This window comes from Pinus tabuliformis, chromosome X (genome assembly GCF_031772625.1).
Source record: "Pinus tabuliformis cultivar Carrire ecotype Pingquan chromosome X, CPIR1, whole genome shotgun sequence".
Classification (NCBI taxonomy): domain Eukaryota; kingdom Viridiplantae; phylum Streptophyta; class Pinopsida; order Pinales; family Pinaceae; genus Pinus; species Pinus tabuliformis.
This window is the reverse complement of record NC_142308.1, coordinates 540,214,914-541,368,346: the sequence shown is the minus strand read 5'-3', so window position 1 is coordinate 541,368,346 and position 1,153,433 is coordinate 540,214,914. Positions and strand designations below refer to the sequence as shown.

General features: G+C 39.8%; 3 protein-coding genes across 10 annotated transcripts; 1 reads left to right on the top strand and 2 right to left on the bottom strand.

Annotated features, from left to right (window-relative positions):
- Positions 1–13,633: 13,633 nt before the first annotated feature.
- EMB2369 (tRNA synthetase class I (I, L, M and V) family protein) lies at positions 13,634–293,006 on the bottom strand. Of its 3 annotated transcripts, none has more exons than XM_089446857.1 (20): positions 292,461–293,006; positions 248,467–248,611; positions 248,235–248,291; positions 208,527–208,646; positions 208,227–208,331; positions 207,073–207,281; positions 206,870–206,936; positions 206,629–206,783; positions 205,932–206,196; positions 205,634–205,840; positions 152,698–152,777; positions 112,749–112,811; positions 112,475–112,556; positions 87,644–87,721; positions 87,461–87,562; positions 87,136–87,308; positions 86,319–86,496; positions 33,299–33,376; positions 32,969–33,100; positions 13,634–14,072 (listed from the first exon to the last, which is right to left on the bottom strand). In XM_089446857.1, exons 1-20 carry the CDS (start codon positions 292,976–292,978, stop codon positions 13,848–13,850), a joined length of 3,039 nt encoding a protein of 1,012 aa, XP_089302983.1. In that variant the 5' UTR covers positions 292,979–293,006; the 3' UTR covers positions 13,634–13,847. The 3 variants fall into 3 exon arrangements, 2 of the variants coding, with proteins under 2 accessions (XP_089302983.1, XP_089302984.1); XM_089446858.1 differs by having other exon boundaries at positions 205,634–205,828; XR_016264120.1 differs by lacking the exons at positions 13,634–14,072; positions 32,969–33,100 and having other exon boundaries at positions 86,319–86,510.
- Positions 293,007–416,878: 123,872 nt separating this feature from the next.
- Positions 416,879–493,257, bottom strand: LOC149141122 (succinate dehydrogenase [ubiquinone] flavoprotein subunit, mitochondrial). Its single transcript, XM_089446297.1, has 16 exons — positions 492,957–493,257; positions 492,698–492,865; positions 471,470–471,557; positions 471,072–471,218; positions 470,777–470,917; positions 470,119–470,204; positions 469,909–470,001; positions 469,745–469,808; positions 455,959–456,102; positions 455,583–455,770; positions 455,194–455,368; positions 454,624–454,794; positions 446,989–447,058; positions 446,680–446,800; positions 446,539–446,576; positions 416,879–417,333 (listed from the first exon to the last, which is right to left on the bottom strand). Exons 1-16 carry the CDS (start codon positions 493,065–493,067, stop codon positions 417,231–417,233), a joined length of 1,908 nt encoding a protein of 635 aa, XP_089302423.1. The 5' UTR covers positions 493,068–493,257; the 3' UTR covers positions 416,879–417,230.
- A 74,829-nt stretch (positions 493,258–568,086) lies between these two features.
- On the top strand, positions 568,087–1,080,643 carry LOC149141121 (DHBP synthase RibB-like alpha/beta domain-containing protein). 6 transcript variants are annotated; one of them, XR_016264455.1, is made up of 11 exons: positions 568,087–568,536; positions 637,467–637,624; positions 773,768–773,821; positions 774,022–774,046; positions 774,183–774,305; positions 774,413–774,579; positions 774,743–774,821; positions 775,538–775,636; positions 948,724–948,779; positions 1,080,097–1,080,159; positions 1,080,466–1,080,643. XR_016264455.1 is itself a non-coding variant. In XM_089448208.1 (10 exons), exons 1-9 carry the CDS (start codon positions 568,273–568,275, stop codon positions 948,775–948,777), a joined length of 1,023 nt encoding a protein of 340 aa, XP_089304334.1. In that variant the 5' UTR covers positions 568,087–568,272; the 3' UTR covers positions 948,778–948,779; positions 1,080,466–1,080,643. The 6 variants fall into 6 exon arrangements, 5 of the variants coding, with proteins under 5 accessions (XP_089304334.1, XP_089304333.1, XP_089304332.1 ...); XM_089448208.1 differs by lacking the exon at positions 1,080,097–1,080,159; XM_089448207.1 differs by lacking the exons at positions 1,080,097–1,080,159; positions 1,080,466–1,080,643 and adding an exon at positions 1,040,466–1,040,484.
- Positions 1,080,644–1,153,433: the final 72,790 nt, after the last annotated feature.

The following is a 1,153,433-nucleotide window of genomic DNA, read 5'->3' as shown; positions in this document are numbered from 1 at the left end:
AGTTGTCCTTTCAACCCAATCTTCTGAAGGTCCTGTTGCTCTTTATTGTAGTTCTGGACCTCGTCTTCAAAACAATATCTTCTATCAACTATGCATGAGCATCTAGTGCCAAATCCTCCACAATAGGGACTTGTTCCTCTTCCTGAAATAACATGGAAGGCTCATAGAGTTTCAGATTCTCTACATTCAAAATTGAGTAAATGCTAATATATGGTGGTAAACTAAGTCGATAGGCATTATCACCCGCATTTTCTAGTATCTCGAAGGGACCATACTGTAGAGCCTTGATTTTCTTACCAGACCCTTGTAGCCTTTCCTTGTTCAACTATAGCCATACTTTGTCTCCCACCTTAAATGTTTTCTCTATTATATGCAGATCATGCCTGGCCTTATATTTCTCCTTTGACTTCTACAATGTCTCTTGTACCTGTATATGGATCTACCTAATATTCTCTATAATTTTTTTAGCCCTCAAGGTGTCTCCTATAAGATATTCCCTCGCTCCTCCTTGTTGCACATATGCAATGTCCAAAGGTGAAGGCAAAAAATATCCAAAAAAAGTTTCAAATGAGGACTTTCTAGTAGAAGTGTGAACTGCTCTATTGTAAAAATGTTCTATATATAACATACTTTTATCCTAGGTATTCAGATGCTTCTGGTTGTATTCCCTCAGAAGTTGCACCAAATTCCTATTAACTAATGCATGCCCATTTGTATGTGGATGGAATGCTATAAATCTCTTCAACTTTGTGTCCATCTTCCACCACAATATAGTCCAAAATGCATTGATAAATCTTATGTCCATGTCTAAAACGATGCTCTTGGTATCACAAAGTGCACCCAGGCTAAATGGTTTCTTCTTCCCCACTAATGGTCATTTTAAAAGGAATCAAAACACACATCTTGTTGAACCTGTAAACTACCACGAACAAGAGGTCATGTTCTTCCTCATTGTTAGTAAACCTCTCACAAAGTCCATGGATATGGTCTCCCAATGACGAGTTGGTACATTTAAGGGATCATATAGACCCTGTTTCCTATTGCTAGGCTTGATGGTACAAAAAAGCATGCATCTTCTTATAAACCTAGCTACATGTTCTTGCATCTTGGGCCAATACACATACCTCTACAAGTTGGCCACGGTCTTCCTCACACCAAAGTGCCCTACAACCTTAGAGGTGTGAGCCGCTCTAATCAAGTGCAATCGTTCACCTATAGGAAAACATAGCTTATACATCTTGTAAAGTAACCCATCCTAGAGATGATAGTCAACGGTGTTGTCGCCACCGTGCACATGACTCTGACTCTGCAATTGCTAAAACACCTCCTTGAATTCCTCATCCTCTGAATATGCATATCTATATGCATCATGGGTGAATGGATCCATGCGCATAAGAGTCCCCAAAGTTGTTATCTTTGATGTGGGTGGTCTTGAGAGCATGTCGAACAACTTATTTGTGATGCCCAACCCCATCCACTTGTAATGCTTGGTCTGTTGTAGCTTACTTTGAACATGCAGGTACTATAGTGGTTGGTGATCTGTGTGGATTACTGTCTCCTTTCCAATCTGATAGTTCTTCCATTTCTTCACAACTTGTAATAGGGTATCGAGCTCCTTGTTGTATGTAGGGTAGTGAAAAACTTCCCCATGAAATGCTTCAAAATGGTAGGATATACCCCTTCCTCCTTGCATCAAGACCACTCCCATAACATACCCACTCGCATCTATCTCCACTCCAAATGGTTTCTGCAAGTTTGATAATGCCAGAACTAGTGCTTGTGATCCAGATTTAAACAGGAACGCAACAAAACATAGAGATAACCATATACACAAAGATGCAGCGGAAATAATACTTCATTTCATTAATGTAAAATACTGAAATATGCTTACAAATAGAAATGGAAATGAACCAGCTAGGGCGATGGTAGCTTATCTCTCAGAAGAGATGTGGCGGCTACATTCCTCTGAACTGTGTTACAATGAGGCTCGAAAGCCTATTTATTGTTGAGAAACAATGGAAAACCATAAACATCCAAAAACCTAACCCTATAAGATGAAATGCCAAAATATGGGCCTCGTTTGGGTAAATTGGTATATCAACTTCCCGGGGTCGTAACTTTGGCATACAATCTCCGTTTGATGCGCACAGTACCTCGTTAGACAAATCTATACGAGAACTACAACTTTGGGAAGAGCAACATCGGTCCATGAACCCATGTTGCTCCCAGTTTTCCCAAAAAACATCGTTTAGGGCCTCAAAACGGCTCCGGAAGTTCAGGACCCGAAAAACTGCTAAAAATAGTAAACTGTGCTACAATTAAGGAAACTGAAAAGTTGAAGGAAACAATTGTGGGGGTCCAAGTGGACTTGGAAGGTGGCCACCAATATCCACCTGGATCATTCCTCCCCCCTTAGGAAGCATGGTCCCCATTGCATTGAGTTCCTCCATGAGATGAGGAAACCTCTATTGAACTTGGTCCCTAGCGAGCCACTTGCCCTGGTGAAGGAGTTGGCATGCTTTGACAACTCGATAAAATTGGATATTCTATTGGCAAGTGTGCTTGATCTGTGTGTCCATGATCCGATCAGTTGCAGCTTGTTCCATGCAATCTAGATTTAACTCTGTGGGTGTGAGCTGTTCTACAATATTGGATGTGTCTAGTAATGGTGGAAAGTATGGCTGAAGGCGATCCACATTGAACACTGGGTGCAAGCCAAGGAATGGGGGAATGCTGAGCTCAAATGCATTGTCTCCCACAACCTTGGTAATGGTGTAAGGACCATATCGGAGTGGTCTGATTTCCGATAGGCTCCGGTAAGGCGTTCATTTTGCAAATGCAACCAGACTTTATCGCCCACCTGAAACTTGTGTGGCACCCAATGTTGATCATGTCGCTGCTTGTACTTGGCATTTGATTTCTCCATAATGTCATGGACCTACTGGCGAATATGTTGGATGCGCTCAATGAAGTTGTTTGCCTTATCTGTTTCGGACTAAACATGAGCCGAATCTGCGTGAGTAGATGCAACTGGCATGGCCACATCAATGGGACATAGTGGCTGGAATCCCAAGCCCACCTTAAAAGGGCTATGGCCAGCCAAGCTGTGGAGAGCCCGGTTGTAGCTGTGTTGAACATAGGGGAGGCTCTCGTCCCATGTGCGTGGATGCTTTGAGTTGTACATGCGCAGAATGTGTACGATCATCCTGTTGACAACCTCTGTATAGCCATCCGTTTGAGGATGGAAGGTTGTCGACTTAGTGAGTTTGGTGTCAAGCATCGACCAGACACTGGACCAAAATGTACTGAGGAACCTGCTGTCCCGATCTGAGATGATAGATTGTGGGATCCCAAAGTGTACCCACACTCGTTCAAAGAAGAGTTTAGCAGTGGCTTCTGTTGTGATATTCTTCTTGCAGGTGACCATAATGGCCATCTTCGAGAACCTGTTGATGACCACAAAAACACAGTCATTTCCATGCTTAGTGGAAGGAAGACCTGACATGTAATCCATGGAGATGGATTCCCAAGGTCGACTAGGGGTAGGCAGCAGGGTATAGAGGCCTTGCTTCTTGATGGTCGGTTTGAAAATGGCGCAGGCAGTGCATGATCTAATGTACTTCCCGACATCATGTCAAAGATTCGGCCAATAGAAATAATTTTGCAGTACTGCCATCGTTTTCTCGACCTCGAAATGTCCAGCAGCTCGATTATAGTGTACTTCCCAAATCATCTTGGCATGCTCGCTTGAAGGAACACAAAGGTGACCCACGTGGCATAACAGGGCATCCTGGAGGTGAAAATCTCGAACATGCTAACCCTCCAAGAGTGTCTGGTATGTGTGGCCGAATTCTAGGTCGCTTTTGTAGAGAAGTGGCCAATCAAAAGTCTCGTGCCCACAAGAGTTGAGCACAGTGGTTAACGCCATGATCGGTGGTCGACTGAGGCAATCTGCAACATTATTGGTGCTACCCTTCTTATACTTGATATTCAAATGGAATTGTTGCAGGTATGTGGACCACTTCTGATGGCGATCATTTTGCAATTTCCCTTAGGTCTGTATGAACTGCAGGGGTCGGTGGTTTGTGTGGATGACTGTTTCCTTCCCCAAAATGTAATGCTTCCATTGTCGGTAGGCCTGCACAATGGAATACATATCTTTGTCATAAGTGGGATACTTTCGGACTGTGTCTGAAAGTGTCTCACTGTGATATGCCACTGGATGCCCGTGTTGAGTAAGGACTGCCCCAATAGCATAGTTAGAGGCATCTGTCTCGACCTCAAATGGTTGTTGCAAGTTTGGTAATGCGAACACGGGTGCTGTGCAGAGACGATCTTTCAAATTTGTGAATGCCTTTTGTTGAGATTCAAACCAAAAGAATTTTGCTTTCACTCCTCCCTTGGTGACTTGACTCAAGGGCCAAGTGATATGAGAAAATCCCAACACGAACCTGTGGTAGAAGTTGGCAAGACCTAGAAAGCTGCAGAGCTTTGTTAGAGCAGTTGGAGATGGCCAATATCAAATGACTTGGATCTTGGATGGATCCACATGCACCCCCTGTTCATCAATAATGTATCACAGATACTGAACCTGGGTCATGCCAAAAGTGCATTTCTCCAAATTGGCACATAACTTGTGTTGCCGCAGTGTTTGGAGAACTTTTCGGATGTGGTGGAGGTGCTCTTCCCAACTCTGGCTGAAGATCAGGATGTCATCCAAGTATACCACTAAAAATGAGTTGGTGAATGGCCGCAAGATGTCATCCATTAGCCTCATGAAGGTTGCAAGAGAATTCGTCAATTCGAAGGGCATCACCAACCATTCGAAAAAGCCCTCCTTGGCTTTGAAGGCAGTCTTCCACACATCGGAGGGTTCAATTGGTACCTGGTGATATCCTGACTTCAAATTGATCTTGTTGAAATATTTTCCCCCCTTCAGTTGGTCCAAGAGGTCATCAATTCGTGGGATCAGGTACCTATTACGGATAGTGATCTTGTTCAACGCCTGATAGTCAATACAGAGTCTCCAAGTCCCATCCTTCTTCTGTACCAACACGATCGAGCTCCCACAGGGCGATGAACTTGGATGGATGTGACCTTTCTGCAATAGCTCCTGAATTTGTCTCTTGATTTCATCATTCTCCGGAATGGAGTGCCGATAGGTTGGTCCATTGGACAGCGACGCACCTGGGGTTAGATCGATGGAGTGCTTGACCTGACAGTGCAAAGGAACCCCTGCGGGGGAGGTGAAGATGTCCTCGTACTCCTCCACGACCTTGTCCATCTGTAGTTGTCGTGTGGAGGGGCCCTGTCTGGAGGTCGTGGCCACCGTCTTCTTCTTTCCTTGAGGGGGTATCATCAGGAAAACAAATTTCCAGTTTTGGAAACGAGCTTACTGCATTGATTTGCAATAATCAAAGAGATGGCGGTAGGCGGTGCTACCTCCGGTATCATGTACAACTTAGTTCCCAAAGTAACAATAACAGCACGGGGCCTTGACTCATACACATCATGTCGCTTCCACAAGTATGGTTGTCCTAGTAATACATCACAAACTTCAAGGGGAGCAATGTCACACAATACCTCATCCGTGAAGGGCTTGATGTTGTATGGAAGGCGACACTGTTGGCTCATGCAAAGATCCCGTCCTTGGTGAAGCCACCCAATGGTGTATGGTTGTGGATGTGCTGTGGTTGGTAAGCCCAACCGCTTCACGACCTCTGCCGAAATGAGGTTCTTTTGGCTCTCACTATCAACAATGAACTGTAGTGGGGAGCCCTTTACCCACATCTAGGAGTGGAAGAGACACTCCTCCTCCTCTGGATCTTCAGGTTCCTCCTTCTGGATATTCGTGGTGGCAACGGTGGTGTTGGGCTCCGCATTGATAATCTGCTTCCCTTTGTCATTCCCCTTGTCGGGTTCTGACTCAGAGTTGAAACATGCATCCAATTTTGAAACCTTTAGCTCAACCACCAGTGACTACTTGGCCCGACACTCACTTGTGTTGTGAGTGGAGCTCTTATGGAACTCACACCACTTTCCCATGTCCTTTTTTGGCTTCGCGGCGCTGTTCTTTTCTTGCAGCTTTGGCAGGTTGTCTTGGGTTGCCCTGCCTTGGCTTTGTCCTTTGTTCTACGGTTTGGGGGCACCTTTCCCTTGCTTCAGATTTGCAGATCCAAAGTCTCGCTTCTTCTGTTTAAACTTTTGCTCGACCCTGACGGCATATCGGTATGCAGTGCCGAGCAAGGAGATGTTCAGGAATTCTATTTCTTCTTGGATGTACTTGTGCAGGCAGCCGCAGTATTTGAGTACCAAATGCTGCTCCGAATCCTTGATACTCAACTTTGTGCGAAGGGTATGGAAAATATTGGTGAACTCTGACACATCTTGGTCCCTTCCCTGTTGCAGCATGGTCCACTTTATGTATTGATCCTCCTAGCTTCTGACAGGGTAGCACTTCTCCTTGATGGCATCCCGGAATGAATTCCAAGTGGGTGCGGTCGAAAATAGTGAGCCTGTACTTTCATCCTTATGCTCGCAGTAGGTTTCCTAATAGTCCTTGACGTGGGGGGCTGCTTTGAGAAGAGCGAAAATAATCTTTTCCCGACTAGAAAAATCATGAACAGAAAAATAACCCTCTAGCAGATTTAACCATTTATCGACGACATCTGCATCTATTTGACCCTCGAATATGGGGATTTCAAAATTAACTTATACCTTAAATGGTGTGGCGATTCCAGAGTAGCTGTTGGAAGTCGATGCGTCGCCCCTGGGTAGCCGCTGAAGGATCTGGGAAAAGTTGTCCATCATTGCGTTCCTTTGTCGCTCAAGGGCTTCTTTGAGTAAGATTTTGATAGGATCTCGTCTTTCTTTTCATTCACCATGGGAGGCCGTCGGGATTTGCGAGGCTGGTCTTGCAAAGGTTTGACCAATTCAAGCCCTAACTCCTTATATCTAGACCTCGTTGGGGACATGCAAAGAAAAATAGAGAAAAAATCAAACCGCCCTGATACCACTGACCCGGATTTAAACAGGAACACAAAAAAATACAGAGATAACCATATACACAAAGATGCAGTGGAAATAATACTTCATTTCATTAATGTAAAATACTGAAATATGCTTACAAACAGAAATGAAAATAAACCAGCTAGGGCAATGGTAGCTTATCTCTGAGAAGAGATGTGGCGGCTACATGCCTCTGAACTGTGTTACAATAAGGCTCGAAGGCCTATTTATTGTTGAGAAATAATGGAAAACCCTAAACATCTAAAAACCTAACCCTAGAAGATGAAACGGTAAATTGTGGGCCCCGTTTGGGTAAATTGGTACATCAACTTCCCGGGGTCGTAACTTTGGCATACAATCTCCGTTTGACGTGCACAGTACCTCGTTAGAAAGATTTATCCGAGAACTACAATTTTCGAAAGAGAACCCATGTTGCTCCCAGTTTTCCCAAAAAATGTCGTTTAGGGCATCAAAACGGCTCCGGAAGTTCAGGACCTGAAAACTACTAAAAGTAGTAAACTGTGCTACAATTAAGGAAACTGAAAAGCTGAAAGAAACAATGGTGGGGGTCTCCATTTCATGATGGCCTCCATCTTGGCAGGATTTATCTTCAGCTCTCCTCCATGTATCACATACCCCAGATGCACCAAAGATTGCTATGCAAACTAAAACTTCTTGAGATTTGATAGTAGGTGGTGTTTCTTTAATGTCTCCAACACTTGCATCAAATGTGAGGTTTACTCCTCCTAGGTAGCACTGCATACCAGAGTATCATCCAAATAGACAATAACAAATGAATCTATAAAAGGGCGCATTACATCATTCATTAATACCATAAGCATAGTTGGTGCATTACATAGGCCAAATGGCATGAATAACCACTCATACAAACCTTGCCTGGTTATGAAGGAGGTCTTTTATGTATCTTCTTCTTTGACTCGAACCTGGTGATATCCAGAATTTGAGGCTATCTTGGTGAAGTATTTCGACTACTGCAACTGATCGTATAGATCATCTATCCTGGGTAGGGGGTACCTGCTCTTGAGCTTGATTTTTTTCAACACCCTGTAATTAATACACATCTTCCAAGTGCCATCCTTCTTTGGTAAAATGGAGATGGGTGACCCACATAGTGATGTACTCAGTCAAAAGACAACCTATTCCAGTAGTTGTTGCAACTATTTCTTCACCTCACTTGCTTCTATAATAGACTGCTTGTACAACCCAATGTTTGCCAATGTGGAGTCTGGAAATAGATTGAGCTTGTGCTCCACTTCCCTCTTAGGTGGTAACCCTTCAAGCTCCTGGAACACATCCTTGTATGTCTGTAGCAACTCTTCCAATTGTTTATGTTTCTTAGTACACCCCTCTAGGGGTGCCTTGCCTCTCACTAACTCTTCTACAAAATGATTTTCTCTTAAAAACAATAAAACTTACTTGTTGGAATTGATCAAATTCTTTGCTTGGTTGACACTTACCAGCAAAATTTTTGACTTTCCTTTGTGCACATTGATAACAAATGATTTTCCATCCTTGACACGTCTATATTAGTTGACTCTCCACATTAATATTGCATCTCACATGTACATGTGGGGACTCCCAAACATGACTCCACATACATCAATGGGAACCACATCTAGTTCTACTTCATCAATAAAATCAACCACAATAACAAATTTAATTTTTCACTGTTTTATTGCCTTCAACAACTTCGTATTCTTAATTACCCATCCCAATGGATATGGGCTTGGATGATCACGAACTTCCAACCCCAACTTCTTGACCAGCTTTGCCACAATGATATTCACCTGCGATCCCGAGTCAAACAATGCATCAATCTTTGTCTTCTTGACTTGTATTTGGTATGGAAGAGATGGGTCATTTCTTTCTCTTCTTGTTGCTGAAGGCTATTCAGATTCACCTCCTTTTGCATTGATGTATAGACAATCTTCTCATCCACATCCAAGTTTCTTTCAACATGGTTGCTTGAATCAATGGCCATGAGTTTCTTCTTTTTATTGTTTCTTTGTGTTCTTCGATTTAAGCTATGGATGCAACTTCAAACATTTCTCCTTTGTATGGTCATCAATGTTGCAATGGTTGATGGGATCTTTACACTAGTGTGTTGTGGTTGTCGTCTTTGTAACTTTTCCCCCCTTTTGCTTCTTCTTCCCCTCCTTAGAAGTGTCATGTAGCTCCTTCTGCTTCGATCCACTTGATTGTCCTTTCTTCAGGCCCATGTTCTCCACGTACGATGCCTATACACAAGCGTCATCCACTGAAATGAGCTTGATCATCACTTGCTTCTGCAGGCGCAATTACTCAATTCTGAATGTAGAGAATTTGAAACTCTATGAGGCTTCCATGCTAGATCAGGAAGAGGAACAAATCCTACCTTTTGCGGAGGATTTGGCACTAGATGCTAAAAAAGAGTTGACAAAAGATACAGTGTTGCAGAAAAGGTTCTAAACTACAAGAAAGGGGAATACTGACCTTTGGAAAATTAGGTTGAAAGGGCAACTTCTAGGCAAACCTAAATGGTATACCAGAGAGAAGGTGGAGGAAAAATTTCCTCACCTCATTCAATAGAAGCTTTTGGGGACCAAAAGCCTCCCAAAATGGGGATGTGCGATCCAAATTGGATCATTAGATTGTTTTTCATCCATCTTGATGCTTTTAGAGTGGAAAAAGTGGAGGAATCAAATCTTAGGACCATTTTAACTTGTGTGACCCAATTTGGCAAATTGAAGTCTAAAACCTTCCAAGAGCATTTTGAAGCATCAAACGACATTTTCTTGCGGTGGGGGGGAAGGGGGGTGGGGGAGGGGCTTTTCCACTTTAGTGCCACACCATCTTTTCATATTCCACACAAAGACCTTTCCAACAGTGCAAGAATCACGTCAATCAAAGTCCGTATGTGAAAGTTATGCCACTCAGAAGTTGACCTTCCTATTTTCACCACTATGATTCGAGAGGCCACATTAGCCCCCATTATTAATGAAAAAGAGGTTAACCACATGATTATGATGTAGAAGACTCTAGAAAAGTCTATATTGTAACTCTGGTTAATAGTTGAGGTAATTAAGTTTAACCATTAGTAGGCTATCGGGTTGTGTTATAACCCGACCACTAGGAGGGAAAGGGGTTCCTTTATTTCGAGTACATTTGTTCCAACGCTGAGCCAAAATTGCTGAGAGGGACATGAGATAGAGCACACATAGAGAATTTGTGCACTATAGTATTCCACAAGCTGCAAGCCATATTTCTTTGTAGTCACAAACATTTTCTATTCAAAGAAAGAGAGTAGAGAGACCTCACCTTCAAGCTGGGTTTTTCTCCCGAAAAGGTTTTCCAAGTCATATATTGTATCAAACGTGTGTGAATTTTTTATTTCATTGTTCTCTATTTTCTACATATTTTTAACTCACGTGCATACACTATTAACAATAAATCTACAAATCCAAAAATCTAATAAAATTGTAATAATATAGAATTTCATATTTTAAATATAATTTTATCAGACATGTTGTGACGAATTGTCTAGTAGAATATCCACAAAAATTTACAAATCAATAAAAACTTAGGATATGGTTGAACAATGAATATGCACACTATTTTGTCAACAAAAAATCAATGAGAAAAAGGAGACACCATCAATAGAGTGATTGATGTGTATGCCTTTAATTTTAAAATATACAACATCAATAGAGTAATTGATGTGTATGCTTTTAATTTTAAAATATATAACTAGAAGACACTGATAATAAAATTCAAAGAAATTATTATCTATTCTTGAATAATGGATACAACAAAAACCTAGGATTGTGTTAACAATGAATATACACAATATTTGTAAACAAAAAACCAATGGAAATAAAGAGATACCATCAATAGAGTGATTGACATGCATACTTTTAATTTTAAAATAGATAACTAGAAGAAGTCATTTTAGCATTCAAAAATATCAGTGGTCTGGCAAATAAGTTGTTTTAGTTTTCATGATTGAATGCCCTACTAAAAATATCTAATGGTAATGGTGTGTTCACAATGAATCGCACTCCCAATTTTGTCAGAATTTTTCTTTTGTGGGTAATGAGTGGAAAATGACCTCTATTTTTATCATAAATCTAGTGATTCACTGGAAATGTGCACATTGTTATAAAGAAAGTTTGTTTTTTTGTTTTTTTTTTTTTTTTTTGAACTTTTTATCTGAATGTTTTGTTTTGTTATTCACATTCACTTTTCCAGCATTGGTTGGAACAAAATAATGCCAATATTGGATAAAAATTGGACTTAAATTCTCTAACACTTACCAAAATGTTTTTACATCTACTATCATATTGAAAACAATGTTTTTCCAAACCTTATGGAAGCACCATGAGTCTATTAATTTTGTGTCTAATTTGGAAGGAAATAAAACGCTTTTTAATAATGCTACTTAGATTTGGTCAAATATCAAGAATGTTATAAACACATAAATGCTAGTTGTATTAGAAACCTTAGATGATCATCCATGCAAGCCTTTGTGGCCATGACTTTTGCAAGCATTCACACTATTCCACCTTCTACTATACCAATTATTAAATTTGATGCATCTCAATAGAATCTGTAAATCAATTAGTTTGGTTCAAATAATATATTCTTTGTGAACTCAATATGACAATAACTGATTGAGGTTCGAAGAAAGAACATCACTAGATATGGAAGCCAAGATTTCAACTCTGTAATATCACATGTTCTACAAATAAGTCTATTTTGATAACCATGGAAAAATCAAATTGAAAATTATCAGTATTCCAATGACTAAAAAAATGATTCTAATTTCCTTATTATTTATACATAACTCCTACTTTCCCTTCTTTTACATCTATTGCCCAAAATAAAAGACTCTATGAGGAAAACATAACATAATATTTGCACATCAATATGGAATCATTGATATTCCATTCTAGCATACTTATATAGATCAACATCCATTTAATGAAAAGTGGCACTCCACTAGCATTTTAAAATCAAGTCATTTTCAAATATTTTCACTCAAAAGTGGTATTATGGCTCCATTTTAATTCAATTAATTCAGGAGCACATTCTTCAATGTCTCATGATTTCTAGGTTGAGAGATATTAAAAGTTTCCAAGTGAACCGGTGCAAACTTACAATCACTTCTAATAGATTTCTTGGTTTCCTTGGCAACCCATATATATCCATTTACCTATCTCCTAGAGATCTATGTTTTCTGGTTTAAAAGCACATAAAAAGGTTCAAATACGAATTTGATTTAATAATAATAATAATAAATAGTTAAAATACACAATGAAAATCTATGTTTTCTTGTTTAAAGCACATAACAAGGTTCAAATATAAATACAAATACGAATTTGATTTAATAATAATAATAATAAATAATTAAAATACACAATGAGAATATCTAGCAAAATACAGAAATAGATATGTCGTAAAGTTTCAAATTAAAAAAATATATATATATACCTGAGCCCATTCAAAAATTTTAATTGACATATTTTTTTCATTATAAACCTGAAACATATCGCAGATTTAAAGCATAATATATGATATAACAACTTCATATGTGTATATAATATACATGATGTAATTCCATTGATAGTCCCATGAAAATTACCAGTGAAAATAGAGTTCAACATGTTAGTGTTTAACACAACAGTACAAATGAACAAGTAAGTTTCAAATCATAAGTTGAAGGTCCAGTCCATTACCTCCATTTATGTATTTTTTAAAGGTTTATTAAGTAATGTGACATCCAGTGCTCATTCAAAAATATTGCATGAAACAATAGTTACAACTTTGTTTGCAGTGATTCCTGTGTTTCTGTCTATTCTTTACATTTTATTTTCTACAGAATCATTCTCTCTTATGCCATGTCAGTTTATGTATCTAAAAATTCATATACGTTGAATATGTACGAATGCGATCATTGTTTTGTTTTGTGATGGTAAAATTAAAATATAATGAATTATCATGGACTATGTTGCTATTTTAATTCTATTCCTATATTAAGAATTAATGAATAGTTGAATATTAAAATTTAAACTATAACATGAGAATACTAAGCATATTAAATTGTTGAACTTACATTCATATCTTAACAATTTAATTTTTATGAACATTGTTGAATTGGGTTCAACTCCAGCATGAAATCTAAATATATTTCAACATCTATAGTAACATTTAGTCTTAGTATCTCTTTAAAATTTTTATATAGTAACATATTTAAGCATTTAATTAACTTACCATATCTGTACTGTATCGAGTATTTACTGAATTTTCAATTCTATGTGAATTTTCATACCAAGGACAATACAAGTGAAGCTTGCTACTATGGATTAGAGGACTGTAACTGGAATGAAGTTGGAATTATTTTCGTTGCTACAGTGATGTGTTAAATATGTCAAACATTTCATAAGAGCTGAGATAATAAGGATATGCGATATTGTTTTCAATGTAGAAGGCGACAATATACATGCTATTAAATCTTCATGGAATATTGACAAAAGATTAAGATGTTGGCCTCATATTCTGGTTGGATGAAGCGGGAATAAGCAGACAGATAAAAACATTCCATTCATGTAAGGATAGCGAAATGGGAGAGAAGCATAAAAATTACGACATTAAAATTACATGTGACATTATTTATTTATACAATAGAATTGATCCAATTACCGAACCATGCCTCTATGGTTTGCTTGCTCGTTGCATGGTCTGGTTGGTGTACCATGGCCACATCAAAGAACATCAATATTGACCATCATCTTTATTCAAAGAATGATTTTCAAGGACAAAAATGTGCTAATTTCAAACAGTTATTTATTTTGCTGAACAATGATGTTCAAAATTCTCCCTGGCACATAAATCCTTTTCCTTACTGTGTGGCCACTCAAGTACTTTTCAAAATGTTTGTCTTGAACCACAGCCGCAAAAGCTTCATCCTCCCCAGATCCTTCTCGTAGTTGTAGTTTTCCTCGGGTTTTCCCGTTTATTTGAATAGGAAGCACAATCATATCATCCTTCAGGTACTGCTCTTCGGCCTGAAACTCAAGTTACACATGAAGTATCAGGTTATAGGCACCGCAGTTTGATGATTGAAATATGTACAGAATCTACAGATAACAACTCTTCGGAACTATTTCTCAGCCAGCTTCAGCCAGCTTCACTCTGCAAACGATCTGTATAGTTGTATAGTGAAATGAAGCAGTTTTAAATATTTAATTGTATTCCCTAAACCCATTACAAAACATTTTCAACAGATTCCTCACTCTGCAAACGATCTGTATGGTTGTATAGTGAAATGAAGCAGTTTTAAATATTTAATTGTATTCCCTAAACCCATTACAAAACATTTTCAACAGATTCCTCATACCAGAATACATTTTAACCACTGGGAAATTCAAATTGCCAGCATGTTTTGCCAAACATAGAAACGCTGCAAAACCAAAATTCAGTAATCCATCTGCAAGGGATAGACTAAAGCTGGTCTCAGTAGACGGTAATTATCATCAAAAGCTTTTAAGTGGGTCAAAACATTTCCTATCTTGGCATGAACCAATCACGTAATGCCTAAAGCTGGTCTCAGGAAACGGTAATTATCATCAAAAGCTTTTAAGTGGGTCAAAATATTTCCTATCTTGGCATGAACCAGTCATGTAATGCCTAAAGCTGGTCTCAGTAGACGGTAATTATCATCAAAAGCTTTTAAGTGGGTTAAAACATTTACTATCTTGGCATGAACCAGTCACGTAATTCCTGTAACACAGCAATCAATATATATAAATATATCTCAAAGGAAAACTTCATAATGCTAACCCCTCTTCCCAGAATATCCGGACGGAGGATGGTGTCAATGGCCAACCAGACCAGAGGGACTCAACAGGTTATGGAGGATGGTTTCAATGGACAACCAGACCAGAGGGACTCAACAGGTTATGGAGGATGGTGTCAATGGACAACCAAACCAGAGGGACTCAACAGAATTGGAACCTGTGACCTCCCTAATGGCAACATGCCTATGGTTTGTGTTAAAATTGGCAATTAAGGCCAACTTCCACCTTAGGGCAGCTCATATGATAGAGATTATTGCATTGGATTCCTCTTTCAGAGAGGTACAATTTTGATATAAAGATCATCTCCTTCTGACAAGCAGAAATGAAATTATGAATTTATCTCTTATGGACAAATTGTCAAGGTCAGCCACAGTGAAATGTAGGCTCATGAAGCCCAATAGATGTGTCTCTTCACCCTCAACGAAGTGTATAAATAGAGGAGACATTTTCCTCATTTGGACATCACTCATCACATCATCTTCTCTCTCTTATTTGGTTCGAACAGCTTGGAGGTCTTTCTCTTTTCTTTGCACATGTGGCAGGCAACTCTCTCTCTCTTCTTCGCACGTGGCAGGAGGCCGAGTTTTTCTGGGTAAAACAGGTCGAAGTTTTCAGGGCATTGACCAGTGTTGACTTAGGGTGATTTGACCAATGTTGACCTCGGTTTTTGGGCCAAAAGTTTGATTTTTCTAGGCCACATTTATTGGCATGAAAATCGAGAAGTTTGGGACAGGTTGACCAATGTTGACTTCAGATTTGACTGCTGAAAATTACAGCAGTGTTTCTCTCTCCTTTGACTGGGTTTGACCAATTTGTTTTGGGCTGATTTTGACTCTCCTGGAAGGCCGAATTGGACTGCTGTTGACCGAGTTGATTGGAGGACATTTTGGGCAGCTTTGACCACCATTGACTTTCTGGTTAGGGCTGCATTTTTTGTTGATTTGGCAGATCTGTTTTGGGCTCACATTTATGATATTTTTACTCTCTCTGCTGAACTATTGAAGAATATAAGAAGATTTGATCAAAAGATTTCCCCACATTGGGGTTTGTCCCTGGTATCTGCCACATTTTGTGTCCTCTTGCCTTGGCTTGTTCTCTGCATATGATTTTATGTTCTATTTACATTCACTTTCAATGTTTATAAGTTAATGTGATTGCCACTGGATATAATTGGAATTTGTCATTGTTTTGCTAAAGGAACATTGATGTAAATTGCAGTGTGGAAAAAATCGGCAAAAAGTCGGGATTAAATCCCAAAACCCAATTTTTTCAGCAAAACGATTAAATTGGCTGACTTTTTGCAGACTTTTTCACTGCCGAAAAAATTGTGATTTAATTGAATTAATCCCGATTTTATCGAGTCGACCGAAAAAGTCGGCCATCTTGAGAGTTGAGACTCAGAGAAGACTCAAGATTCAGGAGTTGATTCACTATTTTGATATGTGATGTAGCACTAGACTTCATATGCATATTATATATTAGCTTTCTTTACATGTTTATGTGGAATTTTGGAAATGCATTTATTTGATGTTGTGGATACTCTAGATGCTAAAAAAATAAAAAATAAATGAACATTTTTGTGTTTTTTTTATTTTGCAGACTTTTTCAAAAAACTCCCGAGTTTAACGAGTTTTTCAACTTTTGGACCCTTGCCGATTTAATCCCAACTTCGACTTTTTTCACATTGGTAAATTGTCTTAGGCATAGAACATACCATTGCTATCTAAAATTAACATCATATCAAAGTTGAGGTGAAGACAAAGCCCAAGCAAGAGTGAAGCAAAGCAATCACTAAGGGAAGTTGTTAAACAAGAAGTTGGAACTAGTACCAATGACGACTACATCTTTCTTCAAATCCGAGGACAAGCTTAAAGACAAATCTGACTATCATGCATGGAAGATGACTTTGGATTTGACTTTGGAAGAAAACGATGCCATGGACTATGTCAAGGGAAGAATAGCAAAGCCTACTTCAAATGCATTTGTTGTTGCTCAAACAAAGTACAAGAAAGGTGAAGTAAAAGCTAAGAAGATTATTGTTGATTCTATTCATAAGACTTTGGTTGCATATATTTCTGATTTGGAAATATCTAAAGAGGTGTATGAAACGCTGGTTGGGATGTTCAAAGTGAACAATGCAAATCAAATTCTCTATCTCAAGAACAAGCTGAAGGATATCAAGATGGATAGAGGAGAATCCATCCAATCCTACTTCATCAGGATCACCGAGATCAAGAATGATCTCTTATCTATTGGAGAAATCATTGGTGACCGAGAGCTCACTCTTATTGCACTTTGAAGCCTTATAAGAGATTGGGTTGTGTTCGACACTACCATTCTCAACAATGACAGGATTTCGAGATTTGAGGAACTATTGGCTAGATGCACTCAAGAAGAAATAAGGATGATGGAAAGAGACAAGCCTTCAAATGGAAACAATCATATTGCCTTCTTCGCTCATTCTAGAAGGAACAATACTGGTCCAAGGAATCAAGGAAGGACGAAAAGGTAGGTGCTTCAATCGTAACAAGTTTGGCCACTTCGCTAGAGAGTACCTTCACAAGAAGGACACTCTAAAAGATGATGACAACAATAATAACAACTTCAAGGGCAATGGAAATCGAAGGAACAACAGGTTCAATAACAAAGGAAAGAGGCATGCTCCTACTGCTCGAAATGGAGGTGGTAGTCCTCCCAAGAAGTTGAGAAACTCCAGGTGTGATGAAGCTAATGTTGTAAAGAAAAATGAATTTTATATTATTTCTGCCCTCTCCACCGCCTCTCCTCCAGATACATTGGACCATTGGTTAACTGATAGTGGTGTGATAGTGGTGCCTCAAGGCACTTCACTGGGAACAAAGAAGCTCTCTCAAACTTGGTTGAAAAAGAGACAAATATGGAGATTATACATGGGGATAACGCTACTGATCCTGTGAAAGGAATTGGAATCGTTACTCTTCACTTAAATCAAGGTCAAACACTTCACCTACAAGAAGTGTTATATGTACCTGATTTGAAAAGGAACTTGGTTTCTATTTCTGTAATGGAAGACAAAGGTTTTAAGGTGTCATTCATTGATGCAAAGGTTCGTCTTTGGCAAAGGAATCCAAGAGATGCATTCATTCTAGGATTCAGGGTTGAAGGTCTCTATCAGGTTGGAGGAAGTACGTTGGGAGCAATGATTTGTGACACCTCTCTTCAATCCAAATTATGGCACCGAAGATTTGCTCACCTTCATTTCAAAGCTTTACCCGATGTAAAAGAGATGGTCACAGGGATGCTCAAATTCAACTTAAATCATGAAGGTGTTTGTTAGGGATGTGAAACTAGAAAACATACAAGGGGACCATTCCCCTCAAGTGAAACTCAAACCACCGATATTTTTCAATTGGTCCATTCTGATCTATCAGGGATGTTGACTGTGACATCTTTGGGTGGATATATGTACTATGCTATTTTTGTGGATGACTTCTCTCGCAAGACATGGATCTATTTCTTAAAGAAGAACAAAGTATTCAAATGGTTCCTCTCCTTCAAAGCCTTGGTCGAGAATCAAGTAGAGAAGAAGATCAAAATATTGAGGACCGATAATGGGACCGAATATGAGTCTAATGAATTCAAAGACTATTGTAGAGAAGCTGGCATTAAGAGGGAGACTACCATCGCATATACTCCTGAACAAATGGTATTGTTTAAAGGAAGAATCATACTATCATAGAAGCCACCCAGGCCATGCTTCATGATCAAGGTCTTCCAAAGTTCTTATGGGGAGAAGCTGCCAACACCGCTGTGTATGTCCAAAACCAATGCCCACATCAATCTTTGGACTTCAAGACACCCAAATAAGTATTCACCGATAAGAAACCTGATGTTTCTCATTTTAGAATTTTTGGTTGTCCCATATATTTTCATGTGCCGAAAGAGAAAAGAAACAAACTAGATGCATCTGGGAAGAAAGGAACATTCGTGGGCTACAGTGAAACTTCGAAGGCATATAGAATCTATGTGCTTGGTCAAAGGGAAGTGGAATTAAGTCATGATGTCACTTTCAATGAAGATTCTGCACTTAGAAAGATTCAAGATCTTCCTATTCCTAGGAAGGCCAATGATGATGTTGATGCAAAAAAGCAGGATGAATCTCCGTCCGATGAACTGATGCCCGATGTTGAAGTTCCAATGGATCCCATTGATCCACCTCCTAGTGAGCCCTCTACTATAAGAAAGAGGCCTTTGTGGCTTAAAGATACTCTTGAATATGCCGAGAAACACATTGCACCAAGGGGGACATTTCATGAAAGCAAGAAGCTGAATAGGTACCAAGGGTACTTAGCTGCCATGAGTACCATTGGACAATCTGAGCCTTGTACATTTGAAGAAGTCGTGAAGAAACAAGTTTGGAAGGATGCAATGAAAAAATAATATGAATCGATCATGAAGAATGATGTCTAGGATGTGGTTCCTAGACCCAAGGATAAGTCTGTGGTCACTTCAAAATGGCTCTACAAGATCAAACAAGGAGCTGATGGGAGTGTTGATAAATTCAGGGCTAGATTTGTAGCTCAAGGCTTCTCTCGAAAGGAAGGAGTAGATTATGATGAGGTATTTACATCAGTTGCTCGATATACCAGCATCCGTTAGATCATAGTGTTGAAGAAAAGTGTAACTAGGTTGGGTATTTGTCAATGTAATTTTGATCTTTGTACTTGTCAAGAAAAAGAAATATTATTTTTATATAATTATATGAATGAGTTTCTTGCTCATTCCATAGGTCTAGGAAAGTCAAAGAGTCAAGATTATGTTAAAGAGCTCTTTATGAGCATTTATGTAATGTACATGGGTCAACCTAGTGTCAAGAAGCCCTCCAAGACAAGCACCATTCTTCAACAAAGAAGACTACAAGAAAAACGATGAAGAGAACATCATGTCGGCCTGCAAAAATGAATTAAACAACTAAAAGATGACATGTTGGCTCATATAAATGACACAACAGTTCACTTGGTCATGTCGGCTCAAATACAGGGTCAAACCACTATAAATAGGCGTGTAAAGTTCATAATTACAGTTAAATAATTTTGGATATCTTTGCAACTTCGGAGGTGCATGAACTCGCATTTTTATGAGATGATTCGAGGAAGAACAAGGACTGTAATCTGCATTACAGGAGAACAGTATCTCAAACCTCTGAAATCTCGGACAAGGTACAGGGGAGCAGACATCTTGGATAAAGTGCAATGGGACAGTATTTCAGATAAATGAAGTGGCTCAAAATCTCAGATGAGGACAACAGTCCTATGTTTCTCGGATGGACATCATGATCTCTATCTCGGCATACCTAACACAGTCATGTGTGATGTGGAGTATCCATGTGATCTCATAGTTACATAGTTACAGTCTCATGAGGAGGATCTCGATGTGGCATATATCCTAAACATAGTCATGACCTTGGCATAGTTGAAATCATGATGAAAAACTCAGTTCAGCTATCATATATATACCTCAGAATGGAGATCTCATTGTTATAACAAAGACCTCGGTGAAGATGTAGCATTGGTGCAGCAGTGATGAAGATCTCAATGAAGGTGCAACAGTGATGAAGATCTTTGTGGTGCAGTAGTGATGGCCTCAATGGTGGAGCAATGATGATGATCTCAGTAGTGACAAAGAAGAGGATTGGTGTCTTGGTCTTGGAGTGGCATAATAGGTCAAGGGTCAAGGTCTTGGTGTTCGTCAATTAGAATCTCTATAAGAAGAATTTTTTGCAGGTTTCCCTCTCCAAGAGGGAGAGGTTTTGGCCCTGGCAGAAAGCCAAACATATTGTGTTCTTGTCTCTTTGTTTTGGTAGCAGATTGATGAAGCAAACACACACACTAATAATAAGAAGAAGATCAAAGCTAAGATAAATTGTAAAAGCACTTCACAAATTGTTATCAATTCTAGAAGAATCACATTAATCCCACTTGCCCTAGATTCTTCAACATGGTATCAGAGCTAAGGTGTAGAAGTCAAAGGAAAGGCAGCAAAAGAGACATACAAGGCTCAGTCCTCAAGAAAGGCATCAAAGTAAGGTTAAGGGTTTTGTCAAGAATAAAGGATCAAGTCTACAACAAGTAGTCTACATCAACAAAGAACTTTTTCTCCACAGTCATCATCAAAAAGGTCACCAAGAACCTTATCAATATGACTACAAAGCAACTCAAAGTCAAAGATTATCATCTTGGAGAAGGTCGAAAATCCGAGAGGCACTCCTAATCTACACTACAACAAAAGGAAAACACAGTACCTTTCACAGTCTTGATGCTAGCCTCAAAATTTGGGTGTCATTACAACCCATGTCATACAACAACAATCTTAATGACTTAAACAGTTTTAATGATTGGTATTGAACAATGCTCGAAGGCCACAAAGATCTTTGCTCATGCTAGTCAACTCAAGCAAGGTTCTACTCTAGCAAGGAGCATTGCAACAAGGTTACAAAGATATACAATCACAACATACATTACAGCAATATCACTTCAGAAGGAGAACACAATGCCACATCTCGGGTGGACATCATGACAATGCTCTCAAAATTCTTGATTTCGATTCCATACCCTCACAGTCAAGGAATCAAATAATCTCAACATATCATAAAAGGCAGTAGTGCTTGGTGCTGAACAATGCAAGGAAGTCTCAAGAAAGGTTCTGGAACTCTAGTGTACCAGGTAGCTCAAGCAAGAATCTCATTGAAGGAGATCATTCAAGAAAGCATCAAGGTGAAGATTTCATCTTCACATGACAAGTAAGTATCTTTTCATTCTATATTCAAGTTTGGTTAAATGACTTCATGATTGCAAGGACATCTATGAATTGGATGGGTTATCAAGATTCCTTGCATGAAGAAGGAGAATAGACATAGTCCTCTAAGTAGCCGAAGTCATCAAAAGTCTCCTCTAAATTAATGAAAAGGGATATTTATTAAAGATTCCCTCACATAGAAAAATTGGAGACATCAAAGTGATGTAGCTGATAAACTCATTCTCTTAAGGTGCAATAAAGAAGGTCAAATGAAATTTGATCTACATGAAAGTAAAAAGTGTTAAAATTGGCAACTAGGGCCAAACTTCATGTGGGTCATCTTATTCATGGCTGATAATACGTTCATTAGACTCCTATCGTCGAGAGGTGTAGGATTGATCTAAATATCATTCGATTCCGATAAGTATTCATGAAGATATGAATTTATTTTGATTATGGAATTATTATCAAGCTAACCTACAACTCATGTAGGCTCAGAAGCCCAACAGTCGCATTTATTCAAACACCAACGTTGTGTATAAATACAGGAGGACTTTTCCTCATTTGCACTCACTCATCTCATCACATCTCTCTCTCTCTACTTCATAGAAAAGAGTCTCTTCTCTACTGCGCAAAAAAGGGTCTCTTCCTCACACATGTGAAGCCGGAAGCTGCCGAAACTGACGCTGTAATTGCAAAAGTAAAGCTTGACCTGCGTGGACTAGAAAATCTCCTCATCTAAACTGTGTTGTAGGTTCATCTGAACCTCCTTTGAAAGCCGCAAATTTTGGTGGTGGAATCAAGTCAATCCGACGGACGGTTTGCAAGATATCGATTGCCCTAGTTGAAGGAAGCTGCTGAAACTGAAGCTGCAACTGTAGAAGTGAAGTTTGACCTACGTGGACCAGAAGATCTCCTCATCTAACCTGTGTTACAGGTTCATCTGAACCTCCTCTGGAAGCCACAACTTTTGGTGGTGGAATCAAGCCAATCCGACGATCAGTTTGTGAGATATCGTCTGTCTTAGTTTGATGATGAAGCCGCTAACGCTGATGTTGTTGATCTAGGGTTTGCTACTGTTGATATAAATCAGATTTATTGTACTATTTCTCTCTGTTGAATTATTGACGATAAAAGAAGACTTGATCAAATGGTTTCCCCACACATTGTGGGGTTTGCCCTTGGCTAGCCACCACATCTTGTGTCTCTTGTCTTGGCTTGTTTTCTGTCGATCGTTTAATGTTCTATCTGCGCTTTACTTTATGTACATGTGATTGCTAATCTATGGAATATAATAAGAAAAAGAAGTAAACTGTTATAAGCATAGAATATACCATAACTCAACATGGTATCGGAGCTGAGGTGAAGACAAAGCCCGAGCAAGAGCAAGAGCAATCACTGAAGAGAAGATTGGCAAGGCTATCCTAAAAGAACTATGGGGTCCTCAACACTCTTTCCTGCTGAAGACAAGATCTGTGAGAAAGTTGACTATCACCGATGGAAGATGTCTATCGATCTAACCCTAGAAGATCAAGGAGTGCTGGACCATGTAAGAGGCAATATTGTTGAGCCTCCATCAAATACATCCGCTGCTGCTTGGAACAAATGGAAAAACGGAGAAGTCAAAACAAAGAAGATCATCCGGGACTCTATCGACAAGCACTTGGTGGCCTACATCTCTGAATTGGACACCTCCAAAGAAATCTATGATAAACGGTGAGTTTATTTAAAGTTAATGATGCAAATCAAGTTTTGTTTCTTAGAAATAAGTTGAGGGAAATCAAGAAGGGTAAAGATGAGAGCATGCAAGCATACTTCTTAAGGAGTCACGGTAAGTGGTATCTCACATATTTTTATTGGAAACCGGTGCAGCAGATAAGGGTTTTATTATTTATGTTCATCAGCAAATCTGAGTAAAATAATTTAGATGCCCAGCTAGCAATCTAATCCGAACAAAACATTGGAAAAATAGTGAGAATTTCTCTCACCCCACAGCTATTTTCTACCTTCGAAATAGCTTCCCCAACCTCTACGTGAGATGCACGCATCAGCCTCTACGCAGTCCCTACGCTGGCCCTCTGAAGATTTTGGTCTTCCTTCCTTCGACTCTTCCAAGAACTGAAAACTTTCTCCCGGAATGTTGTTGCTCTCCTGCTACTCACCCTCTAGCTCTATCTTCTTTGTTGAGTTGTTGCTATAGAGAAAATCGAACTGTCTGGGCAACTGAATATCTACATTGGATGATCTCCATCACCGCATCGACTTTCTTTTATAATCCACTGTTGGAGCACCAACGACCAAGATTAAAACTTAATCAATGGCTAGGATCATTTCTGGGTCGATCCATGTGAGTTTCTAGATGATTCACACCTTATCTCAATTAATACTAATTAATTAACCATATTCCCTAAGTTTAGACTTGGGGAATATTTAAAAATTGGTTAATAATCTAATTGAGACACTTATAGGCGGAATTTTCAGAAACGATTTCTAGGTTTTGGAGATCTTATGTATTCAAGCATCTCCACAAAATTTCATGGCTAGAACACATTCAATGCTATAAAAACTAACACTCCCTCTTACTGAGGAATGTGTTCTAGCGTTGCTGGCCCCTGTAGCAACACTCTGCCTCTGCATCATCTCCTATGACGTTGTTGATGTCTTGTTATTGCCCACCAACCACTGTGCAACCCTGATATACGTTGCATCTATGCTGCTGCTAACTGTGCAAAATTGTTGCCAACACTGCAACTCCCTCTTCATTTATTGCTGCTACAACTGCAACATACAAAATAGCCTGTCCCTCCTACTGAAACGGGTTCTCCACCATAACCATCTATTCTCTGAAATAGACAAACTTAGCTCTCCCTAGAGCTTTTGTGAGTATATATGCAACCTGCTCTTTTGTGGGAACATATTGTAGTTGGACTGCTCCTCGCTGTACACAATCTATGATGAAGTGACACTGAATATGGATGTGCTTCGACCTGTCATGAAACACTGGATTCTCAGAGAATTTTATGCAACTATGATTATCACAATAGACCCTAGTTACCTCCATCCTCTGATTAAATAAGCTTACTAGTAGCTTTCGAAGCCATATAGTTTCGCACATAGTTGTGCTAGCTACCATATACTCTACTTCCACAGAGCTCAATGCTACTAACTTTTTCTTCCTGCTACACCAAGAAACCATCCCTAATCCAACACTGAAGTAGTACCCAGAGGCACTTTCCCTGTCCACTCAATTGCTTGCCCAATCTACATCTATGTACCCACAAAGTCTGACGTCATCCTCTCGAGTATATTTCAACCCATACTCGACTATGCCTCAAATGTATCTCAGAATATGCCTCGTTGCTGCCCAATGTACCCTTTTCGGTTTCACCATGAACTAACTAAGGGTATTGACTGTGAAGCAAATGTCTAGCCTAGTGTTGACCAGATACATGAGAGACCCAATGAGCTGTCTATACAAGGTGGGGTCGACATCCTTGTCATCTGATGCATCTATCTTCTTCCAGTTGGTAATCATGGGTGTAGACATGGGTCTGCAATCCTGCATTCTGAACCTCTTCAGAATATCTATAGCGTATCTTCCTTGCCCAAGGAAGATCTCCCCATCCTTCTGCCACACCTCCAATCCTAGGAAATAGTGCATCAACCCCAAATCCTTCATGTCAAATTCTGCTGCCAGGTTCCTCTTGCAATCCTCTATGAGCCCTGATGATCCTATCAAGAATAGATCATCCACATACAAAACTAGAATGAGGGGCTCATCCTCTACCATCAAATAGTAAAGGTTGGGATCTACGTCACTCTTGACGAACCCCATCTGCTGCAAGTAGGTGTCAATTCTACCATACCATGCCCTGGGAACTGGCTTGAGCATGTATAGAGCCTTCTTCAATTTGCACACACGCATGTGCCTCACTTGAGTCTCAAAGCCCTCTGGTTGTTCTATGTACACTTCCTCCTCTATCACTTTGTTCAAGAAGGTTGTCTTGACGTCCATTTGGTGAATCTTCCATCCCATCTGAGCTGCTAGAGATATAACTGATCGGATGGAAGTGTATCTGGCAACTGGGGCGAAGGTTTCCTCATAATCTATCCCTTCCTTTTGTACATACCCCTTTGCCATGAACCTAGCCTTGTACTTTTCCACATTGTCATCTACCGCATATTTGATCTTGTAGATCCATCTCGAACCTACAACTAATTTGTCTTCTGGCCTGGGCACTACCTCCCAAACATCATTCGTCATGATAAAGCTATACTCTTCTACCATGGCATCTATCCACATCTGATGTTTTGCGGCCTCCTGAAAGTTGGAAGGTTTTGTAACCTAAGCTACCAATGCTTGGTACCTTTCAGGCCGTCTGTGTTGTCTCTTGCTCGTCTTAGGAGTCCCAATAAACTCCTATGCATCCCTTAATGTCTGACAAACCTCTTTGTTGGCTCAACCACTAGTCGTGGGAGGTTCTGCCAGCTCCTCCTCATCCTGTCTCTGCTGCTCCATCTGATGAGAACTCCCCAGATATCCTACCCTTGAGGAAATACTAGTACTAGTCACTTTATTTGACCCTTGTAACTGTCCTCCTACTTGTTCCACTGCCTACTCCTATGGTTTCCCCTGCTACTGGGCTAAAGGAGCTTCTGCTAACTAATTTTGATCACTAGCAGGCATCTCTTGAGACCTCCTGAAAGCTTGGTCCTCCATGAACTTCACGTCTCGTCTTACTACTATCTTCCTACTGCTAGGAATGTAGATTTAGAATGCCTTTGAGGTTTTGTTATACCCAACAAAAAACCCCTTCTCTGCAGTCTGATCTAGTTTGGTCCTTTTATCTGACACATGACAATAAGTAATGCTACGAAAAATTCTGAGGTGGTTAACTTCAGGCTTCTTCCCCGTGAAGACTCCTTCTGACGTTTTTTCCCCAATGCTCTATGAGGAATCCTGTTTTTAATATACATTGTCGTGTTACATGCTTCTGCCCACAGAAATCTGGGTCGATCCTAGTCATATAACATAGCCTTTGCAGCGCCAACAATGGTTATGTTTTTCTACTCCGCTACACCATTCCGTTGTGAATTATATGGAGTTGTCCATTCTCTCTTGATGCCTTCCTTCGCACAGAAATCTATGAAGTCTTTATCAATTTACTCTCCACCATTATCTAAGCGAAGTACCTTGATCTTCTTCTCTATCGCATTCTCTACGAGAGATTTAAACCCTCTGAAATGGTCAAAGACCTCATCCTTGGTCTTCAAGAAATAGATCTAGGTTTTCCTGGAATGATCATCAATAAAGGTGACGAAATACTCGGCACCGTTGAGAGCTCTAGTGAACATCGGGCCACAAATATCTGAGTGTATAAGTCATAACATGCCATCAGATTTGTTGTCACTCCTTGGAAATGTCGCCTTAGCATACTTTCCAAGTACGCACCCTCTGCATACATAATTGTGTTCAGTCCCTAGTTCAGGAATCCCTGTTACGGTTTCCTTGAACATCTTGAGTGCAACATGGTGTAGATGTCCCATTCTTTTGTGCCATAATTCATTTAGCTCCTTCCCACTGCTACTGTTGTTTCCTATCAATGCCATTGGAGAATCGATTTGTAATCAGTACAACCTGTTACTTCGAACTCCAATCTATCTTACTTTCTTCTAGCTTGTGTGCTTGACATACACTTTCCTCCCTACGAAGTGAACATCGTACCCTTTATCCTGTAACTGGGATAATGAAATTAAGTTCATACCCAATCCTGACACATGCAATACATCTGAAGCACTGGTGCTTGCTCCTGAATCCCCCTAAAATCTATGGTACCTCTCCCTGCTGGAGTACATTTCGTTTTGTTTCCCATAGTAATTGAGAAATCCATTTGCTCCTCTTTGTAGATATAGAAATATTCTCTAACCCCTGTCATGTGAGCGAAAGCTCCATTGTCTATGTACCAGACTCCCTGTGAAGTTGATCCTGCTAAGCAAGCAAATTCGTCTTCCAATTTGGAAGAAAAAACTAAAGTCTCTTGAATGTTACTTATGTCCATGGCTAAAGTGGAACAAATTCAGTGTACTATTTCTTGTTTTCTCCCGACGCGAATTCTTCAGCTTATAGCAAAACTTTTCTGCGTCCAACCAGTATTCTGCTCCACAAAAAAAAAAACTAAGCTGCAACCACTCCCTCTGACTGTTGGAATCAATGTTGCACGAAGCGGGAGCGAAGCGGAAGCGCGGAGCGCGGAAGCGTCATTTTCCAAAAATCTAGGAAGCGAAGCGTCCGCGGAAGCGTCTGCTATATATATATATTTTTTTATATTTTTTTGCATTTATACTCAAACCAAACATCCCAAATACCAAATTAATTGTAGAAGACATGAAAACATGCATATTTTTTGCATAAATCAAGATAGATATGGCATCCATGATTCCATTGTAGTTACTAGTATGTACAACAATCATCTATATTCTAGCTATTACAAACATACATCAAATTTTTAAGCATATTATAAAACATAAAACATTTAAGCATATTATAAAACATAAAACATAGAGCATATTATGATTTATCTAGCAAGTGAGCAACTGTCAACATTTGTCATGTCCAAAATTCAAATAATAATGTTTACAAAATATGTCACTTGGTCACCGCTAAGCCAAAAAGGTTCAAAATTCAAATTCACAAGTCTACAAGTCTAATGAGTAATCTATGACAAAAAGAAGTAGATTGTGAATATATCTACTAATCTCTCCTCCTTCCACCACGAATAGAACGTGATGGCGGGCCTCCACGTGGTGGCAATGAAGAAGATGGTCCCTGTGTAAGTCGTGGCACTGGAACTGATGAAGAAGAACCCCCTGCCGTTGGTGTTGAACCATGGAACCTAGAAACCAAGGGACCAGATGGGGGTGGGGGTGGTGGCATATCAACACCCGTGTCATCATCCTAGAATCGCTCAAAAAATTCATGCAAAAAAAAAACACTAGTTAACAAAAAAATTGAAAACATGAATTAGAGAAATGCTTTATAAGGGAAAATTGGAAAATTCATACCACAATGGACATACCTGGATAAGAGAATCCTCTAATTGCTCTAGTCGCAACACTCCATCCTCCAAATTGGGCTCCTCTGGATTCTTGTCCCAAGTCAACAAGTCTTTATTAGACTTTGCATCTTCACAGTAATGGGACAACAATCGCAAGTTGTAATGAACATAAACCAAGCTCTCTGCCCGGTCTAAATTCAACCTGTTCCTTTTAACACTGTGGATGAAAGAATAAGAGCTCCAACACCTCTCTGCAGAAGAAGTGTTTACCACCTGTGATAGCACCCGCAATGCCAAACTCTGTAGAAGTGGAGTAGGCCCTCCATGCATGTTCCACCACTCAAGAGCAGAAAAATGCTCTCAATCTTGAATTGCATGCATGCTCCCAAATGGACCAGTGTTGCTCGTATAGTTTCTCACCTGTCTCCGTACCAATGCAGCCTCCTCATTATCAGGGATTAATCTACTCAATGCAGCCATATATTTTTCGTGAACCTCTTTATCTTGGTGTGGTTTTTTCCTGACTCCCCCCCCAGGTGCTGGTTTTGAAAGCCATGATGGATGATAGTATTTAGGTGTCAAAACATATGCTAATGCATGCAATGGAACATTTAGCATATCCCATCGTTTTTCCACCTCTTCACGAATATAATTGTACAAGGTGGTATCTCTAGGCTCAACAATGTCTTTAATCTGCCCCAACATGCTATCCATTTGCTCATACACCTCCCCAATTACTGGTCGATCTGAATCTGCAAACTTGATCATGTAATAAATTGGTTTGGTGAATTGCAAAACATATTTAACCTGTGACCAAAAGTAACTGTCAAGAACAGTGTCCTTGACTTCATTAGCACCATCTGTGTCAGTGTTAATTTCATCCCATGTTTCAGCACACACCAGATTAGTTAAAGCTTGTCTCACCCTCACTAGCCGCCTAAAGGTGAGGTAATAACTAGCAAATCTTGTCTTTGCAATTTTAAGCAATTGCAACTTGGAGTAAGTGCCATAGAAGTAGTTTACCCTTGTATGCCCTGTGATGAATTTAATGAGCTGCTTCCCTTTCCTGTAAACCTCAGCAATCCACCCACAATCTTTGTGTTTCACAATATCATGCATCAAAAGGTTCAATGTGTGAACCAGGCACCCAGACCAAAAGATGTGTGGATGAGTACGCTCAATAATTTTTCCTGCTAACTTACAATTTGCTGCATTATCTGTGATCACTTGAACCACATTATTCGGACCAACATCTTTGATTGATTTCAATAGGAGATCTGCAATGTTTGGTGCAGTTGCACTGATGGAGGAGGAGTCATGAGATGCAATAAATACTGCACCACTAGAAGAAACACCAAGAACATTTATCAAATGTTGGTTTCTAATATTTGTCCACCCATCTGATACAATGGATACCCAGAATCCACCCACTCATGTGTAAAACGTGTCAAAGCTCTTTGAACCTTAGCTTTTTCTCTTTCTAATAACACTGTTCTAGCTTTCTCATAGTTGGGGGCCTTGTATCCTTTTGGGGCTTCATTGATGGCCTTTACCATTTCATGCCAATAGGGAGAGCGAAGCACATTGAATGGTACACCGCAAGCACAAAGAAAACGGACTATCTTTCCATCCACATCATCCCTCCCAGCAACATTAAGGAAATCCCCTATTGTTTTTCTACCTCCAGAGGTTGCAAAAGTACCATGAGGAGATGGGCAACTACCAAATTTAGAGGTTGCACTTGATTCAGAATGAGTTTTTTGTTTCTTGTTTTTTCGTTGTGCAGCCATCTCTATTTTGATGTATTTTTGTCTTTGTTCACTTGAAATGTTTGGGCAAATGGTTACCCCCCAGAACCCTTTTTTTCATCACTGTCTAGCACCCCACAAAGATGCCTCCTCAGACGGGTATATGAACCCGTATATGGTTTTCCTCCATGACAACCATGAGGGCACATCCATTTGTAAGATCCACCACCCTTTCCCCCTTCAAGTTTGGTCACATAGTTCCACAGGGATTTGATGTACCTTTCCCATCTTGTGCTTCAGTGTCCTCTTCAAGTTCATCCCCTTCCTCTTCAAACCCTTCCTCCTCATCATACATTGGGTCACTACTATTAGAACCAAGTTCATCCCCTTCCTCTTCCCCTCTATTCCTCACCCTTGCCATCATTAAAACCAAGAGTGGAATGATACATAGAAGCCAAAAGAACACCATCTTGGAATATGGATATAGGTGGTGGACAACCTGTAAATAAAGGAGCAAGTAGAAACAATGGGAAAGAGTAGGAGAGGGAGGAGAAAAAATACAATTTTTTTTTCAAAAAAACAAGGGAGTTTGGGGTTTGAACTTACCTCTTTAGCTCTTGTAGATGAAGTCCTCCAAGCTCTTGCTCCAAGCTCCTCCTCCTTCTCCTAGCTCCTCCTTCTTCACTCCTCCAAGCTCTCCTCTCTTCTCCTCTCCTTTCCTCTCTTCTCTTCTCCTCTCCTCTCTTCTCTTCTCCAACTCTCATAAACTCAAAGTGAGAAAATGAGAAGAGAATGGGGGCTTTATTCTTTTCTAAAGTCACCCTAAACTCACCCTAACCCACCCCCTCATGCTAGTTAAGTTAAATTTTAAAAGAAATTAAAAAAAAAATACATTTAATTCGCTGCCTCCGCGGGTTGCGTGCGGGTTGCGCCTGGGTGGCGTGCGGGTGGCGTGCGCTTCCGGGCAGGTTGCGTGGCGCCACCCCTTGCCCGAATCGCCTCCCGAACCGCGATTCCGGGGGGGCGCAACCTCAAATGGCAGGAATCGTTTTTTTAACCCGGAATCGCGCTTCCTGTGGGGATTCCGGATCGATTCCGTACGATTCGCGATTCTGCCTTTGGATCCGGGGGGGGGGGGGGGCGATTCCTGCAACACTGGTTGGAATCACTAACTTGGCAATTCAAATTTCTCTGCCTCCTCTCAACTGATAAAATCGAACTGCTGCCCTAGCAACTCGAACTGCCTGATCTGGGCTCTACACAGTCTCTTTGGGAATTTCGATCTACTACTCCCTCTAAACAGCAAAATTCCTTTTTCTGCTTCTGAGCTTCCTGGCTAATCAATTAAGCTCCAATACCATGTGAAAATTCTTTCTATTGCAGCTACTAGAGATTATTCTTTTAACTCATAAATTAATTTTGCAGTTTATTTACTACGGCAAATAATGAATAAAATCACAGCTACAATTTTCACTATACAAATTCTGCGGAAATAAAATGTTGGAAACTGAGAAATTCTAGCACACATACAATAAAATTGACAGTTATTTTTGGACAATTGTCCCTGGCAAAACCAACTTGGGAAAACCAGTGCAGCAAATGAGGGTTTTATTATTTATGTTCAGCAACAAATCTAACTACAATGATTTAGATGCCCATCTGGGAATCTAATCTGAAGAAAACACTGGCAAAAATATTGTGACAATTTTCTCTCACCCCACAGCGATTTTTTGCCTCCAAAATAGCTTCCCCAACCTTTGTGCAGTCCCTCCACTGGCGCTTTGAAGATTTCAGTCTTCCTTCCTTCGACTCTTCCAGGAACTGAAAACTTTCTCCCAGAATGTTGTTGCTTTCCTGCTACTCACCCTCTGGCTCTATCTTCCCTTTTGAGTTGCTGCTACTGAGAAAATTGAATTGCCTGGGTAACAGAGTATCTACACTAGATGATCTCCATCACCACATCGACTTTCTTTTATAATCCACAGTTGGAAGACCAACGGCCAAGGTTAAAACTTAATCAATGGCTATGATCATTTCTGGATCAATCCGTGAGAGTTTCTAGATGATTCACACCTTATCTCAATTAATACTGATTAATTAACCATATTCCCTAAGTTTAGACTTAGAAAATATTTAAAAATTGGTTAATAATCTAATTGAGACACTTTTAGGTGGAATTTCCAGAAACAGTTTCTAGGTTTTGGAGATCTCATATATTCTAGCCTCTCCACAAAATTTCGTGGCTAGAACACATCCGATGCTAGAAAAACTAACATGCAAGACTGCCTAAAAAGAATGATAAGCTGTGTATTGGCATCCAGCGCAAATTACTCAGACCAAAGAGTGTCCCATAGCACTCTAATTGCACATATATAAGGAAACATTTTGAAAAATGCTGAACTGCAAAGTACTTTTAATATAGTTGTTGAAAGTTAACATGTTTTGCTATTTTGAGCTAGACTAAAAGGATGAAAGAACACAAAAAAGCTGGAACCTAACCAGTTTTGTTCCAGGAATGGATACACACCTCTGGCCATGGCTCATATGCAAGTGAATCAGCATGTCCCAGACGTTGCCATAACTCTTCAGCTATATGTGGTGCAAAGGGAGAAAGAAGTAGAACAAATTTTTCTAGGATTGATCTTGGATGAGTTTCCCACTGCACATAGCAAGATAAAGCATATATTGATGACTTATCCACTGCAGATAGCAAGATAAAACATATATTGACATCAATACATAAAAATTGATTAGCTTATTTTCATAGTTCATGACCCTCTGGAATCTGAGGTTACATATTATTGTGATTTACAATTTCAATACTATCCACAAAAACTCTAAAGCTTATTGCAGAAACCTTATAAGCTGCATTTACGAACTCCATCATTGCTGAGATTGCAGTGTTGTAACGTGTCCCTTCTATCTCCTCGGTCACCTAAAAAATAACATAAATTATTTAGGAAAAGACAAGTCAAGAAGCAGAATTCCGAATATTCCAAATATCACCAGAAAATGCATTATGCAAAGGAAAATAAACGTAACTACATTTTTATGCAATATCATTGCAAAATTAGTAATCACATTAAGAATCCTAAGTAATAAATCAGCTAAGTGCCAAGAAATATTTTGGCGCAGGGGAAAGGGACAGGGTGGCGGAATACCTCAGAATCTGTTAGACTAATTTATCTTTTTCAAAACATTGGTCTAAACTATCCATAGAAAAATTCAACCCACTCCTTAAAATGGATGATTACAAAAACTAATTCTCACCGATATCAAATCTGATGGGAAACTTAATTGTAGGATAAACACAAATACCAAAAAGCCTTTTTGTGCAATAAAAATAAAGCTACTGGTGTCTGGAAATGTTTCGAAGTTATTCTAAAAGATTTATTGGTTTTGCATAATAAAATGGCCACGGAGAGGTGCTTGTATAATGAGAAAACAGGAAAATAGATGACGCAGCTGTATTAACAATACTTCAGCAGATGGTTCAACACGTTGACAAGTTATAAAAGAAAGGGGGCATTAAACGCTCTATGCCACAGGATATATATGAATTTATTGTTATCGAAAGATAAAATTTGAGATGAAGGGATCATCAGTGACATAATAAATATGAGACAATTGCTTTATATGCGCAAATGAAAAAATTGTATTACTTGTCTTTACAAAATAAGACAGCGGGACTCAATAGACTCCGGATCTACCAAGCGCTGAGAGGGATCAAATCTCTTGATATGCAAACATTTTTTAGAGCGAAAAGATATTTGATCCCTCTCAGTGCTTGGTAGATCCGGAGTCGAGACGGATCTAAACTAATTTAATTTCCCCCTTTAAATACGCTATATTCCACATGAATACCATTGGTCAATACCATGAGTTCTCAATACCATGTGTCATTTTTATTTTTATAGGGTTATTTTTATTTACATTACATACATTAATGCTTTTATTTAATTTTATTTTTATTTTTATGTAATTTTATTTAGTCAAAATGTTAAACATTACATTACAACATCTCTACCATACTAGGCTGGAGAGCACCTCTCGGCGCAATAATTTCAATATTAGTTATAATTATGATCTAAGGTTGTGCCTTTTTTTGTTTTCTGACAGTATACACGAGTCTTTTTAAAACTTTTCAATCATTATTGTACCATTCATTCTTATAAAATATTTTTTATCTGTGTCCTATAGATATTATATTCATGGACTTCTGTGATTCATTTTTAGTGTTGTTTGATTAGTTACAGTGGTATCAGAATGGAGTGGGCCAAACTTTTGTCGGGAGAGAATGAAATGTCAAGCCTAGAGATCATCCAATTTCATTCCACTCATCCTGCACCCCACACAATCCACCGCACCTTCATTCCATTGCATCTGTAAAAATTTGCTGCCATAATTATAAGAACTTAAAATGCTATTATTACAAGTCCGATGTTTCATTGCCCATAAAATTGCTTTGAATTTTTTTAAAAGCTTTCCAAACATCAAAGAATGTGATGATTCTTTTTTTTTGAACTTCCCAACATCTAAGGATATGATGAAATTTTTTGAAAGTAATTTTTTAAGAGTTCAATTTGCAAAATGAAAACCAAACAAGTTCTTTGTTCATGACACTGATTATTTTAAATGTGAATTAGCAAAATATCAACAAAACAGTCATGATCATAACATAAAACTTCAGAATTTCAAAAAGAAAAAATTGACAGAAAAAAATCAAGAAATTTCTTGTTTAAGTATTCAAAAAATGTTGGAAATTTAGTAGACATGGTCGGCATTTTCGTCAAGAAAGGAAAAGAAAAATTTAATTTGAATTAGTGGCCCCTCAAGTGTCAATCCGGCTCCCCTCCTTGATCAAGTCGGCGAGGCCCCTTGGAGGCACCCATTCGACCTCCTTTTGAAGACTATCTATAGGAGACAATTTCTACTCATTTGCACTTCGCATTACCTCTCGTTCATCTCTGTTCCAGCGAAGAAGGAGGAGGAGAAGGCCGAAAATCAGAAGAAGAGATGGCTTGATGGCTTGGCACTTAAAGGAGGTCTTGTACTAGTTAGCTGTTATCTTGATATTTTATTTATGGATGAATTGATGAACATTGACTCTCTCTCATAAGGAAAGAATTCTGGGTTTTCCCCTTGTGGGTTTTTCCCTGTCATTGAACTAAATTTTTGTGTCTCGTCTCTTTTTCTCATTGTGATTTCTCCTGCTCTTTCATGTTTAATGGTTGAAATTTTCTTATGTATAACTGCTTGATGATAGTGAATGCTATATGTAATTAATACTAATGAATCATTTGAAGTAGTTATCTTGCAACAAAATTGTTCTGTTGGAATTTCTAAGTTTAACCTGTTAGAAATTCTTCTTGTACTATCTGATTTATTTCTTCCTAGTTGTTCAATTACTTAACAAGTTATTTACCATGTAAATACTGAAAATAAATGCAAGTACAGTATCAACACATATAAATCATCAACTGAAAGTAAACAAGCACACAAGTGACACTGTTGTTTTTGGAGTAATGTCCCTGAAAAAACCCAATGTGGGAAAACCAGTGCAGCTATTCAGAGGGTTTTATTATTATGCAGTTTCAGAATACAACATGGGTGCCAGAAATGGCTCACCCAATAGAGAATGCCCTTGGCAGTAGTACCTCTCAGTCGAAGACAGATATTCCGGCTAAATCACCAGATCAACCATCCCATAGCAATAATGCAGCTTCTGCTGCTCAACATCACTCTGATAGGGACTGCCTCACCCTATCTGGCTCTCCAGCTCCCAGGGAGTCCCACAAAATTCTCCCAATGCTTCCTCTCTGGCCCTGCATCAGCCTCTCTGGCCCTGCGTCATCCTCTCTAGGCTCTGCGTCAGCTTCTGGAGCCTTGCATCGGCTTTTGGAGCCTCTGCGTCAGCCCCTAGAGCCTTTGTGTCTCACACACTGGCCCTCTCTGGCTCTGCGCAGCTCCTGGCTGCCTCTACATGGCCACTAGCTGCCTTTGCGTAACCTCTAGCTGGTTCTACGTCAACCTCTCTCGGCTCTGCGTTGATCCTCATGGTACTAACTCTGCCTCTCTACTATGTATTCACTGCCCCTGAGCTGCAACTCAAATCAGTCACTCGATTTCCTCAACGAACCCTGCCCCAGAAAATCGAATTCTTGATCTCTCTTGGTGTGTTCTGCAACTGACCCCCAAGCCTCCTCTTATACTTTTCTCGTTGGTCCATCAACAGTTGAGATTAAATCCCTAATCAACGACTATGATTAGATTTTGCTTGATCCATGACTTTGGGACCATTCTAACCCAGTTTTATATTAATACTCATTAATATTTTATTTTTCCTAGGTTTAGACTTAGGAACTCCATTAAAAATAATAATTATTTTAATATCTCCCAAACCGGTTAGAATCTACCCAAACCATTTATGGGTCTTAGAGATCTCATGTGCTTTAGCCTCTCCACCAATTTTCATGGCTAGAGCACATCCGATGCTACCCCAAATCAACACTCCCTCTTAGTGAGGCCTGTGCTCTAGTAATACTCCTCACTGAGTATCACCCTGATCATCCAGTATCGATCCCTGTGCTGATGCTAGGCCTCCTTGCCCAACATCCTTTGCACTATTGCATCTTGTACTACTGCCCATGGCCGTGCCACTGCCGCTATTGCATCTATACGGTAGCTCCCTCTACATCCATGCTGCTGCCCATGGCTCTACCACTGCCACTGCTGCATCTACACTGCATCCCCTTCTACTCACGTTGCCTCGTGTTGCCCATAGCACTGCCACTACTAACTGTTGCACTGCAACCCAGTTACTAAGAAGGAAGTAACTGATCCACCCAACTCTGACATCCCTGTCAGGCTAGAGACTCTCCCGATGTTGAAGCTCCCTCTGCTGCTAACAAGTGCTCCCTCTACTAACCTCTGTGTTGTTGCAACAACTCCATGCATCTCGCACCATTTCACACCTCTTCGTGCCATCCTGCACTGGTGCAATACTCCCGTGCTTCTCGCACTGTTGCATCCTGCTAGCCTCTGCGTTGTCCTGAGACTCCTTCACTGTAGCACTCTCTGTCACTTCAACCGCATCCGTCTCTACCGACATCTACCAGTCCTCTGCTACTCCTCTTTAGGGCTCCTGTAGCAAGGTATAATCCAAAAGGTTGGGTACCTCGCGGATCCTACCCCTCATTGTCTGTAGTCCATCTGACTACAGCTCCATGTCTCCCCACTTCCTCTCAAGTGGCACATGAGCACTCATGGCACAGTCGTCATCTGTCTCAACTTCTTTCTCTGCCCTCGTTGGCGTTGCCTTGGTCTCAGAAGCCTCTCCCTTGCTCTTCTTTCTAGGACACTGGTTCGCAAAATGACTTAGTTCCCCACAATGGAAGCACTTGACCTTGGAGAGGCCCTTCTCCTTTCTCTTCTCCTACTTTCCGGCGGATGCGAGAGCCACATCTTCTTCTTCCTCCTTCTTGATTCTGACCCCTTTTCCGCTACTCCCCGCCTTGGTCACCCATATGATCTCTTCTTGACGAAGAGTCGCCCACAATTCCTGTCAATATGGAAGGCTCGACTTTCTCAGTATGCTCTGGACAAATACCTCCCAATCCTCTGAGACTACGTTCAATGTGGTCCTCACCATCAAATCCTGATCTGGCGTGGCCCCTATGGAAGTAAGCTGATTACGGATCTCCTTCCGAGGAAGACATCTAACCCTTCTGCATCTGATATGACCGTAACTGATTTTCAAGTAACATCTTCCTCTGCATGAAAGTGTGCTGGTACAATTTCTTCAGGGCCTTCCACATCTCATTTGTCGTGTCCTTCTCGGCAATATGCAGCACCACATGATCCTTGACCCCATCAAGGATGATGCACTTTTCCCTGGCCATTGCCTCCTCGTACTTCTCATTTTTAGCTGGGTCAACTAGGATCGTTATCGTTTTCAAGGCGAAGTGCTTGATGCGATACCTGTCTAGAATGGACAAGGTCCTGGCCTTTTAGACTACGAAGTTGGAAGCTTCTTCCAATCTATCTTGATCTCTCAGCCCATTCACTACCATCTTGCTGCTCTCCTTTCAACTCTTCCAAGTGTTTCTACTTCCCTCCTGGAAGTCCTCTGTTCGACTCTTGTCGAGTCTCTCAACTTCCCGTCTGGAAGTTCTCGATTCGACTCCCTCCGAGTCTCGATTTCCCTTCTACAAATCCCTCTGCCAATGTCGAGTTGCCCTAGTCCAGTCATTTGTGCAACTACACCACTGATCCTGATTCCTTGGCTAGAAATTCGCCTCAGCAGCAACTCCCTCCTCCTTGGTCTTGCCCTGTTAGGTATTGTTCTGACCACAATACCCCACCAGCTTCACTCTGCAAATTACCCACAGCCTCCTATGTCCTAGAAACTGAAGGACTCAGCCTCTAAGCTCTGCGCAATCCCAGCATCATCAAAATTTGCACCTCCTGACCACAACATCGATCCTTCCTGACTGAGAAAGATGACCGGGCACTGCGTAGGTCAGATCTACTCCTCTCTGCCTCTGCGCTGATCCTCCTCCTGGCTCGAGCTGATGACACAGGCCCTCTGCGTCACCTCTTCCTTGCTGAACAACTTTTGTCACTCGGGACAGTTGTTTCTGCTACTACTGCTTTGCTAGCTCATGCCTTCAGTTATCTTGTGATCTGCAACCTTCCTCTGATACCATGTTGGAATTTCTAAGTTTAACCTATTAGAAATTCTTCCTGTACTATCTGATTTATTTCTTCCTACTTGTTCAATTACTTAACAAGTTATTTACCATGTAAATACTAAAAATAAATACAAGTATAATATCAACACATACAGATCATCAACTGAAAGTAAACAAGCACACAAGTGACACCATTGTTTTTGGACTAACGTCCCCAGAAAAACTCAATGCGGGAAAACCGGTGCAGCTATTCAGAGGGTTCTATTATTATGCAGTTTCAAGTATACAACCTGGGTGCCAGAAATGGCTCACCCAACAGAGAATGCCCTCAGCAGTAGTACCTCTCAATCAGAGACAGATATTCTGGCTAAATCACCGAATGAACGATCCCATAGCAACAATGCAGCTTCTATTGCTCTGCATCACTCTGATAGGGACTGCGTCACCTTATTCGGTTCTCCAGCTCGCAGTCTGTTCCACAAAATTCTCCCAGCACTGCCTCTAGGCCCTGCGTTAGCCTCTCTGGGCTCTACGTCAGCTTCTGGAGCCTCTTCGTCAACTTCTGGAGCCTCTACGTCAGCTTCTGGAGCCTCTGAGTCAACCCCTAGACCCTCTGCGTCTCACACGTTGGCCCTCTCTGGCTCTGCGGAGCTCCTGGCTGCCTCTGTGTTGCCACTGGCTGCCTTCGCGTAGCCTCTAGTTAGCTCTGCATCAACCTCTCTCAGCTCTGCGTTGATCCTCCTGGTACTAACTCTGCCTCTCTGCTATGTATTCATTGCCCCTCAGCTGCAACTCAGATCACTCACTCGATTTCCTCAGCAAACCCTGCCCCAGAAAATCGAATTCTTGAACTCTATTGGTGTGTTCTCCAACTGACCCTCAAGCCTCCTCTTATACTTTTCCCATTGGTCCATCAACAGTCGAGATTAAATCTCTAATCAACGGCTAAGATTAGATTCGGCTTGATCCATGACTTTTGGACCATTCTAACCCAGTTTTATATTAATACTTATTAATATTTTATTTTTCCTATGTTTAGACTTATGAACTCCATTAAAAATACTAATTATTATAATATCTCCCAAACCGGTTAGAATCTACCCAAACCATTTTTGGGTCTTGGAGATCTCATGTGCTTTAGCCTCTCCACCAATTTTCATGGCTAGAGCACATCCAATGCTACCCCAAATCAACATGTTCTAGTCTGTTATACTAGAAAATCAACATGGTATCAGAGCGAGATTGAAGAGCAATTTGCAATAGGATCATTGGACACACATCACACTCTCATAACTTTGATCAGCCCTCGATCAAGAAATCTTGGAAGACCGAGTAGAAGACGAAGGCACTTATTCTCTGTGGAAACTTACGGACCTGAGGCACGTATTCTCTATGGAAACAATGTAGACCCGAGGAACTTTATCTTTGTGGAAGGAGTGTGAAGTCGGAGGCACATTACACTGTCGAATGACACGAAGTATGAGGCCATATATAACTATGGAGCTATGCAAATTAATTTTGTGATTGAAGCCAAGTTTGTGTTGAATACAAGTTGGGAGGCATCCGAGTCTCCTCTATGGTAATATTCATCCGAACTCTCTGAGGTAAGTGTTGTGATCTGAACTCTATGGTAGTATCGTTATGAAAACATGAGATGATCATCCGAGCCTGGATATGATAATAAGAATCCCTTTCTTTCTTTTTTCCTCTAAAAAGTGTATGAGCCTCCTCCCTATGGACATCTCAGATATCTGAAAATCTCAGAATCTAGAGGCCAAAATACCTCAGGTTGACCCCTTGATGGAATAAATTGAGACACCTCAGGTCGAGTGACTTAACTAGTGTAATTTGTTGAAATTTGAAGGCAAAGGTTATTGTTCTAAGCATAAAATGAGTTTTGTCATCTGATCTTCTTGTGAGAAGGTAAAAGCTCGAATCACTTAAGTTGAGACCTCAAAGCGTATTTTTAGAGAATTCCAAAACCTCGAGAGCCTCAGTAGGTTGAAAAATGTCTCAAACTTAGATCACCTCTATGTTAACATTTAACAAGGTGAACTTGAAGTCCAAAGTTTGATAAGGTTCTAGAATTCTGAAGGATCATGTGTTTCCCTCTGAAATGCTATAAAGGAGTCAAGGAAGGGCATTGGAATGCTCTAAGCCCACAAATCTTATTGTTGATGAAGTCTACTGAATCTGAAGAAGGTTGCTCGAAGAATATCTATAAGTCAATCTGATGTGTATTTTCTTTATATATAAAAGAAGAACAAAATACACTGGAAAGAAGACAACCTTATTGATCTATAATATATTATTTTTGTCATTGTAAAAAGAACAGAAGTTGTATTAGAACAAAGTTTGTGACAAAGGTCTGAAGCCTTAAATCCGGAATATGTTGAAATGTTTATTATGGAAGGCACATACATGTACCTTATGTCTAATCTCCCTTTGAGTTTTGTCCTAACCTTTGGAGAAATCAACATTGATGGATGGTAAGTTGCAAGTCTGCAAATGAAAGGAATAGTGTCAAAACATGGCTTTGGAATCTCAAGTATTGAACAAGGCCTGGAAGCTTCCTTAAAAAGGTCTGCTAAATTTGAAGATAAAATCCTAAATGACAAAGAGATTGCATGCATATTTGAGTATAAGCCTTAGACCTCAATGATGGAATTTATTGCAAGAACAGATGTTTTTGTTATAAGGACATTGTCATAGAAGAGTTTCTTGAACTAAATATCATTGCAAGCATGTAGCTTTGGACATTGGAAATAAATGCAAGGATGTCAGGGTTACACCATTTGCTAAGCAAGGAAGATATAATAAGAGGTTGAAGCTCCTCTTCAAAACCTGAAGTTTGATCAGATTATTATTGAGGAATTGAGACTTGTTGAGATTGCAAGATCTAGTGTTTGGAATGTGATAATTTCTTAATCGAACAAGTCAAAAATCCTACTGCAGTAAACTGATTTGCATTACCTACTTGTGTTCATTTAGCAAGTTATTTTCAGAAAATATTAAATAAAAATACACTGCAGCGTACACCAATATACAAATCAAGTACTGAAAAAATAAATGAGACAATTGTTGAAGTTTCTAAGTTTACTTAGTTTAGAAACCCTTCATGCACATTTTCTGATTTGTTCCTACCTACTTGTTATTTTTCTTTAACAAGCTATTTAAAAAGTAAATATTGAAAATGAACACCAGTGCATGCTCAACATATTACAGATCAGCAACTAAAAGAAACAAGAACAAACACACCACATGAAACCATTATTTTTGGACCAGTGTCCCCGGAAAAACCCAATGTGGGAAAACCAGTGCAGTTATCTGAGGGTTTTCTAATTAAGCAATATCAGAGTATAATCTGGGTGTCGAAACTGGCCTACCCAACAGAGAATTTCCTTAGCAGCTATACCTCACAGTTTGAGAGAAATCTCCTGGCTGAAACCCCAAAAAATCCTTCCGGCAGCTACTCAACACAAAACTGCTCTGCAACCCCAGCGTCTGCCCAAACTGGACTGCGTCTCTGTCTCACACTAGCCCTACATCAGCCTTTCTTGGCCTGCATTAGCCCCAGGAGGCCCTGCATCAACCTTTCTTGACTTGCGTCAACCCTAGGAGGCCCTGCGTCAGCTCTGGGAGCCTCTGCGTCAGTTGTGTTGGCCCCTCTGGTGCTCTGCGCAGCAGTTGGCTGCCTCTGCGTGGCCCTGGGTGAGCCCTTCTTGGCTCTGTGTAACCCTCCTTGGCTGTTGTGCTGCTCTCCGAACACAATCTCTGCCTTCTCTGTTTCTCTATACTCAATGCCCCTTAGTTTCTCTCCCGATCACTGATTCTATCTCTCTTAGCAAACCCCACTCTAGAGAATAGAATGACTGATCATCTGGTGTATTCTCTAGGTGACCCTCAAGCCTCCTCTTATACTTTTCCTGTTGACATCTCAACGGCCGAGATTAAGTCCCCAATCAACAGATAAGATTAGATCTGGCTTGATCCATGTCTTTTGGACCACTCTAACACAGATTCATACTAATACACATTAATATTTTATTTTCCCTAAGTTTAGACTTAGGGACTCCACTAGAAATATTAATTATTTTAATATCTCCTAATCTATTTGGAATCTACCCAAACCCTTTCTGAGTATTGGAGATCTCATGTGCCCCAGCCTCTCCACCAAATTTTGTGGCTAGAGCACATCCGATGCTACCCCAAATCAACACTCCTTCTTAGCGAAGACTGTGCTCCAGCAATACTCCTCACTGAGTATTACTCTGATCATCCAGAATCGGTACTTGTGCTGATGCTAGGCCTTCTTGCCAAACATCCTCTGCACTGTCGTATCCTATACTGCTACCCATGGTTCTACCACTGCCATTGCTGCATCTGTACAACAGCTCCCTCTGCATCCGTGCTACTGCTGGTCCTTCCTCCCAGCACTGCATCCGCACTGCACCTCCTCTCATCATGTTGCATCGTGCTACCCACTGTTGCACTGCAACTCAGTCACTGAGAAGTAAGTAACTGATCTCCCAACTAACCTCCCTGTTGGGCTAGAAACATCCTCTGATGCTAAAGCTCCCTCTCTGACCTCTGCTCTGCTACAACAACTCTCCTGCATCTCGCACCATTGCACACCTCTCTGTGTCATCCTGCACTGGTGCAACACTCCTGTGCCTCTCGCACTGCTGCAGCCTGCTAGCCTCGCGCTATCTCGGGACTCGTGCACTGGAGCTCTCTTTGTCGCTCCATTCGCATCTGTCTCTACCCACTCAGCCAGTCATGCCACTCCTCGTCGGGGCTCCCGTAGCAAGGTCTAATCCAAGAGGCAGGATACCTCAAGGATCTTGCCCCTCATCGCCTGTAGCCCGCCTGACTACAGCTCGATGTCTCCCCACTTCCGCTCAAGTGGTGCGTGAGCACTCACGGCACACAAATCAAAAAGGATCCTGGCCTTCCAGATGACAAAGTTGGATGCCTCATCCAACCTGTTCTGATCCCTCAACCCATTCATGGCCATCTCTTTGCTCTTCTTGCTGACTCCTCCGAGTCTCTCTACAAACCGCCTAGAAGTTCTCTGTTCGACTCCTGCTAAGTCTACTTCCCGTCTGGAAGTTCTCTGTTCAACTCCTGCTGAGTCTACTCCCCGTTTGGAAGTTCTCTATTCGACTCCTGCTGAGTCTCTCTACTTCCTGCCTAGAAGTTCTCTGTTCGACTCCTGCTGAGTCTACTTCCCATCTGGAAGTTCTCTGTTCGACTCCTACTGAGTCTACTTCCCGTCTGGAAGTTCTCTGTTCAACTCCTGCTGAGTCTACTTCTTGTCTAGAAGTTCTCTGTTTGACTCCTACTGAGTCTCTCTACTTCTTGCCTGGAATTTCTATGTTCGACTCCTACTGAGTCTACTTCCGTCTGGAAGTTCTCTGTTCGACTCCTGCTAAGTCTACTTCCCGTCTGGAAGTTCTCTGTTCGACTCCTCTAAGTCTCTACTTCTCGTTTGGAAGTTCTCTTCTAGACTCCCTCTGAGTCCTGATTTCCCTCCTGGAAATCCTTCTGCTACTTGTCGAGATGTCCCCTACTCTAATCGACTTGTGCAGTTGCACTGTTGATCCGGGTTCCCTGGCTAGAAACCCTGGGTAACAACTCCTCTGGCCCTGCTCTGTCAGGTATTGTTCTGACTACAGTACCTCGCCAGCTCCACACTGCAATATTCCTGCAGCCTTCTAGACCCCAGCAACTACCTCTCTGTGAACTATGTTAGCCCCTCTCTGCCTTAGGTTGGCCCTACATCACCCTAGATGGGTCTGCGTCAGCTCTCTAACCCTCTGCGTCAACAACACTAGCCTCTCTGAGGCTCTATGCAGCTCCCGACTTCCTTTGCGTGGTCGAGGCTGGCTCTACATCACACTCCTTGGCTTCTATGTTGCTAGAAACAACTTCTGTTACCTCAGGACAGTTGTTTTCTGCTACTATTGCTCCGCTCGTCTAATGTCTTTTAGTCCTCCTGTGATCTGCAATCACACTTTGATACCATGTTCAAGTTTCTAAGTTTACTTAGTTTAGAAACCATTCATGCACTTTTTCTGATTTATTCCTACATACTTGTTATTTTTCTTTAACAAATTATTTACAAAGTAAATACTGAAAGTAAACACCAGTGCATGCTCAACATATTACAGATCAACAACTAAAAGAAACAAGAACAAACACACCACATGACACCATTATTTTTGGATCAATGTCCCCAGAAAAACCCAATGGGGAAAAATGGTGCAGCTATCTGAGGGTTTTCTTATTAAGCAATATCATAGTACAATCTGGGTGTCGAAACTGGCCTACCCAACAAAGAATTTCCTTAGCAGCTATACCTCACAGTTTGAGAGAAATCTCTTGGCTGAAACCCCGAAAATCCATCTGGCAGCTCCTCAGCACAAAACTGCTCTGCAACCCCAACGTCTGCCCAAACTGGACTGCGTCAACCCCTCTCTGTCTCACACTGACCCTGTGTCAACCCCAGCAGGCCCCACGTCAGCTCTGAGAACCTCTGCGTCAGCTGCGCTGGCCCCTTTGGTGCTCTGCGCAGCACTTGGCTACCTCTGCGTGAGCCCTTCTTGGCTCTGCGTCACTCTCCTTGGTTGTTGCGCTGCTCTTCCGAAACAATCTCTGCATTCTCTGTTTCTCTGTACTCAATGCCCCTCAGCTGCTCTCCCGATCATTGATTCTATCTCTCTTAGCAAACCCCACTCTAGAGAATGGAATGACAGATCATCTAATGTATTCTCCAAGTGAACCTCAAGCCTCCTCTTATACTTTTCCTGTTGACATCTCAACGGCCAAGATTAAGTCCCTAATCAATGGCTGAGATTAGATCTGACTTGATCCATGTCTTTTGGACCACTCTAACACAGATTCATATTAATACACATTAATATTTTATTTTCCCTAAGTTTAGACTTAAGCACTCCATTAAAAATATTAATTATTTTAATATCTCCTGATCTGTTTAGAATCTGCCCAAACCCTTTCTGGGTATTGGAGATCTCATGTGCCTCAACCTCTCCACCAAATTTCATGGCTAAAGCACATCCGATGCTACCCCAACAACAATCATGCAAAGGACACTTATTTTTGGACTAAATGTCCCTGGAAAAACGAAATGAGGGAAAACCGGTGCAGCAACTCTGAGGGTTTTCTATTATTAAGCAGAAGTTTTGAATACAAATGTTGGTTGCCCTCATGGCAAACTAGTGACAGAGAAATAAAATGGCGGAAAACCTGAGTGAGTTTTACCTCACTTCACCAAGTAGATTCCAGCTAATCTGGCAGCAAATCTGGCTGGCCCCGGCTACAACTGCGTTGCCCCTTCGCAGTAACTGTGTGGGCATGCGTGGAGCTCTCTAAGGCTCTGCGTCATCTTTGCATCATCTCTTCTGCCCACTGCATCAGCTTTTCCACTTGTTCCAGTAGTTTCAGCTCTCTGCGTGGAAGGGAGCTTTCTCCCTCTGTGCTGGCCCTTATAGCTCTGCGTCAAGGCTATGTGGGCCCAGACTGGCCCAGCGTCATCTCTCCTGGCTACTGCGCTGCCTCCACAAGCTTCTCTCCGCCTCTCTATCAGTATTCCCAAACTATCATTGCCCCTCAGCTGCAAGATCTCCCCAATCGATTCTCCTCCTGAGAACTTCTCAACTCAGAAAATTGGTTTCCTCAATCTCTCTATGTGTCTTTTCCAACTGACCCAAAGCCTCCATTTATACTTTTCCTATGAGAAATCAACAGCCAAGATTAATTCTCTAATCAAGGGATAAGATTAAATTAGACTTGATCCTCGTGTCTTAGAAGCTTCTCACCCATATTTTCATTAATACCCATTAATATTTTAATCTTCCTAAGTTTAGACTTAGGAACCCCATTAAAAATATTAATTATTTTAATAAAATACAATCCAGGTGGAATTTCACCAAACGATTTCTGGGTCTTGGAGATCTCATGTGTTCTAGACCCTCCACAAAATTTCGGAGCTAGAGCACATTCGATGCTACCCAAAAATCAACATGGAAGACTGAATGTCTTGGCCAGATTCTAGGGATGCTTTTGGGTTTGTAAACCCTAGCAAGGGTTTGAACACGAAATCCCTAAGGGAGATTGATGTTGAGCTCTCTTCCTTGAGTCATTGTGCTTGACTGAGAGACCAAGTGGACTTGGTCGGGAAAATTGATTTTGAGTACTCCCTTGGGTCATTGCTCTTCACTGAGAAACCATTGCTTATGGTTGGAGAGTTTGGCCTTATGAACAATATTGATTGATCCCACGTTCAGTTGGGCTCTGACCTTGATGCCATTGTGTTTGGCTTGTTGGATGAATTTTGATGCTATCAACTTTCCTTATGATGAGATTGATCTCTCTCTTAGGTCATTACCAAGAGACCAATGGATTGGTCAAGTTGATTGATCTTGAGAGAGAATGAAAAGTATCTCCCTAGCTAAGAGGGAGTGTTGGAAACTTAGTAGCCAACGTCGGTATTTTCATTAAGAAAGGAAAAGAAAAATTAAATTTGAATTAATGACCCCTCAAGTGTCGAGTCGGCTCCCCTCCTTGATCAAATCAGGCAGGCCCCTTGGAGGCACCCATTCAACCTCCTTTTGAAGACTATTTATAGGAGACCACTTCCCCTCATTTGCGCATCGCATGATGTCTTGTTCATCTTTGTTACAACAAAGATAGAAGAAGGAGGAGAAGGCCAAAAATCAAAAGAAGAGATGGCTTGATGGCTTGGCACTTGAGGGAGGTCTTGTATTGGTTAGTTGTTATCTTGATGTTTTATTTCTAGATGAATTGATGAACATTGACTCTCTCTCATAAGTAAAGATTTATGGGTTTTCCCCTTGTGGGTTTTGCCTTGGTCATTGACCTAAATTTTTGTCTCTTGTCTCTTTGTCTCATTGTGATTTCTAATGCTCTTTCATGTTTAATGGTTGAAATTTTTTATGTACAATTGCTTGATGATATTGAATGTTATATGGAATTAATACTAATGAATCATTTGAAGTAGTTATCTTGCAAGAAAATTGTTCTAGTCTCTTATACTAGAAAATCAACAAAAGAGACCTTCTTGGGAAAAGTTGAGAAAATAAAGCTACCAAAAATAATAATAATAATAAATAATGGAAGAGTTGTTGATAAAGAGATATCAATTGACCCAATTGACTCGGGTATTTTAAGAAGTTGGATCACAAACTACGGATACAGAAACTCCAGCAGATCCAAGTATCCCTACTAAGCAGTTATCAACAACCAACATAATGACACAAGTATATATGACAAAGACAATATCTAAAGTAAATCAGGGGAATACTAAGGCCAAGATAAAAGGCTCCATGTCACAGGATCGAATCCCTAAGCCTAATTTTTGGTTTAATATATATATTCACATAGATATATTTATATTTATGTAGACATTTGATCAAAAGCATAATCATAGGAGTTGTCACAATAACCAAAGAGAATATTTTGCATACATTCCAATCAATATCAATTACTATACAACTTGGTTTCAAAATTGAAGTCATCCTTGGAATCCCAATGCAAGAAGTTTCATTCAAGAACCCTATCAACAAATAGTGCCAAAAAAGAAGAACAACCTAGCATGCATTGATCTGTCTCTATGTGACAACACTGTTCAAAACATGGAAGGTCTTTTCAATAAATTCCTTCATATATTTCAAGGATAAAGCATTTCAAGGAGAGGATGTTCTTTTGAAGAAAGGAAATTATGCTCCAAGAAGATAGAATAAAACAAGGAACTTATGCTCCAAGAAGATAGAATAAAACTCTTTCCAAAAGCTATGTAATGCCAGAGGTTTTATCCATTGCACATTTGTGCTTGCTTTTAGTGTGGCCACCAATCATGGCTCAAAGAAAAAAGCTTTTTTTGTTGCTCTATTTGGTATTATTTTGGATTTGCACTTTATTTCTTTTCAATCCACTTATATCTCCTATGTCTTCTTATTTCTCTAACATCTTCCATTACTGATCAAACTAACAAGGTTGCCAAGGTCCTTGCAACCTGCTAAGATTGGCACACAAAGGACAGGAGCCCATTGTCACCTTGGCCCAAGTCCCCACTCTTTAAGTACAACTTTCTCTTAAAAAGATATGAGAGTCTTCCCTTAGGATGACTTCATCCAACCAAAGGATGATCAATGCCTTAATCAAGTCTTGGGTGAAGAGATAAGATAATTGTTTGCTGTTATACTCATCTAAAACTGTAAAATATGCAAAAATAAATGTTTAATCCTATGTTGCAGGAAACGTGGGGGGGGGGGCCTGTTTCCGGCTGGAAACCAGTACGAAACGCGGAAACGCGTTTGGTATGGCCAGGAAACGCGTTTCCGGCTGTACTGCCACGTTTCCCAAAACGGAAACGTGGCAGTACGGCCGGAAATGCGTTTCCCAGCCATACAAGCCACGTTTCCCAGTTGTAATGTGTTTTTTTTAATTTGTTTTTCTGGGGTGAAAAAAGCCCTTATGAGAATGTTTCCTTCTCATCTACATAGGGAGGTAAAGGAGGAATTTGCCAGTTTTGCTACAGGAATAGATGATTATGCAGATATATCAGCTTTGGAGGAGAGAAGCACCATGAATCCAGTTAGGTGGTGGATTTGTCATGGAGCAAATGGTGTACATTTGCGAAACCTTGCCATTCGTATTCTTTCACAAGTGGCAAGCTCTTCATCAACAGAAAGGAATTGGAGCACTTATGGTTTTATTCATTCTGTGAAGCGCAATAGGTTGGGCTCACAGAAAGCACAGAAAGCAGAGGATCTTGTTTATGTGCACTCCAACCTTCGCCTTGCATCTCGTAGGGGTCCAGAATATAACAGTGGTCCTTCTAAAGAATGGGATGTGGATGCAGAAAACCCTGATTTGGATCTCTCTCTTGCTGCCCTGAATATTGAGGCCGAATCTGGAAGTGGAATTGGTGCATCATCCTCTTCAGCACTACCATCCACTGTTGAGCATTGTGCTGCTTCTATTTTTGATGAGGATTAGTCTTTTGTGACTTGTCTCTATAGTTCTTGCAGTCTTATAGTCTTTATTGTACTTGCAGCCTCATATACTAATATAAATAAAGGCTGATTTTGAGATTTTGCCCTTGGATATATAATAAAGGTTGCTTTTGGATTTTCCTATATTTGTATTTTCATTATGTGATCATTCATGACTCATGAGTAAATGTGATGTAAATTTAATCTTAATGTTTAAATGTAATAAATTATAATGTATCATTAATGCTTTATGATTGCACATATATATAATAATAATTTTTAAATATTTTATATCTATATATATATATATATATATATTCGTGTTTCCCCGTTTCCAAAATTTGGGGAGATTGTAAAATTTTCTGTTTCCCACCCCGGTTTTCAATTTCACCTTATTTCTCCCATATAGTTAAATGCCCATTCCCATAGCCATACATTTAACAGACTGAAAAAATAAATATTGCTGAAAACACAAATTCTGGAAATTTTTCAGAGTGCTGGAAATTGCAGAAATAAAAAATCAGCAATTAAAACAGCCATAAAAACACATTTAAACTCAGTGATTTTTGGTCAACTTGACCCTGGAAAAACCCCCTACAACTCTTGAGGAAAACCAGTTTGAGAGCTCTTCTTTATTTCTGGAAAATGCCTTTTACAGAGAAAATATTTTCAGCAAAAAATCAGCAAAACAGAAATTTTTCCAGCAAGCAAAACTTATCTGTTTTCAGCCCAAACGACAATCTGAAAACTGCTGGAAGAGCTGTACGGACCGTACGGATGTACGGACTGTATGGACGTACGGATGTACGGACCGTACGGACTGTACGGACGGCCATATGGACTTGTACGGACAGCCCTCGGGAAAAGTGCAGAAAATCGCCTCCTCGATATTCGTGCTGAAAAATAATTTTTTCACTGTTTTGCTCACTAAATCTGCCTTTTTCTGCTTGTTCTTTATGCTGTTCAGATTTGCTGAAATGCTGCCTTGGTGTGTGTGCCAAACTGCTGCCTCTTTCTCCTCCTTGTCCAGAAATCTCCCTTGCTCTCTTGCTCTCCTTCTCCCAATCTGCTCATGAAAGAATGAATGATCTCTTTCTCCTTTTCCTCCCTTAACCCAACCCTAAATGACTTTTGGGTGATCCCTAAATCCAATGGCTGAAATAGATTTAGATCAATGGCTGAGATTAAATGCTCATTTAAATCTCACTTTCTATTTTTTAATTCACCCCACTTTAATAAAGACCCACTTAGTCATTTATTTCCAAAGTCACTTTTCCTTTCTAATTTTTCATTGACTTTATAAAGTCACTTTAAAATTAGACTTAGTAACTTTATCACTTAAAGTCACTTTCAAATTAGATTTAACTTTATAAAAATTATAAAGTTACTTTAGGAGAAAAATTAAATTCTTTTGGACACTTTTCCCTAGGCCAAAGATCAAAGCCTTAGGGAACCACCTGTCCTCCGGTACCAAATTTCAACACTCCCTCTTACCGAGGAAGGTGTTCCTCACCACACCCATCTTGTCTCTGAAGTAGACATGCTTGCTCCGTGGTAAGGCTTTGGTAAGAATATCTGCAACCTGCTCATCAGTGGAAATATACTCAAGCTTTACAGCTCCCTTCTGAACATGGTCTCTGATGAAATGATATCTGATCCCGATATGCTTTGACCTATCATGAAATACTGGATTCTCCGTGAGTTTAATGCAACTCTGATTATCACAGTAAATCACTGAAGGTCTCAACGGCTGACCAAATAAGCCAAACAACATCTTGCGAAGCCAGATGGCCTCACAACTAGCTAGACTGGCTGCCATATACTCTGCTTCCGCTGAACTCAGTGCTACTGACTGCTGCTTCCGGCTGAACCATGACACTACTGCTGAACCCAACCCAAAACAACACCCTGAAGTGCTCTTCCTATCAGAAGCACAACCTGCCCAATCAGAATCAGTGTATCCTGCCAATCTCACTCCATCTCCCTGCCTGTAGTCCAGACCATAATCCACTGTCCCCTGCAAGTACCGCAAAATGTGTTTTGCAGCCACCCAGTGAACCTTCCTAGGCTCACACATAAACTGACTCATCGTGTTGACTGCAAAACAGATATCTGGTCTGGTGTTGACCAAATACATCAAGGAACCAATCAGCTGCCTGTACAATGTGGGATCCACCAACTCGGAATCCGAAGCATGAAGCTTCTTCCAGTTGGTGATCATCGGTGTCGACATGGGTCTACAATCCTCCATGTGGAATCTGCTAAGGATGTCCACAATATACTTCCCCTGCCCCAGGAAGAAATGCCCCTCCTCCTGCCACACCTCCAAACCCAAAAAGTAATGCATCAAGCCGATGTCCTTCATCTCAAACTCCGCCGCAAGATCTCTCTTGCAGTGCTCTATGAGTCTCTCTGGACCTGTAATGATCAAGTCATCCACATACAGCACCAGAATGAGGGGCTCCTCACCAATCACAATAAAGTAAAGGTTCGGATCTGCCTCACTCTTTGTGAAACCCATCCCCTGCAAGTATGCATCTATCCTGGAGTACCAAGCTCTGGGAGCTTGCTTCAGGCCATAAAGGGCCTTCTTCAATCTGCACACATGGGACTCCTTCCCATGCACCTCAAAGCCCTGTGGCTGCTCAATGTACACCTCCTCCTGTATGAAGCCATTGAGAAATGCGGTCTTCACATCCATCTGGTGGATCTTCCAACCCATCTCTGCTGCTATCGATATAATGGAGCGGATCGAAGTATATCGAGCCACGGGAGCGAAGGTCTCCTCATAATCAACTCCCTCTACCTGGGAGAACCCTCTAGCCACAAACCTTGCTTTGAATTTCTCAATGCTGCCATCTGCAGCATGCTTTACCTTGTAAAGCCATCTGGAAGTAACCACGGATTTGCCCTCAGGCCTCGGCACCACCTCCCAAACATCATTCTTCATGATAGAAGAATACTCCTCCTGCATGGCCTCTCTCCAGACCTGCTGGCTAGCTGCCTCCTCATAGCTAGAAGGCTCAGAGTCAAGGATGCTGGTAACCATCGCCATATAGCTACAAAATCTCTCAGGTGGTCTACTCTCTCTGACCGGCCTCTTCGGCTCAGCAACAGATGTGGCATCTCTCAAGGTGTCCTGAAGCCACTTGGGCTTCCTCTTCCCTGAGCATGCTTCTCCCATAGGAGAATGAAACTCCTCCTCCTCATCCCCATCAGTAGCCTGAACTCCTGACTGTCTGTCTGCTGTCCTCCTGCCTGCACCTGAACCTGTAGAAGCTGAGGTACCGTGTGAACTGTCCATCAGTGGACTCCCTAGTGAACTGCTCTGTGAACTGCTCTGTATGCTGCCCGGAGCACCACCCCTCTGGCTCGGCGAGCCACTGCTCACTGATGGACCTGACATCCTCATAGATGTACCTGCGGATCCTCCTGATCCCTGCCCACTGGATCCCTGCGACTGACTCAACTGCTGCTGAGGGTCTGGCTGATCCAGATACTCTAACTCCCGTGACCTCCTAAAGGCCCTGTCCTCCTCGAACTTCACATCCCGTCTGACAACAACTTTCCTCTGTGCAGGAATGTAAATCCGAAAGGCCTTTGAGGTCTCACTGTAGCCCACAAAGATACCCTTCTCTGCGGTGGGCTCTAGTTTGGTCCTCTCCTCCTTGGGTATATAGGAGTATGTAATGCATCCAAGGATATGAAGATGACCAAGATCAGGCTTCTTCCCAAAGAAAGCCTCCTCCGGAGTCATGTGCCCCAAGGCACGATGCGGACTCCTGTTCTGCAAGTAAACAGCTGTGTTGCAGGCCTCTGCCCACAAGAACAATGGCAACCCCTGATCATATAACATGGCTTTGGCAGCCCCTATGATGGATCTGTTCTTCCTCTCCGCAACCCCGTTCTGCTGGGGGTTGTAAGGAACAGTGAACTCCCTCCTAATGCCTGCCTCTGCACAATAGTCAACAAACTCTCCAAGGGTGTACTCTCCTCCATTGTCCGACCTCAGGGACTTGATCTTTCGACCTGTCTGAGTCTCCACAAGAGCTCTGAACTCCTGAAACCGCTTGAAGACCTCACTCTTGGTCTTCAAGAAATAAATCCAGGTCCTCCTGGAGTGATCATCAATGAATAAGACATAGTACTCATATCCACTCAAGGAAACATGAGACATCCGACCGCTCACATCGGAATGAATCAAATCAAGTATCCCCGTCGCTCTGCTGTCACTGCTGGGAAAAGGGGATTTGGCAAACTTGCCCATCGCACAACCTCTGCAAGTATCATGGTGATCAGTACTGAAATCTGGCACACCTGTAGTGATCTCCCGCAATGTCCTCAAGGCTCCATGAGACATGTGCCCCATCCTGCGGTGCCAAATCTCACATAGCTCAGAACTGCTAGCTCTGCTGTCGGTACTACAGCTCAATGCCAAAGGGGGCTGGAATGCAAACTTGTACACCTTTGCATGGCGTACACCTATCACTCTAGCTGAATCAGCTGGAGAGCCCCTGGGATACATCAACACCTGTCCTTCCCTGAACAGTACCTCATATCCTCTGTCCTCCAACGCTGAGACTGATATGAGGTTCTTCCTCATCCCTGGCACATAAAGAACCTCTGACACCTTCAAGGGAGGTTTGGACTCCCTCTGAAATGTCACTGTCCCCACCCCGACTGCTCTAACAACTCTGTCATCACCGAGTACTACCTCAATATCAGTGCCACTCTCTGAAAGCTCTGAGAAGTACTCCCGGACTCCTGTCATGTGACGTGAAGCCCCACTGTCCACATACCAGATACCTGTAGATGCTCCGCTAATCGAGGGAAAAGCATGCTCCCTCTGAACCTGTGTGGCAGGTGATCCTGCACTAGAGGACTCACATGTAGTGAACGCAAACTCCCGGTCAAAACGACCTGCAAAGTCCTCAATCTCAGCTGACGCTGCCACATCCTGGGTCTTCCCCTTCTTCTTCTTCTTCTCCGGACACACAACTGCATAGTGTCCCATCTTCTGACAATTCCAACACTTCACTTTGGAATAGTCCTTTTGTGAGTTACCCTGTTTACCTTTACCTTTGCCTTTGCCTCCACCACCGCTTGTGGAAGCCTGCTTCTTCCCTTTGCCTTTCTTGCCTCCTGCCATCAGTGCTACGTCCTCATCCTGCTCAACTGGCTTGGCTGCCCCAAGCTGTCCTTTCCTGATCTCTGTCTGTATACAATCATCCCAAAACCTCTCCCATGTGGGAAGGGTCTCACGTGCACAAACCCCATCAGCAAAGTTCAACCATGAACGGGGGAGGCCATTCACTGCAATACGCACCAACTCAGTGGATGGAATGGCCTCTCCAATCGCTGCCAACTCATCTCTCACATTGGTAATCTTTGTGAGATATCCAGCTGCACTATCATTCCCCATCTTAATGTTCTTCAGCTTCTCCTTCAGGACCATCTTCCGGTTCTCATTGGTACTCTGGTAGAGATTGGACAATGCTATCCACATCTCATGGGCATTGCTCTTTCCTCTCACATGAGGAATGCAATGGTCTTTGATTCCGTCTAGAATCAGCCTCTTACCCTTGTTGTTCTTTCTATTATAAGCTGCCAACTGAGTAGCATCAGTAGGCACAACAACAGGGTGCTGTGCTGTATGCACCATGATATCCCAGACTTCTGCCTCCTCAAAGATACTCTGCATTCTCTCCTTCCAAACGCTGTAATTTGTATGCCCATCCAACCTATCCTCCACCCTCAATCCCAATGACATCTTGCTGTCCTAAAACTGAAAAATAGCACTGCTGTGGTAAAGATAAAACTGCTGTTTATGAAAAATCAGCTTGCTGGAATTTTCTGAGTGAAAAAATCAGCAGCTGTATTTTTTTCCTTTTGCTGTCCCAAACTGCCCTTCAGCACTCAAGCTCTGATACCATGTAAAATTTTCTGTTTCCCACCCCGGTTTTCAGTTTCACCTTATTTCTCCCATATAGTTAAATGCCCATTCCCATAGCCATACATTTAACAGACTGAAAAAATAAATATTGCTGAAAACACAAATTCTGGAAATTTTTCAGAGTGCTGGAAATTGCAGAAATAAAAAATCAGCAATTAAAACAGCCATAAAAACACATTTAAACTCAGTGATTTTTGGTCAACTTGACCCTGGAAAAACCCCCTACAACTCTTGAGGAAAACCAGTTTGAGAGCTCTTCTTTATTTCTGGAAAATGCCTTTTACAGAGAAAATATTTTCAGCAAAAAATCAGCAAAACAGAAATTTTTCCAGCAAGCAAAACTTATCTGTTTTCAGCCCAAACGACAATCTGAAAACTGCTGGAAGAGCTGTACGGACCGTACGGATGTACGGACTGTACGGACGTACGGATGTACGGACTGTACGGACTGTACGGACGGCCGTACGGACTTGTACGGACAGCCCTCGGGAAAAGTGCAGAAAATCGCCTCCTCGATATTCGTGCTGAAAAATAATTTTTTTTCACTGTTTTGCTCACTAAATCTGCCTTTTTCTGCTTGTTCTTTATGCTGTTCAGATTTGCTGAAATGCTGCCTTGGTGTGTGTGCCAAACTGCTGCCTCTTTCTCCTCCTTGTCCAGAAATCTCCCTTGCTCTCTTGCTCTCCTTCTCCCAATCTGCTCATGAAAGAATGAATGATCTCTTTCTCCTTTTCCTCCCTTAACCCAACCCTAAATGACTTTTGGGTGATCCCTAAATCCAATGGCTGAAATAGATTTAGATCAATGGCTGAGATTAAATGCTCATTTAAATCTCACTTTCTATTTTTTAATTCACCCCACTTTAATAAAGACCCACTTAGTCATTTATTTCCAAAGTCACTTTTCCTTTCTAATTTTTCATTGACTTTATAAAGTCACTTTAAAATTAGACTTAGTAACTTTATCACTTAAAGTCACTTTCAAATTAGATTTAACTTTATAAAAATTATAAAGTTACTTTAGGAGAAAAATTAAATTCTTTTGGACACTTTTCCCTAGGCCAAAGATCAAAGCCTTAGGGAACCACCTGTCCTCCGGTACCAAATTTCAACAGAGATCGCGTTTCGTATCGCTTCCCGTTTCGGAAACTCGTTTCCGTTTCCCCGTTTCGTGCAACGTAGGTTTAATCACTCAAAAATGGAGATAAATAGCATGTCAATAGTTGAAGTGAGTGTAAATTTAATATACTAACCAATTCTATAAGTTATTCTTAATTTAGACCTTTGGTTAGAGGGGTTATTGTGTAAATTAACTTCTTGTCCTACGACTACAAATTGAAAATATGCAGAAAACAGCAGTAATAACCTCTTAATAATGCCACCCAAAGGTGCCTAAGCACTCTATATTGAAGCTCTAGCAGTGGGGAAGCTAAGAGATTGAAACTTGATGATTTTAAATCACTCATAAGCCTCAAACCTGCAACATAAATGAATTTGCAACCATTTGCAAATTTAGTTGCAAAGGTCTTGGGACTAAACCCATTGGGTGAAAAATTAGAAATAATTTATAACAATGAAAATAGAGTTTTAATGGTTTGGCGCCAATCGAGTTTATCTCGGATGGTTGGGAGGAATGATTGTTATTCTCTCTACCTAGTTTCAATTCCCGCAAGTGACATGATGAGCTTTGTTGTAATGGCTTCGAGCCTTGTTGTTGAGTATGAGTAGACCCTCGAGAACCTGTTGACCACACTTTGTCAACAGTCCAAGGAAGAAAAGTACAAAGATGTGAAGAAAAAATTTCAAAGATCAAAGTTTCAGCCAGCACTATTGTATCATTGTAAACCCAATCTCTGCAAGTTGTATTGTAAATGATGCTAGTATGACCATTTAATTATGTAACAACACCTAGGTAAACCTTTGATTTTGGCAAAGGATTTCATCCTAGGAAGCTTTTTAATCTCACCGAATTATGTGTGTTTCTAAACACAGATAATTGAAAGAGTTTTTCTTCTAACTTAAACCCCAAAGCTAGGGTGGAGTTAGTTGACAAGGTCTTAGGTGAGTCCTAGTGTTATATCGAGTCATTTTTGAAAGTGTGTTTGGCAATAATTTTAGCACATTTGGCTAAATTATTTTATTACAAGCACACTTGGTTTCATACTAAATCATATTGTGTCGCAGAATAGGGTAAATTATTGATGGTCATAGTTAGACACCATAGCTAGAATATTTGAAGGTGGAAAAGTCATTAAATCCCCTCTAGTGTCAATTAATTAATTTTTCTAGCGAAATTAAATAAAAATCATAAGCCAGAAAATTAATTAATTTTGAGTCAAAAAATAATTATAGAGAAATTAATTTCTCTCCAAGTGGAAAATAATCAAAAATTCATGGGTCAAAGAGAAGTTAATTTTTGGAGGTCCCCGACCATGGGAAAAATTGATATTTTAAGAAAATTTGAGCCCTTGGACCTTGGTGGTTAAGTCAAAGTCAATTTTTTGCAATGTTCCACCAAGGTTCCGAGACGAGGGGGCGAGGGAGCGAGGATAAGCGGGAGCAGCCTCTGCAGAAGCTCCCCACCAATTTTTAGGAAATGCGGGGGGACGTCAGGGTCTTAAAAACTTATAAATATAAAATATAATTTATAAATTGAGTCAACTATGACAATTGGGTTTGAATTGAAAAGCTGCAAAGCATGATCATTGATATGAATATCATTATCTAATATCATATAATAATAAATTTAAAATTTTAATTAATAATCATACATCATAGTACATACATTATGATTAAAGTTTAAACCATATTGATGTTCCACTTCCTACTATGAACATTGAATACTGAATAGTGAATAGTGAATATTGACATAAAATTATAAAAGTCAAGTCTGATACATCATACATCAAGAGTCAAAATTTTATAGAATTATAAAAGACTAAAGTCAAGTCTAATACATCAAGAGTCAAAATTTTATAGAGTCAGAATAACATAAGAACATCAACATATCAAAAGATAAACGAACATAATTTTGCTCAAACCTCAAGGTAATGCCCCGCTAGTCTCTGCATCCAGTTCCTGCATGAATAAATCAGGATCAACCATATGGTCCATATCACCATCTGAATCTGAATCACTAGCATTCTCAAACATGTTAAGTGGCACACCAACCAACCCCATCTGTCTCTCATCAAGTCTCTCCTCCATATCTACCTATGCATCATCCTCTGGATCAACATCCCATCGTGTTATTGGTCCCTTCAAATACTCAGGTGTCTTCCTATGCTCAAGATGTAGGGCACTGTGCACAACAACTAACTTCCCCACTCTTTTAGAGGTAAGCTTGTTCCTCTTGATAGAGTGGATGAAGCTATATGTGGACCAATTCCTCTCTGCTTCAGAGGAACTAGTAATCTGAAACAACAAAGGCATAGCTAGATCTTTGAGCTCTGGAGCACCATCCCCATGCATCCTCCACCAACCAATCGAGTCATCTTGGGCTAGATCTCTGCGATTTGCTCGAGCACCACGTGTGTTGAAGGGGCCACTAAGAGATGCAAACTGAACAAATTTTCTTCGAAATCTTGACCCCTCCTCCTCACTATAGATCTTTGCAATTGCATCTAGGAAGCCATTCTTTACCTATGGATCATCAAAAGGAGGCACCCTCCCAGGTCTCTCAACATACCATTTTGGGTTTAATGCATATGCTGCCATGTGCAAAGGTTTGTTCATGCAATCCCACCTACGCTGAATGATGGGTCGAATCTAGGAAGTATAAAACTCTAATGAGGGCTCCTTCTGATGAATGGATACCTTCACACGACCCAACATTCTATCAAAAGTCTCATAGATTTCTTTAAGACTAGGAGCATCTGAATCAGTGTAACGAATGACCTCCACAATAGGGCCCAAGAATGACATCAAATAAGAACAATCTTCCCACCAATCATTGTCCAACACCTGAAGCCTGACCTTCTTCCCCATGTCTGTGTTTGATTCTGACCACCTTCCCCACTCTGAACTCACAACCAAGGATTGTAGAGGTGCTTGTACCTCTATCATCCTTTCTAATAAGAGAAAATAGCTAGCTTATCTAGTATCAGTGGACTTGAGGAATTCCTTCCTCGTGTGAGCCTTGTACATAGCTAAGGAGGTGTGGTGGTTGCAAATAAACATCTGCACATCTCTTGCCGCTATCACCAAGTCTGATATCCACTGAATCTTGCCAATGTCCTTCAGTGCATTATTGAGTGCATGCACACAACAAGGAGTCCAAAAAATATGTTGATACCTGTTTTGAATCAATAACCCAGTTGATCTACAAACTGTTGCTGCATCTGTCACAACCTGCACCACACTATCAGGCCCAACATCGTCTATAGCTTCTCGAAAAAAGCTCAAATTGGAAAGATGCATCCATGCGCTTTTCAGAACAGTTAGCAGCTTCAAGAAAGAATGGACCTTCTGAAGATGTCACTATGTTGTTGATTAGTGGGTGTTTTCGAATGTCAGTCCATCCATCCATAACAATAGAGCAACCAAACCTCCACCATGTTTGTCTCATTCTCTCTTTCTGCACATTAATTTTGGACACTTATCTATCTAAAATTGTTGTTAGTAGTTTATGGTCTCCGGGTGGTACATATGAAGGCCCTATTTTTGCAATTGCTTGGATCATTTCCTTGTAATAAGGAGAATGAACAACATGGAAGGGAATTCCATTGGCAAAAAGAAATTTGCCAATTGCATCATCTATGTCATCTCGATCTAGAATGTTGTACATCCCAGACATTGTACCACCCATTGCACAAGAACGAGATGCACCAGTAGAAACCTTTGTCTTTTTTGATGAAGCACTGGATGGAGGAATATTTGTGGATGGATCAACATGTCTGCTAGAAAACAATCCTTTTCCAGTGGCTGCCCTTTCTAGCCTCCAAAGTTGCTCTCTTTGAGCTGAATTCAGGTTCTTTGAGGGACACATATTGACTCCTTTATCTGTAATAGCCAAAATGTGTTGCTTCACCCTGGTATAGCTGCCAACAAAGTGATGCCCACAAATATTGGAGACCCAATCACATGAGCCACCACCAACTTTTGGATTCTTTTTCGGCAGTCTTGTTGCATAGATTAGAAGTGGTTTTAGAGGATTAAATGTCCCCTTTGCAAATTTTTCCAGCTCTCTTGGTGGGCCTCTAGAATCTACACCATGCCTATTTTGGTATCTTGCCCCCTTATGACTGCTTTCAACTTCTTCTTGTGCATCTTGTGGCTCACTACCACTGTAACTTTGTCACTGTCCTCATTGTTCCCAAAAGAAGTCTGACTCTGACTCATAGTTGTAAGTTGTAAGTTGTAACTTTGTAAGTTGAATGACAAATCAAAATGTAGGTTGCAGCCTGGAATGAAAATAAAAAAAATTTAAAACATTACACAAGTTGACTAATACACAGACTAGTAGCTATAGCACACGCATTGAACACTGAAAAAATAAAAAATAAAATTACAAAAAAAAATTAAAATTAATACATAGTCAAAAGTTCTAAAAAACTTGAAAAATGAAAAAAACAGTCAAGTTTCATTTTTTTTTTGAACACAATCAAAACTGAAAATTAAAAATTACTAAAAAATTAAAAAAAAATAAAATTAAAAAATAATTGAAAAAAAAATTTAAAAACACAGCCTAAAAAATTAAAACACAGTCAAGACTTCTTACATGGGTCTAAAAAATTACAAAAAAAATGAAAAAAACAGTCAAGTTTCTAATTTTTTTTAGAAACACAGTCAAGTTTTAAAAAAAAAACGCAGCTACAGGACTAAGAATTACAAAAAAAATGGAAAAATTTTACAAACAGCAGCGTGGGTACTTACTGGAGAGGCAGCAATCAGCGTTCAGGCAAGTTCAAGCAGGTGACAGCGTTCAGGCAGGTGACACTGGACAGCGTTCAGGTGTTTGAATCCTTGCTTCTGCAACTGCAGCAATGGTGGCTTGCCTTGCTTGTGTTCTAAGCTCCAAGCTCCAACGGAATGGCGACCAACTGGCAGCAACTTGCAAGTGGTCCACAGACCTGAATGGCGACGGACGGTGGACCGCTGCTCGACGGGGAGGAGTGTTGCTCAATGGGAGGAGTGAAAGTGTTGCTCGACGAAGGAGTGAGGAGAAAATGGTGTGAGGGTGACAGCATAAGTAAGTTATATTAAAACCCTATGTAATAGTATAGCTGCCAAATCAAAATGTTAATTAAATTTTAGTTACATTAAAACTTAGTTATATTAGAATTTAACTTAAATTTTAGTTATAAACCAAAGTTTTTTAAAAAAATCGTGCCCCTCATCCCCCCTCAACCTCCCTCGTCCCCCCACAACCCCCTTCGTCCCCCTTTTTGGAAACGACTCCTCGGGATAGGGTAACGACCCCCTGGCACATCCCCCTGTGAACCCTGATTTTTGAGAGCCTGGGGAAACGACCCCTTCTGGTCCCCAAGTCCCCAGAGCGTGGGAGAGCTAGGAAACTAGAAACTTTGGGGTGGTTCGGAGGGAGGAGGGCTGAGTCCCTGTGGAACACTGATTTTTTGAATAAATTAATCCAAAGTATTAATTTTTAGACCAATTAAAAGTAGGTTTTGAAAACAAAATCGGTGGTTAAGTCAAAGTCAAATTTTTGAGGAAATCAATCCAAAACATTAATTTTGGATTAATTAAAAGTGGGTTTTGAAAAAAACAAATTTTTTTCAAAACCCACTTTTAATTAATCCAAAAATTAATGTTTTGGATTGATTTCCTCAAAAATTGGACTTTGACTTAACCACCGATTTTGTTTTCAAAACCTACTTTTAATTGGTCTAAAAATTAATATTTTGGATTAATTTCCTCAAAAATTCAGTGTTCCATGGGGACTCCCGCCCCCCTGCCTAAGGGTCTAGTTTCCTAGCTGCCCCATGCTCCAAGGACTTAGGGACGAGAAGGGGTCGTTTCCCCATGCTCCCAAAAATCAAGGTACATAGGGGGACATGCTAGGGGGTCGTTTTCTTGTCCTGAGGAGTCGTTTCCGAAAAGGGGGACGAGGGGGGTCGTGGGGGGAAACCCACTTTTAATTAATCCAAAAATTAATATTTTGGATTAATTTCCTCAAAAATTTGACTTTTACTTAACCACCAAAGTCCAAGGGCTCAAATTTTCTTAAAGTATCAATTTTTCCCTTGTGGGGGGACCTCTAAAAATTGACTTCTCTTTGACTCACGAAATTTTTATTATTTTCCATTTGGAGAGAAATTAATTTCTCTATAATTATTTTTTGACTCAAAATTAATTAATTTCTTGGCTTAATATTTTTATTTAATTTAGCCAAAAAAATTAATCAATTGACACTAGAGGGGATTTAATGATTTTTCCACCCTCAAATATTTTAGCTTTGGTGTCTAACTATGAGTAACCATACACTAAAATATTTTTTTACATCAAATTATTACAATATCAACTCTTGAAAGGGGAAATACACATTCAGACTTAGACCTTCAATAATTTACCCAAGATTCTAATGAAAGGACAAAGAGTTTCATCTTAACATCTTCGTAATTCTAGGCAGCTGCGTGAACATGTCTTAGCAGGAAGGATGTGAACTTCTTGATATGAGCATCAGTAGTGATTGCATTGTTCCCTTGAAACACAGGAATCTTATCTAAACCAGCATCTGGAAGAGCATGAGGATATCCCTGGATATTGGCAAAGTTCCAAGGCATGTAAAATTCCATGATGTCCTAACTTACAAAATCAGGGAAAAGCAAGTGGATATCAAGGACAGCTTACTGTCCAAGAAATATCAAATGCTTACGAGAATGTAATTTGTTTAACCGAGCTCTTAGAGCCTTTTCAGGATCGGGAATGGGGTTAACCAAGCTATCAGGATTTCTTGTAGCATAAGCTCTTGTGATGGATGAATAAGTAGAGTCTCCACCCAAACAGTAAACTAACCCAAATGTCCAGGTACTAAAGGTGCAAATAGAAAATGTGAACAAGGTGATGAGAAGATTAGTGAGAGAATGAAACGATGAAGAGATGGAGAGAATGTTGTGACAACCAGGGATAGGAAATCTCTATCCTCGGCAACGGCGCCAGAAAATGTTGTTTCCCAAATAGGAAACTAACCCAAACATCCAGATATTTTAAATAGAAAACTAACATGACACATGTATCCAACCTTTAAGCTTCAGAACTCATTCCCTATCAACATATGCATTTAGCCTTTAAGCCCCAAACTTATCCAACAATGGATGTGTAGCAATATACTACCAAAAGAGAAATTTGACCCCTCACTTCAGCAGTAGTTAACTCATCCTTGGGCTAGGAAATCATGCCCTCTAAATGCCACAAGCTTGACTCTTTTCAATGAAGGAAACTCTTCCTCTTCGTCACAATGGAACTCAGCCCCTACCTGAGCAAGACAAATTCTAGAAAATTCTTGGCACTGGAAAATAGCTTCAAATTTGGGATTAAATGTGGAGATATGAGTCCTCAAACAAAGGAATTTTAGCCCACCGATTAGGATGAATTCGGCCTCATGTTTAGCCCAAATACTGAAGGTAATTTTTGACAAAAATCTCTAGAAATGTATCTAATTAATCAGTCTCCTCTTCTCTGGTAAAAACCCTATTACAATGATGAATAATTGCTAGGGTTCAATCTGCCCTTTTTGTACCAATAATATGAAGCAAATCTTGGTTGAGCGAGAGGTATTGTGGCCTCTGTATTTTTTGAGTAAATTCGGCCCTCTTGAGAATGATAGGAATTTCTCCTCCTGCAAAAAACCAAAGTGCAAAAAAATGTCTAACAACAAATTCAATTAGATCTTCAAAATAAGCTCCTGAAAATAATCCAACTAGGGTAGCAAAAGAGCATCCACCGAAATTGGAGAACTAGCTAGGGTGGCAAAGAGATCCACCGAAGCTAGGGTGAGGATTTCACTTGAAACCCTCGTTCTGAAAATCGCTTGAGTTTCTGTTCAATAACAATGAGAAATGATCAGGTAGAATAGAATGATTAGCAGATGAGTCCACCATCCTTTTATAACATTTCATTGAATTGTGTCCAAGCTTCTAGATTCCCTTTTCAATATTATTTTATAGGTGAGGGCCACTTTCCACTAAGTGATTTTTGCCACCTTTTCTAATAAAATAATATTTCTTGCTCTTTTCTAATAAAATAATATTTGCCCATTTTTATTAATTAACCTTTTATATAATATTATCAAAATTGGGCAAACCCCTTAGTAATTTCCATGCTTACAAAATCAAGCACATTACACCTTATGATTTGGAAACAAGTTATCATGCTTAGGTATATGAGGGTTATCATAAGTCCCTATTAGATGCTTCCAACCCTAAGCAAAGGAATAGTCCTAGGCCAACCCATCAATTAGTAAGTGCAAGCAGCCAATGACTTGGTAGGGTTTACTCCATGGAGGATGGCACAATCTTTACCAGTTATGAAATTCCAACATCCTAGAGCATTATGATGTGAATAAGGAGCAATTATGGGACAAGAGTTATGCATTTCCTCAATCTATTTTTACGAGCACTCTTGTGTGCTTTTTTCTTCATTGATTTTCTTTTTCTTTTGCAAATATAACTTGGTTTACAAGATTTCATTGATTCAACATTGGCCGCTTAAAGATGAAGTGTTTCATTGTCCATCAGGATTGGGATATGCAAAATTTCCTCTCATTTAGATAGCTCATGCATTACCCAAGAACTAGGTGAGGACTAATGAGGGGGCTAGAGATCAGGATAGGCTTTCGTCCACACACTTTCATTTATCTCTACCAATCTTTTGCATTTTAACACTATGGCTTGTGCTCTTTCTATTCTTTACATTGCATCAACCTGTTAGGGCAAATTTTTTGAGCCATTGCTCAAGGATGAGGAAAACAGGGAACCAATATTGATGACAGATAACAATCAACCCAAAGATGAGATGTGGACACAAGGGAGAGATGGAAAGTCTTAAATCAACTGAGGCCTTTTAAAGTTTTATTTGTGTCACTCCTAGATAGTGAAAGAAAGGCCTCCAGGAAAGATTGTAATGTACTACGGGCAAGAGATAACCATCAAGGTGAAGCATGGGAATAAAAGTAGAACCAAACGTAGTCTATCATCCAATTCAACCTGTGATCCATACTAGAATAACCTTAAACATTAAACGAAATCACTTGAATTAAAAAATGGCTAATGTATCTTACAATAGATGACCCACCTTCATTGGATGAGCAAGTTAGATAAAGCACTGACCGGAGCATGGAAGCGAGGCATATGAGGCTAACTATCTATGGATCATCATAGGGATGTCGGCTAGTCAGCTAAAACAATAGGAAAAATAATTCTCCTATGCATTAGCCACATGGGTGGTTAATATTACCTACGAGCTTTGTATTTCGGGATGGATGTGACTTGTGCAGATTTCTATCTTTGCAACTTTGATAAATCTAATCCACTTGTCTTGGTCTTGAATGGAGATGCCATTATCTTTGTAGGACGTCCTAAACAATTCATGATGTGGTGTCTAAAGATCTTGACCATGACAATGACTTGAGGGTTCGTAGGTTGTTTATGATCTAGAGTTAAATTCCTTCAAATTCATAAGTGGTCAGCATTATTTGGAGGTTTAAGATGTTGTAATGGAATCTTTTGTTGATGAATACAATGATACTTCTACCTCTTATAGGATCTACATTCTTATGCAACAAAAAACAAAAGTAAACAAAGGTGTGAAGTTCAATGAGCAAGTCAGATCTTTTGGATCATTGGATTCTCTTTTGGTGATTGAGGAGAGTAAGGAGGTTGTTGATCAAAAGGTTGATTGAACTACCCATGATGAGTTTGATTTCAAGGTTGAGGAGGTGAAACACGGTTGGACATTCCCTCACCTTCTACTCGAACAAGCAAAAAGCTAAGCTAAGATGGCTCACCCAAACATTACAAATGGCGTAGGAGTAGGTAGGAGAAAACACATCTTTAGTGAGTATATCTCCAAGGATATATTCTAGCCACATTGCATTGGTTTCCTCCATCAATGAGCCTTCCAATTGTCCTAAGGAGAGGTGTGGTAACTTGATGTAGGATTATATTTGGATTGATTTCAAGATTGCGGCAAGTACATATTTGTTGATGGAAGGATTGGTGCAATTGCAAAAGGAATTGATTGGTATTGGTGACAGCGCTTTCCTCATAAAAAGCAACCATTAGCTTTCATGATTACTTCAAAATTGTTTACACCATATTTGGGGGTGCTTCATTAGATTAAGTGTATATGATGTATGATTAGCCCTCCGATGGTATGTGATGGAGTCGCTGTGAAAATTCCTAAACCGGAATCCCTACTGCAGCAACTGATGATATTTCTCCTATTTGATAAATTCCTTTAAACAAATTACTTGCAGTTTCCTACGGCAAATATCGAAATACATACACTGCAACCTTCACTTAATTAAATTATATGCGGAAACAAGGAACTAAGCAAGAAAGAAAATACAACATAATAACATCGTTATTTTTGGACAAATGTCCCCAGAAAAACCCAATGCGGGAAAACCGATGCAGCAGATTTGAGGGTTTTTATTATTAAGCAAAAGTTATTTATGAATACAACGTCTGGATGCCTTGTTGGCAATCCAGTATAAAAAATATCACTCGGCAGAAGAAATTAGTGAGATTACCTCACTCTACACTGCAAGTCCCAGCTGATCCGGTAGCTAAACCAACGAGTCCTCGACTACCTTTGCGCTAACCCTACACAGTCACTGCATGGGCCTGCGTTGTTGAAGAATCTAGGGCAATTAGCATTATTAAGATTCTTCTAGACTTTATAACAATTTGTGAAGTGCTTTTACAATTTATCTTAGCTTGATCTTCTTCTTGTTATTAGTGTGTGTGTTTACTTCATCAAATTGCTACCACAAATAAAGAGACAAGACCTCTCCCTCTTGGAAAGGAAAACCCACACGAAATTCTTCTTATGGAGATTCAATTGACGAACACCAAGACCATAACCCTTGACCTACTAGGCCATTCGAAGACCAAGTCACCAATCCTCTTCTTGCTATTGAGATCATCATCAACACTGCTACTTCACTGAATTCATCATTCATGCACCTTCACTGAGTTCATCACAATAATGAGACCATAACTACTACACCATATCTCCATCTTATTTTAGATTATTACTGCACTTTTCTCTGAGATCATCATTGTGTAGATGAGGCTTCCATACTGAGACATCTATGTGAATGCTTCACCGAGGTATTCATTATTATCCTCCATACTTGTTTGAGATTCTGATGTGTCCGAGATGGCATAGTGAGATCATAATTATGTTGAAACTCGTCCGAGTTGTTGATTTGGGGTAGCATCGGATGTGCTCTAGCCATGAAAATTAGTGGAGAGGCTAAAGCACATGAGATCTCCAAGACCCGGAAATGGTTTGGGCAGATTCTACTCGGTTAAGGAGATATTAAAATAATTAATATTTTTAATGGGTTCCTAAGTCTAAAGTTAGGAAAATAAAAATATTAATGGGTATTAATATAAAACTGGCTTAGAAGGTTCTAAATGACATGGATCAAGCCAAATCTAATCTTAGCAGTTGATTAGAGATGTAATATCGGTCATTGAAGGACCAACAAGAAAAGTATAAGAGGCTTGAGGGTCAGCTAAAGAACACACAAGAGTAATCAGTCATTTGATTTTCTAGAGCGGGGTTTGCTAAGAGAAACCAAATCAGTGATCAGTTTGCAGTGAGGGGCGGTGAGTATGAGGCATAGAGGCAGAGATAGTGCCGGAAGTCCAGCACAGAGGCAGAGAGGCAGACACTAAGCTAGAGGGAGCCACGCAGAGGCAGAAGACACTGCACATAGGCCAGAAGGGCCTGCGCCATCCACGTAGAGGTTGCAGGAGTGATGCAGAGGGCCATAGAGGTTGCGCAGTGCCTCAGAGGGCTAACACAGAGGATTTCGGGTTGACGCAGAGGCCAGGAGGGCTGACACTAAGCTTCAGATTGTGCTAGAGAGGGTTTCGTGGGGCAGACTTTCCGAATATCTGCTTCCGAGTAGAGATGTATTACTGCCGAATTATTCTCTGTTGGGTGAGCCAGTTTGGCGCCCAGTTGTACTCAGAAAGAGTGCATAATAATATAACCCTCAGAATTGCTAGACCGGTTTTCCAAGTTGGGTTTTTCCGAGGACGATTGTCCAAAAATAACAATGTCACTTGTGTGTTTGTCTATTTCTTTCAGTTGTTGATCTGTAGATGGTTGAGATTGTATTGTGTTTATTTTAGTGTTTATATGAGTAAATAACTTGTTAGTAATTAAACAAGTAGGAGAAATAAACCAGAGAATACAGATAAAATTTCTAACAAGTAATACTTAGAAATTTCAACATGGTATCAGAGCATTGCAGATCACAGGAGAGTTGAAGGAACCAGCTAAATCAGAGCATTTGCAGCAGAAGCAGTTGTCCGGAGTGACAGAAGTTGTTCCTAGCATAAAGCAGCAGAGAAGGGATGACGCAGAGGGACTGCACCATCAGTTTGGGCCAGAGAGAGGCCAGTGCAGACACTGAGGAGGGTAGAAGGGGCTCATGAAAAGCCATGCAGAGATCAGGAGGGTTGACGCAGTTGGCTAGTGGAGAAATGCAACCAGTGTCGGGATCTCACAGAGCCTAGAAGCTCAGTCCTTTAGTTGTTGGGGCACAGGAAACTGTGGGCAGATTATGGGAAGTGAAGTTGGTGGGGTGTTGTTGCTGCCGACACAGAACAGTACCTAACAGGGCAAAACCAAGGTAGAGGGAGTCACTACCTAGGCAAATTTCTAGCCAAGAAATCCAAATCAGTGTTGCAGGTGCATAGGAGATCGGAGAAGTGCAACTCGACGGTTGGCAAGCGTGTTTCGAGGAGGGAAATCGAGACTTAGAAAGAGTCTAGCAAAGAACTTCCACGAGGGAAGTAGCGACTTAGAGGGAGTCGAAGAGAGAACTTCCAGGAGGGAAGTAGAGACTCAGAGGAGTCGAAAGGAAGGGCAAAGAGATGGCCATGAATGGACTGAGGGATTAGGACAGGCTGAACGAAGCGTCCAACTTTGTCGTCTGGAAGGCCAGGATCCTTGTCCATTCTAGATAGACATCGCATCAAGGCCTTCGCCTTGAGAACAGTGGCTATCCCAGTTGACCAGCTGGCAATGAAAAGTATGAGGAAGCAATCGCCAAGCCGAAATGCATAATCCTTGATGGGGTCAAGGATCATGTGGTCCAGCATATTGTCGAGAAGAAGACGACAAAGGAAATGTGGGACACCTTGAAGACATTGTATCAGCACACTTCCGTGCAGAGGAAGATGTTACTAGAGAATCAGCTGTAGTCATACCAGATGCAGAAGGGGGAGTCGATAGATCACTTCCTCGACAAGTTGAAGGAGATACGGGACCAACTGACTTCCATAGGGGCCACGTTGGATCAGGAGTTGATGGTGAGGACCACCCTAAACGCAATCTCCAAGGAGTAGGAGACATTCGTCCAGAGCATTCTGGGCAGATTGAATCTTCCAGATTGGGAAGAATTGTGGGCAGCTCTTCGCCAAGAAGAGATCAGACGGCTGACCAAGACAGGAAATAGCAGCAAAGGAGTCCGGGTCAAGAAGGAAGAGGAAGAGGATGCAGCTCTGGCATCTGCGGGGAAGCAAGAGAAGAGGAAGAAAAAGGTCCTCTCAGGGGTTAAGTGATTCAATTATGGGGAACTGGGGCATTATGTGAACCAGTGTCCGAGGAAGAAGAATAATGGATAGGCGTCTGACTCCAAGGTAGTGCCAGCGAAGGCGGAAGAGGAGGTAGAGGAGGATGACGATTGTGCCATCAGTGCTCATGTACCTCTAGAGAAGAGGTGGGGAGGTATCGAGCTGTAGTCAGGAAGACTACAGACCATGAGGGGCAGGATCCTTGAGGTACCCAAACTCTTGGATTATACCTGGCTACGGGAGCCCCGAAGTGAGAGTGGCAGGATGGCCGATGTTGGTAGAAGCGGATGCGGATGAAGCAGCAAAGAGTGCTAGAGTGCAGTAGTCCCTGGAAACGCAGAGAGGTTACAACAGTGTGAGAGGCACAGAGGAGGTTGCAGCAGTGCAGGTTGGCACAGAGAGATTTGTAGTGGTGTGAGAGGTATAGAGTTGTTGCAGCAGTGCAGATGCAGTAGAGGGAGCGAAGTATAGCAGCAGAGAGAGCTTCGGCATTGGGAGTGTTTCTAGCCTGACAGGGATGTCAATAGTTGGGTGGATCAGTTACTTACTTCTAAATAGTTGAGTTGCAATGCAGTAGAAGTTAGCAATAGAACGATGTCGCATGATGAGAGGGGGTTGCAGTGCAGATGCAGTGTTGGGAGAAAGGACCAGCAGCAGCATGGATGCAGAGGGAGTTGTTGTACGGCTGCAGCAGTGGCAGTGGCAGAACCATGGGCAGCAGTACAGGATGCAGCAGTGCAGAGGATGTTGGGTGGGGAGGCCTAGAATTAGCACAGGTACCGGTGTCGTATAATCAAAGTGATGCTTAGTGTGGAGTATTACTAGAGTACAGTCCTCACTAAGAGGGATTGTTGGTTTGGGGTAGCATCAGATGTTCTCTAGCGATCAAAATTGGTGGAGGCGAAAGCACATGAGATCTCCAAGACCCAGAAATGGTTTGGGCAGATTCTAGCCGGTTAAGGAGATATTAAAATAATTAATATTTTTAGTGGCTTCCTAAGTCTAAACATAGGAAAATAAAAATATTAATGGGTATTAATATAAAACTGGGTTAGAAGGTTCTAAATGACATGGATCAAGCGAAATCTAATCTTAGCCATTGATTAGAGATGTAATCTCCACCATTGAAGACCCAACAGGAAAAGTATAAGAGGAGGCTTGAGGGTCAGCTGGAGAACACACCAGAGTGATCAGTCATTCGATTTTCTAGAGCGGGGTTTGCTAAGAGAAATCGAATCAATGATCAGTTTGCAGCGAGGGGCAGTGAATATGAGGCATAGAGGCAGAGATAGTGTCGGAAGTCCAACACTGAGGCAGAGAGGCAAACACTGAGCCAGAGGGAGCCACGCAGAGTCAGAAGAGACTACACAGAGGCCAGAAGGGTCTACGTCATCTACGCAGAGGTTGCAGGAGTGACACAGAGGGCCATAGAGGTTGCGTAGTGCCTCAGAGGGCTAACGCAGAGGGTTTCGGGTTGACGCAAAGGCTAGGAGGGCTGACACTAAGCTTCAAAATGTGCTGGAGAGGGTTTCGTGGGGCAGACTTTTCGAAAAGAGAGGTATTACTGTCGGATTATTTTCTCTGTCAGGTGAGCTAGTTTGGCACCCAGTTGTACTCAAAAAAACTTCATAATAATATAACCCTCAGAATTGTTGCATCGGTTTTCCCAAGTTGGGTTTTTCTGGGGACGATTGTCCAAAAATAACGGTGTCACTTGTGTGTTTGTCTATTTCTTTCAGCTGTTGATCTGTAGATGGTTGAGACTGTATTGTGTTTATTTCAGTGTTTATATGAGTAAATAACTTGTTAGTAATTAAACAAGTAGGAGAAATAAACCAGAGAATACAGATAAAATTTCTAATGGGTAATACTTAGAAATTTCAACACGAGTATACCAAGACTATGAGCATGATGACCCTCAGAGAAGATAGTAATATTGTGCCTACGAGCTTAACCAAAATACAGTCATCATGTACCTTGTCCAAGATACTGTCTTCACTGGACTATCCGATATTTCCTGCCCTACTGTGCTATCCGAAGTCCTATACCATACCTCTAAAAACTTCAAAGATGTTCGAGATTTTGTCTTACTGTGTTATCTGAAGTCTTGTACCATACCTCTGAAAACTTCAAAGATGTCTGAGATTTTCTGTGTCTTTTGCGGATACCCCAGCTGGGTATATATAGTGGTTATGTCTCCAATTTGAGCCGACTTATCCAGGTGAACCGACATGTCATCCTTTAGTTATTTAATATATTTTTGCAGGCTGACATGATGTCTTTTCATCGCTTTGTTTGCAGGCTTCTTCTTTGAAGGGTGTCGCTTGTCTTGGAGGGTTGCTTGACACTAGGTTAACACATGTTCATTACATAAATGCTCAAGAAGAGCTCTTCAATATAATTTTGACTCTTCCACTTTCCTAGACCTATAGAACGAGCAAGAAACTCATTGATATAATTTATGAAAATATTAATTCTTCATCTTTCACTTTCATCAGTCTTTATATCTTTCTGGGAGATTTCCTAGTCAAATCTTTTTGGTCTTTTGGATGTTGATTGCCTTCATCATGGTTGCATATCTCATGATCTCTTCCTTCCTCACACATTCCATTTCTCGGAGCTTTTAATCAGAGTTTCTTAGTCAACTACCTCATACTTCATATGAGGACATATTATGTTGATTTCATCTAGTGTGACTTATGCCTTCCTGCATTCTTTCAGAGGAGAAGATCCTTTTTCTCTTGATCATGCTTCTCAAGATAGAAGTAATGATCCATTGTTACTTGTGACCATATGACATGACATTATAATATTAAATACAAGCATACATACCTCATTTTACCTTTAGGTCATCTAGGCTTCTTCCAGCAGCTTCCTTGATTGAAGAGATCTTCAATCCCTTGATCTGCTTCATGTCATCACACCATTATCCCATGAATTCCATAAGTTGGAGTTCCTGATGAAACACTTGCTTCCTCTCTAGATTAGTGAACCCTCTGATGAGGATTCCATCAGAGAACCTTGAGGATCTTGCATATCCCCATCTGGCAGATGTTTCTTGATGTATGATGAGCCTTGTCCTAGATGACATCTTTCTTTCCTTTAATGTTCAATGAGATTCCCAAGAGTTATATCCTTCATGTTTGACTGCCATGGATTTTATCCTTTTTGTGTTGAAGTTTCTAAGTTTACTTAGTTTAGAAACCCTTCATGCACTTTTTCTGATTTATTCCTACCTACTTGTTATTTTTCTTTAACAAGTTATTTACAAAGTAAATACTGAAAATAAACACCAGTGCATGCTCAACATATTACAAATCAGCAACTAAAAGAAACAAGAACAAACACACCACATGACACCATTATTTTTGGACCAATGTCCCCGGAAAAACCCAATGTGGGAAAACCAGTGTAGCTATCTGAGGGTTTTCTTATTAAGCAATATTAGAGTACAATCTGGATGCCGAAACTGACCTACCCAACAGCGAATTTCCTTAGCAGCTATCCCTCACAGTTTGAGAGAAATCTCCTGGCTGAAACCTCGGAAAACCCTTCTGGCAGCTCCTCAACACAAAACTGCTCTGCAACCCCAGCGTCTGCCCAAACTGGACTGCGTCATCCCCTCTCTGTCTCACGCTGGCCCTGCGTTAGCCTTTCTAGCCCTGCATCAGCCCCAAGAGGCCCTGTGTCAACTCTGGGAGCCTCTGCGTTAGCTGCGCTGGCCCCTCTGGTGCTCTGCGCAACAATTTCCTGCCTCTGCGTGGCCCTGCGTGAGCCCTTGCTGGTTCTACGTCACCCTCCTTGGCTGCTACTCTGCTCTCCTAGCACAATCTCTGCCTTCTCTGTTTCTTTGTACTCAATGCCCCTCGGCTGCTCACCCGATCACTGATTCTATCTCTCTTAGCAAACCTCGCTCTAGAGAATAGAATGACTGGGTATCTGGTGTCCTCTCCAAGTGAACCTCAAGCCTCCTCTTATACTTTTCCTGTTGACATCTCAACGGCGGAGATTAAGTCCCTAATCAACGACTAAGATTAGATCTGGCTTGATCCATGTCTTTTGGACCATTCTAACACAGATTCATATTAATACACATTAATATTTTATTTTCCCTAAGTTTAGACTTAGGGACTCCATTAAAAATATTAATTATTTTAATATCTCCTGATTTGTTTAGAATCTACCCCAAACCCTTTCTGGGTATTGGAGATCTCATGTGCCCCAACCTCTCCACCAAATTTTGTGGCTACAACACATCCAATGCTACCCCAAATCAACATTTTGTCTTTCATGATTCCCATGGTGATGTCACAAGCTCTTGCTTCTAATGCTTTCATGATGCCATGATGCATCTTATTATCATTGTCATATCTTATAACACAAGATATAGGAGCTTATGATAGGATCGTTTTATGAGGGATACTATCTTACTCATAGGAGAGATTTGATACTCCCTCTTTCCTTGGCCCTTTTCTTTAGATTCCTCCATCTTTCAATGATATGAGCTTCCAAAATCTTTCTATACCATTGAATCTTAACTATACTTATTCTTTTCTTTGCTTGAGGACCAACCTTACCATTCCTCTCTGCACATGGTTGAATTCGTTTATACTTTAATACTATAGACTGCAACTTGTCTTTCTCTATCTAGCATAGAGACCACAAATTGCCGAGTGAGGTAACCTTCTTTGTTCATTGATATTTGTTACCTTGCTCATCAATGATGACTACCTTCTTATCATCTTTCCTAGATCTTCATGAAGTTATTCCTTCATTCTTTGATACCTTTACTATTGTGTAGGTCTAAGTGACCTTCTTTACTTTAATTTTCGAGAGTATATCTAGCATTTCATATATCTCTCTTTATGTCTCCTCTTCTGCTATTTAGGTATGAGAGGACTTTTGAGTGATATCATATGAATCCTATGAATCTCTTGATGGATTCAAACAATGCTTGACCTTCATAGACCTTTTCATAGATATCAATGATTTCTCTTTTCTATGAGGATTATGACAATCCTCCTTATTTTATGCAAGGACTTTCAATTATCTAACCGATTTACAAATCCCCTTGCAATCATTTAACCAAATCTCATTATAAAATTGAAAGATACTTACTGGGTGTGTGAAGAGGAGACCTTCACCTTGATGCTTCTTTTGCTTGATCTGCCCATCATTAGTATCCTTTCATCACGACTTCTTTGGAGACCTTCTAGCACCATCACATTAGTGGTCTTGACATCACCGAAACTGCTTCATGACCTTCCCAATTCATCTTTAAGGTATTTTTTACTTCAATATATTGCTGACATGCTAGTGATACTATGTTCTGATCCAAGCATCACGTTATTGAGATCATATTCATAGACAGAATTTGAGACTCTAACAAGTATACTGATATGGTACTGCACTGAGACAGTGATGTCTATGTGCATAGAGTTGTGTAGAGATGCAATGTATAGAGAGCCCAAACTTGTCACTAAATAACATAACTAAACGGTGGCTGGCACTGTATAGAGAGACTCTCTCATCACCGAAACTACCTTGATGTAAAACTATATTGAGACAGTGATGTAACATGGATTGTGAGAGGTATTCCTTGGATTACTTCTACAATATATTACTTACGCTTTGATGTCCTTGAAGACAAATCCTTGTATGTCTCTTTTGTTGCTCTTCCTTTGACTTCAGCACCTTGGCTCTGATACCATGTTGAAGAAACTAGGGCAATTAGCATTAGGAAGATTCTTCTAGACTTGATAACAATTTGTTAAGTGCTTTTACAATTTATCTTAGCTTGATCTTCTTCTTATTATTAGTGTGTGTTTACTTCATCAAATTGCTACCAAAAATAAAGAGACAAGAACACAAGATGTTGGCATTCTACCAAGGCCAAAACCTCTCCCTCTTAGAGAGGAAAACCCGCACGAAATTCTTCTTATGGACATTCAATAGACGAACACCAAGACCATAACCCTTAACCCACTCCAAGACCAAGTCACCAATCATCTTCTTGTTGTTGAGATCATCATCAACATTGTTGCTTCACTGAATTCATCATTCATGCAGCTTCACTGAGATATTCATCACAATAATGAGACCATAACTGTTGCACCATATCTCCATCTTCTTTTAGATTATTACTGCACTTTTCTCTGAGATCATCATTATGTAGATGAGGCTTCCATACTGAGACATCTATGTGAATGCTTCACCGAGGTATTCATTATTATCCTCCATACTTGTCCGAGATTCTGATGTGTCCGAGATGGCATAGTGAGATCATAATTATGTTGAGACTTGTCCGAGTATACCAAGATTGTGAGCATGATGACCCTCAGAGAAGATAGTAATATTGTGCCTACGAGCTTAACCAAAATACAGTCATCATGTACCTTGTCCGAGATACTGTCTTCACTGGGCTATCCGAGATTTTGTCTTACTGTGCTATCCGAAGTCATGTACCATACTTCCGAAAACTTTAGAGATGTATGAGATTTTCTATCTTACAGTGCTATCCAAAGTCATGTACCATACCTCCAAAAACTTCAGAGATGTCCGAGATTTTCTGTGTCTTTTGCAGATACCCCAGCTAGGTATATATAGTGGTTATGTCTCCAATTTCAGCCGACTTATCCAGGTGAATCGACACGTCATCCTTCAGTTATTTAATATATTTTTGCAGGCCGACATGATGTCTTTTCATCGCTTTCTTTGCAGGCTTCTTCTTTGAAGGATTGTGCTTGTCTTGGAGGGTTGCTTGACACTAGGTTGACTCATGTTCATTACATAAATGCTCAAGAAGAGCTCTTCAATATAATTTTGACTCTTTGACTTTCCTAGACCTATAGAATGAGCAAGAAACTCATTCATATAATTTATTAAAATAATAATTTTTTTTTGACAAGTACAAAGATCAAAATTACATTGACAAATACCGAACCTAGTTACCATTTTCTTCAACATGCGTCACCTCTTTGCTGAATAGATTTGCTCTCAGGAGCTGACTCCAGCCCTCCCGGCTCAAAACGTCAAACATCTAGCAAATTTCGGACCTCTGCATGGAAGGCTCTGCGCTGCTTTGCGTGAGCCCTTCCTAGCTCTATGTCACCCTCTCTAGGCACTACATTGCCTCCCCTGTGTGTCTCTCTGCCTCTCTGCTGAGTATTCTTGGCTCCGGAGAAAATACTCCAGCCAAAACTCTCTCTGCCCCTCTTTGAAAAAGCTCACTTTGAATTTCTCTCTGGCGGCTGCTCTGCTTCAGAAGTTTGATCTTTTGAACTCTCTCGATGTGTTTTCCAAATGACCCTCAAGCCTCTTTAAATAATCTTCTCGTTGACATTCAACGGCCCACATTAGAAGCTAATCAATGGCTAAGATCATTTTTGCAACTCTACTTGATCATTGTCTTCTTCTAGAAGTTACACCCACAGTTAGATTAATACTTGTTGATGTGCGGTAGCATCAAATGTGCTACAGCCACGAAAATTGGTGGAAAGGCTAAGGCACAAGAGATCTCCAATACCTAAAAAGGGTTTGGGCAGATTCTAAACAGTTTGGGTGATATTAAAATAATTAATATTTTTAATGGAGCCCCTAAGTCTAAACTTTGGAAAAATAAAATATTAATGCGTATTAATATAAAACTATGTTAAAATGGTCCAAAACTCATGGATCAAGCCAGATCTAATCTTAGTCGTTGATAAGGGACTTAATCTCGGTCGTTGATTTGTCAACAAGAAAAGTATAAGAGGAGGCTTGAGGGTCACTTAGAGAACACACTGAAGGAGACCAGTCAGTTCAATTTCTGGAGCGGGGTTAGTTGAGAAATTGAAACAGTGGTCTGGTGAGCAGTCAGGAGGCAGCAAGTACGGAGCAGAGAGGTGGGATCAGCCACTGGAGATCAGTGCTGAGGCTAGAAAGGCAAATGCAGGGCTTTTCAAGCAGACGCAAAGGCAACAGAACACTGCACAGTCACTTGTTGGGCCTGCGTGAGTGATGTAGAGAGGCGCAGGGTTGACGCAATCAAGCAAGGGCTGACACAGAGGGTTTAGGAGCCACACAGAGGTCAGTCGGGATGACATTGGGATTGGGAGAAGTGCTGGAGAATTATTTCTCTCTGTGGGTAAGCCAATTTGGCACCTTATTGTACAGAAGAATTGCTGAATAATAAAATCCTCCCTCGCTGTACCAGTTTTCCCACATTGGGTTTTTTTTGGGGACTGTTGTCCAAAATATCTGTGCCAATGTGTTAATGCTTGTGCATATGTTTGTTTCTATATTACATTGTGATATCTGCAGCAGTATTTATTTTAATGTTTGTTAAAGTAATTTCATATATAACTTATTGTGGAATAAGTAGGAAAAATAAATCAGTTGTTGCAATGATAGAATTTTCACATGGTATCAGAGGAAGTAATCAGAGATAAAAAGGGAAAATCAATTATGGGTCGAGACCACGATGCAGAGGCATCCACGTCAGGGGACTCACACAGACTTTCAAAGATTGCACAAGAGAAAGAGATTTTGATTTCTCAATGTTGGCTTCCAGGCTGGAAGAAGAAGTGGAGTGTATGACTAGTGTTACATCATCAGAGGTATGGTATATAGACAATGGAGCTTCGTGGCATATGACGGGAATCAAAGAGTGTTTCTTAGAATATCGAGAAGAGGAGATGAACTTTCAGATCACCATGGGGAACAAGGCAAAGTGTACTACAGTAGGGAAGGGTACCATAGTTTTTCAAATAGAATCAGGAGAACGGTTTCATGCTACAAATGTACTGCATGTACCAGGATTGGGGATGAACTTACTTTCCGTGTCGAAACTACAAGGCAAGGGCTATGACGTCTACTTCATCAAGGAGAAGGTATGTGTCAAACACCCGAGCTGGAAAAAGAAAGTGTAGATCGAGATCAAAAGTAATCGGTTGTATAGATTGCAACTAGAATCACCAATGGCACTAATAGGCAGTCATGGAGACAAGGACTTGAACAAACTATGGCACAGAAGAATGGGTCACTTGCACCATGGAGCTCTGGGAATGCTCAAGAGCACTGTAACAGGAATTCCGGACCTGAGTACGGAACGAGGTGATGTATGCAGGGGATGTGTTCTAGGAAAGTATGCCAAGGCAGCATTTCCTAGGACCACGAGTGTACTAGGCTTGATGCACTCTGATATCTGCGGACCTATGTCCGTCAAAACTCTCAGTGGTGTCGAATATTTCATTACCTTCATTGATGATCACTCAAGGAAAACTTGGATTTATTTTCTGAAAACCAAGGATGAGGTGTTTTGTCGATTCAAGGAGTTCAAGGCTCTAGTGGAGAATCTGACTGGGAAGAAAATAAAAGTTTTGGACTCAAATAATGGTGGAGAATATGTCAATAAGGACTTCACCGATTTTTGCGCTAAGGAGGGCATCAGAAGAGAGTGGACAGCTCCATAAAATCCGGAGCAGAATGGGGTAGCAGAAAGAAAGAACAGGACCATTGTAGAAGCAGCTAGGGCCATGATGTATGATCAGGATATGCCAAAATTCTTGTGGGCAGAAGCATGCAACACAGTGGTCTATGTTCAGAACAGGACACCTCGTCGGGCAGTGAGCAAGATTACTCCAGAGAAAGTCTTCACAAGGAAGACACCTGAAGTTAGTCATTTCAGGATATTTGGGAGTCTAGCATATTGCCGCATACCCAAATTAAAGAGGAAGAAGCTAGATCAGACTGCAGAAAAGGGATCTCTGGTAGGATATAGCAAGAACGCTAAGGAATACAGAATCTATCTTCCAGGGAGCAGGAAGGTAGTAGTACGACAAGATGTAAAGTTCATGGAGGACAGGGCTTTCAAAAGATATCGCGAGATGCCTTCCGAGGAGCAGTCGAAAGAGAAGCCGTTGGTTAAGCCTCTTCAACCAACAGAAGTAAAGAATTCTTCCTCAGGACAGGAAGATTCTTAGGATGAGGAGGAGGAGCAAACAGAAGCACATGCTAGTAGAGGAAGAACTAGCAGGGAACTTCAACAGATTCTGCGAGATGCAAAGGACTTTATTGGTGCGCCAAGAAACAATAAGAGGGAGCAAAAACAGCCAGATAGATATTAGGTATTAGTAGCTCATGATGGAGAGCCTGCTAGTTTCAAGGAGGCAGCTCAACATCAGGTTTGGTTAGGTGCGATGGTAGAGGAATACAACTCCATAATGGCAAATGATGTCTGGAGGTGGTGCCAAGGCCTCAGGACAGATCAGTGGTAGGTTCAAGATGGATCTACAAAATCAAATACACTGCAGACGGCAGTGTTGAGAAATACAAGGCCAGGTTTGTGGCTAAGGGGTATGCTCAAAAGGAAGGGATTGACTATGAGGAGACCTTCACCCCGGTAGCCAGGTATACATCTATTAGGACCGTGATATCTCTTGCAGCCCAAATGGGATGGGAGATCCATCAGATGGATGTCAAAACGGCATTTCTGAATGGGGTAATAGAAGAGGAGGTATACATTGAACAACCAGAGGGCTTTGAAACTCATGAGAAGAAGTCTCATGTATGCAGATTGAAGAAAGCCTTGTATGGGCTGAAATAGGCACCAAGAGCATGGTATGGTCGAATGGATGGCTACTTGCAGAAAATGGGGTTTTTCAAGAGTGACGCGGATCTGAATCTCTACTATCTAGTTGTAGAGAACGAGCCACTAATCTTAGTATTGTATGTGGGTGATCTCTTTCTGACAAGATCATCCAGACTCATTGGGGACTGCAAGAAGAATCTAGCCATAAAATTCAATATGAAGGATTTCGGACGAATGCACTACTTCCTAGGGTTGGAATTTTGGTAGCAGAAGGGATAAATCTTCCTTGGGCAAGGGAGGTATGCTACAAAAATCCTGGAAAGATTCGGGATGGAGGACTGTAGACCTATGGCTACGCTAATGATCACCAACTGGAAGAAGACTGATGCATCAAAAGGGAAGGATGTCGATCCCACCCTATACAGGCAACTCATAAAGTCCCTGATATATTTGGTCAATACCAAGCCAGACATTTTCTACTCTGTCAACACCCTCAGTCAGTTCATGGTGGAACCGAAGAGGGCGCACTGAGCAGCAACCAAACATGTTCTCAAGTATTTACAGGGAACAGTGGATTATGGACTCTTGTACACCAGGAGTAAGGATATCAAATTGAGTGGATTTAATGATGCAGATTGGGCAGGAAGTTCAGTGGATCAGAAAAGTACCTCTGGGTACTATTTCAACATTGGATCAGGAATGACCTCCTGGTGCAGTAGGAAACAAAAGTTCGTGGCTCTGAGCTCATCTAAGGCAGAATATATGGCAACAAGCACAACTTCGTGTGAGTCCATATGGCTTAGAAAATTGCTTATGAACCTATTCAGAAGGAATATGGACGCGAACAGGATCATGTGTGATAATCAGAGTTGCATCAAGCTCTCTGAGAATCCAGTGTTTCATGATAGATCAAAGCATATTGATATCCAGTGTCACTTTGTCAGGGATTGTGTCCAATGAGGAGTTGTACAATTGAGCTACACTCCTACAGGAGAACAGGTGGCGGACATCCTCACCAAGGCCCTTGGAAGGACAAAATTTGACTACTTCAGGGAAAAGATGGGGATGGTAAAGAACCCGTTTCAGTAGCAGAAATGGGAGTGATAACTGCAAGGATGCAGAGGGAGTTGCAGTGCGGATGCAGTGTTGGAAGAAAGGACCAACAGCAGCGTGGATGCAGATGGAGTTGTTGCACAGATGTAGCAATGGCAGTAGCAAAGCCATAGGTAGCAATACATGATGCAGCAGTGCAGAGGATGTTGGGCAGGGAGGCTTAGCATCAGCACAGGGACTGATGCCAAATGATCAAGGTGATACTCAGTGAGGAGTATTACTAGAGCATAGCCCTTGCTAAGAGGAAGTGTTGATTTTGGGTAGCATTGGATGTGCTCTAGCCACGAAAATTGGTGGAGAGGCTAAGGCACATGAGGTCTCCAATACCCAGAAAGGGTTTGGGCAGATTCTAAACAGTTTGGGAGATATTAAAATAATTAATATTTTTAATGGAGTCCCTAAGTCTAAACTTAGGAAAAATAAAATATTAATGTGTATTAATATAAAACTATGTTAGAATCGTCCAAAAGTCATGGATCAAGCCAGATCTAATCTTAGCCATTGATAAGGGACTTAATCTCGGTCGTTGATTTGTCAACGAGAAAAGTATAAGAGGAATCTTAAGGGTCACTTGGAGAACACACTGAGGGAGACCAATCAGTTCAATTTCTGAAGAGGGGTTAGCTGAGAAGTTGAATAGTGGTCTAGTGAGGAGTCAGGATGCAGCAAGTACAGAGCAAAGAGGCGGGATCAGCCACTAGAGATCAGTGCTGAGGCAGGAGAGGCAGGCGTAGAGGTAGCAGAAGACTATGCAGTCACTTGCTGGGCTTGCGTGAGTGACGCAGAGAGGCCCAGGGCTAACGCAGAGGATTTGAGAGCCACGCAGAGGTCAGCCGGGTTGACGCTGGGATTGGGAGAAGTGCTGGAGAATTATTTCTCTCTGTGGGTAAGCCAGTTTGGCACCCTGTTGTACAGAAGAATTGTTGAATAATAAAATCCTCCCTTGCTGCACTGGTTTTCCCACATTGGGTTTTTTCCGAGGACTGTTGTCCAAAATATCTGTGTTAATGTGTTAATGCTTGTGCATATGTTTGTTTATGTATTACGGTTTGATATCTGCAACAGTATTTATTTTAATGTTTATTAAAGTAATTTCATAAATAACTTATTGTGGAATAAGTAGGAAAAATAAATCAATCGATGCATTGATAGAATTTTCACAATACCCATTAATTATTTTAATTTCCCAGGTTTAGACTTAGGGACCCATTAAAAATAATTAATTATTTTAATAAAACTGTCTCTGGGTGGAATTTCCCAAAACACTTTCTAGGTTCTTTGGAATACATGTGCCCAAGCCTCCCTGCAAAATTTGAGACTTAGAGCACATTTGATGCTACCAGAAATCAACAGTAGCACAATGGAGGTGGCTTAGCCAATGGTGGCTTGACCTCAACTAGATGCATGCATGGCATGCTTCCTTCAAGCATTGGAGATATTTAGATAGCTTGGGACATTCATTACATTGCTCATATGTAGAGAGGTTACTTTCTTAAAAGGATGCCCTACACTGAATGAGGAGAGTTTGGCATCCAAAAGATATCATTAAGTGCTAGATAGCATTGGGTGGCTTGGATTCTTGTTGTAGTCTTGAGGTTGATGCTTGGATGCAATAATCTACATGCAAATGTACTACACCAAATGGAACACATAGTTTAGGAGGAATGTTGCAATCCTTGGAGGCTTGTAGGAGGAGTGTTGCAATCCTTGGAGGCTTATAGGAGTGTCACAATCCTTGGAGGCTTATAAGAGAATTACAATCCTTAGAAGGATTATAGGAGTGTTGAACACATCTTATGGAGCACCCTTGCACTAGAGCTTTGCTTGTGTATGGCATCACCTTAAAGCTTAACATTTGTTTCTTTGGAGTGTAGTGCTTAACATGTGTGAGCCTACTTGTGTTTGTAGTAGATTGCTTGTAATATGTATTGTTGGTCTCTGTTACCTCTCATATATATAGAGAGGAGAGAGTCCTTTCATTATCATCATTGTACTATTTTCTTTGTACTTGTCTTCTTGGAGTAAGGCACTAGGGTTCATGGAAAAACCATAGGAAAAGTAATAAAGTCTAGAAAGGACATCTTTGTTGGAGCTTTCTCTTGTGAGATGCTTGGGTTTGTTCTTGCAAGCTAGACATTGGAGATGATGATCTCATTACCACCTTATTATCACTTCATCATCTTGTCATAGAGATGTGAAAAGAAGAATTGCACTTCTCTCTCTCTCTCTCTTTGTTCTTCCTTTTTGTACTTTCTCTCTCTCATGTCTTGGAGGTACTAGGGTTTCTTGCACCCTGTGAGCATCTTGAACACTTGGCTAGGGTTTTATCCCTTGGAAACACTAGAGTTGTGGTTTTGTGATTAAACCATAGTGTACTTGTTGAGGAGTGGAGAGAGAAGACATCTTGCCTACGAGGACTTGCTTGTGTGTTTCTTACTTGTTGGAGCTCTTGATAGTGTGATTCTTAAGTGTTGGAGCTCCTTGGTGTTTGTTAGATTTTTCTTGGTTTTCCCTACCAATGGTTTTGGAGAGCTAGAAGATTGCATGGTCCTTTGGATGAGGTTCCAGTGTGTACATGAACTCTCTCTCTCTCTCTCTCTCTCTCTCTCTATCTATATATATATATATATATGAAGTTGTCCTCTCTTTTAAATTGTCTTATTGCATATTTGATTTTCAGCTATCCTTATCTTCATGTTTTGGTCATTTCTAGCACTAGTATGTCTTGCTGATTTGACATAAGTTAAGAGTAAATTCTTAAATGATAACAGCACTCTTGAAGAAGATAGAGCAGCTTTACTGCTGTAATTCATATTCTTAGAAATAAATATTTTATGGATGATAAGATTGCCCTAAAGAGCTTAAGCTTGTTGACATACATTTGGTATCATTTCCCTTGAATTGCCTTGTTGCTTGGGGTAGCTAAAAGGCAAAATATTGTCCTTGCTGTTGTTTTATCATAATTCACGATAACCCTAAGGCTGAACATTCATAGGGTTAAGATCCAATAAACTTCTAGGAAAGAGGGAAATTTTTGAAGTTGCATTAAAGCTCAAGTCTAGGAGACAACACCTTTTAATTTTGTGAAAAGGGAGATGTTACCCTTTTCTGTTAAATTAATTGCTAAAATGAGCATTAGAGAATTTTTGAGGTCTAAAATGTGCCACTAAGAAAATTAATAAAATTAGAGATGAATTTTCAAACGGAAAGAAAAAATTACCTTTTTTAATTGTATTTTTGACATATTTCCTTCTGACTTTTCTCAAATTTCAAGTGTAGACATTCATTTTGTATGGAATCAAATTCTACTTCCAATGATTACTCACACTACATACTTTTCATACACCACAGTGAGATAAAACTGGAAATACCAAAAAAAACACCCCCAAAACTATTTATCTTTATGGTTAGAATCATCATCTTAAATCCTATTGGTTCTTTTAAAATTGATGTTGATAGCAAATTGTTTTGTTTTGAGGCCCATCTTTTACCGCAGAATCTATAATGACTGACCATCACTTCCAAACAATTAGTTACAATAGGTCTAGAAAAATCATCGTCTTTATAAAGGCCAAAGTTATGGATTTTTCACTTCTATAACTAAAGAAATCATACCACAAATAAATATATGAAAAATGTAGCTATATTAAAGGCAATTAGTATAGTCACCATGGAATCAATATAAAATTCGAAATGTCTGGAATGTCTCGAATAACTAATCAAGGAGACTAACCTTTCGGATACATTGGTGGAGATTCCGCAGTTGCTCATGGCTTGGTTCAACATCTGTTGTAATTGTGGTTTCTCTATAAGACCCATTTGATAAGGGATAACCAACTATCAATCTCCAAGTCCTGCCTAAGAAGCGATGCACTCCTTCAACACCATTAGTACTCCATACTTTTGTGTCCCTGGAAATTTGAAACTAAGCAAATGAACAATCTTTTAATGTTTTACTAGAATGCCATTTCTAGCCTCTACATGAGGTTCCAAGAGATGAAAACACCATATAATCATTTGTAGAATAGATGAAAATAAGATAAGATCATTTTATTTATGTCCATAACTGACCACAGAATATGTCAATGGGGCAAGAGAGAACAATCAGTGGCCACAGGCCTGTGAGAGTGTCTAGAATGGGAAAATTTTAAGGATGGAAATTTATATTAAAGATTAGAAACCTTGGCAAACCTTATTAATCCATAATATGCGAAATATAAAATTCTTGGTGATATTTTAGTAAAAATATTCAAACTTCTAATGATTTTATAGTCTCTATAAAATTTTGGCGATTTTTAAGGTAAAATATTTTTTTCTTATAAAATTTGGCCGAATCATTTTTAGGAAAAAATGGGAATTGGCAAATCTTTTTTGGAAAAAGGATGGAAAATTAGCCCATCTGCAAATATTAGCCCCTAAAATTTTCCCTGACTCTAGAACATACCTAGAAGCTAAAATGTTATCCAAGCAAAAGAGATACCAATGATACTAAAAGAAGGAAGGGAGTCAAAGAGCATGAGCTACGCAAAGCAAACAAAACCTCAAATTACCTTAGCGGTCCCATAAACATTTCATATAATCGAAGGGAATCAGCTCCATAATCATTGACAATATCATCCGGATTTATCACATTTCCTCGACTCTTGCTCATTTTGTGTGCTCTTGCATTGATACGTATACTTGGGTCATTTTTCAACACATACGCTTCCCCAGATTTCAAGACCTGAGAACAATTAAAAAGGAAAACCATGAAATATAACAACACGATCTCCAAATGTCCTTCTAGATCACATTTAGAACTGAAAGTAGTTGGTAGAAAAAAACATAAATTAGAAAAGTCATTTTCCACTAGATAAAATCATTAATGACACTTACATTACTCGCTGGTACTTTCTCTTGTCGGTACTCATCTACATAGTCAACCAAGTCAGCAGATACCAAATCGCCTTTCTTGTTTGTAAATGCTGTGTATTCAACCTGCCACTTGTAATCATTAAAATTATACTTTTATAGTAAATTAATGTCAAAATACGTGATTCAAGATGTTTCAGCACATACCTCTCCAAGAATCATCCCTTGATTAATGAGACATTTAAATGGCTCTCTAGTAGAAACTATACCTATGTCATAGAGAACCTGAAAAGGGGACATGAAGGAAGATCAATATGGAATGCATCAATACGAAATTTAATATCATAGATTTGTAAGGCATCGAAGACATCAGATAAATGGTATCTCAGTCATAATCATTAATCTAGAGACTGTAAACTTCACAACAGTGAATCAAGTTAAATATCCTCTCCCTCTCTCTATGTATATATGTATTATATATACTATATAGAGACACAGAGAGATAGAGAGAGGGGCTGTGAAGGCTTTGCAGCCATTTATAGTGAACTGCTTTGTTGAAAAAATTTAAAGTGTAGTTTGACAAGCTAATGAAAACAATAAAAAGAAAAGCAAATCAATCACAGTGCAAAATTTCTGATATCCTTTTAGAGAATATGAAACGCTCACAAGTATAGCAAGGAAATCCATTAGAATATGACTAGTCTTGTGTTTAGAGCAACAAGACCATGGCACTAGGGAAACTTTTGCATATGGGTGATATTGAGAGATGATCAGACAGGAGGAATAGCTAACCAAATACTTTATGCAAATATTATTTTCTCTGCCTACGACAATGTTATTGAAGAATCTACTATTTAGTATTATTTGTGTCCCCAATTAATTCATTGGGCATCAACCTCAAGCCAATGAAGGAAATTGGATAAAATAGAAATGTGGACAAGCAGGCCTAGTCATTAGTTTTGGCTCATCAATTGATTATATTCCGTTGCTCAAGTGCTAACATGTCTTGAAATGTTCTACTCACAATTTTTAGAGCCATGAGACTAAAATTTCTATCTCGGGAATAATCATAGTACAAAGAAAAGCTTCCACTACAAAAGCTTTATGGAAACTCTTGGGAACCTCTACAAAAAAAAAATTATGTTCACGTAAATAGATATTCACATAAATATATTTACATCATCAGAGTGGAAAACAAAGGCAGAAGAGCATATACCATGGCTCTTATGTGCTGCTCCTCCACAGTGCTAAAGCAGAAATAAAGTACAAATATGCATCAAAACCTAACAACTTGGCATATTTAATAAATAAAAAACCTTAAGCGAATGGTAGCATGTGTGCCTCATCCCTCCACATATGAAAAAAAGTTAACAGAGAACAGACCTCATTTTAAAAAACAGGCTTACAATGAATTTTCTGAAGAACAAACAAAGCAAAGATCCTCATACAATGCAAAATGCAACTTAAAGAAGGGTGAACTAAAGACCTAGAGTCAACCAATGAAACTGCAAGCAAATGCAGCTAAGTCACATGACACAAGGACATGGGGCATGGAAGACACAAGAATATGAGTATTTGACACTAAGTTGCATGAAACGGGGAAACGGGTACGAGTTTCCGAAACGGGCATGGGTATGAAACGTGACCCCCCAAATTTTGGAAATGGGGAAACGCAATATATATATATATATATATATATATATTAGGACATTTAAGAAATGTGTGCAATCATAAAGCATACATGATACATTCTAATTTATTACATTATGATTAAATTGTCAATTGTCAATGCATAAACTATAAGTCTCTAAATTTAAATCACATTTACTCATGAATGATCACATAATGAAAATAGTAACATCCAAAACCAACGACCAGAAATTTCTAATTTCTTGTCTCGTGCTTTATTGGGAGTCTCCTCCTACATAGTCAAATGACCTTAGTGCTCTTGATTAATTACAAGTTCCATACCCTAGTACCCTATGTGCTCTTGATTATTGGGAATCTCCCTTGCATAGAGGGCTTGGTTCTCTTGATTAAATACAAATTCCATACCCTAGTACATGACAAAATCCAATGGCAACATTGCAATCCCCCCAATCCTGAAATCCTGAAAAACAAATAAGTCTGCTGGATTTTGAGTGAGATCTAAAATTCTACTTTCTCTATATGAAATCCAATGAGGGAGAAACCACTCTCAAATATCCTGAGTCATTTCATGGTAATGTTAAAAATTTAAGTAAAAGGATGAAAATGAAAGATAAAGGACAATGACACTAGGGCCATAGGCCTAAACATTAGGCTGCCCCACTCAAAAAAATCCTCTTTTTTATAACTTGAGAGGCATTTACAAGCATCCAGAAGATATTTTAGTCGCCCAATAAAAAATTAGAAGCGAAAAAATTAAAATAAAATAAAATAAAACGTCAAGTGTTAATTGGAAACTTCGTTGTACGGCCTAGAAACTCATTTCCGGCCATACTGGCCATGTTTCCCTAGCGTGACACGGGCCAGTTCAGCCAGAAACAAGTTTCCAAGCCGTACGGTACGAGTTTTCGTTTCATTTCCGGCCGGAAACGGACCCCTAGGCAACGTTTCTTGCAACTTAGATTTGACATAGGATGCTCATGTCATAAAATAGAAGTTTAGAACATAGAAGTTGGAAGCATAAAATACAATTTTTTTATTAAGCCATTTGATGTCATCAAAATCAACATGTATCACAAAGATAATGAGCCACTAATGCTATAGGTGGGAATGCCAATGGAAAATACATAAGTGTAAATATTAGAATTGTAGATGGAAGAATCTCATAACTCATCACTATCAATAGTCCTTTTCTACGTCAGAATCATCAAAATCACCACCATTACCGTTGTTCTCTTCTCCATCCTCCTCCTCTATATACAATCAAACATCTATATCTATTGGTGTGGGAGATGACCCTGTTAAATATTGTAGCTCAAGGAGGTCTTCTAGCCTTGAGAGGTGTCATTGAGGCTAGGAACACAGAGCAATTAATTATCTCCAAGCCCATGTAATTTTTCCTAAATTTCACCTAGGGAAAATGTCTTAATTATGTCAATAATTAATTGATATTAGTTGACATAAGATCGATTTACCTATAGAAGCTTGTATAAAGTTTCTAAGTTAATCTTAGTCATCGATTTAATCAAGTTAACTTCTAATTGTGGCCATTCATTTGTGAATGAGAGATTATAAAGGGAGATCGATGGGCAGCGTTGGAGACAGATTAGATCACAGAGATCATTCGAGTTGGATGAGTTTTCAGTAAGACACCAGCAAGGCTTCAGCAACAGTGGTTGGGAAGACATTTTCCGGAGTTATTCTTCATCTGAAAGACTTCCAACTCCTAATATTGAGATGGAGGTTTTGCTATCAGTTTATTTTCTGCAAAGAGGGTCGAGTTAATTTTTTGGAGCAAGTGTGAGTTTTCCAGAGGAGTGCGAGTTCTCCAAGAGGTAGTGCAAATTTGCCAAAAGACAGACCGAGTTTCCAAAAAGGCAGATCGAGCTCCAGAAGGCCGCATGTGTAAGCAATGCGAGTTTGCCAGAGGACCAGTGTGAATTGCTAGAGTGCCAATGTGAGTTGTTGGAGGTAGTGCGCATTGCGGGAAAGGGGTCGAAGGGTTATTTCCCTAGTCGATTTGATTAGCAGAGGTGGAGATCAATTATTTTATTGGAGCTTTTCTAGTGAGAGGCAAGTAACTGTTATATTTTCTCAATAGCAATTTTTGTTGAAGATAAAAATAAAACCCTCAGACTGAAAATTGGTTTTCCCCACATTCGGGTTTTTCCAGGGACATTTGTCCAAAGATGTGTTGTTTGTGTCAATGACTTCCCATGTATTCCACTGCAAATTTTAATTTGGTGAATGATGTTGTTCATGTTTTTATTTATTACTTTCAGCTAAAGATTGAAATGTGTTGTGTATAAGTAATAGAAATAATAAACTGGGTTAATACAACCTTATGGGTAGCCATAAATTTCACATGGTATCAGAGCAACTACAGTGCTAGGGTTTTATTTGATCTAAGTGTGAGGGTTTCAAAGGAGAAATAAAAGATTTTCACAAAGATCATTTCTCTTCAAATTTATTGGTGTGTATTGTTCGAGGATTTCAGAAATGGCTTCAGTTGGTTTGAGAGATCAAGATAGACTTGGTACATCAAACTTTGGTATCTGGAAATCCAAAATATCATTATTGTTGGAGCAGCATGGACTAAAGGAATTGTTGATTTTCTAGGGAAAAACTAGAAATTATTTTCTTCAATAGATAACTACTCCAATGATTAGTTAGCATTAATTACATATACATTAACCATTATCATTAAGCAGTTATACAAAAGAAAATTCAACCATTAAGACATCTTCTTCATAAGATCTAGACTTTTTTCAAGAGGATCAAAACATTTTGCCTTGGGATCAGCACTTTGCAATTTGAGATGGATCTATCAATGGGATCTACTCCCATTTTTTCTATAAAAATAGCCTTGAGCTCCTCATTTGTATTCAATTCTAAATCAAGCTATTTGTGCTAGCAAAGCTCTGCAGAAATTTTGTACTGGAATGTTGTTTATCTAATAAAGCAAGACTTTAGGGGCATATTCTTTGTGGCTTTATTCATCTTCTTTTATGGTATTATCGTTCAAGTTTAATTGTGCTTAATGTTCTACATATCTCTAATATGTTAGCTTCATATGCCTTTTATGGATTAATCTATGCAATTTATCTTGTATTAATTTCTAGATTGGAGGACGACTCTAGATCTAGGAGCACTAATAGGCTTTTGGTTGAACCTCTAGCCTCCTTCATTGTGTAATCCAATCCCTTGTGGATCTAACAATAACTTTTGAAGTGTGTAGAAAATCTTTCTTTTGTTGAAGCAGATCTTGAGTGTGCGGTAAGTTTTTGGTTAAACGAAACCACTCTCAAGAGCATAAAGGTGGAAGAACCCATATCGAATCTCCTCAAGGGCTTATCAAAATATTTTGAAGAGGGAATTTCCATGCCATAGCTCGCAAATATTATCAATAAATTCTATTTTCTTTATGTATGTGCTTTTATTGATTCGATCTGGCTATTTAGAGCTTATTTCAAAGGGTTAATCCCTTATAGCTTGCACAAGAGCGGAGGTGTCCTCATACTCTTGTTGTTTGCACTTGTATTTTTAAGTGTACATTCTCATTTATTTTTTGATTTATTTTCTCTTGCATCAGATCTAATTGTCCTCTTGATGCTTACAGTTTTTCATGGAAGCTTCAGGATTAGGGTTTTCTCTGAAGACGTTTTCTAGGGATCCATAGGTGGAGGCTTGAAAATCAAGAGATCTACATATTTGAGACCTCTCCTACCCGGATATGTGTATAAAACCCTCTATTTCTTTATCTTGTGCGCAGATATTCCTCCTAAATACTTTGAAATTAAGTCATCCAAGTTAGATCTATTGGAGGAAAAGCGAAGTTCCCTCACTGAAGAACTCCTTCATTGTAATAATAAGGATTGTAATTTTTCTCATTTGCATCTTGTATTTTGAGGAGTATTTGCTCCTTGATCCCTTTATTATAAACCCTCCTCAAGATCTAAGTCCCTCACTTCTCTATAAGAGGGCATTTCTAATAATAATAAAAGATTTTGTTTCGCTTGAGGGAGCTTGGGGATTTCCCCTTGGCATCCCGATCTCCTCATTTGGAAGGAGGATCTTTAGGTGATTGGTGACTAACTTGTTTCATTTGTTTTGCTAGTTTAGTTGCTCATTTCATCATCTAATTGCTCATTTACATGCTAGATCTAATCTCTAATTTGCATTTTTCATTGGGTTATTTAGCACATTGAAGTCACTCATTTCCATAGTTGATTTACTAGCTTAGATCTGATTTATTCACTACTGATATAACTCATCTTATTGCTGGTATATCACTTATTTCATTGTTCATTTCATAATCTAACTTGTTTTCATTCCACATCTTACAATTTTATGCAAGTGTGACATTTTATTGAGCTATAATTGGCAATATTAATTCATAAAGAATCTTGTCACTAAGCACTTGTTTTAACTTCACATCTAACTTGCATTTGCAATTTTGTTTCTCTAAAATTCACCTCCAAGCATGACCTTGTTTGATATACTTTTGAGAAATGTTACTCAACTTTCATTCAATTTCCCAAGATTTGAGTTTGGAAGAAAGGTAAAACACATGACCTTGCAGTTCTCTTGCATGTCAAAGTCCCTTGTAGGAACGAAAGCATGCGGGTTGTCTTGAAGAACTAAGTGGGTATTGTTAATGAAGCCCTAGCTTCCTCACTTAGCCTTCTTGCAACTACCTCGAGTCCTTACCAAGTTGAAGAAATTGAAAGGAGGCAACACCTTAGAATAGGCATTAATAAAATTAACCAAGACCACTTTATTTCACACACTCACCTACAACTTTGGTTCACTTGCATGTAATTGGTTATCATTTAAGCTCTTTCTCAAATACATACAAGTTGGATTGTGAGCATCTACATTTACTTGCAAGAATTTCACTTTATATTCTTGTACTTGTCCATTTCATTTACATGCTCATATTAAGTTTCCTTTGATGTCATTGAATCATATTTGAGAAATTTCACTTCCAAGTACAAGTTTGTATTCACTTGCAAGCTCTATTTCCATTCAATTGCTCATCTTTCAAAGTTGTATATAATTTTTTGCTATTGTGGTTTTGTCTTGATTTACTAACATTTTTTTTTGCAGCTTTCCCCTCCTTGCAACTTGTTGTAACTTGAAAGTTATTTTTTACTACAAGTATTATGATTACAATTTGAGCATATATTTCTTGCAAGTTTATTATTGGCACGGGTCTATCTAAAATTTCCCTTGCAGGATATCTTGTTAAAACAATTGGATCTATTTACATTATTGATGTTTATATGCTCATAGTTATTTGACTTGCTGATCAATTTCATTTCAAGTTATATTACAATTAACTTGAGTGGTGAATGCTTAATTGTTTTAACTAACATCATAAATCTCCTAGAACGTGTTATCTTTAGCAAGGTTTTCCTTTTAGAATCTTCTTTATGGTCTACCCCCCTTGGATTAATTGGAGATGTTGAAGAATCAAGGGCAATAGTGTATATTAGGATTCTTCTAGACTTGATAACAATTTTGTGAAGTACTTTTACAATTTATCTTAGCTTGATCTTCTTCTTATTATTAGTGTGTTTATTTACTTCATCAAATTGCTACCAAAACATAAGAAACAAGAACATAAAATGTTGGCTCTCTACCAGGGCCAAAACCTCTCTCTCTTAGAGAAGAAAACCCTTTGGTAAGTTTCTCTTATTGAAGCTTCTTATTGATCAATGCCAAACTCTAGACCCTTGACTAGAATGTCCTCCAAGCACAAGTCAAGTCCTTCCTCCTTCCTACACTTTGTTCCCCGACACTTAGTCTTCCTTCTTCCTACACTTTGCTCCCCGGCACTTCGTCCTCCTTCATTATTCTTTGACTGGAGATATACCTTGCTTATGTGAGCTCTAGATGAGATGTTTCTCTTCTATACTTCGTGATGTCCTTTACTTATGGAGACACCTTTCTCTTGATCAAACAAGATTATTCTTGAGATGTATAGGTAGACTGATGTGATTGTACAACAGCACTAGATTCTCACACATGTTGAAATTTGGTACCGGAGGACAGGTGGTTCCCTTAGGCTTTGATCTTTGGCCTAGGGAAAAGTGTCCAAAAGAATTTAATTTTTCTCCTAAAGTGACTTTATAATTTTATAAAGTTAAATCTAATTTAAAAGTGACTTTAAGTGATAAAGTTACTAAGTCTAATTTTAAAGTGACTTTTATAAAGTCAATGAAAAATTAGAAAGTAAAAGTGACTTTGGAAATAAATGACTAAGTGGGTCTTTATTAAAGTGGGGTGAATTAAAAAAATAGAAAGTGAGATTTAAATGAGCATTTAATCTTAGCCATTGTTCTAAATCTATTTCAGCCATTGGATTTAGAGATCACCCAAAAGTCACTTGGATCACCCAAAAGTCACTTGAAGTTATATTAAAGGAGGAAAAGATCATTCATTCTTTCATGAGCAGATTGGGAGAAGGAGAGCAAGAGAGCAAGAGAGATTTCTGAGCAGGGAGAAGAAGGAGACAGCAGCTTGGCACACATTCCAAGGCAGCAGTTGAGCAGATTTGTACAGCTGATTCAGCACATAGTGAAAGGCAGATTTTTGCACAAAAATCGAGGAGCAGTTTGCTGATTTTTCTGCACACAAAACGGAGGTCGTACAGCATTTATTGTTGTCCTGTTTGCTGTAATTTCCAGATTGCTGTGAAGCACGGGAAAGGAGATAAGTTGTAAATTTGCTTGCTGATTTTTTGCTGAATAATTCTCACTGTAAAAAGGCAATTTTCAGAAATAAAGAAGAGCTCTCAAACTGGTTTTCCCCAAGAGTTGTAGGCGGTTTTTCCAGGGTCAAGTTGACCAAAAATATCAGTGTTTTAATGTGTTTTAATGGCTGTTTTTGATTGCTGATTTTTAATTCTGCAATTTCCAGCATTCTGAAAAATTTCCAGAATTTGTGTTTTCAGCAATATTTATTTTTTTCAGTCTATTAAATGTATGGTTATGGGAATGGGCATTTAACTACATGGGAGAAATAAGGAGAAACTGAAAACCGGGGTGGGAAAACAGAAATTTCTACATGGTATCAGAGCTTGAGTGCTGAAGGGCAGTTTGGGACAGCAAAAGGAAAAATTACAGTTGCTGAATTTTCACTCAGAAAATTCCAGGAAGCTGATTTTTTCATAAACAGCAGTTTTATCTTTACTACAGCAGTGCTATTTTTCAGTTTTAGGACAGCAGGATGTCATTGGGATTGAGGGTGGAGGATAGGCTGGATGGGCATATAAATTACAGTGTTTGGAAGGAGAGAATGCAGAGTATCTTTGAGGAGGCAGAAGTCTGGGATATCATGGTGCATACCGCACAGAACCCTGTTGTTGTGCCCACTGATGTTACTCAGTTGGCTGAGTATAAAAAGAAGAACAATAAGGGTAAGAGGTTGATTCTAGACGGAATCAAAGACCATTGCATTCCTCATGTGAGAGGAAAGAGCAATGCCCATGAGATGTGGACAGCATTGTCCAATCTCTACCAGAGTACCAATGAGAACCGGAAGATGGTCCTGAAGGAGAAGCTGAAGAACATTAAGATGGGGAATGATAGTGCAGCTGGATATCTCACAAAGATTATCAATGTGAGAGATGAGTTGGCAGCGATTGGGGAGGCCATTCCATCCACTGAGTTGGTGCGTATTGCAGTGAATGGCCTCTCCCATTCATGGTTGAACTTTGCTGATGGGGTTTGTGCACGTGAGACCCTTCCCACATGGGAGAGGTTTTGGGATGATTGCATTCAGACAGAGATCAGGAAAGGACAGCTTGGGGCAGCCAAGCCAGTTGAGCAGGATGAGGACGTAGCACTGGTGGCAGGAGGCAAGAAAGGCAAAGGGAAGAAGCATGCTTCCACAAGCGGTGGTGGGGGCAAAGGCAAAGGTAAAGGTAAACAGGGTAACACACAAAAGGACTATTCCAAGGTGAAGTGTTGGAATTGTCAGAAGATGGGACACTATGCAGTTGTGTGTCCGGAGAAGAAGAAGAAGAAGGGGAAGAACCAGGACGTGGCAGCTTCAGCAGAGATTGAAAACTTTGCTGGTCGTTTTGACCGAGAGTTTGCGTTCACTACGTGTGAGTCCTCTAGTGCAGGATCACCTGCCACATAGGTTCAGAGGGAGCATGCTTTTCCCTCGATTAGCGGAGCATCTTCAGGTATCTAGTATGTGGACAGTGGGGCTTCACGTCATAGTACTCGGTGATGACAGAGTTGTTAGAGCAGTCGGGGTGGGGACAGTGACATTTCAGAGGGAGTCCAAACCTCCCTTGAAGGTGTCAGAGGTTCTTTATGTGCCAGGGATGAGGAAGAACCTCATATCTGTCTCAGCTTTGGAGGACAGAGGATATGAGGTACTGTTCAGGGGAGGACAGGTGTTGATGTATCCCAGGGGTACTCCAGCTGATTCAGCTAGAGTGATAGGTGTACGCCATGCAAAGGTGTACAAGTTTGCATTTCAGCCCCTTTTGGCATTGAGCAGTAGTACCGACAGCAAAGCTAGTAGTTCTGAGCAGTGTTTTTAAAACCGGAACCGGTGACCGGACCGGTCCACCTAATGAACTGGTTTACCGACTGGAACCGGTCTAACCGGGACTGGTTTGGTCTAAACGAACCGGTTTTTAAAAAATACATTAAATAATTAATTTTTAATGAAACAAAACTATTTTTAAGATGTAAAACCATGATTCCAAGCCAATAGAGACAAAATATGCAAAGTTTGCTCATTTATATACCATGCAAAGGTGAATATATCAAAATGGCACCGAGTGCAATACATATCATCGACAAAATAGCAAAATACATTCTTTCCCCTACAGTTCCTTGAGACAAGCTTATATTTGTACCAAATTTGTGCAGTTGTATATCTGACTAATGAAAGCAGGTTATTTTAATCTATGAACTTGTCTTTGTTTTATGATTCAGTTTTAGGGATTTTAGTTACCAAGAGTTATTCTATTATCACCTTGCTGATTTACATTTTTCAGACATTCTCCATCACCTATTCAATTTGGCACTTGTACAAAAATTATAAATATCCCATCATTTCATTTCTAATAACTTTTTGTTAATTGGTTGCAATTATATTTGGGCAAAACAGGGCACAGCCCTGGGAAGTTATGACAGGACTGTTTATGAAGATATCCAGCAGAGGAGGATGCCGCAGCCTGCCATGCATGCTTTGAACCATATTTGACCAGCATGGAGTGTGCACCAGTTTAGAAATATTTTGGAGGTTATCATGTGGAGGCACCCAACATGCTGAAACCCTTAGTGTTATCTTGGGAAAAAAGAAGTTGGAGAAACAAAAAGCCTAATTTAGCATACCAAATTAACCCTGAGCAGTGCACATTAGAAACAGCATTAAGCATAAATTCATGACCAAGTTATCAGTGCCATCCTTATTCCTCTACACCATCTAAGTCTCCTTGTCATTTTATTATCTAGTCTTAGTGTCTGAGTACAAAAGCCACTCTAGGCTATCTTTGTAAATCAACAAGATCTTGACCAGTGACTATTGTTCCATGTCCCCTATGGTTCCTTTGGACAAACTTATATTTATACCAAATTGTGAATTTCTGTCTCAGATTAATGAAAGCAGCTTTGTTTGATCTATGAAGTTGTATTTTGCTTTATGATCTCAGATTTAGGGATTTTAGGTAGAAAGATTTAATCTAGTATTACCTTGCAAATTTATATTTTCCAGACTCTCTCCATCACCCATTGAATTTGTCCCCTAGCACTCTTAAAACAAATCAGAATATAGAATTTCCTTTTTAAGGCTTGCAACCTTGGAGCTAGCATGCACTAGTTCCAAAGAGATATGGATTGTGCCAGTGACGGGCACCTTCTCTACATGTTCAATCGACCCCCTTGGGACTGATTTCCCAAAGGAACCATTTCAAGTGATTGAAAGTCGGATCCATTAACTTGCAACAACTATTCTGGACAGACAGAACTTTCAAACAATTCCCTTGCTTGGCAACTTATAAATAGTACTATATAATGCCACACACCAAGGAGACATGCAACAATCCTTCCATTTTTATCTTGCTATATTGAGAAAATGATCAGCAAAACATAGAGACTCTTCAAACATGAAATCCAAACTTACATTTCCAGAGCACAGTTTTGCCAAGATACAACCGAGGGACCAGATGTCAATTTTTTGATCATATGGCAGGCCCAAAATGACTTCTGGTGCACGATAAGAGCGTGACTGTACATACGAACATAAGTGATCTGTTTGAAAGCAACTGCTCCCAAGATCTATAACTTTTATTTCACACCGACTGTAACTTTTTACAAGAATGTTTTCAGGCTTCAGATCACAGTGGTCGCTCTGTCCATAAACCGGCCGGTTTAGGGCCAGATTTTGGACACAGGAGGGAGCTGACCGGGTTTATTAGGCCGGTTCGGACCGGCCAGCTATCTAACCGGCCGGTTTGACCGGTAACCGGTTTTTGTGGCCGGTTTTTAAAACTATGGTTCTGAGCTGTGTTAGATTTGGCACCGCAGGATGGGACATATGTATCATGGAGCCTTGAGGACATTGCGGGAGATCACTACAGGTGTGCCAGATTTCAGTACTGATCACTTTGATACTTGCAGAGGTTGTGTGATGGGCAAGTTTGCCAAATCCCCTTTTCCCAGCAGTGACAGCAGAGCGACGGGGATACTTGATTTGATTCATTCCGATGTGAGCGGTCGGATGTCTCATGTTTCCTTGAGTGGATATGAGTACTATGTTTTATTCATTGATGATCACTCCAGGAGGACCTGGATTTATTTTTTGAAGACCAAGAGTGAGGTCTTCAAGCGGTTTCAGGAGTTCAGAGCTCTTGTGGAGACTCAGACAGGTCGAAAGATCAAGTCCTTGAGGTCGGACAATGGAGGAGAGTACACCCTTGGAGAATTTGTTGACTATTATGCGAAGGCAGGCATTAGGAGGGAGTTTATTGTTCCTTACAACCCCCAGTAGAACGGGGTTGCAGAGAGGAAGAACAGATCCATCATAGGGGCTGCCAAAGCCATGTTACATGATCAGGGGTTGCCATTGTTCTTGTGGGTAGAGGCCTGCAACACAGCTGTTTACTTGCAGAACAGGAGTCCGCATCGTGCCTTGGGGCACATGACTCCGGAGGAGGCTTTCTCTGGGAAGAAGCCTGATCTTGGTCATCTTCATATCTTTGGATGCATTACATACTCCTATATACCCAAGGAGAAGAGGACCAAACTAGAGCCCACCGCAGAGAAGGGTATCTTTGTGGGCTACAGTGAGACCTCAAAGGCCTTTCGGATTTACATCCCTGCACAGAGGAGAGTTGTTGTCAGACGGGATGTGAAGTTCGAGGAGGACAGGGCCTTTAGGAGGTCACGGGAGTTAGAGTATCTGGATCAACCAGACCCTCAGCAGCAGTTGAGTCAGTCGCAGGGATCCAGTGGGCAGGGATCAGGAGGTACATCTATGAGGATGTCAGGTCCGTCAGTGAGCAGTGGCTCATCGAGCCAGAGGGGTGGTGCTCCGGGCAGCATGCAGAGCAGTTCACGGAGCAGTTCACTAGGGAGTCCACTGATGGACAGTTCACACGGTACCTTAGCTTCTACAGGTTCAGGTGCAGGCACGAGGACAGCAGACAGACAGTCAAGAGTTCAGGCTACTGATGATGATGAGGAGGAGGAGTTTCATTCTCCGGTGGGAGAAGTGCGCTCAGGGAAGAGGAAGCCCAAGTGGCTTCAGGACACCTTGAGAGATGCCACATCTGTTGCTGAGCCGAAGAGGCCGGTCAGAGAGAGTAGACCACCTGAGAGGTTTTGTAGCTATATGGCGATGGTTACCAGCATCCTTGACTCTGAGCCTTCTAGCTATGAGGAGGCAGCTAGCCAGCAGGTCTGGAGAGAGGCCATGCAGGAGGAGTATTCTTCTATCATGAAGAATGATGTTTGGGAGGTGGTGCCGAGGCCTGAGGGCAAATCCGTGGTTACTTCCAGATGGCTTTACAAGTTAAAGCATGCTACAGATGGCAGCATTGAGAAATTCAAAGCGAGGTTTGTGGCTAGAGGGTTTTCCCAGGTAGAGGGAGTTGATTATGAGGAGACCTTTGCTCCCGTGGCTCGATATACTTCGATCCGCTCCATTATATCGATAGCAGCAGAGATGGGTTGGAAGATCCACCAGATGGATGTGAAGACCGCATTTCTCAATGGCTTCATACAAGAGGAGGTGTACATTGAGCAGCCACAGGGCTTTGAGGTGCATGGGAAGGAGTCCCATGTGTGCAGATTGAAGAAGGCCCTTTATGGCCTGAAGCAAGCTCCCAGAGCTTGGTACTCCAAGATAGATGCATACTTGCAGGGGATGGGTTTCACAAAGAGTGAGGCAGATCCGAACCTTTACTTTATTGTGATTGGTGAGGAGCCTCTCATTCTGGTGTTGTATGTGGATGACTTGATCATTACAGGTGCAGAGAGACTCATAGAGCACTGCAAGAGAGATCTTGCGGCGGAGTTTGAGATGAAGGACATCGGCTTGATGCATTACTTTTTGGGTTTGGAGGTGTGGCAGGAGGAGGGGCATTTCTTCCTGGGGCAGGGGAAGTATATTGTGGACATCCTTAGTAGATTCCACATGGAGGATTGTAGACCCATGTCGACACCGATGATCACCAACTGGAAGAAGCTTCATGCTTCAGATTCCGAGTTGGTGGATCCCACATTGTACAGGCAGCTGATTGGTTCCTTGATGTATTTGGTCAACACTAGACCAGATATCTGTTTTGCAGTCAACACGATGAGTCAGTTTATGTGTGAGCCTAGGAAGGTTCACTGGGTGGCTGCAAAACACATTTTGCGGTACTTGCAGGGGACAGTGGATTATGGTCTGGACTACAGGCAGGGAGATGGAGTGAGATTGGCAGGATACACTAATTCTGATTGGGCAGGTTGTGCTTCTGATAGGAAGAGCACTTCAAGGTGTTGTTTTGGGTTGGGTTCAGCAGTAGTGTCATGGTTCAGCCGGAAGCAGCAGTCAGTAGCACTGAGTTCAGCGGAAGCAGAGTATATGGCAGCCAGTCTAGCTAATTGTGAGGCTATCTGGCTTCGCAAGATGTTGTTTGGCTTATTTGGTCAGCCGTTGAGACCTTCAGTGATTTACTGTGATAATCAGAGTTGCATTAAACTCACGGAGAATCCAGTATTTCATGACAGGTCAAAGCATATCGGGATCAGATATCATTTCATCAGAGACTATGTTCAAAAGGGAGCTGTGAAGCTTGAGTATATTTCCACTGATGAGCAGGTTGCAGATATCCTTACCAAAGCCTTACCACGGGGCAAGCATGTCTACCTCAGAGACAGGATGGGTGTGGTGAGGAACACCTTCCTCGGTAAGAGGGAGTGTTGAAATTTGGTACCGGAGGACAGGTGGTTCCCTTAGGCTTTGATCTTTGGCCTAGGGAAAAGTGTCCAAAAGAATTTAATTTTTCTCCTAAAGTGACTTTATAATTTTATAAAGTTAAATCTAATTTAAAAGTGACTTTAAGTGATAAAGTTACTAGGTCTAATTTTAAAATGACTTTTATAAAGTCAATGAAAAATTAGAAAGGAAAAGTGACTTTGGAAATAAATGACTAAGTGGGTCTTTATTAAAGTGGGGTGAATTAAAAAATAGAAAGTGAGATTTAAATGAGCATTTAATCTCAGCCATTGATCTAAATCTATTTCAGCCATTGGATTTAGAGATCACCCAAAAGTCACTTGAATCACCCAAAAGTCACTTGGAGTTATATTAAAGGAGGAAAGGGAGGAAAAGGTCATTCATTCTTTCATGAGCAGATTGGGAGAAGGAGAGCAAGAGACCAAGAGAGATTTCTGAGCAGGGAGGAGAAGGAGACAGCAGCTTGGCACACATTCCAAGGCAGCAGTTGAGCAGATTTGTACAGCTGATTCAGCACATAGTGAAAGGCAGATTTTTGCACAAAAATCGAGGAGCAGTTTGCTGATTTTTCTGCACACAAAACGGAGGCCGTACAGCATTTATTGCTGTCCTGTTTGCTATAATTTCCAGATTGCTGTGAGGCACGGGAAAGGAGATAAGTTGTAAATTTGCTTGCTGATTTTTTGCTGAATAATTCTCACTGTAAAAAGGCAATTTTCAGAAATAAAGAAGAGCTCTCAAACTGGTTTTCCCCAAGAGTTGTAGGGGGTTTTTCCAGGGTCAAGTTGACCAAAAATATCAGTGTTTTAATGGTTGTTTTTTATTGCTGATTTTTAATTCTGCAATTTCCAGCATTCTGAAAAATTTCCAAAATTTGTGTTTTCAGCAATATTTATTTTTTTCAGTCTGTTAAATGTATGGTTATGGGAATGGGCATTTAACTACATGGGAGAAATAAGGAGAAACTGAAAACCGGGGTGGGAAAACAGAAATTTCTACAACACATGTGGTAGGTATCCTTGTGAATTAGGGTCCTTTCACCTTTGCTTGAGAGAGAGTCTTCTTTGCTTGAGTACGAGGAATTGTAGGCCTAAGTTTCTAGCCCAAAAAAAGATGAATGTGTGATTGTGATCTTGTTGCTGATATACTCACAGACTACCCTCCTTTTCTTCACATGTGTGACTGTACTTTTCCCTAGAAACAGTCCCAAAAATTCGCTTTTCTTCCTTCTTTCCTCGCTGCACTTGGAGACCCCTTAAACTTTGTCCTTCTTCGCTTTTCCTTGACTTCTCTTGCCCATTGATTCAAAAGTGAGTGATGATTGTTACGAGGGAGTGGACAAACTCTATATATAGAGGATTGTCCCTCCTTTAGGCTGAATTGAGGCTGACTTGTTGACTGTAGGCTGACTTGGTGTTTCTTCATCATTTTTGCTACTAGGAGGCTGTCATTGCATGGAGAGGACTTGACTTTGCTTGGAGATATTTCCTTTGACTCTTATACAAATGTATACATAGTGTAACATGCCCTTAAGGGTCTTCAATAAATACATTGAATCTTTGACTTCCTAGAAGCACTTAAATATGTGCTTGACCTAATTCAATGAGCAAGAAACTCATTGATAAATAGAACAAAATAATATTTCTTTTCTTGAATAAATACAAATATCAAAAGTACATTTATGAAGACCTAACCTAGTTGCACTTTCTTCAACACTCCCTCTTAACTAGGGAGGTATTCATAAATCACTACAAGGTGTTTGGCTATTTTTCAATCTTGAAGAATTCACATAAGAGAAACCGGGTTGGCAATCCATCTATTATAGCATCATAGTAACCAACATTGTCCATAGCAAGGCCTTGACTAACAGGTCTATCTCTCATTAGATCAAAGCACAATGTTGGCGAGACCAATCACCTATAGACACTTTAGTCATTGTCTCTCAAGGTACATGCCCACTCGGGTGTTCCCTGAGTATGACCTTCTAGGACTATTCTTGTCTTGGGTTCCCAACCCTCAAAGAATATTGATCCTCTTGCCTACTCTTGTCTTGGATGCCCTACACATCCTCAAAGAGTATCAGATGCCAAATGATTACCCAATCCTCCCATTCTTTCTTCTCGAGTGAAGACAAGAATGTTGTGTCTATCTCTTCCTCTCAATTAAGGAAGATAAGCCCAAGTATCCTCTAACAAGGTACTTGTCCAAGTTCCTTTGTAATTGGGAACTTGTTATAACTCCTTCCTCGCTAGGGACTTGTCCATTCATCAACAACTTCTTCTTGGTGGGTCCTTCAACTACTTGATCTCCTTCTTTGATGTCATGAAGTCTTTTTTTTTCGGACTTCTTGGTAGGGCACTGACCATCGATCACTTTCTTTCCTGGCTTGTCATGTCATTGCTCCTCCGTGGAAAGTGTTCTTATTGATGTATGTCAAGTTCTTTTGTTATTTGGCTACTCCTTTGTCATATGTCTATGCTTTAGAATACTATCACATAGATGCTTTGTTGTACTTGCTTGTTTCCATGCTTTGATTTGGTAGCTCTTCATGACTTCATCCTGACATTGCTTCAACATTAGATAGTGCTTTTGTTGGATGGTCTCTTCATCATGACATCTTTGTAGAGTTGAATCAGCTATCTACACCTTAATATCTCCAAGGCCTTCATAGGTGTCAAGGGTCCTTTGATCTTTTTCTTCCTTTGTCAAAGTTGGCATGCCTTCTTTCGGAAGATGTCTTTAATGGATCTTGTCAGATAGTGATTCCTTATGACCATGGTGTTCTTCACATGCTTGATCTCTTTCTTTATTTGCTTCTTCTTGAGTTGTTTAGATAACAACCTTATACTTCCCCATGAGAGCACTTTCTTCTTTTCCTTCTTACTTGAACTAGTCAGCATTTCTTCTTCACATGTCTTTTAGTTAGCAATCTTGTACTCCTTAGGAGAGTATTTTCTTCTTCACTTGCTTCATGGAGTAGTCAACAACGTTATGCTCCTTATGTGAGCACTTCTCTTGTTTACTTGTAAAATGTACATGTTCTTGAGTATGTCTTCGGTGAAAGAGATCTTTTTGTACTTGATCATGTCTTAGATCTATTCCCATGACTTTAATAATATATAAGATGACATGACTTTACCTTTTATTGCATACATACCTCACCTTGATTCTGCTTTGATCATCTCGGCTTCATTTGATGGTCTTTCTTGATTGATGTAGCCCTTCTTTGCTTCATCCATTCTTGCCTACACATCATTCTTCCTTGTATTCCATGAATGGTATTCTTGTTGACACATCTACTCTTATCTATGAACCTTCTTTTGAAGATTTTTGTCATAGGATGCAAATCTCTCTTTCTTTTGATGATGGTGGCCTTCTAGGATTTATAATCATGATCACTTATTCTTTTATCATGGATGAGGCTTTATAACAGGTATGCTCCTTCTATATGAATATCTTGAGCTATATGTACACTATGCTCCTATATTCTAGAAGATATTTCTAACCATGCATTTTGTTCTATTTCTAAATGCTCCTTCTACATGAGTATTTTGAACTCTATGTACATCATGCTTCTAGATTCTAGAAGATGTTTCTAGCCATGCATTTTTATTCTATTCCTACATGCTCCTATACTACTCAAAACTTTGAAAGAAGACTTTAAGTAAAGAAGTAGACTTAGTCATAGTAGAGATCTGAAGGATCTTCCTTCTTTTGCTTCTTGTCTTCTTCTTTCACCTCTTGAGTCATGTGAGCTTCTTCCCTTTTTCTTTTGTTGTTGTTGTCCTTCTTAAGTTTTGGACAATTCCTTTTGTAGTGTCCATATTCTTGGCATCCAAAGCATTGGATTTTGGACATATCTCTATTGTTTGTTCTTCGTGGACCAAATTTGCCAAATTTTCCCTTTTTCTTGGCCATGGTTGCAAATGCTTGCTCCTTTGATCCCACATCCTCTTTTGCTTTGAGTCTAGTTTCCTCTATCTTGCATAGAGACCATAATTCACTTAGTGGGGTAGCTTCCTTCTTGGCATATATGCTTGATGTGAAGTTGCCCCAATCCTCAGGTAGAGCATTGAATACTATGGTTGTCATTTCTTTGTCAGACATGATTTCTCCCAGTTCTTGAAGTTGATCCCTCTTCTCAGAGATCTTCATGAAATATGGATCTATTCCTTCCTTTGATATCTTCATCTTATACAAATCATTTTGAAGAGATATCACTTCTCTAGCTATGCTTACCGAGAATAGCTCTATTAGCTTGTCATAGATTTCTTTTGATGTTTCAAGTTTGGAGACATAAGGAATGAGAGAGTCTTTGATGGATTCTATTAGAATCATTTGAGCTCGTCTCATCCTTATTGTACTTGGCTAAGGCTTGAGTTTGTTCCTTAGCACGGATAGTGATATTCCCTTTGATGTTTTCTAGAAGTTCATTCTCCTTGAGAAGTAAATCAGTCCTCTTCTTCCATGCAAGGAAGTTAGTGGTCGCAACCAATTTATCGTTTTCCTTGCAAAAATACACTGACGTATAATCAGAAGGGGACATATACTTACTTGATAGAGTTTGAGATGTAGTGGACTTGCTTTCTTCTTGAAGACTTGATGGCTTGCCTTCCTTGGATCTTGATGTTCTTCAAGTTGCTTTCTTCAAATGGACTTGATTGATTGCTTGATGACTTGGCTTGTAGTGCTTTTCCTTTTGAAGATGGTGTGGCTTGATGTAGGTCCCTCCTTGATTTGCTCTTCTTGTAGGTGCCTTTATACAAAAGGCTTCTCCTTTTGCTTTGTAGTCTTCTTGTAGTCCTTTCTTGTCCTTGATGAGATTGAGACTTCTTGGCTTGATGCTTCAACTTTTGTAGATGTCCTTCCTTGATGAGTGTTCTTGAGATGCCCTTTCCTTGATGTGTCACCTAAGCTCTGATACCATGTTGAAGAATCAAGGGCAATAGTGTATATTAGGATTCTTCTAGACTTGATAACAATTTGTGAAGTACTTTTACAATTTATCTTAGCTTGATCTTCTTCTTATTATTAGTGTGTTTATTTACTTCATCAAACTGCTACCAAAACATAAGAAACAAGAACACAAAATGTTGCCTCTCTTTCAGGGCCAAAACCTCTCTCTCTTAGAGAGGAAAACACTTTGGTAAGTTTCTCTTATTGAAGCTTCTTATTGATTAATGCAAAACTCTAGACCCTTGACTAGAATGTCCTCCAAGCACAAGTCAACTCCTTCCTCCTTTCTGCACTTTGTTCCCCGACACTTAGTCTTCCTTCTTCCTGCACTTTGCTCTCCGACACTTCGTCCTCCTTTTTCGTTCTTTGACTAGAGATGGACCTTGCTTATGTAAGCTCTAGATGAGATGCTTCTCTTCTATACTTCATGATGTCCTTTACTTATGGAGACACCTTTCTCTTCATCAAACGAGATTCTTCTTGAGATGTATATGTAGACTGATGTGATTGTACAGCAGCCCTAGATTCTTGCACGTGTGGTAGGTATCCTTGTGAATTAGGGTCCTTTCACCTTCGCTTGAGAGAGAGTCTTCTTCGCTTGAGTAGGAGGCCTTGTAGGCCTAAGTTTCTAGCCCAAACAAAGATGAATGTGTGAGATCTTGCTGCTGATATACCCGCAGACTGCCCTCTTTTTCTTCACACATGCGACTATACTTTACCCTAGAAATAGTCCCAAAACTTCGCTTTTCTTCCTTCTTTCTTCGCTGCACTTGGAGACCCCTTAAACTTCGTCCTTCTTTGCTTTTCCTTGAATTCTCTTGCTCGCTGATTTCAGAGGTGAGTGATGGTCGTTATGAGGGAGTGGACAACCTCTATATATATAGGATTGTCCCTCCTTTAGGCCGACTTGGTGTTTATTCATCATTTTTGCTGCTAGGAGGATGTCGTTGCATGGAGAGGACTTGACTTTGCTTGGAGATATTTCCTTTGACTCTTATACAAGTTTATACATAGTGTAACATGCCCTTAAGGGCCTTCAATAAATACATTGACTCTTTCACTTCCTAGAAGCACTTAAATATGTGCTTGACCTACTTCAATGAGAAAGAAACTCATTGATAAATATAACAAAAATAATATTTCTTTTCTTGAATAAATACAAATATCAAAAGTTCATTTATGAAGACCTAACCTAGTTACACTTTCTTCAATAGGAGAGAGCCTAGACAAAGAGAGTTGGGAATACGTGACAGCCCCTTCTTTGAGTGTTGCCACAAAGAACGAACCTTGTGGGGTTGAGGATTTTTCCCACCAGTTTTGGGTGTGCAAATCTGTGGACAACAGTGCCCATATTCATGACATCCATAGCAATGGATTTTGGACATGTCTTTATTTCCTTGAGATTTGTTACCGGTATTTTTGTTTTGAAATCTAACTATCTTCTTTCCAAATTTCTTCTTTGATCTAGTTGCAAAAGCTTGAGAGTCTTCATTGAGAGGTTGAGTATTGCTTTTAGCCTTTACTCTTGATTCCTCTAAAGTGCAAGATGCCCATAACTCTTCAAAAGTAGGAGTTTCCTTTCTAGCATAAATGCCTCCAGCAAAACCATCCCATTCTACAGGTAAAGCATTGATTACAACGGTAATCATTTCTGAATCAGATATATTAAATATTTTCACTAACACCTTGAAATTGGTCTCTAATCTTTGATATCTTCATAAAATATGAAGCTACATGTTGATTTGGGGTAGCATCGGATGTGCTCTAGCCATGAAATTTGGTGGAAAGGTTGCGGCACATGAGATCTCCAATACCCAGAAAGGGTTTGGGCAGATTCTAAACAGTTCAGGAGATATTAAAATAATTAATATTTTTAATGGAGTCCCTAGGTCTAAACTTGGGAAATTAAAATATTAATGTGGATTAATATGAAACTATGTTAGAATGGTCCAAAAGACAAGGATCAAGCCAGATCTAATCTTAGCCTTTGAGTAGGGACTTAATCTCGATCGTTGATATGTCAACGAGAAAAGTATAAGAGGAGGCTTGAGGATCACTTGGAGAGTACACCAGAGTGATCAGTCATTCTATTCTCTAGAGCGGGATTTGCTAAGAGAGATAGAATCAGTGATCAGAGTTGCAGGTGAGGGGCATTAAGTACAAAGAGACAGAGAGGCAGAGATAGTGCCAGGAGAACAGCGCAGTAGCCAGGAGAGTGACACAGTAGCAGCCAGAGCTCACGCAAGGCCACGCAGAGGCAGCCGAGAGCTGCGCAGAGCTTCAGAGAGGCCAGTTTTGCTGACGCAGAGGGCCAGAAAGCTGACGCAGGGCCTCTTAAGGCTGACGACGGACGCAGACCCATTTAGGGTGACGCAGGGCCGGCGCTGGGCAGAGAGGGGCTGACGCAGTCTAGAAAGGCAAACGTTGGGGTTTCTGGGGCAGACTGGAGTTGAGGAGCTGCCGAAAGGTGTTTCCGAGGTTTCAGCCAAGACAATTGTCTCAAACTGAGAGGTATTACTGCCAAGGAATTCTCTGTTGGGTAGGCCGGATTTGGCACCTAGATTGTACTCTGATATTGCTTAATAAGAAAACCCTCAGATAGTTGCAACGTTTTCCCACATTGGGTTTTCCGGGGACATTGGTCTAAAAATAACAGTGTCATTTGGTGTGATTGTTTCTGTTTCCTTCAGTTGTTGATCTGTAATATGTTGAGCATGCACTAGTGATTATTTTCAATATTTACATTGTAAATAACTTGTTAAGTAACAGAACAAGTAGGTAGGAATAAATCAGATAAAGTGCATGGAGGGTTTCTAACTGGTAGACATAGAAACTTCAACACTACATTGTCTTCCTTCATCATACTTCTTCGATAAAGTTGATTTCGTAAGGATACTTTGTGACTTCTTGTGTTGATACTAGATAGAGTACAAGTTCACCAAAGTATCATAAACTTCTTTGGATGTAGATAATTTTGAAACAAAGGTGATGAGATGATCTTTGATGGATTCAAAGAGAATCCTTTGAGCTCTGACTTCTCCCTTATTATACTTGGCCACTTCTTGAGCATTGTTTTTATCTGGTGCTGGAATTTTTCCTTCAACAAATTGCATGACTTCATTTTCGATAAGAACTAGATCAATCCTCTTCTTCCAAGCCTTAAAATTGGATGCACCTTCAAGCTTGTTTCCCTCCTTGCAGAAAGATGCCATTTGATCAGAAGAGTTAGACATAAAGAGTACTTACTTGAAAGTGAGAGAGAGAGAGTTGCTACAAGAGTATCTTCAATGATTTCTTCAAGAGAGAGACCTGCCACTACTACAATGGTGTCTTCAAGAGTGTTATCATCAAGCTTTTTCTTCACCTTACCTCTAATACTATGTTGGAAAAATCAAATGCAATCTAGTTTAACACTTAATTCCTCTTCTTCTTGATAATTGCTTGTGAATATTAGATGTCTTATCATTATTTCTTATGTCTTCTTCATCAAGCAATTATACAATTCTTCAAAATAGAGATCACAAAAAGACATCAGAAATTAGGCTGGTTGCCAAGGCAAAACCCAACAATCATTTCCTTATAGAATCAGATCAAAATGAGAGATATCCAAACCAAGAACAAGACCAAACTGCCACCACGATACCAAGTCACCTCCGAAGTCAAAGTCAACGCTGGTCAAACTTCTTCAAATCTGATCAAACTTATGAAAAAATCAGTCTTGCAACCAGGACCGAATTTCGGCCTACACCCACCTCAGAAAATATTGATTCTTTACCACAGAAATCAGACCTTTCACACATGCGATCTGCAGAAGTCAATGTTCGGTCAACGAGAGAATATTCTTTCTAATTTTGACTTGTCTTCTCTGCCCTTTAACTACTTGGCTTCTTTTACTCCTTCAAATGCTTCAGATGTACTTATTGTTTTTTTTAATGAATGAGCTCCAAGTAGGTCGAACTTGTCCCTTATATATAGCTGTCCAAGAAGGTCGAATTGATGCCACTTGGAGGGATAGGCCAACTTGTCCAAGGACTTGGTCATCTTGTGCGCTTATGACTCAAAATAAGATTTGAATTCTTTTTCTTATAAATGTCCAAATGGGACATGACTCAAATAAATTTTCTTTTGACTCAAAATTCTTTTTGACTCTTTTTGACTCTAAGCATGAAGAACATGCTTTGACAAAAATATAATATATATAGTTACATCACTAATAAATTTATATTATGAAGACCAAACCTAGTTACAAATCCAACAGGGTGCTTGGCTAATAAATCTAGGCCAAGAAGTAGCACCACAAAAGGAGCGTGGATGGCCATGTGCCTTCGTGGATTTGAGTTATAACTAACTAGCAAGAGGATGTACCTTCTCTCACACATCTAACATCATCTGTGAGCCTGGCTATTGAGTTTGTACCACATTTTGTGCCCTTAATCATTGAAATTGTTTGGAAAATGGAGGCGATGAGCCTAGTGGTGCAAGAACTAGAAAGGTTAAAGGGAAATAGTCTGAAGACCAAGAGTATAAGAGAGGTAGATCCAAGTAAGCTAAAAGTATTCTCCATAAATGGCATCCTTGACAGCCTATTGATCTCCTTTACTCATAGGAGGAGGAAGCTTGGGGCATCTAAAGAGTACATGAAGGGAAGGAAGTGCTCAATGTAAATGTAAATGGACTGAAGGAGCAACTCAACATTTTACTCTTTGATTACAACAATTTAATGGGATGTCCTAGATATTTTAGGATTTTCATGATCCATGATTCACATTTAACGTGTGCACCCACAAACCATTTTTATAAGAAAAGTAAGTCTTATCATGTAAACGAGGCAAAATAAATGATGTTTGCATTCTTAAGTCCGTTATCTATCCATCTTGCATCAACGTAATTGAAAATAAAAAACCTCCATCCATTGCCATTTTCCCCAAGTCCTATATGAGATTTTAAGGTATTCAACCATACCTTGTGCCAAAACCTTGAATATAACAGATGTAATACAGAATGTTCTGCCCCTCCTACATAAACATCAACAGGACTCCAGTACCTTCGAAATTGGAAAAAGTACCATTCCAAAGTGAGTAAATAAAAAGTCATGCATGCATCAAAATCATAGAAGAATGATCAACTAGGTCTATCCTTATTAGGAAAAGTATCGCCTTTACAGTTGCACACAGTAGTTGAAAACCTGGAGGCTCCAAAGGATCAGCTCTGAATTTAGGACACAGGACACTCTTACCTCTCCTTTGATTCATCAACCAAAGCTTGAGAATTTTTTGGGTCCATAAATCTCAAGTAGTACCTGTGAGCCAAGAAAAAATGGACATGTCTATAGTGAAAAAGAAGAAAAATTCCATCACAACACCACAAAGACAACATACATATATAAATTTTAGAACAATACAAAATCTAAACCCAAAACATTGTTTACTCCTATGTCGAATAGCAAACATGATAGTCTTTTCAACAAGTGGATTTTGGAAAAAATTATTGACTCATACATAAAAATTACTATGAAGAAAATCATGCACAAGAAAATTATCATGCAGAAAAATACATGTGATATAACCACATGGTCTTTCCCTATAGTCCACATAATGTAACTACCCAACTCAATCAATCATTCACCATTTTCTAGTAGACAATGTCATAACTTTGCTGTCAAAAGCACTAGAGGCCTATATATTAACCCTATAACCTATGAGTTAACTAGACATGCATCCACTAGCCTATGGTTGAATGGTAAAGAAGGGGCCCTTACTATGAGGAGACCATGGTTCGAGTCTTGTAGACAAATTCGCTGCCATTCTCTCATGTGGTACTACTACTAACAAATAAAAAAATATCAAATTTGCACCGTTCACATGTGAAGATATACCCTAATATGCACTACTAAAGAGTTCAAGGGAAAGAATCATAATACATTGTAATTGCCTACAAAAGTTAAACTAAAAGTGCACTCGCGCATTTCTTGAAATTCTCAAATTTTAATCATCATGATATCCCATGTGATGTATGAGGAAACTCCAAGGTGGGGTTTATAATATCTATGTGTCAAAGGATACTGGCTCTAAACTGCTGTAGCAGCCATGTATCACTGGAAAACACAGATTTCTAATAAATCTGCCCAAAAACAGCCCAATAAACCACAGATCTACTCTCTAACAACTGAAAAACATAAAGATTTGACAAATTTGCTCTCAAGCAGCTCTAAAACAATCACATCTGCTATCATCCAGCACAAAAACAGCTAATTTCTACTTGGATCTTTTGGAAAACAATAATTCAGATACCAATTCTTCCAGATCTGCAAAAATAGCCAAGAACAGACATGTCTGCACCAAAATCTTCTGAATTGACAAAAAATTTAAAAAATTTCACTGGAGAACAATTAAATATGGCCATACAGGTCCAAATTTATGCTGAGGACCTTCCTGGCAACATTCGAACAGTGTTGGTGTCTGCAATCTTTATGCTCTACAGTACCAGGGATGCTACGTAGCTGAATTCACCATTCATACGATTCAATTTGGCTATATGACAGCTTAGTGCAGCTCTTGTATGACAGTTGTGCAGCTCACATGTAGCTGTTGTACAGTTGTGCAGCTAAGTCTGTACACTTGAACCTGGCTCTAAACCAGAAGTTTTTAAAACCTGGCTTTTAAAATCAAAATTCAGTCGATCCTGCCATTGAATGACCCAAAACCCTTTTATCTCTTTGACATGTCATGCAAGCAATCCCTCAATTTGTCTTTGTCAACAATAGTCCCTAGTGTTGAATGGTGTTTTCATTGATGCCAACATCAAGTTTTGAACACTCTTAATATTCGTCTATGGATTGCATTGATTGGAAGCTCCAATGGTCAAGAATCCCTAGAAGGATGAGAAGCTCCTGTGGTGTAGTCATGATGCCCCGCTATGATGAAGAATTTGGATATGAATATCAGTGATTTTGCAAGTGAGACCATCATCAGTTGATTGTCCTTATTGTGCCAATTCCAACAATAGGTGGAACACCTCATAACTCCTCAAGGATGAGGAGATATTGTTAAGTTATGGTATGTTCTATGCTTATAACAGTTTACTTCTTTTTCTTATTATATTCCACCAATTAGCAATCAAATGTACATAAAGTAAAGTGCAGATAGAACATTAAACGATCGACAGAAAACAAGCCAAGACAAGAGACACAAGATGTGGCGGCTAGCCAGGGACAAACCCCACAATGTGTGGGGAAACCCTTTGATCAAATCTTCTTTTATCTTCAATAATTCAGCAAAGAGAAATAGTACAATAAATCTGATTCATATCAGCAGTAGCAAACCCTAGATCAGCAGCATCAGCATTAGCGGCTTCATTATCAAACTAGGGCAGACGATATCTCACAAACCGACCGTCGGATTGACTTCATTCCACCACCAAAAGTTTCAGCTTCCAGAGGAGGTTCAGATGAACCTATAGCGCAGTTCAGATGAGGAGATCTTCTAGGCCACGCAAGTCAATCTTTACTTCTGCAGTTGCAGCTTCAGTTTCAGCAGTTTCCGACTTCAAACTAGGGCAGTCGATATCTTGCAAACCGTTCGTCGGATTGACTTCATTCCACCACCAAAAGTTGCGGCTTTCAAAGGAGATTCATATGAACCTACAGCGCAGTTCCAAAGAGGAGATCTTCTAGGCCACGCAAGTCAATCTTTACTTCTGCAGTTGCAGCTTCAAATTGAAGAGCTTCCGGCTTCACATGTGTGAGAGAGAGAGACTCATTTCAGAGCAGTAGAGAAGAGACTCATATCTGCGCAGTAGAGAGAAAGAGATGTGATGAGATGAGTGAGTATAAATGAGGAAAAGTCCTCTTATATTTATACACAACGTTGGTGGGTGAATAGATGCGACTGTTGGGCTTCTGAGCCTACATGAGTTGTAGGTCGGCTTGATAATAATTCCATAATCAAAATAAATTCATATCTCCATGAATATTTATCGGAATTGGATGATATTTATATCAATCCTACACCTCTCGACGAGAGGAATCTAATAAAAATATTATCAGCCATGAATAAGATGACCCACATGAAGTTTTGCCCTGGTTGCCAATTTTAACAGATATGGCTGATCTAAGTTAATGCCCCGAAAGTGTGGTCATGATGCCCAAATAAAATGAAAAGGTAGCCTCATTATTGGTCAAAGGTTCAGAATATTGGATTAATTATGTGGATCTTGGTTGTTATGGATTGCTGTCCAAGTCAGCCCTGTATAAGGAGTAAAATAAATATTAAATTTAATAATGGTCAAGTCGCTTGTTGATAGTACGGTTTTAAAGCCATTTTAAAAAAAGAGAGAATTTTATAATATCTTGTGTAAAGTAGACCCAGCCCTAGCTCTAGCCTTGGGCTATAAATAGAAGGCATGTTAGCTCAATTGGGTCATCAATTCAGTTATCAAATAAATTGCTCATATATGGTGATCAATGGTCTAGTCTGGTGAATGGGCACATAGTGAAGTTTCATTTATTTCTTTTGTTCACGGACAAGGCACAATAAGTAGACTGGACGAGCACCCGTGTGACCGAACACTTGAAAACAATGAAGAATATCTCTAATCTTTGTGGTTGATATAATTTGTTCTAGTTCAAAATATCTCGTAGCAATCAACCCTATGCCATGGATTGTATACGGTTACACACATACCGTGTGTTCAGAGGCTAAAGAATTTATCTATTCAATGAAACATTGAGGAACAGTTTGGATCAATGATCTATAGTTTTATGATTGAATCTTAAGTTCAGATTGTTTGTTTTCTTGGCTTGTAACAGAAAAGCAATCAAGTACACAAAGCGGCAGTTCAATAATTGCATCTTCTTCTGCCATATCGCATGGTGCAATGACCAGATCAACGTGACAATGCAGGTGTTTCTGAGTAATTTGAGAACGTGTAATTCGTGTTATAAGGACGCAGCTAAGTTGATCTTTGTTTTGGCAATTAAGAAATATTCACGCCATTGTTACCAAGCTCTGTCTTTGGCCACAAAATTTCAATGATGCATGACATCCCTTATTTCTCCATGAACTAGTAGCAAGTATTGTTGTGAAGGGCCAATCATTCTTGTGGAAGGAACTAGTAAAAATATCCTTAAGCGAACATAGGTTGTATGGTTATGATCCAGTGTGTATCTGAGATGTTGTGCATTTAAGAGTAATTACTAGTGTTGATAAACGTGTAAGTCAAAGCAGTTGTTGGAATCAGTGATCCCTACCTATCTCAGTGCTTCAAGCTGCTCATTGGGGTATATGTCTTTACCTATGTTGTAGCTGTTTGGGATTTCGCATATTTGATTTTTTCAAGCATATAAAGAAGTAAAGGGATGGAAGTATCTTTAGTTAGGAACATCTTTCTTCCGGCAAAATAAAACAATAGTGTTGATGAACCTGGCAATGATACACAGGGTGATTTAGCATTGGCTAAAATTTCTGGAGCACGGCCATCGTGGTTGATTATATTTACGTCACATGACATTAAACACCACTGGTCTCTGCAATCTGAAATTATATATATACAACATATCAAATGAGTAACTCCTGAATTTTTTCTTTTGGCTTACTAACAGCAGGTTCAAAGCGCATACTCAGGTTTCAAATCCTGACAAGAAGGTCATGGTGAAAATCCTATTCAAAACTAGGCTTGGAGGAGTGATTTGCAGGGGTCGGAGGAGATTTTTCCAGTAATTGATTGGCCTTCTACAGTATAATTCTTTCTACGGGGCATTTTTCCAGCTAGTTAGAACTTAGAACCATACACATTTCTTGGGGTCACCGAAGCACGTTGGATTCAACCCAAACCCTTTCTAGGTTTCTGCGGGTTTATTGAGAGGAATCTCCGGCTAATTTTATAGAATTTTTCAGGCAATATTCGGGCCTGAAATCCTCATTCTTATAGCAGGGCGAATTGTTAGTTAACTGGGAAATATGCATCACTTGATGGGCTCAGTTTTGGCATGGAGTTGGGCCAAACCCTTTCTGGGTATTTCTGTGGTTTTGGAGGGGAGTCCATGGCTGCAATTTCAGGGTAATCCGAGCATTATTCAGGTCAGAATCTTCAGTCCCATTCCAGCAGTAGTAACAGTAATTTTCTAAGTAGTGCACAGTACCAGTTTGGGCCAGTGTTTCCTACAAATCATAGTTGTACTACACGGGGTTGGCATAGCTTGAATAGAAAGCCAAGGTCCCAAAACTTCAACTCATTTTATGTACTCTTTTATCATAAAATTAATAAAATGGCTCAGATTGTGTTGTTGGAAATTTTGGTGTTTTAATTATTGTGTATGAGTTCTAGTTTATTTATTGTTCTTGGCCCATTTCAATTGCTTGAGCCACCTAGCCAAGACAATCATGTTGTTCAGCACAACGAATTTCTGAGCGGGAATTCCACCTCTACCTTCGGTGATCTTCGGCTGTCACCCAAGGGGAGTAAGGAGTCCATCTCAAGGCTTCTCTAGGAGCTACATTGCAGACCATTTCCAGTTGGAGCATGCTTCTCTTAGGGTGTAGAAGGAAATTCAAAGGGGCTGAGAGAAGCTAGCAAATAGTGGAGTTTTGGCCAGAGAATTTGCAAAGATTTATCCATAGAGAGGGCGAGTTTTTCCTTGGTGATTTGCAGGGCTGAGAATGTTTCATTTTGGAGGGCTGAATTTATCTATTTCAGGGGATTCTAGACAGCTACTACACAAACATTTTGACAGGGATATTTGGGCAGTTGTGGCGCTTTGTCCTTGTCTTCTTTGACGACATACTCATTTATAGCCGAACTTGGGAGGAGCACCTTCAGCACATGGAGGTAGTACTTCACATACTAGAGGAGCAATAGTTGTATGCGAAGATGTCCAAATGTGAGTTTGGATTAACAAAGATGTTGTACCTTGGGCATGTGATTGGGGAGGATGGAGTGAAGGTACACCAAGAGAAGATTAGGGCCATTCTAGATTTGCCAACACCCAGGAATGTGACCGAGCTAAGGGGATTCGTGGGCATTTGCACATACTATAGGATTCTCACAGTTGGCAGCACCCCTCACGGATTTGACAAAGGTGGCATAGGAGGCCTTTGAATGCCTCAATAGGGTCATGAGCGGTTGCCATGTTTTGGCTCTGCCGGATTTCACACCACTGTTTGCGTTGGAGTATGATGCTTCTAGTGAGATAGTTGGGGCCGTGTTGACACAGGGAGGCTATCCTATTGCATTTGAGAGCAGAAAACGGCTACCCTGCGAGTGGTTGTACTCTGTCTATGGCAAAGAGATGTTGGTCGTGATGCATACACTATCCAAGTTTAGGCAGTATTTGGTGGGCAACCAGTTCAAGTTGATGACTAACCACAACAGTCTATGATTTTTCTTAGAGCAGTAGTCATTGCACGAGAAGCAACAGAAGTGGGTGAGAAAAATCCAAGCCTGTGTCTTTGAGATTGAGTATGTCACCAGCAAGCAAAACGTAGTGGCAGATGCACTCTCTCGGAAGCCCGCGACATTATCTTTGACGGATGTCACTCATGATTGGAAGGATCAACTTTTGGTTGAGTATTCCAAGGATAGACAAGCTTGACTGGATGTCACACATGGGGACGACAAATTCAGGGTGATGGATGATGTGATATATTAGAAGGACCAAATATACTTGGTACCTAGATCCCAGCTCAAGGAGAAGACTATGCAGGCAGCTCATGATTCCCCTCTAGCAGGACAACCCAAGTCCCTCAAGACATATCATGCCATCAGGGAGAGGTTCTCATGGCGGGGACTCAAAGGTGAAGTACTAAGGCACATACAGGAGTGTGTGGTCTGTCAGAAGAATAAGGTGGAGTTATCACATCCCGCAAGATTACTTCAATTGCTCCCCATTCTGGAGAGGAAGTAGGAGAGAATGTCCATGGACTTCCTCACAGGGCTCCCGACTGTGCAGCGGCAAGATTGTATCTACGATGTGGTCGACCAATTTACTAAGTTCACTCATTTCTCTGCCATCCCATCGAGACCTTTAGCTTCTCAGGTGGCCGAGTTGTTCTTTAGAGAGGTATTCTGGCTACATGGTCTTGTGAAAATTCGGAAAACCCTGAATCCTACTGCAGCAACTAATTAAATAACTTGAACAATTTATTTACTGCCTTCTACAGTAAATATCCAAACTAATACACTGCAGTCTGCAACCCTCACAAATACAATATTGTGGAAGAAATAAAAATACTAGAAGAATAGATGCACAGGCACAATAATACAACGTTATTTTTGGACCAATGTCCCCTGAAAAACTCAACTTGGTAAAATCGGTGTAGCAGCTGAGGGTTTTATTATTATACAGTAGTAAATCTGAGTACAAATCTACGGAAGCTCAAATCTAGCTTTCCATACAGAGAAAATGACTGACATAGAAAAATCTCACTTCCACCGGTGATCCAACACTAACCTTGGCTCAAGATGAGCTGCTTCTTGCAGCCTTCGTGCTGCCTCTACGACACCCTACGCAGATCTACGACACCCAGCTCGGACCAGCGTCTCTCTTCCTAACTTATTAGCTACTACTCTAGAAACTTGAACTTCTTGGCCTTCGAGCTCTCACTCTGGCTTCTGGCACTGAATTTCGACTTCTCCTCAGCCAAATACGAATCTCCCTTTGAATCTCTGCACTGTCTCTCTGCATTGCGTCAGCCTCTCTGTGGAATTTTCTCTCTCTACTATACACTCACAGGACTAGAAAAACTTCCTTCCGGCGTTACTATCCCTGCCCCTCTCTTACTGCTTCGACTTCACTGAATCACCTTCGGCAACTCACAGTTGCTACTCTGGAAATCAATTTCCCAGCAAAATTGAATTTCTAGTGGCTCCAAGTGTGTTCTCCAACCCCCATCGAATTTCTTCTTATAATCTTTTGTTGAGGATTCAACGACCAAGATTAAAACATAATCGATGGCTATGATTATCTAGAAATCGATCCATGTCTTCTTCTAGAAGATTCTCACCATGACTTAATTAATACCCTTTAATTAATCAATTTTCCTAAGTTTAGACTTAGGTACCATTAAAAAAGATTAATTATTTTAATTAATTCATCTCGAGGTGGAATTTCCATAAACGATTTCTGAGTTTCGGAGAATACACGTATTCTAGCCTCTCCACCAAATTTTGTGGCAACACATCCGATGCTACTCCCTCTTAGCGAGGAATGTGTTCTAGCACTGCAACCCACTGAAGCAACACCCTGTCTTTGTACCACCTCCGATCACGCTGTTGATGTCCATCAGCTGCTGCTCACCAACTACTGCGCAAATCTGATAAGCGTTGCATCTATGTTGTTGTTGGCCCTACTGAATTGTTGCCAACACTACATCTGCACTACAACTCCCTCTCCATCTGTTGATGCTACAACTGCAATGGAAAGCATCCAAAATACTGAACCAACTGTGGTTAGTATGATGCATCTGCCACCTAAGTCCTGACTGCTGCTAGACTCAGTGTTATCACTGAAGCCTCTACGTTGTTGTTGACTCTGCTCTGTGCCAACAGCACTACTGCCAACTCTGCACTGCGCTGCCCAACATCTGACCTGCTACTAGCTACTGCATTTGTCACTCTAGCACCTGACTGCACCAACTGCCACTGATCCATCCTGCTACTGTACGTTTTGGGCTCCTGTAGCAAGGTATTGATTCATGAGGTGGATCTCCCCAAGAATCCTAGCCATCCTGTAGCTCTCTAGGGCTACAAAACCAAATCACCCCACCTAACTCCTGAAGGTCTCTCGGTGATCATGGCAAACTTTTCCTCCAATCTGGAGAATAGCTTGTCAATCTCTATGGATGCAACCTGTTGATCCTACTTCTCCTCCTTGTCCTTCTTCTTGAGAGAACATTGAGTGTTGTAGTGGCCAAGCTCACCACATTTGAAGCATTTCACTTTGGAAATGCCCTTCTTCCTCTTGTGCTGCTATTGTTGCCCCTTTGATGCAAGGGCCACATCTTCCTCTTCCTTTACTTGCTTCGTCCCACTGCTGTTGTTGTTGCCAGTGTTGGTGGTCTTCATCAAATCTCACCTCATCTCATCTTGCTGTAGATCAACCCACATACGATCCCAGTCTTGCAACTTTTCTTTGCCTAGAATACTCTAGATGAAGACTTGCCACTCTTCGGAAATGTTGTTTAGAGCAAACCGCAGCAACCTAGTAGGCTGAGGCGCTAACCCTATTGCAAACAGTTGATCTCGAATATCCTAAAGCCTAGTAAGAAATGGGTCTATGCGCTCCCCTTTCTGCATCCTCGTGCATCTCAACTTCTCCTCAAGATACATCTTTCGCTGCTCGAAAGATCCCTCGCATAGCGTAGCAAGTGCTTCCCACATCTGTCGGGCAGTGTCTTTGCCAGCTATGTGAGACACCATGTAATCTCGAACTCCATCGAAAATCAACTTCTTTACCTTCGTTGTCTCCTTCTTGTAGGCCTTAAGCGAATCTACATCTGCAGATACAGCTACCACACCATTGATATAAGCTTTGAGATCGTACTCATCTAGAAGATAGTAAATTATTTCCTTCCAGATCACGTAGTTGGAGGCTCTGTCCAACCGATCTGGATCTCTCAGCCCTGTTGATGCCATCTCTACAAAAATGTTGAATTCCTCCTCTTCTCCTCTACGCAGCTACTGACTAGATTTTCGCACTTCTTGCTGGAGTGGGAAAATCTGCTCACAAGTATTGCTACTCTGCTAGGAAAATTCAAACTTTTGGGCTAGAAGTCTCGTGAGAAAAAAATTCCCTCAGTGTGTGCTCTTCCTTCCTCCTGATGTTATTTTGCACTAACAAACTGCTACAAAATAATTGCATCCCAGCTGAAGATCTGCTCTGCAAGGAAAAATATTTTGTCTCCCTTTGCCTCTAGTAACCTTTGATCTAGAAAATCTATTCTCTGTCAACACTCTCAGATAAATAAATCTTCCTCCGAAACTGACCCTCCTGGCCCAAGGACTATGTTGCCTCTTAAGGGTTTCGAATTGTTGCCTATGTAGAAATTCGAACCTCCTTCTCCTCTTTTGCTCTAAGCTCTTCAACTTTTGTCTGTGCTCTAATACCATGTGAAAATTTGGAGAAACCCAAATCCTACTGCAGCAACTGATTAAGTTTCTTCTATTTGTTAAATAACTTGAACAAACTATTTATTGCCTTCTACGGTAAATATTGAAACTAATACACTACAGCCTTCACAATTACAATATTGCGGAAGAAATGAAAACACAGGGAGAATAGATGCACACACACAATAATACACCATTATTTTTGGACCAATGCCCCTGGAAAAACCCAACTTGGGAAAACCGGTGCAGCAACTAAGGGTTTTATTATTATGCAGTAGTAAATCTGAGTACAAATCTATGGAAGCTCAAATATAGCTTTCCATACAAAGAAAATGACTGACAGAAGTCTAGTGAGAAAAATCTCACTTCCACCGGTGATCTGACACTGACCTTAGCTCAAGATGAGTTGCTCCTTGTTGCCTCTGCGTCACCCTACGCAGATCTGCGTCACCCAGCTCGGACCAGCGTCTCTCTTGCTGACTGATCAGCTACTACTCTGGAAACTCAATATTCCTGGCCTTTGAGCTACCACTCCGGCTTTTGGCACTGAATTTTGACTTCTCCTCAGCAAAATACGAATCTCCATCTAAAGCTCTGTGTTGCCTCTCTACAATGCGTCAGCCTCTCTGCTATACACTCACTGGACTGGAAAAGCTTCCTTCTGGCCTTACTATCCCTGCCCCTCTCTTACTACTTCGACTTTACTGAATCAACTCCGGCAACTCATAGTCGCTACTTTGGAAATCGATTTCCCAACAAAATCGAATTTCTAGTGGTTCCAAGTGTGTTCTCCAACCCCCATCGAATTTCTTCTTATAATCTCTCGTTGAGGCTTCAACGACCAAGATTAAAACATAATCGATGGCTATGATTATCTAGAAATCGATCCATGTCTTCTTCTAGAAGATTCTCACCATCACTTAATTAATACCCTTTAATTAATCAATTTTCCTAAGTTTAGACTTAGGTACCAATAAAAAAGATTAATTATTTTAATTAAGTCGTCTCTAGGTGGAATTTCCAGAAACGAAGTTTGGGTTTTCGAGAATACAAGTATTCTAGCCTCTCCACCAAATTTCGTGGCTAAAACACATCTGATGCTACAAAAATCAACAGGTCTCCCCAAGACCATCGTTAGTGACAGGGACAACCGATTCATGGGGCCTTTCTAGCAGAAGTTGTTCAGGCTGGTGGGGACCGAGCTTACACCCAGCACCAACTATCACCCACAGACTGATGGGCAGACCGAGATTGTGAACAAGTGGCTCGAAGTGTACCTACGCAACTATGTGATAGGGCATATGAGAGTGTGGGTGAGGTGGCTTCATCTAGGAGAGTTCTGCTACAACACCACTTATCACATGTCAATTGGTATGTCCCCTTTTTTAGCACTCTATGGATATGATGCACTTTCTTTTTCTGACATGATATTTGGAGATAGCAGGGCCCCAGGGGCAAAGGATTGGGTTCAAGAGAGCCAGGAGATTCTCCGAGCTCTCAAGAACAACTTGCAGGTAGCCCAAAATCAACAAAAGATGTACGCTGATAGGCACAGGGTGGAGAGATAGTTTGAGGTGGGGGACATGGTCTACCTACGCTTGCAGCCTTACCGGCAGTCTTCACTCAAGCAGAAAGGGGTAGAGAAGCTCAAGCCACGCTTTTATGGACCGTATAGGGTGGCCAAGAGAGTCGGGGAGGTAGCTTACGAGTTGGAGCTACCCACGGAGAGTCAAATTCACAACGTATTTCATGTCTCATGCCTAAAAAAGGCATTGGGGCAGCAGGTTACAGCAATCACTGAGTTGCCTCCGCTGGATGATGAGGGGCACTTAGTATTGACACCAGAGACCATATTGGAGACACGGGAGAGGAGGTTGAGGAACCGGGTCATCAGGGAGCACTTAGTCAAGTGGAAGGATTTGCTAGATGAGGATGCCACTTGGGAGAGTGAGCAGATTTTGCAGCATCCAGCTTTGCAGTTGCTTGGGGACAAGCAACATTTGGGAGGGGAGGACTGTAATGTCCCTTCCTAAATATTTTGCTAAGGAAAATCACAATTTTGCCAATTTTGTCATTTTTGGGGCCTAAAGTAAATTTTGGGAAAATACTTAGGAAAAGGGGGTCGAAATCCTTTCCTTAGTGGAATGTGGGGGCCACTTTCCCACAAAATATGCACCCCTTGATGGAGGAATTCGAATAGCTAAGGAGGGAGCTCGAATTGTTGATGGAGGGGCCCACATGAGGAAAGGGATCAACAAGTATAAATAAGAGGAAGGCAACATCATTTGGGGCTTTTTGTTCATTTAACTTCTAAGTGTTGCTCTCGCTATTTAGCTGAGTTACATAGTGTTGTTGAGCACAAGAGTTTCCCAAGGAGGAAGCTCAACCTTTCTTCAGTGGACTTCGAGTGCCACCCTAGGGAGGCAATTTCACTCATCTTTGGAGGCTGGGAGGATACCACGCAGTTAGCACGAATTTCTGGCATCAATGGGACGCAGAAAAAGGAACCACGCAGTGCTTGGTGAGGTGTGGTGTCAGAGGAAAGAGCTATATTGTTGTTGGCCTATTTTCTCATACAAATTCTTGGTGGAAGGAGGGAATTTCCAAGAGCAAAAGGTGCAGAAGGTGCCTTTTTCAACAGAACATACTTGTGTGGTTGGGCCTGCATCATTTTGCCCCAGGACTACGCAAGTGGTGGTGGAGCTAATTGTGGGGAGGATTGGTGAGTAGGATTGAGGAGCTTGAGTGGTTTTGGATTTGCTTGGAGAGGATTTGAGGAGAGTTCCTAGCCTTTTGAGGAGCAAAAAATGCTCCATTTGTCACAGGTGACATTTTCCAGCAATGAAAGAGGGCCAAGCATTTTGGGGTCAAAAATTGGAGCGTCAAAAGTAGGGCAAACGCTTTCTGGGTTTTTTTGGGTATGGGGCAAGGATCTTAGAAATAATTTGGGAGAATTTTATGGGCAGATTTGATGGCTCAAACAAGTGTTCCAAGTCAGCCAACAGTGCACTTCTTCAAGGGTCAGCACAGATATTTGTTGGGGAGTTTTCTGTATCGTTTGGGCAACTGAGATTCATCCACCTGGGGCTTGTAGCTTGCTCTAAGCAAGCCTAGGTGCACTCATTCAAATCCATATTGTACTCCCCCAATTATATAATTAAATTGGCCCATTTTAGCATATTTTTGGCCCATTTCTGGTTATCTAATTTGTGCAATTTTTTATTGTGTTGAATGTGTTGCATATGCTTGATTATCACTGTTATTTTTCCATTAGGAATATTACATCCTCCCAAGTAGTTACGTACAACAGTGTTTTCTCCTCAGCAGAGCGACCTAGTTATGAAAATAGTTTTGGACAGCAGCTTCAAAGTAGTATTTGCAAGGAGTGACGCATCAATACGCAGCTCCTGTAAACTTGATTTTTACCAATCAAGCTCACTTTCACACCCGAGCTTGAGTTGGTTCAATGCATAGTCCTACAGCTCCAACATTGGTCATGCACAGCAGGGAAAACATGAGGAATCGTGCCAGCTTTGTTAAGGAAATTCAGACTAGAATTCGTCTATATCTCATCCAGCTTCAAGAAGGAAGTGACCATGGATTTGGTGTGGCAAAGATGCCTATCTCATGCCTAGAATGTTGTTATCACCAATTCCAGTGGCCCAATGGCATTCTCTGAGTCTGTTGGTGGTGAAACCATATCAAGAAATGGCACATGGTCTGCCTTTTGAAATGCAATCCACGCCAAAAACAAACAGCTACACGGCTTCTTTGAGAATGAAACTATAAGCTACATCCAAACACGGTTTGTCTTTTGAAAATACAATCCATGCCCAAAACAAACAGCTACACAGCTTCTCTAAGAATTAGATTGTAAGCTACAACCAAACAAGACATTCATCCTCTAGCTACATTCATAACCATGTAACCCTCCTCTGCATTGTTTGGCAAAGCGCCTCCCTATGGTGTCTCAAGCTTCTGGCCTCATCAATATAAATTTGACCCTGATTTGGCAGTAAGGGGCTCGATTCCCGGTTCTTGTAATACAATATTTGTTCTTCAGTGGAGATACCTTCAGTTCGACTTGTCGTGGAGAGGTAATACGACCCAGAACTCGACCCTTCATATTTTCGGCCTTCTAATTTCAACAATCCACTTGGCTAAATAGATGTCGCTTCCAATACTTAATCTTTGGCCCAAAATATTTTTCACAACCCCTTTAATAACTTGTCCAAACAATAATATGAATTTGACTCCCTATATAATTTGGCCAAAATGAACCTTTGGTTGACTCACACCCACGATTTGGCTCATGTAAATTTCAAAGAAGTTAGCCAAAGAATTTGGCCATGTTAATGAAATTAATTTGGCCACCTTCAACTTCGGAAAAACATTCACATCTCTTCCATATATGCTCACGGGTTATTGATGCTTCAATATCAATTGGCCAAATAATTCAACAATTTGAAATAGAAATTGTTGATTTCACACTGCCTACAAGAAAATATCTTCAATAATTCAATCACGATCTTTCCTCGAAATTGATCTACGATAAACCCTCAGGCTGGCAGGGACACCAGCTCTTACACCGCTATAATGTCCCAAACTGAAAAATTTGGCAATGTTTTCAGAATTTAACTCAACAAAATGCTACATATAAAATTCCATTCATTTAACATAAGATTGCCATGTAAAACATAACAAAACAAGAACTGCAATCCAGTAACACAATGAACAGAAAAAAAATTATCAACTTTATTATATTAAATAAATTGGGGTTTACATGCTGATACAACCCATATAGTTGAGATGAAAAAGTTGGCCTCAGGAATCAGCTCCAATGTTGCCCTGGCCCTCCAAAACTAAACTTAGATGCAACTACTAAACTCTCCTGTGAATTCTGGATGAATTCACCAAGGGGAGAGATGGCTACTCACCCACTCTCACTGAATCACCCGAGGGTTTCCATCTTGGGGCTTCTACTAATGCTAGGAACTCCTGATTCTCCAAACCTCTCTACAAGAAAAATACTCAATTCAAAGATGTCTTCAAATGGTTTCCTCATCCTCTTTTATAGATCTCCATAGATAGATCCCCAAGCCTGTAAAGGCATCTCATTTTATTATTTTATTATTATTTTAGAAGCTCCTCCATTGACTTTATCTTAAGTGACCTTTTAATTTTATCTTATTTTACTTAAGTCACTTTTGACCTTTTTCCCCCAATTAATCATTTTTCCTTAATTAAATTACTAATTAAAGTCATTTTTAATCAAGGAAAATGGTGAATCTCCCACCATACTCTCTTCGGCCACTAGAAGTCACTTCTCAGCTTCCCATCTTGTAGACATTCTCATTCTAGTTCCAACGAGCTATTACACTGAGGCGTTCCATCAAGTGATCCTCCTGGAATACCACCCCCAACGTAATTAATTAAGTCAGGCCTAGTACTAAGGTTGTTTTTCGAAAGTTGAAGGAATGGAATGGACCGAAAGCCAAGTTGTACGAATGATGAAATATGCCAAGCGAACGCCATCGGATCCCATAAAAACTCCTCAAAACTCCTCTAGAACCCCTAATGATGCAATCCTACTCCTGGTTATACTATAGAGGAAAATAAAAATGGGGACATGACATTTGGGTCTTGGAAGTCTCCTTCTAAGCCGATTCAATATAAGAAGAGAAGCATTTTACTGGGTTTTCCCCTTGGAGGGGTTTTTCCCTAGCTTAGAGCTTATATCTTGTGTACTTTGTCTTGTTGTGACTTTCATTGTTTTGGTAATTGCTTGATGAACAAGATCTAATAAAGTAATAAAAGGCCAACACAAATCACAAGTAATTATCAAGTTAAGGAAAATCATCTATAACACATAAGTCTCCTGATTTTCCAACATTTAGGAGCATGTGCACTGGAAGTAGCGTATTGCCCATGTTTTATATGAAATGTATAAATCCATACATAAAGTAAATTCTAATCTAAATGCATTATAATCTACATGAAACATGATATGAATGATATTAGTGATGCTCACACAATATGCATTAGTGATGCTCACACAATATGCAATGCACCTACACTACCATGCATTACTAGTATGTGATACATTACTTATTGTTGTCATATAACCAATGAAACCAACATATTATTAGATCAACAAAACACTTCTTGTTTATATGAATCATATACCGAATCATTATCAAAGTGATGGCTAATACCCCACTTCCTCTCTTCTGTATGGAGGAACTCACTAATGCCAACCTCATGCAGATCGCAAGGAGTCATTTCCTCAAGTTTTGCATAGCAATTAAATGAGGAGTCATCAGAAATTATTTATCTTGTCATTAGGGATGAAGCTAAATCTTCAAATTTGCAACGAGGAAAACTCACTTCTTCTCTAGCATCGGCACCAAAAATGTTGCCACAAAATCTAGCAAGCCTTGAAAGGTACACCCTACAAGGCTAACACTGGAACAAGTGACAACAATGGGGTGATGGCCCACTGTCACCATAACAAAAACCCCTTTCTCTTTACAGATTTTCACTAATGGGAGGAGTCACGGTATTTGAGAAGGTCAGCTAATGGGTATTCTAAGGTTAGGGAACAAGCTGACACAGTAAGGCCATCTACAAGAAATCACAAATTAGGCTCAAGGCTCTAATAGGAGGCAATTCGCTTTCTTGATAAAGGCTTACAAAATGAGGCACAAGACCTAGGGCTTGATTAGTAGGTTGAGTGTTGGGATGGCCAAAGGTCAAGGTGAATAGAAAGGATTTCCAACAATATATCAGCAAGATCAAGGCACGTGATACCCTCAAATAAGCCTCCAAGTTGAAGTTAAATCCAAACTAGGGTTATCTTAAGGCTAGTAACTAGGGAAAAGAAATTTATGGATGAAACTGAAGTGAACTCTTATCAAAAGAAGGGATTTTGTGGCAACCACTCTCCTCTGGGCATTCAGACTCACCAACTCTAGAAATTTCTTCTCCCTAGGAATTCGCACCAAGCCCTAGATTGGTCGCTTGGCTTTAGAGGGGGTGAATTAGGGAAAAGAGAAGAAAGAGAAAATTTTATGGATTAAAGTTAAAGTGATCATCAACAAAGGAGGGTCAGTGCGGTATCTTTGGGTGGATGGAGTCTACAAGAACTCTTGAATGTACAATCTAAGTCTCATAAGATAGATCCCTCGGCTTGGCGAGCCAATCACGACCACCTCCTATCGGTCATATAACCACCTAAGTGAAGTGTTATCCCATCTCAATTGGTCCCTAGGAAGTGAAGTGCCTGCTGTCGAACAAAGTCCCAATGGTAGATCTAGGTGACCTCCCAAGGTCAAGATGAAAAGATAAGGTTTCCAATAATATATCAGCAAGATCAAGGCACATGAAACCCTCAAATAAGCCCCCAAGTTGAAGTTAAATCCAAAGTAGGGTTAGCTTAGGGCTAATGACTAGGGAAAAAAATTGTTGACGAAATTGAAGTGAATGTATACCAAAAGAAGGGATTTTCTGGCAACCACTCTCCTCTTGACCTTTAGACTCTCCAACTCTAGAAATTTCTCATCGCTAGGAATTCACACCGAGCCCTAGCTTGGCCACTTGGCCTTAGAGGGGGTCAAATTAGGGCAATGAGAAGAAAGTGAAAATTTAATGGTTTAAAGTTAAAGTGATCATCAACAATGGAGGGCCAATGCCTTATCCTTGGGTGGATGGAGTCTATGAGTTGACTAAATGACCAAATAGTTGTTGAGGAAGGATAAATGATGCCCTAGCATCAAAAACCCTAGCAATTACCTATGCAATGGATCAAGAAATTTCATGGAAGAGCTAATCAAAGTCGACCACTAGGATTATCACACATGTTATTTATTGTGTAACGCATGCAATAATGATATCTAGATTCTACCAAATAGATTTTCAACAAGTTAGGGCATAATAAAAAACCCTAGATTCAATATATTCCATACATTAGACATAAAGAAAATAATTATTCAATAATAGGCTCACTTACAAGATAATATGCATGAGTCCATTCATTGATCCAAGACAATAGCTCCAAAAACAAACAATTTTCTCCAAATATCAAACTACATTCATAGGTCACATCTCTACCACAAGAAAAGAGGGTCGAAATTCTCTAAAGAGAGGCTGAAATCTCCAAGTTATGATCATGATTTGCAACAAATGATCTCTCCTCCACTTATATGAGGAGTCACAAAGTTGATTTATCCTAATGCCCCCTAAAACAATAAAATAATGATGCAACAACAAGTTAGGTCACAAGCTGACCTAATAGCCAATGACAAAACACAAATGATTGCCCACACGTGTGATCCATAGAGAAGAATGCGCTAATGTCATCCATGCATAGGCCCTTAAGGGCATGAGTTGGGGGCTAAGGGTGCCAAGTGAAGTGTAGAAGCCCTCTAAAATCTGGATATGAAGGTTCGCCTTCACATTTCTGTCAATCTCTCTCTATGGGCCCCCAAATTGCATCTTGGGGTCAAAATGTGGTCTCATGGGTCTCTCGATGGCCAAAATGTTTGTCTCTACTCCAACATTGAGGGCTTTCTAGGTGATGCTAGCCCTCCCATGTCTCAAAGTGTGAGACCATCCTCCCTTGTGTTGAAGAATGTAACTAGTGTCGGTCTTCATTATTGTATTTGAGTCATGATATAATTTATTTGTCAAAAGAAAGAAAAAGGATTTTTATTATTAAAGAAATTGACTTATTAAAGCATGGGTTTCATGCTTGGGTCAATTGTTTATAGTTCAAAGCCTCCATTGTAGGCTTTTAGGGTTTATGTCAAGTGTCCTTTTCCATGTCATAATGTAAAATACCCTTCTTAGGCTTCATCTGTCAAGAAAGGAATTTATTTTTAGGTAAATTAGATCTTCTAGACCTCCTCCACCAAGTCGGCCTCAAACTAGACAAGTCGGCCTAATTGAAGGGTAGAAACTCCTATATAAAGGCAGCAACTCAAGCTCATTTGGAGCACTTACTCATCAAGTTCGATCTGCAATTTTTGGGACAAGAAAAAGTGTGAAATTCAAGGGACAAGGAGGAAAGGGCTAGCAAAGGAGAAGGAGGTCTTCATCAAGAACAAGAAGTCAAAATTCCCTCTCTCTCTCATGTGTGAAGCTGTTGAGCTGTTGGAAGGGCCGAAACTTCAGTCTTGAAGCTAGGTCGAAATTCTGAAGCTGGGGGCCGAAATTTTGAAGCTAGGGGTTGAAGTTTTGAAGCTGGGGGTAGAAATTCTTGGTTGAAGTTGCATGTGAAAAGTTGACACTTGTGACTTTGGGAGAGATCATCTATTGGAAGGAAGGGCTGACTTGGTGGAAGAAAGGTCTTTTGGTCTAGGATCTTGGTCTATCTCAACTTGAATTTGCTAGTGGAAGACTTTGACTGGGTTTTCCGCTATAGAGGGGTTTTAGCCCTAGATGAGTGCCTACATCTAGTGCCATTGATGTTCGTGTTTTGTTTTGATGATTGCATGATGAAACAAAGATAAAAGAAGAACATAAGAAAGTTAATAAGAACATAAAGATATCACAAGTAATTATCAACATAAGAAAATCTTTTTGCCTTTCCGATTTTCTAACATGGTATCAGAGCTAAGGTGAAGAAGGAAGAAAAAGGAAACTTGAAGATCTATTGAAGAAAAGGGGATCAAAGAAAGGTCATTAAGGAAAAAGATTATGAAAGGAAAGAAGCCTAGTATCTATAGGAACTATGTTAACTTCAATGAAGGGAGAAAACGAGCTAGAAGGAGCCTCCAACTACAAGGCATGGGAAAATAGGATAGATCTCATCCTAGCTAAGCACAAAGTTTTAGATCTTGTTCAAGGAAAAGTCAAGAAGCCTACAAATGAAGCAGAGAAGGAGAAGTTCAAAGAAATCAAAATCTTGGCCAAGAATCTAATGGTAGATGGAGTAAAGGGCAACCTAATTCCATACATATCCAACATAGACTCCGCTCAAGAAATGTATGAGGCTCTTTCCACATTATTCACCATCAATAACATTGGTCAAATAACAAGCCTTAAGAATGAACTAAGGACAATAAGGATGACAAGAGACAATATTGTATCATCATACTTTGTAAGGATATCTAGAATAAGAGATGAACTCCAACCACTAGATGAGGTTGTACAAGAAAAAGAACTCATAATTGCTCCTCTTCTAAGTCTACCAAAATTTTGGAGTGCTTTTGCATCAGGAATCAGCAGTTGGAAGGATACTCCAACCTTCGAACAAATGTGGAATGGTTGCAATCAAGAAGAAGCTCGGATATCATTAGTCAACAACAAGGAGGATGAAGAAGACAACACCTGTAATGCCTATTAAGCTCATCACAAGAAGGGAACATTCAAAAAGTTCAAGGGATCAAGAAAGAAAGTTGACCTATCCAAGGTTGAATGCTACAATTGTCATAGAATAGGTCATTACAAAAACCAATGTCTTGAGAATCCAAGGAATAAGAAGAGAGATAGGGAACAAGCAAATATTACCGATGAAGCTCCACCTAAGAAGAACAAGGCTGAAGAATCGGAAGTCAAAGACTTATACTACTAATTCCTCTCTTACATGTCCTTCTTAGTCTTGTATTGTTTTCACTTATGTTTTGATTTCTAGAGTTTGTAGGTTTAACATGTCATGTTAGAACAATTTTGAATTATTTTGATAAAGTTGTAGGTATCCCTCAGAAAGATTGGATTAAGTCCGCCTTCACCATTTTACCAAAAGATAAGTATCTTGTTCCTTGTTTCCTCTTTTATGTTTGGTTTCCCTCTCATATCAAGATTTGTTTGTATTATATGCTAATAACCTTTTATATTTTTTCTTTGGTTAGGAAAGCTTGCAAAATATACAAAGGTTATGTAGGAGACTTCAAAGGAAGACTTGAATCAAGAAGGAAGTTTTGTTGCAAAGGAAGCCCATCAATAACAAGGTTTGTTAAAGAACAACTCAAGGTATGTCTTAAACTACAAGGTTCTCTTCATAGAAAAAGGTATGTTCATTCTCTTTTGAAATTTGCTTTACATTACTCACATCATTATGACTAGGGTTTTGAACGTTAAAGATTCTTGTTAGGGTGATTAATCATGACATTGAATCTACCCTCGTTATACTATCATTTTGATCATTCTTGTGAAACCCTAACCTGTAGGATTCACTATAAAACCCTAGCCTCTTAATGCTAAGGGTATGTCAATATTAATAATGAAACCCTAGTCTTCTTAGGGTTTGTCTAGAACATATGATAAAATCCTATTATTTTGAAATTTAGGGTTTTGGTAATGTTATGGTAAAACCCTAGACCTTTAGGGTTTACAGTTAATGTCTAGGTTATATAATGTAACTCAAAATTTTTAGGGTTTGGTAATTTAGGGTTCATGAACAAAACCTTTATAGTTAGATCTTAGGAATGAAACCCTAGTTGTATATTCGTCTTTATGATCAAAACCCTAGCCTGCTCAAAATTGTTGTATATCTAACTTTGATGTATTAATGTTTGTGTCTTGGGTTTATCTAGTAGATATTGATGTGAAATGCATCCTAGATATGTATATGCGAGTATGCTAACTTAATTGTTGATGCTCATGTTTTAGTTTGTGAAATCTAGGGTTTGTAACAAAACCCTAGTAGAGATTGATATTCTAGGATATGATGATATTGTTTTCGATATGATTTAGTTTTGATGATAAAATCTAGGATCTGCAACAAACCCTAGTAGAGTCTAACATGTAATTCTAAAATTATATTGTTGAAACCTTAGATGTATAGAAGATTTGTTACTTGATTGAATTTTTGATATCTAAGGCTTTGCGTCTCGAAGATGGAGTCTAGGGTTTATGACAAAATCCTAGCAAGAAATTGAAGTTTAGAATATAAAAGTTGTGACCCTTGTTGATTATGAACCTAACTAGGTTTAGGTATTTGATGCCTAAAGCATGAATGATTTCATGCTTCCATTTTGATATAGTTAACTTCATGCTTCGATTTGTATTTGGTTGTACTTGTTATTAAGGTTTTGCAAGTACATTATCCTCAATTAAAGATTTTCATAATTGAAGATGAGAATGATGAGAATGATGAAGGAAGCTATTAGAATGATGATGATCAAGATGACCTTGATGCCATAAGAAGGAAATGAAGTCTGGAAAGAACGAAGTTTCTCCAATGTTATTATTCTCCCCGAGTTGAGAGGGAGCCTAGATAGAAGAAAAGGTATATCTCCCCAATTGAGACGGAGGGCATATTTTGACAGTCATAATGAATAACTTGAAGTAAGAATGAAACCGAGGAATGAAAGTACTACAGATGAATTTTCGTGATGCATGAAGTTATAAACAAAAGACTTAAGAAGTACTAAGGTTGTATTTGGTGTTGTTGAAGAAATGAAAAAGGAAAACTTCTAATAAGATGTATTTGGGTAACTTAATGTTGATGTGAACATGTGAAAATTCCTCAAACCAGAATCCCTACTGCAGCAACTAATGATATTTCTCCTACTTGTCAAATTTACATGAAGAAGTTATTTTTAGTTTCCTACCGCAAACATTGAAATACATACACTACACCCTACACCATTTAAATAATATGTTGAAACAAGAAACTGAACAATAGAAAAAGATACAACACAAATGACACAGTTGTTTTTGGACAAACGTCCCCAGAAAAACCTAATGTGGGAAAATTGGTGCAGCAGATCTGGGGGTTTTTTATTATTAAGCAGAAGTTATTTCTGAATACAATCTCTAGATGCATTGCTAGAAATCTAGTACAAAGAATATCACTCGGCAGAAGGCATTAGTGAGATTTCCTCACTCTACACTGCAAGTCCTGGCTGATCCGGCAGCTAAACCAACGAGTCCCCGGCTACTTCATCCCTGCCCCTGCGTGGGCTTGCGTCAGCCTCTAAGGCACTATCTCACCTCTATTATGAATCAATTAGCTCTCTGGAGTTGATTCCAACCCTCCTGACTCAAAACATCAGCCTCCTAGCAAATCTCGGACTTCTCCGTGAAGGCTCTGCGTGGGCCCTCCGTGAGCCCTTCCTGGCTCTACGCCACCCTCTCTAGCCTCTGCGTTGCCTCCTCTATGTATCTCTCTGTGTCTCTGCTGAGTATTCTTGGCTCCGGAGAAGATCCTCCAACCAAAACTCTCTCTGCCCCTCTCTGTGTGATCACTACAAATCACTGCGATGCCTCTAGCTTCAACAATTTGATCTAAATGATCAACTCTCTGTGTGTTTTCCAAATGACCCTCAAGCCTCCTTAAATATTCTTCTCGTTGACATTCAGCGGCCCAAATTAAAAGCTAATCAATGGCTAAAATCATTTCTGCTTGATACTCATCTTCTTCTAGAAGTTACACCCACAATTAGATTAATACCTATTAATTATTTTAATTTCCTAAGTTTAGACTTAGGGACCCATTAAAATAATTAATTAATTTAATAAAACTATCTCCTGGTGGAATTTCCCAAAACGCTTTATGGGTTCTTTGCCAATACATGTGCCCAAGCCTCCCTGCAAAATTTGAGACTTAGAGCATATACGAATCAACACTCCCTCTTAGCGAGGAATGTGCTCTAGCAATGCCTCCCACTGAAGCATGACCTTGACTTCATCACATCGTCCTCTACATTGCTGATGTCTGACATGTTTTCCACCAACTACTGCATTGTTGCTGCAACTGTACTGTCGCTGACACTGCCACTATCAACACTGCATCCATACTACAACTCCCTTTGAATTTTTGCATCCGTGTTACTATTGGAACTACCACTGCCAACTTCCCCTGCATTGCAAATTGTTGCTGCTACTACATCAACAACGGAAAAACATGCCAAATAACTGAACAAGTGTTCAGCATAGATGCATCTCAATGTTGAAGATCTGACTGCTGCTAGTCCCGCGCTATCCCTCTAAAGCCATTGCATTGTTGTTGCTACTGCATTGTGCCTCCCTTCATTGCTGCAACTCTGCACTACGCTACTCAAACTTGGCGTTCTAGCCGCTGCATCTATCGCTCCAACACTCCTCTGCACCCTGACACTTAGTCCATCCTACTACTACTGATCTAGGCTCCCATAGCAAGGTATTGATCTGAGAGGTGGACTCCTCAAGGATCCTACCCATCTGTAGCTCCTTCGAACAACAACTTCAAATCATCCCACCTCCCTCCTGGAGGTATCTCAGCTGTCATGGCGAACTCCTCCTCGATATTCACGGGTGCAGCGTTTGGATCGTGCTTCTCATCTTTGTCCTTATTTTTGAGACGACACTGTGTTGTGTAGTGACAAATTTCACCACACCTGAAGCATTTGATCTTCGAGACATCCTTCTTCTGCCTTTGTTGCTCCTGTTGCCCCCTGGATACAAGCGTTGCATTCTCTTCCTCCTCCTTGGGCTTCGACCCATTGTTGTTGCTTCCGTCAAGCTTACACTTGACTAGATCTCTCCTCAGCTCTTCTTGCTTAAGAGTTGCCCACATCTCATCCCAATTTGGCAAAGTCGCCCTGCCTAGGATACTCTGGACAAAGACTTGCCACTCATCTAAGACTGAATTGAGGGCCATTCTAACGAACTCAGACCCTTGAGGTGTAGACCCCACGGCTGCTAACTCGTCCTGGGTCTCCTGAAGCTTCATGAGGAACGGATCTATGCATTCCCCCTTCTGCATCTATGCAAATCTCAGTTTTTTCTCTAAGTACATCTTCCGCTACTCGGAAGATCATTGATATAGCGTTGCCAAGGCATCCCACATCTCTTTAGCAGTCCCTCTACTAGCGATGTGACAAACCACGTGTTCCTTTACTCCATCCAGGATCATCCTCTTAGCTTTCGACATTTATGCTATATACTTCTTCAGTGGATCTGGATCTACCTGCACAGCGACCACGCTGTCGACATAGGTCTTGAGAGAATGTTCATCTAGAAGGAATGACATCCTTGCCTTCTAGATGGCATAGTTGGATGCCCCATCCAACCTGTCTTGATCTATCAGCCCACTGGTTGCCATCTCTGCCATGAAATGTCAACTACTCTTTGTTCTTATTGTTGTTGCTCAGCCAATAAGAAAACGGACTTCTTGGAGGGAAGTCTACTGAGGAAAAATTCCCTCACTGTACTTCTCCTCTCCCTTTTGACGTCTTTCAATCCAGCACTCTGCTTGCCGAAAAACTACGTCCCTCCAGCTCTTCCTCACGCTGAGGCTCAGCACTGCTCCCTCTACCATGGCAAGATTTCGATCTAGAAGCCCTTCCTCTCTATTGACTCACTCAAAGAGAGACTTCCTCGAAAATTTAGCCCTCCTATCTTGGACAATGCAATCCCTCTGGGGATTCGAACTATTACCTCCTGCAGCTATTCGACCTCCTCTACTCAGCTTTGGGTTCTCTGGCATTGTCCTTCTTGCTTCACCTACACTGCTCAGATACCATGTGAAAATTCCTCAAACCAGAATCCCTACTACAGCAACTGATGATATTTCTCCTACTTGTTAGATTTGCATGAACAAGTTATTTGCAGTTTCCTATCGCAAACATCGAAATACATACATTGCAGCCTACACCATTTAAATAATATTCCGAAACAAGAAACTGAACAATAGAGAAAGATACAACACAAATGACAGTTGTTTTTGGACAAACGTCCCCGGGAAAACCCAATGTGGGAAAACCAGTACAGCAGATCTGAGGGTTTTTTATTATTAAGCAGAAGTTATTTCTGAATACGATCTTTGGATGCCTTGCTGGCAATCCAGTACAAAGAATATCACTCGGCAGAAGAAATTAGTGAGATTACCTCACTCTACACTGCAAGTCCCTACTAATACAGCAACTAAACCAACATGTCCTTGGCTACTTCTACGTTGCCCATGCGTGGCCCTGTGTCAGCCTCTAAGGCACTGCGTCACTTCTGTTGTGAATCGATTTGCTCTCAGCAACTGATTCCAGCCCACCCAGCTCAGAACATCAGTGTCCCAGCAAATCTCGGACTTCTGTGTGAAGGCTTTGCGCTGCCCTGCGTGAGTCCTTCCTGGCTCCGCGTCATCCTCTCTGGCCTTTGCACTACCTCCTCAGTGTATCTCTCTGCCTCTATGCTAGGTATTCTTGGCTCCGAAGAAAATCCTCCAGCCAAAACTCTCTCTACCCCTCTCTTTGTGATCACTACAAATCACTGTGTTGCCTCTAGCTTCAGCAATTTGATCTGACTGATCAACTCTTTGTGTGTTTTCCAAATGACCCTCAAGCCTCCTTAAAAAATCTTCTTGTTGACATTCAACAACCCAGATTAGAAGCTAATCAATGGCTAAGATCATTTATGTTTGATCATCGTCTTCTTCTAGATGTTACACCCACAGTTAGATTAATACCCATTAATTATTTTAATTTCCTATGTTTAGACTTAGGGACCCATTAAAAATAATTAATTATTTTAATAAAACTGTCTCTGGGTGGAATTTCACAAAATGCTTTTTGGGTTCTTTGGAATACATGTGCCCAAGCCTCCCTACAAAATTTGGGACTTAGAGCACATCCAATGCTACTAGAAATCAACAGAATAGCATCAAGATGATTAAGGACCCTGAAGGTTTGTATTTACTTATATATGTATTTGAAAGTTTATTACTGATTGGGGTTGTGATTGTGCAGGATCTCTCCATAAAAGATTGAACATTTGAAACATGCTTGGATTGGTGGATATATCTGATTTCGTTGATTAGGAGAGATGAAACATCTTACGACAAGATGCTTGGGAGGACATTTGGTCGACCTATGTGTTGATGTCTAGATCCCGAAGTAGGGAGGATGGCTTTGGTCTTGGAGCTTCGACCTTGGATACACACCTAGATCCCTGGGTTGGTGACAGAGCTTAAAAGCCTGGTGGTACTTAGAGTGGCTAAAGCTTGAGTTCACCTTCGTCCCACCCAATTAGAGTACCTTGGTCAAGTATCTAATCAGTAGCACTGCGTGTACTGTGACTCTTCATAAAGCATATCATTTTTGGGATCTTCCATGTACCTTTATATATATGTAATTATGAATACCTCCCTAGTTAAGAGGGAGTGTTGAAGAATGTAACTAATGTTGGTCTTCATAATTGTATTTGAATCATGATGTAATGTATTTGTCTAAACAAAGATAAAGGAATTTTATTATTAAAGCATGGGTTTCATGCTTGGGTCAATTGTTTATAGATCAAAGCCTCCATTGTAGGCTTCTAGGGTTTATGTCAAGTGTCCTTGTCCATATCATAATGTAAAAGACCCTTCTTGGGCTTCATCTATCAAGAGAGAAATTTATTTTTATGTAAATTAGGTCTTCTAGGCCTCCACCAAATCGGCCTCAAACTGGACAAGTCGACCTAATTTGTTGAAATTTCTAAGTCTAACACATCAGAAATTCGTCCTGCATTATCTCGTTTATTTCACCTACTTGTTTATTCTTTAACAAGTTATTTAACCATATAAATACTGAAAATAAACACAAATGTAGTCTCAACTCATCTACAGATCATCAACTGAAAATAACAGACAAACATACAAGAGACACAGTTATTTTTGGACAATCGTCCCCGGAAAAACCCAACTTGGGAAAACCAGTGCAATAGTTCTGAGGGTTTTATTATTAAGCAGCTTTCTTGAGTACAACTAGGGTGCAAAACTGGCTCACCCTACAGAGAAATCTATCTACCAGTAATACCTCTCTTTGGAAGTAGATATTCAGCAAGTCTGCTCCACGAAAATCTCCCCAACGCTTCTCTGAGGCTCTGCATCAGCCCTCCTGGCCTCTGCGTCACTCTGAAACCCCCTGCATCAGCCTTTCGCTGCTCTGCATTTGCTCTCTGGCCTTCTGTGTCACCCACGCAGGCCTTGCTAGCCTCTGCGCAGTCACTCTAGCCCTCTGCATGGCTCCTGTTGACTCTGCGTAGCCTCCTCAATCTCTGCGCTAGTTCTTAGGCACTATCTCTGCCTCTCTGCTATGCACTCACTGCCCCTCACTGCAACTCAAATCACTTTTTCGAACTTTCTCAGCAACCCCGCTCCAGAAAATCAAACTGACTGATCAATCTTGGTGTATCTCCAACTAACCCTCAAGCCTCCTCTCATACTTTTTCTATTGAGTCTTCAACAGCCGAGATTAAATCTCTAATCAACGACTAAGAATAGATTTGGCTTAATCCATGTCATTTAGAACATTCTCACCCAGTTTTATATTAATACTCATTAATATTTTAATTTTCCTAAGTTTAGACTTAGGAACTCCATTAAAAATATTATTTATTTTAATATCTCTCTAACCGGGTGGAATTTCCCCAAACCATTTCTAGGTCTTGGAGATCTCATGTGCTTTAGCCTCTACACCAATTTTCATGGCTAGAGCACATTCGATGCTACCCCAAATCAACACTCCCTCTTAGCGAGGAATGTGCTCTAGTAATGCTCCACGTCTGAACATCACCCTGATCATCCAGCACCGGTACCTGTGTTGATGCTTAGTGCCCAACATCCTCTGCAATGTTGCCTCCTATACTGATGCCCATGATTCTGCCACTGCCACTACCACATCTATAATGCAAATCCCTCTGCATCCATGTTGTTGTTGGTCCTTCCTCCCAACACTACATCTGCACTGCAGCTCTCTCTCATCACGCTGCATCATGCTACCCATAGCACTACCACTGCTACTGTCGCACTGCAACTTTGTTACCGAGAAGTAAGTAACTGATCTACCCAACTATTGCCATCCTTGTCAGGTTGGAAGCCCTCTGATGTTGAAGCTACCTCTGCTGCTATCCTGTGCTCCCTATGCTGCCTCTACATTGCTGCAACACATTTGCGCCTCTCGCACTGCTGCAACCACCTTTGTGCATTTCTACATTGCTGCAACCTTCTATGTGCCTCTTGCACTGCTGCAACCACCATTGCACTACCACAGACCACTACACTCTAGCACTGCCTTGTCGCTCCATCCGCATCTTGCTTCTACAAACATCCATCATCCTACTACTGTCTCTCGAGGCTCCCCTAGCCGGATATGATCCAAGAGTTTGGGTACCTCAAAGATCTTGTCCCTACATCTTCTATAGTCCTCCTGACTGCAGCTCGATGTCACCCCACCTCTTCTCTAGAGTTGTATGAGCACTCATGGCATAGTCGTCATCTGTCTCGACTTCTTTCTCTGCTTTAGCCGAAACTGCCTTGGAGTCAGAAGCCTCTCCCTTATTCTTCTTCCTGGGACACTGGGTTGCATAATGGCCCAGCTCCCCACAATGGAAGCACTTTACCTTGGAGATGTCCTTCTTCCTCTTCCCCTGTTGTCCCACAGATGCCAGAGCCGCATCCTCCTCCTCTTTCTTGATTCGACTTCCTTTGCTGCTACTTCCCACCTTGGTCAGCCGTCAGATCTCTTCTTGGCGAAGAGCTGCCCACATCTATTCCCGTCCTGGAAGAGTAGCTCTGCCCAAAATGCTTTGGACAAATGTCTCCCAATCCTCGGAGACTGCATTCAGGGTGGTCCTCACCATGAACTCTTGATCTGGCATGGCCCCTATGGAAGTAAGTTGGTCCCGAATCTCTTGCAACCTGTTGAGGTATAAATCTATCTGCTACCCCTTCTGCATCTGATTCGACTACAGTTGATTCTCCAGTAGCATCTTCCTCTGCACATAAGTACCTTGATACAATGTCGTCAAGGTATCCCACATCTCCTTAGCAGTGTTCTTATTGGCAATGTGTTGTACTACATGATCCTTGACCCCGTCAAGGATTATGCACTTTGCCTTGGCCATTGCATCCTCATACCTTTCATTATCAGGTGGGTCGACTAGGATAGCCACGGTTCTCAAGGCGAAGCCCTTGATGTGATGTATATCCAAAACAAACAGGATCTTGGCCTTCCAGATGACAAACTTGGAGGCTCCATCCAACCTACCCTGATCCCTCAGTCCGTTCATTGCCATCTCTACTCTTCTCCTGTACTCCTTCTGAGTCTCAACTTCCTTCCTGGAAGTTTTCTCCTAGACTCCCTTTGAGTCTAATTTCCCTCCTAGAAATCCTCTCCTAGACTCCCTCTGAGTCTTGATTTCCCTCCTTGAAATCCTCCTGCCAACGATCGAATTGCTTCTCTCGAATCCTCTTTGCACCTGCAGCACAGATTTTGATTCCTTGACTAGAAATCCCTCAAGGCAGTGGCTCCCTCAACCTTGGTTCTGTCCTGTTAAGTATTGTTCTGCTTTGACAGCAACAGCACCCCACTAGCTTCCCAATCCACAATCTGCCCTCAATTCCCTAGGCCCCAGCAGCTGAAGAAAATGAGCCTCTTAGCTCTACGCAATTCCGACAAGGTTGAATCGCTCCTCTGGCCAACTGTGTCACTCCTACCTGGGTAAGTACGACGACATGGTTCTTCGTGAGCCTCTTCTGCCTCTCACTGCCTCTATGCTGACCCTCTCTCTGGCTCGAAATGATGACACAGGCCCTCTGTGTCACTCCTCTATTGCCTTCTGCTTAGGAACATCTCTGCCTCTCGAGACAGTGATTTATGCTGCAAATTTTCTAATTTCAATTGGTGCCCTTCAGTTCTCCTATGATCTGCAATGCTCTGATACCATGTTGAAATTTCTAAGTCTAACATGTCAGAAATTATTCCTGCATTATCTGGTTTATTTCACCCACTTGTTTATTTCTTATTTAACCATATAAACACTGAAAATAACACAAATGCAGTCTCAACTCATCTACAGATCATCAACTGAAAAAAAACATACAAACACACAAGGGACACCGTTATTTTTGGACAATTGTCCTCGGAAAAACCCAACTTGGGAAAACTAGTGCAACAGTTCTAAGGGTTTTATTATTAAGCAGCTTTCTTGAGTACAACTAGGGTGCCAAACTGGCTCACCCTACAGAGAAATCTATCTGGCAGTAATACCTCCCTTCGGAAGCAGATATTCAGCAAGTCTGCTCCACGAAAATCTCCCCAATGCTTCTTTGAGGCTTTGCGTCAGCCCTCCTGGCCTCTGCGTCACTCTGAAACCCCTGCTTCAGCCTTTTGCTGCTCTGTGCTGTCTCTCTGGCCTTCTGTGTCACCCACACAGGCCCTGCTAGCCTCTACGCAGTCACTCTGGCCCTCTTCGTGGCTCCTGCTGACTCTGAGTAGCCTCCTCAATCCCTACGCTGGTTCTTAGGCACTACCTCTGCCTCTCTGCTATGCACTCACTGCCCCTCACTACAACTCATATCACTTGTTTGAAATTTCTCAGCAACCCCGCTCTTGAAAATCGAACTGACTGATCAAACTTGGTGTATCTCCAACTGACCCTCAAGCCTCCCCTTATACTTTTTCTGTTGAGTCTTCAACGGCCGAGATTAAATCTCTAATCAACGGCTAAGACTAGATTTGCCTTGATCCATGTCATTCAAAACATTCTCACCCAATTTTATATTAATACCCATTAATATTTTAATTTTCCTAAGTTTAGACTTAGGAACTCCATTAAAAATATTAATTATTTTAATATCTCTCTCATCGAGTGGAATTTCCCCAAACCATTTCTGGGTCTTGGAGATCTCATGTGCTTTAGCCTCTCCACCAATTTTCATGGCTAGAGCACTGTTATGAAACCAGCTCACAAAAAGATAGAAAAGATAGATCAACACCTTACAATTCAGTCTCTTCGAGGGGCCAGCCTCCTTTACATTACACAATTGAACAATTCTTGAATCATACAAATGACAAGACCTCCTTTCTATATATAGGTGTCTAAGGGGTCATAATATAATCAAAGCCGACATAACAATAATAATGTAAGGGCACAATAATAACAATAGTGGGCTTCTATGGGGCACAATAATAACAATATGGGGACTACATGTGTACAACGATATAATAAGGGGGTTGTACTAATAACAATAAGGGGTTACACTAGTAGTATAGGGACCTAACATGCCCCTCTCCTTCGAAAAGTGTTGTCCTCAACGCTTGAGTAGTTCTTGATGCTTCTGTATAAAATTCTTGTCCTCCCATGTGGAATCTTCAACGGGTAAGTTCTTCCACTTTATGAGATACTCTGAAATTGATCGATTTCGTAGCAAAAGAGTTATAGCAAAAATCCCACGATGACCTTTTTTAGTTGAAATTTTAGAGCTTGCAAAAACCCTAACTTCCTTAGATCATATCTCCGAAAATATAGCGAGACAAGCTCTGAAATTCGGACCTGAGGTTCAGAACGGTTTCATCTCAAATAGGTTTTTTTTCACTTCTAAAACGTCGCAGAAAAAAAAGTTATAGCGAAAATTCCACGATGACCTGTTTGGAGCAGCGAAACCCTAGAATCCAAAGCTCTGATATTAAATGTTATGAAACCAACCCACAAAAAGATAGAAAAGATAGATCAATGCCTTAGAATTCAGCCTCTTCGAGGGGGCAACCTCCTTTACATTACACAAATGAACAATTCTTGGATGATACAAATGACAAGACCTCCTTTCTATATATAGGAGTCTAAGGGGTCATAATATAATCAAAGCCAACATAACAATAATAATGTAAGGGCACAATAATAACAATAGTGGGCTTCTATGGGGCACAATAATAACAATATGGGGACCGCATGGGTACAACGATATAATAAGGGGGTTGTACTAATAACAATAAGGGGTTACACTAGTAGTATAGAGGCCTCACAAGCACATTCGATGCTACCCCAGATCAACATAATTGAGGGGTAGAATCTCATATATAAAGGCAGCAACTCGACCTCATTTGGAGCACTTAGTCATCAAGTTCGATCTGCAATTTTTCGGACAAAAAAAAGTATGAAATTCAAGGGACAAGGAGGAAAGGGCCAATGAAGGAGAAGGAGGTCTTCATCAAGCACAAGAAGTTGAAATTCTCTATCACACACGTGTGAAGCTACTGAGTTGTTGGAAGGGTCAAAACTACAGTCCTGAAGCTGGGCCGAAATTTTGAAGTTGGGGGTCGAAATTCTTGGTTGAAGTTACATGTGAGAAGCTGACATTCCGTGATTTTGGGAGAGATCATCTATTGGAAGGAAGAGCTGACTTGGTGGTGGAGGAAAGTCTTTTGGTCTAGGGTCTTGGTCTATCTCAACTTGAATTTGCTAGTGGAAAAGTTTGACAAGGTTTTCCCCTAAAGAGGGGTTTTAGCACTGGTTGAGTGCCTACATCTGGTGTCAATGATCTTCATGTTTTGTTTTGATAATTGCTTGATGAAACAAAGATAAAAGAAGAACATAAGAAAGTTAATAAAAACACAAAGATATCACAAGTAATTATGAACATAAGAAAATATTTCTGCCTTTCCAATTTTCTAACACCTTGGGCCCTGGATCAATTGTTATCCCTGTAATAGTGCTAAACCAACTGGGGCCACGTTGGGTCCAGGTGCATCATCCCATAAAAGTCATCAATGTAGGGCAAAGTGTTGGAACGTTGTGGGTGTTGTAGGTGCATCTATGATGCTCTCTAGTCACTTGGAGTCCCATGGCTCTCAATACCTCACCTATGGGTGTCAATATGCTCCACTGGAAGACATGGGCCCCAGTTAAGTTGCCCAAGCCATGGTTGTGAAACCACCTGACTATTACACACAATATCCAGTGCTAGCAACTACAACATTAGGTACATTTAATCATTTTTGCATTTAAGTGGACCAAGTTTGAAAGTAATGGGCAATTTGACATTTCAAATAAGACTTCCCTTCCACAATTAAGGTTTTGAACTCGTAATGGTGTTACCTCCATAGGTAGGATTGGTTAATAGACCACCCTATTGGGTGTTTCCAACCCCTAAGGGGAAGTGGCATGTCCTAGGTCCACCCTTCAATTGATAGGTGTCATGTGAAAAATGATGGAACCGAGGGGAGAAGACTCCAACGCCAAGTGCCATGGTCGAAGGGACCAGGATGGTGGGGGATCCTCATCCAATGTGTATAGATGTGAGGAGGGAGAAATCGTGCATGCATAAGTTACCGACTAGGCCTTTGTTTTTCCACCCTTCTTGTGTGCCTTTTACTTTTTCTTGATTTTTCTTTGTATTATTTCTTGTAGCTCAAAGGGTTAGAGCTTGCTTTGTATGGTGTATAGCAGTTATTACACCCTTAATGATGAGGCAGCTCATTTCCCATCAAGGGTTGGGACATGCAAGGGTTCCTTCATGATGCAAAGGAGCAACTTGTGCTTAGGAACCGGGTGATGGCCGTAATGAGTGAGGTAGATCTCATGTTGGGATTTTGCCCACGAGCTAATGTGTATGTCTTTCCCATCATATGTTTTTTCTTGTTCTTTTAGCTACATCAACCTCCCAAAGCTATGTTTCAGGCCCTACCTATTGATTTGGGGTAGCATCGGATGTGCTCTAGCCACGAAATTTGGTGGAGAGGTTGGGGCACATGAGATCTCCAATACCCAGAAAGGGTTTGGGCAGATTCTAAACAGTTTAAGAGATATTAAAATAATTAATATTTTTAATGGAGTCCCTAAGTCTAAACTTAGGGAAATTAAAATATTAATGTGGATTAATATAAAACTATGTTAGAATGGTTCAAAAGACATGGATCAAGACAGATCTAATCTTAGACATTGATTAGGGACTTCATCTCAGTCGTTGATATGTCAACGAGAAAAGTATAAGAGGAGGCTTGAGTGTCACTTGGAGAACACACCAAATGATCAGTCATTCTATTCTCTAGAGCGGGGTTTGCTAAGAGAGATAGAATCAGTGATTGGAGTTGCAACTGAGGGGCATTGAGTACAGAGAGACAGAGAGGCAAAGATAGTGTCGGGAGATCAGCGCAGGAGCCAGAAAGAGTGACGCAATAGTAGCCAGGGCTCACGCAGAGGCATCCAGGAGAGAGGCCAGCGTTGCTGACGTAGAGGGCCAGAAAGTTGACGTAGGGCCTCCTGAGGTTGACACAGACCCATTCAGGGTGACGCAGGGCCAGCGCTAGGTAGAGAGAGGCCGACACAATCTAGAAAGGCTAACGCTGAGGTTTCTGAGGCAAATTGGCACTGAGTAGCTGCCAGAAGGTTTATCTGGAGTTTCAGCCGGGACATTTGTCTCAGACTGAGAGGTACTACTGCCAAGGAAATTCTCTATTGGGTAAGCCAGATTTGGCACCCAAATTGTACTCTGAAATTGCTTAATAAGAAAACCCTCAAATAGTTGCACTGGATTTCCCGCATTGGGCTTTTCCGACAATATTGGTCCAAAAATAACGGTGTCATTGTGTGTGCTTGTTTCTATTTCCTTCAGTTGATGATTTGTAATATGTTGAGCATGCACTAGTGTTTATTTTCAGTATTTACATTGTAAATAACTTGTTAAGTAACGGAACAAGTAGGCAGGAATAAATCAGTAAAGTGCATGGAGGGTTTCTAACTAGTAGACATAGAAACTTCAACATGGTATCAGAGGGTGGTTACGGATCACAAGAGAACCGAGGACATCAGTCGAGTGGAGCAATAGCAGCAGAAAACAGTTGTCCTGAGTGACAGAAGTTGTTTCTAGCAGAGCAGCAACAAGGGAAGGGTGATGCAATGCCTGTGTCATCAAGGGTTATCCAGGAAGAGGCAGCACAGAGGCTAAGGGAGGCAAAGGGAGACTCATGCAGAGCCATGTAGAAGCTAGGAGGGTTGACGAAGTTGGTTGAGAAGGCCGAGTTGCTGGTGTCAGGATTGCGCGGAGCCTAGGAGCTCTCACCTTCAGTTTGTTGGGGTTTAGAAGGTTGTGGGAACATTGTAGAGTGGAGTTGGTGAGGTACTGTAGTCAGAACAGTACCTGACAGGGCAAGGCCAAGAGGAGGGAGTTGCTACCGAGGGTTTCTAGCCAAGAAATCCGGATCAATGGTGCGGTTGCACAGACGATCAGAGTAGGGGGCATCTTGACATTGGTAGAAGGATTTCCAGGAGGGAAATCAAGACTCAGAGGGAGTCACATCGAGAACTTCCAGGAGGGAAGTAGAAGAGCATCATGGCACTACACGGAGTAAGAGACCAGGACAGGCTGAATGGAGCGTCAAACTTCGCAGTCTAGAAGGCCAAAATCTTATCCATACTTAACAGAAATCGTGTCAAGCACTTCGCCTTGAAGACGATAACTATCCCAGTCAACCCAGCTGAGAACGACAAGTACGAGAAGACAATGGCAAGGGCCAAGAGCATCATCCTTGACGGGGTCAAGGACCATGTAGTACCACACATTGCCGAGAAGGAAACGGCAAATGAGATGTGGGAGGCCCTAAGGAAATTGTACCAGCATACTTCTATGCAGAAAAGAATGTTACTAGAAAATTAGTTGAGGTCATATCAGATGAAGAAGGGAGACCCGATTTACACCTTCCTCAGAGGACTGAATGAGATCCGAGATTAGCTGACTGCTATAGAAGCCACACCGGATCAGGAATTGATGGTGAGGACAACCCTGAATGTTGTCTTAGAAGACTGGGAGGTATTTGTCCAGAGTATACTGGGCAGAGGGACACTTCCACCTTGGGATGAGATGTGGGCGACTCTTCGCCAAGAAGAGATCAAAAGGCACTCAAAGGTGGGAAGCAACGGCAAGGGGATCAGTGTCAAGCAGGAGGAGGATGTTACCCTAGCATCTGAAGGAAAGCAAGAAAAGCGGAAGAATAAGGATCTCTCCAAGATCAAGTGCTTCCACTGTGGGGAGATGGGTCATTATGCGACCTTGTGTCCAAGGAAGAAGAGTAAGGGAGAGTCTTATGAGACTAAGGCAGCGCCAGCAAGGGCAGAGAAGGAAGTGGATACAGATGATAATTGTGCCATGAGTGCACACACACCACTTGAGCGGAAGGGGGAGACATTGAGTTGTAATCAGGCGAACTACAGGCGATGAGGGGCAAGATCCTCGAGGTACCCAGCCTCTTGGACTAAACCTTGCTACGGGAGCCCCAAAGAGGAGTAGCAGGATTGGTTGATGTGGGTAGAGACGAATGCAGATGAAGCGACATAGAGAGCTACAATGCAGGAGTCCCGAGACAGCGCGAGGCTAGCAGGCTGTTGCAGTGCGAGAGGCACGAGAGTGTTGCACCAGTACCGGATGGCACAGAGAGGTGTGCAACAGTGTGAGATGTAGGGAGTTGTTGCAGCAACGCAGAGGTCAAAGAGGGAGCACTTGTGAGTGGCAGAGGGAGCTTCAGCATCAGGAGGGTCTCTAGCCCAACAGAGAGGTCAGAGTTAGGAGATCAATTACTTCTCAGTAACTGAGTTGCAGTGCAGCAGTGGGCAGCATGATGCAACATGATGAGAGGAGTTGCAGTGTGGATGCAGTGTTGGGAGAAAGGACCAGCAACAGTAAGGATGCAGAGGGAGTTGCCATACGGATGCAGTAGTGGCAGTGGCAGGGCCATGGGTAGCAGTACAGGATGCAGCAGTGCAGAGGATGTTGGGCAGCAAGCCTAGCATCAACACAGGGACTAATGTTGGATGATCAGGGTGATACTCAGTGAGGAGTATTGCTAGAGCACAGTCCTCGCTAAAAGGGAGTGTTGATTTGGGGTAGCATCGGATGTGCTCTAGCCACGAAATTTGGTGGAGAGGTTGGGGCACATGAGATCTCCAATACCCAGAAAGGGTTTGGGCAAATTCTAAACAGTTGAGGAGATATTAAAATAATTAATATTTTTAATGGAGTCCCTAAGTCTAAACTTAGGGAAATTAAAATATTAACATGGATTAATATAAAACTATGTTAGAATGGTCCAAAAGACATGGATCACGTCAGACCTAATCTTAGCCGTTGATTAGGGACTTAATCTCGGCCGTTGATATGTCAACGAAAAAAGTATAAGAGGAGGCTTGACTGTCATTGAACACACCAGATGATCAGTCATTCTATTCTCTAGAGTGGGGTTTGCTAAGAGAGATAGAATAAGTGATTGGAGTTGCAGCTGAGGGGCATTGAGTACAGAGAGACAGAGAGGCAGAGATAGTGTCGAGAGATCAGCGCAAGAGCTAAAGAGAGTGACGCAATAGTAGCCAGGGTTCACGCAGGGCCACGCAGAGGCATCCAGGAGCTACGCAGTGCTTCAGAGAGGCCAACGTTGTTGACGCAGAGGGCCAGAAGGCTAACGCAGACCCATTCAGGGTGACGCAGGGCCAGTGTTGGGTAGAGAGAGGCTGACGCAATCCAGAAAGGCTAACGCTGGGGTTTCTAGGGCAGATTGGAGCTGAGGAGCTACCGAAAGGTTTATCCGGGGTTTCAGCTGAGACATTTGTCTCACACTGAGAGGTACTAGTGCCAAGGAAATTCTCTGTTGGGTAAGCCAAATTTGACACCCAGATTGTACACTAAAATTGCTTAATAAGAAAACCCTCAGATAGTTGCACTGATTTTCCTGCATTGGGTTTTTCCGGGGATATTGGTCCAAAAATAATGGTGTCATTGTGTGTGCTTGTTTCTGTTTCCTTTAGTTGATGATCTGTAATATGTTGAGCATGCACTAGTGTTTATTTTCAGTATTTACATTGTAAATAACATGTTAAGTAACGGAACAAGTAGGTAGGAATAAATCAGTAAAGTGCACGGAGGGTTTCTAACTGGTAGACTTAGAAACTTCAACACTGCCCGGGTATGAGGATGTATGGGTGCCAAATCCCAGAGAACCAATGGTCAGTTGAACCCGAAGAAGGGAGGTGGAATAGGGGCTTGTAATGTAAGATGGAAAGTGGTAAGTACAAGGTAGATATAGGTGGGACTACACTATCTCAATCAACGCTTCCCAAGTAGCACCCCTCCTATACCCATTGGGCCATTAGGGAAGGTCCCATTGGACTAAGATCAAAGATTAACCCCCCCATTTAAGGTGAGGGAACAAGACCACAGTCAAAACCCCTCTTTCTTCCAAGTTACCCCATAATCCATGTCAAATTCCCAAATGCAAATAAGCATAAACACCCGAATGCAAAATGAATAAAGTACTTTTTTTATCGGAAGTCCACCTTCCAACATGGACTCTTGCCAGATGAGCAAGGAACATATGACTGATGCAGGTGGCAGAGATATGAATGGCACATCATCATCAGCTAGTAGTGGCTGTCAGGGGCTGCTGGCTAGCCTACTGGAAGAGATGATGGGAGAAATTTTCTCCTATAAGATTACCCATTTTTGGTGAGTAACACAGGCATTATCTTGCTATTTTTTCTGTTATTTATTGCAGATTTACAGGTTAGAAGTAGAACAACAGGTACAAACATTAGGGACACCCTCCTGAGGTTGAAGAGCACCAGTCCAACCAGAAAGGGAGATTTGCTAGTGACACTTGTGAAAGATTTTCCTATATGTTTGCTGACTTCTACTGCTGATTTTTAAAAATTATATTAATTTCCAAGGTGTAGAAATTACGGCTAACAGATAGTTATGAATTTTCATGGTTTTCTACTCAGCTATGTATTAATTTCCAATGTTTTCTATTTGTAATATTTTTTTCTTTCTTAAAAATGCATATATTTCCAATTTTAATACCTTGTATTTCCACATTTCCTGCAATATTGAAGTGCTATCATTGCTGAACACTGTAACACACTTGGAAACTTCCGTCTTAACAAAGCTTCATGCAGCATATCTTAAAAGTAATCAATTGTCTGGTGAAGACCAATAAATAAATAGGACACCAGAAACTGATAAAGCTTGAAAGACACCCAAATATGTCAAGTTGTCACTATGTTATTGCCAGCATTCAAGGAAACAGTATGATTGCCAACTTCTGAACATTAGATAATCAAAATGAATACAAACAAAAGACTAAATATGCAAAATATAACCAAAAAAAAAATACTACGAACATGCGTTAGATTGCAGAAGACCAAAATTTTATTTCCAGGCGAGATTTAGTATTTCGTGAGAAAATGGCCTACATTACTGAAAAACTATCAAAGAAAGTATTGATGTCATGGTCGTATCTTCCACATTGATAACAGAAAGGGAAAACGAAAACATTATAACTTACTAGTTATTATAGAAAGCAAACTGACAAAGACAAAAAGTCAAAATATTAAACGAGAAAGATGTCAAGGCAAATACTTACCAGCATGAACCAGCCCATTGTGGCATTGTGTTTGTTTCTCGTTTTGCTGGTTTTCCAGAAATGAGGTCAGTTGTATTTACCTGCAATTAATGCAAACAGATGTTTAAAGTTATAGCACATTCCATGTAACTAATCTGCAGGCCAAAAAAATATCTCTATACAAGGTGTTTATCACTCTTAAAAGTGTTATGATGCATATCAAGTGTTTGCCACAATATTAGCAATAATAGAGAATCCCTTCATTTCATTTGAAGAACTAGGAGATTTATTACTGCAAGAAAAGCAGGGAAAAAAAATTATGCACACAAAGGTTTTGAGAAAATTATGGCCAAAATAAAGAACTATTTTAACAAAATAACCATAGAGAGATTTCTGATTACTGTGGTCTGAGAAAGAAAGTGAGAAGAAAGGTACATTTTAGAGAATGATGGGTAAATGTAATTACCATGGAAAGTTTGTTCATTTTGAAAATTTGCAGAGTAAATACTCTCAACAAAATCAAAAACATCAGGCAAGCCATTGCTTTTACTGTTGCTATAATGTTGCTTTTTTCATTATCAGGGAGATATTCAGACAAAGAAGCACCTCAATTTTAGGTGCCCCCATACTACGAGATTAGAGGATGCTACCACTGCCTCTATAGAAGTTCAGGAGGATCCCTCTCTACCTTCTTTCGGTATCCTGACAAGAGATGCCCAGCCCGCTTCCTCAAAGAGATATTCAGGAACAGATCTCAGATCCTACATACCCTGCCTCACTCGGGGATGACTCAAATGATCACATCATACTTCCAAGTTGATCTGACTGATTGAAGCAACAGGAGACAAGCTGAGTTCCAGAGTATTTCAGATAGTAGAACAGTGAGACCTCGGGTCTCCCCTCAGCCCCACCTTTTGGGAGGCCAACCAGTATCCTTGAGATCGTTGCAGAGGTGTTGAGCAGCACAGCGTTTCACTCACACCCAAAGCGTCAGAGGGATTAGTTCCAGACAGTTCCCGAGCAGGGCACCCTCCCCTCCCTGACAGATTCCTCCCCACGCTAGCGGAACAGCCAAAGACTTTTCTAGAGCTTCTTTCCTTTGGCCTCGGATGTTAGGAGTATCCCTCATTTGTACATCCCCCCCAAGATCATGCAGATAGACACCTTGCTGGATCCAGAGGACTCTGATAGCGAGCCAGCACCACTATCGCTCCCATCATCACCGACTATCAAACTCAGGCATTCTTGACATCATCAACCTCCAACCCTAGTCATATTCACTTAGTCTTCTACGTCATCGGGGGCATTTGATTTGGTTATATACATGTTCTTCAAGATGTCTTATTGTTCTATCTTTCTTTACTTCATTTCATCCTAGTTTTAGCTTTCGCATTTTCTAGGAGTTTTGTTGCACTCCCACATTGCACTTGTACTGGATGCATCTCTCAGTCCCATTGACCTACTTTTGTGTTCATCCATTGGACATTAATAAAATTATCTTATCTTATTACTCTTTCAAAGTTTCAGCTTTTAGGTTCTAAGTCACTTTTGCACTTCCACTTCTTATCACTACTGATGTACTTTTTGAGTCCCACAAACCAACTTTTTTGGTCATTTGTCGACATTAACAATATTATCTTATCTTACTATCTGTCACTCTCATGTTGCATGTGACACATTATTAGATGCTTGCTATAAATATTCAAGTGCCTCAAAACACAATTTCCAAAAGACAGCGATTCACTAAAATTCAAAGGCTTGGAAGAAGACCACTACATGGCACTCAGAAAAACAAATGGATTCATGAAGAAAATGGGAAAAAAATAATTCCCACAAATATGCCAGATGGTAAGGTAAACACTATACACAATGCTTTATATATTTGTTGTCTTATGATCAATTTGCACTATGTGAGTATTGTTACCACTCAAACCAGCAGGGGACCTAAAAGGGGTTCCCAAGAGGGCAACTGCTAGGTTAAGGGAAACGGTAGAGGCTTAGCCCATTGTAATTTGTCACCACAGTTAAGTCTCCCTACTCTTTACAGACTTTCACCAATGGGAGGAGTCCCTATAGTGTAGGAATCACTTGTAAAGTATATGTCAATGGATAGGTGGAAAGTGACCTTGGAAACCTTTTCCCAGGGATGGAGTGAAGAATGGAACTTACTTGCTCTTTAAGCAAGGGACTTGATCCTCTAGGGGTAAGGGGTGAGAATTGGAGGGTTGAGGGAGAAGGAATAGGCTTATAGACAAGGTTCGCAATCCCTATAATCCTTGGGAAACTTGGATTCTCAAATGGTCCTTGACAAATAATCTTTATTGAGAAGTGGGACCACACAAGGCCAAGTGGACCCCACCTAGGCTTGGGGGTGGAATGCAGCAACCAATGATGTTTCTATCCTGGACAAGGTGAAGGGAAGGGACCAAACAAGAATATTTACTTCAAAAAGTTGAATTGATCCTATTGAGGTCTAGCCTTGGGGATGCTTAGGCAAAATTCGATCCTAGAGCTAGGGCTTGGGATTCCACCGTTACAATTGCCCCAAATTTGGAGGAAAGGGAGGGGACCCACTAGCGCAGTAGCTTGTAGGAGATCGAAGCTTTTCCTTGGGTCAATTCCCAAGAAATTGATGCCCTAGGTGACCTTTGAGGGCTAGACCTGGGAAACATTGGTAAAAGGTGAGAAGGTGAAGGAGATGACCACCCTTTTTAGGGATCAGTTCCTAATTCACTTGGGGATATGGAGTCAAGGATGATGATGAGTAAGAACTTGGTTTCTTGATCAAGGAGACCCGGAAAGTCAGCTTCATCCAATGTTGAGAGAAAAGAAAAGTGACCTTCAAGCATTTATACTTCAAAGCAAATGATGCAATCTTATCGAGACAAATAATCTTGAGGAAATTTCATTCATATAACATTGGCCCATACATTAAATTAGCTAAAACATGCTTAATTCCACATTTCAATTATGCAGCAACTAGCCCTAATTTTAGCAGTATGCAGCAACAAGAATAACAATGTTAAAATTTACTTACAACATTATAGAGTATATCCAACCAACATTTCGTTTGCAAAACAAAGCTCCAAGACAAGAAAAATAGCCCAAATCCATACATCAAAATTCATCCATCTCCAAAAATATCCCCCAAGGAAAAATGTGAAATTCTTTATGATTAGAGAGATCCCTAGTCAAGTGATGATGGTCCAAATGAATGTATCTAACATCAATATATAGCCTACTAAGGAGTCTAAATTATCCTATGGGCCTACATTAGCCCTTAATGATAAAATAATGTGCAAATAAAACCCTTATTTGTGACAAACCATCACAAGTGGAAAAATAAGCCTCACAAGGGACCAAATAATAATATGTACATGTCGTGGCGCCCTCCAAAGCAGGGTTGTAGGGGAGCACCCTCCCTCACGCTCCCGCTCCCAATTCGCGCTCTGGGCGGGACTGACTCGGTAGCGAGTCAGAAGCGCGCTCCCGAAATGGCTCCCAAAGAGGAAGTGATTTCGGGAGTGCGCTCCCGGTGAAAAAAATGCTCCCTGTTTTTCGCGAGCGTTTAGTCATTTTGCAATTATTTTTATAGTAGTATTCCAAATGCACTGTTTTTTTCAAATAAACAAATAAGTTTTGAGTGGGGCAGCCTAATGATCAATCCTATGGCCCTAGTATTTAACATTGCCATGAAATGACTCAGGATGTTTGAGAGTGGTTCCGACCTCATTGGATTTCATATGGACAAAGTAGAATTTTAGATTTCATTCAAAATCCAACGACTTATCAGTTTTTCAGGATTTCAGGAATGGGGGGATTGCAATTTTTCCATTGGATTTTGTCATCTATTAGGTTATGGAACTTGTATTTAATCAAGAGCACCAATCCCCGGATGCGGGTGCCACCTCGCATAGCCAGGAAGGGCCACTTGCCACGGCCGATAGGACACGCGACGGACGGAGTTCTTTAAGGCTCCTCGCCGCCACCTCCCTTCGCCAAGCAATGCAGCACACCAGCCTTTATGAAGGCGCAGGGACCATAGCTGAGGTTGATGGCCGCATTCAATGCGGGAGAACTTCGAAGGAATGAAGGGGACGATAAGAAATGCGATTTGGGGGCAGTTGATACCCAAAGCTATGGTGTTCATGCTCAGCATTCTGAGAATTCCGGGGTTATTGTGGAATTGGGGGAGGCTGGCCGACTGCTGGTCCTCCCTGGTTCATGCCTGCATTCATTTGTTTGCTACCCTGAGCCGAATTGGAAGGGAACTCTGTCTGAGGAAGAGGTTACTGGAAGAATGGTGCGGGAGAGAATGCCATGTCGTAGAGGCAGAGGCTCAGGGCGAGCCAGATCCTCTCGCGGGCCTGCAGCTGACTCACATCACCACTGCTGCTGCTGTTACTGCCATCGACGTGTGGGAGCTCCTCATGTGCAGGCTAGCCAATTTGTGGAAGCTGGAGGGTCCAACAATGGCGAGCCAAGGCTACCTGCGTTTGGCTCTGTCATCTTCACACTGGGCAATTCCAGAGAAAATTTGGGTATCAATGCCCACATATCTGTGTTATTCACCAGGATCCCGGAGGAGAATGAGGATGGCTTGCCTCGGCCACCTGCAATGGAAAATCCCTTGGACAACGAAGGGGGAATTCCCCTGGAGCAAGAAGGAAGATTGCCTCAGGCTCTGGCGGAAGATTGTCGGGTTGTTGACAAAGGTAAGAGGCCAATGGGTGAGGCTTCAAGCTCAAGGGGCACTGCACCGCGGGAGCACGACCACCCATCCAGCCATTTGCGCGAACCTGAATTGCCAGCCTTCATGGACGGCTTACCAGAAGGACATGGTTGGGCTTGGATTCGTGAGGCTGAGCCAGAGGACGAGCCGGAGGAAGACGCGACCGAGGATTAGGCCCAAGTGGCTCTCCCGCATTCTGCCTGGACGCGTGTGGGATCGTGGTCGGTTCTGTTATCTCTCCTGTTGTCTTGTGTCTTTCTAGTGTTTTCTGTTCAATGATGTTTCTGGGTCTTATGTGTCTACCGCTGTCACTTGTTTTCTCTTCCGTTACGGATAGTAGCTTTTTTGTTTTGGGCCATAACCACATGCCCTGTATCCAATTGGCAAACTCTGCCCCTGCGTGGGTTTCACAGAGATGTTTAGGGACTTTTTGTTGGTGGTTTTTACAGAGATGTTTAGGCACCTTTTGTTGGTGGGTTTTACAGAGATGTAATGGTTTTTGGGACTATGTCACAGCTGCCCATGGAGCCACTCACGGACATGGGCAGCAAGAAATCTCGAATGTAAAGTTTCAGCTGTAAATATTAATACAAAAGTAGGTAGTGTTGCTTAGAAAAAAAAAATCAAGAGCACCAATCCCTCTATGCACCTTGATGTAAGTGACATTGGTTGTCGAACACCTCTATCATAACCCTCCTAAAAATGTACAGATCACTCAAACAAAATATTGACTTGACATGCTATGTTTTTTCTATCTTATGTTAATGCTTAGAGGGTGATATTAGTGACAAAGATCCCTATACAGATCCAGAGCTAATGACAAAGATACCTTTGGATATTAATGCTTAGAGGGTGATATTAATGACAAAGATCTTGATTTTCCAACAAGAATAAAACATTAGACATTTCTCGTGGCGGAAAGAGGCCTAAGTATTAACAATAGATAATAGATTTACTTGTCTTTTCTAGTTTCTAGTAGTTTTTATAACTATTGACTCTTTCATATTTATTATGATATTTTTTGTAAACAATATATGACAATTTAAGTTTGAAGTTTGAAGTTGGCAATTTTAACTAATTAGTAATCAATTATGAATATGACGCTTCATGAAAGTTGAAAGTTGTTTCATTTCATTTCATTTTATAACATTTCATTTCATTTTATATATTATTTGTTGTAATGGTTACACTTAGCTTACAAGTACAACTTTGGTGATCAATGATGATAAATGTTATATATTGAATTTTGAAAGCTTGAAACTTTAAGATTGATGAATCATGAGACTCAATATGTTGTATGTTACTAACTTGTGGGCATGGTTGAAGAAGATTATAAGTTCTAGATGATTGTTGTTATATGGTTCAATCTATGTTTTTTATGTTTTTTATATCTAATTCATCATTCTACATGCTTTTGTTGACATATATGCATCAAAAAAAAAATATATATATATATATATATATATATATATATTATATAAAAAACACTCCTGAAATCGCTCCCAAACCGGGAGCTTCTGAAAATGTCGCTCCCACTCCCGCTCCCAAGTAACCTTGCTCCAAAGGCCTAATAATGTCCTGAAGTGCCATACTAAGGAATAAATTTCTTGGAATATGATGGACAAGGGGGTGGCCCCTTGTTCTCTAATTAGTAGACCTGTGGTGCTCCTAGTGGGTCTGAGGGCACATAAATGACCCCATGGATCTCCATATGATTCAGAGATGCATGTACATCCTCTACAAGGGTCCGAGTGGTAGAATGAATGTGGCCATGACGTCGTACAAGTCCTAGGACACCTACCAAGAGTGTGGGGCTCCTGCGGGAGCCTACTGGGCATAATGTATCAAGCATATCACCATCATCCCAAAAGTGGATCGCTAGTAGTCTCTTAACATTGATGAAGATCCGCAGAGTGTTGTCTGCTGTTGTGGAGGCCAATGGCTCTCAATGCACACCCTACATGTGCCAATGTAGACCTCTGGGGGTTAGGATCTCGTATAGGGAGACCAAACCCAAATGGAAACCATCTGTAATCCTGCATAAGATCCAATCTGTCCCCTAGGCTTCCAATACAACAAGTCACTAAAATAATCGTGTAAAAGAGTTTACAAACCATGGATAACAAACTAGGCACTTCATAATGGCATGCCTTCCGTAGTGGGCTTTGGCCTGTGCTAGTGTCTCCAAGCTTCAAAGGGGGTTAACCAAGTACCTTATTAAGTGGTTTCAGCCCTTAAAGGGGATAGTATGTCCAAGGTACATCCCTCTAAAGGGGGTGGCAACTAATAAATAAGTGGAATGGAGTCGGGAATGAGAGGGGCAATCCTGGGCCACATATTGGGGTATAGGTGTAGCTAGATAAGGGGAAGCCCACACCTAGGTGTGTAATGTGTAGAAGGGAGAAATCGTGGTACATGAGGTGCCTCGGCCTTGATTTTTCCACCCTTCTTTATATGCATTTTGCCTTCTATGAAGTTTCATTAATTAACTGCTCGAGGCTCAAAGGACAAGAGCATGATGTGTAAGACATAGCAGTGATTACTCCCTTTTAAGTAAGGCGATTCATTGCCCTCCAAGGGTTAGTGCAATTATGGGTTCCTGAATGACAAAGGAGGCTCATCTAAGGCCTATGGAACTAGAGTGATGACCATGGATTTGGGTAGAGCTCATGTATTGGCTTTTGCCCACGTGCTAATTATTTTGTCTCGGCAATATTTTGCATTTTGTGGTACAATTTTCTATTAAATGTGGCCAATTGCTTTTTTTCTTTTTCTTTTAACTGCTTCAACCTCTGGGGCATCATTCCAGGCCTGACCCAAGGTGGGGGCAAGGGGATGGGGGGTTGGCCATATGTGGATCCAGAATGCAAATGTGGACCCAGATGGGAGAAATGATGAATGGGGTATAGTGAGTGGAAAGGGAGTAATATATGCGGACAAAGGAGTGGGACCAAGCACCCAAAGTCGGGGTTTCCCAAGTAGTACCACCCTAGAACCAAATGGTCAATAAAGGAGATCCCACGGGACTAAGATCCAAGGGAAACATCCAAAAGAGATCAAGGGGACAAGAGCACAAACTAAGCCCACCCTTTTCGCCAAATCCCACCATCATCCATACCCAGAAGTATCCATGATAAGTAAGCCCAATACTCAATTACAAAATGACAAGACATACATTTAGATTCAGGAGACCCACCTTCAAACATACAATCAATACAGGTGGGTGAGGGACCACATCGCTGGTTCAGGTGGCAAAGAAATGGCAAAACAAGCTAGTAGAAGGTTGCAAGGGGCTGCTGGCTGGGGTTCATCATGGAGAAAAAATTGTCCTAGGGATATCACCCACAAAGTGGTGGGTAACATCTGGCTCCTGCTAGGACGTGACCTCTCGAAGACGTGGACGAGGCTGCTTGAACAAGAGGTTGCAGAAACTCCAGCAGTCTCTTGGTCACCGTAGACCTGTTACCTACACATGTCAAAGATCAAAACCACGAGGCAGCATGTTTTTCACGATGTCTTATGATCACCCATGCTTAATGTCAACCCATAAACCAACAAGAAATAAAATATGCAAATATGCATCTATCTACCATGAGAAAAATCAGATGATGTTATTTCTAATGAAAAAATCAGCATGCGATGCATCCTACTCTACCATGCATATAATGTCAAATGCTAGGTAAGATCATAGACCCAATGCAAGCAACGTGTCAATTGATCAATACAAGAATGCATGCTTCCATGATTATTTTTGCAATGGACTCGACAATATAAATGGAAATAATGATGCGAGGAGTTATGGGGGTGGGAGGTAGGAAAACAGGAGAACCATATTACAGAGAAAGGAACCTTGTAAGAAGGGAAAGACATCAACCGAGAAGATTGACTTTTGTCTTCTAACCAGGAGATAGAAATGAATCTTTGATGAAGAGTTGTCTCAAGCCTATCACCCTTTAGGTACGATAGATTGGATGTCTCGAATGTATTGAGGATGATATTATTTTGGTCATTAGGAAAACAAGAAATGGACTCATCATTGTATTTGGGGAAAAACCATGGTTCTTGATTCTTCATAGGAGAAAGCGGCTCTTCATCAAGACTAAGAGAATGAAAATCATCACAAACCTCTATTTCCAAGGTAGGGGAGGAAGGCTCAGACATGAAGAAAAAACCTTTATCGGGGACATGGCTTAAGGGAGCATCTTCCTCAATTTTTTCTATATTAGAGTCATCAAAATTTCCCACAATCTTGGAAGGCTCTCCTTTCATTAAATCATCTTGGAACATAAAGAAGATACCTTTCCAATCACTAGGAAGGAATTCATAAGGACCAACATTGTTATTCAGAAGGGGCAGAGCATTTTCTTCTTCCCTGAGCTCATTCCTATGGACTTGAGAAACCATGGGGTCTTCATTTCTATAATCATACCCAATTCTCCAATCAACAACCCAAAATTCACTCGCAAATTCTTCGATTATTTGATTGTCATGACTTTCCTCAGATTCCTCCAATTCTTCACTATATATTTGGTGTTGGTTAGGATTCCATTCATTCTCTTCTTTGGATAATTTACTGTATGATTTTGATAAAACTTCTCAAGAAGAAGGTCATTAGTAGGACTTTCTTTATATTCACTCTTCGTGTTACAAAGCCTTTCCGATTGCTCACAATAGTGGGGGAAAATATCTTGGGAGTTATATGTGGCCATTAGTTTCCTACAAGACTTTTCATATTCCATCATCCATTCTTGCAATGTTTGAGGGCTCTCAGGGTTGAGATTTTCCTCATTGTCCTTATAGGATATGCTTTCCAATTCATGAGTCTCTCCCTTGGCATTATTATTAAAGTACGCATCAATAAGAGGCACTTCTTCAAACATAAAACCATATTCAATGACTTCCTATTCTCGAAGGGCCAAATCTAACATTTGGGATATGTCTTCATGAGATTGGAAACTCGGCCCTTCATGCAACAAGAACTGCGCAGTGGACATTGGAAGAGAAGGAAAGCTTTTAGGTTTACATGATTCAAGCCAATCAATACTTGGGGCAATGGATAGGACAAACAATTCCATTTGGTCACAAGGTTGAGTTAAATTTTGCTTTGAACGGTACCTTAAGAACCTTACCACGTGCTTGCCTGTGGAATGTGGATCCCCATCGAACATTGACATATTCTTCATGGGTTTCGATGAAGGGTATCTTGGGGTCCCTGTCATATCTATGGCGGGAAAATATGTGGTCAACATGTTGTTGGGTCCTTAATGACATGGGAGTCACCAGGGTGAATGAAATTGCCTTAACAAATGCTTGCTTCACCCTACAAGCATTGACTCTTAAGTTCAATGAAGAACTAGGGCTTCGTTTTTCCAATGGAGTCGCTAATATTGATATGTTAATATGTCGTATGGGGAACAAAAGACATGTTTCGTGTCCCTGGCAACCGCACCAGAAATGTTACCACTCAAACCAGCAAGGGACCTAAAAAGGGTTCCCAAGAGGGCAACTGCTAGGTTAAGGGCAACAGTGGAGGCTTAGTCCACAGTCACCACAGCTAAGTCTCACAGCTCTTTACGAACTTTCACCGATGGGAGGAGTCCCGATAGTGTAGGAATCACTTGTAAAGTATATGTCAATGGATAGGTGCAAAGTGACCCTGGAAACCCTTTCCCAAGCACGGAGTGAAGAATGAAACTTACTTGCTCTTTAAGCAAGGGACTTGGTCCTCCAGGGGTAAGGGGTGAGGATTAGAGGGTTGAGGGAGAAGGAATAGGCTTATAGAAAAGGTTCTCAACCCCTATAATCCTTGGGAAACTTGGATACCCAAATGGCCATTAACAAATAATCTTTATTGAGAAGTGGGACCACACGGGGCCAAGCGGACCCAACCCAGGCTCAAGGATGGAATGCAGCAACCAATGATGTTCCTATTCTGGAAAAGGTGAAGGGTAAGGACCAAACAAGAATATTTACTCCAAAAGGTTGAATTGATCCTGTTAGCCTTGAGGATACCTAGGCAAAATTCGATCCTAGAGCTAGAGCTTGGGATTCATGGAGATTCCACCGTTAGAATTGCCTCAAATTTGGAAGAAAGGTAGGGGACCCACCTGCGTAGTACCCTGTAGGAGATCGAAGTTTTTCCTTGGGTCAAATCCCAAGAAATTGATGCCCTAGGTGACCTTTGACAGCAAGACCTAGGAATAAGTGGTAAAAGGTGAAAAGATGAAGGAGATGACCACCCTTTTTAGGGATCAGTGCCTAGTTCACTTGGGAATATGGAGTCAAGGATGATGATGAGTAAGAACTGGGTTTCTTGATCAAGGAGGCCCAAAAATTTAGCTTCATCCAATGTTGAGAGAAAGAAAAGAAAAGTGACCTTCAAGCATTTATACTTCAAAGCAAATGATGCAATCTTATCGAGACAAATAATCTCTAAGAATTTCATTCATATAACATTGGCCCATACATTAAATTAGCTAAAACATGCTTAATTCCACATTTCAATTATGTAGCAACTAGCCCTAATTTTAGTAGTATGCAGCAACAAGAATAACAACATCAAAATTTACTTACAACGTTATAGAGTATATCCAAGAAGCATTTTGTTTGCAATAAAAAGCTCCAAGACAAGAAAAATAGCCCAAATCCATACATCAAAATTCACCCATCTCCAAAAATATCCTCCAAGGAAAAATGTGAAATTCTCTATGATTAGAGAGAACCCCAGTCAAGTGATGATGATCCAAATGAATGAATCTAACATCAATATATAGCCTCCTAAGGAGTTTAAATCAGCCTATGGGCCTACATTAGCCCCTAATGATAAAATAATGTGCAAATAAAACCCCTATTGGTGACAAACCCACCAAACTAGCTCACAAGTGGGAAAATAAGCCTCACAAGGGGCCAAATAATAATATGTACATGTCGTGGGGCTCCCCAAAGGCCTAATAATGTCCTAAAGTGCCATACTGAAGAATAAATTCCTTGAAATATGATGGACAAGGGGGTGGCCCCTTTTTCTCCAAGTAGTAGACCTGTGGTGCTCCTAGTGGGTCGGAGGACACATAAATGACCCCATGGGTCTCCATATGAATGGGAGATGCTATGGATCCTCTGCAAGGGTCCGAGTGGTCGAATGAATGTTGCCATGACATCGTACAAGTCCTAGGACACCTGCCAAGAGTATGGGACTCCTGTGGGGGCCTGTTGGGCATAATGTACTCAGCATATCACCATCATCCCAAAAGTGGATCGCTAGAAGTCTCTGAGCATTGATGAAGATACGAGGAGTGTTTTCTGCTGCCGTGGAGGCCAATGGCTCTCTATGCACACCATAAATGTGCCAATGTAGACCTCTGGGGTTAGGATCACGTATAGGGAGACCAAACCCAAATGGAAACCACCTGTAATCCTGCATAAGATCCAATCTGTCCCCTAGGCTTCTAGTACAACCAGTCATTAAAATAATCGTGTAAAAGAGTTTACAAACCATGGATAACAAAGTGGGCACTTCATAATGGCATGCCCTTCCATAGTGGGGGTGGCAAGTGATAAATAAGAGGAATGGAGTAAGGAATGAGAGGGTCAATCCTGGGCCACATGTTGGGGCATAGGTGTAGCTAGACGAAGGGAAGCCCACACATGGGTGTGTAATGTGTAGGAGGGAGCAATTGTGGTACATGAGGTGCCATGGCCTTGATTTTTCCACCATTCTTTATATGCCTTTTTCCTTTTATGAATTTTCTTTAATTAACTGCTCGGGGTTCAAAGGACAAGAGGATGATGTGTAAGATATAGCAGTGATTACCCCCTTTTAGGTAAGGCGGTTCATTGCCCTCTGGGGGTTGGGACAATCATGGGTTCTTAAATGATAAAGGAGGCTCATCTAGGGCCTATGGAACCAGGGTGATCACCATGGATTGGGGTAGAGCTCATGTATTGGATTTTGCCTACGTGCTAATTATTTTGTCCCGACCATCTTTTGCATTTTGTGGTACAATTTCCTATTAAATGTGGCCAATTATGCTTTTTTTTCTTTTTCTTTTAACTGCTTCAACCTTTGGGGCATCATTCTAGGCTTAACCCAAGGTGGGGGCAAGGGGATAGGGAGGCTGGCCCTATGTGGAACCAGAATGGAAATGTGGACCTAGGTGGGAGAAATGATGAACAATGTATAGTGAGTGGAAAGGGAGTAATATATGTAGATAAAGGAGTGGGACCACACAACCAAAGTCAGGGTTTCCCAAGTAGTACCACCCTAAAACCAAATGGGCAATAAAGGAGATCCCACGGGACTAAGATCCAAGGGCAACATCCAAAAGAGATCAAGGGGACAAGAGCACAAACTAAGCCCACCCTTTTCGCCAAATCCCCCCATCAATCCATACCCAAAAGTATCCATGATAAGTAAACCCAATACTCAATTACCAAATGAAACGACAGACCTTTAGATTCGGGAGGCCTACCTTCAAACATACGATTAATACAGGTGGGTGAAGGACCACATGGCTCGCTCAGGTGGCAAAGAAATGGCACAATGACTAGTAGACAGCTGCAAGGGGCTGTTAGCTGCCAGCTCAGGTTCATCATGGAGATAAATTTCACCTGGGGATATCACCCACGAAGTGGTGGGTAACAAGTACCATTACAAAGCAAAATTTAAAAATTGAATTTGATGAAAGTTAGTACCTTATGGAACACAAATTAGCATAAAATGGTGGTTGAAAGTGTGAGAAAATAGGATTATATAGATTTTATATTTCAATAGGACCCAACAATCCCTTGCAGTGGAGAACCAAGACAATGAGTTATGGCGCCAGAGCTACAATCATCTAAATTATTGAAATTTGAACCTAATGAAAAGACTTTATATGGTAGTTAGTTTACCTTCTATACAATATATTGTTGAAGAATTTAGGGCAATACATGGCTTAGTGATTCTTCACAGACTTATTGATAACAGTTTGTGTCGTCTTCTTCAAATTCACTTTGTTATGTTAGCGTGTTCTTCAATTATCAAACAGTTATCAAAATAGAAGATCAACAATAGTACAAGTACCAATGTTTTAAAACTCTGACTCGGCTGAGGGTCGAATTTGACTCGGTATCGACTCGGTTAGCTCGATTTCAATGACTCGATCATTGTAAAAATACATTAAATATTTATTTTTTTATAAAAAAACATAATTTTAAAGATTTTCATTCATGTTTCCAAACACACAGCATTAGAATATAGATAGAAGACAACATATGATCAAAGTTGGCTCATGTATATATCCATTATATCAAAATGGCACCCAATGCACTATCCAATACATACATGATGTTGATATAGAGATCAAAACAAAAACACATAACCAAGAAGGCTAGAAATGGCCTCTACAACAAAAGTAAACTCTGACCAATACTATTGGCTACTGCTAGAGGAGCCAAGATCATCTGGATCAACCACTGGATCAAAGTCAGAAAGGGGGCCCCATGGCTCCTCCTCATCATCATCTCCAACTGCATTTGTAGAAGTGGTAGCACTAGCAGCTGAGATAGACGAGATATGCGTTTCTGTCGTGGCTGAGCAAAGAAAGTGCCTGCAACTGGAGGACTTGTTGGCTCTGAGGCTGAGGCTAGTACAAGTGGATCAGGATCTACATTCAACTGAACATAATGTTCGAGTGATGCTATCGTCTGTAATTCATAATCAATATCCTCATCAGAAGCAAACTCTGCTGGATGACTCTCCCCTACCCAATCTGATGTTGGATCAATGTCTTCCAACAAAATGGGATCTAAATCAGGTCTTTTGTTCAACAATTGGTTGTGTCTGAGCCGGGGATTGTATTGGACATAGACTAGATCATTTAACTGTTTTTTATCCAAACGGTTTCTCTTCTTTGTGTGAATCCTCTCAAAGACGGACCAATTGCGCTCACACCCAGTAGCATTGCAAGTTTGACTCAAAATACGAATTGCAAACTTCTGCAATTCAGGACAATGGCTACCAAAAGCCTCCCACCATTGCGTTGCAAAAAACATAGGAGTGTAATGAGTTAGCTCAACAAAATTACAAATTATATCCAACTTTCAAATTATAAATGATTTAAAAAAATAAGTGTTAAGAATTTGACAATTGAAATTTTTGTTTACCTAGCTCATCTGCTTCCCTTGCAATCTTTGCTAGGTTCTTCCCAAAGGTACCTGAGGCATTGCTAAAGGTTGTGACCTGTCGGTGTATCTCCAGCTGATCACACTCCAATGGGATCATGCGATCAATGTAGTCAATCAATCCATCTCTAACCTCCCCCTTCAAAGCTCCTATCTCCTTAGCTTTATAATGATACCGTGGGTTCAAAAAATACCCAGCTACATGTATAGGGTGATGGAGTTGATTGTTCCATTTTTCATCAATGATTGCCCAAATGGGCCCATACTTAGCCACTTTTCCTTGTATGCCCTCTTTATTTGCTCCTTTGCTTGATCCATAGCCTCATAAATGAAGCCCATAGCCAATCCTTCCCCATCCACCAACCGCAACACCTTAACCAGTGGCTCAACAAGCTTCACAATCTCTGCTGCCTTTCTCCAAAATATTTCTTCATTAACTTTCCTTTTCAATTCTTTGCTTTCCTGTTTGTGAGACCACTGGCTTTGATTCCATTCTTCACTGGAAAAAATCTTTTGCAAGTTTCTATGTTGTGAAAGCATAGATTGCAATGTCAAAAAATGAGTAGCAAATCTAATAATGGCAAGCCTAATAATATCCCTACCCCTTGTGTGTTTCCTCATCAAGCTCAAAATCCATGAATGATTGTAGATAAATATTGTTATGCTTTTGGCATGATATACAGTGTTTTTGACCCAATCTAATTTGACAATATCCACAAGCATGAGGTCTATGCAATGTGCAGCACATGGGGTCCAAAAGATGGTTCTTTGTTTTTCCTCTAACAGATTACCAGCAAGAACATAGTTAGAGGCAATATCTGTGATGACTTGAACAACATTAGCCACCCCCACCTCCTCAACAACCTCATCCAATAGCTGAAACAACAATTGTCCATCTTTTACCTTATCAGATGCATCAAGTGATTTTAGAAACATGGTTCCCTGTGGGCAGAAAATAAGAAAGTTTATGATGGTATGGTTTCTTTGATCAGTCCATCCACCTGACATGATGGTACATCCTGTTCTTGCCCGTGAGTTTTTGAAATTTTTCAAATACTCATTAATGGAGGCAATTTCCTTTCGCAAACGATACCCCCTTATCTCATGCATAGTAGGGCCTTTGAAGCCTTTTCTAGGAGCATGTATGGCATCAAACATAGGTTCATAATATGGTGAACGGGAAGCATTGAAGGGAATATCAGCATCATACCACCATCTACATATGTAATCACAAGCAGTCTCCCTTAATTCTTTCTTCCAATGGTCATCTAAAGTGGGCTGCAAAGTTCTACTAGCTTGAGGACCACTTGCATCTGATGGAGAGGAGGGTGTGACAATGAAATAACTTTTGATATTCATATCACCATTCTTTTTCATTTTACCCTTACCCTTTTCTTGAATAGACTCCAAAGAGGGAGGAACATATCGGAAGGGATTGGATGCATTAGTACAAGGGATAGAGGAAGGACCCTGAAACTCAAAATGGGGGTTGGTAGCTAGCATTTTTTGTATATTCATCTTCCTCCCAATTTCAGCCTCTAACTCTTTTTGCCTAGCCTTTTCTTCTTTAAACTTCTCAAAGTTGGCTAACAATTCCTTCCTAATCTCCCCAATTTCATCTGATTCACATGGAGTAATTTGGCCTCTAATCCCTGCCAAGTGTTGTTTCAACCTATTAATGCCCCCAGGACCTTCCTTAATTTTTCTATGGCAAAATTTGCAAGGCATTTGACTATCAACCATTTCAACATATGCCCAAGCAGCATCTCTCACTCTAGGTGCCATTTCTTGACTTGGAAATGAAAGAAAAAAATTGCTTCAATGTTCATTTTTTTCACAAAAAACACTTTTTCAATTTCCAAATTTGCACATAAAAAATAATAAGCAAAAATAGGTTTTTACAAGTGAAAAAAAATACCTCCAGGCACAAACTGCCTCCTCAAGATTACTCCAAGAAACCAACTCCTCAATGCTGCTCCAAATGGCTGCCCAAAAAGCTCCTCACTCCTGCTACAATGCTTGCCCAAGACTCCTCACTGCTACTTCAAAAACAAACTCCACAACTCCTCACAAACTCTCACTCAAATGCATGAGATGGTTGTATGGAAATGAGAGGGGTTGGGTGGGTTTTATAGGGTTTAGGAGAGGGGAATGGACCCCAAATACACTATAGGAAAATTATAAACCTGTTTGGAGTCCCCTAAAAGCAAAAAATTAAAAAACAAAAATGTTGTTTTTTGGTTCATGGGCCACTGTCATCCAACCCGGCCGAGTAGGCTCAGACTCGGCCGAGCCGGTCGGGTTATTACCAAGCCGCTGAGTTGTTAGACAACTTGGCCGGCTTGGTAATAACTCGGTCGGGCGAACTGGTTCACAGGCCGAGTCGACCAGGTGAGGCCTTGACTCGGACCAACTCAACCGAGTCGGTTCCAAGCCGGCCGAATCTTAAAACACTGACAAGTACACAAGATGTTGGCTCCAAGCCAAGGCAAACCTCTCCTCTTGAGAGTAAACCCTTGAATCTCTTTTTATATATGTTTAGATGAAGAATACCAAGACCCTTGACAAAATAGACACTAGGTTACCTCCAAGACATTTGTCACTATCCTCTGCTCTGTTTAGTCCACAATTCCCTGTACTCCTTCTCCTTATGTCCTTGTTGTCCAGTCACTGTCTTCGATTCCTCCTTTTCTTGGCTGCCACAGTCCTTCGTTTATGTTGATGTCTTGAGACAGACTTGCATACCCTTCGTTGGTCATGATATTGATTAGATGTGCCACCACCGAGAGCTATAGTCACCACCGAGAGTTGTAGTCACAGTACAGGCCACCACCGAGAGCTATAGTCACCACCGAGAGTTGTAGTCACAGTACAGGCCACCACCGAGAGCAGTCACTGTATATATATATATATATATATATATATATACAGTCCTTTGATACCTTCCGAGAGTTGTCACAGCGTATAGATTTCAGAGAGACCTCTGAGATATATCACAGACTTCCGAGATATTACTCTGCTCATTGTGTATGTGTTCCTTTTCTTCATTGACTGTGATCTGAACTAATTCAAAGACTTCACTTGTTTGACTCCATGTTACTCCTTATATATATATATGAGTCAACGATGGATCTTTGAGCCGACATGAGTGCCTTGTATCTAGGCCGACATATCATCAAGGAGATTACTTCATTTTCGTAGAGCGGATTTGCATGAGGATAGTGACACTTGTCTTGGAGTGTTAGCCTTTGACCTTATGACTTTCATAATACTTATGATGTAACATAAAATCCTAAAGACATCAAGAAGAAGTCTTTGACCTATGGTAAACACATCTTGCTCATGAAACCCATGATGCAAGGAATAACAATTTTTCTTCATAATATTATAATTACAAGTCATAATGAAAACCGAACCTAGTTACATTTCCTTCAACACTCCCTCTTAACTAGGGAGGTATTCATTAAATGGTACAAGGCTATTCAACACTAAAGAGATCTCATAAAAAGAGTCAGACTAGTAATCCATCTTTATAGCATCATTATAACCAACATTGTCACATAGCAAGGCCTTGACTAACAACTCTATCTCTCAATAGATCAGAGCACAATGTTGGCGAGACCAATGATGATAGACACCTACATCATTGTCTCTCAAGGTACATACCCACCCAGGTGTTCACTGAGTACGACCTTCTAGGACTATCCTTATCTTGGGTCCCCATCCCTCAAAGAATATCGGTCCTCTTGCCTACTCTTATCTTGGATGCCCTACACATCCTCAAAGAGTATCGAATGCCAAATGATTACTCAATCCTCCATCCTTTCTTCAAAATGAAGACAAGGATAATGTGTCTATCTCTTCCTCTTAATTGAGGAAGATATGCCCAAGTTTCCTCTGACCAGAAACTTGACCAAGCTCCTTTGTAATTAGGAACTTGTTAGAACTCCCTCTTAGCTAGGGACTTGTCCATTCATCAGCAACTTCTTCTTCATGGGTCCTTCAGCTGCTTGATCAACTTCTTTCCTTGATGTCATGAAATTCAGTTGAGCTTCTTCCTTGTAGGGCAACGGCCATCGATCACTTTCCTTCTTATTTCGTCATGTCATTCCTTTCTTCATGGAAAGTGGCCTTCCTGGTATATATCTGGAACCTTCTTTATATGGCTACTTCTTTCTCTTCATGCTTCTTTTAGGAGTTTCCATCCATCACATGAATGTTGGATGTACTTGTACTTACAAATCTTGTTCTAGTAGCCCTGTATGAACTTCATCCAGATATTATTCAAGAAATCAAAACATAGCATTAAATCAAATCGTACCTTTCGAGATGGCTCTTTATCATGACATCTTTTCAGTAGGTATCAACATCCTGCATACTTGTTGACACATTTCCCAAAGATATACATTGTCAAGGGTCTCCATCTTTTTCAGACTTTCATCAGAATCTTCATATCTTTCCGGGAGATTTCCTAGTCAACTCTTCTTGGTCTTTTGGATGTTGATTGCCTTCATCATGGTTGCATAGCTCACGATCTCTTCCTTCCTCACTCATTCCATTCTCAGGGGTTTCTAATCAGAGTTCTTGTAATCATAGTCAACCACCTCATACTTTATATGAGAACATATTATGTTGATTTCATCTAGTGTGACTTATGATTTTCTGCATCTTTTCAGAGGAGGAGATCCTTTTTCTCTTGATCATGCTTCTTAAGATAGAAGTAGTGATCCATGTTACCTGCAACCATACGACATGACATTATAAAATTAAATACAAGCATACATACCTCATTTTACCTTTAGGTCATATAGGCTTCTTCCAACAGCTTCCTTGATCTCATGTTGATCATGTCAACTTCTTTTACTAGCTTCTTTACCAATATGATGTACCTGCACCACTTAGATAGCAAGTACAAACCAATTCTGTAGAAGCACGAATTGGTCATAACAAAAACTTTATAGTAGCGGAAGCATTTATAATTTTCATAATCAGCAAGAGATTACACTCTTAATTACTTCAATCATCTAGACCAGGTTTGATACAAACCCTAAGTCATATCAACAATTCAATCATGATTAGATAACTTGAGAAACCATATGATAGACTATCTACTAGAGTTTTCGGTAAACCCTAGATTTTATCAATATGAATTGCTTCTACTAGGGTTTGATGTAAACCCTAGATTTTCAATCAACATATATAAAGAGTTTCTTACTAGGGTTTGAGGTAAACCCTAGATTTTCCATCTATAAATTCTCAACACACAATTTATAGATTCAGATGAATACACATACTAGAGAATTTAATCATTACTAGGATTTAGTTGCAAACCCTAGATTTCAATCATCATCCTAGAACTTTCAAACTTTGACTAGGGCTTAACTATCAAACCCTAGATCCCATAATCTTTAGAAAATTTGATCAGCACATATTTCTAGGAGATAACCATCATGTATAGACACATTATATAGTTAGACAATACATTGACCAAGACTAAGCTAGGAAAAGAAACATGTACCTAGGGTTTCATTCCTAGGACTTTTCATGGCACGGATCTTGCTTGTAGACCTAACCAAAACTTAGGGTTTTGATTCATTGTCAAAGAAAATCCTTATTCTATCAAAACTTCAAGGGTTCAAGATTTCAACCTTAATAGGTTAGAGCTTCATAATCATATCAAAAATTCAAATATGACATTACCAATAAATCAATCAGTACATGATTTTCTTCAATGATAGCCCTAATTAGGTTTAGGGTTTCACACATCATCAATTTATGTCAATCAATGTAGCAATTTTTATCATTAATATCCTTAAGAAGGTTTAGGGATTGACATCCTATCAATATGCCCTTAGGTTAGGGTTTCCAAAGAACCTTTCAAGGTTCTTTTCATTCAAACAATTTAGAGATGAATAGGGTGGTAGATTCATCGGATGATGAATTACCTCAAACAAGAATCTTTTACGATTCAAGAGAGCTAAACAAGATGAGCGTTAGTAGTGTAGATAGGATTTGACAAAGAGAATAACAAAACTTTATAATAGAGACATACCTGTGACTTTTGACAAACCTTTGTGATGCCTTCCTTCATACTCCTTGATCTTTTAGCAAGTCCTTCCTTAGAATAGTTAATAGTGGCTATGGTAGCTCCAGGTTAGGCAGAGACTGTAGCATCACCATAGGTTGAGACTGAAGTATTATCAAAACTGTGGTATATTAGAGAAGGAGAGTTCTAAGATTGTTGTCGTGTTATGACTTAAGTCAAGGTGATGTCTTTGAAGTGGCATCTTTCTCATTTCTGAATTTGCAATGGCATTCTTTTTATTGACACCACATCCTCATGACCTCCTTGAGACTGGACTAGCATTGTGTTTTCATCATACCCGGGATTGTGACATACTGTGATTCTTCCAAGACTGTGATATGCCCGAGACCGAGGTTGTGATATAGACATCTCTATATTGTAGATATTTCCTCTATGACTGTGATATAGACACTTCTTCTGAGACAGTGTTGACTGTGATAGCACTGAGACCCTTCTAACTGAGACTGTGATATATAGGCATCATGACCCTTCACTGGGATGAACACTTCTTCACAAGCTTTTCCATGACATAGTTGATCTCCTTCATGCCCTTCATGAACCATAGCTCTGAAACCATGTTGAAGAATCTAGGGCAATACATGGCTTAGTGATTCTTCATAGACTTATTGATAACAGTTTGTGTAGTCTTCTTCAAATTCACTTTGTTATGTTAGTGTGTTCTTCAATTATCAAACAGTTATCAAAATAGAAGATCAACAATAGTACAAGTACACAAGATGTTGGCTCCAAGCCAGGGAAAACCTCTCCTCTTGAGAGTAAACCCTTGAATCTCTTCTTATAGATGTTTAGATGAAGAATACCAAGACCCTTGACAAAATAGACACCAGGTTACCTCCAAGACATTTGTCACTATCCTCTACTCTGTTTAATCCACAATTCCCTGTACTCCTCTTTATGTCCTTGTTGTCCAATCACTGTCTTCGATTCCTCCTTTTCTCGGCTGCCACAGTCCTTCGTTTATGTTGATGTCTTGAGACATACTTGCATACGCTTCATCGGTCATGACACTGATTGGATGTGCCACCACCGAGAGTTGTTGTTATACATATATACACAGGCCACCACCGAGAGCAGTCACTGTATATATATATATATATATATATATAGGTAGATACAGTCCTTTGATACCTTCCAAGAGTTGTGAAAGCGTATAGATTTCAGAGAGACCTTCAATATATATCACAGACTTCGGAGATATTACTCCGCTCACTGTGTATGTGTTCCTTTTCTTTATTGACTGTGATCTGAACTAATCTGAAGACTTCACTTGTTTAACTCCACATTACTCCTTGTATATATATATATATATGATTCAACGATGGAGCTTTGAGCTGACAGGAGTGCCTTGTATCTAGGCCGACATATCATCAAGGAGATTACTTCATTTTCGTAGAGCAGATTTGCATGAGAAATAGTGACACTTGTCTTGGAGCGTTTGCCTTTGACGTTATGACTTTCATAATACTTATGATGTAACATAAAATCCTAAAGACATCAAGAAGAAGTCTTTGACCTATGGTAAACACATCTTGCTCATGAAACCCATGATGCAAGGAATAACAATTTTTCTTCATAATATTATAATTACAAGTCATAATGAAAACTAAACCTAGTTACATTTCCTTCAACATATATTACCGTTTTAGAGGCATGGATATTGAACCAAGAACAATGACAATAATTTTCATAGAATGGAGAAATTAGAGCTAGAACATATTTAAAGCCAATGCATGCTTGGTCCCTGTTACATATTTTTGCCCTGGCATTCTATTTTGTATACTGGTTGAGTTTGATTCGTAGGAAGAGAGATTTCCCTTACAAGTAACTGTGGTTATATTTTTGGCCTATTTGCCATATGGTCTTCATATTTATTTATCAGCAAAGTATTTGATGAAATGTCTTCTCACAAAATGTTTGACAAAACGTCTAAATGGTAAGAAAATCAAAATTACAAGCTTTTTCAATAGGGAACATTACATCTGGAAATGCTACCTATGGCATGTTTGACATCGTGTTGTCCCTTCTGCACCTCCTAGAGCCCACACATGTGTCTTGACCTTCCTGGAAATGCCCTAGGAATTTGCTACTGCAAATCTCCTGCTATTGCCTACTAGGAATGATCTCTTGCTATAGAAAAATCTCTTGTTGTTTTCTTTGGCACTCAAATGAAAGTCCTTCATCACCCAACCATTAAGATACCCTTCTCTCACCAATGTGTCTTCTCTTCTAGTCTAGCATTCCAAAGAACCCAGAAACCGTTTTGGGAAATTCCACCCAAAGACTATTATATTAAAATAATTAATATTTTTAATGGAGTTCCTAAGTCTAAACTTAGAAAAAATAAAATATTAATGGGTATTAATCTAATTGTGGGTGAACCTTCTAGATAAAGACGGAGATCAAGTCAAAATGATCTGAGCCTTTGATTAGAAGTTAATCTCGGTCGTTGGTCGTCCAACGGGAAGGATATAAGAAAGGGCTTGAGGGTCATTTGGAAAATACACCGAGAGATCAAGAGATCAAATTTCTGAAGTGAGAAGTTCTCAGGAGGAAATTCTTATCAAAGAGATCTTTTGCAGTAGAGGGGTAGGAACAGTAATCTGGAGGAAGATTTCGAGATCCAGAGAGGCAGTAGCACGGGGCTGAGTTATTCCCAGTGCGGGAACGCTCGAGTGCAAGAACGCGCGAGTGCAGGAACACGTGAATGCAGGAATGCACAAGTGCAAGAACGTGAGTGCGGGCAGCCTGAGCGCAGGAAGCGCGAGTGTCGAGTAGCTTAGGGAATATCTCTGCCAGACTTTCTTCCTGTTTGGATTTCCAGTTGGGCATCCATAAATGTAATCAGATTTCACTACTGCATAATAAAATAAAACCCTCACTACCACATCGGTCTTCCCAAGTTGGGTTTTTCCGTGGAAATTTGTCCAAAAATAACAGTGTCCTATGTGTTTGTATTTCCTTGATCAGTTTCTATGTTTCAAAATCATATTTAATTTGGTGTAGGTTGCTTCAGTGATTTACTTCAATGTTTCAAGAAGAAATCTGAAATAAGTTTGTAATGTAATTTAAGATCTAGGTGAAGTAGATTCAATTGGTTGCAGTAGGATTCCTGAGACTGTTAGATCTAGGAATTTTCACATGGTATCAGAGTTCTTGATGTGAAACCAAAAGAGCAGATCTAGCACTGAAGCAAGGGCCAACTTGCTGCAGCGAGCAGCAATTTGAATCCCCGAGGGATTGCGCAGTTCTAGCCAGGAGGGCTATATTTTCGTGGTCTCTATCTGAGTGAGATGACAGAGAGGTAAGACTACTAGATCAAGAATTTGCCAAGGCAGAGGAAACCACGTGGAGCATCAGCATAGAGCTAGAGGGACACAGTTTTTTGCAAGATGAGTGCTCCGCAGTAAAGCCGTCGAAAGAAGGAAGCAGATTGCATAGTGAGGGAATACATCCTCAGTGATTGCTTTCCAAGGAAATCAGTGTTTCTCATTTGCTAAGCAGCAAAGGAGCAGCAGACTTACCAGCTCCATCAGGGTGTGTAAGCCAACCTAGAAGCTACGCAGTAAGGAAAAAGAGGGAGTTTGTTTTCAGAGGATATGGAAACCAGTGGCTTGACGGATCAGGACAAGTTGGATGGAGCTTCCAACTAAGTCATCTAGAAGGCTAGAATGTCCTTCCTTCTAGATGAGCATGCCCTCAAAACGTATGTTGATATTGTGGTAGTTGCCCCTACAGATGCAGATCCACTGAAGAATTACAAAGCTGAAATGGCAAAGGCCAAGAGGATGATCCTGGATGGAGTTAAGGATCACGTGGTGTGCCACGTTGCTAGCAGAGCAACTGCTAAGGAGATTGGGATGCTTTGGCCACATTGTATCAGGGATCTTCTGAGCAGCAGAAGATGTACTTGGAACAGAAGTTGAGATTTGCGCAAATGCAAAAGGGAGAACGTGTGGATCCATTCCTCACGAAGCTGAAGGAGACCCATAATGAGTTGTCAACTGCAATGCATACACCTCAGGATTCAGAGTTAGTGAGACGGGCCAAAAATTCTGTCTCGGATGAGTGGCAAGTCTTTGTCCAGAGTATCCTGAGCAGAGCGACATTGCCTAATTGTGATGAGATGTGGGCAACTCTAAAACAAGAAGAGTTGAGGAGAGACTATGAAACTTCCTACACTGGAATCCTTACTGCAGCAAACTGATATTACTTCTCCTACTTGATTAAATCATACAAGTTATTCACTGTCTTCTACGGTAAATTTCGAAGTAAATACATCTGCAGCCTTCACTTAATTAATATATTTGCAAAAACAAAATATTGAGCAAGAAAGAACAATGCAACACATACGGCACAGTTATTTTTGGACAAATAGTTCCCGGAAAAACCCAATGTGGGATAACCGGTGCAATAACTCTAAGGGTTTATTATTATGCAGGAGAAAATTCTAAGTACAAATCTAGGATGCTCAACTAGCAATCCTTTACAGAGAAAATACTGGACAAAAGACTGGTGAAATGATCTCACCTTGTCACTGGAGAATTAGTGACTGATCCTTCAGCTCTGGAGGCTCTGCGTCACCCTCTACATGGCCTCTGCGCAGAACTGCATCACCCTGGGCAACTTCTACATCACCCCTCCTGGGTATTACGCTGCCTCTCTGCTTTGGATCCTCTGCTGACTGCGAAATCGACTTTCCTGCCTCCCAGACCCACACCCTAGCTTCCAACAACTGAACTTCGAATTCCCTCAGCAAAAACTCAACTTGCCATCACTGACTACGATGCCTCTGCATCAGCATTGTGTAGGCCAGTGTCAGCCTTTCTCTGGACGTCTTTCTTTCCTCTCTCTGCCTTGTACTCTCCAGAAATTCCTTCTCCCAAATTCTCACTGCCCCTCTACTGCAAGATCTCCTCCATCGATTCCGCCTAAGAAATTCTCACTTCAGCAAATCGATCTTCTCAATCTCTCTGTGTTTTCCAAATGACCCTCAAGCCCCTTCTTATATTTTCATGTTGGACAACCAACGCCCTAGATTAACTCCTAATCAAAGGCTCAAATCGTTTTGCCTTGATCCATGGCTTTTTCTAGAAGTTTCACCCCTGATTAAATTAATATCCATTAATATTTTAATTTTCCTAAGTTTAGACCTAGGAACCCCATTAAAAATATTAATTATTTTAATAAAATCACTTCTAGTTCTAGGTGGAATTTCCTAAAATGCTTTTTGGGTTCTTTGGAATACCTGTGCCCAAGCCTCCCTGCAAAATTTGAGGCTTACAGCACATTTGATTGTACCCCAAATCAGCACTCCCTCTTAGCGAGGAATGTTCTCTAGCAATACATGGCCTCTCTACATACTGCTCTAACTCTGAAGCATCGTCTTTGCACTGCTAATGTCTGACGTACTATCCACCAACCATTGCCTTGTTGCTGCCATTGTACTATTGCCTTTCACACTGCCACTGCCAATGCTACATATGTACTACATCTCTCTCTCAAACACTGCATCTACTAAGTTGTTAGCACTACCACTGATAACACTGCATCCGTAATGGAGAAGAAACTGAAAACACCCAAAACTGGACAAGTATCCAGTGGCTACTCGTTGGTGTTGACATCCTAACTATTGCTAGTCCCATTCTGCCTTAGAAGCCACTGGGTTGTTGAAGCTCTACATTGTGCCTCCTTGCACTGTTGCCTCTCTGCTCTACGTTGCTCAGTCTTTGGCTCTCCTAGCCATTGCATCTGTCGAATCAACACTCCATGGCACCAACTGAAACTCCATCATCCCGCTAATCCTGATCACAGGCTCCCGTAGCAAGGTGATGATCCATGAGGTGGGCTCCTCAAGGATCTTACCCATCTGCAACCCTCCCAACTACAGTTCTATATTAGCCCAGCTCCCTCCTGGAGGTATCTCTGTTGTCATGGCGAACTCCTCCTCGTCAATCTTCGCGGCTACAACCTTGGGATCGTGCTTTTCATCCCTCATATTTTTTCTTCAAAGCACACTGGGATGCATCGTGGCTCATCTCGCCACATCTGAAGCACTTCACCTTGCAGACGTCCTTCATTTGTCTTTGTTGCCCCTGATGTCCCTTCGATGCAAGGGCTACGTTATCCTCTTCCTCCACTTTAGGCTTCGACCCACTGCAGTTGCTGCTCCCGTCAAGTTTTTCCTTGAGTAGGTCTCTCCTCAGCTCTTCTTATTTCAGCGCTGCTGGGCTCAATTTGGCAATGTTGCTTTGCACAAGATACTCTGGACAAAGATTTGCCACTCATTCGAGACGGAAATTAGAGCCAATCTCACTAACTCTAAATCCTAAGGTGTATGTCCCGCAATTGACAGCTCATCACGGGTCTTCTTCAGTTTTGTGAGAAACGGATCCACATGTTCTCCCTTCTGCATCTGAGCAGATCTCAGCTTCTCCTCTAAGTACATCTTTGCTGCTCGAAAGATTCTTGATACAATATGGCCAAGGCATGCCACATCTCCTTAGCAGTCCCTTTGATAGCAACGTGGCATACCATGTGATCCTTGACTCCATCTGGGATCAACCTCTTCACCTTAGCCATCTCAGCCATGTACTTTTTCAGCGGATCTGCATCCGCAGGTTCAGCCACCACATTGTCAACGTACATCTTGAGGGCATGCTCATCAAGCAAGAAGGTCATCCTAGCCTTCCAGATAGCATAGTTGGAAGCCCCATCCAACCTGTTCTGATGCCTCAAGCCACTGGTTGCCATATCCTCCGAAAAATGTTGAATTGCTCCCTCTTTCTCCCTACTACGTAACTCTTGGGTTGACTTACGCACTCCCTGATGGAATTGGTAAGTTCTTGCTGCTCTGCTACCCAACAATTGAGAAATGTTGATTTCCTCGGCAAGAAATCACTAAGGAAGTATTCCCTCACTGTGATCCACAACTTCTTTCTTCTAACGTCTTTTCAACCCGGCTAAGCTACCTACTGCTCCTCACGCTGAGGCTCAGCGTTGCTCCCTCTGCCACTGCAAAAATTCAAACTCGAAGCTCTTTTTTCTCCGTCAACTCACTCGAAGAGACACTCCTTTGAATTTTCGACCCTCTGGTAGGAACTACACAAACCCTTTGGGGTTTCGACTTGCTGCCTCTTGCAGCTTTTCAATTTCCCCTTCTGCTCAGCGTTAGGGTTTCTGGTTCCGCTCCTCTTGTTTCTCCTGCACTAGCTCTGATAGCATGTGAAAATTCCTACACTAGAATCCTTACTGCAGCAAACTAATGTTACTTCTCCTACTTGACTAAATCATACAAGTTATTTATTGTCTTCTACAGTAAATTTCTAAGTAAATACATTTGCAGCCTTCCCTTAATATATTTGCAGGAACAAAATACTGAGCAAGAAAGAACAATGCAATACATAGGACACAGTTATTTTTGGACAAATAGTCCCCGGAAAAACCCAATGTGGGAAAACCGGCGCAGCAACTCTGAGGGTTTATTATTATGTAGGAGAAAATTCTGAGTACAAATCTAGGATGCTCAACTAGTAATCCTTTACAGAGAAAATGTTGGACAAAAGATTGGTGAAATGATCTCACCCTGTCACTAAAGAATCAGTGACTGATCCTTCAGCTCCAGAGGCTCTGCGTCACCCTTTGTGTGGCCTCTACACAGAACTGCATGACCCTGAGCAGCGTCTGCATCGCCCCTCCTGGGTATTATGTTGCCTCTCTGCTTTGGATCCTTTGTTGGTTGAGAAATCGACTTTCCTGCCTCCCAGACTCACACCCTGGCTTCCGGCAACTGAACTTCGGATTCCCTCGACAAAAACTTGACTTCCCCTCACTAATTGCGATGCCTCTACACCAGCACTGCGTAAGCCAGCATCAGCCTTTCTCTGGACATCTTTATGTCCTCTCTCTGCCTTGTACTCTCCAGAAATTCCTTCTCCTGGATTCTCACTGCCCCTCTGCTGCAAGATCTCCTCAATCGACTTTCCTCCTGAGAACTTCTCACTTCAGAAAATTAATTTTCTCAATCTCTCTCTCTGTTTTCCAAATGACCCTCAAGTCCCTTCTAATATCTTCTTGTTGGACAACCAACGACCAAGATTAACTCCTAATCAAAGGCTCAAATCGTTTTGGCTTGATCCATGGCTTTTTCTAGAAGTTTCACCCCTAATTAGATTAATACCCGTTAATATTTTAATTTTCCTAAGTTTAGACTTAGGAATCCATTAAACATATTAATATTTTAATAAAATCACTTTTGGGTGGAATTTCCCAAAACGCTTGCTGGGTTCTTTGGAATAGCTGTGCCCAAGCCTCCCTACAAAATTTGAGGCTTAGAGCACATTCAATGCTACCCCCAATCAACAGAGACCTTGTCAAGGTCAACCTTGACGGAAGCAACAGCAATAGTGGGTCGAAGCCCAAAGTAGAGGAGGAGGATAATGCAGCCCTTGCATCGAAGGGGCAGCAGGGGCAACAAAGACGAAAGGACATTTCGAAAGTGAAGTGTTTCAGATGTGGCGAGATGGGCCACTATGCATCCCAGTGTCCCTTGAAGAAAAAGGACAAGGATGAGAAGCATGATCCTAAGGTTGCAGCCGCAAAGATCGAACACGACGAGGAGTTCGCCATGACAACCAAGGTACCTCCAGGAGGGAGGTGGGTTGATATAGAACTGTAGTTCGACAAAGGTATAGATGGGCGGGATCCTTGAGGAGCCCACCTCTTGGATCATCACCTTGCTACGGGAGCCCATGATTAGTAGTAGCGAGATGGAGTAGTTTTCAGTTGGTGCCTTGGAGTGTTGGAGTGACAAACGCAGTAGTTAGCAGCGCCAAAACTTGAGCAGCACAGAGCAGAGAGGCAGTAGTGCATTGAGGCACAGTGCAGAGCTTCAGCAGCGCAGTGGCTTCAGAAGACAACGTGGGACTAGCAGCAGTCAAGCTTTCAGCACCGAGGTTTATCCACAGGATACTTATCCAATTTTGGGTGTTTTCAGTTGCTTCTCTCAGCCACTGAGTTGCAATACAGATGCAGTGTTAGCAGTGGCAGGCTAGCAACATAGCAGATGCAGCGTCTGAGAGGGATTTGTAGTACAGATGTAGCATTAGCAATGGTAGTGTCAAAGGCAACAGTATAGTAGCAGCAGCAACGCAATAGCTGGTGGACAACATGTCAGACATCAGCAGCGTAGAGGACGATGCTTCAGAGTCAGAGTTGTATGCAGTAGTAGTATATTGCTAGAGCACATACCTCGCTAAGAGGGAGTGTTGATTTGGGGTAGCATCAGATGTGCTCTAAGTCTCAAATTTTGCAGGGAGGCTTAGGCACATGCATTCCAAAGAACGCAGAAACTGTTTTGGGAAATTCCACCCATAAGCAATTATATTAAAATAATTAATATTTTTAATGGAGTTCGTAAGTCTAAACTTAGGAAAATTAAAATATTAATGGGTATTAATCTAATTGTGGGTGAATCTTCTAGATAAAGATGGAGATCAAGTCAAAATGATCTAAGCCTTTGATTAGGAGTGAACTTAGGTCGTTGGTTGTCCAACAGGAAGATATAAGGAGGGGCTTGAGGGTCATTTAGAAAATAAACTGAGAGATCAAGAGATCAAATTTCTGAAGTGAGAAGTTCGCAAGAAGAAATTTTGATTGAAGAGATCTTTTGCAGTAGAGGGGCAGGGACAGTGATCCAGAGGAAGGTTTCTAGATCCAGAGAGGCAGTAGCAAGAGGCTGAGTTATCCCCAGTGCAGGAACGCTCGAGTGGAGGAACGCGCGAGTGGAGGAATGCACAAGTGCAGGAACGTGAGTGCAGGAACGCGCGAGTGCAGGAACATGCAAGTGCTTGAACACACGAGTGCAGGAAGCGCGAGTGTCGAGGTTGCTTAGGGAATATCTCTGCCAGATTTTCTTGCTATTTGGATTGCTAGTTGGGCATCTGTAGATGTACTCATATTTCACTGTTGCATAATAAAATAAAACCCTCATTGTTGCACCGATTTTCCCAAGTTGGGTTTTTCCGAGAACATTTGTCCAAAAATAACGGTGTCCTATGTGTTTGTATTTCCTTGCTCAGTTTCTATGTTTCAGAATCATATTTAATTTGGTTTATGTTGCTTCAATAATTTACTTCAATGTTTCAAGAAGAAATTTGAAATAAGTTTGTAATGTAATTTATGATCTAGGTGAAGTAGATTTAGTTGGTTGCAGTAGGATTCCTGAGATTGTTAGATCTAGGAATTTTCACAAGGAGAACCAGAAGGTAGTTCTAATTCAATCCTTGTTGTATCACTTGTAGAACTTGATCCTTTTTGTGCCTCTCTTGAACTATCAAATTTTGTTTCTTCTCCTACAATCAGATTAGTATATGGGGGAATTGTATCCAAATTGCCCAGAATTCTATATCTTCCAATTCCAGGTGCTCTAACAAATCTTCCTCTACTATCTCTTAATCTATACATACAGTGAAGAAATTTCAACCCCCAGTCCGGTTATCAGTTTTCCTTATCACTCCATGCATTTAGTTTTAAATCCAAACATGATAAAAATTCTAAAATCTGGAAATGATAATATTTTTTTGAAAACACAAATTTAGAGATTTTACAACTGCTGAAATTGCAGAAATAAAACACAACAATATTATGACAGCCACACACAGAAAATAACACAGTGATTTTTGGTCAATGTGACCCTAGAAAAACCCCCTACAACTCTTGGGGAAAACCAGTTTAAGAGCTCTTCTTTATTTCTGAAAATGCTTTTACAGAGAAACTGAAATACAAAGTAAAAATTCCAGCAACCACAAATTACAACTTATCTCGATTTCCGTGCTTGACCTCCGCCTCGAAAATCGTGCCAATCAACAAACAGCCAAAATAGAAATTTTTACAGCAATAAAACAGCATTAAATGTTGTACAACCAGCCTTGAAAAATGTGCCCAAAACTTGTTGTCTCTCTTCCTCGATTTATGTGCCTTTCTCCTACTGTACAATTTTTCCTTGGGATGCGTGCCAATAAATGTTGCTGCATAGATTCACTGAAATGTCTTCTTGCTGCTTTCCTTCACTTCCTCACTGCTCAGAAATTTTCTCCTTGCTCTCTCTTCTCTTTCTCTCAAATGCTCATGAAGGAATGAATGATCTTTTCCTCTTCTCTTCTCCTTTTATTCTCTAAATGACCTTTTGGGTTACCCTAAGATCTAATCGCTGAGATTCATTTAGATCTAGAGATGAGAATAAACGTGCATTTAATTCTCAATTTCTATTTTTTAACTCACCCACTTAAATAAAGACCCACTTAGCCTTTTATTTCCATAGTCACTTTTTCACTTTCTAATTCTTCATTCACTTTAATAAAGTCACCTTTAAATTAGAATGTAACTTTACCACTTATAAAGTCACTTTTAAATTAGAATGTAACTTTACCACTTATAAAGTCACTTTTAAATTAAATTGACTTTACCACTTATAAAGTCACTTTAGGAGAAAAGTAAAAAATAAATTTGGACACTTTTCCCTAGGCCAAAGATCAAAGCCTTAGGGAACCACTTGTCCTCTGGTACCCAAATTTTAACACTCCCTCTTACCGAGGAAAGTGTTCCTCACCACTCCCATCTTGTCTCTGAAGTATACATGCTTGCCGCGTGGTAAGGCTTTGGTGAAAATGTCCGCTACCTGCTCATTTGTGGAAATGTACTCAAGCTTGACAGCTCCCTTTTGGACATAGTCTCTAATGAAGTGATACTTGATCTCAATATGCTTTGACCTGTCATGAAAAACTGGATTCTCCGTGAGTTTTATGCAACTCTAATTATCACAGTAAATTACTGAAGGTCTCAATGCCTGACCAAATAGACCAAACAACATCTTGCGAAGCCATATGGCCTCACAACTAGCCAAACTAGCAGCCATATACTCTGCCTCAGCTGAACTCAATGCAACTCACTGTTGTTTCCGGCTGATCCACAACACAACTGTCGAACCCAACCCAAAACAACACCCGGAAGTACTCTTCCTATCTGAAGCACAACCTGCCCAATCTAAATCCGTGTACCCTGCCAGTCTCACTCCATCACCCTGTCTATAATCCAGACCAAAATCCACTGTCCCCTGCAAGTAACAAAGAGTGTGTTTTGCAGCTACCCAGTGCACTCTCTTAGGCTCACAGATGAACTGATTCATAGTGTTAACTGCAAAACATATATCTGGTCGAGTGTTGACCAAATACATCAAACAACCAATCAACTGTCTGTATAGAGTAGGATCCACCAACTCGAAATCAGAAGCATGAAGCTTCTTCCAGTTAGTGATCATAGGTGTAGACATGGGTTTGCAGTCCTCCATGTGAAATCTACTAAGAATATCCACAATGTACTTCCCTTGTCCCAGGAAGAAATGCCCCTCCTCCTGCCACACCTTCAATCCCAGAAAATAATGCATCAAGCCAATATCCTTCATCTCAAACTTTGAAGCAAGATCTCTCTTGCAGCCCTCAATGAGTCTCTCTGCACCAGTGATGATCAAGTCATCAACATACAACACCAGAATGAGAGGCTCCTCACCCACCAGAATGAAGTATAGGTTCGGATCAGCCTCACTCTTTGTGAAACCCAACTGCTGCAAGTATGTATCAATCCTCGAGTACCAAGCTCTAGAAGCTTGCTTCAGGCCATATAGTGCCTGTTTCAATCTGCGTACATGGGACTCCTTCCCATGCACCTCAAAGCCCTGCGGCTGCTCAATATAAACCTCCTCTTGAATGAAGCCATTGAGAAATGCAATGTTCACATCCATCTGGTGGATCTTCCAACCCATCTCTGCTGCAATCGATATAATGGAGCGAGTAGATGTATACCGAGCTACGGGAGTGAAGGTCTCCTCATAGTCAACTCCCTCTACTTGTGAGAACCCTCTCGCCACAAATCGAGCCTTGAACTTCTAGATGTTGCCATCTGCAGCATGCTCTATCTTGTAGAGCCATCTGGAAATAACAACTAATTTACCTTCAGGCCTCGGCACTACCTTCCAAACATCGTTCTTCATAATAGAAGAATACCCCTCCATCATGGCCTCTCTCTAGACCTGCTGGTTGGCTGCCTCCTCATAACTAGAAGGCTCGGAGTCAACAATGTTTGTTACCAATGCCATGTAACTACAGAACCGCTTAGGTGGTTTACTCTCTCTAACCTGTCTCTTTGGCCCAGCAACTGATGTGGCCTCGCGCAAGGTATCTTGAAGCCACTTGGGCTTCCTCTTCCTTGAGCATACTTCTCCCACCGGAGTGAAAGAATCCTCATCATCATCAGAAGCTTGAACTCCTGAAGGCCTGTCAACTAACCTCATGCTTGAACCTATGCCTGTAGATGCTGAAGTACCGTGCGAACTATCCATTAGTCGACTACCCTGTGAACTGCTCTACGAACTACACTGCACGCTGCCCGAAGAACCACCCACCTGACTCTGAGAGCCACTGCTCACTGATGGCCCTGACACTATAATCGACGTACCTCCTTATCCCTGACCAATGGATCCCTGTGACTGACTCAACTGCTCCTGAGGGTCTGGTGACTCTGGATACTCTAACTCCCGTGACCTCCTGAAAGCTCTCTCCTCCTCAAACTTCACATCCCGCCTGACAACCACTTTCCTCTGTGCAAGAATATAAATCCGATAAGCTTTTGAGGTCTCGCTATAACCCACAAAGATGCCCTTGTCTGCAGTGGGCTCTAGCTTGGTCTTGTTCTCCTTGGGGACATAGGAATATGTAAGGACCCAAAGATAAGAAAGTGCCCAACATCAGGCTTCTTCCCAGAAAAAGCCTCCTTCGAAGTCACATTCCCCAAGGCACGATGTGGACTCCTTTTCTGCAAGTACACAGCAGTGTTGCAGGCCTCTGCCCACAAAAATAAAGGTAACTCCTGATCATGAAGCATGGCTTTGGCAGCCCATAAAATGGATCTTTTCTTCCTCTCTGCAACCCCATTCTACTGGGGGTAGTAAGGCACTGTGAACTCCCTCCTAATGCCTGCCTCAGTACAAAAATCAACAAACTCACCAAGGGTATACTCCCCTCCATTGTCCGACCTAAGGACCTTGATCTTCCCACCTGTCTGGGTCTCCACAAGAGCTTTGAACTCTTGAAACCGCTTGAAGACCTCACTCTTGGTCTTCAAGAAATAAATCCTGTCTTCCTGGAATGGTCATCAATGAATAAAACATAGTACTCATAGCCACTCAAGGATACATGAGACATCCGACCACTCACATCAGTATGAATCAAGTCAAGGATCCCGGTCGCTCTGTTGTCACTGCTGGGTAGAGGGGATCTAGCAAACTTCCCCATAGCACATCCTCTGCATACATCAAGGTGATCAGAACTGAAATCTGCCACACCAGTGGTGATCTCCCGCAATGTACTCAATGCCCCATGATACATGTGCCCCATCCTGCGGTGCCAAATCTCACACAACTCTGAACTACTAGATCTGCTATCAGTCCTGTCCCGGGTGCTACTACTCAATGCCATCAGGGGTTGGAATGAGAACTTGTACACCTTGGCATGGCGCACACCAATCTCTCTAGCTGAAGAAGCTGGAGTTCCCCTAGGATATATAAGCACCTGCCCTCTCCTGAACAACACATCATACCCTCTATCCTCAAGTGCTGAGACAAATATCAGGTTCTTCTTCATTCCAAGCACATATAGAACATCTGAAACTTTCAAGGGAGGTTTGGATCCCCTATCAAATTTCAATGTCCCCACACCGATTGCTCTAACAATGCTATCATCACCAAGTACTACCTCCATATCAGTATCACCCTCTGAAAGCTCTAAGAAGTACTCTCTGACTCCTATCATGTGGCAGGAAGCGCCACTGTCAACATAACAAATGTTAGAAGATGCTCTGCTAGTAGCGGGGAAGGCACACTCCCTCTGAACTTGTATGGTAGGTGATCCTGCACTAGTGGCCTCACAAGCTATGAACCCAAACTCCTGATCAAATCTCTCTAAGAAGCTCTCTATCTCTGCAGAAGCTGCCATGGGTCTGTCTTTCCTTTTCTTGTTCTTCTTCTCTGGACACACAACAGCATAGTGTCCCAACTTTTGATAATTCCAACATTTGACTTTGGAATAGTCCTTCTCCTTGTTCTGTTGCTTGCCTTTACCTTTGCTTTTGCTTCCACTGTTGGAAGCTTGCTTCTTTGCTCTGCCCTTCTTGCCTCTTGCTAACAATGCCACATTGTCATCCTCCTCCACTTGTTTGGTTGCCCCAAGATGGTTCTTTCTTATCTCACTTTGAATGCAATCATCCCACAACCTCTCCCAGTCGGGAAGGTTTTCCCGTGCAACAATGCCATCCACAAAATTCTCCCAAGTCTTGGGAAGACCATTCAAAGCAATTCTCACCAACTAAGTGGGTGCAATGCTCTCACCTACGGCTGCCAACTCATCTCTCACTGAAGTGATCTTTGTGAGATATGTTGTAGCACTGTCAGTGTTAGCCATTTTAATGGCCTTCAGTTTCTCCTTTAGGACCATTTTCCTGTTTTCATTTGAGCTATGGTAAAGACTGGTCAAGGCTGTCCACATCTCATGTGCATAAATCTTTCCTCTCACATGAGGAATGACATGGTCTTTGATTCTTTCCAAAATCAATCTTTTTGCCTTAGCATTCTTTTTGTTAAACTCTGCCAACTGTACAGGGTCAGCAGGTACTGCTACTGGGTTCTATGTGGTATTTACCATAATGCCCCAAACTTCTGCTTCTTCAAAAATGCTCTGGATTCTCTCCTTCCATGCACTGTATTTGTTCTGCCCATGCAACCTATCTTCAACTCTCAAACCCAAAGACATGTTTCACTGTCCTATCAAACTAAAATTTTCAAATCTGTAGTAAAGGTTTCTATTTTCTATGTAAAAATCAGCTTGCCGTAATTTTCACTTTGTTGTCCCAAACTGCACTTTTTAGCCAACCAAGCTCTGATACCATGAAGAAATTTCAACCCCCACTCCGGTTATCAGTTTTTCTTATCACTCCATGCATTTAGTTTTAAATCCAAGCATGATAAAAATTCTAAAATCTGGAAATGATAATATTTTTCTGAAAACACAAATTTAGAGATTTTACAACTACTAAAATTGCATAAATAAAACACAACAAAATTATGACAGCCACACACAAAAAATAACACAGTGATTTTCGGTCAATGTGACCATGGAAAAACCACCTACAACTCTTGGGGAAAACCAGTTTGAGAACTCTTCTTTATTTCTGAAAATGCTTTTACAGAGAATCTGAAATACACAGTAAAAATTCCAGCAACCACAAATTACGACTTATCTCGATTTCTGTGCCTGAACTCCACCTCGAAAATCATGCCAATCAACAAACAGCCAAAATAGAAATTTTTATAGCAATAAAACAACATTAAATGCTGTACGGCCAGCCTCGAAAAATGTGTCCAAAACTTGTTGTCCCTCTTTCTCAATTTCTGTGCCTTTCTTCTGCTGTACGATTTTTCCTTGGGATGCATGCTAATAAATGTTGCTGCTCAGATTCGCTGAAATGTCTTCTTGCTTCTCTCCTTCACTTCCTCACTGCTCAGAAATTTTCTCTTTGCTCTCTCTTCTCTTTCTCTCAAATGCTCATGAAAAAATGAATTATCTTTTCCTCTTCTCTTCTCCTTTTATTTTCTAAATAACCTTTTGGGTTGCCCTAAGATCTCATGGCTGAGATTCATTTAGATCTAGGGACGAGAATAAATGTGCATTTAATTCTCACTTTCTATTTTTTAACTCACCCACTTAAATAAATGCCCACTTAGCCTTTTATTTCCATAGTCTATTTTTCACTTTCTAATTCTTCATTCACTTTAATAAAGTCACCTTTAAATTAGAATGTAACTTTACCACTTATAAAGTCACTTTTAAATTAGAATGTAACTTTACCACTTATAAAGTCACTTCTAAATTAAATTGACTTTACCACTTATAAAGTCACTTTAGGAGAAAAGTAAAAAATAAATTTAAACACTTTTCCCTAGGCCAAAGATCAAAGCTTTAGGGAACCACTTGCCCTCTGGTACCCAAATTTTAACATACAGTACTTAGCTCAATTGCCTTTGCATGACACATTATGGTGGTGGTGCAGGTTCTTACCTCCCGTCTTATATTCCTACTACCCCATATTAAAAAATTTCATACTGTAAGATTCAGTAAAGAGAATTTTCTAAATATTTTTGTGTGTTTTTTAACAGAACAAATTAAACTCCTAAGCACCAGTTCGTTTACACCTCCGGGGCAACGGCGCCAAAATCTCAAGTCATAAAGTGGGATAAATGATTTAAGATTTATTTTATCAATCCATGTAGGTAAACTACGAGATGAAACACAATATGTGTAAAGTTTAAACTGGTTTTTAACTACTATCCAATAAAAAATCAAGCATAATGCAAGTACAGGTGAATCCCAAAGTTGATTTCAACTTACAATGATTTTCAAACCCCTAAATTCAATTCTGACTTGTTGACACAGGATTGCAGAGTCAGAAAGATATATCACACTCATGTTGATTTCAACTTACAATGATTTTCAGAGTCCTAAATTCAATTCTGACTTATTGACATAGAGTTGCAGAGTCAAAAAGATATATCACACTCTCTCACCAGATACTTTGTTTGAATTAATTGTTGGCCAAAACCAATTAACACTGTGATGAAAAATAATCTAAATGAAATCAGTGGTCTGAGTTTTACAAACAAATTCAGTGAAATACAGTAACGATCATTTTATTCTAAAATGAAAACTAATTCAATTTCCTAACTGTTGTTTTAGGCATAATACATCTGATTATTCTAGTGATTTAAAATCAAAAACACAATGGATGCAAACTAAAGAAGTTAATCTAACAAAATTCCATTCAATAATTATGATCTACTATTGAACTAAATTGCTACAAGAAAATAGAGTATATGCTACAGAAATTCAGTGGAGTCCTATGTAATTACAAGAACACTACAAGAAATTCAGTAATTATTACAGGAATTCCTGTGTGATTACAGAATCACTACAAGAAACTATAGCAAACGATTATAGGAAATTATGAATGGTTACAGGAAAAACAGGGTATTTACAGTTTTCAAATGTATAACAAAGTTAATGCACAAAAACCAAACAAAACTTAATAAAATGCATAACAAAGAATATGCAACACATACCAGGGGGGCTCTTGGTGTATGTTGCTAATGATACATTCAGAAGCTACAAGAACTCATTCACCATATCATAAAAGTACTCTTTATATTAATGAAAACCATAAGTTTGATACACAGGCATTACTTGCTCATAAAACAATATCTGCAACATATATGTTTCTATCTTGCCTTACTGCTCTAACTTGTATCTTCCTTTTACATCCACTTTTATACAAAAATACAAATGTTTAACTAAGTTGCCCAAAAACAGGGTCAATTCAGCGTTTCATACCAAAAATAAAGCGATATACAAGAAAGATAACAATCCCTGCATAATATCCTCAATTCTCCATGATTCGTATACTGTCTTCAGGGTTCAGTTGACCGATCTCTAGCTGTTAGAGAAGATTGAGGTAGTTTCCCAAAACTACCTACAAGATTTTCCTTGCTATCCATCCTTTGACTTTTGCTTGTGAGCAATTATGAAGAGGTTGAACAAACAATTTTCCATTAGCTGACCATGTGGATAAATTTCCAAGTGTTAAGATCATCTTTCTTGATGTGGTCCTCCTCAAATTTCAAACAAATTACAAGAATTTTGCTGGTTAAATTCATATGATTACAGGAATGTTTCTAATTAACTATTTGAACCATTAGTAAATAAAGTAAATGCACATTATTCATATTTGTAACTTAAAAGGAAAAGATAATTCCACAAATGATTTTACCTTTAATTATATCCTTTTTACACCATTTCTTCAACAACATTGGTAAAAAGATATTGAATGAAAGTTCAAAATGGAGGATGACAAGGTAAAAATGAGGTGACCACAGATATCAAAAATCAGACTCAACATGACTCTCTAGGCCTCTTCGCATTCATGATGTTAGCCTTGCGTGGGCTTAAGAGAGATAAATTAAATTTTAAAAGCTATTATGGTTGGCTTGTAACCATGGGTGGGTTACTTAGCATATTAGACATGTAGAGGGGTCTTTTCATTTCTAATTCAACCTCATAGATCTTGTATATATAAGGGAGACCTCATTTGAGATCTCACCATCACTTGGGATTTTCGCATACCTCATTAGAGAATTTGGACCTGCAGTTTGAGGAGACTTTTCGATGTTTTTGGGATGCACTTGGACATTTGGATCTTTATTACTATCGTTTTAGAGCTTCTAATGTATTGTTGATGGATAGATATACTCTACATTGTCTTGTAAGTGTTTCTTTATGTTGAAATTATCTTGCAAATAATGTCTAATGCATGGAATTTGTTCCCATGATAGAAATTCGCACTTTGTTTTATTGAACAACTTTCAAAATTATAATCTTGGAAGTTTTGCATGTGTTACTCATTGATGATGTGGAAAGAATGTTCCTAGTGGATAATGATTGCATTTAATCGATGAAACTCCATTAACTAATGCTAAAGAAGGTAATTGTTGAAAGAGGTAACAAGGGCTTCCTCTTTTAGCCTCCTCGAAGGTCAATGTAGCCAATTATAAGCACCCATGACTCCATAGACCAAATGGTGTATGCACTAATCAAGTCCCTTGATGGTCTCACATAAATTTAAACCATAAATTTTCTTTCTTTCCTCCTCTAAAAATTCATCCCTTTAAGGAAAAGGAGGTCATCTAGGGCTTGGTGTGAAATCTCTTGGAGGAGGAATTTTTAAATTTTGTTTGGATAGAAGTCTTTCTTTATGTCTCCTCTAAAGGACCTCAAATTTTGGTGGAATTCTCATGTTGGATTCTCCATAAATTTTGATGCCCTAGTTGTCGCATTAAGAGGGAACCCTAGAAGCTAATCCTTCAACTTAGGGATTCTTTGAATGTAAATTCTTTAGTACTTGGTGAAGTAAATCATACATTTCCTTTTCTCTTACCTACCTTGACCCTGGATGCGCATATATCTCGTGTCAAGTCTCAACCGTAGGTCTTGTGAAGTCATTTCAAAAGGGGTTTTTCGTGGGAAGTCTTATTAGCCTCTCCCAAGGCTTGCACCTTTGTTGAATCTTTCCATTGAACGAGTTACCTATCCTCACTTCTAACCTATCAAGAAGATAATATCACATGTGAGCATTACTAGGGCTCCTCCTGCCAGTTAAAATCTGAGAAGAGCAGGGAACTTAGGCTATGGTGAACCGTGACAGTGGGCCTCTGTCCCAAGTGTTGTTGTGCCCTCTAGCGTTTGCCTCTTCACAAGGCTTGCTAGTTTGTGCAGCAACAGGCCCGATGCAGTGTTGTTGCAGATCACTTGGGAGGCCATCACCTCAGCCATTTCCAGTTATTTCTATTAGCATGTAATATCTAATTTCATATTAATAAAATAAGGTTGAGATTCACTGCATTTATGTCTTTTCTATTTTGAGTTGCAGTTTATGTTTCTTGGTTTAGCCGTTAATTTCATGGTATAATTTGTGAAATTTGATTGTCAAACTGAAGGCATAATTTTCTAAAGTGAAATCCCGGGAAATGTGTTAAAATTAATAAATGAGATATTACAATTTAGCATTAGTGCAACAACAAAGTCCAAAGGAAAATATTTCTCAACTTCGATCTATGTTAGGAGTCCAAGAAGTTGTCATTAAGGATGGATAGGTTCTAATGCCTCCCTCCTTTTCCTATTATGTCACCTTTGTAAATCCTTCAATTCTATCCCAAGTTGTTCTTAAGAAGGGATATTAAGATATTTAGACACTCTATGTCACAGGGTTCGCCGAATTTGAACCTTGAGGTTCGAAAAGGTTCGAAATTCGGCAAACCCAAAAAAAAATCAAATTCGTTCAAGTTCGGTGAACCTAATAGTCAAACCTCAAATTCGGATCTCAACAAATTTAAACCTGAAGGTGATCCTAAAGACGAACCTGAAGCCGAATTTTATAATTTTTTAAAAAAAATTTGGGGTTCGAGGTTAGAGTTCGGGCGCTTTTTGTCAGTTGTTTTAAGGTTGATGAGAAAATCCATGGTCAACACACAGTTTTCTCTTGTTTCGCTTCCTGCTAGTTAGTTTCCCGCGGTGGCCACTGGTTTGGCTTATTTACCATGGTTGTCAGTAGATTTTCACAAGCCAACTTTAGTCTGAGTGTACTCACTCTAGTGTGCTCAGTGATGTCGCTACGTGTTGTATTCTCTACAATTTCCAGAATTCAATTTCTAGATGTTGCTTGTCCCTTCCACCTAGAGCATGAAGTGAATAGTGGTCGTGATTTGTGGCTAGTGGTTGCTCATTGCTACTCATATAGCTTTATTGATTGATTTTTATTTTTTATTATTTTTGTCACACACACACACACACACATATATATATATATTGAAAAATATGTATATTCGAACTTAATGCCAAACCTCATATGAACCTCATCGGAAAATTCGAATTCGAATCGAACTTAATTGTTGCCGAACTCAAATTCGTACCCGAGTCGTGTGACATAGTCGGCGAGAATATGAGTTGTTGGATCACTCTATGTGTAGAAGATATTGTGACAATTGGATTACAATGCACATAATGCATACTAAATAAGCACATTTTTACCTAATAGACACATTAGACCAGGTTGAACTTAATTAACTCCTAAGTGTCTACTATGTCACACGGTTCGGGTTCAAATTTGAGTTCAGCAACAATTAAGTTTGATTCGAATTCGAATCTTCCGATGAGGTTCGTATGAGGCTCGGCATTAAGTTCGAATATACATATTTTTAAACATATATATATGACAAAATAATAAAAAATAAAAATCAACCAATAAAGTTATATGAGTAACAATAAGCAACCACGAGCCACTAATCACGACCACTTTTCAATTCATGCTCTGGGCGGCAGGGACAAGCAACATCTAGAAATTGAATTATGGAAATTGCAGAGAATACAACACACAGCGACAGCATTAAGCACACTAGAGTGAGTACACTCAGACTAAAGTTGGCTTGTGAAAATCTATCGACAACCATGGTAAATAAAGCCAAACCAATGGCCACTGAATGAAACTAACTAGCGAGAAGCGAAACAAGAGAAAACCATGTGTTTCCCATGGATTTTCTCATCAACCTTAAAACAATTGACAAAAAGCGCCCAAACTCTAACCTCGAACCCCAAAAAAATTTAAAAAAAATTAAAAAATTTGGCTTCATGTTCGTCTTTAGGTTCGCCTTCAGGTTTGAATTCGTTGAGGTTCGACTATCAAGTTTGTTGAACCTAAACAAATTTGAAATTTGTTTTTGGGTTTGCTGAATTTCGAACCTCAAGGTTCAAATTCGGCGAACCCTGTGACATAGCTCCCTAATACTAATAGCTATTGATCCATGGTATAACACCCTATTGGTCCATGATCTCTATTTAAAGAGCATGTAGGGTCATCGTTGATGATCAATTGTGAAAACTCTGTTATGTAAAAAATTATCTTTGTATTGATAAAATTGTGTAATATTTCTAATTAGCCATGGCTAATTGGAATATTCGATTTTGCTCAGTTTTGCCTTCTATAGCTAGTTATAAATAAAAAGGTGAGGAGAAGGGGACATACTCACTTCATGAATAAAGACGCTCCCTAGTAGCACAACGTTGTAACTTAAAAGGTGAGCCAAGGGGGGCCAAAGAACCACGTAGAGGAGGGGCCCACGAAGACACTTGGAGTGACTGCACAGATGGTGAGAAACACGCGGCAAGAGGGAAGCTACATTGGAGGAGGTGAGCCTTGGGATTGAGAGAGGCCAACGCTATAAAGGGGAGAGAAGCCTCCTCATTTTGGCATTCGATTATGTGCATTTGAGCTAGTCACTTTGACTTAGAGCACACTAGTTGTTTAGCTAGTCTGCAGCATTGTTTAGTGCATTGAGTGTCTCCGTTCGGAGATCTCACCCTTAGCCCTGGGGGACTTCGAGTGCCTGCTCGGGCAAGGTATTTCCATCGGTATTTTGCAGTAGTTTCATTAGCATTTTAGCAGGAAGATTGAGCATCGTAGATGACAACGCAGTCTTGAGAGGGATGACGCAGTTCTTTCTGGCAAGAGTTCAGGATTGAGGTTTTGTAGGGGGATTTGTGTTGGGAGGTTGAGCAAGGGATCAGCGCTTGCATATTGGAGGATTTTGGATGAGTTTCAGACAGAGTTGTGGTGGGTTTATTTCAGTAGCAGCGCATAGCCTTGAGGGATTGCGTGGGTCCTCAAGGGGGCTATTTTCGGGGGTCGGCCATTTCAGAAAAGCTTTCTGGGTTTTTCTGGGTTTTGTGAGTAGAATCTGATTCCAGAGTTCCAACATTTTCTGAGGAGGGGAACAGCCCCAAATGCTCATTTGATTTCCAGTAGCAACAATAGCACGGCAGTTTTCCAGCAGTTTGGATGCAGTTCAGAGAGAGGCCATTCCTTTGCTATTTTGAGTGTATTTCTTCACTTGCCTTGTGCAAGTCGAGGTGCCATCTTTCTGATCACCTCCTGTACTCATTCTATTACTCAGAATAATAAAATGGCTTAGTATTTCTCTCTGCATTTCTTGAGTATCTACTTATATCTCATGGTTATATTGTTCTATGTTGCACCATTGTTATTTTTATCATTTTGAGCTTCCTGGTTATTATATCATTTATATGTATTTGGTTGGAGTTTACTGGAGTTTGGGAAATATCTCAGAAACTGGATATTACAGTGGTATTAGAGCATAGATCTAGCTCAGCCTATGGAGCTAGCAATCTATGACACTAGGGGAAAATCCCTACATCTGTTATAGAGGTAGGAGATACAGAGACGCTAAGCATAGGTTCGAGAACACCTACGGAGAGGGAGACTATGTTCCGGTGGTGGATGCAGAACAGGAGCCTGTGCTGGACGCAGGACAGGAGGAGCCTATGGTGGACGCAGAGCAGGAGAATCAGATGGCAGATGATGACGAGAAGAGAATTGCGGACATGCTCCTCAATTCAGTACAGGATCTGTCGAGGCAGATTGAGGTGATGGGGCAGAGATTCACGGCAGTAGAGGCTAGACAACGTAAGAGCCCACAGGTTTTCCAGGTTGGTGAGAGATCGGGTGCATCCCACCATTTGCCAGAGCGACACTGGGGCCGAAGCCCAGCAGGAGGCAGAGCCTGGTCATATGGGCGATTATTTTGCAGAATACCAAGCCTATGGGCAAGAGTTCAGGGAGGCTCTCTCATTCAAAGACTTTGTTCAACTCCAGCGGGATAGTAGACCCTGCGACCATCACAGAGGGTACTGGCATTATCATGATGGTGACACCCACCGTGCAGCTAGTAGATTCCACTTGCCTACGTTTGATGGTTCATCAAACAATTCAGCAAAGTCTTGGGTGGAGAAGCTAGACATTTACTTCCAGCTTAACCAGATGTCGGAGACAGAGGCCATCAAGGTGGCGACATTACATTTGGATAGTGAGACCCAGGATTGGTGGTTCCATGGGATGGTTACACTCGAGCATTCCACAGTGACGACGTATGCCAAGTTCACCAGGAGGTTGATGGAGAGGTTTGACCGGAGGAATCCGGAACAGCACTTTGTTGAGTTGACGAGGCTCAAAAAGACAGGGAGCCCAGAGACTACATTGTAAACTTTTTGAGGGTTTCAGTGATGGTGCCAGATCTATCCACGGCACGGAGGATCTACATGTATGTTGAGGGGTTAGCAGAGCCACTTCGGGGTCTAGTCAGATCCGCTAGACCAACCACCCTTCAGGATGCTATTAGCAGGACCCGGGACTTACAGGATGTCTTGCCCAGGACCCGGACACCTTACCCCTAACGACAAGCTTTTCAGCCTAAAGGGAAGGATGTGAGGATTCCACCTCCGAAGGGGAATCCAAGACGAGTATAGATTGATGATGATGCCAAGAGGGAGTTGAAGAAGAAGCGATTGTGCTTCACCTGTCAGAAGTCGTGGGCACCGAGGCATAGATGTGCTACTAGCAAAGCACATTTTATTGAGGTCTTCTCCGAAAGCAGCGGGGAAGAGGATGAAGAGGATGATGTGGAGGCAGAAGGTAGTCATGTCGCGCAGGATCGTTTGCCACCTCCACACCAGCAGCGGGTGGTGTAGCTTTTGCACCTACCGGAGGAGCCCTTGCAACATTGCGAGGAGTTCCCAAGTATTTGACACTGCGCATATGGGGGACAGTACGTGGCCAGTGGGTATCAGTTTTGGTTGACAATGGGGCAACCCACAACTTCATCGATGCACAGATGGCTGAGCGAAGAGGCATACAGATAGAGAGTCGATGGGTTTTCAGTTTTGGTCCCAGGAGATCAGACCATGGTGTGTGCACGTTATGCACCAAAGTTATCCGTGATGATGGGCACTTACACATTGACTGACCACTTTTTCGTGGTCGATATTCCGAACACCAACATGATACTGGGTGTTCAGTGGCTCATCACTCTAGGGAAGGTCATGACAAATGGGAAGACCCTAGAGATGGAGTGGGATGATGAGAAGAAAGGGAGGCATGAGAAGATACGAGGACAGCATACATATCCGCCTCAGAGTGTTTCGGCTCATCGGATGGAGGCAGTCTTCCAGAAGGGAGACATAGAGTGGGCAATACAGCTACGTGCATCAGAGACCGGGACTACAGGGCAGACAGTGCACCCGAGATACAATCCATCCTTGACCGGTATGCCATAATATTTGGGGAGATTCCACCGGGACAGCCACCAGACCGGGGGTTTGAGCACACCATTGAGCTTGAGCAGGGCATACAAGCAGTGATTACTACCCCCTATAGGCATCCCAAGGCCTATCGGGATGAGATTGAGCGGGCCATTCAGGAGTTGCTTCTCCCGTGGTGTTGGTGAAGAAGAAGGACGGCACATTAAGGATGTGCATTGACTACAGGGCCCTGAACAAGAAGACCCTGAAGAACAAATACCCCATACCCAGGATCGATGAGTTGATGGACGAGTTGAGAGGAGCATGGTTCTTCTCAAAGATTGATTTGAGATCTGGGTACCATCAGATTCGCATGAGGGAGCAGGACATTCCCAAGACCGCCTTCAGGTGTCACTATGGGCAATTTGAGTTTTTGGTGATGCCCTTCGGGCTAACCAACGCCCCAGCTACATTCTAGTCTTGCATGACTCACATCTTCCGCAGTCACTTGAGGAAGTTTGTGTTGGTATTCTTTGATGATATACTCATCTACAGCAGAACTTGGGAGGAGCATCTCCAGCACATTGAGACAGTATTGTGCATCTTGGAGGAGCAGCAGTTCTATGCCAAGCTTTCCAAATGTGAGTTCGGGTTGACGGAGATGTTATACTTGGGACACATCATAGGAGTGGATGGAGTGAGGGTCCACGAGGAGAAGATCAGGGCCATCAGAGATTGGCCGGAGCCAAGAAACGTGACAGAACTTCGAGGATTCATTGGCATTTGTACTTACTACCGGAAGTTTGTCAAGGGTTTCTCACAGCTTGCTGCACCCCTGACAAATTTGACAAGGAAGGGGGCATTCAGTTGGTCAGATACAGTGCAGCGAACCTTTGATAGGCTCAAGGAGGTTATGAGCAACTGTCGAGTGCTTGTGTTGCCAGATTTTACGCAGCCATTTGTTTTGGAGTGTGATGCGTCGGGAGAGGGGATCGGCGCAGTGTTGATGTAGGGAGGTCACCCTATAGCCTTTGAGAGCTGGAAGCTCCTTCTGCACGAGAGGTTGTATTCTATATACGACAAGGAGATGCTGGCCATCATGCATGAATTGGCTAAGTACCGGCAGTATTTGGTGGGTAACAGGTTCAGGGTGAGGACTGATCACAACAACCTCAAGTTCTTTTTGAAGCAGAAGCAGCTATAGTAGAGGCAGCAAAAGTGGATCAGCAAGATCCAAGCATATGACTTTGACATTGAATATGTCAAGGGTAAGAACAACGTAGTAGCAGATGCCCTTTCACGTAGGCCAGCCACGTTGTCTCTTATGAGCTTGGACGCAAACTGGAGGGCTCGACTCTTAGTAGAGTACTCTAAGGACAGATTTGCATGTGAGGTTCTGGATGCGCAGGTGGCAGATGACAGGTATAGGGTGGTCGATGAGATCATCTACTACAGGGACCGGATCTTCTTGATTGAAGGGTCTCAGCTCAAGAAGAAGATACTTCAGGCGTCACATGATTCACCATTGGCAGGTCATCAGGGTTTACCAAAACCTACAGGGCCATTAGAGAGAGGTTCTCATGGAAGGGCCTCAAGGAGGACGTACTCCAGCATGTCGGGAGTGCGAAGTTTGCCAGAGGAACAAGGGGGAGATGAACCATCCAGCAGGACTATTGCAGCCTCTTCCCATCCCGGAGGGGAAATGGTAGTGTATTTCGATGGACTTCATCACAGGGTTGCCCATGGTACAGGGCAAGGACTACATCTTTGTCGTCGTTGATTGGCTGACAAAGTACTCACACTTTTTCGCCATAGAGATAGTTAACAAGTGGTTGGAGGGCTACTTGCGTAACTATGTCAGTGGGCAGCAGCGAGCATGGCTGAAGTGGCTGCATCTGGGGGAGTACTGCTACAACACTACTCATGACATCCATCGGTATGTCACCATTTTATGTTTTGTATGGGTATCATCCTTTATCTTTTACTGACGTGATGTTTAGTGCTAGCAAGGCTCCAAGAGCCAAGATTTGGAACCAAGAGAGTCAGGATATTCTCCGAGCTCTCAAGGATAATATGGCTACAGCACAGAACCAGCAAAAGTTGTATGCTGACAGGGGTCGGGTGGAGAGACAGTCTGAGGTAGGGGACCTGGTCTACCTACGATTACAGCGATACCAACAGTCGTCACTGAAGCAGAAGGGGGTTGAGAAGCTCAAGCCCCGCTTTTATGGGCCATACAGGGTGATACGCAGGATTGGACAGGTTGCATATGAGTTGGAGTTGCCCCAAGGCAACAAGATACATAACATTTTTCATGTACCATGCCTGAAGAAGGCATTAGGACAGCATGTGACAGTGACAGATGAGCTACCTCCCACAGATGATGAGGGGCATTTGGTGTTGCAGCCAGAGGCTATTATTGATACCAGGGAGAGGCGGCTGCGGAGCAGGACAGTCCGGGAATTCTTGGTGAAGTGGAAGAATTTACCGAATGAGGATGCCACTTGGGAGAGTGAGAAGATCTTGCAGCATCCATCATTTCAGTTGCTTGAGGACAAGCAACATTTTGCCGAGGGAGACTGTAATATTCCTAATTAGCCATGGCTAATTGGAATATTCGATTTTGCTCAGTTTTGCCTTCTATAGCTAGTTATAAATAAAAAGGTGAGGAGAGGGGGACAAACTCACTTCATGAATAAAGACACTCCCTAGTAGCACAACGTTGTAACTTAAAAGGTGAGCTAAGGGGGGCCAAAGAGCCACATAGAGGAGGGGCCCACGAAGACACTTGGAGTGACTGCGCAGATGGTGAGAAACACGTGGCAAGAGGGAAGCTACGTTGGAAGTGGTGAGCCTTGGGATTGAGAGAGGCCAACGCTATAATGGAGAGTCGAGCCTCCTCATTTTGGCATTCGACTATGTGCATTTGAGCTAGTCACTTCGACTTAGAGCACGCTGGCTATTTAACTAGTCTGCAGCACTGTTTAGTGCATTGAGTGTCTCCGTTCGAAGATCTCACCCTTAGCCCCGAGGGACTTCGAGTGCCTGCACAGGCAAGGTATTTCCATCAGTATTTTGCAGTAGTTTCATCAGCATTTTGGCAGGAGGATTGAGCATCGTAGATGACTGTGCAGTCTTGAGAGGGATGACACAGTTCTTTCTGGCAGGAGTTTAGGATTGAGGTTTTGCAGGGGGATTTGTGCTAGGAGGTTGAGCAGGGGATCAGCCCTTGCATATTGGAGGATTTTGGCTGAGTTTCGGGCAGAGTTGTGGTGGGTTTATTTCAGTAGCGGCACAAAGCCTTGAGGGATTGCGTGGGTCCTCAAGGGGGCGATTTTCGAGGGTCGGCCATTTCAGAAAAGCTTTCTGGGTTTTTATGGGTTTTCTGAGTAGAATCCGATTCCAAAGTTTCAACACTTTCTGAGGAGGGGAACAGCCCCAAATCCTCATTTGATTTCTAGCAACACGATAGTTTGGATGCAGTTCGGAGAGAGGCCATTCTTTTGCTATTCTGAGTGTATTTCTTCACTTGCCTTCAGCAAGTCGAGGTGCCATATTTCTGATCACCTCCTATACTCATTCTATTACTCAGTATAATAAAATGGCTTAGTATTTCTCTCTGCATTTCTTGAGTATCTGCTTATATCTCATGGTTATATTGTTATATGTTGCACCATTGTTATTTTTATCATTTTGAGCTTCTTGGTTATTATATCATTTATATGTATTTGGTTGGAGTTTACTGGGGTTTGGGAAATATCTCGGAAACGGGATATTACAAATTGCTTCAAGTGGCCACGTTGGCTAGGTCCATGCATTGTTTCCCTCTTAGAGGAGTTTAATCACATAAATATATTGGTTTCATGATCTTTGATCTAGCTGTATGAGTAGTTACTAAAGGTGTTCATCCTATACAGAATACCTTGTTGTCTCAAACAATGTTGGAAAACCAAGGAATTGCAGAACTGAAGAACAATGAATTTCAAGAAGAGGCGGTATTAATAGACACCATTATAGCATTGAAGCACAAGAAAACATAACTCAAGATATGGAAAAGAATAATCAACACATCAAATCTTAATGATGATGACAGACCGATCCACAGAATAATTCATATCTGTATATATATCCCAAAGCACAACTAATTCACATAAAATAAGGAAGACAGTCATCTTTTATCACCATAGGCATCCTTAGATCTCCAAATTTTCTGCCTCGACCTATGCACCAATTGCGTTGGTCAAGACCAATGTTGCTTTGCCCAACCAATTGACCTTCAACTATCTATAGAATTACACGCACTGTTCCCATGGGATCATAAGAGTGGATGAAAGTGTCATTCTAACAATTATTGGTTACACGATTGTCTAGCCTAATGTGGGAACTAACTTTTCCTTGGAATCAGAGGATTTTGCAAATAAGCATGCCTGCACTAATAAAAGAAGGATTATAAAAAAATTAGAAAAAGACCACCTAAGAGTAACATTTTTGAGTCTTGGCACACTACACATTTCAAATAAAAACTTAAAATCATCTGGAAGCACTAATGTTGCTAAATTAATTTAGCATTTCAACAAAAGGTGCAAAATGTAGAAAAAATTAAGGTAAACCTCTAAAACAATACAGATATCTTTGCTAAATGATGAGGATTGAACTAATTATAGGTATTTCATTTGGATGAGACGAATGCAAATGATAAGAATTGAAACTTATTGGGTTGATAATTATGCTTTATTCCAAAGTAAATATCAGAAATTCCGTTACTTTCACATTATGTTTAATTTAATAGAATCATGTTGTATCCTTAAAATTGTGACAAATACGTACTGCTGAGCTTTTTAAAGTTTAGTAAACTTCTTTCAGACTCTCTCAGCATGGTATGCTGACTGCTAAAAGTTCACAACTCGTGATATATAGTATTGTAAAAATTAACTTGATTATTCTGCCCCTAAGTCACAGGACACGCCCCTCAAGGTCTCATGTCCCGTATTTCACATGTCAGACAAGAAACGTACCCTAAAATGTGTCGAAAACGTTTTTCTTCATGTCCTCCAATCGAGACACGTGTTTTGGACATGGCAAAAACATGCCCTAACGTTTCTGGCTCTTAGGACACATGTCCCATGAAAAGTGACATTTAAAACCTACAACATGGTTTATTTTTGGGTTTTTTTGTCATTGTTCGCCGCCGAAGTCGAGTTTGCTTGTTGCCGAAATCAAATTTGTTGTGCAGTGTGAGGAATTCCATCAAATTCGAACGCAATGCTCACAACGACACATTGAGAGCACCGTTCACAACTTCACATTGACCTAGACCTGGAGACGCAAGAAACGAGAGTTTGCGTGCTTTGATGAGAGTTTGGAGCACTTAAATTTCCTGTAAGTTGTGTTATAGCCTATGGAACTTAACTTTATTATACACTAGTGACCACATTTTATGACCAGTGACCACGTATAGATCGTGTGTTGAAATAAAAAGCCCAACTCCCTGTCATGTGCTCACTCCTCATAACACCTTCGAGGTCTAAAGGGAGGGAAAGCTCGATTAATGCTCCAGTCAATAGTGAAGTTTGAATAAATATAAATTTATAAACTACCATATGTGAAGTTTGAACATGATCGAAACTGTTTGAAGTTATTAACAGAAGTTATAACATGAACAATGAACATCATTACTGTAGTAAATTAATAAACTAACTAGTAAATTACTAAATAGTAAATAGTGTATACTAAATAGATATCATTGTAATTCATATCTATATGGATCACGCACTATCTTTTAGTATTTTTCTAATATATATATATATATATATATAATGTGTCATGTTTCCAGGGTCGCTGTGTCTCGTGTCGAATACTCGTATTTACATGTCCTTCATGTCGAAGACTCGTATTTACGTGTCCTCGTGTCTCTCGTGCCATGTGACTTAGTTCTGCCCATATATCTATCTGCGATGTGCATAGCCTTGATTCTGAGGATAAGGAAGCAAAATAAGTTTCAATCTGCATAAATTTTCCACTTCATAGCCTCTTTATGTTTTCATATTCGCAATTACAATCTCATGACACCGTGTCTATAAATTGTTCTTCTCTGATAACAAAGTACCATTCAAAATGACAACAAAATTTGATCAAGGCAGAAAAGTTATTGACTCTGATACTCACCCAAGAAATAGATTTGGCAAGTGGAGGTTCTCCCGTGCCCGTTGGAGTAAAATCATCCATTTCAGGGAGAGTGACTGGCAAATAACTTTCAGGAACAGGAACAGCTTCACCTGTGTCCTCTAGAAAAATCACTGGGAAAGGCTCACCCCAGTAACGTTGTCGAGCAAACAACCAATCTCGAAGCTTATAGTTTACCTGCACTAAAGTCTAATATAAATTACCAGCTAGAAGTTACATTGTATTCATGTGGCCTCTGACATGTAAAGCAAACAATATATTTTTCAAGACAGTAGCACACCTTCTTTTTTCCATGTCTAGTTCTTTCAACCCACTCTATGACCTTGGCAGCTGCCTCAGCAGTTGATAAGCCATTAATATCAAACTGAGACCTATCACTGGATGAATTTATCATAATGCCTTCACCTGCATATGCTTTGTCTGTAGAATATCCACTGTCATCTTTAGGAATCACAACTTGTCGAATTGGAAGATTATATTTTGTGGCAAATTCATAGTCTCGAGAATCGTGTGCAGGAACTGCCATAATTGCTCCTGTGCCATAGCTGCCAAAAAGTATATCAGATATTCACGATAACTTTAGTAAGTTTCCTATTGAGACTCGCACCAAATGGTTACCCATTCTTGTAATTGGTAGATTAAGTAAATTAATATAGTAATAAAGCCGTTTTCCAAAGATTTAAAAAATATATACATGGTACATATGAAAAGAAAAACTTGATCATTTCATTGCCAGTGGCCATAACGTCTGCATATCCTCTGCTGCTCAGACTACTTAAATCAGTATTTGGAAATGACAATGTAATGAATTTAATCAAGCACATATTTTCACCATCAATAACTTATTCAATTTGAGACACATGCATATTTTCCATTTTATTTAAAGAGAGTGACCATTTCAAATGTATTCACTGTGAACTGATAATGAACTCACACATAACCCAGTCAAAACAGGAAAGGAAACTCTTCAGGCACACCTGCCAAGGACATAATCTGCCACCCAGATAGGAATAGCCTCACCAGTTGCAGCATTCCATGCACAAGAACCAGTAAAGACTCCAGATTTATCCTTCTGAAGATCAGTCCTCTCTAATTCACTTTTTCTGGATGCTTTCTCAAAATAATCCTCTACCTGAGTGATAACTCCAAAAATGTTGTTGGGCCATATGTGATTAAAGGACATTAAAAGAACAACTAAGAAAGTCAAGGACTGCTTACAAAGATCTTCTGAGAATCAGATGTTATCGATGCCAAGAACGGATGTTCAGGTGCAATAACTAAATACCTGCATGAAGAAAACACGAATTAAATGTCAAGCTATACTGCTTACCAAGAACTTAGAAGGCAGCATCCCTTGTCTATTCCTCACTTTTAATGATTGAAAGTTTAAAAATTTTGGCACATTGAGTATGACAGTTTACGTTGCCCCAAAAATAGTGTCTGGTCTTGTTGTAAAAACAGTCAGCTTCAATTCCCTCTCTTGTACATAAAAGTCCAATTCAGCACCTTTTGACCGTCCAATCCAATTACGCTGCATTTCCTTGATGCTTTCAGGCCAATCTAGTTCATCCAAATCTTCAAGAAGGCGGTCAGCATACTCAGTAATTTTAAGCATCCATTGGCGCATTGGCTGTTCATATTATACACAATGACTTGTTAGCTTAAACTTGTACGAAAATATATGAAAGGATTTCTTTGTAAATTGGCTTGAAAATATTTATTTATTTTTTGGATCTTGATTTTCATTAAAAAAAAAAATTACATCATACAACTACAACATCAGATCGAGACTCGAGTATGTACATTTGTTCCTCCCTACATAGGTCAGGAGAACCAACATAGCCGCTTTGGCTAGAATGTCAAAGGAGTCAATATCTCTCTGAAAATTCCTATCCTGGCTGAAATCTAATTTGCTGGATCTCATTGAATTTCGATGTGCAGGGTCCTATTTGGAAAGACTGGAAATCGCGATGTGGGACTATTTCCTTCATTGTAGAACAAAAGAACTCTATGCGAAGACCCAGCCAGACTTTTCTTTTGCAGATTGACTCAACAGAAGATGGGCTGTTCAGGATAATGAGGTTAGATGGCTTGATAGGTTTCAGCTTTCGGAAAATTTGGAAAATCCATTCATCTTTTAAATCTAGAGTGCTAGGGTGACTAGTTCTCAAAAACAGCCTAGCAATTAAAGATAGGCAGCACCACACAAGGCTTACAGATGGCCATCATATGATTTGTCAAGCAGAAACAGTTAAAACATTATGTGTGAATGCAAAATACCCAGAACCTTTGGGTGTGGTAGCTGAAAAATCCATTCTCTCTGCTCTCCCCTACATTACAAAGAAGTGAATATTGGAGACAGATAACTGGTCAGGCAGGCACATCGCAGCATATGGAACACCATAAGAATGATTGGCATTTCCTATTTGTGGAAGAGGCAATGTAGAGAAACATTTAATGGCTTCAAAATAGTTAAAAATTAAAACCAGAAATATACACATATCATCATTTCTGAGCAATTGCAGAAATTCTGATTCCTAAATATCACAGAGATATGAAACAGAAAGCTGCCTGCCTTGCGGATAACAGGATGTCCACCTCGTTCACTAACACCATCAATGACCTCCTCATTTGCCAAAACAGTGCCAAGGACAGGGCACCAATTAACCGGAACTTCTGCCTGACAAGTCAACACTCATCAAAATATATAATAAAAACATAATAAGAAAATAAATTGGAAGGACTTCATAACTGAATTTAGATTCAAATTTTTTCATTATTAGAATCAAAGCACTAAAATTAGAAGAACCAATAAGCTGAAACAGTAAATGAAAAGACATAAGATCTCATGAGATTGGACGTCAGAATGTGGCACCTGATATGCAAGTCCCCTCTTCAGTAACTGAAGAAAGATCCACTGCGTCCACTTATAATACTCAGGGTCAGTTGTTGAAATTTCACGTTGCCAATCATATGAGAACCCCAAGGATTTTAGCTGCAGAAGAAATCCATCAAAAAATTTCTTATAAAAGAACTCAATTTAACTGGTGAGAAATAGACAAACAATTTGCTATCAAAAGGAATTTAGCCAAGCCTTCCAACACCCACACAGTCGAGCAATGCCAGCGTTTAAGTTTGACACACCTTTTTGACAATGGCATTGACAGGAAACAATCTAGCCTATAAATATTTAGACAAAACATTCAAAGTATAAACACATTGTTTTTTACCATGCAGTTTTGTTGAATTTTTTCATTTTGCTATAAGGTACTTCAGCAGGTTTGTGTTATCTCTGCCTTTTGTTATAAGTCAATTTCAATCACTACAATTTGTTATCATGAATGCAGACATTTGTACTCAAGCATGACAATGAAATTAATTTCACTATATCCCACAATTTTGTTACCCCTGAAATAAGTACACCTGCCAAGCAGTTTCAAACTTTCATGTAAATAAATGATGTGCGTGTGCACATGAGCTTCAGAATAATAACTAATATTTGTGTTATAAAGAAGCTACAATTGGTATGTTCATGATTATACTTGCAAGTGATCAGAGGTGTAGTCCTTTTGTTCTACAGTTGTATCAAAGCAGGAAGAATCTCATCACATCCTTCTTTCACCATGTAGGAGATTCTAATCAAAAGCAATCCCAGGACCACACATTCTACTAGTCTGTCACAGGACTACACAAAATAAACACAAAAAAAGCCAGGACAACTCTCCTTACCAGCTTTGTCTCAGCCATGGATGTTAGGAGTGGATGATGATAGTCTGACCCATTGGTTCCCTTTTGGTACCTTCATGTTGTTGAGACATCATGTATTCTGCATATTAGGGTAGATTTCTCTTTCATGATAATTATTTGCGAGTGTGTTGGATTATTATTATTGTGTTCTGTTCTTCATCAAACAATTACCAAAATGTACATGAAGATCAAAAAGAAACAAAAGAACACAAGAATTTAGGCTCTCCAAGCCAGGGCCAAAAGCCCACAAGGGGGAAAACCCAAAACAATTCTCTTCTTATAGAATCAGATCAAAGTGAGATATGCAAGAACAATGACCATGACAAAAACTCCAACCCTCAAGATGCCAAGTCAAGCCCTCCTTCCACATAGCAACAAATTTGTCAACAACAACAAGATCATCAACATGTACAGCAGCAGAACTATCATATGTCCGATCTCAAGAATAACTTTCCTTTACACTTTCAAATTTCAGACTTCCACCACCCTTGACTCCGCTCTTCTTCAATTTATTTCAGAACAGATCATGCGAATTGCTTGTCTCCAAATGAGCTCAATTCATCCTCTATTTATAGTGTCCGAAGGGGTTCGAATAGGTGTTTCTTCTTGGGCAGGGCCGACTTGACAGGCAGGGCTTACTTGACATCTTAAGGTGACTTTGACTCAAATTACAACTTTGAAAAAAAAATTATAGGCTATAAATAAGCCTTTGGCTTTGACTAATACAAATAATAATGAGTATGAAGAACATGCTTGAATAAAATAATAAATTGACTTGAGCATGAAACCCATGCTTGAAAAATAAGAATTTATTTTTCTTCTTTTTTGTTTTCACATGAAATATACAAGTACAATGATAATTATGAAGACCAAACCTAGTTACATTTTCCAACACTCCCTCTTAACTAGGGAGGTATTCATAATTACACACCAGGATACAAGGATACTCTCAAATTGAAATATTCTCATAAGAAGAGTTTGGATTGATAAGCCATCATCAAGCATCAACATTATAACCAGCATTGTCAATTTGCAAAATAGCAAGGCCTTGACTAACAAGCTCTAACTCTCCACTAGATTAGAGCACAATGTTGGGAGGCATACATTTGGACACCACCACCACCGCCTCTCAAGGCACATACCCCATCTGGATGTTCACTAGGTATGTCCTTACAGGACTATTCTTATCTTGGATTCCCAATCCTCAAAGAATATCGGTCCTCTTCGACTACTCTTATCTTGGATACCTTGTCCTATCCTCAAAGAGTATCGGTCCACAGGACTACTTCCTATCTTGGATTCCAAATCCTCAAGGAGTATCGGTCCCAGATGCTTATTCAATCCTCCATTCTCTACCAGTGCCTTCACTAGACTTACAGTTGTTAGTCTTAGCCTAGTGCATGATGCATGGAGCATATGGTGTCCATTGCCACTCCTCCTTACTCCCTCTCAACTAGGGAGACACAACGACAAGCCTTAGCTTGTCTAAATTATTAGCTACTTGTTCTTCTGTGGAGATCTAGTTGTAGCTGCAAGGCTCCTATCTCGCATAATATCATACCTAAGCTTAGACCTTACTGGATGTCAAACATTTATGGAGCCAAACTCTTTTACAATATATCTTCGTGACAGGGTTTTTGCCGTCATCCTTCATGAAATTGTATAACTTTCCACTAGCCAACAGTAGTATCTTTGTCACCAATAGTATCTGTCAAATCAATCAATGTAGAATCAAACTTCCTCACAGCTGTTGGCACATGCTTTCTTTCTTTCACAACAAAGTTATGCTCTCATGCTTTTCCAAGCCATCATAAGTGATGGTCACACAATTCATGTGTTCCTAAATCAAATCAAACCAAATAACTGTAGGTACGTAAATATCATCCAACACATTATCTCAACTGCTATCTTTCCATCCTCTATACATATTTCTGCAATATGTCCTTCCAGGGAGCCAAAACATATCCAAGTAAAACATTATTGGAGTTGTCAAATCAATGTCAAGTTTTGTTGCTTGCTCCCTCTGAGGTCAATATTCTTTTAAGAGTTCTGCTTCATGCTCTACAGCTTCCAATTATCAGTAATATCTCTATCAGCATTAGTATTGTCAATTAATATTTTTTTTGGGTCACACCAATCAGATTCCAGTACAATTTATGCCATTGACTCCCTCTGAAATCGGTGTTACTTCCTTCTTGGTAGCTGAGGTAGATGAATTTTTCACCTTTTGTTGATCAAGCTCAGATAGATCATTGTCACATATTAAGATTTCAGTCATATACATCACTGTCATATATATATATATATATATATATATATATATATCACTGCCATAATGTCTATTGTCCGTTATTGTCCAATAGCAGATCATCCATTTATTTCAGTCATAAAAAAATTCTGCCTTATCTGAGATTATTGTTATATCTCCAAATCATTGTTATGTAACAAGGTTACTGTCATAGTCTCCAAGTCTCTGTCACATAGATTACAGTCATGCCTCTGTCATATGGATCATAGTCTCACTTTCATCATGGTCACTGTCTTATTGTCATATGTGGACCATTGTTTTACAGTCAATCAAGGTCACTGATATGTCAAGGTTACATCCATATAAGGTCACTGTAAAACTGTCACAGGGCACTGTCATTATAATTTTCAATTGTCATATATCCTTAGGTCACTATCATAGACCAAGGTCACTGTTATGCAGATCATAGTCATGCCTCACTGTTGTATAGATCATTGTCATGTTTCCAAGTCAATCATAGAGATCAAGTCACTAAAATGTGCCTCCAAGTCATTGTCATATAGACAAATGTTCATACCTCAAGTTGCAAGCCACAGAGTTATAAATGTGAATCATAGAGACAATGCGAACTTGAGCCATATAAAAGATAATTGCGAACCACTGAAATATGTACGAGCCTTAGAGATTGTTATGAATAAAAAAATTCATAAAAAAATAATAACTAAATAAAAATAATATATATAAATAATAATATTAATTAATTAATTAATTCAATTATTTATTTATTTATTTATTTAATCAGTAATTATTAATTATTTGTGAAGGGTCAATAGTGGTGTCCATTCACCTTTGTGGCCAGTCAATGCCTATATATATAGGCACACCGCCGCAAAGGATTGTAACCATCTTCAAGTATTCAATTCATTAATAAATATTTAATACACATATTGGTGTCTACAATCAATTTTTGCAATCAAAGTTTAATCGCTACAGTGGTATCAGAGCCACGTGTTCTGGCCCAATTCTGCTGCACATACTCCTCATTGTATCCTACCACTGCGTTCATCATCCACGCCCTGTTCGTCACCTGTACTCCTCTCCACAAACCTCTTCATGTCGTCATTGACAATCACACTGTCTCACCCTCCGCAGGTCCTGTTGTGCCATACTCCCCCGATTCCTTATCCACTTGCTCGTGCTCTTTCTGCCATCCGCAGACTCAATATGCTTACGAAAAGAGCTAACCAGCCATATATTGGGTATTTAATGCCCTCAGAGCAGCACGCGACTTAATGCGATAACACGGGAGCGGGCAAATTCGGCATTAAATAATATTTGCCCGCTCCCGTGTTATCGGGCTAAGTGGCGTGCTGCTCTAAAGGCATTAAATACCCAATATATGGCTGGTTAGCTCCAGCCATATGCTTACATTGTTTCTTCTGCTCGTTCCCAGCGATTGCATCCACCGTCAAACAACCTTGGTCAACGCCTCGTCCATAACAATTGTCCACCTCAACCATCGGTTGTCCATCGTCGATTATCCACAGTATCAACCATCACATCGGTCCTCTATTGTTCCCCTGTCATTCCGACCACCTCTGATCCTTGTCGCCTATCCTTCCCAACCAAACCCTCGTGTCTTGAGCCAGTCAAGCGTTGTTTCTTTCCGTTATATGCCTTCCATATGTAAGATTGTTATATATTAAGTTATATAACAATGATATATTAAGTTATATAATAATTCATTATTATATAATTTATATAATAATTTGTATATTTTTAATAATTATAATTATGTTATAAAGTTATAATTATTTAATTTTTTTTTAAATATGGTTCTGCAAAGAAAAAAGGGAAAATGGTCAATAATGGAGAACTACAAGATGACATTAGTCATTGCAGAGACGACATCAATGGCGTGCGGTATCACCTTGGCAATTTAGAAAAAGCACAAATAGAATTTAATAAGGACAAAAAAGACTTAATAGTGATAATGGAAATGATACTACAAAGAGAAGACAATTTTGCAGAAACCACCGAAAGACTTGATGACCATAACAAATGACTTAATCAATTAATGGAGAAGGTAGACATGCTAACAATCCAGACTATTCCAGAACCCAACCCACAAGGTGGGTTATGCATGAACCCGTTAATTCACCCGAGATATGCTTTTCAGGTAGCCAGTATTACACTAAATTTCCAAAAAGAGACTATCAACGGATTAAAAAGGAGTTAGCCAAATATGATGGTAAAGACCATCGAGATGTTATTGTGTGGGTTAATAAAATGGAAGCTTTTTTTGAATCGAACCCGCCAATAGATGTACGAGAGAAAATCATGACCGCATCCAACGATTTGAAAGTTGAGGCATATGATTGGTTCCTATGGTGGTCCGGCAAATGTGAAGCTTGTTCTTTTCTCTGGAAGAACTTTGTGGATACCTTGCTAAAAATGTTTTATGACGAAGAAGAAGATGATGTCTACGATAATTTTGTTCATCTCAAGCAAAAAGGGTCTGTAAGTGAATACACACACGAATGGGAAATACTGGCTACGAGGCAACGAGGATTTACTGATGAACAACTACTTAAAATGTATAAATGTGGCCTTAAAGATTATATTCTTGCCGAATTGAAATTGTATAAGCCCAAAACTACTGAAGAAGCCAAACATGCAACAAAGATTATTGAACAAAAGCATAAATTCAATAAGTCATATACCATTTCTGAAAAATCAAGCAATTACTCAAAGGGAAAATCAAGCAAGAATTCTCTGGACAAGCCTAACAAGTATATTCCACCTCAATTACGAGAAGAAAGGAACCAATATTCAAGCACTGAAAAGAAAAAGAATGGTAAATGTTGGAAGTGTGGGGACAAATATTCACAAGGTCACAAATGCAACACGCAAAAGCTCTACAATTGTGAAGTACAACAACAAGAAGACGCCTCGAATAGTGACTCAGACGAAGATACTAATGAAGAAAATGGCACTCCAAACATAGAGCCAGAAGAAGAAGTTATGCCAAGAATTTCCCTAGCCACAATCACAGGAAGAGCACAACCACAAACCCTAAAGCTAAAAGGACATATTAAGAAAGAAAATATCATTGTACTAATAGACACATGTAGCACCCACAATTTCACAAATGTTAAAGTAGCAAAGAGATTAAATCTATTTGTATTCCCTGCAATAGATATAAAACGTTATGGTGGCAGATGGTAAAAAGATAGATGGAGTGGGGAAATGTCACAAGGCCAACTTGCAATTAAGTGATTACAAAATGGAATCCAACTTCTACGTAGTACCCTTGGGAGGTGTAGATGTTGTTTTGGGAATACAATGGTTACAAACGTTAGCAACATAGTCCACAAATCACTAGAAGTACTTTATAAAGTCTAAATGGGCTAGAAGGAAATGTAACTTGTTTGGTTTCCAAGCTCCTCCTACTCAAATCATATTTGTGCAGCAAATGGAAAAGCTTATTCGAAAGGGAGCACCTATATTCATCGCACAATGTTAACAGTTAGAATTGTTATCTACAGAAGGAATTCAGCAACAACTTGAGGTTACAACCTTGATCCAGAAATATAACAAGGTATTTCAAGAGTTGCCTATGAAATTACCACCACAAAGGAAGATAGAACATATCATTGAAGGCAAACCAGATGCAGCGCCCATGAATGTCAAACCGTATCGCTATCATCGTCATCACAAAATAGAGATAGAAAGGTTAATCCAAGATCTGCTAAGGTGTGGAATCATTACAAAACACAGAAGTCCCTATGCAGCCCCAGTAGTATTAGTACAGAAGAAGGACAGATCCTTCAGATTGTGTATAGATTATCGAGGATTAAACAAGATAACTATCAAAAACAAGTTCCCCATTCTGTTTATAGATGAATTGCTAGACGAACTTTGTGGCGTAGAATACTACTCAAAGTTAGATTTGAGATCAGGTTATTATCAAATACGAGTAAGGTTAGAGGATATTGAGAAGACTGCATTTAGAACTCATGAAGGGCATTATGAGTTTAAGGTGATGCCATTCGGATTAACAAATGCACCAGCCACATTAAAAGCAACCATGAACGAACTCTTGCGATCACAATTGAGGAAATTTGTATTCGTCTTCTTTGACGATATCCTCATCTATAGCAAGATCTGGAAGGAGCATCTCAAGCACTTAGAAGAAGTACTATCCGTAATAGAGAAGAATCAATTCTATGCAAAATTTCAAAGTGCACCTTTGACAAAAAAGAAGTCAAATACCTCGGGCACATCATATCCAAGGAAGGAATCAGTGCAGACCCCAACAAGATTAAGGCGATCAAAGAATGGCCAAAGCCAAAGAACATATCCAAACTCAGAGGATTCCTTGGAATGACCGGATATTACAGAAGGTTCATAAAAAATTACGCACATGTGACTGCTCCTCTAACTAATCTATTAAGAAAATTTTCTTTCAGTGGGACAACAAGGTAGACGAATACTTTAAATCCTTAAAAGAGATAATGTCATCTACCCTGGTGCTAACGACCCCAGATTTCTCCAAACCCTCTGTGGTAGAATGTGACACTTCAGGATTTGGAATTGGAGCAATGTTAATACAAGACAGTCGCCCCATAGCTTACCACAAAGAGATCTTGGTTATTATACATGCGTTAAACAAGTGGTGCCAATACCTGTTAGGAAACAAGTTCTCAATCCGCACAGATCACTCAGTCTTCAATTCTTGTTACAACAAAATACCTTATTAACAGAGAAACAAAAGTGGATAGAAAAACTCGCCGCATTTGAAATGGAAATCTTACACAAAAAAAGGAAAAGATAATGTAGTCGTCGATGCTCTCTCACGAAAAGATGAAGACACCACGACGTGCTCTGCATTGGTAGTAGTTCCTGATTGGTTAGATGAGATTCAGGCCGAATATGTCGAGGATCCAGAATCTTGTTCAATAATCGAAAACATCAATCAACATCCCAACATTGAATGGAAAAAAGACATACTATGGTATAAAGGTAGAATTTATCTAAGTCAGTCATCCAAATTTAAAATAAAGGCTCTAAAAGAATCACACAATTCCCCTGCAGTTGGGCATGTTGAGTTCGACAAAACATACTACAACACACGTCAATCGTTCTATTGGAAGAGAATGAGTAAGGAAATTCAGAAATACGTCGTCGAATAAGACATTTGTCAAAGAAATAAAATCAAAAACGTCTCAACTTCTGGGTTGCTACACCCCTTACATATCCCAAATCATAAATGGGAGGAAATCTCAATGGACTTCATCGATGGTTTACCTATGTCTGATAGTAAGGACAAGATATTTGTTGTAGTAGATAGACTCACTAAATATGCACATTTCATGGCAGTCAAGAAAATAGACTCAACCAAGCAAATTGCAGAAGTCTTTTGTAAAAACATCTACAAGCTACATGGTCTACCAAAAGTCATTGTTAGTGATAGAGACGTAAGATTTAAGGGAAATTTTTGGAAAGATTTTTGCACTCAGGCTGGAATCACACTTAACATGAGTTCATCCTATCATCCGCAAACAGATGGTCAAACAGAAATAGTAAATAAGTGTTTAGAAACATATCTTCAATGCTTCATATCTTATAAGCAAAGCAAATGGTCTCAATGGTTGCATCTAGCAAAATGGTGGTACAATACCACATATCATACCTCGGCTAAAATGACTCCATTCCAAGCCCTATATGGTTATGAAACCCCGAAATGAAAGGATTTCGCATTAAATGACTCCAAGGTTTAAACAATGAAGAACCATTTGGAAGAAAGTCAAAAGATTATCCATATATTAAAAGAAAACTTAGCAATCGAATGAAACAATGCACTGACCAACACCGTTCAGAAAGAGAATTCGAAGAAGGAGACTAGGTTTTCATAAGACTACAACCCTACAAGCAATTATCCTTGAAACAACAAGGGAAGAACAAATTGGCTCCGAAATTCTATGGGCCTTTCCAAATAATCAGGAAGATCAATGACGTTGCTTATGGATTGAAACTACCAAATAATTGTCAAATCCACAACGTATTCCATGTTTCATGTCTCAAAAAAATACTAGGTCAAAACCAATCAGCTCAAACCGAGATTCCTGAAGTCGATGAAGAACGAAGGATTGTCCTAGAACCCGAAGCTATCTTCTCAACCCGAGAGAAGGTATACATTCCAAAACTATTAGAGAATACCTGATCAAGTGGAAAAAACTCCCAGAAGAAGATTCCTCATGGGAAACAAAGAAGTTCCAACAACAATACCCCTTGTTACCTCTTCTTTGAGGACAAAGCAATTTTTAAGGGTGGGGCAATGTTATGAATAAAAAATTCATAAAAAATAATAACTAAATAGAAATAATATATATAAATAATACTAAATCATTAATTATCGCACAACCTTTGGAGTGGCTCGTGTTTATGGAACCTTGGTGCCGAGTTGGGAGCATCTTCGACGATGGGGGAAGAAGAATGGAAAGATACAGGCGTTGGGGATGAAAAACTTGTTTCCCTCACTTCCTGGCAGGCCCCTTCATAGGTAACTCTCAGTACGTTTGTACCTGGTCAAGCGTTTCCTTCGTTTGCATTTTGGTCAAGAATTCGACACTAGGCGAGGTGTTCCATAGCATCATGCATTAAGGGACTAGTAGTAGCTTCCTCCAACACTTTTGGTGGCAGAGCAACACGAATTCACGGGACCTCTGATAGGAAGTTAAAGGCAACGGGAGTGAGCCTCTATTTGTTTCCACAGTGGTAAGTAAGTTTGTTTGTTGCAGTTGGGCTTCAGTTATTCCCATCACGGTAGACGACACGACAACCAATCCTAGATACCTCTTGCCCTGTGACAGTCAGGTAGGAAGGCCGGGGTGTGTCAAGTAATTTGTAGAACGAAGATTGGGAATTAAAGAGCGGCAAATCAAGTTAGAGAAGATTCAAGGTGTCTACCAACCTCTCTCGGTGTGTCAAGCAATTTGTAGAACAAAGATTGAGAATTAAAGAGCGGCAAACCAAGTTAGAGAATATTCAAGGTGTCTACTAACCTCTCCCCATGCAGAGGCAAAGAGGTCGTCCGCGGCAGGGAGGAGGTAACTAGGATAAAGCAGATCAGGAAGGAGACAGTGAGTTGGTGCCTCCTGCGCGGAATTCACCTGGCAAAGCGGACTTACCAACTCCTTTCGACTCCCTTGAGGCTCCAATCCGATTATTGTAGCGCACAGTAGAACAATTAACTCAAGCTCAAAATGAGAACAATGTCGAGTTGGTTGGTATCTTGGTTGCATAGGAATCAATGTCGCATCATGGACAGACAAGCCATGCTGAGGAGGAATCAGAGGTGTCTCCAAGATTGCATGGACAGCTTTGAGACCCGTATGGCTCACGTGCAATCTCACATCCACGAGGCCTTCCACATCCTGAAAATGTTGGTCAAGTTGTTGAGTTCCAACCCGCCCCTCCACCATAAATGATTGAATGATTTCCAGCTATATGTACCTCTTGGGTAAATTTTGCACATGGCAGGCTATATATGTGAAAAAGCCTTGTTTTGTCAAGTTTTTGTCCTTTTAGTTATGTTTGTACCTGAAAGCCAACAAATTGTTGATTTATGGTAGCATCAGATGTGCTCTAAGCCTCAAAATTTGCAAGGAGGCTAGGACACATGTATTCCAAAATACCCAGAAATCGTTTTGGGAAATCCCACCAAAAGGCAGTTTTATTAAAATAATTAATTATTTTTAGTGGATGCCTATGCCCAAACTTAGGAAATTAAAATAATTAAAAGGTATTAATTAAACTGGGGGTGAAACTTCTAAAAGAAGAAGAGGATCAAGTCAAAATGATCTAGGCCATTGATTAGAATCTGATCTGGGTCGTTGATTACTAAACGAGAAGATTATAAGGACTTTGATGGGCATTTGGAAAACACACCGAGTGAGAGATCAAAGATCGATTTTCTCAAGAGAGCAGTGCAGCAGTTGCCGAAGAAGGTGATCAAGGAGATTTCTTGTAGTGAGGGGCAAGGATAATTTTCCGGAGGAAGTTTTCCTGATCTGAAGAGTGCAAGGCAGAGAGGGCAAAGAATAGTCCGGAGAGGCAACGCTGGGCCACGCAGAGGCAGCGTAGAGCTACATTGTGGCAGTGTAGAGCTTCAGAGGGAGTCTGTATTTCTGCTGGGGAACAGTCAAGATTTAGAGTTAGAGTCTAGGTGTGAGACCGAGAGGCCAGAGGTCCAAAGTTTCCAGCGAGCAGAGGATCGAGAGGAGGTGCAGCGCAGTCCCAGCAGCAGTGACGCAGTAACGGCATGGGTGTGACGTAGTACTGCGCAGAGGCTACGTAGACACAGCGCAGAGGCACATCTCCAGCGCAGATCAATGTCAGATTCCCCAGCGATAGGGTGAGATCATCTCACTATCTTTTTGTCCAGTCAGCTCTCTGTATAGGATTGCCAATTTGGGCATCCGAAGAATTGTACTCAAAAATTACTGCATAATAATACAAACACTCGGCTATTGCACCGGTTTTCCCACATTGGGTTTTTCCGAGGATATTTGTTCAAAAACAACGGTGTCACTTGTGTGTGCTATTTCTTTCTTTCTCAGTTCTTGTTTCCGCATATTATTTAAGTTGTGAAGGTTGTAGATGTATTTATTTTGATGTTTACTGTATAATATTGTAAATAACTTGATTCAGTAGGAGAAATATAATCAGTTCTTGCAATAGTGATTCGGGGATTCCGAATTTTCACATGGTATCAGAGCGCAAGTGAAGAAAGAGAAGAGACTAGAAGAGCCCAGCATTGAAGAGGAGGGAGATCGAAGTGCTACGTAGGCAGCAAATCGAATCCCCAGAGGGATTGCATAGTCCAGGCCAAGAGGGCAAGATTCTCAAGGAAGATCTCTCTTTGAGTGAGTTGACAGAGAGGTAAGATTTCCAAATCGAGATTTGTCAGCGGCAGAGGGAGCAACGCCGCAAAAGCTTCAGCGCATAGCAGTCTTCAGGTGAGACGTGGTTTTTTGTAGCAGTTGTTGGGGCAGAAAAAAAACAGAAGAAGAAAGGAGACACTTTTTGAGGGAATTTCTTCCTCAGAGAATTCCTAGCCAGGGAATTTGATTTCTCAATTGTTGAGCAGCAGTAGAGAGGAGCAGATCTACTAACTCCAGCAGGGAGTGTGTAGGCCAGCCTAGCAGCAATGCAGAGGAGAGAGGAAGCAGTTCGACTTTTTGTTGGCAGAGATGACAGCTAATGGGCTGAGAGATCAAGATCGATTGGACGGAGCATCCAACTATGTGATCTGGAAGGCTAGGATCTCCTGCCTTTTGGATGAGCATAATCTCAAAGCCTATGTCGATAGTGTGGTAGTTGAACCTGCAGATGCGGATCCACTCAAGAAGTACAAGGCTAAAATGGCGAAGGCCAAGCGGTTGATCCTCAATGGAGTGAGGGATCATGTTATATGTCACATTGTTGGCAAAGGGACTACCAAGGAGATGTGGGATGCCTTGGCTACGTTGTATCAGGGATCTTCTGAGCAGCGGAAGATGTACTTGGAGGAGAAAATGAGAGCAACAAGGATGCAGAATGGGGAACGCATTGATCTGTTTCTATCGAAGCTTCAGGAGGTCTGATGCTCGTTTGCAGTTGTAGGATCAGCGCCTCAGCCCACCAAGATGGTGAGGTTGGCCTTGAATTCAATCTCATAAGAATGGCAAGTGTTTGTCCAAAGTATCTTAGGTAGAGAGAGATTGTCGGATAGGGAAGTGATGTGGGGCGCTCTTCAACAGGAAGAGATGAGGCGAGACTTAGTCAAGTACAAACTTGATAGCAACAGCAGTAGTGGGGCGAAGCCCAAGGAGGAGGAAGAGAACGCAGCCCTTGCATCAAAGAGGCAGCAGGAGCAGCGGAGGCAGAAGAAGGATGTCTCAAAGATCAAATGTTTCCGGGTTGGTGAATTTAGTCACTATGCTACACAGTGTCCTCTCAAGAAGAAGGACAAGGACGAGAAACATGATCCACAAGTTGCAACCGCAAAGATCGAGGAGGAGGAGTTTGCCATGATTGCCTAGATACCTCCAGGGGAGAGGTGGGGTGATCTAGTATTGCAGTTCGAAAGAACTACAGATGGGCAAGAACCTTAAGGAGTCCACCTCTTGGATCAAGACCTTGCTACGAGAGCCCATAGTCAGACTAGTAGGATGGACAAGTGTTAGTTGGTGTAGAGGAATGTCGGAGTGACAGTTGCGTGCCTAGGAGCGCCAGAGACTGAGCAGCGCAAAGTAGAGTTGGCAGCAATGCAGTTGACACAGTCCAGAGTCAGCAGTAACGCAGAGGCTTGAAAGGGTTAGCGCAAAAACTAGTAACAGTCAGAACTCCAGCAACAGATGCATCATGTTGAACACAATTGGTCCAGTATTTTGGATGTTTTTCCATTGTAGTTGTTGCAGAAGGCAACAGCAGCAATTGGAGCAGAGTTGCAGTACAGATGCAGTTGGCAGCGACATGCAGAGTCAACAACAACACGGATGCAACATTTGGGCAGTAGTTGGTGGGCAGTGATATCAGACATCAGTGACGCAAAGGGAGATGTTACAGTGTCAGGGTGATGCTTCAGCAGGTTGCATTACTAGAGCACATTCCTCGCTAAGAGGGAGTGTTGATTTCTGGTAGAATCAGATGTGCTCTAAGCCTCAAAATTTACAGGGAGGCTAGGACACATGTATTCCAAAATACCCAGAAATCATTTTGGGAAATTCCTCCTGGAGACAGTTTTATTAAAATAATTAATTATTTTTAATGGATGCCTAAGTCTAAACTTAGGAAATTAAAATAATTAAAGGGTATTAATTAAACTGGGGGTGAAACCTCTAGAAGAAGACAAGGATAAAGTCAAAATGATCTGAGCCATTGATTAGAATCTAATCTTGTTCGTTGATTACTCAACGAGAAGATTATAAGGACTTCGATGGGCATTTGGAAAACACATATAGCGAGAGATCAGAGATTGATTTTCTCAAGAGAGTAGCGCAGTGATTGCTGGGGAAGGTGATCGAGGAGATTTCTTGCAGCGATGGGCAGGGATCATTTTCTGGAGGAAGTTCTCCTGATCCGGAGAGTACAAGGCAGAGAGGGCAGAGAGTGGTCCGGAGAGGCAGCACTAGGCCACACAGAGGCAACGTAGAGCTACGTTGTGGTAGCACAAAGCTTCAGAAGGACTCTGTATTTTCCGCTGGGGTACAGTCAGGATCTAGTGTCGGAGCCGGGGAGTGAGACCAGGAGGCCAGAAGGCCGAAGTTTCCAGCGAGCAAAGAATCGAGAGGGGGTGCATCGCAATTCTAGCAATAGCGACACAGTAACTATGTGGGTGTGACGCAGTACTATGCAGAGACAACGCAGAGGCTCATCTCCAGCGAAGAACGGTGCCGGATTTCCCAATGGCAAGATGAGATCATCTCACTATCTTTTTGTCCAGTTATATCTCTATATAGGATTCCAGTTTGGGCATCCGAAGAATTGTACTCATAAATTACTGCATAATAATACAAACCCTCAGTTGTTGCACCAGTTTTCCCACATTGGGTTTTTTCGGGGACATTTGTCCAAAAACAACGATGCCACTTGTGTGTGCTATTTGTTTCTTGCTCAATTCTTGTTTCCGCATATTATTTAAGTTGTGAAGGTTGTAGTTGTATTTATTTTGATGTTTACCATATAATACTATAAATAACTTGATTCAATAGGAGAAATATAATTAGTCGTTGCAGTAGTGATTCGGGGATTCCGAACTTTCACACAAATCTGGTCGGATTGAAGCTAATTTTGCATTTTCTCAAAGCCCAAAACGATGTAATTTCTTCATAATATAATAGAAAAAAAATTGACTTACCAAAAAAAAAAAAAATTAATTAATTAGTAATTGTTAATTAATTATGAAGGGTTATGATCAAAAGTGGTGTCCATTCACCTTCATGGCTAGTCAATGCCTATATAGGCACACCGCCTCGAAGGATTGTAAACATCTACAAGTATTCAATTCATTAATAAATATTTATTACACATATTGGTGTCTACAACCAATTTCTGTGATCAAGTTTAATCGCTACACTGGTATCAGAGCCACGTGTTTAACACCTCGTCCATACCGATTGTCCACTTCAACCGTTGGTTGTCCATCGTCGATTATCGACAGTATCGACCGTCACGTCGAGCCTTTGTTGTTCCCCTGTCATTCCTACCACCTCTGATCCTTGCCGCCTATCCTTCCCGACCAAACTCTCGTGTCTTGAGCCGGTCAAGCGTTGTTTCTTTCAGTCATATCCCTTCCATACGTAAGATTGTTATATATTAAGTTATATAATAATTCATTATTATATAATTCATATAATAAGTTATATAATAAGTTATATAATAATTGCTATATAATTATATTATAAAGTTATAATTATTTAATTTTAAAAAATGGTTCCACAAAGAAAAAAGGCAAAATGGTGAATAATGAAGAACTACAAGCCGACATTAGTCGTTGCAAAGACGACATCAATGGTGTGTGGTATCGCCTTGGCAATTTAAAAAAAATGCAAACAGAATTTAATAAGGGCCAATAAAAGTTAACAGTGATGATGGAAAGGATACTACAAAGAGATGATAATTTTGCAGAAACCACCAAAAGACTTGACGACCATAATGAATGACTTAATCAATTAATGGAGAAGATGGACATGCTAACAATCCAGACTATTCAAGGACCAAAACCCAACCCACAAGGTGGGGTTATGCATGAACCCGTTAATTCGCAATATATATGCTTTTTAGGTAGCCAGTATTACATTAAATTTCCAGAAAGAGACTATCAACGGATTAAAAAAAGGAGTTACCCAAATATGATGGTAAAGACCATCAGGGTGCTATTATGTGGGTTAATAAAATGGAAGTCATTTTTGAATCCAACCCGCCAATAGGTGAACGAGAGAAAATCATAACCGCATCCAACAATTTGGAAGTTGAGGCATATGATTGGTTCCTATGGTGGTCCAGCAAATGTGAAGCTTGTTCTCTTCTCTAGAAGAACTTTATGGATGCCTTGCTAAAAAGGTTTTATGATGAAGAATAAGATAACGTCTACGATAAATTTGTTCATCTCAAGCAAAAAGGGTCTGTAAGAAAATACACACACGAATGGGAAGTATTGGCTACAAGTCAACGAGGATTTACTGATGAACATGTTGATTTTGGGTAGCATCGGATGTGCTCTAGCCATGAAGTTTGGTGTAGAGGCTAAAGCACATGAGATCTCCAAGACCCAGAAATCGTTTGGAGAAATTCCACCTGGATGAAGAGATATTAAAATAATTAATATTTTGAATGTGTCCCCAAGTCTAAACTTAGGAAAATAAAAAATATTAATGTGTATTAATAAAAAATGGGTGAGAAAGTTCTAAGTGACGAGGATCAACCCATTTCTAATCTTAGCCGTTTATTAGGGATTTAATCTCGGCCGTTGAATCGTCAACAAGAAAAGTATAAGAGGAATTCGATTTTCTGGGGCAGGGTTCACTAAGATATCGAGTTAGTGATATGTTCCATCGAGGGGAAGTTCGGCAGAAGGCCAAGAATACATAGCAGAGAGGCGGAGAGAGTGTCGGAGAAACAGCGCAGAGCCTTGGAAGGCTGATGCAGAGGCTGAGGAGGCCAGCGCAGGTTACGCAGAGGGCCAAGCAGCTGGTGTAGAGGCAACAGAGGCTGACGTAGGCAGCACAAAGGGCTGCAGAGATGACGTTGGGCTGAAGAGGCAGTGCCGAGAAATTTTCATGGCGCAGACTGAGAGCTGCTTCGCTGACGCAGAGCCATAGAGGGTGACGCAGTTCCTGAGGGTAGCTTGGAGCAACTTTCGCTGTCCAGCTAAGGGAGCAGTCGAAGTCACTGTGAGGCTATTCATCCGATTATTGATTAGCCAGAATATCTGTCTCAGAAGAAAGGTACTTCTGCCAAGGAAATCTCTGAATGGTGAACCATTTTTGTCACCCTAGTTGTATTCAGAGATCTATATAATAATAAAACCCTCATATCTGCTGCACCGGTTTTCCCGCATTGGGTTTTTTCCGAGGACGATTGTCCAAAAATAACGGTGTCCCTTGTGTTGTCTCAGTTTATTTCAGTTGTTGATCTGTATATGTGTGAAGGTTTCATTTGTGTTTATTTCGGTATTTATATTAATAAATAACTTGTTAATTGAAAGAACAAGTAGGAGATAATAAACTAGATAATGCATTAGGGATTTCTGATGTGTCAGACTTAGAAATTTCCACATGGTATCAGAGGATTGCAAATTACAGGAGAACTAAAGACACCAGCAAAAGTCTGAAATTTGCAACAGAAGCAGTTGTCCCGAGAAACAACATTGTTCCTGAGCAGAACCAGCAAGAGAAGAAGTGACACAGAGCCTGCGTCATCATTTCGAGCCAAGGAAAGGGCCAGCGCAGAGGCAGAGAGAGGCAGAAGAGGCTCACGAAGAGCCATGTCATCCTACTCAGCCAGGTAGGATTGACGCAGTTGGCCGAAGGGGCAAATTCAGCCTTTGTCGGGCTTGCGCAGACACTGAAGGCTCAGTTTCTTCAGTTATCGGGGCTTGAAGAGCTATGGGAAGATTGTGATTTGAGGATCTAGTGGGACGATGTCTCTGTCAATACAGAACAGTGTCTAAGGAGACCGAACCAAGGTAAAGGGAATCACTACCTCGATGGATTTCTAGCCAAGGAATCCAGATCCGAGTTGCAGTTGCAAGGAGGATTGTAGAGGAGCGGTTCGACAGCTGGCCAGAGGATTTCCAGGAGGGAACTTAGGGCTTAGAGGGAGATTTCCAGGAGGGTAATCGAGACTCGGAGGGAGTCCAGAAGAAGAGCTGAAATGGCAGTGAATGGACTGAAGGCTCAAGATAAGTTGGACGGGGCCTCCAATTTTGTCATCTAGAAAGCCAAGATCCTAGCAGTCCTAGATCGACATTGCATCAAGGACTTTGCCTTGAAAGTAGTGGCTATCCTAGTTGACCCAGCTGAGAATGAGAAGTATGAGGAGGCGATGGCGAGGGCGAAGTGCATGATCCTAGACAGGGTCAAAGATCATGTCATACCACATATTGCTGAGAAGAACACAGCAAAGGAGATGTGGGACACCCTAACCACCTTATACCAGGGCTCTTCCGTGTAGCGGAAGATGCTATTGGAGAATCAGCTGAGGTCATATCAGATGCATAAGGGAGAGCAAATAGATCCATTCCTTCTCAAGTTGCAGGAGATTCGCGACCAACTTACTTTTGTGGGGTCTACATCGGATCCAGAGTTTATGGTCGGATCCAGAGTTTATGGTCAGGACTACCCTGAATGTAGTCTCTGAGGTGTGGGAGACATTTGTCCAAAGTATTTTGGGCAGAGCTACTCTTCCCAGTTGGGAAGAAATGTGGGCAGGTCTTCACCAGGAAGAGATCAAGAGGATGACCAAGGCAGGGAGTAGTGGTAAGGGAGCTCAAGTCAAGAAAGAGGAGGAGGACAATGCTGCTCTAGCATTTGTGGGACATCAACTGAAGAGGAAGAAAAAGGACATCTCCAAGGTTAAGTACTTCCATTGCGGAGAGCTGAGACATTATGCATCCCAGTGTCTTAGGAAGAAAAACAAGGGAGGCTTCCGATTCAAAGTCAGCTCTAGCTAAGCCGGAGAAATAGATTGAGACTGATGATGATTGTGTCATGAGTGCTCATGCGCCTCTAGAGAAGAGGTGGGGAGACATCGAGTTGTAGTCAGGAGGACTACATACTTGGGCAAGATCCTTGAGTTGCCCAAACTCTTGGATCACATCCGGCTACGAGAGCCCTTAATCACAGTAGCATGATGACAGGTGCCGGGTGGAGCAGCGAGGTAGTGCTTGAGTGCAGAATCGGAGGCAGCACAATGGAGGTTGCAACAGTGCGAGAGGCACATAGGTGTATGCAGTAGTGCAGTGGCAGCAGAGGGAACACAGGATAGCAACAGAGGCAGCTTCAGCATCACGAGGCTTCCAGACTGACCGGGATGTCAGTATTTGGGAGAAGGCAGTTACTTACTTCTCAGTAACTGCGTTGCAGTGCAGCAGTTAGCAGTGGCAGTGTTATGGGTAGCATGAGGCAGCATTTTGAGAGGGAGTTACAGTACAGATGTAGAAGTGGCAGTGGGATTGTCATGGGCAGCAGTACAAGAAGCAATAGGGCAGCAGGCCAAGCATCAGCGCAGAGGAACGATGCGGAGGACATGTGATGCTTCTATGGTGAGGTATTAATAGAGCACATTCCTCGTTAAGAGGGAGTGTTGATTTTGGGTGGCATCGGAAGTGCTCTAGCCATGAAATTTGGTGGAGAAGCTAAAGCACATGAGATCTCCATGACGCAAAAATCGTTTGGAGAAATTCCACCCAGATGAAGAGATATTAAAATAATTAATATTTTTAATGTGTCCCTAAGTCTAAACTTGGGAAAATAAAAATATTAATGTGTATTAATATAAAATGGGTGAGAAATTTCTAAATGAAGAGGATCAAGCCAGTTCTAATCTTAGCTGTTGATTAGGGACTTAATCTCGATAGTTGAATAATCAACAGGAAGAGTATAAGAGGAGGCTTGAGGGTCAGTTGGAGACACACCAAAGTTGATCAAGAATTCGATTTTCTGGGGCAGGGTTCGCTGAGAAATCGAGTTAGTGATCTGCTCCAGCGAGGAGCAGTTCGGCAGAAGGCCGAGAATACATAGCAGAGAGGCAGAGAGAGTGTCGGAGAGACATCGCAGAGCCTTGGAAGGCTAATGCAGAGGCAGCCAAGAATGACGCAAAGGTTGAGGAGGCCAGCGCAGGTGACGCAGAGGTCCAAGAGGTTAATGCAGAGGCAGCAGAGGCTGACGCAGGTAGCGCAGAGGGCTGCAGAGCTGACGCTGGGTTGAAGAGGCAGTGCCGAGGAATTTTCATGGGGCGGACTGAGAGCTAGTTAGCTAATGCAAAGCCATAGAGGGTGAAACAGTCTCTGGAGGGTGACACGGTTCCTGAGGGTAGCTTGGAGCAGCTTTCGCTGTCCAGCTAAGGGAGCAGTCGAAGTCACTGTGAGGCTATTCATCCAGTTGCTGATTAGCCGAAATATCTATCTCCGAAGAAAGGTACTTCTGCCAAGGAAAATCTTTGAAGGGTGAGCCATTTTTGGCACCCTAGTTGTATTCAAAAATCTGCATAATAATAAAACCTTCATATCTGTTGCACCAGCTTTCCCGCATTGGATTTTTTCCGGGGACGATTGTCCAAAAATAATAGTGTCCCTTGTGTTGTCTCAGTTTATTTTAGTTGTTGATCTGTATATGTGTGAACGTTGCATTTGTGTTTATTTCGGTATTTATATTGATAAATAAATTGTTAATTGAAAGAACAAATAGGAGATAATAAACTAGATAATACAGTAGGGATTTCTGATGTGTCAGACTTAGAAATTTCCATAGAACAACTACTTAAAATGTATAAATGTAGTCTTAAAGATTATATTCCTGCACAATTGAAATTGTACAAGCCCAAAACTATTGAAGAATATAAACATGCAGCAAATATTATTGAACAAAAGCATAAATTCAATAAGTCATATACCATTTCCGAAAGATCAAGCAATTACTCAAAGGGAAAATCAAGCAAGAATTCCCTAGACAAGCCTAAAAGGGTATATTCCACCTCAATTACGAGAAGAAAGGAACCAATATTCAAGCACTGAAAAGAAAAAGGATGGTAAACATTGGAAGTGTGGGGACAAATATTCACCAGGTCACAAATACAGCACGCAACAGCTCTACAATTGTGAAGCGGAACAAGAAGAAGACGCCTCGAGTAGTAACTCAAATGAAGATAGTAAAGAAGAAAATGACACTCCAAACATAGAGCCAGAAGAAGAAGTTATGCCAAGAATTTCCCTAGCCGCAATCACGGGAATAGCGGAACCACAAACCCTAAAGTTGAAAGCAGTGTTGTTAAAATCGCGATAAAATCGCGATTTTATCGGAAAAGCGCGATTTTTTCATTTGCCCGATCAAATCGCGATTTTTATCCGTAAAAATCGCCACTTTTTTTTTATACCGATTTTTATCGAAAAAATCGCAATTTTTTGAAAACATCGCGATTTTTTCGAAAAAATCGGCAGAGGTGCGGGCAGCGGGCTTTTATATGGCAAATTCGATTTTTTTTTAATTCATTGTGTTGTCGCCGCGCGGAGGAGGAGGAGAAGAGGTGAGGGAGAGGAGCTGAAGGGTTTCCGTCGGATTTGGGAGCGAATCCAAGCGTTTTTAGGAGGAATCCAAGCCAAGATCACCAATTTGTCCATAAAAGAGGTATGTAGATTAATTTTTTTTGGTTTTGTTTCTATAAAAACTTTGGTTTTCATTGTTTTTAAAGAATTTTTTGAAATTTTTCATTGATTTGGGATGGGTAATTTGTTATGACTATGAGAACCAATTTTTTATTTTTATTTTCTCATTTTCTTTAAACATTGTTTATTTTTTTTTAATTTTCATTGTTTTTTGGCATTTGCCATTGGCATTTGGTTGGGTAACTTGGGTTTAGAAATTGGGATTTTGGAAATAATTAACTCGTAATTTTGCAAATGCTAAATTGTAATTTGTATTATGTAATCCTAAATTCCTATTTCCTAATCCTTATTTTTAATTTTTTCCATAGGTTTGCAAATTCAAAATTCAAAAACAAACATGCCAAGGAAATTGGATCCTTTCTGGGAATATGGTGACCCTAAAACTCCGAATGATAGACAAAACTTGTATTGCAAGTTGTGTGGAAAGGAAATATTCGGGGGGGTGTACAGGTTGAAGTTCCACCTTGCACAAATCCCTGGACATGATGTGGGGCCCTGTCTAAATACAAATGCTGAAATTATCCAAAAAGCCATGAGAGCATTGGGAGAATTAGAGCACACTAGAGAGGCCAAAGAAGAACTCAAAAGGCAACTAAAAAGGTCAGCTGAAGGAAGTGGGCCAAGTGGCACTGGTTCCACTGCAGCGTCAGTCAATCCGGTAGCTGCATCATCATATTTTGTTCCTCGAACCACACCTGGTTCACAACCAACTATTGGTTCAATGCTAAAAAGAACTGAAAAAGAACAAGCTGACAAGTTGATGACAAAATTTCTCCTCTGGAGTGATATTCCTTTCAGCATTATAAGGAATAATCCATTTTTCCAACCTACTGTTGATGCTATTGCCAGTGTTGGCCCGGGGTACAAAATCCCTTCTCTTCATGATTTCAGAGGCCGGCTTCTTCAAGATGAAAAGCGTGACTGCACCCAAAGATTGGAGGATTTTAGGGCATCATGGGCACAAACAGGATGCACTGTTATGTCAGATGGTTGGACTGACCAAAAGGGGAGAACCCTTATAAACTTCTTGGTTAGTTGTCCCAAGGGGACTATGTTTATCAAATCTGTTGATGCAACTCATCAAATCAAAGATGCAAAAACTTTATGTGATTTGCTGGATGTGTTTATTTTGGAGGTGGGTGCAGAAAATGTTGTCCAAGTCATAACGGACAATGCTGCAAATTATGTTGCTGCTGGTAGAATGCTTATGGACAGGCATCCTGCTTTATTTTGGACACCTTGTGCTGCCCATTGTATTGATTTGATGTTAGAGGACATAGGGAAAATTCCCTTTGTCAAAGAGGTTGTTGACTCATCAAAAAGCATCACAAAATTTATTTACAATCACACATCTGTGCTTAGCTTGATGAGAAAATGCACCAACAACAAAGAGTTGGTGCGCCCCGCCATTACACGGTTTGCGACGAGTTTCATATCTCTTCAATCCCTCTTGAATTCTATGTGGGATTTGAAGAGAATGTTTCTTTCAGAGGAGTGGCGTGCTTCGTCAATGAGCCGCAAACCAGAAGGAGAGGCCGTCTGCAGACTAGTTTCATACCAGGAAGACTTCTGGGCGGGAGTGCAGGAGGTGTGCGCTGTTACAGAACCTTTGGTAAAGGTTCTTCGGTTGGTTGATGGTGAGAAGCCCGCAATGGGCTATTTGTATGAAGCCATGGACAGGGCCAAAGAAGCCATTCGATCCTACTATGATGACAAGGGAGATGATGGGTTCCAGAGACAACTCCTTCTATGGAACGTCATTGATGAGCGATGGAACAACACACTCCATCGTCCCATTCATGCTGCTGGGCTTTTCCTGAACCCTGCATTTTCTTATGCATGTGGGTTTAATTTTGATGTTGAGGTCGTGAAAGGATTATTAACCTGTGTCCAGAAGATGGTGAGATCTCCAGAAGAACGTATGGAGATCTCTAGACAAATTGAGCAATATAAGTTGTCAGGTGGCACATTTGGCTTTGAGATGGCTGTCATTGATATGACGGTTAAAATGCCAGGTATTTTTTAGTTTGTAGTATGTACTTTGTAACTTTGTTTCAAATTTCATTGTTTCTTCAAATTCCATTTTTTTCTTATGTTTATTTAAAATTTTATTTGTAATTTTGTTGTAGACGCATGGTGGAAGATGTATGGTGGCAGAGTACCCCTTTTGCAAAATCTTGCCGTACGCATCCTCAGCCAAACATGCAGCTCCTCGAGATGTGAGCGCAATTGGAGTGTATTTGAAAAAATACACAACAAGAAGCGCAATAGGTTAACACTTAAACATTTAAAATATTGCAAATTTCCAAATAAATTTTTGAATTCATTAAAGTTTTAAACAATATTTTTTTTATAATATTAATTATTAATTATTAATTTATTATTTCATGAACTTTGTACAGGTTGGAGTCCCATAGACTTAATGACATGGTCTATGTCTACTACAATCTTCGATTGTGGGTGAAACAACTAGAGAAGACACCTGATACGGAAGCCATCTCATTGGATGGGATTGACACCACTGCTGAATGGAGAGTTGAGACCGAGAGGCCTCTCATGGATCCCACTGAGGATTGGTTAGTGCAGGATGAGGGGGAGGAGGAGGGGGAGCAGGAGCAGGAGCAGGAGCAGGAGGAGGAGGAGTTGGAGGAGCAGGAGGAGGAGGTGACACCGTCTACCCGGGCTACCACTACCACCAGTAGAGGACGTGGTCTCCGTCCACCTCAGCCTCCTGTAGCTGCTACTACTAGTTCTTCAGCTTCTAGAGCACGTCAGACTCCACTGCCATTTCCACCAGCACAGGCACCAGCTTCTACATCTAGAGGGAAAGAGAAAGTTGTGCCATATTCTCGCAAGAGGGGCAGAGGAAATCAATAGGATTAGACTTTCATTTTATTGTATATGACATTATGACATGATGAGATACATTATCATATTTTTTGTTGATATTTTGAGGCTGAGTTGGACTTGGGACTCAGGACTTACTATTCAGGACATGATTCAATGTTATGTGTGATTTTAGCGCTAGAAATGATATTAAACATCTTATATATTAGTTTTTTTATCATATTTATGTGTCAATGTATTTATTTTATGTTGTAGATGGTTTAGATATTAAAAAAATTGAAAAAAAATGAAAAAAAATGAATATTTTTGTGCCAAACGCTTTTTTCCCGCTTTTTTCCGCTTTTTTCCCGCTTTTGTCGATTTTTTCCGCTTTTTTCCCGGCGCCGATTAAATCCCGATCGCGCTTTGTGCAACATTGGTTGAAAGGGCATATTAAGAAAGAAAATGTCGTTGTACTAATAGACACAAGTAGCACCCACAATTTCATAGATGTTAAAGTAGCAAAGTGATTAAATCTATTTGTATTCCTTGCAATAGATATAAAAGTTATGATGGCAGATGGTAAAAAGATGTAGTATCCCTTACTAGAGATATCCCTCAAATACAAGCAAACTCCAACCAGAGAAATAACAATAGTGCAACATGCAATAATGTATACATAGAAAATAAGCAGATACTCGAGAAATGCAAAGAGAAATGCTAAGCCATTTTATTATACTAAGTAATCGAAAGAGTACAAGAGGTGATCAGAAGGATAGCACCTCGACTTGCACAAGGCAAGTGAAGAAATACACTCAGAATGGGAAGGAAATGGCCTCTCTCTGAACTGCGTCCAAACTGTTGTGCTGCTGCTACTGCTGGAATCAAATGAGGATTTGGGGCTGTTCCCCTCCTCAGAAAATGTTGAAACTCTGGAATCAGCCTTTGTTCAATAAACCCAGAAAAGCCCAAAAAGCTTTTCTAAAATTGTTGACCCCTGAAAATCACCCTCTTGGGGATCTACGCAATCCCTCAAGGCTCTGCACTGCTCCTGGAGAGAAACCTCCAAAACTCTACCTGAAATTCTGCCAAGATCCTCCAATATTCAAGGGTTGATTCCTTGCTCAATCTCCCAGCTCAAATCCTCCACAAAACCCAATCCGGAGCTCCTACCCAAAAGAACTACGTCCTCCCCTCCCAAGACTGCGCAGTCATCAAAATACTCAGCTCCTCCTCTACTCCAGAAATCGCTCCACCTGCAAAATACTAATGGAACTACCTTGCCCGAGCAGGCACTCGAAGTCCCCCGGGGCTAAGGGTGAGATCTTCGAACGGAGACACTCGATGCACTAAACAGTGCTGCAGACAGGCTAAACAACCAACGTGCTCTAAGTCGAAGTAACTAGCTCAAATGCAACATAATCGAATGATCAAAATGAGAAGGCTCCTCTCTACTTTATAGCGTTGGCCTCTCTCAAAACCCTAAGGCCCACCTCCTCCAACGTAGCCTCTCTCTTGCCACGTGTTCCTTCTCCATCTACGCAGTCCCTCCAAGTGTCTGTGTGGGCCCCTTCTCTACGTGGTCCTTGGGCCCCATTGGCTCCCCTTTTAAGTTACAACGTTGTGCTACTAGGGAGTGACTTTAGTCATAAAGTGAGTTATGTCCCCCTTCCTCACTTTTTATTTATAAATAACTATAGAAGGCAAAATTGAGCAAAATCGAATATTCTAATTAGCGGAATATTACAGTCTCCCCCGGCAAAATGTTGCTTGTCCTCAAGCAATTGAAGTGATGGATGCTGCAAAATTTTCTCACTCACCCAAGTGGCATCCTCATCCAGTAAATTCTTCCACCTCACCAAGAATTCCCGGACTGTCCTGCTTCATAGCTGCCTCTCCCTGGTATCAATAATAGCCTCTGGCTGCAACACCAAATGACCCTCATCATCCGTGGGTGGTAGCTCATCTGTCATTGTCACCTGCTACCCCAATGCCTTCTTCAAGCATGATACATGAAAAACATTATGAATCTTGTTGCCTTGGGGCAGCTCCAATTCATTCGCAACCTGTCCAATCCTGCGTATCACCCTGTATGGCCCATAAAACCGAGGCTTGAGCTTATCAGCTCCCTTCTACTTCACTGACGACTGTCGGTGTTAGCGCTTGAAATTTCACCTCAGGCTGAGAAAGGCAAACTCCAAGGCAACATCAAACCACTTAGCCTCGTAGCTAGCCCTACGGGGCAGGAGAGGGCTCTCTCCGGTATATCTCGGCAAAGATCTTCAAAGGGCGGAGATAACCAATAAAGAACATTGGTTTTAGGCTAGTAAACTGATAAAAGGTTTGATTTGAGATTTTTAGGATTTTGGTGGAAAATCGGGGAAAGGCAATTTTGGGTGCGGGGATTGGACACAGTTTTCGCAGGGGGTTCTTTGGGGCAAGGTAGGAGACTGTATTGATGCCTTTGAAAGAGTCAGATGGGCAAGAATGACTGGTGAGCAGCTAAGGAGACCAAGTAAACACCTTGAGTTCTCCTTAAACAGATGAAAACATTGATATTAAGCAAACTTAAAAGCAGAGCATGGCAATCATGAATTCTACTTTAACACTTCATTTGCCTAATTTGCAGAAGGAAAAGTAAGAAGATGATTCACATAACAAACTTACAAGTACAAAGAAAAACACACCATCAATACATGTAACCACAGGAATCCCAAAAAGGACTGCAAAACCCTGGTCTTTCTTCCTTTGCCAAAATTGCAGAGATACAATGAGTGATACAATAGAAGCTTTCTCCCTCAAGAGTCCAACCATGAAAATGACCAAGAAAGTACATAATATAGGAAATCTAACATCTTTCCTTGCCTCTAGGGGTCGAGCTCACTATTCTAGGAGCTGTTTCAACCAATTCTAAACTGAGCACTGAAAACTAGGCAGTCAAAACAACTTGCCTCTATAAGCTAGGAAACCAATTCATTCATTAAATTTTTGACTATTTCATGAATGAATCTTCTAGAAGAGATAAATGAGTGTCAAAATATCATAAAATTACATCATTTACAACAAGGAGGATCAAAATCCACTCCAAAAAGTCAAATCCAGTCAAAACTGCGTTTTGCTGAGCTGTAGGTGCATTTCTGTGAAAATTGCCCAACGCGTAGCGCCCTGATTCTGAACGCGTAGCGCGCCTTTGGAGCAACTTTTGAGGCACTTCCAGGTGTCCAAATGAGGCAAAAGTGGGCTTGTTGGAAAGGTCTGGATGTCTACTTTCCAGCCCAAGTGGAATTTCTAAATTTGGTGTCCACTTGCCCCTCCAAAATTGCAATCTCCCAAAACTGCTTCCTGTGTGTCAAAAAAGTGGCAGAAAGTCATTTTTTGCTTGTTTTTTGACCTTCTGGAGGCTCAAAACTTGATGAAATCTCTTGGTAATCGCTGAGCAAGTGTATTTTTTCATGACAAATCCAAAAATGCTGAGTTTTCCTGAAATGGAGTTGCTCATCTTAAGGGTCGCGCGCGGCGCGCTACGCGTTGACGGCAAAAACCTGTGTGGGGCACAAAAAATTCACAATTGACAAAATTTTCTCCAAATTTCTTGAAATTTGGGCTGGGAGTCCCCAATCAAGTACCATGCTCAGTCAAAGAGGCTTTGGCCAAAATTTGGAGTGGATCGGGCCTTTTTCTCCGTTTTGGTGCTTTGCTCAACCTCCTTGGATCTGGCGATTGTATTTTTGACATTTCTCTAAATCCATGACACCTGTGTAAAAAGTGAAGGAGGTTTTTCTTCTTTGGCATGTTGTGGACAAAAACCTCTCTCAGTTTTCCAAAATTCATCTTTGATTGCTCTGAAACATCTTTTGAGTGAAACTTATCCCGATGAGTGAAACAAGGAATTTTGTCGAAATGAAGCGAATGAATGGGATAAGAGGCTTCTAAATTCTTGGGGAAATTTTTGGAAGTAGGGAGGGATGTTAGGAAGCAGGGGAAAGTGGAATCGCGGAGATCGAGTGAGGGGAAGGGGTCCAAAAGGGCAAAACACAGGCCCAACCTAGAAAATTGCCAGGTTGTAGCAAGAAACTAGGGTTTGTGCGAAAATGAGGAATTTGGCGGATCTAAGGGATGGGAAGCATTTGATAAGGTACTTTAAGGATAGGGGAAGGTGTATGAACATCAGGATAGAAGTTTTGCCGATGATTTGACCGTCCAAGAGAAATTGGCTTCAAAACCCTAGGAGAGGAAAATGACCTTACCTAGGCGCAACTGAAGCATGGACAAGGTGTAAAAAGACTCATTAGACACTGAGATGATAATGACAACCCTATGAATGATGATAGACTCAGCTGAATAGTGACATAGATTGGCATTTGGGCAACTTTGAAAAGAGTGAGAGCAAACCCTAGACCTAATGCCTAGTGACAAAATTTTGCTTGAAGACTCACTGAAATGACAAAATTTGACCTTGACACTTCAAAATCACTTTGTAAGAGCACGTTTGATCACTGGAGGAAGGCTGGAAAGACTGACACTAACATTGGCTCCAATGGGGATGGTAGCTCCTTAGAGGTGCCAAGAACGACAGATCTCTGGAAGAGTTAGACAGTGCCTTCATCCATTGGGCAATGGAGTCAAAAAACTCAAGCTGAAATGCATGACTGAAAACTGATGACTTTACAACACAAATTGACTCTCACTCAACTAAAAACTGACTCAATACTTAAACACAACTGACAAACTAGAAATGATGCTCAAAGGGGAGCTTATTCATCAAAACCTACTCTAACAGTTTCATTCATCACTTGATCAAGTGAAATGGAACAACCAATGCAACGAAGTAAGTATCTCGTCTGCTATTTGAATTCTCCGCAAATGCTCGCTTATGAACAACAAGAGAGAACTACTGAAAGGCAACTCCGATGGCAACTTGGGAACAGATCCATTGAATGATATGAATTCTCTACCTGCCTCCAAAAACACTGCATAAAGATCTTGAAGTTCATGCACACTGGAACTTAGCTCATCCAATGGATTACTTCTCTTCTCCTCATACCATGAATGCACACCTTGATCCGAGCCTTGTGACGAGACCTCTGCTGAAAATGAGAAAGAAACCGACTGCCGAATCAAATTCATATCAGCACATGTTTCAAGCTCACATGTAGTCAATGGAGAAAGACTTTGACTGCAAACCTCATCCAAAACATCAGCTATTGGATCATGAAAAACTTGAAAAGACTGTTGTAATGTATCCATTGAAAATGTATGACATCCTTCTAGCTGTTCATCTTTTTCTTGAGAGATTTTACGAAGATTCTTCCTTATAAACTGAAATGCTTCGAAACAAAAGGTTATAGAATCTTCCTGCATCATCAAATCATGTATTTCATCTTCCAAAGCTTCATCTGTAATCTGCCCTTCAATTTCATTTGGTGGCTGCAAATCTGATGCTACAAGCTGCTCAAGAATTTTGTTATATGTCTCATCCTCAACATTAACACTGAGAGATTGCTGATTTATTATAGGCTGTTCATTTAAAGATTTACTATGCAATCTACCCTTCAAAAACTGAAATGATTCAAAACATAACGGTACAGAGTCACCTTGAATCATTAAATCATGTGTGTCCACTTCCAAGTCTTCAGCTGCAACTTGACAATCAATGGCTTTCGGGGGTTGCAAATCTGAATATGAGAAGTCTTGAACAAAATTTTCTTTGCTCTCAAGATGCTTCAAATCAAGACTTGTTGACATTTGATTTCTGATTGCATGGTAGTTATCTCTGATGAACTGAAACGAATCAAATCAAATCACTTACTTCAAATTTTGCTGCACTTTCCTCATCAATGTCATAGCTGATATGTGATGGCTGAATATTGTATTCAAGTTGCTGAAAATGAACTTCTTCCTCCCACAAACTAGCTGCTTGTTTGATTGCAAGATTAGCTTCTGTTTGGAGAACATAATCATCATCATACTGATCAAACCGAGGCAAATCATCGGTATAAAACATATCATCAAGCATGCAGGTCATATCAATAGTTCTTTCTTCGCCAAGGTGATCTACAAGACAATCATTACCAGATCTATGACAACTAGGATAAGAAACAAAATGTTTTGGATCAGCAACTTGTTCTTCTTCAATCAGCGAGCCATGAACTTGAGCATCATAAGCATTTCTTGCGGTGACCTTGTCCATCATCTTTTCCACTGCACTTACCAAAATGTCAAGCTTTACCTCTAGAGATGTTGATTTTTCCGGATCTATGTTTTTCATCTCTTCTTCCTTCAACCTTGCCCTTCGGATCAGCAAATGCGCCTCTACATTTACTGCACTGTTTTGCATCTCGTGAAGTGTTGCAATATCCCTTTCTCTCAGCTGAAACTCCATCTCCGGATCAAAGGCACCCGGATAGTGCAAGAGAGCCGATCTAGGAGTAGGCCTTATATCAACTGGCATCGAATAATAAACTTGGTTAAATCTGGCTGAAAACTGTTGTACTGTCTCCCCTGGCAATCTTTTCAGCTGGTTATACTATTCTACAATCAAGAAAAAGTTCTGCCCAATCATCCACCTATCGAGAAAAACTTTGACGAACTGCTGGAAATCTGAGATGCTCGCATCAGGCAGGGCTTTGAACCAACTCTTGACTTTGGCTTGCAAAGAAAGAGCAAAAAGCCTTATACTAACATCTTCACTATCAACTTCAAAAAGGTCTACAAAAGACTCAAAATTCTGCACATGTTGCTCAGCGTTGACAATCTTACATTCACCATCAAACCTCGGCAAGTATAGATCATAGTTTTTGGGGAAAGCATGAAGAACAGAAGGTAAAACAAGAGGTTTATACCGATCTGGAATTTTACAAGGTGTAGGGGTATGTACAGCAGGTATAGAATCAGTCTTGGTCTTTTGAGGTTCATCAATCTGAAGATGGTCATCACAAAATTCGGAAAAATGATCTTGATCAAGCTCAAAGGTATACAAATCTTTGGTATTCACGATCTTCAAAGGGAAAGAATCAACTGCAGGCCGAGGCTCTCTTCTCAAATACAATATACTTTGCAAAGCCCTCTTGACATTCTTGGGAAAAGAGAAGAAATAATTTATGACAAAGAACAAAATGTCTTGGATGAAATTCCAACTTGAATACCTGATATGTCCATATTGTCCTTTCATGTTTTTGTTGGCTGGGATCATCCTCCAATGGAGTCTTTGGATCTGATCTCGAAAATGATTTAGAGTCGCCGGGTGAATGATTTCAGCCTTTCAAGTGTCTGATCGTTGTCCACCATCAACAATCGGATCTGAACTTGATACATGTACTGGGGCAATTAACAAGTTAGATGTCACGATTACAAGCTAGACCGGAGATTGACTGAAGCAGCGTTTATCTACTTTCGCTAATGCAAAGCAAAAGCATTTCGAAGACTACCTGGCATAACTTCAGGCTCCGTCTGTAGCTTATAAAACAAATGACATCAACAAGCAAACCATTTGTTCTTCCCCAGTATGGTCGCCACTATGTTAGCGCTTGAAATTTCACCTCAGGCTGAGAAAGGCAACATCAAACCACTTAGCCTCGTAGCTAGCCCTACAGGGCAGGAGAGGGCTCTCTCCGGTATATCTCGGCAAAGATCTTCAAAGGGCGGAGATAACCAATAAAGAACATTGATTTTAGGCTAGTAAACTGATAAAAGGTTTGATTTGAGAATTTTAGGATTTTGGTGGAAAATCGGGGAAAGGCAATTTTGGGTGCGGGGATTGGACACAGTTTTCGCAGGGGGTTCTTTGGGGCAAGGTAGGAGACTGTATTGATGCCTTTGAAAGAGTCAGATGGGCAAGAATGACTGGTGAGCAGCTAAGGAGACCAAGTAAACACCTTGAGTTCTCCTTAAACAGATGAAAACATTGATATTAAGCAAACTTAAAAGCAGAGCATGGCAATCATGAATTCTACTTTAACACTTCATTTGCCTAATTTGCAGAAGGAAAAGTAAGAAGATGATTCACATAACAAACTTACAAGTACAAAGAGAAACACACCATCAATACATGTAACCACAGGAATCCCAAAAAGGACTGCAAAACCCTGGTCTTTCTTCCTTTGCCAAAATTGCAGAGATACAATGAGTGATACAATAGAAGCTTTCTCCCTCAAGAGTCCAACCATGAAAATGACCAAGAAAGTACATAATATAGGCAATCTAACATCTTTCCTTGCCTCTAGGGGTCGAGCTCACTATCCTAGGAGCTGTTTCAACCAATTCTAAATTGAGCACTGAAAACTAGGCAGTCAAAACAACTTGCCTCTATAAGCTAGGAAACCAATTCATTCATTAAATTTTTGACTATTTCATGAATGAATCTTCTAGAAGAGATAAATGAGTGTCAAACTATCATAAAATTACATCATTTACAACAAGGAGGATCAAAATCCACTCCAAAAAGTCAAATCCAGTCAAAACTGCGTTTTGCTGAGCTGTAGGTGCATTTCTGTGAAAATTACCCAACGCGTAGCGCCCTGATTCTGAACGCGTAGCGCGCCTTTGGAGCAACTTTTGAGGCACTTCCAGGTGTCCAAATGAGGCAAAAGTGGGCTTGTTGGAAAGGTCTGGATGTCTACTTTCCAGCCCAAGTGGAATTTCTGAATTTGTGTCCACTTGCCCCTCCAAAATTGTGATCTCCCAAAACTGCTTCCTGTGTGTCAAAAAAGTGGCAGAAAGTCATTTTTTGCTTGTTTTTTGACCTTCTGGAGGCTCAAAACTTGATGAAATCTCTTGGTAATCGCTGAGCAAGTGTATTTTTGCATGACAAATCCAAAAATGTTGAGTTTTCCTGAAATGGAGTTGCCCATCTTAAGGGTCGCGCGCGGCGCGCTACGCGTTGAGGGCAAAAACCTGTGTGGCACAAAAAATTCACAATTGACAAAATTTTCTCCAAATTTCTTGAAATTTGGGCTGGGAGTCCCTAATCAAGTACCATGCTCAGTCAAAGAGGCTTTGGCCAAAATTTGGAGTGGATCGGGCCTTTTTCTCCGTTTTAGTGCTTTGCTCAACCTCCTTGGATCTGGCGATTATATTTTTGACATTTCTCTAAAACCATGACACATGTGTAAAAAGTGAAAGAGGTATTTCTTCTTTGGCATGTTGTGGACAAAAACCTCTCTCAGTTTTCCAAAATTCATCTTTGATTGCTCTGAAACATCTTTTGAGTGAAACTTATCCCGATGAGTGAAACAAGGAATTTTGTTGAAATGAAGCGAATGAAGGGGATAAGAGGCTTCTAAATTCTTGGGGAAATTTTTGGAAGTAGGGAGGGATGTTAGGAAGCAGGGGAAAGTGGAATCGCGGAGATCGAGTGAGGGGAAGGGGTCCAAAATGGCAAAACACAGGCCCAACCTAGAAAATTGCCAGGTTGTAGCAAGAAATTAGGGTTTGTGCGAAAATGAGGAATTTGGCGGATCTAAGGGATGGGAAGCATTTGATAAGGTACTTTAAGGATAGGGGAAGGTGTATGAACATCAGGATAGAAGTTTTGCCGATGATTTGATCGTCCAAGAGAAATTGGCTTCAAAACCCTAGGAGAGGAAAATGACCTTACCTAAGCGCAACTGAAGCATGGACAAGGTGTAAAAAGACTCATTAGACACTGAGATGATAATGACAACCCTATGAATGATGATAGACTCAGCTGAATAGTGACATAGATTGGCATTTGGGCAACCTTGAAAAGAGTGAGAGCAAACCCTAGACCTAATGCCTAGTGACCAAATTTTGCTTGAAGACTCACTGAAATGACAAAATTTGACCTTGACACTTCAAAATCACTTTGTAAGAGCACGTTTGATCACTGGAGGAAGGCTGGAAAGACTGACACTAACAGTCGGTATGGCTATAATCATAGGTAGACCAAGTCCCCTACCTCAGGCTGTCTCTCCACCCAACCTCTGTCAGCATACAGCTTCCGTTGGTTCTGCGTTGTAGCCATATTATCCTTGAGAGCTTGGAGCATATCCTGACTCTCTTGGATCCAAATCTTGGCTCTCGGAGCCTTGCTAGCACCAAACATCACGTCAGCAAAAGATAAAGGATGATATCCATGCAAAGCATAGAATGGTGACATACCAATGGACATGTGATGTGTAGTGTTGTAGCAGTACTCCATCAGATGCAGCCACTTTAGCCATGCTCGTTGCTGCCCACTGACATAGTTACACAAGTAGCCCTCCAGCCACTTGTTAACTATCTCCGTCTGCCCGTCCATCTGTGGGTGACAACTCGTACTCGGTGTCAACTCCGTCCCCACCAACCGGAAAAGCTCCTGCCAAAACCCGCCCATGAAGCGGTTGTCCCTATCACTGATGATGGTCTTAGGAAGACCATGTAGCCTGAAGACCTCTCTAAAGAACATCTCGGCCACCTGCGCTGCTGTGTAGTGTGCGGATACGGCGAAAAAATGTGTGTACTTTGTCAGCCGATCAACGACGACAAAGATACAATCCTTGTAGAGCTCATGTAATGGCTTTTGCCCACGTGCTAATTATTTTTGTCTTGGCCATCTTTTGTATTATGTGGTACAATTTCATGTTAAATGTGGCCATCTATTCTTTTCACTTTTTTTTTAATTACTTCAACCTTCGGGGCATCATTCTAGCCCTGACCCAAGGTGGGGGCAAGGGGATAGGGAAGGTAGCCCTATGTGGACCCAGGTGGAAGAAAAGATGAATGGGGGTATAGTGAGTGGAAAGGGAGTAATATGTGCGGATAAAGGAGCGGGACCCCGCACCCAAAGTCGAGGTTTCCCAAGTAGTACCACCCTAGAACGAAATGGTCAATAAAGGAGATCCCACAGTACTAAGATCCAAGGGTAACAACTAAAACATATCAAGGGGACAAGAGCACAAACTAAGCCCACACTTTCCGCCAAATCCCCCCATCAATCCATACCCAAAAGTATCCATGATAAGTAAACCCAATACTCAATTACCAAATGAAAAGACATACCTTTAGGTTCGGGAGGCCCACCTTCAACATACGATCAATACATGTGGGTGAGGGACCACATAGTTGGCTCAAGCGGCAGAGAAATGGCACAAGGAGCTAGCAAGAGGCATCAAGGGGCTGCTGGCTGCCGGCTGAGGCTCATCATGTAGAAAAAGATTCTCCTAGGGATATCACCCACAAAATGGTGGGTGACAGTCCCCATTGAGGACTTCTAGGATTTATACTAAGTCATTAGAGCGATTGTCCATTTAAAGAGACCCTTATTGGGTTTTTGAATCATGTAAAAAGACTTATTATTGAGGCAAATAAGTCATTTGTCACCTCCACACCAAGTCGTCCTCAAGGAGATCATGTCGGCCTCAAACAGGGTAATTCGTGTTGAAGAATCTAAGGCAGATAGCAGTAGATAGATTCTTCTATACTTGATAACAATTTGTGAAATGCTTTTACCATTTATCTTACCTTGATCTTTTTCTTATTATGAGTGTGTGTGTTTACTTCATCAAACTGCTACCAAAACAAAGAGACAAGAACACAAGGAGTTGGCATTCTTCCAGGGCCAAAACCTCTCCCTCTTGGAGAGGAAAACCCGCACGTAATTCTTCTTATAGAGATTCCAATTGACGAACATCAAGACCATGACCCTTGACCTACTAGGCCACTCCAAGACCAAGTCAACAATCCTATCTTACTGTTGAGATCATCATGAAAATTGCTACTTCACCAAGGTCATCATCCATGCATCTTCACTAATATATTCATAATGAGAACATAACTGCTGAACCATGTCTCCATCTTCTCTTTAATCATCACTGCAATTCTCACTGAGATCATTATCATATTGATTAGGCTTCCATACTGAGATATATATGTGAACACTTCACTGAGGTCTTCCTTATGATCTTTCATCATAGTTGTCAATGTGCCAAGATTGTGACTGTTTTTTGGCATACCGAGAGTGTATAACAGTGAGATCATAATCATGTTGAGACTGTGACTATCTTGGAGAATGACGTCTAGTGTGTATAGCTGAGAGTTTCTTACACCAGGATCATTATCATGATAGATATGCTAAGACTATCCTAGTATACCAAGATTGTGATCATGATGAACATCCAAAACCACAGAGATATTGAACCCAGCGAAATACTTGAATTTATGTGCTCAACCGAAAACTGTAATCCTGTACCTTGTCCAAGATAATGTGCCTTGTTAAAGTGATCCAAGTTCCTTCACGGAATCATCTCAGAAAAATGCGAGTTATGTACTTTCCTGCACCTCCGAAGTTTCAGAGGATTCCAAAATTCTTCTGTGTCTTTTGCGGATACCCCAGCTAGGTATATATAGTGGTTTGCCCCTGCATTTGAGCCAACATGTCCACTGAAAAGATGTGACTCCATATGTGAGCCGACTTGATGTTAATATTCATTTTGAGGCCGACTTAACAGTTCTCTTCACCGTTTAGCAGGCAGACTTCTTGATGCTTGACTTGGAGGATTGTGCTTAGTCTTGGAGGGCTAATCTAGTCACTAGGTAGACCCATATAAATTACATATATGCTCAAGAAGAGCTCTTCAACATTATTTTGACTCCTTGACTTTCCTAGACCTATGGAATGAGCAAGAAACTCATTCATATTATTTATAAAAATAATAATTCTTTTTCTTGACAAGTACAAAGATCAAAATTACATTGACAAATACCGAACCTAGTTACACTTTCTTTCAACAATTCGACGTCACCAGAAGCCTATATATACAAGCAGTTCGAATTCATTTGGAGCACTCACACTCACAAGTTCGATATCTAAGAGAATAAGAGCAGAAAAAGTGTGAAGTTGCTGGAAGAAGGAAGATCGAAGTTTGTGCGTTTATCTCTCTCACTCGTGTGGATTTACTAGGATATTTGCTGGAAGGGCGAAGATATTGTTGGGTAGAAGTTGTTAATGGGCTAACCACTGGGTCGAAGTTGTTGCTAGGCTAATTGTTGGGTCGAAGCTATTGTCGGGCTAATTGCTGGGTCGAAGTTGTTGTTGGATCGAAGCTCTATTGCTACTACAAGTTTTGTTGCTAGGTCAAAGTTATTGTTGAAAGGGTTATCATCTACAGAAGGAAGAAAAGTTTGACTTGGTGTGGAGGAAATTTGTGTCTAGTTCAAGAGTCTTGGATCATCTCGTGAAATTATTAAGGAAGTGTTGTTGACTGAGTTTTCCCCTATATGGGGGTTTTTCCCTGGATGTCCGCATATATCTGGTGTCTGTGATCTCTGTGTCATTGTTTTGGTAATTGCTTGATGAACTAAAAGATAAAAGAGGAACATAAGAATATCACAAGTAATTATCTATATAAAGAAAATATTTTTGCCTTTCTAATTTTCTAACAAATAGAAGCCTCATTAATAAAAAATCTTCCGAGGATCAGTTCATACTTTTTTCAATTCAATTTTGGAGCTCTCTCTCTATTCTCTATCTCTCATACTCTTGGACACTTAAGAGTTTTCTTGGAGCACTCTTGGAGGAGTGTGGCATACTTGGAGTTTTGGAGCAAGAAGGCAAAGGAAGAGCAGGAAAATGTAAGAGGACATCGAGATCAGCACCTACAGAGGGTTTTGCTTGCATGTACCGAGTTGCATGTATGATTTCCTTGCTAGTTTTTCCATGCATGGCATATGCATGTGGTTCATTGGTTATGATCTATCATTAGCATGTTGGATTGCCTGGATTGACAGTGATTTTGCTTAAGCCTTGCCATTTCCTGGATAGCTATGGTGTTGTGGGTTTTACTTTTGTTTCCTTGTTGGTTCTCATATTCCTTTGGTTGTGGGTTGAGTTATTAGCTCCTCTTTATAGCAACTTCGACCTATCCTGCAACTGCACCTTCGAGTTGCCCAGAATTTGCAACTTCGACTTGCCCAGGAACTGCAACTTCGACTTGCCCAGAAACAGCTACTTCAACTGCAATCAGAAACTACAACTGCAACTTCCAATTTGCCTAGAAGCTGCAACTTTTCTTCTTCGCTTAGGTAGATTCTCTCTCCTCTTCTTGGTGACCTAACTTCACTGTTGCAACTTGGCTTCACTACAACAATATGTGCCCTAATTTCTTCGCACGTATGGAGAGAAGTAGCCCAAAACAAAACCCAAAACTTTGACTTCTTCTCCTTCCTTCGTCTCCTCTTGTTCGCACTTCTTTTCGTTTCTTTTATCGAACTTATGTGAGTGAGAGGGTGTTCTCCAAATGAGGCCGAGTGCCCTATATATAGGCTTCCTTGAGCCTCCTATTAGGCCGACTTGACATGTCCTTAGGCCGACATGTTGCTCCATTATGCCGATTTGATGCTTGCATGATTGACTTGGTCTTGGAGGGTCTTTTGACTCTAATTTGACTCAAATAATTTTCTTGAAATATGTAACATGCCCAAATGGGTCATTCATACATGACAATGACTCAATGACTTTATAACAAACCTAGAAGCACTCAATGGGTGCTTTGACCTATAAAAATAATTTCCCTTGAGCATGGAACCCATGCCTCAAGACTCAAAATAATAAATTTATTTTTCTCTTTTCATTAAATACATAAATTCATGATTACAATTAACTCCTAGGCATTTCTCGTTTAATTTAGCTTAATCAAGCCTTAGTTTTTTTTTTCTCATAGGGACTACCCCCCTTGGCTTCGCTAGGAGTTAGCCTGGACAGAGGGGTTAAGATTTGAGTGACAACTGTTCAACTCAAGACTTGCCCCCAAGGCCATACCAAGTAGATTAAAGGTTCTCCACATTAGCCCAGGTGTGGATTAGGCAGCAACAAACCATAACACTGAAAGTTTACAGGAATTATATCTGGGAAGCCTAAAGTTTTGAGGTGAAATTTGTCACTTTGTCATAAGCACAGATTTCATGAAATTTCCACAAACCCGAGCTCAATTCCATAGGAAAGGACGGGGTGCAAATTGATTAAGAAAGTGAAAGAGATCATGTGAACTGGCTCAAACCATTGCAAAGCTCTCCCATTCCATTAACTCTCAATGAATGAAACATTCAGATTGATTATGTTTGTAATATTATCATTGTTTTGCTAAGTGTCACTAAAATATTAATAAATTCTCAGATGTATGCTATATAGAAAGACTACACACCAACTTTATTGACTTTATTTGTGCTTGACGATGAGTCAAGATCACTAGTAAAACATAAACAATTATATATTTTCTAAATTTGCACAAAAGAACATACAGATAGCTCAATCTAAAATTATATACCAACCATAATGAAATGGATAGAACCATAAAAAAAGACATTATTAGACTAAAAACTGCGATGCTTGCCCTCACCTGAGTCCTAAATCGATTTATATTTCGCATTGTTGTAATTTTAGGGTGAGTTCCAGTCTGTGAACAATGCATAAAAAATAATTGCATCAAGAAACTAAAAACACATATCTAATATCAATAAAAGTTTGTCCAACAATGCTAACAATGTATAAAGAAAAATGGAAAGGTTGTAGCAAGGAACATCTAATTCTCATGTCAGACAAGCATTTAGCAAACAAGCTAATCACATTACCTCAATAGCATATTGCTCAGCAGGTAACCCAAAAGCATCCCAACCCATTGGATGTAGAACATTAAAGCCTTGCATGCGCTTATATCTAGCAAGAATATCTGTAGCCGTGTAGCCTTCTGGGTGACCAACATGCAATCCTGCTCCGCTGTTACATTTAGACAATAACTTTGCTGTGTTGTTAGCTATAAATATGAGTTGATAAACCGACACTTTTATATGAAGATTGACCTTGACCAAAATCAAATCTTTAAATCTGCTCCTCCTCTATCCAAAAAGAAGAAAGTAACCACCAACATTCACAAATACAAGTACAATGGACAAGTAAAAACCATCATGTGGTTGCCGTCATGCACTTATATGAAGCACCTAAAGATTCTCTACTCCAATCTATTTAGCTAGAAGTGAAACTGAGTTACGGGTCAAGAATAATACAGATGGTGCTCACTGATCTAAGGGTAAATAGTTTCATTAGCCATAAATACAGACGTGGAATTCAATTAAACTGGTATTAATTTCCAAAGGTGAGTGAAGGTCAATGGGATTATAAAAGTTCGCAAAAGAAGACAAGGGAGCAGCTAAAGCAACTCCAAGACAAATAGATATAAGTTATTGAAAACTAAAAGTGCAAATACAAAAGGACAGCAAACTTAGGTTGAGTATCTAACAACAAGAGAGGGAATTCGGAAGATAGGGATAAGGTTACACTGCATGCTCACTTGGAAGGTCCTTGGAATTCAAAGCCACACAGTCACACTCTTGATTTTTAAGAAAAGATATGCACAAAAACAAGAGAAACATAGAGAGATGCCGGTAAATAATAACTGTATTACACTTGAGTCAACTCTACCATGCCTTAGTAAACCTTCATTCGTGTACTTGGTAGTAAAGACTCTGCCATAGTCATCAACTAATCAAAAACTTCACTAGCAAAAACATTACATGTTTACTACATATAAACCTGTAAAATCTATTTGAGTGTTGTATTACTCTAACACCACACATCAACACAAAAAGCAAATTTCCAATTGCCTCCCCGCCCAACCCCAACTCACAAAAACTCAACCTTTTACAAAGAATGACAACTAGTCAAAACAGCACCCAAAATAGAACTACAGCCTTTTATCACAAACGATATGAAGACCATGTATGGTAAAACAAACTCAATGGTCATTGGCTCTTTAGGAAAGCCACATACATAAACATCATATTTTTAGTTGTGCAAAGGACAAGACTATTTGAAGCTTCTCTCCTCCTACAGAATCAGAAACCTGTGATTGGTGGTCCCACCATGGCCAACACTCCATCTAAACAGAGAATAGGATTATATTGAATTCCCCTAGACAATTATTCATCATTGAGCAACCCCTCTACTATTCCCCATGACAGGGAACTTGCTTAAGAGGCTACAATCTAAGCAAACGACCAAACCAAGTAGTCATCACCTTTGTCATTAATGGTATTTACCGCTCAAACTAGCAGGGGTCCTAAAAGGGGATCCTTGAAGGGCTACTACTAGGCTAAGGGCAACAATGGAGTGATAGCCCACTATCACCTCGACTAAGGCTCCCTACTCTTTACGGACTTTCACCGATGGGAGGAGACCCGTTATGATAAGGATCACGAAATGGATGGACCAATGATAGGGCGAGGGGTGATCCTGGAAGCCTATTCACAAGAGAGGCTCAAATATGTGGCTTGCTTGTCTTGGAAGACAAGATGGAAGGCTCTCAAGGAAGGGCTTGGGGAGAGTTTCAAGGGTTAGGTTTTGAGTATGTATTACAAAGGAGATCCCTAAGCCCTAAAATTCTTGTGGAAACTTAGGTTCCAGGTGATCTTTGAAGAATTGGACTTGATAGTGCATGCGACCACACGGGACCAAGTGGACCCAAGGTTAGGTCAAGGGGGCAGGATTTAGCAACCAATGATATGCTTGACCTAATTAGGGAGAGGGAAAGGATCAAGGAATGAATTTTCAATGAAAGCAAATGCAAGGATCCCAGTGAAGTTTCCAGCCTAAGGGAAACCAAGGGCAAGAATTAGTCTTCAAGCTAGGGCTTGCAATATCTCAAGATCCCACAGTTGGAATCTCATGAAATTTGGAGGGCTATTTGAGGACACACCAACACAGTTGTGGACCAAAAATCGAAGTATTTGGATGGCCAGATCGTGAGATAATTGATGCCCTAAGTGACCTAGAGGACTAGACCTAAAGAAGAGGAGAGGGGAGAAGGAGAATATGTTTAAGGTGATCATCTTATGGTGGACCAATGCCAAATCCTTTAGGGAGATTCGGAGTCAAGAGTAATTATTGTTGATTTCGGGTAGCATCAGATGTGCTCTAGCCATGAAAATTGGTGGAGAGGCTAAAGCACATGAGATCTCCAAGACCCAAAAATGGTTTTGGCAGATTCTAACCGATTTGGGAGATATTAAAATAATTAATATTTTTAATGGAGTTCCTAAGTCTAAACTTAAGAAAAATAAAATATTAATGGTATTAATATAAAACTGGGTTAGAAGGTTCCAAAAGTCATGGATCAAGCCAAATCTAATCTTAGTCGTTGATTAGAGATTTAATTTCGGTCGTTGAAGGACCAACGAGAAAAGTATAAGAGGAGGCTTGAGGGTCAGTTGGAGAACACACCAGAACGATCAGTCATTCATTTTGCTAGAGCGGGGCTGCTAAGCAAAAGTGAATCAGTGATCAGCAACGAGGGGCAATGAGTACGAGGCAGAGAGGCAGGGACAATACTGGGAGACCAACACAGAAGCAGAGAGAGCCAAAGCAGCAGTCAGTCCAGACCACACAGAGCCCAGCAGAGATAGCGCAGATCCTAGAGAGACTGCGACATCCACGCAGAGGGCAGAGGGAGTGATGCAGAGGCTCCCAGAGGAGGCACAGTGCCTCAGAGGGCTAATGCAGAGAGTCCTGGGCTAATGCAAGTCAGCAAGAGGCTGACGCAGAGGCCAGAAGGGCCAGCGTTGAGCTTCAATTGTGCTGGAGAGGGTTTCTGTGGGACAGGTTTTCTAAATACCTGTTTCCGGACATAGAGGTATTGTTGCCGTATATTTTTCTCTGTCAAGTGAGCCGGTTTAGGCACCTAATTGTACTCTGATAAACTGCATAATAATGTAACCCTCTGAATAGTTGCACTGGCTTTCCCGCATTGGGTTCTTCCAGGGACATTGGTCCAAAAATAACGGTGTCACTTGTGTGCTTGTTTTCTTTCAGTTGATGATCTGTAGATGTTGATACTATACTTGTGTTTATTTTCAGTATTTACATGGTAAATAACTTGTTAAGTAATTAAACAAGTAGGAAGAAATAAACCAAATAGTACAGAAAGAATTTCTAATGGGTTAAACTTAGAAATTTCAACATGGTATCAGAGCGTGGTTGCAAATCACGGGAAAACTGAAGGCATCAGTCGAGCAGCGCATTTGTAGTAGATTTAGTTGTCCCGAGTGACAGAGTTGATCCTTGCAGAAGGCGACAGAGGGAGGAGTGATGTAGAGGGACTGTGTCATCATTCTGGGCCAGAGAAAGGCAGTGCAGACGCTAAGTGAGGCAAAATCAGGCTCACGCAGAGCCATGCATAGGACAGGAGGACTGACGCAGTTGGCTGGGGGAGCTAATTTGCTGGTGTCGTGATTGCACAGAACCAAGTAGCTCAATCCTTCAGTTATTGAGGTATAGGAGGCTATGGGTAATTTGCGGAGCGAAGCTGGTGGGGCACTACAATCAGAACAGTACCTAATAGGGCAAGAACAAGGGGGAGTTGCTGCCGAGGAGGATTTCTAGCCAAGGAATCTGGATCAGTGGTGCAGTTGCACAGACGATAGGAGTGGGGCAACTTGACGTTGGCAAAGGGATTTCCAGAAGGGAAATCAAGACTCAAAGGGAGTCGAACTGAGAACTTCCAGACAGGAAGTTGAGAGACTCAGCAGGAGTCGAACAGAGGACTTCCAGGAGGAAAGTAGAGAGACTCGGAGGAGTCAAAAGAAGAGAAGTGATATGGTCGAGAATGGGCTGAGAGATCGAGATAGGTTGGATGGAGCGTCCAACTTTGTGGTCTGGAAGGTCAGGATCTTGTCCATTCTAGACAAAGGAGGCAATGGCTAAGGCTAAGTGCATCATCCTTGATGGGGTCAAGGATCATGTGGTACCACATATTGCCAAGAAGGAAACGACAAAGGAGATGTGGGATGCCTTGAAGACATTGTACCAGCATACTTCCGTGCAGAGGAATATGCTCCTGGAGAATCAGCTAAGGGCATACTAGATGCAAAAGGGAGAGCAGATAGATGTCTTCCTCGGCCAATTGAAGGAGATCGGCCAGTTGAAGGAGATCCGTGACCAGCTAACTTCCATAGGGGCCACGCTAGATGAGGAATTGATGGTGAGGACCACACTGAATGCAGTTTTCGAGGATTGGGGGGTATTTGTCCAGAGCATACTGGGTAGGACGAGTCTTCCAGAGTGGGAAGAATTGTGGGCGGCTCTTAGACAAGAAGAGATCAGACGGCTTACCAAGGTGGAGATTAGCAGAAAAGGGGTCAACATCAAGAATGAGGAAGAAGAGGATGTGGATCTAGCATCTGCGGGAAAGCAGGAGAAGAGGAAGAAGAAGGACGTCTCCAAGGTCACGTGCTTCCATTGGGGGGAACTGGGTCATTTTGCGAACAAATGTCCTACGAAGAAAAGCAAGGGAGAGGCTTCGAACTCAAAGGCAGCACCTACAAAGGCGGGAAAAAAAGTCGAGGAGGAGGACGATTGTGCCATGAGTGCTCATGTGCCACTTGAGAAGTGGGGAGACATCGAGCTGTAGTCAGGAGGACTACAGGATATAAGGGGTAGGATCCTTGAGGTACCCAACCTCTTGGATTATACCTTGCTACGGGAGCCCCGAAGAGTAGTAGCAGGACTAGCGGACGCAGGTAGAAATGAATGCGGATGAAGCGGCAGAGAGTGCTATAGTGCAGGAGTCTCCGGACAACGCGAGGCTAGCAGGCTGCAACAGTGCGAGAAGCACGGGAGTGTTGCACTAGTGCAAGATGGCACAGAGAGGTGAGCAACGGTGCGAGATGCAAGGAGTTGTTGTAGCAGCACATAGGTCAGTAGAGGATGTGTAGAGGATTTGAACACATCTAAGGACATAAAGAAGGGAAGAGGTGAAGATATTCAATCCTACTTCATGAGGATTACTGAGATCAAAAATGATCTTCTTTTGATTGGAGAAGCTATTGCTGATGGGGAACTCACTCTCATTGCCCTTGTAGGACTTCCTTGTGAATGGCATGTGTTCAACACTACTATTCTCAACAATTACAAGATTCCAGGTTTTGAAGAATTGCTAACTAGATGTTCTCAAGAAGAGACAAGAATGATGGAAATGAATATGCCTTCAAATAGGAACGACCCTACTGCATTCTCCGCTCATGCTAAAAAGAAGAACAATGCAGGTCAAAGAAACAATGTCAAGGAAGGTCGGGATTCAAAAATGGAAGAAAGGAAAGATGCTTCATTTGTAACAAGTTTGGCCACTATGCTAGGGAGTGTCCTAATAGAAGAGATACACCTCATGATGATGACAACCACAACAACAACAATTTTAGAGGCAACAACAATCAAAAGAATGGCAGGTTCATCAACAAAGGAAAAAGGAATGCTCCCGCTACTCAACATGGAAATGTTCGCCCTCCCAAAATATCAAGAAACTCTAGGTATGATGAATCTAATGTTGTTGATAACACGTAAAAAGAATTGTATCTTATATATGCCCTCTCTATTGCCTCTCCTCTGGATACTTTGGGAAATTGGTTGATTGATAATGGTACCTCAGGCACTAGGTATAAGGAAGCTCTTTCAAATCTAATTGAAAAGGATACAAATTTGGAAATTATCCTTGGAAACAATGCCACCTATCCTGTGAAGGGAGTTGGGAATGTTACTATTCAATTGAATCAAGGTAACACCATTCATCTACAAGAAGTACTATATGTACCCGATCTAAAGAAGAACTCGGTATCTATCTCAGTGATGGAGGACAAAGGATTTAACGTGGCATTCATTGATGGAAATGTACGTGTTTGGAAAAGAAATTTCAAAGAATCATTTACTCTTGGATTCAGGGTTGACAGCCTATATCAAGTTGGAGGAAGTCCACTAGGAGCCATGTCTTGCGATACATCTCTTTAATCTGAATTATGGCACTGAAGGTTTGCTCATCTTCATTATAAAGCCCTACCCGATGCGAGGAAGATGGTAACAGGTATGCCCAAATTTAAAGTAGAACATGAAGGTGTTTGTCAGGGATGTGCCAAAGGAAAACATACAAGGGGACCATTCCCCTAAAGTGATAGCAAGACTACCAACATATTGCAATCGGTTCATTCTGATCTATCTGGTATGATGCCCGTAAACTCTTTGGGAGGATATTTATATTATGTTATCTTTGTGGATGATTTCTCTCGCAAAACTTGGATATATTTCTTGAAGAAGAAGGACGAAGTATTCTCATGGTTCTGTTCTTTCAAAGCCTTGGTCGAAAATCAAACCGGGAAGAAGATCAAAATATTGAGGACCGATAATGGAACCAAATATGAATCAAATGAGTTCAATGACTATTGTAGAGAAGTTGGCATTAAGAGGGAGACTACTATCGCATATACTCCTGAGCAAAATGGTGTTGCTGAAAGGAAGAATCGTTCTATTATAGAAGCCACTCGTGCCATGCTTCATGATCAAAGCCTTCCGAAGTTCTTATGGGCGGAAGTTGCCAACACTGTCGTGTACGTTCAAAATAGATGCCCTCATCAAGCATTGGACTCCACAACTCCCGAAGAAGTTTTCACCGTTAAGAAACCTGATGTTTTATCACTTTAGAATTTTTGGTAGTCTCGTATAGTTTCATGTGCCAAAAGAAAAGAGAAGCAAATTGGATGCATCTTGGAAGAAAGGAACATTTGTGGGCTACAATGAAACTTCTAAGGCATATAGAATCTATGTGCCTGGTCAAAGAGAAGTGGAGATAAGTCATGATGTCGCCTTCGATGAAGATGTTGCCCTTGGGAAAATTAGTAACCTTCCTATTCTAAGGAAGGACAAAGAAGCAGATTCAAGAAAGCAGGGAGAATCGTACGATGATCCGATGCTCGATGTTGAAGGACCAATGGATCCCATTGATCAACCTCCTCGTGAGTCCTCCTCCTCGAAAAGGAGACCCTCATGGCTTAGGGAAACTCTCGAAGATGTCGAGAGACATGTTGCACCATGGGGGACATTTTGTGAAAGTAAGAAGCCGAATAGGAATCAAAGGTACTTAACTGCCATGAGCACCATTGTTCAATCTAAACCTTGCACATTCGAAGAAGCTATGAAGCACCAAGTTTGGAAGGATGCTATGAACGAAGAGTATGAGTCGATTATGAAGAATGATGTCTGGGATGTGGTCCCTAGACCCAAGGACAAATCCGTTGTCACCTCGAAATGGCTCTACAAGATCAAGCATGGAGCTGATGGAAGTGCTAAAAAGTTCAAGACCAGATTTGTTGCTCGAGACTTCTCTCAAAAGGAAGGTGTGGACTACGATGAGATATTTGCACCTGTTGCCAGATATACCACCATCTGTTTGATTATAGCCCTTGTTGCCTCGCAAGGATGGAATCTACACCAAATGGAAGTCAAGACCGACTTCTTACATGGTCCAATTAAGGAGGAAGTCTATGTAGAACAACCTGAGGGGTTCGAAGTTCAAGATCGTCAAACACATGTATGCAGGTTGAAGAAAGCCCTCTATGGGTTGAAGCAAGCTCCCCGAGCTTGCTATGAGGGGATCGACAGCTATATGATGAAGCTAGGATTTACAAGAAGTGAAGTTAATTTGAACCTTTACTTTAAGGTTAAGAATGATAGACCTATCATCTTGGTACTTTATGTGGACGACCTCTTTTTGACAGGTGCAAACCCTCTTATTCATCAATGTCAAAGGGAGTTGGATTCCGAATTCGAGATGAAGGACCTAGGACTGATGCATTATTTCCTAGGGTTGGAGGTCTAGCAAAAGCAAGGTGAGATTTTCCTTTCTCAAGGAAAATACATTGTGAAGCTACTTGAAAGATTTGGGATGGTGGACTGCAAGTCTGTGACTACTCCGATGGAACTTAACTTCAAGAAGTTATGCAAAAGTGTTTTTGGGCCCAATTTGGAAAATCCTTATGAGTATCGTCAACTTGTGGGGGCCCTGATGCTCTTGGTGAACTCTTGTCCGGACATACGTTTTGCAGTGAATACATTGAGTCAGTTTATGGTCGAGCCTCATCACATACACTAGATTGCTACCAAGAATCTCGAGATATCTTCGGGGCACAATCACCTGTGGACTGAGATACACTACCGAGAATGTGAGGCTCCATGGTTATTCTGATGTTGACTGGGCTGGCAATGTTGTGGATCGTAAGAGCACATCTAGATGTTGCTTCTCTCTAGGTTCTGCTTCGATATCCTGGATGAACAAGAAGCAGAAGTCAGTTGCTTTGAGCACCGCTGAGGCTGAATGCATTGCTGCTAGTATGGCCTCCTGTAAAGTTGTTTGGTTGAGGAAGCTCTTTAGTGAGTTGTTTGGACATGTGCTGGATACTATGGTGATTTATTGCGACAAGCAATGTGGGATTTATCTTTCTGAGAATCTTGTGTTTCATGACCGCTCCAAGCATATTGATATCAGGTATCACTTTATCCGGGATATGGTACAACGGGGAGCAATAAGGCTCTGTCATATTAGGATTGATGATCAAGTCGTAGATATTCTTACGAAGCCCCTAGGGAAGGTCAAATTCTTAACCTTCCGTAAACAACTTGGAGTCGTGGAGAGACCCTCTCATGAGGGTCCCATTTGATTTGGATATTGAGCTCTAGGAGCTCCAGGGGGTTTGGGGTACTTCTTGGAGTGATGAGCAACCATAGGGTGAGTGGTTCACCTTCCCCTAGTGGTGCGTTGTGTACAGGGTGAGTGGTTCACCTTTCCCTGTGATACGCCATGTTGATATATACATAGGATGAGTGGTTCACCTCCTCCTATGGCATATGAGCAGGATGAGTGCTTCACCTTCTCCTGTCGGCACATCCTACCCATGCAGTCCGGGACTCATGGGAAGTACCTATCATCTTGCGAATGAGTAGGGAAATGAGGATAGGGACCATAGTACTACTAATGGACGCAACGTGTACTACTGTACTCCCTATGCTAGGATGTTTGATATTGATCTAGGATCAATGGAGACTGACTTCGAGTCAGTGGAGAGTAGTATGATACACTCTCGGTTATTGGAGATGGACTTCAGGTCAATGGAGAATGGTATGATACATTCTCGATCATTTCTTCTTCATTATTTCTTCATAGTTCAGCAGAGCAGAGCAGGGATGACAGGGATGGTACAGATTGTCAAATGGTTTGGCAGGTGGAGTTTGGCCCTAGTTGCCAAATTTAACACTCCCTCTCAACTAGGAATTATGATTTATTTGGTTTATGGACACATTGTCAAGGTCGGCCAACAATCTAATGTAGGCTCAAAAGCCCAAAAGACACATCTATTCATCGAAATCCTCAATGTTGCATATAAATAGAAGGTGCATCTACCTCATTTGGACATCATTCATTCTCACACATATCTCTCTCTCCTCATCTTATTGGGTCGTACAACTTCAGGGCAGCCTTCTCTCTCTCCACACATGCAAAGGACATACTGCGTTTTATGTTTTGGGTGTTGACCGAATTGCAGGAAGAGTTTGACCAACGTTGACCGAGTTTGACTACGTTTTTCTTGGGGAATTTTCTGTTTGGGCATGCCGCATTTCTAGGCATAGAAATCGAGGCAAATGGGGTTGTTTGACCAGCGTTGACCGTAGGGAATTGACTGCAGACTTGACCTCTATGTTGACCAAGTTTCACTGTCATTTTCTGGATAGTTTTGGGATGATTCGGATGATTGTTGGAGGCCAAGTTGACTGGGTTTGACTGAGCTGATTTAAAGGAGAAATTCTACCCCGATGACCAGCGTTGACTTTCTGGTTAAGGCTTCCTGTGGCTGTTGTTTGACTGGACATATTTGACTCTGATTAGACAAGTGAATTTTGCATATTGTACTCTCTCTTTGTGCTGAACTTTTGAAGAATAATAAGAAAATTGAAGTAAATTTCTCTTAAGCATAGAACATACCATTATTATCTAAAATTAACACGGATGCAGGCTTAGGGACGGCTTGGTTTATTGTAGAGGTGGCATAGGTTCCACTCCTGGGCTCACACAGGGGAAGTTGATTGCAAGGGAACTGCATGATGCACTTCGGGCAAGACAGTCTAAGGTGTCACATGAGCCTGAGGGACGGTGGATGGTAGACTTCGTCTATAGGAGGGCACCCATACTCCGAACAGTATCCAGATGTATCGTCGGGAGTTGGGATAGTGGACTTCACTGCGTGGTTTGGTAGGAGTAGGGCACGTTGGCTTGCACGAAACAGACTCCTGATACTTGGGGTCCACCCATGGGATATATACGGGGATCATAGATGAGGGTCAGATGGGTTCTAGCAGGTAGCAACGCTACACAATGACATTTCGCGAGTAGGAGTTATGAGATCCCAATATGGTTGGGGAATCCAGGGATCCGGTTGGCGGGTGGATCACTCCCATTGGTGATGAATAGGGTCATGTCAAAGGGTGATCCAGTTCATCTTGAGCTTGACATCATGGAGGTGCTTGGTTCAGATGCGTTGGGACTCCATAGATGTTTTGCCATCAGGTCCCAAGAGAGGTGGACACAACTTGGGCATGAGGGGCAGACTATCGTGATTAGAGTTGCGCGGCGACAGCATAGTAGCACCATTTTTATACTAACATGGGATCCGGCCATCATAGGACTTGGCAATACAGCTACCCTTGGGCATGAGTTGATTTCTACAGGGAAAGATCATTCAAGTCTTCCATTGGGATTTGATGACTCGCTGATGGCATGGGGGACTTCATTAGCATGGCAAGTTGGCCAGCAGGAGGATATCAAGGGAAGCCCATGCAGGAGAGACTTCATCCCCACAAGGATTGGATTGTATCTTTAAGAGTTTACTCATGGAGTGCAGGGGGTGGAATACCCAGCAAGACAATTTCATAAGGAATCAGACAAAGTCATACATTATCATGATGTCTTACTTATTTATAGTATGCAGAGGGATTTTGGTACCTATACCTTGTTGGACAGTGAGCGGAGTAAGGGGTGCTCCACAGTGATCAAGTTGGCTTGGGATCCAGGTATCGAGGGATTCCTTCATGTCCAGACAGTGCAAAGACTGGGGATGACTTAGTGGCACGTTTGGGACTCCGATATTACTGATGGTGATAGGGGTGATCAGCAGACAGAGGAGGCGCTTGTTCAAGCATTGCTTGAGGACAAGCAATTTTTGGCGGGGAGGACTGTAATATCTGAAATTTTGATTTTCCGCATTAGAGATGAGTTTGGGGAGAGAACACAATTCCAGCACCATGACTTAGGAGGAAAAGGGAATATTGCGGTTCTAGTGGGAAGTGGGGACCACGAGAAAGAGAAATTCGACCCAAGGAAGGGAACTCGCACTCTTAAAGGAGAGAGGAAAGAGAAGGGAATGTGAATTAGGAGAGAGAGAGTGTGTACCATAAAAAGAGAAGGGGAAACAAATTATAAATAGAGCAAGAGGCACTCATTTTGGTCATTCATTCATCTATTTAGAAACTTGTCTTTCACATAGCATGCTTGAGCAGAAGCCAAGTCTACAAGTGTTGTTTAGCACACGAGTGTCTCCGAGTGGAGATCTCAACCCTTGCTTCGGTGGACTTCGAGTGCCATCCCAAGGAGGGAGTTCCATCCTTTTCTGATTGTTCTAACAATGGGAGTGTGAGTTTGTGTGAAGGAGACACTAGCAGCAGCGCAGGGGCTGCGCAATGCTTGGAGGATACATACTTGGGAGTTGAGGAGTGAAGGGAGTTTGGGCCTAAAACTTGAAGTGGAGTTCGGGGAAGTGTTGTGGGGGTTTTTCCAGCATTTCGGCGGAGCAGCAAACGCAGCATCTGCTACAGGATACATCTTTTGCTTGTGGAGGAGGGCCAAGCATTTGGGTTCAATTTTGGAGTGTCAAAACTAAGACAAACCCTTTCTGGGTTTTTGAAAAGGACCTCAGAAATAATTTGGCAGAATTTTCTAGACAAGTTTGAGAGGTAAAACCTATGTTGCCAGGAAACGTGGGTGCGGGGACGGGGACGGGGACGGCATTTTTGGAAACAGGGTGCGTGGGTTCGTCAGGTAATATAATAATATTAAATTTTAATAATTATATTTTATAAATTATAAATTTATAATTAATAATATATATGAATTTGTATATTTTTTCAACTTTAAACAAGAAAACTTTGAGAATGCTGTGAGAAATTGGCAGATTTTGATACTTAATTTAGCCATTGTCCAAAATAGCCCTTCGCCATTTAACAGCATCAGCTGATTACAGCTTATGGCTGGTCTCAATCCTACTTTCTATTTGACTGAAAATGTCTGAACCTGTATGTGTGCATTTACAGTTTATAATTTGATGGTTATTTGGCTCGAGAATGAATGTTTCATTCCAAATTGATTTACAAGAATCTGCAGGCTCAAATTACAGAGTAAGAGGTCTCTTTTCCAGTTCTGGTTTCAATGCCATATATTCTATGTTCTCGACATAAGTGACATATTTAGCTTTTAAATTGAGTTGTTACAATTGAATGTCCATCTGTATAGAGAAGGGAATTATTTATTATATGTTTTGCCAGCTCAATGTTACGTGTCGATGGAAAACATTGCAATTAAACTTGCTAATATGCTCCAAGGAGCCTTACAAATTAGATGGTGGCTACGTTCCGTTCCACAAAGCTCATCGTTGGAACAGAGAACACGGGTCTACAGGCCTGGACTTTTGGTTTTAAGTAATCACGAACAGCTATGGCATTAGGGATATTGCAGTAGTGACTGCTAGTGGGCAATTGCGATCCACTTACAATGAAAGTGTAATGCAGCTTAATGTAGTTGAGCCCCTATGGATGTTCACTGTTCAAATGTGTAATATAAATTATAATGCACCTATATTTTTCACACGCGGGTCTTGTGAAACTTTTTCATGGAATAATAAAATTGAAAACAAAAACTTGTAAATACCACTGCCGTTGAAGCTGCTCTGTCCACTGCTGCTGAAGCTGCCCACTGCCCACTGCTGCTAAAGCTGCCCACTGCCGCCGGAAATCGTAAACGGGGACGGCTCAAGCCTCAACCAAATGGAAAAAACTTAAAAGTTAAATGAAATCAGTAATCAGTGATCACGGTGTTTGTTCTTCTGGTATGTCGCGGTGCTCTGCCGCCAAGAATAATCACGTATCACGGTATCAGTCTATCAGATATTTGCTTGTGTAAAGAGTTAAAGTCTTAAAGATTTAGGGTTTTTTAAGTTTTTTACCTTTGTTATAAGTTATTTTTTAAATTTCAATAATAAAAAAATTATTTGAAAATTAAATTTTTAATATAGTTTTTTTTATGAAGAACCCAAAGAACCCAACCCGAAGAACTCGAAGAACCCAAAGAACCCAACCCGAAGAACCCGAAGCACCCAAGAACCCAAGCACCTGAAGAACCCAAGAACCCGTTGAAGGAAAAGAACCCAAATTTTTTTTTGAAGAACCCGGTTCTTCTGGGTTCGTCTGGGAAGAACCCGTACCCGAATCCAGTACTTGGGTGCGGGAACCCGGGACGGGTTCGAGAACCCCACCCCCGGGTGCGGGTACCCGTACAAAGGGTAAAACAGGGGTCCCAATCCAGGTAGCAGCTAGAGGAGCTAGGGGAAATTTGGGCCAAAATTTCGAGGTCAACATTTGGCCAATTCCTTCATGGGTTTTTGTCGATTATTGGTGGAGAGGTCGAGGTTCATTTACCGGAATTTTCTGAGTACTGGAGGAAGCCCTAGCAGCAGATCTTCACACCCAGCAACGTATTTCTAGGCAATTCAGCGCAAAGCCAGGAGATAGAGCAGCAGCATATTTGAGGGGGACTTCTTATTATTCATTTGGGCTTAGCTAGCTTGCCTTGAGCAAGCCCAGGTGCACTCTTTCCAGCACCTCATTGTACCCTCTTCATATTATAATAAAATGGCTCAGCAATGCAGTTTTTGGCTTTAAAATGGTGTTCTGATGCTTGAGTATTTTTCTGTGTGTTTTTGGTTATGTTTGCTTTGTTTATCATTGTATATTTCCATTAGGAATATTACATCTTGTAAAAGTGATCATAAGGAGTTGACTCCTTCTTCCTCATACCAAATCACATCCCCACTATGCAAGTGTGGATTCATGGTACTGCAAGCCTTGTCTACGTACTCCTGAAGACGGTTGTTATGCGCTCAATAGTAGACTTCTTTTGCTGCCTCATTAGAAACTCTAACTGTTTCCCAACATGTGTAAGATTGGCAGCTGACCTAGCACGCCTAACTCCAAGGGACTTAAGCTCATTGCCCTGTTGATGATGCCCTTGAACATCTTGGTTCTCTACTTCATTTCTAGAAGGATTTCTTTGAGATTTGTCATCTCTTCTTGAGTATCTTCCTGGTGACTGTCATTGGAAAGTCTTGTAGAAGAGATTGGTGAAGTGATACAATTGTCCTCCTCATGGGTTGTGGCTACCATATATGATTGAATTTACATGCAAGGCTTATCTGTCACCTTTGGGTTGAACCCTACCAACTCCTCATCAGGCAAGTGAGGGTTTAGCTTCCCTACATGTTGTTTGACAACATCTTGTACCAAGTTATAAGCAGTTGTAGAAGTGACCTGCTTTTGTTTCCATCCAGCCAATAATAAAAATATGATGGGTTCGAAAATAACCTCACTTTTGTCACACTCGTCAATAATTGTACCAATGATGGTTCTCATGTGGACATGAATGGATTTGCCATGGTCTTTACTGATAGCATCGAAGAAATAATGAAATAGTTGTAAAACAAGATCATGGTAACTATAGTCAAGCATAATACCACATGAGCTTACCTTTGCCATTAATTTTAGAATCTTGGCCTTCTCGCCAAAAGATGGATTGTCCATTTGATCTAGCCCCTAGAAGCTTCCCACAACCAGCGAAATTATTTCCCGCATTATATTCCGCTTATAAGGGATTTTAGGAGTTGTAACCCTTATAACTTCACTCAGACAATGTGCAATAGCAACCTTACCTCTCCATCTTTATGCCTCAATAGCCTGTACTCATCCAAGTTAGTCATTGCTGGAATCATAGCTACTAGAGTCAATTGAGAAGGTGGTTGTCCCACCCTTTGTAATTGTTAATCTAGGTTGTCATTGATGTCAATATGGTAGTGTTTGTGATGGCAAATTCTTTGATACATGAATACCCATTGATCATAATCCTCATAGTGATGAAAGTTTGATATATGATGATATGATGGGATGGAGGAGCTGAGTGAATTGAATATATATATATATATATATATATATATATGCAATAGACCCAAGAAGGAAAGCCAGTCAAAGAAGAGCTATCGGAAGAATTCTTCGGAAGAGTTATCGGAGGTCACAGGAAGATAAGCCAAAGGAGGAAAGCTATCGGAAGCCGAGGAAAGCCAAAGAGTAAGAGGAAGAAGTCATTGAAAGCAAGCAAGAGAAGAGAAGCAGTTTATCGGAAGCATTTTATAGGGAGTTAAGATATCAGCACTTTATCAGAGAAATTATATCGGCGATTCTATTATATTAAGTTATGTAAACATTGCTCAAATGCCCAATTGTGATATGAGTTACAGACCTAATGGTCCCATTACAACAAGCCCTAAAGAAATATCGCATCTGCCATATCGCTAGCCTTAAAGCCTTGTCACATACAAATCCGCCAATTGCGATATAATATGCGGACCCTCTGGACCATTATATTACACCTTAATGGAATATCGCATCTACATTGGAAGTTATGTATCACAAAGGAATACCACTTAAATCCTCTAATTGCAATAATATTGCGGACCCGCGAGACCATTACAATTCACCTTAATGAAATATCTTGCCTGCCTATCGGAACGTTCATATCACAAATCATAAGGGATGTATATCCAAATCCTCCAATTGTGATAACATTGCAGACCCACTGCACCATTATAGCATGACTTAATGAAATATCGCATCCGCAGTAATGGCAAGTTTCAAAGGGATGTCAAAATGCCGATTGCGATATAATACATGGACCGGATAGCTCCATTAAAACATACCTTTATGTAGTATCGCGTCCAGATATCGAGGAAGTTACGCAAATCATAAGAGTTGTCACCGTCGAACTGCCAATTGCAATAAGACTTGTGAACCCGACTGTAGATTGCAATATTACTGTGGACCCAACGGACCGCTGATTGCGATGGAGCTGTGGACCCAACGGATCTATTGACGATGGTTTAATATTATATCGCGTCTACTTCATCGGCAGTATGAATATCGGCCATGTTACATCGATGATGTTAAGAGTTGCGATTGCAGGACCTCCAAAAGTTGCAATTGCGATTGAGGTAGTGACGTGGCATGTGGGACCTCCCTGTGGGTATAGCCTCTCTTATATGGTTTCCGTGAATAATCAAGTCTATGGATGAAAGACTCTTCAATATGTTTTAATATACAAGTCGGCCTCCTTCCAATAAACGTGTCTTTCCGGTCATTGGTGAAACCCATATAAATATAAGTTAAGACGTATCATTTCTAACCATCGATTGTGTGCATCGATCATAGAACAAAACGACAGTTCACAACTCGTGAACATGAAGGAATAGTAGAAAGAAAGTCGAAGGTCGAGTGAGCGCAGAGGAAGTCGAAGTTCCAGCGGAAGACGAAGGTAAAAGCATTTTGTTGACTGGGTTAATCATTGAAAGTTCAGACTTATAATGAATCTGTAGAAGCACAGCCCACGATCTGTTAAAGAGACTGCATAAGACATGGTTGTTTTATAATTGTACGCACAACCTGAAGCCGCGACAATCACTCTTCTGAAGCAATTACTCCTAAAGCAGTTATCGCAATAGTTAGAACAGAGGGTTGAAACAGAGAGTTGTGTGTGTGCAAATCATTGAAGATACATTGACAATTGTGTAAAGACTATTGAAGACCATGGTGTGTTAGTCATCATGATGTGACTTAGAGATTCTGTTTGGGCAATATGAAGAGTCATGAAGACTCCTTCATATGAAGATAGATTGTCATTGATGTAGCAATGAAGCTTTAGATTGACAGAATTCAGTGAAGAAGATTTTGGGAGCAAACAATTACTATCAAACATATCTAGACAAAATATAGTAGTGAGTTGGAGCCCAGAGGGTTGGTGCCCTGAAGGTTGAACCTCGAACAAACAAAGTCGGTGCCTTGATAAGATAGGGTCGGAGCCCTTGGGGTTGGTGCCTCAGAATTGGAAGGATTGGTGTCCTTGGAGTTGGTGCTCCTAAATCCAAGGTTGGTGCCCTAGAAGTTGGAGCCTCACAAAAGACCAAGTTGGTGCTTGGCAACGGGTTGGAGCCCTATATATATTGTACCTGATTTATTGTAAAGATTATATTAATAAAAGCATTTATTCCTATTGTTCATTTTGTATTCTAAATATAATTGATTTAACTGGTAAAAATAACAATTGAAAAGAAATATTGATTCACCCCCCCCTCAGTGTTTCCAACAATTAGTTTCAGAGCCAGTACCTTCACACAAAGCCTAACAGCGTGAAGGTTGATCAATTAGAACACAAATGGTAAAGCCAGGGAAGAAAGTCTCCAATCCTCCTAAATATGTGTCTCCCTCAACCATCAAAGTTGAAATCAATCAATTTGTAAAGGCTCCATGGTCCTATGGAAACTTTGATATATGGGAAGCAAGAATGAGGAATTTCTTAAAGACTCAAGGCATTGAAATATGGAAATCAGTGATTGTTGATAGCGTGATGGATGGAGAATCCAATGAGTGCAATGCAAAAGCAATGAAGGCAATCTTGAATGGGCTACCAGATTCTATAAAGAACAATTTAGGAAAATGTTCGTCAACAAAGGGTATATGGGACAAACTTCATGACCTTAGCTCAAAAGGAGCATTGACCATGACCACTAGTCAAGAAGATGATGGAAACCAAGAAGGAAATCCAAAACCCATCATAGAAGATGAAAATGAGAATGATGACATCAAGGCTAAAGAAGACCTAGAAGATGAAGAGAATGAAAAAGATTTTGAAGAAGATCTCCTCACTAAACTTATGGCTGCCATGGAAGAAATTATCAGTTTGAAAAAGGAAAACGAAGAACTTAAGAAGAAAGCACTAGCTGGTGACCAAGACCAAACAAGGAAGGAAGTTGACCTTGTCAAGCTTCAAGTGCAAGAAAGAGATAAAGAGCTTGCCAAGCTTAAGGAGGAATTTCATCAAAACAAAAGAAAGCATCATGAAGAAGTCATATCCATGACAAATCAATTGGATAAGGCAAAGAAATAGGAAGATACATTGTCAAGCCATCTTGAACAAAGGCATAAAATCTTGAACAAACTTGAAGTAGAGATTGATCAATACAAGGAAGAGGTCTCTTCTCTTAAATCTCAACTAGAAAAGCAAGAAAGCTAGCACAAGGAGCTGAGAAGAAAATGGAAGCCTTGGTAAAAATAGAAGGACAGGTTGATGAAACAAAAAAAGAGAAAAACACCATTGTTGGAATTTCTAAGTCTGACATGTTGGAAACCCTTCATGCACTTCACTAATTTATTCCTACCTACTTGTTCTGTTAATTAACAAGTTATTTACCATGTAAATACTGGAAATAAATACAAGTACATGCTCAACACATTACAAATCATCAACTGAAGGAAATAGAAACAAGCACACAAGTGACACCGTTGTTTTTGGACAATGTCCCCGAAGAAACCCAATGCGGGAAAACCAGTGCAGCTATCTGAGGTTTTGATTTATTAAGCAGTTTCAGAATACAATCTGGGTGCCAAATCCGACTCACCCAACAGAGAAAAATCTTAGCAATAGTACCTCTCTACTTAGAAGCAGATATTCCAGCTAAAACCCCAGATAAACACTCTCGTAGCTCCACAGCTCCAATCTACCCCATGAAACCCCAACGTCAGCCTCTAGGGACTGCGTCGGCCTCTCTCTAGCCCAGCGTTAGCCCAGCATCACTCTGGCTTGGATTGCGTCAGCCTGTGGAGGCACTACATTAGTCCTCTGGCCCTCTGCGTCACCCACGCTAGCCCTCTGAGGCACTGCGCAGCTCCTGGCTACCTCTGCATGAGCCCTAGATGGCTCTGCGTGAACCCTTGGCTGCTTCTGCGTCCCTCTCTTCGGCTACTACGCTGATCCTCCCGGTGCTATCTTTGCCTCTCTACTTCTGTATTCACTGCCCCTCAGCTGCAACTCTGATCACTCTCCACCAACTTTCTTAGCAAACCCAGCCCCAGAAAGTCGAAATCTTTATCTCTTGGTGTGTTCTCCAAGTGGCCCTCAAGCCTCCTCTTATACTTTTCTTGTTGAAAAATCAATGGCCGAGATAAAGTCTGTAATCAATGGCTAAGATTAGATCTAGCTTGATCCATGACTTTTGGACCATTCTAACACAATTTTATATTAATTCACATTAATATTTTATTTTCCTTAAGTTTAGACTTAGAGACTCCATTAAAAATAATAATTATTTTAATATCTCCCAAACTGTTTAAAATCTACCCAAACCCTTTCTGGTTATTGGAGATCTCGTGTGCCTTAGCCTATCCACCAATTTTCGTGGCTAGAGCACATCCGATGCTACCCCAAATCAACAACCATGATATGCCAACTAAAAGCAAAGGATGAAGAGATATTCAAACTAAAATCTGACCTCACCTTCTCAAGGCCAAAACATGTAAATCTACAAGGATCATGGAAGAAATGGAGAGCAGTCTAGCTAAGGAAAATGAAGAAATCTTCATAATGAAATCAAATATCATCTCTCTTAAAATAGAAGCAAATAAAGCAACTTGTATCAAGGAAGAGATTGAGAAACAACTTTGTTATGGAACCAGCTCAAGAAAAGATAGATCAACGCCTTAGAATTCAGCCTCTTCGAGGGGGCAACCTCCTTTACATTACATAAATGAACAATTCTTGGATGATACAAATGACAAAACCTCCTTTCTATATATAGGAGTCTAAGGAGTCACAATATAATCCAGCCGACCTAACATTGAACAATAATAATATAAAGCCACAAAAATAACAATAGAATGATTCTATGGGGCACAGAAATAACAACAAGGGGGTAATAGGGGCACAACAATATAAATAAGGGGTATAACTACAATAGTAATGGGGTAATCACTAGTATTATAGGGACCCAACATGCCCCTCTCCTTCAAAAAAGTGTTGTCCTCAACGCTTGAGTAGTTATGGATACTTCTGCATAAAATTCTCATCCTCCCATGTGGAATCTTCAGCGGATAAGTTCTTCCACTTTATAAGATACTCTGAAATTGATCGATTTCATAGCTGTCGAGTTCTTGTTTCTGTGACTGCTTCCGGTTCCAATATAATTTTTCCTTCCTCGTCAAGTTCTGGCAGTATTGTTTGAACTGGGAGCTTGTCGCCTATAACTTTCTTTAAACATGAAACATGGAAAACTGGGTGCAATCGAGAAGCTGCAGGAAGCTCCAATTTGTATGCCATAGTACCAATCTTTTGCAACACCTTCTACGGACCATAATACTTTGGTGATAATTTATTATCCTTCTTAGCTTGCTTTAGGGACATTTGCTTATATGGTTGTAACCGTAGGAATACCCAATCACCTACATCAAAACTTTTTTCACTGCGATGTTGATCTGTCTGTTGTTTCATTCTATTTTGTGCCAACACGAGGTTATCCTTTAAGAGTTGGAGGACTTGTTGTTGATGTTCGATGTGATGTTCCACTGCCTGAACCTTAGAATTTTCTCTTAAATATGATGTGATGGATGGTGGTTGATACCCATAAAGTGCCATAAATGGGGTCATTTTTGTTGCTGTATGGAAGGAAGTGTTATACCACCATTCAGCCAGAGGCAACCATTTGACCCATTGTGTTTGTTTATCAGATACAAAACAACGAAGATATCCTTCCAAACATTTGTTTACTATCTCAGTTTGCCCATCAGATTGAGGAAGATAAGATGAGCTATGAGCTAACTGAGTACCAAGACAAGAAAATAATTCTGTCCAAAAATTTCCAATGAAAATGGGATCTCTGTCACTTACAATAATCTTTGGGTTTCCATGTAGCTTTTGAATTGTTTCCATCAATGCAGTAGAAACTGTACTGGCTTTAAATGGATGTGATAATGCACAAAAGTGTGGATACTTGGTAAGTCTGTCAACTACCACCATGATGACACTCTTTCCCTCAGACTTGCGTAAACCCGTGATAAAATCCATTGAAACCTCCTCCCAACGTTGGCTTGGAATGGATAAAGGTTGTAATAGACCCGGTGTCTTAATTGTTTCAACTTTATTTTGTTGGCAAACCAAACATTCTGCCACAAACTTTTGAATATCTGATTTAAGGCCATCCCAAAAAAATTCCTTCTTAACCCTGTGGTAAGTTTTTAAAAATCCTGAGTGCCCTCCTAAGGGAGAAGTGTGCAATTCCATAAGAATCTTTTGTTTTAGCTAGGAATTCTTACAGAGGTATAAGCGATCTTTGTACCATAATGAATCATTTTGCCAGCTAAATGTATCAGACGCACTGTTGATAATATCGGCGATATATCGACGATATTCGAAAATATCGCGATATTTTCGGCAAAACGATATATCGCCGAGAAAATATCGCGATATTTTCTGTTTTGATAATATCGCGATATTTTCAAAATATCGGCAAATATCGGAAAATATCGGCAAAATATCGCGATATTTTGAAAATATCGGCAAAATATCGGCTATATTTAAAAATTTGGAAAAAATATTTTTTATGCTTGCCGATATTTGCCGATATTTTGCCGATATTTTCGCCGATATTGCCGATAAGATATTTTCTGGACCCTCGCCGATATTTTCCCGATACCGATATTATCAACACTGATCAGACGTACTGGAATCTTGTTGTAGCTTTCGAATAAGTGCCCACACTTCTTCATCATTCTTCCATTCCTCCCTTGCTTCGTTTATCCAATCTGGTTGGATAATAGAAATGGCGCACAACAATGCTTCCACATCCTCATCCTTTCTTGAGAGTGCATCAGGGCTTTGTGGCTCTTATCTTTAATAGTGAGCTTGTTGAGCTCCCTATAATCCGAACACATGCGCCATGATCCATCCTTCTTGTGCACCAATACTACTGGAGCAGAGAAAGAACTTTGACTTGGTTGAATTATACCAGCCTCTAGCATTTCTGCAACCATATGTTCAATTTCACTTTTTTGGACATAGGGATATCTGTATGGCCTGATGTTTTGAGGAACACTTCCTGGAATCAGATGAATAGCATGATCATGATCACGCATAGGTGGGAAACCTTTGGGAGTCTCAAATACCTTGGAATGATTGTCCAGGATTTTTTGGAGATCTGGAGAAATAGATGATTCCGATGTGGAAACATCTAGCGAACATAATTGTGCAATTACACCTCTTTGCTCCTTTTTTAGAAGCTTTGTCATACCATTAGCGCTGATTATTTTTCCTGGTTTCCCTGCAATACCCCTTAATTCAACTTCCTTTCCTTCCGTATAAACTTTGATGAAAAGTTCTTGAAAATTAAAAGCTATTGCACCCAAGGATTGTAGCCATTGGACTCCTAGTACAACATCAGCACCTCCCATTGGAATGGAAAGCATTGGGCTAGTCAATACATATTCTCCCATGGATAGCTTGATATTATGGCACCTTCCAGAGCAATTTATTGTTCCTCCATTTGCAATCATCACTTGACACTCTGGTGCTGGATATAGGAAGCAATTCAATTCTTTTGCAACCCTACAATGAATAAAATTGTGGGTGCTTCCTGAAGCAATCAACATTATTACCTTTTTCTTCTTGATTTGTCCTTCTATCTTGATGATTTGAGGAGTGGTAATTCCTGCCAATGCATTACAAGATATGGTCGGATTTATTTGTTCTTCATCTAGGCTTTGTTCCTAGAGTATATCTTCTTCTTTTGACCTTTCTTGCTCCTTTTCTTCTTCCTCTTGACAATCTATGTAAAATAATTTCTTCTCGGCACACTTATGACCTTTAGTGTAATTGTTATCACAACTATAACAAAGCCCTTTTGCTCTTTTTTCTTCCAATTGTTGTGGTGTCAACCTTATAGGTTGTGGAAGACTAGGAGCAACAACACTTCCGTCTTTATAGTTGTGAGTGGTATGCTTCCTGGTTGCCATAATTTTGCTTTCAATTTTTCTTGCTAACCTGAATGCCTTCTCTAATGAATCAGGTTCCCAAAGGCGAACATCATGTTGGATATTATCCTTTAAACTTTAAAGACCCTATGAACACATCAATCCTATGCTCCTCTGGAATATCTTTTACCCTTATGTTCAATTTTTGGAACTCCTCAATGTGCTCCATTACTGAACCCTTTTGTTTGAGACTTATCAATTGGCTAAAAAAAGTGTTGCTTTTTGTATCTTCATAATGTGCTATCAATTCTTCCATAAAAATTGACCAAGTGATAATTTTTTTACGAGAACAAAGCCATTGATACCATACAAACTGATTTGGTTCCAAATATACAGTTGCCATACGTACCTTTTGTGTGTTTTGCACATTATTGAGATCGAAGAACTGCTCCATATGTAATATCCATGTGGCGGGATCCTTGCCATCAAACTTCCTCATATCGATTTTTGGAATATGGTGGGTCTTCGATCCAACATTAGAATCTATGGAATCATGATTAACATTACTTTTGTTCACATCATGAGTTTCCTTTACAACCTTTTCACCATTAGTAAGTATCTCTTGTAGAAAATTTGTCAAATCTGTCTTCAAATCCGCCATGTCTGTCTTCAAATCTGTCTTCAAATTTGCCATGTCTTTCTTCAAATCTGTCTTCAAATCTATCTTCAAATCATCCATCTTAGCTTCCACGCCATTTATATTAGATTCCACGCCATTTATCTTAGATTCCACGCCACTTATCTTAGCTTCTGTTAGCTTTTGTGAGCGTGACATTTGTTGCACTTGTTCTTGTAATTTTGATATATCATGTAGCATTTCTTCATCTTCTTCATGAGTCATGCTAGAGCTTTCAGGTTCCTTACTAGGTGTTTGCATTTTCTTTCCTCGGGGCATCAGTTACCGATAATAATGCTTTACTATGCCCTTTGAATTCCGTTAAACCAAGCTTACACAAAAATTTAAAAAAAAAATTACACACCTTTTTTTCACTTTATAGAAGCCTGATATTGAATCTGATGTATCTCTATAATTTCGAATCATCCAGTTCTGAAATTGCGACCTGTAGTAGCCTTCTGTGTTCTCTTTCCAATGCCACAAGTCTGACCCAAATTGGATTCTCCAAGGAAGAGTTATGTAAAATCTCCCATAGTGACATGCTTTTAGACTAGTTCAGTATAGTGAACTTGTACGACATGACACGAGTCACTGTTTCAACCTTTGAATCTGAAACACACATACAAGAAACTACAGTCCTTCCTCTTTTTGTACCTTCTTACGAAATTTCAATCCGATACGCAGAGAGAAAGTTATGACGATTTTCCCCAGGTCACCTATTTTGAATGTAATTCAGGACTCTGCAAAAAGACCAACTTCCTCAGATCATATCTCCGCAAATATCGCACAAAAAGCTCTGAAATTCGGGCCCAAGGTTTAGCGCGATTTCTTCTCAAATGGGTTTTTTTTGCAACTTTTGAAACGTCACAGAAAAAAGTTATAGCGAAAATGCCACGATGACCTGTTTGGAGCAGCGAAACCCTAGAATCCAAAGCTCTGATACCAAATGCTATGAAACCAGCTCAAGAAAAGATAGAAAAGATAGATCAACGCCTTAGAATTCAGCCTCTTCGAGCGGGCAACCTCTTTTACATTACATAAATGAACAATTCTTGGATGATACAAATGACAAAACCTCCTTTCTATATATAGGAGTCTAAGGAGTCACAATATAATCCAGCCGACCTAACAATAATAATATAAAGCCACAAAAATAACAATAGAAGGATTCTATGGGGCACAGAAATAACAACAAGGGGGTAATAGGGGCACAACAATATAAATAAGGGGTATAACTACAATAATAATGGGGTAATCACTAGTATTATAGGGACCCAACAAACTTGCTAACAAGAACAATGATTGCGAAATATTGGAAGAAGAGATTGTCTCCCTCAGAAGAGAAAAAAAAAAAAAAAAAAAGTTGAAGGGATGGACAAATTTTTGAAGAGCTCCCAAGCCTTGGATGACATGCTCAGCGATCAAAGATCCCCATTTGATAAATCAGGTCTTGGCTCTGAAGGAGAAATCCTCAAGCAAGAATGATAATGCTTCAAACAAAAGGGATGTGAGGAAGCTAGAAAGAAATATTAATGCTCCCAATTCCAGCAAAGGCAAGGATAAGAGTCAAGGCAACAATGAAGGAAGTCCCATTCTAAGAAGAAATGTAGATGATGTCAAGGATGCAAGAAGCAATGGTTATAATCAAAGGATCTCAAGGCAGAAAGACTTCAGAAGTACATCAAGGAAACCTTCTTCTCCCAGGTACCAAAGTATATTTCTTGGTTATTGTTATTCTTGTACAAACTTTGGACACATGGCAAAAGATTGTAGGGCTTATCACAAAGATAGACATTATGGTTCCCGACAATCTCCGAGAAGCAATTCTGCAGAAATAAATCATGAATTCTTATTCATGAACAACATAGAATGCTTCAAGTGTCATAACATTGGTCATATGGCACGTGATTGTAACTTAACTTAGGTTCCTACACAAGCTAAAACCATGCCAAAAAAGAAAGTTACACAAGTATGGAGAAGAAAGCAAATACAATCTGAAAATCTCCTGAACTCTCCAGCCAACAACACATGTTGTTGACTTGATGAAGATATCCTTGATATTTTGAGTGTTTGATGATGGGATATTACTGTGGACCCGACGGGCCGCCCATTGCGATGGCGTTGTGGACCCAACGAATCTATTGACGATGGTTTAATATTATATCACGTCTGCTTCATCAGCAGTATGAATATCAGCCATGTTAGATCGGTGATGTTAAGAGTTGTGATTGCGGGACCTCCAAAAGTTGCAATTGCGATTGAGGTAGTGACGTGGCATGTGGGACCTCCCTGTGGGTATAGCCTCTCTTATATGGTTTCCGTGAATAATCAAATCTATGGATAAAAGACTCTTCGATATGTTTTAATATACAAGTCGGCCTCCTTCCAATAAACGTGTCTTTCTGGTCATTGGTGAAACCCATAAATATAAGTTAAGATGTATCATTTCTAACCATCGATTGTGTGCATCAATCATAGAACAGAACAACAATTCACAACTCATGAACATGAAGGAACAGTAGAAAAAAAGTCAAAGGTTGAGTGAGCGCAGAGGAAGCCAAAGGTCCAGCGGAAGACTAAGGTAAAAGCATTCTGTTGACTGGGCTAATCATTTAAAGTTCGGACTTATAATGAATCCGTAGAAACACAGCCCGCGATCTGTTAAAGAGACTGCATAAGACAGGGTTGTTTTATAATTGTACGCACAACCTAAAGCCGCGACAATCACTCTTCTGAAGCAATTACTCCTGAAGCAGTTATCGCAACAGTTAGAACAGAGGATTGAAATAGAGAGTTGTGGGTGTGCAGATCATTGAAGATACATTGACGATTGTGTAAAGACTATTGAAGACCATGGTGTGTTAGTCATCATGATGTGACTTGGAGATTCTGTTTGGGCAATACAAAGAGTTGTGAAGACTCCTTCATATGAAGACAGGTTGTCATTGATGTAGCAGTGAAGTTGTAGATTGACAGAATTCAGTGAAGAAGACTTTGGGAGCAGAGAATTACTATCAAACATATCTAGACAAAATATAGCAGTGGGTTGGAGCCCTGAAGGTTGAACCTCAAACAAACAACGTCGGTGCCCTGATAAGATAGGGTCGGAGCCCTTGGGGTTCGTGCCTCAGAATTGGAAGGATTGGTGTCCTTGGAGTTGGTGCTACTATATACAAGGTTGGTGCCTTGACAAGACAGGGCTGGTTCCCTGGAAGTTGGAGCCTCACAAAAGACCGTTGGTGCTTGGCAATGGGTTGTATAGCCCTATATATATTGTACCTGATTTATTGTAAAGATTATTTTAATAAAAGTATTTATTCCTATTGTTCATTTTGTGTTCTAAATATAATTGATTTAACTGGTAAAAGTAACAATTGAAAATAAATACTGATTCACCCCCTTCTCAGTATTTCCAACAATAATTGCCTTGTCACCTCCTCCAACAAGCTAAGAAGGATATCTTTGGATGGAGACAACTGTCCAAGTTGATCTCCTGCTCTAAAAATTGCAGCAAAAACTTCATCTTCCCTAGAACTAGCCAACAATCCATTAAGATGATATCCTTTACTACTACACCAACAATTCTTCTAAATGCATATCCACTAACACTTAGTTCATGAGTATTTCGTCAAATATGTTGAACGTAAAAATGAGGTTCCTGGCATAATAAACCTTGTTTACATCAATGGAAAAGACGCACTCCTCTTTCATGTTGATTTTTAATGTACCTTGGACAAGTGGTTTCCCATGGGTTAGTCTCTACCTAGGGAAAAGTGTCCAAAATAATTATTTTCCTAAGTGTGACTTTATAAAGTGAAAGTGACTTTATAAGTGGTAAAGTCAATGTTAAATTATAAAGTGAAAAATGACTTTAGATATAAAGTACAATGTGGGCACTTTATCTAATGAGTGAGTTAAAAAATAGAAAGTGAGAATTAAATGCACATTTATTCTCATCCCTTGATCTAAATGAATCTGAGCCATTAGATCTTAGGGTTGCCCAAAAGTCATTTAGGGAAACAAAAGGGGGAAAAGAAAAGAGAGACTGCATTCATTCTTCATGAGCAGATTGGAGAAAGGAGGCTAAGAGCTGGAGAAAAGTTCTGAAAGAGAAATTTGTTGCAGCAAGCTGAAGGAGTGATTTCTGGGCAAAGCTGGGCATGGAAATCAAGGCATAGAAGACAGCAGAAGGTACAGTACGAACAGCATTGAATGTTGTGAGTTGCATGTCGTTCGAGATAAGTTTTTGAAAAAAAAAATCTATACAGCGGTACAGAAATCCATACAGTCATATACGTATAGTACATATTTTCAGCTTCAAGTGGGCACGAAAATCGAGGCCAAGTGGGCACAATTTTCAAGGAGCTTTGGGCTGAAGAGATAAGTTGTATTTTGTTGTTTTATTTCGTCTGCAAATGTATTTTTCCAGAACTTGAAAGATAAATAAATTTGAAGAGCTCTCTAACAGGTTTTCCCTGGAGAAGATTGAAGGAGTTTTGCCTAGGTCTAAGTTGACAAAAAATCTGTGTGTATCTTTATGTGTGTTGCTGGTCTAGTTATGTCCATATTTATTTTCAGCATGTGTTGACAGTCCCATGTGTTTTAATCTGAAAAATTTCATTTCCAAAATTCTATATGTTGAATTTATGTTTATGGGAAAGGGTATTTAATTGAATGGGAGTGATAAGGTGAAATTAAAATCGGGTTGGAATTGCAGGAAAAAAAATTAGTTGTCAAATTTCAACATTTCAAAGATATTGCCATCTCGAGTCTTTTTTGCAGTCTAGGTTCGAATCACAATAGTGGCTCTCCGGTTCGAATCACAATAGTGCCATCTATGGCCCCGAAGGCAGAGAAGAGGCATGTGGATGGGAAAAAGCTTGTGGCAGAAAAATCCCCTTCAACAGAAAAGAAGCCTTTGAAAAGTGAGAAGTCAGATATTAATAAAATTCTAAGACAGCACCTGGTGGTTAAATCCTCAAATTGTTGGACCTTGAGTTGCCTTCATTGGGTAGATTAAGCAAGTCATTCGCCTTACTACATGAATTCAATCCAACTTGACTTCACCACACAGGCGTGTAAGATGGACTCAACGATGACCCTTAAAGGACACATCAATAGCATAATTACGTATAAGAAAGAAAAGAAGACTTGCAGCCAAGTGAAGGCGTCTCCAATTGAAAAAAAAAAAAAAAAACTAAGTCAAAAACCCTTGCCAGCGAAAATGAATTGAAATGAATGTCACATTAACAATCAATTATGGTCAAACCCGTCAATATTTGTTCGTGCTAGGAAAGAAAATATGTCACTTCAAAGCAAGGAGATGTCCCCTATTTAAACCCCATTAAACTGTATAACGATTGGAACTTAAATGCTTTTAGAAAGGTTAGATACAATGGGATTTTACATGCAGTGTTCTTACACAGATAACTTATGAACGTTGCATGGCATGTTTCATAAGGTGTTTCTCAAATTATTTGGCATTTCCAGATACCCATTTGTGATGCTAATTTCCCAGTTCCCACATAGCTAGTCAATACACCAACGTCTAGCTAGGTATGGTATGAGGATATACTTATAGAGATCCGTAGTGGTATAATTCACGGTGGCATATGTTTACAAGAACTTTTCAGTCCCACTAACTGAGCCAATCGAACCCTTAGCAATTTGACACGACACTGCAAACTAGATCATGGACAGGGAGGATTCAGTCCTCTGCTAATGACGGTATAACCACCAGATCAACTTCTTCACAATTTGCTGCATAACACACTCCACAACTCGGCAACATACATCAGTGACATGGACTCGTCCTTATGTTGGGCAACAATTTTATATATCTAGCCCCCTTCCACAGCTATAAATCTTAGCCTAATGTGGCTCGGCACACTATTTGGCCCGCAGCAATAATTCTCAGCCACCACTATCAGTTTGTTACATTAATAGGCCCGCAGGGTTGGCTCCCTTACAAACAAATCGTTCCGCAACTATAATTCTCAGTCGCGAATATATAGTCTCAAAATAATTATGGTTCAACCCCTTGATAATAACGTGGCCTTGACAGACAATTTGCAACAGCAATATGAGAGATGTCCCACTCCTCCAAGTTGTGGATTTATTCACAACATCTGGGCACTAGTATAATTTGCCCCAATAACCTTTTGCTAACTCGGCATAGAGACGATTTCTGCTACTAGATTGATAGTCTAAGCCTCCTAGATTCTTCTGATAAATTGCACTGGTGTAACCCTCGACCTCAGCTGCACACTTGCTTTCACATCCCCAGATAATTCACATGGGCTCTTCACATATACTCGGCCTTTGGAAATATCGGCCCCCACACTGTATTGATTCAACCTCCAACACAGTCCCTTAAATGCACATGATCTTGGCCTCTCCCTTAGAATTATTTGGTCCTCTCATCTGGCAATATTTGGAGCCCTAACTAGGGTTTCTTCTCCCATGAAATAAAAATTGGCCCTCACAATAGATATTTGGTTGCCACGAACACTTAAAATCCCAGCACTAATGAAATTGTTGGATACTGGATAAACCAACGCTCCCCGTGTGTTTCGTGACATGGACTAATCGCCTCTCATAGATCCTTATCTTTGGCGATCCGATCGTTGACTAACACCTACAGGTTTTGATCTAATGGCAATCGTGATTCCCAACAAATGGTATCAGAGCGTAGGTCACAAGTTCGATACACACCCGGCTCGCGTTGGGAGGAGATTGTTGGACATTGGATAAACCAACGCTTCCCGTGTGTTTTGTGACATGGACTAACCGACTCTTGTAGATACTTATCTTTGGCGATGCAATCGTTGACTAACACCTACGACTTTTGGTCTAACGGCAATCGTGATTCCCAACAGAAATTACCCTTTAAACCCTCAAGCTGGCAAGAAAAGTAGTTATGATACCACTATAATGTCCCAAACCAGATTTTGCGATAATCTTCACAATCACCATCGAGACATTTTTAACTAGCACTTACAAAAAAAATGGCATTGCCAATTGTTGAGAAGTGTAGCTTGGGAGGTACTCCCACAACCCTTGGGGAACTAGGTTGTGAGGAGTTGACCCACGAAAATGTGGTTTTGTGGGCAATGTCCCGAAGTGGTGGGCTTTGGGCACAATATGGTGGTCTAAAGACCCAAAAGAAATTATAGTTTATTCTAATTGTTGTGTGAGGGCATCTTTGAAGGATCAAAGGGGCACAGGATCAAAGGGGCACCTAAAGGCAACAATAGAAAGTATAAATATAGGAGACCAAGTGAGGTCTCAACACATCCATTGTGATTCATCTTACGATCATTATTAGCCCAAGAAGGAAGACGAATTGCCTCAACATGAGCCGCAATTAGAAAAGAGCAAGGTTAATGGTTGTCTTCTGTCTGAAAGAAGCCGAGTTTGTTAAGGAGACCAGGCTGAGTTCCTTGTGGTCATTTTGTGCCCTAGTTAGGGCTCTATCCAGGCATCTGCAAGCTATAAAATTTGTCTTATCTATCAGTTATGTTCTGCGTTTAGGGAAGAAGGCTGAGCCACTGAAAGAGGTCTAACGTGCCTCTGTCTTGTCTATTGTGTAGGGCTGCAAGGCCTCAGGAGGTGCAATGGTTTTCTGTGGTAAGTTTGCCCTAAGAGAGGTCGAATAAGCCTCAGATTGTGAACAGGGACAACGAATGAGTTAGGGCAGAGGAGAAGAACCTGTGACAGTGTGAAAGGGTTGATTTGATGAAATAGATGGTTGCAGAGATGATGTAACAAAGTCTATCCTTGAATGTTGGATAGGGCAGTAGTGTTACAAGGTTGTTTATACAGTGATTTCAGGGTCAAATCACTGTGAGTTGCTGAGTTGTATAAAGGTTGGTTGTAGAGGACCTTAAGGAGCTTTAAGGGACTGTGAGAGAGCTAATATTTGAGCTAATTATACAGTGCATTTGAAAAGGCAAATCATTGTGAGAAAGTTGATTGGTTGGAGCTGATATATGCTTGTAATTGGAGGAGTAATAACATAGCAAGCAGTTGGAGTGCAGAAGCTTTGGAGTTGTCTGCGAGATAGGTGGCAAAGGACCTGCCAGGTGTTCAGTGACTAAAGAGTGTTGAAAGGGTGGTTGTATAAATTGTATCTTCAGCAAGTAAGTTTGTCATTTTTGTCATTGTTCTTGGGTAGATTGACAGTCAAACGTTGATGACTTCAAGCCCTAGTTTTCCTTGTATCAGGGATTTGCAAAGGCCATGATCACTGGTACGGGAGCCCTATGTTTGTTTTATTAAAGTTGTAATATAAAAAACTTTTAGGTTTGCAAATTCTTGTATACTTTGTTGATTCACTGTTGTTACATTTCCATTGTGCAAAGTGCTGGAAGTTGTGAGTATTTCAGTGTGTTTATGATCGTGATTAGACATAGACTTGATTCTGAAGTACTAGGAAAAATCAACACCAATGAATTCTGATAACTATTAATGTAAGGACATTTCATCAAACATGTTGCATATAATTTAACATGAAACCCTTGTTTAACAGTAAGCACAAGCAACAAACTCAGCCTTATTATATTAAATATGGATCTAAATATACATGAGAACCTGTTAAAACACCAGCAAGATGGCACAAATGGCTAAAGATATAAATCACTGACAATGGCCTCTCCAATGAAGCTGTCGATGCCCAAAGAGAAACCTGGATGGCTCCTCCTTCAAGACTAGCTAGGGTGGAGTCTTTCACCATCGAAGACTAGTTTATTTTAATCAACTAGGACGGGTAATTGCTCCACCGAAGAAGATCATGCTCGCGGTTATAAAACCTCAAGCAAGCTCCAAGAGCCAAAGTAAACAATCCATCAAATATCCAGACATGTCTAAAGAATGATCTTGAGCTCCTTTTTATAATCTTTGGCCACCCCAATACCATGGGTAAGTTTTTCGTGGATACCAATACTGTTAAAATTGGCAACTAGGGCTAAACTCCATGTGAGTCACCTTATTTATGGCAGCTGATATTTTTCTTGGATTCCTCTCTATGAGAGGTGTAGGATTGATCTAAAAATCATTGGATTCCGACATGTATTAATGGAGATATGAATTTATTTGTATTATTGACAATTTGTCAAGGTCAGCCAGCAACCAAATTACCCCCAGCTCAACCTCAACATTGCATTTAAATAGAGGAGACCTCAAGTCATTTGAGGAGCACATCACTCATGATCTCTCTCTCCACTCGTTTGGGTTTGTCCTCTCACAAGGAGGACGTGGTGGAAAGAAAGGTCACAAAGGTGCCCTAGCCGCAGTCAAAGGGAGAGCCCTAGCCGCAGTCATGAAGGAGATCTGGCCGCAGATCTAAGAAGCCCTAATATGCAGTTAGAGGAGGAGCCCTAGCCTCAGTCAACAGGAGCTCTAATACGCAGCAAGAGGAGGCCCTTATCCGCAACGAGGGAGGCCCTAAGCTGCAGCAAGAGGAGCCTTATCTGCAGCAAAAGATGAGCCCTAGCCACAGCAAGATGAACCCTAGCTGCAGTCAAGAGGGAGCCTTAACATAAGCGTGAAGAAGCCTAGATGGACAGCATGAAAATCTGTGTGTGTTGTAGGTGACAGCGTGGCAAATGAGGTTGTCCCTAGGCATGCCTTAAGGACTGTTAGCAAGGTTCTGAATCCGCAGTCATAAGGAGAAGTTGTACATTGAAGAAGTCTGCCCTCAAGACTTAGATCAGATCAACGTAGGGCTAGTTACATATGCGGATTGGGTGCTAACATTAAGCTGAGTTCTTGTAGTCTAATACTGCTGCATTGATGATGTTTGTATAACTGTTTTGAGGACATTTGCTACAAGAGTTTCTATGTGCTAGGCCGCAGGCCATAGCACCATAGCAAGGGCTGCATAGGGCAGTCTAGAATGTGCCACAGTTTCACAGCAAAGGGAGGACTTACTCAAGCATATGCCACAGCTCTCTTAGGACTGTTTTGGGATCAGCAAATCAACACTGTCAAGGGAGTTTAGGGCTGTTGCAAGTGCCCTAACCAGAACAGCAATCTACTACAAATGAAATCAGAATTATGAGCAGTGTTTGGGCTGATTGTGTTTACAGTTGAAGGTCGAAGTTCACTGGACTTGTCCAAGCCACTTAGAGAAAGATTTCCATCCAGTTTGACCAGCATTGACTTCTCTGGTCAAGGCTTTACTACTGCTGTCATAAAACACCAGATTTGTATATTTGTACTATCCCTATGTCTCTGCTGAACTATTGAAGAATATAAGAAGAATTGATCAAGGGTTTCCCCACATTGGGGTTTGTCCCTGGCTGGGGCCACATCTTGTGTCCAGTCTTGGCTTGTCTTCTACTATTTATGTTTATGTTCTATCTGCATTTTACTATCATGCTTATGTGATTGCTAAACTGGACATTGAAATTGGGCTAACAAGAAAATTGAAGTAAATTGCTCTTAAGCATAGAACATTCCAAAAATTAACAAATACCATGGGCAAGTAGTCTGTGGGTGCCAATACCATGGGCAAGTAATCCATGGACACCAATAACATGGGCAAGTAAATACATAATAATGTGACTTCATAAAGTTTCCCTTTGTTCTCCTGACCACATTTTAATCTAATTAAATCGATTGTTTCCCCTACAATGATTACTCAGAAAAGGGACATGACAGGGAAAGTGATAAGTATGGCATAGAGGAAGATGAACACACTATCTCAATCATGGTCTTCCAAGTAGTGCCCCCTCCTATAACCATATGGTCCTTAAAGGAGGTCCCACTAGACTAGGGCTAAATACTAACCCCTTGATAATGTGAGAAAACAAAATTACAATCAAGATCGGTCAATCTTCCAAATCACTCCTTTATCCATACTAAATGCCTAAAACAAACAAGTATAAGCACCTGATTGCAAAATGATCGAAGTACCTTTTGAATAGCAGCCCACCTTCATCCCAAGTGTCCAAGTCGGATGGTAAGAGGCACATGGCTAATGCAAATGTCGAAGGCACATGGCATATAATTGTTAATGGTGGCTGGCAGGCGCTGTTGGTTGTCTGGCTAACTGGCTGGCTATCAAATGTAGGAGAAAAAAATTCTCCTATGGGGTTACCCATTTTGCTGGGTACCAAACCCCATTTCAGAAATGTCATAGCCATTATGCATCCAATGGTATTGATCTAGCAAATTTTGCGCACCCTGTCAAGGGGTAATTGCCCCTTAAGCTGACCACCCTCAAATTATGTGCTAAAATCACCTCTAACCATCCACACGTGTGAAAATATTCTTCCAAGAGGCTCATGCATGCTCCATATGCTGACAAGTGTATATTGTGCTAATGTGCACACCTTTGTAGTGATGTAGCATGCTCGTCATTATCCACTGTGTTATCTTGGATTCAAATGCAATGACATGGATCCCAATAAAAATGGCACAGAGCTCGAGGTTATGCTATGAATCTTGAGATAGTGCATGGATCCCTATGTGGGGCACCCACCTACAACGATGAGTCGAGCTTAAAAACAAGTCATTAGGCAAAAAACATTAGATAATCCCTTCTAACAACCTCATGGCATAATTTAATCTATACATTTGCCTAAGTTCACCATGGCAAGACACTTTCATCCTTATTACATGTGTCAATTCCTAGGACACGAAGTATTTCGTTAAAGATAGGTAAAAGTGATGAATATATTGTGGAAGGGGAATCGAACATTTATATATTAACCCTCAAAGTCATATAAATGATGTCTAAGGTCTATAAACTAGTCCAACTAGCTTTTAAAATCTAGGAATCTTCAATTTGTACATGAAAACCTTTGAAATGGAGCTTTTGATTAGAGTTATCACTTCAGCACCTTATTTATTACCCATTTTGTATTTTTTTCTTTGATTTTTTCAAGTCGATTTTTTTAGATATGCATTTTTAGCATAGGAGTTTAGGGGGTGGATCTTTTTCAACAAAATGACATAACTCTAGCTTCATTATTTTTTCACTTTTTGCTTTTACACTCTTTAAGTCTAGCCTTTTTTACTTCAATTAACTTAGGCTTGCTTTCATTTTTCTTTAGTTTCTTCATTAGACCTTGCTAGCTGACATTTGAAAAGTCAAACATAAGTGGGGATAGTATTTTTTCTATGAATGGCATGTTAGTGAAAGGGAAATGATGGAGAGTGATAGGCATGGTTAAGATATGGAGTAAGTTACTCAACTAGATCACCGGTAGTACAATTTGGCTTAAGTCAAGACAACATTTATCCAAGGACAATTATGTCCCCCCATGGTACATGAGACAAAATAATAAAATCTTTATTGTTAAGAAGTGTTATTAGTTCAAAGTTCAAACCCAATTTTTATTACTTTCATCATGACAAGGTTAGAAACCATCGCACCACATCTAAGCAAGGAACCCACACATGAAAGCATATCAACTGCAAAAAAGATCGCCATGGAATACCATCAGCAAGCGCACATATAATCTGAGGTAGAATGCATAAGAGCTGATATACCACTGTAGAGTTGTCTAAAAGAGCTCATGTATGTATTTGATGGAAAGAAGTGGAAGAGCAGGTCTAAATTTAAGAAGATGAGCAAAAGAGTTCATCCAAGCAGCATCATCACATCAAACTGAATGTGTCTCTAAAGGTAGTTTCCCTGAAGGTGTAACAATGTGAGTAGACTACATATAAAGAGGCATCCACATAAGATACCAGCTCTCTACCAATGCCACCATGGTCATTGGCTAGAATTTAGAACAATATTGTAGTTTGTAACTATCTTTCTTTTGCATTTATGCAATCCAATGGATAAAAATGGTGAATCACTCTATTCTTGTCCTTTTTTCTGTCAAAATATTAACAACATGAATGGGAAAAAGAGAACATAAATTAGTCAAAGCTACAAAACCCTGCCATTAATAAAATTGTGGACAGAACTGTCAGGCCAGGAGTAACTCCAGACTTGGCAGAAAAACTGATTCATTTATTTCATTAGGTAGCTATTGTTATATACATGAATGTGACTGATCAGTTCATCTTCTTGATGACTGTTCACATTCCAAATTCACCCAATCGCAGAGGATTAGGTGTCAACATTCCCCCCCTTAATCTGAAGGGATGTTGGTGAGTCCAAGCATCGTTCTGAATCTTTCAAGCTTTTCTCTTCCAAGCGCTTTGGTGAAGATGTCTGTAATTTTCTCATTTGTGGAACAATGACGAAGATGGATTGTTTTAGCCTCAACATGATGTCGGATCAGATGATATTTAGTATTGATGTGCTTTGTACGATCATGGAACTTTGGGTTCTTGGCCAACTTTATTGCAGAGGTGTTGTCAATCATGAGTGGAGTTGATTGTACTTGTTTTACCTGCAAATCTTCAAGAATTTTCCTGAGCCACACAATTTCTTTCGTTGCTTCAGCTGCTGCCATGTATTCTGCTTCTGTTGTGGAATTTGCTAGAACTGATTGTTTGTGTGATCTCCAAGAGATAGCTCCTGATCCAAGACTCATAGCATATCCTGAAGTAGATACTCCAGTTTCTTTGTCTCCATCGAAGTCTGAATCAGAGTATCCAATCAAGCTGAAGTCGTCCACCTGTGTATACTTGATTCCAAGGTCTTGAGTTCCCTTCAAGTACCTTAGAACTCTTTTTGCAGGAGACCAATGTCCCTCACAAGGCTTTTGCATGAACCTGGAGAGGATTCCAACAGTAAATGAAATGTCTGGTCTGGTAGTAGTGAGGTAGATGAGACTTCCTACAAGCTGTCTATACTTTGTTGCATCCTCAAATTCCTTTCCTTCAATAGATGTGAGCTTTAAGTTTTGTTCCATTGGAGTAGAAAGAGGATTGCACTCTGTCATGCCAAATCTGTTTAACAAATCTCCAATGTATTTCTTTTGAGAAAGAAATATGGATTTTGAATGTTGGGTTACTTCAATGCCAAGATAGTAATGAACATAGCCCAAATCAGTCATTTCAAAACTTTTTCCTAATTCTTTCTTTATGGATGCAATATAGCTTTCATTGTTCCCTGTCATTAAAAGATCATCTACATATACCACAAGATATACAACTGTTTTGCCAACTTTCTTGACAAATAAAGTTGCATCATCAAGATCAAAATGATTGAAGTTGAGTTTCAGAAGATGCTCAGTTAGTTTTTCATACCAGGCTCGTGGTGCTTGTTTGAGGCCATACAAGGACTTCACAAGTTTGCATACTTTATGTTCATGTCCTTTCACAGCAAATCCTTCAAGCTGGGACATAAAAACATTCTCTTTTAGATCTCCATTCAAGAATGCAGTTTTTACATCCATTTGATGGACTTTCCAACCGTTCTGAGCAGCTAGTGCAAAGAGTGTCCGAATGGTGGCCCATTTTGCTGTGGGGCAAAAGTTTCCTCATAATCGACCCCTTCCTTCTGTGCAAAGCCTTTTGCCACAAGCCTAGCTTTGTGCTTGTCAAGTGAGCCATCAGCTTTGTATTTGTTCTTGTAGACCCACTTGCAGCCAATTGGTTTGGTTCCAAATGGAGGATCAACCAGCTTCCAAGTGCCATTCTTTATGAGGGCATCATACTCCTTTTTCATCGCTTCTTTCCATTCATCATGAGAAGCAGCTTCTTTGAAGGAAGTTGGTTCAAAATCTGTAGACAAGTTCAATTCACAATCATAAGTAACATCCATATCAACAGGTGAATTAGAGTCATCTACATCACCTCCATTTTGTCGGTTTGAATTTCTGGTTCCTGTTTTTCCAATTTCATCAGGATGAACACTTTCAAGTGTCTTTGTCAGCCACTTTGGGGGACCTTTCTGAGATGGTCCAGGCTGCTCTGTTGATTGAGTTGGGACTGAATCAAGATTGAGTCTCCCAATTCTATCAATTACATCACTTAAAGTATCATCCGTTGTTGGAGTTTCATGCAGGGGAGATTGTTCTTCAGAAGAAGATTCCACATGTTGATCTAGTATAGGAATCCCCCCTTCAAGATGTGGAATCTGATTATCAAATTCTTGAAATGATTTTGTTTTTGCGAATCTATCCAAGCGATCAAGTTGCCGCTCAACAACATTGTCAGATTTGGATGATTCCAGAAAAATGACATCTCTAGATACAACAAACTTTTTATTTACTTCATCATAGAGGCGGTATGCTTTAGACGTGTTTGAATACCCCAGGAAGATACACTTACGACTTCTAGCACCAAGTTTGTTTCTATGTACCTTTGGTATCAAAGCATAACAGGTGGAACCAAAGATCCTGAGATGTTTTACCGAAGGAACATGTCCATACCACAATTCATAAGGAGTCTTGTTTCTTATAGCATTAGATGGACATCTATTCTTTATATATGCAGCACATAGAACAGCATCAGCCCAAAACATTATCTTTACATTTTTGAAAAAGAGCATGGATCGTACCATATTCAAGATTGTTCTATTCATTCTTTGAGCTACACCATTCTGTTGGGGATTATAAGGCACAGTTGTTTGATGTTTAATCCCATGTTGGCGAAGATAGTGTTCAAATTCATTTGATGTATATTCTTTTCCATTATCAGTGCGAATAGACCCAATATGAGATTGTGCATCATTTTCAATCCATTTATGAAAATTCTTGAATGTTTGAAAAGCATCAGATTTGTTCTTCAATAAATAAACCCAACACATTCTGGTGTAATCATCAATAAATGTCATGATATATTTATTTCCATTTGCAGAAGAAACAGGCATTGGACCACATAAATCTGAATGAATAAGTTCAAGCTTCCTATGTGCTCTTGAATGTGAGTCATGAAAAGACTGTTTGCTATGCTTTCCTAGAATGCAAGCATCACATTGTTTATGTTTCCTAGGAATTGTAGGCAAACCAGCAACACCATTTTTCTTCAATAAGTGGAGACTGTCATAGTTTAAATGTCCAAATCTAGCATGCCATAATAAACTTGATGGAAGTGTACATTCTTCATGATGAGAAATGTTGTGCATGAGCAGAGGTTCCTTGCAGTTTGAGAAGCCTTTCTTCTTCTATTCCCCTCATGACAAGTGAGTGGTCAGATGCTTTTCTTACCTCAAGCTTGCCATCAAACATATGAATGGAGTGACCTTGCTGGCGGATGTGGACCAAGGACAGCAAGTTTCTCTTGAGCTGTGGGAGATATAGAACATGATCCAGAAGAAAGTCTGGAAGACCAGGCAGTTTAAGCCTGATTGTGCCAAGCCCTGATGGCTTGATTTTTGACTGATCTGCAAAGTATACTGCTCCATCAACATTGTCAGTAAAATCTTCAAAAAAATCTTTCCTATGAGTCATATGACAGGTTGCTCCTGAATCAAGCAACCAATCATTTTTCGAAGAAGCAAGTGAAGCATTAAACAAATCTTCATTTACTCCAATGTTACATTGTGCCTCAATATAGTGAGCGAATTCAGGTGCTTTACCTTTGTCTGTATCATCAGTTTTACCTTTCTGCTGGTTCCTTTTCTGCTCAATTTTGTCCCATGGTAGCTTGCATGTAGAAGCATCATGTGATCCATTTCGTTTGCAGCGAATGCAATGCAGATCTGTTTTTTCTGCTTGAGAATGTCTGCCCTGCCTCTGAAGTATCTTCCTCTTCCTCTTCGTCCACCTCTTCCTCTTGTAGAATCTTGAGTAGGATGCTTTTCTTTATGAGCAAGGCAAACAGTCTCTTCAGAAGATTCAGGGACTGTCTTCTTTCCAAAGGCTTTCTCTCTTTCAGCAAACTTTTTCACAAGAGAGTCAAAGGTTATATCTTTAAGATTTCTATTTGCTTGTAAAGACTCAAGATAATTGGAGTAGGTAGGATAGAGTGCCTTGAGAAAAGCAATAAGAGGGATATCCAGCTCAACCTTAGTGGATTTAATATCATGCATTATAGACTTTACTTCAGATGCAAGAGCAAGAGGATCATTATTTTTCAGTTCAAGAGTGAAGAGTTTAATCATGAGCTGAACAACTTCAAGTGCAGAATGTGAGTCATAGAGTTCTTTCAGCTTTTGTAAAGCTTCAAAGGCAGTTGAATATGATGAAATATGGCAACTTACTTCTTCATTTACAGATGTTGCGATTAATGCATAGGCTTTGTTGTTCTTGTTTTCCCAAATGACGAGCTCTTTGTCTGATGTAGGCTGCACTGGGTCATTTTCTCCTTTTCCGACGGAGACTCCTTTCCACAACTCATTGAAGATGAGGGTGTGTTTTATCATCCGGGACCATTCAGGATAGTTCTCCTTGCCAGTGAGAACTATTCCTACCATAGAGATGATTGAATGCATTCTGTGAAAAAAAATAACTTTTGCTGATAGAATAATACTTCTAATGGCAAAAAGAATGTGCTTTTGTGGAGAAAAAAAGACTTTTGCTGCTAAAAGAATGATTCTGATTCTGCTACGCCATTTATATATTATTGACTATTGAAACGAATGCTGATAACATGCTACCACTGTAACATATATCACCACATATATATCACCGCATAAACAATTTGAGCGCTTGTGTTAAACGCTGCCACTGTAAAATATGAGCACTGTGTTGAACGCTATCACCGTACCATATATCACAGTATATATATATCACATAAAAATTGAGCGCTTGTGTTAAACGCTACTACTGTAACATATATCACCGCATATACATAAACAATTTGAGCGCTTTGTGTTACTACTGTAATATATATCACATCATATACATAAACAATTGAGCACTTTGTGTTAAATGCTGCCCAATTCAGATGAAGTTGCAAAAATGGCAATGGATAAGGGCACTCTACAACATGTGAAAATCGTTCACAGAGGCGGCATTAATCTGCAGGGAGTTCTTCACATGTACTCCGGCAATGGCGATGCATGTTACGCCGAAAACCCCGACAGACAGAGGAATGTCTTCCACGTATTGCAGCCTGTCTTTGAAGCAGCCCTTTAGAAGCTTGCATTTCCCAAGGAGGGTCCTCTCAGAATTGCAGATCTTGGGTGTGCGACCGGCATAAACACGATTTCAGACGTTGATTTTGTTGTCAAAACACTCACAAATCTCTGTGGGAATGGCCATGGCGGGGCCTTAATGCCAGAGTTGCAGGTTTATTTTTCTGATTTGCCATGCAATGACTTTAATGAGTTCTTCGATCTGCTAGACTGGCGTGACCATGTCAGTCCATTGCTGGGCGGTCTCGGAAGAATATAGCATCCAGTAAGGATGGCGGGTAATACACCGGCCTAGCTCATGGGTCTGCCCAAACGTCCGCGGAACGGAATCACCTAAACTTAATGATGGCAAGCAATTTTGAGAGGTGGACAGTATGCCGCGGTTCGAAGAACTAGAAAAATGCTTGATTCAAACAATGCAGGGGTTAGCAGATAGCAAATCAAATATCAACTTCCAACGTTTACTGTTCCCCCACTGCGCCGGAAGTATTTTTCAACAGCAATTTTTAAATCTTTGGAGCGATTCTTTACACTACAGTATGCCGCACTCACTGTCAATACAGGCAATACAGTGATAACAATGGCTTCCAGGTTACAATGGCTCTATCACGGTACCATCTTTTCGAGTCCCCTCAAACAGCAGTCGCTTTCCCTTCAACCGCCACAACAGATCTTTGGCATCGAAAGCTCAGTGGACAGATGCGTTAATGGACAGAGCCCAGAGGCGCTGGAACAGTTTTGGATTCTGAGTGAATTCAGGGCAGCGCAGGTGTGGCAGAATGACAGAGGCATTTGAGGACAGAGCTCAGGTCAGAACGACAGAGGACAACAACAGAAATGAAGGGAGTTACAACTATTTTAAGAACTGGCTCTGATACCATGTCAGGCCAGGAATAACTCCAGACTTGGCAGAAAAACTGATTCATTTATTTCATTAGGTAGCTATTGTTATATACATGAATATGATTGATCAGTTCATCTTCTTGATGACTGTTCACATTCCAAATTCACCCAATCGCAGAGGATTAGGTGTCAACAAGAACGTTATGCAGAGCAGTGATGTATCCAAAGGCTGCTAGTATGTTTGGCCAATAAGAAATAATCCTTTGTTATAATGGTACACGCCTCATGATTTCGCTGACTTTGAGTCTGTGTAAACATTTCAGTAAGATTTGAGATTAAATATTGACACAAGGAAATGAGGACATTTCCAAGTAGGGAAAGATTTGTTAACTTTTTATAGTCAAATGTACAGATACTATTTTTTTTTCATGAAAAATATAGTCAAGGGGGTTCCGGAAGTGGGGTGTTTCATACTTCACACCAAGAGATGTTAGGGACATCCAGGTTCAAATCCCCAGAAAGACGTTTTGCCTCTTGTGGGCCATCTCATCAGTGCAAGTGGGTAGTGTCAAACAATCGGGACCAGGTGCCAAGTCCTGGGAGTCTTTGGCAGAATAGATAACCCCACCCCCACCAGTGGCTTCTTGGCCAAAGGGATCTTTCCAGAAAGCTGTAAGCCATTCCGTGATTAAGAAAAGGGCAGAGTTAGCACACACTGATAACGGAAAGCATCTTATCAGAAGAAGTAGAAAAAGAAAGAAGAATTCTTCAACACCCAGACTGTTTCATAATAATTTCCAGCTCTAGTCACTGGCTACGTATTGTTCAAAACTTGTGTCAAGTAATGGTGAATAATTATCCTACATTTTTATAATGCTTAGATATTGAATTCCTCAACTTGAGGAGATTCGACAACTGCAGTAGCCTAAAATTCTTTAACTCTTGACGTTTTCCTTGATTGCAACACTTTGTAATAAACAATTTCTTGTGTTTTCTCCCATTGAAAGCCACAAAAAGACGCTTCGCTTTTGTTAAAATTGTCATATAACGCATGACTCATTTGCGAATGAGATGGTCAGCACTTCAACTCCCATGAAGGAATTTCATTAAATAAGTAGTCGAAGGAAAGAGAAAATCCAGTACTCGACCTGGGGTAAGGGAACATTTCCAAGACGTAGAACTTGGGCTTGGTGGTGTCAACTTCATCAGGGGTGTGGAAAGTCTGGTTCTGTTCCCAGTACTGCTGCCAATGAGGTTCTATCTCATTGAAGGGATAGCTCCTCGGCCGCTTCTTCACACTCCTCTCCTCAACCTCCTCTCCCTTTTCAGGTGACCGCACCTCGTTGGAATGTAAACCCGTGGCGGATGTGGCAATCAACTGTTTAGGTGCCTTGTGAGAACAATTGAAAATGAAGCCATTTCTGGTCAGAAATTTTGTGCGTCGTCTGGTGTGAAATTTCCCGCTCTGGAATGATCTGAAGAGGAGGCATTTGGGTGGAATTTGGGGGAAGGAAACTTTGTAGATAGTAATGTGGTAAGGCATTTGTACATGTTTGGTTGAGAAGTCATAGGAAGCTAAGCATGAAGCTCCATCTCTCTGCGATGCTTGCAGAGCCTGAGCCATTGCTGTTGCTATTCCCACGCCACTCGTCCAATTTCTTGTCATCCAAACTCAACTTCAATTCAATAAATTTTGATTATAATTAAATATATAGGAGGGGCGCGAGACACACGCAAACATGTAACCACTCCGGTTGGAATATATTCTAAACCTATTTTCACAAATATAAATATTGATATATCTCCAACTTATTTTTACAAATATAACATAGCCGCATAGATAGTGTTGTGACTTAGTTGTGAGTTAGTTTAATTATTGAATTTTGAAATGTATGAATTTAATATTGTATATGAACAAGAGTTATTTTGTATATATTTTTGCTTATTTTAAGTACCTATGTCTACACCAAATTATTAGCAAGAATTATAGACTTCAGAGATCTTTGTGTATATGTATAATGTAAGTAGGATAAAAGAAGTTCAATAATCTTGATAAGCATAATTTCGAGATGTATGTAGCGACTGCCACAATGCTCTTCCTATCATGGATGACGGAGACCCTGAAAATCAATTGGAAGTTGTTGAATATGTCGAAGCCCAACTCCTAGTCCATTATCACTAGAAGAAGAAGTAAAGGAAACACTGAACAGTCATTAAATTGACTTATGCTTGGCCGATTCCAACCCAATCCGAGTCAAAACCATAGAATTTGGCATAGAAAAAACCTTGAAGATTAATTCATCTCTTTCTACTTTAGAAGAGGAACAACTATGTAACTTGTTGAAAGAGAACCTAGAAGCCTTTGCTTGGAACTATAAGGAAATGAAGGGAGTACACCCCTCAATGTGTACTCACCACATATACATCAAGGAAGGTTGAAAGCCAGTCAGGCAACCACAAAGGAGAATGAATCCAGCCCTCAAAGACATAGTCAAGGAAGAACTGCAGAAACTGCTAGATGCAGGGTTCATTTACCCTATCTCTAATAGTAAGTGGGTCTATCCTTTAGTGCTAGTTCCCAAGAAATATGGGAAATGGAGTATTTGTGTCGATTATAGGGAGCTGAACAAAGCCACCAAGAAGGATCATTTCCCCTTACCCTTCATTGACCAAGTGTTAGATGGCCTGACAGGGAATAAATTCTTTTCTTTCCTAGATGGATTCAGTGGGTACAACCACATCCAAATTTGCCTAGAAGACCAGGATAAGACCACTTTCACCTTTCCTTGGGGTACTTTTGCCTATAGGATCCTTCCTCTTGGCTTGTGTAATGCTCTTGCCACTTTCTAGAGAGAAGTCCTAAGTATTTTTACTGAATTAGTTCATGACGCTGTGGAGATTACATGGATGATTTTACACCTTATGGCTATGATTTCCAAGAGGCCCTGACTAACTTGGCCAAAGTATTACGCAAATGCATTGAGATGAACCTGTCCCTCAGTCCAGAAAAATGTGAATTCCTAATGATTGAAGTGACTGTGCTAGGTCACTCAATATCGCAGCAAGGACTGCAAGTGGACCCAAACAAAGTAGCAATCATTAAAAGGGTCCCTCCTCCACAAAAGCAGAGAGATGTTAGGAGTTTCTTAGGTCTAGCTAAATATTACAAAATGTTCATAAAATACTTCAGCAAGCTAGCCTCTCATTTGTTTGGATTATTGGCCAAAGATTCTGAATTTATATGGTCAAAGAAATGTCAAGAGGCCCTAGACATTCTAAAGGATAAGGTAACCACTGCACCAATCCTTAGAGGCCCAAACTGGGCCCTCCATTTTCACATTCATGGTGATGCCTCACATAAAGCCATAGGAGCAACCTTAGGACAAGTATAAGAGAAATTGCCTTATGCCATCTACTTTACCAGTAGAAACCTATCAAAGGCTTAACTAAACTATACTGTGACAGAAAAAGAACTCCTGGTTGTTGTGCATTTATTGAACAAGTTTAGGCATTACATTACAGGCTATCAGACATTTGTGCATACTGATCATGCTGCAGTTAAATATTTAATGAACAAACCAGATGTAAATGCTGGAATCATAAGGTGGTTACTTTTATTGCAGCAATTTGATTGAACTATTGTTGATAAGCATGGTAAAGAAAATGTTGTTGTTGACTTTCTGTCTAGAATAAATCTGCCTGCATGTGAAGAAGGAATGGTGGATGATTAGTTACCAGATGAGAATTTGTTTGCTATTTCGGTGCTCTCCCCATGGTTTGCTGATATAGCAAACTATCTGGTGTCAGCACAGTTCCCACCAAACCTTTCCTCCAAAGAAAAAAGCAAGATAATCAAGAAAAGTGCCCCCTTCACTTGGATTGGGGGCAATCTGTTCAAACTTGGCCCAGATCAAATGTTGAGAAGATGTGTAATGGAAGAGGAGGTCTTTGACATCCTTCTGACTTGTCATGATGGGCCTTGTGGAGGTCACTTTGTAGCAAAAAGGACAACATTCAAGGTGTTGCAAGTAGGCTATTATTGGCCTACTCTTCATCAGGATGTGAAGAAATATGTTAGTCAGTGTGATTGGTGCCAGAGGATGGGAAAGCCGACTCCAAGGGATGAAATGCCCCTACAGCCTCAAGTGACTTTCGAGCCATTTGAAAAGTGGGGCATTGACTTCATTGGGCCTATCAACCCTCCTTCAAAGAAAAAACAACACATCATTATGTGCACTGATTATTTGACTAAGTGGGCAGAAACCAAAGAAATCAAGGCAACAACAGAAGAAAAGGTAGTTGAGTTCCTAAGGAAGAACATATTCTACAAATTTTGGTACCCTAGAGAACTAGTCACAGACCAAGGCAGCCAATTCACCTCCAGCATGATCGAAGAACTGCTCAAGCATCACAAGATCAAACATAGGACCTCCACTCCTTATCATCCACAAGCTAATGGGCAAGTGGAGGTGACCAACAGAGCACTAGAGAACATCCTGACCAAGGTAGTGAACAGTAGCAGAAGAGACTGGGCTAAGAGACTAGTTGAGGCCACCTGGGCCTATAATACAACATGGAAGACCACCACTGGGTTTACACCCTATGAGCTGGTCTATGGGAAAAAGGCATTACTATCCATTGAATTAGAATATAAAACATTGAGGATGGCAGGCCAACTAGATCTAGATCTCAGTCATGCACAAAAAGAAAGGTTGTTCCATTTGAATGGCCTAGATGAATTCAGAATGTAGGCCCTCCTTCATACAGAGATAGTTTAGCTTTAGAGGAAGATCTGGCATGACAAGCACATTAAGGAGAATTTGTTTCAAGAAGGAGATTGGGCCTTATTATATGATTCAAGGTACAAAGTCTTCAAGGGAAAGCTAAGAACAAGATGGCTCAAACCATACGTGGTGGAAAGATGCCATGACAATGGTTTAGTGTGAATCGGGACTATAGATGAAGAAGCCATTCCATTGCTAATGGACATAGATTGAAATTATACAAGAGGCCTTCATCTAAACAAGAGTTCAATGATAGCATCAATAAGACAGTGGTGATGGTGGAGCAAGTTTCAGCTCCTCCTGCATCAGGGCACTGAAAAAGAAAGAAAAAACATAATAAGGATTTAGGGGAAAACCTCCATGAGGCACCTGAGTCCCATATTTGGATTGAAAACCTCCGTGAGGTGGCCCAAGGACGAGAAAAAAAGGAAAGAAAAAGAAGATCCCTAGGTGAAAACCTTCCTTGAGGCCCCCAGGGTAGATACCTAGGGTGAAAACCTCTCTGAGGCAGCCTAGGTGTTTTTCAAAAAAAAATATAATAATAAAAGAAGAAAAAACATAATTTTTGTTTGCAAGAGGATGAGAAAGATCCAAAGGGGGCCCTGCCTCACATATGTTCATCTCCCCCACTCCTTACCATGCATCCCTCCATAAATTCGATTATTTTTTCACTTCACTACTTCAATGCAGGAGAAGATTATGTTTTCCAGAGCATCACCTCATCCATTACCATCATCCCTGCCTTCACACACACTCCTACTCCCTCTGTATAACAAACAGTAGAAGAGGTGAAAAGAAAACCATACAGCATCAGAAGTAGCATCTGATTTGCAGTCATAGACACCATCAACAGACAGCAGAGGAGGAAGAAAGAGCTACACAACAGCAACAACATCTGATCTGCAGTCAAGAAACCATCAACAAACAACAGAGGGGGAAGAAGAATGGCCATCAGCAACACCTCTGATCTTTGACACTTGCAGCGTGGCATTAATGCCATAGGTAAGTATCCTATTCACTCACTCACCTGCATCATTTGATCAAAAGTTGTAAAGGTTAAGGGGTAGTTGGTTTGTGAGTAAAAAGGTGGCCAACTACCTCTAAAAAGGATATGCCCTCCAAAACCTCAGGATCCCTATAATATGGACAGTCTTCAATGACTTACCAGCAGAGGATGACATAAAAACCTTCATCTATGATGTTAGTCCTTCTATTAGTAAGGAGGAGACAAAACAAGAAAAAGCAGATACAGAGCTAGATGGGGAGGAGATGGATACAAAAGAAACTAATACAGAGGGACATGATGAAGGAGAACACAAAGAAACATGATGCTGAAACAGAAGAGAAAGAAGGAATTAAAAAAAAAAAGCAGCAAGAAACAAAAGAGCTAAGTGGCCTCAAGGACAAAGAAGTAGCTGAACAATCAAACCCCATGGCCCTAATCAGCATCTAATTGCAAGTAATCCTCAACTAACACTTAGATATCTTGTTGTCCAAGGGCAAGCAAGTACACATTATGAGGATATGTTTAGGCTGCTAAAGAAATGATAATATACATGCCTGCTAAAACAGATAACACACTGCCACATAGCTTGAAGATCAAAGAATATTAGTGGGGAGAAGGAGAAAGGAAAGCAGACTGCTATAAACAAGAAGAAAAGACCACAACAAAAGCATGAGATGTTAGAGAGGCTACCAGAGCCACTAAGTTGCTCAGAGGATGAGCAACACTTTCAATAGGGGGGTGATGATGAGTCTCATCATTGAGTAATTATATGGGCTTTAATTGGCCTTAATTCACCTCCTAGCTTAGTCAAACCAACTATTCTCACAACTTATTGCATACTTTTGATTGTATTTTGCTTATGAGTTGAGTTAGAGTTGGATATTTTTCTTTGTGGTCTAATGTGCATTTAATGCACGGATAAAAGGTAAAAGCAAGGAACTATGGTAAAAGACCTTGGTAAAAACTCAAATGGGACAAGGGAGAGGAATCACAGGAGGTAAGTCCTCCTCATTTACTACCCCTCCATTCGAATATCCCTCCATCAGCTAAAAGTACACACAACCAAATCTGGAGTACTAGAAGATAGCCAAGCAAGTGGAAGTACAAGCAGCCTCCCTACTAGAAGGCAGCCGAGCTAGTGAAAGTGAAAGGACAAGTTACCATTAAGTTGGGAGTTGTACCTCCCTAATTTTGAGGGAAGTCATTGAGACTTCAGATGTATAAATAGAGAGGCTTAGGACCTCAGTTTTTTTAGGCAGTTAACTAATAGTCAGTCAGTCAGTTAGCAAGTATTCAGACCTTTTGACTTATAATAGTTTGATGTAATACAATGTTCTTTGATAATGAAGATGAGTTTAAATTTGAGCCAGCACTGAGTTAACTCTGAGGGTTGAAGCTCTTGGGTTAGGTCCCAACCCTAGTAGCCAAAGCTCCTCTTTCATGTATTGTATTCTAGCATAGATTCCTTCTTTCTGTTCATTTACTTAGCAGTTCATTTCCATTATAGCAGTAGCATAGATGCATGGTTTGATTGTTCATCTGGTTAAATAGGTGCATTTTCATTACAATGGTTCAACATAGATTCATGGCTTTCCTGCTCATTGATTTAAGTAGTTTCATGTTTTCTGTTCATTTGCTTGAATAGTTATAGTTTCATACAGTAGTGCATAGCAAATTAGTTGTGTTCCAGTTTATTTCATTTATGCTTTCAATTAACCTGGTAGCAAAGAAAAGACCCACAAGGTTGCTCACAGGTGTCTTGACCTCACTTCCTCCCTCTGGAACCATGATGTGAGGAAGAAACCCTGCAGAAACACCAAAAACACAAGGTTTTAGTTTTCACAAAGGGTTTGTTGTTGAATGCAGTCACTGAGTTCATGTCATATTGCTCTATTCCTTCAATGGGCATCTGCTCCTTCACTCTCTCACCCTATCCTCAGACCTCACTCCCATTCCCATTTCATTCGTCTTCGGCATGAAAGTTCAGCGGACACTGTCAATCCACGTTCAAACCATTTTTACCTTTGATGGGGCTTCAGAGGATTTTATCTTTGAGGGGACTCTCTCTCTCTCTCTCTCTCTCTTATATATATATATATATATATATATTTATTTTTTTATTTATTTTTTTTGGTATGTGAGAATCCCATCATCTGAATCTTATGTTGCAAGAGTTTGGGTGGAGGATTGGCCATTTCTACATGTTGATTTTGGTTAGTAATGGTTTCCTTTATGGATGCTTGTCATCAGTGGTTAATACCTTCCTGGTTCAAGGAATGATGTATAGCATATGGGAATGGCTAGGTGAATCTTGTAATGGTTGTTATCTCAACATGAGATATGACATCCATGCTCAATACTTGATTATGTTAGACCATGGAGATAAAGGACTTATGACTCTATTTGAGAGTGATGGGTTTTTATGATTTCTTATTTATGCAAGTGGGTGTTGGTTGTAGCACTGTAGATGTTGGTTATATATTTATGACTTGCTTGTGCAAGTGGGTGCTAGTTGTATGACTATGGTTGATAACTATGAGTTGAGTATGTCATGGTGTTGATCACTTGAAATGTCAGCATCAACATTGAGGGAAACCACCCGGTCGGGACCTTAGAGCAGATATTTTCTGTTTGGAATGATGGCTCTGACTGGAACTATGGGACCAATTTCCCTTTATATGAAATTATAAGAAAAATATTGAATACAAATATAAAGCTATGATATAACTAACACTGAAAATAAAGATTAATAAACATAATATCTATACCAAGAATGTTGTTTATATAGATTTCATTATTAACATGACAATGTAGATTATCGTGTAACTATGAAGTTAAAACAAAGAAAAAGATAACTAATTTCATTAAATACTTAATTAAATTAGCTTATAAATTCGTCACATATATGAGATCTCACTGTTCATACGTATAATTTATGATTCCAATCGCACATATCAATAATGATAATGCACAATTGCTACAACACATATATAATGAACAAAATTAATTTTCCATTCAACTCTAAAGAATAACACAAGGATAATAGTACTCGATATATCACTGCTCTGCTCATGAGAAAAATGGTGATGGTTCAACTATATATTAATAGAGACTTGAGTTACAATAGTGAAAACTTAAGCCTTCTTTCAGAAATTAAGAACCCATTCTTATGAAGAATGGAGGGGATTATAACTTCATGATAAAATAAAAATATAGAAAATACAGTAACAACTTTAGGCGGTTTCAACAAACGTAGCCAAAATAAACAAGAAGGGACAACTTTAGAATCCACTGCAACAAATTTTCTAAGCCTGGGAGGAAAATTGTCCCCCGATTCGTTGTTACATCTCCTAGATAACTACCATGTTCTTTAACTCAAGTGGATACCTTGGTTGTATTCTCATTTGGCTGATGAAGATTGCCTCCCTCAATGTTGCTAGCGTTTGTGTGGTGGTATTGGATAAACATCGGAGCATCAACCACTAACTGTGTGGTTTGACCAAAAGTCACCAATGACTCTCCAAGTTGATCCTGGTTAGCTGATCGATAACTTCAGCTTGCTTTTTGGAGGTTTCTTGCCACATTTTAGTAAGTGGTTTTATATCTGCCAATGCTCCTTTAGGGCAACTTGATATGAGATTTGCTTGATATAAGTTATCGCTAACTGCTTCAATGAGATTATTTGAAATATGCCTTGCGTGAAATATTGTTGCTTCCATTTGCTTGAGATGAATTTCCCATTCTCTAAAAACAATTCCTTTGTGTGATTCTTCAATTCTAGGAAGATTGGCCAATCTTCCATCTGTGTTGTCTTGCCGTGTCAGAAAATCAACAATTTTCTCTTCTACGTCCTCAAATCAAGTCTTGACATATGATAACTGGTCTACTAGGGCATTACTTGTGTTGCATAGATCATGAATAGTTGCCAACTTATGGCAAAATACAATCTGTTGTTGAGAAATAAGAGTGTTTAACTCTTTTGCCTCCTTAAACTTAGTTAATTCAGGATTAACACTCGATTGTTCAATCATGTTCTATAGATCTTGGATTTGAGAGTCTCGGGCCTGTAAATAAATATCATATTAAATTTTGAGGGAGTTAAAACTGTTCCGGAGTTCTGTGACCTGTCCTTGCCATTGTTCAATGATATTTTGTTTCTCAACTTTAATACTTTGTTCCAAATGCACAATTCTTTCTTCTTTCTCCTTTAACAACTGTTGCACTTCTGTAGCTTTGTCTATTGTTTCTGAAGCATAGGATCTTCTGAATTGGGTAAGCCTTTCCAACTCCTTTGTAGGAGTGGCCAAAGAGCCTTTCCATAATACCTTGAAAGATGCATTTCTAGGTACCAAATCCTGGGATTGATCAATTTTCCTTTTCTTCCTCTCCCTTTTGACCACAGGCTTGTGCTAAGGGCTGTAAAAGATGTCAAGCAGCGGATTTTTTTCCACTACTAACGCAACCTCAGATCTTTGGAAAGTCGGTATAATTTCAATATCTTCTTCCTCCAAAGGCTTCTCAAAGGCCTTTGTTGTTATCGGAGTCTGTTCAATGCTTTTGGAGGTGTCTTGGACCTTCTCTTGTGGAGGAGTTTTGAGAAATTGAGGTTCATCGGCTTTAAAATTTAATGCCTGATTATATTGTTCCCATATTTCTTCTAGCATAGCATTAGGCATAAGACCCTCTGCTTGGGAAGAAGAGGAGGTGACTATTTCTCTTGACTGAGAAACATCAGCAGATTGTGTAGAACCAACAACTATTACATCACCAAGGAATGTCTTCTCTTGAGGAATCCTTTATCAATCCATAGACAGATTTTCAAGCCTTGAGGCCCTGAACCGAATCATTTTTTGTGGAGTTAACTATTACTCTGCCTGTTTTACAACCATTGAATAAATAGAAGCAGTCTCAAACAAATCATCAAACTTATCTGGCTCATGGGAAATTTTTCTGATGCTCGATGCTGCTGTAATCTTTTTGACAATTTGATGAGGTTCATATTGTTTGTTAGGAATAGTTGGGAAACCGAGCTCTTTAATAGCATTAATTTCAATGACTGCATGCTTGACGTTATCCAAGGTATATATATCACACTTGATAGGAAAAACATGCCACACCTTTCTATTCGATTCCTTTAAAACTTTTGAAATATTGTTTCCTATGGTCTGATAGGCTATCTATCGAGCAAGAAGCTTTTCAGGAATGAATAGAGGTAATACATGAGGGTGAGATAGACTCCCAAAGACTCGAACATAAGTAAATAACTCTTCGTCGAACCAATTTCCTACCCGGAGCAATTCGGTTTTGGCTTCTGGAGATACCCTTGGTGTCTTTTTATAAAAAATAATTTGGTAGATAGTTAGCATGACCCCATGACAAATTTTGTAGAAATGAGGTAGATATTTTGAATCCAAAAGAATATCGTGTTAGATGTGAATAGGGGTTGGGTCTTCTAAAGTCCACTTCCAATCCATAGAGGAAAATTCCTTGGTGAAACACAAGGTGTCCAATATACAAGCACTCATGTAAAAGGGAGGAATTACATTCTCAGAGACTTTGGGATTGCTTCTAAAAGAAAACATGTGGGTGGCTAGATTATCTAGAGTATATTAATCCAATCAAAGATAAAATCCTCTGAAGCCCCATCAATAAGTGGTGTCCATTGATCAATAAACTTCTGTGTATTAGGATAGGAAAAAAGTATACACATCATAGCAGCTACTTGACAATAGGGACTAGCAAGGGATTCAACAACGTACTTACTCGTATCCTCCCGCTTGTGCTTGTTTGGATCCCTCGTTCATCCTTTAATTGGCTCTGATGCATGGTCGTGTTCTTTCATGAATGCTTCCACAAATTTCTTGTCATATTTACACTGTGGCTCGGGTAGATGGTACATCCTGCTCAAATATTTGTTGGTAAAGGATCTGATGACCATATGCTTAATTGTCATAATATTCCTGTTAGCGATGCTTAAATTGTATACAACCCACCGAACCATGTCTGTATAAGGAAGAATTTTAGGTCGGGCCGCAATCCTGTGCAAGAATGAATTAACCACATCACTGTATGTAGTGTTTGAGACCGGGTTAAAATCGTCAGTAGTCATTGTTCTTTGTGTGACCCTAGGTCCTTCATATTCAAAGAGTTTATACATGGATTCCCGAGAAGACTGTCTGGAGTCTTTAGTGCAAATTGTGTTAAAAAATAAACCTGGCGTAACATTTTTGTCTTCGACTCTTTTGATTGGAGTAGTGGCAAATTGTTGCTGCGCAATGATTTTCTTCTTTCCTTTCCTTGCTTTAGACATTTCTTCACTGTTACGGTGGTTGGGACTAGCATGTAGCAAAAAACATAGGGATGAGTGATAAACTTTTACTCATAGAGGACTTAGCGCAAATAATGAGTCTTTAGAACAACAATCTTATTCTTTAAAGCAAATATTGATAGAATTGAACTAAAATGAACGAAAGAGTTTATGATTTCAATAACAATAACTTCACCACTCTTCAACAGTAAGTGCAGAAACATGAATTCACATGTGTTTTCCAAATCATCATATCAGAGGTAAAACATCAAAGAAATGAATTCACATGTGTTTTCCAAATCACCATATCAGAGGTAAAACAACAGAGAAATGAATAAGAGGGATGTGTTTAAAAGTTACAATAATGGGAACTTCCGATGAATGAAGATTCCGATGAAGTAACGACTATGGAAAAGAGGCGGGAAGTGATATCGGGAGATTCATATTGGAGGTAGGATATAAGAGGAACCATATCATGGATTTAAGGAACAAGCTTTCGATGTAAAAGTTCTAATAGAGAGGTTTAATAGGAATATTGGAAGTATCGACAAAGGGAGATATGGGAAGTAAAGGACATTAGAGGTGTGAGGCATCAGAAGTGTGAAATATTAGGAGTGTCACATTACAAAAGTTACGATATTCGAGGTGTCTATATAACAAATGGCAACTATGGGGTCGACGACGATTATAATATTCATTTTATAGAGGTGCACATGACTTATGATAAACCTTTAATAAAAGCCCTTTAATAAATAAAGTAATCATTGGGGAAGCTATATTAGAGAGAGACTTTATCGTAACTTTCACAAAAGGAAAGTTACGATATAATGAGGATCCAATGGAAGTCTTCCGCTAATTCTTTGACTTTTATGAGAGAGGGCTTATCATGGTTCATGATTATCATAAAATTTTAAGGGTTGAGCTCCGATATATGGGTTTCGATATGGGAAACTTTCAAGCCTAACGACTTTATAACAAATTCAAAAAATGTCCTAATTTTATCGAAATTTAAAGAATATTAGAATCAAAGAAGGTTCCCCATTATTTATTAATAACTAAATAAAAATAAATGGGGGGTTGTTGAATACTACAACACACCGTTGCTAGTCTTGTTAAAAAGAATGATTTTTAATTTGATGATGCTAGTGTTGGTAAAAGGATGATTTCAAAAACTTATAGACATGCTCACTTGTTTCTCTTGATTCTTGGAACATTTGTTTGACATGAATTTGAGATGTGTGAATAGAGTGCTAGCTAGGTCTGAGAAACCACATGAAATAGGATGCTTGCTGAAAGAGGGTTGATAAACAACCCAAGGTGCTTGTTGTGGGATAATAAACCACTCATAGATTGCTTGACACAACTAACAACCCACCCATTACTATGAAATTTTGCTTTCCTTGACTAGCTGATAAACCACTCTTAGAGTGCTTGCTGCAGTTGATAAACCACCTGTATTAAAAATATTGTGTGGAGTTTCCACAAGGTTCTTTTCGAAGAGGCTGATAAACCACCCAAGGTGCTTGCTATTGGGATGATAAATCACTCTTATAGTGCTTTTCGTAGTTAAGAAACCACCTGTAATAAAAATATTGTGTGGAGTTTCCATGAGGTTCTTGTTGTGTTGGTTGATAAACCACATAAAGTGCTTATTTTTGGGATGATAAACCACTCTTAGAGTGCTTGTCACAACTGATATACCACTTATAATAAAAATATTGTGTGGAGTTTCCATCGGGTGAATTCTGAGGAGGTTGATAAACCATCCAAGGTGCTTGTTGTCAAGCTGATAAACCACTTTTATAGTGCTTGCCACAACTAATAAACCACATGTAATGAAATCATTGCATGGAGTTACCACGGGGTGTTTTCCAAGTAGATTGATAAGCCACTCGAGTGTTTGCTTTCAGGCTGATAAACCACTCTTAGAGTGCTTGCCACAACTGATAAACCACATATAATAAAAATATTGTGTGGATGGTATAATAACATTGTATTTGCCATAATTGAGTAATCCAAGAAAGTTATTAAATGGGTTCCAAGTCACGTAGAAAATTTTTGGGCAAGAGGGGATGAATGACCTATTGCTAATATTTATGCTATATTTATGCTCCTGATAATGGTGGTGAGCGTGAGTGAAAAATGGCAAGGGTTGAAACTTGATAACATGTGAACAACATGAATGAAAACATGTCGAATTGAATGAACTACTGAACATTACAACAAAAAATATCAATTGATAGCATTGATAATGACAACAAGGTGAAAAGGTAAAAGAAAGGAATTGGGTGAGAATTCCTTTAGATGAGTTTTGATTTATTTTTTATTTTTATTTATTTTTTCAAATTATTGCATGCTCTGCATGAATACTAGAAGGTTTTCTAAAATTTAAACATTGTTTGACACGTGAATGTGCTATATTTTTTGAATATGTGAATATATGAATGACATGTTTGGAATAACATGGCGTGGTTATCCAATGAGATCCCCTATCATGCAAGGGATCCATTGAGCAAGTGTGAAGTCTTGTTGTTACTTAATATTATGATCATTTACATGCCATGTTTGTATTATGTATGTGACAAGGAAATGTTGATTGTAGTATCAAATAATACACTAATAAATAAATGGATTACTTGGTCAATTAATGAGGAACATACACTACTGCATATCTACTTGGGTCTGATAAACTACTCAATAAGAGAGATATGAAGACAAAGCTAGTTGGATACTGTGCGGAGCATACACAACACTAAGTGCTTGCTTCTACTAATAAACCACTAAGTGCAGGAGCAAAGAGAAAGCTATAGAGATAAGTATTGATTATCAATTTAAAGAAATTTTGTTGAGACTATGATTTAATTTGGTTTAAAGTTCTAATCCGTAATGACTTGAGTTATTATTTTAATAATATTATGCTATGTTCGAAATTCATTTAAAAACTTTATGATTATTTCTCATGACATGTAAGTTAGTGATGTAAGAAAGCATGGAATTTCCCGGTTTGGGTGGATGGAATCGACTGCAAGTGAATAAAAACATCTTGAAGATATCAAAGTGTGAAGTGGCACGTTGATTAAATATTTCAGGAATAGGGCCATTGTGGGACACTAGCACCCAATGGTGTCTATTGATTGCAATGAAGCATGCTATGACTAGTATGAAAGTATTGAGGCAAGGAATTTCCTTGATTATGAAATTCTTCGTTTGCAAGGAAGCCTTGTCAAGGAATGAGCCACTCGAGGGACTGAGAAGAGAGGAGGGGATGCCTGAATTTGGAAGGTGAGTGACTGCACGAAAGGGGGATTAGATCGCCCGAGGGATTGGGAAGCAAAGAAGGGGATGTTGAAAAATGATATTAGTTTTTAAAGGGTAATTAGCATGGAAAATTAGAATTAGAAGCACATTGGGGGTGTTTCGGGAAGCAATGGGTTGGGAACTATTCTTTGAAGGAAAAAGGAGCGCAAAGGAAAATAACACTAGATATGGAGGGAAGCAACACTCTAAGAAAAAGAAAAAAGCTATTAAGCTAGACTGGGTGCAACAAGATCACGAGGAAACTCAAAGGATCCACGAAAGTGGTTGATTATATCTTTAATTAGTTGTTGGGATTAGAACACTAAGGACGGTGTTCCCTTTAAGGGGGTGGGGTTTGTGACACCCCTGGTATACTTTTCCCTCGATTTTTGTAATATAAAGATACTCTAAATTATAAGTGAATGCATTTTTATGAATATGTATGAATAGTGGGATCAACAATCCATGATCTAAGGAGGAAGATGAAAATAAAACTGTGTGGATCTAGTTGGCACCGCTATTTGATTTATGGTGCAAATTATCAAGAAAATTAGAAGAGGCTTCTAAGAGGAGATGAAGAGTCAAAGAGGAGCATGAAGAGGCACACATGATAAATTATAAAAAAGCAATTGCACAATAATCTTGGGGTTGGATTTTCCTCTTGGGGATGCGCATGAGTAGTTTTGGAAAGACCTACAAAGTGGAGGGAATGAAATTCCATGGTAAGCTAAATTGTGGCTTGGAGGAGCTCACTAAATTTTGAGGAAAATGGGAATGATTTCTTGCCAAGAATTGGCTAAGAAACCACTCAGGGTGCTTTCTAAAGAGTTGATAAACCTTCTGATCTTATAAGTAATCCCCGTCCTCTTTAAGCTAAGTATGAACTATTGCTGAAACTATTGAAGAAATTCCCCTTATATCGTGGATCTGGCTCTAGGGTGACTATTGCAAATAATTATAGCTACAGTGAGTCTAAGGTTGGGTGGAAAATTGAAGTCCCACCTTCAGTTTGGCCATTGGCTTTATTGTATTTGCATGTATTTAGCTGAGAGATGTGAAGTTAAATATTTCCTTGTGAAATTTAATGTATGGCTCTAATGTTGCATGGTTGTAGGAATGTTGGTATATGAAACTATTGGCTAGAATGCTTTGAATGTCTTATAGCTTTATATGAAATGTTGTCATGCATATGTAGCTAAATGCCTGAAGTTTTTCATTGTATTGCATGTGGATATCATGTTTATGTTTGCAGTGTTGTAACATGCCTAAATTAATAACACGGGATGCCCTCTTTCCTATGTGAAAATGAGAGGTTGATTTCTCAGAAGCATACTTGTTAATATTTGTTGATTTCCTGCATGGTTCTTGGGTAAATGAATGAATCCTAACATGTCTTCATGATCCGGTTTTATGCTTATTATCAGCCTAAGAGCCCTGTAGGTCTCTAAACCATTATGAACATGAAATTGGCTCAATGGGATTAACTGTGAATGAATGGAAAAATCTCTTTCTAGTTTATTATGCAGTTAAATATTGGCTATTAGACTTGGTTTTATCACTACTAAGCTCAGGAAGTATAGTGTCTTTGTGTATGTAAAATTATATACACTCATGTCCATATATATATATATATATAGCAGGGCTGAAGCCACTAAAAGCTTAGGGAGGATAGTTCGTATACGATGTATGCACACATAGTATAAGCTTAAGAGGGATAAGTCTAAGGATCTTTACCACCATACATATACACTCATATGGTTATGAGTGGGGGTTTATCCTTGAGGCTTTAAGGGCTCGACCCGAGAGTCACAATAGCCCATGTGTGTGGGCACTGTAACTAAGCGTTGAGGGCGGGGCTCGAGCGTATATGATCATTTGCCGCAAGTTAAAATTCATTTTTTAGGGGGCTAGAAGATAAACTATCTATCGGTCCATATGGCTAGGAGCTATTACCAAGGGCATGCAGACAAGGGCTCCCTAAGCCGATTGATGTTGAGGGAGTGTTAGCACTGTCCACATGCCCCAGAAGAATTACCCTAAAGATTTTAAAGGGATTCTAGGATAGTCCTGTCGGGTTTTAATTGTTGGGACGATATGGCACAATGGATCTCATTGGTAGGGACACATTTTGTTGAATTTATGTCATTAATTTGTAAGCTCATTCCTTATTGTTTGATGGAACCCAAGTTTGTTTATAACATGAGAATGTATTTTTCCACGTACCGGGAGACTGGTGGGGCTCGTGGTTAGCATGGAGGCGACATGGTTGCAGGGTGATACGATGACTCGGGAGGCAAGACACATGTTACTTGGATTTGGGGTTTTGCTAAGGCAAGGTGGCCTATAAACAAGTGACACATGGCATCCATAGAGGGAACCACATGGAGGGTGTGACGTCACCCTGGTGCCTCTACCCCAATGATTTCTCTTAGTGTTGGGTGCAATCCCACCAGGATTTTCTTCATGGGGTGATGTGGCAGTGTTGGATCCCACATGCACATGTGTAAGGGAGCATGACCCCATGCGATTGGCTGAGATGAATTGCAGCAGCTAAGGTGATGGTATGGCTAGGTGGATTTCCATGTCACCTCGATGGATTTGAACAGAGGACATAGTCCCAACGTGATGTGGTTCTAGGGGACCGCTTGGAGGTGAAGTTGTTCAGAAGGAGGGTTTCGTGAAGGGGTTTCACTCATGTAATTGGTTGAAGGCACTTCCCAATAGTTTGACATAGCGGCATGATAGGGCAGCTTCCACATAACCTCAAAAGCTCTTCCCCGCTAGTTTCGATAGGGGACTGTAAAGGCACTTGTCGATATTTTATTCCCAGGGTGATGTGGCCACAGAGGGGCTCATTCACCTCTTATATATGCTTGTTAGTCCTTGGTGTGTATTCGACCACTGCTAAAAGGGAATTGCTTGCATGTGTCATGGTTATGAATGGGTCGACAACTGTGTAGTGTTGCCATGTGGTGGTGAGGTGGTTTACTAGGGAAGGCACATGGATTCCATGTGGAAGATTAGATGACGTGACGAGACTTTATAGGTTAGACTTTGATCAACCATATCTTTTGATCCAAGAGAGAAATTAGAGCATTATTTGGCAAAATCTCGACGAAATGAACGCAACGATGGTATCCATTTTATGTTATGAGGTAGTTGGAAAAGATCAAAAAATTTAGATCCCATTTCCATAACGAGATAATGGAGGTCAAGTCATTAGAGTAACTACCTCCTTATACCCTTATTACTGGCTAGGGATAATAGGGGATGCGTTCACACCTTTTTTTTAACAAAATAGTTACTTTTTTATTATAAAGCCTAGATTTCATGGCCAAAATCATTTACATCATACTTAACAAAACTTGGTTATGTGATCTTTGTTTCTTCCATATTCCAATATAACCAGAGCAGAGTCTTTTTTCCTTTACATGCCCTTTGAACTAGGATTATACATTGAAACCTTCCATATATACAACAAAATTAACCCAACAAAAATATATATTTGCAATACATATATTAATTGAGGATTAAGTAGGCTTTGAAGGCCCAACTTCCTTATTATCTGCACTGAATACCTCTTTACATGTTCTCGCCCTTGCGCCAACTGTGGCCCCACTAGGGAACTCTTGCTACCCTTTGAGGTTGGAACCTGGTTTGCCTGAAATAAGATCACGTACCTTTACAAATAAACTACCACTAATGACCTTCGTGTCAATGTACATAAAATCTTTTTCCATCTTGATAATTTTCCTTTCCACCTTTCCACCTTTGCCTCTCTGTCACTCTCCAATAATTCTATTCGGTGAGACAGGAGATCGATTTATCCCATTAACAACTTAATAAAAACTCCATTGCCTCTTTCCATCGCGCCATATCTAGCTCTAAAGGATGGTCACCTTCCTACACAATCGCCAAACATTTCAGCAACACACATGTGTGAGAATAATGGTAGGGAAAATGGAAAGTAGATGTCCAATTAAAGGTATAGTGTAGCCCACTTAAATAGGATCTCTCCATCCTGAATCCCGCCATTACTTTCCTCTTCCACCATTAAAACCAGATCTTCACTAATATTCATATCATTTACAGACTTGTCCTTCTCGAGATACTAAACTAACATTCCTTGCAGAAATTTTATGGAAGTGTGAGGGGAGAATTATAAATGGATCTACTCCATTAATACATCCTTTTGGGAATCGTAGCTCTGGAGATAATCCTCGTCCATCAGTCCATCGTCCTGACCATTTTGCGCTTGGGCATTAGAGATGATCTCCCAGAGATACCACATAAATGTTTAATCCTTCAAGTGGACTCTTATTAAATGCCATTACCAATATATCATGCATGGGAAGGTTTAATACCCAAGATCGAGATTTCTTGTTTCTTCCATATTTGATTACTTTTTGAATGAAGATTAAGTACATTTGATTATGGCACAAAGACAAGACCCTTGTTGATTCCATTTAATTTAAGGGCTCTAACTCCCATTTTTGCTCCCTAATTAGCCAGACCATCAACTTTTCCATTTAAGTGGCTCGGGATATGAAAGAGGAAGATTTCTTCAAAATTTTCCAATTTTCCAATTGTTCTTCTCACCACAGGGGAGAATGTAGAATCATTTGACATTTGGGACTTAATAATCATTCTAATGACTATCGTGGAATGTCTAAGAATTTTTAGCTTTCTAATGCCCTTATTCTTGGCAATATCCAATCCTTTCCACAACGCTAGAAATTCGGCCTTATTATTTGTGGTTGTGCCTATACCCCGTGCATTTCTAATCTCTTCATATTCATTGGGCAATATATCAACCTTCTCGCTCTTGTTTCCCCTTTCTCACACCCATTTTATGGTACATATTCTTTGAAGAATCACAAGGAACATTTGTGAATGGATTAAAATAAGAGATTGTGTGAAGATTCATGGATGAGACCAATGTCATTTGACCTCATGGTAAGGAAGAACTAGCTAAATTTATTAATCACCTTAATAACATCTCAAAAGACATGCAATTCACTATGGAGGAAGAAGAAAATGGATGCATTCCCTTCCTCAATATTCTTATCATGAGGAAACCTGACGGTTAGCTAGATCACAAAGTCCATCGGAAGAAAACACAAACATAAAACTACAGCCATGTTGACTCTCATCATCATCCCTCCAAGAAGATTGGGGTCATTAAAACCTTGGCTTCTAGAGATTTCAGAATCTCTTGAGTTGATCATAAAATTAACGAGGAGCACCTAATTAAAATATTTAGTAACCTTTGATATAACGAAAAGGATATTAAGGATGCCTTTCAAAAAGCTTGAAGTCATGTCGATAATGCTCCTAACTCTAGCATTGATAACTCATGGAAAATTGCATACCTTCCTTACCTTAAAGGAACCAATGACAAGATTGCTAAAGTCCTAAAGAAAAAAGAGATTAAAACATGTTTGAAACCCCATATGACCATCAAGCATATGATGAGATATGTGAAAGACAATATTGACCACTTCCCATTTAGAGGTGTTTATAAGATAGAATGTTCCTGTAGTAAATGTTATATCAGACAGATGGATCGTTGCTTGAAAGAAAGAAACAAAGAACATAATGCGGACATAAGACAAGAAAAGACAAAAAACTTGGCTATTGCGGAACATGCTAAGAACACTAAACATCATGTTCTCTTAGAGAACACTAAAATCCTTACTAAAGAAAACCTCTATTACAAACGTAGAATAAGAGAAGCTCTTGAGATTATAAAGCACCATAATAATATCAATAGAAACAATGATATAGAGATCAATAGAACCTGATGGCCCCTTTTAAACACTAATAATAATAAGAAAAGTGAATAAATTAATATATTACTAGCATTTTACATATTATAATAAATAAAAAAAACACAATTAACACAATTAAAATCATGAAAACAAATAACATAATTAATATATAACCCACATTCTACGTATACACTATATATTATATATTATGAATATATATATATATATAGATACTCATATATAATATATACGGCATAATAATAAAAATTTCAATATCTATTAAATATTTTATTGCATTCATATAATATAAATGTAAATTAGATCCTTATAGTAAGAGGCTTTCGATTTACGGTGAATAGATGCACTGTTAAGACATTCCTTGCAATAGGTCACTCATTCAAATCCCCTGTGAATATTTACCTACCAAAAAAAATTAAGTGTTTACCTACCAAAAAAAAGTAACTTAAATCCTTATTAAGTACTACTAATATACATTAATATACATTAATTATGATAGATAAACATTCATAACATTATATTCTTGAAAGAACATTTACTATAATAATATAATAATATACAAATATATTATTACAATATTACAATTATACACAAATCTATTATTATATGTTATTTACATCAATTATATATTAATAATTAAAATTAAAATTTAATTATTCAATTTTTGAAATTCAACTATTCATTTTTGTCCCGATTGGTAATTTAAAGTTTGAATGATGCATCATTCTCAATAAATATTTAGTCCCTTCATGCTCTTCACATTTCCTTTAGTCTCGAATATGGACCCGCCTTCTGTTGCTGAAACGTTGACCGTAACAACTAAATCTGTGGATCTTCCTCTAATTAATTTAATAAACAGCTACAAAAATCTGAAAACAAATATAATATTTTTAAATCTTTATTTTCTCTCCAAATATTTTTTATGCCATTATATAATTGTGTGGACTACATTTATTAAAAGATATAAGATGTCAAATGTAAATCAAACTAATTTAAGTGAGAGAAATTCAAAAGGAAATAATTGAAAAACCATGATTATTGATTATTAAGATTTTGATAAATTTGAACATTCTAATACTCATCAAAGCTATAATTCTTGAATTAGATTAAATGACTAAAAAATATATATTGTGAATTGAATATACATTTAAAATAATAAAATATATTTTTGTAGATGCAATCAACAAGGGAAGATGGCTCTTAAGGATTTCCATCTATAGTTATGATTTTCAATCATCTACTCTAGCTCCTACACAGATGTCTCTGCGAGCTTTCTTGTTTCTCTCTTCCCATGGATCTATTTGCAAGAGGAATAACATATGGATTGGATCAAGTATCTGGTGGACTATACACCAGACCCATTGGAAGGAGTAAATATTTGGAGGGATCCCATGCCTTTGTTGATCCTAACACCTACCCCCTCCTGTCACATCTGATCTACGATCTAATGTATTGTCTGTCCACTCACACTGTTTTCTAATGCATAAGGAAAAGTCACTCCCATCGTTGTTAGATGGTGGGATACCCTCCCTCTCCCCTAGGTTCCTATCTCCATCCTCTCTTTTCTATGAAGATTGTATGTCCCCTTCAACTACCTGTACACTCCCCTATGACGAACGCTCCTCCATATGATCCTTGCTTGACTACTCTTTACTACCCTTACAATCTGTTATGGAGTGGATCCACCAAGCCTCTTCATTAGAAAATTCACCTCGCTCCCTTTCTTATGATTTTATTAATGCTTAACTCACCTGGAATATGCTCAGTGGTGGAGATAGACCTCTAAATAAGGTTGACTCTTTCCTTCCTCCAATTAGCCCAATAAAATAACCCTCATGAAAATGCAGAAAATTTCATTCTGAAGAACTCTCGTTGGTCTTAGGGAAGGAGGTTCAATTGAACGAAATACAGGACATGGAGGGAAAATTGGTGGTTGGTTGCTTCATGAGTAGAAGAATGTCGATGGAAGTTTTGCGTAGATGGTCTGAAATCCACTTAAAACCCTTGCTAGGGTACCCCCCCACTACATTTTGTTCACCGAGGACTATATGGGTTGGTAGAGATCAAGCGAAAAAGAGGTGGGGAAAATTCTAACCCAAAAATGGTTATGGAGCATTCAAACCCTCTTGCTGAAGAAATGCATCGTCAGTTTCCATGTGTGGGAAAAACAACTTGATTTGGTGTCCATATGGGTTCGACTACCATCCCTTCCCCCAATATTTTTGTCCAAAAATATTTTTCGAGAGGATGGGAACTCACTCGGGTTCTTTTATGAAGTCGGCCTATCTTTCTAGGGTACCTGCATCATGGTAATATCCCACATCTTAGTCAACCTAGAACTAGCTATTGGGCTTCTGAAGACCATCAATATTAGGGCAAGTCAAATTTCCCACAAGTAGAACATTGATTATGAGGGCGTCTCATTTAAGTGCTATTACTACCCTGCCTATGGACATTTAAGCAAGGACTGTGAAATTGAAACGGGTACTAGGAAAATTGGATCTAGAAGAATAAAATCTACTCAGCCACTCCACCTCCATCACCTATAATTTTACCAAAGGACTCTTAGATGATCCTCAAGGAAGACATGAATCCCTCTCATTCTCCCCCGAATGTGGATCTTACTCACTGCATGCCTCCTATGCAACTCTCTTCCTCTCAAAAGTCTCCTTGGGTTCAAAAATTTCAAGCATCAACAACTGGTTCAACTCAGGTTTGGGAAGCACCTTTTTACTTCCTAGCTACTTCTTCCATCTTACGTATGGGTCTCTTGGCCACCTCAAATTTAGCTAAAGGTGTATTGTATGTTTCTTCATGTTCTCTCAACACTTCCCTTTTTATTCCCATATCCGTCCACCTTATTCCTCTTTTATGGATCTCCTTGCACATTCTCCTTCCGCCTCTCATTTTTGATCCCTCCTTGACACCATTTATCCCATCCTCCCCAGTCATTGGGGCCCTATATCTTCGTCCCCCTCCCTTAGAACCCAATCCCCCATATTCATCCATTCTCCTCTCTCCCCCATGATACAACCTGCAATACACTAGTTGGCCCTCTTATCCCCCTCTCGTTGCTTCTATTCCTCTCCCTTCAGATTTTGACGGAGGGCTAGGGCTCATTGAAAAACCTGTTTACTCCCTCCTCACTTAGGGGCTACAAATCTTTGCTCTCTAAATCTCGATGTAAGGCATGTTATGAAATAGAAGTTGTGAACCAATCTTGCATTAAACGAGCACTTAGTGCTTCTATCGCTCCACCTAGTTCCCCATGAAAGTTTTCCCCTTAAATTGCAGGGGTCTGGTCAACCCCTCCAAAAAATGGTTTTGAAAAGACTTTTTTATCACTACTCATTTCGGGTCATCTTCCTTCAAGAAACCATGCTGGAGGGTGGAAAGGCCTCTAAAATTTTGCACTTTATCCTTCCAAATTGGGACTTTTTGACTATTGATGTAGTGGGTGGATTTGGTGGATTAATTACAAGATGGAATTCAAAAAATTTGTGCCTAAATTCAACCTGGTCTTCCTAGTCTTTGCTTGTAGTAGACCTTAATTCAGTTTCCCTGAATACATCCTTCCATTTTATTAACATATATGGTCCATATATATTCAAACAAGAATTTTGGTGTTGTTTCTCATCTTCTTGTTTTTTATTCTGACTGGGTTATTCTTGGAGGGGATCTTAATTTTACACTAGAAAATTCTAAATTTTGGGCTTCTTCTGCTAGACTTGACCCTCTATCTAACTTTATGTTTTCCCTCCTTGATGAACTCAATCTCTGTGACATTATTTATCAAATCTCATGTCTACTTAGTTGAATAACCACTCAGGATTTCCATAATTGCTAAAATATTGGACATATTTTTTTTTTTAAACAAGATCGGATAGTTGTTATATTATCAAAAAAGGATTTCGGAGCAAGCTCCTTTTACATTTCGCTATTCTGATATGATAGACTGAGCGGTTGAATAGGCATGCAGACCTTTCTCCTGTGCTTGGAATGAAAACTTTAGAAGTTTTTTTAGCTATTCTAGAGTACTGTTTAACATATTGACCCGTTAAGAAAATAAATTTACATCACATATTTCACAAAAAATTATGGTTTGTAAGCTGGAAGAGTAAATTTTGTTCCTTAAGTTTACTGTTCCTTGTGCTGTTATTTGTTCTGCGCATTGTTCCTTGCTACTGTTCCATCGACTTGCTATTCCTTTGGTCTGTTTTTATTTCCTCTGTTGTTCCTTTTTCTGGTTGTTGTTCCTACTTTTGTTGTTCGTTCTGCTTGCTATTCCTTGCTGCTATTCCTTCGGCCTGCTGTTCCTTCGGTCTGCTGTTCCTTCGGCCTGCTGTTCCTTTGGTCTACTGTTCCTTCGGCCTGCTGTTCCTTCGGTCTGCTGTTCCTTCGGCCTGCTGTTCCTTCGGCAGCTGCTCCTTCTGCTGCTGCTGTTCCTTTTGGTTGTTGTTCCTTCTACTGATGTTCCTTTGTCTTCTTGTTGTTCCTTCTGCTGCTGATCCTTCGACCTGTTGTTTCTTCGGCTGCTGTTTCTTCTGTTGCTGTTCCTTTTGGTTGCTGTTCCTTCTGCTGCTGTTCCTTCTACTACTGTTCCTTTGTCTTTTTGTTGTTCCTTCAATCTGCCTCAATTTTTCCCAGTGCCTCTGCTTTTCTCATGAAAATTGTGGTTCGAGCTGCCATCACTGACATCTATCATGTGTTGTTCCTCGCTGTCATGATTTTTCCTTTGACTATCCGAGTTTTTTTGGATTTCCTGATGGCTGTGGATTCCTTGTTGCACTGTACATTCTCTTCCTTGATGTTTTTCTCTACTCCTTCTGCGCTGTCCTCTGCTTAGCTCCTGTGTATTGATAATTGAAGTTCGCTGCTCTCTAATTTCTATTTCCTGATGCTGCCTCTGATAATGAAGGTTCCTGCGCTTGAGGTTATTTTTAAAGGCTTGATTGAGCATGCTGAGCTCGTGACTCTTCTCGGCCTGCTCATGAATATCTCGCTGACTACAGTGCTTGCCCGATTTTCCATTCAGCTCAGAACGAACACTGCCAAGATTGATTTGACCTTTAGCTACTATGTGCTGATCTTGGGGGCGATTCTTTCTCTGTTGTAAATCACGATGCCTCCAATTCTTAATTATGAGGATTCTCCTCACTGTTCGAGAAGGATTGGCTAAGATTTTTCTGCTAGTCATGTACAAATGGATCTCTTGTTGCTTATTCATATTTTGATTCCTTGCTGCAATTGATTTGATGTGATTAACTATGCTTTGAGTCTTAGGCCTGTCCCTTTGAGGGAACGAATTATGGGATTGCTTGTTCATAGATTTCATGGTTTTCTTTCGCCATTCCGGCTCTCCGTTCCACTGCCTTGTTGGCCAGTGAGTCGGCCTCCTTGTTTTGGGTTCTAAGAACGTGTTTAAAAACAACATTCCCCAGCTTCTTTATGTTGTCCATAATTCTTTGTCGAATTTTATTTAAAGCTATATTTTTGAAGTCTCTCCCTGCTTCCATTGCTGCTATTATAATTGCTGAGTCGCCAATTATAATAGGATCTTTTAACTGATATTTTTTGAGGATATTGGTGCCCATTAGCAAATTGTATGCCTCCGCCCTATTGTTTGTCATTGTTCCTAGCCCCCATTCATAAGTAGCTATTGTCTCGCCTTTCGGATCCAAAATTAATCCGCCTGCCCCTGCTCTTCCAGGGTTGTTCTTTGAGGCTCCATCAAAGAAAAGAATGTGATTTCTTTGATTTTTAATCCATTCCTCCATCTCCTTGTCGTTCCCACGAAGCTTCCAATCTCTGATTTTTCTTCCTACCTTCTTTGGTAATTGATTCCTTGTTGAGTCTTCAATGAGGGCTTTTTTATACCAATCCTTTTCTTCTTGCTGCAGACTGTTTTGGTCCAAACTTGGCACTCCATTTGCACTTATCATTTCCGAAATTTGACCCCATGTCTTGGCTAAAATGGTCCCAATATTTGGCTTTTGGCCTTTAAAGATACACTTATTCCTGGCTAGCCATAAATGCTAGCATAGAGTGGAGGGCAGGCACTTCCAGATTCGATTTATGACAATTTTTTTTCCTTGCATATGGATAACTTTGCTCCCAATTTACATTTAGAGTTGCCAGCTGCTCAAATGTGTCAATGTTCATTTGAAGATGACTGATGATTTGCTTCCAGCATTGTCTGGCAATGATGCATTTCAAAAATAAATGTTGAATACTTTCTTCTTCCATTTGACACATAACACATATAGATGGGCCTTGAAAACCTTTTTTCCTTAAATTTTCCACCGTAAGAATCTTTCCTTTAAGAAGAGTCCATGCAAATTTTTTTATTTTGGGTAAACATTCATTCTTCCATGCTGCTGTCCATAGATTCCAGTTTTCGTAATTGTGGTATTTTTGCAGAAAATTGTAGCCTGATTTTACTGTAAATTTTCCTCCGATTGGGTCCCATATATAACTATCTTGGCTCTCTTTATTTATTGGGGCTGCTCCTGCAAGTAAAAGCTTCAATTCTTCCCACTAATTTTTCAGTCTATCTGGAAGAAACTGCACTCTCCAAGTTGTCCATCTGTTTTGTTCCCACTCTAATATGGAGTATAATGAAGTAGTGCCTTTCTCCTCCAACCAATATTTCAGTCCTCTTAAGTTTTGATATTGATTCAAGGGAGTTGTTCCCATGATCCTGTCATCCCAAATAGAGGTAGAGTTCCCATTCCTCAGGTTCTTGGAGATTTGGTCTCTAACTTGAGGAATAATTTTTTTGATGAGTTTCCATACTTGAGTACAAGGACGATCAGGGATAATTTCAGTGAGCATTTTTGACCGCTGATAGTTGGTATTTCCTTGAAAGTGCTTTGCCCCACCAATGATCCTTCCCATTTAACATTCTCCAAACTAACTTGATCCCAAGTGCATTATTTGACAAACCTAGAATTCTAATAGAGATACCTCCTTTTTCAAATGGAAGAGTCACTTGATCCCAACGAACCAGACTGAATCTTTTGGATTCTTGTTTTCCTCCTTGCCATAGAAAGCTATGATTAATTCCATTTGTTCGTGGGCGATTGATGGGGCCATAATTATGGAAAACTGATATATTGGAAAGGCTGAAAGAAGAGCTTTGATTAATATTGTTTTGCCCGCTAGATTTAACCACGTCGTTCCCCAACTTTGTATTTTCCCCCTAATTTTTTCAATATGTTTGTTCCAGGCCTCTAACTTAACCATTTCTTTTGCCAAAGGTAAACCTAGATAAGTAAAATGGCTCCAGTTTAGCTGAATCGAAATATCCATTATATGAGAAATCCTCTGCATAATGTTAATTGGCACATTCCAAGTGTAGATTCTGCATTTTTTATTGTTTAGAAGGCCTCCCGAAACATCAAGGAAATCATCTAGAACTTTTTAAAACCGCCTGGAAATTATACTAGAGGCTCCCCCAATGAGAAGAGTATCGTCAGCAAAAAGCGAGTGGTTTATTTCTTTAACTCCTTTGCCGATTCTAATACCTGTGATTTTCATCTTTACTCTTTGGTTTTCTAGTTGAATACTCAACGTTTCCGCCATTAAGATGTAGAGGAAAGGAGAAAGTGGGCACCCTTGCCTTAGACCTCTTGTGCTACGAAAATATCTGCTTGGCCTCCTATTGATCAATGGTGCTATCCAAGGGGTGGAGATGCATGCCATAACAATACCTATGAACTTAGGAGAGATGCCAAACTTTTGAAGGACAACTACAAGGAAATTATGATTTACTCTGTCGAAAGCATTGGCCATATCTAGCTTTATGACCATGCCCTTTTCCTTTCTTTGAATACTGCTGTGTATGGCCTCCTGCACTATAATAACATTATCTGTAATCTGTCTTTTTGGGACAAAGCCACCTTGGTTTTCAGAGATGATGTAAGGCATAATTCTTTTCAGTCTATTTGCCAAGATTTTCGTGATGATTTTATAGGAGGAGTTGCATAAAGAGATAGGCCTGTATCTATCAAAGGAGATAGGATTCAGATCTTTTGGGATGAGAGCCAGATGAGAAGCTTTGGTATTTTCTCCCACTTTATTTTTTTTTTAAACATTTTTTATCATTCTTACTAGATCTTTTTTTATTGTCATCCAATGGTTCTTGTAGAAAGCAATTGTAAAACCATCCGGCCTTGGTGCTTTTTCCGGGTGCATACTCCAAATTGCCTCTCTTATTTCCTCCTCTGTGACCTCTTTCTCGAGCTCTCTGTTTTGCTGTTCATTGATTTTGCTGCTAATTTGCTGAAGAAAGTCTTCGCTGTCCACTTGCTGGTCCCCTACTGATAGAAGGTTTTTATAGTAGTTATGGGTAGCCTTTTTGATAGCTTCCGTTTCCCTTATTTCCTGTCCTTCCACTTGAATTTTTTCGATTTGGTTACCTGCTCTTCTTATCTTAAGGTTGTTATGGAAAAAGGCGGTGTTTTTGTCCCCTGCTTTTAGCCATAAACATCTTGACTTTTGCCTAATTTCCTCCTCCTCTAGCCTGTTTTGCTTGTATAGGTCCATGAAAATTTCTTTTTCCTGAGCATGCTCTTGCTCACTATCTTGTTGATTCTCTTTTTCCTTGCTCATTTTTTCGAGTTTCTCTTGCAGCTCTATTTTTTTTTCCTTGAGAGCGTTTTCTCTTGCCCATGCTTTTAGTTGTAATCTTAAATTTTTCAACTTGGTTTCCCATACATAATGGGGGGAGCCTATTACATTGGTTTCCCAGCTTTCCCTTATTAGTTTACCAAAATCTTCCTTGCTGTCCCAGATTTTGTTGTATTTGAAAGGTATTGGACCTTGATTCTCCAATCTATCCAATATTAGCACAACAGGCTTATGGTCAGAGGCTGAAGCATGCACTATTTTGCTTTTGATTATGGAGAAGGCTGCTGCCAAATTTTCTTGTATCAGGATTCTATCTAATCTTTCCTTTATATTGTGTGCCCCTGATCTTTTATTACTCCAGGTGAATTTTCCATTACTTGGAGGAATATCAAGGAGTTTGTGCTCTTCTATGAGTTCTTCCAGTGCTGCTCTTGAGGGATCACTGAAATAATTACCTCCCAGCTTCTCATCTATATTTCTAATCAAATTTAGATCCCCTCCTATCACTAATTTTCCCCTTTGTCCTTCTTGTGCTTCTTCTTTTACTGATTTCCAGCATTGAGCTTTATCTCTATAATGGTTTGGAGAGTATATATTTATGAAGGTATACTCTTCATTCGTGCTTTTTTTTTTTTTTTTTAAATCTGTTCTTACCCAATAGTTATTGAGTTTTTGATTAACAAGTTCCCATTTCCATTTGTTCCAAATTGTGCATATACCGCCTGAGGCTCCATTGGAGTCCATGGCTGTTCCTTCGATTTTTTTTTGAGTTTTGATCAATTTTTGAACCTCTTGATTGCTGACTTTGGTCTCTTGGATCATAAGAATATCTGGTTGTTCCTGTTTATTATGTCTCGTACTGCATTGATTTTCAAAGCGGATCCCAGACCCCTGCTATTCCAAGAGACCGCAATCATTATTTACTAGATTTATGATGGGTCCCTCCCTTTTCCTTTTGCTGATTTTTCTCTCCACTTCCCTTCTGTTTGCCGAGAAAAGAGTCCATTGGTTGTTGGGTGCCTATGGCCATTTCCTTTGCTGCTGCCTCGTCCCTTATTTCTTTGTTGGATTTCCTTCCGACTTTTTTCGGTTGTTCCCATGCTTGGTTGTTTTCTTTTACTTTGTTTCTTGTAAAAATTTGGTCAACTGTGGGTGGGGGAGAGAATGGGCTCTAGGTGGGGGATGAGATGATGGCTAATGCATTAGCTTGGGAAGGAGAATGAGGGGATGGCAGGTCTTCTCCCAAAAGTTCGAATGGATTTGAGGAAGGATTTGCTGGAGGGGCCGTGTTTATTGGGGGGATAGAGGTTGTTGCATTGGTTTCATGAGGCTGAGAGGAATTAGTGGCAACTTGTTTATTATGGGGTTTCTTTCTTTTTACTTGTTCCCAAGTATCTTCTTGAGCTTCAACATTCTCAGCATTCTCTACTTCTTTTAGCTTACTACATCTATTTGCAAAATGACCGTATTCATGGCATACCTTACATTTGAATGGGATTTGTTCGTAGTCCAGCTGCTGGATGTGTGTCCATTGATCCACCTTGATTTTAATAGCCTCCGGTAGCCCTTTCCCTAGGTCTACTTCCACGCAGATTCTAGCACAAGCGTGCATATTATCTTTTGGTTCACATCTGTCTATGTACTTGCCTACCGCATTTCCGATTGCTTTCACCGACTCATCGCCCCAACAGTGAAGGGGAAGATGAGGCAACCTGACCCAAACCGGAACAACACTTGGGATGTCCATCTCTGGATCAAAATCTGGAGACCATCTGTTCAAATATAAGCCTCTTGAATCCATAAAATAGGGTCCATTTCTAAATATTAGATTCCTGTCTTCCTTAGTTTCGAATAGAAAAGTAAAATATCCCCTTCCACAGAATCTTATGGCTATTTTCCCTTGGATATTTGCACTCCAGTTTCTCTCTACCCATTTTTGGACTGCTCTGGGAGAGGGCCACAACCCTGTAAATTGTCCCACCAAACCACGTTCAGCTAAAGAGATAGCAACTTTTCTGGGGAGTGTTGGAGGTAATGAGATCTCTGGAATGTCTGCTAACTTCTTCACGAATTTACTAGTGGCCTGGTTTTTGGAGCTCCATTTTCTACTAATAGAGAAGCAAAGGCTGCTTTGTGATCATCTGTTCCTTGCTGGGAGGAAGAATCTCCCCCTGCAGAGAGGGGCATAGTGAGGGAGAACTCAGCAGCAGGAGGCTGCCAAGAGGAAAGAAAATAGCAGGAGGCTATGTAGGGAGAGGGAACACATCAGAGAGGGGCCAAGCTCGAGCTTAGGAGAGCTCAGCAGCAGGAGGATGCCAAGTGGAGGGGTTGCAAGAGGCAGCAATGGCTGCTAGGTTAGACCTGCGCACATGGGAGCTCGAATTCTCTTTTTATGGACATATTTATTATATCGAAGAGATTGTTGGATTTTGGTCTTAAAATCAACCAATGGTAATCTATTAGGGGAAGCTTGGATCATACACCCATTTTTGTTGGATTTGGATATATTTATTGGAAAACATGCCAACCCTTTCAAATTAAACCCTTACTAGCTAGATAATCCCTCATTGTTATCCTCACTAAATAAAGACTGGTCCCATCTCTCCCCCAACTCCCTTGAATCCCGTTCCTTACAATTCCATAGGAATCTCAAAAGAGCCAAGGAAATCATTGGGGCTTAGGAAAGAAAAAAAGGGAGAAATCCTCTAAAGCCATATATGATATTGAATCCAACATTCAATCACTTTGGAATGAAATCCTCTCTTGATGCTTCGGTCGACCTTCATGACCAAATCTCAACACTTGAGAAATCATGGAGAAATCTAGGAAGGTGGATCTTCTTGAACGAGAGAAGGAATGCCACTTAAAGAGCTAATCCATCTGGCTCTTAGTAAGTGATGATAATACCAAGTTCTTCCATAGAGTGGTAAATAAAAAAAATATATAGATAAATACTACATGGGGTATTACAGGGCCTTCTGGTGAATTTTCCACCTCTTTTTTTTTTTTTATATTTCCAACGAGGGTGTTTCTTATTTTAAATATATTTTTCACCAGGAAAATATAATCAACATTGAGCAAATCATTCATGTAGCCAAATATTTCCCTAATTTTGTGGAATAAGAAGACAATGATATACTTATGGAAGATATCTCCAATAAGGAGTTGGAGGATGTTCTTCATATCTTCCAGAAGGATAAGAGTCTTGGACTAGACCTTCCTCCAATCAAATTTTCTGTCAAATGCTAATAATTCTTAGGAGATGATCTTATCTTGATCATCAAATATTCTTGTACTTATGGTAAAATACCGGGCCCTTTCAGTTCTACTTTTCTTGCACTTATTCCCAAATGCAAAAACCCTATTTTTATTATTACTATTATCATTTTTTGCCTACCTCTCTAGGTAACTCTATCTATATGATTATTAGTAAAATCATTACTTTGTGCTAGAAGCATATTCTCTCTCGCCATATATCCTATGAACAATTTGTTTTTCTCTTGGATAAGAAGACTCATGAGGCCATTGACATGGCTTAGGAAGCTATCCATTCCATTCATTATTCTAGAAAAAAAACCCTTTTTCTCAAATTTGAGTTCTCAAAATCATTTGATCGAGTAAATTGGCTTTATATTTGTTTCCTCTTACTTCAACTGGGATTCTCCTTCTCTTTTGTCTCCTGGGTCCTAAACTACATCTTTTCCCCCTCTTTTGCTGTTCTATTCAATGGGGTTGTCTCCCACTTTTTTAAAGTAGAGTGTGGTGTTCGGTAGGGGTGCCCTCCCTCGCCCCTTCTCTTTCTACTTGTCATGAAAGGTCTCAGTAGGGTGATCTCATTTGTTGTTCATTATGGAAACTTACAAGGTATCTCCATATCTCAATATTTCTTTCTAAATCATCTCCTTTTTATGGATGATATCCTCATTTTCTAAAGTTTTTCAACCATGCCATTGGTATGCAAACCAACAGGCAAGGGTCCTCCCTCTATTATTGGGCTATATCAAAAAATGAACTGGCCTCTACTAAAAACATCCTCTTAGTTTCTAAAAAGGATATTATTAGGGTGTTAAATGTTTGGGCTTGATACGAAAAACACTGCAATTACCAGATTTATGACTGGGCATGACTATTGAAAAAAATTGAAAAGTGAATAAGAACATGAAGCAACTGATTGCTATCTCAGGCTGGTCATTTAGTTCTTTGTAAAAATGTCATTCTAGTTATTCAAATTTTCTAGGCTTTCCTCGCATGGATTCCTAACACATAACCGTCGGCCAACACTAAACCTTAACTGTGCGCTTAATGCGCTAACCAACGATTAGTGCTTAATTAATCTCTGCTTGTCCACTAAATAATGCGCAATTAACTTGGCGGTGATGTTGGAGGATTCGAAAAATCCAGGGATTCCTCCACTTTTGGCGGGTTTAACTGGAGTTCTCCAGTTTTAGTGGAGTTTTCCTAGGGGAAATTGTTTTTTCCATAACTTTTGCAAAATTCAACCAAATGGGGAGAAGAAAAAGTCATTCCTAGATGATTTTGATGTTTTGAGCACACTGAAGCAGGTTTCAAGAGAAATAGTGCATTTGAAATAACACTTTTTCCATTTTGAGCTAATACAGAGGCCCAAGCCATGGAAAATGGACCAAGGAGATGTAGCCCAGGAGGGGTGAACTCCTTCATCAAAACACTGTGTTAAGTGTTCATTTTGATGGTTTGTTGTACATTTGTTTGTTGTTGTTCAACACTTGATTTTCATGCTATTTTTCTCATGAATTTGACATAAAACTTGACAAAATTTACTTGTTCATTCACAAACACCATAAAGGAAACCTATGCACATGAAGGAAATGATAATAAAATGTTTTTAATTATGAATTTGAAATTAACACAACAAAACTAACATTCAACAATAGATCAAGTTGGTATCAGAGCAAAGGTTATTTGCTTGATTGCTTGAGTTTGTGCAAGTAGGGTTTTAATGGTTGCAAATTTGTGATGTTAACAAGGTTAAAGTTGAAGAGAGGATAAGGGAAACTATTGGTTGCAAATCCTGAGGTAATTCCCAGAAGAAGGAGAGCCACAAGGCCAAAATCTCCACCCAAATTTTCAATCCCAGTTGCACTTGAAGCATCTCAAGTTTTACCTTCAATTGATATTGAGGAGGTACAAGCAGTACTAGAAGCCGAGCTTGAATCCAAAGCCATCATGTCTGGAGCAGGAGAGAATGAAGGTCTTTCAGAAGAGGAAACATTCAAGAAATATTTCTATGACTTAACTGACATGGTTAGAGTCCTCTACGAAGAGAAATACTAGAATGGCTGGAGAGAGTTCTAAGTCCCCATATGGAGAGGGAATCTCAGGAGATAAAAAAGATGAAAAGAAGGGTTCAAAGGGTAATGGAGGAAAGCCTCCTCCATCTCCACCATATTCATCTTCCTCATCATCTTCATCATCCTCATCATCACAAACAACATCATCTTCCAATTCCACCACAAAAACTGTTCATACTCATTCAAAAACCCCAAAAGAATAAACTCCCTTACTCAAATTGGACATTAATTTTGAACTGCCCATGTACAATGGTGAAGTAAATGTAGGAAGGTTAGACAATTGGAGGTTCATTGCAGAATTCAGAACCTTCAAGAAGATGACATAAAAATCCAGTTGGAGTCATTGAGGCTAGAAGGAGCAGCACTAGTTTGGTGGGAAGCAAAGACTCTAGAGGAAATGCGAATTCATGGTAAGATATCCATTTCTTGGTTGAATTTGTTTCTTTAATTAAAATATAGTTTTATCCTTTATCCTATATGCAAAAATCCATTATGAGTTGGCAACATTTTAGGCAACTTGAGGGCCAAATAGTTCAAGATGATACCCATTAGTTTAGGAAAAGGGATTTGTTGTTAGGAGTAAACTTGAATTCCCAAGGTACTCTCTTGAAATATATTGGGGGTTTACATTCCTACTTAAAACACACTATGCTTATGTTCAATCCAAGAAATTTAGATGAGGTATGTGTGCAAGCCACACACCTTGAAGCAAGAGGAAAGAACATTCAGGAAGAGGGTAGTAAGAAGAAGCCATTCAAGGGTAAGGAGAAAGAGAAGGGTGGAAAATGGAAAGGAAAGAAGAATGCAAGTGTGAAGAAAGAAGGGGAGAAAATTATATGCCAACATTGTTCCAAAGCAGGGCATGATGAAAGCCACTGTTGGAAATTACATCCTGAACTAAGGCCTAAGAAACGAAACAATAAGGGAAAACAAAAGACGAACGCTACCATACAACAAGATCTTGGATCCGATTTTGGTGATGAGACCAAGATTTCATCCATGGCCACAAAAGGAAAAGAAGCTATAGCAAGCACTAGTTCCTCACATAGTCATAACAACACTCCAAATGGAGAATCAAGGATAGAGTTGTTCCATGTAAGGATAATTTCAAATCATACAAAGATTGACGAATTATTTGATAGTGGGTCACAATCGAACTTAATTTAAGAAGATTTGGTCAAAAATCTTAACCTTGAAATTGTACCTCATCATAAGCCATATCCCTTGGGTTGGATAGTCAATAATGAAAATTTACAGGTTACAAGGAAATGATTATCCAGGTTTTCCATTACTGAAAAATTCATTGATGAAGTTGAGCTAGATGTAGTTCCACTTGACATCTTAGGAATCATTCTGGGGAGCCCATATTTGTATGATAGGAAAGTGATATTTTATCGCCATGAGAACAAAGATCTATTGCTCAAGGATGGAGTGGAGTATATTGTGGGAGCCCATCGCAAAAAGTTAAACATTTCTTTGGTTAAGGCAGGGCAAATGAAGAGACTAGTAAATGCAAGTAAAAATTTTGTGCTTCTCATGATCAAGAAAAATAATGATATTGATTATGAATATTTTGAAGGTTGTGATGATAAGTTAAAATCTGATTTGTTTGATGTGGTAACCAAGCATGGAGAGATGTTTCAGGAACCAAAGGGGTTACCTCCCAAGAAGGGAATTCAACATGAGATACAGTTGCAGTAGGATGTCCCACTTCCAAACATTGGCATGTATCGCATGTTGATCATGGAGAGTATGGAAATCAAAAAGCAAATTCAAGAATTGTTGAACAAAGGTATCATACGACCATCTACTTCGCCATGTGGTTCACCCATTATTTTGGTGCCAAAGAAGGATGGGAATTGGCGCATGTGTGTGGATTTCCGTGCACTGAATAAATAATGGTAAAGAATCGTTATCCACTCCCAAGAATTGATGATTTGCTTGATCAATTGAGGTATGAAAAGTATTTCACTAAGTTAGACTTACGAAGTGGTTATCATCAAGTTAGAATAGATGAAGAGGACATTTGGAAAACTGCATTTAAAACTAAACAAGGATTGTTTGAGTGGCTTGTTATGCCTTTTGGTCTTACAAATGCTCCAGCTACTTTCATGAGAGTTATGAATGATGTATTGAGACCATTTCTAGATGATTTTGTCATTGTTTACTTAGATTATATTCTCATATTCAACAAATCCAGAGATGAACATGTCATGCATGTGAACAAAGTACTTGATGTCTTGAGAAAAGAACAATTGTTTTTAAAGATGTCAAAGTGTGAATTTGGAAAGACTTCTTTAGTGTGTTTGGGACACATTGTTGGAGGAGGTGAGCTGAATATAAACCCCTCTAAGTTTGAGGTCATTGTGAATTGGCCCAAGCCCAATACAGTTACAAAGGTTTTCTTGGGGAAGCACAATATTGGAGGAAATTTACTGCTAATTTTTCTTCCATTGCAGCTCCACTACACGCATTGACTAGTGTCAAGAAAGTCTTCCATTGGGGAGATGTATAGAAGAAAGCATTTGATGCTTTAAAACAAAATATCAGTTTAGCACCAGTATTGGCTCTTCTGGATCTTAGATAGCCATTTGAGATTCAAATGGATGCTAGTGATTATGCCATGGAAGCAGTTCTCATGCAGCATGGTAAGCCCATTTCATTTCATTCTGAAATTTTTTATGGTGTTGTGACTAACTATCCCACTTATGACAAAGAACTTTACGCATTGGTACAAAGTGTTAAAAATGGAAACACTACTTGTTGGGGAAGAAGACCATTAACCATATCGACCATCAACCATTGCTGTACTTACAGTCACAGTCAAAGTTGCAGCAATCGTAACACTTCAGATAGATGTGTTTTCTACAACAGTTTCATTTGGTTATCAAGTACAAAAAGGGAATCTACAATAAGGTAGCTGATATGCTTTCTAGGACTATTGTAAATTCATCTATTATACTCAAGCACAATTCTATTTTACATGAAAGTTACATTGAGCAATATGCATATAATAATGACTTTCAAGATGTGTATGCAAGCTTGAGGCAAAGAAACCAAATTGAAAAGTTAGATTACCATCTACGTAACAGTCTGTTATATCACTTGGGCAAGTTATGTATTCCACAGGGAGAAAGAAACAATATAAGAAGGGAGGCGCACACTTCATTGATTGCTGGACACTTTGATGTAGGCAAGATAGTAGCGAATCTCCAAAGGTATTGTTATTGGCCACACATGTTTGATAATGTATCTCATTTCATTAGAGGATGTTCTTTACGAGAGATTTTTCGGCGTAAATCACAAGATCTATCATTTGTCAACGCGTTTCGAACCAACTAGTGTGGTTCATCGTCAGGACAAGTTGAAGAATCAGAACTAGCTTTGCATGTTAAATAGCTTGAGCAGAGCTTCCAACGGCTAAAAAATATCAACGGCTAAATTTGACTAGAGACCAGGGTCAATAATAAATAAAAGGAATATAATTAAAATAAGGGACATTACCACTAAATAAATAGATTATATGTATAAATTAATTAAATTTAATTGGATGTTAATTTAATAGTTAGTTGGAAAAAATAATTATAATAATAATAAGGCAACTAACTATTTATAGAGTTATAACTAACTAATAAGATTATATGTGTATATAAAGAATTATAAAAAAGGATGTTAAGCTTACTTAAAAATAAAATAAAAATAATAATAATAATAATAATAAATAAAAATACAAAAAAATAAAAATAAATAAATAAATATAAAATTAAATAAATAAAAATAAGAATAAAAATAAAAGTTAAATAACTAAATAAATAAATATTAGAAAATATACTTAAATAATAATAATAATAAATAAATAAGTTTTAATTACCCACATAAATTAATTGTGTAAATGAATATACCTGCCTTTAAAAAAAAAAAAAAAAAAAAAAATAAATAAATAAATAAATAAATAAATAAATATATATATATATATATATATATAATAATAATAAAATAAGCTCCACCGCTTGGTCTATTGGCTATCGGACTTGTGAGCCCCAAGAGTTAGCTCAATCGGTCAAATCAAGTGCCTCGCCAATGGGAGGTCACAGGGTGGAATCCCGAAAGCTCTTGGGGTTAGGTCAGTAAATAGGCCGAGGGGTGTTGATGCCTTCGGGTGCGTCCACTCAATGTTGAACAACCCTGGATGTAGCGCCTACCCATTGACCTAGGTATCCGTGAACCAGAAGTGAAAAAATAATAATAATAATAATAATAATAAAAAATAAATAAATAAATAAAAATAAATAAAAATAAAAATAAATAATAATAATAATAATAATAATAAATAAATAATAATTGTGGGGGGGGGGGGGGGGGGGGGGGGACAGAATAAAAAGTTTTAACTCCTCAGATAAAATAATGCAATCAAATAACAGATTAAAAACGATGGAGGGGGAGAGGCGGAACGGAAGAAAGCGACTAGGAAGAGAGGGCAGGGACCCAACACCTACTGATTTTCCAACCATCCTCTCTATTGAGATTGCTCGGCCTCTTTTCAATCTCAAGAGCTTCCCTAAATTTCCGATGATGGAACTGCGGAACTCTAGCAATGACACTAGCCTCCTCAATACAAACATGATGATTGGTTTTTTCCGCATGCTCAGCTAAAGCAGAAGACTTTGATCTCCTATGCTTAAGGTCAACCGCGTGTTCACTAATCCTTTGATTGATGGAGCGCCCCGTCTCACCAATATATGGGGTCCCACAGGAACAAGGGATAATATATACCCCTTTCGTATCTTTAGGGTTGATAGGATCCTTTGCTGGTCTGAGGGATATACGAATGGTGTTAAGGGGCCTAAAGGTTACAGGGACACTATGCCTCTTGAGAATTCTTGCAATCTTATTAGTGGTCCCTTGAACAAATGGAAGATGGACACCTGGAATCTGCTCCTTCCGTTCCCTTTTAGCAAGAGAATTCTTGGTGGCTTTTAGGAAAGCCTTATGTCCCATGTATCTACTATAACCATTCTCAACAAAGACATTAAGGAGATGGGATTTTTGTTTCTTAAAACTCTTTTTATCCGAGATCCTTAGGGCCCGAGTAGCAAGGGTATTGAGAACCCCCATCTTCTGAGCTAGGAAATGGTGGGAACTGGCATGAAGATACTGCTCCGTATGTGTTTTCTTTCGAAAAACTTGGTGGGAGAGGGAACCATCACTATTCTTAGAAATCAGAATATCAAGGAAAGGGAGGCATCCATCAACTTCTTGCTCTTTAGTGAACTTAATGGCCGAGGATTGATTGTTGAGATGATCGAAGAAGAGATCTAATTCCTCTTGGCCGTGAGGCCAGATAACATTGGTGTCATCCACATACCTTTTCCAAAGCTTAGGCAAGAGACGGGAAGAGTTAAGAGCCTTGGACTCAAAATCTTCCATAAAAAGATTAGCAACGACCGAGGATAGGGGTGAGCCCATGGCAACCCCACAGGTCTGCTCAAAGAACTCTCCTTCAAAACTGAAAAAGGTGGAAGTGAGGCAGATCTCAACTAACCGAGCGGTGTCAGGATCTGTTAAGCGGTTGATAACCTCCAAGGCCTCATTAATAGGGATGCAAGTGTATAAGGAAACAACATCAAAACTAATAAGAATGTCCCTAGGGTCAAGCTTAATGTCCTTGAGTTCATTAATAAAGGAAGTAGAGTCTTTTACGAAGGACTCCGTACGACCAACTAAGGGCTTAAGCCTTAACGCAAGGAACTTAGCCAGAAGGTAGGTAGGACCTCCAATGGTGTTGACAATGGGCCTTAATGGAGCTCCTTCTTTGTGAACCTTGGGGAGACCATAGATCCTGGGAGTGATAGGGTTGCTCTCAATGAGTTTATGGTGCAGGGAACTCACTGAGCTAATGGATTTAATGGCAATAGCCACATTCCTAGCAACCTTCTTTAAAGGGTTTTTGGAAAGATTTTTATAGCTACCACTATTATGAAGATGATCCAACATCTTATTGCAATAATCAACCCTGTTAAGAATGACGACAACTCCACCCTTGTCTGCCTTTAGAACAATGATATCTTTGTTCTGGTTTAAGGATCTGAGGGCTACTGATTCTTCCTTGCTGAGGTTGCTCTTAGGGGGCTTAGCCTTTCTCAAGACAACCACACAATCCTGCCTAATAGTGTCCTTTATCTTATCAGGAAGACCTCTGATCCCAAACTCTATGTCACAAATGATATCATCTACAGGAATTTTCTTAGGGGCTAAGGAAAAATTTAATCCCTTACTCAAAACTTTAAAAACCGAAGGGGGAAAGGAGAAACTAGACAAATTAATAACCTTGTTATTAACATGAGAAGGGGGGGAGGATTACACGAACTATGGTTTAAATTCTTATTATTAAAATTCAATATCTTATTACTTTCCATGTTAGAATCATTTATATTATTAAATAATGTATCATTTTTAATATTATCATTATCCTTGTTAATAATCTCGACCCTAATACTATTATTATCCTTAATAAAAATATTATTACTATTATTATTGTTATTAATAATATTATTATTATTAACCATAATATTACTATAATTAATATAATTATTAAATAAATTATTATTATCTTTGTTAAATAGATTAATGTTATTATTCATATTATTATTAATACAATTGTTAACATTAAAACACGGTAGGTTATTGCAAGGCGGAATACCATCGAACGAGTGTAGAGGAGGGATGGAACCCTCGCCGTCCATCCAACTCCAGCGAGCCAAAACATCAACCGAATCCAAGCCGCTACCCTGCAACGGAAATGAGGAGTATTTGTCACGTGAAACCCTTGAAAAAGCTACTGTACCTGAACCGTTCAACACCGGATAGGAATGCAAAACTGCTGAATTCATTTCCCGCACAGAGATAGAGCTGCCTTCCGCAAGATTAAGCTGATTCACGCTGGGAGCAGCCACGTAGTCTGGAATCTCAGAAACTGGAGGAGAGCACGCGGAATCGCCAGCCAGATCACCTGCTGAATTAAATTCACGCACAGAGATAGAGTAACCTTCCGTAAGCTGGCAGTCAGTAAGCTGATTCACGTTTGGAACGGCCACACAATCTGGAATCTTAGAAACAGGAGGAGAGCACGTGGTATCGCTAGCTAGAACACCCTCATTGTCAGTGCTAGGATCATGTAAAGCGAAAGATGAGCCAACCCCAGGTAAAAGACGATCTGGAGGATGAAGCGAATTTGGACTGGGTCCATCAAAGGGTACTGAGGGCGCTGAGTTATCAAAAACCCTCTCAGAGCCACCCGATAACCAGTCCCTAGTGTTGGGTCCTTGCACTCTCTTCCTAGTCGCTTTCTTCCATTCCGCCTCTCCCCCTCCATCGTTTTATAATTCTTTATATACGCATATAATCTTATTAGTTAGTTATAACTCTATAAATAGTTAGTTGCCTTATTATTATTATAATTATTTTTTCTAACTAACTATTAAATTAACATCCAATTAAATTTAATTAATTTATACATATAATCTATTTATTTAGTGGTAATGTCCCTTATTTTAATTATCTTCCTTTTAATTATTATTGACCCTGGTCCCTAGTCAAATTTAGTCGTTGATATTTTTTAGCCATTGAAAGCTCTGCTCAAGCTATTTAACATGCAAAGCTAGTTCTGATTCTTCAACTTGTCCTGACGATGAACCACACTAGTTGGTTCGAAACGCGTCGACAAATGACAGATCTTGTGATTTATGTCGAAAAATCTCTCGTAAACCTGATATGGATCACAGAAGCCTCAATTCAAGGATGTTCTTTCTCTGCAAAAAGTAAGCCTAGAAATAGGAAACTAGGATTGTACACTCCACTTCCCATACCTTCACGTCCATGGGAGAGTATCTCAATGGATTTTGTAGGAGGTCTTCCATTGTCAAGGAAAGGTCATGATTACTTGTATGTAGTTGTAGATAGGTTCAGCAAGATGTGTATTCTAACACCATGTAAAAAACAAATTACAGACGAACAAACAACTCATCTTTTCTTTCAAAATATTTGGATTCATTTTGGTCTTCCTACTTCAATTGTAAGTGATCGAGATTCTCGATTTGTTGGGAATTTTTGGTCAAATTTGTGGGACATGATGAACACTAAGTTGAAGGAGAGTACAACCTTTTATTCACAAACAGATGGACAAACCGAGGTGGTCAACATGACAATCATTCATCTTGTTAGAGGATATTACAGCAAACATCCCAAGTTGTGGGATGAACAATTGCATTACATAAAACATGCATACAACAGGGCAAATCATTCTTCCACAAACACATCACCATTTGAGGCATGTTTTGGGTACTTTCCAAGATCACCATTGGACTTCATCTTTGAGAAATATGTCGCCATCAATGGTCATAGCGACATCCATAAGGCGAGGAAGTTCATTGAGAAAATTCAGTTGATACATCACATAGTGCAAGAACAACTTGAAAGGAGTCAAAGCAGCTACAAGGAAAGGCATGAAAAACATCGCGTCGACCATAAATTTCAAGTTGGAGACAAATTTTGGTTATATATTAGCAAAGAGAGACATCAAGGGGAAGGTAAAAAGCTGAAGCCAATCCATTATGGTCCTTTTGAGATCTTGGAAAAGATTGGTAACAATGCATTTAAGCTAGATTTGCCTCCTTATATGCAAATATAATATGTTGTTAATGTTGAGAATTTGAGATTGTTTGAGCCTCCTTTGATTGATGATCAAGGAGAGCATGTTCAATTGCCATCAATTGATGATTTTTTTCCAGAATATCTTGATGAACTACAACAAGATCTCATACTTGACAGAAGAACCAAAACTTCGAAGAGAGGGAATGTCGAATACCTTCGAGTGGGATTGAAGGGACAAAATCCTTCTAAGGCCAAATGGATGCATATCAAGAAGGTGAGGGAGCTGTATCCTCACTTGCTGAGCAATTGATATTATCTTTTGGTGTCCAAAAGGCTTCCAGTGGGGAGGAATGATCAAGTGATCAGTATTTAGCTCAAAAATCAAAGTGCTCAAAATCGCTCAAAACTTGAACGAATGCATTTGTCTTGGCAATACGATCCCAACGCAACTTATTTCACTCAAAACAGAGCTCGTATGAGGAAGATATTGTGTTCTGTTTCCTTTGCCAAACATAGGAATTTTTGAAAAAAAAGGTACAGTCATTACACAATCAGAAGTCCGTACTGCTGACGTGGTAGGTGAATGGGCAAGTCAAGGTTAATCAATGGCTAATGGGATCTCGCTAAGTGGCACATTGTGGTTGGTCTGTAGTGTGGTGAGTTGGCTTGATTTCATTGGTTGGAGGAAGGACCAATGAGGAGGAGACATGTGGCAAGCCCGAAGGCTACCACATGTCCCTCCCTAAAGGCTAGGCATTATTGGCGGGCAGTGGTAAATTTTTTATGGCAAGCTGGGGAGTCGAACCTGTGACCTGGACTACAAAATGCCCACGTCTTACCATTACATCACGCCGTTGATTCTTAACCTACTATGGTTGTAGTTTATATTTAATGTCATAACATTTGGTGGTTGGGGGGAGGAGAGGGCCAGCCCCCTCCCATGTGACCACTAACACATAAACATCGACCAACACTAAACCTTAATCGTGCTCTTAATGCGCTAACCAATTATTAGTGCTTAAGTAATGTTCGCTTATCCACTAATTAATGCACAGTTAACTTGGCGGATCTGAAAAATTTGGGGATTCCTCCATTTTTGGCGGGATTAACTGGAGTTCTCCAGTTTTAGTGGAGTTTTCCTAGGGGAAACTGTTTTTGCCATAACTTTTGCAAAATTCGACCAAATGGGGATCAGAAAAATTCATTCCTTGATGATTTTGATGTTCTGAGCACATTAAAGAAGGTTTCAGGAGCAGTAGAGCATTGTAAACAACATTTTTTATATTTTGAGCTAATACAAAGGCCCAAGCCATGGAAGCTGGACTAAGGAGATGTAGCCCAGGAGGGGTGAACTCCTTCATAAAACACTGTGTTAAGTGTTCATTTTGATGGTTTGTTGTACATTTGTTTGTTGTTGTTCAACACTTGATTTTCATGCTATTTTGCTCATGAATTTGACATAAAACTTGAAAACTTTTACCTGTTCATTCACAAACACCATAAAGGAAACCTATGCACATGAAGCAAATGATAAGCAAATGTTTTTAATTATGAAGTTGAAATTAGCACAACAAAACTAACATTCAACAACGAATCAGGGAATAAAACAACTTCCAACATTTTCTCTTTCCCTCGAAACAAAAGGTGTATGGTTTCTCATTCAAGGATATGAATTATGGGTGTCCTCAATAACTCAAAAATACATTTGACCTCTATCTACTTTGGATTGGATTTAGACTCCCTTAAAATCACACAAAAATGCTTCCATAGCTTGGAAATTAATTCTCAAGGCCTTTCACATCATTGGGAACCATTTAAGTTTTAAGGTGGATAATGGTCACAACATCCTAATTGGGAAGGATCCATGGATAGACAAAATCCATTGGTATCACCTTCTTGATCCCTTATTACAATCACTGGCAAGCAAAAATATGTTCACCCTAATAAGGTTTCAAAAGATTCTTCCTAGTTGTCTGTTGTTGATGTTGAGTTAGAGGGGGATGTTGCATAAGCCTGGGAACATTATATTAGGGCCCTAAAATTATTTAATATTCGCTTATTTGATCATGATGATAAACTCATATGGACAAAAATACCACATAGGAGATATGCAACAAAATTTGGATATTTATCCCAAATTCCATAAATGGAGAATCCTCCATGGTGGGGAGGTATTCTTTGTAAATTTAGTTGCCCCCCTAAATCGATTATGTTTATGTGGCTTATGTTAAAATAAATTGTCCCAACCTGGTACACTCTTCAAATACACTCCTTTCAGGGCCCCAACATCTACATGCTCTACAAATCAAAAGCAAAATTGATCCCCCACCTTGTTATTGGGAAAACTAGTGTCCATTCAGAGCTGCTAGTCCCACTAAGACGGATAGCTATCTTAGAAACAAACAAATTAAAGTCACTTGTGTTTTCCTTTATGAGAGATAGATGAGAGAGAAGCAGAGAGTACCAACCTCAGTCTTTCGCTAGTCTCCTTGCTCGTTTCCTCTCTCCCTTGATAGAGCTTTCGCCACTCCTTTCTCACTTGTCCTGCTTCAAAGAACACATGTAGAGTCAAGGCAGCAAAATACCATCAAAGCATAGAGATCTATAACCATAAACAATGTAGGATCATATGTACATTAACCATATAAATGCATATACAAATACAAGATTCAGAGATATACAAGCATATGGAGGAAAACTCAAATAGCTTTATTGATAGAAGTAGTAGAAGAGAGGATTTACAACCAAGGTGTCTGATCTAGCATCATCCTCCCAGCATGAAAGCCCTCTTCACCTCATACAAAGCAAGATCACCCAACAATTTCTTCAAAGAGAAACCAACAACACTTCCTTGTAAATTAAAAAATTCCAGCCTTTGGATCTCTAGGATGAGGGATCCATATATAGATGTTTGTAGGAGAGTGAGTCAGCTTCTGGGATTTTGATTAGTGTCATTTCACTGATAGTTCTTGGTTCCACTTGGAGATTTCATGATCTCTTACTCATCCCTTGGCGAATTTAGAGAGGCAAGTGTCATATGAGCAGTTTCTAGAAGATTCTTTGAGTTTCCACCTAGCAAACTGCTTCTGCCATTTGTCCACTCTCGCTCATCGCACCCTACAGAAGGGATTTCTAGTATGCATCCCACCCCCCGTGTCTAATAGGTGAGATGCATCGCACCCTATGCATGGAGCAGTCTGTATGGTCTAGTTTTGACCAGTTCTGAGTAGTTTTTCAGGGAGAACTTCTGGGAAATGATGTAATCAACTGACCTTGTTCCTTTAGGGTATGAAACAACACTTTTAGGGGTTTAGAAGCCCTTGGTTTATGGACATATGTGATTGGGGTTGCAGTGCCCAAATATGTTTATAACAGTTTCCCCCTAAAGCATGAGGTCATAAATCTTTTGATGTCGAGTGAAATGCTTTATAATGAGGATCCGAGGTTTTTCGAACTGGAAGGTGACCTGTAATAAGATACAATACAATACATTATCTTCATAATATTTTCATGATATAGTTGAGGTGGGAATTCCCATGCTCAACTTTATAAATTCATTTTCATGTACATAAGACAGACAATCGTCTATGTGGCAGACTGATGATTCTGGTAGAGCCATCATCCCTTAACTTGGATGATTATCTGTGCAGCAATGATGTACATTTGATGTCTTTATTATCCTGAATATATCGTAGCCTGGATGGATGAAACTAGATCTAGGGTCTTCAAACTCGTTCAAACATGTGAGAAGATGTTCTGATGTCGAACATGGAAAGACATCATCTGATTACCAGCCAATGATGTAAGCTGTTAACAGGCGCGAGAGGAATCACTGATAATGATAATGACCCTCAAGGTACTGCAGTACAATTCGCGTGGTGTGAATATATGAGTTGATGTCGAACACTACGCAAAATCTTTCAGTCGAAGGCCATTGATGTAAACCTGTTGCCGGAAGTGAGAAACTTTCCATTAAGGCATGCAAGCTTCAAAGTACTGAAAGGGTTGTTCCTAAGTCAACTTCTTGGATAATGAGCTGATGTCGACAAGAAGTGACCTGTTGTAGGAGGGCCTTAATGAATCCCACATCTACGACATGGAATAGAGCAAATGATTTTGTGGAGGTGAAAACTATATGATGATATAATGTTTAGGGTGGCGGTCATGAAAAATGCAGAGTGAAGGTATTGCAGTGGATGAGGCGTTAGCTAGGTTGGTGAATTATCTGAGCGACTTCTCTTGAACATATCGGCGACACTGAAATGGGTTGGTAGCATTAACCCCAAAATGGATGGTACAACGGACCAATGGTGATATGACTGGCGAATGGAATAACCCAACCCGACTCAATCATGGTGACAGAGTGAAAGTGTCATGTTCAAGAGCGACCTCCTACCAATGAAGTTATTCAAGTTTTCTTCCCTTTTTCCCCAATCATTGCTGACCAGTACCTCTTTATTTTTGTCAAGCTTGAGGAGGACAACATATGCTTGTTCTATAATTTGCCCTTTGGGCAAACTTGTCGCTATGTTTTAACGAGCATAGCGACAGTGAAACTCGCTCTTGTCTACACGGACAAGTTTGTCGCTATTGTTTTAACGAATTTAACGACAAAGATAACTCAGTCCTTTTCAATTCTAGAGAGTCTAAAAAGAGACGTAAAGGCAACTCCAGTGGTCCTTTTTCGTAATGTAATCCCTTGAGTATGAAAAAGTGTAAAATAATACGAAAGGGATGAATTTTCGATAGTTTTAACGAGCTGAACAAGGCAAGCGCTCGCTATTTTTTTGTAATGATCCCTCAGGTCCAAAAAGATTAAAATCTAGAGGAGGGATGGCACTTTCGATCGTTTTAACGAGCTGGAGAGGCCAATTACTTGGCAATATTTTCATATTTTACGAGTCAGATGAAAAGAGCTTAAAGGAGACTCGTTTTTTGAGGAACGAGTGATGTTTTTGGATAGCAATTGGTTCCAGGTAAGGTTTGGAACTTTTCAATCACAACAGTGTAAAGAAGGTGGCTAATAGAATCACTCGTCGCAGCTGTTCCTCAAAAGGATAAACAATCAAATGGAGGCGTATGATCGACTAAAAAAGAGAGGAGGTGATGGTAAGAACACGACCAAGGTTCAAAAGTTGATAATTATGCGATCGCAATGGTAATTTACCAAAGGTGGGTTCATTTTTTAATGAGCTTGAACTCTGGGGGAACATTTGCTCATTGCTATGTTTATTTTTTAACGAGCCTGAACTTCGCGTAAAACGGCTCGTGGCTAGGTTTATTTTTTAACGAGCTTGAACTTTGCGTAAAACTGCTTGTAGATAGGTTTATTTTTTAACGAGCTTGAACTTTGCGTAAAACCGCTTGTTCCAGTCGTATAATAAGGATGTCTCATCGATAGGTTCATTTTTTAGGGAGCTTGCCCCATTCGAAACTTTTCTCCGGAGCCTTTCGTTATGCAAGTTAGGAATGACCAACCTATGAGTTTAAAGGGTTAAGAGCCTACAAACTAAGAAAATAAATGGTCGCTTTTCACTTGCATGCAAAAAGGTTTGCATGCCCCTAGGTATAAGTAGAGTTTCCAGGTTACCATACAGAAGTTCTTGCATTAGCAAGGTTGTTCCATCCGCGTAGCAGACAAAACACTTCCTTGGCAATGTCCATCGAAATGGACAAAGGTGATTGTTGTCAATCCCAATCACATAACCTTTGACGGAGGAATCCTTTTCCAGACTAATCCATTTTCCTAAACCGACATGATTGTCAGACTAGTCATATTCCTACGCGGAAATCTACCTTATATCTGGGGTTTTTCTACCGAAGCAGACTAGGGTGCATGCCTCCTGGGTTTCAGTCACAATCATCGAATCACTCGCGCTCATCAGGTGGACGGACTGGAGATTGATGATACATTCCTTGCGTAAAAAGACCAGTTAGTGATGGCATTTGACTAATAGCTGTGTTTGAACTAGGGAATGAAAGCTGGTCTATGAGCTGGACCACTTTGCCATCATGTGGAAAACACATCACTTGAAAGAGTGAGGAAACAATAGCTCCCATGCTATAAATGTAGTCATGCACAAGGAGTAGATTGTAATCTAAAGGCCCTTGGACTACCATCACGTTTAGATGAACGATTTTCCTTCTCAAAGTTATAGGCAAATTTGGAAGGATCCCCAACAGTCGACTGGTTCCTTTGTTGAAGCCTGTCATATTTCAAATCTCAGGCAGAAGTGATGGTGAACCAAGCGGTTTCCAAGCAGTTTAGGAAAGGATACTCATAGAAGCCCCTTTATCTATGATAGTACCAACCATGATCATTCTGTAAGCTTGTACTATGATTCGGAATGGTACATTAGATGGTAGGCAGGGTCTCCCTAGTAGATTCCAATTGAAGGAAACGACTAGATTGCTTGGAGGTGGGGCCGGATAAACCTCTGACGAACATCCTTCCTGTGGTAAAGAAATGAGTAGATTGCCCCCATGTTCATCGGATTCTGTGTTAACGAAAAGAATTTGAACGATGTCGTTCTCATTCTCTTTGGTGACAGTATCATCTGAAGGCAGACCTTCTGAAGACAAGGTTGGGTCGACTGCCGTCTCGACCTGTTGACTTTGGTCCGGTGTGGACTCAGAGGGTCTATCTTCAATGATAGGTGCTTCGACCGACAAAAACGATGTGTCAGTCGGATTTTCAACTAACGATGGGCTCGGCAAGAGTTTCTTGTATCCAGGAGGAAGTTGCTGTGGTGAAGCAGGACGGTTATCCAAGAATGTTTTAGCTTCGTCTAGGAAAGGACAATGATGGAGGACATGATCGCCTTCACACAGTCTACAAGGAAATTTAGATCTTCCTTTCTTTCCGTTGGCTTTGTTTTCACTAGTTGATGGTGTGCTCTCAACATGATCGTAAGAGGTTGAAGACACCAGATTGTGCAAGCGGGGAGACCAGTCCCTCAGGATCCATGAGATGCAGGGACAATCTCGATGATAGTGGTCTCCTTTGCAAATGACACATGGAGATTTAGGTTTGGAAGGTGCAGTGTGTGGATTTTTGCTAGATGATGCATGGTTGCCCCCTTTCGCCATTGGATTCTTCTTCTTCTTCTTCTCCTTCCCTTTCTTCTTCTTCTCAGTTACTTGGTTTTTAGCGTTACTAGCTTCACCAAGCGAAGAGGAAGAAGGAGAGGGAGAAACAAACGAAGTAGAAGGTGAGGGAGAAACTTCAGTATCATCTAGTTGCTGATTTGATTGCTGAGGAATTGTGGTGATTTGAATGACAGAGGTCGAGAAAAGCCATACTGGCAGGCCAATTGTGAGTCCTGGAAGGGACAATGTAGCCATGCGTGGAGCACCAACATCCCCCCCAGAGGAGAAGGGACTAGGATTCCCCCCAAGGGGAAATCCTTGATTGGGAGACTCCATTTTCTCAACCTAAGACCAACAAGGGAACAATGACGTTATTCCGATTAAAATAAATTTTGTGACGCTTTGACACAACTTGCTTTTTCAATTTTTAAGAGTCGAGAAAAAGCTAAAGATGACTCTAGTCACCTTTGATTTTTAATGAACCTGAAGTGACAACTGCTCAGATGGACCTTTTCTTTTAAGGAGTCTGAAAAGGAACGAAAGTGAATACTCTGGAAATCTAGACAGAGGGATTACCAAACCAATCGAAAAATTGTAGAATACTTTTTACGGTACGGTAGTCAATCTTCCTGAATGCTGTGTTCAGTGCATTGCGATTGATAGGGTGGCAGACACAACTTCCTAAGGATAAAGGATGTTGCCTATTGTGGTCTCCCAATATACTCGACAATACATGGGAGCACAAGTCCGTACTGGCACTTGTTGTCTCAAAGAAGAGGAATCACCCAACCTACGATGAAAGCGATAGTTACCAGGCTTTACGACGCCGGAATATGTCTCTAACCTAGACTTCTAAATGTTGTGCGTTAGGTTCCAAAGCGTTTTTATGTTCATTGAGGTTTATTTTACAGTTGATATTTCTTAAGAAGTTTTTCTTTAAGATTCACCGCGTGATGTAGATATACAATTCCTACATATGTAATCTAAGATGATAAACAATCATTTACTTTCTTTTTGCAATGAAAATCCTAGCTACTAAGGAAAGAGAAATGGAATTCTTTCAACATAGAGCAGAGAGCACACACTAGATGCACTTTTCCTAAATCAATTTCAGCATGTAGTCTAAATGCAAATGCACATGCATGTATTGTTTTTCAGTTTCCTTAATGTGAGAACGACAAAAAGAAAACTAAGTATAGATCTGAACTATCTTCTTTCAAAGTGACAATACTAACAATTTTCTCTTCAAAAAACGAAAGGAAGGCTAAGATGACACTTTGTGATTTTGAATTTAAAACTGCTTTCGAAACTTGAAATACTAATGATTCAAATCAAATACAATGGAAAAAGTCTAATCGACTATCTAAAAGAGGAATTCTTTGCAACACTCTTTTTCTTGACTGAAAATGACACTTGCGACACTTTCAAATCAAAAGACGACAGTTCGATTAAGCTACTATTTGCAAAGGAGAATTGTAAATGATGAAAAATACATAAAAAAACATTCACAATTCCTTCTGATGGAGGCTGAATAATGCAAAGTAAGATAGTTTCAACATAGACATACTGATCATAAACAGCAAAACTACTGAATAAAGCTGAAGACAATGAAGAAGAAACCAAAATCTGGAGGTAGAAACAATCTCATTCAATCGTCGCACCTATAACATAGGGAAACATGGATGCATCTCACCTGCAACACACGGGAGGTGCGATGCATCCAAGTTGCCAAGAAGAGACAGTGCGATGGTCCAGGGACGAGACTGAGCTTGGTTTCCACTCACAATTTGCAGCTAAGTTAAGGGATTTAGGCTGAGATAATGATTGTCACTAAACACAAAGTATAGGGGCTGATCTAATGAGGTTATTTGAGCTACCACCAGGGCACTTAGGATGTTTGCAAGCTAGATGTTCAGTTCATAAACCAACTCGGAGATTGACTGAAGCAACGTTGATCTACTTTGCAGTTGCATAGAAAAAGTACTTCGAAGGCTAGCTGACTTAACTTCAGGCTTTTTCTGTGGTTTATAAAGCAAACAACAGTAACAAAACAAACAAACTATTCGCTCCCCAGCGGAGTCGCCATTTTGTTATCGGGAAAACTAGTGTCCATTCATAGCTGCTAGTCCCACTAAGATGGGTAGCTATCTTAGAAACAAACAAACTAAAGTCACTTGTGTTTTCCTTTATGAGAGATAGATGAGAGAGAAGTAGAGAGTACCAACCTCAGTCTTTCGCTAGTCTCCTTGCTCGTTTCCTCTCTCCCTTGATAGAGATTTCGCCACTCCTTTCTCACTTGTCCCACTTCAAAGAACACCTGTAGAGTCAAGGCAGCAAAATACCATCAAAGCATAGAGATCTATAACCATAAACAATGTAGAATCAGATGTACAATAACCATATAAATGCATATACAAATACAAGATTTAGAGATATACAAGGATATGGAGGAAAACTCAAATAGCTTTATTGATAGAAGTAGTAGAAGAGAGGATTTACAACCAAGCTGTCTGATCCAGCATCATCCTCCCAACATGAAAGCCCTATTCACCTCATACAAAGTAAGATCACCCAACAATTTCTTCAAAGAGAAACCAACAACACTTCCTTGCAAATTACAAAATTCCAGCCTCTGGATCTCTAGGATGAGGGATCCATATATAGATGTTTGTAGGAGAGTGAGTCAGCTTCTGGGATTTTGATTAGTGTCATTTCACTGATAGTTCTTGGTTCCACTTGGAGATTTCATGATCTCTTACTCATCCCTGGGCGAATTCAGAGAGGCAAGTGTCATATGAGCAGTTTCTAGAAGATTCTTTGAGTTTCCACCTAGCAAACTGCTTCTGCCATTTGTCTGCTCTCACTCATTGCACCCTACAGAAGGGATTTCCAGTATGCATTGCACCCCCTGTGTGTAATAGGTGAGATATGCATGGAGTAGTCTGTATGGTCCAGGTTTGACCAGTTCTGAGTAGTTTTTCAGGGAGAACTTCTGGGAAATGATGTAATCAACTGACCTTGTTCCTTTAGGGTATGAAACAACACTTTTAGGGGTTTAGAAGCCCTTGGTTTATGGAAATATGTGATTGGGATTGCAGTGCCCAAATATGTCTATAACACACCTATTTATCAATTGTCCCTTCACAAAATAGGTTTAGATGGAAGTAAAATTCTCTTTGCCACAATCAAAGGATTGGAATGAAGACAATATATTAAGCTTGTTAAAAATTTGGATCTTTAGTAGTCTGCTTGATAATTTAAAGGGCTTTCCCTTGGGTGTTAGTTGGGGAATTTGGCTCAAGCACAACTATGAAATTTCTGAAGATTCTTCTCCTAATCCCATTAAAGTATCCTCCCAAAGTCTTTCCATCTATGGTATGTTACCCTCCTCCTCTTCCTCCAACACCACCTCCCCCCCGCCTATGTTGAAATCCAAACTAACTATCCTTGGGATTTTTTCGATGATGTTGCCCAAGGCTCCCCATCTATTGGTGGTACTGGGAAGATACTACACATCTCTCATTTCCATTCTCTTTCCTTCTCTTTCAACATTGGGCCTACTTCAAATAATATGGTTGAGCTCTTTTCTCTTTACTCAACCATCCTTTTATCCATCTCAATAATTGTTCACTCCCTATACATCTATGGAGACTCACAGGTGGTCATACACTGGATGAATAAGAATGCAAAGCTTCAATATTTTACACTGCAACCTCTCATTGACAATTTACAAATTAAAGTCATTCATTTTTCTCTTATATTTTTTTTATCGTACTTATAGGCACTAGAACGAGGAAGCAGACTGGTTAACCAAAAATGGATTGGATATGGACCAAGACACATGCAAAGCGTTTGAAAATGAATAAGGCAACCAAACTAAATTTATTTTTGAGCTTTGGGCCTGATGAGGCAGGAGACACATCCAAGTAATACTCTGCATCAAGTCTCCAGATATATCTACTTCATTTTTTAACACTTTCTTTCCACCTATTGTAAAGTGCTTTTGCTACTATTTTTTCTCGTATAGTTTAGGCATAAACTAGATGGAATATTCCTTGTGGATTACTAAATATTAGTTTTTTTTATAGGCTAGAATTAAGCCCCACAGTAGGATGAAACAATTTTTTGGGCTCACTCCCGTGTGGGAAATTTTTTGTTTTAATCGTTGAAGTGTATGAAAAATACTTGTTTTGAGATTTAGGTGTTGGTTTCACACAACATTGACAATTTTTATGCAAACCACTGATCCAATATATATGTTTTGACAATGACCATAAAAATGCTACAAAAAAATTTCTCTAGGAAAAATAAAATAAACTATAGCTTTTAGTAAGATGATTTACTTATATCTTTGCTTTATTTTTTATAATTCTCATATATTAATTTTATTTTTTCCTAGGAAAAAATCGGTAATTTTATTATGTAGTAATAAAGTTACATAACCAAATACATTGTTGTGCATGGGTATGTATTGTAAGGGTCCCTTTTAGTGCTGGTATCAAAATGTTCTATCCTTGAGTAGTCGTATGAGAATACGACCCATAAAGTATGCATCTATAAGGATCAACATGTATTGGTCACAAAGATATATGTTTGTGCATACAATATAGGAGGAAATGTCTATTCAAAAAGTCATAATACATTCGTAATATTATCTTCATAAACAACAAAATTATCATGATTTTTTTTAAGCCACAAGATGGATGAAATCTATCCATGGGGAGCGAGGATGCTTAATCTTTGATCTTCGAGCTGCCTCTGTCCATGTCTAGGCCCACTTTGGAGAGGCCATATGTGATTAGATTTTGTTTCATGTATACATGGTAAAAAGAGATGGAAGTGAAAAAAAATCCAATTGAGAGACCACTGGAAAACTGTGGAAAAGTTGGTGATGTTACAAGTGATATATGCCCTCCATCTGATTGATAACAAGAAGAGAATCACCATAGATATGGATCTAAGAAATATTTAACTCATGAGCCAAGGTGAGGAGTAAGAAAAGGTTGAGAATGTTTGCATAATTTTTTGTTGACTCTCCTATTCTAGTATAAAAGGAGAGGAAGTGGTTATAATATATATATGTTTCATATTTTATTATATATATATATATATATATATATTTTTAAATTTTTCTATATTTTTAATTTTATATTTTATTTTAATTTTAATTTTAATTTTTAATTTTTAATTTTATTTAATTTATTTATTTATTTTATATATATATATATATATATATATATATATATATATATATATATATATTTATTTAAATTCCTATATACTAATTATATTTCTTTCTTTGTAATCACAAAGATAAACATTATCATTGTTCAAAACTTTGACGTCTCCAAATTCTAGGCATGACAGTGAATGATGAAAATGAAGTTGATCCAATGCTTACTAATGATGGCCTTGGAAGATAACCATATATAATGGAAGATAATGATAATGAAATACTTGTGAATGATGGGATATATTTGCAGCAATGGACCATGATGCTAAGATTCATGATAGATCTCTTATTGACAAGGAAACGAAATCCTTATGCAAAGGCTCAAAGATAAATGTTCTCTTTGTGAGTTTGGATGTGAATTTGATGGCATTGAATGATTACAAACATATTTTTCACATGCATCTCAAGGCATGCAATATTTATTTTTATTTGTTCAATACTTCTAGCCATTGTAATAAGGATGCAATACATTAATTTATTTTTTATATAGATTGTTAGGTTATATCCTCCGACCAATTTTAAATACTTTCCCTCTCACATACCAATAAATGTGCGCCCTTATGGAAGGTATATAAATGGAGTATCAAACAACTAATGCATACCCTATTCATTGCATCCTATACGGAAATAATTCACCTTTATAAAATGTCACCAATGTGGAGCTAGTGATATTGAAAGGATTAGGTATTAAACAAAGCACCTTATTAGATTTTTCACCATATCCCTGTCATTTCTTTGATATTGGTATTTTGTTTATGCTCTTTTATGGAACCGTTCTAAAAATATCACCAAACATCACCATTCAAACATCTATTCCATGATTATGAAGTGTTCATGAGGCATTATTTTATTTTTAACAGTAACCATAAGATTTCTTTTAGCAAAAATATGTGCACAGGGCATAGTAAATTGCATCCAAAGTTTGAGGAGCATATTTCTCCTGGATAATTCAAAAAGACCCTAAACCTACCTGCACTTCTATACCAAGATTCTATTACATACATCTAAAGGATCCCCTAGTTATACTACTTGTAGAAAATACCTAAAAGCTTGTTCATTTTTCATGATTTCCTAATTTGATAATTACTTTGCAATGATTATTTAACCAATTAATCTCATGTCACATTCATCATTAATCAATTATACATAGAAAACTTCTATAGTAAAAACAACAACAACAACAACAATAATAATAATAGGATCGTGAAGAGACAACCAAACACAATAGACAATTTTTTACCCTGGGAAACCCTAACTATGGAAAAACCCAACAACCTTTTCTTAGAGAAATTATCCAATTCAACAAGAGATACAATCTGACTTTTCTAGTCAGATAAAATCAAAATGATCAACAAACAAGTCCAAGTCAAACCTAGTTAAACACATATATTTTTTCCCTCCTTCAACTGCCTTAGAAACCCTAGTCAACTATGGTCAAACTCCCTCATGCCTACTCTCAAACACCCTTTAAATTTTGGTCAACCTGTGCCTTAAACCTGCAGCCAAACATCCTCCAAAATTTGATCAAACTACTCCATAGAAAACTTAGTCACACTATTGGTCAACGCGAGTCAAAGGCTGGTCAAATTTTGTTGGTCAGAATTGGTCAAACTTTGATTTTCTTATCTCTTCTTTCCTTTGCATCTGTGAATAGAAATAAGAAGATCTTAAGTGATCCAAATTGCTCCAAGTGAGGGAGTTGGAGTGCCTTTACATAGTGGATTAGGGTGCCTGAATTGTTATGCCTTTATGGTTGGGATGACCTATCCTTATGTTAGGTCGACTTGAATCTTAGAGGAAAATTAATTCAAAATTTAAATTTAAAATTTATCATTTTGATTTCCTTTAAGTAGGACAACTTGAATACCGACAATAGCTACCAAAAATCAACACTCCCTCTTAGGTAACTAGGTATTCACTTGACTTCTTCAAATATATCTCTTTGCTGAAAAATTTATCCATCCCAAGAAAAGGTTGAATGAGCTTGCTATGTTGTGTATCTATCCAATTCATATGGAAAGAATCCTGCATCAACATCATCTAATCACCAACTGGTCAAAACATTTTTGGTCTTTTGGGGTACACTGACTAGTCCCAAGTCACCAATTATCTAAGCCGTCACTTGGAACTTGGTCATCACCTATGACTTATGGTGAAACCTTGGGCCATTACCATTGTTTAATGCTAATTGAATGGTAATACATTGAATGATGCTAAAGGCACTCACTCAACCCACCTAGGGAGCACTCTGAACCTTGATGATCTCAAGACATTTCTTCCTAGACACATTACATAGCCCATGGTAAAAAATTTGAGCTGTAAATATCCTAACCTAGGAATAATGTTTGTCCTTGATGCCACAACATCAACACTCCCTCTCAATGATGGAGGCATTATCAACCACTCCAAGCTTATCCCTGAAGTATGCAAACTTCACATTTGGAAGAGGATTGGTGAGAATGTCAACATCTTGCTTGTCTGTAGAAATGAATTGGAGCCTTATTTCTCCCTTATGTACCATGTCTCAGATATAGTGATACTCGATCTCAATGTGCTTTTCCATGTCATCAAGGTCGTCTCTTACACCTGATCAAACAATCATGTAAGCATCTTCTAAAGCCACACTAGTGCTTCATAACTCGTCAAATTGGCTGCAAGATACTTGGCCTCTATAAAGTTAAGTGTGACAAATATCAAAGTTGAATCCAAAACTAAAGTGTCTTCTTGATGTGCTCTTCCTATCTTCTGCACTCTCTACCTAATCTAAATCTATATATTCTTTTAGTTGTACTTCTTTTCCTCAATCCAACTGTACCATAACAATGCCTCGACACACGTTGTGTTTCATGCCTTGGCTCAACCATCAACTGATTGACTTCCTTCACTAGATCCATCACGAGAAATACTTCCCTCTGCCATTGCTACTTCCTAGACACTGAAGCATATTTTTTGTCTAGCATGGTCCACTCATATAAGGCATATTGTTATTTGTAGTCCATCATATAGAGGATATTAATAATATACTTTTCTTGACCATGAAATTAATGCATAAAATCTAGTTCCTTCATCTCAAACACAAAGGTCAACTCCCTTGACATTGAAATAAGACTTGATTTCTCCCTCCATCACAGAAGCAAACCCTCCCGACATTGTTTCTCCCTCTGAAACGTGAGTCCTTATGTTCCCATAAAAATCAAATGATATAATAACAAGATCAACCTTGATCCATCAATCCAAGTATACCAAGTCTTGTACAAAGCCTTCTTTTGTTTGCAAACATGATACTCCTTCTCATGTACCTCAAAGTCTTAAGGCGGCTCTATGTTTAGTTCTTCCTTAATCACTCAATTGAGGAAAGTGACCTTTACATCCATATGATGTAATTCCATAACATAAGCAATACTTATTCTAATATAAGTGTATTCGACAATTGAAGAAAATGACTTTTCATAGTCCTCTCCCTACTTCTCCATGATTCTATATTTTGCATGCTTGATCTTGTATATCTACTTGGGAGTCAGCATTGGCTTCCCTTCAAATCTTGACACAATTTCCACACACATCTTTCTTCCAAACTTGCTGGCTTGATTGACTGCTCCTTATGAACTAAAATATCTTCTAGCACGGTTCCGGATGTCTTGTTCCATTTTTCCGTCTTGAACACAAATGAATCTATATGACTCTGTGCTCTATCCTAGGAGAATCCTTTTGACATGAACTTTGCTTCATTCTTCCCAATGCTTCCATCTGATCGCTAGAATCTTGGCAGTCTTCACAATGCACCTACATCCCTCATTAGGAGGTCATGGAATAAATGATTATGATCCAATAAAATAAACAAAGGAAAGAGGATAACTAAGAGTAAAACAATAATGATCAAGGAAATATAGATATAAAGTACTTATCTTTTGATGTAGGTATTGTATGGAATCTCCCTCTCGATCCTTGTTTTCTTGCATCCATATGCAAACTCATCATCCTCATCCTCATCATTAACATGTTGCTTTCCTTTCCTTCCTTTCATGAGCTATGGTTTCTTCATTCATTGGATTCATTTATTTTAACACTCTAGGTCTAACCCTATGGTTTTAACCACAAACCATGGGGCTTTCATTTTCAAAACACAACCTTCAAGTCATCTAGAATTTACAACCCTAGATCTTACAAATTATCCTGTTGTAGTCAATATAGGTGGGACAATTCCTCAAATCCATATGCAACTATATTGAACATAACTGAGTGTCCAAAACCACAAATGAAAAGAATTTCCATAGACTCCCCATGCCATTGCATATGTGATGATTTATTCAACAAGGTGCTTTTCCCTTCAACTGTAATGCCAAAATACTTCACGAAAGTAAGATGTATTCATGGCATTCCAAACAAACTCGCTCTATCAACCGATACTCAATAACAACAAAGTGTTAAGTGTTCTTTCTTTAGAATACACTAATGGCAGTGATCCCACTCTTTATTTTATTTTTGAATTCCTTGATGTATGAATCTCATCACTCAAATTTTGTTGCTTAACAAAAATAGGTGAAGGGGTTCCCTTTGGATTTTCAGAAAATTCCAACTTTCAATTGCATATAATTTCATACTTCTTACATACTATCTTCCAATGCTTATTCATTGGTTTCTTCTACACATGCTTGTCAAGGATCATACAAGGTTCATGATAATGAACAACTTATTCTTCTATAATACAATGTAATAGCTCTAAATAAAACTTAGATACAGGCCTCAACACATTCATTTCAGGCCTAAACTTTTGTCTCGCTTCATGAACGACAATTTCCAGAACTCCTCGCTGGCCTTTTGCATCATAGAGGCACCTCAACCTTGTTTCCTAAGGCTCTGACTCCTTGTAATTCCCTTTGTAGGCCTATGGCCTAACCTAAAACTCTTCAACCTATGGACTTAACACATAATTATTGTTTCTCCCTTTTTATGCCACAAATGGCCTATTTAAGGTCTCGGTGCCTTCTGATCACATGGTTGTGACTCTCAACTTCTTCTGGGGCTTCGACCAACACCTTCCTCTAACTTGGCAACTTTATCTAGCAGACATTACTTAACCCTAACCACCTTTCTTAGAAATTCTATTATGGACCTGCCTTAGGTCTCCTTTTGTTGCTAGATCTCAATCTTATGAGGCTTGAACTTAACCCTTGTTGTATCCTAGAATACACATAGCTCATCAAAACCTATGTCCATGACCTACTTAGCCTTAACCTCGAATCCTACCTGTAGCCTATACAAATCTTGCTTGACCTGATCAAGTTTGTTCCTAAGGCCTTTTGGCCTTCTTAGGCTAATCACTAAGGCCGAATTTGTGACTCAAATATTAACCTTAAAAAATCCATACAAAGTTCATCTAGACTGAATCAAAACCATCCATGACTTGACTAGTGATACACTTTTATTCACTTTTCTTTGACCTTGCTTTGAAACCATGTTGATTTTTCATGATTTCCTAATCTGATAATTACTTTCCAATGATTCTTTAACCAATTCATCTCATGTCACATTCACCATTAAGTAATTATACATATAAAATCTCAAAAGTGAAAACAATAATAACAGTAGGATCATGAAGAGACCACCAAACAAGAGAGACAAAAATATTTACCATGAGAAAACCCTAAATAGGGAAAAATCCAACAATTTTTCTTAGAGTGATTTTCTAATTCAAAAAGAGATATAATCTAGTTTTTCTAGTCAAATAAAATCAAACTAATAAAAAAACAAGCCCAGGTCAAAATTGGTCAAACATGAATAATTTTTGCCTCCTGTAACAACTGGAAAATTCATGTAAAATAGGTTGTAGTTCGGCCTCCTACAACTACCTCAGAAACCCTAGTTAACTGTGGTCAAACTACCTAAGACCTATGGCTAAACTACCTCAGCCATATGATCAAACACCCTTGGAATTTTGGTCAACCTGTGCCTTAGACTTGTAGTCAAACATCTTATGAAATCTAGTCAAACTGATCCATAAAAAACTCAGTCAAACTTCTAGTCAATGTGAGTCAAAGGCTGGTCAAATTTCATTGGTCGGACTTGGTCAAGCTTTGATCTGATTCTTTCCTATCTCCTTCGCACATGTGATAAAAAGTTAGAATATATTAAGCGATCCAAATTGCTCGAAGTGAGGGAGGTCGAGTGCCTTTATAGAGTGGATTAGGGTGCCCGAATTGGTGTGTCGTTATGGCTAGGGTGACCTATCCTTATGTTGGGAAGACATGACTCTTGGAGGAAAATTAATTCAAAATTTAAATTTAAAATTTATTCTTTTTATTTTCTTTAAGTAAGTCAACTTGAATACTATCTGTAGCTACAAAAATGAACATAGCTTATAAATTTTAGTCGGCATAATCAGAATTTGAAACTAAGATGTGAGGACTAATAATCTATTATAATGATGTTTTCAATTAAAGCTGCTTGATTTAGATCCAAAATGCTTGGTGCTACTAATTTGATTGAATTGATAGATAAAATTTTAATTTAAGAATCTAGGCCTCCTCCTTGGTGAGTTGTCTGGACCAAAGCTATTTGAGAATTCAGTCTACAAATTTCCTCTTGAAGCTCCTAAATTTGATTTGTCTAATCTAACATTATATCCAACATAACATCAATGTGTGCATGTAACTTGTCTATTTTAAGGCCAAGTGTGGTTATCTCCATCTCCTCATCATTGTTCATGTGCTCCTGCTCCACCCTAGGGTAATTTCCATGGCCTTGTTTTTCATTTCCTTGTTTGTGAAAAGTTCCTGTAGGCCTGTCAGAATCGAGCAAACAAGCTCTGAAAGTGTGAAAAGGAATGTGGCAGAAGACGTCAACGAATTAAGAGGGGGTCATGGTGAGATAACAATTGCTTTCACAAAAACCTTAGGGATAGATTCACCCTTGAAATAATTGGGATGCATCCAAATAATGTTAGGTCTTAGCCAAAGAGACCTCACATGATCCCACTGAGTTGTAGAATGAGAAGAGAGCATGAAAGATGTCAACGTGTAGACCCAATCCATCACATAGAAGGAGCTTGAAATAAAACCTAAAACCTCAACCTTGATCTCTACGAGATGTTCTTTCACTGGTGACTAACCTTGGTTTAATTGCGTAATAGATTGAGGGGAGTTAAAATGAAGATCTTCCCACGCCCCCAAACATGCGGGTCAGTTGTATCACAAATGTTGCATGCATTGCAAACCCTAATGGATTCATAGATTATCAAGTGCATAAGTATAACTTATGGGATAGGGGCTTCCCTTATTGAACCATTAAAAATTAAAGTTCCAAGATTGAGAAAGACAACATGAATGGTAAGAGAATCAACTACTTTATTTATCTTTCTAAGGACATGTTTTTCCTTAACATTCATAAGCGAAGATATTAATAGGGATATAATTCTTCTAAAAAGAGGGATAAGTTTGATATCTATTGTCGATGTGTTGAAATTGAAGTGCATGATAATATTGTTTGAGTGTCCCACAATGACTAAGGACCCGAGGGATAATGATTTAAATATAATTAATTCCTAAAGAGGACCTTACATCTTTTTTCTGATTATTTGGGGCCAAAGTCAAGCTTTAAGCATAAGATAATTTGATTTTTCCTCTAAGATAGGACCCCCTTGACTGCCACCCCACAAGGCATTATTAGCAGCAATCATTTTCCTCTCTCTCTTTCTCTTGTGTCAAAATTTGGTATTGGTTAAGTTAGTAATTTAATGTTACTAACATTGAATTTGTGGATCACATGTTAAAATTTAAAGTAAAATTTCAATTTAACATTGAAATGTTGACATTTATAATGGTATATGTAACATGTCCACATGCCATAATGTTTCACAAATGTACATTTGACACTAGTGATATGAAGCCAACAAATTTGAAACATTAGTTGCCTCCCTTGCTGACATGGCAGTGAGGACATGTTGCTAATTAAAATTCCATTTCCAAGGTGTCACTTGCTGATATGTCCCTTGATGGAATGATATTATTGACATGCCATTCTTGTAATGGAAGATAATTATGTGGAGTACATATTATTGTAAGCTAAAAGGAAACCACCACTCAACAAAGGTTTTTAATGTTACAAGATAGGGAAAAGTTATCATAAAAAAATGTCGTTGAATTTTCACTATCAACAACATAGGTTTTAGCATCTATTTTCTATAACAATTTTTTTTTGGGTAGTTTGAATTTATAATGAATGCTTTTTTTCAATGCACTTCAAATAATCACTTGCATTGAGGTGAATTAAAATGCGTTGGTGCATATCATATCTTTTGAAAGAACCAATTCTTATTATATATTTTAAAAGCACTAATGTGTGTTAAAAACTTTTAAAGCACCATGTATATGACCAATTAATCAACATTCATATTTATATATCTTTGCACATTAGGACAATATCAATAATGTTATCATTTAAAGGAATGATGTTGTTGTCATATTTAGAGCTCCAGTGCTTGCATTATAGTAGGTGCTAGTGCACTACTACATGTAAAGCACATTAAATCACATTGGTGTGTAGATATGAATACAATGAACAATTTTGTTCAATTCAATAATATGCATCAATGTGATTATTTAGTGTTGACTTTTTACTCATTTGTAGATTGCAAATGTAGCTTCCTCTTCTTCTTCTTCTAATAAAACTACAATTACTCATAAAAAATCAAATATTGTTGAGTTCCACTAGAATGTTTGGATTTATTTTGTTTTGAAAGGCGACCAAGGTTCAAAACTCATAGAATTCAAGAGGAGACACCAAACAAATTCATCCATTTTAAGTGTTGGTGTGGTCCATGTTAGGTGTGATCCTTGGCTAATTTTCATGGCTTAGATGCCCTTGGCTTGTGGTTTCTTAGATCATAGGCTAGTCCTGCAAGACATAGACACAATAACACAAAAGACAATTTTTTTTTATAATGATATTGATTTTTATATTTTAATTAATGTGTTTGGAGATAATCATTGCATTAATTTAGTAAGTCATCGAAACAAATATACCAATTGATTAGACATGTATTCGTTATAATAATGTAAATTATCCATATTTAAATAATTGTAATGTAACATTTTACAACACTAAAGAATACGATAGATTAAGAAACCCATTTAATTGTATATGAATAAGGGAACCTTTATCATATAAAAAGAAAAAAATAATTTTCCATGGAAATCAAAATATCAATAAATAATTGTCACAATAATTCATAACCTTTTTTTTTGTCGTAGAGAAAAAACAAGAAAAAATATTCATGAGGGAAAATTTTACTGCATGTAGAAATACATGCCAACATGTATTTTGCATCTTAGCCTCATAAAGAAAGAAATAGGCAGAAGAATTGTTCCAAAAAAACCTTAAAAAAAAAAAAATTTGTAGCAAAACAATAATTGTTTGATTTTCAACATTACTATTCAACCCATTACAAGTATGACATCCATAATTCAGTTTTCCAAAAAAAGGTCAAGGCAAATAGTTGTTATATTTTTAGTATATCTTACCATCTGAAATATTACAAGTAAAAGTTATAGTCTTCTATACAAATCCTAGAGAGTGCAATTTTATATTCTGCCACCAATTAGGGAGTAACAAAAATAGTTTGCAGAATTATATAAGTGAGGGTATCTCCCATAGTTATAATTCCAAAATAAAAGATAGTATGTTGGAATCAATGTAGTGTGTAATGTTCTTCTATAAACGACCTACGATAGAACTCAAAATTTTCATCATTGGAAGATTTTAATATTAGCCACTACCCGATAGCCATCTAAATGCCCTCCTTAGATAGAGTGTCTACGACCATATTTCGCTCCATGTATACACAATGAACAATGATGGATTCAAGTGTCTGATATGCAAAAAATATCCTCAAGCAAAGGGAGAAGCACAATATTATTACATATTTGAGCTTTTGTAGCCTAATTTACCACCAACGTAGAATCCCCAAAGACCTGTACCACTTTGACCCCTTTCCCCTACAAATAATAGGAGAATCTTTAGTGCCATAAGCTCAACAAAGTTTCTTTTTCCTAGACCAAAACCCATAATTATTTTTTAGAAGTGTTTTTTCAAAAATATAAAGGACAACACCCCCCCTCCCCCCACATTATTGATTGTTGTTTTGAAATGCCCCATTAAAGAAAGCCCAGAGTTTGGAATTATCTACTAATTCAAGGGCTATAACTCTTATAAATGGAATTCCTTTTTGGTTTGGGAAGTGAGCTAGTAAGTTGAATCCTTGAGAAGTAATGACTTTAGGAGAAGATACTTTATTTTGAAAAATAACAACATTCCTTGCCAACCAAGCCCCCCAATATATCAGCAAAGGCATGGCTTCGATTCGACTATTGTGAGAAACCAACAACCAATTACACTAAGCTTCTTATAAAAATTTCCCTTTCCACACACAGGGTTGTTGAAGTTGATCAAAGAAAACTTGCAGATTTGGTTGACAAAAGGGCAAGAGGGAAATAGGTTGTGAGAAACCTCCTCTGCATTTTTACATAAAGAACACTAGCCTCGTCCCTCAATCTTCCTCTTATTCATAATATCCCATATAGGAAATTTGTTAGTCAAGATGCACCACATGAATAACCTAGCTTTGAGTAGGCATTTGAATTTCTAAATGCATTTATACCACCAACATGGCTCCCTTTGATGAATATCCAAATTCAGATGTATGTACCCAAGTTTAGGAGTATAAGCACCATGAACAACTTTCTTCCATACTAGTTCATCTTCTCTTTTAGTAAACTTGACATGAAATGATTTAAGTGAACCGACATAAATTGAACAGGTATTTGAGTGCTCCTTTGCCAACCCAACTAGGGCTGCATTTTTCCAAAACTTACCTCATATTATGGTGAGGACATGATCGACATTGGTTTAGGTGATAGATTCCATAGGTATGGATATGTTGAATGATATAATTTGGAAGTAAATGACTATTACCACTTCCTAGCCATAGATCTGATCCAATCCTTACATTGTCCCCTTTCTCTATCCTCTAGGCTAGCCCTTCTCCTATCACATTGAAATACTTGATAATAACTTTCCAAATGATTGAACAATTTGGCCTGGATTTAACTAGTTTTCAAATCGATTCCATTAGTGAGTCTAGGGGAATATACTTTTGCATGACCATCAAAGTCAAAAGATTTATAGAATTGACCACTCTCAAACCAACCTTCGCTGCCAAGGCCTTTGATAGGAAGATAATATTCTTCAGGCCCCATCCACCAAGCAACTTTGGAACAACCAACCATTCCACCTTATCCAAGGAAGGACAAACTTTTCGCTCGTGCCTTCCCATAAGAAATTGAAGCAGATCCTCTTGGTTTTCTCTAAAAGAACTTTGGTTATCCAGGCTAGGGACATCCAATAAACAAGGATAGCTTCAAATATCAATTTAATTAGGATCAATCTATTTGCCCTAGAAATCCACATGACACTCCAAATTTTTAGTATTTTTTCCAACTTTGATATAATCCAATTCCAATCCTCTTTCTTGTAACAATTAGGTTTGATATGGAACTCCAAATATTTTAACCCATTATCTAAATCAATTATCTCAAATGGGAACAACGTGCTATAGATATGGAAATTTTCTTTTGCTAAATTTTGAAATGTGATTGAGGATTTTCTTTCATTTATTTGCATCCCAATGGAATTTTTGAATAATATCAAAATTTCATGGAGTATTTGTGCATCCCCATGAAATCCATTGCAAAACATCATCACGAAGAGTAGATGTGTGATCCTAAACATAGGAGTGATGACAATTCCTTGGAATTGACCCCTGTTTTTAGCATGAAAGATAGTGTGACTCAAATATTCTACCACTAAAGGGAAAGAAGGGGTGAGAAAGGGAAACCATGCCTAAGCCCTCACTTTGCATGAAAAAAGGAGGAGGCAGAGCCATTTTTTTAGGTCCAAAAATTGTCATATTTGTATCCTTACAATGCCCTATTTTGAAGCCTCTTACCATGCATTCTCATATTCCTTTTTGGTGCAATGATGGAAGAACACCTTCAGTAAGCATTCTTCTAAAAGTTAAGAGGTAAATGTTTATTCATACCTAACACCTTCGTTTACACGCATCTTTTAGGCTTAATTGTAATTAAAAAGGTTTTTAAGGAGGGTTATCTAGATCTTGCACCCCACATATGATCCTGCAACCAAGAGCAAAGATGATGCGTATAACTGTTGACTTGAAGATTTCCATGTGGTCCATGATCAGTGGAAATCTTCTACACCCTGTCAAAGTTCTCAATCTGGATTTGGTCAAGTGTGCCATAATGAGACTACAATTGGTTTGTGGCCAAGATAAGAGGAACTTATCTCCGAGTTCTTCCTACACGATATCTACAATCTACTTGGATTATCTTGTGGATGCAACAAACCCATATTTTTCCACAAATCATTACAGTCCATATCCATTTTTCTTGTAACTACGCTAGCTCATTCAAAGCCCATTTTTGTAATCTAAAAATTATAAAATTTGAGTCGTGGCTTCTTGCCTAGTTAGAAATACCATTATACTATTATTTTGTTAGTTTAGATTTACGGGTTGCTCCCTTTGGCCTATGGACTCTGAGTCATTATTGTGTGATGTAAAGACTAAGCAATTGGTTTAATGCAAAAAAGATACGTTAGGTTTTATGTTCTATTCTTTGCGCATCTGATTACTCCATGACTTAATATTTTATAGGAGGCAACAAGCTTGGTTGGTTGGGCCCACCAACCAAGCTCGTTGCCCCTCCCTTTTGTTTATCAGTGTGCATAGCTTATAGATATGTTGTGGTTGTTTGGCATTTTATGCTTAAGTGTGTTAACTCATATCATTATCTCTAGATCTGGATAAGTTGTCGTGTGTTTAGAATAATAAAGACTTTATGCTCTACTTCTTTGATATAATCTTTTATCTTATGTAGATCTAGAGACACTATTGTGTGGTAACAATGATAAATACCGTGTGCTATGTCACTTTGATTTAGCCCTTTATTTTGTGCTTGTTACATATGTGTATGGATCTGGAGATACAATGAATGAAGGTGTGATAAATCACTTTTGAATACCACATATAAATCGTTGCAAGTTTTATTTGTGTTCACTGTAATGAAGGAATAAACTACACACTTTGTTTTGTGAGAGTATTTCAAGTAGTTTCAATTATGAATTAAGATATGGAGAATTACGTTAACTTGTAATACATAGTATAATGGATTTACTATGATCTGAAGCATTTCATTGATTTGTAATACAAGGAGCATTGTATCTACTGTGATCTAGAGTGTTTTTTTGATTTCAGATGCAAAATTCATCAAATATTTTCATGACCTTGAGTGTATTATAATTCTATTAGTGAATTTACTTGTGTTTGCGTATTTGAACAGAGTCTGAACATATATATTTCTTGCTCGATTAGGAAACTTACAAATTCACCAGTAGCGCTTTAATACATGCATTTATGTTGCTCTAATTTTTTTTATAAAGATTCATTTGCTGAATATTTAAGCTTTGGATTGTTATAACCATTGAATGAATGACCTATAGCTTTTCCAAGTGCTTGAAAATATAGTGATTCTCGTGCTCTTTTATAGCTACAAAGTATCTCTTTAATAATATTTTTCATATGTTTTCTCATTTAGTTGAGGTAGTTGATTTGTCTCCAAATCCTCATATTTGATTGAAGAGCAATTTGGTTTTATTGTAAGGATTTGAAACTAGTACATAGGGTTTAAGAGAATATCAAGTACCAGATTTGAGTAAAGGTACTATTATTTATGCATATGATTTTTTATTTATATAGTTAGCATATTTTCACTGGATTGGTGTGACTTAAGCAGACTTAAAACCTTTCGTTTTGGTTTATGTGATTTTAAACAGATTAGCCAATATAGGACTATGAGAAGACTTATAAAAGGTCTAGTTTCTTCTCTTGGGTTGATGCTCTATATTGTGTGTGGGTAAGAATATTTTTATATTTTTACAGTCCTTATAATAGTGTGAAGGTTACTAAGGAATATTGACTCCTTTGTCCTTTAGCCTATTGAGACAACCTTTCACACTTAACTTGCTCAACCCAAAAGGAGCCAAAACTCAGATTTCCATATGAACATCAGATATGATTTACTTTTAAATAAGTTTCCATTTGATTGTATGTTTTGAATAAGATTTTGAACAATGTTTGCAAGGACTCGAGGAGTGCTAATAGATAAATCAGAATAGGGTCTCGTTTTGCAGGAATTTAGAGTCTTATTCTGGCATATACAATGTTTCGTCTCAAAGTGTACGCTACCTGGATTGACATAATGATGTTGGATCATTATTTAAACATATACTGCAACCAGCACATTTATGAGCACTGCAAAGGATATTATGGTTACACAACTCATAATCCAGTTTATAAAAGACACTTCAAAACCTAGACGGGTAAGAAGAGATATTATATACATCCAACTAACCCTGTCATATGATTTTTACAAATTAATTTTTAGGACAACCCCTTTTGAATTTAAATATTTCAAACTATGAAGCTCCTCTTTGGAAACCCCTATGGCCTCATTAATCTGTTTATTGTCCAAAAATCCAAATTGTTCATAGGATACTGAGTTAGAGAGGATAGATTTGATACATTTAGAGATTACTTTTTCTAATATTTTGTAGATACAACTACATAGAGAAGTCAGCCTAAAGTCATTATATGCAAGAGGAGAATTAGTCTAGACTCTTATCTTTTTGATAGCTATGCAAGGCCTCTAGAAGTTCCTACATTAACATCTCGATAGAGTTACTTGTTGTTTTCTTCATCCATGAATCTTGGAAAGAACATAACTACCTTGATTATATTTGTAATTGTAGCTCCCTACTCAAATTGGAAAAAAGGACTTGAAATGTGTTACCCCCAGATGGTCTAGGTCCTTGAAAGAAGAATCTGGATTAGCTTAAACATCATTTAGGCTCCAAATGGTATTAGAAATATTCCCTCCTTTAGCATAGAAATTATTTATTTATTTATTATTATTATTTTTTATTTTCATCCCACATCCCAGCCAAAGAATGTGGATTTTTAAATTCCATTCTACCTCCCTTTCCTCCAAAATTTTCCTTTTCCTATTTTTAAGACACAATAGTTCCTCTTTGGAGTTAACATAAGTATGAACTCCCCCCTCTGACTCATAAATTATATGTAGGGCCAGCTCATGGTCCTTAAGAGCTTACTCATCCTTTTGTTTCTTGGCCTGAGCCCAACCTAACATGGATTTTTTGAGCTTCTGCAAATTTGTAGCACACTGAATTGCAACCAAGGAGCCCAGAGCAGGATCATAGGCAACACATGTGTCTTTAACAAGGTAAGTGTAACTATCCTCCTTTAGCCACTGTAAATTGAACTTGAAAGGACTTGTTGGCTTATTTAAACGTTCAACAACCTCCAACCATATAGGAAAATGATCATATTATCCACGACTTCCCACCACTATCAGAAATGGAGAGAAGTGTTCAAAAATATTTTCAAGATCAAGAATCTATCAATCCTTTTGGTAATTTAATCTTCCCCAATTCAGTTATTTCTCCAAGTAGGCCTTAGTTTCATAATATATATGTCCACCAGACCCTTCACTCTTAGCAAATTGAGGAAGAATCCATACGTAGGATCGAGTCTGTCTTTGGGCCCCCAAAATTTCACATTCCCCAATGAGAAGTTCAAATCACCTCACAAGATAATGTTGTCCTCATTTAGAACATTCATTATGCTCAGAGATTCCCAAAAGGGGGAACAATCACTATAGTGTTCATAGATGTTTAGGACCATAAAAACCCTTTCTTGATCAATAAAGCAACATTCCTGACCCATTCCAATTTCAAAAGCATAAGAATTTAAAACCTTGATCATATGAGGGTGCCAATCAACTACTAAACCCCCTATCTCCCCCTAACATCAATCCATATAAACTTCCAGATAGGAAGGAGAGATTCCATACATCTGATAACTTTAGAAACCAAACCCAATATTTGTTGGAAGAGAATTAATTTAGGCTGATTTTCAAGAACCAATAGCTTAAGGGCTAGGTTTTTGGATGGGCTCCCTAAACCCCCTACAATTAAAAGAGAGAAATTTCATTAAGGGACCCCTTCAAGGACTGACATTGCTCTAAGGGCCCCAATAATGGAGAGTTGTCAACCAACTACCAATTCCACTAAAGCCTTCTCCTGTGTTTTCAAAAGCATGGATATCCTCCCATGACCTTTCTTTGCTTCAAAGGTCATTAGATTTAAGCCCAACCCCAGACTAGGCCTGGATTATTCGTGGGGGAATGGGATGGAGTGACTCCTTAGATGGTAAAAAAAAAACTTGATTCCTTAGAGTCAGCCAAGGAATCAGGATTTGTAGCCACTAAAGTAGGGAGAGAGTTGGGATTTTACTAAATAAGGGAGGATTGCTCCAAGGAAGGGCATGGAGGGGAAAAAGGTTTAGGTCTGAAACCCCGACTAGGAAAGGAAGATTTTTTAATAATTCATCCCAACCCTGGCCTAAAAGAGACAAGGAATTAAACATTAAGTTAAGGGAAATAGGGGGATATTGGGGCAAACCCAACCAAGGAGCATCTCAATTAGCAGGGAAACCCGAGACCTATGAGTTGAATGCCACGATTTCTCTATAATTCTCTAGTACAGGAGGAAAATAAAACACATGTTGAATAATATCAACGTCTAACCCCACATAACCAACACATGCTTCCTTCCTCCTCTTGACAATGGTCTGAATATCCTAGTTGTCATTAGTAGATTCTAAAGCACTCGCTTCCTAAGAGGTTGGTCTCTTTTTTGATGAAATAAAGTGAGGGCCTCCTCATTCACCATGGAAAGAAAGTGTACATTGGCTTACCACATGCCCATATTTATGGAATCTGTGTTATGAAACCAAATCACAAACAACAGAAAAGATAGATCAACAACTTGAAAATTAGACTCTTCGAGGTGGAAACCTTCTTTACATCACATAAATGAACAATTCTTGGATGATAGAAATGACAAGACCTCCTTGGTATATATAGGAGTCTAAGGGGTCACAATATAATCAGAGCCTACATAATAATAAATATGTAAGGGCACAACAATAACAATAGTGGGCTTTTATGGGGCACAACAATAAAAATAAGGGCCTACAAAAACAATAAAAATAAGGGGGCTACACTAATAGTAACAATTAGGGGGCCACAATAGTATTATAGGGACCTAACAATCTATGACATCTGAATGAGACCCCTTCATAATCCCAATTCTAAAAAAATCTCTTATACCTTCTACCAATTGCAATTTTTTCGCCGATCCTTCACAAATGTCTAGAGATACTAAGATGCACAGAACCTTCATATTGTGAGAGGTGAGAAAATACATATCAGCTACATGAAAAACCCCTAGAGCATTCCCAAGCTCTTCAAGACTCTTTGGGGTCCACAATTCCACAAGCAACCTAGGAAGTCGAACCCATAAAAGGGCCACATTAATGCACTCCTAGCTTGCATCAAAGAGTGGAGTCCATTTTTTTAATAATACCAAGAGAGATTCAATACTCCATACACCTTGCACCACATGATTTGCATCTTCTACAGACTAGTATTTTAGTAGAAACCATCCCATAACCAACACTTTAATCTTTAGAAGGGGATTAAAGGTCTTTTCCCAAGATTGATCGACCCAATCCTTTAGGGTTTTATAACCAAATCGTCACCCACGCGCCCTTCCAACCACCATTGTTTCCACTATATCGACCACTTGCAACATTGAAATATTTGAGCGAAGCACAAGTTTCACCACCTTAGATTTTGAATTTATACACTTATTCTTGCTTCATTTAGGGTTTTAAATTGACTAGGACATCAAGCACTGAGTATTACCTATAGAGGAGTACTTCACTTTTGGGGCTATGGCAGGGTTTCGAGATCCTTCATTGTTTCCATCTAGGAGCATAAGATTTAATAGGGGCGCTATGAAACCCTCTAAGATTTAGTTACCACCACTGTTGCTCGATAGAGGGGTGGAAACTACATAAGGTCATTACAAAGGGCTACATCCGAAAATGACCCCTTCCTTGTTGCTAAACTTGTTGTACTAAATATTCCTGAGGAAGGACCAAATATACCCAAAGATTTGAGGGTTACAAGAGAAGAGGGATAGGTCCTATCCCAAGGAACATTCAAAGAGGGAAAGAGCCTCGAAGAAAAACGAAGGATGTGAATAGGTATGAACTATCCCATAATTGATCCAACAAAAACCAAAGGGTTGAGCCCCTAATCCTAGAGAAACCACTCCCATATCACTCCCCAAACCACCCATCTCCAGGCCCAGTAGAAAAGGGAAAATCACCACTCGACAAGGAATCAACTTCGTGAGGTAGACCATCTAGGAAGAAAACACCTACCTCCTACCAAACCTTGGGCCTGCCAACCATGGGAGCAGAGAAAGGCCCTAACATGTTGTCAGCTAGCACAACCTAGATTGAAGCACCCAACAAAAGGTCTGGTGAATAGTCTACAACATCTTCATAGATAGCCATAATTTGAGAGAGAATAACAACATGAGAATATAATTGATAGTCTACTACCATGCAATGGGATAATACATCAACATCAAACAATTTTTTTGTTTTTATAGACAAAATTTTCAAAACATAAAAATTGTAAACATTCAATAATATTGATCATCATTCATCTCTTCAATTATTGTCATTGCTTGATTTACTTACATGCTTCATTTCTTCATCACTTGCAAAGGATATTGTACTTGAGTTCAATGCTTTATTAAGTGGCTTGATTTTATTCCACCTCTTCATGTTCTATCTACACACATATAAATAAAGTGCAATGAGTATAATACATATGTTGTATAATATACAAGATTTTATAAATTGAAAACCGTACCATAGTAATAGGTGATCATAAATAATACTATTTTTTTCAAATTTGTACTTCATGCCACTCTCAAAATATTTTTTGGTGGCAGTATTCCAATTTTTTTAATGAGTTTTATACATCATGACTAAGTATAAATTAAAGGCTTATTTTTAATCCATTTTTATAAAATAAGATTAGTAAAACAATACATCAACTTAGAAATTTTTCATTTAACCCTCGACACTCCAACATATACTCACAATCTATATGTGATCCAATGTCAATCAAATGCTTGAATATATCTTTTTGTTTATTGCCATAGAACAAAAAACATTCATGGAAAATTGCAATTTGATTAAAATATAAAAATCACAATAAATGTGAAATGTTAAGTAAAGAAAAAACCGATGATTACATAGGTTGATGCATGAAGTTATTGGGATAACTTGTCACATAATTCAATTATTCTTATTTGTTTAAGCATCTCCTTGTATATTTTTTTGGACATCCCTAACATAATGTTTAGAAAATCATCCAATTAACATCTTTCATTTTCTTAATCTTCCTAAAAGAAAAAGGTACAATAAATAATTGATTAATGGTTATATGAAATAAATTAGAAGAAATATTAATTTGGTAATTATTTTTACTAGGATGTTGAAGAAGTTGAGCTCAAGCGGTAGAGGCACATATTGTGTTTCTAGTCGTAGTGGGTTCAATCTCCGAAGACATGCTCTACTTGGTAAAAATTGTGAAATAAAACGTATAAACGAGTTCTACTGGGTAGTCCCATTGTTGGATTCATTATATTGATTCTTGCACTATAAATGAAAGGACCTCTATACATTCTCTATGTTGGGTATGCTATATTATTTTCATGATTATCCCTATTCATTTACTGACCCTCCAAACACTGTGCACGTATATTTTTCGTTGTTTTTGGTTCATTTTTTAACTTATTTTAGTGTTTTTTAACTAATAGTTTTTAACTCATTGTAATGTGATTCTAGTTAAGGAATCTAATCGAGGTTAACAGATTAGGGTTTTGGATGCCATGTAATCCTATATATTATATTACAGTGGTGAAATTAATATAAGGAGAGTTAAAAGGTATCACTAAACATTAGTTGGTTTTCTTAGTAAATTTTTTCCAATGTATATGTCTGAGGATTGTGTATGAATGCTATTATCTGATTTTTTATTTAATAAATGATTTGTGTGTGCACTGCTCACTACAAAAGTTTAAAACTTACACTTTCTACTACATCCCTCATAGTTTTATAAAAATCACTCCCCCATCATTAGCTCCAACATCGTTCCATATTAGCTAAGAACACATTCATCAACATTTACATCCTTCGTAATTTTTTTCTTTTTTGTAGGGTCTTATCTCCCTTCTTGTTCGTTGCTACATAACATTCAACATATGCAAAACCAACTGTTTGAAATTTGTCCACTATTATCGTTAAGAAGTGCATTAATATTAAAAATCCAAGAAAAGTTTCATGTTGATCGCGTTTTGATCCACTTAACTCCCTTATTTGCAACATGTCCATAAAGCTTTTACAATCTTTTCCACTTAGATTGTAAACTACATTATCAAGGTTTTATTTACTTATTATTTAAGTTTTGCTCTTTGTAATACATGCTAATTAATACGCTTTAATAACTCAACTATGATAACTTTATATCAAAACTTCAAATAACTTGCCATGTTCTCTTCTTGGGGCATACTTCCCTTGTACCCATTGCTATAAGTATTTCTCCCTAATCTTTTATCAACCATCTTATTTTTTTCTTTTCCTAGAAAATAAATTGCAATTCTATTTATATGTTATAATTTTTTTTTACAAGTGTATATGTAGTTTGGCATTCATATGACTAATGTAGCCCTGAAGATATACCTCATTGGTCCAAAATAACCAATAGCTTTGAGAAAAAATGCTTCCCTGTCTACTGTGAAATTCCAATTTTTATTTTTTATTTTTAAATATGTCCTTGAAAAGGATCAATTTGTCTATCCAAATGCATTAGGAAATCCTACAATAGGATCATATATATATATATATATATATATATATATAAAGCATCGAATAAAAACATCAAAAATAATAGTTGTGTTCCATTATGCCCAAAGGTCGAGAAGATATTCTTGGTGTTGGTCCGTAACTCTACATGATTGTTGTCCATATCCAGTCTAACTATTGAGAGATCATTTTCTTCAATGTTCTTGTGGCAGTAGATATCATCAAAAGAGATATTAGAGAAAGTAGATTTTAGAAAACATAATTTTTGGTATAAAGGAAGAAGAGTATAGTTGTGTAGCTGAGTAGATCCTTTCATCCAATTGATAATAGTCACGGAGTCCCCATAAAATTGTAGAGAGTGTATTACAATCTCTCTTGCTGATTGCAAAAGTAGTTTTAAAGAAAATAACTCAACGTAATTATTTGTGGCCTAGCCAATGTTTACAAAGATATGAAAATACACTTAAGAATCCAAGTTTAGGACTCCCCCTACCTCGCACACAGATGGATATCCTTGGGTAGATCCATTGAAAAAATCCTAGGGACTGGAGGTGCTAATGTTGAATTTAGTATGAGAGGTGTGAGAAGAATTCCTTGGAGGAGTCCTTAATAAATTTACGATGGCAAGACTGTTTATGGTGATTTTGATTGCCACTGGGCTTTTATCCTCAAATATGGAATGATTCCTTTCCAACAAAATTGCCCATGCCACCAACAATTGAAGCGCCTTATATTTAGGAGGGAATAAACATTGAAGCCAACCTTTAAATTTTCCTCCATCGAATTTTCTTCCCAAGTGAAATTTTGCTTTCCATTGCATTGATTTCAGAAAGGAGCATTTAATGAATAAATGTGGGATAGTTTCAACTTCATATTTGCATAAAGAGCATACTCTCGGCCCATGGAAAGACCCTTTTTGCAGAATATCCATGTAGGGTCCTTATTTTTGAGAAGTAGCCACATAAACAAGATAGATATGGGAGGGTAGCTCAATTTCCAAAGCTTTTTCCTCCACCATGGGACGTAGTTGGAATCTAAATATCTCGATAGATGAATATATCTAGTCTTTGACGACTAGATCCCCTTTGGGCTAGGGGACCATATTAGGTTGTCTTCTTGATCAGATAGAGAAACATTGGATATTTTTAAGGCTTGTGTGAAAGTTGACTAGGCTTCAACATAGTCCCCATTGAGGAGTAGTCATATGCTTAAGTTCATTGCTAGGATCCCTAATGAGTTGTTCCCCTTGCAATATGGTTTAGAGTATACCATTCCCCTCCATTAAGCACATTTACTAAGGGATATGGTAGTTTGTGCCTATTATCGCTGCCTATCCAAGGGGCCTTACCCAAAGTGGCCTTTATACCATTCCTTAGGGGGATTTGTAGGAGCCAAATCTAGTATTGAAATATTAAAGGGATGATATATTTTTTATGCATAATATATGAAAATAATCCTTCCCCTTATATAATCTTCCAAACTCCTTTAGCAGCCAGAGCTTTTGAGAACCATTGGATATTTTTTAGTCCCCGACTTCCATGATATTTTGGATTGGCAATCAACTTCCACGATGTGAGAGCAAAGGACTGTTTATCCTCCCTTCCTACCCAAAGAAAATGTTTGATTAACTTTTGAATATTTTGGAGGATACCAATTAGGATCCAAGATAAAAATGTCCAAAAAATCAGAATACTTCCGAGAATGATTTACACATAACTAGATGACCTACCCTCAAAATCCACCATTTACCCCATATTTGAATCCATTTGTCAATATTTTCTAGTGGAGAATACTAGTTATATTTAAGATAATTGACAAAATTTAGTGGGAACCTAGATATTTAAGACCTATTGTTACAGAGAAAATTTGGACGGAGAACATGTTTTCTATAGCGGGCTTGAGGCCATCTGGAACTCCCCATCTAAATAATGAATATTTCCCTACATTTATTTCCATTCTAGTGGCCTCTAAAAAAAGAGAAACTAGATCCTTAAGAGCAATAAGGTGGGGTAGATTACTTTGAGAGAATATTAATACATTGTCTACAAAAAGTAGGTGTGACAGAAAGCATCCATGCAAGATATGAACTCCTCTAAAACTTCCTCTTTTCTTTGCATCAGAGATAAGTTTACTTAATTATTTTTCTACAAGAAGAAAGAGGAGGGGGATAGCAGAAAGCCTCGTCTTAATTCCCTTTCTGCATGAAAAAAGAGGATTGTTGTTCCATTTATAAAAATAGAAAAAGAGAATGTGTTGATGCAATTCATGATCCATGTTACAATCCATGACAGAAGCCCAAGTGGATGAATAATAGATGGAGATAGAGCTGACTTAATCTATTGAAATATTTTGATAGGTCCAGTTTACGTAAAATTTCTATTTTCTTTCTCCTAGTGACGGAGAGAAATCTTATTGAGCAAGCGCAATTGCTTCATGAATTTGGTGGTTCTTAAGAAACCCAAATTTCCCATTTGATATATTGTTTGATAGGATATATTTTAGTCTTAGAGAAATAATGTTTGAAATAATTCTATATATGGAATTACACAATGAAATCGGTTAAAAGAGATCAAAGAAGCGTAGTTTGATTTGGGGATAAGAGCGATGAAGGTATAGTTGAAGGGGGAAAGGATTTGTCCCAAGGTTATAGAGTGTTCCACAAGAACAAGGAGGTATTCTGCAATGAAATAAAAACATTCAATGCAAAATTCAATTGGAAAACCATCTAAGCCAAGGATCTTTCCTACTCGAAAGTTGTGAATGACCTTATAGAGTTATTTGATACTTTTTCCGTTAAGGATGAGCTGCCATCTTCATCAATAAATTGACGAAAGAGGCTAGCCACTTTGAGGATCTGTTGAATGGAGGATTGCTAGGGTGAGAAGTAAATTTATTTAAAGCATCTTCCTCCTTCCTCAGATATATCAACAATAGAAGTTGCAGAAGTTGCAGAAGATCCATCATGGTTTTTGATTTCCCAACTAGTCTTGATTGATTTTTTGTGGTTTGAAATTCTATGATTTTTTTTTTGTATTCTCATCACCCAGTTTCAACCAACTAGCTCGACTCTTCATCCTCCATTCCTTTTCTTTATCAAGTATTTTTGTTTTCCTTTTTCCTCTAAAGTTGTGATATCTAGTTTCTTATCATGAGTGACTATAATAGATGCACTTATCTCATAGAATAAACTGAGATTTGTCTCTACCTCTGTTAGAAGTTTAGAGTCCTCTTTTTCTAGTTCTTTACCCACTTTATGATCAGGGCCTTAACATTTTTTAGGTTTAGCTGGAATTGGAAAGGTGGGGGCTCAAAGAAGGAAGTATATAAGGATATTCAAGAGGATTTAATGGTATTTATCAGAGAAGGGGACTCCAACCAAGCAAATTTAGATTGAAAGGGTGTAGGGGTTGGGAGGAAATGATAAGTCCTTAACATAATAGGGGAATGGTAAGAGGCTCCACCAATAGACTAAATTTGAAACATTATATCCCAAATCCATACAAGCTTCAGATATGAGAAATTGATGAAGTCTTTTGGCTATATGGTCTAGGACTGATCTATTATTTGTCCATGTAGGTAGTAATTTAGTAGGTAGAATTTCCAAGAGTCCCATATTTTCAAACAAGTTTATAAAGAAATGAGTTAGAGAGTTAGTTCTAGCCATTTTCCCCCAAATTTTAGTTTCTCCCAACAAGAAGCTTATATCTCACACCATAATGACCCCTATAGAGTTCGTAAGGGGAAGTTTTGAGAAATTATTCCAAAAAGCCATTCGGTCAAAAAAGGTCCATAAAAATTTTAATTAGTAAGGCTTTATCAAGTTCTATGGAGAAAAAATTTGTGGCCAATCTAGAGTTGAAAGAAAATGAATAATTCAAACAAACCCAATTTTTATCCCAACCCATGAGAATAATCCTTGATCTACCTAAAGCATCCTTAGCAAGAAAGTCTCAACCAAGGAGGAAATATTTGAGAGAGGAAATTTATTTGGAACCTTCTATCATAGTTTCCTGTAAAACAAAAACAACCTATAGGGAGTGAAGAATAACTAAATGTTGTAAGGCCATTTTTTTGGAAGGGTTGGCTAGACCCCTACAATTGAGACAAAGAAGTTTCATTTTGGGAAGGGAGAAGGGCCAAGATCTCTAAGATCTTGAATTATCAATCTTTTCTTCTAGTTTTAATTTCCAAATGTGTTCTAATATGATCTTTAGAAAGTGAATATTTCTTGGCTCTTCTTGAGCATTTGTTTTTCACTAGGGGATGATCTCAGATCACCACCAAGTTTAGGACAAAAGGATTCAAAATAATCCAGGGAGGTTGATGGGAGGGGGCACACCAAGGATTCGAAATTATATCGAGGAGGATAGAGAGGGAGAATGGAGAAAGGAAATGCAAAGAGGAAGGAAATGACTTAATATAGGGAGAATTTGGGGGTTAGAGAGAGGTGACCTGAGGAATAGGGTTTGAGATAGGATCAAGGGACTTGTTGTCCAAGGGAGTTAAAGGAAAGGGATCAAGGGGAGAGAGTCCCAAAAACCTAATACTAGGAGCAACAAAAAATGAATTTAAACTGTAAACAAACAAGTTTTCTTGGACCATAACTATACCTTCGAAGGGTTGGACCTCCCTAGGTGAAGTAACAGTAGCTTCACAATTTATGATGTCCACATGAAGTGGGCGCATAGGGCTTTGGGAGTATCCAGTGGGATTTTTCTGGTCAACATCCTTCTAAATCTACAAGTTGTGTGCTTAAGGATTAGAAGAAAGGGCCAGAGAATGGACCATGCTTCTTGACTCAATGCTTTGAGATTTTTCCCATATCACAATCCTTTCTTATGTGATCATATACATGGAATCAAGCACATCTATAGGGTACCCATTAAAAATCTAGGCTTTGTTGGTGTTTGATAGGAATAAGATTATGGAGATAGAGGCCAACAACCCCTTTGTCAGATTCAGACCCACTAAGATTCTTGTCACCCCCATATACCTCGAAGACTAGTGGGATTATTCTGCATCATAAAAAAACCTTAGGGTGTTCCATATCTCCTTGATGGCATCCTTTGACCAGAAGATAAGAGGGATACCCATAACCCTAACCCAAATAGGCATTATATCTATCTTTTTCGACCTAGTGTTGAAGTCCATAAACTAGGGGTTTACGTAGAGGGTTTGTGAACCCCATAACCAATAACTATCCATAATTTTTTTGGCATCCCTCATAAAAAATTATGCATTTTTGGGAGCTATCCTAGAACGGGGCCAAAATTTAGTTCCGCCCAATGTCTAAAAATCACTATTGTCATTCTTTTTCCTGCAAACCATCCGACCATTTCTTCCTTTTCCATCTTCGTGATTTTGTTCAACTAAATGTCTTTTCCTAACATGAAGGACAACTCCTCAACCTTTCTCTTAATTCATCTCTACTAAGACTTAGTTTTTTTTGGTGTATGTGGGGTAGTCGGCGACCAAGGGTTTTAACTTCACCCATTAAACATATCCAAAGATAATATGTTGCTAAGAAACTCAGAGGGTATATAAGGGTTCTTTTGTCTCTGAAAGTAGCCCAATGAAGGTGGAGGACCTAATGCACATCAAGAAAAACTAGGATTTTCTAATGGGGAACCAAGAGAGAGGGGCTTTCTAGGGGTACAATTACTGCAGAAGGGGGGCAACAATCAATTGATTTTTAGATGAGTAATATTTTGAGGGAGAGGGTTAGCACATGTCATCAAGACCCGAGGATAGATTAGTGGGGTTGTTAAATTAGGTTCCCTCGACCCTCTATTAGTCATCTTGTCGCTTGTTTGAGGAGATACAGTCTCCTTCTTCAGATAAACTAACTCTGTCACCATCCCCATCAAGGATGTTAGCAGGGTGAGCTCCAGATTAGGAGGCCTTTCGACAGGTAGTCAAGGACTTCATTATACATAGATAATGGCAAGAAAAAAATTGTAGTAGAGGGATACCAAGGCCCTCGGGCTAACGATGACCAATTCAAAGTCATTTGATGTGAAACCCTAACCATCCTATGCTTCCAACTTCAACAACAACAAATAAATGATCTTAATTTTTCTGTAATTGTCCTTGTGGTGACTATATATATGCCTTGATTTCTCTACATGAGGTGACTTCCAAATTCTGTCCAAATAAGAGCTTCATGGAGCACTATCAACCATCTTCTATCAATTAAATACTTGCATAAAGGAATATATAAATTATGAAATATCTTTGACAAACTATCTAAACAATTCCAACATAAAATTATTTTTGAGTTAACTAGTTCACATCATAGAAAAAAAGAAATGGTGAACTATATAGATATATGCACCAACATGGATTTAATACAATGTGCATTATGAAACCCAAATTATTTTAGTGCCATATGGTATGTTTTGCATTTATAATGCATTGGTTTGTGTTTAGTAAAACACACACCATGAAACCTCATTTTTTTTTCTCAAACCAAAAAATATATGATTTGGTATCCAACATGATTAGGGGCCCCATTTCATTAAAATACTATTTATATCAAGATAAATTTACACCAACAAATTCCCTAAGAACCTCAAAATAGATATCATTGTGAAAGGTTTGAAAACTAAACTATTTTTCTAGGTTTGCAACAACATAAAAGAAAGTTGAAGCAATAATAAAGTTAGTGTTTGCAACAACATAAAATGAACAAAAAAGATAAGGTTCATAGTGTTGAAGGTGATTGTGAAACCCCTATATTTGGTTGAGATAAACACTAGTTACTAATAGGGGAGAATTATGGGAACTTTTGAATTTATTGAGGGAAATTTATTGAGCTTAAAAGAATTACAGACTTGAAAATTCTCCTCTGCAGATCTATGTGTGACTCACGATCACCCTTTAGAAATATTGTTCTTCAGATTTCCCAATCCAACCTCTTACTTAGTAAATCCCTCTTGCACAAATATCTGCATTAACTTTTGACACAATAATCGATTAGGTTTTAGGGATTTGTTTGAATCAATTTTATAAAATGACATTTTTTATTATTGCTTCATTTGAAATTTTGACACATTTATGAAAATGCATAGAATTCTTTAAAAAAAACTATTTTCATCTTATGTTGTGATTGCCATGATTAAGCAGAGTGTTGTGCTATATTACCATAAATGCATTGTACTAATAATTTTCAACCAAAACAAATATAATGTTGAAAATTGATAGCTTCATTTGGTATTTTCATTGGAAAAAGCAAGGAGAAATTATATATTTTTATGTAGACCAAGTCGACATCATTTACACAAGTCTACCCCACTCATTCAAAGGGTTTGACCCCGAGGTTAAAAACCACCTATTAGCACACATATATATTGGCATTTGATTGACCTCATTTGGAATCCATCCATCAAATCTCTTTCAACCAACACAAAGAGTTTTGTTCACACATGCGAGGAGAAGAAGAAGAAGAAGATTTTTGCGTTGGCTAACTATTTGACATATGTTTGACCAAAATTGACTTTGCTTCGTTCCTCTGTTTGACCAAAATCTTGACTGATTTTGGAGGCTGATATTTTTTGTGATTCATTGACCTTGTTTGACTGAAGTTTATCTATGTTTCAGGGTTGTTGATCGAGAGTTGATTGCCATTTAATTGTAGCACTTTAATTAAGCTTTGATTGTGGTATTGCATGTCAAATTTTGGCCCTTTGACCATCTATCTCAAGCCAAAATTCACCCCCTTTATTGTAGACTTTGACTTAACCAAGCGTTCACTATTTCTCTCTCATTTTACTAGTTTGACTTGGGATTTATTGAGGTAAGAGATTGGAATTTTTACTGGAATATTCTAATGTACATTTTTATGAATTGAACTCTCTCTCATAAGGAAATTTTTTTGGGTTTTTCCCTGCTCATTGACCTAAATTTTGGTGTCTATTGTCTTATTGTTTACTATGATCTCTATTGCTCTATTATAGAAGTTAATGGTTGAAATGTTTCATATATAAATGCTTAATGATTGGAATTCTCTAAATTGTATCATTGGAAGTAGTTGTCAATTTTAAAAATTGTACTAGTCTTGATTGCACTAGAAAATCAACACGGTATCAAAGCTTTGGTGAAGGAAACCAACATTGAGATCACCTTGAATATCATTGAAGAACATTGGTATTCTACATATTTTATTTTTTGGTTGGTCATATTCATCATGAATTCCTTCATGAAGACAAAAAACAAGTTTGAATGAGCCACAAACTTTAGGGCATGGAAGACTAAAATTGACCTAGTGCTTGCAAGACGTAAGGTCTTGGGTATTGTTTTGGGAAAAGTTACTGAACATTGATCGAGTAGGAAAATAAAAGTTTCAAGAAGATGACATATTGGATATAAGCATCATTATGGAATATGTTAGGGATCATCTAATTCCTTATATTGTTGATCACAAATATTCCAAGGAGATGTATGATGTTCTTATTAGATTATATACCATCAACAACATTAATCAATCTATAAGTCTAAGGAGTCAAATTCATCATGTCAAATGAAAAATAATGATATTGTGATATCATACTTCGTAAGAATATCTCAAATAAGAGATAAATTCAAAGATATTGATGAACAAGTATACGACAAAAAATTAGTAGTTGTAGCAATGGGTGGTCTTCCTAACTCTTGGGATTCTTTTGGAGCAAGCATTAGTGGAAGAGAAAAGTATCCTACTTTTGATATGCTATGGGTTGTTTACACTCAATAATAATCTAGTCTCATGTCCAAAGGAAATATTCCAAATCCAAGTGAAAATTCTCAAGCTTTTGTAGCCCACTCAAAGAATAACAAGGGAAGAAGAAATTTTGCAAGATTTCAAAGAATTTCAGGTAGAAGACCTTCTTCAAGATATTCTCCAAGACTTTCTCTAGGAAGAGGGCATACTTCACAAAGAACAACTCCTCCTCTCTCCCAAGAAATAAGAGACATGACAAATGTTCGTTGTTATCATTGCAAAGCATATGGTCACAAGCAAAATAGGTGTCCTCAAAGGAATGATTCTCAAAGTAATGAGGATAAAAAAAGAAAAGGGAAACACCATGCTTCTGCAACAGACCTTAATGAACCATCTCATAAGAGGAGTCCTAGGAAGAAGGATTACGATGATGAATATTCATTTTATTATGATTTTACAAGTTCCATTTCTGGTCATGATGAGAATTTGGTTGGTGGACAGTGGTGCCTCTAGGCATACAAGTGGAAGTCATGAGAATCTCTCTGAGTTGGTTGAAAATAAGATATCACAAAGGGTTGAGCTTGGAGATAATGGAAAGTACGAAGTCAAGGGAATTGGGTCATCATCATTCCAATTGGAATTAGGAGGTAATGTCTTTGTTAACAATAGTTTATATGTTCCTAGTTTGAAGAAGAATTTGTTTTCTATTTCATCTCTTGAAGACAAACGGTGTAGAATTGCATTAGTTGATGGACAAGTTCTAGTATGGAATAAGGAATCCTCCTTCGAATCTTACAAGATCATAGGTGTATGAATAGGAGGCCTATATCGTCTCCTTGGATGCTCAATTCAAGCCTTAATACATAACAGATATGATCTTTGTGAACTATGGCATCGAAAGTATGATCATGTTCATTATAAAGCATTATCTAGAGTGAAGGATTTTGTTAAAGGTGTACCTGAAATTAAGATTGAACGTGATGGAGTTTGCAAAGGATATTCTCTTTGAAAAAATGTCAAAGGAAGATGTACTAGAAGTGATAGTAGATCCAAAGGAATCTTGGATCTTCTGCATTCTGATGTTTGAGGGCCTATGTCTAACAAATCCTTGGGTGATCATTTATACTATGTCATTATCATTGATGATTACTCTCGTAAACATGGATTTATTTTTTGAAATCCAAGGATGAATTATTTGAAAAGTTTTGAGAATTCAAGACACAAGTCGAAAATACTATAGGAAGAAGGATCAAGACTTTAAGGTCTGACAATGGAGGAGAGTATGTATCCAAGGAGCTGATTTCCTTTTGCATAGATGTTGGAATTAAGAGGGAGTTGATGGTTCCTTATTATTCTCAACAAAATAGTATTTTTGAAACGAAGAACAAAAATATTATAGAAGCTACCAAATCCATGCTTCATGATAAGAGTTGTCGATGTTTCTATGGGGAGAATCTTCAAATATAATTATTTATGTTCAAAATAGATGTCCACGCCGAATATTCGATTACAGGACTCCTGAAGAAGTCTTCACAGGTGAGATACCCAATGTTGAAAACTTGAGAATTTTTGGTTGTCCTGCTCATGTTCACGTGCCCAAGGAGAAAAGGACGAATTCAGAACCTTCCATAAAGAAGGGACTTTTGTTGGCTACAATTAAAATTCAAAGGCCTTCGGGGTCTATGTACCAAGGCAATGATCTATTGAAAATTGCAGGGATGTTATTTTTGATGAGGGTGTTGCTTCCTAGAAATCTAAGGGATCAAACTTGGACTCTGATGATGAAATGTAGGTGGATCCTAAGAATGTGTAATCAAACTTTAAATAACATGAAGCTATGGAACAAGTTCCTCAAGAAGAGTTTTTTGATCCACATGAATTTGTTGATTCACCTAGAGTCACTATACCTGAAACTAAAAAGAGACCAACTTGGCTTGAAAGAACTGTGAAATAAGCTGAAGGACATGCAACACCTTGTGGGACCTTTAGAGAGAGAAAAAGGCCAATGAAGTATTTAGTTTATGCAACATTGACGAGTAAGATCATTGAGTCTAAGACATCCACCTATGAAGAAGAAATTAAACATTTAAGTTTGGAAATATGTTATGATTGAAGAGTATCGGTCCATATTGAATAATGATGTATGGGAAATCATTCCAAGACCTGAAGGAAAATATGTTGTGTCTTCCAAGTGGATCTACAAAATCAAGCATGTAGCTGATGGAAGCATTGAGAAGTATAAGGAAAGATTCGTAGCCCGTGGATTCTCCCAGAAAGAGGGATAAGGTTATGAAGACACATTTTCTCTTATTTCTAGGCTCCTCGTGCATGGTACTCTTGTAATGATAGTTATTTCTTGAGCCTTGTTTTCAAAAAGAGTGATTTTGATCCAAATTTTTAATTTAAAGTTATTAAAGGAGAGCCCTTGATTTTGCTACTATATGTAAATGATTTATTTCTGACCGGGGAAAATAATCTCATTGTTTTGTGTAATAAGGAGTTGATTTTTGAACTTGAGATGAAGGTTCTTGGTCTTATGCATTACTATTTGGGATTGGAAATATGGAAAAAAGATTGGCGATTTTTTTTTGGGAAAGGAAAGTACATCATTAAGATGTTTCAGAAATTTGGCATGGACTACAAGTCCATGGATAATACCATGGTGACAAATTTGAAGAAGATATGAGACTGAGATCATGATGGAACTATCTGGTGAACACTAAACTTGATATTTGCTATGTTATGAACAAATTGATCTAATTATTGGTTAAGCCCCGACATGTGCATTGGGATGCAACAAAACATATATTGAGATATCATCGTGGAACCACTTATTATGGTTTGAGATATTTTCCTAATGGAAAATGGTAGTTGCATGGTTTTACTAATGTTGATTGGGATGGATGCACTGATGATAGAAAGAGCACTTCTAGTTTCTGTTTTAGCTTGGGTTCTGCTATGATTTCATGGTCAAGTAAGAAGAAAACTTTTGTTGCTCTCAGTACAATTGAAGTTGAATATGTAGCTACAGTTCATCCTTTTTTGAAGTTGTGAGGCTTCGTCAGTTGTTTTCTAGTTTGTTTGATTAGGAGTTGGATTCAACCATTGTATATTGTGATAATCAAAGTTGTGTAAAGATTTCCGAGAACCCAATTTTCCATGATAGGTTGAAGCAAATTGAGATAAAGTATAATTACATCTAGAATATTGTCTAGAGAGGAGTTGTGAGGTTCGAATATGTACCTACTGATGAGAAGGTTGTTGATGTTTTGACAAAACCATTGTCTCAGATGAAGTTTTCTTATTTTAGAGAAAAACTTGGAGTTGTTGAGAATACCTCTTTGAGAGAGAGGGAGCATTGATTGTATAACATCATGTGATTGATAATATTCCTTGGGCTTTGATAAGAGACCAGGGTTTGTGGCCAGGAATATTGTCATAGTTACTCCCTTGGGTCATTGAGATTTACTAAGAAACTAATGTTGTTGGAGAGTTTGGTTTTGAGGTTTGGAGTGATCCCTTAAGTCATTGTGTTTGATTGAGAGACTAGTGGGTCTAGTGAGGGACACTGATTTTGACTTCTCTTCTTCTTTAAGTCATTTTGTTAGACTAAGATATCAAGTAGACTTGGTCAGGAAGATTGATTTATTGTACTCTATTGGGTTTTTGTGCTTAACTAAGAAACCATTTCATATGGTTGGAGAGGCTAGCCTCATTGATTGATCCCACTGGTTAGTTGGATTTTTACCTTGATGCCATTAGGTTTTGGCCTATGGGATTACTTTGATGCTACATATGTTTCCTTATGAAGAGACTTGTACATATGATCTCTCCCTTGGGTTATTACTAAGAGACTAATGGATTGGTCGGGGAGATTGACCTTGAGAGAGAGAGATAGAGAGAGAAAGAGAATGAAAACTACCTCCCTAGCTAAGAGGGAGAGCTGAAAATTGGTATCTTCTATTGGTGTTTTCATTGGAAAAAATAAAAGAGAAATGATATATTTTTATGTTGACCAAGCCAACCTCATTTGAAAGAGTCAACCCCACTCATTGAAATGGTTTGACCCCAATGTAAAAACCCACCTCCTAACACATGTATATCTTGGAATTTGATTGACCTCATTTTCCATCCATCCATCACATCTCATTTGACCACCACAAGTAGTTTTGTTCACACGTACAAGGATAAGAAGAAGAATATTCATTCTGCGTTGACCAACTATTTGACTTATATTTCACCAACGTTAAATTTGGTTCTTTCCTCTCTGTTTGACCAAGCTCTTGATTGATTTTGGAGGTCAATATTTTATGTGATTCGTTGACTCTATTTGACCAAAGTTTATCTATATTTCTAGGACATAAACCGAGAGTTTACTATAGGTCAATTGTGACACTTTGACTGAGATTTGATTGTGGTATTACATGCCAAACTTTTTCCCTTTGACCAACTGCCTCAGGCCGAAATTCGACCCCTCTATTGTAGACTTTGATTTGGACCTAACATTGGATATTTCTCTCTCATTTGATTTATTTGACTTGGTATTTATTAAGGTAAGAGATTGGAATTTTGATCGAAATATTCTGATGTACATTTTTATGAATTGAACTCTCTCTCATAAGGAAAGATTTCAGGGTTTTCCCCTTTCTAGGTTTTTCCCTAGTCATTGACCTAAATTTTGGTGTCTCTTGTCTCATTGTTACTATTATCTCTACTGCTCTATTTTAGAACTTAATTGTTGAAAATTTTCATATATAACTACTTAACTAGTGGAATGCTTTAAGTTGTATCACTGGAAGTAGTTATCAATTTGAGAAATTTTACTAGTATTGATTGCACAAGAAAATCAACATATAAAACACTTGAAAATTAGTACTTTGCAAATATTTTCCTTTGTAGAAGCTTTAGCATAAGTATTTTTGTAGTGCACATCAAAAGTTAGCGCACAGGTGCATCTATGATTATTTAACACATTGATGCATAAATATAAACTAGGCACACCATTTTTCAATTGGGTTTATCTCATGTAGTTGGGAGGAATGATTGGGATCATCCCTACCCAAGTTCAATTCCTGCAAGTGACATGTTGAGCTTTGATGTAACGAATTTGAACCTTGTTGTTGAGAATCAATAGTCCCTCAAGGACAAGACAAGAACATGTATATTCATGATATGGAGTATAAAAGGTATTTTCCACATAGAAAAAAAAAGCTAGGTGCACCATTCTTCAAATTTCTCTTTCCATATTATTCTAAGTTCACCACATTCTATTTTAATTTATTTTAAGTCCATATTTATGCCAAATGCGTTCTATCTACGGGATCTCACTATGCAGACACTATTCACTGCATTGACTCAATGAAATTAAATTTTGTTCTCCTGCCACCTATTCAAATTTGACATGTGGTTGCTTTCTTCTTTTTCCTTGGCATACTTCTTTGCTGTTTCTTCTACGTCTCTGCCCGATTTCAGACTGGAGGGCCTTTCCCTGTCTGGTTTTTTTCCTTGTGGGCTTGTTGGAGAGGTCCTCCTGGGCATTGGTTCTTTTGGATATACCACGGCCTCATTAGTCACCATGGGATGTGAGCAAGGGCCCTTCACAATATACAGATGATGGGATCTATCCTGGATGTGCAGCCTATTTGGTAATTTAATTGACGTTAAATTACTACATAAATTATTGACCAGGGCTAGATATTGATGAAATGCATGTTCACTGTTTGTGTTAGGAGTCCCTATTATTCAAACAATTCCTAGATTAAATTGAGATATATTTATGCACATATGCTACTTAACATTTATTAAAAACCACTATCACTCTTGCATAAAGTAAAGATGTCACACTTGCTTAAAATAATGAAATTAAACTTAAATCACTTTGATAGAAAAAGAGAAATTAACTCTATAATCACACTAATTAGAAATTTAAATCTTATTCACTCAAATGTAATTTAACTCAGATATAACTCAAACTAGTCTACAAATCCTAAATCAATACACACTTTGTCATACTACTGTTCATGTGCATAAGATATTCTGACTTCAATCATTCATCCTATAACAAAATGATTAAACAAAACATACTTTGTTATCACTCTCAAAAGCATTCATTAACAATCAAAACTGAAAGGTTAGATAAAATAATTCAAAGTGATTTAAAATGCAAAACTAAATTTTGTCTAAAAATAAGCAAGGCCTTATAGCTCTAGTGGTCCCTCCTATGAGTTGTAGGTACGCATGATTATATGCATCAAGACAATTTCTCAGTAGAATGATCAAACTCGCCTTTATAAATGCAAACAGAGTTTCAAAAACAATAATATTTAGGTTTGTGTTTATCATGCTAAGAGGTAGATATATAACCTCTATCAATAATTGTTTTAGAGATGTATGAGCATATCCTACTCGACAGAGACTAAAAATAACATAAGAAGATAATATGGCATGATTTTCTATCGGAGAAGCAAATCATGAGGCTAAATATCTACTTCCATTAATTTTCTCCCTCCCCTGCTTCGCCTTCAGCTCCTTCTTCGTTGGTTGACTTTCACGTTGACCGGCCTTATACAGTGTTCTTACCATTGATCCAGGTCATGAAGATAGGGAAATATCGTTATGCTAGCTATTAGCCACTTGCCCATATGTCTCGTTCCTCGGCTGGAGTTTTGGAACCCATCGAATCTTCAACTATGTTGTAGAATCAGTCATTAGCTGCATAATTGGTGCAATTCAATAGCTTATGCAAATATTGAGTAAAATAATAAAGAACAATGAAACTTATGAAATAAAATATGTTTAATTACCTATTATTGCCATGAACCTTGTAAACTGATGCTCAATTAGTGAGTAAAAAATAAGGAGGATGAAGTGTAAGAAGATTGTCAAAAAGAGACAATTTTGGGCTTCAACATTCCCCCACACAGAAGACATTGCATGTCCTCATGCACAAAATTTAAAAATTTTGTAATCCTTATTTGTTACTGAGCTTCTTCAGAGGCCTGAGAAAGAACATCTAAATTAGTTCTTCTTGCTTTCCTGATATTGACTGCTACCATCCTTGATTTCTTCATCAATATCTTGTTATGAAAACTTGTGACATTTTTCTTAAGAAATTTATTTTTAGCGTTCAATTTCTTATTTTTCTCATACCATAAACCAATATGTAACAAGATGTTGTCATTTTGAGTTCTCTAGATTTCATTTTGTGCCTTTAGTGTTTCATGTTCCTGCTTCAAATGTCTATTTAATACCTCTAATTCATAGATTTCCTCCTTAAGAGTGTTTACAATTCGGGGTTCTTCTGGAGGATCAAAATGAATAATTTTTTCTCAGTTTAAGGATGATTCAACAATGTTTCTTATAGCTCTTTGTTCCAAAGATTCTATGTAGTCATATATTTCTTGTTGGACAAGATCAATTTCCAGAGTTCTCCTAGTTGGACTTGCAACTGGAGATGGAACTCTTGGTTCCTTTTCTTCTTCTAAATTAATGAATTCTGGAGATTGTTGAGACTGTTCATGTACTGGTTTGTTAAGCCTTGCACCTCTTCTTATAGTTGATGGTGACTTTTCAGTAGTACGGGGACACTTTTTAACCTTTTCTCATTCTGTTTCTCCTTTTGATGTGCTTTCCCCTTTATTGTTGGCTATCTTTTTCTAACATTTTTCTTCTTAAGAATTTCCAACATGCTTACAAGGGGGGTTTCATCATCATCAGAATACTGATCTTGTTGTATTTCTTGTGCAGGTGATTTTTCCTTAGGGTTTGAGGGCAACTTTCTTCTACTCTTTCTGGTTTTATTACTAGGATCTTCTTGTTGATCTTCTTTGAAATGATTTCTAATCAGAAAATCTTCCCAATTATCCCCTTTCCTTTTCAGATGGGATTTAATTAAAATTTTCACTAACCCATGATGGTACAAGGCATTATCTATGGAATTTATTTTCCTCTGAATATTTTCAGACACTTTCCTCAAACTATTAAGCAGGAAGTATGGTAGGTATATTTCATTACCATCAAAAAAATTCATCATCAATCGAGCATGGTAAAAGAAAATGTTTCCAAACGTACCTTCACAAACTATGAAATTTTGAATGATTAATAGCAAATTTATCCATTTATTATTTAAGGTTGTGACTGGGATTCCCTTCTTAAAGACAGAGATATCCATACCTAGACTTTTAATGAAGACTTCCCATTCTTTATCCTTAATCTTCTGATTCTTGAACCAGTTTTCCGCGGTTCTCGGCAATCTGGTAGCTTCTGCTACAAATGACTCTGTCAAAACCAGTTTAATGTCTCCAATATCTACTTCTATACCATCAGATGCCCTAAAAAATATATCACAACTTCTTTCTCACGCCCATCAAATTTTTCAACAAATCCTAACCATTGTGCTTGTTGCAACTGTTGTTTCGCATGAGGGTATCCTTCAAGGAATTTAGTCTCATTCAGCTCTGAGCGTACAATAACTCCCATGTTGAAGAAGTCTTAGTCCCTAATTTCTCTTTTTGACAAGTTTATGCAAGGAGTTTGGTTATGGAGTAGGCAAAGAGACATAATTTGGGTAATGGATGAGGCATTTTCATTTTTGGCAATGGAATAGGGCCAAGTGGAATAGATATGGTGCAAGGAACTATGATGGTATGCGAAGGAAGTGGGATGATATACAGAAGGAAGGGAGTAAATTTGAATGATAACAAGGTTTCCTATTGGGTTCATATCCTTTTGACAATATATTTTTGTTAGAACCGAAGTCATGTCGTAATGAAGGTAATCATTATATAAAATGACGGTAGCAACGATCATTCATCTATTTAATTTCATAATTCAATGTTTTTCCATTTATTATCTAACTAATATTTACATACCTATTATCTTGCCTTACTGATTTTGGATTTGTCCTTTTGTAGGTTGTACTCGGGTTGCTTTCGCTGTGATCTCCATTTAATTTGCTTTTTCCATGATCTTCATTTTCCCTGGTTGCAATATGTCAAGTCAACTGCAGAATTCCATGAGAGTTGCAAATTATTGACAATTTTGTAATTGCCTTATTTTTTCAAAAGAAGAATAAAAAGAAATGGGACAAGAATAGGAAATTAAAAGGAAAATCTATGCTGCCAAGAGTTCTTGATTTTCAAATTATATTTTTTGTATAAAAATGCCAACAATGTTGGTTTTCATGTTTGTACAAAAAAAACTTATTTTCACTTTTTTTTTTTGAAAAAGAAAGTAGAAGGCTAAGTTAGAGAGGAATAAGAATCTTCCTTGACCAACTTCAAATCAAGATTATCTTGCAGATTTCTTATGAACTCTTCCTTTGTTAATGGCTTATGATATATTCGTAATCTATGACCATTTACAAGGAAGGTTATTTTTTCTTCATTAATGGTTCTGATTCTGACTGCTCCATTATCAAACACAGTTTCAATCTCATAAGGACCAAGTCAATGAGTTTGAAATTTTCCTTGAAAATCTTTAAACTTTGAGTCAAAAATCAATGCCCAATCACTAGGCTGGAATTTTCTTTCTTTGATAATCTTATCATGCTACCTGGATCTTTGTTGTTGGACTATATTGGTTTTATGAATAACATCTTGTCGTATCTCATCAAGTTCATTCAATTGCTCCATTCTTTTTCGTTGGGTTTTGATAGATCAAAACCCAATTTTGTTGTTGTTTTAAAAGTGTTTATCTGGAACTCAATAGGAAACATGACTTTCTTTCCATAAAAAAGTTCATAAGGAGTGTGTCATGTTGTGTTTCTCCATGTGGTACGATGATCAGGTGCTCAAAATTATGCTCAAAAATTAAAGTGTCAGAATTTTGTTAAACTCGGCTTCAGATAGAAGAGCTTGTCATTCTGATTCCAACAATGTGAACGACACTCAAATCCGAGCTCATATGCATAAGTTAGAGCAAGTCAAAGTTTAGGTTTCACTTAGACACATGGCAGGATTGGATGATGTGGCAAGGTCCTTCAACGAATGAGGAGGCACCAAGTGGCAATCCACCATTGGCCCCCACATGTCGCAAATCGCAATCGCAAGCGGGTCAGCGTTAAAAATCGGCCAAAAATAGCCAGGGTGCAATGTGATGGATCGCAATTGCAGATCGCCAAAGGAGAGGTGTTAGAAAATCGGCCCCTGTCAAGGGAAGCATTGCGATGCGATAAATCGTGATCGCATATCGCAAAGGAAAGGCTTTGCGAAAAATAGGTCCCTGACAAGTACTGGGTTGCGATGCGATATCGCAATCACAACAGGGCAGAGTCCCATAGACCTTAAGACCATTAGAACTCTACCGATTGTGATATCCTGTATGCGATTTGTTTATGGATTCCAGTTTATAATCCCATCGGGTCCACCACATCGCAGTCGCATAATCACTGCCGCGTTCACAAACCTTAAGCCCAATGTTCCCTACTGATTGTGATTTGTGATTCAGCCGATAGATTATGGCCCGCCGCATGGCGAAATTTTCACCCAGTTAGCATTTTTTTGGGCGAATTTGTAGGATCATGTGAGAGGTGGAGAAAATTGTGGAACGAATAGTGGGAAAACTAGGAGAAGTCATAACTTCTTCAGTTTTTCACCAAATTGGTTGCAAAAAGAGGCTAGATAGCCATTTTTTAGTATTTCGAACTCATTGAGACAAGTTTTAGAGGCATTTGAGCATTGTAAACACAATTTTGTTGCAATTTGAGCATAATAGAGAGGCCTAAGCATTGGAAGCTGGACCAAGGAGACGTAGCTCAGGAGGGGTGAACTCCTCTTCAAATATCTATATTGTGTTGTATTTTGATGTTCTTTGTTGATATTTTGTTGTTGTTCAACATATGTTTTATGTTAAATTGTTTATAACATTTACATAAGAAACTCTCATGGGAATCAGTTAATTAAGAAAAAATGGTGAATCCTTAAGCACTTGATAAGAAAATGATAAGCATCTTGGGTTTTATTCTGAATGGGGAATTAGCACAACATTACTAATTGCTCCATTTCAGATCATACGATATGCCCATAAATATTTTGGAAGCTTTTCTTCCCAATCCCTTCGATGCGGATGCACAATCTTGGTAAGAATTTCTTCAATTACTTTATTGGTAGATTCAACTTGTATGTTTGCTTGTGGATGATATGGAATAGACTTTCGATGTTTGATTTTGTACTCCTCCATTATCTTCTGTATCAACTTGGATGTAAATTGAGTATCTTGATCTGTCACAATTTCCCTTGGGACACCAAAACGAGTGAAAATATCCTAAAAATGAAATGAAACCACAACATTTTGAGTAGAAAAAGGAAGTGCTTTAGCTTCTACCCATTTTGGAACATAATCTGTACAAACAAGAATGTACATTTTTTGTCTTGATGGTGGTTTGATTTGACCAACAAAATCTAAAGCCCATTTCTCAAAAGGTTCAATAATTACCTGAGGTTGTAGAGGCATTTCATCCGAAGAAACAAACTTTCCCATTCTTTGACAACTGTCACATCTCTTAACATATTCTTTGGCATCCTTAAAAAGAGAAGGCCAATAGTATCCTAAGACAAGGAATTTATAAGTAGTTATTTTATCAATGAAATGTCCTCCACATGGTTCATCATGACAACCTTTTAATATATTTTGTACTTCATCCTCTCTAACACATCTTCAAATGATTAAGTCAGGTCCTTTTTTGTACAATTCTTCATTTATCCATGAATAAGATGCATTGGTTTGAATAACTTTCCTTTTCTCTCGAGGAGACAAGTATGATGGTAACTTCGTTGCAGCCAAATAGTGAGCAATATCTACAAACCAAGGAGATTTAATAGATACTGCAAAAAGATACTCATAAGGAAAATCATCTTTTACATGAACATCTTTATTATCATTTTGGATTCTAGATAGAAAATCAGCAACTGATTCCTTTCCAAGTCTATCCAAAATAGTAATATTGAATTCTTGTAATAACAATAACCATCTTGTAATTCTTACATTAGTAATTGATTTATTCATTAAATATCTAATTGCGGAATGATGTGAATGAAGGTTTCATAACTAGCGATATAATGTCTGAATTTGTTGATGGCATGTACAACAACTAAAACTCATTTTCTGTTACAGTGTAATTCAACTTTACAGGGGTCAGTTTTTTGCTTGTATAGTAAATGGCATGAGGAGTTAAATCTTTATGTCCTAATAAAACTCCTAAAGTTGTATTTGAGGCATCAGTTGAAATGTGAAAAGGTAGTTTCTAGTTTGGTCCTCTTAAAATGGGTGCTTTGGAAATCTTTTCTTTCAATGTTTCAAAGGCTTTATGGCAGTCAAAATTCCATATGAATTCACAATATGTTGTAAGAAATTTGAAAAGTGGAGAGGTTATCTTCGTAAATTTTTCTATAAATCATCTGTAATAGCCAGTAAAACCAAGAAAACTTCTAACATCTCTTTGACAAGTAGGAATTGATAATTTGGAAATCATTTCTACCTTAGATGCATCCACTTTGATTCAAAATATGGTGTCCTAAAACAATTCCCTCAGCGAACATCATAAAATATTTTTCATGGCTTAATGAAAGATTTGCTTCTTTACACCTATAAGAACTTTTTCCAAATTTTTAAGAGCTTCTTCAAAAGAGTTTCCATAGACAATAAAATCATCCATGTAAACTTCCACACAATCATGAATTAGATCAGAAAAAATGCCTAAAATTTCCCTTTGGAATGTTGTAGGTGCATTACATAACCCAAAAGGAAGTACTCGATAAGCATAAGTTCCCCACAGATAGGTTAAGGTTGTTTTGTCTTTATCTTCTGGAGCTACTTGGATTTGGTTATATCCACTAAAACCATCCAAGAATGAAAAATACTTTTTCCCTGCTAATGTATCAAGGACTTGATCTATAAAAGGAAGTGGAAAATGATATTTTAAAGTAGATTTATTCAATTCTCTATAATCATTGCATACTCTCCATTTTCCATTCTTTTTTCGGAACAATTACCAATGGTGAGACCCACTGGCTGTCTGATATTGGATAAATGAAATTCACATTTAACAATTTTTTAAATCCTCTTTAACAATTTCCCTTAGGTTTGGATTCATCTTACTCTCGGGTTGTCGGAATGGTTTGGAATTTTCTTCAATATAAATATGATGCATACGAGTGTTAGGATCAATCCCTATCATACAAGTGTATTCCCATGCATAAGTAGAGGATTGTTCTTGTAACATCTTCACTAATTCTTTATTTTGAGATTCTTCCATATTATCATTAATATTCAAAGTTTTCCCTGGAAAAATTTCTATTAAAGAATTGCCAAATTTCTCCATAGAATGTAAAGCCATTTGACGATATGATAGATATTCAATATTACATTGTTCTTGAAAACTTTGATTTCATTCACAATATGAGGAAGATTCATTATTTTCCATCAAATTTAAAATCAGATCTTCTTCATCTATTTGTGAAGTAGCAAAAATTGGTCGTATATAAAAGTTTTCATTATCATCATCTATCCATGCTTCACTTTCTACTTCTATTTTTGTTTTTGCAGGAGGATATAATGTGAATTTATTTGTCGAACTTCCATCAGAGATAAACATATCACCAGATCTAAAACTTATAGAAGCATCAACTAATGGATGTCCTCCTAGATTATTCTTGGGTGTCAAAATCATGAAGTCCACAGGATATTCCCAAGAATCTAAGGATACAAATATATCTTCTAACACATCGTCAGGTTTGATAACAGATCTATCCGCTAATTGCAATAGTGCATGTGTATATTGAAGATTAGGAAGTTTCAATTGATTCATAGTTTGTTTACTCATGATATTTATGGCTGCTCCTAAATCAATTAATGTATTTGGAATCTCAACACCATTAATGTGTGTTTTCACAATGGACTTCATAGATCTAGATATTTCTGAACTGTTGTTTTTCCCATCATGATATCTGCAATTTTACCAACTAACTAGATTCTTTTAACTTCTTTTCTTTTTCTTCCTAGTTTTTTAATACTTAACTCCTTGATTGTCTTTGCAAATATTGGTATTTCTTTGATAGCTTGTAACAAAGAATTTTTATACAAACATTCTTCAGTTCATCTATCATATCATAATCAGGCAACACAATCTGTTTTTCTACCCCTTTACCAATTTTCAATCTTTCAGGAAAAGGTGGATTTTGAACAGAAACTGAAGGTTGTTCTATAATGGGAGTTGAGTTTATTGGAGTATCATCAGAATGTACAAGGGTGGTTTGTTTTTAAGTATTTTCCTCTTGATGAAGAGATGTTTGTTTCTCAAAGAGGTCATCCTTCTCATATTCTTCGATAGCAACAGATGGTGACTTATTTTCCAATAGTCTACGAGATCTATGTGGGACATTTTTTAGATCTAATGAATTTATCATGAAAGTTTGGAAATTCTACCCTTCTATGTTGTAAACAGGTTGTGAGTTTTTATTATTTGGATTTGGAAGTGGTTGAGCAGGTAGTTGATTTGCCTTTTGTGGAAATGGTAATGAAATTTGTGGGTTTGGATTTTGAGGTTGAGAGGGTTGAATAGGATGAGGAAAATATTGTGGTGGAAAAACAAGGTAAGGTTGTTGAAATTGAGGATATTGAGGATACTTTCCATAAGGATTTTTCCATCCTTGTGCCCAAGGTTGAGGCCAAGGTTGCCAAGGCATGGGTGCAATCCAATTATTTTGTGATGGTTGTGCATATGTTGGAGTGTTGAAACATTGAATCATATTCGATTGTGGATTTTGCCATGGTTTCTTAGAAACAAAACAAATAGGTTCTACTTGATTTGGCATTACTTCCTCTTTATAGACAACTTTAAGACCCCATATTGAAGAGCATTCCTTTGTATCATGATTTTCTACACATATAACACAGGTTTATACACTTTTTAAGTCAAAAGGGCATTCTTTCAAGGAATGCTTCTTTCTATATTTTGGACAAAAGATAGATAATGCAACATTTTCAGCCTTTTGCTTGTTTTGTATTTTAAGGGTATCTATTTTTTCACTAAGACTCCCCAAAATATTTGTTTTGAAATTGTCAAGAAAATTGCCTATTTCAGCCCTACTTACTGTCCCAGTTGTAGATTTATTAATCCTAGACATAACAGGATCTCTTGGATTTTCTCCCATACTTTCCTTTCCTCTTGAAATGTGTATGCATAACTCACAAATATCTCCAAATGATAACTCAGAAATATCTCTTTTACCCATTGAATTGAGAATATCTATCTACTCATCTCTGATAGATTTCAGCAAGAGACCTTTCAAAGTTTCTTCATCTAAAGTATGCATTTTAGCCCTTTTTACATTATAAGCAAATATTTCAACAGAATTTTCAATATTTTCATCTTCTTTTTGCATCATTTTAAAGACTTCATCTATAAGGTTATGGGTCATGCAATAATCCTTGTATTTTTAAAAGAACACATTTTTCATTTCTTCCCATGTTCTTATAGAATGTGCTCCTAAGCCCGTAAACCATTTTAATACTGCATCTTTAAGAGTGGTTGGAAACAATTTCAACTTTTGAGTATCAAGCAAGTAATCATAGGATCTACTCAAGACTTCAAACTCAAAGATAAATGTTTTAGGATCCTCATTTCTTAATCCATGGAAATTAGGGAGGATAGAGGGTGAGATATTTTTCATTTTGGCTGTGGTATCTTCATCAAATATGGGAAATTCAAAAGGTTCTGAATCTCCTCTACCACATCCTCTTCCTCTTCCTCCAACTATTCCACCTCCTATATTTCTTCCTCTTCCACCTCCAATCCTATGTTCACCATTCACATTATGTACTTCTCCTTCCCCTTATCCTGCCACTGTAGATTCCTCAAAGCTAATATAAGGTTCCAAAATTGGATTTTTTAGTTCCTCCTATGATTATTCTATTAATGGAATTTTAAAATAGGTTTCTTCTTCTTCTTATTCACTAGGGATTTCCAGTTCTTGTCCTATAAGTTGTTCTCCAGTTGAAGATAGAAAAATTACTCCTTTTGTTGGGGATGTAGGATCTTCTTCTTCTACTACAACTTTAGTAGAGGAAGTTGGTGAATCTTTAGGTTGGATTTCAGATCTATGTACCTCAAGAATTCTATGTTTGCCCGTAATTGATGGAATATGAGTTTGGGTGGATGGCGTGGCACTACGAGGTCGTGATGGGGTGAGTGATGATGTTGAATCAAACTCCTACCTCTACTTACGAATCTACCTTTAGAATCTCTTTCCCTATGCATATCATTTTTTTTATTATTTTTTTATGAAAAGAAAAAGACTCCAATATACACTTCCCCAGCAACGACGCCAAAATGTTTAGTAATTTAATTAATGTTAAATTACTACATAAATTATTGATCAAGGCTAGTATACTGATGAAATGTATGTGCATTGTTTGTGCTAGGAGTCCCTGTTATTCAAACAATTCCTAGATTAAATTGAGATATCCTTATGCACATATGCTAGTTAAAATTTATTAAAAACTACTATGAATCTTGCATAAAGTAAATGTGTCACACTTAACAGAAATGAAACTAAGTTTATCACACTTGCTTGAAAGAAATATGAAACTAGAATTATCACACTTGCTTGAAAGAAATATCACACTTGCTTAAAATAATGAAATTAAATTTAAATCACTCTAACAAAAAAAGAGAAATTGACTCTATAATCACACTAATTGGGAAATTTGAGTCACATGCCATCGTGAGTTTAGTTGGTACATGAGAGAAGAAAGTGTGTATGATAAATTGATCGACATCGACACAACGAGACACAATGCAGAGGAACAAAATTTGGGGATTCCATCGTGTGGCTTAGGGAGGCAGGAATGGAATTTGAGAGGCAAATTGCCTTTCAGAGCGATTTGTCTATTAAATATAGCCAAAAAATTCTCTCACCTATCAACATCCTATGTTAAAATGATTAAAATGGATATTATAGTTGCATCTTTAGATTTGAAATTCTTATCCCATAAAGGAAGAGAGCTTTCTAAATGGATGTTTAACTTGAGTTGTATGCAAATATGCTGGCTAGATGGATGTTCAACTTGGATGTATGCAAAGATGCATGAATATGTGAGGGTTATATTAAGCCAGTTATTTGTTGAATAACTTTTCATCTTGTGCACTGAATATTATTTTATTGTTATCCAATAGACAAGATGAAAAAGACACTAGGTCAATCATTGACACTAACCCAATTATTTTCTCAATATCTTTTCATCTTGTCTATTGAATATCATTTTATTGTCATCCAATAGATAAGATGAAAAAAAACATTGAGGCAATCCCATTGATAGTTAGCACCAATAGAATCCTACATATCATGGGCTAACAAAGTAATGTGTTAAATCCAACGGTTTGTTTGTTTGCCTTCTGCTTTACCTAAGGCAATGCTTTAATTTATTTATTTTTGGTTTTCTTTCTCTTCTGTCAGCTCAACCTAAGATGATTCTTTATATTGTATTGTTAATTGTAATGCATACATAGGTGGACTGGTAGGTACTTTATTGGGACAGTACCTGGAAAAGGGAGGGAGCTCCATGTAATGGTAATCAAGGTTTGTTACAATTCCATTATTACATTAATTTCTTCGAGTTTGATGATTTAGTATCACTATAATATGGTTTTTTCATGCAATCTTTAATTATTGTTGTTAAATAATTGGTAAACATATAATCTGGGCTTTTTATACTCATGAATTTGTGCATTGTCACATGGCCTGCTATCATTTTTCCTTGTCCCTGCAACATTCCAGTCTATTTGGGTGAGTAATAATGTGGTTTTTTCTTCTTCTTCTTTTTTCCGTGAAAACCTAATAATTCAGACAAAATATTAATCAAAGTTTTTCTTGGGGAAAAATACTCAGGGCATGTTGAGCCAACACATTTTCCATTTGTAGCAGAATGGGCTTGAGTGTCTCATAATTTTTCCATTGATCATATTGTTGCCCCACATGGTGGGGACGAAGGAGGGACTAAGCTTTGGAAATGGAAGGACCTAGATCAGTATTGGCAATCATCATTTTCAGTTTCTTCTTCTTACTCTCAGGTACATGAATAGTTCACTTCAATTCAATTCTTCTTTTAGTGTTAAGTCCAAGCAACCCCATTGTTTTCTATCACTCCTATTCAATTCACATGTATGTTTTGCATATCTGGTCATGGGTTGAAATTGAGTTGGAATTGTCAACTGACATTTCCCACTGTTGTGCATCGTTGTTTGTGAAGATAACACAGGGACTGACATTATATTAGGTACAATTCAGTATTTGATACAGTTGAGGTGGGGAAGAATGAGCAGGATGGCAGTCTAAGAGGACAAAATCAACATAAATCTATACAAGTCCTAGATATTTGAAGCTTTGCCCAAGGTGTTGAATGGGTGCTGATAAAAATCCCCAAATGGAAGCCATCAAAGATGGTTTCACTGAGAGAAATCAACTGGATAGTGGGAATAGTAATCAGGTGAGTAGTAAGAATGACCATGTTCCTATTCTCTCTCAAATGCATAGGAAATTCAATTCTACAAGTGTTTTTGATTTTGATTGCAATAAAGGGCAAGGGGGTTGTAATCAAATTCCAAGGAAAGTAAGAACAAAAAGAACCCAAGTTGAGAGAATGGGTAAAGGTCAAAACCATTGTTCAATACATAGTCCTTCATATCTGCAAAGAGAAATGAATTTCACTGCAAGCACTAATTGGAAAGCTTCAATGAATAATGAAGAATCCAATGTTGGCAGTGGCCAGAACGCCTGTCCATTACATTCATCTATGTTGAGGCAAATGCCCATGAATATGAATTCAAATTTGACACCTGTTAATCAGAACCATTGTGAAAGGAGAGGGGATGCTGAGAGTTTTCAAATGGGTGGGAGCCAAAGCCAAAATCACCCTCAGTTGCGTTATTCTACTATTGGACAATTTCCTGTGAAAACTAACAACACAAGCAAACAACCACCTATAGAGCGTGTAAATTTGAGAGAAAAAACAGTTCACTGGCTATAGTGAATGCAGGGTATGGAGGTGAAATCAATGTTGGGGCCAAAGAAGGAAGAGGGGATCTTGTAGGATTGGTTATTGGTTACAGTGAAGTCAGAGTGTGGAAGTGAAAACACATATGGGGCCAAATAAGGAAAAGGTAATTCTGATACTAAATTTAAAAATTAGACGGAGGGGATACTAAATTTAAAAATTAGATGGAGGGCAAGTAAAAAACGAGCGCTAATTTTTCTAAATTTGAATTTGGATTTTAACTATCTTTCTTATGTATATCTCCAGTTCATCCATGACATATATACGACATATAAAGTCAAAAGGGATAGGTAAATGATTTATTTGATTTCCTTAGGGGCTTCATAATTTTCAGTTGTGTTTCTGTTTTTGAGTTCTTGGTATTTTAGAGTTCCTTTGCACCTCTAGGTGCAATTGCTAATTTATTTATATTTTAATTGTATGATGGACTATACACTACCTTCACATATACATTTGTATAATCATGCATTGAATCTTGATTTGATTCAAGATCATGTTTGAAAGCGCAAGATATTCTACTGGTACAATATTATAGCATGTTCTTATCCAGTGAAAGATATCATAGGTAGATGGTAGATGAGAATAGAGTGCTAATTTATTTGTCTAACTACAACATGACATATTCCAAGAGAAATCCTAGGCCAATAACACTTCACCATGAATTGGATCTCTTTCATGAAACCCCAATAGTATGTGGTTATTCAAAATGAAAAGTATTGAAGGTCAATCCTCAACATGTCACACTATCCCGTTATGTGAATGATTAACTACCTAAAGTTAATGGTCTAGTACCTCCCATTGAAATCAAGGATCTATTAGAAGATACAAAAAATACACATAAATATTTTCATATGATCCTTTTATGAAAATTTGGAAGAAAAATCCATTGAGTTTCTTCTAGAATTTACCAACCCATATCTTTTTATTGGGTCAACTAAGGGTTTTAATGCGTTGAGTTATGATACTAATACTACCCAAAACATCTCTACTAGCAGACCCAAAAAGTCATATGAGTTGATAACAAGAATGTCCAAGTACACTCCAAGATTAATTCAATTATTGCAGTGTAGTGATGACTTCTCTCTTCTTATCCATTTGCAAAGTAATTACTAAACCATTTATAACTACATTTTGTATGTTGTCTAATCATCTTCCCTACTTGTTGCTAATGTTGAGACATAATTCTCCTTCTGTGGTAATAATTACATGATTTTTAAATCTATTATAGATGTTGCAAATATTGGGTTGTTTATCCATTCACATTTGTTCATTCCTTCCATATAGTAAATGGTAGTTATACCATATTGTCGTCCACTTTATAATCAATTTTATTACTTAGAATATTCTTAAATACAATATAGAATTCACATCTATAGTATATGCATGAATGGTTGTATTTTCAAAGCTTTAATAGGAATAATGTGTTATATGTAGATGGTTTTCCATGCACTTAGGGAAATATTTCATGGTTCATAAAGAGTTGTAGGTAACACTCTAATGACGAAAAATCTTTATGAAAAGGGAGGCATCCAAATTTGTTTTTGTGCATGCAATATGTAGTTTGCCTCTTGATGACAAGTTGTTCGTAAACTATAACTTTCATACACTACCAACTTCTTGTTAAAGGCATCTTGCATTGGAACTACCTTTAGATGCTCTCCTCGGGCATAAGAAAAAATAGTTTTGGTTTTTATATGGAATTGATAAAAATTTATGGCTTACTTTAACATTTATTTTATAAAGTGGTTAGTTTGATATTTAAGAAGGGAAATTATTGAGAGGGGTGGTGAATCAATAATTTAATTCTTTATTTTTGCTCAACTTGATCTTCTTCTTATGCAGTTAATGATTTATGTTTGTGCTCAATAGTTATTGTATTTATTTTGCAGATTTCAAGGAGAGCGGTTTGTTGATATGTTTATCAAGACTTCATTGCATTCATACAACATGCAAGAATCAAACACATGAAGACACCAGATATAAGTGGAAACCCCGAAGGGAGAAAACCACAAACTTTTAGGTTGAAAGTGATGTGAAGGCAAGTTGCTACTCCTTTTTACATCAGAGTTTTTGTAGGCTTCTACCTACAAGAGGCTCCTACCTCAACGGAAGCTTCAACTCCCACTAGTTTTCTACAGGCTACAACCCACAGGAGGCTCCTACCTCAACATGCTACAACATGTTCTTTTTCAAGCTGCAACATAGAAAAGAACATAAATTTCTCAAGTCATAAGTGTTGGTTACCTCATATCCAATTATGTTGTCAAGTTTTCTACTAAACTACTCCTTCTCTTCACTCTTCTTCTCTTCTGCTACTACTCATCCTTTTATGATGCATACCACTTCCATACATTAAAAAAAGGAACACAGTTTCATTCCACATTGTCTATTTTATAAGCAAGCCCTCTTGGTTGTTTGTATTCTTTGGAGGAATATGAAATGAAACATAGTCTCTTGGACTTCCAAAACTGCTCACAAGCTTGTCCTTTCATTTTCAGTTCAGAAAATTGTTTGTAAAAAGAAATAGAGTTGAATTAACACCTCATTCAGAAATGTTTACAAGAGATCAATCGGATTTGGATTATATACATTTTCTGATCAATCAACTATATGTATTCCAGCTTTTGTATCAATGTTTAGCTTTCACAATGATTAGCATAGCCTTTGCACTTCACATCAATTTCAACCTTTTACATTCAACATAAATTATCATCAGTGACCTTAGTAACATCAATAACATTTATTGACATTAATCAAACAACATAACTTAACTTCAATGCCAACATTACCAACAATCTCCCCCTTTGTCATTGATGGAAACTCATTCGTCCTCCTTTTGTCCTCAAATATATTTCTCCTTGTTGGCCATAACCTCTACTGATTTCTCATTGCTACCCATAACCTATGCTTACCTCCCCCTTTGACATCAGTGGCAAGGGGTTAGCCTGTAAAAGCGTCCTTAGTGTAGTTTTCATCATTTCATTAATGATATATAACCTCCAATGTTTTGCTTTGCATAAACAATGTTGATAATATCATTGAATGAACGCCACTCCAAATGGATTATTAGGGCTTATCCAGATTAAAAATTGGTCCAAAATGAATGCTACTCCTAAAACAATTTGTTTCAACTAATTAAAAAAACTCTTTCATCTTCAATATCCTTGACAAGATCATCTATTATTTTCTACTATGACTTAAGAAGTTTTGTCATCCCATCAAGATGCTTCTTACAAAATTTATCATAAGGGGGTTTCATGTCTAATGTTAACATTGTGTTTTTTGACCAAACCATTTGAAATGGAGTGAATCCTTGAAGGTGCTTTATCATCACATCTTTTATGTGTGTTTGCAGTCACACACATACATCTTCACCATGTTTACTCTCAAATTGGAAAACACACAATGCTACTGCACTCTCATTTAGAAAAAGATTATAGAAGTGCCATTATCAAATGGAATGATGTCATGCAGTTCTGCATAATGTAAGTATTCCTTTAGAACTAGCTAAAAGAAATGGAACCCCTACTTGTTGATACCAATAATAACTTGACTAGGAAATAACATTATCGAGTTCCCAATTTTCCTAAAACTATAATATATTGAATCTCCATATGGAAAGGCACGAAGAATACACAACACCCACTACCCTCATCATATTTAGATAAATGTGGCACAAAATGATGGTGCCCCAAAACATCTGCTTCCCATTCCTTGTTTTCCCTTGGTGATGCCAAAAATTCCTACACCTGGTCTTCTCAGATTGATCCCACTTATATGCCTCACTATTTTAGTTCTTTGATAATTATTTATGTGCTTTCTTCCAGTTGACATTTTCATTCAAGCCATTTATCTCCTTATTGTGCCCTAACTTGCACCTGGACTGAGCCTGAAAGTGTGGCTTATTTTGGGGATGCTTGGGTTGACATCAATGACAACCACAATTCAACAATCTCCTCCTTTGTCATTGATGTTAACAAACATACTCCCCCTATGATCACTACTCCCCTTGACTCCATGCTTATGATATTTTTCCCTTGATTTCTCTCCCCCTTTGACATCAATGGCAAAGGGTATTACCCATGACGAGATATTTGTCCTACAACATGCTTGTCTCACCTTGTTTACTTGGTTGGATGGAATGTATATCAATTTGAACCTCATAGTATCCCAAGCTTCTGCAAAAAATACTCAAAGGTATCTCGAGGTATAGGTTTGGTCAAGATGTCTATTATCTGTTCCTTTTTCCCAATGTACTCTACCTTGATATTCTTCTCTACAACATGTTCCGAAAGAAAGATATATTTAATAGGGATATTTTTTTGTCTTTGAACGCATTACAAGATTCTTAGAGAGACTTGTAGTGTTGATGTTGTCACGGAATAGCGAAATTGGCTCATTAAACTTTACTTGGAGATCTCGTAGGGTTTTCTTCATCCACAGAACATGAGTACAACATGTTGGTACTACGCTATATTCTGCTTCTGCTGTGGACAAGGAGACTGAAGATTGATTCTTGCTAAACCATGAAATAAGACAATCACCCAATTAAAAAGTCGTGCTACTGGTGCTTTTGCGATCATCAATATTGCATGCCCAATCTGCATTTTTACAAGTTATCAAGGTCAATTTATTTCCCTTCAGATACCATAGTCCAAACTCCATTGTTCCCTTAAGATATCTGAAGATCCATTTTACTAAAACAACATCGGATTCTTTTGGTTTTGTTTAGAATCTATCCATTTACCCAATTTCCTGCATTACATTTGGTCTTGAAGTTGTCACTTACAATAGAATTCCAATCATCCATCTATACAATCATTGGATATATATATTCCTTGCATAACTTGTAACCAATCACCAATGGACTGCTAACTAGTTTGAAATCTTCTATTTGGAACCACTTCAACATTTCTTTGATGTACTTGGATTGACAAATAAATATACCATCATCTTCCTGAGATATCTGGAGTCCCAATAAGAAAGTCAACTCACAAGGTAAGGACATTTAAAATTCATTATGTATGTCATTTGCAAAAATCTTACTCAACCTACCACCATCGCTTCCAAAGATAATATCATCAACATACACCTTAATGAGAGTCAAGTTGTCTTGTTCAAATTTTATATATAAGTTTCTATTGAGATTTCCCTTTTTGAATCCTTGTTTCTGCAAATACTTGTCCAGACGGGTATACCATGCTCTAGGATCCTGCTTGAGACTGTACACCACTTTCTTCAACCTAGAAACATAATATTTCTTTTCAGTAAGCATAAATCCTTCAGGCTGCCTTACATATACTTCTTCCTCGAATTATTTGTTCAGAAAGTTAAATTGATGTCCATCTGATATGCCTTAACCTTTCTTGAACATGCATAGGCCAAGAACATCTTAATGGCTTGCATCCTAGCCATCAGTGCAAATGTCTCTTCGAATTCTATTTCTTCATCCTGCGTATATCCTTTACAAACCAATCTTTCTTTGTTCCTAGTTAACTATCCATCTTCATGCAGCTTTTTTCTTAAGACCCATTTTGTTCCAATGACATTTTTGTCCTTCGGATTTGGAACCAATTCCCATGTGTCATTATTTTCAATCTGATCCAATTATTCATTCATGTATTTTATCCATTGTTCATCATGGCTAGCTTCTTCAAAGTTGTTAGGCTCAAACGTGGATATTAAAGCGATATGACTTTGCTCTAGCCTACTTCTTCTAGTTCCTATTCTTGCATTTACATCGCCAATAGTCTGATTTGATGGATGACTATTTTGGTACCAGTGCTTGGGAGCTTTAGATGGTGCATGACAATTATTTTCTTGATTAGTAGTTGACTCTTCTTGATGTTCTGCTTCTTCTTCCTTTACTTTTCCCTCTTTCTTTGGTTCTTCTTTTGCTTCCTTCCTTGAAGATGAAAATTATTGCTTCGTCTTTGACTCACGAGTTTCATCAAAAGTTCCATTGATGATTTCCAGTATCTTGTTGAGTCTTAGATTCTAGAATTTTCATGCCTTGATTTTGTGTGATTACCCAACAAATATGCCCTTATCTATTCGAGAGTCAAATTTCTCAATCTTCTTATCTTCCCTCTTAATGTAGAATTTTCTCCCGAAGATTTAGAATTGTTTGACATTTGTTGGTCTTCTCTTCCATAGTTCATATGGGGTCTTGTCACTATTGCTTCTAAGAATTCCTTTATTTTGAATGTGCACACTTGTCTCTATTGCCTAGACCCAAAACACATCAACTAATTTGGAATCATTCAGCATGGTCCTAGCCATTTTTTCAATGGTTTTGTTCTTTCTTTCAGCGACTCCATTTTGTTCTGGTGTCCTTACTGCTAAGAATTGTCTCTTTATTCCTTGTTCCTCATAGAAGTGTTGGAATTCCTTAGATGTGAAATCCCCTCCATTATCAAATCTCAAGCATTTGATTCTCAAATTAGTCTCATCCTCAACCATATCCTTGTAGATTCTGAAGCATTCAAAGGATTCATACTTCTCCTTCCAAAAAAAAATTGTTGTATTCTTAATATAATCATCAAACATTCACATGAAGTATTATTCACCATCCAACCCTTTGGTTCTCATCGGTTCACATAGGTCAGTGTGTACGAACTCTAATGATTTTGAAGTAGAATATTCCTTGGTCTCTAACTTAACTCTTGTCTGTATTCCATGCTTACAGTGCTTACATGAGGTGTTGGCTAGTTTTGAAACCTTTGGAATTTCTCTCATAGCTTTCTTTTTACTCATTCTAACTAGGTTGTTGGAGTTCACATCTCCCATCCTTCTATGCTAGAGCCATCTTTCATCCTCTTTAGCCAAGAAACAACCTTCCTTTCCAATCTCATCCAAGATATATATATCATTTCGAGTTCTTTTTGTCGTCACCACCAGCCTACCTAATTTCTTCCTTCTTATTTCATTGTCACTATCACTTTCTTCATCAAATGAAGAGCTATCTTCCTTTGAGTAGAAACTTTTCTTGAAGCCTTCCTTTTTACCTTTCTTATTATATTTTATTTTATTATTCTTCTCTTTCCAAGAGCTTCTTCATCATCATCATAATTCTTCGCATTGGGACACTTGAAGCAAAATGACCAATTTCACCACAAATGAAACGCTTTAAAGGAATCTTACATTTGTACTTTTTTTCCTCGTTTCAAGTTTTTCACAAAGTTGGCTATTTCTTCATCTGAAATTTCACAATAGCTGTAACTACGATTTGGCTTTGACTATTGCTTGCCTTTCCCTATTTTCTTGGATGTAGTAAAAGTTGCTTCTCTCTTGGATGGATTCTCCTACTCTATTCTCATTTCGTAGGTTGTAAGTATTCCATGCAACTCATCCATGTTGAAATTTTCTAATTCATATCTTTCTTCCAACATCGAGACTTTAACACCAAATTTCATCGGAAGTGATCTTAGTAGATAGCTCTTCATTCGATGAAGAAAGTGATAGTGACAATGAAAATTACATAGGAAGAGTATTGTTCATGGCAAAGGAAAACCAAAAAGAATATCCCGAACAAAAGAAATCAACCAAAGAAGATGAAGAGGAAGGGGAAGTAGATCTTGAAAGAGAACTTATCAACGCCTTAAAGGACCTAAAAGTATAAAGAAGGAATATCAAGACATTGGAAGCCGAATTGAGTGAACTAAAGAAACATTCTAAAAGTCTCAACAAAAAATCTGAAGGATTAGAAAAGATTATGATCAATCTAAATGCAGCTAGAGGAGGCCAAGAAAATTGAAAAAACACTCAAAAGGGAATTGGAGGAAAGCACTCAAACAAAGGAAATTTTGGAAGCAGGGATAGTCCTATGAAAGGAAGCACATTAGAGGAATATCCAGTCTTAGTCTTCGAAGTATTTTAAATATTTCCATTGTGTATATGGCTAGTGATCATTACAACCTTTAATCAAACAACCAGTTTCATACTATAGATGCAATATGTACCACTATTGTACCTAGATATGTTTGTTGATGCAAGATGTCTTCAAATCTGATGATGCCAAGAATATACAAGAGGATGTCTTTTGGAACACTAGTCACTTCCCTTATCTTTTGTTAGTGTTATTTCTAATTCTAGTTCCAAAAAAAAATCACATTTGTTGCTCCACAACTTCACATTATCTTGCAATTATGTCTTAAAACTTTGAATACTATTTCACCTTTTGCAAAACCCAAGACAATCGTTGCACCTTTTGCAAAACCCAAGACAATCCTTAATAGTGAGGAAACCTACACAAGTAAATAACACAATGATGTGTCAAAAATATTCTACCATAGATCAAGTCAGAAATAGTTTGAGGGATTATATAGTCTTCAATACAAGTTCCGAAAGTGCCTCGAATACAATCAAGTTACTTCTCCAATTAGGGCACGAATCTGCCTTTGAAAACAATAAAAAAAACACCAACAAAAAATGAAGGATGCTCCAATGAAAGATTAATGTGCCAATAAGTTTAGCTTCAAATGATGCCACAAGAATAAACTTCATAATCGGCCTTATCTCAGTCCAAAAAAGTGCTACATAATGGGTCAAATAAGTCTTACCCAAATGCCAAGTTACCTTTGTAATTAGACCGGATTTTACCTTGTATTTTCTCAACAAAGCTATGAGAATGTTCCTCAGAAGAACTCGCACTGATGCTTGGAACAATCCCAGGACTGTTGTATCGAAATACTACTAGTGGATAATCCGCAAGATTCTCGGATGGGTTCAAATTTAACACGCTTTGTTCCAAACCTTGAATAGGTCTCAACCAGTACAAATGTGACCACAATAGAACTTAGACAAAATCGAAAATAAGGAGACCGAGTAGAGATTATAATAACCTCAATCCTTAAGATGATGCAAGTAGCCCAAAACAATTATTTGACCTCGATTGAAGATATTTAAACTTAGAGATTCGACCCACTTCAGATCTCCAGATTATTTTTTTCAGAGAGAAAATCATCATAGATTATATTAAGAAAATATAAAGTTTTGAATACATATAAAGAGACCGTCCCATCCTGGAACAGAGTTCAGAAAAGATCGAGCAGCAGATTATACAGATACCCCACATAGGAGAAGAAAAAACTATGACAGTCCAGATAGCTTACAGATTTTTCATTTTAGAAGCAATAAAACATCTTCCATAATGCATAGAGATAATATCAAAGATGAAGACTCCCACAAAAAGCCGAGAAAACCAATGAAGGCCAGATAAACAGATTTAAAGAAACCATAGGCCGGAGTTATCCAGAAGGGTCGAGATATGCCGATATGTGAAACAGAATGGAGGCAAGGGGCACCCTGGAATCTTGAAAGATATGTGCATTCCTCCATTTCCACAAAAACCAGCATGCAAGGATAAATAAGGTTCGCCAAGATGGACGCTGTTCGCTCCACCATTTGAAACCATCCTGTACAGATGAGAAAAACCGGTGAGGAAAACCATAAGACAAAGACAGTTCATACCAGATATGAGTAGTTGAAGCGCATTGAAAGAACATATGAGCATTTGTTTCAGCCGCAAACTGACACATAGGACATCTGCCCGGACCCTGCCATCCCTTCCTTTGAAGGACCTCCCATGTAAGATTCCTGTTTGAAAAAACCAACCATGAAAATAAAATCATTTTGAGCGGACATGTCGCTTTCCAAAACCTAGGAGGAAAGATCGTATTGGAGTGAGACGGAAGGCCTGTTGACATTGTTGTATATAAGTCCTTTACACGTATAGGCTGAGAAGAATTCTGCAGAGACCACGCCAGCACATCCATTGAACCAGATCGCTTGATTCCTTTGCCGGTAAGATTTTGAACAGCAGACAACCATATGGGCCGCAATGAAAGAGGCAAAGATAAATCTTCCCCGTCCATCCATACTGGAGATGAGAAAGACCAAGATTTTATCAACTTGTTCCACGTAAAAATGCCCTTTGAGTGGAAAAAGGAGATCAGTCCAGGAGAGAGCAATGATTCCAAACCATTTACAATTGAGTTGATACCGATAAAGATGCTTGAGCCCGAAAAAAATCTCCACCTTAAGTTTCCCATGAAAAAAAACTGAATTTTCCTGAAACTTTGCCAGATGGTTGAACCTCTTTTGATGCCCAGAGATTTTCTTCTGTACCAAAAAACCATGCTCCTGCCTTTTAGATATTTTCGATTGATGACTTTGCTCCACGGTCCCTCACCATAGATGCCTCTGTGAATAGATTTGCATAGAAGGGCTTTCCCAAAAGTTCTCATGTGCATAAGGCCCCATCCGCTCGCCTTCTTCGATTTTGAGATAGAATCCATCTTTACTAAATGGAACTTGGACTGATAAGATCTTCCACCCCATAAAAAATTGGCAGCTAAAGAAACCATTTTGCTTATAACTGAAGCAAGAAGAAGATATAGGTGGGCCCAATAAACCGCCAATTGAGATAGAACCGTCTGCACCAAGATGTACCTTCCCGCCAAAGATAGGAATCTCATCTCCTAGCTTGATATTTTTTTGTAGAAGCGATCTATCAGCCATTTCCAGTCATGTTTGTGATTTCCTTTTGCTTTCAGGTTGAAACCCAAATATTTAAAGCCCTCCTTAATCGTTGCGTGGTTGATGCCGAACAGTGCTGCAATCCATTGAACTATCTCCAGATTAGACTCATTGTGATACAGCAGATATTTGTCCCTGTTTATGACCATGTCAGATGCAGACTGAAACTTTTGAAAGATCTCGTTTAGGCAGTACCATGTTGACTTACATAGCATGGCGAAAATGAGAATATCATCAACAAAAAGATTATGGGATAGGGATATATCCTTGCAGATCTTTGTCGGCTTGCATCTTCGATCAGTCACAGCTTTATTGATCAGAGTGCTGAGAGAGTTCATCACTAGGATAAAGAGCAGAGGGGAGAGGGGGCAACCCTGGCGGAGTCCCCTCTCCGCTTGGAAAAAAGATGATGGAATACCATTTATAATAACTGAATATTTAACGTTTTCGACACACGCCATTATCCAGTTAATACCTTGTGACCTCAACCCAATTTTGGCCAGCAGGATTCTAAGGAATCCCCAATCCACACAATCATACACTTTTTTCAAATCTATCTTTAGAATGGCCGCATCAATATTATTTGACAATATTGAAAATAAACATTCCTGAGTCATAGCAACCGCGTCCAGTATGTTCCTATCTTTTAAAAACGCATGCTGGTCCCTTGTGATAAAAGAGTTTAGAACAGGCTTCATCCTTTCCGCTATAATTTTAGAGATGATTTTAAACAGAATATTGCATAAGGCAATAGGCCTGTAGTCCTTAAATGAATCTGTTTGGTCCTTTTTCGGAATAAGTGCTAAGAATGTGGAAGTTAAAGCACTGTTAATGTTCCCAGACATATGGGAAGCCTCCACCATCCGCAGCATGTCAACCTTGAACATATCATAGAAATGAGAAAAGAATTCAATTGGCCAACCATCTGGCCCAGGACTTTTGTCCTTTTTGAAGGTCTTGATAACAGCTTGGAGTTCCTCTTCCGTAATAGGCTTAAAAAACTCATCATTTGCAGCCTCGTCGTACATTACAGGCACTAAATCCACAGCCCATAAGATGTCATTTATATTACCCTGTTGCCTCATATATTGTTTCTGAAAGAACCTTGTAGCTTCAGCAGATATGTCATGCTGAGAGAAATAGAATCCCCCATTACCGTCTTCAATCTTCCAGATAGAGTTTTTTCTCCTTCTAGCATTTGCGAAATTATGAAAAAACTTTGAATTCCGATCCCCCTCCCTGAGCCAGGTCGCTCTGCTTTTTAGCCTCCAGGAAGCTTCTTCCTTTTGCAGCAGCATTTGTTTCTTTTTTTCCAAATTTCTGATAAAATTCTTTTGCTCAAAAGTCAAGCAATCAAAATTTGTTGTGTTTGCAAAAATGCCTATCTCCTTTTTAATGTCATTCAGCTCCTGTTTATCCCTCTTCCTCCTTTGAATTTGCCAGTCCTTTGCAACATCCCTTAGAGATTGAATCTTTTCCCGAAAGGTGGAAAAGAGAGCCATTTCAGATTCTTGAAGATCCTTCCACTTTTTTGTTATGACATCATTAAAGGATTTGTCTTCTAAAAAGATTCTGTTAAATTTAAAGGAGTAACCCAACCTGTAGTCCTTTTCCTTCCATTCAAGAAAGATAGGTCTGTGATCCGAGGTAAAATCATTCCCAGTACTTGCAACAGGCATCCCCCATTTAGCAATGATGCTGGCATTTATAATAAAACGATCAATTCTTTTTGCAATGAAGGCATGACCCGACCTGTTGTTATCCCAAGTTGGAGTCATTCTTTCAGGAATGATATCTACAAGATTCCTATTCAGAAATTCCTGTCGGAGTCTGTCAGCCAAAGGGTCTTTCTTCCGGCGATGGAGGCCGCAAGCAGGTCGAAACCGAGAGAGCCTTGTCGAAAAACCGTATGCAGGAGCGTCCAAGCATGAAGGGACCAGATTGTAAACTCAAAAATCCGTTCGGATAAACCAAAAAGGATCCAAGAGAAACACAAATTTGGGGATCATATAGCAAAAAGTTCAATCCTATGAAATGGTTCCTCCTACAACCATTGCCTCCGGCCAGGAAGGCCAGAGGGAAACCGATTACTGCACACCAGAGTCGATACTTATAGAAAGAAACGGAGGCAGAGTGGCAAGGCGGAAGACCATACCAGGTGTCACCCTGCATGCATGGGGGACCAACCAATTTTCCTGCGAAGAAAAACCGAGAACGTGTCCGGATAATGGTTTAGGTGGCCATGCAAAGAGAGATATGTTGACGCCTGTGTGAGAAGAAGGAAAAACGCCTGATTGGTAAAGACTCGAGGCTCATGCTAGTTGGCTGAGTATGCAGCGGCTCACTGAACAAGGCCCTCCCGTTTCCAACAAGGCCACAATCAAACAGAGATATATCACTTAAATACTTGATTGATCTTCAAGGATTTTCCCATAAATTTCTCCAAAGGATCTGCCATAATTTGGCTCAAACTTGCCCCATCAGAGGGTCAAAAATTGTGATAAACATGACTCAGAACATCAATGAACTTCCTCAGAAGATAAGCTCAGGTCTCCCTCAAACATGTAGAATGACCTCAAAATTTCCTTAAATCCCCAGCGAATACCCAACAAACAAAACATAGAAAGTATTTGTCCCACCAATTGACCTTTATTCAAGCTTGGTGTGACTACTACAAAGGTCACAGATAGAAACAGAGATGTTACGTTGAAAGCCTCAGTTTTTAATTGCATTTGAGGATAGATTGGAATTTAATATGTAGTGTTTGAGGTGTGTTCTAGTGGGCAAGCCAACATGAATTTAAATTTCAAATTTGGAGCCAAAAAGGGTTCTTTTAGGAGGTCGACTTTAGGATAAATTTCATTGAATTTTGAATTTGATTTGGAACTAAAAACCCCTACGAACAATAGGACCAAATTAATTTTGATAAATATTTTTCTGGAAAGACTCCTTTCTTGACCTCAAAAATATTTAATTAAATACTTCAATAAAAAAATTCCTTCTTGACCTCAAGATTTGAGCCATTTTCTAGAAAATGATGAATTGCCACATCATCTCATTTTTTGGACTTTGACCAAAAAAAGGGGGCTTCAATCTTTGATCGAGCATATCTCCCCAACTAAAATGAACCACAATACATTCCATATACCATTGGAATTGGCACGACGAGGAGAATCAAATGATGATGGTATTTAGCCCAAGAAATTTGATTTTCTTTGTCATTTCGATCAATGGAAGTGGGGCTTCTTTTGGAACCACTTGGGTTGACATCAATGACAACCATGGTTCAACAATCTCCCCCTTTGTCATTGATGGCAACAAACGTACTCCCCGTGCGATCAATGTTACTATTGACTTCATGCTTAAAATAGTAATCAACAACACATCACAAAAGAAGTACACAACAAATTTTTAGGTGGAAACCCTTCCAAAAGAAAAATCACCAAATGCTTTTCTAATATTTTGTGAGTACAAAAATGCTTCAACTCCAACTGAAAAGGAAGCCCCAACTCCCTAGTACTCTAGAAAAGCATTCAAGTTTATCAGGTAGCTCCAACTCCTAAAAAGATGCTCCTGCACCCTTGTTTTACTAGCTTCCACTGGAAAGATGCTCCAATGCCCTGGTTTTATCAGCTACAACTGATAGGAAGCTCCAACACCCTACAAGGTCCAACTTGCCCTAGCACCACCCTACCACCATGAAGTATTTTCAAGCTACAACATGACAAAGACTTCACTCTCTTGTCTTGCACCACCCAACCACCCTTCGAATATACAAATTGAGAAACAATTTATGGGCTCTCGTACCAGGGACAATGACCCACTTCTAAAGATATTTAATGAAACCCTCTCTGCTAATTTGCACTTCAAATATGCAAACTTTTTCCAAATTTCAGGATTGCTTCTAAATGATGTAACAGTAATAGCTTCTCTAATTTCAAAATGCCTTTAATTAAATAGCCAATTTCATACTAGTTATACAAGATGTACCATTGTTGTCCCTGGACATGTATGTTGATGCCAAGAATATACTAGAGGATGTCTTCAAATCTAATGATGTCGCGAATATACTAGAGGATGTCCTCTACAACACTGGTTATTGCCCTTATCTTTTGTTAGTACTATTTCAAATTTTGGTTACAAAACCAAACTTCACCTTTGGTGTGCCACAACTTAAGTCATCTTGCAATTATGTCTCAGAACTATGAACAACATTGCACCTTCTGTAAAACCCTAGACAATCCTTAAGAATAAGAAAAACTCCACAAGTAAATAACACAATGATGTGTCAAATATATTCTACCACAAATCAAGTTAGAAATAGTTTCAATGATCATATAGTCTTCAATACAAGTTCTAAAAGTGCCTTCAATATATTCAAATTGCTTGTCTAATAAGGGCACGAATTTTCCTTTGAAAACAATAAAAAACACCAACAAAATAACAAGGATGCTCCAATGAAAGATTAATGTGTGAGTAAGTTCAGCTTTAAATGATGCCACGAGAATAAACTTCATACTTGACCTTACCTCAGTCCGCACAACTGCTAGAGAATGGGTCAAATAAATCTTACCCAAATGTTGAGGTACCTTTGTAATTAGACTGAATTCCACCTTGAATTTTCTCGAGAAATCAATGACAGTGTTCCTCAGAAGAACTCACACTGACGCTTGGAACAATCCCGGTTGTATTAGAATACTATTAGTGAACAGTCTGAAAGATTCTCAGAGGGGTTCAAATTGAAGACACTATGTTCTAGGCCGTGAACAGGTCTCAACCAGTACAAATGTGACCTCAACAGAACTTGGACATAATAGAAAATAAGGAGGCCGAGTAGATATTATAATAACCTTAGTCCTTAAGATGATGCAAGTAGCCCAGAACAATTACTTGACCTCCATCAAAGATATTCAAACTCAAAGATTCGACCCACTTTAGATCTCAAGACTATACAAGATCACAATCAAACAAAGATATTACTTACATACTTGATTGATCTTCAAGGATTTTCCCATAAATTTCTCCAAAGTATCTATCAAAATTTGCCTTTCACAGAGGGTCGAAAGCTATGATAAAAATGCCTCAAAACATCAACTAACTTCCTAAGAAGATAAACTCAAATCTCCCTCAAACACGTCGAATGACCTCAGAAATTCCCTAAAGCCCCGGTGAAGACCCAAAAAACAAAAGGTAGAAAGTATTTCACCCACAGATTGACCTTTCTTCAAGCTCCGCGTGACTACTCCAAAGGCCGCAAATAGACAAGAGATATTATGTTGGAAACCTCAAATTTTCATTGCATTTGATGATATATTAGTCTTGAAAATATAGTGGTCGAGGCATCTTCTAGAGGGAAAGCCATCTTGAATTTGAATTTTAAATTTGGAGCCAAAAAGGGTTATTTTAGGAGGTTGACTTTGGGATAAATTTCAAATTGAATTTTTAATATGACTTGAAGCCAAAAACCCCTACAAACAAGTGGACAAAATTAATTTTGATGATAGGCCCTTAAAAAGTCTTCTTTCTTGACCTCAAATATTTTTAATTAATTCAACAAAAAAAGTCCTTAACCTCAGGATTTGAGCAATTTTCTATCCAATGATGAGTTGCCACATCATCTCATTTTGGGGACTTTGACTACAAGAATGGGGTTTCAATCTTTGATCAAGCATATCTCATCAACCGAGATGAACCACGAGGCATGCCATATACCATTGGAATTGGGAGGATGAGGAGAATCAAATGATGATGATCTTGAGCCCAAGAAACTTGATTTTCCTTGTGATTTTGGTCAATGAAAGTTGGGCTTCTTCTAGCACTACTCGGTTTGACATCAATCACAACCATGGTTCAACAATATTTTCATCTCAAATATGATCCTTTTTGTTAATTTTCCACAAAATGTTCTTCAATACATCTCTTATTGATCCAAGCAACGAGCGCCTTGTGCCTAGTTCGAATCTCCTCCAAATTGTTGTATAGACCCATTTCTTTAGGCCTCTAAATCCCACTAGAAACCAACCCACCTATTATTTATTTTATTCCCTCCCTTGCACAATTCATTTCATTTTATTTCACCTTGTCAAGTTTGAAAGTTTTGGTAGCATGTCGAGTTTGAAAGCTTGGGCATGGAGTTGGCATTGAATGCATGCAGGGGAACATCTAATCCACCATCTACATTAAATCTCTTGGTGTAGATGGAAGTGGTGACAACGTTCAAGAATCCTCAATAGCATGGCATCCAACAAAGGTTTCATGCATTCCATGGCATATGTGAGCCTTGGACATGTAAGAGTTCAGGGGAGTTGGGCACACAAATAGTAGGTGGATTAAGATCAGCCTTAAACAAATTGTTATCTGGTGCTTATTGATCGTTCTATTCTTTCTACTAGTACTATAAACCCCAAAGAACATGCTTTGGCTTACTATTCATTGTCAACAATGACTTTCTAGAGTATTAGTATCATTCTTGGAAATAATGTAATTCTCATCAAAATGGTTCTCATAGAATTAAATATAAACCTCCAAAATATATCTATTGCTTCCCCTAAAGAACAAAAACATTGGACATCTTATAAAATGCAATGTACTTAATTGTAGATGCCAACATCCCAACTAACATTGCACCCTTCTATTGCTGAAATGTTTTTAATATAAAAACTAATCAAAACACCTAAAAAAAATCCGAGCTTTTCCATTTAGTTTTAATAAATAAATAAAACAACTACTTTTGGAAATATTTTCAAGACATTAATAATTTCTTAAAAAAGCACGTATATCATCCTCTAAAAAAGAGTGGGAGCCACCTATAAGGAACATAGAAATATAAATATAAGGAACATAGAAATATAAATAGAACACAAAAGAAATAACATAAAACATTTTGATTTAAAAAGATACATACTATTTTTATTATTTAAAATCATATGTATAAATCAAATAGGTAATTTGCCCTTTTTTAAGTTTTGAAACTGTCTTTTACATTCATTTATCTTTTTCAAAAAACATACTTATTTCCATGTTCAAGTAACACATTGCCGTACAATTCAAAACACCCAACAATCTAGATATATAAGTTGCATCCCTAATTAGAATAAACCTACTCGCAAATTTAGAAATGTAATTGATCATTCTCAGCTTATATAGGTATGAGATTCTATTTTATTTCACTTGTTATTCATCTACATTATTGTAACTATATTACAATTCAGCCTTAATCACCATTTCTCTTGAAGTTTGGACTTGGTATATTCTTGCATATTCATCTATTCCCGTAAAACCTAGAAAACACTTGCAACCAAAACATAGCTAAAAAAAACTTGTTCGTTTGTAATGAGCAATATCGGAAAAAGCAATTGCAGCCACTAATCAAATTTGTCTGTTTTAACGAGGTAACGATATACGGGATGATTTTCTAATCCTTTGCATGGAGTTTATTATTGAAGGGCTTCCAACATGTTTACCAAGGAACTAACATTACCGGAAACAAAGATGTGTCTCATTGTTTCCATTGTAATCTTAGAATAAACAGAGTTTCATATTTAGTAATAACTTCAACTACCTTAAACTATTTCATTTTTTTTTTTTGGCATAAGTCATCTTTTTTTAAATTACTTCTGACATTACACTGATAATATTTACATTGGAAAACACGAGTTTATACGATGGGCAGAGAAGAAAATAAATAAAAATTTCTTCCTCTGCGCTACTAAAGCAGAAGAGATCATATCAGAGTATGCTAGAGCATCCACACTCTCGGCATCCCTTATGACATCCCTTGGCATGAAGCTAATTACATACATCTTCCCGCCAAATGTTACAGAATGCAAACAAGGAACTAGCTTCATTAGCAAAAATACACACACACCTTGGTTTCTAGATAGAGAACACAAAAATTCTGAGGCAGTTCCACGATGTCATGAAGGTTGAAAGTACTATTTGGAGTCACCCAAAAGAGCAGCATAACAATGGATGACCGACGATGCCATGAAGGTTTAAAATACTATTTGGAGTCACCCAGAAGAGCAGCAACCAATGGATGCTGTACGTTAAAGCATCCACACTCTTGGCATCCCTTATGAGATGTCGCTTGGCATGAAGCTAATTACATACATCTTCCCGCCAAATCTTACAGAATGCAAACACGGAACTACCTTCATTAGTAAAAATACACATACACATACATTAGCAACAATTCCAAGGCAGCTCCACGATGCCATGAAGGTTGAAAGTACTGTTTGGAGTCACCCAGAAGAGTAGCATACCAGTGGATGATGCCTTGAAAAAGAAAAGAGCTGCATCTGAACCTGCTACCAACAACCTCTGGCAATCCAACATTCCCCCACAAATGTGCTTCAAAATTTTGTTTTACTGCAAACAGAGCATTGGGCATTCATGAAACCACTTTTCACTAGACAAGATTTTGTCGGCAGTCTGGTAGATGACCAACCAAGCAAAAACTCATCATTTGTAAGATATATGGAAAGACCACAATGCAAGTTATGAATTCACTCAGTTTCCGAGTTTGAGGAGGCCCGTCTACAATTTATGATCCATTTGGTTCCAAGTTTAAGGAGGTCTATACCAATCGACACTGGTGCCATTGCGTGTTTCTGGCAGAGCATGGAGTCAATTTTCTCATGGCATAGTTCAGGAGTGGCTTACCAAAGGACCAATGCCAATCTGTCCAGATAGGGCCTCGCATTTTAAAGTTCATTTTAAACAAATCTACTGAAGGAGCTATCTTCTGGAGATGCCAAATAGTGTCATTGTATCTGAAGAAATGAGAACTTCTCTGAGACTTCTCCCCCAATATGTTTTTACTACGAGAGAAATTTTCCTCCAATGAACCATCCACTCTTTGCAAACCCAGGAACCCTTCTGAAGCAATATTTTTCTTTAAGAAATCAAAATAAAACTTAGAAGACTCATCCCTTCCTGGATCCAATGGATATGTGCCCAGATCTAGCTCCATCTACCATTCAATACTGGTACCATAGGGTGTTTTTGATGGAGCAAGGAGTAGAGATTCTCCCTGGCATAGCTCAGGTGTGGCTTACCAAAGAACCAACACCAATCTCTCCAAATAGGGCCTAGCATTGGAAAGTTCATCTTAAACAAATCCACTGAGTGGTCATCTTCTAGGAATCCCAAATAGTCATTCTATCTAGTGAAATGAGAGCTTTCTGATGAGATTTCTGTGAGAGAAAATATTCTGAAGATGGACCCCAAACATGTTTTTACTGAGGGAAATCTGCCTCCACAGAACCATCCACTCTTTGCAAATCCAGGGACCTTTCTGAAGCAATCTTTTTCTTTAGGACATCAAAATAGAAGCCTCATCCCTTTCATGGATCCACTGGATATGTGCACAGAACCTGAAACCCCTAGCAGCTTGCTCCTATTTAATTCTGATCTTGGCTACCTCCTGTAGCACCGAGTTGTGGAGATCTTCCTCCAAAAAAAATCCTACCTACAAATCATTCTAATGTCCTCTACTAATAATGCTTATTTACGTCTCCTTCCAAACTGATATATCTCATGTTTTTAAATAGTGTCTGCATTATTGAAGAAATAATATAATATCTTGTCCTATAATATCTTGTCCAATAATTGTCGAGGGACTTCCCATACTTCTGCTTGTTAGCGACACCACTTTTGTCAGTGATTGTTGGAAACACTTGCATTTGCCGTAAATAACATAACTACATGTGAATGACACAATGTTATCACACTTTTAGCACGACTGGCATTAACACAATACAAAATCAAAGGAAGCTTGAGCCCCTCACTGCCTCACGGGTCAGAAGTCTATTTAAGCGAAGGCAACCAAAAAACTGTGAGACCTGAGATACAAAATGAACAACTTATTGCCTCTCACTATGAAAATTTCCATGGAACTCCAATTACTTCTATTAAACATATGGAAAACAAGCAAAAGAATGGCAACTTACAACCAGAAGGGCTTCTTACATTGAGAGCAGAGATATGAAGTACATATATTATAAATAAATTCAACCTTATCACTAAATATTTTCAGAAGCACCAGCTCTTCTAGACTATCTGTTATGGATTGCATTACAAATTTCAATTAAAATTTCCATTCTAAAAAAGGGGACTCACATATATGCTTTCAATAACAAACTGAGAATCGAAACAACAATTAAGTTGTGGTATAATCAACATGCTAAAAATAATGGCATGGTCATTTGAACAATTTGAACTTAAAATAATGCCTGCTGTGTTTCATTAACTGGCAGCCAAAACTCAATTATTGAACAGGTTCATAGCTTTTCAACATGGAAAACATCAGTGTAAAATCTCACACATGAGACTACAACTCTTTCAGTGTGCAGCTCCATTGAGAATATACAAATATTCAGCAGTATCAACACATTTACTTCCCATCCATAGTTGCAAACTATGATAAATGCACAAAAGCCTTCTTGCGCTGTTATTGCAAATACAGTTGTCAAATTTATTTATTAACCAAGACCACTCTACATGCATTGTGACATGTAAGGAGTGACATGGAAGCTTCTCAGATGGTATAGAAAAAAAATGGCAATTGAAGTATCAGTATACACGAGCTTTAGGAGGAAAAGTCTCCACCTCCTCATCCAAAGTGTTCAAATGGACTGGCCTGTATGCCAGACGAACCTTCCCATTTTCCCAATAACTGCAGGAAAACAATCTCCATCACTCAGCACATTTATTTACTACATATAATATTTTTCATCATAATTTTCAAAATCTTTTACAAATCCTATCCGAAACTACAAAATGCACTTGTATATTCAACATAAAAAAATTAAACTAGAATGTCAGTGATGTTTCTTTCATAGTTATGGTTTCAGTATAAAAAATCAGACATCTATGTTGCATGAAACACAGGTATGAGTACTTGGAACTGTAGAAAGAATAGAAGATAAGAAGAAAGCACAGAGGTTTAGGGTTTTGGAGAAGGCAGGAAAAGACGAAGAGCTGGTCAACAATACAGCAGATCCAGTTTCCTATCTTTGTTAAGGGATATGGATGGTAAACAAGCCAATGTTGTCACGGTTGGTGCCCTAGTGAAGAAGGATTTTAGAGTAAGCTCTCTACAGTTTTATTCAGCTATGCCTTCACACTTAACAAACATGTTAATTAAAAATGAGAAGACGAAGGTCCCAAGTATGAATGACAGGTCAGACAGATATAGGATCAATTTTAAAAGGATTAGATGGGGATATGTCTACCAGTCAGGTGGAGTTAACAGACCTTTCCAAAACATCAATAGAGGTGTTTGCGCTGTGGAATGACAAAGAGTCTGGAAGGATTGTTACCTTGGAGAACCTGGCTGTTCAGAAACTTGCAAAACATGGTCAAGGGGTTGAACAGGAAGATAGTTTGAAGGCGGGTAATCCCATACTCATTGAGGAAACTGGTCCACATTGTGGAGTAAAGGAAGAAGATAGCCCACAGTTCAGTCGAGGAAGGAAAGAAAAGAAGCATGTCAAGCTGTGGAAAGTTAGAACCAATCTAGTCTCGTCACTCTCAAGGGGAAATATCACCATGAGACAGGTGGTGGACCAGTCTAGTAAAACTTTGACAGGTAGGTTTCATGAAAGACTCATTTCTGAGAAGAACCTAGCCACATAAATTGGGAGTATGGAATCTTATGCTCAGTTATCTGCCTAGTTTACATACACTAGTGGAGGATGGTTGGCATTTCATTTTAATACAGAAGAAGATGTAGCAGTTATCCTGAAGGCGAGATGGTTTGGGGGGTCACTAGTTTTAATCTTGAAGAATGCGTGCCCAGATTTGACCCTAGATTGGAGAGGATTAGGATTTCCTTGCATCCAATCTGAGTAAATATTCCAGGATTACCGTTAGAGCTTTGGTCTATGGATATTTTTATAGCCACTGAAAATAGCCTTGGGACTATTTTAGAAGTTGAAGAACAGTCTAAAACTGATACCTCACATTTGGTGCCTGAATCCTGGTTGAGCTCGAATTGACAGAAGAACTGGCAGAGGATATCAAAATCGAGGTGGGGAGCAGGACACATGTAATGTTTGGATAATGTCATGCATCAAATACATAAAATCAGAAGTACACACCATGTACACCAATGTGAGCGTGGAGGACAAACCCAACATAAATAAAAGAGATGAGTTACAAAATAACTCCTCAAAAATAGGAGAAACTCCACCAAATAAACAAATACATTCATATATCCAAATCACATCTCCTCAATAATGACTATATGAGCTCTATATATAGACCTATTCACACACTGCACATGTGAACTCGATGACCATGTGAAGAAATAGAAACATAACTCTCTTGGTGCTTAAAAGATCAATAGTTAAATAAGATCTATGCTGCTTTAATTTATTATATATCTCTATAATTATTATGATTTCTTTTGTAGTTTTCTATTATTTTGCTGGCTTATCTTTTAATTTTTCATTTTGTTTGGATTTCAATTTTTTTTACTATTTAGTTTATTAATGTGATAATATGGACACATCTGCCTCAGCAGTAGATGCACCTTGCTAATCTTGGTGCAATGAGACAATCTACTTCTTAAGGAATAAGAAAAACACAACTCTCAACAATTGTTCTATGCCAAAATCACTTCACTACTAATTGCTTCTCTGTTGTTCAAATATTGCCTTTGCAAATCCAAAATCAAGTAGAGGTGGGGATGGAGTTGGATCATATTCACAACTTAATCACTCTCAAAGAAAATGTTTTTTACATGGCAAGCCATGCACCACTAGTGGAAGGGACCTCTAAAATGTTTCCAAATCAAAGCCAGTTCATAGATGACATCATGTCCTGGCCAATGGGAAAAAGAAAATGTTGTCCATTAGATCTACCTACCCAACAAAAATGACCACTTACAGACAACAACGAGCTCCAACATTGATGTTAACATATTATGTATAATGCAACTGATATACAGCATGTAGCAAATAATGTTAAGGTTTGTTAGGCAGTTCAACCACCATAAACATCTTAGGGTAGTAATAAGTGTTAAAATCTCTGTTCCAGAAACCTACGTAAATCAATTTCTTATGATTTCCCTACCAAAAAATTAATTTAGATTGAATTCTTCAGCCCATAAAATAAAATACACTTACCGGAAATTTATCTGGAAATAAAAAAATCAATGGAAGCTACAAGAAACCAATCTCCAAAATACATCGAAATTCTGGCCTTCAAATATCAGTTTTTTATCAGAACTACTCCAAACTTAGAAGGGCTCCTAAACTGGGAAAATAATCGACTAAGAAAAAAACAAAAATTACAGCAGAACTTAGATGTTTTGAATCCTGATACACCATACAACCTGTACAGCCTTGCCAAAACCTGTTGTAAAAACCCTGCTGTTATTGTTGAAATATGTCCCAAAAATATGTACAACTGCCCTTCTCTTTGGCTAGGTTGTATGGCCTGCTGAGGTTGACTCTGCTCCTGTTGTGTACAGCCCCTTCAATTTCTGAGAGCTGGGTTAATCTCCTTTTGTCACTCACATTGTTTCCTCTTTTCTCCTTTGGACTTGCACATTGAGTGAAAATCCTTTATCACTCTCTCACTTGTGTTTTTCTAACACTCTACATATCACTCTCTCTATGTCTTTTCCTTTCACATTGTCTTTCTTTTAAAACATTGAACTAATGAGCAAGTCTCCATAACCCTAATCTCTCAATGAGATTTACAATTGAGATTAAATTCCAATCGACGGTGGAGATTACATCTAAATCACTAATGTAAATACTTTACATTTTATTAGACGTTAATCAACTTAAAAATAAAAGACTCTTCGCTTTAATAACCAACTTTAATTCAAGTGAATTACAAAATATAAAGGACCTTTTCAGATGACTTCCACATGTTCGACACTAGACGTGTGTCGAAGTTCCTATCCAATGCTACAAACATCAACACTCCCTCTTAGTGAAGAGGGAACTTCTTGAAGAACCACTTGGGATTGGCTTTCCCTCTAATATCGGCACAATGTTGCACCCGTCATCCTCCATCGTGGCATTCCTCCAAACGTCATAGTTTGTTACTTCTTCAATGATGCTACCTATTAGTGCCATATAGTACGAAACTTCTTGGGAGGCTTGCTCCCCCTGACTATGCTCCTAGGACTTTCCACATGCTCCTGAGCATCTCTCAATGTTTGCATGAACCAACAAGGTCCATTGACAAAATTAGGAGTTGATCTCTCCTCATCTGAAGGTTGACTTCCTAAACTAGAAGTTGTTGATCTATACTCAACCTTTGGAGCTTCCTACTCCTCATCCTCAGTCATTGGTAGGGTCTCATGTGACTTCCTAGATGAAAGGTCCTCCTTGAACTTCCCCTCTTGGCTCACCACAGTCCTCCTCTATTTTGGAATGAAAATATTGTAAGCCTTTGAAATCTCTTGGTATCCCATAAGCATGCCCTTTATGTTGGTGGGTTCTATCATGGTCCTCTTCTTCCAATACATGTACATATACTAGACAAACAAAGACACGTAAGTAGCTAACATTTGGCTTCACACAAAAGAATGCTTCCACTAGTGTCTTAGTGAAGACCCTCGTTCTAGATGTAGATTGTCGTTTGGCATGCCTCTGCTCAAAGGAACATGGGCAAATCATGATCGTGGATCATGGTCTTAGCAACCCCTAAGATTGACCTATTCTTTCCCTCTACAACCCCATTTTGCTATGGGTTTGTATGATACTGACAACTCCCTCTTAATTTGTAACTCCTTGCAAAAATCCTTGAAGTCATTAGAGGTATACTCACCCTCATTGTGTTACCTTAGAACCTTGATCTTCTTCCTTGTATGGTTCTCCACAAGAGTCTTCAACTCCTGAAACTAACTAAAGACCTCATCCTTGGTCTTCATGAAGTAGATCCATGTCTTCCTAGAGAATCCATCAATAGAAGACACATAATACATGTCTTCCTATCCTAATGCTACAAACATCGACCCACATACATCCAAATGTATCAGATCCTAAATCTCCTTGGATCTATACTCGTTGCTTGGGAAAACAAGCTTGGTGTGCTTCCTAAGCACACACCCCCTGCTACGCAAAACTGAAGTCTAGAAGACCAATGAAAATATCCCTCAGATTTGGAAACAACCTATAATTCAAGTCCCCCATTGTCTCGTGCCACAACTCACACAGGTTGTCACTGCTATGAACCAAGGCTTGAACATGCACACCCCGTAACTTGTACAAATTCCCTCTCTAACCCCAATAACCTAAGATCTAAATCACCATATTCGTCCCCACCCCCCACGTGTCACGAATCTAGCATGCCAGACACCATTGATGTTGACATGTGTCTGATTTGTTGTTGGTGCATGTCTGCATCCGAATTTCAGGATTCGTTTCGGGAAGGAATCTGATTCGTGCTTAGCGAAAATCGCAATTTTTGGACACGTTCACCAAAAAGCGTCCATTGGACTTGATAAAAGCCGAAATTAGGCCGCATTTGTCCATTTTCATTCGTTGTTTGGGTGTTGTGGGACTGTGGGAGCGACCAACAAAGGAGATAAGAGTGTTTTGGAGGTGATTCAAGCTACAAGTAAGTGGATTTCCCTTCCATTTTTTGCTATTTTTGCTACAACAATATACCTGTCCATTTTGTTTACACACACGGCCTACAACAGTGCATTTTTTCTTTAGTGTTACAGCATTCATGGCTCAACCAAGGCCAACAGGGAAGGGTCAAAAGAAGAGGAAGAGGGCAACAAGGAAGGGGCAAAGAAGAGGAAGAATGCCTCTATTAGTAATGCACCACCCCCCCCCCACTCTTTCAATTTCATCGGAGTCTACCAGTCCAGGGCAAAGGCAATGGTATATGTGCACACCAACCATCATCTTATTTACAGGTAAAGGGAGGAGTGGTTGAAGCGAAAGATAATGATGTCACTTTCGATGATGATGATACTCTTGAGGGATCATCCTCCACACCAGCAAATTCAGAGATTACAATGGATACAGAGAAGGAAGATGCATAAGAGAGCAGTGGTGGTATTGATGTTGATTTTGATGTTGATGAGTTATAGGCATAGCTACCCTATTGGCAGCAGCCCATGAGATTCTTCTTTCATGTTCTACAATTTTGGGTTCTAGTGTCTACCTTGTTTTGTATTTGCTATTTTCCATTGGCATTCTTAGTCAAGAGTCCTCAAGACTCAGTAACTACGTAATAAATTTTGATTTTGACGACTTAATGAGAAAATTGCAGTTTACTTAATGACATGTGTCCTCCATGTCATGTTCTGAGGGGTCACCATGTCCCGTGTCGAACTCTCCTATTTGTGTGTTCTATGTGTCTCGTGTCCTCGTGTCAGGAGACTTAGCCTGAGATCCTTTCGCTCCCATACATGCTTTCCCTTTACGGTAATCCACAACGAAATGCTTATCTTCCATGACTGCGACTACAAGTAGGTTTTTCTTCAACCCTGAAACATACAACACATCCTTTACTTCCAACAAGCTGCTTGACTCAAGCCCTTTTATTGCATGCATAGCATCATTACCAAGCTCCACATGTACTCTTGAGTCCTACTTTGTCAAACTAGTAAACAATGATATCACGAGATGCACCATTGTCCACATACTATGCACTCTTAGAAACTATGTTGGTAGGAATGTACGAAACAAATGAGATATCCTTCTCAAATTTCATACCAAACTTGCTTATCCGAGTTTTTGTTGAGGTTGCTATTACCTGATGTTATGACTTCCCGTCACCCTTCTTCCTCTTTGGACATTGTGATGCATAGTGACCATGCTTGTGACATATGAAACACTTGATTTTGCTCAAGTCTTTCTTCCCCGACTGTGAGTCTGCCTCCTCACTCTTTCCTTCACTAGAACCCTTTCCTTTGCCCTTCCTTGTCTCACTGATAAGGAACAAGTTCTCTTCACCTTCCCACCTATTGGCTTTAGACTCCTCCCGAATCTCTTCCTAGACACAATTGCCCCAAATCCTCTCAAAAGTGGAAAGATTCTACCCTACACAGAAACCCTTGACAAATGGTTCCTAAGGCTTTGAGAATCCATTAAATTTTGTATTTACTGATTCTGCATCAAACACAGCCTCCTCAACTGTTATAAGTCGATCATGGACCTGAGTGATTTTCATGAGGTAATTAATAGTTGAATTTGATCTAGACATCTACGTAGATATGAGCTTATTCCTTATTATCATCTTTATGTTAATGCTCTCGCCCTAGTAGAGACTTACTAGGGTGTCGAACATCACCTTGGCCATTTTCTTCTCCAACAAACAACGAATCAAATGATCTTTCACTACATCCAAGATTACCTGCATCAATTTGATCTACTTCTTCTCATAAGTTGCCAATTTTTGTGGATCAGTCAAAGAAGGAACTACTTTGTTAACAATCTCCCAAAATTATTTTCCTTCAAAAGCGAAGAAACTCTTGCATTCCAAGGAAAGAAGTTTGTAGCTCCAACCAATTTGTCTTCAAACCTGAGACTAGTTGCTGTCATATTCCAAATATAAACAAAACTAGCATACAAATGTGCTTATTCCTTCAAGCACCCAATAAAAATAATTGTTGGTCCCCAAATCTGCTAGATCTGCCTATTCTATACAAAGATATGCATTAGATTTGTCTGTTGGCCACTCAAATATCTGCACTAGATTTGTCTGTTGGCCACTCAAATCTGCAACAACTCCCTGTTGCAAACCCAGATCTGCACTAGATCTATTTGTTGGTCACTCAAATTTGCAAGATCTACTTGTATAACCAGATCTACACTAGATTTGTTTGTTGGTCACTCAGATCTGCAAGATTTGCTTGTTGTATACTTAGATCAACACTAGATCTGTCAGTTGGACATTCAAATCTCCAAGATCTAATTTCTGTATACCCAGATATGTACTAGATTTGTTTGTTGGAAACTCAGATCTGCAACTATAGCCTTTAGCTTTGTTGTTGTAACCTTCAGATTTATTGTTGTAGCTACTTGGAAATCAACTTCTCCCAAAAATCAGATTTTGGTACCATGTTAAAACCTCTATTCTAGCAACCTAAGCAAATTAATTCCTTGTGATTTCCTTACTGAAAAATTAATTTAGATTGTATTATTAGCTCGTAGAATAAAACACTTCATAGAAATTCAACTGGAAATAAAAAATCAATATAAGCTATAGGAAACCAATCTCCAAAATAGACACAAAGAAAAAATAAAAATAAAAAAATTCCCTCCAAATATCAGCTTTTCAATAAAATTACTCTAAAAGCTTACAAGGGCTCCCAAACTGGGAAAATATCCCACTGAGAAAACCAGTAAAAATTCCAGCAAAACCTTGCTATTTTGGTGCACCATACAACCTGTATGGCCCTGCCAAAAACTGTTGTAGAAACCCTCTTGTTACTGCTGAAATTTGTCCCAAAAAACTGTATAGTCACCCTTCTCTTTTGTTGGGTTGTACAGCTTCTTGTAATTGCCTCTGCACCTCCTATGTACAACCCCTTCAAATTCTGAGAGTTGGGTTAATCTTTGTTACTCACATTGTTTCCTATTTTCTCCTTTGGACTTGCACTAAGTGAAAACCCCATATCACTCTCTCACTTTGTGTTTTTCTAACATTGTCTATGCATCACACTCTATTTCTTTTCCTTTCATTTTGTCTTTATTTTATATCACTGAGTTAATAACCAAGTCTCCATAGCCCTAATCTTTCAATGAGATTGACGATTGAGATTAAATCCAATCGAAAATGGAGATTATATCTAAATCACTAATGTAAATACTTCACATTTTATTAAACACTAAACAACTCACTAATAAAAGACTCTTCACTTTCACAATTAGCTTTAATCAAAGTGAATAACAAAATAGAAAAGACTTGTTGCCACATAATGTAGCATGCCTTGCATAGGGAAACCCTACAAGGTATAAACTAGACAAAGGGGCAACAATGGGGTAGTAGCTGTTAAAATTGGCAACTATGGCCAACTTCCACCTTAGGACAACTCATATGATGGAGATGATTATTGCATTGGATACCTCTTTCTGAGAGGTACAATTTTGATATCAAGATCATCTAATTCTGACAAGCAGAAATGGAATTTTGAATTTATTCTCTCATGGTCAAATTGTCAAGGTCGACCCCAGTCAAATGTAGGCTCATAGAAGCCCAAATGGATGTGTCTCCTCACCCTTAACAAATTGTATAAATAGGAGTGACCCTTCTCTCATTTGGACATCACTCAACTCATCACATCATCTTCTCTCTCCCCTCTTGATTGGTTCATAGTTCTTGGAGGCTCTCTTCCTCGCACGTGTGGAAGGAAGACAGATTTCTGGACTGGTTTTGGAGGCCGAAAATTCCAGAGAATAGGGCAGCGGTGACCAGAGTTGACTTGGGCACTTTGACCATGCATTGACTTTTGTTTTGGGGGCATAATTTTGATCTCTGCAGGCCACATTGTTTAGCATGATTTTCGAGATGATCGGGACTGTTTGACCATGTTGACTTCAGCATTGACTTTCTGGTTTGACTGCAGAAATAACAGCAAGGTTTGACTGGGTTGACCAAACTGTTTTGAGTTGACTTTGAACTTCTTTGGAGGCTGCATTCTTCTGCTGTTGACCAAGCTGATTGGAGGATGATTTGGGGCAGCTTTGACCACCATTGACTTTCTGGTTAGGGCTGCATTGACTGCTGATTTGGCAGATCTGTTTTGGGTTTGTATTTCTGATATTTGTACTCTCTCTCTCTGCTGAACTATTGAGGAAAATAAGAAGATTTGATCAAAGGGTTTCCCCACATTGGGGTTGTCCCTAGCATCCGCCACATCTTTTGTCCTCTTGTTTTCTGCATATGATTTTACGTTCTATCTGCATTTACTGTCAATGTTTGTAAGTTAATGTGATTGCTACTGGATATAATTGGAAATTGTCATTGGGCTGCTAAAGGAACATTGAAGTAAATTGTGCTTAAGCATAGAACATACCATTGTTATCAAAAATTAACATGGTATCAGAGCTCAGGTGAAGACAAAGCCCAAGCAAGAGTGAAGCAAAGCAATCACTAAGAGAAGTTGTTGGACAAGGACTTGGAATTAGTCCCAATGACTACTACATCTTTCTTCAAATCCGAGGACAAGCTTAAGGACAAGTCCGACTATCATGCATGGAAGATGACTTTGGATTTGACATTAGAAGAAAATGATGCCATGGACTATGTTAAAGGAAGAATAGCAGAACCTCCATCAAATGCTTCCGTTGCTACACAAACCAAGTACAAGAAAGGTGAGGTTAAAGCTAAGAAGATTATTGTTGATTTCATTCATAAGCCTTTGGTTGCCTATATTTCTGATTTGGAAACATCTAAGGAGATGTATGAAAAGCTGGTTGGAATGTTCAAAGTAAACAAACGCAAATCAAATTCTCTTTCTCAAGAACAAGTTGAAAGATATCAAGATGGATAGAGGAGAATCCATTCAATCCCATTTCATGAGGATTGTCAAGATCAAGAATGATCTCCTATCTATAGGTGAAATCACTAGTGACCGGGAACTCTCTCTTATTGCACTTGGGGACCTTACAAGAGATTGGTATGTGTTCAACACTACCATTCTCAACAATGACAAGATTCCGGAATTTGATGAACTATTGGCCAGATGCACTCAAGAAGAAATAAGGATGATGGAAAGAGACAAGCCCTCATATGGAAACAATCCTACCACCTTCTCTGCTCATTGTAAGAGAAGGAACAATGTTGGTCCAAGGAATCAAGGACAAGGATTCAAGTCGGGATTCAAAGAAAGAAGAAAAGGAAGGTGCTTCAATTGTAACAGGTTTGGCCACTTTGCTAGAGAGTGTCCTCACAAGAAGGATACTCAAAGAGATGATGACAACAATGACAACAAAAACTTCAAGGGCAATGGCAATCAAAGGAACAACAGGTTCAATAACAAAAAAAAGAGGAATGCTCTTGCTGCACGAAATGGAGGTGGTCGTCCTCCCAAGAAGTCGAGAAACTCCAGGTATGATGAAGTTAATGTTGTAAAGCAAAAAGAATTTTATCTTATTTTTGCCCTCTCCACCGCCTCTCCTCTAGATACATTGGACCATTGGTTGATTGATAGTGGTGCCTCAAGGCACTTCACTGGGTACAAGGAGACCCTCTCTAACTTGGTTGAAAAGAAGACAAATATGGAGATTATACTTGGGGATAATGCCACTTATCCGGTGAAAGGAACTGGGACCATTACTCTTCACGTAAATCAAGGTCAAACCCTTCACCTATAAGAAGTGCTATATGTACCTGACTTGAAAAAGAACTTGGTTTCTATTTTGTGATGGAAGACAAAGGTTTTAAGGTGTCATTCATTGATGGGAAGGTTCGTCTTTGGCAAAGGAATCCAAGAGATGCATTCACTCTAGGATTCAGGGTTGAAGGCCTTTATCAGGTTAGAGGAAGTCTGTTGGGAGCAATGACTTGCGATACTTCTCTTCAATCTCAATTATGGCACCAAATATTTGCTCACCTTCATTTTAAATCCTTACCCGATGTAAGGAAGATGGTCACAGGGATGCCAGAATTCAACTTGAATCATGAAGGTGTTTGTCAGGGATGTGAAGTTGGAAAACATACAAGGGGACCATTCCCTGCAAGTGGGACTCAAACGACTGATATTCTTCAATTGGTCCATCCTGATCTATCATGTATGTTGCCCATGACATCTTTGGGTGGATATTTGTATTATGTTATTTCTATGGATAACTTCTCTCGCAAGAGATGTATCTATTTCTTAAAGAAGAAGAATGAAGTATTCAAATGGTTCCTCTCCTTCAAAGCCTTGGTTGAGAATCAAACAAGGAAGAAGATCAAAATTCTGAGGACTGATAATGGGACAGAATATTAGTCTAATGAAATCAAAGACAATTGTAGAGAAGCTATCATTAAGAGGGAGACTACAATCGCTTATACTCCTGAACAAAATGGTGTTGCCGAAAGGAAGAATCGTACTATCATAGAAGCCACCCGGTTATGCTTCATGATCAAGGTCTTCCGAAGTTCTTATGGGGAGAAGTTGCCAACACCGTTGTGTATGTCCAAAACTGTTAAGTTTAGGTATGTTCTATGCTTAGAGCAATTTATTTCAATTTTCATAGTTAGCTCACATCAGCATTAAAGTAAATTGCAGATAGAACATAAACATAAATCGCAGGAGACAGGCCAAGACAAGAGGAAACAAGATGTGGCGCTAGCCAGGGATAAACCCCAATGTGGGGAAACCCTTGATCAATTCTTCTTATATGTTCTTCAATAGTTCAGCAGAGAGAGAGAGATAGTACATTTACAATAGAAGTCAACACCTTGACTTATCTAGATAAGAGCATAGATCATCTCTAAGAAGATGATACATGAAATCAGTTGAAGACATGTTGCTTCAACTGATTCTCCAAGGTGACTCCTTTACCTATCATTGTGCTGCATGCTGCACCATGCTGCACCCATCATCACAATGTTGGACCTTATGACCATGCTATACACATCGTATTGTTGCACCTTATGCTGCATTGTTGTCCTAGTGTTTAGCACTGTTGTACCTTGTGCCACTGTTGCACCATGTTGTCACCCATGTGCTTGTTGCACCATTGCTGCTACGTATACTTGTTGCACCAAGTACCATATTGTTGTCCCATGCACCTTGGCAGCACCATGTCACCTTGTCGTCCCATGCATCTTGGCAGCATTATGTCACCTTGTTGTCCCATGCATTTTGGCAGCATTATGCCTTGTTGTCCCATGCATCTTGGCAGCATTATGTCACCTTGTTGTCCCATGCATCTTGGCATCATTATGTCTTGTTGTCTCATGCATATAGGCAGCATTATGTCTTTTTATCCCATGCATCTTGGCAGCATTATGTCACCTTGTTGTCCCATGCATATAGGCAGCATTATGTCTTGTTGTCCCATGCATCTTGGCAGCATTATGTCTTGTTGTCCAATGCACCATACTATTATGTACAGCCACCAATTTGGCTCCCACGAACTGCCCAACAATCTGGTCCAAACCGATCCTCAACACCTACAAGAAATTTCATAGACAACATACCTTAGCTCACTGTTTTGAGTTCTGATTTGTTTGCTGCAACTTAGGTCTGGTTAGGGCATATCACAGTGTCTTTGCCAGCCTCCTTTTCCACCCAGATTTGCTCCAAGGTGATGCAGCTACCCTTCCTTGTGGGGATGAGACCCTTCACAATAATCCTGGGCAGTTATAGCCTTTACAAGGTCCACGACCTGCCCTCACAACAAGCTTCCATAGATTTGTAGCAAACTAGTTAAGGGTTTGCCCGTCATCTAAACAGTTGATATGGCTGCCCTTCCTTGCAATAATTCGGTCACCTGAGATGGCCTAAGACAACCCTTCAAACCTTCGCTGGAATGTTGCCTTAGTTGCGGCTAAAACAGAGAATGTTTAGGGTGGTTGAACAATGTTTAGGGCAGCTTTGATCTGGACAACGTATAGCCTTGTGTCCACCATAAGAGTTGCCCTCCATGTAAGCTACCACATCAGGACGTAGAGCCTTCTCTTCATTGCCTGCATCTAGATCTAGGGCATGCCTTCTCTATGACAATGTTGAGCTAGGGCATCCTCTCCTTAGGGCTGTGTAGATTCCTAGGATCTCTTCCTCCCAGTAAAAGACCCAAAGACAAGTGGAGAGGAAGAGAACACAAGAAGTGTGTGTGAGAAATGACTCTCAAGTCATCTCCTTTTATACTAAAACGTTGAGCACATGTGGGGTTTATTTGGTTGCTGGCTGACCTTGACGAATTGTCTTATAACACAAATAAATTCATAACTTCATGAATAGTTATCGGAATCGGATGATCTTTAGATCAATCCTACACCTCTCGATGAGAGGGGTCCAGGAAAAATATCAGCTGCCATAAATAAAATGACTCACATGGAGTTTGGCCCTAGTTGCCAATTTTAACACTCCCTCTCAACTAGGGAGAACTCCATCCGCTAATCCATATGTCCGACTGTATTATCTCTGCCATCAGTGCTCTGCTCTACTGAGCTCTGTTTTGCCCTGCTCTGCTCTACTCTGCTATGTTGAGCTCTGCTCTACTCTGCTAAGCTCTGCTCTGCTGAATCATGAAGAAGAAGAATTGATCGAGAATGTCTCATACCATTCTCTACTAACCCGAAGTCAGTTTTATTGATCCCAAATCAATATCACAAGAGAGTGTCTCAAACCACTCATACTGATCATAGATCAGTTTCATTGATCCCAAATCAATGGAGGTCATCCTAGCATAGGGAGTGCGGTAGATACAATGATGTGTCCATCGATAGTACTACTGGTCCCTAACCCCATTTCCCTGCTCATTGATCAGATGAGAGGTACTTCCCATGAGTCCAGACTGCATGGGTAGGATGCCTCGACACGAGAACTAATCATCCTATCCACAGGAGAACGAATCATCCTATCCAACAGTCGCCACAAGAGATAGATAAGATAAGATAAGATAATTTTATTAATGTCCAACAAATGACCAAAATAGATCAACGTGACTGTCGGTTACAATTGTTACATCATGCCAAGCCGGTGGACCAAACAATCCCCTTTAACATTTCTTTTAAAAAGCAGAAAGTACATCTATAATCTAAGTAAATGTAAATGTAGAAGCTAGAAGCTCTCGGCTTCGAAACAAAGCACTGCGATGAAGCAAAGAAGGAGAAGAAGAAGAAGGAAAAAGGGAGGAAGGAGTCTCCTGCCCAATTCGTACTCCTAACATTAGAGGTCGAGAGAAGAAAACTGAGAGAAGCTTGTCAAAGTCTGTTGTCCTATAGGCATACTGGGTTGTCGTTGTTGTCGCCTGGAGTTTCTAGGGTGCCTCCCAGGGGTGGATCCAATCCTGGAGCACTAGTGCAGTCTGGTGGGTCGGCCCCCCCAGGACCACACTGATCTGGTCTCAGTGTCTGTGGGTCGGTCAATGGTTTTTTTGGTGCCCTGCGCTGATGGTAGCGCCCTAAAGAAGTCTGTGATCTTCTGCGTGGTGTCCAATCTGGTGGGGGGTTGAAGAAAACAGGCCTGAAGTCTGAAGGCCTCTTGGAGATAAAGTGCAAGGCATCTCTAATCAACATATCTGAGGAAGCTAGTCAAAGTTTGAGAAGACTGAAGAGACAATGGAAACGACCTCGAATCTCGTAGTAAGCAGGGCATCCGAAGATGAAGTGTGTCTCTGTCTCTATCTCCTGTAAGTGACAGAGCTGGCAAATCCTATCTGCCCTATCGATGTGGTGATCTGTCTCCACCCAAAGTCTGTGAGACCCAACTCTGAGTTGCCCAAGGGGGATTCTAAGAGCGTGCATCCAATGCTGGAACGTGTACTGGGGTCTGATGATGAGCCCATCCCTACTCTCCAGGCAATGCTCCGCGTAGAAGGCCATTTTTGGACGCAACCCATTGGGAGGATTGGTCCATGTAGTCTAAATGTTCCGTATGTAAATATCCTCCTTAATGAATCATCCTAGCCCACAGAAGAACTAATCATCCTGTCCCACAGTCGCCACAGGAGAACTAATCATCCTGTCCCACAGTCGCCACAGGAGAACTAATCATCCTGGCCCATAGGAGAACTAACCATTCTATCCCACAGTCGCCACAGGAGAACTAATCATCTTGGCACACAAGAGAACTAATCATCCTGTCCCACAGTCGCCATGGGGTGTCATAGGGGAAGGTTGAACCTTTCACCCTATACATAGCGCACCACCAGGGGAGGGTGAGTCGCCATGTGGTCGCATGTCGCTCCAAGAAGTACCCTGCGCCCCCCTGGAGCTCCCAGAGCTCAATCATACATCATGCAGGACCCTTATAAGAAAGTCTCTCAACGACTCCAAGTCGTTCGGGAGAGTCACAAATTTGACCTTTCCCTAGGGCTTTGACAGAATGTCTACGACCTGTACATCAGTCTCAATGTGATGGAGGCTCCTTGCTCATCGACATACCATATCCCATATAAGGTAGTATCTGATGTCTATATGTTGGAGCAATTATAGAATACGAGATTCCTCAACAATCAAATCCCCTCCTAGTTGACACAGAGGATTACGGTGGTATCCATCATGTGTACAAATAGCTCGCTGAAGAGCTTCCACAACCAGGCAGCTTCACACGAGATCATACTCGTAGCTATGTATTCGGTCTCAGCGGTGCTTATAGCAACCAACTTCTACTTCCTGCTTATCCATGATATCAAAGCAAAATCCAAAGAGAACCAACACTCAGAAGTGCTCTTGCAATCCTCCACATTGCCTGCCCAGTCAGCATTCGAATAATCATGCAGCGTCACATTTCCGGCAGTGTATCTCAATTCATGATAGATTGTGCCCCGAAGATAACTTAGAAGATTCTTGGCACCAATCCAGTGAGGCTCAACTATATATGAGCTCATCATGCTAACTGCAAAACATATGTCCGGACGGAAGTTCACCAAGAACATCAATGCGAATGAGTTTATGAAACTCAGAGGCATTTCCCAAATCTGGTCCGACATCACTACCATATAACTTTTGAAAGTTACGATCGTCGAGGTAGTCACAGGCTTGCAATTTATCATTCCACACCCCGATTCCAACTCCCTCTTACTTCTGCAAATAAGAGGGTCTGCACCTATCAAAAATAGGTCGTCCTCATAAGGTGTTGGTATGAGAGGTCTATCATCCACAACCTTCAAGTTATGGTTTGGATCGGTTTCACTCCTAGTGAATCTCAACTTCATCAGACAGCTAGCAATCCTCTCATACTATGCCCCGGGTGTTTTGCTTCAAGCCATAGAGGGCTTTCTTCCACCTGTATACATGAGATTCCCGATCATGAATCTCAAACTCCTTAGGTTGTTCCAAACTTGTGGACCTACTGCATGAGGGGAAAGGTCCCCTTGTAATATTTTCCTTCAGTACATCTCAGACATTTACCTTCACGCTCTTCTTGAATTCAAGCATCCCTGTCACCATCTGACTCACATCGGGTAGGGCCCCATAGGTAGACCTCCGGTGTTATAGATGTGATAAGTCAATTGACATGATCCCCATTGGACCATCCTGCAACTTGATACAAATTGCTAACCCTGAACCCATGAGAAAAAGCATCTTTGAAAATTCTATTTTTAAACATGTACCTTTCCATCGATGAATACCACCCTGAAACCTTTGACTTTCATTTCCGAGATGGACACCAGGTTCTTCTTGCGATTAGTTACATAAAAGAGACTCTTGTAAATGAATAGAGTTACACTCATTCAGTTGAGGAGTAACATTCCCTACACCCTTTCTGAGATAGGTGGCATCAACTCCAAGTATAATCCCACGATGTTTCTATCTCTACAAAATTCGAGAGAGCACCCTTCTATCCGATGAGGTGCCTTGAAGCACTACGATCAATAAGTCAGATTCCCAAAGAATTTGAAGGAGAGGGCCAATACAAGATAACGCTTCTTTACCTTATCAAGAACAACATTTGATTCGTCATACCTAGGGTTCCTTGCTTTCTCTGAAGAGTCAGTGGTTTCCTTGATGACCTGCATTATCTGTCATTCCTTGGATCATTGAAGATGTCCCTCGAATGATTGTTATCATCATCAAGTGATGTGTCCCTACCTCAGACACTCCTTCGCATAATGGTCGAACTTAATACAACCAAGGCATTTGCCTTTCCTTCCACCCTTAGATCCGGACTTCCCATTGAAGTGATCTTTAGGTAAGGCCATCAGAAGCTTCCGCTGTGCCATTCTGATAATATTCTCTGCTTTGACTTCACCCTTGGTGAATTTGAAGAGGGATGAGAAATCCATTGATCCTTTTTTCCTTTCCCAACTGTCTTCGGTGATTGCTCTTTCACTCTTGCTTGGGCATTGTCTTCACCTTCGCTCCGATACCATGTTAAGTTTAGGTATGTTCTATGCTTAGAGCAATTTATTTCAATTTTCATAGTTAGCTCCCAGCATTAAAGTAAATTGTAGATAGAACATAAACATAAATCGCAGGAGACAAGCCAAGACAAGAGGACACAAGATGTGGTGCTACCCAGGGATAAACCCCAATGTGGCGAAACCCTTGATCAATTCTTCTTATATGTTCTTCAATAGTTCAATAGAGAGAGAGAGAGAGAGTACATTTACAACAGAAGTCAACAATTTGACTTATCTAGATAAGAGCATAGATCATCTCTAAGAAGATGATACATGAGATCAGTTCAAGACATGTTGCTTCAACTGATTCTCCAAGGTGACTCCTTCACCTATCATTGTGTTGCATGTTGCACCATGCTGCACCCATCATCACAATGTTGGACCTCATGACCATGTTGTACACATCATACTACTGCACCTTATGTTGCATTGTTGTCCCAGTGTTTAGCATTGTTGTACCTTGTGCCACTGCTGCACCATGTTGTCACCCATGTGCTTGTTGCACCATGTTGCCACCCATGTGCTTGCTGCGCCAAGTACCATACTGTTGTCCCATGCATCTTGGCAACACTATGTCACCTTGTCGTCCCATGCATCTTGGTAGCATTATGTCACCTTGTTGTCCCATGCATCTTGGCAGCATTATGTCTTATTGTCCCATGCATCTTGGCAGCATTATGTCACCTTGTTGTCCCCACTGTTTTCAAAACCGTTTTTGAAAACCGGTTACCGGTCTAACCGGCCGGTTAGCAAGGGCGCCGGTCTAACCGGCCGGTTAGCAAGGGCGCCGGTCTAACCGGCCGGTTAGCAAGGGCGCCGGTCTAAACCGGCAAAAAAACCCGGTTCAATCGCCCATTTCACTAAAATTTGCCCTAAACCGGTGCTAATCGGCTTGTTTAGGACGGAACCGGCCGGTTTTGTATCAAACCAGTCGGTTCCGTCCTAAACCGGCCGGTTAGAGGCATGCCCACCATGTAATGCAAAAAGTGTATGCGGACTGTGTTTTAGGGATTTTGGGGGGAAACTAAGGGTGTTTTCCCTCCAAAAACACCCTCTCCAAGCCTTTAAGAGGCCCCTCTCACTCTCATTTGTCTCACACAACTGTTTTGGAGTGTTTGTGAGTGTTTGTGAGCTTGGAGAGTTGAGTTTTTGGCATTTGCTGAAGTAGTCATCTTGGAGTTGGAGTTGGAGCTATTTTGGAGATAGTGTGTAGCTGTCAGTGGAGTTGCCATCTTCAAGAGGAGGCTAAGGAAGCTAGTTTGCATTTCCAGGTAAGGATTTGCACTTGCAAATTCCTTATTTGACTGTTGTCCATGAATTAATTTTTTTTTGTGTTATAAACTTCTCACTTCTATGATCTACCATCCAGGGAGTCATCATGCCTCCAAAAGCCAGAGATACTGCATGGGCTCATTGTGATATGATTGATGGCAAAATGATCTGCAAATATTGCCAAAAATCCATTCAAGGAGGGGGTATTAACAAGTTCAAGCAACACTTGGCTGGGATAGGAGACCATGTAAAGCCATGTGGAGCACCAAATGAAATAATAGGGCATATTAGGGCAGAATACCTTCAGAAGTTTGAGACTCAAGTCACTGAACCAATAGAGAAGTTTGTGACTGCAAAGTTTGGGAGTCGAGACTCAACCAACTGAGTTTGATCATGATCACTGAGACTCATGAGAAGTTTCAACTTCAAGTGATAATGTTGATTACTATTATAGTATTACTATTATCATATATGTAGAGTCTATACTGAAGTCTTGTAGTAGGCCACTGGCCCCATAGTTTGTAGGCTTTGTTTTTGCACTCTAGAGGCCATTTAGAGCCTCATTGCTCATGTATTTTGTCAATGATATGTATTGCACTCGGTGCCATTTTGATATATTCACCTTTACATGGTATATAAATGAGCAATCTTTGCATATTTTGTCTCTATTGGCTTGGAATCATGCTTTTAAATCTTAAAAATAGTTTTTTTCATTAAAAAATAATTATTTAATGTATTTTTCTAAAACCGATTCGTTTAGACCAAACCAGTCCCAGTTAGACCGGTTCCGGTAGGTAAACCGGTTCATTAGGTGGACCGGTCCGGTCACGGGTTCCGATTTTAAAAACATTGGTTGTCCCATGTATATTGGCAGCGTTATGTTTTGTTGTCCCATGCATCTTGGCAACATTATGTCACCTTGTTGTCCCATGCATATTGGCAGCATTATGTACGTTGTCCCATGCATCTTGGCAGCATTATGTCTTGTTGTCCCATGCACCATACTATTATGTACAACCACCAATTTGGCTCCCACAGACTGCCCAACAATCTGGTCCAAACTGATCCTCAACACCTACAAGAAATGTCATAGACAACATACCTTAGCTCACTGTTTTGAGGTCTGATTTGTTTGCTGCAACTTAGGTCTGGTTAGGGCATATCACAGTGTCTTTGCCAGCCTTCTTTTCTGCCCAGATTTGCTCCAAGGTGATGCAGCTGCCCTTCCTTGTGGGGATGAGACCCTTCACAATAATCATGGGCGGTTCTAGCCTTTACAAGGTCCACGGCCTGCCCTCACAGCAAGCTTCCATAGATTTGCAGCAAATTGGTTAAGGGTTTGCCCATCCTCTAAACAGTTGATGCGGCTGCCCTTCCTTGCAATAATTCGGTCACCTGAGATGGCCTAAGACAACCCTTCAAACCTTTGCTGGAATTCTACCTTAGTTGTGGCTAAAACAAAGAATGTTTAGGGTGGCTGAACAACGTTTAGGGCAGCTTTAATCTAGACAGCGTATAGCCTTGTGTCCACCATAAGAGTTTCCCTCCATGTAAGCTACCACATTAGGACGTAGAGCCTTCTCTTCATTGCCTGCATCTAGATCTAGGGCATGCCTTCTCTATGACAGCATTGAGCTAGGGCATCCTCTCCTTAGGGCTGCGTAGATTCTTAGGATCTCTTCCTCCCACCAAAAACCCAAAGACAAGTGGAGAGGAAGAGAACACAACAAATGTGTGTGAGAAATGACTCTCAAGTCATCTCCTTTTATACTAAAACGTTGAGCACATGTGGGGTTTATTTGGTTGCTAGCCGACCTTGACGAATTGTCTTATAACACAAGTAAATTCATAACTTCATGAACAATTATCGGAATCGGATAATCTTTAAATCAATCCTACACCTCTCGTTGAGAGGGATCCAGGAAAAATATCAGCTGCCATAAATAAGATGACCCACATGGAGTTTGGCCCTAGTTGCCAATTTTAACAAAAACTGATGCCCACATCAAGCTTTGGACTTCAAGACACCAGAGGAAGTATTCACCGATAAGAAACCTGATGTTTCTCATTTTAGAATTTTTGGTTGTCCCGTATACTTTCATGTAACAAAAGAGAAAAGAAACAAACAAGATGCATCTGGGAAGAAAGGAATGTTTGTGGGCTACAGTGAAACTTCAAAGGCATATAGAATCTATGTGCCTGGTCAAAGGGAAGCGGAATTAAGTCATGATGTCACTTTCGATGAAGATTATGCTCTTAGGAAGATTCAAGATCTTCCTATTCCTAGGAAGGCCAATGACGTGCCAATGCAGAAAAGTAGGATGAAACTTCGTCCAATGAACTGATGCTCGATGTTGAAGGTCTGATGGATCCTATTGATCCACCTCCTAGTGAGCCCTCTACTTCAAGGAAAAGGTCTTTATGGTTCAAAGATACTCTTGAAGATGCCAAGAAATACAATGCACCAAGGGGGACATTTCATGAAAGCAAGAAGTCGAATAGGTACCAAGGGTACTCAGCTACCATGAGTACCATTATACAATTTGAGCCTTGTACATTCGAAGAAGACGTGAAGCAACAGGTTTGGAAGGAATATGAATCGATCATGAAGAATGATGTATGGGATGTAGTTCCTAGACCCAAGGATAAGTTTGTGGTCACTTCGAAATGGCTCTACAAGATCAAGATCTTGACCTCGCAAAAGTGTTACCTCCCTAGGTAGGAGTGGCTAAGAGACAACCCTATTAGGTGCTTCCAGCCCCTAAGGGGAAGTGACATGTCCTTGGTCCACCCTTCAATCAATAGGTTTTAGTCAATAATAATGGTGTGGAGGGGAGAAGACTTCATGGCCAAGTGCCATGGTCAATGGGACCAACAATGATTGGGAATTCCACATTCTAAGTGTATAGATGTGAGGAGGGAGCCATTGTGGATGCCTTGGTTACCAACTCAACCTTTGTTTTTCCACCCCTCTTATTGCCTTTTACTTTTTCATGATTCTTTCCTTGTATTATTGCTCGTAGCTCAAGGTTTTTGGAGCTTGCTTTGAATGATGTATAGCAGTTGTTACCCCCTTATAAATGGGGTAGTTCATCGCCCATCAAGGGTTGGGGCATGCAAGGGTTCCTTATCTTCTATGAGACAGGGCAACATTGGCCCAAGAACCGAGCGATGGCCATATGAGTGAGGTAGAGCCCATGCTTAGCTTTCGCCCACGTGTTGATTTTAATGTCCCAGCCATCTTTTGCATTTTAATATTTCTTTTCTTTTCTTTTGTGGCCATCATATGCTCTTTCCTTTTCTTTTAGTTACATCAAGACCTACCGAGCAAATTTCCAGGCCCAACTCAAGTATGTGGATGGGAAAGGGGAGTGCAAAATCCCAAAGGACCCATGGGCAGTGGAACCTGAAGAATGGAGGTGGAATAGGGGCTTATGATGTGAGATGGAAAGTGGTAAGTATGGAATAGGGAGAGATGGGACTACGTTATATCAATCGGGGTTTCCCAAGTAGTGCCCCTCCTAAAGCCATTGGGCCATTAGGGGTGGTCCCACTGGACAAGGGTTGAAAATTAACCCTCCATTTAAGGTGAGGGAACAAGATTACGATCAAAATCCTTCATTCTTCCAACTTACCCCATAATCCATGCCCAATGCCCAAAATACAAACAAGCATAAGCACCCAAATGCAAAATGAATAAAGTACCTTTTGGACCAAAGCCCACCTTCCAACATGTGTTCTTGACAGATGGGTGAGGAACATATGACTAATGCAGGTGGCAGAGATATGAATAGCACATCACATCGGCTACTTGATGGTTGTCAGGGGCTGTTGGCTAGAAGAGATGGAGAAATTTTTCTCCTATAGGGTCGCCCACTTTTGGTGGGTAACAATTTCAAAACCCATCAATTCATGATTTAGGATAATCAAGTTCAAAATGCATTATCATAGGTTGAGGATAATCCTGTTCAGAAGAAAGATATTAGAGTAGACACAGGTAACATATGGCCCCAACTGGGACATGAGCTCACCGTAGAGTGCATGATCCATGTACTCAAACGGGGAGTTCATGAGAACTCCAACAATCCCCTGGGCGCAAAGCTATAACCTGCACACTACAATACAACTGTTTGGGCGTACTATAATTGCCCATGTTTTTCATAACAATAATAATCCATACAAAGAAGTAAATCTATGCTAACTGCAAATCTAATCTACAAGCATCCTAAACTAGCATGAGAACATAATATGACAATGTTAGCTATGCAAAGCGCCTACACACTACCATGCAATGCTATCACACTATGCATGAGCTAGGTATAATCATATACCCAATGTAACCAACATATTATTAGATCAATATCATTCCTTTTATCCCTATGATGAATCATGATATTGAACCAAAAATAAGCATAATAATCACAACAATGATATGTTAGATCACAAGGGTGGGAGGTAGGAAAATAAGACCATCCAAAATCATGTAAAGGAGTCATGGACAAGAAAGGAGAACATGACTCAAACCCACACCATTGGGTCATTTTTTCCACTCTAAATATGGAGAACTCAATGATCAAGCTTATGAACTTTCGATGCAAGGCCAACGTCAGGCATATCATCCCACTAGTGTCCTCTAAGACATGCAGGGAGTGATATGATGAGGGGAGCGAAACAAAAGATAGAATCATCATCAGTTTCATATATTGGATCATTGTCAAACGATGACCCATTAGAGGAAATTTCAGCCTAAAAGTGCCCATGAAATTTTCACATAATTTCCATGTCATAATATGTAAACCAATCAAAATCATTTAAATTTAAAAAGAGGTACATATAAATATTTTGGAGGGAAAAGGAAAAAAACAACTATTTGTAATTGTATTTTTGGCTTATCTCCTTATAGGTTTACTCAAATTTCAAGTGTAGACACTCATTGGGTGCGAAATTAAATTTTGCATCAATGAGTACCCATTATGCATACTTTTGAGAAAACCAACATTGATCAAAACTGCAGATACATTAAAAAAACGTCTTTAACTTACTTTTTTAATGTATCTGCAATTTTTATCAACGTGGATCTTCTCAAAAGTATGCATAATGGGTACACGTTGGATGCAAAATTTATTCCATATCCAACGAGTGTCTACACTTGAAATTTGAGTGAAATTATAAGAAGATAATAAAAAAATACAATTAAAAAAGTAGTTTTATTATTTTCCTTCCCAAATTCATCACTCTTATTTTATTATTTTAACTATTATTTTGTTATTTTTCCTTAGGAGGCCACTTTTACGCTGACATTTCCTCTAATGCAATAATCCCAATTTCCTTTTTTTCAATATGTAGAAACTCATCAATAATAACCTTATGCAATTCCCAAGGAGCCATTGCCTTTATCACCGCATGACAATCAAACAGAAGTCACCCGGGTGAATCTTAAGATGCCTTGAGAGATGCTTGCTTCACCCTACAAGCATTTAATATAAATTTCAATGAAGGACAAGGGCTTCGTTCTTCCAATGGAATCGCCAAATAAGGATTTTTATTATTGTATGGGAACAAGACACATGTCTCATGTCCCGAAACAGCGCAAAAAATATTGTTGCATAATCTAGCGATCCTAGGAGACGGAAACCCTACAAGGTATAAACGAGACAATGGGACAACAATGGGGTAGTAGCCCACTCTCACCACGGCCAAAATCCCCTGCTCTTTACGAACTTTCACCGATGGGAGGAGTCTCGTTATAAGGGAGATCACTTATAATAGATGCACTAGGGTAAATGTGTGAAATGATCTCGTTAGGAGATATTCAAAAAAGACACAATTTAGGTTCAATGGTTCACAAGGAGGCAATTCACTTTCTTTGAAGGGATCTAGAAAAGAGGGCACAAGACCTAGGGTTTGATAAATTGGATGAGTGTTGGAGTACGCAAAGGTCAAGGCCAAGAGAAAGGTTTCTTACAATGTATATTAGTTATGCCAACGTTCATGCAACCTTTAGGAAAGCCCTTAAGTTGAAACAAGGAAAACTAGGGCTTTCCTCTTAAGCAAAAAACTAGGGCAAGAAAGTGTATGGATGAAATTGAAGTGGATGTCCACCAAAAGGATAGATTTTATGACCAAGACTATCCTCTTGATGTTTAGGCTCCCCAACCACCAAAACCTCCCTTGCCTACGGATTTGCACCAAGACCTAGTTTCTAAGCTTGGTCGAATTGGGAGAGAAAATATAGATAAGATTTGAGTATAATCACCAAACAACTTTATCAGTCCCTTGACCCTTGGGAATATGGGGTCTAGGGTGAGATAGATTAGCAAAAAATGTTCCTAAGGAGGGCGAAATTTGATGTCCTAGCAACAATATTTCAAACATTTACCTATGCAAAGGAGAAATGGATTTTCACGGGAGAGCTTTAAGGAGTTCACCATTAGGACCAATCATTACATGTTATGTATACAGTATGAGTAATGCATGCAATATTTATCTAGATGGCAATTCAATTAATCTTCAACAAATTAGGGCACAATTTAGCATAACCTAGAATCAATAATTCCATACATTAGACATTAAGAAATAGATATTCAACAATAGAGTGCACTTACAAGATAACATGCAAGATTTCCATCCATTAGACCAAAGAATAGCTCCAAACAACATCCAAGATCAGCTCCAAATGTCAAAATGCATCCAACGATCTCCAAACATCCACAAGAGAACAAGTCTGAAATCCTAAAATGAGACTAAAATTCCAATAAGTGATGATCATGAGAGATCAAATGAATGATCTCTAATATATATGTGTCCTACTAACTCCTATTTAGCCTACAAGCCCCTCAAATCATAAAATAATGGGCAAACTACAAGCAAGGTCACAAGTTGACCTTGTAGATTTTGCAAAAACACAGATATCTCCACAGGTGTGAGCCAAAGTGGACAAAAGGTTGATGTCATGCTAGTCAATTACTCTTCTATGGCATGTATTGGGCTCCTCAAGTGTCAAGACAAGTGTAGAGAGCCTCTAAATTCAAGGTCTAGGGATTGACCCCTAGATCTCCATCAAAATCACCCTGTGGACCCCAAAATGGGCTTGGGGCACAAAACTAGGTCTCATGGTCTCCATGTGGTGTAAATCTTTGTCTCTACTCAAATTTTGAGGGCTCTGAAGATGGCGCTAGCCCTCTCATACCTCAACGCGTGAGACAAACCTCGTTTAGGCCTTGGATCAACTACCAAACCATGTGATCATTGCTAAGTCGGGGAGGGGCCATGTTGGTCCAGGTGCATCATCACATGAATAATATTGGGCAAACTGCAAAAGCTATGTGGTGTTAAAGGTTCCCGTGCATACAAGTGATCCTCTACCATTGTTTAGAGACCCATGGCTCTCATCTCATCACCTGTGGATGCCGATATGCTCCTCTAGCGGACTTGGACCCCAGTTAAGTTGTCGAGTACATGATGAAACCACCTGCCAATCACACACAACATCCAGTGTTGGAACTTATATCATTGGGTATATTTAATCACTTTTTCATCTAAGTGAATCAAGCTTGCAAGTAATGGGCAATTTGACATTTCCTATAAGGTTTCCCTTCCAAATTCAGGGCCTTCATCTCACAAAAGTGTTACTTCCTTAGATAGGAGTGGCTAAGAGACAACCCCATTAGGTACTTCCATCCCGTGAGGGGAAGTGACATGTCCTTGGTCCACCCTTAAATCAATAGGTATCAGTGAATAATGATGGTATGGAGGGGAGAAGACTTCATGGCCGAGTGTCATGGTCAATGCGACCAACAATGATGGAGAATTCCACATCCTGAGTGTATAGATGTGACGAGGGAGCAATCGTGGATGCATGGGTTACTTACTCATCCTTTGTTTTTCCATACCTCTTATGGCCTTCTACTTTTTCTAGATTATTTCCTTGTAATACTACTCGTAGCTGAACGTTTTTGGAGCTTGCTACCCCTTATGGATAGGGAAGTTCATCGCCCTTGAGGGGTTGGGGCATCCAAGGGTTCCTTGTCTTCTATGAGATCTGGCAACATTGGGCCAAGAATCGAGGATGGCCATATGAGTGAAGTAGAGCCCATGCTTAGCTTTTGCCCACGTGCTAATTTTAATGTCCCGGCCATCTTTTGCATTTTAATATTTCATTTCTTTTATTTTGTGGCCATCATATGCTCTTTCCTTTCTTTTAGCTACATCAACCTCCTGGGGCAAATTTCCAAGCCCGGCTCAGGTATGTGGACCCATGGTCAGTAGAACCCAAAGAATGGAGGTGGAATAGGGGCTCATGATGTGAGATGGAAAGTGGTAAGTAAGGAATAGGGAGAGATGGGACTATGCTATATCGATCGGGGTTTGCCAAGTAGTGCCCCTCCTAAATTCATTGGGCCATAGGGGTGGTCCCACTGGACTAAGGTTGAAAATTAACCCCATATTTAAGGTAAGGGAACAAAATTATGGTCAAACCCTTCCTTCTTCCAAGTTACCCCATAATCCATGCCAAATGCCCAAAATACAAACAAGCATAAGCACCTGAATGCAAAATGAATAAAGTATCTTTCAACCAGAAGCCCACCTTCCAACATGTGTTCTTGACAGATGGCGATGAACATATCACCAATGCAGGGGGCGGAGATATGAATGGCACATCACATTAGCTACTCGGTGGCTATTAGGGGCTGCTAGCTACCAATTGGAAGAGATGATGGAGAAAAATTCCTCCTATAGGGTCACCCACTTTTGGTGGGTAGCAAGACCTTTTTGGACAACTTCCACACATTCAACACTAAACCTCTGCAAACAGTTCTTGTTCGATGCTAAAAACATCAACATAAAGAATGTAATGTGGGATGGCACAAGTGAGAAAACAGTGTGTATATTTGGTTCATGAATACCTCAAGCTAACCTTGGTGTAATTGTTGCATCATTATTAACAATACTCAACATATATTATTATCCATATCCTATGTTTATTATGTGTATATGCATTTGTAAAATCTTATATAGTCTCAGAGCTTACTTTTGAGAATCATGTTTGGTTGATGACAAGTATGATTGGAGCAACATGTGAAGAGATCATAACACTAGGATGATAATAAGATATGGCGAGATGAGAATTTTATTAGTCCAACAAATGACCACAAAAGTAGATCAGATGGACAAAAGGATACATTCAGTGTGGGAGTGTGAAAGTAACTCCTATAAAATAAATAAGAGAAAAAAAACAAAGTGAAAAGAGTACAGCACAAATAAGTGTCTATCTAAGCTAATTGCTAACTTTAACCAAAAGAAACATGTTATAACTTATAGGTGTAGTGATTGAAAGGGAGAGTCCAAGATTGGATATCTGGAAAACTCTGTGCTGAGCAAGAGAGGGAAAAGGAGATAATGTCTAGGCCCCCTCATCATAATGACCAAATGGGGTGGTTAACCGGGACGCTAGCTTGTTGTCAGTTACCAGGCACTCTGAGGGGAATTGGCCATAGGAGTGAGAGGAATTGGCCATAGGAGCTTGGTCCAATGTTAATCATAATGACCAAATGGGGTGGTTAACCGGGACGCTAGCTCGTTGTCAGTTACCAGGCACTCTGAGGGGAATTGGCCATAGGAGTGAGAGGAATTGGCCATAGGAGCTTGGTCCAATGTTAATGTTAATGTTAATACTAAATAATAAATACATCATTGAGTATGTAAACCATGATAGAACATTAAGTTGTAATAAATAGTAAATATGTCATTGAGTATGTAACCATGATAGAACATGTAAGTTCTAACAAGTAATGTTAAGGTTACATAGGGGGTTCAACCACCATAACCATCTTAGGTTACTGTAAATATATAATGTGTGATGGTATACATATTAGAGAGTGGTACATGTATCTGATGCCTACCTCAGGCTAAGCCAGTAGTGTAACTGTTGCAGTGTTATTAATATTATTCCAATTTGGCATATATTATTTTCTTGAGCTCTCATGCTTATTATGTGTGCGCATTTATAAAATCTTATACACTAGGCAATAAAGGTATACCATCTTTCATGTAAGCCACAGCATGATAAATGTTCTATGTTGAATATAGCCATCTAAGAGTCCAAACATAACGAGGATGAAATGAAACCTGCCAGTTGGGATTTCCGATTACTACAACTTTCAAGCTGATAAAGGATGGACAGTACACTGACTGTAAGCACATCTAAGATTAGTCACGGAAAGTACCCCAAGGTTTTGTCACAAGTGCTCTTAACGATATTGCATTTGTGACCGGCTGGCCCTTTAAGGGCCATTATTTTCCAAATATTCTGGATCATCACCTGAGTGATATCTATTCCAATTACTGAAGATGGGTTTCACTGGGAAAGCAGTCAATTTTACAGAAAAAAGTGCCTGGGACCATTTATTCATGCAAGAGACTTAACTAAAACTAGAAAAAATTTGGTAATTAACATATTTCTAGGCATTTCAATTTTTTTAATTTCTTAGTTGTGCCATAGAAATTAGAAATAGAACCAGATCATAATATATTTCAACAGATAACTGGGCTTGTAGACAATTTGTCATTGCAAAAGACTGTCTTAATGACTATAATAGTCCATAAATTTGTCAGATACTAACCCAAGTGTGTGCCTCATCCAGTTTACATCGTCTCTTGTCTGCACAAAAATCACCATCAGATTTTAGATATATATCAATATAAGAAATTAGCAACTACAGTAACAGCTGGAAAAACTCTATGAAGTGAAAAGTGTATATTACTGTAAAGTCTTCACGAGCATGTGCTCCTCTGCTCTCTTTCCTAGCCTCTGCTGAGTGCATTGTAATTGAAGCATTTATTAGAAGGTTTTCCAGTTCAATTGTCTCAATTAAATCTGAATTCCTGCAAGACATTCAAAAATATTAATTACAAGGTTTCAGGCCAAATAAAAGATTTCAGATGTCTTTCCAAGAACACTATTCTTGAATCTATCTTGGCTGCTACCTGGTAATCATCATTTGTGCAGACTTCCATATCTAAGTCTGTGAGTCCTATTCGTAATTTTCTTTATTTGATATTTGCTTACATACCATATCAGACTTCTGTCAGTTACTTTGACATCACCAAAGCTCTTCCAAGTTTCATCGATTAGGGTACATCCTGAAACATTAAGGCTCAAATAAGCTTAAGTTAATAGATAAAAATCTTCCACAAAAGCAAATTGCTGCAATTAAAACATGTCAAAAGATCATAAGTCCCACAAAATGAATATCTGCCAATTGTCCAATCCCAGTATATGACGTGTTATACTTGGATCCAAATCTTGCTTGTGCATATTTATGAGTGGATCCTACAGAAAAAAATGTTCTATATATATATATATAGCTCATCCAAATGTTGTAACTTGCGTGCAGGGGACAAATCTTTAATCAGAAGCGAAATGGGTTCTACGAAGGAAATGTTGGATAGTCATGGAAAAAAGTTCAACAGAATAGTCAGTTTCTCTCGAGTCTCAGCTATAAGTCCCCAAGGGAAATGGAGAGTTGACAGGTCACAAACTATGTCACACGGTTCGAGTTCGAATTCGAGTTCGACAATGATTAAGTTCGATTCGAATTCGAAGTTTCCGATCAGGTTCGAATGAGGTTCGACTATACATATTTTTAATAATATATATATATATATATATATATAATATTTTTAATATTAAATATAACATATTTAAATATGTATCATAAAATACACACTTAATGGAAAACACGTATAGTCAGTTCACATCCATGGATATCAAAAAAACATTTCTATATTTTCCTCATAATCCTCGTGTATCATTAAAAAAAGTTCACATATAAAACCAAGGTCCAAAACTTTAAACGTTTTCACTTTTAAAAAAATGGATATGCCATCAATTCAACTGAAAAACAAAACTGAAAAGAGATACGAAATCTCTAACAAATTTTAAAATAACAAAAAATATTTTGTTATATAACAAATATAACATATTTACATATTTATCATAACATATAAACTATATGGCAAACATGTACACTCATTTCATAAAATGACAATCGATTCTCGAATAGTAATATTTATATATTTTCATTTGAGAGTTCATAGCCTCATAAAACTCGTGGTGCCCATACAATAAAAAGGTTACGACACTAAAACCAAAACTTAAAACGTTGCTACTTATCCAAAATAGTGAATGTGCCACGAATACCAGTGAAAAGGAACTAAGTACAAACGCCTGAAAATGCCGGAAATGTGGGCTATTCCTCCTTACGAATATAAATAATTCAAAAAAGTTGCCTGCTTAAATTTATACGACAGATTATCTTACGTATTCTAAATCAGTGAAAGGAAAAAGTGAGTAAGCGTTTGAAAGTCCACACTTGTGTTGTTGTTATCCACTTATAGGTAGCATAAAACCAACGCACCGCAAAAGGAGACTTCCAGGGCAGAGACGTGCGAACATGCACGTGGCAACGAGAAGCGACATGAATAAAAAGACATAGGGGGGCTCCTTTTTAATAAAATTTCGAAGCAAAGCCCTAAATCGAACCTTAAAAAAATTCAATTAAATTCGCGTTCAAGTTCGTTCAGTTTCATTTCAGGTTTGAATTCGATTAGGTTCAGTGAACCTGAACGAATTTCAATTTTTTTTGAGGTCCGCCGAATTTCGAACCTGAATCTTCAAATTTGGCGAACTCTGTGACATAGGTCACAAATCACTTTTATTAATGTTATCGTGAAAAGCAGCTCTAGGAGTGCTATAGACAGTTTTGCTTTACATATCTCATGTTATTTTCCTTTTTTTAGTGTAATTAGGGTTTCTTTTTCTTGGGCACTAATTTAGCATTGAGGAGTTTTCTACATCCCAGTCTTCTGGACAGTGGACACTGATTGTACTCTCTAATCCCATTTACCTATAGTATTTAGTCAAACCTATATGATTCCTAGATATTTTGCTTTTTTCTTGACAAGTGAAATAATAGGCAACAAAGAATAAGTGTTCAAAGCTAAGGAAACTTTGTTTCTGCATTGGCAATTGAATTTTGGTCAAAAAGCACACATATCTTAGTGTTTGATCTCCCAAAGGGTGCATAATTCTGCTCATAGGGCAAGTAAACATAGTCCATCCTGAGGCATTACTCATTCACTTTGCCTCTGCAAGTTGTGCTGATAGATGGTAATGAAGAAATCTCAAAGTTGGCACCAAAAGCATCACACTATTTCCATATACTAAGCAGAAACACTTTGACCCTCTCCTAAAAATCAGCAACCTATCTCTCTAGAAAATTCTACCTATATAATGCTGTTTTCCTAAAATTGTAAAAGTAACTCATAAACAGAAAACTAACTCAAAAATAGAACTGAAGCTATTCTGCTGTGTCTAGAATAGAAACTAAAATAGGAAAGCATATGGCATTCTAATTCCATGACAGCAGTTATGACTCAAAGAAATCTGTGGATAGAAGTGATGCTCTAATTTCATGACAGCAGTTGCAACTTGAAGAAATCTGTGGATAGCACAAGCATGCTAGAGGCATGCATTCAGCCTCTATCTGCTTATAACTGTTGTGCCCGCTAAGGGCTTGCCAGTAGCATGCTGCAGAGGTACTGAGTTCACTACTCAAAAGGTGTCCACTGCCCCTGAAGAGTACTTTCTGAGCAGCTGGGAATCTAACACACCTTCTTTTCGAGGAAAGTATTCTCGACCAAACCAAGATACTCTCTTCACGTCCTCAACTCTCTCTACCAGAGGCTTCAAAGGAATGTGGACCACCTTTGAATCTGAAGGAACATACCCCTGGACCATTGCTCCCTTCTATACTCTAGAAGCTCTTCAGTACAAGGAAGACTTCAACAGTGACCTGCTAACCTTCAATGTCCTTCATGTCAACCTCATTGGCCAAATTCTTCTCACACCATATTATGAGTTGTTCAAGGCTCCTATAATAATAAAATCATCTACATAAAAGACCAAGACAAGTGGATCAGAACCAAAGATAAATCTGAACAAACATTAGAAAAGCCCAACATATGTAACAACTCATCGATCTGAAATCCCAAGCATGTTGTGCATTCATCAGCCCAATCAGAGCATTCTTCAATCTGCGATAATGAGTATCTTGACCATATAATGAAAAATTTTGTAAGTTATTAGAGCAGTTCAAAGCTCAATCTGTTGAAGCATTAGCAATGGGCATACTTTTCTATCTGTTAATCAGACTAAGTCATAAGCAGTTAGATTGCTTCATTCCATCCAACAAGGTTGCCCCCTATCCCCCACTCTATATGTAACATGTGAAAATTTGGAAGCCCAAATTTCTACTGCAACAACTAATTACGTTTCTTCTATTTGCTAATTACTAAACAAAATTATATTGTTTCCTAGATTAAACACCAAAACTAATACACTGTAGCCTTCACCATTTAAATAAAATGTGGAAACAAGAAACTAAGCAAGAAAGAAATATGCAACACATCTACACAGTCATTTTTGGACAAATGTCCCCGGAAAATCCCAATGCAAGAAAATCGGTGCAGCAGCTGAGGGTTTTATTATTAAGCAGTAGTAATTCTGAGTACAATTTGTTGGATGCCCAACTGGCTATCCAATACAGAGAGAGAAAGTGGACAAAATGAATAGTAAGATGATCTCACCCTGTCACTGGAAGAACCGGCACTGATCTGAACTAGAACTGAGCCTTTGCACTACGCAATCTTTGCATCACCTCTGTTGGGGATTGCGTTGCTCCTCCTTCTGACCCTCTATTAGCTAGAAACTTCGAATTTTTGCCTCCCGGTATCACACTCCGACTTCTGAAACTCAATTTCCTCAATAGGAATTCGATCTCCCTCTAGGCTCTGTCCGACAACTGCGTGGGCAAGCGTCAGACTCTTCTATGGACGTTGTTCTGCCCTCTCTGCCTTGTACTTTCCGACTAGGAAAACTTCCCTTTGGATACTATCCCTGCCCCTCACTGCAAAAGATCACTTCGAATTCCTCTCCGACAGTTGCTCTGCTTTAGAAATTCGATCCTCTGATCTCCAATCGATGTGTTCTCCAAGTGCCCATCGATGTCCTTATAATCCTCTAGTTGAGAACCAATGGCTCAAATCATTTGGACTCAATCTTTGTCTTCATCTAGAAGTTTCACCCACAACTAGATTAATACTCTTTAATTATTTTAATTTCCTAACTTTAGAATTAGGCACCCATTAAAAATAATTAATTATTTTAATAAAATTGTCTCTGTGCGGAATTTCCCAAAACGATTTCTGGGTATTGGAGAATGCATGTGCCTAAGCCTCCCTGCAAATTTTGAGACTTAGAGCACATTCGATGCCACCAGAAATCAACACTCCCTCTTAGCATGGAATGTGCTTTAGTAATGCGACATGTTGAAGCATCACTCTAACTCTGAAACATCTCCCTATGCGTTGTTGATGTCTGACATCGCTACCCACCAACTACTGCGCAAACGTTGCATTTGTACTATTGTTGGCCCTGCCACTGCCAACACTACATATGTACTGCAACTCCCTCTCAAATTTTGCATTTGTGCTGCAGCTGGCACTGCCACTGCCAATACTGCATCTGCATTGCAACCTTCTCCAACTGTTGCTACTACTGCATCAACAACGAAAAAGCATCCTAAATTACTGAACAAGTGTTCAGTATGATCCATCTCGTTGTTGGAGTCTGACTACTGCTCATCTCTACGTTGACCCTTTGAAGCCTCTGCGCTGCTGCTGACCTCTGCTCTGTGCCAACTGCATTGCTCAGTTTTTGGCGCTCCTAGCCACTACAACTGTCACTCCGACACTCCTATGCACCAACTGACACTGGTCCATCCTGCTACTTCTGGTCTAGGCTCCTGTAGCAAGGAATTGATCTGAGAGGTGGGCTCCTCAAGGATCCTGCCCATCTGCAGTTCTTTCGAACTACAGCTCTAGATCACCCCACCTCCCTCGTGGAGGTATCTGGGTTGTCATGGCAAACTCCTTCTCCTTGATCTTCGCAGGTGCACCCTTCGGATCGTGCTTCTCATCTTTGTCCTTTTTCCTGAGGGGACATTATGTTGCGTAGTGACCGAATTCATCACACTTGAAGCATTTGATCTTCGAGACGTCCTTCCTCCGCCTCCGCTGCTCCTACTGCCCCTTGGATGCCAAGGTTGCATTCTCTTCCTCCTCCTTGGGCTTCGACCCACTGTTGCTGCTTTCGTCAAGTTTACACTTGACCAAGTCTCTCCTCAACTCCTCTTGCTTAAGAGTTGCCCACATTCTTTCCCAGTCCAGCAAGTTCTCCCTGCCCAGAATGCTCTGGACAAATACTTGCCACTCCTCTGAAACTGAGTTGAGAGCCAATCCTACCATCTCAGAAGACTGAGGCATAAACCCCACAACTACTATCTCATCTCCGGTCTCCTGAAGCTTTGCAAGGAACAGATCAATGTGTTCCCCCTTCTGCATCTGCGTGGACCTCATCTTTTGCTCTAAATACATCTTTCGCTGCTCGAAAGATCCTTGATACAGCGTCGACAATGCATCCCACATCTCCTTGGTAGTCCCCCTGCAAGCAATGTGACAGACCACATGATCCTTCACTCCATCAAGGATCATTCTCTTTGTCTTCGGCATTTCTCCGTTGTACTTGTTGCGCAGATCTAGATCCACGGGCACAGCTACCACACAGTCGACTTAGGTCTTGAGAAAATGTTCATCCAGAAGGCATGAAATCCTTGCCTTCCAGATCATATAGTTGGATGCACCATCCAACCGATCCTGATCTCTTAACCCACTGGCTGCCATTTCTACCAATTGAAAAAGCTGAATGACCTCCTCTCTGCTGCTCCTGCTCAGCAAATGAGAATTTGAATTCCCTGGCTAGGATTTCTCTGAGGAAGAAATTCCCTCAAGTGTCTCTTCTTTCTTCTGACGTCTTTCTGCCCAGCAACTGCCTATAGAAAACTACGTCACATCAGAAACCCTTCTTCGCTAAAGCTACTACTACGTTGCTCCCTCTGCCACTAACATATTTTGATCTAGAAATCCTACCTCTCTGTCGACCAACTCAGAGAGAGATTTACCACAAAAATCTTGCCCTCCTAGCCTGAATTGCGCAATCCCTCTAGGGATTCAATTTGTTGCCTATGCAGCACTTCAACTTCCCTTCTTCCTTCAACGTTGGGCTCTTCCGGCACTGCTCTCTTGTTTCACTTGCAGCTCTGATACCATGTGAAAATTTGGAAGCCCAAATTTCTACTGCAGCAACCGATTACGTTTCTTCTACTTGTTAATTACTGAACAAAATTATTTATTGTTTCTTATAGTAAACACCGAAACTAATACACTGCAACCTTCAGCATTTAAATAAAATGCGGAAACAAGAAATTGAGCAAGAAAGGAATAAGCAACACATCTACACAGTTATTTTTGGACAAATGTTCCCGGAAAAACGCAATGCAAGAAAACCGGTGTAGCAGTTGAGGGTTTTTTTATTAAGCAATAGTAATTCTAAGTACAATTCATTGGATGCCCAACTAGCTATCCGATAAAGAGAGAAACTGGACAAAATGAATAGTGAGATGATCTCACCCTGTCACTGGAAGAACCAGCACTGACCTGAACTGGAACTAAGCCTCTATGTCCCTTCTGTGTCAGCCTCTGCACGGAACTGCGTCAACCCTACGCAGTCTCTGCATCACCTCTGATAGGGACTGTGTTGCTCCTCCTTCTGACCCTCTGTTGGTTGGAAACTTCGAATTTTTGCCTCCTAGTCTCACACTCAAGCTCCCGGCTTTTGAAACTCGATTTCTTCAGTAGGAATTCGATCTCCCTCTAGGCTCTACGCTGCAACTATGTGGATCAGCGTCAGCCTCTATCTGGACATCGTTCTGCCCTCTTTGCCTTGTACTCTCCAACCAGGAAAACTTCCCTTCGGATACTATCCTTGCCCCTCACTGCAAAAGATCACTTTGAATTCCTCTCTCACAGCTACTCTACTTCAGAAATTTGATCCTTTGATCTCCACTCTATGTGTTCTCCAAGTGCCCATCGATGTCCTTCTTATATTCCTCCAATTGAGAACCAACTGCCTAGATTAGATTCTAATTAATGGCTCGGATCATTTGAACTCGATCTCCGTTTTCTTCTAGAAGTTTCACCCATAGTTAGATTAATACCCTTTAATTATTTTAATTCCCTAAGTTTAGACTTAGGCACCCATTAAAAATAATTAATTATTTTAATAAAACTATCTCTGGGTGGAATTTCCCAAAACGATTTATGGGCATTGGAGAATGCATGTGTTTTAGCCTCCCTGCAAATTTTGAGACTTAGAGCACATCAGATGCTACCAGAAATCAACATAACAGCCATCAAAACTGTGATATATTTGCAATTGAGATTGTCAAGAATTAATTAGAGCGTCCCCCTGCCCGACCCTGCTGTCAGGCAGTTGGTCAATGGTCATTTGTTGATAATTCCTTCCTTACTATTCCTGAAGATCAGGAATCATAATTAATAAGAAGTGAACTGCCTCAAATAAAGAGGGAAACAAGTATAAGTAGAGCATTACAGAAGACATGATTGGGAAAGAGGCCACACACAAATTTACAGACCATTAACAGAGTCTGTAAAATTACAACGAGGATTCACAGTTAGAGGAAAGTGACAAGCTGGAGAAATAATAACAATAACACTTAAATATTTACCTTCCTCCAAAGTTTCTTGAGTGCGGAAGACAGCCGCATTGTTCTGCATCACTCTCTGCATGTTAAGACGTATCTTTGATGTAGGCAAGCTACCATTTGCATTCCTTAATTTATCCATCCAAGCAATTGTCCTTTCTCCAGCATTGCCAGGCAAGGGTTTCTGTTTTTCACCTGCTCCATAACACCAAAATCTCATTAAAATGCAGGGCATTAAACATCTTTAATCTGTGTGCAAGATACCGAATCAAAAGGAAAAACTTAGCAAGTCGATAATGCTTCAATATCAGGAAATATGTTTCCCATCGTTTCAAATTTGAGTATTTAGAGTTTTAACATAACAACGGAACAAATGAATGTTGTTAGTGTATTTAGAAAAATTGACATCAACGGACTACATATAATATGTTTGACTTTAGTATAGTCCGGTTTACTTTATGTTTGCATTCTGAAAGTTAGAGAAACAAAAATCTGTGAGGGCTTCAGATATTTAGAAAATATAACTATATTTAATATTATAGTGAAACCTGCCCATGCCTGTCAGGCCTATACAAGGAAATGTCAAAGACTCACCGGGTCTGTATAGGTCAGCAACCCTGTTGGCGCAAGCTCGACCAAACACTACAATATCAAGAAGGGAGTTCGCACCAAGTCGATTAGCACCATGAACTGATGCACATGATGCCTCTCCAGCAGCGAATAATCCAGGTATAACGGCATCAGGGTTATCGCCTATGATATTCACAACCTACAAAAAAAAAATGAGTAGAGTAATGTCATGATTATATTGAAATATAGTGTAGCAAAACCCATTTTCACAGAACAAAGAGAACATCTTTCAAGCCAAAAGGAAGTTTGTTAAAGTCTGATCTTAAGTGACAAGCTCACTTCTGAACATGAAAACATTATCTCCACCAAAAATACATGTAACAAACAGGATATTTCTAGATAAACAATACTACCTCCCCAAAATGGTTTGTTGGAATGCCACCCATGTTATAATGGACAGTAGGTAAAACAGGTATAGGTTCCTTGGTAACATCAACCCCTGCAAAGATTGCTGCAGTTTCTGAAATACCAGGAAGCCTCTCTTTCAAGACCTCTGGGGGCAAGTGATTTAAATGGAGATATATGTGATCTTTCATGGGCCCTGCAACAGAGAAAATATTTTAGCAGTTATAAACAACTTTATGAAAAGAAACAGTTCACATAAGACATTATCAAAGTCCAACTAAACTAAGGGAAGGCTGTTATTGCGAGCCTGTAATACAACATACAGTTCACATGACCTTCTACTCATTTTTTCCAAAAGAACAAAAGATTTTTGTACAATCATACCAACACCACGGCCTTCACGAATTTCCATAGTCATGGACCTGGACACAACATCTCTAGAAGCCAGATCCTTTGCAGTTGGAGCATATCTCTCCATAAATCTCTCACCTTCACTGTTACGCAAAATCCCTCCTTCACCACGGGATCCTATTTTTTTGAACAACCATAGCCATAAAGTCAATGTGAATATTAAACAGAAATTACTGCAACTAGGTATTGAAAAATCACTGCATCCCTTTGTCGCACACAGTACAATAAAATTGTACTCTCCTTTTTGGGGTAAACAAAAGGATATTTCTTTAATACACAGGAAGTAATACAAAATTTTTAAAAAGATGTCCAGTGGGAGTTTTTTAATTTGTTCTAGGGTCCAATTCACAATGGACAGGAAGATTTATAGGGAAGTCCATGTCTTCATTTTATCAAACAGTAAACTTGGATTTTAAAAAAAGTTGAAACTAAATTGGAGTTACTCAATTCTAGCAAGATTTATATTATTGATTTGACTAAGGTTGTAGGAAGTGTGAGCATTTTTTAGAAGCGAAGCATCGGGAGCATCATTTTCCAAAACTCCTCGGAAGTGAAGAGTCCCAGAAGTGTCTATTTTATGTGTGTGTATTGCATTTATATTCAAAAAACATCCAGAAAGCCAAATTAGTTGCAAAATATATGAAAATATGCATATTTGCACATAAATCAAGATAGAAAAGCCATCCATACTACATTAACGATTAGTTATTCAAGCATCTAGCAATTACAAACAAACATCAAATTTTTAACCATATAATAGAAAGTTGACCATTAAAACATTGAAATAATTTATCTAGCAACTGTCAGCATGACCAAACAGTAATGCTTACAAAATGTCCAAATTTAAAAAAAAACTTAAGTCTAATCTATCATCTATAGACTATGACAAGTAAGGTAGTGAATCTATTTACTATTGTCTCCTCCTTACACCACCACGACCGTTGTGTAGGTGTCCACGTGGTGGTAGTGAAATAGGTGGTGGTAGTGAAGTAGATGGTGAACGTGGAACTGAAGATGAAGCCTCTGTTGTTGCTACTAAAGTCTTGGAAATGGGATCCATGGCACTGGAAAGGGATGGCATCTCAGAATGATCATCACCGTCCTAGATAATCCTCCAATTGCTCTAAATACAACAATCCATCCTCCAAATTATCCTCTAGATTTTTGTTCCAAATGATCAAGTCTTTATTTGTCTTTGTCTCCTCACAGTGATGGGACAACAATAGCAAGTTGTAACGAACATAAACCAAGCTCTCTTACATTCAACATGTTTCTTTTGACACTATGGATGAAACTATAGGTGTTCCAGCACCTCTTTGCAGAAGAAGTGTTCACCATCTATGAGAGCACCCATATTGCCAAACATTGTAGCTGTGGAGTAGCATCACCATGCATGTTCTACCACTCAAGAGGAGACAAATTCCCTCAATCTTTAACTGCATGGTTGGTCACAAAGGTACCAGTGCAAAGGTTGTAGTTGCTCAACTGTCTCTATAAGGTGTCACGCTCCTCATTAGTGACCAATTTCTCTAATGCTTTCATATAACCAACCTGAACCTTTGCATCATGGTGTGGTTTTCTCTTGATACCCCCACCAAGTGTTGGTGACGAAAACCATGATACATAATAGTATTTAGGTGTAAGAACATACACCAAGGCATGTAGTAGATACTATATACTGTTTAGCATTCCCCATCATTTTTCTACCGCTACATGAATATAATTATACAAGTTGATATCACTAGGCCCAACAATTTCTTTAATTTGCATCAACATGATATCCATTTGCTCATACACCTCCCCAATTATTGGTCGATCTGAATCTGCAAACTTGATCATGTGAAAAATCAGCTTGTGAATTGCAAAACATATCTAACCTGTGACCAAAAGCGACTGTCAAGAACAGTATCCTTCGCTACATTAGCACCATCTCTATTAGTGCTCATGTCATCCCATGCATCACTCATAATTATAACATCCAAAGCTTGTCTCAGCTTCAATAGGTGCCTAAAGGCGAGGTGAAAGCTTGTAAATCTAGATTTTGCAATCTTAGATAATTGCAACTCGGAGTAATTGCCATAAAATAAATTGACCCTTATATGCCCTATGACAAATTTAATGAGTTGCTTCCCTCTTTTATATAGCTAATTGATCGATCAACATTCTCTATACTTGGCAATATCATGCATTGAAAGGTTCAATGTATGCACCAAGAACCGAGACCAAAATGTGTGGATCAGTCCACTCAATGATTTTTCCTAATCCCTTACAATTTGCCTAACTTGAACCACATTAGTAGCACCAACATCATTAATTGTTTTCAACAGGAGATCTACAATATTTTGAGAAGATGTAATGATTCAGGAGGAGCCATACGTTGTAAGAAACAGTGCAATACTAGCAAAAACACCAAGAACATTTCTCAAAAGTTGGTTTATTCAAAAGTTCTAAAAGTTCCCAAAAGAGATGAAGTTGTGGGGCCACCAAACCTAGAGGTTGCATTGGATTGAAGTTTTTACTTTTTTACTATTTTTTGTGCAACATCCTCTATACCAACTCTGAGTGGAGACTGACCACCATATACCACAATCCAATAGGATCTGTCAGGTATGTCACCTTCAAGAACCAGAGACAGAGCAGCACCTCATTTTTAAGTGCCCCATATACTACGAGATCAAGGGGCGCTATCACTGCCTATATAGAGATTCAAGAGGATCCCTCTCTACCTTCTTTTGGTATCCTGACCAGAGATTCCTAGCCCTCTTCATCAGGGATATTTTCAAATACAAATCTCAAATCCTACAAGCCCCAACTCATTCAGGGATAATTTGAATGATCACAACATATTTTTAGGTTGATCCAAGTGACCATATCAACAAGAGACACGTTGAAAGCCAGAGTACTTCAAATAGCAGAGCAGTGAGACGTCGAGTTTCATCTCATTGCCCCCCCCCCTGAGAGGCCAAACGGTATCCCTGAGATCATTACAAAGGTGTCAGAGAGCAAATCAATCCATTCACACCCAGAGCGTCAAAGGGACTAGTTCCCGGCGTGTCCCTCCCCAGCCCCAGCAGAGCAACCAAACACTTATTCAAAGCTTTTTTACTTTGGCCTTGGATGTTAGGAGTGTTCCTCGCTCCTACATACTCCCTAGGATCATGCGGCCAAATTCCTCGTTGGAGACAGAGGACTCTAATAATGAGCCAACACCATTGTCACCCCCCTCATCATTGACTATCAAACTTGGACATGCTTGACATCATCAGTACTGGACTTACTCACCTAGCCTACGTCACCAGGGCCTTTGATCCGATTATATACATGTTTTTGAGACTATCCTATTATCATTGTGTTCTTTATTTCAGCTAGTTTTGGCATTTTCTAGGAGTTGTGTTTGCACTCCCACATTGTATCCATACTGGATATATCCTTCAATCCCATTGACCTGCTTTTGTGGTCATTCGTTGGACATTAACAAAATTATCTTATCTTATCTTATCTATTTTGATGTACTTTTACCTTTGTTCAATTAATACCTTAGGGTAAATCAAGATCCATATGGCACCCTTATTGTCATCACTCTCCATTACCCCACATAGATGCCTCCTCACATGGGTATATGAACTGTTATAAAGTTTCCCACCATGACAATAATGAGGGAATAGAAATTCAGAGGTTCCACCACCTCCCCCCTCCCCACAACCAAATTTTGTCGCAAATCCCCACAAGGGTGTGAATGAACCTTTCCCCCTTGCATTTCATTGCCCTTGTTGGTCCTCGTTTTTGGTGAAAATAGCCATCATAGTAAACCTTATTTCACCAAAATAATCCTATCACTCGACATTTTGACCAATAAAACAACTAAGGTATTGTTATCATTTTCACCTAAATTTTTTATTTGTGGCAATTTTTATGCATTGTTAAATCATTTTTACCAAATTTTAAAGGAAAATAGGTGTTCTAATAATTTCTCCTTCGTTGAAGTATATGCAAGTGTGTTAGAAAAAAACAAAGACATGGGATTTGTTCCTTGGTTTCCCTAAATGGATCATGTCCTGTTGGATCTGTGAAAAAAATATTGAAGGGGTCCAATCAACGTAGCCAAACAGGAGAAAAATACATTGTCACATCAAGAAAATCCACCCAAATTTCATTAGCTCACGATTTCACACAATATTGGCCACTTCAAAGGTCAAATTTGATATAGATAGATGATAGAAATAGGAATTAGTTCATTGTAATAAGATAAATTAATGTAATGTACCCTATTGACCAACTGCCCAAGGAAGGACGAACTAGCCTATCCAACCCTGTAGGCTATAGTCATTGATAAAGAGGGAAACCCATTATCCAATGTTTTGGGGCAACACTGGGTAAAATTGTGGTAGTTAGGGAAAAAATCCCAAATTGGGGGATACACTTGTAACCACTCACATTAGATTAAGGGAGAAACATCCCCACAAGGAATCTATAAATAAAGGAACAATGGAATCATTTGATCATCATAGGTTTGGATTTGAATATCGTTGTTTTACTTGAGCTAAGGCTCTAAGGGTTTTAAAACCCCTTTCCATTTGTCTAGTTTCGATGGAGGTGATCCCACCCTAGCTAGATTCCCTTTTCTTTGTCTATTATAGCCTAATACTTTTTGGAGCATCTCTGGTATGTTTTGGCACTCAAGGAAGTGATTTTCTCTATGGTTATCATTTGACCAACAAGCTTTGCCTGAGAACAATGATGGTCTTTTTGGTCCCTAGAAGTTCAATTAAAGAGACTTTAAGCTACATGGAGACCTCCATGAGGCATTGTAGTCTAGTTCTAAGTCAACGAGGAAGTTTTTGGAGCAGCAAAGACCCCTATAGGGTCTGTTTGATGAGTGTGAGATCCTAAAGGCAACGACCTAGTAATTCAATCCTTCTAGGGTTGTGGCTATCCATAGGAAGCCAATTCAGACCCTACTGCAACACAAGGGAAAATTAGGGCTCCCACGTAACTAGTCGGAATTCTAAAGCAGCAATCTTCAACATAGTAACAGCATTTTAACAATGGTTAGTCGACTCTCCCTGCAGCAATTTGTCAAGATCTCCCACGGTAGTCAAAGGGTAACCTTGCGGCTGAGTAAGGATCTCTCTGTGGCATGTGGTTGGGCTCCTATGCAGCAATCAAAAGACGGCTCTGTCATCATGGGTTTGTACAGCAAATCAATCCAAATAGGATACTCTTGTCATAGCATCAATAACTAGTAAACAATCCTAAGAAGCAAGACTGTAAAGGCAACAAGGAGTTTAGCTCAGTAGAGTATCATTAGAATAACAGATTCTTAGCCAACTATTCTGTAATCTAATTGAAGTTGTTTGTGGGATCAACACTCTTTATTTGGTTTCATTATTGTTGAATATTAACATTATAGTTGGGATTGTCCTAGTTGTGTGTTGTGAACCTATTGTTCATTGGACAGTTAGTCTTAATCTATAGTAGATTGTGGAAAAATTTATGACTATTGAACATCATATATATCATTTAAGAGACCTATTGTTGTATGGTAAAATGAATGTGCACTTCCGTCATGATATATAACCTTCTTCATGATTTGTTGAAACCCTAGACAAAAATAAAACCCTAAGGGCAAAAATTACCTAGGGACACTACAATTAATCCTCCAACAAACTGAGAATATGGCAAATCATTCACTACTTCAAATTTATCATTCCTCTCAAGTTTTAAATTTACCTCTATTGGAGTTTTGCTTAAATTACAATCTCGCATTTTGAATTTTTCCAACAATTCTGAAGCATAATTTGTTCGTGAAATAAAACTCGCGTGTGGTTGTTGTTAAACTTCAATACCCAAGCAATAACGTAACAATCCTAAGTCAGTCATAGCAAATGATTTAGAAAGACTATCTTTTTCTTCCTGTATCAAATCATTATTATTGTCTGTAATTATCAACTTATCAACATATACAACCATAATTATAATTTATTCAACTTTTATTTGATATATAAGTTAGGGTCAAAATCACTTCCTTTGAAATTTCTTGATTTAAGATACTTATTCATCTTTTCATACCATGCTCATGGAGCTTGTTTTAATCCATTAAAGACCTTCACCAACTTTCATACTAAGTTTTATTTTCCTTCAACTACAAATCCTTCATATTGCTCCATATCTAATCCATGTAAATCCCCATTCAATAATGCACTTTTAACATCGATCTAGTGTACTTGCCATCCAAATTGGGTTGCAAGAGCTAACAACATTCTTATCGTTATTAATTTTGCAAGGACTCTACGAGCAAACATTTCCTCATAATCAATACCATATTTTTGTGCCAAGCCTTGCTTTATACATTTGCAAGTAGCCTTGCTTTATATTTATAAATGGAACCAGCTAATTTAAATTTTGTGTAATACACCCATTTACAACCTATTGGTTTCTTAGTATGTCCACATTCTTGTTTTGAATTTGCTTCATCAAAAGAAATTGGATCGTAAAAATGCACAACTTCGCTCATTAAAGCAGGATTAGCTTATGTGGTGATTGTGACCTTATTCTTCTCTATCCTTGTTATATTTCATCAAGCTTTATATCTTGAAGAGTCCTATAGAACCATTTTGGTCTTTTACGAGAATGAATATCATCATTCAAAGATTGACTACCATTTTTTCTTTGCAATCTTGTTTTTTTTATTGCCATATTGCTCGTTCAACTCTACATTGTTTTCCTCCGCTTCTTTCTCCTCTTCTCTTCTACACTTTCTATAAGTAGCAAAAGTTTTGAACTCATATTCACCATTATCACCCTACAAAACTTCACCTTTCCATTTGGATGTATGTACATGTCAAGGTCTTTCATCAAAAATGACATCTCTACTTATAAAAACCTTGGACCATATAACTTATATGCATTTGATTCAATACTATATCCAATAAATATGCATTTTCTACTCTTAGCCTCCAACTTATGTCTATTTGAATTAGAAATATGTGCATATGCTAAACAACCAAAAGCTTTGAAATTGGTTACCTCTCATTTCCTTCTTGACCAGGCTTCATAGGGGGTTGTCCACAAATTTCTTTTGTCAGACTGTGATTTAACGAAAACACTATTGTCTTCACTAGTTCAACCTAAAAATTGGTCACTGAAATGATGCCCTTTCAGCATACACCTAGCCATCTCCATAATAGATCTCAATTTTCCCTCTGCTTCTCCATTTTGCTAAGGTGTTTGGGAAACAAATGTAGAAAATCCACAAAACTCTGCAACTACTAACATGAACAATCTGAAATATAATTTCTTTTCATATAAACACAAAATTTCTCAACGTTGAAACAGAATAGGAACAAAAATAAATCATAGTCACATAGTAGAAAAACACAATATTTTTTTAGGGAATCCAACTAGGAAAACCCTATGCTTGCTTGAGAATTTTATTGAAGAAATTTGAGCAATAGATCTCTTACAAATACAACTTGTTTCAATAGAGAATACAATTTGATTCCCTCTGCTTGTACTAAACTAAAACACTCCTTGCAAGACCCCTAATTTGCTCCTCGATTTCCTCCTAATTCCTTGCACATAAGTTGCTCCTAAATTCTTGCACAATTCCCAAGGAAATTCCTCTCTCCAATAATGCGCACAAGCTTCTCTTGGCACACCTTTCTCTCACAAGCTCCACACATAAACCTGTGCAACCTTCTCACAAACCCATGAGCTCTATTGTCTTGTCTAACCAACTCGTGCTCACAAGGCGATGATTAAATTGTGCCTTGGTTCCTCCTATTAAAGGAAAATTGAATGGTTAAAGTTAGCAATTTTCTATTTGAGGCAAGTTACTTTTGTGATTGATTAAATTAGCATGAGTTAACTACTCATGCAACTTGTTCTATCTCAAATGAAGACTTGAGACTCAAACACACGTTCTTTTCCTCAATTAACTCACACTAGAAGACTAATAACTCAGCCTTCCACTTTAACACATCAATTAACTGCTTCATAACTCCTAACTTTTAGGAACGAATCCTAAATTATAGGAATTTGTCCTGACTTATAGGGAACTCGAGTATGCTAAGGAGAAACTCGTTGAGGCTCCTTGAATTAAGGCACAAATCAAGGAACCCTCACGCTATTATTTTAAACACTCCTTAGCGAGGAAGGTGTTCCTGGAAGAACCTCGTCCACTTGGATCTGTCTCCAACACTACCAAGTTCTCCACTGCTACAGCTGCTCCCTCTGTACTAGAAGACTTCCCTACTTTCTTTTGCAGAACCTGATTTGAATACCTATTCTTTCCCACCATGCTCTGTGAATCCACCTCTTTAGTCATAAGTGCCATGTACCTTGTGCACCTCTGTGTCTGCTTCTTGACGCTGGGAGAATCAACTCTCTTCTGATCTCCCTTAACCAAATCCTCTGCCCACTTGGCTCAAACTCTCCCTATATTGGGAGTCTCTGACTGAGTGGTTGACTCCACTCCCCCTGGGCTATGGTCATCATCATCTGATAGGTCAGCCCAACTGCCAACTAGCTTAGACGGAAACTAAGATACTGGTTGAGCCTCCATCTTGAGAGCTCTATCCTGCTCTCGTTGAACCACCACTTCTCTACTTTGAGCTCTCCTTGCCTTGTTGCTCAAGGTTGCATCTATCTCTACCTACAACTTGTAGAGATTCTTCACCCTCACGCCTATCTACTTCTTACATCCAGAAGTTGAGTGTTGGAGGTATTCCTTACCTTTGTTGAAGATGATATCATATCCCTTGTCCTCAAGAGTAGCTACCGAAACAAGATTTTGCCTCAATCCTGTAACATAGAGAACATCTTTGAGATGAAGAGGATTACCTGATTCTCTCTAAAAACTGACAGTACCAACTCCTCTAGCTGCATATTGACCATCATCTCCTAGCTTAATTTGAAACTGCATGTCCTTCTCCTTCAGGTGGTTGAAACTCTTCTTGTTCTCGGTCATGTGGAAGGATGCTCCTAAATCAATATACCATATATTGTTATCTGTTGAGCTTTCCATGCAAGCAATCAATGAGCAATATTTCTTGAACTAAGCACAAAATGCATCTACCTCCATTAATGCAGCAACATGATCCTTACTGGACTCCTCCTTCCGGTTAGGACACTTAGAAGGATAGTGCTCAAATTCATGGCAATGGAAGCACTTGATCTTGTTTAGATCCTTTGCCCTTCTTGCCCTTGGCCTTGCCTGCCAGGGCAAGGTTCTCCTCATCCACTGTCATTATTGATTCCCTTCTATGGTTCCTATTCAGATCTCTTCTTCTATGCAGTCAATCCAAAACCTTTCCCAATTTGAAAGTTCTCTTTCCCACTAACAACATCCTAAAACCCTTTCCAAGACTTGTGAAGTCCAAGTAAGGCAAAACTCACAAGGTCATGATCATATACAACCATGCCCACACCACCCAGTTCATCTCGTACCTGAGTGAACCTTGACAAATATGTGACAATGGGCTCATTCGGATACTCCTCAACTTCTCCTTAAGAGCAAACTTCCTGGTATCATGGGTACTCTGATATAGCTTCAGGATGGTATTGTATATCTTAAAAATTGTCTTCTTCTCATGGATATGAGGCACTATATGATCTCTGACCCCTTCTAGAATAATCCTCCTTGCCTTTATATCATTCTTATTATGCGAAGCCAATTGTTGGGGATCTTGAGGAGGCACTATCGCGTGCTTTATCAATTCTCCCACCCCATTATCTTCCAGCACTATCATGATCCTCCCTTTCCATTTAACGAAGTTCAATTCTCCCTCTAAACAGTGATCTACTCTCAACCCTTAGTACGCTATCCTACTTACCCTAGAGAGCTTTATTAGTTTTTGTAGCATCGGACAGGTGTTCTAGTCTTGCCTTTTGTCAGAGAGGCTAAGAAACATAGGAGCTCCAGAACCCAAAAAAAGTTTCAGGAGAAACACCTAGAGATGGCTCAATTAAGTTAATTAGTCAATAATTTAATATTTCCTAAGTCTAACTTAGGGAAAAGTGATTAATTAACCAGAATTAATTGAGAGAGGTGAAATTTCTCTAGAAACTCACATGGATCGACTTAGAGATGATCTTAGTCATTGATGGGGATTTAATCATGGTCGTCGGTTCACCAAAAGGAGATTATAAGAGGTGGTTGATGGGGTTGGAGCTAAACATACTTAAGAGATCAATTTCATTGGCAAATTGAGCTATCCAGCAACAATAATAAAGCAAGGAAGAGGAGTTTGAGCTAGAAGGGAGGCAGAGTCACTGAGGGGCAGAGACAATGATTCCAGAGGAGATTCCAGTTCTGGAGAGGTGCCAACAAGTGACAGAAGTATTCCACAATGAAGTTGCACAACGATTGCGCAATGGCTTCAATGAACAGTTCGATTTAGCTAAGAAGGAGTTCAATTGAGCTTCCAAAGGCCGAGAAAATTTTTCGGAGGGCCGAAGAGTCACTTCATATAGCAGAGACATGTAAGGAGGCTTGATCAAAGGTTGAATCAAGCCACACGTGTGAGGGTCTGCACAAGGGTTTGGACGGCCACTTTTTCTACGATGACCAGTGTCAAGATTGCTCATGGAGTGAGAGAATTTTCTCTCTAATATTTTTGCCAGGTATTTGTTGATAGGATACCCAGTTGGGCATCCACAGATTGTACTCAAACTATTTCCCTGTTGCATAAAAATAAAATCCCCATCTATTGCTTCGGTTTTCCCGCATTGGATTTTTGCAAGGACATTTGTCCAAAAATAACTATGTCAAATTTTTGTGCGTGCTTTATATTTCTCAATTCCAGAATTTTTATATTCCGCAGTGTTTTTATGGTGAAAATTGCAATTGTGATTTTAATCATTATTTGTCGTAGCAAATAAACTGCACTTAATTTTAATCAGTTAGAAGAATAATTTCCAATTGCTACAATAGATTAAAAAATTCATAATCTCTCCAACACCTGCCCACTAATAGCCTTGTAGTCCTTCACAAGAGGCTGTACTTAGGGCTTGGAGGCTGCCCACTTCACTGCTCCTTTAGTCCTTCAAAGTCTGCAAATTCTTGGGCTTCAATATATCTACCACTACTAACACTCTTGTTGTCCTTCACAAGACCTGCTCTTTGGCCACAATTAGGCACCTACTAACAGTCCTCCACCTGTACTTAAGATGCCACCTACTCTGTCCCAAACCTGGACAATCAACCTTACATCAACACAAAACTTGGAAGAGCACAAACATACCTTTGGTCTAGATGATCACTTCTGTCCCCAAATCAACTCGGCCTGTGCACCTATATTTGAAGTTTCGGCCCTCTGGTTAGGGCTTGCTGATTGTCCACATCAGCCCTTCAAACCTGGTCCAAAACTCCCACAGAACCTGCGTTATTTCCCTTCCTTTAGGCCAGGACTTTTGTGCTATATGTCTAGCAACTCGGCCTTCCCTTGTCTACTATTCAATAACCACAAATCAACTCCAAGTAGGGCTTGGCTTTCCCTGCAATAGACATAGAAAATACAACGGCATGTTCACAGAGAAAAACTTCTAACAAAAACATGCACAGTTCTGCCCAGATTGTTCCTCCAATACTCAGCCTAATCCTGTCACAAGAAAAGACTCCTAAACTGATCTCTCCAGATAGTCCTCTTGAGCCTGTGGCCAAATCAGAGATGTCTTCTCCTAATATGCTCGCTCTTGTGATGTGTTGATCTTAATTTTGTTCCAAGAACTCTGATACCATGTAGAAAATCCGCGAAAGTCTGCAACTGCTAATATGAACAATCTGAAACATAATTTTTTTCATATAAACACAGAATTTCTCTACTAAACTTTGCAAGGAAACAGGAACAGAAATAAATCACAGTCACACAGTAGCAAAACACAATAATTTTTCAAGGGAACCCAACTGGGAAAAACCTTTGCTTGCTTGAGAATTTTATCGAAGAAATTTGAGCAATAGATCTCTTACAATTACAACTTGTTTGAATAGAGAATACAATCTGATTCCCTATGCTTATACTAAGCTGAAAACCTGAAACACTCCTTGAAAGACCCCTGATCTGCTCCTCGATTTCCTCCTAATTTCTTGCACATAGGCTGCTCCTAAATTCTTGCGCAATTCCCAAGGAAATTCCTCTTTCCAATAATGTGCACAAACTTCTCTTGGCACACCTTTCTCTCACAAGCTCCACACATAAACCTGTGCAACCTTCTCACAAACTTCTGTGCTCTATTGTCTTGTCTCACCAACTCGTGCTCACAAGACAATGATTAAATTGTGCCTTCGTTCCTCCTGTTCAAGGAAATTCGAATGGCTAAAGTTAGCAAGTTTCTATTTGAGGTAAGTTATTTTTGTGATTGATTGAGTTAGCTTGAGTTAACTACTCATGCAACTCATTCTATCTCAAATCAAGGACTTGAGACTCAAACACACATTCTCTTCCTCAATTAACTCGCACTAGAAGACTACTAACTTGCCCTTCCACTTTAACGCATCAGTTACTGCTTCATAACTCCTCCTAACTTTTAGGAACAAATCCTAAATTATAGGAATTCATCCTAACTTATAGCTAAATCGAGTATGCTCCGGAGAAACTGGTTGAGGCTCCTTGAATTAAGGCAAAAATCAAGGAACCCTTTCTTGTTATTATTTTCAACAACAAATGTTTGTTTTTGAATACCATGATGATAAAAAAAAAATCACGAAACGCATTTGATTCATACTCACCTCCTTTATCACTTCGAAACATCTTCATATGTTGACCACTTTCATTTTCAACCATAGCTTTGAATTGCTTAAAAGCGACAAAAACATCAAATTTGTTCTTCAAAAAATACACCCATATTTTTCTTGAGAATTCCTCAATGAGCATGACAAAGTATTTAGCACCTCCAAGAGATTGGGTTCTCATGGGACCACAAATATCACCATGAATTAATTGAAGTACCTAAGTTGCTCTGGTGTTGCTATTTTAAAAATTGAATTGATGTTGTTTTCCTGCCATACATGGCTCGTATACACCTTTGTCTTCTTCAATATAGGCAATCCATTCAACAAGTTATGTTTCTGCAGCAGCTTTAAATAAAAATAATTGAGACAGCAGAGCCTTTTAATGTGCCACTTCACAGAAATCCACCAGCATAGGCTCCACTTTGAGGGCAGAACAAATGGATTATCACAATATTTCATATGATATATATCCCCCAACCCACATTGAGGTGATTTCTAATCATCAATTCCTCTCCGTATTTCAGGACAGCCCTTAGGGCATTCAGTTCTATCCAACTCACCTCCAAACTAACCCATAAAGGATGGACAATGACTGTTTGGCCCTGCTACAACTATTCTATGTAAGGACTAAGAAGTAGGGCACCATGGCCACCTCTTCTCTGCATAATTCAGAAAACTTCCAATACTGTTATCTTTGATTTGTACCAAATAGTCCATATAATTTAAGTTTTTAACTCCTCTATTCTCTTAGCTATTGACAAATTAAGGAAACTAAATTAGAGTTTATTAACACAATCAATGATTGAGATGCATTTCCATTATTTATAACCTACATAAGAAGAACATTTTGGCACAGAAGAAATTTGGCAATGCCTTGCATCATCTAATTCTACATCAATGATTCAATCAGGGGCCTGCTATGCTATTTGATACTATATAACTAATATGCTATTGATTTCATAGGCCATCATTCTTCATTTAATGACAGTGAACCTTGCAAACAAACGTAATCCAATGAGGAAGTAATACCTTCAGTGATGAGGCAACCTGCACCATATATTCCTGTAGGGTGAAACTGGACAAATTCAAGATCCTGAAAAAGGGAAAATGTCTTGAGTCAGGCAAAAAATGGATTATTCAGTATTTGTCATCTTTTAATGACAATTAATAAAATAAAAAGCATCACCATTGACCTGCAGAGGCAGTCCAGCACGTGCAACCATAGCACCTCCATCTCCAGTGCATGTGTGAGCTGAAGTTGCGGAGAAATAAGTACGGCCATAACCCTGCAAAAAGGACAATATAGATATTTATGAGGATACACACAAAAGGTGGTATTTTAAAAGGCTGATGCTTCAGTGGTTCATTAAATATGAGTTCAATTCAATAAACAAACCAATTACCCCTGTAGCTAGAATTGTGGATAGAGCTCGAAAACGATGTATTGTTCCATCCTCCATGTTCAGAGCAAGCACTCCTTGACAGGTACCTGAAATTGACAGGCAACAACGTAGTGTATAATTGCTGATGTATAGAGCACCAATACAATAATAAAAAACAAACAATTATCTGTCTATGGTAACAAGTCTGAGATGAATGCTCAATGATTGACAACATTGCATTGATTTTATCAAATTCAGTCATCTATTTCTGCATATTTAACAAATTCTATAGCTTCAGAATCCAGCACGTATTGTTCTCTGTTCATGCTCAACAAAATAATTTCATTGGATGCTTTGCAAGAAAAGGACAAAAAGAAGATTTTGCCATTACAAAACAAGGGAAAATTGTATAAAAAAGAGAAACGAAAAGCATGAAGGGGCATCTTCTTTTCAACAAACATGGAAATATTTACTGAATACCTGAACTAAATCATAATCGATAAAAGGTCTGTATGCAGTCGAAAAATAAAAGATGTTAAATACACATAGTTGCGATAGCCATGAAAAGGACCTAAATATATAACTTTGAAACAGATGTTGACTTGGCTCTTACCCAAGGGGAAATTGCAACACCTAATATTAAATAATTACCTATCTCTCAAATTGGTAAAACGCTTACCATTATCATCCATGATAAGATCCAGCGCAAAATATTCCACAAAGAATTGGGTATTATGTTTCATTGCCTGCCCATAAAGTGTGTGTAGCAGAGCATGACCAGTTCGATCAGCAGCACAAGCACAACGATATGCCTGACCACCTGCATTAGCAACTCAATTCATTTGAACAAAACAAAAAAAAGGCCTGAAAATAAGTTTACCAGGTTCAGTGCATCAACATATCATGCCAAAACAAGTGAAGCTTTTCCATCCTGACGAAATGAAAGCCAGATTTAGAGGAATTGATAAAAGGACCTTTTCCAAAATCCAGACTTTGCCCTCCAAATGCACGCTGATAGATCCTCCCCTCTTCAGTTCGTGAAAATGGTAATCCATAATTCTCCAATTCAATGACGGCTTTTGGTGCCTCCCTACACATATACTGGATAGAATCTTGATCACCTGCATGTACAGCAGTGGCCTCAATTTCACAAATCTTACTTGAAAGGGATTGCTTATAACTTGTTGATTTCATCTACTACATTACCTCTATATCAATATTCTCCGAAAATTAGTTCAAAAAACTCGATTATAAAGACATTAGCTTATATTTACAAGCATCTATTCACACATTGATCTAGAGAAGATTGCCATGCATTAGTAAGCTAAAAGACAACTAAGAGACCCTTGGAGACAAAGAAATGAATAATTACCCAACCAATCGCTTCCCTTTACTGTATCATACATATGCCATCTCCAATCATCTTCAGTCATATTACCCAAAGCTGCATTAATTCCACCCTGCATATGCATTAATTTAGTTATGTTGCATAGCACTAACATGGTTATATCACCCTATTATTAAGTCATAGAGCGATCAAACAAGCTTTTAATTCCACCCTGTATATGCATTGATTTAGTTATGTTGTATGGCACTAACATGGTTATATCAAACTATTATTAAGTCATAGGGCAACCAAACAAACTTTTAAGTTGGCTGATTAATAAATTCCAAATATTTTCTAAATATTTCACATGCAACTAGGTCATGGAACGAGTAAACAGTATATATCTGCCCCTCATTAACCCACTTTCTACAGAGCAACAAATAAGTTTAGAATAACATTAAAACTCTTAAAATGGTGCTTAGAAAATGAGCAATCAGGCATGTTGATAGGCAAAGTTAAGGACGATCTACCAAGAATGCCAAGAATCATTGTCAGGATGGGAACGGGCTTGAGTACAGTAGAAAACATCTGCCTGCTGTACCTGGGGGCAGGGAAACATCCAGGAAATGTCTGTCAGATGAATCCTGATCTCAAAGGTATCTTCACGTAGTAAATCACTCCCCGACTATTTTGGGGTATTTGTTTTTGCAACAATGGTCTGAAAATAATTTTTGTTTTTCTTATAAATCCTGTGTACCTAAAGGCTCTTATATACAGTGGTTATTTTACGTTTTATCTTAACCTTTTGCTTTGTTGGCATTCACTTTTCCGATATTGGTTGGAAAATGACCAAAGAGTCAAATACAAAAATGCAGAACATAAGTTCTCTGGCACTTATCAGAAAACTTTTGCAATACATACGGTAAATTGGTGTCGCAAAACAGTGCTTTTCTGGAGGTTATCAGAAAAACAAGCCAGAAACACCTCTCTTATTCTTATCGGAAAAACAAACCAAAAAATGCAATTTCTGGAAACTGAAAACAACAAGCTCCGCTCTGAAATACACACCCTCTCTACCAGAGTTTCGGAGGTGGAAGGAGATAATTTATCCCTTAAGAAGATATTACATGAAAGCAAAAAGCAAGAAAATCTCCATCCTCCAAATGATACATTGCATGCAGAAATTCTCGACCTTAAAAGCAAGCAGGAAGAAATCCGATCCCAACAGACCACCTCCAAACAAGAAACTGAGACACACATCAATTCTTGGGCACAGGTGGTTCGGGCACAGGATAAAACTCCTACCCCTCTTGCAGCAGTTGAGGAGGTGGTGCAAGCAAAACTTGTGGAAGAACGCACCAGATGAGCGAGAGAATTGAATCTCAAGGTGAGAGGTCTCCTCTTACCTCACTCCTCTCTGGATCTTATGGAAGTGGGTCTAGGTTCCTTCAAGATACCCTTAGCCTCCCTAATATAGCTCTGGACAAAGCTAGGTTGGGCTATGACTCCACTCTCTTCCTCAGGTTTTGGACTACATACAATCGACTCCGCGCCCTTAGGGCTAAGCAAAAGTTGTTTTCTCTCCCCAGCAAGATTTTCTTGGATGAGGAGCTCACTTGAGCACAGGTTGCGGAACTTAAACAATCCAGAGAACAATTTATGGCAGCACGACAGGCAAGGAAATGGGCAGTTATCAGGAATCTTCAGGCAATCATACGGGACTCCTTCCCACCTGGGTGAGAACCCCGAACTGGAGGTTCCAAATGACAAGCCCGCTTGGGGAGACAACAAGGTACAGGCATCTCTATCCGTTGTTGGAATGGCAATGGATCTTTCTGGTCATCATTGGGACTTTTGTATGACGCTCTCGAATCAGTGGACATCCTCTTCATGACCGAGACTCATGCAAGCCCTGTTCGACCTCTCCCAGATATCACAAGTTACCATTGGTTCTCAGTTTGCAGGCAAGAGACGAGGAGCTCGGGAGGGGTCAAAGGATCAAGTGGAGTTGCTTGTTTGGCTAGTGACTCACTCCGGAACAGGGTATCTGTGTAGCCGAAGATGAGTTTGCTAGGTTTGTGTGGATTCAAATTAGCGTCGGAGTCTCTCGTCCAAGGGACATCTACATTGCATTTTGTTACTTTCCCCTCGCCTCTTCACCATTTGCCATCCATAATGGCTCAAATGGGGACCCCTTTATAGACTTGTACACCAGCATCACCCAATACTCTGTTGTTGGGGAAGTCATTCTCCTAGGTGACTTAAATGCTCATATTAGAGATCTCTAGATCCCTCTCCATGATCGATCAGAGGATGTGTTTTGTACCCAAGGGCTTCACCAGATGTCAGATGATGATTTGGGGCACACAATAGTTTATGTTAAGCATCTATTGCAGTTCGGGGAATCACAGGAGTTGTTAATTCTAAATGATCTTCCCCATTTTCCAGGCTCTCACATTTTCACATGTCAACCATATGGCAAGGGTGCGAATGTAGTTGATTATGTTCTTGCTAGCCAAAACTTACTCCCTTTTATTCGCCATCTCTCAGTCTCCCCATCCCCCTTGTTGATCATGCACTTCTTCCCTTCTCTCTTCGATTTGACCCTCCCCTTCCACGGTCCACCCCATCCTTCCCCTCAGGGCCCACCCCGAACCACCTTTCGATTTGACAAAGGTGACCCTAACATCTTCTCCTCTACCCTACGCAAAATGCTCCCATTAGAGACCCAGTTCTCCTTGCTTGACTCTGCTTCCACTAAATACACGCATATTTCATCTGCCATTTGGGAAGCAGCACTCAAATCCTTCCCTCACTCCACTCGTTCCACTTCCACCTCCCGAAAAGTTAGATCTTGCCCCATGAACAAATGGTACAATGACAAATCCAAGACTCTACATCGAGAACTTCAATATGCTTTCACCCACTCTCAACCCTTCTACCCTGACCTCAAAGCTTCTTACCATCATTGTCTTCGTCGAAAGAAATGACTCTTTGTATCTGATAGAAGACGGGAACTTTCTGCTCTCCTTACCCACTCCCCTAAACAATTTTGGCATACCATCCTTCCCCAACGCTCCCCTCTTCCATCTAACCTCGACCCTACATCCATGTTCTCTCACACTTCCAACCTTTATGATATTCCGGGGCAGGGCCAAATTCATGTTACCTCCCCAACCCCTTCATGTACCTATTCTCAGACAAAGATATTAGAGAGGCCATTTGGGTGTGAATAGCAGCAAAGCAGTCGATGAGGAAGTGTTACCATTGGCAACTAGGGCCAAACTCCATGTGGGTCATCTTATTTATGGCGGCTGATATTTTTCCTAGATTCCTCTTGTCGAGAGGTGTAGGATTGATCTAAAGATCATCCAATTCTGACAAGTATTTATGGAGATATGAATTAATTTGCATTTACTTGACAAATTGTCAAGGTCGGCCAGCGGTTAAATGTGTGGCACACATGCCCAGTGAATCATATAAATACAAGTGAGGTTGATTCATTTTCTCATCATCTCATCTCACCCATTTCTTCTCTCTCTCTCCTTAGCTTTGGGTTACACAAGGAGCAGCTCACACGTGGGAAGAAGGAGGACGTAGTAGGGCAAGAAGGATGCAAAAAAGAGGACACAAAGGCTGTTGAAGGTCTCTTTGACCAGCGTTGACCAAGCGTTGACCTTAGAAGAGTGCAGTTTTGGTGTGGCTGCCTCTCCTAGGCAGGCCGCAATTTTTTGGCATGAAAATCGAGGCAACCTGACCTCAGGTTTGACCAGCATTGACTGCCCTAGTTTGGAGCAACAGGTTGACTTCAGTCAACTACAGTTTGACTGTGTATTTGGGGTTGTTTAAGGGTTGATTCTTCAAGTTGTTCGAAGACTAGTTGACTGGGAAATTGACCAAGCATAGTGGAGGTCAATTTTGTTGAGATGTGCAACAAGAAATGCTAAAAATAGAAGATGTTAAAAATAGCACTGTTATAAATATCCAGGCTATAAATAGCAGTTCAGCCATTGGTGATCTTAACAACAATGGGTGAAAAGTGAAAGTGCTAAAAATAGCTTTTCTAAAAATAGCATTTCGGGATCCCTTCTTATTTTAGTCAATCCCTGGACTAAACATAGGAAGTAAAATTCGAATTTGATATCAACAGCAGTTTGGAAATTAATTAATTAATTCATCTTGAGTTAATTAGTTAAGAAAAATCAAACTTGAAGTCTATGTGAAGACATACAAAAGTTTCTCCATTAATTGAGAAATTTAACCTTTAGTTAAAGGGATAAGGATGAGTTGTAATATTGAGTTGTAATCAGTTGACTTAGTTTAACTTAGTCAAGTCCAGTTAGATTAATTTAACAGTTTGTTAAATTAATGAGAGTTCAATTAGTTAATGCTTGCATGCATGTAACTGTTGTATTTCAGATCACTGAGTATTCACTCATGGATAACTCATGCATGTCAATTCAATGAGAGACCCAATTGAGATCAGATGGAGGGACAGTGTACTATCAGTTGCTAGGATATTCCTTTGTGAATATTCCTTGCATGCAGAAGGAATATTATTCCTTAGGGATTGCGCAATTGGACCTAAGGTTACAGTGAGTGTGATGAGGCCAATTCACATATGTGATATCATTGGACCCTAATCAAAAATGCACAAGGAAATAGGAGGCTTGGAGGGCTTGAGGAAGATATATTCTATGTCTATTGAGTTTGTGAGTTGTATTGTTTGATTGCAAGGATAGCTTGAGAGCTGATTCTTTTTGTAACTTGAACAAGATTTCCACTTGTATGATAATACAGAGTTGGGGTTTTAGGCTAGTGCTTTCCCCAATGATATATCTTCTGTGTTATGGTTGATTACTTCTCATTCTCAGTTATATCTGTTCATGCTTGATGTTGCTCATGTTCGATTAAGCTTCCGCTAAATTGTTTGTAGAAGTAGATCAAGTGTTTTGCTTTAGTACATTGCATTACCAGGTGATCTACAGTGGGAATTTCTACATGGTATCAGAGCAAAGGTGATCAAGGAAGAACAGTATACAAGCAGGAGAAGTATGAAGTTTGGTTTCTGAATATTGAATTGAGTTCTTATCACATCTATTTCACCGATGGCATTCAGTGGTTTAAGACTCGAATATGCCCTTGATGGCAGTTCGAATTATATAGCCTGGAAGGATCGCATGGAGGCAGTATTGGAAGATAACAGTCTCAAGGACTTCATTGATCAAGGAGTCCAAAAGCTGATTGATGCTACTCAACTGGCGGAATGGAAAAAGTGTGTGGCTAGAGCAAGGAGAATCCTCCTGGAGGGAGTTCAAGATCACATAGTCTCGAGCCTCCGTGGGAAGGAGACTCCATTTTCGATGTGGAAAACATTGAAAGATCTTTATCAGAATACCAGCGATCAGAGGAAGCTGGCGCTGAAGGACAAACTTCGAAAGATCAAGTGCGAAAAGGGCGACACATAAAACAGTGCGAAACACGCATGTAAAAGAATATTGAATGAATGCATTAACCAGGAGCAAACAGCTCAATGAAAATACAAGGATATTTACAATAATAGAAACATCAGGTTTCTATGTAGAATATAGAAACAAACAGTTTCATCTAAGAAACTGCTAAAAGAATAAAAATAGCAACAGCTAAAAGACTGAGCATTAAATACTAAATAGAGATATTCTAATACTCCCCCTTAATGCTCAATCTATTTACAACACCAATAGACCCGCGGAATTTTACAAATTTATCAGGACCAAGAGGCTTGGTGAAAATGTCGGCGGGCTGCTCTGTTGTGGGAACATAGTGCAACTGAACTGAGCCATCTTCAACTAGCTGTCGAATGTAGTGGCAATGAGTTTCCACATGCTTTGTTCGTTCATGAAAGACTGGATTCTTGGCAAGTTTGAGCACTCCCGGATTATCACAAAACAAAGGAGTAGGCCCTGACTGGAAAACATGCATATCTGCAAGCATACGACGAAGCCAAACTGCCTCACAGGATGCCTTAACTGCTCCCCGATACTCTGCTTCTGTTGAAGAGAGAGCCACTGCCTGTTGCTTCTTACTAGTCCAAGTAACAGCCCCAGATCCTAGACTAAACACATACCCAGCTGTAGATTTACGGTCATCAACCGAACCGGCCCAGTCAGAGTCAGTGTAGCCACTGAGAATAGGATTGGAGCTGCGAGTATATAAGAGGCCATAATCAGAAGTACCACGCACATATCGTAGCACCCGCTTTGCTGCTATCCAATGATTAGTTTTAGGAGCTGACATAAAGCGAGAAATGTAGCTTACTGCAAAACTGATGTCAGGTCTGGTAGCAGTAAGATAGATGAGACTGCCCACTAATTGCCAGAATAAAGTTTCATCCACAAGGGGAGAGGATGACTGTGCTGAAAGTTTGAGCCCTGGTTCCATAGGAGTCGTGGTCGGTTTGCAATCCTGCATTCTGAACCTTTCCACAAGATTTTTGGCATACTTGGACTGAGAGAGAAAGATCTGATTTTCAGTCTGCCACACTTCCACCCCCAGACAATAATGAAGTCCCAAGTCTGTCATCTCAAAAGTGTTGCATAGATCTTGTTTGATCCCATGGATCAAATGTGCAGAGCTGCCAGTAATGATAAGATCATCTACATAGACAACCACAAACAAGATATCATCACCAGTATGCTTGATATACATGTTTGCATCAGATGGGCTCCGCTGAAAACCCTGATCTGTCAGGTACTGATCAATTTTCATGTACCAAGCCCGAGGAGCTTGTTTCAATCCATAGATTGCTTTAGCTAACCGACACACTTTTGTTCTTGACCAGCAACCTTGAATCCTGGAGGCTGCGTCATGTAGACTTCTTCTTGAAGATCACCATTTAGGAAAGCACTCTTTACATCCATCTGATGAACTTTCCAATTGAACTGAGCTGCTAGAGCAAGAACAAGCCTTATGGTACTCATCTTGGCGGTAGGAGCAAAAGTCTCCTCATAATCGATGCCTTCCTTTTGTGAGAACCCTCGAGCCACAAGACGAGCTTTATACTTGTCTATGGTTCCATCAGCTTTGTATTTCACTTTATACACCCATTTGCAGCCTATGGGTTTTTTTTCGGCAGGAAGATCAGAAAGTGTCCAGGTGTGATTCTTCTGAAGACTCTGGAATTCAGCTTCCATAGCCTGTTCCCACTCAGATGTAGCCTTAGCCTCTGAATAGGTTTGAGGCTCAAAAATACTGTGTAGGTTAGCCATAAGAGCAAAATTGACTGTAGACTGTTGTCTGTTCTTATGTCTAGAAGTTCTACCTTCAAGGAGCTCATCATCCCGGAGATCACCTATGGTTTTAGCCCACCATTTTGGCCGAAGAGAAGAAGAACCTATATCAGGAGTAGAGGAACCAATATCAGAAGGAGGTGGAGAAGGCTCAAGAGCAATAGGGACAGCAAGAGGAGGGTTAGCTTCTGGAGGAAGCTCAGATAGCGTATTATCAAATACTGATGCTACATCATCCCTCCCATCAGGTGGACTGACTGGAAGAAGAACATTGTGAGGCTGATCCTCAGAACGCTGCTCAGAAGAAGAGGACTGAAAGAATCCTCTGTCTTCATCAAATACTACATCTCGACTGAAGCTAAGACGACCAGTGGCTATATCAATCAGTCTATAGGCCTTGTGATGATCACTGTAACCTGTCATCATGAGTTTCTGACTTTTGGGATCCAACTTAGAGCGCTTAGCAGATGGAATCCAAACATATGCAACTGAGCCAAAAACTTTGAGATGACTGATCTTAGGCTTACGACCAGACCAAACTTCTTCAGGAGTCTTCCCTTTAACAGCCTGAGTAGGTGATCGGTTAAGAAGGTAAACAGCAGTAAATACTGCTTCAGCCCAGAATTTGTTTGGAACACTCCTGTGTTGTAACATGGAACGAGCCATTTCAACAACCGTGCGGTTGCGACGCTCGACAACACTGTTCTGCTGGGGAGTGTAAGGTGTGGTGAATTGACGTTTGATGCCATGAATATCACAGAAGTTGGCAAAAGCTGAGGAACAAAATTCCCCCCCATTGTCGGTCCTAAGGGTCATGATATTACAACCAGATTCTTTTTCTACTAAGGTTTTAAACTTCTGAAAGGTACTAAGAGCATCAGATTTATTTTTTAAAAAATACACCCACATCTTTCTACTGAAGTCATCTACAATAAGTAAAAAATATTTGCAAGCAGTGATAGAAGTTGTATTCATAGGACCACAAATATCAGCATGAAGTAACTGAAGTACCTTAGATGCGCGCCAAGATTCTCCATTTTTGAATGAAGACCGATGTTGCTTTTCCGCTTGACAGGCGCTGCATACCCCCAACTGCTGAGTCTGAATATCAGGTAATCCTGACACAAGTCCCTCCCGAGAGAACTGAGCGAGATACTGCATATTGAGATGCCCATATCGCTGATGCCATAGAGTGCTGATGGGAGAGACACGTGCTGCTAGAGCCACTTCTGGAAAGTCACCGGTGTCAAGTAGCCTGTATAGACCATGGTCCTCTAGACCAACAGCAACTGTTAGACTGGTCTCCCTGTCAATGATGGAGCACTTGTGTGCACTGAACACAACATCAAGCTGAGGAGAATTCCTCATAATCTGGCTGACAGATAGCAGATTAATCTCCATACCAGGAACATAGTATACATTGAGAAATATGAGCGTGCGTCTACCAGACTGAATTTGAACTGTACCCCTGCCAGCTACATTGTACTTTTCACCTCCACCAAATACCATTGAATCACTGAAAGGTGAGAAGTCAATAAACCAGTCACGCCTGTGAGAGAAGTGGCGTGATGCACCAGAATCAATGCACCATGTAGAGGAAGGAACATGTTCTGAAGACCTTTTACCCATAAAGGCGTAAAAGGCAGAATCTGTCTGCTCGGAATGTTCTGCAACATGCGCTGTCTGATTTGGCCCTCCCTGTTTCTTCTGTTCAGAAGCAATCCGCTGTCGGCAATCTTTCTTCATGTGACCGAACCTGTGACAGTAGTTACACTGCACACTTTTCTTCCTAGCAGGATCAAAAGACTGAGGAGAACCTTTCTGCTGAAAAGACTGAGAGGACTGGTATTTTGCAGCAAATGCATTTTCCGAGGGCACTGATGAAGTACCACTACCAAACTGTTGTTTCCACCGATCCTGCTGCAGAAGTTTGGTACATAGATCTGGAAACTTCAGATCAACATTTGTGGTTGTAATGTTGAGTGTTTCTATGAAGTGTTCATAAGATTTTGGTAGACTCTTCAGAGTCATGACTACCATATCTTCTTCCTCCATGGTCCGACCAATGGCTTCGAGCTGATCTCGAATGTCTTTAATTTTGTTGAGATGTTCCTGTAAAGACATATGTTCATCCATCATGATGGAGAACAACTGATTTTTGAGAAAAAATGCTCTGCTTTTGTCAGATGTCTCGTGCAGTTCTTTCAACTGTTGCCAGATTTCGGCAGCGGTCTTGCCAGAGGGAATCTGTGGTAACTGATCATCAGCGACAGAGAGCTTGAGAAGCATAACAACCTCCCGATTTCGATCATCAAATTTATCTTGATCGGTACCAGCTGTACCGGGACGAGGCTCTTTGCCCAAAATGAGCTGATCAAGACGCCTGTATTCAAAAATGGTCAGCATTCTTTGTTTCCAAATGTTATAGTTGCTGCCATTAAAGCGTTGATTTCCTTCTAACATCAGATTGGTGAGCGTGGCCATTTTCCCAAAGTTAAATACAGAAGTCTGACACACAACAAAGTGTAGCTGCCTGCTTAAAAATCTTCTTTCAAGATGACTGTACCAAATTGTTAATAAATTCTGTTGTGAAAGAAATAGACTTGCACACAAAAATTATTACTCAGATCTGATCACGCCACTTTTAAAAATGACTATGATGCTGCTTCAAAAAATAACTTTGATGCTTACTTAAAAATGACTGTGATGCTGGTTTGATCACGCTTCAAAAAAATAACTGTGATGCTTATTCTGGTCCCACCGCTTCAAATAAGATCACAATAAACTTTAATCCAATTTCTAAGCAAAAACCGTGAAGCTGGAAAATACCTTTACGTGACACTGTCGTCACGTTATCTGAAGGATCTCGGATCTGTTAAAAAAACTTGATTTCTCAGCAAATAAATGGTGACTTACGTGACACTGCCGGCACGTTATCTGAAGAATTTGGATCTGTAAAAAAAACTTGATTTCTCAGCAAATAAATGGTGACTCGGATCCCGTTCTGCACGTCCTTCACGTTTTAGCTAATATATATATGAATTGCGGGCACAATCGGGTCTCGAACGGACTCGATTCTGGAAAAAAACGTGACCAGGTTTGCTGTAAGTTTGCCGGGACGTGACGTAAGGTCTCCACGGGACGTGATTCGGAGGTTTGCCATAACTATGATTTGATTCAGACGTGCGATTACTCTGCTGAGCGAAGACTGAGTGATTATTGATATATTGATATATTCCCGTGAGCGTCGAACTGTGTGAGCGAAGAGTGTGATGCCACTTTCCCGTGTGACAAAGTAAATCGGAGGTTCGATACAGCGTTCGCCGGTTTTCTCCTCGCAACTCGGGTCGAGTTTTGGTGCCGCTGGAAAGTGCCGGAATTTTGATACGATTCTGGCGTGCCTCGATTCGAATGGATCCGGAACCCTCCTCAGAACAGACCCCACAGCTCTGTTTCGAATCTTGATTCTTCAAAGGCGTCGGCGGTCCTGCACGGCTTCCTAATTTGTTGATCGGGTGGCCACAAAATAAACACGACTTCAAAACAAATAAACTGTTCGCGATTCTGAGCACCGCCACAAATTTAAATCCTCATAAAATGATAATGCAGGAGATGAATCCCTTTCTGTATCGAGATTGACGACTGTAAGCTTTTATCACAATGAGCAAAGCCGAGGCTAAGACTCAGTGAAGGCTACCTGGCTTACAGAGGGCTCGACCTTAGAAAGGAATGAAGATCAAGAAATCTACAGACCCTGAGAGCAGTTTCGAAATGAACTACTGAATTTTTCAATCTATGAAAAATTATTTCGAAAAAAATTCCTGTGCTCTGATACCATAAAACAGTGCGAAACACGCATGTAAAAGAATATTGAATGAATGTATTAACCAGGAGCAAACAGCTCAATGATAATACAAGGATATTTATTCAATCTATGAAAAATTATTTCGAAAAAAATTCCTGTGCTCTGATACCATAAAACAGTGCGAAACACGCATGTAAAAGAATATTGAATGAATGCATTAACCAGGAGCAAACAGCTCAATGATAATACAAGGATATTTACAATAATAGAAACATCAAGTTTCTATGTAGAATATAGAAACAAACAGTTTCATCTAAGAAACTGCTAAAAGAATAAAAATAGCAACAGCTAAAAGACTGAGCATTAAATACTAAATAGAGATATTCTAATAACACAATCATTACGTTCCTGAACAAGCTCACCACCTGCAAGGATGAGCTTGCAAGTGTAGGGGTCGTGACTATGGTGAGTCTAGCACTCCTCGGTCTTCCAAAGAGCTGGCATAGCTACCAGGACTCGGTTAATGGAAAAGAGAAACTGCCAGATTAGGAACGACTTTGGTCGGACCTAATGCAAGAGGAGATAAGGCGGAGCACCAAGGATGGATCTTCATCAAAACAAGATGATGAAGAAAATCTAGCTTTAGCGAGTAAAGCTAAGAAAGGGAAAGGGAATGTGTCCCAATCCAAATCTTCTCATGGTGGGAAGAAGGTTGACAAGTCGAAGGTGCGATGCTTTCACTGTCATGAAGTGGGCCATTATGCTATGAATTGTCCAAAGAAGAAATCCAAGAAGGGTTCCTCAAAGAGTTCTGATGGTGATGCACTAGCTTCACAGTGTGAGCTGGATTTCTCGCTTATCACATGCATGGTTTCATCCATGGTGGGATGTGTTTGGTACCTGAAAAGTGGAGCTTCTTTCCACATGTCGGGTGACAAGAATCTTTTCAATACATTGGAGGAGAAGGATCTCCAGATGCGGATCGAGACGGGCGATGATGGAAAGTACTGTGTCTCCGGTGAAGGTACAAATGTGTTTCAAGGGGAGCATGGTGCTCCTCTCACCCTATCTACTGTTAAGTATGTACCAGGTTTGAAAAAGAATCTTCTGTCTATTGCTATGCTAGAAGATAAAGGCTATGATGTAGTCTTTAGTAAAGGAAAAGTTTTCCTGAGGCATATCGGCACCAGACAGACCAAACGAATAGGGATTCGAGTAAAGAATCTCTACAAGCTAGAGGTAGAAGACTGTGTTGCACTGAGTTCCAAAGCAGAGGTGGTGCAAAGCCAAGATGTTGGCGAGTTGTGGCATAGAAGACTGGGCCACTTGCATCATGGGGCCTTGAAGATCATGCAGCAAATTTCTACCGACTTACCCAAGGGAAAACTGGAGCAAACAGATACATGCAAAGGATGCACCCTGGGTAAGTATGCGAAAGCTTCCTTTCAAGATTGGGATAGTAGAGTTTGAGCAATCCTAGAGCGAGTTCACTTAGATGTATGTGGACCATTCTCTACAGTCTCCACCGCTAAGCAAAGGTACTATGTTATTTTTATTGATGATTTTTCTCATAGATGTTGGATCTACTTAATGCAAAATAAGGATCAGACCTTCTTGAGGTTTTGTGAGTTTAAAGCCTCGACAGAGAAAGAATCTGGGAAGAAGTAAAAGCCTTGCGTAGCGATAATGGTGGAGAGTATGTTTCCCAGCAATTTAAAGACTTTTGTGCTGCAGAAGGAATTAAACGGGAACTGACGACAACTCATAACCCACAACAGAATGGGGTGGCCGAAAGGAGGAACAAATCTATTGTGGGAGCAGCTCAAGCGATGGTGCATGACCAAGGCCTACCACTTCATCTGTGGGTTGAGGCATGCAATACAGCAGTGTACCTTCAGAACAGAAGTCCTCATTGTATCTTGGGGATGAAGATACCTATGGAGGCTTTTTCAGGGAAGCGACCAGATGTGAGTCACTTCCGCATCTTTGGATCACCAGTTTTCTGTAATGTGACCAAAGATGCTCGGAAAAAGCTAGACCCAACAGCTGAGTTGGGGATACTTGTGGGGTACACAGATACACCCCACAACTATTGTGTGTTTCAGCCTGCCAGTCAGAGGATCGTAGTGCGCAGGGATCTGAAGTTCGACGAGCAGAGAGCCATGCGAGTGTCAATTGAGAGGGAGCTTAAGTTGCATGGTGATGAGGAACTTTTAGTTCCAAAGGAGGAGGAGCCTCTTGATGATGTGGATCAGCGACATGCAGAGGATCCAGTAGTGGAGACCACCACTCCTAGAGAGTCTTCCAGAGACAGGCGGAAACGCTCACAGGAAGCTGACAGATTGATGCTAGATGCGAGGGAGAATGTGGGGCAGCCATCCTCTCGGCGCAGACAGAGGAAATCTCCTAAGAGATACACTGGCTACATGGCCTTGGTTGGGGAATGTGTAGCAATCGAACCTTCTTCTTTTCAGGAGGCAGTGTAGCAACCAGTCTGGGTTGATGCAATGGTAGAAGAGTACGATTCTATCATATGGAACAATGTGTGGGATGTTGTCCCTAGACCGGGGGACAAGTCAATGGTTAGTTCCCGATGGCTTTACAAGGTAAAGTAGGCAACTGATGGCAGTGTTGAGAAACACAAGGCAAGGTTTGTTACCCGAGGTTTCTCACAGGTTGAGGGGATCGACTACGATGAGACCTTTGCTCCCATAGCAAGGTACTCATCTATAGATTGATGCTAGCTCTATCAGCTCAGATGGGTTGGAAGATCCATCAGATGGATGTCAAGACGGCGTTCCTCAATGGGAAGATTGAGGAAGAGGTATACATTGAGCAACCTAAAGGATTTGAGACCTTCGATCGCGAGTCGCATGTTTGCCGACTCAAGCAAGCACTGTATGGGCTGAAGCAAGCACCCCATGCTTGGTATACCATGATCGATAGCTATTTCACCGAGTTGGGCTTCACCAAGAGTGAAGCAGATGCGAACCTTTACCACATCATGGTAGAAGGTAAGCCACTGATTATTGTACTTTATGTCAATGATTTGATTTTGACATGTGATGACCAGCTGATACAGTCTTGCAAGGTCCTTTGGAGATGAAGGACATGGGCCTCATGCACTACTTTCTAGGCATGGAAGTGTGGCAGAAAGATGGGGAAGTATTTGTGTATCAAGGCAAGTATGCCAATGAAATACTCAAGCGCTTTCACATGGAGAAGTGCAAGCCCATGCAGATTCCTCTAGCTGGGAACTGAAGGAAGGAGGATGCTACTTCAGGTGAGGTAGTAGCTGCTACTGTTTATCGGCAACTGGTGGGTTCACTTATGTATTTGGTGAACACACGACCCGACTTATGCTTTGCGGTGAACCAGCTGAATCAAGCTATGGTTCAACCTACCAAGCTGTTTTGGAAGGCAGTGAAGCATGTGCTGAGATATCTCAGAGGCACTACACAGTACGGATTATGGTACAGGCAGACAGAGAGAGTGAAGCTGCAAGGCTTCACGGATGCAGATTGGCCAGGTAGTCCATCAAACCGGAAGCGCACTTCTGGAGGAATCTTCAACCTTGGTTCAGCTGCAGTTTCTTGGTATAGTATGAAACAGAGATCAGTTGCACTTAGCTTGGCAGAGGCTGAACACATCGCTGCAAGTCAGGCAGCATGCGAGGCCATTTGGATGTGGAAGATTCTAGTGGGATTGTTTGGTCAGATGATGGATCCTACAGTGATATACTGTGATAATCAGAGTTGCATAAAACTCTCTGAGAATCCAGTGTTTCATGACAGGTCCAAGCATATAGATATCCATTACCATCATCTACGGGACTGTGTGGTCAAGAGGATCATGATGTTGCAGTATGTTTCGACCGAGGAGCAGGATGCAGATATTTTGACTAAGGCATTGTCAAAATGCAAGTTCGAGTTCCACAGAGACAGGATTGGGGTTACTAATAATCCCTTTCTTGTCGAGAGGGAGTGTTGAAATGTGCAACAAGAAATGCTAAAAATAGCATTGCTATAAATATCCAGGTTATAAATAGCAGTTCAAACTTCAACCATTGGTGATCTTAACAACAATGGGTGAAAAGTGAAAGTGCTAAAAATACCTTTTCTAAAAATAGCATTTCGGGATCCCTTCTTATTTTAGTCAGTCCCTAGACTAAACATAGGAAGTAAAATTCGAATTTCATATCAACAACAGTTTGGAAGTTAATTAATTAATTCATTTTGAGTTAATTAGTCAAGGAAAATCAAACTTGAAGTCTATGTGAGGACATGCAAAAGTTTCTCCATTAATTGAGGAATTTAACCTTCAGTTAAACAGATAAGGATGAGTTGTAATATTGAGTTGTAATCAATTGACTTAGTTTAACTTAGTCAAGTGCAGCTAGATTAATTTAACAGTTTGTTAAATTAATGAGAGTTCAGTTAGTTAATGCTTGCATGCATATAACTATTGTATTTCAGATAACTGAGTATTCACTCATGGATAACTCATACATGTCAGTTCAGTCAAAGACCCAGTTGAGATTAGATGGAGGGACAGTGTACTATCAGTTGCTAGGATATTCCTTTGTGAATATTCCTTGCATGCAGAAGGAATATTATTCCTTATGGATTGCGCAGTTGGACCTGAGGTTACAGTGAGTGTGATGAGGCCAATTCACACATGATATCATTGGACCCCAGTCAAAACTGAGCAAGGAAATAGGAGGCTTGGAGGGCTTTAGGAAGATATATTCTATGTCTATTGAGTCTGTGAGTTGTATTGTTTGATTGCAGAGAGAGCAGGATAGCTTGAGAGCTAATTCTTTTTGTAACTTGAACAAGATTTCCACTTGTATGATAATATGGAGTTGGGGTTTTAGGCTGGTGTTTTCCCCAGTGATATATCTTCTGTGTTATGGTTGATTACTTCTTATTCTCAGTTATATCTATTCATGCTTGATGTTGCTCATGTTCGATTAAGCTTCCGCTAAATTGTTTGTAGAAGTAGATCAAGTGTTTTGTTTTAATACATTGCATTACCAGGTGATCTATAGTGGGAATTTCTACAAATTTCATCTCGTTTGACTAAGCTTGACTTTGTTGATTTAGGGTTTGTTGTTGCTGATATAAAATTACAGAATTCTGATTTTGTACTATTTCTCTTTGCTGAACTATTGAAGATAAAAGAAGATTTGATCAAAGGGTTTCCCCGCATTGGGGTTTGTCCCTGCTAGCCGCCACATGTTGTGTCTCTTGTCTTGGCTTGTTTCCTATCGATCATTTAATGTTCTATATGCACTTTACTTAATGTATATGTGATTGCTAATCAGTGGTTAATAAGAAGAAAAGAAGTAAACTGTTGTAAGCATAGAACATACCATAATTTAACAGGAAGGCTACCAAGCAGAGTTCTTTAAACACGGTTTTCGTGCTTTGGTTAGTTACTTGGTTGATCTCTTCAACCATGTAGTCCATGAAGGTTTTCCATCGACATGGTCACACATCATCCATCTGATCCACAAATTAGGCTCCAGCTCAAATCCCAATAACTACAAAACAATCATGGTGGGCCACACGTTCTCGAAGTTGTATGCTACTATTCTACATAAGAAGCTCTCCAGTGACCTTGAGCAGAGACAACTCAGAGCTAGGGGACAAGCAGGTTTTCGACCAGCTCATCAAACCATTGACCACATCTTCACCCTCCGCGTTGTGATTGAGGAGGCACAACATCGCTCTTCAAAAGTCTATTGTTGTTTCGTAGATTTTCGAAAAGCTTTTGACTTTGTTCCGAGGGAAGCCTTACTCCAAAGACTCAGAGATATTGGCATCTCGGCGACCCTATTGACAGCTATTACGCGCCTATATGAGTCTGTCCTTGGTCGTCTTCGCATGGCTCATGGGATGTCTGATTTCATCCAAAGCACTATTGGGGTTAAACAAGGTTGTCCATTGTCCCCTACCCTGTTTGGGATCTATATTGATGAGTTGGAGGCTTTTCTACACGAGCATATCCAGGACACTAATGGCTGCCTTCTTCACCAGGTCATGATATCTATTCTACTCTTTGTTGACGACATGATCCTCCTCTCCTCGTCTCCAGAAGGATTACAAAGACAGTTGGATGCCTTAGCTTTGTTTTGCGATCTTCGACAGTTGACAGTCAACCTGGGTAAAACCAAGGTTATGATCTTCGATGCGGTGAAGAAAACTTTGGACCTTCACTTCCTATTCAGAGGGGAGGAGGTTGAGATCATCGGCACGTATACATACTTGGGGGTGCAATTCTCAAGTCCCCGCTTCAGTTTGCGACCAACGCTTTAGCCTTGGATCAACAAAGGATAGGGATCCTTAACCCTTCTCGAGAGACAGTGCTTTAGACATCACTTCCAGGACATCTCGTCCAAGATGAGCCTCATGGACACCTTGATCTGTCCCATTGTTCTATATGGCTCAGAGATTTGGGGACCGTCTTTACTTGAGTAGGATTGGGCTTCAGTTGGGAGAGTCCAAACTCTTCTTCTTCGCCGCATCATTAGATGCAAAGAAACAAAACCTCAGCACATCATTCTTGCACAGTTTGGAGCTCAGCCCTTTCGGCTTGAGACAGTCTTCAGTTTGGTCTCATTCTTGCATTGTGTCCGGGGATTTGCAGACTCGATAAAGAGTAGGGACCGATACCCTTACTTGGCATATTTCTCTTCTGAGACTATTGCTTGTTCTACTCACTCGAATCAGGCTAGATGGTGGTTTACAAGAGTTTCAGATCTCTTAGAGTCAGTGGGCATTCAGTTGGATCGTCTCCCTCCTTTCCGATATTCCTTGGATGCTCCTGGTCACTTTCTACTTACTAGACAAGAGTTGAACAACATCGTCAGGGAGGACATCTACAGGCAGTTTGTCCTGATCACCTAGGTCAATCCTCTGGGAGGGTTACGCCCAAATATGGCCTTCTATACTGAGCACTTCTTGGAGTTGAGAAACGGGCTTATTATTCGACCCCAGTATACGTTTCACCACTGGATGCATGCTCTTCGTATTTCTCTAGGCCAGTTCAAAGTAGGTTCTCATAGACTTCGAGTAGAAACGGACCACTAGATTGATAGACCAAACAGAATCTGCTAGGTATGTCATTTACATGAAGTAGAGATTGAGGTGCACTTCATTTCTGGATGCCCTATCTACTATGAGATTAGAGGAAGGTTCCATTGCTAGTTCAAAGACTCTCAGGCCCTTGCAAACTTTTTCAGGTATCCCGATTAGAAATGTTTGGCCCTATACATGTAGGAGGCTCTCAGGTTCTGAGCACCTATTCTTCAGTCTGCTATCAAACCAGACCCCACACAGAGGATCATGACATTTTCCAGACCCCACACAGAGGATCACAACATTTTTCAGGGTACTACTTTCAAACAGGGGCACAAAGAGAACGATTGATACCATTTCATATCGAGACTCTAGATCAGTGAGGATCCGTGGGCCATCACCCTGCCACACTAGACCTCAGCAGCGAAACTGTCTCAGATCCGTCCCTGGGAGACGGACTAGGTCCTCCAGACCTCAACGGTGCGCAGACTCCCCCAGACATCAAATTAGTGGACACTCTGCACCTCCCAGTGGCCCTTCATCAGGGCAGCAAACTTTGTGGAATTTTTTTCAGTGTTCTTCAATCAACCTTGGATGTTAGGAGAGATGGGTCTGATCCTCAGACCTAGTGTAGATAATATCGGTGAATAGCGTAAATATCGCGATATTTTCGGCGAGCCGAAATATCACCGAGAAAATATCGTGATATTTTCTACTCCCGAAATATCACGATATTTACGAAATATCGGAGATATTTCGGCAAAATATTGCGCAACGATATAAAATATTGTCGGGCATGTTTTGCCGCGGCTAGAAAAAAGTAAAAATTGGTTTTTTTTTTCTTCATTTCTGTTTTCGAGTGTTGGAGAAGGAGGGGGAAGAGTTTGTGGTAGTTGTCAAGGAGGGTTTGAGGATCAAACAACGATTATCACCACCAACTAAGACTTTTTTGTGGATCAAAGATTGAAGAATAGTGAGACAAAATTCATTTCTTCCATTAACAGGTACGTTCTTAAAAACCCCTATGTTAATGATTTTTTCATAGATTTAGGGTTATGCTTGCTCGCCTCTTTGCCTACCAACATTTTGTTTCTTTGTTTTTTTCCATTTGCTATGATTTTCATGCCCATGAACCAATGCAAGGGTTTTCTCCATATTTGGACAGCAAGCTTCATTTTTTTTTTCAACTTTCTTATGCACCCTCTTATTGCCATTTTTCATTCGCATTGCAAAATGCAAATAATGTAGTAATTTTTTTTTAATGAAGTGGTTATTACTTATTATTTTTTCATTTTGTGTTGGGGGGTTTAATGCCAATTTTTTGTTTTTTTTGTGCCCTAGGTTTGAATTAGTTCACTACAAATGTCAAATATGCCAAAAGCCTTGAACCCATTTTGGGAGTATGAGGAGGTTGTTGGTGGGGCAAATCAGGCATATATATCATGCAACTTGTGTGGGACCAGGATGTCAGGAGGGATTACACGATTGAAATACCATCTGGCTAGGCTCTCTGCATATGATGCAAATGTAATGCCTTGTATGGTTTCTAGTGCAGAGGTTATACAAAAAGCTCGTGAAGCAATTGCTGAACAAGACAGAAAGAAAGCTGCTAGGGAAAGGCCAATGGTCTCAGGTATATAGCTGCTAGTTTTATTTGTTTTGCAACTTTTGCTACATATAAGTTTATAACTCATGATGATGAAATACTTTTAAAGTTTTATATATGTGATGTTATTTTGTTTGAGTCCTTGATTGGACAATTATCACTATCAGGGATCAACAGGATATGTGATGTTATGTTAGAGAAAGATTTCGGCGAAAATCACATGTGAACTTGTCCTGACGATGAACCACACTAGTTGGTTCGAAACGCGTCGACAAATGATTTTCCATGTGATTTTCGCCGAAATCTTTCTCTAACATAATATGGATCACAGAAGCCTAAACTCTATTATATGTGATGTTATTTTGTTTGAGCCTTTGATTGGACAATTATAAGGGATCAGCAGGATTTGGTATCGCCTTTGAAGTTTGATGTATCATTTCTATTTGACATCATATATATGTGCCTTTTTCATATTTATGTGCCAATGTGTTTAGTTCATGTTGTTATTGCTTTATATGTTTAGAAATCTGAACAAAAAAAAGGATATATTATGCATTTTTTATGTTTGCCGATATTGCCGATAAGATATTTTCTGGACCCTCGCCGATATTTTGCTGATACCGATATTTTCAACACTGCTCAGACCCATTAGCCCCTAGATCTTCTCCGTCAGGGCATTCCATACATTTTATCTTTTACGTCCCTGTATTGTACATTTTATATTCACGCATTGTATTTTTTATAGGAGAGAGTTTCGTTCTCCCTCATTTTATAAACATCATTGTACTCAACAGTCCCTTTTACCTACTTTGTGGTCATTAGTTGGACATAAATATAATTATCTTATCTTATCTTCAATTTTCTGATGACTTCGTCGGGACTGTGATACTCAAGCCAACTGTTTTGCACCAACAAAGAAACAGCCAATAAGCCCTAAATTTTGCTTTTGAGCCTCAAAATTGCTAGAAAAACAAATTATATGTCGAAAGCAATTTTTTTTTATAAAAGATCATACACTCATTTCTTTCTCGGCTGAGTTTAACAGTGCTTGTGGGAGTTGAAAAGAAAATATGGAGCAGATTGTGAGTGCAGCCAGCAAGTTTGCAGCTTCGAGAGTGTAGTGGAAATTAACAGCAGTCTTCCTAAAGAAAAACCTATCTAAAAAATTAAGTCGTGCGCCAAAGGGGCAAAGGAGGCTCATTTCAGGAAAACAGACTGTTGATGGACGTCATGACTCTTTCCAGAAGCATGCATTCAGTTAAGACCAATAACGAATAGGCAATCATTGCTATGCCTATAGGAGTCTTCTTGTTCAAGTTTTGTTGAAATTTTAAGTTTCTGAACTGCAGATGACCCTGATTGAACTGTGAATCAATTTCCACAGGTAGTTTGAGCAATCAATGACCAGAGAGGCAACAAAATTGATTATATCGATATTCATCTTTGTTTCTGTCATATGATTTCACTTCATTTCCTCGATATTTTGCATTGGTGTTCAACATTTCCTCTTACCTGCGCTGCAACGGTGTGCGATCGCGTAGGAAAGAGCTTGGTGATGCAAGCTGTGTTAAATCCATGCTCCGAAAGCCCGATGGCGGCTCTCAAGCCAGCACCGCCTGCTCCCACCACGACAGCGTCGTAGGTATGATCGACGATCGTATAAGACCCGCTACCTCCCACCTGCAATGTCCACAAACAATAATCCTAAGCCATTCCTGCAGCTTCTTATTCTTATATGAAATATCCAAATACCATAGAGAAAAGTACAGACCGGCGAAGTGCCTGAAGAGGCCGATCTGCAGAGAATCCGACCATTGTGATATGATCGAATCGTATTGACTGTGGACGAGGAACAGATGTTCCGGGCGACTCTTCGCCACATCCTTGCCGGATTGGAGCTCAGACCCCTAAAACCCTCGGCGTTTAAAAAAATCAGTGTTCAGCGTTATGGAAGACAAAGGGGAGTGGAGAGATCTGTGTTATTAATCAGTGAGACTCCTTTGTAATGGGAAAAAAATAATGTTATTATTGACCCAACGTCTAGCTGGTTCATGAATTATATTTTTATGGCTAAAAATATTTCTATTTGTAGTGTTGGTTTCCCGTGGGATTCAGGTTTGAATTAAGCCCGTGGTGCATACACTAGCCACGATCCTTGTATTACTTTGCGAAAACCTGCCCACACACCTTTTCTTTTTTATTTCCACAAATTATTTGCCACGTCATTTATTACGGAGGTGTACGTTTCAAACCCACTAAGGTTCCGTGGTTCGCTTGGGTTCCTATGGGATGCATGGGTGTCTAACTTTAAACCAAACAAGGTGCGTTGAATTTCGTTAGAAGTTTCAAACATGGCCCATGCTCGTTTTACAAAAGTAACTTTGCATCCTTGTCTCATAAGAGAAATGTGACCAATATCTGGGTTTGGATTGTTATGAAAGCAACTAAGATGGGATTGAATTGGATTATGAAAAGCAAAAAAAAAATTAATGGTTTTATAGATTATTTTTAGTGTTGTCCATTTTAAAATATTATTTCATTTCATTTTATAAGATGGAGATATAAGACCAATATCGTGTGTAAAGTTGGAGATATAAACCAATTTTGTGTGTAGATTGTGTTATATCAAGTGTTGTGTGCATATTGTGTTATATGATGGAGATATAAACCAATTTTGTGTGTAGGTTGTGTTATATCAATATTGTGTGCAGATTGTGTTATATTTATAATTGATAGAGAATATTTTTGATGTGATTGTTTGAGTTTATAAAAGTTTTGGATTTGAATTCCTAATATCTTAGGAGGAAATATATGTTTTAAACTATTTAAGCCATTAAAGAGATAATAAAAGTAAATTTTTTTTAATGCACGTGAGTGCATGATGTAGCGGTCAAGGTGGTTGGTTTGCACGCCCCCCGGCCGCGTTCGAATCTTGCGGAGCTGCGCGAATGCTGCAGCGTATATTGTTCCATGGAGATTTCGGTGATGTCAATTTAAAAATATGTTTCGATGTGACGGCTGTCAGCCTATTATGTACCAATATATATGTTAAATAAAATAAAAAAAGAAGAAGAAAGAGGGCCCATAATGCTTTTTAAGGGAACTAGCCCCTCCCATTTAAAAAAAAAAAAAAAAAACAAAAAAAAACAAAAGTAATTTTAACATTTTAAAATTTTAGATATATAAATATATGTTTTAAAACATTAAAGAGATGATAAATATATTTGTAACATCTTAAATCTCATATTGTTGTTAAAAAAAAATTTCCTTCAACTTTTTATTTCCAATGTCAAAATTACTTACTAAAATAATTAATGTATTTTGTCAAAGGAACTTAGTTTAAGTGGTGTGATTCTTAATTTGTGTTTCAAGTAGTGTGGGTTCAAGTCTCTAGTCTCTAGAGACATGTTGACCTTTGTGGTGTTTATGAAATATTTGTTCTATCAAGGAGAAAAATTTTGTTCTCAATTATTTTGTTTATAAAAATATTATAATTGATTTTCAAAACTAAATTAACTATTTGTAGAAATATTAAATTTTATTTTCATGTTATTTCTTCTGTTATAAATCTTCATATCAATGTCAACTTAAAACATTAAAGCTAGCTATTTTTTCCAAATAAATATGTTGAATTAAATCAATTAACTTGTATTTTATGATAATGATGGTGATTAACATTCACTTGGATCTTGATTGGATTATTAAACCTTAAAATAAGTAAAAGATTACTAAAATTTCTTTAGGATTTTATTTTATATTCAAAAATCATTCAGATGATTTAGGGAGATTAGTATTGTGAAAAAAAAATTAATTGTGATCTAATATGGGTATATGAACAACATTTTAAGAGAAAATGTTTTTCATCAACTTTTTTAGTGTCACAAAAATGCCATGTTTTTTTTATCAGTGTGCTTTAGGAATTGTCCAACGCCTGATCTCAGTATGCAACTCATGAGCATTTGTTTATGTTTTGGCAATGTATGTTTTTGATCTTCTATATCAGAGTTGACCACCACCTTATAGTATCATAATTTTCTTTTATCCATAACTAAGATTCTCCCTAAATTTATATGTCATGATATTTTTTATATTTAATGGTATATTTTCCTCGATGGGGGTGATCTCGACAATGAATGAAGAGTAGGGCAGGTCATTTAGTCCCTTGCCCATGAAACATTTGCGTTGATGAAGTGTGTCGAATACGCTTTTGGTGGCGAGCGTGAGTCAATGGTTCTCAAAAGTTTTAGAGGTATAATTGGTAATTGGGATCCTCCAGGAAATCGTTGGATGTGCTTGACAATGGGAGGTAAGAAGTTGGTTGGAAACGGTTCTTTAAGAGTGTAGGGTGGCTCTCTGTCTTTGTCATCCCTGGCCCTCCAAATTGCGACAGCAAGGAAGGGAGCTACTTCAGGCCCTAGAGGCTTAGTCTCTTTCATGGCGACGGTTCATTGCATAAGGATTTGGGACCTGGGCTAGTGGAGTTCTACATAGACATTAAGTTGGCTCTTTGCAATTTTGCGGGAAATACAGCAGTTGGGCTTGGTTGCCTTGGCGTCTTTGCTCGAGTTCACTTTAATCTCCAACTCACTAGTAAAATTCTCATTCCTAGCTCCAAGTTTATCACAAGTCCTTTCTTCTTTTTGGGATGTTAGTCTCTCTAGCAGAGCAACAGTATGGTTCTTGGCAGTTGAGGTTAAGTCTTTAATCGTTAGCGATAACCCTCTTCTGGTTAATGTCTTTTTCCTTAATCAAAGTACAAATTTGGTGGTCGATTGGGGAGGTTGAGTCATTGCTTCTAGGGTTTCTCCTTCGTTCATTGGGTCTAGGAATTATCTTATGCTTTAAGAGGAGTGGAGTAGATTATGCCTTTTGACATGTTTTGTGCCTGGTGCAGATAGAAGTTGTTCTAGCCCAAGAAGGTTGGTGGAGGAGGGTCAATCTTCACCAGTTGGTATCTCTGTAACTCTTATTGTCTTATTCGCATTAGAGTTGTTAATACTAGTATAACCTGGGACTTTCAAGGAAGTTGGTACTCAAAGTTTATGGAATAGCGCTAGTAGTATACGGTTGATATCTTGAGGCACGTGTAGTGCCAACGTGGATGCACTCGCATGGGATTAAGGCCACGAGTCCATGGAGTAGATCACCATGTGGAAATTCGAGATTTTGGGGAAGAAGTCGACCAATAGCCAACCTTTTCTTCTAGAATAGTAGATCTGCCACCTCCATTTAATTCTATGGAAACTTAGATTCATCAAGTCATCACAATTCTAAAGCAACTCGCACACAATCGGCATGAAGATCAGAATGAATGTAACATCACCCCCTCCTAATCCCCACAAACATAGGTTGGGAGGAGGTTAGTTACTAGGTTGACCCAAGATCTAAGGTGTCGTTATGGAAATGGGGTTTAAAATTTTTGATATTTTTCAACTCACCTAAATCCTTAAGTAGACATCATTGTTGTGTATGTCTCATCGAGACAATTACGTCAGTATAAATTTTACATCAATCTAACCTCCAAATCAAGAGATATGTCCATTTGAATTTTGACAAATTAGAAGGTGCCACATCATCAACTCACCATGTGGCGCCCATGTGGCAACCTAACTAACCTCCTAGCACCACTTGGCAATGGCGTACTAGTTGTCGACCCATTCATGGCATGGGTTTTTACAATTTGCGTGCATGTTTGTGTGTGTGTGTGAACCTCGCCTGTGCACCCCAACCATGCATTATTATAAAAAATATGTATTAGCCCATAGACAGACTGTTAATTGTCTGTAATCTTCTCGTTATCCCGAGATTTCTTATTTTGCACCTTCAAAAGCGGCTTCGAGGAATACCTTCCAAGCTGCCCTGTTTGTGGGTTCACCTTTGCACCAATAAATTGTATGTCAAGCTCACGTGTATTCCACCACATACCAGTTGGAATCACCCCATGCCATTTAAATGTGCCTCATTGTTACACTCTCTGGGTCTAACCTTCGGGCTTACATGTCCCAGCGGGTCCACACCTCCACACTATCAACACTTCTGATTAGTCCACAACCTCTTGCTATTTTGTAATAGCTTTTTCAGCCTTGCTCTTACCACAGTAGCCTGGTGTTGAGTCATCCCAACTCTCCCATGAGCACTGCACATTTCTACCTCCGAGAGATGAACTCTGGGATAGAAAAGCTCCTGTCAACTACTGCAATATTCCTCGTCTAGGTGGGCCCCACCTTTACATTTCTTAATGTCATGATAATCCTTTTTCATGGGAATTGGCTCATCTAAAGACCAATGCAAGGGCTCCAACTCAACCCGACTTACTCCACATTACCAACCCTGCAACACTAGCCCATCCCTCGTAAGCTCGACATTTCCCTTGCGTGACCTCTTGTGAGCTTCTGGGACGTAACCTCTAGGACACATCATCCTGGGGTTCCTCTCAGTTTTTTATTCCTCTCACTTTCTCTCAGTCGTTGATCATGCTAGCTTCCGCTCACAGTCTTGCGTTGCAATTGCATGGGCTAGCAACCCAAATTCCAAGTCGACCGTCGCGCGACCCGATAAATTCAACCAAGATCATCAATAGGATTAAGAGATTGAGATTATGAGATAAGGTTACGAGATAATATTTATGCCATTTTTGCACCATGAGCCATTTGCAAAGGGTCTCACTCATGGCTCAACTACGGGGGTTTCGTAATCACTTGGACTTGAGATAGAACTCCACCATCATCCTTATAATTTTATGAAGCACGTTTAGGTGCTACCCTTCTTGTGCTTACAACGAGATTTCCTTTCCTTGGTTTCTGATGGTCGCTTTGGAATGCATCAAATGGGGACTTATCCATTCAAACCAATGGGTTATCCATTCAGCCTATCGAAGGGCTATGGTTCCTTGATCCTTAATGGTTTACATGAAACCAAACCTCTCTCATTCCAGAGATTTACAAGTCTCCTAAAGGAACAAATAAGTGCAACGAGACTTATAAGGACAACCAGAAGGAATATAACACCCAATTAGGCAGTAAGAAGGTCAATGCTCCACCAACAACAGGAATACTCCTTCTCAGTCGAATTATAGGGACAAACCTTGCAGTTGAACATCAAATGATCATGCCCACATACAACAATGACATTTACTGCACACAACACTCACCTGGATAATTATATACATGTGGTCCTGCATAAAGAACATTAGTGGGATATCATAGTAGCAAGGTGCACATTCATCAAAGTTTTACCATCCAATCACATTAAATCCATGAACAATCCACATAAGGAATACAACGCTCATTTTAATCACTCATCAAGAACTCAATAACAAGGAATGCATTTACAATCATTTATGTTTAATTTATACTAGGATGGGCAACTAAGTTTGAGACAATAACTCTCCTCCCAACCATAGACCAACTGTAAGGTCCCACCTTACCAACCATCAGTATTATACTAAGGTTGACTCAAAATGCGATTTAAGTTTAAGATTTTAAGACGTAAAAGTTAATGCAAGGTCATATATCTATATTTTTATTTTTATTTTTATTTTTATTTTTATTTTCATTGGTATTCTTTGCACTACACACTAATTTCTACCAACTAACTAACCCATGGTAATATTAAACTTCTCATTAAAGCTATAGGGTCATGGTTCCTCAAGATCAAAACTTACAACCGTAAGTCTTAAAATCACATTTAAATGGTAGAGTCTTTAGTGGGATAAGTAATATCAATATTTACAAACCACAATTTCCAATAAGCTAATTGTTCATTCTATTGCAATTAAAAGTGTTTAAGAGTGACAAATTTGATTTTGTTCTAGATAATATGCCTATGAATTCTTTGGTAAAACAAAGGGAAGAAAAACAAGATAATTCAACTCCTAAAGGAGTAGTTTCCAATTATTATGAATTCATTTGTGAGCTAACAATTCACCTACCAATTTGCCTTCCATGGATTTTTAATTCAATGGAATCATCATGCTTATTCTTTGACATATTTCCATAAACATCTTGGTTGCAAATCCTAAATTCACATAGTCATATTTATAGACAATTCATATATGTAATTAGCTACAACCATTGAAGCATTATGTCAAACAGTTTGCAAGCATGAAATGTACAACCATTGAGGCATTTTGTCAAACACTTACAACCATAACCCTTAAGGCAATTTCACCAAAATTAACTAACATGAATCTAAGATTACATAATTTATTTTTCTTTGTCAATCATGCCAATAAGTGAACCTAATACATAAGTAGAACTATCATCCATCTTGATTGCTGCATATACAAAATTTTAGGCACATAATGACTATAAATATTTAAGAATTTTTACAAATAGCTCACAACGATGTAGCTACAGCCATTGGAGAATTTTGAACAACAGTTAACAGTCACAAAACAAGCTACTAGCTATTAAACTATCAAACAAGCAGTCACAAGTTATTCAAGCTATCAATGTATTAACCATTGAGACTTTAAAATAATAATTCCAAGTTTATATAACATATTGGTTTCATAAAAATAAATTACCAGGTAAATCACAGCTAAAAAAAAAACCAGCAAGACAAACCACTAGGCAGCAGCAACAAATCTTTAAAATATAGCACATTACAAAACCAGATTATGAAACTCTGTTTTTTGAAATCAAAGTTGGGGCGACATGGCCATAAGGTACATATACCCCTTGAAGTTAAAATGAATCGAAATAGAAACGCAATTATTTAAAACCACAACAACAAAAAACAAATTCCTATTATCTCATATATCACTTTTGTCAAACATATAATGTGAAAACTTATCTACAGCTGTAATAAGAGAAGGAAAAACCAAATTTATGCTATTAACATGTTTTCATAAAACTCATGGCAGCCTGAATGCTTCAGCCATTAAGACAGGATGTAAATCAACTTGCAATGCAACTATACAAAAAAAAAAACTTACATAAAACAAACTACAATTATTGCAAAATTCCTTCAACATTTAGTGTGCAGCTTTGATATACATCTAAGATTCAGTCAACAACCAAATAAGCAAAAACCATGTAATGAACTACAAAAAAACACAATATAATGTTGTCAACATACCTAGCAGTGAATTTATACAACTCAAAAAATGGGAGTATGCTCCAGCTCCAATATCCTTACCAACTCAGTATGAACCCCCAGGTTTTCCTCCCAACCACATCCAAGAAGAACTTCTCCCCTTGGAACCCCCGAGCTGCAAAAGCTCACAAGCAGTACCAAAAGACGACAGTGGAGATATTTGCAAGGCAAACTAAGGAAGCAAAATTTCACTTCCTCTCATTACCACTCATGGCCTACCTCAATAGCTATAGATCATAGGATTTTAATAAGAATTTCATATTTATTGTGGAAGCAATTGGCTACTCTCCATATCTCTCCCTCTCACTATTTTTCTCAAGTCTCTTCCACTCTTGGCATCCAAACCCCCCAAGTGAGAATACATGAGACTCATATATAGGAGGAGCAACCAATTCTTATCATAAAGGAGGAGTAATGTGCATGCATTGGATTCCATTTAGAGGAGTGTAACTTATGCCATTAAGGAGAGGTAAGCATGCCTTAGTTAAGGAGAGTGTAACATATGCGTTAAAGAGAGCGTAAAAGGAATATTTTATGAGATATTTTTAATGAGTAAAAAGGAATATGCCATTCTTTGATGAGTGCATAAAATAGAGTGTAATGAATTATTAAAAACAAAGAGAGAGAGTTACATAGAGCCATGAGAGTCATGAAGGAGATGCGTGAATTGATTGAGGAGATAAAATTGACTTGTAATTCCTTTTTAATAATAATATCATAGTCTCATAAAAGATGATAATAATATTAATAATATTGAGAATTCAATCAAGATTTAACTATTAGGATTGATTAATGATAAAGTCATTTTTCTTCAACTCCGCTTGATTACTAATTTATGCAAGGTGATTTACTATTTTTGGAAAGTTGTGCTTGAGACGTTGAACATGACTTTCTATTTTTAGAGAGTAATTCCAAAATTGTGAGAATGAAATTTTATTTAAGTAAATTCATTTATGAGTGGTATTTTTCTTTTGGAGAATAGGGATTTTGCACCCCTATTTCATGCATCTCCATGCCTTAGTAGATTGAGGACTCCGCGCCCTGATCTACTCCAAAGATCCAAGATTCCACAACTTGATATTTTTTTAATAACCAGGACTCCACGCCCTAAATATACAAGACTCCACATCTTTATCTTTCTTGGATTTAGGACTCCACGCCCTAATTTCCATGCCCTCTCATCTATTGTGCTTTGAAACTTTGTGTTTCTCCTTATGGTACTGATTGTGATCTTTTACCATCTGATGGTTCGCTGGTAAGGCCTTGTTCAAAGACCTGCACATATTACAATCTCATAGATCAAAGGAATCAAATGAATTTCATAATGAAATTAACTTAATCACATTTTACCAAGAATGGTGCACGGCTTCCACAATCATTTTGGTTTTGAAGAAATGATTTCCATAGTCATTCATAATTTAACATCCTTGTTGGAAAATGACGAGGTACCCTACCACATCCTTCTTAGTACAATATTAGACATATATAATCACACAAATCATGTATCATCCATAAATCATAATTAACCATCTATTTTGCATAACCATGAGCATCCATGGGTCTATGTGTCTCAATCTTGGATCACCATCCATGTCATACACCTGCTTCATAAATCAGATACAAAAAGAAAAACATATGTATAACATTTACTTAACCAAAACCATCTAATACATATAATCAATGATGCCACATATAAGAGGAAATATAACTATATAAAACATTGTTCCCCAATCCAGTGATCAATATGCCATACATAAACATAAAAGGAAATATAACTATGTATATAAAACATTATTCCTCAATCAAGTGATCAACCTGTCATATATATAACTCGTCAAAAATCACCCTTGATAGGAGTGACAAAACTATACTAGGAAAAAAAATAGGACACTACATACTCCCCCTCTTGGAGTAAACTTGGCTCGAAGTTTAACTAAACAAAAAAGGAAACTCAAGACGCATAGAAGATGCATCTTCCCAAGTGGCAGAACTAGGACTGTATGGGTCCCATTGGACCTTTACTTGGTCCACCATGTGACGTCTAAGCTATCGAGTGTGATGGTCCAAAATGCAAACTGGCTCTGCCTTAAGAGTCCCTTCGTCTGTTACCTGTAAATTATGCCAATCTAGAATGTGAGAAGGAGCATGAACATACTTACGTAGTACCGAAATATGAAATACATCATGCATATGATGAAAAACTAGTGGTAAAGCAAGACAATATGCCATAGGTCCAACCCTTTCGATGATCTCAAAAGGCCCAACAAATCGAGGAGAGAGCTTAGATCCTTTCCCAAACCTAATAGAGTTTTTATGAGGTTTTACTTGAAGAAAAACAAATTCCCCTTCTTTAAAACTATGATCCACTCTATGCATATTAACATAGCTCTTCTGTCTATCCTGTGCCTGCTTTAATCTTTTCCTTATACGACACATTTGTTCTTCCATTTCTTGAAGCATTCCAAGACCTACTAAGATTTTGTCCTCTGATTTATCCCAACTTAAAGGTGTTCTGCATGGTCTTCCATACAATAACTCATAAAGTGCCATACCAAGGGAACAGTGATAACTATTATTGTAAGAAAACTCCACTAGAGGAAGATAATCTTCCCACTTAGATTATTGATCCATTACATACATTCTAAGCATTTCCTCTAACAGTTGATTTACTCTTTCAGTTTGGCCATCAATCTCTGGATGATAAGTTGTACTGAAATTTAATCATGTCTGAAGGGCTCCCTGGAAACTAGTCCAAAATCTTACTGTAAATATAGAGGCCCTATCTGATGTGATTTTCTTAGGAAAGCCATGAAGTCTAACCACCTCCTTGATAAATACGTGTGCTATTTCAAATGCTTTGTAAGTATCTCTAACAGGTATAAAATGGGCACTCTTAGTAAGTTTATCTACCACCACAAAAATGGAGTTATGCCTTTTGACTGTTTCAGGTAATTCAACAATAAATTCCATAGATATTTCTTCTCATTTGGACTCAGGAATGTTATGCGGTTGCAACAATCCTGCTAGATGACCATGTTTTGCTTTAACTAGCTAACATTCCAACATTTTGCCACAAAATTTGCTATATCCTTCTTCATGCCTGCCCAAAAGAAATTTTGCTTTAAATTAGCATACATCTTATGGGCTCCCGGCTGAGCCATATATGTTGCACAATGAGCTTCTTTCAAAATGAAATCACGAAGCCCATCTTGATTTGGAACTACAATCTTTTGCATGAATCTCACCATACCGTCGTCATCACAAGAATACCCTACTACCTTGTTTTTCTTAGCCCCCTCCCTAGAAAGAGAAACTTTAACTTCCTTGCACCATTCATCTACATCTTTTGCCCTCAAGATGTGTTCCTATAAATCAAACTTCAATGGAATTACTGAAAAGATTCATGGTCTTCGACTGAATGCATCAGCTACTTTGTTTAATGTACCCTTGATGTAAGTTATGTCAAAATCATAATCACTTAGGAGTTCTGACCACCTTCTTTGCCTAGCATTTAGATCACCTTGAGTAAATATATGTTGCAAACCTCTATAATCTATTTTCAATTCAAATTTCTTTCCCACCAGATAATGTCGCCAAAGTCGTAAGGCATGAACTATAGTTGCTAGTTCTAGATCATGGGTTGCATAGTTTTCCTCATGTGTCCTTAACTTCCTAGAGGCATATGCAATCACCCTACCATCTTGTGATAAAACCGTACCCAATCCATCTTTTGACGCATCGGTACATACTATAAATGGTCTATCCTTATCTGGAACCTTAAGTATCAGAGCTGTAGTCAAACATTGTTTGAGCTTGGAAAATGCTTGCTCACACTCATTTGTCCAATTAAATCGTAATCTCTTCCTAATCAATGAAGTGATAGGGCTAGCTATTTTTGAAAACCCCTCCACAAATCTCTGATAATATCCTGTCATACCCATGAAGTTATGCACTTCATGCACATTAGAGGGTGTTAGCCATTCTGAAATTGCATCGATCTTTGTTGGGTCAACTGCAATGCCTTCACTGGAGATAATGTGTCCAAGATAATGGATATTTGAATGGAAAAAATAACATTTGTACATTTTTGCATAACGTTTATTTTCTCTTAAGCATTGTAGCACCAATCTCAGGTGTTGTTCATGCTCTTCTGGGGACTTTGAATAGATTAGGATGTCATCGAGGAACACTTGTACAAATTTGTCCAATTAATTCTGAAATACACCATTCATCATACTCATAAACACTCTTGGGGCATTAGATAACCCAAAAGGAACAACCACGAACTCATAATGACCAAAACAAGTTTGAAAAGTAGTTTTGGAAATATCCTCTTCTTTAACTCTGAGCTGATGATATCTAGATCGAAGATCGATCTTGGAGAATACGGTGGCTCCCTTCATTTGATCAAATAGATCATCAATGCGAGGCAAAGGATATTAATTTCGAATAGTTACTCGATTCAATTCCCTGTAGTCAACACAGAGTCGAAAGTATCCATCCTTCTTCTTTACAAATATGATTGGAGCTCCCTGAGGTGAAACACTAGGTCTAATCATACCTTTGTCCAATAACTATTGACGTTGCACTTGCAACACACGAAGTTCAACAATAGACATTCGGTAGGGAGCTCTGGATATAGGTTCGATACCAGGCTCTAGCTCTATGGAGAAGTCAATCTCTCACTTTGGAGGTAAACCAGGCAACTCCTCTAGAAAGACATCAGAGAATTCTAAAAGGAAAGGATATTATTCAAAGGATGAAATCTCTCCCTCATTTAAAGTCATTACAACATACATTTAACATCTTTTCCTAAGACTTCTCTTCATCTGCAAGAATGAGATAAGTCTTAAAGAAACAGGGCTCCTTTCCCCATGGATAACCATAGATTGGCCCTCATCACTCAAAAAATGAAGGGTTTTGCTTTGACAACTGAGCACAACCCATTGGGCTTCAAGCCAGTCCATCCCAATTATCACATCATAGTGATCAAGTGGCGCCACATAAAGATTCACATTTGTGACACACACTCCCAAGTCTAAAGGGCACTCTTGCACTAAGCATTCAACCTTTTGAGATCGCCCTAAGGCCATCTCAACCTGATCAAAATCATTTTGCTCTATTGCCACCAATTTATATTTCAATAAAGAATTAGGAGAAATAAAACTTTCAGTTGCGCCAAGATCAATCAAAATAGTAACAACCATACCATTTAGCTTACTTGATGCTTCAAGCACTGTAGATTGATGCTCGACCTAGCGATTTTGCACAACTGCATGAATCCTATGGGCTCTACCCATATCTCTAATAGTGGCATGTTCCTGCTCTGATTGTGCTTCAGTCTTCTTTTTAGGGCAATCTCACTCATAATGGGATCCTCCACAAGTCCAACATCGATTAGTGGGAGCAGTTTTCATAACTTTGACCCTTTTATTAGGTGATTCTTGAGTGCGAGCATTACCTTGTTGCAGATGTTGCCTTGGGTTATTTCTTTGGTTCTTAAAAGTATCATTTTTTTGAAATCCTTGATGATGTGAACCACCTGACTTATGTCTTACATATTGGCCTCCCCTTCGAGGAGGTTTCCCATGGAATGATAGATTTGGGGTTTTATCCCCACCTTTGTTCCCCAATAATTCTTCCTCGGCTATAATTGCTTGTTGCATTACCTCATGCAACGTAGTAGGCCTCAAAATGCGCACCTTTTCCTTTATAATAGGATTCAATCCATACAAAAACTTGTTTTCCTTGAGGGCTTCAGTGTTTAGATGGGTAGCACATGTAAGCAACTCCATGAATCGTGCTTCATATTCAAGGATTGTCTTAGTTCCTTGCTTAAGATCATGGAACTCATTCAATTTCCTCTCCAAGTATTCAACAGAAAGGTACTTTGCTTGAAATTCCTCTTCAAATCGTTCCCAATTGGGATTCTAAGTTCCTCCACCATAATAGTGCACTCTTTAAGTTGGTATATAGCCAACTTTGCCTTCTAGTTGCTAGAATAGTTCAACAACTCAAAACATAGGCACATGTTTTCCAACCAAGCTTCTGCTACCTCCCCTTTTGTGGTACCCTTAAAGATAGGAAGCTTAACTTTTTCCAACTCTCTATGTACATCTCCATCAGATGATATTTCTTACCTCTCTACTTGAGATGAAGAACCAAGCACTTAAGGATTTCTCCCAACCCTACTAATCAAGACTTCAGTCATCTTTTGGAAAGACACCATCATATACCTTACTTCCCTTATGGATATTTGCTCAAATTATTTATCTTAGGGAGGTGGAGATGAGACTACCTTCCTCCTCCATGATTACTTAATCTGACCAAGGAAAAATTCAGGTAAGTAAATAAATATTAGCAGGCAAGCCCTAGGTCCTAGAGTTTTAACTTGGCTCTGATACCATATGTAAGGTCCCACCTTACCAACCATCAGTATTATACTAAGGCTGACTCCAAATGCGATTTAAGTCTAATTTTTTAAGATGTAAAAGTTAATGCAAGGTCATATATCTATATTTTTATTTTTATTTTTATTGGTATTCTTTACACTACACACTAATTTCTACTAACTAACTAACCCGTGGTAATATTAAACTTCTCATTAAAGCTATAGGGTCATGGTTCCTGAAGATCCAAAACTTACAACCATAAGTCCTAAAATCACATTTAAATGATAGAGTCTTTAGTGGGATAAATAATATCAATCTTTACAAGCCACAATTTCCAATAAGCTAATTGTTCATTCTATTGCAATTAAAAGTGTTTAAGAGTGACTAATTTGATTTTGTTCTAGATAATATGCCTATGAATTCTTTGGTAAAATAAAGGGAAGAAAAACAAGATAATTCAACTCCTAAAGGATTGGTTTCCAATTATTATGAATTCATTTGTGAGCTAACAATTCACCTACCAATTTGCCTTCCATGGATTTTTAATTCAATGGAATCATCATGCTTATTCTTTGAGATATTTCCAAAAACACCTTGATTGCAAATCCTAAATTCACATAGTCATATTTATAGACAATTCATAGATGTAATTAGCTACAACCATTGAAGCATTATGTCAAACAGTTTGCAAGCATGAAATGTATAGCCATTGAGGCATTTTGTCAAACACTTACAACCATAACCCTTAAGGCGATTTCACCAAAATTAACTAACATGAATCTAAGATTACATAATTTATTTTTCTTTGTTAGTAATCCCAATAAGTGAACCTAATACATAAGTAGAACTGTCGTCCATCTTGATTGCTGCATATACAAAAATTTAGGCACATAATGACTATAAATATTTAAGAATTTTTACAAATACCTTACAGTGATGTAGCTACAACCATTGGAGAATTTTGAACAACGGTTAGCAGTCACAAAACAAGTTGCTAGCTATTAAACTATCAAACAAGCAGTCACAAGTTATTTAAACTATCAATGTATTAACCATTGAGACTTTAAAATAATAATTCCAAGTTTATATAACATACTGGTTTCATAAAAAGAGATTACCAGGTAAATCATAGCTAAAAAAAAAGCAGCAAGACAAACCACTAGGCAGCAACAGCAAATCTGTAAAATATAGCACATTACAGAACCAAATTCTGAAACTTTGTTTTTTTAAATCAAAGTTGGGGTGACATGGCCATAAGGTACATATACCCCATGAAGTTAAAATGAATCGAAACATAAACACCCAGAAACGTGATTATTTAAAACCACAACAACAAAAAAGAAATTCTTACTATCTCATTTATCACTTTTCTCAAACATATATTATGAAAACTCATCTACAGCTGTAATAAGAGAAGTTAAAACCAAATTTATGTTATTAACATGTTTTCATAAAACTCATGGCAACCTGAACGCTTCAGCCATTAAGACATGATGTAAATCAACTTGCAATGCAACTATACAAAAAAAAACTTACATAAAATAAACTACAGTTATTGCAAAATTCCTTCAACATTTAGTGTGCAACATTTGATATACATCTAAGATTCAGTCAACAACCAAATAAGCAAAAACCCTGTAATAAACTACAAAAAAACACAATATAATGTTGTCAACATACCTAGCAGTGAATTTATACAACTCAAAAAATGGGAGTATGCTCTAGCTCCAATGTCCTTACCAACTCATTGTGAACCATCCGGTTTTCCTCCCAACAATATCCAGGAAGAACTTCTCCCCCTGGAACCCCTGAGCTGCAAAAGCTCACAAGCAGTATCAAAAGACAACAATAGAGAGATTTGCAAGGCAAACTAAGGAAGCAAATTTTCACTTCCTCTCAATATCACTCATGGCCTACCTCAATAGCTAGACATCTTAGGATTTTAATAAGAATTTCAGATTTATTATGAAAGCAATTGGCTACTCTCCATATCTCTCCCTCTCACTATTTCCTCAAGTCTCTTCCACTCTTGGCATCCTAAACCCCCCCAAGTGAGAATACATGAGACTCATATATAGGAGGAGCAACCAATTCTTGTCATAAATGGGGAGTAATGTGCCTGCATTGGATTCCATTTAGAGGAGTGTAACTTATGCCATTAAGGAGAGGTATGCATGCCTTAGTTAAGGAAAGTGTAACATATGTGTTAAAGAGAGCATAAGAGGAATATTTTATGAGATATTTTTAACGAGTGAAAAGGAATATGCCATTCTTTGATGAGTGCATAAAATAGAGTGTAATACATTATTTAAAACAGAGAGAGAGAGAGAGTTACATAGAGCCATGAGAGTCATGAAGGAGATGTGTGAATTGATTGAGGAGATAAAATTGACTTGTAATTCCTTTCTAATAATAATATCATAGTCTCATAAAAGATAATAATAATATTAATAATATTGAAGATTCAATCCAGATTGAACTATTAGGATTGATTAATAATAAGTTAAGTCATTTTTCTTCAACTCCGCTTGATTACTAATTTATGCAAGTTGATTTACTATTTTTGGAAAGTCATGCTTGAAATGTTGGACACGACTTTCTATTTTTAGAGAGTCATTCCAGAATTGTGAGAATGAAATTTCATTTAAGGAAATTCATCCATGAGTGGTATTTTTCTTATAGAGAATAGGGATCCCGCACCCCTATTTCATGCATCTCTGTGCCTTAGTAGATAGAGGACTCCGTGCCCTGATCTACTCCAAAGATCCAAGATTCCACAACTTGATCTTTTTTAAATATTCAGAACTCCACACCCTAAATATACAAGACTCCACGTCTTTATCTTTCTTGGATTTAGGATTCCACACCCTAATTTCCATGCCCTCTCATCTATTGTGCTTTGAAACTTTGCGTTTCTCCTTATGGTACTGATTGTGAGCTTTTACCCATTTGATGGTTCACTCGTAAGGCCTTGTTCAAAGACCTGCACACATTACAATCTCATAGATCAAAGGAATCAAATTAATTTCATAATGAAATTAACTTAATCACATTTTACACCCGGATGCGGGTGGCATTCAATGACATTAATGGGACGCCGCACAGAGCAGGCAGCTGGCCTGGCACCTGGCTGGCGGACGGCCCTCATGGCATGCGCCTCGGGCTGGCAGACTCCTTCAAAGGCATGCGAAGTAAATTCGATGCAGAACGGAATGATGGTCTCACAGTTTGGCATTTATGAGCGCCTGGTTCAAGAGCATTCAGGTAAGTTCTTATGTATGGCTCCGTTTTTCATTCACGCCATTGTCACTGGTTTAATTCACCTCTGCGCAGAACTCTTCCCGCACCCTTGCCTGGTCCATCGTATTTGGAAGCTCGCCTGGTCTTTGAATGTCATTGGGCTCCTCTGCGCTCAAATTCTCACCCGCTTGCTCCGCCTCAACCCCTTTCTCAGTCAATCTGTTATCCCAAGCATGCCTCGCCGCCGAGGTATCCCGCGCAGAGGAAGCAACATGGGAAATAGAGGTCGAACCTCTCGTCCTGCTCCACAGAACGTCATTCCCATTGCCTCAGCCTCCCCTTCTTCTCTGCCCTTGGGTCAAGTTGGGTCTTTTCTGCATAACTCTTTTCAGACTTCCAGGTTTACTTTCCACAGCAGGCTCAACAGGCCTGTATTGATGGCAAGCATCACAATTATTCTCGCGGAGGAGGAGAATAATCATGTCAGCTCGGCTCAAACCACTTCCTCTCATTCTCAGGAAGACAGTGTTCTGCAAGAGGATATGGCTGGGGTGGTGTCTAACGCAGACAATATGCAGGAGGACACCCCTGTCTGTGAAGCGCCTCAGCATCCCGACGACCCGACTTAGAGCGAGATTATAGCCTGTGGGCCGTCTCAGCGTGCAGGCTGCATTCTCAATTTGGTGACCAATCCTGAAGGCGGCACAGAAGGAAACGATGACAATGGCTTCGTCACCTGGGTAGCTTCTTCCAGCCAGGTGGAGAGGGACACGCCTGACTCTCCGCATGCAGTCTAAAGCCGGCTCTTCACTGACGGGTGGCATTCTTGCCTATGCGTTGTGCAATCTTGATTACGTGTCTTCGTTTCCAAGTCTATGGGTCTATGTCTGGTTTATGTTCTTGTTCAAGGGCGTGGCGATAACCAATTTGTTCTCTGTTTATTGTTGCAACTGTGAGTATGTTGGGTACATTTGTGTTTTTTTGGTCAATGGGTGGCATGACAGTGTGAGTCTTAGTAAAATTTTTCAGGGGGTCATGGTCCAAACAAAATCTTTTGAAGGCTGTACTGTGAAATCAGCAGAAAGCATGAATTGTAATATCTCTGAATATCTGGCTGAGGAATGGCTTCGGCCTCCTCTGAGGTCTTGACCTCACTGTACATGTATTTTCTCTTTTTAATAGAATTAGTATTTACGCAGAAAAAAAACTTAATCACATTTTACCCAGAATGGTGCACGACTTCCACAGTCATTTTGGTTTTGAAAAAATGACTTCCACAATCACTCATAATTGAATATCCTTGTTGGAAAATGACCAGGTACCCTACCACATCCTTCTTAGTACAATATTAGATATATATAATCACACAAATCACGTATCATCCATAAATCATAATTAACCATCTAATCCGCATAACCATGAGCATCCATGGGCCTATGTGTCCCAATCTTGGATCACCATCCATGTCATACACCTGCTTCATAAATCAGATACAAAAAAGAAAAACAAATGTATAACATTTATTTAACCAAAACCATCTAATACAGATAATCAATGATGCCACATATAAGAGGAAATATAACTATATAAAACATTGATCCCCAATCCAGTGATCAATATGCCATACATAAACATAAAAGGAAATATAACTATGTATATAAAACATTATTCCTCAATCAAGTGATCAACCTGTCAAATATATAACTCATCAAAAATCACCCTTGATAGGAGTGACAAAACTATACTAGGAAAAAAAATAAGACATTACACCAATTGTAACCAGTTCTCACTTGTAGTTGTCACCCTCGAGCTAGATTCCAGAGATTGAGGTTGTTTTTTCTCCAGGGGCTAAACACCAACACCTATTTGAAATAGGGATTTCGGAGGCTCTCCCACCTCCACCCACCAATCAACTAGCAATCAGTAACTTCGTTGGGAATCGAGAAGCTTATCACCTCCACCCTTCAATTGTTCACTAACAATAAACTCCAGGGATTGTAGAGGCTTCACCTCCACCTTGAAACATAAGATAGTGTGATTCCACCTGCCAACAAGAATCCAAAACCAACTGTAAACAAACACAACAAGAAAGGCTCAATAAGTCCTCGCTATAAGAATCCAAGGAACAATCCTGCCACCTCAACCTTCGAGGGACTCTAGAGAAAACCATATCCACCCTCTGCCCAATAAGGAGTCAAGAGGCCATTATCCTCACCTAAGATATCTTCTCATGTCAGTCTTACTAAGTGAAATCAGTTATGACAGGTGCTTCCTCTTGGCCTTGAACTTCATGATCTCTCCGTATTACCAATCTTTTTCTACTTTTTCTCTCTAATGCCCTTTCTTTTGTCTTCCCCTATTCTAGTCCACCTTTGTTCCTTTTTCCTCCTCTACCCACATTTCACTCTCGTAGTTGACTTCCTCATTCTTCTTTTTGCCTGCACAACCCCATACTCCATTAGTTGTTGGTCACGTTTTTCCATGCTAGCATGGCTTGCGTACCTATCTTGCGATTCTATTAAATTCGGGAACTAGACTATTAAAACACACAACCAACCTTCAATGGTTGTCCTAACAATTCAGATTTTCTTACCTTAAGGAAACTTACACCATCTCAAGCAAGCAACCTCCCCAACATCCGAATCCATGTCCTTTACTCAACCCACTTTAATTTAGAAATCTAAAATACATGGAAATGTTTACAGTGTAGTCATAAGTAACATATAGCTGAGGCTGTCACAAATATCTCCCCTTGAGGGGAACACTGTCCTCCATGTTGTGCATCTATAAACAACATAAAAGACATGCTAAAAACAAACATACTGCTTCATAGAGCTTTATAAACAAAACCCTATATAGTATTTATATACACATTTGCTTCAAATAGAAAACAAAAAGGGATATGATGCCCACACTGCATCATCCATTGTCCGAGTGGCTTCCTTGGGTCCAAAGTGCCTCCACTGCACCTTAACTTGCTATATTACTAGGTTTTGAAGTGAGAGGCCCCTCCTATCTGGAATGCATAAGGGCTCTAGCTAGAACTCTCCCGCTGGTTCCACCTGTAACACAAACCAATCAATTACATGATTAGAATCATGTACATATCTTTTAAGCAAAGAAACATGGAAAACACCATGAACTCTAATTGATGGAGGAAAGGCTGACCTGTAGGCCATTGGTCCTATTCTTTTGAGTATCTCGAAAGACCCACAAAATCGTGGTGCCAACTTGGCACATGACCCAATATTCAGGGAACTTTTCTTGGGTCTAACTCTTAAGCAAACATGTTCCCCTACTTGGAACTCCTTATACATCCTATATTGATTCACATATCTCTTATCTCTGTCTTGTGCCACCTTTAAATTATGTTTGATGATTTGCATTTGTTGCTCCATCTCTTTTAGCATATAAGGCCTAGTGACGACCTTATTCATTGGATCACTCCAACTGATATGAATGTTGCAACTCCTTCCATAAAGTGCGTAAAATGGGCTCATCTTTATAGATTCTTGATGCCTATTATTGTATGCAAACTCCATAAGTGGAAGATACTCTTCCCACTTCTGTGGTTGGTGCATCCCATACATCCTCAACATGTCCTCGAGGATTATGTTTGTCCTCTTTGTTTTCCCATCTAACTATGGATGATAAGTTGTATTGAAAGCTAATTATGTTCCCAAGCCTGCAACTAGTTCCTTCGAAAATTTCGAAGTGAACTTGGTGTTTAGTCAATTTAGTGTTATCTAAATTGCTAGTATTTATTGTCAACCCGGGGCTCGTAAGCTGATGAAGTGAAGGTGTACTATATGTACTTAAGTATCCTCTTAGAGTTTTTCTTATCGTTGGGGGTGTTGTTGCGGTTTAATTATGTTCCTAGATGGAATGAGAATTTATAAACAAGTGAGTGATGGTGTGTGTGTAGAGTGAATTCTAAATGAGTGGAAGTGTGTGTTGAGTGATTTCTAACTATTTGCTTGAAAGGAAATGCTTGGAATGAATAAATGAAATTGAAATGACTTGAAATAAACTTGAAAGCAAATGACCACTACCAATGGCACTAGACACCGTTCAAGTTGCTGCTAATAAAAGGAAAAAGAGTCACTTTTAAAACCCAAGAATGAAGATTATCTCTCTCTAACTCAATGCCTCAAAGCACATGTACTGTGTAAAGCACGGAAAGAAAGTAGCTTAAGTGGAATTATAAAAGTGAGAAAAATATGCTTGAAAGACTAATGATAATAATTTGCTATTTCTAATACTCTACTTCAGCCATATGTACTATGGGAAGCATGATTAAAAAGTAGTGAGGAAATAGTCTAGGAAACACTTTAAAATCAAAACTTTTACTTTAAAGACTAGTGGTAATGATTTACTCTTTCTAACTCAATACTTCAAAGCACATGTACTGTGTAAAGTAAGGAAAGAAAGTAGCTTAAGAACAGTCCAAAAAGCACCCAAACAAGCTGCAAGTTAGTGATATTTTGATCTTAAAAGATAGTAGTTTATGATGAAGATCATTCATGTATGTTAACAGCTCTTTGAGAAATAAGATTAAAAACTAACTATAAAGACAAAGGCAGCACTTGAATTGTCAACTTCAAATACCATTAGCTGTAAAGCAAACACAACACATATAAAAATAAATCCCGGGCTAAAAGAAACCTGCAAAGAAATAACACTGATCAGCTGAAAATAAAGGAAAACAAGTAAATAAAACTATACATGCTTAAGGAAACAAATGAGAAAATAATGAAATGCTGCACATGAAATACTTTACAAAGGCTGAGATGAGCAGGGGCCCTCTGTTCATTCAGCCACAAGAGAACTCAAAGATCTGGAAACTTCAAAACAGTGCTATATTGATTTCTCCATTTGCAAAAAGTTTACAAAACAGAGTGCTGGAATAGCACTAGAAAACAGAGTTCACAAACGCTTCTAAATTCAACACGAGTGCAGCAAAATACAACTAATCAAAAGTTCTTTGAGCGTACGCAGACGCATCAATTTATAGAAATTTCTAAGCTATCCTTTGCGTACAGCTAGTTAACAGAAAAACGATAACAGTCATGCGTATTAAATGGCTCTTTGACACATCACGGTTGCATAAACGAGTTTGGTGGTTCCTGTCATCATGGATAATAAATCCCTGTTGGATTGCGTCCCCTGCCGTCTTTAGAACCTGGACAAATCACCATTGGAGATGACGTGACCAAATAGCTTTCAAACACCGTTAAACCACTTTGAGTTGACCGTGGTTAAACCAGCTTTGACCATGGATGAAAGTGACGTGGATGGTTGGAACAATAGGATAGGAACCTCGACCACACTGATACCTGAGTGCCCATGTGGCCCGTCTAGCAAACTGACACATAGATCATAGTGTTTAACAAAAAGGCTGCAGGATCTTCAGATAGCTGCGGGATCATCAGATAGCTGCGGGATTCCTGCAAGTAAGTCAAAAACTAAACAAATAGTCATCCATTAGCAAAACTTGCTTGATCATGCTTATTGACACTGAATGTAATGATCTGAGAGGTTTTATGGTGAAAATGAGGCAAAAGTGAAGGAAAGATAAGGAAAAGTGGAGGAAAATGGTAGACAAATAGGTGTAAAATAGAGGTTCTACATACCCCCACTCCGAGGGTATTGCATGTCCTCATGCAATGAAAACACAATTCAGTCCATCTGCTGGGATGCCTCAGCTAGGACATCCAACCTCCTTCTCTTCCTTTGTGTAGAAACATTAACCTTTGGCCTTTTGAACATGCATCTGAATTTCAAATTAATTAAGGCTCTGTTCAGCCTTCTGCATCTCTTCTTGAGTCTGCTATGTTTCTTCTGCCACATGCTCATGTGAAGATAGGTATTATCTTGGATTGCCTTGGCAATATCAGCTTGCTGCTTCATTTCTTCATTTCTCTGTTTAATGTGACGGTTCAGCACTTCCAGTTCATAGATTTCTTGTCTAAGTAAATCTATTTGCTGCTCATGAGGTATGACATTACTTGGGCCAGCAGTGTTTTGCTCTAATGTCTCATAATAGTTGTACACCTCTTGTTGAATTGGGTCAACAATTGGTGACTTTCTTGGACTATATTCATGTTCAATTTCAGTTTCAAACTCCGGCTGAAATGGACTGTCTTCTCTTGGAGGAGTAGCTGCCTCACGTGATGATGGACTATCCTCAAGGTCTGCTTGTGTAGCACCCTTCTCAGGTGTGCTAAGATCAACGAAGAGTGTCCTCGTGGCTTTCCTTTTATTCTGCAATCTACTACTCCTTCTTACAGTGGCAGCACTGTGTGTTTCTTTTTGTGCCTTTTCCTTTGGTTTTTGAGCTTTTACTTTCTCAGAGAGGGCAGTTTTCTCATGGAGTTTAGTTATCCTCTGTGCTAAAGGCTGGTTATCTCTTTCTTCACCACTAGAATGCTCTAGGGTCTGGTCAGTTTCTCGGATTATGGATTTCCCCTTATCTTGTTTTTGTTTCTTTTTGTCCTCTCTTTTCTTTTTGGCAGCTTCCTTAGCAAGTTCAGCGAGGGTTTCCGAGATGACCTCTTGAGCACTGTCTTCAGTGGGTTCAATCTCAGGTTCAGGATGATGGACTTCTATTTCTTCTACAGTTTGTCCTTCTAAGACATCAGTCTCAGAGATACTTTCCCTTCTCTTCCTTCTGTTCTTTCTAGGTATAGAAGACTCTCCAGGCTCTGCAAAATGATTCCTTACAAGGAATTTTTCCCATGTGTCTTGTTTTTCTTTTAACTGTTCTTCTATCAATAACTTTACAAGACCATGGTGACAGAGGTAAGCTTCTACATTTCGTGGATTTCGTTGAGCCATGGAACACATTTTCCTAAGGCTTTGAAATAGGAAATAAGGAAGGTTTATATCATGTTCTCCTTGGAACTGCAGCATAATTTTACCATGATAGACATACAACACTCCAAATCTCCCTTCACAGGTGAAAAACTTTTGTACTAATAACAATAGAATTTTCCATTCTTCTTTAACATGGGAAATTGGAATGCCTTTGGTAAAAACACTTGTGTCCATACCTGGGTTTTTAAAAATCCGCTTCCATTGTTGATCCTGGACTGCCCGGTTTTTGAACCAACGTTCACCGGTTTGTGGAAGAGAGGTAACCCTTGCTATGCTTCCTTCGCTGACTGTAACTGTTAAATCTCCCACCTTTGCCTGGCTGTCCTTATCCGTAAACGATCTTGCAAAGGCTTTGGTTACTTCCTTATGGTAGCCCTTAAACTTTCTGATACATTGTAACCAATTGGCTTTTTGTAGTGCCTCCTCAACCTGTGGATATGCCTCCAAGAATTTCGAACCTTCCGGTTCAGCCCTCAGAAGCTTTCCCATCGACTCTTCAGCTTTGTTTAAACACAAATTTGATGGTGACCTTACACAGTAACTCCGTAACTTCACACAGTAACTTCTCGGTCTCTGTTCAGACTCTGTGGAACAGAGGGTATACGGTGCATAAACAGTCTTAGACACCGGGAATTCACGGCTTGAATTTAGAGTTAAGCGGTGGAATTAGCGTGGACACGGTAAAAAAAGTGACTAACAGTTGTAATACGACTGTATTACAGGTTTACGGCTATACGGCAGAGGGAAAACAGAGGATGGTTTATGGAGGTAATCGTAGTGAGTGAAAACGAAACAAGGGAGATAATGGCGAGGAATAGGGTGTTATGAACATAGAGGGTTTTGAAATGACGAACGGAACGGCTACATTCTCCAATTTCGGATATGGAGTGACACATGGATGTGGGACGAGAGCTGAGAGACGTAATGCGGTAGGTTACGTCATTAGGGTAGAGGACCTTAATGACCGAAACAGCCATATGTAAGTTCAAAAATCGTGGTTATTATGAGCTGGTAGACGTGGAGGATTCGGAGATTTGTAGTCGCATGGGAAAAAGAAAATGGGTAATCATTACGTTTAGTGGCCAACAAAACATAACCCAGAAAGTTCGCATAATGAAACAACCATAGGTTTAGAGTTTTGAACATACCTCGGATCACATTCGATTTGGCTTCTGATGATTTACTAACCTTTTGTTAACTTTATTGCTAGCACATGATCTTTTCTCCTTGTCTTTGATGATTTTGAACTGTAAATATTTTCTTCAGACAAACTGTGTTTCTTGTGCAGATACAAAAGGCTGCAGGAAAGCTAATCGGCTGCAGGATTGTCAAATGGCTGCAGAAACTGTAATGAAGTCTTCTAGCTGCATAAAATACTTTAGTTGCCTAAAAAAAAACTTTATTAATGAAGTGAAATGGAATGAATGAATGAATGAATGAGTGAAAAGCAGTGAGGTGAAGTGAAGATGGTAAGATGAAAGAAAATGGTGAGATGAAATAAATGAAATGGAAATGAAAGAAAGAGAGAGATTTTTTTTGGAAAACATGAGGTGTCAGGTGACCCTGATTTTCACTTTATGTTTTCTGCATGAGACTGCCAATCAGAGATTGGTTTTCAGGTTCATACATTTATTCATTTTTCTCTTTTTTTTTTTTTTCTTTTTTTTTTTCTTCTTTTTTTCTTTTTTTTTTTTTATTGAAATTGAAATTGAAAGAAACAGAGATTAGGCTGATGGAGGAGAAGAATTCTTCTCCACCAGCCTCATTTCAGAATCGCCTTGGAATAATTTAACAAACTCCTCTCTTGAGAGTGGCTTGTGGTAGACTTTTAACCGGTGGCCATTCACAATAAAGGGAGTTTGAAGTTCATCAATAGTCTTCACTCTAACTGCTCCATTGTTAAAGACTTCATCAATCTCATATGGCCCAAGCCAATGAGTTTGAAATTTTCCTTTGAAGTCTTTAAATTTTGAATCAAACAATAGTGCCCAATCACCCTTTTGAAACTTCTTTTCTTTGATATGTCGATCATGCCATTTGCTTCTTTGGTGCTGAACTAGATCGGTTCTTAGAATTGCATCTTGTCTCATTTCATCTAGTTCATTTAACTGGTCCATTCTGTGCTTCTGGGCTTCTGTTAAGCTCATCCCCAATTGAACTGCTGTCTTGAAGGTCTTGATTTGGAACTCAATGGGGAACAGGACTTCCTTCCCATAAACAAGTTCATAGGGAGAATGTCCTGTAGTGTTCCTCCATGTAGTTCTATAGGCCCATAAGGCTTCAGGAAGCCTTTCTGCCCAATCTCTTCTATGAAGATGAACAGTCTTTGTGATGATGCTTTCAAGAACTTTATTTGTAGATTCTACTTGACCATTCGCTTGCGGATGGTATGGAGTAGATGTTCTATGCTTAATCTTATATTCCTCCATCAGCTTTTCCACCATCCTTGATGTAAACTGGCTTCCCTGATCTGTTACAATTTCTCTTGGGACACCAAAACGAGTGAAAATATCCTTGAAAAGAAATTGAACAACTGAATTTTCAGTAGCAGAAGTTAATGCTATAGCTTCTACCCACTTGGTAACATAATCAGTACAAACCAGTATATATCTATTTTGCTTGGATGGCGGATTAATTGGTCCAACAAAATCTAGAGCCCATTTCTCGAAAGGTTCGATACATACCTGTGGCTGTAGTGGCATTTCATTTGAAAGAGTTGGTCTCCCAGTTCTCTGACAACTGTCACACCTTTTAACATATTGCTTGGCATCCTTAAAGAGAGAAGGCCAATAATATCCTGATGAAAGGATTTTATAGGCAGTCCTCTTATCAGAAAAATGTCCGCCACAAGGTTCGTCATGACATGCTTTAAGGATGTCAGGCATCTCATCCTCTCGTACACATCTTCTGATCATCAAATCTGGCCCTGTTCTGAACAATTCATTAGAAATCCAAGAATAAAGTGAACTATCCTGAATGATTTTCCTTTTCTCATTAGGAAATAAATGTAAAGGTAATTTTCCAGTAACTAAATAATTAGCAATATCAGCATACCAAGGGGTTTTGGTAGTTACTGCAAACAAATACTCATCTGGAAATTTGTCCTCTACCGGAGAGTCCTCATTAGTGTTTTGGATTCTGGACAAGAAGTCAGCTACTGTGTTCTGCTTACCTGGTCGATCTAACACAGTTATGTTGAATTCTTGTAAAAGCAAAAGCCATCTTGTAACTCTACCATTAGTGACTGGTTTGTTCATGAGGTATCTAATGGCAGAGTGATCAGTGTGGACAAAGGTTTCATAGCCGGTTATATAGTGTCTAAACTTGTTTATAGCATGAACAACGGCTAGAAACTCCTTTTCAGTAACAGTATAATTTAACTCAGTAGGAGTCAAATTCTTACTCGTATAATAAATGGCATAAGGGATCAAATCCTTTTGTCCCAAAACAGCTCCTAAAGCTGTATCTGAAGCATCAGTAGAAATGTGGAAAGGGAGTTTCCAATTTGGACCCCTTAAAATGGGTGCTTCAGATATTCTAGACTTTAAAGCTTCAAAGGCAGATTGACATTCAGGATCCCACTTAAATTCACAATCTTTGGTAAGTAATTTGAAAAGAGGGGATGCTATCTTTGTGAAGTTTTCAATAAATCTTCTGTAATAACCAGTAAACCCAAGAAAACTTCTAACATCTCTTTGGCAATTTGGAACAGGTAACTTAGAGATGACTTCTACTTTAGATCTATCAACTTTGATTCCATCTCCTGAAATATGATGTCCTAAAACAATCCCTTCAGTAAACATCATAAAACACTTTTCATGACTTAAAGAAAGATTTGTTTCCTTACATCTTACCAGTACTTTTTCCAAATTTGCCAAAGCTTCTTCAAATGTATTACCATAGACTGTGAAATCGTCCATGTAAACCTCTACACAATCATGAATCAGATCTGAGAAAATTCCTAGTACAGCCCTTTGAAATGTGGCTGGTGCATTGCATAAACCAAAAGGGAGTACTCGATAGGCAAAAGTCCCCCAAGGACAAGTAAAGGTGGTTTTGTCTTGATCTTCAGGTGCTACCTGAATCTGATTGTAACCACTAAAACCATCCAAGAATGAGAAATACTTTTTACCTGCTAAAGTGTCTAATACCTGATCAATAAAAGGTAGAGGAAAATGATCCTTTAAGGTTGCCTTGTTCAATTCTCGATAGTCAATGCAAACTCTCCATTTACCATTCTTTTTGGGTACTATAACCAAGGGAGAAACCCATTGGCTATCTGAAATGGGGTAAATGAAGTTTACCTTGAGCAATTTCTGAAGTTCTTCCTTCACAATTTCCCTAAGATTTGGATTCATCCGTCTTTGTGGCTGCCTAATAGGTCTGCTGTTTTCTTCAATGTAAATATGATGAATACAAGTCTTAGGGTCGATTCCTTTCATGTCGGTATATTCCCATGCAAAGGCAGTGGAATGTTTTTGCAACAGTTTAGTTAATTCTTCTTGTTGTAGTCTTTCCAAGTTTTTGTTAATGTTTAATGTTTTTCCTGGAAAGATTTCAACTGTAGAACTACCAAACTCTTCCATTGAGAAGAGAGACATTTGTCTAGAGGAGAGATATTCAATATCTGCATCTAACTGGAATTGTGAAGAGTCATATTCTAAAGGTGCCTCAAAATTTTCTAATGTATTTAGAATTTGACTGTCCTCACTGATTTCAGAGATGGTTAGAACAGGTTGAAGAGTTTCCTCATCATTAATCCACTCATCTTCTCCTATTTCTGTTATTGCCTTTGCGGGAGGATACAAGTTGAATTTCTTGGTAGAATTACCATCTGATATATACATGTCTCCCGACCTACAACTTATGAAAGCATCAGCTGTGGCCAGCCAAGGTCTTCCTAAAATAAGAGGATGTCCTCCTAGATTGTTCTTGGGAGTTAAAATCATAAAATCAACTGGATACTCCCAAGAGTCTAGTGAGACTGGAATGTCTTCCAATACACCATCAGGTTTAATGATTGATCTGTCTGCAAGTTGCAGCAAAGTAGGTGTAAAGAGAAGATTAGGAAGTTTTAACTGATCCATGGTCTGTCTACTCATAATGTTGATAGCGGCTCCTAAGTCAATCAAAGTATTTGGGATTTCAACCCCATTAATATGAGGTTTTGTTCTTGGGAGTTAAAATCATAAAATCAACTGGATACTCCCAAGAGTCTAGTGAGACTGGAATGTCTTCCAATACACCATCAGGTTTAATGATTGATCTGTCTGCAAGTTGCAGCAAAGTAGGTGTAAAGAGAAGATTAGGAAGTTTTAACTGATCCATGGTCTGTCTACTCATAATGTTGATAGCGGCTCCTAAGTCAATCAAAGTATTTGGGATTTCAACCCCATTAATATGAGTTTTAACAATAGGGCTACCGGGATCTACATATTTTTGCATGGTAATTTTACCCATCATAATGTCTGCAATTTTTCCAACTAGATGTATCCTTTTTGTGTCTCTGGTTCTTTTTATTGTTTTTTTCAAACTCATCTCCTTTATTGTCTTTGCTAGAATGGGAATCTCCTTAATGGCTGTTAACAAGGGGATCTTGATACAGACATTTTTTAATTCATCTAGAAAGCTATAGTCAGGCAACCAAATCTGCTTCTCCACTCCTTTATCAATTTGCAATCTTTCAGGAAAAGGAGGAATAGCTGAAGATGTAGGTTGCTCTACTAAGGGAGTTGATTCTTTTTCTTTTTCTTTAATGCTTGGGTTTTGAAGGGATACTTCAGAACCTTTATTGGCTTTGAGAGATTCTTCCTCAGAAATGCTTGGTTGTTGAGTACTTGTAGAAGGTTGGTCTAAGATTCTACCTGATCTGAGTTGGACCTCATTGAGAGGGACAACCATATAGGTAGGGAATGGTTGACCTTCCATAAGTGGTTGACCTTCCATCACATAAGCATTTTGAGGATTCCTATTATTGGGGTTTGGTTGAGGTTGAGAGGGAAGTTGATTTGGCCTCTGCTGAGATTGTAACAAGAGTTGAGAATTTTGATTTTGTGGAGGAGGTTGTTGTTGAGGGAATGGTAATGACAATTGTTGACCTTGATTTGGAAGTTGGGGAGCTTGCTGGTTCTGAAAGGATTGAGGATATTGATAGAATTGGGCAAATCTCCCATAAGGATTTTGCATTTGCATGCTTTGCAACCATGCTTGGAAAGGGTTTTGTGGTTGTGACCAAGGTTGTTGCCAAGGATTCCAATTTGGTGGGGGCTGGAAATTCATAGAGTTGTTAAACCCTTGATTTTGCTGTCCCTGCCAAGGTTTCCTTGCAACAAAACAAAGAGATTCAAACGTACTTGGATCTTCTTGAAAGACTGCTTTGAGGCCAGGGATTGAAGGACATTCCTTGGTCTCATGAGTTTCTGAGCAAATTACACAGGTTTCCACAACTTGTGCTTCCAAGGGACATTCCCTTAAAGCATGCTTCTTTCTACACTTCGGGCAAAAAATGGTCATAGCCTCGGCTTCTGCCTTTTGTTTATTCTGAATCTTAAGGGTATCAATTTGTTCACTAAGACTCCCTAAGATGTCAGTTTTAAATTCATCTAGCATATTACCGATTTCAGCCCTACTCACTGATCCTGTTGCAGATTTATTTGCCCTAAGGAGAGAAGGATCTCTAGGCCCTTTTTGAGTTTTTGATTTGCCTCTTGAGAGATGGGTACATAGTTCTGCTATATCACTAAGAGGAAGTTGAGAAATATCCCCTTTCCCCATCATGTTTAAGATATCTATCCACTCATCCCTAATGGCTTTTAATAAGAGGGCTTTTAAGGTCTCTTCATCCAAGGTGCTCATTTTTGCTCTTTTTAAATTATATTGAAATCTCTCAAGTAAATCTTCTAAGCTCTCATCTTCTTTTTGCATCATTTTAAAAACCTCATCCTTATGATTAGTAGGCATACAATAGTCCAAATACCTATCCAAAAAGGTTTGTTTCATTTCATCCCAGGTCCTAATGGACTGAGTAAGTAACCCCATGAACCATTTCAAAGCTTGATCCTTTAACGTTGATGGGAACAGTTTGAGTTTCTGAGTATCATCCAGATAGTCATAAGTTCGACACACAACTTCAAATTCAAACAAGAATGTTTCAGGGTCCTCAGTTCTTAATCCATGAAAATTTGGGAGGACGGATGGTGATATGTTTTTCATAGTGGCTCGGGAGTCCTCATCAACAATGGGAAACCCAAATGTGTTATCCCCATCTCTATTTCCTCCAATGGGGCCTCTACCTCCTCCATTGTTATTGTTATTTCCTCCTCCTCCTCTACCTCTACCTCCTCCTTCTTCTTCGGCCATGATGATTCTCCTAGGGATTTCAAAATCTTCTGGTTCTTCTACAAGGGGTGAATGAGAAGAAATTTTTCCTTCCTCTTCAGGTGAGTCTATTTCCTCAATTACAATTGGTTGTCTGGTAGGAGAAAGAGAAGAGTCTCTTCCTAGTTCGAACTCAATAGAAGGTATAGGAGAGTCAACTCTTGGTTCTTGAATTTCAGGACTAGGAGTTTCGGTTGGAGATAAGGGAGGTATCTCTTGTCTATCTCTTGAAGCAGATGGACTTGTAAAAATTGAACTTCGAGCTCTAGCTAAAAACCTTCCCCTAGAATCTCTAGCTCTATGCATGTCATTTTTATTTTATCCTCAAGTTAAGTTAAATAGTTCTTTTTCTGATCTACCAGTTCACTCTAGGTGCAAGAAGAGAGCATACTTAAGAAACTATTAGATTAATAACTTTCTCCTTTCTGATCCTCCAGATCACTTCAAAGTGCAAGAGGAGAGCATACTTAGATAGGTTATTAACTTCTTTTCTTGAAGTTGTTGTTGTTGTTTTTTTTTTTTTTTTTTTTTTCTTCTAAGAATATGGCTACTTAATTTCACTTCCCCGGCAACGGCGCCAAAATGTTTAGTCAATTTAGTGTTATCTAAATTGCTAGTATTTATTGTCAACCCGGGGCTCGTAAGCTGATGAAGTGAAGGTGTACTATATGTACTTAAGTATCCTCTTAGAGTTTTTCTTATCGTTAGGGGTGTTGTTGCGGTTTAATTATGTTCCTAGATGGAATGAGAATTTATAAACAAGTGAGTGATGGTGTGTGTGTAGAGTGAATTCTAAATGAGTGGAAGTGTGTGTTGAGTGATTTCTAACTATTTGCTTGAAAGGAAATGCTTGGAATGAATAAATGAAATTGAAATGACTTGAAATAAACTTGAAAGCAAATGACCACTACCAATGGCACTAGACACCGTTCAAGTTGCTGCTAATAAAAGGAAAAAGAGTCACTTTTAAAACCCAAGAATGAAGATTATCTCTCTCTAACTCAATGCCTCAAAGCACATGTACTGTGTAAAGCACGGAAAGAAAGTAGCTTAAGTGGAATTATAAAAGTGAGAAAAATATGCTTGAAAGACTAATGATAATAATTTGCTATTTCTAATACTCTACTTCAGCCATATGTACTATGGGAAGCATGATTAAAAAGTAGTGAGGAAATAGTCTAGGAAACACTTTAAAATCAAAACTTTTACTTTAAAGACTAGTGGTAATGATTTACTCTTTCTAACTCAATACTTCAAAGCACATGTACTGTGTAAAGTAAGGAAAGAAAGTAGCTTAAGAACAGTCCAAAAAGCACCCAAACAAGCTGCAAGTTAGTGATATTTTGATCTTAAAAGATAGTAGTTTATGATGAAGATCATTCATGTATGTTAACAGCTCTTTGAGAAATAAGATTAAAAACTAACTATAAAGACAAAGGCAGCACTTGAATTGTCAACTTCAAATACCATTAGCTGTAAAGCAAACACAACACATATAAAAATAAATCCCGGGCTAAAAGAAACCTGCAAAGAAATAACACTGATCAGCTGAAAATAAAGGAAAACAAGTAAATAAAACTATACATGCTTAAGGAAACAAATGAGAAAATAATGAAATGCTGCACATGAAATACTTTACAAAGGCTGAGATGAGCAGGGGCCCTCTGTTCATTCAGCCACAAGAGAACTCAAAGATCTGGAAACTTCAAAACAGTGCTATATTGATTTCTCCATTTGCAAAAAGTTTACAAAACAGAGTGCTGGAATAGCACTAGAAAACAGAGTTCACAAACGCTTCTAAATTCAACACGAGTGCAGCAAAATACAACTAATCAAAAGTTCTTTGAGCGTACGCAGACGCATCAATTTATAGGAATTTCTAAGCTATCCTTTGCGTACAGCTAGTTAACAGAAAAACGATAACAGTCATGCGTATTAAATGGCTCTTTGACACATCACGGTTGCATAAACGAGTTTGGTGGTTCCTGTCATCATGGATAATAAATCCCTGTTGGATTGCGTCCCCTGCCGTCTTTAGAACCTGGACAAATCACCATTGGAGATGACGTGACCAAATAGCTTTCAAACACCGTTAAACCACTTTGAGTTGACCGTGGTTAAACCAGCTTTGACCATGGATGAAAGTGACGTGGATGGTTGGAACAATAGGATAGGAACCTCGACCACACTGATACCTGAGTGCCCATGTGGCCCGTCTAGCAAACTGACACGTAGATCATAGTGTTTAACAAAAAGGCTGCAGGATCTTCAGATAGCTGCAGGATCATCAGATAGCTGCGGGATTCCTGCAAGTAAGTCAAAAACTAAACAAATAGTCATCCATTAGCAAAACTTGCTTGATCATGCTTATTGACACTGAATGTAATGATCTGAGAGGTTTTATGGTGAAAATGAGGCAAAAGTGAAGGAAAGATAAGGAAAAGTGGAGGAAAATGGTAGACAAATAGGTGTAAAATAGAGGTTCTACACTTGGCATCTCTATCTGAAATAATCTTCTTAGGAACTCCATGCAACCTCACAATCTCCTTTATGAAGATTCATGCCACCTAACTAGCTGAATTGGTGGATTTGACTACTATAAAATGAGTCACCTTGCTCAACTTGTCAATGACCATCATAATAGCATCGTGTTGCCTAGTTTTTCTTGGCAACCTGGTAATAAAATCCATTGAGATCACCTTCCACTTCCATTCCATAATGGGAATGGGATGAAATAATCTTGTTGGATGAATACATTCGGCTTTCACTTGTTGGCATTCAATGCATTTAGCCACAAAATCAGTTACTTCTCTTTTTAAATTAGGCTAATAAAAGAACTTCTTGATAGTCGCAAGGGTCTTTTGGTATCCAGGGTGACCAGAATACGACTTAACATGAAACTCTCTCATTATGAGTCTCTCCAATTCAGTATTGTTTGGTACACATATTTTGTTCTTGAATCTAATTAAACCCTCACCCGTGAGATGATATCCCTAATCTTTACTATCCTCGCTACCTTGTTGTAGCCTTTCTTTTATTTGTTGATATCTCTTGTCATGTTGTCCTACATTTGTGATCCGCTCTTTCAGGTCCATCCCATAAGATCTTATGGCTACTAGGTGATTCACTTGGATCCTCCTACTGAGTGCATCCATAATCTTGTTTTCTTTGCCCTTGATATACTTGATCTCAAGGCCAAACTCACTAAGGATAGTCATCCACCTAGTTTGCCTTGCATTCAACTTAGGTTGATTAAAAAAGCATTTTAATCCACTATGATCTATCATGAGCGTAAATCTCCTACTGAGGAGGTAATGCCTCCACATATTCAATGTGCGAATAATGGCAGCTAACTCTAAATCGTGAGTCACATAGTTTGCTTCATGCTCATTCAACTTTTGTGATTCATAGCAAACTACCTGCCTCTCTTACATCAAGACTCCACCGAGTCCTTCCTTGCAGGAATCTGTACGAACCACAAAATATTTGTCTGGGTATGTAATCCTCAACATTGGTGCATTAGTGAGCAACTTCTTCAACTGCTCAAATCTTGCTACACATTCAGCCATCCATTCAAACATCTTTCCCTTCCTCTGTAAGGATGTGATATGATAGCTTGTCTTGGAGAAGTTTCTAATGAAACTCCTATAGTAGCCTACCAACCCCATGAATGATATCGTTCACATTTTTCGGTGTTGGTCACTCCATGATGGCCTTGATCTTTTCAGGATCAACTCATATCCACTCCTTTGACACAATGTGCCCCAAATATTGTATTTGTGTCCGGAAGATTTCACAATTTCTAAGATTTACATAGAATTGGTGCTCCCTTAACAATTGCAGCACTACAAATAAGTGTTTTTCATGCTCTTCTTCAGTCTTTGAATATACCAATATGTTGTCAACAAAGACAACCACAAATTTATCCAAATAAGGACACAACATATTGTTCATTAAACACGTGAAAGTGATTGCGACATTAGTAAGCACAAAGGGTACCACCACGAACTTGTAAAGTTTGTATCTTGTCTCCTCTTCCTTGATGCGCACTTGATGATATCCTTACCTCAAGTCAATCTTGAAGAAGACCATTGCTCCTCTCAATTGGTTATATAAATTATCAATTTGCGGCAGCAAATATCTATTCTTGATGGTTATTTTTGTTAATTGCCTATAATCAATACCGAGTTTAAGGATACCATCCTTTTTCCTCACAAATAAAACGTGTGCTCCCCATGGGGATACACTTGGCCTTATATAACCATTATCCAACATTTCCTTAAGCTATAGTTTTAGCTCAATCAGTTATGGAGTGCTCATTCGATATGATGCCTTAGATGATGGAGCTACTCCATGCATCAATTCGATAGAGAAATCAACCTCTCTTCGAGGCGATAATCTAGGAACATCTACTAGAAATACATCCCTACATTGTTTATTATAGGATATTTTTTCGTGTCTCACTCTCCTCTTCCTCAACATTGTTATTAACTTTGTTATCGTTAGAAATTTGCACAGCATATAGTTGATAACCTTTTTTGGCAATAGAATTTAGCTCGCATAGTAGTGATCAACCTCATTGAAGTAGGCTTTCACTTGCCCTGTAGCATTCTCCTTTCTCCATGTTCATCTGGGCACTCAATTGTGTTTTCAAAGCAATCAGTTTTCATCATGTGTGCACATAGCCAATCCATGCCCAATAACATATTGTATGTACCAAAAGGAAACAAATTTAAATGCATAGATGTTAGCATGTTATTAATTTCAAACGCACATGATTTTACCCAATAATTAACTCTTCTTTTTGTCCTTGTTGCCAATTGAAACAACAAGGGCTCTACATGTGTTTTCTTAGCCAACTAGAATTTTTCCATGAGCTCTGGGCATACATAACTATAATTAGAACCAGGGTCAATTAAAACAAAAATAGCGTAATTGCATAACTTACTTTCCATCTCATTTATGGACACTTGGTGGTCTACTTAATGATTGTCCGCCACTTCATATATCCTAGGCAAACTTTTGCTCTACTTCTCCCACCGCTCAAGCCTCTTATGCACTAAATATGAGGTTCAACATTTCTCTAATGTGGGTAGTCTATCTTTCAATGATTTTCACCACATGTCCAACATTTCAATGGTTCTCTAATCTCAACTCCATGCTACTCTTTCATAAACTGGTGCACATGACCTTTCTCAGCTAAACTAAATTTTTGTTGCACTCGGCCTTCACTAGTTGTGCCCATGCCTTCCTTCTTGTCTGGCGCTTTCTTGGACAATTTCTTCTTACCCTTATTATTGTTCCTTGCTTTTCAATCTTCTTTGAAGTATGGCCTTCTTTTATATTGTTCGTAACAATGCTTCAACTTTTGAATGACATCATTTAAAGTTTGAGGCTCATGCATTTCAATTCAATCCCTAAGTGACAAGGGTAGCATGTCAATTAATCTTTGCACTTTTCCTTCTCATGCTTTAGATATGCACATATCTCAGCAATTCCAAAAACTTAATGGTGTATTTTTCATGTGACATTGGTCCCAGCTTAGGCTCATAAAATTCCTTTGCCTTGTTGTCATAATAGTTATATGATAGATTTTTATCCCTAAAGAGGCCCTCAAATTCACTCCAAGTTAACCTCTCTTCAGTTTTTCCATTCACATTTTTCATATCCTCCCACAGTATGTCTATTTTTCCTTTTAGACTATAGGCAACCACTTTACCCTCATGTTCTTAGATTAATGATGGATTTTGAAGAACTTCCTCATTCAAAGCAACCATGCTTCAACATCTTCAGATTTCTTTATTTCCCCCATCAAATGTGGGTTGCTTAGCCTTCTTAAGCTCCTCTGGCATATAATACCTCTCTCTCTTCTTATGGCGATGATGATGATGATGATAATGATGGTAATGCCTTATGGTAGTGGACTAGAAGGTCTACCATAATGATGCCCTTAAGTGCTAGTTCTTCCTTCTGAGGTACTCAATGTTGCATTTCCTTTCACAATGTCTTCACTTTCTCGCCTGTGCATCTTCCTGCACCTAATACCATCTACCCAATTTGTTTTCTCCTTTGATCTTAGGGGGCTCTTCTTGTCTCTATGAATAGCCCCTGGCTCATATTGCCTCTACCTTTGCAAGTCGGACAAACTTTGCAGTATGACTACATTCACTTTGGCTTGTTTTTCCTGAGCCCTTCCTAGCCTTTCATTATCCGCTTTACAGATCCTAATCTCGGCCCTTGGGCTCCTCAAGGTACCCATTCAATCAGGAGAGTTTGCCCCTTCCCCTTGGCCGACTATCTTTCTTCCCCATTCATCCTTGCCTCTTCATATTCATGTCGTGATTGATCAGAGCTATATTACACCATTCCTATCATCATTTCTTTGTTTTTCACTGTCCTTTACTGCTTGAAATGTGCTATCATTCACACACAATTGTTAGATGCATTACGACATAAAATGAATAAGCATAGTCATGACTATGAACGTGCTTTCATGGAGCTACCATAGAAAAATAATTGTACAAAACAAGCCATGTTAGTACTCCAATATTAATTGATCATCAAGCTATTAATATCACTCCAGGTGCCTTCGTAGCCAACAAAGTATAGTAGTCCACACAAATTTTAGTACCATATTGCATGATTAAGTCATGGGTCAACGTATCCATTGTACATGAAATCAATCAATTCAAACCGACTTTTAACACCTAAACATTTGTGTCATTAATTTTATAGAAATCGATACGAAACCCCTTTGCAGAAGTCTTGTTGTTACTTGACTATGATAGAGCCCATCTAGTCTAAGTGTTAAACCTAGATGCTCTGATACCACAATGTAATACCACCCCCTCCATTTCCCCACAAACATAGGTTGGGAGTAGGTTAGTTACTATGTTGACCTAAGATCCAAAGTGTTGTTAGGGAAATCGAGGCTAATTTTTTTTTTTTTTTTTTTTTTTTTTTTTTTTTTTCAACTCACCTAAATCCTTAAGTAGAAAACACCATTGCATCTGTATCATTGATATGATTCCATTGATATACATTTTACTTCAATTGGACCTCTAGATCAAGAGATATGACCATTTGAATTTTGATGAATCAGAAGGTGCGACGTCATCAACCCCGCCACGTGCTGCCCACGTGGCTGCCTAGCCAACCTCCTAGCCCCACTTGGCATGGCATGGATTTTTAGAATTGGTGCATAAGTTATACAAATATTATATAGCCCCTAGCCAACCTCCTTAGCCACACACTATTATACAAATATTATATAGCCCCTAGCAAACCTCCCTAGCCATGCATTATTATAAAAATATGTATATAGCCCATAGATAGACTGTTAATCGTTGGAAATCTTCGTGTTACCCAAGTCTGTTACCTCGGTTCTTCTCATTTTGCACCTTCATAAGCAGATTCGGGGAAGACCTTCAGGGCTGATTTCTTTGTCGGTCCACCTTTGTGCCAATAAAAAAATTGTCGGGTTCACTTGTATGTCACCACGTCCTGGCTAGAATCACCCTGTGCCATCTAAATGTGCTTTGTCGTTGCACTGCCGAGGTTTGACCTCCGAGTTTACTTGTCCTAGCTAGTCCACACCTCCACACTATCAATGCTTCTGGTTGGTCCACAAGCTCTCGCTCTGACATAACTACTCTGGTAGCCTCACTCCTACCATGATTGCTCGATGTTGAGTCATCTTTGCTCTCCCGTGAGCACTAAACATTGCTACCTCTTGGAGACTAACTCCAAGATAGAAAAGCTCCAGCCAATTGCCACAATATTCCCTGCCTAGATGGGTCTTGCCTTTAAATTTCTTAACATCGTGATACACAATTTTCATGGGAATTGGCTCTTATGATGACCAATACACGAGCTCCAACTCATCCCGACCTACTCCATGTTACCCCTACCCTCGTTATCTCACCTTTTCCCTTGCACAACCTCTTCTGAGATTCCAAGACGTAACCTAGGGGACACATCATCCTAGGCTTCCTCTCAGTCGTTAATCATGCTAGCTTCCGCTCATGATCTTGCGTTGTCGTCACATGGACTAGAAACCTAGCTTCCAAATGGATCGTCAAGTAGGCCGATAAATTCAACCAAGATCATGGATAATATTAAAAGTTGGGGATGAGATAAGGTTATAAGATAAGATTTATGTCAGTTCTACACCATGAGCCATTGCAAAGGGTCTCACTCATGGATCGACTACAGTGGTTTTGTAATCACTTGGACTTGCAAAAGAACTTCGCTATCTTCCCTATAGTTTTATGAAGCACATTTCATTGCTACCCTTCCCGAGCTTATGATAGGATTTCCTTTCCTGGGTTTCCGATGGCCGCTTTGGAATGCACCAAACAAGAACTCGTCCATTCAGACTAAGGGCTTATCCATTCAACATCTTGAAGGCCTACAGTCCCTTGATCCTTAATGGTTTACATGAAACCAAACCCCTCTCATCCTAGAGATTTAGAGGTCTCCTAGAGGAATGAATCAACACAATGAGACTTATAAGGACAACCAGAAGGCATAATTAGGCAGTAAGAAGGTTAACATTCCGCCATAAATAGGAAGGTTCCTTTCCAATTGAATAGGTATAAACCTTATAGTTAAACATTAAATAATAATGCCCACATATCACCTTGACATTCAGTGCACACAACACTCACCTAGATAATTATATACATGTGGCCTTGCATAAAGAACATTGGTGGGATACCGTAACAGTAAGGTGCACATTCATCAAAGTTTTATCATTCATTCATAGTAAATCCATGAACCATCCACACAGGGAATACAACATTGATTTTAACATGTCAACATAGACTCAATAATAAGGAATATTTTATCTTTAATTTATACTGGGATGGGCAATTGAGTTCGGGAAAACAACTCTCCACCCAACCATAGAAAAACTGTAGCCAGTTCTCATTTGCAGTTGTCACCCTCGAGCCAGAGACTGAGGTGGTTTTGCTCCAGGGATTGAACACCAATTGTTGATTGAAATAGGGACTCCAAAGGCTCTCCCACCTCCACCCTTTGGTTTCACCAACAAAAAACTTCAGGGACTCTAGAGGCTTCACCTCCACCTTAAAACACAAGACACAGTGGTTCCACCCATCGACGAGAATCTAGAACCAACCGTAAACAAACACAACAAGAAAGGTTTAAGAATTCCTCCTTTCAGGAATCCAAGGAATAATCCCTCCACCCCATCCTTCGAGGGACTTTAGAGAAAACCATCTCCACCCTCTAGCCAATGGAGAATCAAGAGTCCGTTGTCCTCACCTAAGAGATCTTCTTATGCTAGTCTTGCCAATCAAAATTAGCTATACCAAGTGCTTCTTCTTGGCCTTAAACTTCATGATCTCACCCCTTTAGTGATATTTTTCTAATTTTCTCTATAATGTGTTTTCTTTTTATGGCGATCATTCTGCAACTTCCCTTGCATCTGTATGAACTGTAGGGGTTGATGGTTTGTGTGGATGACCATTTCCTTCGCCAAAATGTAGTGCTTCCATTGTCAGCAGGCCTTCATAATGGAATACATCTCTTTGTCATAAGTGGGATACTTCCGGACTGTGTCTAAAAGTATCTCACTGTGATATGCCACTGGATGCCCCTGTTGAGTAAGGAATTCCCCAATAGCATAGTCAGAGGCATCTGTCTCGATCTCAAATGGTTGTTGCAAGTCTGGTAATGTGAGCATTGGTGCAGAGCAGAGGTGATGTTTCAACTTTGTGAATGCCTTCTGTTGAGATTTAGACCAAAATAATTTTGCTTTCGCTCCTCCCTTGGTGACTTGACTTAAGGGCCAAGTGATATGAGAGAACCCCAACACGAACCTGCGGTAGAAATTGGTAAGACCCATAAATTTGCAGAGCTCTATCAGAGTGGTTGGGGCTGGCCAATCCCGAATGACTTGGAACTTGGTTGGATCCACATGCACCCGTCGTTCATCAATAATGTATCCCATATACAAAACCTAGGTTATGCCAAAAGTGCATTTCTCCAAATTGGCACACAGCTTGTGTTGCTGCAGTGTTTGGAGAACCTGTCGGATGTGGTGGAGGTTCTCTTCCCAATTCTGGCTGAAGATCAGGATGTCATCCAAGTATACCACTACAAATGTGTTAGTGAATGGCTGCAAGAGGTCATCCATCAAACTCATGAAGGTTGCAGGCACATTTGTTAACCTGATAGGCATAACCAACCATTAAAAAAGGTCCTCCTTGGCTTTGAAGGCAGTGTTCCACACATCGGAGGGTTCGATTGGTACCTGGTGATATCCAAACTTCAAGTCGATCTTGCTGAAATATTTTTCCCCCTTGAGTTGGTCCAAAAGGTCATTAATTTGTGGAATCGGGTACCTATTCTGGACAATGATCTTGTTCAATGCTTGATAGTCAATACAAAGACTCCAACTCCCATCCTTCTTTTGTACCAATACAATCGGGCTCCCATAGGGTGATGAACTTAGTCGGATGTGACCTTTCTGCGGCAACTCCTGAATCTGCCTCTTGATTTTGTTGTTCTCTAGAACAAAGTGCCGATGGATTGGTCCATTGGGAAAATGACGCACCTGGGGTCAGATCGATGGAGTGCTTGACATAACAGTGCAGAGGCACCCCTGCGAGGAGGTGAATATGTCCTTGTACTCCTCCATGACCTTGTCCATCTATTGTTGTCGTGCAGAGGGGCCCTGTTTGGAGGTCATGTCCACTGTCTTCATCTTTCCTTGAGGGCATATCATCAGGAAAACAAAATTTCCTGGTTTTGGAAATGAACTTACTGCATTGCTTTGCAGTAACCAAAGAGATGGTGGTAGGCAGTGCTTCCTCCTGTATCATGTACAACTTAATTCCCAATGTAACAATAATAGCACTGAGGCCTTGACTCATACACAACATGTCATTTCCACAAGTATGGTTGGCCTAATAAGGCATCACAAACATCAAGGGGATCAACATCACATAATACCTCATCCATGAAGGGATTAATGATGTATGGAAGGCGACACTACTGGCTCACGCGAAGATCCTGTCCTTGGTGAAGCCACCCGATGGTGTACAGTAGTGGCTGTGTTGTGGTCGGTAGCCCAACCGCTTCATGACCTTTGATTAAATTAGGTTCTTTTTACTCCCGCTGTCTATAATGAATTGTAGCGGGGAACCTTTTACCCACATCTGGGAGTGGAAGAGGCGCTCCTCCTCCTCTGGATCTTCGGGTTCCTCCTTCGAGATATTCGTGGTGGCAACGGTGGCGTTGGGCTCCGCATCAATAATCTACTTCCCTTTGTCATTCCCCTTGTCAGGTTCTGTTTCAGAGTCAGAACATGCATTTGATTTCGAAGCCTTCATCTCGGCCACCAGTGACTGCTTGGCCCCACACTCACTTGTGTTGTGAGTGAAGCTCTTATGGAACTCACTCCACTTTCCGTGTCCTTCTTCAACTTCATGGTGTTTTTCTTTGCTTGCAACTTTGGTGGGTTGTCCTAGGCTGCCCCGCCTTGGCTTTATCCTTTGTTATGTGGTTTGGGGGCACCTTTCCCTTACCTCAGATTTGTAGATCTGAAGTCTCGCTTCTTCTGTTTAAACTTGTGCTCGATTTTGACAGCGTATCGGTATATTGTGCCAAGTGAGGAGATGTCCAGGAACTCCATCTCATATTGGATGTACCTGTGTAGGCAGTCATGGTACTTGAGTACCAAATGTTTCTCAGAATCCTTAATACCCAACTTCGTACGAAGGGTATGAAAAACATTGGTAAACTTTGACAAATCTTGGTCCCTTCCCTACCACAACATGGTCCACTTTATGTATTTATCCTCATAGCTCCTGACAGGGTTGTATTGCTCCTTGATGGCATCCCGAAACGAATTCCAAATGGGTTGCGGCTGAAAAAAACGAGGGCATACTTTCATCCTTCTTCTCACAGTAGGTTTCCCACTAGTCTTTAACGTGGGGGGCGGCTTTGAGAAGAGCAAAAGTAATATTTTCCCAACTAGAAAAGCCATGAACAGAAAAATAGGATCTCACGCTCCCTCATCTTTCTTTTCTTCCCCCATGGGTGGTCATCGAGGTTTGCGAGGTTGATCTTGCAAAGGTTCAACTAAATCAAGCCCTAACTCCTTATATCCCGACCTCGTTGGGGACATGCAAAGAAAAACAAAGAAATAGTAGATTACTCTGATACCACTCATCTAGATTTAAACATGAACACAACAAATTACAGATATAACCACAAATACAGAGATGCAATTGAAATAACACTTCATTTCATTAATATCAAATATTGAAATATTCTTACAAACAAAATGGAAATAAGACTAGCTCGGGTGATGTTAGCTTATCTCTGAGAAGAGATTTGGTCGCTACATGCCTCTGAATTGTGTTACAATGAGGCTTGAGGGCCTACTTATTATTGAGAAGCAATGGAAAACTCCAATCATCCAAAAACCTAACCCTAGGAGATGAAACGTCAAACTATGGGCCATGTTGGGTTAAATTGGTACATCAACTTCCCGAGGTCGTAACTTTGGCATACGATCTCCGTTTGACGCATATGATACCTCAATAGGAAGATCTATTTGAGGACTATGCTACAATTAAGGAAACTGAAAAATTGAAAGAAGTAATGGTGGGGGTCCAAGTGGAAAAGGCGGGTAGCCACCAATATCCACCTGGATCATTCCTCCCCCGTTAGGAAGCAATGGTCCCCATTGCTTTTAGTTCCTCCATGAGATGATGATACTTCTGTTGAACTTGGTCCCTCGTGAGCCACTTGCCCTAATGAAGGAGTTGGCTTGCTTTGACAACTCGATATAGTTGGTTTCCTTGCTATCGAGTGTTCTTGATTTGTGTGTCCATGATCCAATCAATTGTGGCTTGTTCCATGCAGTTTGGATTTAACTTTGTTGGTGTGAGGTGTTCTGCAATCTCTAATGTGTCCAACAATGGTGGGAAGTATGGTCGAAGGCGATCCACATTGAACATTGGGTGCATGCCAAGGAATGGGGGGATGCTGAGCTCAAATGCATTGTCTCCCACAACCTTGTTAATGGTGTAAGGACCATATCAGAGTGGTCTAAGTTTCCGATAGGCTCCGATAAGGCGTTCCTTCTGGAAATGCAACGAGACTTTGTTTCCCACCTGAAACTTGTGTGGCGCCTGATGTTGATCATGTCGTTGCTTGTACTTTTTATTTGATTTCTCCAGAATGTCATGGACTTGTTGGCAGATGTGTTGAATGTGCTCAATGAAGTTGTTTGCCTTGTCGGATTCGTACTGGACATGAGTCGAATATGCCTGAGTAGCTGCAAATGGTATGGCCACATCAATGAGACATAGTGGTTGGAATCCCAAGCCCGCCTGAGAAGAGTTGTGGCCAGTCGAGCTATGGAGAGCCTGGTTATAGTTATGTTGGACATAGGGGAGGTTGTCATCCCATGTGCGTGGATGCTTTGAGTTGTATATGCACAAAATGTGTACGATCATCCTATTGACTATCTCTGTATGGCCATCAATTTGGGGATATAAAGTTATGGACCTAGTGAGCTTGGTGTCCAGCATCGACCAAAGATTGGACCAAAATGTGCTGAAGAACCTGCTGTCCCAATATGAGATGATAAACTGTGGGATCCCAAAGTGTACCCACACTCATTCATAGAAGAGTTTAACAGTGGCTTTTGTTGTGATATTCTTCTTGCAGGCCGCCATAATGGCCATCTTCAAGAATCTGTCGACAACCACAAAAACATAGTCATTGCCATGCTTAGTAGAAGGAAGGTCTGACATGTAATCCATGGATATGGATTCCCAAGGCCGACTAGGGGTAGGCAGCGGAGTATAAAGGCCTTGCTTCTTGATGGTCCGTTTGGTAATGGTGTAGGCAGTGCAGGATTTGATGTACTTTATGACAACTTGTCGAAGATTCGGCCAATAGAAATACTTCTGCAGTACTGCCACTATTTTCTCGACCCTGAAATGTCCAGTGGCTCGGCTGTAGTGTGCTTCCCAAATCATCTTGGCACGCTCACTTGAAGGAACACAAAGGTGTCCCAGGTGGCATAATAGGGCATTTTGGAGGTGAAAGTTCGGAACTTGCTAACCCTCAAAGAGTGTCTAGTATGTGTGGCCGAATTTTGGGTCACTTTTGTAGAGAAATGACCAATCATAAGTCTCGTGCCCAAAAGATCACGGTGGTTAACGCCATGATCGGTGGTCGGCTGAGGCAGTCTGCAACATTATTGGTGCTTCCCTTCTTGTACTTGATATTCAAATGGAATTGTTACAGGTATGTGGACCACTTTTGATGGTGATCATTCTGCAACTTTCCTTGCGTCTATATGAACTGCAAGGGTCGGTGGTCTGTGTGGATGACCGTTCCTTCCCCAAAATGTAGTGCTTCCATTGTCGACAGGCCTACACAATGGAATACATCTCTTTATCATAAGTAGGATACTTCTATACTGTGTATGAAAGTGTCTCACTGTGATATGCCACTGGATTCCCCTATTGAGTAAGGACTGCCCTAATAGCATAGTCAAAGGCATCTATCTCGAGCTCAAAAGGTTGTTGCAAGTCTGGTAATGTGAGCACTAGTGTAGAGCAGAGGCGATGTTTCAACTCTACAAATGCGTTCTGTTGATATTCAGACCAAAAGAATTTTTCTTTCGCTCCTCCCTTGGTGACTTCACTCAAGGGCCAAGTGATATGGGAGAACCCCAACACAAACCTGAGGTAGAAATTGGCAAGACCCAAAAAACTGCGAAGCTCTGTCAGAGTGGTTGGGGTTGGCCAATTCTGAATGACTTGGATCTTGGCTAGATCCACATGCACCCCCCGTTCATCAATAATGTATCCCAGATACTGAACCCAGGTCATGCCAAAAGTGCATTTCTCCAAATCAGCACACAACTTGTGTTGTTGTAGTGTTTGGAGAACCTGTCGGATGTGGTGGAGGTGCTCTTCCCAACTCTGGCTGAAGATCAGGGTGTCATCCAGGTATACCACTACAAATGAGTTGGTGAATGGCCACAAGAGGTCATTCATTAACCTCATGAAGGTTGCAGGAGCATTCGTCAACCAAAAGGCATAACCAACCATTCGAAAAGGCCCTCCTTGGATTTGAAGGCAGTCTTCCACACATCAGAGTGTTCAATTGGTACCTGGTGATATCTGGACTTCAAGTCAATCTTGTTGAAATATTTTGGTCCCTTGAGTTGGTCCAGAAGGTCATCAATAGGTGGGATTGGGTACCTATTATGGAAAATGATCTTGTTTAGCGCCCGATAGTCAATACAGGGTCTCCAAGTCCCATCCTTCTTCTGTACCAACACGATCGGGCTCCCACAGGACGATGAACTTGGCCGGATGTGACCTTTCTACAACAGCTTCTGAACCTTCCTCTTGATTTCGTCGTTCTCCAGAATGAAGCATCGATAGATTGGTCCATTGGGCAATGACGCACCTGGGGTCAAATCAATGGAGTGCTTGACCTGACAGTGCAGAGGCACCCCTGCGGGGGAAGTGAAGATGTCCTCGTACTCCTCCACGAATTTGTCTATTTGTTTTGTCGTGCGGAGGGGCCCTATCTGGAGGTCGTGGCCACTGTCTTCTTCTTTCCCTGAGGGCATATCATCAGAAAACAAATTTCCCGGTTTTGGAAATAAGCTTATTGCATTGTTTTGTAGTAACCAAAGAGATGGCGGTAGGCAGTGCTACCTCCGGTATCTTGTACAACTTATTTCCCAAGGTAACAATAACAACGCGAGGCTTTGACTCATACACAACATGTCACTTCCACAAGTATGGTTGGCCTAATAAGACATCACAAACATCAAGGGGAGCAACGTCACATAATACCTCATCCGTGAAGGGCTTGATGATGTATGGAAGATGACACTGCTGGCTCACGTGAAGATCTCGTCCTTGGTGAAGTCACCCGATGGTGTACGGTTGTGGGTGTGCTGTAGTTGGTAAGCCCAATCGCTTCACGACCTTTGTTGAAATGAGGTTCTTTTGGCTCCCGTTGTTGATAACGAATTGTAGCGGTGAACCCTTTACCCACATCTGGGAGTGGAAGAGGCGCTCCTCCTCATATGGATCTTCAGCTTCCTCCTTCTGGATCTTCATGGTGGCAACGATGGCGTTGGGCTCTGCATCGATAATCTACTTCCCTTTGTCATTCCCCTTGTCAGGTTCTATCTCAGAGTCGGAACATGCATCTGTTTCCAAAGCCTTCAGGTCGGCCACCAGTGACTGCTTGGCCCAACACTCACTTTTGTTGTGAGTGGAGCTCTTATGGAACTCACAACACTTTCCTGTGTCCTTCTTTGGCTTCGTGGTGTTGTTATTTGCTTGTGGCTTTGACGGGTTGTCTTGGGTCACACCGCCTTGGCTTTGTCCTTTGTTCTGCGGTTTGGGGGCACCTTTGCCTTGCTTCAGATTTGCAGATCCAATGTCTCGCTTCTTCTGTTTAAACTTCTACTTGATCTTGACAGCGTATCAATACGCCTTGACGAGTGAGGATATGTCCAGGAACTCCTTCTCGTCTTAAATGTACCTGTGTAGGTAGCAGCGGTACTTCAGTACCAAATGTTTCTCAGAATCCTTGATACCCAACTTTGTACGAGGGGTATGAAATACATTGGTAAACTTCGACACATCTTGGACCCTTCCTTGCTGCAGCATGGTCCAATTTATGTATTTATCCTCATAGCTTCCTACAGGGTAATACTGCGCCCTAATGGCATCCCGGAATGAATTCCAAGTGGGTTGCGGGTGAAAACAACGAGGGCGTACTTTAATCGTTGTACTCATAGTAGGTTTCTCACCAGTCCTTGACGTGGGGGGCGGCTTTGAGAAGAGCAAAAGTAATATTTTCCCAGCTGGAAAAGTCATTAACAGAAAAAATATCCTTCTAGCAGATTTAACCATTTATCTACAGTGCCTGCATGTATTAGGATCTCAAATATGGGAATGTCAAAGCTTACTTGTACCTTAAAAGGAGTGGAGGCTCTAGAGTGGCTCCTGGATGTGGATGCGCCGCCGATGGGAAACTGTCGAACGATATGGGCAAAGTTATCCATCATCAAGTTCATTTGTTTCTTGAGGGACTCCTGGAGCAATATTTTGATAGGATATCCTGCTCCCTCATATTTCTTTTCTTCCCCCATGGGCGGCCGTCAGGGTTTGTGAGGTTGATCTTGCAAAGGTTCAACCAAATCGAGCCCTAACTCCTTATATCCTGACCTCGTTGGGGACATGCAAAGTAAAATAGAGAAAGAGCAGACCACTCTCATACCACTGATATAGATTTAAACAGGAACGCAATAAATTACAGATATAACCACAAATATAGAGATGCAGAATAAATAACACTTCATTTCATTAATATCAAATACTAAAATGCTTACAAACAGAATGGAAATAAGACTAGCTCGGGCGATGGTAGCTTATCTATGAGAAGAGATGTGGCGGCTACATGCCTTTGAACTATGTTACAATGAGGCTTGAGGGCCTATTTATTATTGAGAAGCAATGGAAAACCCAAAACATCCAAAAACCTAACCCTAGGAGATGAAACGCCAAACTATGGTCCCCATTGGGGTAAATTGGTACATCAACTTCCCGAGGTCGTAACTTTGGCATACGATCTCTGTTTGACGTGTATGGTACCTCGTTAGAAAGATGTATCCGAGGAATACAATTGTTTATGATAAATAATAAGTTGAAAACTCAAATTCACCGTGATGATTTTCCAAAAAAACATCATTTAGGGCCTCAAAACAGCGTGTGAAGTTTAGGACCTGAAAATTTGCCAAAAATAGTAAACTGTGCTACAATTAAGGAAACTGAAAAACTGAAAGAAACAATGATGGGGGTCTAAGTGGAATAGGCAGGTGGCCACCAATATCCACCTGGATCATTTGGCTAAGGGAATTGGCAAAGGCTAAGGCAAAGACATTAAAAGACAAAAAGGCATTTTTGGCACATTCATTAATGAAAATAAAGGAAAATAGGAGAAAATGAAGGTGAAAAGTCACAGGTTGCATGTGAGGAGGAAATTGAAGGAAAGTAATGGAAAGTGAAGAAAATAAAGGCCTCATTAATAAAAAGGTTTATGAGGATCATTTGGTAACCTTTTGTCAATTCAAGTTTGGAGCTCTCTCAATATTCTCTCTCTCTCTCACTCTTGGTCATTTAGGTTTTTCTTGGAGCACTCTATCTTTGGATTAAGGAAGGAAAAGCAAGCAAAGGGAAAGGAAGGAAAGCAAGGATCAAGGAAGAAGAGCACAATCAAGTAGCTTCAACAAGAATACTTGCAGGTAACCTTTTGCATGTGTGATTTCCTAGCTGGTTTGGACATGCATGGCTTTGCATGTTGGTGTATAGTTCTCTTGCTATCGGTGGCATGGTTTTTCTGATTTACGACGGTGGTTTTCAGCCTAACCTTGCCTTTTTCTGGATACCATGGTATGTTGGGATGTTTATCTTGGTTTTGAGCTTTGGTTTGTCGTATGGATTTCAGAATCTAGAGTGGAGGTAGCCTCAAAGTTCATTCCCAAAGGCCTAGGACTCCCTTGATCGATTTTGGTGGGATATAGGATAAATATTGAGGGAGAAGTCTCGGTTTAGGGCCTAGTGATCCGAGTTTGGATTGCGGTAAAGCCTAAGAGAATGGTCTCGGTTTAGGGCCCAGTGATCTGGGATTGGATTTTGGTAAAGCCTGAGAGACAAGGAGACGGAAAATTCCTCAAGGATAGTGATGGATTTTGGATGGCGTTCCATGTTCAGTTCGGTTGTGATCGGAGCATCGATTTTTGTGTGATCACGCTCTGGTGAGGGTGGAGTGGTTTAACCTCTAGATTCCCTTGGTTGTTCTATGAGATCCCACATTCATGCTTGGAATATGGCACGAGGGTGACAAACTGAAAGAGAGATTTGGTTCAGCCATGTCTATGGTCGGGTGGTATGTGGAAGTCCCGAACCTGGTCGGATTTGCCTATGATTAATAAAAGCTAATATCTCTTACTTTTGTACTTGTTTATGTGTGGATTTAATGGATGTCACATCTCTTATATTTATATGGTTTAATGCCAGTTATAAGCATGGTTATGTGACTGGTTCGTGTCATGGTTATTTCATGTATTTCCTTGTAATTGCTAAATGGATGGATGCAAGACCTAATTGATGATATAATAGTTCAATGGAGAAGGAGGTTATCCTTCTGGTTATGTTTCATAAGTTCTTTCAGTCATTTATGCTATGTCTTTTATCCTAGACTTGTAGGTTGCATTGACTACAAGTGTTTGACAAAATGTTAGTCCCGATTGGGGATGCTTAGGCCTATTCGTGAGGTTGATTTTTGATTTATCAGCATTTTTATAATTTCTTTGATGGATTTTGAAGGTTGTAGCAAGTTCTAGGTAGAGGCCGGGATTTTGGGCTAGAAAAGTGGCTCAAATATTTAGGTCGCTCGCACAGGTATGTTGAGAAAAGTCCACAGTGCTAGCACATAGGCCTATGAGAGTGACTTTGAGTTAAAAGGCTTAAAACATCAGTGGGACCCAGGGGCAGGATGCCTGAGTGGCTGACATGTCTCCTGGGGGTGTTGTTATTGATGTGGATGGGTTCGTTTGATGTGTTACGTCGATTCCATTTCCTTAAGGTCACCAAGGAAGTTGAATCCCTTATAGTAGTCTCTCTCGTCAAATGTTTACCCCGGTTGGCATGTTGCTTGGGTGGACCTGGGAGGACGGGGTGTTACAGTGGATGTGTTGAATTCATTCAAGAAACTCGGTAGCATTTTTCGTCTTCCGATAGAAGTTGTACAAATTCTACTTGGGTAGTCATAAGGGTTAGTGCAACATCAATGGGACCCAATGGTTGAAATCCTAGGCCCACTTGAAAGGGGTTGTGACCAACTGAGCTACAGAGAGCTTTGTTGTAGCTATGTTGAATATAGGAGAGACTCCCATTCAATGTGCATGGATGCTTAGAATTTTACATGTGAAAAATGTACACAATTGTCCTATTGATGACCTCTGTTTAGCCATCGGATTGGGGGTGGAAGGCAATTGATTTGATGAGCTTGGTGTCCAACAATGACTAGAGGCTCAACCTGAATGCACTAGGAACATGCTATCCCTATATGATATGATGGTCTAATCCCAAAATGTACTCATACTCATTCAAATAAGAGCTTTGTAGTGGGTTCTGTCGTGATACTTTTCTTGCAGATAATCATAATGAGCATCTTAGAAAATCTATCAATGACCACAAGCACACAATCATTGCCATGATTGGTAGAAGAAAGGCTAAAAATATAATCCATCAAGATGGATTCCCAAGGTTAGTTAGGAGTAGGCAGAGGGGTGTACACGCCTTGCTTCTTAAAGGTTGGTTTGGTAATGGCACATGCAGTGTAGGACATGCTATACATGCCAACATCCTGTCGAAGTTTTGGCCAATAAAAATAGTTGTGTAATACTGCCATTATATCCTCCACACCAAAGTGCCCTGCCACCCAACTATAATGTACCTCCCATATCAACTTGGCATGCTCGCTCAAATGACATAAAGGGTTCCTAGGTAGCACAACATTACATCATAGAGGTGGAAATATAGAACTTGCTTTCCTTCCATCAACGAATGGTAGGTGGCAGTGATTCTAAGTAAGTGTTGTATAATTGTGGCTACCTAGAGGTTTCATGCCCACACGAGTTAAGAATTGTGGTCAATGCCACAACCGGGGGCTGACTGAGGCAGTCTACGACATGGTTGGTGCTACCCTTCTTTTATTTTATGTTTAAATGAAATTTTTGCAAGTATGTGGATCATCTATGATGGAAATCATTCTGTAACTTGCCTTGTGTCTACATAAATTTTAAAAGCATGTGACCAATGTGGATGATAATCTCCTTCCCCAAAACATAATGTTTCCATTGCTTACAAGGCTGCAAGATGGAGTGAATCTTCTTGTCATAAGTGGGGTACATTTGAATAGTATTAGAGAGTGTCTCATTGTGATAGGTCGCTTGTCCTTTCTAAATGAGGATTGCACCAATAACATAGTCAGAGGCATTTATCTCAATCTCAAATGGTTGTTGTAGGTCATGATAGGTGAGGATTAATGTAGAGCAAAGGTGGTGTTTCAACTCATCAAATGCCTTTTATTATGAGTCAAACCAAAAAAACTTTACTTTTGCTCCATCCTTGGTCACTTGACTTAAGGGCTAAGTGATATAAAAGAACACTGACACGAATCTCAGGCAGAGGTTAGAAAGGCCCAAGAAGTTGTGAAACTCTGTTAGAGTCATTGGGGCCCACCAATCTTGAATGACTTGGATATTGGTTGGATTCACATGCACACCTTGCTCATTACTAATGTAGCCTAGATATTAGACCTTGTTCATGATGAATGAGCATTTTTCCAAGTTTGCACATAACTTGTGTCATTGCAAAGTGTGAAGGATGTGTTGAATACAATGCAAGTGTTTTGTGCAACTGTTGTTGAAGATGAGGATATCATCTAGATATATAACTAGAAAAGACTTGGTGAAAGGACAAAATATATCATCCATCACCACCATGAAAGTTGTTGGCCCATTCGTCAAACCACAGGGCATGACCAACCATTCAAAAAGACCCTCCTTGGACTTGAAAGCAATCTTCCACAGGTTAGTTGGTTTTATTGGGACTTGGTGGTAGGCAGAATTCAAATCAATCTTGCTAAAGTATTTGTCCCCCTTGAGTTGGTCAAAAAGTTTTCTAATCTTAGGAATCAAGTATCGATTCTTGACTGTGATTTTGTTCAAGGTCTGATAATCAATGCAGAGTCGCCAAGTGCCATCTTTCTTCTACACAAGTACAACTAGGCTTCCATAAGTTGAGGAACTTGGGTAGATGTGCCATTTTTTGAGCAACTCTTGTATATTTTGTTTAATTTCCTCATTTTCCTCAGATTGATTGAATGCTTGACATGACAGTGCAAAGGTACCCAAGTGAGTGAGGAGAAGATGTCTTTGTATTGTTCCACAACCTTATCCACTTGGCTTTACTACATAGAGGAGCCTTGTGTGGAGGCCATGGACATGGCCACAATCTTCTCCTTATATTGAGAGTGAATCAAGAAGGAGACAAATTTCCTAGTCTGAGAGGTGACTTTACTGCATTTCTTAGTAGAGATCAAAGAAATGGAAGTTGGTAGGGCTACTTCTATTATCCTATATAATTATCTACCTAAACTAATAATAACACTACGAGGTCGAGAATCATATACAACATGATGCTTCCACAAGTATGGTTGGTCTAAAAGAACATCAAACTTCAAGGGGAACAACAATACACAATACCTCGTCCTTGAAAGGCTTAATGTTGTAGGGCAGGCAACATTATTAGCTAACTCAAAGATCTTGCCCTTAGTGGAGCAACCTGATGGTGTATGGTTGTGACTGTAGTGTTGTCGGCAAGTCTAACCACTTAAATACCTCTGCTGAGATGAGGTTCTTTTGACTTCTGCTATCAATAATGAAACACAATGGAGCACCCTTCACTCACATTTGTGAGTGGAAGAGTCGCTCACCTTCCTTTAAATCTTCAGGCTCACTTTTTTGGACCTTGGTGGTGGAAACAATGGCACTGGGTTTTGCATCAATGATTTGTTTCATCTTTTCTAGGTATAGTTTAGAGTCAAAACCCACATCTGACTCTGAGGCTTTTAGCTCATCTACTAATGAATGCCGTGTGCAACATTCATTGGTATTATGAGAGGGGCTCTTGTGGAACTTGCACCACATTCCCATGCCTTTCTTCATCTTACCATTACGATTCTTTATTTGTAGCTTAGAAGGGTTTCCCTGGGGTGATCCACCCTAGCTCTATCCTTTTTTTTTCTTATGTGATTTAGGGATGCCTTTGCCCTGCTTCTCTTGTGAAGGATTCATAGATCCAAAGTCTTGCTTCTTTTGTTTAATTTTTTGCTCGATTTTGACAACATATCTATATGTTGCTCCAAGTGAGGAGATGTCAAGGAACTCCATTTCTTTATAGGTGTATCCATGTAGACAATCACAATACTTGAGTACTAGATGTCACTTAGAGTCTTTGATACCTAGCTTAGTGTGCAAGGTATGAAATATATTTTTGAATTCTAGCATTACTTGGTCCCTTTCTTATCGTAGTGTGGTCCATCTCATGTACTAGTCTTAGTATCTTCCAACAAGGTAATGCTGTTTCTTAACAATATCCCCGAAAGAGTCCCAGGTCGGTGCGACTAAAAATGGTGTTGATTCCTCCATGCCCCTTTTCTCACGGTAAGTTTCCCACCAATCATTGACACGAGGGATAACCTTAAGGAGTGCAAAGGTGATATTTTCTCTATCAAAAAACTCGTGGACTGAAAAATACCCTTATAGTATATTTAACCGTTTGTCTAGAGCATCAACATCTATCTAGCCTTCAAATATAGGAATATCAAAATCAATTGTAAAATATAATTAATTTATAATTATAAAATATAATTAATTTATAATTATAAAATATAACTAATTTATAATTATAAAATATCATTATATTTTAATTTATTTATGAAAATATTTTGAAATAAATTAATTTTTAGAATATTAATATTTCAAAATGAAAATAAATAAATAAATAAAATATAAAAGCATAATAAATACATTTGAGAAAATAAAAATTGCTTCTACTTGGCTAAGAGCTCGTCTTCCTTGGACATGAGGAAACATGGTAACAACCCAAGACCTAAAGTCGTCTAATAGGAGTGAAAGCCTGCCCCCTTTTGGTCCACCAATAGGTAATTCCAGGTGTTGTGGTTTTCCATGAATAATAGTGATGAGTTAGCCTGCGTTTGCTTATAACAACTAATGATGGTTGTCCTCACTAATGGTTTGATCACTGAGTTATGATCGGTTTTCCCACTTGCGAAGGGGATATTTAAGAAAAACGAAACTTAGAAACCATTTAAAAAGGTTTATAAGAAGGCTTGGGCTTAAGCTTAGAGTCAAACACAAGCTCATTCTTTAGCATAGGCCTAAGTATAAACTGAGACGTTGAACCATGCAAATACACTCACACTAGACATGAGATAGAGGGGGAGGATAACATCAGATTACACACACACACACTTCCTTTCAACAAATACAATGACCTCATTGTTTCTCTTGCATAATTGTTTAATAAATGAGACAAAGACAAATCCCCTCTCTCGTCAACAACCAAAGGAAATTTTCAAAATTGGTCACTGCACTATATATATATATTCCCTGGGAAAAAAAAAGCGTAATTTTATTTATGAAACAAAATTACATTTTCTAGATGCTCAAGAGCATACGGTTGTACCAATCCAAAAAAATTGGGGCCCATAAAACCAACTATAAAAAAAAAGGAGATAAAAAATTACAAGCTGGGATTAAGTGCAAAATCATTTAGCTACACCTTTCTTCCTTTTCTCTTTTCTATTTTCCACTCGGGTCCTTGATTTGGAGTAGTAGTTACGATTGCTAACTAATTCTCTTCTACATTCATCGAGGTATCCTTGTCTGAGTATGAGCTCTCACATACATGGGATTGTTTAAAACCTCCCACCTCCTTTCTAGGAGGGGTCTTCTCATTGTGATGCAATGGGACTAAAATTTTTGTTGCTTCAATATCTCTCGAGCTTGGTACCATTGTTCCTCCTTGTTGGCTTCCTTCGCCAACTACTATGTCATGTGGTTTCTGATTTGTAGCAATAGTGAGAGTACATGTTTCCTCTTCGTCTTCATCTTTTGAAAGGGATTGGTCTATAAATTGCCACCCCTTTGGCTTTTTTTTTTTGTTTCTTCTTCTTTTTTGGATCTCTCTTTGACTAAGGGAAAATATGTCGTAAGTGTCATGTTTGAAGACAAATATGACATCTAAAAGCTGTATTTTCAAAATCTAAGCACTAGTTCCAACACAAACTATTGTGAAATAGGGGAATGCATCAAATAAGTCTTTACCAAGGTCTACTTCCACACAAATTCTAGCAAAGGTAAATATTTATTCTACAGTTCTATCCAAAACTGTCTTAATGTACTTCCCCAGTGTATTCCCAATTCCTTGTAATACTTTATGATGCCAAATGTGAGGGAGATTGTGCAGTCTGACCCACACTGACATTTTGGAAACCATCATTGTGTTGGCATCAAAACTCGGGAACCATGGGGTCATGAAAAGACTTGCACTGCCCCAAAGCCATGGGCCCTCCTTTAAGACATGATCCCTGTCATGTAGTGTTTCAAATTTTACAATGAAAAATCCACTGGAATATAGGTGAAAATTATACTTTGGAGTCCAATTAGAAAAGATCCACTAAAACAGATCTATTGGTTTTGGCTAGAAACCATTAAATCTACATATAACTGCTTTGGGTTAAAAAGTTGTGTGAATTTCGTTGACCTCCAAAAAGTCTACCGCTATTTCCGAAGAGTGTTTCATCTGTTCCACGATGTAGGGGCCTAGAACATTTAATATTTTTTTAGATTTGTTTTGTGTCCCATCTTTTATTTTGACAACATCCTTAAACGAGACTAAACCATTGGAAAAACTTGTTCGAGACAATCCTCCTCGCAGCCTCGAATCCCTTTTGATGTCATATTCTTGCCATCAGAAAGCATCTTGCAAAGCTTTCCCTGCATAGATCACGCTTTATAACTTCATCAAGATTCCCAACTTATCTTGAACCTTGTCCGTACCAAGTCCTTAGCCCCTATGGAGGTCGATTTCCCGTTCGGGTTTGTAATGAAAATTTGGAAAGATTCTCCCATGTCCTCCAATCGATGGTCGTCAAAACCTTTAGAGATAAATTGTAACCTCCCATCGACGGTGCGATTCTCCAAAAAAATCTTCGTGTAGGCTAGATCCATGTCATACTCTTGACGAGCAAATCACTCGTTTGAGCACGACCTGGACAACGAAATTGTAGCCAAAAGATAATGACGGATCTGGTTGAAAATGTGTGAGATCGAGCGCACGACACGTCCTGTAGGAGAGAAAAAAACAGCAGGTTGAGACCCCACTGGTTACACTGTGAAAAACTTCCCCGCCACTTTCAAGTGACCTGATCGCTATCAAGTCTGCCCCCGTAGCTCGTTTAACCTCCACTTCCACTTCTATAAGCAACAGCAACTCACGTATCCCTAGAGAAACGAGAAACAACTCAAATGTGTTTGCTTTAGCGTTGCAGAGCGTAGCCCTAACGCTCGTTTCCATGATTGCCTCCTCTCGAAAAATGTCTCCTAACACCAAATAGCTTAAAATAGCTTACAAATCATTGAAATAAAAATAACTGGTTCATACTTGGCTACATGCCAGTGACATGGCCGGAATCTAGCCAAAAGAATGGTCGTCATAATGGATAATGACCATGGTAATAAACTCTAAGTTAAATTTTTATTTTCATGGGATTATAATATAATCTCCAAGGATGCAGTTTGACTCATCAATTTATACTATAAGTTGGTAGGAGCATACCATATCAAATCAACTTAAATTCAATCTTGGTTGTCTATTCCTCGTTAAGGGAAGTTGGTTGCAAGAAAGTGGTACATATATGTACCACAACTCATGTTATATTGTTGGAATAATCATGTGTGGTATTGATAAACTTTGTTTTCAAAATATTGTAGAAAATCCAGTATTTTAGTAGGTTTAATGTTTTATTCATTGTATCATAATAATAAATCTAGGATGCAATGGTAAGTCATTAACTCATTTGCCACTAAATCTAGGATGCAATAGTAACTCATTAACTCATTTGCTACTAAATCTAGGATGCAATGGTAACTTATTAACACATTTGCCATAAGAGTCAGCTTAATCGGTTGAATTCTCGTTTCTAAAAGTACTTCGCTATTGGGAGATCACTTGTCAATTCTCCTTGATGTCCTTGGGGTTAGGCTCTGTTCAATTATTTTAAGCCTCCAGGGTTAGCTCAATTGGTCAAGTTCTCGTTGCTAAAGCACCTCGCTAATGGAAGGTCACGGGGTCAATTCTCCTTGACCCCCTTGGGGTTAGGCTTTGATAATAAGTTGACGACATGTGATCCCTTTGAGTGGAGCTGCGTAGATATTTCCAAAAAAAAAACCTCATTAACTCATTTCATCTATTGTCAAAATGATTAAGATGGAAATATGGCATTCTTCTTGGTTCACTATGTTTGCTTCACAACATAATGATAAATGCTATATATGAATTTCCCCTTGAGAATTGACATATACCGTTAACATCATGGTAATTATATTTTCTCTAATTCAATTTGTCCTTTAGCATTATTTATGGATCTGCTTTTGAGTATGTATCAATATATCTTGGTTCCCCATATCTCTGTACATAGCTAGGGAAGCAAATAAACCAATGGTTTAAATATGATTTAGCCAAAGTGGTCGTTGCTTCAATCTTTCACGGCATGGTTTGTATTCAATTTTAATTTGTAAATACCATGAAGCATTAATGAAAGTTAGAAGCCCACACAATATACTATATTTTACCACTAGTTTTCTGTTGGAAAAAAATAAAATAAAAAATAATATAAGGGTTCAATTCACCTCCCTCATTAAATAGAAGCCCTAATGATTAGGTGTTCCCTATAGTGGTTGGGATGACAATGTCAACTTTTTTCGTAGGGCTCCCAATGATGGTTGCATCCTGCACCATAAGGGATTTTAAATTAGCAAATGTAGAAAGTTGTCATGTAGTGGGGGTTATAGATTGAAGAAGCTCACTATCCTCAGAAGGAATGAGCCAAGAACATTCACCATTTTGTTCGCTTAATGCTCAGTTGTTTCGTAGGTTGAAATGCAGAGCAACTGTAAAAACTCAACCATGGATAAAGTAGTAAGAACTTGCATAAAGAAATTGACAAATATGGCATGAAGAACAAAAATACCCATGGAAAAATCATGGCTTGTCAAAATTGTGAGTCCAAAAACCATGGGTAAATTAATAATTAATAATTATTAGTTTTTATTTTTATTTTATTTTTATGTAATTGTATTGAGTCAAAATGTTTATAGGATAGGATATTATAACGTTTCTTCCATACTTGTTAGAGAGCGCCTCTCGACACAATAAATAGCGCATGAATAACATCATGTCACAATGTGGGATCTAAATCCTGATGAGGAGGATAACAATTTTCCTGCAACCACTTAGGTTATACCTACTTGACAATTCTATATAAAGACATACAAAGGTGTTAGAATTTTTGACACCACACGTTGAGAAGACATTGACTAATGCTTAAACAAATGTAAAAGGGGATCGTCAAAATAACAACTCGTTCGATCTATCTAATCTTGTAATGCATTTATAAAATTATTAGAATTTAACAATATAGGGAATTAGAGCTTTCTTCAATTTTCGATAACCTGAGACCACTAAGACTTAATTAAACCTCTAAAATTATCATTACAACATGCATGAAACTTAAACCATAGTAAAACTCTACTCATCTCTAAAATTTATTCCATATTCTTCTTAAATTCATGATCATAAAAAAAATCTTTTACTACAACTTTAACTTACTCCCAACCCTCCTTTCAAATTGTAAACCACTTCCCCTATTTTCTCACTTTAACTTCTTTAATTAAATACTCTTTCCATTCTTTTTAATAAACTGTAATAAAATCTTCATCCATATAAATTTTATTTAATATTAAGAGCTTTACACACACCCACTTCAAATTAAATAATTATAAAACTCCACAATATATCAACAAATTTCATAAAATCATTGCATTTGAAACAAAGAATCCTCATATGTAAGTTTGTGTAAATGGTATAGAATATCCTATGAACATAATAGTTATAGTAATAGGGTGACACCCACTTCAAATTAAATAATTATAAAACACCACAATATATCAACAAAATTCATAAAATCATTGCATTTGAAACGAAGAATCCTCATATGTAAGTTTGTGTAAATGGTATAGAATATCCTATAAACATAATAGTTAAATAGTAATAGGGTGAGAATATAAGTTCACATAAATGGTATAGAATATCCTATGGAAGGCAAACTCAGAGGACCCATTAGGAGTGAATAAAGCCAGACATATGAACAAGGTTTGCGTAGGCATTTCTTCGAAGTCGTGAGATACAAGGATCTTTGAAACTATGCCAAGGCTTGAATGTTAAAAATACACAAAATCGTTTCGTTTCGCTGTGTCAGTCGCTTGACACCAATGGAGGCAAATCATAAGAAATCGCAGCAAACTTCCGTTTCAATGTGTCTTTGTTTCGTTTTGCTCGATTGGAAGTATGATGAGGTCGAGGAAGACAATTATGAACAAGGTAGGCAAATATGAGATCGGAAGAACCATTGGTGAAGGTACCTTTGCGAAGGTTAAATTTGCTTAGAATACAGAAACTGGAGAGAGCGTGGCTATGAAGGTTCTCGACAAGGGGGTGATTCTCAAGCATAAAATGGTAGACCAGGACATAGAAGCTGGAGAGAAGGAGGGTTTTGTGGAAACAAATAAGTTGGGTCAAGTCAAAATTGCTTCAACAGAGAAAACAAGAAAGTGGATTTGGGTAAATGCAAAGCAATATTGGAGCATTTTAGGGCGTAGTCTTGCTCGCCTTAAATGGGAACAAAGAAGAAGAAAATTGTAGAAATTTTGAATAATATGACACATATTCAACAGTGATTATCCCGATCATACAATTTAAGCGGAACATGTATAATACACAATCTCCTCTACGTTGATCATCAATTTACAGAAGCAGAAACATTCACAGGCACACATAGAAGCATCAATCAAACTCATAAACACAGTATGTATCCCGGGGAAAGCATCTCGCTAAAAACCCCACACTATCTGTATATTATATTGATTGAATCATGTAACAATACAAAGCATAATACTTCTCACAAGTATCTCCACCTGTTACACACAATACAGCTCAGATTTGATCTCCAAATCTCTCCCGCTGCTTGCCTGCCTCCACTGCTCAAACCTACTCGAGAACTGATGAGAATAGCTTCCCAAACTTGATTTTACACTGCAAAATAGTCACCCACACTATGTTGGACGTGAGCAACAGCTATAATATCATGAAGATACGTGAGCAAACTCATTGGCATACTCAATCCTTTGATTGTGCAAATCATCATGCACAACTATAGTCACAACTGATAGCAATCTGATCCTCTAACACCTGTCCCTGCTGAACTGAACATGCACTGACATGCAACTGAGTTAACTGATGTATTCTATAGTTGCATTATGAGTTAATAACTTGTGAATTAATTAATAACTAATTCACCCAACTCATCTTTAGTCTATTGATCAGTTAGACTAAATACAACCAGTTTAACAAAGCTAAACTGAACACAACTCCATCAACTGTACCTCCAGTCCACTAAACTCAACTCACTTGAGTTCTAACTGAAGTCATGCATGCAACAACTCAACTGACTCATAAGAAAAACGAATTTCCTTCTGACAGCTGCATGTGCCACTTCCGTAGCTCAAACTGAAGTGCTCCAAGAGAATAAGATTAAGTTTATAGTCCAAATATTATTGTGAGATAATAATATTTGACTTTTCTATTTTTGACTTTGATCACTCACACTGTGATCACTCACACTGTAATCACTCACACTGTGATCACTCACACTTTCATCAAAAATAGAAGTCCATCTATTTTTCCCAACTTGATCAATCATCCATAGACATGATCCATATGTCTAAAAATAGACATAGTCTAAAAATAGACTTGCGCCAAAAATAGCCTGCGGGCCCACTTAGTGAAGGCGACTCTTTTCACTAAGCTCCATCATCTTGTTGCACACTTTTCAACACTCCCTCTCAACAAGAAAGGCTTCCTCTCAAACCCGATCCTGTAACTCTGGAATGTTCTCCATGCAACACATTTGGCCGGTCCACTTGCTCTGTCATCAAAGTCTCTGACTGCTATTGCCTCTGTCAACTGAAACTCCGCATCTCTATGCTCTTCAGTATCTGACTGCTCTAGCCTCTGTCACTTTGATCTCTGACTGCATCCGTGCTGCTGCTGGTTCTATCTCCTAGCATTGCATCCGCACTGCACCTCCCAACTGACCTCCCTGTTGGGATAGAAACATCCTCTGATGCTGAAGCTCTACCTGCTGCTGACAAGTGCTCCCTTTCTGACATCTGCGCTACTGCAACATCTCCATGCATCTCGCACCATTGCACACCTCTCTGTGCCACCTAGCACTGTGCAAAACACTTGTGCCTCTCGCATTGCTACAGCCTGCTAGCTATGCGCTGTCCTGGGATTCCCTGCACTGTCGCTCTCTCTGCCGCTCCATCCGCATCTGTCTCTACCCAATCAGTCAGTTCCTGCTACTACACATCGGGGCTCCCGTAGCAAGGTCTCATCCAAGAGGTTGGGTACCTCAAGGATCCTGCCCCTCCTCCTTGGGACAATCAATCCACATCACCCCACCTCCTACCTGGAGGTATGGCTGCATGCGATCCCTCAGCCCACCTGGCTCGAAGTTTCCCCCTACTGGAGGTCTCTGGATGAGTAGATGTCTCTACTCCATCTCCACACAGCTTCCCCTGTTGTGGCTCCTCCACAACCTCCTGAAGTTGCTGCACCAATCGTGGCTCCTCCACAATCGTCTGAGACTTCTTCTGGCTCTGCATGTTGAGAGGTAATATACGCTCCCTCTCAACCACCAAGTCTCCATCAGTTGCCTTGCTGCTCAAGGCTTTGCATGCATCTTGAACCTCAAGAGCATACAGGTTCTTGACCCGTGAACCAATCTGCTTCACCTGTCTAGTGATGATGTGTCTAAGGAAAACCTTTCCCTTAGTAAAGACCACATCATATCCTCTGTCTTCCAACATCGCGATCGACACCAAGTTTCTCTTCAGTCCTGGTACATACTTGACATCGGTCAAGGTAAGGCGAGCTCCATGCTCCCTCTGAAAAATAACCGTGCCTACACCTGAGACACTATACTTCTCATCATTACCCATCCCTATGAGTATCTGGAGATCTTTCTCCTCCAAAGTACTGAACAAACTTTTGTCACCGGTCATGTGGAAAGAAGCTCCACTGTCAAGAAACCAACCACTTCCCATCATGGATGAAACCATGCATGCGAAGAGTGTGAAGTCCAACTCAAACTGTGAAGCAAGTGAGGCTGCCTCACCTTCAGATCCTTCCCCGGATCCCTTCTTGGACTTCTTCTTTGGGCAATTAGTAGCATAATGACCCAAGTCATGACAACGAAAGCATCTCACCTTCGCCTTGTCAACCTTCTTCCCATCATTGGAAGAACTGGATTCGGAAAGAGAAACCTTCCCCTTCCCCTTCCTCGCCTTACTCGCTAAGGCACAGTTCTCCTCATCCTGCATGGATGAAGAACCGTCTCTGGTGCTTCGTCTAATCTCCTCCTGCATCAAATCCGACCATGGTCGTTCCCAATTTGGCAGTTTCTCCCTTCCATTCACCGAGTCCTGGTAGCTATGCCAACTCTTAGGAAGGTCAAGGTGTCCTAGACTCACCAGCCTCATCATCAACAGTAACCCCCACACTTCCCAGCTCATCTCGACACTAAGTGAACCTCGTGAGATACTGGGGCATACTATCTCCATTCTCGAACTGAATGTTTCTGAGTTTTATCTCTTGCTTTGGAATTAAATTCGAATTCCACCAGCACAAAACTCAACTGCTTCCGATCTAGAATTCGTGAGAATAGTAGATCTGATGATCAATCCTCGCTTGATATCCTGTAAAAATCTCTTCTACAAATCAAGCTGCTCTGATACCATGTAGAAATTTTGAATAATATGACACATATTCAACAGAGATTATCCCGATCATACAATTTAAGCGGAACATGTATAATACATAATCTCCTCTACGTTGATCATCAATTTACAGAAGCAGAAACATTCACAGGCACACATAGAAGCATCAATCAAACTCATAAACACAGTATGTATCCCGGGGAAAGCATCTCGCTAAAAACCCCACACTATCTGTATATTATATTGATTGAATCATGTAACAATACAAAGCATAATACTTCTCACAAGTATCTCCACCTGTTACACACAATACAGCTCAGATTTGATCTCCAAATCTCTCCCGCTGCTTGCCTGCCTCCACTGCTCAAACCTGCTCGAGAACTGATGAGAATAGCTTCCCAAACTTGATTTTACACTGCAAAATAGTCACCCACACTATGTTGGACGTGAGCAACAGCTATAATATCATGAAGATACGTGAGCAAACTCATTGGCATACTCAATCCTTTGATTGTGCAAATCATCATGCACAGCTATAGTCACAACTGATAGCAATATGATCCTCTAACACTTGTCCCTGCTGAACTGAACATGCACTGACATGCAACTGAGTTAACTGATGTATTCTATAGTTGCATTATGAGTTAATAACTTGTGAATTAATTAATAACTAATTCACCCAACTCATCTTTAGTCTATTAATCAGTTAGACTAAATACAACCAGTTTAACAAAGCTAAACTGAACACAACTCCATCAACTGTACCTCCAGTCCACTAAACTCAACTCACTTGAGTTCTAACTGAAGTCATGCATGCAACAACTCAACTGACTCATAAGAAAAACGAATTTCCTTCTGAGAGCTGCATGTGCCACTTCCGTAGCTCAAACTGAAGTGCTCCAAGAGAATAAGATTAAGTTTATAGTCCAAATATTATTGTGAGATAATAATATTTGACTTTTCTATTTTTGACTTTGATCACTCACACTGTGATCACTCACACTGTAATCACTCACACTGTGATCACTCACACTTTCATCAAAAATAGAAGTCCATCTATTTTTCCCAACTTGATCAATCATCCATAGACATGATCCATATGTCTAAAAATAGACATAGTCTAAAAATAGACTTGCGCCAAAAATAGCCTGCGGGCCCACTTAGTGAAGGCGACTCTTTTCACTAAGCTCCATCATCTTGTTGCACACTTTTCAACACTCCCTCTCAACAAGAAAGGCTTCCTCTCAAACCCGATCCTGTAACTCTGGAATGTTCTCCATGCAACACATTTGGCCGGTCCACTTGCTCTGTCATCAAAGTCTCTGACTGCTATTGCCTCTGTCAACTGAAACTCCGCATCTCTGTGCTCTTCAGTATCTGACTGCTCTAGCCTCTGTCACTTTGATCTCTGACTGCATCCGTGCTGCTGCTGGTTCTATCTCCCAGCATTGCATCCGCACTGCACCTCCCAACTGACCTCCCTGTTGGGATAGAAACATCCTCTGATGCTGAAGCTCTACCTGCTGCTGACAAGTGCTCCCTTTCTGACATCTGCGCTACTGCAACATCTCCATGCATCTCGCACCATTGCACACCTCTCTGTGCCACCTAGCACTGTGCAAAACACTTGTGCCTCTCGCATTGCTACAGCCTGCTAGCTATGCGCTGTCCTGGGATTCCCTGCACTGTCGCTCTCTCTGCCGCTCCATCCGCATCTGTCTCTACCCAATCAGTCAGTTCCTGCTACTACACATCGGGGCTCCCGTAGCAAGGTCTCATCCAAGAGGTTGGGTACCTCAAGGATCCTGCCCCTCCTCCTTGGGACAATCAATCCACATCACCCCACCTCCTACCTGGAGGTATGGCTGCATGCGATCCCTCAGCCCACCTGGCTCGAAGTTTCCCCCTACTGGAGGTCTCTGGATGAGTAGATGTCTCTACTCCATCTCCACACAGCTTCCCCTGTTGTGGCTCCTCCACAACCTCCTGAAGTTGCTGCACCAATCGTGGCTCCTCCACAATCGTCTGAGACTTCTTCTGGCTCTGCATGTTGAGAGGTAATATACGCTCCCTCTCAACCACCAAGTCTCCATCAGTTGCCTTGCTGCTCAAGGCTTTGCATGCATCTTGAACCTCAAGAGCATACAGGTTCTTGACCCGTGAACCAATCTGCTTCACCTGTCTAGTGATGATGTGTCTAAGGAAAACCTTTCCCTTAGTAAAGACCACATCATATCCTCTGTCTTCCAACATCGCGATCGACACCAAGTTTCTCTTCAGTCCTGGTACATACTTGACATCGGTCAAGGTAAGGCGAGCTCCATGCTCCCTCTGAAAAATAACCGTGCCTACACCTGAGACACTATACTTCTCATCATTACCCATCCCTATGAGTATCTGGAGATCTTTCTCCTCCAAAGTACTGAACAAACTTTTGTCACCGGTCATGTGGAAAGAAGCTCCACTGTCAAGAAACCAACCACTTCCCATCATGGATGAAACCATGCATGCGAAGAGTGTGAAGTCCAACTCAAACTGTGAAGCAAGTGAGGCTGCCTCACCTTCAGATCCTTCCCCGGATCCCTTCTTGGACTTCTTCTTTGGGCAATTAGTAGCATAATGACCCAAGTCATGACAACGAAAGCATCTCACCTTCGCCTTGTCAACCTTCTTCCCATCATTGGAAGAACTGGATTCGGAAAGAGAAACCTTCCCCTTCCCCTTCCTCGCCTTACTCGCTAAGGCATAGTTCTCCTCATCCTGCATGGATGAAGAACCGTCTCTGGTGCTTCGTCTAATCTCCTCCTGCATCAAATCCGACCATGGTCGTTCCCAATTTGGCAGTTTCTCCCTTCCATTCACCGAGTCCTGGTAGCTATGCCAACTCTTAGGAAGGTCAAGGTGTCCTAGACTCACCATCCTCATCATCAACAGTAACCCCCACACTTCCCAGCTCATCTCGACACTAAGTGAACCTCGTGAGATACTGGGGCATACTATCTCCATTCTCGAACTGAATGTTTCTGAGTTTTATCTCTTGCTTTGGAATTAAATTCGAATTCCACCAGCACAAAACTCAACTGCTTCCGATCTAGAATTCGTGAGAATAGTAGATCTGATGATCAATCCTCGCTTGATATCTTGTAAAAATCTCTTCTACAAATCAAGCTGCTCCGATACCATGTAGAAATTTTGAATAATATGACACATATTCAACAGAGATTATCCCGATCATACAATTTAAGCGGAACATGTATAATACATAATCTCCTCTACGTTGATCATCAATTTACAGAAGCAGAAACATTCACAGGCACACATAGAAGCATCAATCAAACTCATAAACACAGTATGTATCCCGGGGAAAGCATCTCGCTAAAAACCCCACACTATCTGTATATTATATTGATTGAATCATGTAACAATACAAAGCATAATACTTCTCACAAGTATCTCCACCTGTTACACACAATACAGCTCAGATTTGATCTCCAAATCTCTCCCGCTGCTTGCCTGCCTCCACTGCTCAAACCTGCTCGAGAACTGATGAGAATAGCTTCCCAAACTTGATTTTACACTGCAAAATAGTCACCCACACTATGTTGGACGTGAGCAACAGCTATAATATCATGAAGATACGTGAGCAAACTCATTGGCATACTCAATCCTTTGATTGTGCAAATCATCATGCACAGCTATAGTCACAACTGATAGCAATCTGATCCTCTAACACCTGTCCCTGCTGAACTGAACATGCACTGACATGCAACTGAGTTAACTGATGTATTCTATAGTTGCATTATGAGTTAATAACTTGTGAATTAATTAATAACTAATTCACCCAACTCATCTTTAGTCTATTGATCAATTAGACTAAATACAACCAGTTTAACAAAGCTAAACTGAACACAACTCCATCAACTGTACCTCCAGTCCACTAAACTCAACTCACTTGAGTTCTAACTGAAGTCATGCATGCAACAACTCAACTGACTCATAAGAAAAACGAATTTCCTTCTGACAGCTGCATGTGCCACTTCCGTAGCTCAAACTGAAGTGCTCCAAGAGAATAAGATTAAGTTTATAGTCCAAATATTATTGTGAGATAATAATATTTGACTTTTCTATTTTTGACTTTGATCACTCACACTGTGATCACTCACACTGTAATCACTCACACTGTGATCACTCACACTTTCATCAAAAATAGAAGTCCATCTATTTTTCCCAACTTGATCAATCATCCATAGACATGATCCATATGTCTAAAAATAGACATAGTCTAAAAATAGACTTGCGCCAAAAATAGCCTGTGGGCCCACTTAGTGAAGGCGACTCTTTTCACTAAGCTCCATCATCTTGTTGCACTCTCAACAAGCATTTCTTGTTGCACACTTTTCAACAAAAATTGCTCCAGAGAAAGAAAATAAATAAGAGCAACAAAAATAAAGAAGAATCAGCCATTTCCAGTCGCACATCTACACCTCTTACTTCGTCATCGGATCTCTATGTCCAAGAACTAATGAAGGCCAAGACAAGGCTGGGGATTTTGGAAGCCAAAGAACAGGAAAGGAACCGCAAAATTTCAGAGATCACAATTGCAAATCGGTGTTTAATGGAAGGTAATAGAATTTTAAAAGAACAAGTAACAATGTTACAAGAGGCTCTAGAGACAGGAAAACAAGAATGGAAAATCATGAACACAGAGTGGCAAACCATGAAAGAATCAACAGTAGCAAACAAGAATGTGATAATTGCTAAAGCAACTCAGGTAGATACACAAATATCTCAACAAACAGACCTTCCAAAAGAGAGGGCAAAAAAGAACAATAGGAAAGATGGTGCAACATAAATCAAAGTTAGAGGTGAAGACGCTAATGGTTACATAAAGACACAAGAAAAAGAAAATGCAAGTGCTTGTAGATCACAGGAAAGAGAACACAAAGAAATAAAGGACATGGAAACAAATTTTATTATCAAGGGAATAGGAGATTATGGGAAGAATGAAAATACTCTCAAGTTGACAAGAGACTTTCTGAAAGATAAACTACAATGGAAAGGGCAAATTTGCCAAGCAAGGAGGGTGAGGAAGATATGTGAAGAGAGACCTCAATCCATCAAAATCACCATGGCAAGCGTTCAAGACATACACCAACTATTGGGCAAAAAGAAACTATTGAAAGGCTCACACTTCTTCATGGATGAAGATTTAACCAGCAAACAACAAGAGGATAGAAGGGAAGAAGTGGAGAAAATCAGAGCAACAAGAAATGAAGGGAAAAGGGCATGGTTGTACAATGGTAAAGCAATTATTGCAGTGTTTGGGCCTCTAGGCAAAATAGGGCAGCAAGCTGGAAGTAAAGAAAAATAGAGAATTCGATGATAAGGAGGAAAACAACAAGATCAACATGGATGAAAAGGGGTGAAGACTCAAATTTGAGTCTTATGTGCCAAATTGCGTAGCAGTCAAATCCTACCCAGGTCTACCTAAGTTTAGTTTGTTGGAATTGTTGAGGTTACCCTTGGAGGAGGGGACTTGGGTTAAGGCCTATTGCAGAAGGTAGAGACATAATTTTTCTCACAGAAACCCATGAACATGATGGTTGCAAAACTCCTATGTTTGACGGTTATTTGAACTTAGCAGTTTGGGACAAGGTAGCAGAAAATAGCAAAGGGTATGGGGGACTATTAGTATTAGTGAAAGAAAAAGAAGGTTGTCACATTCAGTTAATTAAAAAAGATGCAAATAAACAATATTTAGGGTTCAAAATATCAGAGAATGAGAATCACATAAGAGTTGCAGCATGTTATTTTGCCCCTCAAGTCTCAAAAACTTACAAAAATAAGGGGTTAGACAACAAGGATCCGTATGCAGCTTTAAAACAAGATATTGTCATGTACTCTCAGCGAGGAGAAGTTATTTTAGTGGGAGATTTCAATGCTAGAACATCAAATCATCATTTTAGTATTATTTGTTGTAAAGATGATCACAATCCTATTTGGCTCATTGAAGAGGAGAATCCCCAATGGGTGAGGTGTTCAAAAGATGAAAAAGTTAGCAATCATTTTGGAGAGGAGTTGCTTACATTGTGTGGGGCTTTCAACTTAATTATTTGCAATGGTCTAGATAGATGAAAAAGGTTTGGGAACTTCACTTGCAACACATACAATGGGGCAAGTGTTGTTGACTATGTGATGTGTTCACAAAGCTTGATAGAAAAGATAGGTGAAATTAAGATTGGAGAGAATATTTGGGACTTAAAATCAGACCATAACCCAATTTATATAAAGTTATCATGGTTAGAAGAAAGACAGAATGGGAGAAAAAACCAATGCTCTCGACAATCACTATCAAGGGGCAAAATTCTTCTAACACAAGAAAATTGTACTATCTTCAAGACAATGTTAGAGAGATTAATTCAGAAGGAGAAAATTGGTTTCAAAAGTTTCAATAGTCACGAGTTAACAAATATAATCCAAAATGTACTTCAATAGTGCAAAAGAGCAAAAAATAGGAAATCAGAATCAAATTGTTTTCCTGTAAATGCTTGAATTGATGAGAAATGCAAAATGGAAAGGAGAACCTTGAAAAAGGCAACCAAGGAGAAGATGAATGTAAAGTTATATAAGCAGATACTAAAAAGGAAAAAAAGATGAGTTCATGCAAACAAGGTGAGAAGAGTTAATATATCTAAGCAAGAATAAGCCAAAGATTTTATGGGAGGAACTTCAACCAAGGAAGAAGAAAATCAAAAATAATATTACAACCCAACAATGGTTTGAATATGCAAAGCAACCATCTCAGAAAGAATCAGAGGCGAAGCCTCCCTTTAGGATTAACACAACTACAAAGCTCTTCATGTTACAAGAGGTGGAGATTGGAATTAAGAAGCTGAAAACAAGAAAGGCAAAGGACTTGGTTGAGCTTCAAGTAGAGTATCTAAAATGGGGAATGAACACTCTTGCATCGCACATCATGGAAATATTTAACAACATCATTCAACAAGGATTCCCAAGGGACTGGAAAACTAGCCTAGCAATACCCCTTTTTAAAAGTGGAGACATTAATAATCCTTCCAATTATAGAACCATTATGATCAATCCTTTGTTTGCAAAGCTTTTCGGCAGCATGGTAGAAAATAGAATCAGTAAGTGGGCAGAAGTAAAAGAAAAGAGGGCAAGAGGACAAGCGGGTTTTAGGCCGAAGCATTCTACAGTGGATCATGGTATCACGTTGAGACACATTGTTGAAAAGGTTTGGGAGGACAAAGAAGAAGCATTTTGCTGCTTTGTTGACTTCAAAAAGGCATTTGACACAGTCCCTAGAGATAAGTTGTGGCGTAGAATGGAAGAACTTGAAATTCCTTTGCATTATAGAGCCGCTGTCCATAGACTTTATGAAGAAGTGAAAGTCAAAATTAGAACCTCAACAGGTATTTCAAAAAGCTTTAGAAGTGACATTGGAGTCAAGCAAGGTTGCCCTCTATCTCCTACTCTTTTTGGCTTATATATTGATAAACTGGAAGAGTGGATAAATCTGCAAGGTGGAGATGGTGTTCGGTTGGGGGAGTTTGTGATAAAGCTTCTTTTATATGCGGATGATCTTGTATTGATTTCTAAATTGGCCCAGGGATCACAAATGCACCTATATGCCTTTGAGCATTTTTGTAGAGAAGTGGGGATGCAAGTCAATACTAGCAAGACCAAAATAATGATTTTCTCCAAGAAAATGAAGCAGAGCCAACATACGATCTTCTTTGAAGGTAACATTCTTGAAGAAGTAAATGAGTACAAGTACTTTGGGATTGATTTCAACAACAAACTTAATTGGGAAGACTGCAGAAAGAAGAGAATTTTAGGAGGGTGGAAAGCATTATATGCTCTTCAAAACAGATGACTAAAACACTTTTTGGACACCTAGTTTGTCTAATGATGCTACATGGGAGTGAATTGTGGGCTAACAACACCCTTGTCTCAAAATGGAAACAAATTGAGAAAATCCAAAAACGCTTGATCATAAACAAGTTCAAAATATAAAATTCAGTATCTTATGAGATAATGTTGAGTGAAACAGAAGCAACCCCATTGAAGCAATTGCTATGGTGCAGCTCATAAGATATCTAAAAATAATTGAGCAAATGGGAGTAGGTAGATGGCCTAATGTTATCTTCAATGAAGGCATGAATGAAAGAAAGAAAACATGGATGAAACAAAACTACATATGGATGCAAAAATGGAATATCTACCTCAATGTCTGTCCCACAAATAGCAAGGAGCTAAAGGATTTTGTTATGGAGAAGTTTCGTAAACGAGTATGGGGAAAAGAGTTGGGTAGAAAGAAGAAGTACTACATTGAGGAATTCAACCCTATGTGTGATCTACAACAAAAACAATTCATTGGAGCTAGCATTCCATGGAGGGCAAAGGTTCTTATTGCTCAATTAAGAACCAACTCGCATCAATTTTGATGTGAAACAGGAAGGTGGAAAAGACCTAAAGAAGCTTTGGAAGAATGGGTGTATACATTTTGCACGTCTGGGCAGTGGAATCGAAAAAACATTTTATTTTGGAATGTGATGCATTCAAAGACATCAGAGAAAGTTATGGGAATTTGTTAGCATCAGTTTCCTGGCATTGTCTTTTCAGTGAGGGGATTGTTGGCAAGTTGGCCTAGCTCATCATCAATTTGAACAAGAAATAGATTGAATCACAAAATATGAAAAGCAGGGAACTAATAGTCCCATAGACTATTTTTAGTCTAGTGGAAATTAAAATATCATTTCATTTCATTATGAACATAATAGTTAAAATAATATTAGGGTGAGAATACTTGTTTAATTTCAGTGCCTTGTATGTCAAATATAAATGAAATGATATTTTAAGGTCCACAAGACTAAAAATAGTCTATGAGACCGTTAGTTCCCTGTTTTTTGCTCTTTGCAATTCAGTGTTTTTCTGATTCAAATTGTTGATGAGTTGACCCAACCTTCCAACAATCTCCTTGCTAAAAAGACAATGAAAAGAAACCGATGCTAACATGTTCTCATAACTTTCTCGGATATCTTTGAATGCATCACGTTCCAAAATGAAATGTTTTTCCAATTCCACAGCCCCAGACGTGCAAAATGTACACACCCTTTCTTCCCAAGTTTCTTTAGGCCATTTCCACAGTCCTGTTTCACACTGAAGTTGATGTGAGTTGGTCCTTAATTGAGCAATAAGAACCTTTTCCCTCCACGAAATGCTAGCTCCAATGAATTTTTTTTGTTGTAAATCACACGTAGGGTTGAATTCTTCAATGTAATATTTATTTTTTCTAACCAACTCTTTTCCCCATACCTTTTTACGTAGCTTCTCCATAACAAAATCCTTTAGCTCCTTGCTATTTGTGGGACAGACATTGAGGTAGATATTCCATTTTTGCATCCATGAGTAGTTTTGTTTCATCCATGTTTTCTTTATTTCACTCATGCCTTCATTGAAGATAACATTAGGCCATCTACCTACTCTCATTTGTTCAATTCTGTTTAGGCATCTTATGAGCCGCACCATAGCAATTGCTTCAATGGAAGTTGCTCCTTTTTCACTCAACATTATCTCATAGGGTACCGAACATTTTATTTTGAATTTACTCATGATCAAACATTTTTGGATTTTCTCAATTTGTTTCCATTTTGAGATGGGAGTGCTACTAGCCCACAATTCACACCCATATAGCATCACTGGACAAACCAGGAGTCCAAAAAGCACTTTAATCGTTTTCCAATCCGATAACTCTACCTCTCTACATTTATGTTGAAGAGCATATAATGCTTTCCACCCTCCTAAAATTCTCTTATTTCTGCAGTCCTCCCAATTGAGTTTGTTGTTGAAATCAATCCCAAGGTACTTGTACTCCTTTACCTTTTCAAGAATGTTGTTTTCAAAGAAGAAAATATGCTGGATTTGCTTCCTTTTATTAGAAAAAATCATTATTTTGGTCTTGCTAGTATTGACTTGCATCCCCACTGCTCTACAAAAATGTTCAAGGGCATATAAGTGCATTTGCAATCCATGGGCCGATTTAGAAATCAATAAAATATCATTAGCATATAAAAGAAGCTTTATCACAAACTCCCCCTACCGAACACCATCTCCACCTTGCAGATTTAGCCACTCTTCCAATTTATCAATATATAGACCAAACAGAGTGGGGGATAGAGGGCAACCTTGCTTGACTCCAATGCCACTTCTAAAGCTTTCTAAAATACCTCTTGAGGTTCTAATTTTGACTTTCACTTCTTCATAAATTCTATGGACAACGACTCTATAATGCACATGAATTTCAAGTTCTTCCATTCTACGCCACAACTTATCCCTAGGGACTGTGTCAAATGCTTTTTTAAAGTCAACAAAGCAACAAAATACTTCTTATTTTTCCTCCCAAACCTTTTCAACAACGTGTCTCAATGTGATGGCATGATCCACTATAGAATGTTTTGGACTAAAATCCGCTTGTCCTCTTGCCCTCTTTTCTTTTAGTTTTGCCCACGTGTTAATTCTGTCTTCTACCATGTTGCCGAAAAGCTTTGCAAACAAAGGATTGATCATAATTGTTCTATAGTTGGATGGATTATTAATGTCTCCACATTTAAAAAGGGGTATTGCTAGGCTAGTTGTCCAATCTCTTTGGAACCCTCGCTGAATGATGTTGTTGGATATTTTCATGATGTGCGGTGCAAGAGCGTTCATTCCCCATTTTAGATACTTTGCTTGAAGTTCAACCAAGTCCTTTGCCTTTTTTGTTTTCAGCTTCTTAATTCCATTCTTCACCTTCTGTAATGTGAAAAACTTTGAATTTGTGTTGATCTTAGGGGGGACTCTGCCTCAGATTCTTTCTCATAGAGTTGCCTTGCATATTCAAACCATTGATTGGCGGTAATATTATTTTCAATTTGCTTCTTCTTTGGTTACAATTCATGTAAAAAAAGCTTTGGATTATTCTTACTTAAATATATTAACTCTTCTCTTCTTGTTTACATTTCTTTTAACATCTACTTATATAAATGTACATTCATCTTCCAAATACATGTTTCTAGAGTGAAAACATTCATCTTCTAAATACATGTTTCATGAGTGAAAACGCCTTTTATGAAGAGCGGCTGTTTAATCCCATATAATATTATTAACATGCTTCTGGTACCCGTCTTTCTCAATTCATTCAGCGCAACGAGCAATTTCCAGAAAGGCTTGTGAATTTCGATTATCAATGGCTACTACTTTATAGCCGCGCGTTCTTGGGTTGTCGTGAATTTCAGTTATCAATGGCTACTCCTTTAAGGCCGCGCGTTCTTGGGTTGTCTACATACTCTGCAGAAACCTCCAAGTCTTTTACTCTCCTCTCTTCTTTCCACCGACCTTATAACATCTCTCCCTTAAAAGAAGGTTTTCCGAGAGGTCGGAATTTGAAATTCTCAAAAGGCTTGAGCTCAATCCGGCCATCTGGACGGAAGGAGGGAATTACAGTCGAAGCTGTTGTCAAGCGAAGTCCCAAGCGGTTAAAATACTCGTCTCCTCCATTTCGCAAGGTGAATTTATTTTCTTTCGGCCTTAATTTCGAAGGCCATTTCAATTTTTACACTGTCTGTACGTGGTCAGAATCGAACTCATAGAACCGGTGTAATATTGTTTAAAACTCACGAGCACGAGCCATCCACTCTAGCATGCCAACTGATCACATAAAGTGCACAGAGAGAAATATATTGCACGTGATATACAAATTATGGATCCCCTGCTTAGCACGCCAAATAGATGTTTTGCTGGCTGTTAATTGAGTTTGGTAGCTTGCATACGGAACAGAGAGGGAGAGGATATTTGCGGGGTAGTCTCGTGCATTGGATTTTCCTTGAGTGCTTCTTCAGATGAAAATAGAATCAGCATAATACCAAATTTTCCGGTTTTTGGATGTTTCATATGGCATTTGAGTGATTATGCTGACTCGTGAATTTACATTCCAGGAGGCCTCCATGTAGTTAGAAAAAATCTATATAAAAATTATATCCCGTACAATTAAAAATACTGCCCACTGGTTGGATGTCAGCTGTACAATTAAAAATACTGTCCACTGGTTAGTGGATAGATGCCAACTGTATAATGTTAACACTCCTACAGAGAATATCCAATCAATTAAGTTCCCCCACAACAAAAGAACTATCAATACATCTAACCATAGATGGAGATCTCCTCCTTTCGAAACTTGAGGTGGAGACAAGGCAACTTTACCCATATGGGTACCTTACTTTCTTGCATAGAGGTTCAAAACTTGTGCACCATTCAATGTAGATTGTGCACCGTTCAATGTAGGTAAGGCCTGATGTTCCCTAGAACTATGACCCACATGCGAAGTTCTACTGCCGACACATTTCTATACTTAAAAGTATTAGAACCTCCAAAAAATTAATTAAGTAATTGTCTAGATTGTATCACTAGATGCATTCCAACCAACTTTTTAGAGAGGCTGCACTTTATGAATGAATGAATGATATTTTAATGTCCATGAGACTAAAAATACTCTATGGGACCACCGGCCTCTGTGCTTTTTGTCTTTTGCAATTCAATCATTTTCTTATTCAAATTGATGATGAGCTGGCCCAATCTCCTGACAGCCTCCTTGTTGAAAAGCGAATGCCAAGGGACCGATGCTAACATATTGGCATAACTATCCCTGATGTCTCTGAAAGCATACAGTCCAAAATGAAATGCTTTTCCTATTCCACTGCCCTAGAAGTGCAAAAGGTACATAGCCGTTCTTCCCAAGCTTCTTTAGGTCTTTTCCAAGGTCCCATTTCACACAGAAGTTGATACGAGTTAGTTTTTAATTGAGCAATAAGAATCTTTGCTCTCCACGGAATGCTAGCTCCAATGTATCCTTTTTGTTGGAGATGGAAAGTGAGGTTGAATTCCTCAACATAGTACTTCTTCTTTCTACCCAACTCTTTTCCCATATATGTTTACGAAATTTCTCCATAACAAAATTCTTTAACTCCTTGCTATTTGTGGGACATGCATTGAGGTAGGTATTCCATTTTTGCATCCATTTGTTGTTTTGTCTCATCCATGTTTTCTTTCTTTCACTTATGCCTTCATTGAAGATAACTTTAGGCCATCTACCTACTCCCATTTGCTCATTTCCTTTTAGATATCTTATGAGGCACACCATAACAATTACTTTGATAAGAGATGCTAATGTTTCACTGAACATTATTTCATAAGGAACCAAATTTTTTATTTTGAACTTGCTTATGATCAAGTTTTTTTGGATTTTCTCAATTTGTTTCCATTTCGATACGAAGGTCCTGCTAGCCCACAATTCACACCCATATAGCATCATTGGACAAACAAGGAGTCCAAAAAACACTTTAATCGTTTTCCAATCCCATAACTATGCCTCTCTACATCTGTTTTGAAGAGCATATAATGCTTTCCACACTCCTAAAATTCTCTTATTTATGAAATCCTCCCAATTAAGCTTTTTGTTGAAATCAGTCCCGAGGTACTTATACTCATTTACTTCTTCAACAATGTTGCCTTCAAAGAAGAATGTATGTTGGCTCTGCTTCTTTTTATTAGAGAAAATCATTATTTTGGTCTTGCTGGTATTGACTTGCATCCCCACTGCTCTACAAAAATGCTCAAGGGCATATAGGTGCATCCGCAATCCATGGGCCAATTTAGCAATCAATACAAGGTCATCAACATAATAAAGAAGCTTTATCACAAACTCCCCCAATCAAACACCACGTCCACCTTCCAGATTTAGCCACTCTTCCAGTTTATCAATATATAAACCAAAAAGATTAGGGGATAAAGGACAACCTTGCTTGACTCCAATGTCACTTCTAAAGCTTTCCGAAATGTCTACTGAAGTTCTAATTTTGACTTTTACCTCTTCATAGAGCCTATGAACAACGACTTTATAATGCAAAGGAATTTCAAGTGCTTCAATTCTACGACACAACTTATCTTTAGGGACTGTGTCAAATGCCTTTTTGAAGTCAACAAAGCAACAAAATACTTCTTGTTTGTCCCCCAAAACCTTTTCAATAATGTGTCTCAGCGTGATAGCATGATCCAATGTAGAACGCTTCGACCTAAAACCTGCTTGCACTTTTTCCCTCTTTTCTTTTACTCCTGCCCATTTATTGATTCTATTTACTACCATGCTACCAAAAAGCTTTGCAAACAAAGGATTGATCATAATGGTTCTATAGTTGGAAGGATTTTTAATGTATCCACTACTAAAAAGGGGTATTGTTAGGCTAGTTGTCCAATCTCTTGGGGATCCTTTCCAAATGATGTTGTTGAATATTTCCATGATGTGCGGTGCAAGAGTGTTCATTCCCCACTTTAGATATTCTGCTTGAAGTTCAACCAAGGCCTTTGCCTTTCTTATTTTCAACTTCTTAATTCCAATCTCCACCTCTTGTATCGTGAAAAGCTTTGTAGTTGTGTTGATCTTAGGGGAGGCTCAACCTCTAATTCTTTCTCATAGAGTTGCCTTGCGTAGTCAAAGAATTGATTGGCTGTAATATTATTTTCAGTTTGCTTCTTCCTTGGTTGAAGTTCTTGCAAAGATAGTACAATTTTCTTGTGTTAGAAGAATTTTGCCCCTTGATAGTGATTATCGAGAACATTGAGTTTTCCTCTCATGCCACCTTTCTTTTAACCAATATAGCTTTATATAAATTGGGTTATGGTTTGATTTTAAGTCCCAAATATGCTCTCCAATCTTAACTTTGTTTATCTTTTCTATTAAGCTTTGTGAACAAATAACAGGGTCAACAACACTTGCCCCATTGTATGTGTTGCAAGTGAAGATCCCAAACCTTTTCCATCTATCTAGGCCATTGCAAATAAGTTGAAAGCACCGCGCAATGTAAGCAACTCCTCTCCAAAATGTTTGCTAACTTTGTCATCTTCTAAACATCTCAACCATTGGGGATTCTCCTCTTCAGTGAGCCAAATAGGATTGTGATCTTCTTTGCAACAAAGAATACTAGCTTGTTGATTTGTTGTTCTAGCATTGAAATCTCCCACTAAAATAACTTCTCCCTGCTGAGAATACGTGACAATATCTTGCTTTAAAGCTGCATACAGATCCTTGCTGTCTAGCCCCTTATTTTTGTAAGTTTTTGAGACTTGAGGGGCAAAATAGCATGCTGCAATTCTGATGTGATTCTCATTCTCTGATATTTTGAACCATAAATATTGTTTATTTAATCTTATTTCACTAACTGAATGTGACGACCTTCTTTTTTCACTTAAACTAGTATTCCCCCATACCCTTTGCCATTTTCTGCTGCCTTGTTCCAAGCTGCTAAATTCGAATAATCATCAAACATAGGAGTTTTGCAACCATCATGTTCATGAGTTTCTGTGAAACAAATTATGTCTCTAGCTTCTGCAATAGGTCCTAACCCAGGTCCCTTCCTCCAAGGGTAACCTCTACAGTTCCAACAAACTAGACTTAGGTAGACCTGGGTAGGATTTGATTGCTAGGCAGTTTGGCACATAAGGCTCAAATTTGAGCCTTCACCCCTTTTCATCCATGTTGATCTTGTGGTTTTCCTCCCTATTATAGAATTAATTGTTTTCTCTTTACTACCAGCTTGCTGCTCTATTTTTCCATGAGGCCCAAACACTGCAATAATTGCTTTACAATTGTATAACCATGCTCTTTTACCTTTGTTTCTTGCTGCTCTAATTTTCTCCACTTCTTCTCTTCTCTCCTCTTGTTGTTTTGTTGGTTAAATCTTCATCTAGGAAGAAGTGTGAGCCTTTCAAGAATTTTTTTTGCTTAAGAGATGGTGTTTGTCTTGCATGCTTGCCATGATGACTTTTTATGGGTCGAGGCCTCTTTTCACATATCTTTCCCACCCTTTTTGCTTGGAAAATTTTCCCTTTCCAATGTAGTTTCTCTTTCAGAAAGTTCCTTGTCAAATTGAGAATTCTTTCATTCCCCCTATTGTCCCACAAAGTGTTTAGGCACCGCAACAATGCATAGAGTAAGGGCTGTCACTCAATCCTTGCTCACTACGTTTAGACTCTCTTCTAGACAAGTCGAGGGTGGTAGTCCCTAAGGTAAATGGATGAGAAAGCCTGTGGAACACGGGCTCTAGGAGATTTTAATGATGGACAATTTGACGAATGTAGAGTAAGTCTTGATCAATTAAAATAGATGGACTAAAATAAGACACAATTACAAGATATAAATGACTACAGACCAGTGCCTTTAATATTTGCGTTAATCATAGACTAAATAATAACAAGTCATCCAGAGAAAACTTGTAGATGTGGCAAAGCGACAATTATGAACAGTTAATGTAAATGCCCTAAACTTTAACATGCAAGAGATTTTAGATTTAAAATGATTTTCATTAACTGCCCAAATCTAGATTCAATTAACTTTCTCCAACAGTCAATATGATTTAATAAGTTTATCTTATTTGACAATAGAGAAATATCAAAATGCATTCAATCACCAAATAGCATTAAGGAACTTCAAATTTTAATTTTAATTATCCCTTAGGCAATAACTTCAATGTGATAAATAAATAAATCGAACTGAATCAAAGGGTTAAATTTTAAGATTTTAGTGGGCCATAGGCCACATTAAAATACTTAATGTAAAAGCGCAAATCCCTTTAATTTAATTCCTTCATAATTCTCACGTCACCTAAAATTTATAAATTTAATTTTTTTTTTTAGACTTTTAAGATTTTATAATTTTTTATGATTTTTTAAAATGAAAACAACAAAAATAAGAAAAGAAAAGAAAAGAAAAGAAAAGAAAAGAAAAGAAAAATTTAAATCATAAATAAAAAATGAGAAGCGAGAAAATCGTATCAAACTACAACATTAAAAATAAAAGTCAAAACGAGAAAAATCGAAAAAAAAAGAAAAAAGAATCTAACTAACGTAAATGATGAAAATTGAAAAAGGGAAGTCAAAATCGAAATTCAAAATTAACCCTAAGCATTATACACAAATGAAAATAGATAAAATTAAAACGAAAAGGGACTAACTAAACTACATAAGGGGAAGACCTAAACTAACACATACACATACATAAAATAAAAGTCGAAAGCTTTTTTGTTGTTGTTGTCGTTTGCAGTGCGGGCAGGTTGGACGACGGAAAGGGTTTGATGGCAGTAGAGAGGAAAGAGATGGAGCTCGAATGAGTTAGTTGCGAGGAGAGGATGCGTGTTGGACGTAGGGAGGTTCGATTGAGGGCTGACTACAAGGAGACTCCAGGATGTGGGGGACAACAACGTTGAAGGATGGCAAGTTGAAGACTATAGGCTGACGACAGGAAGGATGCACGTAGCTCGATGGGGGATGGACAAGAGGAATGCCTATGGATGCTACGGACATGAGGGAGAAATGCAAAACGAGAGGAGGGTTTAGCTTCGAGAGTGACAAAGGAGGGTTTGCGCATTGGCAGTTTGAGGCCACACGCAGATGTATGGCAGCAAGAGAGAGGGACGCAAGCAACAATGAGAAAAAGGGCACAACTTCGAATGCAGATGGGCATCGTATGGAATAGCTACAACTGCGGGTTTGAGAAGCAGAATGGATGGCAAAGAGCTGACAGATGAGCGATATGGAGCCAAATGGAGCTGCAAGAGAGCAGAGAGAAGAGTAATCCGCAGATTTGTGGAGAATGCAGGCAGCAGCAAAAGGCTGTGAGCCCTCTAAAAGAACTTCGAAATTGCATAGTGAACTCCACAAATTAGGCCACAAATCAAAGAAACCAATCAGCAAACTGGTGGCCCAGAAACCCCTTAAAATTTTTATGAATATTTTAATTAAAACGTCAAATCCAATTGCTTTAGATTTATCAACGAAAACTCTTAAAAAATTTCTCCAAATTAAAAGATTTTTCAAAATCCTTGGACTACAAAACTAATGCCCCTGCAAAAATGGATTTTGAGGCTAGATCTTACTCTCCGGGGCCTAGATCCGGCTTTAGACCAAATTTTACCTTCAGATCTGCAACCTGTACTTGAAAATAGAAACACCCAGAACCTAGATATACAAAAAACAAATAAAACCCCAGAAAAACCCAAGTCAGAAAACCAAAAAATAATTACAAATCTATGCATAGGAATGACAGATCTATTGGATCTGGGGAGTGTGGGTCCAACTCCGCTTCGAGACCTGATAATCTGAGGCTCTCAACAACCAAAAAAACTAAAAATTTTAAAGTTTAAAGGAGGTGCTGAGCTCAAAACCCTTCATGCATCACCAATAAAAATCTTATGATAAGACCGGGATCAAATGAAGCTGGGCTCTCCAGAAAACACAGATCCGGAGTTTGCTGATCCAACTGAAAACTTCCCCGAACGCCCGATGATCTAAAAAAATCAAGACTTTCTTGCAAAACTCGATTCAACCATCAACATAGAGCGAGAAAACAATAATAAAACTCAGACAAATAGAGATACTTGCTATTACGTTCAGAATTTAGATTATCATTAAAACCCCAGCGACTGAGCGAGATGCCTGTACTCAAATCACTCTTCAGAAGCTATTATCAATGGCTAAAAAAAATTTATGCATGAAAAAACGATACATCTTACAGTACTTCCATGAAGAGTAACATCGGCGAAAATTAACCCCAAAGTCTTTCTTTATTTTCCAAGAAAAAATATTACACGAGAGCTTTTAGCTTAGCACACGACTTAGAGGTCGGATCAATTGACTAACAAATGACCTCCTATTTAAAGATAAATCCTCCAACGGCTAGTTCGAGTGATCCTCGTCAAAGCAATCTCGACTGTTGATGAGGATCAAAATTTCTTTTAATCTCATCCGTCGAAATTTTAAATTCTTGAGGAAATTCAAAATTTTCAATTAAATGCATTTTAATTAATTCAAAAATTAAATTTTTGAATTAATTTCCATAAAATTTTGACTTTGACTTAACTCTAGGGACTAGAAGCTTAAAAATTAGCAAGATAATCAATTTACCTTAGTTCCTAGACCTCTTAAAATTTATTTTTTAAGGACCGATGAATTTTGCTTTCGGAGAATTTAAATTTACCTAGGACCTAGAATTAATTAAATTTATGGCTTAGGATTTTAATTTATTTTTTTGGCTAGAAAATTTAATTAACCTATGAGGGGATAAATTATTTTTTCCAACCCTCATGACACTTTACATCATACTTTTCATATTTTTACATCATAAGGGAGAAAACCCATTTGAAAAAAACCCTCACAGACTACCCATTTCTGCAACACAAATATAATCCTACAGACCAAACAATTTGTATTAAAATAACCTAACCAAATAGTTATGATTATTCCCAAATCACTTTTACATAAACTCGATTTATAACACTAGGACTCGTCTAAGATCCTAGTGACAAAATCCATTTCGACTTTGGGGTAAGGCTGAAGGAAAACTTTGCTGACCATTCGAGAATGGATCGGTGAGACAAAAAACCTTTCGGAATGTAGATCATCACCAGAAAAGTAGGTTTACCTTGGCAATCACATACACGACTTGGATCTGCTGAGATTATTTACATTATACACATGCAGAATGGGTTTACATTATAACATGATAATCAAGCTGATGATGATAGTTGAACGACACAGACACGTTGATCAGACGCTATCCCTTTTGCGAAAAAAGGGGGTGTAGTGCTATGGGTCTTTGACAAGTTGTGGTCAACACTCCCCATAGTCTCTTATTTCCCTGATAATAAAGTTTGTTTTCCTATCTTTTCTTTCTTTGTGTTCTCTTTCCGTGCTCTACGAGCACTTACATCTTCTTCTTCCTCCATCCTTTCGTAACCATTAACGTCCTCAACTCTAGCTTTGATTTCGTTTGGAATGTTGCAACGACCAAAAGTCGTATACGCAGTGGAAATATTTAAAATACTTCGTAGACAAAGTGATTCATTGTAGGACAGTAATTGTATATTGTATACAGAATTGATGAAGGATGAGTACAAATGAGAATGAGGGTCCTGTATATATAGCAATGTAAGTACCTTTTCACTAAGAGACATGCCTTTTCATTATTAACTAACTAACCATTAGTTAAGTTACTTATTATTATATTATTTATTATCTATTTTTACATAATTTATGTTTATAACATTGCCTTCCCCTTCAAAAAGCTTTGTCCTCAAAGCTTGTTGATGAAGGGGCTTGATCTCTTTTCTACTACGAATGTCTTCTGCTTGATATCTTTTTTTGCTATGAATTCTTTCTTGTCTTGGAACAGTGATATTTGTCGATACAAGTTGATATGATCTTTGGAGTGATATATAAAACTGTCATACTAAGAATAGATCAGACCATCCTAGATTAACCTTCTGTGGAATATTTTGATCACTGGAACCTTGTAACGAATTGTTATCAGTAGACTGAATTGAGTTCACTTCAGTATTATTCGGAACATAAATTTGTTGTTTATGTTTTGTAGATTGATTAAGGTGTTGGAACGTCACCATCTTCCTCTTGTAAGGGAACATCAAGATTTTTTTTTTTGTGTGTGTGTGTGTGTGTGTGTTTAAAATGAACGTACCTAATTCTTTGAACCAAGGTTGACCAAGAATTATGTCAACCTCTTCGTCAAGCATAGTTACGACACTAAATTGAGATATGTACTCATAATGATCAATTGTCACTTGTAAATCATTAATTTCATATCTTTTTTTGCCAAAAATATCTGTTCTTTCTCCTATGTTTGACTCTGGAATTAATAGTTGATTTGTCAGATTAACATTCATATAATTTTCCTCGCGACTTGTACTAATAGCGATATTAAATTTTTTCCCTTGGATAGTCCCTCTTAATGCAATTAACTTGTGATGTGTGATGAATCATTAAACCACCCTTATAGGAAAATCGTCCTTCCTTGTTCTTTTTTGCCTTCTTTTCCAAAAGGACTGCTTGCTATGATATTTGTGTATCTACCTGAGTTGCTTTAGAAATGATCACATCCCTGTTTGCTGCTATTGATTCTTTCATGGTTTGCCATGCTGTCTTCATATTTTGCCATTCTCGATTTTTTGTCTCTAAAGCCTCTTGTAACATTGTTATACATTCTTTTAAAATCTATTACCTTCCATTAAACATTGATTTGCGAGTGTGATCTTTGAAATTTTGCGGTCCCTTTCCTGTTCTTTGGCTTCCAAAATTTCCAACCTTGTTTTGACCTTCATTAGTTCCTGGACATAGAGATCTGATGACCAAGTAAGACGTGTAGATGTGGGATTGTAAATAGTTGACTTTCCTAAATTTTTGTTGCTCTTATTTATTTTCTTTCTCTAGAACTGTTTTCTTCTTCTTTGTTCCCATTTAAAGCGGGCAAGCCTACGCCCTAAAATGCCTCGATATTGTTTTGCATTTACCCAAATCTACTTCCCTGTTTTGTTTGTTGAGACAATTTTGACTTGGCTCAAATGATTTGTTTCCACAAAACCTAAGGTTTCCTTGCCATTTTTAATGTTTACTATTGATTTTCTTTCCATTTTAAGATAAGGTCACATGCTAGATATCCTATAAAACCTCAAAACCAAACCAGCACACAGTGTAAATGTAAAAGCCCTAGTGTTCATGCAATCAGTTGAGACTGTAGCTCAAGCACTGGGTGGGACGAACAACACTCAAAAATGGCCGTGACGGGGTGTGTATTTCGCCTTTGCCATTGCGACTCCTTGTTCAATTGTTCTGCGATTTCCTCGTTACGTTATTGCTTAGCAACCTGCTCTCTTTGTCTGAAAGAGACCAATAAATGTTGTTTTCAAATAGGCACTAATAATATTTTCCACCAAGATCTCCTCAACAACGACTTCTATATTTTCATTTTTTTTGCTTGATACAAGCCTTCCATCTCCTTCTCTCTTGATTCCCTTTCTCCTTGTTACCATTATTATTGGTGCCCTTTTCATCTAGCAACATCCCATCATCCACTTGAGTTTTGCCTTCATTTTACCCTTTCGAGAACGCTTGGGCAGAACTTGTTTCCCCATTTGTTTTCCCTTTGGCCCCTCCAACAGGGTTTAGGAATGTTGATTTCCTTTCTTTTCGACTGGTAGGCCTTTGTTTGCTTTGAAGGGTGTTTCTCTAGGTGAAAAGACGTGGGTTGATTTATGATCCTTTCACTATCTTGATCCTGATTCTCTAATGTTGGCTTCCTAACATCATGAACAACTAACTTTGATCATTCACATCTTCCAATACTTGCCCTCCAGTGGTCCAATTAAATCCTCTTCAATGTGTTGTATTGATTGTTTACAGGATAAGGTTTTAGAGGACCTACTAGATAGGTTTTTGAAGGACACTTCAAACTAGTACCATTTGGACCATAAAGGTTCAAAGGGAGCTCCTTCATCAGTTCTGACTTATTGTGCTTTAATCTAACTTCTAAACTCTCTCTGCTTACAAAGGCCTGCTTGCTTGCTTATCTTTGTGGTTGGACTCTAGCTGGGCCATTGGTGCCTTTCTCATGCTACCTGCTTCCAAATGTTGTGAAACATTCTTGTGGGATTCACTGTTAAACGATCTGGTTGGATACAGACTTACATGTATTTGCACCCTTTCCTAACCTTGCCTTTGAAAATCCTTTTTCCTCATCCTCTTGCTCTGTAACCTCCTCCATTGTCATATATATATATATATAAGAAATGCGCTTCTACCAACAAAGGAAACATATTAAAAATATAGAGTGGAAGATAGTCTGTTACTACAAGACAAAATGTTAAAAACATAGGTAAACTAAAACACCCCTCGAAACTATCAGAAACAAACTACAAACTACATTCCTTTACCCAACAAAGAAATCCATGTGGGGGAATGGCGTGGCCTTGGTTGTTGCAACAAGCATGGGTATCATAACTTCCCTCTACAAAAAATAGGATGCCATGCAAGGGAGTCACATGGCTTTGAAGTACATTGAAATGAGGTTGTTGCAACTATTTCACAAATCCAACACATAAGAAAGCATCCTCCACAAAAATCCGTTGACATGTGCAGGGTAAAATGTAGCCCGAAGGTTTTAAGGTAAATAAGTAAATCCTTAAAAGTAATGTTAACCAAATTGGGTTATTATAAACCCACCACAGTGCAAGGCCCATGACTAATGGAGAAGGTAGGAAAACTGCAATCTGTAATCAAATAACACTCTTATCCCTATTTTCTACTTGTATGCAGAGACATTTAAATTTCAAACAACTAGCAATAGGTAAAATTGCCTAGCAAATTCCAAGCCAACATAGTGGGACGCTATGTTTTTATCACGAGGCAAATGGTTGCATACTCTAGGGAAATGTAGCCTAATCTCCACAAGCCCACAATAACAAACTTGCTGTCAAGATCACATGTGCATATTGTTGCCTCAAAATCTAGTAGAGATAATCACTAGACTAAGTGACAACGCTATGATGTGTGGCTTGTTGCCACACAATCTAGTAGGGGTCCTAGGATGGGTACCTAAGGGATAACTACTAGACCAAATGACAACAATGGGACAAAGATCCACTGTCACCTTAGTCAATGTCCCTTGCTCTTTACGGATTTTCACCGATGGGAGGAGTCTCGATATAAGGGAAATCACTTGAATGATAGGATCAATGGCAAGGTGTGATGTGATTTTCAAAGCCCATTCAAAGGAGAGGCTCAAATAATGGCTCAATTGCTTCAAAGAGAAGCTAATGGCTCTCCAAGAAAGGCTTATGAGGAGACCTAGACCTAGGAGGAAAGGTTATTCAATCACAAGGGACACTCCTAGACCAAAGGCTTCCTAAGGAGGCAAGATCTTTCTTAGGGTTTTGTAAGATAACGACCATATAAAGGTTTGGGACCACAAGAGAGACCTATAGAAAATCCAAGCAAGGCCTAGGGCTAGAAGATGATCTTCAAGGAGATATCTAGGTCAAGCAAGGATAAGAAAGGCCAAAAGAATAATTAACTTCCTTTGAGTTTTCAAGAGCAAATGACCTTTGGAATGCCACTAACCAAAGAAGTTTAAAGCTAGAATCGATGATGGAGCTAGGGCTTGAGATTTCTCTCAAACTAGCCACGGAATTGCCTCAAATTTGGAGGGTCAGTAGAGGACACTATAGCGCAGTAGCCTACCAATTTTTGCTCAAAAAGACCCCTCCTAAAGCAATTCACACTAGGCCCTAGTTGACCTTCTAGGGTTAGGGCAAAAAAATTGAAAAAGAGAGAAAGTAAGAGGTTTTAGGTTGATCAACTAGGATTAGGACTAGTGCCTTATCAATTGGGAGAAATGGAGTCAAGATTTGCTCTGATGAAGGAATTTCGCTCTATCAAGGAGACCTATGCAACTTTCGCTAACCCTAAGAGGTAGCAACTCAGCTACAAGAGGTATTTATACTTTGTTTAGCAAAGGTTGATGGAGATTCGAGGATGCAACAAGCAAAATGAGCCTCTAGGAACATTCATTCACATTATCTAATGTGTAATGCATGTAATGCTTCAAAATCCTAGTGTTTTCATGAATTCACATTTAATTAGGGCACATGTAAAATTATGACAAGATATTCCATACATTAGACATGTAACAAAGTAAAGATATAACATCAAAACAACACTTACAAGATAATGCGAGTATATCCATCCATCACATTTGCAAATAGAAGCTCCAAGACAAGATAGCGAAAATTCCAAACATCAAAATGCATCAATAACATCCAATTTCATCCATCAATTTCAGGTCCAAATTTTTTTACAAGAGAAAATCCCAATCCAAATGATGATGAGTTACAAATGAGGCTCTCCTTCAATTTATATGAGCCTCTCACAAGTTCGAATGGACTAATTAGCCTAATGAAGCCCCTAAAAATGTTTTAATGTGCAAAGTAACAATAACTTTGGTGACAAGCCCACCAAATAGCTCAATAAGTGTGAAACAAGCCTTCCTAATGAGGCCAAAATGATAAAATAATGGTGCAAAGGGCTGTTGGAAGGCCCAAAATGAGTCCTCAATGTGCCATGATGAAGAGGAGGGCTCCCAAAATGATGATCAAGGGAGTGGCCCCTTGATTTCCAAGCATAACATCCTGTGGTGCTCCTGAGTGGCTGTGGGGCATTGTCAATCGTCTCATGGGTCTCCAGTGGATCAAACATGTCAATGCTCCATTAATAAGGGCTAGAATGATGGCACATGCCCTCCCGTGTCTCTCTGGATGAGACAAAACCCCGTTTGGGCCCTGGATTAGCTGCCAACTGTCAGGTGCAAGTGCGTGGCCGACTGGGCAATGTGGTCCAAGTGCATCATCATCTTTGCATGACTGGGGCATGAACAAACAATGTGTAGTGCTGAAGAAGCCCATGGTGTGGCAATCAATGCTCTACTGTGGCGGAGGCCCATGGCTCTGAATGCTCACCCTACAAGTGCCATTATGACTCTTCGGAGGGCTTGGATCCCGTATAAAGAGACCAAGTCCAAGATGGAAACCCACCTGTAATCCTGTATAAGATCCAATGCATCTCCTCACCTTCCACTACAACAATCCATTAGTACAATTGAGTAAATAAGTTTGCTAACCAGGGACAAAAGTGGACACTTCATAGGGGCATGCCTTTTCAGATGGAATTTAGAGTGTACATGTTACACGAAGCTCAACAAGAGAGGTTAATGAAGGACCAAACATGCGGTTTAAACCTATAAGGGAGTAATAGGGCCATGGTACATCCGTTAAATGGCAGGTATCATGTGAAATGATGGTGGAACGAAGTGGGGCAATAGGAAACGCTCCAAGCCACATGCCATGATACAAGGGTAGCTATAATAAGGGAAGCCCACACATTGGGTATATGGATGTGTATGATAAAGCAGTGATTACCCCCTTAAGGTTGGGCATGTGAAATTTTTCTACTATTGTAGCAACTGAAAATTATTCTTCTAATTGATCAAAAATAAGTGCAACTTATTTGCTGTGGCAAACAACGAATAAAATCACAACTGCAATTTTCACCATAAAAACGTTGCTGATAATAAAATTCTGGAACTCAGAAATATAGAGCACACACAAAAATTTGACACAGTTATTTTTGAAACAAAAGTCCCCGAAAAAACCCAATGTGGGAAAATCGGTGCAACAGATGAGGGTTTTATTATTATTATGCAACAACAAAAATTTTGAGTACAAATTTGGATGCCAAACTGGCTATCCTCCAACAAAATATATTGCCAAAATTATTTGGAGGAAATTCCTCCCTTCTGCAACCAAACTCGGCCCCTCTGACGCACTTCCTTCTGATAACTCACATTGGCCAGAAATGTGCACTGCTTGGCCCAAATAATTTGCACTGCTTGCTAGCTAGCTCTGGATGAGCCATCCTGCCTCCCTCTGGCCATGGAAGTGACTCGCTCTACCTTCCGGGTGATCTCCCGACCTCCAGCAACTGAAACGATCACTTTTCGGCACTTCGAACTGGGGCAATGTTGCATGAAGCGGGGACGTTTTTTGGAAGTGGGGATGCGGAAGTGTCATTTCCCAAAATCCTAGGAAGTGAAGCGTCTCGAAAGCGTCTACTATATATATATATTATACTTTTTTGCATTTATATTAAAAAAAATCCCATATACGAAATTAGTTGTAGAAGACATGAAAACATGCATATTTTTACATAAATCAAGATAGATATGGCATCCATGATTCCATTGTACATCAATGATTAATTATTCGAGCATCAACCATCTAGATTCTAGCAATTACAAACATATATCAAATTTTTAAGCATATCATAAAACATAAAACATTTAGAAGATAAAATCATCAAACGTTCAAGTAACTTATCTAGCAAGTGAGCAATTGTCAACACGAGTCATGTCCAAAATTCAAATAATAATGTTTACAAATTAGGCCACTTGGCCACCACCAATACTCAAGTACACACTGAACTAGGAAGAGTAAAAAGTTCAAATTCACAACAAGACTACAAGTCTAATCTATGACAAAAGTAGTAAACTATGAATATATCTACTAATATGTCCTCCTTCCACCACGAACAGGATGTGAGCCTCCATGTGGTGGCAATGAAGAAGATGGTGGCTCTGGAAGTTGTGGCAGTGGAACTGATGAAGATGAAGCCCCTGCTGTTGGTGTTGAAGCATGGAACCTGGGAACTAAGGGACCGGATGGGGGTGGCATCTCAACTCGATCATCATCATCCTGGATAAGAGCATCCTCCAATTGCTCTAATCACAACACTCCATCCTCCAAATTGGGCTCCTCCAGATTTCTGTCCCAAACCTTAAGGTCTTTACTAGTCTTTGCATCATCACAGTAATGGGAAAACAATCGCAAATTGTAGTGAACATAAACCAAGTTCTCTGCCCATTCTAAATTTAACCTGTTCCTTTTAACACTGTGGATGAAAGAATAAGAGCTCCAACACCTCTCTGTAGAAGAAGTGTTTACCACCTGTGATAGCACTCGCAATGCCAAAGTTTGTAGAAGTGGAGTAACACCTCCATGCATGTTCCACCACTAAAGAGAAGAAAAATTCTCTTGATCTCTAATTGCATGCATGCTCCCAAATGGACTAGTGCTAAGCATATAGTTGCTCAAATGTTTATGTACCTTGGAAGCCTCCTCCTCATCAGGGACTAATTTATCCAATGCTTTCATATAACCAGATAGAACCTCTGGATCTAAGTGTGGTTTTTCCCTGCCTCCCTTCCCCCAGGTGCTGTTGTTGAAAGCCATGATGGATGATAGTATTTAGGTGTCACGTCAGAACATATGATAAGGCATGCAATGGAACGTTTAGCATATCTCATCGTTTTTCCACCTCTGCACGAATATAATTGTACAAGGTGATATCTCTAGGCTCAACAATGTCTTTAATTTGCCCCAACATGCTATCCATTTGCTCACACACCTCTGCAATTATTGGTCGATCTGAATCCGCAAACTTGATTATGTAATAAATTGGTTTGGTGAATTGTAAAACATATTTAATCCGCGACGAAATGTAACTGTCAAGAATAGTGTCCTTGGCTACATTAGCACCATCTCTATCAGTGTTAATTTCCTCCCATGATTTAGAGGTCACCATATTAGTTAAATCTTGTCTCACCTTCACTAGCCGCTTAAAGGTGAGGCAATAACTTGCAAATCTTGTTTTCGCAAGTTTAAACAACTGCAACTTGGAGCAAGTGACATAAAAGTAGTTTACCTTTGTATGCCCTGTGATAAATTTAATGAGTTTCTTCCCTCTCTTGTAAAGCTCATTGATCCATCCATATTCTTTATGCTTCAAAATATCATGCATCAAAAGGTTCAATGTGTGCACCAAGCACCAGAACCAAAAGATGTGTGGATGAGTATACCCAATAATTTTTTCCGTTGCCTTACAATTTGTTGCATTATCAGTGATCATTTGAACCACATAATTAGGACCAACATCTTTGATTGATTGAAATAGGATATCTGCAAAGTTTTGGGAAGTTGCACTGATGGAGGAGGAGTCATGACATGTAATAAATACTGCATCACTAGCAGAAACACCAAGAACATTTATCAAATGTTGGTTTCTAACATTTGTCCACCCATTTGATACAATGGATACCCCACAATCCACCCACTCATTTGTAAAACGTGTCAAAGCTCTTTGAACCTTTGCTTTTTCTCTTTCTAATAACACTGTTCTAGCTTTCTCATAGTTGGGGCTCTTGTATCCTTTTGGGGCTTCATTGATGGCCTTAACCATATCATGCCAATAGGGAGAGCGAAGCACATTGAATGGTACACCACAAGCACAAAGAAATTAGACTATCTTTCCATCCACATCATCCCTCCCAGCAACATTAAGGAAATCCCCTATTGTTCTTCTACTTCCAGAGGTTGCAGAAGTACCATGAGGAGATGAGCTACCAAATCTAGAGGTTGCACTTGATTCAAAATGAATTTTTTGTTTCTCATTTTTTGTTGTTGTGCAACCTCCTCTATTTGGATGTATTTTCTTCTTTGTTCGGCTGAAACTTTTGGGCAAATTGCTATCCCCACGAGACCCTTTTTGTCATCACTTTCCAACACCCCATAAAGATGCCTCTTCACACGGGTATATGAACCGCTATATGGTTTTCCTTCATGATAACCATAAGGGCACAAAAACTTGTAGCTTCCACCACCTTTTCCCCCTTCAAGTTTGGTCACATAATTCCATAAGGGTGTCAATGCAACTTTCCCCTCTAGCATTTCAGTGTTCTCTTCATCCTTTTCCTCTTCAAACCATTCCTCCTCATCATACATTGGGTCACTCATATGGGGACGACTATCCTTTTGTTCTTCTTCCCTTCTATTCCTACTCTCCCTTGCCATCATGAAAACCAAAAGTGGAATGATACATAGAAGCCAAAAGAACACCATCTTGGAATATGAATATAGATGGACAACCTGCAATGAAATGAGCAAGAAGAAAGAATGGGAAAGAGTAGGAGAGGGATGAGAAAAAATACAAACAGCAATGACAAAAAAATGTGGGGGTTTGGGGTTTGCACTTACCTCTTTAGCTCTAGTAGATGGAAGCCCTTCTTTACTTCATCAATCTCCTCCTCCTTCACTACTCCTAGCTCCTCCTTCACTCCTCCAAGCTCTCCTCAAGCCTCTCTTCTCCTAGTTCTCTTCTTCTCTCTTTCCCAAGCTCTCCAAAAATACAAGAGTGAGGAAATGAGATTTATCCTCATCTTTCATTTCCCTAACTCAAACTAAACCCACCCCCAACTCAAGTTAGAAAAAAAAATGACCTTTTTGGGTTGGCTGCGTGGAACTGGCTGTCGGGCATCGGATCCATGCCTGATCCGCTACGTTTCCGAGGTGGATCTGACGTCGGATCCGTGGTTTGGAAATTGGGAACCGCGGATCAGGCCGACATGGTTTTGAAATTCCAGGAACTGTGATTTTTGACCTGATCTGCAGTTTCGGATTTCTGTATCATGAATCCAATGACAGATCCCGGTTTAGAACCTGGTGGGGGGGGTCGTTTCGTGCAACACTGAATTGGGGATTTTGGCTGCTCGAGCTCTTTGCAAAAGTAATTCGGCCTCCTAGCTACGGCTGTTGAGAAACTCTGCTGAAAATGACTCTGTTGATCCCTCAATTTCACTCCGACCTTCTTTCTGGCTCGAACTTCTCTCCCTTACTTGATCTCTGCAATTGGGTAGCTCGATCTGCTAAGGAACTTGACCTCATGGTGTGTCTTTCTCCAACCCCATCGACCTCCTCTTATAATCTCACGTTGGCTCACCAACGACCATGATTAGATCCCCATTAATGTCTAAAGATCATCTTTCAGTCGATCCATGTGAGTTTCTAAAGAAATCTCACCTTTCTTAATTATGTGCTGTTAATTAATCACTTTTTCTAAGTTAGGCTTAAAAAATATTTAATTATTGATTAATTAACTCAATTGAGCCATCTCTAGGTGTTTTTTCCTGAATTTTTTTCTAGGTTCGGAGCTCTAGTGTTTCCTAGCCTCTCTGACCAAAGTCAAGACTAGAACCCCTGTCTGATGCTACAAAAACTAACACTCCCTCTTAGTGAGGAAGGTGTTCTCTCTCACTCGATCTCCATAACATCCTCCATACACGTTGTTGATGTTCGACCACTCTGACACCCTGCCATTGTCCACCAAGCTACTGCACAACTCCGATTCATCTACCATTTTGAGCTGAACCATCCTTGCATCTGCATTGCTGCTGACATTGCACTGTACATCTTGTGTTGCTGCCAACTCTACTTTGTGCTGCAACTGATCTCATGCTGTTGCTGTTGGAACTTTTGCAACTGAGAACGAAATCCTAAATCAACTGTGTCTCTAGATTGGCTCTACATCTATCTCCTGTGTCTTCGACTGCTACTAGCCTCTTCACTATCCACTGAGTATCTGTTTGCACTACAACTGCTTTGTGCCCCTCAACGTCTGATTGCTACTAGTTCTGCATCTGTCCCTCAAGATCTGACTGCGCCATCTAACACTGATCCATCTGCTACTGAATACTGTGTACCCTATGAAACCGGATTCGTCCAAACCCCTGGACGAATCCCGAATCGGACGAATCGGACACGATTCTGTCCTGACACGTGTCATGTTTCAATGACTCGTCGTGTCATATTCGGGTACGTCGTGTCCTGAGCGTGTGCAAAAAATGAAGAACGTGTCACGATTTTGGAATCGAATCCTGGTTTCGGATTCGTTTTTCGGGCTGCTGGTAGGTTTAAATTCGCTGTTTTCATTCCCATTTGACCGCATTTGCAACCGTAACATCGATTTGGAGCGATTTGCAAACCGTAACAGCGATTTGGAGCGATTTGGAGCGGCGGACCGCATTGCAATTTGCAGGTTAGTTTGCTGAGCTGTTAAAACTTAATAGATGTAATGTCAAATGACTTGTAATACGAACTGTATCACGCCTTATCAGTGATCACCGAACCCTTATCACGCCTGCCACTGTAATAACCCATCTTGAAAGGTATACGCTACAGCCTACTGTGTTTTATTCATTCATTATGCGTGACCAAAGTGATAACATTAGAGAAAGCCTGAAAGGTATACGCCACTGTGTTTTATAATAAAGAATGAGTTCGTTGTACATTTCTGGGCAGTGAGAACGTATCATAGAGATCCTCTTTATCATGAAGATACCAAGACTGTGACTAAATATGTTGAGATAGTGATCACCAAATATGTGACTGCGTCTAGAATGTTTACTGAGATACATGTATGCCGAGGCTGCTAGGAGGCAGGTCCGAGTCCTTTTCCATTGTGATATCCACTGAGAATTTACCAAGATCACCCGAGCTTGATGACTGGAATACTTAAACGAAATCTCAGAGATTTGTGAGGTACAGTGACTGTAATTACCCATGAAATCGTAGAGGCATCCGAGCTCTGTTCTGCCTTCCTGTACTGTGGATTTCAAACCTTATACCCATCCGAATGTTTTAGAGAAATGCGAGTTCTGTGTGGAGGCCGAAATGTTATCTCTGTGGTGCCCATCCGAAACATAGAGATACTTGTCCAAAGCTCTGCACGGTGGCATAGTTTAGCCTCCATAATGTGATTGAAATGCTAAACGGAGTAAGTGTGGGGTCATCCTCTGCGTATTATTGAATTCTGGGCCGGGTTTCTCCACATTGGCATGAGTTGGAAAGAGCTGAAGTCTTCCTCTTCGTTGGAAAGAGTTGATTTGATGACTTAATGAGAAAACTACAGTTGTCAGTGTGTTTATCTTACTATCTTGTAGTTGTAAGTTGTCTTTCAGTTATGAATTATGAATCATGATTTAAATTTTTAATAGATTTATCATTTATCATTTATGTGACCAGTACCACTGACATTTATTTGAATTTTGTATGTACTATGCATGCTAATAGCTATAGATGAAGATCTATGTTTGAAATCAATAAATTTGTATCATTAATTAAAATTTGTGTAAGAAATATGCTAATAACTAATTTTTAAGATATATAACGTGTCCTAACGTGTCTTGTTCCGGGGGTCAGCGTGTCCCGAATCCGACACCACGAATCCCGAATCCTACATGTCCCGAATCCCCGTGTCAGGTGACTTAGTGTGTACCCCTGTAGCAAGGGTAATGATCCAAATGAGGAGTAATTTGCAACTGCGGCTACTCCTCTATGGACCCTGCCCAAATCTCTGCAACTCTAGAGTCTAGAGCTTAATGTCTCCCCACCTCTCACCTGGAGGTATAGATGCATATAAAGCGAATTCGTCCTCCAACTTGGAAGACAAATTATCGATCTTTGCCGAAGCTACTGCCTGCTCCTACTTCTCATTCTTGTCCTTTTTCCTCTTCGGACACTGGGTATTGTAGTGACCAAACTCACCACATCTAAAGCACTTGATCTTCGACAAATCTTTTTTCTTCTTTTCTCCTTCCTGTAAGCCTTGTCCCTGATTGGGACCTTTCTTTGCCTTCACCTTTGATGCAAGGGCTACATTCTCCTCTTCCTTCACACCCTTTGATCCTTTGCTACTACTTCCACTAATATTTCTTTCAACTAGAGCAAGCCTCATCTCCTCCTGCATAAAATATGCCCACAATCGATCCTAACTTGGTAGATTATCTTGCCCAGTGACACCTTGGACAAAGGTAGCCCACTTGTGAAAATTCCTAAACCCGAAATCCCTATTGTAGTAAAATGATGTTACTTCTCTTGCTTGTTAATCCATACAAAGTTATTTACTATGTTCTATGGTAAAAATCAAAGTAAATACAACTGCAACATTCACTATTTAAAAATAATATGCTGAAACAAGAAACTGAACATGAAAGAGATACAACGCAATGACACCGTTATTTTTGGACAAATGTCCTCGGAAAAACCCAATGCGGGAAAACCGGTGTAGCAACTTTGAGGGTTCTATTATTATGCATTAGTAATTTCTGAATACAACTTCTGGATGCCTTGCCGACAACCCAATTACAAAGAATATTACTGACAGAGAAATTTGTGAGATTACCTCACACTATCACTGGAAGTCCTAGCTGATCCAACCCTTGAGTGAACAACCCCTGGCTGCCTCTACACTACCTCTCCAGAGTGTCTGCGTCGGCCCAGCGTCACACTGTCTAGAATCTACGTCACTCTTCCCAGTTGCTCAATTTGCCTCTGGAAATCAAACTTCCGCTCTCTTGGTCTCACACCTCGAAATCCAACCACAAAAATCGATCTTCCCAGCAAATTTCAGACTTCCTCAACGCCCTGCGCTGCCTTTGCATCAGCCTACGCTGCCTTTGCGTGGCCCTGTGTAGTCCTACATTAGCCTCTTCTGGTTCAGCGCGGCCTCTCCTAGGTCTCTCTTTGCCTCCTCTGCTGAGTATTCTCGAATCAAGAGAAATCTCCAATCAGAACTATCCCTGCCCCTCACTGCAAAAGCTTACTTCGAATTTCTCACCGGGCGCTGCTCTGCTTCAGAAATTTGATCTTCTGAACTCTCTTTGTGTGTTCTCCAAGTGCCCACCAAGCCTTCTCTTATAATCCTCTCGCTGATCAATCAACAACCCAAATTTGATCCTAATCAATGGCTAGGATCATATTGAATTGATCTCCGTTTTCTTCTAGAAGTTTCACCCATAGTTTAGATTAATACCCATTAATTATTTAAATTTCCTAAATTTAGACTTAGGGATCCATTAAAAATAATTAATTATCTTAATAAAACTGTCTCCGGGTGGAATTTCCTAAAACGATTTTTTGGGTATTGGAGAATGCATGTGTCTAAACCTCCCTCCACATTTTGAGACTTAGAGCACATCCGATGCTACCAGAAATCAATTTGGGGTGAAACCATTGAGAGTTGTATGCACCAACTCACTCTCTTGAGATGCTTCTCCTACTGCAGCAAACTCATCTTCGAAATTCTGAATTCTGGTGAGATAAGAGTGACTCCTTCACCCTTAATCGTCCTGGTGGTCCTCAACTTCTCCTTCAAGAACATCTTCTGGTTCTTGGAAGGATTTTGGAAAAGCGTAGCAATTGAATCCCACATTTTTTTGGCTGTATTCTTGGCTATTAAGTGTGAGACTATATGATCCCGAACGCCATCAAGGATCAACCACTTTGCCTTGGTCATCTCCTTATTGTAGTTTTCTAGCTGTTGCGGGTCTGTAGGTATGGCTACAACTCTCTCTGCATACATCTTCAGAGCATGCTCATCTAGTAGGGAGGACATTCTAGCTTTCTAAATACAATAATTTGAGGCTCCCTCTAGCCTATCCTGATCTCAAAGTCTTGCTGAGGCCATTTCTGCAAAACTCAAACTGGGACTGCTGCTGAAAACTCCCTCTCTTCCTTGTGGCCCTGCTTGTTAGTTTTTATAGCATCGAATGTGTTCTAGCCTTGAAATTTTGTGGAGAGGCTAGAATGCATGAGATCTCCAAAAACCAGAAATCGTTTCTGGAAATTCTGCCTAGAAATGACTTAATTAGATTATTAACTAGTTTGTAAATATTTCCCAAGTCTAAATGTAGGGAATATGGTTACTTAATCAATATTAATTAAGTCAAGGTGAGAATCATCTAGAAACTCACATGGATCGACCCATAAATGATCCTAGCCATCGATTATGTTTTAACCTTGGTCGTTGGTGCTCAGTTCGATTTCCTTGGCAAATCAATTTCCTGAGTAGCCGCAGTCAGTTGTGGGAGAAAGAGCTAGAGATCGAAGCAATGAGAGAGGGGTAGAGACAGTGAGGTTGGAGGAGGCATTCTAGATTCAACAAGTACATTTGCAGAGAGGCAGAAGAGCCATAGAGAGGCTGACGCTGAGGCAGTGCAACAACCTCTAGAGGCAAGATCGATTTCCCGAGAGGGAGAGACGTCTTCAGTTCTAGAGGCCGGGAAGGAGTTCTAGAGTGCCGAAGAAGCATCTTTCTAGTCAGTAGAAGGTAGACCGACTTCATTAGAGACCAGTCTGAGGTTAGACATCCAGTAGGCTGCGCAAAGGGTCAGAGGGCTGAATTTCTGAAGGCAAGTCGTGCCGGGAGTTTGCCTGTGGGGTGAGGAAAATTCCTCACTAGATTTTTGCCAGTATTTTTCTCTATAGGATTGCCAGATTTCAACATCCAGTTGTATTCAAAATTTCTCACTGCTGCATAATAATAAAACCCTTAGCTGCTGCACTGGTTTTACCAAGTTGGGTTTTTCTGGAGACTTTTGTCCAAAAATAATTTTCATTTTTATGTGTGTGCTAGCATTTCTCAGTTTGCAGCGCATTATTTCTTTCCACAATTTTATATGTGAAGGTTGTAGTGTATTTATTTCGATATTTGCTATAGCAAATAAATTTTTAATTAATTAACCATTAAGAGAAATAATATCAGTTGCTGTAATAGGGTTCCAGTTTGGAATTTTCACATGGTATCAGAGTGTAGCTGATCAACCAGAGAGCTCAGAGGCAAAAAGAAGGAATTTCGCTACTTAGTGTCGGTAGAAGGCTGAAATTCCCAAGGGCAGCGCAGTCATTTTGCCAGAAGGTCGAGTTACTTGTGGAGGTTCGATTTTTTCTGAGTGGGGCAAAAAAAATATGATCTTTCCAAAGTGAGTGATTCCAGAGGGAGATGGAGCAAGTCAGAGTTTTTGTTGGGTAGATCTCTAGCTGGACGCAGTGGTTTTTGCAGCAGTTTGCTAGAACAAAGCCAACATCGGGTTGGAAGAGAGAAGAGCACACACAAAGGGAAAATTTTCCTTAGGAAACTTCTAGTCTCAAGAAGTTTGGTTTTCCTTGCAGATCGATAGTCATTGTGAGCATGTCTTCTCAGTCCAGAAGGGAGTGCGAATAGTTGAGCAATAGTCGAGTAGAAGGAAAGAGGAAGTTTTTGACAATTCATTGAGATGGCCACTACTGGGCTTCGTGATTAGGACAAGTTGGATGGAGCTTCCAACTACATCATCTGGAAGGCAAGGATGTCCTTCCTTCTAGATGAATATGGTCTGAAAGCCTATATTGATGCAGTGGTGGCAGTTCCTCAGGATGAAGATCAACTGAAATAGTACAAAAAAGGAGATGGCATGGGCGAAGTATTTGATCCTAGATGGAGTTCAAGATCATATAGTCTCGCATATAGCTGGCAAAGATACTGCCAAGTAGATATGGGATGCTTTCACCACGTTATATTAGGATATTTTTGAGCAACAGAAGATGTACCTCGAGGAGAAGCTGAGGCTCATCCGGATGCAGAAAGGGTAAGGCATAGACCCCTTCTTCACCAGGATTCAGGAAGTCCGGGATCAGTTGTCAGCTGTTGGAACAATGCTTCAACCCACAAAGCTAGTGAAATTGGCACTCAACAGTGTCTCCAAGGACTAACAGGTCTTTGTCCAAAGCATATTGGGCAGAGACAAGTTACCGGAGTGGGGCAAGATGTGGGATGACTTGCAACAGGAAGAATTGAGGCGAGCTCTTCTAAAGAGCTCAATCAGTGGTAGTAGCAACAGACATAAGTAGGTGAAGGAGGAGGAGAATGTGGCCCTCGCATCTAAGGGTCCTAGTTAGGGACAGGGGGAGCAGAGAAAGAAGAAGGACCTATGAAAGGTCAAGTGCTTCAGGTGTGGTGAGCTCGGTCACTATAGTACCCAATGTCGTCTTATTTAGAAGGACAAGGAGGAGAAGCATGACCAACAGGCAACTTCTGCAGAGATTGACAGGTTCTCCTCCAGGCTGGAGGAAGACTTCGCCATGTTTGCTGATATACCTCTAGGGGTGAGGCGGGGAGATTTGGTACTGTAGCCCCGAAGCACTACAGATTGGGCAAGGTCCTTGAGGAGTCCACCTCATGGATCATTACCTGACTATGGGGGACAACAATATTTAGTAGTAGGATGGATCAGTGGTAGTTGATGCAGCCTATACCAGAGTGATAGTTGTAGGGACTAGTAGCAGTCAGATGCTGGGGAGCGCAGTGCAGAGTTGGTAGCAACGCAGTTGGCACAATGCAGAGTCAGCAACAACGCATATTCTTCAGTGATAGTTCAGATGCTAGTAGCAATCAGAGACTCGGGAGGCAGATGCATCATACTGATCACAGTTGATTCAGTATTTTAGGTGTTTTTCAGTTGCAACAGGAACATATGAGAGGGAGTTGCAGTGTAGATGCAATGTTGGTAGCAGTACAATAGGGTCAGCAGTAACACAAATGCAGTGTATATCAGAGTTACCCAGTGGTTGGTTGGCAGTATGGCCAGACATCAACAACGTGACAAGAGATGATGCAGAGATAGGGTTTTGTGGTAGGAAGTGCAACATTAGAACACATTCCTTGCTAAGATGGAGTGTTTTTTTTTGTAGCATCGAATGTGTTCTAGCGTTGAGATTTTGTGGAGAGTCTTGAATACATGAGATCTACAAAACCCAGAAATTGTTTCTGGAAATTCCGCTTAGAAATGACTTAATTAGATTATTAACTGGTTTTTAAATATTTCCTAAGTCTAAACTTAGGGAATATCGTTAATTAATCAATATTAATTAAGTCAAGGCGAGAATCATCTAGAAACTCACACAGATCGATCCAGAGATGATCCTAGCCATCGACTATGTTTTAATCTTGGTCGTTGGTGCTCCAACATAGTATTATAAGAGGAGGTCAATGTGGTGATGGAGAAGACACTTGAGTAGTTCGATTTCCTTTGTAGATCGATTACCTGAGTAGCAGCAGTCAGTTGTCTGAGAGAGCCAGAGATCGAAGAAGTGAGAGAGGGGCAGAGATAGTGAGGCTGGAGGAGGCATTCCAGATCCAGCGAGTATATTTGCAGAGAGGCAGAAAAGCCACAAAGAGGCTGATGCTGGGGCAACGCAACGACCTCTAGAGGCAAGATCGATTCGTTGAGAGGGAGAGACGTCTTCAGTTCTTGAGGCCGAGAAGGAGTTCCAAAGTGCCAGAGAAGCATCTTTCCAGTTAGTAGAAGGTAGAACAACTTCATTAGAGACCAATCTGAGGCTAGACGTCCAACAGGCTGTGCAGAGCAGCGCAAAGGGTCAAAGGGCTGAATTTCTGAAGGCAAGTCGTGCTGGGAGTTTCCCTGTGGGGTGAGGAAAATTTCTCACTAGATTTTTGCTAGTGTTATTCTCTGTAGGATTGCCAGATTTCAACATCTAGTTGTACTCAAAATTTCTCACTATTGCATAATAATAAAACCCTTAGTTACTGCACCGATTTACCCAAGTTGTGTTTTTCTGGGGACTTTTGTCGAAAAATAATTGTGTCATTTTTATGTGTGTGCTAGCATTTCTCATTTTCCAGCACATTATTTCTTTCTGCAGTTTTATTTGTGAAGGTTGTAGTGTATCTATTTCGATATTTGTTGTAGCAAATAAATTGTTGATTAATTAACAATTAGGAGAAATCTTCCTCAATTCTTCATGTTGCAAGTCATTAATTAACAGTTAGGAGCCCACACAATAGTTAAGCGCGTTTGAGCCAGAGGCGATCTGGGATGGGTGACCTCCCGGGAAGTCCTGGTTACTGGGTGCAAGCCCCGAAAGTGATGATTGATGCTATGTGATTTATTTCACCAGTTTCAATCCCACTTCTTCACCCCTGTGAGCATCACCTGATGCAATGAGTGCTAAGTGAACTATTCTTAGTCACTTACGACTACCTCTCATGGAAATGGTCATACGTGAATGACTTACTTAACGCAGTTGAATCCCAAGAATGATATCTAATTAATTAACAATTAGGAGAAATAATATCAGTTGCTGCAATAGTGTTCCAGTTTGGAATTTTCACACTGTTGCTGCTACTCACACTCCATAAGGAATGCGCAGATTTGCTCTTGTTTGCCTCAGAAATCATTCTCCAACCAATGTACTGCCTTTAGCTGCTCACTAAGACTACTTGCTTAGCCTTCTAGATGTCCTTCTTCGGGAACTGGCACATGACCTGAAATCTCTGCAACTCAAACTGGGTACTCTAGCAAAACTTGCATGGCTTGCTGCAAGTGGAAATTGTAGATTTCCTCATGAATCTGGATTTGGAAACCCTCTGAGAAAAAATGGAAGTCTCCTCCTGTGTTTGCTTTTCTCCTCCACCTAATGTTAATCTTGCTGCTGCAAAATCACTAACCCCAGATCTGCTCAATGAAATCTTTGATTTGCTCACCGAAACTGTTTCTCGACAACACCACTGCCTACTCGAACTACTGTTGGCTTGTTTGAACTTTTCTTGCACTTGCAACTGGAAATTGAACCCCTGCCCAATAATTCGCACTGCCTGACTAGACCATTGCGCAAATTTGGAGGAAATTTGCTCGACCTCCCTTTGAATTGCAAAATTTCTCCCTCTTCATCACTAAACTCCTGATTTGTCAAACTTGCTCCGATACCATGTGAAATTTTCTACTATTGCAACAATTGGAAATTATTCTTCTAACTGATCAAAATCAAGTGTGACTTATTTTCTACGACAAACAACAAATAAAATAAAAAACTGCAATTTTCACCATAAAAACGTTGCGGAAAATAAAATGTTGGCATTGAGAAATACAGAGCAAAAATTTGACATAGTTATTTTTGGACAAAAGTCCCCGAAAAAACCAAACGCGGGGAAATTGGTGCAGGGGATGAGGGTTTTATTACTATTATGCAGTAACAAAATTTTTGAATACAAATTTGGATGCCAAACTAGCTATCCTCCAACAAAATATACTGCCAAAATTATTTGGAGAAATTCCTTCCTTTTGTACCCAAACTCGGCCCCTCTGGCGCACTTCCTTCCAGCAATTCGCACTGGCCAGAAATGCACACTACTTGGCCCAAATAACTCACATTGCCTACTAGCTAGTTGTGGATGAGCCGTCCTGCCTCCCTTTGGCCTTGAAAATGACTCGCTTTGCCTTTCTGGTGATCTCTCGATCTTCAACAACTGAAAATATCACTTTCCGACACTTCGCACTAGGGTTTCTAGTTGCTCGCACTGGCTCGGCCTCTTTGCAGAAATAATTCGGCTTCCCAACTATTGTTGCTCTGTTGCTGAGAAACTCTGTTGGAAAGGACTCTGCTGGTTCCTCAATCTCAATCTGACCTTCCTTTTGGCCAAACTTCTCTTCCTTGCTCGATCTCTACAACTGGGTAGCTCAATCTACCAAGGAACTCGACTTTCTGGTGTGTCTATCTCCAACCCCATCGACCTCCTCTTTTAATCTCTCATTGGCTCATCATCGACCATGATTAGATCCCCATCAATGACTAAGATCATCTCTGAGTCAATCCATGTGAGTTTTTAGAGAAATCTTACCTTTCTCAATTAATTGTTGTTAATTAATCATTTTTCCTAAGTTAGACTTAGGAAATATTTAATTATTGATTAATTAACTCAATTGAGCCATCTCTGAGTGTTTTCTCGTAAAATATTTTCTAGGTTTTGGAGCTCTAGTGTTTCTTAGCCTCTGTGTGTGAAAATTTCTAAATCTACACATCATAAATCCTATTGCAATCATTGGTTTACCATCTCCTACTTGTTTTTACATTCAACATGTTGTTTAATTATTTAAACAACGATGAAAATACTATTGCAGACTACACATACATACAGATCATGCATTGAAAATAGAACGAGACAAATACACAAGGAACACTGTTATTTTTGGACAATCGTCCCTGGAAAAACCCAATGTGGGAAAATCGGGGCAACATATAGAGGGTTTGTATTATTAAGAAAATTTCTGAATACAACTAGGGTGCCAAATCTGGCTAACCCAACAGAGAATAAACCCAAACAACACCTAGATGAACAAACCCCACAGGTGACTGTGTTGTTCCCAGTGTTGGGCAGTGATGGCTGCTCCAAGCTCTGCGCTTGAACTGCGTCACCTCCTTTAGGAGTTGCTCATTGCGTCACTGTGACACTGTGTCACTGAGACCCCTTAGCCTCCATTGCGTCGCTGCGTCATTGCGTCAAAGCTCTCCCTTTGCGCTATCTCTCCTTTTGCTTCTCTGCCTCTCTGCTATGTATTCTCGGCCTTAGACTGAAGACCCTCTACCGAATTGCCCTTCTCACTGCAACCTAGATCACCTAGGTCCTATTCGATTTTCTCGGCAAACCACGCCCCAGAAAAATCGAACTGACTGATCTCTCAAGTGTATCTCCAACTGACCCTCAAGACTCCTCTTATACTTTTTTTTGTTGATGAATTAACGGCTAAGATTAAGTCCCTAATCAACGACTAAGATTAAAACAGACTGATCCTCGTCACTTAGAAGCTTCTCACCCATATTCTTATTAATACCCACTAATATTTTTAATTTTCCTAAGTTTAGACTTAGGAACCCATTAAAAATATTAATTATTTTAATAACTCTTCATCCGGGTGGAATTTCTCCAAATGATTTATGGGTTCTGCAGATCTCATGTATTCTAGCCCCTCCATAAAATTTCAGAGCTAGAGCACATCCAATGCTACCCAAAATCAACACTCCCTCTTAGCGAGGAGTGTGCTCTAGTAACACTTCTCAACATAAGTACTACATTGATCTATTGCGTCGGTCCTCTGTGTTGCTGATGCTTGGCCTGATGCCCTTCATCCACTACACTGCTGCTTCCTGTACTACTGCCCATGACTCGGTCACTGCCACTGCTACATCTGTACTGCAGCTCCCTCTCAAAACGCTGCATCATGCTGCCCATAACACTGCCACTACTAACTGTTGCACTGCAACTCAGTTACTGAGAAGTAAGTAATTGAAACTTCACCCAAAAACTGACATACTGGTTAGTTTGGATGCCTCGTGATATTGAAGCTACGTATGTTGCTAATCTGTGCTGACCCTCTGCTGCTACTGCGCTCCTGCAAACTGCTCTGTGCCTCTCGCATTGCTACAACATCCATTGTGCTTCCTTAGACTTTGGTACTCTAACTCTGCCACTGTCGCCCCATCACACCTCGCTCCAATCGACACCCGTCATTTTGCTACTGTCGTTAAGGGCTCCCGTAGCCGTATGTGATCCAAGAGTTTGGGCACCTCAAGGATCTTGCCCATCATGTAGTCCTTTCGACTACAACTCCATGTCGCCCCACCTCTTCTCTAAAGGCGCATGAGCACTATGGCACAATCGTCATCCTCACCTTCCCTGTCAGCTATCTCTGGAGCAACCTTCATGTCAGAAGCCTCCTCCTTGCCCTTTTTCTGGGGGCACTGAGTGGCGAAGTGTTCAAGTTCCCCACACTTTAAGCATCTGACCTTGGGAATGTCCTTCTTCTTCCTCTTCTGCTGCCCTTGTTGTCTCGATGATGCGAGAGCTGCATCCTCCTCCTGCTTTTTGACCCGGGCTCCTCTGCCACTACTTCCTGCCTTGGTCAACCTCTTGATCTCTTTTTGTTGAAGAGCTGCCCACATCTCCTCCCAACTGGGGAGAGTCGCTTTGCCTTAGATACTTTGGACAAATGTCTCCTAGTCCTCAATGACTACATTTAGGGCAGTTCTAACCATGAACTTAGGATCTGGTGTAGACCCTACTGAAGTCAACTGATTGCGAATCCCTTGCAACCTAAGGAGGAAGGGATTGATCTCTTCTCCCTTCTGCATCTGGTACTGTCTCAACTGATTTTCTAATAGCATCTTCCGTTGGACGGAAGTGCCTTGGTACAGGTGGTTAGCGTCTCCCACATCTCCCTTGCTGTTTCCTTCTCAGCAATGTGTGGTGCTACATGATCTTTGACGCTTGTGCCTCCTCGTACTTCTTTAACGGATCAGTGTCGACTGGAACAACAACTACTTTCAGGGCATAGTCCTTGATGCGATGTTTGTCAAGGATTGCTAGGATCCTGGCCTTCCAGATGACAAAATTGGATGCTCCATTCAATCTGTCTTGATCCCTCAGTCCATTGATTTCCATCTCTGCTAAAAAAATATAGGACTGGTTCTCTTCTCCCTCTCCTGCTGCTAATCAAACAAGATTTGATCTGGATTTCTTTGGCATAAGAAACCCTCTAAAGAACAAGCTCCTCTAGACTCCTTATGAGTCCTGATTTCCTTCACAGAAATCCTTTGGCCAAATGTCAAATCACTCCTCTCCAATCCTCCTTTGCTACTGCAACCTAGATCTAGATTTCTTTGGCTAGAAATCTGTCAAGGCAGTGACTCCCTCTACCTCAGCTCTGTCTCCAACAAACCTTGTTTTGCTCCAACAGCGACAACGTCCCACTAGCTCCTTAGATCGAATATGCTTTGCTCCCCCAGCCCTGGCAACTGAAGAATCTGAGCTACTCTGGCTCTGTGCAATCACTGTGTGAGCTACATCAACTCCTCTTGGCCACTGCGTTACTCCTTCCTGGTCTGGAAAGATGACGTGGCTTTGCGTGAGCCTGATCTGCCCCTCTATGCTTCTGCACTAGACTAGACAGTTGACACAGTTACTGCGTGGGCTCCTCCCAGCTACTGCGTCACTCTCACCTGGCTCAGAATCCTGACGCAAGCACTGCGTGAGCCTCTGTGTCACCTCTTCTGCATTGCGTCACTCTCCCTTTGCGTCTCTGGCTCTAGAATAGCACTGTCACTCGGGACAACTGCCTTTCTGCAACAATTTCTCTGGATCTCCTAGCTAGTGTCTACAATCTCCTTTGATATGCGATGTTCTGATACCATGTGAAAATTTTGAATCTACACATCAGAAATCCTATTGCAATCACTGGTTTACCATCTCTTAGTTGTTTTTACATTCAACAAGTTGTTTAATTATTTAAACAACGATGAAAAAACTATTGCAGACTAGACATACATACAGATCCTAAACTGAAAATAGAACGAGACAAATGCATAAGGGACACCATTATTTTTGGACAATTGTCCCCGAAAAAACCCAATGCGGGAAAACTGGTGCAACATATAGAGAGTTTGTATTATTAAGTGGATTTCTGAATACAAATAGGGTGCCAAGTCTGGCTAACCCAACAGAGAATAAACTCGGCCAACACCTGGATGAACAAACCCCATAGGTGACTGCGTTGTTCCCAGTGCTAGGCAATGATTGCTGCTCCAAGCTCTGCGCTAGAACTGTGTCACTTCCTCTAGGAGCTGCTAACTGCATCACTGAGACCCCTTAGCCTCCAATGCGTTACTGTGACATTGCATCACTACGACATGCGTTAGAGCTCTCCCTCTGCGCTGTCTCTCCTGGTGTTGCTCTGCCTCTCTGCCATGTATTCTCGGCCTTGGATTGAAGTCCTTTTGCTGAACTGCCCCTCTCACTGCAACTTAGATCACTTATTCGATTTTCTCAACAAACCACACCCCAGAAAAATCAAACTGACTGATCTCTCAAGTGTATCTTCAACTGACCCTCAAGCCTCCTCTTATACTTTTCCTGTTGATGAATCAACGACCGAGATTAAGTTCCTAATCAACGGATAAGATTAAAACAGACTTGATCCTCGTCACTTAGAAACTTCTCACCCATATTCTTATTAATACCCTTTAATATTTTTATTTTCCTAAGTTTAGACTTAGGAACCCACTAAAAATATTAATTATTTTAATAACTCATCATTCGGGTGGAATTTCTCCAAATGATTTCTGGGTTCTGGAGATCTCATGTATTGTAGCCCCTCCACAAAATTTTAGAGCTAGAGCACATCCAATGTACCCAAAATCAACTCCCTCTTAGCAAGGAGTGTGCTCTAATAACACTTCTCAACAGAAGTACTACACCGATCTACTGCATCGGTCCTCTGTGCTGCTAATGCTTGGCCTGATGCCCTTCATCCACTGCACTGCTGCTTCCTGTACTACTGCCCATGACTCTACCACTGCCACTGCTACATCTGTACTGCAGCTCCCTCTCAAAATGCTGCATCATGCTGCCCATAGCACTGTCATTGCTAACTATTGCACTGCAACTCAGTTACTGAGAAGGAAGTAGCTGAAACTTCACCCAAAAACTGATGCTACCCAAAATCAACACTCTGACCAAGGTTGAGACTAAAACAAATGTTCAATGTTGCAAAAACTAACAGGGTAGTTCATCACCCACCAGGGGTTGGGACAATCATGGGTTCCTAAATGATGCAAGGGGCACTCACGGGGGCTCTAGGAACCAGGGTGATGGCCATAATGATAGGGGGTAGAGCTCATGTTTGGCTTTTGCCCGCATGCTAAATTTTTATGTCTCGACCATCTTTTTCATTTATGGTACATTTCTAATTGTAAGTGGCCAAATTATGCTTCTAAATTTCTTTTTAGTTTCATCAACCTCTGGGGCATCGTTCTAGGTCTAACCCAAAGTGTGGACAAGGGGAGGGGGAAGCTAACTGCTTGTGGACCCAATGGACAAATGTGGACTCGATTGGGAAAGTGTGAAAACTGAAAAGGGGTTGTAATGAGTGGAGGGGAGTGAGATGTATGGTGTCAGGAAGCGGGACCACACAGCCAAAATCAGGGTTTCCCATGTAGTGCCACTCCTAAAGCTAATAGCCAACAGAGGAGGTCCCACAGGACTAGGATATGAGAATAATCACCAAGTTGGGACAAGGGAACACGAGTGTAATCCAAGCCCATTATTTTCGCTGAATCCCCCCACTAATCCATGTCCATATGTGTATAAGAAAAGCAAGCACAAACACCCAATTACATAAGGAAAAGCCATACCTTCGGGGTTGGAAGGCCCACCTTCAAACATATGATGATAACAGATGGACAAAGGCACATAATGGTTGGCTCAGGTGGCGGAGAATGGTGGCACATCAAGCTATCTGGTGGCTGCAAGGGGCTGCTGGTTGTTGGCTGAAGACAAATCTAGGAGAAAACTTCTCCTATAGGGCTCACCCATTGTTGGTGGGTAACATGGTCCACTGTCACCACAACCACCACCTCTTGCTCTTTAGTGGGATTTCACCACAAGGGAGGCTTCCCGATATTGGTCACCTAAAGAATAGATCTAGTAAAGGAGACAAAATGGGCCTAGGAAGGATGCTCTTCTTAGAAACAATGCTCAACTAGCATAATTAGGGCAATGTGCATTCCCCAAGAGACCTAGTTAGGACACAACATGACCTAGGGTTAAAGAATAAGCAAGGTCAACAGGCTTATCTAGGGTTGCGAGGCCAAGAAAAGGCTTGATGTGATCAACAATTGTGACCACGACCAGTGCCTTGACCTTGGGTGATGGAGTCTTTGGGGTTCCTAACTTAGGATAAAAATACTAAACCCTTGCAAGGAGAAAGGGAGTATGAAACCCTAGCTATCATTTTTGTGAGGGAACAAAGTCAATGAGGACAGCTAGTTTAAAGATCCACTCATGGGATTGTCATACAAATTCTATAGTGGTAATGCATACAATACTATTGCTAAGATTCCATAGAATATTTTTCAACGATAACTAGCACATAGAAAACCCTAGACAATTAACCATTCCATGCAATAGCCACAAAATATAATGAATATATCAAATACAAGGAAAACTTACAAGATAATTTACATGAATCTATCCTTTATTACTCCAAAATGACATCTCCAATACCAAATAATAGCTCCATAAGCAAAAAGCCTCAATAGATCACATCTCCACAAGATACAAGGTAAATTTCACCTAGGCTGAAATCTCTAAGAGGGTTGAAATTAATCCCAAGTGATGATGAAAATGAAATGTTACTAACCTCCAATTACATGAGGTTTGGCACAACTAATCTAGCTTAATGAAGCTCTTAAAAACAAGTTTGATATTAAATGAACTTGGGTTACAAGCCAACATGTTAGCTAATGACAAATAGACCAAATCAGCCCACACGTGTGATCTGTAGCCTCTCTAAATGTTTACGTCATGCCCAATTAGGGCTCAAAATGCCATGCCAAAGTGTGCTTAGGTGTCAAAATGTTTGGATGATCCAAAATTTGAGGGATGGCCCTCAAATCCACCTCAATATCTCCTCTGGGGTCCCAAGTGCAACTAGGGTGCCATCAAGTGGTCTCCATGGGTCTCCAATTATCAAACAATGCCTCTTCTCTAGCGTTCGGGCTTCCTCTGGTGCAACAAGCCCTTTCTAGTCTCTTAATGGGAGACCATCCTCATATGGGCTATGAATCAACTCCCTCCCATCAGGTTGTGTCAAGGCCAACCTGGGGACATATTGGGTCTAGTGGCATCATCATGAAGAATCCTCAAGGCAAGGTCAAAGTTGACTAACGTCCTCGGTCCTGGAGGCACTCTAGGACATGTGTCATTTGGAGTGCTGTCAGGAGACTCCAGTCTCTCAATGTTGCACCTGTTTAGGCCATGTATTTCTTTGAAAGACTTGGGTATATGTGGAATGGGTTCCCTCAAGGTCTGGGCTATAGTGATCCTCCTGACAAAAACAACATGGATTCTAGTGAAAGCAACCATCCATTAGAGACTAAGATCAATAGTGATCTAAGTGAACCAAACTTGAATGTTAAGGGCATATTAATGCTTCAATCGAAAATCACCTTCCAAAATTAGGACCAAGTCCTCGCAAAGGTGCTTTTTCCCTTGGTAGGGGTGACTAAAGGTCAATGCTATTAGGTGCTTATAGCCCCTAAAGGGAGGTGACATTTTCTTGGTACACCCCTCAATTGATAGGTGTTAGCGTATAGTAATGTGGTAATGGAGGGGAGAAGACTTCATGGTCAAGTGCCATGGTTGAAGGGACCAACTGATTGGGTTGTCCACATCATGCGTGTATGGATGTAAAGAGGAAGCTTTTGTGGATGCATGAGTTACCAACTCGGCTTGATTTTTCCACCCCTCTTGTGCCCCTTTTACTTTTTGATTATTCCTTGTGTTACCGCATATAGTTCGAGGGTTAGAACTTGCTCTTTATGATGTAGTGGTTTTTTACCCCTTAAGATGAGTCAATTTATCACTCATCGGGGTTGGGACATGCAAGGGTTCCCTTTTTATATAATGGAGCATTATGTGCTTAGGAACCGGGTGATGGCCATATGAGGTAGGCAGAGCTCATGCCAGGATTTCGCCCACATGCTAATCTTGATGTCCCGACCATCTTTTGCATTTTGATTTTCTTTCTTTTGTTTTGTGGTGGCTATGATATACTTCTTCTTTTCTTTTAGCTACATCAACCTCCTAGGGCAAAGTCTTCGGGCCCTAATCAAGGTATGTGAACATGTTATTGCGAAATCCCAAGGAACCAATGACAAGCTGAACCCAAAGGATGGAGGTGAGATATGGGGCTTCTAATGTGGCATGGAAAGTGTTAAGTATGGTATAGGGAAAATGGAACATGCTATCTCAATTATGGATTTCAAAGTAGTGCCCCTCCTATAACCCAAAGGGCCTTAAGGGAGGTCCCACTGGACTAGGGTTAAAGATTAACCCCCTTGGTAAGGTGAGAGAACAAATTCACGGTCAAGGTCTGTCAATTTTCTAGTTCACCCCATTATCCATACTAAATAGCCAAAACAAACAAGTATAAACACCTTATTGCAAAATAACCAAAGTACCTTTTGAATAGTGGCCCACCTTCATCCAAGCACCAATCTCGATGGTGAGAGGCACATGGATGATGCAAATGGTGGAGGTACATGGCATATCATCGTCCAATGGTGTCTAGCAGGGGTTGTTGGTTAGTTTTATGTTCGATTGGCTGTTAAATGGAGCAGAAAATTTTTCTCCTATGGGATTACCCATTTTGGTGAGTAACATCTCGCTCCAACTTGGGGCATGAGCTCACCATAGAGCGCATGATTCATATGCTCGAATGAGGAGTTCATGAGAACTATAGTAATCCCTAGGCTCGCTAACCTATAACTTGCATATCCAAATCAACTTGTTCGGGAGAAGGTGCACTGGGTGTAGCGTATCACCCATGTTTTATATAATGCTAAAAATCCATACAAAAAATAAAATCTATTATAAATGCAAACTAATCTATAATGAAACACAATATGAGAATGCAACTACCTACTCTATGTTAGCACATATTACATCACCTAAGTATATTCGTATAACCAATGTAGCCAACATGATCTATATCACACCTCTTACCTCTCTGATTAATCATGAGATAGAACAAGAAAACATCACAATACTCAGACGTTAGAAGGGTAGGAGGTGGGAAAATAGATGGTCCATGGATCAATTCTACTACCATGAGAAGGGACATAAGATGACAAGGGAGAGTCAACGCTGATCATTTCTTGCAACCAAAGTATGGAGTAACCAATGATCAATTTTAGGAAGTCTTGTCCAATAGCTACCTCAGGCATACAACTCTCATTGATGCCCCTAGGGACATGCTGGGAGCGATATGATGAAGATGGCTGGAGGAAAAGATCTTGACAACTAGGTTGGTCATCACATCAATAAAAATCAAAAGGGTGAACCAATGCTAGTTCATCTTGTTCAAAATTTTTACGACCTGAATAACACTGAGGGATTATCACAGGAAGATCTAAGGATGGGTCAAGTATATCAACAATCATATTTTCCTAATTATATGTAGTACAAGGGAGAACAAGGTTATCGTCAAGATCATGAATAGTATCATAAATTGGATCCTTGTCAAAATGATGGCTACTCATATCCCACTTCCCTTCTTCAATATGTTAAAAATCACAAATGTTAACCTCCAGGGAATTTATGGGATCACCTTCTTCAAGGTTTTCGGAAAGTGCCTCACCAAACTTAACATCTATGGGAAGTGTGGAGCTTGCCTCAACTCCACTTGTCAAAGTATCATCTTCGTCATGATCTTTACCATGCTCCCATCCTAGATCATCTTAAAGGACTCTTCCAATGTGTTCATTTTGATGATCCAGAAAGGACTCTTCCTTTTGCTTGTGGTGTTCTTCTTTACCACAACTCTGATTTCTTTCATCAATAGAATGATCAATACTTTCTTCAATATGTTCTACTTGACGGCAATGGTATTCTTCAATATGATCAAGAAGGCATCCCTCTTGGAGGGCTATGGCTAAATCTTTAAGGATATCTTCAAAATGACACCATGGCCCCACTGCTTAAGAAACTTTTCAATAAGTATCCCGATGGAAAGGATGCTTTTAGGCCTACAAGAACATTTAAGCCACTCTCTTTGATCAGCCCCAAGAGAACTAATGAACAACCTCATGAGAGCATCTTCATGAACCATATTGATCCCTGAAGCATATTTGATGAATTTTGCAATATCATCCATAGCTGAAGAAGGATCACCATCAAATTTTGGGGCATTTGTCATAGGATTTGTATCATAATGATTTCCCAAAGAGCCATTTCCTTGAGTCTTGCATAATAGCCAAATATGGAGTTGCCAGGTTGAATTCAAAATGCCTTAAAATATGCTTGCCTGACCTTACAAACATTTAAACTTTGAAGCTCAATGAAGAACTAGGGCTTTGTTCTTCCAATGGAGTCGCCTAATGAGTAGATATATCCTTATCTATTGGATAAGCTCAAATAAGGAAATGAAGCTTAGACTTTAGATTTTGAGGAGGTTGACTCAAATCCTCCCTAACAACGACAACAAAAGTCATTGCATCAAAATCTAGTAGGTCTTGTGAGGGGAGCTCACAAGAAAATCACTAGACTAAGTGGCAACACTATGAGGTGTGGCCCATTGTCACCAAAACCACTACCACCTGCTCTTTAGTGGACTTTCACCACAAGAGAGACTTGTCTATATTACGTCACCTAAATAATAGATCTAGTCCAAGGGGTAAAGGTGATAAAATAGGCCTAGGAGGGATTCTCTTCTTAGGAACAAGGCTCAACTAGCACAATTAAGGCAAGGCACATTCTTTAAGAAGCCTAGTTAGGGCACAATGTGACCTAGGGTTAACGAATAAGCAAGGTCAACAAGCTTATCCAGGGTCACTAAGCCAAGAAAAGACTTGAAAAAGATGTATTTGATGATTCAGTGGCATATCAAACCTTCAACAAGCCTCAAGTTGAAGTCTAGGGCAAACTAGGGCTTAATTAGGGCACAATTTAACTAGGGCAAAAGACATCGGCCCTAAATGGAGAAATTAGCCATAGAAAAAGCCTGATTTTGAGGAAAATACCTCACAATCAAGTGTTGAATCCCTCCACAAGGCAACATTGTCTACCTTAGTTGAAATTTATGCTCTAACCCTAGTTAGCGACTTTCCTTAAGAGGCTAAAATTCAGGTTTGGGGTAGAAAAGTGAGATTTAATATGAGTTTTGGTGTGATCAACAATGTGACCAAGGCCAGTGCCTTGACCTTGGGTGATGGAGTCTATGGGATTCCTAACTTAGGAGAAAAATACTAAACCCTAACAAGGAGTAAGGGAATATGAAACCCTAGGTTTCAAACCCTAACTATCATTTTTGTGAGGGAGCAAAGTCAATGGGGAGAGCTAGTTTAAAGATTCACTCATGGGATTGTCATACAAGTTCTATAGTGGGTAACACATACAAGACTATTGCTAAGATTCCATCGAATAATTTTCCACGATAACTAGCACATAGAAAACCCTAGACAATTAACCATTCCATGTAATAGCCACAAAATATAAAGAATATATCAAATACAAGGAAATGTTACAAGATAGAATGCATTAATCAATCCTTTATTGCTCCAAAATGACATCTCCATTACCAAAGAATAGCTCCATAAGTAAAAATCTTCAATAGATCACATCTCCACAAGATACAAGGTGAATTTCAGTTAGGCCAAAATCTCTAAGAGGGCCGAAATTGATAAGTAATGATGAAAATGAAATGTCACTAACCTCTACTTGAGGTTTAGCACAACTAATTTAGCCTAATGAAACCCCTAAAAACAAGTTTGATATTAAATGAACTTGGGTTACACGCCAACCCATTAGCTAATGACAAAATAGACCAAATTAGCCCATGTTTGTGTGCTGTAACCCCTCTAAATGTTGACATCATGCCCAATTAGGGCTCAAAATGCCATGCCAGAGTGTGCTGAGGTTTAAAAATGTTTGGATGATCCAAAATTTGAGGGATGGTCCTCAAATCCACCTCATTATCTCCTCTAGGGTCCCAAAGTAGCTAGGGTGCCATCAAGTGGGCTCCATGGGTCTCCAACTATTAAATAATGTCTCCTCTCCAGCGTTAGGGCTTCCTTTGGTGCCACAGGCCTGTTATCCACCATCCATGGGTGGTATCCATAGGAGAATTTTTTTCTCCTAGATGGTCCTCAACCGGCAGCCAACAACCCCTTGTAGCCATCAGATAGCTCAATGTGCCATTTTCTCTGCCCCCTGAGCCAGCCATGTGGTCCCTCGTCCATTTGTTATGATCATATGTTTGAAGGTGGGCTCTCCAACCCCGAAGGTATGGCTTTTCATTGTGTAGTTGGGTATTTTTGTTTACTTATCATGGACACTTTTGGGCATGGATTAGTGGGGGGATTCGGCGGAAAGAGTGGGCTTGGTCTGTACTCTTGTCTCCTCTACCCGATTTGATGGTTAACTTTCTATCCTAGTCCCACGGGATCTCTTTTATTGGCTACTAGCTTTAGGGGTGACACTACATGAGAAAACCTGATTTTGTTTGTGTGGTTCCGCTTCCCGACACCATATACTTCGCCTCCCCTCTACTTATTTTACCCCATTCATCACTTTTCCTATCCAGGTCCACATTTGTCCATTGGGTCCACAAGGAGTTAGCTTACCCTTCCGCTTGTCTACACCTTGGGTCGGGTCTGGAACGATGCCCCGAAGGTAGATGTAGCTAAAAAGAAAAGAAAAAACATATTCTGGCCACTCTTAACAGGAAGCGTACTGTAAAATGCAAAATATGGTTAGGACATACAATTTTAATGTGTGGGCAAAAACCAAACATGAGCTCTACCCCTATCATTATGGCCATCACCCTGGTTCCTAGGGCCCCTCATATTGGCCCCTTATATCATTAAGGAACCCATGATGGTCCCAACCCCTGGTGGGTGATGAATTGTCCCACCTTAATGGGGTAATCATGGCTATATCCTACACATCATGCTCTCATCCCCTGGAGCCCCGAGCATTTATGAAGAAAAATCAATCAAAGGCAAAAGGCATTGTAGGAATTTACAGGGTAAGTTCCTTAGATATAACACCAAAGGACACCGCTCACAAACATATCATAGATCAGTACACCAATGTTCTTGATGTGGTTAAAACCCTCAAAGCAGGAAACAGTCCATGACCTGAGCCAACGCGACAAAGTAAATTTACACAAGCTTCTCTTATGAACGGTCACCTAACAAATGACCCTCCATGCTCTTTAAATAGAGATCATGGACCAATTAGGTGTTAAGCCACAGATCAAGTGTCGGTAATATCGAGGAGATAATGAACCGTTGCATCACTTCATGTCTAGAACATATTGTGACCGTCGGATTGTAAGTTACAAAAAGTACATACTAAAGAAACACACTTTACTTAACTATGCACTAGACCAAGTTGTGCTTAATTATTTCCTATGTGTCGGAGTATCCTAACATCCCCCCTTAAGAACAACTTGGGATAGGATTGAAGGATATACAAAGATGATATAATAGGAGAAGGAATGAGGCATTAGAGCCTATCTCCCCTTAATGACAACTTCCTAAACTCCAACCATAAATCGAAGTTTAGTAAACTTCGCCTTTGTGAGAGCCTTTGTAAAGATGTCTGCAACTTGATTATTGGTTGAACAATATTGCACCTCAAGAACATGGTCATGAATGAACTTTCTAATGAAGTGCATGTGTAGTTCAATGTGTTTGCTACGCTGATGTTGGACTGGATCTTTGCATAGTTGAATGGCACTTTGATTATCACACCAAAGTGTAGTCGGATGTTACTGCTGAAAACCAAACTCTGACAGGATCTAACGAAGCCACAAGGCTTCCTTACTAGCTTCAATGGTGCCACGATACTTTGCTTCTGCTGAAGAAAGAGAAATGGCACTTTGTTTCTTGCAAGCCCATGTAATAGGTCCAGAACCAAGAGTGAAGACATAACCTGCAATAGACTTCTGATCATCAGGGTCACTAGCCCAATTAGAATCAGTGAAACCAACCAATAGAGGAGATGATTCTGCATTGTAATGAATCCCAAACTGAACTGTACCTCGAACATAACGAAGTATTCTTTTAGCTGCTTTCCAATGACTTTCATGTGGGTTTTGCATAAACCGAGCAACAAGGCCAACATCAAAGGAAAGGTCAAGATGAGTATGGGTCAGATACAAAAGTTTTCCAACAAGCTGATGGTATAAGGTAGCATCAACTTTAGGGGAAGTACAAGTGACTGAAAGTTTGGCTCCAGACTGAAAGGGAGAAGGGGCTGGCTTACAGTCTTCCATGTGAAAGTGGCATAGAAGATCACATGCATACTTGGACTGGGAAAGGGAAATACCTTCTTTGGATTGCAAGACTTGAAGACCAAGAAAATAATGCAAGTGTCCTAAGTCTGTCATTTCAAACTGCTTTTTAAGGCTAGACTTCACATGGTTTATAAGGTTGGGATCACTAATAGTAAGGATAAGATCATCATCATAAGGAACAAGAATGATAAGAGACTTACCCACTTTCTTGGTGTTGACACAGTATTGTCAGAATGACACCTAAGCCAGTATCTAAAAGAAAGCTATCCATTTTGTCATACCAAGCCCGAGGGGTTTGCTTGAGACCATAAAGGGATTTCTAAAGCCAACATACAAGGCTGGAGTCTGTTTGTATAAAGCCAAGAGGTTGTTCCATATAGATTTCTTCATGCAAGTCCCCATGCAAAAGGCGGATTTAACATCCATCTGATGGACTTCCCATGTCAAAGAGGCAGCAAGGGAAAGAACAAGGCAGATAGAGTTCATTTTGGCAACAGGGGAGAAGGTTTCAGTATAGTTAATGCCTTCAACTTGTGAAAAACCCTTAGCAACAAGACGAGCTTTATGTTTATCAACTTTTCCATCTGGTCCAAACTTGGTTCTGTAAACCCATTTGCATCTAACAAGTTTTCGTCCCTTTGGAAGAGGAACAAGGTCCCATGTATCATTTGTCAATAATGAACGATATTCTTCATTCATAGCTGCGTCCCAATCTGAATGGCATGAAGATTCTTCAAAAGGTGTCAAGATCATAATTCGCTGAAGCTTGAGCCAGTAAAGAAGAGGCTCTATCGAACTGAAACGTGTACGACGTTGATATCTAGAATCACCTGCAAGAGCACTTGCTGCATCTCAAGTAGCATAGACCCATTTTGGAAGCTGTGGAGCTGAAGGAGGATCTTGAGAAAGTGGGGGAGGATTGTCATCCTCGCTGTCATCATCTGAAGAAGAAATATTTTCAGCAGTAGAAGCAATAGAGAAAGGTGGCACATCCGCCAAACTAGGCTCGTAGGCTGATAAATGTTTACAAATGTTTACATCTCTTTTAATGATAACATTTTTGGATTTAGGTTGAAGAAGTCTCTATCCTTTGACATCTTCAGAATATCCAACAAAACCACATTTTTCACTCTTAGGTTCTAAGGCTTTATGTTTCTCATCTGGAATATGAGCCCATGCTTCACTTCCAAAAACACGAAAGTGAATTACATCTGGTTTAATTGAGCTCCATGCTTCTTCTGGAGTGATATTCTTTAAAATCTTAGTAGGAGTGTGATTTACTATGTAATTTGCACAGTTAATTGCTTTTGCCCAAAAATTAAGACCAAGTCCTCTAGATTGAAGCATACAATTAGCCATTTCCTTTAAGGTGCGATTCTTCCTTTCAGCTACACCATTTTGCTGTGGAGTATATGGAACATTATGTTGCAATTGAATTCCATGCTCAGTGCAAAAATTGATGAATTTGTTGTTAACATATTCTCCGCCATTATCAGAGCTTAGCTTAAGAATTTGATGTCCAGATTGTTTCTCAACAAAGGCCTTAAAGGCCAAGAACATGTTAAAGACTTCACTTTTGAGTTCTAAGAATTATACCCAAGTGTGTCTGAAGAAATCATCAATGAAAGTTAAGAAATACTTGTAGCCAAAGGATGAAACAACTGGAAGTGGATCACATATATCAATATGCACAAGTTGTAAAGGGGCTGAGGTGTGCCAAGAGGCATGTTTTTCAAAACTATCCCGGTGATGTTTTCTGAGTACACATCTGGAACAAACACCATCTCTGCAAGATACCATAGGAAGACATGTCACCATATTTTCTTTACATAGATTTTGAAGGGAGCGATAGTTTAAGTGACCAAATCGCTCATGCCAAAGTTTGCTCACTTCATCATTATGAGCAACAAATACCGAGGGAAGAGTTGATGACCCAAAGTTGTTAAACTTATACAACCTTGTAGAATCATCAGCAATGCTAGTAGCTAAAATCTGTCTAGGATCTCTTAGGTCTTTAATTACAACATCATGAGGTGAAAATTCAATAGTTTTACCTTCACTTGAATGAGTTATCTGATATACAGATAGAAGGTTGCAGGATAAGGTAGGAACACATAATACATCATTAAATTGACCATTGTCTAGATGAATAGTTCCAGTCCCTACAACACTAAGAGATCTATCATCACCAACATATATATTTTTGGTGTTACAATCATTTAAAGAAGAAAACATGGCTTTGTTTTTGGCCATGTGATAAGAAGCTCCAGAATCAATGAGCCACTCATGAGAATGAGAAGAAGAAGATACATTTAGTGCATAACCAAACCGAGATGCTTGACAACCACATGCAAAAAATGTTATTCTCGAAGATGAAGTTGAAGTTGAAGAGTGCTCCAAATGGATGTTATGTTTCTTTATTGCTGCTTCCAAGGCTTCCATCTTCTTAAAACATTTGGATTCTAAGTGGCTATCATGATTACAAAAGTTGCAATGTCTATCAGTCTTCTTCCCTTTGTTTTTATTTGCCTTATCATTTTGTTGAATTGATTTTTCATTTTGAGACTAAAATTGCTTAGGACCCTTGTTTGGTTTAGGACCATTCTTTTTAGGATACTGCTTCTTAGGATTCTTTGAATTTGGTTGCTGCTGGGCTGCTAAGGCTTTCTTAAAAGAGTTTCCAGTATTAAAAAGAGCAAGATGTAAGGTTTTTCCTTGTTCTCTTATTAAAGAATCACAAAAGACATCAAAAGAGGGGGACTTGTAGGTTTGTCCTTGAGAAATAAAGGGTTCTCTAGTAGAATGGAAGGTAGAAACAAACGCAGAGTAGACTGGTCCTAACTTTGTAAGAATGGAATAGATAAGGCTACCATCTTCTTTCTTAACCTTAACACCTTCCAAGAGAAGTTGAAGGGTCTTGAACTTGGACAAAAAATCTGCAATGGAAGAAAAATTATTAGGGTCCAATGTAAGCAACTCATTTTCTAGTTTATGGGCACTAAATTCATTTTTAATTCCAAAAACTTTATTGAGCTGTTTCATTGCTTCATCGGGGGTATCAATTTCTGTGATATGGAATCTAAGGTCTGGAGAAATAAACATCCATATCAACCCACGTGCTTGATCTTGCTTATTTTCCCATTTGACTTGCTTATCTTCATCTTTAGGTTTAGACTCTTGGTTTGAGGCTATTCTATAAAGACCTTTACTTCTAAGTAAATCCACAATGTAGGATAGCCATTGGAAGTAGTTGGTGCTGTCAAGAATAACTAGGCATGGACTTTCCATTTTAAAAGAAACTGAAGCTGAAAAGTAAATCCACAATGTAAGATAGCCATTGGAAGTAGTTGGTGCTGTCAAAATAATTAGGCATGGACTTTCCATTTTGAAAGAAACTGAAGCTGAAGATGATAAAATTAAGTGTTCCAATGGAAACATCTCGAAAAATTAGGTCGATTAAAAAAAAACGGCTTTGAAAACAACTTCCAGATGAAGAAGTTATGGTTTTTTGAAGAAAAATTGTTGAAGATGTCGACGAACTACGTGAATGTTGGGAAGTGAATGATAATGTTATATTTAAAAAAATCCCCCCTTTCCAAACTTAATCTAATTAGCTCACTTTTAAAAAAAGATTACTTTATGTGACCTACTTTTATAAATAAGGGGAAGTCACTTTTAGAATGGTACTTTATGAACTATCCACTAAATTGTAACTTAAATAAAAGATAAACTGACTTTAGAATTATAAGTGACTCATTTTTTATAATGAGTGAGAACACTTTTACATAAAGTAACTTTAAAACATAAGTTACATGTGCTTTTTGAAAAAGTAACTCAACAAAAAGAAAGACTTGAACCCAAGACCTCTATTCTCATAAAGTAACTTTGGACCAAGTGAGCTAGTTTAAAAGGTTAGTAATTTTTGGAAAAGAGTAAGGGTTTTTTTTTGTTATTTGCGCACTGAAGCTTTGGAGTGCGTGTTTACTTGAAAAACCCCTTTTCCCCTACAAAACAAAAAAAATCACACAAACCAAAATGAACACTTAAAAGTAATCCAAGCCTTATGACTTAAAGTTAGATTTGGTCGGAAATTATATACTTTCCTCAATGTTTCTGGTTTTCTGAGATCACATTAAGGCGCAGCAGAAAAGAGCATACGCATGAGAAAAATCCTTTCTTTCTGTTTTTAGTTTGCCCAAATCGCACAGAGTTGCGGGGCAAAGAGTATACGCAGAAATGAAAAGTATAGATCTGGTAATAAAAAACAGAGAGATAAATAAACCGAAATAAACAGAGAGATAAATAATTAAAACTGCAAATAAACATTGTATACCTCCAGATCTTAAAAATGACGTAGCTAGGGCTACCATAAACCTTTTCGCATGAAACAAAAGGGGTTCCTCACTGGAATAGATGCTCCTAACACAACAGAGCAGTCCTTTCGGCTCGAAAATGGTCAGAAACAATAGATCTAGGAAATGACAGTCGGATGCAGTTGTACTAGCTTCAGATTTGGATCATCAATGGATGCGGCCCTCGAATAGCTTTGACACCATGTAGGAATTTACAGGGTAAGTTCCTTAGATATAACACCAAAGGACACCGCTCACAAATAGATCACAGATCAGTGCATTAGTATTCTTGACGTGGTTAAAACTCTCAGAGAGAGAAATAGTCCACATCTTGAGCCAACCCAACCACTTCAGACAATTTATTAATGTAAAAGAAAGTAAATTTACACAAGCTTCTCTCATGAATAGTTACCTAACAAATGACCCTCCATGCTCTTTAAATAGAGATCATGGACCAATCGGGTGTTAAGCACAGATCAAATGTCGGTAATACCGATGAGAAAATGAATCGTCAGATCACTTCATGTCTAGAACATATTGTGACTGTCAGATTTTAAGTTACAAAAAGTACATACCAAAGAATCACAATTTACCCAACTATACACTAGACCAAGTTGTACTTAATTATTTCCTATGTGTCGGAATATCCTAACAGGCATGTGAAGAAGGGTGGAAAAATAAAGGTTGGGGTAACTCATGTACCATGATTGCTCCGTCCTACATTCATATACCCAATTGTGGGTTTCCCCATTTGTAGCTAACGTTGTACTATGGCATGTGGCTTGGAGCCTTCCCCTGATGCCCCACTCCATCCCATCATTATATTATGTGCCACCTACCACTTGATGGATGTATCATGGACATGTCACCCCCTTTAGAGTTTGAAACCACCTAATAGGGTCTTTGGTTAACCCCCTTATTGAGCTTGGAGACACCTATACATGCTAAAGCTCACTATGGAAGGGCATGCCACTATGAAGTGTCCACTTGATTCCATGATTTGTAAGCTCTTTTACTCGATTACTCTAATGATTTGTTGTACTAGAAGGCGAGGGGACGCATTGGATCTTATACAGGATTGCAGGTGGGTTTCCATTTGGGGTTTGGTCTCCCTATATGGGGTCCAAGCCCTCCAAAGGGTCATATTGGCACTTGTAGGGCGAGCGTTGAGAGTCTCCACCATAACAGAGAGCAGATTGTCACTTCATAGTTCCCCCAACGCCATTCATTGATTGCTCGTGTTCCACCTTTTGGGATGAGGATGATGCACTTGGAACACTATCCCTAACTGACTTCACACTTGCACCACACACTTGGTAGATGTTCCAGGACCCAGATGAGCATGTGTCTCACCATGGGAGATAGAGGGAGGATTTATGTCATCATTATAGCCCTTACAAATGGTATACAAGCATCATCGATCCACTTGGAGACCCATGAGGATGTTATTGTGCTCCCACACCCACTTGGGGCACCACATTTGATTTGCTTGGATATCAAGGGGGCCACCACCTTGGTCCCTGTTACCACTCAAACCAACAGGGGACCTAAAAGGGGTTTCTAAGAGGGCAACTACTAAGTCAAGGGCAACAGTCGAGGCTTAGTCCATTGTTACCACAACTAAGTCTGCCTCCTCTTTACGGACTTTCATTGATGGGAGGAGTTTCAATAGTGTAGGGATCACTTTGTAAAGTAGATGTGAATGGATAGGTGAGAAGTGACCTTGAAAACCCTTTCCCAAGGATGGAGTGAGGAAGGAAACTTGCTTTCTCTTTAAGTAAGGGACTTGGTCCACCAGAGGTAAGGGGTGAGGATTGGAGGGTTGAGGGAGAAAGGATAGGATTATAAAGGAGTTTCTCAATTCCTCTAATTCTTGGAAACTTGGATTCGCAAATGGTCCTTAATAAATAGTCTTTATTGAGAAAAGGGACCACACGGGGTCAAGTGGACCCAACCTAGGTTTGGGGATGGAATGCAACAACCAATGATGTTCCTATCCTGGACAAGGTGAGGGGAAAAGACCAAACGAGAATATTTACTTAAAAAGGTTGAATTGATTTTATTGAGGTCTACCCTTGGGGATGCCTAGGCAAAACTTGATCCTAGAGCTAGGGCTTGGGATTCCTAGAGATTCCACTGTTAGAATTGCCTCAAATTTGGAGAAGAGGGAGGGGACCCACCAGCATAGTAGCTTGTAGGAGATCGAAGTTTTTCCTTGGGTCAATTCCCGAGAAATTGATGCCCTAGGTGACCTGATGGGGCTAGACTTGGGGAAAAAGGGGAAAATAGTAAAAAATAAGGTTAAAATAATCACCCCTTTAAGGGACCAGTGCCTAATTCACTTGGGGATACACAGTCATGGATGATAATGAGTAAGAACTTGGTTTCTTGATCAAGGAGGCCAGAAAGTCAACTTCATCCAATGTTGGGAGAAAGACAAGAAAAGTGACCTTCAAACATTTATACTTCAAACCAAACGATGCAAGCTTATCAAGACAAATAATCTCTAGGACATTTCATTCATATAGCATTGGCCCATACACTAAATTAAAACATGCTCAATTCCACATTTCAATTATGCAACAACTAGCCCTAATTTTAGCAGTATGCAACAACAAGAATAATAACATCAAAATTCACTTAAAATGTTATAGAGTATATCCAACCAACATTTCGTTCACAAGACAAAGCTCCAAGACAAGATAAATAATCCAAATCCATACATCAAAATTCATCCATCTCTAGAAAATACCCTCCAAGGAAAAATGTGAAGTTCTTTATGATTAGAGAGATCCCAAGTCAAGTGATCATACAAATGAGTGTATCTAACATCAATATATAGCCTCCTAAGGAGTTTGAATTAGCCTATGGGCCTACATTAGCCCCTAATGATAAAATAATGTGCAAACAAAACCCCTATTGGTGACAAGCCCACCAAACTAGCTCACAAATGTAAAAATAAGCCTCACAAGGGGCCAAATAATAATATATGCATGTCGCAGGGCCCTCCAAAGGCTCAATGATATCCTGAAGTGCCATATTGAGGAATGAATTCCTCGGAATATGATGGACAAGGGGTGGCCCCTTGTTCTCGAAGTAGTAGACTTGTGGTGCTCTAGTGGGTATGAGGGCACATAGATGACCTCATGGGTCTCCATATGAATCAGAGATCCTCTGCAAGGGTCCAAGTGGTAGATGCTACCATGACATCGTACAAGTCCTGAGACACCTATAAAGAGTGTGGGGCTCCTATGGGGGCCTGTTGGCATAATGTATCAAGCATATCATCATCACCCCAAAAGTGGATCGCTAGTAATATCTGAGCATCCATGAAAATTCGTGGAGTGTTGTCTGTTGTTGTGGAGGCCAATAGCTCTCTATGCATACCCTACGTGTGCCAATGTAGATCTCTAGGGTTAGGATTCCATATAGGGAGACCAAACCCAAATGGAAACCACCTGTAATCCTGCATAAGATCCAATGCGCCCCCTAGGCTTCCAGTACAACCAGTCATTAAAGCAATAGGGTAAAAGAACTCACAAATCATGGATAACAACGTGGGCACTTCATAATGGCATGCCCTTCCATAGTGGGCCTTGGCATGTGCTAGTGTCTCCAAGCTCCAAAGAGGGTTAGCCAAGTAGCTTATTAGGTGGTTTTAGCTCTTAAAGGGGATATTATGTCCAAGGTAGATCCCTCTAATGGGGGTGACAAGTGACAAATAAGTGGAATGGAATAGGGAATGAGAGGGGCAATCCTGGGCCACATAGTGGGGCATAGGGGTAGCTAGATAAGGGGAAGTCCACACTTCGGTATGTAATGTATAGGAGGGAGCAATCGTGGTACATGATTTGCCCCGACCTTGATTTTTCCACCCTTCTTCATATACCTTTTGCCTTTTATGAATTTTCTTTAATTAACTGATCTAGGCTCAAAGGACATGAGCATGATGTGTAAGCTATAGTAGTGATTACCCCCGTTTAGGTAGGGCGGTTCATTGCCCTTCAGGGGTTGGGACAATCATGGGTTCCTGAAGGATAGAGGAGGCTCATCTGGGGCCTATGGAACCAGGATGATGGCCATGGATTGGGGTAGAGCTCATGTAATGGCTTTTGCCTACATGCTAATTATTTTTGTCCCGACCATCTTTTGCATTTTGTGGTACAATTTCTTGTTAAATGTGGCCAATTATGCTTCACTTTTTCTTTTAGTTGCTTCAACCTCTGGGGCATCATTCTAGGCTTGACCCAAGGTGGGGGCAAGGGGATAGGAAGGCTAGCCCTATGTGGACCCAGGTGGGAGAAAAGGTGAATGGGGGTATAGTGAGTGGAAAGGGAGTAATATGTGCGGGTAAAGGAGCGGGACCACGCACCCAAAGTTGGGGTTTCCCAAGTGGTACCACCCTAGAACCGAATGGTCAATAAAGGAGATCCCACTAGACTAAGATCCAAGGGTAACAACCAAAAGAGATCAAGGGGACAAGAGCACAAACTAAGCCCACTATTTCCGCCAAATCCCCCCATCAATTAATACCCAGAAGTATCCATGACAAGTAAACCCAATACTCAATTACCAAATGACAAGCCATACCTTTAGATTCAGGAGGCCCACCTTCAAACATACGATCAATGCAGGTGGGTGAGGGATCACATGGCTGGCTTAGGTGGCTGAGAAATGGCACAACGAGCTAGTAGGAGGCATCAAAGGGCTGCTGGCTGCTGGCTGAGGCTCATCATGGAGAAAAATTTCTTTTGGGGATATCACCCACAAAGTGGTGGGTAACAATCCCTATGTTTGGAGCCTATTCTCTTACATTGGCACACTTTGGACTCCACTAGGCCTCTTCAAGGGTCCAACAACTCATTGTATTCACTACTTTTCCCTCTTGGGAGGCTTGGTTTTATATTATGGAGCTATCTTGTGGGGTTGTAACCAAGGCATGTTATTGTTGTACATTATTTTATTATTTGCAACTTAATTAAGCTTAATTAGGCAATTCAAACTCTTTAGGAAGGATATAAATTGATGAGAGCTCATTTGAGTTTCATCATCACTCGGATTTGGATCATTTGTATCTCTTGAGATTTTCACTAGACCTTTTGATGGACGAATTGGAGAATTAATGGATTTCGATGTTTGGAAGTTCTTAATTTTGTCTTGGAGCTTCACTTTTCTTTCACTTGATGATTGGAATAATTTCACTATACATTGTGAGTACTCTTTTCATGCTTATCTTGTAATTTTGTCTCATGAAATGATCTATGGAATATTTTCATTCATGACGCTGGTGTAGCTGCTCTTGGGCTTATGTGAAGTTGCTTATCTTGTCTTTGTGAGGGATTTTTCATATTGATTGTTGAAATGTATGGTGGATTATTGTCCTAGGGATACATGATTGCTCATGCATTATCTTGATAAGTCATCATTTGCAAATAATTAGAAGTATAAATTTCCCTTGTAACCTAGTTGCTGCTAATGCCATGCAAAGTTGCTGGGGAACTCCTTGATTGAAATTAAGCATCTCTAAACATTGTTTCCATTAGACTCCATTCTCCCAATAGGCTAGGCATTGGTCTAGTCCAAAGGTTATCGCAAACGAATATTCTTCTCACCTCCCTTCCCTCTTTCTAAGCCCTAACCTAGTAGGCCTCTTAGGGCATCATCTAAAATCATTTCTATCCATTGAAAATTGGTCAACTACTGCACTGGGGTCTTCTTGAGAGGTCCTCCAAATTTGAGGTTGATCCCACGGTGGAATGTCAAGATATTTGAAGCCCTAGCTTGAAGACCGTTTTCGTCCCTAGGTTCCCTTTGGTTGGTGGCTTCATTAGGATCGTTGCACTCAAATTCCAAGAAGAATTCAATTCCTTTGTGTTGATTTGGGGTAGTATCAGATGTGCTCTAAGTCTCAAATTTTGTAGGGAGGATTGGGCACAGGTATTCCAAAGAACCCAAAAAGCGTTTTGGGAAATTCCACCCAGAAGTGATTTTATTAAGATAATTAATATTTTTAATCGGGTTTCTAAGTCTAAACTTAGGAAAATTAAAATATTAATGGGTATTAATCTAATAAGCGCTGAAACTTCTAGAAAAAGCCATGGATCAAGCCAAAACGATTTGAGCCTTTGATTATGATTTAATCTAGGCTGTTGGTTGTCCAACAGGAAGATATTAGAAGTGACTTGAGGGTCATTTGGAAAACACACATAGAGATTGAGAAAATCGATTTTCTGAGGTGAGAAGTTCTCAAGTGGAAAATCGATTGAGGAGATCTTGCAGCAGAGGGGCAGTGAGAATCCGGGAGAAGGAATTTCCAGAGAGTACAACGCAGAGAGAGGACAAAAAGACATTTAGAGGAAGGCTGACGAAAGGTAGCGCAATCAGTGAGGGAAGTCGAGTTCTTGCTGAGGGAATTCGAAGTTTAGTTGCCGGAAACTAGGGTGTGAGTCTGGGAGGTAGAAAAGTCGACTTCTCAGCCAGTAGAGGATCCAGAGGAGAGGCAAGCGTAATACCGAGGAGGGGTGATGCGGAAGTTGCCCAGGGTGATGTAGTTCTGTGCAGAGGCCACATAGAGGGTGACGCAGAGCCTCCATAGCTGAAGGATTAGTCACTGATTCTCCAGTGACAGGGTGAGATCATTTTACCATTCTTTTGTTCAGTATTCTCTTTGTAACGAATTGCTAGTTGAGCATCCTAGAATTGTAATCAGAATTTTCTCCTGCATAATAATAAACCCTCAGAGTCGCTGCACTGATTTTCCCACATTGGGTTTCTCCGGGTACTATTTGTCCGAAAATAACTGTCCTATGTGTTGTACTTTTCTTTCTTGCTCAACATTTTGTTTCTGCATATATGTAAATTAAGTGAAGGCTGCAGATATATTTACTTCAAAATTTATCGTAGAAGACAATAAATAACAAGTATGATTTAATCAAGTAGGAGAAGTAACATCAATTTCTTGCAGCAGGGATTCCAGCTTAGGATTTTTCACACTTTGATCCTATTCTCCTCCTTAACTTGGTCAAGATCATCCATTTGTTGTTCTAATCCAAACCCTTGACCTCGTTCGGGCCCACTTGGGTTTCTTTGTGGTCCCACTATATTACAACTTCAATTTCACAAAGATCACTTAAAACCCTAGTCTTCTAGGATTCTTTGATCTTGGGCACTTTATTGCAAGTAACACTCCTCAAACCCTAGGTCTAGGTATCCTCTTAGCCCTTCTAAGAGAGTCATCCGTCTTGCTTCTATAACTAGTAAGCCCATTATCCGAGCCTCTCTTGTCAATAGGCTTTAGGAATCACCCCACCTTCTATCATTGATCCATCTATTCTAGTGATTCCTCTTGCACTGAGACTCCTCCCATTAGTGAAAGTCCGTAAAGAGTAGGGAGCTTTCGTTGAGCTGACGATGGGCCATCGCTCCATTGTTGCCACTTGATCTAGTAGTTTCTCTATAGGATTCCCCCTAGGACCCTTTCTAGTTTGAGCGGTAACAAGGACCTCCCTAGTCTCTCAATGGGAAACCATCCTTATCTAGGCTTTGAATCAACTCCTTCCCATCTGGTTGTGTCAAGGCGAGCCTGAGGGCATACTGGGTCTAGTGGTGTCATCGTGAAGAATCCTCAAAGCAAGATCATAGTTGACCAATGTCTTGGGTCGTGGAGGTACTTCAGGGATTGTGTCATTTGCGAGTGCTATCAGGAGGCTCCAGTCTTTCAATGCTGCACTTGCTTAGGCCATGTACTTCTTTGAAAGGCCGAGTACCTGTGTAGTGGGTGCCCTCAAGGTTCGGGCTGCAGTGATCACCTGACAAAACAACATGGATTCTAGTGAAAGCAGCCATCCATTAGAGACCAAGATCAATAATGCATCCAAGTGAACCAAACTTGAATGTTAAGAGCATATTAATACTTCAACCGAAGATCACTTTCTAAAAGCAAGACCAAGTCCTCGCAAAGGTATTTTCTCCCTTGGTAAGGGTGGCTAATCGTCAACCCTATTAGGTGCTTCTGTCCCCTAACGAGAGGTAACATTTCCTTGGACCACCTCTCAATTGATAAGTGTTAGCATATAGCAATGTGGTAATGGGGGGGTGAAGACTTCATGGTCAAGTGCCATGGTCGAAGGGACCAACTGATGGAGGTTTCCACATCCTGAGTGTATGGATGTAAGGAGGGAGCATTCATGAATGTATGAGTTACCATCCCGAACTTATTTTTCCACCCCTCTTGTGCGCCTTTTACTTCTTTTTGATTATTCCTTGTATTACAGCATATAGCTCTAGGGTTAGAGCTTGCTAATTATGATGTAGTAGTTTTATTGCCCATTAAGATGAGTGAGTTTATCACTCATTGAGGTTGGGACATGCAAGGGTTCCTTTTTGATGTAATGGAGCATCATGTGCTCAAGAACTGGGTGATGGCCATATGAGGGAGGTAGAGCTCATGCCAGGCTTTTGCCCACATGCTAATCTCGATGTCCCAACCATCTTTTGCATTTTGATTTTTTGTTTGTTTTTGTTTTGTTGTGGCCATAATATGCTTTTTCTTTTCTTTTAGCCGCATCAACCTCCCAGGGGAAAGTTTCCAGGCCCTACTCCATGTATGTGAACATGTGAGTGCCAAATCCATAGGAACTAATGACAAGTTGAACCCGAAGAATTAAGGTGAGATGTGGGGCTTATAATGTGGCATGGAAAATGTTAAGTATGGTATAGGAAAAATGAAACACATTATCTTAATCATGGCTTTCCAAGTCGTGCCCCTCTTATAACCCAAGGGGTTTGAAGGGAGGTCCGACTTGACTAGGGTTAAAGATTAACCCCCCCGGTAAGGTGAGAGAACAAAATTACGGTCAAAGTTTGTCAATATTCCAGATCACCCTGTTATCCATACCAAATTCCCAAAACAAGCAAGTATAAGCACCCGATTGGAAAATGACCAAAGTACCTTTTGAATAGCAACCCGCCTTCATCCAAGTGTCAATGCTGGATGGTGAGAGGCACATGGCTGATGCAAATGGCGAAGGTACATGGCATATCATCATCCAATGGTGGCTCGCAGGGGTTGCTGGCTGACTGTATTTCCAGCTAGTTGTCAAATGGAGGAGAACAATTTTGTCCTATGGGGTTGCTCATTTTGGTGGCTAACACATATTAGAGCATTCACCACCACACCATCCTCATCAAGGCAAAGGGTTGAGCACCTCAAACAACTCGTGAACAGAAAAACCACTAGCTTCAGGGAGACCACTTCAACATCAACTAGCAAAAATGAAAGGAGTAGAGTGGCATCCTCTCACAAATTGATCCAACAATCATCCACACGCAGTACACTGGCAATAGCAAAGTATCTGCCACGAAGTCCACTGCTAAATCCTAGGCACTAAACCACACCCTACCCAGGAAAAACAACCCCAAGCTATGCACCAGAGGCTCTTGGTATTCGTTCTTGGCCCTTCAACAACTTCTTCCCTAGTCTGTCTGGCCACCTGCATGCATTTCTCTACAGGCACCTGAAACCATATTTGGGTTTGAGGTAGGGGCTTCAAGGGTGATAGGAGAGAGGTGCCTCTCTTCTTTCCTCTCGCTGATTTGCCTCATCTTCAATATATACATGCACAAGCACATAAACATACACAAACGCACCAACCATCTCCTTAATCTTTGATATAGTTTTGAAAGTAAATTTCTTCAATTGATGAACAATTGGTTTTCCCAATTTTTGATGGAAAAATTACAAAATTTATGCATACCATTAAAAAGTATACTACCAGAATCATTGTTTGCACTAGAATATTATCTTAATGAACTTCTAGTTTGTTGCATCATGTTTGATGTGTTGATATGTTGCTTCTTAAGCTTACATTTCTCGTTGGATTGATATGATTATGCTATGGTTTTTCATCTTTTCATGAATTAGGTATTTTATTATCTTTAGGATTATAAAAGGCCTTATCAGGATTTTCTGAATCAATAGATTCTACACCAAATTGAAATACAACCCATAAACTAGAATGTTCATGGTGTTAGATTTTGGGCACTAGACTCAATGCACACACATGCTAGATCTGGTAACAGTCTCAAATTAACTAATTAAATGAAACACACTAATGTGCCTAACCATAAACAAATTTAGCACAACAAAACTTATAAAACCAAGAATTAGATCATGCACAGTAAACACAATTTCAGCCCCATAACACATTACTTAGTAGTCCTTCAACAAGGATCTAGGGTTTCCATACTAGGAAAAATGGCCCTTTTATTACGCTTAGTAAAATGCCAAATACAAGGGAAAACTTACATAGAAAAAACCCTTGTCCCTACTATTGAAACCCTCCTCAGTGTCCATTCCACAATTTGCTCACAGTACTTTCCATAGTTTGCTCATTTTTTGTTGCTCTTGTGATTGTCCAATCACTAGAAGTCAAGGGAAAACTCAGCCCTTCTCTGCTATCCACAGGGGCAAACTATAATATCCCATTTCAAAGATATTCCTCGAAACCCCAGTGAACTCCAACCAAATATGCACAAAGATATAATAATCGGGAAGCTCAAAATGATAGAAATAACAGTGGTGCAACATATAATAATATAAACATGAAATATAAGCAGATACTCAAGAAATGCAGAGAAAAATGCTAAGCCATTTTATTATACTGAGTAATAGAATGAGTACAGGAGGTGATCAGAGAGATGGCACCTTGACTTGCACCAAGCAAGTGAAGAAATACATTCAGAATAGCAAAGGAATGGCCTCTCTCTGAACTATGTGGACGCTGCTAGGAAACTGCCGTGCTGCTGCTACTCCTGGATATCAAATGAGGATTTGGGGCTGTTCCCCTCCTCAGAAAATGCTGAAACTTTGGAATCAGCCTCTACTCAGAAAACCCAGAAAAACCCAGAAAGCGTTTCTGAAATGGCTGACCCCCGAAAATCGCCCCCTTGGGGAATCACGCAATCCCTCAAGGCTTTGCACTGCCACTGAGTAGAATTCTCCAAAATACTGCATGAAACTCTGCCAAACTCCTCCAATATGCAAGAGCTGATTTCTTGCTCAATCTCCCAGCTCAAATCCTCCACAAACCCCCAATCTGGAACTACTCCCAGAAAACTGCGTCCCTCTGTCTCAAGACTACGTAGTCCTCCAATGCTCAGCTCCGCCTCGATGCTAAAGATCAAAACTACTGCGAAATGACTGCTGAAACTATCTTGCCCGAGTAGGCACTTGAAGTCCCCTGGGGCTAAGGGTGAGATCTATGAACAAAGACACTCAGTGCTGTAAACAGTGCTGCAGACAGGCTAAACAACCAGCGTGCTCCAAGTCGAAGTGACTAGCTCAAATGCTCATAACTGAATGCCAAAATGAGGAGGCTCCTCTCTCCTTTATAGCATTGGCCTCTCTCAATCCCAAGGCTCACCTCCTCCAATGTAATCTCCTCTTGCCATGTGTTCCTTTTCCCATCTGCGCAATCCCTCCAAGTGTCTGCGTGGGCCCCATCTCTGCATGGTCCTTTGCCCCCCTTGGCTCCCCTTTAAGTCACAACGTTGTGCTACTAGGAAGTGACTTTTATTCTAAAAGTGAGTTATGTCCCCTTTTTCCTCACCTTTTTATTTACAAATAACTATAGAAGGCAAAATTGAGCAAAATCGAATATTCCAATTAGCCATGGCTAATTAGGAATATTACAGTCTCCCCCGGCAAAATGTTGCTTGTCCTCAAGTAGTTGAAGTGATGGATGCTGCAAAATTTTATCACTCTCCCAAGTGGCATCCTCATCCGGCAAATTCTTCCACCTCACCAAGAATTCCCGAATTGTCCTGTTCCGTAGTTGCCTCTCCCTGGTATCAATAATAGCCTCTGGCTGCAACACCAAATGCCCCTCATCATCCGTGGGTGGTAGCTCATCTGTCACTGTCACATGCTATCCCAACGCCTTCTTCAGGCATGATACATGAAAAACGTTAGGAATATTGCTGCCTTGGGGCAGCTCCAACTCATATGCAACCTGTCCAATCCTACGTATCACCCTGTATGGCCCATAAAAGCGGGGCTTGAGCTTTTCAGCTCCCTTCTGCTTCAGTGACGACTGTCGGTATGGCTGTAATCATAGGTAGACCAAGTCTCCTACCTCAAACTGCCTCTCCACCCGACCCCTATTGGCATATAGCTTCTGCTGGTTCTGCGTTGTAGCCATATTATCCTTGTGAGCTCGGAGAATATCCTGACTCTCTTGGATCCAAGTCTTGGCTCTCGAAGCCTTGCTAGCACCAAACATCACGTCAGCAAAAGATAAAGGATGATATCCATTCAAAGCATAGAATGGTGACATACCGATGGACATGTGATGTGTAGTGTTGTAGCAGTACTCCCCCAGATGCAGCCACTTCAGCCATGCTCGCTGCTGCCCACTGACATAGTTACGCAAGTAGCCCTCCAACCACTTGTTAACTATCTCTGTCTGCCCGTCTCTCTGTGGGTGATAACTGGTACTCGGTGTCAACTCCATCCCCACCAATCGAAAAAGCCCCTGCCAAAATCTGCCCATGAAACGGCTATCCCTATCACTGGTGATGGTCTTGGGAAGACCATGTAACCTGAAAATCTCTCTGAAGAACAACTCGGCCATCTGTGCTGCTGTGTAGTGTGCGGATATGGCAAAAAAGTGTGAGTACTTTTTCAGCCGATCAACGACGACAAAGATGCAATCCTTGCCCTGTACCATGGGCAACCCTGTGATGAAGTCCATCGAAATGCACTCCCATTTCCCCTTCGGAATGGGAAGAGGTTGCAATAGTCTTGCTGGATGGTTCATCTCTCCCTTGTTCCTCTGGCAAACATCGCACTCCCGGACATGCTGGAGTACGTCCTCCTTGAGGCCCTTCCATGAGAACCTCTCTCTAATGGCCTTATAGGTTTTGGTAAACCCCTGATGACCTGCCAAAGGTGAATCATGTGACGCCTGAAGTATCTTCTTCTTGAGCTGTGATCCCTCAGTCAAGAAGATCCGGTCCCTGTAATAGATGATCTCATCGACCACCCTGTACCTCTCATCCGCCACCTGCCCATTCAAAACCTCACATGCAAATCTATCCTTGGAGTACTCTACTAGGAGTTGAGCCCTCTAGTCTGCGTCCAAGCTCATAAGAGATAACGTGGCTGGTCTACGTGAAAGGGCATCTGCTACCACGTTGTTCTTACCCTTGACATACTGAATGTCAAAGTCATACGCTTGGATCTTATTGATCCACTTCTGCTGCATCTCCTGTAGCTGCTTCTGCTCCAAAAAGAACTTGAGGCTGTTGTGATCAGTCCTCACCCTGAACTTGTTACCCACCAAACACTGCCGGTACTTGGCCAATGCATGCATGATGGCCAGCATCTCCTTATCGTATATGGGATACAACCTGTCGTGCAGAAGGAACTTCCGACTCTCAAAGGCTATAGGGTGACCTCCCTGCATCAACACTGCGCCGATCCCCTCTCTCGACGCATCACACTCCAAAACAAATGGCTGCGTAAAATCTGGCAATGCAAGCACTGGGCAACTGCTCATAACCTCCTTGAGCCTGTCAAAGGCTCGCTGCGTTGTATCTGACCAACTGAATGCCCCCTTCCTCGTCAAATCTGTCAGGGGTGTAGCAAGCTGTGAGAAACCCTTGACAAACTTCCGATAGTAAGTACAATTGCCAATGAATCCTCAAAGTTCTGTCATGTTTCTCGGCTCCAGCCAATCTCTGATGGCCCTGATCTTCTCCTTGTGGACCCTCACTCCGTCCACCCCTATGATGTGTCCCAAGTATAACATCTCCGTCAACCCAAACTCACACTTGGAGAGCTTGGCATAGAACTGCTGCTCCTCCAAGATGCGCAATGCTGTCTCAATGTGCTGGAGATGCTCCTCCCAAGTCCTGCTGTAGATGAGGATATCATCAAAGAACACCAACACAAACTTCCTTAAGTGACTGCGGAAGATGTGATTCATGCAAGACTGAAATGTAGCTGGGGCGTTGGTTAGCCTGAAGGGCATCACCAAAAACTCAAAGTGCCCATAGTGACACTTGAAGGCGGTCTTGGGAATGTCCTGTTCCCTCACGCGAATCTGATGGTACCCAGATCTCAAATCAATCTTTGAGAAGAACCGTGCTCCTCTCAACTCGTTCATCAACTCATTGATCCTGGGTATGGGGTACTTGTTCTTCAGGGTCTTTTTGTTCAGGGCCCTGTCGTCAATGCACATCCTCAATGTGCCGTCCTTCTTCTTCACCAACACCACGGAAGAAGCAAAAGGACTTGTGCTCGACCGAATGTGCCCAAGAGCCAGTAACTCCTGAATGGCCTGCTCAATCTCATCCCGATAGGCCTTGGGATGCCTGTAGGGGGTGGTAAGCACTGCTTGTATGCCCTGCTCAAGATCAATGGTGTGCTCAAAACCCCGGTCCGGTGGCTATCCTGGCGGAATCTCCTCAAATACTGTGGCATACTGGTTAAGGATGGCCTGTATCTTCGGGTGCACTGTCTGTTCTGTAATCCCTGCCTCTTATGCATGTAGCTCCACTGCCCACTCTATGTCTCCCTTCCAGAAGACTGCCTCCATCCGATGAGCCGAAACAGTCTGAGGCGGGTATGTGTGCTGTCCCTGTATCTTCTCATGCCTCCCTGTCTTCTCATCATCCCACTCCATCTCTAGGGCCTTCCAATCTGTAGTGACCTTCCCTAGAGTGATAAGCCACTGAACACCCAGTACTATGTTGGTGTCCGGAATGTTGACCACGAAAAAGTGGTCAGTCAGTGTGTAAGTGCCCATCGTCACTGATAACTCTGGGACGTAACGAGCACACACCATGGTCTGATCTCCTGGGACCAAAACTGAAAACCCATCGAAGCTCTCTGTCAGTATACCTCTCCGCTCAACCATCTGTGCATCGATGAAGTTGTGGGTTGCCCCGCTGTCGACCAAAACTGATACTCTCTGGCCACGTATTGTCCCCCGTACGCGCAACGTCAAATATTTGGGAACTCCTCGCAATGCTGCAAGGGCCCCTCTAGTAGGTGCGAAAGCTACACCACCTGCTGGTGGTGGTGGAGGTGGCAAAGGACCCTGCATGGCATGACTATCTCCTGCCTCCACATCATCCTCCTCATCCTCTTCCCCATTGCTCTCGGAGAAGACCTCAATAAAATGTGCTTTGCCAGCAACACATCTATGTCCCGGTGCCCACGGCTCTTGACAAGTGAAGCACAACCGCTTCTTCTTCAACTCGCTCCTAGCATCATTGTCAATTTGTACTCATCCTGGATTCCCTTTCGGAGGCGGAATCCTCACATCCTTCCCCTTAGGCTGAAAAGCCTGTCGCTGGGGGTAAGGTGTCTGGGTCCTGGGTAAGACATCCTGTAAGTCTTGGGTCCTGCTAATAGCATCTTGAAGTGTGAAAACCCTGTCGCTGGGGGTAAGGTGTCCGGGTCCTGGGTAAGACATCCTGTAAGTCCCAGGTCCTGCTAATAGCATCCTGAAGTGGTTGGTCTAGCATATTTGACTAGACCTCGAAGTGGCTCTGCTAACCCCTCAACATACATGTAGATCCTCCGTGCTGTGGATAGATTTGGCACCATCACTGAAACCCTCAAAAAGTCCGCAATGTAGGTCTCTGGGCTCCCTATCTGTTTGAGCCTTGTCAGCTCAACAAAGTGCTGTTCTGGATCCCTCCGGTCAAACCTCTCCATCAGTGTCCTGGTGAACTCGGCATACGTCGTCACTATGGAATGCCTGAGTGTAACCATCCCATGGAACCACCAATCCTGGGCCTCACCATCCAAATGTAATGTCGCCACCTTAATGGCCTTTGCCTCCGACATCTGGTTAAGCTGGAAATAGATGTCCAACTTCTCCACCCAAGACCTTGCCGAACTGTTCGATGAACCATCAAACGTAGGCAAGTGGAATCTACTAGCTGTGCAGTGGGTGTCTCCATCGTGATAATGCCGGTGTCCTCTGTGATGGTCGCGGGGTCTATTATCTCGCTGGAGCTGAACATAGTCTCTGAATGAGAGAGCATCCCTGAACTCCTGCCCATAAGCCTGATACTCTGCAAAATAATCGCCCATATGACCGGGCTCTATCTCTTGTTGGGCTCCTGCCCCCGTGTCTGCCCCTAGGAAAGTGGGCATGGTAGAGCGTGTAAGGGCATGCGAGGCCACCTGTTGAGTAGTATCACGCTGCTCTGGCAAATGGTGGGATGCACCTGATCCCTCACCAACCTGGAAAACCTGTGGGCTCTCACGCTGTCTAGCCTCTACTGCTATGAATCTCTGCTTCATCACCTCAATCTGCCTCGACAGATCCTGCACTGATTTGAGGAGTATATCTGCAAATCTCTTCCCGTCCTCGTCTGCCATCGGATCCTCCTGCCCTGCATCCACCCTAGGCTCCTTCTGTTCTGCGTCCACCACAAGCTTCTTCTGTTCTGCGTCCACCACCAGAATACGGTCTCCCTCTCCGTAGGTGTTCTCCAACCTACGCCCAGTGTCTCTATATCTCCTACCTCTGTAACAGATATAGGGTTTTTCCCCCGGTGTCATAGATTGTTAGCTCCACAGGCTGAGCCAAATCTATGCTTTGATACCACTGTAATATCCCGTTTCAGAGATATTCCCCAAAACCCTAGTGAACTCCAACCAAATATGCACAAAGTTATAATAACTGGGAAGCTCAACATGATAGAAATAACAGCGGTGCAACATATAATAATATAAACATGAAATATAAGCAGATACTCAAGAAATGCAGAGAGAAATGCTAAGCCATTTTATTATACTGAGTAATAGAATGAGTACAGGAGGTGATCAGAAAGATGGCACCTCGACTTGCACCAGGCAAGTGAAGAAATACACTCAGAATAGCAAAGGAATGGCCTCTCTCTGAATTGCGTGGATGCTGCTTGGAAACTGCCGTGCTGCTGCTACTGCTAGATATCAAATGAGGATTTGGGGCTATTCCCCTCTTCAGAAAATGCTGAAACTCTGTAATCAACCTCTACTCAGAAAACCCAGAAAAACCCAGAAAGCGTTTCTGAAATGGCCCAATCCCGAAAATCGCCCCCTTGGGGAATCACGCAATCTTTCAAGGCTCTGCGCTGCCACTAAGTAGAATCCTCCAAAATACTGCCTGAAACTCTGCCAAACTCCTCCAATATGCAAGAGCTAATCTCTAGCTCAATCTCCCAGCTCAACTCCTCCACAAACCCCCAATCCAAAACTGCTCCCAGAAAACTGCGTCCCTCTCACTCAAGACTACGCAGTCCTCCAATGCTCAGCTCCGCCTCGATGCCAAAGATCAAAACTACTGCGAAATGACTGCTGAAACTACCTTGCCCGAGTAGGCACTCGAAGTCCCCTGGGGCTAAGGGTGAGATCTTCGAACAGAGACACTCAGTGCACTAAACAGTGCTGCAGACAGGCTAAACAGCCAGCGTGCTCCAAGTCGAAGTGACTAGCTCAAATGCTCATAACTGAATGCCAAAATGAGGAGGCTCCTCTCTCCTTTATAGCATTGGCCTCTCTCAATCCCAAGGCTCACCTCCTCCAACGTAATCTCCTCTTGCCACGTGTTCCTTTTCCCATCTGCGCAGTCCCTCCAAGTGTCTGCGTGGGCCCCATCTCTGCGTGGTCCTTTGGCCCCCTTGGCTCCCCTTTAAGTCACAACGTTGTGCTACTAGGAAGTGACTTTTATTCTAAAAGTGAGTTATGTCCCCTTTTTCCTCACCTTTTTATTTACAAATAACTATAGAAGGAAAAATTGAGCAAAATCGAATATTCCAATTAGCCATGGCTAATTAGGAATATTACACAAACTCAACAGTCCACTCAACCTCCTCAAAACAGCCCTGCTTGGGCCCTCTCTCCTCTCCACAGATCCTCTCGACCCTCCATAGGCCCTCTCATCCCTCCATAGGCCTAAGGCCTGCTCGACCTTCTCCTCCACAAGATGCTCTCTTTCCAACCACCACAGGCCCTCTCGGTCCTCTATAGGTCTGAGGCCTACTCGACCTTCTCCTTAACAAGATGCTCTGTTGCCAACAACCACAAGCCCTCTCGACCCTCCACAGGTCTAAGGCCTACTCGAACTTCTCCTTGACAAGATGCTCTCTTGCTAGCAACCACATGCCCTCTCGACCCTCCACAGGTTTGTGGCCTACTCAACCATCTCCTTGATAAGATGCTCTGTTTCCAACAACCACAGGCCCTCTTGGCCCTCCACAAGTCTAAGGCTTACTCAACTTTCTCCTTGACAAGATGCTCTCTTGCCAACAACCTTCCACATGCCCTCTCGACCCTCCAAGGTATGAGGCCTACTCGACCTCTCCCGCACAAGATACTCTCTTCCTAACTACAAGAATGAATCACTCACCCTTGTACTTATACTTTTCCACAGGGTGCAATACGATGGGTCTATCCCATGGTTATTAGAATACCACGTGTCAGCAGAATACCCTGGGTCTATACCGTGGTTCATCAAAATGCCATTGGTCTATGGGTGCAAAGCCCCATTACTTAGCCCACTCGCCCCATCCACTTGCCCCACATGTGAGAATATTCTCGATGCTACCCAAAACATCAACACTTCCTCTTAGTGAGGGATGTATTCTCACTACACCATTGGGAAGTGGTCCTGCCTTAGAACTTGGAACACTTTTCAACCCTTGATCTGCTACCATAACTACTTCATATGACACAAAAGCAATTCCCGCTGTTTGACAGGGAGCATTCTTTGAAGACAACTTGCTCCTAGAAGCCTCCCACTCCTGAGCATCTTGCATGGCCATCTTGTACTATGACACAATCTTTGAAGACTACTCTCTCCCATTTGCATGGCCATCTCATACCATGACTCTTGGAAGACTACTCTCTCTCACCTGCATGGCCATCTTGTACCATGACTTCTTGAACTTGAAGGTTGTCTTCCTATGAGCTGCTGACTCCCTTTGAGCTTGCTGACTCCTTTTAACAACTGACAACCTCCTAGGCCTGCTCACTCCCTTTGAAGCCTGACTCCCTCTGACTCCATATCATAGGCCTTCTCAACCCTCAAAGTCTCTTCTTGAACTTCACTCCAAGTTTCTCACTTGGATCTCAATGGCTATCTCAACCCTCTAACCATCTTAGTCCTGCCGCCCTTCTCCTATCGTAGGAATAGATTGGGCCCTTACTTAGCCCCTCCAAGCTTAGATCTCTTAACAAGACCTTCACTCACGGATCATAATGAATCTCTCATTCTCTTGTGCTGATCTCCTCTCAAAATCCTAACACATTTGATGAATGAATCTCTCATCCATTTATCTCTATCTACACACCAGTTTGTAGCTATCCACAACTCCTCGTGTGAATGATCTACTCCACGTCTCACTAGGTCTGTTGATTCTGGCTTTCACAACCCATACAAGCAGTTTACCATACTTAGCCAATTCTCTTGGCATGGGTCTTCAAAACACTGCTGCTACATGTAGCGATTCCTACAACTCCCTCTCAAAGCTATCACTTGTGCAAATCTCAGATCCAACTGCCTTTCTCAGAGTCCATGATTTGATACCATGTTAGATTTTGGGCACTAGATGTTGTGCGCACACACACAAGATTTGGTAACAATCTCAAATTAACTAATTAACTGAAGCACACTGATGTGCCTAACCATAAACAAATTTAGCACAATGTAACTTATAAAACCAACAATTAGGTCATGCATAGTAAATACAAAATTTCAGCCCCAAAACAAAATTCTTATTATTCTTTCAACAAGAATCTAGGGCTCCCATATCACGAAAAATGGCCCTTTTATAATGCTTAGTAAAATACCAAATATAGGGGAAAACTTACATAGAAAAGTCTTTTTCTTTACTATTGAAGCCTTCCTTGCCATGCCACAATCTACTCACTCTACTTGCCACAGTCTACTCATTGTTGGCTGCTCCTGTAACTGTCCAATCACTAGACGTTAAGGGAAAACTCAACCCTTCTCTACTGTCCAAACATGGGAAAACTCAACCCTTCTCTGCTGTCCAAACAAGGGAAACTCAACCCTTCTCTGTTGTCCAAACAACGGGCAAACTCAACAACCTTATTGGTTTGCCTAAGGACTACTTGACCTCCTCAAAATAACCCTGCTTAGGCCATCTCATCCCTCTCAGCCTTTCACAAGCCCTCTCGGCCCTCCATAGGCCTGAGGCCTACTCGGTATTCTCCTCCACAATATGCTCTTTTTCGAACCACCACAAGCCGTCTTGGCCCTCCATAGGTCTGAGGCTTACTCAGCCTTCTCCATGACAAGATGCTCTCTGGCCAACAACCACAAGCCCTCTTGGTCCTCCACAGGTCTAAGGCCTACTCAGTCTTCTCCTTCACAAGATGCTCTCTTGCCAACAACCACAAGCCCTCTTGGCCTTCCATAGGTCTGAGGCGCACTCAACATTCTTGTTGACAAGATGTTCTCTTGCCAACAACCACAGGCCCTCTCGGCCCTCCACAGGTTTGAGGCCTACTCTACCTTCTCCATGACAAGATGCTTTTAATAGCATGGGTCATCAAAATACCATGGGTTATTAGAATACCATGTGTCATCAGAATACCTATACCATGGGTCTATGGGCGCAAAGCCCCATCACTTAGCCCGCTTGCCCCACACGTGAGAATACTCTTGATGCTACCCAAAACATCAACAAATGGTTAAAATAATATCATATTGGCAAGTGGATAATGGACTTTGTAGAAAATTGTAATTACAATGAAATCAACTATGGATGCAAAGAGTAAGTTAGCATATGTCAAAAGTTGTCTTTCCTTTGAGCATATCCTTAAACAAGCTTTAGAGTTCCAAACCAAGACAACTCCAAGTAAATGCTTGAGCAAGTACGCAAGTACCTCTAGCCTCATGCGCCTTTTATTAACCATGTAATGATACAAATCTTGCACTTGGACATCTACCTATTGGACGTCCATCTTCTCCTATAAGCTATGACAGATCTCTTGACCTAGGTTCCTTCCATCTTCTATAAGCTATGACATGTCAAGATAATTACACAGTGTGAACATGCTTTTTTCTTGATAATCACATTCCTATGATATTCCAATCTCTATTTTGCATTATACTATTGAAATGATCCCAGGAAGAGAACTCATTAATTCATAAAATCACCAGAAAGCAAGGACTTTATTTTAGAGTCTTACTGTCTGGACATTGTTGCACTTTCTGCCACAGAAAGAGGCATAACAGTGGTATTTAGATTTTCTTATTATCCTTTCAGGACAATTTTTCTTTATTTTTGCTTGTCCTTGATATACTTGCAGGGTGATAGAGTATTGTACGTGAAAATTGATCCATCCGGTGTAGATGCATGGAGATTAGAACCAGTGATAGAACTGCTAAAACATGGAGCAGTTGGAATCATCCCGACAGATACTGTGTATGGCAGACTACAACTGATGTCTTCTTTAAGAATTTTATGGTAGTTGGAGTGAGCATGCAATTATTAATCACTTGTACTATTTTCCATAACAAGACTAAGGTTATTGCCGTGCATGTATTTTGCAAAATCTTAATTGGCTGAAACGATTTATTGCCAAAGCTATATCAAGCTATAATATCCACATACTTGTTGCCCAAGTTGTAGAAATTTCTAGCATTAGGGAATTAATGCAATTTTGAAATTTCACTTCATTTACTTGAGGTTTTTTGGATCTAATCCCTGTTGACTTTAAGCCTTAGGGCTGATCTGAAAGATTAAATTACATAATTAATATCTCATTTCAACCCAATTTAACCTAACAGACCCATATAACAAATATGATATGATTGTACCTCAATACTGTTATCCCCTGATGTGTAGGAGTAGCTAAAGGATTTTCTGACTTGTGATTTTCATCACAATAAGGAGCTCCAAATACCAGTTTTTGCTTCATGATGGTCTATCCTTCACATATATGGGCTTGCCTGAGCCAATTCCATGATGCATTTCACCTTGGCAGTAGAGAATCTCTACACATCTCAGGTGATTTTTGCATTGTAGAGGGTGTATCATGATTTTGCACTCTTGATGAGCACAACCCAGCGTTCCAGTTGTTTATTGAGATCACATCTTGGCCCTGATGTATTTACACTGCTATATCTTATATTATTGCTTTGCATTTGCTGATATTGTTCTATGTATTGGTCATGACCATGGTGAACATTGGTGTAATTTAATAATGAATCATAACACTCTAAATTTTTGTCTTTTTCCTAGTTGTACCATTGTGGGTCATAATTTTCCTTAAGATAAGTGTTTTCACCTTTGAGCTGAGTTGTGCTACCAGAGACCTCGACAGGTGTAGCATGTCCATTTTCCCTAACCATTTTTAGCACATTGTCATATTTCCATCATTTCATGCACATTTATCATTTTCCTGTTCATGGTTTGCTTATCATATGTCATATAGCAAGGTCCAAAGCAAAGAAATCCCATGTATGAGAAGCCTAAATAAAGTCAAAAGAGTTAAAAGCTTGTGGCTTGTTGACCACTACGTGTCAACGACTCATAGCAGTACACCCCCATTTTTTTTGCAAAAGGGATAGCGCCTGATCGATGTATCCGTGCCGTTCAGCTATCATCATCAGAGTGATTTCTAAGATATTTTAATGTAAACCCATTCTGCATGTAGACAATGTAAATAATCTCAGCATATCCATGTCATGTATGTAATGGCCTAGGTAAACCTACTTTTCTGGTGACAATCTACATTCTGGGAGGTTTTTTGTCTCACCGATCCATTCTCGGATGGTCAGCAGAGTTTTTCATCAGTCTTACCCCAAAGCTAGAATGGATTTTGTCACTAGAATCTTAAGCGAGTCCTAGTGTTCTAGATCGAGTCTATGTAAAAGTGATTTGGGAATAATCCTAACTATTTGGTTAGGTTATTTTATTACAAATTGCTTAGTCTGTGCTGGATTATATTTGTCGCAGAAATGGGTAGTCTGTGAGGGTCTATTACAAATGGGTTTTCCCCTTTGTCATGTAAAAAAATATGAAAATCATGAGGTAAAGTGTCTTGAGGGTTGGAAAAATAATTTATCCCCTCATAGGTTAATTAATTAATTTTTTGGAAAAAAATTAATTAAAATCCTAAGCCATAAATTTAATTAATTCTAGCTCTTAGGTAAATTTAAATTCTCAAAAGGCAAAATTCGTCGGTTCTTAAAAATTAAATTTTAAGAGGTCTAGAGATTAAGGTAAATTAATTATTTTGATAAATTTTAAGCCTTTGATCCCTGGGGTTAAGTCAAAGTCAAAATTTTAGGGAAATTAACTCAAAAATTTGTTTTTTGAGTTAATTAAAATACATTTAATTGAAAAATTCGAATTCCCTCAAGAATTAAATATTTCGACGGATGAGATTAAATTTTATCTTCATCAATGGTTGAGATTGCTTTGACGAGGATCACTCGAACTAGCTGTTGGAGGATTTATCTTTAAATAGGAAGTCATTTGTCAGTCGATCCATCTGATCTTTAAGTCACGTGCTAAGCAAAAAACTCTTGTGTAATATTTTGTTGGATAATAAAGAAAGACTTCGGGGTTAAATTTCACTGGTGACTCTTTATGAAAATGCTGTAAGATGTGTTGTTTTCATAAATATTTTTTTTAGCCATTGATGATAGCTTCTAAAGAGTGATTCGAGTAAGGTATCTTGTTCAGTCGCTGGGGTTTAGATGATAATTTAAATTTTGAATGTAATAGCAGGTATCTCTATTTGTTTAAATTTTATTATCATTTTCTTGCTTTATTTTAATGTTCGGTATGACTTTTGCAGGAAAATCTTGATTTTTAGATCCTCGGGCGTTAGGGGAAGTTTTCAGTTGAACCAACCAACTCCCGATCTGTGTTTTCTGAAGAGCCTAGCTAAATTAGTTCCGGGCTTATCATAAGATTTTATGTGTGATATACGAAGGGTTTTGAGTTAAGCACCTCCTTTAAAATTTAAAAAAATTAATTTTTGTGTGAGAAATTGATAGATCTGGCTGTTGAGAGCCTTAGATTATCAAATCTGGGAGCGGAGTTGGACTCATACTTCTCAGATCTGATAGATCTACCATTGTTGTGCATAGATCTGTAATTTTTTTTGGTTTTCTGACTTGGGTTTCTGGGGTTTTATTTTATTTTTTTTGTATATCTGGGTTCTGGGTGTTTTTGTTTTTCAGGTGCAAGTTGCAGATCTGAAAGAGAAGTTTAATTTGAAGCCAGATTTAGGTCCTAGAGGGTAAGATTTGGCTTCAAAATCATTTTTTGCAGGGATATTATCCAACTTTTTTGTAGTCCAAGGGTTTTAAAATTTTAATTTGGAAATTTTACAAGGGTTTCACTGCCAAATCTGAAGCATAAAAAAATGTATTGATGTAATATTCGTTTTTTAAAGTTTATTTTGGGTTTTTTAAAAGTTACCATTGGGTGCTTAGTACTGCTAACTGGTTTTTTTTCTTGCTGTAATTTTTTTTGAATTTTATCTGTTGCCTGAGGTCTTCATTTCTTTTTGCCTGTTGCATGTGTTTTTCTTTTGGCTGCATCTTCCTTCCTACGTTTTTCTGCTCCCTTATCCGTCCATTCCTCTCCCTTATCTATCAGCTCCCTCCTTCGACCTACATTCCCATTCTGCTGACCCGCATCACTCCTCAACTCTGTGTCGAGTTTCCTCCTTTACCTGCATCATTTTCTTCCTTGCGGCTCCCTTTCTCCATACGTTGCTCCGACCTGCACATCTCCATCCCTATGCTTTGCGGCCCTTGCTTCCTGCCCTCCGCGTGTTCTGTTGCTCTCCGCTCATCTCCTTCCTTCTCCTGTCGGCTTGTCCGCAACCCTCCTCTCTTTCCGCTATCTCGATCTGCAAGTCCATACCCACGACTCCATCCTTGCCCTTCCACTTGCAACTTTTCCACTGCTGCCCATCGCTGCATCTCCATACGCTACCGTCGAACTCACCTGCAAACACAAGCAAACACTTCGAAATTCCTTTTTTATTTATTTATTTGTATGAGAGTGAGATAGGGTTAAGCCCTTTTTTAAAAAAATCAAGTTTTTCATTTTTTTTTTTGAACTTTAGTTATGTTAGATTTGTTTTAATGCGATTTTCTTTTTTCCTTAATTTGTTTTATTTTTATTTGATTTTCATTTTTGTTTTAGTTTCTTATGATTTTCTTTTGATATTTGTTTCGATTTCCTTTCTTTTATTTTTATTTAAAAAACATTCAAAAACATAAAAAAGTCTAAAATTTAAAAAATTTAAAAGATTAAAAAATCTAAAAAATGTTAAGGTAACTTTTAGAATTGATAATAAAATAAATTAAAGGAGGATTTGCGCTTTCACATTAATTTTTTTAATGTGGCCTATGGCCCATTAAAAATTTAATTTATTAACCTTTTGATTTGTTTTACTTCTTCATTTACCACATTAAAACAATTGCCTAAGAAATAATTAAAATTCTAATTTAAAGTTCGTTGGTGTCTTTGGTATTAAGTGCAAATTCTTAATTTTGTGATTTCTCTATTGTCAGTTGCGATAAATATTTAAAAAAATCATATTCACTATTAGAGAAAGATAATTTTGCTAGATTATCCTGCATGCTAAATTTTTGAGCATTTTACATTTAATTGTTCATGATCGTTGCTTTGCCACATTTATAATTTTTCTCTGGATAACTTGTTTTTATTTAGTCTATGGTTAATTCAAATTAAAGGCACTGGTCTATAATCAATTTCATCTTATGGTTGTGTCTTATTTTAATCTATCTATCTCAATTGACCAAGACTTGTTCTAAGTTCATTAAGCTGTTCATTCTTAAAATCTCCTACAGCCTGTGTTCCATAGACTATCCTCATCCATTCACTTTAGGGACTACCTCCCTTGACTTGTTTAGGAGAGAGTCTAAACGGAGTAAAGATTAGAGTGACAACCCTTACTCTAAGCATTGTCGTGGTGCCTAGACACTTTGTGCGACAAACATCACCGATGCATCAACCCATTACCCCTCATATTGACATGAGTGGTAAATTGTGATTCTCATCACATGACAGGTTTTATAGGGGTAACTTCCAGGGATGATGATGCTGAGTTTGAGGTGCATACCCCTTATTTTTAAATTTATTTTGTTTGATGATAGTGCGTCTTGAGATAGTGGTTTTTTGTGATGTTGCTTAAGGATGGTTGAGCATAGTGGTCCACCTCGATGGTCTTGGCTGGCTTATATTGCTTTCTTCATGATCACATACTCCTTGGTGTTATTAGTTGGTGATGATATGATGTGATGGTTATTTCCATGCTTTGGATTAGCTTGATGTTGGTACTAGCTTCTTGCACGTTTGAGTGGATTGATTCAATTATGGTTCTATAGAGGTGTGCCTAAGCATTTATCATGTCTATTGCATTATTACGATTGCACTCAATAAAATAGTCAAATAATCTCATGGAGTGCTTATCTCCTTAACCATGCTTTAGAGTGCCCAATGTTTTTGATGATGTATTGACTTGTAGCTCTTGTGAAGCAGTGCTCTAATATTTTTGGTGTCTATTATACTTTTATGGTCATGTTCAACATGATTGGCAACCCTTTTGATAGAGCAGGACTCACCTTTTTGTTGTACTTTGGAGTATGGTGGGGGGTTTGAAGAGGGATTTAATGGTGATATGCTGTTGGACTCTTGTGATGGAGTGCTTAAGTTCCTGGAGTGTCTATTGTACTCCTACAATGATACACGATGAGAGTTGACTGTATATATTGCCAGGATGGATGTACGAGTTGCTAGCATAGCTGAGAGGCTAATTCCATCCAGGTTGTGAGCATCAGAGAACCTTCAAAGGGAGGTAGTGAGCCTTCTAGTGGTTAAATCGACTTGTGGAGTGAATAAATATTTTGTCAGAGCTTTGTCAAGGTTTGGCAAGTAGTGTTGTAATATTTATCATTTGCAAAATTTGTTGAATAATAATAAAACCCCCAGATTTGAAGAACTGGTTTCCCCTTTTGGGTTTTTTCAGGGACGTTTTGTCCGAAAATATTGTGTCCATTTTGTGATTGGTTTTCTATCAGAGTTTCTTGCAATCATTTTTTTATTCAGTGTTTGTAGTGAAATAATTTTGCTCAGAATTAAATACATTGGATAATTACCAGTTGAGTGCAATAAGCGATATTTTTTTTTCCAATTTTTGACACCATTCAAGTAAGAGTTGGGCTTAAATATTGGAGACTTTGCCGAGCCTCAAGGTGACAATGGACACTTGTCCAGTGTGTACCATCTTGGCAGTTTATGGAGATCTTGGCAAGTTTGCTAGTTTGGGTGGTAACATATCCAAAACATCATCTCCTAATCAACATCACAATGTGCAAAATTACTACTGAGTTACTAACTAACCAAAAGCAGTAGCAATAGAATAATTGCTATGCACTAGGGGTGTTATAATTTGTATGACAGAACCTTCCAGCGATAATGAAGTAATCAAAGAACAGGTATGGTGGGATGCCATGATGGAGGAGTTTGATGTCTACGAAACTGTTCCAAAACCCACTGTCGAATAGTAACTGATTCAAAGCATGCAGTTGTTGAAAAAGTCTTCTTTGAACAAAGGAGGTAGACATTGATGGTTCTTGAGAATCAAGATGTGAAAGTAGAGATTTGGTCTGGTGGAGAGTGCTTTCCTGGCAAAGAGGGAGTGCTAGTTTTATTTGGTTGCTTGGTCATTGTTCTCCTTCAATACAACAGTGCTTAGAAGATCATCCTCCAACATTGGTGCTCTCAGATGGTACTTGCCTTGGTTTCCGTGCACAATAGTGAGACCTGGAATGAAGGTGCAGCAGTAGAAGAGACATGATTGATCGAGGTGAAGCAGATATGTAATTGAGAGAGATGCATGCATGCACCTTTCTTAGATGCAGAATTTATTCTTAGCAGGTTGCTGTTTTCAGGTGCGGCTTTTTCTTATTGTAGAAAGTGCCTTTCAGTGGTATGTTTAGGAACTGTTTTATCCTTTGTTAGATTCTATTTTAAATTAAGAAAAGTGGATGGATAAGATGACTTTCCAGATTTTGTCTAGGGCACAGTTCTTTAGGAGAGTAGCACTATATTCTAGGTCACTTATTCATGCAGGCTGAGCACAATATTCTAGGCAGATTGGGATGAGGTTTTTGTATTCCAAGTCTACGTGCATCACGGGGAGAGCTATTTTTTTGATTCCCTAAGCTTTTATTCACCTATAAAATAAAGTCGAGGTAGGGGTTTAGATTTTCTTTCAATTAATATAGAAGATAGGTGTGTGATTGAGTGATTTTTTTTTTTCCTAGCTGGCATAATTTTCAGATTAATGTGTTTCTACTTCTGGCATTCATGTTTCTGCAGGTTTGACAGGAGTACACGCTTTTCAGTTTCCTTGCAGTTAGGGTTAGGTTCTGAGTGCAGATCTACTTATCATGATCTGAACAATAGTTGATGCTATTGGCCATCTTAGGACTTTGGCATATATTGTAAATTGTTGGATGAAGTAGTTGTCAAGGTTGTGGAATAAATGTTGGCAAGAGTATGGCAAAGTCTGCCACAATTATGTGGGTGTCTGCATGTTATTCATGTTGAATTCTCTATTCATATTTTCAGATCCCTAGCATTGCATACCTAAGTTTATTACTTAATTATCTATGAAATTTCCCAAGTGAATGGGGTTGTTAGATGTGAAAAAATGCAAATTTTATTGTCAACCATTGTCTCTCATTGAGAATTTCTAGGAACCATTCAACCATAAGGTTTCTAGGTACCTATGAAAAGGGATTTGCCACTTATTGTATCTATTACCCACTAAAAGTGGGTGACCCCATAGGAGAAATTTTTTTGCTATCATCTCTTCCAGTCGGCCAGCCAACCCCTGACAGCCACTAGTAGTCGATGACGATGTGCCAATTCATATTTCCACCACTTGCATCAGTCATATGTTTCCTCACCCAATTGGCATGAGCACATTTTGTAAGGTGGGCTTTCGATCAAAAGATACTTTATTCATTTTGTAATCGGGTGCTTATGCTTGTTTGTATTTTGGGCATTTGACAAGGATTTTGTGGTAGCTTGGAAAGAAGACGGGTTTTGATCATGATCTTGTTCCCTCACCTTAAATGTGGGGTTAATCTTTCATCCTTGTCTAGTGGGACATCCCCTATGGCCTAATGGGTATAGGAGGGGCACTGCTTGGGAAACCCTAATTAAGATAATGTAGTCCCATTTCTCCCTATTTTGTACTTACAACTTTCCATCTTATATTGCAAAGCCTTATATTCCATCTCTTCTTTGGGTTCAAATGACCATTGGTTCTTTGGGATTTGGGACCATACATCCTCATACCTAGGTAGGGCCCGGAACTTGGCCTTGGGAGGTTGATGCAGCTAAAAGAACAAGAAAAGCATATGATGGCCACAAGCAAGAACAAAAGAAGATCAAAGTGAAAAAGATGGTCAAGACATACATATTAGCACATGGACAAAAGCCTAGCATGAGCTCTACCTCACTCATTATGGCCATCACTTGGTTCCTGAGCACATGTTGCTCTTCATATTATGAGTAGGAACCCTTGCATGTCCCAACCCCTAGTGGGCAATTAGCTGTCTAATCATTAAGGAGGTAATAACTGCTATACATCATACAAATCAACTTCTAACCCTTTGAGCTACCAATAATAATACAAAGAAATATCAAGAAAAAGTAAAAGACACATAAGAGAGGTGGAAAAATAAAGGCTGAGTTGGTAAGTCATGCATCAGCGATTGCTCTCTCCCCACATCTATACACTTAGGATGAGGAGCCCATCATAGCTGGTCTCTTTGAAGTTTGACCATTGCATTTAGCCATGGAGTCTTCTCCCCTTCATTCCATCATTATTTACATGATTCTTGCTAATTGAAGGGTGGATCGAGGACATGTCACTTCCCCTTTGGGGCTGGGAACACTTAATAGGGTGGTGACATCTATTAGCCACTCCTACCTATGGAGGTGACCCCATTGTGATTTCAAAGCCCTAATTTTGGAAGGGAAACCTTATTTAAAGTGTCAAATTGCTAATTACTTTCAAGTTGGATTCACTTAGATGCAAAAATGATTAAATGTACATGATGTAGTTGCTAGCACTAGATATTCTGTGTAATTGTCAGGTGGTTCTACAACCACGGCTTGGGCAACTTAATAGGGGCTCAAGTCTTCTAGGGGAGCATATTGACACCCACAGGTGGAGCATTGAGAGCCATGGAACTCCAAGCAGTAGCAAAGCATCACACAACCATAGACACCTCCAACACCCACAACATTCTAGCACTTTGCCCTACATTGATGGCTTTTATGGGATGATGCACTTGGACGCAGCATGCCCTTAGCTGGCTTAACACTCTTAGAGGGAGGGCAGTTGATCCAGGGCCCAGAGGAGGATGGTCTCACTCTTAGAGACATGTGAGGTATAGCACCACCTTGAGAGTCTCCAATGTTGGAGCAAAGACAAACATTTTGACCACCTTGAGACTCATGTGACTACTTTTGTGTTTCAACATGAAAATTAGGGTCCATAGAGGAGCATTGATAGAAACCAAAGGGCCAACCCTTAGGAGGTGATTTTAGAGGGCTTCTACTCACATCTTAGCACCAAGAAGCCTCAATGCTAGCCCTAGAAGGGCACATGCATTCATGATGTCATTTTTCTCTAATCTACGACTCACACATCTAGGCTAGAGTTACGTTTTATCATTGTTTACTAGGTCAGCATGTGACCTAGCTTGTTATTACCACATTATTTTATATTTTAGGGGGCATTAGGCTAAAATGGACTTTATCACCCATTGCGCCGAGAGACACTCTGCAACCCTGTTGTCGCTCAAATTGTGTTAAAATTTGGGTACCAAAGGACAAGTGGTTCCCAAAGGCTTTGATCTTTGGCCTAGGGAAAAGTGTCCAAAATTATTTGTACTTTTCTCCTAAAGTGACTTTATAAGTGGTAAAGTTACATTCTAATCTAAAAGTGACTTTATAAGTGGTAAAGTTTTACATTCTAATTTAAAGGTGACTTTATTAAAGTCAATGAAGAATTAGAAAGTGAAAAAGTGACTATGGAAATAAAAGGCTAAGTGAGTCTTTATTTAAGTGGGTGAGTTAAAAATAGAAAGTGAGAATTAAATGCACATTTATTTTCATCCGTAGATCTAAATGAAGCTCAGCCATTAGATTGTAGGGTAACCCAAAAGGTCATTTAGAGAGTAAAAGGAGAAGAGAAGAGAAAAAAGATCAATTTCATTCTTTCATGAGCATTAGAGAGAAAGAGAAGAGAGCGCAAGGAGAAAATTTCTGAGCAGTGAGGAAGTGAAGGAGAGCAGCAAGAAGACATTTCAACAAATCTGGGCAGCAACATTTATTGGCATGCATCCCAAGGCAAAACCATACAACAAGAGAAAGGCATAGAGATCAAGGGCACGATTTTTGAGGCAACCGTACTGCTGAAATCCGTACGGTCTGTATAACAAGTTTTGGGCAATTTTTTTGAGACAGTCCATACAACATTTAATGCTATTTTATTGCTGGAAAATTTCTATTTTCGCTGTTTGCTGATTGGCACGATTTTCGAGGTGGAGTTCAAGCACGAAAAGAGAGATAAGTTGTAATTTGTGGTTGTTGGAATTTTTACTGTGTATTTCAGTTTCTCTGTAAAAGCATTTTCAGAAATAAAGAAGAGCTTTCACACTGGTTTTCCCCAAGAGTTGTAGGGGGTTTTTCCAGGGTCACATTGACCAAAAATCACTGTGTTATTTTCTGTGTGTGGCTGTCATAATTTCGCTGTGTTTTATTTCTGTGTTTTCAGAAAATATTGCAATTCCAGATTTTAGAATTTTTATCATGCTTGGATTTCAAATTAAATGCATGGAGTGATAAGGAAAACTGATAACCAAAGTGGGGGTTGAAATTTCTTCAAATTGTACAGCAAAATTGCGACATTGCTTAGGGTAGGGGCTGCCACTTTTATCCTTGCCCTCTCTGTTCAAGTTGTCTCCTAACTGAAGATTAAGGGGGGTAGTCCCTATGGATAAGGTGATGAACGACCCCAACAAGTTAAGGAGACATAATTGAATGGCCTAGCAACTTGGATGTAAATAAGAGACAAGTATGATTATCAAGGACACTTTAATTAGATTCCTTAAGCTTTTGAGTTAGAGACCAGTGCCTTACGAGATTAATTACTTATACAATTAGAATTAAATTTCCAAGTTACCGGATGAACAATCGCTACAATATGCAATTTCTATTCTATGTGCAGGACCTAAAACTATGTGAGATGCAAGCTCTTGGTTACTTTTAATTATATGCCTAGTCTAAGTTTATCCTTCTTCTCTATTCTTTTGGAACTAGTCTCGAACGCAAGTTGTAGAGAGAAGTCCAAAGGAAGGAGGCTAAGGCCTCAATAACAATACTACTTGTGGAGTTCTAACCACCTAGGTGCCTCTGTTCCTACAAGGGATTGCCCACAAGAGAACTGCAAGGTCACCTATGTTAACTGTGGATGAGGGTCGAGAATCCTCAAATTGCTTGAAGATGGTGGACCTATTTTCTTACAACCAATCTTATGCTTGGAGGTAGATTTTATAGGTGCACTTCTAGTCCTAGAATGAAGATGCAAATGAGGTAGATTGGATAGCTACAATGAGATACACTAATGCCTCACTTGAGATCATGATTATCACAAGATTATTTATCAACACAAGGTCATAAGAATGCCAATAGTAATTTAGGAACCACTTTAGAGATTATCCTATTGACATGAAATTAACAATGCCAATTACTCAATGTCCCAAGGCGCTTTTTGGAACTCATTAGATGTATCAATTAGAGTTCTTGTTATATGATTTTGGAATTAGAAACAACCTTACATATTTTTTGAGCACAAGAGCAATGAGATTGCTAACACTGATATGTAATGCAACAGATGTTAGAAACAAAGATGCAAGAGTTAGCATGCAAGGGCAATAGCTTATCCTCAAAACCACAAGAGAGAAACATGTGCCAATGCCTTTATCATTTAATGAACACTAAGGGAATGCACCAAACCTCAGTAAACACATGCAAATCGGATCAGCCACGTGCCACTATGAAAACATTCCCCAAAAAAATACTTAAAACGATGATGAATAAGCCCTTAAATCAGCACTTGATATTCCTTAGTTTGTTAGACCTCTTAGGTTTATTTTTAGAATTTTTTTAAACTGTTTATGAAATGATTATGCCACTGCCATTAGAAGATCAGATTCATGCCCTAAATCGAACCAGAAATTTAGAAAGCCAAACTAGTGATTGAAAACAAGTCAAAACACTTAGCCAAATTTAATTTAAGACTGCAAAACTAGGTTAAAAGCAAGATAGATTAGATCTAACTAATGAAATAGGTTTCCAAGCCTTGTGGCCTGCCTGGAAGGGCTAGAAAAGCTAGCGGACTAGCTTGGAAAGCCTCCAAACCCTTATGGTAACCCTTCTTGGTGATCCTTGATAAATTTGAGCCACCAAAAATTGGATTCTAACTATTAAATCAACCTGAAAAACTTCAGATTAGGAATATGCTTGAGGAAACCCCGGTTTTGCAACAAATTAGCCCTCTAGTGCTAGTGGTACCGCCTCCTAGCCTAGCATTCACATTTGAAGACGTGGGTTTTGTAGATCTGGATTCTGGGCACAATAAGGGCCTATAAACTTTGAAGCCCCACGAAATACTTGCCCAAATGAAAACGCTGCCCCAAAAAGGAGAAAACCCCCCGAAACCCTTGTATTTTGGTAGAAGAAATTTGATCTTCAAATAAATTTGCTTCTCCTCCAAATCGATGGGGTTTTCACTTGCAAAGAGACCTCAAACACAATATCCTAACAGATAGAAACTAGATATAGACAACCGACGTTAGATAAATACACAAATATGTATACAAAATATCAATCTATACAAGGGTTAGTAGAAAAATATGTACAAATTAATTGACAAATTATGTGTACTATTTACAGTTAAATTCAAGATCTAATTAGCAAATAAATCATTATAGCCCAGTAGAAATTTGAAAAATAATTGATAGAAGTAATTTATTTAATGTACAAGCCAGGGTGCTGCACCGTAAATTGTTTGATAAGCTCGAAGTCCAAACGAGATGTGATCACCTCAAAGTCCATGAACTTGGTCTTTCACCAAGCCTTGAATCACCGGAAAAGATCTCTATAAACTCAAAAGATAGGCTATTAGCTTCATAGGGGTTTGATTCACACAAATAGGTTAGAGATCTAGAGATACCTGCTAGATCTACTGGCTTCTAAGTGTTTACTCTAGCCCAAAACCTAAAGCAAGATACCTATGCTAATAGATAGCCCAACCACTGGCTATGAAACAATAATCTTCAGTCAAAATAAAATTAGAGCATTAAACCCATTCAACACATTCTATGAATGATTGAGCAAGAGACACCTTGAATTGAAACCCCAAAGACTTCTATTAAAAAAATTCCAGTAGAGCTTAGCTCGATACTGTTGCCCACCACTTTGTGGGTGATATCCCTAGGAGAATTTTTTTCTCCAAGATGGTCCTCAGCCAGCAACCCCTTGCAGCCATTAGCTAGCTCATTGTGCCATCTTTTCCGCCACCTGAGCTAGCCATGTGGTCCCTCGCCCATCTGCCTTGATCATATGTTTGAAGGTGGGTCTCCTGAATATAAAGGTATGCCTTGTCATTTTGAAATTGAATATTGTAGTTTTCCTATAACAGACATTTCTGGGCATGGATTAATGGGGGGATTCGGTGGAAAGAATGGGCTAGGTCATTGCTTCTGTCCCCTAAACCCATTTTAGGAATTAACCTTGGATTCTAGTCCCGTGGGATCTCTTTTATTGACCATTTTGTTCCAGGGATGGTATTTCACGAGAAACCTTGATTTTGGTTGCGTGGTCCCACTCCCTTATCCACTTAGATTACCCCTTTTTCCATCCATTATCACCCCATTCATCATTTTTCCCACCTGGGTCCACATCCCTCCATTGGGTCCACATAGGGTTAGCTTGCCCCTTCCCCTTGCCCATACCTTGGGTCATGGCTTGGAATGAAGCCCAGAGGTTGATACAGCTGAAAAGAAAGTTAAAAGCATATATGGCCACATTTAATATGAAAAGTACCACAAAATGCAAAAGATGGCAGGGACAAAAACATGTAGCATGTGGGCAAAATCCAATACATGAGTTGTACTCCATCATCATGGCCATCACCCTGGTTCCTACAAGTTCTATGAGCCTTCTTTATCATATAGGAACCCTTCATCATATAGGGTCCCATTAAAAATAATTAATTATTTTAATAAAACTGTCTCTGGATGGAATTTCCAAAACGATTTCTAGGTATTGGAGAATGCATGTGTCTAAGCCTCCCTGCAAATTTTGAGACTTCGAGCACATCCGATGCTACCAGAAATATACATCTTCATCATATAGGAACCCATGATTGTCCCAACCCCTAGTGGGCGATGAATGGCCCCACCTTAAAAGTGGGATTCCACTGCTATATCTTACACATCATGCTTTAACCCCATTGAGCCCTGAACAATCAATCAAAGAAAATTATAAAAAAGGTAGAAGGCATAAAAGAAGGGTGGAAAAATCAAGGTCGGGGCACCTCATGTACGAGGATTGCTCCCTCCTATACATTATCAACCCAAGTGTGGGTTTTTCTCTTATCAACTACCCTTGTACCCCAACATGTGACCCAGGGTTGCCCCTTCTCATTCCCTACTTCATGCGCCTATCTGCCACATTCCACTACCTTTTGAAGGATGTATCTTGACTATATTATCCCTTTAGGAGTAGAAACCACCTAATAGGGCACTTGGTTAACCCCATTTGGAGTTCAAAAGACATGGTACATCCCGAAGCCCATTATGGAAGGGTAGACCATTATGAAGTCCCCACTTGTGGTCCATGGTTAGGTAAGCTCATTTACTCAATTTCTCTAATGACTTGTTGTATGGAAGGCTAGGGGATGCATTGGATCTTATGCAGGATTGCAAATGGTTTCCATTTGGGTTTGGTCTCCCTATACAGGGTCCTAATCCTCTAGACGGCTACATTGGTACATGTCGGGTGAGCGTTGAGAGCCATGGGCCTCCACAACAATAGATTGCACTCCATGGATCCCCACAACCATTTAGTGATTTCTCGTGGTTCACTTATTGGATGAGGAGGATGCACCTGATCCATCATGCCTAGTTGGCTTCAGATCTACACCATACACTTGGCAGATGATTCAGGGCTTGCACGATGATGTGACATCACCTACACCATCATCCTAGCCCTTGCAGGCGGTCTATAGACATCTTCGATTTGTTTGGATACCCATGAGGACACTTGTGTACCCCCACATGTAATTTGGAGCGCCACAAGTTATTATAAGGGGCCAATCCCTTGCCCATTGCTTTTGAGGGTCCTATTCTTCATTGTGGCACCCATGGACCTCATTAGGCCTCTTAGAGGGCCCTACAACATGCATAGATTATTATTTGACCTCTTGAGAGGCTTACCTTTTCATTTATGAGCTAGTTTGGTGGGCTTGTCACCAAAAGTTGTATTATTAGCACATTATTTTAGTTTTGAGGCTTATGTAGGCCAAGGCGGCTAATTCAAACTCCCAAGTTGTGTATAAATAGGAGTGAGATGAGTTCATTTCTTATCATCACTTTGGTTTTGATCACTTATCTTTCTTGATATTTTCACACTATTTCTAAGGATGAATTGCAAATTTATGGATGAGTTTTGATGTATGGATATTGGTCTATCTTGTCTTGGAGCTTCTTTATTGTCAAATTTGAATGGCTGGATATAATCTTTTACATGTAAGTACGTGATTTTGATGTTATTCTTGTTTATTTTTGTCATATATGTTGCACTGAGATTTTCGTTGTTCTAGGGCATAATTGCTGCATGCATTGATTACTTAATTTTGTAGAATTTGTCTCTATTATAGAATTTCCTTCAACGTATGGGCCATTTAATAGGAGAGAAATCTCTTAGGGGTAAGATTTGACCTAGACAAGTCATTTCTCTTGCACATCGAAGTATAAAAGTTGTAAGGTTGCTTCTCCTTGACCTAGAAGGCAAATGAAGTGATCTTGAAGGCCTCCTTGACTTGAAACCAAGAAATCCTACTCTTACTCAACGTAGACTCCGTTCTCCCAAAGATTAAGGCATTGATCTACCAAGGGTGGTCACTAAAATCCGCATTTTCTCACATCCTTCCAAGACTAGCCACATTGGGGTATCTAGGGCATCAATTTTCCTCCAAGCTAGCAATCAAAATAATTTGATCTCCTGCGCTAGCCTTTCCCCTAGCTCTCCTCCAATTTTGAAGCCATTCTAACGGTGGAGTTGGGAGAAAAGTCAAGCCCTAGCTTTAGGATCAAAACTTGCCCTGCCATCCCCAAGGCTAGTGCCTCATAGGGTCAAGACAACATCTTCAAGTGAAATTTTTCTCTTGATCCTTTCCCCCACCTTGTCTAGGGTAAGAATATCATTGGTTGCTTCGTACCTTCCTCATATAGGTCCACTTGGCCCCGTGTGGTCCCACTCCTTCAAAAGACCATTCTTCAAGAAACATTCGGGATACTAATTTTAACAAGGCTTTTAGGGATAGGGGAACTCCTTTACAAGCCTATTCTTGTAAACCTAACCCTCAAAATCCTCTTCCTTTTCTTAGAAATACATAGTACCTTGCTTAGAAAGTAAGCAATGTCCATCCTTCAAACTTTTTTGGGAAAGGGTTTGGGTCACTCATATTCATTGACTTCTCATCCATTAGTGACTCCATATATATCAGGTTTCCTCCCATCAGTGAAAGTCCGTAAATAGAAGAGAGCCTTAGCTGAGGTGATAGTGGGCTAAGTCTCCATTTGTTGCCCTTGGCCTAGCATTTGTCCTTTAGGGATCCCCCTTAGGTCCCATGCTAGTTTGGGCGGTAACATTTTGGCCCCATTGCCGGGGTCACGAAGCGTGTGTTTTTTCCCCATACGACATATTGACATATCATATATTGGCGACTCCATTGGAAAAACAAAGCCCTAGTTCTTCATTGAACTTAAAAGTCAATGCTTGTAGGGTGATGCAATCATTTGTTAAGGAAATTTCATTCACCCTGGCGACTCCCATGTCATTAAGGACCCAACAACATGTTGATCACATATTTTCCCACCATGGATATGACAGGGACCCCAAGATACCCTTCATTGAAATCCACAAAGAATATGCCAATGTTCGATTGGGATCCACATTTCGCAGCCAGCCACGTGGTAAGGTTCATAAGGTACCTTTCAAAGAAAAATATAACTCAACCTTGTGATCAAATGGAATTGTTTGTACTATCCATTGCCCCAAGTACTAATTTGCTCGAATCATGTAAACCTAAAAGCATTCCTTCTCTTGCAATATTGACTACGCAGTTCTTGTTGCATAAAGGGCCAAGTTTCCAATCTCATGAAGACATATTGCAAATGTTAGACATGGCCCTTCAAGAGGAGGAAGTTATTGGATATGGTTTTATGTTTGAAAAAGGGCCTCTTATTGATGCGTACTTTAATAATAATGCCAAGGGAGAGACTCATGCATTGGAAAGCATATCCTCTAAGGACTATGAGGAAGATCTCAACCTTGAGAGCCCTTCGACATTGCAGGAATGGGTGATGGAATATGAAAAGTCTTGCAAGAAACTGATGGCCACGTATAACTCCCGAGAGATTTTCTCCCACAATTGTGAGCAATTGGAAAGACTCCGTACCACGAAGAGTGAATATAAATAAAGTACTACCGATCACATTCTTCTTGAGACATTTTATGAAAATCATGTAGTAAATAACTTGGAGATCATTGTTCGGGAACGAATGAAGGAGGAGAATTCCTCCCTATCCAAATAATAGAATGAATGGAATCCTAACCAACACCAAATATATAGTGAAGAATTGCAGGATTCTGAGGAAAATCATGATAATCGAATAAATGAAGAATTTGCAAGTGACTTTTGGGCTATCGATTGGAGAATTCGGTATGATTATAGGAATGAAGACCCCATGGTTTCTCAAGTCCATAAGAATGTGCTCAGGGAAGAAGAAAATGCTCCGCCCCTTCTAAATAACAATGTTGGCTCTTATGAAGCCCTTCCTAGTGATTGGAAAGGTCTCTTCTTTATGTTCCAAGATGATTCATTCAAAGAAGAGCTTTCCAAGATTGTGGGAAGTTATGATGACTCTAATAGAGAAGAAATTGAGGAAGATGCTTCCTTAGGCCATGCCACTGATAAAGGGTTTTTCTTCGTGTTTGAGCATTCCTCCCATTGTTATGCCCTTGCCTTGGAAAATGATGTTTGTGATGATATTCATTCCCCTAGTCTTGATGAAGGGCTGCTTTCCCCTATGAAGAACCAGGAATCATGGTTTTCCCCCAAAAACAATGACAAGTCCACTTCTTGTTTTCCCAATGACCAAAATAACATCATCCTAAATGTGTTTGAGACATTCAATCCTTCTTACCTAGAGGGTGATGGGTTTGAGATAGCTCTTCATCAAAGATTCATGTACTTGATCATTGACATTTCTATCTCCTGGTTAGATGACCAAATTCAATCTTCTCGGATGATGTCTTTCCCTTCTTCTAAGGTTCCTTTCTATATAATATGGGTCTCCTGTTTTCCCACCTCCCGCCCCCGTAACTCCTCGCATCATTTTTCCCATTTATATTGTCGAGTCCATTGCAAAAATAATCATGGAAGCATGCATTCTTGTATTGATCAATTGACATGTTGGTTGCATTGGGTCTATGATTATACCTAGCACTTCACATTGTATCATATGCATGGTAGAGTAGGACGCATTGCATGTTGATTTTCGCATTAGAACTAAAGGCATATGATTATTTCTCATGATAGATTAGCTGCACTTAGATTAAATTTGCATATTTTTATTTTTTGTTGATTTTATGGCCTAACATATTAGCATGTGGGATCATGAGACGCCGTGAAAGCATGCTGCCCCGTGTTTCTTTCCATTTATTATATGTGCAGGTGACAAGTCTACAGTAACCAGGAGATTGCTGGAGTTCTTGTGACCTCCCGTTCGAGCGGTTTTGCCCACTTCTTCGAGAGATCACATCCTAGTTGGAGCTAGATGTTACCCACCACTTTGTGGGTGATATCCCTAGGATAATGTTTTTCTCCAAGATGGTCCTCAACCAACAACCCCTTGCAGCCACCAGCTAGCTCATTATGCCATCTTCTCCGCCACCTGAGCCAGCCATGTGGTCCCTTGATCGTATGTTTGAAGGTGGGCCTCTCGAATCTAAAGGTATGCCTTGTCATTTTGAAATTGAGTATTGTAGTTTGCTTATGTTTGTAGGTGGGCCTCCTGGTCTCACACCTCGGCTTCTGGCTTCTGCAGTGGATTCCTTCAACAAATTTTCGGATTCCCTCTTGGCTTTTGCGCTGCCACTGCGTGGCTCTGCATCAACCTCTCTAGCTCTACGCTGCCTCTGCTGGATCTCTCTTCTCTACTGAGTATTCCCCAATCGGGAAAGACTTCCCTTCGGATACTATCCCTACCCCTCACTGCAAAAGATCACTATTGAAAATCTCTCTGGCAGTTGCTTTGCTTCAGAAAATCGAATTTCTAATCTCCCCTCCGTGTGTCCTCCAAGTGCCCCTCAAGCCTCTTCTTATATCTTTCCATTGGGCAACCAATGACCCAGATTAACTTTTAATCAATGGCTTAGATCATTTTGGCTTGATCTTTGTCTTCTTCTAGAAGTTACACCCACAGTTTAGATTAATACCCATTAATTATTTGAATTTCCTAAGTTTAGACTTAGGGTCCCATTAAAAATAATTAATTATTTTAATAAAACTGTCTCCGGGTGGAATTTCCAAAAACGATTTCTAGGTATTGGAGAATGCATGTGTCTAAACCTCCCTGCAAATTTTGAGACTTAGAGAACATTCGATGCTACCAGAAATATACATCTTCATCATATAGGAACCCATGATTGTCCCAACCCCCGGTGGGCGATGAACCACCCCACCTTAAAAGGGGGATTCCACTGCTATATCTTACACATCATGCTCTAACCCCTTGAGCCCCGAGCAGTCAATCAAAGAAAATCATAAAAAGGTAGAAGGCATAAAAAAGCGTGGAAAAATCATGGCCGGGGCACCTCATGTACCACGATTGCTCCCTCCTATACATTATACACCCAAGTGTGGGTTTCCCTCTTATCAACTACCCCTCTACCCCAACATGTGACCTAGGTTTGCCCCTTCTCATTCCCTACTTCATTCACCTATTTGCCACATTCCACCACCTTTTGAAGGATGTACCTTGACTATATTATCCCTTTTAGGAGTAGAAACCACCTAATAAGGCACTTGTTTAACCCCATTTGGAGTTTAAGAGACATTGGCACATCTCGAAGCCCATTATGGAAGGACATGCCATTATGAAGTCCCCGCCCGTGGTCCATGGTTAGGTAAGCTCATTTACTCGATTTCTCTAATGACTTGTTGTATTGGAAGGCTAGGGGACGCATTGGATCTTATGCAAGATTGCAGATGGTTTCCATTTGGGTTTGGTCTGCCTATACGGGGTCTTAATCCTCTAAAGGGCTACATTGGCACATGTAGGGTGAGTGTTGAGAGCCATGGGCCTCCATAATAGCAAATTGCACTCCATGGATCCCCACAACCATTCACAGATTGCTCATGGTTCACTTATTGGATGAGGAGGATGCACCTGATCCATCATGCCTAGCTGGCCTCAAATCTACACCATACGCTTGGCAGATGATCCAGGGCTTGCACGATGATGTGGCATCACCTACACTATCATCCTAGCCCTTGCAGGCGATCTACAAACATCTTCGATTTGTTTTGAGACCCATGAGGACACTTGTGTGCCCCCACATGTCATCTGGAGCGCCACACGTTATTACAAGGGGCCAACCCCTTGCACACCGCTTTTGAGGGTTCTATTTTTCATTGTGGCACCCATGGACCTCATTAGGCCTCTTAGAGGGCTCTACGACATGTATAGATTATTATTCGACCTCTTGAGAGGCTTACTTTTCATTTATGAGATAATTTGGTGGGCTTGTCACCAAAAGTTGTATTATTAACACATTATTTTATTTTTGGGGCTTATGTAGGCCAAGGAGGCTAATTCGAACTCCTAAATTGTGTATAAATAGGAGTGTCTCATCATCACTTTGGTTTTGATCACTCATCTCTCTTGAGATATTCACACTTTTTCTAAGGATGAATTGGAGATTTATGGATGAGTTTTGATGTATGGATATTGGTCTATCTTCTCTTGGAGCTTCTTTATCGTCAATTGGGAATGGCTGGATATAATCTATTACATGTAAATACGTTCTTTTGATGTTATTCTTGTTTACTTTTGTCATATATGTTGGATTGAGATTTTCGTTGTTCTAGGGCAAAATTGCTGCATGCATTTACTACTTAATTTTGTAGAATTTGTCTCTATTATAGCATTTCCTTTAATGTATGGGCCATGTAATAGGGGTGAAATCTCCTAGGGGTAAAATTTGACCTCGACAAGCCATTTGTCTTGCACATCGAAGTATAAAAGCTGCAAGGTGGCTTCTCCTTGACCTAGAAGGCAAATGAAGTGATCTTGAAGGCCTCCTTGACTGGAAACCAAGAAATCCTACTCTTACTCAACATAGACTCCATTCTCCCAAAGATTAAGGCACTGATCTACCAAGGGTGGTCACTAAAATCCACATTTTCTCACATCCTTCCGAGACTAGCCACATTGGGGTACCTAGGGCATCAATTTCCCACTAGCCATCAAAAGGATTGGATCTCCTGGGGTCTCCTGTGCTGGCCTTTCCCCTAGTTCTCCTCCAATTTTGAAGCCATTTCGACGGTGGAGTTGGGAGAAAAGTCAAGCCCTAGCTTTAGGATCAAAACTTGCCCTGCCATCCCCAAGGCTAGTGCCTCATAGGGTCAAGACAACATCTTCGAGTGAAATTCTTCTTTTGATCCTTTCCCCCACCTTGTCTAGGGTAGGAATATGATTGGTTGCTTCGTACCTTCCTCATATCCTAGATCGGGTCCACTTGGCCTCGTGTAGTGCCGATTCTTCAAAAGACCATTCTTCAAGAAGCATTTGGGATACAATTTTAACAAGGCCTTTTGGGATAGGGGAACTCCTTTACAAGCCTATGCCCATAAACCTAACCCTCAAAATCCTCTTCTTTTCCCTAGAAATACATAATACCTTGTTTAGAAAGCAAGCAAGTTCCATCTTTCAAACTTTTGTGGGAAAGGGTTTGTGTCACTCATATCCATTGACTTATCATCCATTAGTGACTCCATATATATCGGGTCTCCTCACATCGGTGAAAGTCTGTAAATAGAAGGGAGCCTTAGCTAAGGTGACAGTGGGCTAAGTCTCCATTTGTTTCCCTTGGCCTAACATTTGTGCTTTAGGGATCTCCCTTAGGTCCCTTGCTAGTTTGAGTGGTAATAGGTACATCGAATTGTTTTCTGATGAGTACATGATACAATTGGGACCTCAATAGCTTCCTTATATAGAAAAAATGAGAGGATCAAACCCCTCCAAGTGGAAAATAATGGCTAGTTCCTTGATCCATGGCTTGATCCTCGTCAAAATAATTTGATTTGTTGATCTTCTTGAAAAAATTTGATCTCCTTAGTTGATGGAGAAAAATTCTTTGATCCTAGTCAAAATTTGAATTTTATTCCTTGATTTTGAGGAAAAATTCGAATTCCACATTAAACCCCTTTTTTCTTAGTCCAAAAAATAATATTTTGAACTTTTACCCTCAAAAAATTTTCTTTGACTTAACCACCATGGTCCAAAGGGTCAATTTCTCTTAAAAATTTGATTTTTCCCTTGATGGGATGACCCTAGAAAATTAATTCTTTTTTGACCCGCGAATTTTTGATAATTTTGCACTTGGAGATAATTTAATTTCTCTCAAATTAATTTTTTGACTTCATTAAATTATTTTTTTGGCTAATTATTTGCCAAAAAAATTAGTTAAAAGACTCTAGAGGGGAGTATATATTTTTCCACCTTCTAAGTGGGTCTAAAAAAATAATTTAGCCATGGTGTCTAATTATGAGTAACTATGCACTAAATTATTCGTAGACACACTTTTACAACAAAACTTTACATTAAAAAATTATAGAAAGGGAATTTACAAATTACACAGCCCCTTAGAGAACCAAATTTTGCGACTCAAGGCACATGATCTATTATAAGAAAAATACATCGACTCGATAACACTAGGACTGACCTAAGACCTCGTCAAAGAGTTCCACCCTAGCTTTGGGGTATAGTTGGGAGAAAAGCTCTGCCAATTATCCATGTTTACAAACACGCATAATTTGGGGAGGTTAAAAAACTCCTTAGGATGAAACCCTTCGAGAAGAATCACAGGCTTACTTGGGTGTTGTTACATGGCTTAATAGTCCTACTAGAATCATTTACAATAATTTTGCAGAATTTGGGATTACAATGATGAAATTGAGGCTGAATGATGACATTGATCTTGAAAATTTTTGTCCACTGCTTTGTACTCTGCTTCTTGGAACTGTTGACACAATTGTGGTCAACATCTAACTCTACTTGGGGACACGTTGCCTCCATGGTTTCTATCATGTTTGGAAAAGTGATCATCTGATTATATTGAGTAGCTTCCATAGCTTGTAACTGTTAGTTTTTGTAGCACAAAATGTGTTCTAGCCACGAAATTTGGTGGAGAGATTAGCCAAAACCCAGAAATCGTTTCTAGAAATTCCTCCTCGAAATGACTTAATTAGATTATTAACCAGTTTTCAAATATTTCCTAAGTTTAAACTTAGGGAATTGGTTAATTAATCAGTATTAATTAAGTCAAGGCGAGAATCATCTAGAAACTCACACGGATCGATCTAGAGAAGATCCTAGTCATCGATTATGTTTTAATCTTGGCCATTGGTGATCCAACAGAGGATTATAAGAAGAGGTCGATGTGGTGATGGAGAGTACACTTGAGCAATTTGATTTCTTGGCACATCAATTTCTAGAGGAGCACCATTCAATTGCCAGAGAGAGCTAGAGATCGAAGGAGTGAGTGAGGGGCAGAGACAATGAGGCTAAAGGAAGTATTCCAGATCCAGTGAGTGCATTTGTAGAGAGGCATAAGAGCCATAGAGCTTGACGTAAGGGCAACACAACAACTTCTACAGGCAAGTTTGATTTGCTGAGAAGAAAAGACATCTTCAGTTCCAGAGGCCAGGAAGGAGTCCTAGAGTATCAGAGAAGCATCTTTCCAGCCGTACAGGACAAGACGACTTCATCAGAGACCAGTCAGAGGCTTAACATCAAGCAGGCTGCACAGAGGGTCAGAGGGCCAAGTTTATGAAGGCAAGTTGTGTCAGGGATTGCCTGTGGGGTGAGGAAATTCCTCGATAGATTTTTGCCAGTATTTTTCTCTATAGGATTGCCAAAATTTGGCATCAAGTTGTATTCATAATTTCTCACTGTTGCACCGGTTTTCTCGCATTGGATTTTTCTGGGGACTCTTGTCCAAAAATAATTGTGTTAATTCTATGTGTATGTGTTGATTTGGGGTAGCATCCGATGTGCTTTAGCCTCTCCACGAAATGGTTTGGGCAGATTTTAAACAGTTTGGGAGATATTAAAATAATTAATATTTTTAATGGAGTCCCTAAGTCTAAACTTAGGGAATAAAATATTAATGTGAATTAATATAAAACTGTGTTAGAAGGGTCTAAAAGTCATGGATCAAGCCATAGTTAATTTTAGCCGTTGATTAGGGGTTTAATCTTGGCTGTTGAATTGTCAATGAGAAAAGTATAAGAGGAGGCTTGAGGGTCACTTGGAGAATACACCGAGTTGATCAAGAATTCGATTTTCTAGGGTAGGGCTTGCTGAGGAAATCGAAGGAGTGATCTGAGTTGCAGCTAAGGGGCAGTGAATACAAAAGCAAAGAGGGTACTGGGAGCATCAACACAGAAGCCGAGAGAGGGTTGACGCAGAGCCAGCTAGAGGCCACACAGAGGTAGCTAGGAGTTGCGCAGTGCCAAAAAGAGCCAGAGTGGGAGACGCAGAGGCTCCAGAGGCTGACGCAGAGCCCCGAGAGGCTGACGCTGGGCCAGAGAGGCTGACGCAGACCTTAGAGGGTGACACTGGGAGATTTCGTGGGGCAGATTGGGACAGATATTTGTCTCCAATTGAGAGGTAGTACTACCGAGGGCATTCTCTGTTGGGTGAGCCATTTCTGGCACCCAGATTGTATTCTGAAACTGCTTAATAATAAAACCCTCAGATAGCTGCACCGGTTTTCTTGCATTGGGTTTTTCGGGGGACATTAGTCCAAAAACAAAGTGTCACTTGTGTGCTTGTTTTTCCTTTAGTTGATGATCTGTATGTGTTGAGACTATACTTGTATTTATTTTCAGTATTTACATGGTAAATAACTCGTTAATTAACAGAACAAGTAGGAAGAAATAAATCAGAAAGTACAGGAAGGATTTCTAACAGTTAGACTTAGAAATTCCAACATGGTATTAGAGCGAGGTTGCAGATCACAGGAGAACTGAGGGCATCCGCCGAGCAGAGCAACAACGACTGAAACAACTGTCCCGAGTGACAGAAGTTGTTCCTAGCGAAGAAGCAACAAGGGAGGGGTGATGCAGTGCTTGCATCATCAAGTTTGAGCCGGGAGGAGGATCAACATAGTGCAGAAGGGAGCAAACCTGACCTATGCAGTGCCTAATCATCTTTCTCAGTCAGGAAGGATTGATGCCCGTGGCCAAGAGGTGCGGATTCTGTTGGTGCCGGGACTGCGCAGAGCCTAGAAGCTCTAACCTTTAGTTTGCTGAGGCATAGGAGTCTATGGGTAAGTTGCGGAATGAAGATGGTGAGGTACTGTGGTCAGAACAGTACCTAACACGGCAAGACCAAGGAGGAGGGAGTTGCTGCTGAGGATTTTTAGCCAAGAAATCCGGATCAGTAGTACAGCTGCACTAACGATCGGAGTGGGGGCATCTTGACATTGGCAGAGGGGTTTCCAAGAGGGAAATTGAGGCTCAGAGGGAGTTAGATCGAGAACTTCCAGAAGGGAAGTAGAGGAGTAGTGAAATGGCAGTGAATGGGGTAAGAGACCAGGACAGACTGGGCGGAGCCTCAAACTTTGTAGTATGGAAGGCCAAAATCTTGTCGATTCTAGACAGGAATCATCTCAAGCACTTTGCCTTGAAGACGATAGCGATCCTAGTTGATCGGTTGAGAACGACAAGTACAAGGACGCAATGGCGAGGGCCAAGAGCATCATCCTTGACGGGGTCAAGGACCATGTAGTACCACATATTGCCGAAAAGGAAACGACAAATGCGATGTGGAAGGCCCTGACGAAATTGTATTAGCATACTTCCGTGTAGAGGAAGACACTACTAGAAAATTAGCTGCGGTCATACAAGATGCAGAAGGGAGAGCAGATCGACACCTTTCTCGGTCAATTGAAGGAGATTCGGGATCAACTGACTTCCATAGGGGCCACGCTGGATCAAGAATTGATGATGAGGACAACCTTGAACGCAGTCTCAGAAGACTGGGAGGTGTTTGTCCAGAGCATACTGGGTAGGTCAACCTTTCCAGATTGGGAGGAACTGTGGGCGGTTGTTTGCTAAGAAGAGATCAGAAGGCTGCCCAAGGCGGGAAGCAGTGGCAAGGGGGTTAGAATCAAGAAGGAGGAACAGGAGGATGCTGCCCTAGCATCTGAGGAAAAGAAGGAGAAACGAAAGAATAAGGACCTCTCCAAGGTCAAATGCTTCCACTGTGGGGAACTGGGTCACTATGCGAGCCAGTGTCTGAGGAAGAAGAGCAAGGGAGAGGCTTTCGAGACCAAGGCTGCGCTAGCAAGGGTGGAGAAGGAAGTGGAGATAGATGATGACTGTGCCATGAGTGCTCACATGCCACTTGAGAGGAAGTGGGGAGACATCGAGCTGTAGTTAGATGGACTACAAGCGATGAGGGGTAGGATCCTCGAGGTACCTAGCCTCTTCGATTATACCTTGCTACGGGAACCTCGAAGAGGAGTAGCAGTATTGGCAGATGTTAGTAGAGACAGATGTAGATGGAGCGACAAAGGGAGTTGCAGTGCAGGATTCCCAAGACAACGTGAGGTAGTAGTGTGAGATGCATGGAGTTGTTGTAGCAGCGCAGAGGTCAGAGAAGGGGCACTTGTCAGCGACAGAGGGAGTTTCAACATCGAGGGTGTCTCTAGCCTGACAAAGATGTCAGAGTTGGGAGATCAGTTACTTCTTAGTAACTGAGTTGCAGTGCAGTGGTTAGCGGTGGCAGTGCTATGGGCAACACGATGGAGCATGATGAGAGGGGCTGCCGTATGGATGCAACAGTGGCAGGGCAATGGGTAGCAGTACAGAGGATGTTGGGCAACAGGCATAGCATCAGCACAAGGACTGATGCCAGATGATCCGGGTGATGCTCAATGAAGAGTATTACTAGAGCATAGTCCTCGCTAAGAGGGAGTGTTGATTTGGGGTAGCATCGGATGTGCTCTAGCCATGAAAATTGGTGAAGAGGCTAAAGCACATGAGATCGCCAATACCCAGAAATGGTTTGGGTGGATTCTAAACAGTTTGGGAGATATTAAAATAATTAATATTTTTAATGGAGTCTCTAAGTCTAAACTTAGGGAAAATAAAATATTAATGTGAATTAATACAAAACTCTGTTAGAAGGGTCCAAAGTCATGGATCAAGCCAAAGTTAATCTTAGTTGTTGATTAGGGACTTAATCTCGGCCGTTGAATTGTCAACGAGAAAAGTATAAGAGGAAGCTTGAGGGTCACTGGGAGAACACACTGAGTTGATCAAGAATTCGATTTTCTGGGGTAGGGCTTGCTGAGGAAATCAAAGGAGTGATCTGAGTTGCAGTTGAGGGGCAGTGAATACAGAAGCAAAGAGGGTACCGAGAGCATCATCGCAATAGCCGAGAGAGGGTTGACGCAGAGCTAGCTAGACGCCACACAGCTAGCTAGAGGCCACGTAGAGCCAGCTAGAGGCCATGCAGAGGCAGTCGGGAGCTGCCAGTGCCAGAAAGAGCCAGCATGGGAGACGCGGAGGCTCCCGAGGCTGACGCAGAGCCTCGAGAGGCTGACACTAGGCCAGAGAGGCTGACGCTGGGAGATTTCGTGGGGCAGATTGGGGCTGATATCTGTCTTCGACTGAGAGGTACTACTGTGGAGGGCATTCTCTGTTGGGTAAGCCATTTCTGGAACCCAGATTGTATTTTGAAAGTGCTTAATAATAAAACCCTCAGATAGCTGCACCGGTTCTCCCGCATTGGGTTTTTCCAGGGACATTAGTCCAAAAACAACGGTGTCACTTGTGTGCTTGTTTTTCCTTCAGTTGATGATCTGTATGTGTTGAGACTGTACTTGTATTTATTTTCAGTATTTACATGGTAAATAACTTGTTAATTAATAGAACAAGTAGGAAGAAATAAATCAGAAAGTACAGGAAGGATTTCTAACAGTTAGACTTAGAAATTCCAACAGTATGTGCTAGCATTTTCAGTTTCCAACGCATTCTTTTTTCACAGTATTTTATTTTTGAAGGTTGTAGTGTGTTTATTTCGATATTTACCGTAGTAGATAAATTGTTAAATTAATGAACAATTAGGAGAAATAATACCAGTTGCTGCAATAGGATTCCATATTGGAATTTTCACGTGGTATCAGAGCAGAGTTGATTAGCTAGAGAGCTCAGAGGTGAAGAGAAAGAATTTCGCTGCTTAGTGTGGGCAATAGGCCGAAATTCCCAAAGGAAGTAGGTCAAAATTCCCAAGGGCAACACAATCTTTTTGCCAGGAGGCTGAGTTGCTTGAGGAAGACTGATTTTTCTGAGAGGGGTAGGAAAATTCGATTCTTCCAAATTGAGTGATTCCAGAGGCAGAGGAGCAACTCATATTTTTCGTTGGGCAGAGCTCTAGCTGGACGCAGTGGTTTTTGCAGCAGTATGCTAGAGCAGAGCCAGCGTTGGGGTGGAAGAGAGAAGAGCACACACAGAGGGAAAATTTTCCTTAGGGAACTTCTAGTCTCAAGAAGTTCGATTTTTCCTTGCAGATCGAAAGTGGTTGTGTGCACATCTTCTCACTCCAGTAGGGAGTGTGACTAGCAGAGCAACAACCAAGCATAAGGGAAGAGGAAGTTTTTGAAAGTTCGATTGAGATGGCCATTGCAGGGCTTGTGATCAGGATAGGTTGGATGGAGCTTCCAAATATGTCATCTTGAAGGCTAGGAAATCCTTCATTCCAGATAAATATGGCCTAAAAGCCAATATTGATGCAGTAGTGGCGGTTCCTTTGGATACAGATCAACAAAAAGAGTACAAGAAGGAGATGGCACGGGCAAAGCAGTTGATCCTAGATGGAGTCAGGGATCATGTAGTCTCACATATAGCTGGCAAAGATACTGGCAAGTATTTGTGGGATGCTCTCTCCATGTTATATCAGGGTACTTCCGAGCAGCGGAATATGTACCTAGAGGAGAAGCTAAGACTCATCCCTATGCAGAAAGGGGAAGGCATAGATCCCTTTTTTACCAGTATTTAGGAGGTCTGAAACCAGGTGTCAACTATTGGGGCAGTGCCTCAACCCACGGAGCTAGTGCGATTGGCACTCAACAATGACTTAGAGGAGTGGCAGGTCTTTGTCCAAAGCATATTGGGCAGAGATAGGCTACCAGATTGGGATAGAATGCGGGCCGATTTGCAGTGGGAGGAGGTGAGACAAGCTTTGTTAAAGAGCTCCATCAGTGGTGGCAGTAGTGGATCGAAGACGGTGAAGGAGGAGGAGAATGTGGCCCTCGCATCAATAGGTCCCAGTCAGGGACAAGGGGAGCAGAGAAAGAAGTAGAAGGACCTGTCAAAGGTCAAGTGCTTCAGGTGTGGTGAGCTCGATCGCTATAGTACCTGGTGTCCTCTCAGGAAGAAGGACAAAGAGAAGAAGTAGGACTAGTAGGCAACATCAACAGAGATCGATAGGCTTTCCTCTAGGCTGGAGGAAGACTTCGCTATGTTCACTGATACTCCTCCAGGAGTGAAGTGGGGTGACTTGGTGTTGTACCCCCAGAATGCTATAATTGGGCAAGATCCTTGAGGAGTCCACCTCATGGATCATTACCTTGCTACGAGGGCCCACAATATATTCAGTAGCAGGATGGATCAATGGCAGTTTATGTAGTTAGTACTAGAGTGACATTTGCAGACCGGTAGCAGTCGGATGTTGGGGGGCGCAGTGCAGAGTTGGAAACAGTGTAGTTGGCACAACGCAGAGTCAGTAGCAACGTAGATTCTTTAGTGATAGTGCAGATGCTAGTAGTAGTCAGAGACCTGGGAGATAGATGCATCATACTGAACATAGTTGATCTAGTATTTTGGATGCTTTTTAGTTGCAAATGTTGTAGTTGCAACAACAACAAATGAGAGGGAGTTGCAATGCAAATGCAGTGTTGGCAGCAGTATGGAAGTGTCAGCAGCAACACAGATGCAATGTATATTTGAGTTGCACAGTGGTTGGTGGGCAGTATGGCCAGACATCAATAGTGTGACAAGAGATGATGCAGAGATAGGGTGTTGTGGCAATGAGTGTAGCACTAGAACACATTCCTCGCTAAGAGGGAGTGTTAGTTTTTATATCATGAGATGTGTTCTAGCCACGAAATTTGGTGGACAGGCTAGAATACGTGAGATCTCCAAACCCATATTTCGTTTATGGAAATTCCGCCTAGAAATGACTTAATTAGATTATTAACTAGTTTTTAAATATTTCCTAAATCTAAACTTGGGGAATATGGTTAATTAATTAGTATTAATTAAGTCAAGATGAGAATCATCTAGAAACTCACACGGATCGATCCAGAGATGATCCTATCCATCAATTATATTTTAATCTTGGTCATTGGTGCTCCAACAAAGAATTATAAAAAGAGGTCGATGTGGTGATGGAGAGCACACTTGAGCAGTTCGATTTCTTGGTAGATAGATTTCCAGAGTAGCACCAGTCAGTTGCCAGAGAGAGCTAGAGATCGAAGCAGTGAGTGAGGGGCAGAGACAATGAGGCAGAAGAGCCACAGTGAGGCAGAAGAGCCACTGAGTGCATTTGCAGAGAGGCAGAAGAGCCATAGAGAAGCTGACGCAGGGGCAACACAACAACTTCTAGAGGCAAGTTCAATTCGCTAAGAAGAAAAGATGTCTTCAGTTTCAGAGGTCAGGAAGGAGTCCCAGAGTGCCAGAGAAGCATCTTTCCAGCGAGTAGAGGGCATAACGACTTCATCAGAGACTAGTCGGAGGCTTGACGTCAAGCAAGCTGCGCAGACGCTGACGCAGAGTGTCAGAAGGCTGAGTTTCTAAAGGCAAGTTGTGCCGGGGATTGCCTGTGGGGTGAGGAAATTCCTCACTAGATTTTTGCCAGTATTTTTCTCTGTAGGATTGCCAAATTTCGGCATCCAGTTGTACTCAGAATTTCTCACTGCTGCATAATAATAAAACCCTCAGCTGTTGCATCGGTTTTCTCGCATTGGGTTTTTCCGGGGATTTTTGTCCAAAAATAATTGTTTTAATTTTATGTGTGTGCTAGTATTTCTTTGTTTCTAGTGCATTATTTTTTCCGTGGTATTTTATTTGTGAAGGTTGCAGTGTGTTTATTTCGATATCTGCCCATAGCAAATAAATTGTTAAATTAATTAACAATTAGGAGAAATAATCCGAGTTGCTGCAATTGGATTCCATATTGGATTTTTCAAAGTAACTTGTTTTGAAGAGAGATCTGACCGACTTTCATATCCTTTATCACTTTATTATGATTTGTTTCCATGGTGATCAAATGATTTTGCATGGTGGTCATCTGATTAGAGTGATTAACTTCCATGATTTTCGTTTCTTCAACATGTTTTTCTTTTATGGTTAAAAACTTGGTTTGCATAGAGCTCATTTCTTTGGCGTGATTTTCTCGATTGAGTTCCATGGTTTTCATTAACTGTGCTCACTGAATTTCATGTCTTTAAGCATTTGAGTTAATTCCTTGATAATATGCTTGTCATTTTACTTTTCACAATCTTCTATAAACAAGCGATGTTTGTTATCAACAATATTAATTTTGTCACTTGTCCCACTTTCATCATTGTAAGTGGTACAAGGCAAATCCATTTCATCCTTTTGATCCTGATATCTATTATTGGAAGCATTGCAGATAACTTGCTGAGAGTCAAAATAATTGTCAGGAAAATCATGAAACAAATCCATAGCATCATCTTTCAAAGAAAGGACAAAGAGTCGCATTTTGATGTCTTGACGGTTATAACGTGCAAAGCCGCACCATTTCAACATACAAAGGCTAAACTCCTTGAGATGATTAATAGCAGTAATTGCATTATTACCTTGAAAGATGGGCAAATGATCAATTAATTTCTTTGGAATGTCATGAGGATAGCCTTGAATGTTAGTAAAACAACAAGGGGCAAACAAGTCATTCATGATGACTTGCTTAAAGGGAAAATGAGATAATGGATGTCAAAGAGAGATCCTTGTTCAAGAAAAACAAGAAGTCCACAAGAAGGCAACTTTTAGTAGAAATTATTACAAAAAATGAAAGAAGTGGAGTCACCACTTGAACATGAATCTAAATCTAAAATTCAAAAGGCAAAAACCGAAAAGTTAGTCAAGAATCAGGGCCAAAAAATGCTGTGATGGTGTTGGATTAAGAAAAAGGTGATGATCAAATGCTAGAAAATGTGCAGATTGATGAAGTGAAAAGATGTCGCGAAGACCAAGGATAAAAGATTGATCCCCGACAATGGCGCTAGAAAATGTTGTCGCTCAAATTGTACAATAGAATGCAACAACGCTTAGGGTAGGGTCTGTCACTTTGATCCTTGCCCTCTCTATTCAAGTTCTGCTAACCGCAGACTAAGGGGGGTAGTCCCTATGGATAAGGTGATGAACAACTTGTTGGGAACCAAGTTAAGGAGACACAACAAAATGGCCTAGCAACTTGGATGGAAATAACATACAAGTATGATTATCAAGGACACTTTAATTAGATTCCTTAAGATTTTGAGTTAGAAACCATTGCCTTATGAGATTAATTACTTGCTCAATTAGAATTAAATTTCCAAGTTACCAGATGAACAATTGCTGCAATATGCGATTTCTATCCTATATGAAGTGCAGGACCTAAAACTATGTGAGATGCAAGCTCTTGGTTACTTTTAATTATATGCCTAGTCTAAGTTCATCTTTCTTCTCAATTATTTTGGAACTAGTTTTGAACGCAAGTTGTAGAAAGAAGTCCATAGGAAGGAGGCTAAGGCCTCATTAACGATACCTCCCACGGAGTTCTAACCACCTAGGTGCCTCCGTTCCTACAAGGGATTTCCCGCAAGAGAACTACAAGGCCACCTATGTTAACTGCGGATGAGGGTCTAGAATCCTCAAATTGCTTGAAGAAGGTGGTCCTATTTTCCTACAACGAAGCTTATGCTTGGAGGTGGATTTTATAAGTGCACTTCTAGTCCTAGAATGACGATGCAAATGAGATATATTGGATAGCTTCAATGAGATACAATTATGCTTTACTTGAGATCATGATTATCACAAGATTATTTATCAACACAAGGTCAAAAGAATGCCAATAGTAATTTATGAAGCACTTTAGAGATTATCCTAATGGCATGAAATTAACAATGCCAATTACACAATCTCCCAAGTTGATAATTGGAGCTCACTAGATGTATCAATTAGAGTTCTTGTTATATGATTTTGGAATTAGAAACAACCTAAAATATTTCTTGAGCACAAGAGCAATGAGATTGCTAACAATGATATGTAATGCAAGAGATGTTAGAAACAAAGATGCAATGATGCAAGAGTTAGTATGCAAGGGCAATAGCTTATCCTCAAAACCATAAGAGAGACAAATGCACCAATGCCTTTATCATTTAATGAACATTAAGGAGATGCACCAGAGCTCAGTGAACACTCATGCAAATCAGATCAGCCACTTGCCCTTATGAAAATAGTCCTCAAGAGTCAAAATACACTTAAAACGATGATGAATAACCCCTTAAATCAATGCTTGATATTTCTTAGTTTGTTAGACCTCTTAGGATTATTTTTAGGACTTTTTAAATGTTGGAATTTCTAAGTCTAACTGTTAGAAATTCTTCCTGTACTATCTGATTCATTTCTTCCTACTTGTTCAGTTACCTAACAAGTTATCTACCAAGTAAATACTGAAAATAAATACAAGTACAGTATCAACACATACAGATAATCAACTGAAAGAAACAAGTACACAAGTGACACCGTTGTTTTTGGACTAATGTCCCTGGAAAAACCCAATGTGGGAAAACTGGTGCAGCTATTAAGAGGGTTTTATTATTATGCAGTTTCAGAATACAATAGGGTGCCAAAAATGGCTTACCCAACAGAGAATGCCCTCAGCAGTAGTACCTCTCAGTCGGAGACAAATATTATGGATAAATCACCAGATGAACGATCCCACAACAACAATACAGCTTCTGCTGCTCTGCGTCACCCTGATAGGGATTGTGTCACCCTATCCAACTCTCCAGCTCCAATCTATCCCACAAAAATCTCCCAGCGATGCCTCTAAGGCCTACATCAGCCTCTCTGGCCCAGCATTAGCCTCTTGGGGCTCTGCGTTATCCTCTGGATCCTCTGCGTCTCACACGCTGGCCCTCACTGGCTCTGCACAGCTCTTGGATGCCTCTGTGTGGCCTCTGGTTGCCTCTGCATGGCCTTTGGTTGCCTTTGCGTGACCTCTAGTTGGCTCTGCGTCAACCTCTCCATGCTTCTGCGCTGATCCTCCCGGTACTAACTCTGCCTCTCTGCTATGTATTCACTACCCCTCAGCTGCAACTTAGATCACTTCACTCAATTTCCTCAGCAAACCCTGCCCCAGAAAATCGAGTTCTTGATCTCTCTTGGTGTGTTCTCCAACTGACCCTCAAGCCTCCTCTTATACTTTTCTCGTTGGTCCATCAACGACCGAGATTAAATCTCTAATCAACGGCTAAGATTAGATTTGGCTTGATCCATGACTTTTGGACCATTCTAACTCAATTTTATATTAATTCACATTGATAGATTCCGCCCAAACCATTTCTGGGTCTTGGAGATTTTATGTGCTATAGCCTCTCCACCAATTTTCGCTGCTAGATCACATCCGATGCTACCCAAATCAACACTCCCTCTTAGCGAGGACTGTGCTCTAGTAATACTCCTCACTGAGTATCACTCTGATCATCCAACATCGGTACCTGTGCTGATGCTAGGCCTCCCCGCCCAACATCCTCTGCACTGTTGCATCATGTACTACTACCCATGCCCTGCCACTGCCACTGTTGCATCCGTACGGTAGCTCCCTCTGCATCTGTGCTGCTGCCCATCGCGCTGCCACTGCCACTGCTGCATCTGCACTGCAACCCCTCTCATCACGCTGCATCGTGCTGCCCATAGCACTGTCATTGCTAACTGCTGCACTGCAACTCAGTTTCTGAGAAGTAAGTAAGCGATCCTCCCAATTCTGACATCTTTGTTAGGTTAGAAACACTCTCAATGTTGAAGCTCCCTCTGTCGTTGATAAGTGCTCCCTCTACTGACCTTTGTGCTGCTGCAACAACTCCATGCATCTCGTACTGCTGCCTCATGCTGTCCCGGGACTCCTACACTATAGCACCCTTTGTCGCTCCATTCGCATCCGTCTCTATCGACATCTGCCAGTCCTGCTACTCCTTTTCAGGGCTCCTGTAGCAAGGTATAATCCAAGAGGTTGGGTACCTTGAGGATTTTGCCCCTCATCGTCTGTAGTCCGTTTGACTACAGCTCGATGTCTCCCCACCTCTTCTCTCGAGGTGCATGAGCACTCATGGCACAGTCGTCATCAGTCTCTACTTCCTTCTCCACCTTAGCCGGCACAACCTTGGTCTTAGAAGCCTCTCCCTTGCTATTCTTCCTAGGACACTGGTTCGCCTAGTGACCCAGTCCCCATAATGGAAGCACTTGACCTTGGAAAGGCCCTGTTGACCACTACTGGTCAACTGCCCATGCAGTACTCCTCCTTTCTGTTGGCAGAGAGGGGTAGCTCCTGAGCAGCATGTCCGTGCCATCCTGCCATCATCAGCAGCTTGATCATTTCAGTTGTAAACCCAGTCTGCATATATGAATTGTAAATAATCTAAGCAGATCAGAGTCTGTAAAGCTGCCTAGGTGGACCTAACTTTCTATGATAATCTATGTCCCGGAAGGTTTTTCGTCTCACCGATCCATGGATCGGCAGAGTTTTCCTTCAAACCTGACCCCAAAGCCGGGATGGATTTTGTCATTAGAACTTTAGGAAAATCCTAGTGTGTCAAATCTGCTAGATTATAGTTGTGTCGCAGAACTGGGTGTTTTGTGAGGGTCTGTATTAAATGGGTTTGTCCCTTAAGATGTAATTTTGTAAAAGTCATGATGTAATGTGTCCTGAGGGTCGAGAAATGTTTTAAATCCCCTCATGAGTCCTAAGTCCTAGGTCCTAGGTGATGTTTCCGAAGGCTTAGTTCAGTGATCCATTTTAAAATGATTTAAAAAAAAAATAAAAAATGAATAAAAATAATAAAATAATAAAAAATAATAAAAAATTAAAAAATGAAGCAAAAAACCCTAACTAATAAAATAATAATATTTTAAGTTAATAAATCGACGGATGAGATCAAGAGATGTCTTGATCCTCATCAACGGTCGAGATCATTTCTACATGGATCACTGAACTAGCCGTTAGGATCATTTCCTTTATATAGGGTCTTAGGGGGTCATTTCAAAGCATCCGAGCTGTGAGTCTGGACTGAAAAAAGCTCTCTTGTAATCTGATTTCTGGTTAATAAAAGAAGACTTTGGGGTCTAAATCGTGCTGGTGTTACTCTCTGGGATTGCTGTGAGATCTTTAATTTTCCGCATATTTCAGTTTTCAGCCATTAGTTATAGCTTGTTTTTAGAGTATTGTGAGCACAGGTATCTTGTTCACTTGCTAGGGTTTGAGTGTTGCTAGGGTTTCTGGGATAATGGCAGGTATCTCCATTATTTCCTGAGATCTAGCAGCATTCTCTCTCTCTTTGCTGATGGTTGCTTGAGATGTGCAGGACAACCTTTCTGAAGGAAATCGTGGGCGTTTGGGGAAGTTCTAGGCTGAACCAGCCGACTCCCACGGGCTTTTCTTTGCAGAGCCCAACTGATTTTGGCCCTGGGTTAATCATTAAGAGTTTTATTCACTGTTTTACATGAGAGATTTTCTTTCTGCTTACAGCAAAGTAAAAATTTCTGATATATTGAAAACATTATTGCACTTATTGCTGAATCTGGCTGTCAAAGGGGCCAAATCTGTACATTTATTAGCTGTTCTAGGGTTTCATATTTTGTTTTATGCAGTCTTCACTTAGGGTTTAGGGTTTTTTTTTTAGTTTCTTTTCTGGCATACTTCATTAGGGTTTTGTTTTTCTTTTGCAGGTATAGGGTTTTGTCTTTGCATGACCATCGTCAATCTTCTCAGCCCCAAGCACCTGCAAACGCATAAGGACCGGGAAATCTGTGGGACGTGTCTCGCAATGCCTTTAGCACAAACAAACACCGTCAAGATCGGATGAGATATCTGCTAACCACGGCAAACAAGGCAAGCACGGCTTGTTTTCTCTGCACTGTAGCGGCCAGGGTATAGTCACGCTGTGTTCACTTGGACGCAGGAGTTCTGTCATTTGCCGTATACGTTTTCACGAGTTTGGTCTCAGAACTTCTCTCTTTTGGAAGACCTTTATGCATATGATGGATTAAAGCTGCGGTTGAAAGGAGATGGACGTCGGTATAAACTTATAATTCGCACAAGCACAGACTCGGATGCTGTGGGATATACTACAAGCTTTGACACCATTAAGGAACAATGGCAGACGGTCCGTCTGCCTTTCTCTTCCTTCAAGCCTATTTTTGAGCACGAACTGTCACAGATGCTGCCCCCTTAGATACAAGCCGAGTGGCACCGCTACAGCTCATGTATAGCAAAATTTGAGTGTGACGGAAAACTGAATCCAGGTTTTGAGCCGGGCTCATTTGAACTCCCTGTTTCAAGCATAAAGGCGTATCTTAAAGAACCCATCACACCCCGCATTTGTGTTGCTGCACTGGAGAGCTCATATGCAGGTGATACCACGTTCGAGGTAAACGATTCTGTGCCATATCAATTCGGAAATATGCATGGTTGAATGCATTATACGTCTGCGTAATTTTTTGGGCCGTAAGCATATCACGTTACGCTATTTCAGTCATTCCTGCCTGTCTACACAAGTTCGATTTCACTTTTCCGCGTGAACAGGAGGGTAAGGTTACGCATTTCCTTTTATTTGTTTTCGATTTGATATGCATCCGTGGCTGGCATCTTCAGTCGATCAGATACGCGTTTTATGGTCATATAGCACGTATTAGAGTTCTGTGTTTACGTATTGCGGCTAGGGTTCTTTGAAATGCTCGATTTCCCAATTTTTAGCTGTAGCTTCATGCGTTTTTTATTTTTTGGTTCTTCGATTTTTTCATAATTTCGTAGGTTTCAGATTTAACGTTTTGGTTATTTGATGCATAGCGTAGGTAGTTTCTGATTTAAATTTTAGTGTAAAGTTTCATTTTTAACGTATTTTCGACCCTTTGTTATTTAACGTAGTGAAATTTTGATTTAGTTTTAACTTTTGTATAGTTACGTATGTTAGATTTTAAATAGATTTTTAAAGTTTAGATTTAGATTTTAAATTTTAAAGTTTAGATTTAGATTTTAGATTTTAAAATTTTAATTTTAGAATTTAATTTAAAGTAACGTAGATTGTAATTTAATTCTAATCTTTAGTTTAGTTTAGAAATTTGTATAGTATTTAGATTTTTAGATTTTTTAGATTTAACTTTAATTAGATTTTAATTTTTGTTTTATTTTTGATTTTAGAATAAAAAATAAAAAATAAAAAAAATTATTAGGGTTTTAGTTTAGATTTAGGATTTTCTTTTGTTTGTATTTTTAAAAAGAATTAAAAAAAAAAAAAAAAAATTTAAAATTTTGCGGAAAATTTTTCAGATCCAGTTATTTTTCAGAAATTGTCTTTCATGTTGAGATCTGAATTTTTTCAAGTCGAGATGCGAAATTCATATCTGGTTAATGGTTTATGATTCGTGATGGTTTAAAGCATTCATCTTTTAAAATTTTCAATTGCTGGATATCGTTTGGTCATTTTAAGGGCATTGTGATTTGGCTGATGATAGATGATTGCTGTTCATGGTTCACATTTTTTTTCATCTTAAACCATAATCTCTTAAGGCACTGGTCTGCTAAATTAACCAAATCCATCGAGCCCTTTTTATATCGTATCTCGTGTTTCCCAACCAACTGGTCGACAGTTGGCCTCATCATCCCACAGGGACTACCCCCCTTAGCCGCGGGAAACAGGCTTAAACGGAGGGGTCGGGGATCAGAGTGACAGCCCCCGGTCCGAGCGTTGTCGTGCCAATCTGCGCGACAACAGGCCCTTCTTTCTTTTCTCCTGCTTTCTCGCAGATGCGAGAGCCACATCTTCTTCTTCCTCCTTGATTCTGACCCCCTGTTCGCTACTCTCCACCTTGGACACCCATCTGATCTCTTCTCGACAAAGATCCGCCCACAGTTCCTCCCAATCTGGAAGGCTCGTCCTGCCCAGTATGTTCTGGACAAATACCTCCCAATCCTTTGAGACTGCATTTAATGCTGTCCTCACCATCAGTTCCTGATCCGATGTGGCCCCTATGGAAGTTAGTTGATCACAAATCTCCTTCAATGCATCGAGGAAGACATCTATCTGCTCTCCGTTCTGCATTTGATATGACCGCAATTGATTTTCAAGTAACATCCTCCTCTGCATAGAAGTATGCTAGTACAATTTCTTCAAGGCCTTCCACATCTCATTTTCCATCTCCATCTCGACAATGTGTGGCACCACATGATCCTTGACACCATCAAGGATGATGCACTTTGCTCTGGCCATTGCCTCCTCATACTTGTCATTTTCAGCTGGGTCAATCAGGATTGCTATTGTTTTCAAGGTGAAGTGTTTGATGCGATGCCTGTATAGAATGGACAAGATCTTGGCTTTCCAGACTACGAAGTTTGAAGCTCCGTCCAGTTTATCCTGATTTCTTAGCCCACTCATTGCCATTTTGCTGCTCCTCGTTCGACTCTTTCAAGTCTCTTTACTTCCCATTTGGAAGTTCTCGGTTTGTCTCCTTCTGAGCCTTGATTTCCCTTCTGGAAATCCCTTTGCGAATCCTCGGCAACAACTCCCTCCTCCTTGGTCTTGTCCTGTTAGGTATTGTTCTGACCACAGTACCCCACCAAATTCACTCCGCAACTTACCCACAGCCTCCTATGCCCCAACAGTCTGAAGGTTAGAGCCTTTAGGTTCTGCGCAATCCTGACATCGGTACAATCTGCACCTCTTGGCCACAATGTCGATCCTTCCTGGCTGAGAAAGATGATCGGGCACTGCGTAGGTCAGGTCTGCTCCTCTCTGCGTCAACACTGATCCTCCTCCTGGTTCGAACTGATGACGCAGGCTCTTTTGCATCACCCCTTTCTTGCTGATTTCTGCTAGGAACAACTTCTGTCACTCGGGACAACTGTTTCCGCTGCTGCTGCTCTGCTCGGCTGGTGCTTTCAGTTACCCCGTGATCTGCACCCACACTCTGATACCATGTTGGAATTTCTATGTCTAACAGTTATAAATTATTCCTGTACTATCTGATTTATTTCTTCCTACTTGTTCAGTTACTTAACAAGTTATTTACCATGTAAACACTGAAAATAAATACAAGTACAATATCAACACATATAGATCATCAACTGAAAGAAACAAGTACACAAGTGACATCGTTGTTTTTGGACTAATTTCCTCGAAAAAACCCATTTCGGGAAAACAGGTGCAGCTATTCAGAGGGTTTTATTATTATGCAGTTTCAGAATACAACCAGGGTGCCAGAAATGGCTCACCCAACAAAGAATTCCCTCGGCAGTAGTACCTCTCAGTCGGAGGCATATATTTCGGCTAAAACCACTGGATGAACGATCCCACAACAACAATATAGCTTCTGCTGCTCTGCGTCACTCTGATAGGGACTATGTCACCTCACCCAGCTCTCCAGCTCCAATCTGTCCCACGAAAATCTCCCAGCGCTGCCTCTAAGGCCTGCGTCAGCCTCTTTGGCCCAACGTCAGCCTCTCGGGGCTCTGCGTCAGCCTCTGGAGTCTCTGCGTCTCTCACGTTGGCCCTCACTGGCTTTGCGCAATTCCTGGCTGCCTCTGCATGGCCTCTGCGTGACCTCTAGCTGGCTCTGTGTCAACCTCTCAAGGCTTTTGTGCTGATCCTCCCGGTACTAACTTTGCCTCTCTGCTATGTATTCACTGCCCCTGAGCTGCAACTTAGATCACTTCATGCAATTTCGTCAACAAACTGCGCTGATCCTCCCGGTACTAACTCTGCCTCTCTGTAATGTATTCATTGCCACTCAGCTGCAACTTAGATCATTTCACTCAATTTCCTCAGCAAACCTTGCCCCAGAAAATCGAGTTCTTGATCTCTCTTGGTGTATTCTCCAACTGACCCTCACACCTCCTCTTATACTTTTCTCGTTGGTCCATCAATGGCTGAGATTAAATCTCTAATCAACAGCTAAGATTAGATTTGGCTTGATCCATGACTTTTGGACTATTCTAACTCAGTTTTATATTAGTTCACACTAATATTGTATTTTTCCTAAGTTTAGACTTAGGAACTCCATTAAAAATATTAATTATTTTAATATCTCCCAAACTGGTTAGATTCTGCCCAAACCATTTCTGGGTCTTGGAGACCTTATGTGCTAATTCACATTAATATTTATTTTTCCAAAGTTTAGACTTAGGAAGTCCATTAAAAATAATAATTATTTTAATATCTCCCAAATTGGATAGATTCTGCCCAAACCATTTCTGGGTCTTGGAGATCTTATGTGCTATAGCCTCTCCACCATTTTTCGCGTCTATAGTACATCCAATGCTACCCCAAATCAACATTAAAGTTGTTTAAGAAATGATTATGCCACTGCCGTTAGAAAATCAGATTGCTGTAGCTTATTATCCAACAGATGACAGTCAATTATGTGCCCACATCAACTCTTGAATGTAGATATGGAAAAATCAATTCACAGAGATCACTTGTACTGCCCAAAAGAACATGGATGGCTAGGAAAAGACCACTGAAACTTATAAATCAGGTCTCTGAATATTTAAATCAGTCAATGATTAATAGTGAAACCAACAGGATTTATCCATATAAATGCATGAAACTCAAGGCAAAACACTTACAAATGCATTTGAGATTAATGTATGGTGTTTGAGGCTTGTTTCTCTTGAAATTAGGGTCTGCAGTTAAAATGTTCATATCTGAATTTTATGACAGTTCAGATTAAAGAGGAGATTGGGAGAGAGAAAAACCTTTTAGGTGTAGTGGTCTTGGCCCAGTGGCTGGTTTAGCTAGTCAAGGCACCAATGAGGCTAGTTTTGGCTTTGAATGCACTTTGTGAGCTTTCCAACACCTGCAACCAGAAATGTAAGTCTGAAATATGATGGACCAGCCACCAAAAACCCCACAAAATGATGAATGAGTCCTCTTAGAGCTAGCGACCCAGGTTAGAAGCTCCTCTAATGCTAGTGGCTAAGGATTTTAGGCCTTGGATGATGCTTGAATGAAACTTCAGCCTTGTATAACCCTTCTTTGATGGATGTAAGCCTGCAAAACAAGCGTTGGCCCTCAAAATAATAAAATTTCAAGCCCTAAATCAAACCAGAAATTTAGAAAGCCAAACTAGTGATGAAAAACAAGTCAAAACACTTGGGCAAATTTATTTTAAGACTGCAAAACAAAGTAAGAAGCAAGATAAATCAGATCTAACTAATGAAATAGGCTTCCTACCCTTGCAACCTGCGTGGAAGGGCTAGAAAAGCTAGCAAATGTAATATCCCTAACCCGGAATATTTCTCAAACCCCAGCAAAACTCCAACCAAATACGTGCAAATGATATAATAACCCAAAAGTGACAAGATAACTATGGTACAGCATATAATAATGTAAACAGGAAATATAAGCAGATACTCAAGAAATGCAGCGTAAAATGCTAAGACATTTTATTATACTAAGCAATAAGATGAGTACAGGAGGTGATCAGAAAGATGGCACCTCGACTTGCACAAGGCAAGTGAATAAATACTCTCAGAATGACAAAGAATGGCCTCTCTGCGTGGATGTTGCTGCTGTTATAAAACAAATGATGATTTGGGGCTGCTCCCCTCCTTGAAAAAAGCTGAAACTCTGGATTCGGGCTGTACTCAAGAAACCCAGAAAGCTTTCCTGGAATGGCCGACCCCTGAAAAACACCCCCTTGGGGTTCTGCGCAGTTCCTCAATGCCCTGCGCTGCCACTGAAGAAAACCCCTCTAAACTCTGCTTGAAACACTGCCTGAAACCCTGCCAAAATCCTCCAATGAGGCAAGAGCTGGATCCCTTTTCAATCACCCAGCATAAATCCACCTGCAAAACCCCAATCCCGCACTACAACCAAAAAGAACTGCGTCCCTCTCCAAGTGCTGCGCAGTCCTCGAAAATGTTGATGAAACTACTGCTGAAATGCTGATAAAACTATTGCTGAAATACCAATGGAAATACCTTGCATGAGCAGGCACTCGAAGTCCCCTGGGGCTAAGGGTGAGATCTCCGAACGGAGACACTCAATGCAGTAAACAGTGCTGCAGAATAGCTAAACAGCCAGCGTTCTCAGAAGTCGAAACGACTAGCTCATAATGCACATAACTGAATGATCAAAATGAGGGGGCTCCTCTCTATATTATAGCCCTCGCCTCTGTCAATCCCAAGGCTCACCTCCTCCTGCGTGGTTCCCCTCTTGCCACGTGTTCCTTCCCTCCTGCGCAGTCTCTCCATGTGTTTGCGTGGGCTCCATTTCTGCGTCCCCCTTTGGCCCCCTTGGCTCCCCTTTAAGTCACAATGTTGTGCTACTAGGAAGTGACTTTTTATTCTAAAAGTGAGTTATGTCCCCCGTCCTCACTTTTTTATTTACAAATAACTATAGAAGGCAAAAACCTGAACAAAATTGAATATTCCAATTAGCCATGGCTAATTAGGAATATTACAGTCTCCCCCGGCAAAATGTTGCTTGTCCTCAAGCAACTGAAGTGATGGATGCTGCAAGATCTTCTCACTCTCCCAAGTGGCATCCTCATTCGGAAAATTCTTCCACCTCACCAAGAATTCCCGGAATGCCCTTCTCTGCAGCTGCCTTTCCCTGGGATCAATGATAGCCTCCGGCTGCAATACCAAATGCCCCTTGTCATCCATGGGTGGTAACTCATCTGTCATTATCACCTGCTGCTCCAATGCCTTTTTCAGGCATGATACATGAAAAACGTTATGAATCTTGCTGCCTTAGGGCAGCTCCAACTCATATGCAACCTGTCCAATCCTGCGTATCACCTTGTACGGCCCATAAAATTGGGGCTTGAGCTTCTCAGCCCCCTTCTGCTTTAGTGATGACTGTCGGTATGGCTGTAATCGTAGGTAGACCATGTCCCCCACCTCGAACTGTCTCTCCACTCGACCCTTGTCGGCATACAGCTTCTGCTGGTTCTGCGCTGTAGCCATGTTATCCTTGAGAGCTCGGAGAATATCCTAACTCTCTTGGATCCAAATCTTGGCTCTAGGAGCCTTGCTATCACCAAACATCACGTCAACAAAAGATAAAGGATGATACCCATATAAGGCATAGAATGGTGACATACCGATGGACATGTGATGTGAAGTATTGTAGCAGTACTCCCCTAGATGCAGCCACCTCAACCATGCTCGCTGCTGCCCACTGACATAGTTACGCAAGTAGCCCTCTAGCCACTTGTTAACTATCTCTGTCTGCCCATCCGTCTGTGGGTGATAATTGGTACTCGGTGTCAACTCTGTCCCCACCAACCGGAAAAGCTCCTGCCAAAACCCGCCTATGAAACGGTTGTCCCTATCACTGACGATGGTCTTAGGAAGACCATGTAGTCTGAAGATCTCTTTGAAGAACAACTCGGCCACCTGTGCTGCTGCATAGTGTGCGGATATGGCAAAAAAGTGTGCGTACTTCGTCAGTCGATCAAGGACGACAAAGATACAATCCTTGCCCTGTACCATGGGCAACCCTTTGATGAAGTCCATCAAAGTACTCTACCATTTCCCCTCCGAAATGGGAAGAGCCTGCAATAATCCCGCGGGATGGCTCATCTCTCCCTTGTTTCTCTAGCAAACATCTCACTCCCGGATGTGCTAGAGTACATCCTCCTTGAGGCCCTTCCATGAGAACCTCTCCCTAATGGCCCTGTAGGTTTTGGTAAACCCCTAATGTCCTGCCAATGGTGAATCATGAGATGCGTGGAGTATCTTCTTCTTGAGCTGAGACCCCTCAGTCAAGAAGATCCGGTCCTTGTAATAGATGATCTCATTGACCACCCTGTTCCTATCATTTGCCACCTGCCCATCCAGTAACTCACATGCAAACCTGTCCTTGGAGTACTCTACTAAGAGTCGAGCCCTCCAGTCTGTATCCAAGCTCATAAGAGACAACGTGGCTGGTCTACGTGAAAGGGCATCTGCTACCACATTTTTCTTACCCTTGACATATTCAATGTCAAAGTCATATGCTTGGATCTTGCTGATCCACTTCTGCTGCCTCTCCTGTAGCTGCTTCTGCTCCAAAAAGAACTTGAGGCTGTTGTGATCAGTCCTCACCCTGAACCTGTTACCACCAAATACCTCCGATACTTAGCTAATGCATGCATGATGGCCAGCATCTCCTTGTCGTATATAGAATACAACCTCTCGTCCGGAAGGAGCTTCCGGCTCTCAAAGGCTATAGGGTGACCTCCCTGCATCAACACTGCGCTGATCCCCTCTCCCAACGCATCACACTCCAAAACAAATGGCTGCGTAAAATCTGGCAACGCAAGCACTGGGTAGCTGCTCATAACCTCCTTGAGCCTGCCAAAGGCTCGTTGCGTTGTATTTGACCAACTGAATGCCCCCTTCCTCATCAAATCTGTCAGGGGTGCAACAAGCTGCGAGAAACCCTTGACGAATTTCCGGTAGTAAGTACAAATGCCAATGAATCCTCGAAGTTCTGTCACATTTCTCGGCTCCGGCCATTCTCTAATGGCCCTGATCTTCTCCTCATGGACCCTCACTTCGTCCACTCCTATGATGTGTCCTAGATACAACATCTCCGTCAACCCAAACTCACACTTGGAGAGTTTGGCATAGAACTGCTGCTCCTGTAAGATACACAATACTGTCTCAATGTGCTGGAGATGCTCCTCCCAAGTCCTGCTGTAAATGAGAATGTCATCGAAGAATACCAACACAAACTTCCTCAAGTGACTACGGAAGATGTGATTCATGCAGGACTGAAATGTAGCGGGGGCATTGGTTAGCCCAAAAGGCATCACCAAGAACTCAAAGTGCCCATAGTGACACCTAAAGGCGGTCTTGGGAATGTCCTGCTCCCTCACGCGAATCTGATGGTACCCAGATCTCAAATCAATCTTTGAGAAGAATCGTGCTCCCCTCAACTCGTCCATCAACTCATCGATCCTGGGTATGGGGTACCTGTTCTTTAGGGTCTTCTTGTTCAGGGCCCTATAGTCAATGCACATCCTCAATGTACCGTCCTTCTTCTTCACCAAAACTACAGAAGAAGCAAAAGGACTAGTGCTTGGTCGAATGTGCCCAAGAGCCAACAACTCCTGAATAACCCGCTCAATCTCATCCTGATAGGCCTTGGGGTGCCTATAGGGGGTGGTGATCCTTGCCTGTATGCCCTGCTCAAGCTCGATGGTGTGCTTAAACCCTCGATCCGGTGGCTGTCCTGGTGGAATCTCCCAAAACACTATGGCATACCGATCAAGGATGGACTGTATCTCTGGATGTACCGACTGTCCTGTAGTCCCTGCCTCTGATGCACGCAGCTCCACTGCCCACTCTATGTCTCCCTTCCAGAAGATTGCCTCCATCTGATGAGCTGACACAGTCTGAGGCGGATATGTGTGCTGTCCCCGTATCTTCTCATGCCTCCCTGTCTTTTCATCATCCCACTCCATCTCTAGGGTCTTCCAATCTGTTGTGACCTTCCCTAGAGTGATAAGCCACTGAACACCCAGTATCATGTTGGTGTTCGGGATATCGACCACGAAAAAGTGGTCAGTCAATGTGTAGGTGCCCATCGTCACTGAAAGCTCTGGAACATAACGAGCACACGTCATGGTCTGATCTCCTGGGACCAAGACTGAAAACCCATCGAAGCTCTTTGTCTGAATACCTCTCCGCTCAACCATCTGTGCATCGATGAAGTTGTGGGTCGCCCCACTGTCAACCAAAACTGATACTCTCTGGCCACGTACTGTCCCTCGTACGCGTAGCATCAGATACTTGGGGACTCCTCGCAATGCTGCAAGGGCCCCTTCGGTAGGTGCAAAAGATGCACCACCTACTGCTGGTGGTGGAGGTGGCAAAGGTCCCTGTATGGCATGGCTATCTCCTGCCTCCACATCATCCTCGTCATCCTCTTCTCCACTGCTCTCGGAGAAGACCTCAATAAAATGTGCTTTACCCGCAGCACATCTATGTCCCGGTGCCCACAGCTCCTGACATGTGAAGCACAACCGCTTCTTCTTCAGCTCTCTATTGACATCGTCCTCGATCTGTACTCGTCCTGGATTCCCCTTTAGAGGCGGAATCCTCACATCCTTCCCCTTAGACTGAAAAGGTTGTCATTGGGGGTAAGGTGTCCGGGTCCTAGGTAAGACATCTTGTAAGTCCTGGGTCCTGTTGATAGCGTCCTGGAGCGTGGCTGGTCTAGTGGATCAGACTAGACCCCGAAGTGGCTCTGCTAACCCCTCAACATACATATAGATCCTCTGTGCCGTGGATAGGTCTGGCACCATCACGGAGACCCTCAAGAAATCTGCAATGTAGGTCTCTGGGCTCCCTGTCTATTTGAGCCTTGTCAGCTCAACAAAATGCTGCTTTAGATCCCTCCGATCAAATTGCTCCATCAATCTCCTAGTAAACTCCGCATACGTCGTCACTGTAGAGTGTCCGAGTGTAACCATCCCGTGGAACCACCAATCCTGGGCCTCGCCATCCAAGTGCAATGTTGCCACCTTGATGGCCTCTGCCTCCGACATCTAGTTAAGCTGGAAATAAATGTCCAGCTTCTCCACCCAAGACTTCGCCGAACTGTTTGATGAACCATCAAACGTAGGCAAGTGGAATCTACTCACCGTGCAATCTACTCGCTGCACGGTGGGTGTCACCATCATGGTAATGCCGGTTTCCTATGTGATGATCGCGGGGCCTACTATCCTGCTGCAGCTGAACAAAGTCTCTGAATGAAAGAGCATCCCTGCACTCTTGCCCATAGGCCTGGTACTCTGCAAAATAATCGCCCATATGGCCGGGCTCCGCCTCCTGTTGGGCTCCAACCCCCGTGTCTGCTCCTAAGAACGTGGGCATGGTAGAGCGTATAGGGACATGTGAGGCCACCTACTGCGCTGTATTACGCTGCTCTAGCAAATGATGGGATGCACCCGATCCATCACCAATCTGAAAAACCCGTGGGCTCTCACACTGTCTGGCCTCTACTGCTGTGAATCTCTGCCCCATCACCTCAATCTGCCTCGACAGATCCTGCACTGATTTGAGGAGCATATCCGCAAATCTCTTCCCGTCCTCGTCTGCCATCAGATCCCTATGCTCTGCGTCCACTGCAGTCTCCTCCTGTTCTGCGTCCACCACAGGAACACAGTCTCCCTCCCCGTAGGTATTCTCCAACCTATGTCCAGTGTCTATGTACCTCCTACCTCTGTAACAGATGTAGGGTTTTTCCCTTGGTGTCATAGATTGCTAGCTCCACAGGCTGAGCCAGATCTATGCTTTGATACCACTGTAATATCCCTAACCCGGAATATTCCTCAAATCCCAGCAAAACTCCAACCAAATACGTGCAAATGATATAATAACCCAAAGTGACAAAATAACGGTGGTACAACATATAATAATGTACACAGGAAATATAAGCAGATACTCAAGAAATGCAGCGTAAAATGCTAAGCCATTTTATTATACTAAGCAATAAGATGAGTACAGGAGGTGATTAGAAATATGGCACCTCGACTTGCGCAAGGGAAGTTAAGAAATACTCTCAGAATGACAAAGAATGGCCTCTCTGTGTGGACGCTGCTGTTGTTGTTAGAAAACAAATGATCATTTGGGGCTACTCCCCTCCTCGGAAAAAGCTAAAATTCTGGATTCGGGCTCTACTCAAGAAACCCATAAAAACCCAGAAAGCTTTCCTGGAATGGCCAAACCCCGAAAAACACCCCCTTGGGGTTCTGCGCAGTTCCTCAATGCCCTGCATTGCCACTGAAGAAAACCCCTCTAAACTCTGCCTGAAACACTGCCTGAAACCCTGCCAAAATCCTCCAATGAGGAAAGCGCTGGACCCCTGCTCAATCACCCATCATAAATCCAGCTGCAAAACCCTAATCCCGCACTACAACCAAAAAGAATTGCGTCCCTCTCCAAGTGCTGTGCAGTCCTCCAAAACGCTGATGAAACTGCTGTTGAAATGCTGATAAAATCACTGCTGAAATACCAATGGAAATACCTTGCTCGAGCAGGGACTCGAAGTCCCTCGGGTCTAAGGGTGAGAACTTCGAACGAAGACACTCAATTCACTAAATAGTGTTGCAGACTAGCTAAACAGCCATCGTGCTCAGAAGTTGAAACGACTAGCTCAAAATGCACATAACTGAATGATCAAAATGAGGGGGCTCCTCTCTCTATTATAGCCCTCGCCTTTGTCAATCCCAAGGCTCACCTCCTCCTGCGTGGTTCCCCTCTTGCCACGTGTTCCTTCCCTCCTACGTAGTCTCTCCATGTGTCTGCGTGGGCTCCATTTCTGCGTCCCCCCTTTGGCCCCCTTGGCTCCCCTTTAAGTCACAACGTTGTGCTACTAGGAAGTGACTTTTTATTCTAAAAGTGAGTTATGTCCCCCGTCCTCACTTTTTTATTTACAAATAACTATAGAAGGAAAAAATCTGAACAAAATTGAATATTCCAATTAGCCATGGCTAATTAGGAATATTACAACAAACTAGCTTGGAAAGCCTCCAAACCCTTATGGAAACCCTTCTTGGTGATCCTTGATGAATTTGAGCCACCAAAACTGGATTCTAACCCTTAGATCAACCTGCAAAACTTCAGATTAGGAATATGCTTGAGGAAACCCCAATTTTGCAGCAAATTAGCCCTCTAGGGCTAGCGGATCCCCCTCCAAGCCTAGTGTTCAAATTTGAAGATGTGGGTTTTGTAGATCGGGTCCCAATAAGGGCTTATATGCTTTGAAGCCCCACGAAATCCTTGGCCAAATGAAAATGCTTGCCAAAAAAGGAGAAAAACCCCTGATACCCTTGTATCCTGGTAGAAGAAACTAGATCTTGAAATAAATTTGCTTCTCCTACAGATCGATGTGGTTTTCACTTTCAAAGAGACTCCAACTACAATATCATAACACGTTGAAACTAGATATAGACAACCCACGTTAGATAAATGCATACATATGTATACAAAATGTTAGATCTATATAGGGGTTAGTAGAAAAATATGTACAAATTAATTTACAAACTATGTATACTATTTACAATTAAGTTTAAGATCTAATTAGCAAATAAATAATTATAGCCCACTAAAAATTTGAAAAATAATTGATAGAAGTAATTTTATTTAATGTACAAGCAAGACCGTGCACCATAAATTGTTAGATAAGCTCAGAGTCCAAATGAGATGCGGTCACCTCAAAGTCCATGAACTTGGTCTTTCACTAAGGGCTGAATCACCTGAAAAGATATCTATAAACTCGAAAGATAGATTATTAGCTCATAGGAGTTAGATTCACACAAATAGGCTAGAGATCTAGAGATATCTATTAGATCTATCAACTTCTAAGTGTTTACTCTAGCCTAGAACCTAAAGCAAGATACCTATGTTGATAGATGGTTCAGCCACTGGCTATGAAACAATAATTTTCAGTTAAAATAAAATTAGAGCATTAAACCCATTCAACACATACCATGAATCATTGAGCAAGAGACACCTTGAATTGAAACCCCAAAGACTTTTATTTAAAAAATTCTAGCAGAGCTTAGCTTAGTACATCGAATGATTTTTTGATGAGTACATGATACAATGAGGAGCTCAATAGTGCTTCCTTATATAGAGAAAATGAGAGGATCAAACCCCTCCAAGTGGAAAATAACCACTATTTTCTTAATCCATGGCTTGATCCTCTTTAAAATAATTTGATCCGTTGATCTTCTTGAAAAAAATTGATCTCCTTAGTTGATGGAGAAAAATTCTTTGATCCCAATCAAAATTTGAATTTTATTCCTTGATTTTGAAGAAAAAGTAGAATTCCACATTAAACCCTTTTTTTTTAGTCCAAAAAATAATATTTTGAACTTTTGCCCTCAAAAAATCTTCTTTGATTGAACCACCATGGTCAAAATGGTTAATTTCTCTTAAAAATTTGATTTTTCCCTTGATGGATGACCCCAGAAAATTAATTCTCTTTACATTAAACACTTGTATAAGGGGAATTTATAAATTACACAAACCCTTAGAGACTCAACCAAATTTTGCAACTCAACACACATGATCTAGTATAATAAAAATACATCGACTCGATAACACTATGACTCACCTAAGACCTTGTCAAAGAGTTCCACCCTAACTTTGGGGTATATCTGGGAGAAAAACTCTACCAATTATCTGTGTTTACAAACACACATAATTTGGGGAGGTTAAAAAACTCCCTAGGATGAAACCCTTTGAGAAGAATCATAGGCTTACCTAGGTGTTGTTACATGGCTTAATAGTCATACTAGAATCATTTACAATAATTTTGCAGAATTTGGGATTACAATGATGAAATTGAAGCTAAATGATGACAATGATATTGAAAAATTTTGTCCACTCCTTTGTACTTTGCTGCTTGGAACTATTGACACAAGTGTGGTCAACAAGGGCAGTATAGGATAAATGTGTAGAGGTAATGTAAGAAAGTAAACATTTTTACATGTCGGCCTAATATGTTAAGTTTATATTAATATGTCCAATCTATAAGACATAAAGGATTTGTAAACACTTACGTGTTGATTCAATTACATAATAATAAAAGGTTAAAAGAAATATAGAGCCCATTATCAAAGATGTTGTAGTGTCCCTTAAAAGTTAAAAGTACTAAAAATAATAGATTTAATTTGTTATATTGTAATTTTGTTATTATTAATAAAATTACCAACTACATTTTAGATAAAAGAAAATCATAATATACATATCACATTAGAATAAGGGAGAAGCTTATGACTCCAAGGTAGCTTCGGCTAAGGCAGAGAAGGAAGTTGAGACGGATGATGACTGTGCCATGAGTGCTCATGCACCTCTAGAGAAGAGCCGGGGAGACATCGAGCTGTAGTCAGGAGGACTATAGAAGATGTGGGGCAGGATCCTTGAGGTACCCAAACTCTTGGATAATATCTGGCTACGGGAGTCCCGAGTAAAAGTAGCAGGATGACGAATGTCGTCAGAAGCTAGATGCGGATGGAGCGACAAGGCAGTACTAGAGTGCAAAGGTTTGTAGTAGCGCAGTGTGGGTTGCAACAGTGCGAGAGGCACAAAGGTGGTTGCAGCAGTGCATAGAGACATAAAGGTGGTTGCAGCAGTGCGAGAGGCACAAAGGTGTTGCAGCAGCACAGAGGCAACAGAGGGAGCACATGATAGCAACAGAGGTAGCTTCAACATTAGTGGGCTTCCAGACTGACAAGGATGTTAGTGTTTGGGTAGATCAACTACTTCTCAGTAACTGAGTTGCAGTGCAACAATTAATAGTAGTAATGCTATGGGCAGCACGATGCAGCATGATGAGAGAGAATTGCAGTGCAGATGTAGTGTTGGGAGGAAGGACCAACAACAATACAGATGCAGAGGGAGTTGCAGTACAGATGTAACAGTGGCAGTGGCAGAGCCATGGGCAACAGTACAAGAGGCAACAGTGCAGAGGATGTTGGGCAGCAGGCCACGCAGCAACGCAAGTAGTGGTGCCGGATGATCATGGTGATGTTCAGTGGTGGAGCATTACTAGAGCACATTCCTCGCTAAAAGGGAGTGTTGATTTGGGGTAGCATCGGATGTGCTCTAGTCATGAAAATTGGTGGAGAAGCTAAAGCACACGAGATCTCCAAGACCCATAAATGGTTTGGGGAAATTCCACCTGGTTATAAAGATATTAAAATAATTAATATTTTTAATGGAGTTCCTAAGTCTAAACTTAGGAAAATTAAAATATTAAGGGGTATTAATATAAAACTGGGTGAGAATGTTCTAAAAGACATGGATCAAACCAAATCTAATCTTAGCCGTTGATTAGAGATTTAATCTCGACCGTTGAAGACTCAACATAAAAAGTATAAGAGGAGGCTTGAGGGTTAGTTGGAGATACACTAAGATTGATTACTCAGTTCGATTTTCTGGAGCGGGGTTTGCTCAGAAAATTCGAACAAGTGATCTGAGTTGTAGCGAGGGGCAGTGAGTGCATAATAGAGAGGCAAAGATAGTGTCGAAGGACCAGCGTAGTGATTGAGGAGGCTACACAGAGCTAGCAGTAGCCACGCAGAAGGCCAGAGTGACTGTGCAGAGGCTAGCAGGTCCTGCGTGTGTGACACGGAAGGCCAAAGAGCCAGCGTAGAGGAGAAGAGAGCTAATACAGGGGGTTCTAGAGCTACGCAGAGGCCAGAAGGGCTGACACAGAGCCTCAGAGAAGCGTTGGGAGGATTTTCGTGGAGCAGACTTGCTGAATATCTGCTTCCAAAGAGAGGTATTATTGCCAGATATAGAACTCTATTGGGTGAGCCAGTTTGGCACCCTAGTTGTACTCAAGAAAACTGCTTAATAATAAAACCCTAAGAACTTCTACACCGGTTTTCCCAAGTTGAGTTTTTCTGGGGATGATTGTCCAAAAATAACGATGTCCCTTGTGTGTTTGTCTGTCAGTGGATGATCTGTAGATGAGTTGAGACTGCATTTGTGTTAATTTTTAGTATTTATATGGTTAAATAACTTGCTAAGGAATAAACAAGTAGGTGAAATAAACCAGATAAATCAATAGGAATTTCTGATTTGTTACATTAAGAAAATTCAACAATCAATACCACATGCCCAAAAACCATCTCTCATTTCATGATCAATGTTTTTTATAATTCCTTTTGAGATATATCTAAACTCTCTCTCATATTAAAATATATAAGATAAGATCCATTTTACTATATAAAATTATAAATTAAAATAATAATTTTGTAGCTATATTTAAATTTAATTAATAAGCACATAAAAACTTAATACTTACAATCTAACAAGATTTTTAACCATGGATATTCAGCGCCACTTTACCATGGACATTATTAACCTGTAAATATGCTTTGCTACAAGACCATGGGCCAATACCACGGCTCATTAATACCACATGCCCAAAAACCATCTTTCATTTCACAATTAAAATATTTTATAAATATTTTTTTCATTTAATATTACATTTTTGCAACCCTTTCCAACCCAATTTGGAAGAGATGTTTTAATGCTCTGTTATGTTATGCTATTTAAACATTTTAACTCTGTTAAAAAAAAAGAAAAGAAAATTATTAATTAAAACATTTTGACTCAATGAAATTACATAAAAATACAAATTAAATTAAAAAATAGAAAATTTATTGACTTATATAATTATTAATTATAAATAATTAAACCAACCTAAATCCATGTTAACTCCAAATCTATCATGCTCCTCTCTGAGAGGGATCAAATCTCTCGAGGTGCAAACCTTTCTTCAAGTTTTGCACTAAAAAAAGAGGTTTGCACCTCAAGAGATTTGATCCCTTTTGGCGTTGGATAAATACAGTTAATATGGATCTAGGTTGGTCTAAATAGATGAGAGATCATTTGTATTAAATCATCATCACAACTTGGATCCCTCTAGTAAATTCAACCTTCTTTCTTGTGGAGAACTTGGATCTATGAATGCACTTTGATATTTGGAGTTGATTTATTTGTCTTTGGAGCTATTCTTTGGATCAATGGATGAATTTTTTTTGCATGTTATCTTTTAAGTACACTTATTGTTGAATATCTATTTTCTTATATGTCTAATGTATGGAATAATGTTGAATCTAGGTCTTGCTATTGTGCCCTAATTTATTGAATTCTATCTAGATGATCTATTGCATGCATTACTCATACATAACATGTGAATGAATGTCCTAGTGGTGAAATTTAACTAGCTCTCCCATGAAAATTCCATTATTCTTTGCATAGGTAAATGCTTGAATTTTCGTTGCTAGGGCATCAAGAATTCAACCTCCTTAGCAACTATTTGGCTATCTTATCACATCATAGACTCCATATTCCCAAGGGACAAGGCACTGGCCTTATTTTGTTGGTGATCAATCTTATTTTTATCCATAAATTTTTCTTCTCTAGATTCAACCCCTTTAAGGCCAAGCTTGTTAACTAGAGCTTGGTGTGAATCCCAAGGCAAGGTACATTTGTGGGATTGGAGAACCTAAACATCAAGAGGAGGGTATTTGTCACAGAGTCTCTTCTTTTGGTGGGCATCCACTTCAATCTTATCCATAAGTTTCTTTTCCCTAAGGTAAAACCCTCATTTAGTCTTACTTAAACTTAGGGGCTTGTTTGAGGGTTTCTGTAACTAGTGTCGTCTTACTTCAACCTAGGGGCTTGTTTGAGGGTTTCTATAATGTTCCCATTTTTAGTTCCCTTTGTTGGAGAATCAATGCAAATAGATTAGGGTTTGATTCCCCTTACTTGATATTTACTTGTGCGTTATGTTGGCTTGTTTTACTTCTTTATTATCTTATTTTTCATCAAGCAATTACCATATTAGGTGTGTATGAAGATCACAAAACAATAGACACAAGATGTAGGCATTATGCCAAGGCAAAACCCCCCTCGAGGGGAAAACCCAATAAAAAATTCTCTTCCTTTCAATAGTATTTTTTAAGACTCTTCACCCTAAACAAAGACCAAACCTTCCCTCTACACCAAAGCAACCTCCCATATCTTCGACCTCTTTCCAACATCGCTTCCTTCCCAGCAACTTCGACTATGCATCAACTTCCGGCATTAGGCAGCAACAAAACTTGGAAGACTTCGATCTCCCAAACTACGACACGAAACAAAGAGAGAGAGGCTCCAAAATTTCGATTTTCTTCTTCTCCCTAGACTTGACCCAATTCGCACTTCCTTTTACTTCCTAAGGCCCACTTCGCACTTCTCCAGCTTCCTTAGGGATATCGAACTAGCTTGAGATGAGATGCTCCCAATCAATTCAAATTCCTTCTATTTATAGGCTCCAAGTGAGGTCGAATTGATGTCCTTAGGTCAACTTGATCTCTTCTAGGCCGACTTGGTGTAGAGGTTACATAAATTATATTTGACTCAATAGTAAACCTTTTTACATGATTCAAAAGCACAAGAAGGGTCTCTTTGAATGTACAATGACTCTATAAACTCAATATTAAAATTAAGAGTCCACAATGAGGATTTTGACTAATATAATGATAACCCAAGCATGAAACCCATGCTTTAATAAGTCATTGATACAATAGTAAGAATTATTTTCTTTATTCTTTTGACAAATACATTTTATGATGACTCAAATACATTAATGAAGATCGAAACTAGTTACATTTTCCAACATTCCCTCCTAACTAGGGAGGTACTCATAATATACAAATACATGGAAGATCTCAAACTAAATGAATAACTCTAGCACCGCAATGCCATGGACTAGATTCCTGACCAAGGAAATCTATCCATTGGTCTCTCATCAATTTATGCACCGCAATGCCACACACTAGATCCTTGACCAGGACAATCTATCCAAGTGGGAAGAAGGTGGACTCAAGCTTTCAACCTTTCTAGGTACCATTAGGCTTACTTTCTAAGCACCAACCCAAGGACCTAGGTGCATATCCATGGTGAGAGATCTACGACTCATGCCACCTTCCCTACTTTGAGACCTAGACATCAACACAAAGTACCGACCAGATGTCCTAACAGGCAATGCTTCACTCATGAAGCCTCAACAAACCTCTTCCAATTTCTTATCATCAATACAATCAACAATATCTACTAAACCAAGCAGGTTCCTTAGATATCCAAACTTCTTATTAGGAAGAGCCTTTGTTAGCATGTCTGCTACTTCTTCATCTGTCGAGACATACTCCAACTTCACGATCCCATCTTGCACCAGGTTCCTAATAAAGTGGAACTTATTGTTGATATGCTTCGTTCTAGCATGAAACACGGGATCTCTAGACATCTTGGTACAACTTTGATTGTCACAATTAATCATAGTAGAACCCAAAGACTTCTCGAACAAATATTTCAGAAGCTTCCTTAACCAAACAACTTCCTTTCCTACTTCACGTGTAGCCACATATTCTACCTCAGCACTACTTAAAGTAATGAGATCTTGCTTCCTACTCATCCATGAGATCATAGCAGATCCCATACTAAAACATCCTCCAGTAGTGCTCCTTCCATTAGTCTTACTGCCACCCCAATCAGAATATGTGAAGCCAATTAGCTTGAATTTCTTACTATCATGCTTTAGGCAGTCATGTATAGTGCCACGAAGATACCTCAATATGTTTGGCAGCGACCAGTGATCATGATGAGGTTCCAACTCAAACTGACTAAGAATGTTCACTGCAAAACATATATCTGGCCTAGTATTTACCGAATACATTAGGGAACCTACCAATTGTCGATAGGAGGGAGGATCCACTATAAAAATCTGAAAATTCCAAATCCTACTGCAGCGACTGATAATATTTATTTTATTTGTTAATTTCTTGAAACAAATTATTTGCAGTTATCTACGACAAATATTGAAATACATACATTGCATTCTTCACAAATTAATTACTGCGGTAAATAAATGTAAGGATAATACTAGCAGAACAATAACACATTAACACAGTTATTTTTGGAGAATTGTCCCCGTAAAAACCCAATGTGGGAAAATCGGTGCAGTAGATAAGAGTTTTTTTTATTATTCTTCAGCAAAATCTAATGTACAAGCTACATATAGCAGAATAGAAGAAGAATCGCCGAGATAAGTTTTACAAACAAATTTTCTCCACTCCATAGTGAATTTCCGACCCGTGAGAGGACTTGTTGCCCTCACGTTAGCCACACTACGTCACCCAATGCGCAGTGATTGCGCTATCCCTGCGTCACTGCCTCTGCATGGGTGATCTGCGTTCCTCTTCCGCGCTGCCTCTTCCCGTCGTTTCCTGCACTCTCTACTATTGTTGATACCCTCTCTCTCACCTGCAACTCACCCTTTGATTCGACTTTCTCTTGCCAAACTTCAAACAGTGAGAAAATCGATCTACTTGGGCAACTGAGTATCTGCCTGGTGTATTTTCCAAATGCCCATGAAAGTCCTTATAATCCTCTCATTGATCAATCAACGACCTAGATTAGATTCTAATCAATGTCTCGGATCATTTTGACTTGATCATCGTCTTCTTCTAGATGTTTCACACTTAGTTTAATTAATACCTTTTAATTATTTAAATTTCCAAAGTTTAGACTTAGGCATCCATTAAAAATAATTAATTATTTTAATAAAACTATTTCCGGGTGGAATTTCGCAAAACGATTTCTGGGTATTCTGGAATACATGTGTCTTAGCCTCCTTGCAAATTTTGAGGTTTAGAGCACATCCGATGCTACCAGAAATCAACATCCACGAGAATAGAGTCAGATCCCGGAGTAGTCATCGGCCTGGAATCCATCATCCCAAATTTCAGCAACAACTTGATAATGTATTTTCCTTGTCTTTGCCATACTTCTAGAACTAGGTAATAGTGCATCAGTCCTAGATCATTCATTTCAAATCCAGTTGCTAACATCTTCTTGCATTCTTGAATTCTTCGCTCCACGCCTGTGATGAATAGATTATCCACATATATTAGAATAATGACGGGCTCATTATTCACGACCTTGATGTAGAGATCCAAATCAACATAACTCTTCACGAATCGAATTCTAAGTATATATGCATCTATCTTTACATACCATGCCCTGGATGCTTGCTTCAAACCATATAAGGCTTTCTTAAGTATGCAAATATGAGTGTCCCTACTTTTAACTACAAAGCCTTCGGGTTGTTCGATATACACCTCCTCATCAATGTTCTAATTCAGAAAGGCGATCTTTACATCCATTTGATGGATATTCCAACCCATCGTAACAACCAATGAAACCAAAGATCTAATGGTAGTGTACCTTGTTTTGGGATGTAATGTTCCTTCTTAAATTTTCCTAATGTTTGAATTTTTTTATTTATTTTATTAATACTAGTTCAAGGCAAATTTTGGTGGAAAACATAGGAGAAATACTCTATTTGCATGCTAGTGGAAAATGGGGCCCACATGAAGTACACACTTGGGGGAGAAGGAATTCGAATTCCTTAGGCAAATCGAATTGGTGGAGGGACCCACAAGGAATGCATGGCCAACAATTATAAAAGGAAGGAATGAGGGAGCAATAGGGGTCTTTGTTCTATTTGAAAATCGAATTTGCCTTCGCTGTTCAACTGAGCCAATATTGTGATGTTTAGCACAAGAGCTTCTTAAGGAGAGAAGCTCAACTTTTCTTCGGTGGACTTCGAGTGCCACCCAAGGAAGGCTTTCCTTCATCACTGAGGCTGGAAGACGCATGAGCTATAGGTCCCACACATTTCTAGGGTAGAGTACGCAGTTTGGGAGCCACCACTACACAGAAGAAGAAGACACTTGCTATTTGTGGAGCAATGTTGTTGGGGAATTGCTTGGAGAAGCTACAAGGGTGTTCTTTCATCATTTTCAGGAGTGTGGAGGATAGCTACAACCAAGAGGACCAATCTACACGCTATTCTCACTTCCTCAAATTCAGGATTGCATCATCCCCTCCATGACTGCGCAGTCACTGGAGTGAGACAATTTGGGGTAGCATCATCTAGGGGAGTTTGGAGCTGGGGTGCTGGGAAATCATTTGGAGAACCATTTGAGGAGGATTGTTGGAGTTGGGCGAGCAGAGGTTGACAGGATCAGTGATAGTAACAAAATTTGAAATTGGAGGAGGGTTTGTTGATTTGGAGTAGCATCGGATGTGCTCTAAGCCTCAAATTTTGCAGGGAGTCTTGGGCACATGCATTCCAAAGAACCCAAAAACCGTTTTGAGAAATTCCACCCAGAGATGATTATATTAAAATAATTAATATTTTGAATGGAGTTCCTGAGTCTAAACTTAGGAAAATTAAAATATTAATGAATATTTACTATTAATCTAATTGTTGGCGAATCTTCTAAATAAAGACAAAGATCAAGTCAAAATGATCTAAGCATTTGATTAGGAGTTAATTTACACTGTTGGTTGTCCAACAGGAAGATATAAGAAAGGGCTTGAGGGTCATTTAGAAAAGAAACATAGTTATCGATCAAACGAGAATTATTACTTCAAAATGGATACCCGAGCCCAAAAATCCTCAAAAAACATGAAAAAACAATCAAAATATAAAAATGTTGATTCTGCATCACCAATGTTTTTCAGAGTAAATTTTCAATATTTTTAAAAAATAACAGTAAAAAACAATAAAAACTATTTTGTTTGGTGCAAAAAACGCCTTGAAATTGAGAAGTGTTGATGCTGAAATAACATTTTTTTCAGGGTACATTTTCAACATTTTTTAATAATGATGTTAAAAACAAAATATCGCGACTCTGAAAAACTTCAAATCTCCAATCATTTTCAAGCATAACATTAACGATAAAGTATCACGTCTTTGAAAACCCTTAAAATTCCAACGATTTTTAAGTATCATATTAAATTTAAAATATCATTTTTTTGAAAAATCTTAAAATTCCAACAATTTTCAAGCATGGTGCTAAGAAAAATATTTATAATTGTTTTCAACCATAACATTAAAGATAAAATATCACGATTTAGAAAAACATTAAAATCTTGACAAATTTTTAGCCATGGAATTAAAATCAAAGATTATGACTACAAAACAATCTTAAACTTTCAAAATATTTCAAACATGACATTATGGGAAAATTTTATGACTAAAAAAACTTAAAAAATGAACACCTGAATGAAAGAGTTATTATACAAAGAGTAATTTTTTTAAATGCTAAATGTGTAGCGATTTTGAAATCTTAGCTTAAGACAACTTGATACATTGCAAAAAAAATTTAAAAATCAACTATCAAATTGAGACGCAGTGTAGGTGAGCTCAACTCATTGTAATGAAAATTTAAAGACCAACCATGAAATTAACACATTGTGGGGTAGACTCGATTCCTTATAATGAAAAGTTTAAAATCCACTATCGAATTGCACATAATAGGATTAGGGTTGCTAGACAGGCATTAACACGGACCGTATCAAAATATATATGTATATGAAAGATAGATATGAAAACAAAAATTCGAATATTGAAAAAAAAAACAAGTATTAAAGAAAAAAAACATGATAAAAAAATCAAATATAAAAAATATATAGAAATACAAAAATTCAAATATTGAAAAGAAATAAAAATAAAAAAGAATAACAAGTAATAAAACATAAAAAAAATGACAAAATAAATCAAATATAAAAATATATAGTAATGACAAATTTTTTTTCTAAAATGTAAAAAAAAATTAACCATACCATGTAAAATTAAAAAGAAAAAAAGAGAAAAACGAAAAAAGAAAAGAGTAAAATAAAATTAAAAAACAAAAAAAAACAAAAAAAACTACAAAAATAAAAAACATAAAAAAAAATAAAAAACTTGAAACAAAAAATTCCCTAGCGGATGGCAAGGAGACTATTCATGACAAAAAATAAATTAAATTTCATAAAATATACAAAAAAAATTAAAACTTAAAAAAAACCATAAAAATGTAAAAAAAATAAAATAAAAATAAAATAAAAAATAAAAAATTTGAAACAATTAAAAAAGTAAATTAAAAATATTTAAATTAAAAAAATATATGTATATTCAAAAATTTAAATTATAAAAAAATAAAAATACTTAAATTAATATTATTATTTTTTGATGAAAATTAAAATACAAAATAAATCAAAACAAATAAAAAAAAATTTAAATTAAAATTAAAAAAATATAAATAAAAAATAAAAATAAAAAAATAAAAATAAAAAACAATTAAAAGTAAAATAAAAAACAATTAAAAGTAAAATAAAATAAAAACAATTTAAAAATACCTCGCCCCAATGCCTCCCCCTTTTGACCCCTCCCTCTCCCCTTGCTCACCCCTCTCCTATCCCCACACTCGGCCCTGCCTTCTCCCTTCCCCCTTAACCTTTCCCCCTCCCCTCCTTCATCCCACTCTACTCTCCACCCTCGGGTGACCCCCTCTCCTCGCCCTCGCCACCCCAGCTCTTGGCCAATGGGTGGGGGCTCGGGTGTGGAGGGGAGGCGAGTGCGCGGGGGTAAGGTGGGGAGGGAGGTGCGCGGGGGTAAGGGTGGACGGGAGAGGAGAGGGCCGAGGGTGGCGATTAGACGGTGGAAGGTGGGGGTTTGGTGGCGAAAAGGGGAGGAGACAGATGGGTAGGAGAGGAGAGGGCCGAGAGTGGGGAGGGGAGAGGGTTAAGGGAGCGGAGAGGAGAGGGTAGAGGGCAGGATATTTTAAAATTATTTCTTTTAATTTTTGTTGTTTTTTTTTAAATAGTTTTTTTTTTTTTTAATGTTATTTCTTTATTTTTATGATTTTAATTTAAAAAAATAATTCTTAAATTATTATTTTATTTTATTTTGTCTATTTAAATTGTTTAATTTAAATATTTTTTAATTTTTTATTTGAAATCGATTTTTTTTCTTCTTAATTTGTTATTATATATATATATATATATAGGTAATTATTTTAAGTGTTTTTGTTTTATTAATTAAAAAAAAAAGTGTTTTTAGATTTTTTTGTGTGGTTCAATATGTTTTTCTTTAAATTATATATATATATTTTTAAATATCATTTTTTATTATTTATTTTTTGATATTTTTTCATTAATTTTTTATTTCAATTTTTATTTTTCGAGTTAATTTTGTTTTTTTTTACATTTTATAGGTTTTTTGTTTTTTGTTTTTTTCCTTTTTTATATATATTTTTTGTATTTGAATTTTTTTGTTATGTTTTTTTATTTTTATGTTTTATTTTTTTGTCATTTTTTTTGGTTATGTTTTTTTATTTTTTATTATATATTTTTATGTTTTATTACTAACATGTTTTTATTATTTTTACTTTTGTCATGTTTTATGTTTTATTTTTATGTTTTATGTTTTTTTTTTAACATTTTTATAGGTTTTTTTTTTAATATTTTTTTTGTATTTGATTCTTTTTGTCATGTTTTTATTTTTATGTTTTATTACTAACATGAAAATGACCAACATTTTAAAAAAATATCCACACTTAATTGATTAGAAAATTTAAAGTATAAAAACTAAGTCCTTTGAAGAAAAAGGGTTGATGCTCATGAACACTTTTCAAAATCAAAATGAAAATCACTAACAAAAAAAAAATGTTCACACTTGATACATAAAAATATTTAAAGTGTCAAAAATAAGCTCTCTAAAAATATGTGTTGACGTTGCATCTTTTCAAAATCAATATGAAAATCACTAACATTTAAAAAAATTGTTCACACTTGATACATTAAAAAAATTTAAAGTGGCGAAAATATGCTAAAAAAAGGTGTATTCTGAATCACCATTTTTCAAAATCGAGTGATTTTTTGCTACCTCAAAAAAACGGGTACTAGGTCATTTTCTCATTTGATTAGTAGCTATGTTAATACACCAAGAGATCAAGAGATCAAATTTCTGAAGTGAGAAGTTCTTAGGAGGAAATTCTGATCAAAGAGATCTTTTGTAATAAAGGGGTAAGGACAGTGATCCGGAGAAAGATTTTCATATCCAGAGAGGCAATAGCAAGAGGCTGAGTTATTCCCATTGTAGGAACGCGCGAGTGTAGAAATGCGCGAGTGCAGAAATGAGCCAGTGCAGGAATGCGCGAGTGAAGGAACGCGAGTGCAGGAATGTGCAAGTGCAGGAACGCGCAAGTGCAGGAACACGAGTGCAGGCAACACGAGTGTCAGGTTTGCTTAAGGAATATTTCTGGCAGATTTTCTTGCTGTTTGGATTTCTAGTTGGGCATTCATAGATGTACTTAGATTTAACTGTTGCATTATAAAATAAAACCCTCACTGCTGCACTGGTTTTCCCACATTGGGTTTTTTTGGGGACATTTGTCCAAAAAATAACGGTGTCCTATGTGTTTGTATTTCCTTGCTCAATTTCTATGTTTTAGTATTTAATTTGGTGTAGGTTGCTCCAATAATTTACTTCAATATTTCAAGAAGAAATCTGCAATAAGTTTGTAATGTAATTTACGATCTAGGTGAAGTAGATTCAGTTGGTTGCAGTAGGATTCCTGAGATTGTTAGATCTATGAATTTTCACATGGTATCAGAGCTATTCATGTGAAACAGGAAGAGCAGATCTAGCACTGAAGCAAGGGCCAACTTGCTGCAGCAAGCAGCAATTTGAATCCCCTGAGGGATTGCACATTTCGAGCCAGGAGGGCTATATTTTCGTGGGTGTCTCTCTTTGAGTGAGTTGACAGAGAGGTAAGACTGCTGGATCGAGAATTTGCCAAGGCAAAGAGAACTACACAGGGCATCATCGTAGAGTTAGAGGGACGTAGTTTTTTGCAAGCTGAGTGCTGGGCAGAAAAGCCGTCGGAAGAAGGAAGTAGATCACATAGTGAGGGAATACTTCTTCAGTGATTTTTGTTGATTTTTGGTATCATCGGATGTGCTCTAGCTATGAAAATTGGTGGAGAGGCTAAGGCACATGAGATCTCCAAGACCCAGAAATAGTTTAGAAAAATTCTACCTGGATGAAGAGATATTAAAATGATTAATATTTTTAATGGGGTTCCTAAGTCTAAACTTAGGAAAATTAAAATATTAATGTGTACTAATATAATATGGGTGAGAAAGTTCTAAATAACAAAGATCAAGCCAGATCTAATCTTAACCGTTGGTTAGGGACTTAATCTTGGTCGTTCAATCGTCAACATGAAAATTATAAGAGGAGGCTTGAGGGTCAGTTGGAGACACACCAAGAGAGATCAAGAATTTGATTTTCTAGGGCAGGGTTCGCTGAGAAAATTGAGTGAGTGATCAGTTGCAGCGAGGGGAAGTTCAACAAGGGATTTCGATCTAAGGCTGAATGATGCATATCATAGAGGCAACAAAGTGTCAAAAGAGGCAGCGCAGAGCCTGGGAGGGCAGATGCAGAGGCAACAATGGTTGACATAGAGGCTAAGGGGGCCAGCGTAGAGGACACAAAGGGCCAAAGAAGCTTATGTAGAGGCCGCAGTGGCTGACGCAGAAGACACAAAAAGCTTTAGAGGCTGTACTGAGGTGATTCAGTGGGAGAGACTAAGAGCTGATTGGCTGACGTAGAGCCAGAGAAAGTGACGGAGTTTGAGAGAGGGTGACACAGTTCCAGAGGAGTGTGTTGATTTAGGGTAGCATCGGATGTGATCTAGCCACGAAAATTGGTGGAGAGTCTAAGGCACATGAGATCTCCAATACCCAGAAATGGTTTGGGCAAATTCTAAACAATTTGGGAGATATTAAAATAGTTAATATTTTTAATGGGGTCCTTAAGTCTAAACTTAGGGAAAATAAAATATTAATGTGAATTAATATAAAACTGTGTTAGAATGGTGCAAAAGTCATGGATCAAGCCAGATATAATCTTAGTTGTTGATTAGGGACTTAATCTCGACTGTTTATTTGTCAACGAGAAAAGTATAAGAGGAGGCTTGAGGGTCACTTGGAGAATACACCGAGTTGATCAAGATTTCGACTTTCTGGGGATGGGTTTGCTGAGGAAGCTGAGAGAGTGATTAGAGTTGCAGCTGAGGGGTAGTGAATACAGAAGCAGAGAGGCAGAGATAGCACTAGGAGGATCAACGCAGTAGCCGAGAGTAAGGGACGCAGAATCAGCTAGGGGTTCATGCAGAGCTAGCCAGGGCTCACGCAGAGGCAGCTAGGAGCTGCACAGTGCCTGAAAGGGCCAACGTGGCTGTCAGAGTGATTATCCGGGGTTTCAGCTGGAACATCTATCTCCGACTGAGAGGTACTACTGCTGAGATTATTCTCTGTTGGGTGAGCCAGTTTTGGCACCCAGGTTGTATTTAGAAACTGCATAATAATAAAACCCTCAGATAGCTGCACTGGTTTTCCCACATTGGGTTTTTCCGAGGACATTGGTCCAAAAACAACGGTGTCACTTGTGTGCTTTTTTTGTTTCCTTTAGTTGATGATCTGTAATGTGTTGAACATGTACTTGTTTTTATTTCCAGTATTTACATGGTAAATAACTTGTTAATTAACATAACAAGTAGGTAGGAATAAATCAGTAAAGTACATGAAGGGTTTCTAACAATTAGACTTAGAAATTCCAACATGGTATCAGAGCGTGGTTTCAGATCACAAGAGAATTGAGGACATCAATCGAGCAGATCAACAACAACAGAAAACAACTGTCCCGAGTGACAGAAGCTACTCTTAGCAGAGTAGCAACAAGGAAGGGGTGACGCAGTGCCTGCCTCATCAAGGTTGAGCCAAGAAGAGGCTAGCGTAGAGACTGAGGAGGGCAAAAGAGGCTCATGTAGAGCCATGCAGAGACTGGGAGGGTTGACGCAGTTGGCTAGGGGAGCATTTCAGCCAGTGCTTGATTGTGCAGAGCCTAGGAGCTCTAACCTTTAGTTTGCTGGGGTTTAGGAGGCTATGGGTAAGTTGCAAAGTGGAGTTGGTGGGGTATTGTAGTCAGAACAATACCTAATAGGGCAAGGCCAAGGATGAGGGAGTTGCTACCGAGGATTTCTAGCCGAGAAATCCGGAAGAGTGGTGCAGCTGCACTAACGATCGGAGTGGGGGCATCTTGACATTAGCAGAAGGGTTTCCAGGAGGGAATCGAGGCTCAGAGGGAGTCACACCAAGAAATTCTAGGAGGGAAGTAGAGGAGCAACGAGATGGCATTGAACGGGGTAAGAGACCAGGACAAACTGGACGGAGCCTCAAACTTCATAGTCTGGAAGGCCAAAATCTTATCCGTTCTAGACAAGAATCGTGTCAAGCACTTCGTCTTGAGGACAATAGCAATCGCAGTCAACCCAGCGGATAACGACAAGTACGAGGAGGCAGTGGCGAGGGCTAAGAACATCATTCTTGACGGGGTCAAGGATCATGTAGTACCACATATTACCAAAAAGGACACGGAAAATGAGATATGGGAGGCCCTAAATAAATTGTAACAACATACTTCTGTGCAAAGAAGGATGTTCCTAGAAAATCAGCTGCGGTCATACCAGATGCAGAAGGGAGAATAGATTGACATCTTCCTCGGTCGATTGAAGGAGATTTGGGATCAGCTGACTTCCATAGGGGCCACGTCGGATCAATAATTGATGTGAGAACAACCCTGAACGCAGTCTCAGAAGGCTGGGAGGTGTTTGTCCAAAGCATACTGGGCAGGGCGACCCTTCAAGATTAGGAGGAAATGTGGGTGACTCTTTGCCAAGAAGAGATCAAAAGGTTGAGCAAGGTGGGAAGTAGTGGCAAAGGGATCAGAATCAAGAAGGAGGAGGAGGTGGATGTTGCCCTAACATCTGAGGGAAAGTCGGAGAAACAGAAGAAGGACCTCTCCAAGGTCAAATGCTTCCACTGTGGGGAGCTAGGTCATTATGCGACTGAGCGTCCAAGGAAGAAGAGCAAGGGAGAGGCCTTCGAGACCAAGGCTACGCCAGCAAGGGCAGAGAAGGAAGTGGAGATAGACGATGACTATGCCATGAGTGCACACACACCACTTGAGCGTAAGTAGGGAGACATCGAGATATAGTCAGACGGACTATAGGCGATAAGGGGCAGGATCCTCGAGGTACCCAGCCTCTTGGATTAGACCTTGCTACGGGAGCCCCGAAGATGAGTAGCAGTACTGGCAGATGTCAGTAGAGACGGATGCGGATGAAGCGACAAAGGGAGCTACAGTGCAGGATTCCTAGGACAACGTGAGGCAACAGTGCGAGAAGCACGGGAGTGTTGCACCAAGTGCAAGATGGCACAGAGAGGTGTGCAACCGTGTGAGATGCATGGAATATTTGCAGCAACGCTAAGGTTAGAGAGGGGGCACTTGTCAGTGACAGAGGGAGCTTCAGCATCAAGGGTGTCTCTAGCCTGACGGAGATGTTAGAGTTTGAAGATTAATTACTTACTTCACAGTCACTGGGTTGCAGTGCAACAGTTAACAGTGACAGTGCTATGGGTAGCACGATGCAACATGATGGGAGGGAGTTGCAGTACGGATGCAACAGGGGAAGTGGTAGGGCCATGGGTAGTAATACAAGATGAAACAGTGTAGATGATGGGCAGCAGGCCTAGCATCAGCACAGGGATCGATGTCGGATGATCACGGTGATACTCAGTGAGGAGTATTGCTAGAGCACAATCCTCGCTAAGAGGGAGTGTTGATTTGGGGTAGCATCGGATGTGCTCTAGCCACGAAAATTGGTGGAGAGGTAAAGGCACATGAGATATCCGATACCCTGAAAGGGTTTGGGTAGATTCTAAACAGTTTGGGGGATATTAAAATAATTAATATTTTTAATGGAGTCCCTAAGTCTAAACTTAGGCAAAATAAAATCTTAATGTGAATTAGTATAAAACTCTGTTAGAATGGTCTAAAAGTCATGGATCAAGCCAGATCTAATCTTAGTCGTTGATTAGGGACTTAATCTCGGCTATTGATTTATCGATGAGAAAAGTATAAGAGGAGGCTTGAGGGTCACTTGGAGAATACACCGAGTTGATCAAGATTTCGACTTTCTAGGACTGGGTTTGCTGAGGAAGTCGAGAGAGTGATTAGAGTTTTTTTTTTTTTTTTCTCTGTAAGACTAGGCTATTTATATTACAAAAAATTCAAAAATTACAGCAAAAATTACACCAGGGCCGTGGCCCTGCATCTCCAGAGAGATTTTTCCCCATAATAGACCTTTCAGGGTAGCATCATTACAAAATTGGGACATCTGAATCGACATAGCCAGCATTTGAATCGACACAATAAACATGTAAACCGCCACGATGGACATACGAACCGACACGATGGACACATAAACCGACACGATGGACACATAAACTGACACGGTGGACATATAATCCGGCATGGTTGACACATAGACAAACTGACAGAGAGAGCAGTAAATCGATAAAGAGCATGAAAGACAAACAGAGAGTTGCTTTCCTGGCAGCGAAAGACAGAGTGACGGAAGTGCTAATCCTCATCGGTTGTATGAGGCTCATCCTTCGTTGGTCCTTTGAGTTTCTGTGATTCCTCCATGTCCGAGCGCAGCGACCTCTAAACCGGCTCACTACGGCCAGCATCCGCAGCTTGAGTGGCTTGGGGAGAGTCTGCTCTGGTTGGCCGCCGCATATCAACAGTGGGAACTTGCATGTCAACCACTGGCACATTCAGGTTGTCCAAAGGCCCCATGACTGAGATAATGAGAGTGTTGTTCTCCAGAGTGCAGGGGATCCGGTAGCGAACAGTCGGATGTTCCACATGACCACAGTCCGGAATTTCTCCCCACCCACGCACATTGCCGCGGCCTACAAGTCTGTTCGAGCCTCTGTTATGCTCAGAAGTGATTTCCACCGAGGAGGAAGGCGAATTGATTGGTCGCTGAGTAGCAGAGCGACCCCTAGAACCGCCACGGCGACTGCTCATTCTGGGCCTCTCTCTTTGCATCTTTGAATTACCCTTCAGACAAGAATTCCTCTGAGTAATTTTGCACTGAGCCAGAGAATGTTCCGTCTCTGCCAGCTTCTGCTCGGATCGCTTGCAGGAATGAAGACAGGCGACATGGGGTGCGAAAATATTGAGCGCCATTTGCCTCGATCGCTGCTGCACATTGAATGCCGTCTGAACCAGCAGTAAAACCCAAATAACTATACCTCCCATCGTATTTAATTCACCTGCGTTCTGGTATGTCGTGGCTCGTCCGGGCTTACACCTGCCCATGTGACGAGCCACACCTGACACCTGCCCTTCATGCTGCATAGTCACCCGCATCCGGGAGAGGGAAGTCTTTTTGCACCAAAGAGATGCAATCCTTTTTGAATTGAGCATCATCAACCATGTCCAAGGAACCTGAGAATTAAGGTGTCCACTGTAACACGCCTTGATTTGCCATCCGATCTGCTGCCTGGTTTGCAGTTCTCCTGACATGATGGAAGGTTATATTGTGGGGAACATGGAGCTTTTCCTCCAGGGATTCCAATCGGCTTAGCAGCCTCCAACTTGTTGCGATCTTGACTGCTTTGGCCCCAGCCTGTATTCTTTTAGCCGCCTCTATGAGTATAAGAGAGTCGCCTTCAACTTCAAGTGGGAAGAAGTGTTGTTGTTCAGCAAGACAGATTCCTTTCCAGAGACCTTCCAGTTCTGCTGCGTTGTTTGTGTCTGTGCCTATTGAGCCATAGTATAAATGTACCGCTTCTCCTGTGTGTCGTCTGATAACTCCCCCAAATCCTGCAGGGCCAGGGTTACCTTTGGCTGCTCCGTCGAAGTTCAGCTTGTATGAGTTGAATGCAGGTGGGGACCATGAAGATTGAGAGGCGGGTCTAATTGATGGATTGGCAATTACCTTGACTAAGGCCGTGAGATCAAGATTCCATTCTTTCAGAATGCGGCGCTCCTGCTGAGTTTCGGGCATGTCAGTGTCATTCCAGGCTCTGATGGCCAGGGTTTCCTGAATGTTTTTTTTGAGGATGAGCCAGAGGTCGTCTATAGATCTGAATGTGTTGTTGAAGATTCTGTGGTTGCGCTCCTTCCATAGGGTCCAGTACAGAAAGCCTGGTGTAATACTCCACAGAGAGTTGAGAATCTGGCTTTTAAACGGTTTTTTGGCCCAGTTCCTTATGTTTTCCGTTACATCCGCCTGCCTTTGGGTTGCTCTCATGTTGCATTTTTCCACTTTCTCCCAGAGTTGCTTTGCTAGTGGGCACTCTTCCATTAGGTGACTAATGGTTTCACTATTAATGTTGCAGTTTGGGCATCTAGAAGGCCCGACAAATCCTCTTTTTATCAAATTGTCCCAAGTGAGAATGCGTTTTTTGCTTAGTAGCCATAAAAAGGTAGAGATCTTGGGCCATAGCCCTGAGTGCCAAACTTGTTCCCAAATTTGATCCTTGGCCACCTGGAGATTGGAGTAGCGCAAGTGATGGGCTTCCTTTGTGGTGAATGTTCCTTTGGTTGTGTAGCCCCATCTGAGTTTATCCTGCTGATTGGAGTGGCGGATTTTCCTGTTTATGAGTTCCTGATCAATATCGGTGTACAGTTCTCCCTGCCAATCTATTTGCCAGAGTCGTGCTGGTTTCCATGTCTGAAAGTCATGATGTGTGGATGGCTGCCAGAACTGGTGAACCTGTGTGATGCTCTCTTGCTTCATATGCGCTTGCCAAAGAGGTTTGTGAAACAAATTTGCAAGTTTAGGGAGTTGCTGCCAAGAGTCTTCCCAGAACCTGGCAGTTTTGCCTGAGTGGATTTCCCAGAAACTATGTTCTTGTATGAAGCTGCTTTGAGTTTTTGCATTATTCCAGATGAGTGATCCTTGTGCTGTAGGGTTGATTCTGCTGAGATCACTCCATTGGCTGCCGTTGGCGTATTTTTCTTGCCATAGTTGAGCCCATGGGGTGTTTGGCTTGGAGACCCAATTCCACCAAATTCGTGCTCCCATTGTGTTATTGCTTTGAAGCGGATCCCGAAGACCTAATCCGCCCTCTGATTTGGTTTTACATACCTCTGTCCAGTTAACAAGAGCCCATTTCCGATTCAGGCCTGTGGAGCCCCAGAGGAAGTTGCGTTGTAGATTGCGTATGGCTTTCAGTACCCCTTTTGGAGCTGCCAAGATCGAGAAAAGATAGAGTGGCATTGCTTGTAGTACTGATTTGATTAGGACTAGCCTGCCTGCCAGATTTAAAGCCCGGAAAGTCCAGGATGAGAGTTTTGATTCGAGTTTATCCAGGAGCGTCCGCCAGGACGCCTGCTTGATAGCTGAGTCTGAAAGGGGAGCTCCCAGGTATTTAGAGGGCAGGTGGGAGATTGTAAATCCCAAAATTCGGGCAATATTCCTTTGCGTGGAGGGAGGGGTATTGAAGAAGAAGAGTTGAGATTTTGCAACGTTAATGGAAGTGCCAGAGGCGTCAGAGAAGAGAGAGAGAAGAGATTTGAAAACAGAGGCTTCTTTTGCGGAAGGGTGCCCGAAGAGCATAGTATCATCAACGAATTGCTGATGTGTCTGAGGAGTTCGTCCATGGAGAGAGATGCCTTTGAGAGCTTGGGAGGAAACTGTCGATTTGAGGAGTCTGCTGAGCCCTTTAGCCATTAGAACGAAGAGAAAGGGTGACAGAGGATCCTCTTGCCTGATGCCACGCGAGGGGCGAAAGGGAGATGAGGGAGAGCCATTCAGTAAGACAGAGAAATTGGGAGAAGTGATTAGGTTCATGATCCATCTAGTCCAGGTTGCATTGAATCCAAAAGCTAAGAGCATTTTATGAATGTAATTCCAGCTAAGCTTATCGAAGGCTTTAGAGAGGTCTAATTTGAGAAGCATACCTGGTTTTTTGAGAAGCTTTAGAGAATGTATGACTTCGTTTGATAGAATTATTCCATCCATGATCTGCCGTCCTTCAACGTATCCCGTCTGTTCTGGAGAGATGAGCAGGGGAAGGAGCGGTTTGAGTCGGTTCGCAATGACCTTTGAAATGAGTTTGTAAATCACATTACATAGCGTTATTGGTCTGTACTTTTTAGGTTTGTTTGATGCCGCTTCTTTGGGTACCAAGGCTATGAAGGTTGAGTTGAGGGCTGGGAGGACCCAGTGCATGATTCGGGATTCCTCCACTAAGTCCCATACTTCAACTTTAATGAGTTCCCAAAATTCATGAAAGAAATTGGCGGTGAATCCGTCAGGCCCTGGTGCCTTGCCATCTTTGAGTTGAGCCATGGCTTCTTCTACTTCCTTTAAGGACGTGGGTTGGAGCAATTTATTGTTGTGATCCTCATTTATAATTTTTGGAATATACTGCGTGATAGCTCTGATTGCCTCATCCCGGTTGCCTTCAGGTTCTTTAAGAATGTCCTTGAAGTATCCTGTAAATTCTTTTTCCATGTCTTCATGAGCCTCAATTCTTTCACCCTGTTGATTGTTGACAAAGGTGATGTTGTTATGCATACGCCGTTGTATGGTGGTTTTGTGGAAAATTTTTGTATTTTTCTCTCCATCTTTAAGCCAGCTGATTCTAGATTTTTGTCGCCATAAAGTTTCCTCTTGTTTTTGGCGTTCTTCAATTTGATTCCAGAGGATCTGCTCCTGTTGAATTTGTTCTTCTGTGCGGCCTTCCAGAATGAATATTTGTTGTAGTGCTTTCATTTTCTGCTCCAGTTTTTGTCTGCTCTCCTGTATGTTGCCAAAATGAGTGCGGTTCCATACTTTGAGAACTTGTTTCAAATTTTTCAGCTTTTGTTGAAACTGATACATCTTAGCTCCCGCTGGCGGGGTGTAAGATGTCCAGGCATTATTGACCACGGCCTTGAAATTAGTGTTTGTGAGCCAAAAGGCTTCGAATCGAAAGGGTCTGTTGCAGCAGTTGCCTGGTCTGGACCATTGGAGCAAAATTGGCCAGTGATCTGAGCCTCCTTGGGGAATAATTGAGGCGTTAAAATCCCCTCCAAGGTGGATCGCGTTGTCTGAAATTAAGAATCGATCTAGCCTTGAGGCAATGTGGTGAGCACCTCGGCGCTTGTTGGACCATGTGAAAATGCCATTGGATGTGGGGATGTCCATGAACTGATTATCTTGAAGGAATTGCTTGAAGCCGCTGTTGTCACTATCGAGCCTGGTTCTGCCTCCTTGTTTTTCTTCCATGGATTTTATTATATTGAAGTCGCCTCCGCCAATCCATAAGGGGAAGTGTTTGTTTTCATTGAGGATGGAAATCGTGTCCAGGAGGTCCAATTTTTGCTGAATTATCTGCGGGAAGTATACATTGGTGAGATGCCCATGGATGTTGGTTCCGATGAGGTGGAAGGTAGCTTGTATTAGATGAAGAGTGGCATGAAAATTATCTAGTGAAACAATCTGCGGGTTCCATAGAATGGCAAGACCGCCGGAAGCCCCAGAGGCATCTACTGAAATTGAACTGCTGCCTGCCCATATTTTATTGCTAAGTCTGTCTATCACTGTGCTGCTGCTTTTTGTTTCTTGAAGGAAAACTATTGCGGGTTTTTCTTGCATTATCAGGTTTTTGATCATTCTGTGTTTAGAGGGACTGTTGAGTCCTCTTACATTCCATGAAATGAGCTTCATGTAGACTGAGATTTGGGTTTGTAGAACTTAGTCAACTTGGGGAATTGCCCCGAATCCATGAGTATTTCACCTACTATTATTGTTCTCTGAAGGTCTGTTTTTCTGCCCCTTTTCTTTGTATCTTTAAGGATCTTTTTTCCATCCCAGTGACTGCCTCCTTGTATTCCCAGGCTTTTATGGTGCTGCACCTTGGTAAGGACTCCTTCAAGTTTGTCTATTTGCCAGGGGGGGATTGAGTTGTACTCTTTTTGTTTGCATGCTTTCTCAAGTTTGGAGATGTCAAGCTTGGAGATTTCAAGCTCTTCTAGATCTACATCTTCCAGATCTTCCTCCATTCCAATTGGAGTGTTGTGGTCCTCCTCCGCTGCATCTTCATGAAGACTCAGGGCTAGAGCTGCGTCGAGATCCATATCTGAAGCTTGTTGTGTTTCATTCAATACGGTTTTCCCCTTGGATGGGAATAAGGGACCAAGATCTGTAACCAATTTGGTTTTCTCCATGGAAGGGGTATGAGCAGAGATGGAGGATGCTGGGTCAGAAGAGAACAAGGGGTTGGAGCGGATGAGGGAGGGCGAGGGTGGGAGTGGCTGATCCGGGGAGTCAGAGTTGGGGCTATCTTGTTTATCATGTGAGGCAAGAACAGAGAAGCGATTCTGGGGGTTCGCTTTAAAGGCTTGATCTAGAGCTGCTTGGTTTTTCTTGGCGTGCCTGCGGCGGGTGGGGATTTTGGTGAAACCATCTGAGTCCTTATTGGAATCATTAGATGGAGCCTTGGACTGCGCATTTAAGGGACATTCTCGGAAAATGTGGCCATGCTCATGGCATTTTCGACAGCGGAAAGGGATATGCTCATAATCTAGAGGCTGTTTCCATTCAAAGTCATCGTGAAAGAGACTTACCGAGTTTGCAAGGGTCTTGGTCAGGTGCATCTGGATGCAGATCCTAGCATAAGAGGTGTATTTGCGTGTCTTTGTTTCTGTTGCCACTTTGATGAAGGTCCCCAGTTTGTTGCCAATGTCTGCCAACGTTTCTTCTCTCCAATATTCCACGGGAAGGGAATACATTCTTATCCAAACAGGGGCCCAAATGAAGTCTTTTTTATCAGGGTTGAATCTGGGCTTCCATTCCGTTAGATACAAGCCTGAAGAGTTAAAGATGTATGGGCCTCCTTCGAATATCCTTATTTTGTCCTCTAAACATTTGAAGATGGTGGTAAAGAAGCTCTTCGGGCCAAGTTGCAGAGTTACTTGTCCTTTGGGCTTCCATTTTGAAGCTATCCATCCTTGTAAGGCTTTTTCTGTGGGCCAGAATCCCAAGAACTTTCCGATGAGTGCATAGTCCCGCATGAATTGGATTTCCCCATTGATGCGGTGGCTTGGCAGTTCGACCTTGATCGGTTCTGCGGCTTTTGGAATACATGTGGCTGAGGTCACTTTTGTCTGAGGTGACTCTGCATTGGCGTGCTCATCATTGCCTGCGTTGTCCTCTTCATTCTGAACTGAATGCATCTTTTCCTCATTCGTCCTTTGCTTGTCTTTCTCAGTTTCTCGCCCTGTGCCTGCGGGGTGCTGAGTCACAGGCTTCTGCGTCTTGTCAGTTGAGGCCGTGTCCATTGGAGGGGAGGCGGAGCTCTCCCCTCCTGCAGCTAGTGCCATAGGTGGCCTTCAGTGATAGAACCTGCGGCGGCAATGGCAGGTCTGTTCAGCGGCGGCTAGGGTTTGGAGTCGGTAGCTGTTGAATCGCATCAGAGCGTATTCTCTCATCGACCTCCCGGTAATACTTAAACTATTCCTGTTATTGTCCCGAGAGAGTGATTAGAGTTACAACTCAGGGGAAATGAATATAGAAGTAGAGAGGCAGAGATAGTACTAGAAGGATCAACATAGTAGCTGAGAGTAAGGGACGCAAAACCAGCCAAGGGTTCACGCAAAGCCAGCTAGGCCCCACGTAGGGGCAACCAGGAGCTGCACAGTGTCTCAGAGGGCCAGCGTGGGTGACACAGAGGGCCAGAGGACTGACGCAGTGCCTCTAAAGGCCGACGCAGGCCAAGCTAGAATGACGCTGTGCAAACGTTGGGCCAGAAAGGGCTAACGCTGTCCCTAGAGGCTGACGCTCGGGTTGCGTGAGGCAGATTGGAGCTGTGAAGCTATTGGAGTGATTATCCGGGGTTTCAACCGAAACATTTGTCTCCGACTGAGAGGTACTACTGCTGAGATTATTCTCTGTTGGGTGAGTCAGTTTTGGCACCCAGATTGTATTTATAAACTGCATAATAATAAAACCCTTAGATAGCTGCACCAGTTTTCCCGCATCAAGATTTTCTGGGGACATTGGTCCAAAAACAAGGGTGTCACTTGTGTGCTTGTTTTGTTTCCTTCAGTTGATAATTCGTAATGTGTTGAGCATGTACTTGTATTTATTTCCAGTATTTACATGGTAAATAACTTGTTAATTAACAAAACAAGTAGGTAGGAATAAATTAGTAAAGTACATGAAGGGTTTCTAACAGTTAGATTTAGAAATTTCAACAGTGCACGCAGCAACTTTCACTATCCAACACAAGGAAAAACCGAAGTCACTGTGGGATTGTTCATTCGGTTGCTAATTAGCCGGAATATCTCTCTCTAGATAAAGGTACTGTTGCCAAGGATATTCTCTAAAGGGTGAGCCATTTCTAGAACCCTAGTTGTATTAAAAAATCCGCTTAATAATAAAACACTCATATATGCTGCATTGGTTTTCCCAAATTGGGTTTTTCCGGGGATGATTGTCCAAAAATAACGGTGTCCCTTGTGTTGTCTCAGTTTATTTCAGCTGTTGATTTGTATATTTGTGAAGGCTGCAATTGTGTTTACTTCGATGTTTATGATATTAAATAACTTGTTAATGTAAAGAACAAGTAGGAGATAGTAAACCAAATATTGCAGTAGGGGTTTCTGATGTGTTAGATTCAAATACTTTCACAATTTCTTGCCGAGGAAATCAATATTTCTCATTTGTTGAATAGTAGACTTACTAGCTCCATCAGGGAGTGTGTAAGCCAGCCTAGAAGCTATGCAGTAAGGAGAAAGAGGGAGTTGTTCGATAGTTTTTAGAGGATATGTAAACCAATGGCTTAAGGGATCAGGATTCAGGACAGGTTGGATGGAGCTTCCAACTATGTCATCTGGAAGGCTAGAATGTCCTTCCTTCTAGATGAGCATGCCCACAAGACGTATGTTGATAGTGTGGTAGCTATCCCTGCGGATGCAACTGCTGAAGAGTACAGAGCTGAAATGGCAAAGACCAAGAGGATGATCCTGGATGGAGTCAAGGATCACGTGGTGTGCCACGTTGCTAGCAGAGCAACTGCTAAGGAGATGTGGGATTCTTTGGCTACATTGTATCAGGGATCTTCTGAGCAGCGAAAGATGTACTTGGAACAGAAGTTGAGATTTGCATAGACGTAGAAGGGAGAACGTGTGGATCCATTCCTCATGAAGCTGAAGGAGACCCACGATGAGTTGTCAGCTGTGGGGCATACACCTCAGGATTCAGAGTTAGCGAGACTGGCCCTAAATTCTGTCTCGTATGAGTGGTAAGTCTTTGTCCAGAGTATCCTGGGTAGAGCAGCATTGCCTAATTGGGATGAGATGTGGGCAACTCCAAAAAAAGAAGAGCCGAGGAGAGACCTGGTCAAGGTCAAACTTGACGGAAGTAGCAACAGCAGTGGGTTGAAGCCCAAAGTAGAGGAGCATAATGCACCCCTTGCATCGAAAGGGCGGCAGGGGCAACAAAGACAAAAGAAGGACGTCTCCAAGGTGAAGTGTTTCAGATGTGGTGAGATGGGCCACTGTGCATCCCAATGTCCCTTGAAGAAAAAGGACAAGGATGTGAAGCACGATCCTAAGGTTGTCGCCGCAAAGATCGAATAGGAGGAGGAGTTTGCCATGATAGCCAAGATACCTCTAGGAGGGAGGTGGGCTGATATAGAACTGTAGTTCAATAGAGCTACATATGGGCATGATCCTTGAGGAGCCCACCTCTTGGATCATCACCTTGCTACGGGAGCCCATGACAAGTAGTAGCGGGATGGACGAGTTTTCAGTTGGTGCCATGGAGTGTTGGAGCGACAAATGCAATAGTTAGTAGCGCCAGAACTTGAGCAGTGCAAAGCAGAGAGGCAACAATGCATGGAGGCACAATGCAGAGCTTCAGTAGTGCAGTGGCTTCAAAAGACAGCGTGGGACTAGCAGCAGTCAGGCTTTCAGCATCGAGGTGTATCCATTGGATACTTATCCAGTTTTGGGTGTTTTCAGTTGCTTCTCTCAGCAACTGAGTTGCAGTATGGATGCAGTGTTAACATTGGTAGTGCTAGCAACATAGCAGATGCAACATATGAGAGGGAGTTGTAGTATAGTTTTAGCATCAGCAGTGGCGGTGTCAAAGGCAACAGTACAGTAGTAGCAGTAGTGCAGTATTTGGTGGACAGCATGTCAGACATCAGCGACGTAGAGGATGATGCTTTAGAGTCAGAGCAATATGCAATAGCAGTATATTGCTAGAGCACATTCCTCGCTAAGAGGGAGTGTTGATTTGGGGTAGCATCGGACGTGCTCTAGGCCTCAAATTTTGCAGGAAGGCTTGGGCACGTGCATTCCAAAGAACCTAGAAACTGCTTTGGGAAATTCCACCCATAGACGATTATATTAAAATACTTAATATTTTTAATGGAGTTCCTAAGTCTAAACTTAGGAAAATTAAAATATTAATGGGTATTAATCTAATTGTGGGTGAATCTTCTAGATAAAGATGAAGGTCAAATCAAAATGATTTGAGCCTTTGATTAGGAGTTAATCTAGGTTGTTGGTTGTCCAACAGGAAGATATAAGAAGGGGCTTAAGGTTCATTTGGAAAATACACCAGGAGATCAAGAAATCGAATTTATGAAGTGAGAAGTTCTCAGGAGGAAATTTTGATCGAAGAGATCTTTTGCAGTAGAAGGGCAGGGACAGTGATTCAAAGGAAGATTTCTAGATCCGGAGACACAATAGCAAGAGGTTGAGTTATTCCCAGTGCAGGAATGCATGAGTGTAGGAACTCACGAGTGCAAGAACACGCGAGTGCAGGGACTCGTGAGTGCAGGAATGCGCGAGTGCAAGAACGCGAGTGCAGGAACGTGCAAGTGCAGGAACACGCAAGTGCAGGAACACGCAAGTAGGAACGCGAGTGCAAGCAACACGAGTGTCGGGGTTGCCTAGGGAATATCTCTGCCAAAGTTTCTTGTTGTTTGGATTGCCAGTTGGGCATCCATAGATGTACTCAGATTTCACTGCTGCATAATAAAATAAAACCCTCACTGTTGCACTAGCTTTCCCACATTGGGTTTTTTCAGGGACATTTGTCCAAAAATAATGGTGTCCTATGTGTTTGTATTTCCTTGATCAGTTTCTATGTTTTAGAATCATATTTAATTTGGTGTAGGCTGCATCAGTAATTTACTTCAATATTTGAAGAAGAAATCTGAAATAATTTTGTATTTAATTTACGATCTAGGTTAAGTAGATTCAATTGGTTGCAATAGAATTCCTGAGATTGTTAGATCTAGGAATTTTCACATGGCCAAGTTGTGAAGGGTCAAATTTTGAAGGTTAGAACCAAGGGAAACCCTTTCTGGGTTTGGGCAAGGAGCACTTTCCTAATTTTATAGAATTTTCTGGGCACTTAGAGTGGGCAAATCAGGGGGTAACGTCAGGCAACAATGCAGTTTTGGAGCAACAACGCAGTATTATGGAGAAGCTTGCTATTGTAGTTGTTGAGCTTTCTTGTATTCATCACCTGGTGCTTGTAGCTTTCCTTGTGCAAGACCAGGTGCATTTTATCCAACTCATTTGTACCACAACAACTATTATTCATAAAATCTTGGCCAGTTTGTGGATTTGGAGAAATTTCTGGTTTATGTGTATGCATTTATGAAAATTTCTGTGTTGCTGTCTTTGCATGTCTTTGTTATCATTGTAAAATTTCCATTTGGAATATTATAGTGGTATCAGAGCATGTTCTTGGCTAGGGTGGGAAACAAGAGCAGGTGATGCCATCGAGATACCAAAGACTGGTTTTCCATAGAGGCCGTGGTAAAGGCAGAGGCAGGGGTCGTGGTAGAGAAGAGGGCCCAGACCCATTCTCAAACACCGAAGTGGAAAATATTAGAGGTAGGATGGACAACCATGAAGAGAATGAGTAGCCTAGGCAGAGGAACACATACCGGGTCTTAGAAGAGCTGCTAAGGACAAACCAACAGATGATGAGGCAAGGGCAGTTGATGATGGACATGATGCAGCAGGTGATGACCCTGCGAATGGGTGGAAGGCCAGAGGGAGAACCTCAAGGTGATGGGGGTTCTAGAGATGGAGGAGGCAGTCATACCTATTAGCTCTCACACACCCCACAACGTGGGCAAGCTGGTCCTCCCACTATGCCTCATTTCGTGGAGGAGGCTAAGCCAGAGGGAGTGCCGGACCATGTTGCGGAATTGGTACATTCTGTTGCTTCAGGCATTGATGAGTGTGAGGGGTTGGATGACCGGATCAAGAGGGTGATGTCCTTTTATATTCTCCTCAAGGAGAGGTGCACTATTGGGGCTGGAGGCCACTATAGGGGTGGAGCATCCAACTAGGATGTGCAAAGGATAGCAGGGAAGGTCACACTTCCAAACTTCGATGGGTTAGGGAAGAGCTCAGCCAGAGCATGGATACAAAAACTTGATACATACTTCCACTTGAATCCCATGAGGGAAGCTAATGCCATATGTTTCGCCACCCTTCACTTGGAAGGGGATGCACAGGACTGGTGGTAATGCAGATTGATCTCGTTGGGGCACCTTCACATCACCACTTACATGGAGTTCACTAGGAGGTTGTTGGAGAGATTTGAGAGGAAGGATCCAAAGCTGCATTTCAGAGAGCTGGCCCACTTGAGACAAATTGGCAGCACAGTGGTCTACATTACAGAGTTCTAGAGACTCGCAGTGATGGTGACAGATATTTCAGAGGCATGACTGGTCATGTTGTTTGTGGAGGGGCTTGCTGAGCCTCTACGTGGTTGGGTGAGAGCTTACAAGCCCGCATCACTATAGGATGCCATTTCTAGGACCCAGGACATGATTGATGCAGGGCCCAAGAACGGGCCTTTGTTCCCATGAGACCCACAACCCCACAAGGGAATAGAGATGTGAGGCCACCACAGAGAGATGGAGGATGTGGCTAGTTAGATGATGACACACGGAGGGACCTCAAGAGGAGGAGGTTGTGTTTCACGTGCCAAGAGCCTTGGGCACCGAGGCACAAGTGCACCAAGGGCAAAGCCCATTTCATTGAGGTGTTCTTAGATAGTGAGCTTGAGGAGGAGGAGGTCGAGACAGTAGAGGAGCCGGGAGATGAGGGAGGACCATCATCAGGAGGGCCACCACCACCACCTAGAGGAGGGTTGTTTGCCCCAACCGGGGGAGTCCTTGCTTCACTTCAGGGTGTGCCGAAGTATTTGACACTCAGGATCAGGGGGACCATACAAGGGCAACGTGTGTCAGTCCTGGTTGATAGTGGGGCCACCCACAATTTCATTGATGCCCAGATGGTGGAGCGTAGGGGCATCCAGACAACTACATTTGAGGGGTTCTCAATTTTGGTACTCGGAGACCGGACCATGTAGTGTACTAAGTATGTCCCCGGCTAACCTTGAAGATGGGGAACTACTCACTCACTGATCATTTCTTTGTGGTTGATGTCCCAGACACCAATGTGGTGTTGGGTGTCCAGTGGTTGTATGCATTGGGGAAGGTCACTATTGATTGGCAAAAGCTAGAGATGGAGTTCAAGGGGCCAGATGGGAAGCCTGTATTGCTGAGGGGAATGCACTCTTATCCCCCTCAGATAGTTTCAACCCACCGGATGGAGGCAAATTTACGACATGGAGATGTGGAGTGGGCAGTTGAGTTGCAATTTTTGAGTTAGGGACATGGGCACAGGCTACACACCCAGATATACTAGCCTTATTGGAGAGGCACCAAGGGTTTTTTGGGGATGTTCCACCAGGTAGACCGCCAAACCGTGGATTTGAGCACACCATTGAGCTAGAGGAGGGGGTGAACGCAGTCATCACCACCCCTTATAGGCACCCAAAGGCCTATAAGGATGAGATAGAGCAGGCCATTCAAGAGTTGTTGAGATTGGGACACATCAGGCCTAGCTCGAGCCCATTTGCTTCTTCCGTGGTGCTGGTGAAGAAGAAAGATGGGACGCTGCACATGTGTATTGACTACTGGGATATCAATAAGAAGACCTTGAAGAACAGATACCCCATTGCACATATAGATGAGTTGATGGACGAACTAAATACTTCTAAGATAGATCTGCGTTTGGGGTATCACCAGATCCGCATGAGGGAGCAGGATATCTCGAATATTGCTTTTCGCTGCCATTATGGATATTTCGAGTTCTTGGTGATACCCTTTGGGCTAACCAACACTTCAGCTACATTCTAGTCTTATATGAACCACGTGTTTCGTGGGTAGCTGAGACTCTTTGTCCTGGTTTTCTTCGATGACATACTCATTCACAACAGGACTTGGGAGGAGCACCTTCAACATTTGGAGGAAGTACTTTGCATACTTGAGGAGCAACAACTATATGCAAAGACGTCGAAATGTGAGTTTGGACTAACGGAGATGTTGTACCTGGGGCATGTGATTGGGGAAGATGGAGTGAAGGTGCATCAGGAGAAGATTCGAGCTATACTGGATTGGCCCACACCCAGGAACGTGACGGAGTTGAGGGGGTTCCTGGGCATTTGTACATATTACAGGAGATTTGTGAGAGGATTCTCACAGCTTGCAGCACCTCTTACGGATTTGATGAAGAGGGGAGCTTTTGAGTGGATGTAGGTGGCAGAGGAGGCTTTTGAGTGCCTCAAGAGGGTCATGAGCAGCTGCTTGGTCTTAGCCTTGCCGGATTTCACATGGCCCTTTGTGCTGGAGTGTGATGCCTCCGGTGAAGGGGTTGGGGCCATTTTGACACGGGGGCCATCCTATTGCGTTTGAGAGCAGGAAACTGCTGCCTCATGAGCGGTTGTACTCCGTGTACGACAAGGAGATGTTGGTAGTGATGCATGCACTGGCCAAATTCAGATAGTATCTAGTGGGAAGCTGGTTCAAAGTGAACACTGATCACAACAGTCTTTGATTCCTCCTTGAGCAACAATCATTAGAGGAGAGGCAACAAAAATGGGTGAGTAAGCTCCAGGCTTACGATTTTGAGATTGAGTATGTGAAGGGCAAACACAATGTGGTAGCAGATGCCCTCTCTAGGAGACCAACAACGTTGTCTTTGATGGATGTCATGCAAGATTGGAAGGCTCAACTATTGGTTGAGTACTCCAAGGACATGCAGGCTTGTGATATTTTGGATGGCACACACCGAGATGACCGATTTCGGGTGATGGACAATGTGATTTACTACAAGGATCAGATCTAATTGGTGCCAAGATCTTAGCTGAAGGAGAGGATCATGCAGGCAGCCCATGCTTCTCCACTAGCAGAGCACCGAGGCTTCCTCAAGACATACCATGCTGTCAAGGAGAGATTCTCTTGGCGGGAGCTCAAGGGAGATGTTTTGAAGCACGTGAGGGAGTGCGTGGATTGCCAGAGAAACAAGGTGGAGTTGACCCACCTGGCTGGTTTGCTATAGCCGCTTCCCATTCTAGAGAGGAAGTGGGAGAGCATATCCATGGACTTCATCACCGGGCTTCCAACTGTGCAGGGGCAGGACTGCATCTATGTGGTGGTCGACAGATTGACCAAGTTTGCCCACTTCTTTTCTATTTCATTGAGATCTTCAGCCTCCCAGGTGGCTGAGTTGTTCTTTCGGGAGGTTTTCTGGTTGCATGGTCTTCCCAAGACCATTGTGAGTGACAGGGACAACAAATTTATGGGGGCTTTTTGGCAGGAGTTGTTTCGGCTAGTGGGGACAGAGCTTACACCCAACACTAGCTATCACCCCCAAACTGATGGGCAGACAAAGATTGTGAACAAATGGTTGGAAGGGTACTTGCGCAACTACGTGACTGGGCAGCAGAGAGCGTGGGTCAAGTGGCTACATCTCAGGGAGTTCTGCTACAACACAACTTATCATATGTCCATTGGTATGTCCCCTTTCCAAGCTCTTTATGGGTACGATGCTCTTACTTTTTCTGACATGGTGTTTGGAGATAGCAGGGCCCCGGGGGCCAAGGACTGGGTTCAAGAGAGCCAGGAGATTCTCCGGGCTCTCAAGAACAATTTGCAGGTGGCCCAAAATCAACAAAATATATTAAGCATAGGGTGGAGAGACAGTTCAAAGTAGGGGACATGGTCTACCTACGCTTGCAGCCATACAGACAGTCTTCACTCAAGCAGAAGGGTGCAGAAAAACTGCGGCCATGCTTCTATGGGCCTTATCGGGTGGTCAGGAGGGTAGGTGAGGTGGCCTATGAGTTGGAGCTACCTTCAGAGAGCCGAATTCACAACGTGCCCCTTTTCTTATGCTTGAAAAAGGCATTGGGACAGTAGGTCATAATAGCAACTGATTTTCCTTCATTGGATGATGAGGAGAGCCAGATTCACAACGTGTTCCTTGTCTCATGCCTGAAAAAGGCATTGGGATAGTAGGTCATAGCAGCAAATGAGTTGTCTTCATTGGATGATGAAGGGCATTTGATTTTGACACCAGAGCTCATTTTAGAGACCTGGGAGAGGAAGTTGAGAAATAGGGTGGTCAGGGAGCTTTTGGTCAAGTGGAAAGATTTATTGGAGGAGGACGCTACATGGGAGGATTTACAGCCTCCAGTTTACAGTTGCTTGGGGTTAAGCAACATCTGGGAGGGGAGGACTGTAATGTTCCTTCCTAAATTTTCCTAATGTTTGGAAAATAAAATTTTGACAATTTTGATTAATACTAGCTCAAGGAAAATTTTTGTGGAAAACATAGGAGAAATACTTTATTTGCATGCTAGTGGAATATGGGACCCACATGAAGTACGCACTTGGGAAAGAAGGAATTCGAATTCCTTGAGGCAAATCGAATTGGTGGAGGGATCCACAAGGAATGCATGGCTAGCTATTATAAAAGGAAGGAATGAGGGAGCAATAAGGGTCTTTTGTCTAATTGAAAATCGAATTTGCCTTAGCTGTTCACTCGAGCCAATATTGTGTTGTTTAGCACAAGAGCTTCCCAAGGAGAGAAGCTCAACCTTTCTTCGGTGGACTTCGAGTGCCACCCAAGGAAGGCTTTCTCGGTCCCACGCATTTCTGGCGTAGAGTATGCAGTGTGGGAGCCACTACTGTGCAGAGGGAGAAGTGACTTGCTATTTGTGGAGCAGTGTTGTCGGGAAATTGACCGGAGAAGCTATAGGGGTGTTCTTTCATCATTTTCAGGAGCATGGAGGGCAGCTATAGCCAATAGGACCAACCTACACGCAGTTCTCACTTCCTCATACGCAGGACTGCGTCATCTCCTCCATGACTGCGCAGTCACTGAAGTGAGACAATTTAGGGTGGCATCATCCAGGGGAGTTTGGAGCTGGGGTGCTGGGAAATCATTTGGAGGGCCATTTGAGTGTGAAAATTCCTACTTTGAAGGAACCCCTACTGCAGCAAATTTGAATCTACTTCAACTACTTGATTTCTAAATTACATTCATCAAGATATTCTTCTGAATATTGAAGCAAATTACTTCTGCAGCCTACAGTAATTAAATATTTGATCTCATGAAACAGAAAACAGAACAAAGAACAAGATACATAGGAGACTTATTCTTGGACACAATAGACCCTGGAAAAACCCAATGTGGGAAAATCGGTGTAGCAGTTCTGAGGATTTTTTATTATGCAGGAGAAATATCTGAATACAAATCTAGGATGCTCATCTAGCAATCCTTACAGAGAAACTGGCGGAAAATCTGAGTGAGTTTTACCTCACTTCACCCGACAGAATTTTGGCTGATTCGGCACAAGATTGGGTAATCCCGACTATTTTTGCGCTGGCTCTGCATCACCTTCTCTACCCTCTGCGTCAGCTCTCCAGACTATTCCGGCAACTCTGGATTCTACGTGACATGCATCGTTTTTGTGTCAGCGCCCTCGGCTACTACGTTGCCTCTGCGTAAGCTCTCCATGCTGTTTCGGTAGTTCTCGACAGTTCTAGCTTTTGCCCTCTGCATCAGCTTTCCTGACTATTCTGACAGTTCCGAGCAGTTTCGACTTTTGTGTGATAGGCAGCGTTTCTGCTCTGCTGGTTCTCTCCGCTTCTCTGTCTGTATTCTCCGAAAAGTCCTTCTCCTAGATTCTCACTGCCCCTCTGCTGTAGAATGATCACTTAATTCGAAATCCTTAGCAAACCCTGCCCTAGGAATCAAATTCTTGATCAATTCGTTCTCTCCATGTGTGCTTCCAAATTAACCCCAAGTCTCCATTTTATACTTTTCTTGTTGAGTCTTCAACGGCCGAGATTAAGTCTCTAATCAATGTCTAAGATTAAAATATGACTTGATCTGCCTTCTAGATCATTCTCACCCATATTTTGATTAATACCCATTAATATTTTAATTTTCCTAAATACCTGCTTCCTTACAATATGCAATCAATTCCTTAGAAGTGTATTCTCCACCATTGTTAGACCTTAGAGTTTTTATCTTTCTTTCAGTTAGGGTTTCCACTTCGGACCTAAACTCCTTGAAATTATCAAATACTTCATCTTTTGTTTTGAGAAGGTAGAGCCATGTCTTTCTAGAATGGTCATCAATGAATGTTACATAGTAGAGATGACCTTTAAGTGATTTGTCAGACACAGGCCCACATACATCAGAATGGATGACGTCTAATATCTATTTAGACCTAGTTTCACTATTCAGAAATGGCTTTCTTGTATGTTTTCCCAAAGAGCATCCCTTGCACACACCTTCATGATCTAACTTCATATGGGGGATACCATGAACCAATTGACTAAGAGTAGGGATGACCATATAATGTAGATGACCATACCTCCTATGTGTAAGACCCAGATTATTAATTTAGCCAATCCAGACATTAAAATTTGATAACCAAATTTAACTAGAATGCAGAAATGTAAGACCCATATTATTAATTTAGCTAATCCTGACAGTGAAATTTGATAACTGAAATTAAATAGAATGCAAAAGAATACCTGAAAAGGTTTTGGACTGTGGTTGTTCTCGACACTGCAGTTACCAAACCGCCTTTGTACCTCCCAGCCTATCTGGGGTCTACCTGTATGGTCCCTAGACCCAAAAGACAAATCTTTGGCGCCGTGCCCAAAATTCCAAAATAATTAGGCTCAATGCCTCACTCAACTAGAATTTTTTGTCCTTCTCTGCAAGATTCACCCTTAAACCTCCTCCCAGTTTCTCAAAATTCTTCCTAACTTTCTCAAAAAATTGCCCTCCTCTTATGGTCTTCTTCCTTCCCTTATATCCTCAACTCTACCGCCTCTACCTCCTCACTGTCAGCTTGCTTCCTCCACCATTTCTCTTTACTGCTTGCTGTCCACTTCCTTCTAATTTTCTTAACTCCTCTCTTCCTTTTAGATAGAGGCAGTGGTCCCTTTATTTAGATTTTGATGATATTGGTATTAAATTAAGTCTCAATTAATTAACTTGATTCCTTTATAGTTTTAATAAAGATTGATCTATGTTAATATTTAAATAAATGATTTAATTTAATTTAATTTAATATAATTTAAATAAAATTTCATATATATATATATATTTTTTATTATCTTTATCCTATATATATATATATATATGTTTAAGTTAAAAGATTACTCATATATATATATATATCACATATATATATATATATATATATATCACACACACACATATATATATATATATATATATAAGAATGGTATACATATCAGGACTCCACTTGATATATTTATCATATTTTTATGAGATGGGAATTAATTTTGATAATCACTTCATTAACCTAACTTAAACATTTCCCAGTATTATCCAATATGTATACTAGTGCAATACATGCGGGCCCATGCATATGTAGCTCTCATATGGATGCCCGGTATGTATGCTAATATTCGTATTTTGTTTGTAATTGTCGGTGCGTCATTACACTATGCCATAGCTCAATGGGACTGATTTCCATATGAACCAAAGCTTGAGGAAGTGGTGTAATGACTCTATGTTGTTAGGAAGCCTGGCATGAAGATGGCTCCTTTGATAGTCTATGAAGTTGTTTATTTTCTCCTATCATGTGTCTTGATTCTCCACTATCAATGATCCATGCATTTTCATCATTAAGAGAACCTGTAAGAGCAACCAAGAATCCTTGACTTTTGACCTTGTTGAATAAGTAATGGATGACCTTCTTTATCCAGCTTTCAGCAGTGTTGATACCCATTCTTATGTAGTTCATCAAAGAGGGAGAATCCATGCCAACAAAGTGATCTTCAACTTTTCCTAACCTTAGCTCTGATACCATGTTGGAGAATCAATGCAAATATATTAGGGTTTGATTTTCCTTACTTGATAATTACTTGTGAGTTATGTTGTCTTCTTTTACTTCTTTATTATCTTATCTTTCATCAAGCAATTACCATATTATGTGTGCATGAAGATCACAAAACAATAGACACAAGATGTAGGCACTATGCCATGGAAAAATTCCCCTCGAGGGGAAAACCCAATAAAAAATTCTCTTCCTTTCAATAGTATTCTTTGAGACTCTTCACCCTAGACAAAGACCAAACCTTCTCTCCACACCAAATCAGCCTCCTAGATCTTCAACCTCTTTCCAGCAACACTTCCTTCCCAACAACTTCGACTATGCAACAACTTCCGGCATCAGGCAGTAGCAAAACTTGGAAGACTTCAATCTCCCAAACTAGGGCACGAAACAAAGAGAGGCTCCAAAATTTCAATTTTCTTCTTCTCCTTAGACTTGACCTAATTCGCGCTTCCTTTTGCTTCCTTAGACCTTGCTGACCACTGGAGTGGCACCTGATGATTATATGAAAGACTCCATGCCGAAGGATGATCCAGAGGACACTTGTACCATCAGATATCATTAGCCAACATAGTTTTTTAAATTCTACTTCTATTTTCTCATCATCTTTTTTGTACTTAAATTCCACACCCTACGGGGAATTGTAATAAGTGATACTAGTAAGGATGAGTTTTGAACTTGTAACAAGCCTAGGATATTGGGACTCGATCAACAAATGAGTACACCTTGGAGTGTTTTTTTTATTCGGTTAATTATCCCTTATTTTTCAGAGGCGGATAATTTTCTAGGTTTTTTCACTCACGTTTTACCCCAAAGCCGGGGTGACGGTTTGAAGGTTGAGCTCTGTTGTCGCGCGGATTGACACGACAACCCTCAGACCGGGGGCTGTCACTCTGATCCCCGATCCCTCCGTTTAAGCCTGTCTCCCGCGGCTAAGGGGGGTAGTCCCTGTGAGATGATGAGACCAACTGTCGACCAGTTGGGTGGGAGACACGAGACACGATTAAGATAAGCACTAAAATGATTTAATTAATTTAGCAGACCAGTGCCTTAAGAGATTATAGTTAAGATGATTACTTGTTAGATGATATAGAAACGTAAATCGTGAACAACAATCATTTGTCATCGAAAGGTATCAGCTAAATCACATGACCAAAACGATATCTGGCAACTGAAAATTTTGAAGAGATAAATGCCTTAAAACACCACGAGAATCGCAAATCATTAACCAGATATCAATTTCGTATCTCGACTTGAAAATTCAGCATGAAAGATATAACATGAAAACCACTGAAACTGGCAAAAATAATTTTCCACAATTTTTTTTTTTTATTTTTTTATTTTTTCAATTTTTTTTTATTTTTTTTTTAAAACAAAAGTTAAAAAATAAAATCTAAAAATAATCTAAAACTAAACTAATAAAACTAAGCCTAAAATCTTTTTATTTTATTTATTTATTTTATTTTATTTTATTTATTTATATTTTATATTTTATATTTTTTTTTTAAACAAAAATTTTAAAATAATATCTATCCTAAAACAAAAATTAAAATCTTAAATCTAAAACTTTAAATAAAACTAAATCTAAACAATTTTTACAAATAAATCCCTTTTTTATATTTTTTTATTTTTCAATATTGTAAAAAGTGAAAATTAAAAAATCTAAAAATTTAAAATTTAAAATCTATTCTAAAACCAAAAGTCTAAAACATAAAATTTAAATCTATATAAAACTATACAAATATTTAATCGAAAGTCTAAAAGCTTAAATAAAATCTTTTTATTATTATTTCCTTTTTTATTTTTTATTTAAAATACAATTAAACAAACCCTAAGCTACACTAAAAGGAAATAATTTAAAATCGAATTACAAAAATTAAAATCGTAACCATAAACTAAGGACTAAAAACAAAAAATCTAAACAAAACTATACGAATTTAAATCTAATTATAAACAATAACTACAAACTATACGCTAAAACAATTTAAAATCTAAACGAAATCTACACTACCATATGACTAAATAACCTACGTCCAAATACAAAATACGCATCGAAGGATTGAAACGAAACAAAAACACAAGACGTAACCCTAGCCGATGATCATAAAACGCAGATTCGATTTACCTGCCGAGCAAAGGAGAAGGATCAATGGTTACCTGACGATACATTTACCTGCGGCTCTGAATTGCCCCTATGCTGCTGCGTAGATCGTAAACCCCAGCTGCTCGATCACGTCAAAGGCTCTTGTTCGTTTTGATGGTGGACGTAGCTGGTATTTGAACGTTTTTGAAACCCCCCAATGCATGGAAATACACACTGTTGGTTTTACTTGGGACGGCGGCAGAAGAAATTGCTTCGTGACTTGCTTGTCTCAGTCGACGGAAATGTTCACGCGGGGATATGCCAGTTTCTCGGATTCATTCTTGGCGTATCGATTTAGTTCTAATTTTGCTGAGCACTGAAGATTGCAGAATTGTTTCTCTCGCTGCTGACGGGGTTATGGACCTGCACATAAACTCTAACACGAAGACGCATTTCCTCACAGATGCAGGGTGATTCAATGGCGTGAGAATGATTTGCGTAACAGGGTTTCCAAGAGCTGATGAATGCCAGAATTCAAAAAATCGTGACCCTAGCTCGGACCAAAAAATTTCTAACACAGGCAAAAGAAAATATGGTGATACGCAGAGCCTCTTAGATGTTCACCAAAGGATATACTTTAATTCAGATACCAGATTGCAGAAATGTGCAATACGATTAAAACAGTAAAAAATTGTTTAGCTGTTACCATGAAATTTCGATACCGTTCATAAATCGATGGATTACCCTGATGACCACACGCAGAGACGTAGATTGTTTCCGAGATTTAATGCGTAAATGCCACCATCTATTCACTCGAATGCTGGGAGCTGATGTAAATACTTCGCTGCTTGGACCTGGCTTGGCCCTCAGATCGATACCTGGTGTTTGCTTCTGCCACCTGAAATCACCCAAAAATAATACATACATAAAACCAAAATCAAAACCCTAAATAAAACTGACCTAAGCAAAACTAAAATCGAAACCCTAGATCAGAAAATTTTGAAACCCTAAAACAGCTGATTTAATGTACAGATTTTGCCCCTTAATAGCCAGATTCGGCAATAAGCACGGAAACATTTTAAAGAAACGAAAATTTCAGTTTTGTCACTGTGAAGAACTTCAGAAAATTTCTCATGCAAATCAGAAAATAAGCCGAATGATAGACCCAGGATCAAATCCAACTGGGCTCAGCAAAAAATGCTTGCGAGAGTTGGCTGGTTCAGCCAAGAACTTCCCCAACGCCCACAAAATTCCTTCAGAAAATGTTTTCTGCACAGCTCAGAACAACCATCAGTAAAGAGGGCAAAGACGCTGCTAGATCTCAGAGAGTAATGGAGATACCTGCCATTACTTCAGAAACCCTAACAACACCCAAACCCTAGCAAGTGAACAAGATACCTGTGCTCACAATACTCTACAAGAAGCTATTATTAACGGCTGAAAATAACATATGCAGAAAATTAAACAATCTCACAGCATTTTAAGAGAGTAACACCAGCAAGATATGGACCCCAAAGTCTTCTTTTATTAACCAGAAACAGATTTACAAGAGAGCTTCTTCAGTATCAGACTCACAGATCCAATGATCTGAAATGACCACGTAAGACCCTATATAAAGGAAATGATCCCAACGGCTAGTTCGAATGATCCATGTAGAAATGATCTCGACCGTTGATGAGGATCAAGACATCTCTTGATCTCATTCGTCGATTTATTCACTTAAAATATTATTATTTTATTTTATTTTTTTAAATTTTTAAATTTTTTATTATTTTTTATTTATTTCATTTTTTTAAATTTTTAAATTTTTTATTATTTATTATTTTATTTTATTTTTTTAAATTTTTAAATTTTTAAATTTCTTAATTTTTATTTATTTTATTTCATTTTTTTAAATGGATCATCGAACTAAGCCTTTGGAAACATCACCTAGGACCTAGGACTTAGGACTCACGAGGGGATTTAAAACATTTTCAACCCTCAAGACACATTTCATGATGACTTTTTACAATTTACATCTCAAGGGGACAAACCCACTTAATACAGACCCTCACAAAACACCCAGTTCTGCGACACAACTATAATCTAGCAGATCAACACACTAGGATTCTCCTAAAGTTCTAATGACAAAATCCATCCCGGCTTTGGAGTCAGGTTTGAAGGAAAACTCTGCCGATCCATGGATCGGTGAGACGAAAAACCTTCCGGGACGTAGATTACCACTAGAAAGTTAGGTCTGCCTAGGCAATACACATACACGACTCATGTCTGCTAAGATTATTTACAATTCATACATGCAGACTGGGTTTACAATCAAAATGATCAAGCTGCTGATGACTGCAGGATGGCACGGAAACGCTGATCAGGTGCTGCCCCTTTTTGCAAAGAAAAGGGGGATGTACTGCATGGGTAGTTGACCGGTAGAGGTCAACATCTGGCTCTACTTGGGGACACGCTGCTGCTTGCAGGAATGTGAGAATCCAGAATCTGCATCCATACAACACAAAAATAAGTAGCGTCCATCCAAAATCATCATATACATTAAGCACAATAAAGATAAAAGCTCTTCATTTATTAACTATCTAAAGCAGAAACGAAAATGCGGAAAAAACAAGGAGTAGGGTTAGAAATACGATACAAAGGATGCCCTACGGCATCAGATGTGTTCAATATAGTGCATACTGAGCATTTGCCTGCTTTCAGGCAAATCTGTCGGCTGCTTGTCGGATGTACCATGTCCAATTCTGCATAAGGTAGGACTTTTTCCTATCCGAAAATCAAGCTGCTCACGGCCATCTGATGCGTCAAATCTTCTTCTCTTTTTCTTTCTCTTACGCTTTTTCTTTCTGGCAGGTTCAATTACTAATGATCTGGTACTTTCTGTTTCAAAACTATCAGATGAAGTATGCGTGATATGTCTTTCTTTAGCCCGCATCTGATCTTTATCATTCTTAAGTCTGTCTGGATCACCTTCAATTAACCATCTTTCAATCGAATCAATAACCTCCTCATAATAAGATGGAGCTCGTTGTAGCACATGAGAAGGCTCCTGATCTATTGATGTCACCTGGTTTCTTTCATCTTCCAATTGCTGAAACCTTTGAACCTGTATTTTAAATGCATCTATCTGACTAGAGTGTTCAACCTTTATAGCGCTGATTTGTCTGGCATGGTGTTCTTGCATATCTTTTATTACTTTAACATTTCCTTCCTTTATGTTCATCAAGCAATGCTGTATGGAATTTATTTCTTCTCTGTGATTTGCTTGCATGTCAGCCAACTGATTATTATGATTGAATGTCATGATAGTCATTTCCTCATCCATAGTGAATAACTTATTTTGCATAGAGTCAATTTCCCTATCATGATCAGCTTTCATGGTCACCATATTTTCCTCTAATACTGACATCTTGCTTTGCATGATTCTAATTTCTGTTTCATAATTAGTTTTTATGGCCTCAATTTCCTTAGCATGCTGATTTTGCGTGACCTCAATCTCCCTATTACGTTTTTCCAGGTGGGTGCATAAAGTTTTCACATCATTGACATAATTAGTTTGATTGATTTCCATATTTCTTACCAACATCATTAGATCTCGTAAAATTTGCTTTTGCTCTTCCCTTTCATTGTCATTTGTCCCTGATTTTTCACTATCATGAACTTGATCTGCAATATTTCCGGTGGATGACACATTCTGACATGATGAATCGTCTTGGGATCTTTCAGCTGGACCGCTTATCAAATTACTTTCATTCTGTTGCACAATTTTAGAGGTAGAAGGCAAGCTGACCGGATAACAATATCTATCTTCAAAAGCATTGATAATATCAACCAAAGAAGTGAAAGAATCCTTAGGAAAATTGTTAAACCAATTCAAAGCATCATCTTCTAAAGAAAGGACAAATAGACGCATTTTGATATCGCCATGATTAAACTGAGGGGGTCTGCAATATATGGTCATGATGCGAATAAACAAGTCAATATGCCTTTTAGCAGTGATTGGATCACCATCTGAAAAAATAGGTAATTCAGGAAGGGCCTCCTCCGGAAAATCATGGAGACGGTGAGTAAAACGACATGGTTTACATGAATAATCCATGATGAATAATAAGGGATGAGATGGATGATAGAACTAGATCTATGCTCAAGAAAATCAAAAGATGAAAGGAGTGGAGTCGCCACTTGAACAATAAATCTGATTCTAAGATCCAAGAAGTAATCAACAAACAGATATGCGGGAGGCTAAGTCACCTGACACGAGGATTCGGGACACGTAGGATTCGGGATTCGTGGTGTCGGATTTGGGAAACGCTGACCCCGGAACAAGACACGGTTAGGACACGTTATATATTATTTTATTAAAATATATATATATATATATATATATATATATATATATTTAAAATATATATATATATATATATATATATCTTAAAAATTAGTTATTAGCATATTTCTTACACAAATTTTAATTAATGATACAAATTTATTGATTTCAAACATAGATCTTCATCTATAGCTATTAGCATGCATAGTACATACAAAATTCAAATAAATGTCAGTGGTACTGGTCACATAAATGAGTTACTAATGAAATTTCCCTATGCCAAGTGTGCCAAATAATTAGAAAATTTTCAGTACTTTCTGAGCTGTACTGGAGCACTTTGAAACAAACAGTGAAAATTATAATAAGGTTATGCCACTGTCATATTAGATTTATGCACATTGCAGATGTGAGGGGTTTTTATGTTGATTTAAGTTTGATTTTCTCACTGTTATGAAACTAATAGGACAGCTGTAGCAAAATGATGAAGTAGGAAACATTAGGAGATCAAACCCTGGAGGCTCAACCACTAGAAGTCTAGAACCCACTTGCACGAGAACCTAACTTCAATGCTTCTGCAAACCCACCAGGGATCAGCTCAAGAAACAAACATTTGCTGAAGCCTGACAGTGACTGATATGAAAGAAAAGGAAGAAGATAAAGCAAAACAGTCATTGCCAGAGAGCTTTTGCACAACTCCCAGTCTCAGAGTCATTGATGTATATCAGTATTAGCTTCCAATTTGGAAACAGTGGTCTTGTTGGTCTATACAGAAGCAGTGAATGCGAATGAAAACAACGAACTTAAACCCCTAAAAACGAATCCGAAACCAAAAATCGTTCCAAAAATCGTGACACGTTCCAAATTTTTCTGACACGCTCATGACACGACGTACCCGGATATGACACGACGAGTCATGGAAATATGACACGTGTCAGGACAGAATCGTGTCCGATTCGGGATTCGTCCAGGGGTTAGGACGAATCCGGTTTCATAGGCGGCAGGCTTTTTGTCTGGAAAAAATAAGAAAATGGAGTCGCCACCTAAACAAGAAACGAACCCAAGAGATGCTGCTGATATGGGATGAAAAGATGCCAAAAATATTGAATCTGCCAGCTCAAATGAGAAGATGAATGTCGATGAAAATCCAGGAACAGAAAAACTCTGTCCCCGGCAACGGCGCCAAAAAATGTTGGCGTTGCCGGGCCAAATGAAGAGATAAGAAATGAGAAAAATGATTTGTCGTTTGAAACACCGAGAAAAAGTATCCCCGGCAACGGCGCCGAAAAATGTTGGCGCGCGGATTGACACGACAACCCTCAGACCGGGGGCTGTCACTCTGATCCCCGATCCCTCCGTTTAAGCCTGTCTCCCGCGGCTAAGGGGGATAGTCCCTGTGAGATGATGAGACCAATTGTCGACCAGTTGGGTGGGAGACACGAGACACGATTAAGATAAGCACTAAAATGATTTAATTAATTTAGCAGACCAGTGCCTTAAGAGATTATAGTTAAGATGATTACTTGTTAGATGATATAGAAACGTAAATCGTGAACAACAATCATTTGTCATCGAAAGGTATCAGCTAAATCACATGACCAAAACGATATCCGGCAACTGAAAATTTTGAAGTGATAAATGCCTTAAAACACCACGAGAATCGCAAATCATTAACCAGATATCAATTTCGTATCTCGACTTGAAAATTCAGCATGAAAGATATAACATGAAAACCACTGAAACTGGCAAAAATAATTTTCCACAATTTTTATTTTTTTTATTTTTTCAATTTTTTATTTAAAAAAAAAAAAACAAAAGTTAAAAAATAAAATCTAAAAATAATCTAAAACTAAACTAATAAAACTAAGCCTAAAATCTTTTTATTTTTTATTTTTTATTATTTTTTTATTTTATTTTATTTATTTATATTTTTTATTTTATTTTTTAAACAAAAATTTTAAAAAAATATCTATCCTAAAACAAAAATTAAAATCTTAAATCTAAAACTTTAAATAAAACTAAATCTAAACAATTTTTACAAATAAATCCCTTTTTTATATTTTTTTATTTTTCAATATTGTAAAAAGTGAAAATTAAAAAATCTAAAAATTTAAAATTTAAAATCTATTCTAAAACCAAAAGTCTAAAACATAAAATTTAAATCTATATAAAACTATACAAATATTTAATCTAAAGTCTAAAAGCTTAAATAAAATCTTTTTATTATTATTTCCTTTTTTATTTTTTATTTAAAATACAATTAAACAAACCCTAAGCTACACTAAAAGGAAATAATTTAAAATCGAATTACAAAAATTAAAATCGTAACCATAACTAAACTAAGGACTAAAAACAAAAAATCTAAACAAAACTATACGAATTTAAATCTAATTATAAACAATAACTACAAACTATACGCTAAAACAATTTAAAATCTAAACAAAATCTACACTACCATATGACTAAATAACCTACGTCTAAATACAAAATACGCATCGAAGGATTGAAACGAAACAAAAACACAAGACGTAACCCTAGCCGATGACCATAAAACGCAGATTCGATTTACCTGCCGAGCAAAGGAGAAGGATCAATGGTTACCTGACGATACATTTACCTGCGGCTCTGAATTGCCCCTATGCTATTGCGTAGATCGTAAACCTCAGCTGCTCGATCACGTCAAAGGTTCTTGTTCGTTTTGATGGTGGACGTAGCTGGTATTTGAACGTTTTTTGAAACCCCCCAACGCATGGAAATACACACTGTTGGTTTTACTTGGGACGGCGACAAAAGAAATTTCTTCGTGACTTGCTTGTCTCAGTCGACGGAAATGTTCACGCGGGGATATGCCAGTTTCTCAGATTCATTCTTGGCGTATCGATTTAGTTCTAATTTTGCTGAGCACTGAAGATTGCAGAATTGTTTCTCTCGCTGCTGACGGGGTTATGGACCTGCACATAAACTCTAACACGATGACGCATTTCCTCACAGATGCAGGGTGATTCAATGGCGTGAGAATGATTTGCGTAACAGGGGTTCCAAGAGCTGATGAATGCCAGAATTCAAAAAAAATCGTGACCCTAGCTCGGACCAAAAAATTTCTAACACAGGCAAAAGAAAAATATGGTGATACGCAGAGCCTCTTAGATGTTCACCAAAGGATATACTTTAATTCAGATACCAGATTGTAGAAATATGCAATACGATTAAAACAATAAAAAATTGTTTAGCTGTTACCATGAAATTTCGATACCGTTCATAAATCGATGGATTACCCTGATGACCACACGCAGAGACGTAGATTGTTTCCAAGATTTTAATGCGTAAATGCCACCATCTATTCACTCGAATGCTGGGAGCTGATGTAAATACTTCGCTGCTTGGACCTGGCTTGGCCCTCAGATCAATATCTGGTGTTTGCTTCTGCCACCTGAAATCACCCAAAAATAATACATACATAAAACCAAAATCAAAACCCTAAATAAAACTGACCTAAGCAAAACTAAAATCGAAACCCTAGATCAGAAAATTTTGAAACCCTAAAACAGCTGATTTAATGTACAGATTTTGCCCCTTAATAGCCAGATTCGGCAATAAGCATGGAAACATTTTAAAGAAACGAAAATTTCAGATTTGTCACTGTGAAGAACTTTAGAAAATTTCTCATGCAAATCAGAAAATAAGCCGAATGATAGACCCAGGATCAAATCCAACTGGGCTCAGCAAAAAATGCTTGCGGGAGTTGGCTGGTTCAGCCAAGAACTTCCCCGAACGCCCACAAAATTCCTTCAGAAAATGTTTTCTGCACAGCTCAGAACAACCATCAGTAAAGAGGGCAAAGACGCTGTTAGATCTCAGAGAGTAATGGAGATACCTGCCATTACTTCAGAAACCCTAACAGCACCCAAACCCTAGCAAGTGAACAAGATCCCTGTGCTCACAATACTCTACAAGAAGCTATTATTAACGACTGAAAATAACATATGCAGAAAATTAAACAATCTCACAGCATTTTAAGAGAGTAACACCAGCAAGATATGGACCCCAAAGTCTTCTTTTATTAACCAGAAACAGATTTACAAGAGAGCTTCTTCAGTATCAGACTCACAGATCCAATGATCTGAAATGACCACGTAAGACCTTATATAAAGGAAATGATCCCAACGGCTAGTTCGAATGATCCATGTAGAAATGATCTCGACCGTTGATGAGGATCAAGACATCTCTTGATCTCATCCGTCGATTTATTCACTTAAAATATTATTATTTTATTTTATTTTTTTAAATTTTTAAATTTCTTAATTTTTATTTATTTTATTATTTTATTTCATTTTTTTAAATGGATCATCGAACTAAGCCTTTGGAAACATCACCTAGGACCTAGGACTTAGGACTCACGAGGGGATTTAAAACATTTTCAACCCTCAAGACACATTTCATGATGACTTTTTACAATTTACATCTCAAGGGGACAAACCCACTTAATATAGACCCTCACAAAACACCCAGTTCTGCGACACAACTATAATCTAGCAGATCAACACACTAGGATTCTCCTAAAGTTCTAATGACAAAATCCATCTCGGCTTTGGAGTCAGGTTTGAAGGAAAACTCTGCCGATCCGTGGATCGGTGAGACAAAAAACCTTCCGGGACATAGATTACCACTAGAAAGTTAGGTCTGCCTAGGCAATACACATACACGACTCATGTCTACTAAGATTATTTACAATTCATACATGCAGACTGGGTTTACAATCAAAATGATCAAGCTGCTGATGACTGTAGGATGGCACGGAAACGCTGATCAGGTGCTGCCCCTTTTTGCAAAGAAAAGGGGGATGTACTGCATGGGTAGTTGACCGGTAGAGGTCAACAAGCTCCTAACACATCTTAATGTCTAGAGTCGATGTATATTACCATACTAGATCACACAAAAAATTTCGTGGAATTTGGTTAGGTTTAGGTAGTTATTTTTTAATATTTTAGATTTTTTGCACTGTGGAAATTGCTAATAAAATTATACTTGTAATGTAGTAAGTGATGTCTAGAGAAGTTGTATGGGGTATGAGTAATGAAATATGCACCTCTCACCCTCAAATTTCTACTATGACACACTTTGATGGGTTAAATGAACTCTCAAAACCCACTTTTCCTAAGTTTAGTGGGAAATCTGGTAATTAATTAAGCCAGAAAGTAAATAAATCGAGAAAAATAAATATCCACACATGCTAAATGTTGTGGAAATGAGGTGGAAAATTATGGGGGAGTTAAAGTGAAGTCTCAAGGTGATGTGGACTCCTAAAAACAAGGAAAGGACGTGTGTAGGAATTTATAGAGTAAGTTCCTTAGATAGAAGACCAAAGGAAACCGCTCACAAACAGATCACAGATCAATACGCCAGTATTCTTGACGTGGTTAAAACCATCAAAGAGGGAAACAGTGCATGGCTTGAGCCAACGTGGCCACCTCAGGCAATTTATTAATAAAAGAAAGAAAATTTACATAAGCTTCTTTCATGAACGATCACCTTACAAATGACCCTCCATGCTCTTTAAATAAAAATCATGGACCAATCGGGTGTTAAGCCATGGATCAAGTGTCGGTAATACCGAGAAGAGAATGAACGGTCGGATCACTTCATGTCTAGACCATATCGTGACCGTCGGATTGTAAGTTACAAAAGTACATAGTAAAGAAACACACTTTACCTAACTCTACATTAGACCAAGTTATACTTTAATATTTCCTATGTGTCGGAATATCCTAACATCCCCCCTTAAGAACAACTTGGGATAGGATTGAAGGATGTACAAATATGACACAATAGGAGAAGGAAGGAGGCATTAGAGCCTATCCCCCTAAGTGAAAACTTCCTGAACTCCAACCATAAATCGAAGTTTAATAAACTTCGCCTCTGTGAGAGCCTTTGTAAAGGTGTCTGCAACTTGGTCATTGGTTGAACAATATTGCACTTCAAGAACATGGTCATGAATGAGCTTTTTGATGAAGTGCATGTGTAGTTGAATGTGTTTTCTACGCTGATGTTGGACTGGATCTTTGCATAGTTGAATGGAACTTTGATTATTACACCAAAGTGTAGTCGGATGCTGCTGCCAAAAGTCAAACTCTGACAGGATCTAATGAAGCCACTGGGCTTCCTTACTAGCTTCTACGACACCACAATACTCTGCTTCCGCTGAAGAAAGAGAAATGTCACTTTGTTTCTTGCAAGCCCATGTAATAGGTCCAGAACCAAGAGTGAAGACATAACCTGCAGTAGACTTCTGATCATTAGGGTCACCAACCTAATCGGAATCAGTGAAACCAACCAATAGAGGAGATGCTTTTGCACTTTAATGAATCCCAAACTGAAGTGTACATCGAACATAACGAAGTATTATTTTAGTTGCTTTCCAATGACTTTCATGTGGGTTTTGCATAAACTGAGCAATAAGGACAACAACAAAGGAAAGGTCAGGACGTGTATGGGTTAGATACAAAAGTTTTCCTACAAGCTGACGGTATAAGGTAGCATCAACTTCAAGGGAAGTACAAGTGACAGAAAGTTTGGCTCCAGACTGAAAGGGAGAAGGGGCTGGCTTACAGTCTTCCATGTGAAAGTGGCGTAGAATATCAAAGGCATACTTGGACTAGGAAAGGAAAATGCCTTCCTTGGATTGCAAGACTTGAAGACCAAGAAAATAATGCAAGTGTCCTAAGTCTGTCATTTCAAACTGCTTTTTAAGGCTGGACTTGACATGGTTTATAAGGTTGGGATCACTACCAGTAAGGATAAGATCATCAACATAAAGAACAAGAATGATAAGAGACTTACCCACTTCTTGTTGTAGACAGTATTGTCAGAATGACACCTGGAAAAGCCAGTATCTAAAAGAAAGCTATCCATTTTGGCATACCAAGCCCGTGGGGCTTGCTTGCGACCATAAAGGAATTTCTTACGCCGACATACAAGGCTGGAGTTTATTTGTATAAAGCTAGGAGGTTGTTCCATATAGATTTCTTTATGTAAGTCCCCATGCAAGAAGGCAGATTTAACATCCATCTGATGGACTTCCCATTTGAAAGAGGAAACAAGGGAAAGAACAAGGCAGATAGAGTTCATTTTGGCAATAGGGGAGAAGGTTTTAGTATAGTCAATGCTTTCAACTTGTGAAAAACCCTTAGCAACAAGATGAGCTTTATGTTTGTCAACTTTTCCACTTGGTCCAAACTTGGTTCTGTAAATCCATTTGCATCTAACAAGTTTTCGTCCCTTTGGAAGAGGAACAAGATCCCCATGTATCATTTGCCAATAATGAACGATATTCTTCATTCATAGCTGCGTCCCAATCTGGATGGCCTGTAGCTTTTGCAAAGGTGTTAGGATCATAATTCGCTGAAGCTTGAGCCAGTAAAGAAGAGGCTCTATCGAATTGAGAATGTGTATGTTGCTGATCTGTAGGATCACTTGCAAGAGCACCTGCTGCATCCCGAGTAGCACGAACCCATTTTGGAAGTTGAGGAGCTGAAGGAGGACCCTGAGAAGATGGGGGAGGATTGTCATCCTCGTTGTTATCATCTGAAGAAGAAATATTTTCAGAAGTAAAAGGGATAGAGAGAGGTGGCACATCTGCCGAAATAGGCTCGTAGGCCGATATATTTTCAACAAACTTTACATCTCTTTTAGTGATAACATTTTTGGACTTAGGTCAAAGAAGTCTATATCCTTTTATATCTTCAGAATATCCAACAAAAATACATTTTTCACTCTTAGGTTCTAAGGCTTTATGTTTCTCATTGGGAATATGGGCCCATGCTTCACTTCCAAAAACACGAAAGTGACTTACATCTGGTTTAATTGAGCTCCATGCTTCTTCTGGAGTGATATTCTTTAAAAATTTAGTAGGAGTGCGATTTACTATGTAATTTGCATAGTTAATTGCTCCTGCCCAAAAATTAAGATTAAGTCCTTTAGATTGAAGCATACAATTAGCCATTTCCTTTAAGGTGTGATTCTTTCTTTCAGCTACACCGTTTTGTTGTGGAGTATATGGAACAGTATGTTGCATTTGAATTCTATGCTCAGTGCAAAAGTTGATGAATTTATTGTTAACATATTCTCTGCCATTATCAGATCTTAGGTTATGAATTTGATGTCCAAATTGTTTCTCAACAAAGGCCTTAAAGGCCAAGAACATGTTAAATACTTCACTCTCGAGTTTTAAGAAGTATACCCAAGTGCGTCTGGAGAAATCATCAACGAAAGTTAAGAAATACTTGTAGCCAGAGAATGAAACAGTTGGAAGTGGACCACATAAATCACTATGCACAAGCTGTAAAGGGACTGAGGCATGCCAAGAGGCACGTTTTTGAAAACTATCCTGATGATGTTTTCTGAGTACACATCCGGGACAAACTACCATCTGTGCAAGATACCATAGGAAGACCTGTCACCACATTTTCTTTACATAGGTTTTGAAGGGAGCAATAGTTTAAGTGACCAAATCGATCATGCCAAAGTTTGCTCACTTCATCATTATGAGCAACAAATACCGAGGGAAGAGTTGATGACCCAAAGTTGTTAAACTTATACAACCTTATAGAATCATCAACAATGCAGAAGCTAAAATCTGTGTAGGATCTCTTAGTTCCTTAATTACAACATCATGAGGTGAAAATTCAACGATTTTACCTTCACCTGAATGATTTATCTGATATACAAATAGAAGGTTGTAGGATAAGGTAGGAACACATAATACATCATTAAATTGACCATTGTCTAGATGAATAGTTCCAGTTCCTACAACACTAAGAGATCTATCATCACCAACATATATATTTTTGGTGTTACAATCATTTAAAGAAGGAAACATGGCTTTGTTTTTGGCCATGTGATAAGAAGCTCCAGAATCAATAAGCCACTCATGAGAATGAGAAGAAGAAGATACATTTAGTGCATAACCAGACCGAGATTGTTGACAACCACATGCAGAAAGTGCTATTCCAGAATATGAAGTGGAAGTTGAAGAATGTTCCAAATGGATGTTATGCTTCTTCATCGCTGCTTCCAAAGCTTCCATCTTCCTAAAGCATTTGGATTCTAAGTGGTTATCTCGATTACAAAAGTTGCAATGTCTATCAGTCTTCTTCCCTTTGTTTTTATTTGCTTTATCATTTTGTTGAATTGATTTTTCATTTTGTTGAGACTGAAAGTGCTTAGGACCCTTGTTTGGTTTAGGACCATTCTTTTTAGGATACTGCTTCTTAAGATGCTTTCTTAGAAGAGTTTCCAAGATTAAGAAGACCAAGATGTAAGAGTTTTTTTTGTTCTCTTATTAAAGAATCACAAAAGTCATCAAAAGAGGGGAACTTGTAGGCTTGTCCTTGAGAAATAAAGGCTTCTCTAGTAGAATGGAAGGTGGAAACAAACACAGAGTAGGATGGTCCCAACTTACTAAGAATGGAATAGATAAGGCTACCATCTCCTTTCTTAACCTTAACACCTTCCAAGAGAAGTCTAAGGGTCTTGAACTTGGGCAAAAAATCTTCAATGGAAGAAAAATTATTGGGGTCCAACATAAGCAACTCATTTTCTAGTTAATGGGCTCTAATTTCATTTTTAAATCCAAAAACTTTATTGAGTTGTTTCATTGCTTCATGAGGGGTATCAAGTTCTGTGATATGAAATCTAAGGTCTGGAGACATAGACATCCCTATCAACCCACTTGCTTGATCTTGCTTATTTTTTCATTTGATTGCCTTATCTTTATCTTTAGGTTTAGACTTTTGGCCTGAGGCTATTCTATAAAGACCTTTACTTCTAAGTAGATCCTCCATGTAGGACACCCATTGGAAGTAGTTGGTGTTGTCACAAATAACTTGTCATGGACTTTCCATTTTAACATAAATTGAAGTTGTAGATGTTGAAATTAAGTGTTCCAATAGAAAGATTTAGAAAAATTAGGCCGAAAAAAAAAACGGCTTCTGGATGAAGAAGTTATGGCTTTTTGAAGAAATGTTGTTGAAGATGCCGACGAAGTACATGAGTGTGTGGAAGTGAATGATAATGTGATATTTCAAAAAAATCCCCCCTCCCCCCTCTTCCAAACTTAATCTAATTAGCTCACTTAATTTTTTTTTAAGTGACCCACTTTTATAAATAAGCAAAAGTCACTTTTACAATGGTACTTTATGAGTTACTCACTGAGTTACTAAATTGTAACTTAAATAAAAGATAAAGAGACTTTAGAATTATAAGTGACTCACTTTTTATAATGGGTAAGAACACTTCTACATAAATTAACTTTAAAACATAAGTTATATGTGTTTTTTGAAAAAGTAACTCAACAAAAAAAAGGACTTGAACCTAAGACCTCTATTCTCATAAAGTAACTTTGTATCAAGTGAGCAAGTTTAAAAGGTTAGTAATTTTTGGAAAAGAGGAAGGGGTTTTTTTTTTTAGTCGCTGAATCTTTGGGGTGCATGGTTACTTGAAAAAACCCTTTTTGCCTACAAAACAAAAAACCACACAACCCAACATGGACATGCTAAAAAAACAAACCTTATGGCTTGAAGTTAGCTTTCGCTGGGAACTAAATATTTTACTCAATATTTTTGATTTTTCGAGATCACACTAAGGCACGACAGAAAAGAGCATACGTATGAGAAAATACCTTCCTTTTTGTTTTTGATTTGCCCAGATCGCACGGAGTCGCAGGGCAAAGAGGATATGCAAAAATGAAATGTATAGATCTGGTAATAAAAAACATAGAGCTAAATAAACCGAAATAAACAGAGAGATGAATAACTAAAATTGCAAATAAAGATTGTATACCTCCATATCTAAAAATGACATAGCTAGGCCTGCCGGAAACATTTTTGCGTGAAACCAAAGGGGTTCCTCACTGGAACAGATCCTCCTAATACAATAAAACAGTCCTCTCGACCCGAAAGCAGTCAGAAACAGTAGATCTAGGAAACAACAGTCCAATGCAGTTGTACCAGCTTTGGATTTGGATCACCAACAGATGCGACTCTCAAATAGTTCTGATACCATGTAACAATTTACAGGGTAAGTTCCTCAGATAGAACACCAAAGGACACCACTCATAAACAGATCACAGATCAATACACCAATATTCTTGACTTGGTTAAAACCCTCAAAGAGGGAAACAGTCCACAGCCTGAGTCAACATGGCCACTTTAGGCAATTTATTAATAAAGAAAAAAAAATTACATAAGCTTCTCTCATGAAAAGTCACCCTACAAATGATCCTCCATGCTCTTTAAATAGAGATCATGGACCAATTGGGTGTTGAGCCATAGATCAAGTGTCGGTAATACCGAGAAGAGAATGAACCGTCGGATTACTTCATGTCTAGAACATATCGTGACCGTCGGATTGTAAGTTACAAAAGTACATAGTAAATAAACACACTTTACCTAACTCTACACTAGACCAAGTTATACTTAACTATTTCCTATGTGTGGGAATATCCTAGCAACATGCTCAAATAAAATTGAATTTTGGGCATTAAAGGAGAAAGCTGCTTACTTGGAAATTCGAATTTGTGAAGTTAATGCACATTTGGGAGGATTTGGGAAAATATTTGGTGGAGATTTTTGTGGGGAATTGTCCCCACATGGGTTACCACTCATATACACTTGTCATTCTATCATAAAATTCTAATTTGGCACATGAGGGAAGAAAAAATGATGTCGACTTGCCAGAATTCAATTTTTACACTTGGCATTGGAGCTCCATTCAACAAATTCGAATTTTTCTTTGGGATTGTCACCTCATGCCACTTGTTTAATCACTTATACATTGGGATTGACTCCAATGCCATTTATCATTATCATTCTTCATTGGGATTTCCTCCCAACTCTCTATATAATAGAGCCATGGGCTCTCATATTGTATCATGTAATAAGCTATTAAACTTGAGGAAACTATGTCATTTTGTACTTGCATACTTTCTTAATACAAATCAAGACTTTTGGGCTATCTCAGTGATGTTTTCTTGGCGTTATGAGGTGATGTCCTTTCAAACTATTGCTATTGTGTTTAATTTATTTCTCATATTAAATGAATATTAGTTTATGCTTGCCATCTTGCTTGGATTGATGTGTGCAAGCTATCTTGCACATATCATTGATTTAGAGTAGTATTTTAGGGATACGCGTGCAACTTCATTTTAGGAGGAATGCTTGGTATATCTTATTCATTATATTGCTCTAATCTTGTGCAAACTAATACGTGTTCAAGTGTGTGGGAAAGATCTTTTGTATTGTGTGCAGGAATCCATTTGGAAGTGGGGAAATCACAATTAGATCAACTCATTCCTAGAATCACAGCGATCCAAAATTCAGCCATTTTTTTGCTCAAAGTTTTCAATCCAACGAAGAGAAAAAGGGAGTTTTCTTGATCTATAGCTACTTGAGCATCTATTTAAAATTCAAAATACTTCTTTGATTTTAGTTCTTTCAAAGTTATATCTCCTATTCAAGAGTCATTTTTAAAAGGTAGGCAAGTATGGGGGTTCACTCCTATTACTTGAGCTAGTACTTTGTAAATTAAATTTTAAGTTTAGTTTTGGTGTCTTTTTCCTAAATTTACACTGACAATTGGTATTTTTTGTGTTTTGAGTTGAAATTTCTAAGTCTAATTCGTTAGCAATTTTATTTGTATTCTTTGGTTCATTTCGCCTACTTGTTTAAACATTAACAAGTTATTTAACCATATAAATATTGAAATAAACACAATACAGTCTCAACCATCTACAGATCAGCAACTGAAAGAAATAAAGAAACACACAAGGGACACCGTTATATTTGGACAAACGTCCCCGGAAAAATCCAACTTGGGAAAACCGGTGCAACAGTTCTGAGGGTTTTTATTATTAACCAGCTATTTTCTAAGTATAGTGGGTGCCAAACTGGCTCAACCGACAGAGATAAAAATACGATAGCAATACCTTTCTTCGGAAGTAGATATTCAGAAAGTTTGCTCCATGAAATCCCTCTCCAGCACAATCTGAAGCTCAGTGTCAGCCCTCCTGGCCTCTACGTCAGCCTGAAACCCTATGCGTCAACCCTTTGAGGCTCTACGCAGCCTCTCTGGCTCTCTGCATCACTCCTGTAGCCTTTGTGTGGATGACGCAGGCCCTTTTGGCTCTGCGCAGTCTCTGCTGCTTCTGCGTGGCTCCCTCTGGCTCTGCGTCTACCTCTCTCTGCTTCTGTGCTGGTCTCTCAACACTGCCTCTGCCTCTTTGCCTCGTACTCACTGCCCCTCGCTGCAACTGATCACTGATTCGATTTCTCTTAGCAAACCCCGCTCTAGAAAATCAAATGACTGATCACTCTGGTGTGTTCTCCAACTGACCCTCAAGCCTCCTCTTATACTTTTCCTATTGGTCCTTCAACGACTGAGATTAAATCTCTAATCAACGACTAAGATTAGATTTAGCTTGATCCATGTCCTTTAGAACCTTCTAATTCAGTTTTATATTAATACTCATTAATATTTTATTTTTCCTAAGTTTAAACTTACGAACTCCATTAAAAATATTAATTATTTTAATATCTCCTAAACTTGGTAGAATCTACCCAAACCATTCTGGGTCTTGGAGATTTCATGTGTTTTAGCCTCTCCACCAATTTTCATGGCTAAAGCACATCCGATGCTACCCCGAATCAACACTCCCTCTTAGCGAGGACTGTGCTCTAGTAATATTCCACACTGAGCATCACCCTGATTATATGGCATCGGTACCTATGCTGATGCTAGGCCTTCCCGCCCAACGTCCTCTACACTGCTGCATCTTGTACTGCTGCCCATGGCTCTGCCACTGCCACTGCTACATCCATATGGCAGCTCCTTCTGCATCCGTGCTACTGCTAGTCCTTTCTCCCAACACTGCATCTGCATTGTAACCCCCTCTCATCATGCTGCATCGTGCTACTGCTATTGCCACTGCACTGCAACTCAGTTACTGAGAAGTAAGTAACTGATCCACCCAACAACTGACATCCATATCAGGCTAGAAACACTCCTGATGTTGAAGCTCCCTCTACCACTATCTCGTGTTCCCTCTGCAATCTCTGCGCTGCTGCAACAACTCCCTGGCAATATGTTGGACCACATGATCCTTGACCTTGTCAAGGGTTATGCATTTCGCTTTGGCCATCGCATCCTCATACCTCTCGTTTTCAGCTGGGTCCACTAGGATAGCCACGGTTCTCAAAGCGAACGCCTTGATGCGATATCTATCTAGAACAGATAGGATTCTGGCCTTCTAGATCACAAAGTTAGACGCCCCGTCCAGCCTGTCCTGATCCCTCTGTCCATTCATGGCCATCCCTCTGCTCTTCTTTTCGACTCCTCTGAGTCTCTCTACTTCCCTTTGGAAGTTCTCTCTTCGACTCCCACCAAGTCTCTCTACTTCCCTCTGGAAGTTCTCTCTTCAACTCCCTCTAAGTCTTGATTTCCCTCCTGGAAATCCTCCTACCAACCGTGGAGTCGCACCTCTCCTGATCTCCTATGCACCTGCAACATTGATATGTATTTCTTGGCTAGAAATCTGCTAGGTAGCGACGCCCTCTACCATGGTTTTGCCCCGTTAGGCACTGTTCTGTCTCGGTAGCAACAACACCCCACTAGCTTCACTCTCTCGCAACCTGCCCCCAACTTCTTATGCCCCAGCAACTGAAGGACTAAGCCTCTAGGCTCCGCGCAATCCCGACACTGGTTGAATGGCTCAACTAGCCAATTTCATCATCCCACCTGGTCTTTGTGTGACTCTGCGTGAGCCTCTTCTGCCCTCCTCAACCTCCGTGCTGGCCTCTCTCTGGCTCGAACTGATGACGCAGTCCATCTACGTCAACCCTTCTCTACTGCTTTCTGCTAAGAAAAACTTCTGTCACTCAGGACAACTGTCTCTGCTACAAATACTCTGATTTAGTTGGTGCCTTCGGCTCTCCTGTAATATCCCTTTTCAGGGATATCCCTCAAACACAAGCAAACCCCAACCAGAGATGGATTGGGAGGGCGTTCACCAGATGTGTCACCTTTGAAAAAAGGACGAGATCTGGAGGCTACTTGGCCCTTTCCAGACTCTGTCTAAGAGTATAGGAGAAAAAAACACAAGTGGTATAGTAGCCAAGAAGCTCCAAGAGATAAAAATAACAGTAGTACAACATACAATAATGTATACATGGAATATAAGCAGATACTCAAGAGATGCAGAGAGAAATGCTCAGCCATTTTATTATACTGAGTAATGGACAAAGTACAAGAGGTGATCAGAAAGATAGCACCTTGACTTGCACAAGGCAAGTGAAGAAATACACTAAGAATGGTAAGGAAATGGCCACTCTCTGAACTGCGTCCAAGCTGCCGGAGAACTACTGTGCTACTACTACTACTGGAATCAAGTGAGGATTTGGGGCTGTTCCCCTCCTCAGAAAATGCTGAAACTCTAGAATTAGCCTTTGCTCAATAAACCCAGAAAAGCCCAGAAAGTTTTTCTATGCTATCCCTCAAGGCTCTGCGCTGCCACTGAAGAGAATCCTCGAAAACTCTGCCCGAGACTCTGCCAAAATCCTCTAATATGCAAGGGCTGATCCCTTGCTCAATCTCCAAGCTCAAATCCTCCACATAAGCCCAATCCGGAGCTCCTACCAAAAGAGACCGTGTCCTCCTCTCTCAAGACTGCGCACTCATCAAAATGCTCAGCTCCTCCTCAACTTCAAAGATCGATCCTTCGAAAAAAGCCTAATGAAACTACCTTGCTCGAGTAGGCACTCGAAGTACCCCGGGGCTAAGGGTGAGATCTCCGAACGGAGACACTCGATGCACTAAACAGTGCTGCAGATAGGCTAAACAACCAGCGTGCTCTAAGTCGAAGTGACTAGCTCAAATGTAACATAATCGAATGCCAAAATGAGGAGGCTCCTCTCTCCTTTATAGTGTTGGCCTCTCTCAAAATCCTAAGGCCCACCTCCTCCAACGTAGCCTCTCTCTTGCCACATGCTCCTCTCCATCTGCGCAGTCCCTCCAAGTGTCTACGTGGTCCTTTGGCCCCCTTGGCTCCCCTTTTAAGTTACAACGTTGTGCTAGTAGAGAGTGACTTTATTCAAAAAGTGAGTTATGCCCCCCTTTCCTCACCTTTTTATTTATAAATAACTATAGAAGGCAAAATTGAGCAAAATCGAATATTCCAATTAGCCATGGCTAATTAGGAATATTACAGTCTCCCCCGGCAAAATGTTGCTTGTTCTCAAGCAACTGAAGTGATGGATGCTGCAAAATTTTCTCACTCTCCCAAGTGGCATCCTCATCCGGTAAATTCTTCCACCTCACCAAGAATTCCCGGACCGTCCTGCTTCGCAGCTGCCTCTCCCTGGTATCAATAATAGCCTCTGGCTGCAACACCAAATGCCCCTCATCATCCGTGGGTGGTAGCTCATCTGTCACTGTCACCTGTTGCCCCAATGCCTTCTTTAGGCATGATACATGAAAAACATTATGAATCTTGCTGCCTTGGGGCAACTCCAACTCATACGCAACCTGTCCAATCCTGCGTATCACCCTGTATGGCTCATAAAAGCGGGGCTTGAGCTTCTCAGCCCCCTTTTGCTTCAGTGACGACTGTCGGTATGGCTGTAATCGTAGGTAGACCAAGTCCCCTACCTCAAACTGTCTCTCCACTCGACCCCTGTCAGCATACAACTTCTGTTAGTTCTGCGCTGTAGGCATATTATCCTTGAGAGCTTGGAGAATATCCTGACTCTCTTGGATCCAAATCTTGGCTCTCGGAGCCTTGCTAGCATCAAACATCACGTCAGCAAAAGATAAAGGATGATACCCATACAAAGCATAGAATGGTGACATACCAATGGACATGTGATGTGTAGTATTGTAGCAGTACTCCCCCAGATGCAGCCACTTCAGCCATGCTCGCTGCTGCCCACTGACATAGTTACGCAAGCAGCCCTCTAGCCACTTGTTAACTATCTTTGTCTACCCGTCTGTCTATGGGTGATAACTGGTACTCGGTGTCAACTCCGTCCCCACCAACTGGAAAAGCTCCTGCCAAAACCTACCCATGTAACGGCTATCCCTGTCATTGATGATGGTCTTAGGAAGACCATGTAGCCTGAAGACCTCTCTGAAGAACAGCTCGGCCACCTGCGCTACTGTGTAGTGTGCGGTTATGGCAAAAAAATGTGCGTACTTTGTTAGTCGATCAACGACGACAAAGATACAATCCTTGCCTTGTACCATGGGCAACCTTGTGATGAAGTCCATCGAAATACACTCCCATTTCCCCTCTGGAATGGGAAGAGGCTACAATAATCTTGCGGGATGGCTCATCTCCCCCTTGTTCCTCTCGCAAATATCGCACTCTCGGATATGCTAGAGTACGTCCTCCTTGAGGCCCTTCCATGAGAACCTCTCTCTAATGGCCCTGTAGGTTTTGGTAAATCCCTGATGGCCGGCCAATGGTGAATCATGTGATGCCTGAAGTATCTTCTTCTTGAGCTGAGATCCCTCAGTCAAGAAGATTCGGTCCCTGTAGTAGATGATCTCATCGACCACCCTGTACCTGTCATCCGCCACCTGCCCATCCAGAACCTCACATGCAAATCTGTCCTTTGAGTACTCTACTAAGAGTCCAGCCCTCCAGTCTGTGTCCAAGCTCATAAGAGACAACGTGGCTGGTCTACGTGAAAGGGCATCTGCTACCACGTTGTTCTTACCCTTGACATACTCAATGTCAAAGTCATACGCTTGGATCTTACTGATCCACTTTTGCTGCCTCTTCTGTAGCTATTTCTGCTCCAAAAAGAACCTGAGGTTGTTATGGTCAGTCCTCACCCTGAACCTATTACCCACTAAATACTGCCGGAACTTGGCCAATGCATGCATAATGGCTAGCATCTCCTTGTCGTATATAGAATACAACCTCTCGTGTGGAAGGAGCTTCCGGCTCTCAAAGGCTATAGGGTGACCTCCCTGCATCAAACACTACGCCGATCCCCTCTCCCGATGCATCACACTCCAAAACAAATGGCTGCGAAAAATCCGGCAATGCAAGCACTGGGCAGCTGCTCATAACTTCCTTGAGCCTGTCAAAGGCTCGCTGCACTGTTTCCGACCAACTGAATGCTCCTTTCCTCGTCAGATCTGTCAGGGGTGCAGCAAGCTGTGAGAAACTCTTGACGAACTTTCGGTAGTAAGTACAAATGCCAATGAATCCCCGAAGTTCTATCACGTTCCTCGGCTCCGACCAATCTCTGATGGCCCTAATCTTCTCCTCGTGGACTCTCACTCCATCCACCCCTATGATGTGTCCCAAGTACAACATCTCCGTCAACCCAAACTCACACTTGGAGAGCTTGGCATAGAACTGCTGCTCCTCCAAGATGCGCAACGCTGTCTCAATGTGCTGGAGATGCTCCTCCCAAGTCCTGCTGTAAATGAGGATATCATCAAAGAACATCAATACAAACTTCCTTAAGTGACTGCGGAAGATGTGATTCATGCAGGACTGGAACGTAGCTGGGGTGTTGGTTAGCTCGAAGAGCATCACCAAAAACTCAAAGTGCCCATAGTGAAAACAAAAGGCAGTCTTGGGAATGTCGTGCTCCCTCATGCGAATCTGATGGTACCCAGATTTGAAATCAATCTTTGAGAAGAACTGTGCTCCTCTCAACTCATCCATCAACTCATCGATCCTGGGTATGGGGTACCTGTTCTTCAATGTCTTCTTGTTCAGGGCCCTGTATTCAATGCACATCCTCAATGTGTTGTCCTTCTTCTTCACCAACACCACGGAAGAAGCAAAAGGACTCATGCTCGGCCGAATGTGCCCAAGAGCCAGCAACTCTTGAATGGCCTGCTCAATCTCATCCCGATAGGCCTTGGGATGCCTATAGGGGGTAGTAATCACTGCTTATATGCCCTGCTTAAGCTCAATGGTGTGCTGAAACCCCCGGTCTAGTGGCTGTCTCGACGGAATCTCCCCAAACACTGTGGCATACTAGTCAAGGATGGGCTGTATCTCTGGGTGCACCGTCTGCCCTGTTGTCCCTGCCTCTGATGCACGCAGCTCCACTGCCCACACTATGTCTCCCTTCCGGAAGACTGCCTCCATCCGATGAGCCGAAATAGTTTGAGGCGGATATGTGTGTTGTCCTCGTATCTTCTGATGCCTCCTTTTCTTCTCATCATCCCACTCCATCTTTAGGGACTTCCAATCTGTCGTGACCTTCCCTAGAGTGATAAGCCACTGAACACCCAGTATCATGTTGGTGTCCGGAATATTGACCACAAAAAAATGGTCAGTCAGTGTGTAGGTGCCCATTGTCACTAATAACTCTGGGACATAACGGGCACAAACCATGGTCTGATCTCCTGGGACCAAAACTTAAAATCCATCGAAGCTCTCTGTCTGTGTACCTCTCCGCTCAACCATCTGTGCATCGATGAAGTTGTGGGTTGCTCCACTATCAACCAAAACTGATACTCGCTGGCCACGTACTGTCCCCCATACGCGCAGCGTCAAATACTTGGGAACTCCTCGCAATGCTGCAAGGGCCCCTCCGGTAGGTGCAAAAGCTACACCACCTGTTGCTGGCGGTGGAGGTGGCAAAGGATCCTGCGTGGCATGACTATCTCCTGCCTCCACATCATCCTCCTCATCCTCTTCCCCACTGCTCTTGGAGAAGACTTCAATAAAATGTGCTTTGCCAGCAGCACATCTATGTCTCGGTGCCCACGACTCCTGACAGGTAAAGCACAACCGCTTCTTCTTCAGCTCCCTCCTGGCATCATCATCAATCTATGCTTGTTCTGGATTCCCCTTTGGAGGTGAAATCCTCACATCCTTCCCCTTAGGCTAGAAAGCCTGTCTCTGGGGGTAAGGTCCGGGTCCTAGGTAAGGCATCCTGTAAGTCCCGGGTCCTGCTAATAGCATCCTGGAGTGTGGCTGGTCTAGTGGATTTGACTATTCCCCGAAGTGGCTCTGCTAACCCCTCAACAAACATGTAGATCCTCCGTGCCGCGGATAGATCTGGCACCATCATTGAAACACTCAAGAAGTCTGCAATGTAGGTCTTTCGGCCCTCGATCTGTTTGAGCCTCGTCAGCTGAACAAAGCGCTGTTCCAGATCCCTTCGGTCAAACCTCTGTATCAATCTCGTGGTGAACTCGACATATGTCGTCACTGTGGAGTGTTCGAGTGTAACCATGCCACGGAACCACCAGTCCTGGGCCTCACCATCCAAATGTAATGTCGCCACCTTGATGGCCTCTGTCTCCGACATTTGGTTAAGCTAGAAATAGATGTCCAACTTCTCCACCCAAGACTTTGCTGAACTATTTGATGAACCATCAAACGTAGGCAAGTGGAATCTACTCGCTGTGCGGTGGGTGTCTCCATCATGATAATGCCAGTATCCTCTGTGATGGTCGCGGGGTCTACTATCCCGCTGGAGCTAAACAAAGTCTCTGAATGAGAGAGCATCCCTGAACTCCTGCCCATAGGCCTGGTACTCTGCAAAATAATCGCCCATATGACCGAGCTCTGCCTCCTGTTGCGCTCCGGCCCCTGTGTCTGCTCCTAGGAAAGTGGGCATGGTAAAGCGTGTAGGGGCATGTGAGGCCATCTGCTGAGTAGTATCACGCTGAGTGGCACCCTGCTATGGCAAATGGTGGGATGTACCCGATCCCTCACCAACCTGGAAAACCCGTGGGTTCTCACGCTGTCTAGCCTCCACCGTCGTGAATCTCTGCCCCATCACCTCGATCTGCCTCGATAGAACCTGCACTGATTTGAGGAGCATGTCCACAAATCTCTTCCTGTCCTCATCTACCGTCGAATCCTCCTACTCTGCGTCCACCACAGGCTCCTCATGTTCTGTGTCCACCACCTGAACATAGTCTCCCTCTCCGTACGTGTTCTCCAACCTACGCTCAATATCTTTGTATTTCCTATCTCTATAACAGATGTAGGGCTTCTCCCTCGGTGTCATAGACTGCTAGCTCCACAGGCTGAGCCAGATCTATGCTCTGATACCACTGCAATATCCCTTTTCAGGGATATCCCTCAAACATAAGCAAACTCCAACCAAAGATGGACTGGGAGGGCATTCACCAGATATGTCGCCTCTGAAAAGAGGACGAGATCTGGAGGCTACCTGGTCCTTTCCAGACTCTGTCTAAGAGTATAGGAGAAAAACACACAAGTGGTATAGTAGCTAGGAAGCTCCAAGAGATAAAAATAACAGTAGTGCAACATATAATAATGTATACATGGAATATAAGCAGATACTCAAGAAATGCAGAGAGAAATGCTAAGCCATTTTATTATACTAAGTAATGGACAGAGTACAAGAGGTGATCAGAAAGATAGCACCTCGACTTGCACAAGGCAAGTGAAGAAATACACTTAGAATGGTAAGGAAATGGCCACTCTCTGAGCTGCGTCCAAGCTGCCGGAGAACTGTTGTGCTGCTGCTACTGCTGGAATCAAGTGAGGATTCGGGGTTGTTCCCCTCAGAAAATGTTGAAACTCTGGAATCAGCCTCTGCTCAATAACACCAGAAAAGCCTCGAAAGCTTTTCTAAAATAGCTGACCCTCGAAAATCACCCCCTTGAGGATCTACGCTATTCCTCAAGGCTTTGCGCTACCACTGAAGAGAATCCTCCAAAACTTTGCCCGAGACTCTACCAAAATCCTCTAATATGCAAGGGCTGATCCCTTGCTCAATCTCCAAGCTCAAATTGTCCACATAAACCCAATCCAGAGCTCCTACCAAAAGAGACTGCGTCCTCCTCTCTCAAGACTGCGCAGTCATCAAAACGCTCAGCTCCTCAACTCCAAAGACCGATCCTCCGACAAAAGACTGATGAAACTACCTTGCTCGAGCAGGCACTCGAAGTCCCCTGGGGCTAAGGGTGAGATCTCCGAACGGAGACACTCGATGCACTAAACAGTGCTGCAGACAGGCTAAACAACCAGTGTGCTCTAAGTCGAAGTGACTAGCTCAAATGCAACATAATCGAATGCCAAAATGAGGAGGCTCCTCTCTCCTTTATAGCGTTGGCCTCTCTCAAAACCCTAAGGCCCACCTCCTCCAACGTAGCCTCTCTCTTGCCACGTGCTCCTCTCCATCTGCGCAGTCCCTCCAAGTGTCTACGTGGGCCCCCTTCTCTACGTGGTCCTTTGGCCCCCTTGGCTTCCCTTTTAAGTTACAACGTTGTGCTACTAGGGAGTGACTTTATTCAAAAAGTGAGTTATGTCCCCCTTTCCTCACCTTTTTATTTATAAATAACTATAGAAGGCAAAATTGAGCAAAATCGAATATTCCAATTAGCCATGGCTAATTAGGAATATTACATCTCCTGTGATCTGCAATGCTCTGATACCATGTTGAAATTTCCAAGTCTAACCCGTTAGAAATTTTATCTGTATTCTTTGGTTTATTTCGCCTACTTGTTTAAACATTAACAAGTTATTTAACCATATAAATACTGAAATAAACACAATACAGTCTCAACCATCTACAGATCAACAGCTGAAAGAAATAGACAAACACACAAGGGACACCGTTATTTTTGGACAAACATCCCTGGAAAAACCCAACTTGGGAAAATCGGTGCAGCAGTTCTGAGGGTTTTTATTATTAAGAAGCTCTTTTCTGAGTACATTGGGTGCCAAACTGGCTCATCCTACAGAGATAAAAATCCGACAACAATACCTTTCTTCGGAAGAAAATATTCGGAATGTCTGCTCCACGAAATCCCTCTCCAGCACAATTTGAAGCTCAGCGTCAGCCCTCTTGGCCTCTGCGTCAGCTTGAAACCCTCTGCGTCAGCCCTCTTGGCCTCTGCGTTAGCTTGAAACCCTCTGCGTCAGCCCTCTGAGGCTCTGTGCAGCCTCTCTGGCTCTCTGCGTCACTCCTGCAGCGTCTGCGTGGATGACGTAGGCACTTCTGGCTCTGCGCAATCTCTGTTACCTTTGTGTGACTCCCTATGGCTCTGCGTCTACCTCTCTCTGCTACTGCGCTGGTCTCTCGGCACTGTCTCTGCCTCTCTGCCTCGTACTCACTGCCCCTTGTTGCAACTGATCACTGATTCGATTTCTCTTAGCAAACCCCGCTCTAGAAAATCGAATGATTGATCACTATGGTGTGTTCTCCAATTGACCCTCAAGCCTCCTCTTATACTTTTCTTGTTGGTCCTTTAATGACCGAGATTAAATCCCTAATCAACTGCTAAGATTAGATTTGACTTGATCCATGTCCTTTAGAACCTTCTAACCCAGTTTTATATTAATACCCATTAATATTTTATTTTTCCTAAGTTTAGACTTAGGAACTCTATTAAAAATATTAATTATTTTAATATATCGTAAACCGGGTAGAATCTGCCCAAACCATTTCTAGGTCTTGAAGATCTCATGTGCTTTAGCCTCTCCACCAATTTTCATGGCTATCGCACATCTGATGCTACCCCAAATAAACATTTTGTAGCCCATGGGCTTGATGATTGGGCAACAAGGAGCTTGAGGAGAAGCTTTGGAAAACTACTCACTGGTGTGTATGCAAGACCCCCTCATGCTATCCAAAGACTGATTTCTAGGGAGTCCATAAACACTTGGGAAAGAGTTGCAAACTCATCGAAGCCGTGGGTCTTTTGAGCCTTGTGAATCCCTTTTGGAGAGTTTTTTTTCCATCTTCAAGTTTGTTGTTGCTATATTTTTTGGGGAGAGAGTCTAGCTTTGTTAGAGTCTCATCTTTGTAAAAATCTCTTTTGTATTGTGAGCTGCCCTCTTAAAGGCATTTTTACCCGCTTTAAGCGCTAATAAAAGATATAAAAATTGTTGGAGGGAGTTTGAGATTTTTCCCATGGCATCTCCCTTCCTCATTTAGAGGATGGATTCTTGTGGGTGGCCTAATCTTGCTTTTAGTTTTTTTTAGCTTTCTAGCTTTTAATTTAATATTATGCATGCTTAAAATCAACACATTTCACTCTACATGCAAATTTTACTAATCTTGTATTTAAATTCCCACATGCATATGCTCTCAAGTTTTGCAAACTATTTCTTTTTGAAGCATTTGCATTTGCATTAGTTTAATTTGAGAAATTAACACAATTTGCACTTTATCTAGGCATTTTACTATAGGAAGGCCCCAAGCCTCATTAAAACTTATCTCCAACTTAAGTTGGTTGAATAGACTTTTAGGGACCCTCTACCTCTATTGACTCCTCATTGTGAGATCCAAACATTTGGGCGAAGATGAGGTCTGAGGACTAGAGTTCAATTGTAACTTTGTTTTAGCACTAACTAATAAAATAAACCAAGAACTCATTCCATTATATTTGATTTTTTTGCAAAGTTCTTAAATTTCTTGCTATCTTGATGGTTTAAAGTCTCACATGCATTTCTTATTTCAAGAGGCACTTTGGATGCAAGCATTGTAATTCCTTTTAATTTTGCAACAAGTTTAATTTTTCTTATACTTGGAAATTGACTCATCTTGTGTTTTAATTATTGTCATAAATGGTTGATTTCACTTTCAAGTACTATTATTTTGGGTTGCAAACTTAATTGCATATTGTCATCTTGGTCTAACATTTGAGTTATTTTTGTATCTTTTTGAGCAAGATAGTTTCCATGCTTTGATTTGTAGACTTATCCATCTTGAAAGCATTTAGGATATCTTGTGCTAACAATTTATTGTTTCAGTTTTCAGGATTATTTTGGCTTTCCATTTGAAAGCATTTCACTTCATTCTAAGCAAATACAATTTCATTTCTTAAAGAGCAATATTTTGAAGGCACTAGTTGTTTATGTATTGTATTTATGGTTATTGCTCATATCAGTTTTGCTTATAAATCTTAATTAAATAATCTATTTAACTCTAACAATTCTCCTAGAAACTCACATCTTTTTAACTTAACTTTTCATTAGGGACCACGCCCCTTAGCTAACCTAGGAGATAGCTCAAACAGAGAGAGTCAGGATTAGTTTGGCAACCCCTTCTCTTAGTTCCCTGCCACCAACCACCCCTTGTGGGGTTGAAGGCTTTTCTCACTGACTTTTAGGTAGGTGTAGGTGGCAGGGTTAATAGACCCACTTCGTACTTCTCCAACTTCCTTAGGGATATCAAACTAGCTTGAGATGAGATGCTCCTAATGAATTCAACTTCCTTCTATTTATAGGCTCCAAGCGAGGTTGAATTGATGTCCTTAGGCCGACTTAATCTTTTCTAATCTGACTTGGTGTGGAGGTTACATAAATTATATTTGGCTCAATAGTAAACTTTTTTACATGATTCAAAAGCCCAAGAAGGGTCTCTTTGAATGTACAATGACTCTATAAACTCAATATTAATCCTAGGAGTCTACAATGGGGACTTTGACTAATATACTGATGACCCAAGCATGAAACCCATGTTTTAATAAGTCATTGATACAGTAAATAAAAATCTTTTCTTTATTCTTTTGACAAGTACATTTTACGATGACTCAAATACATTAATGAAGACCAAACCTAGTTACATTTTCCAACACCCTTATGATGCAGTCAGGATGGACTTCCAAGGTTGGTGGCAGCGAATTTACAGGAGCGAGATTACATCATCAGAGGACTCAAAGGGTTTTGGAGGAGTTTTATGGGGTCTGATGGAGTGTTGATTTGGGGTAGCATTGGATGTGCTCTAGCCTCGAAAATTGGTGGAGAGGCTAAGGCATATGAGATCTCCAATACCCAGAAATGGTTTGGGCAGATTCTAAACAGTTTGGGAGATATTAAAATAATTATTGTTTTTAATGGAGTTCGTAAGTCTAAACTTAAGGAAAATAAAATATTACTGGGAATTAATATAAAACTGTGTTAAAAGCGTCCAAAAATCATGGATCAAGCCAGAGTTAATCTTAGTCGTTGATTAGGGACTTAATCTCAGCTGTTGAATTGTCAACGAGAAAAGTATAAGAGGAGGCTTGAGGGTCACTTGGAGAATACACCGAGTTGATCAAGATTTCGACTTTCTGGGGCTCGGTTTGCTGAGGAAGTCGAGAGAGTGATCAGAGTTGTAGCTGAGGGGCAGTGAATACAGAAGCAGAGAGGTAGAGTTAGCACTAGGAGGATCAATGAAGTAGTTGAGAGTGAGGGATGCAGAACCAGCCAGGGGTTCACGCAGAGCCAGCCAGGGCTGATGCAGAGCCAGGAGCTGTGCAGTGCCTTAGGGCCAGCGTGGGTGACGCAGAGGGCTAGAGGGCTGATGTAGTGCCTCCAGAGGCTGATGCAGGCCAAGTCAGAGTGACGCTGGGCAAACGCTAGGCCAGATAGGGCTGATGTTGTCCCTAGAGGCTGACGCTGGGGTTTCGTGGGGTAAATTCGCGTTGTGAAGCTACTAGAGTGATTATCTAGGGTTTCAACAGAAACATTTGTCTTCGATTGAGAGGTACTACTGCCGAGATTATTTTTTGTTGGGTGAGCCAGTTTTGGCACCCATATTGTATTTAGAAGCTACATAATAATAAAACCCTTAGATAGTTGCACTGGTTTTCCCACATTGGGTTTTTCCGGGGACATTGGTCCAAAAAAAATGGTGTCACTTGTGTGCTTGTTTTCTTTCCTTCAGTTGATGATCTGTAATGTGTTGAGCATGTACTTGTATTTATTTCCAGTATTTACATGGTAAATAACTTGTTAATTAACAGAACAAGTAGGTAGAAATAAATCAGTAAAGTACATGAAGGGTTTCTAACAGTTAGATTTAGAAATTCCAACATGGTATCGGAGCGTGGTTGTAGATCATAGGAGAACTGAGGACATCAGCTGAGCAGAGCAGCAGTAGTAGAAAATAGTTGTCCCGAGTGACAAAAGCTGTTCCTAGTAGAGTAGCAGCAAGGAAGGGGTGACGCAGTGCCTGCGTCATCAAGATTGAGCCAGGAAGAGGCCAGCGTAGAGACTGAGGAGGGCAGAAAAGGTTCACGTAGAGCCACGCAGAGACCGAGAGGGTTGACGTTGTTGGCTAGGGGAGCATTTCAGCCTATGCCTGATTGCGCACAGCCTAGGAGCTCTAACCTTCAGTTTGCTGGGGTTTAGGAAGCTGTGGGTAAGTTGCAGAGTGGAGCTAGTGGGGTATTGTAGTCAAAACAATATCTAACAGGGCAAGGCTAAGGAGGAGGGAGTTGCTACCAAGGATTTCTAGCCGAGAAATCCGGATCAATGGTGCAGCTGCACAAACGATTGGAGTGGGGGCATCTCGACATTGGCAGAAGGGTTTCCAGGAGGGAAATCGTGGCTCAGAGGGAGTCATACCAAGAAATTCCAGGAGGGAAGTAGAGGAGCAGCGAGATGGCAATGAACGGGGTAAGAGACTAGGACAGGCTAGACAGAGCCTCAAACTTCGTAGTCTGGAAGGCCAGAATCTTATCCCTTCTAGATAGGAATTGTGTCAAGAACTTCGCCTTGAGGACGATAGCGATCCCAATTGACCGAGCTGATAACGACAAGTACGAGGATGCAATGGCGAGGGCCAAGAGCATCATTCTTGACGGGGTCAAGGACCATGTAGTACCACATATTGTCGAAAAGGACACGATAAATGAGATGTGAGAGGCCCTAAAGAAATTGTACCAGCATACTTCTGTGCAGAGAAGGATGTTACTAGAAAATCAGCTGTAGTCATACCAGATGCAGAAGGAAGAACAGATCGACCCCTTCCTCGATCGATTGAAGGAGATCTGGGATCAACTGACTTCCATAAGATCCACGCCGGATCAAAATTGATGGTGAGAACAACCCTGAACGCAGTCTCAGAAGACTGGGAGGTGTTTTTTCAGAGCATATTGAGCAGGGCAACCCTTCCAAATTGGGAGGAAATATGGGTGGCTCTTCGCTAATTAGAGATCAGAACGCTGAGCAAGGCGGGAAGCAACGACAAGGGGATCAAAATCAAGGAGGAGGAGGAGGTGGATATTGCCCTAGCATTTGAGGGAAAGTAGGAGAAACAAAAGAAAAAGGACCTCTCCAAGGTCAAATGCTTCCACTATGGGGAACTGGGTCATTATGCGACCCAGTGTCCAAGGAACAAGAGCAAGGGTAAGGCCTTCGAGACCAAGGCTACGCCAGAAAGGGCAGAGAAGGAAGTGGAGACAAATGATGACTGTTGCATGAGTGCTCACATGCCACTTGAGCGGGAGTGGGGAGACATCAAGCTGTAGTTAGACGAACTACAGGCGGTGAGGGGCAGGATTCTCGAGGTACCCAACCTCTTGGATTAGACCTTGCTACGGGAGCCCCGAAGAGGAGTAGCAGTATTGGCGATGTCATCTATGGGTCTTTTTCCCTTTTTTCTTGCAAAGATAATGTGTTATTCACTTATTTATTTATATATATACATTTATATAACACATTATCTTTCCAAGAAAAAGGGGAAAAAGATCCATAGTATGGATGCAACAATGGCAGTGGTAGGGCCATGGGTAGCAGTACATGATGCAGTAGTATAGAGGATGTTGGGCAGCATGCCTAGCATCAGCACAGGGACCGATGTCAGATGATCAGAGTGAGGCTCAGTGAGGAGTATTACTAGAGCACAGTCCTCGCTAAGAGGGAGTGTTGATTTGGGGTAGCATCGGATGTGCTCTAGCCGCAAAAATTGGTGGAGAGGCTAAGGCACATGAGATCTCCAATACCCAAAAATGGTTTGGGCATATTCTAAATAGTTTGGGAGATATTAAAATAGTTAATATTTTAATGGAGTCCCTAAGTCTAAACTTAGGGAAAATAAAATATTAATGTGAATTAATATAAAATTGTGTTAGAAGGGTCCAAAAGTCATGGATCAAGCCAAAGTTAATCTTAGTCGTTGATTAGGGACTTAATCTCGGCTGTTGAATTATCAACGAGAAAAGTATAAGAGGAGGCTTGAGGGTCACTTGGAGAATACACCGAGTTGATCAAGATTTCGACTTTCTAGGGCTAGGTTTGCTGAGGAAGTCGAGAGAGTGATCAGAGTTGCCGCTGAGGGGCCGTGAATACAGAAACAGAGAGGCAGAGATAGCACCAAGAGGATCAACGCAGTAGCAGAGAGTGAGGGAAGCAGAACCAGATAGGGGTTCACGCAGAGCCAACCAGGGTTGACGCAGAGGCAGCAAGGAGTTGCGTAGTGCCTCAGAGGGCCAACGTGGGTGACGCAGAGGGTCAAAGGGCTGACGCAGTGCATCCAGAGGTTGACACAAGCCGAGCCAGAGTGACGTTGGGCAAATGCTGGGCCAGAAAGGGCCGACGTTGTCCCTAGAGGCTGACACTGGGGTTTTGTGGGGCAGATTGGAGCTGTGAAGCTACCAGGGTGATTATCCGAGGTTTTAGGTAGAACATCCGTCTCCAATTGAGAGTTACTACTACCGAGATTATTCTCTATTGGTTGAGCTAGTTTTGGCACCCAGATTGTATTCAGAAACTGCATAATAATAAAACCCTCAGATAGTTTCACCGGTTTTCCCGCATTGGGTTTTTTCGGGGACATTGGTCCAAAAACAACGGTGTCACTTGTGTGCTTGTTTTGTTTCCTTCAGTTGATGATATGAAATGTGTTGAGCATGTACTTGTATTTATTTCCAATATTTACATGGTAAATAACTTGTTAATTAACAGAACAAGTAGGTAGGAATAAATCATTAAAGTACATGAAGGGTTTCTAACAATTAGACTTAGAAATTCCAAGATGGAGTTTGCTTACTGTATTTCACCATTGGGGGCAGTTCTGCACAGTTCGTTCTTGGTTCCATTGCATTCTGACAATTCCTGTAAAATGAAGTTATTTTTAGTATATTCTAATTGTATACACTAAGATGTTGTTGAGAACGGGTTATTTGGAGAAAAACCTTAGTGTAATAGCTCGTTGGAACCAAAATGAGATCCACAAGATGTGATGGTGAAAAGTGATCTTCGATGGCCGGGGAAATCGTGAAGGCAAATTTACCATTTTCCTGGATTAAAAGTGACGTTAATTACTCAATTAAATAAAAAGGGGAAAATGTTTAATTGAATAAAAGGCCAGAAGGGGAAAAGTAACTTAGATAAAATAAATAAAAGTCATTTAAAAGGGAGAGGCTTCTAGGGAAGGAACAAAATAATAAAATAAAATGCTTCTAGAACACCAAAGAGCATTCCATCCAATCTTTAAAAGGAGGGAGAGCTAATCATTTGGGACATCTTAGATTTGAGCATTTTTCTATGGAGAGGTTTTGGGAACATGGTAATCAACTTCAGAAGCCCCAAGATGAAAACCCTTGTGTTTCCTTATACGTGTTGGATGAAACCCCAACATTCTCTGAGGACATTTCATCTAGAAGTCTCACGGAGCGTCATCAGTGAGCAAATCTAGAGCATCGCCGTGGATCAAGAATGGAGATCATTCAGCTCTTCAATCAGAGCTTCATCTTCAGTTTTAGTTTAGATTCAGTTTGCAGTTGTTATTTGAGATCATACCTTGTCAGCCATTGTACGACTATTGTATTGGCATATCTATATTAATAAAATAAGGCTGAAGATTTGTTGCATTTGTCTCATATTATAATTGCCGTGTTTTGTCTTAATTTGCCAGAATAGCAACAATTATTGATTTCTGGGTTTTTATGTTATCAATTTCTCTAGCGTAAATTGATGAATTTTCATGCTATTTTTGAATAAAAATTAACAACATAATTTTCTGAAGAAAATTTCCGTAATATAACACTACAATTAAAATGGGATATTACAGTTTCATGTGCCTTGAGCTCAACAATATATATTGTTGGAAAACCTTTCTCCTTGCCTTGACCTTTGGCCATCCCAACACTCAACTTACCAAACAAGCCCTAGGTCTTGTGCTTCATTCTATAGGCCTCTACAAAGAAAGAAAATTGCCTCCTTTTGAAGCGCTGAGCCTAAATTGTGCTTTTCTTGTAGATGCCCTCATTGTTTCACCTCATTGTTTCACCTTGTACCTTAACTTCATAACACCCATTAGGTGATCTTCTCACATATTGGGACTCCTCCCATTGGTGAAAATTTGTAAAGAGCAGAGGGTTTTGGTTGTGGTGATAGTGGCCCACTACCCCATTGTTGTCTCTTGGTCTAATAATAGCCTTGTAGGGTACCCCTCTCCAAGGCCTGCTAGATTTTGTGCCAACAATATTAATTTGAGGAAAGTGGTCAGGGAGAAAGCAACTTTCATGTTTATTCTTAATAGGGTTACTACGAAGGTAAACTTTTGAAACAAAATAATAGTTACTCTACAACAAGTTTGATTAGGCCTTGTATCCTGTTAGTGTCGGTCTTGAGCCCTCCATCAGTGATCAATAGCTCTTTGCATATGCATAGGTAGGTGTCTCATTAGTGTCAGTTTTGCATCCCGCTAGGCATGCCATAAAACTGAATGGAGGGCTGGTCTTTGTTCCCTTCTTGGCTTTGCTGGATCAGGTCATACCACAATGAAATTGAGTCATGTTTATTTTTGTCTAGAGGTCCCAGGTCTTAGGTCTAGGGTTTTGAGTCAAAATCACTGCAAGGTCATGAGTTCAAGTTCAGTGAGTGCCCAGCAAGCCAGAAGGAGGTATGTACATATGTTTCATTGTTATTTTCATCAGCTACAGGTCATTTGATGCCTTGCATTTAAAAACCCTGTTTTTAAGTTCAAGGTCATGAGAAATTTGTAAAAATAAAGAAATTTTCAAAAGTTTTCAAAAGTGCCGGCAACAACCCTGGTTCATTCGCCACAGTCCATCAGATGGTCAACCTGCAAAAAGAACGGAGTCAAACGCCTCAAAAAGCTAATTTCAGGACAAAATCAACTCAAAAACAGTGTTAAAAAGAATGCAAAAGTGAAAACATTATAAAGTGGGTTTTTCAAGTTAATTTTTTCAAATGTGAGCATATAAAGGCCAATTCCCTCTCAAAAGAGACTCATTGTGCATTTGAAGGCAAGAAAACACAAGGAGAGAGGCAAGAGGGCGAATTTGATAAGTTTCAGCAGTTTTCAGGCTTTTTGAGGGTGCGCGACCACTCCACCAGGGTGCGCGACCACCTGGGAGGTGCGCGACCACTCCAGCGCCAATTCTCTTTGTTAAATTGGTCGGGCGCGACCACTCGAGCGAGGCGCGACCACTCGAGACTGGTGCGCGACCACTCGGCCAGTTTGCTCCAGAACGCATCAAAACTTCAAAACTTTTTGTGATTGCTCGTGAATTCTCTGAGGTAGGCCTCCTTTGCATTGCTAATAATTGTGCCATGGATTCAATGGATGATTATGGTCATTTTTATCATGAGAAATTAATGAAAAGATAGGTTAAGTGATTGTTTGTTTTGCAAGCATTATGCTAGGGTTATTGTTTGTTCTTCAAGGTTTTTTATTCCTTTATTTCCCTCCATGGTTTCCCATCATTATGCACAAATGTCAGAGTGTTAATTTATTCAATCTCATTTGCAAGTAATGCTAAACCCCAATTCACTTTCCTAAAAAACCAATTCCTCCCTAAAACCCTATTCAAATCCTAATTTCTCCCATACAAACTTACCCAAACCCTAGTACTATGTCATACAACAAATATATATGTAAATTGCACAGCAAAAGAATGAAAACAAATATAGTAAAAAGAAAAGAAAATGATGACAAGGCATGCTTATAATCACACAAAAACAGAATAAAAAATATAACTTGCATAGCCTTATAAAAAACAAAAGAAAAATGTCATCTTGCTGTAAATATCAAAGGTGAGAAGCTGTGTGAAAATCATGACAAAGTTTATCAAATGTACCAGCTGCTAGCTATCAAAAAGGAACAGTTTGCTGTGCTAGGGTTTGCACAAGGGCATGATACATCTCCCTAATCCCAAAACTCTGTTTTTCTACCCTTCCCTTCACCAAAACCCTAATTCAATTGCTCTATCTCTTCCTAAAAGTCCCTATGCAATTGAAATCCCTTTCCCTTTGTCAAAGCATGTAAATGAAACCTTATTTCACCTATGACAAAAAGCATTCATGAAGCTGCCAGCATTGTTAAAGGAACTGCTGTTATAAAGTATAGTTGGCAGAGATTGTTAATGTGTTCCCCAGTCCCAAAATCCGAATTTCCTTTCTCCCTCCATCTCCCTAATACCCTTGATACAAAATATCCCTTTTCCCTTTCAAACTGTCATAAAAAACCCTTCCCCTCCCCTATGATCAAATACCCAAAACCCCTGTTTTCCATTAGCATCAAATGGCCATTTTTACATGTAAAAAAAAAAAACAGAGTATGCTCATGAAAGGCTTTCAAAGACAAAATAAAAGGGAGCAGCCTGTTAATTGCTTGTGGTTGATGCTACCTCATACCCTGATGATCATACCCTCATTCCTTCCATGATGAAAATTTATATTGTCCTTTCCCTTGGTGATCATAACATCTATTTTCCCTAATAAAGTATTTATTTGCAAATGATGAGAGATAGAATGATATATTTGACATTATGTGATTATTTCCTTCAAAGTTCCCTGTTGTTTATATATATTTTCCCTTTCCTTATGTAAATTCCCTCCCCTAACATTTCCCTCATGATTTTTCCCCTTGAAAACAACATACTTCTCAGCATTTTTGCAGGCAGGGCAGCAGTCATCTTGGCTTATTTGTTCCACCTTGCTCAATAACATCATGTCAACCACTGAGACTAATGAGCAAGGTGATGACCGATCTTCATCCACAGAGGTTGAGACACAGCGGAGGCCTCGTAAGGGTGGCAAGGGTGGTCACCACAAGAGAGAAGAGCCCACATCCTTGGCAGAGTTGCAGGCTTGCCCATTGGCAGTGACTGGCTTTCAGTACATGTCATGCTATCAGTTTTGCGAGAGGCTTGCACAGATTCAGCATCATAGGGAGCTGGCCCGGTTATTTGTTTTACACCTTCATGACGGGCAGGTCACCCTTGCAGGGGTGAATTTTGTGTTTTCTCCAGAGGCTATTTCACTGGCTACCGGGATACCCAATGTGGGTGAGGTGTGGCCAAAGCGCAAGTGGCTGGATTTTGTTTACTTTGAGCCATATGTCAGGCCAACATACATACACAACTTGTCAGGGAACTTTCCTTTCAGATTCCTCCGAGAGGAGTATGCTCCGATCATGCGGCTTATTATGCATTACTTCACATGTGAGGGAAGGTTTTCACGAGTCTTTGCTTGTCACATTCGCCTGTTGATGCACTTTACCCGAGTGAGGATGATGAACATCCCGGTTTACTTCTTCCAGGATATTCAGAGGATGGTGTCCGTGTTTCAGAGGCAGTCCCCAGCTCAGCAGCTCAGGAGCTTGTGTCATCATGGTCTCATCCAGCTGGTTGTTTCCCATCAGCTGAGCCAGCAGGGCATTTCTTGGGCAGATTTTATCTCCCGTGAGTTCTTCACACAGCCACAGCCAGAGCCAGAGGTCATTCATGAGGTGGGAGGTCCATCACACCAGCTCGAGATTATTGTTCCGAGACATGTGGTTTCTTCACCTCGGGTCACCTATCAGAGAGGTCCTAGGACCTTATTTGCAGCAGCTCGACGAGTATTTTCTCCACAGCAGGTGGAAGGGGTCTCGTCATCTTCTTCAGATCAGCAAGTGTTATCTCCACACCAGGTGGAAGGGGCCTCGCATTCTTCATCAGCAGAGGCAGTACGGGAGGGCAAGCAGCCCATGATTGAGGATGAGAGAGCTGGTGATACACATGATGATTTCATTGGTCGTGATGCCCGCTCTCCTTCTTCAGATTTTTATGAGATTATCAGGCAGAGAGAGGAGGAGAACCTCGTATTGTAGCAAAAGCTCCAAATGGCTCAATGGACCATCACTTATCTAGAACAGCGCACCAAACAATTAGAAGAAGAAAAAGAACTTGATGAGCTATGGAGGATCCGCAATGATCGAACTTTGAACCGTAGGAGGCCCGGTGACCCATTGCCTGCTGACCGGGAGTCCATGCTTATCAGTGTGAATGCACACTTGGAGAGATTGTTGGAGAAGGCAAATCGTGACAAAGAGCTGCTACGCAACATGAAAACACACTATTGGGCAAGATTGCATGTTTGCAAGGCTAAAATGAAAATTCTCCAAAGGACGCTGTCAGAGGCCCAGAAGAAGAAGAAAAGGACAAACCCACTCTGTATCTTGGCTGAGGCATCCCTCACTCACCATGGTACTCATTAGCCTTCATCCAGCAGCAAAATCAAAAAATTTTGAGAGTTTTGGGGCATTTTGGAAATTTTTTGGAAATTTACAGGTTTTTGCCTGTGGAGTGGTCTCACCCCCCGCGCGACCACTCGTGAGGATTGCTCGGAATTGCAAAAAGTTGACATTTTTGGAAAGGGTATGCAAAGACTAAAATTACCTATACTTGGGAGAAGCCTGATTTTGAGATTTGAGCCTCCAAAAGCTCAAAATACATCAAAATTTTGACTTTCTGCCCACTTTTTGAGTTGCAGAAAGTGACCTTGGGAGAATTGACTTTTGAGGGGTCAAATCAACTCCAAATCCAGAAATTCCACTTGGGATGGAAAGTAGACAGACCAAGCTTTCCAATGAGCCATCTTGCACCTGATTTGGACCAGTGGAACCCACTCAAAAGTTGCTACAAAGGGGCGCGACCACTCGAGCAGGGGGCGCGACCACTCGAGCTGAATTTGGCAGTTTTGACTTTTCAGGCCAGAAAACACTGTTTTCACCTTGGTTGATGATTTTTACTTGTAGATGATGGATGAATGTATAATTTTCATGGCACATTGATAGATTTTATCTCTCTTTACCCTTCTAGAAGCTTCCTTGATGTAAAAAGTGAATAATTAATGCATGGATGAGTTAGCTAAGTAATAGAGGCAAGTTGTTTGACTACCTATTATCTAGTGCTTAGTTTAGAATCAGTTCAAACTGCTCCTAGGAAGCTGAGCTCGACCCCTAGAGGTGGGGAAAGGAGTTAGATGGTCTATATTATGCCTTCTCTTGCTCATTTTCATGGTTGGACTCTTGTGGGAGAAGTATTATTGCATATTGTACATCTATTACTGCAATTTAAGGAAAAGGAAGGCCAGGGTTTTGCAGACATCATTGTGGATTCTTGTGTTGATGGTGTGTTCTCTACATGTTATTGTAAGTGTGTTTATGTGTTCCATCTCTTTCTTTGCTGCTAATTGAACAGATGAAGTGATAAAGTTTGAATTCATGCATGCCATGCTCAGCTTTTAATTTTGTTCAATATCTATGTTTTCCACTGTCTAAAGAGAATTCAAAGTTGTTGTTTGCCCTCTTTAGCTCCTCCTCTATCATTCCTGATCATCCATCTCAGATTAAGGCATCAGCACTCATTCCTACCTTGCCCCAAAGATCCCCCTGCGAAAACTGAGCCCAATCCCCGCACCCTGAATTGCACTCCCTCCAATTGCCACCAAAAATCCCAAAAATCTTTAAATCAACCTCCCTTATCAATTTACTAGCCTAAAATCTTTATCCCTAATTGGTCAGCTTATCATATTGAAAGATCTACCGAATCTGACCCGAGAGAGCCTTCTCATACCTCGTAGGGCTAGCTACGAGGTGAAATGGTTTGATGTAGCCTTGAGAGTTTGTCTATCTCAGCCTAGGTGAATTCCAAGCGCTAACATATCCAAATCCTAATACCTGGTACACAAAACACTAGGAGTTTCTATTCAAGAATTATCTTGATTTCATTGTTACAATATTAAACTAAATAGTTTTAAAAAGGCAACCAAATAGAGAAGTGGTAGTCTAGACACCTTTGCCTAGTAATTGGTGTCCTTGCAACAACCTGGACGACTTATTCAATTGCTTCCCATAGCTATGCCATCATTTTCCATCCAGATTATAGCCTAATTTTTCTAGGTTACAAATCCCACAATTACTAGTCATTCTTAAATACACACACACATCAATCAAATGGCATCCAAATAGAGAAGTGTTAGTCTAGACACCTTTGCCTACTAATTGGTGTCCTTGCAACAACCTGGATGACTTATTCAATTGCTTCCCATAGCTATGCCATCATTTTCCATCCAGATTATAGCCTAATTTTTCTAGGTTACAATCCCACAATTACTAGTCATTCTTAAATAAACACACACATCAATCATAAGTTGTAAAGGCACCTCCTTTGGTAGTGAAAGTAACTCAGATGGTCTTCTGTAGTAGTACATCTAGGCATCTGTTCAATTGCATTGTATTGTGTCCTATAGAACCTGGCAAGGGCACATCCAAGTTCTTAACGAGGAGGTGCTCACTCTTGAGTTATAGAGGGAGAGCATGCACCTGCCTATTAGCCTTAGATAAGGCATGCGCCACTACCAGCTAATCTTTAGAGGCATCTGGCACTAGTTAAAGATAGAGGGATTCAAAATAAAAATAGATCTCAGTTCAGCTTTATTTTTAGTAAATTCTATTTCTGAGCCTGACTTAGGATAAAGCAAATTCTATATCTGAGTTTGAGTCACATTCAAACCTATTTTTGTAAACCCTAGTACGCCATTCGCAGATCCATAAGAGAAAGGGCTGAGGGATGCACTGTGGATTATTCACTGCGTCTTGAGCCTAGCAGCTAGCATTGTAGGGGTATTTTCTTGCAGCAGACCTTCATGTTTAGAATTATCAAAAGCAATGACAGGCTTTGTTTGTTGTTTATTGAATCATGTTCATTGCTTTTCTATAGTATATGTTTATACTACATAGATTCTAGCATTTATTAGAGCCATTCTAATAGATTCTTAGTTTTGCTGTTTTTTCAGTTTCCTGTGGGAATTGTATTACAACATAGTGAAAGGAGTGTGTAAGGTAGTTTGCCTCAGAAGGGTGCTTTCAAACATGAGTATGTCGTAGATAGAGCTAACATCCCTACTTTGTGACAATCCAGGAGTGCTCAAACTAGCCAAGAATCTTGTCTTCCATGAGCGTACCCTAAGTCACATGGTTTGAGTTCAAGTTCGGGTTCGGCAATGATTATGTTTGGTTCAAGTTTGAATTTATTGATGAGGTTCACCATTAGTTTAGTCTATATACCTTTGCTCTCTATATATATACATTATTAACGTTAAAATAAAATATAGCATAAAATAGTAAGTCAACATCAGTAAAAATAAAAAATTGCTATCATGGACTTGGAAACATCAAGGATAGATTACAAACTTGAGCTATGACATGAACTTGAGCTTGGACTTGGTCAAAATGGCCATGAGGTTTGTTGGGGTTCGCCAAATCTCAATTTTTACTTTTGAACCTCAAGGCTGAAGTTCAGCGAACCTTGTGACAGATAGTGTACCAAGCATGTTGACGTACATTGCCACTTCATTGGACGGCTTGTAGAGGATGGAGCTATTTTTGGATAAGCTTGGTGTACTTAGTAAATGGCCATTAAGAGAGGGTGTTAAATTAAATATCAGATTATAATGGTCAATTAGATATTACGCAGGTATTAATAAAGTCACTTCCACTTTAGGTTATTTTGTGCTTTTATGTTTCATTTCATTTTAGTGTGTTTCTTCGTCTGCTCCACATTCATAAAGTGGATTGAATTGACTATGTTGATTTGGGGTAACATAGGATGTGCTCTAGGCTTAAAATTTTGCAGGGAGGCTTGGGCACATGTATTCCAAAGAACCTAGAAAGCGTTCGGGGAAATTCCACCAAGAAATGATTTTATTAAAATAAAAAATATTTTTTAATGGGACTCTAACTCTAAACTTAGGAAATAAAAATATTAATGGGTATTAATCTAATGTGGGTGTCACTTCTAGAAGAAGACGAGGATCAAGCTAAAATGATCTTCGCCATTGATTAGCTTTTAATCTGGGCCGTTGAATGTCAACGAGAAGATTATTTAAGAGAGATTGAGGGTCATTTGGAAAACACACTGAGAGATCAAGAGATCGAATTTCTGAAGTGAGAAGTTCTTAGGAGGAAGTTATGATCGAGGAGATTTCTTGCAATTGAGGGGCAGGGATAGCATCTAGAGAGAGATTTTCTCAGCCAGAGAATCATCAACAAAGAGAGGTAGAGAGTGATCCAGTAGCCTAGACGCAAAGGCTGAAGCAGGGCCACGAAGGGCCATGCAGAGGTAGCGTAGAGGGTGAGAGAGAGTCCAAGATTTTGTTGGGGAGAGTCAGTTTCAGAAGCTAGGAGCTGGGGTGTGAGATCGGGAGGCTGAGAACAGAGACTTCGGGCAACAAATTGATCAGCAGATTGGATGATGTTGTGCCTAGAGAGGTTGATGCAGGGACTTCGTGAGGATTACGCGGAGGCAACGTAGGGCTTGCCAGAGGCACTTCATTCAGTATCCGGATCAAACGGGATTTTCTCAGTGATTGTGTGAGGTAATCTCACAAATCTTTCTACTAGTATTTTTCTCTCTGCAACTGAATAACCCGAGAGGTCTTCAAAGATGTATTCAGAATTTGCTACTGCTTAATAATAATAAACCCTCAGATCTGTTGCACTAGTTTTCCCGCATTGGGTTTTTCCGGGGACATTTGTCCAAAAATAATGGTGTCTATTGTGTTGTATTTTCTTTCTTGCTCAATATCTTGTTTCTGCATAATATTTAATTAAGTGAAGGCTGCAGTGTATGTAGTACAATATTTGTCGTAGGAAACTGCAAATAATTTGTTCAAAGGAATTTAACAAATAGGAGTAATATCATCAGTTGCTGTAGTAGGGGTTCCTGTTGTGGAATTTTCACAGACTAGCTTGTAATCCTTTATAAGAAAGGTTATGCTTGTTCATTATTAATGCAATCTTGGTTTTCTTTGTGTTCATGTTATCATTAGAAAAAATAGGTCATACAATAATTAGTTGCAAAACTTGTGTCAATGACCTTTTTAAAGGAAAAATTAGTTATCAATGAACGTAACCATTGCTGGAGATCCACTGGATATTGATAATGGTTCTGAAGGACTGGCACTGTTTGCATTTTAAGAAGCGCATGCCTTGAAGACAGGTGGTGATGCAGTGGAGGAGAGATCACTGTTCAATACTTTGTGATGCTTGTGAATTGGAGAACTGTATTTCGTAGGGGTTATGAGACATTCATGAAGGGGATCACTGTTATAATTCAGGGGAGATATGGGATCTTGAAGTTTGGTACCATACCTTTACTGAGGTTATGATACCTTTGATGTGCAAATGATGTCCAATGATGTTGGGAACTTGGAATACAGTTAGGAGACTATACCTTTCAAAGGAATGGGGAGCAGCTTGAAGGAGTCTTATTGGTTCAAGGATTGTTTTCAGAGAAGAGGTGTTTGAAGAATGCTTTATTCTGTTATTTTTGGTTTGCAGTAAATGTGTTTGCAGTCAGTGTGTTTACTTTTAGTGAGTTTTCTTTTCTTGTTTGTACTATAAGCCTTAAGAGAGGAAGTTAGAATATAAGGCTTACATGTGTAATAAAGTTCCCTTAGTGACTTAAGCTACAAAAGAGTTTGCAGTTGTTATTAGCATTTAGGGTTTGGACAAATAAGACACCTCTTGAACTCTATATAAGAGAGGCAGATCTCGTTGAAATAGTAGGGAGTATTTTCCTAAATAAAATTATGTTATGGTGTGTATATGTCTCAACTCTTTTAGGATTTTGGCATTTTGTATTCAAGCTCATTGTGTTATATTTTCTTCCATTTTGTTGACACATCTTCAGCTAAATACTTTGAAATGTTGTATACAGGTATGCATTTGTCAGTGATGTCAAGAATCCGATGGCTGTTGAGCGTATTCACCGGTATGCTAGACTTTGAATTCTTTCATGTTGTGAACTTGTAGATATCCAGTGCTAGTCTTTGTTCTTTAGAGATGACGAGGGCATTTGCACTAGAACAAGTTACTTCTCAACCAGACTGGAATTCACTATTAGGCAAAGAACCATGAAAGATTAAGTAGAGCAAGTTGAAATAATATATCAGTCTTTCATGTTGCTTGCAGAATAAAAGGCATGGATACAAAAAAGGTGACTCTATGCATATTTATTCTTAGGTATCACAATAAAATAGGCCATAGAAATGAAGTAAGGTATGTCTGACTTTTTTCTTTTTGTTAACTTTCAACACTGTTTTCTTCTTATTTGACTGTGTTGTTGCTGACAGCCTCTTAGTATATTATGCCACTCCTTCCGAGATATAGACACCTATACAACGGGCCTTCCATGTGGTAACAGCCAAGGTCAAGCCAATATCTTCCGTGCTGCTCGTCAATGCCTACCAGGACCTGTAATATTTACCTTAATCCCTATCTTAGGCTCTTCAGTTTTTCCAAATTGTTATGAATATATTTGATTGCAGGTGTGCCTGATGCTGTCATTTTCCTATTAATGCAGTACACTTTTGTATTACCAGCAAGCAAAGAATTGCCGAAACAATGTGTGAAATCTGGGACTTCTAGGGCTAAACATGTTTCTCGAAAGTGTGTTGGGGTTCGGATTCCTAATGATGCTATATGCCAAACTATCTTAGAAAAGCTGGATGGACCCTTGCTTTGCTCAAGGTTTTTCACTGGATCCGAGTCCAGATTCACTCTTTATAATCTTAGCTCAGATGTTGATATAGACAGAATCAAGAAAGCCAATTATTCTTTTTAGAATGTATAACACTGTCCAAATTATGGCCTATAAGTTTAGCTAACAGTGCTCTTGTAATACTTGGTTCAGTGTAAGGACTGCAGATGATGAATGGATTATTGATCCTGTAGTCATTGCTGACATTTATGGTGCAAGCATGGGCCAGGAGGTATGGATGCAGAGATAAGATGATTTGCTTGAACTTCAAACCTTCACAATAACATAATTAAATTAAAAGTAGCATTCTGATGAACTTCAAGTCATTATGTACTTCTTGCAGTTTGGACCAGTTGTTTCAACTTGTATTTTTCTTGCATCCAGGATGGGTTTAAAGACACAAATTCCCCAATTTAGTTGTTAATGTGTTTTGATATCTCTCTTGAATGTGTGCTGTAGTTCTGACTGGATTTGTAGATGCTGCAGATTAAAATGTTTGTTTACTATGTAGTGGATATTGTCACTTAGATTTTATTGTTGCCTGGAATATATTCTTTGAATTGGATCCATTATGGTAATCACATCCATTTAGAAAGTTAACGTACCAATTTTATGTTCACTTTCTTTTAAAGTTATTTTAAATGTGTGCGGTAGTCCCGATTGACTTTATAGATGCTTTACTTCAATGTTTATTTAGTGGATATTCCCATTAACATTATTTTGTTTTTTGGAGCATATTCTTAAAGTTCAGAATTGGGTCAATTTTGGTAGTCATATCATCGGTTTTTATCTCTGTAGAAATTTTAGTTGTTATTATATCTCTAGAGATCAACAGATTGGCTAAATTTCAGACTTTTAATCCCTGTAAATAGTGCACACTTAACCCCACTGTTTGATTTATTTCATGTTTGATCTGAGGCTTAGGCTTCTGCACGATGCTAATTTCAGGGTGTAGACTTTATTGTTGATGGTGGTGTTCGTGTGGCGGATCCATCCACTGTGGTTGATATGACAGGAAGTGAGCCTATACTACTACGGAAAGGAAAGGTACAGTAAATGAAATAGGAGCTTGCAGGCTGTGTTTTGCATTAACAGTTCTCTTACATTAGTGGATATGTTCTTCTTTGAGTGGAAGATTACACTAATTATGTGAAAGGTAGCATGGTATATGTGCCAGTGTCATGACAAACTGCAAACTAACAACCTTCCTTTTCAATATATACCAAGTTCTGGAAGCTAATTTCTTTCTTTGTTGCATTGTAGCTATGGAATCCTCAGAGCAGATACAGAATATCTAAATTATGCTTATCTTATTTATTTATAAATCTGGAGCTCTTTTAAAATGGATTTACATATTCATTTCCATGTTTCAATGAGGGGCAGTCATGAAAAAAGATACTTTGTTCACTGCATACGCATGCTCATTAAAACATTTCATGGTCCTAATGCCCCTTCTTGCAAGCCCTTCATTCATTTAGTAGAAAAGATCCCTATCATGTTGTTGCATTAGCATTGCACAAGCCTTCCATGGTTGAAGTTTGATGACTAAAAAGTTTCCTGCCATCCCAACCTGGTTTTAATTTCACCTTATCACTCCCATTCAGTTAAATGCCTTTTTCCATAAACATACATTCGACATATAGAATTCTGGAAATGAAATTTTCAGATTAAAACACATGGAACTGTCAACACATGCTGAAAATAAATATGGACATAGATAGACCAGAAACACACATAAAAATACCCCAGATTTTTGGTTAACTTAGGCCCAGACAAAACCCATTCAATCTTCTCCGGGGAAAACCTGTTAGAGAGCTCTTCAAATTTATTTGTCTTTCAAGTTCAGGAAAAATACATTTGCAGACAAAACAAAACAACAAAATACAACTTATTTCTTCAGCCAAAAACTCCTTGAAATTGTTGCCCACTTTGCCTCAATTTCCGTGCCCACTTGACGCTGAAAATATGTACTGTACGGATATGACTGTAGGGACTGTACGATTTTTTTCAAAAACTTCTCTTGAACGACGTGCAACTCACATCATTCAATGTTGTTCGTACTATACGTTCTGCTGTCTTCTATGCCTCGATTCTATGCCTAATTTTGCCCAGAAACCACTCCTTCAACTTGTTGCAACAAATTTCTCCTTCAAAACTTTTCTCTAGCTCTCAGCCTCCTCTCTCCAATCTGTTCATGAAGAATGAATGCAATATCTCTTTTCTTTTCCCCCTTTTGTTTCCCTAAATGACTTTTGGGCAACCCTAAGATCTAATGACTCAGATTCATTTAGATCAAGGGATGAGAATAAATGTGCATTTAATTCTCACTTTCTATTTTTTAACTCACCCATTAAATAAAGTACCCACATTGTAATTTATGTCTAAAGTCACCTTTCGCTTTATAATTTAACATCGATTTTACCACTTGTTGACCACTACGTGTCAACTACCCATAGCAGTACACCCCCTTTTTTCGCAAAAGGGATAGCTCTTGATTGACGTGTCCATGCCATTCGACTATCATTATTAGCCCGATCATGTTATGTTGTAAACCCAGTCTGCATGTGTAAATTGTAAATAATCTTAGCAGATCTGAGTCATGTATGTAAATTGCCTAGGCAAACCTAAATTTTCTAGTGATAATCTACGTTCCGAAAGGCTTTTTGTCTCACCGATCCATGATTGGCAGAGTTTTCCTTCAGCCTAACCCCAAAGCCAGAATGAATTGTCATTAGAATCTTAAGTGAATCCTAGTGTGCTTCGAGTCTATGTAAAAGTAATTTGGAAATAATTCTAACTATTTGGTTAGGTTGTTACAAATTGCTTGATCTGCTAGATTATATTTGTGTCGCAGAACTGTGTGGTTTATGAGGGTCTATGTCAAATGGTTTTTCTCCCTTGAGATGTAAAATTGTAAAAGTCATGATGTAAAGTGTCTTGAGGGTTAGAAAATGTTTTATCCCCTCATAAGTCCTAAGTCATAGGTCCTAGGTGATTTTTCCAAAAGGCTAAGTTCGAGGATCCAAAAATAAATAATAAAAAATAACAAAATAATAAAAAATTAAAAAATTAAAAAATATTTTTTTTTTTTTTGAAAAATAAAATAAAATAATAATAAGTCAAAATTTTGAGTAAATAAATGCAGAATTTTATATTTTTTAATATATTAAAATGCATTTAAAAATCCGACGGATGAGATTAAAAGAGATTTTGATCCTCATCGACGGTCGAGGTCATTTTGACATGGATCACTGGAACTAGTTGTTGGGAAATTTTCCTTTAAATAGGGTGTCAGGGGTCATTTGAGATCAGATTCGATCTTAGAGTGGTGTGCTAAAGAAAGCTCTCTTGTACTCATTTTTTGTTCAATAAAGAAAAGACTTTGGGGTTGAAAATCTCGCTGGTGTTACTCTGTAATATCCCTTTTCAGGGATATCCCTCAAACGTAAGCAAACTCCAACCAGAGATGGACTGGGAGGGCGTTCACCAGATATGTTGCCTATGAAAATAGGACGAGATCTGGAGGCTACTGGGCCCCTTCCAGACTTTGTCTAAGAGTATAGGAGAAAAACACACAAGTGGTATGGTAGCCGGGAAGCTCCAAGAGATAAAAATAACAATAGTGCAACATACAATAATATATACATGGAATATAAGCAGATACTGAAGAAATGCAGAGAGAAATGCTAAGTCATTTTATTATACTGAGTAATGGATAGAGTACAAGAGGTGATAAAAAAGATAGCACCTCGACTTGCACAAGGCAAGTGAAGAAATACACTCAGAATGGTAAGGAAATGGCCACTCTCTGAACTGCGTTCACGCTGTCAGAGAACTGTTGTGCTGCTGCTACTGTTGGAATCAAGTGAGGATTCGGGGCTGTTCCCCTCAGAAAATGCTGAAACTCTGGAATTAGCCTCTGCTCAATAACCCCAGAAAAGCCCAGAAAGCTTTTCTAAAATAGCTGACCCCCGAAAATCACCCCCTTGAGGATCTACGCTATCCCTCAAGGCTCTGCGCTGCCATTGAAGAGAATCCTCCAAAACTCTCTCCGAGACTCTGCCAAAATCCTCTAATATGCAAGGGCTGATCCCTTGCTCAATCTCCAAGCTCAAATCCTCCACATAAACCCAATCCGGAGCTCCTACCAAAAGAGACTGCGTCCTCCTCTCTCAAGACTGCACAGTCATCAAAATGCTCAGCTCCTCCTCAACTCCAAAGATCGATCCTTCGGCAAAAGACTAATGAAACTACCTTTCCTGAGCAGGCACTCGAAGTCCCCCGGGGCTAAGGGTGAGATCTCCGAACAGAGACACTCGATACACTAAACAGTGCTGCAGACAGGCTAAACAACTAGCGTGCTCTAAGTCGAAGTGACTAGCTCAAATGCAACATAATCGAATGCCAAAATGAGGAGGCTCCTCTCTCCTTTATAGCATTGGCCTCTCTCAAAACCCTAAGGCCCACCTCCTCCAACGTAGCCTCTCTCTTGCCACGTGCTCCTCTCCATTTGCACAGTACCTCCAAGTGTCTACGTGGGCCTTTGGCCCCCTTGGCTCCCCTTTTAAGTTACAACGTTGTGCTACTAGAGAGTGACTTTATTCAAAAAGTGAGTTATGTCCCCCTTTCCTCATCTTTTTATTTATAAATAACTATAGAAGGCAAAATTGAGCAAAATCAAATATTCCAATTAGCCATGGCTAATTAGGAATATTACAGTCTCCCCCGGCAAAATGTTGCTTGTCCTCAAGCAACTGAAGTGATGGATGCTGCAAAATTTTCTCACTCTCCCAAGTGGCATCCTCATCTGGTAAATTCTTCCACCTCACCAAGAATTCCCGGACCGTCCTGCTTTGTAGCTTCCTCTCCCTGGTATCAATAATAGCCTCTGGCTGCAACACCAAATGCCCCTCATCATCCGTGGGTGGTAGCTCATCTGTCACTGTCACCTGCTGCCCCAATGCCTTCTTCAGGCATGATACTTGAAAAATGTTATGAATCTTGCTGCCTTGGGGCAGCTCCAACTCATACGCAACCTGTCCAATCCTGCATATCACCCTGTATGGCCTATAAAAGCAGGGCTTGAGCTTCTCAGCCCCCTTATGCTTTAGTGACGACTGTCGGTATGGCTGTAATAGTAGGTAGACCAAGTCCCCTACCTCAAACTATCTCTCCACTCGACCCCTGTCAGCATATAGTTTTTGCTGGTTCTGCGTTGTAGCCATATTATCCTTGAGAGCTCGGAGAATATCCTGACTCTCTTGGATCCAAATCTTGGCTCTCAGAGCCTTGCTAGCACCAAACATCACGTTAGCAAAAGATAAAAGGATGATATCCTTACAAAGCATAGAATGGTGACATACCAATGGACATGTGGTGTGTAGTGTTGTAGCAGTACTCCCCCAGTACAGCCACTTCAGCCATGCTCGCTGCTGCCCACTGACATGGTTACGCAAGTAGCCCTCCAGCCACTTGTTAACTATCTCTGTCTGCCCGTCCGTCTGTGGGTGATAACTGGTACTCGGTGTCAACTTCGTCCCCACCAACTGGAAAAGCTCCTGCCAAAACCCACCCATGAAACGACTGTCCTTGTCACTGATGATGGTCTTAGGAAGACCATGTAGCCTGAAGACCTCTCTGAAGAACAACTCGGCCACCTGCGCTACTGTGTAGTGTGCGGATATGGCGAAAAAATGTGCGTACTTTGTCAGTCGATCAATGACAACAAAGATACAATCCTTGCCCTATACCATGGGCAACCCTGTGATGAAGTCCATCGAAATACACTCCCATTTCCTCTCCGGAATGGGAAGAGGATGCAATAATCCTGTGGGATGGCTCATCTCCCCCTTGTTCCTCTGGCAAATATCGCACTCCCGGATATGCTGGAGTACGTCCTCCTTGAGGCCCTTACATGAGAACCTCTCTCTAATGGCCCTGTAGGTTTTGGTAAACACCTAATGGCCGGCCAACAGTGAATCATGTGATGCCTAAAGTATCTTCTTCTTGAGTTGAGATCTCTCAGTTAAGAAGATCCTGTCCCTGTAGTAGATGATCTCATCGACCACCCTGTACCTGTCATTTGCCACCTGCCCATCCAGAACCTCACATGCAAATCTGTCCTTGGAGTACTCTACTAAGAGTCGAGCCCTCCAGTCTGTGTCCAAGCTCATAAGAGACAACATGGCTAGTCTACGTGAAAGGGCATCTGCTACCACGTTGTTCTTACCTTTGACATACTCAATGTCAAAGTCATACACTTGGATCTTAGTAATCCACTTCTGCTACCTCTCCTGTAGCTGTCTCTGCTCCAAAAAGAACCTGAGGTTGTTGTGATCAGTCCTCACCCTGAACCTGTTACCCACTAAATATTGTCGGAACTTGGCCAATGCATGCATAATGGTCAGCATCTCCTTATCGTATATAGAATACAACCTCTCGTGTGGAAGGATCTTCCGGCTCTCAAAGGCTATAGGGTGACCTCCTTGCATCAACACTGCGCCGATCCCCTCTCCCGACGCATCACACTCCAAAACAAATGACTGCGAAAAATCTGGCAATGCAAGCACTGGGAAACTGCTCATAACCTCCTTGAGCCTGTCAAAGGCTCGCTGCGCTGTATCCAACCAACTGAATGCCCCCTTCCTCATCAGATTTGTCAGGGGTGCAGCAAGCTGTGAGAAACTCTTGACGAACTTCCGGTAGTAAGTACAAATGCCAATGAATCCCCAAAGTTTTGTCATGTTCCTCAGCTCCAGCCAATCTCTGATGGCCTTGATCTTCTCTTCGTGGACTCTCACTCCATCCACCCCTATGATGTGTCCCAAGTACAACATCTCCGTCAACCCAAACTCACACTTGGAGAGCTTGGCATAGAATTGCTGCTCCTCCAAGATGCGCAACATTGTCTCAATGCGCTGGAGATGCTCCTCCCAAGTCCTGTTGTAAATGAGGATATCATCAAAGAACACCAACACAAACTTCCTTAAGTGACTGCGGAAGATGTGATTCATGCAAGACTGGAATGTAGCTGGGGCGTTGGATAGCTCGAAGGGCATCACCAAAAACTCAAAGTGCCCATAGTGACACCTGAAGGTGGTCTTGGGAATGTCCGCTCCCTCACGCGAATCTGATGGTACCCAGATCTCAAATCAATCTTTGAGAAGAACTGTGCTCCTCTCAACTCATCCATCAACTCATCAATCCTGAGTATGGGGTACCTGTTCTTCAATGTCTTCTTGTTCAGGGCACTGTAGTCTATGCACATCCTCAATGTGTTGTCCTTCTTCTTCACCAACACCACGGAAGAAGCAAAAGGACTTGTGCTCGGCCGAATGTGCCCAGGAGCCAGCAACTCTTGAATGGCCCGCTCAATCTCATCTCGATAGGCCTTGGGATGCCTATAAGGGGTAGTAATCACTGCCTGTATGCCCTGCTCAAGCTCAGTGGTGTGCTGAAACCCCCGGTTCGGTGGCTGTCCCGACGGAATCTCCCCAAACACTGTGGCATACTGGTCAAGGATAGACTGTATCTCTGGGTGCACTGTCTGCCCTATAGTCCCTGCCTCTGATGCACGCAGCTCCACTGCCCACTCTACGTCTCCCTTCCGGAACACTGCCTCCATCTGATGAGCCGAAACAGTCTGAGGCGGATATGTGTGTTGTCCCCGTATCTTCTCATGCCTCCCTGTCTTCTCATCATCCCGCTCCATCTCTAGGGCCTTCCAATCTGTCGTGAACTTCCCTAGAGTGATAAGCCACTGAACACCCAATATCATGTTGGTGTCCAGAATATTGACCATGAAAAAGTGGCCAGTCAGTGTGTAGGTGCCCATCGTCACTGATAACTCTGGGACATAATGGGCACACACCATGGTCTGAACTCCTAGAACCAAAACTAAAAATCCATCGAAGCTCTCTGACTGTATACTTCTCCGCTCGACCATCTGTGCATCGATGAAGTTGTGGGTTGCCCCACTGTCAACCAAAACTGATACTCGTTGGCCACGTACTGTCCCCTGTACGCGCAACATCAAATACTTGGGAACGCCTCGCAATGCTGCAAGGGCCCCTCTGGTAGGTGCAAAAGCTGCACCACTTGCTGCTGGTGGTGGAGTTGGCAAAGGATCCTACGCGGCACGACTATCTCTTGCATCCACATCATCCTCCTCATCCTCTTCCCCGCTGCTCTCGAAGAAGACCTCAATAAAATGTGCTTTTCCAGCAGCACATCTATGTTCTGGTGCCCACAGCTCCTGACAGGTAAAGCACAACCGCTTCTTCTTCAGCTCCCTCCTGGCATCATCATAAATCTGTGCTCATCCTGGATTCCCTTTTGGAGGCAGAATCCTCACATCCTTCCCCTTAGGCTGGAAAGCCTGTCTCTGGGGGTAAGGTGTCCGAGTCCTGGGTAAGGCATCCTGTAAGTCCCAGGTCCTGCTAATAGCATCCTGGAGTGTGGCTGGTCTAGTGGATCTGACTAGACCCTGAAGTGGCTCTGCTAACCCCTCAACAAACATGTATATCCTCCGTGCCGTGGATAGATCTGGCACCATCACTGAAACCTTCAAGAAGTCTGCAATGTAGGTCTTTGGGCTCCCAGTCTGTTTGAACCTCGTCAGCTGAACAAAGTGCTGTTCTGGATCCCTCTGGTCAAACCTCTCTATCAATCTCCTGGTGAACTCGACATATGTCGTCACTGTGGAGTGTCCGAGTGTAACCATCCCATGGAACCACCAGTCCTGGGCCTCACCATCCAAATGTAATGTTGCCACCTTGATGGCCTCTGTCTCCGACATCTGGTTAAGCTGGAAATAGATGTCCAGCTTCTCCACCCAAGACTTTGTTGAACTGTTTGATGAACCATCAAACGTAGGCAAGTGGAATCTACTATCTGTGCGATGGGTGTCTCCATCATGATAATGTCGGTATCCTCTGTGATGGTCGCGGGGTCTACTATCTCGCTGGAGCTGAACAAAGTCTCTGAATGAGAGAGCATACCTGAACTCCTGCCCATAGGCCTGGTACTTTGCAAAATAATCGCCCATATGTCCGGGCTCTGCCTCCTGCTAGGCTCTGACCCCCGTGTCTGCTCCTAGGAAAGTGGGCATGGTAGAGTGCGTAGGGGCATGTGAGGCCATCTGTTGAGTAGTATCACGCTGAGTGGCACCCTGCTCTGGCAAATGGTGGGATGTACCCGATCCCTCACCAACCTGGAAAACCCGTGGGTTCTCACGCTGTCTAGCCTCCACCGCCGTGAATCTCTACCCCATCACCTCAATCTGCCTCGATAGATCCTGCACTGATTTGAGGAGCATGTCCGCAAATCTCTTCCCATCCTCATCTGCCATCGGATCCTCCTGCTCTGCGTCCACCACAGGCTCCTCCTGTTCTGTGTTCACCACAGGCTCCTCCTGTTCTGTGTCCACCACCCGAACACAGTCTCCCTCTCCATAGGTGTTCTCCAACCTACGCTCAATATCTTTGTATTTCCTACCTCTGTAACAGATGTAGGGCTTCTCCCTCGGTGTCATAAACTGCTAGCTCCACAGGCTGAGCCAGATCTATGCTCTGATACCACTGTAATATCCTTTTTCAGGGATATCCCTCAAACACAAGCAAACTCCATCTAAAGATGGATTGGGAGGGTGTTCACCAGATATGTCACCTCTGAAAAAAGGACGAGATCTAGAGGCTACTTGGCCCTTTCCAGACTCTGTCTAAGAGTATAGGAGAGAAACACACAAGTGGTATAGTAGCCGGGAAGCTCCAAGAGATAAAAATAATAGTAGTGCAACATACAATAATGTATACATGGAATATAAGCAGATACTCAAGAAATGCAGAGAGAAATGTTAAGCCATTTTATTATACTGAGTAATGGACAGAGTACAAGAGGTGATCAGAAAGATAACACCTTGACTTGCACAAGGCAAGTGAAGAAATACACTCAGAATGGTAAGGAAATGGCCACTCTCTGAGCCGCGTCCAAGCTGTCGGAGAACTGTTGTGTTGCTGCTACTGCTGGAATCAAGTGAGGATTCGGGGCTGCTCCCCTCATCAGAAAATGCTGAAACTCTGGAATCAGCCTCTGCTCAATAGCACCAGAAAAGCCCAGAAAGCTTTTCTAAAATAGTTGACCCTCGAAAATCACCCCCTTGAGGATCTACGCTATCCCTCAAGGCTCTGCGCTGCCACTGAAGAGAATCCTCCAAAACTATGTCCGAGACTCTGCCAAAATCCTCTAATATGCAAGGGCTGATCCCTTGTTCAATCTCCAAGCTCAAATCCTCCACATAAACCCAATCCAGAGCTCCTACCAAAAGAGACTGCGTCCTCCTCTCTCAAGACTACGCAGTCATCAAAATGCTCAGCTCCTCCTCAACTCCAAAGATCGATCCTTCGGCAAAAGACTGATGAAACTACCTTGCTCAAGCAAGCACTCGAAGTCCCCCCAGGGCTAAGGGTGAGATCTCTGAACGGAGACACTTGATGCACTAAACAGTGCTGCAGACAGGCTAAATAGCCAACGTGCTCTAAGTCGAAGTGACTAGCTCAAATGCAACATAATCGAATGCCAAAATGAGGAGGCTCCTCTCTCCTTTATAGCATTGGCCTCTCTCAAAACCCTAAGGCCCACCTCCTCCAACGTAGCCTCTCTCTTGCCACGTGCTCCTCTCCATCTGCGCAGTCCCTCCAAGTGTCTACGTGGGCTCCCTTCTCTACGTGGTCCTTTGGCCCCCTTGGCTCCCCTTTTAAGTTACAACGTTGTGCTACTAGGGAGTGACTTTATTCAAAAAGTGAGTTATGTCCCCCTTTCCTCACCTTTTTATTTATAAATAAATATAGAAGGCAAAATTGAACAAAATCGAATATTCCAATTAGCCATGGCTAATTAGGAATACTACATACTCTTCTGGAAATGCTGTAAGATGTTTTATTTTTCTGCATAATTTTATTTTCAGCCATTGATAATAGCTTGATGAAGATTGATTTAGGCACAGGTATCTTGTCTGATCTCTGGGGTTTGAATGATAGTTTAATTTCTGAATATAATGGCAAGTATCTCCATTTGATCTAAATTTTGTTGTTGTTTTCTCCCTCTATGTTAATGGTTGATTTAAGCTATGCATGATATCCTTAATTTTAAGCTTACCGGGCGTTAGGTGAAGTTCTCGGCTGAACCAGCCAACTCCCATATTGCGTTTTCTGAAAGAGCCCAACCAGTTTTCATCCCGGGTTTATCATTTGAAATTTTTTTTATGAATGCATGAAGGGTTTTTTGAAGCATCTCACATCAAATTTAAAATTCTGAAAATATTTCTGTGGATTATTGATAAATTTGGCTGCTTAGAGTCATTAATCTTTAAATACTGTAATTATTTCGCTGATTTATGGTTTTTCAGTTTTGTTTCTTGCACATATTATTTTTGGGTGTTCCGTTTTTTGCCATTGCAGATATAGGTTTTGAGAAATTTTTCAAGGTTTCCATCAGGCAATCTGGAGTAGAAAAGATTTAAAATTTCAATCAAGTTTTTGGGCTACGGGTCTGCTACCTGTGTTTTCATTTTTCACTATTGCCTGGGGTTTCATTTTAAAAAAAAAATTCCGAAGTACATGTATGAAATCTGTTTTCTGGAATTCGTATATTCTTCTAAGGGTTTCAGGATTGTTTTTATCGTTTTGGCAGATTTATAAATTTTTTCTTGCTACTGTAGCCACCCCCAAATCCTTGCGTCCATTGCTGCCATAGCTCCAGCTCCCCTTCGCTGCACCAAAACCTGCGAACAAATCCTGCCATCCTCCTCAACTTGCAACCATCCCCATTACGCTCACTCCAAACCCTCTCCACGCAGTCAATTTCTCCGTCCAGCTCATTCTACCCACAACTCTCAACCTCACCTCACATCCCTCTTCCTCCATCTGCGTGATCACTTGCTGTCATTGATCAACCCTATCCTCTGCGGCTCTCTACACAGCACTTTTCCATTAATTCGCAGTTGCAAACTCATCACTGTTTGCTATCATCAATACGCTGCCCAACATTCATTAAACCAATCTAAACTTCCTCGCTGTTTGCAGACCCTCACCCATCTGTTATCCAACGCCTCGACGTCATTTCTTTGGGCTGCCATTGCCTCCATCTTCATGCGTATCTCCTTAGCCGCTGCCGCCAGTATTCCTCACACCTGCAAACACAGTTCCATCGCGCTATCCTCATTTCCTTGCTGCAAGTCGAAAACCGTCCACGCTATTCTCTCTCTACCTGTCGAACTCTCCAGACCTGCACACAATAAACACTCAAAACAAATTTCAATTTCAATTTTTTTTACGTTGTAAATGTAATATGCTTTAGTTTTAGTTCTATTTTCATATGTATATGCGATTAGAGTTAGATCTTGTTTATATATATAAAGTATGTTTTAATATATAAAAAATAAAAAAAAAAAAACGTAAAAAATTTCGAGTTTCATTTTTTCTATTAGGTGTTAGCTTTAGATTTAAATTTTGTTTTTGGTCCTAGTTTAGCCTAGGTTTTGATTTTAGATATTTAGATTTTAGTTTTAGTTTTAACATTGGATATAAATGATTTTAGTTTTGTTTTTTTTTAACTTGAAAAAAATTTAAAAATAAAAAATCGATTTTCGTTTGTTTTTAATATTAGCTTTAGTTTCAGGTTTAGTGTTGTTTTATTTTTTAATAAATCTCATATAATAAATATATATATATATATATAAATAAATCCATAAAATTTAAATCTTCCATTTTGATTTTTAAAATTTAAAAATAAAAAAAGGTTTAGATTAGACTTTAGTTTAGATTTAAATTTTATTTTTGTTTTATTTTGATTTTTAGCTTAGAATTTTTATTTAAAAAAAAAAAATTAAAAATTCTAAGAAAAAAAGACTAATTAAATTTTGAAAATTCTTTTTAAAGTCTTTTTCTGTTATGGTTAAATGAGCCTAAATGTTTATATCTGGAGATTAACTATTTGAATCTAGTTAGCATTTAAATTTTATGGTTGTTTTAAGCATTTAATCTTTAAAAATTTAATTGCTGGATCATTATTAAAGCGTTGTGCATTTATTGAACATCTTGCATCGCTTGGGATATTTCGATGATAAATGATTGTTTTACAAGGTTCATATTTCTTCACCATTTAATCATTAACTCCATAAGGCACTAGTACATTAATTTCTAAAATCAATCAATTGCCTTGCTGTGTCTCCCAACCCAACTGGTCCACAGTTGGTCTTCCTTTGTCCCATAGGGTCTACCCCCCTTAGCGTCGGGAGACGGCTTAAATGGAGAGATCGGGGATTAGGGTGATAAGCCCCAGTCTGAGCGATGTCGTGACAATTTGTGCGACAACACCACTTATAAAATCACTTTCACTTTATAAAGTCACACTTCGGAAAATAATTATTTTGGACACTTTTCCCTAGGTAGAGACTAACCCATGGGAAACCACTTGCCCAAGGTACATTAAAAATCAACACTCCCTCTTATCAAGGAAAGTGTTTTTCACCACACCCATCTTGTCCCTGAAAAGGACATGCTTGCCTCTTGGCAAGGACTTCGTGAGAACATCGACCACCTGCTCATTTGTTGATATATACTCCAGCTTCACTGCCCCCTTCTGAACATAGTCCCTAATGAAATGGTATCTGATGTCAATGTGTTTTGACCTGTCATGAAACACTGGATTCTACGTGAGTTTAATGCAACTCTGATTATCATAGTGAATAACCATTGATCTCAACTCTTGATCAAATAGGCCATACAACAACTTGCAAAGCCAAATGGCCTCACAACTAGCCTGGCTAGCAACCATATACTCAGCCTCAGAAGCTCAAAGCAACTGACTTTTGCTTTCGACTAAACCACGACACAACTGCTGAACCCAATCCGAAGCAACACCTTGAAGTGTTTTTCCTGTTAGAAGCACACCCAGCCCAATCTGAATCTGTGTAACCTACCAACCTCACTCCATCTCCCCGCCTATAGTCCAGACCATAATCAACAATCCCCTGCACGTAGCAAAGAATGTGCTTTGCAGCTACCTAGTGCACCCTCCTGGGCTCAACCATGAACTGGCTAAGTGTGTTCACTGCAAAGCATATATTTGGCCTAGTGTTGACTAGATACATCAAGGACCCAATAAGCTGCCTATATAATGTGGGATCCACGAAACTGGAATTTGAAGCATGAAGCTTCTTCCAATTGGTGATCATAGGTGTAGACATGGGTTTATAGTCTGCCATGTGAAATCTACTGAACACATCCACAACGCATTGCCTCTGCCCCAAAAAGATATGTCCCTCCTCCTACTACACCTCAAGCCCCAAAAAGTAATGCATCAGCCCAATGTCCTTCATCTCGAACTCCATAGCAAGATCCTCCTTGCAACCACTAATCAGTCTCTCTGCCCCAGTAATGAACAATTCATCAACATACAACACAAGGATGAGCGAATCATCCCCTACAACAATGTAGTATAGGTTCGGATCTGTATCACTCTTCATGAAACCCATCTGCTGCAAGTAAGTATCAATCCTCGAATACCAAGCTCTCGGAGCTTGCTTAACTCCGTAGAGTGCTCACCTCAACCGGCATACATGGCTCTCTCGCCCAAGTACCTCAAAGCCCTGTGGCTGCTCAACATACACCTTCTTTATAACTCTGTTCAGAAATGCGATCTTCACATCCATCTGATGGATCTGCCAACCCATTTCTGCAACAATAGAAATAAGAGATTGGATAGAAGTGTACCAAGCTATGGAAGCGAAGGTCTCATCATAGTCAACTTCCTCTATCTGTGAGAACCCTCTAGCCACAAACGTCGCCTTGCACTTCTCAATGCTGCCATCCGCAACATGCTTGATCTTGTAGAGCCACATAGAAGTCACAACTAACTTGCCTTCAGGCCTGGGCACCACTTCCCAAACATTGTTCTTAATGATAGATGCATACTCCTCCACCATGTTGATTTGGGGTAGCATCGGATGTGCTCTAGCCATGAAATTTGGTGGAGAGGCTAAGGCACATGAGATCTCCAATACCCAGAAGGGGTTTGGACAGATTCTAAAGAGTTTGGGAGATATTAAAATAATTAATATTTTTAATGGAGTCCCTAAGTCTAAACTTAGGGAAATTAAAATATTAATGTGAATTAATATAAAATTGTGTTAGAATGATCCAAAAGTCATGGCTCAAGCTAGATCTAATCTTAGCCGTTGATTAGGGACTTAATCTTGGTCGTTGATTTGTCAACGAGAAAAGTATAAGAGGAGGCTTGAGGGTCACTTGGAGAACACACCAAGAGATCAAGATTTTGATTTTCTGGGGCTGGGTTTGTTGAGAAAGTTGAGAGAATGACTTGGAGTTGCAGTTGAGGGGCAGTGAATACAGAAGCAGAGAGGCAGAGATAGTGCCGAGAGGATCAGCACAACAGTCGGGAAAGCTGACGCAGAGGGCAGAACCCAGAACTGCCGGGAACAACCGGAACTACCGGAACAACTAGGAAAGTTGACGCAGAGGGCAGAAGCCGAAACTGCCGAGAACTGTTGGAGCTGCCAAGAACTGCTGGGAAAGCTGACACAGAGGGCAGAAGAGGCTGATGCAGTCCCTAGAGGCTAATGTTGGGGTTTTTCGTGGGGCAGATTGGAGCTAAGGAGTTGCTGGAGTGTTTATCTGGGGTTTTAGCTGGAGCATCTGTCTCCAAAGGAGAGGTACTACTGCCGAGATTTTTCTCTGTTGGGTGAGCCGGATTTGGCACCCAGATTATATTCTGAAACTGCTTAATAAATCAAACCCTCAGAGAGCTGTACCTGTTTTCCCGCATTGGGTTTTTCTGGGGACATTAGTCCAAAAATAACAGTGTCATTTGTGTGCTTGTTTATGTTTCCTTCGGTTGATGATCTGTAATGTGTTGAGCATGTACTTGTGTTTATTTTCAGTATTTACATGGTAAATAACTTGTTAATTAATCAGAACATGTAGGAAGGAATAAATCAGAAAGTACATGGAGGGTTTCTAACTGTTAGACTTGGAAACTTCAACATGGTATCAGAGCGTGGTTGCTTATCATAGGAGAACTGAGGACATCAACCCAGCAGAGCAGCAACAACAAAAAACAACTGTCTCGAGTGACAAAAACTATTGGTAGCAGCAAAACAATAAGGAAGGGGTGACGCAGTGCCTGCGTCATCAAGTTCAGGCCAAGAAGAGGCTGCGCAGAGTCTGAGGGAGGTAAAGACAGGCTCATGCAGAGCCATGCAGAGGCCAGGAGGGTTGACGCAATTGGCTTAGGGAGCTAGTTTTTTGGTGCTGGGACTATGCAGAACCTAGGAGCTCTCACTTTCAGGTTGTTGGGGTTTAGGAGGCTGTGGATAAGTTGCAGAGTGGAGATGGTGGGGTATTGTTGTTAGAATAGTACCTAACAGGGCAAGGCCAAGGAGGAGGGAGTTGCTACCGAGGGTTTCTAGCCGAGAAATCCGGATCCGTGGTGCGGTGCACAGACGATTAGAGTAGGGGGCATCTCGACATTGGCAGAAGGATTTCTATGAGGGAAATTGAGGCTCAGAAGGAGTCACATCAAGAACATCCAGGAGGGAAGTAGAAGAGTACCGGAATGGCACTACATGGAATAAGAGACCAAGAAAGACTAGACGGAGCCTCAAACTTCGTAGTCTGGAAGGCCAAAATCTTATCCGTACTTGACAGAAATCGTGTCAAGCATTTCGCCTTGAAGACATTAGTGGTCCCAGTTGACCCAACTGATAATGACAGGTATGAGGAAGCAATGGCAAGGGCCAAGAGTGTCATTCTTGACGGGGTCAAGGATCATATAGTACCACATATTGCCGAGAAGAATATGGCACGAGAGATGTGGGAGGCCCTGACCAAGTTGTATCAGCATACTTCCGTGTAGAGGAAGATGCTCCTAGAAAATCAGTTGTGGTCATACCAGATGTAGAAGGGAGAACAGATCGATACCTTCCTCGGTCAATTGAAGGAGATCCGAGATCAGATGACTTCCATAGGAGCCACACTAGATCCAGAGTTCATGGTGAGAACAACCCTGAATGCAGTCTTAGAAGACTGGGAGGTATTTGTCCAGAGCATACTAGGCAGGGTGACCCTTCCAGATTGGGAGGAAATATGGGTAGCTTTTTGCCAAGAAGAGATCAGAAGGGTGACCAAGACGGGAAGCAACAACAAGGGGATCAGAATCAAGGAGGAGGAGGAGGTGGATGCTGCCCTAGCATCTAAGTGTAAGCAAGAAAAGCGGAAGAAGGACCTCTCCAACGTCAAATGCTTCCACTGTGGGGAGCTGGGTCATTATGCGACCCAGTTTCTGAGGAAGAAGAGCAAGGGAGAGGCTTTCGAGACCAAGGCAGCACTAGAAAGAGTAGAGAAGGAAGTGGAGACAGATGATGACTGTGCCATGAGTGCGCACACACCACTTGAGCGAAAGTGGGGAGACATCGAGCTGTAGTCAAGAGGACTACAGAAGATGAGGGGTAGGATCCTCGAGGTACCCAACCTCTTGGATTATACCTGGCTATGGGAGCCCCAAAGAGGACTGGCAGATGTCGGTAGAGACGGATGAGGATGGAGTGGCAGAGAGATCTACAGTGCAAGATTCCCAAGACAGCGCAAGGCTAGCAGGCTGCAACAGTGCGAGAGGCACGGGAGTGTTGCACCAGTGCAGGATGGCACAGAGAGGTGTGCAACGGTGATAGATGCAAGGAGTTGTTGCAACAGCGCAAAGATCAGAGAGGGAGCACTTGTCAGCAACAGAGGGAGCTTTAGCATCGAGAGTGTCTCTAGCTTGACAGAGATGTCAGAGTTGGGAGATTAGTTACTTAGTTCTCAGTAATTGAGTTGCAGTGTAGCAGTTAGTAGTGGCGGTGCTATGGGCAGCACGATGCAGCATGATGAGAGGGGATGCAGTGCAAACGCAGTAGTGGCAGGGCCATGGGCAGTAGCACGGATGCAGAGAGTTGTCGTACATATGCATCAATGGCAGTGGTAGAGCCATGGGTGGCAATATGAGATGCAACAATACAGATGATGGGCAGTAGGCTTAGCATCAAGGACCGATGCCAGATGATCAGAGTAATACTCAATAAGGAGTATTGCTAGAGCCACTGTTGATAATATCGGCGATATTCGGAAATATCGCGATATTTTCGGCAAAACGATATATCGCCGAGAAAATATCGCGATATTTTCAAAATATCGGCAAATATCGGAAAATATCGGCAAAATATCACGATATTTTGAAAATATCGGCAAAATATCGGCTATATTTTAAAATTTGAAAAAAATATTTTTTATGCTTGCCGATATTTGCCGATATTTTGCCGATATTTTTGCCGATATTGCCGATAAGATATTTTTTGGACCCTCGCCGATATTTTGCCGATACCGATATTTTCAACACTGGCTAGAAGAGCACAGTCCTCGCTAAGAGAGAGTGTTGATTTGGGGTAGCATCATATGTGCTCTAGCCATGAAATTTGGTGGAGAGGCTAAGGCATGTGAGATCTCCAATACCCAGAAAGGGTTTGGGCAAATTCTAAACAGTTTGGGAGATATCAAAATAATTAATATTTTTAATGGAGTCCCTAAGTCTAAACTTAGGGAAATTAAAATATTAATGTGAATTAATATAAAACTGTGTTAGAATGATCCAAAAGTCATGGATCAAGCTAGATCTAATCTTAGCTGTTGATTAGGGACTTAATCTCGGCCATTGATTGGTCAACGAGAAAAGTATAAGAGGAGGCTTGAGGGTCACTTGGAGAACACACCAAGAGATCAAGATTTCGACTTTCTGGGACTGGGTTTGCCGAGAAAGTTGAGAGAGTGATTTGGAGTTGCAGTTGAGGGGTAGTGAATACAGAAGCAGAGAGGCAGATATAGTGCCGAGAAGATCAGCGCAGCAGCCAGGAAAGCTGATGCAGAGGGCAGAAGTCGAAACTGCTGGGAACAACTGGCACTGCTAGGAACTGCCAAAACAGCTGGGAAAGCTGACGCAGAGGGAAGAAGTCGGAACTGCTGGGAACAACCGAAATAGCCGGGAAAACTGACATAGAGGGAAGAAGCTGGAACTGCCGAGAAATGCTGGAACTACCGGGAACTGCTGAAACTGTCGGGAAAGCTGACGCAGAGGGTAGAAGTTGGAAATGATGGAACAACCAAACTGCCGAGAACTACCAGGAAAGCTGACGCAGAGGGCAAAAGAGGTTGACGCAGTCCCTAGAGGCTTACGTTGGGGTTTTTCGTGGGGTAGATTGGAGCTGAGGAGTTGCCGGAGTGTTTATTCGGGTTTCAGCGGGAGCATCTGTCTCTGAAGGAGAGGTACTATTGCCGAGATTTTTCTCTGTTGGGTGAGCCGAACTTGACACCCAGATTGTATTTTGAAACTGCTTAATAAATCAAACCCTTAGATCGCTGCATCGGTTTTCTCGCATTAGGTTTTTCTGGGGACACTAGTCCAAAAATAACGGTGTCATTTGTGTGCTTGTTTCTGTTTCCTTCAGTTGATGATCTGTAGTGTGTTGAGCATGTACTTGTGTTTATTTTCAATATTTACATGGTAAATAACTTGCTAATTAATCAGAACAATTAGGAAGGAATAAATCAGAAAGTACATAAAGGGTTTCTAATTGTTAGACTTAGAAACTTCAACACACCATAGCCTCTCTCCATAACTCCTGGCTGGCAGTCTCCTCATAGCTAGTAGGCTCAGAGTCAACAATGCTGGTAGCCTTGGCTACATAATTGCAAAACCGCTCAGGTGTCACACTCTCCCTATTCACCCTCTTTGGAGGATCAACGAACTCCGATTCCTTCGAGGTGTCTTGAAGCCACTTGGGCCTCCTCTTCCTTGCAGAAGCTTCCCCATAGGGAACCTCATCCTCTGCCCCCTAGTCTGGTGAACTTGAAGGTTTGCCAACTGACCTTGATGTGCATGTACCAACACCTATCCTCGAAGAACTTGTACTAGCACTTGTGCCTGTGTCAGTTGAAGTGCCATGTGAACTCTGTACCAGTGGACTCCTTAAAGAAGTGCTCGATGAACTTGCCACTGGTGCCCCAGATGTCACTGACACTAAAGTACCTCATGTACCAGTCGATCCAAAACCTTGAGGTCCTGCTCCCTATACCTGACCTCCCCGCTGAGGAGAAGTTTATGACTCTCTCTCATCATACTCCCGTGATCTCCGACAGGCCCTCTCCTCCTCGAACTTCACATCCCTCCTAATCACTAGTCTTCATTTAGAAGGAATGAAGATCTGAGAGGCCTTCGAAGTCTCGCTGTAACCCATAAAGATACCCTACTCTGCCATGGGTTCCAGCTTCGTTCTCTGCTCCTTGGGGATATAAGAATACATGAGACATCCAAAGATACAAAGATGTCCCACATGAGGCTTCTCTCCAGTGAAAGCTTCCTCCGGAGTCATATTCCCCAATACTCTGTGAGGACTCCTGTTTTGAAGATAAACAATAGTATCGCAAGCCTCAACCCACAAAAATAAAGGCAATCCCTGATCATGAATCATCGCTCTAGCAGCCCCAACATTAGCTTTTTTCTTCTTTTCAGACACCCCATTCTGTTGGGGGTTGTAAGGAACAATGAACTCTCTTCTAATGCCCTCCTATGCACAGAAGTCAGAAAGCCCACCATTGGTGTACTTACCACCATTATTTGACCTCAAGACCCGAATCTTCCTACCTGTTTGCTTTTCCACAAGAGCTTTGAACTCTTTAAAGCGACTGAAGACCTCACCCTTGGTCTTCAGGAAATATATCCAAGTCCTCCTAGAGTAGTCATCAATGAATATAACATAATACTCATAACCTCCCAAAGACACATGAGACATACGACTACCAACATCAGTATGAATCAAGTCTAGTATACCTGTAGATCTGCTGTCGCTTGTTGGGAATGGTAACTTGGTGTACTCGCACAAAGCACGCCCTCTGCAGACCTCATAATGCTTGACACTGAAATTAGGAACTCCACTAGTGATCCCCATCAATAATCTCAAAACTCCATGATGCATATGCGCCATCCTTCGGTGCCATAACTTACACAAGTCTCTACTGTTGTTGGTACTAGTGTGAGTGCTACCAGATGTGCTTGTCACCAATGCTTCTGCGGACTGAAAACTAAACCTATATAGTTTCCCAGAGTGGACTCCAATCACTTTGGACAAAGTGATGGAAGCTCCCCTGGGATGCATCAATACCTGCCCTCCTGAGAAAGTGACGTCAAACCCCTTCTCTTCCATAGCAGACACTGAAATCAAGTTCTTCTTCATCCTTGGAACATACAAAACATCCATGGCCTTCAAAGGAGGCAAAGACTCCCTCTCAAAGGTCACAATCCCCACACCAACAGCTCTCACAGTGCGGTCATCTCCTAGTACAATCTCAATATCAAGTGCCCTCTCTGCAAGCTCTGAAAATAACTCCCATGCACTTGTCATATGGCGGGAAGCCCTGCTGTCTATGTACCACACATCGGATGATGTACTCCAACTAGATGGAGAAGTAATAAATGCAAAGTTCTAGGCAAACTGTGAAGCAAACTGCTCCACCTCTGTTGAAGCTGCATTACCCTTCTTCCTCTTGTTCTTCCTCTCAAGACACGTAGCAGCATAGTGTCCCATCTTTTGACATGCCCAACATTTGACTTTGGACATATCTGTATCATTCTTCTTCTTCTTCTCTTTTCCCTTAGCCCCATTTGATGAGGCCCCTTTCTTGGCCTTCCTTGGCCTTCCCTTTGTTCTTCCCCCTAGATGTTAAGGCTACATCCTCCTCATCTGCGATCTTCACCCCACCACTGCCAGTCTTCCGTATCTCATGCTGCACACAAGCATCCTAGAATCTGTCCCAATTGGGAAGATTCTTCTTAGAGGTAACAACATCTCCAAAGACCTCCCAATACTTAGGAAGTCTCGCTACAACTATCTTGACTAACTCTGTGGGTGCAATTGCCTCACCAATAGTAGTCAAATCATCACTTGTTTGAACTTGCTAAGATAATGAACTATACTTTCAGCGTTTGTCATCCTAATGTTCTTCAATTGTTCTTTGAGTACCATCTTCTGGCTCTCATTGGTACTCTGATAGAGAGTGGTTAGAGCTCTCCACATCTGATATGCATATGTGTTTTCTCTCACCTGAGGAACCACATGATCCTTCAGACTGTCCATCAAAATCCTTTTGCCTTTGCATTATTTTTTGTGAATTCAGCAAGTTCATCTGCAACAATAGTATGCATATGTGTTTTCTCTCACCTGAGGAACCACATGATCCTTCAGACTGTCCATCAAAATCCTTTTGCCTTTGCATTATTTTTTGTGAATTCAGCAAGTTCATCTGCAACAATAGGAGGTACAACCACTTGCTACAGTATGTCCCAAACTGTTGCCTCTTCAAACACTGTCTGAATTATGTCCTTCCAAATGGCATAGTTGGATATCCCATCCAGTCTGTTTTCTATCCTTAAGAACATGGCCATGACTGCTGTCCAAAATTTACAAAACCAAGAAAATGGAGAAATGAACTTTTCAACACACCTTGCTATCCCAAAAGCTCAGTCTGTGTGAAATTTCACCTTGCTGTCCCAAAATATCAGTTTGCTATCCAAAAATTCAGTTTGTTGTCCAAACCACTATTTGCTGTCCCAAACTACTATATGCTATTCAAACTGCAATTTTCAGCCTGTACCTCTGATACCATGTTGAAATTTGATGACTATAAAGTTTCCTGCAATCCCAACCCGGTTTTAATTTCACCTTATCACTACCGTTCAATTAAAACATACATTCGATATGTAGAATTCTGGAAATGAAATTTTCAGATTAAAATACATGGGACTGTCAACACATGCTGAAAATAAATATGGACATAAACAGACCAACAACACACATAAAAATACACAGATTTTTGGTCAACTTAGACCCAGGCAAAACCCCTTCAATCTTCTTCGGGGAAAACCTGTTAGAGAGCTCTTCAAATTTATTTATCTTTCAAGTTCAAGAAAAATACATTTGCAGACAAAACAAAATAGAAAAACACGACTTATCTCTTCAGCCCAAAACTCCTTGAAAACCGTGCCCACTTTGCCTCGATTTCTGTGCCCACTTGAAGCTGAAAATTTGTACTGTACAGATACGATTGTATAGACTATACTGTACGAATTCCGTACGACTGTATGGATTTTTTTTCTTTTCAAAAACTTCTCTCGAACGGCATGCAACTCACATCATTCAATGTTGTTCATACTATACCTTCTGTTGTTGAAGTTTCTAAGTTTACTTAATTTAAAAACCCTTCATGCACTTTTTCTGATTTATTCCTACCTACTTGTTAAATTTTATTTAACAAGTTATTTACAAAGTAAATAATGAAAATAAACACGAGTGCATGCTCAACATATTACAGATCAACAACTAAAAGAAACAAGAACAAATACACCACATGACACCATTATTTTTGGACCAATGTCCCCGGAAAAACCTAATGCAGGAAAACTGGTGCAACTATCTGAGGGTTTTCTTATTAAACAATATCAAAGTACAATCTGGGTGCCGTAACTGGCCTACCCAACAGAGAATTTCCTTAGCAACTATACCTCACAGTTTGAGAGAAATCTCCTAGCTGAAACCCTGAAAAACCCTTCCGGCAGCTCCTCAGCACAAAACTTCTCTTGCAACCTTAGAGTCTGCCCAATCTGGACTGCGTCAGCCCCTCTTTGTCTCACGTTGGCCCTGCGTCAGCCCTAGGAGGTCCTGCGTCAGTTCTGGGAGCTTCTGCATCAGCTGCGCTGGCCCCTCTGGTGCTCTGCACAGCACTTGGCTGCCTCTGCGTGGCCCTGCTGGCTCTGCGTCACTTTCCTTGGCTGTTGCGCTGCTCTCTCGACACAATCTCTGCCTTCTCTATTCCTCTGTACTCAATGCCCCTCAGCTGCTCTTCCGATCACTGATTCTATCTATCTTACTAACGTTGCTCTAGAGAATAAAATGATTGATCATCTGGTGTATTCTCCAAGTGACCCTCAAGCTTCCTCTTATACTTTTCCTGTTGACATCTCAACGGCCGAGATTAAGTCCCTAATCAACGGCTAAGATTAGATCTAGCTTGATCCATGTGTTTTGGACCACTCTAACACAGATTCATATTAATACACATTAATATTTTAGTTTCCCTAAGTTTAGACTTAGGGACTCCATTAAAAATATTAATTATTATAATATCTTTTGATCTGTTTAGAATCTGCCCAAACCCTTTGTGGGTATTGGAGATCTCATGTGGCCCAACCTGTCCACCAAATTTCGTGGCTAGAGCACATCCGATGCTACCCCAAATCAACACTCCCTCTTAGCGAGGTCGTGCTCTAGCAATACTCCTCACTGAGTATTACTCTGATCATCCGGCATCAATACCTGTGTTGATGATAGGCCTTCCTGCCCGACATCCTCTGCACTGCTGCCTCCTGTACTGCTGCCCATGGTTCTCCCACTGCCACTGTTGCATCTATACGACAGCTCCCTCTGCATCCGTGCTGCTGTTGGTCCTTCCTCCCAACACTGCATCTGCACTGCAACTCCCTTTGCATCTGTGCTGTTGCTGGTCTTTTCTCCCAACACTGCATCTGCACTGCACCTACTCTCATCATGTTGCATCACGCTGCCCACTGTTGCACTAAACTCAGTTATTGAGAAGCAAGTAACTGATCTCCCAACTGACCTCCCTGTTGGGCTAGAAATACCCACTGATGCTGAAGCTCCCTTTGCTGCTGACAAGTGCTCCCTCTCTCTGACCTCTGCGCTGCTGCAACAACTCCCTGCATCTCACATCGTTTCACACCTCTCTGTGCCTTCCTGCACTGGTGCAACACTCCTGTGCCTCTTGCACTGCCGCAGCCTGCTAGCTTTGCGCTGTCTTGGTACTCTTGCACAGTAGCTCTCTCTGCCGCTCCATCCGCATTTGTCTCTACCCACTCAGCCAGTCCTGCTACTCCTCGTCGGGGCTCCCGTAGCAAGGTCTAATCCAAGAGGCTAGGTACCTTGAGGATCTTGCCCCTCATCACTTGTAGTCCACTTGACTACAGCTCGATGTCTTCCCACTTCCGCTCAAGTGGTGTGTGTGCACTCATGGCACAGTCATCATCTATCAAAACTTCCTTCTATTCGCGTGCTGGCGCTGTATTAGTCTCGGAAGACTCTCCCTTACTCTTCTTCCTTGGACACTGGGTCACATAATGACCCATCTCCCGATAGTGGAAGCACTTGATCTTGGAGAGATCTTTCTTCTTTCACTTCTCCTGCTTTCACTCAGATGCTAGGGCCACATCCTCCTCCTCCTGCTTGACCTTGATCCCTTTGCTGCTTCTACATGTCTTTGACTACCATCTGATCTCTTCTTGGCGAAGAGTTGCCCACATCTCATCCCAAGGTAGGAGAGTCCCTCTACCTAGGATGTTTTGGACAAACACTTCCCACTCTTTTGAGACAACATTCAGGGTTGTCCTCACCATAAGCTCCTGATCCGGTGTTGCTCCTATAGCAGTCAACTGATCTCGAATCTCATTCAGTCCTCCGAGGAAGGAGTCAATCAATTGACCCTTCATCTGATACGACCTTATTTGATTCTCGAGCAACATTCTTCTTTGCACAGAAGTATGCTAGTACAGGTTCTTGAGAGCCTCCCATATCTCAACTGTCGTTTCCTTCTTGGCTATATATGGTACCACACTGATCCAAAATGGATCTTGGATAGACTTCTAAGCCTAAAATGTTCCTCATAGAGGAAAATGAAAGTCAAGGGCTGCTCCTGAAGGCTGAATCTACTTAAGGCAAAGGCAGAAGGACTCCCCCGACTACGACCTCCGACTTATCGCATTAGAGATAGGCCCGCATGCGATATCAGGACCCCAGGCACTGCATATGCCAATTGCGATTTGCAATTGGAGCCGATAGCGATGATCGGAGATATCGACAATAGGCGGATCGACAAATCGATGTCGACGTGGTCCATGGCATATGGAAAGACCCCCGGGGCTGTTGTGATAGCGACATGCGATGTGTGATGTTGATTGTCGGATCGAGGAGCGGAATCAACGGTCTAGATTTAATCGGCGATCAGGAGATCGGTGATCCCTGATACCAAAGGGCCAATGCACTGCGATATGCCGATATGCGACTTGCGAAAAAGGGTAGACTCGATGGAGTTTATAAGCATGATTTCATAATATTTGAAATCCGGAAATTTGGATTTTCAATGTATTTCCCGTGTAAATGGGTTTTTGGCCATTTGGCCATGCGACGATGCGTTTGCGATATTGCGATGGATGGCAGACCCAATAGGGATTATGAGTGCGATTTCGTAGATTTTGAAGTCTGGATTTCGCGCCCAATAGTGTATTTTCTGTATATCTCTGTGTATTGGAATTTTGTTCCATTTTCGGGTTTTGCCTGAAGAAAGGCCCCGATTCCTTTGTAACCGCCCTTGATCATTATGCCACGCTACAAGCGGGCGTTTTGTAACAATGATGCGTTTGTAACACACAGAGCCACAAAGCCAGATGGCCAAGCGCAGAGCCAAAGAGCCAGATGGCCAGACGCAGACCCGCAGGGAGCAAAAGAAATGCAGAGGCAGAGGAATGATTGCACAAAGAGGAACGGATGGAAGCCGCAGCGTCGAAGGATTCCTCATAAAAGCCGGAGAGCACGATTGACAGAGGGAGCGCACCAAAAATGTAGCAGCAGAGAAGTGAGCTTTCCCTTTAGGGAGCTCACAGCTGCGCAGAGCTAGAGTTCAAGATAGTTGCGCAGAACCAGAGTGTCGATAACAGCAGAGAGTCAAGAGCCAAAGAGAGAGAGCTCAATTGACAGCAACGAGTTGTTGCTGAAGGTTGCTAAGGGATGCTTGGAGGTTGAGTGGTCCATTGATGCACGCAGAGGCTGAGAGAAGCTCGTGAGAGCCAGAGCCAGAGCCGAGAGCGAGAGCATCAGAGCCGCAGAGCCAGAGTGTTTGATAGAGGCATAGCCACCAGCGGTTGGAGGCAGAGCCTTAGAGCCACAGAGCTTAAAGCAGACTTCTAAGAGCCATGATACGATAGTGAAACTGCAGAACAGCAAAGGGTCGAAATGATCAATCTGTTGCTGGTGTCCAGAGTGGGTTGAAGACAGAAGAAGGCTTTCCAGAGACAGTGAGAGAATTCTGAGGTAGTTGGTGCAAGCTAGAACAAGATTGCTTAGAGCGCTGATTGAAGGAGTCAAGTCCAGAGAAGCCTAGATCTATCTGCAGAGTATGGACAACCAGCGGGATAAGATGGTATTTCTAAACCCATAAGTTCAGTGTAAACCAATGGAGTTGAGCGTGGAGCTTGTAAAAGAGTTTATGCCATAATCCTAGAGAGCCTAGTTGAGTTGACTAGAGCTCAAGGAGACATAGCCCAAGAGTTTTGGGTGAATTCCATATTATATTGGTGTCTTATGTGTTGCTTATTTGCTATTCTATTTACTGTTATAGGTATTTTATATCAGCATAAGCAAGTGAACTTAAAGCACATTGATAGTTAAAAACAAACACCAGCATACACCTATTTTCAAGCACTTTTTAATTCCGCAATTGGTTAATCGTAAGGTCTTGGAAATATTTAAGCTTTGGAAGTGGGAGAGGTTCTTGTAAGCTTGACAAGAAGCTTTTAGTGCCCCATTTTCAGATCAAGTGGAATCAGAGCTTGAGATTGATTAACCCCACCTTCAGGAAGGTGATATCAAAGCTGATTATAACAAAGCAAGTGGTATCAGATTAGAATGCTTGATTGATAGAGCAAAGATTGCTTGTCTGAAAGGTGTTTAAATAGTCAGAGGTTGATTGTATGCTTGTTTGCAGACTGACTATTGTGTGAGTTTGCAAAGGTGAAGCAAAAGCTATTGTTAGCTAAGTCCAAAAGAGGACAAGAAGGAAGAAGGGCTGAAGACATTCTTCTTATACCAAAGGACCTCAAAGCAATCCTTGAAGCACAAGAGGGCTTCTACCTCAAGAGTGTGAAGATTTTATTCTTGGGGAATGCAATGGTGTGAAGCATACCTTGCAGAAAGAAGGTGTATATCAGCATACACTTGAAACAGACAATTATGGAAACTCTGAAAGCCTTGAAGAGATTGATGGTGTTCCAAGGGGAGCCACTTCTTCAATCAATTCACCTCCTCGTGAAGGCAATAAAGGTGAAAAAGAAAGGTATAAATCTAATTCTAACCATATTCCTTTTGATTATGTAAAGCATGATAAATTTCCATATAGGTATGGGAAAAGAATTGCATGTTCCTTTTGTGGTTTGGATAACCATAATGTTTCTAGATGTTGGAAGAGAATGGCCACATACAGGAAACTTTTGAAGGAAAGGAAGCAAGAAGCCAAAGGTCCATTGGACAAGGCAAATCATGCTGTCAAGAGGATGCACATGTAGTGCACTTACTGCCATAAGCAAGGACATCTTGCTGCAGAATGTTGGACTCTGAATCCAACAATGCTTCCACGAAACTTGAAGAAGGTCGAAAGAGAAAATGGCGGAAATGGAAAAGAAGTTTCCATGATTGATGTAATATTCCTAATTAGCCATGGCTAATTGGAATATTCGATTTTGTTCAATTTTTGCCTTCTATAGTTATTTGTAAATAAAAAGTGAGGAAGGGGGACATAACTCACTTTTAGAATAAAAAGTCACTTCCTAGTAGCACAACGTTGTGACTTAAAGGGGAGCCAAGGGGGCCAAAGGGGGACGCAGAAATGGAGCCCACACAGACACATGGAGGAACTGTGCAGGAGGGAGGAAACACGTGGCAAGAGGGGAATCACGTAGGAGGAGGTGAGCCTTGGGATTGAGAGAGGCAAAGGTTATAAAAGAGAGAGGAGCCCCCTCATTTTCATTCATTTCGGTTATGAGCATTGGTGATAGTCATTTCGATTTAGAGCACGTTGGATGTTTAGCTAGTTTGCGACACTGTTTAGTGCATTGAGTGTCTCCATTCAGAGATCTCACCCTTAGCCCCAGGGGACTTCGAGTGCCTGCTCAGGCAAGGTATTTCCATTGGCATTCCAACAATAGTTTCATCAGCGTTTTAGTAGTAGTTTCATCAGCGTTTTGGAGGACTGCGCAGCACTGGGAGGAGGACGCAGTTCTTTTTGGCAGGAGTCTGGGTTGAGGGTTTGCAGGAGGATTTGTGCTGAGAGATAGAGCAGGGGATCAACTCTTGCATCTTGGGGAGTTTTGGCAGGAGTTTCAGGCAGTTTTCTGGAGGTTTTCATTCAGTAGCAGCGCAGAGCATTGAGGGACTGCGCAGAACCCCAAGGGGGTGATTTTGGGGGTCGGCCATTTCAGAAAAGCTTCCTGGGTTTTTCTGGGTTTCTCGAGTAGAGTCCGATTCTAGAGTTTCATCCTTTTCTGAGGAGGGGAGGAGCCCCAAATCCTCATTTGATTTCTAGCAGCAGCAACACGACAGTTCTCTAGCAGAGTGGACGCAGTTCAAAGATAGGCCATTCCTTGCTATTCTAAGTGTATTGCTTCACTTGCCTGGTTCAAGTCGAGGTGCCATCTTCTTGATCACCTCCTGTACTCATTCTATTACTCAGTATAATAAAATGGCTCAGCATTCTCTCTGCATTTCTTGAGTATGTGCTTATGGTTATATTGTTATATGTTGCATCATTGTTATTTGTATATCTTGAGCATTCTTGGCTATTATACCACTTGTGTGTTCACGTATACTCTTAGACAGAGTCTGGAAAGGGCCAGGTAGCCTCTGGATCTCATTCTCTTTCTAGAGATGACATATCTGGTAAATGCCCTCCCAGTCCATCTCTGGTTGGAGTTGCTTGTATTTGGGGAATATTCCTGGTAAGGGATATTACAATTGATGTGTTTTAGGATGATTCACATGTTGATGCTGATGTGCAGACAAAGGTAGCACCTTTGAAGTGGATTGGTAAGAAATGGTTAGACTTCTTATTCAATTAAGATTGCATGTCTTTTTGCATCTATTTTCATTTATTTGTTAATAGAATGCAACTTGCAGGATTTTACCAAGAAGGTGAATAGAAAAGCTGAGTAGGAGACTCATTTTATTGCTGCAACATTATGTTCATTTTAGCTTCGAAAGTACAATGTTCTTAAGCCAAAGTTGAAGGATGAAATGCATGCCTGAGAATGATGTGCATGAACACAGGGATGTTGATGATTTCCTTGTTTTTGAACATGTGTGTGTGATTAACTTGAAGGGTTGATTGCTTTGTTGTAAACATGCATGTAATATTGACTTGAGAAAAGTTGATTTGGTCTCCAAGATGGAAATAATGATGAAGTGTTTCATCTTTTGAAAAGAATCCTTGAGATCTTTTCTACATGCTTGACTTGAAGGGTCATTTGTTTTAAAGGCATGTTTTGTGGGCTTGTTATCTAGTCCATCATTTGTATGCAGATGTAAGACATGGAGGTGTTCACAAGATGTGAAAATCTGTTTCTTTTGTTGAAGTAGGAGTTTAGGCCATCCAGTTGTTGTCTGTATTTTTGTTGTTGTTAACAGTTGTTGTTGACAGCTTGTCAAACAAGTACAAATAAAAATTTTGTGAAGCAGATGTAACTTCACATTTGTTTGAGCCACCTTGGATCAAGGATCAAGGATCAAGGAAGAGAAGTTCAAACTACCTTCTTTGACCATCTCAGCAGGAGTTTTGCATGAAGTCAAGGAGGAAAACAGTGCTTCCCAAGAGGACCAGTACATCCAGGAAGGAGAGTGGTCAAAGGCTTTGGTTCAGAGGCACTATGCAAGGCAAGTGTATGAAGGCTGAAAGAAAAGGGTGCTGTTACTCTCATTTACTATTCAGATTAGTATATCAGTCTTTTGGAGACCAAAAGTTCTTTTAGTGGGAAGGCGTGATCCAAAATGGATCTTGGATAGACTTCTAAGTCTAAAATGTTCCTCAGAGAGGAAAATGAAAGTCAAGGGTTGCTCCTGGAAAGAGTCCCATTGCGTAGATCTTTTCATTCTGAATCTACTGCAATTTGAATGCACTAAAATGGACTTCGGGTGAAGAAGTTATTGTAGAAAGAAGGTTGCCTTTGTCTTTTGAAAAATGAGGCATTTCTTCTGAAAATGGCATAAATGGCTCCTTAAGGAAAATCGCATCGCAAATGTGCAAAGGGGTGGACTTAAGGCAAAGGCGGAAGGACTCCCCCGACTATCGCTGACTTATCGCATCGGAGATAGGCCCGCATGCGATATCGAGACCCCAGGCACTGTGATATGCCGATTGCGATTTGCAATTGGAGCCGATAGCGATGATTAGAGATATCGACGATCGATGGATCGACGTCGGTGTGGTCCATGGCATATGGAAAGACCCCCGGGGCCGTTGCGATAGCGACATGCGATGTGCGATGTCGACCGTCGGATCGAGGAGTAGAATCAATGATCGAGATTTAATCGGTGATCGGGAGATCGGTGATCCTCGATACCAAAGGGCCAATGCACTGTGATATGCCGATATGCGATTTGTGAAAAAGGGCAAACCCAATGGAGTTTATAAGCGCGATTTCATAATATTTGAAATTCGGAAATTCGGATTTTCAATGTATTTCCCGTCTAAATGGGTTTTTGGCCATTTGGCCATGCGACGATGCGATTGTGATATTGCGATGGATGGCGGATCCGATAGGGATTATGAACGCAATTTCATAGATTTTGAAGTTCGGATTTTATGCCCGTTAGTGTATTTCTGGTATATTTCTATGTATTGGAATTTTGTTCCATTTTCGGGTTTTCACCTGAAGAAATGTCCCGATTCCTTTGTAACTGCCGCTGATCATTGTGCCATGCTACAAGCGGGCGTTTTGTAACAATGATGCGTTTGTAATGCACAGAGCCACAGAGCCAAAGAGCCGGAGGGCTAGACGCAGAGCTGTAGGGAGTAGAGGAAACACAAGGCAGAGGAATAATTGCACAAAGAGGAACGGATGGAAGCCACAGCGTTGAAGGATTCCTCACAAAAGCTGGAGAGCACGATTGACAGAGAGAGCACACCAAAAATGTAGCAGCGGAGAAGCGAGTTCTCCCTTCAGGGAGCTCACAGCTGTGCAGAGCCAGAGCTCAAGATAGCTGCGCAGAACCAGAGGGTCGATAGCAGTAGAGAGTCGAGAGCCAGAGAGAGAGAGCTCAATTGACAGCAGCGAGTTGTTGTTGAAGGTTCCTGGAACGTTGCTAAGGGATGCTTGGAGGTCGAGCGAGCCGTCGATGCACGCAGAGGCTGAGAGAAGCTCGTGAGAGCCAGAGCCAGAGCTAGAGCCAAGAGCGAGAGCACCAGAGCGGCAGAGCCATAGTGTTTGACAGAGGCATAGCCACCAGCAGTTGGAGGCAGAGCCTCAAAGCCACAGAGCTCAAAGCAGACTTCTAAGAGCCATGATGCCATAGTGAAGCTACAGAACAACAAAGGGTCGAAATGATCAAGCTGTTGCTAGTGTCCAAAGTGCGCTGAATACAGAAGAAGGCATTCCAGAGACAGGGAGAGAATTCTGAGGGAGTTGGTGCAAGCTAGAGCAAGATCACATAGAGCGCTGATTGAAGGAGTCAAGTCCAGAGAAGCCTAGATTTGTTTGTAGAGTATGGACAGCCAACAGGATAAGATGGTATTTCTAAACCCATAGGTTCAGTGTAAACCAATGGAGTTGAGCGTGGAGCTTGTAAAATAATTTATGCCATAATCCCAGAGAGCCTAGTTGAGTTGACTAGAGCTCAAGGAGACGTAGCCCAAGAGTTTTGGGTGAACTCCATATTATATTGGTGTCTCATGTGTTGCATATTTGTTGTTCTATTTGTTGTTATATGTATTTTATATCAGCATAAGAAAGTGAACTTAAAGCACATTAACAGTTAAAAACAAACACCAACATACACCTATTTTCAAGCACTTTTTAATTCCGCAATTGGTTAATCATAATGTCTTGGAAATATTTAAGCTTTGGAAGTGGGAGAGGTTCTTGTAAGCTTGACAAGAAGCCTTTAGTGCCCCATTTTCAGATCACACATGATCCTTGACCCCGTCAAGGATAATGCACTTGGCCCTCGCCATCGCCTCTTCGTACTTGTCGTTATGATTGGGGTCAACTGGGATAGTTATAACCTTCAAGGCGATGTTCTTGACACGATTCCTATCAAGCACTGATAAGATTCTGGCCTTCCAGACTGCGAAGTTCGATGCTCCGTCCAGTCTATCCTGGTCTCTTACCCCGTGCAGTGCCATGACGCTCCTCTACTTCCCTCTTGGAAGTTCTTTGTTCGACTCCTCCTAGTCTCTACTTCCCGTCTGGAAGTTCTCTTTTGGACTCCCTCTGAGTCTTGATTTCCCTCTTGGAAATCCTTCTGCCGTTTGTCAAGATGCCCCCTACTTTGATCGTCTTGTGCAATTGCACTGCTGATCTAGGTTCCTCGGCCAGAAACCTTCAGTAACAACTCCTCTAGCTCTGCTCTGTCAGGTACTGTTCTGACTACAGTACCTCACCAGCTCCACTCTGCAACATTCCTGCAGCCTTCTAGATCCCAACAACTGCTTCTCTATGAACTGCGTCAGCCCCTCTCTATGAACCGCGTCAGCCCCTCTCTGCCTCACGCTGCCTATGCGTCACCCTGGATGGGTCTGCGTCAGCCCTGGGATACCCTGTGTCAACCCTCTGGCCCTCTACGTTAGCAACGCTGGCCTCTTTGAGACTCTGCACAGTTCTCAACTTCTTTTGCGTGGCTCTGGCTGGCTTTGTGTCATACTTCCTTGGCTTCTACGCTGCTAGAAACACCTTCGGTCACCTCGGGGCAGCTGTTTTCTGCTACTATTGCTCCGCTCGGCTGATGTCTTTTAGTCCTCCTGTGATCTGCAATCGTGCTCTGATACCATGTTGAAGTTTCTAAGTTTACTTAATTTAGAAACTCTTCATGCACTTTTTCTGATTTATTCCTACCTACTTGTTAATTTTTCTTTAACAAGTTATTTACAAAGTAAATACTGAAAATAAACACCAGTGCATGCTCAACATATTACATATTAGCAACTAAAAGAAACAAGAACAAACACACCACATGACACCATTATTTTTGGACCAATGTCCCCGGAAAAACCCAATGCGGGAAAACCGATGCAGCTATCTGAGGGTTTTCTTATTAAGCAATATCAGAGTACAATCTGGGTGCCGTAACTGGCCTACCCAACAAAGAATTTACTTAGCAACTATACCTCACAGTTTGAGAGAAATTTCTTGGCTGAAACCCTGGAAAACCCTTCCGGCAGCTCCTCAGCACAAAACTGCTCTTGCAACCCCAGCGTCTGCACAATCTGGACTGCGTCTGCCCCTGTCTATCTCATGCTGGCTCTACGTCAGCCTTTCTGAATGGTAGTTAAATTTCTGAATATGATGGCAGGTATCTCCATTAGATCTGGATTTTATTGTCGTTTTCTCCCTCTTTGTTAATGGTTGAATTAAGCTGTGCAGGAAAATCTTGATTTCGAAGATCAATGGACGTTTGGGGAAGTTCTTGGCTGAACCAGCCAACTCCCGAGAAGCATTTTCTGAAGAGCCCAGCTAGTTTTGATCCTGGGCTTATCATTAGAAGTTTTCTTGTGAATGCATGAAGGGTTTTCTGAAACACCTCATATTAAACTGAAAATTTTGAAAATATTTTTGTCGTATACTGACAAATCTGGCTATTTAGAGCCTTTAAATTTTGAATATTGTAATTGTTTAGCTGGTTTTTGGGGTTTTTAGTTTTGTTTTTTTCATATTTTGTTTTTGGGTGTTTGTTTTCGTCATTACAGGTTGCATATCTAAAGGTGAGCTTCAATCTTGAAGCCAGATCTAGGCCCTAGAGGGTAAGATCTGGCCTCAGAACTAGTTTTTTGCAGGTGTATAGTTCTGCTGCCCGGGGTTTCATTTTTGCAGGAAAATTTTTCGATTTTTTTTTTTTTTTAAGATTACTGCCAAACCCTCTTCTTAGCAATCTGCTAAACCATGCAGTCCATCTTTCGCTGCCCACCATATCACGTCGCTTTTCCTATCCACATCCATCACTGTCAAACCCGCACCCTTCTCCATCCTGTGTGCTAACTCTATGCTCCTCTACTTGTTCGTTCCATTTTTTGACCGCTGCCATTCTGCATTTGTCCCATCTCTCTGTCCTTCCCACGCTCCAACCTGCAAGGAAAATTGAATTTTTTCTCCATGCTATCGCTCCTTGGCAGCCTATGCTCCTCACGTCTTCTTTCCACTCCACACCAAACCTGCAACAAATTCTACCCTTGCAACCCTATCCATCGACCCCTCCGCTCACGCCACTCCACAGTGCCTGCGGCCTTGACTTGCGTCCTCTGCTCCAGCGTTTTGCCTTCCTCGCCATCTCTCACGCAGTCTTCCACCTGCACACGCGCTTTTTTTTCTCATCGAGCTGCTGCCACTACCCACGTCGTCCCCTCGCTCGACCTCCTCCCTTTTATCAATCCTGCGCTCCCCTGCACATCAAACAATGAAACATAAAATAATCGAAATGTCTTTTGATTTACGTATATTCGTTTAGGGTTTAGTCTAGTTTATGTGTATCGATTAATTTGCTTTTGATTTATTAAGTTGGTACATAGTTTCATTTTTATTTAGTTTAGGTTTAGTTATATTTTAGTTTATTTTCTTTTTCATTTAGTTTAGGTTTCATAAAAATTTTCATTTTTTTGTTTTCATTTAGATTTAGATTTTGTTTGTTTTGACTTCTAATAAAAGTAAAAAAAATCAAAATTCACATCTAGTCTTAGCATATTTACCTAAGAAATTGTCACGTTTATAATTTTGGTGTATTTTTGTGCTAAGGCTAAGCTTTGAAAGAAAAGGTTTTTATGGTATCAATATTTTATCATTTTACTATAGTTAAAAGTGCTTAAATTTTTTATCTAGAGTTTAACTATTGGAAGACGATAAATTTTCCTAAGTTTGGAATTTCAAGCATAATCATTTTTAAATTCTGGGTTCTTAGCTTTTAAATTTCGTGGTTATTCAAAGTATTCGATTTCTTTAGAAATTTAATTGCTAGAACATTGTTAAAGTATTGTGCATCTGATGAATATCTTGCATCTATCTTTCGTTATTGCTTGATTGTATTAATGCTCATTGTATGCTAGACATTTTAGTGAGTATTTTCATGCAATTGTTAAAAAGGTTTGTTTACATTTCTATTTCCTAAGCAGTAGCAAGCCAATTCATCAGTTTTCACTTCATAGGCATTGGTCTTAAACATTTAAAAAATTCAATCAAATTTTAAATATCGATCAAGTGCTTGTTTCCCCGTTGTGTCTCCCAAGCCAGCTGATTCCCAGTTGGTCTTCCTTATCCCATAGGGTCTACCCCCCTTAGCCTAGGGAGACAGCTTAAACGGAGAGATCGGGGATCAAGGTGACAACCCCCATTCTCAGCGTTGTCGCGGTGCTTAGACACTTTACGTGACAACATTTTTTGGCGTCGTTGCTATGAATAGAGTTTTTTTTGTCCTTGGTTTCCTCGACATTCGTCTCCTTTCTTTCCTCTCATCCTTTCTTGTCTTTGACTCCTTCCTTTTGAGTTTTTCCGTGTTACACTTCTTGTCCAGGTGGTGACTCCACTTCATTTACCTTCTGCAAGGGTGTATACTAGAAGACATCCAAGCAGTTTGGTTAATCCTGCTCCTGATCCTGAAAAGGCTCTCAGAGTACGATTACACAAGCTCTCTTTTCGTACACTTCTTGTTAACCTCGGACAAGAAGCCCTCTCTGATATCCACTTTCTTTTCACTGGCCCGGTCGAGCACGACATCATGGACATATTCTCCCCATGAACTTTGCTAACATTCAGGGTTATCCCAATGATATTCCTAAGCATGGGATGGAAAAATTGCCTATCTTTCAGGGCAATAATGCAATTAGCGCTAGTTCTCATCTAAAATTCTTTAGTTCATGGCTGGGTAAGTATGCAAGGGCTGCTGATTTTAATCATGAAGATGTTAGAATGATCCTTTTTGTTCTAACCTTGGAGGGCGATGCTTTAGATTGGTTTATGGAAAAGCCTCAGGATTCATTTGATTCCTTGTAATCGATTGTTAATGCCTTTAAGGAAAAATATGGAGATAAGAGAGAAGGAAGACACCTCGTGAAAGCTATCCGCATAATCAAAAAGAGAGAGAATGAAACCGCAGAAGAATTTAACAAAAGGTTTAATGATATTATTAAGGAATTACCTCAAGATTTTAAACCTAGCGACAAATCTCTTCGAGAATTTTATATTGATGCTTTTAGCCCTGAGCCTTCCTATGAGTTGAGACGCGATAAACTTCCTGATTAGAGGGATTGTCAAGCCTTAGCAGTAGAGCTTGAAAAGGAAAAGGTAGCATCTGGGAAGTCTAAGATCCCAGGTTTTGATAGGGCTGCAACAAAATTAAAAGAACCTAAAGGAAAAGCGGTTCAAGAACCTGATAGTGAGCTTGTTCAGAAATTGCTCCAAAAGATTGAGAGCATGGAAATTAATCAAGTGAAATTAACATCTAACCATGCTAAGGAAATAGCTACTTTGTAGAATAGGTTGGTCCAAATGGAAAGAGCGCAAACGCAAAATTTCCAACCTAGAAATAATAATAATAATCAAAATAATAATTGGCAAAAGAAGGGTCAATCTAGTGAGCAGAGACCTCCTAATCCGTTTACTAATTTGGTTGATGACGTTTTGCCTTACTGTCTGGCTTGTGATGCTCTTCATGAGGAGGCTACTTGACCCATCATTAGAAGAATTTTGGATAATGGAATGTTTGGGGCAGGTGATCAAATAAATGTAGTGGTTAAAGAGTTTCCTTTGTCCATGAATGACTGGATGGAGGTTAAGGAAAATAGTCGAGATGTTATGTATCCCTCGTCAGCTTTTGGTATAAATAATCTTGAAAATGAAGATGATATTTTGGCTAAGTTATATGGCGAAAAACCTGTCTAGAGCAAATAATGGAAATTGCTAGAGACAAAGGTTTAACTTATTAGAGAAGGGATAAAGATCAGAGCGGGAATCCAATTCCCCCTCGAACCTTTAACCCAGGTTTAAACTCTGGATTAGATGTCGATTTGGGAAGTTGGTTTAATAATGCGAAAATCTGGGTTCCTGTCTCTGAGATTGTGAAAATCCCTTCCCAAAGAGATAAGTTACTAAAAGCTATTCAAGGTCCTCAAGCAAATATTTCTCAACAGAAGATCCCAGAAGTTGATTTTCACGATGCTCCCATATATTTGCAAAGTTTAGACTCGGATAACAAAGATCATCAGCCTTTCTTTATCACTTTGATGGTTAATGGATATAAATTGAATAATTGCATGCTGGATTCTAGTGCATCAGCTTGTGTCATGACCAAGAGGGTCATGGAACAACTTAATTTAAGAGTTTCTAGGCCTTACTACAATATATGTGCCATGGATTCTATGAAGATTGAAGTTCATGGTTTGATCAAAGATTTACAAGTTCATTTATCAGTTTACCTTGACATTATGATTGTTATGGACATTGTTGTTGTTGATGTGCCTGATGATTGGGGTATGGTTTTATCCAGAAAATGGGCCTCTAATCTAGGAGGGAGTATTCAAATGAATTGGTCATATGCTATGATTCCTTCTCCTAGAGGTGATGGTTTTGTGATACTTAATAGAGAGCCCGAGAGAAAATTCCATGTCGAAGATCCTAAGAGACCTCATAACGAGTTAATTAAAGAACAATCTGACATTAGGATTTACACTATCATGTCCAATTTCATAGTTCCTCCTGATGATAAGGTTGATAAAAAGATTTGGGATCTCAATGATAAAGTTTGGTACATGTATTTTGATGGTGCATCATCTAGGCATGGTAAAGGTGCAGGGATAGTATTAAAATCTCCCCTTGGTCATATTTTCAAGCTTGCCTATCGATTGGAATTCGAAGCAACCAACAACGTTGCTGAATATGAAGCTTTGTTGTTGGGTCCTTAGTTGGCAAAGGCTTTAAGAGTTAAGTTTCTTAGCATTAAGGGGGATTCTGACTTAATTATCATGCAACTTAAAAATAAATTTACATGTAAAAATCAAAGGTTAAGGAATTATCGAAATGTTGTATAGGATACTATGGAACACTTTGATGCCCTTGACCTTGAAGCTAACCCAAGAGAGCATAATAGTTCGGCAGATGAGCTTGCCGTCGTTGCTTCTACTTTGCAGTTATCTGATGAGCTAATTAAAGATAAGATTAAAATGGAAGTTATATTTAGATCTTCTGTTCCAGATAACTTTGAGCATTGGCAAGTCTTTAATGATGAAAAGCAAGTGATTCGTTTCCTTGATAATTTGGAAGTGTTTGAAATTTTTTGGATAGATTCCAAGGAGGATGGATCCGATGATCATGAAGATATCATAAATCCTACTCCTAGGAATGTGGTTGCTTTAGAACAACACTTTGATCGGCATGATGCCACAAAGTTGAAAGAGGAAAATAAAATGGATCCAGGTGAATACATCGAGGTAAACATTGGTACTTATAGGGATCCAAAGATCGTTAAAATTGGTAAGGGTACTAGTGTTGAAGAAAGAAAAAAGTTAACCAATTTACTTCGCGAATATCGAGATATTTTAGCATTCTCTTATGATGAATTGAAATTTGAAAGGTTATAGGGAAGATATCATGGAACATACTATCCCCTTAAAAGATGAAAATGCTAAACCCTTTCGCCAGAAGCTTAGGCAGATTAATCCTAAGTTAGCCCCTTTGGTTCAAAAGGAGCTTTCGAAGATGCTTGTAGCAACAATTATTGCTCAAACTAGACATTCAACATGGTGTTCCAACCTTGGTGATTGTTAGGAAAAAGAACGGTATGATAAGACTTTGTGTTGATTTTTGAAACCTTAATCTAGCATGTAAGAAAGATAATTATCTTTTGCTGAACATGGAAACCATGTTGCAAAGAGTAACTGGTTCTGGAATGATGTCATTACTAGATGGTTTTTCTGGGTATAATCAGGTATGGGTTAAGAAGGAGGATCGTCACAAGACTACATTCACCACACCATGGGGTACTTTCGAATATATTAGAATGCCGTTTGGATTAACCAATGCTGGGGCCACATTTAAAAGGCCTATGGATTATGCCTTCAAGGGCTTAATTGGGAAATTTATTGAAATTTACCAAGATGATCTTACTGTTTTTTAAGGATGGTATTAGTCATATAAGTCATCTTCGGCAAGTTTTTGATAGATGTAGAGAGTATGAGATTTCTTTAAATGCAGCTAAGTCTGTTTTTGGAGTAACTGAAGGGAAATTACTTGGTCATATCATTTCTAAAGATGGAATTAAGATTGATCCTGAAAGAGTTGAGGCTATCCAAAAGATTCCTCTTCCCCATAATCTTAAATCCCTTCAGTCTTTCCTTGGAAAAACAAATTTTCTTAGAAGGTTTATTCCAAATTACACAGAGGTAGCTAAGCCTATTCAGAGTCTTCTGAAGAAAGATGTAAAATTTGTTTGGCAAGAAGACGACAAAAGGGCTTTTCAGGAAATCAAAGGCGCTATTGCAAGAGCCCCTGTTTTAGTTAGTCCCGATTATTCTAAGGATTTCATGATTTTCTATTTCGCTTCTAAAGGTACCATTGCTGATGTCTTTTTGCAGAAAAATAAGGACGGTCACGAGCATCCTATTGCTTTCATGAGTAGAGCGCTTCAAAATTCTGAATTAAAATACAATACCACGGAAAAACAAGCCTATGCCTTAGTCAAATCTCTTAAGCACTTCAAGACTTATGTGGGTTATTCCAAAATCATTGCTTTTGTCCCACATTCTGCGGTTAAAGATATATTAACTCAAACTGATTGCTTAGGGACTCGTGCTAGGTGGGTTACTAAAATACAAGAATATGATTTAGAGATTAGACCCACCAAGTTAGTCAAAGGCCAAGGCTTGGCTCAAATGATGACCGAAGGTAATGAAAAAGCTCTTGGTTTGATTTGTCTTAACGATTCATCTTCACCTGAGTTGCAAAGATTAGGAGAGCATGAGTGGTACAAGGATATTGTCTATTATTTGATAAATCTTACATGTCCTAACCATTTAGTCGCTCATAAGAGAAGGGCTTTTAGATTAAAAGCCACTAAGTATTGCCTCAAGAAGGATGGCCTTAAATGGAGAAATTCTGAGGGCATAGTACTTAGATGTGTTGATGAAATTGAGTCCAAGAAATTAGTTTTTGAGTTTCATTCAGGATTTTGTGGTGGTCATTATGCTGCTAGAACTACTGCCCACAAAATTCTGAGAGTTGATTATTATTGGCCTTCAATTTTTTCTAATGTTCATAAGTTTGTTAGAAGTTGTCAAGCTTATCAACTATTCACTGGGAAATAGAAGCTTGTTGCCTTGCCCTTACAACCTGTCGTTGTGGAGGCACCTTTTTAGCAATGGGGTCTGGACTTCATCGGGAAGTTTCATGAAAATTCTAGCAATGGCTACTCATGGATTTTGACTGCTACAGATTATTTCACTAAATGGGTTGAAGCCATTCCTGCTAAGAATGCCACTGAAAGGATAATTATGGATTTCATTGAAAATAATATCATTACTAGATTTGGTGTCCCTGCTAAAAACACCACTGATAATGCCAAGGCTTTTAGTTCTTCAGAATTTTCATCTTTTTGTTTCAAGTATGGCATTGTCTTATCTCATTCATCAAATTACTATCCTCAGGGTAATGGTCTCGCTGAATCAAGTAATAAAAATCTCATAATCATTATCAAGAATATAGTAGGAGATAATAAGCGGTCTTGGGATGGCAAAATCAAGTATGCTTTATGGGCAGATAGGATTACTAAAAAGAAAGCTACTGGTAAAAGTCCCTTTGAATTAGTTTATGGCTTGGATGTAACCTTACCTGTGCACCTGAAATTGCCAGCTTATCAGCTCCTTCAACATTTTTCTACTAATAAAGATGTTGTTCAAAATAGAATTGATCAGATTGTGGAGTTAGATGAAGCTCGTAGGATGACTTTTGATAATATATGTAAGAGTCAATCCAACATTAAGAAAATCTTTGATAAATCCTCTCGATCTAGATCTTTGTAGGTTGGAGATATGGTACTTCTTTGGGATCGCAAGAATGAAAAACTAGGAAAACACAAGAAATTTGACAGTTTATCGCTGGGACCATACATTATTTGACACATTGCTGGGCCAAACTCATTCCACTTGAGCAGATTGGATGGTGAACCACTTGAGTTACCTGCAAATGGCCAAAATCTCAAGCTATTCTTCAAAGATGATATCTGATGCCATGGGGCATCCTCTGTATTGTATTTTTAACCCTACTCCTTGTCTTTTCAGCATTTTATTTCCGTTTTAGGATTAGATTTACTTTTCATGTTACTAGATAGTTAATAAATGAAGAGCTTATATCTTCCCTGTGCTTAATGTTATATGATGATTTTTGGATGGACGCTAATTATGTTTTGTTGTGTGTTGAATGGATGCAAATACTAGATTCTCACATTCCTACAGTGCATCAACGTGTCCCCAAGTAGAGCTAGATGTTGACCACTGCGTGTCAACGACCCATAGCAGTACATCCCCTTTTTTTCGCAAAAGGGTAGCGCTTGATCGTCGTGTTCATACCATTCGACTATCATTATCAACCCGATCATGTTATTTTGTAAACCCAGTCTGCATTTGTAAATTGAAAATAATCTTAGCAGATCTGTGTCATGCATGTAATTGCCTAGGTAAACCTAATATTCTAGTGATAATCTATGTTTTGGAAGGTTTTTTGTCTCACCGATCCATGATCGGTAGAGTTTTCCTTCAGCCTAACCCCAAAGCCGGAATGGATTTTGTCATTAGAATCTTAGGGGAGTCCTAGTGTGCTAGATCGAGTCTATTTAAAAGTGATTTGGGAATAATCCTAACTATTTGGTTAGGTTATTTTATTACAAATTGCTTGATTTGCTAGGTTATATTTGTGTCGCAGAACTGAGTAGTCTATGAGGGCCTATGTCAAATGTGTTTTCCCCCTTGAGATGTAAAAATCATGATGTAAAGTGTCTTGAGGGCTAGAAAAATATTTTATCCCCTCATAAGTCCTAGGTCTTATGCTTTTTTTTTTTAATTTTCCAAAAGCTAAATTCAAGGGTCCTTTAAAAAATTAAATTTTAAGAGGTCTAGGGACTAAGGTTAAATGATTATTTTGCTAAATTTTAGGCCCTTGGTCCCTTGGGTTAAGTCAAAGTCAAAATTTTGAGGAAATTAATTCAAAAATAAATTTTTGAATTAATTAAAATGCATTTAAATGATAATTTCGAATTTCCTCATTATTTTAATTGCGACGGATGATATTAAAAGATGTTTTGATCCTCATCAACGGTCGAGATCGCTTTGACAAGGATCACTCGAACTAGCTGTTGGGAAATTTTTCTTTAAATAGGGGGTCAGTTGTCATTTGAGATCATTCGATCTGTGAGTCTTGTGCTAAAGAAAGCTCTCTTGTAATCGTTTTTCATGTGCAATAAAGAAAGACTTTGGGGTTAAAATCTTGCTGGTGTTACTCTTCGTGGAAATGTTGTAAGATGTTTTATTTTTATGCATAAATTTAATTTCAGCCATTGATGATAGCTTTATGAAGAGTGATTTTAAACACAGGTATCTTGTTTAGTCACTAGGGTTTGAATGGTAGTTAAATTTCTGAATATGATGGCAGGTATCTCCATTAGATCTAGATTTTATTGTCATTTTCTCCCTCTTTGTTAATGGTTGAATTAAGCTGTGCAGGAAAATCTTGATTTCGAAGATCAACGGGCATTTGGGGAAGTTCTTGGCTAAACTAGCTAACTCCTGAGAAGCATTTTCTGAAGAGCCCAGCTAGTTTTGATCCTGAGCTTATCATTAGAAGTTTTCTTGTGAATGCATGAAGGGTTTGCTGAAGCACCTCATATTAAACCTAAAATTTTGAAAATATTTCTGTGGTATACTGACAAATATGGCTATTTAGAGCTTTTAAATTGTGAATATTGTAATTGTTTAGCTAGTTTTTGGGGTCTTTAGTTTTGTTTTTTGCATATTTTGTTTCTGGGTGTTTGTTTTCGTTATTATAGGTTGTAGATCTAAAAGTGAGCTTCAATCTTGAAGCCAGATCTAGGCCCTGGAGGGTAAGATCTGGCCTCAGAACTAGTTTTTTGCAGGTGTACAGTTTTGCTGCCCGGGGTTTCATTTTTGCAGGAAAAAATTTCGAATTATTATTTTTTTCTAAGATTGCTGCCAAACCCTCTTCTCAGCAATCTGCCAAATGAGACAGCCCATCTTTCACTGCTCGCCATATCACGTCGCTTTTCCTATCCACAGCCATTGCTGTCAAACCTGCACCCTTCTCCATCCTGTGTGCTAACTCTATTCTCCTCTACCTGTTCGTTCCATTTTTTGACCGTTGCCATTCTGCATTTGTCCCATCTCTTTGCCCTTCCCACGCTCCAACCTGCAAGGAAAATTGAATTTTTTCTCCACGCTATCGCCCCTTGGTAGCCTGCGCTCCTTACGTCTTCTTTTCACTCCACGCCAAAACCTGCAACAAATTCTACCCTCGCAGCCCTATCCATCGACCCCTCCGCTCACGCCACTCCACACTGCCCGCGGCCTTGACTTGTGTCCTCTGCTCTAGCGTTCTGCCTTCCTCGCCATCTCTCATGCAGTCTTCCACCTGCACACATGCTTCTTTTTTTCTCATCGAGCTGCTGCCACTACCCACGCTGTCCCCTCGCTCGACCCCCTCCCTTCCATCAACCCTACGCTCACCTGCATATCAAACAATGAAACATAAAATAATCGAATAGTCTTTTGATTTACGTATATTCGTTTAGGGTTTAGTCTAGTTTATGTGTATCGATTAATTTGCTTTCGATTTATTAAGTTAGTATATAGTTTCATTTTTATTTAGTTTAGGTTTAGTTATATATATATATTTTTTTTAATTTTCTTTTTCATTTAGTTTAGGTTTCATAAAAATTTTCATTTTTTTAGTTTTCATTTAGATTTAGATTTTGTTTGTTTTGACTTTAATAAAAGTTAAAAAATAAAAATAAAAAAATCGAAATATTTTGTCACATCTAGTCTTAGCATATTTACCTAAACAATTGTCACGTTTATAATTTTGGTGTATTTTTGTGCTAAGGCTAAGCTTTGAAAGAAAATATTTTTATGGTATCAATATTTTATCATTTTACTATAGTTAAAAGTGCTTAAATTTTTTATCTGGAGTTTAATTATTAAAAGACGATAAATTTTCCTAAGTCTGGAATTTCAAGCATAATCATTTTTAAATTCTGGGTGCTTAGCTTTTAAATTTCGTGGATATTCAAAGTATTCGATTTCTTTAGAAATTTAATTGTTGGAACATTGTTAAAGTATTGTGCATCTGATGAATATCTTGCATCTATCTTTTGTTATTGTTTGATTGTATTAATGCTCATCGTATGCTAGACATTTCAGTGTGTATTTTCAAGCAATTGTTAAAAAGGTTTGTTTACATTTCTATTTCCTAAGCAGTAGCAAGCCAATTACTCAGTTTTCACTTCATAGGCACTGGCCTTAAACATTTAAAAAATTCAATCAAATTTTAAATATTGATCTAGTGCTTGTTTCCCCGTTGTGTCTCCCAAGCCAGCTGGTTCCCAATTGGTCTTCCTTATCCCATAGGGTCTGCCCCCCTTAGCCTAGGGAGACGGCTTAAATGGAGAGATTGGGGATCAGGGTGACAACCCCCACTCTGAGCATTGTCGTGGTGCTTAGACACTCTACGTGACAACAAGACTTATTGACTCCATTAAAAATATTAATGATTTTAATATCTCCTGATCTGTTTAGAATCTGCCCAAACCCTTTCTGGGTATTGAAGATCTCATGTGCCCCAACCTCTCCACCAAATTTTGTGGCTAGAGCATATCCGATGCTACCCCAAATCAAAATTTGTTGTCTTCTATGCTTTGATTTTTGTGCCCAACTTTGCCTAGAAATCACTCCTTTAGCTTGCTGCAACAAATTTTTCCTTCAGAACTTTTCTCCAACTCTCAGCCTCCTCTCTCTAATCTGCTCATAAAAAATGAATGCAGTCTCTCTTTTTTTTCCCCTTTTGTTTCCCTAAATGACTTTTGGGCAACCCTAATATCTAATGGCTCAAATTCATTTAGACCAAGGGATGAGAATAAATGTGCATTTAATTCTCACTTTCTATTTTTTAACTCACCCAATAAATGAAATACCCACATTGTACTTTATGTCTAAAGTCACTTTTCACTTTATAATTTAACATTGACTTTATGACTTATAAAGTCACTTTCACTTTATAAAGTCACACTTGGGAAAATAATTATTTTAGACACTTTTTCCTAGGTAGAGACTAACCCATGGGAAACCACTTGTCCAAGGTACATTAAAAATCAACATCCATGTGGATGGACAAGAGAATTGCCAAATCAATTTTGTGCCAGATATGAACTTTAGGCAAAAGTTGCATTGAAATGCGTTTTTGATTCTTTTATGCTACTTGGTGGTGCTACTACTTACTCTCTCACCTTAGATGCAAAATATTCAATAGGTGAACTGCCAAGTGGAGCTTGGAAGTGATACTACTGTCACCTGGGCACCCTCTTCCCTCACATTAGGATGTCCTGCTATTAATGGAAGGGGGGCTTCCCTATGTCTGTTTAATCCACTGATATATGGCGTTAAAGTATTTGATATGTCTCTCAATGATCCAATCAATAATCTGCTTTTGGATATGTCTCTCAATGATAAATGCATATTTATATTACAGCCTTATATAAATGATTTCAGATGAGGTGAATAATAAGGTTTTTGGTCTTATGGGCAGAAAGTTATCAAGAATAAGTGGGTATATTCCCTGGATCTAATTGGCTGTCAGATAAAATGGTTTATGAGCATGTATAAATCTGCTTATATGACATATTTCTGAGAGCTAAAAATGCAGATTTATGTATTGTTTTAGATCTGGTTTTGGATGTAACAAACATTGAATTTCTAGATTTAAAGAGAGATGTAAAAAAATATAAATTACTATTTTTTTTAGATTTGATCTCCAGCGCAATAATGTCCCTTGAGGGATGTATAAATCTGTCTTTAGAGTGTGTTTGGGAGGATTTAATAAGGAGATTTATACAATCAATTTTAAGTTTAGTTTAGACATCCAAACAAAGACATTACTCGACTCTCTAGGACATATCTGAATTATGATAGACTGCTGTAATTTTGACAACTGTAGAGAAAAAATAGAATAGTTTCTTATTAAATTTTTATGGTGGTTGTAAGGTGGCATCAGTGCCTCCCAAAGCAAAGGGGCATATGGGGTCAGAAAAGACCCCCGGGAGGACAAGTTTAATGAGAAAATGATGGTGGTAACCGTAAAACTCCAACTTGTAGGTTTACTCAAACCTTTTCCTTCTGTCCTATACTTGTAAAATTCATCAAATGGGAGATCACTAGTGAAGACAATCTCCAAGATTACAGGTTTTGTATTGATCATGGACAATTTACTCATGCATTCAACCAAATGTAGAGAGACATACTTTCATGTAAAATATTCAATGGAAAATAGTAATACCAATAAAGAGAAATTGTGTTAGCTGATTTACTGTCCCATGATCACCATCAAAGCAAATTTCTTGAACACAAGAGAGCATGAATATACAAAAGAAATTTTTACAATAATAGTTGCAAGTATGATAACCTGAATAGTAATTGTTATTGAATGAATAAAAAAATGAGATGATTACAATGCCACTCGGAGGGTGTCATAATTAAGTCTTGTTGTCATTCAGATTGTACATGCACTGCGACAACGACTTAGGTCGGGGGATGTCACTCTCATCCCCGACCTCTCCATTCTAGCTATCTCCCAACAACAAGCTATGGGGGGTAGTGCCTAGGTAAGTAGAAATGCAAGACTTGATGGTAACCAACAAGTCTGGGAGACACAATTGAATGGCCTAGAAACTTGGTTGATTTTGGCAAGTTCAAAGGATTAGATTTAATTATCAATGAGACCAGTGCCTTATGCAATCAACTTAATTGCTTTTAGATCAACTAAAGACCAAGTAACCAGATGAACAACTACTGCTTGAATGCTTGACTATCCTATATGCTATTTAAGTTCTAAGAATTAGGTGAAATGCAAGAATCTTGGTTGATTTTAAGTTAGATGCCTATTCTAAATGCAACTTTTTTCTTAACTATTTTAGAACTAGTCTCTAGAGTAGGTTGTGGGGTAGAAGCTAATAGGAAGCAAGCAAAGGCTTGATTAACGATACCTCCCTATGTGTTCTAACCACCCAATGCCTCCGGTGCTGCAGAGACTGTGGCTCTAACGATTGCAAGGTCACCATGTTAACCACTAAAGATGTGATAAGTTCCTCAAGTTAAATTGAGAAAGGGTGGCCCTAAAAGTCTATCAACCAAACTTATGCTTGGAGGTAAGTTATTAGATGCAAGACTAGCTTAAAATGATATTCAAGGTGAATGAGTGTAATTTCTTAAGGTGAGATTGCTTAAATGTTCTTTAAGTACTTAGTTGTGATTTGCTTCAAGTTAATGTGAAAATTTGGAGACCCCAAATTTCTACTGCAGCAATTGATTAAGTTCCCTTCTATTTGTTAATTACTGAACAAATTATTTACTACTTCCTACAACAAATACCGAATCTAATACACTGCAGCCTTCACTAATTAAAATTATATGCCGAAACAAGAAACTGAACAGGAAAGAATTACACAACACATTACACTGTTATTTTTAGACAAATGTCCTCGGAAAAAATCCAATGCGGGAAAACCGGTGCAATAGCTGAGGGTTTGTATTATTAAGCAATAGTTTTCTGAATACAATCTTTGGATGCCTTGCTAGCTATCCATTACAGAGAATCTGACTGGCAGAAGATTGGTGAGCAATACCTCACACTATCACTGGCGATCCGAAACTGATCTAGGCCCTGGATTGCTAGCCCCATGCTGGCTCTGCGCAACTATTGCGTCAACCTACCCAGTTTTGTGTCAACCTCTCTGGGGATCTGCTTCACCTCTTCTCAGATCTCCTGCTATCTGGAGCTTTGTTCCTCTGGCTCTCCGGTCTCACACACCGACTTCTGGCTATGGAACTCGACTTCCTAGTTGAGTTTTAGACTCCCTCTGAAGCTCTGCACTGCCTTTGCATGGCCCTACGTTGCCCAACGTAGCCTCAGCATTGCCTCTTCTGGATCTCTCTCTGTCTCCTCTGTGATGTATTCCCAGATCAGGAAATTCTCCAACCGGAACTATCCCTGCCCCTCACTGCAAGAAATCACTTCGATCTTCTCTCTAGCAACTGTTGCGTCGCCTTCTCTGAGAAATTCGATCTCTTGATCTTTCACTGATGTGTTTTCCAAATGCCCATCAAACCTCCTCTTATAATCTTCTCATTGAGAACCAACGACCCAGATTAGATTCTAATCAATGGCTCAGATTATTTTGGCTTGATCCTCGTCTTCTTCTAGAAGTTTCACCCTCAGTTTGATTAATACTCTTTAATTATTTTAATTTCCTAATTTTAGACTTAGGCAACCATTAAAAATAATTAATTATTTTAATAAAACTGTCTCCAAGTGGAATTTCCCAAAATGATTTCTGGGTATTGTGGAATACATGTGTCCAAGCCTCCCTGCAAATTTTGAGGCTTAGAGCACATTCGATGCTACCAAAAATCAACACTCCCTCTTAGCGAGGAATGTGCTCTAGTAATGCAACCTGTTGAAGCATCACCCTTCTCTGTAACATCTCCCTCTGCACTATTGATGTCTGACATCGCTACCCACCAACTATTGTGTAAATGCTGCATCTGTATTACTACTGACATTGCAACTGCCAACAGTGCATCTGTACTGCAACCCTCATAAGTTCTGCATCTGTGCTGCTGCTGGCATTAACATTGCGAACACTGCATCTGCACTGCAACCTTCTCCAACTGTTGCTGCTATTGCATCAACAACGAAAAAGCATCCAAAATTACTGAACAGGTGTTCAACATGATGCATCCATTGTTGGAGTTATGACTGTTGCTAGTCTTTGCGTTGACCCTCTGAAGCCTTTGCGTTGTTGCTGACTCTGCACTGTGCCAACTGCACTGCTGCCAACTCTACTCTGCGCTGCTCAGTCTCTGGCACTCCTAGCCACTACAACTGTCACTCCGACACTCCTCTGCACCAACTGACACTGGTCCATCCTGTTACTTCTTATCTAGTCTCCCGTAGCAAGGTATTGATCCAAGAGGTGGAGTCCTCAGGGATCCTACCCATCTGTAGTTGTTTCGAGCTACAGTTCTAGATTACCCCAACTCTCCCTTGGAAGTATCTGGGCAACCATGGCAAAGTCTTCCTCCTCAATCTTTGCAGATGTAGCCTTCGGATCATGCTTCTCATCCTTGTTCTTCTTCTTGAGAGGACACTGTGTAGTGTAGTGACCAAGTTCACCACACCGGAAGCACTTGATCTTCAAAACATCTTTCTTCTTCTTCCGCTGCTCCTGCTGCCCCTTAGATGCAAGGGTTGCATTCTCTTCCTCCTCCTTTGGCTTCGTCCCACTGCTGCTGCTGCTACTATCAAGTTTTCACTTGACTAAGTCTCTCCTCATCTCTTCCTGTAGAAGAGTGGCCCTTATTCCTTCCCAATCCGACAATCTCTCTTTGCCCAGGATACTCTGGACAAACACTTGCCATTCTTCTGAAACAGAATTCAAGGCCAACCTCACCATCTCAGTAGGCTAAGGTGTTCACCGCACTGTTGCCAACGAGTCTCAGATCTCCTGAAGCTTCGTAAGGAATAGATCGATGCGTTCCCCCTTCTGCATCTGTGTGGATATCATCTTTTGCTCCAAGTACATCTTCTGCTGCTCGAAAGATCTTTCGTATAACGTGGCCAGTGCTTCTCACGTCTTCGAGGCAGTATCCTTGCTGGCAATGTGACACACTACGTGATCTCTCACTCCATCGAGGATCAATCGCTTGGCCTTTGCCATTTCAGCCTTGTACTTCTTGAGTGGATTTGGATCCGCGGGTACAACTACCACACTGTCGATATAGGTTTTGAGATCGTGTTCATCTAGAAGGTATGAGATCCTTGCCTTCTAGATCACATAGTTGGATGCATCCTCCCACCGATCCTGATCTCGCAACCCATTAGCTGCCATCTCTGCCAACGAAATGTCGAACTACCTCCTCTCTCCTCTGCGTTGTTGTTGGGCTGGCCTATGCACTCCTTGCTGGAGTTAGGAGATCTGCTGCTCCCTGTTGTTGCTCAGCAAATGAGAATTCAGACTTCTTGGCAAGAAGTCCTCTAAGGAAGAATTACCTCAACAATGTCTCTCTTCTTCCTTCTGGTGTTTTTCTGCCAATTGTTGTAGAAAACTGCATCATGCCAGAAAACCTCCTCTTCGTTGAAGCTTTTGTGCTGCTGCCTCTGACACTAGCAAACTTCGATCTGGAAGTCTTATCTCTCCGTCCACTGACTCAGAGAGAGACCTTCCTTGAAAATTTTTCCCTCCTGGCTTGGACTATGCAATCCCTCTGGGGATTCGATTCGCTGCCTATGCAACACTTCGACTTCCCTCCTCATCTTCATCGTTGGGCTCTTTCGGCTCTGCTCTCTTGCTTCACCTACACCTCTGATACCATGTGAAAATCTGGAGACCGTAAATTTCTATTGCAGCAACTGATTAAGTTCCTTCTATTTATTAATTACTGAACAAATTATTTATTGCTTCCCACAACAAATATCGAAACTAATACATTGCAATCTTCACCATTTAAAATTATATGCAGAAACAAGAAACTAAGCAAGAAAGAATTACACAACACATTACACCGTTATTTTTGGACAAATGTTCCCAAAAAAACCCAATGCGGGAAACCGGTGCAACAACTAAGTGTTTGTATTATTAAGCAGTAGTTTTCTGAATACAATCTTTGGATGCCTTGTTGGTTATCCAATATAGAGAATCTGACTAATAGAAGATTAATGAGAAATACCTCACACTATCCCTGGTGATCCAACCTTGATCCAGGCCTTGGATTACTGGCCCCACGCTGGCTCTGCGCAGCTACTGCGTCAGCCTACGTAGTTCTGCGTCAACCTCTTTGGGGATCTGTGTCACCTCTCCCCGGATCTCCTGCTGTCTGGAGCTTCATTCCTCTGGCTCTCGGTTTCACACCCCATCTTCTGGCTCTGGGACCTGAATTCCTAGCGGAGTTTCAGACTCCCTTTGAAGCTCTACACTGCCTTTGCGTGGCCCTACGTTGCCCAACGTAGCCTCCACGCTGCCTCTTCTGGATCTCTCTCTGCCCCCTCTGCGATGTATTCTCGGATTAGGAAATTCTCCAACCGGATCTATCCCTGCCCCTCAGTTCAAGAAATCACTTCGATCTTCTCTTTAGCAATTGTTGCGCTGCCCTCTCTGAGATATTCAATCTCTTGATCTCTCACTGATGTGTTTTCGAAATGCCCATCAAGCCTCTTCTTATGATCTTCTCGTTGAGATCCAATAGCGCAGATTAGATTCTAATCAATGGCTCAAATCATTTTGGCTTGATCCTTGTCTTCTTCTAGAAGTTTCACCCTTAGTTTGATTAATACTCTTTAATTATTTTAATTTCCTAACTTTAGACTTAGGCACCCATTAAAAATAATTAATTATTTTAATAAAACTGTCTCCGGGTGGAATTTCCCAAAACAATTTCTGGGTATTGTGGAATACATGTGTTCAAGCCTCCCTGCAAATTTTGAGGCTTAGAGCACATCCAATGCTACCAAAAATCAACAATTAAGATATCAAGTACTTAACAATGCTTAGAAAGGTAATCTCAACCACAAGAAAAGTGCCAATTTAATAAGTGCAAACAAGAGATCTCCACGATACAATTATTCAAGTGCTTAAGCCAAAATTATCATCCACAAAGATATTAACCAATAAATGATAACAATGATAACGATCAATGAAACTAGAGCACTTATCCACTTAGAACAATTAGCCAATGAGACAAAATGCCAATCATAAGATAGACAACAAGATTATCAATGCTTGATGAGAATATGCCAAGGATTCACAATAACCATAAACAAATCATGGCAAAGCAATTATCCAATGGTTTCTTTTATAAGATTATCAATGTTCTTTGGACACTTCAATGCCAATTATTTAAGAACTTAAGAGAACAAGTTACTTCAATGCCAATTAAATAGAGACAATTAGATCAAGATGCCCCAAGAAACTTAAACCATTCAACAAAATGCAATTTAAGATTTGGTTGCTTTAGTGAGTGAATTTATGTGTAAATTCAGAATTATGGAACTTCACAAAACAACCAATGTTAGTGTTCTTATTCAACTTTACCAATACCAAATATTGCACCTGAAATACTTCGTCAACTTATCAAATTACTTAATGTGAGCAATACTTTTCACAATGGGCGATTAAAGAATGATTCAATGAAGCATGGAAGCAATAAATGAATGTCATGACAGCAGTAAGGAAACCATATGACAGCAGTGGATTGCTTGTGAAATCAGTGAGCTAATTAGTGCCAAATTGTATCATACAATCCCCAAGTGACCCAATTTCTTAAGAGAACTTTAGATAGAGATGCAAACAATCAAAGGAGGCTTATATCACTCTCATAGATCAGATCTTAAAATGTACTTAAAACAGAGATGGCGGTCATTGGAACTTGAAATCTTCCCCAAACAAGTATGCCAAATTGATCCAATTAGTTCCTTAATGTGTGAAGCAATTTATGAATGACTTTTTAGAGCATTTTCATAAGCATTTTATCGTTGTTATGAATTAGTTTACTTGCTGAAGCAAAACAGTGAGGAAACAAGGGTTAGAAGATCAAAACTTTAGTCCTTAGGCTTTGAAGTTCACTAGCCCAACTTGCCCAAATTTTGTCAATGGATGGAACACCTACAAACACTCAAATTTGTGCCAAGTACCTCTGCAAAACACACCAATATTCAGTTTAGAAATCAAATGAGGACCCACAGAGGCAAAAGGGCAAATAGGTTCAAGGGAATGGCTAGGAAGAGGGGGCAACATGTTAGAAAATCAGAAAGGCAGAAAGATTTTCTTGTACTTGATAATTACTTGTGAGATTCTTGTGTTCTTATTAACTTTTATGTTTGTCTTTTATCTTAGTTCATTAAGCAAATACCAAACGAATAGCACGAAGATCAAGGACACTAGATGTAGGCGGACAGCCAGGGGAAAACCCCAATCAAGGGGAAAACTCAGTCAACAACTCTGTCTTCAATAGTTTTCTTGAGATAATTCAAGACTCTTAACTTAGACACAAACTTCCTCCACACCAAGTCAGCCCTTCCTTCCAGCAGCTTCCATATAGCAGCAACAACTGGCAGCAACAACTTTGACCTAACAACAACTTTGACTTGGCAGCAATTGGCAGCAATTAGCTTCGATGCAACAGTATAGACTTCGATCCACTAGTTAACCAAACAACAACTTCGACCCAGTAGTTAGCCCAACAACAATTTCGACCTAGCAGTTAGCCCAACAACAACTTTGACCTTGCAATAGCAATTTCGACCCAGCGACTGGCAGCAGCAGCAACAACTCTAACTTGACAAGAGTGACTTCGATCTCCTAGAGGAATCCACATGAGAGAGAGATAGATAGCCCAGAATTTCGATCTTGACTTTTTCTTTCTTCTCCAACTTCGCACTCCTTTTAGCCTCCTTTTCCAAATTCACACTTTTCCAACTCTTCTTCTTGGATATCAAACTTGAGTGAGAGAGTGTGCTCCAAATGAATTCAAACTGTTTGTATAAATAGGCTTCTAGTGATGTCAAATTACCTTGTTTAAGGCCGACTTGATCTCCTTGAGGCTGACTTGGTGTGGAGGTGACAAATACCTTATTTGACTCAATAATAAACCTTTTTCCATGATTCAAAAGCCCAAGAAGTCCCTTTAAATGGACAATGACTCTAATGACAAAATAAATTCTAGAGGTCCTCAATGGGTGTTGATTTATGTAGCATCGAATGTGCTCTCGCCTCGAGATTTTGCAGAGAGGCCAAGACACATGCATTCTCCAATACCCAGAAATTGTTTGGGAAAATTCCACCTAGAGATGGTTTAATTAAAATAATTAACTTTTTAAAATGGTTCCCTAAGTCTAAACTTAAGAAATCTGGTTAATTAAAGGGTATTAATTAAATAAGGTTTGAATCTTCTAGAAGAAGATGAGGATCAACTCCCAGTTAATGTTAGCCCTTGATTATGTTTTAATCTTGGCCGTTGGTGCTCCAATGAGAGATTATAAGGAGTTTGATGGGCACTTGGAGAACACACTCATGCAGTTCGATTTTGCTAGGAGGTCGATTTCCTGAGTAGCAGCTGTGAGTTGCCGGAAGTGACTTAGTAAAGTCGAAGCAGTGAGAGAGGGGTAGGGATAGTAGACCGGAGGAGAGTTTTCCAGATCTGGGGAGTGCAAGGCAGAGAAGACAGAGAGAGGTTCAGAGAGGCAGTGCAAAGCTTCAGAGGGAGTTCGAGATTCAGTTGGGAAGTCGAGTTCCAGAGCCAAAAGCCGGGATGTGAGACCGAAGGTCTAGAGGAGTGAAGTTCCAGAAAACAAGAGATTAGAGGAGGTGACGCAGACCCCAGAGAGGTTGACGCAGATCTGCGTAGGTTGACGCAAAGGCTGCGCAGAGCTAGCGTGGGGCCAACCATCCAGAGCCTGGATCAGATTTAGATTGCCAGACAATGTGAGATTTTTCCTCACTATCTCCTTGTCAGTTTTTCTCTGTATCAGATTGCCAGTTTAGGCATCTAACGATTTGTACTCAGATTACTACTGCATAAGAAATAAAACCTTTAGCTATTGCTTCGGTTTTCCCACATTGGGTTTTTCCAGGGACATTTGTCCAAAAACAACAGTGCATATGTGTTTGTTTATTTCTCTCCTATGCAATATTTAGTTTCTACAGTATTTTATTTTATGTAGGTTGCAATGTATTTATTTTAATATTTTCCGTAGAAAACCGCAAGTAATTTGTTCAAGTAATTTAACAAGTAGGAGAAATATTATCAGTTTGCTGCAATAGGAATCGGGTCACTGATTTTTCACATGGTATCAAAGGATAGATCGTGAGTAGAAGAGCTCAGTTGCAAAAGGAAGAGGGAATTTGAAATTACTGTCGAGGCAGCAGTTTGAAACCCTAGAGGCAGCGCAGTCCTTGGGCCATGGAGGTCGAGTTTTGAGGAAAGATTGATTTCTCTAAGTGAGTTGACATAGAAATTCAATTTTCTAGATCAAAGCTTTCCAGAGGCAGAAAGGATCAGTGTATTTTTTCCTTGCAGAGCAGATCTTCAGTTGGGACGCAGTTATTTTGTAGTAGTTGCTGGCAGAATAGCGTTAGAAGGAGAGAAGAGCACACTGAGAGAATTCCTTCCTCGGGGAACTTCTAGCACAAAAGTTTGAATTATCCTAGCAGAGCAACAGTAGTTGTGTGCAGAAATTCTCACTCCAGAAAGGAGTGCGAATAGCTGGGCAGCAGCTGCGCAGAGGAGAAGAGGAGGAATTCGACATTTTTCAGAGATGGCATCAACAAGGTTGAGAGATCAAGATCGGTTGGAGGGAGCCTCCAACTATGTGATCTGGAAGGCTAGAATTTCATGCCTTCTAAATGAACACGATCTCAAGACTTATATCGATAGTGTGGTAGCTGTACCTGCAGATGCAAATCCGCTCAAGAAGTACAAGAAGGAGATGGCAAGAGCTAAGAAGTTTATTCTGGATGAGGTTCGAGATCATGTGGTATCCCACATAGCTGGCAAAGATACTGCCCAACAAATGTGGGAGGCATTAGCTACGCTGTACAAAGGATCTTTCGAGCAGCGAAAGATGTACTTGGAGGAGAAATTGAGATGCACGAGGCTGTAGAAAGGGAAGTGTATGGACCCCTTCCTTACGAGGCTTCAAGATGCCCGGGACCAATTGGCTTTAATAGGATCAACACTCGAGTCCTCAGAGTTTGTACGATTAGCGCAGAATAACATTTCTGAAGATTGGCAAGTCTTCGTCTAGAGCATCCTGGGCAGAGAGAAATTACCAGATTGGGAACGTGTATGGGCTGATCTACAATAGGAGGAAATGAGGCGTGATCTGGTGAAGGCCACCATCAGTGGTAGGAGAAGCAGTGTGACGAAGCAGGTGAAGGAAGAGGAGGACGTGGCCCTTGCATCAAAGGGGCAACAGGAGCATCACAAAATAAAGAAGGATATTTCGAAGATCAACTGCTTCAGGTGTGGCGAGCTGGGCCACTACAACTCTCGGTGTTCTCTTAGAAAGAAGGAGAAGGAGGAGAAGTAGGCTCAGCATGATGCATTCGCAGAGATCGACAAGTTGTCGTCCAGACTAGAGGAAGAGTTTGCAATGATTGTCGAGATGCCTCCAGGGGTGAGGTGGGGTGATCTGGAGTTGTAGCCCCAGAGAGCTACAGGATGGGCAGGATCCTTGAGGAGTCCACCTCTTGGATCAAGACCTTGCTATGGGAGCCCATAGTCAGCAGTAGTAGGATGGACCAGTGTCAGTTGGTGTAGTCAGGTGCCAGAGTGACAAACGCAGTAGCTAGTATCATTGGATTCTGAGCAACACAGAGCAGAGTTGGCATAAAATAGAGTCAGTAACAATGCAAAGGCTTCAGTGACAACGCAGAGACTAGTAGCAATCAGAACTCGGACGACGGATGCATCATACTAAACACAGTTGGTTCAGTATTTTGGATGCTTTTCCGTTGCAGATGTTGCAGTTGCAACAACAACAGATGGAGAGAGGGTTGCAATGTAGATGCAGTAGTTGACAATAGTTCAGTAGGGTCAATAGCAACACAGATGCAACTCATATCAGAGTTGCGCAGTAGTTGGTGGGCAGTAGAGCCAGACATCAGCATCGCAATAGGAGATGGTGCAGAGACATAGTGATGCTTCAACATGTTACAACACTAGAGCACATTTCTCGCTGAGAGGGAATGTTTATTTCTATTTCATCGAATGTGCTCTTGCCTCGAGATTTTGCAGAGAGGCTAAGACATGCATTCTCCAATACCCATAAATCGTTTGGGAAAATTTCCACTTAGAGATGGTTTAATTGAAATAATTAACTTTTTAAAATGGTTCCCTAAGTCTAAACATATGAAATATGGTTAATTAAAGGGTATTAATTAAATCAAGTGTGAATCTTCTAGAAGAAGACGAGGATCAACTCCCAATTAATCTTAGTCCTTGATTATGTTTTAATCTTGGCCGCTGGTGCTCCAACAAGAGATTATAAGAAGGAGTTCGATGGGCACTTGGAGGACACACTTATGCAGTTCAATTTTGTTGGGAGGTCGATTTCCTAAGTAGCAGTTGTGAGTTGCTGGAAGTGGTTTAGTAAAGTCGAAGTAGTGAGAGGGGCAAAGATAGTAGACCAGAGGAGAGTTTTCCAGATCTAGGGAGTGCAAGGCAGAGAAGACAGAGAGAGGTTTAGAGAGGCAGTGCAGTGCCACACAGAGGTAGAGCAGAGCTTTAGAGGGAGTCTGAGATTTAGCTGGGAAGTCGAGCTCCAGAGCCAAAAGTTGGGGTGTGAGACTGGAGGGCTAGAGGAGTGAAGTTCTAGACAACAGGAGATTAGAGGAGGAGGTGACACATGAAAAATTCTAACCCGAAATTCTACTGCAGTAATTGATTTATTTCACCTACTTATTTCTCACAATAAGTTATTTACGAAATCCCTTCAGCAAACATTAAAATAAATTCCATTGCAGTTATCACATAATTACACAGATAAAATAACAAGCACAAGAACCAATCACATCAGCACAGTTGTTTTTGGACAATTGTCCATGGAAAAACCCAATGTGGGAAAACTGGTGCAGCAGATAAGGGTTTTATTAATATTCAACAATAATCGCTTTACAAGGAATGATTTTACAAAGAAACTGAGACACTACTGAGAGAAAACACCTGAGACAAGGTACTGGACACTTTCTGACACCTTGGAGACCCTTCTCCCACTTCTGCGTCACCTTTGCATCACACTGCATGGTTCTGCATTCCTCTGCGTCAGCCTGCATGAGGAATGCGTCTTCCCTTTGTGCTGTCTCTCAATACCCCTGCATCACCTCCTCCTTAGTCACTGACTGCTGCTGATGCCCTCCTCTTCCTCCACCCTGCAACTCTCCCTCTGAAATCGATCTCCTTCTCTTTGAGAATCGTTTTTCCTTGAGATACTGAGTATCTGCTGGTGTGTCTCCAAATGATCCTCAAGTCTTCTCTTATACTTTTCCTGTTGATGAATCAACGACCGACATTAAGTCTCTAATCAACGGCTAAGATTAAAACAGACTTGATCCTCGTCTCTTAGAAGCTTCTCACCCTTATCTTTATATATAGGCATCCATTAAAAATATTAATTATTTTAATAACTCCTCATGTGGGTGGAATTTCTCCAAACGATTTTTGGTCTTGGAGATCTCATGTATTCTAGCCCCTTCACAAAATTTTGGAGCTAGAGCACATCCGATGCTACCCAAAATCAACACGCCCTCTTAGAGTGGAATTTGCTCTAGCATTGTTTCCCAATAGAAGCACCACACTGATCCATGGCATCGGTCCTCTGCCCCTCATCTACTGTGCTGCTGCAACCTGTACTTCTGCCCATGACACTGCAACTGTTACTGCTACATCTGTACCACAGTTCCCTCTGAATATGCTGCATCATGCTGCCCATAGCACTGCCATTGCTAACTACTACTCTGTAACTCCTGATACTTATCCATTTCTGTTATTGAAATGGATTCTTCACCATCCCCATCTTCTCCCTGAAATAAACAAACTTTGTTCTTCCTAGAGCCTTGGTGAGGATCTCTGCCACTTGTTCTCTTGTAGGAGTGTACCTCAACTGTACTTCCCCTCGTTGGACACCGTCTCTGACAAGGTGACACCTGATATCAATGTGCTTTGACCGATCATGAAATACTGGATTCTCAGAGAGCTTGATGCAACTTTGATTATCACCCAAAATCCTGGTTGCTTCCATCTTTCTCCTGAATAGATTCTCAAGCAATTTCCTAAGCCATATCGCTTCGCACGAAGCTGTGCTAGCTGCCATATATTCTGCTTCAGCTGAGCTCAGAGCCACAGATTTTTGTTTTCTACTACATCAAGATGTCATTCCCAATCCAATGTTGAAACAGTGCCCAGTTGTACTTTTCTGATCTACTGAACCTCCAGCCCAATCTGCGTCAGTGAACCCACTCAGCCTGCTATCATTGCCTTGGGTGTACAATAGTCCATGTTCGACTATTCCTTGTATATACCTGAGAACATGTTTCACTGCTACCCAGTGCGCTCTCTTGGGTTCCACCATGAACTGACTGAGGGTGTTGACAGCGTAACAAATGTTTGGCTTGGTATTGACCAGATACATCAGGGACCCTATAAGCTGCCTATACAAGGTTGGATCAACATCTTTATCTTCTGATGCATCAATCTTCTTCCAATTAGTGATCATTGGCGTAGCCATAGGTCTACAATCTTGCATCATGAATCTCTTCAAGGTCTCTGTAGCATATATCCCTTGTCCAAAGAAGATCTCACCTTTCTGTTGCCAAACTTCCAACCCCAGGAAATAATGCATCTGTCGCAAATCCTTCATGTCGAATTCTGTGGTTATGTTCTTCTTGCAGTCTTTAATGAGCCTGGATGATCCTATTAGGAAAAGATCATCCACATATAACACCAAGATTAGAGGCTCATTCTCTATGACAAGATAGTAGAGATTAGGATCTCCGTCACTCTTGATGAACCCCATCTTTTGTAAGTAGGCATCAATTCTATTGTACCATGCTCTAGGTGCCTGTTTAAGCCCATACAAGGCTTTCTTTAATCTGCATACATGAGATTTCTTCTCATGTGTCTTAGAACCCTCTGAATGTTCAATGTATACTTCTTCCTCTATCACCCAATTCAAGAATGTCATCTTGACATCCATCTGGTTAATCTCCCACCCCATCTGTGCTGCAAGGGATATCACGGTTCTAATAGAAGTATACCTGGCTACTAGGGTGAAGGTTTCTTCTTAGTCTATCCCTTCCTTTTGAGCATACCCCTTAGCCACAAACTTGGCTTTGTATTTCTCCACACTATTGTCTGCAACATATTTGACTTTGTAGATCCATCTCGAACCTACCATTGACCTGTCCTGAGGCCTAGGAACCACTTCCCAGACATCATTGACCATTATAGAACTGTATTCCTCCACCATAGCATCTACCCATACTTGATGCTGAACAGCCTCCTGGAAACTAGAGGGTTCCCCAACTGGAGCTACTAGGGCCTAGTATATGTTTGATTGTCTTCACTCTCTTTTATCATTCCTGGGTGCACCAATGAAGTCCTTTGCATCCCGTAGAATTTGTCAGAGTTCCCGGCTTGTTCTTCCACTGGTAGTGGGTACATCTATAAACTCTTCCTCTTCTTGAGATTCCTCCTGTTCTGAAGCTTTCCCTTTAGGAGAATTGCTTGTTCTAGATTCTGTTGGTCGAAGTGGTTAGACCAACAGATCGCCTTTTGACTGCTCCTCGAATGGCATTTCTCCGGATTTCCTGAAAGCTCCGTCCTCCATGAACTTTACATCTTGCCGAACTACTACCTTCCTACTCCTTAGAATATAGACTCTATATGCCTTAGCATTCTCGCTATATCCCACAAATATCCTTTCTTAGCAGTTTGATCTAATTTCTTTCTACTTTCCTCAGGTATATGACAAGACGCCAAACTCCCAAATATCCTGAAATGACTGACTTCAATTGTCTTCCCAGTGAAGACCCTTTCTGGAGTGATTTTGCCCAATGCCCTGTGAGGAGTCATGTTCTGGACATAAACTGCCGTGCGGCATGCTCCTTCCCACAAGAATTTGGGCGTATCCTGATCATACAACGTCACCTTAGATGCTTCCAAAATAGTCCTGTTTTTCCTTTCTGCTACTCCATTCTACTCCTGATTGTAGGGAGTTGTCCACTCTCTTCTGATGTCTTCCCTAACACAAAAAACAGTGAAATCCTTGTCAATGTACTCTCCACCATTGTCTGAGTGCAACACTTTTATCTTCTTTCCTGTCAGATTCTCTACTAGAGCCTTGAACTCTTTGAATCGACCAAAAACCTCATCCTTGTTTTTCAGAAAGTATAACAAAGTCTTCCTGGAATGGTCATTGATGAATGTGATGAAGTATTCAACACCACTAAGAGCTTTTGTGGACATAGGTCCACAAATATCTGAGTGTATCAATCCTAGAAAACGCTGCTTTGGCATACTTGCTTAGAGCGCACCCTTTGCATACATCATTTCGTTCGGTACTTAATTCTTGAAATCCTAGTACTGTTTTCTTGAGAATTCTTAGAGCTCCATGGTGGAATTGTCCCATCCTCCTGTGCCATAGTTAATTCAAATCTTTATCTCCATTGTTGCCTATCCGTGCCATTGGAGATTCTAGCCGTAATCTATACAATTTGTTACTTCTGATTCCAATATGGGCCTTCCTTTTCCCACTCGAGTGTTTGACATATACTTTCTCCTTAATGAAGAAAACGTCATAGCCCTTGTTTTGAAGTTGAGATACCGAGCGTAAGTTCATCCCCAATCCTGGCACTTGCAACACATTGGTTGCTCAAAGCCACTCTCCTGCTCTGGTTTGAAAGACTACAGTTTGTCTTCCTACGGGGTTACACTTTGCCTTATTTTCCACAGTGATCTGAAAATTCATCCTTTCTTCCTGATAATTTGAAAAACATTCTCGAATTCTTGTCATATGCTAGGAAGCTCCACTATCTATATATGAAACCTCAGAGGAGGTAGAGCATGCTAGGCAAGCGATTTCTTCTTCCAGTCTGGAAGTTAACATAGAATAATCATGATCCATGTCCTTCATGCTTTCTTTTGGAAATCTATGTGAGTCCCTTTGAGTTGATGCCTCTACATCATGCTCCTAACCCATAGCTGATTCTTCTCTTCTGTTGCCGGATCTCTGCTCTAATACCATCTGAAAATTTCTAACCCGAAATTCTACTGCAATAACTGATTTATTTCACCTACTTATTTCTCACAATAAGTTATTTATTAAATCCCTTCAACGAACATTAAAATAAATTCTACTACAGTTATCACATAATTACACAAAGAAAATAACAAGCACAAGAACCAATCACATCAACGCAGTTGTTTTTGGACAATTCTCCCCGAAAAACGCAATGTCGGAAAATTGGTGTAGCAGTGAGGGTTTTATTAATCTTCAACAACAATTGCTTTACAAGGAATGATTTTATAGAGAAACTGAGACACTACTAAGAGAAAACACCCGAGACAAGGTCCTGGACACTTTCTGACACCTTGGAGACCCTTCTCCCACTTCTGTGTCACCTCTCCGTCACTTTGCGTGGTTTTGCGTCTCTCTGCATTAGCCTGCGTGAGGACTGCATCACAAACTAAGCCCACTCTTTCTGCTGAATCCCCCTGAATGGATTGTTCTTGGCAATGTTGAAAGAAATGTTACTCCATAAAAATCACCTACCCACCAACTGTTTAGCTTCTTCCTTCACCTTTCTTTTAAATGTTGATCTGATAGAAGGTTGTGCACTAGGTGTGGTTCTAGGAACAAAAATTGATGAGGTAGATGTGAGGTTGGCCATTGTGGAAGGTGATGTTGAAGAAACACTCTCACTTCCCCCAACTCCAATTTGACTTCTCACAACTTCCCTATTATCTTTGGCTGCATCTTTATCTTGTAGTGATATGGTGGCAATATAGATAATTTCTAGAGTTGCATCCAGGCAAAGTTCTATATCATGTTCTGGAATTGTGCAGGGTAGAATTTCAATTGGGAGATTCCCCTATCATATGCTTCCCACAAAACTTGCAATTCAAATTTTGTCTATTGAACCCCCTGTTACCCACCACCCATGGGTAGTATCCATAGGAGAAAATTTCTTCTCTTATATGGTCCTCAGCCGGCAACCAACAACCACTAGATAACTCGATATGTCATTATCTCCGCCACCTGAGCTAGCCATATGATTCCTCGCCCATCCCATCTGTTATGATCGTATGTTTGAAGGTGGGCCTTCCAACCCTAAATGTATGGCTTTTCATTGTGTAATTAGGTATATTTGTTTACTTATCATGGACACTTTTGGGCATGGATTGATGGGGGGATTTGGCGGAAAGAGTGAGCTTGGTTTGTACTCTTGTCTCCTGTGTCCAATTTGATGGTTAGCCTGGTATGCTAGTCTCGTGGGGTCTCCTTTATTGGCTATTAGCTTTCGGGGTGGCACTACATGGGAAACCTCGATTTTGGTTGCGTGGTCCCACTTCCCAACACCACATACATCACCCCCCTCCACTCATTATAACCCCATTCACCATATTTCCTATCCAGATCCACAATTGTCAATTGGGTCCATAAGGATTTAGCCATCCCCTCCCTTTGTCCACAACTTGGGTCAGGCTTGGAACGATGCCCAGGAGGTTGATGCAGCCAAAAAAAAGAAGAAAAAGCATAATTTTGTTGCCGTCATCAAGAAATGTACCATAAAATGCAAAAGATGGCTATAAAATGTTGATTTTGGGTAGCATTGGATGTGCTCTAGCTCCGAAATTTTTTGGAGGGGCTAGAACACATGAGATATCTAGAACCCAGAAATCGTTTGGAGAAATTCCACCCAGATGAGGAGTTATTAAAATAATTACTATTTTTAATGGGCTCCTAAGTCTAAACTTCGGAAAATAAAAATATTAAGGGGTATTAATAGGAATATGGGTGAGAAACTTCTAAGTGACAAAGATCAAGTTTGTTTTAATCTTTTAGCTGTTGATTAGTGACTTAATCTTGGCTGTTGATTCATCAAAAGAAAAAGTATAAGAAGAGGCTTGAGGGTCAGTTGGAGTTACACTTGAGAGATTAGTCAGTTTGATCTTTCTAGTGTGTGGTTTGCTGAGAAAATCGAATAGGTGATCTGAGTTGCAGTGAGAGGCAGTTTGGTAGAGGGACGTCAGTCCAACGCTGAGAATACATAGTAGAGAGGCAGAGCAGCACCAGGAGAGACAACACAGAGGGAGAGCTATGACGCAGCATTGCAGTGATGCAGTGTCGCAGTGATACAGTGATGCAGTGACGTAGTGGAGGCTAAGGGGTCTCAGTGACGCAGTGATGCAGTGTCACAGTGATGTAGTGACACAGTGGAAGCTGAGGGGTCTTAGTGACACAGTGAGCAACTCCTAGAGGAGGTGACGTAGTTCCAACGCAGAGCTTGGAGCAACCATTGCTGCCCAGCACTGGGAACAACACAGTCAGTTGTGGGGTTTGTTCATCCAGGTTCTGGCCTAGTTTATTCTTTGTTGGGTGAGCCAAATTTGGCACCCTAGTTGTATTCAAAAATCTGCTTAATAATACAAACCCTCTATATGCTGCACTGGTTTTCCCGCATTGGGTTTTTTCGAGGACGATTGTCCAAAAATAACGGTGTCCCTTGTGTATTTGTCTCGTTCTATTTTCAGTTCATGATCTGTATGTATGTGTAGTCTGCAATAGTGTTTTCATCGCTATTTAAATAATTAAATAACTCGTTGAATGTAAAAACAAGTAGGAGATGATAAACTAGTGATTGCAGTAGGATTTTTGATGTGTAGATTCAGAATTTTTCACATGGTATAGGAGACTGAAGACACCAACCGAGAGATCTAGAGAATTTGCTACAGAGAAGCAGTTGTCCCGAGTGACAACGTTGTTCCAGAGCCAGTGACGCAGTGCAGAAGAAGTGACGCAAAGGCTCACACAGTGCCTGCATCAGCATTCTGAGCCAGGAGAGGTGACGCAGTAGCTGGGAGGAGTCAACGTAATAACTATGTCAACCTTCTAGGCCAACACAAAAGTAGAGAGGGGTAGATCAGGCTCACGCAGAGCCACGTCATCTTTCCAGACTAGGAAGGAGTGACGCAGGGCCAGGAGGAGCTGATCGAGCTCAAGCAGTGATTGCGTAGTGCCAGCGGAACTCAGATTCTTCAGTTGTCGGGGTTGGGGGAGTAGAGAAAATTTGATCTGAGGAGCTGGTGGGACGTTGTTGCTGTTGGTGCAGAACAATGTCTGTGGAGAAAGATCCGAGGTAGAGGGAGTCACTGCCTTGAAAAATTTCTAGCCAGAGAAATCTAGGAGTGATTCGACATTTGGCCAGAGGATTTCTGAGAAGGAAATCAAGACTCAAAGGGAGTCTAGAGGAGCTTGTTCCTTAGAGGATTTCTAGCACCGAAGAAATCTAGATCCGAGTCTTCCTATATTAACAACAGGAGAGGGATAAGAGAACCAATCCTATTTTTTGATCAGAGATGGCAGTCAATGGATTGAGGGATCATGATAGATTGCATGGAGCCTCCAATTTTTTCATTTGGAAGGCCAAGATCCTGGTAATCCTAGACAAGTATTGCATCAAAGGACTATGCCTTGAAAGTGGTTGTTGTTCTAGTCGACACTGATGTGTTAAAGAAGTACAAGAAGGCCTAGGCAAAGGCCAAGTGCATGATCCTAGATGGGGTCAAAGATCATGTAGTACCACACAATGCTAAGAAGGACACAATAAGGGAGATGGGGGAGACATTGATCACCTTGTACTAGGGTACTTCCATTTAGAAAATCACCCGAGGCAGTATCAAATGCAGAAGGAGAGGAGATCGATCCCTTAATCCTCAGGTTGAAAGGGATTCGCGACCAGTTGACTTCCGTGGGGTCTACACCAGATCTTGAGTTCATGGTTAGGACTACCCTAAATGCAGTCACCGAGGACAGGGAGACATATGTCCAAGGCATCTTGGGCAGAGCGACTCTCCCCAGTTGGGAGGAGATGTGGGCAGCTCTTCAACAAGAAGAGATCAGGAGGTTGACCAGGGTAGGGAGTAGCGGCAAAGGGGCCTGGATTAAGGAGGAGGGGGAGGACGATGCAACTCTCGCATCATTGGGACAACAAGGGCAGCAAAAGGGAAAGAAGAAGGATATTTCTAAGGTTAGATGCTTCAAGTGTGGGAACTTGGACATTATGCCACTCAGTACCCTCGGAAGAAGGGCAAGGAGGAGGCTTTTGACTCGAAGGCTGCTCCAGCGAAAGTTGAAAGGGAAGGTGAGGATGACGATTGTGTCATGAGTGCTCATGCGCCTCTAGAGAAGAGGTGGGGTGACATGGAGTTGTAGTCGAGAGGACTACATGAGGGCATGATCCTTGAGGTGCCCAAACTCTTGGATCACATACAGCTACGGGAGCCCTTAACGATAATAGCATAATGATGAGTGTCAATTGGAGCGAGATGTGATGGAGTGACAGTGGCATTCATAGAGTGCCAAATTCTGAGGCATCACAATGGATGTTGTAGCAATGCGAGAGGCAAAGAGCAGTTTGCAACATCGCAGTAACAACAGAGGGTTAGCACAAATTAGCAGCAAAGGTAGCTTCAACATCACGAGGCATCCAGACTGACTAGCATGTCAGTTTTTGGGTGAAGTTTCAGTTTCTTACTTCTCAGCAACTGAGTTACAGTGCAGTAGTTAGCAGTGGTAGTACAATGGGTAGCATGACGCAACATTTTGAGAGGGAGTTGTAGTACAGATGTAGCAGTGGAAGTGGCAGAGTCATGGGCAACAGTACAGGAAGCAACAGTGCAGTGGATGAAGGGCATCAAGCCAAGCATCAGCAGCACAGAGGACTGATGCAGTGGATCAGTGTAGTACTTCTGTTGAGAAGTGTTACTAGAGCATAATCCTCGCTAAGAGGGAGTGTTGACTTTGGGTAGCATCAAATGTGCTCTAGCTCCGAAATTTTGTGGAGGGGCTAGAACGCATGAGATCTCTAGAACCCAGAAATCGTTTGGAGAAATTCCACCAAGATGAGGAATTATTAAAATAATTAATATTTTTAATGGGTTTCTAAGTCTAAACTTAGGAAAATAAAAATATTAATGGGTATTAATAAGAATATGGGTGAGAAACTTCTAAGTGACGAAGATCAAGTCTGTTTTAATATTAGCCATTGATTAGGGACTTAATCTTGGCCGTTGATTCATCAACAGGAAAAGTATAAGAAGAGGCTTGAGGGTTAGTTGGAGATACACTTGAGAGATCAGTCAGTTCAATTTTTTTGGGGTGTATTTTGCTGAGAAAATCGAATAGGTGGTCTGAGTTGCAGTGAGGGGAAATTCGGCAAAGGGACTTTAGTCCAAGGCCGAGAATACATAGCAGAGAGGTAGAGCAACAACAATAGAGACAACGCATAGGGAGAGCTCTAACGCAATGTCGCAGTGATGCAGTGACGCAGTGGAGGCTAAGGGGTCTCAGTGACGCAGTGAGCAGCTCCTAGAGGATGTGATGCAGTTCCAATGTAGAGCTTGGAGTAGCCATCGCTGCCCAACACTGGGAACAACGCAGTCACCTGTGGGGTTTGTTCATCAAGGTGCTGGCCAGGTTTATTCTCTGTTGGGTGAGGCAGATTTGGCACCCTAGTTGTATTCAGAAATCTGCTTAATAATACAAACCCTCTATATGCTACATCGATTGTCCCGCATTAGGTTTTTCTGGGGATGATTGTCCAAAAATAACAGTGTCCCTTGTGTATTTGTCTCTTTCTATTTTCAGTTCATGATCTGTATGTATGTGTAGTCTGAAATAGTGTTTTCATCGCTATTTAAATAGTTAAATAACTTGTTGAATGTAAAAACAAGTAGGAGATGATAAACTAGTGATTGCAGTAGGATTTCTGATGTGTACATTCAGAAATTTTCACAGGACATACACATTTAGCACATGCGAAAAAGCCAAACATGAGCTCTACTCCTATCATTATGGCCATCGCCCTGGTTCCTAGGGTCCCTCATATCGCCCCCTTTCATCATTAAGGAACCCTTGGTTGCCCCAACCCCACCTTAAGGGGAATATCCACTGCTATATCTTACACATCATGCTCTTACCCTCTCGAGCCCCGAGCAGTTATAAAGGAAAAATCAATAAAAAGAAAGTGGCATATGAAGAAAGGTGGAAAAACAAAGGCCGGGGTAACTCATGTACCAAGATTGCTCCCTCCTACATTCATACATCCAAGTGTGGGCTTCCCTTGTAATGTGGAATGCGGCTTGGAGGCTTCCCCTGATGCCCCATTTTGTTCCACCATTATATCACACGCCACCTGCCATTTGATGGATGTACCATGGACTTGTCACCGCCTTGAAGGCTGAAACCACCTAATAGGGTCCTTGGTTAACCTTCTTCTTGAACTTGGAGACAGTTTTTCGTTCTAAAGCCCATTATGGAAGGGTATACCACCATGAAGTGTCCACTTGGTTCTATGATTTGTAAGCTTATTTACTCAATTGCACTAATGATCTTTTGTACTGGAAGGTGAGGGAACGCATTGGATCTTATACAGGATTGCAGGTGGGTCTCTGTGTTGGGCTTGGTCTCCCTATATTGGGTCAAATCCCTGTAGAGGGTTATATTGGCATTTGTAGGGTGAGCGTTGAGAGTCACAAGTCTCCACCATAGTTCAAAGCAGATTTCCATTCCATGGGATCCTTCAGTTCCACCTATTGCTTGCTCATGTTCGACCTTTTGGACGATGATGATGCACTTGGACCACCTTGCCTAGTCGGCTCCACTCTTGCAACACACAGTTGGAAGTTGATCTAGGGTCCAGATGAGGATGTGTCTCATTGCGGGAGACAATGGGAGGACTTGCACCATTCTTCTAACCCTTACATATGGGAGACAAACTTGTTCGATCCATTTGGAGACCCATTATAATGTTTTGTGCCCCCATAGCCACTTGGGGACACCACAAGTTGTTTGCTTGGATACAAGTGGACAACCCCTTGATCACTATGTTTGGAGCTCATTCATTCATCTTGGCACACATTGGACTCCATTAGGCCTCTTCAATGGCCCTTCGACCTATTGTATCTATTATTTTTCCTTATTGAGAGGCTTATTATCGTATTATGGAGCTATCTTGGTGGGATTGTCACCTAAGGGATGTTATTTTTGCAGATTATTTTATTAGTAGGGGCATTATTAGGCCTTATTAGGCAAATCGAACCCCTTAGGGAGGATATATATATTGATGAGATGATCATTTCATTGGATCATCACTTGGATTTGGATCATTGTTTCTTTTGGGAATTTCGCTAGCCTTGTCAATGGATGAATTGGAAGTTTAAATGCATTTCGATGTTTGGAAGGACTTATTTCTTATCTTGGAGCTTCGATTTTTGTCTCTATTGGTGATTGGAAAATTTCGTTATTCTTGTGAGTGACTTTACATTGTTTCTTTTTCATGTATTGCAGTTGTCTAATGTATGAAAGATTTTCGCTCATGAAGTCGGTGTAGCTGCCTTAATGAAATGCAAAATTTGTTCGATCTTGTGTTTGTGAGGACCTTTTATATGTTTATGTTGAGTATAGTGAATGACTATCTTAGGGGTACATGATTGCTCATATTTACCTCAATAAGTCACTAATTGCAGCACCTAAAGAAGTATAAACTTTCCTAGTGACCTAGTTGCTGCATCTAGGCCATGTGAAGTTGCTAGGAGACTCCTTGATTGGGTATAAGTCATCTCTAAGCATTGGATTACATTGAAGGCACTGGTCAGGTCTAGGGTGATAATCAAAATGAAGATTTCTTTCAACTCCCTTTTCTCTTTTCTAAGCCCTAACCTAGAAGGCCATCTAGGGTATCACACGAATTCTATTGTAGCTATAAAAAATTGGTGAAAATTGGTTTAGAGCTACGCTGGTGAGTCCTCTTGAGGTCCTCCAAATTTGAGGCTATTTCTACAGTGGAATCTCTAGATATTTCAAGCCCTAGCTCGGGGACAATTTTTTTCCCTAGGTTCCCTTTGTTTAGTGGTTTCATCAAGGATTGTTACATCCAAATTTCAAGTCAAATCTTACCCTTTTGATCATTTTCTCCTCTTTTACTTGGTCAAGTCCATCTATTTGAAGTATTACTCCACACCCTTGACCTTGTTTGGGTCCACTAGGGCTTCTTTGTGGTCCCACACACTTGACATTCAAATTCAACAAGGATTGCTTAGAAACCTTGTCCTTCTAGGATTCTTTGCTTTAAGGCACCTCTTCTCAAGACATACCTCTCAACCGTAGACCCAAGTATCCTCTTAGCCCTTCTTAGAGAGCCTTACATATTGCTTTTAAAGCAAGTAATCTTTTCATATGAGCCTCTCTTGTGAATAGACTTTGGAATCACTTTTTGTCCTATCATTGATCTATCTTTCCTAGTGATTCTTCTCATATCGGGGCTCCTCCCATCATTGAAAGTTTGTAAAGAGCATGGAGCTTTGGCTGAGGTGACACTGGGCTATTGCTCCATTGTTGCCACTTGACCTAGTAGTTTTTTTATAGGAACCCCTTCTAGTTTGAGTGGTAACATTTTGGCACTGTTGCCGAGGACACGAGACGTGTCTTGTTCCCCATACGACAATATTGATATATCATTTTTGGTGAGTTCATTGGAAGAACGATGCCCTAATTCTTCATATAACTTTAGGGTCAATGCTTGTAGGGTGGAGCAAGCATTTCTCTAGGCATCTTTAATTTTTACCTTGGTGGCTCCTTCATAATCTACATGTATATCTCAATAGGATGTATTTCTTTGATGATTTTCCTTCTTTGGACATACTAGCATCCTCGAGCACTCAAATCATGTCATAGGGAGGATGATACGTGGGGTGCCCGTGTTTGATGGTGATCCACTCTCCACAATTGATCATGTAGAAAGATTTATTATGCATACTTCAAGGGAGAAAGTGGTCCACCAGGATGTTCTTACGCTATTGTTTATGAGCTCTGTCCATGGTCATAACTCCTGGTTGCATAATCACGAACCTAGGAGCATCTCATCTATTGAGGAGTTCTTTGATGGCTTTCTTAGACATTTTCAAGTATGCCTTGCATTAAACATTCAAGAGGAAGCCTTCATTGAGCATCATCATGACCTTGGGAATTTAGATGATGAGAAGGAAGGAGGGTCCTCCTTGGCCCACATGACAAAAAAGGGATGAGGGTAATTTTGAAAGCACATGTGATAGGGAGGGTGAGTCTGTAGGAAGTGAAGTTAAGGTTAACCCTACCTTTTCCAAGGGTACTATCTGTTGGACACAGATTGTCATTGATGTCAATATGGCAATATTCAAGAGGAGGAGACAGAGCATATCGGAGCCAAGAGGAGCAAAAGGAGCCAAGAGGAGCGGACCAAGCTAGAGGAGCCACATATATCGGAGGAGTGCCAGAGCAAGAGGAGCCATATCGAAGGAGTGTCAGAGCAAGAGGAGCCATCGGAGGAGCTACAGGAGCAAACAAAATGGACCGAGAGGAGCAGATGGAGCAAGAGGAGCCAAGAGGAGCCATATATATATTATATATTACAAACAAATAGGGCTATCGGAGTCATGTGATTGAAGCCTTGGGAGTCATTTCCTTTTTATACAGACTACTTAAATCATTTTACAAGTGCTATATCGAATATCTCTGTTTACACAGAGAATTCAAAATATTTCCCCTTAGGTGGGACAGTGGCGGAGTTGAAAGAATATTAATTTTGGTCCAGACCCATATCGGGTCCGGAAACCAAATATCGCATCGGAGGAGAGGCCTCGGAACCACCGAAGTGTATGCTCCGAAATCCCGGAGCCAAAGTATTATGAAGTGCAGCGGATAAGGATTTTGGGTCCGAAATCAATATCACATCGAAGGAGTGGAGCCTTTTGCAATCACCGAAGTGTATGCTCCGACAGACCGGAGCCGAACCATTATAAAGGGGAGCATAAAGTAATATCGGGTCCGTAAAGGCCTTTGGGACAGTTAAGTGTAAGCTCCGACTATCCGGAGCCGAAATATTATAAAACAGAGCCTAAAGGAGCATCGGGTCCGCAGACCCATTACATTGCAAATCTGCCGATAGGGAACTACCGATAGGCCGGACCCGAAATCTCTTTAGAAGGGAGCTTAAAGGAGTGTCGGGTCCGCAGACCCTTTGTATTACAAATTCGCCGAGGTGAACTCGCCGAATTAACGGAGCCGAAATTTGAATAGGCTGGATCATGGTGTCGGGTCCGTTGCATCGGAAGAGGTTGTTCTATTGTTTACAGCGAACGTCGATGTTCATCGGACCCGAAACAATATTAAAGGGAGTCTAAAGCCATATCGGGTCCACACCTCATCGGAGGTCAGGCCTTAAGAGTTTTGTTATGGTTGCGAAATCCGGACCCGACGAATTTATGAAAGCAGCCATATAATCCTTGAGATCTGCGTACATTGAGTCAAGCGGTTTTTATGCTAGTTCTGTGTATTGATATTATATGGTTACATATGGCCATGAGGGGTTTTATGGTAATTCCATATATGTCTATAAGTGTGGCGGGTTGATTAAAGCGCTCGGTGATGGTTGATTAAAGGCTCGGTTGGTGGCTTCCGATGGTTGATAAAACGCTCGGGTGGTGGCTTCCGATGGGTGATTAAAACGCTCGGGTGGTGGCTTCCGATGGTTGATTAAAACGCTCGGGTGGTGGCTTCCGATGGGTGATTAAACGCCTCCGATAAAGCCTGTAAGGTATTAACCACAGGTTTTATTTAAGAAAGGGGAGTTTGGGTTTTTCTACTCAGATTTTGGAACACGTGTATAGACAGAAGAAGTAAAGGAATGGAAGCCGAAGTGTCAAGCAATCAAGTGAGGAGGAAGCCAAAGAGCCAGCATGTAAGAGGAAACGAATGGACAGGGGATGGAGCATATAAAAGCAGCAAAAACAAAGAACTGAAGGTGTTGTTGGTGGATGGCATAACTTGAGTATGAGATAGTGGAAGCAACAGAAGAAAAGGGGGCAGCAGAAGTAGTGGAAGCTGAAAAGAGCGCAGCAGCACACCAGTGTATACCAAATAGGTTGGAGCCTCAGAATTGAAAAGGATTGAAGTCCTTGGGAGTTGGTGCTCCTAAGTCCAAGATTGGTGTCTTGGCAAAATAGAGTTGGTGCTCAGGAGGTTGGAGCCTCACCAAAGTCCAAGTTGGAGCTTGGCAACCAATTGTGACATTCTATTTATTGTATTTATTTTACTGCACAGTTATATTAATAAAAGCATTTATTCCTGCTGTTCATTTTGTGTTCTGAACATATATGTTTTAACTAGTAAAACAATAGTGAGAAAAAGAAATACTGATTCACCCCCCTCTCAGTATTTCCAACAATTGGTATCAGAGCAGGCTTCTTCATTCTAGCCTAACAGCTTGAAGAAGGATCAACAACCATGATGAGAAATCATGAAGCATCAGGAAAACCTCCTTTGTTCGATGGCACTAACTTTGGTTTTTGGAAGAAAAGAATGACTTACTATTTAATGTCCCTTGGACCTGAAGTCTGGCATTTTTGTCAAACTGAATACCAAGCGACTTCCACTCTTCCAACAAACCAAGACATGAGGAAAGCCTACATTGCAAATGCAAAGGCCATGAACTCCATCACTAGTGGAATCACTGATTCCGAGTTTACAAAAATCATGCACTGTAACTCTGCCAAAGAAATGTGGGAGAAGCTAGTTAGCTTGTACGATGGAGACTCAAAAGTCAAAAAGGCAAAGCTTCAAACTCACAGAAGACAATTTGAAAGTTTGAAGATGGAAGAGGAAGAAGATATTGCAGCATACCTCCTCCGAGTAGCTGAAGTGGTAAATTCCCTGAAAGGATTGGACGAAAAGGTTGAAGAAAGTACTATTGTACAAAAGGTATTAAGGTCCCTTCTAGACAGATTTGACTCCAAAATAAGTGCTATAGAAGAATCAAAGGATCTTGACACCCTCAAAATGGATGAACTCCATGGAATTCTCATTGCCTAGGAAATGAGGAAAGGTGGACCTAGCTCCAAAGATGCAACATTCAAGGCCTCAAAGTCAAAGAAAGGGAAAGAAAGGAATGACTGTAGTGATGAGTCAGATGTGGAATCCGAATTGGCTCAATATGTACGAAAGCTGAAGAGAGGATCTAAGCTTAAAGGCAAGGATCCTCTTATCTGTTTTAAATGTGGTAAAATAGGTCATTATGCAACAAAATTTCCTCATAAACATGACAGTGATGATGAAAGAAATTCTAAAAGAATGACATACAAAAAGAAAGGGTTCAATAAGAAAAACCTTCTCTCCAAGCAAGATGAGTCTGATGAGGATGAGTTTATGGTCATCAAAAAGAAATCAGATGAGGAAAGCGATCATGATGAAAGCCAAGAAGCATTATTCATGGCACTCACAGATGATGATGACTCGGGGCAAGAAGGAAATGTGGATGAACTGTTAATAAGTGCCATTGAAGAGAACGAGAAACTACGGAACAAAATTATCTCTCTCAAAGTGGAAAACGAGGAAATAAGAAGGAGAGAAGATCTCTTGGAAACAAAGCTTAAGGAAAAAGAAGAGACTTGTGAAGAACGTGAGGCCGAAGTAGTATCTCTGAGAAAGGAGTTGGAGCAAATTAAAAAGGGCTGTAAAAGCTCTCAAATACTTGATACTATTCTGAAAAATCAAAAACCTCAACATGATAAGTCTGGAATAGGTTTCAAGGGAGAATCCTCAAGCACTAAGAATAGTGCGAAAAGCTATGCCGATGCACTTTCCTGCAACCCAAAAGATGAAAAAGTATCTTATCAAAAGTGCATCCCAGATTCCAAGAATCAAGAAAGAGTTATTCCAAAGAAGAATGTGGAGTCGAATCATGGACACTACAGCAAATACAAACCTGTACTCCACCAAGGGGCCATCAAAAATCCAAAGGACGAGGGAGGAGTAATTCTCAGAAAGGAAGGCGAATTAAACCGTGGTTGCTTCAAAACCATATTTCTTGGACACTGTTTTCACTGTAAAAACTTTGGTCACCAAGCTAGACACTGCATGGCTCGCAGAAGTGAAAAGACAACGCAAAAGGACCGAGTAATCAACTCATATGCTCCCAAAAGACAGGGACAAATCAAAACCTTCAATTCATTCGATCCCTTGACTAAATTTGATCTGACTTGCTCTTTTTGCTACAATAATGGACACTATGAACAAAATTGTCCACTCAGAGGAAGAAAGACGAGTAGCAAGATCTTTGCAATGGACAAATGCAGCCTGGCTCTATTTGCGCAAAATAATGGAAACCAGTGGTTTGTGGATAGTGGATGCTCCATACACATGACAGGAGACAGAAGGAAATTTATCTCACTGAGCAAAATGGAAGGGAATGTGTCCTTTGGAAGCGGAACTGGCAAAATTGCAGGAAGAGGAACAGTTACTCTGATCAATGGAAAAGGAAAAGCTCAAGATGCTCTGCTGGTTGACGGACTCAAACACAACCTTCTGAGTGTCAGCCAAATTTTTGATCAACGACATAAGGTTGTCTTCAGCACCAAAGACTGTGAAATAAGGAACTCTGTCTCTGGGAAACTTGTGGCAAAAGGAGTAAGAACACTAGACAATATTTACGTTCTGAACAAGATTCAGGAGAACAAATGCTACTTGAGTCAGGCAGATGAGAGTTCGTTGTGGCACAAGAGACTTGGACATACCAGCTTCGAAAATTTGGTCAATATCAGCGAGATCAAAGCTGTACAAGACATCCCAAGGTTGTCCAAACCAAATCAAGCAGTGTGTGGTCCATGTCAACATGGAAAACAGACCAGAACTAGCCACAAGACAAAGGAACACTATACATCAAAGCCCTTGGAAATCATACATGATGATGTGTGTGGGCCAACTAGAAATCAAGCACTCCAAGGAGAAAGGTACTTTGTATTATTTGTTGATGATTATACTAGAATGATGTGGATATATTTCATAAAGTATAAATCTGAAACTTTTGAGTGTTTTAAGAATCTAAAAGCCCTTGTAGAAAATGAAAAAGATTCAAAAATTAAGTGTCTCAGAACAGACAGAGGAGGAGAATTCACATCAAACGAGTTCAGAGAGTTCTGCAATATTCATGGAATTAAAAGGGAATACTCGGTTGCCAGAACACCTCAGCAAAATGGGGTAGTTGAAAGACGAAACCGAACTGTCCAAGAAATGGCAAGAACCATGCTGTTAGCAGCAGACCTACAACCTAAATTCTGGAGGGAAGCAGTAGGGACAGCTGTCTATACATTGAATCGGACTCAATTGAGACCAAATTGTGACAAAACTCCTTATGAGCTATGGAAAGGGAGACCTGCTTCGGTGAAGTATTTCAAAATATTTGGAAGCAAGTGCTTCATAAAAATAAATGATGGTTCACCTGGAAAATTTGATTCTCGGGTTGATGAGGGGATGTTTCTTGGATATTCACCACGGAGCAAGGCTTACAAGTGCTACAATTTTCGACTGAAGAAAATAGTGGAAAGCATCGATGTAAAGGTTGATGAAGATCTTCCAGAAAAGGAAATTGAAGAACAAGAAGATGACTTTCTCATTGAAGAAGAAGAACCTAAAGAAGAAGAGATAGATGATGAAGAAGAAGAAGAGGAAAGAGAACCACCTCATACCCCTTCAAAGATGAAGTATGTAGAAAGATATCATCCAGAAGAACAAATCATTGGCGATAAAGATGAAGGTGTGCAGACCAGAAGAAGGATAACCACCTCACCCAAGAGAAAAGCCATTGCCCTCCTATCTATGATAGAACCAGAAACATTCACAGAAGCAAGTAAGTATCCTCATTGGGTAAAAGCAATGGAAGAAGAAATGTCACAAATTGAGAAGAACAAGACATGGGAGCTGGTACCTCGTCCAAAGGACAAAAACATAATAGGAACCAAATGGGTGTTCAAAAATAAAATGAATGAGGAAGGACAGGTTATCAGAAACAAGGCAAGACTTGTTTGCAAAGGCTATTCACAAATTGAAGGAGTTGACTTTGAAGAGACATTTGCACCAGTGGCCCGTATGGAAGCTATCAGGATGTTCTTAGCATTTGCTTGCTCGAAAGGATTCAAAATCTATCAAATGGACGTGAAATCAGCATTTCTAATTGGGGAACTCAAGGAGGAAGTCTACATGGAGCAGCCAGAAGGCTTTGATCTGACAGCAGGAAAGGACCTAGTCTGTAAGTTGAAAAAGGCTTTGTATGGGCTGAAACAAGCTCCTAGAGCTTGGTATGCAAGACTGGATAACTATCTCCAACAACAAGGCTTCAAAAAGGGAGTGGCTGGAAGCAATCTATACATAAAGACAGATCAAGGTGAACTATCCCACTTCCTTGGACTTCAAGTATCTCAAACCAGAGCAGGATTGTATATATCTCAAGCCAAATATCTAAAAGACATGCTCAAAAAATATGGAATGGAGGACTGTGCACCCATGAGCACCCCCATGACCACAAACTACAAACTGAGCAAAGATGATGACTCCCCTCAAGTAGATGCAACTCATTACAGGTCAATGATTGGAGCCCTCCTATACTTAACAGCTACACGACCTGACATAATGCAAGCAATAGGAATGGTGGGAAGATTTCAGTCGGCTCCCAAACAATCTCATTTATTAGCTATAAAAAGAATTCTCAGATATTTGAAGGGAACTTCTGATTTTGGTCTCTGGTACCCAAAGAGTTCAACATTGACTGTAACTGCATACACTGATGCTGATTGGGCTGGAAATATAGATGATCGGAAAAGTACTAGTGGAAATGCATTCTTCCTAGGAGACTGTTTGGTATCCTGGCTCAGCAAAAAACAGTCATCCATATCATTATCCACAACCGAAGCCGAGTATATTGCTGCAGCAGACTGTTGTACTCAGATACTATGGATGAAGGAAGCGCTAAAGGATGTAAACATATGTACAGATCAACCAATTACTGTTTATTGTGACAACACTAGTGCTATCAGTCTCAGTAAAAATCCAGTGATGCACTCAAGAACCAAACATATACCAATCAAGTATCATTTCCTACGTGAGCAAGTAGCTAAACAAAATATCGCTCTGGAATATATAAGTACTAAGGAGCAGATAGCTGATATTTTCACTAAACCTCTTCCTCGGGAAGCATTCGAACACCTGCGACAAAAGATGGGAGTTATTTCTTTATCATCGCTCAAGTCTATTCATAAAGATGCAGCAGGACAGGGGGAGCAACTTGACAGGGGGAGTTCATATGCATTCCTTTGCCATTGATGTCAAAAGGGGAGAAGGCAGAAGAATATTGCCATCAATAACAAAGGGGGAGATTGTTGGACACAGATTGTCATTGATGTCAATATGGCAATATTCAAGAGGAGGAGACAGAGCATATCGGAGCCAAGAGGAGCAAAAGGAGCCAAGAGGAGCGGACCAAGCCAGAGGAGCCACATATATCGGAGGAGTGCCAGAGCAAGAGGAGCCATATCGAAGGAGTGTCAGAGCAAGAGGAGCCATCGGAGGAGCTATAGGAGCAAACAGAATGGACCGAGAGGAGCAGATAGAGCAAGAGGAGCCATATATATATTACAAACAAATAGGGCTATCGGAGTCATGTGATTGAAGCCTTGGGAGTCATTTCCTTTTTATACAGACTCCTTAAATCATTTTACAAGGGCTATATCGAATATCTCTGTTTACACAGAGAATTCAAAATATTTCCACTTAGGTGGGATAGTGGCGGAGTTGAAAGAATATTAATTTTGGTCCATACCCATATCGGGTCCGGAAACCAAATATCGCATCGGAGGAGAGGCCTCGGAACCGCCGAAGTGTATACTTCGAAATCCCGGAGCCGAAGTATAATGAAGTGCAGCAGATAAGGATTTCGGGTCCGAAATCAATATCGCATCGGAGGAGTGGAGCCTTTCGCAATCACCGAAGTGTATGCTCCGACAGATCGGAGCCGAACCATTATAAAGGGGAGCATAAAGTAATATTGGGTCCGCAAAGGCCTTTGGGACAGTTAAGTGTAAGCTCCGACTGTCCGGAGCCGAAATATTATAAAACAGAACCTAAAGGAGCATCGGGTTCGCAGACCCATTACATTGCAAATCTGCCGATAGGGAACTGCCGATAGGCCGGACCCGAAATCTCTTTAGAAGGGAGCTTAAAGGAGTGTCGGGTCCGCAGACCCTTTGTATTACAAAGTCGCCGAGGTGAACTCGCCGAATTGACGGAGCCGAAATTTGAATAGGCTGGATCATAAAAGGGTGTCGGGTCCGTCGCATCGGAAGAGGCTGTTCTATTGTTTACAGCGAACGCCGATGTTCATCGGACCCGAAACAATATTAAAGGGAATCTAAAGCCATATCGGGTCCGCACCTCATCGGAGGTCAGGCCTTAAGAGTTTTGTTATGGTTGCGAAATCCGGACCCGCCGAATTTATGAAAGCAGCCATATAATCCTTGAGATCTGCGTACATTGAGTCCAGCGGTTTTTATGCTAGTTCTGTGTATTGATATTATATGGTTACATATGGCCATGAGGGGTTTTATGGTAATTCCATATATGTCTATAAGTGTGGCGAGTTGATTAAAGCGCTCGGTGATGGTTGATTAAAGGCTCGGTTGGTGGCTTCCGATGGTTGATAAAACGCTCGGGTGGTGGCTTCCGATGGGTGATTAAAACGCTCGGGTGGTGGCTTCCGATGGTTGATTAAAACGCTCGGGTGGTGGCTTCCGATGGGTGATTAAACGCCTCCGATAAAGCCTGTAAGGTATTAACCACAGGTTTTATTTAAGAAAGGGGAGTTTCGGTTTTTCTACTCAGATTTTGGAACACGTGTATAGACAGAAGAAGCAAAGGAATGGAAGCCGAAGTGTCAAGCGATCAAGTGAGGAGGAAGCCAAAGAGCCAACATGTAAGAGAAAACGAATGGACAGGGGATGGAGCATATAAAAGCAGCAAAAACAGAGAACTGAAGGTGTTGTTGGTGGATGGCATAACTTGAGTATGAGATAGTGGAAGCAGCAGAAGAAAAGGGGGCAGCAGAAGTAGTGGAAGCTGAAAAGAGCGCAGCAGCACACCAGTGTATACCAAAGACGTTGGAGCCTTAGAATTGAAAAGGATTGAAGTCCTTGGGAGTTGGTGCTCCTAAGTCCAAGATTGGTGTCTTGGCAAAATAGAGTTGGTGCTCAGGAGGTTGGAGCCTCACCAAAGTCCAAGTTGGAGCTTGGCAACCAATTGTGACATTCTATTTATTGTATTTATTTTACTGCACAGTTATATTAATAAAAGAATTTATTTCTGCTGTTCATTTTGTGTTCTGAACATATATGTTTTAACTAGTAAAACAATAGTGAGAAAAAGAAATACTGATTCACCCCCCTCTCAGTGTTTCCAACACTATCTCTAATGATCCACCCTTTGAAGAAGTTGGAGAAGGTGATCCCATAACCCCTTCAAACATTGATATGAATGATTACTTACATATTAAAGAAGGAAAATGGGAGGTTCGTGAGAATCGTTTCGACAAGGACCCTATCTATGACACCAATGACGATGATATCGATAGGATCCATGTCTTTCCTCACAATCCTAGGGTTGTAGTTGAGTCCCATGTGGACCCTTTCCTCAACCCTTCTTGCATTATCACTAATAATGAAGAATCATCCATCTCTCTTAAGTGTGATCATCATGGGCAGCCAACTTGCTGTGTTTGTCCATCTCATCAGTCTCTCTTTCCTACTAATCATGATCATATGGTGGCCATAAAGCACGACATAAATGATAAGGACCATGATGGAGGTGATACGCCTGAGGTTGCCATCCATCAAAAGTTTATGAGCCTGATTGCAGACATATCTATTTCTTGGTTAGAATAAAGGATCTTGTGGAGTAGATTACATTCCTTTGTTCCCTCTTCTCCCATGATCCTCCATGTGTGGGCATTCCATTTTCCCACCTCCTGCCCTGGTAACCCTCCATATGATTGTTCCTATCCTTGCTCTTGGATTTGTTGCATAAGTAATCATTGGGAAAAATATTTTTATATTGATTTGGTGATGTCCTGGTTGCATTGGCTCTATGATTACACTTAGTACTTGTACAATGTAATATGCCTGTTAGAACAAGATGCATTGCATGCTGATTTTTCACATTAAAACTATGATATGATATTATCATGCTAGACTAGGTGCATTTAGATTAAAATTGCATTTAGAATAACTTTTATTTCTTGTTGATTTTATGGCCTAATATTAAGCATGGGTGATCATAAGACACCACAAAAAACATGCTGCCCCATGTGCTTGGTCTTTGATATGTGTAGGTAGCAGGTCTGCGGTCCCAAGAGATTATTGGTGTTCCATGACCTCCCCATTTGAGTACATTTGTGCACTCTTCTGAGAGATGTCCACTCTTCTTCGCGGGTGCAACCTTCGGATCGTGCTTCTCGTCTTTGTCCTTCTTTTTGAGAGTACAATGTGTTGCGTAGTGACCCATTTCATGTAATATTCCTAATTAGCTATGGCTAATTGGAATATTCAATTTTGTTCAATTTTTGCCTTTTATAATTATTTGTCAATAAAAAGTGAGGAAGGGGGAACATAACTCACTTTAGAATAAAAAGTCACTTCCTAGGTAGCACAACGTTGTGACTTAAAGGGGAGCCAAGGGGGCCAAAGGGGGACGCAGAAATGGAGTCCACGCAAACACATGGAGGAACTGCGCAGGAGGAAAAGAACACGTGGCAAGAGGGGAGTCACGCAGGAGGAGGTGAGCCTAGGGATTGTGAGAGGTAGAGGCTATAAAATAGATAGGAACCCCCTCAGTTTGGATCATTTAGTTATGTGCATTTTGAGCTAGTCATTTCGACTTCTGAGCATGCTAGCTGTTTAGCTAGTCTACAACACTGTTTAGTGCATCGAGTGTTTCCGTTCGGCGATCTCACCCTTAGCCTTGGGGGACTTCGAGTGCCTGCTCGGGCAAGGTATTTCCATCAGTATTTCGGCAGTATTTTTATCATCATTTCAGCAGTAGTTTTATCAGCTTTTTGGAGGACTGCGCAACACTTGGAGAGGGACGCAGTTCTTTTGGTTGCAGTGCTGGATTGGGGTTTGCAGGTGGATTTATGCTGGGAGATTGAGCAGGGGTCTAGCTCTTGTCTCATTGGAGGATTTCAGGCAGTGTTTCAGGTAGAGTTTAAATGGGTTTTCTTCAGTGGCAGCGCAGGGCATTGAGAAACTGCGCAGAACCCCAAGAGGGTGTTTTTCGGGGGTCGGCCATTCCAGGAGAGCTTTTTGGGTTTTTCTGGGTTTCTTGAGTAGAGCCCGAATCCAGAGTTTTAGCTTTTTCTAAGGAGGGGAACAACCCCAAATCATCATCTGTTTTCTAGCAGCAGCAGCACAACAACAACAGCATCCACGCAGAGAGGCCATTCTTGTCATTCTGAGAGTATTTCTTCACTTGCCTTGTGCAAGTCGAGGTGCCATATGTTTGATCACCTCTTGTACTCATTTTATTGTTCAGTATAATAAAATGGCTTAGCATTTCTCACTGCATTTTTGTGTATCTGCTTATATTTCCGGTTTACATTATTATATACTGTTCCACTATTATTTTATCACTTCTGGGTTATTATATCATTTGCACATATTTGGTTGGAGTTTTTGCTAGGGTTTTGAGGAATATTCCGGGTTAGGAATATTACATTTCACCACACCTAAAGTATTTGATCTTCGAGACATCCTTCTTCCACCTCCGCTATTCCTGCTGCCCCTTGGATGCAAGGGCTATATTCTCATCCTCCTCCTTGGGCTTCGACCCACTATTGCTGCTTCCATCAAGCTTACACTTGACCAAGTCTCTCCTCAGCTCCTCTTGCTTTAGAGATACCCACATCTCATCCCAATTGGGCAAAGTTGCCCTGTGCAGGATACTCTGGACAAAGACTTGCTACTCATCTAAAATTGAATTGAGGGCCAGTCTAACCAACTTGGACCCTTGAGGTGTAGACCCCACAATTGCTAACTTGTCCTGAGTCTCCTAAAGCATCTTCCGCTACTCGAAAGATCCCTGATACATCGTAGACAATGCATCCCACATCTCTTTAGCAATTCCTCTGCTAGGGATGTGACAGAGTACATGATCCTTCACTCCTTCAAGAATCATCCTCTTGGCCTTTGCTATTTCTCCTTTGTAGTTCTTCAGCTGATCTGGATCAGTGAGTTCAACCACCATGCTATCGACATAGACCTTGAGAAAATGCTCATCTAGAAGGCATGACATCCTTGCCTTCCAGATCACATAGTTTGATGCCCCATCCAACTTGTCCTGATCTCTCAGTGCACTGGCTGCCATCTCTGCCACAAAAATGTCGAATTTCTCCTCTTTGTTTCTTACTCCTGCTACTCAAGCAATAAGAAAACATACTTGTTGGTGGGAAGTCTATTGAGAAAATATTCCCTCATTGTGCTTCTCCTCTCCCTTTTGATGTTTTCTAGCCCAACAAAACGACTTGCAGAAAAACTGCATCCCACTAGCTCTTCTTCACGCTGAGGCTCAGCGCTGCTTCCTCTGCCACGACAAGATTTCGATCTGGAAGCCTTTCTCTTTGTTGGCTCACTAAGAGAGAGACTGCCTTGAAATTCAACCTTCCTGGCTTGGACTGTACAAACCCCTCTGGGGATTCAAATTGCTGCCCCTGCAGCTATTTCGACCTCCTTCTTTGCTCAACGCTAGGTTCTCTAGCACTGTTCTTCTTGTCTCACCTACACTGCTCTGATACCATGTCAAAATTCCTTAAACCCCGGAAATTCCCACTGCAACACTGATGATATTTCTTCTTTTTGTTAGATTTACATGAACAACTTATTTGCGGTTTGCTACAACAAACATCGAAACATATACATTGCATCCTATACCATTTAAATAATAGGCCGAAACAAGAAACTGAGCAATAGAGAAAGATACACACAAATGACAGTTATTTTTGGACAAATGTCCCCGGAAAAATGAAATGTGGGAAAATCGGTGCAATAAATCTGAGGGTTTTTATTATTAAGCTGAAGTATTTCTGAATGCAACTACTGGATGCCCTCCTGACAATCCAGTTGCAGAGAAAATCACTTAGCAGAAGAAACTGGTGAGATTAGCTCACTCTACATTGCAAGTTTCGACTAATCCAGCTGCTGAACCATGAGTTCCCCAGCTACTGCATTGCCCCTATGTGGGCCCTGCGTCAGCCTCTAAAGCCCTGCGTTAGCTTGACTGGGAATCGATTTTCCCTTAGAAGCCTTTTCCAGCCCTCTCGGCTCAGAAACGTCAGCCTCCTTAGCAAACTCGGAGTTTTGCATTGGAGGCCTCTACGATGCTCTGCGTGGGGCCTGTGTGAGCCCTTCCTGGCTCTGCGTCATCCTCTATGGCCTCTGCATTGCCTCCTCTATGTGTCTCTCTGCCTCTCTGCTGAGTATTCTTGGCTCCGGAGAAGATCCTCCAGCCAAAACTCCCTCTGCCCCTCACTACGTGATCGCTACAAATCACTGCGTTGTTGATTTGGGGTAGCATTGGATGTGCTCTAGCCATGAAAATTGGTGGAGAGGCTAAAGCACATGAGATTTCGAAGACCCATAAATGGTTTGGACAGATTGTACCCGGTTTGGGAGATATTAAAATAACTAATAAATATTTTTAATGGAGTTCCTAAGTCTAAACTTAGGAAAAATAAAATATTAATGGGTATTAATATAAAACTGGGTTAGAAGGTTCCAAAAGTCATGGATCAAGCCAAATCTAATCTTAGCTGTTGATTAGAGATTTAATCTCGACTGTTGAAGGACCAACAAGAAAAGTATAAGAGGAGGCTTGAGGGTTAATTGGAGAACACACTAGAGTGATCAATCATTTGATTTGCTAGAGCGGGGTTGCTAAGCAAAGTCGAATCAATGATCAACAGCGAAGGGCAGTGAGTACTGGGCAGAGAGGCAGAGATAGTGCCAAGAGACCAGCATAGAAGTAGTGAGCGAGTGGCAGCAACCAGAGAAGGCCACACAGAGCCTAACAAAGACAATGCAGAGGCCAGAGAGACTTCGTCATCCACGCAGAAGGCTGCAGGAGTGACGCAGAGGGTCCCAGAGGCTGCGTAGTGCCTCAGAGGGCTAACACAGAGAGGTTTGAGGCTGATGCAGAGCAGCAGGAGGTTGATGCAGAGGCCAGAAGGGCCAGCGCAGAGCTTCAGAGTCGCTGGAGAGGGTTTCGTGGAACAGGTTTTCTGAATACCTGTTTCTGAACAGAGAGGTATTGTTGCTGTGTATTTTTCTCTGTTAGGTGAGCCAGTTAGGTACTCAGTTGTACTCAAGGAAATACTGCATAATAATAAACCCTCAGAATAGCTGCACTGGTTTTCCCGCATTGGGTTTTTCAGGGGACATTTGTCCAAAAATAACAATGTCACTTGTGTGTTTGTTTTCTTTCAACTGTTGATCTGTAGATGTTGTCACTGTATTGTGTTTATTTCGGTATTTAAATGTTTTAAATAACTTGTTCGAATTTAAACAAGTTGAAGAAATAAACGAGCAGAATACATAGTAATTTTCTGACGGATAGACTTAGAAAATTCTACATGGTATCAAAGCGTGGTTGCAGATCACAGGAGAGTTGAAGGCATCAGCTATGTAGAGCATTTGCAGCAGAGTCAACTATCCTGAGTGACAGAAGCTGATCCTTGCAGAAGCGACAGAGGAAGGGTTGACACAGAGGGACTGCGTTATCAGTTCGGGCTAGGGAAAGGCTAGCACAGAGGCTGAGGAGGGTAGAGAGAGGCTCACGTAGAGCGACGTAGAGACCAGGAGGTTTGACACAGAGGTTGAGGGAGTTGTTTTTTCCAGTGCTAGGATTGCGCAGAGCCTAGAGGCTCATTCCTTTAGTTGCTAGGGCATAGGAAGCTGTAGGCAGTTTGCGAGAGTGAAGCTGGAAGCTGGTGGGGTAGCGTGGTCAGAACAATACCTAACAAGGCAAAACCAAGGTAGAGGGAGTTGTTGTTGAGGCAAATTTCTAGCCAAGGAATCTGGATCAGTGTTTCGGGTGCACAGACGACCAGAGAGGGACAACTTGACGATTGGTAGAAGGATTTATGTTAATTCGAGGTATGTTCTATGCTTAGAGCAATTTATTTCAATTTTCACAATTAGCTCAATCTCTTTTCTAGATTAGCAATCACATCAGCATTAAAGTAAACTGCAGATAGAACATAAACATAAATCGCAGAGGACAAGCCAAGACCAGAGGACACAAGATGTGGTGCTAGCTAGGGACAAACCCCAATGTGGGGAAACCCTTGATCAATTCTTCTTATATGTTCTTCAATATTTCAACAGAAAGAGAGAGAGAAACAGTATATTTACAACAAAAGTCAACACTTTGACTTATCTAGATAAGAGCATAAATCATCTCTTAAGAAGATGATACATGAGATCAGTTGAAGAGATGCTACTTCAACTGATTCTCCCAGGGGATTCCTTCACCTATCTTTATGCTACATCTTGTCACCATGCTACACCTCATCGTGCTGCACCATGTTGTACCTATCATCACAATGCTGGACCTCATGACCATGCTGTACACTTCATACTGCTGCACCTGATGTTGCACTGCTGTCCGTTGTTGTACCATGCTAGTCACTGCTGTCCTATGAAGCATATAGCTGTCCCACTGTTCATACCAAGTTTGCTTGCTATCCCATGCATTTTTGCAGCGCTATGTAGCCTGTTGTCCCATGCATCTTTGCAGCGTTATGTAACCTGCTGTCCCATGCATCTTTGCTGCACTAGTCACCTTGCTGTCCCATTTACTTCGCTACACTAGTTAGTAGCACCATATAGCCAGTTGTCCTATTTAGCATAATTTTGTCCCACTGTTAGTGACATGGCCATTCCATGTTTTCTTGCTTGCCATGTTGTCCATGCTCTTTGACTTAGCATACCTTTGTTGCTGTCTAATAGCCTTGCCATACTATTGTCCATGACGCTGCACTACTGCACTGCATGACTAGTTAGGGCATCAGCCTACAACCCTTTATCTAGTTGTTGGCTATGGCCTCATACAACAGTTGTTGTAGCTTTTTGCATCCCTCTAGAGTCCAAACCTTCACCACAATGCCCTAAAACAACGTCAATCTGTCCTTAAGCTTTGCGGCCTTACAACCCTTCAATCCAGCCCTTAAACAATACTTATGAAGCCCGAAAACAGATCTATTGCACCTACAACAACTCAGCTTCTCTTCCATAACTGCCACGCTGCTCCTCGACCTCCACACTTGTTGTTCCTCGGCCTAGTTTGCCCTGTTGTTCCTCGGCCTAATTTGCCCAGCAATACACACTAGGAACAACCCTTAACTTACCCTCAAAACTACTCTTTCTCACTACGCAGTCACCACAACCCTTCACGCTGTCTAGGGCAGCCTCTTTCTTGGCTGTGTAGAGGCCAGCGTATAGGCTAGGGCTTCTTCTTGATAGTGTTAGTGCTTAGGCAACATATTTCTTCTTCTAGACTGCGTAGATACTAGGGCTGTCCTCCTTGTAGCGTTAGGGCTTCTCACTTGACTGCGTCCTCTAGATTAGGGCAACATTCTTCTTCTTGACTGCAGCTAGGGCAACATCAATCCTCAAGATGTCTAGGGATTCCACTCCTAGATTTCTCTTCCACTAAAAACCCAAGACAAGTGGAGAGAAATCAAGATAGAAGTGTGTGTGAGAAATGACTCTCAAGTCATCTCCTTTTATACTAAAACGTTGAGCACATGTGGGGTTTATTTGGTTGCTGGCCAATCTTGACGAATTGTCTTATAACACAAATAAATTCCTAACTCCATGAATACTTATCAAAATCGGATGAACTTTAGATCAATCCTACACCTCTCGATGAGAGGGATCCAAGAAAAATATCAGCTGTCATAAACAAGATGACCCGCATGGAGTTTGGCCCCAGTTGCTAATTTTAACAATTTCCAGGAGGGAAATCGGGACTTAGAGGGAGTCCAGCAGAGAACTTCCAGGCGGGAAGTAGAGAGACTCAGCAGGAATCGAAAGGAGAACTTCCAGAGGGAAGTAGAGAGACTTGGAGGAGTCAACAGAAGAGCAGAGAGATGGTCGTGAATGGGTTGAGAGATCAAGACAGGCTAGACGGGGCATCCAACTGTGTGGTTTGGAAGGCCAGGATCTTGTCCATTCTAGATAGACATCGCATCAAGGGCTTTGCCTTGAGAGTAATGGCTATCCCAGTTGACCCGATAGCTAATGAGAAGTATGAGGAGGCAATGGCCAAGGCAAAATGCATCATCCTTGATGGGGTCAAGGATCATGTGGTCTAACATATTGTCGAAAAGGAAATGACAAAGGAGATGTGGGACACCTTGAAGACATTGTACCAGCATACTTTCGTGTAGAAGAAGATGTTATTTGAGAATCAGCTAGATGATACTAGATGCAGAAGGGGGAGCAAATAGATCACTTCCTCGGTTGGTTGAAGGAGATCCGGGACCAACTAACTTCCATAAGAGCCATGACGGATGAAGGGTTGATGGTAAGGACCGCACTTAAAGCAATCTCCGAGGAGTGGGAGACATTTGTCTAGGGGATATCGCGCAGGGCGGATCTTCCATATTGGGAAGAATTGTGGGCGGCTCTTCGTCAAGTGGAGATCAGGTGATTGAGGAAGGTGGGGAGTATTAATAAAGGGGTTAGGATCAAGAAGGAAGAGGAAGAGGATGCGGCTCTGGCATCTGTGGGAAAGCAAGAAAAGAGGAAGAAAAAGGACTTCTCCAAGGTCAAGTGCTTCTACTGGGGAATTGGGTTATTATGCGAACCCGTGTCTGAGGAAGAAGAACAAGGGAGAGGTGTCTGAATCTAAGGAAGCGCTAGCGAATGCGGAGAAAGAAGTCGAGGAGGATGACGATTGTGCCATGAGTGCTCATGTACCTCTAGAGAAGAGGTGGGGAGACATCGAGCTGCAGTCAGGGAGACTACAGGCAATGAGGGCCAGGATCCATGAAGTACCTAACCTCTTGGATTATACCTTGTTACGAGAACCCTGAAGAGGAGTAGCAGGATTGGTGGATGTCGGTAGAAACAGATGCGGATGAAGCGGCAGAGAGTGCTACAATGCAGGAGTCCTTAGGCAGCGTGAGTCTAGCAGGCTATAACAGTGCGAGAGGCACGGGTGTGTTGCAACTGTGCAGGATGGCACAAAAAGGTGTGCAACATTGCGAGATGCAAGGAGTTGTTGCAGTAGGATAGAGGTCAGTAGAGGGAGCACTTGTTAGTGGTAGAGGGAGCTTCAACATCGAGAGTGTTTCTAGCCTGACAGGGATGACAAAAGTTGGGTGGATCTGTTACTTACTTCTCAGTAACTGAGTTGCAGTACAGTAGTGGTTAACAGTAACATGATGCAGCATGATGAGAGGGGGTTGCAGTGTAGATGTAGTGTTGGGAGAAAGGACCAACAACAGCACGGATGTAGAGGGAGCTGCCGTACCAATGCAGCAATGGCAGTGACAGGACCATGGGAAGTAGTACAGGATGCAACAGTGCAGAGGATGTTGGGCAGGGAGGCCTAACGTCAACATAGGTATCGGTGCCAGATAATTAGAGTGATGCTCAGTAAGGAGTACTACTAAAGCACAGTCCTCGCTAAGAGGGAGTGTTGATTTGGGCTAGCATCGGATGTGCTCTAGCCATGAAAATTGGTGGAGAGGTTAAAGCACATGAGATCTCCAAGACCCAGAAATGGTTTGGACAGATTGTACACAGTTTGGGAGATATTAAAATAATTAATATTTTTAATAGAGTTCCTAAGTCTAAACTTAGGAAAAATAAAATATTAATGGGTATTAATATAAGACTGGGTTAGAAGGTTCCAAAAATCATGGATCAAGCCAAATCTAATCTTAGTCGTTGATTAGAGATTTAATCTCAGCTATTGAAGGACCAACAAGAAAAGTATAAGAGGAGGCTTGAGGGTCAGTTGGAGAACACACTAGAGTGATCAATCATTCGATTTGTTAGAGCGGGGTTGCTAAGCAAAGTCGAATTAGCAGCGAGGGGCAATGAGTACTGGGTAGAGAGGCAGAGGTAGTGCCAAGCGCAGAAGCATTGAGCGAGAGGTAGCAGCTAGAGTAGGCCACGTAGAGCCCAACATAGACAACATAGAGGCTAGAGATCCATGCAGAAGGCTGCAAGAGTGACGTAGAGGGCCCCAGAGGCTGCGCAGTGCCTCAGAGCGCTGATGCAGAGAGGTTTGAGGTTGATGTAGAGCAGTAGGAGGCTGACGTAGAGGCTAGAAGGGCTAGCGCAGAGCTTCAACGTCGCTGGAGAGGGTTTCGTGGGATAGGTTTTTTGAATACCTATATCCGAACAGAGAGGTATTGTTGCCGTGTATTTTTCTTTGTCAGGTGATCCTGTTAGGCACACAGTTGTACTCAAGGAAATACTGCATAATAATAAACCCTCATAATAGCTGCACTGGTTTTCTCGCATTAGGTTTTTCTGGGGACATTTGTCCAAAAATAACGGTGTCACTTGTGTGTTTATTTTCTTTTAGCTGTTGATTTGTAGATGCCGTGACTGTATTGTGTTTATTTCGGTATTTAAATGTTTTACATAACTTGTTCGAATTTAAACAAGTAGAAGAAATAAACCAACAGAACACAGATTAAATTTCTGATGGATAGACTCAGAAAATTCAACATGCGCTGCCTCTAGCTTCAACAATTCAATCTGGCTAATCAACTCTCTGTATGTTTTCCAAATGACCCTCAAGCTTCCTTAAATAATCTTCTCGTTGACATTCAATGAGCTAGATTAGAAGTTAATCAATGGCTAAAGATCATTTTTGCTTGATCCTTTTCTTTTTCTAGAAGTTACACCCATAGTTAGATTAATACCCATTAATTATTTTATTTTCCTAAGTTTAGACTTAGGGTCCCATTAAAAATAATTAATTATTTTAATAAAACTGTCTCAGAGTGGAATTTCCCAAAATGCTTTATGGGTTCTTTGGAATACATGTAGCCAAGCCTCCTTGCAAAATTTGAGACTTAGAGCACATCCGATGCTACCAGAAATCAACATTTACAACATAAAACAAAAACTTGAAAAGAACTAGGCGAGGAAGACTTATCTCAATAATAGTAGAAATCTTTTACTTCTTGTTGACCACGTGTCAACAACCCATAGCAATACACCTCCTTTTTTTGCAAAAGGGATAGCGCCTGATCGATGTGTTCATGCCGTACAATTATCATCATTAGTGTCACTTCCAAGATATTATGTAAACCCTTTCTGCATATGTATAATGTAAATAATCTCAGCAGATTCGTGTCGTGTATGTAAATGCCTAGGTAAACCTAATTTTCTGGCAACGAACTACATTCTGGGAGGTTTTTTGTCTCACCGATCCATTCTCAGATGGTCAGTAGTGTTTTCCTTCAGTCTTACCCCAAAGCCAGAATGGATTTTGTCACTGGGATCTTAAGCGAGTCCTAGTGTTCTAGATCAAGTCTATGTAAAAGTGATTTGGGAATTATTCGTTAGGTTATTTTATTATAGATTGTTTGGTCTGCTGGATTATATTTGTGTTGCAGAAATGGGTAGTTTATTAGGGTCTTTTATAAATGGGTTTTCCCCTTGAGATGTAAAAAATATGAAAATCATGATATAAACTGTCTTGAAGGTTGGAAAAATAATTTATCCCCTAATAGGTTAATTAATTAAATTTTCTCGCCAAAAATTAATTAAAATCCTAAGCCAGAAATTTAATTAATTCTAGGTCGTAGGTAAATTTAAATTCTGCAAAGGAAAAATTCGCCGGTCCTTAAAAATCAAAATTTAAGAGGTCTATGGACTAAGGTAAATTAATTATTTTGATAAATTTTAAGCCTTTGATCCCTGGGGTTAAGTCAAGTCAAAATTTTGGGGAAATTAATTCAAAATTTTAATTTTTGAATTAATTAAAATGGATTTAATTGAAAAATTTGACTTTCCTCAAGAATTTAAAATTTTGACAGATGAGATTAAAAGAAATTTTGATCCTCATCAACGATCGAGATTGCTTTGACGAGAATCACTCGAACTAGCCGTTGGAGGATTTATCTTTAAATAGGAAGTCATTTGTCAGTCCAATCATCCGACCTTTGAGTCGTGTGCTAAGCAAGAAACTCTCATGTAATCTTTTTTGAATAATAAAGAAAGACTTTGGGGTTAATATTCGCCGTTGTTACTCTTCATGGAAATACTGCAAGATGTGTCGTTTTTCATGTGTAATTTTATTTTTTTGTCATTGATGATAGCTTCTAAAGAGTGATTTGAGTACAAGTATCTTGCTCTGGGGTTTAAGTGATAATTTAATTTTTGAATGTCATAGTAGGTATCTTTATATATTTGAAATTTTATTATCATTTTCTCGCTCTATTTTGATGGTTGAATTGAGTTTTGCAGGAAAGTCTTGACTTTTAGATCATCGGGTGTTTGGGGAAGTTTTCAATTGGACCAACCAACTCTTGATCCGTGTTTTCTAAAGAGTCCAGCTTAATTTGATCCCGAGCTTATCATAAGATTTTTATTGTGATGCATGAAGGGTTTTGAGCTAAGCTTCTCCTTCAAAATTCAAAAAATTCAAATTTTTTAAGTGCGAAATTGATGAATCTCGCTGTTGAGAGCCTTAGATTATCAAATGTGGGAGCGGAGTTGGACTTGCACTCCTCAAATCTGATAGATCTATCATTCCTGTGCATAGATCTGTAAATTATTTTTGGTTTCTTGACTTGGGGTTTTTCTGGGTTTTAGTTTTATCATTGTATGTATCATTTGAGTGTTTTTTGTTGTCTGGTAGCTATGGGTTTGAAGAAGAAAACTGTGTAGAGCCTAGATCTAGGCCTTGGAGGGTAAGATCTAGATCTCTAAGGTTCATCAACATCATTTTTGCAGAGATTCTATCCATATTTTTGTAGTCCAAGTGTTTAAATTTAAATTTTTTGTTTTTGATCTGGAAATTTCGTGAGGGTTTCAGGGTTAAATCTGAAGCAAGTGGATTCAACATTTTAAACTAAGATTTCTGGAAATTTTTTAAAGAGGTTTTGGGCCACTATTTTGCTGATTAGTTTCTTTGATTTGCTGCTTGGTTTTAGGGTTCACTGTGCAATTTCTTTTTTTTTTCTTATTTAAATCTTTATGCTGCAAGACTCCCACAGTCATTTTTTGCGTGGCCTCCTTCCTACAAAAAAAGTGTTTTTTTTGCTGCATTATCACAAGAAACAAACAAATCTGCAGCTACTCCTTTCCTGTGTGCTGGCCATCTCCCTAAACCCTCACTGCTCTCCATCGCTGCCACCAAACCCTGCGATTTCTCATCCTCTAGCATCCAATCCCTTTGCCATCCTCTTGCTTGTTGGCCTGTGTTTTCCTTCCTCGCCCTCCCTTTTGACCTGCAAACAAACCCATGGCTCCATCCTCAAACCCTGTCTGCTAGCCCGCAACAATTCCTCTCCTTGCATCTTCGTCCTCCACCGTCAGCTGCACTCCTGTGCGATCCTCCTTCCTTGTTGCCCATCTACGTCCATTTACGTGTTGCTTAAACTGCAAACGCTACCTATGTTGCTCCTCGCTCGCCCTCCTTTCTGTCTGCCCGTCGAGTTCCTCTACCGCCGTCTAACCTACACCAACAACAAACAAGCACTTTCAATTGTTTTTATGAAGTTTCATTTGTTTATTTTTTTTTACGATTAGGGTTAGATTTTAAATTTGATTTTATTGTTTATGTTAGTTAGGTTAGGATTCGATTATTTCAAATTCATTTTATTTTAATTTTTCGATTTGTTGTTTTATTTTGATTTGATTTTTTTGATTTTTGATTTTTTGTTTTGATTTCACATTTCTTTTTATTTATGAGTTTTTGATTCTGATTTTTGATTTCCCTTTTATTTTCGATTTGATTTTATTTATTTTCTAAAAAATAAAAAAAAAATTAAAATCCAAAACATTAAAAAAATTCTAAAAAATTAAAATCTAAACATTATCACTCATTTCTCGGCTCCTGGTACTATCAGACAAAGTTTGAAGTCTGTTAAAGATGACATCGACAACCATCAGCTTAAAGGAGTTTATAAAATAGAGTGTTCCTGTGGAAAAAGCTACATTGGTGAAACAGGTCGCTCCCTCCAGACAAGACTCAAGGAACATGGCGCGGATATGAAGAACGGAAGATCTCGTACTTCAGCCTTGGTAGGGCACTCCTTAAAAACTAAACACCATATCTGTCTGGAAAGCGCATCAATTATCGCTAAGGAAGAGCAACATCAGAGACGAAAGATCAGAGAAGCGCTTGAAATTATCAAACATCCTCATAATCTGAACAGAGATAATGGCGTGGAGATTAGCGGGAGCTGGCTTCCCTTGATCAAGGAAATAAAAAACGCAAACGCAAGCGCATCCCCTGGTTAAGGCCTCAGCAGGTAAGTTATCCCTCTCCTTTCTTGTGTCTTCAGTCTTTGTTTTTCATTTAGGTCTAGGCTTAGAATTTACATTAAAGTCTAGGATTTATTAATTTATTAATCATTATATTAATTTATTATAAATATTAATTATTTATAATAGTTAAGATAATATAATTAATATTAATAGTTTAATTAAATTATTTAGGAATTAATATTAATTAAAATTAATTTCATTTTAGTATTAATATTCCCTAGGTAAAAATCAATTTCCGATTAGATTTATTATTTCCCTAGGTTAATATTAATTTCATTTTAGAATTATTATTAATTTCCTTTAGATCTAGGTTATTATTAATAAAGCAAATTTATAATAATATAGCAAATTAATAAATCAAATTAATAAATCAATTTATTATTAATACAAATTAATATTATTCATACAATATTCATAAATCAAGTTAATAAAACAAATTAATTTTATATTATAACAAATTAATAAAACTAATTAATAAAGCAAATTAATTTTTTATTATAACAAATTAATAAAACAAATTAATTTTATATTATAACAAATTAATAAAGCAAATTAATAAATCAAATTATAACAAATTAATTTTATATTATAACAAATTAATAAAGCAAATTAATTTTATATTATAACTAATTAATAAAACAAAATTAATTTTATATTATAACACATTAATAAAACAAATTAATAAAGAAAATTAATAATATTAGAACAAATTAATACTATATATTAAATCAAATTAATATTAAAAACAAATTAAAATTATATTATATATATAATATATTAATAAATCAAACTAATATATAAAAATATTAAAAAGCAAATTAATTTTAGATTATACAAAATTAATTAAATATTTAATACAAATTAATAGAAAAATTTATAAAATTAATTAAAATTAAATAAAATTTTTAAAATAAATTAATATTAAAATTAATTAAAAATCATTTCAGCCGACAGTTTGTCATGTTTTATCCTCATCACTATTTATTACTTCTTTGTTGCTCTTCTGTCATCATCACTCTCATATCCTGATGATGGATCCCATTTGGGATTTGAAACGTTGGTTCAAAAATGTTAAAACTGTGGATTCTCCGGTCATTGATCTAAAATATTTCTTTTTTTTGTGACTTGAAATTATCAAATTTTTTTTTAAAGGGGATTTATGCTTTCACATTTAATAATTTAATGTGGCCTATGGCCTATTAAAATTTTTAAGTTTTAACACTTTGATTCATTTTTCTATTGATTTGGGGTAGTATCGGATGTGTTCTAACCATGAAAATTGGTGGAAAGGCTAAGCCACATGAGATCTCCAATACCTAGAAAGGGTTTGGGCAGATTCTAAACAGTTTTGGAGATATTAAAATAATTAATATTTTTAATGGGGTCCCTAAGTCTAAACTTACGGAAATTAAAATATTAATGTGAATTAATATAAAACTTTGTTAGAATGGTCCAAAACTCATGGATCAAGCCATATCAAATCTTAGCCGTTGATTATGGACTTAATATCGGCTGTTGATTTGTCAACGAGAAAAGTATAAGAAGAGGCTTGAAGGTCACTTGGGGAATACACCAAGAGATCAAGATTTCAACTTTCTGGGGTTGGGTTTGCTGAAAAAGTTGAGAGAGTGATCAGAGTTGCAGCTGAGGGGTAGTGAATACAGAAGCAGAGAAGTAGAGATAGCGTCAGGAGGATTAGCATAGTAGCCGGAGAGAGGGACGCAAAAGCAACCAAGGGTTCACGCAGAGCCATCCAGGGCTCACATAGAGGCAGTCAAGAGTTGCGCAGTGCCTCAGAGGGCCAACATGGGTGATGCAGAGGGCCAGAGGGCTGATGTAGTGCCTCCAGAGGCTGACGTAGGCCCAACCAGAGTGACACTAGACTAATGTTGGGCCAGAGAGAGGTTGATACAGTCCCTAGAGGTTGACGCTGGGGTTTCGTGGGGCAGATTGGAGCTGTGGAGTCGCTGGAGTGTTTATCCGGGGTTTCAGCTGGAATATCTGCTTCCGAGTAGAGAGGTACTATTGTTGAGATTTTTCTTTGTTGAGTGAGTCGGATTTGGCACCTAGATTGCATTATGAAACTACTTAATAAATCAAAACCTCATATCGCTGCACTAGTTTTCCAGCATTGGGTTTTTTAGGGGACATTAGTCCAAAAACAAGGGTGTCACTTGTGTGCTTGTTTCTATTTCCTTTAGTTGATGATCTGTAATGTGTTGAACATGTAATTGTATTTATTTCCAGTATTTACATGGTAAATAACTTGTTAATTAACAGAACAAGTAGGTAGGAATAAATCAGTAAAGTGCATGAAGGGTTTTTAACGTGTCAAACTTAGAAATTCCAACATGGTATCAGAGCATGGTTGCAGATCACAGGAGAATGGAGGATATCAGCTGAGCAAGAGCAGCAATAGTAGAAAACAACTGTCTCGAGTGACAGAAGCTGTTCCTAGAAAAGTAGCAGTAAGGAAGGCGTGACACAGTGCCTGTGTCATCAAGATTGAGCTAAGAAGAGGTTGCGTAGAAGCTGAGGGAGGCAAAGACAGGCTCACGCAGAGCCATGCAGAGGCCAGGAGGGCTGACGCAATTGGCTGGGGAAGCTCATTTGTTGGTGCCTGAATTGCCTAGAGCCTAAGAGCTCTAACCTTCAGTTTGCTGGGGTTTAGGAGGCTGTGGGTAAGTTGCAGAGTGGACCTGGTGGGGTACTCTAGTCAGAATAGTACCTAACAGGGTAGGACCAAGGTAGAGGGATTTGTTGCCGAGGTGGATTTCTAGCCAAGGAATTCAGATCAATGTTGCAGTTGCACAGACGATTGGAGAGGGGCATCTTGACATTGGCAGAAGGGTTTCCAGGAGGGAAGTCGAGGCTCAAAGGAGTCATACCGAGAACTTCCAGGAGGGAAGTAGAGGAGCAGTGAAATGGCATTACATGGAGTAAGAGACGAGGACAAACTGGACGGAGCCTCAAAATTCATAGTCTGGAAGGCCAGAATCTTATTCGTACTAGACAGGAATCATGTCAATCACTTTGCCTTGAGGATGATAGCTATCCCAGTTGACCTGGCTGATAACGATAGGTATGAGGATGCAATGGCGAGGGCTAAGAGTATCATCCTTGATGGGGTCAAGGATCCTATAGTACCACATATTGTCGAGAAGAACACGACACAGGAGATGTGGGAGGCCCTGATCAAGTTGTATCAGCATACTTTCGTGCAGAGGAATATGCTACTAGAAAATCAGCTGCGATCATACTAGACATAGAAGGGAGAACAGATCGACCCAGTCCTCGGTCGATTGAAGGAGATCCGAGATCAACTGACTTCCATAGGGGCAACGCCGGATACAGAATTGATGGTGAGAACAACCCTGAATGCAGTCTTAGAAGACTAGGAGGTGTTTGTTCGGAGTATACTGGGCAGGGCGACCCTTCTAGATTAGGAGGAAATGTGGGTTGCTCTTCGCCAGGAAGAGATCAGAAGGCTGAGCAAGGCTTGAAGCAGTGACAATGGGATCAGAATCAAGGAGGAGGAGGAGGAAGATGTTGCTCTAGCATATGAGGGAAAGCAGGAGAAATGGAAGAAGAAGGACTTCTCCAAGGTCAAATTCTTCCACAGTGGGGAGCTAGGTCATTATGCGACCTAGTGTCCAAGGAAGCAAAGGGAGAGGCCTCACCAAGGCAGCATCAGCAAGGGCAGAGAAGGAAGTGGAGACAGATGATGATTGTGCCATGAGTGCTAATGTGCCACTTCAGAAGAAGTGGGGAGACATCGAGCTGTAGTTAGGAGGACTACAGCAATGAGGGGCAGGATCCTCGAGGTACCCAACCTCTTGGATTAGACCTTGCTATGGGAGCTCCAAAGAGGAATAGCAGTACTGGTGATGTCAGTAGAGACGAATGTGGATGGAGCGATAGAGGGAGCTACGATGCAGGATTACCAGGACAACACGAGGCTAGTAGGTTGCAACAGTGCGAGAGGCACGAGAGTGTTGCACCAGTGGAGGATGGCATAAAAAGGTGTGCAATGGTGCAAGATGCATGGAGTTGTTGTAGCAGTGCAGAGGTCAGAGAGGGAGTACTTGTCAGTGAGAGAGAGAGCTTTAGCATCAGGAGTGTTTTTAGCCTAACGAAGATGTCAGAGTTGGGAGATCAGTTACTTGCTTCTCAGTAACTGGGTTGCAGTGCAGTAGTTAGCAGTGGTAGTGCTATGGGCAACATGATGCAGCATGATGAGAGGGCTTGCAGTGCAGATGCAGTAGTGGCAGTGGCAGGGACATGGGTAGCAGCACGGATGTAAAGGGAGTTGTGGTACAGAAGCAGCAGTGGCAGTTGCAGGGCCATGGGTAGTAGTACAGGATGCAGTGGTGCAGAGGATGTTGGGTAGTAGAGCTAGCATCAGAACAGGGACCGATGCCAGATGATTAGAGTGATGCTCAGTGAGGAGTATTACTAAAGCACAGTGCTCACTAAGAGGGAGCATTGATTTGGGGTAGCATCGAATGTGCTCTAGCCATGAAAATTGGTAGAGAGGCTAAGGCACATGAGATCTCCAATACCTAGAAAGGGTTTGAGTAGATTCTAAATAGTTTGGGAGATATTAAAATAATTAAAATTTTTAATGGAGTCCCTAAGTCTAAACTTATGAAAATTAAAATATTAATGTGAATTAATATAAAACTATGTTAGAATGGTCCAAAAGTCATGGATCAAGCTAGATCTAATCTTAGCCGTTGATTAAGGACTTAATCTCGGCCATTGATTTGTCAACGAGAAAAGTATAAGAGGAGGTTTGAGGGTCACTTGGAGAATACACCAAGAGATCAAGATTTCGATTTTCTGGGGCTGGGTTTGCTGAGAAAGTTGAGAGAGTGATCAGAGTTGCAATTGAGGGGCAGTGAATACAGAAGCACAGAGGCAGAGATAGCACCAGGAGGATCAGTGCAGTAGCTGAAGAGAGGGACGCAAAAGAAACCAAGGGTTCACGCAGAGCCACCTAGGGCTCACGCAGAGGCAACCAGGAGTTGCGCAGTGCCTCAGAGGGCCAACATGGGTGACGTAGAGGGCCAGAGGGATGATGCAGTGCCTCCAGAGGCTGATGCAGGCCAAGTCAGAGTGACGCTGGGCTAACGCTGGTCCAGGAGGCTGACGCAGTCCCTAGAGGCTGATGCTAGGGTTTCGTGGGTCAAATTGGAGTTGTGGAGCTGCCGAAGTGTTTATCCAAGGTTTCAGCTAGAATATTTGCATCCAAGTAGAGAGGTACTACTGCCGAGATTTTTCTCTGTTGGGTGAGCCGGATTTGGCACCCAGATTGTATTCTGAAATTGCTTAATAAATCAAACCCTTAGATAGATGCACCAGTTTTCCTGCATTGGGTTTTTCCGGGGACATTAGTTCGAAAATAACTGTGTCACTTGTGTGTTTGTTTCTATTTCCTTCAGTTGATGATCTGTAATGTGTTGAGCATGTACTTGTATTTATTTCCAATATTTACATGGTAAATAACTTGTTAATTATCAGAACAAGTAGGTAGGAATAAAGCAGTAAAGTGCATGAAGGATTTCTAACGTGTCAAACCTAGAAATTCCAACATTTTCCATTGCATTAAAAGTTTTTTTGATTGCTTCATTCAAGTTATTGCCTAAGGAATAATTAAAGTTTTAATTTAAACATCCTTGGTGTTATTTGGTGATTAAATGCAATTTTCATGATTTTTCTATGGTCTAGGTGCGATAAATGTTTTAAATCATATTGGAGAAAGTTAATTAAATTCTAGATCTAGGCAATTAATGAAAATCATTTTAAATCTGGAATCTCTTGCATATTGCAGTTTTGGGTGTTTACATTGATTATTCATATTCGTCACATATTTTAAAATTGTTCTAGATAACTTGTTTTTACTTAATGTACGGTTAATTGAACATAAAGGCACTGGTCTATAATCATTTCTATCTTGTGGTTGTGTCTTAGCTTTTATTCTATTCATCTGAGTTAATCAAGATTCATTTACATTCGTCAAGTTGTCCATCTTTAAGTCTCCTAGAGCCCGTGTCCACAGGCTACCCTCATTTATTCACTTAGGGACTACCCCCCTTGACTTGTCTAGGAGAGACTCTAAACGGAGTGAGTAAGGATTAAGAGTGACAACCCTTACTCTGAGCATTGTTGTGGTGCCTAGACACTTTGTGCGATAACACTTCCTCTTTCTTGGAATTTCTTCTTTTCAACTTCTACTTCTTCAGTGATATGGGCTTCTTCCCTTCTTCGTTTGTTGTTGTCCTTCTTGAGCTTAGGACACTCTCTCTTGTAGTGCCCTGTAGGAATTTACAAGGTAAGTTCCTCAGACAGAACACCAAAGGATACCGCTCACAAACAGATCACAGATCAATACACTAGTATTGTTGACGTGGTTAAAATCCTCAAAGAGGGAAACAGTCCACAACCTGAGCCAACGCGGCCACTTCAGACAATTTATTAATAAAGGAATGAAAATTTACATAAGCTTCTCTCATGAACAGTTACCCTACAAATGACCCTCCATGCTCTTTAAATAAAGATTATGGACTAATCGGGTGTTAAGCCACAGATCAAGTGTCGGTAATACTGAGGAGAGAATGAACCGTCTGATCACTACATATCGTGATCGTCGGATTGTAAGTTACAAAAGTACATAGTAAAGAAACATACTTTACCTAACTCTACACTAGACCAAGTTATACTTAACTATTTCCTATGTGTCGGAATATCCTAACATCCCCCTTTAAGAACAACTTGGGATAGGATTGAAGGATGTACAAATATGACACAATAGGAGAAGGAAGGAGGCATTAGAACCTATCCCCCCTTAGTGACAACTTCCTGAACTCCAACCATAAATCGAAGTTTAGTAAACTTCGCTTCTGTGAGAGCCTTTGTAAAGATGTCTGCAACTTGATCATTTGTTGAACAATATTGCACTTCAAGAACATGGTCATGAATGAGCATTCTCATGAAATGCATGTGCAGTTCAATGTGTTTGCTGCGTTGATGTTGGACTGGATATTTGCATAGTTGAATGGCACTTTGATTATCACACAAAAGTGTAGTCGGATGCTGCTGCTGAAAGCCAAACTCTGACAAGATCTAACGAAGCCACAAGGCTTCCTTACTAGCTTCTACGGCACCACGATACTCTGCTTCTGCTGAAGAAAGAGAAATGGCACTTTGTTTCTTGCAAGTCTATGTAATAGGTCCTGAACCAAGAGTGAACACATAACTTGTAGTAGACTTCCGATCATCAGGGTCACCAGCCCAATTAGAATCAGTGAAACCAACCAATAGAGGAGATGCTTTTGCACTGTAATGAATCCCAAACTGAACTATACCTCGAACATAACGAAGTATTCTTTTAGCTGCTTTCCAATGACTTTCATGTGGGTTTTGCATAAACTGAGCAATAAGGCCAGCAACAAAGGAAAGGTTAGGACGAGTATGGGTCAGATACAAAAGTTTTCCTACAAGTTGACGATATAAGGTAGCATCAACTTCAGGGGAAGTACAAGTGACTGAAAGTTTGGCTCTAGACTAAAAGGGAGAAGGGGCTGGCTTATAGTCTTCCATGTGAAAATGGCGTAGAAGATCACATGCATACTTGGACTGGGAAAGGGAAATACCTTCCTTGGATTGTAAGACTTGAAGACCAAGAAAATAATGCAAGTGTTCTAAGTCTGTCATTTCAAACTTCTTTTTAAGGCTGGACTTCACATGATTTATAAGGTTGGGATCACTACCAGTAAGGATAAGATCATCAACATAAAGAACAAGAATGATAAGAGACTTGCCCACTTTCTTGGTGTACACAGTATTGTTAAAATGACACCTAGAAAATCCAATTTCTAAAAGAAAGCTATCCATTTTGGCATACCAAGCCCGAGGGGCTTGTTTGAGACCATAAAGGGATTTTTAAGCCGACATACAAGGCTGGAGTCTGTTTTTATAAAGCCAGTAGGTTGTTCCATATAGATTTCTTCATGCAAGTCCCCATGCATGAAGGCAGATTTAACATCCATCTAATGGACTTCCCATTTGAAAAAGGCAGCAAGGGAAAGAACAAGGCGCATAGAGTTCATTTTGGCAACATGGGAGAAGGTTTTAGTATAGTCAATGCCTTCAACTTGTGAAAAACCCTTAGCAACAAGACGAGCTTTATGTTTATCAACTTTTCCATCTGGTCCATACTTGGTTCTGTAAACCCATTTGCATCTAACAAGTTTTCGTCCCTTTGGAAGGGGAACAAGATCCCATGTATCATTTGCCAATAATGAACGATATTCTTCATTCATAGCGGCGTCCCAATCTAGATGGCCTGAAGCTTCTGCAAAGGTGTCAGTATCATATTAGCTGAAGCTTGAGCTACTAAATAAGAGGCTCTATCGAACTGAGAACGTGTATGTCGCTGATCTATAGGATCACCGACAAGAGCACCTACTGCATCCCGAGTGGCACAGACCCATTTTGGAAGCTGAGGAGCTGAAGGAGGATCCTGAGAAGGTGGGGGAGGATTGTCATCCTCACTGTCATCATCTAAAGAAGAAATATTTTCAAAACTAGAAGGGATAGAGAGAGGTGGCACATCCACTGAACTAGGCTCGTAGGCCAATATATTTTCAACAATTTACATCTCTTCTAATGATAACATTTTTGGACTTAAGTGGAATAAGTTTGTATCCTTCGACATCTTCAGAATATCCAACAAAAATACATTTTTCACTCTTAGGTTCTAAAACTTTATGTTTCTCATCTGGAATATGGGCCCATGCTTCACTTCCAAAAACACTAAAGTGACTTATATCTGGTTTAATTGAGCTCCATGCTTCTTCTGGAGTGATATTCTTTAAAACCTTAGTAGGAGTGCGATTTATTATGTAATTTGCACAATTAATTGCTTCTGCCCAAAAATTAAGACTAAGTCCTTTAGATTGAAGCATACAATTAGCCATTTCCTTTAATGTACGATTCTTCCTTTCAGCTACACCATTTTGTTGTGGAGTATATGGAACAGTATGTTGCATTTGAATTCCATTCTCAGTGCAAAAGTTGATGAATTTGTTGTTAACATATTCTCCGCCATTATCAAATCTTAGCTTAAGAATTTGATGTCTAGATTGTTTTTCAACAGAGGCCTTAAAGGCCAAGAAATGTTAAATACTTCACTCTTGAGTTTTAAGAAGTATACCCAAGTGCGTCTGGAGAAATCATTAATGAAAGTTAAGAAATACTTGTAGCTAGAGAATAAAACAACTGGAAGTGGACCACATAAATCACTATGCACAAGCTGTAAAGGGGTTGAGGCATGCCAAGAGGCACATTTTTCAAAACTATCCCGATGATGTTTTTCGAGTACACATCCGGAATAAACACCATCTCTGTAATGGAAGACCTGTCACCATATTTTCTTTACATAGATTCTGAAGGGACCGATAGTTTAAGTGACCAAATCGCTCATGCCAAAGTTTGCTCACTTCATCATTATGAGCAACAAATACCGAGAGAAGATTTGATGACCCAAAGTTGTTAAACTTATAAAACCTTGTAGAATCATCAACAATGCCAGTAGCTAAAATTTGTCTAGGATATCTTAGGTCCTTAATTACAACATCGTGAGGTGAAAATTCAATGATTTTACCTTCACCTGAATGAGTTATCTGATATATAGATAGAAGGTTGCAGGATAAGGTTGGAACACATAATACATCATTAAATTGACCATTTTCTATATGAACAGTTCCAGTCCCTACAACACTAAGAGATCTATCATCACCAATATATATATTTTTAGTGTTACAATCATTTAAAGAAGAAAACATGGCTTTGTTTTTGGCCATGTGATAAGAAGCTCCAAAATGAGCCACTCATGAGAATGAGAAAAAGAAGATACATTTAGTGCATATCTAGACCGAGATGCTTGACAACCACATGCAGAAAGTGCTATTCCTAAAGATGAAGTTGAAGTTGTTGAGTGCTCCAAATGGATGTTATTCTTCTTCGTTGCTGCTTCCAAGGCTTCCATCTTCTTAAAGCATTTGGATTCTAAGTGGCCATCTCAATTACAAAAGTGGCAATGTCTATCAGTCTTCTTCCCTTTATTTTTATTTGCCTTATCATTTTGTTGAAATGATTTTTTATTTTGAGATTGAAATGGCTTAGGACCCTTGTTTGGTTTAGGACCATTCCTTTTAGGATACGGCTTCTTAAGATTCTTTGAATTTGGTTGCTGCTGGGCAGCTAAGGCTTTCTTAGAAGAGTTTCCAAGATTAAGAAGACCAAGATGTAAGAGTTTTTCTTGTTCTCTTATTAAAGAATCACAAAAGGCATCAAAGGAAGGGGACTTGTAGTCTTGTCCTTGAGAAATGAAGGCTTCTCTTGTAGAATGGAAGGTGGAAACAAACACAGAGTAGGCTGGTCCCAACTTAGTAAGAATGGAATAGATAAGGTTACCATCTTCTTTCTTAACCTTAACACCTTCCAAGAGAAGTCTAAGGGTCTTGAACTTGGACAAAAAATCTTTAATGGAAGAAAAATTATTGGGGTCCAATGTAAGCAACTCATTTTCAAGTTGATGGGCTCTAAGTTCATTTTTAATTCCAAAAACTTTAGTGATTTGTTTCATTGCTTCATTAGAAGTATCAAGTTCTGCAATATGGAATCTAAAGTCTGGAGAAATAGACATCCCTATCAATCGACGTGCTTGATCTTGCCTATTTTCCCATTTGGTTGCCTTATCTTCATCTTTCGGTTTGGTTTCTTGGCTCGAGGCTATTCTGTAAAGACTTTACTTCTAAGTAAATCCACAATGTAGGACCACCATTGGAAGTAGTTGGTGCTATCAAGAATAACTTGGCATGGACTTTCCATTTTAACAGAAAATGAAGCTATAAATGTTGAAACTAAGTGGTCCAATGGAAAGATCTTGAAAGATTAGGCTGATTCAAAAAAACGGCTTCCGAATGAAGAAGTTATGTTTGAAGAAAAGTTGTTGAAGATGCCAACGAAGTGCGGGAATGTGCGGAAATGAATGATAATGTTATATTTAAAAAAAATCTGCCCCCTTTTCAAACTTAATCTAATTAGCTCAACAAAAAGAAAGACTTGAACTCAAGACCTCTATTCTCATAAAATAGCTTTGGACCAAGTGAGCTAGGTTAAAAGGTTAGTAATTTTTGGAAAACAAGGAAGGTTTTTTTTTTTTTTTTAGTCAATGAAGCTTTGGGGTGTGTGCTTACTTGAGAAAGCTCTTTTTTGCCTACAAAACAAAAAACACAAAAACCAACACAGACATAAAAAAAAACAAACCTTATGGCTTGAAGTTAGCTTTAGCCAGAAACTAAATATTTTCTTCAATGTTTATGATTTTTCGAGATCACACTAAGGTGTGGCGAAAAAGAGCATATGCATGAGAAAAATCCTTCCTTTCTGTTTTTGATTTGTCCAGATCGCATAGAGTCACGGGGCAAAGAGCATACACAGAAATGAAAGGTATAGATCCTGTAATAAAAAAACAAAGAGCTAAATAAACCGAAATAAAAAGAGAGAAAATAACCAAAAACTGCAAATAAACATTGTATACTTCCAGATCTTAAAAATGATGTAGCTAGGGCTACCAGAAACCTTTTCCCGTCAAACGAAAGGGGTTCCTCGCTGGAACAAATGCTACTAACACAATAGAGCAGTCCTCTCGGCTCGAAAGCTGTTAGTAGTAGTAGATCTAGGAAACGACAGTCAGATGCAGTTCTACTGGCTTCAGATTTGGATCACCAACGGATGCAGCCCTCAAATAGCTCTGATACCATGTAGGAATTTACAAGGTAAGTTCCTCAGACAGAACACCAAAGGACACCGCTCACAAACAGATCACAGATCAATACACCAGTATTAGTGATGTGGTTAAAATCCTCAAAGAGGGAAGCAGTTCATGGCCTGAGCCAATGCGGCCACTTCAGGGAATTTATTAATAAAAGAATGAAAATTTATATAAGCTTCTCTCATGAATAGTTACCCTACAAATGACCCTCCATGCTCTTTAAATAGAGATCATGGACTAATTGGGTGTTAAACCACAGATCAAGTGTCGGTAATAATGAGGAGAGAATGAACCGTCTGATCACTACATATCGTGACCGTCGGATTGTAAGTTACAAAAGTACATAGTAAAGAAACACACTTTACCTAATTCTATACTAGACCAAGTTATACTTAACTGTTTCCTATGTGTCGGAATATCCTAACATGCCCATATTCTTGACATCTATAACATTGGATCTGCGACATATTGATCTTTTTTTTTTTCATAGGACCAAACTTTCCAAATTTTCCTTTTCTTCTTGTCATGACAACAAATGTTTGAACCTGCTCATTTGATCCTACATCACTTTTTTCCTTCATCCTATTTTCTTCAATCTTGCATAGTGACCACAAATTATTGAATGGGATAGATTTCTTCTCTTCATAGGCCTTTGATACAAGGTTACCTTGTTCATCAATTAGTGCATTTAGAACAATGGTAATCATTTATTTATTAGATATCATCTCTCCTAGATCTTGAAGTTGATTCCTTATTTGTGATGCTTTGGTAAGACATGTAGATATCTGTTCATCCTTTGATGCTTTCAACTTGTATAGTTCAGATCTTAGTGATATGACTTTTCTTGTCGTGCTTTCAGAGAATAATTCTGCTAGCTTATCATATATCCCTTTAGATGTCTCCAACTCTGCTACATATGGGATGAGGGAATCCTTGATGGATTCTATAAGAATCCTTTGAGCACATAGATCCTTTTTCATATATTTCGATAGTGCTTGCCCTTCAGATGGTTTGGAGACCTTGCCATTTACATGATCAATAACTTCATTTTCCTTGGGGACTAAGTCTATCCTCCTTTCTGTTAAAATTGGAAACTAGGGCAAAACTTCATGCGGGTCATCTTATTCATGGTTGATAATATTTTTATTAGATTCCTCTCGTCCAGAGGTGAAGGATTGATATAAAGATCATCCGATTCCGATAAGTATTCATGGAGATATGAATTTATTTTGATTATGGAATTATTATCAAGCTGACCTACAACTCATGTAGGCTCAGAAGCCCAACAGTTGCATCTATTCAAACACCAACGTTGTGTATAAATACAGGAGGACTTTTCATCATTTGGACTCACTCATCTCATCACATCTCTCTCTCTCGACTGCGCAGAAAAGAGTCTCTTCTCTATTGTGTAGAAAAGGGTCTCTCTCTCACACATGTGAAGCCGGAAGCTGCCGAAACTGAAGCTGCAACTGCAGAAGTAAAGATTGACCTGCGTGGACTAGAAGATCTCCTCATCTGGACTGCGTTGTAAGTTCATCTGATCCTCCTCTGAAAGCCGCAACTTTTGGTGGTGGAATCAAGTCAATCCGACGGACGGTTTGCAAGATATCCACTGCCCTAGTTTTAGTCGAAAGCTGACGAAACTAAAGCTGCAACTGCAGAAGTAAAGATTGACCTTCGTGGACTAGAATATCTCTTCATCTGAACTGCGTTGTAGGTTCATCTGAACCTCCTCTGGAAACTGCAACTTTTGGTGGTGGAATCATGTCGATCCGACGGTCGGTTTGTGAGATATCGTTTGCCCTAGTTTGATGATGAAGCCGTTAATGTTGATGCTGCTGATCTAGGGTTTGCTACTGTTGATATAAATCAGATTTATTGTACTATTTCTCTCTGCTGAATTATTGAAGATAAAAGAAGATTCGATCAAAGGGTTTTCCCACGCATTGTGGGGTTTGTCCTTGGCTAGCCGCCACATCTTGTCTCTTGTCTTGGCTTGTTTTCTGTTGATCGTTTAATGTTCTATCTGCATTTTACTTTATGTACATGTGATTGCTAATCTGTGGAATATAATAAGAAAAAGAAGTAAACTATTATAAGCATAGAACATACCATAACTTAACATGGTATCAGAGCTGAGGTGAAGACAAAGTTCGAGCAAAAGCAAGAGAAATCACCGAAGAGAAGATTGGCGAGGCTATCTTAAAAGAACTATGGGGTTCTCAACACTTTGCCAAAGGCAAGCTTCGTAAGAAAGATGATTGTCACGGATGGACGATGTCTATCGATCTAACCCTAGAAGATCCAGGAGTACTAGACAAGGTAAGAGGCAATATTGTTGAGCTTCCATCAAATGCATCCGCTGCTGCATGGAACAAATGAAAATCCGAAGAAGCCAAAATAGAAGATCATCCGGGACTCTATCGACAAGCACTTGGTGGCATACATCTCTGAACTGGACACCTCCAAGGAAATCTACGATAGACTAGTGAGTTTATTTAAAGTTAATGATGCAAATCAAGTTTTGTTTCTTAGAAATAAACTGAGGGAAATCAAGAAGGGTAAAGATGAGAGTATGAAAGCATACTTCTTAAGAATAACAGAGATCAAGAACGATCTTCTATCTATTGGGGAGGCTATTACTGATAGGGAAATGGCACTCACGACTCTTGGAGGATTACCATCCGAATGGTACGTGTTCAGGACTACTCTTTTAAACTATAATGTAATTCCTGGTTTTGAGGAATTAATGGCTAGATGCATTCAAGAAGAAACAGGGGAAGAAGAGCAAGAAATGCCCATGCTCAAAGGTCCTCCTGCTAAGAAAAGAAATAATTCCGGGACTAAATCAAAAGGAAAGGCTGGAAGAAAATGACAATGTTACATCTGCGATAAAGCAGGTCACTATGCAAGGGAGTGCCCTGATAGAAAGGACTCACACCGGGATGATGATCAAAATCCCTCTGATGGCAATCAAAGGAATGACAAATTCAATAGCAAAGGTAAGAGGAGAGCTGGGAATCGAGGATGAGGACAACCATTCAAGAAGGCTAGAAATTCCAAGATGTATTAAATGCACCTGACCTCAAAAAGAACCTAGTGTCCATCTCGGCAATGGAAGACAAAGGCTACAAGGTAACCTTCAGCGATGGCAAGGTACATATATGGAAAAATAATGTTAAAGATGCCTTTACTCTTGGGTTTAGTGTTGATTCATTATATCAGGTTGATGGAAGTCCACTAGGTGTTATGTCTTATGACATATCTCTTCAGTCCGAACTTTGGCATCGGAGGTTTGCCCCCCTTCATTATAAAGCTATACTCGGTGTAAGACAAATGGTGATAGGGATGCCCGAATTTCGAGTAGAGAAATAAGGTGTATGTCCAAGATGTGCCAAAGGAAAGATCAAAAGGGGACCATTCCCCTCAAGCCAAAGCAAGACCCCTAATATATTACAGTTGGTTCACTCAGGCATACCTGAGGTTGGCATTAAGAGGGAGACTACTACACTACATACTCCTGAGCAGAATGGTGTGGCGAGAAGAAAGAACCGCACGATTGTGGAAGCTGTCCAAGCCATGCTACATGATCAAAGACTTCCGAAGTTTCTATGGGCTGAAACTACAAACATCGTCGTATATGTACAAAATCGATGCCCTCATCAAGCATTGGGTTCCAAGACTCCTAAAGAAATGTTCACCGCCGGTCAAAGGGAAGTCGTGATTAGTCACCTTTGACGAAGATATGGCTCTCAGCAAGGTGGACAATCTTCCAACTTTGAGGAGCTCTCAAGAAGCTGACATCAGGTAACCGAAAGAAAAGGATGATGAATCAATGCCTGATGTAGAAGAACCCATGGATCCGATTGATCCTCATCCACATGAGCCTTCCTCTTCTAGGAAGAGGCCTTCATGGCTTAGGGGGATACTTGATGATGCTGAAGGACATGCTGCACCCTGAGGAACCTTCCGTCAAAGTAAGAAACCTAACAGGTATCAGGGATACCTGATCATCATGAGCACGATCATACAAAATGAGCCTTCATCATTCTCAGATGTCGTCAAGCATTAAGTATGGAAGGATGCTATGACCATAGAATATGAGTCTATTATGGAGAATGACATCTGGGAAGTAGTTCCTAGACCCCGGACAAGACAATTGTTACTTCAAAATGGCTTTACAAGATAAAGCATGCAGCATATGGAAGTACGGAAAAGTATAAGGCTCGTTTTGTTGCTCGTGGTTTATCCCAGAAGGAAGGTATAAACTATGATATTTGCACCTGTTGCCAGATATACGACCATCCGCTTGATCATAGCCCTTGTGGCTTCACAAGGATGGAACCTACATCAGATGGATGTCAAGACCGTGTTCTTGCACGGTTCGATCAAAGAAGAGGTCTATGTGGAGCAACCCGAAGGATTTGAGATTTATGATTGAAAATCTCATGTATGCAGGTTGAAGAAGGCTCTCTATGGGCTGAAGCAAGCACCCCAAGCATGGTATGAGAGGATCGATAGCTACTTGATGAAGCTGGGATTCACTAGGAGTGAAGCCGATCCTAACCTTTACTTTAAGGTTGAAGATGACAAGCCTCTCATACTGGTGTTGTATGTGGATGACCTCTTTCTAACAGGTGCAGACCCTCTCATTCACAAATGTAAGAGGGAGTTGGCTTCTGAATTTGAAATGAAGGACCAAGGACTTGAAGTATGGCAGAAGCCAAGGGAAATTTTCCTATCTCAAGGAAAATATGTGGTAAAGATATTGGAAAGATTTGGTATGATGGACTGCAAGCCTGTGACTACCTCGAGAATCTTAACTTTTAGATGTTATATGGTAGTGATGTCGGACCAGATTTGGGAAATGCCTTTGAGTTTCATAAACTCATTCACATTGATGTTCTTAGTGAACCTCCGTCCGAATATATGTTTTGCAGTTAGCATTTTGAGCTCATATTTGGTTGAGCCTCACTGGATTGATGCCAAGAATCTTCTAAGATATCTTCGTGGCACAATTACTAATGGATTGAGATACACTGCCGGAAATATGAAACTGCATGATTATTCGAATGCTGATTAGGCAGGTAGTGTGGAGGATCACTGGAGCACTTTTTAGTGCTGTTTCTCTTTGGATTCTGCTTCAATATAATGGATGAGCAGGAAGCAGAAGTCGATTGCCATAAGCACCATCAAGACCAGATACATATCTACGAGTATGATCTCGTATGAAGCTGCCTGGTTGGGGAAGCTCTTCAGTGAGCTGTTTGAACACATACCACTGTGATTCTCTGTAACAACTAGAGGTGGGATTCGATTATTGAGGAATCCCGTATTCGTTGGTTGATCCAGCAGATAAACATCATCTGGGATATGGTAAGTCGATGAGCAAGGAGGCTCCATCGCATTAAGATGATGTACAGGTCGATACACCTTGTCAAAGCCTCGAGGAAAGATCTAATTTGTGATTTTCCCAAACGACTTGGAGTCGTCAAGAAACCCTTGTACAAGGGCCCTGCATGTTGCATACATTGAGCTCTGGGAGCTCTGAGGGCTTGCGGTTCTTACTGGAGCAACATACGACCACAAGGTGACTCACCATCCCCTGGTGGTGCGCACTGGAACAAGATGATTCGCTCTCTTGTGGGACAAGATGATTGGCTCTCTTGTGGAATAGGATGATTCACTCTCGTGTTGCAGGATGATTAGTTCTCCTGTGAGGCCTGGATTGATTTATTCTCCATGGTGATTGTAGTAGGATTGATGTGTTTTCCTGTGAGGCCTGGATTGACGTGTTCTCCATGGCGATTGTAGCAGGATTGATGTGTTCTCCTATAAGGCCTGGATTGATGTGTTCTCCATGGCGATTGTAGCAGGATTGATGTGTTCTCCTGTGAGGCCTGGATTGATGTGTTCTCTATGGTAGCTTGGATTGATGTGTTCTCCATGGAAATTGTAGCAGGATTTATGTGTTCTCCTGTGAGGACAGGATTGATTAGTTCTCCTGTCGAGGTATCCTACCCATGTAGTCTGGGACTCATGGGAAGTACCTCTCATCTGATCAATGAGCAGGGAAATGAAGTTAGGGACCATAGTAGTACCGATGGATGCATCGTTGTATCTACTGTACTCCCTATGCTAGGATGGCCTCCATTGATTTGGGATCAATGATACTGGTCTGGGACCAGTGGTAGGAGTTGTACCATACTATGACGCTCACTTCGGGTCGGTTGAGACTGGTCTGGGACCAGTGGTACATACTCTGAGACTTACTTCGTGTTAGTGTTGTACTGGTTTGGGACCAGTGAGAGTGGTACATACTATGACGCTGACTTCGGATTGGTTGAGACTGGTCTGGCACCAGTGGTACACTCTCTGAGACTGTGATACTGGTCTGGGACCAGTGGTAGGAGTGGTACCTACTATAAAGCTGACTTCGGGTCGGTTGAGACTGGTCTGGGACCAGTGGTACACACTCTGAGACTGACCTTGAGTCAGTGGAGGATGATATTGGTCTGAGACCAGTAGAGTTATACTCACTATGACGCTGACTTCGGGTTGGTTGAGACTGGTCTGGGACCAGTGGTACATACTTTGAGACTGACTTTGAGTCAGTATGATACATCCTCGATCATTTCTTCTTCTTCATAATTCAGACAAAAGCAGAGTAGAACAAAACAATGTAAGAGCAGAGTAGAACAGAGAAAAACAATACAGATCAGTATAGGGTAGAACAAGACAAAGCAAAATAGGCAGAATAGAGCAGAGCAGGCCAAGGGTCAGGTTGTACAGGGCAGTGCATTTGATGGATGAATAGTAACGACCGATAGATATATTGCAGATGAAGTTCTCCCTAGTTGAGAGGGAGTGTTAAAATTGGCAACCAGGGCAAAACTTCATGCGGGTTATCTTATTCATGGCCGATAATATTTTTATTAGATTCCTCTCGTCGAGAGGTGTAGGATTGATATAAAGATCATCTGATTCTGATAAGTATTCATGGAGATATGAATTTATTTTGATTATGGAATTATTATCAAGCCGACCTACAACTCATGTAGGCTCAAAAGCCCAACAGTCGCATCTATTCAAACACCAACGTTGTGTATAAATACAGGAGGAATTCTCCTCATTTGGACTCACTCATCTCATCACATCTCTCTCTCTCTCTCTACTGCGCAGAAAAGAGTCTCTTCTCTACTGTGTAGAAAAGCGTCTCTCTCTCACACGTGAAGCCGGAAGCTGTCGAAACTGAAGTTGCAACTGCAGAAGTAAAGATTGACCTGCGTGGACTAGAAGATCTCCTCATCTGAACTGCGCTGTAGGTTCATAAAGCCGCAACTTTTGGTGGTGGAATCAACTCAATTCGATGAACGGTTTGCAAGATATCGACTGCCCTAGTTTGAAGCCGAATGCTGCTGAAACTGAAGCTGCAACTGCAGAAGTAAAGATTGACCTGCGTGGACTAGAAGATCTCTTCATCTGAACTGCGCTGTAGGTTCATCTAAACCTCCTCTGGAAGCCGCAACTTTTGGTGGTGGAATCATGCCGATTCGACAATCGGTTTGTGAGATATCATCTGCCCTAGTTTGATGATGAAGCCGCTAATGTTGATGCTGCTGATCGAGGGTTTGCTGCTATTGATATAAATCAAATTTATTGTACTATTTCTCTCTGCTGAATTATTGAAGATAAAAGAAGATTTGATCAAAGGGTTTCCCCACACATTGTGGGGTTTGTCCCTGGCTAGCCGCCACATCTTGTGTCTCTTGTTTTGGCTTGTTTTCTGTCGATCGTTTAATGTTCTATCTGCACTTTACTTTATGTACATGTGATTGCTAATCTGTGGAATATAATAAGAAAAAGAAGTAAACTGTTATAAGCATAGAACATACCATAACTTAACACTTTCCCATGCAAGAAAGTTCGATGGCCCAACCAACGTGTTGTTCTCCTTGCAAAATGAAGTCATTTTACGAGATTTAGTTATAGAAATAAAAATACTTACTTGTCAAGTGAATATGATCTCTTCAACTTGATGCCTTTGTTGATGATGATTAATGATGACTTCTTGATGATGCCTTGATGGTTCTTGGATGATCTTCTTCAAGGATAATGATTTTCTTTTGAGGTGAAATCCTTACTTCAATGAGAGGGAGATTGCCTTGATATCTTTGATGATGACAAAGCCTTTGATTTAGCTTCCCTTAGATGAATAGTCTTCAAGATGCTTCAAGTTGAAGTCCTTCCTTTCTTGAATAGAAATAGGGTCTTTGGGGTCTCCATCTTCTAGGTGATGATTGAGAGCGGATCCCAAGAATGTTTTAAGAGTAGATGCCTTCTTTGATTGAACTAGGGTTTTGAATTTCCTCAAGATGATGATGTGATCCTTATCTTTGAGATGTCTTGAAGATGAGACAGTCTTCTTTGATGCTTGATGCCCTTGATACCTTTATAGAACTTCGGTCCTTGAGTTCTTGAGTGTCCCTTATTGAGTTGCCCTTCCTTGATTTGTCACCTTAGCTCTAAAACCATGTTGAGAAATATAGAGGAAAAATGTAATGATCCTAAATAGGATATACTAGTGATAACAACAAATATTCTATGCAACAAAATACAAAAATGAAATATCCATCAAGCACCCATAGAAAAACTGCAAATGAAGAACTTATGAGCCATTTTATTATATTTCTGCAAGCCAAATACAATAGAGAGTGGAATGGTGTACCCGGGCTTTTCTCAATGGACAAGTAAGACCAAACCCAGGTAGGAAAATGGCTGAGCTGAAGGCTACCCAGTTGCTGCATCAATTTGCACTGCGCTGCCTAGAAAACTGTTGCTTTGCTGAAGTTCAAATGGTTGGAAAGTTCTCTAAAATTTCCCAAAAATTTATATCTTTTTAACGCTAGACTCCTTGGCCAAAACCTAGAAAAACCCAGAAGGGATTTTAGTTGGTTTTGACTTTGGTTTTTCGACCCCGTTGGAGCCTCACCCCAGCGATGGATGCCAAATTCGACCTGCTGGAAATTGCCTGCAAATCCACTAGAAAACTCCTCCAAAATGTTGGGTTTACCCTTGCTATCCAAATCGTAACTCCCCGGATGAAGTATTGGCCCGAATCAACTACTCTCCAAGCACCACAAAATTCTGATGTGTGGCCTTTGCGCTATCCCTCAGCCCAGAAATGTGAATTGCTGAAATGTTGGCTAAGTTGGCTGAAAGCTCCAACGAAAATGCCTGTCCAACACTGCTACCTCAGCTCCCTGACCTCTCGACAGGCTATGTGATCCCTGCTAGTCTGAGACTCCCTTTGTGTGATTCCTAGCTGCCCAGAAATACACTCCCTTCCTCTGCATTGTTGTTGATGTGTGTCACTACCCTGAAACTCTTGAAAACTCCTGTAGAACAACCTCCATAGGGCGGGCACGGATGGTCCCCCGAAGTAGAGGTTGAATCTCCCGCGTGAGAGATTCGTGGCTAAACAACCGGTAGACTCGCTAAATAGCAGAGTGAACAAATGTGTGTTTGTTTGCAAATGTCAAAGATGATGAAATGAGCAAAGTTGCCTTTCTTATATATATATATATATATTTGAGAACTTTTCCCTCCTTTTTACCTCCATCGTGGGTCCCTCACCTAACCATCGATTTCCCCTCCATGCAAATCGAACTAGGGAATGCGTATTCTCCTAGTGTGGGTGTCCCCCATGTATAACTTAACCACATCATAATAATTTCTGGCCTCCTAATAAAATCGAATGGGCTCCATCTCCTCCAAAATCAGCCCCAAAATGTAGACTTTAATCTTGTTCCAAAATAGTTTAGGAAGGGACATTATAGTCCTCCCCTCCCAAATGTTGCTTGTCCCCAAGCAACTTCAGTGTTGGATGCCCACGCATGTCCTTGCCCTCCCAAGTAGCATCCTCATCCAGAAAGCTCCTCCAATGCACCAAAAATTGCTTGTCCTTAAGTAGTGCCTAAATAAGCACCCTCTCTGACCGTAGATCCCCACTATCTCTGCAAACTTCACTAAGGTCCCAAACTTGCCATTGGATTGTCCCTGGTTGTTGTACTATCCTATAGTGAAGGGGTCCCTTGATACCAGGATCCCAAGCTAACCTGATCAGCGTGAAGCACCCCTTGTTCCACTCACTATCCTGCCAGATAGGGGTGTTAGAACCCCTTTGTCTACTGCCAATAAGTAGAGCATTCTGATGATGTAAAACTCCGTCCAAATCCTCATAAAGTTGCCTTGTCGAATAGCCCATCTCGTGCACTACAAGAGTAAAGTCTTGAAGATGCAATCCAATCTTGGTGGGATTGAACCCTCGTCTACCCAGGCCTCCCCCGATCTCCCCTTGTCGATCATCCTGCCACACGAGTGAAGTTCCCCACACCATCAATGAATCAGTAAAACCAAATGGAGGATCTGGATGACCCTCCCCTGTAGAAACCAACTCACCTCTATGGGTAGTTGAATTGCTCAGCCCTGTTTTGCCAGAATCCCCTGCCCGTTGCATAAGGAACCTATCTTGTTGACATTGTGACACTCTGGTCATGATTGACTGCCTAGCATGCTCATACCATAGCCTCCTCTCCCATAAATCTTGGCCATAATCTCTGCAATGATCGAGGCTAGGCCAATCTTGCCAAAGCGATTCAATAGTGCCAGTGCCTATCACTCCATGGCTAGCCCCAATCCCGAGTAACAATTTGCCTTGCCCTATGGTGGGGCTTTGGTGATCCCCCATGTGTCCACTTGTGAATGAATCAGTTTGCCAGTTATCTCAACCATGCTCACTGAGTAGTGGAGTATCCCGCCAATCAACTGGATCCCTGGATCCCATAACCATACTGGAGGTCCACAACTCCCAATCCTTTGTGTCTGTCACTGTGATATGCTGCTAGCTATTGGGACCCCCTTATGCCCTATTAGTGTCTCCTGTAGGTATCCAATATGTAGACATCGAGCATCAAGAACCGATGTCGCAAATAACCAACTGCTCTGCACCTGCCAAATCACATAGCAAGATCTATTATTCCAGCTCCTGATGATGTGCTCAGGTACTGCTGGAAGCTTTGGCATCATCCTACCAACAAGGACTACCATCCCCTGCACCTCATGCTCCCCTAACGCCTCAAGTTGTCCAACTTAAAAAGCAACATGCAACTTCCTCTTGGTCACCTCCCCAAGTGTGAGCCTAGGGGTGGAACATATGATACCTCGACAATCAAGCACGCCATCCCTAACCCTGTATCCTTCAGCTTGTGAACCTACCAAGTGTCTCAACTGGAGAGCCTTTGTTGGGTGTGGAGCCTGATTATCTTCTTTATCCAGAGGTATCACCGCATTGGACCCCAGTTCGTAATGTGGTGGCAACGCCAGCCATAATATTTGCATTGTAAGGGGGGTCCAGGGGGGCGGCTGCGATCTTTGGGAGGCCCCCCTGGCGGGGGATTGGTGGTAGCGCCCCCGAAGCTAAAAATAGATGTAAAATTTCCTTGTAAAATGTTGCAATTTGTAGTCAATCTGGGCTGTTCATTAGGCGGAGATCTGATGGTAGAAGTTATGTTTAATTTAGCGTTTTTTGCCCTAGAAGGCAACCCTTTGCTATATATGAGGGAATTGTATTGCGTCTATGTAGATCTGTATTTTGAGTGAGAAAGAGAGAGGAGATTGAGTGAGAGAGAAGAGGGAATTACAGCGGATTTGCTGTAGGTTGCATCTCTTCAGTTTGCTGGATAATATAAAACGAAGGACTGGCTGTTTCTCCGTGGACGTAGTCCAAATTTGGTGAAACCACGTATATCTGTGTCTCTCTTGTTTTATGTGTTTTCTGTGTTTATATTTCTGCAATATATTTCATGTGTTCCATTGCTCTGTAATATATAATTTTCCAACAACTGGTATCAGAGCCAAAGGTCTATTTCTCTGATAAACTCGCTGGAGAGAAGGGTTCTTGGTTCGAGTGGGAGCAAAGGCGGAAGATGGTAGGTTTAGGGCTGAAAATCAACCACGTGTGATCCCAGGGGTGGAACATATGCTACCTCGACAATCAACTGTGCCATCCCTACGTTTGTATCCGTCAGCTTGTGCACCTACCAAGTATCTCAACTGGAGAGTCTCCTCCCAGCCCATGACATGCGGTGTCTCATCCAACTGCCTAGGGTGAGCCTCCCATGCCCTGTTGCCTGAATGGAGAGTGTCAAGTGGTAACAACCAAACACTCTACGACTGTAAGCAACACAGGGGGATGATGGATGGGTATGTCCCGAAGGGTATGATCAAGAATCTGCTGGAATACTCAAGAGTAATCCTGTGGATGACCCTCTTTCCATCTCGGATCTGCTGATAACCCCCTCGAAGTTGTGCCTCCACTAAACATGGTGTCCCCAGATGCTCAACAATGTCATCATTGATCCTAGGTGAGCTACATCCAATGGTAAACCTAATGCCCCTGTCCATAGGCCTACTTGGAGGCAACGCTCCAAGAGCCCGCTACGTCGCATCTTGCGTCACTCCATACCACCAAGCAACACCGCATTCCTCAGCATGCCACTGTATGACGCAACCTGTCCCTGTACACAACTGGATACCCCCAGCTACGGCTATGCCATCCTGTACCGTCCTGTGTCCTGCCTGTGTCACTGCCCCAGTCACTCCCCGCATGTGCTCAATGCAATGTGAGGCCCTTCCACTCCACAACGTAGTCCAACATACTATGGCACACCCCGTGCGTCTCCATGCCCATCTGCAGAACACTTCTCCACGCTAGATGCTCCTACCCATCCCCGAATGAGATGGCCTAAAGTTGTGTCCCTATGTGTCGGCCTGCATCCAACTTGTATCATCACTTCCACCATCGCATCACCATGCTCTCCGATGAGGGTAACTCCCCTCCAAATCCTCCTTGAGGGGCCCTAGAAGTGAATCTCTCTAGGCACTAGTAGTGATGCCACCACTGCTCTGCTCCTTTGTGTCGTCCGTGCCCTATGCAAGTGTGAGGAATCCCTAGCTCCATACAAGGCACTGTCTGGTGGCCTGGCGATGCCACCTATTGATTTTGGGTAGCATCAGATATTCTCTAGCCATGAAATTTGGTGGAGAGGTTGGAGCACATGAGATCTCTAATACCGAGAAAGGGTTTGCGCAAATTCTAAACAGTTTAGGAGATATTAAAATAATTATTATTTTTAATGGAGTTCCTAAGTCTAAACTTAGGGAAATTAAAATATTAACGTGGATTAATATAAAACTGTGTTAGAATGGTCCAAAGGACATGGATCAAGCCAGATCTAATCTTAGCTATTGATTAGGAACTTAATCTCGGCCGTTGATATGTCAACAAGAAAAGTATAAGAGGAGGCTTGAGGGTCACTTGGAGAGCACACCAGAGTGATCAGTCATTCTATTCTCCAGAGTGGGGTTTGCTAACAGAGATAGAATCAGTGATCGGAGTTGCAGCTAAAGGGCATTGAGTACAGAGAGACAAAGAGGCAGAGATAGTGTTGGGAGAGCAGCGCAATAGCCAGGGAGAGTGATGTAGTAGTAGCTAGAGCTCACGCAAGGCCAAACAGAGGTAGCCGGGAGCTACGCAGAGCCTCAGAGAGGCCAACATTGCTGATGTAGAGGGCCAGAAGGCTGACGCAGACACATTCGGGGCAGTGTTGAAAATATCGGTATCGGCAAAATATCGGCAAGGGTCCAAAAAATATCTTATCGGCAATATCGGCAAAAATATCGGCAAAATATCGGCAAATATCGGCAAGCATAAAAAATAATTTTTTCAAATTTTTAAATATAGCCGATATTTTGCCGATATTTTCAAAATATCGCGATATTTTGCCGATATTTTCCGATATTTGCCGATATTTGCCGATATTTTGAAAATATCGCGATATTTTCAAAACAGAAAATATCGCGATATTTTCGAATATCGCCGATATATCGCCGATATTATCAACAGTGATTCGGGGTGACGCAGGGCCAGCGCTGGGGAGAGAGGCGCTGACACAGTCCAGAGAACGCTGACGCTGGGGTTTCTAGGGAAGATTGGTTCTAAGGAGCTGCCGGAAGGATTATCCGGGGTTTCAGCCAGGAAATTTGTTAGAAATTGAGAGGTATTACTGCGAAGGAAATTCTCTGTTGGGTAGGCCAGTTTCGGCACCCAGATTATACTCTAATATTGTTTAATAAGAAAACCCTCATCTAGCTACACCGTTTTTCCCATGTTGGGTTTTTCCGAGGACATTGGTCCAAAAATAATGGTGTCATTTGGTGTGATTGCTTCTGTTTCCTTCAGTTTTTGATCTATAATATGTTGAGCATGCACTAGTGTTTATTTTCAGTATTTACATTGTAAATAACATCAAGCACCCACAGAAAAACTGCAAATGAAGAACTTCTGAGCCATTTTATTATATTTCTGCAAGCCAAATACAATAGATAATGGAATGGTACACCTGGGCTTGTCTCAATGGACAAGCAGGACCAAACCCAGGTAGGAAAATGTTTGAACTGAAGGCTGCCCAGTTGCTGCACCAATTTGCACTGCGCTGCCTAGAAAACTGTTACATTGTTGAAGTTCGAATGGTTGGAAAGTTCACTAAAACCGCCCAGAAATTTATATCCTTTTAACCCTAGACTCCTTGGCCAAAACCCAGAAAAACCTAAAAGGAATTTTAGCTAGTTTTGAATTTGTTTTTTGACCCCCTGGAGCCTCACCCCAGCTATGGCTGCCAAAGTCGACCTGCTGGAAACTGCCTGCAAATCCACCAACAAACTCCTCCAAAATTTTGGGTTTACCCCTGCTATCCAAATCCTAACTCCCCAGATGAACTCTTGGCCCGAATAAGCTTCTCTCCAAGGTCATAAATGCGAATTGGAACGTTGGCTCAACTGGCTGAAAGCTCCAGCAAAAATGCCTATCCAACACTGCTACCTCAGCTCCCTGAACTCCCAACAGGCTGTGTGATCCCTACTGGTCTGAGACTCCCTTTGCGTGGTTCCTGGTTGCCCAGAAATACGCACTCCCTTCCTCTGCGTTGTTGCTGATGTGTGTCACTACCCCGAACCTCCTGAAAGCTCTTGTAGAACAACTTCCCTAGGGCGGACACAGATGGTCCCCCAAAGTAGAGGTTGAATCTCCCACATGAGAGACTCGTGGCTAAACAGCCGGTAGACTCGCTAAACAACAGAGTGAACAAATGTGTATTTGTTTGCAAATGTCAAAGACGATGAAATGAGGAGAGTTGCTTTCCTTATATAGATTTTGTGGAGAACTTTTTCCCTCCTTTTTCCCTCCATTGTGGGTCCCTCACTTAACCATCGATTTCCCCTCCATGCAAATCGAACTAGGGAATGCGTATTCTCCTAGTGTGGGTGGCCCCCACATATAACTTAACCACATCAAAATAACTTCTAGCCTCCTAATAAAATCAAGTGGGCCCCATCACCTCCAAAATTGGCCCTAAAATGTAGAAATTAATCTTGTTCCAAAATAGTTTAGGAAGGGACATTACACAAAAGTAGGTGATTTCTCTTACAATGATAATTGTTTGTGATGTATTTTTACTTCTTTTAATTAGATTCTTCTTCACTTGTTTCTTATTAATGTTTTCTTCATCAAACAACTACCAAACCATAAAGAACAATGAGACAAAGGACACAAAATGTAGGCGATCAACCAGAGCCAAAACCTCTCCATGATGAGAGGAAAACCCACTAGAATTCTTCTTCTTATAGAATATTTAGTTGACGAATTCCAAGACCAAGACCTTTGACCAAGAACCCCTCCAAGACCAAGTCAATGCTTCCTCTTTGAATAACTTCTTCCACCAACATTAGTTTGCCCAGAAACTGCAACTTCAGCTTGCCCAGAAACTGCAACTTCGACTTGCCCAGAAATTGCAACTTTGACTACAACTTTGACCTGCCCAGAAATTGCAACTTTGACTGCACAAAAACTGCAACTTTGACTTGCCTAGAAACTGCAACTTCTCTTCTTTGCTTGGGTAGATTCTTTCTCCTAGAGAACTTGGCTTCCAAAACAACTCTTCTTGATGACCTAAATTTATTTCTGAAACTCAGCTTCACTGCAACAATATGTGCCCTAATTCCTTCGCACGTGTGGAGAGAAGTAGCCCAAAAACAAATCCAAAATAGCTTGACTTTTCTTCCTTTCTTTTTCTTCCTCTTCTTCACACTTCTTCTTGTCCTTTTCATCGAACTTGTGTGTGAGAGTGAAGTGTCTCCAAATGAGGTTGAGTGCCCTATATATAGGCTTCCTTGAGCCTCCTATTAGGCCAATTTGACATGTCCTTAGGCCGACTTGTTGCTCCATGAGGCCGACTTGATGCTTGCATGTGTGACATGGCCTTGGAGGGTCTTTTGACTCTAATTTGACTCAAATAATTTTCTTACAATTTGTAACATGCCCAAGAAGGGTTATTCATACATGACAATGTTGAAATTTCCTAAGCCCATCCGTTAGAAATTTTATCTGTATTCTTTTGGTTTATTTCTCCTACTTGTTAATTACAAGCAAGTTATTAAACATATAAACATCGAAATAAACAGAATACAGTCTCAACCATCTACAGATCAACAACTGAAAGAAATAGAAAACACACAAGTGACACCATTATTTTTGGACAAATCGTCCCTGGAAAAACCCAATGCGGGAAAATCGGTGCAATAATTATGAGGGTTTATTTTATTATGCAGTCTATCCTTGAGTACAACTGGGTGCCAAACTGGCTCACTTGACAGAGAAAAATATTCGATAGTAATACAGAAGCAGATATTTAGAAAATCTTCCCCACGAAACCCTCTCCAGCACAATTGAAGCACTGCGTCAACCCTCCTAGCCTTTGCGTTAGCCTCAAAACCCTCTGCTTTAGCCCTCTAAGGCATTGTGCAACCTCTATAGCCTTCTGCATCACTCTTGCTGCCCTCTGCGTGGATGATGCAGGGCCTCTTTCCTCTGCGCTGTCCTAGCTAGCCTCTGCATGACCTACTCTGGCTTCTGTGTCTGCCTCTCTACCTCTGCGCTGGTCTCTCGGCACTATCTCTGCCTCTCTGCCCAGTACTCACTGCCCCTCGTTGCAAATTGATCATTGATTTGACTTTACTTAGCAAACCCCACTCTAGTAAATTGAATGACTGATCACTTTGGTGTGTTCCTTAAGCCTCTTCTTATACTTTTCCTATTGGTCCTTCAACGGCCGATATTACATCTCTAATCAATGGCTAAGATTATATTTGGTTTGATCCATGACTTTTGGAACTTTCTAACCTAGTTTTATATTAATACCCATTAATATTTTATTTTTCCTAAGTTTAGACTTAGGAACTCCATTAAAAATATTAATTATTTTAATGTATCTTTAACCGGGTAGAATCTTCCCAAACCATTTCTGGGTCTTGGAGATCTCATTCGCTTTAGCCTCTCCACCAATTTTCATGGCTAGAGCACATCCGATGCTACTCGAAATCAACACTTCCTCTTAGCGAGGACTGTGCTCTAGTAATACTCCACACTGAGCATAACTCTGATTATACGGCACTAGTACCTATGCTGATGTTAGGCCTCCCCGCCCAACATCTTATGCATTGTTGCATCCTGTATTGCTACCCATGGCCCTACCACTGCCACTGCTGCATCCATATGATAGCTCCCTCTGCATCCGTGCTGCTGTTGGTCCTCTCTCCCAACACTGCATCTACACTGCAACCCCCTCTCATCATGTTGCATCATGCTATTGGTCATTGCTACTGCACTGCAACTCAGTTATTGAGAAGTAAGCAACTGATCCACCCAACCACTGACATCCCTGTCAGGCTAGAAACACTCCCGATGCTGAAGCTCTCTCTGCTGCTATCAAGTGCTCCCTCTACTGCCTCTACGCTGTTGCAACAACTCCCTGCCTCTTGCACTGTTGCAAACCTCTCTGTGCCATCTTGCATTGTTGCAATCTCCTCTGTGCGTCTCGCACTACTGCAGCCTGCTAGCTCTGTGCTTACCGGGACTACTACATTATAGCACTCTCTTCTGCTTCATCCACATCTATCTTTACCGACATCTGCCAGTTCTGCAACTGTCACTTCAGGGCTCTCGTAGCAAGGTATAATCCAGGAGTTTGGGTACCTCAAGGATCCTGCCCGTCATAGCCTGTAGTCCTTCTGACTATAGCTCGATGTCTCCCCACCTCTTCTCTAGAGGTACATGAGCACTCATGGCACAATCGTCATCCTCCTCTACCTCCTCCGCCTTTGCTGGTGCTGCCTTGGAGTCAGATGCCTCTCCCTTGTTCTTCTTCCTCAGACACTAGTTCGCATAATGTCCCAGTTCCCCATAGTTGAAGCACTTGACCTTGGAGAGGTCCTTTTTCTTCTTCTTCTCCTACGTCCCCGTAGATGCCAGAGCTGCATCTTCTTCCTCTTCCTTCTTGATCCGGACTCCTTTGCTGCTACTTACTGTCTTGCTCAGTCGTCTGATCTCTTCTTGGTGAAGAGCCGCCCATAATTCTTCCCAATCTGGAAGATTCGCCTTGCCCAGTATGCTTTGGACATATGTTTCCCACTCCTTGGAGACTGCGTTTAGTGCGGTCCTCACCATCAACTCCTGATCCGATGTGGCCCCTCTGGAAGTGAGTTGGTCCCGAATTTCCATCAATCTAGCGAGGAAGTGATCTATCTACACCCCCTTCTGCATCTGGTATGACCGTAGCTGATTCTCAAGTAACATCTTCCTCTGCACAGAAGTATGCTGGTACAACTTCTTCAAGGCATCCCACATTTCCTTTGCCTGTCTCCTTCTCGGCAATATGTTGGACCACATGATCCTTGACCCCATCAAGGATGATGCATTTCGCCTTGGCCATTGCCTCCTCCTACTTTTCATTATCAGCCGGGACAATTGGGATTGCCACTGTTCTCAAGGCGAAGGCCTTGATGCGATGTCTATCTAGAATGGATAGGATCCTGGCCTTCCAGACCACAAATTTGGATGCCTCATCCAGCCTGTCTTGATCCCTTAGTCCATTCATGGCCATCTCTCTGCTCTTTCTTTCGACTCCTTTGAGTCTCTACTTCCATTTGGAAATTCTCTCTTCGACTCCCTCGGAGTTGCTACTTCCCTTCTAGAAGTTCTCTGCTAGACTCCCTCTAAGTCTTGATTTCCCTCCTGGATATCTGCCTGCCAACCGTTGAGTCGCACCTCTCCAATATCCTATGCTCCTGCAACACTGATCCAGACTCTTTGGCTAGAAATTTGCCTCGGTAGCGACTCCCTCTACCTTGGTTTTGCCCATTAGGTATTATTTTGACTCGGTAGCAACAACACCCCACTAGCTTCACTCCCCGCAATCTGCCCACAACTTCCTATGCCCTAGCAACTGAAGGATTGAACCTCTAGGCTCTGCGCAATCCTTGCATTGGCTGAAATTCTCTCCTAGCCAACTGCGTCAACCCTCCTGATCTTTGCGATGCTCTGCGTGAGCCTTTTCTGCCCTCCTCAGCCTTTGTGTTGGCCTCTCTCTAGCCCGAACTAATGACGCAGTCTCTCTGCGTCAACCCTTCTTCTGTCGCTTTCTGCAAGGAACAACTTCTGTCACTTGGGATATTTGTCTCTGCTGCAAATGCTCTGCTTCCGTTGATGGCTGCAGCTCTCCTGTGATATGCAACCACGTTTTGACACCATGTTGAAATTTCTAAGTCTATCTGTTAGAAATTTTATCTGTATTCTTCTGGTTTATTTTTCCTACATGTTAATTACAAACAAGTTATTTAAACATATAAACATCAAAATAAACACAATACAGTCTCAACCATCTATAGATCAACAACTGAAAGAAATAGCAAACACACAAGTGACACTGTTATTTTTGGACAACTCGTCCTCAGAAATACCCAATTCGAAAAAATCGATGCAACAATTCTGACGGTTTATTTTATTATGCAGTCTATCCTTAAGTACCACTGGGTGCCAAACCGGCTCACTTGACAGAGAAAAATATCCGACAGTAATGCCTCTATATTCAGAAGCAGATATTCAAAAAATCTGCCCCACAAAACCCTCTCTAGCATAATTGAAGCACTGTGTCAGCCCTCCTGGCCTCTGCGTCACCCTCAAAACCCCCTGCACCAGCCCTCTAAGGCACTGTGCAACCTCTATGACCTTCTACATCACTCATGCTGCCCTCTGCGTGGATGATGTAGGCCCTCTGGCCTTTGTGTTGTTCCAGCTAACCTCTATGTGGCCTACTCTGGCTTCTGCGTCTGCCTCTTTGCCTCTGCGTTGGTCTCTCGGCACTATCTCTGTCTCTCTGTCCAGTACTCACTGCCCCTCATTGCAAACTGATCACTGATTCGACTTTACTTAGAAAACCCTGCTCTACTAAACCAAATGACTGATCACTCTGGTGTGTTCTCCATCTGACCCTCAAGCCTCTTCTTATACTTTTCCTATTGGTCCTTCAATGACCGAGATTACATCTCTAATCAACGGCTCAGATTAGATTTGGCTTGATCCATGTCTTTTGGAACCTTCTAACCTGGTGTTATTTTAATACCCATTAATATTTTATTTTTCCTAAGTTTAGACTTAGGAACTCCATTAAAAATATTAATTATTTTAATATCTCCTTATCCGGGTAGAATATCCCCAAACCATTTCTGGGTCTTGGAGATTTCATGTGCTTTAGCCTCTCCACCAATTTTCATGGCTAGAGCACATCTGATGCTACCCCAAATCAATAGAAAATGACTCTTTTGACTTGATAGACTCAATGACAAACCTTAAAAGCTTTTAATGGGAGCATGACCTAAAATAAATTTCCCTTGAGCATGAAACCCATGTCTCAAGAATAATAATAAATTTATTTTTCTCTTTTCATTGAATACATAAAATGAACATTACATATGTCATTATGAAGACTGAACCTGGTGACATATTTCAACACAGATGAAGATGTGTCTCACCGTGGGAGACAATGGGAGGGCTTGCACCATTCTTCTAGCCCTTATAGATGGGATACATGCTTGTTTGATCCATTTGGAGACCCATGAGGATGTTTTGTGCCCCCATAGCCACTTGGGGACACCACAGGTTGTTTGCTTGGATATCAAGGGGCCAACCCCTTGATCACTATGTTTGGAGCTCATTCATTCATCTTGGCACACATTGGACTCCATTAGGCCTCTTTAATGGCCCTTCGATCGAGTTTATCTATTATTTTGCCTTCTTGAGAGGCTTATTGTTGTATTATGGAGCTATCTTGGTGGGTTTGTCACCAAGGGATGTTATTTTTGCACATTATTTTATTAATAGGGGCATTATTAGGCTTTATTAGGCAAATCAAACCCCTTGGGAAGGATATATATTGATGAGATGATCATTCCATTGGATCATCACTTGGATTTGGATCATTGTTTCTTTTGGGAATTTCGCTAGCCTTGTTGATGGACGAATTGGAAGTTTAATGCATTTCGATGTTTGGAAGGACTTATTTCATATCTTGGAGCTTCGATTTTTGTCTCTATTGGTGATTGGAAATTTCGTTATTCTTGTAAGTGACTTTACATTGTTTCTTTTTCATGTATTGCACTTGTATAATGTATGAAAGATTTTCGCTCATGAAGCTGGTGTAGCTGCCTTAATGAAATGCAAAATTTGTTTGATCTTGTCTTTGTGAGGGCCTTTTATATGTTTATGCAGAGTATAATGAATGATTGTCCTAGGGGTATATGATTGCTCATATTTACCTCGATAAGTCACCAATTGCAGCACCTAAAGAAGTATAAACTTTCCTAGTGACCTATTTGTTGCCTCTAGGCCATGCGAAGTTGCTAGGAGACTCCTTGATTGGGTATAAGTCATCTCTAAGCATTGGATTACATTGACTCCATTCTCCCAATAGGCTAGGCACTGGTCTAGTCCTAGGTGATCATCAAAACGAAGATTTCTTTCACCTCCCTCTTCTCTTTTCTAAGCCCTAACCTAGAAGGCCATCTAGGGCATCACACGAATTCTATTGTAGCCATAAAAAATTGGTGAAAATTGGTCTAGAGTTGCGCTGGTGAGTCCTCTTGAGGTCCTCCAAATTTGAGGCTATTCTGACAGTGGAATCTCGAGATATCTCAAGCCCTAGCTCGGGGACCATTTCTTCCCTAGGTGCCCTTTCGTTAGTGGTTTCATCAAGGATCATTACATCCAAATTTCAAGTCAAATATTACCATTTTGATCCTTTTCTCCTCCCTTACTTGGTCAAGTCCATCTATTTGAAGTCTTACTCCACACCCTTGACCTTGTTTGGGTCCACTAGGGCTTCTTTGTGGTCCCGCAACCTTGACATTCAAATTCCACAAGGATTGCTTAGAAACCCTATTCTTCTAGGATTCTTTGGTTTAGGGCACCTCTTATCAAGACATACCTCTCAACCCTAGACCCAAGTATCCTCTTAGCCCTTCTTAGAGAGCCATACATCTTGCTTCTAAAGCAAGTAAGCTTTTCATCTGAGCCTCTCTTGTGAATAGGCTTTGGAATCACTTTATGTCCTATCATTGATCTAAATTTCCTAGTGATTCTTCTCATATCGAGACTCTTCCCATCGGTGAACATCCATAAGGAGCAAGGAGCTTTAGTTGAGGTGAGATTGGGCTATTGCTCCATTGTTGCCACTTGACCTGTAGTTTCTCTATAGGAACCCCTCCTAGGTCCCCTACTAGTTTGAATGGTAACACACCCCTCGGGTTCACTATATTCCCATAGGATCCAAATCTCTTGGTATTTTTAGTCTTCAGTGTAATGATTGAACCTAGGGCATAAGTTTTTTTTTTGAAAAACAAAAAAATCAACTTTTTTACAGTCAGATTGAAAATAAATAGAAAATTTGCATAGAAAAAACAAATTTAATTAAATAAAAAGTTCAAATAATTGAGGGACAAACCTATAGGTTGCAAATTGCCAAATGGAAAATACAGTAGTGGCTGTGGGAAGTTGGCCATTGGTTGGTAAACCCTCTCCACTCAATAAATAGATAGTGAAAAATAAAAAAACACTCTACCCCTAGCAAAATCATGGAAAAAAATGGGTGATTGAAACTCAAAGAAAGGTCTAGAAAAAGCCAAAAATTAGGGCGGAAATGGATGCCCATACCTGCGAGTGCACACATTGTTGAGGGAAATTGATCCCCACTGCAAAAATTCACGGAATTAGCCAAAAGAAACGATGTTCTCATCTGCTGCCCTAGAAAAATTATTCTCCTCCTCTACTCTCAAACCCTTTTTGATTGTTTGCAAAATGACCAAAAAACAACCAAATTTCAACTTAAACAAGGTCATAGGCGCGACTTCAGATTTTTTGGATTGTGTCAAGATAAAATCGTGATTTCTGTGATAATATCATGATTTTTTTGGTCAAGAAAAAATCACCAATTGTTTTGGTCGATAAAATTGTCATATTGGAAAATCGTGATGTGGTAGTGTTTTTTCTTTAAAATTATGCATTTTGAAAACTAATTTCATAGATTGAGTTTGAATTAGTTTGTGGCTGTTTATGGAAATAACGTCAGGCAATAAGTGTGTTAACAGTGAGTGAATTCATTCCATTATCCCAACAATGTGTCATTTAATGTGGTTATGTTTCCGCTAAAAAATCATGCTTTTTGCAAAACTAATTTTAGAGATTGAGGTTGAATGTTATGAATATAATTCATAACAAGTAAATAAACAAAATAAATGTAAATATTAAATAATAAAAAGTTGATTATGTTAAATAGTCATTAAGTTAAGTGAAAAGGCATGTCTAAAAGACATGCCTAATCATGAAAGGTCACCTTCTTAGGTATAAAAGCAAGGCCTCATTATAACATTCATATCACTTGTACATTTTTATATATAATAAATTATTATTACAAATACCTCTTGTGTATTTCTACATTCAAGTCTACAAGCTATCAGTTTTTATGCTTCAGTGGTATCAGAGCCATGGCGCACAATATAATCATGCGGGCCTTAGAGCGTTGTTCGCTGCATAATGTGCCATTATGTTCACGTCCTGAATGTATTGAGCAGTTTAGTAAAATTCAAGAAGCATTTCAGCAATTAGAAAAATCATGTGCAGAGGTTACAATATGTCTAACGAAGAGTTATGCAGAGGAAGATGATAGCGATGGTGAAGAACGGAAACAAGGTGAAGCAGGAGAAGAAGATTTTGATCAAAATAATGATAATGAACATGAAGATGTGATAAATAATGATGAATATAAAAAGGATATCGATCAAGATGATGCTCTAGTTGAAGCTGATCTTGATGTGGATGAGATGGTGATGTCAGAGGTGCAGAGGACTAAAAGGCTTCTCAATATTTACGACAAGCTCGCTTGTGAGGGTTTCAACTCCGAGCAAATCAAGCGAGCTTTCTCCACACTTCCAGGTTCAGAAGGAATTGCACTGAAGACAATATTAGATTGGTTATGCTTAAATACTCCTGGAAATGAGCTCCCCCTGAAGTTCTCAAGTGGAGTATCAGTTCTTGAATATGAAGGTGCAGAAAAATCAACGAATGTAATTTCAGTTGCTCGTGCAGATTGGGTACCTTTTGTATTTCAATCTGAAGAGTCCAAGGAAGAGTTTGTCTTTGAAATTGCACTTAAGCCAAAAGTAAATGTCAAGGATGAGTAGAAGGAACTGCTTCAAGCAGAGGGAGCAGATTGGATTCAACGTTATATGAGCCAATAAGAGGATTTTGAAAATGAACATGGAACAAGTGATGGTGAAGCTAGCAATGATTCAAATTGGGAGATGTGGATAGAATCAAGTGAAAGAACGCGACACAAAACTATTCGAATGGTTGTTGATCCGGCAACACGTGTTGTATCTGTTGTTGTTGAATTCCACGTTGCAAACAAACCAGAGACCAAGGCAAGTCTGTTGTGTATTTACTTCTCTGGCATATTGTATTTTATTATAATGGGTGCATTTTCTTCAACACTAAAGAAAGGCAAGGAGGACAAGAAGTCGAATGCGAACAAAGAAAGTTACAAACTGCTGTTGAAGTTTCTAATTTAGTTTAGAAACCCTTCATGCACTTTTTTTGATTTATTCCTACCTACTTGTTAATTTTCCTTTAACAAGTTATTTACAAAGTAAATACTGAAAATAAACACCGGTGCATGCTCAATATATTACAGACCAACAATTGAAAGAAACAGAAACAATCACACCATATGACACCATTATTTTTGGACCAATGTCCTAGGAAAAACCCAATGTGGGAAAACGGGTTCAGCGATTTGAGGGTTCTCTTATTATCAGAGTACAATCTGGGTGCCGAAATTGGCCTACCCAACAGAGAATTTTCTTGGCAGTAATACCTCCCAGTTTGAGAAAAATCTCTTGGTCGAAACCCCGGATAATCCTTCCAGCAGCTCCTCAGCACAAAATTGCTCTACAACCCCAGCATCTGCCCAAACTGGACTACATCATCCCCTCTCTGTCTCACGTTGGCCCTGCGTCAGCCTTTCTAGGCCCGCGTCAGCCCCAGGAGGCTCTGGGAGCCTTTGTGTTAGTTGCGCTGGCCCCTCTAGTGCTCTGCGCAACACTTGGCTGCCTCAGTGTGGCCCTGCGTGAGCTCTTGCTGGCTCTGCTTCACCTTCCTTGGCTGCTGCGCTGCTCTCCCTGCACAATCTATGCCTTCCCTATTTCTCTGTACTCAATGTCCCTTAGCCGCTCTTCCGATCACTGATTCTACCTCTCTTAGCAAGCCCCACTCTAGAGAATAGAATGACTGATCACTTTGGTGTACACTCCAAGTGACCCTCAAGCCTTCTCTTATACTTTTCCTGTTGACATCTCAACGGCCGAGATTAAGTCCCTAATCAATGACTAAGATTAGATTTGGCTTGATCCATGTCTTTTGGACCATTCTAACAAAGATTCATATTAATACACATTAATATTTTATTTTCCCTAAGTTTAGACTTAGGGACTCCATTAAAAATATTAATTATTTTAATATCTCCTGATCTATTTAGAATCTGCCCAAAGCCTTTCTGGGTATTGGAGATCTCATGTGCCCCAACCTCTCCACCAAATTTCATGACTAGAGCACATCCGATGCTACCCCAAATTAACACTCCCTCTTAGCGAGGACTGTGCTCTAGCAATACCCCTCACTGAGTATTACTTTGATCATCCGGCATCGGTACCTGTGCTAATGCCAGGCCTTCCTGCCCACCATCCTCTGCATTGCTGCCTCCTGTAATGCTACCCATGGTTTTGCCACTGCCACTGCTGCATCTGTACGACAGCTCTCTCTGCATCTGTGCTGCTGCTGGTCCTTCCTCCCAGCACTGTATCTGCACTACACCTCCTCTCATCATGTTGCATCGTGTTGCCCATTGCTGCACTGTAACTCAGTTACTAAGAACTAAGTAACTGATCTCCCAACTGACCTCTCTGTTGGGCTAGAGACCCCCACTGATGCTGAAGCTCCCTCTGCCGCTGACAAGTGCTCCCTCTCTGACCTCTGCGATGCTGCAACAACTCCCTACATCTTGCACCGTTGCACACCTTGCTGTGCCTTCCTGCTCTAGTGCAACACTTTTGTGCCTCTCGCACTGCTGCAGCCTACTAGCTTTGCACTGTCTAGGGACTCCTGCATTGTAGCTCTCTCTGATGCTCCATCTGCATCTGTCTCTACCCACTCAGCCAGTCTTGCTACTCCTCGTTGGGGCTCCCATAGCAAGGTCTAATCCAAGAGGCTGGGTACCTTGAGAATCCTTCCCCTCATCGCCTATAGTCCACCTGACTACAACTCGATGTCTCCCCACGTCTGCTCAAGTGGTGTGTGTGCACTCTGTTGACCCCTACTGGTCAACTACCCATGCAGTGCACCCTGTTTTTCTTGACAGAGAGAAGCAGCACCTGATCAGCATGACCGTGCCATCCTGCCATCATCAGCAACTTGATCATTTTTTTTGTAAACCCAGTCTGCATGTATAAGTTGTAAATAATCTAAGCAGATCAGAGTCATGTATGTAAAGTTGCCTAGGTGGACCTAACTTTCTAATGATGATCTGCGTCCCGGGAGGTTTTTCGTCTCACCGATCTACGATCGACAGAGTTTTCCTTCAAACCTGACCCCAAAGCCGGGATGGATTTCGTCATCAGAACTTTAGGAGAATCTTATATGTTGATCTGCTAGATTATAGTTGTGTCGCAGAACTGGGTGTTTTGTGAGGGTCTGTATTAAATGGGTTTGTCCCTTAAGATGTAATTTTGTAAAAGTCATGATGTAATGTGTCCTGAGGGTCGAGAAATGTTTTAAATCCCCTCATGAGTCCTAAGTCCTAGGTCATAGGTGATGTTTCCGAAAGGCTTAGTTCAGTGATCCATTTTAAAATGAATTAAAAATTTAAAAAATGAATAAAAATAATAATATTTTAAGTTAATAAATCGACGGATGGGATCAAGAGATGTCTTGATCCTCATCAACGGTCGAGATCATTTCTACATGGATCACTCGAACTAGCCGTTAGGATCATTTCCTTTATATAGGGTCTTAGGGGGTCATTTCAAATCATCTGATCTGTGAGTCTGTACTGAAAAGCTCTCTTGTAATCTGATTTTCTGGTTAATAAAAAGACTTTGGGGTCCAAATCGTGTTGGTGTTGCTCTCTGGAATTGCTGTGAGATCTTTAATTTTCTGCATATTTCAGTTTTCAGCCATTAATCATAGCTTGTTTTTTAGAGTAGTGTGAGCACAGGTATCTTGTTCACCTGCTAGGGTTTGAGGGCTGCTAGGGTTTCTGAAATAATGGCAGGTATCTCCATTATTTCCTGAGATCTAGCAGCTTTCTCTCTCTCTTTGCTGATGGTTGCTTGAGATGTGCAGGAAAACATTTTTTGAAGGAAATTTTGTGGGCGTTCGGGGAAGTTCTCGGCTGAACCAGCCAACTCCCGCAACTTTCTGTGCAGAGCCCAGCTGATTGTTCCCTGGGTTAATCATTTAAAGTTTCCTTTCTGTTTTACATTGAGAGATTTTCTTTCTGTTCACAGTGAAGTTCAAAAATTTCTGATATATTGAAAACATTACTGCAATTTATTGTCAAATCTGGCATTTCAGGGGCCACAAATCTGTACATTAATCAGCTAGTCTAGGGTTTTGAAAATTTTGTTTTAGGGTTACAAATTTTTCATTAGGGTTTTGATTTTTGTGTTATATACATATTATTTTTGGGTGATTTCATCGTTTCAGATTGCAGGATTTCTTAAGTATCCAGGGGTTTATCAAGGCTGTTCTGCTGTCCTGGGATTTTCAGATCTGAGAAAAGTTTTACGCCGATTCTATCAATATCAGTTTCTCACCAGCTTCAGTCCTCGGCATACATTTTGGGGTCTCATCAGATAGCAAACGCGTCCCGCCCTTTGCACCTACAATTCCACTTGCGTATTTTTACATTTCCGCCGATAGAAGAAACTACTGAGCGTATTTGAAAGGGAGCACGTTCAATCGCTTTTATTTCTCAGGTGATACGCACGACTTCAGGGAGATCAGCTGTGGTGGTATTACTGCAAGCCCATTACCTGTTTGCCTGCAGCACGTATTCACTTCCGCCGTCAGCTGCGATCCCATTGAATCATGTTTACGCTTTCAGTCATCGAGCCTTATTAAAGATACGATTCAGTCGTTTAGGGGGTCATAATGTATTGTTTCATTTATGCGTAAATCTGATCTACGCCCAGCTTTCAAGTGATACAGTGATGGCTTTACTGCGTGAAGTCTCCAGGGTTATCATTCGGACATTCTAGTCGCCACAGCATTCACCTCCGCTCAAATCCGTCAGACGTCCAGGGTCAGTATATACGAATCCGTCCGCCACCACCGACTGTAAGCATTCAGGTGAACTGATTCAGTTTCTTTCCCTTCTGCCGTCGAGTTCCAGGCGCAGGCGGCTTCACGAAATTTGAAGGTAAACAAAGCTGCTCAGGTAAAATCGTTGATCCCCTTCTTGCAGTCCGTAGCTGGTAAGTCGATTTCTATTTTGGACATATAAATGCGTATTGTGTGTTTACGTTAGGTTTGCGTTATGCCATAGTTTAGCGTAGACTTAGATTTCAATTTATTTATTTTTAATTTCGTTTTATAGATTTTAGGATTAGCATAGTTTCGTTGTATAATTTCATTTTATTTTCTTTAAAAATAAAAAATAAAAACAAAAAATGTTTATGTTTTAGATTTAGATTTTAATTAGATTTTTTAATTTGATCTTAATTTTTAGTTTAGTTTTAACTTAGATTTTAATTTATTTATGTTTTAGATTTAACTTTAGGTTAGATTTTAATTTATTTTTTTTAAGTTTAGTTTAAATTTTAGAGCTATGTTTTAATTAAATTTTGACTTAGACTTTTATGCTATAGTTAGATTTTAGATTTTGATTTATGTTTTAAATTTTGTTATAAAATATATATATATATATATATATATATATATAAAATAAAAATGTTTTTGTTAGATTTTTTAATTTTAATTTAATTTTTGTTTTAAAATTAGATTAGTTTTAGAATTTTTTTTTTTTTTTTTTTTTTTAGAATTATTTTCCATAACATTGAAAAATAAAAATTGAAAAAAGATTTAAAAAATTTTGAAAAAATAAAAATTTTGTGGAAAATCATTTTGCCAGTTTCAGTTGCTTTCGCGATATATCTTTCATGCTGAGATCTGAAATTTTCAAGTCGAAACACGAAATCCAATGTCTGGTTAATAATTCATGATGCTCATGGTGGTTTAAGGCATTTATCTCTTCAAAGCTTTCAGTTGCCGGATATCGTTTTGGTCACATGATTTAGCTGATGATAGATGGTTGCTGTTCATGGTCCATGTTTCTTTATCATTTAAAAAGTAATCATTTAAAAATTGACTCCACAAGGCACTGGTCTATTAAATCTCTAAATCTATCTAGTGCTTATCATATCGTGTATCGTGTCTCCCACCCAACTGTTTGGCAGTTGGTCTTCACTATCTCGCAGGGTCTACCCCCTTTAGCCGCGGGAGACGGGCTTAAACGGAGGGATCGGGGATCAGAGTGACAGCCCCCGGTCCGAGCGTTGTCGTGCCAATCTGCGCGACAACATTTTTGGCGCCGTTGCCGGGGATACTTTTTCTCGGTGTTTCAACGACTTTTCATGCATCTTCTCATCTTCTCATCTCTCATTTGAGCTGGCAGATTCAATATTTTGCATCTTTTCATCACGTATCAGCAGTACCTCTTGGGTTTGTTTCCTGTTTGGGTGGCGACTCCATTTTTCTTATTTTTTCCAGACAAGAAGCCTACTGCATATCTGTTTGTTGATTGCTTCTCGGATCTTAGAATCAGATTTATTGTTCAAGTGGCGACTCCACTTCTTTCATCTTTTGATTTTCTTGAGCAAAGATCTAGTTCTATCAACCCTTATTGTTCATCATGGATTATTCATTTAAACCATGTCGTTTTACTCACCATCTCCATGATTTTCCGGAGGAGGCCCTTCCTGAATTGCCTATTTTTTCAGATGGTGATCCAATCGCTGCTAAAAGGCATATTGACTTGTTTATTCGCTTCATGATCATATATTGCAGACCCCCTCAGTTTCATCATGGTGATATCAAAATGCGTCTATTTGTCCTTTCTTTAGAAGATGATGCTTTGAATTGGTTTAACAATTTTCCTAAGGATTCTTTCTCTTCTTTGGCTGATATTATCAATGCTTTTGAAGATAGATATGGTTATCCAAACAACTTGCCTTCTTCCTCCAAAATTGTGCAACAGAATGTAAGTAACTTGATAGGAGGTCCAGCTGAAAGATCCCAGGATGATTCTTCATGTCAAAATGTGTCATCCACCGAAAATATTGCAGATCAAGTTCATGATAGTGAAAAACCAGGGACAAATAATAGTGAAAGGGAAGAACAAAAGCAAATTATACAGGATCTAATGATGCTGGTAAGAAACATGGAAAGCAATCAAACTAGTCTTATCAATGATGTTAAAACTTTAGGCACCCACCTGGAAAAACGTAATAGGGAGTTGGAGGTTACACAAAATCAGCATGCTAAGGAAATTGAGGCCATGAAAATTAAATATGAAACAGAAATTAGAAGCATGCAAAGCAAGATGTCAGTCTTAGAGGAGAATATGGTGACCATGAAAGCTGATCATGATAGGGAAATTGACTCTATGACATTCAATCATAACAATCAGTTGGCTGACATGCGAGCGAATCATAAAGAAGAAATAAATTTCATGCAACATTGCTTGATGGACATAGAGGAAAAGAATGATAAAGTAATAAAACACATGCAAGAACACCATGCCATGCAAATCAGTGCTATAAGGGATGAATGCTCTAGTCAGATGGATGCCATTAGAATACAAGTTCAAAAGATTCAACAATGGTCAGATGATAAGAGAAACCAGGAGCCTTCTCATTTGCCGCAGCAAGTTCCATCTTACTATGAGGAGGTCATTAGGTGGATAACTGAAGGTGATCCAGATAAGCTTAAAAACGATAAAAATCAGATGCAAGACACAAAAAGACTTAGCATGCATATCTTACACACTTCATCTGATAGTTTCGAAACAAAAAGTTCCAGGTCATCAGTAATTCGACCTGCCAGAAAGAAAAAGCGCAAGAGGAAGAAAATGAGAAGAAGATTTGACGCATCAGACGGCCGTGAGCTGCTTGATTTTCGGATAGGAAAGAGTCCTACCATATGCAAAATGGGACATGGCACATCCGACAAGCAGCCGACAGATTTGCCTGAAAGCAGGCAAATGCTCAGTATGCACTATATTGAAAACATCTGATGCCGTAGGGCATCCTTTGTATCGTATTTCTAACCCTACTCCTTGTTTTTTCCGCATTTTCGTTTCTGTTTTAGATAGTTAATAAATGAAGAGCTTTTTGTGCTTAACGTATATGCTGATTTTTGGATGGACGCTACTTATTTTTGTGTTGTATGGATGCAGATTCTGGATTCTCACATTCCTGCAAGCAGCAACGTGTCCCCAAGTAGAGCCAGATGTTGACCCCTACTGGTCAACTACCCATGCAGTGCACCCCGTTTTTCTTGACAGAGAGAAGCAGCACCTGATCAGCATGACCGTGCCATCCTGCCATCATCAGCAACTTGATCATTTTTTTTGTAAACCCAGTCTGCATGTATAAGTTGTAAATAATCTAAGCAAATCAGAGTCATGTATGTAAAGTTGCCTAGGTGGACCTAACTTTCTAATGATGATCTGCGTCCTGGGAGGCTTTTCGTCTCACTGATCTATGATCGGCAGAGTTTTCCTTCAAACCTGACCCCAAAGCCGGGATGGATTTCGTCATCAGAACTTTAGGAGAATCTTATATGTTGATCTGCTAGATTATAGTTGTGTCGCAGAACTGGGTGTTTTGTGAGGGTCTGTATTAAATGGGTTTGTCCCTTAAGATGTAATTTTGTAAAAGTCATGATGTAATGTGTCCTGAGGGTCGAGAAATGTTTTAAATCCCCTCATGAGTCCTAAGTCCTAGGTCCTAGGTGATGTTTCTTAAAGGCTTAGTTCAGTGGTCCATTTTAAAATGAATTAAAAATTTAAAAAATGAATAAAAATAATAAAATAATAAAAAATTAAAAAATGAAGCAAAAACCCTAACTAATAAAATAATAATATTTTAAGTTAATAAATCGACGGATGGGATCAAGAGATGTCTTGATCCTCATCAACGGTCGAGATCATTTCTACATGGATCACTCGAACTAGCCGTTAGGATCATTTCCTTTATATAGGGTCTTAGGGGGTCATTTCAAATCATCTGATCTATGAGTCTGTACTGAAAAGCTCCCTTGTAATCTGATTTTCTGGTTAATAAAAAGACTTTGGGGTCCAAATCGTGTTGGTGTTGCTCTCTGGAATTGCTGTGAGATCTTTAATTTTCTGAATATTTCAGTTTTCAGCCATTAATCATAGCTTGTTTTTTAGAGTAGTGTGAGCACAGGTATCTTGTTCACCTGCTAGGGTTTGAGGGCTGCTAGGGTTTCTGAAATAATGGCAGGTATCTCCATTATTTCCTGAGATCTAGCAGCTTTCTCTCTCTCTTTGCTGATGGTTGCTTGAGATGTGCAGGAAAACATTTTTTGAAGGAAATTTTGTGGGCGTTCGGGGAAGTTCTCGGCTGAACCAGCCAACTCCCGCAAACACTTTCTGTGCAGAGCCCAGCTGATTGTTCCCTGGGTTAATCATTTAAAGTTTCCTTTCTGTTTTACATTGAGGGATTTTCTTTCTGTTCACAGTGAAGTTCAAAAATTTCTGATATATTGAAAACATTACTGCAATTTATTGTCAAATCTGGCATTTCAGGGGCCACAAATCTGTACATTAATCAGCTAGTCTAGGGTTTTGAAAATTTTGTTTTAGGGTTACAAATTTTTCATTAGGGTTTTGATTTTTGTGTTATATACATATTATTTTTGGGTGATTTCATCGTTTCAGATTGCAGGATTTCTTAAGTATCCAGGGGTTTATCAAGGCTGTTCTGCTGTCCTGGGATTTTCAGATCTGAGAAAAGTTTTACGCCGATTCTATCAATATCAGTTTCTCACCAGCTTCAGTCCTCGGCATACATTTTGGGGTCTCATCAGATAGCAAACGCGTCCCGCCCTTTGCACCTACAATTCCACTTGCGTATTTTTACATTTCCGCCGATAGAAGAAACTACTGAGCGTATTTGAAAGGGAGCACGTTCAATCGCTTTTATTTCTCAGGTGATACGCACGACTTCAGGGAGATCAGCTGTGGTGGTATTACTACAAGCCCATTACCTGTTTGCCTGCAGCACGTATTCACTTCCGCCGTCAGCTGCGATCCCATTGAATCGTGTTTACGCTTTCAGTCATCGAGCCTTATTAAAGATACGATTCAGTCGTTTAGGGGGTCATAATGTATTGTTTCATTTATGCGTAAATCTGATCTATGCCCAGCTTTCAAGTGATACAGTGATGGCTTTACTGCGTGAAGGCTCCAGGGTTATCATTCGGACATTCTAGTCGCCACAGCATTCACCTCCGCTCAAATCCGTCAGACGTCCAGGGTCAGTATATACGAATCCGTCCGCCACCACCGACTGTAAGCATTCAGGTGAACTGATTCGGTTTCTTTCCCTTCTGCCGTCGAGTTCCAGGCGCAGGCGGCTTCACGAAATTTGAAGGTAAACAAAGCTGCTCAGGTAAAATCGTTGATCCCCTTCTTGCAGTCCGTAGCTGGTAAGTCGATTTCTATTTTGGACATATAAATGCGTATTGTGTGTTTACGTTAGGTTTGCGTTATGCCATAGTTTAGCGTAGACTTAGATTTCAATTTATTTTTTTTTAATTTCGTTTTATAGATTTTAGGATTAGCATAGTTTCGTTGTATAATTTCATTTTATTTTCTTTAAAAAAAAAAAAAAAAAAAAAAACAAAAAATGTTTATGTTTTAGATTTAGATTTTAATTAGATTTTTTAATTTGATCTTAATTTTTAGTTTAGTTTTAACTTAGATTTTAATTTATTTATGTTTTAGATTTAACTTTAGGTTAGATTTTAATTTATTTTTTTTAAGTTTAGTTTAAATTTTAGAGCTATGTTTTAATTAAATTTTGACTTAGACTTTTATGCTATAGTTAGATTTTAGATTTTGATTTATGTTTTAAATTTTGTTATAAAATGTATATATATATATATATATATATATATATATAAAATAAAAATGTTTTTGTTAGATTTTTTAATTTTAATTTAATTTTTGTTTTAAAATTAGATTAGTTTTAGAATTTTAATTTTTTTTTTTTTTTTTTAGATTTATTTTCCATAACATTGAAAAATAAAAATTGAAAAAAGATTTAAAAAATTTTGAAAAAATAAAATTTTTGTGGAAAATCATTTTGCCAGTTTTAGTTTCTTTCGCGATATATCTTTCATGCAGAGATCTGAAATTTTCAAGTCGAAACACGAAATCCAATGTCTGGTTAATAATTCATGATGCTCATGGTGGTTTAAGGCATTTATCTCTTCAAAGCTTTCAGTTGCCGGATATCGTTTTGGTCATATGATTTAGCTGATGATAGATGGTTGCTGTTCATGGTCCATGTTTCTTTATCATTTAAAAAGTAATCATTTAAAAATTGACTCCACAAGGCACTGGTCTATTAAATCTCTAAATCTATCTAGTGCTTATCATATCGTGTATCGTGTCTCCCACCCAACTGTTTGGCAGTTGGTCTTCACTATCTCGCAGGGTCTACCCCCTTTAGCTGCGGGAGACGGGCTTAAACGGAGGGATCAGGGATCAGAGTGACAGCCCCCGGTCCGAGCGTTGTCGTGCCAATCTGCGCGACAACACACTCATGGCACAGTCATCGTCTGTTAAAACTTCCTTCTTTGCCCGTGTTGGCGCTGCCTTAGTCTCGGAAGACTCTCCCTTACTCTTCTTCCTTGGGCACTAGGTCACATAATGACCCATCTCCCCACAGTGGAAGCACTTGATCTTGGAGAGATATTTCTTCTTCTGCTTCTCCTGCTTTCCCTCATATGCTAGGGCCATATCCTCCTTCTCCTGCTGAACTTTGATCCCTTTGCTGCTGCTACCTGTCTTTGGTTGCAATCTGATCTCTTCCTGGTGAAGAGCTGCCCACATCTCATCCCAAGGTAGGAGAGTCCCTTTGCCTAGGATACTCTGGACAAACACTTCCCAATCTTTTGAGACAACATTCAGGGCTGTCCTCACCATAAGCTTCTGATCCGGTGCCGCTCCTATAGCAGTCAACTGGTCTTGGATCTCATTTTGTCCTCCGAGGAAGGTGTCAATCGATTGACCCTTCTTCATCTGATACAACCTCATCTGGTTCTCGAGCAACATTCTTCTTTGCACAGAAGTATGCTGGTATAGGTTCTTGACAGCCTCCCACATCTCAATTGCCATTTCCTTCTTGGCTATATGTGGTACCACATGATCCTTGACCCCGTCAAGGATAATGCACTTGGCGCTCGCCATCGCCTCTTCGTACTTGTTATCATTGGGGTTGACTGGGATAGCTATAACCTTCAAGGCGAAGTTCTTGACACGATTCCTGTCAAGTACTGATAAGATTTTGGCCTTCCAGACTGCGAAGTTCGATTCTCCGTCCAGTCTATGCTGGTCTCTTACCCCGTGTAGTGCCATGATGCTCCTCTACCTCCCTCTTGGAAGTTCTCTGTTCGACTCCTCTGAGTCTCTACTTCCCGTCTGGAAGTTCTCTTCTTGACTCCCTCTGAGTCTTGATTTCCCTCCTGGAAATCCTTCTGCCGCTTGTCGAGATGCCCCCTACTTTGATTGTCTTGTGCAACTGCACTGCTAATCTAGGTTCCTCGGCTAGAAACCCTCGGTAACAAATCCTCTAGCCTTGCTCTGCCAAGTACTGTTCTGACTACAGTACCTCACCAGCTCCACTCTGCAATATTTCTACAGCCTTCTAGACTCCAGCAACTGCCTCTCTGTGAACTGTGTTAGCCCTTCTCTGCCTCAAGTTGGCTCTGCGTCACCCTAGATGGGTCTGCGTCAGTCCTCTAGCCCTCTACATCAACAATGTTGGCCTCTCTGAGGCTCTGCACAGTTTCCGGCTTCTTCTGCGTGGCTCTAGCTGGCTCTGCGTCACACTTCCTTGGCTTCTGCGCTGCTAGAAACAGCTTCTGTCACCTTAGGACAACTGTTTTCTGCTGCTATTGTTGTGCTCGGCTAATGTCTTTTAGTCCTCCTATGATCTGCAACCATGATCTGATACCATGTTGAAGTTTTTAAGTCTACTTAGTTTAGAAACCCTTCATGCACTTTTTCTGATTTATTCCTACCTACTTGTTCATTTTCCTTTAACAAGTTATTTACAAAGTAAATACTGAAAATAAACACTAGTGCATGCTCAACATATTACAGATCAACAACTGAAAGAAACAGAAACAATCACACCATATGACACCATTATTTTTGGACCAATGTCTCTAGAAAAACCCAATGTGGGCAAACCGATGCAGCTATCTGAGGGTTCTCTTATTAAGCAATATCAGAGTACAATCTGGGTGCCGAAATTGGCCTACCCAACAGAGAATTTTCTTGGCAGTAATACCTCTCAGTTTGAGACAAATCTCCTCACTAAAACCCTGAATCTTTCGGCAACTCCTCAGCACAACACTGCTCTGCAACCCCAGCGTCTGCCCAAACTGGACTGCGTCATCCCCTCTCTGTCTCACACTGGCCCTGCATCAGCCTTTCTAGGCCTATGTCAGCCCCAGGAGGCCCTGCATCAACTGCGCTGGCCCCCCTGGTGCTCTGCGCAACACTTGGCTGCCTCTGCGTGGCCCTACGTGAGCCCTTGCTAGCTCTGCTTCACCCTCCTTGGTTGCTGCGGTGCTCTCCCGACACAATCTTTGCCTTCTCTGTTTCTCTGTACTCAATGCCCCTCAACTACTCTCCCGATCACTAATTCTACCTCTCTTAGCAAACCCCGCTTTAGAGAATAGAATGACTGATCACTCTGTGTACTCTCCAAGTGACCCTCAAGCCTCCTCTTATACTTTTCCTGTTGACATCTCAACGGCCGAGATTAAGTCCCTAATCAACGGCTAAGATTAGATCTGGCTTGATCCATGTCTTTTGGACCATTTTAGCACAGATTCATATTAATACACATTAATATTTTATTTTCCTTAAGTTTAGACTTGGGGACTCCATTAAAAATATTAATTATTTTAATATCTCCTTATCTGTTTAGAATCAGCCCAAACCCTTTCTGGGTATTGGAGATCTCATATGCCTAACCTCTCCACCAAATTTCATGGCTAGAGCACATCTGATGCTATCCCAAATCAACAATTGCCTCCCATTGCGCTTGAGGATGTGTAAATGAATAAGAAGACTCTTGGGCTTGAATTGGACCAAACCCTGGTCCTTATGATTGGAAGAGAAGATTATGGACCAATAGGAAAACCTACCCACTTCGAATTTAGCATGATTGTTGAATATGAAAAAAAAAAGTGTTGTCGTTTTTATCTGTTGAAAAGGCTTGATGAACTTCTTCGAGAATTGGCTAGTTCCAGGTCTTATGAAATTGTGGTGTTCAATGCAGCTATTAAGGAATATGTACACCCTGTTGTTGAAAGGCTGCTTCAAGATATAAATAGTAATAATATGATTCCTCCCACCCACCGCCTTTGTAGGGAGTCTTGCACACACTCTACTGTGCATGGGTACATAAAAGACCTGTCATTGCTGGGGAGGGATCTGAGCAAAGTTATAATCGTCGATGACCACCGAAGATCTTATCGTTTACACCCTAAGAATGACGTCCGTATTAGTTGTTGGGAGGGAGATGCCCATGACGATCAACTCTTCCGCATCATCCCTTTGCGGCTTTTGAGGTTTCAAAAGAGCCTAAAATTCAAAGTGGTTCATCTCAACATAACAGGTGGGCACCGAACCAAGACTATCTGTCAACAACATGATCACTAGCCACTCCACCGTGAGACCTGTTGTGCGTACGCCATATTAATAATAACGTGTTGTATTCCGTTGTCAAGCGGTGTGTGGTTGAAGGGTCAATCGGTTTGGCAACGAGTGGAGCGGTGTACAACATTTCGGTTCAAAACTCGCACTCTGCTCAATGTGTGTGCTTTCGTGTCCAACGTTGTCTATTTTTCTGGCCACCATATCAACCGGAATATTTCCCCAAGTCGCAACCTTTGGATACTAATCAATGAATTAATACAATCACGTTGGTTAATTATTGGTTTATAAATATATAAATTATATAATAATTATAATTATATAATAGTTATATAATTTAATTTATGATGCATCTGGAAAAAAGATGGCGCGGAGCTATCGAAGAGGGCTAGGTTAACTTAGCCGCAGGAGCCGCAGGTCATCGGGTACTTTGTCGAGAGGTCACGGGGCTACTGGTTAGGGCTAGACTTCCGCCGCAGGATATACAGGTTCACGGAATCCTCGCTGACCGGACAGCGCAGGAGACGGATTGGAGGAATCGACGATCTGGAAGCTTGGGTCTCCGACAGCTGACAGCGATTGCGGTTAACTAACAGTTGACCGGTATGGAGGATATCGAGGAAATGGAACAGGTAGATTATTCGGCGGACCCACTTGAAGGCATTGCCATTTTTGGTAACCCTAAACATCCTCCTGCACCAGCTGCTGCCAACATCGCCGTTCAGCTCCCTCTTCCTGTGGTTTCGCTGCAAAACTCGCCCATTCAGCCCGCATTGGAGGCACCTCCCCTCTCTCCAGGTACCGCCCTTCTCTTATCAACTTACCTGCCCGATGATTTTGCTTTCGATTTCACCTCGCCGCCCTGTAGCAATGACCCTTCCGTTCCATCGAAGGCCAGGGCTGAAGAAACCCCTACTATTGCTCCAGTAGAAAACCTCACTGTCGCTGATCTTGCGGAGTCTAGGGCTGATGTATACCCTCCCTCTGCTCATGTAGCGACCCCCCCGTTGTAGATCTGTTGAATCATCCCCGGGAATTTAGGCCGCCGGGGCAAAACCCCTTGAGCTCCGCAGAAATCAGGCCCTCGGGCAGCTTTAGCACACCAGCCATTCACCCCCATCCTGTTAAACCCTCTCCGGGGGTCGGGACATCAAATCTGCTCGTCGATCATCCCACAACTCCTCGCACAAAGAAGACAAAGTGCATCAGAGAAACCGCGAAGGACATAACGGTATCATTTGGTGATCCATCCAACTTTGAAGAGACCATGGCTCTGGCTCAAACGACTCTGGTAGGCCATGTGAGAGGGCGAATTTTCACGGCGGAAAGACTGAAATCATGGGTGAAAGAAATTTGGGGAGAATTGTTCACGGAGCTGCCGGAGGTACAAAGACATCCTAGAGGCTGGTTCTCACTTCATTTCGCAAAAGAGGAGCACACGAACACCGTTTTGGCTCAGTACTGGCACATAGAATTGGCACCAGTACTTTTGAAAAGATGGAGTCCTCTATTTGACCCGGAACGTGATCAGATCGGAGCAGGACCTATATGGGTTCGATTGCCAGGGTTACCACTACAATACTGGTCGGAGGAGGCATTCATCAAGATTGGGAATGCGCTGGGAACATACCTAGACCACGATCGATCATACAAGGAGACAAATGATCAACTCATGGCCAGAATCTTGGTACACCTGGATACCAGGGAAGGACTAGAGGGTAAAATGACCCTGAGATGGGGGAAATTCAGCAGAACACAGATTTTGGATTATGAAGGAGTTCCCTTCAGATGCAACTGGTGTCACCAAGTCGGTCATGTATATAAGGATTGTCCATTAATCATCAGTCAGAATGGATCGCCCAAACAAGCACTATCGGACTCAGGCAGGGCACCCCCAAATACGCCGCAACCACCAAGGAATAATGCTCCTCCATCAATTCCTCGTACGCCCAAGAACAGCGCGGATCCCCGAGGAACCCCTGCAAAAGTGCTTGAGCATCAAAAAGGCCCGCTATCGCCTCCAATGACTCGGGCACGGGCAGCAGCAGCGGCAGCGAAAGATCCGGGTAACTTTCCTATCTCTCAATCTATCTCATCTGATATCTCTCTTGTGCACAAAAATTCAATTGCATGCACTATGGTTCATTGTGATATCCCTCCCCCCGACGACCTCCCCTGCTCCGCCTTCTCTGCCTTTCTCATCTCCGCCCCACTCGCCCATATCATCCCGGTCGTCTTCATCTCACCCCTACTCCCTTCGCCCTAGGGCTCCTCGCCCGGCGGCATCTGAAACCATTGTTGGTTTGGGTATTGTCCCTCTTGACATTGGGTACCATTCCTCCCGGGGTCGTAAATCAAACCTCAATAAAGCCATTAGACATGCGGGCGCAGAAGTTGCTGCTGGGCGACAAGCCACCATTTTAGGGGTCCTTAGAGCTACAAATCCCCCTAAGATAGGTCCACCATGAAGTACATCTCCTTCAATTGTAGGGGTATGGCAAGCGCCCCAAAAAAGCTAGCCCTTAAACGACTTTTTGAGGTCGAGTCACCGGATATCATTTTGTTACAAGAAACCCTTGGATCGGCAGAATCTTGTTCTCGCACACTAGCCTCTGTAGGGGCTCGATGGAATTTCATTGCCATGGATGCCATGGGAAGATCGGGGGGTCTGGCGCTCGGTTTTAACCCCAGCTCAATCAAACTGGTATCATCCTGGGGCGGACAGGGATTCCTAGGAGCAGACATCATCTCCATCGAACTCGGGCTCCCCCTCCGGATTATCAATATTTATGGACCTTGTCATCAGAGGGAAGATTTCTGGAGAAAAATACTCAGCTGCAACCTCCTATCTCTCGAGCACATCATCATCGGGGGAGACCTGAATTTCTCCCTGGGCTTCAGTGAGTCATGGGGAGAGGCGGCCCAGATTGACCCCATCACAAATTACATGAGACAATTATTGGAGCAGCACGATTTCATTGATATCCCTGTTCAGAAGCTGCAGCCTACTTGGAGAAATAGAAGAACAGGAGAGGCAGCCTTGGCCAGAAGATTGGATAGATTCCTAATGAAAGAACCTCTGATTAACCGGCTGCATTCATACAAACAGTGGGTAAGCAATGGAGGCATCTCAGGTCACACACCTATCGCTTTGGAAATTAGGGGACCGGAACAGAAACCAAAGGCTCCTTATAAATTCAACCATCTGTGGCTACAAGACCCTAGATTCATAAACCTGATCACAACATACTGGAGAGCTCACCCCATTGATCGAGAATCTTCATTGGCAAGGGGATTCGTGAAAAACCTAACAGAGCTAAAACATATAGTGGTCAACTGGGCTAAAGAGAAAAAGAAGATCGAAGATGAACAGCTTATCAAGGTGGAGGACGACTTGAAGGGCCTTCTGGACGAGAGAAATCTAGGGTTCTTATCTCAGAATGACAAGGCCCGACTGGTGGATCTGGAAAATCAGAAGAATGTTATCCTAAAGGGAAGGGAGGAATCTATCAGGCTTCGCAGTAGAGCTACTTGGCTGAAAGCTGGAGATGAGAACTCCAGATTCTTCCATAATTTCGCCAAGGGAAGGAAAGTGGCAAATTCCATTTGGAACCTCCCCCTCCCCGAGGGAGGCCAGGCAGATACATTCAACAAGCTATCTAATTTGGGTACCTCACACTTCAGAAACCTATACAAGAGCCCTGTGGGCACAAACCTGGCGGAAATCATCAATGTGGCCACCAAATTCCCCAGATTTCTAGAGGAAGATGATTTAGAGGATCTGGAAGCTCCAGTCACCATGGCAGAATTGGAAGGTACCATAAAATGGTTCAAGAAGGAGAAGAGCCCGGGACCGGAAGGATGGACTATAGAGTTCTACTCTGCATTCTTTGAACTTCTGGGAGGAGATATTCTCAAAGTTGTTGAGGAGAGTAGGATCTCGGGAAGTATCTATCATGCCATTAACTCTACATTTATAGCCCTCATTCCTAAATCCGACAATCCATCATCCTTCGATGATTTCCGCCCCATATCCCTCTGCAATGTGCTCTATAAGATTATCTCTAAGATCATTGCCAACAGGATTAAGCCCATTCTCTCCAGACATATCTCCCCACAACAATTTGCTTTTCTGGAGAATAGACAGATTCATGAAGCCATTGGATCAGCTCAAGAAGCAATCCACTCCATCTGGACCAAACACCTCAAATGTATTCTGCTGAAAATAGATCTCTCCAAGGCATTTGATCGTGCTAGCTGGTTGTTCATCAAAATGATCCTCATTCATATTGGCTTCCCTCATTCACTAATCAATTGGATTATGGCATGCATCACCTCCCCCACCTTCAGTATTCTGATCAATGGATCTGCCTCTCACTTCTTACACTCTGAAAGAGGGCTCCGTCAGGGCTGCCCACTCTCGCCACTGCTCTTTCTCTTGGTAATTGAAGCGCTCAGTAGGCTCTTGATTTCTGCTAACAGGGAGGGATCTATTCGGGGCCTTAAAATATCAGACATCTGTTTCCTCACTCATCTCTTATTTGTGGACGATGTCTTGATATTATTGGATGGAAGCATTCAGGACACGACCTCATTCTCTCAATTGCTCGACCTGTTCTCAAGAGCAACGGGTATGGAAGTGAACAGATCAAAATCTTCCATCACTATGGTTGGCACCACTGTAAATGAATCACATGTTGCTAGAACGGCTTTTCCCTACAACCCTCAGCCTCTGGATAGAGGGCTCAAATACCTGGGGTACTGGCTCAAACCGACAAGTCAGAAGATTGCTGATTGGGTATGGCTCGTGGCAAAGATAGAAAAAAGATTAACATGCTGGAGTCACAGATATCTCTCAAGGGCTGGGAGACTAATCTTGATAAAATTTGTTCTAGAAGCCACCCCTGTATTCTGGATGGCTCTGGCATGGATACCCCGGAACATATTGGCTAAACTTCAACAATTATGCAATCGATACCTATGGGCTGGGAATCAAGACAAACGAATCTTCGCATGGATCGGATGGAACAAGATCGCCCTGCCTAAGAAATGGGGAGGATGGGGGCTGAAGGATCTCCCGATATTTGCAAAAGCTTTGGCTGGAAAAATGGGATGGGCTCTCCTGACAACCCACAGTCTGTGGACAAATATCACTTTCCACAAATATATCTGGCCTCTCTCCATCAGCGATTGGGTTATATTGCCTACCTGGAACAAAGCAGGTATATCATCGATTTGGAAGGCCCTACTGCACTCCTTACCCCTCATCAGGGACAACCTAATATGGCGCATCAGAGACGGTAACAGTGCAAGAATTGGACTTGATCCTTGGTCCGGAAGTGGAGGCAGACATACACTCCCTCAAGAGCTAATTGCATTTCTATCTGCTCAAAACATAAAGGTCATCTCGCAGATTGCAGACCCAGCACAATCAGACATATTCCATCAAGCATGGAAATCGGCAAACCAATTAAATATCCCGAGAAGATGGCACACTATATGGGATGAATACAGAGATGCATTAGCGGAAGCTCATATTCGCATCTCGGAGGGGCCGGATGAACTTGTCTGGCATCGAGCAGAGCACGGTGTATACACACCAAAGGAAGGCTATATACACCTCATCGAACAACGAAAGCCTGAAGATATCGCAAACTGGTGGCAGAACATATGGAAATACGCTGCCTCCCCTCGATCAAAGTTATTCAGTTGGTGCATACTAAGGAACAAAGTTCCCACAGGTGATCAGCTCATGAAAAGAGCTATACACGGACCCACTTGGTGCGTGCTATGCAAGGAAGCCTCGGAATCGATAGAACACATATTCATGAGATGTCAAGCTACCATAGATCTGTGGCGAAATCTCAAGGCGCATACAAATTACACAGGAGATTGGGAGGGACAGGATATCACAAGCGCATGGAATGATTGGGAAAAGAAAAATAAAGGGACGAAAGTGATAAACCTCCCCATCATTGTAAATTGGGCTATTTGGAAATCAAGGAACCGAGCCATTTTTGATGAAAAGCCTATCCACTGGCCCTTGCTCGAAGCTAGCATTGTTGCTGCCCTGAAGGAACTACCCGAACCTACCCCTCCGCCAACTAGACATCCCGTGCCGCCTCCTCCCATCGACCCAAGCATGCCTTGGGCATTTTTCGACGGTGTTGCAAACCAACAGAGCTGCGGAGGAGGTTTCATCCTCCATGTTACAGAAAACCATCATTACAAAATTAAGGCTGGCCTGGGAGTCGGAACAAACAACTTTGCTGAATTGATTACTCTTCGCCACCTTCTACACTTTGCATTAAGGCACCATTGCATTAGCATCAATATTTTTGGCGATTCACAGATAATTATTAATTGGATTAATGGCACAGCTACATGTCACATGCACTCTCTCATCACTATTCTACAAGAAGCACTCGAACTCAAAGCAGCATTTAACCATATTTCTATCTCTCATATATACAGGGAACACAATAAGGGTGCCGACAAACTTTCCAAGGAGGCAGCGCTGATGGACAGAGGACTATGGGAGATTACAGAGATCATTGATCAACAGGAGCAAAAATTCTACCACCGGCCATATATAGATCCAGGATACCCAACCCTGGATCAGCAAATAACACACTAAATGTATTTATTGTTTGACAGCTCTCCACAGAAAAATATTGTTATTTTGGTTTTTGATAGGATGAACAGCTTGATATAATGAACTGATAGCATGTCCTGCGTGGTATTGCAACATACAGCTTTTGAAGATACTCTGTGTATAATAGACTCTTATGTAAAAACTGCTTATTATTGAAATAAATAATGATTTTTCCAAAGGAAAAAATAGTTATATAATTTATAATTTTTAACTATAATGTTATAATTATTTAAAAATATATATAGAGAGTTATTTAAAAAAAAATAGTTAGAGTTATTAAAAAAAATAAAAAATTCCAAGAGAATATTAGTGGTGAGTTCTAAGACGAGAGGATGGCCAGATTATACACATTGAGACAACAGACACTAAGTGAAGAAAATCCACAACATTAAAGCTTTGAGGACAAAGCTTTCGAAGGAAGGGGCTATGTTATGAATATAATTCATAACAAGTAAATAAATAAAATAAATGTAAATATTAAATAATCAAAAATTGATTATGTTAAATAGTCATTAAGTTAAGTGAAAAGGCATGTCTAAAAGACATGCCTAATCATGAAAGGTCACCTGCTTAGGTATAAAAGCAGGGCCTCATTGTAACATTCATATCACTTGTACATTTTTATATATAATAAATTATTATTACAAATACCTCTTGTGTATTTTTACATTCAAGTCTACAAGCTATTAGTTTTTATGCTTCATTGAATTACTTAGTCACTGTTTATGGAAATAAAGTCAGGCAATAAGTGTGTCAATAGTGACTGAATTCATCTTGTTGTCCCTATTACCCACCACCTATGGGTAGTATGTATAGGAGAATTTTTTCTCCAAGATGGTCCTTAGCCGACAACCAACAACCCCTTGCAACCACCAGATAGCTCAATGTGTCATTATCTCTGCCACTTGAGCTAGCCATGTGGTCCCTCGCCCACTTGTTATGATTGTATTTTTGAAGGTGGGCCTCCCGACCCCAAAGGTATGGCTATTCATTGGTATAATTGAGTAATTTTCCTTGCTTATCATGAGCACTCTTAGGAATAGGTTAGTGGGGGGATTCAGCGGAAAGAGTGGACTAGATCTGTACTCTTATCTCCACTGCTTAATTTCGTGGTTAGCCTTGTACCCTAGTCCCATGGAATCTCTTTCACTGGCCATTAGCTTTAGGGTTGGCACTATATGGGAAATCTCGATTTTGGTTGTGGTCCCACTTCATGACCCCATATGCATCACCCCCTTACACTCATTTTAGCCCCACTCATCTCTTTTCCCATTTGGGTCCACATGTGTCCACTGGGTCCACATAGGGTTAGCCTCCCCCTCCCCTTGTCCACACCTTGGGTCAGGCTTGGAATGATGCCCAAAGGTTGTTGCAGCTAAAAACAAAAGAAAGAGCATAATTTGGCCACGCTCATCAGGAAATGTACCACAAAATGCAAAAGATGGTCAGGACATACAAATTTCGCATGTGGGCAAAAGCCAAACATGAGATCTACCCCTTATCCATGGCCATCACCCTGGTTCCTACTAGCCCTAGATGAGCCCCCTCCATCATTAAGGAACCCATGATTATCCCAACCCTTGGTGGGTGATGAACTGCTCCATCTTAAGGGGGTATCTACTCTTTATATATTACACATCACACTCTCATATCCTGGAGCCCTAAGCAGTTATGAATAAAAATCAATCAAAGGCAAAAGTAATATGAAGAAGGGTGGAAAAACAAAGGTCAGGGTTACTCATGTACCATGAATTGCTCCTGCCTACATTCATATACCCAGGTGTGGGCTTCCCTCATTATAGTTACCCTTGCACCATAACACTTGGTCAAGATGTTTCCCCTGATCCCCACTCCATTCCATTACTATATCATTTGCCACCCACCACCTGATGGATGCACCATGGGCATGTCACCCCCTTTAAAGGCTGAAACTACCTAATAGGGTCCTTGGTTAACCCCCTTATTGAGCTTGGAGACACTTGTACATGCCAAATCCCACTATGGAAAGACATGCCACCATAAAGTGCCCCATTGATTCCATGATTTTAAAGTTCTTTTACTTGATTATCCTAATGATTTGTTGTATTGGAGGGCAAGGGGGCACATTGGATCTTATGCAAGATTGCAGTGGGTCTCCATTTGGGGCTTGGTCTCCCTATACGGGGTCTTAGGCCTCCAGAGGGCCACATTAGCACTTGTAGGGTGAGTGTTGAGAGCCATGGGTCTCCACCATAGCATAAAGTACTTCATGGATCCCCAACACCACTCGTTGATTGCTCGTGTTCCACCTTTTGGATGAGGATGATGCACCTGGTTCACCATGTCTATTCGACTCCACACATGCACCATACACTTGGAAAATGTTCCAGGTTGTTTCCCGCTGCAGAGTGAGGGCTTATGTCCTTATAAATGGTCTACAGGCTTTTTCGATCCACTTGGAGACCCATGAGGATGTCCTTGTGCCCCCACACACACTTGGGAGCATCACAGGTTTCTTCTTGGAAAACAAGGGCCAACCCCTTGTACACTATGTTTTGAGTCCAATTATACATCATGACATCCCTTGGACTTCATTAGGTCTTCTCGAAGGCCCAACAACTCACTATATTGATCATTCTGCCCTCTTGAGAGGCTTATTCTTGTTTTATTGAGCTATTTTGGTGGGCTTGTCACCAAAAGTGTTGTTATTATGCACATTATTTTATTTTAGGGACATTATTAGTCCAAATTAGGCCATTCAAATCCCTTAGAGGATTGCATAAATAGAAGTGAGATGATTCATTTTTATCATTATCGCTTGGATTGGATTAATATCTCTTATGAGTTTTTTGCACTTCTTGATGTGATGAATTTTTGGAGCTTTTCTTGATGCACTATGATGTTTGGATTTCGTTATTGTCTTTGGAGCTTCTCTAATGCGGAGTTGATAAATGGATATACTCTCTCTCATGTAAGTCAAAATTTTGATCCTATTCTTGCAATATTACTAGTTAACTGCATGTAACGTCTTTATTCTGGTATGGGCTAAATGTAATGCAAAATTCTTCTGGGACCTTGGATAAGTGATTAATGCATGCGTTGAACTTGAGGGATTGAGTGAATGTTCCTAGAGGCACCTCTTAGGTTAAAGACCTCGAAACTTTGTCTCCTTCGTGAATTTGAAGCATAAATCTCTATTGATCTAGTTACTACCCTTGGAGAGGCTAGAAAAGATCAAGTAGGGCTCCTTAGCTCACGAAATTCCATGATCTATGTGTATCTTGACTCCATTAAGCCGAAGCAATAACGCACTGATCCTCGTATCCCTTTGGTGGTCAAAATAACACTTATTTTCTCCATTTCTTCCAATTCTAGACCTAACCCAGAAGGTTCCCGAGGGCATCACACAAAATCATTTGTGGCCATTCAAAACCCTTGAAAATTGGTCCACTACTGCGTTGTAGTTTTCTTAATAGGTCCTCCAAATTTCAAGCAATTCCGATGGTGGAATCCTGAGATATAGCAATCCCTAGCCACAAGACTTCAATCCCTTGACCTGCTTCACTTCTTTTGACATCATATCGTCATTCCATGAATCCCATACAAGTTGGAATTCCTGGCAAGACGCTTCTTCTAGAAGGTGAACCTTCCAATGAAGATTCTGTAAAAATTTCTGTTTTCCCACCCCGGTTTTCAGTTTCACCTTATTTCTCCCATGTAGTTAAATGCCCATTCCCATAACCATACATTTAACAGATTGAAAAAAATAAATATGGCTGAAAACACAAATTCTGGAAATTTTTCAGAATGCTGGAAATTGCAGAAATAAAAATCAGCAATTAAAAACAGCCATTAAAACACATTAAAACACTGATATTTTTGGTCAACTTGACCCTGGAAAAACCCCCTACAACTCTTGGGGAAAATCAGTTTGAGAGCTCTTCTTTATTTCTGAAAATTGCCTTTTTACAGTGAGAATTATTCAGCAAAAAATCAGCAAGCAAATTTACAACTTATCTCCTTTCCCGTGCCTCACAGCAATCTGGAAATTACAGCAAACAGGACAGCAATAAATGCTGTACGACCTCCGTTTTGTGTGCAGAAAAATCAGCAAACTGCTCCTCGATGTTTGTGCAAAAATCTGCCTTTCACTATGTGTTGAATCAGCTGTACAAATCTGCTCAACTGCTGCCTTGGAATGTGTGCCAAGCTGTTGTCTCCTTCTCCTTCCTGCTCAGAAATCTCTCTTGCTCTCTTGCTCTCCTTCTCCCAATCTGCTCATGAAAGAATGAATGACCTTTTCCTCCTTTTCCTCCTTTAATATAACTCCAAGTGACTTTTGGGTGATCCAAGTGACTTTTGGGTGATCTCTAAATCCAATGGCTGAAATAGATTTAGATCAATGGTTGAGATTAAATGCTCATTTAAATCTCACTTTCTATTTTTTAATTCACCCCACTTTAATAAAGACCCACTTAGTCATTTATTTCCAAAGTCACTTTTCCTTTCTAATTTTTCATTTACTTTATAAAAGTTACTTTAAAATTAGACTTAATAAATTTATCACTTAAAGTCACTTTTAAATTAGATTTAACTTTATAAAATTATAAAGTCACTTTAGAAGAAAAATTAAATTCTTTTGGACACTTTTCCCTAGGCCAAAGATCAAAGCCTAAGGGAACCACCTGTCCTCCGGTACCAAATTTCAACACTCCCTCTTACCGAGGAAGGTGTTCCTCACCACACCCATCTTGTCCCTGAAGTAGACATGCTTGCCCCGTGGTAAGGCTTTGGTAAGGATATCTGCAACCTGTTCATCAGTGGAAATATACTCAAGCTTCACAACTTCCTTCTGAACATAGTCTCTGATGAAATGATATCTGATCCCGATATGCTTTGACCTGTCATGAAATACTGGATTCTCCGTGAGTTTAATGCAACTCTGATTATCACAGTAAATCACTGAAGGTCTCAACGGCTGACCAAATAAGCCAAACAACATCTTGCGAAGCCAGATAGCCTCACAACTAGCTAGACTGGCTGCCATATACTCTGCTTCCGCTGAACTCAGTGCTACTGACTGCTGCTTCCGGCTGAACCATGACACTACTGCTGAACCCAACCCAAAACAGCACCCTGAAGTGCTCTTCCTATCAGAAGCACAACCTGCCCAATCAGAATCAGTGTATCCTGCCAATCTCACTCCATCTCCCTGCCTGTAGTCCAGACCATAATCCACTGTCCCCTGCAAGTACCGCAAAATGTGTTTTGCAGCCACCCAGTGAACCTTCCTAGGCTCACACATAAACTGACTCATCGTGTTGACTGCAAAACAGATATCTGGTCTAGTGTTGACCAAATACATCAAGGAACCAATCAGCTGCCTGTACAATGTGGGATCCACCAACTCGGAATCCGAAGCATGAAGCTTCTTCCAGTTGGTGATCATCGGTGTCGACATGGGTCTACAATCCTCCATGTGGAATCTGCTAAGGATGTCCACAATATACTTCCCCTGCCCCAGGAAGAAATGCCCCTCCTCCTGCCACACCTCCAAACCCAAAAAGTAATGCATCAAGCCGATGTCCTTCATCTCAAACTCCGCTGCAAGATCTCTCTTGCAGTGCTCTATGAGTCTCTCTGCACATGTAATGATCAAGTCATCCACATACAACACCAGAATGAGAGGCTCCTCACCAATCACAATAAAGTAAAGGTTCGGATCTGCCTCACTCTTTGTGAAACCCATCCCCTGCAAGTATGCATCTATCCTGGAGTACCAAGCTCTGGGAGCTTGCTTTAGGCCATAAAGGGCCTTCTTCAATCTGCACACATGGGACTCCTTCCCATGCACCTCAAAGCCCTGTGGCTGCTCAATGTACACCTCCTCCTGTATGAAGCCATTGAGAAATGCGGTCTTCACATCCATCTGGTGGATCTTCCAACCCATCTCTGCTGCTATCGATATAATGGAGCGGATCGAAGTATATCGAGCCACGGGAGCGAAGGTCTCCTCATAATCAACTCCCTCTACCTGGGAGAACCCTCTAGCCACAAACCTCGCTTTGAATTTCTCAATGCTGCCATCTGCAGCATGCTTTACCTTGTAAAGCCATCTGGAAGTAACCACGGATTTGCCCTCAGGCCTCGACACCACCTCCCAAACATCATTCTTCATGATAGAAGAATACTCCTCCTACATGGCCTCTCTCCAGACCTGCTGGCTAGCTACCTCCTCATAGCTAGAAGGCTCAGAGTCAAGGATGCTGGTAAACATCGCCATATAGCTACAAAACCTCTCAGGTGGTCTACTCTCTCTGACCGACCTCTTCGGCTCAGCAACAGATGTGGCATCTCTCAAGGTGTCCTGAAGCCACTTGGGCTTCCTCTTCCCTGAGCATGCTTCTCCCATAGGAGAATGAAACTCCTCCTCATCACCATCAGTAGCCTGAACTCCTGACTGTCTGTCTGCTGTCCTCCTGCCTGCACCTGAACCTGTAGAAGCTGAGGTACCGTGTGAACTGTCCATCAGTGGACTCCCTAGTGAACTGCTCTGTGAACTGCTCTGCATGCTGCCCGGAGCACCACCCCTCTGGCTCGATGAGCCACTGCTCACTAACGGACCTAACATCCTCATAGATGTACCTCCGGATCCTCCTGATCCCTGCCCACTGGATCCCTGCGACTGACTCAACCGCTGCTGAGGGTCTGGCTGATCCAGATACTCTAACTCCCGTGACCTCCTAAAGGCCCTATCCTCCTCGAACTTCACATCCCGTCTGACAACAACTCTCCTCTGTGCAGGAATGTAAATCCGAAAGGCCTTTGAGGTCTCACTGTAGCCCACAAAGATACCCTTCTCTGCGGTGGGCTCTAGTTTGGTCCTCTCCTCCTTGGGTATATAGGAGTATGTAATGCATCCAAAGATATGAAGATGACCAATATCAGGCTTCTTCCCAGAGAAAGCCTCCTCCGGAGTCATGTGCCCCAAGGCACGATGCGGACTCCTGTTCTGCAAGTAAACAGCTGTGTTGCAGGCCTCTGCCCACAAGAACAATGGCAACCCCTGATCATGTATCATGGCTTTGGCAGCCTCTATGATGGATCTGTTCTTCCTCTCCGCAACCCCGTTCTGCTGGGGGTTGTAAGGAACAGTGAACTCCCTCCTAATGCCTGCCTCCGCACAATAGTCAACAAACTCTCCAAGGGTGTACTCTCCTCCATTGTCCGACCTCAAGGACTTGATCTTTCGACCTGTCTGAGTCTCCACAAGAGCTCTGAACTCCTGAAACCGCTTGAAGACCTCACTCTTGGTCTTCAAAAAATAAATCCAGGTCCTCCTGGAGTGATCATCAATGAATAACACATAGTACTCATATCCACTCAAGGAAACATGAGACATCCGACCGCTCACATCGGAATGAATCAAATCAAGTATCCCCGTCGCTCTGCTGTCACTGCTGGGAAAAGGGGATTTGGCAAACTTGCCCATCACACAACCTCTGCAAGTATCAAAGTGATCAGTACTGAAATCTGGCACACCTGTAGTGATCTCCCGCAATGTCCTCAAGGCTCCATGATACATGTGTCCCATCCTGCGGTGCCAAATCTCACACAGCTCAGAACTGCTAGCTCTGCTGTCGGTACTACTGCTCAATGCCAAAAGGGGCTGAAATGCAAACTTGTACACCTTTGCATGGCGTACACCTATCACTCTAGCTGAATCAGCTGGAGTGCCCCCGGGATACATCAACACCTGTCCTCCCCTGAACAGTACCTCATATCCTCTGTCCTCCAAAGCTGAGACGGATATGAGGTTCTTCCTCATCCCTGGCACATAAAGAACCTCTGACACCTTCAAGGGAGGTTTGGACTCCCTCTGAAATGTCACTGTCCCCACCTCGACTGCTCTAACAACTCTGTCATCACCAAGTACTACCTCAATATCAGTGCCACTCTCTGAAAGCTCTGAGAAGTACTCACGGACTCCTGTCATGTGACGTGAAGCCCCACTGTCCACATACCAGATACCTGAAGATGCTCCGCTAATCGAGGGAAAAGCATGCTCCCTCTGAACCTGTGTGGCAGGTGATCCTGTACTAGAGGACTCACACGTAGTGAACGCAAACTCTCGGTCAAAACAACCAGCAAAGTCTTCAATCTCTGTTGAAGCTGCCACGTCCTGGTTCTTCCCCTTCTTCTTCTTCTTCTCCGGACACACAACTGCATAGTGTCCCATCTTTTGACAATTCCAACACTTCACCTTGGAATAGTCCTTCTGTGTGTTCCCCTGTTTACCTTTACCTTTGCCTTTGCCCCCACCACTGCTTGTGGAAGCCTGCTTCTTCCCTTTGCCTTTCTTGCCTCCTGCCACCAGTGCTACATCCTCATCCTGCTCAACTGGCTTGGCTGCCCCAAGCTGTCCTTTCATGATCTCTGTCTGAATGCAATCATCCCAAAACCTCTCCCATGTGGGAAGGGTCTCATGTGCACAAACCCCATCAGCAAAGTTCAACCATGAACGGGGGAGGCCATTCACTGCAATACGCACCAACTCAGTGGATGGAATGGCCTCTCCAATCGCTGCCAACTCATCTCTCACATTGGTAATCTTTGTGAGATATCCAGCTGCACTATCATTCCCCATCTTAATGTTCTTCAGCTTCTCCTTCAGGACCATCTTCCGGTTCTCATTGGTACTCTGGTAGAGATTGGACAATGTTGTCCACATCTCATGGGCATTGCTCTTTCCTCTCACATGAGGAATGCAATGGTCTTTGATTCCCTCTAGAATTAGACTCTTACCCTTATTGTTCTTCTTTTTATACTCAGCCAACTGAGTAACATCAGTGGGCACAACAACAGGGTTCTGTGCGGTATGCACCATGATATCCCAGACTTCTGCCTCCTCAAAGATACTTTGCATTCTCTCCTTCCAAACACTGTAATTTGTATGCCCATCCAACCTATCCTCCACCCTCAATCCCAATGACATCATGCTGTCCTAAAACTGAAAAATAGCACTGCTGTAGTAAAGATAAAACTGTTGTTTATGAAAAAATCAGCTTGCTGGAATTTTCTGAGTGAAAAATCAGCAACTGTAATTTTTCCTTTTGCTGTCCCAAACTGCCCTTCAGCACTCAAGCTCTGATACCATGTAAAAATTTCTGTTTTCCCACCCCGGTTTTCAGTTTCACCTTATTTCTCCCATGTAGTTAAATGTCCATTCCCATAACCATACATTTAACAGACTGAAAAAAACAAATATGGCTGAAAACACAAATTCTGGAAATTTTTCAGAATGCTAGAAATTGCAGAAATAAAAATCAGCAATTAAAAACAGCCATTAAAACACATTAAAACACTGATATTTTTGGTCAACTTGACCCTGGAAAAACCCCCTACAACTCTTGGGGAAAACCAGTTTGAGAGCTCTTCTTTATTTCTGAAAATTGCCTTTTTACAGTGAGAATTATTCAACAAAAAATCAGCAAGCAAATTTACAACTTATCTCCTTTCCCGTGCCTCACAGCAATCTGGAAATTACAACAAACAGGACAGCAATAAATGCTGTACGACCTCCGTTTTGTGTGCAGAAAAATCAGCAAACTGCTCCTCGATGTTTGTGCAAAAATCTGCCTTTCACTATGTGTTGAATCAGCTGTACAAATCTGCTCAACTGCTGCCTTGGAATGTGTGCCAAGCTGCTGTCTCCTTCTCCTTCCTGCTCAGAAATCTCTCTTGCTCTCCTTCTCCCAATCTGCTCATGAAAGAATGAATGACCTTTTCCTCCTTTAATATAACTCCAAGTGACTTTTGGGTGATCTCTAAATCCAATGGTTGAAATAGATTTAGATCAATGGTTGAGATTAAATGCTCATTTAAATCTCACTTTCTATTTTTTAATTCACCCCACTTTAATAAAGACCCACTTAGTCATTTATTTCCAAAGTCACTTTTCCTTTCTAATTTTTCATTTACTTTATAAAAGTTACTTTAAAATTAGACTTAATAACTTTATCACTTAAAGTCACTTTTAAATTAGATTTAACTTTATAAAATTATAAAGTCACTTTAGGAGAAAAATTAAATTCTTTTGGACACTTTTCCCTAGGCCAAAGATCAAAGCCTAAGGGAACCACCTGTCCTCCAGTACCAAATTTAAACAGATTCCAATAGAGGATCTTGATCATCCTCATCCTGCAAATGCTCCTTTTGAATGATGTATAATGAGCTTTATACTAGATGACTTTCTTTTTCCCATAAGTACTACTTATGCTTCTAATGAGGTTACCAAGAGCTACATCCTTCTATAGGTGACAACCATAGACTTCTATATCAGCTATCTTTCATGTGTCTTTATGACAGTGTCACGAGCTCTTGTTTTCAATTGTATGCTTCTATGATGCCATCTCCTAACATGATGCATCCTATCATGCTTCTAATGATTCCTACCATGATAGTTATACTTTACAATAGAAAACTTGAAACAAAAACTTGAAAAGAACTAGGTGAGGAAGACTATCTCAATCATAGTAGAGATCTTTTACTTCCTCCTTGAATTTCTTCTTTTCAGCTTCTTCCACTTCTTTAGTGATATGGGCTTCTTCCCTTCCTCTTTTGTTGTTGTGCTTCTTGAGCTTTGTACAATCGCTCTTGTAGGTCCCATATTCATGACAACCATAGCATTGAACCTTCAACACGTTCTTCTTCTTTTTCTGAGAATCAAGCTTCCTAAACTTCCCTTTTCTTCTAGCCATGGCAACAAATGCTTGAGCTTGCTTGATTCGTCCTACATCAGTTTTTGCCTTCAACCTTGTTTCTTTGATTTTGCATAATGACCATAGTTCATTGAATGGAGTAGCTTCCTTCTTCCCATAGATGCTTGATGTGAAGTTGCCCCATTCCTCTAGTAGTGCATTGAGCACTATGGTAGTCATTTCCTTGTCAAACATTATTTCTCATATCTCTTGGAATTGGTCTCTTATTTCTAACACCCTCATAAAATATGAGGCTATTCCTTCTTCTTTTGATGTCTTCATCTTATAGAGCTTGAGCTTCTTCTTTTGATAGTTCGACAATTAAACCCTTAACATGACCAATGACTTCATTTTCTATGAGGATCAAATCTATCCTCTTCTTCCATGCAAGAAAGTTTGACGACCCAACCAATTTGTTGCTCTCCTTGCAATATGAAGTCATTTTGACATATTCAAATATAGATATAAAAATACTTACTTGTCAAGTGAAGATACTCCTAGATGATGAAATCTTCAACTTGATGCCTTCTTGATTTTGATGATGATGTAGATAATAGAAGATGTCTTCTTGGTGAAGATGTCTTTCTTCAAAAGTGATCCTTGGCTCAAAGGGAGATCACATTGATTCCTTGACTTGTTTCACAACCTCAAATTTCGGCCCTTCTTCAGAATTATGCTTGTTGTAGCAGTTATGCAATTTCAGCCTTTTTTGCAATACCCTAGTTTACGCGTGTGGCTAGAAGATGGACAAATTTTCCTCCTTTCTACTTTGCTTGACTTGACTTCTTTTTCTTTTTATTTCGGCTTGCAAAGGAGACCTTTCTTGGCACATAACTTGATCCTTGATGGTGGTTGCTATTCGATAAGGATGTCTTAATACTTCGCACATGTGGAGAATATAGCCCAGAAAAACAAACCCAAAAGTGCTTCATTCTTCCTTTCTCGTGATAATGATTGTAGAATGTGTGAGTTTCCTAAGAATGCTTCAAGTGTGGAACCCTTTTTTTGGATGAGCTAGGGTTTTGAGGTCTTCTTGATGCCCTTAATTATTCCCTTTCAATATGATGACAGGGTTAGTCATTCTTGATGATTGATGCTCTTGATGTTTCCAAGATGATCTCTTTATATTTCGACCCTAGAGTATCCTTCTTCGTGTTGCCCTTCTTGATATAGTCACCTTAGCTCTGATACCATGTTGAGAAATCTAGGGGGCAACAAGTGTAGGTGATTTCTCTTTACTTTGATAACTATTTGTGATGTATTCTTACTTTACTTGATTAACTTCTTTTTTCCTTTATTATTATTAGTGTTCTCTATCATCAAACAACTACCAAATCATAAAGAACAATGAGAGAATATGTCATAATACATAGGTAATCAACCAATGCCAAAACCTTTCCAATTGAGAGGAAAACCCACCAAAATTCTTCTCTTCTTATAGAACTTTAATTGACGAATTCCAAGACCTATGACCCTTGACCAGGACCCTTTGAGACCAAGTCATCCTTCCTTCTTGATGAGATTTCCTTCCACAACTTTCAAAAACAAACTTCGACCTTCCAACAACTTCTCCAACAACTTTGAACCCAACAACAATTTCTGCAACTTCGACGTAGCAGCTTTAGCAACTTCAACCTTGATGCAACTTCAACAGCTTTGACCCAACAACCTCACAACTTCGATGTAGAGGTAGCTTCACAACTTCGATCTTGTAGCTTCACAACTTTGACCTTGCAACTTCACAACTTCGATGCAACTTCATAATTTTGTCTAGCCTAGAAACATTAGAAACCCTAACGAAAGAGAGAGAGAGGCGCAAAAACTTCGATCTTGATCTTCTTCTTCTTCTTCATCCTTTTCCAACTTCTGTCTTGAGGAGATCGAACTTTATTGAGTGAGTGTACAAATGAGGTCGAATTCCATCTTATTTATAAGTTTGTGAGGGGTACAAATTGCTATCTTGAGGTTGACTTGTCCCTTCATGTAAGCTGACTTGATCTTTGTGCCATGACAAGGTCTTGGAGGTTCTTTTCAGTCTATTTTGACTCTATAAATTTTTCCTTTCAATATGTAACATGCCCAAATGCGTCTTTAATACATGACAATGACTCAATTGACTTTATGACAAACCTAGAAGCACTCAATGGGTGCTTGAGCATGAAACCCATGCCTTAAGAACACAAATAATAAATTTATTTTTCTCTTTTCATTAAATTTTACATATGGCATTATGAAGACCAAACCTAGTTACATATTTCAACAAGTTGGGCCTCCTTTCATGGATCGAAGTTCACCTATAAAGAGAGGACAAAGGCACAAGTAAATTACAATTGTTTTGTGCACAAAGGTTTGTAACAAGACAAAGTTCATGAGATTGTGAGAGAGAGCCTTGGTTGTGGAGCACAGGAATTGTTTCCTAAAGAATAGGATGCACAAGTGCACTAGAATTTAGGAGAATTGGTTGTGCGTAGGTTGTGTGGAGCTGGGGTCCTAAAAAACAAGAGCTCAAGTGCACTAAGAAATAGGGCCAGAAGTGCAGTAGGAAATAGGAGATTAATGCAAGGATTAAGGAGGCCATGTGCGCAAGGAAGGAGGAATATGATTGAAGCAAGATAGTAGGGTTTGTAGAGCAAGTCAAGGAGGCAGTAGAGGAAGAATTGTGTGCAAGAACCAAGATCAAGTAGTTGAGATTTGTGTGAGAAGTAGAATGCGTTCTCAGGAGAGATAGTTTGCTTTGTTGTATATTCAATTGCTCCAAGACAATCAACAAAATAGCCACATCAAACAAGTAGGTTTTCCCTGTTGGGTTTCTTGAAAAAAGTGTGTCAATTGTGTGATGTGTTTTTATCTCCATGTTTTTATTCCGCTGCATATGAATTGTTAAGAAACTCTGTATCTTGGTAAAAGTTAACTAATTTCAATTTTCAGTTATTCATCTAAGTAGTTGTAGAGTTTCATGGAAATTTAACAAGAAACTCATCAACATACTGTTGAACTGATATCAAAGGAAGCTTGGAATCTTCCTTCCACTGATAACCCCTCAGCTTGGTAGAATGCACAACCCTGATACCACTGTAATGCTCCTTAATAGAATAAAGCAAACAAACTTGCAATACTTTTTAAAATCTTATTTGGAGCATTTTGTCAAATAGTTTGCATGACAACCCTTTTACAAACACAAGGTAAATAACAACTTATAGAAAGGATATTTCCTGAAAAATTTAGCACACAACTTGAGCACAAACTCTTATACAACAAGGAACTCAAATAATTCCATGAGATAAAAATTAAACCTAGCCAATTTTATTAATGAAATTTTGAAGTTTACATGTCAATCTTTAATTTATGGAACCTATAAACACTTTGAGAATTGATACGAGTTGGATGGAAGTGGATTGTTGAAGCAATATGCCCCTCCAACGAGCTGTTGTTGCATAAGATACTCCAAGAAGGCTGCACTCAGTTGCTCCACCATTATGTGGCCTTTAATAGATTCTGCCTGCACTAGGAAGAAGACTCAACCTTCACTCCAATGAAATCAACCACTAAACTTGTCCTAAATAAACCAAATAAATTGACCTCCAGGGTAGGAAATTCGACCTTCACAGACGAACAGTAAACTCAGCCTGCCTAACAGCAATCTCGACCTCCTAAAATTAGAGTGACACAACATGCAAATGGAAGGTAAATCACCCAACAATTGATAATCAATCTCAGACTCCTCAAGTAGTGTTATCTCTTAACAAACTTAACCTTCCACTGTGGGTGTGCAAACCCTAGTATCAATACTTTCGGCCCCCTCCTAAGGCAAATTCAACCTCCACAATGTATGATTCAATTGACAAGTACTGGGCCTACAAAGCAACATTTAGGGCACTAGTGAGAGATATGATTGATCTCACCTCTTGATCTCCACATTGATTACTAGTGAGGAAATCTAAGTGATTCCCTCCTCTTCCTTCAACTGAAGCCCTAATGAGTGGATTTGTATGAGCTCTCCCTTTCCTTTGATATGAAGCACAATTGAGAGATCTAAAGTGATCCCTCCTTGTTGACTGGCTAGGGTGTATATTTGCAACACCGAAACCAATTTGGCCAGATTAGCTAAGGTGGATCTTGCACCACTGAAACTACCCTTCTCACACAGGATCTCACCCTTACCTTCAAGCTCAAAGAGCTCACAATCAATATAAAAATAATCACCAATGCATACCCAAACATGAGCTCCATTTCTCCTTTTATAACATCTATCATTAGAATACCATAGGTCATCAAAATACCATGGATCTCCCCTTTTTACCTTTTTTTCCCTCAATAATATAAAGACTTTATAAAAAGCACCCTTTCTATTTAATTATTCGTTTCACTTTTTGATGTTGTATTTTCTCCTAGTGAAAATGAACAATTAAACTGATCTTCTTGGAAAGGGATATTTAGTAAAACATTCACATGATATACATGTGATATTTGATATTATTTCATACATTTTTATCAGCATAAACCATAAGAAGTAAACAACAGACAGCAATTATTGGTGTCCAGAGACAACTTTATAGCCCAGAGTGCAGTATTGCATGTCATGACACTTTTCATCATATTGCTCAACACATGCGCTGACTTATTTATATTTTAGTGGCTTATCAATCCCCTTAAGACATAGTTTATGAAGTGAACTTTGATCACCCATGTCGGTCGCAACTGGTTAGAAAAACCTGTGACTTTAAGCCCTTTATGTGCATGTGGGTTAGTTTTCCACCCCTCACAGCCTAGTCAAGTGTCCAGTTAGTCAGTCGATCAAATCAAATACACCTCAGTTGAATTGCTGGCCAACCGCCAAAATTGGGTTTAATCACAGATTCCAACACTTCTTCTGGGGGTGCAATTGGGATATTCTTTTATTAAATGCCAACAGTTGGATTCACTGTTTCAGTAATTTTAGGATTTAGAAGTTAGTAGCTGAAATGTTCTTGATTAAATGCTTAGCAGTGGTCGGCTTATTTATGGCACTGGAGATAGAGAAATGTTGTTTATGGCAATATCTGAGTTTGTTATTTTCAATGGTTATAAATGACATGAATGCTTATAAATCTAATTGATGAATGGTAACTGATTCATTTATGTCTCATGGTATTTTTGCATTATATATATATATACACTCTCCATCTCCCCACCATATGTATTCTATTCGTAAACCCATTTATGCCTGTGTTCAGTACTTCCCAAGCTGGTGAAATTCTACGTGTATATGAATTTGTTGGACACCTAATCCTAAAGGGTTAGTGTGGAAGCCGAAAAGACTAAGCAGCCCAAGAGACCTTGGGATCTGAATCCCAAGAGTCACATATGTGTACTATAAATGTGTATCTTATGTTAATAAAAAAATGTACTGAATGATTTATCTTTCACATTGTTCTAGCTGTCCATGTGTGTTTAACATGGTATCAGAGCCACTTGTTTTTCTGTGGCCTGTTATGTGCATGTCAATCCTGCACCTCTGCTCATAATTTTGCCCATAATTTTGTGCTGACCTGATTCGAAACGCCCCTCTGTCCATGCGCTGCTCTGCCTGTGCCTGGCGCAGAAAGAATCAATGCCTGGCCCTGCCTAAACATTCGCATTCTCCTGAGCGCTGTATCTGTCCTCTCTGCCTCTGTCGTTCTGGCCACTGACATGCTGCGACTGTTCGACCTGCTACAAACACTGTGTGTGTCATAGACGTTTTATATTCTCTGTTCCCAAACGGTTGTGCAATATACCGCCATTTCTCAGCACCTCAACATCGGCGACTGTGTTGATCAAGCAATCCATCACGTCCACATAGCACATCAGCGGTTTCGTTTCCTTTTTGCAGACGAATGCCACCAAATTTCTCATAACAGCATCTGTTCTGTCGTCCATTTCAATTGTGGGAAAGTGAAATTGTGCAGAAGATTGGGTTTGGATCCTTGCTCGTGGAACTCCTGCTATTTTCTTGCCATTATACGCTGTCCGTTTGCGTTATATCCATCTGTGCATTTGCTGCACGGCTGAGGAGATTTTGAAATGGTCTTTGAAAGCGTTTGTATATGAAATATTCTGTGAAAATCCAAGAAGATAAGGGGAATTCGGTGTTTTGGGTTTTAGAGAGACGGAGAATGTACCTTGTGAAAGCTCCCCTCTGGGTTTCGCCAATGATGACGAAGATGAAGGAACTGTCGTTGCTGCCATGAATAACCTCGTCGCCATTGCCATCGTCTGAATTGTTCGAGAACTGTGTATTCCCTCTTGAGTTGCTGCCACAGCAATCTGAATGTAAGAAGAGCCCTTATCCTAACAAGTAGACGATGTGCATGTCGGCCGAGATTCTAACTGAAAAATCCATCAAAATACTTGCAGATGATAAGTGTCCTCCAAGCCATGTTAGATCATGGGCACCTGAGAGTAACGCCAAGGTTTAATGACGGTTTATATGCTCAGAGTCGCAATGCTTCTTCAGGCCAAAAAGCTTGAGAGGCAGAGAGCAGCGTTTTAGCATAAATAAATTGAGAATAGGATTTTAGCATAAATAAATTGTTGAGGGCAGGATTTTAGTCTTCGCTTTTGCTTGTCTTTTCTAATTGTAACACCGATATGTAGGAGGCTATGGCGTTTTTCGAGCAAAAATATTAATATGTGCGTTTCAGTTTCGCTGTGTGTTTAACATATGTCATTTGAAGGTCAGCTTGTTAGATATGAAAGCCCTCTGCAAAAACTGCTCGCTGGAGAGCGTAAAACTGCCTAAAGGGAATATCTCAGCTCTTGTCGATAGGAGCATCTCTTGCCGCCAGCACAAAGCCATCCCTTAAGGTCTCTACAGTGTGAAATTTCGGTTCTATTTGTATTCTGTTCTACTTTGCTGCGATAAAGAATAAAGTACACGGGTTCAGCTTACAGTCATTGTATGTAAATATTCTGATATATTTGGTACATTTGAGTCTTTGACGGCATGACTAATTTCTCAAGCACAAAATGTGTAAACCAGAGAACTGTAAACGTGAATGATGTTATCATCTAAAGGGTGCACAAGCACGGAAAACCGCTTTACTTTTTAATTAAACTCCATTTCACATCTGGAAAGATACGAGGGACGGTGCACAGGCACGGAAAACATATGAATTTCATATGAAAACAAGTTGACTGGGTTGTGATTGTCGGAAGCTTTATCGGAAGGTTAAATTTGATTGTCAACGCTTTTCTCGAGAATATGCAGAAATGGCTCAGATTTTTAATTTGAAGGGCAAACAATATGTACTTGTCAGCAAAGGAGCAAAGTCTGATTGAGATATATACTCTTAGATAAAAACGCATTTAGGTTCAATGGTCTAAATCCCAGTGCCAGCTTATACGATATTCTCTACTGTGAGGTGTAAGAACTGTTTGAAGAGTTCAGATACTTGCTCAGACGAAATATTGAGTGGTTTCTCAGAAATTGGAACAAAAGATAAAATCGATAGTTTAAACTTTCTCAACTTCCATTTTTCTTGTAGAGATTTTGGAGCAGTGTCTTGTAGAGATTTTGCATGATTTCCATAGCAGCTAGATGCTCTGAAGTTTGAAGTTGAGGACAGCGCTCATCTTCACATTTATATATTTTTTTTGCATTGGTGATGTTATGCTCCAGTTCATTCTTGAAACGAACTGTGGACTGTTGATTTACCATATGCCCAATTGTACCAATGTTTATTGTAGCTTGACGAGAAATGTTTATTGCAGTTTAACTTGGTAACATCCAGCTTACTCAGGTCCTACTCCATCAACCATTTTCGCGACATTATTGCCACTTGATAAGCCCTTACAATATCTTGTAGTAAGAGTACAATATTATTTCTCTGTTGCTGTTGCCTCAGTTGTGTTTTTTAAGTGACATTGAAGAAAAATGGCCAGACTTGAAGATGCATTAAAGTTATTGAATATCCTAATTCATTCCACTGTTGATGAGATGGTCAAAGTTAACAAAGAAACTCTCTTTGACCTCCAAACCTCTCTGCAAACTGCACATGAGAATATTGAGTTTTTGCAGCTTGAAACAAAGCTACAGCAGGAAGAATTACACCAGTGGAGTCATCATTCTGAACCTGTTTCTGTTCAGAACAATGAAGCAGACTCCCATAAATAGCAAGTCAATAATGTTACAGTTCATTCAGATAAAGCAGCAAAGTTACATGCAGATGCAGAGGTTCAATCTGCACTTCCCAAGCCCATCATCAGACCTTGGGAACAGCTTGTCCACAACAAGCACAGAACCGGTCTTGGATATGACAAGGACTTGTCCTTTCATATTCCAGACTATGCCAAGCCCATTCAGTTTCAGAGTGCTGGTTTCATTAATGACAGTTCACTTGCTCCTTATGACAGTTCAGCTTCAGCTGTTCTAGACTCTGCCCCTCTTCTACAGCAACAACAACAACAACAAAAACAACAGATCGTGAAATGCCAACACTGTGATCGAGTTGGCCATCTGAAAGATCACTGTTTTGATCTTCATCCATGTGAGCACTGTCATAAAACCAGCCATTCTTCACACAGATGCTTCAGAAATAAACGTCCTGCAAGAACAAAGATTCATCTTGGATGGATCGCTTCTTGGCAATGGGCATCAACAGCCAAGAAGATATTCCAAACGCATGTTAGAACTTGTTCTAGAGTATTGAACAGTCTTGCAGTTGAGTTTTCTCCATCTTCTCACCTTGTATCTGACAGGGGGGGAAATGATGGTCATCTACAAGCTTCAAAGTCACATCAAGCGAGCCTGAGCCACAACCTGCCACACCAGTTTCAGAGTTGCAGCCAGAGACAAAGATGCCCGTGAACACATATTGAGAACACTTCCTCTAGCAGAAGACTCCAGCTTCTTGCCAGTTTTGGAAGAGTTCCAGAGTTGTTGGTCATCCTTAAACCATCACAGATTGAGAACACTTCCTCTAGCAGAAGACTCCAGCTTCTTGCCAGCTTTGGAAGAGTTCTAGGAATTGCATTAAGCATTCCAGAGTTGTTGGTCATCCTTAAACCATCACAGATTGAGAACACTTCCTCTAGCAGAAAACTTCAGTTTCTTGCCAGTTTTGGAAGAGTTCCGAGAACTGCACTAAGCGTTCTAGTGTTGGTGGTCATCCTTAAACCACCGCCCTTTTTTACCAACATTTCATAGAGCACATTCAGCCTAGTGCTGCCATGAATTTTTACACATTTTGTATTACAGCTCTCTTCTTGGACTCATACATAACCCTTCGGATTAAGGGGGGGAATGTTGGACACCTAATCCTAAAGGGTTAGTGTGGAAGCCGAAAAGACTAAGCAGTCCAAGAGACCTTGGGATCTGAATCCCAAGAGTCACATATGTGTACTATAAATTTGTATCTTATGTTAATAAAAAAATGTACTGAATGATTTATCTTTCACATTGTTCTAGCTGTCCATGTGTGTTTAACAGAATTAAGATTTCCTGTAATCTTGATTGCAAGAAACTGTCACCTCGTGTCCCCCAGGAGCCCTATAAATTGGGCTCTGATACCATATAATATTTAGATGGATAACAATACAGAGTTGCAGAAAAAGTGAGAAAATTTACTATCATTCAATAGTTAAAAGATCATATGTGATTTGGGAAACTCAAGTTTTAATTCTTGTACTGTTAAGACATAAAATCTGTAGATAGGGATCTCAAACTATTGCTTTATTTATGAACTTTGCACTGCTTATTTTTCATGATAAACCTGCCTCAAACATTCTTATCAATAAATGTGATATCCATCTGACAAATGAGTACTTTGTCATACTTGTTTGATTTTTGGCTTTTGAATGCAATATACAACGTTCAGTTTATGGAGACAAAATTCTAAATCATATAAGCTGGAGGTTACATCTGAATCTCATGGAGTAGTTTGGGAAAATTTTCGATAGTGATAATAGTAACAGCCCTCTCTTTTATCTTCCTAGAGAATAACTGTGCCCCACTAGCTGTTGTAACCTGGCATCTTTTCTGTTGCTAGAAGGATCTTGAAGTTTTCTAGCTAGTGTTAGGACCATACTAATCCCGACCTCAATAACCAGTGAAAGAAATTAGACAGTCTGAAATTAATTTCCTTATATTTGAATACAGAAATGTTGGAAGTATTTTTTTCTGGACAAGTAGATATATGTGTCTAGACTCGAGTTAGTGGAGTCATATTTGAGAAACAGTTTTTCAAGTTGGTTTCATTCAACTCTATATGCTTATCACACTGAGTAGGAGATATCTTCAAATATATCCTGCCCCTCCAAAACATAATTTGTGAATGATGGTCTGTTTCACCCACTCTTAGCTTTGCCATTTCTTTAGCAAACTGATTTTCATATCTTAAGATAACCATGATTAGTCTATTCAATTTCTCTTAATGTTAGTATAATCTTATAAATAAACACAGTTATGCTTTGAACTAGTTTCAATAGTGTCATTTGTAACAAAAGTACTTTAAATTCTACAACGTACAGAAGTCCATAAATGATTTCAGATACTAATCCATGTAGTGTGTATTTGATAAGCATGCAATATACCAGTATTTCTAATTCTAGTTTGAGGTGATTGTTTACTTGACAGTGTATGTTTACTACTTGTTGCTATTTTTAATATTTTAAAGCTATGACTATGGAATCAGCTGCTTAATTAGGTCTTACGCAGTATTAAAAAGTTTGTTTGACCTGCAGGGTGTTTGCTATGACTGGATGCTCCCAAAAGAATCTGAAGAGACTTTAATCTGAGCGTAGGTTACATCTTACTTCCAAATTATGCTAACTAATCGTATAGTTCCTTCTCTTATAGAACAACTGGGAGTTTATAAGTTTATTCTTTATTTTCAGGATTGTAGGTTACAACTTACTAAATTATGATGACTAGTTGAATAGCTCCTTTTCGTTGAAGAACTGAGGTTTTAGTCTTTATTTTCAATATCGTAGATTACAACTCCTAAATTATTCTAACTCGTTGTCAACTTCCTTCCCTTCATTGAACAACTAGGGTTTTATTCTTTCTTTTCAGGATTGTATATTTACTTGAAGTGAGATCATTATATCAGTATTGACTTTACAAACAATTGCAGAGATCAGTGATGTATGTTGCAAAGATATCAATGTGCTTCTTGTAATTGTTTTGTAAATATTATTTTGGCTTGTTAAGTATTTACTTTCATTTGAACAGTGTTAATTATGCAGTACATGCCTATATCTTGTATATGTAGTTTGTTCAACACAAAGTTATATGCAATGTAGTTCAATTCAAATATATGTATATCATTTATTTTCAGTTAAGTTCATGAAGGTATTATTTCACTTTATTGTTCATTAGCAATGGTTTTCATTATTTCATAAAATGGTAAAGCCATTGTGTTTTATGATTTTAATTATGTTAGACACCTAATCCTTAGGGATTTGGTGAATTGTGAATATTTTGTAATGAAGTCTGAACTGTTAGAAGGAAGAGACATCGGACCTTGGAAGTTGAAACCAAAGGTCACAACGTCATTGTATATATATGTATGTTTGATTAATGGAAAATCAATCAAGTTTGTGAGTTACTTCACCTGGCCTGACATGGTATTAGAGCATAGGTTTTCTACTCATCTTCTGTAATGCCCCTTCTTAATAATTTTCCTAAGGTGAGGAGAAAATCAATTTTGGCAATTTTTGATATTTTTGGCTCTAGGCAAATATGTGGGAAAACTTAGGAAAAGGGGGTCAATGTGCTTTTAGTGGATTGTGGGGTCCACTCAGGCCTGGAATTTGATATTCTGTAAGACGTATTTTGGGTTTCAAGACGTATTTGACGGCAAGAGGAAAATTTAACCCGTCAGATATGACGTCTCTTTTATATCTGCAACCTGTCAGAATGATGTCTGATTTCAAATTTAAACCGTCAAAAATTATAATACCCATACCATTTAAGGGATTTTCCACTTAGCATAAGTTTAAATACAAGTAGTTGGTTGCACTCTCAATCTCTCCGGCGTGTCCGTATTAAGTCCACAACTCCGCGATAAAGCATAATTGCATTGAATATTTATAACTAGGAATTCAGCTCTTTGGCGTGCCCGTAGTAACTCCACTCTCAAGCTCTCTAGCGTGCCTTAGTAACTCCAATACGGTGAAAGCTTATTAATCAAAATTCAATGCCATATCACAATAATTTAGTGCACCCAGATTGTGTTCCAATGTAATCTTTCTAAAATACAGCCCTGCAGAAACGGGGTTCCCCAATCCCCATCTTCAACTACGCCTCGCACCCCTGGGCCCTTCCCATTTCCCACAGGATTCCGGCACCGACCCCATCTCATGCAGGGAAATTCCCTTTTGGCTACAGGAATCGTTTCACGAGCCTTTCTATTGCAGTCCTGCTATTCATATGGAGGCGAATGTTGTCGAGGACAGCGTGGACGACTTGCCCTCCGCTGCCATAACCCTTCCGATTGAGATGTTTTTGGCATTGTGCAGAAATGGAAGGAGAGGAGGATATGACACAATTTTTTAAAATTAAGGTATGCCTCCATTGTAAAACATGATTTATTTTGTTAATGCAAATTGAAAATTAAAGAGCTTGGTTTATTATAAATGGTTCAAATGGTTTTGTGAGTAGATTGTTATCATTTTTGTTTAAATATTTAAATATTGTTAAGTACGTTAGCATTAGTTTATTATCATAATCTTATGTTTTCAAATTCGATTTCTGATTTTCTTAGTGCACCATATCTCTTTCTATTGTTTTCTCTTTGAATTTATCATCTTTCAAGTCAATTTTTTTTCTTTCAATACAATAGGTGGTCTAACATTTTACCAATTTTTTTTGGAATACTCATAAATTTTTTGGTAAAATATTTTTATTTTTGGAAACCTAATGCAATTGATCTTTTATCTATACCATTCACGTCAATTTGTTGTATAATGCAATGTCCTATAACACCCATAATTATTTCTAGTTAGAATTTGTGTGTTTATAACTGGATTGGTTAAGGGTTCAAACTTTGTACAATCCTAATAACCAAATTGTTCTCTCAACTAAAAGTTTTCTGGGATAATCTTTTAAGAAGACACCATATGATTATAATTTTTTTAAATGGTTATTATATAATAATATGGTTGGTTGCATATATCAAATTCCAAATTTGATATCTTATTCATTTATGTGAACTTGTTATATCCATTTTGAAACTTCACATATTCAAATTTAAATGCATTGAGATAGCATTCATTCTAATAATATTGAATGCACCCAAAACTTTAAATTTATTGACATAAGCATACATATGTACTTCACACTTCCTCAAGAGTTGAGAGGCCATCCTTATCCCACTCGTATGCCCAACCAGGGTTTAAAATGTCTATAGATTATGTCGTTGCTATCAGTGCAATAAAGCACTGAAGTATTTTTAGGTGTGGGTTTAAAATGTCTATAGTTTACATCGTTGCTATCGTATTTTGAGGTGTTTTTGACTTGCTAAAGAAATCATAGGACTTACTCCCAATGTGATTGTTGAGGTTGTACGTTTGATTGAGGTGGCTAGTTTTATGAGTTTTATGAATGTACATGGTTTGAGGTTAATAAAAATTTAGTTGTTTCAACGAGTGGTATGCACTTGAGGTTGGAGGCTTTTCTTATTAAAAAAAAAATCAAAATGATATTGTGTATTTTTTAAAATAATTTAATTGTATTTTTGGATGGATGTTTAAAATAATTTAATTGTTTTTTTTAGGTTTAATGTTGATTTAATTAGTTATAATATATTTTGGGTTGTTTTATAAATTAGTTGTTTTAATGATTAAATGAAATTGAAGTTCAATTAATATAATTATAACACATAACTCTTAAATAAGAAGTAAGGATTAGTTGTTTTGCTTATATTTTTTGAAGTCTGGAGAATTTATAATGCTTTGTATGAATAAGAATAAAAATAAATTATGGATATCTCATTATTATAAATCTTTTAGCCAAAAGCATTAAGTATGAGTCTTAGCAGTTTTTTTCTTCATCAATTCTCTCTCTCACATACACATACATATATACTAAATTAAAATCATATAAAATTTAAAGATATAAAAATTAATGGAATTAAGGTCTAATTATTTTTCATTATATAAATAGAAAGTTATCATATGAATAACAAAATCTAAAGCCTTAAATCCACTTTGCAATTTGAAATAGTTTTTAATGTCAAATATTTTATAACTTAAAATAAAATTGAGAATGAAATAACTTATTTCTTTAATTTGAAAGCAAGAGACTATATGATTAAAAAGAGAGAGAATTAAACAAAAGATATTACTCCGAAATAAAATTGCAACAATTAACATGTTTATGCTAACTTAGGAAAAACAAGGCACTTTTAGAGGAAGATTAATGAAAATTGAGATGCAAAAGTAGTTGAAAGTGAGTTTTAGATAAGAGGAGGTAGACGTTCACAAATTTGCGTAGAACGTAAAATGAAGGGCATGAAAAATATAAAGACGTCATCAAATTTCCATTTGACAAGCAGAGAGGATTTGAAATTCCAGGCATGGGTCCACTCACCCACCTAAAAATACGCACCCCATGAAAGCAATTCAAATTTCCTAAGTGGGATTAAAGATTTGATGGGGACCTATGTGGGGCCCAAGGGAGCAAGCATAAATAGGATGAAGTGAGTAGTATTTGGGGATTTTGATCATTTGAAGAATTTCATTGTTGCTTTGGTTGTTTAGCTAAGCTACAGAGTGTTGTTCAGCACAAGAGCTTCCCAAGGAGTGAAGCTCACCCCTCTCTTCGGTGGACTTCGAGTGCCACCCTAGGAGGGCTTCCATTGCCCACATCGAATTGTCATCTTCTGGAGGAGAATTTGCAGCAGTAGAGCCAGCCATACACCCAGTTCGAATTGCAGGTTGGAGGGACTGCGTCATCCCCACTCTGGACTGCACAGTCACTAGAGAGGGACATCTTGGTTGGAGGTTTAGCAGGAGGATTTGGGAGCTGGGTTGTGGAGAGATTATTGGGAGTCTGATTTGGGGTGGTTTTCAGTCTTATGGCAGCAAGTTACAACAGTGTCAGCTGCAGGCAGTGAGCACCAGTGTCGGAGAAGGGAAAATCCCCAAGGGGTCGAAATTGACAAGTCAAAACCAGACCCAGTTGCGGATTTGGTACATTCTGTCGCATTAGGCATTGATGAGTACGAGGGGTTGGATGGACGGATCAAGAGGGCAATGTCTTTTGGAGAGTACATTCACCTCAAGGAGAGGCGCACTACTGGGGCTAGAGGCCACTATAGAGGAGGAGCATCCAACAAAGATGTGCAGAAGCTATCAGGGAAGATCACACTCCCAAATTACGATGGGTCAGCAAAGAGCTCAGCTAGGCAATGGATCCAAAAAATTGATACATACTTTCACCTGAATCCCATGAGGGATGTTGATGCCATACGCTTTGTCACCCTTCACTTGGAGGGTGATGCCTAGGAGTGGTGGTATCATGGGCTGATCACGTTGGGGTGCCTTCACATCACCACTTATATGGAGTTCACCAGGAGGTTGTTGGAGAGGTTTGAAAGGAAGGACCTGGAGCTACACTTCCGAGATCTGGCCCACTTGAGACAGACTGGCAGCGCAGAGGTCTACATTACTGAGTTCCAGAGACTTGAAGTGATGGTGACTGTGTTATGAAACCAACTCAAGAAAAGATAGAAAAGATAGATCAACGCCTTATAATTCAGCGTCTTCGAGGGGGCAACCTCCTTTACATTACATAAATGAACAATTCTTGGATGATACAAATGAAAAGACCTCCTTTCTATATATAGGAGTCTAAGGGGTCATAACATAATCAGAGTCGACATAACAATAATAATGTAAGGGCACAATAATAACAATAGTGGGCTTCTATGTGGCGCAATAGTAACAATATGGGCACTACATGGGTACATCAATATAATAAGTGGGTTGTACTAATAAAAATAAGGGGTTACACTAGTAGTATAGGGGCCTAACATGCCCCTCTCCTTAAAAAAGCGTTGTCCTCAATGCTTGAGTAGTTCTTGATGCTTCTGTATAAAATTCTTGTCCTCCCATGTGGAATCTTCAGCGAGTAAGTTCTTCCACTTGATGAGATACTCTGAAATTGATCGATTTCGTAGCTGTTGGGTTCTTGTTTCTGTGATTGCTCCAGGTTCCAATATTATTTTTCCTTCCTCTTCAATTTTTGGGTATATTGTTTGAATTGGGATCTTTTGCAACTTTTGAATAAGTGGCCATACTTCTTCGTCCTTCTTCCATTCATCCCTTGCTTCGTTTATCCAATTTGGTTGGATAATAGAAATGGCACAAAACAATGCTTCCACATCCTCATCCTTGAAGAGTCTTCCCATTCGGTAAGGTCACCATTTTTTAAGTGCATGTAGTATTGCCAACATTTCCTTTTCACAAATAGCTTGCTTGAGATGTAGTAGTAAAAATACCCAATCACCTACATCAAAACTTTTTTCACTACGATTTTGATCTACTTGTTGTTTCGTTTGATTTTGCACCGAAGTGGCGTTATCCTTTAAAAGTTGGAGAACTTCTTGTTGATGCTCGATGTGATCTTTCTCTGCTTGAACCTTTTTCTTCTTGATATGTCCTTCTATCTCTAGAGTTTGAGGAGTGGTAATTTCTTCCAATCCTTTACAAGATATGGTCAGATTCATTTCTTGATGCTCGATGTGATCTTTCACTTCTTGAACATTTTTCTTCTTGATATGTCCTTCTATCCTGATAGTTTTAGGAGTGGTAATTTCGACCAATGAATTACAAGATATGGTCGGATTCATTTTTTCTTTCTCAATGTGATCTTTCACTTCTTGCACCTTTTTCTTCTTGATATGTCCTTCTATCTTGAGAGTTTGAGGAGTGGTAATTCTTGCCAATGCTTTACAAGATATGGTCTGATTCATTTCTTCTTTCTCTAGGGTGGGGTCCTGGCGTATATCCTTTTCTTTTGATGTTTCTTGATCCTTTTCTTCCTCCTCTTCATATCCTATGTAAAATAATTTCTTCTCAGCACACTTATGACCTTTAGTGCATTTGCTATCACAATTGTAACAAAGCCCTTTTTCTCTTTTTTCTTCCAATTTTTGTGGTGTAACCCTTGTAGGTTGTGGAAGGCTGGGAGAAACAACACTTCCATCTTTATAGTTGTGAGGGGTATGCTTCCTGGTTTCCATAATTTTGCTTTCCACTATGTCACAAAGCCCTTTTACTCTTTCCAATTGTTGTGGTGTTGCTCTTTGTATCCTCATAATGTGCTATCATTTCCTCCGTGAAAATTGACCACGTAACAAGTTGTTGACGAGAAAAAAGCCCTTCATACCATAAAAATTGATCCGGTTCTAAATATGAAGATGCAATACATACCTTTTGTAATAGTGGTACACCATGTAGATCAAAATATTGCCCCATCTGAAGTATCCAATTTACCGGATCCTTGCCATCAAACTTCCTCATCTTGCTTTTTCTTTTGATTTTAGGAGCTCGATCTTAAAATGACTGTAACTCTGTACTTTTGGATCTTTAAGTTCTGAAATTGCGACCTGTAGTAGCCCTCTGCGTCCTCTTTCCAATGCCACCAGTCTTATCCAAATTAGATTCTCCAAGAAAGAGTTATGCACAATCTCCCAAGATGACCTGATTACAGACCTTTCTAGAAGAGCGAACTTGTATGAAGTGCCACGTGTCACTGTTTCAACCTTTGGCTCTGAAAAATATATACAAGAAACTACAGTCCGTCCTCTTTTTGTGTCTTCTTACGAAATTTCAATCTAATGCTCAGAGAGAAAGTTATGATGATTTTCCCTAGGTCACATGTTTGGAATGTAATTTAGGAGTCTGCAAAAAGACCAACTTCTGCAGATCATATCTCCGTAAATATAGCGCAAAAAGATTTGAAATTCGGACCCGAGATTCAGCGCAATTTTTTATCAAACGGGTTTTTTTTTTAGCTTCTGAAACGTCGCAGAAAAAAAATTATAGCGAAAATTCCACGATGACCTGTTTGGAGCAGCGAAACCCTAGAATCCAAAGCTCTTATACCAAATGTTATGAAACCAGCTCAAGAAAAGATAGAAAACATAGATCAACGCCTTAGAATTCAGCCTCTTCGAGGGGGCAACCTCCTTTACATTACATAAATGAACAATTCTGTTATGAAACCAGCTCAAGAAAAGATAGAAAAGATAGATCAACGCCTTAGAATTCAGCCTCTTCGAGGGGGCAACCTCCTTTACATTACATAAATGAACAATTCTTGGATGATACAAATGACAAAACCTCCTTTCTATATATAGGAGTCTAAGGAGTCACAATATAATCCAGCCGACCTAACAATAATAATATAAAGCCACAAAAATAACAATAGAGGGATTCTATGGGGCACAGAAATAACAATATGGGGGTAATAGGGGCACAACAATATAAATAAGGGGTATAACTACAATAGTAATGGGGTAATCACTAGTATTATAGGGACCCAACATGCCCCTCTCCTTCAAAAAAGTGTTGTCCTCAACGCTTGAGTAGTTCTGGATACTTCTGCATAAAATTCTCATCCTCCCATGTGGAATCTTCAGCGGATAAGTTCTTCCACTTGATAAGATACTCTGAAATTGATCGATTTCGTAGCTGTCGAGTTCTTGTTTCTGTGACTGCTTCTGGTTCCAATATAATTTTTCCTTCCTCGTCAAGTTCTGGCAATATTGTTTGAACTGGGAGCTTGTCGCCTATAACCTTCTTTAAACATGAAACATGGAAAACTGGGTGCAATCGAGAAGCTGCAGGAAGCTCCAATTTGTATGCCATAGTACCAATCTTTTGCAACACCTTGTACGGACCATAATACTTTGGTGATAATTTATTATCCTTCTTAGCTTGCTTTAGGGACATTTGCTTATATGGTTGTAGCCGTAGGAATACCCAATCACCTACATCAAAACTTCTTTCACTGCGATGTTGATCTGCCTGTTGTTTCATTCTATTTTGTGCCAACACGAGGTTATCCTTTAAGAGTTGGAGGACTTGTTGTTGATGTTCGATGTGATGTTCCACTGCCTGAACCTTAGAATTTTCTCTTAAATATGATGTGATGGATGGTGGTTGATACCCATAAAGTGCCATAAATGGGGTCATTTTTGTTGTTGTATGGAAGGAAGTGTTATACCACCATTCAGCCAGAGGCAACCATTTGACCCATTGTGTCTGTTTATCAGATACAAAGCAACGAAGATATCCTTCCAAACATTTGTTTACTATCTCAGTTTGCCCATCAGATTGAGGATGATAAGATGAGCTATGAGCTAACTGAGTACCAAGACAAGAAAATAATTATGTCCAAAAATTTCCAGTGAAAATGGGATCTCTGTCACTTACAATAATCTTTGGGTTTCCATGTAGCTTTTGAATTGTTTCCATAAATGCAGTAGAAACTGTACTGGCTTTAAATGGATGTGATAATGCACAAAAGTGTGCATACTTGGTAAGTCTGTCAACTACCACCATGATGACACTCTTTCCCTCAGACTTGGGTAAACCTGTGATAAAATCCATTGAAACCTCCTCCCAACGTTGGCTTGGAATGGATAAAGGTTGTAATAGACCCGGTGTCTTAATTGTTTCAACTTTATTTTGTTGGCAAACCAAACATTCCGCCACAAACTTTTGAATATCTGATTTAAGGCCATCCCAAAAAAATTCCTTCTTAACCCTGTGGTAAGTTTTTAAAAATCCTGAGTGCCCTCCTAAGGGAGAAGTGTGCAATTCCATAAGAATCTTTTGTTTTAGCTGGGAATTCTTACAGAGGTATAAGCGATCTTTGTACCATAACGAATCATTTTGCCAGCTAAATGTATCAGACGTACTGGAATCTTGTTGTAGCTTTCGAATAAGTGCCCACACTTCTTCATCATTCTTCCATTCCTCCCTTGCTTCGTTTATCCAATCTGGTTGGATAATAGAAATGGTGCACAACAATGCTTCCACATCCTCATCCTTTCTTGAGAGTGCATCTGCCACCACATTTTGCTTCCCTTTTTTGTAGATGATTTCAAAGTCATAACCCAACATCTTTGTGACCCACTTTTGTTGCTCTTCAGAGGATAATCTTTGTTCTAAAAAGTATTTAAGGCTATCATGATCCATTTTTACCTTGAAGTGTCTTCCCATTAGGTAGGGTCGCCATTTCTTAAGTGCATGGAGTATTGCCAACATTTCCTTCTCATAAATAGCTTTGCTTAAAAACTTTCCCTTGATTGGACGACTTTCAAAAGCAATGGGTCTTTCATCTTGCATTAGAACAACACCAATTCCATTTCCTGAAGCATCACATTCCACAATAAAGGTTTTTGTGAAGTCCGGTGTAGCTAAGACCGGTGCTTGGCACATTGCCTCTTTAAGATGTTCAAAGGCCTTTGTTGCTTCCGGAGTCCATGAAAATGCATCTTTCTTCAATAATGTTGTTAGAGGTGCTGCTATTCTCCCATAATTCTTAACAAACTTGCGATAATACCCTGTCAACCCAAGAAATCCTCGCAGATGCTTTATGGATGTGGGGATTTTCCATTCCTTAATGGCTTTAATTTTGCTAGGGTCTACCTTAACTCCTTCATGAGATACAATATGACCCAAATATTCCACCTCCTGGACTCCAAAGAAACATTTGGATCTTTTTGCATATAATTGTTTCTCCTCCAATAGTTGTAGCACCTTGTCAACATGTTCAACATGATCCTTCCAAGACTTGCTGTAGATTAGTATATCATCAAAAAATACTAACACAAATTTTCTAAGGAATGGTTTGAAAATTGAATTCATCAAACCTTGAAATGTTGAAGGTGCATTGGTAAGGCCAAAAGGCATGACCAAAAATTCATAATGACCCTCATGAGTTCTAAATGCCGTTTTCGGAATGTCTTCAATCTTCATTCTGATTTGATGATATCCCGAACGAAGATCCAACTTGGTGAAGTAAATTGATCCATGCAATTCATCCAGTAATTCATCAATGACAGGAATGGGGAACTTATCTTTAATAGTGAGCTTGTTGAGCTCCCTATAATCCGGACACATGCGCCATGATCCATCCTTCTTGTGCACCAATACTACTGGAGCAGAGAAAGAACTTTGACTTGGTTGAATTATACCAGCCTCTAGCATTTCTGCAACCATACGTTCAATTTCACTTTTTTGGACATAGGGATATCTGTACGGCCTGATGTTTGGAGGAACACTTCCTGGAATCAGATGAATAGCATGATCATGATCACGCATAGGTGGGAGACCTTTGGGAGTCTCAAATACCTTGGAATGATTGTCCAGGACTTTTTGGAGATCTGGAGAAATAGATGATTCCGATGTGGAAACATCTAGCGAACATAATTGTGCAATTACACCTCTTTGCTCCTTTTTTAGAAGCTTTGTCATACCATTAGAGCTGATTATCTTCCCTGGTTTCCCTGCAATACCCCTTAATTCAACTTCCTTTCCTTCCGTAGAAAATTTGATGAAAAGTTCTTGAAAATTAAAAGCTATTGTACCCAAGGATTGTAGCCATTGGACTCCTAGTACAACATCAACACCTCCCATTGGAATGGAAAGCATTGGGCTAGTCAATACATATTCTCCCATGGATAGCTTGATATTATGGCACTTTCCGGAGCAATTTATTGTTCCTCCATTTGCAATCATCACTTGACACTCTGGTGCTGGATATAGGAAGCAATTCAATTCTTTTGCTACCCTACAATGAATAAAATTGTGGGTGCTTCCTGAATCAATCAACACTATTACCTTTTTCTTCTTGATTTGTCCTTCTATCTTGATGGTTTGAGGAGTGGTAATTCCCGCCAATGCATTACAAGATATGGTCGGATTTATTTGTTCTTCATCTAGGCTTTGTTCCTGGAGTATATCTTCTTCTTTTGACCTTTCTTGCTCCTTTTCTTCTTCCTCTTCACAATCTATGTAGAATAATTTCTTCTCAGCACACTTATGACCTTTAGTGTATTTGCTATCACAACTGTAACAAAGCCCTTTTGCTCTTTTTTCTTCCAATTGTTGTGGTGTCAACCTTATAGGTTGTGGAAGACTAGGGGAAACAACACTTCCGTCTTTATAGTTGTGAGTGGTATGCTTCCTGGTTGCCATAATTTTGCTTTCCATTTTTCTTGCTAACCTGAATGCCTTCTCTAATGAATCAGGTTTCCAAAGGCGAACATCATGTTGGATATTATCCTTTAAAGACCCTATGAACACATCAATCCTATGCTCCTCTGGAATATCTTTTACCCTTATGTTCAATTTTTGGAACTCCTCAATGTGCTCCATTACTGAACCCTTTTGTTTGAGACTTATCAATTGGCTAAAAAAAGTGTTGCTTTTTGTATCTTCATAATGTGCTATCAATTCTTCCGTAAAAATTGCCCAAGTGATAAATTGTTTACGAGAGCAAAGCCATTGATACCATACAAACTGATTTGGTTCCAAATATACAGTTGCCATACGTACCTTTTGTGTGTTTTGCACATTATTGAGATCGAAGAACTGCTCCATCTGTAATATCCATGTGGCGGGATCCTTGCCATCAAACTTCCTCATATCGATTTTTGGAATATGGTGGGTCTTTGATCCAACATTAGAGTCTATGGAATCATGATTAACATTACTTTTGTTCACATCATGAGTTTCTTTTACAACCTTTTCACCATTAGTAAGTATTTCTTGTAGAAAATTTGTCAAATCTGTCTTCAAATCTGCCATGTATGTCTTCAAATCTACCATGTCTGTCTTCAAATCTGCGATGTCTCTCTTCAAATCTGTCTTCGAATCATCCATCTTAGCTTCCATGCCCTTTATCTTAGATTCCATGCCATTTATCTTAGCTTCTGTTAGCTTTTGTGAGCGTGACATTTGTTGCACTTGTTCTTGTAATTTTGATATATCATGTAGCATTTCTTCCTCTTCTTCATGAGTCATGCTAGAGCTTTCAGGTTCCTTACTAGGTGTTTGCATTTTCTTTCCTCGGGGCATCAGTTACTGATAATAATGCTTTACTATGCCCTTTGAATTCCGTTAAACCAAGCTTACACAAAAATATAAAAAAAAACTACACACCTTTTTCACTTTATTGAAGCCTGATATTGAATCTGATGTATCTCTGTAATTTCGGATCATCCAGTTTTGAAGTTGCGACCTGTAGTAGCCTTTTGCATCCTCTTTCCAATGCCACAAGTCTGACCTAAATTGGATTCTCCAAGGAAGATTTATGTGAAATCTCCCACAGTGACTTGCTTTTAGACTAGTTCAGTAGAGCGAACTTGTACGACATGCCACGAGTCACTATTTCAACCTTTGGATCTGAAACACGCATACAAGAAACTGAAGTCCGTCCTCTTTTTGTACCTTCTAACGAAATTTCAATCCGATCCGTAAAGAGAAAGTTATGACGATTTTCCCCAGGTCACCTGTTTTGAATGTAATTCAGGAGTCTGCAAAAAGACCAACTTCCTCAGATCATATCTCCGCAAATATCGCGCGAAAATATTTGAAATTCGGACCCAAGGTTTAGCGCGATTTCTTCTCAAATGGGTTTTTTTTGCGACTTCTGAAACGTCACAGAAAAAAAGTTATTGCGAAAATTCCACGATGACCTGTTTGGAGCAGCGAAACCCTAGAATCCAAAGCTCTGATACCAAATGTTATGAAACCAGCTCAAGAAAAGATAGAAAAGATAGATCAACGCCTTAGAATTCAGCCTCTTCAAGGAGGCAACCTCCTTTACATTACATAAATGAACAATTCTTGGATGATACAAATGACAAAACCTCCTTTCTATATATAGGAGTCTAAGGAGTCACAATATAATCCAGCCGACCTAACAATAATAATATAAAGCCACAAAAATAACAATAGAGGGATTCTATGGGGCACAAAAATAACATGGGGGTAATAGGGGCACAACAATATAAATAAGGGGTATAACTACAATAGTAATGGGGTAATCATTAGTATTGTAGGGACCCAACAAATTCTTGGATGATACAAATGAAAAGACCTCCTTTCTATATATAGGAGTCTAAGGGGTCATAACATAATCAGAGCCGACATAACAATAATAATGTAAGGGCACAATAATAACAATAGTGGGCTTCTATGTGGCACAATAGTAACAATATGGGCACTACATGAGTACATCAATATAATAAGTGGGTTGTACTAATAAAAATAAGGGTTACACTAGTAGTATAGGGGCCTAACAGATCGATATTTTGGAGGCACGACTGATCATGTTGTTTGTGGAGGGGCTTGCTGAGCCTCTACGTGGTTGGATGAGAGCTTGCAAGCTCGCATCACTACATGATGCCATTTCTAGGACCTGGGACATGATTGACGCAGTGCCCAAGAACCGGGCTTTTGTTCCCATAAGACCCACAGCTCCATTGGGGAACAGAGATGCAAGGCCACCACAGAGGAATGGAGGATGTAGCCAGCTGGACATTGACACTTGGAGGGACCTCGGGAGGAGGAGGTTGTGCTTCACGTGCCAGGAGCCTTGGGCACCAGGGCACAGATGTACCAAGGGCAAAGCCCATTTCATCGAGGTGTTCTCAAATAGTGAGCCTAAGGAGGAGGAGGCCGAGGCAACAGAGGAGCCGAGAGATGAGGGGGGACTATCAGCAGGAGGGCCACCACCACCACCACCTAGAGGATGGCCATTTGCCCTAATCGGCGAGTCCTCACTTCACTTCGAGGTGTGCTGAAGTATTTGACACTCCGGATCAGGGGGACCGTACAGGGGCAGTGTGTGTCAGTCCTGGTTGATAGTGGGGCCACCCACAATTTTATTGATGCCTAGATGGTGGAGCGTAGGGGCATCCAAACAACTACATTTGAGGGGTTCTCAGTTTTGGTACCCGGAGACCGGACCATGCAGTGTACCAAGTATGTGCCCAGGTTGACCTTGAAGATGGGGAACTACTCACTCACTGACCATTTCTTTGTGGTTGATGTCCTAGACACCAATGTGGTGTTGGGTGTCCAGTGGTTGTATGCATTGGGGAAGGTCACGACTGATTGGTAGAAACTCGAGATGGAGTTCCAGGGTCTAGATGGGAAGCCAATAATACTGAGGGGCTACACTCTTATCCCCCTCAGACAGTTTCAGCCCACCGAATGGAGGCAAATCTGCACCATGGAGATGTGGAGTGGGCTGTTGAGCTACAGATTTTGGAGTTGGGGACAAAGACACACGTCACACATCCAGATATACTAGTCCTATTAGAGAAGCATCAGGGGGTTTTTGGGGATGTCCCACTAGGTAGACCACCAGACTAGGGGTTTGAGCACACCATTGAGCTAGAGGGGGTGAACGCAGTCATCACCACCCCTTATAGGTACCCAAAGGCCTATAAGGATGAGATAGAGCAGGCCATTAAGGAGTTGTTGAGGTTGGGACACATCAGGCCTAGCTCAAGTCCATTTGCTTCTTTTGTGGTGTTGGTGAAGAAGAAAGATGGAACGTTGCACATATGCATAAACTACCAGACTCTTAATAAAAAGACCTTGAAGAACAGGTACCCCATTCTGTGCATAGATGAGCTAATGGATGAGTTAAGGGGAGCTAAATACTTCTCTAAGATAGATCTGCACTCAGGGTACCAACAGATTCGCATGAGGGAGAAGGATATTCCGAAGACTGCCTTCCGTTGCCATTATGGACAATTTGAGTTCTGGGTGATGCCCTTTGGGCTAACCAATGCTCCGGCCACATTCCAGTCCTGTATGAGTCACGTGTTCCATAAACAGCGGAAACATCTTGTTTTAGTCTTTTTTGACGACATACTCATTTACAACAGAACATGGGAGGAGCATCTTCAACATTTGGAGGAGGTGCTCTGCATACTTGAGGACCAACAACTATATGCGAAGTTGTCCAAATGTGAGTTTGGGCTAATTGAGATGTTGTAATTAGGGCATGTGATTGGGCAATGGGGAGGATGGAGTAAAGGTTCATCAAGAGACCGGACCATGCAGTGTACCAAGTATGTGCCCAGGTTGACCTTGAAGATGGGGAACTACTCACTCACTGACCATTTCTTTGTGGTTGATGTCCTAGACACCAATGTGGTGTTGGGTGTCCAGTGGTTGTATGCATTGGGAAAGGTCACGACTGATTGGTAGAAACTCGAGATGGAGTTCCAGGGTCTAGATGGGAAGCCAATAATACTGAGGGGCTACACTCTTACCCCCCTCAGACAGTTTCAGCCCACCGAATGGAGGCAAATCTCAGTTTCGGTACCCGGAGACCGTACCATGCAGTGTACCAAGTATGTGCCCAGGTTGACCTTGAAGATGGGGAACTACTCACTCACTGACCATTTCTTTGTGGTTGATGTCCTAGACACCAATGTGGTGTTGGGTGTCCAGTGGTTGTATGCATTGGGAAAGGTCACGACTGATTGGTAGAAACTCGAGATGGAGTTCCAGGGTCTAGATGGGAAGCCAATAATACTGAGGGGCTACACTCTTACCCCCCTCAGACAGTTTCAGCCCACCGAATGGAGGCAAATCTGCACCATGGAGATGTGGAGTGGGCTGTTGAGCTACAGATTTTGGAGTTGGGGACAAAGACACACGTCACACATCCAGATATACTAGTCCTATTAGAGAAGCATCAGGGGGTTTTTGGGGATGTCCCACTAGGTAGACCACCAGACTAGGGGTTTGAGCACACCATTGAGCTAGAGGGGGTGAACGCAGTCATCACCACCCCTTATAGGTACCCAAAGGCCTATAAGGATGAGATAGAGCGGGCCATTAAGGAGTTGTTGAGGTTGGGACACATTAGGCCTAGCTCAAGTCCATTTGCTTCTTTTGTGGTGTTGGTGAAGAAGAAAGATGGAACGTTGCACATATGCATAAACTACCAGACTCTTAATAAAAAGACCTTAAAGAACAGGTACCCCATTCTGCGCATAGATGAGCTAATGGATGAGTTAAGGGGAGCTAAATACTTCTCTAAGATAGATCTGCACTCAGGGTACCAACAGATTCGCATGAGGGAGAAGGATATTCCGAAGACTGCCTTCCGTTGCCATTATGGACAATTTGAGTTCTGGGTGATGCCCTTTGGGCTAACCAATGCTCCGGCCACATTCCAGTCCTGTATGAGTCACGTGTTCCATAAACAGCGGAAACATCTTGTTTTAGTCTTTTTTGACGACATACTCATTTACAACAGAACATGGGAGGAGCATCTTCAACATTTGGAGGAGGTGCTCTGCATACTTGAGGACCAACAACTATATGCGAAGTTGTCCAAATGTGAGTTTGGGCTAATTGAGATGTTGTAATTAGGGCATGTGATTGGGCAATGGGGAGGATGGAGTAAAGGTTCATCAAGAGAAGATTCAGGCAATTCTAGATTGGCCCACACCCAAGAACATGACGGAGCTGAGGGGCTTCCTGGGCATTTGTACATACTACAGGAGATTTGTGAGAGGGTTCTCACAGCTTGCGGCATCTTTTACGGATTTGACGAAGAGGGGAGATTTTAGGTGGATGCAAGTGGAAGAGGAAGCCTTCACGCACCTCAAGAGGGCCATGAGCAGCTGTCCAGTTGTAAAGACCATAACTGAAATAAGGTGATAAGCATAACAGAAATACAGTAAATGTAAGGAATTTCGAACACCTACCTGAACTGCAGCCTGCTCCGATGTAGTTGATGACGCTGCGGTTATTCTGATCCAATTACCGGGAAACCAATTCCTCCCAGCCAATCCAGTAAGCTTCTCACCGAAGCTCACTGCCCCCGTGCCCAGAACCTCAGATCAATGTAAAGCTCCCTCTGGTTTGAACTCCTGATTTCCTGGTTCTCCTACCCTCCACTCTCCGTTTTCCTCCTTTTTTCTCAGCCCTATCTCGGTGATTTTATAGTCAGGGCTAAGCGGTGGCCGCCCTGTACACCAACGACTCCACCGCTTACTCTCGCGGTGACAGCTTCCTCCAGCTGTGAGTCATCCTCCCGTACAGACGTTTCTGCTTTGCTTAAGGTTTAGTTCTTTTTATGCGATGGTTTATATATATAAGATTGAAGGTATTATAACGTTTGATCATCATATATATATTAACACTATTATGTTATATGACATACTTTATATTACTTGATTATATTGATATGTACCTTATATATATATACTTTGTTTTATTTATATATATATTCTTTTTCTAATATATAAAGTTTATTTATGTTTGTTTTAATATAACTTTAGAACTTTAGATTAATTAATTAATTATTGATACAATACTAAATCTTTATTCTATTTTATAATTATCATTTTTATTGCTTTATTATTATATTTTAGTATTATTATTTTTTTATACAGGGGCACATAATATGTGCAATTAAAGATGGGTCGTTACACCAGTCTTAGCCTTGCCGGATTTCACACGACCGTTTGTGTTGGAGTGCGATGTGTCCGGTGAAGGGATTGGAGCTGTTCTGACACAGGGGGGCCATCTTGTTGTGTTGAGAGTAGGAAATTGCAGCCTCACGAGCGGTTGTACTCTGTGTACGACAAGGAGATGTTGGCAGTGATGCATGTGTTGGCCAAATTCAGATAGTATTTGGTGGGCAACCGATTCAAAGTGAAGACTGATAACAATAGTCTTCATTTCCTCCTTGAGCACAGTCCTTAGAGGAGAGGCAACAAAAATGGGTGAGTAAGCTCTAGGCTTACGATTTTGAGATAAAGTATGTGAAGGGAAAGCACAATGTGGTAGTTGATGCCCTCTCCAGGAGACCCGCAACTCTATCTTTAATGGATGTCACACAAGATTGGAAGGCTCAACTATTGGTTGAGTACTCCAAGGATAGGCAGGCCAACGACATTTTGGACGGCATGCACCCAGATGACTGATTCCGGGTGATGGACGATTTGATCTATTACAAGGACTGATTTATTTAGTGCCAAGATCTCAACTGAAGCAAAGGATCATGCAGGAAGCCCATGATTCTCCGCTAGCAGGGCACCCAGGTTTCCTCAAGACATACCGTACCGTCAAGCAGAGGTTCTCTTGGCAGGGTCTTAAAGGAGATGTGCTGAAACATGTGAGAGAGTGTGTGGATTGCCAGAGGAACAAAGTGGAGCTGAGTCACCCAACCGGTTTGCTACAGTCGCTCCCCATTCTGGAGAGGAATTGGGAGAGAATATCCATCGATTTTATCATGGGGCTTCCAATAGCATAGGGGCGGGACTACATCTATGTGGTGGTTGATAGGCTGACCAAGTTCGCCCACTTCTTTGCTATTCCAACAAGATCTTTAGCTTCCCAAGTGGCCTAGTTGTTCTTTTGGGAGGTTTTCCAGTTGCATGGTCTCCCCAAGACCATTGTGAGTGACAGGGACAACAAGTTTATGGGGGCTTTTTGGCAGGAGTTGTTCCGGTTAGTGGGTACAGAACTTACACCTAGCACTAGCTATCATCCACAAACTGATGGGTAGATAAAGATTGTGAACAAGTGGTTGGAAGGGTACCTGCACAACTACTTGACTAGACAACAGAGAGCATGGGTCAAGTGTTTACACCTCGGGGAGTTTTGCTACAACACTACTTATCACATGTCCATCGGTATGACCCCTTTCCGAGCACTTTATGGGTATGATTCACTTTCTTTTTCTGACATGGTGTTTGGAGATAGCAGGACCCTAGGGGCAAAGGATTGGGTTCAAGAGAGCTAGGAGATTCCCTGAGCTCTTAAGAACAACCTGCAGGTGGTCCAGAATCAGCAAAAAGTCTATGCTGATAAACACAAGGTGGAGAGACACTTTGAGGTAGGGGACATGGTCTTCTTATGTCTACAACCATACATGCAATCTACGCTCAAGCAGAAAGGGGCAGAGAAGCTTCACCCACGGTTTTATGAGCCATATAAGGTGGTCCGGAAGGTGGGAGAGGTGGCCTACGAGTTAGAGCTACCGAAGGAGAGCCGAATTCACAACGTGTACCAAGTTTCATGCCTGAAAAGGGCATTGAGACAACATATCACAACAGTCGTTGAGTTGCCTCCCTTGGATGATGAGGGGCACTTGGTTTTGGCACCAGAGATCATCTTGAAGACCAGGGAGAAGAAGTTGAGGAACAAGGTGATCCGGGAGTCCCTGGTCAAATGGAAGGATTTGCTAGAAGAGGATGCCACGTGGGAAAATGAACATACCTTGCAACATCTAGTTTTGCAGTTGCTTGGGGACAAGCAACATTCGGGAGGGGAGGGCTGTCATGTCCCTTCCTAATAGTTTTCCCAAGGTGAGGAGAAAATCAAATTTGGCAATTTTGATATTTTTGGCTTTAGTCAAATATGTGGGAAAACTTAGGAAAAGGGAGTCGATGTGCTTTTAGTGGATTGTGGGGGCCACTCACCCAACCAAAAATACGCACCCCATGAAGGCAATTCGAATTTCCTAAGTGGTGTTCGAAATATTTGATCAAGACCCACGTGGGACCCAAGGGAGCAAGCATAAATAAGATGAAGTGAGAAACATTTGGGCTTTTGACCATTTGAAGAATTTCATTGTTGCTTTGGTTGTTTAGCTAAGCTACAAAGTGTTGTTCAACACAAGAGCTTCCCAAGGAGTGAAGCTCACCCCTCTTCGGTGGACTTTGAATGCCACCCTAGAAGGACTTCCATTGCCCACATCAAATTATCATCTTATGGAGGAGAATTTGCAGTAGTAAAGCCATCCATACACTCAGTTCGAATTGCAGGTTGGAGGGACTGCATCATCCCCACTCTGGACTGCACAGTCACTAGAGAGGGACTCTTGGTTGGAGGTTTAGAAGGAGGATTTGGGAGCTACATTGTAGAGATATTATTGGGAGTCTTATTTGGGGAGGTTTTCAGTCTTATGGCAGCAAGTCACAACAGTTTCAGCTGCAAGCAATGAGCACCAACGTTGGAGGAGGGCCAATCCCTAAGGGGTTGAAATTGACAAGTCAAAACTGGGCAAAAGTATTTCTGGGTTTTTGGAGAGCAGTACATCCCCAAAGTTACATAAATTTCTTGGTTGTTTTGAGGGGTTAAATTAGAGCCAGAAGTCAGCCAACATAGTAGCATTCAAGGGACAACGCAGTATTTTGGAGGCAACAAAGATTACAGTAGCTAGGCACTATTGTATCATCCACTTGAGGCTTGTAGCTTGCCTTGTGCAAACCCAGGTGCACTCCTTCCATCTCACATTGTACTCCAATAGTTATAATTAATGAAAATTGGCCAATTTGGTGTTCCGGGCAAATTTCTTTTTACATGAGTGTTTACTGAGTAAATTTCTGTGTTGTAATTGTTGCATGTCTTTGTTATCTTTGTAAATTTCTACTTTGGAACATTACATCTTCCCTACTTAACAACACTTGAATTTTGGCTTGTCAGCTTTAACAACTTTCTTAGAGCTGAGCATTTTTCCCATTGACTGTGTGTCTTCTCTATGAAGGCCTGCTCATATATCCCTCCGTTTCTCATGATGGATTGCTTGATTGTCCCTCTGTCTGCATTTTACTACACCAGAAATTCTCTCTGCACTTGTGTTTTAGTCTGCTTGGTGGTCGTTCATACTGAGGAAATGGTCTCTCATCCCATTTGGGGCCTAATCCTCTTGTGACTTGGCTTTCTGTGCATACTGATGCCTCCCCAAGCCACTATCGGTGATTCCTCTCTCACAAATAAACTAGGCTCTTCTCTCCACATACGAGGCACAACTTGTTGCAAATGGACTCTCTTCTCTTGGGTGTTGCAAGCATGGTTTTTGCTTAGTATTCTGTTGCTAAGGGTAAACCTCATTGATTGGTCAAGAAGGGATCGTTGTTCCTCAACCTTATTCCTCTTTTGTAGGTGCATTGAGGCCTTGGTTGTTATGTCGACCCTCGATCCGTTAAAAGAGAACTCCTCAAGACCCTCATGATTCTTATATCTGGAAGGTTGCGTGAGCTTGCTTACATGACCCTCAACCCAAGTTCGAGCCATTGTTGATTCAAAATTTGCATAAAAAACTACAGCTTTCATGCCTGTGGGATAACTCGAAAATGCATTTGATGATCGTTATCCGATGCACAAACCTTTTATCATGGAATTGAGGTTATTCATCTCTAATGACAAGGAGCATCTCCACACTATCTCCTTCACATGGTACATTTCCTTTAAATAGAACATGAAGAATAGAAATCCTTCATGGCCTTTAATTTGGATACCCTTCAAAGATAGGTCACGCTTTCCATGGATTGAACATCTACTCATAGAATGAAATACATAATAGGATGATTGAATTTTTCTCTTTATAAAAGGATTCTCTGTCTTTCTAGTGAGATGGATATTTTGAGGTTTATGAGAAAACTTTTCTCTTAAACATTTGAAGAAACAAAGGTTATTATTATTGTAGCATTTTTGCTTATCCATTTTTTAGTGTCAACTCAAATCTTTGTTGAAGATGCATTCTCTCATCTCTATTGTCAACATTGTGCTAACTGGTAAGGAGAACTATAGAGAGTGCTCTAGCAAGATCATTCACAGCCCCATTTTTAATGAGTTGTGGAAAAGCATTTGTGAAGGAGAGGAGGAAAATGTACCTACCAAGCTCACATTAGATAAAGAGCTAGCCATTTGGCAGAACAAGGACGTCAAAGCCCATGCCTTGATTGCTGCTTTTGTAAGTGAAGAGGTGCATTGTCATATAGTTTCAATTACAAATTCTGATGGTGCATTAAAGAAGTTGAAAGATCTATATGACTCACTCAAATTGGATATTGTTTGATTGATGGTCAAGCTCTTTATCCTTGAGTTGAAAGACAATGACCCCTTGGCCCTAGCCTCTGAAATTAGAGCCATCATGCATGGTGTGGATGCCACTGGAATTAAGATGGACATTCTTCTCACAACCTTTGTCAAGGCTCTCTACCCTACATATTCTCATTATCTTAAATCCTTGCAAGCTTGTGAGTAGATCAATTTTTAGGAGTTACATGATTAAGTGGCAGCAAGAGAGGGCACGGAGGAAAGAATTCCATAGGTAGGTGGGCTAGGTGGGGAAGGGGGGGAGGGGGGGGTAGGGGTTCAAAAACCATTAAGGGGAAAGACTTGATCTTCATTGCATTCGTTACATCAGTGATGGACTTCATGCATCCACATGTAGAGAATACCTTGGGAAAGAATCAAAGACAGTCGAAACCAGAAAGAGGATAATGGTAAAATATTAGATCTACCTAAAGGTGAAGCACTTGAATTTGTTCATTTGTTGCTCATGGCAATATTGTACTAGCTAAAGATTTGTTTCACACGTCATTTGCTTCTTGGAGACATGCATGCTTGTTTGATACAGGTGCAACATGCCACATGGCTTTCTAGAGAGACTTCTTTAAAGACTTCAGTGACAATGTAGATGGAACAATGTATTTTGCAAATAAATTAAGTTCTAAGCCACAAGGACTTAGCACCATTAGGCTTGTACTAACTAGACTCCCTAATTTTCTTTTGCATGATGTGCTCTACCATCCAAAGTTGCAAAGAAATATGTTGTCCCTTATTCACATTCGCTAGCTAGGCCACTCTATTCATATGTTTGATGGCAAAGTAGAAATAAGGAAAACATATGACAACATGGTTGTTATGACTGGAATGGAGGATGAGATACTGTTGAAGTTGAAAGGGACATCTATTCAAGCACAAAGTTCTGCATGCATTTCTCATTATGATGAAGGTACATTGTGATCTAGTCTTTTATGGCATGCGAGATTTGGACATGTTAATTATGACAATATTTATTTTCTGCAAAAGAATGGTGTTTCTCCTTTTCCATATACCTAGGAAACTAAAGCAATGTGATGCTTGTATCAAAAGAAAGCATAACAAACAACCATTTCATGATTCTACTTATAGAGCACATAAAAATCTTTCACTGATTCATTATGATCTATATGACCATGTGCATATTCCTTTTGCAAATGATAATAAATATATGATGACTTTTATTGATAGTTACATTAGGATGTGTTGGGTATATTTATTGAAAAACAAATCACAAGTTTTTGAAACTTCCATAGATTTCATGCATGGATTGAAAATGATGGACAATCATGTATTGGCTTCTTGCATACTAATAATGGAACATAATATACTTCTAATGCATTTGAAAACTATCTTCACCAACATGGGATACAACATCAAATCACTGTTCCATATAATCCTCAAACCAATGGTGTAGCTAAATGAATGAACATGACTTAATGATGTTTTTCAACAATGTAAAGTTGATGCAATTTTATGTGTAATGTATGTGAAAAATAGATGTCCATCTCATGCTCTTGAAAATAAGACTCCTTATGAAATGTGCTATGGCCACATTCCTTCGATAGGTGTGAAATTTCCATGATTGCAATAACTAGGTATTATTCTCCTAACTTATGCAGTTTATTTGTCTTCTGTAAATTATTATTACAACAAATAATACACAATCCACTATTGCAATCTTCAAAAATAAAAACACTGCGGAAAATGAAATACTAGAATTGAGAAAATAATGTGCACACACAATAATTTTGACACCATTATTTTTGGATAATAGTCCCTGGAAAAACCTCGAAGGGAAAACCGGTGCAACAAATGAGGGTTTTATTATTATAAGCAATTTTTAGAGACGACAACTAGTTTCCTTTCACTGGCAAACCTTCGGCAAATAATAATCTCCACTGAAAAAATAATCTGGAGACTCACTATCTTCCTCTGCAATTGGATCCGACCTCTCCCAACAAACTCGTACTCCTTGGCTATTCACACCACTTTACTAGAAATGCACATTTCTTGCCTTCAAAAATTTGTACAACCACTGGGAATCATTCCCAACAAGTCGTCCTACCTCCTAGATTGCTTTAGGCCCACTCACTTTGCCTCTAGATGATAGATCCGACTCTAGCTCATTGAAATGAACTTCTCTGCCACTAACACTGTCAAATTGGCTACTCGCACTAGTTGATTCAGCCTCTTCTTCAGATAATTTCAGCCTCCCTTCCCTGTCACTCTGACACTGGAAAATATTTAGAAATCTCCTTCGGAATCATGCTCCCAAATCTCTGCTGAAAACCTTGCTACTGACTCTCTCCCTAGCTTCAACTGCGCCCTTGTCGAGTCACTACAACTGCGTAGTCGAGCTGCTCAACTGTGCATCTAAATTGTATCTCTCCAATCCCATTGACCCTACTCTTATAATCTTCTATTCAGAAACCAACGACCATTACCACATCTCAATCAATGGCTATGATCATCTTGACTCCTTCAATTAAATTATCCAGAAGTCTCTAGAGGAAAATCAACCTCCCTCTATTAATATGATTTAATCAAGCACTTTTCCAAAGTTAGACTTAGAAAATATTTAATTATAAGCTAACTAATCTAATTGAGGTGTTTCTAAGAGTCTTCTTGCGGAACCTTTTCTGGGTTTTGGATATCTCGTGTTCCTTAGCCTTTTAGACACCATAGAGACTAAAACACCTGTCTGTTGCCACCTCAAAAACTAACATAAAGGATCTCAGGGTCTTTGGTTCCATCTATGATGCCTTGATTCCTTAAGGAACAAAGAAGCAAGCTTGATGCAAGGAGTCAGAAGTGCATCATTTTGGAGTATTCAAATACCACCGAGATAATTGTCTTTATGATGAGGTAAACAAGAAATTCATTCTTTCTAGAGATGTAATTTTTTCTTGAATCTGCCAAGACAGACAACACTGTTGAGTGACAACTTGATCATTTGGACGCAAAAACATATCATGAATTTGATAATGAGATTCCACATCTTGCAAGGGGGATCCCTATTATGAATCAATTGTGAAAATTCCTGAATCTAACACATCAGAAACCCTTACTGCAATTACTGGTTTACAATCTCCTACTTGTTCTTTACATTAACAAGTTATTTATTTGCATAAACCTCGAAGTAAACACTATTGCAACCTTCAAAAATATACAGATCATGCAATGAAATAAACAGAGACAATAACACAAGGGACATCGTTATTTTTGGACAATCGTCCCCGGAAAAACTCAATTTGGGAAAAACAGTGCAGCATATAGAGGGTTTGTTTTATTAAGCAAAGTTTGTGAATACAACTAGGGTGCCAGAAATGGCTTACCCAATAGAGAATATCCTCGGCAATAGTACCTCTGTCTGGAGATAGATATTCCAGCAATCAGCAAACGGATGATCAAACCCCGCAGCGATTTTGACTGTTTCTTATGTTGGACAACGAAAGCTACTCCATGCACTGCTCTGGAACTCTGTCACTCCTCCAGGAGCTGCATCACCCTATCCCGGCTCGGAATCTGTTGATCTTCTCCCAGTCTCCCCCATAGAATCTCCCTAGCACCGCCTCTTAGGCCCAGCGTCAGCCTCTACGGCTTTTGCGTCAGCCCTCTACGTCCTCTGCATTAGCTTTATGGCCTCTACGTCAACCCTTCTAGGGCCTGCGTTGTCTCTCCCAACACTGCATTGACTCTCTGCTATGTATTCTTCAGCCTTGGATGAAAATCCCTTGCTAAACTGCCCCTTACTGCAACTTTGATCACTAGTTCGATTTCCTCAGCAAACCTTGCCCCAGAAAATCGAATTCTTTGATCACTTGGTGTATTTCCAACTGACCCTCAAGCCTCCTCTTATGCTTTTCCTGTTGATGAATCAACGGCCACGATTTGATCTCTAATCAATGATTAAGATTAAAATAGGCTTGATCCTCGTCACTTAGAACCTTCTCACCCATATATTTATTAATACACATTAATATTTTTATTTTCCTAAGTTTAGACTGAGGAACCCATTAAAAATACTAATTATTTTAATAATTCCTCATCTGGGTGGAATTTCTCCAAATGATTTTTGGGTTTTGGAGATCTCATGTGTCTTAGCCTCTCCACCAAATTTCATGGCTAGAGCACATCCGATGCTATCCAAAATGAACACTCCCTCTTAGCGAGGAATGTGCTCTAGCAATGCTTCACCATAGAAGCATCACACTGATCCTCTGCATCGGTCCTTTGTGTTGATGCTTGGCCTACTGCCCCACATCCACTGCACTGCTGCTTCTTGTACTGTTGTCCATGACACTACCACTGCCACTGCTACATTTGTACTGCAACTCCCTCTTAAAAAGGTCGTCCATGCTTCCTATAGCACTGCCACTGCTAATTGCTGCACTGCAACTCAGCTATCGAGAAGTAAGTAACTGAATTCACCCAATCACTAACAACCTGGTCAGTCTGGAAGCCTCGTGATGTTGAAGCTACCTTAGCTTCTATCCTATGCTCCCTCTGCTGCCACTTTGTTGCTGCAAACACCTCCGTGTCTCTTGCATTGCTGCAACCTCCACTACGTTGCCTCATATTTTAACATTCTAACTCTGTCACTATTGCTCCATCATGCCTTGCTCCACCCGACACCTATCATCATGCTACTATCGTTAAGGGCTCCCATAGCTGTATCCGATCCAAGAGTTTGGGCACCTCAAGGATCATGCCCCCTCTCTAGTCCTCCCGACTATAGCTCCATGTATCCCCACTTCTTCTCTAGAGGCGCATGAACACTCATGGCACAATCGTCATCAGTGTCGACATCCTTCTCTACTTTTGCTAGAGAAGCCTTTGAGTTGGAAGCTTCTCCCTTGCCTTTCTTCCTGGGGCACTGAGAGGCATAATGTCCCAGCTCCCCATAGTTGAAGCACTTGACCTTGGATATATATTTCTTCTTCCTCTTCTGTAGCCCCTGTTGTCCCGCTGATGCTAGAGTTGCATCCTCCTCCTCCTCCTCCTTGATTTGAACTCCCTTACCACTACTCCTTGCCTTCGTCAATCTCTTGAGCTCTTCTTATCGATGAGATGCCCACATCTCCTCCCAACTAGGGAGAGTTGCGCTACCCAAAATACTTTGGACAAATGTCTCCCATTCCTCAAATACTACATTCAGGGCAGTCCTGACTAAGAAATTTGGATCTGGAGTAGACCCCACGGAAGTAAGTTGGTCGCGAATCCATTGCAACCTGATAAGGAAGGGATCTATCTCCTCCTTGGAATCCCCATCCAATCTATCCTAATCCCTCAATCCGCTCACTTCCATCTCTGCTCCTCTTCTCTAGAATCCCTCTCAGTCCTGATTTCCCTCTCTGAAATCCACTAGCCAATTATTAAATCACTCCTCTCCAATCCTCCTTTACTACTGCAACCCGGATCTAGATTTCTTGGCTAGAAATTTCTCAAGGCAGTGATTCCCTCTACCTTGGTTTAGTCTCCTTAGACACTGTTCTACACCAACAGAAACAACGTCCCACCAGCTCCTCAAATGAAAATATGCACAACTCCCTTAGCCCCGACAACTCGAAGAATTTGAGCCCTTTAGGCTCTGTGCAATCACTGCATGGGCTGAATCAACCCTTCCCAGCTAACTGCTCCAATCCTTCCTGACTCAGAAAGATGATGTGGCTCTGTGTGAGCCTGATCTTCCCTCCTCTACCTTTGTGTTGGCCCTGATGACTGATGCAACTACTGCGTGGGCTCCTCCCAGCTACTATGTCTCCCTCTCCCGGCTCAGAATGTTGACGCAAGCACTGCGTGAGCCTCTGCGTCACCTCTTCTGCACTGCGTCACTCCTCCTTCTGCCTTTCCGACTCTGGAACAGTGTTGTCTCTCGGGACAGCTACTTCTCTGCTACAAATTCTCATATTTCTTAGTTGGTGTCTTCAGTCGCCTATGATTTGCAATCCCTCTAATACCATGTGAAAATTCTTGAATCTAACACATCAAAAACCCCTACTGCAATCACTGGTTTACAATCTCCTACTTGTTCTTTACATTAAGAAGTTATTTAATTGCATAAATCTTGAAGTAAACACTATTGTAGCCTTCACAAATATACAGATCATGGACTGAAATAAATAGAGACAATAACACAAGGGATACCATTATTTTTGGACAATCATCCCCCAAAAAACCTAATTCAGGAAAATCGGTTTAGCGTATAGAGGGTTTGTATTATTAAGTAGATTTCATGAATACAACTAGGGTGCCAGAGGCTACAGGATTGGAGAGGGTGGAGCTCTGAAACCCTTTGCTAACAGTGCCTGACACAGGCTAGGGTTTGACTGTAGCGAGCATATGCTGAACCTTCCCTTCCACTTCGATTAGCTTCATCACCACCTTGCTGTTGTACCCCTCTGATGTCATTTTCACTCGCTCTCGTTTCACGTTCGCTGAATTGTGTTTTATTCTCCCCGTGATTCCGTTGAACCCCTCACCATTCTTCTATCTGCAGTCGGTTACCTCAACAACGACGGTTTAACAATCTCGGTGGCAGCTGGCGCGTAGCACTCGAAACAGTTATGGAAATGGATATGGTAGATTATTCTGAAGACCCATACCCAGATGTCTCCATCTGGACATCTCCCCATATGAACATGGAAGGACTGCTCCCCTTCAGCAGCGATCTATCGGATGTTATCGCTCCCTTGCCCTCGATCTCGAGGCCCTCATGTTTAGTTATTACCCTACCAGAGGTCCACCCCTCTTGGCCGGTTTCCGCTACCCCTCCCCCTTCGCTGTCCTCCCTACAATTTGTGGCCCGTTGCATAGGTCCTGACCTCACCGCAAGCTCCTCAGGCTGCCCACCATTCCCTCCATCCACCGGATCTCATTTCCCTTCATCTACTCCCCTCGGTGAACCCTCGGTCTTCCCTCAAAGTACCCCTCTCATGGCACTGTTATCATCTCCCCTCTCTGGCAGCTTCACAGGCATACCACCTTTCTCAGATGCTTACCCTTTTGGGCCTGGTCTGAACCCTACAAACCCTCATTCGAACCCTCACCCTAGCGGCTTTCAGGAGGATACCACTGACGTGGGCCATAGGCCGGGCAAAAAGTAGAAGTGCATCAAAGCCAGGACACAGGACGTAATTATCCGACTGGGCAAAGGCATACAGTGGGGTGAAACCATGGATACCACAGATCGAGTCTTGGTGGGTAGGGTTCATGGGAGGAGCTACACTGCGGCACGGCTAAAGCAATGGACAACAGAAGTCTGGGGACAACATTTGGCTGAGCTACCCTTTGTTCAAACCTTTGTCTGAGGATGGTTTGCGCTGCGATTCGTCAAAGTTGAGCATACAAATTGGGTTCTATCTTCTTTCTGGCACATTGAACAGGCCCCCATGCTTCTGTGATGATGGAACCCTCTTTTTGACCCTGAGAGGGAGCAATTAGGTGTTGGGCCACTATGGGTCCGACTTCCAGGCCTGCCTCTTCATTTTTGGTCTGAGGACATTTTCAGGCACATTGGAAACAACCTGGGCACATATCTAGAATATGATAAATCATACATCACCATAGGCATCATGGCATACGCGAGGATACTGGTCCATCTAGACACCAGGGAAGGGCTACAGGAACATATCACACTGCTATGGAGAAATTTCTCAAGGACACAGATCCTTGATTACGAGGGGGTCCCATTTAGGTGCAGGAGATGCCATAAGGTGGGTCACTTATTCAAGGACTGTCCCCTGAATGGAAAAGCAAGAGCAATGGAAGGGGAAGGACAATCCCTACAAAGGATACATAGGCACCTGTGAATCACACCTCCTTGAAGTAGCAACAACCCACACCTCCCCTAAAGCAGAAAAGACAACATCGGCTAAGGAGATTCCAAAGAAGCATGGCAAAGCACCATATCGGCGTCCCTCTCCTCCTCTGACCAGGGCAAGGGCGGTTGTGGAGGCTGCACTATCTTCGGGTATGTCATTTTCTAACCCCTGCTCTGTTCATCTCTCTATTTCATCTTGTCATAGCATCATCTACAGTGAATCATCAGGTCTCTACATTCATGCCCTCGCCCCCCATTACATTGGCATGCTCTCTGCAACTCCCCCCTCCCATTTTCTCTTGCATCCCCCCATCCTTCCTGGAGGAGACCCCATCTACTACATCCTCAGACTCTGATCAAGGGTCTCTATCCCACAGATACCCGCTTCGATCCCTATCCCGATCTCAGCCTCCCAACTCCATTGGCATTGGACTTGTATCTCCCCCATCCCCCTAAAGCCACCAAAAGGTAGACCTTCCTCCCTATCCAAAGCCAAGATGCAAGCAGGAGAGGAGATTGCCTCGGGCCGACAACTTTGCTATTGACCAGGTTCTTAGAGCACAAAACACTCTGGATTCATCTCCCCTATGAAGCTGCTATCCTTTAATTGTCGAGGGTTAGCTAGCCCTAAGAAAAAACTAGCTTTCCGCAGATTTTTTAGGAATGAACTGGTCGATGTCATTGTAATTTTGTTTTAATCAACCTTAATTGACTCAGACTGCAACATTAATTGTCAAACCAGGGTAGGTCTTGTTGTTTCAATGGAGTTCGCATTGTTTGTGCCGATACACTCCAGGCAAGCATAAGAAAATGCAAAAAACCTGTAAAAGATGTCATTGATCTAAATTGTTGAATCAAACCATGCGTGTAGATACAAAAACACTCTATAGAATTATTTCACAACTCGCATCTATTGAAGTAAAGGCACACCACACAAGAACTAACATCTATTCCAGCTGGTTACTATTACCTGTTGATTAACTTTGTGTAACAACATAAGATAAATAGAAAACAATAGCGAATGCAATCCACGATTTGTATAGCAACAATGAGAAACCATAAATCAATGAACTAAACTGAAATGTACACTACCTAATCACTGAAATCCCTACCAAAGAGGAGGTCCCTTCCTACTCAGCAGGGCACTAGAAGAACACAAAAAGTGATTAATGAATCAGTTGGAAAGTAAAAACATCATTGTGCCAATTGATATTGAATAAGTTCAGGATTACAGAAACAGAATAACGGTACTCTTCTATATATCACCCGCTAATACATAAAAGGTTGAGTCTTTTATAATTATTACAACCCAAAAATTAGAAAGCAGATTAGTCATGAGAATCTCTTGATTCTCATGCTGATCAAAAATAAAGAAGTTACAACTTATTACTAAATAAATATACATCGGTTGCAACTTCTTGAGTCTTGTTGCTTCAAAAATAAACAATCCTACTGCCGACAATTGTTATGTGGAATAGTACCCACATTTCCAGCTTCGGTGCAACAACATTGAGCAAATGGTGGTTCGTGATGACGCGACATAACTGACGACAACACTGTTGATGTGATGGTGGATCCACACAAGGTGTAACAACATCCGATGTGTAATAGCAACTTGTAACAACATCCAATGTGTAACAGCAATCTGTAACAACAGCAACCTGTAACAGCACCTAGTATATAGCAACGGTCTGTAACAACACTCAGGGTGTAACAACGAACTGTTCTACCCTTTCCTGCAGTTAATCCTTGCTGCCTGTTTGCTTCATAGCTTCATTCACGTGAGCCAACACCTGAAAAAGATGAACTTCCCAAAATACTCCTTCAATGCTCTCCCAGTTAGCCACAAAAAGGAATAAAGCCTCGTATTATTCGGTAAAATACAACAAAGTAACATGATAGTAAAATGGATTAAAAAGGTAAGAAAACAGAGAGTTTGGTCATATAAGGGCACAGGCTTGGAGGATAGAAAGGTCAAAACAGGGGAAAGAATGTGCAGAAAATAGGTAAAAAACCACACCCAACATCTCCCCCCAACTGAAGCAACTGCATGTCCCCATGCAGAATCTTAGTTCCTTCTACTATGCCCCCAGTGGAAATCTGTGAAATTGTAGGCACCAGTAGTATCATTGCCCGGAGCTCTAAATCCTTGATCGGCCATTAACTCACATGGCCAAGATTCCTCTTCATAATCACATAACTGATAATTGGGTTGATACTCCTCCAATGGCAACCAGATCAAAGGGAATTTGAACTTGAGGCCAATCCAGAACGCCCCCAGTGTCAACATAATCTGAGCATATTCCGGCACCCGTGTAACAACAACCACAAAGTTCTTGTATTCAAAGGGGTCTCCTTCCTGCAATTCTGCACTACAGGCCTCAGTGCACTTGAGACATCCGATTAGCGCTTGGCTCCTCATGTTTGCAAATAAGTTGAGGCATATCCTCACGATTCTCCTTCTGTAAATAGCCAATTGATATTTGATTTCTGGATTGCTCAAGAACTGTCTAAACTCTCGCCGGAGTTCGTAAGCCATTCCTGGTTCAGCCCTGACCCACAATGTTGTCTTTTCCTCATTGGTCTCTATTGTTTTCTTGGCCAGTTGCCACTCAATCTGATTCCTCATAAATGAGAGGAATGCCTACAACTGCAAGTCTCCCATGAAAGAAAGGACACTCGCCACCATCCTCGTGCTCACATGTTCGCACATCATATTGTGCAAGAATAGCTCACACAACAAATTTTGATCATCAAAATCACAGGAACGGAAAATTTCCAAAAAAGTGTGGGTTAAAGAACCCATATAGGACATGTTCTCACAAACTGCCCTTAACTAGAATAAGTAGTAACATTCCCACAGGAACACAGGGTATGACGGGGACAGCCGTCTGCATGCTAGCAAGTTTAGAGCAATGTCATGGAGTTTGGTCTTATCAAACGTCAGGTCAGAGGCCTCCCGATGCAACTAATGCAGTTGTTCATCATTTTTCTTCATAATTTATTTATGCCTCCATGCCTCCTCTTCTCTTTCCCATTCTTCTTTTAACCATTTCTCTCTTAGGGAATCCATCATTCTCTTATGTGCCTTGAGTGGAATCACTCCCTCCTGCAGAGAGAGTGCCAACTTCTTCCATTTTTGTAGCTCGGCCAATAACAACAATTTCTTAGAATGCCATCCTTCAACAGGCTCCGACATTCCCCTGCATGCATCATCAATTAAAGGTGTAGCAGCCTCTTGAGGGCAAAATTGTCCCACCTCGACTGCTGGTTCTTGTGTAACAACAGCTTCATCAGTGGGTTTTATCACAGTTTCTTTATTTTCCTGGTCAACTTCCATTTTTACTGCTAGTTCTTGTGTGGCAGCAGTAATATCCACAGGCTTCTGTTCATCGTTTTCCTTCAGACCAGCTTCGGTCTCTGCTGCTGGTTCTTGTGTAACAACAACAATGACCATCGGCTCATGGATATTATCTTTCTCTTCCTCCTCTTGGCTGATTTCCTCCTCCACTGCTGTTCTTGGTGAAACAATAGTGTCAGCCAAGGGTTCCTATGTATCCATTGCTTGATCACTCTCTATGGATTGTGCTGTCTCGGTTGTTGGTTCTTGTGTATCAGCAACGTCCTCAATAGGTTCTGGTGTAATAGCTTCCCAGTTTTTAGTTTGAATCCCCCTTGAGGTAGTGTCTATTGCATAGATTTTGAATCCGGCTTCCACCAACTTCTCAGCACAGGCTATGCACATAGTGCCTGGGATTTCTCCCCTTCTGGCCCTGTCCACGACCTCTGCCAAAGTATCCAGCCCTGGGGCTCTTGGCTCTGCCTTTCCTATTGCTAGCTATTCCCTCAATTCTTTAATTTCTTTTTCTAAAATTTTAATTTTCGACAACAAAGACTGGGTTTCACTCTTACTAGATGAAGGAGGTTTTTCTAGCTGAGCTTGCCCCTCATCCTTCTGCTCCACTTCTTCTTTGTCCTTTCTTGAAGTGGATGGGGACTCTGGGTGCCCACTAACCCTTATTCTCTACTTCAGCCTTCTGTCGCCAGTCAGTTTATCAACCAACTTCTTGCTGACCCTCACTGTTGAGGACTGTGGTTGCTCCTTTGTTACCTCTGGAGTTTCCCCAATCGTCTTTGTTTTCCTTCTGCGAGTGGTCCTAGGCCTTTTCCGCATGAACTCTTCCCAATTCTTGCCCTGTCGGCTCAAGGCATCCAACACAATGAGTTTAATAAGGCCATGGTTCGTAACACACATTTCTAGATGTGCAGCCATTTTCACAACCACAGCCATGTGCCTAATATTGCCCAGCAAGAAATAAGGAAGGTTGATCAGTTGTTGATGGCAGAGATGGTTCAACAATGGGAAATGGTAATTAAACACAATTGTTGCCCTTCCCTCACAAGTAATATACTTAATGAGGAAGAGATCAACATTCGCCCATGGCTGGGGGAGTGACAACCTATCAATTCCCCTGCCTTTCTTAACCAACGACTTGCTTTCCTGAAGAAAATCCCCTTTCAGTGAGGGGTCATTAACCTTCCTAGTAAACCATCTCTTCCCTTCTGTTGGCAATCCTATTACTCTGGCGATAACTTTTTCCGTGACCTCCAATTTCAATCCTTTGACTTCTGTCTGGTTTCTTTCTAGGTTCTTTGCGAATTTCATGGCCACACAATTGTCCGATCTTTCCAATCTCCGGAAGAATTCGAACCAACCTGCATCTTTGAAAACCTAGCATGCTTCCCTGGCTTGTGCCATATTGCTACTCGTCCCATTGCCTAAGCAATTCAGTGTTGTTTCACCTGCTTATCCTTCCCTCCGGCACACACTCTGGCTGTTTCAGCCTGTACTGCTATCTTTCTCCTCTCTAAACACTCTGAATGGGGGTTCAGTGCTTCCAGCAGGGGTGAATGGTAGGGTGGTAGGGTGGCACAGGCAAAGATTTTGGATTAAGATTTGGCACACATGGTTCATACTGCTTAATGAATTTTTCCTTAATGGTGAGTCATGGGGAGGTCTTTTCAAATAATTACAAATCATGTGACGGTCATGTCGCGATGTGATTCGTTCCCCCCAGCTTAATTATGATAGCCGTCCTCGGCCGTCAATAGTCATGTTAAGTTGCCATAATTACAAAATAAAATGAATTCAATATTACCTTTTTGATGACGTACTTGGGTGACGTGGGACGAAGTAATGGGCAGCACGACGTCGAATCATCCTCGGGCAGCGAGACGCGTGAACTTAAATCTGATGACGAGGCTCACGGTGATGTTTTTGCTCTTTATTACAATAGAATATCTCATTTTATTCCTGAAAATTCGTCGGCTATTATAGGTGTAACAACCAAGACGACTGATATATATTAATTTAATTTCTTCAAAAAGATAAAGAACAAAAGATCGTGTAACAACACTTATCGCATGATATACTTTGGAATAACAAATGTTGTTACAGAGGGTGTAACAGCCGCCACCAGGTGGTTTTCAACTGCTACAAAAGTGTTTGTCTGTGCCTGAGAAAGGTTTTCACAGCCAGATTATTGTTATTATTATTGTTATTTTTTTTGTTTGACGGTGTAACAGCCGCCACCAGGTGGTTTTCAGCTATTACACTTATTGGAAAAATTAAAAATTTTGCAGCACAAGGGGGCTTTCCCCTGTTCCCGTAATCTGTAGATCTGAATTTGTGACAATGTTGAAAAATGAATCCTTCGAGGTAGGTTTGTGATACAACCGAAGATGGTGCCCGTTTGCAAGTAATGATGTCCTTGCATTGTCAATGGTTACCAAATTTATAGTCCCATTGTCAAAGACTGCATCTACCTCATAAGGACCTGGCCATGTGGTGCACAACTTACCCTTGAAGTCTTTAAACCTTGAGTCGTATAAGAGAGCCCAATCTCATTTCTAGAATTGCTTCTTCTTTATAAATCTATCGTGCCATTTAGCTCTCTGCTACTGGATAATCTCTATTTGCTGGATAGATGCCAACCATTTCTCCTCCAATTCATTGAGCTGGTTCAATCTCTGCCTTTGTGCTGTAGCCAAATCCAAATTGACTTGCAATGTTGTCCTTAGTATTTTGATTTCAAATTCAATGGGGAATAAAGGGTTCTTTCCATACATAAGTTCATATGGTGAGAATCCAGTGGTGTTCCTCCATGTAGTCCTGTATGCCCATAACACTTCTGGAAGTTTGTTAGCCCAATTTCTTCGATGACTGGCCACAGTCTTAGTAAGGATTCCCTCAATGACTTTATTAGTGCTTTCTACCTGGCCATTCGCCTGTGGATGGTAAGGTGTTGTGATTCTGTGATGGATTTTATATTTTTTGACCAACTCCTGGATCTTATGAGATGTGAATTGCGGTCCTCCATTTGTGACTATCTCTCTGGGTATGCCAAACCAGACGAAGATGTCTTCAAACAAAAAGTCTGAGACAACCTGCTCTGTGGCTCTAGTTAGTGCCTTCGCCTCAACCCATTTCATGACATAGTTAGTACATACCAAGATGTAGGATCTTTGTCTAGATGAAGGATTGATTGGTCCTACAAAATATAGAGCCCACTTCTCAAAAGGTTCTATGATGATCTGGGGCTGTAATGACATCTCATGTGATTATAGTGGTTGGCCCATCCTTTGATAACTATCACATCCCTTCACAAACTTCTTGGCATCCTGAAATATTGTCAGCCAGTAGTACCCTATTGAAAGGACTTTGTATCCTGTCTGTTTGTCTGCGAAGTGTCCTCCGCAAGGTTCCTCATGGCAGGCTTTGAGGATATCAAACACCTCATCCTCTCTAACACAGTGTCTGATCTGGTAATTAGGTCCAATGTGATAGAGGTTCCCATCTATCCAGGTATATGTAGCACTTTGTTGTATGATTTTCTTTTTCTCCTTGGAGGATAAACACTGGGGAAACTTCCCTGCAGCAAGATAATTGGCTATATCTGCATAGTAGGAAACGAATGCCTAAACAAAGTCCATACATATTGAACATGAAAGAGCAAAATACAAACAAGTCATATGAAATAAGCTTGATAGACATATGCAATTATGATAGAAACAAATACAACGGACCATGGAAAGGAGTGTGAAAGCACTCAAGAAGTGGGGAAAGCTATTAATTCCCCTAGAAGAGACATAAGCTCAGAAGAGGCATGATGCTGTTGGGTGGATGCCTTTTGTTTGTTTTTGGAACTATGATAGGCATTGCAAGTACATCCAAAAAGAGATTGGACTATGAGTACTTGGGTACTAAGGCCAATTACAGTTTGAGATTTTTTAGGTATGTTGTCTCTGTTTCTCAATGCATTTTCTTTTGAGATTATATATATGTGTGTGTGTGTATCTATTTTTTCTTCCTGCAAAAGTCTAGGTGCATGGAATGGTGTAATCCTCCTTTTTAAGTAGGTCTCATTTTATGTTTGGGTGCTCCAAGCTATGACATCATTCCTTTTATACAGAGGATCTTGCAAGATTTATGGTATAACTTGAAATTGGGCACTCTCAACTCTGATTTCTAACACCCTACTGCTGAAAGTAGTGACGTGATGAACTCTCGGGTCTACAGTTTGGTACATGTTTTAAATCATCACTCACCTGAACACACTCTAAAGGTTTAAGTGGTGAATTCAATTGGACACTCACATAGCACTTAGGTTCTTGAAGTCAGCCCTCTGGTTATTTGGTTTCAGCTAGGTCTGTGGACTGCCTTTTATGCCTAAGCCTGATATTTAAAATAAGACTGCAGACCTTAAATACAAACTAGAACATATTCAGTCTATGTGAAAATAGTAAACTTGCCACGTTTTGTAGGCCAGCCTGCTACAATAAAAGCAATTCTGCCAGGTATAGGCTCAGCTAGTGGGCTATCAACTTGGGCAAAATAATGAATGGAAATCTTTTCAGTTGGTGTATTATTCATCTGTCCTGAAAGTGATTCTCTGAGCATGTGAACATTTGTACAAGGAATCCTTCCAAAGGAGTCAGAGCAATATTTCCTCTTCTAGTGAATCATCAAGAGAGTAGTGCAACTATGAATCCATTGAAACTTCACGAGTGGAGCTAGAATGACAGGTCATGTGCAGTTGATTCCATAGTGTTCTCTATTCCACAAGAGAAGACTTTCCCGAGGCAACACAACATCATTATTGTAGTGTTTCAATAGTTGGGTTGGCAAGGGATGCTTGATCACTTTGTTCACGATCTGATCATTTTCATAGAAAGAAACAACATGATGACTATCCCTGTATCTAAAAGCACTGATTGCTTTTAAACTCAATGCAGTGTGGAAGCACTTATGTGGAAGAGCGGATTCAAATTCCTAACCATCTGCAAACTGTACATTTCATGCTTGAATTACTGAGAGCAATGCAATGCAGCCAGTAGAAGAACATTACCTGACAACAGTGTAGTTGTGGGTGGCCATATGTAGATAAGTAAAGCTTATATTTCCAAAAGATCAACTTAACCAGGCATCTTCAAATCCATCCAAAGAAATTAGATTAAATCTGTTTGATCTTGATGGCATTTGATAAACAGTATCTGAAATTCAGCATGTCATGGACTCCTAAATCTATGTCAGTTTGAAGATTAAGCCATTAACAGAGTGCAGGACGCCCAGTGCTGTATCAAAATCTGTCAAATGGTTTTTATACTATTTATAGGTATTTCTAAATGTTAACATGAATCCGATAATCTTTTTGTTAAAAATGATTCTCTTGATCAACAATCATCACACGGAGTCTAATTCTAATGCAAGTCAACAGCCAGAGGCACATTGGCAGAAAAAAAATGGGCAGCCTGGAAATTGCAGGAGCAGCCTGGTGAAGTATTATTTGATTTAACAACCTGTAAACAACAAGGTCACGTGGGAGGGTCCTTGGGTTTGTGTGTATCCAGTCAAAACAATCCAACATTTTTATGATCTGGTTAATGCTAGGGACTATGATTTTCTTAACTCTGAAATGATTGCTGATCATAAAAAAACCATATGGGAATTACCAGATTGCCATGTATGCTGTCAATGGTATTTACAGGATTCCATACACTATGCTGAAATGATATTTAGTCAACTACTAAGGCTGTCATGGTTTTAGCATACCTCATAGAAGCCAGAATGCTCCAAAATGAACTTCTCTTCACTAATATATATGAAAATCAGCAATTGTGCAGTAAATAATGAGGTGCATGCATCAACGGAACTTATGCAGGGAAAGGTAATTGTAACCAAGGAACAATAGGCCCAAAATGACATGAGCTAGGTTTTGTTGCATAAAACAAATAATAACAATTAGAGATGCTATCAACAACACTAGATATTGCTTTTATAAACATTTCAATTCACCTCATGCTAGCACTTAATGCAACAAAGGAAAATTCCACCCTGAAATAAGCTTGAAGTAACAGACCAAGTATCGTGTGAATGCCATGCAAGTGCTATGCACAAAGCCCTTAAAGTACCAGACCATTATTGTAACATATAAAAGCCCAGCTTTAAGGAACTTGAGACCAGCTTCAAGGGTATGATATGATATGCATAATTCCAATCACATATCAGTGTTTTCTTAATACTGCACAGGAGATCTATATGTTGTCTGACCATATTACGTATGGTTATTCTTCTTGGCCTATGAAATCTTAGACAGTGTCTAAACACACATTGTTTTAATTTGCAAACCACACACAGTACTGCAATTGTAACCATCAGTCCATATCATTCTACCATGCAATTTGGAAAAATCACACATGATACTGAAATTTAGTACACATACAAACAATCCATACATATTTGGGTATCACAGTTAATAAGACACTCAGCACTATGGAAATTAGGATGGGCACTGGGACATAGTCAATGATTCTCCTCCCAACCACTGACAGACTGCCAATGCAGTTGTCACCCCCTAGCTTATGGAGACTATGCCAATGACCAGACCTCCAGATGTACCAGGGATTCCAGAGGTCTATTCCTAGGCCTACCTCCACCCTTCTGGCATAGAAGTATTCATTTGTAGGCTAGTACAAGGATTCTAGAGGGAAGCCTCTTCCACCCATTAGCCAATGAGGGACTCTAGAGATGAAAATCTCCACCCTTACGTGATTCAGGGATTCTAGAGATTTTCCTCCACCCTAAGGTTGCTGCTACAATAACTCCACCCCATGCAAGGAATCCATAGTTACTGAAATCTGAGTACTCCCACAAGGAAGGCTAGTCTAAGGCAGCCAAAGGCCCCCACCCTTTAGCCAGTAAGGGATTCCAGAGGTGAGATCCTCCACCCTCAGTCAATTCAAGGTCCCCAAAGATCTAAACAATAACTTCATTTATTAGAAAGCAAGTGATCCATGTTTACTGTACAGTGTACATTGATATGCAGTATGCACATGAAGGGTATTCCTGGTGTATTCACACCAACTAGGCATACTTCCATCAGAGTTTACCAGTTGGAAAGCATCTACGCCAAATAGGGACCTTCTGAAAGGTAAGGACAATCAATCAATCATTAGTAACACCAAAATGTATCTCTGGCAGGTGGACATTAGGGTATGATGTGAGGGATATGGTCTGTGCAACTTATATATATATACTCTCTCTCACACACACATACATAATTAATATGTTGTGAACTAGTGTGTTGGACCACTGGTCCATGTGGCATCGCCATGTGGAGCAAATTCAGAACCGCTGGGGCCATGTGGCATGCTGGTATTGATGTGCCCAATGTTAACGAGATAGATTTTCTCTTTAACACACACACACACACACATATATATGGTGAACTAGTGTGATGGACCACTAATCCACATGGCATTGCCATGCAGACCATATCCAAAACCTCAGGGGCCATGTGGCATGAGCAAGTCTAGAACCTCAGGGGCCATGTGACATGCGAGTATTGACGTGCCCAATGTTAATGAGATAAATTTTCTCATATATGTATATATATATATATATGTCCTGAACTAGTGTGTTGGACCACTGGTCTGCCTGACATCGCCATGTGGACCAAAACCAGAACCCTAGGGGCCACGTGGTATGCTTGTATTGACATGCCCAACATTAACGAGATAGATTTTCTCATTAGCATAACTCTTAATCTGGTTCTCAGATCGACGAAATAATTACATGGTCAGAAAACTCTCGCAAAACTGCACATGATGACACTACTATTATCTACATCGCAAGCTTTTAGAAAAATGGCATTTTCGTACCCCAGTGCATTGTTAAACATTGATAAATTGAAGTGAAAACATTAGTAACACCTTCCACAACCCATATTATTACACAGTTCCACGACCCATATTATTACACAGGGATGGTAGGTAGTGTTACAAACATTTTCTAAGATTTCAACAATCTCTTGGAAATATTTGCCAAGTTATTGATGGTTTGAGCTTGCCCCTAGTTTAACTAGTTCCTCAACAGTGTATCAACACCTGGGAGGTGATATGTTCATCTGCTATATGGAGCTTTTGAAGTATTTGGTAATTATTTGGAGTTCCCAATCACTATTTTATTTCTTCCAAGGAACTACATAGAGAGCACCCACTCTTTATCTTTGTGGAAATTTAACTTATTGTCCTTCCTATATTCTGGATTTGGATTGCAACATGTTTTTTGTCATAATAATTTGATGGTGAAGTGAGGTGGGATGGTACTGCCTATGTCAGCCAGATGTTCGGTCGGATATTTTGGTGGTGACAATTTCTTGGATTCAGGCTTTGTTTAGGGTTTCTTTGTGCGAATTTGTCAATGGTTTCAGTGAGATTATGATCTTAGTTTCAGAATCCATCAGAAAATATATATTCTTGAGTCCTTGGGAGCTATGAATCTTGTTGATGTGCACTTATCAGTTCCAACAATTGGTATTCGAATTTCATCTTCTAGATATCAGACGTTGATTTGGATGTAGATGTAGCTTTATGTCCTTATTTTGCTCAACACAAAGCATTTCTTGACATAATTGAAAAGGATCTCTTTCAAACTCCTTGATATGTCTTATGTAGAAAGTGACTGTGACGCTGAAACGATTTTGGACATTGCCCTAACAGAGGATGCAATTGCATTAATGTTTCCCATGAAAAACAAACTAGACATTTCTTTGCGTGTTGCAATTGGATCTTCATCATATATATCAATCTTTGGAGAAACTGGACAAAGACTTATAATCAAAGATTCAAGAGATGAAAATACATAATGAAACAAATGCCTAAACAAAGTCCATACATATTGAACATGAAAGAGAAAAAATACAAACAAGTCATATGAAATAAGCTTGATAGACATATGCAATTACTATAGAAACAAATACAACAGACCATGGCCAGGAGTGTGAAAGCGCTCAAGAAGTGGGGAAAGCTATTAATTCTCCTAGAAGAGACATAAGCTCAGAAGAGGCATCATGCTGTTGGCTGGATGCCTTTGGTTTGTTTGTGGAACTATGAGAGGCAATGCAAGTACATCCAAAAAGAGATTAGACTATGAGTACTTGGGTACTAAGACTAATTATAGTTTGAGATTTTTAGGTATGTTGTCTGTGTTATGAACAAAGTTTGTATATGTAGTGGAATATTCATAATATATGGAATATAAAAATGCCCATCATGGGACGAATAATATATTTATATAAGAATGTTTGAATACAAGTGATATGATATATGATTACAAATGAGGGCCCACTTATATACCTAGGCAAGTGCCCCTTCATGAATGGTCATGTCCTTAGAGACATGCCTCTTCAGTATACTAATCATCATTTAATTACTCAGTATTATGATTATTATTATTATTTATATTATATAAATATTATATTCATAACATTGTCTTCTTCTTCATAAAAGCTTTGTCCTCAAAGCTTATAGCTGACAAGGCGTGTTATCTATTTCTTTGTCTTTGTAATCTATTCACATTTCTCAAATTTCTTTGAGTTGTCATCTTTGTTGATACAAGATGATAGGAACCTCTGAGTGATAAATAAATTTGTCGAACTGAGAAGGGATATGACCATCCTAAATCAATCTTTTGTGGAACTTTGCAATTACTTGATAGCTGGGATAAATTGTTATCGTGAGACTAGATTGTGAGATTGTGGTGATATCTATATTCTGATCTGAGTGATATGGATTTGCAGATTGCTTGAGATGCCTGTTTTATATAATTTGGGTGTAGATAAGGAGTTCTTGTGTTCGAATTTCCCCTTATGCTCTTTGGGCGATTTCTTGATTTACTTGAGGTATCTGACTTTTTTCAAGACTCAAGTACAAAAGTTGTTAGGTTAATCAATTGGATCTTCACTTGAAATCTCTGCCGTTTGAATTGCAACATTTGGATATGTTTTTACTTCAATTGGTTGGGGATTGTTCTGAATCGTGGTATTCTCTGGATCAATGTTTGTTCCCTTTTCTTCAACTTGGGCAATAACTTCGTTTGAAGACCTCAATTTTATTATAGGTTCTTCCATTTTGTTCTCCAATGATTTCTTATCATTTTTATGTTTCTTGATTTGCGTGAGTAGCTTTTGATTGTGATTCTTGATATGTGAAAGTTCATCACTTTTATGATTGTTGACTTTATTCTTAGTGCCCCTCTCCTCATATTTTAAACTTTTGATTTGTTCTAATAACTTTTGATTAAGGTTCTATACACGTAAATTTTCTTCTTGTTCTGATAAGTGCTTCTTGAGTTCTTTCTTTGTGACCTTAGCTTTCTTGACTTGTACAAGTAATTTTTCATTGTGATTTTTGAGGAGCAAAATTTCTTTGTCATTTTCTATTATTTCCTTGTAATGCATATCCTCGAGATCTTTATATTTCTATCGTGACCATTCCTTGTTTTGATGAAGTTTAGCCATTTTAATGTGTGAATTCTCTGGATCTTCCAATTGCAATTTCTTGGTACACTATATTACATTGTTTTGTAGGATTCGTGTTGGGTGTTCAATTTGCAAGTTGGATTATATTATCTTCAATTATTGAGCCACAAGTTTTTTATTAAACTCTTCCTTTTGTTGTTCAAGTGTTGCCATTAGTTGTTTTATTCCTTCACGAAACTTCATGATGCCAACTTGGCACATGACCCAATATTCAAGGAGCTCTTCTTGGGTCTAATGTGTCGATATAACATGTTCCCCAACTTGGGAACTCCTTATGCATTCTATGTTGATTTTGTCTGTCCCGAGCCACCCTCGAATTTTTCTTAATGGCTTGTATTTCTTGTTCCATTTCCCTCAACATCTCAGGTCCAATCAAGACCTTGTTTACTAGGCCGCTCCAACTAATAGGAGTGTTGCAACACCTCCTGTACAATGCCTCAAAAGGGCTCATATTCATTTATTCTTGATACTTGTTAAGGCTCAATCTAGCAGGGTCCTAGTAGGGATTCCTATAGAGAAACTACTAGGTTAAGTGGCAACAATGGAGCAATAGGCCACTATCACCTCAGCTAAAGCTCCCCATTCTTTATGGAATTTCACCGATGGGAGGAGTCCCGATATGAGGGAGATCACTATGAAAAATAGGTTGATGATGGAGTGGATAGTGATTCCAAGAGCCCATTCATAGGAGAGACTCAAATTATGGAGCTTGCTTGCTTTAGAAGCAATGTGTAGGGCTCTCCAAGAAAGTATTTAAAGATGAACCTAGACTTAGGGTTGAGGGATAATTCCTTGATAACGGATGCCCAAGACCTAAGATCTTTAAGGGAAGGGTCTCTATGATGGCCCTTTGAAATCAAGAGTGATAAGGGTGTGGAACCATAAAGAAGCCCGGGTGGACCCAAACAAGGTCAAGGGTTTCGGGTGAAACTTCAAACAAAAGGTCTTAACCAAGTAAGGAAGGAGAAAAGGACAAAAAAGAATGAGATTTGACTTTTTTCAATATAATGATCCTTGATGAAGCCACTAACCAAGGAAAACCTAGGGACATCCATGAAATTGGAGCTAGGGCTTGAGATATTTCCAAATCTAGTTGCAGGAAAATCTTCAAAATTTGAGAGGGCTAAAGGAAATCCCAACGCAGTTATAGGTCAAGTTTCGCTCAATGGATGGCTACAAAGGATTTTGCTTGATACCCTAGGAAACCTCTAGGGTTAGGGCTTAGAAAGAGGGAGGGAAGGTGAAGAAAAATATTCGTTGAGTTGATCACCAAGGATAAGATCAGTGCCTTAGCCTGTTGGGAGAATGGAGTCAATAATGGGATTTGATTCAGGGTTTTTCCCAATCAAGGAGCCTAATTGCAACGTCGCATGCCCTAGAGAGGCAACCACCCGACTACAACAAGGATTTACACTTCGACTTGTCAATATATGGACTTTCAAGGTTGAATCTTCAAAGATAACCCCTAGGAACATTCACTTTTCTTTCCCAATGAATAATGCATGCAATAGATCAAGACTACTAAGTGATTCAAGATTTTCGCATAATTTAGAGCACAAGCAACATCATGATGCAGTATTCCATACATTAGACATATAATGAAAATTTCGCACAAAGAGAAAATTACATGGCAAAAAAAGTATATCCATCCATCACATTTGCAAAAAAGAAGCTCCAAGATTGAAAGGCGATAATCCAAACATCAAAATGCATTAAATATTCTCCGATTTGTCCATTAATAACTATAACGCAGTTCTCGAGAGAGAACCTCTCATCAATTTATATGATCCTCTTAAGGGATTAAAATTGCCTAATTAAGCCTATTGATGCCCCTAATTATAAAATAATGTGCAAAGTAACATTACTTGGTGAGAAGCCCACCAAGATATTTCCATAATATGAAAAACAAGTCTCTTGAGAGGGTTGAAATGATAATACAAAGGCTAGGAGGGCCATTGAAAGGCCCAATGATGCCCAATATGTGCCAACATGAATGGATGGGCTCTCAAAATAGTGATAAAGGGGATGGTCCCTTGATCTCCATGCAAATGAGCTGTGGTGCTCCCAGGTGGCTCTTGGGGCACATAATCATCCTCATGGGTCTCCAAGTGGATCGAAAAAATGTGTATCCCATCTACAAGGGCTAAAACAATGTTGCAAGCCCTCCCTTTGTCTCCCATGGTGAGACACAACCCCATTTGGGCCCTAGATCAACTACCAAGTGTGTGGTGCAAGTGTGTAGCAAGCTGGGCAAGGTGGTCTAGGTGCATCATCATCATCAAACAAGTGGAACATGAGTGAACAATGAATAGAGTTGGAGGATCCCATGGCATGGTTATCTGCTCTCTGCTAGAGTGGAGACCCATGGTTCTCACACACACCCTACAAATGCCAATATGACCCTCTATAGGGCTTGGACCCCGTATAGATGAGATCCACCTGCAATCCTGTATAAGATCCAATGCGTCCCCTCACCTTCCAGTACAACAAATCATAAATGTAATTGAACAAATGAGCTTACAAATCACAAACCAAGCGGACACTTCATAGTGGCATGCACTTCCATAGTGATTTTTAGAGTGTATAGGTGTCTCCAAGTTCAAAAGGGAGGTTAATCAAGGACTCTATTAGGTGGTTTCAACCTCTAAGGGAGTGACAGGTCCATGGTACATCCATCCTGTGGTTGGTGGCCTTTGATATAATGATGGAACAAAGTGGGACATTAAGGGAAGGCTCCAGGCCAGATGCCATGGTACAAGGGTAGTTATGATGAGGGAAGCCCACACTTGGGTGTATAGATGTAGGAGGGAGCAATCATGGTACATGAGTCACCTTGACCTTTGTTTTTCCACCCTTCTTCATATGCCTTTTGTGCCTTTTATTGGTTTTTCTTTTATAATTGTTTGGGGCTCTAGGGGATGAGAACATGATGTGTAAGATATAGCAGTGATTACCCCCTTAAGGTTAGGCAATTCATCGACCACTAGGGATTGGAACAATCATGGGTTCCTTAGTGATGCAAAGGGGCCAATATAGGGGGTCATAAGAACCAAGTTGACGACCATAGTGATAGGGGGTAGAGCTCATGTTGGCTTTTGCATTTTATGGTGCATTTCTTGTTGAGAGTGGCCAAATTATGCTTTTTACTTTCTTTTTCGCCACATCAACCTCTGAGGCATCGTTCTAGGTCCAACCCAAAGTGTGGACAAGGGGAAGGGGAGGCTAATTCCTTGTTGACCCAATGGATAAATGTGGACCCATATGGGAAATATGTGAAAAGGGCTTATAATGAGTGAACATGAGTGATATATGTGGCGTCGGGAAATGGGACCACACAATCAAAATCTGGATTTCCCATGTAGTGCCCCTCCTAAAGCTAGTAGCCAATAAAGGAGATCCCACAAGACTAGGATACAAGGTTAACCACCAAATTGGACAAGGGGACAAGAGTACAAACCAAGTCCCTTCTTTCTATTGAATTCCCCCCACTAATCCATGCCCAAAAGTGTCCATGATAAGCAAGCAACGATGCCTAACTACATAATGAAATCCATACTCGAGGTTGGAAGATCCACCTTCAAACATATGATCATGACAAACGAGCGATGGAGCATAAAGGTTGGCTCAGGTGGCAAAGATGATGGCACATCAAGCTATTTGGTGGCTGCAAGGGATGACTACCAGCTGCAGACCATCTAGGAGAAAAATTTCTCCTATGCCCTAGACCTAAGATCTTTAAGGGAAAGTTCTCTAAGATGGCCCTTTGAAATCAAAAGTGATAAGGGTGTGGGACCACAACGAAGCCTGGGTGGACTCAAACAAGTTCAAGGGTTTCAGGTGAAACTTCAAACAAAAGGTCTTGACTAGGTAAGGGAGGAGAAAAGGACCAAAAAAATTTAGATTTGACTTTTTTCAATACGAAGCCCACTAACCAAGGAAAACCTAGGGACATCATCGAAATTGGAGCTAGTGCTTGAGATATTTCCAAATCTAGTTGCGGGAAATTCTTCAAAATCTGAGAGGGCCTAAAGGAAACCCCAACGCAGTTGTAGACAAAGTTCACTCGAAATGGATGGCTACAAAGGATTTCTCTTGATGCCCTAGGAAATCTCTAGGGTTAGGGCTTAGAAAGAGGGAGGGAAGTTGGAGAAAAATATTCGTTGAGTTTATCACCAAGGATAAGATTAGTGCCTTAGCCTATTGGGAGAATGGAGTCAATAATGAGATTTGATTTAGGGTTTACCCCAATCAAGGAGCCTAATTGCATCTTTGCATGCCCTAGAGAGGCAACCGCCCAACTACAACAACGATTTACACTTCAACTTGTCAATAAATGGAGTTTCAAGGTTGAATCTTCAAAGATAACCCCTAGGAACATTCACTTTTCTTACCCAATGAGTAACACATGCAATAGATCAAGACTACTATTTGATTCAAGATTTTCACATAATTTAGAGCACAAGCAACATCATGATGCAATCTTCCATATATTAGACATATAATGAAAATTTCGCACAAAGAGAAGCTTACATGGCATAAAAAGTATATCCATTCATCACATTTGCAAGAAAGAAGCTCCAAGGTTGAAAAGCAATAATCCAACATCAAAATGCATTAAAAGTCCTCCAATTTGTCCATCAATAGCTATAGTGAAGTTCTCAAGAGAGAGAGATTCAAATCCAAGTGATGATGAGAAATGAAATGAACCTCTCATCAATTTATATGATCCTCTTAAGGGATTCAAATTGCCTAATTAGGTCTAATGACGCGCCTACTAATAAAATAATGTGCAAAATAACATTACTTGGTGACAAGCCCACCAAGATAGCTCCATAATATGAAAAATAAGCCTCTGAAGAGGGCCAAAACGACAATACAAAGGCTAGGTGGGCCATTGAAAGGCCTGATGATGCCCAATATGTGTCAACATGAATGGTGGGCTCTCAAAATAGTGATAAAGGGGTTGGCCCCTTGATCTTCAAGCAAATGACTTGTGGTGATGATTGATCCCAAGTGGCTCTTAGGGCACAAAATCATCCTCATGGGTCTCCAAGTGGATCAAACAAGCGTGTATCCTATCTACAAGGGCTGGAACAATGATGCAAGCCCTCCCTTTGTCTCCCATGGTTAGAAACGACCCCATCTAGGCCCTGGATCAATTGCCAAGTGTGCGGTACAAGTGTGTAGCCTATTGGGCAATGTGGTCTAGGTGCATCATTATCAAACAAGTGGAACACAAGTGAGAAATGAATAGAGCTGGAGGATCCCATGGCATGGCTATCTGCTCTCTACTATATTGGAGGCTCATGGCTCTCACACACACCCTACAAATGCCACTATGACCTTCTGGAGGACTTGGACACTGTATAGGAAGACCAAACCCCAAGATGAGACCCACCTACAATCCTATATGAGATCCAATGCGTCCTCTCACCTTCTAGTACAACAAATCATTAGTGTAATTGAGCAAAAGAGCTTACAAATCATGGAACTAAGCGAGCACTTCATAGTGACATCCCCTTCCATATTGGGCTTTATAGTGTACATGTGTCTCCAAGTTCAAAAGGGAGGTTAATCAAGGATCCTATTAGGTGGTTTCAACCTCTAAGGGAGTCACAGGTCCATGGTACATCCATCCTATGGTTGGTGGCCTGTGATATAATGTTGGAACGAAGTGGGCATTTGGGGAAGGCTCCGGGTCACATGCCATGGTACAAGGGTAGTTATGATGAGGGAAACCCACACTTGGGTGTATAGATGTAGGAGGGAGCAATCGTGGTACATGATTTACCCTGATGTTTGTTTTTCCACACTTCTGCATATGCCTTTTGCCTTATATTGATTTTTCTTTTATAACTGTTCAGGGCTCCAGGGGATGAGAGCATGTTGTGTAAGATATAACAATGATTACCTCCTTAAGGTTAGGCAGTTCATCACCCACTAGTGGTTGGAGCAATCATGGGTTCCTTTATGATGCACGACGACCAATATAGGGGTCCCTAGGAACCAAGGTGACGACCATAGTGATAGGGGGTAGAGCTCATGTTGGCCTTTGCCTACATGCTAAATTTGTATGTCTCGACCATCTTTTGCATTTTATGGTACATTTTGTGTTGAGAGTGGCCAAATTATGCTTTTTACTTTCTTTTTAGCTGCATCAACCTCCAGGGCATCATTCCAGGCCCAACCTAAAGTGTGGACAAGGGGAGGGGGAGACTAATTCCTAATGGACCCAATGGACAAATGTGGACACAAATGCGAAATATGTGAAAAAGAGGTTATAATAAGCAAAGGCGAGTGATATATGTGGTATCGGGAAGTGGGAGCACACAACCAAAATCGGGATTTCCCATGTAGTTCCCCTCCTAAAGATAGTATCCAATATAGGAGATCCCACGGGACTAGTATACAAGGTTAACCACCAAATTGGACAAGGGGACAAGAGTAAAAACAGAGCCCATTCTTTCTGTTGAATTCCCCCTACTAATCCATGCTCAAAAGTGTCCACGATAAGCAAGCAAAGATGCCCAACTACTTAATGAAAGCCATACCTTCGGGGTTGGAAGGCCCACCTTCAAACATGCGATCATGACAGACTGACAAGGGAGCATAAAGGCTGGCTCAAGTGGTGAAGATGATGGCATGTCGAGCTATCTGGTGGCTGCAAGGGGCTATTGGCTGCCGATTGAGGACCATCTAAGAGAAAAATTTCTCCATGGGTGTCACCCACATGTGGTGGGTAACAATACCCATTATTGTATGCAAACTCTACAAGTGGGAGGTACTCTTCCCATTTCTTTGGCTGATGCATCACATACATCCTCAACATATCATTGAGGATCTTGTTTGTTTTCTTTGTTTGTCCATCCTTTTATGGATGATAAGCTGTGTTGAAGGCCAATTCCATCGCTAAGCCTGCGAATAGTTCCTTCCAAAACCTTGAGGTGAACTTAGCGTCTCTATTTGAGATGATTTTCTTGGGAATCCCATGCAATCTCACAATTTCCCGAATGAAGATTTGGGATATTTCATTGGCTGAATTGGTGGATTTGACTACTACAAAGTGTGCCACCTTGTTCAATTTTTCAATTACCACCATGATTGTGTCTTGCTACCTAGATGTCCTTGGCAACCCTGTAACAAAATCCATGGATACACTTCCCATTTCCATTCCAGAATGGTATTAGGATACAGTAATCCTGCTGGGTGTTTGCATTCAACATTCACCTACTGGCATTCTATACATTTCCCAACAAAGTCTGCTACCTCTTTGTTAAGATTGGGATAATAGTAAAACTTTTTGATGGCCGTGAAGGTCTTTTGATATCTTGGATAGCCAGAATATGACTTGGCATGGAACTCCTTGAGTATGAGCTTCTTCAATTCATTGTTGTTTGGCACATAGATCCTATTTTTGAATTTGATCAAGCCCTCTTTTCTGAGGTGATATTCCTCACTTTTCTCTCTCTTGCCCACTTGTTGTAACTCTATCTATATATGTTGATATTGTTCATCATATTGTCCCACATCTTTAATTCATTCTCCAAGATCAGTTCCATAAGAGCTAATGGTTGTTAGGTGGTTTATTTGCACTTTCTTCTATGTGCATCGGCAACCATGTTTTCCTTTCCCTTTATATATTTGATCTCAAAGCCAAATTCGCTAAGTGTTGCCAGCCGCCTCGCTTGTCTTGCATTCAATTTAGGCTGATCAAATAAGGATTTTAACCCTCCATGATTAGTCATTAATGTAAGTCTTCTGCCGAGGAGGTAATGTCTCCACATTTTTAATGCATGGATAATGGCAACTAGCTCCAGGTCATGGGTCACATAATTTAGCTCATGCTAATTTAATTTTTGTGACTCATAGAAAACCACTTGTCCATCCTGCATTAAGACCCCACCGAGCCCTTATTTGCATGCATCGGTGCAAACTACGAAGTCCATATCTCGATTAATGATCCTTAAGACTGATGCATTGGTGAGCAATTGTTTCAATTGATCAAAACTTGTTGCACATTTAGCTGTGTATTTGAACTTCTTCCCCTTTTCTGTAATGCAGGCTTATCTTGGAGATTTTTTTAATAAACTGCCTATAGTAACCAACCAATCCCATGAATGATCTTACCTCTGTTACATTCTTTGGTGCTGGCCACTCCATTATGGCTTTGATCTTTTCTGGATCCATTGCTATCCCATCCTTGGAGACTATGTGTCCCAAATAATGGATCTGAGATTGGAAGAAGTCACACTTGCTCAACTTTTCATAATGCCTATGTTCCCTCAATAGTTGTAGTTTTATCGCTAAGTGATCTTCATGTTCCTTCATGGTTCTTGAGTACACCAGTATGTCGTTGACAAAGACAATCACAAATCTATCCAGATAAGGACACAACATGTTGTTCTTTATGCACATAAAAATGGCGAGGGCATTTGGAAGCCTGAAGGGCACCACCACAAACTCGTAATGCCCGTACCTTGTTTGAAAGGTTGTCTTATGGATATCTTCCTCTTTGATGCACACTTGATGATAACCCGATCTTAGATCAATTTTGGAGAAGAGAATCGCTCCTCTTAATTGATCGATTAAATCATCAATCCGCAACAAAGGGTGTCTATTTTTTATGGTCACCTTATTCAATTGCTTGTAATGAATGCATAATCTAAGCGTGCCATCTTTTTTCTTTACAAATAATATGGGTGCTCCCCATAGAGACACACTTGGTCTTCTGTAGCCCTTATCAAGCATCTCCTTTAATTGTAATTTCATTTCTACCAACTTAGGAGTACTCATCCTATATGGTGCCTTGGATGCTAGTGCTGCTCCTAGCATCAACTCAATAGAAAAGTCTACCTCCCTATAAGGGGTAAACCTAGAATATCTGGAGGTAATACATCTTGGTATTGCTATAGAACATGATATCTATCCAGGACCTCATTATCCTCTTTCCCTGTGTTGTTATTAGCTTCTGCATCAGTAGAAATGTGTATGACAAATAGGGTACACCGTTTTCTGTGGCTAGGCTTATCTTGCATAGTTGCGATCATTCTTATTGAAGTAGGTTTTCTTTTGCCTTGTAACATTTTTTTGTTGATTTGGGGTAGCATTGGATGTGCTCTAGCCACGAAAATTGGTGGAGAGGCTAAAGCACATGAGATCTCCAATAACCAGAAAGTGTTTGGGCAGATTCTAAACAGTTTGGGAGATATTAAAATAATTAATATTTTTAATGGAGTCCCTAAGTCTAAACTTAGGGAAAATAAAATAGTAATGTGAATTAATATAAAATTGTGTTAGAATGGTCCAAAAGTCATGGATCAAGCCAGATCTAATCTTAGCCATTGATTGGGGACTTAATCTCGGCCGTTGATTTGTCAATGAGAAAAGTATAAGAGGAGGCTTGCAAGTCACTTGGAGAACACACCAAGAGATCAAGATTTTGACTTTTCTGGGGCTGGGTTTGCTAAGAAAATTGAGAGAGTGATCAAAGTTGCAGTTGAGGGGCAATGAATACAGAAGCAGAGAGGCAGAGATAGCACTGGGAGGATCAGCACAGTAGCCGGAGAGAGGGATGTAGAAGCAGCCAAGGGATCACACAGAGGCAACTAGGAGCTGCGCGGTGCCTTAGAGGGCCAGCATGGTCGACGCAGAGGGCTAGAGGACTGACGCAGTGCCTCCAGAGGCTAATGCAAGCCAAGCTAGAGTGACGTTGGGCTAACGTTGGGCCAGAGAGATGCTGATGTAGTCCCTAGAGGCTGACGCTATGGTTTCGTGGGGCAGATTGGTGTTGTGGAGCTTCCAGAGTGTTTATCCAGGGTTTTAGCCAGAATATCTGCTTTCGAGTAGAGAGGTACTACTGCCAAGATTTTTCTTTGTTGGGTGAGTCGGATTTGGCACCCAGATTGTATTCTGAAACTGCTTAATAAATCAAACCCTTAGATCGCTGCACTGATTTTCCTGCATTGGGTTTTTCCGGGGACATTAGTCCAAAAACAACGTTGTCACTTGTGTGCTTGTTTCTGTTCCCTTCAGTTGATGATCTATAATGTGTTGAGCATGCACTTTTATTTATTTCTAGTATTTACATGGTAATTAAATTTTTAATTAACATAACAAGTAGGTAGGAATAAATCAGAAAGTACATGAAGGGTTTCTAACAGGTTAGACTTAGAAATTCCAACATGGTATCAGAGCGTGGTTGCAGATCATAGGAGAACTAAGGACATCAGCTGAGTAGAGCAGCAGCAGCAGAAAACAATTGTTCCTAGCAGAGTAGCAGTAAGGAAGGGGTGATGCAGTGCTTGCGTCATCAAGATTGAGCCAGGAAGAGGCAGCGCAGAGGCTGAGGGAGGTAAAGACAGGGTCACATAGAGCCACGTAGAGGCCAAGAGGGCTAACGCAGTTGGCTGAGGAAGCTGATTTGCGGTTGCCAGGATTGCGCAGAGCTTAGGAGCTCTAACCTTCATTTTACTGGGGTTTAGGAGGCTGTGGGTAAGTTGCAGAGTAGAGCTGGTGGGGTACTGTAGTCAGAACAATACCTAACAGGGCAAGGCCAAGGAGGAGGGAGTTGCTACCGAGGGTTTCTAGTCGAGAAATCCGGATCAATGGTGTAGTTGCACTAATGATCGGAGTGGGGGGCATCTCGACATTGGCAGAAGGGTTTCCAAGAGGGAAATCGAGGTTCAAAGGGAGTCACACCAAGAACTTCCAGGAGGGAAGTAAAGGAGCAACGAGATGGCAGTGAATGGGGTAAGAGAGCAGGACAGATTGGATAGAGCCTCAAACTTCGTAGTCTGGAAGGCCAATATCCTATCTGTTCTAGATAGGAATCGTGTCAAGCACTTCGCCTTGAGGACGATAGTTATCCCAGTTGACCTAGATGATAACGACAAGTACGAGGAGGCAACGTTGAGGGCCAAGAGCATCATTCTTGACGGGGTCAAGGACCATGTAGTACCACATGTTATCGAAAAGGAAACGACAAATGAGATGTGGGAGGCCCTAAAGAAATTATACTAGCATACTTTTGTGCAGAGAAGGATGTTACTAGAAAATCTGCTGCGATCATACCAGATGCAGAAGGGAGAACAGATCGACCCCTTCCTCAATCGAATGAAGGAGATCCGGGATCAGCTGACTTCCACGCCGGATCAAGAATTGATGGTGAGAACAGCCCTGAACGCAGTCTTAGAAGGTTGGGAGGTGTTTGTCCAGAGCATACTGGGCAGGGTGACCCTTCAAGATTGGGAGGAAATATGGGCTGCTCTTCGCTAAGAAGAGATCAAAAAGCTGAGCAAGGCGGGAAGCAGTGACAAGGGGATCAGAATCAAGGAGGAGGAGGAGGTGGATGCTGCCCTAACATCTGAGGGAAAGCAGGAGAAACGGAAGAAGGACCTCTCCAAGGTCAAATGCTTCCACTGTGGGGAGCTGGGTCATTATGCGACCCAGTGTCCAAGGACGAAGAGCAAGGGAGAGGCTTCTAAGACCAAGGCCACGCTAGCAAGGGCAGAGAAGGAAGTGGAGACAGACGATGACTGTGCCATGAGTGCACACACACCACTTGAGCGGAAGTGGGGAGACATCGAGCTGTAGTTAGGCGGACTACAGGATCCTTGAGGTACCCCGCCTCTTGGATTAGACCTTGCTATGAGAGCCCCGAAGAGGAGTAGCAGTACTGGCGGATGTCAATAGAGATGGATGCGGATGGAGTGACAGAGGGAGCTACAGTGCAGGATTCCCAGGACAGCGTGAGGCAACAGTGCGAGAAGCACGGGAGTGTTGCACCAGTGCAAGATGGCACAGAGAGGTGTGCAACAGTGCAAGATGCACAAAGTTGTTGCAACAACGCAAAGGTCAGAGAGGGAGCACTTGTCAGTGACAGAGGGAGCTTCAACATCAGGAGTGTTTCTAGCCTGACGGAGATGTTAGAGTTGGGAGATCAGTTACTTACTTCTCAGTAACTGAGTTGCAGTGCAGCAGTTAGCAGTGGTAATGCTATGGGCAACATGATGAGGGGGATTGCAGTGCAAATGCAATAGTGGCAGTGGCAGGGCCATGGGCAGCAGCATAGATGTAGAGGGAGTTGCAGTACGGATACAACAGTGGCAGTGGCAGGGCCATGGGTAGCAGTACAAGATGTAGCAATGCAAATGATGGGCAGCAGGCCTAGCATCAGCAGAGGGATTGATGCCAGATGATCAGGGTGATACTCAGTGAGGAGTATTACTAGAGCACAGTCCTTGCTAAGAGGAAGTGTTGATTTGGGGTAGCATCGGATGTGCTCTAGCCACGAAAATTGGTGGAGAGGCTAAGGTACATGAGATCTCCAATGACCAGAAAGGTTTAGGCAGATTCTAAACAGTTTGGGAGATATTAAAATAATTAATATTTTTAATGGAATCCCTAAGTCTAAACTTAGGGAAAATAACATATTAATGTGAATTAATATAAAACTGTGTTAGAATGGGCCAAAAGTCATGGATCAAGCCAGATCTAATCTTAGTCGTTGATTAGGGACTTAATCTCGGCCGTTGATTTGTCAACGAGAAAAGTATAAGAGGAGGCTTGAGGGTCACTTGGAGAACACACCAAGAGATCAAGATTTCGACTTTCTGGGGCTGGGTTTGCTGAGAAAGTTGAGAGAGTGATCAGAGTTGCAGTTGAGGGGCAGTGAATACAGAAGCAGAGAGGCAGAGATAGCACCGGGAGGATCAACACAGTAGCCGGAGAGAGGGATGCAGAAGCAGCCAAGGGTTCACACAGAGACATCCAGGGCTCACCTAGAGGTAACTAGGAGCTGCGCAATGCTTCAGAGGGCCAGCGTGGGTGACGCAGAGGGCCAGAGGACTGACACAGTGCCTCCAGAGGTTGACGTAGGCCAAGCCAGAGTGACGTTGGGCTAATGCTGGGCCAGAGAGAGGCTGACACAGTCCCTAGAGGCCGATGCTAGGGTTTCGTGGGGAAGATTGGAGCTATGGAGCTTCCAGAGTGTTTATCCAGGTTTCAGCCGAAATATCTGCTTCCGAGTAGAGAGGTTCTACTGCCGAGATTTTTCTCTATTGAGTGAGCTAGATTTGGCACCCAAATTGTATTCTGAAACTACTTAATAAATCAAACCCTCAGAGAGCTGCATCGATTTTCTCGCATTGGGTTTTTCCGGGGACATTAGTCCAAAAACAACGGTGTCACTTGTGTGCTTGTTTCTGTTTCCTTCAGTTGATGATTTGTAATGTGTTGAGCATGCACTTGTATTTATTTCTAGTATTTACATGGTAAATAACTTGTTAATTAACAGAACAAGTAGGTAGGAATAAATCAAAAAGTACATGAAGGGTTTCTAATGGGTTAGACTTAGAAATTCCAACATTTTTCCCCAGCCTCGTGTAGGCATTCTATAGCCTTCTCGTAGCAATCTACTTTTGTTCGATGGGCATATAACCAATCCTTACCCAGTAGCATATTATATGCACCCAAAGGAAGCATATTAAGGTTTGCTACGGTTGGCATGCCATTGAGTTCAAATGCACATGATTTTACCCATTGGCTTACTCTTATTTTTGTCCCTATGGCTAGTTGAACCAACCACGCTTTTGCATGGGTTTCTTTAGCTAGCTGACAATGATCTGCAAGTTCAAGGTTAATATAACTATAACTGGAGACAGGATCAACTAGAATGGAAACAATTTGATTACAAATATTTCCTTCCATTTCAATGATGGAGGCTTGATGGTCGGCCTGTCTGTTGTCCACGACGACATATATCCTAGGTATACTCTGGGCTACATGCCCTACAGTATGAGCTTCTTGTATTTTGTAGATTTGTGGCCTTGTATCCTTCTAGTGTGGGCATTCTATCTTACAGTGATTCCCTCCACATGTCCACCATTGCAATGGTTTCTTATCATCTAATCTATTTTGTCCTCCTACAGGTTGATGCACATACCCTTGTCAGTCGGTTTGGTTGAGGTCAATATGTACTGTTTGAGGCAACACCTTCCTTTTTACCTTCGGTTTGCATTTTCCTGCATTTCTTATGCCATCTTTCTTTATTCTTCCTGTTACTTCTTGGTATCCAACCACCCTTGAATTTCAACTTGTGTCTTGACTGGTCATTGCAATGCTTCAATTTTTTGATGGCATCCTCTAATATTTGAGGCTCATCAAATTCGACGCAATCCTTGAAAAACTGGGGTAGCCCACTGATAAACCTTTGGACTTTTGCTTTCTTGTCCTTCAGATAGGGTACGTATCGCAGTAGCTTTAGAAACTTGGTGACATATTCATCATCCAACATTTGTTCCATCCTGAGCTCATAGAATCCCTTTGCTTTTTTGTCAAAATATCTCTTTGACGAGTACTTTTTTCCGAAACAATGCTTCGAATTCACACCATGTCAGATCTTCTTCCTGTATATTTTTCACATTTTACACGTCCTCCCACCATATATCAACTTTTCCCTTTGAGATGAATGTCGCCACCCTTGCCTTTATGTTCTCATAATCACCAACAAGTGAAATCACCCTCCCTTAGCACAACTAGGGTATTGCCTAGTGAATTTTAACTCTCAAACTTGGACCTGGCAAGGGGGTGGCGAGTTACGAAACCAAATAATGTAAGCATCCTACGTTTGGGAGGTTACCGTGAAGCCCTTCTCCAATCGCCAACTGAAATTGACTTAACCAAACAAGTAACACAACTTGAACACTGCTTATGAATATTGAGTTCTCATATAAATACTTTTGTATAAAGTATGCTAGATGTTTAATTTCCTCTCTATTTGTGTTGTGGATAATTGGCGAAGGTGCTTATAGCATGTGATCGCGTATGAATTGAATATTTGAATTTCATGAACATAGTGATATAGATTAACAATGTTCAAATTATATCTCTTAGAATCATGCATACTATTAAAATTACTGGTTGATTGGTTGCCAGGTCATATTGGTTGCCATGCCATATATATATATATATATATATATATATATATATATATATATTGAGATTGTACCTTTGTGGGTCTCAAGTTTCAACTTTTCCATTAAAATGATTTTTATTTGTTCTACCTAATTGCGCTCTTTGAGCTAGTTTTATAAACACCTAAGAAATCTAAATATGTATACTAGAAAATGAATTGGGTCAAGCCCTTCAGCATTGTCTTGACTGTGTTGGACAAATTTTTTTACTTCGCAGATACATATGTTATTATGTCACACTATAGAATTAGTTTGCATATAAAATAATAGAATTATGGTTATATGTATTTATGTTATGAAAATTTGAATGGATTTATGCACTCATAGGTTCCACTAATGAAGCCTAGGAGGATATCAAGCCCAAAAATTCACGTATCACCTTAAATTCATATTTCATATTTCATTGAGTTATACATTTAAATCTAGATGTGCTTGTGAAGGCAAGCATTAAGCTGCATCCATCTCCAACTCTCACTTAGATTTGGGCTATAAAATTGCCCATTTATCATGCACAAAACAAAAATGTTGAGTGTGGAGGCCCATGAGGAAACTCACGAATTATATTAATAGACACGGCCCCCAGGCCAAACATAACTCATTTCACGCATCGTCAAAGTCCCGTGCACATCCGATCATTGACATTGGCTAGTGGCAAAGCATTTTTGCACATGCTTGGGAGTAGATTGTCAGGTTGAATGCAATAGTTTAATGAGATGATGTGAACTTTATGTCCTTCATACAAGGACCATTTAAAATGACAAGATACAACAGTTTCAGATGCTTTTGCAATATCAAGCTTGATAATGATAAAGAAGATACTCTAAGAGGGAGAGGACTGTGATTAGATCCTAGCACCTGTTGTTTGAAGCATTATTATGAGATATATGTGAAGATGGCTTCCTCCATGATATTTAAGAAAGTAGCATAGTTGAAGCCACCTCAAGACTTTGAGGTGTTGGAAATACTGGGAGGGGGGATGAAATCAATGTTTCTTCTCAATTGTTATTTTTACTAGTTAAGATCACTTATAATTAGAACAAAAAATGAACAATGATAGAATAATACTTTTCCTAATCAGAAATAATGAGGACTCCAATCCTCTTCTTTAAAATAAATCAAGTACAATAATAATTAGGGCTCCAACTTTAGATGAAGACACCAATCTTCAAAACACGAGGCTCCAACCTATACTTTGCCAAGCACTAACTTGTACTTCACGAGGCTCCAACCGCTAGGGCTCCAACCCTATCTTTCCAAGGCTGCAACCTTGTCTCTATGAGGCACCAACCTCTAGGGCTCCAACCCTATCTTTCCAAGGCTCCAACCTTGTCTCTTTGAGGCACCAACCTCTAGGGCTCCAACCCTATCTTTCCAAGGCTGCAACCTTGTCTCTATGAGGCACCAACCTCTAGGGCTCCAACCCTATCTTTCCAAGGCTCCAACCTTGTCTCTTTGTGGCACCAATCTCTAGGGCTCCAACCTTGTCTCTATGAGGCACCAACCTCTAGGGCTCCAACCCTCTCACTGATACAGGCTCCAACTTGGTCTTCTTGAGGACTCGTATCCTCTAGGGCTCCAACCCTCTACTTCAATTCTTCAAGATAGATTCAACAGTTCTTCAAGGCTCCCAATATCTTCTGCAACTAGCCTTGACAATATCTTCACCTTTAACACTGCGCTCAAATGATCTCCAAGGCACTTAGCTCATCAATGACAACTTTGTCTTCTCATGAAGGTGTCTCCACAACTCTTCATGTTACCCAAACAATTTTTCCAAGGTTACCTCATGATGACTTCAACAATGCATCATGGTTTCCAAGGATCTCCACGAATCTTCAATATGCTGCTTCCAACTTTCTAGCCTGCTTTAAAGAAATTCCAACCATTGTTCTTAATAGATCTCTACAATAGGTCAAGATCAACTTCAAGGAGTCCTCAAAGGCTGCTTCCGCAGATGACCAATACCCTGCTCACAAGAGATGCCAAATTGCCAACCAAGTGCCACTACAGATCCACAAAAGAAGAGATTTCACCACAGGTCTGCAAGGGTTGTATGCACGGTTAGTAATCCTCCACAGATCAACAATTCCACAGGTCTAACCGAGCTACAGTTTTCTCCACAACTAAGACCGGGCTACCACAAGTATTGAGCCTTCCACTAGTTAATAAACTGAGCTATCATAAGTCAACCATTTGATCCTTTCACTGGTTAACAATCCGGTGACTGTTCTTGCTGGTCTGAGGTTAAGTACTTACCACAGAAAACTGTCTCTGTTCCGAGATTTCCAATAGATCAGTGGCACTCTTCATACCACAGAAGTATCCAAGCTGTATGGTGACTGTTCCGAAATTTTTAATATATATATATATATATATATATATATATATATATATATATTTCCACAGGTCTATCCGAGCTACCACAAGTGTTGAGCCTTCCACCAGTTAATAAACCAAGCTATCATAAGGCAACCATTTGATCCTTTCACTGGTTAACAATCTGGTGTCTGTTCTTGCTAGTCTGAGGTTAAGTACTTACCACAGAAAACTATCTCTGTTCTGAGATTTGCAATAGATCAGTGGCACTCTTCACACCACAGAAGTATCCAAGTTGTATGGTGACTGTTCCGAAATTTTTAATATGGTTCAAGGTATATATATATATATATATATATATTTCCACAGGTTTATCCGAGCTACAGTTTTCTCCACAAATAAGACAGGGCTACCACAAGTGTTGAGCCTTCCACCAGTTAATAAACCGAGCTATCATAAATCAACCATTTGATCCTGTCACTGGTTAACAATCCGGCGACTGTTCTTGCTGGTCTGAGGTTAAGTACTTACCACGGAAAATTGTCTCTGTTCCGAGATTTCCAATAGATCAGTGGCACTCTTCAGACCACAGAAGTATCCAAGCTCTATGGTGACTGTTCTGAAATTTTTAATATGGTTCGAGGTGTATATATATATATATATCTATATATAATTCTTTGTAGTATGAACTCTTGCACACTTCTGAGCCTTCAACTGAGGTAAGGTGAAGTCATAGGTAGCTATCTGAACCCTTTTCAAATGTGTCTGTTCACAGTTTTGAGGCTTCCAAGGTGAATATCTGTTTTCCAAGTTTCTAGGCAGGTCTGAGCCAAAGCAATTTGACTGTTCTCACAGTCCGAGCTCCAAAACAAGTCTCCACAGGTTGCTGTCACAAGTCTGGCCTGTATTCTTCCACAGATCCGAGCTCCTATGTGATTGTACTAAAGTTTGTAACTTCTCGATTGAGCTGTTAGTGATTGAATATTTTCAAGTTTTATGTTGTAATCACTGCACTGAGACTCCACAGTTTAGTGTAGCTCCGGGCTTTACAATAATCCACAGAACTGAGGGGTTACACTTGTCTTGTCCACAGGTATGAGCCTGTGACTGTCCAGACACCACAATCTGCAATCCGAACCTGAGACTAGGACTCCTCCACTGGTCGAAGTCTGCAGTCCTTCAGAAACTAATCACAAAAGCTAAAAAATAATATTAGCCCAAAAACAATGATCTCTTTGATCTCCTCGGCCTCTATTCTGCCTCTGAGTTCTCCACTAAAATTTTCACCGAGATTGGTTGCTTGAATGCTGAGTTTTAATGTCAATTTGTACTAGTTTTTGACTATGGTCCGAATAGACACGTCAGTTGGCCATGGAGCTGACTTGTGCATAGGCTCATGTCGGCCAACATTAAATTATTATTATATTTTAACTTGAAAAATCATTTTCTTCCAATCTAAGAAGAGTTAGAAGGCGAGTAATAGCTTGTTGGAAAGGGGAAAATGTCCTCTACGAGCTTATACAAATCTCATCTTTAAATAAGGTCATTTTACCATTAAGAAAATTATATTTAGTGAAACTGTCATCATTATTTCATTCATGGCAGCCTTTAGGATTTTACGCTGAATGCTAGGGCTTCTTCTTCATAGACTTAGACCTTCAAGTTTATGTGGGGTCCTTCACATGTGTTCTTCATTTATAGAGATTAGGGCATCTTTAAAGGCATCATGGACTTTTAGATTAAAGCTCCTTCTTTGTTCATGGAATGGACCTATTAGGATTAGGGCTGCTTATTTCATAAAGACTAGGGCACCATGAGCATCAATTAAGGAGGCTAGGGCTTCATCTTATTTGCCAACCAACAATCATTCATGCATCATAATTTCATAAGGTCAAGGGCTAGGGTTTCATCAATGAGTATTATTATGCATACATGTGGCTAGAAGGGTGGCTTCTTCATTCATCACTAGATCATTCAAGATAGGGATATAAATGTAGCTAGGGAATTTGGTATATGCATCATCTTCATGCGTAGGGTTTTCTCCTAGGGTTCGCATGAGGTTAGGTTTATTCATGTATCACAAGAATATTTTCCATCTCTAACAATGTTATATTGACATCAATGACAACCTTGACTAACAGTCTCCCCCTTTGTCATTGATGGCAATATTCTGTCCCTTTTAACAATTTCTCCCCCTTTGACATCAATGGCAAATGGGGTGCCCAAGTGCTGCCCCTATCACGCTGCTTCTTGACATGCTGCTTCATCATATTTTCTTCATCAATGATAATTCTTCATGGTGCTCTTCTTTAATGAACTTGCTCACCCTAAGCCTTTGCATGCCTTCATGGAAATGGATGAGGTAGATGATCAACCAACTCCCCTTGCCTGCATAAACTCCTCTAGCTCTTCTTTTTGCTCAAGACAAGAAAGGTTACTGCCTTGTAATCAGGTGGAAGACATCTTCAACAATGGATGTGTAGTGAAGACACAATATCATGTTTTCTTCAATGGAATTATTCTCGAGAGATATCCATCAAGAGATGATTGTCCATGTGTGACTCATCAAGGGTTTCATAGTGTTCTTCCCGATAGCTTCTGCAAGAATGGTCAAGAATCACGAGCTCCCCCTAACAATATGCATGGTCTCCTTTTTGGCAGAATTTCATCATCAAGTACTTGGAATATCACATCTGTCAAAGATGTACTCATTAGATCAACAACGTGAGTTGATGCCTTGAGTGTTCAATAGACTGTTTGATCCAATTTGCTTCCTTCTCCATACTTGTGTAACGTTCTTTTCTTGATTGGTAGACATGTTTTTAGCTTGTTTAGGGACCCAAGTCAAGTTACAATCACGAGCCATATGTCCAATGTTATGGCAATTGAAGCATTCCATTCTGTACATAGATGAGGATGCATGATTTCTTCTTGCAAAGCTGCTTCTAGGAGACTGATGGGGACCATTATATTTATCCTTGTGGTATGCCCTACAATCCTTTGCCATATGCCCAAAATTTGTACAAGAATAGCAATAACCAAAAAATATACTTTGGTACCTGGAGGATGGAGATTGCCTTGATGTACTTCTAAAGTCATTCTGTCTTGGGATCCTTTGATCAAATTTATTGCCTCTTGCATTCTTGACACCATCTGCATATCTTCTTGGAGTAGGGTTTCTTCCAATGTCATCTTGACTCTTCTCCTTGCTTTTGTTGGAATTGGGGGCATCAATATTTCTTCCAAGCTTCTCCACATCCTTGTTGTTTGAAGCATTAGGGTTTGCATCATTTTTTTATAGGGTTCACCTGCATAACCAAGACCTGATTTATCAAGAGGAGATCTTTGATGACTTAGGATGTCATCTAGGGTTTGAGAGCTCTTTAGACTCTTGTTTAGATGATCAACTTCTTTCTTTAGGAGATCAATTTCTTCTTTCATCGTCTTGCATTCTTTATTTTTCTTTGTTAGATGGTTCTCCATTTCTTCCTTCATTCTTGTTGCTTCTCATGAGGTGATTTCTAATTTTAATTTGGTGATGTCTTCATCCTTTTCTTCTAGTTGGCATATCATGGCATTTCTTTCCTTTTCATCTTCATTAACTTGTCCTTCCAAGAGGGTCAAAACTTCCATCACCCTTTCATCTCCTTGTGCTTGTTTCTTTGCTTCTTCCAACTGAGATTTAAGGGAGGAAGCCTCTTCCTTGTATTGACCATTTTTTATTTCAAGTTTGTTCAAGTCTTCATGTCTTTGTTCAAGATGGCTTGACAAAGTTTCTTCCCTTTTCTTTGCTTTATCTAACTGATTTTGTCATGGATATGACTTCTTCATGATGCCTTTTCTTGTTTTGATGAAATTCCTCCTTAAGCTTGGCGAGCTCCTTATCTCTTTCTTGTACTTGAAGCTTGAATAGGTCAACTTCCTTCCTTGCCTTGTCAAGGTCATGGTCACCATCTTGTGATTGCTTCTTGAGCTCCTCATTTTCCTTTTTCAAACTGCTTATCTCTTCTAGGGCAGCTACAAGTTTTGCCTTGAGATCTTCTTCATTTTCTTCATCTTCTAGGTCCTCCTTGGTCTTGATGTCTTCACTCTTGTTTTCAACTTCCTTTATGGGTTCTAGATTTCCTTCTTGCTTTTCATCATCTTCTTGACTAGAGGTCATGGTCAATGCTCCTTTTGAGTGAAGATCTTGAAGTTTGTCCCACATACCTTTTGCTGATGAACATTTTTCCACTTTGGCCTTTATAGGATCTGGTAGCCCACTCAAGATTTCTTTTATTGCTCTTGCATTATATTCCTTGGATTCTTCTTCCATTGTGCTTTTAGTAATCACTGATTCCCAAACTTCAAAACCTTGAGCCATTAAGAAATTCTTCATTCTTTCCTTCCATATTTCAAAGTTTCCATTGAACAATGGAACTTTCCCAATTTGATTATCCATTGACGAGGTGACATCTTCAACGGATTTGCAAGTCTTCTTCCTTGACTTTGCCATTTGTGTTCTAAGGATCTACCTTCAAGTTGTTAGGCTTTGAGTGAAGGTACTAGCTTTGATACCAATTGTTGGAAATATTGAGAGGGGGGGGGGGTGGTGAATCAATATTTCTTTTCAATTGTTATTTTTACCAATTAAGATCACTTAAATTAGAACACAAAATGAACAATGATAGAATAATACTTTTATTAACTAGAAATAACGAGGACTCCAATCTTCTTCTTTACGATAAATCAAGTACAATAAAACACCAATATTCAAATCACTAGGCTCCAACCTGTACTTTTCCAAGCACTGATTTGGACTTCACGAGACTCCAATCTCTAGGGGGCTCCAACCCTATCTTTCCAAGGCTCCAACCCTAGATGAAAACACCAATATTCAAATCACTAGGCTCCAACCTGTACTTTTCCAAGCACTGATTTGGACTTCACGAGACTCCAATCTCTAGGGGGCTCCAACCCTATCTTTCCAAGGCTCCAACCTGGTCTTCTTGAGGATTCTTATCCTCTAGGGCTCCAACCCTCTACTTTAATTCTTCAAGATAGATTCAACAATTCTTCAAAGCTCCCACTATATTCTGCAAGTAACCCTGACAATATCTTCACCTTCAACACTGCGTCCAAACGATCTCCAAGGCACTTAGCTCATCAATGGAAACTTTGTCTTCTCATGAAGGTGTCTCCACAACTCTTCATTTTACCCAAACACTTTTTCCAAGGTTACCTCGTGATGACTTCAATAATGCATCATGGTCTCCAAGGATCTCCATGAATCTTCAATAGGCAGCTTCCACCTATCTAGTCTGCGTTAAAGAACGACCAACCACTATTCTTAATAGATTTGTACAATAAGTCAAGATCAACTTCAAGGAGTCCTCAAAGGATGCTTCCACAGATGACCAATACCCTGCTCTCAAGAGATGCCAAATTGCCAATCGAGTGCCACTACAGATCCACAAAAGAAGAGATGTCACCACATGTCTGCAAGGGTTGTATGCACAGTTAGTAATCCTCCACAGATCAACAATTCCACAGGTCTATCTGAGCTACAATTTTCTCCACCACTGTGATTGGGCTACCACAAGTGTTGAGTCTTCCACCAGTCAATAAAACGAGCTATCATAAGTCAACCATTTGATCCTTTCACTGGTTAACAATCTGGTGACTATTCTTGCTTGTCCGAGGTTAAGTACTTACTACAAAAAATTGTCTCTGTTCTGAGTTTTCCAATAGATCAGTGGAAATCTTCACACCACAAAAATATCCAAGCTGTATGGTGTTTGTTCCAAAATTTTTAATATTGTCTGAGGTATATATATATATATATATATATATATATATATATATATATATATATATATATATATATATATATATATAATTATTTGTAGTTTGAACTCTTGCACACTTCTGAGCCTTCAACCGAGGTAAGGTGAAGTCATAGGTAGCTATCCGAACTCTTTTCAAATGTGACTATTCACAGTTTTGAGGCTTCCAAGGTGAACGTCTATTGTATGAGTTTCTAGGAAAGTTTGAGCCAAAGAATGTGATTGTTCTCACATTCCAAGCATCAAAACATGTCTCCACGGGTTGATGTCACAGGTCCGACTTGTATTCTTCCACAAATCCGAGCTCCTATGTGATTGTCCTAAAGTTTGTAACTTCTCCACCAAGCTGTTAGTGATTGACTGTTTTCAAGGTTTATGTTGTAATCACTTCATCGAGACTCCACAATTTGTTGTAGCTCCGGGCTTTACAATAATCCACAGAACTGAGGTGTTACGCTTGTCTTGTCCACAGGTCCGAGCCTGTGACTCTCTAGACACCCACAATCTGCAATCAGAACCCGAGACTTGGCCTCCTCCATAGGTCGAAGTTTGTAGTCCTTTAGAAATCAATCACAGAGACTAAAAGATAATATTAGCTCAAAAATAGCGATCTCTTTGATCTCCTCGGCCTCTATTCTAGCTCTACGTTCTCCACCGAATTCTTCGCCGAGATTGGATGCTTGAATGCTGAGTTTTAACGTCAATTTATACTAGTTTTTGAGTATGGTCTGAATAGACACGTCATTTGGCCATGGAGTTGGCTTGTGCATAGGCTCATGTGGGCCAACATTAAAGAATTATTATATTTTAACTTGAAAAATCATTTTCTCCCAATCTAAGAAGAGTTAGAAGGCGAGTAATAGCTTGTTGGAAAGGGGAAAATGTCCTCTACGAGCTTATGCAAATTTCATCTTTAAATAAGGTCATTTTACCATTAAGAAAATTATATTTTGTGGAACTATCGTCACTATTTCATTCATGGCAATCTTTAGGATTTTACACTTAGTGCTAGGGCTTCTTCTTCATAGACTTAGGCCTTCAAGTTTATGTGGGGTCCTTCACACGTGTTCTTCATTTATAGATATTAGGGCATCTTTAAAGGCATCACGTGCTTTTAGATTAAAGCTCCTTCTTTTTTCATGGAATGGACCTATTAGAATTAGGGCTTCTTATTTCTTAGAGACTAGGGCACCATGAGCATCAATTAAGGAGGTTAGGGCTTCATCAATTTTTCCAACCAACAATCATCCATGCATCATAATTTCATAAGGTCAAGGGCTAGGGTTTCATCAATGAGTATTATTATGCATACATGTGCCTAGAAGGGTGGCTTCTTCATTCATCATTAGATCATTCAAGATAGGGATATAAATGTAGCTAGGGAATTTGGTATATGCATCATCTTCATGCTTAGGATTTTCTCCTAGGGTTTGCATGAGATTAGGGTTATTCATGTATCACAAGAATATTTTCCATCTCCAACAATGCTATATTGGCATCAATGACAAGTTTGACCAACATGAGGCAAATGACATGAGATTCATGATTACAGATGGAAGAAAGTCCCATATGGACTCAAGAAATCCCTCTGGACTTGGCATACTTGGATTGATTGTCATATGATACAGACTCTCACATTTCTTCATGATTGAAGGTAGGTCTTTGATATTTGATTTTATATGCTAACATGTTATTTCTGACAGGATCAGCTAATCGTAGTGTTCAGTGCCAGAGGGAGTTGACTTTTGAGCTTAGATGATTAACATTTTGAGATTAGCAATATAACAAAGAGGTGATGAGGACCTCCTTGTTAAGGGAAGTATGTTGTCAGAGATTAGGCATTACACTAAAGCAGTGGAGAGGGACTCCTCTTTAGATTCAAATTTAATGGATGGATCCTTACTTTGCAGCATGTGCCCTATATCTGACAAAGATTGGTCACATATATTGGAGACTTAATGGATATACAAAGAATGACTAAGACTGAAAATGTTGGTAACATGAAAATCACATCTGGGTGTTACTGTAGCATGGGGACTGCCATGATTTATTGAATAAATTAGAACACATAAACATGTTGATTTGAGTATGAGGCAGAGTGAATTGTTGCTAGTATGGCTAGCTACGAGGTAGTGTGATTGAGAAAGGTCATTGGATAGCCATTTGAGCATCTGTTGTATATGACTAGGATATATTGCGATATTAAGAGTGGGATCTGAATTTCATAAAACCTCATGTTTTCACAACTGGTCTAATCATTTTAATAAGATATAACACTATATCCAAGATATGGTGCTGAGGGAGCAGTGAGGCTCCCACATTGATTTATTGTGGAATTGAAGCAGTGAGTCTTCAATAGATGAACATACAGTAGATATTCTTACCAAGTCTTTTATGAAAGGGAGGTTCTTGGTCATTAGAGAGCAGCTTGGATTGATGGATGTGACCCTCCTAGGTAAGGGTCTCGACTGATGGAGGATACTGAGCTATGCTCTTCCCCCCTATTTGAGCTCCCAGGGAGAGGAATTGAGTAGTAGAGCTCTTGGGGTTGAGGGAACTTTGGACAATAGGATAGCTGCGATCCTTACCTCACTTGCTAAGTAGTATCCTACCTATTGTCACTCTAGGGTGTGTGTGATCCTTGTCATTTATGACAAGTTGGGTATCCTCCCCTACCATAAAGTTTGGGACTTGACAGAGTATACCCCAGTATGCATCCTACCTACAAGTTCAGCTTGTTGGGTTTGACTCACCTGGCCAATGGGTGAGGAGACTTGGGATAGTTGTGATCCTTACCATTTATGGTAAGTGATATCCTTTCCAAGTGAGGGGATGTAGGTGTTCTACCACTTGAATCTTGAGGTTCACAGTGGGAAGATCAACGAACAATAAGATAGATGTGATCCTTATGTTTCATGGTAAGAGTTGTGATCCTTACGTTTCATGGTAAGTCGTATCCTGCCTATTTTCGATTGGATATAAGGTGGCCGATTAATCTCCCCTATCATTCGTGGATATAGGGTGGAAGTCACAACTATTCTTCTTTTTTAGATTGATGAGCAAAGAAATCAAGCTATGACGAGAGATGTTGAGATGGATATCTTGTTAATGTAGCTGAGATGAAGGTCATGGAATTTGACTCGGAGACCAGTAGGGTTTGGAAGATCTAACTGATCTCTACTACTGTCATTTATGGATTATTCTTCTTCTATGAGATGAGATTAAACGAGATGAGCTATGATGCATCAGACATGTTCATCCGAGATGAGTCTTATGATGTAGATGGTAATTCCGCCCTATCTGAAAGGGAGTGTTGAAATTGTTAGGAAAAACACTGGGGGGGGTGAATCGGTATTTTTAATTCACTCTAACTTTTCATTTCACATTTTGAATTCTATACGCTATTGTTCTTTATGCAACCAACATGTGTACGCGACTTAAGTGAAGGATAACAACATATACCCAATTTACTTAATTTATCAAAAATCCACCAGTGAGTTAACTTTAATGATTGCATTAGTGTTTCATTAGCCATCCAATATGCAGTAAATAATAGATAAATCACAACACATAAACAACACACATAGAACACCAGGATTTTAGGTTGAAATCCAGTGTGAGAGAAAACTACTGTTATCATTGTGTATGTTTTCTTTCTTATTATATAAAGAAATTTTCCATTACATTTTGTACTGGCACGAAATATTACCAGTACATAGACACCCACTTGCAGGAGGCTACAACCTCCGCCCATTCTCCAACACCGGGAGCTCCAACCCCCTGATCTCATTTATCGGCTCCTAACGGAAGGGATCACCTACCTCCTGAACAAATTTACCAGCTAGCACTGCAAGGAAGCTCTGACTCCCTTACTGAAGACGCCAACCCTCAACACCTCTTGTGGACCATGTTTCAAAATGTTTCACAATGGATCTCCCTGTCTCAAACAAACATCAAAACCTATGGGCACCTTTCATCAAATTTTCATACTGGACCGACATCCAAACCAAACTGAATACTGGATCTGAAATACAAACACTGAAGCAACTTAATCATTGTAACATCATCTCACTAAATACTGAATCAATCACTGAAACTAGATCATATCATTGCTCAACCAAACCATAATTGATATAAACCATCCATATCAAGACATCATTGATAGGTAACAACAAATATAACATAACTTGTCAACAATCACCATTAAACAACATTGTAGACCTTCACCAGATCTAACCTAGAATATATACGCGACAAATCTCAAAACACTAAAAAATAAATCTCATAATATATACACAACTCATCATAAACATATACGTGTATCTACGCGCCTATTCAGAAGTAAACCTACATGCAGATCTCATACCTTTCACTGCAAACATAACTTCTCACTCCGCAACCTTCACTGTAAAAAATGCAAACTTCTGAATAATTCATTTAGATCACAACATCATTATAATCACATATCCATCATTATTAGCTACTTAGACATTTGCAACAAGTAAACCAATCAAGCATATATGTCAACATATCTTTATATCTTTCAAATTAGAGTCTTCTCCTTGCTCCATGCTGGACAACTGTTGCAGATCAAATCATTCATCAACAATCCATTACTTGCACACACAACACCTTGATCTCCATCTCCTTATATAGTTTTTTCCTTAGCCAATACCTTAGGGAAATCCTTTGGTAAAGTTGATGGTATTTGTTGACGAGATCAAATAGACGTTTCCGCCCCAATTACTATGAAAAAATACCATGGTAATTACCCCTGGTATCCAGATATCGGTGGTTCAAATTTATGTACGCAAATTTTGCTTACAATACTTGCGTATGTACACGACCATTCTTCATAGGAACCACATATACTTTCTCAAAATTCACTTTTTTCATCCATCTGTCACTGAACTGCCATTTCTTTGTCCATATCATCTGAAACATTTGTACCTATTATATGCTTTAGTTTCACAATCATATTATCACTATGTTGACATCAAATATATCTTTGTCAAGTAGGTTGCCATCAAGGACAACACATTAGCCATAATGCCAACAATCTCCCCCTTTGGACTTGATGGCAATCATTGTGGTGTTTGGACACCACCTGTAAACATACTTGCAAACACCAAGTCTTCTCTCTAAATATCAAGTCAAACACCAAGTATTCTCTCCCACTTTGAAATCAAGTGCAAAGGGCTGAATCAGGTTGAATGAAGTACTTCTCTTGTAGTGCTTATTGTTGTAAGTTTGATCTGTGGAATATGAATAATGAAATCTGCATACTGATCATGCTCCCCATGAGCATATGCTGGACTTAATGAAGATGTGCAATACAGGACTTGAAATATATGACCTTTCCTATCACCAATGACTTTATGGTCCCCATGATTATATCAATAACCCAACATATTGGGTTTACACATTGGACCCAATTTTACATCAATTGCCCATACATGACATGACTTGATCCCAATAGACCATACATGATTGAATTTTACAATGATTTACAACCTAGGTCATCAACAATGATCATCAACATGTAAGGTAAGACAATTTAGAATTAATTTGTCCAATATCATCAACATGTGACCATATGTGCAACGCTTCCAAGCATCATCAAGCAAATATAACGTAAGCATGAGATAATGCAATAAAGCTTTGTCAACAACTCATCCCATTGGCCTCATGTCATCAAGTTCAGCACACTCTCTCCATATATAGGAAGAGCCACAGTGCTCAATCAATCCCTTGAACCACAATAGCATAGGTAGCATATACATGCATCAAAAAGAGTACCTCTAGCATCATAAGTCACTAAGTAGAATATAAGTGATCAACAACATCATCAACCAACATCTTTAGTGAACATAACATACATATCTTCAAGCAACTCAAGCAAGTATAGGACACCATTATCATTTTTACCAAATGCAACTCAAGAAACATATCTGTAATTTCACCACATGCAATCCATGCATCATTGATATAACATAATGACAACAAAAGGAACCAACAATAGTTAGTAGATCACAAACTCATCATTATCAACCAATGTATGTGTCGGAATATCCTAACAACAAGAGACCATAATGCCAACAATGAATTATAGATGCTCCCCCCTAAATCTGTGGCAAATTTATATCATCAAATCTAATCATATCCATCTCATCAATCAAAAAATTCACCAAGGAACCATTCTATCAACAACAATATAAGATTTTGCAACAACTCATCATGAACCAACATCATCCCTAAGCAACATATGGGCATCATTAACGGCGTGCGATAATCAACATTAGAACCAAAATGCTAATAATGAATTGATGGAAGCATATAAGAAGCTCCCCTTGAATATGTGCCACTCCTTTTTCATCACAAAGAAGCATATGTGATTGTCTAGATAAAAAATTGCGTATACATGTGATTTTCCTCCATGAGAAACACGTACAGAATGTAAAATGATCAATTTTCATAACCACAGTTCCCCCTGAACATATTCTGTCTGTTCATGTTCACTGTTACTTCATCAAATGTAATGGCAATAATATAAACATCACCAAAAGAATATAAAAACAACATAGGGAATCATTATCTGGATATGCATAGCTCCCCATGAGATCATACACCACTGATCCTGTGGACTTGATCATCATCACCCATTCTTCATTAAGTCATGTACCTCACATTCACTTCTACAGTCACTGTTAGAAGTATGCATTAAAAACAATGGGCTGAAATATAGTTTGTCTTATTTTTACTTTGAATCTGAAGAAGAGGAGCTATACCTCTTATTTTTGCTCGAATTCTTCTTTACTAGCACATATAATTTGTCTACATTTCTGAATCCTCTTGCTATAACCTTTCCATTTTCTTCTTCTATAACTTTGCATTTAGTTTATGTAAACACAATTATATATTCATTGTCATCTATTTGACCTACACTTAGAATATTCTGAAGTTTAGCCCTTGAACTAATGGTAGAATATTCTGAAGTTTAGCCCTTGAACTAATAGTGCATCAATTGCTTTTGTATATTTATCAAGTTTGGCTCTTCCTTTTCACAGGACTTTTGCTGGAGCACAATTTCCAAGAATAACTTTACCATATTTGTTTTTCTTGAGAGATTCAAACTTGTTCTTATCTCTAGACATGTGATGAGAGCATCTGTTGTCTATGTACCATTCATCTTCGTCTTCAAATGAGAAAAGTGCAAGGCCACACTTTACTTGTTCTTCTTCTTTTTGCTTAGGTCTTTTCATATCAATATTCTTGTCTGGTTGTTTGCTTTGGAGAAGATCAACTTCTTGTTTGTGTAAATCCATTGACTTGTTCCTGCATTCTTTTGCTATATGCCCAAACTTGTTACAAGTATAACACCTTAATGTTGAGAAATCTAGGGCATCACGAATTAGGTGATTTCTCTTAATTAGTAACTACTTGTGAGTGAATTTTACTTCATTAGATTATGATTTTTTAGTTGCCTAAGTTATTAGTGTTCTTCTTCATTAAATAGTTACCAATGCATGAACATTAATAGACAAGAGACACAGGATGTAGGCTATCAGCCAAGGCCAAAACCTCTCACTCTTTGAGAAGAAAGCTCGCACAAATTCTTCTTATGGAGATTCCAATTGATGAATACCAAGACCCTTGACCTATTAGCCTCTCAAAGACCAAGATACAAGTCCTCTTCCATCTTCTCATTTACTCTCTCTCAGTTCCTTCTACTTCAGATTTCACACCATATATGATGATACTGAACTATGATCACTGTGTTTGTCAAGGATACCAAACTTCTCCTTCAACAGTAACACCGAATCCTGAAGACATACTACTGAACCATAGTTGCTGCCCTTTTGAGATACCACTGAAACCTCCTTCCTTGTAACAACAATGAGATCTTGTCACATACTTGTGACCTTCCTTCTGTGTGGCAATATAAGAAACCCTTGTCACTATAATCCGAACTTGTTTCCTTTCTAGTCACTGTAATGTATCCATTCGAACTCATAGAGATATCCAAACTTTTGTTGACTGAGATCATCCCTAAACAGAACCTTATTGTCCCTTCCTTATCCAAGCTCCCTTAGCAAACATGCCTCTGCAATACTGAACCTTCTCTGAGCTTTTTCACCGAACTATTTACTCGAAATCAGAGTGTGATCTGAACTTGTTTTCTGTGGAAATGCGAAGACCCCAGCTTTGTATATACAATCGTTGATCCATATAAATAAGTTGACCTGTGATCTCGAACGAGTGTGTCTTTAAATAGGTGAGCCGACATGATTTTTTTACTTCATCTTGAAGTCGACATGAAGAAGAAGACTTGTGCTTGTCGTTGGAAGACTATTTGACAATCCTATTGACTCATATACATTATTCATATATGACATTGAATCTATATGAATTTTATGACAAATACTAAAGGCTCGCAATGGATCCATCTAAATGAAACCCATGAAGCAAGCCAATAATAATTTTATTTTCTTCTTTATATCATTTACAAAAATCACAATTACACATGTCATTACGAAGACCGAACCCAGTTACACTTTTCAACACTCCCTCTTAACTAAGGAGGTATTCATAATGGTACTGTCATTCTCAATCTGAAGAATTTATCATAAGAAAAATCAGATTGGTAACCCAATTGTATAACATCATATCAATCAACATTGTTATACATCAAGGCCTTGACTAACAACTCTATCTCTCCATAAGATCTGTAACGAATAAAATATATAAATAATATAAAATAATATAAATATAATGTAAATGATAATAATCATAAATAATAATTAGTTAAGATAGTAATTAGGTCGAAGAGGCATGTCTGATAGGACATGACTCTTTATGAAGAGACACTTACCTGATATATAAGCAAACCTCTCGTTTTCATTGTATATCAATTCATTCTTATTCATATTCAATATAATATTTGTATCCTCATGGATATCTTGATATTCCAAGTCTTTTGGAGTAATTAATCTGTAGAAGGAACTTTGTTCGCTTCATTTGGTATCAGAGCAGTTCGGTCCTCTAGGTTGCTTAACCCGTGCACAAAGCTCGTTTTTCGATCCAGGTCTTTGGCTATCGAAATTCATCAACCGTGTTGTCGTACAATTGAAGCATTTTGCTCAGAATTTGGGAGTTTCTCATTTTCTCAGTTTTTCTAGGCCTTCGGCCATTAAAATTAAAATTAAAAGAAAATTCGCTAGTTGACCTTTGGCCATAAAAAAAAATAACCAAAAAAAATTTATAAGTAAATAAATTAAAAAAGAAGAAGAAAAAAAAATATAAAAGAACTGATATAAAAAAAAAAAAAAGAGATTTAAAATCACCTGGTAGAAGCCTGTGGTTTTAGAAACAACCTATGGTAATTGCCCATGGTAATTTAAAAGTAAAAGAAAAACAAAAGGGATACAAAATCTCATACCAAGTGATATTTAAAACTTTTTACGTGGAGAAGCTCGTGGTTTTAAAAACAACTCATGGTAATTGCCTATGGTATTTTAAAAGTAAAAGAAAAAAACAAAAGGGATACAAATCTCTTTAAGTGAAAGGTAAGTTTTACTTTTTAATTAAAAATTTTGGTGAACATCGTGACCTTGTCATATGAAAAGACGTGACCTTTATATTTTTTAAGTGTGGTGACATCATAAAAGTTTATATTAAGTGTGACTTTTATATTAAGTGTAGTGACATCATAAAAATTTAATTAAAAAATAATAATATTTAAGAAGTAAAATGGAGACTTGTAATGAAAGATTTCATGAAACCTTTGGTAAATGTGTTTATACATTATTCAAAATCAAAGGATCGCTCGCAGGGAGAGATATCATAATCTCTATCAATCTTACTGAAACAAGTAATTATATTAGTCCTAAATGTGTTAACCAATTGGTAATTCCTGAATCAAATATAGTTGAAACAAATATTTTTGGCACATGTAACAAACAATACGATATAAGCAATCTACACCTAAATAATGGAGATTATACTTTTACCTCACAATTCACCGTGAAAACCTTATGTTTTAACGATCACCATGGATGAAAACTCTAGGTTCTTTTATTCTAAATACTAAGAAAAAGTTTTTAACATGTTCTTACAAGAAGAAGAAAATAACACTCCAAGATGTTACATTGAAACTTAATTCAGTAACGCCAGAGATATATCGGATATTTTAAAAGTAATGTCTCATGAAGGGAAAAAAGTACTACAAAATATGCAAAGTGAAATTGACAAAATCATTGTTGTCAAAAATGAAGAAATTTCTCAATTTAAAAACCATAATGAAAAATTATTGATGCAAATTAAGAAACTTAAGAAGGATAAGAAATCATTAGAAAACAAGGTACAACAATTTATCGAGAAAGAAGCATCAAATGTAGGAATCCAAGTTGATGACAAAACAACAAATACTGATCCAGTGAATATGACAACTCAAGAAGACAAGTCAGTTGAAGAAACGAAACACATAGATATCACAATTCAGACAATGAACATCCCAAGTGAATGTTCCATAACCAACTCAAAAACGTCTATGCTAGAAGAAAATATAAAAATTGGCACATGCCCAGTAAGGAGAAATCAAACCAAAAAAATTCCATATCGACATCCGCATCATGAGAACAGATGAATCAACCATGCTACATATTTGAACTAGTCAGAATTGAAACAATAAACTGGTGTTCCAGATAATAGTGATGTAACATCAATTCCGTCTTGTGCTGAAAATTTCAGTAATCAGAATATTATACAGAAGATTAATTTAAGATGGTTTGATCCCTTCTCAGTGCGACAATTTTGTTTGTCACTAAGAAGATCATATCAACTTGTATCGACGAGGATGACTATTCCGAGAGAGAAAGACATTCAAAGCCGAAAAAGAGATCAAGCCTTTCTCATCAACAAGCTTTGAGGACAAAGCTTTTTGAGGAAGGAGGCAATGTAACGAATAAAATATATAAAATAATATAAATACAATGTAAATGATAATAATCATAAATAATAATTAGTTAATCTAGTAATTAGGTTGAAGAGGCATGTTTGATAGGACATGACTCTTCATGAAGAGACACTTGCCTGATATATAAGCAAGCCTCTCGTTCTCATTGTATATCAATTCATTCTTATTCATATTTAATATAATATTTGTATCCTCATGGATATCTTGATATTCCAAGTCTTTTGGAGTAATTAATCTGTAAAAGGAACTTTGTTCGCTTCAAGATCTTAGCTCAATGTTGGCGAGACCAATGATTTATAGTCACTCTCATCTTGTCTCTATCGGAACATATCCCACTGGGGTTCTCAGGGTGTGTTCCATCAGGACTATACTTATCTTGGACTCTCCAGTCATCAAAGAATATCAGTCCTCTACGACTACTCTTATCTTGGATGCCCTGTCTCATCCTCAAAGAGTATCGAATGCCAAATGATTACCCAATTCTCCATGATGTCTTCTCAGGTGAAGACCAAAATGATGTGTCTACCTTTCCCTCTCAATTAGGGAGGACATATCTATTCCAATGAAAGAATGTACTCATTCCTACGAAAGGAATGTACCTAAGCTCCCTCTTGGCTTAGGAATTTCCAAGTTTCTTCCAAGTAATAAACTCATTTCCAGGTGCCCTCTTAGTTAGGGGCCTACAATAGCTCCTCGGGTAGAGATGATGTGACAATCAACTACTTCAAGAACTCCTTCCTTCGATGTCATGAATTTCTTCTTTGTTACATAGTATTCATATTTTGGGACTTCTTCACAGGGCACAAACCATCCATCACTTTCATTCATTAGTTAGTCATGTCATCATTCCTTTCAGAAAGCAATCTATCAATCTACATCTGGCCTTGCTTCCATTCATGCTGCCTTTTTCATACCATTTTCTTGGGAATGATCTTACATCCTTTTACATGGTCCATTGGGAAGACACCCACAATTCTTCCTTTGGCAATCCTACATAAGCCCATCCAGATATTTGTTCAAAAATAAGAAATGAACACTTAAATCAAAATTACCTTTGTGATGGTATTTCACCATGACATCTTCCAGTTTGCATCAACATCCTGCATACATGTTGACATATCTCCCAAAGATATCCATTGTCAAGGGTCTCCATATTTTTCAAATTTTCATCAGTCTTCATATCTTTTTGGGAGATTTCCTAGTCAACTCTTCTTGGTCTTTCGGATGTTGATTTCCTTTACCATGGTTTCATATGTCACAGTATCTTCCTTCCTTTCTTCACATATTTCATTTCCAAGAGCTTTCAATCAGAGTTCCTCAATTGTAGTCAACCACCTCATACTTCATATGATGACATATTATGTTGATTTCATCTAGTGTGACTCATGCCTTTTGACATCCTTTCATAGGAGGAGATTCCTTTCCTTTGATCACGCTTCTCAAAATAGAGCAGTGATCCAAGTTAACTGCAACCATACAACATGATTTTATAATATTGAGTATAAGCATACATACCTCATTTACCTTTGGGTCATCTAGGATTCTTTCAACAACTTCCTAGATTGAAAGGAGCTTCAACCCCTTGATCCGCTTCATCTCTCATGTCATCATATCACCATTCCATGAATTCCATAAGTTGTAGTTCTTGATGAAACACTTGCTTTCTCTCTAGATCGGTGAACCCTTCGATGATAATTCCATCAGAGAATCTTGAGGATCTTGCATATCCCTATCTAATAGATGTTTCCTTTTGACTTGATGTATGATGATACTTGTCCTGGATGACTTCTTCCCTTCCTTAAGTTTCCGATGAGGTTCCCAAGAGCTATAACCTTCACAGTTGATTGCAATAGATTTTGTTCCAACTGTCCTTCATGTCTCCCTATGGTGATGTCACAAGCTCTTGCTTCAAATGCTTTTCCTCTTTCAATTTCCTCCACTTCTTCGGTGAAATGGATTTCTTCTCTATCTTCCTTGTTATTGCCCTTCTTGAGCTTAGGACAATCTTTCCTATAATTCTCATAGCATTGAGTCTTAGCTATATTCTTCTCTCGGTTCGACAAATGTCTGAATACTTTTTGCCTCAACCTGTCTTCTTCTATCTTGCATAGAAACCACAAGTTATTGAATGGGATAACTTTCTTATCCTCGTATACATTTGTTACCTTGTTCATCAGTTAATGTGTTTAGAACAATGAGGATTATCTCCTTATCCTAGATCTTGCAACTGAGATCTTATGAAGATATCCCTTCATCCTTTGATACCTTCAATTTGTGTAGATCAGATCTAAGTGATATGACCTTTCTTATTGCATCTTCGCAGAATAGTTCTACTAGCTTATCATATAATTCTTTTGATGTCTCCAATCCTGCTATGAGGGGACCTTTGACTAATTTCGTACGAATCCCTTGAGCGCTTTGATCCCTTTTCCTGTATTCAGATAATTCTTTCACTTCGGATGGTTCGAAGACTTTTCCGTTGATATGATCAATGACTTCACTTTATTTGAGGACTATGTCTATCCTCCTTTTCCATGCAAGGAAGTTCGATTACCCAACCAACTTATAGATCTCCTCGCAAAACGAAGTCATTTTACCAAATTAGATTATAGAATAAAAAATACTTGCTTGACAAGTGAAGATGAAATCTTCAACTTGATCCCTTTGATGGTGGTTGATGAAGATGTATCACTACCCCTTTTGGATGATCTTCTTCCAAATGAAATCCCTTCTTCAATAAAGGAGATTGCCCCTTGTATGATGACAACACCTTTGTTCTAGCTCCCTTTGATTATGGTGATTGATGAGGATGTCTTGATGCTTCCTCAGATGATCTTATTTAAGGATAAGGGAGGGGTCCTTGCCTCAATGACAGGGAACTTGCCTTATAGCCTTTTGAAGATGATGACAATGCCTTTAGCCTTCTTTGGATATCTAGACTTCAAGATAGTTCAACCTTTTCAATGGTGAATGAGTGCAGATCTAGAAATGTTTCGACTTTCTCCAAGATGACGTGATATTTATCCTTGAAGTTCTTCTCTTAGATGTCTATACTTTGGGCTACCTTGATTTGTATATCTCTTCAACTTGAAGAGCATCTTTGTGGTCTTTTCATGATGACTAGAGGATCCAAAATTTTTGTTGATGTAGACTTCTTCTTCGATCTAGGGTTTGATGTAAATCTTAACTTCGCTTGGATGTCTTTCTCGAGATTCGATCCTTGAGTGTCCCTTGATGAGATGCCCTTCCTTGACTTAGTCACTTTAGCTCTGATACTATGTTGAGAAATCTAGGGGAATTAGGCGATTTCTATTTAATTAGTAACTTCTAGTGAGTGACTTTTACTTCATTAGATTAGGATCTTCTAGTTGCTTAAGTTATTGGTGTTCTTCTTCATCAAATAGTTACCAATGCATAAAAATTAATAGACAAGAGACACAAAATGTAGGGTATCAGCTAGGGCCAAAACCTCTCACCCTTTGAGAGGAAAACTCGCCCAAATTCTTCCTATAGAGATTCCAATTGACAAATACCAAGACCAAGACCCTTGACATAGTAGCCTTTCCAACACCAAGATACAAGTCCTATTCCATCTTCTCGTTTACTCTCTCTTGGTTTCTTCTACTTCAGATTTCACACCATATGTGATGACATCGAACTGTGATCACTGTGTTTGTCAAGGATACCAAACTTCTCCTTTAGCAGTGGCAACGAATCGTGAAGACATACTACTGAACCATAGTTGCTGCCCTTTTGAGATACCACCGAAACCTTCTTCCTTGTAACAAAAATGAGATCTTGTCACACACTTGTGACCTTCCTTCTTTGTGGCATCGAATATAAGAAACCCTTGTCATTGTAATCCGAACTTGTTTCCTTTCTAGTCACTATAATGTATCCATCCGAACTCAGAGAGATATCCAAACTTTTTTTGACTGAGATCAGCCCTAAACAAAACCTTGTTGTCCCTTCCTTATTCGAGATCCCTTAGCGAACATGCCTCTGCAATCCTGAACCTTCTTTGAGCTTTTTCACCGAGCTGTTTACCTGAAATCAGAGTGTGATCTGAACTTGTCTTCTATGGAAATGTGAAGACCCTAATGTTGTATATATAGTTGTTGATCCATATAAATAAGACGACCTGTGATCTCGAACAAGTGTGTCTCCAAATAGGTGAGCCGACATGAAGAGGAGGACTTGTGCTTGTCGTTGGAGAGCTATTTAACAATCCTATTGACTCATATACATTCTTCATACATGACACTGACTCTACATGACTTTTATGATAAATCCTAAAGGCTCACAATAGGAGCCATCTAAAAATAAATCCCTTGCTCATGAAACCCATGAAGCAAGCCAATAATAATTTTATTTTCTTCTTTACATCATTTACAAAAATCACAATTACACATGTCATTATGAAGACTGAACCTAGTTACACTTTTCAACATTGACCAGAAAATGGACCAAATGAATCATAATGTTTCTGTTTCACATTACTCCTGTTGAAATTAACAACTTTGTGTCCAAACATGTTGCAAACAAAGCAATATCCCTTAAAGAAACTGGAGTACCTAGGAGTTGATGATCTTCTTGTGAATCTGCTTCTACAATTGGCTGCAAAGTGTCCAAAGTTATGACAGATAAAGAATTCAATACCATTGTCTAGAGGAGATAATCAATTGATACTTCTATAGTTTGGAGCAAATGATTTCCTTTGAAAATTTTCTTTCTTTGGTTGTTGGTTTGGCTGGCTTCTTAATTCTTTACTAGGTCTTTTAGAGTTTGCACAAGCTTGTGAGCTAGATTTTCCTTTCACAGTTTCATGAAATCCAAGACCAGAGTTAATGGAGGGAGACCTTTGACTACTAAGAATGTTATCCAAAATATTAGTAGTACCTTGAAATCTCAAGTGTTTATCCTTTTCTTCTAATTTACATTTTAGAATGTTTACCTCAACCTCCAGTCTTTAGCACTGATCTTCCTTTCCCCGATACTACTTCCTCATTCCTTCTTCAACATTTCTTCCTTCTTCTAGTTGCGCTCTTAATTCGATAATCTCTTCCTTAAGCCCATTCTCTTGTTTTTCAAATACTTGCAGTAGCTCTTCATTTGGTTTGTTTGACTTTTCAAGATCTGATCTTAGAGAGACGATCTTAACGTCAAGTCCTTCACAATATTGTTTAGATTCTGTTGTAGTATTTACCGATTTATCATGATCCATGTTCTCATATGCCTAGAATTTATTCCTAAGATTATTAATCTTTTTCAAAGAAAAAACAAGTTTTCTTCTAAGATTAAGATTTTTCTCTAACATGTCTTCTTTTGAATTAGTAACTCCATCTGACATATCATACTCATTTTTTGCATCATCATTATTTCCTTTAGAAACAAGATTACCTGTTGGTTCTCCTGATGAGCAATCTTCCTATGTTTTTCCCTCGTGGATTTCCTATAGTTTATCTCATACTTCATTTGCTGTTGCATAATTCATAACCTTTCCTAATGCTGAATCAAGTATGTTACCAATGATTTCATATAATGCCACATTATTCTTTTGCAATTCTTCACCCGATGGAGGAGTTTTAGTGCACCCATTACATACTAAATGCCCAACATCAGATCCGAGATTCATTAACTTAGACTTCATATTTTCTTTCCATTCTTGATACTTAACATCACTAAGCATAAACATACCTTTATTATCCGTTATATTTGAATCTGTTTTCTCTTTAGAATGATATCTTTCACTTCTACCCATGAGAGTGATTTTAGTTGATTCACGATCATCTTCACTATCATCATTATTACACAAATAGGGAAATGGACCAATTTTAGAACAAAAATAAGTACTTGATAATACTTTGTCACATCTCCACTATCTTCTTTGTTTTTTATCAACAAGAAGCGAGGTGTCCCTGTATCTGAATATTTGCTAACATCAATAATCGTCACTACATCTGATATATCGCTTTCACTGCCACAATTTTATTGAACTCACTTCTTCCTTTGAGTTGCCTTCTTCTAAATTTTTCCCATTGTCCCTGATCCACTCTCAAGCGGTTAAGATGCTGGAGCGACCTGCTCTGATACCAATAATTAGGAAAAATGCTGGGGGGGTGAATCAATATTTTCAATTCACTTTAACTTTTCATTTCATATTCTGAATTTTGTATGCTATTGTTCTTTCTGCAACCAATGTGTGTATGCTACTTCAATGAAGGATAACAACATATACACAGTTTATTTAATTGATCATAAATGCATTAGTGAGTTAACCTTAACCATTGGATTATTGATTCATTAACCATCTAGTATGCAGTTAAGAGCAAATAAATCACAACACATAAGAAACAAACATAGAACACCAAGATTTTAGGTGGAAACTCAATGTGGGAGAAAATCATCGTTGTCGTTGCCTTTGTCTTCTTTATTATTATATAAAGTAAATCTTCATTACATCTTGTACTGGCGCATACTCTTACTAGTACACAAACACCCACCTACAGGAGGCTACAACCTTCACTCGTTTTCTAGCACCCATTGGAAGGGAGCTCCAAACCCCCTGATCTCGTTTATCGGCTCCTATCAGAAGGGAGCAACTACCCCCTAAACAAATTTACCAGCTACCACTAGAAGGAAGCTCTGACTCCCTTACTAAAGGCTCCAACCCTTAACACCTCTTGTGGACCAAATTTCAGAATATTTCGTAGTGGATCTACCTGTCTCAAACAAACATTGAAACCTATAGGACACCTTTCATCAAATTTTCATACTGGACCCACATCTAAACCAAACTAAATATTGAATCTAAAATACAAACATTGAACCAACTGAATCACTGTAACATCATCTCACTGATATTGAATCAATCACTACAACTAGATCAAATCAATGCTCAACCAAACCATAACAGATATAAACCATCCAAATAAAGACATCATTGACAGGGAACAACAAATATAACAGAACTCATCAACATTCATCATCAAACAACACTGTAGACCCTGACCAGATCTAACCTAGAATATATATGCAATTGTTATTCAGAAGACCTGCGTATATACACTCTTATAGTGTGCAACACCCGCGTACAAATCTCAACATACTAAAAAATAAATCTCATAATATATACGCGACTCATCAAAGATAGATCCGCATATGTACGCGACTATTAATAAGCAAACCTACGTACAAATTTCATACCTTTCACTGCAAACATAACTTCGCACTTTGAAACCTTCACTGTCAAAAATATAGACTTCTGAATAATTCATTTAGATCACATCATCATTGTAATCACAAATCCATCATTATTAGCTACTTAGACATTTGCAACAAGTAAATCAATCAAGCATATATGTTAACATATCTTCAAATCTTTCAGATCTGAGTCTTCTCCTTGCTCCTTGGTGCACACCTGTTTCAGAGAAAATCATTCATAAACAATCCATTACTTGCACGCACAACACTTTGATCTCCATCTCCTTATATAGATTTTGCCTTACCCAATACCTCACGTAATATTTTGGTAAAGTTGATGGTATTCGTTGATGTGATCAAATAGACGTTTCAACCCCAATTACTATGGGAAAATACCATGGCAATGACCCTTGGTATCCAAATTTCCATGGTTCGGATTTTGTACACAAATTTTTCTTATAGTACCTGTGTGTGTATGCGACCCTTCCTCATAGGAACCACATATACTTTATCAAACTTCACTTTGGTCATCCAACTGTAATTGAACTGCGATTTCTTTGTCCATATCATCTGTAACATCTATACCTGTTATCTGCTTTAGTTCTACAATCATATTATCACTATGTTGACATCAAGTATATCTTTGTCAAGTAGGTTTCCATCAAGGACAACACATTAACCATAATGCCAACATAAATTTGGGTATTTATGGGACGAGTTTCCCCATAGCCCCAAATGAAGCCCATTGTGTCTGAAAAGAGAATTTATAATGGTCATATTAATATTAATGTTTTGGTCACTCTTATTATTTTATATGGTAAATCAAGGCACATGGAAACATATTTTTGAACTAAACTTGAATTGATTGTTTCCCTCCAAAATTATCAAGTCAGTTTGGCACCCATTTGATCTTCAAGAAAAACTATATATGATCAATCTTTCGTCTCCAAAATAAGGAATTCAGACATCACAAGTGAATTCAAATACCTTTTTGAAGCTCACATATGATTATTACAATGCAACTCACATCAATGTTTGGATCATGTCAACGACTGACTTTAATATAATGTGGCTTGTTATATTTATTCTGCAAGACTCTATACAATGTCATGCTTCTAGTGAAGGTATCGTCCATACTTTGCAGCTCATATATTGGTAAGATTTATATTCTCTATGGCCAGATTTAGAGTTTCTGCATAAAAGCATCTCAGTGGCACGAACATGTAATAAAGGAGTGTGCATTGTGAGAATACTCTGCAGCTCATTCCAAGTTGCTCATATTATACATCTCGGTGGCTCGCTGGACATTGTGACTTGCATTACTTATTTATGTAGCTTGGATGCTATCTCAGTGGTGTGTTTTCATTATATGGGTTAGATTATTACATCGCATAGTGCCTCACTCAATGACATGTATCACACATCTCTAGGACGTATTTTTCTCTGGCTCACTACATTTCACATTGGATTGCATAACTATCTGAGGCACACTATAATACACAATGACAACACTATTTTCAGAGGTTCGATATTCATGACTCGTTGATTTTTTTATAGATCACATTGAATGGCTCGTATATGCTTTCAATGGCTCAAATCAAGTATTTTGTGGCTCATCCTTTGTATTGATTATAAACATAGTTATGCGGCTTGCAACATTTATGAGTGGCATGTTAATATGATCTACATATATCTATGTTTTATATGGATTGATATATTATATCTTTGTTATCTGAAATATGGAGTTTGGTTTGCGCACTATACTTTGTGAGATGACTTGAAATCAGTAACACACAATGTTCCTGTGTGGACTCACATCAATATGTTTTTATGGCATGTCTTGTACAATAACCTTGTGGCACCCTCTTTTAAACCCCTTATGTATATCAGAGATGCTCGAATTTGACATTACAATGAGATCTAAAAACCCTAAGGAAAGTAGGGTAGTGGTAATGATATTATGGCAGAGTGCTCTACCGTGATAATCTAACTCTCATGCAATTATGAACAATATTATTCATGATGGTTGATCCTGATACATGGAAGTGACATTAGGACAATTTTCTATATGACCTCAATAATGACCTTGACGCTGGAATGCAATATATATATGACAATAATGTGTATGTTCTGCAATAATGATCTTGTTATGAAACACGTGACAGTGACTTTGCTATTATATGATGTCAATGATGATTCAAGATCACTGTAATGATGACACCATATGGCAACAAGTCTCTAGAGATTAGATTGTTCAATTCACAAATGAAGTTGTGAACTGACTTGGGTTTGCCCTAGGAGACCTAATGTGAATCATTTGTCTCTCATTCTCATTGTACTTTTTATCTCAGCTGAACATTTATGAATATCTAATAGAAGAAGAAGAATTGATTTATGGGCTTTCCCCCTTCGTGGGGTTTTGCCTTGGTCTCTGACCTAAATCCTGGTGTCTCCATTTGTGCATGTTCTCGTCTAGTGTTCCTTATTATTCCGCTGCATTGTTAATGATATTTTTCTCTCTACATAGTTTCCAATGATGATAGGATGATATGGGATGAATGTAATAATGTTGATCAAATGCAATTATCTACAACAAAGAACAATCCAACCCTAAAAATTAACATGGTATCAAAGTTGGGCTGAAGAAATGCAATTAAAGATCACCCCCGTGAAGACACCTATGATGGAGTTCTTGAGCAAGTAAAATTAAAGGGATGAAGATGTTAGAGACCTAAAAGAATGTTAGGGAATGAAGGAAACACTAGGGAAACTTTTTTGCAAATAAAAGTTAGGGTTTGGAGAAACCATAAGAGTGGCCTGGATATGGAATGGGCATGGTATGGTTCATAATTGTTCATGATATGATATGATTTGTAAAAGGACATTCAATTATTCAAGTTCCCATGTTAGATTTAGAGAAACCTTAGATGAGGGTATGAGGAAAGATCCTATGGTTATCGATAATTACGCTGTTGATGAAGGAAATTAAGGATACAAGTGGTGTTTAGGATGGTGCATTTCTTCTCCAGACAACATTAAGATATGCTTGATGGACTGTGGTGACTCATGGAGGCAGGATCAAAAGGGAGCTGATAAATTCCTTCAATCCTTGTTAAAGATGAGTACTTTCAAGACTTGTGTCATTTTTTGGTTTTCTCTTGTTTAGGTTTAGCTATTGTTTATTCTTCTTGCATGAGTATTTGAATGTTTATAACTTCTTGGAATATGAGGATGTAATCAAGGAAAGTAGATCCTTCTTAAGGATCATCAAGATGTAGGAAGAGTAAGCTCCAAGAGAGATCTGGTGCAGGATAATAATGAAGCCACTCTCTTATTTAAGAAAAGGAAGACAATCTTGCCACATGATCGGGTACACTTTCATTATGTTTGTGTTCTTTGACATTATTTTTCTTGCTCTTGTTATGGGTCAATAGATATATCTGATGAAGTGAGGACCAACTCCTCTATATCAAGATTTAGAAGAATGAAGAGCCATCCCTTGATTAGAGTGGTACTTAATAAATGAACAAGAGCCCAGACCTTGAAGGAAGGATCCCAGGTTGATATATATCACTGAAGAGGCTTCCTAATTAGAGGGAGTAGATTGTCAGGTTGAATGCAACAATTTGATGAGATGATGAGAACTTTGTCCTTCATACAAGGACCATTTAAAATGACAAGATGCAAAAGTATCACATGCTTCTGCGATATGAAGCTCAATAGTGATAAAGAAGATACTCTTAAAGAGAGAGGACTGTGATTATATGCTAGCACCTGTTTCCAGATGCAATATTATGAGATATATGTGAAGATGGCTTCCTCCGTGATATTTAAGAAAGTAGCATACTTGAAGCCACCTCAAGACTTTGAGGCACATGAGATGCGATGCATGATTACAGACGGAAGAAAGTTACCCGTGGACTCAAGAAATCCCTATGGAATTGGCATTCCTGGATTGATGCTCATCTAATACAGACTCCAACCTTTCTTCATGTTTGAAGGCATGTCTTTGATATTTGATTTTATATGCTAACATGTTATTTTTTATAGGATCAGATCATACTAGTGTTTAGTGCTAGAGGGAGTTGACCTCTAAGCTCATATGATTAACATTTTGAGATTAGCAGTATAACAAAGGGGGGATGAGGACCTCCCTGTTAAGGGAAGTACGTTGACAAAGATTAGGTATTACACTGAAGCAGCTGAGAGAGACTCCTCTTTAGATTCATATTTGATGGTCGAATCCTTACTTTGCAACATGTGCCATGTACCTGACAGAGCCTGGTCACATATATTGGAGATTTCATGGATATACAAATGTTGACTAAGGCTGAAAATGTTAGTAACATGAAAAAAACATTTGGGTGTTTTTGTAGCATGGGGATTGCCACGATCTACTGAATGTACCAAAAACAAAAGTCTGTTGATTTGAGTATGAGGAAGAGTAAATTGTTGCTAGCATGGCTAGCTGGGAGGCAGTGTGATTGAGAAAGCTCATTGGAGAGTCGTTTGAGCATGTGTTGAACATGACTAAGATATATTGCGATATTAAGAATGGGATCCGACTTTCAAATAACCTCGTGTTTTCATGACTGGCCCAAGCATTTTAAGATGAGATAACACTATATACAAGATATGTTGCAGAGGGAGCATTGAGGCTCCAACATTAATTTATTGTGAAATTCAGGGATTGAGACTTCAACAAATGAATAGATAACAAATATTGTTACCAAGTCTTTTCCGAAAGGGAGGTTCTTGGTCATCAGAAAGAAGCTTATACTGATGGATATGACCCTACTAGGTAAGGGTCCCGACTGATCGAGGGCACTGAGCTATGCTCTTCCTCTGTGTTTGAGCTCCCAGGGAGAAAAATTGAGTCATAGAGCTCCTAGGGTTGAGGGGACTCTGGAAAATAGGATGCATACAATCCTTACCTCTCTTGATAAGTAATATCCTAAATATTGCCACTCTAGGGTACGTGTGATCCTTGTCATTTATGACATGTTGGGTATCCTCTCCTATCATCAAGTCTAGGACTTGACAGAGTATACCCAAGTATGCATCCTACCCACAAGATGGGATAGTTTGGATTTCCACCCATCTAACCAATGGGTGAGAAGACTTTGGATAATTGTGATCCTTACCATTTATGGTAAGTAGTATCTTGCGCAAGTGAGGGGATGCAGGTGTTTTGCCACTTTACTCTTGAGGGTCAAGCTGGGAAGATCAACGGACAATAGGATAATTGTGATCCTTAAGTTTCATAGTAAGTAGTATCCTACCTATTGTCTAATAAAAGGAGAGCTTGCGATCCTTACCTTTCACTGTAAGTCCTACTTTACTTATTGTCGATTGAATATAGGGTGGCAGATTGATCTCTCCTATCGTTCATGGATATAGGGTGGATGTCGGAGCTACCCTATGATGATTCTTCTTCTTTAGATTAAGATATCATTGTTCAGTTGATGATCAAAGGAATCAAGCTATGCCGAGAGATGTTGAGATTGATATCTTGTTGATGTAGCTAAAATGAAGGTCATGGAATTTGACCTAGAGACCAATAGGGTTAGAGGATCTAATTAATCTCCCCCACTATCAATTATGGATTCTTCTTCTTCTATGAGACAAGAAGAGACAAGAAGAGATGAGATGAGACGAGATGAGATATGATGCAACATACATGTTCATCCAAGATAAGTCTTATGATGTAGATGGAAATTCCTCCCTAGATGAGCGTGAGTGTTGAAATTTGGGCAGTTATGGGACAAATTTCCCTATAGCCCCAAATGAAGCCCATTGTGACCAAAAAGAGAATTTATAATAGTCATATTAATATTAATGTGTTGGTCACTCTTATTATTTAATATGGTAAATCAAGGCAAATAGAAAATTATTCTTGAACTAAATTTGAATTGATTGTTTCCCTAAAAAATTATCAAGTCAGTTTGGCACCCATTTGATCTTGAGGAAAAATTATATATGATCAATCTTCCATCTCCAAAACAAGGAATTCATACATCATAAGTGAATGGTTTGCATACCTTTTTGAAGCTCACATTTGGTTAGTGCAGTGGAGCTCACATTAATATTTGGCTCCCATCAATGGCCTGATTTAATATAACACGGCTCACTATATTTACTTTGTGATACTCTATACAGTGTCATGTTGCTAGTGAAGGTATCATACGTACTCTGTAGCTGATATATTGGTAATATTTATATTCTCTGTTGCCATATTTAGATTTTCTACGTAAAATCATCTTGGTGGCACAAACATGTAAATAAAGTAGTGTGCGTTGTGAGAATACTCTGTGACTCATTCCATGTGGCTCACTAAACATTATGACTTGCATTACTTACTTTTGCATCTTGTATGCTATCTCAGTGGCTCGTATTTCATTATATGGGTTGTATTATTACATCGTACAATGCCTCGCTCAATGACATGTATCACACATATATGGGACATATTTTTCTCTGGCTCGCTACATTTCACATTGGATCACATAACTTTCTGAGGCTTGTTATAATACACATCGACATCAATATTTTTAGAGGTTTGATATTCATGGCTCGTTTACTTTTGTGTAGATCGCATTAAATGGCTCGTCCAATGAATGACTCATATCTTCTTTCAGTGGTCGAATCAAGTATTATGTGGCTCATCATTTGTATTGATTGTAAACATATTTCCGTGGCTTGCAACATTTTTGAGTGGCATGTTACTATTATCTACATATATCTTTGTTTTCTATGGCCCGATGTATTATAACTATGTGGTATCTGCAATATGGAGTGTCCTCTGCTTGCTATACTCTGTGGGGACTTGAAATTAGAAGCACATAATGTTCCTGTGTGGTATGAATCACATCAATATGTTTCTATGGCATGGATTGTACAATAATATTGTGGCATCCCCTTCCGAATTTATTATGTATATCAAAGATGCTCGGATTTGACATTACAGTGAAATCTAGAAACCCTCATGAAATTAGGGCAGTGGTAATGGTATTATGGCAGAGTTCTCTACAATGATAACCTAACTCTTATGCAATGATGAATACCAATATTATTCATGATGATTGATCATGATACATGGCAGTGACATTAAGACAATGATCTATATGACCTCAACAATAACCTTGATGCTAGAATGTGATCTACTTATATATGTATATGACAGTGATGTATATGTTTTATGATAGTGATCTTGTTATGAAACATTTGATAATGACCTTGCTATTATATGATGTCAATGATGATTCATGATGATTGTAATGATGACATAATATGGTAGCAGTTCTCTAGAGATCAGATTGTTCAATTCACAAATGAATTTGTGAACTAGCTTGGGTTGGCTGTAGGAGGCATAATGTGAATATTGTCTCTCATTCTCATTGTACTTTGTATCTCAGTGGAACAATCATGAATATCTAGTAGAAGAATAATAATTGATTTATCAGTTTCCCCCCTTCGTGGAATTTTTCCCTAGTCTCTGACTTAAATCCTAGTGTCTCCATCCGTGCATGTTTTCATATATTGTTCCTTATTATTCCGCTTCATTATTAATGATATTGTTCTCTCTACATAGTTTCCAATGATGATAGGATGATATGGGATGAATGTAATAATGTTGATAAAATGCAATTATCTACAAAAGAGAACAGTTCAACCCTAAAAATTAACATCTGGATATCAAAAGTTGATTTGGATCTAGATGTAGCTTTATGTACTTATTTTACTCAACACAAGGCATTACTTGACATAATTGAAAATGATATCTTTCAAAATCATTTATATGTCTTATGTAGAAAGTGAATGTGAGGCGAAATGCTTTTGGACATTGTCCTAACAGAGGATGCACGTGCATTAATGTTTTCCATTAAAAACAAACTAGACATTTCTTTGCATGTTGCAATTGGATCTTCAACATATCAATCTTTGGAGAAACTAGAAGAAGAGTTATAATCAAATATTTAGGAGATGAAAATATACTATCAAAATACACTAATAAATGAATGCCTAAACAAAGTCCATAAATATTGAACATGAAAGAGTAAAAATACAAACAAGTAATATGAAATATGCTTTATAGACAGATGCAATTACTATAGAAACAAATATAATAGACCATGGCATGGAGTGTGAAAGAACTTAAGACGCAAGGAAAACTATTAATTCCCCTAGAAGAGACAAAAGCTCGGAAGAGGCGTCATGTTGTTGGGTGGATGCCTTTGGTTTGTTTGTGGAACTATGAGAGGCAATGCAAGTACATCCAAAAAGATATTGGACTGAGTAGTTGGGTACTAAGACCAATTAAAATTTGATATTTTTTAGGTATCTTATCTCTGTTATGAACAAAGCTCGTATATGTTGTGGGATTTTCAGAATATCTGGAATGCAAAAATGTCCATCATGGGACGAATAATATATTTATATAAGAATGTTTGAATACATGTGATATGATATATGATTACAAATGAGGGCCCGCTTATATACCTAGGCAGGTTCCCCTTCATGAATGGTCATGTCCTTAGAGGCATTCCTCTCTAATATATTAATCATTATTGTGATTACGATTATTATTTATATTATTTATATATTATATTCATAACATTGTCTTCCTTTTCATTAAATTCCTCAAAGCTTATTGCTGACAAGACATGTTATATATTTCTGTCTTTGTAATCTATTCGCATTTCTCAGATTTATTTGAGTTGTCATCTTCAATGATACAAGATGATGGGATCCTCTGAGTGATAAATAAATTTGTTGAACTGAGAAGGGATTCAACCATCCTAAATCAATCTTCTGTGGAACTTTGTAATTACTATATAGTTGGGATAAATTGTTATCATGACATTTGATTGTGGTGACATTGATATTCTTTGGAATATAAGTCACTTGTTTATGCTTTGAGTAATTTGGATTTGCAAATTGGTTGAGATGTCTGCTTTTATAATTTGGTTGTAGAATAAGAGTTCTTGTGATCAGATTTCCCCTTATCCTCTTTGTGGTGATTTCTGGATTTACTTGATGTATATGATTTTCTTCAAGTACAAAAGTTGTTAGGTTAATCACCAGATATTCATTTGAATTGCAACATTTGAATATGTTTTTACTTCAATTGTTGGGGATCGTTCTGAACCATGGTATTATCTGAATCAATGTTTGTTCCATTTTATTCAACTTGGGCAGTTTCTTTTGAAGACCTCATTTTTGTTATAAGTTCTAATTGATTCTCCAACAATTTCTTATCATTTTTACATTTCTTGATTTACGTGAGTAGCTTTTGATTGTGATTCATGATACGTGAAAGTTCATTGCTTTCTGGATTGTTGACTTTATTCTTAGTGTCCCTCCTCATCTTTTAAACTTTTGATTTGTTCTAACAACTTTTGATTAAGGTTCTTTACGCGTAATTTTTCATTTTCATGTTCTTATAAGTGCTTATTGAGTTCTTTCTTTGTGACCTTAACCTTCTCAACTTGTGCAAATAATTTTTCATTGTGAATTTTGAGGCGCAAATTTTTTGTCATTTTCTATTATTTCCTTGTAATGCATATCCTCAAATCTTTATACTTCTGTTGTGATGCTTCCTTGTTTTGTTGAAGTTTGGCCATTTTGTCTTCTAAATTTTTAATATGTAAATTCTTTTGATCTTCCAACTGTAGTTTCTCGGTACACTGGACTACATCGTCTTGTAGGAGTAGTGTTGGGTGTTCAACTTGCGAGTTGGATTCTATTATCTTTGATTCTTGAGCCACAAGTTTTTTATTAAACTCTTCATTTTGTTGCTCAAGTGTTGCCATTAGTTGTTTTATTCCTTCACAAAACTTCATATCTTATTCCGAGGACTGTTTTTGTATGTCACCTTGATATTCAACTAAAGTAAAAAGTTTTGTGACACTTGCAGCATTCCATTTTTATTTCTAAATGATTCGTGACAATTAGGATATCCCTCTGAATAAAAAGAACACTTAGAAAAGAAACCAAGATTTCCTATGGACTGCATCTTTTTGTTTTCCCTTGACTTCTCTCTTTTTTTTGAATTTTTTTTTTTAATAACCCTTCTAAAATTTTTGAATTAAAATTATTTCCTGCAATTTTCTAATACCTCTAATAATTCCACTTACATATATTTAATTTTTTTCTCTTTATGCCTATATAAATATATATGCTTTCAAGTAACATTCTCACTTTTTAATTTTTCAATTTATATTCTTCTTCTATTTTTTCCTTTATAAAAAATTTATATATTCTGAGCAAATTTTAATAAAATACCCTTTTATATTCTAGTAATTTCATTATCCCCATTTTAATTACCCCTTTAAAAGTCACATAAATTGTTATGAAAAGGGGTGGCTATACAAACGAGCCCCACCTGAAATGAATAGAACAAATTGTACGTAATTTCAACAATTTACTTGTATAATGGATGATATGATAGTACGGTTGGTACAGTGCACTCTTCATTTATATAAACCATTTGAACGGATTGATAGATTTACTAGGATCACATATATGACTTGTTGCTTTCGTACCGGCTGCGCAACTATTCGTCTGATGAAATCTCGACGTTTGGCAATGTATACTTATCAATTACATGCATGGATGATGGTTTTATTTTGTTGGAGAAGATTGCGCTATACGAATTGTGATATGGTAGCGGACTTATAAACTTTGTGTTCTTGGTGACTTCTTCTGCGGGCAATGGATCCAATTGTAGCTATATCGAGTGTATCACAATGATACACTGGTTGGCTAACGACTCTCTGAACTTGGCAAATTTGGAAAATTGTTGCGAATGGTACAATGCGGAGGTGTTTTTTTCTTTTTCTTTTTTTTTTCCCTTGGGTTGATTTTTTTTTTGCCGTAGTTTAACTAGCCAAAGGAATTGCCCGGAAAGTTATGGAAATTCCGATTATATTTAGAGAAAATCTGGCAAAGGTTTTTGTAATTTAACTTCAAAATTTTAGGTGTTCTAAACCTTTTTTATGGCGATGAATCCATTTCCACCATCAAAAACACGATTCAAACACTACTTCTACAAGATTTTTTGAAAATTTTTTGCCGGATTCCGGCTACTTTTGGCTGTCCGGGCAATTCCTCTGCCTTGGTAGACGACTCTTATATATATATATATATAGACCAAAAGTCAATTTCAATTTCTGGCGGCTAAAGGCCTAAGTTGAACCGACTATCGAGTAATTGGAGAAACTCCAAAATTTTCGAGTATGGAAAAAGTTTGGCCAATCGTTAAGATCAGAGAATGAGACTCTGATACCAATGTTACGAATAAAGTTTGATACACAACGAAATATTCAGAATATCTGGAATATAAGAATGTCCATCATGGATGACTAATATATTTATATAATAATGTTTGAATACAAGTGATATGACATATGATTACAAATGAGGGTCCGCTTATATATACGCAGGTGCCCCTTCATGAATAGTCATGTCCTTCCAGACATGCCTCCTCAATATAATAATCATCATTTAATTAATTATTGTTATCATTATTATTATTATTTAGATTATTTATTCATAACAGTCTCTTGAAGGAGATAGGACTCCATAAGATCTGCCTTTGTCATAGATTATGATCATTATGCCCAAATGAGAAAAATCATGGAATCCTACAATTTCAAATGAGTTATGATAAGCAGGTCGTTTATGCATGCAACACTATTACCTAAGCAACAACTTCTCATGAACTCCATTGATGAGATTCAAAATTCATTGCATTTCAAACGAATCTTGAAATTTGTTTCGATTTGATGAACAAAATTACTGAATTAAATCCCTTGAACCAAATTGAACATGAACTCCAACATAAATTCCATGATTTCATAAGGGTTCATTATTTTCATTGTTTATTGGAAAACAAATTAAAACAAGCAATGAAACCCTACTATCTAAGTTAAACTTACCAACATAAACCCCGAGTCCTGCCACCTACGTCTTTCTCCCTCCTGGAGAACCCACTATATCATAGTTTCCTTTCCATTGGCACTTGGCTAGACTAGTCTGAATTTGCACACACCTCATCACCAGTAGGTTTGTCATTGGATGATTGACATGATATAGCTTGTGACAAAACTCATGCTCTCCTTCCCTCACAACTGAGTTGGCCATTGTTGCAAATATCGTTTCGTGGAATAAATCAAAGAGGGACCGAAAATAAACTTCATTGGAAATATTAGATGATAGAAATTGTAGGGAAATATTGGAAACGAAAAACCTTAGACATGAAGATCTGAAAATATTGAAGAAATCAACTACTTGAAAAACTGGTGAGAAATAGAATATATTTGCAACACTACAGACAACTAGTCCTACTTCCCATGGCCAACCCACGCTTCATTTTGGTAAGTGGTGACATGTGAGTGATGCTAGAGACCAGTTGTTGAGTGCTACTGCGACATCCTAATACATTAATCCTCCATTTGGCATTGAGTTATAGCTTGCAACTCACTTCGTGACTCTGCCTCTTAAAGAAGTGAACCATTGAAGATAACCCCACTCACTAATTATTGTTCTCAAAGGAAACCTGACTCAACTTTAGTGTATAGGTTATTCACTGATTTTAATCACCTTAGCTCTTAGTGCGACTGTGATTTTGGTTGCCATTATGCTTTTGTCTTAGCTGAGAGCTTTGACTCTTTCAAGCAATCATGTTAGCTTTTATAGCTACTTTGAAAGTGTTTACGCCATGTTTGGGGGTACTTCATGATATTTGGGCACATGGTATATGTAATATCCTAAGGTAATTGTTTCATCATGAGGTTCTTGTTTGTCTAGGGTTCTAATAAATCAACGACAAAGCATATTATTTCAATCATATATAACAATGTGTATCTTTTCTATGAACACTAAATAGGATGTCCAACAACAATATAGTCAATCATAATGGGTTAGGGCTACATAGTGGATTTATTCTGCCAATGTTTCACTAGTATAATTAGCTCTAACAACTTCCACAATATTCCTGCAATTGTAAGCAAAATTACCACAACAATAGATCTCACAAGAAATCAATATTTCAATTCTGCAATTATGTTGATATACCAAATATTCGAAGTGTTCAACAATGGCTATCCATTAGTCAAATATTCACAATAATGATCAACGATAATGAATCCACAATTTCAATTATGTTATTTTCTAGTCTAAATTAACTCTCATTTGCCTAACTGCAACTTATTTGTTCTTCTTTCAATTTGTTACGAGTCTCCACCTACGGTGGAGTCACTCCTTGTGTTGGCCCTACTACTTGTTGTTTAAAACCCAACTATTTGGTTGTGTATGGCGAAGTATCCTTTTCTTTTATGAGTCTTGATCAAAGTAATTGAGGTTCCTTGTGTTTATGCATTCATCAACATTGAGAGTGAGTGCATAGGAATATGAATAGTGGCATTGTCATGGTTTAATCTTTGTTAGCCATCTACTATCACAATCCGAATTTTTTTATTCAATGGCATCAATAAATTCCAAATGATGTGTTGGTCTCTGCTACAAAAACTTAGATAAAATATGATTATAGTGCATCTATAATAGTTGTATTCAAAGTCAACTTTTCTATTTCAATAATGTCTCATTAATTCCTTGTACAAAGTTGCATTGAAAACATGTTACAAAGTTCCTTGAGTTTGCTTGACAATACTTTTGTTTGGCATGTGAGGAGTGTTATGGTTCCATGCATAATGTTGGCTCTAGGTGGCAATCTCACTAGAGGTAAGTTCAAGCAGCCAGATTCAAGGGGGCCACCAATGACAATAATGACGATATCTCAACAACTTGTTCCTCAGATCAAAACTTGATGCCTCAAGATGTGGTCTCCAGAAGACTACTGTGGCCCAAACAGAAGTTCAAATTTGAATTAGAAAAAACATCAAATAAGATCTAGTTTGTGTCTCAAATGTCAACTTTGTTCCTTGCTCTTCATACAACGATCCATACAAGGTTCATCCTTGACTTGATATTCATAAAATTGTACTTCCTTTTATTCACAGAATAGAGGTACTCGACCTCTTCTATGTCTACAACCTCCTTCACCAATTTTGTCCACAACACAAGACTTATGTGATCCTCAATTATTCTTTAATAATTTTATCACAGTTGGCTCCAAAAACTAGAACATGTGGTCAGGCACTAAGGGGTCTGCTTCAAATATTAGCATTTGCTAGGCACCAAAGGGTCTCCAAATGTGACCTCAAGACAACCCTAACCAAGGCCAAATTATTTTCAGAAGCTTGTCTTAGGCCTAGGCTGAATTAGGCCCCAAGGTTTCATTACAGTACCAAGTTAATGCTTCAAGACAGTCCTTAAATGGTGAGTGTATACAATCCACAAAATTATGATCTACTATAGTGAACAATATGAAAATTGAAAAACTAGTTTCTTTTCACTAAGATACATAATTTCTCTATTTCAATTTTGCAACGTAATAGGAACATAAATAAATACAATTCACACGATTTTTTTATAGGGAACCCAACTGGGAAACCCTCTTCTTGTTTATTGATAGAAACTGATCAATTGATCTCTTACAAATACAATTGTTTCACTTGGAGAATACACCCTTCTCCATGCTTATCGTAAGCATGAAACCCTTGCAAGAACATTGGTCACACTGGCCTCTTCCCTTGCTCTTCCTCTGCTCCAAATTTGTAGTGCAAACCCAAGGAACCAAGTCCCTAATTCCTTGAGCAAGAGCTAATCATTTAGTTCCTAAATTCTAGCACATGAGCCAAGGGAAAATTTCCCTCTACCAACTCGCACAAGCCTTCTTCTTGTCATGCTCACTTACAAGCTTAAACATAAAACTAGTGCATACAAGAGTGAATACAATTGCGCCTTCGTTCCTTATTTATAGCAATTCAGATGGATAAAATTAGTGAATTTTTAATTAAGGAATGATTTTGTGATTGATTGAGTTAGCATGAGTAAAATTCTCACGCAACTCGTCCTATATGAAGTCAACCACTTGAAAATCAATCACTTGTGTTTTTCCTCAATTAACTCACACTAGAAAATCAAGAACTCAACTTTTAATTTCAACACATCAGTTAAGTACATCCTAACTCTTCCTATTTTTTAGGCACTGATTCCTAAATTATAGGAACTCGTCCTAATTTATAAGGAATCTCCTCATTTTTAAGAACTTGAGCATGCACAAGAAGGAACTTGAATTTTACTCCTTGAATTAAGTCACAAATCAAGGAATAAATTTCTTGCTACTATTTTCAACGCTCCCTCTTAGCGATGAAGGGATTCCTGGAAGAACCTCGTCCACCTGGATTTGTCTCTAACACTACCATGTTCTTCTCTGTTGCAGTTTCTCCCCTTGAACTAGAAAACTCCCTTGCTTTCTTCTGCGGAACTTGATTTGAAGGGCTATTCTTTCCCACCATAATCTGTGATTCCACCGCTTTAGTCATAAGTTCAATGTACCTTATGTACCTCTGTGTATGCTTCTCGATGCTGGGAGATTCAACTCTCTTCTGGTATCCCTTAAAAAAATCCTATGCCCACTTGCATCGAACTCTCTCTATATTGGAAGTCTTTGACTGAGTGGATGAATCCACTCACCCTAGGATACGGTCCTCCTCATCATCTTCCTATTGGTTAGCCTAACTGCAAACTAGCTTAGACTGAAACTGAGATACTGGATGAGGCTCCATCTTGAGAGCTCTATCATGCTCTTGCTCAATCACCACTTCTCTACTCTGAGTACTCCCTGCCTTGCTACTCAAGGCTACACCTATCTCTACCTACAACTTGTAGAGATTATTCAAACTCACACTTATCTGCTTCTTACATCCAGAAGCTAAGTGTTGGAGAACCTATCTCTACCTACAACTTGTAGAGATTATTCAAACTCACACTTATCTGCTTCTTACATCCAGAAGCTAAGTGTTGGAGGTAAGCCTTACGTCTTCTAAAGATGACATTATAACCCCCGTCCTCAAGGTTAGCTACCGAAACAAGATTCTGCCTCAATCCTGGAACATAGAGAACATCTCTAAGATGAAGAGGATTACCTGACTCCCCTTGAAAATTGATAGTACCAACTCCTCTAGCTGCATATTGACCATCATCTTCTAGCTCATTCTGAAACTGCATGTCCTTCTCCTTTAGGTGGTTGAAACTCTTCTTGTTCTCTTTTATGTGGAAGGATGTTCTTGAATCAATATACCATATACTTCTATCTGTTGACCTTGCCATGCAGGAAATCAATGATAAATATTTCTCGAACTGGGCAGAAATTTCATCTACCTCCGCTGATGCAACAACACGATTCTTACTGGACTCCTTCTTCTTCTAATTAGGACACTTAGCGGCATAGTTTCCAAACTCATGGCAATGGAAGCACTTGATCTTACTTAGATCCTCCTTCTTTCCCTTCTGACTGGAATCAAATTCTCCTTGGCCCTTCTTTCCCTTGGCCTTGCTACTCTTGCCTGCCATAGCACAATTATCCTCGTACTATGTATTAACTGATCTCCCTTCTATGGTTCCTCTCCAGATCTCTTCCTGTATGCAATCAGTCCAAAACCTTTCCAAATTTGGGAATTTCTCTCTCCCACTAAAAACATCCTGGAACCCTTTCCACGACTTGTGAAGTCCAAGTAAGCCAAAACTCACAAGATCATGATCAAATATAACCACGCCCAACCCACCTAGTTCATCTTATACTTGAGTGAACCTTGACAAATATGGGACGATGGGCTTATCCTTGCTCATCTGGATACTCCTCAACTTCTCCTTAAGAGAAAGCTTCCTGGTATCACTGATACTTTGATACAACTTCAATATTGTATCGTACATCTCAAATTTTCTCTACTTCTTATGGATACGAGGCACTATATGATCTTTTACCCCTTCTAGAATGATCCTCCTTGCCTTGACATCATTCTTATTGTGTTGGGCCAATTTTTGGGGGTCTTGAGGTGGCACTATCGTCTACTTGACGTACTCTTCCACCCCATTATCTTCCAACACTATCATGATCCTCCCTTTCCATGAAACAAATTTCTATGCTCCCTCTAAACAATGATCTACTCTCAACCCTTGGTAAGCCATCCTGCTTCCCCCGAGAGCTCTCTAAAACCTGCCCACTAACAACCTGTAATCCTTGACAAGAGGTTGTACTTAGGGCTCAATAATTCTGCCTCTCCTACCAGTCTCATAGTCCTTCACAAGAGCTAAACTTGATCTACTTATGACAACCCTTCACAGACTTCCCACCTGTATATAAGTTTCCCACACCAATTGTCCAAAAAGACCTTATCCACCTAGCAACTAAGTTAACTTGAAACACCAATCAACCTACCTCTAGTTGTTCTACTCCTGCTCGGCCTGTGCTTTCCTTCTATGAATCTCGGCACTGGGTAAGGCTACCGATAGCTACCGCTACAACCTTGTTCTTAGTGCAAATTTCCTCACAAACACTATGACTTCCTCTTCTAGAAAATCTCATTTACTTGCTGATATTTTTGCCCTTTTACAACCACCTGTAATGTCTTTCTAGCCCTAAAAAATGTCCCTACAAGACTAGACCTGAACTAAGGCACACACATAATAGATCAGACCTGTTTACATGAGAAAACCAACCACCAACTGGGCACAAAACTGCCCAAAATTGCCCCTTCTAGCCTCGTCTTGAATATGCCCAAACAGTGACAAGAAACTAACCTAAACCAAGTCACCTTCTCTTCTTCGCTAAGCTCCAAGAGTCTGCACCTATTTCAGATGTCTCCTTATGATGCGTTGCACTTGGATGTGCCAATCACTTTGTGCTAGTATTTATTTTGATACACGCTATGATACCATGTAGAAAATCCATGAAATTATGATCTGCTATAGTGAAAAATCTGAAACTGAAAACTAGTTTCTTTTCACTAAAACAAAAAATTTCTCTACTTCAATTTTGCAGCAGAATAGGAAAAAAAACAAATACAATTCAAGACATAATTTTTATAGGGTACCCAATTGGGAAAATCCTCTGCTTATTTATGGATAGAAATTTAGTAATTGATCTCTTACAAATACAATTGTTTCACTTTGAGAATACACCCTTCTCCTTGTTTATCCTAAGCATGTAACCCTTGCAACAATTTTGATCACGTTGCCCTATTCCCTTGCTCTTTATTTGCTCTGAATTCCTAGCGCAAACATAAGGAACCAAGTCTCTAATTCATTGCACAAGAGTTGATCCTTTATCTCCTAAATTATAGCGCATGAGCCAATGGAAAATTTCCTTCTACCAACTCGCACAAGCCTTCTTCTTGTCACACTCACTTACAAGCTTACGCACAAAACTGGTGCATACAAGAGTGAATAAAATTGTTCCTTCATTTCTTCTTTATAGCAATACAAATGGCTAAATTTAGTGAATTTCTAATTAAGGAATGCTTTTGTGATTGATTGACTTAGCATGATTTAAATTCTCATGCAACTTGTCCTATTTCAATTCAAGCACTTGAAAATCAATCACTTGTGTTTTTCCTCAATTAAATCACACTAGAAAATCAAGAACTCAACTTTCAATTTCAACACATCAGTTAACTGCATCCTTACTCATCCTTTTTTTAGGTAATGATTCCTAAATTATAGGAACTCATCCTAATTTTTAGGGAATCTCCTAATTTTTAGGAACTCGAGCATGCACAAGAAGGAACTCGAATTTGACTCCTTGAATTAAGGCACAAATCAAGGAATCAATTTCTCACTACCATTTTTCAATAGTGAGATGATTTGGGTTCATGCCATTGTCCTCAATGTGAATCCATTCAAGTGTCCTCAAGCAAGACATATTAGTCATAGTGGCATATCGAATCTTAGATTTTGCTTCTACTCTGACTTCAACCCTCACTAGTTTCTTAAGCCCAACCCTTGAAAACTCTTCAATTGCCTCAGTTTGGGTAGCAGAAAAAAGTCGTGTCCATAGTTCCTTTGGTAACCAGAATCCATTATAACAATCATCAAAAAATGTTGTAATTTTTATTTATTTCTTTTTTTGTCTTCTAAAATCCTTATACATACATATACATAGAAATTAAAATACATCCTATACTTATATTTATAGATATAATAAAGTATCCTTTTTTTCCCGGGGAAAAATATCGTAATTTCCATTATCTGTTGAAAATTACATGTTGTAGATGCCTGAAGGCATATGCAATAACTATGACCTTAGTTAGCTGATAATAGTTCCAAAAAAATACTAAGTAGACCCAGTAGGGTGTGCTGTACATCTATGATATTACAAACCCAAAAAATCACCAGTAGGTGATAACTGTTCAGAAGCTCAAAAAATCTAATTACAATATTGGAATAACTGTATTAAATAGACAAAAGTGCTGAAAATCTTAGGGGTTGTCCGCCCGTCGAAATTCTTGGTCTATGTATGGCCTGTGAAAAAACTGGTAGACTCTTTCCGGTGTATGTTCAGTGATCAAACATTCTCCTCGAGGATGATGCGTTGCCTCTTTCGAAAGCTTATCCGCATTTTCATTATGCTCCCCGATGTAGGAGCAACTTTGACCATGGACCGGGATCGAGTCAGTGGAGGGGATGTAGATGGTATCCTTGGAGTACTGGTTTGTTGTGCAGTGACTCCATCCGCATCCTTAGAGTGATCCTGTCCTAAGGGCTGCTCGTCCACATTCAGATCTTCAGTCAGTCGGTGTTTCACACCCCTTGTAGTCTCCTGTGTAGAAGTAGAGAGTAAAGGAAAATCCTTGTACAGATGCCCGACCTTGTGGCATCTTCGGCAACGGAAGGGCACTCCTTCATAGTCCAGGTTTTGACGACGTGAGAAATGCCTCCAGTGTAGGGTAATTTTCTCCTCCAGCCCCTCCTTGGTATCTAGATGAACAAGGATTCTCGCCATTGTCATAATTCCAGATTTTTCAAAAGACTGGTCATGTTCTAGATATGTCCCCAGGGCATCTCCTATTTGCTTGAACACAGGAGGGGTCCAAAATTGCATTGGGAGGCCCGGAAATCGAACCCAGATTAGCCTTGCACCCATCTGTTCGCGCTCTGGGTCGAATAAGGGATCCCATCTCTTTAGCAGTACTGGTGCAAGCTCAATGTGCCAGAAACGTGAGAGGATCCAATCCGTGTACTCTTCCCTGTGAAACCTAAGGGCAAACCAACCACGAGCCAAGACTCTGATGATGGGAAGTTCTTTTAGAAGGGAGCCCCAAATCTCCGAGGTCCAGAGGCGGAGACGCTCCACTGTGTAGTTTCTGCCTCTTACACGTCCGACCAAAACCTTCTTTGCCATGTCTGCAACTTCTCCCATCGGAATGTCCTCGCCAAGGGTAAGGTTGATGTCTCTGTCCATGGCTTTAAGGCACCTTCCCTTCTTGGGTTTGTTTGAGTGGTAGGCCATCGGATGTTCCTTGAGCAAAACCTTGCAACCCTTGGTGACGGGTTGGGGAGTGGATGGGGTGGATATAGGATTAGGGATAGGGGAACTGAAGCACCCTGATCGAATAGGGGAGTTAGGGTTTGTACTTCTGGGAGCTAGGGTTGCACTGGAGGAAGCGGGGCTAGAGTGGGGAGGGGGACCGGTCGGAGTGATGCATGAGGTCGAGGGTGCATACGAGGGCAGAGAGGTCTGTGGAGGGTGTACCAGGGGGGCATCAAAAGTAGGGGAGGGTTGAAGGCAGGTGCCCAACAGATTTAAGGTTGCTGGAGAGAGTGGTGGATAGTATAACCCAAGCAAATCTTCAATGTGGATGGAGGGCGGAGGGTGTTTATTAGAGGATCTCGGGAAAAACAGAACAGGCTAGGCAGTTGTCAGTGGTCGGTTTTTGGCAGCGAAGGGACCAGAGCCCATTCCAGGTTGGTAATGTGCTCAGATGACCTGGTCGGGGTTGGGGTCTGCCTCGTAATCTACAATGTCATCCAAATCCATCGGAATCAATAGTTACGGTCAGGAGAAGCAACAAATGTCGAGGAGGCAGCAAACCGGGAGCTATGTTACCATGTGAGATTCACGGTAAAAACTCGAAACAATAACCACGTCAGTGGGGTAAACCAGGCTTGATGGGGGTGAATGTATCATGGCAACACAGAGTGGGTTCAATAACAATCAATCCCCAGTGTTATGGCCCCCGAGGCCTCCATGGAAACTGCATCGGTCATACAGAGCTCCTCAAATATAATAAAGTAACCTTATTCCCATAATATTATCAATTAATATATCATTCTACCTTCCTCAACAATGATAATTCAACATTCATTTTCATTTTTCTAGGTTGCAAAGGTCAAAATCCCAGATTAGATCTAGTGGATTAGATTCTCTTACAGCCTAAGGTGAGAGAATAAATTAGATGTATTTTATTTTTTAGTTCCAACAATAAGTGGGAGGCCTACAAACTTCATTAGCACAACCTTCTTAATAAGCTAGGTCTAAAGGTTTTTAGAGCATTCAATATTTAAACATTTTACATGAAAACTTGAGGGTGACCATGATATCAATTACATGAGCCCCCTCTGTTCTTAGAAAAGGAGAAGGTTAGCATTCAAAATTTGTGTCTTGAACATGATAACACTGCCAGAGTTTTCCAATAACAACTTCAACATTAATTGACTCCATCATTCAAGCAATTTTCTCATTAGTTACTAGATCTCCATAATGGTTAATAGATGTTTTGTATCATGCACTTTAAGGTTCGTCTCATAGCTTGAGTTTTTTTTAAACCAACTTCAAATTTGAAGGTTATAGGTGCCCAAGTGACTCATAGCCTTCTACTTCAGCTCTCCAAGTTTTCTTCTTTAACAACACATGTTTATTTGTTCTAGATCCAATGTCAACATTCAACATCAACCTTGATCTTTCTCGGTAGCAAAGTATCAACATTCCTTTTTTATAGTGCAAAGGTTATTAGGTTTTGGTCCTCTCTTCCTTGTTCACATTCTTCAAATTTATGTATAAATGACTCTAGGAGTGCCAACCTGAGTTATTATTTAAGTAACATAAGGTAAAAGAAAGTTTCAGAACTCTTTGGTTTATTGAAAATATGGGAAAATTATGAACAACTACTATGATATTTTGTAAATATTTTTATATGATCATTATGTGATCCTTTTCGTATTCTTTCAATTTGATTATGATTACCCATTCACACAAACACACACACACACACACACACAATATTTTATCTCTCATGCCAATACCATGCCCTTCCTCGTCAACTTTTGGGATCTTGCCTTACTAATATTCATAACAGTGCATAAATTAGATCTCTATTTAGCCTAGAGAAATAAGTACTTATAGAATTCACAATTGGCACTAAACCATATCCATATGTAACAGTCAATAAGGTTTGACCATAATCAAAGACCCCAAAATCCCAAAGGATTGGACCAATGGAACCAAGGCTATTAAGTTAATATAATTAACAGAACATGTTTGGGTTGAAAAATCTAGTCAATGTCCACATTAAACTCGTGCACACGTTCTATATAGATGCCTAGATTTCCATTATGTCTTTCCAAACACCATGGAGAGAATTCCAAAGTCCAATTAGTTACAGGTAACTGTTGCCACAAATTATTTGGTGAAATGGTAAAGGAATACATAAGAAACAATGTAAGGTAGAGTACTAAAGCAGGTTCATCATGTAACATAATGAAACCCAGCTAGTCATAGCCAACTAGTTTTATACAATGTATACAAATTTATGTTTTTTCTTGGAAATTTTGCTAATGGGGACACCATCATCGTATGCATAGTTAATACTTATAGCTTCAGACAATTTGATTGTCCTTTCTTTTATTACTTTCTTAGTTACTGGCATATTAAGGCATGTCAGACATTTCACAATCTTAGACCATTATAATGAGGAATATACAAGATATATTAGCTATGATTTTAGGTTGTAAACAATAACATATGGCTAGATTCTAACAAAAAAAAATTGTTGATCTTCAAGGAATGTCCTAAAGCATTTTTTGGTCAAATATAGCATAAAGCCAAAAATTCCCTTAGACTAATTACTTGGAAAACTTCCTCTTAGCATCCAATTATAACAGAGTCAAGAATTCGTTGTAATTCTTTTGCTTCTATGTTATCCACACTTCCTAATGAAAACTGTTGATGTGACTTTTGAAATGAAGTTTCAAAAAAATACAATTAACGCCTACAATCTTGCCACAAATTGGGAAACTCCTCATGATAGGATTCCTTTGTTGGCAATCAATTGAAGGTTTTCTATACAATCTCTTATCTAGTTCTATAAGAATTCTCATGAAACCATCATTTGGTTGTGCACAACAGTGAACTCCTTTAAGTCTGGTCCATGCTTCAAGAAGTGTCTCATGTCTGCAAATGAGACCTCACATAAAGAAATGTATGATGGAATACAACAAAACTATGCAACAAAAATATGGCACAAAATGCATAAGGAAACAATAACATAAATATACTAAAACCCACAATAACCTTACTTCTGTAGCATCAAATATGCAAGAACAAGTATTGTGCTATGGTTTTTTCCTTTAAATCAATGCACAAGAACCTTTCCCCCATTTCTTTCGACATTCTCTATGAAATTAGATGCATCTTCAAAAATTTAGTTAATATTTGCATCATCAACATTATATATTTGTTATATCAAAATGAAAAAATGAGTGTCATGTAAAAAAAAATGATAACATATCTCACACATTTTAGATGTTTATCTAAAATAATACATTTTGAAAGAATGATAATACAAGTCAGAGAACAAAAAGTATTTGGCACCATATAGTTACTTCAACAAAAGGTAGCACAAAGAAAAAGAAAACTAAAGACACCTCAATTTTTTTATACACAAAAAGGTTTAGATATTGTGCTTCTGATTAGCCAAACTCATTAGCATAGGCAACAGGCATTTTTAAAAGTCTTTGTGCTCATTACATTGTAATATTAAAAAAAAATTACTATTCGTCCATCTTATAATGTTTAGTATTTGCTATGCATCACTCTTACGTTAGTCATTGCAACAATTGCTAATGTCAGTTGTGTAGCACATCAATCACAAAAATAACGACTAACATCAGTTATACGACAATACCTTCTTGTTATTTTGATGACAACTAGCGTCGCAAAAAATCGCGTAGTGTCATTCTTATGATGGTTACTACTTGTCTCTATTATGATAGATTCTAACATTGGAAATATAACACATTTTTTTCAAGAAAATGCATATCATTGGTTTATTGACACTTTTTTTGTCACTATTTAGACTCCTATCCATATGAGTGTCAGTGGCGCGACATGGAAAGTCGTTGGTCTTCCGATGAATAGTTTTGCTGAAGTAAGTAGTATTTCAGTGATAGACCAAACATAATAGTCATCGATCATGTGACACCCTAAGAATCCTTTTGTCGATATTCTGATGACATATAAATTCTTTATTCGTTGGTGTACCAATGTGTGTTATCCATCAGAATCATGACGAATTTGCAAAATGTTTATAATGTAATTGTATCGCGCTCCACGTTTAGCAAAACCATCTTTTGTCATTATAGCGGCGAAATGTTGTCACACTAGTGAAAAGAGTCCATCGAAAAATGTCTCTGTTTTTATTAGTGGATCATATAGGGCACTACATACCCACCTACTTTAGAAACTTCATCCCGAAGTTAGAGTCAAAAGGATACACGCAATGTGGAAGTAGTATGACAATAAGGCATAAAAAGGAAGATATATATATATATATATAATTCAAATTAAGTAAGTCAAGCAAGGATTCCACTTCCCATCTAGAGTCTCCAACTTACTTATAGCATCCTATCCTCCCTAACCTACTTCCGCTCCCATCATATCTATCCTCAACTACAATATACTATGGCATTAATTATGTCAATCTAAACATTGATATAACCAAGTTGGCAGAAGTGTTGACTGTATCAACCTAACTTCCCCAACATGCAACTGGAAATTGTCACCACACATCTAGGGGAGCGTGTCCATCACTTCCCTCCCACAATTTCGAGTTTGGAGGTTACATGGTGGGAAATTACTCCACCCCTTCTCAAAGAACTAGAGTCAACACCCTAATATGGACAACACTACGACACTAGTTGGATACTTGTCATCGAATAATCTAGTTGGGCAGTCATGTCACCTACAATCTACATTTTATCCATGTCATAATAGTGCATATAAAATAAATACGGAATGTAATAGAACAATGTACATCATACCATTCCTCATTGGATGTCTTGATATCCCCCAGTCATAGGCATGGATCTTGGCTATCATATAGTTCTCTCCAATCTGTAGGCTAGTTCTCATCCATGCATAAACATAACAACAAAATATATATAGAAGTGATCATAATCATCATGTTATTAAATTTGGTATCCATGATCTTTTTTTGTTTATATTTAACATCAACATGCTAGAAGTAAATCTTACATCAGATAAATAAAAAAAATTGATAAGTCATTCACTAGATAAATCATATCCAAATAAGCCATAAATTAGGTATATCATATATCAGATAAATCATACATCAATTACTTTAATAAAGAAAACATGTTTTTATCAATTGTTTTATATAAGTTCATTTGTTCAACTGAAATTCATCGATATTACATAGAGTTATAAATGAAACAACACGAAAATACAAATAGGACCACAACATAGGTAGTTATCTAGGTCAAAATGGGCATCACAACTGGTCAAAAAGTGAGTGGTTGTCACAATGTATAGTCTCTACATCCTCCTAGGTAGCATATCATAGGCTATACTTGTCCCATTGGACCTTAACTTGGTCCACCAAGTGATCCCTCAATTGTTGAAATCTACAGTTCAATATGTGTAACAGTTCGACTATTACAGTTCCCACATCCAAGACCTGTAAGTTCCTCCAATAGAGTTTGTGAGATTGTTCAGAAACATAATGTCATAGGACAGATACATGAAAAAAAATCATGAGTTTTATGCCAATGATGTGGCAATACAAGATGATAAGCAACTGGTCCACTTTTCTCTTTGATTCTAAAAGGTCCTATAAACTGAGGTGGCAAATTCATCCCTTTCCCAAATTGAATCATGCTTATGTCGGGTCGAATATGAATAAAAAAATGATCTCCCACATCATAAATTCAATCTGTCTTATGTGCACCGACATAATATTCTACCTCTCTTTCTTCCTTTAACATTTGTTGAATCTTTCTTACCTATTCCTTCATTTCTTGAACCAATTCTAGCCTGACCATTACTCTGTCCAACTTTTACCAACTCAATGGAGTCCCGCATGGCGTCCCATATAGAGCTTAATAAGGAGGCATCTAGTTGAACTATGGTAATTGTTATTATAGGAAAACTCTAGAAATGGTAAGTACCTTTCCCACTAATTCTAACTATCCATGATGTGCATTCTAAGCATGTCTTCCATAACCCAATTTACTCTTTTTGTAGTGCCCACTTTGGTTGGTTGAACTTGATATGACATTAGCCTCGATGCATTATCCTTTGAGTAACTCGGGTTGAGGATCCAGATATTTGACTCTTGCTATGAGTGGTTGTGGTAATAATTATTTTTCTAGTTTGATGCTAGGATGATAATAATTGTGATGGATACACATCATGACTATGTTGAATCATGTGATTTATTCATTATGCGTCTATTTACACTAGTTCTTGCTCATAGTTATGAAGAAAATGATGATTATTTAGTATACAAAATTATATTGGTGACTAATATTATGAAGAGTATCACTGATGATTATTGAGTGTGGCATGAGACTTCGTACATGCACTTGCACATGATGAGTTGACAACCTATGGTTTGGTTTGAATTACGTATTATTAGCTAAAAATTTGTTAAAAATTCAACTTAAATTTCTGCAGTGAATTCTAATAACATGTTAGTGGTTGTAGGCACAAGTTAGTTGCTTGGTCGAACGACTTACACATGGGTGAGGGGGTTGTATAGATAAATGGAACCTTATGGGAGGGGTGGTGCAGTGTCCTTGATTCCACCTACTAGCACTCCCTCTGTGACTTGGGATGTGATGTAGGAGCATGAGGCTTGAAGACAAAATACTTCGAATTTTATTCCAAAAATACAAAAATTGTTTACAAGCAAAGGAGTGGGATACTTTCACTGTCACTTTACAAAGCTTTCTAGATAGGATTTGAGATAGAATTCAGGGACTTGAATTATCTTGTAATTAATTCAAGTATTTAGGCTTAGTTGAGATTATTGAGGAGAATATCATGCAGATTAGATATTATCTAGGATTAGGTAGATTCAATCCATTGATTTAGGATATGATTGTTGTATGTACAAGTATTTATGTAATTTTTGAATTAGTAGAATGGGATTTTGGTTGAGGAGGAATGGAATGTAAAATTTGGAATCTCTCTGTATCTCCATGAGTACTGTGCATGAATGGTCGAATCCCGGAGGTTTTAATTTCCTTTGAAATATTTCTGAGTTTTGTTGATTTCTGGTTTGAGCCCTTTAGAATTAGATTTTGTATAATTTGGTGTTGTCGCATCTAAATCATCACTCACTGTGAATTGAAATAACTTGGATGTATTTCGAAATCATAGAGTTAGTTAGCGATATCCTGAATCTGACAAATGAGAAATAAACTTGGCGGAAGTGCTAAGTCTGGCGGAATGAGGAAACCTAACAAATTCACAAGAAACCCAGAAGAAAATCAGAATTGTCCGATTAGACAGATCCAACAGATCAAATGGTCATTGCGTGCCAACAAGCGCAGACATTAATTCCAAAATCGGACGCAATAATTTATAAAACTGAGTTAATAGCTCAGTTAATCGTGACCGTTTGCTTGAAGGGGTCAGATCTGATGGTGATCACGTCGAAAGATGCACGTGAGTTAATTTAAATTTCGAACGTGATAAGGTTATGAACTGGGGTTTTAATTCCTTTTGGTTCTGTGGAAAATTTGAAGTTTTGCCATATACCGGGTAAATTAAATAGGTCTGCTATTTTAGCAAAATAGCTAAATTTGGAGGTTGATGACTGATACTCCAAAGAAAACCCGAGAAGGAGTTCCACCTGAACTTGAAGAAGTAGTTTCTAGTTTTGAATGATTATCCTTAACACCTGCAACCATCCCACCATTAGTGGTATCAGAGCAAATTATTGACACTGAGTAGGATTTCAAAGATCAGAAAAAGAAATCCAACATGGCTTTCAGAGTTGGAGGAAGACGTGGTGGTGGTCAAAGAAGAGGAAGACCACTTGTAAATGCTGAAGTGTTGGAAGCTATGAAGCAGATTCAAGCTAGATTAGAAGCAGTGGAAATGGGAAATAAAAGAGATGCAGGTGTTGGAGATGTTAGTGAGCTTGAAGTTGAAGTTGCAAAAGAAGAGGAACATGTAGAAGTTAATCCTGAAATGAGATTCTTTAAATCAGTGTTGGGATCCACATCTCAACCTAGACTTGAGGTTTCAGTTTATACAAGAGGTTTAAACCCTGAGGAGTTGATAGACTGGATTAATGACATGGATAAATTCTTTGATTATGAAGAAATGGAAGAAGGAAAGAGAGTGAAATTTGCTGTCACAAAATTGAAAGGACATGCAGCACTTTGGTGGGATGGAGTGTAGGCAGAAAGAAGAAGACTTGGTAAGCAACCAATTAAAAATTGAAACAAGATGGTTGCAAAGTTGAGAGGTAAGTTTTTTCCAAGTGATTATCAACAGTCATTATTTAGACAGATGCAAAATCTTAGACAGAGGTCTCTGACAGTGAAAGAATACATAGAGGAATTTTACAAAGTGAGCATAAGAGCTAGACAAATTCAAGATACATACGAGAAGGTTGCAATATATATAAATGGTCTCAGAATGGAGATCCAAGATGAGATAAGTGTGATGTATCATAAAATAGTAGAAGAGGCTTATCATATGGTATTGAAGGTTAAAGAAAAACTCATGAGGAAGCAATCTGCTAGAAGTAGAGGTACTTTCCGAGGAAGAGGAATTCAAGGTGGTAGAGGAAGATCTACAACACCTAGAGATGGAGCTAGCAGTAGCTCGAATCAGCATACACCCACAGAAGGTGATGCAAGTGGTAGAAGGAGTTTTTCCAGAGGAAGAGGAGGCAGAGGCAGAGGAAGAGAAATCAGATGTTACAGATGTAACAAGCTGGGACACAGAGCCTATGAGTGCCTAGAAAACGCAGGGAAAAATTAGAGAAATGTAATTGTTTCTTAGACTAAAGAGGAAGCATCAAAGGTTCCAGAAGAAGAAAACGTACCAGAGAAAGGGGAATCTTTGGTTATTAACAAAGTTTTGTTAAAGCCAGCAAAGGAAGTTGTTGAACTAGCGCAGAGAAAGACTTTGTTCAAGACTGTGTACAAGGTTCAAGGAAAACGCTGTCAAATGGTAATTGATAGTGGCAGCAACGATAATTTGGTCTCTACAATAGTGGTGGAAAATTTGAATTAAAGATGAAGAAACATCCAACACCTTACAAGGTGTCATGGCTTCAAAAAGGACATCAGTTGTCAGTGAAAGAACAGTGTGAAGTGGAGTTGCAGTTGGGCAGCTACAAAGACAAAATTCCATGTGATGTGATGCCTATGGATGTGTGTCACATATTGTTGGGAAGAACACATACAAATTTGGTAAAGATGGTATTAATCATACATTGCTACCTATGGAAGAAGAGGATGTATCGAGAAAATATGATCCAAAGACACTATTGCTGAGTGGAAAATAATACTTGCAGCAGATTGAAGAGAATGAGGTAAATTTTGCAATGATTTGCAAACCCAAGGTAATAACTAGTTCCACTAAAATTTCTGATTTGCCAATTGAAATTCAAGAGATGCTGGAAAATTATTGTGATATCATTGTAGATGATTTTCCTAATGAGTTACCACCCATTAGAAAAATCAGTCATCATATAGATTTGATTCCAGGGGCGAATCTACCAAATAAAGAAGCTTACAGGATGACTCCCACAGAAAATGAAGAAATCAGAAAACAGGTTCAGGAATTGTTAGATAAAGGACTGATTAGAGAGAGTTTGAGTCCTTGTGCAGTGCCAACAGTGTTGAGTCCAAAGAAAGATGGAGGCTAGAGAATGTGCACTGATTCAAAAGCAATCAACAAAATAACAATCAGGTACAAATTTCCTTTACTTAGAATTGAAGATTTGATGGATTGTTTAAGTGGAGCAAGATATTTTACAAAGCTGGATAGAAAAAGTGGGTATTGTCAAATAAGGATTAGAGAATGAGATGAATGGAAAACTGCTTTTAAAAAAAATAAAGGACTGTATGAATGGATGGTAATGCCTTTTGGGTTATCAAATGCTCCTAGTACATTTATGAGGCTTATGAATGAAGTGCTGAAAGAATTTATTGGTAAATTTGTAATAGTATATCTGGATGATATATTAGTTTACAACAGATCTAAAGAGGAACATATGAGACATCTGAATTATGTCTTACAGAAGCTGCAACAAGAAAAGTTACTGCTAAATTTAAAGAAATGTTCATTCATGAAGGAAGAGTTGGTATATTTGGGCTTTGTTGTTTCTGTTGATGGATTAAAGATGGATCCAGAGAAGATAAAGGCAATCATAGAGTGGCCTTCACCAAAAAGTGTTTTTGAGGTAAGAAGTTTTCATGGTCTTGCTAGTTTTTATAGAAAATTCATAAGGAATTTTAGTAAGATCAATGCTTCTATTATTGACACTATAAAGAAGGATAAACAACCATTTAAATGGACTGTAGACGGAAAAAAGAACTTCTAGTTGTTAAAAAGAAAGATCACTGAAAAGCCTATTTTAATTTTGCCTGATTTTAATAAACCTTTTCAAGTGAAATGTGATGCTAGTGGAGAAGCTATTGGCGCTGTTTTAAGTCAGGAGGACAAACCTATAGCTTATTTTAGTGAAAAATTGAATGAATCAAAGAAGAAATATTCTTCTTATGATAAGGAATTTTATGCAGTTGTGAAATCATGGAAAAAGTGGAGACATTACTTGATGTCTAAGGAGTTTATACTTTATTCAGACAAGCATGCATTGCAGTACATTATGCAACAACCAAAGCTTAGTCGGAAACATGCAAAATGGGTAGAATATCTTCAAAATTTTAATTTTGTATTAAAACATATAAATGGCCAATCAAACAAAGTAGCAGATGCCTTAAGCAGAAAAAGTATAAAGTCAAATTCAAGTGTTGGCTTTTAATTTTCTTAAAGAATTATATGAGAAAGATTTAGATTTTAAAGAAGCATTTGAAGCTTGTAAAAATCCCGTTTTGTTAGACAGACATAAGTAGCTAGATTTTTTCTTGCAAGAAGGATTGTTGTTTAAAAGAAATCAACTGTGCATACCAAATTTCTCTATGAGGGAAAATTTAATCAAGGAGAAACATAGTGGTGGACTTGGAGGAAATTTTGGTGCATACAAGACTTATGAACAGTTGAATCGGTTTTATTTCTAGCCGAAGATGAGATCTGAAGTGGAAGAGTATGTAAAAAATTGTAAAATCTGTTAGTATGCAAAGGGAAGGAGCCAAAACACAGGTTTGTATGTTCCATTACCTATTCCAGATAGACCTTGGGATATGATAAGTATGGATTTTGTTTTGTGTTTACCAAAAACTCAAAGAGGAAATGATTCAATTTATGTTGTGGTTGACAGATTTTATAAAATGGTACATTTTATTCCATGTTATAAAACCAGTGATGCTACTCACGTTGCTAATCTATTTTTTAAGGAGATAGTAAGGTTGCATGGGTTACCTAAGAGCATTGTTTTAGACAGAGACACCAGATTTGTTGGTCATTTCTGGAGGACCTTAGGGAAGAAACTTGATACTAAACTGAGTTTCAGTTTAGCTTATCATCCTCAGATTGATGGACAGACTGAAGTTGTAAACAGAAGCTTGGGTAATCTTCTGAGAAGTCTTGTATGTGAACATCCAAAATAGTGGGATCAAATTTTGGAACAGGTTGAATATGCTTATAATGATTCTCCTAACATGAGTAAAGGGCAGAGTCCATTCCATATAGTTTATGGAATGCACCCAATAGGAGTGTTTAAATTAAGAGATTTGGGAAAAGCTTAAATGAGAAGTGCTAAAGGAGAAGATTTTGCTTCAAAGATTCAAGCAATACATGAACAGGTAAAACAACAGTTACAGGATAGCAATATAAAGTACAAGAGCAAAGAAGATTTGAAGAAGAGAGAAGTTAATTTTGAGGTTGGAGATTTGGTTTTGGCACACCTGAGGAAGGAAAGATTTCCAAAAAGGGAATATAACAAGTTAAAATTTAAGAAAATTGGACCATGCAGAGTCTTGAGAAAATTTTCTGCAAATGCATATGAAATTGAATTGCCCCCCGACATTAGAATATCTCGAATTTCAATGTTGTTGATTTGTACAAGTATGAAAATAGAAATGCAGATGATAAAATAGAAGATAAAGAAGAACAAGAGTTTGATTGGGTAAAACAATTAACTACAGTAAATGCATTGCAACCAGAAAAGATTTTAGATAAGAGATTGTTTAAAAAGACAAGAGGACAAGAGTATTTTTAGTATTTGATCAAGTGGAAGGATCAACCAATTGCTAATGCTACTTGGATGACAGATGCCATGCTATAGAAGTTGGGAAGTTCTGTAGAAGAGCTCATGGACGGAAGCCTATGAAGAATTGTGTCCTCAGGAGTCTGATGTAGGAGCATGAGGCTTGAAGACAAAAGACTTCGAATTTTATTCCAAAAATACAAAAAAAGTTTACAAGCAAAGGAGTGGGATCCTTTAGCTATCACTTTACAAAGCTTTCTAGATAAGATTTGAGCTAGAATTCAGGGATTTGAATTATCTTGTAATTAATGAAAGTATTTAGGCTTAGTTGATATTCTTGAGGAGAATATCATGCAGATTAGATATTATCTAGGATTAGATAGATTCGATCCATTGATTTAGGATCTGATTGTTGTATGTACAGGTATTTATGTAAGTTTTGAATTAGTAGAATGGGATTTTGGCTGAGGAGGAATGGAATGTAAAATTTGGAATCTCTCTATATCTCCGTGAGTATTGTGCATGAATGGTTGATTCCCGAAGGTATTAATTTCCTTCGAAATATTTCTGAGTTTTGTTGATTTCCAGTTTGAGCCCTTTAGAATTAGATTTTGTATCATCTGGTGTTGTCACATCTAAATATTCACTCACTACGCATTGAAATAACTTGGATGTATTTCGAAATCACAGAGTTAGTTAGTGATATCCTGAATTTGACAGATGAGAAATAAACTTGGCAGAAGTGCTAAGTCCGGAGGAACAAGGAAACTTGACAGATTCGCGAGAAACCCCGAAGAAAATCAGAATCATCCGATCGGACAGATCCAACAGATCGAATGTTCATTGCGTGCCAACAAGCGTAGATGTTAATTCCAAAATCGAACGCGATAATTTATAGAACTGAGTTAATAGCTCAATTAATCGTGACCGTCTACTTGAAGGGGTCAGATCTGACAGTGATCGCATCAGAAGATGCGTGTGAGTTAATTTAAATTTCGAACGCGATAAGGTTATGAACTGAGGTTTTAATTCCTTTTGGTTCTGTGGAAAATTTGAAGTTTTGCCATATACTGGGTAAATTAAATAAGTATGCTATTTTAGCAGAATAGCTAAATTTGGAGGTTGATGATTGATACTCCAAAGCAAACCTGAGAAGAAGTTCCAACTCGAGCTTGAAGAAGTAGTTTCTAGTTTTGAATGATTATCCTTAACACATGTAACCAACCCACTAGGATGGAAGGGTTGGGATACCTTTTCCTTGAAGATCACGATGTTATGGGGATAGGCTCAGTTTGAGTCACTCATGAGGATTTTACTGGGGGGCACACATTGAGGCAGATCTCTAGCACTATTAATCTCATAATAGAGGGAAATATAGGAGAGGATAATAGTATTTGTCGTTGCATCTAGTTCTTCCCCTCATAGTCACTAGATGCTTGAAGGGAAAGCGACGTGGTACCCTTGCATTGTCGCTGCTACAACACCCTCCAAATTTTGGCCTACATTCAAATTTTCGACCCTCCCTTTGATCATGTGAACTATCGTTTCTAGTTGTTAGAGTGATTCTATAATCATTCTCTAAGTTTTCAAGTCCCTTTTCTAAAGAAATCCAAAGTGTTGTCTTTTGTTAAGGGAAGTGTCGTTCGTTGTGAAAGGCAGAGTTAAGTAATCTTTAAGAGGTAAATTTGGTGCATTCTCTTGCATTAATGGATCTTAACTATCATGAGAACATGCATTGGAGTCATTACTAAGGTATTGCACATTTTCTCTTTGCATTCGACACTTGCGTTGTAAAGGTGTATCTTAAGTGTCACACTTGGAGGTATGTGTCATCTTGTTGTCATTTCAATGAATGCATGTTGATTTTGGGTACTAAGTATCTTATTGTCACGTGGTTGATAGTTTATGAGTGTGTTGTCATATTCCAGTCTTGTTATATGCTTTTATTGTCATCTTTCTGTCTTATCGATCCCACACTTAGTCATTTTCAAAATTTTCACTATCCTTGCAACTTGCTCAATCAGTAGCCTACCTTTTAGTCTCCTTCAATTGTACATTGCACAGTCTTAAGACAGTGATGATGCCTTTATATTTTGGAACTGCACATTGCACAATCCTAGAGTACAATCTCCCCTAACTGCACATTGAGTAATTGCAGTGCTCAGTCACTCAGTCTTGTTGGTTGCAGTTTCTCAATGCGCAATTCTGATAAGCCATACCTTTCCTTGTGCACCACGAAATCACAGTGGAAAATGGAGCCTCTTTTGGACCCTCATAGTGCTCAAATGTGTAATTCCTTGAGCCTCTCCCTCAGCCGCTACATATTGCACAATCACAGTGCCTAGTCATGCCTCCTTTCCTCCTAGGATTTTCCATTGCATAATCCCTAACCTGCCTCTCCCTCGGCCATTGCGCACTGCACAGTCATAATGCCCAGTCATGCCTCCCTACCTCTTGTACTTGCCCACTATGTAATCTCTGACTTGCCTCTCCCTACACACTTCATGGTCACAATGCCTAGTCCCTCACCTTTGCCTCCTACTCCTGCGCACTGCACTCATGAAGGCCTCTCTCCTCAACCTAAGGAATTGTCCCTTCTTAGTCAACATGTTGCATGAGAAACAAAGAATACTAGGTGATTTTGAGAATGATATTGTTTTGTCATGAGTGAACTTCATTTGCAAGTGTTATTATCTTAACATGGAAAGATGATGCTCAAGGAGGACATCAAGGAGATGTTGCGAGAAGACACAAAGAGATCATTAAACAAAGAGATAAATGGAAATTCAACTATGATAGATGGATGAACATCAAGGTCACATGAAATACTCTATAACATAACCAACCTTTTGGAGGATGAATTTGAAGTGCAAACAAAACCTATCACGAATACATGAAGACATAGCAACAAAGAGAAGAGCTTAGCATTAATACACTACAATGAAGTCTTATGTCACTATCGCCAAGTCATGGCTTCTCAAAGCGTCACCAAAAAAGTCTTGTGTTGTTAATGTATTTTGCCACAATTTGTGGAATGTAATATTTCATTTTCAAAAATGAGAAAATGTAAAATGTGTGGAAACCCAAGGGTCACACATGGAATGTGAAAAGTCACTAGAGAGTCCTAGAGTCATGTAGAATTTCAAAGGTCACACAGGAATTCGAAAAGTCACATAGAAGCTCAAGACTCATGGGGGAGGTTGTTGAGTCCCAAACCTACATCTTCCCTATACACCTTTTTAGCCTTCTTTTCCAGTTACTTGAACCACCAAGTTGTCAAATCATTGCATGCTAGTTTAAAAAGAGCTTATAAAATGGTTTCCTAACTATGTCTTGTGACTGTTGTTTGATTTAGATTTTTGCTCAGTCAACTGCGGAATCTTGTCAGTTTTCGCAGCTAGCTCAACTTTCCGCAGCCATTTTGTTGAAGTCTATGTTACAGGTGTCTACTGGAGAATCCGGCCACATGGGCAAGCTGCAAATGATGTGTACATGGAATGTGTCCCCTTGGTTCAGCCGAATCACTCACAAAAGGCCATGGTCAAGGATAGTCAAAGCGGTGGTCAAGCTAAGAGTTTTGCGGTGGCAGGACTCTGTTTTTCACCACGTGAAGACTTGTGTGGCAAATTCCTCAATCTTAGGAGGGGTGCTAACACTTGTGGACTGTTCCGTGAACCCAAATCCAACAGCCACCACTCCTTGGATTTAATGGTCACGGCTACCATATTGCTAGATCTCTGGACGTGGTTATTCACGTGTTTGTTTAGCAGCGCAGAATTTAGGAAGTAGTTATAGCATCCTCAGTTATAAATAACGCGTTATCATACGCTTGTTAGCTAGCTGGATATATGTAATTTTGACTGTTTTACGAGCCCACTGTGTCGTGCTCTATCTTTATCTTATGACTACATTTTAATATATGAGAAGATAGTGTTCTTGAGTTCCATTTTGTGACTGATTGCTGATTGGTCGAGGTTGCAGAGGGCCCCTGTACACCAAGGCTCTGTAACTACTGTATAGTTTCTTTCTTTTCTCCATTATGTTATTGTTTCCATAATCATTTGCTTGTATATATTACACTATTTCTGATATTCATGTTAACTGTTGTCCATACTTTCTTTTATGCTTTCTCATGATTATTAACTGATCAGTGTTTTTCTTTCAGGTTCTTGTAGACAGCCTGGGAAATTTTACATAGCTTTTGAATGACTAATGACATGAAATCATCTTGTCCTTCTGCTGATTTATTTTCTAAGTTCTAATTCCAACATTGTTATTTCTTTCAGTTTTGTTTTGTTCATTTACTTTTATGCAAGTTAGAAATCAGATTACTCAATTTGTTTATGATTGCCTCCTATAGCCAGAGCGAGACTACTGGTGAGGGGTCAGAATATGAGTTGAAGTGATATGATTTAGTTTATTTTTTCTGCAAGTTATTGATTAGATTACTCATGTCATTTTTAGTTACCTCCTATAGCCAGAGCGAGACTACTGGTGAGGGGTTGAAGTATGAATGCGTAGTTTGATCTTAGTTTCATTTTATGCAATTTAGATATCAGATTACTCAATTTGTTCATGATTACCTCCTATAGCCAGAGCGAAACTATTGGTGAGGGGTCAGAATATGAGTTGAAGTAGTATGATCTAGTTTACTTTACTTAAATATTTTGAATTGCTTTAAGTGTTTTTTTTGTTCTTTTTTTTTATACAACAGCAAGGATACTGGGCTTCATTGTCACTAGCTCATTGTTTGGTACATTTTTATTTTCTCTTAGTAATTGATTTCACCATTGCAAGTTTTGAAACCTTTTTGAGAACTTTGAAGTTTGGAAATCATTGTAGAGGTCACCACTGCCTTGAACACTTATATCCATACTTGACTTTTTATTTTTCCATCTCACATTAGGGAATCAACAAAAGATAAACCCAGAACAAACCAAAAAAATCACAAACGACAAAGAATTAGGAAATCGGTTATCTTGCATATACAGTGCACTTCACTTCAACAGTTTACGACTCCCGGATTGAAAATTTATATAGAAATTTAGGACACACTAAATTGACCAAACATTTTTGCGCCGTTGCTGGGGAAGTGAAACTAGGTAGCCAATTTCTTGAAAAAAAACAAGAAAATTTCAAAGAAGGTAAAAATTGATAACTTCTCAAAGTATGCTCTCCTCTTGTGCCTAGTGTGATCTGGAGGACCAGAAAAGAGAGTTATTGGTTCACTAATTTCTTAAGTATGCTCTCTTCTTGCACCTAGAGTGACCTGGAAGATCAGAAAGAGAATTATTAGCCCGACTTGAAGAAAAATAAAAAATGACATGCATAGAGCAAGAGATTCTAGGGAAAGGTTTTTAGCTAGGGCCAAGAGTTCGATTTTTACAACTCCATCTACTTCAAGGAATAGACAAGAAACACCTCAATCATCCCCAACTCACACTCCTAGCCTTAGGATTCCTGGAATTTAAGAGGCAGTAGCTAAATTAGGAGACTCTCCCACACTATCCATCGAATCTGAGTTAGGAAAAGACCCTTTCTTTACTTCTACAGGAAAACACAATGTAATTGAGGAAGTAGAATCACCTGAAGAAGAAGAAGGAGAAATTCCTCCTCATTCGCCATTAGTAGAAGAACCAGAGGATTCTGAAGTCTCTAAGGAAACTATCATGACAGAGGAAGTAGTAAACGGATTTGGAGGAGGTAGAGGTAGAGGTAGAGGAGGAGGAGGAAACAATGGAGGAGGTAGAGGTAACAATGGGGGAAATAGGGATGGAGATAACTCATTTGGATTTCCTATAGTTGATGAGGAATCTCGAACAACAATGAAAAACATCTCACTTTCTGTTCTCCCAAACTTTCATGGGTTGCGAAGTGAGGATCCTGAAACATTTCTATTTGAGTTTGAAGTCGTATGTCGAACTTATGATTATATGGAAGACTCTCAAAAACTCAAATTGTTTCCTTCAACATTTAAGGGAGATGCTTTAAAATGGTTCATGGGATTAGTCACTCAATCTATTAGGACTTGGAATGATATGAAACAAACATTTTTGGATAGATACCTGGACTATTTTATGCCCACCAATCACAAGGATGAGGTATTCAAAATGGTGCAAAAAGAATATGAAAACTTGGAGGATTTCCTTGAAAGATTTCAATACAATCTAAAAAGAGCAAAAATGAATAACTTAGATGAGGAAACCTTGAAAGCCCTTCTATTGAAAGCCATTAGAGATGAATGGATAGATATTTTGAACATGATGGGAAAATGAGATATATCTCAACTTCCACTTCATGATATAGTAGAGTTATGTGTCCATCTCTTTAGGGGAAAATCTAAAACTGGGAAAGGGCCTAGAGATCCTTCTCTCATTAGAGCAAACAAATCTGCAACTGGATCAGTAAGTAGGGCTGAGATTGGCAACATGCTTTATGAGTTCAAAACTGATATTTTAGGAGGTCTTAGTGAGCAACTAGACACCCTCAAGATACAAAACAAGCAGAAAGTAGAAGCTGAAACTTTGGCCATCTTTTGTCCGAAGTGTAGGAAGAAACATGCTATAAGGGAATGTCCCTTGGATGCAAAAGTTTTAGAAACATGTGTGATTTGTTCAGAAAACCATGAGACCAAGGATTGTCCTTCAATTCCTGGGCTCAAAGTTGTCTTTCAAGAAGATCCAAATTCAATTGAGTCTCTCTGTTTTGTTTCAAGGAGACCTTGTCAGGGGCAACAAAATCAAGGGTTTAACAACCCTATGAACTTTCAACCCCCACCAAATTGGAATCCTTGGCAACAACCTTGGTCCCAACCTCAAAATCCATTTCAATCATGGGTACAAGGTATGCAAAATCCTTATGGGAGATTTGCTCAATTCTATCAATATCCTCCATCTTTTCAAAATCAACAAGCTCCACAACTTCCAAATCAAAATCCACAACTTTCATTACCATTTCCACAACAACAACAACCTTCTCAACAAAATCCAAATTCCTAACTCTTGCTTCCATTCCAACAGAAGAAAAATCAACTACCTTCCCAGCCATTGCCAAACCCTAATAATAAAAACCCTCAAAATGCTTACATGGTAGAAGGACAACAATTTCCTACTTATATGATTGTTCCTCTCAATGATGTACAACTCAGATCTGGTAGAGTTTTAGACAAGCCTTATATAGATGCTCAAAAGCAAAGCATTTCCGAGGAAGATTCTCTTGAAGCCAATAAAGGTTCTGAAGCATCTCTTCAAAACCCAAGCACTCAAAAAGAAAAAGAAAAAGAGTCAACCCCCACAACTCCTATAGTTGAGCAACCTGCATCTTCATCTACACCGCCTTTTCCTGAAAGATTACAAATTGACAAAGGGGTGAAAAAACAAATCTTGTTGCCTGAATATGATTTTCTAGATGAATTAAAGAATGTTTGTATCAAGATTCCCTTGTTACAAGCCATTAGAGAAATTCCTATTCTAGCAAAAACAATAAAGGAGTTGAGTCTCAAAAGACCAGGAAGGAAACCAAGAGATACAAGAAGAATCCACCTGGTAGGAAAAATTGCAGATATCATGATGGGAAAAATTACCATGGAGAAGTATGTAGATCCCGGTAGTCCAATTGTCAAAACACATATCAATGGGGTAGAAATTCCAAATACTTTGATTGATTTAGGGGCTGCTATCAACATTATGAGTAGACAGATTATGGAACAGCTAAAACTTCCTAATCTTCTTTTTACACCTACTTTACTACAACTTGCAGATCGATCAATTATCAAACTAGATGGTGTATTAGAAGACATTTCGGTCTCCTTAGATTCTTGGGAATATCCAGTAGATTTCATGATTTTAACTCCCAAGAGTAATCTAGGAGGGCACCCACTTATTTTAGGAAGACCTTGGCTAGCTACAACTGATGCTTTTATCAGTTTTAGATCTGGGGATATGTATATTTCTGATGAATTCGACAAAGAAATTCAATCTGTATCCTCCAGCAAAAGCAATTACAGAAGTAGGAGATAATGAATGGGTCGATGATAAGGACGCTATACAACATGTCTTTACCATTTCTGAAATCAGTGAAGATAGTCAAATTCTGAACACATTAGAAAATTTTGAAACATCTTCAGAATATGACCACACACAATTTCAGTTAGATTCGAACATTGAGTATTTATCATCTAGACAAATGTCTCTTTACTCTATGGAAGAGTTTGGTAGTTCCGCTATTGAGATCTTTCCAGGTAAAACATTGAATATCAACAGAAACTTGGAAAAATCACAACAGGGAGAGTTAACCAAAATCTTGCAAAAACATTCTACTGCATTTGCATGGGAGTATACTGATATGAAAGGTATTGACCCTAAGACTTGCATTCATCACATCTACATCGAGGAAAACAGTAGACCAATCAGACAACCTCAGAGAATGATGAATCCAAATCTTAGGGAGATAGTGAAAGAAGAGCTCGAAAAACTACTCAATGTAAACTTCATTTATCCAATTTCAGATAGCCGATGGGTTTCTCCTTTGGTTATAGTACCTAAAAAGAATGGTAAATGGAGGGTATGCATTGATTACAGGGAATTGAATAAAGCAACTTTGAAGCATCACTTTCCTTTACCCTTTATTGATCAGGTATTAGATACTTTAGCATGCAAAAAGTACTTTTCCTTTTTGGATGGCTTCAGTGGCTATAATCAAATTCAGGTAGCACCTGAAGATCAAGATAAGACCACATTTACCTGTCCATGGGGAAATTTTGCTTACCGAGTGCTTCCTTTTGGATTATGTAATGCACCCGCAACATTTCAAAGGGCAGTACTAGGAATCTTCTCTGATCTAATCCATGATTCTGTAGAGGTTTATATGGATGATTTTACAGTTTATGGTGATTCATTTGAAGAGGCATTAGAGAATTTGGAAAAAGTCCTTATAAGGTGTAAAGAAACAAACCTTTCATTGAGTCATGAAAAATGCTTTATGATGTTTAGTGAAGGTATTGTTTTGGGACATCATATTTCAGGGGATGGGATTAAAGTTGATAGATCAAAAGTTGAAGTCATCTCCAAGTTGCCTATTCCAAATTGTCAAAAAGATGTTAGAAGTTTTTTGGGATTTACTGGGTACTATAGAAGATTTATAGAAAACTTCACCAAAATAGCATCCCCACTCTTCAAATTATTTACAAACGACTGTGAATTCAAATGGGATCCTGATTGTCAATCAGCATTTGAAACTTTGAAAGCAAGAATATCTGAAGCACCCATTTTGAGAGGACCAAATTGGAAACTTCATTTCCATATTTCTACATATGCTTCAGATACAGCTCTAGGAGCTGTGTTGGGTCAAAAGGATTTAGTTCCTTATGCCATTTACTATACCAGTAAAGATTTGACTCCCACTGAGTTGAACTATACTGTGACTGAAAAAGAGTTCTTAGCTATTGTTCATGCAATCAATAAATTTAGACATTATATAACAGACTATGAAACTTTTGTCCATACTGATCATTCTGCAATTAGATATCTAATGAACAAACATGTTACTAATGGCAGAGTTACAAGATGGCTCTTACTTTTACAAGAATTCAATATTACTGTGTTGGATAGACCAGGGAAACAAAATAAAGTAGTTGATTTCTTGTCTAGGATCCAAAATACTAACGAAGACTCTCCTGTAGAGGATAAGTTTCCAGATGAATATTTATTTGCAGTAACTACTAAGACTCCTTGGTATGCAGATATTGCTAACTATTTGGTTACAGGGAAGCTACCTCCACATCTATTTCCTAGCGAAAAAAGAAGAATTATTCAGGAGAGTTCAAAATATTCATGGATTTCTAACGAATTGTTTAAAACAGGGTCAGATTATGTGATCAGAAGATGTGTTCAGGAAGATGAAATGCCTGACATCCGTAAGGCATGTCATGATGAGCCATGTGGTGGACACTTTGCTGACAAAAAGACGGCCTATAAAATCCTTTCTTTAGGATATTATTGGCCTTCCCTCTTCAAAGATACAAAAGAATATGTCAGAAGTTGTGACAATTGCCAAAGAGTGGGGAAACCAACTCTTTCAAACGAAATGCCATTACAACCATAGGTACTCATTGAACCCTTTGAAAAATGGGCTTTAGATTTCATTGGACCCATTAATCCACCATCTAAACAGAAGAAGTATATATTGGTATGCACTGATTATGTCACTAAATGGGTAGAAGCCAAAGCATTACTTTCTGCTACTGAAAATTCAGTTGTTACTTTTCTTTATGAGGATATTTTTACTCGCTTTGGTGTCCCAAGAGAAATTGTGACAGATCAGGGAAGTCAATTTACATCCAACATGATGGAGAAGCTGATGGAGGAATACAAAATCAAGCACAGAAAATCTACTCCTTACCATCCGCAAGCAAATGGCCAAGTGGAGTCTACAAACAAATTTATTGAGAGCATCATCACCAAAACTGTTCATCTACACAGAAGAGATTGGGCAGAAAGGTTTCCTGAAGCCTTATGGGCCTACAGAACTACATGGAGGAACACAACATGACATTATCCCTATGAACTTGTTTATGGGAAAGAAGTCCTGCTCCCCATTGAGTTTCAAGTCAAAACTTTCAAGATGACAGTTCAGTTGGGGATGGATCTATCAGAATCCCAAAAGCACGGAATGGAGCAGCTGAATGAGCTAGATGAGATCAGACAAGAGGCAATCCTAAGAACTGATCTAGTTCAACATCAAAGAGCTAAGTAGCATGACAGATACATCAAAGAGAAAAAGTTTCAAGAGCCTACTGTTACAACACATGAGCCTACTGGTAGTGGAGTGCCTGATCTTGAGACTAATGTTCAGCTCGGTACTGGAGGTATTTCATGTGTTATAAACAAATTTTATTATGGAATACAATTAAAATATTTAAATGAAAATGGTGTATTAATTATAACATTTCTTGTTTCTACACCATAACATGTATAGGATGTGACTAGAGAAGAGGAGGAACATCTATGGCCAATCCGAAAATATTATGCTTCCCTCCACTACCAAAGTAGGTAAATAACACTCTACTATTCTTTTTATTAATAAAACATTGTAATAATAATAACTATAAATATGAATTTAACTTTTCTTTCTTATTGCAGTTGATGCTCGGCCCCACTTGTAAACAAGAAATATTTCACTAGAGACGACAACAACTAAAGGGTTCCAAGATCAAGACATCCTCACTAACTTCATATTAAAAAAGAGAAAGAAATGTGATAAAAAATGACTGCACTTGTTTAATTAGAGCCTATTTTTTTTAGTATCACATTTTTCAGTGAGAGATTGAATGTCTCATGGCATGTGCACATGTAACTTTAGACCTATGTTGCATGAAACTTCTAGAAACTCGGCGTTTCGGGACGTACCCGTTCCCGAAATTCCGAAACTCTTCTGAAACTCGACCATAGTGTAATCATTTATGTAGAGTTAATATAGACATGGTTTTCCTTCTAAATTGTCATTTATGGTTCTTATTCCCTTTCTTTCTTGCAAGGTATTTTGTTATTCACTTATGTATAAATTTATATATATATATATATATATATATATATATATATATATATATATATATATATATATAAACGTATATGATGTTTCAGACGATGTTTCCATTTTTAAGAGGTGACGCTTCTAAATGTACATGTTTCGGAAATTCTGAAACATTTCAACGCTTCGTGCAACTTGGCTTTAGACTTTCTTAATAAAAAATCGTAATTTTTTCGTTGCAAAAAATTATAACAATATTGTTTCAAATTATGTAAACATATTTTTTGTGCTACAAGGAGGGTGTAAAATACCACATATTTGATAATTTTGTGGTATAAGTTAATTAGCTCCGTTACAAACATCAAGAGGCTATAATCAGATTCTCGTGTTAAACTAAGACTTTATACGATATGTGTCCATGATAAGTCAACCATCTACTAATTTGTATACCTATCCCACTCCACCATACACTACCACACTCCTAATTTAGGTGCTAGATACTCCTGCTTCAATGCTTAATCACAACAATTTGTGATTATGATGACAATTTAAGTACATATGTGTGTAATGTCCATGATGGGACGTATGAATTGTCCTCCCCAAATTTCTCGTCAATGATTATAACCTTAAATGGGCTAGCACTGGTCTATCTCATCATCTCAAAATGACCCAACAGATGAAAATTTACAATTTTTGTCATCATCACTTCACACTATCTCATGAATGACCCTTTCTACATATTATATGCATGAATTTATGGAAGGCCATCCCCTCTACCTATCCTATGATTGATTGTGACAACAAGTGAATAAAGGACAATTGACAGATCTTTGTTGACAAGATCCCCTACTTATAAATTGTACTTTGTTCACTTGTTCTCACAATCAATCATAGGCTAGGTAGAGGGGATGGTCTGCTAGAAATTCATGCATATAATCTATAGAAGGGGTCATCTATGAGACAGTATGAATTGATGATTATAGATATGGTAAATTTTCCTTTGTCGGGTCATTTTGATATGGTGATGACAGAGCAGTGCTAGCCCACTCAAGGTTATAATCATTGATGGGAAAAATGGAGAGGGAAATTCATACATCCCATCATGTACGTTACACTCACATGTACTTAAATTGTCATCATAATCACAAAGTGTTGTGAATTGACAACTAATATATGTTAGAATTTTGTTGGACTAATATAGATTAGAAAATGCAACCACTATATAGATTAACTACAATGAATATAGTAGAAAATGTAGCATCCCTTCCAATAGTTTCGACTGGTGCATGAGGTAAAGAAAACTCTAATTCTATTTTTATTAATGAATAATAACAAAAAAATATCAATTTAACATTTATTTATAGTTACAGTCAATGATCCACCCCTCTTGTGACAACCTCGACAACATCATGAGTACACGACTAGGCCATCAAAAAATAAGAAAAAGAAAAATAATGATTGTAATAATTATATCATTAGAAACATCACGTACCATATTATGAAAACATATTTTTTAATGATAATTGTTTTTGAGATGAAGTATTTTGTGTCTATGATTAATGAATGAATGAATGAATTTTATATGTTAATGAATAATTTATATATGTCTCTTTATGTACATGACCTTGTTTCATATTATGTAAACATATTTTTTATGATAGAATTTGTTAAAATGAAATATTTTTTGGATTTATGAATGAATGAATGAATGTTTGCGATTTGACTTTTTTATGTATCTTAATGTCTTGCTTTCAACTATTTCCTATATAGTAGATAGATTGGGTACTAAAGAATTGAGAGTGATGTGAGGGGGGAGAGGGGCCATGACACTTTCCACCTTCATGTGGTTAGCCCTATTCAACAGAGAATAAATTAGGATTTGGATAATCTTGGAAAAAAACACCCCCAATCCAACAAAGCAACAACAAAGTCAATGTTGACTTCGTTGTTGCTTCGTTGAGTGGAGGGAGGTTTGATCCAAGATTAAACAACTCCAACAATTTATTCTTGAAACCAAGAGAAGCTCGTTTAGGTATTTATGCATGCAAGTCTTTTTAATTATTATTTATTGATGCAATTAAATTTAATATTTGGTCAAATTTAATCTAAGTTTGTCTCATTGGTCTCATGAATATGTGTAGGACAACTAGTTTCAATTCAGATGTTGAAGTGGAACAACTATCTAAAGAAAATGGCTTAAAATGGTAAGGTTTTAGGTGAGACAAGAAAATTTGTTTGATATTTGTGTTGTATGTCTTGGCCAAGTGGGAGTTACATAAATTTTTATCAAAAATAACAAACTTTTCCATGAAAAGAATTCATGTAGTATTTGTCTTTCTTTGACAATTGTGTTTCTATTTGAGTAGAAGACCATAAATCGTCATTTCTCATGCAGGGAAATAAGATAAACTCTTACATTATTAATTGGCCATAAGGCACTAGTATGATTTTTCTTCTATTTTATTAATTATTTATCATAGCTAACTTCTCCTCCTTCCTTTGTTTTGCAGGTACTTTCATTCGAAAATTTGGGTTTGAAAAATTAACTAGGGTTGGAGTCATATACACACAAAAAAACTCATCGAATTACTGCTCAAATTTAACCCACAAATCGCTTGGCTACAAAGTGCATGATTTAGTTTTGCATTACATTTGATTTCAATCAATTTCTTATTTCTACATTGCAAATCTTCCAAGACCACATATGTTGAGAAAAAGTAGGGCAAACAGAATTATGGTTTCTTTTAGAATGTTTTCTCTTGTTATATTGACAACTCTTGTGATATAATGTTAGTTCATCATCATCATTATTATTTTGTGTTCATCATCAACACAATTCCAATAAAGAATATCACAATGCAAACAAAAAAACCAGAAATAGGTTGTAGGTCAGGGGCAAAACCCCTCCACAAGGGAAAAACCCAAAAACGTCTCTTCTTATAGAAATTCAAGGTAGAATTCCAAAAAATTTGATCAAGACAAATCACCAAGTGATAGGCTAGCCACCCAAACAACAATTCTTCTCTCTATAGCTCGACCTGCTACTCTTCTCTAGCTCGAATTTTGAATAGAGAGAGCTTTCTTCCAATACATGTGAGCTTTCCAAGCAAAGAAATGATGCACAATCCAAACAAATAGACCTTTTTGATTTAGTTGTTATCCTTCACCTCTTTCTCACTTTGAATTTGCCTTAGACTTTTTGAAGAGATTGAATTACTTGTGTGACTCAAATGAGGTCCAACACCTCTCCTTTGTTGAGAAATCTAGGGAATTATGTGAGTTAGATTCTTCAAGTTGATTTCTCTTATCTTGACATTTACTTGTGAAATTATATGTTTATTATGTTAGTGTTACTTTCATCAAATAAATGCCAACATGAAGATCACAAAGACAAGAACACAAGATGTAGGCACACAACCAGGGCAAACCCCCTATGAAGGGGAAAAATCGGTCAAACCTTTCTCTAGTATATTAAATCAAGTTGAGACACACTTGACCCTTTGACTAAATAAATAGACTTACTCCAACCACCAGACCAATTCCTCTTGCAATTGTCTATACAATCATGGTTCTTGGCTCCTTTTGTTTCAACTTCAAAATTTTGACCCTCTTGCAATAGTCTCGGCCCTCCTACTTCAGAAATTTCATCCTTCCTACTTTAGAAATCTCAACCTTCCTTCTACAATAGTCTCAACCTTTTTTGTAATCATCTCTACAACAAGGAACTTTGGCCTCCCTATAATTGTTTCCGCAATTCACATTTTTGGCGTCCTCTCTATAATAGTCTTCAAAGATTCTCGGCTTCCTCTCCATTTCTCAGTCCTGTAATAGTTTCTTACTTCTTGAACGAATGCTTCACTTCTCTCCTTCAAATGGTGAAATAGTAGGCTATTTATACTTATTGGTCACTGTGCATTTGAGTCGACATGAACAATTTGACTTGAAGCCGACTTGTAGGCTTGTAATGAAGGTCGACTTGATTATCTTCTGTTTGCATGCTAGATTTGAAGGATTGGGAGAAGGAACTGATTTGGTGGAGGAGATATTTAGACACAAAAACATTTTTCCTTTCTTGACCATAAGGAGCCCAAGAAAGGTCTCTTACAAAAATGACTTTGACTTTTACTCAACAAAAATCTTAGAAGCCTGCAATGGAGGTTTGACTTATTGACCATTGACCCAAGCATGAAAGACATGCTTTAATAAGTCAATAAAAATAATTTTATTTTCTTTCTTATGACTCAAATACAACTATGAAGACTAACACTAGTTACATTTTTCAACACTCCCCCTTAACCAGGGATTTATTCATAATCTTTACATATAGGTACAAGGATGAACTCAAAATGAAATGATCTACAAAGATAAAGAGTCATATAGTACCGCAGTGCTTTCAAATTAGATACTTGACCAAGGTATATAGCCGGGTTGGACTAAGGTGTGTTCTCACCTTCAGCCACTATAGGTACCATCAGGCTTCCACTCTAACACTAACCTAGGGATCTAGATATCAACATATGGCTCGGTCAGATATCCTTCCAAGAATCAGGCACTCAACCCCATATTCTTACATATCTCCCTATAAACTAGATATATATCCATTAGTCAACAATGCTTCCAAAAATTCGTGTTTTATTGTGGAGATATTGTGCAAAAACACAACCCCAATTAGCAATAACCTTTCAATACATATATACGTTAATATGAACCCTAGGGGTCTTCAATTATCCTGATGTTGCTCATATATCTTGTTGCATTTTTAAAAAAATCATTCAAATATTCTTCAACTTTATTATCAACATCTTATGAACTCATGGAGGGTATCCAAGCTCCCCCTTAACTCAACAATAGACTTTATCAAGTTCTTCTTTTCATCATGCTCATCATTAAGTCATTTTCAAGATAGGTGAACATCTTCAACATTTTGAAGATTGTGTACTTGCAAATCTAATAACCAAATACAAATATGCAAGAGTATGAGATCAATACATGGTTACCATATCACATGAATAGAGTATCAATCATAAGTAGTTAAACTTGCACTGCTTAAACTTGAATAATCTTTCATATCCAACTCGAGATCTTCTACTAGGGTTTTTGACATAATCCCTAGATTCCAAAGTTAAATCTTAGGTATTAAAAACTTAATAGCGAAATCAATTCTTTAAGTCCCAAAAACTAGACTCAGCATCCACAAAATCAAATATTGTACATCTAGGGTTTTAACAATATGATTTTTAGAATTTCATGATAGACTTTACTAGGTTTTGTTACAAACCCTAGAACTAGCAAGTTGACATCTAGGGTTTCATTCATACTAATCTTATGCACAGATACAAACATTAAACCTTAGCAATTTTTACTGGGGTTTCAATAATTCACCAAACCCTAAAGGTTTAGGGTTTTATGGCAACCCTAAAATATTAGGGTTTTACCAAAGTGCTACAAAAAATCCTAAATATTGTTAGAATTACAAACTCTAAGTAGCCTAGGGTTTCAATATTATCAATAATATATTCTAAGCATCAACAAGTTAGAGTTTTATAGTGAACCCTAAAAATTAGGGTTTCCACAAAAATGAAAAAATGACAAGAGATATGACAGAGGTAGATTCAATCTAGTGATTGATCTTCCTAACAAGAATCTTTTACGATTCAAAATCCTAAACATAAAATAGTTAGTAATACAAGGCAAATTTTAAAATAATTTTAATAAATAAGTTTTTGCAAATAGACATACCTGGAGTTGCTCCTTTTACAAACCTTGTAGGGTTTTTCCTTGGAGTGCTCTCTCTCATGAATCACAATTTATACCTACAATACTTAATGACAAGTACAACAAAGCAAGCTATATGATACCAAAAACTGTAAAGTCAATCTAGGATTTCATAGGAAATTAAAGTTTCCCATTACAAACTTTGGAAATCAAAATATCTTTTATAAACCCTATGACTAGGGTTGTTAATGAGTTACCTAGGGTTTTACACTATTGGATAGCAACTACCAATCTTAAATTTGCTAAACCCTAAGATGACTCAAATCTTGATCATACATATCTTATAAATACATACCTTTGCCTTTGTTTGTTTCATTGAGCTTGTTTCCCTTTGCAAATTGAAGACAAGTTGTTGGATAACCAAAACATAAAAGATAAAGGCAATAGTTACCTGAGCTATATGAGGTCTTGGTGAAAAGGATGTTAGAGAGAATGCCTCATAATGTTTTCATGATCTACATCGCTTGCCTATAAACTTTGATCCTTCTAATTGTTTGTTCCATGGTGATTTCTTCTTATTTATATAAATGCACATGTCTTATTCACTACTGATTAGAATTGGACTTCATGAAGGTGACTATAAGAGGTATTATTTGTCAGCATATCTTTACTGCTATAGAACTTGAAGTTTCCCATCACCGAACAAAGGAGATAGTTCCTTCTTAGAGACTATATCTTTTTATTTTATGGTCATGGAGATTGTTGTTAGGCCTACTCCTGGATCAGAAAATTTGTCTTCAAGGGGTATAGTGACTTATATTAATGTTATGCGAAGAATTCTAACTGTAGACATCCTTCCTGTTTGGTTATGTGGTGTACATGTCTTAAGATATCGACTTCTTTCATCAAAACTTCTTTGTAGATATCTTCAAGAGAGACACTTGTAGCTTTTCTTGACTCACTGACTTGTATGGGCTTGAATTGTGTATACATATATACCAATCTTAACATTGCAACTTCGCATAGAACTTATACTACAAATTTTATCTTCGAAGGTGATTGCAGCTAGATGATAGGCCTAATAAGCCTTCTCTCTCGGTCTCCTTTATGCTAAAAAATAATGTGGGAAATATCAGGTCCTATGATTGAATCATTTTAATATACTTATGCTTATAAGGTGGTCTTATGGTGACTGATGTCACTTATGTCTTCAAAATAGTATTGTTTATATATATGCCTAGAACAAAGGGTTTTTACCACCCAATTTGATGTGACATACTACTGTAATATCAACGAAATACTTGCTCCAAGATGATCATGTGAAGGAGAGTGACATATTTGTTTAGAAGTCTTGACCTTGAGTTTCTTTTATGCACAAAATGAGTTTCGGTCCTCTTGAAACAACATAAAACTTGAATTCCTGAAACAACACATAATTCATATCTTTTGGAGTGATTTCAGAGCATGTAAGTGTGCTAAAAAAATTGATCTATATTCCAGGAAGTTCGGTCTAGAGGGATTTGCTTTCCCACTTATTAGAATTCTTCTAATGGAGATTAGACTAGGACCTTCGTTTTTCTGCCTTAGGTTACCAAATTATCCTTTCAGTCCTCTAGAACAGAAAATATCTCTGTTATTTGTGCTAGTGTATGTGCCCAAAATAATTGAGCCTTTAGCCTATATAATTCTATTTCCCCATCCAAAAAGGAGCCCATGGAGGTCTCATCTATATGTAAAATATATAAGTATAACAATCTAACCCCTTACAAAAAAATTATATTTTCTAATTTCCTAAAATTAGTCATTATTAACCACCTATGTGGCATCATTTTCATTTTTTCAATGTCATTTTTTAACAAAGGATTACTCAACATCCCTATGTGTCACCTTTTGGATATTTCCAAATAAATATTCTTCCTAATTACTAAATTAAATAATAATATATTAATTTTCACTCCAAAAGTGGGTAATTTTTAAGTGAATTAATATCAAGAAGTCCACTTATATTTGTACTAGTTTAAGTAGAATTTGGAAGGATTACTATTGGTGAGTAAGGATTACACACAAATAATGCATGTCCTATATCATAACTATGAAATAAGGACTCCATCTCCTTACTCCCATTATTCCCAAGGTGGAGGTATTCAACTCACATATTTTACAAAGTGGGACTATTTCACTTGTTGTCCCATTACATTACTTGTCAATGTTGTCACTATCAATGTCACAGTCAAACGAGTTAAGTCAAGGCAAACAACTTATCATAGTACTTTTCATGGTAAGGCATCAATGTTAGGTCTATCAATTCATATTTTCATAGTTCAATATTCTATATTACAACATATGTAATATTCCTAATGGAAAATATACAATGTTAAACAAAGTAGACCTAGCAGAAACACATACAAAAATTACAACACGTTTAACAACCAGAGATCTCCATGGACAACACTGATATGAGCCATTTTATTAATAAATAAGAGGGTACAATGTGGTCCTAGAAAGAGTGCACCTAGGCTTGCTCAGGGAAAGCTAGCTAAACCCAAATAAACAATAAGAAATCACTCTCAAATCGGTTGATGCTCTCTCCTGGCTCTGTGCTGAAACTACCTAGAAAATATGTTGTTGGCTGCAAAGAATTGTTGTTAGGGCCTCCTTGGATGCTCAACAAATTCCGAGAAATTAACCTCGAGCTCTCCACAAATAACCCACAAAAACCCACAAAGGAACTAGCCAATTGTTGACCTTGGGATTTAGGCCCAATTTTCCCTTAGCTCCTCTAGTTGTTGGTTAAGTTAAGGCCATTGTTTGACCCCTCAAATCTCCCTAGAAAATTCTGCCAAAATAATCTTTCCCTCTCCTTAATAAACCCAAAAAAACCTAGAAAGGGTTTGTCCTAGTTTTGACGCTCCAAAATTGCCCCCCAAATGCTTGGACCTCCTCCACAAGCAAAATGTGTAACCTGTAGCAAATGTTGTGTTTGTTTCTATGCCAAAATGTTGGAAAAGCCTCCACAACACTTCCCCGGACTCCACCTAAAGTTTCAGCTCCTATCTCCCTTCACTCCTCAACCTCCAAGCGTGTCTCCTCCAAGAACTGCACAGTCCCAATATTGTTGTTACTAATCCTCTCCACAAACTCGCACTCCATGCTGCTGGTACAAACTGGGATAGGTAGGACTCCCTATACTCGAGAGTCATCTTCTGACTATGTGGCTTCACCGCATATGCTCAGTAATAATCCAAGTTCAACTTGGTTAACCCTTGAATCGCTTCTGCCTTTTCTTTAGCTTTATGTTTCTAGTTTGTTCTTTACCAATGCTTTCTTGCAATTGTTGGGCTTACAAGTGACTGAGTAGTTAGAGGTTTTGCTTTTTGAGCTATTTTCATCGGAAACTGACTCCGTTCTTTGATCCAGGATTCTCTGATGCGTTTTTTGCCTTTGGCACCTTTTTCTTTACTGGGTATAAAGCTTCAAAAATTTTAAAAATAACGCTTTCGTGAGCTCTTGATCTTGAGCGTTAAACTGCTTATTGATATCATCATCGTTCAATATTCATTCAACCATGGTTGTAAATGAAAGATCTGTAATGGATGGCTCAGCAGCGTTCTGTGAATCTGCGGCATTGTTGCATGCGGGCGTATTTTCTCTGTCTTTGAACATTGGAGTTTTACCCTTTTTCCTCATAGCTTCCTGCACATTTCTTTGTGTAACTTTTTTTTTTTCGTTCCTGCAGTTCACAAGTGAGGAGAGAGTAATGATAATAAAAATCGACAGGAAAGCTTTAAATGCTACGGATATGTAAAAACATGCCACCTGACGTAAACTGGCTCTTCGAACAACACAAAACCATATTTTATTAACAATTGGCATATAATTCATTAATTATCATTAAAGTGCGTATCCAGTTCTTGGTTTATGGAAAACTTTTCTTGAATATTGAGCCAGGAAAATTTGCGATGGAATGTTTCTGCGATCTGCATCACAGTGTCGCATTTCGTTGTATCGCATTATCGCAATTTCATCATGTTGTGCTATCGCAAGGTTGCTTGATCGCGCTATCGCAAGATCGCGGATCGCAGTATCGCGGGTCGCAGTATCGTTATAATCGTTATGTGTCTTTCCTGCAATTTTGCGATATGTGATATGCGATATCGCATATCGACGATTTTTTTAAGGTTTTCCAATGTGAGTGTTTATTAATGCATGTGATGCGATGGAGTTCGCGTCGCAATCTCGCAGTTTATCATTTTTACTCATAAGGAAATGTCCTATCATTCTTCGCGCGATGCGATGTTTCTTAAGGAGTAAAATACATGAGCCTTAATTGATTTTTTGAATTTTTTACTAAGGGTCCCCACTTACCTAGTGTTATTGCTAATACTAAATAAGGAGGGGGGTTGTTGGTGGCCACAACAATTGGCGATTCACTTGGAAGAACCAGTTATCTCTGTTTTTCTATTGAATTTTCTAAACTTCCAAAACAGAAAATTTTTCAGAAAATTAAACTTTATTATGGAAAGATAAAGTACATTATGGTCTAAACTGTCAATGATATTTTGTTTCAACCATTTTCCACTTTGATTATTTGCTTCCTCGGGCTAGTCCTTGTATTTACAATAGTCATTACTTGGTCTTGTAAAGATAAAACAAAGTCTCCTCTGTAAACCAGTTTTAAATATGCTCATTTGTCGTAGGTAGAGCCTCTGCTGCCAGCAGGCGTTTATAGCCTCGACAGGGTTACCTGTTACCCAGCAATGATCTTGTATCCTACTTAAGGCAACCTACAACTTTCAAAGAAAAATCCATATCCACACTTATTGCTTTGATTTTCTTTTTTATTCTTAAATAACAATGTCTTGGTTTGGTAGCCAAATTATGACACAGTCATTCACTTGATTTATAACTTTGTTGAACAAGCTGGCTCGTGATGAGACCCCTTGTCTTTTGATTGCAACAATCTTGAGTTATTACCCTGTTGTGGTGTATAGTATTGGCAAAGTCAGCAAGTTATAATATCTGTGATTATGATAAGCTGGCTCGTGATGAGACCTCTTATTCTTCAAGATAAAGTGTATCCTTGGGTTGTTCCTCTGAAAGTTGTGATTTCCTTAGCAGGGAGGAAGTCATTGTTTCCTTAAGATAGCTCTGGACGATAATAATAGATTTTTTGGAAACAGCTGTTCTACAAAGAATCTTTATTTTGTTATTGATACCTTTCATTGTACTGAGATAAAACAATTTCTTCACTAAAGGTTGTTTTCATCAAACTTTTTTGAAGTTGAAACTAGTATCATATCTAGGCTAGAGTTTTTAACTGTATCCATCAATAATAAAGATCAGTTTTCCAAAAGATTTGCTATTTATACAAGCGAAAAGTTCAAAATCTGAAAGAGAATTGGTGTCTTTTTCGTAAATGCCTAATGTAACCACTCACAACTGGTTTTATTATGAAAAAGAAAAAACAACTACTCTACAAAAATAGAAGAATAATCTTCTATGGAAAATATTTCTTGAGAATTTGTCCATTAACAGGCAAAGGATCCCTCTTACCTGCTAAATCATGTAACACAAACGTTGATGGACCTATGACTTCTACAATTTGAAAAGGACCAAGCCACATTCTTTGAAATTTTGTATTTTTGCCCTTTTCTTCATGACCCTTGTCCCACTTTAAAACTAAATCTCCCATCTGAAAATATTTTCTGGTCATTATGTTTGAATGAAAAGAGGATTTTACTAGTGCTTGATGATGAGCATGCGTTTTCCTAGCCTATTCTCGTTGTTCTTCTAATTTAATTATTTCCATTTGTCTCAGTTGTAAGGAGGAAGTGGGTACTTCATCAATGTATTGAACTAAAGACAAAGAAGGAATTGCTAAGTGAGTCGGAAGAACCACTTCTTTCCCATAAACGAAATCAAAGGGAGAAGTGCCGATAGAAGCTTTTTGCGTTATTCGGTCTACCCATAAAGCATATATCAAAGCCTTGTGATAATTTTTATGATTTTGGTCAACTGTTCTTTTAATAATCCTGATTAGGTTTTTATTTGTTGACTCAGCTAACCCATTGCCTTGTGGGTAGTAATTGGCCAAATGTTTAAGTTTGAATCCTCTTTTAAGTGTGAATTCAGTCATTGCATTTCTAGAAAAGTATGATGCATTATCAAACATTAAAGCGGATGGCAATCCAAATCTGGTGATTATAAATTGATCTATGAATTCAATGATATTTTCAGTATTAGCCGTCTTGAGTGGAACTGCTTCTACCGACTTAGTAAAATAATTTGTTGCTGTGAGGATGTATCTATGCTTCTTAGAAGAGTGAGGAACGATCTCACCTATTATGTCCAATCCCCATTGACTGAAAGGTTGCTCGATTTTTACCAACTATAGTGGCAAGGATGGCTTCTTTTGTCTTCCAACAGTGGTTTGGCAGACTTGACATCTCCTCACGTAACTGTGCGAGTCTTTAAATAACGTGGGCCAGTAATATCCTGCGCGTAAGATTTTATGTGCAGTAGCATCTCCAGCATAGTGTCCGCCTGCCGGCCCATCATGGAGTTCCTGCAAAACTTTTTCAGCTTCAGATTTCTCAAGACACCTAAGAAGAACAGAATCATAATTTTTCCTAAAAAGAATATCATTTATGAGCTGATATTGTTTGGCTTTCAACCTTAGAGCTCTTTTCTTAGTATGATCGAGGTGTGAAGGAGCATACCCGTTCTTAAGATAATAAATGATATTAGCGTATAATGACTCTGCATCGTTTAGGCTTACCTCGCACATTTGTACCTCTTCAGATGCAATTTCAAAAATTTGCGATTCTCCAACCAACATTTTGCAGAAGCCTTGACCTCTTACAATGTTTGCTGGTTTAATCTCAATGTCATATTCCTGTAAGGCAGTAACCCAATTGGCCCTTTTCTCACCCACATCCTTTTGTACTAGAAGGTTCCTTACCCCTGGAAATGACATTATAATCTTAGTATGGGTTTTAAGTAAGATTGGTCTTAAGTATTTGACCGCTTTGAAAACAGCATAAGCTTGTTTCTCCACGTCTGAATAATTTAGTTCAGCACCCTGTAAATTTGAACTAAAAAATGCAATTGGGGCTTCCGCTTTTTCTTGATTTGCTTGAGTTAGTATCGCAGCATATGACTTATCTGAGGCAAATGTGTATAAAATAAAAGGCTCTGAAAAATTTGGAGTTGCTAAGATGGAGCATTAATCATAGCTTGTTTGATCAGGTTGAATGCTTCATGTTCATCTTGGCCCCATTTAAAATTTGAGTTCTTTTTAATCATGGTTTGCAAAGGAGACATGATTCGTGAAAAATCTGGGACGAATCTCTTTACAAAGTTGATCTGACCAAGGAAAGATTGCATGGATTTTTTGTTGTGAGGTAGGGATATTTCAGAAATTTCTTTGATTCTGTCGGAATCAATGTGAATACCGGATTTTGACACAATGAATCCTAGAAGTTTCCCTTCACTTAATGCGAAAAAAGATTTCTTTGGGTTAAGTGAAATTCCATACCTTAAACACCGTTGAAAGATTTGTTTCAAGTCTTTGAGATGGTTGCTTCGCTTCTTCGAATACACTGTTATATCATCCAAATAAATTACTACAGATTTATTGACTAAACCTTTGAATGCGATGTCCATGGCTCTCTGAAATGTGGCACCAGCATTAATCAAACCAAATGGCATCTTTCGATATGCGTACGTGCCCCATTTAGTTCTTAATGTGGTTTTCAATTGGTCATCAGGATGTACCAACACTTGATTGTATCCTGAAAATCCATCCAAGAAAGACAATAATCTTGACCCCACCACTGCCTGCAGTATCTGTTCCATAGGTGGTAAAGGAAAATTATATTTTTGACAGGCTTTGTTAAGGTTTCGAAAGTCAATGCAGATCCTAATATCTCCGTTTTTCTTTCTAACAGGTACCATATTGGAGACCCATTTAGAATGTCTAACGGGAAAGATTATTCTGGCTTTCAATAACTTATTGAGCTCAGTTTTTATCTGGTTTTCTAAATTGGGGTGGATCTTTCTCAGCTTTTGTTGGACAGGTTTTTCATTATCGATCATGGGAATAGTATGTTGGATGATGGAAGTGTCGTATGTTTTCAGCTCATCATAATTCTAGGCAAAAACATTTTTATATTGTCTCAAAAGATGAATATACGCTAGTTTTTCTTCAGGGGTTAGGCCGAGACCTAGATTAATGTTTTGTGGTTTGGCATCGGTTCCTAGGTTTACTAATTCGTAGTTCGAGGTTGAACTTTGGAGTTTTGAATTGGTAGACCTCTTAAACCGATCTTCCAAATCGTACAAGTCTTCTAACTTGACCACCGATTTAGGTATAGCATTATTAGTGCTATCTTGTTGCAATTGTCGATCATATTGGTCTTCGTCAATTATTTGATTGGAGTAGGATCCTTCAGATGTGAGGAAATTTACAATATCGGGATCATCATTGAATACTCTCCAATTTGTGATGTTATCAGGAATGGATGGTCTAAAGATTAATTCTATTGAGAATCTATCTGGACTAAAATATTCTGAAGGAATAAGCTTAGAAGCTACGTTAGCCAAAAGGTCTGCACTTGCGTTTTGGAGTCTGGGGATTGAAGAGATATTAAATGCTATGAAATTCTCAGTCAGATCTTGAACTAAGGATTGATAATGTTTTAAATGACCTGATAAGCAATGTATAGTGTTACGTACCTGTTTAACCACAATCCCAGAGTCTCCAAAAACTTGAAGATACTTGACGTCTAACCCGATTGCTTTGTACAAGCCTTGAACCAAAGCCTCATATTCTGTTGTATTGTTGGTGCAATCGAATTCGAGTCTGCATGTGAGCATGATTTTATCTCCTTCTGGACTAGTCATAACGCATCCTACTCCTGCTCCTCCGTTAGATCTAGAACCATCAAAAAATAATTTCCAAAACAAAGATTTATTTACAGGTTTATCTAAAAAATTGATACATTTTGAACTATCTGTTTGAGAAAAAATTTCGACTTGGGACAAAACAGAGTGTTCTAAATACAGTGACGCATGAGCATTGAAATTGACGAGGAAAGAATCTACCGAGTAATTTCCAATAATGCTGCTGTTATACGCTACTGGTTCATTTTCCCCCTCTAGCTCCGTTACTATGTACTTCTAATGTAGCTCTCGTTCAACTTTTATTTGATTCGGTTTACCGTTGTAGGGAAGCCACATGTGCGACCAGTCGGTTGCGAAGTATCCATGAATTTTTTATGACCAATCCCTGCTAAGGATTAAGCCATAGAATTTAGGAATGTCAGCAACTAAAATGTCAATAACTTGACATACCTTTGGGTTGGATGACAACCTTATGGTTACTTGATTTAGTTCGCCAATCACTTTGACATGAGATCGATCTAACTGAACTATGCGCACAACGGATTTCTGTGGTTGAACGTTTAACTTGGAACATATGGATTTGGGTAAAATATTCGATGAAGCACCAGAATCTACCAAACAATTGTGCACATTTTTATTGAAGATTTCATAAGTAAGGAGAAACGGGGGAGTGTGAGATCTTGATCTTCCTCCAATTAGAGCGATGTCGTTCGGATCAATCTTATTGATCGCGTTAGTTGGAGGTCTTCCCATGTTATGGGAAGCTTGAGAAAGTACAGCGGCAGGCAAAGGTGCAACTGGCACAGCATGTAATTCTTTCATCATTATCTTTTGTTGATGCTTCAACTTGCTCAGTTCGTAAAGGGTGATGTTAGCCCTAGTCTTCTTCATGTCTTCTATAATATTGTACTCCATTTCATCCGACACAATCAGTGTTTTAGATGGAGTTGTTTTGTCTGTTTGGACTGGGCTGGTTTGAGTCGCTTTAGATGTCGTTTTCTTTGTTGCGACTTTATCCTTTATTGCAGAGCTTGCGCTCTTTGGCTTAGGGATAGTTTGGGGAGGATCAAGCTGATTTTTGCTTCGTGTGCTAACTGGAAATACTTCTTGATCTTCTTCTTATGGGAGGATAAAATCCCGCATTCCTTGTAATTCCACAACTTCTTCTTCATCAGTCTGCCCTTCAGTGGCGATTTCCTCTTCCTCTTCCTCGGATTCAGCATTTGAAATAGCATTGGGTGGCTTTGAATCCGTTGAAGGACCTCTTTTAAAAGCTTTGTAGGGCTTTTTTGAAGAAGTTTCTGCTACTTGCTTTTTTATGTCGACCATTTCATTAGACATGGTCTTTAGAAATTTCTGCAATCCTTCCAAATCGAATGGATCTTTTGCTTGTTTCTTCTTGGAGTCTTCCTTGAAGGTGACCTTTTTAGATTTACGTTCCTCTATCGCAGATTTCTTTTCCAGGGCTATTATTCGTTTCTCTACTGCTATTTCTTCTTTCATGTTATCGGCTAAGGTTGTTTTATTGGCCCTGTCCACGAAGATTGCTATGTTCGATGGTAGAGCGGTGATATACCACTCACATCGTACTTCTTCGCTGGGCTGGGAAGCAGTAGGAATTTTGTTGAAAATTTTATTGAAACGTAAATTGAAATCCTTGATAGGCTCTCTAGTTTCGGCTCTAAGGTTGGATAGGTCATTGATTAACGTTGTCGTAGACCTGTCATCACCAAACTTGGTTAGGAATTGCTCCTGGAAGATGTCCCAACTAGTGATGGATCCGGAGGGTAATGAAAAATACCATGACTCGTCTGTTCCTTGCAGAGTATAAGGAAAAAGCCGAACAACAACATCTTCATTAGTAACCCCATTGAGATTAATGGATAGCATGAATTTGTTTATGTGCTCTTCTGCTAGCATGCCTGCCTCGGGATTAAATGTAGGCAACCATTTCTCAGGATGGGCCGGTATTTGACTCAAGGGTGCAGGCATTAAGACTGCCCCAAGGTTATTCCATGGAGACTAGGCCATTGTTGAACTGCTAATAGAGGAAAGTGCAGAAGATGATCCCTGCAGCTGGGAGGATGAGGATACTATGATTGTAGATGATTGAAGAGGAGTTGTGGGAGTTCCAGTGGACGGATGGACGGTGATCTGGAGTGGTGGCGTGAATGGTTGCTTCGCGGTGAAGAAGTTGAGATGGACGATGTTGACGAAAGAGTCTCGCTGTCGGACTCTTTAGGTGATTTCCTCGCTCTTTTCCTGGTGGGAAGAGGTAATTCGGTTGGCTGAACGCCAAAATTTTCACTCTTTAGCCTAGTCAGGGGATGAGCAGGATTGTAATGCGAAGTCACACTGCCTTGAGATTTATCAGACCTTTGAGGAGAAATGGAAAATCGTTGAAGTTTGTGAATCAGAGATTCGACTTCAGGAAGTTCAACGGTAGATTGTTCTGAAATGTCAGGGTGTGTAGCAGCGGTTGATACTCGAGCGACTTCTAACTCTGGATTTAAGTGTAATGGAGAAGTCGGGGGAGATGGTGAGGGCGATTTACTCTCAGAATGGTATTCAGATTTGGATTTACTTGCCATTCATAGTTCAGGCCCTCCTTCTAGCGCCAAATATGTTGAAGCCCCGAAAATCAGGTCGACAACAAGGGGGATACCTGCTCGGTCCGTACGTTGGTTGGCAGCTCCTTATCCATTTGGTATAGCGGGTCCGACTGGGGATAATGGGACCAGTTTCCCAATCTATGAGTGTGTGTGTGTGTAGAATTCAATGTTGCTGATCTAACAGTTCCTATTTAAGATATACTAATTCAAACTTTTATCTAATTCTATGCTATTGTATTCTAATAAACAACACATCTAAGTCTATACTAACCCAGGATGTAATTCTTCTATTATGCGATCTAAAGATATTTCAAATAACAACTGGTAATAAAGATCATTCAGCGATTATAAGAAAGGAAATCAATAAAGATGAACCACTTCGCATAAAAAGTTAGACGAAACAGTTGTGAAAAACATATCGCATAATGAGCTATTCATACATTAAGCATAAATAAATAGCTATCACCGTACAAAAGTGCCAAATGATAACTCAGGCATTCATGCAATAATACATAAACAACTAAAAACTATATATCACCTTAACATATAAGCAGAAATGGTCAAGAGATAAAAGTACCATTTATGACTAGTCCTACTCATAAGCTTCAAGCGACAATGATTTATCTCTCCTTGCTCTAACATCCACTAAGAGTACAGAAGTGCAACATTAATAGCAGATATCAAATGCAAAAATCAACAAATCTTGATCCATTCATTCACCAAAACCTCCTTTGAGGGTGCAAAAGTGCATGTTCTGAGGACAAGTTTTTGATAAATTTTTGGACCCTTCTCTAAATGCATGAGAAGGGTTTAAATACTACTAACTAAATAACTTAATTACACAGATTCAGGATACAGTTTAAATGACCGCCCTTTTTCTAAGCAAAACTATTTCTAAAAATTAAATCTAATATCTAACTATTTCTGCATTTGCTCCTTAATGTTGCAAGCATTCAGTATTTGCCTGGGTAGAGTTGGCTGACTGTCTTCCGCTTTTGGTTGAGCTAAGCAAACAGAAATGGTAAGAGATGGCACCATCTTTTCAGCAAAATCGATGATATACTCGAGAGTCATCTTCTGACTATGTGGCTTCACCGCGTATGCTCAGTAATAATCCAAGTTCAACTTGGTTAACCCTTGAATTGCTTCTGCCTTTTCTTTAGCTTTATGTTTCCAGTTTGTTCTTTACCATTGCTTTCTTGAATTTTTCAGGTTTACAAGTGACTGAGCAGTTAGAGGCTTTGCTTTTTGAGCAATTTTCTCACATCGGAAACTGACTCCATTCTTTGATCTGGGCTTCTCTGATGTGTTTTTCGCCTTTGGCGCCTTTTTCTTTACTGGGTATAAAGCTTCAAAATTTGTAAAAATAACGCTTTCGTGAGCTCTTGACCTTGAGCGTTAAACTGCTTATTGATATCAGCATCGTTCAATACTCATTCAACCATGGCTGTAAATGAAAGATCTGTAATGGATGGCTCAGCAGCGTTCTGTGAATCTGCGGCTCTGTTGCATGCGGGCGTCTTTTCTCTGTCTTTGAACATTGGAGTTTTACCCTTTTTCCTCATAGCTTCCTGCACATTGCTTTGTGTAACTTTTTGTTTTTCGTTCCTGCAGTTCACAAGTGAGGAGAGAGTAATGATAATAAAAATCGACAGGAAAGCTTTAAATGCTACGGATATGCAAAAACATGCCACCTGACATAAACTAGCTCTTCGAACAACACAAAACCATATTTTATTAACAACTGGCATATAATTCATTAATTATCATTAAAGCGCGTATCCAGTTCTTGGTTTATGGAAAACTTTTCTTGAATATTGAGCCAGGAAAATTTGCGATGGAATGTTTCTGCGATCTGCATCGCAGTATCGCATTTCGTTGTATCGCATTACCACAATTTCATCGTGTTGTGCTATCGCAAGGTTGCTTGATCGCACTATTGCAAGATCGCAGATCGCAGTATCATAGATCGCAGTATCATTATAATCGTTATGTGTCTTTCCTGCAATTTTGCAATATGCGATATGCGATATCGCATATCGGTGATTTTTTAAGGTTTTCCAATGTGAGTGTTTATTAATGCATGCGATGCGATGGAGTTCGCGTCGCAATCTCGCAGTTTATCATTTTTACTCATACGGAAATTTCCTATCATTCTTCGCGCGATGCGATGTTTCTTAAGGAGTAAAATACATGAACCTTAATTGATTTTTTGAATTTTTTACTAAGGGTCCCCACTTACCTAGTGTTATTGCTAATACTAAATAAGGAGGGGGGTTGTTGGTGGCCACAACACCAACCTATACCATGTCTCACATCCCTGCATGCATTCAATATATGAACTCCATACATCACGAACCAATCTGGTGCATGCGAGACAAACCTGCATCAACCATACCACAAAGTGGGATTTGTCGTCCTACCTCCTAAAAGTGCTCCCCAATGCTACTCGAAGTTGAAACATCCGCCTGTAAACAAGGTCCATCGACCATTGTAGATGTTCCAAAGACACCTCAGAATGTCTCACCAAAAGGGGATCATGTATCACCCTAAGTGTGGGCTCAAGGGTGTTGCAAGTGCTACCTCTGCAGGAGATTGGACTACCCCCAAGCCTGCATCCACCAATTCACATCCTAACCATATTCCACAACTAGAAAGCCTCTCTCCCAATGTATTGTGTCTCATCCGACTATCTCATATGAACTTCATGGGTCCTATTGATTGTGATGAGAGCATCAAGAGATGATATCCAAGTCACCTGTGTTAGTGCGCAATGTTGGAAAGTGATAAATGGAAGCTCACAGTCGGCCATGTGATCACCTCACTCTCCAAATTGGAGTATGCCAAACCCAATGGTGTGCTTGATGCCCTTGTTAGGATATCTCTTTGGCAGCAACACTCTGACATGTTGTGCATCATCTTGCTCAGCTACACATAAGTACGTACCCCTACACTCCTCTTCATAGCACTGAACTCTATGGCACAACTCCATGAACCCCTAGATACCACTGCTCAATTCCATACCCCCATGTACCATAGGGAATACCATATGTGCCCATGCAACCACAACAATGCTATTGCACCTGCCACAAAGTGATGTACACCTTCTCATCTACCTTGGTAGACTTGAGTGGCCTAAATCCACAACTGCTATAGGGGATATCTCTGTTGTGCTAATCCTCGATGACTCCTATTCCCAATACTCCAATGGGAGTCTCAGAACATTGTCTCCATACAATGCCCAGTTGGTGGTCGACCCATGCCACCTCCTCCCATCAACTCCTGCCAGAGAATGCTAATCATCTTGCGACCCCATGCACAAGTAACATGCAGATACAATCCATGGATCATGCTCAAAAACCGCTTGTCCACTACTTCCAACTGGAATTCCCAGAGGTGTATGTGCTCAATCACTAGGTCGACTACCTCATGAATGCCATAGCCATCCTGCATGTTTGATATCAGATAGGGAACTCCACCGAGATCCCAATTCCAACCTGGGCTGCCAATGGCCTCGGTGTCTAAGAGCTCCCACTGAGCTTTACTCCATACTATAATCATATCCATGAGTCGAGCCCACTCCACTAGGTACCAACTCAGAATCTCTCGCCACCCAACCCCAAGAGAGGGATCAAATGCACAAACTCTCACACATAGGACAACCCCGACATGTGAATGTTGCACCTTGTGCAACTCCAATCGTCTTATCCCACTATCCAGTCAACACATGATATCTAACTAGGTAGCTTTGTCTCTCTCTTTCTGGTGGGAAAAGGTGACCCAACAGTGCTGATAACTTGGTCATACCCTCTAATATTTCTAGACAATTCTACCTCCCTCAACCCAATGCATAAGGGTGGGATAATAACATTATAAATCCCATCAGAGTGCCTCTAAATAAAACTGTGTTGAAATCCCAATGTGTGGTATCTATGTTTCCCCTCATGAATTGATCTGAACTTCACCCTTAGATGACTTCAGAGAAATAAATAAAGGTATTACAGACTTAAGTGCTAGGGTGTGCCTATGTTAATTTATGCAACAGATCGATCAGATTGTGAATTACAAAAACATTAAAGCAGTAAGAGAACACAGTAAGAAAATACATGAACACAACAAATTTAATAAGGAGTTCACCCAATCCTCTTGGGCTACGTCTCCTGGTCCAGCCTTCAGTAGTGGCATTTTCTATTGTGCCTTAAAGCAGAGTTTTACAATAAGGAGCTCAATTTGAGTCTCGCTTTAACAGAGAACAATCAGTGGGATGGTACTTGGATCCCCCAAGTTTCTAGAGTGCACAGACTCCCCTCACTAGATTTTGACCTCAATTGGTCCCCATAGTATGAGTTTGATTCGGTACTCACACCTGACAGGTCTACACAGAGGAGTTGCTTGAATTCCCCAAGCCTTATCAGGAGTTCATAGACTCTCGGACTCTCTCTGTCTCTGTTTGCTCGATGTTGCCTTTGCTCTGCAGGTTAGCTCGGTGTCTCTATTCTTTGCAATTTGCTTCCTTCTGGTCTCTCGGCTTTCTACCTTTCTTTTCTTCTCTTCTTCTATCTTCGTCGTCTCTTGTTGTGATTTTTTGTGGCTTAAAGCCAATATGTTCCTTGACTGTTCGCGTCCTCTTCCTGGCTCTTCGGATCGTCTGCCTCTTCTCGTTGGAATTCCCCTGCTCCTGTGTCATCGCCACTGTGTAACGTTTCACAGAGAGGTGGCCACTTGTCTCCCCATGAACTGAGTGTTAGCTTTCCCTTGAACGATCGTTATTTCTGTTGCTCCAAGATTTCCTGCGAAATGATTCATCTGCCAACTTAGCAGTCATGTCGGACCCCAAATTCTATGTGCCTCATTCTATTTCTGTGTCAAATCCGGTCATCGATCAGGTTGATCCTCCGTTGTTGATTTGGAGCCTCCAGATCCTATGGTCTTTGTTCATATCATGCGGGTGAGTTGCTCGACTGTTACTCACGTGATGTAAGCATTTTTCTCTCTCATATATCGGACATGCGTCACCCAGTGTGTGGCATCGCGCGGACCTCGGCCAAACCCACTTACCGCTTGAAATGCACGCGATATCCTACCGGTTTTGGGTGCAGGACCCACCTTCTGATGGTTTAGGTGTTTCTGAATGGTTTCCTGTTTCCCTTGTCACCTAGGGCTCAGGGATTTCCTTCACTGAGGTTTTTTCCCTGCGTTACACGATTAGCACTTCGCGAATCAGAAACATATCAGAAATGGGCCAATTTGCCAATTTGCACCAATGCGCGGTCTCCATGGGCCAACGGTAAGCGCGCTTTGACCGAGGATCCTCGTTGTTCCATTCTAGCTACAAATTGCCACTGTCCAGAGGTCCTTCCTGATAAGCTCATTGTTCATAAGATTTTGAAGCCTGACATAATTTGAAACAGTCATGGAAACTCTGATAATATTCAAGGATCTAATTCGGATTACGACCTTCCCACTGAAAAAAGCTTTTGGACCACCAAAAGTTGGTTTTCAAGCATCGACTAAGTGAGGATATAACTGTCTCACTTGTTCAATCTCTATCCATTTTTCACTGCTTGTCTTTGAACCCTTGAGTCTAGTCCTAATGTACTCAACATCTCCCCTACGCGTCATCCTCACCTTCCTATCTAGAACTGTGTCTTCCTGAAATTCATTGAGATATCCAGGTAACAGATCATCAATAGAAGGCAATTGACTTTGCTCTTCTGAATATTCAATTAATGAAGGTTCAAATAGTCTCAAGTTGTTTGCATTAATGACTGAGTAGATGTGCATGTAAGCCGGTAAATCAACGCAAAAAGCATTCTCACCAATTTTCTCAAGTATCTTGAAACGTCCATACCTAATGGGCTTTAGCTTTTTACCTTCACCTTACATTCTATCCTTGTTGATATACAGCCAGACTTGATCACCAACTTAAAAACTATGCTCCATCCGATGCTTATCATGCCTTGCCTTGTATTTGGCTTGGTTCTTTTCCAGTTGTTACTGCACTACCTGGTGAATCTCTTGGATTTTTTCAATGAACTTGGTTGCCTTGTCCACATCACTGTGTCCATCAACTGCTATGTCTTTACCGAAGACAAATTCCAAGGGAGACCTTGGTGTGAAGCCAAAACAGGTCTCAAAATGAGATCTCTGTGTGGAAGAATGTTTTGCTTGGTTGTAAGCATGTTGCACATAACACAAATGTTCATCCCAAAGTTTGGGAGGCTTTCTGCAATAGCATCTAAGCAACTGGATCATTGCCCTGTTGACCACTTCTGTTTGGCCATCTATTTGTGGATGAAAGGCAATGATTTTCTTCAGTTTGGTGTCCATCAGTTCCCACATACTCGAACAAAACTTCCCAACAAATCGGGTGTCTCGATCAGATAAAATGGAAGTGGGTAATCCAAAAGGAACCCATACATGTTAAAAGAGCAGTTTGCAGTTTGTTCAGTTGTAATCCGTTTATTACAAGGTATCAAAATACACATTTTGCTAAACCTATCCATAAAACATATAAATAGTCATGACCTTTCCTAGCTTTAGGTAGTCCTCCAACAAAGTCCATGGAAATACTTTCCCAAGGATGAGAAGGAACTGGCAGTGGATTGTACAATCCTAGTTTTCTATTGCTGGTCTTGCTTTTAGCACACATGGTACACCCCCTTACAAATATAGAAACTGTCTCATTCATTTTTGGCCAATAACAAAATCTTTTCAGTTGCACAACCGTTTAACTTGTTAGAGCCTAGATTTACCTCAGGCTAAAAAGGTAAGCTTCTAGGTCCACATCAAACCACGCTCAGCCTCGTAGCTAGCCCTACGAGGACAAGAGAGGGCTCTCTCCGGGTCAATCTCAGCAAATGATGATCTGTGGGGCTTGAGATGACTGAAATACAAACTAATTTTAGGCTAGATATGAAGTGCAAGGATTTAATTTGAGTTTTTTGGGGGTTTTGTTGGAAAATGGGAAAGGCAAATTTGGGTCCGGGGATGAGGCCAAATTTTTGCAGAGTTCCGGTTGGGGCAAGGTAGGCAATAGTTTTGATGCTTTAGATTAAATGAATGGATTGAAAAGACTGCTGAGGAGATGAAGAGGGAAAGAGGCTGCAAGAATCCTCTCCAAACAGATGAAAACATACAAAACTAAACAAATTTTAAGGCAGAGCACAGCAAGCCAAATGAATTATACCTTTGTCACTCAATTTGTTTAATTTCAGAAGCAAAGAGAAGGGAAATGGCATACATAAAATATCAATGAACTTAGAATTACATGAAGAAAAACACCATCAAAACAAAGAGCCACAAGGATCCCAACAAGTGCTGCAAAACCCTGGTCTTCCCTTTGCCAAAAATGCAAAAATCAAATGTACAATGGAGTGCCAAGCAATCCCAAGTGTCCAACCCTGAAAATGACTTAGAAATTACATGATATAGACAATATTAACTCTTTCCCATGCCTCTAGGGGTCGAGCTCATCATTCTAGGAGCTGTTTCAACCATATCTAAACAAGGAACTGAAAAATAGGCAATGAAACAACTTGCCTCTATATGTTAGGAAATTGATTCATTGAGTTGTTTTTCACTTTTTAGTGAATGAATCTACTAAAACAAGTGAATATGTGCCAATATTACATCATGTTCATGAAATTACATCAAGGTAGATAAAGAGTAACATCAAAAAGCAAAACTAGTCAAAACTGGCCGAAATTCTCAGCTAGAGAGTGAAAAATAGGCGAAAATTCTCTATGTGACGCGCCCAAAATCTGTATGCGTAGCACAACTTTGGAGCTGAATTTGAGGAACTTCCTGAAGTCCAAATTGAGCTCATGATAGCTCGTTGGAAAGCCCTGCCTGTCTGCTTTCCAACTCAAGTGGAATTTCTGGATTTGGATGTCATTTGCCCCTCCACAAATTCAATCTCCCAATACTGGTCAAAATTTTCAAAATGAGGTTGCCTCAAGGAAGAGTGTTGTTGCAATCAACTTTTGAAGGTGTTCCTCAACTCCAAATTGAGCTCATGATAGCTCATTGGAAATATCGTTGTGTCTAGTTATCATTTGATTCATCAAGAAAGTCATTTGGCCAACCAATCTAGGAGAAAACTTGATTTTCCCAAGGTCACTTCAGAGGTGCATCAATTCTCCCAAGGCAACTGTATTTTTGACATTTCTCTAAAACCATGACACCTGTGTAAAAAGTGAAGGAATTTTTTCTTCCTTGGCCTATTTTGGACAAAAACCTCTCTCAGTTTTCCCAAATTCATCTTTTATTGCTCAAAAACATCATTGGAGTAAAACCTATCCCGATGTGTGGAACAGGGGATTTGTCGAAATGAAGCGAAATGAAGGGGATAAGGGGATTCTAAATTCTTGAGAAAATTTTGGGAAGTAGGGAGGGATGTTAGGAAGCAGGGGAAAGTGGAATTTCAAAGATTGAGTGAGGGGAAGGGGTCCAAAAGGGCTAAACACAGGCCTAGCCTTGAAAATTGTCAAGTTGTAGCAAGAAACTAGGGTTTGTGCGAAAATGAGGAATTTGGGGGATCTCAGTGATGGGAAGTGTTTAATAAGGTACATTAAGGATAGGGGAAGGTGTATGAATATTAGGACACAAATCTTGCTGATGATTTGACCATCCAAGAGAAATTACCTTCAAAACCCCAGGAGAGGGAAATGAACCTTACCTAGGCACAACTGAAGCATGAACAAGGTGTAAAATGACCCAGTGGAACTTGACATGATGATGAAAACCGTCTGAATGATGGTACACTCAGCTGAATAGTGACATGGACCGACATTTGGACAACTTTGAAAGGAGTAAAAGCAAACCCTAGACCTAATGCCTAGTGACCAAATTTTGCTTGAAGACTCACTGAAATGACAAAATTTGACCTTGACACCTTAAAATCACTTTGTAAGAGCACGTTTGATCATTGGAGGAAGGCTGCAAAGACTGACACTAACATAACCTACCCCAAAGTGACCTGATATTAGAAAAGTGTGTGCTTCTCGAATTATCTTCAATCTTTCGGTTTGAGGAATGCATAGCTTCCCACAATGATACAAGAGTTGGTCCTTAAGGCTTAAAGTTGCATATACATCTTTGAAATATATATCTTGAGCATATTGTTCAATGTAGCTCTCATGTAATACTAAATTAAGCTTAAGTATAGTAGATGCATTTATAATTGGTCTAGATAGCACATCTACAACTTTATTGTATATGCCCTTTTTATATCTAATGACTAAATGAAACTGCTATAGAAAACCAATCCATCTATAGTGTCTTGATTGTTGCAACTTAGTTTGGGAGTGTAAAAATTGAAGTGGTTGATGATCAGTATGTATAACTGTCTCTTTGCCCATTAAGTAATGTTTCCACTTTTTCACACTCTGTACTAATGCATACAATTCGTTATCATATGTGGGATAGTTAATCATTGCAAAATTAAATGTCTCAGAATGATAACATATGGGTTTACCATGTTGTATCAACACTGCACCCATGGCATAGTCACTAGCATCCATTTGGATCTCAAATGGTCTTTGAAGATCAGGTAGTGCTAGTACAAGTGTTGTACTAATATTTTCTTTCGAGGTGTCAAAAGCTTTCTGTTGTTTGTCTCCCCACTTAAAAACCTTGTTCAATCTTGTTAAAGCATGTAAGGGTGCTGCAATTAAGGAAAAGTTAGAAATAAACTTTCTCGAATATTGTGTTGCTCCTAAGAAGCTTCTAACTTCTGTAGTAGATTTGGGTTTAGGCCAATTTACAATGACTACAACCTTAGAGGGGTCTATCTTCAATTCACCACCCCCTACTATATGTCCCAAATAATTCAAATATGTTTAGCCAAATTCACATTTTGAGAGGCTAACACAAAGTTTTTCTCTTTTCAAAACATATAGTGTATGCTTAACATGCTTTAAGTGTTATTCCCACGTTTTGCTAAATATAAGAATGTCATCTAGGTATACAATAACAAAATCATCAAGAAAAGGTCTGAGTACATCATTCATTAATCTCATGAAAGTAGTAGGAGCATTAGTTAAGCCAAAAGGCATAACCAGCCACTCATACAATCCCTGCTTTGTTTTGAAAGTAGTCTTCCATACATCTTGTTTTGCAACTTTGACCTGATGATATCCACTATGCAAGTCTAACTTAAAAAAATAAACAGCTTCCTTTAACTGATCTAACAGATCATCTATACGAGGAAGGGGATAATGATTCTTGATTGTTATCTTATTCAGTGCTCGGTAATCAATGCACATTCTCTACGAGCCATCTTTCTTCTTCACCAAAACAATTGGAGACCCACATGGTGATGTGCTAGGTCTGATGAACCCCTTCTCGAGCAACTCCTACACCTGCTTCTTGATTTATGCATTCTCTAAAGCGGACAACCTATACACCCCAATGTTAGGCAATGGAGCATCTTGCTACAAATTAATATCATGCACAATTTCCTTTTTGGGTGGTAGACCTTTAGGTTCTTGAAACAAGATATCATATTCTGAAACAACTTTTTCTAAATCAGCCTGTTGATTAGCATCACAGCCCTCAAATACATTGGTTTTATCAGGTTTCTTTTTCTTTACAACCATCACAAAAAATTGTTTGCATGAATTCACAATTAGTTTCATCTGCCCTGAGTTTATGAGAGTATAATTATTCTTGAGCCTATGAGCTCTTACAATATATTTGATCCCATCTTTAACAAGGAGATACTTGTTCTCAGCTCTATAGAAAATATCTTTTCTATCATACAAGTAAGGGCTTCCTAAAACAATTCCACATATATCCAAAGGAACTACATCTAACTCAACCTCATCTACAAATGTTGACCCAAAAGAAAACTTAAGTTTACATTGTCTAGTCACTTGTAGTTGTGCTTTATCACTTAACCAACCTAATGGGTCAGGTTTCTTATGAGGTGTAGTCAGTAATCCCAACCTCTTTACAATTGCTTCGGAAATTAAACTTACTTGTGAGCCACTATCAAACAAAGTATCAATCTTTTGATTTTTGGAAATAACTCGAATATGGAAAATCTCATGTCTTTTTCTCTCATTTTCTTCATCAATAGTAGATTGTGCAGAATTACTAGTAGATGCTTCAGAATTTTTACCTTTTATACCTGTGGTTGCAATGGTTGTTTCATCTCCTGAGTCTGACCCCAAATCTTTCTGAATGGCTACAGCAGTCTTCTTCTTCTTGCCCTCGAACTTCTTAGGTCTCAGCTCCAGATGCAGAATCCAACAGTGCTCATCATCATGCCCATCCTTTTTACAGTGAGTGCATGAAGATTTTGTATTTTGTGCAATATTGGCCTTCCTTTCTTTCTATTTCTATTTTCTTTTCTCCTTATTCTTACTTGCAATGGGTTTGGATGATCCCCCAACTTCTGGGTTCCCATTCTTTCCTCTAGCTTCTAGATGCGTAGCTTGAATAGATACCTCATCTATACTAGTGTGATTAAACATGGGGATAGTGTGTCTCAGTAGCTGTGTATACCCCCTATGTACTTTAGCAGAGTCTCAAGTAAGTCTAATGAAATTCCTAGATTCAAAGCTCTCTTCCTAAATTCTTGAGTGTAACCCTATACACTTTTCCCTTTCAATTGGCGAAGAGTTTTCCAACTCATCATGCCTTGCTACATGTAAGCTAGTGGATAGAACTATTTTTTGATTGCAGAAACAAATTCACTCCAGATAGAAAGAATCTTACCATGTTTCTTCATGTCAGCTTGTGTCCTGCCTTCCCACCATACTAAGGCAGTGCCTCCGAGGTGTAGGCTGGCCAGCTGAATCTTACTCTTGTATGAGTTGATACTCTGCACTCTGCAATAAACATCAATTTGTCTGATCAATTATCCAGCTTCTCTGCATTCAACTCTCCATCATATATGGGTAAATCAAACTTAACATCTAATTTAATCAAAGATGTCTTCTTTTTATGTTCAGGGCTATTAGGAGGTGTGAGAAAGCTTTCTTCTTTCCCTTTTCCTTTTGAGTGGTCATGGAGAAGAGACTCTTCTTCCCCTTTATCCTGTTTGGAGCCTGAGGAATCCTCATCCTTATGTTTCCTAAAGTCCCTATACATTTCCTCTACCATGGACCTCATGGCCAAGAAACTCTCTATAAATTGAGGGTCTGGCCCCAAAGGACTTTCCTCCGACATTTTCTTCTGAGGATGGACTCTTCCAATTTCTGGGTTAGTCTCAACCAACTCTCCTTCTCCTAATTTAAGCTTTGATCTAGTTAGCATTCAATAACAAAATCCAACACAACTTGTCTAACCTTAACAACCTAGTAGCTCTGATACCACTTGATCTGAAATTCACCCTTAGATGACTTCAGAGAAATAAATAAAGGTATTACAGACTTAAGTGTTGGGGTGTGTCTGTGTTAATTTATGCAACGGATCGATAAGATTGTGAATTACATAGACATTAAAGTAGTAAGAGAACACAGTAAGCAAATACATGAACACAACAAATTTAATAAGGAGTTCACCCAATCCTCCTGGGCTACGTCTCCTGGTCCAGCCTTCAGTGGTGGCCTTTTCTATTGTGTCTTAAAGCAGAGTTTTTACAATAAGGAGCTCAATTTGAGTCTTGCTTTAACAGAGAATAATCAGTGGGATGGTACTTGGATCCCCCAAGTCTCTAGAGTACACAGACTCCCCTCACTGGATTTCGACCTCAACTGGTCCCCGTAGTATGAGTCTGATTCGGTACTCACACCTGACAGGTCTACATAGAGGAGTTGCTTGAATTCCCCAAGCCTTCTCAAGAGTTCACAGACTCTCGGACTCTCTCTGTCTCTGTTTGCTCGATGTTGCCTTTGCTTTGTAGGTCAGCTCGGCGTCTCTGTTCTCTACAATTTGCTTCCTTCTGGTCTCTCGGCTTTCTGCCTTTCTTTTCTTCTCTTCTTCTATCTCTCATCGTCTCTCGTTGTGTTTTTCCGTGGCTTAAAGCCAATATGTTCCTTGACTGTTCGCTTCCTCTTCCCAGCTCTTCGGATCGTCTGCCTTTGTCCACTGGAATTCCCCTGCTTCTGTGTCATCGCCACTGTGTAACGTTTCACAGAGAGGTGGCCACTTGTCTCCCCACGAACTGAGCGCCAGCTTTCCCTTGAACGATCATTATTTCTATTGCTCCAAGATTGCCTGCGAAATGATTCATCTGCCAGCTCAACAGTCATGCTGGACCCCAAATTCTATGTGCCTCATTCTATTTCCCTGTCAAATTCGGTCATCCATCGGCTTGATCCTCTGCCGTTGATATGGAGCCTCCAGATCCTACAGTCTCTGTTCATATCACGCAGGTGAGTTGCTCAACCGTTACTTACGCAATGTAAGCGGTTTTCTCTCTCATATGCCAAACACGCTTCACCCAGTGTGTGGCATCACATGGACCTCAGCCAAAATCACTTACCGCTCATTGTTCATAAGATTTTGAAGCCTGACATAATTTCAAACAGTCATGGAAACTCTGATAATATTCAAGGATCCAATTCGGATCATCAATGGCTACCCCAAAGGATGGTTGCACATCCTCCTCCATCATGGAATCAACATGAGCCTCTGACTACTACTCCATAGAAAACCCAACATGAAAGACATGCTCATCAGTCAGATGCAGGTGACTGTCTTCTGGCAACTCTGTCATAGATTCAGATGCCTCTATACCTATTAGCTCGTCATCAACAGTGGAGATGTATCCTGACACCTCATCAACCTGTGGTGCACTACTATCACCTGAGAACTTGGTCACAACACGGCACACCTCATCAATGGATACCTCAACAACAGATGGCATCTCATAAATGAGTGTGTGCTCAACTGTCTCCTTGCCAACCATGGCCCCTTGAACTACTTTCTCATCTTCTTCCTTGATTCTCCTCATCATCACAACATAATTCCATGAAATCCCCACTGGTTTGTGCATGCCTCTTAGTTCACAAAACTCCCAAAAAGAGAGGGCCGCCTGAATTCCATGACATAATGATTGGTATGCCCTCTAATTTGCTTCCAATAATTACACATCAGTTGCAATCATGTCTTGCCAGCTTGATGCATTACCCATAATTTTGGGCATAGTAGATTTGTTGTATAATTGAGAATGGTCTTGATTCCCAATTACGGAATGAATCAACCTCTCCCCCACACCAATTATCATTTCTTTCATCCTAATCATCTCATTCAAGGTTACTGCCATGTTGTTTGATTCTAATCTTTCTTTAGATCCCATGATTTCTTAGCTTTTTATTTTGGCCTTGTCATAGAACAAAGGGTTTCCCACAGGCTTAGCCAAGATTATGGCTTTGATACCACTATAATATTCCTAATGAAAAATATACAATGTTAAAAAAAGTATACCTAGAAGAAACACATACAAAAATTTACAACACATTTAACAACCATAGATCTCCATGAATTGCATTGATCTGAGTCATTTCATTAATAAATAAGAGGGTACAATGTGGTGAAGGAAAGGGTGCACCTGGGCTTGCTCAAGGCAAGCTAGCTAAACCCAAATGAACAATAAGAAATCCCTCTCAAATTGGTTGTTTCTCTCTCCTAGCTCTGTGCTGAAACTACTTAGAAAATATGTTGCTAGCTACAAAGAACTGCTGCTATGGCCTCCTCAGATGCTCAGAAAATTCTAGGAAATTAACCTCAGGCTCTTCACCAATAACCCACAAAAACCCACGAAGGAATTAGCCAAATGTTGACCTTAGAATTTCAGCCCAATTTTCCCCCAGCTGCTCTAGTCGCTGGCTGAGTTGGGGCCCCTGTTTGACCCCTCAAATCTGCCCAGAAATTTCTATCAAATTAATATTGGCCTAAACCCAGAAAAACCCAGAAAGGGCTTGTCCTAGTTTTGACACTCCAAAATTGACCTCCAAATTCTTGGCCCTCCTCCACAAGCAGAAGGTGTAACCTATATCAAAGTTTGTGTTTGTTTCGCTGCCAAAATTATAGAAAAACCTCAACAACACTTCTCTGGACTCCACCTCAAGTTTCAACTCCTAACTCCCTTCACTCCTTAACCTCCAAGCATGCTTCCTCCAAGAACTACGCAGTCCCTACACTGTTGCTTCCAATCCTCTCCACAAACTCCACTCCCTACTACTTGTATGAACAGGTATAGGTAGGACTCCCTCCTTGCGCTGGCACTCAAAGTCCGCCAAAGCAAGGGTTGATATCTCTGCTCAAAGACACTACTGTGCTAAACATCACTGCAGACTTGACTTCAACTCAAGTGTGTTGTGTCAAAGACAAAATTTCTGAATAGATGAATGAATGACCAAAATGAGTGCCTCTTGCTCCATTTATCAAAGAGCCTCCAAGATTTCCATGTGGGCCTAGCTCGACTTTACCCACAAACATCACTCCAACGAGAGTCTCTTCCACATGTGGGTTGTAATTCTCCATGGGGTAGCCCCCACGCTCCTCTAGAGCCACAATATTTCCCTTCTCTCCTAATGTTTGGGCCGCCACTTAATCCCAAAATTCATGTGGGACCTTTGAACCCACATCTCCTAAGCGCAAACATGAAATAAGAAAAAAATGGGCAAGATTGTTATTTCCCTTAGCAATATTGCTAAGTAGGAATATCACAATATAGTCAAAAGGTGTTGTTGCTTCATGCACTATGGTTGTCACATTAACACAAGACCATGTCAATGTACCACTGTCCAAGACATTGTCATGTGTGCATATCTATACTCAGAAACTACTTTTACAACTCATAAGGTCACTATGTTAAGTTAGTAGTTGTCTTCAAGTCATTGTTTCTATGTCAAGTTTAATATATCAAGGTCATTGTACAATAAGTCAAATTGTCAAGTCAATAGTAATGTATCATTGTCATAAAGTGTCAAATTCAAACATCTTATCATAGCATGCTCACTATGTCAACCAAGGTGTTGTTTGTAACCTTGTTATATTACAATAATGAGCGTAGGTATAAGACAAAATTGAGGTCTTAACAAGCTATAGGATATAGTAGGTTCACTAAGATTAGAATACTAGTCAATAGACTATGTCAACAATTAGGAGTCAAGGTTGTGTAATTGTTTTATTAATCTGTCAAGTCCTATGAGTCAAACTAACATGTCATATCACTGTTTTCACTAGGACAATACATCACTGGTTAAGTTTGTATATTACATCACATAAAAAATAATGTTCGAAGTCACTAATTGGGTTATTGTCTTTGGTTCTTGAATTTTCAACTCATACAAAATGAAACTGAGGCGTGAATTGTTGTCATATATTGACAGTTGTTGGTGAAGATTATATTTTTTTACGACGCGCAAAAAGTATATAGTTATTATATTCTATTTGTTTGTATGTATTTTCTAATTATGATATGTTTTCTTTGTTTTGGAAAACTTACATGCATGGCATAGTAAAATGTTGGCTTGTACTATGGCACAAGCCTATCCACTCTGCTATAGGAACATATACACAAATCTCAACATTAGGTTTGTTACACTAAAATTTGTCACCATGACTATTTGCAGTTAGTATGGCTCCATCAACTGTCATACTATCCTCCTTGGAAAGTCTCATACCTCTGCTCCTCATGTCAAACTCCAAGAAAGAGAGAAAGTCCTTAAAAAATCTATATAACTCTGGGTACGCAGTTTCTCTTAGCCTTACCTGCGTGTACGCACCTCAAGTTCACATTCCATGTGTACTTGTACGCTCTGTCTGTAAAGGGGTGGGTGCGTACCCATGTAAAGGTCAAAAGGCGCGAGTTTTACTTCAAAAAAGTTACTTGTGGCCGATTCTAGAGCATTCTAGAAGTTTGTTTGACGTGTATGGAGCGCCTCCAGATGGTTCATGTATCCCTATGAAAGAGGAACTTATCCCATCAAGAGGGGAGCTATCCCATTCAAAGAGGGGCTTATCCCATTAATGGTGGACCTGATTAACTTCCTCTAAAGCACTATAAATACAGGCATTGGGCCAGAGGGAGGGGAGGTTGAAAGCTGAACATTCCTAAGGGTAGATGCTGCTGGAATTAGGACTCCCTTATAGAGCTTGAGACGAGAGATTCCCATCCTTTCCTAGCCTTATTTGGAAGTGGGTGAGCTAATCAAAGTAAAGGAAAACTCTTGTTGGACCCTAGGAGGGACCTGCACAACACCAAGGCTCAGGTTGTAATGGTTTCTTTTGTTTCCACTTAATACAAATAAACTCATTTTTCTCAACAGATTGTTATTCATGATTTGTTTCATATACTCCTTGGTCTGTATGATGAATATGTTTTATTTTATAAGTTTATCAGGTGCTATTTAATATTTTGGCTTGTTAGTGAATGCAGGTTTCAAAGAGAAGGAGAAGCTCATCCGGATCGGCGAGGATGGACTACTACAAAGCGTTGGACTAAAGGTATGTTATAATCACCTGATTACTTGTATTCTAAATGCATATTTAGAGAAAGGTAGTGTTTACTTGTCTTGTATGTCACTAGAAAGCCTTAGCTTCTAGGGAGGTCGGTTTTGTCCGCAAAATTGACTCTTTCTGCATGACAAAATGGCGATTCCGCTGGGGAATCCATTGATGTGAATGATTTTTCCTTTGTGTGAAACTTTGATTTGAGAAAAGTCGTTTGTTTTCTGGTTTTTGGTTGTTTGACTGTGTATTTGGGTGGGCTAGCTTAGGGTTAAATTAGATTTTAGTTTTTCTTGGTTTTGCTAGCAGTACGCACCCTCTGCGTCAAGCATAGTGCGTACCTGTACGCACTTTTGCTGTGTACACAGAGCGTGGCCGCACCTGTGCAAACAGGCTGCCTGCGTACCCCTGTCAAAAGCCTAGAAAATTTCAATTTCTTCTTTTTTATCTTTTAGATTTTGTTTATAGCTTGTTTTTGCTGCCCAGATCCACTGTTCACCTGTCAGAAGCTTTCATCTTGTCTAATTTCATTGGCATTTCTGCTTTAAGCTTTCATCAATTGGGTGTTTTGAGTCTCTTTTTTGAGAAATTCTTAATTTGATTTCCTTGGGTCATTACTTGGAGGTTTGTCTCAGTCTTTTCACAATTTTGCATCTTTTTGCTTTTGTTTTTGCAAAAAAATTCCCCCTCATTCGCCGGGGGGGGTGCTAAACTGTGTATGAGTGTTAATCACCTTTGAGTGTTTTTATTTTTTGATCTTTGGAACTCTCACCCAATTTTCTCGACTTGCACTTGATTGGTTCTTAGATTACATTAGAATCATCTTGTGTTTGAGAATTCTCTTGCATAGATCACATTTGCATAATTAGAATTCTCATTTTCAGAATATTATTGAAAAATGTGCATAGATTACATTTGCATACTTTTCAAGTGAATTCTGCATAGATTACAATTGCATAGTTTACATTCTGAAAAATCAATCGTAGATTTAGATCAGTTTTCTTTGATTTGAATTTACACAAAAATAAAAAATAAAAACTATTTTGGAATTGATTTGCATTAGTTTTTCTTGATGAAATTAGTGCATTTGAGAATTTGTTATTTTTTCTCTTAGTGATCAATTTTTGCATTGTCGGAAGTGAATGGAAACTCTCTCCTTACTTTAATTAGGATTCATCGAATTGAAAGGATTGCATTATCATTGCATTCAGTTGAGTCGCGCCATAACACCATTGGTTTCGTATCCATTTACCCATTTGAGTAAAAACAGCCTTAATAACACAACGCTTAATTAAAATTCATCTAGTAATTTTTACATTTCTAGGGCTCTGATACACCAACATAGCTTAGGCTAGTGTCTTGGAGTAGGAGAGTAATTAATTCTCCAAGACAGTAAAACCAAACAAGTAGCTTATCTTGCGGTAGGATAAATCCAACTGTTACATTTATACTCTGGGAAAGCTCCTCTTAAAGGAGAAGCACGAGATCGTGTCCGAACCAGTGAGGGGATCAATCCTCCTTCATTGGGAACGACACCAGATACGCACGTACTACAAATGGTAAACCTCGGATTGACCATTGTCGAGGAGCCTGGGGTCACTTGTCGGTAAACCTTGGATTGTTGTCAAGGCGCCGGCAAGGGGATTGAGCTTGCTACTCTGCCCTTGCGTGCTATCGGATCGTAGACTGTTCCCCCAGGTATATTTGTTGATGTTGGTAACCTTAGTGACCATTATCTTTAGGGTTCTACCCAAGGTGATGGTGGAGGGAAGATCCCACTGTACCTGGAGCAGACGTCGGCTAGACTCACTTGGATTTTCTGGGGGGTTCACTTCACTCGAGACGGTTAAAGTGGAGGAACTTGGTCCAGTCGATTCATTAAGCAGGTTGTCGGGGTAACTGTTCCACCCGCCACTTCTGTACTGAATTCTGCGATGTTGGATTTCATCACCAACTAGTGTTTTCGGTCCGGAAGGCTACTGTTTGTGTGTGGTTTGACTCCTAGATTTGATAGCACGTGTTAATTTGTTTGTTTTTACTTTTAGAGACCATAGGTGTGAATTGTGAATTTTAATTGTTAGGTGTGGATTGTGAATTGTTAATTTTAGTTATAAATTGTTAATAAAATTCACTGAAGTTGAATATAATGGCAAATGTTCTGGAATTTACCAACCTAGGAACCCCTCCTAACGAGAATCCTAGTACTTTTCCTTACTTTGGAGATGTTGGTCCTCCTTATATGGCTACTTTTTCATTACCTGGATTTACAATAGGTTTACCGATATGGTTATTTTCAACTTCGTTGTCCCAAAATACTCCAATTGTTCCACCTCAACTGAATGCTTTACCTCAACAGAGTTCACCATCTCAACATCACCAACCTTCTGTTGACCCTTTACCTTCTTCGCCTAATTTTTCTTCCTCCATTTCTTCCTCTTCGCCTGGTAAAAGCCTTGATGCTAGTAACCAGGAGGCTAAGAAGAAGAAGAAAGGGAAGAAGAAGAAGAAGAAGAAGAAGAAGCAAGATAAGAAAGAAGTCAACCAACCAACCACGACTGTAAGTGTTAGTTGTGTTGAGGAAAACTCCGACATGCATCGTAAACCCAAATACCCTTGCAGGCTTTGTAAGGGTGACCACTTCCTTGTCAATTGTCCTGGTATTCCAAAGGTCTTGGAAGTATGGTCAGAAAAATCTCATCAACTTTCCATTGATCCATCAACCAGTGATAGTCAGGTTCCTGGGAAAAAGGGTAAAGTTAGGTTTCCTTGTAAGTTAAGCAAAGGGAGTCATCAAACTCACATTTGCCCTCACATGGATGAAGCCTCAACATTGTTGGAAAACCTTACTATTCCACAGCAAGAATTTCCAACTGGTTACCGTAAACTTTCTCCCAACCTACCGTCAACTGATGGAGTGATTGATCTGAATTCAAGTACAGTCGATCACACTCTTCCATTAGAGAGTGAAACTCATGTCACTCAGGTTGATGATCCATTAGTTGATCAAGTGGTCGATTCAATTTCACATTCAGTTGATCCCACTTTCCCTTTAGAAAGTGAACTTCATACCGTTCAGGTTCTTCTTGTTACATCAGATTCTTCTATGCCGGGGGGCATTTCACCTGTTTCTACAGAACCCCCTCCAAGCACTGAGGTCTTTTCCTTTGATTGGAATAGACTGACAGAACCTCGTCTTCCTTCCTCCATCCCTTTCCAAATCATTGTCAAGGCTAGTGGTAGGGACATACATCGTACTCAGGTAGATGAAGGTGCTTATGTTAGTATTTTATCCTCAACTGTTTGGAAAGCTTTGGGTTCCCCTCAGCTTGCGCCTATTACGCAGAATCTGAAAGCTTTTAACAGAACCATTAGTGAACCTTTAGGGATCCTTCCTAAGTTTTCTATTACCTTGGAAGGTAAAATTGTCTGTATTGATCTTATGGTAGTTCAAGGTCCCTTGGATTTCAATTTACTCCTTGGCCAAGACTATGTTTATGCAATGAAAGCTGTCGTATCGACACTCTTTCGCATGATGTCTTTCCCTCACAATGGAAGTATTGTGACTGTAGACCAGCTTTCGTTCCCTAGTCTTGTTTCAACTACCAATAATATGACACCCCTAAATGTTCCTGATTCTAAAGTGGTATCTACCCTGCCACGGGTTAATTATGTGGCAACTGGTCCCATGTTTTCAGTTAGCGATGTAAGTGAGCCTCTCACTGTTTGCTCATCTTCCTTTGATTTAGATCCGGTAATTGACATGGAAAACTCTATGGGATTACTTGAACACGATGTTCTTATCCCTTTTGAGTCCCTTGAAATGTGTTCCTTCCAGAGAAGTATTCTTCCTTCTGATGAAGACCTCTTGGAAGCCATGATCAAGGTGTGTCCATTGACATGTCTTTCTTCCAGTTGGAAGCCATGATCAATGTTGCGAGGATAGTTTTTTCCTGTGTCAACCTCGTTAAAAAATGAAACACGGTGTACGAGGATAGTTTTTTCCTGTATCAACCTCGTTAAAAAATGAAACAGGCTAGCATGAGGATAGTTCTTTTACTGAGTCAACCTCATTAAAAATGAATCAGGTAGATTTTAGGATATGTAGGTAAATTGTAGAAAGTAGGATTTTGAGGATAGTTCCTGTTACTGAGTCAACCTCATTAAAAAAGGAATCAGGTATGAGGATAGTTCCTGTTACTGAGTCAACCTCGTTAAAAAATGAATCAGGTATGAGGATAGCTCTTTTCTTGTGTCAACCTCCTTAAAAATGAAACAACTCCCTTTTCAAGTTAAATATTGAAAATAAACCTTCATTCCATCCATCTGGTTGAATGCAATGAAGCCTGGGGGGCATGTACCTCGCTTTGCATCATTATACTGGGGGCATGCGAACTTTTGGAGCATAGTTCTTTGTCTTGTGTCAAGCTCGTTAAAACATGAAAAAATGAGTCGTGAGCATAGTTCCTTGTCTTGTGTCAAGCTCGTTCAAAAATGAAACAAGGGTAGGTTACGTAGGTAGATGGTAGAGAGTAGTTATGAGCATAGTTCCTTGTCTTGTGTCAAGCTCATTAAAAAATGAATCAAGGTTTTTAGAGCATAGTTCCTTGTCTTGTTCAAGCTCGTTAAAAAATGAATCAAGGTTTTTAGAGTAGAGTTTTTTGTTAGGTAGATTGTAGAGAGTAGTTATGAGCATAGTTCCTTATCTTGTGTCAAGCTCGTTTAAAAAATGAAACAAGGGTTTTGAGGATAGTTCTTTTCTTGTGTCAACCTCACTAAACAATGAAACAACTCCCACAAGTCTTTCCAAGATCTTGAAAGTAAAGCTTCATTCCATCCACCTCATTGAATGCAATGAAGCTTGGGGGGCATGTACCTCGTTTTGCGTCATTATGTTGGGGGCATGCGAACTTATAACAAGCATAGTTTTTCGTTTCAAGCTTGCGTAAACATGAAACCGAATTCGAGCATAGTTCTTTTCCTGTGTCAAGCTCGTTAAAAAATGAAAAAAATCCTCCTCTAATTGAGTCGAGAGTTTGACTAGATCTCATAAATGTCAAGTTGTATATTTAGGTTAGTTATTTCAGTTTTTTGCATAATTTTCTTACAGTTTTAGGTCAAGTCTTTCAAATGATCTCGTAACTCAACCTTCATTTCATCCAACTGGTTGAATGAAATGAAGCTGGGGGGGCATGCGCTCTAGCAGTTATGCTTAGGGGGCATCAAGCACAGTTTTCTCTCTGTTTCAAGCTTGTGTAAAAATGAAACTACTTTGAAGCATAGTTTTTCTCTGTTTCAAGCTTTTGTAAAAATGAAACCTATCTCGAGTCAATTTCAGTTATTTTCAAGACTCGTTAAACTCATGAAAATCCCGATATTGTTTTGCTATCTTTCATTCTCGTAAAACAAATGAAAATTCCGAGCTCTTTCCGTATTTTCCTACTCGTAAATTAAATTGAAAGTCGGCCATATGAGTACATTTTTATCTTTTTTTCGAACTCATTAAAACTTACGAAAAAATGAAAACCATGAGTATATTTTTATCATTTTTTCGAACTCATTAAAACTTACGAAAAAGTGAAACCTTGGAGTTCTCTTTTAAGCCCTTTTCAGACTCCTAAAACATGAAAAGATTGCCGAGTTTTTCTTTTTAAACTCGTTAAAACGGAACTAAAAAGACGGTCCTCTTACAGCCCTTTTCTGACCGTAAAAACATGAAAAGATTGCCGGATTTTTGTCGTTTCAAATTCGATACTGGAAATAAAACGACGTGTCCTTGATCGCTTTTTACTTTTCAGGTCAAAGACACTAACTATGAAAGTACTCCTTGGTCGTAAAAGATCAAGCGGTTCTCTCAAGTATTATTTTATACTTTTTCGGGCTTGAGAGACGCAAATTCACGAAAAAGTTCAACCCTAGAGTCTTCTTAAGTTTTTTCAGACTCTCTAAAATTGAAAAACGTCGAGTTTCTCCTATACTGGACTCGTTAAAATTTTACAGTAAAGGACCTGTTCGATTACAAATAGGAACGGACCACTCCTTCTTAGGGTTCGAATCAAAACTAAGTTGGACTCATCCGAAGGATGAGCTTATAATCAAGCATATGTTATCCTCCTCAAGCTTGTAAAAAAATAAAGAGGTACTTGCCAGAAATGGTGGGGGAAAAGAGAGAAAAATGAGCCTATTTGTTATCCTTTATCTCAGAAGAAGCCTTATCACCACTCTTGAACACGAAACTTTTCATTCACATGGGTTGGGAAATCCTTTGCCTCACAGTTGATTGAACCACATTGAAAGTCTTCAGCCGGGTATTAACTTTGGGTCAAATGTCACCAAGCCATCTGTCGTGTCGTTATGTGTTCAAGAGGTCACTGCAAATAAACCTTTCATCTGCAAAATACCCGTCATCCATCTTGACCATCCCTGAGTCAGTCCTTATAGCTACATTTCTTCAACTTGATCTATGATTTTGTGTTGTGGACTTGCCTGCAACGAATCGCTTTCTATCGGTATCAGCGCATTATCTAGAAAGATGATCTAGAAATCGTCAGTACCTTGAAATCTGCATGCATCATGGCAGGTTTCTCGCCTTTGACGACGGTTTACATCATTGAATTTCGATCGAAGGATTCCGTGAAATGTTCGACATCAACTCATTCATTCACATCTCATGGATTGTACTGGGTACTTTGAGAACCATTGACATCACTGGTGGTCTCTCTCACACTTGTTAACAGTTTACATCATCGACTGGTAATCAAGTGGTTTCTACCATGTTCGACATCAACTCATTTATTCGCATGGATAGAATTGTACCTTTTCGGGAAGTAGAAATGAAGACCCTGGATCTAGTTTCCACCATCCAGGCTGCGAGGAGTTTTGTATTCATTGTACAGTAGACTAATCATAAACAGATGGCTGCGTCCATACTGTGTCTACAAGAGTCTATGATTATGATGTATTGCGAAATCATTCCTATATCAGAGCAGTAGTTAGTTTGTTAGTTAAAGTTTTCAATCTGAGTATGGGAATGCCTACCTCAGCGATGATATGATCTTATATATGTATTTTGTGTTGAATATTTGCAGGTTCCGACTGGGCTCTCCACAAGATAATCCTTGAAATGATAAAGAACTTCACCCTTCCTAGATGATATGAAACCCTAATCTACTACAGGCTTCGCACTTTAGGGGGCAATCTGTTACACTAAAATTTGTCACCATGACTATTTTCAGTTAGTATGGCTCCATCAACTGTCATACTATCCTCCTTGGCAAGTCTCATACCTCTGCTCCTCATGTCAAACTCCAAGAAAGAGAGAAAGTCCTTAAAAAATCTATATAACTCTGGGTACACAGTTTCTCTTAGCCTTACCTGCGCGTACGCACCTCAAGTTCACATTCCATGCGTACTTGTACACTCTGTCTGTAAAGGGGTGGGTGCGTACCCCTGTAAAGGTCAAAAGGCGCGAGTTTTACTTCAAAAAAGTTACTTGTGGTCGATTCTAGAGCATTCTAGAAGTTTGTTTGACGTGTATGGAGCGCCTCCAGATGGTTCATGTATCCCTATGAAAGAGGAACTTATCCCATCAAGAGGGGAGCTATCCCATTCAAAGAGTGGCTTATCCCATTGATGGTGGACCTGATTAACTTCCTCTAAAGCACTATAAATACAGGCATTGGGCCAGAGGTAGGGGAGGTTGAAAGCTGAACATTCCTAAGGGTAGATGCTGCTGGAATTAGGACTCCCTTATAGAGCTTGAGAGGAGAGATTTCCATCCTTTCCTAGCCTTATTTGGAAGTGGGTGAGCTGATCAAAGTAAAGGAAAACTCTTGCTGGACCCTAGGAGGGACCTGCACAACACCAAGGCTCAGGTTGTAATGGTTTCTTTTGTTTCCACTTAATACAAATAAACTCATTTTTCTCAACAGATTGTTATTCATGATTTGTTTCATATACTCCTTGGTCTGTATGATGAATATGTTTTATTTTATAAGTTTATCAGGTGCTATTTAATCTTTTGTCTTGTTAGTGAATGCAGGTTTCAAAGAGAAGGAGGAGCTCATCCGGATCGGCGAGGATGGACTACTACAAAGCGTTGGACTAAAGGTATGTTATAATCACCTGATTACTTGTATTCTAAATGCATATTTAGAGAAAGGTAGTGTTTACTTGTCTTGTTTGTCACTAGAAAGCCTTAGCTTCTAGGGAGGTCGGTTTTGTCCGCAAAATTGACTCTTTCCGCATGACAAGGTTCAATACACTCATTAGGATGATGGATACTATTACATCTATAATTTTTATTGAATTTTACATCTGCGGGAGAGAGATAAACACAAGCATGCACCCATAGGCCATATATCAAAGACCAAATCTAAAGTAGAAACCCATAGCGGGGAAAATCACACAAAGATATATTCATTACACTTGGCCAATCCTGTGAACACCAATCACTTAAGGCTCTTTACAATGGAGACAATATTCCAATTACATAGGCCTCCTTCACATGAATATCATTTGCCATTGTAAAACACTTACACTAAATTGGCCCTTCATTGAAGTGAGGTTAACCTAAGAATCCCACCTTTAAGTTTATCTGAGAATCTAGGATTGTTATAATAGCCCCCTTACTTGTATCACCTAAAGTCAAGTCTCACAACTTAATTCCATGACACATGAACCATGCCATACCAAACAAACTTTATATTGAGGTCATATGTATTTGGTATAGAAGCCATAATTCTCAGATAAAACATACCATACAAACTATATAAATAATCGATGCCAAGTCTATATGCAAACTTCCATCACAAAGCCAAAAAAAACTTTATATTGAGGTCATAGGGAACTATATAAATAATCAATGACAAGAATGTATGCAAACCTCCATCACAGAACCAAAACAAATTGTATATTGAGGTCATATGTATTTGTTATAGAAGTCATAATTCTCAGAGAAGACATACCATATGAACTATATAAATAATCGATGCCAACACAATATTATATTTTTTTTAAATGCATATCTACGTCGAATATTCAATGGAACAGGTATTTTTTTTTAAAACGTAGACCTCTGTGGAATATTCAACGACACAGGTCAATTGTTGAATATTTGGCTCCTATCAATAGGAGTACTCATCGGATAATCGACACCAAAATCGATGAATAGAAACTTCGGTTGTTTAACATTCTCGTTGAACAGAACTCACGTCCATCGAATATCTGACGTGTCACCGTCAGCATGTGAGCATCAGAGCGATAACACTCTTATTTACCTATACAGTCAATTACCTGATGCCTAAACATCATTTTTTCTCGTTAGAAAAAACGACCTGTGTCGAATATCTGACAATAGACTAGCACGAGACGTATCATATATTCAACATGTGTTCCGTCAGATATCCGACAATTTGTAGCGTCGCAAAACCGACTTTAAAAGGCCAGTTTTTTAATGACCATTTCGACCTTTTCTTGTATCAAGTAATTAACATTTGTATCGTCGAATATCCAATGATTACTAAATTTTCAACTATTCGAAAGAATTCCAATGATGATTGATGAACACCAATGTGTTGGATAGCCCGCGCTAATAAGTCACATATCTGAACAATAGTTGTAGGATTTTGGCCCCATTTTACTAGTGCTTAGTCGCTGAGGATCAAGTTGGGTGAGGGTCAATCGGTGGACATAGGGCGTGTGATATCTACCAAGGTAATTTATGACTACCATGGAATTGGTTGTGGTAGATTGATATCCTCTATTGCATGTGGATCATTCTTCTTCTTCTATGGATCGAGTCATCATTGTTCATATGAGTTGAGGTCATGGAGCTTGACCCAGAAACCAGTAGGGTATGTGTGATCTTTACCAAGGTCATTTGTGACTACCATGGACTTAGTTGTGGTAAATTGATCTTCCCTACCATTGGTTGTGGATTATTCTTCTTCAATAAGATGAGATGGGCTTCTCTTATGTCGATACATATACATCTGAGATGAGTCACATGGTGCAGCCCAAAATTCCTCCTTAGCTGAGAGGGAGTGTTGAAATTTGGGGTATCTATGGGATGAATTTCCCCAAGAGAAACTCAATTACCCTATGGAAAATCCATCTTTCCCCAAAAGAGAATTTAATTTGGATAAAGGAATATTATTATTTGGCTCCCCTCCCATTATTATTTCATGTGACAAATTTACTTGGGTAAGCAATCTTCAAGGTGTTTATTAGCAAATTTGAATTTTATAATTTCCCTCCATTTACAAGTCAGCCTCATAAAATAATCAAGTCGGTTTGCCCAAAGGTCATGACCCTTCACATCAAGAAACAACTATAAATTGGTACCTATCCACCATATGGCATTCAATTCATACTTTTGTGGCATCTTTATCTCAATTGGTCGAGGCCTATAGGAGCACATCTGAGGTGGAGAAGAAGGATGAGTTTGTTACCTTGTCTAATGTTCTTGTAGGCCGAGTTCGTGGAGAGTTGGACGTAAGGTTCTGGGAATAGTTATGTTATGTCGCTATGGTATACTTTTGTGTTAAGGAAGAGTTAAAAGTCTATGATTCAAGGAGGGTTGAGACCCCTTGTTGGTGTTGGATATAAGGTATAATTAGGGTTGAGTTCCCTCAAGAAGCAACGCAGAAGTTTCAAATCCTATAAGGGAGGTAATCACTATGTTTTAGTGACTAAGGTGGCCACAAATCGAAGGTGGCCATAGGATTTGAGGTGGTCGTAGAAGTGTGCTATCTAGGTTGAGATTCTCTGTCAAGTTTGGTGCCCATTGTGAAAATTCCTAGATCTAACAATCCATGGAATCCTACTGCAACCAATTGAATATACTTCACCTAGATTGTAAATTATGTTACAAACTTATTTCAGATTTCTTCTTGAAATATTGAAGAAAATTACTGAAGCACCCTCACCAAATTAAATATGATTCTGAAACATAAAAACTAAACAAGGAAAATAGAAACACGTAGGACACCGTTATTTTTGGACAAATGCCGTTGAAAAAACCCAATGCGGGAAAACCGGTGCAGCAACTCTGAGGGTTTTATATTATTAAGCAGCATTTTTTAATATAACCCTGGATGCCCTCATGGCAATCCAGTTAAAGAGAAAGAGACACTGGCAAAAAACTTAGTGAGATTACCTCACTTCACTTGGAAAATCCCGGCTGATTCGACAGTTTAACTTACTATCCCTGGCTACAACTATGTTGCCCCTTCGCAGTAACTGCACGGGCCTGCATGGAGCTTCTCTAAGGCTCTGCGTCAGCTTTGCGCTAGGTCTCCTTGCCTCCTAGAGCTCTGACGTTAACCCTTCCGGCTGATCTGACAAATCCCCAGCAAATTTCGGGCTTCTGTTGGAAAACAACTCTGCCTCTACCCTAGCCCTTCTGACTCTGCGTCAAGCACTGCGTGGGCCCTCCTAGCCCAGCAACAGTCCTTCCTAGTTCTCTGCTACCTCCACTAGTGCTTCTTTGCCTCTCTGTTGAGTATTCGGGGTTCTAGAGAAGATACTCCAACCCAACTATCCCTTCCCCTCAACTGCAAGAAATCTCCTTGATCGAAATTTCCTCCTGAGAACTTCTCACTTCATAAATTCGATCTCTTGATCTCTTAATGTGTCTTCCAAATGACCCTCAAGCCCCTTATTATATCTTTCTATTAGACAATCAACGACCTAGATTAAATCTTAATCAAAGGCTCAGATCATTTTGGCTTGATTTTTGTCTTTTTCTAGAAGTTTCACCCATGATTAGGTTAATGCCCATTAATATTCTGGGGGTAATTTCCCAAAATACTTTCTAGGTTCTTTGGAATACATGTGCCCAAGCCTCCTTGCAAAATTTTAGGCTTAGAACATATCTGATGCTACCCCAAATCAACACTCCCTGTAAGCGCGGAATGTGCTCTAGAAATACACTGGGGGTAATTTCCCAAAATACTTTCTAGGTTCTTTGGAATACATGTGCCCAAGCCTCCTTGCAAAATTTTAGGCTCGGATCATTTTGGCTTGATTTTTGTCTTTTTCTAGAAGTTTCACCCATGATTAGGTTAATGCCCATTAATATTCTGGGGGTAATTTCCCAAAATACTTTCTAGGTTCTTTGGAATACATGTGCCCAAGCCTCCTTGCAAAATTTTAGGCTTAGAACATATCTGATGCTACCCCAAATCAACACTCCCTGTAAGCGCGGAATGTGCTCTAGAAATACACTGCTATTGCATACTGCTCTGACTCTTGAGCATCGTCTTCTGCGTTGTTGATGTTTGACATGTTGTCCACCAACTACTGCATTGTTGATATCTGACATGTTTTCCACCAACTACTGCACTGTTGTTGTTACTCTACTGCTATCTTTGACACTACCACTCTCAATGCTACATATGTACTACAACTCCCTCTCAAATGTTGCATCTACTATGCCGCTAGCACTACCACTGCTAACACTGCATCCGTACTGCATCTCAGTTGCTGAGTGAAGCAATTAAAAACACCCAAAATTGGACAAGTATCCAGTGGATACATATCCACCTCAATGCTTAAATATTGACTGTTGTTAGTCCCACACTGTCTTTTGAAGCTACTACATTACTAAAGCTCTGCATTGTGCCTCCACACACCATTGCCTTTTTGCTCTGCGTTGTTCACGTTCTGGTGCTAGTAACTACTGCATCCATTGAATCAACACTTGATGGTACCAACTGAAAACTCCACCATCCAGCTACTACTGATCATGGGCTCCCATAGCAAGATGATGATCCAAGAGGTGGGTTCCTCAAGGATCATGCCCATCTGTAGCTCTATTGAACTACGGTTCTATATAAGCCCACCTCCCTCCTGGAGGTATCTTGGTTGTCATGGAGAACTCTTCCTCTTGTTTGATTTTTGTGGCTGCAACCTTAGGATCATACTTCTCATCCTTGTCCTTTTTCTTCAAAGGACATTGGGATGCATAGTGGCCCATCTCGCCACATCTAAAACATTTTACCTTGGAGACATTCTTCTTTCATCTTTGTTGCCCCTATTGTCCCTTCGATGTAAGGGCTGCATTATCCTCCTCCTCTACTTTGGGCTTTGACCCACTGCTATTGCTGCTTCCGTCAAGTTTGACCTTGACCAAGTCTCTCCTCAACTCTTCTTGTTTCAGAGCTGCCCACATCTCGTCCCAATTTGGCAATACTACTCTACCCAGGATACTCTAGACAAAGACTTGCCATTCATCTGAGACAGAATTTAGAGCCAGTCTCACTAACTTCGAAACCTGAGGTGTGTGCCCCACAATTGACAACTCATCATGAGTCTCCTTCAGTTTTGTGAGGAATGGATCCACACATTCTCCCTTTTGCATCTGCGCAGATCTTAACTTTTGTTCCAAGTACATCTTCCACTACTCGGAAGATCCTTGATACAATATGGCCAAGGCATCCCAGATCTCCTTAACAATCCCTCTGCTAGAAACTTGACATAACACATGATCCTTGACTCCATCCAAGATCATCTTCTTTGCCTTCGCCATCTCAACTTTTTACTTCTTCAGTGGATCTTCATGCATAGGGACAATTACCACACTATAAACATACATCTTTAGGGCATGCTCATCTAGAATGAAAGAGATTCTAGCTTTCCAGATGATATAGTTGGAAACTACGTCAAATCTATCCTGATCCCTCAAGCCACTGGTTGCCATATCCTCCAAAAAATGTCGGACATCTCCCTCTTTCTCCCTACTGCATAGCTCATAGGCTACCTTACACACTCCCTGATGGAGTTGGCAAGTGTGTTACTCCTTTGCTGCTCATTAACTTAGAAATATTGATTTTCTCAGCAAGAAATCACTGAGGAAGTATTCCCTCACTATGTGATATGCTTCCTCCTTTTGATGGTTTTTCTGCCTAGCACTTAGCTTGCAGAAAACTGTGTCCCACTAGCTCTGCATTGAGGCTCTGCTTGTCTCTCTCTACCTTGGAAAGTTCTCGATCTTGTAGTCTTACCTCTTTGTCGACTCACTTAGAGAGAGACAACCTTGAAAATATAGCCCTCTTGGCTAGAACTACGCAATCCCTCAAGGGATTCGAACTGCTTCTTTTTGCAGCAAGTTGGCCCTTGCTTCAGTGCTAGATCTGCTCTTCCTATTTCACATCAACACCTCTGATACCATGTGAAAATTCCTAGATCTAACAATCTCTGGAATCCTACTGCAACCAACTAAATATACTTCACCTAGATTGTAAATTATGTTACAAACTTATTTCAGATTTCTTCTTGAAATATTGAAGAAAATTATTGAAGCACCCTACACCAAATTAAATCTGATTCTAAAACATAGAAACTGAGCAAGGAAAATAGAAACACATAGGACACCATTTTTTTGGACAAATGTCCCCAGAAAAACCCAATGCCAGAAAACCGGTGCAAAAACTCTTAAGGGTTTTATATTATTAAGCAGTAGTTTTGAATACAACTTTGGATACCATTTTGGCTATCCAGTTACAGAGAAAAAGACACTGGCAGAAAACTTAGTGAGATTACCTCACTTCACTGGCAAAATCTCGGTTGATTCTGCAGTTGAACTGACTATCCCTGGCTACAACTATGTTTCCCCTTTGCAGGAACCGCGTGGGCCTGCATGGAGCTTCTCTAAGGCTCTGCATCAGCTTTGCGCTGGGTCTCCTTGCCTCCTGGAGCTCTGAGGTCAACCTTCCCGACTGATCTGGCAACTCCTCGGCAAATTTCAGACTTATGTTGGAAGACAACTCTGCCTCTGTGTTGGCCCTTCTAGCTCTGCGTCAAGCACTGCATGGGCCCTCCTAGCCCAGTGTCAGTCCTTCCTAGATCTATACTGCCTCCACTAGTGCTTCTCTGCCTCTCTGCTGGGTATTCGGGGTTCCAAAGAAAATACCCCAACCAAACTATTTGTAACCCTCAACTACAAGAAATCTCATTGATCGAAATTTCCTCCTAAGAACTTCTCACTTCATAAATTCGATTTTTGATCTCTTGGTGTGTCTTCTAAATGACCTTGAAGCCCCTTCTTATATATTTCTGTTAGACAACCAACAACCTAGATTAAATCTTAAGCAAAGGCTCATATCGTTTTGGCTTGATCTGTATCTTTTTCTAGAAGTTTCACCCATTTAGATTAAAACCCATTAATATTTTAATTTTCCTAAGTTTAGACTTAGGAACACCTAGAACCATTGTTCCATCCTTGAAGTATACCTTTAGTTGGGGGTCAAGTTTGGAGACACTTATGGGATGTTTTTTCAGCATGATTTAGTGGCTAAGTCTCTGTGATAGGGCCACTACATTTCAATGTTTGTAGGTAGGATCAAGCCCCCGTGGTTGTGTGCACAATGGTCATATGACCCATCAAAAGGGGGACCAATATTTTTGAAGCATAGCACAGGAGAAGAGATTTATAAGCTGAGGATCAGCGCAGTGTTTAAGGAGTTTTGGAACCCAAGATTAGGGTTATCATAGTAGCTTCAAGAAGCCCTAACCATGGTTCAAAGTCTTCATGTTCATGCTTAGAAGCTGAGGAATATCTTCAAGGTAGAATCATGATCCTAAATGTATGTTGGGCATTCTTCCAAGTCTAGTGTTTTGCTAGGTTAAACAGACTTGTATGGCAACTTATGTACATGTTTGTTAGGAGATCTTTGCGGCATACTTGAGCAGCCTATATGTGCCCTAAACTTTCGATGTATGGCAATGTTGTACAGTAGTGATATGATAATGATATAGGACAATGTGAATGAAAATGATATATGATAGTGACCATATGACAATGATATGTGGCAAGTGACCTCTTGTAGTACTCAACAACCCCCATTATCCTTAGACTTAGAAGAATAAATAATGGGGACCCTTTAAGTTTTCAAGAAAGAACCCTTTCTTGTTTTAATGAAATAGGGCAAGTTTCATATTTTACCTCTTAATAAATAAAACAAAAAAATCTTTCAAAGGCATATATAGGGAAATGCAATTTTTCTTTAGGCATAAGAGCATTTCAATTGTTTCTTAGGAAATAATATGCAAGTCTAAAGAACCTCGATAACTATGTTTCCATTATAAAACCATTGAAAAGCATTATCAAAGTTTTAAAAGGCCTTTGACACAAATGAAAAAAAAATATTATAAAAATTGGCCCCATTGAAAATCGCACGTGAAGCGCTAATCGACTTATTGGCATCATCATTTTCAAACTAAGTACCATAAGCAATTTGTCGATAGTGATATCGCATTCTGTTAAGTGTCAATCATCGATATCCCGTTCTATCAAGTCTCGACACTCTGATATCGAACATCCCACATCCTGATTTGCAAACAATCAAATGACTTGTGATATCAGAGTTCGCATGTCGCATGGTTCTATTCATATCACTCGATACTGAAACACTGAAAAGTAATTTTTCGATACAGTAACAGATGTCAAAGCCACATGAACAAACGTTCGAAAATTAAATCACCACCATTTGTCACTTATAGTTTCGAGGTTTTAAAATATTTTTCATAATATTGATGTAATGTAGAAGGATTTCTTCATTGAAACTCGCATTCAATTGAAAAGACTATTTGCATTCACAAGTTCTTTCCACTCATCCTTGTTTTCTTTTTAATAGGTAAATTCTGATAAACAACAATTAAAGGAAATGTCAAGGATTATCAAGGCAAAGAAGAAGTTTGTAATTTAGTCACAGATAGTTTCACCTCCTGAAGAAGTTGCTGAGATGTCACCTTTATTTACGGATACTACATGCACGCCAGATGCAAGGTCCTCCTCTTGGGAGGTCATATACAAACTGTTTGAGGATGAAAACCCAAGGGTGATTGAGAAGAAAAGTGATACTGCAAATGCTCCTACTCCAAATGTTGGTGCTATATGGAATGATGTGGCCAATTCATTTTTGCATAGAATTGTTGCCCGTCCCAAAATCTTTCCCTACACAGATATGGTGAGATGGGTCATCGACCATCTAGATATTACAGACAAAGTTTTTATAACTCTGAAGAAGACAATCATAGGATCATTCATGTAATATCCCTCCCCTTAATAATAAATAATAAATAATAATAAATAAATCACTTAATAGTAAATAATAAAAATAATAAATCATAAATGTTAAATAATAAATGATATTAAAAATATATACAAGAAAATAAATAAAAATAATAAAAATAAAAATAGTAATAACCATACTAAAGCTCTAAATAAGAATAAATAGAAATAAAACAAGAAAATTATCAAAAAGAAGAAAATAAAACAAGAAAGCTGAAAATCAAAAGAAATTCACATGTAGACACATGGAGTATTTACATGTGGTTTCCCATCCAATGTTTGTTCTATTTATTAGATGGTGAGGAGGATGGGAGGCATTCCATCATTCCAAGATTCTATCTTTCATTCTCTTGGGAGAATGGTGTTCTAAGACATAGGAGTCACTAGCAGTAGTACGTTGATTGAGGGGTCGGGGGGGGGGGGGGGGGCGTTGTAGCAAATCCTTGCGCAATCGAGCCTACAGTTGGGTGGAGAGTTGTCCTCAAAACCTTGTTGTGGTAAGCCTACTTCTACCACAGGTAAGCACTATTCATAGTTTGAATTTAGTTTATTAATTATATGTTTATTGGGCTAAGGTAAGTGCCACTTTGATTTAAATTTAATGTTAATTAGAAAGTTAATTAGATATATATTTTGGGCTATTACATATTGTATCAGAGTAGATTTCAATTCCAAGGTAGATCAATGATAGAATTCCAGGACAAAATGCTAGACACGGTTAACTAATTTTGATATCCGTCATATTTGACAAGGTACGAGACTTCCACCAAATTTGATCAAGGAAAATATTCTGAGATTCACAAATCATTCATTTCCAACAACTGGTTATCACTTTTCAATATGATCGTATAACCACTGTGTTATCAAGCACTGGAATTGCTCAGAAATTTGGCATAGTCGGGGGTCGGGTTTAACTAAACCTTGGTTCAGATTGAGCCTTTGTGAAGGAGCATTTCCTTAGTGACCGAATATGTACTTCCAACGTGTTTCTTCCAAAATAATTTTATCCCTTGAGCTAAACAAGATTCACGATAGTTCCTCTTGTACATTGAGCCAAGAAAATAGATAACATTCAAAAACTAGTAATCAAAAGATAAAAATTAACCCCATGACCAAGTAAATATGTCCATCAATTGTCGTGGGACAAGTCTTCCTATCAATCGCCAATTCTGTGGGTCTCTCTCCAGACTTGCTAGGAAACTACTCCGAGAATACTTCTGAGTTTGTTTCTAGCCCGAACCTTTGCGCAGGCATACAAACCAAGCAGGAAAAGAGTTCAGACTCGCATTATTACCAAAGTCAAAAATATTAGATAAAACAAAAAGAAAAACTCAGAGAGAGTACGTGTATGGTTACTCTACAATAGGAGCCGCAATTACAATAATGCCTATCCAAAGGACACGGAGATTGTCGTTACCTGGTCTAAACCCCATTGATTTTCAACCAAATCAGAAGGGAAAAATCGAAAATAAAATAGGTCATCAATGAAACGCATACAATAAGAAGGCGAAAAGGGCAATGTGCCCATATTCTTCAACAGCTACAAAGAAAAGCAGTAGCTAGTGAGAGCAGAAAAATATAGTAGACCCAGTATACGAAGAAACCCAGTCAGTTTGGAAACCCTCTTCAATAGACCAGAATCGAAAATAAAAGGAAATAACATGCAGGTTAATATATGGCTGGATTGCTACCTCTAAGAAGAATCGGACCCTAAATAACTCGGTTGGAAACCATTAAAATTCTGAAGTCACTCATGAATTTCTTTTCTTTTTTTTTTTGTCTTAGAGAAACTGTAATTATTCAAGCAAACAGAAAAGGGACGAATACAATGAAAAATATGAATTATAAAATATCTGCACAATCAGCAAAGGTCCTAAGGAATTCCTGAGGATTTCATGCCTCCCTGGTAAATTAAATAAAAAAAAATGTGACAGAGAAAATTCTTTACCAGAGAATCCACCGAAGGCCTTGTATAGCAGGAACCTGGCTTCGCAAACTGAAGAATACTCCCCTGGATTCGGCCTGCAAAGGCGACCTCTCAGATGTAGGCGCAAAGTGGAGGTCTCATGCATGGCCTTCTGTGCTACCATCGTGAGCTTAGTTGCGAGGCTCAATTTCCTGTGCGTGCGGAACACGGTCAGAGAAGTTATATGGCCATGGCATTCGGTGGACTCCTCATCCATTTTCGCAAGAATATAACTCACAATCTTCTTATTGTAATCCTCGGCCACATAGAGAAGTGTCTGAAGTTGGATAAAATTGGGATTTCCCCGATACAGCAGAACAGTCTTAAAGGTTGGTCGTACTTGCCCACATCTTGGCAAAGGCTCTTCATCCAGTTCACCTTATCTAACAAATGAAAGCATGCACCATAGTAGCTAATGTAAGATATAAAATATTTTCCTAGATTAAACCCTAAACCAACAAATAAAAGCAGAGAAAAGCGAAAACAGAAAGAAAGAAATTAACAGAAAAATGAATGGTTATCATCATAAAACACACACTACTCAGTTTATGTTGTGGCAGAGCCTGGAAACAATTAAAAATTGCTAACGAATTAATGAAAACAAATCTGCACTCAGAATTGCGGAAATCTAGAAACCTCGATCCCAAAGTTTAGTTGCCATAGAAATCACTCGTAGAAAAGAAATAAATATGCGGCCTCTCGGAAGTAAGCATCCTGTAACTTTCAAAACAAGTCAAGTTAAAATCCCAACAAAAAAAAAAAAAAAATTAAGATACTCATAGGCCCTAAGGGTTGAACTTGCTTTGATACCATATGTAACAGCCCAAAATAAATATCTAATTAACTTTCTAATTAACATTAAATTTAAATCAAAGTGGCACTTACCTTAGCCAAATAAACATATAATTAATAAACTAAATTCAAACTATGAATAGTGCTTACCTGTGGTTACTACCATCATTTGTCCATGAAAAATTTAAATGTGAGGTGTTATGTGGAAACAACTTCTTTTAACGTTATGGGAAGTCCTACTCATGAAACAATGAGTGAAAGTTAGTCAATACAACCTCTATTAATTGACTTTTACTTCTTTGTCACTATGTACACAATCCTTCTCACGGTATCCTTATAAAATTTCTAGCAACATTCCTTCATTTATCATTACTTGGTCATCATGCGACTTCATACCTTCACATTACTCTTTCCCAACTTGGGTAATACCTGAAAAAATAAATTCATTAAGATAGCTACCAAATGTAATCCGCTTATCAACATAATAAAATTACCTGATCATACGTCTTGTTATCCATAATTCATCCATATAGTTAGTCACCTATGGAAAACTTTACAATGTGGCTCTCCCATTAGAGGGAAAATTGTTATAGATGTTGTCACGCACACAACTTATCTTCTCCAATCATTCTATGTTATCATACCGTTCAAGTTCCGTAAAAATGTCCTTCATTATTACCATGATTATTCAACTTCATTGGTTGATTGCCAATATTTTCTTCTTTATGTGCATCATCCTTAGATAGACCTTATAGTGATACCTTTAGAGTACCAAGTTATGTTTATACCAAACTCTTCCATTATGTTCCAAAATAAGTTGTCTCTTCTTACTGATTTGTTACCTTTGTTGTGATACTTCTTCTCTATCACCTTAAGCATCTAATCCAAGTTGGCCATAATCACATGAACTATCATTAGCTATCATCCTTTTAAAAAAAATTGCAAGTTTCTCCTTTCCATTTTTCCTTAGACAACTTTATCCAATATATGCAATTAACCTTGAATCATGAAACCTCATGTAACATTATACTCAACAGTTGCAGTAAAATCCAAATCCGTACGATTCGCCACTGAGACTAAAATATACCATCTTGTGTGTGTATATATATATATATATATATACTGCGAACCCAACTGATTCACTCAAGAATGAAGGGAACTTCAATGGTAGCTTGATGATGTTTAATATACAAATGATATGAGTAGTAAATGAATAGATACATGTAATCTGACTGGCAATTGTAATGCAAAATTAAATTTATTAGAAGATCATATTGAGAGAGTTGTGTTCTTGCAATAATAGACCAAAGAAATGCCAAGCAACTGCTATTGCTAAAGGACAATGAGAACAACAATCCAACCCAAATAATGAGTGAATAGTATGATCAACATTCAAGGAATGTTATCTCTGTGGTCTTAGATCAGATTGATCAATAAAATAATGAACAGATGCAAGTGAACAACGATCATCTAAAGGTAATAAGATATCAGAATTTATCCATTGTGAATTGGAACAGATTTCACTATTTTAGAGCACTTTAATTGGTGACAAATTTCAACATCAATTATCCAAATACTTCAAGTGCTATGTAAACTATGTTGTAAAATGAACCGGTGGTGAGTAGTTACACTAGTATTAAAGATTTGTTCCTCCACAAAAGCATGCCAGTATCCCATATCAATAGTGCAATATTTCAAAGAATTATACATCGTCCATCACCGTACAAGATTATATACTTTTCCAATGAATCAATGAGTCATAACAAAACTATATACCTTTAATTATGTGACTCATTTAGAATTTCGCTTTGTTATATGGTTGTAATGGGGAGAGCTATGTCACAAACAAATCAAGAAAATGAGATAGTGGTTTTACCATGTAATGAGATTTTAATGAGAGCAGAGAACCATAGAGGAAAGAGCCAGTATTCAAACCAAAGAATCTGTTGTCTATGATGATGCATGGGAAAAACCAATGAGGAACTAATGAGTGCATCAAACTTTAACTTATACTGGCCAAACACTTACAGTTGATCTCTCAAAATAAATGGTAATACCCCTGGAATTTCAGATCTCACTTCTAATATCATACTGTTATAATGATTCTAAAGAAATAAGTTGGTTGTAGTTATTTTAAAAGTATATCAGTCTACCAAAGCCATATCAGTTATCAAAATGTAATGAAAAGAAAGTTGATGAATTGTAAAAAGAAAAGAAGGTTGATATAGAGACCTTGTACGATAAATAAAACACTATTGTAACTCAATATCAAGATTCATCACTTGAAGAAGCATAAATTAAGAACCAATATACTCAATAATTATTATTATCAAAGTCTACTAATAATAAGTTTAATAAGTTATCCTTATTATCAAAGTTTATGAGTTTTAATAAGATATATTTTATCGTAAATTATCAACAATCACAATTTTGTAGTATAAAACCATTGAAAACATGAGTTAGAAGGTAATAATGATGTCAAAATAAAACTTAGAGAATCGTCTCAATGTAAAATCCAAATTCGAATGACTAAAGCTTAAGAATATTGGTGGCATTAATGTGTTAAAAAGGTACTTGAATTTCGAAAGAAAATTTATTCATCATTATATGTCACACCAATATTAATTCTACAGATTCATGACCTTTATGTGCAAAGATAAATTGAAATTTTGTGTTTTAAGTATCTGTTTAAGCAATCAACACTTATGTTAGAAGAAAGATGTTAAAAAATTAAATGGACTGCTTTTAACAAAATAAATTGTTAAACAAGTGTTTCTTGAGATTCTTATGGCTAAGAAATCAATTCACCAAAGAAATATTCCACACCATAAACAAGAGGAGACACCGCCACCTGACCCAGAATCGGATCTGATGACTGGGAAGGTTATCCCTCCCCAAAACAAAAAATAAAATCCTTTTATTAATAAGATGACCCGCCTGCAAGCGCACCCACAAAGGCAACACCATGTCAAAACCCTTAAATTACAATACATTTTAGCCATAATGATTTCCTGGATAAGACATAAAATTGTAGTTCTACATGACCGAGCATTAAACTGTACCCAGTGCCATGATGATATGCCTACAGAATTCCAGAAATCTTTGCTTCTGCTTTTTTTACACAATTTACAAAAATTCCAAATTGGACTATGTCTACGATCCAATTCCTATATTGAAACAAGAACCCATGTTTCTTTGAGAAACATGCCCTAGCTGCACCACAAAGAATGGATTTCCTTAGGAGCGAAACCATACCATGGGAAATGACAGATAAATTAGTATATATATGAAATAAATGCACTCATTATAAAAATATGATATGATTAGCTGGAGATATTATCTTGTTTCTTGGGCGTTTTCTGTGCAATTCATCATCAACCCACAGATCAGTCATATTATAGTAAAATTCAACCTTCACAATTTGAAGTTCAGACTTTCGACATTAAAGTCGGTGTATGGCATCAATCTATTCGTCTAAATGTTTGCTAGGGAAAAAAATAAAATAAATAAATAATTGCTGGAAAAATGACATGTATAGAAGTGTAAGGACATGGATCAACGATAAAAATCTAGAGCAGTAAATTAAGCATGATATAAAATTAAATCGTGATGAAATAATCTTTATATGCAATTGCATATAGCGGTATTGGAAATAGTAAGCCAAAGGGTAAATGGATGTAAATCAAGGAATTTTAATTTTGAGATAGATGATGATGGAATAGCTAGTAATATCTTAAACAATGAATTTCACCAGGATTTCCTTGGGAAAGGAAGAATATATAACGAGAGATTAAGACCCAAGATGATGAGGCTCATGTAAAATTTAACGATGTACTTAGATGATTATACCATTGGTGTAAATTATCAACTACCTATTAGTAAGAAGTGGAAATGATTATTGAAAAGTAACTGACAACTTGATGAATACATATTGACGATGTTTCATGATATCATGGTAGCAAGATAAAGATGTATATATGGTTCTTATAGTGTTAATGTATCCATACGATGATAGCGATATGCATCAGTATTATCACATTGTGTCAAGGTATATTGACATATTCATTTACTACGTGATGATAAATATTTAATGTTGAATACTCATGATGGATATGACATGCATAACGTGGCGTAAGAGTTATGATGTTGTAATATGAGGTTTACTGACATGTGGTTCATTTATGTGAAGTCATGGTATGCCTTTATGTTAATGGTATAACTGAAGCATGTGATAGTTGCGTACAAATTTATGACATGCATAAGCATGCAATGCGTTATTACTCCTAATGTTGCGATTAACAATAATGAATGTTTCTTGATGACATGAACGACTTGGCATGTGGATTATTTTCTATGATACTAAGATGGTATGGTTAATGCATTGGATGCATGTTGAGGTGTGATGATTCACATGACTCCACAAATGGGTTGAGAGGGCCAGTTTATTTGATGATCTCGTGCGAGCCCATACGCACGAGGGAGAATAAGTAACACCATATGGGCTAGGGACAAAACTCAATCAACACTACATATTCCAGTGGTTCCTTTGTCTTGTGTATAGCTCTCGATGGATAGCTCTTGAAGGGCTATGGGACCATCTTGAGGAGGCCAAGTGCCTGATGTTCTAGGCTAGGTGCCTGTTATTGGATTGGGATGCCGAAATATGGTTGGGATGTAAGGACTTTGATGCCTAGGGCTGTGCGCCTTAGTAGTTGTGGAGGGAGTGGGCCAGCCTTGCGAGATGCCCAGAGTCATTGAGTACCGTACCAGATGCTTTCCTTGGGGCAAATGAGGTCTGAGTCAGGCGCGAGCCTTGGGGCCAGCCTTGGACTAGGATACAGGTCGGGTCAGGCTTATGCCTGGTGCTGAAAGTGGGAAAAGGGACAGAGATTCCTTGAGATTTCTTGGGTGTTGTGGAACTTTCGATGCCTGCTAGTTATACTAGTGCAACAGAGGGTGTTGGCAACATGAAGTAAATAAAATAATAAATAATTCAACTTAACTTCGGGACGAAGTTCCTTAAAGTGGGAGAGTACGTAATATCCATCCCCTTAATAATAAATAATAAATAATAAAAATAATAAATAATAAATAATACAAAAATAATAAATAATAATATAAATAATAAATAATAAATCACTTAATAATAAATAACAAAAATAATAAATAACAAAAATAATAAATCATAAATGTTATAATAAAAATAAAAATAGTAATAACCATACTAAAGCTCTAAATAAGAATAAATAGAAATAAAACAAGAAAACTATCAAAAAGAAGAAAATAAAACAAGAAAGCTAAAAATCAAAAGAAAGTCGCATGTAGACACATGGAGTGTGTACATGTGGTTTCCCATCCAATGTTTGTTCTATTTATAGATGGTGAGGAGGATGGGAGGCATTCCATCATTCCAAGATTCTATCTTTCATTCTCTTGGGAGAATGGTGTTCTAAGACATAGGAGTCACTGGCAGTAGTACATTGATTGAGGGCTCAGGGGTGGCCAGTTGTAACAAATCCTTGCACAATTGAGCCTACGGTTAGGTGGAGAGTCGTTCCCAAAACCTTGTTGCGGTAAGCCTACTTCTACCACAAGTAAGCACTATTCATAGTTTGAATTCAATTTATTAATTATATGTTTATTTGGCTAAGGTAAGTGCCACTTTGATTTAAATTTAATGTTAATTAGAAAGTTAATTAGATATTTATTTTGGGTTTTTATAATTCAAGGCCGAGGATTTGAGGAAAATGTACCATTTACCGCTACCACAGAAAAAGTATGATACTCAATTTGTCTAGAAGTTCATGCATGAGAATCAGAACCCAGCAGAGCTTATCAAGGAATGGAGAAGTGACCCAAGAAAGCACAAGCACGAGGACAGGGGTATGCATTCATTAACTTCTATTGTTGGCCCTTTCTATCATGTCACTTCCATGATGTGTCGTTTATACAGTTACCATAATACACAAAAGTTCTCAAAAGAATGGGTACCGTTAATAGAAGTTGCTTCTAATGGTTATATTATGGATTGGGAAAATATCTTGTCTAATAAGTTAACTACTCAAATTCACAATTACAGACAGAAGCATAATGTTAACAATAGAACTCCTCCTCCCTTCTATATGAGCGCCTATGTCATGGACGCTATTTTTTTTCTTATTATTTTCGATCTATAGGATGGAAGTGGATAATTCAATACATAGGATGGAAGTGGATAATTCAATACCATACCCCCATCCATGTTTAACTTAATATCTTGTGGGAATCCAAGTATCATACTCATTTTTATAAAATTTCTCATGAAATTATCTTCCCCATTCACTAAGAGATCTTTGGCAGGAAAGCACCCAGACTCTCTATAAAAGCTAACAATGACTTAATGTGATTAGGAAGGTGGTTTAAGGAAGAGTCATTTACTTATATTCGAGTGTTTGGTAGTCTTTCCCATCCTCATGTTTTTCCTCTTTTTGTCCTTGATAAATTATCGTCGAGAGAAATTGCGTACCAAACAGTTGCAAATGGTTTGACTAAAGTGCTCAAGGATGCCAAGAAAATTACCTGGCCTTATTTTCCTATTTCTTGTGGTATATATGCATTGGAAAATTTTAGACATGCTCTTGTTGAAATTGACCAAATTAAAGCTTAAAGTTTTCCAACCATCCCAAACAGACAATACGATCCACTTGGGGTAGCAAAAGATGTCACAACACAACCAAGAATCAGGAAATTCACAAGCGAGCCTGATAAATTTGATGATTTATTTGAGATGGTTCCAAAGTATCCCATGGTTGAAAAGTTAGTGGAAGGTCAAATAAATCCTAAAGAATTGATTGAGTTCAATCAATATTGTAGTCGAAGAATAACCCATTTTCCAGAAGTTTTGTTAAGACATTCTCGACAGAATCCTGAAGTTTCAAATACATCAACCTCCTCATCAAAGGATCCAATTATTTCTCAAGTCTCTGAGATAGCTACTACAGTTGTTGAGCAAATGAAGAAAGTTCAAGAAGAAAATAAATTGGATGAAGTTTGGGAGGAATTTAATCGCATCTTATCAACTGAAGAGACTTAGGATGTAAACACTACAGTCAACAAAGAAACAGTGCAGATTCCACAAACTGAAGGGACAACCTCGTTCACTACTGAGGCTCCCGATAAAACTATTGTTGTTGAAGATTCGGAAATCATCCCAACATTTCCTACATCGGAGATAGTTCTAAAAATTGAATAAATCCCTCCTTTGGATGTGTTTTATAGTCCAAAACACAAATCAATTATGAGCAGGTCAAGAAAGAAGAGAAAGTTGGAACAGACACATGCATTAGTTTCAAATGAGACTCCTTTTCAAGTTCTCTGGAAAGGAGTCCAAACAGCGCCTGACGAATAATTAAACAAACTCAAATAGTTTACATGAGCTTATGCTAGTGCTACTATTGATAAAGCAGCATAAATTCAACTGCTTATGAAGGAAAAGGACCAGAGGATTATTCAATTAAAACAAAGTCTCCATAATGAAAGGCAAGTGGTTGCGCAACAATGGAAAGCAAACCTTGCCGAATTACAGAAAGTTTCAATGACTAGAAACTACAATTTGAATTTGAAATCAAAGATAAAGATGCATAGGTACAATAACTACAACAAAATATTAACCAGTTCAAAAGAAAATCCAGAAATAAATGAAGTTTGAAAGAAGCAGGAGAACTAGATACACTCGCTAAACAAGAGGTTATCTTTTGTCATAAATTAACTTTAATTCATGATTTGTGTAATACCAGTGATTCCTTGGTTAACCAGGTGTCCGATCTGAGGACATTCTATGAAGAAATTGATGAGAAAATCTTTGAGCATATAGATTGGCAAGACGGTTTTGAAGGAAGATCAGTTGATCTTCCTGAAGAATCTCAAAATGATATCACTTTCGAGGACTAGGACATCAAGATGAAGCAAGCAAAAAATGGCTATCATTAGGGCCAGAAATCTTGCTTCTAATTTCACTGAATATATCAGTGATACCTTATTGCAGGCCAATCTAATACAGGAATGCCCAAAGGATACCTTGCCAGATGTCAAAGCTCTGAAGCAATCATGGCAAGAAACATCAAAGAAGAAGGTTGAAGACATTCAAATTTTATCAAAAGTAAACCTTGAAAGTTATTGGAATTTATTAGTAAAGCCACATAGTCAATGGCTTGTGCTAAGGTGTCTTTCTTATGCAACATCTCATCTCTTTCCAGCACTCAGTGATGCAGTATTTACGGGGTAGATGTGCATGCAACCAATTCATCCACCGCAACTGAAGCAAGTGACAAACATATGTGGACTCAAAGAACGAATGAAAAATCAGTCTGCAACATAGTCATGAATTTCTTGTTACAACATCATGCAATCTTATATTTGCTTTATCCTATCTTAGTTTATTGGAGCTTTCTTGAAGACTTTTATTTTTATTTTTGCTATTGTTGTAATATTAATAAACTATTTAAACCCCTCTCATGTATTTAGAAAGGGGTTCTGAAGTTTTGGTAGATAGCTTTGAACTTGCACTATTGTTTATTCCAAAGTTATATAATTGAAGAAGATGAATTGGAATCTATCTTTTTCATGAGCAGAGCCTTGATGTATCGGGTACTATTATATTTATATTGTTGCTATGTTTCATTGAGATAGATAGTAAATTTCTTATAAGTTGCTTCATTATATGAATTTCTTTGCAAAGAGCTAGACTTTGTCACTATTGATGTGTAGGATTGTATCATTTGTGATTGTATATGAAATAATGAGATCTAATATATGATTAGTTTTAACCAACTAAATTAATTAACTATTTAATTAATTTAGTTTACCTTATATGATGTATTTTCATAAAACGTTTAATGATCTATATTCTTGCATGCTTTGTGAAATCGTTTTATGAATCACATGTAAAGAGATATTATCCTGGGAGATACATAGAATATGTTTATTTATTAATATCATATTTTTCTTTTAAATCACTCCATTATTCTCATTTTATTTCTATGATTCATTTATATTTATTTAATGGGAAACTGGTCCCTTTATCCCCAGTCGGAGCCACCAATTCCAACAGAAACAGAGTTGTCTTAAGTTCCCGACCAGGTGGTATTCCCCAATGTTGAGGCAAATATTTTCCAGCCTTCAACATTTTTGGCACTAGAAGGAGGGCCCCGACTATGAATGGCAACAAGGTTTAATCCCAAATCAAAAGGTCATCAAAAGAGTCATTCTCCCTCAAAATCTCCCCCAACTTCCAGATCTCATTCAAAATATCCTACTCCCAGACCGGAAGTTGTAAAAACAACTACAAGATCTCCTAGCACACACCCTAAGTCATCTGATCAACCTTGTTCTCAGAAGTTACCTAAAATTCAAACATTAATTCAGAAATTAGAAGGAATTTCTATTTTAGAAGAAAGGCCACAACAATTTGAGTTATCTAAAGGTAGTGTATCTTCATCTTTCCAAACTTCTCATATTTTGACTCGATCCCAAAGTGAGAAACTTGGGGTTACTCCATTTGAGTTTCCCTTACCTTCTCACTAAAGAAAGACTAAAAAATATGAATCACAATCATCTACTAGTGAGATTTTATCTTCTTCTCCACCACAAACACCTTTATTTCGTCCCTCATCATCAACTTCCTCTCATCCGATCAATCCTTCCACTCATACCCCTCATTTTCAATCAACTGGTGCTAGTTTAACTAGCACTAGCACAGGGGCTACTTCTTCTTCCACACAGTCAACCTCTTCTATTATTACAACTTCTTCTACCCAAATTCCTAGAATGGCTAATAGACCTTGGACCAATCCAGGTGAAATCAACATGCTTGCACCCCTTCATCCTTTACCTAAACATCCAGAAAGATGGTTACCCAAGTTCAATCTTGATGAAGGGATTCCAGCTGAAGAACATTTACATAATTATATGTTGGCCATTAACCTAAATGGAGTTTCAGAAGAAGATTGTGTATGTAGACTTTTTCCTTATACTTTTGCAGGATCAGCAGGATCCTGGTACTTTTCTTTACCAGCAGACTCAATTAATAATTGGAATACATTTCAAGAGAAATTTTTGACAAAGTTTGGTGATGATCATACAACAACAATATTAATTAATGATCTTTCCAATCTCAAAACAAATCAAAATGAAAGAATCAAAGATTTTAATTCTAGGTTCAATAAATTGCTTAATAAGATTCCTGACACTTCACAACCTGGTGAAGATGTACAAATAGAATGGTATATCTCTGCGCTTCCCTCTAATATTGCAATATTTGTAGATAGAGCTAATAAAGCTACTTTAGCTGAAAACATGAAAGAAGCTTTGTCTATTGAAAAAATAATTCTAGCCTTAGAGAAGAAAACCATTCTTGAAGAAAGGAAGTCAAAGAAAGTAACTTTTAAAGAGGAAGCCAAAAAGAAACCTTCTAAAGACCCTTTCAATTTATAAGGATTACAGAAAGTCCTCAAAACAATGTCAAATGAGATGGTCGAGATCAATAAACAAGTATCAGAATCTTTAAAAATATCTTTTAGACCTTTCAAGAAAGCTCAACCTTCATCATCTAAGCCACCGAATATTATATCCAATGTTGAATCATATCAATATGAAGATGAAGAATCATCCCTATCTGTGCAAGAATCAAAAGAAGAAGAGTTGGTTGAATCACATGGATTATGGGAGTTTATTCTTACTACATCAAAAAATGAAGAAGAAGGAAAAGCCCAACCAACAGAAACTAGGAGTAAAATATCTATTGATCCATTATCTTCAAATCAAAAACAAAGATCAACTACTCCTATTAATAAAGATAAAGGCACAATCAAAAAATCTCCTCCTAAACCTTCTGAATCCATTCCATCCTCTTCAAATTCCCCTTCTTCATCTAAAACTCTTGTTGTTTCTGATAAGGATATAGAGTATAACATTGTGGAAGATATGAAGAAAGTCAAGGCTAATATTTCCATGTATGAGGTGAGCAAGCTTAAGAAACAACAAAAATTATTTCTTAAAGAATTAAATGTTGTTCCTACATCTCCTTTGCCAACTGCAAAAGCCTCACTTGGAAAAAGAAAGCCTCCAAGTGATTCCCCAGATAAAATTGATGCTTCTGATGCAATTCTAATTGGAGATAGGTCCAATTCCCATACTCCTTTTCTTTTAACCTTTGAGATTTTTAATAAAAATGTTCACAATTGTTTGGTAGACTCAGGTGTGTCATAAAATATTATGCCATATTCAGTTTGTCTCAAGCTGAACATAACACCTGAGAAGTCTGTTGTCCAAATTTTTCAATTAGATAGAACAAAGGTTAAGGTGTTGGGAGAATTAAACTCTGTTTTAATAAGATTATCCTCAAATTCAAAGGTATGTCAAATTATTGATATTTTGATTGCTGATATTCCTGAATTTTATGGTCTTATTTTAAGCAAAGATTGGTCTAATAAATTGCATGGTTATTTCACCACATATTGGTGATATTCCTTACAATGGGAAACCAAATCAGATTCGGGTGGATAGAGAAAAGCATATGAAATACTCGGTTATTGATATGGATGAAGAAAATGAGCTTGTAGTTTTCACAAACAACATCCTTGGGAATTATTCTTCTGAATCTTTCTTTGGAAGTTTTGCAGCTTAGAGATCTCTTTTCTTAGCAAATTTTGTTTCATCTCAAGTTGAAAATTATTCACAAACAAATTTTACTAAATGTATTAATGGTGTAGATGCACTTGTAATTCAGCATGATTATTTATTTTGGACACTTTATTTTGATGGTTCTAAATCTAACGATGGCACAAGAGCTAGATGTATATTGGTAAGCCCTAATGGTGAAAAAACTATGTTGGCATGTAGATTAGAGTTTGAATGTACTAATAACATAGCAAAATATGAAGCATTAGTACAAGGATTGCATAAATCTATAAGTCTTGATGTTGAGTACTTGCAAGTCTTTGGTGATTCAGAAATTGTTATAAAACAAGTTAGAAACAATATTCATTGTGTTTCTAATCATCTTAGACATTATTAGTCCTTAATTCAAAATATTACTTCACATTTCATTGCATTTAATATTTCTCCAATACCCAGGCTACAGAATGCCAGTGCTGATCTTTTGGCCAATGTTGCATCTAAACTGATCCCACCTAATCATTTTAGTCTAGATATATTTTATATAGAGTTGATTTTGTGCCCTTTCATTCCTAATAATATCAAAAATTGGCAAGTGTTCAATGATGATGAAGATATCCTGGATTTTTAATATCCAAAGAATCTTATTTTGACCATGTAATTGATGAAGATGAACATGATAGACAATTGATTAAATCAAATGAACAAAATGTTTTGCCAAATCCTATAGTTAAACTTGAAGATCTTTATGATTTAAAAAACAGATTTAAAAATGTTAGCAACTGCAAAATTCAAAGTTCAACTTTGAGATTTGAATTGGTTAACCTTAGATCTAATATCAAGCCTCGAAATATTAACTTAGGTCTTGGGCTCTCATCAAAAGAAAGAAATGCATTTATTCATCTGTTAAAAAAATATAAAAACATCATTTCTTGGAATTATCAAGATCTTAAAACTTATGATACTTCTATCATCCAATACGTTATCCCAATGATACGTGATGTCAAACCCTATAACAAAAACTTAGAAAGATTCATCCAAATTTAGAAACTCATATCAAGAGTAAGTTAAATAATTTTTTAAAGGCCAAAATTATCTTTCCAGTAAGACATTCCAAATGGGTTTCTAATCTTGTACCAGCTAGGAAAAAGAATGGTGATATTCACATTTGTATTGATTTTAGGAATAAAAATAAGGCATGTCAAAAAGACAATTTTCCCCTCCCACCAATGGAGCAAGTCCTACAATCAGTTGTTGGTTCTGAACTAATGTATTTTCTAGATGGATTCTCAGGTTACAATCAAATCCTTGTTCATCCAGAGGATAGATTAAAGACCATGTTCAGAACAAAATGGGAACATACACATATCAAAAAATGTCTTTCGGATTAATGGACGCAGGAACTACATTCCAGAGAGCAATGAATATCGCTTTCTGGGGTTTAATCAATAAAATTGGTGTAGTATATCTAGATGATATTACTGTATATTCTAAGAAGAGAAGTAATCATTTGCGTGACTTAAAACATATCTTTGAAAGATGCAAAATTTATGGAATTTCTCTAAACCTTAAGAAATCATTTTTTCTCTTAATGAAGGTAAAATCCTTGGCTTTATTATATCCAAAAATGGAATTTGTATTGATCCAGAAAGAATTAAGACAATCTCATAAATTCCTTTACCACATACCAAAAAATCAATGCAATCTTTTCTTGGCCAAATTAATTTTGTCAAGAGATTTGTTCCCGAGTTTTCTCAAATCGTCCTACCATTACAAACTATGATCAAGAAAAAATTGATTTTCAAATGGGGAGACAAAGAAAGAGAATCATTCAAAGCAATCAAACAAGTTGTTATTGATGCTCCCTCTCTATCAACTCCTAATTTTTCTGATCAATTCATTGAACTATCATATGCAGCAATCTTAACACAAGCAAATGAAGAGAAAATCGAAGCCCCCATTTCTTTCTTCAACTCAAATTTTCAAGGAGTTGAATTAAATTATTCTAAAGTACAAAAACAAGCCTTCGTAGTTTACAAAGCAATCAAATACTTCATACATTTTCTCTTAAAAACTCATACTAAAGTCATTGTGTCTTTCTCGACAATTAGGCAATTACTCATTCAAAAGGAATTAGGAGAAAAAAGGGCTAATTGTGTTACTTCACTACAAGAATATGACCTAGAATTCAAACCTGCTAAAATTGTGAGAGGTCAAGGTTTTTGTAGATTGATCACAGGGATAAATGATCCATCAGTTGATGAAGGTACAGGTAATATTGATCAAATCACAGAGGTACTTCCTGTTGATACTGAATCTCAATATGTTGACTTAATATTTTATTTTAAAAATGGTTATGCTCCATCTGAGCTTGATTATAAAGGGAAAATGGCATTAATATTGAAAGCTAATCAATATCAACTCATCAATGATGTTTTGTTTAGAAAGAATTATGATTATGTTTTATTAAGATGTTTGGAAAAAGCTGAAGCAGAAAAGGTTTTACAGGAACTTCATGATGGGCCAGCTAGTGGGCACTATAGTGGAGATACAATTGCTCACAAAATCCTACATGTTGGATATTACTGGCCAACTCTGTTCAAAGACAATCACATGTATATGAGAAGATGCAAAACTTGTCAAACTACTTCAGAAAGACAGAAAAAACCATCTATGCCTTTGCATCCAGTCAACATCGAACAACCTTTCGAACAATGGGGACTGGACATAATAGGTGAGATCGTTCCTCATTCTTCCAAACAACATAAATACATTTTGACTGCAATGGATTACTTTACAAAATGGGTAGAGGCAATACCTCTGAAGCTAGCCAATTCTGAGAGCATTATTGAATTCATTGATCAATTTATCATTACTAGGTTTGGTGTCCCTCATGCTCTTATTTTTTACAATGATTTTTATTTTTCTGGAAATGCAATGACTGAATTTGATCTAAAAAGAGGATTTAAACTTAACTATTCTGCAAATTACTACCCTCAGGGTAATGGTTTAGCAGAATCTACTAATAAGAACCTTATCAAAATTATTAAACGAACCATTGACCAAAATCAAAAGAATTGGCACAAGGCTTTAATATTTGCTTTAGGCTGATAGAATAACTGAGAAGACCTCAATAGGTACTTCCCCTTTTCATCTAGTATATGAAAAAGAAGTTATCTTGCCTCCCAATTTAACACTTCCCTCATTAGCCTTAATAAAATTTATTGAAGAAAAGCCTTGTTTTGCTCTACAATTGCGAATGTCTTAAATCCTTAAATTGGAAGAAGAAAGAAATAAAGCAAAACAGGTCCAAGCCCGGCATCAATAGTTGGTGAAAGTTTCATTTGATATAAATTCAATCAAAGATAAAAATTTTGAAATTGGAGACTTGGTTTTGAAATGGGATAAAGTGCATGAGGATAAAGGAAAACATACTAAATTTCAAAAACTTTGGCTTGGTCCCTTTTAGATTTTTGAGAAGGTAGGTCCATTGACTTTTATCTTTACAAGATTTACAAGGGAGGAAAGATATTCTTCCCGTTAATGGAATTTTTTTCAAAAAATATTTTTCTTAAAAAAAACGAGTGTTCTCTTGTAAAATCTGTGAATAATCTTATAGGCAAAATAATGCTTTTAGTTTTAAATAACGTTAAGTAGTACACTTTTGAAGTCTACATTAGAAGTTTCTCTCCATTATTAAGGTGTTAACTTACTCAAGAAGGAATTTAGAAATTGAAATTATAAATTGAAACCTGGTATTGTATCTATTTAAAAACTTTTAAACATGATAATCATTTAATTGTAAAATCTTTTGGCTTGGGACTTGTTAGAGTCGGTCTACTAGCCCTTCACCAGAGATCAAAGCTCTTTGCATTTCATGGTTAGGTGTCCCATCAGTGTGATCAGTTTCATTCCGTTAGGCATGCCATAACTCTGGTGGAGTAGTTTTGTGTCATTTATTCCCCTCGTGTTTGGCACTGTTGGTTCAGGTCTGTTTAAGTAAATAAAGTCTTCAAGGGTCATTCATCATCTTGTTTTAAATTTCGAGTTCTTAGGTCTAGGGTTGAGTCAATTTTATCTTAAGAAGTCATAAAGGACCAGCAGGCCAAAGGGATGTCCTTCATAGAGCATCATTTCAATAATTCTCATCATTGTACAGCTAAATTTGGACTTTGTTTTCAAAACTCTGTTTTTGAAAAACACAAGTCACCATCTCGTTTTTGTAAAAAATTGTCAAAATTTCAAGTTCTCCAAATGTTGAAGCGCAGCCTTGGTTTCCTTTGCCAAAGAATTTCAGAGCTATCCCTGTAAAAATCATCAGAATAAATCATTATTTCAACCAATTTATTTTAAAAAGTGAAACCAGAAGTCAGAGCCTATTAATTCAAAAAAGTGTCAATACTCAAACATTACAAAGTGGGTTTTGGTCAAGTAAAAATTAAAAAGGAGCCTATATAAGCACATTCCTCTTCATTAACACCTCATTCATCTCTTACAAGCAAAGTGGATCCTTGCAAAGGCGATTTCACAAATCAGTGAGCGAATCGGGCAGTTCCAAGGGCGCGCTACGCATCAGCGCGATTTTCTCAGTGTAATTTTGTTCAGGCGCTACGCACCAGAGGGGCGCTACGCGTTGGGCAAGGTGCGCTACGCGTTGGGTTTTTCGCCCAGTGACTTGCCAGCAAGCTCTCAAATTCTCTCTTAACTCAAGAAAAATACAAGTAAGCTTCTTTTCCATGGCTAGTTTCAGTTTTCCAAGATGAATGTGAAAGAAATATGATAAAGATGCCATGAAAATTAGAAGTAAAAACCCTAAATTGCTGTGTGAAATTTAAAGACCTAGTTTGTGCTAGGGTTTCAAGGTGTTATGTTGTCCAAGGTTTTCCCATTTTGATCCTTCTTTTTCCCCACATTCACCAGCATTCTCCTTAAAATTGCCCATAAAATTCTATAATATCCCTCCACAAAATCCCAAACCCTACATTATCATAATTTCCTATGCCCTTGCCCTTCCCTAAATTCCTTGTTTATTTTTATTGTCCCTAATTCCCTCATGTTTCCCTTTCCCTAACAACTCCCTTGTATTTATGTCCCCTTGGTAACAGCATTTGAAAAAAGTCAAATAGCAATCAATTGTGTGCACAGTCAACATATACATTTCAGCCATCTTGTCTTCAAAACTATGTCAGAAACCGAATCAGATTATGAGCAGAGTTATGACAGTGATTCAACACCAGAGATAGAAGTGCCAAGGAGGCATCACAAGGGCGGTAAAGGTGGTCGGCATGTCAGGGAGGAGCCCACTTCTTTGGCTCATTTGCAAGCTTGTCCACTTGCAATGAACTGTTTTCAGTACCAATCATGTTTTGGATATTGTGAGCGGATCTCACAAATTCAACATCACAAAGAACTAGCTTGCTTGTTTGTCCTACATTTGCAGAATGGTCATGTGAACCTTGCAGGAGTGGACTTCACCCTATCACCCGAGATTGTTGCTCAAGCCACCGGGATACCAAATGTAGGGGAGGAATGGAATAAGCACCAGCAGTTAGACAGATTTCACTATGAGCCATATATCAAACCCGGGTGTATGAGACACTTAACTGTTGTTTTTCCTTTCAGATTCCTAAGGGATGAGTATGCACCGTTGATGAGACTCATTATTCGCTATTTCACATGTGAGGGCAGATTTTCATGTCTCTATTCGTACCATATTCGTTTGTTGATGCATTTCACAAGGGTACGAATGATGAACATTCCTTTTTTCATGTGTCGCAATATAGAAAGGATGGTGCCCTTGGTATAAAGGAAGAGCCCAACACAGCAGCACAAAAGTATTTATCATTATGCACTGATTAAAATCATAGTGATGCATCAGTTGGCACAGCAGGGTATTTCTTGGGAGGATTTCATTTCTCGCGACTTTTTCACGGTACCAAGGCCACCTCCTAAGATTTTCCATGATGAGGGAGGGCTTTCACATCAGTTTGACATTCCAGAGCCCGAGCATGTCAGCACTCCAGCATGTATTACATATCAGAGAGGCCACAGGGCCTTATTTGCATCTGCACGACAAGTATTATCTCCACATCAGGTGGAAGGGGTCTCGCCTTCTTCATCAGCACAGCGAGTGTTATCTCCACTTCGTGTAGAAGGGGCCTCGATTTTGACAGCAGCACAGGTACAGGTACAGGACAGAGGCAAGCAACCCATGTTTGATGAGGGACCATCAGGAGATCCGGACATAGATATTATCAACCTTGATATCAGCTCTCCTAGCGCGGAGCTAAAGGAGATCATTCAGCAACAGAAGGCTGAAAATCACTTGTTGCAACAGAAATCGGAAACGGCCAATTGGATAATCAACTACTTGCAGTAGCGTAACAAGCAGCTAGAAGATGAACACACTCTTGATGAGTTGCGGCAAATCTGAGAAGACCGAAACTTGGCCCGCAAGAGACCCGGTGATTTGACACCTATTGAGCAAGGGTCTATGCTCATCCGGGTGAACACTCATTTAGAGAAATTGTTAGCCAAGGAAAACAGAGACAAAGATATGCTCCGCCATATGAAGAATCATTACTGGGCCCGCATGCATGTTTGCAAAGCGAAAATGAAGATCCTTAAGAGGCGATTGAGCAAGGCATTAAAACGGAGAAAAAGGCCCGATCCACTCCAAATTTTGGCCGAAGCCTCCTTGAAGGAGCATGGTACTTGATGATACACCCCCAGCTCAAATCTCAAAAAAATTGGAGAAGTTTTGGTCAATTTGAAATTTTTGTATTCAAAACAGGTTTTTTCCCTCAACGCATAGCGCGCCGCGCGCTACCCTGAAGATGGGGAGGCCCAATTCAAGAAAGGTTTGCATTTTTGGATTTGTCATGATAAAATACACCTACTCAGCCACTTCCAAGACATTTCATCAAGTTTTGGGCCCCCAAAAGGTCAAAAAACATGCAAAAAATGACCTTCTGCCCCTTTTTGGACACACAGGAAGCAGTCTTGGGAGAATTCATTTTTGGAGGGGCAAATGGGCACCAAATTGAGAAATTCCACTTGGGTTGGAAAGTAGACATCCATACCTTTCCAACAAGCCCACCTGAGCCTCATTTGGATGCCGGGAAGTGCCCCAAAAGTGGGATGAAAGGCGCGCTACGCGTAGAGATTTGGCGCGCTACGCATCAGGGAAATTTTCTAGTTTTTCATCTACAGCATAGGACAACGCAGCTATTTGACCAGTTTTGACTTTTTATGGGATTTTTCACCCTCTTTGATGTAATTAATGTATTTTCATGTTGACGTGACACTTTTTTACCTATTCTAGAAGATTCATTCATAAAATGGCAAAAAATTAATGAATGAATTGGTTTCCTAGCTTATAGAGGCAAGTTGTTTTGATTGCCTAGATTGTAGTGCTCAGTTTAGAATTGGTTGAAACAGATCCTAGGATGATGAGCTCGACCCCTAGAGGCAAGGAAATGTGTTAGCTTGCGTATATTATGTATCTTCTTAGTCATTTTCAGGGTTGGACTCTGGAGGGATAAGCTTAGATTGTATTACACTTTGTATCTCTGCAATTTTGGCAAAGGAAAGACCAGGGTTTTGCAGCACTATTTGGGATTCCTGTGGTTATTTGTGTTGATCGTGTGTTACTCTCATGTACTTGTAAGTTTGTTATGTGTATCATTTTCCTACTATTCTCTTTTGCAAATTAAGCAAATGAAGTGTTAAGGTAGAATTCATGGTTTTCTATGCTCTGCCTTTAAGCTTGCTTAATATCTATGTTTTCATCTGTTTAAGGAGAACTCCTGAAAGTTTATTGCTCTCCTTATCTCCTCACCAGTCATACCTTTCCATTCAATTCCTTTAAAGGCATCAAAACAATCACCTACCTTGCCCCAAAAAGACCTCTGCAAAAACTGTCTCATCCCCGCACCCAAAATTGCCTTGCCCTGTTGTCCAACAAAACCCTAAAAATTTGAAATCAAACTTTCCCTATCAAATTACTAGCCTAAAATCAGTATTCTTTATTGGTCATCTCAGCCCCTTTGAAGACCTTTTGCTGAGATAGACCCGGAGAGAGCCCTCTCCTGTCCTCGTAGGGCTAGCTACGAGGCTGAGCTTGGTTTGATGTTGCCTTGAGTTTTTGCCTTCCTCAGCCTGAGGCAAAATTCAAGCGCTAACAGGACTCTTAAAGAATTTGTTTGTTTATAAATGGGTTTTGAAAAGTTATTTTTACAAAGTAGAAATTATTATGAAGCTTTAGCATCTTTTACTTAAATGGTCATCCAAAACTCTTGAGTAAATGAAACCTCCCCATCCTTTAATTTTAAAGTTTTTAGAGTGTAATTCAAAAATATAAAAAAATTAAAAGATAAGAGGTCTCATCACGAGCCTACTTACCATGATCATAGGAAACTAACAACATTGACATTATCACTATTGGCAACCAAACCAAGATGATGGCTTATAGTTACAAGACTATAAGACAAGAGGTCTCATTGTGAGCCGACTTATTCAATTTTATTACAACTTGTGAGTGGAATTATCATCATCTGGCCACCAAACTAGGATAGTGGCTTTTGAGTAAAACAAAAAAAAAAACAAAAAACAAAAAAAATATATTCATTACCTCTAAGAATGCTATTATGAAATGGATGGGATACTGATTCATTTTTTATTAAATGGTAACATTTTTGAGGCTATGAACATCTACTGGCTACAGCGGCTCTACCAGTGACAAATAAGTTTATTATATACGCTAAGCTTCAAATACTTTTTATTTTAATTTTTCAACCTATCAGTGACTGATTTACACAATAAAGATTTTCATCTATAACAAGCTCTAGAAGCTTTACAATGAAAAAAGTTGTTTCACTTCAAAGTTAGCTTTATCAATTTAAATTTCAATCATTTTTAAACTTTCTAAGATTTCTTGATAAGATCAAGGTCTTATTTGTTATTACAGAGATTAACTGTTTCGTCCAATGTGTCATCAATTGTTGTAGTACTCAACAACTCCCATTATCCTTAGACTTAGAAGAATAAATAATGGGTACCCTTTAGATTTTTAGGAAATAATCTTCTCTTGTTTTAATAAAATAGGACAAGTTTCATATTTTTACCTTTTAATAAATAATACAAAAAATTCTTTCAAAGGCATATATAGCGGAATGTAATTTTTCTTTAGGCTTAAGAGTCTATCCATAGTTTCTTAGGAAATAATATGCAAGTCTAAAAAACCCCGATAACTATGTTTCCATTATAAAACCATTGAAAAGCATTATCAAAGTTTTAAAAGGTCTTTTACACAAATGAATGGAGATATTATAAAAAATTATCCCCCCTAAAAACCGC

Excerpts from the sequence above, each read along its gene's own strand:
- LOC149141122 (XM_089446297.1), bottom strand. The coding sequence starts at position 493,067 with ATGTGGCGAAGAGTCGCCCGGAACATCTGTTCCTCGTCCACAGTCAAT. Across the intron at positions 492,866-492,956 it reads CCTCTTCAGGCACTTCGCCG|GTGGGAGGTAGCGGGTCTTA; the intron begins GTCTGTACTTTT and ends TGGACATTGCAG. Across the intron at positions 455,369-455,582 it reads CAACAAACCATTTTGGGGAG|GTTGTGAATATCATAGGCGA; the intron begins GTAGTATTGTTT and ends TTTTTTTTGTAG.
- EMB2369 (XM_089446857.1), bottom strand. The coding sequence starts at position 292,978 with ATGACAAGAAATTGGACGAGTGGCGTGGGAATAGCAACAGCAATGGCT. Across the intron at positions 248,612-292,460 it reads GAAATGTTCCCTTACCCCAG|CGGAGCAGGATTGCATGTTG; the intron begins GTCGAGTACTGG and ends TAAATGTAACAG. Across the intron at positions 87,563-87,643 it reads AAGGGATGATTCTTGGAGAG|GTTGAATACACAGCATTTAC; the intron begins GTATGTGCTGAA and ends TACAAGTGGCAG.
- LOC149141121 (XM_089448208.1), top strand. The coding sequence starts at position 568,273 with ATGGCTACTCCTTTAAGGCCGCGCGTTCTTGGGTTGTCTACATACTCT. Across the intron at positions 774,047-774,182 it reads AAGGCATGGATACAAAAAAG|CCTCTTAGTATATTATGCCA; the intron begins GTGACTCTATGC and ends TGTTGCTGACAG. Across the intron at positions 774,822-775,537 it reads GTGCAAGCATGGGCCAGGAG|GGTGTAGACTTTATTGTTGA; the intron begins GTATGGATGCAG and ends TGCTAATTTCAG.